This window comes from Cyprinodon tularosa, unplaced genomic scaffold (assembly GCF_016077235.1).
Source record: "Cyprinodon tularosa strain WSP-4 unplaced genomic scaffold, ASM1607723v1 ctg185, whole genome shotgun sequence".
Classification (NCBI taxonomy): Eukaryota; Metazoa; Chordata; class Actinopteri; order Cyprinodontiformes; family Cyprinodontidae; genus Cyprinodon; species Cyprinodon tularosa.
The window spans coordinates 837,655-1,864,545 of NW_024038643.1; the positions used below are offsets into that span (position 1 = coordinate 837,655).

At 37.4% G+C, this 1,026,891-nt stretch overlaps 17 protein-coding genes and 2 long non-coding RNA genes across 27 annotated transcripts; 12 read left to right on the forward strand and 7 right to left on the reverse strand.

Annotated features, from left to right (window-relative positions):
- The first annotated feature begins 40,182 nt into the window (after positions 1-40,182).
- On the forward strand, positions 40,183-43,054 carry chac2 (ChaC, cation transport regulator homolog 2 (E. coli)). Its single transcript, XM_038282508.1, has 3 exons — positions 40,183-40,485; positions 42,292-42,327; positions 42,405-43,054. Exons 1-3 carry the CDS (start codon positions 40,351-40,353, stop codon positions 42,780-42,782), a joined length of 549 nt encoding a protein of 182 aa, XP_038138436.1. The 5' UTR covers positions 40,183-40,350; the 3' UTR covers positions 42,783-43,054.
- A 5,197-nt stretch (positions 43,055-48,251) lies between these two features.
- Positions 48,252-106,713, reverse strand: psme4b (proteasome activator subunit 4b). The gene is made up of 47 exons (XM_038282574.1): positions 106,520-106,713; positions 104,487-104,627; positions 101,249-101,365; positions 99,000-99,044; positions 98,627-98,776; positions 97,976-98,039; positions 96,100-96,174; positions 95,865-95,987; positions 95,686-95,778; positions 95,389-95,567; positions 92,888-92,974; positions 92,566-92,752; positions 92,125-92,214; positions 89,605-89,669; positions 89,222-89,372; positions 86,462-86,560; positions 86,227-86,296; positions 83,909-83,976; positions 83,279-83,482; positions 80,592-80,749; positions 80,219-80,314; positions 80,082-80,137; positions 79,911-79,967; positions 79,778-79,833; positions 79,226-79,324; positions 79,061-79,123; positions 78,853-78,948; positions 78,634-78,765; positions 76,443-76,652; positions 76,219-76,355; positions 75,249-75,302; positions 73,074-73,203; positions 68,811-68,892; positions 67,284-67,437; positions 66,757-66,823; positions 66,535-66,660; positions 66,184-66,336; positions 65,964-66,068; positions 63,630-63,721; positions 63,320-63,451; positions 62,959-63,161; positions 59,537-59,622; positions 59,226-59,354; positions 57,122-57,277; positions 55,685-55,823; positions 55,401-55,534; positions 48,252-48,386 (listed from the first exon to the last, which is right to left on the reverse strand). Exons 1-47 carry the CDS (start codon positions 106,711-106,713, stop codon positions 48,252-48,254), a joined length of 5,439 nt encoding a protein of 1,812 aa, XP_038138502.1.
- A 5,011-nt stretch (positions 106,714-111,724) lies between these two features.
- LOC119781930 (thrombospondin-2-like) lies at positions 111,725-137,279 on the forward strand. Its single transcript, XM_038282575.1, has 22 exons — positions 111,725-111,848; positions 111,976-112,201; positions 112,343-112,408; positions 112,511-112,641; positions 113,087-113,278; positions 113,873-113,966; positions 114,050-114,211; positions 118,897-119,073; positions 119,149-119,322; positions 119,620-119,750; positions 120,079-120,213; positions 120,318-120,536; positions 120,619-120,726; positions 123,412-123,571; positions 123,947-124,065; positions 124,172-124,406; positions 128,332-128,559; positions 128,631-128,761; positions 128,960-129,100; positions 131,879-131,976; positions 135,437-135,576; positions 136,888-137,279. The coding sequence occupies exons 3-22, from the start codon at positions 112,345-112,347 to the stop codon at positions 136,893-136,895; spliced, it is 2,847 nt and encodes a 948-aa protein (XP_038138503.1). The 5' UTR covers positions 111,725-111,848; positions 111,976-112,201; positions 112,343-112,344; the 3' UTR covers positions 136,896-137,279.
- Positions 137,280-139,945: 2,666 nt separating this feature from the next.
- LOC119781887 (potassium channel subfamily K member 1-like) lies at positions 139,946-148,363 on the forward strand. Its single transcript, XM_038282503.1, has 3 exons — positions 139,946-140,469; positions 144,253-144,657; positions 146,361-148,363. The coding sequence occupies exons 1-3, from the start codon at positions 140,118-140,120 to the stop codon at positions 146,663-146,665; spliced, it is 1,062 nt and encodes a 353-aa protein (XP_038138431.1). The 5' UTR covers positions 139,946-140,117; the 3' UTR covers positions 146,666-148,363.
- Positions 148,364-153,938: 5,575 nt separating this feature from the next.
- Positions 153,939-188,375, reverse strand: entpd1 (ectonucleoside triphosphate diphosphohydrolase 1). Of its 2 annotated transcripts, none has more exons than XM_038282569.1 (10): positions 188,217-188,375; positions 176,072-176,199; positions 175,496-175,613; positions 170,232-170,382; positions 168,782-168,941; positions 168,455-168,658; positions 168,074-168,331; positions 166,366-166,479; positions 166,114-166,254; positions 153,939-154,496 (listed from the first exon to the last, which is right to left on the reverse strand). In XM_038282569.1, exons 1-10 carry the CDS (start codon positions 188,230-188,232, stop codon positions 154,290-154,292), a joined length of 1,497 nt encoding a protein of 498 aa, XP_038138497.1. In that variant the 5' UTR covers positions 188,233-188,375; the 3' UTR covers positions 153,939-154,289. The 2 variants fall into 2 exon arrangements, with proteins under 2 accessions (XP_038138497.1, XP_038138498.1); XM_038282570.1 differs by lacking the exon at positions 188,217-188,375 and adding an exon at positions 178,261-178,582.
- A 12,464-nt stretch (positions 188,376-200,839) lies between these two features.
- On the reverse strand, positions 200,840-202,105 carry LOC119781888. Its single transcript, XR_005280615.1, has 3 exons — positions 201,973-202,105; positions 201,642-201,888; positions 200,840-201,549 (listed from the first exon to the last, which is right to left on the reverse strand). It is a non-coding gene; the product is annotated as an uncharacterized LOC119781888 (long non-coding RNA).
- Positions 202,106-204,971: 2,866 nt separating this feature from the next.
- Positions 204,972-291,206, reverse strand: ptprea (protein tyrosine phosphatase receptor type Ea). Of its 4 annotated transcripts, XM_038282548.1 has the most exons (22): positions 291,059-291,206; positions 251,595-251,821; positions 229,935-230,018; positions 228,300-228,396; positions 227,768-227,841; positions 226,832-226,876; positions 223,485-223,621; positions 222,911-223,001; positions 222,003-222,079; positions 221,766-221,802; positions 221,583-221,680; positions 221,128-221,247; positions 218,774-218,937; positions 218,330-218,465; positions 218,026-218,175; positions 215,350-215,443; positions 212,810-212,886; positions 212,575-212,709; positions 212,283-212,408; positions 209,791-209,942; positions 209,575-209,710; positions 204,972-206,422 (listed from the first exon to the last, which is right to left on the reverse strand). In XM_038282548.1, exons 3-22 carry the CDS (start codon positions 230,011-230,013, stop codon positions 206,348-206,350), a joined length of 2,100 nt encoding a protein of 699 aa, XP_038138476.1. In that variant the 5' UTR covers positions 230,014-230,018; positions 251,595-251,821; positions 291,059-291,206; the 3' UTR covers positions 204,972-206,347. The 4 variants fall into 4 exon arrangements, with proteins under 4 accessions (XP_038138476.1, XP_038138478.1, XP_038138479.1 ...); XM_038282550.1 differs by lacking the exon at positions 226,832-226,876; XM_038282551.1 differs by lacking the exons at positions 228,300-228,396; positions 229,935-230,018; positions 251,595-251,821; positions 291,059-291,206 and adding an exon at positions 227,968-228,130.
- Positions 291,207-293,622: 2,416 nt separating this feature from the next.
- Positions 293,623-296,733, forward strand: LOC119781909 (clarin-3). Its single transcript, XM_038282553.1, has 3 exons — positions 293,623-294,009; positions 294,187-294,372; positions 295,245-296,733. The coding sequence occupies exons 1-3, from the start codon at positions 293,784-293,786 to the stop codon at positions 295,526-295,528; spliced, it is 696 nt and encodes a 231-aa protein (XP_038138481.1). The 5' UTR covers positions 293,623-293,783; the 3' UTR covers positions 295,529-296,733.
- A 37,345-nt stretch (positions 296,734-334,078) lies between these two features.
- Positions 334,079-335,586, reverse strand: foxi1 (forkhead box i1). Its single transcript, XM_038282554.1, has 2 exons — positions 334,934-335,586; positions 334,079-334,658 (listed from the first exon to the last, which is right to left on the reverse strand). The coding sequence occupies exons 1-2, from the start codon at positions 335,529-335,531 to the stop codon at positions 334,174-334,176; spliced, it is 1,083 nt and encodes a 360-aa protein (XP_038138482.1). The 5' UTR covers positions 335,532-335,586; the 3' UTR covers positions 334,079-334,173.
- A 20,284-nt stretch (positions 335,587-355,870) lies between these two features.
- Positions 355,871-661,860, reverse strand: dock1 (dedicator of cytokinesis 1). 2 transcript variants are annotated; one of them, XM_038282563.1, is made up of 52 exons: positions 661,642-661,860; positions 622,665-622,748; positions 621,431-621,471; positions 621,266-621,321; positions 619,798-619,894; positions 618,810-618,958; positions 617,189-617,324; positions 610,705-610,856; positions 609,211-609,292; positions 608,567-608,702; positions 601,493-601,565; positions 598,140-598,219; positions 595,660-595,785; positions 595,346-595,470; positions 588,404-588,502; positions 586,740-586,812; positions 581,276-581,379; positions 579,329-579,512; positions 567,651-567,748; positions 565,803-565,892; positions 563,140-563,240; positions 562,581-562,709; positions 556,909-557,017; positions 552,141-552,211; positions 546,549-546,655; positions 541,537-541,664; positions 537,325-537,420; positions 461,415-461,516; positions 452,866-452,960; positions 429,581-429,659; positions 428,242-428,342; positions 414,909-414,967; positions 414,292-414,440; positions 413,073-413,158; positions 412,615-412,771; positions 410,803-410,843; positions 410,530-410,620; positions 405,621-405,740; positions 404,581-404,670; positions 403,643-403,747; positions 395,396-395,537; positions 394,839-394,920; positions 392,478-392,562; positions 391,542-391,628; positions 389,043-389,219; positions 387,543-387,626; positions 372,160-372,297; positions 365,921-366,063; positions 364,752-364,950; positions 363,851-364,022; positions 361,261-361,409; positions 355,871-356,875 (listed from the first exon to the last, which is right to left on the reverse strand). In XM_038282563.1, the coding sequence occupies exons 1-52, from the start codon at positions 661,682-661,684 to the stop codon at positions 356,780-356,782; spliced, it is 5,598 nt and encodes a 1,865-aa protein (XP_038138491.1). In that variant the 5' UTR covers positions 661,685-661,860; the 3' UTR covers positions 355,871-356,779. The 2 variants fall into 2 exon arrangements, with proteins under 2 accessions (XP_038138491.1, XP_038138490.1); XM_038282562.1 differs by having other exon boundaries at positions 598,140-598,279.
- LOC119781921 (inhibitory synaptic factor 2A) lies at positions 485,747-526,803 on the forward strand. Its single transcript, XM_038282564.1, has 4 exons — positions 485,747-486,218; positions 502,686-503,916; positions 511,010-511,081; positions 525,441-526,803. The coding sequence occupies exons 2-4, from the start codon at positions 502,691-502,693 to the stop codon at positions 525,622-525,624; spliced, it is 1,482 nt and encodes a 493-aa protein (XP_038138492.1). The 5' UTR covers positions 485,747-486,218; positions 502,686-502,690; the 3' UTR covers positions 525,625-526,803.
- A 6,785-nt stretch (positions 661,861-668,645) lies between the features above and the next one.
- On the forward strand, positions 668,646-694,071 carry cunh10orf90 (chromosome unknown C10orf90 homolog). 3 transcript variants are annotated; one of them, XM_038282579.1, is made up of 9 exons: positions 668,646-668,939; positions 669,021-669,702; positions 673,118-673,181; positions 679,070-679,155; positions 686,868-688,131; positions 689,051-689,203; positions 689,483-689,607; positions 692,142-692,319; positions 693,837-694,071. In XM_038282579.1, exons 2-9 carry the CDS (start codon positions 669,151-669,153, stop codon positions 693,926-693,928), a joined length of 2,514 nt encoding a protein of 837 aa, XP_038138507.1. In that variant the 5' UTR covers positions 668,646-668,939; positions 669,021-669,150; the 3' UTR covers positions 693,929-694,071. The 3 variants fall into 3 exon arrangements, with proteins under 3 accessions (XP_038138507.1, XP_038138509.1, XP_038138510.1); XM_038282581.1 differs by having other exon boundaries at positions 669,091-669,702; XM_038282582.1 differs by lacking the exon at positions 689,483-689,607 and having other exon boundaries at positions 668,647-668,939.
- Positions 694,072-704,110: 10,039 nt separating this feature from the next.
- On the forward strand, positions 704,111-831,216 carry LOC119781928 (disintegrin and metalloproteinase domain-containing protein 12). 2 transcript variants are annotated; one of them, XM_038282572.1, is made up of 23 exons: positions 704,111-704,609; positions 723,796-723,914; positions 731,442-731,515; positions 763,043-763,121; positions 772,454-772,530; positions 777,380-777,566; positions 782,267-782,332; positions 782,840-782,911; positions 783,201-783,370; positions 786,786-786,870; positions 788,695-788,843; positions 803,559-803,736; positions 812,444-812,533; positions 812,645-812,840; positions 812,947-813,055; positions 815,376-815,574; positions 817,009-817,086; positions 821,210-821,318; positions 822,059-822,194; positions 822,864-822,966; positions 825,239-825,499; positions 829,193-829,374; positions 830,800-831,216. In XM_038282572.1, exons 1-23 carry the CDS (start codon positions 704,510-704,512, stop codon positions 830,867-830,869), a joined length of 2,889 nt encoding a protein of 962 aa, XP_038138500.1. In that variant the 5' UTR covers positions 704,111-704,509; the 3' UTR covers positions 830,870-831,216. The 2 variants fall into 2 exon arrangements, with proteins under 2 accessions (XP_038138500.1, XP_038138501.1); XM_038282573.1 differs by lacking the exons at positions 704,111-704,609; positions 723,796-723,914; positions 731,442-731,515 and adding an exon at positions 761,243-761,294.
- Positions 831,217-835,139: 3,923 nt separating this feature from the next.
- LOC119781918 (putative pre-mRNA-splicing factor ATP-dependent RNA helicase DHX32) lies at positions 835,140-847,399 on the forward strand. The gene is made up of 11 exons (XM_038282561.1): positions 835,140-835,506; positions 837,126-837,319; positions 839,887-840,259; positions 840,352-840,591; positions 841,649-841,742; positions 841,844-841,993; positions 843,104-843,295; positions 843,374-843,493; positions 845,813-846,003; positions 846,082-846,272; positions 847,181-847,399. Exons 1-11 carry the CDS (start codon positions 835,252-835,254, stop codon positions 847,368-847,370), a joined length of 2,190 nt encoding a protein of 729 aa, XP_038138489.1. The 5' UTR covers positions 835,140-835,251; the 3' UTR covers positions 847,371-847,399.
- Positions 847,400-848,466: 1,067 nt separating this feature from the next.
- Positions 848,467-852,634, reverse strand: LOC119781917 (BRCA2 and CDKN1A interacting protein). The gene is made up of 7 exons (XM_038282560.1): positions 852,413-852,634; positions 852,172-852,246; positions 852,005-852,085; positions 851,838-851,924; positions 850,430-850,617; positions 850,146-850,314; positions 848,467-848,911 (listed from the first exon to the last, which is right to left on the reverse strand). Exons 1-7 carry the CDS (start codon positions 852,542-852,544, stop codon positions 848,741-848,743), a joined length of 903 nt encoding a protein of 300 aa, XP_038138488.1. The 5' UTR covers positions 852,545-852,634; the 3' UTR covers positions 848,467-848,740.
- Positions 852,635-854,068: 1,434 nt separating this feature from the next.
- uros (uroporphyrinogen III synthase) lies at positions 854,069-866,475 on the forward strand. Its single transcript, XM_038282501.1, has 10 exons — positions 854,069-854,237; positions 854,696-854,759; positions 854,844-854,927; positions 860,395-860,491; positions 860,603-860,677; positions 863,005-863,079; positions 863,169-863,252; positions 863,385-863,470; positions 863,551-863,649; positions 866,134-866,475. Exons 2-10 carry the CDS (start codon positions 854,697-854,699, stop codon positions 866,254-866,256), a joined length of 786 nt encoding a protein of 261 aa, XP_038138429.1. The 5' UTR covers positions 854,069-854,237; position 854,696; the 3' UTR covers positions 866,257-866,475.
- Positions 866,476-866,784: 309 nt separating this feature from the next.
- mmp21 (matrix metallopeptidase 21) lies at positions 866,785-873,001 on the forward strand. The gene is made up of 7 exons (XM_038282566.1): positions 866,785-866,931; positions 867,964-868,801; positions 869,428-869,567; positions 869,650-869,791; positions 869,897-870,154; positions 870,229-870,401; positions 872,380-873,001. Exons 1-7 carry the CDS (start codon positions 866,785-866,787, stop codon positions 872,683-872,685), a joined length of 2,004 nt encoding a protein of 667 aa, XP_038138494.1. The 3' UTR covers positions 872,686-873,001.
- A 57,056-nt stretch (positions 873,002-930,057) lies between these two features.
- LOC119781896 lies at positions 930,058-998,150 on the forward strand. The gene is made up of 2 exons (XR_005280616.1): positions 930,058-930,439; positions 997,980-998,150. It is a non-coding gene; the product is annotated as an uncharacterized LOC119781896 (long non-coding RNA).
- Positions 998,151-1,016,813: 18,663 nt separating this feature from the next.
- On the forward strand, positions 1,016,814-1,018,798 carry ctbp2l (C-terminal binding protein 2, like). The gene has a single exon (XM_038282555.1). The coding sequence runs from the start codon at positions 1,016,972-1,016,974 to the stop codon at positions 1,018,796-1,018,798; it is 1,827 nt and encodes a 608-aa protein (XP_038138483.1). The 5' UTR covers positions 1,016,814-1,016,971.
- Positions 1,018,799-1,026,891: the final 8,093 nt, after the last annotated feature.

Sequence of the window (1,026,891 nt, forward strand, 5' to 3'; positions counted from 1 at the left end):
CAACGTTTTCCAGTTTACAACCATGACCCCAGACTTGGAGGAGCCGATATTCTTCCTGACCGCTTCATGCTTGGCTGTGAACCATACACTGTACGTCTTGACAAGAGGGAGTTAGCAGTACCACATCATTTGCAAAAAGAAGGGATAAAATCTGGTCCCCAAACCAGAACCCCTTGGCCCTTTGATGTGCCAAGAAATTATGAACAGGACCATTGACAGAGTGTTTCCCTGCTGGAATCAAACATGCACTGAGGACAGGTCTGATTTAATGCCAGTATTGAGGACCAGACTCCTGCTCTGCTTGTACAGTGACCAGAGTCCACAGTCAGATGGCTTCTCCATATCCATAAAACACATGTGGACAAGTTGAGTAAATTGCCATGAACTCTTGAGAACCCTGCAGAGGGTGTAGAGCGTGTCCGCTATTACCTATCTGGGACGAATGCCACACTGCTCCTCCTGAAGGCAAGGTTTGCACCTCTTCAACATTGGGCGGACGTCCCTGACATCTGTTACTATGTTGAAGAAGCACATCAGCAATGACAATCTAACTACATCCAAATATCTAAGGTATTCAGCAAGGATCATTCACTCTTCAGACCTCACCAAGATGGAGTTTTTTGATAACCTTGTTGACTTCAGCCTGGATGATGAACAAGTTTGGCTCAGTGCATCCAATCTCTCCTTCTACATGACAAGGCTTGTCACCTGGGTAAAGAACTGCTTGCCAGTCTAAAGGGAATCACAGAGCATAGTTACCCTCCTCTGTTTCCCCATCGAACATGAATCAAACACGTGTGGAAATTCCGAATGTCAATACAGGTATAATTTTCTTTTTTCTTTTACTCAAAACTGTTGTGAAATAGAAGGATGTCTGGTTTGAGCAGCCCTGACAAACATGCCCCCAGCATCTTAAGGCAGGGCAAACTGTGTTTTAAAATTACTATTGATACCTCATTTTACATGCTTTGTTGTGTTTTTCATCATTAAAATGCAGATGGGTAATTAATGGATAGTTTCTCATTTATCATTTCAATATTTTGATTAATCAACACATACATCTTTTTGAAATGAATGCTGTGAAATGTAAAATTCTAAGTTTTATTTTACAAGTCATTTTTGCCTGTGCAAATTCTAACATATGGTAATTTTCATACTTTCAGATTAAAGTTTTTTTTTTTTTTTAAGGTATAGGGAAGAATTAAAATATGGGCTTCTTTCAAGAAAATAAAACATAGATTTTCAATAAAATACAAAATTCTGTAATGTATTTAATCAGATTTTAAATATCTGGCCTGCGTAGAGTTTCAAGAGGAAAACCTAGTTTAAGGAAAGTTTACAAAACTGCAAACTTTTCTGTTTGCAGTTTTGTACATAGTAATGAGGAACACAGAAAGTTCTGTTTAGATGGAACCCCAACAGTGTTAAATGGAAGGGACATCCTTATACCATGGAAAGGCTTCTTCTTAGCAGAGATAAATAACCACTCATGAATACAGTTTATAAGAGGACTGATAAAGCTAAAATCAGGCAAAGAAACCATGAGAACAATAATGACTTAAGAAATTAATCTTTATGCAGTTCAACAACTGTAATAAAAAATACAGCCAGAACTAGACATAAATGTTTTGGTTAAAAGCTTTTTGTTGTATAAAAATGCTTTCTGAAATATGGTCACAAACGTGATAAAAAAAACAAAAAACAAATCTAATCCTGGTTGGGTCAAAACATTTTGCAGCCACTGTTTTATTTTGCAAAACAAAACAGAAGCAGAGGGCAGAATTATCTTCTTTAATTCCAAAGGTTTGAGGAGAAAAAGGAAACGTTTGTTTTACTAAGAGAGGTTTACTAGGACTGATAAAAAAGAGGAAAATGGTCAAACCAAAGGCCTGCTCATGGGGTATGCTGCAGACCATGTTATCTGTTTCAACAGCAGCCATCAAGGTATGACGTGATGCATCATTAATCTGAAAGAAACATGGGAGGAAATGCATTAAAGCTCAGGCATTTAAAACCGCTGTGACTCTATCAGTTAACATTAGGCTAGACAGATATAGGCTGCAGCTTTTAGCATTAGTCCTTATTGAATGATGAGCCAGAGCATCATTCTGAGCTTCCCTCTCTAACAACATTTTGCCTTTCTTGGCCTCTTCTTTCTTCCCCTCTCTGACAGGCTGACAGTGAGCACTGACCCCTGACTCTTTGCCTACTCAGCAATGAGAAGGTCACTGTAAATGTATGTGTGAACGTATGTGTGTGTTTCTCCTTATTTTCTTGATATACAGCGTGTGTGTTAGCAGTAATATATGTCTAAACTGCCAGCAGAGAGAAAATATACAACCAAAAATAAAAACGTATCTGTCAGCATCCAGTTGGTTTGTGTGTCTGTGAGCCGTTCGTGCACCACGATTTTGATCTTGAATCCATATGGAAATGACAGAATAAGTATTAGGCATACCAATGTTTTGCTCTCTCTATATATAGTGATATTTCTGTTGAGGCTGTTTGCATGTAAATCAAGTATTTCACACACAAGGAAATTAACACCAATTAAAATACCATAGCTTTTTAAGCTGCCACAGAGTTTAAACGTTTATGCACACCTTGACAAAGGCCCAACTAACTGTCTACAAGTCTAACAATGGTATGCCCAAATTAGTCAAATTTAGTTTGATCAAATTTTATATGTATCCAAATACTGAAGGACCTGACTGGCTGCATTTGCAAATTAATGTCTAAGTTTTTATGCTTTTGGTGTAATGGCTTCTTGCTCCTTGAGTGTAGACCCCTGATGATCTACAATGATCTTCCTTCTCAGTACTTTAAGGCGTTGCCAAACTGGGAGACGCTTACCTGTGACCAGTGTCCAACATCATGTGCTTTCACCCCAGCCCATCAGTGCAACTAAATACCTTCATATCAATCAACCATCATTCAGTACTCTACTTTTAAGGCTCTAGATTCAAGGACATCCTCGTTTTACAGCTGAAACCAAATGCTCCTTTGCCCCATTCAATACTTCCAACCTGCTTGCTTCCGTACAGCTCTCCTCATTCTTTACTCCAGGACAAAATATGTATCTAACCCAGATTAATCTGCTAATCCCAATCCACTGCATTCAGTTCTAATGTCTTCGGCTAAGAGCTAAAGAAATTATAATTTCTTCATGTCAATAAATCCTTTTATTTGCTATGCTTTCTCAGTGCGAATCTGTCCTGGATAAAATGCGAAAACATTTTAGTGCATACTTTAACTAAAACAAGTAAAGACCCCATTTTAATGCCCGTGCAAATTCTTAGTCATCTTGGTTATAGAAACCACAAAAAAGACTTAAATCATAGGAAAGCGTACTTCGGCTCAGTTTTTCTGAAAACCTTTCCACACATAACCAAGAGCCTTTTTTTTTTTTTTTTTTTTTTTTTTAGCTCTGGTGGCTCAAACTAGAACATCCAGTAGTTGGAGCATGATGTTTTTACATTACCGGTGGCCCATCCTCCTAGGCACATTCCAAGTAAGATGGAAATCAGTGACTCAACCTTGGTTACCCTGGATCTTTGAAGTCTGTCATTTTTGGGGGGGTTTGTGATTGATCATTTGAGTGATGGCAATACTTGAGTATTCTCCTAGGAAGGAATTCCAAGACAGAGTTTGAAACTGAGCTGAAACCAAAATCTTATCTTTTAACAAAAATTGCTTGTTTTACCCCTCTTTCAAGCCATCTATCCTTCCTATTCAATATCAGAAATTATCTCTCTCAAAATGTGTATCCTTGTGCAAGTGTACAGCACAGTGTCTCTCAGAGCTGCTGGCTCTAACTTGTGTTTATGTAGTTGAAGCTTCTCCAATGAATGAGTCCAAGCCTTCATTAAAAATGCAGGTATAATCACTGCTCTTTTTGTTTTTTTCCGTTTTTGGATTAACCCATTTTTGTCTGAGTGTGTTTCTAGGTTTGAAATTCAACGGTATTTTATCTTTAAAGAACACTGCTTAAAATATAGAATAGCCTTTTTTGTGTCTCAATGTTTTATTCTCTGTGTTAGTGTTATTCTTTCTGCTATTTTATTTAATTTTTATTTAAGCCAACTTAACGAAAACCCAATTTGGTTAACCACATACTTGGAGTGATTTCCTGACACATTTGTGTTATTTTCGTTTCTCATCTGTGGCTGAGTGGATGTTGTCAGCCTTGTTAATCAGAGTTGTAATAATAGAAGTTTTTGTTCCAGTGGGTGATCTGAATCAAAATGCAGATAATGGTCAGTGTGTAGGTTTCCAATGAACCTCAGTATTAAGACCCCGATTGTTCTGAATGTGCACAGCATTCAGGGTCATGCAGGAAGACCCTAAATGAGGACATGTTATTCTTGGCGTCCTCTCTGGTGAATTAAATGTTTCTGTCCACGAAGCTGATGCATTCGGTAAATACCTTAACTTCCAAGATTTGGATTTTGACTGAAGTGTCATCGTCAAAAGGCAGATGTAAACAGGTAAAAAAATCTGGTTAGGTGTTAAAGTGATTGTGTCTTTCAGAGATTCATCATGCTCGAGTTGTGTTCTGTTTGTTTTCACTGCCTATAATGTTGGGATGCAGGTTATAATATATACTATATACCCTATATATAATATGCTATATATAATAGAGCCAAAATTGATACAAGATGTTTTTCAATATTGTGTTTGACCGAGTTATTGCTGCTTACAATGTAAAGGCTCAGAACAGTGGGACCCAGTATTCTAATTTAATTGATTTAATTGAACTTTATTAATCTCACACTGGAGAAATTCACCTCTGCATTTGACCCATCCCCTTGGGGATCAGGGGGCCGGCATTATGCGGTGCACAGGTAGCAGTATGAGTATTCGAGGCAGACAAACAGATTTCTCAAAAGATTTATTGGAAACGGAATCAAAGTTAGTAGAGTCAGTCTCTAAGGCAGGAACCTCTGCAGGAGGAGACAACAGGTTATTGACCATGTCAATTGGAAGCGGATGATAACAAACGTGTGAGTCACTAACCTGGTCTTATAGTTCAGTCTAGGCAGTGGGAGGGCAAACTGATCAGACAGGAACAGGCAGGCTCAAAGTCGAGAGGCAGAACGGGTCAGGATCAGGAAGTCAGATCACAGGAACGCTAGAATAATTCTCACCAATGTCTCAAAAATAACCAGGCACTGATGACTAGACTCAAGGTTGGTTAGATAGAGACTAGTACAGATGGATCAGATAACCAGGTAATGAAAACTGGGCGGACCTAAGCAGTTAAGTGAGTGTGTATGAGTAATCAAACCATACATCAGTGCCAAGATCATGACAGATAATCAATCCCCTTTCGGTGCAGATGGTGAATGGAATGGCCTCCCCTGGATACAGTTTATAGTAGAGAGAGCGATTGATGGCTTTCTCTCTTTTCCATTGTTGGATGTAGTCTGTTATCTTAATTTTTACTTGTTTGTCGGGTCCTTTCACAGGGCCTTGTAGGTGTTATAGTCCACCTAACAGGTATTGGCTGAGGTAAGGTACAATCTGGAGAGGTTTCCAGTTTATCATAGGGTCACATAGAAAGACACAGGACAAAGAACTATAGACAGACAGACAGACAGACAGACAGACAGACAGACAGACAGACAGACAGACAGACAGACAGACAGACAGACAGACAGACAGACAGACAATAAAGGTCTTTAATTTCTCTGTATGACCATTATTTTGATGCCCTAAAATATTGTGTAAATTCAACATCAATATCAACAATAAATATTATTTTTGTGAAAATCTGACGTATGCAATACTTTACTGAATCTCGAGTTGCACCAATCCTTAAAATAGTGAGGTTCATGAGGTTTGAGTAGTAACTGGTAGCATCACAAAGAATTATGGCTCTTAACACTAATATTATAGCAGAAGTGGGATTATGTTTAAGTGAAAGACTCTTGGTGTCATTTGAAACACTTATTTCCAGAGTGGTGGGAGAACATAATTCTAAGAGCATCATTTTATGAGTCAGTTGGACTCATAAAACGATGATACAGAAAAGGGTCATCTCTGCCTCAGTATGACTGTGTACCAGTACATTTGTAAGTGAGTCTTTTTGTGTTGGTGTGAGTGCGTTTGACAAGCACCCACCCTTTTCTAAATGTGATTAAATGGGAGGTTTGTGTCTAATCGTGTTGTAATGAGTTTCTGTGTAGCTCATACATTTACTAATTCCACTTGCCAATAGTGAAAACAGCCACGTGTGTGCATGTGTGCGAGCGTGGGAGAGGTCACCTCCTGGCAATCTCGCTCTCATTTATAACAATACCACCGACCTGTCCTCATCGAAGGATTTGCAATTTCTAAACACAAATAACATTAGCTCATGTGTGCAAAAGCATGCACAACCGGACGCCCCCACACATCGCGGCCAGACCGGAGCAAACGTGCAGTCCATCTGTGTATGGATTTGTGTGTCATTAGGACTCTCAGCGGGCATTAGCATTGATCATCTGACCAGCAGATGGAGAGTGACCGACAAGGATCAAACAAAGCCTGGGTGTGTGTGTGTGTCAAACTCAAGGTTTCTGTGTTGTCTGGAAAAGTCTGGAATTGGACTAAGAGTTTTTTTTTTTCTTTTATATTTTGCGGCACCAGTGGTCTTTATTTATTGGCAGTTTGATGAAAAGGGAGGACAGAAAGAGAGGATTAGCCTACTCTACCATTGAGGCGTGTTACATTAAGGATATTACAGAGCGTGATGAGTTTAGAAGGAAAATACAGAATGGGAAAATATTGGTATATTTTGAAATTATTCCATTTCTTCATCTAAATGTTCAGGCCATCTCTCTGTCAGGCAGTCCGGCATCCATCTGCATTTATAGGCTCTCTATTAAAATCCTGACCTGAGTCCATACTGTACTCAACATACAATGACTTTTGATGTAAAAAAAATCCATAGGAATGCTGACAAGAAAAATAACAAAAAAGGCAGGGCATGGATGGGGTTTCGAAGTGCTTACATGTATTACCAAATTGAAAGAAAAAAGGAAGTTAGTTGTCTGGCTCTTACCACTTGAAGCTGAGTGTGTCAGTAGACTGCAAAATGACAGAAAGTCCTGAGCAAAGGGTTGTTTCTGCTGGTTGTCCTGGTGATGAAACTGCTCTCGGCCTGCGGCACACCATTCCCTACAGCTGGGGGGGTCAAGGGTTCAAGCAGTTTGTGTCTGAGGGCCACATTCACAGAGTGGATAATGAACAGGGAACCTAGTAACAAGGAATACAGTGTCACCTTTTACCTTGACTCCTACCTTGTGGCCTCCAGAATGTTAAATAAGCTTCAGGACACACAAGGATAACACTTTAGTAGCTTAATGGCAGAACTGCATGTATCTCCCAAGAGGGGAACAACTTTCAAGTTAGACTGATAGACAATTTTCACAAAAATATTCAGATAAACCTAAATTAGAGGGACTATTTTTTTTAATCAATCATTCAATAAAATAAAGAACAATCATCACTTTTCTCTAGATGGATGTGGAGATAAACAAAGTAAAGGAGAATGTTGATGTCTTTAATTTGTTGGACTAAGAAATGCTGGTGGAAAGTTCAGCTATGAGAGAAATAATGTTTTCATGACTGATAATAAAGCTTTTAGAAAAAGTAAGCCCATCTTTTCTTGCCCCATAAGTTTTAAAAGTTGTTGCAGAAATTGATTTATTTTTGTGGTGGTATAGATTGGCAAATCTATGACCAAAAAGTTAAACATGGGATTGTTTATGCTTATGTGTTCTGCCAAAAATCATACTAAACTAAGATCTTAAATGTTAAACTTGGTTAGTCCAACTTCCCTCTTGTCTTCTTTGCTTGTTTCTGTGAGCTGACACATTGACAATTTTCAAAAACATGTAGCTGTAAAGCATCTGAGGATTGCAGAAGGAACAAGGATTTCCTGCAGTGAATCAGACAGACAGCATGAGAGACAAGTACCAGCACTCAGTTTCCTCCAGTCACAGCATAGAAAATATAAGTAATAAAACAGCTGAAATAAACTACAAGTCCTTCTTAAAACAGTTCCTCTTGGCTACCCAAGGAAAGGCTATCTCCTCAGGATCTGAGGTTCGTTCTGATTAAGAATGTCATCCTCCGGACTGACTAACCTAAAACCTAAGACTCACAAAAAAAGAAAAAAAAAAAAAAAAAAAAAACACAAAGACGTACCAGCCTAATGAAATATCAAAAATATAAATAAAAAAAACTTACATATCCACTTACCATTAGCATAATTTCTTTGCATTAATATATCATTAATTTAACTTACCGATATTATTGTAATTTTGGGGGATCTATTTTGATGGTGGGTGCTAAGATAGGAATAACTATAGAGTATCTATTGTTTTCTAATTATTTATTGTGTGCATTTCAAACAACTGTCTCTGTTTTGAAACTCTAAATGAAAAACATTTTGACTAAATGCTTCTCTTCTCAGTAAGACTGCACAGCTTTTTCTGGCAGCTTTTGTAGTACTTTGGTTTGTAGTTCAAGTTTAAGCTGGATCACAAAACTCAACAACCAGCTGGCGCTTTAGAGCTGTATACAGAAAGTGTTGGGGCAGATGCCAATGGCACAAACAATAACAATGACATGCTCATAGCTCTCTGATTTCAAATGCAGCCTGTGAGGCTGGTGTTAAGCTCAACCAAAAGCTTCATTACAATTGCATTTTAAAGTTCTAAAGTTATTTTACTTAATTTGTTAAAGATGATAAGTGAAATTCAGATTATATAGAGGGATTACTTTGGGAATGTTTGTTGTAATTAAAATTATTATGATTTAAACATGAAAAAAGTATATCAGTAAGATGGGGTACACTCTGGAGAAATCTACACTAAATTAAAGGAAAACTTCAAGACACAAAGTACAAATAACCAAGTGAGAGAAAATTCCAACATTCACAATTTTTGAATTATGGAAAAACAAAAGAGTACACAGAGAGAACCCAAATGCAAAACATCATACAGGAAGACCGTAAAGACTATTGATACTAAAACAGTTTCTTATTAAAGTTGAATGTAACATACCGATAAAGTTAGATTTCTGCTTTGGAATGTATGTGGTTAATGGTTTAAAAATGTTATACTCTGTGTGGACTTCTTTTGAAATACTGCAACAATGCAGTGTGGCATGGAGGTGATTACCATGTGGCACTGCTGAGGTGTTTAGGAATTCTAGGTTGCTGTAAAAGTGACCTTTACATGATCGTTGGGTCGTGTTTCTCTCTCTGCTTATTTTCATCAGCCAGTCTGCTGACCAATTACAGACCAGCTCATTAAATCAAGTTGTTGGGACTTTTGGCAGTGATGGCAGATACAAAGTCCTGGATCTCGGTTAAGCTTGTCAGCAGGAAGCATGAAGTTCTCTAGAATTTCTAGGTGGGCAGCAGGTCTGTTTTTGGACTTCAGAAACAATTCTGTTCGTTCATCTGTCTGTGAATGATGATGCCCATAATGATGCCCCCCTAAAATCTTTATACAAATAAATAATTGCAATAAAATGATATGTTTAATAAAAAGACAATACAATGCATTTCCATATATCATAAATGATGACCTGCCCCATTCCAAAAAGAGGTTCGGTCTGCATGCCGTTTGCAGCAGGTGGGACAGCGCATCTCTTGTCCCCAGCGCACTGTTTTAGTGAGCAACAGGGTCACCTGATGATGAAACGGAGGCATTTATCACACCAGCTGTTCAATGAGTACAAGGTTATAAAAATGACATTTTAACAGCTTTGTCCAAAATTAGCCTCTCTTTTATCTGCTTGCTGGTTTAGCAAATAGCCCAGCTTATAATAGTTAACAAGCTGAAATAAGTATGCAGCAAAGCAGCAGTGTCAGGGGACAGAGGAAAGTGAAGAAAGAGAGGGAGACAGGAAAGAAGAGAGAGATCTCTTAGGAGTTTGTAGGATCCAGCCATACCAGAAGAACATTTGGTGCTTTCGTTAAGAGAAGTGACATTATCTTCTGTGATGTGGAACTAAGATCATGGCCCAATTGCCAATGCCTTACCATGGCCACATACTGTAATGTCAGAAAAAACAACAAATAATCTAATACAAAATTATAAGTCATATAATATCTATCTATATTATTATACATGCATACATAGAGTCACATTTATCTCTTCATTCCTCTTTCAGCCTTAAACACAGTTAAATACAGATGCAGGAATGAAAAAAGTCCCCTTTCTGACGATTGTCAGTTGGCTGGCTGAGGAAGACCAGTCAGTTATCAGACAGTTATCTGCTAATTCCACAGCAGGAAGACATGCCCCAAGGGGGTGTGTTTAACACAAAAGTATATATGTGCAAGGAGCATTAAGACAGATAGAAGGTATATGCTAATGAGCAAGCAGGACAATTTGTGTGATGATTTATTTGCATGGAAAAAGGTTTCAGCAAGTTGTAGTTCATGTCTGTATCTGTATATAAACATGATATATTTGATTGCAAAGATTCAATTTTTAAGCTTCGCTGTGTACGCAAGTATAATAACAATGGTGGCCAACATGAGCAAACGAGCAGTAAATGATAAAATGAACTGTAAAAACATGTGTGATGAAAACACCAGAAAATGCAAGCACAAAAGAAAAATGCTGCAAAAACAAAAAATGCTGCATTTAATAAAAATACAAGCAAGAACTTGCAATCAATAAAAAAAATGCAACAACCACAACAACGTGGTGCAAGCAAAAACAAAAAGCTGCGATCACAGGGAGAAAATGATGCAAATGGTAAAAACTTTTGTATACTCGCTCAATCACTATATTAACTCTACCACTACAGGGAGATGAACAAAGAACTAACATAACTGACCAAAATCTCCCTACAAACAGAAAGTTAAGCTTTAACACAGGATTAAAAATAAAAAAAAGTCTAGAAGAAAAGAGAGCTTTATTATCTTCATTGTCAAACACACAGTCTTACAGTATTACAGAATAACAGTAGTTATTTTCAGTAATATAAGCACATGGTGCAATATGGTTAGTTCTTTGTACAACTCCCTCTAGTGGTCTGGAGCACTACCGTTTAGTGGAGTGAGTTTGCTGCTTTTTTTACTATTTGCATCATATTCTCAGTGTTATTGCAGCGTTTAGTTTTTGCTTGAAGCATGTTTGTGGTTGTTGCATTTCTTTTTTTGGTGCATTTGTTTTGTTGATTGCAGGTTTTTACTTTTATTTTTAGTAACTGCAGCATTTTTTTATTCGCAGCGTTTTTCTTTTCATTTGTTTTTTGTGTTTGTGAGTGTTACACTTTGCGTCATACATGTGTTGGCAGCTTGTTTCATCATTTACTGTACGTTCGCCCCTGCCACCGTGAATAATAATATCGGTATACTTTTTCCTCTCACCAAAACTTTCAGTATGTATACAGAATTTTCCAAATAGCCAGCTTCTTTGGATCGCTGGTATTGTTGTGTCATTGACAACTGGACAATTAGTACTTTATTTGTCTTCCCCATTATTAGACAGAGAGCTATAATTTGAGCTTTATTAGTAATACTCAATTTAATTAATAGATATTAACTAAAATATAACAATGTTTATGTAAACAAGCAATATAAAAACAAGCTTGAGTTATGTACATGCATCAATTAAAAAAATAAACTATTCCATTGTATTTATTTAGTTGACAAAGATGCACCTAAATGGAGTTAAGTTTCTTTGTCTTAAATTCTCTTTCTGCTCAATGATTTCTAATAATTTACCCTTAAAGGAGCCTTCTGGAAAGCCTCATCTCCTCTTCTCATTCAGGTCGACTTTACGTGGGAGCATTAAGATTTCCCTGAATGAAATACCTACCCAGACTTGACGCACACAACATTTAGTTTGCATTGATTTTACTTGCGAAGTGCCCCATTTGGCTGTCTGCATGCACAGGAGTATGTAGGTGCAGCTATGAACTCTAAGGTCAATTGGAAGAAGGAGGTGGTTGGGGGTAAAATGAGTTAGGAAGTATGAGTAGTTAGAGGGGAGGGGAAGAGGAGTATGATGACAACAGAGGGAGAATCGTTGAGATACTAATTGTCCATTCTCAATCCTCCATAAAGTTTAACAGCCACTCTGCCTCCACATGTTATTCTAACTCAGTCATAGAGGATATTTCTGGGACATGCAGCTATTTCTCTCTCTCTTTTCTTTTTTTATTCATAATGACATCCCTATCGTCCTTTGTCTCCTCCTCCTCTTCATTTCTTCTGCCATCGTGGGCATAGAGAGAGAGAAAGGAGAATATGCAAATACCACAGACAATTTGGAACATATGTGTGCGTTTCTCACGAGGCCAACCAACACCTGATCATCCACTTTCTTCCATATATTTCTGTCCCCCCCCCCCCCCCCTTTCTGTTTCTACCCCCCACCCCCGCCCCCCTGTCTTACATCTCTACATTTTCTTCCATTTTCCCCAAATGCATCTCTCCTTCAGGTTTTCTGTTCCTCTCTTGCTGCTGTTTATCTCCCTGCCAACGTTCTGTATTTGACTACTTTGTTCACCCTTTAAGATAAAGATAATTAAATCAGGAGCTAAATGAGAGAATCTGTGCTGCTGGCGTCACCACTTTGATGTTCGCTTTCTGTTCGTGATAGCATCAACGAGTCGTCGTTCCCAAACTGCTGCTGCTGCACACCTCATGTTGTACTTGCAGCCTCCCGCCTCCTCCTCCCACAACTTACAGTACACACAAAGACAGATTTGACACGCTAAGCTCTACTGTCTTAGGTCCCCTTTCTTGTCATCCAACCACAGCATTCTTTACTGCTGATCTCACTCTCTTTTCTTTCCCTCTCTCATTTCTAATGTGACGCCTCTCCCTCTCTTCCTCCCCTCTCTCCTCCTTCCTCCCGATCAGCAGGTTGCTAGGAAACTGTGCTCCATTGATCTGGGGATGGGGGGGGCATGATGACAAGCTCCCATAACTGTCACAAAACACACACGCACAAGAACACACACACACTGGGGTATTGAAGATGTCTAGTGGTTGCTTTAAAATGAAGGCGTCTGCTTATCTGATAAGGAAAAGGAACAGGAAGGAGAAGAGAAGGAGGCGGAGAGAGTGGAGCTCTGGGTTGCTTTACCTACTTGTACCCTCCCTTCCCTATTTCCATTATCACTCCCTATTTCTTCCCTTAGCACCCCCCATCCCACACTCAATGTAACCCTTGCCATCCCTGGAAAACAATTACCTTCCCTGGTGGCTCGGCTAAATTTCCAATCTGACCCATGTGCAGTCATGGCCACCTCATCATCCAAAGCCACCAACTAGCTCCATTTCATTTGTGACTCTGCTTCAGTTCTTAATACTGGTGCTGTCACAGTAAAATGAAACAAAAAACAAAAGGAAAGATAGTGCTGTAAAAATCTCCTGCAAGTAGTTAAAAATGTCCAACAATGTGATATCTAACACAAGCACCAATAAAACCTAATAAAAAGTCAATACACGTCTAAATACTTTAGGTAGTGATACGTTAGAGACATCTGCCTGACTACTATCCTTCATTTAGTTGCATTTCTCTGGAACTCACATACATTGTTAGAATTCAATAACACTAATGTTATATCTAGAAGAGGAAGTCAATCAGTTTTAGGTTATGCTGAGCTGAGGCTCAAACGAGACCCATGATGAGTGGAGTAAACTAAAGTATGCTGCTATAACGCTAAACATTAATGACTGCAACAATAAAAGTGAAAAACGTAGTTAAATACTGATTTTTTTTTCTTTAAGTTTTGGCAACAATCAGATTAACTGTGTTTAATCAATTATTGTAACAATCAAACACTAATATTATAATCAAACCCAATTGTTCACTGAAGTATACAGACCCTACAACACACCATTTCCTAGGTTGTTATACTAAATGAGTCACTGGGGTCAGGATGCAAATTCCCAATCTAACAAATGAAAACTATGATCCTATCTTAGTATTGCTGAAGCTTAACGGCACTTGTCAGGCTCAGAACTGAGTCTTCAAATATTCAAGGTGAACAAACAAATTCTCAGAGCATTTATTGACAACAGAATCAGAGTAAGCGGTGTTGGCGTCTAAGGAAGGAACCTCTGCAGCTGGAGACAGCAGGTTAGTGACCATATCTTTCTGCAAGTGAATGATCACAATTGTGCGAGTCACTAACCTGGTCTTATAGTTCATCCTAAATCCAGAGATAGATAATGGTTCCAGCCGGCTGGCTGCCAACATGGAGCGGAGGTCCCGCACAGAGAGACCCAGATTCTTATGTATCGGTGGTCAGAGGACAGGCAGGAGATCAGAATCGAGCAGACGAATGTAAGCAGAATGATCCAGAGGGCGAAGCCAAAGCCAATTTTGTTGAAGTGGATGGTTTTCAGAGCCAGGAGTTCCCGGTGGGGTGCTGAGGGAGAATCCAAGACGGAGTCGGGTCACAGTTCTAGGTACAGTATACCAGCAGGCAGAGATCAGGCAGGAGTCAGAAGACAGGTCAGCACTGTTGTAGGTTGTAGCACTGTTCTCCCGTGCATGTGTGGGTTCTCTCCAGGTACTCCGGCTTCCCCCCACAACCTAAAAACATGACTGTTAGGTTAGCTGGCATCTCTAAAGTGTCCTTCTGTGTGAGTGGGCGTGCACATTGTTGTACATCTTTGTTTTGCCCTGCAACATGCTGGCGACCTATCCAGGGTGTACCCCACGTCTCACCCAGAGACCGCAAGCCTGACAGAATTAGCAGGAGAAAATGGATGGATGGATGGAAAAATTGATCTACAAGAGTTCAAATTCCATAATAGTATATTTACCCTTAATTTGAGCAGGTAAATAAGTGAATAGAAAAACTTTTGTTCTTAAATTAAAATAGATTATATGCATGTTGAATAAGAAATTTGAGTTTTTTTTGTTAATTTGAATATAAAACATCTTTTTCCATCTGCAAATTGTCTTACCTCCTTTAATCAAGGGAAATACACTAGGTTCAGTGTATTTACCTGATCTTAAAATATTTGCAGTGTATGTTTTCAATACAGGGTCCATAAAAGGTACCAGGACTAGCTCTACAGAGGCACTGGCCCCTGGCTCCCTGTCTACAACCAACTATGACAACAGTCAAATGCATTTTTGGCAAAAGCTTTTAATCATGCCTCATTCTTTTCTGCAAACACTTTAACATTTTTTTAGCTGATGTCCTAGATAAAACAAAACTTTGAAAGTGTTTCATGTAAATTTCAAATACATCTCTAAAGTTTCTTGGGAAATCAGATCACAATCTTGTTTTTCTCTACTCACTGTATAAGACCCTTCATAAGAGCCAACCTCCATTAAAGAGAACTATAAGAAGACAGATACAGGTTACTTGAAAAGCCCTGTAAGGCTTTTTTGATACTACAGACTGGGATGCACTGTGTGAGCCATATGGAGAGGACATCAATGCAATGACAGGGTGTTAGTGACTACATGCATACACATTGTGTTAGATAACCCTGTGCTCACCAGAACAGTGAGATCACTTTCCAATAATAACCCCTGGATCATCAGTGATGTGAAGGAATGGTTAAAAGAAAAAAAAAGAGCATTTAGGAAGGTAGATAAGGAGTTATTGAGGAGTATACTTGAGGTCAAGATAAGAGAAAGCAATAAGGCATACATGAAGGAGCTGGAAAGAAAGCTCCTGCAGAGCAAATCACAGTTGTATGGTCATGAATGAGGGAAATCACAGGCTTTAAGAAGAAGGATCAACAAATCGCAGTCTAGACAGAGCCAATCAACTAAACACATATTTAATAGGTTCAGTTCAGAAAGAAGATCAGCATCATTCTCTCCTGCCCGTAGTGAAACAGACATCCTGCCCTCCTTTGTCCCAAGGCTTCCCTCTCCCATCGGATATGTTTTAAATTCTATGCCCTCCTCCTTTTATGGTCTTGTTTTCATTACAGTATACCTGTTTTGCCAGATCCACTGCTATTTAGACAAGGCAGACAGTAATATGAGAATCATCTTATTTGATTTCTCCAGTGCATTTAACACAGTCCAGCTTGACTTACTTTGTTAGAAACTCAAGAAGACTCAGGTGGAGGCATCAGTAAATGCCTGGATCAAAATCTACCTAACAAACTGACCACCATTTGTGTGACTGAAGGATTGAGTGTCTAATCAGATGGACAAAAAAACTGAGTACCAGGAGCCAATGGACAACCTTGTGGTGTAGTCTGACAACATCATCTGATCCTGAATGTGAGCAAAAGAAGAGACATGATTGTAGATTTAAGAAAAAAACAGGAACAGGTTAAATCCTATTAACCTGATGGGAGAAAAAGGGATGGGGTGGAGGAGTATAAATATTTTGGTGTTCCCCTGGAAAAACAAATTGATTGGAGACACAACTGGGATGCCATTTACCAGAAGGAAAACAAAGCAGACTGTATTTTTTAACCAAGCTTTGGAACCCTCAGTATTTGTAGCAAGCTGCATGCTTGCTGTGAAGCCTTAAGTAAGTGTGGGTTTTTTTCCTCTAGTTTTGCTGTTTTGTCTGCTGTCCACCTAAGTGTCAGAGTTAAAATATTAAATTGTCTACTGTAAGCTACTAATGTTTTGGAAAGAGGAATAGATTAACTTCTTTAGTAAATTAATTCAACTTCTTCACTGATTCAGCCGAATCTTTTTTGACCTCTCCATAGGTTTATAAATGGTTGTAGAAGCCAGTGTGGAGCATGAGGATGTGCTTGTGGAAAGAGCGGGAGAAATATGACAGTGTGGGGTCCAGTCCCTATTCCTCCAACTGATGATACTCATTGGCTACTTGGCTAGGGGATAGCCCTTTGGCTCACTGGTAAAAGATCATGACTTTCAACCAGGGGTCTGTGGGATAGAAACGTACCTTTTATTTCTTCCATCCAAATATCCTCATGGCAGCATCTCGTTTAAGTTTGCCATGATCTGGTCTTTGGACAGGAATTAGTAATATTTATGCTTTGGTATCATGTGTGTTCAGGATCATTGTCTCCCCCTAGTGATCTGGAGTATTTCCATTATGAAGAGCAAGTTTGTGTTTCCAAACGTTTTTCTTGCTACTTGCAGCAATTTTTGTGTCTGCTACAGTACATTTAGTCTCATTTTAGTGTTTGCAAGTCTCATTTTTAAGTTTGCCTGTCATATTTTATTTTGTGTTTGCAGAACTTCTTGCTGTTGAATCTTTAGAAACCCAGATAAGAACCCAGATAAGAACATGAATAAAATCCTTTTTGGTCTGTATTCGTTGACCACTTAGTCGTAAAACTGGGTCACAGATATGGAAAGAAGTTATTTTTCTGTGCTACTTCTATTTCTTGGAGATAGAAGATAAAACACAGCATAAGCTCTTCAAATATTAACATATTTGGGCTTTTTTAGAATCATCCAGTTTTTCTTTCACTCTACAGTTCTCCTCAAGAGAAAAGCCAAAACAGGTCTTCTACAATTTTGTAAATGTTTCAGAATTATAAAACTAAAAACAACACCCATGAATTTCTACTTTGTTAAGCTCTTCTAAACAGACATCACAAATAGACATAACTATCTGATAAGATGATACCATTTGACAATTCAATGGTACCTACTCTCATTCTTCTTGGCAGTAACTTTTAAGCCCATGCAGATTGGGGAATCACTGCACAGCTATTTTCAGGTCTCTCTGGAGATGCTCTAGTGGGTTCTGGTCCAAAATCTCTCTAGGTCACAAATTTTCCTGAAGCCACTCGTGTTTTCTTGGCACTCAGATACAGGCTGCTATAATCGCTCTATATTCGTCTGCAGCATTCTTTACCTTTTTTCCATGCAGTCTAGGGATTGTGCTAATGAGATAATGAACAAAGCCCAGAGTCTTTCTAGTTGCAGCCAAACAGGACATTGTTTAATTTCAATCGTTGTTATATCAGATCAGATGATCTTGCTTCTCTTTTGAAGATACATCTAGGTAGTATTTTAGCACCCTTTTTAACCAGCATCGGAGAGCTTTTTTTTTAAACTTGGATGAGCTTTTTCACTACTCCACTATGAAGGCCTGGCTACCACAGTAGTCTCCTGAAAATAGTCTTAATACTGTAAGGTACTAATTACATGGTAGATTTATGCAAATTAAAGTGGGTTGGTAGGATTGCAGCAAAGAAAAAAAAAAAAAAACTAAGTATGCAACAGTATCTGAACTATTTTTTTTCTGTTTTTCAGTCAGTTTGAGGTCAGAACTTTGACTGGAAATTAACTACAGTGATTTTTTTATTATTATTAAGGTATCTGCTGCATATTTACTGATGTGTTTGGAATAACATTCCTCTTCATAATCACAGGTCTGTTTCACAAAGCTGGTTTACTAAAAACTCTTAAGTTTTCTAAACCTGATATAAGGGAAACTGAGTTGTCCGTTTCACACAGAGAGTTTACTTGACCTTCGTTTCAGTCTCCATTGTAACATTCTCCCCAGAGCTAACCTGGTTGGGAGCAGGATTTTGCTCAGTAAACCCAGTGTCCAATGTGTCCACTCTCCTTACAGCAAATCACATTTTTCTATTTGCTGGTTTAGTCAGAAGATTTTTCTCATAGTTTTGTGCATTAGGAAAAATCATTCACTAGTTTCGACATTGCATGTCCTTTTGACGAGGATTTTAGAATCAAAATGAAGAGGAACCCCATGAGAAGATGAACAGGCCCTATCTATTAGAATGTTTTTATTCTTCATTTTAACCTGCTGCCAGGTGATTTTACCAAAATAGAATACATTGATCCACTAATATTTAAGAAATAAACCCATAATTTGGCAAGCCATTTTGATATATATTTGTTTTGTTAAATATTTATTCCTGATATCTGAAAAAAATATCCTCATCAAAACAACCATTTAAAACATTACATTCTTCAGATCTATAAAATGTAACAAAATCTCCTGCCATAGCCTACTTCATAAAAACCTATACATTAACTTCAGCAGCAATCTTCTTCTTCGCCATCTTCCTTTCCTTTGCCTCTGTAGCGCAGTTTCTCATTCCTTTAAACATATAATTTTTTTCCCATTTCTGCATTAAAATCTCTAGTTTCAGTGGGTGAAAATGGGCACTTCCTGTTGCCTATCTTCATCGAACCGGATCTCCATTGATAATGGCTTTTCTGTTCCGCACATGTTCAAGAGTTGATTGAACTAATTCATAGCAGCTGTTATGAAACTGAAAACCTCAACCTTAGGCTAGATCAATTTTGAGTCGGGGATTTGAATCTGAGTTTGTTAAACTTGCTTTGTGAAATGGACCCCACATGTCAAACTTAGTGTCTCACATTTGACTCTACGGTAGAGGTCTTCAGTCTTCTTCAGTCCACAACCCTATGATCGATAAAGAGACGGAACAGAGATAATATATAAACTGAATCTCACTTGCAACACTGAGAGCCAACTGGTTGTTATTAAAAGGGAAGGATATATGCAATAGTACATTTGCACTTTAAGTAAGGGTGTATGCAATATATCTCGCACTATAGGGCTAGTGAAATGTTTAAGGCAATGCAACTACCCTTTTGAGAATATCAATGTATAATTGCCTTTGTCTGTCTCCATCCTGAGTCTATCCTGTGTGTAGGCAGCTGTCCTATGATTCGCAAAGTACTATTTTTGTCAGGCATTTATTTAAAATGTAATGCTATCATCAACCTATCCGGGGATTACAGATGGAAATTAGCTACAATCTGGCATATTTACATATTATATACATGTTAACATGCACTGTCCCTTTTTAAATAAATGGAAAAAAAAACAAACAAAGAAAATTCTAGAATTGCCTACTCAACACCAATTAAGATGTTGGAGTAAATATAGCTGTGAAGAACACACCAGGTAGGTGGGATAGGTGTTAATATTTACAAAACTACCAGAAAAAAAACTAAGTTTTGCTTTGTTATTGAGATGTACTTTTAAATATGATGTGTAACTGAATCAGTGACCAGATATTCTAAATACATCTAAAGGTTTGCACAAAGCAAACCATATAAGTGGAGCTATTATATCTAAACCATTGTACAGTAAGGACCTGAGTACAGCATACTCATCAATCAACCCAAAAGAAGGCTTTCTGAATAGGGCTATGTGGAAGGCTAATGCTGAAAAAAAATGCTGCAATGAGATCAAGACCTTGAGATACCGCAGGGGGAAAAAAAGAAAAACAATAAAAAAACCCTGAAACATTAGAAGTTCAATGACATACTCTGATAACTGAAATAAAGTGTGAAGCAAAAAAAAACTTAAACCATCAGTGAAAGAATTCAACTCTTTCTATTCAGCTGTGCAAGTGGTAGAGAAAGCAAAAAACTGTTGCATGGGAACGGAAGACATTCTGGAGTGCAGAGATATGTAGGACTTAACATCAGTGCAAATCTTTTATGACACCATACACATCAGTCTAAAATATAACAATACGGCATCACTTTATGACCACTTATCTAGTAATAACAGGAATTTTTCGCTCACTGTGTTCTCCCTCTGTGTATTCCTTCTTTCCAGTCCATAATTTGTCTTGTGGGTGGGCCCTAGCTCTATGTCAACATTACTTGCAAATTGTTAGCAGTCAGACTTGGGTATTAAAGCTAAATGCTCATCTCCATCAGTTGATTGACTGTTTATAGTGGTCACAAAAAAAGTTCATTTAGAAAAAAAACAAATTCTTGTTGAAATTATTTCTGACCTTTATTCTCTATTATGAAATAGGAAACCTATTTGTTTTGCTGAGTTTTCTCTCATAATAAAAGACAGTTTTCTGCTCATCTTCAGGGTTCACTCCAAGCAAATAAAGCATACACTCCAGGATTTCTCACCTTAAAGTGAGGAAATATAAAACCTATTTAGGTGAAGAATATTACTCCATCCGCTGCCTCGCATATACAGCAAGAAAAGCCAATGGTTCTAAGATAAAATAGAACAGAAACATGTACATGCTCACCCAGAGTTAATTAATCACAACTCAAGAGGAAAACATGCAAAAATATAAAATAGAAGCAAAACAATTGTTGCTCAACTTTGGGATTGCAGGCCCTATGAACCAAAAAGGTAAATAGTTGAAACCAGTTGTTTTCAAATTCAATCCAGGACTGACTGGCATGTTTTAGATGTGTCTCTGCTTTGGCACTACAAAGTATTAACTCAAGGGTGCTAAATACCCAATTTTTCAGTTTTCTATTTGTTAAAAGGAGTTTAAAATCCAAAACACTTCGTGTGACTTTGTGATTGGGTCCCACTATTTAATTCATCACAAAAAGTTACAATTTTATATCTTTATGTTTGATGCCTGAAATATGGCAAATTTCAGGGTGGATGAATACCTATGCAAATGCATTGTAAATTAAAAGTCCCATGTCATGTTGACTCCACCAACCTAATCGCATAGATGTCCTAGAACATTCAGGTGACCAATACGATTGGCATGTCCAGGTCTGGTGATTCCCATTGTTGGCCCTGCAATTTCTGGAGATGCTCTGAAAGTGAGCAAGCCATCACAATAGCTCTTGTTTAATTTGGACGCTTGTGTACATAACAGCAAAGAGTGTGAAGACTCCTCTGAAAAACTTTTAGTGCTGAGAATTCAGATTTCAGATTTCAGAACTCCTCCATTTTCCACCGGACATGCTCAGTGATTGAATGCTCAAAATATGCCACCCTGGAATCTCGAAACACGTCGCAGGACCTCTAAACACCCCTGGACTTGCATCTACCACATGCTTTATATTTTAACCCGATGCTGCTGATGCTCAAAATTTGTTTGGTTAACACATTATAGCGGGTGCCAGGATGAACAGACATTAAGGGCTATTTATTTAACTTTTCAGCGATCATAGATGTGACATGTTCTTATTAGTGTTTGCATTATTTTAATTTTTGCTTTTTCCTTATAGCACAAGGAAATTAAATAAAATGTTGCCAGGGATAGGAAATAATTTCAGAAAAATATGACAAGGAATAATAGAAACACCATAAAATCAACTCATCTGTCCATTATCAAATGGCTTTGTGAATAATCCTGATTTTTCAATAACTTTTACCATGGAGCAAAGATAATAACAAATTAGATGACTGATGAGTTTGGTTCTATTTCCTGTGGTTACTGACTTGAGTGTCTCCTACTCAAAAAATCCTCTGACTAAAGAGAAACAACCAATCTCCTTTTTGTCAAATCAAATCAGTCGACTTCACCTGCCAAGAGGAACATAACAACTGGCAGTGTAATTTTACTTTGTCAGCTTCCCGTCGCTAAAAACATCAACTGCCAACACACAGACTGGGAGAGGGGATAAAACAAAAAGAGAACAAAAATCACAAATTCTCCCTGACTATCACCTCTTCATCTTGCTGCTCCTCCTCCACACTTCATTTTTTTCCTCTAACTTCAGTTCAGACTCCTGCAGCTCTGTGTTGGCTTCTTTCCAGCAATTATGTGCTTGGTTCCACTCTGACGCAGCTCAGACTGCGCTCATCGTCCTCTTCGTCATCTGCTTCAGCTTTCTTAGTCAAAAACGAGACTCCATCTCTGACATCAACTCCTACTCGTTTCCAGAAAGAGCTTTGTTTTTTCTTTTTCATTTTACTTTTTCATCTCTCTAAATATCCTCTCCATCTCCTCTGTTGCTGTTCAGCTTAATTGACACCAACATGGGTTCTTGCTCATATAAAAAACTTAATTTTGGTTTGGACTTCTTGCCAGCTGTCTGGCAGCCCAGACTAATTTCTTCCTAAAAAGACAATTTTCAAGTTAAAAAGTGATGCTGTTGGGATTGGGACTGCAAACCTGCTTTAATGCAAAATCAGGCTAAGACTAGAAATTATTCACAAAGTAAACAAGAGAGCAATGCTGTACCATAAAGAGCAACAGGTGTAAGAATTGTTTACATTTTGTGTCAGATCTCATCTGTCCTTATTTCATAATCTACATACTGACCTGGTCCTCAGCGAGACAAATCAAGTTTATTTATAAAGCATATTTCAGTAGCAAGACAATTTAAGTGCTGTACATGACATAAAAGACAATAGCTGTGACATATAGGTAATACAAATAATTAGTGATACTTAAAATAAATAATTAAAATTAGATGATTATGTCAAAAAAGATAAAATGATTCATACAAAATATGGAACATTGGACTGAAAACTTAACTAATAATGTTTAGATAGCATAGTCAATGGCCACTCTAAACAAATATGCCTTTAATCTGGATTTAAAAGCAAAAACAGTTTTAGGATTTTATAGTTTTCAGGGAGTCTAATTCAGATAAGTGGAGCATAAGAAATAAATGTGGCTTCTCCATGTTTGGTTCTTGTTCTAGGTATACAGAGTAGACTTAAAAGTGTGGGGGGAAAAACAAAAACAAACTCAGACATATTTATGTTACAGTATGTTCATGATATAAAATCCTAAAACAATAATTAAAAAAAGAAACTGAACGGGCTAAAATGATACTGTAAGCCACCACCCATTTGGTAACAGCTTATGCTTTGCTGTGTTCAGTCCATCAAATATGCTCTTAAGCTGCAAGTGGAGCCTGAGTAGTGGTTTAACCAGATTTACTCCACTACCTCCACTTTGTCCTTTAACTCTGTAGATGAGTTGATAGATAACTTTCATTCTAAAAAATCTGACATCATTGATTCAATTGCTCCAGTTAGATAGAATGTTATTTTTGGGAAAGAAATGTTTCTGGGAAGAAGTGAAAAAAGGAAGAATCTAATAGTGAAACACAGTTGATAAAAAATCTGGACTCCAGCTTTACCATCACATCTTTAAACAGAGACTGTACAGATATAAAAAAAAAAAAAAATGGAAGAGAATATTTCCTCTCTGAGATTATTAGTAAAAACAGTAACAGTGCCAGTGTAATATTTGTCATGGTTAACAGGCTAACTAAGCCTTCAGTAACTGTAGCATCTGAACTCAACTCCAGGACCTTTAATGACTTAATGTCTTCACAAAACCCCCCCACAAAAGATTAGAACAGCAGTCTCTACATCCATGTCAAGTCCAGTGCTAAAGTTGTCCCCAACTTTCACCAAATAAGCTAGAAAAACAAGAAGAACTTGTACACCAATGAAGCGCTTCATCCTGCTGTCTATTGTTTTACTAACAACCTTTCTTATGAAAGCTCTGTCTGTCATATCACCTGTTTAACTTAATTATTAAACATGTCCCATTTCTCATGCCTTTCCCCCAGGTCTTAACCCTATAATGCCAAATGTATCATATTTGATACATATGGTTTCTAAAATGTTTTGCGTCTAACACCTTTTGCATAATTTAATGGTAAAAACTTTGCTCAAAATCCTATTGTACACAATCAGATTTACCTGATAACAGAGGGCAGAAGACTACACAAAAAATAATCTTGACTTATCGCATAGTAATAAATAATTAATATCAAAAATGTACTTCTGTTTTTTTCTTTTTACATATTTAGTTAAAAAGCCAAACAAGGACTTCAAACCAAAAAAAAGTAATTTTCTGTTTTGTTTTATTCTTGGATCGGGCTTTAATAGGTTAAAGACAGTACATTTTTAAATGCTGCTATTTCAGAACTACAGACCCATCCCAAAGGTTGGCCAGTGTCTGTTTTGGAGGTAGGATGAAGAAACAGTCCTAGGGCTAAATTAAAATGGCTTGTTTAAAAGTCACCTTAAAACTTCTTAAGAGCATTCACACTTCATCATTTGTCAACATTATTTTCTATCTTGTAATTTAATACTAATAAAAAAAAATGTCTCTGCTGCCTTCCCTACTGTAGCTCACAGCCACATCTAGTCCCTGTTTGGATTTTGAGACGTAAAATAAAAGTTCAGATTTTTCAAGTCTTACTAATTTCTCTTCGCTTAACCCGCACCGCAGTCAAGGGGAAAATCAAACTTTGCCAAAATCGCACCAAACCAAGCTAAATTTGCTATTTTTGCCTCAATCAGTATTACTTCGCTTCATTTTGTTCCAGATCTGCCTTCTACATAGAGATAACATGGAAATCCTTCACTCCAGCAGCAAAATTTGCATTTGGTCTAAATGACCTTTATGCTCCATCATTCTGAAATAATCTCCCAAAAATCTGTAAAAGTGTTGAAAAATTAATTTACTTTAAAAGAGATTAAAAACATATTTGTTTAAAGTGGCCTTTGACTGTGATACCAAGATATGTTTATTTTCTGATCCAACTTTTCATTTTTAGAATAATTTGATCTTTTAAAACCTTTTTAATTAATCATGTTGTTATATATATTTTTAACATGTAATTATTTTAATGATTCACTTTTATTCTCTATAAATGATTGTGTGGCCTCTGTGCTACTGCAATGTATTTTCTTTTTATTCTAATGTACAGCAGTTATAATTGTATTGCCACTGAAATACAATAAATAAATACACTTGCCTTGTCTTGCCTTGGTTTTACTAAAAGCTTAGCCTTAAGGAGAAACAATCATAAAACCTTGTTCAGGGTTACCTCTTATCGGCACAAACTCTCACATATGGATTACTTGTTTACAGCATGAATATTACCTTGATTTAAATGTCTTTCACTGTAGTTGTGCAATGCCTACTGAGATTTATTTTTAATCAAACATGAATACACGTTTTAAATGTTAAAACATATTTTTTGAAAGTTATTATTTATGTTATGAATTATACATATATTAAACTTTCAGTTTTGCCATATATAGTTTAAAGCATTTATAACTGCAACTTTTATTTATCCTTCCAATTTTGTTTTTTTATTTGAAGCAAATCAAATGTATATACCCTACACACCCTACCTTGCAATCATTATGTGTTTCCCTTGGCAATTTGCTACATCTTTGCCCCCTTTATTAATGTGAAACTTATTTAATTATAAACTAAACAATCTGGCAGTCTGAAAAAAAGCCCAAAGGAGAAGAGTCTCACCTGATCAGGCTCTTATTACACTTCACAGTTGAAACATACTGATAAAAGAGGGGCTCATTAAAGATCTAGAGAATTAATTTCTGTTGGAGTGACTGGGCTTAAGTCTTATCTATGCAGGCTTTTCAGAAACATTATCTTAAATCTCATCTGGTGAGGCCAAAGTGTTTGGAACATGCATGTTTGTAATATTCATGGAGATACAGTTCAGGTCAGATTTTAGGATCAACTCAATACCAAATAATTAGCCTTTTTTTCTAAAGGGAGGAATGATCTAATGGTGCACAGACTTTTCTAAGACAAGATCTGGATGCACAGGTTTTAATTTTTTGGCAATTTTATTTTACCTTCACAGAGCTAAAACGATATAAAGGGACAATCATGTGAAAAACTACACACTAAAAAACCCTGGTTTTTTCCAACATATTTCGAAACTCGAAAGTTTAATTTCAATTTGAATAAAAAAAAAAAAGTAACAAAAAGTGAATACAATTGTTAAATAGAAATTTACAATTTTTGGGGGAAAGTATGAACAGAAAACAAAAATTTCTCATATAAAATAAAGTTAGACTCTACCACATTTTGTTATAATTACAAATTGTGTTCACACACATATATATATATATATTTAAAAAAAAAAAACATTTATGAATACCTGTATCTCTGAGGATTTTTGAATAATTTTAGCCTAAAGTTTAGAAAGATTGACCAGAAATACAAAAAATGACATACAAACATTTTGTTTTATTTACAGAAGTTTCTTAGTGTTAAATCACTGACCTTTTAGAGAAAACTCTCATAAGATCCACTTTTGACTGTCTGCTTGTCAGCAGTTAATGTTCATTTATCTGGCCTATCAAACCTGTTAAAAGGAAAGAAGAGATTCTTTATTGTTAAATCAAGCAACTGCTATCATTCAAACTCTATTGTTCTGAGATAGATTTGCACATTGTTAAAGATTCTATAGTATGCTTTTTTAAACTTTTTAAAATCACCAATAGGCAAATATATGATGAAATAATGCTTTTAGTGGAAGGTAGGTGTTAATTATTATTTTTTTTTTTTTAAGGTTGGAAGAGAAACTATATTTCATTTAAAATGCCTTCATACCAGAGCCAGCTCTTCCATCTGGGTATCACTCATTTCAAGACATCAGCGCCTCTCAAGGCTGAACAGAGTCTGAGACCTCTTACGGCCAAAGGAAAAAAAAAGGTTTTCATGACTCCGTCATTAGCTAAGGAAAGCTTGCATCTTATGCAAACGATTAGCTAAAATAACTGCTTCGTTTTTTTAGAGTGAATAATCGTACTCTGCCTTGAATAATCCCTCCTTTATCATAAAGAGTGAGAGTTTGTCTACGGTACTGGCCCAGCCCAGGTACAGTAGTTTCTTCCTGAAGGGAGTCTTCTTAGGTACGTAGATATTCTCCAAAAAAAACAGGGAGTAGCTGTTGACACCAAAACCACTCAGAGTTGCATGAATCAAGCGAAATAGCAATTGCATGATTTTGATATAATAGTAGCCCTATTTATAACATAGTTGAAAGATAAAAAAGTAGATTTTGCATGATATACAGGTGTTAGTCATGTTATGAAATTTATAATGAAAAGAGATGAACACCTGAAATATATCAGTCTGTGTGAAACTAATTAATATATTATAGAAGTTTCACTTTTTGAATGGAAATACTACTGAAATCAGCTTTTTCATGATCTTCTAATTATACAACCTGCACCTGTCCTGTCCTGCCCTTTTTTAAGCAGTCCTCCTTTAACGATAGGAGGCAGTGATCTCTCTGCCACCATATTTAAAAACTTTAATGAAAGCTGGTGGATTTTAGAAGAAATTAAGGTGGTTTTCAAACTATTTCAAGATAATGAGTTTTTGAAAAATCAAATGAAGGAAATCTAAAAAAATATGGACAATTTCTTCTTTCTGGCTTTGCAATTAAATTCAGCTCAACAGCTGTTTGCCTGATGCGACAAGTGACCTCTGAGAACCCAACGTTTCATACGAACACAGCCAGAAAATTGTTTGCTGCTTATAAACTAAAAATAACCAGTAAACATCTACTGTGCAAACCTGGCCAGTTGGACAGAAGCCCCCCGGACAGACGTGTTCGAAGCTATAACTGTTTGCTCTCAATAACTGCAGATGTCTCTAAGATCAAAGGTATCTGAGATGAGCGACATCAGCAGCTGTGAGGAACGGTTGTAGAAATGTCATGATTAGATGCTTTTCTGACTTAAGAAACTGGACAGTTTGCTCGTCAAGCTATTTTCACAAAGATAAATTTGAGAAAGAAATGTTTTAAACATAGGAACACCTTTTTTAATTTATGGTTTTATAACAGGGATATTTACATGACAAGTAAGATATGTAGGGACAGATGAACTAGAACTACACAGGAAGCAAATGTTAAACAATGAAATATGGAAAAGCTCTTTCAGTTTGGTAATGATGCGGCAATCTTCAAAACATACAATAATGGTTTGCAGACCGCTTTCATGCACTCCTATCTCTGTTACCTTATCCTTTCCTATCAACAACATCCAAATAGATTTTTTATACTGTATATTTATACTCCTTATAATCTAATTCATTAGCTAGTCTCTCCTCCGTTTTTTTACCATGATGTTAGGCAGTTTTCTTTGAAGCAGCCCCAAAGAGTGCCATGATGGTCTCATCTGACCCCCTGACTTGCCCCAATCATTTGCTTCAGGCATTCACAAACAGTGTCTTCAACAAAGCAGTCTTGTGTGGTAAATCTGCAGTTCATTGCATTGATTGTAATTCTAATAGATAAATTGAACAGATTAAATAATCCCCTAGCTCCTTGATCAAAGCAGATTATTAGTAAAAGGATTGTTATATTCCCCTCTTATTCTACTTTACAATCCTAATGCATTCTGCTGGAACATTCAGAAGTTTGGAAATATGTCTGCAACCAAGACATTACCTAGACATGTTTTAACAATCAGGATGCAATAGAATTTGTTATCATAATGCTAATGGATTTCAGGTTTTTCCTGCGCCTACTGTATGTGTTTCCCTTTTTTTGATCAGATCAACAAATGCTTTCTCCTCCCACGTTATTGCACCTGATTTCCTTTGGTTTCTCTATTTTTGTGGATTACTTTTAGTTCTGACAACACGAGAAACGCATGTGCTGAGCAAAATGTTCAGCAGTTAATTATAGTTATTTCCAAGCCATATCTCACTACCTTGCCAAAAATAGTTGCTCTTCCTCCCCTCTACACATTTCAGTGACTTAACAGATGGAGCGTTATCCCATCTTGCACTTTCACATCATAGCAAGCTTGCATTAGAGCATCAGCTCTATCACAACAACAAAGCTGTGTTTAATCTTCAGCTCCAATACGTTGATTGTGATCAGTGACTAACACGAAGGCAGACTATTTGCTTATCAACATTCAAACTTTTTCGTTGGATGTTGCTTACATAAATAATCCATTTACAGCAGATAGTTGGCTTTTAATACCAGCAAAAAATACAAGAACTTGACCAGGAACTGAAAAAAAGGTCAAAGTTTCTAGCAGTTTAAGATTGATTTTTAGACCTTGGTTATGAAGGATAAACAGTGTGTGAGGTAATGGCTTTTGCAAAAAAAAAAAAAAAAAAAAAAAAAAATCACAATTTTTAAAATCTGGTTTAAAACATGAAAAATCCTAAAAAAAAACACACAAAAAAAAAAACAATTAAATCATTGTGCAAAACTTCCCAGAAATGCTTTGCAAAATAAAAGTTCTGCTTCTAAGGTAAATGTTCTGCAAACTTTATAATTATTATTATAAAAATCATATAAATTAGAATTTCTCAAAAATTTACTAAATCAAAACCGCCTTAATCTCTAATTTAAGTACGTTTATTCAAAAAGCAGAACCACCCTTTAAATCAAATTGCTTATGCCAAACACTTTGATACCTCTATCAATCACTTTTAAATAAATGAGTCTGGATCACTTTTTGAAATTCACTTTTTTAAGTAGATCAGTGATATTGGGTGTATTTCTCTGTACAGCACTTCATAGTAGGAAAGACAAAACAGATGCAATTTGTCTTCTGCTTTCTTATATGTCTGGAAGTGGCTACAATAAATGTATTAGGTCTGCATCTTTCTGGCTGTGTGTGTGTGTGTTGGTTTGTGTGCTGCTCTTACCTGAACAGGTAATTGGATACACCTGGAGCTCATCAGTCAGCAGGCTTAAAACAGAGCAGGTGCCAGTACGTAGATCATCACTCTGCGAGTGGTAAACAGAGCTGCACATCTCTAGAAAACTTCATAGTTTTTGTCTGTAACTCACCTTCTTCTCCTCTTCCTCCATGGTTTTGAACCGGACTCCTTGTTCTTTTCGAACTCTAGATCAATCTAGATTCCTCCATTCAATCCTCCTCACTGTTCTTCTCAAGTCGCCAGTACCAGAGCTGTCAATATCCTTTTGTCCTCCCCCCAAAGCTCTGCCAGCAGCACGACACTCAGTAGACCAAACATTCTCCCTACAATAAAAAGCAAGACAAACCATAGAACAGTTTTCCCTCCACCAACTTTCATCAATCTCCTGCTGAAGATCCAAAAGAGCCTCCTCATTCCCAGTTGCAGTTTCCATTTAAGAAATATTTGTTTTCCCTACAATTTTATAAGAATCTTTTAAACCTAGCTCACTGTTGTGCTGACCAAAGAGTTAACTTAGATTCCCTAGATCATGACAAAAAATTTACCTTGTAGCTTAAAAGGGCCTATGTTCTGAGCAATGACCATATATTGAGACAAGTGGACCTATATCAATTTTTTTAAGCAGATGGTAAGGGACTTTTTAAAAGCATATTCAAAATTTCCTGTTGGAGAACTGCAGCAAAGAGACGTGATTCACTTATCAAGTAAAAAAAGTTATTTGATGTCAACTGGTTGTTTTAAATTGATTCCATAAGGGGGTGTAATGCGTTGAATATACACATACATTAATATACACATTAATGTGGAAAGTTGGCTAGATTAAGTGCAACTGAGTGTTTTAGTCAGGTAAGATTAAATCCTTTGGCAACAAGAACGTGAGGTGGGTCTGGGGTTGAAGAAAGATTAATGTCAGAACCCCACATGGTGAGGCTGATCATTTGTCCAACACACCCAAGTCTAAAAACACTGAATTCTCAAAGCATTTCATCCAGTTTTTCAGAGGCCTTGCAATGGAACATTTGTGTGATTCAGATACTTTAGAGAAAGGATGCAGCTCAAAGTTGCAGCATGTTAGGCATTGAGGACTGGGTTTAAGCACTTCTGATTTGAAAAGAAATCTAGTGGATTCTGCCAGAAAAATAAAAAAAGTGTATCATAACATAACACAGATCTGAAGCATATGACCAAATGTAGCAATGGTTCACCAGACACAACATCGACCGAATTCAGTGGTCATCTCAGCTTCCAGACCTATGAAAAATACTGTGGTGTGAGCAGAAGAGAGGAGTATAAAATGATCAAAGCTTGTGAAGTGTTGTAACACAAGAAGTGCTATTGTGTTGGCAGCAGGGGATTGTATGAAATACTCTCAACTGCAGTGTATGTGAGAGAGTTTTATGGAAGACAGTTTTCTAATTAATACTCAATTTAAAGATTAGATTTTCAGATTTTTGTTATTGTAAAATTACAACTCTGCATATTATTCAGAGCTTTATAAAATGGAGCAGTAATGCAACAAAGTTTTCCTTTTTATTTTAGTATTTGCTTTAAATGTTAGGCATGCAGATCATAGAGCATATTTATGCAAAAAGTGAGGCTGTTTATGCAAGTATTAATGCAAAATCTCATTATGTAATACAGTATGTAGACTTGTTATGAATCTGTTCCTTATCTTAGAGTCCTAACTACTTATAATAGATTCAGTCTATGGGGAATACAGCACCACTGATAGATGTGGCTGCATTCACTAAGCCTGTATATGAGCCTGTGAGACCAATCTCAGGAGTCATATGAGCAGTTCATGATCAAACAGACTGAGGCCCCAGAGCCCGAAATGGCCCTCTCAACTCTGCTCTTTACTTATAGGGGACTTTTATGGCTCACTTGGCCAATTCCTCACTATAGCTGCTTGGAGATGGAGTCAGAGGTTCAAGAGCTTTATTTTTCTATGTGTATGCGTGTCTGAAACCGCCACTGCTTGAGTGAGTCAATATGCAGGAGACCTTTGGATGAATTTTGAAGACCTCAATCGCTGCAAAAGAACAACTAAATATTAGAGGTTAGTCCAAAGATCCTGAAGTGCATGCTGTGAAGAAAAGATTGCAATGCTAAAGAAATCTCCCCCCAAAGCACGTCAAAAAAAAGGGAAAAAAAGGGGGGGCTTAAGGTAGACTACAAATAGAAACAAGAAAATATTGATTGCAAACTTGCTAAGTGGGCGGAGATGAAATGAAATCCAGCTTTCAGTTTTGGCAGAAATACAAAACAACCCTGAACACTCAAGAGATGCTTTGGATGTTGAAAGCTCAACTTTAAAAAACACTTTGTAATGGGTCAAGAGAAGGAGGCCTTGGCACAGAAATCAAGGGGAAAAAAAATATATAGAAAATGTCATTTAGCTTTTTCTATTTCTAATCAGGAAACCTAATCAGTATTAAAAACAACAATTAAAATGATTAGTTTATCCTCCTTCTGTCCATCTAATCTAACAGAGTTTTTTTAGACAAAACATTAACATTAACATTAATTGAACGTTGGTTCTTATATCTGTTTTTTTTCTTCTTTTTTCCCATGTACAGTAGATACAGTTAAAACTCATGTTTATTTGGACTACACTGAGAATGTAAAATAAAATAAAAACTGTTAGGCAGAGCAGCTTAAGGCACTGATAAGTATGGTGGAGGGTCTAAGTGTTATACTGTAGGTTGTCTCCACCAAAGGCCCTGAAACATTTTTAGAGAGCATAGCATAATGTCCATAATGTCCTACTCCTCCAGTAGTGAATGTTGATTGGGGCGGTATTAGAAAGCAGGGGGCAAAATGGCCAAAAACCTCTGTGCACATTTTGACTTCATGTGAAAATCACTTTCTCAGAGTGGAATAATTATAACTAGCAAAACAGAATAACAAATTCTCCCTCAATGTTTTTAAAAACCAACACTGTCTTTTTACTGATGACTTCGGTTTTCTCCTGCTTTCTGCCAACAAATCGTTGATATTTACTTTGCAAATATCCAATGCATCTATAGGCTTCAATGCACTGCAGGTCTTTCACATGCTCTGGGGATAATACTTCATTGTTGCACATCTATGTAATAGTTTTGAGCACTAATCAATATCAATGAAATTGTGGGTGACAGATGCAGGTTTTTAAGTTCTTAGAATGAATAAATCAAAGTCCTTGTTTGACTAGAAGGTGTTTTTATCAAGACTCCTGACAACGGAAAGAATAAAGATTTGATTTTGGTAAAAATTTTCAGTTAAAAGACGTTGCAACTGTGGTCTAGACTGGTATGCAAAACGAAAACTGAGACCAATGTTATTTCTGTCTCTGACAAAGGCAAGACATGTCTCAAGTACTACAACAGCAAAGACCAAGACTGAGCATTTTTAACTCTTTAGGTGGTTCTTGTGGTAAAGCACAAAAACAAGCAAAAGCATCCAATAGCTACAGTGACAAAGAGCAGAAATTCAGTGATGCTGTGGGCCTTTTTCTTGTCAGAAGGCTCTGCAATCATTGTTAGGGCACGTTGCCTTGAGAGGTCTTTCTAATAGATATTTTAGATTAAAATCAGATTAAAGTATCTCTGCGTTTTATTAATGGCTAAAATATTTAGTTATATTTTATATATACAAAGTTTAGCCAAGATATAAATATACCAAACTAAAAGATCAATTTTTCTCCTTTCTCACATGTTTTTCTTTTCTTTTTATCTCCTCATTAGCTTAATAATCAGCAGCCTTTGTTACACATTTTTACTCTCTCTGGGTGTACAAACTTTTCAAATAACACACTTCTACATCCCATCACTGGCGTTCTATTCAATAAGTCATCTTGTTCAAATTGAAAGTGATGTGCGCCGTCAGTTCATGCCCTATAGAACAAAAGCACATTTTCAGATCTGATGCCGCCATTATAAACGATGACAACAGTAAATTACAATTACTTCTTTGCTGAGGTTGGAGGGCACTCATTGTCATGGATACACTAATAACCATGTGGTCTGGGAAGAACTGTGATCACAGTTGAAGACAAATCTATTTTAACTGTCATCGGTCTGCTGCTTTGTTGATCCTCTCACCCCAATCTGGTGGCTGCAGACTTTAAGGCACCAGGCTACCACCTCCTTCTACCTCATCCTTCTCCTCTGGGTGCTGTTGTGTGAGGTCTGCACTGATGAGCTATCTTTACTAGGTGTGATAAGTCAAATGCATGCTTTGTGCATGGAAGTGGGCAAAAAGCAAAAAAAGAGACTGTTTCAGACAATGTTCATCATGGCCCACACCCTGATAAATAAGCAGCCTTATGGAAAAGTCATATGTGAAACCAGGAAGCAGAAGATAATAGCATTATTCTGAAATTATTGCAAAAAGGAGGAAAAATAGTCCCAACAATGTCTCTGCAGTGTTTATTTGTTTTGGAACAATGACTTATTTTATTAGATTCTCGCATTGATATAGTGACTCATGAGATAACGTTTGGAGCAGAGAGTGGATTAGAACAGATTTAAATCAGATTTGTATGATCTATAGACCTCAAAACTAAACTGAACAAAAAAATCGGAAGATACACTATATTGCCAAAAGTATTTGCTCACCTGCCTTGACTCACATATGAGCTTAAGTGACATCCCGTTCCTAATCCATAGGGTTCAATATGACGTCGGTCCACCCTTTGCAGCTAGAACAGCTTCAACTCTTCTGGGAAGGCTGTCCACAAGGTTTAGGAGTGTGTTTATGGGAATTTTTGACCATTCTTCCAGAAGCGCATTTGTGAGGTCGCACACTGATGTTGGACGAGAAGGCCTGGCTCTCAGTCTCCGCTCTAATTCATCCCAAAGGTGTTCTATCGGGTTGAGGTCAGGACTCTGTGCAGGCCAGTCAAGTTCATCCACACCAGACTCTGTCATCCATGTCTTTATGGACCTTGCTTTGTGCACTGGTGCACAGTCATGTTGGAAGAGGAAGGGGCCAGCTCCAAACTGTTCCCACAAAGTTGGGAGCATGGAATTGTCCAAAATGTCTTGGTATGCTGAAGCATTCAGAGTTCCTTTCACTGGAACTAAGGGGCCAAGCCCAGCTCCTGAAAAACAACCCCACACCATAATCCCCCCTCCACCAAACTTTACACTTGGCACAATGCAGTCAGACAAGTACCGTTCTCCTGGCAACCGCCAAACCCAGACCCGTCCATCAGATTGCCAGATGGAGAAGCGCGATTCGTCACTCCAGAGAACGCGTCTCCACTGCTCTAGAGTCCAGTGGCGGCGTGCTTTACACCACCGCATCCGACGCTTTGCATTGCACTTGGTGATGTATGGCTTGGATGCAGCTGCTCGACCATGGAAACCCATTCCATGAAGCTCTCTGCGCACTGTTCTTGAGCTAATCTGAAGGCCACATGAAGTTTGGAGGTCTGTAGTGATTGACTCTGCAGAAAGTTGGCGACCTCTTCGCACTATGCGCGTCAGCATCCGCTGACCCCGCTCCGTCAGTTTACGTGGCCTACCACTTCGTGGCTGAGTTGCTGTCGTTCCCAAACACTTCCATTTTCTTATAATACAGCTGACAGTTGACTGTGGAATATTTAGGAGCGAGGAAATTTCACGACTGGATTTGTTGCACAGGTGGCATCCTATCACAGTTCCACGCTGGAATTCACTGAGCTCCTGAGAGCGACCCATTCTTTCACAAATGTTTGTAAAAACAGTCTGCATGCCTAGGTGCTTGAATTTATACACCTGTGGCCATGGAAGTGATTGGAACACCTGATTCCAATAATTTGGATGGGTGAGCAAATACTTTTGGCAATATAGTGTATGTTACACTCTTTTTCCTCTGTTTTCTCACTCCTAGATTTCACTTACAATTTATTGTACCATCTTTGGCATCTTCTAAACATAAGATACAATATTTACCGTGTAAATCCAAAGTAGGATGAAGAGAAAACAAACTACATTTTTCTTCATCATAAAAAACAGACACAAAAAAGTGATGTGGAACAAGAATGTTTGCTTTTCTCTGACTATCTGGGTTGTTTGCAGTTACTGCTGAGAATCTGATAAAACAACAGGAAATAATAATTCTTTTTATTTTGTTTTTCTAGTAGGTAACAGGGCCAAAAAAACAAAACAAAATAAAGCTTTTGTAAGTCATCATAGATTGTTTTGAATAATTACAAATAGCACAGACAAGTATATCAAAAGCCACATCTGGAAAACTTTTTTTTTTTTTTTAAACATAAAAGATAATAATAATCTAAATGAAATACATCTGGACTCATTTCAATAAATAAAACTTAAATTCAAATATTTTGCCTTTTGAATGAAATTACTAGACAAATAACTTTCTTTAAATAATCTTTCAAAAGCATTGACAACCTTGTTAAAATTGTTGGCTTTCTGAACAAATATCTTTATAAGGAAAATATAAATGGCAGAATATTTTTTTTAATTTCATTTCCACCCTACATCTTTGGCCTTGTTCATCCCTCTGTTGCATTAATATAGTATTATGATCCTTTTTACAGCAATGGACAGACAATGTTAAAAATAGAAGTGCTGCATCTCCTTAACTCTATAAATCTATTTATATATGGACACTTTGCTGACCATTGCAGATGGAAGCTGCAAATACAAACACACAGAATCCCAGCAACTAGAAATTAAATCATGGTGTTTATTCTTTAAATAAATGTATTGCCCGTACATTTTAGGATTAATTTGAGGTTCTTTTATTTCATGGTGTTGGCCATGCTCTTCCTCAGACACCAAATGGAAGCTTCGGGGGGATTGTGTCTTCTTTGCTGCTGCTCCTAAAATGTGGAACATTATAACAATATTGGTCTTTGGGCATCAGACGAGCAGCTTCCCTGTTGGCTTTTAAATAACTTCTCAAAACCCATCTCTTCTCCTCGGCTTTTGCCACCATCTGAGATGTTGGTTTTTTTTGTTTTATATATCATTATGTATTTTGACTTTTGTTTTATTGCCTGTAATCTGTACAGCATATTGGTACTATTCTACTACTATGCTACTTTCCTACTATAGTCTTTGAAAAAAAATGCAAACTGAAACAGAGCATGTAATGATATTTGTATTTGACTATTCTTTCTCCTTTCATCTGCGCTTCCTGTATATTTCCTTAAAGGCTTACTTTTCTCCCTCTATTTTTGTCACTTTCTGTTTATTGTGTTCCCTGTTCTTTCCTTGCGTGTCCATCCTTCTTTGTTTACCTCTTATTCCTTCATTGTCTTACTGTCCTTTCTTCTGCCATTCTTTCCTATGATGGTCCCTCTACTGAACGAGTGTATATGGGTGTCGTATTGTTTTCTATCCCTCTCCTCTATGGTGTCCTACCTTCTTTTCTTTCTCTGCTTCTATTTTAACTATTTAATTGTGTCCTACATCCCCTCTTGTTTTTCGTAATTCCTCCGTTTTTTATGTTTTTCCTCTGTTTTTACTGGATTTGTTGCCATCCAACCATCCATCCATAAAGCCTGTCGACCATGGAACTATATTAGCCATTCATTTTTGGAGAACTTAGAGGTATTTTTTTAAAAACAGTGTTTTGAGAACATTTTAAACAAAGGATAAGAAGTGGAAGGATTAAGAGAGTGGAGGAAAAACCAAAGAGCCCATGTGCAAACTGCAAAAATTATTTAGAAATAAGACACCACTCCTTAGATTAAGTTAATTTAGCCTTAATTTGAGTAGGTAAATAAGATGATTTGCCAAAGAAATTAGTCCTTTTACTCTTAAAATAGGATAATTGGATAATATGCACTTGAAATAAGAAAATGCAACCATTTTTTCTTATTTTAAATGTAAATCCTCTTGTTCCATTGGCAAAAGGACTCACTTACCTCCTCAATTCGAGACAAAATGTACTAATTTTAAGAAAAAAAATTACTTATTTAGATTTACATTTTTTTCCCAGTCATTTACTGCTCTCATTTCAGTAAGAACGTCACGCTTATAGCCAGTCTCTGTAAAACTGACACTTTGTGTTCTACGGCTCTGCATTCAAAGGCTTGAACAAGTGTTTCTGTAAGGCAGAAATCTCCCTTTGCAGCATCCTCCAGTCTGGCTGGGGATTTGAGCCACAACCCAACACTGGCAGGTTACATGAAAGAAAAAAAACAACAACAAAAAAAACAGGTTTGCAGACTGTCCTGTGTCAGAAGCAGTAGAATGAGCAGAGCCGCTATTCATGAAGCCTTTCTTACAAGCCAGACTGGTGCTGTTCACTTGATTTGGTTCTGAATCGGTGCACACATGCAGGCATGAACAGAATTTTATTTGGCAGACCACATGACATGTCGGAAACAGAAACTTAGCACCCCCTGCTGTCAGGTAAAAAAAAAGCTCTCTCTGTGTGTCATCCTTCAAGCAGTACTGCAGATGTTTACTGCTGGTAAAGAAAAGGTTCATCCAAATGAAGGTCCAAAATATTTCTGATCTCTGCATCAGTTTGTAAGTTTATCACTCAGTTAAAAGCAGAAGAGTCAAGGAGACTCTAATGGGACGTCTGCCAAAGCAACATTAACACTACTGCTGTTATTTTCACATTGATACATTATATTTTATGTGTGAATATGTATCCATAAAAAAAAAAATAAAATAAATATGGAAAAGACTATAGACAATGAAATCCAATTTAGTATGCTGGACCAATAAATTTGCATTTCTTTCTTTCTTTTTTTTTAATTACCCTACAGTTTACAAATTTTAAGACTACTCATGCTGGCAGACAGTTATAACTTAAATGTAAAAATTATACAATCTGAAGCTATTCTCAGTCATTTTGAGTTGCTTAAAAAGCATTTTGTCCCCATAATCAAAAAGTAAGAGGCTTTTACAATATTTGTTATCAGTTTATTTTATTCATTAACTTTAGTGTTAAAGGGGTGTGAAAACTTTGCAGAGACTGTTTTTAAATAGCAAATTATTTGGTATTTAACTGAAAATGACTCAAGATATTATATGATTGTCGTGTAAAAGCATTTAGTAATATTCAGTTTAGTTTGCTCATTAATTTCTGGCTAAAGATGTTATTTTAAATGGAGAATGCAAAGACAAACATGAATGATATATATAAAAAAAGTATAAACGGACTCAGTGGTGTTTGCCTAAGGCCACTTATGCAAAGAAATCAGATGTGTTGCTCTTAAAAAACTGGTTGGACCATCTCATATCTACACACAGAGCAATAGGAAATTCAAAATAACCTACAAAGTGACCAATACACCTGGACACAATCATCCTGCTCATATGCATGGAGGAAGATGAAAACTCAAATATCCCTGAGAACAATTATTAAGAGTTATGTACATCGCTTCTCCATGGGTGCCAATAAACATTTTATAATTTATTTTTCTTATTGAATACATAGCCAAAGGACCAAATCTGACTTTTTTCAAACCAGATAATCTACAGTTTTTTTTTTCAGTTTTTTCTCTATTTTTTTATGTTAATGTTCATTTTAACTATGCGATTCTCAAACATCCATCACATGGCCTTTTACACTTAAAATCTGAGATGCTACATTTCATTAAAACAAAATCTCAAATGACCTACTGCAGAAATGTACGGAAAAGGATTAGGGCCACTTAAAAAATAAAAAAAGTAAACTGACTTTTACATTTTATTCACTTTAATATGGGAAAAAAGTCAGAATTCTGAATTTAATCTCATAATTCTGACTTTTTTCCCAATATTAAACTGAAATAAAATTTAAAAATTTGTTAACTTTTTTGGTTTTGTTTTTCAGTGGCCCTAATCCTCTTCCCTAAGAAGATGTTCTTTAGTTGTTGTTTTTTTTTTCTTTAAGAGTTTCAAACTAAAAGGGTTAAAGACATCCGGGATAAAGTTTTCCCCTTCAAAATAAAAGCTAAGCGCTCGAAAAAAAAATCACCAATAAATAATGAGCGAGCGTGACACGTTTAATCCCTGAGAAAGAAAACAACGCTTTTAATAACATCCCAATGTTAGGTTAAATTTATATAGAGCAATTCGCGACATCTTTTTATAAGCTGCATTTATAGCGAAAGGTACAAACCGGAAGTAGATATAGGTGCTTTATCTGGTTAGTTTGACTGTTGGTTCCTGGGTTACACTGTAGTTAAGCGGAAGGTAAACATGCCGGCTTTTATAAAGGTTGGACCGTCGTTGTAAGCCGTAGATGTTTAAATTAAACCGGTACCAGTCCGTCCAGTTGACATTGACGCACAGTTACCTGATTGTGTCACCATGTGGGTCTTCGGTTATGGGTCCCTGATCTGGAAAGTGGACTTCCCATATGAGGAGAAGAGAGTCGGTTACATAAAGGGCTTCAGCCGCCGGTTCTGGCAGGGCAGCACCGACCACCGCGGAGTCCCGGGAAAGGTGGGTGATTTCGGCTACTTCAGTCATAGTTCATGAGAAAAGGGAAAAGGCCACGATGAAGTTAGAGATTATCCCGCCAACCATCTTCAGTTCTAACTAAATATCCAAAATACTTCATAAATAATTCGAAACTAAACCTTAATGAAGCGTTTATTCATTCAACACATTAACAACTGAGATTCGTATGAAATTCTGATAATAATTTTCTAGTTCTTAGTTTTTATCGTGGTTTCATCATTTTCTGAAGCACATTTCCATGAAAGACCCCATATGGTTTTGGTTTTATACCTTATTCTGTGAACTTTCATGTTTTGTGACCCATGCATCACAAAACCTATAATTAAACCCAAAGTTTAGTAATCTATGATGAAATACATGTAAGATCCATAGGGTTGCAATATATGACAGGTCACAGATTATGATGCAACAGCTGTTGGTGAACTCATTATGGAGACACCCGTCATCGATGGAAACAAAAAGATTAAAGCAGTGTGCATGTTGGTAAAAGTTTAAAGCATTTTAGGCACTTAAACAGGACCAAAAATGATACATGCAACAGGATTCTTACAAGCTAATAATTTTTTTTGTGTGTTTTCTTATATGCTTAGTTATGTGCTCTATGACGATCAGGTCATTTTCTTCTGCTGAAGAGAAAAAAAGAAGCCCTGCCAAACTCAGCTGGAAGGCAGATAAAAGACCTTCTCCACCCTTCAGGTCTAATGAGATGGGTCTCTGGATATTAGACTGTTTATGGGCATCAATAGGGTCAGAAAAATGACAGCTCATATCACAGGAATGTTGTCTGCATTTTACATAACCTGCTGACTTGTCCTTACCTAACCCAGTCTAATACCGGCTCACCATGACTTGCGTCTTTTGACACACCTGCAGGGTGACTGTGGATGTCTAGGGGACCCTTCATAGCTGTTTTTTTTAAGCTTATGGATTCATTCTCTTTTTTCAAATTTGCACTACAAGCAGATGCAGCATAAAATGTGAACAAAATATGTTATTTAATCATATAAACAGTACTCTTATTTTTTTGGGGGGGTGGTTGTGTGCATTCCCCTACAACATTTTTTCCTTCCACTCATCTCCCCATTAAAGTAGTTTGATGCAATACTGTTGATCCTCTGAGGCTTTCCTCATAGTGTAGGTCATCACATATTTGTATCTCAATTAAGGCTGATATAATCAGATTAATAGATTATTGAAATAATCCTCAACTAATTTAGTAATCGATTAATTGTTAACTAGAGTATAGAGACTCTAAGACATGTATTTAGCTGACAGAGCAACCCACTTAGAGCGGTAATTATACCAAGATTGTATTAAATAAATAACAAATTTGCAGTTAACATAAAAAAAAAAAAAAATGTTTTTCATCTACCAGTATGCTCTATCCTGCACTCCTGAAGTGGCTTAATTTTGCAAAAAGTATTCTTTAAGGAACCTTTGGCTATTCGATTAATCAGAAAAATAAACAGATGAATTGATTTGCAAAAAAATCATTAGTTACAGCCCTAATCTTAATACACAAGCTTTTTAAGAAAAAAAGTTTTTTTTTTAAATAACCTGTCAGCCAAAATCATCAAAACAAACTGAAACCTGAGTTGAAATTGCTATACTATTTGTAATAATAAATCTATAATATATTAGGTTTCGCCTTTTAAATGATATTACTTAAAATGATAAAAATATTATTATTATTATTATATATTATTATAATATTTATTTTATACATTGAGTTGTATCTGTAGTTAATGGTTGGATAAAAACTGATGATTCTTTTTGTTTTCTTTGCAGCCTGGTCGTGTTGTTACTTTGGTTAAAGATCCTGAGGTGAGTGAAAAGCAGCTCTTAAAAGTGTTAAACAGCTTCTCAATATGTCAGGTTTTTATGAGAAACCTCTTCTGCAGGGGTGCGTTTGGGGCGTCGCCTACAAGCTTCCGACAGGCCAAGAGCAGGAGGTAAAAAGCTACCTCGACTACCGCGAAAAAGGCGGCTACCAGGTCATCACGGTGACCTTCTACCCCCGTCCTCAGTCCAACCACTCGCCGAGCCCGACGTTGCTGTACATCGGCAACGAGGACAACCCAAACTACCTCGGCCCTGCTCCCTTGGAGGAAATAGCCAGTCAGATCCTGAAATCCACTGGTCCGAGTGGTAAAAACACAGAGTACCTGTTCCAGCTGGCTGAAGCAGTGAGGTCTACCATGCCTGAGGATCCAGACAGGCATCTGTTTTCTCTTGAAGCAATAGTGAGAGAACGGCTACAAAAGAACAACAAACAATGAAAATAGTTTGTCAAGATTAGATAAAGCATTTTATTTATTAAGAAAACCAGATTCGTCAATGTTAAAAATACTCATAGAAATTGAAATGATTCTGGTCTTTAAAAGAAATGTTAAACTCATGATTGCACCTTAGGTAGAAGAACCGATGCTTAATTTTAATCTATTTCTAAAAACACATTGCTCAGGTAAACAATGTGTTCAAATGGATGTTTAAAATGCTTTACCCACACATGACCTTCAATATGTTTTTTAATAAAAGCAAAGAAAACAAAGAATGTTTTTTACTTTGTTTCGCAGATTATAATGATTTAATCACTTTTTATTTCAAATATCAACAATTTAGGGCAAAAAAACAATTCGTGGCAAACCCAATCCCTACAGAAGGGTATTCCTAGGAGGTCCTGTGTGCGTCACTGAAAGCTCTAATCAACACTGCAGCACATAATGATAGTGAAAAGGGTTCATATTTACAAAGTAAACTTCAACTTGTGAAGATCGCTATGTTAACATGCTAATGTTAGTGCTCAGCTCTCAGCGCTGCTGTGACAAATAACAGGCTTTCAGAAGATGATGGCTAGGGTGGTCTTTCATACCCAGACGGACCACTGTTAGCCCTGTTTTTTCATTCTCTCAATCACACTCTTAACGCATATTTTTCCATTAAAAATGGTGCATTCCACTTGGTATTTTATCCATAATCGATTCTGTTTTTCCTTTAGTTACAAATATATTTTCCTACATTCAAACTAAGTCTGTGGCAGATTTGCTGTGACGAAACATCACCGTGTGCTGTATCAAAGCAAGAAGAAAAGGAAGGAAAAGATCAAATGGAAAATGGAAAAATGTTTTGCCTGACTTTTCCTTAAAAATAAAAAAAGAATATTCTTTATAAAACATAAAAAAAAATAAAAAATACTCCAGATAGCAAAGGATGCAATTCGGATCCTGATTAGAACTGCACAGTGTATCAAATCTCAATCATTGCAGTGTCAGTATTTGCAAAAGGGGAAATGTGTTTGGATATTTGTGCATTCTTACCCTGTATGCCGTCCATTTAGTGGACCAGCTGGACTTACAGCATTGTATGTGCAGCTTTAGGGTCTGAGATGCTAAAGCTCACAGACCACAATGGTAAAATTATGATGGAAAAGACTAAATTCATGCTGCAGTGAGGAAAATAAGTATTTTAACGTCCTGCTATGTTTGCAAGTTCACCTAGAAATAATGGAGGGGTATGAAATTGTCATAGGTGCATGTCTGCTGTGATTGCATGAGGTAGACAGGTGTTTTTATACAGCTAACGAACTCAAACAGGTGCATCTAATTTAGGATAATAAATGGAGGTGGACATTTTGAAGGCAGACTAACAGGTCTTTGAGGGTCAAAATTTTAGCTGATAGACAGGTTTTCAAATACTTATTTGAAGCTGTATCATACAAATAAACAGTTAAAAATAATCACATTGTAATTTCTGGATTTTTTATTTATTTATATGTCTCTCACAGCGCAAATGCACCTACTACAACAATTTCAGACCCTCCATGATTGAAGTGGGATAACCTGCAGAATAGCAGGGTGTTTAAATAATTATTTTCTTCACCGTATCTATGATTAACATTGTTGCAATATTCTATAGATATATTGCAATAGTTTTCATGATGATGTGCTGCTCCAATTTTTATTTACACATAGTTGAAATGTAGGTATATGTAGTTCAAAAAATAAAGTCCTCCAATAATTTTTGGTTTGATTTCCTGTGGTAAGTTGCAGCTAAACCAAACACTTTTCCCATTAGATTAAATGGTAGAGCTAATCTGTATTAATACTTTTCAATATATTTTTGTCAGGATAGAAATCTTGGCTTAATAAAAGATTAATATAGTTCTGCTTTACTTTAAACCTGTTTTATTGTGTGTTTTGGATCACTGACATGCAGGAACTCTGCTGTTTCCAGGTTTCAATAATCATCTAGCTATTTGAGGTAAAGATTGATGTAGTCCTCATATTAATTAATGCAATCCAGCTGTAGTACCGGAGGAAAAATCTCATTCCAGTGATGCCACCACCACTACAATTCAGTTTATTTATATAGTGCCAATTCACAACAAGTGTCATCTCAAGGCAATTTACTGTTCACTAGATCATACAGTCAAATTGATTCAAAGTTTTCTATCTAAGGAAAATCAGTTGATTGCATCGACTCACTGACTTGAAGGTAATCCCTCATACTAAGCATTTGTATAGCGACAGTGGAGAGGAAAAATTCCCCTTTAACAGGAAGAAAACTCCAGCAGAACCATCCTCAGTGTGAGCGGCCATCTGCCGAGGCCGACTGGGGTTCAAGGTGACAGAAGCAAAGATACCACCGGTCCTACCACACTTCTAATTGTGGTAGGACAGCCCAATTTTTGACTTGTCTAGCAATAAAATATTTATCCAGACCCTTTTGGCTCATCTGTGTGGGTGGCTATAATTTTCTATCCAGCATTAAGATTTCAATTCTGATGGGGAGAAAAGTGGAATTTGTTGTCTGAAGCATTCATTGATCCACTTTAATGAATTTACCAGCACCGCTGGCATTGTATTAGCCCTTCATGCAGATGCTTTCATCCTCATACTGGTCAGGTGTTACCTTATTAGCTTTCAAACATTGTCTCCTGCAAATATTCCTCTCTGTCTAATTTCATGTAGGCAAGGCAGGTCTATTTATATAGCACAATTCAGTAAAAAGACCATTTAAAGTGAGGTACATGATTTAAACTATAAAATAGAAGAAAAATAAAAGCAAGTACAGATAAAAGCATGATGAAAGCATCTGGTAAAACAAATAAAACAGTCGGACCCGAACCTTTAACTAATTGTACCTACCTGTAGTTAACAGTTTAACTCAAAGGCAGCTCTAAACAAAAGGGATTTTAACTTTGAGAAAAGAATGCAGGCTTTCAGCACTTTTAGAGTCTTCTGGATGTTGGTTCCAGATCAGTGGAGCATAGCAACTGAATGCTGCTTCTCCATGTTTGGTTCTAGTTCTGGGTGTGCAGAGAAGACTGGATCTAGAATCCCTGAGTGGTCTGGAAGGTTAATACACTGACAACAAATCTGTAAGGTAAACATAGGTGCCATTCAGTGAGTTATAGACAAACAGATTGGGATTTGGATTTTAAAGTATAGTCTCTGAGCAACAGGGAGCCTTTGGAATGACTTCATAACCATGCTGATGTGTTCTCCTTTCTTAGTTCTAGTGAGAACATGAGCAGCAGCGCTTTGGATCAGCTGCAGCTTTCTGATGGACTTTTTAGGTAAACGTATGAAGATACTGTTGCAATAATTAAGTCTAATAAAGATGCATAAATGAGTTTTTCTGCTTAAACATTTGTCTTTAATTCTGGAAATGTTCTTCCGGTCGTAAAAGGCTGACTCAATAGCTGCCTTTATGAGCCTCTGAAGGTTCAGGTCTAAGTACATCGTGATTTTGGCCATAATTAGTGGTTTCTAGCTGTAGTAGCTGAAGCTGTGAGCTAAATCTGGATCTCCTTTCCTTTAGTCCAAAGATTATTACCTAATAGAGATTATTACAACTACCTTCACAAAGACCAGTAACACTGGGTAAACTTCACTTCCTTATGAATCATTTACCTATTTTTCCTTAAACTTGAGAGATAGTTTAGTTTCAATGGATAAACGAAGCAGAAATCTATCTCTACCTCCTTATTTCTGACTCTGAGTTTGAGTATCACTTTGTACACCCTATTTGTTTTCAAATAGTAGTTTCTTTATGTATGCTGTATCATCATTCCAAGCTCATAATAAAATGGTTCAAGTAAAAATTCAAAGCGTAAAAAATCTGTGGTCATGATGAGAATAAAACTTCAAATGAGAACGGATTTATAGTGCATTTATCATGTATTCACACTCACCTCTCCTCTCTATCTTCACCTACCAGCGCTCCAGCATCAGCCATCAGCCTCTTCTCCTCCTGCCACCGTATCTCAGACACATCAAACTTGAACAGCAATGCGTCAGAAAGAAATCAATACTCGGAACAAGCGACTGACAGCTCTATTTGCGATCCCCTTTTCCTCTTTAGACAAGCACAGAGATGTTTAAGCACTTATCTAGGTTTATTGGCTGCAGTGGCTTCTGAACAAAGTTACAATTTTCATCTTTTGGCACAAAACTAAAAGCTATTCATGCAGAAGGAAGATGAGCATTTGTGTTAGAGCACTTTCCAAACTGTGATGTAAAGCTTGTGATTCTTATTATACAACTGTGTGTTTAGTATTAAAACAGCCACTATCACAATATAATGTGTTATTTACAATACAGAGATCACTTTCTGCTTTTTATTTTATGATTTTTACTGATGTAAAGTAGGTCTATTAGTTGCATTATATCAGCATCCACACATATAGCTATATATATATATATATATATATATATATATATATATATATATATATATATATATATATATATATATATCTATATATATATATATATATATATCTTCAATGTGCGGCACATGAGGAAAACCTTATTACACAGCAATATGAAGGAGCCCTGCCCTGTTTGACCCTTAAACAGTTATTAAGGTGCTCAAGTTAAATTGAGAGGACACCATGTTTAGTTTAAGAAAAAAATATAAAGGTTTTTTTTTTCCAAGAGAGGACAGATGAGACAAGAGATTGATTAATTTTACACTAGATTATTACAGAGAGATTTTTTTAGCTTAACAAAATGCTTTTACGGAGCCTGCTTTGCTGCATCTGAACTTGGCCAGATTTACCAACATTTGATCTATCATTAAAACTGCCTCGTATCGGCAGATGCTGAGGAAAATGTGAGACCATCTGTAAGGTAATTAAAGCCACAGCAGAGTGGATTTTCATTGACATGACAACGATCCAAAACAAAATGGTAAATGCATCCGAGGCATGATCTCATGAAAAGCCTTAGTGAATTTTTTTCTGTTAACTTGTATATTTTTTTATCCAGTTTTATTTTCTTTTTTAAGTGCTGTTAAACAAATAATTTAAAGTTAAGGCTTCACTTCATATGGTGTACCGGTTTTTTCTCATTACTGTAAAATTCAGAGACCTTTTACAAGATGACTGACAGTAAAGTGACATGGTGGAATAAAGACGAGTACGATCTGGAGACTTGGTGTAGATCAGACCAGCGAGAGACTGAATACACATCTTTATCTTTACTGTGGCCTCCTTAGGGGCTGCTGTGGCGCTCAGCAAGCAAAACAACCCCCACTGAGCAACATGGTAACGGAAAATCATTCTGTACCCAGCTGCTTTCCGGCTAAGAGCCAGCAGCAGCATATGAGGGTCCAGACAGAGACCTGCCCCTTTAACGATGAGTCTTTATCATCACTGACTGCACAGCCGGAAGCTCCCAGCAGTGCTCAAAGGTGGCATTATTTGTGGTAGCTGACAGTCAGTAAGGAAGGCAGATGAATGTCTAGGCGTAATAACAGGGCGACACCAACAGGTTGGTGAGCACCAGAAGCTGGTCGTCTGTGAAGCACTGCCGATGCTCCTGCCAGTTGTCGTGGTGAGTGCGCCTGAACTCTGAAAGGGTCTTCTTCACAGTCATCTATAAAGCAAAAGGGTTAAACATGAACACATGTAATCTGTGGGAACTGAAATAAGTTTACCTGAACCTAATGAGATCTGTGATTGCGCATCCATTTTTTGGGAACTTCACACATGCTTTTTTTTTTTTTTCTTTCTACAGATTCCCCTCAATAATTTAGAAAAGCATCCGAAAATATGTGAGTTTATGAGCCTCAAATTAACATTTACAAAATAATTATACACAGAAAAAAGGGATCTTCCATTGGGAATAAAGGACAAGTATTTTTTAAATGCTGTAATCCCACGTCCAAAATTAAAAAGAGAAAAGCTGTGTAAAATGTAATTTAAAAGAGGAAAGACTTAATTTATAAATTGTAAAAACAAAAACTAAAATTGCAAATGTAAAAAGTACTGACAGATTTGAAAAGTTTTTCAAAACATATTTGACAGAAATAAAGTTAATAATAATATTAAAATATACTTAAACTTCTGCTCTTCAAAAGTGTATAAATACACTGTTTTTATTTTACTGGCATAGTTGATCAATCTAACATCATTAAGCATAATTTGAATGCAGTTTTAGAGCTATCAGCATTTCTGTAGGCTATTGGTGATCAATCTCTAAGTAATATCAGCCATACAAACACTATCAGTTAAAAAATAAGAGAAGATTTCTATTCTTTCGGCGTTCTTATGGTACTGTTGTAACTGTTGTTTTCCTTTCAACGATTTCTTGTCTTGAATCAGCAGTGAAGCAGCTTTGTGGCACAAAATCCCTAAGATGAACCTAAAATTTTTACCTCACTAAGCCACTAATCCTGCTTTTTATACTACAGGCCCTCTGTTCAACAGCTGAGCAAATTTTATCTCCAAGAACCTTTTAGTGCAGACCTGCTGCTCCTGCAGTGAATGCAGGAGGAAGCCTGAAATAAACCTGAAATAAACAAGACCTTTCTTGAAAAATGTCAGCATATGTTGCTTCAGAGCCAGTATAAATCATGCACTATTAATGATGTTTGTACAGAGCTGCAAGCTGGATGGTTTCTTTTCCCTCTCTAGCTTGGAAGACAAAACGCTAGTGGCTTCTATTTGTAATTTCAACTTGTTTCAATCCCCAGTACCCTGAAAATGAAATCCACATCTCTTGAACATTTGTTGTTTGTTTCACAACCACAACCGTAACAAAAAAAGGATGACCTAATTTTTAATTCAGATCTCTTTTAATCTTATATTGCATTTAAAATCACCTAATCAGTTAAACTCATCTGTGTTCACATTAATCTCAGCTGTTCTATAAAGGCCTTAGAGGTATGTTGAATAACATTACTGAGCAACCTGCTACCAAGGACAAAGAAAACACCAAACATGTCAGGACGGACATTGTACAGAACTTTGAAGTTAAATTAGGCCAAAAGAGAAAGACAAGCTGGCCAAAATTGATGGGAGCTAAATTCAGGGTCAGTACTGGAGGATAACCAGTTAAAAGCTGGAAAAGAATAGAAACTAAGGTGTAAATATCACATGTCCCTTTGACAAGGATATTATTAAAGAATGATCGGCAATAATTCACAGAGAGTGAAATATTTATAGGGAGAGGATTCTACAAGTCAGTTTACAGGATATCAGAGTTGTTTGTTTTTGGTTTGCTTAATATGAATGACGTAGATTTTCTTTTACACTACATGAAGAACTACTGAAATTGTTTTCAGGTCACAGAATTAGATTGACTAATTCTGCAGAACAACAAAGGAATTACTTTAGGGTTAGAATGAGGATTTATTCTATGATAACAACCTACTGAGCAGAAGGAGGCAGAATCTGAAGCCATTTTATGGGACTGATAACCGCCAGTATAATAACAGCCATTTATTGGGATGAGTTTTCCCCGTAATGTTCTTGTGGCCACAACAGACTATGGCAGGCCATTTAGATAGTTATTAGTTTGACTAATTATGTATTTAACATATCTGTAACAAACTTTTGTTTCCTTGTCCAACTGAACATTTCAAACAATATTACATTCTTCACATCTCGAATAAACATTCTGGAAGTTTAGGAATTAATTTTAGATCTCCATCTTCCTATTGTTACTGGTCAGCATTTGTATTATTTTGATTGTGAAGAAATGTATTTTAGATATCATGAAAACATATTCAGTCAAGCTGATGAATGTCAAAATGGCCCCTTACAATGTGTTAACGTTTCTACATATATAGATCTTAATTCTTACTGATAAAAGTTTGTTTTTTGCATTCTGAAATTCATTTTCAGATGCACAAATGTAATTTAGAAAATCCGCTATTACATTTTCGTCTAGGAATGTGATTTTTACCTGGAAGACTCCTATTTTAGTGATCTACAAATGGAGGAGAGTGCTTTCTAAAGGAAACACTTATTTGCTTACAATCAATATTATATGTCAACACAAGGTTTGGGCAGAGTGGGTAGGTCTGTGGATGCTTGGATAGGAGTTTTATTTAGTTAGGCTGAGGGCAAAAACTCTTTAGATTATAGCGATCACAGATATCTGATCTACTGCAGAAAATTGAGTGTCGTCATGCTAAAATTAAACATGACTACAAGTAAGTGCTCTACAGTACATACTTTTGTGAAGCACCATGGGCGCACAAAATGTTTTGGGTATATACAAATATAAAGTCTTAGATATGAACTGAAGACACAAATCCAGTTTAATTAACCTAAATGGATATGCTTGACAATCAGTATGGGACATTTCAGTTCCTTTCCATAATTGTGATAAAACCCTGAATAAAATGGAATGTTGACAGCATCTTTTTTTTCATGCTTTCTTCCTTGTTATGAGGTTTGAAAAACATGGGCTGCACGGTTGTAAAGTGGGTTGCCTTGCAGCAAGAAGGTTCCAGGTTGGATTCTCGACCCGTGGTCTTTGTGCATGGAGTTTGCATGTTCTCCACATGCATGCATGGGTTCTCTCAGGCTACACTAGCTTCTTCCCACAGTCAACAGTACATGACTGTCAGGTTAATTGGCTTTTCTGCAATCTCTTTTTATGTGTTTGTGTTGCCCTGCAACAGATTGGTGACCTGTCCAGGGTGTACCCCGCCTCTGTCCCATAGACTGCCACAGATAAGCACTTGCCCCACTGCAACCCTGATAGAAGAAGTGGGAGAAGATGGATGAATGGAGGGTTTGAAAAACAAGCATATTTCCACACTTTTAAAAGCCTCTAGTTATTATTGTTAAGAAAATCTTATTTATCAAAATCACAAACTCTCCTACTAGTGGAGTTAACGAAACAGAAAAAAAAAATTAACAATAAGAACAAATTTAATGTTTTAATTGGAAAGAAAAAGCAGATTTGGAGCAATCTAAAAAAATTCAAAACGGAATCCAGCAGCAGTGGTCGTTTTTTGGCAGCAATCATCCAACTTGTTTACACTGATTAAAAACGAATGAGGCAGCAATCACTTATTTATGTTAGAGTGCCAGATATAACTTCAAAAAACTGCAGGGTAGCAATTATTTAGAGTAAAACAAGTTCTGAGTGAAAAGTCATCTAATTCAACAAAATCATAAAACATGAAATTAAGTAGTGGATCAGTGAAACTCAAACAGGTCCTCATCATTTAAACATAGCACATGTTTGTTTTACACTATTGCCCTCAGAGCAGTTAAGAAAAACCCAAACTCGCATATTTGTAAATCAATTCTAGTAAACTAGTGTATGTATTTTAATGAATCATTTTCTAGTTTGTTGCATTACAAGATGCATTTGAAATCAATAGGTTTGTAGGGTTTGTTTTTTTTGCAAATAAATGAAACCCTCTGTTTTTATCCAACCCATCCCCTTTATAATTGAAGTAATTATGAGGTATGATGATGTTGAGGGAAAAACAAAAAAACCTTAAACAGTAGTAGAGTGTGAATGGGGCAGTCAGAGTCTCTGACAGTAGTCTTTAGTCCTGCTATAAACAAAGACGAGTTATTTCTTAGCAAAAGCTCCTGAGAGAAAGAATTAACTCTAAACCTGAAAAAGTGGAGTGTAACATTATGTGAAACTAAATGTGCTGATTTTTTCAGTTCAGTTTCTCTATGGGTACCCCAGACAAGTATTTCCAACTCTACACTTCAATAAAGAGTGACTGTTTTTATTCATGATGCACATAGCTTATGCATTAAGTCCAATAAGGAGTGCTAACAGCTTCTGTTAAGCCTACAGAGAAAGCTCTATAATTCAAGTCATCCATGATTATTTTGTAGCTGTAATCACACTTTTAAATCCAAATGTTATTCTTGCAATATAGTGAATTTAAAGCTTTGAACAAATTAAAATATGTATTTTACGCTGTCTTATTTCATATAAATATAAAAAAAATACAATCTGAAAAGTGTGGGGCGCATACGAATACATCCATCCATCATCTACTGTATATCCACTTATTCATTGAGGACAACAGCAGTAGTGTTGAATGTCTTCAATCTTCAAGCAGTCAGGAGACCATCAGAAGGAGACATTCTGGTAGAGCAGGAGTCTTCAATCCAGTCCTAACAGTCTGGTGTTCTACACCTTTAGGATATGCTTCCACACACCTGAATCAAATGGCTGAAGTTCCTTCTCAATATGTATTCAAGGTCTCCATAGTCTTACAAAAGACCTGATTGTTTGACTCAAGTGAATATATGTCTAAAAAATAAATTTCTGTTTCATCTGATATGGATAGGTGTTTGAGGCCTTCACAGAAAAGGTTCATTGTTCATCATTGTTTTCAAATTCCTATTTATCATTTATTTCTAATTGTGGAAATAGTATGGAGGTACCTATTACTATTTCATGGACGAAAATATCTCTTTATTTATAGCTTTTTTTTCCCCCTCAAGAATAACGCAGCCCCAACTCTTGCATGCAAACAGGGGTGGAGCTAGATGGGGGGCCAGGGGTGGCCATGGCCTCCTTTAGCCAATCATTTGCCACCCCTGTGGCCACCCCTACCATTTATTTCACTCTAATACAGATGGTGGCAACAGTAACACTCTCAATTGGAATATTCAAAACATTTAGATTTTTATACATTAACAATTCATTGACAACAAAAACACTGTGGTTAATTATGCACATCAATATACCAACATTAGAGATGGTAAGTACAGAATTCATGCTCTTTTCATAAATAGATTTTGTGTTTTATGTGGTAAAGAGAAAATGATGTGTCTCTGCAAGTCATCTAGGAGTCTTCAGTGAAATCATAGATAAATAACTATTTTAATAAAAATTCATTAAATAATCAATTTATTTAGATATTAGTACTTGTAAATATCAATCTTATGCAGAATTACGGATAAAAGTAGGTAAGTAATGACAATGGAAAAGATGTTCACTCAAAACTCAAACCTGAAAGAATTTTAAAAAGGACGGATGTTTGAAAGTATAGTTTGTCTTTATTTAGAAAATATGGATTTTCTATAGATTCTGGTGCCTATCTACTTTCGGCCACCCCTAAGTGTACATTGGTTATTGCCTGGCCACCAAAATTTGTGCCTACGCCTCTGGCTCGATCACAACATATGTGCTATTACTCTATCAGGCGGTTGGAGACCATGGTGACGTGATAAAAAAAAAAAAACACACCTAAAAACCCCACAGGAAATAATGGTGTGAAGAAAGAAAGGAGATCTAAAAATCCCATATTTTTGAGTGATTATACTTTCGCCTACACACACAGTTAAAGCTCTTTTTATAGAGAAATCATTAATGGTCCCAAAACTGAATACAGTATATTCATAACTGCTACCAGTTCTTTAAAATCATCCTTCAAGCACCACAAAGTTTGAGGAAAAAAACTAGAGTTAGAGTGGTGACGTCACACAGCAGAGTGAAAAGGGAAAGATTTCTAAAATCAAGAAAATATTTTTACATCACTCTCATGCCCCAAAACTTTGCTCTACAGTCATTATTGTACAGTCAGTTTGTAGACTGAAGAATTTGTTTTCACACATCTCTGTATTTACTGGAGGATTTATGGTTTTTCTTCAAATCAGAGTCCCCAAGAGTCACTGAATGTTTTATCAATTTTACATGTATTCTCACTGTGACTCCAGCAGAAATGCAGGAGTGACCAAATATTTTTACATCGTCCTAAATATTTCTGTTACTGAACTACAGATATGACCCAAACTCTACCACACTTGGTAATTAAACTCCGAAATTCTTTTTCACAACATACCCAATTTCAAAATAAAAGCCTCCCATTTCCAAAGCATCTATTGACCTAATAACAGGTAAAAAGACATTAAACAACTGAACTTGGATTTCACATCACTGGTGAGTCTGACCCTATCCATAACAGACAACCACTTTCAGAATAAGATTCCCACTACTCTACAAAATAAAACCCTCTCATTTCCACTGTAATAAATCCTCTATTAACCTCATAACTGGAGAAAAAGTATTGATTAAATATTGCAGATGGTTTCCACAACTCACCACAAACTATAGCAAACCAAGTAGCCTAAACCTTGCAAGGCGACATAAGTCGGCTATGCAGCCAAACCTACATGGCTGACGGCAGACCCCTTTAAAATTTCCTTTGGGAATTTTCTAGTCTGTATTATACTTATGGATCCTCTCAAGTCCAATATTCCTTGCTATGTTATTTTCAATTCAAAAATCCCATAAAATACATTTGAATTTCATGTTACATGTTAAGAAATAGGAATAACCTGTAGACATGACTCCTCTTTCTAATCACTCTCTTTTTTGGGGCTTTTGTGCAGGTATCCTCTGTAATAGAATGCCTAGTTGTTCTACATATAAATATACTCCCAGATGCTTTTATTTATTACTCGTTACATCCCCTACTTTTCAACAAGCACTAAATTATCCTCAGCAGCACACTGTCTGCTCTGCGGATTACATTGTGCGTCTGGTTCACGCTTGAAGAAAGGCCAAAGACATAATTTTCTCCTCAATTGGAGAATGAAATTGTATTTTTTTTTTTCTTACACTCATTCAAGCTTGTCGTTTGTGTATGGGTAAGTGTGTGTGTGTGCATACTTCTATAGGCTGCGGGTCATTGAGATGATCGCTTAGGTCCATCAGGATCTGCGGCATCCATTGTGGAACGTCATAGGGGCTTGACAGGATGCACGCACTGAGTCCAAGCACTCCGGCGTGGCGCCTCACCAAGTCTGCCTCACACACACGCACACACATACAGAGCGTTAAAAGAGGCTTTATATTTTTTAAGTCTCACTACTTCCCTGTAATAAGAGAAGGGTAGGTGTTACTGTAATTTCCGTGCTGTATAATGCATTTGTGTGCTCATTTTATCTGTGTACCTGTGGAAGCCAGCTCTCCTCTGGCCTTGGGGAGGGACGTCTTACTCAGCGTCTGAAGCTGGGTCTGCAGACTGGAGTCCAGGGGGAAGAATTGGCACTGCAGTAAACCACTAAGGGTGGTGCAGGCCATGTCCCTCACCTTTAGATAGATAGATAGCATTTATTGTCACTGAACAGAATTCAACGAAATTTCCATTGCAGCTCCCGTGCAAAAGGTCAAATATATACAGTACAGACAAGCAAACACACAACAATAATGGGACAAAAGAGAAAATTTGGAAGAGGAGCACAATGTATATGGCCAGACTATCTTTAGTCTGGCCATATACAAAAATGGCCAGAGTAAAGATCCCAACCAGTAGATTAAATGGGAAAATACAGCGATAGGGAAGGAAAAACTCAATAATTTCTCTGCATCCCTATGCATAAAATTGAAAATAACACTAAGCAAAAGTGGATAAAAATACCCCAGACACTGCTTCAAAGCATTCATCAGCTTTACTAAATACTACAAACTGCAATTTTAATTCAGATGCAGCTTGTGACTTAAAATACTTCATGCATTTATTTTTCTTAATGCTTATGTCGCAACTGGGGGATTTTATTTCTAGTATTTTTTTTTAAGTGGTATGACAGGAAATTTAGAGAGAGGGGGGGAAAGACCAGGAGTAAAGGTCTATGGGCCAGGACTACATAATCCCATGACAGAAGTACCCTTTACTCCTGCCACACCAATCCAAGCATATTTATGGGAAGTTATACAGAAGAAAAAAAAAAGCTTCAAATGCAATAGGTTTAAATCTTAAGATCTTAAGTTGATCAGATCCAGTGGGAATTTTCCCATGGTGTATAATTAACCATATCATCTGCTGAGGTAGTGGTGGTCCATTGTTTTTTAAGTCAACATTCTACATTGCTAAATATCAGGTAACACGAAGAGCTCGTCATGCTTCATTCTGCTGATACAAATAATAGAGATGCTAATTTAATTTTTCACCTGTTCACACCACCCAAGTGCAAAATACCTTCTTTGATAATAAGTTGCTACTGTGCCTGATTGGCTGAGAAACCAATCTGAGTGAGAAGAGAGAAGCTAAAGGTCTCCCTGCCTCTGATGGAGTAATTTGTTCTAATGTATGTTTCAAACAAATATTGAGTATATAGAGTTATACATGCGTATAATTTTCAGAAGGCTTTCATTTCTAATTTTCAAAATACTTTAGGCATAAGCTACATTATTAATTGCTTTCAAATACAGATTTGCTCCATCAAGTTCTCTCTAGAAGCAGTGAGGAAAACTTAATTTTGAAGCAACAATCAAGAACAGAGAAGAAAGAGACAAAGCAAAGGGATGAGTGGTCCCATAATCCTCTGTCAGTTAGGCTTTATGAGAAATAGCAGCATCATATCTGAGCTTGGTGTCCAGTTATATGTTACCTCAAGCTGTTCGTCCAGGAGAAGCTGCATCACAAGCTTTCTAATACGCAGAACCTCGACAGGCAAACTAAGCAGAGTGAACAGATTGTAGAAGACCGTGATCTGAAGGTAGGTCAGAACTGAGAAGCGAGTATGCCACGATCTGCTGCCCGCCATCTGAAAATGGAAGGTCAGAGAAAAAGAATGACTTCAAGTAAAAGTGTGTAATGTACAAGGCAAGGAAACGTCTTGTTCATGTTCCATAAACATGTTAAGTATATTGGTTCAGCTTTCTTTTAATGTTCAAGTTAAATCATTTGATCAACTTTTTTTAATAACGACACCTTAGAGATATTACCAGGTAAACACTTTTATATCTAGTAATTTCCAATAGGTCTAAATTGCTCATAATGCTCATACAAATCCTTTCACTATGTTCTTTGCATTTATATGTGATCTAGTTGCTATTTAACCATCTTTAGGATGTCTGTTTTGACAGTTTCCAACAGACAAGAGCCATTTTTTAGGATGGATTTATATATATTTATATATCTATAATAGAAGCTGTAGATTACTTTAAATAGGTACTACTAAATGATGAAAATGAAACAATGCAAAACAACATGGTTATCAGTTTAGATGAGACACTGCAAAATGTTCCCACAACTTCAAACCCAGAATAAATGTTGCTAACTTCAAAAGAAGAAAAAAATGTTCATGGCTGAATTGATAGTATGGGTTTGAGAGCAGAATTGCAGATACTTTTTTTTCAATTAATATTTAGACGGGTATAGACAGGTTTCCCAGCCAGAACTATGAGTGGTGTGCAGACGGTGGTGTGCAGAAGTGAGAGTTGCAGATATAAATGAATGTAGTCCATGTTTTTCAAGACAGCAACTATTGGGATAAATAAGGGGTGAGTAACTCCACTCCTCCAGTGTTGGTATGCTGCAACATTTAGATTAATCCTTGGTTCAACACACCTGAATCAAAGGGCTGATTCAGTATGAAGTCAATTTCTCCAGGGCCCTCTCACTCATTTAATTACTTTACTCTGGTCGTTGGACCTGGGACACATCTAAAAGGATCCAATTTTTGATGCACAATGGGTTAGATATTAAACAAAATCTGGATTCGCCTGATATGATATAGCTTTCAAAAATTTAAGAATAGATTTACACTCAGAGCAGCTTTATTACTCTGAAAACATGATTCATTGATAGAATTAAATCATATTGTTATAAAGCTCCAGCCAAAGTACTTGATTTGAATTAAATACTGAAGCAGGATAATAAGAGAGTTGGACTTAAACATATGCCTGCAGCCACAGAAATGAGTACCTTCAATATTATTGTTTGAGGATTGCTCAAATATGTATCACGACAAATACAATAAAAGATTCATAGATAATGGGACCATTCTGTTATCATTGATTGGCTTCCTATAAATGAAGCTAATTATTAATATCCGATATTGTAGAATAGCTTAAAGAGTCATACTTTAAGGTGAAAGTAAAAAAAATAACGGTAGGCTCATTGACCATAGAAGGAAAGTCTAACAAACAAGATGAACATAGTTGAATAGAGTTGAAATGCTGAACCCTGAATGTGCCAATTTATAACATATTTGTTTTTTTTTTTAAGTGCAGATAAAAAAATCAGAACCTCATATTTTTCTAAATCTAGGCACAGACTTTCAAATTGGTTGGTATTTAATATGAATGGCAAACGTGGAGTAGCAGAGATTCTTAACTAAAATGTGTGCAAAGACACTTCCTTCATTTTTATTCTCAATCAGATTTGATGCAGTGTATCAGTTTTCAAGTAATACCATAGATCTGGATTACTTCAATGGGACTGAATACTTTTGCCAAGAATACTTTTGTCAAGACCTGACTCATGTCAACATCTTGCCAAAAATACAACTTATTTTCAAATAAATGCCCATAGAAAACCTAAAAAGTAAAAATAGGGTTTAGGTTTCTCTTTTTACGATGACTCGGGGGTTATTATTTCTCCAGCCGACATCTTGGCCAGCATTAGGATTGAAATACTGACAGCAGTTCCATAGGGCAGTGCGCCTTATGAGTATCCTGTTGTGTATGTGGGTGTGTGTGTGTGGATACCTCCTCCAGTGCTGCCAAAACCAGAGGGATGTGCTCCGGATACAGTAAGCCCTGGGACATGAGAGAGAGACACGTTCGTGCATCCTGCTTCATCTCATCATAGCTCTCATCAATCTCCACTGGGGCAATCTGCAGGGGGAGACAAACAGAAGAGTCAGACAGAGAGGCAGGAAGACACACAGCAACGCACCATTTTCAGTAAATGAAGAGAGAAATTGTGTTTAATGGGCAAGTAAGATTGAGTGGGTAATAACGCTGTGCTGGGACCGGTGGGTTACTGCGCGTGCACATTTGTCTGTGTGTGTTGTTACCTTGAAGAGCAGAGGCAGGAGCTGTAGCTGCTGCTGAACAGGGGTGGTAAATGTTCGCCCTGCACTCGCCATCAACCACTTCAACACTGCAAACACAAATATCGCTTTATATACGTAGATATGAGTACCAACATGCCATGCACACAAACATACATACACACGCACAGAAATTTACTGGGAAACGACTTGAAATGCAAATTTTGGGCTGTGGTCTTGCTGCATTAATCTGTTGGTCACACACAATTCCACTCATTTAGAAAGTAATGACTTGTATGAGCAGATATTTCGTCTGTGCAGTGTAGAGCGAAGAACTGGAAGGAGGAGCATTTCCCCGAAAGTAATCGAAGAAATCAAATAAGTTCGTTTTAGGAGTTATTTATATATATGATAGGCCGTGGCAAATCCATCAAGAGGTCTGCCCGGGACCATTTTGAGTTATTTTCAGATCCAGAAAGATGGAGTTTAAGGTTTCCAATGAGGTCAAATTTGAGGAATCTACGAAGAACATAAGGGAAAAAACTAGCCTTGGAGATCCTCCAGAATCACCCTAGAGGACAGCTGGCGGTAACAAAAGCTGTTAATCTATAACAGTACCCCCAAAACTGCATCGTTTTTCTATTTTAAGGTAATTTACAGCACTGCAGTACAATATTTGTGTTACATCTGTGCATTGCATAGACAAACTTCAAGATTAAAAAAGACAAGTTAATATTTCCATGCATATTAGGACCTTACAATAACTTACATTTATTTTAGATACTGCATTTATGTATAACCCTGACTTTTAACCCAGCCCTAATAACTCTTAACATTAAAATTATTACAAAAAATGGTCCTAAATAGGTGACATATACAAGTACACACACACATTTTGTGTTATTCTACCCATGTGGGTCCTTTCCATTCATATTGCATTAATTTAAATAGCTTAATCCTGACCATCGTCATCATATATCTAACCCTAAACCTATTCTAAACTCAATAGACACCTTAGTCCTAAACATTGCCAACACTCTAGGAAGAGAACTTCTTCTTAGGGACTAGTTGTTGGTCCCCACAAGTACCAATAAGTCCCCAAAATGTAGCATATTCCTGGAAAACTGATCCCACCGGGTAAAAAAATACATGACCACAAAAAAAAAAGAAAAGAAAAGAAAATAAGAGCTTTACATAAACAAAAGTGTACATTTCAACTGTTTAGTCTTTTTTTTTTTTTTTTTGGTGTCTGCAAGTAGCATTGTGACTGCAACTTGGTCTTAAATTAGCATGTTGGTTGAATTTTCAAGGTTTTTAGCAATTGTTCATTCCATAGGTAGGACATTGTGGTAAAAGACAGCAGTTTTGAAATAAGTTAATCTACAAGACACTTGTAATGCCATAACTTGATCTATACCCATCATTTAGGTATAGAGGGGTTTACTATTATAACTGCTTAATTCTAACAACACCTAAAGGATGGGTTCTAGTTCTATATTATACACCAGAATGCTGCTTTTTATTAACTGTACTTGTTTCCCAATTTTAATCCCTCTGCAAACTTATCGTCTTTGTTAATTAGCCTCCATGAAAGAAAAGAAAAAGTTATGTTTCAATGCTTTAATTTCCTCTCTTATATTTTGGAGCTATTTTAAAAACATAAATATAGAGAAGTAATTTTGGAAAAAAAAAGAGTAATTTCTGAATGAAATTAATCATTCAGAAAATTGTGTCCGAACATTTTTAAAGTCAGAGGAAGCACAAAAGATGATAGAAGATTTAAAGGTATAGTCGAGGATTTTGCAAATTTTTTAAAAGATCCGCCCTCTCGAACACTTACTAAATGCGTGCAAGAGCATGCACGAGCCTATTTATCCTTGTGCACACCTCCAAGCAATCACTCGCTCCAGGGCAGTAGTACGAGAGCAAAATAGACTTAAATAACTAAATCAAAGTTTGATTCTGAACATCACAACTTTAAAGTTGAAACTCAATTTATTATTAAAATAAATGTATTTAATATTTATCTTCCTTTTAACTAAATATTAAATAATTTACATATTTGGTATGTGTGTTATAATAGGAACCCTAAATAAATGGTTTATTTATTATTTAATAGAAATGTATTTACATTTTACAGATTAATTAAAACATATTTTATAATCTCAATTTGGAATAATAATAATCTAAAAAATTTGATCAATTTCTCACCAACCCAGCAATACACGTAAACCTTTCACATGACCTGATATGGCCCGTCAGATGTATATTATAACACTCTGGTTGCAGGCAGATCCTGTATCTCTTCTATACATATATTTGTGTTTTCCATGAACTTTTACGCTGCTAAACTCATCTAGCCCAGTCAAAACTGTCTTAGCAAGAAAATGTTTTCCCCTTCAGAAGTATTTTTTCAACATGTGTAGTAGGTGTTTCTACAACTAAATTACTAACCAAAATTTGCACATTAAAAGCTTCAATTTTAGATTAAAACCAATGATGTACCAATTCTAGATTTAGTGGCCAATTTATTTTTTTTTAAGTTTAGAACTACTGATGCTGATTAAGGTACATTCTGATTTTGTTTCAGAAATATAAAGCAAAGTAGAAATTTCTTTTACCTTCGGTATGACTTGAACATTTACAATGTGCAATAAAAGGTTTATTGTAAAACAAAACAATGATTCAATGAAAGTTCTGTAACATAGAAAAATCCCCCAGGTATTAATAAATAAAATGATGACTGGAAATCTCTGCTATTACAATACCAGACAAACTAGTTCCTAAACTACTTTATTTTGCAGCCTTCGAAATGTAGACCTAAGGCATATGGCTTTCTTTAGTAATTTAAAAAAATAATTGCTTCATTCAATGTTTTATTTGTTGTTACTTAGTTACATGAAACATGACGTCACAGTTTTTGCTCCCCAACCTGCAAGGCTGCTTTACAACTGAAGTTAAATTGCTTAAATGTTGCTTATTGTATAAACTATCCTCCTGTCCTGGGACATTGTTACTGCAATATGAGCTCAGACACAAGTAAAATAAAATGCTGGTGAATGCTAATATAAAGCAGCAGGAGGTCCTCCAGAATCAAATTACAATCCTTCTCAGCTAAAATCAATAAAAAACCAAAATTCTGCTGTGATTATTGGACTGTATAACCTGTAAGAACACATCTTAAAGGTAACCTCCAAACAAATGAATTGGTGTCCTTCCCCTAAATCATTTTTTAAACGTTTATAAACGCACCCTAAGAATATGCCTTCGATCGATACTTCACAAGCTTTTAAAAAAATGAATTTACAAAAGGTGGAATCAATGAGAAGCTTTTAACTTGTGTCATTCAGCGTGTTCTCTGTTTCGACAATCAGAACAAGCTGTCATCCCACATTTAGACCCCCACCAACACCACTACTATCTCATTCCTGCATCCAAATTCTAACCCGTTTTCAGTAGCTTGACAGCCTGGGTTCGTTCGTCCATCTCCTGGGTGTTCTCCTCGTGGATGTGGTTGTGAATCTCAGGCTCTGACGTGAGGGGCTTGAGCCGCTCCAGGACCCGGGTGACGAATTCTGCCACATGGGGGGAAGAGGTGGGCCTGGTGTGGGGCAAGGCCACGTCTATCATGAAGATATAGGTCAGCACACTGGAGAGACGATGGCGAATGAAGGAAAGAGGAGAGGAAGGGCTTGTTTAAAAGGAAAAGAATCGTTGGTGCGGAAAGTGGGTAGCTGAGGTAAATGTGAGCTTAAAAAAAGGACAAATAAGATGATAATTTCAGGATGTAATCAAATGATCATCTACCTTCCTATTCGCTCCCTGACATTTTTATACACCTGGGTGAGTTTGGGCTCCAGGTAAGCCAGCAACCGGTGCAGCAGTTCAGAAACTCTCCATTGCTGCTGGGCGAGACCTCCCTGAAGCACATATAGCAAACTGACAGAGACAGAGCAGGAGAGGAAAGCAGGAGAAGGGATGAGCAGGAGGAGGAGGAGGGTGTTTTATATACTGCTGCAGCATGTGTCAGTTCAGGTTACTGCTGCAGCCTGAAATCTGAATCCTGGAAAATATTGTAGGTGACATAAACACGCTACGTGTGCATAGTTGCTAATACCTGGCATCCCTGAAGGAGCCACCCTCTCCGCTCAAGGGGCTCTCCATCAGCAGCTCAAACAGCCAGTGGAGTTTCCTGGGGTCTCTGCCCTCCTGTTGGAAACACACAGCCAGAGTAGTGTTGTTTTTTTCTTTCTTTGTAGCCCAGCTATTTTATATAAGTACCGTAAATAGCTGTCATCTATTTTGGGCGTTTATATATTCATTAAAGGGCATGCATAAAACTTTTTATCAAAATCATGAATTAAAAAAATAATAATACATCCTATATAAAAAGTCTAAAGTGATGCATAATAACTGTTCTTATTTCAATGAGGAAAATATGTAGTAGATAAACAATGTGTTATACATTTTTCCAGGTCCAAAATATTGACATGAAATGGTTCCGCACTAAAAGGAATGATAGCTTCAAGTCATAAAAGATAGAGGAAAGGTGTTGCCAGACCCTAGCTTATAGCTAATAAATTGTTTCTTGTAACACTTTCATTTCTAAGACTTAAGCCAAAAAAACCCCAAAAGAAATAAAACAAGGGTGAACGCTGCGAGCTGGTGAGCTCTGGTGTGTTCTTAAGAAAACAAAGGGCCCAGAAGCTATGCAGTTACCGCTTATTTTCTAGACAGGTAAGTTAAATATCTGCTAATGCTAACCAAAGGTTGCTAACTAAAGGTGAGCATCATTATCATTAACGCACCTGGCAACCAACTGGCAAACATTACTGAACTACCCCTCGAAAGAATTACTGAGAATTTGTTTCAACATTGATGATTTTGTGCAATGCATATAGAAAAAACATTATTTCTATGAATGCAACAAAACAAAAATATTATACTGTATAACTTAAAAAGATGGATAAAAACAAAAATGTAGTCTTTCTGAATCGATTTCAAGAGATGTGATAACATTTGGAGTCTTGTTGAAATATAGGTCACTTAAAAAAATCACAATTGAAAATAAATATATTACAATCCCTTTCTTTGAAAAATAAGCTTCTATAATGAAGATTTTTTTATATGCTTTCTGAAACAGTTGAAGAATTTGTTTCTGTACATTTCAATAATAATGGCTTAAAGTTTATTAAACCTTGCATTAGGTTTGCTAAAAATGATAAAAATTACGAAGTTTCAATTAAAAGCAAACATTTATTTCAATGTATTTCCCAATATATTGAGGACGTTGCTTTAAACGAACCTGCCAGAGATATATCATTCTGATAACCCCCCACTTTAAACTTATCTTACCATTTTGATTAAAAATTAAATGAAAGGAAAAAGTGTAAAGTCAATTTAGTACAAAGTATATACACTGAAGTGGTGAGCACTGTTTTGCTTAAATTACAGCATCATTGCAGGGTGACATAGAAGGCTGTGGCTCTGCTAAATGTGTTAAGGAAATCTAGGCTACTGCAGTAAACCGACGACAGCCAACAAACCATCACTGAATAGATTTACACCAACTTGCTTTGCCTGCCTCTTAACTCTTCCTCCAGACTCCAGAGATTTTATTTCCAAAAAAAAAAAAAAAAAAAAAAAAGAAAAACACAAGATTTACTTTAACATGAAAAGAGGCCTTTGGATAACTAATCAAAGTCAAGTAGAATTGGGTGCAAGATTTGCTCAACACAAGGTATATGGCAGATCTAGTCTATATCCCTTATAAATCGTTCCTGTTCTTAAATTTCATAAATATTTAACTTGGAAATAAGTTATGCAGCCCTTTGTGGGCATCTACCACAGTGCCTGTAGTAGATGCCCACATTTGACACATGCTGGATTCCAAGATGCTAAAGGTCACAGAGAGCTGCAAGCTCATGAGAGGAAGAAGTTATGAGGAAAGTGTGCAACTGATATCATTACAGCAATACTTTGCATAAGTATTGCAACAGTATAATTTTCTTGCTGCTGTGTCAACGATTGTCTGCTTAACATATGTCAATGCAGCAGTTTTTTTCTATGTCTATATGTGCTGTAAAATAAGGTTCCTCTTTTAGCAAAAATAATCTTAAAAATAAATATTGGGACTATATCACTCATAATAAATTGAATGTTTGTTTGCTTAGTGAAATAATTTAATAATAATTTGCAATGATATTGTAATTTTTTTGGGTTGCATATGTGCAATTTATCAAGATAATAAACATTTTTTTAAAGAGGTGTTGAGACATTTCCCTGAATAGGATGCAACTGTTAAAGGACAGAAGCCATAATCCCTTCAAGGCTGCTAGAACAACTGAATCTTTTAAAGTGTATGACAATACTGTATAAAAATCCCTTTTTCTCTTTAAAGTGTTCTTCATTGGATAGTCTGGCATTTTCTGCATGCAGCTGAGTGACTCACACAAGCTGTGGCGATGCATGTGCCCCAGTCTGTGTAGGTTTCCACAGTGATGTTGTTCAGCGCTGTCCTAATCAAAGGGCAAAGAAGCTGCCATAACCTGTCCACCTAACACACACAAACACAGAGTAATGAGAGTTTCTACAGATATTGACTTTTCCTACGGAGAAGCTGTATTGTGGGTATTTTTGTCTTGCTTCTGTAGCTTGTGTTTCTCTGGCACCTTGCTGAAGCTCCAATGTTTGCTGCCTCTGATTAGTCCGGCGGTAATCTCACACAGGCAGCGCTGCGAACTCTCATGGGGGTCAGTTGCGAGCTGCTCCAGATGAGGCCATAGCACTGGTAAGAATATGTCGCCATAGTTACGAAACAGCCCCTGTCAATCAAACGTAAGTATTCTGGTTTAACTGCCAAAAAGCATTTCTTTTTTAATTATGCAGAACAAAAATTACAGAGGACACAGACAGTAATTGCAGCCCTGGTGAAGCTCAACTTCGGCCTGAGGCGGCATGCCGAGTCGTTGCTTTGTTAAAGAGTTGTCATTTTGTCACTGGTTAAGAGTTAAAATCTGCACCTTGAACAGGCAGAAACGGCGCGGGTTGAAGCTGTCCTTCCCTTTTCGCTCCTCCAGAGACAGAAACTCTATCAACTGGTCAATAAAGTCAGCTTCCGAGAAGTACTCAAAGATGATCTTCTCACCCTGATTGACGTACAAATGCATGCAAAAATGAATAATCACATAGAGATCTTTGGATTTTTTTTGTATTTGTCTATTTGGTGCACGATGAGGACGCACCTCACTCATCTCCTCGTATGGCAGGTCATCTTGTGGCTTTTCAGAAGATGCATAGATCATCATTTCTCTGAGAGAAGCGGCAGACAAAAGAAGAGGCTGCTGTGATTTATAGATAACAACACAAAGGAAGAAAAAAATTCTCAATAGACACACAGTGTCTTCAAATAAGCAGCAAGGATAAATGGATGATTATAAAGACAGTTACTCAGCAGGCAGAGCGCATACCAAGACAGCAAACCCTCTGCCTATACATCAATTCCTCTATTTGGGAGAGGCAGTAAGTCGTTCATTCTGCCTTATCTAGGCTAGGCCATGACAGGAAGTCAGTTCCACCCCCCGCAAGTTATCCAGCAACCCAAATCAGTCATCCAGCAGTCAGTCAGACATAAACGTGGCTGCAGAGCCACAAAGACCAGCTCCAAATCAAACAGGCACTTGAGTCAATCAGCTATTTCGCTTCTTCACACTAAGCAGTTAATCAGCCTTCCAATTTGTAAATCCACCACAATTAGTCATTTTGTATTTACCTCGGCCATGAGTAGTAGCCCAAGTGTGTTTTCTCAACGTACTGCAGACAGTCCCACTGCTCCTGGCTCAGAGGTAGGTTGTTGCTGTCATACTGCAGCCAGCGGTTCCCCTCTCCATCCCCGACACAAATCCCCTCTGGATCCTGGATCCCACCTAAACAGAATATGCAGCTGTTATTACACAACCCACAAAAAAAATCCCCCAACCAACAAAATGGGATTGTCCTCTTATTGTACAGTTAAGAAAAGCCACAACACACTGCTAATTCAAGCACCAAACTGGGGTGGCAATGACAAGTATAGAGAGTGGACAGAGGAAAGGTAAAGAGATGACAACAGTGACAAACAAAAAGAAGAATATTTATAATAGTAATGTGGGTGATGTTTGTGTGTATGTAAAAGGGGGAGATTGTAATTAAGGTCACAGACCCAAGCAAAGCAATAGCAGCAAGTGCCAAACATGGGATAGATACAGAACAACAACCCCCAGACACCAGCCTACACCAACACCTAGGACTTTTGCACCCCACACAGTGGCCACCCAGAACACAACTGCTTTATGAAACCGACCACGCTGTGAAGCCAAGGCAAAGCAAAACTGCTCCACTAATCCATTGAAAGAGCTCAATCAGGAAGCACCTGTGCACACCCCTAGGAATTCATAAATTACACTTAAGTCAGGATCTGGCCCCAGTACTCCAGAAGATTCCAAAACCCATGATTTAAAATGTAGGCCATGACCCCTTACCATTAGCCAAGCAGTAAGACACCCAAGAGGCAACACATTACACCCCCATTAGAGAATACCTAAAATAAAATGTGTTCTTTCTTAGAAAGACAGAGGATCAGATGTTTCCTGTATTTTTACATAAATACCATCAGAAAAACCACCACACCCACTATCCCAATCTCCAACATTGCAAAAGACCTCGTGCCATGTCAAGTCAGCACTCTGACTATGACCTGCCATACCAAACGTGACGGCCAATTGAAAACCAGCAGCGTACCTAGATCACTGGGTTGGGTTCACAATGGGCCTTTTTTTGGGCACCCTGAAGGGTTAATAAATATAATTCATATCAGTGAAACAAGTAGGACACACTATGTGGGAAAAGGTGATCATGTGATTATAAATAATATATATTTAAATGGGCAAGACATATGGGAAATATGCCAAATACATAAAGGGTCTAGTTTTTACCCAGAGTTGTGGAGGAGAAAAAACAAAACCAATTTTTTTTTTTACAATTTATTACCCAATGTAGAACCACTGTAGTAATCTGTTTTTAGTGTATTTTTTATTTTATTGGCCCCATATGTAAATATGGACAGTACAGAGTAGCAGAAGATTAGAAGAAGCCCCTAATATATACTGAAAATGACAGTTAAAACTTTTTTTTTTCATTATACACATGTATCAATTTACGATATGTGACTTACAAATATCAAGAAAACCGTTTTCTTATGGGAATCTGGTATCCCAGAACTAATTGGATCATGGATTTATTTTGGAGTGTATCAACTCACTTATATCCGAAGGCTTAATGGCCACTTTCTTTCTTGGCCTCTTCAACTGTTTCAGAATACCAGCCATTGCGGAGATTGCAACCTAATGGAGAGAAAGGTTAAACTGATGACTGAAATGCTTTAGAGATTTGCCATCCTAATAACCAAGAGAAGCATATATCCATATTCAATCAGTTTTTAAAACCCAATAAAAAAGAGATAAATTGCATATTCTAGCAAAAGCTTGAAAAATCGATAAATAAGCTGTTGAAATGTCATTAATGTTTCAACAGTATTTTATCATTTTACCAATCTGGCTTTATAAAAAATAAAAGAAGGGTTTCCAACCCTATGAAGGTTCTCACTGATGTAATTGAAGCACTAAGCAAGCAATTACTGTGCTGTACTATCTTTGGACCTGTTGAAAGCTTTTGACATGGAATTCATCATAGAATATTATGTCAAAGGCTTTGGACATTAGATTCACAGATCACACCAAAGCTTTGTTTTTAAATAATTCGACAGAGTGCAAACAATATGTCTGACTTTGTGCTCTGACATCCAGTTATTTTGACATTATAAAAGGAGTCCCTCAAGGCTCATTGTTAGGGCCCTCTCCTTTAACCATTTAGATAAATGCAGTGGGACAAGGTCTAAAAGATACAGCCGGCGATCTTTATTCTGATGATTCTGTGATCTACTGTCATTCCATATCCATTGATTCTGATTTTTTGTACACCTGCAGTCTTCCTTTGACACCATTCAGTCTTAACTTTCAGAACTTGGGGTGTGGTGGCCTTGTGGTTAGGGCATAGAGCTTGGAATCCTGAGGTTCTGAGTTCAAGCCCCACTGCCACAGACTGCCACTCTGGCTCTCTGAGCAAGACCCTTAACCTCACACTGCTCCCCGGGCGCCCCACAATGGCAGCCCACTGCTCCCCAGGGGATGGGTTAAATGCAGAGCTAAATTTTCCCAATGTGAGATCAATAAAGTTCAATTAACTTATACAGGCACTAAATGCAGGGGGGGAAAAAATTGGTATTTTGCGTATACACCACTGCTTGTTGTCTCAACGAGAACAGCAATTTTGTCTCATTCTATAATCAACATGGCATACTTTTTTTAAGGTCATGATGAAAGTTTGTTAAAAAAAAGCTTAAGCTCAATCTATAATTCTTTTATTGAAATAAGTCACATTTCTCGTATCAGGAACCAAAACAGTGTTTGCCACCAACATGGCTGTTTTAGACTTTGGAGATAATGTGAATATGAAACCCTATTTTAGCCTTTATGCATGCTAGAAGCTGTGTATCATGGAGCATGTAAATTTATCAAAGATGGCAAAAACACTACTCACCATCTCACCTTGTACTCGTTGGTAAGCTGGCCCTCACTACATGTGCTCAGACTCTTCCACTGCTAATTGTTTAGTTATAAACCTGTTCTCCATCTGGTGCCATTATACTTGTCTTGTTACTTTAGACACAAAACAAACAATTGCTCTCTTCTCCAGTGTTCAAGCAATGCATACAGCACTGGGAAATGGTCCTTCCTTCTCAGGCCTTCTCCAGCAGGAAGAGAGTTTTATTAAAAGGGTTGGAGATAAGGTCTATAGCATGTGCTTGTAATATTCAAACATTTGTTCTTATCTTACTTTTTGTTATTTAAACTGTATGTTGGGACAATATTAAATCAATAATTGCTGTTGTAAATTGCTATGATCTTTTGGTTTGACAAGGGTCTCTCTTGTAAAATGAGACACTGAGTCTAAAGGGACAAACCTGTATGAATATAAACAAATACAAAAGAATTGATATAATTATATAGATCCGATATAACAGATCAGGACAAGGAACTGTAATATTACAGACTGAAATAAATTTTTGCAACAGGTTAAGGAGTTAAAGAATGTAAAAATGAATATCCCATATTGGTCTAATGAGTTATCTATTAAATGGTTACTTCCAGGAATAGTTTGGACATATTCCTACACAAACAGACTCGAGTATCACAAATATAATAGAATTTAGATATCTTATTTTAATTGGAGTGAGAGATACGTCACAGCTAAACTTGAAGTCACCTTTCTGAATCACAAACTCTCCTTTTTAGACCAGACTTCAGCTCTGCTGTACATTTGTTTTAAGCCAGAAAGCACGCTTCTCTTTTTTGTTGTCCTTCACATTCTTTAATGTTTTTTGTTCTCTCTGAGCCACATTTTTAACTTAAAAGTTTGAGCATTGAACACTTCACTTTAGATGGATGACTGTTATATGACCTTTAAGTTTCAAACTCTTGTTTTTTACTTCCTAAAGATAAAGAATACCAGAGTATAATATCGTGAAAGATTACCTGTAGTTATCTCATGTTTAAGGATGGTTCTCAGCGGTGATAAAAGATAAAAATAGTGGTAAAAAAACTGAAGACAGTCAACATTTACAGACATAATTTTTTAGGTCTAGTTTTTAGGTGTCACCTATGTAGTAACTTCATTAATTTTTTGGATTATGCTGCTTTAAATGATAGACTAACAGCCCTTAATTATGGAAGGAAGATGATTTGATTTTCCAATGTTTTACTAACATCAGATTGTGCACATCAGTATCAAGGTCCTTAACTAGGCATCCAATAGGGAGTATCCAACACAATTACTTGTTTCCAGAAGTCAACTAATTAGCTAAATTTAAGATTTGAGAAGATTAAATTAGCCAAAAACCCTGGGAGGTGATTTAAATTGAAAATCTAGAGCAAGACCTAAAAAACTGTTCTTCCTAAAAGTCGACCTCTAACCTTATCTATTTTACAAAGATTAATGGATCAAATATGGATCCAGACATACAAAGCTGGTAGGAACCTTCCCCAAAGATATACAGCTGTAACTTATATTGAAATAAATCACTGAAAAGTAAGGCTTATATTCATATTCAAATTGCTTTTAGCCTTTTTTTTTTAAACAATGTGACATTTTCTTTGTACTTCACAGCCATGCCCTACAATATTGTGCCATCTCACATAAAAACACAAAAATGCAAGTTTATTGCTGCAAAATCAAAAAATGAAAGAGTTCAAGGATCATAAATGCTCTGGCAAAGTATTATAAACTAACTTCATGGCCCATTGTTAGTAAAGACTGTAAAGAGTAAGTGCTTCACTTAAACTAACTCTACTGACATTTTTAAGTCACAGTTTATCTGCTTATAAAGATCAGTTATTTTTGCTTCTGTTTGAGGACCAAGTTGTTTTTGAATTTTGGTTAAATTTAAACAAGCTACAGCCAACAGAAGTAGCAGAAGACAAAAACTTTAACTTGCATGAGAGAAATCTGCAAGCAACAAAGCAAGAATAAGTAGCTGTGCAGCAGCTGTGATCTGGCTGAGTTTGACCATCTGCTGTGCCTCTGATAAAATGCTGATGTTACAGCTTTATGCAAGATTTAACCGGCATTACTGAATTATGATCAACAGCTGTTAGGGATTGCTATTATGAAGCAAAAGCTATAAGGATATACATCGCTAGTTGTTTCTTTGGCCTGTATCCTAAAACACAGGATAAATCCAAGTTGAATTTTTAGGAGAATTATTATCGATGAGTAAACAAAGACATGGTCCAGGATTTATAGAGTTGCCCTGCATTTTGATTAACTTTGAGACATGATAGTAATGGTTTCGGTGTAAACTGAACCCTTCCATTCATTTTTTAAAAAGGAATCTACACAGTTATGGTCAAATTTACATAAAAGCTTGACATAAATAGCTACTACTGCAAAAGCAATCCAACCTAAAATAAAATTAAAACTCAATATTTTTTGTAAACGTTGTCAATCATTGCGCTTTATAGCTTTCTCTTCACACACAATATCCTGTTACATAAGCTAAGATATAATCTAACATAATAAAACTTTGGTTAATGCTTTGCTTGGTGTTATTAAATCATTTTAAAGGATAAATACAATATTTGTACATTTAATGATGTTAGGATGAAAGCCAAATATCTGTGTTGAACCTGTCATAATATCTGATTTTGCATGCAAGAGCTGACCTTCAATATCTATGCTGATAAGGAACTCATGCATGAGAAAGAAAAGAACATTTATGCTTTTAGGTATCGTGTTACATCTGGAAAACTAGCACGCACTCTCACACACACGCATAAATAAAAACTCTTTAGCCAACCTTATTTCCATTTTTATAACCTAAGGCAAGAGTGGATACCTGCAAACTGTTTAGATTTCATACACCATGAAGAAAAACACAATAATGAGACACACACACACAGATGCAGACCTTTCGTATGCTAATGGAGTCATGAACGAGAGTCTGTGTGAAGTAGAGGACAGCGTCAGGAGGAAGAGGATGATCATCTCGCAGGAGGAGAGCCAACAGATCTGTGGCCATGTGCTCAAACTTCCAGGGCCTGAAAAAAAAACAGACATACAGTGCACCCAAGCAAAACATTTTGGATGCCAAAAAAGTAATTACCTGTTAAACTACACCATATATATTTAGCTAAAAAAGTGGCACTGGGGCAAAAATAAACTCATAATAGCTAATAAGGAGTTTTCCTTAACGCTAATTTGACAGCATATCACTCATCGCTGGATCTATTTATGTCATATTGAGTTTTATTCTATAGTAATTATGCTGCATATTCAAGTAGTAGCATTACTGAAAGCCACTGAACAACAATAACGAGACTAAATTGACCCAAAAAAATCAGATATGCTTATAAACAGGCCAAGCATTTGTGAGAGTTTTAATCTGCTACTTTTTTTTTTTCCTGTGGTACATAATTTAGCTGCATTTCTAATCCTACCTTTATCAAAGCTGTCGTATTTCTAGTCCTTGAATAATAATTAAATAGTTAGCTGCCTACATGGTAGCCTCATGGTAACAATCTATAAAAGAACTATCAAAAATCTTTTGAATTATTACCTTACAAAAGCCTTAAACTACTAATTTTCTAATTGAAACTTGCTGTACTGCAGTACTAATGCAACAAAAAAATTTATTTTCATTTCTCATATGTCTACTTCACTTAATTTTTGGTGATGAAATTAAAGAAACAAATTTTAAGCAATCCACAGCTTCTAAAGCAAGCATTCATTAAAAACAAAAATGCCTTTAATTTTTCTTGCTGCTGCTTTCTACGTAGCTTACTTTTTCTTTCAAAAAATAACCTGCCTGAATATTTTTCCAGGCAGTGAAAGTCAATAAAAGGCTAAGAAATAATCCAAAACGTTTGAGGCATTGACATAGACTTTGACTTTTCTTAATTCCTCCCATAGCTACTGTGGCCTTTCTGCAGTAATAATGGCCAAAACATGTCAAAAGGTTCGAAAACTCACTAATCAATTTTTAAGAAATCGCTAACAGAGGCTGTAAACTGATTATTTTCTTACTTACATCTGCATTTAGCTGTGCTTCATCGCTAACACAAAATTTAATTTTGCACTTTTACGATAATGAAGGGCTTCAGTAGTTGCCTCACTGCAAAAAATTAATTATATAAAACACATTGCTTGCTTGTTACCTAAAATTTAAGTTGATTTACACCAATATTAAAGCAGCTTTTAATTTTATGCACCTATAATCTGAAGCAATGTCCCAGTAAACCTCAAAACAGCAAAAACACTAAATAGCTTTAACATGGCTGAAGGCCCACTTGTTTAGAGCTTCCTTTTATTAGTAGTCCGCAAACAAATCCAGGTGAAAAGCTGCTCTAAATAAAATATCTTATTACACACTGACCATCTCCCTTCTTATCATGTATGCCTGGTTAATGATTTTTGATTTTGTGTTTTGATTATGACATTTTGATGATTTTCTGTGTATTTGATTGAAGAATTTACAGCACATTTGTTCTGATGGTTTAAAGATTTGAATTGCCTTGCTGCTAAAATGTACTATATAAATCCATTTTTATCCACTTACTTAATAAAATCACTGTTATTTCTTCATTAACACTAGAGGGGCTAGCATGATAAAGGTATAGTAGAGGATGCTCTTTTTCCAGGTGGATCATCAAAATAAGTGGTTCTCATAATTGTCAATCATTCTGGTGATATGTTTACGTAAGGCCGTCATATGTGCTCATCACCATTTTCAATTACCGGTGGTAAGTCTGACATAGTGGAAAAATTGCAAATCTTCTTTAGGAAAGTAAGCTTGTATGAGTGATGCAAAAAGCAACTTTTAAACAGAGCGTGCACAAGGAGAAATGGGCTTGTGTAGGCTCTCACACATGTTTAATAGGCGTTCCTTCTCGGCAGCAGGTACATGGTGCATGCGTATTTTTTTTTAAGTGGAGAGGGTGGGTCTTTTCAAAAATTCTAAAAAATACTCTACTATACCTTTAAGCAATAAATAATATTGCTTCAGTATTCTCTTTCTTATAAATGGGTCTCTTTCTCGACATCAAATGTCTAAATAGGCCCAAAAAAAAGAAAAAAGAAAACTCACAAGTCTCTGTCTTCAAGGCAGTCCAAAAGGTCATTGACTAGCTTCTCATACTTCCTGTAATGAAAACAGACAATATTACCTGGGTGGGCCCCATATGAAGTACAACACCTGATAAAGGTTCAGGATACTGCAACAGTTCCATAAATTGGCTGACAACCGGCAACGGACCCGAAATGTGCCCCATACATACTAAGACCCGTTCTCTCCTGTTGTGCATGCGCAATCACAGTAGTTCAAATGCGCACATGATGCATGAATTATTGTACTGTCTGCATGCTCTCACTCGCATTAAAAAACATTAAAATACATTGTTCTTTTAAGATCTTTAATGCGGTTTAAAACATATTACCGGTATAATAATGTATTTCTTACCAACCGTCTAATGAACACTATACACAGTTATTAATATAGTAATTCAAAGTACCACTGTCTGCTTTGCTATTGGTGTCGTGTTTAATTGGCTCACCATCATGTTAAAATCTGGCATGTGTTACGGTATAAATAAGGTTCAGTCAGTCATTTTAGTATCAGATGTGTTTAAGAGGAATTTTTTGCACCATTACATCTGCAAAGAGGTTTCCTAGTCTACAATTGCGTTGGGGGCCTACTATATGTCAGTGATGGAGCCCCTAAGAGGTTGTGGGCCCGTAAGAAAATGCTGTCTCTGCTTACTGATATTTACGCCATTGAAACACAGGATGTAATCAGAAGTATTAAACCATCTACCAATAATAGCCACATTGACAGAAAATCACTAGATTTTCTGCAGTCTTTTAGATAAGTTGACTAAGGTAGGATTGAAAAACAGCCTCTTTCCGTAAAATTTTCTTCATTTACCTTTTTGTAGTTCTACTACATATAGTGTAAAAATGTTATTTTATATTTAAACATTTTCATAAATGTAGTGTAAATTAGACTAACTAAATTAAAGGAGGAAAATATCCAGTAGAACTTTTTTGTATATCCCTACCTTGCAGCCACAACATTTCTGATTCGCTGACGCTGAATTCCCTCTTTTATTTCCTCTTTGGATGGGAGTTCCAAACAAGGTGCAGGATTTTTAGAATGTGCAATTTGATCGGCTATCTCAATACATTTCTCTGACACCTAAAGAAGAAAGTAACGAAAGAGACACATTTAATAAACCATAGGCAAAGTATGCCTGTTTTCATTTTTGTTGAATTTGTGGCTCACAGTAAAGTAGATCCCGATGGTGTCTTGTAGGCGGTTAATCCTGTCAATAATGTCGTCAAACAATCGACCGATGGATGGCTTCTCTAGGGTCTCTGAGTGTGATAATCCGCATCGAACCAGAGTGGGCCACACCTCTCCAATACAATCCCAGTCCCGAGTGGTGGATGGACAGAAACCAGCTGGAGATCCCAAGAGACAGTACAGAGCACCCTGGAGGAAGAACAAGAAGAGTAACCTGCAGACAAATTCACACAAAACCATACAAAATATTTTAAAGCTGCAATAAGGTGTTATGTAAACAATGTAAAAAAACAGACCCCTTATCACCACAGAAATTGGCCTTTTTATCTACAGAAATAAACGCTAGCATCTCAATGTCGGGAAATGTCATATCAGTTTCTGTATTCCTTTTTAGAACTAAGCAGTGTCTCCAGTCTAATGGGATTTTTCATGCAATATCCACACTTGCAGAACCCTTAAAGCTAAATTCTATCCTACATCTAATTGACAGATTTAGTTGCAATTTCTGTAATACAACAATGATAGCGCTTTTCAACATTTTTATTGAAAGAAAAAGCTTGTGCACATTGATTTTATTTTTTGATACTTATTGTAATGTAGGGGGTTTATCCAAAAATGTTTGTATAAAACAATCATAGCACACAAAAAAAAACCCAACAAGACAGATTATACTTCCTTCACAGACAATAACCAACCTAATTTGGAAGAAGACAAGGAAATGTGTTTTCCCTGTTTCTTTCTAAATACTTAGAGAGAACGCTAGTCAATTAGTTGCTTATCTAAAACACTACACACCAAACTAATGCAGGAATGGCACATTACTATTTCATCCTAGTAGAACGGCCTACAGTATTATGGTACTCTACAGAGTGAGTGGTGGGACAGCAACAGTTGAAAAACAACATAACAATAAAAGAAAACCCCAGTGGTCATCTAGAATATGGTTATGGAAAGTTATAAGTCTAATTATTTTTATGTCCGTAACAGAAACTAAAGTTTTAAAAACATACACAACTAGGCACCACTGGGGCTTTAAAACGCATCAACAGGTTCTCCAGAGGTGCCACCTAGTGCTCAAAGAGTGGCAAACCAGGTGAGTAGGTGTCAATGACTTTACAGTATAGTTAATTTATTTTTCATCAAGACCAGATTAGTTATATTATGTTATTTTACTTGCAAAACTGTATTTTAGTCAAAATTGTTGTTTAAAAGATTATATCATTTGTTTGCATCCATTTTAATGGATATTTACCAGTACATGAACATTGCTGGTGAATATCCATAAACTGCTAAGAGTTCCCTCTCAAGTAATGTCTGTTATTATTGCGTCCCTGTTTTTTCAGCTTCACCTAAGGTGAGGTATATGTAATGGATGGTAACCTAAGACCTACCATTAAACTCTTTTTTCATTGTATCTGCACTGTGTACTTTTAGTGCCTAATAGAGTACAGACACCATTCTGGAGTCTTGGCGTTTAATTCATGGTTTGAAATTTTTATTTCCTAAATGTCATAATCTTTTCCAGAATGTCTGGCTACTACATTCACTTTTTATTTAAAGCCTAGATAGACTTAGTAAAATGTGCTGCCATGATAAAAAAATAAAAAATAAAAATAAAAAAACAGAAAATCTTTGTGCCAAACAAACAGAACAATTATATTAGGATGAAAAGAAAAATGACTTGGTTTGTGGAATCTCTATGAGGATATATTCTAGTAGGATAAACCACACTTCAGAAACTACAGGGACAAAGAAAGAAGATAAATTCCTAATAAGAAATCCCTCTGAACTTCCTCTTTTTCTATTAAACAAGCTAGCAGTGAATAATTACCACCTGCAGAGCTGCTGTGTAAACACCTGACAAAAACACAGTGAGGTAGTAGACACCAAAAGTGCAGTAGTGTGAATTTTAGTGCATGTGTGTCTTAGCCCTCTGTTTTACTCTAGCATGGGGATGTCCAGCAAAAACAGGTGAGCAGAAAAAGACAGCTTTGCCATTAGTTATTAACATGCAAATTCATGGCAGACCTAAAGAATTACCAACGCAGTGACACTAATAAAGGCATTATTAAAGTCAGGGCACAGCTTTAAATGTTTTTAGAATTCAGCACCACGGAGAGAGACGACTCCGATGGGTCACATGCCCAACGTCTGTGTGTGTTCATGGTACCTTGAACTGCTGCTCTGTGCCTGCGGTATTCTGTGGAGACAGCAGTTGTAACATACGGGGAATCATGTCTCTATAGGAGAAGCTATAGGTTCCAATCGCTGCCATCAGCACACACTGCGCCCTGCTACGTACCTGCAGGAATATTTGCATTTCCACAGTTAGCTCCCATTTCATCCCAGCTTCCTTCTAAAAACTGAAACCAGACAACTTTTTTTTTACCTGGCTGTACGTGCTGGTAGAAAGCAGCAGCAGATCACAGAGCAGCTCCTGATGAACCACTTTGTATTCACTACCCTCAACCACCAGTTTTCTCATCTGCTCATAAAGAAAAAAAAAGGATAAAAGAATTGAATTGTTACTACAAATAAATTCAGAAGATATATTTTTGGTCACGTGTGGGTTTCTTGGTAGGTGCTTTTAAGTGAACCTCATGCTGGAGTAAAACCCGGTCGATAAGTAGTGCTCTGATGTGCTGCTTTTTCCCAAGAAGCTGCAGAACAAAAATTATAATGGCTTTAAATCATCCTGTAAGTTACTTATTTTAAACTGACCACTAAAAAATAGAATTAGAGCCATCATTGTTCCAGCTCACCCTGTTTTCCATTGACTTCTTGACAAGAGTGAAGCTTTTCCAGCGTGAGTCAAAGTCTTTCTTGTGTGTGCCACAGAAAAACATAAGGTCACTGATTATCTGCAAACGAAATGGGGAACAGTGAGGCCTATGCATGTCGTAATTGCAATGTTAAGTTCAACTTATGCATCTGAATCAAAACTGAGTTATATGATGCTAAAGATCACCTGAAAAGTATATGTTCTTATAAGTTAAAAGTCTTGGAATTTTTATGCAAATTTAGGAGAGCAAATGATGTGTTAAGCTGAAAGGCTCCCATAAGAGAATGCCTGATGTTAAAACTGATTCAAAGAGTGCCTTAAATAAAAAATAGCTAAATATTAGTTTAAGGCTGTGTAAACGTACAGAACAGTTTTACTGCAGATTCTAAATGCTTAATCTTTTTTCCTTAAACTTCCAAGATGTGTCGCATTAAACAGTCTCAGGTTTTATATTGGAAAAACCTCTAATTTTAACAGCCGTTTGACATCCCTCTAAAGTGATTGTGACAGCAACAAGGACAGGATCAGGCACCTTAATGATGACAAAGAGGGATTTTGTATCATCCTCTGAGTACTCCAGGATGTGATCTGGATTAAAGAAAGTAGATAAGAGTTCGCACTGCAGTAAGAAACAGGAGGGTTTTTAAGTGAAAATCTACACTCACGAAGCAGCAATCTCATGGTCTGGCAAATGGACACTCTGTAGTTTTCCCATGAATCATCTGAAGGGGGGAGAAGACACAGATGTATAGATGCAGAATGCAGAATGAGCTGCCCTTATCGCCCACTGACACTGATGGTGCTTTTGATCGTGCTCTATGTGGCTGTTTTCTTACCGTACTCGACTCCTACGTGCAGCTTGATCTCCCCCAGGTTCACCATGGAGGGCACCCTGAGAAAAGGCCAATCGTGAGACAAGCCAGCAGATAAATATGTGTTTCCGTATTATTAGTGTGCACAGCTGCAGCCTCACAGGTCAGGGACGTGCACTCCATCCAATGGGGGCAGCATGCTCCCAGCCCCGAGAAGGCAGTGCTGCACGATGGCGAGGCTCTGCCACAACTCCTCCCTGTAATAGAAACACTAGATCTCAATCTTTCCACTGCAGTATGTGATTGGCAAAACTACAATATCTTTTCAACATTTTGGGCTGCTTAATTCATCATTACTTGCTGAGTTTTCTTGATGAAGGAGTCAGGATGGATGGTTAAAACATACATATAGTATCTTTTGGTGTGGGAAAAATCTCATCCATCAAAGGGCCACAGTTCTGTTTGTTTTGCTTGTATGTGAGTAGGTGCTGGATTTTGCCTATGGAGCTGAAAGTTAAACTAAAGACTGCACACCTGGTCATTGGCTGATCTCCAGACACGTGGCCTTTGATTCGATGCAGCTGGGGAAGCAAGAGCGACGACAACAGCTGGCAAACAAAGTTTTTCTCCTCCTGGCACGGAACATGCCAACACACACCCAAAGCTGCCACATCTCCAGCTCGGCCCCAATCCTGCAGGAAGAGACCCAGTGAACTATACAGATTCGGTGCCACTTTTTCTTTCCACTGGAACAACTGGCAGGCAAACCAGCACAACCAGTTAACCTCAAAACCACAGACATGGTACATCTACTGAGGATTTAAATGTTTTAAACAGATGAAATGGAAAAGAAAACCTCTAATAGACGAAGAAAACAACACCAAAAATCGAATTGGCAACGCTTTTAGGAATTAAAAAACTAAATTAAGAATAGGATTAAATCGAATTGAAAAAGGTATTAGATGCATTAGATGAATCATAGATACGTAACGGGCAGTTAGAGAAACAGTTACTATTTCTGCACAAATACAACAAAAATATTTGCACGTTTATTAAGAACCAGGGATAAAAATCATTGGAAGAGAAGAAAATTGAGATCAACTTAACTTCTGCCACAAACCGATCAACTATTTTCACTGTTCCTTTATGTTCATATTGGTTCATTAATATGTTCCTGCATACCATTACTTTAATTTAAGTCTAATGCTCCTCTTTCTTTTTTTAATAAAATAAATAACTAATGTTGAGTTCAGTCGGGGGAAACATTTCAGCTTTCGCTCTTGTAAAAAAACAAATGATGTCCTACTAAACGCTATTTTCCAAAAAAGAAAAAAAAAGCAGAAAGAATAAAACTGCATCTCGAACAGAGGAGAAAATAGATGCAAAAACACCATAATTCCTTATGTGTAAAGAGTTTCTGAGAAACTGAGGGGGATTTTCGTAAAACACAAAATTTCGTGTTGAAACTTTAAAAACAAACAAAAAAAAAAAAAACATTGGAGTTTGTTTTCCAAGTTTGAAGATGTTTCGTTTCCCGTCCAGGAAACTTTTTCAATTCAAAATGTCTGGATTACCATTGAGTTCAAAGCTTAAAGAAATAACTTTAGGAGAAGAAAAAAAAAGGGATATAGTAAAATATTGATCCTCTTTGATCCTTACAAGAAAAATAAAATAACGAGGGGCAAACAGAGCAGGTAAAAGCAGGTGTCTCTCTCACTTCTGTATGAAAAAAGGAAACACTTTTTTTTTTTTTTATGTCTTTCTATAATTTGTCCAAGTCAAATGTGTGAAATAGTTTTATGTATAGCACAGAGACAGAAGTGAAAAAAATCTGTGCAGATCTCCCCACCCTGCCTATAGTCAGAGCCTCCCTATACGAAGTCAGTTTGACGTGGAAAAAATCGCATCGGAGATTAAAAAAGTTTTACTCAACAGGTATGTTCTGGCTTTCACTCTAGTGTGGGCTGACAAAGACTCCTGCCGGTGTGGAAATGTTTTCAGAAAAGCTGAGCTAAAGTCTGACTGCCTCTTACCTATGCTTGTTTTGAGGTTGCCATGACTTGACTGAGAATTTGCAATGATATGTCGTGTTTCTTATATTGAAGTTGTTAAAGAGAAATCGGAATAAACATAACCTCTTTAGCACAAAGCTGTACAAAACAAAAAACAAAGATCAAAAACCGGGCAAAAACATATAATTGCATCATCTCTCACAATAATAAAAAATGCTCTGTAGTTATAAATGAGTTATCTTAAAGTCTCTTTAGGTTTGCCATCTTTTTTCTTTTGATGCCTTCAGCTTTCTGTAACTCCTTTATGTTTTTCAACCCTCGTAACAATGGTTCAATGGTTCTTCAGGGATTCTGAAAGTCTTTCAAATTATTTACTGTGGAATTCGGCTGTTTTTTTACCTACTTACTACCCATTGTGTCAGACAATAACAGCATATTGTGCTGAGTAGGTTATCAAAAGAAACAAATCAATATAAGATATAAACAGATGTCTCAAGCTTTAAAACGGTGAGAATTTATTGTCCTTCTGTAGCAACAACAAAAAACACATAAAAGATCTAATAAATGTCAAGTAACTCAAAGCTTTTTTGAAAATCACTTTGCTCTTACTGAAGTGCTACAGTATTTCATGTGAGTCATTTTGTATGATCTATGTTTTTCTTTTATATATGTGACAGGCTGCTAGAAAACTGCCTAAAGATTCTATTTAAATTTTTTTCTATGTGGGAGCAGATTCGTCACCTTAATCTACAAGCCTTTCTGAGCCTTAATAGCTCACGAGTCAGAGTTTAAGTGGTGAAAATAAAACATTCCTCTCAAAGAAGTCAACCTGAAACAAGGGGAAAAATCATAGAGCTTGATAAGACACTTATCAAAATAATTTCAAATAGAACAAGAAGGTTGTGTTATTTAAAAGCTAAGTCTAAAGTTCATGTTAACATATCATTATGTTTTCCCATTGTTTTGATGTTTGATTTACTAATCTTTAAATTTCCAAAGTACTTAAATCAATCAACAATCCATCTATGATTCCAGCTTCAGTATTTTAATGACCCAATTTCAGCCAAGAATATTTGGAACAAAATTCTATTTAATAGCCATTTAGTCTCTAAAGGATGTATTTGTCTTTAGTTTTTACTATTAGATAATGATGGTTGTCATAGTGTTGTTCTTTTTCTGTGATTTGCAAAAGTTTGAGTGTGTTTTTACCCGAATGGGGAGGTCGGTATTAAAGCCCCTAGAGGTACTGCAGTACTCGGTGGGATAGATGAGAGACAGTGACCGGAGTGTGTGCTCCAACAGGCTGCAAGCAAGTGTGTAGGCCTGCTTACAGCGAAGCCTCAAACACACATGCAGGATGCGCTCCAGCTCCCCCTGGTATTTAAGCAGCTGTTCACCATCCACACGGATTACCTAAACACAGCACAGACGCACGCACACATAGGAGAGAACATTCAATTCATTGGAGAGAAGCGCCTTAAATTTTGAATATCTCCGGTAAATCACTGCGTCTGGCTTGCTCAGCCTCGCGTTTTGCTCCAAGGAGTAATAAAAAATACTTGAAAGAGTGTCAATATGTTCTGGTTAACGACAAAGCGCTCTGATATTTATGACCTTGAACAGTGCACACAGTAAGAAATGTCTTTTGGCAAGTCATTTTCCTTTTATAATATCCTTTCTATAATCCTAAAATGACTGTTCAACTCTTTTTCTCAGAAAAAAAATGTTAAAATGGTGCCAAGCATCTGTTTTCTTGTTATTTTGAGAATGAATACAAATTCCTAGGATAGAGAGACAATAGGTAAATGTGCTTAAACTGCTTTAATAGAGTCCTCTCACCTCAGAGAGCAGCTGGAGTTTCCACAGAAGCTCCTTGTCCAGCTCATCTTCGTTCCGCAACTCCACATCTACACTCACACAGATTAAAGCACAAAGTGTTTTTTTTCATTTCCCTCAAATATTTAATTCTTCATGCAAATATTGGCATAATCCTGGGTGTCATTTCTTTTGGATCAGTTAAGTATTTTATCCTTTCATTAAACATTGGTTTTACATTTACTAATCAAATTACAATTAATTATTGGTTGTAGCAGACTTTAAAACCCTTGAACTGCCTGGTCAACCAAATGAATGATCATTTGCATAGGAAAATGCAGGCTGGAGTTGGCCAAGGCAGATAAAAGGTTAAAAGGACACTAAAACTATTATGTCAAATTTGTTTTTTCATTGGTAGATATGTAAATGTATCTGTTACTAAATTTGCTAAATTATTATTATATACTATTATAAACTATTATTATTGTTTTTTGGATTAATCAAGGTTGGCATGCATGCATACCAATTTAAGCTCCTTTGCTAATCTTCATTCAAAATTATGGGCTTAAATTTTTTTTAATTAAGAATGAACCCTCACTGTCCTATCATCATTTTTATAGGTTTCATTTTCTAGATCAGGGGTCTTCAATGTTTTCCAGGCCAAGGAACCCCAAACAACGGTGAGATGTAGCAGTGACCCCCTAATTATATATAGATTGTATAAAATTGTGTTATATCAAACTGGTTCTATATCAATCTATTGCACATGAAGTCATGTAACGAAAGTAATTTCTCCCTGGGATTATTAAAGTATTTCTGATTCTGATTCCTCATTATTGGAACAGGTGTTGTGAATGAAAAGGTGCCCAGCTTGAAAGAGGTCCTGTACGTCACTGAATGTGTGCATTGATGACTAAAAGACATCTTCTGCCTCCATTGATCTGTTTACTACAGTGTCTTGCATTCATGTTAATGTGTATTTAATAACGTTTCAACTAGTGGAAAAAATTGCAGGGGGGAATATAAAAATAAAAACAATCTCATTAACCAAAACTTTCACAACCCCCATGCAGTACCTCTGTGGACCCCATAGGGGGCGCGGACCCCCTGTTGAAGACATCCTTTCTAAATTTTTAATTTTGTCAAACTTCTCTTAGATTTTCACAGCTTTAAATCTAATGTAGTTGATTGGCTCATGGTTTGAAGCATATAGACAAGGAGCCCTCTGTGTTTAAAGAGTCTGAATTATTGAGGCTAGCACGGGAAGATCTTTGCTTTTTTTATTAAACAAATCTGGAGAAAAAAAAGGTTATGAATTGTGTCGCTGAAAACACTATTTAAAAATGACACCAGCTAAAATCTCCTTTGAAAAAAAAAATACTATACTATAAAAAATATTGATTTATATAAAGCTTCTACATAAACACTATAAAATAACTTTTTTTCTTTTTCAAATTTCCACTTCTGAAATAATTTATTTTTTGATTTCTATAATGCTGCAATAATATTCTCTCTACAGAACCAGTTAGGTTAATTTGCATGCTTTAGGTTACAGAAAACTATAAAAACACAGGAAGAAGTATATGCTAATGTTTGGGTACTTTTTTGGTTAGTTGGATTTCAAGGTTATTTTAGATCTTAATTAAAACTAAAATATTGCACCTAAAAAAAAAGGCAACCAAACCATTTTAGATAACCAATTAATCATTTTAAGGTATGGGGAAAGAAAAAAGAGAAACTTGAAAACATAGACTTGGATTTTTAATCAACTACAGGCTTTGATTGCTTCCTTTAGTCTGAAAAGCTACATTGAAAATGTTTTTGTGAAAACTGTCAGTTAGACTGGCCCATGATTAAAACAGCTTTGACATAAAAAGTGATGAAGAATTTTCCTAATGGATGCCAATACCTATAAACTACGGTAAGACGTTCAGATTTGCAAAATGAGAATGGCTTTAATTAGAAATTCTTTAATAAAAAGCACAGCTGATTACTTACTGTATGTGCATGGAAATAACTTATGCTGTTTTGGTTTATAGATGGTGTACTTTGCCGGCCAAGTCAACCAAGAGTTTATAGGTCTTAAAATGTGTTTACTTTGCAGACCAATTTATAGTATTAGCTGCTAAAAACTCAAATGATGGCTTATTTGATCTTATATGGGCCATAAATTTTAATGTGGAGCAGCCTTAATGCATTTTTTCAGCTTTGATGTATAATTGAAGAAACTCTACTATAAACCCATTCATACTGTAGCTCAACGAAGCCCTTAGATAGTGTTCATGTATGCAGCATCACATCCTCTTTACGCACAGATCTATTCTACACACTGTGGTACTGACTGTCAGTAATGAGGGAAATGATGGTGCAGCAGTGAGGGACAAACAGACGGAGAGACTCAGCAGGGTGACACTGCAAACAGAAAAACATGCAAAAAGCATCCAGATATACAAAATGATACATATTTAGAGACATTCATGCAGAGACAATGAATGTGAACTGGGCAACATTAGGAAATTAGGACTAAAGCAATGTGCATTAGATTTATGAATAAAAAAAGGATGAGGGATATATTACCTTTGCTGCAGCCCGGCACATGTCAGCCACCATCCTGCCAGACACACACGTCTCAAAGATGTTGGAGGTGGCAAAGTTATACAGCTTCTGCAAAGCAACCTGATCAAACGACATTTTAATGAAATATCAGATAACTTGTAAACACTGTGAGCACACACTCATTTTTTCTCCCAATTTTTTTTCGTGCAGGCAATTAGTTTTCACTGCATTATTAATACAAAAAGGTTAAACTTTCCATAATTTTATTCTCTCTCATTCAATTTTTTTGTGGACTCTGAAGTTCTTATTTTCAATAATTTCTATTTTAGATTTAATTTATCTTACAAATTTGTAAGATTTAATCCAACAGGCTACACTTTATAATTCTCTCCAGACTGTTTGTCAAAAAAAAGAAAATATTACCATCACGCTAAGACTACTTATGCCTCGTTCAGCATAGCTAATTAGATTTAGTCATACTGAACAGTAACTTTAAGTACATATGACATATATTACGATTAGCCTCTTACTGTATACAGTCTTCTATTGCAGGCCTCCCACACTTCTTTAGACTGTTACCCCAAAAATAAAAATGCAACACAGTGACAACCCCCTTAAGAGACATATAATTGCTTCCCACTATGGTCATTTCTGTATATAAAATGAAGTATATGTTCTTATTTCAAATAAAATATATATTTAAAAGTCCTAAATTTATCATTTAAAGGCATTTTTTAATTATTAGATGGGCATTTATTTATTTAGTTGTATACTTTTCAATTTACTGGTATATTTAATTTTGAATAAATGGAATGGAATAAATACATTAGTGTAACATCTGCATATTTTATGGTATCTTTGTTTTTTTAATGCGCCCTTCTGGGATTGCCTTCTAATGATAGTTAAAACCATCTCTACTTTGGGAGCCCTTGTTCTAATGTTTGAAGGAGATGTAAGTCCAGAATACCAGGAGTCATACTTCCGAATGCAGTGGTGTCAAAAGTACACAATTTTTTTTTTACTTAAGTAGGAGTATAGATACTGCAGTTTAAGAACACTCTGGTAAAAGTTAAAGTATCAACTTGACCTCTTTACTCAAGTAAAAGGGAAAAAGTATGCGCTCCAAAAGCTATTTAGAGTATAAAAGTATAAAGTAACCTTTAAAAAAAACAGCCAGATGTCACTATATGAATTAAATGTTCAGTTTAAGGCCAAGGATGAGGGAGGTCTTGTTGGCCTGCGTCTCCATCTCCCAATACGGTCTCGTCTTTGTCCGACCTTTCAGACATTTTAACATCTTTTTCTGAATCCAATATTGTAGTATGGCATAGACAAGAACATAGACAAGAACACCTGCTTGCCTCTGATGATTTCCTTTAGCTAACCAATTAGTGTTTGTGTTATATGACTCATCAAATTACACTAGTTTTCATTGGATGTGGATGGTGCCAATGATCTACATTGGATGGCGCACATGACGTGAAATTAATATTTTTAAACGTTAAACGGAAGTGAGGAGTAATGAATAATGTTTGTTTTAAAAATGTAACTAATAGAAAATACGGATACTTGTGTGAAAATGTAATGAGTAGAAGTCAGAAGTAGGAAGAAAAATAAGTAATGGAGTAAAGTATAGATACCTAGAAAGTGTACTTAAGTACAGTAATTAAGTATTTGTACTTAGTTACTTGACACCTCTGTCCCAATGTTACCAATATGTCTGCACCTAGTCCTATCAAATCTGTCTGCACTCAGTTGAATTAATATAACCAAAACAAAACTCAAGAAAGGATTACTTTTTTTTTTTTTATATTAGTCTAATTAAAAGATGTCAGCGCAAACATGATTATATTGCAAATATAGTCATATAATATGCATAAATAAACATATTATGTCAAAAATACAACTGAGTGCACTCATTTTTATGGCTGTTGAGAAAAAAAATGCTAAGTATTATGATAATGTTGTATGCCATGGTCCAACACATTAAATTTAACCATTTTTAAAACATTTTCTTTAGTTTTTTCTCTGTTCTTTTTTTTTCTTAACTTTTGAATTGAAATAATTACTTTGCTTTTGCTGACATTGCCTTTACACTTGACAGATTTTAGTTTCTTCAGTTGGCTCTCAAATCAATAGTAGCCCATCTGGACTTACTTAGATTGGCTCTATTTTTCAGAATCTTTAATCTACATGAATATTCCCACTAGCAGATTTTGGTTTTGCTTTTTTATTTTTAATGTGAAGAGCACAATATTTTTTACTTTCTATATTTTCTTCTATAATAATAGGATTAAGTTTTGAAACCAAAAAGTTTGTTGTTTTTTTTCTTTTTTTTCCTCACAAATCCTGACTTAGACCTAAACCTTTTATATGAGAAGTTTATTCCAGACAACATTCTTAGCCTGCAACCCTCCAAAAATGTTTTGCAACTTAATGTAAAATATTTATATATATATATATAAAAACCTGAGAGAAAGCGGCCTTTATGGTACCTCTCACAATAGGGCATTTTCCGGAATATTTACAAATATTTACCATCAACATCACATGCTAGCTATTTAATATGTTAATAGGTAATGAATTTCAACTTTTCACAAATCAAGCAAAAACCTTTCAGAGAATATAACGGAGAACAAGTGTTAATAAAATATCCCACAACTCACTGCAAGAAGTTTGCTTTCAAGAATCTGAAACTAAAAAAAGACCTTTTAAAGGTCACAGCACACTGAAGGGTTGTTATCATTGAGAAATGTGTGTATCAGTGTAATTCTGCACTACCTTATAGATTTCTATGGAGCACTGTGTTAGGATCGTACTAACGGTGGAGGACAGTCCCAGCTCCACCAGGCTCTCCAGATGAGTCTGGGTATCCGTCTCTGTCTCATCTCTCGTCTGCTCAAGAGTGCTGCTGTCTATCAAAGCAAAACATCTGCACGAGCACACACACACACGCACAAAAACACACACCTAAAACACTTGTCTGTGATGAAAATGTCAACAACGATATGATTAAAAAGCACACACACGTACAAAAAAAAAAAGTCTTTTTCACTTCAGAAGCTGGAAGTCTAGTGCATTTCAAACAGAGAGACACATTCGTATTCAGAGTATGACAACAAAGCTCCACAGAGTGACAGGCCGACTTGCTAATTTATCTTTACCTGTCCAGGAACTGCAGCACGAAGTCTTCAAAGCCAGCTGAGGCAAAGCAAAGATCTTTTTCAATCTGCAGGGGAAAAATGTAGGTAATGTGTTTCTATAATATGTCTATGATTTGTTTTTATGACTTAATCCCCCAACAAAAAAAGAGTGACTATGGAAATACATTTTATGAATGTGAAACTCAAGGTATTTTTTTTCTATTTGCCTGGTATCTTTAGAGTATCTTTATGAGTACAAGAACATACTGTATCTGGGATAAGAAGAGATTGAAATTGAGTTTTTACTGCTGGGTTGCCAGGATTTCTAGTTAAGATTGGGCGAAGGCTTCAGAAAGGCTCAAAGAGGCCCACTGCCCATCTATGTGAGTCCTGTCAATCCTACCCCTCCCCTGGATGCCATCTCAGAGGAGACACAATACGAGACCAGGCACAGTCTGGAGGGATTAAACATCCCCGTCAAACGCAGCAGCTATCCTCTCTTAAATATGAAGATAAGTAGATTAACACAGACGGTGGAAGGAGGCGCAAAATGCCACTCTGTGTCCCCCATATTAGAAAAACATGATGAAAGTAGTGTTTTTAAGATTTGGCTTTCGTGCCAACTGAAAAAAACAACAATAAATAAGCAGGTGATTGTCGCTGTTTTAAGTTGAATTCTTATCATTATTTATTTTCTGATGCATTTATACAGATAAGCTATTTTGGGGCTTTATGCTAAGCTGTGCTGACATCTGATCATTTATGGTGGGAACATTAAAGTAATTGGAGTTTTTCTTTTAACTGTCAGAAAGACAAGAAACAAGATGAAATGGTGGGAGCTTCTGAAGCATCTCTTTGTAAAACTGACTTGAACCTATTCTGACCAAACGCTTAGAAATGTGCATGAATAATAAACAAAGCAAATATTATGATCTGAAGGGATTATTTGTACAAGTTCTGAAAAACAAGATCATTCAAATTATTAACGGGAGGCTTTTAGATGGTAAATAAATGCCAGTCAGGGTTATTAGTGTGTGGTCTTCAGGTAGAATTGTTAAATTACCCTGAAAAGGAAGCATGTCAGTCCTATTTTCAATACTCACAGTCCTACAAGTCCAGATTATACATAATTAAAATAATAAAACAATTGTCAGATTATATTCAAATGATAGATTAATTTGATTAGGCTGCATGGTGGGGTAGTGGGGGTGCTGTTGCCTTGTAACAAGAAGGTTATAGGTTTTGGTTCCCTGAATGGAGTTTGGATGTTCTCTCTGTGCATGCATGGGCTATCTCTGGGTACCCCAGCTTCCTCCCACAATCCAAAATCATGATTTTAGGATAATTGGCTTCTCTAAATTGTACTTAGCTGTGTTACCCTCATTTACTGAATAACGATAAAATATCTCTTATTACTGCTGGCTAGCTCTTTGCATGTTTGTAATGGCAGCCTTGTCACTTTGCTCTCTTGTGCTTTGTTTTACAGCCATCTAAGGGACTTACTGGAAGGGAAAAAATGTGAAGCTTTGGCAGCAGGAACTGCATGCACCACTGCCCTCTACCCACCTGGCTAATGCCCATCTGTGACTAACAAAATGGATAACTTCTGCTTTGATACTCCTAAAAACTCTGACTTTCTTAAATCCACTGGTGTCTGTTTCAGTCGGATATTGCCTCGGCGAGCAAGTGAAATGGCATGGAACAGATTGAGTGAGGGGATCTGTGCAGTTAAGGAAAGGACTCTGCATCAGACTGTATAGATCTGAAAACCAAAATTAACTGCAGGAGCCAATCCCAAAACCTTAGGAGAATCCTCACGTGGCAGACAACCTTGAAAGTACTTACCAAAAGTAGTAAACTTCCCTAAAACTCACTCTGACAGAAAAGGTCCCCATGCACCAGCCAGGTTCCCCTCCTAAGACCCTCTCCCTGGACTTAAGATATTAGAGTAAGATATAAGCAAAGTTTTCCAGCATCAAAAGACTAAGCTCCAGGACCTGGCAATGTTTTCCCATATGCCGACACTATGCTGCTATTCTCATATCTACAACAAGTCACTGGAGCTGCCATTACCAAACCACCATTAACCTGGTCTTATTATCATAGGGAAAAAAAATAAAAAAAATACCTGTTGCCCTGACATTTGTGGTCATAAAATCTTTTCACCTTTTGATGTTAAAGAATACAAATTATATTAAAGGCCTCCTTATGGACCCGTTGTATTTTTCTTACCAGACAAACAAGACACCAGAACATGACGTCAACTTAGGTCTATGTGGGGTAATAAAAGAAATATTGCTGGGAGAATTAGATCCAATAAAAAAAAAGACATTAATGTCCATGATGTATGTGTACTTTTTCAATGGATGCTGGAAAGCATTTACAGGGTTAGCCATAGATTAATTCTTTACCATTTTAATACACAGTGTATTGAATATCCAAAGCCAGTATGGTTGCTCTCTTGTTTTGTTTTTTTTGTTTGTTTTTTTCTGTCTCCAGTACTCCAGAAAAAGAAATATTTAAAATACGTCCCGGTTTTACCTCTGTTAGATCTGTTTGTCGAGCTGGAGTAGAAGAGCAGTCCACTAAAGGCACCAGGGTGGTGAAGGTGGTGATGAACTGGAATGTTATCTGGAAGAAGATCACAGAAAATCAATTAACAACTTCTGAAATGATCAGAGAATGCGTTAAATAATGTGCCAGATACGATTTTTCAAATCTTTTTATTCGTTCTGCTGCTGTGATTAATACAGCGTGGAGAAATAAGCGCACCAGACGAGGGAAGCAATCCATTTTACTATTTGAGCAGACAACCAAGACACATTAATTACAACTTCTTCCAACTGAGGTATTCTTTCACTTTCGGGACTAATTAATAAGACAGACCTGAGTGTATAAGAAGGAAACTCAATCAGCAAGTGGTCTATTGTCATCCTGTCTCATAATTTTTCTTCATTACTTATTGGCACATTAATTACTCACCATACACTTGCTGAAGTCGTTGGGGTCCACCCCCGGGAGAGAGCCCATGAGCAGAGGAAGCACATGACTGTGGCCCTCTGGATAGCGGTTGTCAGGGGAAACAAGGCTACGTGCCATCCCGATCATACAGCTGAGGGTGGCAGTAAGCGTATATGGCTCCGTCAAGGTCTCCATCGCTGCATAGGTCCTGTTAAACTCACATCATTTAGTGTCTGGCTTGGATTTAGAAATCAGAAAAAATTGTCTTTCTTCTGTCAAATCTCAAACAAACCTCCATGAATATATTCTAAAAAAAATAAATAAAAGCACATACAAGACTCACTTTTCAAGTACTGGTGGAATGACGAGTTCTGGTGTGAGGAGAGCCAAGTTCTGGAGAGCATAGGCTGCATCTGTGCTGCCAGTTTTACTGCGTATCACCAGGAGAGGGCAGAGGAAAATAAAGTAGAGTTAAAGCCTGAACCACACGCACAAAGGGAGACAGATTATCACTGATGAGCTGTCCTTGTCCAGATTAGCCGTGTTGTGGCTGAGGCCAAGTGCATGCAATGACTCACTAATGAGACACAGTTCTCAGATGACTAGGTGCATGTTAACTGGTTATTTAGATTTTAGAAAATAACAAGCTCCATGACCAAGAATCATTTTATTCTTTCATTTTCACCTACTAATCAGCAAATAACAGAGAGAAGCATTTATAAAAAAAAAAAAAAAAAAAAAGGGGGGCACTATACTGTTTAGTGGAAAATAGCTGCAATCGAATCTCTAGAGAAAGTAGGTTGAAATATTTTAAACAAAATCTGATCCCCAAACAAAAGGGAGCCACTGACTCAAACATCTCAACCCACAGATACACCTATCTGTCTACTTGCATTTTCACATCAACTGTTCCTCCTAAATTTTGCTTATGTTGTTTAATTTTAGTTTAATGTTCAGAAGTTTACATATACTCACCATTACCATGAATGACAACATTTAAATAAATGTGGAATTTTTCCTATAATCGTGTTAAACCTTAAAAATAAGATAACTGTATATCTACACTGCCAGTAACATTTGGAGCGTGCAGGTAGCAAGTAGGAAAAAAAACACACTGATTTTAGCTATCAACAAGGTTCTGGCATACAGTAGCTATGGTTGGATATTTCACTACTATGGATATTTAATTTTTTCTCCTTTTTTTCTGTTTTTCCTCTTCTGTTCTACTTGCATTACAGTGTCTATATAATCTGTAAAACTCCCTGCATAATTATAATAAAGCAATTTATACGCATGAAAGAAGCAGAACACTATGGCAATAGCCATACTGCTCCACTTGTGTGCAAATTTTTTGGCATTAAGACAATTATTCTTATCGCCACATCGCAAGAGAGGACACTGTAAAAAAAAAAAAAAAAGAAGAGATGGTAGATAAGATTTGTTTTGTTTTAAGCCTAGTCCTCTCCTTAATCATTCATTTTAAAACCAATTGTAATGCATTTTAGTTTCAACTGTCAAATTTTTCATTTTAAGATGAAGATTCAAGGGGTACTTTTTCAGTAGACCACTGAAACTGTGCATATGTACAAACATTGACAAAGGTTTGCAGGTCAGACTTTCTCAGTGTGACCAGCAAACCTTTCAAGAAGAAATTCACTAGGCACCTAATTGTGGATGAGATTAATGGGGTTGATTCTGAAACAGGGGGCTTTTTTCTTGGCCAGCTCCTATTCTTATGTGATGGTGATGTAAACTTTGATTAACTGTGGGCAAAGACAAATTTGATCCAACAGTTTCCAGTCTGGTGGGCCAAGACTCTCTCCTAATTATTCTTTCCTTTCATGCAAGTGTGATCATTTTGCACCGGAGTTTAAACTAAAACTAAGACTCGTGTTACTACATGACATTGATCATAACAACTCAGACTGATTCTGGAAAGAATAGATTAGGCAAAAACTTGGCTTCAGGATAAGTTCCAACATTAAACATGTTGAAAATATATGGATAATCCTTATAAGAGGAGAATGTGGGAGGAATTGACACAAATTTAAACAGAAAGATGATCATTCAGCCCTGTGATACACTGGTGATCTGTCCATTGGTGCATCCATCTTCTTACTTAATCACTGTCAATGAAATTGCACACGCAGTTCTTCTGTGTAACCACACTGTACTAATAGTAAACTTTGGGGCATTTAAACATGTAGGGCAGGGATGGGTAACTCCAGCCTCAGGGGGCTGCTATCCTGCAACATTCGATTTGTCCTTGGTCCAACACACCTGAATCAAATGACTAAATTTTCTCCTTAGTATGCATTCAATTTATCCACCGGTCTGTTAATCATCTAATTACCTGATTCAGGTGTGTTCAACCAAGGACACATCTAAAAGTTGCAGGTTAGCGGCCCCCGAGGACTACCTTTGCCCACCCATACCTTAGGGCCGCAAAGGCAGGAATCTAATTTTCTTAAAAAGTGTTTACAGTAATACCCAGGTGAATTGAAAAAATGCTTCAAATAATTTTTACAGATATATTTCATACAACAAACACATTTTAATCTCCATCCAAAAAATGTAACTTAACCATAAAGCTATTACAGTGATTTCAGTATTTCCATATTTAATAGAGAAAGATTGGCAAACTTAAACTTGAATGGATTTTGCTTCACAAAACTCACAAAGCTGTTTTTAAGATCCCATTATACAATCAACATGAAAAAACGTCTTTGTGTAATTAATTGGTTGTATAGTGGAATTTTACATTTTGAATTGGAATAACTGATATCCATAAACCTTCTAAAAATAGTGAGATTCAATAGCATGTGCAAAAAACACAATGAGTACCTAAACATGGCCAAGAGAGCTGCGCCCATGAGGCTGCGGGTAAACTCTTGCAGGTCGGTATCCTTCAGTCTTTGACACTCCGGGACCACAGTGATCCAGCTGGGTGCAGCGTAACGTTCTCGATGCACCCGCCGCACAACACTAGCTGGGAGTCTTTGCAGTAGCCTCATCAGCCGAGACTATAAAAAACAAACAAACAAAAACCCCTCAGTCCTGCATTAAACATTTCAAGTTTTACACTTTTTCATGCAAAAAATGGAAGGAAAAGTGTATGAGTAAGAGGAAAGAGTAGCTGACCTGCCAGCGACCGTGGTTGGAGGGGTGATAGAAGGAGGCAATGCTGCTAAAGAGGCAGGTCAGTTCTTTCTGTGCAGGATTTCCTGGTCCGCCCTGCAGAAATTTACATTTTATAGCAATACTGCAGTTTAAGTTTAATACTTTGAGACCATTTAAAAAAAATGTTGATTGGTGTTTACCAGTAGGGCTGTGATCCATAAAACCAAGAATCCAATGTCATAGGAGTTGATAAGATACCTCGGTGCCACCATCTGACTAACCCCGACTGGAAGGTTTAAACTTCGCAGGATTCTGGTAAAGATCTACACACAAAACAACAGGGTTTAACATTCCACTCACAGAGGGCCCCTAATAAAACACATTAACAGGAGCACATGTATATGCGCTATACACATAATTCTGCTAATGACTCACTGTGGGAATATAAGGAGTCCAGTCCACGTAGCCGATGTTATCATTGGCAAGCCGAGCAAACAGGTTCACTAGGTGCTACGAGGCAACATCAGAAAAACAATCACTGCCGGGTCTATAGCAAAATTCTCAGAAGTGAGGTTTGCAATTTCGAGAATTAAATATAGCCCCTAAAAAATTGGAAAGATGTTCAAGAGGGGGGAGGACGTGCGCTGCTCAGCCAGGCCGCTGAGGGCCTGGAGGCTGGATAAAGGCAGAGTGGAGGCACAAATGGAAAATCTTATCTGCATGCTGAGTGGAAACCAGCAACAACACTTCAATCATCGCAATCAGGGGACGTTGAAACTGTGTCATTCCAAATTACTTCATCCATCTTTGGTAAAATGGAGAATGGCGTGATTCCATATGAAATATACTTTAAATGTTCTCAAAAACCATCACAGATCTTTTTTTTTTGTTGCATTCCTGATAAGCTTGCTCTGAAATCAAGAACTATATTATAAATCTAAGCTTTTTCATACTCCTTGAACGTTTTGTAAGATTACAAAAAACTCCTTTTTTTTTTTACTCACATTGAAGAAATTTACCTCTGCATTAAACCCATCCCCTTGGGAAGCAGTGGGCTGCCATTGTGGGGCGCCCAGGCAGCAATCAGGGGTTAAGGGTCTTGCTAGGACACCCAGAGTGGGAGTCGGTGGGTGTGGGTTTCGAACTCACAACCTCAAGATTCCAAGTTTAATGTCCTAACCACTAGGCCGCCACTCCCCCTACTCCCACTCCCCTCCCCTCAATGGAGCCCAGGTGGAAGTTCAACTGAAGAAACTAACTGCTCTCCTACATCCACCTGTGACACAGCCAATCAGCTTGAACCACACCTCCACACCTCCATGAAAGCCAATCAGCATCCAGAGTTCATCTTAAAAGGCCTCTGATCCTCAACTCGTCTGGTCCCAGTGCGCAGGCGGTGGATGTGCTGTGTGACTTCATTCAGATAATCCCGTTTCAACCCCTCTCCAGCGGTGGATGTGCTGTGTGACTTCATTCAGATAATCCCGTTTCAACCCCTCTCCAGCCCCTCCTCCACCATCGCAGCTAAAGCTTCATCAGGGTTTCATTATTCCTGGACTCTTGCTGCATTCCACGTCTCATTTCAACCGGTCAGGCAGAAGACTGCCATGTTGCGCCTGGTTCTGGCAGAGGTTTCTTCCAAGCTGGGAGTTTTTCCTCTCCACTTTCGCTTCATGCTTGCTCATCATGGACAGGTTTTCTCAACCTGTGTTATCCAAACTAGACTTTCATCTTCCAGGTCCCTGAGTGAAGCTCTAGCATCAGCTCATTCAATCCACTGGATCTCCCAATAAAACTCAGCAGACTGTCTCACTAACCAGCAGTCTACAGACTGACCAACTTCATATATCTCCACTCCACCACCAGTTTCAGGCCAGCAATATTCTTTACTCCTGTTCATGCATATCTATCAAAGCGCTATGTGCCCTGCCGAGGTCTGAGTGCCAAAGACAAAGTAATTGTATTAATAATTTCTAATTGTCTTTTCTCTTCGTGTAAGTTTTTCAGATTGAACTGTATTTGCTTGAGATTTTTGAGGGCATAAGGAAAGTTTTATTATTTACTTTGCAATATGGTACAGCTGAAATTTACTCTGATACCTTTAGATAAGACTCTGATATTCACAGATGCTCTCTGTTCATTAGTCCTGTCGCTTTACAATTTGGCATTTGTTTCTCTTAGTTCGTCTCTGAATAGATTTTGTTTTCCACAAAATAAGAGAAAAGTTTAAAGGGTATTATTAAATTTGGAAAGCCCTGTTTGTGTTTAATTCATCCGAATCCACTTAAAAGTTCTTTGAGAATGTACTCACCCCTTCCCAGCTCGGCTGATTTTGCACAGACATCCAAAGATTCATTAATTCATCAAACCACAACCTAAAAAAAAAAAAAAAAAATCAGATAAAACTTAATTAGCTACACCTGTGGCCGAATTTCCCCTAAACATGAACTCATTCTCTGCTCTATGTCTTCTGGAGAAGGACGAGAAACAATATGAAAATGGAAAAATAAGGAGTATTAAAGATGATGTATTGTGGAAACTGTGCAGAAACTGCTTATGGATCCAAGAGTAAATCCAGACAAATCGCTTACAAAAGACCATGGAATGCAGTGAGAAGCTGTGAAGAGGCTTGACAGCTGGAATACAACCACGACGAGAGCAGAATGAAGGATGTGAGCAGAGATTGGTTTCCATAAAAAGCAACATAGTAGCAAAAACAAAATGGCTTCAATTTAAAGGGCAAAGGTTTAAATCCTCCCAAATGCTGTTGCTAATGTGATTCATTTTATAATGATAATGCAAGCTTCATCTTTGATTCCAACTGTATTTTTCTTTTTACTTTCTGCAGCCAGATCTCGTTGTAGCCTTTCTCAGCCCTGCATGCTAACTCTGGCTCGGGACACACAGTCCTCAGCATGTGATGCTGTTTCCAAAGAGAACCATTCAGTCTGGAACAACTCACTGGAAGCCCTGGCTGTGTTCCTCTGGGGGCATGATGGTGGGTAGGAACAGCTCCATGTTACTGATTGCCTTCTGCATCACTACGTCAAACACACACAGCAGGGGGCGCCACTCATCCAGCATCTCTTTCGTTGAAGATGCTGGGAAATACCTTGAAGCAAAAAAATATATAAATAGTAATATCGAATATGTGGTTATTAATTAATAACAAGGAGACTCAGGTAAACACACAGATCAAACAAGTGGGCCATAAATAGATGTGAACGACAAAGCCACAAGTAAACACATTGATCTAGAGTACACAGCTCAAGTAAAGATCAAAGGAAAACAATCTTTGCTTCACAGATTATATGATCAGAGTGGATGAGACTTACAGTCTGCAGCTTTTGATCAAAGCCTTCAAAATGTGATCCACTGAGCTGCAAGCAAGCAAAAAGATGGATGAGCATGTTCTTTCTCTTATGTTAGACGTCAGAAATCCTTGTGCAAAAACTAAGGAATATACATCATTTAATCCTTGATTCAAGATCTGAATTTTTTCCTCGAACCATGTGTGTGTTTTTTGTTTTTTTATTTTTTTCACATTTTGTAAATGGATTTAAAACAGTTATATCGGGATTGGGATACCAATCAAAAGAGTAGGTTATAACTGGGAAATTGAAGGAAAATATTAGATAGCCTCTAAATTCTTAACAAATAAACAGCTCCAGTCTTCTGGGATACTGTATGTCTCCACCAGCTTTTGCGCATCTAAATTGGTGACTCTAAAAAGGAACTAAGCTTTATCTATTTTTATTCTAAATGAGGCAGAGAAATGGTTGCAGTGATGGAGCTGAGGCTCAAGCCAGACAACAACAGCTAAATAAACAGAGAGGCCTTGAATCATGAACACACATAACACCAGTAGAGATACGTGTTACCACATGGACTTTATCTTATGTAATACCAGGTGCCTAAAATTTAATCTATGTGTGTTGATGCAGCATTCTAATCAACCTGGTTACAGTCTGTTTGATTATTAAACCCAATTTTAGTAAAAATAACTGCCTCATTGTGTCTCTATGAGATGCACAGTATCTTTCACTCTAGCTGGTTTTCAACACACCTTAGCTCATTTAACCCTGCAACTTACATAAAAGACGATGATCTTTCTTATCTATATCCTAACAAAGGTAATGCAAAAGTATTCTGTTTCAGCTTTGTTGTGAAATTTGAGAAGAATAGAAAAATTCGAACACAAGCCTATGTCAAAACATGATGGTATGATTGGGCAAAGCTATAAAAATAAAGATTACTCATATCTTTAATAAGGCTCTTATTTTCTTTTCTTTTGCCTTACAAATGAAGCCTGTAATAACAAAAGCATTTGGACATACAGTATGTTAGAGAGGAAAAAAACACATCAGTCATTTTGCCTTTTAAGATATTTTATATATAAAAATTTTAATGTCCTATATGATATGTTCTGATAAATTTAGGTATCACAGTCAAATCTCCATGATGACATAAGAAGTACTATTGCATGTCAATGTCTTGAGAAAGCTCAAGAACTAGAAACTGAAACCGCTACAAAATCATATCAAATCTGCTAACATAAGTGATGAGACTTGATGCTGTGATGGCCAGATGACTAACTGACTAAATTCTATATTTCATCCATTACTCATTTTAACAAATCAAAATGAATTTATCTGTGGCCGTCTTGCCCTTTTCCTTGTTTCAGGGTGTGACATTAAAACAACAGTCTACATTTTAAATGACATAGAATAACATAGTATTTGAATTTATCCACCCAGGTCAAATTTACTAATTTTAAGAGAAAGAAACTCAGAATAAACTTAGAATAACAGATTTTAGAAAGAGAATATTTTATCATGTAAAAAACCCTGACAGCGATTGGCTGTTTCTCACACTAATGCAGAGGCTTTAGAACACATTTTCATAAATTCATTAAAATAAACAGCTAAATAGCAGTTTCTCTTTTTTTAAGATTTAGTCTGTGGTTAATTATAAGTTAACTTTAAAAAAAGTCATATTACCATGCATATTCTAATATTGGATACAGTGAATCAGAGTGAATAAAAATCTATTTTTTGTATTTCTGTATTTACCTGGAATAGTATTAAAAGAGAAAATGGCCCCTTGAAGACTGGTTAACCTTCACAAGAGTCACCGACCACCCAAAACGACTAGAATGAAAACTCATCCAGGAGGAATAACATCTTTAATTTAGAATTTATAATGTTTTATTTGAGCTCTGTAGCCTGTAGTAATAATTCTAGCCTTATAATCTCTTTTATTGTATTTTTTTTTATCTTAACTTCAATTTTATTTGTCCAAGCTTCTATATTTATCTTATCTTTATACAGTAATTTCTGTCCAGTACCACTAAAATTATTATTTTTTTACATCATGTTGCTTTTCTTTTATCTATATTCTGTCATATGGTCTGTCTGTCTTTCTTTAACCTCTGTAAAGCATCTATGTTACTTTAGTCAATGAATTGATCAAAATATTTCCTTTTTTGTTTTTAAATAATTAGATTTAAGACAAATTATATATTTTTTTAGATGAGCAGTGACTAACTGATGTGGTGCTTCTATTAACAGGTGAAGTTACATACTTTGGGAACCAGATGAGACCCAGGTGCTCAGTCTTGGAGTAGATGATTCTCTCATAAAGCTCGTAGAGGGGTCTCCATGGCAGCTGAAGGTCATCTCTTGACAGCAGCTCCTTCTTCCTGTTTGGAAAAACCAAGTCAGACCTCAGAAGTTCTGTCTGTGTGCAAATGCTGGAAGGTTGTCAAACTTTTAAAGCTGTGAAAAGCCTCTTGTTTTTGAAAATGTTGTTTTGAGGTGAGACAGTACTGGGTATCCATCAGGGAAAATGAGTCATCCTTTCACAACACCATAACTGCCAACTTAGGAACATGTCCACAGACATGATTGATTGGTGATACTTTATAGTTATTAAAGCAGAACTGGACAAACAGCTGCAAGCTTTAGCAGCCTGCCTGTTAGTGGTTTCAGAGAAAAATGAAACATGTTTAAAACCTGAAGGCACAGTAGCAGCCATTCAAAATGGCCCTTCCCAGTCAAACACCAGCCGAATGGCAGCCCACTTCCCTACGACTCCCAGCCACAGGCCTTCTCCTCTGCGTGCATATTTTTTTACTCTGCCTCCACCCATTCACTGAATTGCTGGGTCTGACAAAGAGATTATGCTTTTCTTTAGATCTTAATGTCCACAAATCATGACTGAAATAATATTTTAGTACGGTACAAAGATTGATTTTTAAAAAGGAATTGGGACATACCAAAGACAAGCCAAGGACCCATCAAGGAAAGTGGTGATTTTGAATGGCTATTACTGTAAACTACCTAACATTATTATTGTTCCTCAAACACCCTCTGAAGGTTTAACATTTCCTACAAATGTATTTTCTACTGCAGAGTACCTCTACTGTATATTAAGTATGTTTTTTCAAATCCCCCAAGAATTTCTCTGCTTGCTCAGCCTTAAATTACTCAGTGCTTCATAAAATCACAAGGTATATAGTATTACACCTAACATAAACATGGCGGTTCCCAACATTCGAGAATGTGCGCAATCATTTAATGCATAAAGGCCTTTTGTTCTCACTTAGATATTAGTAAATAAACTGAGTCTAATGGATATTTGGAAAATAAAGGAAAGAGGATAACCTGCAAAGTTTGTTGTGAAGAGCAAAGGTACGATACGAAAACTACAAAGACCTCATGCTCACTGTTAGATATCAAATTCAGCACTTGGGTCTAAGACTCGCTGTTTGATATATTGTTAGCCCAGCACTTTCTCCTCTCATATAAAGCAAAACACATAGCAATTTGACATCAACATTAAGATAGAATTTTGTGATGGATCTGAAAATCACAGAAACACTCTTGAAGACTAATGGAAAGTGATGAATATGACATCTTGGAAACTATTCGCCTGTCGCAAGGGGAATGACAGATCGGATCCAGGAGACAAAAACAAGGAGAAACCAAAATGGGCCAGAGCCTAAAGAATGATGCATGTACAGTAGAGCCATGATTTATTGCTTCTTTTGGACATCTAATAAATGCTACTAAGCATGAGGATATGTATTTAGCTTACTTTCATATAGCATACTCATTGCACAAAAGAAAAGGCTGCTCAGATTGGTCACCATTTCCTTTCTAAAAGTGACTTCATCCAAAAATCTATTTGAGACCCAGAGAAATAATTTTCCGATGTTTTAACCTCAAAAACCAAAAGCCTCCTCATTAATCACCATGCGAGCCACAGGATTTATTTTTAGGATCCTCTAGAGGAGCTGGTTGGGAAATTGACTTATCTTAGTACCATAAACTGGCCAAAAACTATAACGTATTTGACCAGTACCAATGAGTTGCAAAACTATTAATGCGCCTTGAGCGTTTTTCAGATTTTTCCACATTATAGTCAAACCATCTTTGTATTTTATTATGATTTTATGTCATAGATTACCACAAAGTACTGTAATGCCTAATTTTAAAATAGAGGGGGGTAATAAATAAGTGGTTTATAAACATGTTTTGCAAAGAATATCTTAAAGGGGTATATTTGTACTCTGGTACCCTTAGATGAAATGAACTTCTACTAATTGTCTTTAGAAAACTCAGCATATTTATGTTTTTGAATGTCAAGTCAAAGCCTTTGCCTGAACTCATTTTGCGAAGGAGACTGAATGAGGCTCTCCAAGGAGTTCTAATAATCCTGGTTTAATTTCAAAGTATTGGAGGAAATACATCCCAGAGGAGCTATCCTTTTAGTTGCTTCAAAAAAAAATGTATCTACTAAGTACTGACAACAGGGGGTAGAATACAACATTTATATAACCTTAAATGATGTAGTCACAAATATTCCCAATAAAATACACAGATGTTTGGATTGCAATTTGATAACAAGTAGAAAAGTTTGAGGGTCATAAATAGTTTTACAATGCTAAAACCCATTATTTAATTCTTCATCCATAGGTTGCTGAACTGGAGCCACTTTTCTGGGTGAAATACAAAGGTAAGGCTACAGGTCATTTATCTGTAGATGCTAGTTATCCAGTTGGATGAAATGTTTTCAAACTGTGCATTTTACAAAGCTGAAACATGTAGATTTCATTGGTACTCACACTGAAAAACCACAACAGAAAGATTACCAGCCATCCCAAGATTGAAATAAAGTGAAAACATATTCATGTGTGATATTTACCATAGAAAAAGTGGTTGCTCTGTAATGTGTTTATAACAAGCGATAGATTTTTTTTTAGTTTGAAGCCAAACATCTTTAACACCATTTATCAACCAATGTGTAGATTTCAACAGAGAGGCGTTGTTCGTTTTTATTTATTGCTTTTTTGAAGCTACTGAATAACAATTTATCAAAAAGGGATTTAATCAGGGTTTAATATATCTCTTGTGCAGATTTCTTTGCTGTAAACACTCTCTATGGAGCTCACAGTTTGCTTAAAGCAAGAACTGGATGGCCTCCAAATGTCACAGAAGCAAGAAAGAAATCCACTTTAACGCGTCATGTGATGGCTGGCAGTGCGCAGCTTTTAGCGGAGAGATATTTACCAACAGGGCTGTTTTCTGATCTCATTAAAGCAACATGGAGGATAAGACAAAGACTAATCCTAGAGAGTCTGCTTTCTAGGGTAAAACGTGTCCTGTGTTTTAGTTGGTTTGTAGTTGCAGTGTTGTTGCACACTTCATGCAATTAATCTACTATTATTTCCTCAGGCAACCCCAAGAAATGACCTCTAAGCCTAGAAAACAACAGGAAAGCTTTGTATTAAGTTGTGCACATTTTGCTTTCAAACCCACTTGAGAAGTTGAATGAGCAGCCTGGCGTAGCTGCACATCATGTGGGGCTCCAGGTTCGGTAGAGTGACCAACTCATAGAGGAGATTGATGAAAAGAACATGGTCTTCTTTGCTGAACCTCCGGCCATAGAGCTTGAGAAAACTAGAGGAGAAAGAAAAAGCAAACAACAAGCAATTCATCACTTCCTCTTTAATCAACTGAACCATAACGTGTAAAGAGATACCTGCTTTGTTCCTCACATCCAAAAATCTTCAATTACTTTTTTCATTTGTTTGCTGCTGGACAGTTATTGGGCTGCCCCATTGGCATGTCTGATAATAATTGATGAGTCAACAATCACAGGAAGTCCAGCTGAGGCCAATCACCTCATCATAGCACTGCTGGCTCCACACACACAATTTGATGGGTATACTTAATACAATTATTTAAGATTTTATTTTAGACACACTATAACATGGGTAAATACAGCTTGATCATGTTGATATTTTTACAGCTATACATCGGTTACAGTATTTAAAGAGTATTTAGCAGCATTAAAATAGTACACCTTCACTACTTCCTGAACTTTGGCCAGCTTCTTTGTTTCCTTTCATTATGGGACAGACTGATCAATGCAGGTGTGTCTGACCTCAGTAACTATGACGGCATTGGCAAGGCACACCTGGATTAATCAGTCTGCACAGTGATAAAAGACAGAAAACAAAGAACCTGGCAGAAGTTCAGGAAGTAGTGAATTAGAAAATATAGCCTATTTGTGTTTCCAGCTCGTTTTGATGTTCTGAAGGGCTAATGCTGTCCGGATATTATCACAGCAGTTCCTTTTCTACCCAAAAAAGTGTTCTTGCTGTATCCTCCGCAAAAGGTGAAGGAATAGGTGCTGCAAGCTCTTTTTACCAATTTATATTGATTGACACATTTAGTCATTTGATCATTTATGCTTGTTGAATCGTGGAACCAATGGATTTTAATGAGAAATACATGCATTTTCATCAGCGATTTTCTTTTTTTTTTATTGTCATTACAGTGTCACAAGTACAGCGCCATGAAATTCACTCTCTGCATTTAACCCATGCCCTTTGTACGCAGTGGGCTGCCCTTGTGCGGCGCCCGGGGAGCAGTGTGGGGGTTAAACGTCTTGCTCAGAGACCCAGAGTGGCTGTCTGTGAGAGTGGGGCTTGAAATCAGAACCTCTGGATTCCAAGCTCAGTGCCCTAACCACCAGGCCGCCACTCCCCCTAATGTGCATTTTAAAGTTTTGTTTTAGAAAAGCTGGATGGAAATGACAAAATAAAATAGACCCTTTTAATTCACAAACCAATCTTTTTATGCTCACTTGAGGTGGTTTTTGGTTCAAAATGGTTAATGCGCAAAACAGGAGATGGAAATATTTTTCTGAATCAGCTCCGATGTAGGGAACTGTTTCTACTCTCTGCTTCCCACCGATGCCATATTATACCCATAAACATGACTGGAAGCAACTTAAGCATTGCCAGCTGACACATTAACCTAAGAACAACTTGCCAAATAGCAACACACTACTAATCTGTGGTCCTTGCTAGATTGCAGCCTCTTCTTCCTGCTTATCACAGTCATGCATGACAACAGATTGTTGATGACGATGTGCAAAGACCTTATGCTTTCCTTTGTTAATTTGCTTCAAACCAAATGGAAGGGCTGTATATTTATTTTGTTTTCCCTTCTTTATTTTTGAATGTTTCAGTTGGATGGAAACAGCGTATGACAGACCCCCCACACCCCACCCCTACACCCCATTAAGAACATCATAAAAAAATATGTGTTAATATATATATATATATATATATATATATATATATATATATATATATATATATATATATATATATATTTGGTATGTAAATGTAATAAATAGGCCAATTGTGTCACACAATAAAGCCATATATTCAACTATGGTGCTTTTGGACTTCCATATAGACAGGTTACACCACACCATTTAAGAGTTGTAAGTTAACAGATTTGGTTTAAGTTTTCTAATAGAAGCCAGAAACACTTACGAGAAGAGCTTCCTGGACCAGAAAGAGACACCGGGCCACAGCTCCCTGAGGAGAACTGCCCTGCTCAGGTTGGCTTTGATCTCCGCCAGCAGCTCTGTGGCCTCCTGGTCCAAACGGTCACAATAAGGTAAAAGGCCATTATACACGATCTCCTTTTGGGGGATAAACCCCTTCCCCCCCCCATCCACGGTCATGTCTCACTCTGGCTCGAGCTCTGGTGCTGGGTGTTGAAGAGACTCTTAAGGAAAATCGCGTGCCTGGTAAATGTGGCACCTTCTAGAAAGAGTGCAACAGAAGTTAGAGGAAATAATCCGCTGTGTCCAGGAGCCCGGAGGAAAGTATGTCACGCTAATTGAGCTGGTCAAAGCCCTGAGCTGGGCTTGTTCTGCAGTGTCAGGCTGCGGTGTCACCTCTCTCATCCCACATCACACACATGCACACTGGAGCAGCCAAACGGCAACAGGGTCAAAGAGGTTGCTTCTAACCACAGGGGGTCCATGGGAAATACATTGCCACTAGCTTTTCTTTATGTAAGGTCTGCCATACTTTCAAAGACAAGCTTTGATGTCTGTGCTGCTGAGTCCAATTATAAGGTGGGGTGTTTGATATAAGGAGCGTTTAATGTTTAGCCATGGGTGTAAATGTTTAATTTTAGCGTAGAGGCCACTGAAGAAGGGAAAGGCAAGGTTCTGTCCATCATTCTTTGTTGGAAGACATTTCCAAAAATATATATTTATAGTTATTTAAAGAAAAAAATCAAACAAGTTTCACATGGGGAATCTGAAGCAATTCATCACAACACGCAAACAAGGAAACAGATTAAAAGAAATAACATGAAAATCTGATCATCTGAAAGATATTTGAGATGGAGAGTTAATTACAGAATAAGGAGCTAGTGGTTGATTAAAGCTAAGTACAGCTGGAACAGAGGGAAAGTGAGTGAAGTTGATCTACGGGAAGAGGGAGGAAAAAAGCAAAACAAGAACCGAACATTCCAAAGATCAGGACAATGGTATTTTCCAGGGCAGGACAATTAATTGTATTTGTAGTAATATTCAAGTTTTTAAAAACTCAATTTTCAAATTTCAAACAATGGATGTTTGCTTCAACAAAAAAATAAAAAAAAACTATGGATTTCTCCCCCGAGGTGGGAATTCTGTTCCTTAGAGAAGCTGCTGCAAGTATAAAACTAGGTAAGCTGCTGCAAGTATAAAACTAGGTACAGGTTTTGCTAAAAAAAAAAAAAAATGTGTATTTGCTTTCCAAAAAAAGTAGTACAAAAAACATCTACAGTGCTTGCAAATGTATCCATACCTCTTCAACATTTCATTTGTTATAAAAGCTACAACCAGAAATGTCAATGAACTTTAATGTAATAAACCATCACAGGGTAGTACTTCATTTTACAGAAAAAAGGAATATTTTAATATATATATATATATATTTTAACAAATACAATCTAAAAAATGTGTGGCAGGCTATTGTTCAGTTTTTCACTTTGAAAGGCTAGTCTCACCAAAATGATTTATCTTTACTTTCAAAAACACTAACAACATATCAATGCTCTTCCTGCCACATTCCAAATATGTGCTGCAACCTTAACATTCCAATAAGATAGATCAAAGTTAATCTTTTCTTAGTTGACAATAAAAAAAAAAATTTTTTCAATATATCCAGACAGTCCAGGTCACAAGACACTGCAGTAGTAACTACAAGAGGTCCCAGAAGGCTCTACTCAGGAGTGAGCTGCAGATCCAAGAAGCAATATAGTGTAGAAAGCTAATCCTCAATATATTGGGATGATCTGATAACTGGATTAATGCTCTCTCCTGTGCTACTGACCCAGTAACCCACTGTAACTGAGATAAACTGCGATGACCACTTCCCGTCTATCTGTATAAATGACTTAAGGGGAGCACTTTCTTATGGCAGTATTGCTGCCAACCTTATCCCTTCATCCTCCATTGTGCACTGTTCTATGTGAATAGCAATTTAATTTAAGCTCTTGCAATTCTCAGACCACTTAAAGCTTATAGCTATGGTGCAATTGAAGGATAAGTGTTTCTGCTCACAGAGGCAGCTTAGAGTGCGGTGGAAAAGACATTTTAGTTGTTTTTGGAGAATTGAGGCAATTGCTTTAGTTCTACTTTTTCTTAAGTGCCTGGATTATAGTTGAGTCTTTTGAGCGGTGCTCTTATTGCTTTTGCAGGATGACAGTGGAATGAAAACTGTAAGTCTGTGTGCTCGTCTTAGTTCATATTCCTGCTGCTGTTTAAAGCATAGAAGCAGAATATGAATTAAAATTCCCCCAAAAAACAAAAAAGTAAAAGAAAATGTGCATTTTTTCTGAAGATTTTAGTCTTATATAGTATGTTTTCCATGCCCCAATCTCAAATTAAGCTAATTTGTAAGTATCTTTTGTATGGCTTCACATAATTTTATTTTGGAATAAGTTTTAGCAATTAGTACTCTAACATTAATGATTATAAAGCAGAAGAAAACTAAGAGGAAAAAAAAACACAAATCAAGTATAGAACGTGTCAGATGAGTCACATACAATGACTTGGTTTTCAGTTCATTTGACCCCTGGGGTGTGCCACAAGGCTGCATTCTCTGTCCTCTTTGTTTTTTGTTGTATCTGCTTTCAGCTTTTCATTTTATTTCTTAACAGGCAACTAGGTTTATTTTCCACCAAGGCACATTGTAAACTACTGACTGACTGCCACTCCTAAAATGCCTGGTTTACATCAGGAACTTATTGGCACTGCATCTTTTGATTTTAATGAGAACAAGACTGAGGTCAAGCTGTCTTATATAAAGAGGATCTCTTGAATCAACATGTTTTTCCCTGAGGAGGTTTGCGCTTAGGACCAAGCTACTTCTTAGAATTATAAAGTCTTTGATTTCTGCTTTCAATTTGGAAAAAAAAAAATAACTGGCCTTCAGAAATGAGAATATTTTTTCTAATTCTGGATTCCATTTACTGACCTCCTGTTGCTACTCCATATGATTTCACTTGCTTCAAAAATGCTGCAGCGAATATCTAGTCACCGGTTATCAAAATTAGTCAAGCCACCAGAAAAAACTGATTAATTAAAATGTCTACTTATTCAAATTAACTAAAACAATGAGATCACTTTATTGATGATTAGTTTATTTAAACATTAAACAGGAAAAAGGGTCTGGTCGCGTTGTTGTGTAAGATCAAATGTTTTAAAGGGTGGATGTAAGATATTTCTCTTGCTGCAAAGCTGTTTTCATGGCTCCCAAACTGCATCCAGTAAAAGCGACAATGTGGACAAGCCAGAAAAAAATTTAAGGAGACAAAGATGCTAAGAGAAGCAGGTAAAATAACTGCAAATTTGACAAAGAAACAAATAAAAAGCTCTGGATTAATTTCCATATTTCCACTTTAATGCTTCCTCCTTCAATTTTGCATCCATATATTTTGAACATCGTTCTGTTTTGAAATTTAGCAAGTTTTATTGCCATAACCTTATCCTAATTAAATGCCATGAAAAGTGACAGATTAGGATCCTTGACAAAACTGTAATAACTTTAAATGACTTCCTGTTGCTTTATGCTATTTGATGAAATCCTACTACAGCCTTTCCTTAACCAGTCTATGAACAGGTACAGGACATTGATGCAAGGTTCACATAGAGTATTACACAGCTGCAATTTTGAATAAAAAAAAGTCAGATCAGCTAAAATAACCTAGACCATAAGTAATTGCTTGATCAGTAGGGAACCATCATTTGAGAAGTTCACAATTTTAATTCAAGACACAGCATGGACTGCTGGGGCCAAGACTTAGGGAGTCTCCACATTTTCAGTTTATTGGGTAATAAATATGCCACATTCAAAGGAAAATGATGGGAACTTTAATAAGAGACTATTGCTTGTGTCCCTTTCTATTAAGCAAGCCCATCTGTACAAATATGAATTATGAGAGAAAAAAAATCAATATGTAGAGTAAAAAGCATTATCTGAATACGATTGGTACAATATAAAGACGTCTTTAGAAAAGAGAAAAAATATACACATACGTGGGTGTAATCTTATCGAAATACAAATTCCAAGAAAATACAGCAGGTTTAAGAGAAAAAAAAAAATCCTCTCACCAGCTGTTCAGTTTGGGTATTAATCAGTCTCGCTATTGGCAGCGTTTACAGCTCGGAAATTAGGAAGAATTTGTTCTGTTCCGTCTGCACCAAAAGGAAGAAAAAGTTTCCGGCTACAGCAAGATAACAATCAAAGAAAAAACTCTGAACTAAAGAGCTGCAGGTTGGAATTTTTGTTGCAAGCCTTAAAGTCCCCAATATGAGATTTACACCTAAACAGGAGTTTGTAGGAGGACTTTGAAGATTCTGGAAGGGGAGAAAGGTTCACAGACTTTACTTTGCCATCTATTTAGTATAAAAGAAATAAAACACTTGTCTCAATCAATAAAACATTTGTTGTACACTGTTGCTGGTTGTATTTTTCATGTAATGTGCTACAAACAAGAAGACCAGAACAAACTGTTCCTCTCATGACATATATCAATCTAAAAATGTCAAGCTACACTTTGCCAAACAATCTTGGCCAAGCCTTCACCTTTAATGTCCCCTCAGATCTTATTACTCTGGGAGCTTTTTTTTTTTTTTTAAGAGCACAGAGAGCACCTGCTTTCTGAGCCTTTTCTGCTGAGAAGTCTCCAAAAAGAAACATGTTAACTGTTCCTGGATGTCCTCTGCTAAGATGTTTCTATACCTGTAAGGACAGGATTTGTTGAAAATTGCCATATGTGTGTGTCTGTGTTTGTATGGGCACAGGCGTGTGCACACATCTGTGAGACTCATTATTCCACATGTGGAGTCTACAAATGGAAAATCTGATTCGGGATGATGATGCCTTTTTGACTCAGCGGGGAGAGGACCAAACGCAGAGTGAGAGAGATCCCAGAGAAAAAAAAATGTTTTTTGGATTCCATCAGCTTGGTCGTCTTTTCCCCTCAATCCAGGGCACCCTGCAAAAACAAACAATAATAAAACACAAACGTCACACTTTTTCATCTTCGCAAATGATCTATGATGATGCCATCTTTCTGGCTTTAAAACAAAAGCAGACTTTTTGAACCAATCAACTTGTGTGTTTGTGTGTGAGAGAGAGAGAGCATAGCTTAGAATGGCTTCCAGTAGCAGTTTTGGGAGTAAGGGGTGTAAATGATGTGCCTGAGAAACCTGCGCTGAGAACTTAACACACAGAGCCGCAGCTCCCTCCATCCAGCTGGGTTTCTCTGAGACTTCTGTGAGATATGCAGCTCAGTTCATTGCCAGACAGACAAGTAATATACGACCCGTGCTTGTGCCTCACACACACACACACACAAACGCACACACAAAAACAAATACATCATCACAGTATTTTATGCAGAAAGTTTCTAGAGAGCTATCCAAATGTTCTGCACTCAGGTTTCCACCGTCTGGATGCTACAACGACAAATTACTGAACTGATTTTTGCTGATGTTCTTCATGGTTTGGATCCCAAGGTGAGAAGAACATAAGGAGACAAGGATTTAAGAAATAAGAAAAAGGAGAATACATTCCATCATAGCCCCTGTGGAGCTCCAGCAGGGACGAGACTAACAGCTGTGTTACCAAATCGTGGAAAAAGGCAGAGCTGCAAGGGATACGCAGGTATGCAAGAAACATTTCCTCTTTTATACAAATAGGTGTGTTTTTATTTTATCTTGTGGGCAGCAGATCTTCTCACTGTCTGAAGCGATGCATGCAAGTTGTATTCCGGGGCAACTCCATGTGCGATTCATTTGTGAACAGGAATGTGGCCTCTGAGAAACTTACCCTGGCTCTTTATTCCCCTGTGTGCAGTGGCTGTGTGTGCAGGTAGACCACACACTCCCAGCGGCATACAAATTACTTTTACCAGTGCACCTTTTACACCTGTTCCTATGTATTACCAAAATCTGTTGTTTTTTTTATGTGTAGATGGTAAAAAGATGTACAACCGAACCACAGAAATGTGTCATCATCCTTGCGATGAGCTGCTGGATATGATCACTGAAATTCACGGTCTACGTATCGTGACAAACAACTTGCTGGAAGATCTGGAAAGAGTAGTAAGACGCACACAAATGCACCATCAGATAAGTCAAATAGGCGTAAAAAATATTTACGTAGCAATGCTTTCTCACTTAAAATCATACCTAAAGAATTTAAATTTTCATGTCCAGTTAGGTTAATGTGTTTCTTCTACAGGCTCCTTTATTTATGTTTCCTCAGGGATTAATTTTTGATGTTTTTGGTGCTCTCCTTATAGGTCTATACAAACTATTCATAAAGCCCTGTTTGAATACTTTTAATGCAGAGTTTATAATATTCACAAATTTGAAAAGTGTGCCAATATTACTTGTAACACTTCAAAAATCTTATTTTAAATGTAATATTTCTTATTCTGCATTTTATTAATCATTCAAAAAGTCTGCTTTTAATACAGTACATGTCATATGCTATTGTAATGCTATAAGAAGAATTTGGGAGCACCTTAATATTTTGTTTTTTCAGTCAAAAGAAAATGAAGAGATGCGTATATCCTTGGCTGAGTTGAGTAATGACAGCAGCAGAGGTGAGACGGACGAGGAAGACAACTATCTGGACAGGGACAGGGACGGAGAAGTGTGGTGCATGCAGGATGGACGGGTGTACGAGCAGGGGGACGTCTGGGAGGTTGACAGCTGCACCTCCTGCTCCTGCCAGGTCAGCTCTGAGCACACGTGAAGTCATGACAACCTAAGATGTTAATGCAAGCCTCAGGGTGGATGAATGATGTGTCAGTGACAGAATAGAGAGCATAAATCTCTGACTGTAGACCTGCAAAAAAAAAAAGAAATCAGCTTTGTTTAAAATTTTTATATATATTTTTTAAACTTGACCATATGTATTTAAATGTACATCATGTATCATACATCAAGCTTACTGTACCTGCTTCCTGAAGTCTACCTTTGTTCAGACACAAGTGATACTGATCTACCTCTAAGCATGAAAGAAATTGGTACTTTATCTTAAAAGTCAAAGCATAACCATCAACTTTGCTCACTCTGAGAGTTTTGTATGTGTCCATTAGGGTTTCATGTGTCTCTTGGAGCCCCAGTCGTTGTTTTCTTATTGCTTCACCCTCATCCCTCTAAGTCTGTTTCTCTTTAGAAAAATATCATTAGTTTTAGTCAAGAATGTGTTCAGGGAGTAGACAGCCTTACTCCTGACAGCATTTCATTCCTGTGGCGTGAATCGAAACATCTGCATCGAATAACATAACCTGTTTTTGCAAAATCTAAATTTATAACATTCCAGGATGGAAAGGTAGTATGTCAGCAGGTACTCTGTCCCCCAGTATCCTGCATCAACCCGTCCATTGTTGATGGAAAATGCTGCCTTGCTTGTCTAGGTGAGTGCAGTTCGGTGTCAGGCATGGTTGTCAAAGATCCATCAGTTTCCTAAATGTCTGACGGAGGATTTCTTTTTGTAAAGAAAAGGAAGATGGCTGGTCGCCATGGTCTGAGTGGACCCACTGCTCTGTCACTTGTGGACGTGGGGGACAGCAACGTGGTCGATCCTGTAATGGCATTAGCGGGTGCGCGGGGCCCTCGCTTCAAACCCGCAGCTGCTCACTGATAAAGTGCGACCGCAAGGGTAGGACATCAGTCTCAAAATCTACATGTTAATATGATTAGTACCACAATTTTGTTTAGGTCTTAAAGAATAATTGTTGAGGTTCTAGAGAGGGTTAATTCTGCTAGTCTTTAAAAGGTTATAAACACTGCTAATGTTTTCTAATACTGGTTACTTTTAATAAAGCATTTTTCTGATGGAGTCTGGATATTGGTACTTTTACAGTTGTGTGAAGCTTTAATTCTCCTGACAGTATGTGGATAAAAAAATGCACTGCTTAAGATGAGCTAATATTGGTTTGGGTAAGTTATTATTTTTTTCCTTTTGTGCACTCTAAAAAGGAAATGCTACTCCAACTAAAGTTAAATTATTAAATAACTGAAGTCAGTAGTTCCAACTAAGTTTTCTAAATTTAGTTCATAGATTTAGTTTATAAATTGAAAACTTCAACACATTTCATTGGCAAAACTTAATTAAATTGCTTGTAACCAATTAACCAATTTAGAGTCTGGGCCCCTTCCAAATGTGGGATTCCTAAAGATTCTGAAAATGAACATACAGCACCGTGCAAAACCTATTAACATTTTCTCACATTAGACCAGTAACATTAATGTAATGGAACCATTTTTGGCATTTACTTAATCCTATTAGGTACTTTAACACAATTTAATCATGTTAGCAGGGTAGGACATAAAACTATTGTGTTAAAGTAACTAAATATTATTAAGTAGATACCAAAAACAGTTGTATTATATTTTTTCATTGTATGCAATAAGTCATCATAAAATAGCCAATAACTTTGCTGTGAAAAGAAATAAATTTACAATATAGTTTTGCAAGTTTTCACAAATATAGTTTCTAAATTTGTGTTTGTATTTAATCCTCAGAGTCACTACATTGTGTTGATTGATTGATTGATTTAATTGATCTAACAGTAGAGAAATTTACTGTGAACAAAACATTTTTTTCCCTTTATTTAACCAGGAAAAATCTCATTGAGATTAAAAATATCTTTCACTACAGTGTCCCGGCCAAGACAGGAAGTAGTTTAATAAAATGTTTAATCTGCAACACATATAAACAAATATGTACAATTCAAAAAATCCCACAGAGCACACACGATTTCTAAAAGCCACCATTTATTTCTAAACTACTTCATTATAGCTCTGGCTTTGTCTGGATTACTCTTCAGCTAAACATGAAACACTTCAGGGTCAATTCTTTTTGCTGCCTCCTAGTTTTCATCTCCTGGTTTTACTGGTTCTTGCAGCATTAGGTTTCTCCACACGGGTTGGCCGTAATTGACCAAAGACACTTCCTACGCATCTTTACCTTGTTACCTACATGACCTGTAGTAAACCTTACAGTAAATGGGATTTCTGACAGCTTTTCCTTAAAAGATTAGTTATATTTGAGATTATGCCAAATTATCAAGCAAGCAACTGATAGTAATGATGTTATGGATCCTTTCAGCTTCTCCAGAGTTAACAGGTGCTTTCTGCTTTTCTGATCAATGCCTTCTTTGCCTAGCCTCAGTTCAGTTGGATGCTTTGGTAGGTTTGCAATTATACCTTACTTAGTCCACATTTTTTATATGAATGTTTTAGGTTTCAAACTAAAACAACTTTCTTTTTTACCTTTCTGATGCTTTACTTGGTGTACATGATGCTGGCTGTCTTTAAGGGTCTATAGTATTCTTTGTGGCCTTTACAGATCAGTTGTTTTTAATATAAATAATAAAGGTCATCTGGTTAACTGATTAGCTGACTTTTGCTGGCCATTTAATTTGTTTAACTTTATCTGAGGGTGTCATTAAAAAACAGGTGAATAAACTGCATGCAGCACCTTTTCCACATATATGTATTTTTAATAAAATCCTAACCATTTTTGCCTTTCCTGCAGAAATATTCTATACTTCATGAAAGCTTGTTTATACCATAAAATCCCAATAATGATAAAAAGACAAAATGAAAACAGAACATTTTTGGTGTATGGATATTTTTGCAAAGTAGTCTCTGTGGTTAAACTTTCGCTCATGCAGGTAATAAAGGACTCATACAGGTCGTAATATATTATGGAAGCTTTATCTCTATGCAATGGAGGAAATGGTTGATCTGCATTTATCCAAAACTTCCTTCCATGCAGAGAAGTTCTGAAGTAGGACTGTCAGCTGGACCCAGCATCTTCCACCCCTTTGCAGTAGTACTTGCGATAGCCAGACACTGGCTTACAAGGAGTTTGTCCTTACTACTTTTTACAGTTAACCCTATTTGAATTGTATTACCCATTTACTGCCCTCTATAATAAGGACCTCACCTTCACAGCTGTCAGTATTTATCTCCCCTGGGAAGCTTCATCCCAGTCAAAGGAACTGTTCTCAGCAGCTGGTCTGCGTAAAGGATGTGGAAGAGCTTGATTCAGCCAGCTTGCCTTAGTAGCCAAATCCCAGTATCTTCACCAGTTGAGCTCGTTCACAGCAGCTACACTGATCTCCAGAGGGAGAGTGAGCTCAGTTCTTCTGATCTTCCTGTTTGCTGTGGACGAAAAACAACAACTGTCATAAATGTTAGTATTTTTTTATGGTAGAGAGATCAGATATTGGTCCAAATACATATTTCTCATGATTTACTGGGAGTCACATGAAATTTTAGTTTGACGTTACACTCTAGCTGGCCTCCCAGCTGGAGGATAACAGCTGAAATGATTATTTGTTGTAGGTCTAGATAGAGACAAATGACACAATGAATGATTAAATCTAAAAGCTTTAAGCCCCCACTCAAAAACCTTCTTATGAAAAAAAATTTTGAAAATATAAGTCTCAACAAGCCAGGGCTAAATCTCGCTTTAAAGGAATAGTACACCCAAAACATGATTAGCCTTCATTTTCTACTCACCCCCATGCTGAACAACACTCTGGAGTACTTTTTTGATATCTCAAATGCATCTGGAGATCTGGGAGGCTTCTTGCTGTCTGCTGACATTCAAATAATGGAGGTCTATTGTGCCCGAGACAGAAAGGTCCATAAAAGTCCACAAAAAACGTGTCAATATTCCTCCATACTGCTCGTCCAATGTATTCCAAGTGTCCTGAGTGGGTAGCATCCAGAATTTACTCGAAACGAAGTCATTTAGAATGTTTTTAGAGCATAAACAGTAGTGTATGGGATTTCCTGAAAGCGAGCGCCTGCGAGCTCACGACGCTACGGAAACCGCGGCAGACCAAACCAGATGAAAGTGCGCATTCAGCTCGGCAAAGAACTCATGCTCTTCCTCAACACTGAAGTCCTCAGACATTTTTCTTTCGTTGTTTCTTTCTTTGCACAGGTAAACAGCAAATTTTTTCTTCTACGCTTGCATTATTGGCAGAGCAGACGCTGAATGCGCACTTTCATCTGGTTTGGTCTGCCGGCTTCCGTAGCGTCGTGAACGCGCAGGCGCGCGCTTTCAGGAAATCCTATACACTACTGTTTATGCTCTAAAAACATTCTAATCATGTTTTGGGTGTACTATTCCTTTAAGGGAGGATTGCTTCAAAAAATATGCTGCTATATCTACCTATTAGTTGTTAAGCTACAATCCAGTGCAGAAACTTTTAAATAATCTACCCAACATAATAATATGGATGAAGGTAAATGTATAAACATTACTGAGAAAAGTTCCCAAATCAGGGATAAATTGTCCATATCAACCTCACAAATAGAGCTTTTGTCTAGTGGACTCTGCCAGGCCTGTCTCTTGTATTAAGTCTCATGACCTTCAGTGCAAACTTGAGCAGTTTGCAGCAGAGGGAGAGGAAGATCAAGATGAGAAGATGCTTGTCTACGTAAGACTCAATGGCTGCCAACCCTAAAAACTGAACTGATAACTTCAGGTTGGAAGCTAGATGTGGAGGATCATTGTATTTATGAATGACTGTAGGTTGTTCCCAAAGATGGATTGACTGAATGCCCGACAGGAAGCCAGTCATGTGGTCATTATCCAGGTCTGTCGCAAAAGCAGAGTTGAGCAAAAAGTAAAGAACTGATTTACGTCCGACCAACCCATTATGATTATGACTGATAGCATGAGATGGTGGTTAATGAGTGTCCTCTGTAAGGTGGATGGGCTAAGCCTTAAAGACAGAGGGAGGAGATCTATTTGCATTCACTTACTCTCTCAGTAAGAGGAGTCTGTTGAGTTGCATATGATTTGAATACATTCTGAGGACATGATCTACTTTGAAGACAATATTTGGTTGTCCAATCAAAGCAGGCATCTCTGCATCATCAATATACAGTACTACAATTCAGAACCCTGGAGCCACTTTACATACTGGTACCAGCAAAGTATTGACATTTTGGATGAAGTTTAAGGATTTTGCTATTTACTCTCGCAGTGTTAAAGGATCTGTTGCTATCTTTTTTGAAGGATCTTCCACATAAAGAGAAAAGTAGAAGCAAAGACTTTCTTGGATGTTGCACATTCCCAATAAAAACATTAAGATGACTTGGCCTTTGTGCTTGTTTTCCTTAACAGTCCTCCAAATGTGTTCAAATCTCAGACACATTTTTTCTTTATCTTTGAATCAAATGGTGCAGAAAACACTTCATGGAATTTTTATTAAAGCAAAGGCGTTTTTCTGAAGCTTAGTCCAATTGGCAAATTTTTTGAAGTTGACGTTGAAGTTGAAGTCCAAGGAAGTTAATTTTAGTTTGTTTTATCTCTAGCACGAGCAGATGGGAACTGGGGCCTTTGGTCTCCTTGGTCTGCATGCACAACCACATGCGGGGAAGGTAACATCACACGGATCCGTCTGTGCAACAATCCTCCACCATCGAAGGGAGGCAAGGGATGCACAGGAAACACCAGAGAGACAAAACCATGCTACAACACACTCTGCCCCGGTGAGTAATGATACATGATTTTAGCTCAGAGTTTGACTTCAACTAATTATGCATTTTCTGTTTGTTTGTTTGTAGTCACAGGAGGCTGGACAGCCTGGAATGAGTGGTCGCAATGCTCAACTTCCTGTGGTGGAGGCCTTATGAGCCGCCAGCGGGAGTGTCTGAACCCAGCTCCTCAGAATGGTGGGAAACCTTGTGCTGGGGAAGCCACAGACTACAAAGCCTGTAACAAACAGCCATGTCCTGTTGGTAAATTAAAGCTCTGGTATATATTCATCTAAGCTCTGAATGCAAATATTATTCACTAAGTAGGCTAAGCTTTAAAATCTATGGGGGAAAAAATCATTTTTTTATTTGGGGAAACATATTTTAAACGATAATGGATTATTTTAAATCCTTGATTGTTTATTCTGCCTTATTCTATTAATGAGGCTTAGCAAATTACAAAATAATGATAAAAAAGAACAGCATATTAGTCTCAACTGTCTTTTTTTTGTGTTTTACCTAAACGTTTCATAATTGTATTCACGTTTACATCTATTTCAGACCTGTGTGTTCTTTCAAATCCATGTTTTCCTGGGGTAAAATGTACTTCAAAGATAGATGGATCTTGGGAATGTGGACATTGTCCTGTTGGTCTGAAGGGGAATGGCACACACTGTGAGGATGAGAATGAGGTAAAGGGGGAAGAAGAAAGACTAGATTACTTAAAATGGGATTTAATTGATTCTATTTAGCTCCTCTATAGCTACCCAGAGCCTCTGCTTCTTGCATTCAGATTGTTTCCAGTCAGGTTAGGTGGACCCCCCAGTCATATTCACTGTGATACTTCTTGTTTACTTCCTAGGAAACTTTTGAGGTTCATTTATTGCAATTAAACACATTTTTTTTAAAGAGGCATGTGTTATTTACCTTAGCGATGTACCACTTCCTGTTACACTATCAAACAATGTGTGAATAAATTTTAACATCTGTGCTTAAACCTCTTTACCACTGTCTCCTCAGTGTGAAGTGGATGGGTTGTGTTTTATAAAATGTGTGAACACAGATCCTGGTTTCTACTGCCTTCCCTGTCCTCCTCGATACAAAGGAAACCAGCTGTATGGCATAGGGCTGCAGGAAGCCATGAAAACCAAACAGGTAACAGTTTTGTTTTTTTTCCTTCTTTTAACATAAATAAGTCTCTTAAAGAAACTAATCACTACAGACACTTATAAATTCTTAAAGAGATTTCCTGATTGTAGGTGTGTGAACCATATAATCCCTGTAAAGACAACACACACACTTGCCACCCGTTTGCTGACTGCATTTACCTGGGTTTGGCATCAGAAGACTTGTTTAAGTGCTCATGTGCTGTTGGCTTTGCCGGAGATGGCTCAGTGTGTGGAGAGGACTCTGATCTGGATGGTTGGCCAAATGAGAGACTACCCTGCAAGCACAATGCCACCTATCACTGCGAACCGGTGAGAGAACAAAACAAAACCTTAGATGAATACTCATCTAAAATACCTTTGTTATGGCTACATCTGATCTGATTGACTGCAGGATAACTGCCCCATGCTGCCAAACTCTGGACAGGAAGACTTTGACAAGGACGGACAGGGGGACGCTTGTGATCCTGATGATGACAATGACAACATCATGGACGATAGGGTGAGGCTGTCAGGCATATTCCTAAAGCAAAAAGTTCCAACTAATAGTTTTATGTTAAAGTACAAGCAAAGGAAATTGTGTGCCTAAAATTTAATTTCAAACAAAATTCCACCACCCTGTGCTGGTACAGTTTACTTTAATTTAAATAAGGCAATGTGCATATATTTAGAGGAGAATTTGCCCATATGCAGGTTTATCAAAAAAAAAAATATATATCCACAGCAAAAAGTACCTTATTTACCAGTACTGTTTGTAACATGTTTGTAACATATAATCACACATTTTCCTTAAGCGTCCTCTAATGCAGGTTAGAATTTATGGTTGGCTCCATAATGGTAAGCTGGAATTATCATTTTAGAGCAAAGTCTCTCCAAAACATAGAACCTCAATTTCCATGCTTCAAAACTGTATCCTAAAGTGCTCTCGTTGGTTTATGCCAAAGAGGCTAGATATATATTGTAAATACAGTGTAAATTAACTAAATTAAACTAACCTGTTTGCAGAAAGGTATTTCAAAAGTTCTATTATTTTCTAGGTTATATCTGGTAAATTAGTCTGCCAATTAGCTTTCTCTGTGAAGAAACCTTACACATCAAACTGTGTGTTCGAATCCAGCCGCCTGCATCCTTCAAGGCCAGATTTGTCAGTCGATTACGTCATAGTAATGCACCATGGCCTGTTCAAATGAACAATAAGACTGCTCCTTATGCGACCGTCAAATGCAGCCTTCTTTTCCCCCAGTTTAAATGACAGGTCTGGTGTATCTTCCATCGCTAACAGTATCCAATGATTCATGGTGAGTCCAAGCAAGCCCCCTACTCTGTGCTCAGAAAAAAAGGTGAAGAACAGTGGTGAAAATACTAAATATAGTTTAACTTAATTCAAGTATATGAACAGATTCCAAAAGTTTAGCACTGCCTTTACTTGTCACTGTCTTTACTAGTTGCGAATTTTATTAGTGAACTAGCATATATTTTCAACAGTACAGAGAGCATGTTGTACTGTAGCCCCTGAAATCATATTTAATACATTTTGAAGTCTTCTAGAATGTAGACACTGCTTTCAGGATGAACTTTCCCAACATGAACAAATTGGCAATTGCTCCAAATTTCCTCAATTTGAGTGGATAATGTCAAATTCTTTAAAAATAATTTTTTTGAAATTGATTTAATGGTTTAGACAGGCAAAGCTTCTACAATGTTCTGTAGTATGACGTCACAATCAAGTGCACATGATGTATTATTTTCATGTAATATTTGCAGATTTAAAGGAATAGTACACCCAAAACATGATTAGCCTTCATTTTCTACTCACCCCCATGCTGAACAAAACTCTGGCGTACTTTTTTGATATCTCAAATGCATCTGGAGATCTGGGAGGCTTCTTGCTGTCTGCTGACATTCAAATAATGGAGGTTTATGGCGCCCGAGACAGAAAGGTCCACAAAAGTCCACAAAAACGTGTCAATATTCCCCCATACTGGTCGTCCAATGTAATCCAAGTGTCCTGAGTGGGTAGCATCCAGAATTTACTCGAAACGAAGTCATTTAGAACGTTTTAGAGTCTAAACAGTAGTGTATAGGATTTCCTAATAGCGCCCCCATGCGCGCTCACGATTCTACGGAAGCCGGCAGAACAAACCGGAAGGAAGTGCGCATTCAGCGTCTGCTCTGCCGATAATGCAAGCGTAGAAGAAGAAATGTGCTGTTTACCTGTGCAAAGAAAGAAACAACGAAAGAAAAATGTCTGAGGACTTCAGTGTTGAGGAAGAGCATGAGTTCTTTGCCGAGCTGAATGCGCTGGTTTGGTCTGCCGGCTTCCGTAGCGTCGTGAGCGCGCATGGGGGCGCTATTAGGAAATCCTATACACTACTGTTTATGCTCTAAAAACATTCTAAATGACTTCGTTTCGAGTAAATTATGGACGCTACCCACTCAGGACACTTGGAATACATTGGACGAGCAGTATGGAGGAATATTGACACGTTTTTATGGACTTTTATGGACCTTTCTGTCTCGGGCGCCATAGACCTCCATTATTTGAATGTCAGCAGACAGCAAGAAGCCTCCCAGATCTCCAGATGCATTTGAGATATCAAAAAAGTACTCCAGAGTTTTGTTCAGCATGGGGGTGAGTAGAAAATGAAGGCTAATCATGTTTTGGGTGTACTATTCCTTTAAGCAGGCATAAATGGGAGGTGTTCTGATTAATTTATTTCCCCAAGTGAGTCACATGTTTTAGAGAAGATTTAAATGTATTTTTAGTTGTTATTTTTTTTTTATTGATATTACTTAAAAATTTCGGCATTTTTATCAATATAATAAATATCTATTTGTCCACTAAGAAATTACATTGCTTTACACATGAATGTAGAGCAAGAAATTTCAATTACTACAGCAGCAGTATAAAAATATGCTATTAGCATCTGGAAAGACTGCACAACAAAAGATAACTAATATATCTCAGTTAGTTTTGGCATGAGTTGTTTTTTTTTTCTTGTATTTTCTTAGTTTTCTTGCATTTCATGGCTTTTTTTCATTTCCTGTCTACCTTTAGTCTGCAGTGTTTTTATGTTGTATTATTTTTTACAAATGATTTTAATGTTATTGTAATCAAAATTTGAAATGTCAATTAAACATTGTTCAAGTATATACATATGCATTTCAATGCTTTTTTGCTGGATAGGACAACTGCCCAGTGATGTTCAACCCTCGACAGTTTGACTCTGATGTGGATGGGGTCGGGGATTCCTGTGATAACTGTCCTTTTGACAGCAACCCTAAGCAGACGGACACCGATGGCAATGGAGAAGGAGATGCCTGCAGCATTGACATAGATGGAGATGGTAAAAGCTAAAAGCTATTAAGTAGTCTTTAAACATATAACTTTTTTTCACCCAAACATTAACTTTCTGGCTTAATGATCTACATCTTGAGAAGAAGCAGTTGTTAAAGCTGGAAAACTGTCTGAGTGGTTGACTATTGGAAAAGCCATACCCCCGGATGAATTATATAATTTTATCAGATTGTAGAACTTTTTTTTTTTCTCTTTACTGCACCAAAAATGTGAATATAAACTCAATGGTAAAAAAAATATATAAAAAAATAAGTGTTGATAGTGTTTTAGCATCTGACTCTATGACATACTGAATGGAAGAGAAAAAAGGACAGTAAATAATATAAATCTGACAAATTTTTATTTTTTAACTATCTTTGTATAGAGAAACTGAATGAGCATGACAACTGCCCTTATGTGTACAACTCTGACCAGAGGGACACAGACCTGGATGGTGTCGGAGATCAGTGCGACAACTGTCCTCTTCTTCACAACCCCCTGCAGGTTCCTACAATTGCAAACAGAAACACACACATCTCAGCATAATACAAAGATCTAAGAGTTTTAACAATATAAACCCATTGTGTATATACTCTGGGTGTTCTCGTAGCTCGACTCTGACAGTGACCTGGTGGGGGACATGTGCGACAACAACAATGACATCGATGAGGATGGACATCAAAACTCTCTGGACAACTGTCCCTACATTGCCAATAGCAACCAGGCAGACCATGATAAGGATGGAGAGGGAGACGTCTGTGACCCCGATGATGACAACGATGGAATCCCAGATGACCGGGACAATTGTAGACTGGTTCCCAACAGGGACCAGCTTGACTCAGATGGTCAGTAATACCAGCTTTTAAAGGAATAGTACACCCAAAACATGATTAGCCTTCATTTTCTACTCACCCCCATGCTGAACAAAACTCTGGCGTACTTTTTTGATATCTCAAATGCATCTGGAGATCTGGGAGGCTTCTTGCTGTCTGCTGACATTCAAATAATGGAGGTCTATGGCGCCCGAGACAGAAAGGTCCACAAAAGTCCACAAAAACGTGTCAATATTCCTCCATACTGCTCGTCCAATGTAATCCAAGTGTCCTGAGTGGGTAGCATCCAGAATTTACTCGAAACGAAGTCATTTAGAACGTTTTAGAGCCTAAACAGTAGTGTATAGGATTTCCTAATAGCGCCCCCATGCGCGCTCACGATTCTACGGAAGCCGGTGTTATGCCCAAAAGTGCATGCCTGCCGAAATATGCATCCCCAGTCGCGGGAGCGCGCCTCGCTCTTTTGAACTGCATATCGACGAGGAAAACGGATTAAAATATGTTCAATGGAGCTTAGGTTCTTATATTAATGATATAAAAACGTTTAAAAATACCTCTCGTGGGAAAAAAGTTGTGGTTATTTGGCAGATTAATTTACAAAAGTATGGATTTTTTGAACAACATTAAATCCAAAGATTTTGACCATGGTACGGCTGATTTATTTGTTGTGGTCTCTTGCTATTTACACACAACACTAAACCGTGATAGCCGAAGTGAGTTTTGAGTTTGCAAAGCTTTTTCTTAAGTGGAAAATCAAACGCGCACCTACAAAGCACAGCGTTCACAGACCAGTGAGATGCGTTCGCTGCGCGTCAGAAAGCTATGGTGCATTCAGGAGCATTAGAACATTTTAAACTTACAAGAATGAGGCATAAAACAGAACTGTATTTTTACTGAACTGTATTGTATTTTTTTTTTGTTTGTTTATGCACATCTGCTAGCTTTTTATTCTAAAAAATCTATAATATTACAGCAGCAATTTATCAATGTTTTTCAAAATCCTGTTTAAAAGCTCCAAATGGGGCTTCAGATCATATGAAGCAACAATTGCACTGTCATTGTTTTACAGGGCAGTATTTGCATTTGCTGATCCTTGTACTTAATTACTGATGAATATACAGGAATACAGATGTACAAGTGTCAACTCCTCTGAGATAGCAGGGGATGGAATTTTTGGCAAGGACCTGCCAAAAAATGCATCCCCCTTGTTTTTAACTTAAAGATTGTCCCACACACATGAAATTCACACTGGTAGCTCAGCACACATGTGGAAGCAGGTAGAAATTGAAACATCAGCTACAAATCTATATTTCTGGAAAAAAGCAGGGGATGCAATTTTTGGTAAAGACCTGCCAAAAAATGCATCCCCCTTGTTTTTAACTTAAAAATTGTCCCACACACATGAAATTCACACTGGTAGCTCAGCACACATGTGGAAGCAGGTAGAAATTGAAACATCAGCTACAAATCTATATTTCTGGAAAAAAGCAGGGGATGCAATTTTTGGCAAGGACCTGCCAAAAAATGCATCCCCCTTGTTTTTAACCTAAGGACCTGCCAAAAAATGCATCCCCCTTGTTTTTAACTTAAAAATTGTCCCACACACATGAAATTCACACTGGTAGCTCAGCACACATGTGGAAGCAGGTAGAAATTGAAACATCAGCTACAAATCTATATTTCTGGATAAAAGCAGGGGATGCAATTTTTGGCAGGTCCTTAGGTTAAAAACAAGGGGGATGCATTTTTTGGCAGGTCCTTGCCAAACATTGCATCCCCTGCTTTTATCCAGAAATATACACTTGTAGCTGACGTGACAAATTCTACCTGCTTCCACATGTGTGCTGAGCTACCAGTGTGAATTTCATGTGTGTGGGACAATTTTTAAGTTAAAAACAAGGGGGATGCATTTTTTGGCAGGTCCTTAGGTTAAAAACAAGGGGGATGCATTTTTTGGCAGGTCCTTGCCAAACATTGCATCCCCTGCTTTTATCCAGAAATATACACTTGTAGCTGACGTGACAAATTCTACCTGCTTCCACATGTGTGCTGAGCTACCAGTGTGAATTTCATGACTGTGAGACAATTTTTAAGTTAAAAACAAGGGGGATGCATTTTTTGGCAGGTCCTTGCCAAAAATTCCATCCCCTGCTATCTCAGAGGAGTTAACACTTGTACATCTGTATTCCTGTATATTCATCAGTAATTAAGTACAAGGATCAGCAAATGCAAATACTGCCCTGTAAAACAATGACAGTGCAATTGTTGCTTCATATGATCTGAAGCCCCATTTGGAGCTTTTAAACAGGATTTTGAAAAACTTTGATAAATTGCTGCTGTAATATTATAGATTTTTTAGAATAAAAAGCTAGCAGATGTGCATAAACAAAAAAAAAAAAAATACAATACAGTTAAGTAAAAATACAGTTCTGTTTTATGCCTCATTCTTGTAAGTTTAAAATGTTCCAATGCTCCTGAATGCACCATAGCTGAATGACGCGCAGCGAACGCATCTCACTGGTCTGTGAACGCTGTGCTTTGTAGGTGCGCGTTTGATTTTCCACTTAAGAGAAAGCTTTGCAAACTCAAAACTCACTTCGGCTATCACGGTTTAGTGTTGTGTGTAAATAGCAAGAGACCACAACAAATAAATCAGCCGTACCATGGTCAAAATCTGTGGATTTAATGTTGTTCAAAAAAATCCGTACTTTTGTAAATTAATCTGCGAAATAACCACAAGTTTTTTTTCCCACGAGAGGTATTTTTAAACGTTTTTATATCGTTAATATAAGAACCTAAGCTCCATTGAACATATTTTAATCCGTTTTCCTCGTCGATATGCAGTTCAACAGAGCGAGGCGCGCTCCCGCGACTGGGGATGCATATTTCGGCAGGCATGCACTTTTGGGCATAACACCGGCTTCCGTAGCGTCGTGAGCGCGCATGGGGGGCGCTATTAGGAAATCCTATACACTACTGTTTATGCTCTAAAAACATTCTAAATGACTTCGTTTCGAGTAAATTATGGACGCTACCCACTCAGGACACTTGGAATACATTGGACGAGCAGTATGGAGGAATATTGACACGTTTTTATGGACTTTTATGGACCTTTCTGTCTCGGGCGCCATAGACCTCCATTATTTGAATGTCAGCAGACAGCAAGAAGCCTCCCAGATCTCCAGATGCATTTGAGATATCAAAAAAGTACTCCAGAGTGTTGTTCAGCATGGGGGTGAGTAGAAAATGAAGGCTAATCATGTTTTGGGTGTACTATTCCTTTAAGATACGTCTAATTCATCATGACATAAGAAAATTCTTCTACTGCTTGCTGTGTTTTAGTGACAATATTAGCTTGCTTTCCAATAAAACAGTGATTGAGCCAACAGCACTTAACTTCTCTGCTTAAAAAAAACACTGTTACTTTCGTCTGTTTGTATAAATTTACTGTTAAACTGCTCAAGAAAAATCAAGGTGAGACTGCAGGTCAATTGCTCATCAATTCACAGATTCTAGTTTAAAACAGGTATTAAAATAGGTTAAAAGTATTGTTTGAATGTTTTTATTTCTATGTCTTTCTAAATCTCTAGGAATATCTGTCAGGTCTCTGCTAATGCCAAAAAGAAATAACCATAAATACTCAGTTTGTCATGTAACTAATTCAACAAAGTCTTTATAAATCCCAAACTAAGTTTTCGTAAATCCATATGCAGTCCAAATCACTGTAAAAAAAAAAAAAAAAAAATGAGGCTCATTAGCTTGGATTCATGTGGAAATAGCTTTACTAATAACTTTTTTGAATTGATTATACTCCCCCCAAAAGAGAGTCCCCTGGGTGGTAGGACACATTGCCCATTAAAGAAAACCACTATTTTATTCTTCAAATGCACAAAGCCATGTATCTGTTCTTTCTTTTTCCCTGTCCATTTACTCATAGGTGATGGCAGTGGGGACGCATGCTTCGATGACTTTGACAATGACAGCATTCCAGATGCACTGGATGCTTGTCCTCTGAACCATGATATTGGGGTGACAGACTTCAGGAAGTTTCAGGTTGTTTTGTTGGACCCTAAAGGAACAACACAGTCTGACCCCTTATGGATAATCCGAAGTCAGGGAACAGAGCTGCTGCAGAAAGCCAACTCTGACCCTGGGATTGCATTAGGTAAGATATAAATATAAGTAATAATATTTCTGTGGTTTAGCAGGAAATCGAATATGTCTACTCTTCAACAGGCTATGACAAGTTTAGTGCAGTAGACTTCAGTGTGACATTTTACGTTAACACCAACCGTGATGACGACTATGCAGGGACTGTGTTTGCTTATCAGTCCAGTCGGCGGTTCTACGTTGTCATGTGGAAACAGGTGAGCCAGCCTCTTAATTCAGAATCATTCTTCTATAATGTTTTATATTACAGGTTTCATTGGCAAAAAAGGAAGAGTTAATAACAACAAAAGCTTAGCTCTTTTTTAAATTTGTTTGTAGTGATCCATCCTCTCTCACATACAGATCGTAAATGAACATTCACTTTCCTTTTATCGTAATTCTTTCTTTGCATGCAGGTGTCTCAAGGTTACTGGGAGCAGAGGCCCTCAAAAGCTTTTGCCACAGCTGGACTGTCAATAAAACTCGTCCATTCTAGCACAGGGCCGGGGGAGTACCTACGCAATGCTCTGTGGCACACTGGAAACACAAGACACCAGGTAAAAAAAAAGAAAATATGCACTTTTTCACTCTAAGTTTTGGACTTACAAACTTTGAAACTTTAAAAATAAAATTTCAAACTGTTAAAAACTAAAATTAAAATATAAGAATAAACACAAATTTTTGTCTCACAATAAATTAAAATCATAATATTTAATAAATTAAATAAATGAATGAAATATGTAAAGAAAATACAAATTAAATCATAAAGATCTCATATTGCAGAATTAGAGAGCACAAATTGAGCTTGTATTTATTTATTAATGCTCTTTTTTGATGGACTTTTAGTGTATCTTACAACTAGAGTACCCTTACTTATGACTTTGGTCGAAGTTGCTAAATCAGTCCTATTACCAATGGTATTGCTGTTTACTAATTGGAAAAGAAATTGGAAAATCTACATGAACATTCTTTATTCCCATACAGTAGAGGTTAAAGTGAACAGCTAGCTTTGTGTTCTATGATCATGACAAAACATGAGAAATAAGCTTAAAATCATAGAGATGATTTTATTGAAGGGTAAATGTGTCAAAACAAAGCATGTTCAAAGAGTCAGAACATAAACTCTAAAAGAACCTCTTCCTGCTTCCCGTTTCCTGCTTGTGAACACGGGTATACTGCGTCACTCATAAAGGACCACTACAGTCACTATTACAACCATAACAATGAAAAAAAGCCTATTCTATGTGAAAATTTGCACATTTTAAGAGAGTTAAGCAATCCTGTCTTGTAAACACTAAAAAGTAGAACATCCAAGTCTGACTGGAATACAGTAGTAGCCATTCAAAATTTCTCCACTTTCTTTGATGTGCCCTTGACTGATCCTTGGCTGGTCCATGGCTAGTTCCTTACAATTCCTTCTTAAAAAAATCTAAAATATTCTTTCAGCCATGATTTGTGGACATTAAGATCTAAAGAGAAAGGTTATCTCCTGGTCAGACCCAGTAATTCAATGAAAGGGTGGAGTTAGAGTAAAAAAATATGCACGCCCCTTAGAAGGCCAGTGGTTGGAAGTTGGAGGGGATTTTGCTGCCATTCAGCTGGCTTTTGACTGGGAAGGGCCATTTTAATGGCTGCTACTGTATATCTGGTTTAAGAACCTACAATATAGCTTTGCTTGTATATACTGTAGCTCTGCTGGTATCTTAAAAATCATAAGATTTATGGTACATTGGAATAATTTGCAGCATATTGTTAAACAGCCAGGATGAGAGTCAAATCTCAACTAGAAGAAATTGGAAAGCCCCATCCAGCTTAGGGCCCAATTCCTGTATCAACCAAAGTGGATCATATCTTGGTTCTTTGGTGTTGTTCATCATTAGGGTGGAGAACTTGTATGTTTTTTGTGGTTGTGTCATTCTGCTATTGCAAAAAAGGGGCTGAACATAGAGGCAAAGCGATCAATTTAGTGGTCCGTCATCCAAGCGATCATGAAATGGGCATGACTGAGAGATCAAGATGCTTGATAAAAGTAGCTTAAATGGGCTCAGGGTGGCTGGGTTCACTTTTAAAAGTTAAAAGACCAGTGGCTAGCATAACTATAAAAGAGCATTACAGGTATTGGAAGTATTGAAAAAGATTATGTTAAATAGTTTCAGGAACACCATTCAGGAATATTCCAAAAAGGGAAGCCAGATGTTTTCCATAAACATCCTGCAGAAAGGAGAAGTCAGAGCAAAGCAAACTATTTTGGGGATAAAAATACCTGAGGTACTCAGAATAAGCTGGGAAATGTCACTGAAAAGAGGGAGGTCTGGTTTTCTCTTCAAGGCCTGTTTACCTCAACTTCTACTCAATGGGTAGATGAATGAAGCATGAACTGCATATATTGTATTAAGGATAATAGTAAAACTGTTCCTGTTAACACCTTATTTATGGTAATATTTAGTGGAATGTGGTAAATTTATATAAAAAAAAAACTTTTTCTTTATTAGTAATAAGCAATAACTACTGGTATTGCCAGAGGTGTTAGATAACGAAGTACAATTACTTTATTACCTTAAGTAGAAAGTTTTTCCATCTATGCTTTACTGGAGTAATTATTTTTTAGACAACTTTTTGCCTTTATTGCTTGATTTTTTTTTTTTTTATCTCTATTTTCTACCCCTTACATTTTAAAAATAGACTTGTTTGTTTTATTTAATTTAAGCTCATTTTCCTTATGGCCTGTTAACATAAAAAAAAAAGAAAAAAAACATCACAATTATTTTTTACATCCAGATAATTAAGTTCTTTGTGGTTGAACTTGCTACTGCAACAACTTGTGGTTCGCCACATACTAAAATAAATAGTTTTCCAAGATGATGCAAAGTTAAATTGTACCATGTTACCATTAGTTATAAAAGTAAGAACATTAAGTATAAGCAAGTTATCATCCAGAATTGTAGAAAAATGTCCTTTGATAGGGTAGTGCAATAACCAGTATAAGGTTTAAAACTGTGGTCCTTAAATTATTTCCTGCATTACTTTTAATTTGATAATTTAAGTAGTTATAAAAATGGTGCTTTTACACTTTTACTTGAGTACAAAGTTTAATTCCAAACTCTAACTTCCACAAAAGTTTTTTTAAACTGTAAACATTAATACTTTTAACACCTCCGGCTAATCCTTTTTCCTGTAAACAGTCATAAAGGCTGTTAATGGGAAAATGAAGGGTTTATGTTCTACGTACTCCTAGATACACAAATTGTCCTTTTAATGCTCTACGTACTTTTTATACAAAATACTGTATAAATTTTTTAGATCATCCTTGCAATCAACCTGCATATCTGTTTTAGGTCAGAACATTGTGGCATGACCCCAATAAAATTGGCTGGAAGGACTACACAGCATACCGCATGCACCTTACACATCGACCCAAGACTGGGTTTATCAGGTACGGTAGCAGTTATGATGGATTACTGATAGTTCCTGAAGTTTTTTCATGTTGATGTGAACCCTTTTTGTTTACTTAGCTTTCTATTTCTATAATGTTGTCATAAACCAAGCTAAATTATAGAATGTGCGTTACCTGCTTGTTTAATTATTTCCAGTCGAAAAAATGTTTTTTTCTATAATAATAAAGATTTTTTTTTTTTTTTTACTGTTTGTGTTCAGTGAAGGTTAACTTCAGAGTACTCAGAATTAGTACATTAAATGTGGCACATCCTGTTCAAGAATTTTAATTTTTTCAGCCTAAGAAACATCATCCACCTCCAGGAGTTATTTTTATGATAACAGTGGAATCCATTTCTTCTGGCACACTGGGTTCTGCCCAATCTGCAACATCTGCTTCATTTTAGTTCTTCCCCTCACTAATGGGCTTGGAATAGCATGAAGGGAAGAATAAAAACAACCTAATGAATTGAGTTACCTTTGCTATGTGTTTTTGCTTTGTGGATGTTGAGATTTTCAAAACCACAGTGAGATTTTTAGCCAAAGAAGGAGAAAAATCACTCTCCCCTTCAGGCCTACTTATCCCCATTTAAAACATTAAATAAACACTCATCATATATTATAGGCACTGAATGAATGCACTTATAGAAAGTGGTCCTTTTATAAAAGGTGAGTCTGAAAAGACAGCAGAGCTCTGGGACTTTAAACCAAATACATTTATTGATATTTTTGAAAAGGTACTAGGTTGTTGTTATCATGATCCTGGTTGATGGAATGTACATATTTTATAATTGTGGTATACAGAAAAAAATATATTTTTTTGCAGGTTAATAGGAAAACAGCATACTTACCATTTAAAACTAATAGTCTATCCATCCATCTATCCATCTATCTATCCATCTATCCATCTATCTATAGTTTAATCACAATATTGTATTTATATTATTCCTGATGGAAATACTACTGCTGACAACACTTTTAGCTATGTACTAAGAAAAATAAGCAATATTACTTTTGCTTTAGTGCCGTGGAGTTGGGAGTTGAAGATTCCATCATAGATCTGCTTCAACAAGTCTTCTGTCATTAAGACAAGGCAGACAGCACTGTAAACATCACATTCTCTGATTTTTCCGTTGCATTTTAACAATTTAGTCTAGTTTATCTTGTCAGCAACTTCAGAAGACTCATCTGGAGGCACCAACAATCACTTGGATTAAACATTTACTTTCAAACAGAATATGGTTTGGGAGACCTAAGGGTCAACTGTCTAACAAGGTAGTAATCACTATAGCACAACAGAGGATGGTACTCTCAATTACATTATTTATATAGTGTGATTCATAACATGTCATCTCTTGCGCCTAACATTCAATCAGAATATTAAGTACGGTCAGATTGGACACAAGTTCTCATGAAAGGAAACCCTGCTTATTGCACCGAGTCACTGACCTTGTAGGATTTGGACCTCCTGGATGAGCATGCAGAAACAGTAGATATTTGCTTGCACTGTGTCATTCACTCTATAGCAATCACTCACACCATGTGTGTATGCAGTGAAAGTGGAGAAGAAAAACTCCCTTTTAACAGGAAAAAACCTCCAACAGAAAGGGGGTCAGTGTGAGCGGCCCTCAGCAGAGGCTGATGGGGGAATCAAGGAGAAAAAAGCAGACATACCAAACTAGTCCAAACACAGCTCAGGTTCCATAGTTACCTCCAATGCTACTTCACCTTCCACAGATGAGCCAATCATATTTGGAGGGGTGCCAATGATTTTAATTGTAACAAGATCAATCTTATTTATAAATATTTTCATAAAGCCATTACTGCTGGGGGAATCGACAGTTTAACAGTTTCGACTATCGGTAAGTTTGGCAAATGTAGTACAAGGAAATGGTGAATAATTCTTATTTTGCTCTATTAATTAGGATAATGCTTTTTTTGTTAAATGAAGGGTCATTTTATACAGCATTAGACTGTTTTTCCAGATTCTGTTGGATTCTTATAGATGTGTAGAGTGGCATGTTCTCTCCAGTTTCCTAACATCATGCTTTAAAGTATGTAGCTCTGAATTATACCAAGAAGCCAGTTTCCTATTAAGGGAGTCCTTTTTTTTTTCAAAGGGCTATGTTGTCTAAAGGAGTGCGCAGAGAATAAGTAACCCTGTATATATAATCACTAATCTTTGAAGGGAGATAAATGAAATGGTTGTCCTTTACAGTATTGTTCTATGATACAGAGGAGATATAAAAAAATGGCTAGGATTCTTTAAAATTTATTACAGTATGATATTATAATTATCTAAAGAGAAACCTTCTTTCTAGAGAGGAGAATTCCAGTAAATAAAGTTTGAGTGTTAATTAAAGTAGTCAGATAGGACACGGTTGTGAGAAACACTGATATTTCCATAGAATCAATATGTCAGCAAACAGTCTGAAGAGTTAATATGAGAATGTGTGGAACTATACATAGATATACCTTTTTACTGTAAACACCTTCAACTTCCAGTACAAGACCGAAAAAAAAAAAAAAAAAAAAAAGAAAAAAAAAATATATATATATATATATATATATATATATATATATTTATTTATTTATTTATTTTTTTATTTTTTTATTTTTTTTTCTAAAGATCTTTAATGCTTTGAAGTACAGTAGCATCTATTCAAAATGACCCTTCCCAGTCAAACGCCAGCCAAATGGCAGGCTACTCCCCTGCAACTCCCAGCAAAATCCCCTTTAACTTCCAGCCACTGGCCTTCTGCTGGGCCTGCATTATTTTTTTTTTTATCTGACTCCACTGAATTTATCTGACTTTCACTGAATTACAAGGGCTCACCAGGAAATAACACTTCTTTTTAGATCCTAATGTCCACAAATCATGGCATAGAGAACATTTTAGTACAAAGATTGATGTTTAAAAAGGAATTGTAGGGGACCAGAAGAGGGGCCATCAAGGAAAGTTGGGAAATTTTAAATGGCTACTTCTGTATATCTGCTTAGAAAATACTCCAACAAGCACCAGAGGCAAATATATAAAGTATATAAAATAACATTTAGCTATATTTGTATACAAACTATATTCAACATGCAACACTGACTGTGATTAGTTTTATCAAAATATAGAATAAGGAACTGTTATGTGTTTGTTAGTGAAGTAAATCCTCTTGTAATATCTTCTTGATATGTTAAATCACATTGGAGGGAGGCATCTCTGTCACTTCTCTTGGTATTTAACCTCAGGACACTCCATGATTTCTCAGGTTGCGATTTTAGATTGAATCCAGCGCATTTTTTTGATAATTTGGTGCATCTGCTACATTTTAAAAGGTAGTTGTTAAACAAATAATGTTTATAGAAATAACATTTTAAATGGAAATAACTTTAGGTCTTCTGGTTGCTCCCTGCATGTACAATTAGTTTACATTTGTATTGTTTTTACCTGTATTCTGCTCCTGCTTCAGGGTGGTTGTGTATGAGGGTAGAGGGATTCTGGCTGATTCGGGAGCAGTTTATGACCACACCCTGGCTGGAGGCAGACTGGGGCTGTTTGTCTTCTCTCAGGAACAAGTTATCTTCTCAGACCTACGATACGAGTGCAGAGGTAAGATGTCCATCCAAATGTATTCTTAATTTCTTTCTTTTTTTAAAATATTATTTACCTTTTTATGAATCTGAATATTTCCAATTGCTGCCGGTAAATTGGAAGTTTGCCACTTTGTCAGAATATAGGATGTCTCATTTCTATTCTGTGTTTTCCTCCACTCGTGAATAATGCACAATGATGCATAGCAGACAGTTACAAAGCATAAAAAAAAATAACCTTGCAAAAAATATATGAACATCTTTCCTTTTTTCACATTTATTCCCCTACAAAGTACATTGTATTTTTATAGGATTTTATTACTTAAATCTGCAAAGACATATATATGGAAAAAAGATGGTAGAAAAAAGAAACAATATTACAAAAAAAATAAATAAATACAAATCAAAATCCGCATAGAGTGGCATGCATTTGAATATAAGCCTCTGGAACATGCATTTGAAAATTGACATGAGCATGCTTCCTGTGTGTTAGTAATTCCGTTACGTCTATGGGTGTTTATTTATGGCAATTCTTTTTGGAAGGTGAACCCCTGCCCCAGCTTTGAGTCTTTTGGAAACCTCTAACAGGATTTTTTTTAAAGCATTATCCTGTATTAAATTTTTTATAAACTCTGACCAGCTTTCCTGTTTGTGCTAAAAAAGAGCGCCTCGGTTGCATAGGTATGCCACCAACATATTATCTTACCCTAACGGTGGATAGTTTTGACATATTTAATTTTTTTTAAAAGATTACAGTGTCTTGTTTTTTTTTTTCTTTTTTTTTTTCTTTTTAATGATCATTAGAGACCTTTATGGAAAAACTGGATTTTACAGAGATTTGATTAACAATAAATTAACAATAAATTAACAAACAAATTGTTAATTTATTGATTCTGGGACTTTTGCAGGTAGATGGTTGCCCTTTATTTTTTATTGGGGCATTGGAGCAAAGTGGGAAATACATTGCATGTCACAGTATTTAGATTTTAATTTGTGAATGTGTTTGCTTTCACTTCACAGTTATACGCTACTTTGTGTTAACTATCTTAACTAAACTAATAAATAAGAGAGAAAATGAGAAAAAGGTAAACAGATGTTAACACCACATAGAAGAACAAAAAAATTAAGGTCTTTAGAGCTGATATTTCTGCGTTGAGGTATCTTATACAGCCCAGCAGGGTTTGTAAAGCTGGTGTAAAATAGAGTTAGGTGGGAAATGGAAATCTTTTACCCATGTAGAAAGAGTAATGTATGAGGGCTCTGATTCATGCCTCAGATCATAATGTCTTTGAAGTCATGACATTGATCTTGCTTTCTTTCTGATTCTCAGACAACTGAAGCACTTTTTGGGATGCTGCAGCACAGCAAACAGCCAGAGAACCACAACAATAAAAACAAGGACTTTTATAAGAGGGCAAGGGAGATAACAGAGGATGCACCAGGCCTTTATCCTACCATCACTATCAGTTAGTGACCATATTCTATCTATCTGTCAGCTTTTTATGCAACAGTATCGATTAAAGACTCTCATTCATTGTATATTACTCCTCTGGCTGCATGTCTAATGACACCTTTTGTTGCTTTTATTTGCACCTTCCTAGTGGCTGTAAATAATTATTTATTATGAAAGGCCAGACATACAACAGGCGAAAATACTGACAGAGCAAACTGAGGACATGTTTGGTGGTAACTTATCAATAAAAACCGTGTTTTTTTGATCAACTGCTTTGTTGTATGTTTTCTCTTTTGTCTAATGACGCCATAGTGGGTGAAGCCAGAATATAAGATGGTGGAGTGGTCTCTGGCGCCCCCTGGTGGGTTATAAAGTTAATTCACATCAGGAGAACTTTGAAAAACATTATGGTAAAATATGCTGTTTTTGAAAAAAGAAAAAAGTTGATGAAAATGTAAAATGAAAAAAAAAGTAATATAAAAAATTTAAAAAAGTCAAATAAAAACACTTTGTTGCCTAGACCAATACTCAATTTTTTAGGTTTTTAAAATTGAAGAAAAAGTCACTGGAAGGCAACAGTTACAGAACAACAGCTTATAATCAAGAAACCTATTACAGCCACGACCAAAACAGCTCCAGTCATTGAAACGTTACATACAAATACATACATTTTTACATCCACATAGACATTATATATCTATAGAATATTTATGTACAAGCAGGTATGTTTAAGCCATTTTTTTCAGCACCTCCAGGTTCTTCCAGCAAGCCAGACTACTTCAATTTCCTCAGATTAAGACCTTTGCAAATGTGTTCAAGTTGAGTAGCAATCATGTACTCCAGACAGAAAAATGTGCCAAAATCCAAGATGATTGTGGCTCATGCTCATAAATATTAAAACCACTTTTAATTTTAGGTATGTCAGCCTGACATACCTATGCCTACAGTATTTTTGCTTCACAAAGAAAGGCTTTTTGACATGCCACATTTTAACATGTTTTTTAAAACAAGAATTAAAACTCTAAATACTTTAGCTTCAATTTTACAGTTATGAGCCACTTTCTATTGGTATTTTTTCATAAAAATCCCAATAAGATTTGTTAATCTTTGTGACTGTAATATAAAAAAGGAAAAGGGCCTAACATCCCTGAAGAAACATTTGAGAGAGATTGCAGGAACTGAACTAGGAAGTGAGCAGAGGCGTAGCAAGAAAATTTCTATAAGGGTGGCCAGGCAATGAGCAATGTATACTGAGGGGTGGCAAAAGTGGATAGGCACCAGAATCTCAGGATCAATCTATACTGTTCCAACAGGAACAAGCACAACATCCATATTCCTATATAAAGACAAACTATTGTTTCCTACAGCCTACAATAGATTCTAACAAATAGATGCATATATTTAAACATCTTTCTAGATAAAATCTATATTGGATAAAATTCTTTGAGGTTTGGGTTCTGGAGCAAACATCTCTTCCATCGTCATTACTTACCTACTTTTATCAATATCATTCTACATTAAATTGATATTTACAAGTACTAATATCTACATAAATTGATAATTTAATAGCTTTTTATTAAAATTGATTTTCATAGTATCTATGATTTCACTGAAGACTCTTAGATGACTTCCAGAGACACATCAGTTTATCTTTACAGCATATAACACAAAATCTAGTTCTGAAACAGCATGAATTCTCTACTGATCATCTCTAATGTTGGTATATTGATGTGCATAATTAACCACAGTGTTTTTGTTGTCAAGTAGTTGTTAATATATATAAAATTAAAATGTTGTGAATATTTTACTTGAGAGAAAAAAATGCTAGGGGTGGCCAATGATTGGCTAAAGCCGGGCCTACACTGTACGATTTTCGGGGCGATTTTCCAGTCGTGCGAGAAACTTTCGATCGGGCCGACTTTCAGCCTGATTGTGCGCCGTGTGTCGAGAAGTGTACAGGGGTTTAGGAGGGGTGATCAGCCTCTCACAACCACCTCTCAATCAGGAATCGTGAGGGTGGGAGAAAATCAAACATGTTTGATCAATCAAACAAGGTCAAATCGTTCAATGTACATGCGCAAACAAGGATTCTTCTTTTTCTTCTTCCTCTCAGGAGTAAACACAGAAACATGGCGGGGGTGCAATGAGTGAAATGCACTTCTGTCTGTAAAATTGACAGACTTTAACATTCACGTTTCCTCAGCCATGCCTTTTTTCCAAAAACGTCGTCGAGCGGTTCACTATAGTTAGCTTTATATTCCTCTTCTACACATTTGGTTTCCGGATAGACGAGTCAGAGCAGCTCCATCTCTCTGAGGGAGCTGAGTCCGACGTAGTTTTTAGTCGTGCAGTGTTAGCAGGTAGATCGCATGAGAGCGTCGGGCCGACATAAACCGTGAGCTGTGAACTCACACTGTTTTCAACTAACACAGCAGGGTTTAGTCGAAAACAGTGTGAGCATTAGCTGCGTGCAACGACTGAAAAAATCGCAGTGTACGCCCGGCTTAAGGGTGGCCATGGCCACCCCTGGCCCCCCATCTAGCTCCGCCCCTGGAAGTGAGATCATTTGCAAACTAAGTCAAAGCATTTCACCAAGCAACTTGCTGACAGTGAGCAGCATAAAGGGATCCAGGCAAGTCTGAAAACACCTCAATTAACAGTCAAATATTCAATAAAATCCTGACTATTCTTTTTCTCCATTTTGTCATGTGAAAAACTTTAAGTAGTATGTATATTTGATATTGTTCCTGTTTTTCCCAACCTACAACCTGCAGGGCCTGTAAATCTGAGTCTCTGCAGAAAACCGACCAAGGAAACTGATCCTTTATTGCGTCTGACTTGAAACACAAAACCCGTTTCACCGGTTTGAGGAAATGGTGCGCTCCAATCCACACACACCCTCACACTCAGCCGCAGTCCACCTGGTTAGGTGACTGAGTGACGTCACGTCCAATAGGATAAAAGAATGAGGAAGAGTCAGTCTTTTGGGCTTGAGCAGTTATTATCGAAACGCAGACAGGGAAATAAACAAGCTCTATGAGGTTTTAGTCCGATTAAATAAGGCGGATTGAGTGTGAATTGTTGAGGAATTGAAGCTCCACTGAGTGATGGTAACCGGACGCATCGGAGACTGGTGCGCTCTCTTCGCGGAGCGGCACCAGTCCGGGATCAACTTTGCGCTGCTGATCATTTCCTACATCCTCTACCTCTTCATCGGTGCCGGGATCTTCTCCGTCATCGAGCTGCCCTACGAACACGAGCTTCGACAGGAGCTGAAAGAGGCAAGGCAGGACTTCCTGAGCAACAACACCTGCGTGTCCGACGCGCACCTGGAGGAACTGCTGGCTCGCGCGCTCCAGGCCAGTAACTATGGAGTGTCCGTCCTTGGTAATGCCACCAACCGGAACTGGGACTTTGTGTCCTCCTTGTTCTTCACCAGTACAGTGTTGACCACTACAGGTGAGACTGTTCACTTCTGAAGTTTTTCTTTTTGAAACCATAGTTATGCTGACCTACTAAAACATAATACAGGCCAGAGAAACCTCCGTCTCCCTGTCTCCTAACCTAAGCCAGGTAAAACATTCATGACAGATGATATGGTTCATGGATGGCTGAAGACAAGGAGTCAGTGGCGGTTCTAGACCAAATGTACCAGGGGGCCAGCATGGGGGCACAGAAAAGCAGGAGAAAAAAAAAAAAACAGGGCAAGGGATTCAAATACATAAAGAGTGCTGCATGAAGTGAAATTTCTATTCAATTAGGTTAAATTAAAATTCTATGTCTTATTAGGTCAATATACTTTCAGAATTTAGGAATTTTACATATTTTGACTTAAGTTAAAATAACCGTTTTGTGTAAAATCTAAATTAGAACTCAAGAAAATCATAAATTCAGCTAATTTCTAAAATTTGTTTAAAAAAAAAACATTTAGCAGATGAAAACTTGGATCCTGTCTCAATACCACTGAAGCTGTTGCTTTATTTTTTTTTAAATAATTAAAACAGAATTTGTAAAGAAAAAAATGAAATAGATCCAAAGGACCTCTATCATTAACCATGTCTGTTCCAACGCATATCATCATTAGAATTTCTTTGAGTATTATGCTCTACAGGGGCACTGGCCCCCCTTGCCCCCTGTCTAGAACCGTTCATGCAAGGAGTTTAACCATGTCCTTGATGCATCTGTGTGAGGCTCTAATCTACCTGATTTCTTTGGGTATGAGGATCTTAAAACACTCTTAAATTGGCTTTACCTCTCAATAATCATATGGTTCCTTTTCTGTCTTTCTTTTTCATCTGCTCAATGCTATAAAAACCCAGCACACTTTTACAGTTTAGCCGATTCACATTTTACATTTTTCTATTCTTTCAAGTTTCTGGTTGGAAAATAGATTTGAATTTTCCAAATGATAAAACACTTGTAAATAATTAACATTTTTCCCAATTACCTTTTCCGACTTATCCTCCTTGTGATGGTAATCATGGAAAAGTCATAACTATAGAAATTACCAGCATTAAATGCAAGAAATTGATCGTATAGACGTTTCACCATTTTGCATTCAACAATTGAAATAAATTCAATTTGTGAGTTTAGAGATGTACTCTACCTGAAAATAAACCTACAAGACTTGAACTAACTTGGTTGAAAGTGTAACATATTTTAAGATCCGTTTCCTGTTTAACCCTCAATGCAGTCAGAAATATGATCCGGTTTTATCCGTTAGCAGAGAGCAGACCTACTTTCCTTTGAGTACACTGCAAAAACGATCCAGAGATAAGTAAATATTTCTTAAATTAAGTGTATTCACCCTTAATTTGAGTAGGTAAATAACATGATTTGCCAATGGAATTATATTTTTACTCTTAAAATAAGATAATTAGATAATATAAACTTGAAATAAGACAAAGTTGTCATTTTCTTATTTTAAATTCAATAGAAAATGCACTTATTTTTAGGGAAAATTACTTATTTAGATTTAATTTTTTTGCAGTGTAGGAACACAATCCTCATGTGTTCAACTTAATGGGTTTTCTATTGTTGCTATTGTACAACAACACACTGCATTTGTTTGAGCGGGGAGGATGCTGGGCGAGTCTGTGAAAGCAGAGCTGAGATAAGTTTAGGATTTTCCTGTTCATCGAGGTTCCAGTCTTTAGCTTTGAGCATGATCTTTAAAAGCTGCATACTGATGGAGAGAATGATTTGTGACGTGGTACAAGGAGTCCTACTAGCAGGAATGTGAATAAACCCTTAGAGGTGCTGAAGGTTTTTAAAATGACAATCTATAGAACATCATTTTAAAAGACATGTTACAGTAACTGTAACATGTCTTTTAAACCACGTTTTGCTCTCATAGAATCTCTGATGCAGGGATTTGATGTCTTCTTTCTGTCTTTTGGTTTCTATCAAACTTTTTGGCTTTTACCTTACTTCTCTGAATATAAACAATCACAAGTTTAGCAAGACTTAATAGCTACTGTACTATCAGGAATCTAAAGAAATGTTTATACATAACCTTGTCGTCAACCTCATGGTGCCTCAAGTAGAAAAGTTACAGTGGGATGATATCTCATTCAAAAGATATGGTAGGACAGCGTAGTAGATGGAGGAGACTAATTGGGACTTTGTCTGCAGTGAAGTTGACTCTTCTGATGTCGGATATGGTGAACCAAAAAGGGAAGCTCTTGTTGAACAGATCTATCTTTAAATGATTCGTTATCTATCATTCACCACGAAAGGATGAACAAGACTGGTGTTGCTGGGTGCTTTAGGAGCGTATGGTGATATAGTGTTTTCTAGGTTCATAGGGTTAGGATAAAGGATGGGTAATTGTTAGTTTTGAAGTTTGCAGTTCAAGGAAAACCTTTGTGAGTTCCTGACACAACCTCTGATATCAATAAATGAGGAAAGGGGTACCCAGTTGCATTGTCGTCTGCTCCACAGGGGGCTTCACAAACCGTTCATTTTTGATGAGTTGGGATTGAGACTGCCTTGGCCAAGGTGTGCTGGAGGATCCTTGGAAAAATGGGCGAAATATTAAGAAAAAATTATTTTTCCATATCATGACATATATCTCTTTAACATTATTATCTAATTTAAATGATGTATCCAATGAAGGTTAAAAACTGGGGGGATTTAAAACTGAACTTTGAGGGTAACTTTATCAGAAAAGACTATACTACCTTGACTGACAGTGTACTGAAATTCCTTTTCACTTTTGCAATAACAAACCAGTGTGAGACTGACTTTTTCCCTTTAAAAATACTCAAAAAAGGTAGTGACACAAATGAAGACCAGCCCTCCGAGTACACACACTTTCAGGGGTCTGAATTTCTTTGTTCTTATCATAACCGTTAGTTTAATCATTTGTTATTCAGTGGGAATATAGCACAGTGTTAAAGAAAACAGTTAATATTTTTATGATAGTTCAACAGGCATAAAATTAATAAAAACATTTAGAATTTTTTTTTCGCCATATTTTGTTGCCTTGTCTGTTAGTCTGCGAAGAGGGTGCCCCCAGCATAATGTCAATGCCATGAACCCCTGATCTAGAAGAGCAAATATATTTAGTAATAGACCTGCAAAGTGAAAAGTTAATGAGTTATGTTGTAAATATTAACCTATTTTTTTTATTTGTGCAGTATAGTTTGGAAAGAGTTCTCAGCTATATCAGATCATTAACATTTATTGTCACATGAAGCCTGAGTTTACCTCCTACTAATATATCTGGCAGCTTCAAAATGAAACAGTTAAATATGTATAATATATATTATACATCATCGTATTTTGTCATTTCAATAATCTGCTCACATTGTCACATTCACCCTTTGCTAAACAGCCTTAAAAAAGAATGTTAGCTTTTATGTCATAGAGAGGCAAAAGTCTAATTTTTATCTTCCTCAAAAGAAAAGATTATGCTCTTTGCACACGCTGACTAATGTAAATACTGTCCTGTCATTTTTATGTGCAACATGGTGGATTTATTGCATGTATAGACTCTAGTTATGAATAGGAATAATTTTTAACAGGGACACTACAAAACATTTATAAAGATGTGACTTAAAATACTAATTTAACATTAATGTTGCCAAGCTTCTACTCAAGTATTAAAACTAAAAAAAATCTAGTTTAAACATTTTGAAGAACTAAGAACATCCTTTTTCTTCTATACTGTATTGTTTGTGTAAACCATCTACTGCAATTATATGCTATTGTGGATGACACCATTTTCTCTACTTTCAGGTTATGGTCACACTGTTCCTCTGTCAGATGAAGGGAAGGCATTCTGTATCTTCTACTCCATCGTTGGCATCCCTGTTACACTCTTCTTCCTGTCCACCATAGTGGAGAGACTCATGGACCTGCTTTCGCGACGCCCAGTCTCTTATTTTCACCGGCTGTGGGCAATGTCAAGATCGCAGCTAGCCTTGATCCACGCCGCTTCTCTCAGCATCATCATCGCTCTGTTCTTCCTCTTTATTCCTGCCTGGATTTTTCTCAGCCTTGAAAAAGACTGGAACTTTCTGGAGTCTCTTTATTTTTGCTTCATCTCTCTCACAACAATAGGCCTTGGGGATTATGTCCCAGGGGAAACTCATAGTAAGGAGGACAATCCCCACCCACAGCTGTACAGGCTGGCCATTACAGGTGAGATAACGTTCAACACCCTAACATGATAAAAAAAAAAAAACTATCTAAACTAGCGGTTCAAATTTTTGAAAATGTCTTGCCGAGAAGAATGCTCCCATCGCCTGCATAGAAAGGTAAAACTTAAATTCTGAACTACTTTTAATTGATTTAAATAATACTTTTATCAAGATTAGCTGATTTTATTTATGCTTTCGGTTGTTAATACTAATACTGTAAAACACTGATATTCAGCACAACAGAAGGGGTTTGAATGTTGTTTCTGAATAAAACTACCTTTAAAGAGACATTATGTAAGTTTTAATTAAAAACAATCTTTAAAATAGCCTTTTTATTCTAACTTGCATGACTAAAACATAGTTTGAAGAGCCAACTGACACCTCAGTAATTCAGCACAGATGCATCTTTAAGCCTGTAGCCTATTTTCCTAAATTGACTAGGGTCAGAAGTTTGTGCGCTAGTTGGTGGATGTGACGTCAAGCTCGTCCATTTTGAATGGATCTGACCTTGCCAACAATCAATGTGTTAGATTCAAAGTAGCTTTTGTTGGTGCGATTGGCATCCAGCTGAACTTAGACCCCGATGGTTAGTCTACGAAAGGTGAAAAAGTTTTTAAAAAAACAACCTTGTCAAGTACGAGCATGCGTTACTAGAACGAGCTGAGGAGTGCTGCAGTTCTGTGTTTTGGCCACAGATGGCAGTATCATTCTGTAAGGCCTCTTTAACGGCTTTTTTTTCAACAAAAAATATGTACTGTAGAAGAGATAGCATAAAGAAAATGCAGAAAATATTTAATCCATAAAAGATGGTATTTTTATACCGCCTCTGAGTGGAAATGTTAGTGGGAAAACAACAACCTCAAAAAACTGGTTTGGGGCCAGCATTTCAACCTCCTTTTTGCTGGTGGTTCTGCTTCCTTTCTCCTGTAAATATCTACTGTATGCACTGGAGCAGTTCCCAGCAAGGATTTCATGACCATCATCTATAGTCATGAAATCTAGATCATAACCAAAAGAATGAGACAGCTTTCTCCAAATTGTGGCTGGGAACTCCTTAGAGGTAGGGTGAGGAACTTGGCCATCAGGGAGAGGCAACCTCATTCACATCTAGAGAAGTAAGCTAAGGTTGCTCAGGTACCTTTTTCAGATGCCCTCTGGATGCCTCCCTAAGAAAGTGTCCAGGCAAAATTCACAGAGAGGAGGCCAAGGGGACAACCCAGGACACACGGGAGGCACTATGTCTCTTAGCTGGCTTTTTCCCAAAGTGTTTTTTTGGGAAACGGAAGTCTGGTAGTTTCCATTTACACTGCTGCCCCATGACCTGATGCCAGATAAGCAGAAGGGGACTAGTATTATTAAGATGAAATTAAATCACATATCTAAAATAGAATATAACGTTGGACTTTCTCATTTCCAGTACCTGGCTTACTGCATTTTTTGTATTTTATTTAATGTATGTTTTTGTTGTAGTTTAAATATATTTAAAAGAATAAAAACACAAAACTTGGCCCTAAAAGAATAAGCAGTTTCTCACAATTTCTGTTGTTTTCTTGCCTTGAAAACAAAGAAAGGATTGTCAGGCAATTTTTTTAGGAACTCAAAAGTAAGAGCTATTAGGTGACCTGCTAACCAGATCTGGTTTGTCTAGTCATGATGTTTTTAACTTTATCACACCCCATTGTATGTATCTGCTTGCTTTTTCAGTCTATTTGCTGCTGGGCCTGGTGTTCATCCTGGTGGTGTTGGAGACCTGTTACGAACTTCCTCAGCTCAAACTCCTCAGACGGAGATTTTACAAGGAAAATGTTCGAGAGCTAGACTCCGAAACCACCAACATTATCAGTCGCGATCAGCTGAGCGACCAGATAACCGAGTCTGCAGATCACACACACGATCAGCTGCCAGTCATCTCTTCTGTGTTAGAACAGGCCGATACGCTGCGCCAGAACGGCACGTCAACGCCTTACACCCCGGCTTCAGGAACTGCTGCTAATGGGAAGCTGAGATAACAGCTCCAAATATCAGGAAGTGGGTGTGGTGGAAGTTAATGAACCTGATTATGAACTGTATTTGCGCACAATAGAATCGTACTGGTGTTGCACCCTGCCAACACAAACACATATACGTGCTGCAAAGGCAGGAACTCTCGGTGACTTCCTAGAAGTTTTAGAATCCTCACAAAGTCATAAAGCTTCAGTTGCAAAGTTGCACAGCCAGTCTAGATGATTTTACATTCATGTCTAGGCCATAAAATATCTGAGATAGTATTTGCATTGGGAATGAGCCCTCTCAGAAGCAGCAAAGCCAAGACTCATATGAATCCATTACCATCAGATAACTCAATTCATGCATGTATTCCATAAAGAAGAGAAGATGAAATGTTGGCTCTGAATAAATACTTTCTTTCCTGGTTTCTTTTAGGGAAGGATTCACTTCTAATTCTTTAAACATAGCAAAATTAACACTGTGGTATACAAGTCATGCCACTAGAGGGAAGCACTTTCATGTTGTAGGAAGGAGTCATTAAAGTGAATTTAAAAATGAAGATATTTTCATAAAAGAAGTTCAACATGCTGCTCTGAACTGATCAAACAGATAAAAGGGGTTGTTTCTTTGTGGTTGGTGCCTGTTTTAATGCATATTTTGTAAAAGACCTGGTACACCCAGGTTTTCACACGATCATTTGTTGTTATTATTATTTTACTGCTGTAAGGATGTTTATATTAACAAGATACCTTTTAAATTGTTTTTATGAAATCCACTGTTTGTTCTGGGTTTAATATAAATGTTTAAACAAACCCATTGCATGAATTGTATTTTTATACAGTGCTTTGCAAAAGTATTAATACCCTTTTTACATTTTAAATAGTTTTGCAGTAACTCATTTTAAATGATTTTGATGGGATTTCAGTGATGGAATAACAAAGTAGTGCATACAAAAAGTTATGATACATGGTTTGAAAAATAATTTTTAAAATAAAGATCTAAACATTGTATTCATTTGTATAAAGCCCCTTAGTGTGACACGTGTTTTGCTGCAACAGTCTTTGGCTTCCAATATTTGGAGATATGTCTATACTGGCATTGTACCTCCAGAGATTTAATGTTTTTATTATTGTTTTTAAAACAGCTCGGGCTTAACCATGTTGCATGGAGAGTTTCAATTGCATTCGAACCCTCTATTCAAACTGTGTATACAGTATAATTTATGTTTTTCTCTACATAACAAATAGAAACCATTATCTTCCACATGGTAAGTCTCACTGGACCTGCAGTAACTCACAACGACTGAGCCCTCTTGCATCATGAGTATCATGTTTGTTTCTGAGGGATAGCATAGTGAAGACATGGTACAGGCACATACATTTTTAAAGATTACATGAGGCAGACAGGATGTCAAACATGGAAAGTGTAAAAAAAAATGGATCCATTATATTTCAGGGAGGTGGGGAAGGGGATGCTGCTGGGATGCATAAATGGATTCTACTGTACACACTTCCAGTATGGTTGGGCATGCAGTACATGTCATGATAGATAGATATATGCTCCCTTAATTTCTGGGAAAAAGGTTAGGATCTTTTTTTATTTATTTATGTTGAATTATATCCTTGCTGTTCTCTGAATTTATAACTTGGTTGCATGAATTGAGTAAAGTTTGTATTGGGGCTGTCCATTACTGGTATATTAAAATGTCATCTGCAAATAGACCTATGTGTTCCTGAAACATTGATCTTAATATTATTTCATTAAGTTCCTCCCATAGACTTATATACCGTACTAGTGCACTTTGAAATCTATCTATCTTTCACTGCAGGTCTAGAGAGCTGAACTTAACGAAATTTCTTTTTGTATACACTTGTGTGTACAAAATAAAATCTAAGTAAAATCTAAGTCTAGTGTCATATCGATACATACATTACACTGGTGCAGTAAGTTAGTCTGTGGAAGGAATTTAATTCATTCAGTGTACACTATCACAATATTTGTGTCAAAACTCAACAAGGTCGGCTATAATTTTTTGTTGTTTTTGTTGTTTTTATTCGAAGTATACTGCAGATCTTAGAGTTTGGTCAAGGATTGATATTGGTGTACATTTGTGGGCATTGGTTCTTTTCTTGGGAATTATTAAAAATATTCCTTCTTTTCAGAACAGGAAAGTGGCCTTCTTTGACAGTGCAGTTAAACAAAGCAGTTAAGGGAAGGTATTAAGCCCTGTTATAATAATTGTTTTGCTGGAAGGTGAACCTTCACTCTAGGCACAGGTTTTATGAGGCCTCTAACAGGTTTTCTTCCAGACTGCCTTGCATTTACCTAATCCATCTCCCCATTGAGTCCAACCATCCTCCTTGTTGCTGAAGAAACAGATTCCCTACAGCATTTTGTCTGTTAAGTGCAAACTTACATTAAACATCATACATAATTTGCCTAAACATTTCAATTTATGTTTTATCTTACCCAAGTAACCTTCTTCCATGTGTTTACATCCTCCATTGTTTGCCGCAAAAAACTAGAAAATATATGGGTTTATTACAATTTTTATCTGCCACCTTGAAAGGTTTCTCAAAACGTATTGTTTTATCTTGACATTGTTGTGTCAATAGTTTTTTTTAACATGTTGTAAATGCTTTGGTACATCAATTCTCAGCCGTTTTTCAAATCACCAATTACTTAGCTTATGTCAATCAAAATGTATCTACTGTGCTGTCTTTAGGTGTTTAGTTCATTGCATAGGTCTATACATGCTTAATAGTTTAAAAACGTTGTAGGAATATTCAGAATTATTCTAGATATTTCCATTAAATGTTTTTTTTTTTCCTAAATCTGTGCTGAACTGGTAAACTGAACATTCTAATTTCTGGAATTGTGCTGGTAAATGCAGCTGCATATTGAATAACTGTACTGGCTTGATTCTGATATTCTTTTTAAAGGTGTCAAGGTTGGTTGTGGTTTGGAGGACCCAAATGCATAGGCAGAGGTGAATACTTATAGTTTTAATGAAAATGGTTAACAAAGGCAGTCCAAAAATCCAACTAAAAATGTAACAGACCAGAACCATGGAGACTTCAAGGGAAAACACGTAGAAGGAACCAGGGAGAGACGAGGGGAGACGACTACAGCGAAGACAGGACCAGCAACAACAAGGAACCAACAAAGAGTGAGAGCAGAGGGAGAGCATAAATAGCTGACAGAGACAAAGGGAGGGCTAACGAGCTGACAAGGAGCAGGTGTGAGAGGAGACAACGAGGGAGCCAAGGGGAAAGGAACACACACACACACGAGGGCAACAGAGGACAACATGAGAACTAACAAATCTAGAAATTACAACAAGATAGGAATTAAACCAATAAAAACTAGAAAACAAGGAGCAAAGTAAAGCATAACATAACCAAAACCATGACAAAAGGATTTTTTTGGGGGGGATGTTTATTTTCTCTGGTGTTGGATGTTTTGTTGCTGAAGGAATTTCTGCTTTTCTTTTTATTCTGTGACATTTGCTATGATTCATAACAACATTTTGCTCTTTTTTCTACAGCCAGTTGAGTAATATCTAAAGCTAAAATAATATTTCATCTACTTTGGCAAGAATCAGATGAGTTGAAAGGAGGCACCAAGAATGCAAATAATGAGCAAGGACAAGAGAGACAGAGAGGAAATTTAAGACACCTCTTCAATCTATCATTATGGCCAATGTTAGATCTTCAGCAAACAAGTTAGATGAGCTAAAAGTTTTAGAAATAACTCAGCCAGAATACTGGGAATGCAGTAACATGTGGTTCATTGAAACAGTGACCCTTGAACCTTAATCTTACCCAGGCAAATGGATCCAGTGTTGTCGAAGTCTGATGAACTAGTCCGGTTGGAGGTCATGCACAGTAACACAGTCCACAGGGCAGAAAGGTTTCCAGAAGGACAATATGAGAGTGGAATCCAGGATCCAACAGAGAGAATCAGTATGAGGAGGCACACTAACCAAGCTGAGTTTTCCTGAGGGAAAGAAGCAGAAGGCAGATCCAAGGCTCAAGCTTGGGTCATACATGATAGAGAGAAAAATCCAAACAGAGGCAAACAAACTTGGTCCAGAGGAAGGGCAAGAAAAGACAATGGGAGTATCTGACATGGGGAAGGCAGGCAGGAGAAAACGGGAATGGAAAAGGTTGTGAGGAGGTGAAACTAGGAATGTTGGATGGTCTTCTTACGTGAATGGCTTTCATGAATCTGGCAGTTACCCACTACATATTTCTGGAGAGCCAGAAATATGTTGCGCTCCTCTCAGCAACTTCCAGTAATTGGAGTTGCCACAGGTGTAACTGCTCCAATGACCAAAGGAACTACAGCTGTCTTCACCTTCCATGCTCCATCTAATTCTTACATGGGCCCTTAGTATTTTTCCAGTTTGGAATGGCCACATCTTTAACTCGGCCATCCTTTGTTACTCATCAGTGATCACAATGTTGGGTTTTGTCTGTTGTATCTAGAATTCGCACAGTAGCTTACCTTAGCAATTCTCTACTACCTTGGGAGGCGACTCCCATTTTGACCTTCAGTTTGTATTTTTTGCACAGATGTTTCTTTATATTAAGTTAGCTGTTAGCTATTAAGTACCTGGCAGCCCATACCACTATGAAAAACATAAGAAAAAGTCAAATTATACAAAACAGAGAAAACAAAAATGCTGCCTTATTGCAATTATTGAACTAGTTCTATTGCAATGTATCAGAAACTAAAGAGGTTATAGGTTTATGGAAGACTTTAGATTGAAAAGTATCTTTCTTACTGTTTCCATTTAGGACATTTTAAAGTTTAGAAAGTGGGTGGTTAAAGTCTTAGTGATGTAGTAATAGTCTTATTGGAATTGTTAGGGTTTTTCAGGTTAAGTTCCAAGTTACAACCACTGAGACACAAGGAGACATTACACACACAACCTGATTATAGATTTTATAACCTATAAAAACAGCAAGTCTAAGAGTTCATTGCTCCCATGTCTCTTTCATAGAGTCCTGTCATTCATTCTTCTCCTCGCCTTTCAGCCAAATTTAATTAGATAATTTAAAAAATATAGTTGGGGTTTTCATCTGTTGGTCCAGCACCTTTTCAGTGGTATTATTGGTAATACTTAAAGATTTATTTTTCTCACATCTATATGTTCAATTTTACATCTGAGGTTTTCCAAACTCCCAATGTCATATGTGAGGTTGACAGAGGCTTTTAGATCAAAAAAGTATATGCTTTAGGTCTTCTGCAAATTCTAATGTTACAAGTAAGTACAGTTCATCAGTACCAGACTCAAATGATTTTATGGCAAAGGATTTCCACACTACAAAAACAACCTAAAAATCAGTAACATTTCCTTAAAATAAGTGTATTTACCCTTATTTTTAGTCCCTAGATAAGATGATCTGCCAATGGAATTAATAATTTTAGCTTCAAATAATATAAATAGATATTATACATCAGAAATAAAAGACTATAGTTATTTTTTCTTAACCTAAAGGTAAATTGTCTATTTCCATTGACAAAGTGTCTCACTTACCTCAATCAAGAACAAAATGCACTTATTTTAAGAAAAAATATTTAATTGGATTTCAATTTTTCAAGTGCAATAAAAAGCTTGTGCAGAATGGTATTTATTTGCAGGTGATACTTTCAAAATTGTATAGTTCTTTACTCAGTATTTGGAAAAAGTGGGTTTTTCATTTAATCTGATAGTCGAGGTAGGAATGAGTGGCCCAATCTTTCTGATGAACCTTAATGGAAAAGATTCCCAATGAAAAGCTAGTGCAAAGTGATGTTTATTGGCAGGTAATACAGTCAAGTTTTTAATTTTTTTGACACAGTATTTGAAAAATGTGTGTTTTTCTTCAAATCCAGTCCAGATACAATATAAGTTAGTGGTCCATCTTTGCGATGCACCTTGGGTACTGCACCATTATGTTTTGGAGCAGGTTTTCTGATGGGTGCAACACTTTTGAATAGTCGACAATGTTCAACAATAAGATGTTTTACAAAAAGGTAATTCCCTCAGTTGCCAATGCACATAATAATTTTGGACAGTGTCAGTTTCTATCACCACAACATCATTAGGCAATGGTTTGAGACCAAAAAAAGGACATTGGATTTCCAACAAACCTACTCTCCATTTACAAACCTGATTAAGGAATTTTTCTCAGCATGGAGATGGAAAGTATATAATCACCAACCTGAAACACAGATGGCCCTTCAGGCTGCCATGCATGCAGTGTGTGATGACATCACAGCAGATGTGTGCAGAGCTTGGATTCGACACTGTAAAACATTCTTTCCATGCCGCCTTTCAATAAGAGATATTTATTTTGAAATGGATGTGAACATTAGGCATTTCATACGGCACTGCATGTACAGTTTCATCTAAGGCGATTTTCCATTCCTCACATTTCTACTTTAGTTTTTTTTTTATATTTTCCTCTCTGTATCCTTATTGACTATTTAAAAAAAAAACAGTAAAAGCGGTGAAAATATGAATATGAATCTTCTTTTGCCTCTTGCAATTTGACAATATTTGTCATAAAAATGTATCCATAGTTTACATAGGAACACATCTAAAGAGAATGCTCAGTACAACATGATTAGGCAACATCACTGTCTTAAGCAATGACACATGGACTTGTTTCTCTGATGGCTTTGAAATATATATTCAGACAGATATTTTTTTCTTGCAGATTAACTAAGGAGTTTGAAAAAGAGGCTGGCTTTTGCATGTAATTTGTGATGTTTCAGTTTTTACAATTCAGTTTGAGAAATACATTTAATGTGTTGCAAAGCTTTTCAGAGATGTATAAAAGCAACAAAGAAAAGCTAAATAAAAGCCATCTTCTCACAGCTTTTTCTCAAAGGCCTGGTATAAAACTAATGCTATTTTTGCTGCTTTTGTAATTAAAGCACTCCTTTTCCAGCATGTCAGCCCAGGTGGACTGCCATCTCTTTGTATGGATAAATTCCCAGATTACAATCTTAGACAGACAGGCAAACAGACCATTCCCTGAAAAACCTCAGACATCAGTGCACCGGCATGGTTTGTGCTGAGGTAAATTAGACGTGTAGGCTCCATTTAGAATTTTGATGACTTCTGTTGTCTTTGGTGGCCTTGGGTTTTATTTACAGGGACAAAGGGACTGAATACATACCTAACTTTGTTTGCTACCAAATAGATATAATTTCTTTCCATTACCCAATCATGACACATTTAAGGGATATTTATACTTTTGCAAGGCAATATAAGTACATTTCAAGGAGTCAAACAGAACATTTTACATAAACTCAGTATGCTTTATTTATACAGTTACATATTCACAACATAATTCAAAACACAAACATGCATACTAATGTGGATTCACGCACACTTCCAAACATGCATTCAGTTTCACTCATTCAAGCCCAAACATACATTTGTGCACATATTTTAATGGAGAAAATGTCCTTCAGTCAGAGTTTCACTGCTGGATGAGTGAAAACGTATGCCCTTCTAAAAAAAATGCTTAAAACAGTATGAGTCACGGGTCTTTGATTGACAGCTTTAGATGACCTTTCACCCACACAAAAACACACAAACAACCCTTCATAGGCTTTCCTCACTCAAACACAGATTCATCATTATGTTTATACGATCTGTGGTTGCTTTGAGCATCTGGGCCAGACGGGGCGCAGGCTGAGGATGAGGAGGATAAAGAGCAATACAGCAATGACAGTGACTATGGAGACATAGCCGGCATGAGGGAGAGGGGGTGAGTCTGGAGCCTCTGCTGGAATCATGTTGGTCAAGTTCAACATATAGCCCAGCGTCCAGCCTGCGTCACTGCCTTTTATCTGAAAATATCACATGAAGGAAACCATTATATACTTAAAAAGGTATCTAACTAATTGAAAATATTATCAAAAAATGCTGTTTACATACAGAGTCATCTATTTAAGTTTATTGATAGTTTATTAGTAATGAAAACCAAAATTCAGTTTGCAACAACATAAAAATATATCACATAGGGAAAAAAATTAATATATTATAGATAGATATATAGATATATTCTATTACAGAAATGTATGTCATGGCCTACACAATTATGGGTAAGACTGCTACATTAAGGGGCAGGAAGTGCTGACACCCTCTAAAAGGAAGTTAAACCACAAAAGGTCATTGATAGAGGAGGCTGACTGTTAATGTGCTGCATACAAGCATGTCAATGGTAAGCTTAGTTGAAAGAGAGAGGGTAGAAGCAGAATGTAACAAGAGTGCAACACTGAAGGGATTGTACTGCAAAGTTCATTCACATTCAACAATCAATCAAATCAATTGATCAATCAATCTTTCAGGGCAATGATTGACTGAGGGTATGCGTGCCAAAGAACGCTGCCGTTACCCAAAACATGAGCTACAACTGTCACAATCCTCGTATAAGAGCCTGTTATGGATCAGATTTAACTTTAGAGATTTTTTTGCTGGCAGAGTAAAAAAGGGACTGAGCTATAGATCAGTGGTTTTCATTAACTGCAATAAAATATATATAAAAAAAAACACATAAATGTATCTTCATATAAGCTTAATGTTTTGAATGTCAGTGTTAAAATAATTGGACGTTTATGATATTCTAAACAAATAGTATAGGATATAGATTTCAGTAAATAATTGATAAATCTAGACAAACATATATGCATGTTTTCTTTGGTCTTAGTTTGTCGTTATCAATTTTATTTTTTGTTTTTCGACAGTTGTTTCACTTTTTTTGTTATTCAGTCAGTTTTAAACAGATGCAGTATCTTTGACCTGCTGCAGTGATAATCCTAAATAATAACATCAAATTTCCCCAGACTTTTAAAGGTCCTTACTTTATTAACTAAACAGCCCCAGCAATAACAAGCATTTTCTGTTTGCATGCTGATTTGGCTTTCATCTGGTACTGTTCAAGCTATAATTTTGAAATCCTATGTAGCAAAGAAAAGTTTTAGTTGTTTTGTGGCACTAAAAGCATACTTTTCAAACCTGGTTTTAATTAAAACAATCCTCTGGTTTTGCGGTTGAATATGGTCTTAATTGGATTTACGATGCATTTTTCAGCTTTTTTTGACCACAGTGTGAAATACTGGTTGTTGAACATGTGTTTCAGTGGGATATCCGCTTATAAAACAAAGCATGTTGGGTTTTTATGAAGCATAGGATGAAATTTAAGCAGTTCAGGGTTTAATCACAATCATGTCCAAAAGTTTATAGAACCTTTTACTAGATTAAGAATGACATTTCTTAGTTTTGTAATTGAGCAATTAAATAAAAGAATCTGGCTTGTATTAGAAAGGTTTCAAATCAATTTAAATTCTCTGTATCTAGACACCGGGCTTAAATAAATGGGTAATTAGCAGGCCCTGCAGCCAGTGGTGGCTGCTAAGGAGGGAGTGCAATCATTGATGCAGGTGTGCTGGAACATAGACACATCTAAAAAATTGCAGGGCTGCGGGTCCTGAGGACTTTGAAAACCACTACCCTAGCAGATAATGGCAAAAGAGATCACACTCCTCACAACAGTATTATTGCAGACATGCTGCATTTTGCGGCAAACACTAAAGGATCTTTCTCAGTACAGACTGCTCTGTCCCTTATCATAGATGATTTCACAATTGTGTCTCCAGTCTGTTTTCCAGGTAAAAACCAAGGTATTTATACTCCTCAACCACTTCCATTTCCATTCCTATGATGTTAATAGGTTCAAATTGTTCCTGTTTTTTTTCTGAAATAAACAATCATCTCCTGTGTTTTGCTCACATTCAGGATCAAATAATTGTTTCCATACCATGACACAAAGCGGTTCACCAGCTCTCTGCACCCAATGACTACAGAGTTATCTGAGTATATCTGCAGATGACAAGACTGCCTTGTACTGGAATTTAGAGTTTTACATAGTAAATACAAAGGTAAGAGTATTGTCCCCTGTGTTGCTCTAGTGCTGCCACTTGATTAGACAATGGACCCTTAAAGGGCAGATTAGACTTCTGCATCCGCACACATCAAATGTCGCTTGAGTCTGATCGCAAACCAGTTTCGCTGGTATGCTTCTGCACCGTTGGTCTGGAATTTCTAGGGATCTACAGCAGTTTCCCACCAAGGCACAAGAGGGAGCCTATTCGAGAACTCGTGAGAACTTTGCTATGGTCACAAGAACTTCATTTTGGCAGAGGCCTTGGCATCTTTATATAATTTGTCTCAGGCATCGTATAAGTGGTTGTACTTTTGAACCTCCTCGTTTAACCTTTCGTTGCAGTTGTCCATTGTAGTTGCTGCGCAGTTTTTAAAAATGGCGCGCCCCGGCACCGTATTGAGAAGGACGACCACACAGACAGCCGGAAAGGCATACCAAGGACCAATCACAGCTGCTTTTTGTCTGCTCATGTCCGCTTGAGGTCTGCGAGGGTTTGCGACCGTCCGACGCATAGTCAGGATTTTTTTGAGGTGCGCAACGACGGTTGCAGAGGCTATGCGTCAGAAGCATTAATTGGCCTTAACTCCGACAATCTCTGGTCTTGTCAGGTTGGGTTCGATTCAGGCGATTGTTGATGCCTCCACCTGAGTCTTCTTAAGTTTCCCACATAGTAATTGAGCCCAACTGGGTTAAATGCACTGAAGATATCAAGGAACATGATCCTCATAGTTCTGTCTGCCTTGTCTAAATGACAGTGGGTTTACTGGAGCAGGTGTATGATGGCATCATCAACTACGACTCCATGGTGATATGCAAACTGTGGAGGGAATAACAGGAGTCTCTCTAGGACCTTCATGATGCTGAATGTCAGAGTCCGGTCTATAGTCTAATAGGTCGGAACAAGGCAGGAGTTCTTCCACTTCACTGGAAATGTCTCTTGGGTCAGACTAAGGTTGAAGAAGTGCTGTAGAATCCCACAGAGCTAGTCTGTGCAGATCTTCAGGACTAAGGGACTAAAACCACCTGGGCCTGGTGCCTTATTTTTATTCAACCAAACTACAGTAAAAGTTTGAGCCAATGTATGAGTTATTCTTTTTCAGTATTTGTAACAACTATTTAGTTATAGAAATTGTCTGCTGGACAATAGCTGCCTCATTAGGTCTGCTTTTTATTTTTATTTGACTGTCTTATCCATAAACAATGACACATAGACTTGTCATTGTGGTGGCAGTTCCATGTTTTTTGACAAAGATATCTACTTTTTAGAGATGAACTACTTTTCTTGCATCATGGATGGAATTATTGGACAATTTGGTGAAGTGCTCACTTGCTGAACTTGTAGAAGAAAAAGCCCTGGATTGTGTGCCATTTTTGCCTCCTGGGACTCCACACACATTGACTGGCAATATTCCTCTCCAATGTGCACTCACTGTGCAACATACTAAGCTAGGTAAATCTCAGCTATCACCAGTGGGGAAAATGTGAGACTTTTATTGGTTTTACAAACCAATACAACCTTCTAATTGTTCCAAGCAGACAGTGACACAGAACTCTCTGTTATTCTTATACTTCTGTGGAAGTATCTGTTTGTACATCATCAGCAGCTGGTGTACTGAAGTGACAGTGAAGCAGCAGCACTACTTCATCACTTCATAAATGTAAACTGTTTTACTACCCCAGTGAATTTGTTCATTTACCATGGTCTATGTTTGCTTTCTTTGGCAGGCCAATGAGCACAGTACACAGTTTCTGGCTGACCAGACGCAGTTTGTGAAGCAGAGCAACTTGGACTCCACTGTCCTTGTTCTTGGTGACTTTAAGGAAACCTCAGCCGAGAACTCCCAACATTCAAGCTGTTAATCAATTTTGGAAAAGCACAGTAAGCAGTACTTATTGTGCTCTCCCACACACTGCTCTGGGTCACTGGTCACGTGACAGTCCACCTCATTCCTGCATACAGGCCGAAATTAAAGCTATAAGCCTGTGGTAAAAACATCACATGAGTGGACTACTGAAGCTGTCCTCCAGCATGTTTGGGCTGCATGTTTTCGAGTCTATTCCCAACAATCTGGAGGAGTTTACAAATTCTGTGACATCCTAAATCAGTTTCTGTGAGGACAGCTGTATACCAACAGAGACCAGGGTGAATTACAACAATGATAAACAAAATGGTTTACAGCCAAACTTTGACATCTATGGATGGAAAAGGAGGAGACCCTCAGAAATGGAGACTCAGACTTGTTCAGGTCAGTTAAAGGTTTAGCAAAGAGGTGCAAGACTCTAAATGTTAGTACTAAAAGAGGCCAATGCCTCTTTTCTATTGCAAACTTATCTGTTCACTTTCGGTCAGATTGATTGATTGATTGATTGATTGATTGATTTACTTTATTGATCTCACAGTGGAGAAATTTACATCAGCTGAAACTGTCAAAAAGAAGAAGGTTCCAAAAGGAAGACAAAGGTGCACGGGGTATATACAGTATATATATATATATATATATATATATATATATATATATATATATATATATATATATATATATATATATATATATATATATATATATATATATATATATATATATATATATATATATATAGAAGCAGTATTATAATAAAGGGTTATTGCACAGGGTACTTACATGCGTATTTATATGTAACTTAGTTCAGTTTATTTATATACTGCCAATTCACAACATGTCATCTCAAGGTATTTTATAGTTCACCAGATCATACACTCAAATTTATTCAAAGTTTTCTATCTAAGGAAAACCAGTTTACTGCATCGACTCATTGACTCGAAGGCAATCCCTCACACTAAGAAACTCCTTTTTAACAGGCAGGCTAAGTTTCAAGGAGATATATAGATGAGTATTTATATATATAACTATTGCACAGGGTATCAAATATAAAGAAACAGGTTATTGCACAGGGTATTAAATAGTAATTGCACATAGTTATTGCCATTGTAGTGTCACATTGTATAGCTTAGTGGCAGCAGGGATGAATGACCTGCTGTGGCGCTCCTTCTTATAAACAGTGTGTAAGTCTTTCACTAAAGGAGCTGCTCAGCTCCCCTACACTCTGGTTCAGGGGGTGAGATGTGCTGCCCATGAGGGATATAAGCTTGGACAGCACCCTCCACTACTTCCATTACAGTGAGGTAGTATCTTGTTGGGGCGGGAAGTTTGATCTTAAAAAGAAAGGCGACCTTATAGTCTGACATGTTTTTGTTTTTTTTGCTGATATCCCACAAAAACAAGCTGGTCTGTTTATCACTGTTTTCAAACTCAGAGTATAGGAAGAGTGCCAAGGCAAGCTGCTGACGGCCAGATGAAACAAAACAAATATGTAAAGGAAAGAAAAAGAAGCAATGTGGAATGAAATGGGGGGATATAAGCAAGAGTACATGGTAAATAAATGGTAAATGGCCTGTACTTATATAGCACTTTTTCAAGTCAGGAGACTTGACCAAAGCGCTTTACACTACATTCAGTTATTCACCTATTCAAGCACACACTCACACACTGATGGTGGCAAGCTACATTGTGGCTACAGCTTCCCTGGGGCTCACTGACAGAAGCGAGGCTGCCGTACACTGGCGCCACCGGGCCCTCTGACCACCATCAGTAGACAATGCAGGTGAAGCTAAATTCTATCTACTAGCGACAGTGGCATCAGACACAGGAGTTTAACCTACAACTGAAGGGTTGTTAGTTCAAGCCATGGCTCTGGCTTCCAATGCCATTGTGTCCTTGGGCAAGAAACTTTACCCACATTGCCAACTAAATGTGATCAGTGGTCCCGGTGGCGCCTGTGTACAGCGTTGCTTCTATTTGCATTATACCTCCAAGGCAGCTGTGATTACAATGTAGCTCACAACCATTAGTACATGTATGTGAATGAGTCTCTTCAATTCTCCTGACTTGAAAAAGCACTATATAAGTAGAGGCCAACTTATTACCTAGCAGTTGTTAGCTAATGCTAACTACTGCTATTTTATACTTATGATCACATACATGTTCAGCCCAGTATAAAACTATTTAGCGATTAAAGATATTAGGCCGACCTTTCTGCACTAAAAATGGAACCACTAGTGTCTGTTTGCTTACTGGAATCACAAGCAAACATTAACTGATTCACTTCCTGACGGATATATCAAAAAAGGGAACCAATCTGTAGTGAACCGCTCTAAGTACTAGTGGAAAACGGGCATAAAAGACCAGTTCTCTGGGGTTCAGACAGATCTTTCATTAAAAGTTACATTTTGTGTTTCATTCAAAATGGCCCACTCTATCTCAAAAATGAGAAAAAATAAATAAATAAATAAGCCAAAATAAAAATTGGCACGATCAACCCAAAGTAGGCAGAACCACTGTATAAACCAGGAAAAGACCAGTGGCTGCATCTTTTAAAATGAACTCAAAACTTACTATCAATTTCTTTTTCTAATGACAAAAGGGAACATGGAATGCATTGTTTTCGAGGCACATCCTAAACTTCAAAAGAATCAGAATCCTTTGAGCCTTATTTACAAAGCAAACTTTATGTTTGGGAAGAAATATGCAGCACTAAGGAACAGGCCAGTCATGCAAGGCTGTGTCACATGCATGGAAATATTTTTGTCTGCTGATTTAGTAATGTCAACAAAAAAGGTTCCTGCTACTGCTACGTCAAATGTTGCCATAACACATGGCATTCCAGCCAATAGCTTTGACAATTTAATCTGAGTCCAAGCACTACCTTACTAAAGGAGGGTGGAAAAGAGCTACTTTGACCTGTTCAGGCCTCTAAGAATAAGGAAAAATGTGTATTTAACTAAAAAATTGTTTTAAATCATGATAAAATTAAACAATGGGTTAAATTATTCTGGAGTTCTTCCTTTTAAATGATTCAGTCTGATCATTTTCTGTAATTTTCATATGCTCTTAATATGATATATATTTTTTGCCGCAAGTAATAAGTGTGTAGTTGCTAAAGAATTTTTTCATTTAAAGGTACAGTGTGTAATTTTCAGCGACATCCAATGTTCACACTGCAGAGACATGATCTGCTTCCCCCACTGCTTCTCCCCCTCCAACAATATGGAGGCCTTCATGGTACAAAGTTCCTTCTGCGATTGCTATTTTGGTTCATTAGCTCCAGAGGGGGCACAGCTGGTTGCATCATGCGGGTATGGCGTGAGGGAGCGATGTCTGCACTGCAGGACTGTTTTGAGTGCACTGAATGGAGCATCTTCAAGGAGGCTGCAACTGACAACCAGCGCACCACCGTGGAGGTAGCCTGGGTGCCATTCCGAACTTAGTCCCGCAAACAAGGTTTGAGTTCGGGGAAGTTCGGTCTGGCTCTGCTCCATAGTAGCGCGAGTATTAAAGCCCACTGTCAGGCGATCCAATCAAATTGTCAGGGCGGGCTTTATACGATGATGGACAGATGACAAACAGTAACGTAATCAACCACGTGACCAATGCGCGCTTGGGTGACAACAATAATGGCTGCCGCTGGAGAGTTGAGGTGAGTAGATTCTGCTATTAGGTCTGTTCTAGAAGATATCGACAGCAATTTAATTTTAAAAGAGGAACAGAGAAACGCGATCAAGTCTCATATTCTTATTATAGGCGTGAAACTGCTCGCTTTGATTTTTGTGGACAACAACTATGCCTCGCTTAACATACGTCACGCACTCCGTTGCTCTTATTGGTTGTAGGTCTATCCAATTGAGTGCAGAGGCATTTTTTTTTCCTGGTTCGTTCGAAACACGCCCCATAATCACAGCTCTATGGAGCAGTATCAGACTCATATTCTGACTAGAATTGAGTCGGACTACGTCAGGCTACCGTGGAGGAGTACGCTGCATCGGTGTCCGACTATATCAGTTGGTGCATGAAAAAACGAGACGGGAACAAAAACAATTGTTACTCGGGCAAACCAGAAACCTTGGATGACCAAGGAGGTGCGAACTAAGCTGAGAGAACGAAATGCTGCGTTCAAATCTGGTGATGCTGCGGCTCTCAGGTCTGCAAGGGCTAACCTGAAGCTGGCCATCAGAGACGCCAAGCGGGCCTACAGCCAGAAAATTCAAGGTCTCTTCCAAGACCAACGACACCAGGAAACTGTGGCATGGCATCCAGTCTGTCACAGACTACAAACCAACACCCTATTCTTGCCAGAACGACACCGGCTTCCTCAATGAGATCAACAACTTCTTCGAAAGAATTGAGGAGCTGAACTCCAACCCTGCGAGGAAAGCGACACCAAACCCCGACGAACAGGCGTTCAGACTGGAAACATCAGCAGTGCGGAAAGTTCTGAGGAAGGTCAATGCACGGAAAGCTGCAGGTCCTGACAACATTCCAGGTCGGCTGAATGCTCGGACCAGCTGACCCACATGCTCACAGACATCTTCAACACGTCCCTGGACCAGGCCATTGTCCCACGGTGCCTCAAGTCTGCCACTGTTGTTCCGGTCCCAAAGACAACCACCATCACGTGCCTTAACGACTTCCGCCCCGTCGCACTCACATCCTCCATCATGAAGTGCTTCGAAAGACTTGTTAAGGACCACATTATCTCCACTGTCCCCCCATCACACGACCCGTTCCAGTTTGCATACCAGTCGAAGCGCAGTGCAGAGGATGCAGTCTCCACTGCTCTCCACCTGACCCTGGAGAACCTGGAGGAGAAGAACACCCATGTGCGGATGCTGTTCCTGGACTTCAGCTCAGTATTCAACACAATCATCCCCCAGGACCTGGTAGGCAAACTGGGCCCCTTAGGAATAAACACCCCCCTCTGCAACTGGCTGCTTGACTTCCTCACTGATAGAACCCAGGCTGTCAGAGTGGGGAACAACACCTCCGACGTCATCACCCTGAACACCGGCACCCCCCAGGGCTGTGTCCTGAGCCCCTGCTGTTCACCCTGATGACCCACGACTGCCGTCCACGCCTCAGGTCCAAACACATCCTGAAGTAGTGGGCCTCATCCGGGACAACAATGAGGCGGCCTAAAGGGAGGAGGTGCGGCATCTGGTGGACTGGTGCAGAGGGAACAACCTGATCCTGAACGTCAAAAAGACCAAGGAGATTATCGTCGACTTCAGGAAATCCAGACAAACACCCCTCCTCCTCATTGACTCAGCTGTGGAGGTCGTCAGCAGCACCAAGTTCCTGGGGGTGCACATCACTGACAACCTCAGGTGGTCACTCCACATCTCAAGGGCCAGCAGCACCTGCACTTGACAATAAAGGAAGTCTAAGTCTAGGTCTATCATCCTGGCTCTGCTGCTCTGATTTTTTGCTGCTCCTCTCTGAGCTCCAGAACGCTGTCTCATCTTACCTCTGTTGTTTGGGTTATTTGTCCCCCTCTTTTGGGAACTTTGACCAAAACAAACATATACCAAGCACAGTAGAAAGATGTGTGGCCGATCATGCGAAAAGCGGCCAATTTTTGTGCGGTGTCAACTGACCCATGCAAGTCAAGTTTACATAGATATTTCTATAAATAATCAAATTTATTTGATAATTCTGTGTTAGATATATACAGTATCTTATATGGACCTAACTTGCTGTTGTCTTATTGGAGCATAACGGCAATCTATGCAGTCACTAGTTTGTCAGCTCTGTGCTGCCGTAGCACAAAGATGTCTGCCTCCATACAAGCATGATCCACTCCTATGTAATTATACATAGCAATTTCTAAGGCTACAAAAACATAATTATTGACTTTCAGTTCTTAGATAATAATAATAATTAACATACTTATGGATAATATATTGCATTTCTCACTGTAAAACCCATTAATTATTACAGTAATTTATAGTTTAATTGAAGTAACGAAATGTTTGTCCGAACAAGCAAAGCATTTAGTACATAGCTGTTTGAAATGATTTAGTCATAGCTCATGCTGGGGGATTTGGTATGAAGTTAGCTCTGCCTTAATCAGTCACATCCCACTAAGGTGTTTCCCTTTAGAGGTCTAATAACAGGAAAGGGCTGACAATGATAAAATAATGAGCTAAGTTCCAAATTCTGTAGAAAAAAAGGGTCAGAACATCTCTGAAATAACAGAAGCTGATTAGAGCACAAAGTTTCCAATGATTAGAAAAAGAAAATATATTAGCTTGCAGTGTTGGGCACGTTACTTTGAAAAAGTAATTAGTTATAGTTACTAGTTACTTCTCCCAAAAAGTAACTGAGTTACTAACTGAGTTACTCCACAATAAAAGTAACTAGTTACTAGTAAAAGTAACTATTGCGTTACTTTTGCGTTTCTCGCCCCCGTAACCCTCACCACCCAGCCCCCACCTTCTCGCCGTTTGTTTCCAAAGCCAGCTTAATAGAGCGGACGACAAAGACAAGAACCTGCAGAGAGTTTAGCATTTCTTGTAACTCAATGTAAAATACATCAGGGGGGAACGCCATGTGAAGTTTTTTAACAGGGCATTCAGATCTGGTGAGTATATGAAACTAATAACTGGGGATGTCTCATTCTTAAATCCTGTGTTGTTATAGATACTGCAACATCTATCTATCATCTATCTATCTAGATGTATACTCTGTGTGTGACATAAAATATGGATCTCCATCCCTGCCACAAAGGCCATCAAATAATGTTTAAAATAAAAAATACAGTAGGTTGAACAGTCAGAGTATCCATCCATCCATCCATCCATCCATCCATCCATCCATCCATCCATCCATCCATCCATCCATCCATCCATCCATCCAGATTTCTCCCTTTCATTTGATCCTTCACGCTCTCCATAGTTCTCCTGTGGCGCGAGCACAGGGCGACTGTGGCGCGCCTTTAGCGAGCATGCGCGTTTCCTGTCGCTTGCGCGGGGATTCTTGCCGCCTGCGCTGTGAGGAGATGCAGGGGAAACCGTTATGTGATGGGGAAACGCAGCTCGACGTAACACCGGTATTTCCATGTGGAAAACGCTGTTTCGCTGCTGGAGTCATCCTCACTCTCCATCTCTCTGTGTGTGCTGTACGTTAACACCCACCAGCAGAAACACCCACCTACCCAACTGACAGACGGAATCTCACTATACATCAGCCATTCTCATCCTCCCCTCTCTCATGACAAGGCGCGCACCTCTGGATGACCTAAAAAATAATCTTTAATATCTCTTAAACAAAAGTAGCACAAACAATATTTTTTTCTGCACAAATCTGCACCAACGTTGCACTAACCATTCAGTCTATTTGCAGAGTTTTTTGACGTGGGTGGGGTGTCAGCTTCACGCAGCTGCGCACGAGTCCTATCATGAAAAAAGGTTCAGTGTGCGACCTGAGTAACGCGCAGTAACGGGGTGTATGCAATGGTAACTGCGTTATAGTTACAGTCAAAGTAATTAGTTAGATTACTCGTTACTAAAACAACGCCGTTACTTTCAACGCCGTTAGTCCCATCACTGTTAGCTTGACAGTTTTTCAACGTACATAATATGTCTTTATTAGCTGACATGTGCTGCTCTTAAGTGTAGAACAGGAAAGGGTGGATTGTGATCTACTAACCTTTTTGATGAATTTTATGTTTGAGTACGTCTCCTTGGTGAAGTTGTATCCTTCTGTCAACAGTGTAAGGATGTTTGTGCCAGAGAAGCAATACTCAGCCAGATACTTCTCTTTAACATTACTCAGATGCATTTGTTTTATCTGTTAAAACAATTAAAGCGTTGAGATATAACCAATGTATATTAGGGGTAAGCTGGAAATATTAAGAAATTAAAATTACAGTATTGGACTTTTAAATAAAAACACCCCAACCTGATTCCATGGGGTAGCACAGTAGCTTGCCAGATTGTTCTTCACAGTTTCTAAATTGATGGATGTATCAGTCAGATTGAGGAAGTTCATCACATAGTAGTAAGCGGAGAAGGCCTAACATGAAAGAGGAAATGGAAAAAGGAAATAAGCATTATCTTTAGGAGAAAACAGCAATCCCTCTATTGCAAAGGACAAACAAGTGTGTAACCTCCCTTTAGGGGAACCAGGTGGTAAAAATAAATTGCAGAATCTCTGGTTAGGTTTTTAAAAGTACTTAAAATAATAAAGTAACCGAAAATTTGATATATGATGATAATACTAATAAATTCAGTTCAATATCTCACATTTCAACTTCATAAGGACAGTTTTATGTTTGATTTAACCCTTTTATGCTCAGGTACACCACTGCATACCATCTAATTGTTTATTGTGATGAATTCTTAAGACAATAAATGTTAAATCTTGCAGACAAATTTTTTTTGCATAAATTAAAATACTGATTGTACAACACAGGCATAACTTCCCGATGGACTGGTGTGGACATGTCCCCATCTACTTTGGCCTCGTGGAGACAGTCCCTACCAATAATTTAGTTAAACCTGTTTTTAAACAGAGCAGAGAGACACAATTAGGACCAGCTGGAGATTTAGAGGTGAACTAGATTTAGTGGGATTTGCAAAATGCAATAAAATACAGCATATCTCCAAGTTTACCAGAAAGTTTACAAGAAAATAATATGCTATACTATAATTAAATTGAACATATCTTTTTGTCTTTTGTAATTCAGCAAGACTCAGAAATGGCTGTGCCAGCCAATCCAGAGACAGCCAGACTCACAGGACACACACTTAAAATTGAAATATAAGAAACCTAAAACAATTAATGCACAAAAAATAGAGTAACAATCAGTGTATAAATTATTTTATAAATATAGCTTTCAATATACGTAGCTTCAATACATAGACTTTGACTGTCCATTGTCCACAATATATGGGACACATTTCTAAATTTGATTCTGCTGCTTGTGAAGGAGGATAATCACTGATGTAGATGAAAGGGAACACATCTATCCATCCATCCATCCATCCATCCATCCATCCATCCATCCATCCATCCATCCATCCATCCATCCATCCAGATTTCTCCCTTTCATTTGATCCTTCACGCTCTCCATAGTTCTCCTGTGGCGCGAGCACAGGGCGACTGTGGCGCGCCTTTAGCGAGCATGCGCGTTTCCTGTCGCTTGCGCGGGGATTCTTGCCGCCTGCGCTGTGCAAACAAAAATTACTTCCTGTCTTGAGGTTATTAATTACACGAAGGAGATAAAAATGCGCTTATGGTAGATCATAGATGCATTGCATGAAATGATTCATACCATTAGTCAATGGTAAAAGTAGGTGGGTACCAAATGGCACATGGCCAGTTAAAGATTATTTCTGCAAGATATATTTTCAACGACTGATTTGACTTAGTAAGCTTAAGTCACTTTTAAATATGTTTTTCACAGATTTCAGAATAAAGTAATCTCTTTGCTAGATAAGGAAATACTAAATGAGTTTATTTTGAGAGTGTGGTGAGTTTGGATTAAAAAAATGAAGAAGTGTGATTTTTATCTTTTTAAAATTTAGAAAGGTTTCAGACATGTAGTTAGAAAACACTTCACATGAGGTATGCTGCTGCAAAAACACAAACAGCTGAATCATTTTACCCCAAACGGTCCTTGCAGAGGTGGCTGGAAGACTCCATTAAAAGAGCATTTGCTGTATTTGCAGGCCGTGGTGTTAAACAGACTTTTGACAACTTCCTGGCATTTTGTGAAGTTTCCTTCCCCTTTGTGAGAGAAGTTAGTCGGAGCCTCTCTTGGTCTCCTGCCTGAAACACAGGGGCTGTCATATAGACTTGAGTAATTCCTTGTTGTCGTGTAGCCTGGGTGGAAGCACGGATCAAGTATAGTACTTGGACCTAACTAGGAAAGAGATTCATAATGAGAAAAAGAGATTCCTTTTAGGTATTTTGTCAAACCAATCTCAGTGAATGTACTGATAATCTCAGAATAGATTTTGAGCTTTTAAAAACTGTGAAAGTTTACTTGAGTCTGTTTGGCCAGTGCCATTCTTAGTACTTGGTCCTTCCCGTAACACAGGAAGCTGTGTGTGTACAGGTTGTAGTCGTTTCCGTACAGGCGGAAGGTCATAGAGTTGCTAGGTGATTCCGAAATATCATAATCATGAGAAACAAAGCTAATTTGAGTTGAGGCCCCACCAAGGTCAAGAGCCCCTGTTGTTTCAAGACCCTAAAGCAAAAATAAAAAAGAAATGATGTCATTGCCTAGTGGTAACACCCTTGCACATGTAAAAAAAATCTTTTAAAGTTAAAAGATTTTCTTTTAAATATCTGTAACGCCAGTCTGTTAGACCTGTTTGAGACGATCATCCAGGTAGTTGACTGTGACCCAGCCAAAGGCCCCCTCCTCCTGCCCGCTCAGGATTCTGGCCCCCTGATAGGAAAAGGGGAAGCTTTGCAGGGCCTTCTCAACTGCCTGAAACACCTGGTCTGATGCAGATCTGTTCTCAATACTGCACAAATAAACACACACAGCAGCAGTTTGATAGTTACATGAATAATTCACAACAGTACAGCTACCTATAAATAATGAATGAACTGTATTATTTAAAACTGCATTGACAGTAAGATATTTATTTCCATTTAAATAAGATTAATCACAATGTTTGTAGCTAAAAAAGGTGGATAGCTGGATTTTCCTTTAGTGCAAAATACTTCTAAAGAGTTTAATCTTATGAGAAACAATGAGTCTCCCTCTCTGCACAAGATGTAGACAAACCTTGCATATTCTATGAAGAAGTTCATCCTGGCTAATTTCACTGGGTGCAGAAACTAAAGATTTGGTTAAAAGATTTATTTCTTTGTATGAAGTTCTTATCTGTCCTTGAGACACACTTTTTATTACAAAACACTTGTAGGTATCTATCAGGTATATCTTTTAGAGCCTTAAATGTGCCATATTATGCAAAATTCTCATTATGAACATTTTATAATCATATTTTTCTTGAAGCCTGTGAAAAATAAACATTCCCCTCTTTCACTGTCTTTCTCGTCCTCTTAGCTAATGTTTGCTCAGACTGGTCTGTTTGAAAATCCTGCCCTGTATGATATAAGTTGTCCAGAGCAGTTTATGGCAGCCCATCGGTCAAGCTCAGGGCTTCCTCTAATGTATTATTCCACACTCCTAGGCTATCTTTACAAAGTCTTCCTGGTTGCATTGGTTATGGGTGGTGGGGCAGCAGCCTTCAAAATGATAGGGCCTGGAAAACCAAGACAGCTCGTTTTGAAGATGACAAAAGAGGAGGAGATTTCTGGTACAGTACATGGTGTCTGCTTAATATGAGAGATATTTTCCTCCGCAAAAGCAAAAGTATTAATATTGAATTACCTTAATTCCAATAGTCAATAGCCGTTAAGGACCTCTGAGATTACTTAAAAATCTGATTTGGACCTTCAAACATGATTTGTGTGGCTGCATGAAAGTAGACTGGTACATGACACATTTCTCTCTTGGTTACATCCCCTCTCTGCTATAGCTGGAAAAAGCTCACAGAGATTACAATGATGTTCCTCCTTGACATCACTGCTGTGACCAATTAGAGCTATATACTTGTCATCATCTAAGGTGATTGTTAGCTTGGATTTTCAGCCCCATTTGCAGACATTGGTTGATTGATAGTTAACAATGACTACAGAATGAGCTTTGGGCCTAGGGAGGGCTGTGACTTGGATTGATTTATTTGAGTTGTTTTAAAGAATGTTTTATTTTGCATTAAAGATGTGTGGTTACATGTTGAGCATACTTAAGTAGTCTCATTCCAGCTGTTGCCCCCAGATAGAGAGGGGTCTCGCTGTGTCTCTTTGCTGGAACCACCATCTCAGCCTCTTGCATGCACTCTGTCAGGGACATTCCTGCCTTCTCTGGTTGAGCTGCATAGCTTGAGATACCTTTACCTGCAAGAAGAAAAGAACATTTAAGGAGGGTGAAATCAGTAGACTAAGAAGGGGTCTTTAGTGTTTAGATGTAGAGTTAAGGCAGTGCCAGAATTGTCCTCAGAAGGCAATTGATAGGACAGGCCTTTGAGGGCAGGTTGATTTTTGTGCTGCATACTGATGTTTGTGCTCATTTTTGTGATACATAGGGAGCAGTAGAGCAAAGAGTGGGTATGCACTATATGCTGTGAATAGGGGCATTGGAGGAAAGCTAAAGCAAAAGAGGGATACTTATTTCTAGTCTTTATTTTATGAGATTATCAATAAAAAATGCACATCACTGAGGGTTTACTTCACCTGCTGAGACACACACACCCATAATACATCTCTATTTTTGCTTGGCCTTTCCATTCTACACCTTAACCGTGACCCTTACCCTAAACTTAACCATTACAAGTTCGTATGCAACTCATTTCACACCTTAGTCCTAAATGTGAACCCTGACCCTAAAACAGCAATTCCCCTTTTGGGGTCCAGGAACCAAGAAACAAAGCAATGCAACCCCCTCTCAAAAACAGCCTGGAGCATTATGGCTTTGAATTGAATCATTATGTCATTTGATCTAAGGACAAGGAACAAAAAAATGAGGAAGCCAAAAAGGATGAACTCACAGACAAAAAACAAGGATAAAGAGGTAGGGATTAAAAATGATTCAAAGTGGCGTTAAGTTTGACATTGTATCAAAGGCAGGCATGTAAAAAACATAGCTAGCTTAATCTAATGCGAGTAAAATGTATTCAAAATGAAGAACATTTTACTCCGAAAAATTACATTTGAATTTACTCTTTTGACTATGTTTTTTTTTTCTTTCTTTCTTTTACAGTAAATATGTCTCAATTTTGTTATCCCACTGCTTCCCAAGGGGATGGGTTAAATACAGAGGTAATTTTTTTCCAATGTGAGATCAATAAAGTTCAATAATAATAATTGTTATTATTATTAAGCTAGGGTTAGGATTAGTTCAATATGGTTTAGCATCACAAGCAGTCCATCTCTCTCAAAATCTTATCAGCACATCAAAAATGACCAGAGAATATGCCGGACAAAGAAACTTTAACTTTTAAACAAACTCCACCCTGTATATTAATTGTTCTGAAAATTGGCTTTTGCCAAATATTTAAAATATTGCTTTTTAAACCAAAGTTGAGCAAAAACACCTCTGCTTTAAACTCAAGAAAAGTCCCTTGGCTGTTTTTTTTTTTTTTTCTAGGTATAGTAATTCTGCTCTGATCAGTATTTATTATAGATCAAGACAAAAAAAAAAAGTCAACTTGTTTGCTGATTTTCTACTTTAGATGGAAATAATTCATGTATCTAGATGGGCAGTTCAAAAACAGATCTATTACTGAACCTGAGAGTAAAAACTTAATTTAAATGCCTTCACTCAGATATAACACTGCTGTGCTTTATCCGATCAGTGTGACTGGGTGCATCACCCAGACAGAAGTTCATGTTTAACAAGGATATAGCTTAAAATTAAAATTTCATATCCTTTATTGAGGGCAGCACTTTTGAAACATTCTTAAAGTCCTTGTTATTCATTGTGATGGTGGAGAGAAATAATCAGGAAAGACAGGCTAAGGTGAATGTAATTTATTCTGAAGCTGTTAAACACACTAGTGAGGCCAGTGAGGTTTGTACTTCTACTACCCATCTATCCACTGTGTCCTTTTATGAAAATTAGAACAGGTGTACTTTACATAGCAAGTTCATCACCACAAAGGAGCTTCTGAAAAAGAGGTGCAAATGAGTGAGACAACAGAGAAGGACCAGACAGTTAATGTGGTAGTTAGTCTGTTATTAAAGTTTTTATTACAGAGTTACTGTCATGTAGGTGTATAAATAGTTAAATTAAGAGTGTGTTTGTGTGCTCTTTTTTTAACATGGTGAAAGGCTGCTCCTTGTGGGGCCAAATGCCTGGACCCCACATGGTGAATTACTTATTTTGGGTCAGGGATCATATTTAGGACTAAGGTGTGAATTGAGTTTCGGCTGGGATTAGGGTTAGGTATGAACATGTGATGATTAGGCTTAGGGTCACGGTTAGGCTGAAAAAATAATTTGAAGTCAATCGAAAGGCCCTTCAATGATAAACAAGTTTGTATTTTGGGGTGTGTGTGTGTGTGTGTGTGTGTGTGTGTGTGTGTGTGTGTGTATGTGGCGGTGCTTGTAATTTGTGAACATGTTGCTTTATCCACATGTTGCCTTCATGCTGGCTTCATGCGTCTGTTCTGAATTAGACTCTCCCCCAGTGTTGACTTAATTTGACCTTGTTCTGTGGATGTTAAACAAAACCAGATGCTGAAGACATCTTCCTCTTTCCGTGATGGTCCAGTTTACATGCTCTTTAAAAGTGTTGGGCAGGATGTTGTACGGGCAGTCTGACCCGTACGCAGCTGCTACAGCAGTTCTAGTTTGGATTAGATTAGTTTAGCTCCCAAATTGGGTTTCTTGGCAGTGAGATTTAAAGTCTTTAATTGTACTATTACTTCATAAAATTAATAGTAAGACTTATTGGGACTTTTTGACAATGCATTTAAACAATTATTTGTCATTTTCGGCATATTTATTGGATATGATTTTTATATTTTATGATGCATTTAAGAAGAAAATTATAATTTAAAACTTAAATCAGCTAAATGCTTCAGAAATATTTTCACTTTTTATTGTATCCATTCTCAAGGTCTCTGTTTGCTAATGATTACCTGTTGTTTAACCACTCTTCTTTTCAAAATCAGGTGAGTTGATTTAAATAAATTGTCTACTGTCTGAGTCCTAACTAAGCCTAGTCTGGAGGTTTATGAACAAGATTTACATCAAATCTCAACTTCGGGATACCCATCTTTTGCAGGTTTTTAACTGAATGCAGAATAGTCAAGTGGAGCCTTTAAAACCCAGGAACCCTGCACCAAATGAGAAGCATGGAAGTGGTACTGTCATGCTGTAGGCTTCTTATCTTGCCAGGGTACGGGCAGGGTCAGACTGGGAAAGATTTTCGGCCCTGGCATGTTTCCATCTACACCAGCCTACTACCACCCCCGAAAAATATAGAAGCACAGTCAAACGCATGCATCTCAAAAACACAATTCGTATTCGTATTCACACAATACGAATACACATTGTGGATTAACCAATCTATCTTCAAGCATCACACAACAACCATCACCAAGACTACTATAATGCGGTTTTACTGGCTTTGGTTATTAGCACGGACGCAACAGTAACTGCTGCTGCGTAATGTCCACATTAGCACGAAGCCAGCCAGACACCCACTCACACATACTAGGTCTACAACGTAAGCTTGAGTGTTGTAAAAACACCAACATAAAACAATACAATATAGAGGCAGACAGGCAGTTCTTCAAGAATCAGTACATGAAAGCTCAGCGGTGTTTAAGCATTCACTGCCAGTCTAGGAGGCATGTGGGCAATGGAATAATGAATAATGTAAACAGATGAATAACCCCATCATGCACCGCAACATATTTTTGCAAAATATTCAAACATAAATTCGTCAAACATAAGAGGAACATCGTAGTTTGGTTTAAAGGAAGCATTTCAGTTTTATTATAATTTAGTTTGTTCCAAGGATTTTACAGTTTGAAGAAATAGAAAATTACACCATTTGCCAAATGTCACAAGGATGTGCATGACAAGGAAGGGCTATATGTACTGCATGCATCAATTTAATAGTTATCCTGCCATTATGATTTAAGGAGAGCCGGTCCCCTGAATGCTGAAATTAAGACCGGTATCACAGATTACCAGTCCGAGCCTGTGTACGGGTGAATTACAGAAAGTGGATGGAAAAAAAAACTGAGAATGACAAGTAGTTCAAGTGCTTAAACTTGGCAACAAATCTACTGGTGGACGGCTTAAAACTTAGACATAGTTGGGTTTTCCAACCACACCAGGGTCCCAGATTTGCAACAAACCATATTAACATTAATAAAGCAGATTAACTCTAATCAGTTTAAGTTAATCAGTTAGAGGGGAAAACTATAATCACTATTGCTTTGTTGAGAAATGAAATAATGTCTGTTTGTAAACATTTACATAGTCAGTAAAAAAAAAAAAACAATCATTCTGAAGAACTCTGAACTTACAAAAAGAAAAAATTAATAATCAGGGCTACTACTAATTATCTCTAAAAGGCAAAATACTACATGGAAATTAATAACAACATGCAGACAATAAAAAAGCATAGGTGAGCAAATTAATATGTTGTAATGACTTATAATGATAAGATCATGCTAATTATAAAAAACAATTTTTCTGAAAATTAGTGCAGCTGTTTGGTCAAATCAATGCAATTCAGTCCTCTTTGTATTAATTACTTATTGATTATTAATATTTAGGTTTCAATTGGTAATATAGATTAATATTGCTGCCCAATGGCTCACAAATCAGCCTATGCCTTAGAATATGAGTGGGGCTCCAACTGAGAACCTCAAGATTTCAAGCTCTATGCCCTAACCACTAGGCCCCCACAAGCAGTGCTAAGTTTCCTTCCAAAGAGGTATGTTTAAAGATATGACCATAAGTGTATCAGAGAAAATCCTAAAAAATAAAAACCTGCATTACTTGTTTGTAAGAATTACTAGATCTGTATGCAGGATATCTAACAACTATATTTTCAGGCTCTCTATGCTGGATATCTGATATCTTTGACGATATCTGGTGACACTTATTGCCAATGCAGCATAAAAGGTTATAGAGGGGAGAGGGTGCGTTTTATGGGAAAGTCGTTAAGAAACAACAGCTGCATTGTTACAGTGCTGAGACAGAAGGCTTTTTATAAGGCATTTTATTTTTTTAATAGAACCTTGCAGATGAGATAATGCATAATGCATTTTTCTTTTTTCACCAGTTGTTGGGTAGAATCATTATCATTATGGGTAAATTTCTGCTTTGGATTCAATGTATGAACACATTAACACTTTTTAACTATTTCTTTATTTATTGTAATTCGCATCATTATCCAGTTATTCACAGATGTTATCGCTGAGCTGCCACTACTTGGATGTTAGATGATGCAACTGCCCAAGCCCACCTTTTGCAGTCTATGCTTTACCTGTCACTTTGCAGGAATGCTTCTGTTCGACCCTTCCGGTGTTGTTATCCTTCTCTGCTGGCCACTGGTAGATATAGAGAGCTGTGTGGGAAGAGCCAGCATCGAGCACAATGCCATACTGAGTGGAAAGAAAAGGAGGAGTTCCTGTTACATTGTGTGACATTTGTTCTAAAACAGTTCCTTCCAGATGTGCCATTTTGAGCCTCAGATGTAATGGTTGCATAACCACTGTATAAACATACTAGAGTTACATTCCCAGCACATTCAAGTCTGACAAAAAGAAAAAGAGCCATTAACTCACACCAAGGTCATTGTTATCAGGTAGCCTAGAAACTCAAACTCTTCCTTTATTTCTGACCAAATAAAACCCAAAACAAGGAATTTATTATCTTATCAAAGTCTGCTGGTTCTATTTGCATGTGGATTTCTAAAATCAATAGTACAGATTGACAAGTTGGGGTCAAATTGACTGCAAACCATATAAGGCAGGCTGATTTTAGGCTGTATAGTTTCTCCAAATACAGCAAGTTCCCAAATATTGCTTTAGCAATTTAGAGTTTATCTTTTTTAACATACCTTGTACTTTTGGAGGAGAGGTCTGTTCTGCAAAACTGCCACCGTCACCAAAGCAACAATCGCTATGACGCCAATCACAGTGATGATGATGGTCAGGGGTGTGTACCAGGGGTTCTTCTCTTTCATCTCTGAGAGCGGGGGCGGAAATACAGAGAGAGGGACGGGGCAGACAGGTAGAAGCCAGAGGGTGAAAAGAGGGAAGATAGAAATAAATTGGAAATAAATGAGGTCTGGGAGAAGCGTTAGCCAGTCTTGCATCCAGATGTTGGTTAAATCACAGTTTGTGGGAGTCTGTAGGAGGTTGCGTATTGTTTTTAGTTGTTTTGTAACCAAGGGCTGCAGATGGATTTCTGACGCCGTGAGTCTGAACTCCTGCCAAGCTCTTAATTTATTCTTTGGGAGGGGATGTTATCTCAAACATCAAACATTTCCAACCTTATTCCTCTGAAGTATTTAGATCATATAAAATGAACAGGATATCCTCCGTGAAAAAGATCAGAGATCTAGTTTTGGTAATAACGCAACTGTTTATATAGCAGAGGGAAACAGTTGGCTTTGATACAAATAACTTTTTGTAGGCTGTTTTGACTCACATGGACATTAGGCTAAGATATGTGTCAGCATCAACAGGCAGTAATTCCTCTTATCTTGTTCCAGATAAGAATTTCTAACAGGGTATGATCGGTTGCATTTTGCTAGTTCTCTCTGCCTTCCCTTTCCCTTTAAAGCCCTTTCCACTGTCTGTCTCTAATCCTGATAGAAAAGAGGAAATAAGAGGCTAAATTGGTATGGTCTGATCTGAGATGCTCATGGTGCAAAAAGCTCCACCAAGAAAAAAGTGTCACTGTATTTGAATCCTTTAACTATTTTGACTATTATCCTCCATCCATCTGAACAAGTATCCCGGGTGTGGCAGGTCTCTGAAAGCAGCTCAGAAATCCCTCCACCCTTGTGACCCTCATGTTAATTCTCATAATACATTAATTTAAACTACTGAAAAATAATCGGAAAAATAAATGTTATTTATAGTATTTACAACATCTTACAAATGTTATTTATAACATTTCTTTGTTTGGCTACACATTTTTAGGCACAATATAAAATAAGATCTGAAAAGAATGGTTCCATTTCTGTCACGCTTTATCCCAGCTGGGTTCGCGAGGGAAGCTGGTGCCTATCGCAAGCTGTCTACAGGCGAGAGGCAGGGTAAATCCTGGACAGTATGCCAGTCCATCGCAGGGCAACACAGAGACAAACAGGAAGAACAACAATTCAAACACACGCTCACACCTAAGGAAAATTTAGAGAAGCCAATTAACCTAACAGTCATGTTTTTGGTCTATGGGAGGAAGCTGGAGTACCCGGAGAGAACCCATGCATGCTCAGGGAGAACATGCAAACTCCATGCAGAAAGACCCCGGGCCGGGAATCAAACATGAAACCTTCTTGTTGCAAGGCAGCAGTGCTACAAACTGCGTCACTGAACAATGGATACGTCACAGTTTCTCACAGAAAAGAATGTTAATTTACATAAACTACGACTTTCACAAAACATATCATTTCATTGACCATCCGTCTCATTTCAGATAGTTATTACATCTCAGCTGTGGATTTAGACTAATAAGAGTGATAGGGGAAACATGTTGAGTTTGCACAAGATGACTGCTACTTGAAACAGGAAAATTCATCTTTCTTGTAACCTGTGAATATTTTAGTATACTTTTTTAGCCATTTGATTGGTAGAGGTTAGGGAAATTTGAGCTGTTTTATCTATTTCTGTATACAAACCATTGTTATCCCATTTCTATTATGTTCCTGTTCAGAGCAATAATGTGGCTATGCTTGCTTACTGATTTGACATAGAACAGGTTGAGTCGTCCAATTATTAAAACTCACAGATTTATGGGCAACATAGAACTTTGAATAACGCACACAGAGAAAAACCGGCTTACATATCAAAAACTGGCAGACACCATTCACTTGCAAATGACAGCTGTTAAAGTACACTATCATACCGCCCTAATGTATAATACAGAACTATTATTAAAGAGGAGCTTATCTGCTTTGCTGCATCAGCAAGACTTAAACTGCTTTCATAAACCGGACCCGTATCCACACAGAAACTTCAGAACCTGAAAGTATATTGCAAAGCAACAAACCAGCTAGAAACACAGAAAGAGGGCACTTACCTCTGTTGTCAGTGAACTTGGAACTGATAGTGAGCAGAGTGGAGTGAATGAGAAGAGGGAGGGATGAGAGAGATAGAGAGATAGAGTGTGAGTGAGAGAGAGGGAGCGAGAGAGAGATAGAGAGAGAGAGAGCGGGAGAATACAGAAGAGAAAGGCAGAGGAGGGAAAGGACAATGGCAGAGAAGACGAGGTTTCCCTCAGTGGACAACAGAGTTTAAGAATACAGCTCTGTTAGTGTGCTGCTGTCGGAGCAGCCTTGCAGCTCTTAGTTTGGCATTTCCTCTCCCAGCTGGGGTAGTAAAACTGGTCACTGTGGAGACACAGCTAAAGCGTGTTTGTTGATGAGAGAGTGCGCGTTCATGTGAGCGTGAACCCCTTAAAAGTTCTCTAAGCTAATGAGGTCCACATGCTTCAGCAGCAAGTTGTTTAGGTGGGAGGGGAAGCGGGGACTCCCTTGTTTGGCTGGGCTTTTATCACTAGCAGGCTGTGATGTCATTACAGTGACGGATTGGAATCCCCTGCTTTTCTCCCTGTTTGTATGTGTGTCTGCATGTTTGTGCAGACTCAAAACATGACTTGCCTGCAGATATGTTGTTCTATTCACAGATGTTCTCTGTTTATTTCCCCCCTCATGCCTCAAAGCTCATGCTGAGACATGCACTGGAGAATGTACAGTCAGCTTGTCACTTCTAATTTATCTTTCCATAAAGGATTAAGAGACCCACATTTTTCTGCACATTCACACTGTCGGGAAATCACATTAAAAAGTGAATAGTTCCTTATTCTTATTTTAAATCCACTCACTCATTTAGCATGTTGGAAAATGCTGTAATTCTTTTATTCTGGGATGAGAAGTATCTTTTAACTTAATGTATCATCAAGTTATATTTATAACCAAAGAAAGCCCTTGGCTTTAGAGTTTCTTACAGAAAACACTAAAACCTAAGATTCTTTGTCTATATACAGTATGTGCTGATCCCCTTGAGATGCTCTGGTATTTTTGTCAGATGGTGTATTTTTTCCCCCTCTCATCCACCCCACACACCAACTTCCTGTTTCATTCCAGACTGCTTGCATAAAATTGTGCTCTTGGCCTCTATCTTAACTTTTAGAAACTTTGAAAATAATAACTCAGCAATGATTTTATTTTTCAAGCAGGTTTGCAGAGCTACAGTTTTAGATTTTAAAAGATGAGATACAGCATGTTTCTGAAAGGTAACCATGATTCTGCAAAATTTGCAAAAGTAATGAGCTGAACTTGGAACTGGAGTGACTCACTGTGGTATGATAAACGGAAAAGATGGTAAAGAAATGTAACATTTATTTGGCAGATAAAAATGTGATAATATGATATATCTGATAATGTATTCCATAATTAAACTGATTTAGATTTTCTAACTTTAGACTTGGAAAGAAACACAAAGCTTAACCTTGTAATGAGACAGTGTTTGTTAGTTAAAAAACCCGCTGAGCAATGTAGTCTATTTTTTGAAACAATATGTCTCATTTAGGGAAATCCAACCACAGTGCATAGTCCACCCTTCGCTGGGCTTTGTCACAGATTGTGAAAAAAAAAATAAATAAATGATACTTTAGTTCCAGCTTCGGCATAGACCTTGCTCTACTCAGTACAAGCCTTTCATGGAGGAGAATAATTTGCTGCAAATGATAGGATTGACATTATATCAACAATGTTTCATTGTGCTTAAACAAGTTTTTTAATGAGGTTGAGTTAAAAAAAATATCATAAGATAAAATCACCAACCATGGTTCTCCTGGTTATAGCCTGTTTAGACCATTTTATATATAACGGCTTACAATTGTCAGGGTGTGGATTCAACTATCCAAGTATTTGGCATAAATTATACAATTGTATTTTAAATAGAATTTCCCAGTAGGAAAATTTTAAATACTGCGCAATATTTGTAAATATTCTAATGAATATAGTAGTTGTGCTTTTCTCTCTTGCTCACCTGTGCTTCCTAAACTCTGTGACCTTTGGTACTCTTAGCAAAATTAATTTGTGTTTGTCATCATCTGCTGTTAAGAGATTCTGTTCAAACTGGCTAAATAATATATCTGCATATAAAATGCATCTTGGAATATCTTAGCAAACATAAAACAGTCCTTTCTAATATCAATATAGCACATGTTAACATTGCAATAATCGTATAGTTTATGATTTAATGTACATGCTTGTTTTTTTCTGTGAGGGTGCAGTAGGGCTGTACAATATTGTTGAAAGGAAGGGGTAAAGAAAGTAAGTTGAGAGTGGACCAATGGGCTCTGTGAATACTTACAAGATGAATGTGGATATATTATCCTTGTATGTTAAATTAATACTTGTCTAAAACCGCATATTTTAATTCAAGCTGTGAAAACAAGATCTTGCAAGAATCAAATATTTATAGTTCACTGTAATCCAGAACTACTAGGATGTCAATTCGGTGTTAAAAATTCAGTCCACCTATTTTACTCTAAATAGATTATTTACAATTACAGTATATTGAATATAAATCTGCTCAAGTGTTGGAGTTAATATTCAGTGTAAAATCTGACAATGCAGTGTCACTTTTACTCTTTATGGTGTCGATTACCTACCAGTCTCTGAGAGGTCTAAACTAACTAAAATAAGTTAAATTAACTCTGAAAAGATGAAACTTGCTATAGAGTAATTTTTACACTAATTTGGAGTGGGACCAAATGTTTTCTGAAACATAAGTTCATTCAACTCTGTAAGTGTTAAAGTAACACTTTGTTTTTTACTCTGTACTTCAGCGCATTCACTTTATATCCATCAACTCCCACACAGGGAAAAAAGGGTTCTGCACAGAAATGTTCACATTGGTTCACAGTACACTGAGTTAAAATAGCCAATTTAAAAGTGTTAAATAGTTAAAACTGTGATATAATTGGAACAACAGCCTTGATTTAAACAGTCGTAATTCAACACTTAGCAGGTTGAATTTGAGCGGTGTACATGTGAGAGGTTAACACTTTATAATGTGTTGATTTGATCTAACACTAGTTTGTAATGCAAATGTTTGACACTACACATTAGTGTTAATCTTTTACCAACACATTACCATACTGGAAACTGTGACAGAAGTGGAGCTGCAGCACACAGGCACCACTGGGGCCTCTACAACCACTAGTAGCAAACCTGGGTGAAGTATCTTGCCCAAAAACATGACAACTGAAACAGACAGAGACGTAAGTCGAACTAGAGACTTTCCAGTTGTAGGATTAACATCTGCATCCTTTGCCACCCTCACCCCATACAGCCAAACATTTAGGGGCCTGACCTGTAGAAGATTTGCACGTCTTGAAACGTAAAAATGTGTTTGTACGAGGTGAGATCTTCAAAGAACGTACTGTACAAAGTGAACTGCGATTGAAATTTAGCTAGTGTGTGGGAACTTTTTATAGCATACTTGTCATCATCAGTATGCAGATCACATTCTGATAACCAAACTGTGAAAATTCATGGGTGGAGGACATGCAAGTGTTAACATACATCATGCTCAAAGCAATTTTCCTAATCTTAAACTCAGCTGCAGCAGAAGTTTTACGTCTAACCCTACCTGCATGCTTTTTGACCTCCATCTTGCAAGATCACTCTTGTCAGTTCAATTGTGAAATGTAACAACAGTTCCTCAAACAGCAACTACAGTTTCATGCTTGTAAAAGAAGCATGAAACCATCTGTGTTTTCCATTTGTTGGCCTATTTTATGTAGCAGCTCCTTTTTGTTGCACATAAAAATTGTATAAGAATACATTTATATTTATTTACCAGTGATGTAAACATGTCTTTGTATGAATAACAGTTTTCTACCATTCCAAGCTTTATTGGAATACAAATAAAATGTATTCTGAAAGTAGTAAAAACATGAAAATCCCCCTTCCACTCCTCCTAAAATATTCAAACTGCATAGTTTTGTTTTTAAGTCCATACAAACTAGCATAATCTGCCTTTCTGGTAATAATGCTTGATGATACACAGACACGCTCTCTGAAGCTTGTTGAGACAGAGAAAATGTCTTAGTTAAGCAGGAGTTTTAGAGCATGAGATCATTAAGTGACTCTCTTGGAATATCCACAGCCTTCGGAATACACCCACATATTTAAGTTAGTCTTTTTTATCCCATAATACATTTATCTCTCTATTAATTCCAAGTTACCAGAACAGTCCCAATCCTGGCCTACTTCAAGTTTTTGTAATGAGTCTCAAATGGAGAAATTTCCAACGACATAAATTACCTTTTTTTTTTTTTTTTTATTAGTTTCAGAACACATTCTTCATCAAACACACACTTGGAACAGCATGCCACTATGCTTTCAATTTCTTACCTCTTTGTTAACAAAAACTATAGTCAACTTAAGGTTAGCATGTCTCTAATGTTTACATCAGCAAAGAAGAGAAGAGCAGGAGAAAAAGAAGAGAAAACATGAATCAGAAACCTGGAGTAAATATTTTGACAGTTTTGAGCCAGACAAATGGTTAAAACTGAGTATTAAGGATGTGTGTTCAGCTTTAAATGACCTTTTTACTGCAGTGACCATAAGGATAATGTAAATGACAACATATCTTTAGTCAAATCCTTACACAAAATGATAACAGTGTGCCACATGTCTGCGGTAATCCCTAAATGACGTGTTGTAGCTGTAGTACCGTAATTCTAACATTTGAAATGTCGGTAACATATCACATGCAGACTACAATTAAAATTTGTCATCACAGTTAATTGCATCACATTTAATTACTCAAACCAACTGAGACTTGCACACACATGCAACCAAACATCCAAATAAGGTTCTGCTGACTTTGCTGCTACATCTTCTGGCTCTATTTGCCTGTAGGGAAGATATGATGTCTGGGAGAAGGACGATGTTCTAAATACTATTCCTTTAGATTCTGCCGTGAGTCAAGGGATGACAGAGCTGCTTATCATCAGTCTGGTTTCATTATGGGAGGAAGTCTCGTGTAAGTAATCAAATAAAGTATGCACTTTGACTAAGCCACTTTAACAGCTTCAGAAGCTTTTTTTTTTTCAAAGGGCAGAATTTGTAATTAGTAATCAGTTAGAAAAAGTCATTTTTTGGGGGTGTTGCAGCCTAGTGGTTAGGGCATAGAGCATGGAATCCTGAGGTTCTGAGTTCGAGCCCCACTCCCACAGACTGCCACTCTGGGTCTCTGACCAAGACCCCACATTGCTCCCCAGGCGCCCAACAATGGCAGCCCACTGCTCCCCAAAAGGATGAGTTAAATCCAGAGGTACATTTCTCCATTATTATTATTATTTATTTATTATAAGATTTTGAAACAGCAGTGCATCCTTAGGCGTCCACGCTTTTTTTGCCTAATTGTGAGAAATTGCTTTCAAGCTTGGTTTATATTTACCTTTTCTCTAAAAAAAATAAACAAATTAAAACACAGTAAAATTTTAAAATAAATTAATAAATTGAAATAATAATACATAAGAATAATCCCTTTATCTATATGTGTGTAAAACTGAATTACCTTTGATCTAAAATCGGTATGAAAAAAAATCACTGAATCTGTAATGAGGAAATCTGTTTCACACTGTTGTAGTGCTATAGTGATATGTTAAGATTTTTACTGTATTGTGGGTTGATAGCTAATTACTGTAGATAAATGGAGCACTGATAAAACATTAAAAGTATAGTAGTATATGGTATCAGTTATATAGATTCAGTTGTAATTATGCTTCCTCTCTATGGCTGTGTACCATCTTTAATGAGTTAACTTTACTTTGGAGAAACTTAAAGACTTGATCCCCACTGTTGCCAATATGCAACAAATCATTGGTATTACACAAAAATCCAATATAGAGCATTCCCGTAATACCAGTTATTAAATATTCAGTGCGGACCTACACTGAGAGCCACTGGCCTGTACTTTATATTACAAATACTTACCTGTTATTACAACTGTTATTACAACTGAAAATTACAACTGTTGGTTGTCACAGTACCAAAAAAAAAAGTGTAATCATCAAAATAACAGCGGGGACTCCCTAATTTTATATGCCGGTATATATTGTATGAAATTGTGTAATATCAAACTAGTCCTATAGTCACTCTATTACAGATGGAGTAATGTGACGAAAGTAATTTCTCCCTGGGATTAGTAAGTATTTCTGATTTTGATTCCTCGTTGATGGGACAGGTGTTGTAAATAAAATGGTGTTCAGCTTGAAAGAGCTCCTGTGTGTCCCTGAATGTGTTAATTGATGACTAAAAGACATCTTCTGCCTCCATTTATCTGTTACTACAGTGTGTTGAATTCATGATAATGTGTAAGACATTTCAATTAGTTGAAAAATTGCAGAGGGAAAATAATGAAAAAAGTCTAATCAACCAAAACTTTCGCGACCCCCATGCAGTACCTCCATGGATCCCCTAGGGGTCTCGGACCCCCTGTTGAAGACCCCCATGTTAGAGAATTTAATACAGTAAAAAGTCTACAATGTTAGAATATTACAGGATTGAATGAAAGCTTGTGATGCATTGTGATTGCAAAATTGGTGATTTTGTTCATCAAAAAACATAAAACTTTGTTTTCTTAATGACAAACTATTGCCTAATGTAAAGGAATACAGAAGGTGGCACTAATGTACAGTTTAAGGTTATTATCTGTCTTTTTCACTTATCATGTTTTATTACTTGCTTTTGTTCAGCTTTTTTGTTGTCCAATTGATGTATGTGCTTTACCAATGTTTTTGCTTTTATTCTACTTTTATTTTTATTCTATTTTATTATCTAATTCATGTAAAGCACTTTGAATTGTCCATGGACTGAATTGTGCTACAGAAATAAAATGGCCTTATCTTTCCTTGCCTTATACCCCTTTCCCACTGGCTGAAAAATTATTTTAAACCTGTGAACAATCGGATCTTAGTGGCAGTGGGAATGGCCTACTGAACCGTGTCAACCCGGGTGGAATGACGTGGCCTGGGTTAAAATCATCTTCAAAACAGCTCAGCTCCGATCGGCATAGTGTGGAAAAATCAGACGCAGGTCCAACGGCTTACTGATTTAAGATCAAGATCTAATAAAGGAGGGGTTAAACTTAAAGCAAATGTTGTCAGACATGGTAAATATTTTCAAATATGGTAAGTATGAGGAACTTCATTAGAGGGGGAAGTAAAACAGCTGATCCATGGCTCTAAACCAGAGACCCATTTCGCTAGCGAGGGAAATCTTACCCACACACTGAGTCAAAGAACATTATTGTAAAATGTATTTACACAAGACCACCCTGACTTGTTTAAACAGCTTTTTGTAGAGGATGGGTCTATACATCTGAATTCCTACCTGAAAGATTTTCCACCAAACATGCGATTCATAAGAAGTAAAAAACAACAAAAAAGTTACCGAATCCCATATGTGCTGTAATAGACACAAGATGTAATCACATCTTTTTATGTATTGTTTTCTCATGGCTGTTGCCAATGTGTTGTGTACATGCACAAGACAGCAGTAAATGAGAATCACATGGGTCTAAGTAAAAAAAATAGCTGTGTTAGAAGGTAGCAGGACAGCAAGTAGAGAAAAAGATTTAGCTGTTGTTACAGATGGAGGGAGAAATCTATATTCTTAGTTGTGATGGAAAGAGAGTTCATTCATTTCAAAGCTGGTGGCACCAAATTTTAGGATACCCCGTTCTGAAAATGTTGGCACCTTTTGATGTTAACTTTGCTTTTAAATTGAAAAAACGATCTTTAACGATATTATATAGAATATATATTTTTCACCTGTACTATGAGTAAAAAATGACTACATTGCTGACATTGCTTTCTGCTTTAAATGTCTCACAATCCTCTACCACCTGCATGAACATGCTGATGTCCTTACTGCTATATCATTTTGATGAGTCATTATTTTATGTTGTAATTCACACTCTTTACTTCTTTCCTGCAATATGCCCTAGCATGACCTATTAGTGAGCCACCCCTGCATATGACATTCTTAAGTGATAGATAATTATATTGTAATTTTATGAATCATAATCTAATCATTTAAGGTTCCCAGCCTTGCTTCAAACTAGATGATAAGTCACAGACTTTTGTTTAATCAAGTTTAATCAAGGAAAATATCCTGAAACATTTAGGTCATTAGAAAACACTAAAGGATTTAAAACCTTTGGATTACCCTAAATGTCTGTTTGAGGTTTCAATGCAAACTTTTGTCAAAAATAAACTTTTTAAGTGCCCCCCAACAAAGGCAGCATTGGAGCTAATTCGTCGACTCCACGTCTGAATCATGTTTCTGGTCAGGAATAGGAATTTCTTCAAAATATCCTTCTTTAAACTAACATTTTAGCTAATCTTTGTGCTTTGTAGATATATATTATGCAATTTTTTAGATCATTCAGGCTGAGATTGGATTTTCTTTTTTTCTTTGCATAGTAGTTAAAAAATGTTTTATTGGAAATAAACATTGTATTTTTTTTTCTCTTTTACTTGCTTTTTCCATATTTATTTAAAAGAAAGTCTGTTTCTTAGAATTAGCTAACCTTTATTTTAAGCAGCAGTGAAAAAAAGAACATTATCAGCATCATATGATGAGAGAAGACATTTCCTAAGAGGAAGCATGTATACTTCCCACAGGGAAGTGATCTTTCTTGATCAGTCTGGACAGGATGGCACCAGTTAAAGCAGCCATCATCAAATCATGTTTCAGTTGAAGATGATGGTGATTACAAAAATACATCTTATCACAACACATGTTGTTATATATATATATTCATTAAGCAAAAACAAATGATTTAAACAAGTCTAATATGTAAATATTATTATATATATTACTTTATTATTATTATATGACTTTAACCAACTCCTTTTGGATCTAATAATATTATATTTTAAACTTGGTTAAATTCTTTTTAAAGTTGTAAGAAATTCAAGTTTTAAGATGTTACCATAGCACTTGGTTTTCAATTTAAAGATCTAAAATTTCCTATGATACCATATCAATAGTAGTTCAAAGAAATATAAATAACAAGTTATAATCTATTTAAAAAATGTGTCATGACCCTGTTTATTTATTTATTTTGATGTTATATATGCAAATATGTCATTACAACTTAGAAATTTGTAACACAGAGAGAAAAACTTCATAATCTGGTCCTCTTTGGAGAAGTTCGTTTTCTGTACTTTACTATAAGTAGTTGACCTTTTCGAATTAATAAAAATCTTTTTTTTTCTTAGATTTAATTATGTTTTGTATCTCTCTCACTAATAAGAATTAGGATTACTTTCTTAAACTTTATCATTTATGAGAAAGCTTAAACAATTCAGTCAAAATCCATAAGAGTAGATCAGACTTTAACTAAAATCAGTAGTTCGTTTTGGCCCAAAAGACCAAAAAAGTAATTTATATGTAATTATTCTCTAAATCCGCTTTAAATTTGACAATTATTTTAGTAAAGTTATGTTAAAATGAAATACAATGGCTCTGTATCGAATTTCGTAATAACAGATTCCAAAATATCTTTTATTTGACTGATATTTGCAAACATTAAGAAAAAGGTAGGAATTTGCATTGTTTACGGCTTAATTCCTGACACATTTTAGGCAACCCCCAGCAGATAATGGCATAAAACCTCATGGTTTACCACTGTGTATCTTCTAAAAGCAAAAAAAGCACCCTCATCACATTCATTTACACATGGTAAAAAGAGACAGCCATAAAAAAAGCAGTCCATATGGTTCCAATAACACACGCTGTGGAAAAGTCACACACCTGCTTCAGACCGTTACATATCCTCTACACGCTGTAAAGCAAACCTTTCAGTTAAATACAGCACAGGCTCATCAGATACTTTCTGTACATGCTGCTGGTACATCCTACTACTGGTTACACTGGGGGAAAAGGATTTCCTACTTTAGTTAGAGCATATATGTGTGCCCAGTCACAGCAGTACACCTACCTCTTTGTGCAGACATGGGCTCTTTCTCAGCAGTAACACAATGCTCTTCCTATCCCTGCCCCTTGGTGTTCTCTCTCTCTCTTTACAACCCTTTCTCTTCCTCGTTATGTGTGGTAACACAGCACCTCCTTTCAAATACACTTGCTTTATTAGGAGAAGCAGGGCTTCTCTCCTCCCTTTGCTCAGCCCACCCCCTTCTTCCAGGCTCCTTCTGTTTACTCCTTCCTCGTCGCCTCCCTCTCCATACCTTTGTCACCCGCTGTCACTCATTTTCAAACGCTCTCCGAGCGTTCAAAAATCTCTACGTTCATTGCCCTTCCCATATTACTTCCCCCTGACCCAGCTGTCTTTCCCCACACCTCAGGCTTTTTCATCACTGGCATCTTTATTACTACATCTTTGTCATCGTCTGTGTCCTTTAAAATTGGGTCAACATGAAAGGGCGGCTGGATCTGGAAGGAAGCTGGAAATGAACATGAAGGCATGGTGAACCATTCTCCAGCTTCAAAATGTCTGATAGCTCCGTTTTGTAGGCGATGCATTGCTTGAACTTGCTGAATGAAACTTCTAAACTCTGGTGCTGTTGACGTCTGCAGCATTAACATCCAGCCATTGTTAGTTTTTCCCACAGAGGATGACCACGAGCATTTCTGAGTCACGATAGCTGTGTGCTGTATTTACTTACTTTTGACAAGGCCAAACAGCAAAGCTTTGATTGTTTTAAGTCATGGTCACATTCACATCCTGACTCTCATATTTACAGTTTGACTAATGCGATAAACTCCATCCCGCCCACTTTGTTTTAAATGTGGGAAGAAAAAGCTACCATAGCAAAAAAACAGCTGATTGGTGTGATTAAAAAAGTGACAGGAAATTAAATTGAAGTACTTTATATGATTGCTGTCATGCTTATTCAGGGATGCTCTGGATGACAGACTGGATTTTTCCTACAGTAGGGTTTCACTGTTCATCAGTCTGCCACTTAATTTAAAAATCATCATTACTTGTGTGGGGGTAAATGTCTGATTGCATGTGATACTTTCATAAGATTTAAACATTTCACATAGTGTTTCTCTTAACAGCAGTTAATTTTAAAGCACTTTATTTGGATTTTATGAGAGTAATCAAATCCAACCGGCACAAAAAAGTAAACAGGAAGAGAGATGATTGTAGATTGCTTTTCGAAAAATTTGGTGAGAGGAAAATCTCAGAGTGTTTAGAGTTCTTCACATCAATAGAAGGTAACCAGTTACCCGTAGAAGTCATCCCATTGGTATCCAGCTTCCACCTGTGGGTAATTTTATTTCAATAAAAATCAGCTGCTCTGTGGAGACCTTAGATGTTTAATAGGAAGTATAAATTAACAAACAGCCTCATAAACTCAACGGGGCACAGCATGATTAGGTTAAAACTATCCTACCAAGCTTTAATAATCACTCATATGCCTATTTTATCAAGTTTAACTAAAGATTTATTAAGACATTGCTTTCCATGTGAACAAGAAGGTAGACCATAGAGGATTTTTACCCTTTGGAGACATTTTATTTCCCATTGGGATTAATAAAACTTTTTCTAATTGGATTAAATTTAACATACCATCTACATTAAAACAAAACAGTAAAGTCTTATGCTAGGAGGAATCTGTTATTTAGGAAAGAGAGAAGCTGTTAAAAGTAGGGCTATATATACAGAACTCAATATGGGCAACAATGGATATTACTCACAGTTTTAATTGTATAATCAATAAAATCTGAAACTCCACAGCAGGCTGATGTTGGTTTGACCTCATCCAAAAGATGACAAGTGCTTTATGTTGGATTTGATTAATTTATTAAACTAGAAGGCAACCCAGCAGTCCATTCACAGCTCAACCACAATTGGCTTCAGTTGTTCAGGGATAAATCTCACATTGTAAAGATATTGGGATGGTAGATGGTAAAGGAAACCATCTTAAACATATAAATAAAAATAAATAAAAATCACATTATAGAATAACCATGGAAATATGATTTTTCAACAGGAGAGACAGGCAGCTTAGTAGAGAAGGGAAAAAAGGGTATTGTTTTGTGCATGATCTATTTTGTGATTTAAAAAAAAGAACACTAAACAGCGGGGGCCTCAGGCTTCCATCTTTCTAACAGCTATGATGAAGCCTCAGCTCATTTTTTTCAAGGTAGTTTTAAAGCAATTCACACCTGATTCACACCTGAGATGTGCCCAAAACAGCTTACAGAGCATCTTTATTGACAAGTTGGATCTTAGAGTGACAAAAACACAGACAGTAAACTGGACAAAGGGTTGGGCAAGTAACCAGTAACCTTAATGACTTAGTGGGATTGTTCTGATTATGTTTGTTTAGAACTGACAAAGTTGGATGAAACATTAAAGAAGCTCAGTTGCCTTCAAGCTAATCACGTTCCATTTTCTGTAATTGTTTGCAGCACTATAATATACACTATAATATAATAATATATAATATAATGCAGATTGCACCAAATGTGCAGGATAACATAAACCAAGGAGCTTTCAGAAAAAGGTCTGGCACACAAATTTGTGAGGTAACACTTGCTCCAGAATATCCTCAAAAGAAATGATCCGCTGTTACCAAACATTTTTGGGTTAGTCTTAAAAGCAGAAAAAGAAATATCTAAAGAGAAGGGGAATTGTTATTTTGGAATGTTAAAAAAAAAAACTATTATATTATCTCTATTATCTATTTTGGTTTTCTTTTTTTTATACAAATTACATTTTCCCCTCTTCCACCACTTTGTAAACAACTCTGAAAGCTCATTATTACACACATAATAACTATTCACGGGTTTCTGTAAAAAGGCAAAAAAAATAAAAAATAAATAAATAAGCAAGCTGCAAACTAGACCGATGAGGTAAAATTGAATAAAGAATTCATTTTATGATTCTTCGTCGTACAGAAAGTGTAATTTCCCAAATATTACTGTACTTGGAACACAAAAGATGTCAAAGCTACCAACTTGTATTGGAAGGGGCTCCACCCAAAACAGTAACATTGCACAGCAGGGGACTGTAACTACTCAGAACTCCCTCTCTTTCTATATCAATATATGTGTTTTTGCAGAGAAAAAAGTATGTAAAAACAAAAACCCAACCTTTCCAACCACTTTATTTTGCTTGTATTACATTTTGCATGCTCTTTCGGCAGCTCTTTCGGCAGTCCTTCAGCTTTCTATTAAAAAAAAAATATTTTAAAAAAAGGCTTCCGAAAATGGATTATATTGTAGTAGTTATTAGTAATTTTTAAAGGTATCTATTGGACTGTTTTGGACACATATTTCTGTAACAGATACTACCCTGGCTTGTAGCCCTTATTGTTAGTATGCTGGTCTCTGACATCAATACTTAGCAAGTCTTACTGGTTGTCGTAATTGTGATGGCGATGCTGTCATGGTTTAGGTACGGAACTGACCCATGTGCAGAGACTCTCAGGGGACAGATTAATCTTAAGAGGTTTATTTAAAAAAACATAAATTAAATGTAATAAGCCATGTAATTCATGAGAAACAGAAAAAGACCAGACAACCAAAATGGAAGCTGTGAAGCTATAAATTAGAGTTTTGATGGAGGGAAAGTTTAGTGGAGGGATAATTTACAGGAGGTCGTGTTGTGGGTAGTGAAGAGGCTCAGAACAATTTGCAAAGAGAGCTCTACTCGCCAAGCAAAATGTGATTTGTTGTCACAGCCGCTACTCAACAGTGGCGACAGATAACAGAAATGGTGCAGGAACAGCGTAGGGAGGCGGAGTCACGTGACCAACAGGGAGCGAAAAGCAGTGATCATCTGTCCGAACGGTAAGTTATCTGAATTCAATATAAAGTCCACTATATAGTCCCTGCTCTATATATTCATTGAGAGATTTAGAGGTCAGGGTGGACGTTTGGACTCAGCCTATGTTTACAGTACGTTCATTAACCATGGCGCAACACTGATAAGATAGGGTGACCAAAAGTCTGTATTTCCCGGGACAAATTCGTATTTCAAGTCCTGTCCCGGGCGTCCCGGTTTTTTTTTAGAAAGTGAGGAAATGTCCTGATTTTTAAAATTACCTTAATTGGACCATTACATTTACAGGCGCTAGGGCACTGCACACGACGCTGCGTGTGACGTAATCCCTGAGCCGCACCAGTGCGAGCAGCCCTGTTCTTAATCAGAATATAGATAGCGTAGCTGTCAGTACGCCAACAACATGCAAAAGCGCAAATGTATGTTTACCGACGATTTACAAAAGAGTTTCCCTGCTTTCAGACCGGGTCAAGACACATTGGATGCCTTGTGCACAGTGTGCAAAGCAGGCACATATGTCTCGGTGTCCAATGGAGGTGCAAGGGATCTGAACAGCCACCTGGACACTGAAAGTAAAGATAGTGTATTGATGTGTTTGTTCGTTTTTGGTACATTTTGAGTTATTTTTGCTACACAAGAGGTATTTTTTGTTAATTAGCTCATTTATTAATTATTTTTTTTCCAATAGCCTACAGAACAGACATTATTTCGTTCATTGCTGAGGCTGAGTATCATCTGTTATTTGGAGTTGCGAGTTATTGTTAACTTTTATTGTTAAGTGAGGAATGTTTAGATGAGACATTATTTCTTTCATTGTGCTATTCATTCATTACAGGAATTGTTAAGCATTTTTAATAAATACATTTTGAATAAAATTATCGTTTGTTACTGGAGTTATTACTGTTGACTTTTACTGAAAAGCATTTTCAATAAATCAACTGTAGATATAGACATTCTTAAAAATTTCCAACATTTTTAAGAATGGCTCCAAGGTGTCCTGGTTTTCCGAAAGGAAAATATGGTCACCCTAGATAAGAGAGATTCAGAAAGATAATAGAGCGAAACAATGAAGAACGCCCTGGCTTCCTTACATACACAGAGGGCCGGATTTATCAAGATCCAATTTTGCGTGCAGTAATTTGCGCTCGCAAACTGGAATTTTGCGCGAGGGGCTGGACCATGGTTTGCGGGTGATTTAACAAGAGCGATTGCGTAACTGGTGGCAGGTGCAAAACTGTTGGAGACGCCCTATTTAAATGAAGGTTTTGCGCGTTTTGTGGTTTGCGGCAAAGTAGTTTGTAGTTTCTACAAACTAGTGCATTAAGAAATTTAAATCTTACAGTGATATAAAGAAAAAACTTTGGCAACCTTTATTCCCTAAGGTGGTATGTGGCTGAATTTCTACTTCACTGCAGTAAAAAAAAAAAAAAAAAAACAGGTGTTTTGTATTGGCCTGTAGAAAAATGCACATACCAAATGGCTCACAAGAAGTGACTGTGGATGAGATTATGCATCCCCGCAGCATTGGCATGTTGCTCCACAGGCGCAGGTGGAGAACCCCGACCCCGTCGGACAGCACTTCGGACAGCACTTCTGAAAAACGAGATTGGGAGATCCCAGCTCTCGCTGCAACCGTACGCTGGAATGACCCAGATGCAAAAAAGTGCAACGCTGCAAGGAGTTTTGTGATATCTGGTATTGCGTGGGTCCTCCTTGTGGCTGGCTCCAAATCCATTCGGAGTTCCCCCAACAGCTCCAAAATGGCAATGCTGGATAAACGACATGTTTTGATGATCGTTTCCTCGTTCATTCCAAAAATATTCACACGGAGTGAAAAAATGCATTCTCTGCGTCTCCTTGCTTCATTTCGATGTCTCCTTCTTGCGACAATAACCGCTGCCATGTGTGCGCAATTACGCATACAGACCATTTGCACCTTCTTTTGAAACGTGTTAAATATAGAGTCAGATACCGTTAGCAAAATTGCTTTCAGGTTTGATAAATCACTTTGTGAGTGCTAAATTAATATATTTACATGTTGACCTCCCACAAGACGCACTTTTGCGTGTAAACGCCCCATATTGCATATTCATTGCAGAAAAAGTACTAAATGGATAAGAGGCGCTATTTAGCACGTTTTAAAGACCTAATCCTTTTAGCACGCTGTTGATAGATCAGTTTGTACATTTTTTAGCGTGCGCAGTGAAATAGCTCACGTTTTTATACAGGCAAACATTTGATAGATCCGGCCCACAGTGTGATGGTGTCACCACACACATACTGTAGCCGTGGGGGACAGAGGACACGCTGCTTGCCAGCTAGGGGTTAGACCCAGCTTTTTTTTGCCAGTGCGAAGGCCTCCAAATGCAGATTTTTAGAGAGTGGGCCCATGTTTGAAAAACCCGGCTAAACCCGCTAATTTCCGTGGCAAAGAGATGGGTGATGTGTGGTAGAGGTCTTCCATCTTAAGCTGTTGCTCAAAGTGGTTTTGGAGCATTTAGGGATTGCTCAGAATCTGAGTCGATGAGTGTGGTGAGCTGGAAGGAGTTGTTGGGAAAACAGAGAGTATCTGAAAGGAGAAGAGGGAATGATTAGAGGAAGTGGTGTATTCCATCAGTGTCCCTCTTGGGAGCCGTTTCCTTTAGTCTGAAGGGCAGAACACGATGAAGTGGTATGAACCTCCACAGTACAATACTGGTGTCACTGCAACCTCCTTTGCTTTTATTATCTACACAATATTTTTGAAAATTTGTAAGAATGTCATCAGCTAGATGTTTTGGTTTTTGTTTTTTTTCTTTTTTTTTCTAGCGGAAACTATATGTAAGGAGTCATTTTGTGTTTGCTGGTCAATGTTTTCTGCTTTGCCATATGTAACAGATCATAACAGTGCAGGGAAGCTGACAAAGGACTTGAGGGAGTTGTGCTTGTTGGAACACATATATATTCCCTAATCATATAAAAAATGACAATAAATCAGGGTTATATCTTTAGCCTCCCTCGCTGACTGGTGCCCAAAAGACTTATAGCCGGAGGGTGGCTGCTTAATGGAAAGCAACCATACAGACAATAAATCGTGTTTAGTAGTTTCTGTTAAGAGCGCTCACATAAAAACAATGTATACAAACTCATACACATTTTCCCAATAGAACAGATGTCCACAATGCACAGTGTAAATCAGTTCTGTCTGATTGCTGAGGGTTTGTTGTAATAAACTAAAGAGTTTCAATGCTAAGTACATTTTTTTTTTTTTTTTTTTGTTGAAATGTTTTAATCTTAATGGCTTTAGCTTTAATTATGTGGTGCTTTATTTTGTAAAGCCAACTTTGGTTCCTAAAAGAAACAGGCGGTAAGAAAGATGTATAGCTGTTTCATGAGCTGATGAAGGACCCCTGCTGTTTTATGAGATTCCAGTTTGTGGAGGATGTGTTCTTGGGAGGCAGGAGGTGAAGCTAGTTTGCACTTATTTGGAATTGCATCAAAGGGTGATGTCTGTGGTTGTTTAAATGGTTCAGTATCCATCCTTTTAGACTAGAAACAGCTGAAGAGACCTCCAAGCTCACACCACCCGCCTGTTTGTCATCTAAAATTTGGATAAAAAACTTACCGGCCTTTTCTGTGTAATTAGTTTTGTTTGGCACTTTAGGCCAGATGTTCAGTGATCTAAGGTTCCTCCTGTATGAGGTTTGAAAGTGGGTCTATGAGGAAATCCTTTTTGTGTGGTTTTCTTTTGCAAGTCTGGGCTGTGATGATGAATAGAAATGCCTGTGGCTGTCTGTTTTCCAGAGAAGCTGCAAAGAAATACAATACTTCATATGCTATAATAGGCCAGCAGTGATTTTCACTCACATGATAAATTTTTTGTTACATATTTTGAGTTTAGATGTTAATTACATGGGCGACAATGACTTTAGTGCTACCTTTTGGCCTCTGAGTGTGTATACTCATCATCCTGAAATCTACTGTGTTATGGAGACGTCTTGGATTACTCTGGAGTGTGTTTTGGATCAGTTAACCATGCTGAGCTTGGTTCCTTACGACCGTTTAAACGCTAGCACAGTTCCTCGCCTCCTAGTGATGATTTGCGGTACTACTGCTCTTTGGTAGGAAAACTTCGTGATTATCTTTTGTTTAATCCAACATTGCCTGGACAACATCCTCTGCCCAAATTGCTATAAGAGTCTCAGGCCGTTTTTCAATATGTGTACTCATGTGTTCTCATGTGCTCGTGTACTCGTGAAATGTCATCAACCTCAGCCCTAGAACTGTTTCAATTCACTAGGACAGCAGACCAAGAAAAGACAAAGTCCCCTGATGTTGTTCTGGTCCCTTCCTAGTTACTGAGCATGCATCAGAGCAGATCTGTTTGTTCTCCAGATTGACAGCTGTCCCAGCATGCACCGCGGCAGCATCAGCTTTCAATGGATTGCTCCATTGAAAGTTAAACGTTCTCTTTTCTGTTGGTGTTGTTCAATAAAAGTATGTTTTGAGATCATTTTAGGTGAGAATATTATACTTTAAAGCATCACTATATGGTCCATTTACCGATTTAATGCATAATTTAAAAGAAATATCCAAAGTTGAGAGAGCCGCGGCAACCTCCGTGGGTAATGGCAGCCAGGTCTAATCCTAGCCCGTCTGCAGCAGCCCTCTCTCGGCATAGTCGTGTTTGAAGTACCGCTGGCTCTGATGGCGATTTTTTTTTTTATTTATTTGGCAAAATGTTAATTTGATTTGTGTTTATCTGACTGTGTTAATTAATATTCCCCCACTAAATGAAAAAAGTAATAATTTATCATTATCTAGAAACTATTAATAACAGGAGGTAAAATGCAGCCTTAGAAGAGCTGGGAATGTGGTAACGTGACAAGTATGCTTCTGTTCCAATTGACCCCAATTATACTGGGTGCTCCTGTTCTCACCAAATCCAGACTTTCCTGTGTACCTCTCAAGAACATACTTGGCAAGGACACAAGTCCGTACTTGCGTTCTAGTGAATTGAGAAACGGCTTCAGTCTCGGCGTCCTCCCTGGCGCACAATGCTCTTTTGAAGCCATTTTTAAAAATGTAGTGTTGAGAAGATTTTGATTGTCGATTATAGTTCTTGTTTCTTTCTGTTGTGCATTACCACCAACTACTGGAAGCTGACTGTAAATAGGAGATGACAAGGTCTGCTCATGCGCTCTTTGTTATTAGAGAACCGAGCCACAACTGAACCACGCCGAGCCCTACTGATGAACTAGATTTAGTGTGGTTTAGTTGTGTTTGGCACGGTCTGGTTCAGTTTGAATGCCATTTACAGTCAACAGCATGGTTTCAAAAGGCTACTGTAAATAGGGCTATTGTCTCGTTTAAATAAAAAACAGTGGTGCCAAAGTTGTATTGGTTGTTATTATTATAAGCATAACAATGTAAAATCAGCAATGTACTGCTGTATCTAGGAGCTGTTCCCTTTTATTGGAATGAAAATTTTCATATTGAACTTCTTGTCTAGAAATTGTCTTTAATTCCATGTAATTGGTGGGTAGCTTCAAACAACAAAGTATTTTATGGTTTGCTTTGGGTAATCTTCCTCTAAGTTTTCCTAATTTAAGGTGTAAAGAAAGTTACATTTTGTGTTGATCTGTCAAGGGTTCTTTTTTAGAAACTAATACCTGTTTGTGTTTTTGTTGCTTGCACTCATCTTCTTTCCATATAGTCTGGCATATCTTGCTTGGATTTAAGTCCCTGTTTTTTATTCTTTCCTTCATGAATGTCCCCCTGGTTTCTGAGGCCCTCTGTGCTCTGTAAGTTTTATTTTATTAAGCCTTCTCTATGCTGCATCCATGTCTGAGTCTGTGGTCTGTCTCCTACTTAACTTCCACTGTGGTTCTCTGGTTTCTAAGCTCCTCAGGGGTTCCCAGCCTTCTCAGCCTGTTGAGCAATCTTCATCAGGTAGGGCTCTCCTTGGTTTGCTGTATACTCCAGTTTATTCTCCATGAAACTTTGCTGCTGGCCTCCACAACTCCTGCACTGCAGTTGCAGACCTTTAAGGCTCCTTCTTCACTGATGCTGGCCTCCTGAACTCTGTTTCTCTTCGGGACAGCAAAAAGTGTAGGTTGTTTTTTTTCTTGTCCTTTCCACTCTCCACTGTCTGTTTTGTGTCGTTTTCTTTTTCTATGGACTTGTTGACATATTTGGTGTAGTGTACCCCCTCGAGGGAGGGGTACTGTAATGAATTAGAACTTGTTTTTGTTTCTGTTGATTCACCTGTTTTCCATTTAGCTGGTTACTTCTCACGGGTATTTAAGTTGCTCTTGCTTGTGTTCTGTATAGGCGGAGTTAGAAGGGGGTGCAAGGAGTGGCCATGTCTACTCCTAGCCAATCAGTGGCCACCTCTGTGGCACCCCCAACTTGCTCATTTGTTGTTCCCATTAGAACACTGATTAAAACCTTCAGAACCACCAATTCATCTTTAAAACATATCGTGCAAGGTGTGATACTCTCAGTTGGAATGTTCTAACAAACAAATATTTTAACTACTAACTACTAGTATATTAACAATAAATTGACAATAAAATTACGATAGTTATTTAAATATACGCCCTGTGACTGACTGGTGACCTATCCAGGCTGTACCCCGTCCCTTGCCCATAGACTGCCAGAGATAGGCACCGACCCCACCACGACCCTGATGGAATAAGCAGAAGATGGATGGATGGATGGATGGAGGGATGGATGGATGGATGGATGGACGTAAAAAATAAAAAAATTCAATAGGACATAAAGAGAATTAACACTCTTTTCAGAAGTAGGTTTTGTGCTTAATTGGGAAGAAGGGAGGTTCTGGTCGTTTTCTTTCCTCTTCTTGCAGTGGTTCAGTTTTTGGCAACCCCTCCGTGTAGACTGGTCCCTGCCTGGCCACCTCATTTTCTGGAAACTGGTGCTTATTAATCAATCCACCTTCCAGTCTGTGCCTTGGCCCATCTTAGCGGTATAGGGTACAACAGGCACCCCAAATTTCTTTAACAATCACTAAGAACTTATGGAAAAATATTTTTGTAAGAATTAATTAATCGTTCAGAAAGAGTTTAAACCAACACGAAATTTTTTTAAATTACAAAAAAATGCATAATTTGCATAGCAATTTTTAATTTTCTTTTTTTGATCAAAAAGTTTGCCTTAAGGTTGATTAATTTATGATAACAATTATCACAGATCTCAAAGCCAAAACATGCCCTACTGCTGCTTTTCTAAAAGGGATACTGTGTAAGAATAACTATCATCTAGCGGTAAAATGGGGGTATTTCACTCAAATGAACACTATACCCTAGCACACCATTGCCGCAATATGGCAACGGTAGCAGCCGTGTGTCAAAAAGCCTTGACAACTCAGGTATAAGAATGTCATTGTGGTTGCCATGACCCGTATGAATGAGAATTTACACAGATGTCATCTGAAGTGAATTCTCTACAAGCTGACATTTACTGTACTTTGACAAAAAGCCTTGGTTCACTGTGGCTTTGAAAGCTACTTAGGCCAGTAGCTAAGATATGTTATTAGTTTATGTATGTGGGACCTACTTTTATGCTTTTTATGGGAATGAGCGTTACTGTCTAATTCAACCCGAATGGTAATTAAAGTTAACTTTACACTAATTTAGGCAGTAACTTCACTTGCTTGTCAAAGAGAAACATGGCAACTTCAGAGTCCCTTTTAAAATCATTCTCCTTCATTAGCTTCTTCCACCTGGAGGCTTGTCAGATGTTTATTTATCTATTTTTTAATCTCTCCAGTTTTATTTTTTAAGTTCTTTTTTTTGCTTTCTTGTGGATGTTGAGACCGTTTCTTGTGCAGATGCTTCAGTAGTGCAGACTTACAGTTCTTGGGTTAGGGTCTGCAAATGATCTTCACCACCTCTTCTCCATAACACTGAACTGCCAACAAGGGGAAATGTGTTATTTCATGCATTACTACTATTTCATATTTCAATACAGCAGATTGTAATGGTATTTTGCAAATGAATGATCTGCCTTATATATAAACTAATATAAAATTCTTTGCATATTAAAATGTATCTAATTATTGGTAAAAATATACCAATTATAACACATTTGTAAATTTAGTCATCGATTTCAGGCAATAAAAAAGAGAAATTGTTACACAATATCCCCTTACCTTACAAGCCAATTTCTTATATCAAATCTTAACTATGTTGATCAGTTCATGCGATAGCATTCTTTAAAAAAAATAAGATTGGAAAGCATATTTGCCTGATAATTCAATGGGGGTGTATAATAACACTTGTAATGCAGTTACATTGCTATTGTGTCACATTAGGATTTCAGTAAGAGCTGTAAGATTAAATTATTGCAGGCATAAGCTGTCCATTCGATGGTTTGAGAGCACCAATATGCTCTACTGTGAAAGAGAGAATGAGAGTGAGAGAGTGAATTTAACAAGTCATAATGGAGGCACTGAAGCTTCAAAGAGAAGAACAGAAGATCCCATCTGTGGAGACTGACACACAAGATCTCTGAGTTCATTCTTAGAATAGTTATTTGCCCTGTGTCTGTGCTCTTCTGTCTTCTATAAGTTGTAGCCACACAAAGGCAATAGAAGAGTCTGATAACAAAAGTTAAATTGAACCAAAATGAATTCAAACATAAAGACTTTTAACCTTTTTAATGCAAAAAGACTGCTCGTTTGGCTTAAATTCAAAAGATAAGGTGGTGATTAAATCCAATAAGACAATCAAGGGATTTGACTAGAAGCTTTGTACTAACAGCATACATACAAAAAGTGAAAAATACAGTTCTTACATGAAAAAAGTTTATTTTTCTTTACATTCAAAACACCAGTGGTGTCTCCAATGGTCTACTGTAGGTGCTGGCTCAGCCAAATAAGATTTTGGGAAAAAATGTCAAGGATTATAATTCACATCACGACACATTAAAATCTGTTAGAAATGTCCTGTGATCCAAACCTCTTCGATGTTTTTCATTATGATCAAGATTTTTGTTCATGGTTACAGTAATCATCAATTTACTTTGACAAATCACAGCCTTGTTTGCATATTTGGAAAAAGGACACACTGTCAGGAGTGTTGTTTTTTTTGGCCAAGAAAAAAAAACATCTTTCCACTCCCATTGCAAATAACTTAATCAAAACACAACGCCTTTCTTCTTCTTCCCAGCTTGAATTAAGGCCAGAAACTCATCTCTTTCAACATCCTCTTTCTAATAGCTTCTTGTATTTCTCTGATTCTTCAGATCTCACTTTTAAGTTCATTTACACTTGAAATAACTTATTTTATTATTCTTTTCATGCAAAAAACTGACCCAATTATGTTTTAATTCAATTATTGGAAAACAATTGGTAACACTTTACAATTACTATCGTAACTGTCACAGTGTTTTAAAGAGATCTGACCCACATGCAGTAAAACCACTCAGAGAAACCAGAGTAAAAGTTTAACAGGTTTATTAGGAATCCAAATGGGTTGGATTCAGATGAACTCAGAGGGCTGGTGAACTGGAACTGGAAGTAAGAGGGGAAATTTACAGAGGTTAGTTCAGGGTCCGTGGGAACTTTAAACGACGTCTTGCAAAAACAGAGGTAACTGGACTCACGTTTGCGGAGAAAGGTTTCTTCCCAGTATCCAGTCGGTGTGGGTTTTTCCAGAGATAGAGTGGCTTGTTGGAGGGCGAACAGGTTTTGGTTTGGTTGGTTCCTGAGGAGCAATGAAGCGGACTGCCACTTAGATTTCCAGGAGTACTTGAATGGGACGTGTGGAGATAAATCCTCTGCTCAATGTGGAGCTCAAACAAATCCTTCCAGGGGGGAGAAGGCCAATAATCCAGTATGCAGGATGACTTCCTGCCGAAAGGCAAAAGACAAAAACAGTACTCAGAGAAACAAAGACTCAGTTAGACTCAGCTAAACTCAGCTCGGCTAGAGTACCCAAAACTGGCAAACACTCTGGCGTCGAGGTAGTGACAGTCCACTGCTCAAATACTCCCCAGTGATGAGCCAACCAGCCCAAGGTGGAGGACCAACGAGGACAGAGCACCACCTGGTGGTATAGGGAGAGAAAAACACCAAAACACAACCCACACAGACTGGATTCCTAACAGTAACCATTTATAAATGGTAATGAGATAATTTATTAATGATTAACAGATAGTTTATTAATATTTAATAATCATTTATAGACTGCATCTAATTATCATTATAATTGGGAAGTAGATATAACCCTGTCATGTTAGTTTAGCCCTAACCCTAACAACATTAGTGGGCTTAATATCTTAAAAAATTATCTATTTACCTTTTATAAATGGTTTAGATGAATTTTTAAAAGTGAACCAAATGTCAATAAAAATCATATTTTAATCATTAATAATGGTTTTGATGGTTATTGTAAAGTGGAATCAAACAAAAAAAATGTTATGTTCCCATTGTATCCTCACTTCCAATAAACAGCATTAGCCTTATTACCAAGGACAAATATTTCATTAGGATTATCTTCACATATTTGCTAAAACAACATTTAGATACATTATGGGGCACATTTTAACAAGTCATATAAAAACAGCTTAAACAGTCTTCACTACAGGGCCTCAGCTCAACATGAAGCCATTAACATGCTAAAGATGCCTGTAAATGCTATACTGCAGATGAATATACAAAAATAAAAATGAAAAAGCTATTTATACTTTAGTATACCATCAGAAAACTCATAAACTAATTTTACTATAAAGAAATAGGTTTTGTTTTTGATAATTAGGATGTTGCAGGACATCTTTATGGCCCTCTTTGACAAAAAGTTTTTTATATGCTTTTAAAATAACGGCATATACACATTTTCTGGGCCTTCTGTCAAAGTACTCAAATATTATACAGATACAAAAAATACTTTATAAATTTGCATTATCAAATAATTTGTATAACCATATTTCTTATACCTTATTTGTAAAGAAAATTTCATATAAGATATCCTGGTGATCTTTAAAAGTGTCCCTCTCATAGATCATCGTGGTTCCGAACGGCTATATTTAAAGAATACTCAGAATGTTTTGGGCTAAATTGGATACTAACCATAGTTTCTCATACATATGGCCTGTATAATTAGTAAATCTTTTCCAGAAGCTAGATGTTAAAGGATTGCAGCTAAGGGGTCACAGCCCAGGCTATTCTGTTTCATTTTCCATATTTTGTTCGACAGAAAATGGACGCCATTGTGACCAGAGGTCAATCAAAAAATAGCTTGTTACGGTTCATAAATAATTCATGTGACCTCTTTGCCCATCCTGAGCATTTTCTTTACCAACAGGGGGTATCTGTTGCTATGGATCCAGGGCTCTGAGGAAGTGAAAATTGAAGAAAGAAGCTTTCTGTTAAATAGGGCTTTTTCACTTCAAAAAAAGAACTACTAATGTGTTTGAAAATAAGCTCAGATTTGGCTGTTTTATTTGTGGCTGATGTTGAGGAAAGTCTGCTCACGCTTGTTGTGTTTCATAAACGGTGTCACAGATTGAGGCTCAAAACGCCTCCCTAATGTTGTGCACACTTTGGTTTTGGTTTCTGCAGTTAGTTTTTTTAATTAGTTCATAAATGGCAATAAAAAAGCCATGTTCTGACTTTATTTAGTCAAAGACTTACGCAGATAAGGCCTGATGAACTGAAAAGGGACAAAACAACATTGAAATCAGAATAAAGCATTGATTTTGCACTTTCCAAGAGTGGTTGTAGAGTAAAAAATGAGGGATTAACAGCAGACAGGGCTGAGATTCTGATATCTTGGGTTAAAGAACCATTTCTCACCATCCTAAGGTGACAGCAGCTCATGAGAAAGGGGTTCTTCCTTTAACCATTGGATTGTATCGCAGCCTTACTTCTCTCAGTCTGCCCCAATGCAGCCATGGCTACAGTTTAGCTCACCACCATCAGCATGAGAATTTGCCAAATAAGTAAACTAAAAGTTTACAACCCGTTATGGAAATTCTGGAGACTTGTCCATACCTATTTTTTTTTTCTTCACGTTCAGGCAATATTACAATAATTTTGTGACCACAGAGCTCAAGACTTCTGCTGTAAAGTGTATTCAAAATATCTCCACATTAAATTCAAATATAAACCTATAAGGTTAGTTTGACATGAGAGGGAATGTGGCCTTTGATGAAATCTAGCCCAAAGCTAAGAAGGGTTTCCATCTTAAAAAGACATTTTGCAAAATCTCCATTTAATATCCTATAATAGAAAAACTCTGTTTTACCAGAACACGTATTTAGACTAGAATGCTTATTTTATCTTGTACTATCCCCTCTTTAAGATAAGATTAAATGCATGAATGTGTCAAAAATTACTGACCATAAACTGCTGATCAGCTCATTTTGGAGCATTTCATGTCTCACTGTCTGTTTTATGATTATTATAAGTTATGTTTAAATGAACCCCTGCAGCTTTAGGATTCTATGGAAGAAATATATTGATCTAACTTTTGTTTGAGGTACAGCGCCCCCTGCTGGCTTGTATGTTTTACCTTGGTTAGTAAATTACTTTAGGTGAATGATGCAGCTTTGATTATAACTTTAATTTCAGTAATGATTGCAAGAAGTGGGGAGTTGTTATCCCATTTATTGGAATTCAGAGGTCTAGCAAGTTTGGCTTTTTTCAGTTTCCTTGTCCTTCAGCCAGAAATAAGGAAGGAAACTAATTTGTTAGTAGTGCAGCCCCACCTATCTTAATGCACTCCTCTCGTCTGCCCTTCATCAAGGCAAAGACTGCTACCCAGCACATATATCATCTATTGTTTCAATGTCACACTGAATATGCCCTGACCCACAAAGTTAAAGCTGCATTTCTTCCATCGGTAAATCCAACCTTTGAAGCCTTGAAAGAGTGACGTGGATGGCTCTTCTTTAAACAAGTTTACATTGTCAAGAAAATTCCACTAAACCCAGAGCATTTTAGATGAATTTAATATTGCAACTTGGATATTAAAGGACAATGAAAACATGGTAGACAAGAGAGAGACAGAGAGCAAAGGCAAAAAGCTGGATTTGAAACAAGCCCTCTTCAGCCTTCTCTAAAGGACAACTTGAACAGAAATCAAGCCCTGGCAACATAGACTTGTTGTTTTGTTCAGTCTTTTTTATCTTGTGCTATATTTCACATGTAACTCACAAAACGGGACCAGTCACTTGACAGATCCCTTCTCGGCCGCCATTGTTTCTCTGTTAGTATTTTGTCATGTGGTATTCAAATATACGGTAGTAACAACAAAACAAAAAAACACAGTATGTTGGATTACCAGACGGGCCAGAACCTTCTCTAAAAATCTATTTCAATTTCACATCCTGTTCATACTGTTTCTCCTTTAGAAACATACACATTTTTCATTTTGTTAAACAGTTTGGCAAAAAAAAAAAAGATATAGAATTGTTTTTTAAGCTCTTGTCTCTAGGATAATATTTATGCTCTTTTTGAAGTTTTGACTCTGAAACATAAAATTGTATTTTACTGCAATTGGCTCCTATACATAACTTAGAAATATTTCATAAACCTTTAAATATGGCACCAAATAGCAATAATTTAATGATAAATATACAAAAACACATTTTGGTTTAGAGGTTCTTGGCAATTTTCTTAGTTATGTGCTTTTTTTAATGTGCAGTTAATCTTAGCAAAGTCATTTTTGCTCAATACAGATAAAAGGCAGGCTGTAAAAACATTTCATCTATCATTAAACACCCGTCTGTCTGATTCGGCAAGCTGAATTCATTTTTCAGCATCACCACCTCAGACCTTTGTTCTCTGCAATATGGCTGTCAATATTACAAACATTTCTGACAATCTTGTATCTTATAAACGAGAGAGAAAAACATTCTTCTAATCTCAGATGTCAGCAGTAAATGAAAAATTTATAATTTACAGAAATAATAAACATAAACACATGGAAGGAATGTCAATACATAAATACATTTACAATAACTACATTTTTAAAACCATCGTAAGTTCAAAACAAAACTCACATAGACTTTTAACAATGTTATAAAACAACATTATACAAAAAAACTGAAATTAGACCAAATTTGCAGCGACGCTTAATGACAACATAACTATCATACATGTTGCAAAAATTTACATTATTAATCTTACTTTTTTTCCCCATTTACAATTTTCACCCCCTGATACCATACATCACAGCAGAACAACAGCTCGGGTTAATGGTAGGACAAGTGCATAGCAAAATAGAAGATTATTTCACAAGGTTAAGGAAACTGAAAACTGCAAAATTGGCTTTAAAAACATTTTAAAACCGTGTTTAAGGCAAATTTTATTTAAAATTGGCATAGTCGGAGAAAATGTCGACAAAGTCTTGTACCACCCTGTAGCAGAAGTCATACTGTTCCTGTATGGAATGAAGGAAAGGTGGATTAGTTGTAGTAAAACAAGCAACTCTACAGCTTTTTTAGAGAAGGAAAGGTACCTAAAAAGGGTTAAGAAGATTAAGATTGTTAGGTTTTTGCTAACAATCCAATTACTCTATCTTTAAAATGCTCTTTGCAGTCTAAGAGAAACAACTAGCTGCTTTCCCTTGGAAATGCTTTTCATCTGGAGCAAAGAGCTGACACACTAATCATTCAGCTTAATCATATTTCAAGTAAAATACTAAGCTTAGGTAGCAGGACAACAATATTTCCTGGATGCTGACTTTGCATCGGCATCTAATAGGTTAAGTCTACTGCTTAAGAATCTCTTGCATTTATTTAGTACTGTGGTGCATGATTGGAGTCAGATCCACACACAAAGAAACAATGAAGATAACCTATTATGCTGTATAGGATTAAAATATTTGGGTTTGACAAGAGACCAGATTTACAGCTTCCATTTCAATGCATTCTAACTTGGTTTGACTTGGTATCTGAGAGCAACTTAAAACCGACTAGAGTGAATAATACTTCAGATCGTGGCCAGTCAAAATCCTTCCCCTTTGTGCTCTTGATTAGTTCCTTTGTTGCAGTGGGTCAGTGCATCGCTGCATGATGAAATATCTTAGTTCGGTTAACAAACTGTGTCTGTAAAAAGTTCATTTTGCAGCCTTATAATAAAAAGAAGTCATAATTTCAACTCTGCTGTGTTTCCTAGAGAGACTGATTTGATTGTGATCATGAGCAGATCCCAATTATATCTAAACATGAAGAATCAGTGTCAGACTCATCATTTTATAAAACTTTTTCTCAGAATTGTTCAGGCTTAGGAGACCACTGAACTGGTTTTAAATCAGTTCGTTTTAGGGATTGGGTTTTCTGTTTTACATTTACTCCTGTCCTCTGGAAGGTATTGCTGTTGGCACCAACAGTTGCTTTGGGTTTAAATATGATGTCGTACCAACTGTTGCATCAAAATAATCCATTTATACAATTTGCAGTAGAGCTCTAAGTTCCTTGTCATTTTAATCTTTGGAAATAATAAAAAAAAATGTTTTCAGTCTATAGCCAGCGTAAAGCCTTGAGCTTACTGTCCCCTTACATTATGATAAGACTATCTAAAGAAACACTTGTATGGACTAAAGATCTAACATGTCATGAATAAAAATATGGGTTTAGAGCATCTTGCAGTCGCACAAATATGAATTAATACCTTTAATACCAGAGTATTTGGACATATTGATGTGGTTTCTCTGACTGGGAGTTTGAATCAGTGCAACCCTTGAATAGTTAATAAAGCACAGTGTGCTTCCATCCTGGAGGGGCCACAAGATCACCGATTTGAAACTTTGGATACCTGAACCAGACCTTTAGCCCCACAATGCTACCTGGTTGCAGCAAGCTGCTATCTGAAGCAGAGATTCCCATAATTTTTAGCTTCTGAATCACAAAATGGTACCTGAGTAGATTGATTACCCAAATGATTGGTTTGGTAAACAAACATTTCTACAATATCTATCAACAGCTAATGTACTATCATTAAAAAAAATAACAAAACCCAAACTAGTTAGTTTTGCCTATTTGTTAGTGATCCTTTAACACTTGAATTCAAATATTTCTAGTTTAGTTAAATTTCTGCAGTGGATTTTAAGTCCCCAGTGATCAAGTACTCCAAGTGGGTCCAAATGAATGCCCCAAAGCCGGGCATACACTGTGCGATTTTTTCAATCGTTGCACATAACTACAGTACAAACTGTACGAAAAAAAAACGCAGGGTTTAAAAGTTCACAGCTCACGATCAGAGATGGCAAAAGTACTCACTTTCCGTACTTGAGTAAAAGTACAGATACTTGTGTTAAAAAATACTCTGGTAAAAGTGGAAGTACTGATTAAACTTCTTTACTCAAGTAAAAGTAACAAAGTACAGGCTTGTAAATTTACTTAAAGGATAAAAGTAAAAGTAGAAACCACTTTTTTCATGCCGTTGCCTACATTTTAAATTGATGTCTGCCAATAGGGCTAGATCTCCGTTGTGTTCATTTTCAATCATCTCGTCGTCCATGCTACTATGCTAACGCCACCGCCACCAAGCTGCAATGATTTGCAGCGAATGAATACCGCCGAATCTGTCGATTCATCTTGTAGTGGTGCGTCAAATGCAACGTAGATTCCCATCCAATTAGATTGAATTTGGTATTGATGACGTGAAAAATAATAACGGTAACTCCATTGAAATGATTCAAAACTAAAGTAACAAGCCAATTTTTTAAAATGTAAGGAGTAGAAAGTACAGATATTTGTGTAAAAATGTAAGGAGTAGAAGTAAAAAGTCGCCATAAAAATAAGTAGTAAAGTAAAGTAAAAATATCAGAAAAATCTACTTGAGTACAGTAACGAAGTGTTTGTACTTCGTTACTTCCCATCTCTGCTCACGATGCATGTTCTCACACTGTGTGGCCCGACGCTCTGATGCTATCTTAAGACGGCCGACTGAATGTCAAACATGTTGGATTTTATCCGGACCTTACGATTTCTGATCGGGAGGTTATTGGAGAGGCTGTTGGCCCATATTACCCCCTGTACAACGCACGATCAGGGTGAAAGTCAGCCTGGTCGAAAAATTCTCACACCACTGGGGAATCGGCCTGAAAAGTGCAAAAAAATCGCACAGTGTGTGCCGGGCTTAAGGGACTGGTTAAATCGCAGGCTTATAAAGGGTATCGAAATGAATTAGATGTATAGTAGGCACATCTAGAACAGAAACTAAAGACCATTTATAGGGTATTAAGCAGTCACTGATGTGAGTCAGAGGATTTCTACTTACTACAGTGTTATCAGCACTTGATACAGTTTAATCAGAGGATGCATTGTGAGTGTATGTGGCCAGATGAGGGTTTTAATTACCATGTATGTAGAGACATTAAAGGAGACTGGATGAGTGAGAGCACCCACACTCTAACCTTTAGATCTAACGTTGCATTTGGCCTTTACTCCACTACTACAATACACTGCTTATATCTGCAAACTTCCTATGACTCATAGCATACATTAACATACATACATACTTTGGCCTTTACCCTTTTTCAGAAAGTACATTTTTAGATTACTGCCATTATTAGACTTTTATACTTACGACTGTTTGGACCATATGAGGCCTCTGCATGCGTAAACTCTTCACAGTTTGGAACACGTCCAGCAAGCCTTCTGCTTTGACTCGTTCCAAAATATTGCTCAGTGCGATGAACGTACCTGTTCGCCCTGCACCAGCACTGTAGTTTAAACACCAAACACAAGGTTCTTAATACAAATTTATTTAAGAAATGAAACCTTTTTGCAAACTGAAACCTGCCTGCAGTGTACGACTATGGGGTGGTTCCCAGACTGCTGCTGCTGTCTCTGCACTGAGGCGATGATGTCGATCATCCCTTTGCCCTCTGCCGGGATGCCGATCTCTGGCCAGCCGTGGAAGTGGAAGTGCCTGACCGTCCTTGTCTGCTTCTCCTTCGAGAGGAAATGCACAGACAGTTGAGAGATAATAATACCTTTGAAATGTGATTTATTAGCAGTTTATGAATGGTAACGGGACGTGATGTGCAGAATATGAGAGGTGAGTCGACGGGGGATATTCTGAGAGGCGAATGAGCAATCGCACCTCAGAAAAGTGGAGTGGGTCGAAATTAATGAAATATATGAAACAGAAGCCTCCGAGCTGAGGAGCCTAAACACATCCTGCTGTCTGCTTTTCACTTTCACAGCAAAGAGTTTTATATACTCAGTTTTGCTACATTTTTTAGTGGGTGTGTCATCTTTTTTATCCTGATAAAGAGATGAAAGTAAAGTTAACCTTCGCAAAACATTTTTTCTAATAAGTAACTTCCACAATTTCTTGTGTTTTTTTCCCCTTTTAATGTATATCCTTTAAGGTCAGTAAGGTGGATGGAAGCTTGCACCAATGTTTTTCATAAATATATGCCTGTGCAAATTCTTAGTCATCTGAGTGGCAACCACAAAATAGGCTTAAACCTTTATGGGGCAAATTACTGTTTTTGATCTCTTACAAACGAAGCCCCCCTTTCCCTCATATTCAGCCATACAGCAAAGATACTGCTACATGGCTGTACAGTAGTAGCCATTCAAAAAATATGCACACCAGGTAGAAGGAGGGGTCACTCCAGTGGCAGAAAGTTGGAGGTGATTCTGCTGAGTTGCAGGGAAGTGGGCTGCCATTCGGCTGGTGTTTGACTGGGAAGGGCCTTTTTGAATGGCTGCTACTATACATGTTATTTTGGTATTTGACCAATTAGATGAGCCCTTGAATGATATATTATCTACTGTAAATTAAGGTGAAAAAAAAAAGTTGAGAAGTCAAGAAAAAAAAAGGTAAAAATCTAAGCAAAAAAGTTCAAAAGCTAATTAAAAAGTTAATATGCAAAGTCAAAAAGTAAACTATGTAAGTGCCTGTATCAGCATTAATACTCAAGGTTATCATGTAACGAAAAAAGGGTTTCTTTCACTTTTTGAGTGTTTTTCACGAACTTCTACAACATATCAAAAATTGAAAAATAACAAAAAAGTCCTTGTTATTACATTGACCTTAAGTTTAGCCATCAAAAAATGCATTTTGGGGCAGTGGTGGCCTCGTGGTTTTAGAGCCTTGCGCTTGTTATCCCCTTTATAGAGCACTCAGTGAAATACTTTGAAAGTCAAAATTTCAAGCCAATAGTGTTATTGGAATCAAGGACAAGAACTTATTTCCTCTGAAACATAAAAAAAAGGATATTTTGATGGTAAAAATGTATGTCAATGTAATAACAACAAACACCAACTTGCCCGAATATATTAAGAAAAACAAAAACAAAAGAGCTTTTATAAGAAATTCATGAAAAACATTGAGAGTGAAACAAACATTTTTTTTTTTTTCAACTTAATTTACAGTATGTAATATATAATTAATGGGCTCACCTAATTGTTTAAATGCCCAAATAAGATGTATATCCATGTAGCAGTATCTTTGCTGAATGGCTGGATATAGATCTTGTGCTTCTAGACCTCACTGAGGGATTGGGTGGAGTCCATTTGTAAGGCAATTGATCAAAAACAGTAACTTGCCCTATAAAGGATTAAGCCCTACTCACGCAGACTGCCACTCAGGGTCCCTGAGCAAGACCCCTCACCGCTCCTTGGGCACCACACAAAGGCAGCCCACTTTTCCCCAAGGGGATGGGTCAAATGCAGAGTTGAATTTCTCCAGTGTGAGATTAATACAGTTCAATTATCATTATTATAACTACATATTTTTTTGAATGTTACAAAAGTAATAAGGTCTTGTCCGATAACACTCTTGGCTTGAAATTTTGATTTTCAATTATCAAAATTTTATCGAAAAATTGTGAAGAATTTCAATGTGTACCCAATAAAGGCTTAAATCAGAGGCAAGCTTTCACTCAGGTTTTCTGAAAAAGTTTCCAAACCCTTCCAGGAGTGTTTGTCAGTTCCATCGGCTTGCACGGGGGCCGACAGAATATTAAAAAGCTTCTGGATGGGTTATGAAACATTTTATCGAACATTGAGTTTTGTCGCAAATATACTTCAACTACCTAGAGATTGTGGAATATCTTTAGAAAATAAATAAACACCTAAATGGCAATTTTTTCCTTAACTGTGAGGCATTAAACAGTTTCACATAAGAGAACACATAAGAGATGTTCATTTTACTTTTTTGTAATATCTCGTGTAGTAACACATGTATTCTACTTGAATACATTGTGAAGGAGGTGTGAAAGAAACTGGAACTCCACATAAAATTTACATCTCTGATAGTGAAAGAGTTCATTTGCTTACCGGGACAAAGGTGAGTACCAAGTCTCGTAGACTGAAGGTTTCACACAGAGTATCTCCCTTCAGCTCTACTGTGTAGTCTCCGTAGGTAGCAGAGTCCTCTGTGGGCCAGTACTGGCAACACTTGTCCTGTAAAGCAGAAGCTTTACATCAACATGTGGAGTATAAAATATGGTAAAGTAACTAATGGTCAGAAAATACTGAATGTTGCTGAGATAAAAAAAAGCTAATGAAAGTATAGATTTTGCTGCATTTCAATGTGTAATGGCTCCAATGTGGTGTTGTTGTGGATCACCTGCTCCCTCTCCTGGAGCTCAGTAAGCATTACAATGGAGTGACATTTCCATTCCCACACCATTCTCCAGAAATCCTGTACTGTATGAGTGAGAGGTCCCTGGGTGGCAATGAAGTAGTCCTTCTGTCTGTATCCCTGAATAAAATCAGAACATGTATTTATTACTTTGATACAGCAGGGTGAACTATAAGTACTGTTGGTGACCTGCTACTGAAAGAAGAGGCTGCATGCTTACATGTATAAAAGATGCATTGATGTAATCTGTGAACTCCTGGCCTCTTCTCATGGAGAGAATGACTCTGTTGAAATCATCTGAAAAGGAAAACGTAGATCACAAACGTACGCTGGAGTGACAGTAAAAAAAAAAAAAAAAATCATAATATGTGACACTTGATTGATTGACCTTATTGATCTCACAGTGGAGATATTAACTTTAATTTACACATTAATTGATTTTAGAGCCCTGATTGATGGGAAGAGCAGGACTTTAGGAGTGAAGTTCCATGAAACCATCTGCAATAGTTCTCTCACCATTTGGAGAAAAAAATGATATAACTGAGCATGGTGGCAAAAGTTAAACCCTTAGTGTGGTGAAAGATAATCAAATATTCAAATAAATGCTATTTTAGCTGCTAGCAATTGAAATAATCTCACAAAAAATACATAAATACAGTGGTGTGAAAAAGTGTTTGCCCCCTTGCTCATTTCCTGTTTTTTTGCATGTTTGTCACACTTAAGTGTTTCGGAACATCAAACCAATTTAAACAATAGTCAAGGACAACACAAATAAACACAAAATGCAATTTGTAAAGGGTGTTTATTAATAAAGAATAAAAAAATCCAAACCATCATGGCCCTGTGTGAAAAAGTGGTGGCCCCCCTCGTTAAAATATACTATAACTGTGGTTTTTAACACCCGAGTTCAATTTCTCTTGCCACACCCACTCCTAATTATTGCCACACCTGTTTTCAATCAAGACATTACTTAAATAGGAGCAGCCTTACACAGTAAAGTCCACCAAAAGATCCTTAAAAGCTACCCATCATGCCGAGATCCAAAGAAATTCAGGAACAATTGAGAAAGAAAGTAATTAAGATCTATCAGTCTGGAAAGGGTTATAAAGCCATTTCCAAAGCTTTGGGAATCCAGCGAACCACAGTGAGAGCCATTATCCACAAATGGCGAAGACATGGAACAGTGGTGCACCTTCCCAGGAGTGGCCAGCCACCCAAAATTACCCCAAGTGCGCAGCGACGACTCATCCAAGAGGTCACAAAAGACCCCACACAAGAACTGCAGGCCTCACTTGCCTCAGTTAAGGTCAGCGCTCATGCCTCCACAATCAGAAAAAGACTGGGCAAAAATGGCCTGCATGGCAGAGTTCCAGGAAGAAAACCACTGCTGAGGAAAAAGAACATTAAAGCTCGTCTCAATTTTTCCAAAACACATCTTGATGATCCCCAAGACATTCTGTGGACCGATGAGACAAAAGTGGAACTCTTTGGAAGGTGTGTGTCGCATTACATCTGGCATAAAAGGAACATTGCATTTCAGAAAAAGAACATTATACAACAGTAAAATATGGAGGGGGTAGTGTGATGGTCTGGGGCTGTTTTGATGCGTCAGGACCTGGAAGACCTGCTGTGTTAAATGGAACTATGAATTCTGCTGTCTACCAAAAGATCCTGAAGGAGAATGTCTGACCATCTGTTTGTGAACTCAAGCTAAAACAAACTTGGGTTCTGCAGCAGGACAATAATCCTAAACACACCAGCAAGTCCACCACTGAATGGCTGAAAAACAAAATGAAGACTTTGGAGTGGCCTAGCCAAAGTCCTGACCTGAATCCTATTGAGATGTTGTGGTATGACCTTAAAAAGGCCGTTCATGCTCGAAAACCCTCTAATGTAACTGAATTAGAACAATTCTGCAAAGATGAGTGGGCCAAAATCCCTCCAGAACGCTGTAAAAGACTCATTGCAAGTTATCGCAAATGCTTGGTTGCAGTTGTTGCTGCTAAGGGTGGCCCAACCAGTTATTAGGTTTAGGGGGCAATCACTTTTTCACACAGGGCCATGATGGTTTGGATTTTTTTTCTATTTTAATAATAAACACCTTCGTTTACAAATTGCATTTTGTGTTTACTTGTGTTGTCCTTGACTATTGTTTAAATTGGTTTGATGTTCCGAAATACTTAAGTGTGACAAACATGCAAAAAAACAGGAAATGAGGAAGGGGGCAAACACTTTTTCACACCACTGTATATATATAAAACAGTATATAGCAGACATTAATGATCCTTTGTGTTATACGGATCCACTTTTATCAAACCTTACAATAAAATTTAGCCCAACCCTTTACAATAAAATGGATCATTCTACATGAAGTCACCATGAATCTGCTTATTTTCTGCCTAAACTGGTAACTAGCTAGCTGGAAGCTCTGAAATCCAATCCTCGTCTGGTCATTGAACACACCAAACCTCTTTACTAATAGGTTGCACTAACAGCACTCCTCCTGCATATACATTAATAGTAGAGGATCTATGTTGAAGAAATGTGAAAATCAGTGATATTTTTAAAAATGAAGAAGGGGGGAGTTTATAGGATAACAGGAAGGCTGAATGTTTTACAGCAAAGTTGCTCTGCTTCCTTCATTTTAGTTTTCCAACACCATCTTTAAAGAAGATATTTGGATTTGGAAATATTGAGTTACGGATCATCAGGTCTATATTTAAAATCTGCCCACAATTAAAATGGATTCCTGTTTCTTACATGGAATTATTTGTAGAACTCTGTTTTTCTTCATGTTTGCAGGAAGGTTCCCCGTTCTCATGTTCTCCTTCATTATTCGCATGTTGGTCAGTTTCTAAGAAGTCAAAAAGAAAGCAAAGTTGAAGTATCAAAAGGAACTTACATTGGTGCCAACTTGTTAAGATTCAATTTCTGCTGAAAATTATTTTACCTCTTTAATAGCCTGTTCATGTATATTGTTTTTATTAGAAATACATTATTAAGATTGCTGAAGTAGGTTTTGTCACAGCAGGGTTGTTTGTTGCATAACATAATTTAAATGTAAGGGGGATTTCTTTTAAAACTGGACCCAAAATAATACCAATATGCATGGTCTTCATAGAAAATAATATTTATAAGACAATGACACATTTCCTGAGCTCCCATCTTCACATATTGAACTATTTAAGCATTTCAATAGACAAAGCACAAACATTCAGCAGTGCACACGATGCTAAAGAGAAATCAAAGGCTACCTTTCTCTATAAGCTATAACCTTAAAATCCCACCATGATCTTGCTGCTTCTTTACCAGCAGGTTTAGAAATATATTTATTTTTGTCCTATTAGAATTGTTAATAGAGCTGCCTAATAAAACAAGGACTAGTAATCCCATCCAGTAAGTATAGTCATGAAAAAACTAATTAGACCACCATTGCCATCAAGAAAAATGGTTCTTCAGTCAAGTACCAACTTCTGTGTGTATCACAAGGCTACAGACAATGTTTTTGTTGGTGCAATGCTATAGCTATTGATGCACAACCGAAGAAAATTGGCTAGATAGCAGCATTCAAATTAAACTCCTTAAAGCTGTATTTGTTAAATAACTTGAAGAAAACCATGAGCATTAAATATTATTTTCCATGACTCTACCATAATATTGCAAAATACTTATTAAACATGTTGGCTAATTGAAGTATAAAAGGATAAAATAAAGAGGGATGTTTTTTCTATATTGGTTTATTTTTTATCCACAGCAATCTTTTAAATAAAACCTTGATGCTGCTATGAAACCATAGCAGACGCTAATTTACGCTTTAATTCTAGGTCTGTATTACTGTTATGGAGCCTAGGCAGACGTTCAACTGAAGAAACTCCACGTAAAGCCTCCACGAAAGCCAATGGGCATCCAAAGTTCATTTTAAAAGGCTTCCGATCCGCAGCTCTTCTGCTCCCTGGTGCGCAGGCGGTGGTTGCGCTGTGACTTCATTTAGATGACCCCGTTTAGACCCACCTCCAGCCCCTCCTCCACTGTCATAGCTGAAACTTCATCAGAGCGTCATTCCTCCCGGACTCTTACTGCATTCCGCGTCTCATTTCAACCGGTCCGGCAGAAGGCCGCCATGTTGAGCCTGGTTCTGCCAGAGGTTTCTTCCCAATGGGGAGTTTTTCCTCTCCACTGTCACTTCATGCTTGCTCATCATGGACAGGTTCTCTCAACTTGTGTTATCCAACTGGACTTTCATCTTCCAGGTCCCTGAGTGAAGCTCTAGTATCAGCTCACGCAGTCCACTGGATCTCCCCATAAAGCTCAGCATACCGTCTCACTAACCAGCAGTCTACAGACTGACCAACTTCATCTATCTCCACTCCACCACCAGTTTCAGGCCTGGGGGGGAAACAGCCCTGTTCTTTACTCCTGTTCATGCATATCTATCGAAATTCAGCACTAAAGACCAAGTAATTTTAACAATAAATTTCTTCTAATTGTCTTTTCTCTTCGTGTGAGTTTTTCAGATTGAACTGTCAATACTTTTAAATGTGTGGTTTACTGCATAAGAGAAATTACTTCTACCAGGTTTTTAGAGATACAGCATAAAATCAGCTACTAATAGATGAATTGCAAGAGGCAACTGGTAAACTGTGTGCTCAAAAATCCAATCTTTTTTTAATCAGAAAATGTACCACACCTAACGACACTATTTCTCATAGACCTAAAGTTAGCATGTCTTGATATTCGCAAGGTGTTAAAAAAAGAAAGCGAAAGAAACAAAAATGAAAAAGCTTTTGAAAAATATATTTTCTTGATGTAGAAATGTCTTTGATTCAGTCTGGTAGACAAAGAGAGCAAGACTTTGAGCAGAGTCCAACAAAGTTAATCTGCTTTAGTTTGAGCTTCGCGTAAACGTGGAAGGGCTTCCATTAAATTTGCCAAGGTAAGGACCTACATACTCCTGAACATCAACTAACTGATCGCTATCATTCTAGTTCTACCCACAGTAATCATAAGCTAAAGATGCCAGACACTTCTTAATATGTAAATCATATTAACTTTAGTTTAAAAATAATAGGGAAGCTTTCTTTTGCAGGAACTGTTCTCTCACACAGCGGCGCCATGTCTCCTATTATTATTAATTTTTAATTAATTATTAATAAAAGCTCACGGCAGAACGTGCAAAAAAACACTATGAATATTGTTCCCACATATATAAAAGCCCTTAACACAAATAAAGTGAATTCTACAAAGCTAAATATCAGAGTTTAGAAATTGTTTACAAACTTCTGATCAGTTCATCTCCATTTTCTTTTAATGTTTGATTAGGTTTTTTATACTACTTCTTAAGGTTAACACAGCGTAATTTAAGTTAACCTTACTAGTTCCTTTTTATGATAATCTAGGCGTCTTATAGAGACGAAGTGCTAAATAAAATAAAATAACCTTAAACTCTTCCTCCAAGCCCACCCGGTCACCATCTGTGAAGGTGTTGTGCAGTTTTTGCAGATGTCCTTCCAGCGATGACACATCCAGCTCTGTGTCTCCATAGAGGTAGTATTCAAGCAAGGCCTGGTAGACAAACGAGTACTGGATCTAGAGTGGGGATAGACACATATTTTTCATGCACTATGTGTGAGTACAAGTATAGATTGTAGACAGAGGAGGTAAACATTCCCTGTAAGCTTTTCCCCGTTTTTGTACAGTAACAAAACCTATGCGGCGAAAGAAAAATCCGTCTTTAACTCACATCTGTCTGGATGAGCTGGGAGCGCTGCTCTCGTATCTTAGAGACGAAGCCAAACACATCAACTATTTGCTCTGTGTGCATCATGTCGATCATGGCGTCAATTACAATGAAGGTTCCAGTCCTCCCAACACCAGCGCTGGGGACAAAAAAAAACAAACAAAACCCTTTATGAACCACAATGCTCAGCTGACACTTGTATGTTAATGGGAAGCAGGAGAAAACAAAGGGAACTCTGTGCCTGTAAACACATCTATTGCTATAATCAAATTTGTTTTTTTATTTTTTTGTTTACCCATATACTCTCAATGAGTAAATATAGGCCCAATTTTTTTCTCCCCATAGAAACCAAGTGGATAAATTAAATAAACAGGGGCTAAATCAGAGATGACATCTGTTTAGTTCAGGTAAACATTTTAAATGCATGAGCTGCTGAGTCTCCAGTACCTGCAATGGACCACAATAGGCCCAGCAAAGGGGGGATTCACTGCCTTGACTTTTTTCAGGAACTTGAGCATGCCGATGGGGGAGAAAGGAACCCCAAAGTCAGGCCAGCTGGTGAAGTGAAGCTGTGTGACCAAACGGGGTGTCTTAGCAGCATCACTGGCCTGCTATGAAAAGACAAACAAAAACCTAATTATTTACATTTTATTATTTGATTTCGATGTTACAAAAGAAGCCGCAGTTGAGATGCAATGCAATGTTTTGTAACTGATTCTCATCAGCTTAAAAGGTTTTATATGTATAACTAACCTAAGCTTTCAAGTTACTATAGCACCTAGCTATATATTTTTCAATAATAAACTATCAAATATGCTTATTGCATTATATTGTTCAGCCCTAGTCGAGATGGAAAGAAATTGGATAACCAAAGACAAGAGCAGAGCGCCTTGTAAACAATGTAGGAAAATATGGCTGAACACTGTGGCTGTCCAATAACAATAAAGTTTTTCTCTGATTTATATATTTCCATTTTCTGTTCAGTCACAGATGCGATATATTGTGTGAGATTGCTTGCAGATTAATTAAAACACATTTTATGATTTGTAGTATGATTTGTTAGTATGTGATTCAAAGATTAGGTGAAAGGATTTCCATTTTTTTAAAGGGTAATTGGTTTTAGAAGAGCACCATATATCATTATCACTTTATCATATGTCTAATAAAGTGGAGGAGTCTCTTGAGTGCAGTAGATGTTCCTGTTCCTCTTTCTGTCTTTATTTATTTCCTTTCAACCATTAGTCATTCTGGTTTTTGACTTTTTCAGTTTTTTTTTTATTGTATTTTGCCCAATCTAGAAATATGCCTCTTTCTCTAGATCATCCGGCACAGATTAGATATTCCCTTATTCCTTTTCCAAATCTGATAAAGATTAAGATATTCTGGACTCCAGGAATGAAACATAACACTGTGAGATTGTTTTCCCTGGGCGTTAACTTAGGCATACATCTTTGGTATCATGCTCGTTGATCTTAAAGTGAAGCAAATGTGAGCAAAAAAAACTTTATAATAGATGATATCTGAGATGCTGGCAGTTGGAAAGTCCAAATTTATCTTGTGGTTTTTGGAACGACATCATCTGAATTATGCATCCTGCTGTGGGTTGACTGTCGTGTGCCTGTCGAAAAAGCCCAGCTAAGACGTTTGGCTGCTAGACTTTATTCTTAGAAACGTAAATAACACTAAGTAAGTGCCTAATATGATTACGTGAACTTTTACCTGGTACCAAACCGGTCTGATCAGGATGTACAACTATATTCAGTGCATTACTAAGTTGTTTCGATTGTAAAAGATTTTTTAGTCTAAATTTAATAGAGAATTAGGTCTGTAAGAGGCCACTTCCTCTACATCTTTTTATCTATTTCAGGGATTAAAATAATAACTGTTTCATTAAATGATGTTGGTAGAAACTCCTCATTATATGCATGGGTATACAGTTTAATTATTATTAATAAGTGTTGGGAAAGTTTAATATTTAATTGCATTGAAAAACTTTTACGGATCCCATCTGGACCTGTTTTTATATGCCACTATACATTTTTTTATTGTGATCATGGTATGAAGGATTTTAAAATCTGTTTGGTCAAAAACGGGTTGTTAACATCTCTCTAGGAATGCACCATGTTCTATTTTCTGCTCAAACCTCTAAGAGTGCTTTTTAAAACCTTCTCTATCGCTACAAAAAATATGTGCTGATGGTATGATTTTTACACCTGCTAGGCTTTTTAAAACGGGGTTATTTGAGAATAAGTTACGTTGGAAATGTAAAAGCAATAAAGGTACCTTTGTACATGTATTAAATGACTAAATGACTGAACAATTAGTCACACCTCCATCTGAATCGGTTCCACTCTGTGTTTTAGGAGAAAGGTTTAGCCTACCAAATAGTTCAAAACAGAATTTTGCTTTAGTTTTAACTGGTTTTAATTTTTGCCACAAGGATTATACTTCCAAAATTGAAATTTTAGGAAAGCTCAGTGGATCAAGAAGTGATAAAATAAATGATTGAGATTGCATATTTTGAATTATGATGGCTTAACTACATAAACATGAAATTAGATTTGCTAGAAAGGGATACGATTTTGTCACAAGATTTTGTGTTTGTTGGTTATCTACTGATACCAATATATTGTGAAATATTTTTGTTTAGTTTCTTTGTTTTCTTTCTGTTTGTGTTTTTGCTTTCAATATTAACCTGAAAAAAGTCCATAAAAGTTAAATGACAAAAATAAATGTATGCCATTAGAGCAAAATAAAAAAAACTTTCCAAATAAACTATAGAGAAAGTGGTTTAAACTTACATGCTGCACACAAAACTTGCGTATCGTATAGTCTACTAGCACTGTGAAGTCCTCCACTGCTACCCTCACGTTCCCATAAGTCCAGCAGCCCTGGTCTGGCCAGTACTGGTAACACTTATCCTGCAGGAGTAAGCAATGAGAAACTGAATGTTATGTACTTTCATATTAAACCAGTGCAAAGTATTTGCTTTATAAAAGACATCATCCCATATTGTTATATCAGAGCAAATCACTTCAGATCTCATAAGGGGAGAATGCTTGAAATAGTCAATAACCAACAAAAGTGGACGATTACAGCACTAACTTTTAAAAGCTTATCAAACATTAAATAGTAATTGATTTAAACAATATTGATTTTTGATCATTTTTTTTTACCATTCTTCTTTTCATTGCATTAAATCTGTAGTAAGCTCTAAAAATACAGGATATATTAACAAAACAGAAGAATTGCATACCTCTTTTCTCTCTTTTAAATTTGTCAGCATGACAACCGTTGCTACTTTCTGCTCCCATATCATCCTCCAAAAATCTGCTGCTGTCTCTTCTTTTGGACCTGAGAGATAAAACATTCAAGTTTTATGTAAAAAAAATTTTTTAAATTAAGACTTGAGAATAGTTCTATTTATAAATCCCCTTACCTTGTGCAGCAATGAATTTGTTCTTTTCTGTGTAACCCTGATAATAAAAAAATATATATATATATATATGTTTTAAATGATAAAATAAGCTATTATTTTAAGTACACATCCCCAAAAAAGTACTGCATAAATTACATTGTTTTATAAAACTTGAAAAAGAAATGATCTTAATATTTTTGACCAATGTTTTCATTTTATAAATACATGTTTCAAATCTTGTAAAAGAGACCAGCTTACATCAACATAAGAGGCATTAATGTAGTCTGAACAAGGATTCCCATCCAACTGAGTCAGCACCACTCTGGCATGGTCATCTTTAAATGAGAAAAACAATTGGAAAATTGTTCTATCAGGACACATAGTTCATGGAAAACAAATGATTAATTATACAGTATTAGCAAACATTAAGGTAGTAATTAAGGCTTTAGGGAGATATCTGCATATTTTTACTGTTAAAAGGGAGTTTTTCCTCTCCACTGTCACTGCAAGCATGCTTGGTGTGAGGGATTGCCTTTGAGTCATTGAGTCGATGCAATCAACTGGTTTTAGATAGAACACTTTGAGTCATTTTGACTGTATGATCTGGTTGAATTGTCTTTGTAGTGCCTTGAGATTACATTTGTTGTGATTTGGCACTTTTAAACAAATTGTATTTAATTTTTTATTTCCAGCTAATGATAGATGACACAAAGCTGTGATCAGGGGCTTGCCTAACAATTTATTAGATTATGGTTGAGGGGTTTTCTGAAACAGCTGCTTGTAGTATGTAAAAAATGGCTTTAGAGATGTACAAAGATTATTTTCCAAAGAATTGGTTTTCTATAAAATATCTATTGGTATTAACCTCGTTTAAACTGCATGTGATTTTCAGCACCATACACTTAGAACACCCAATTTTAGCAACAATTGTTAAGGCCTTGATAAATCATTTAAAAACACAGGCTCCAGGTATAAAAAGGAAGGCCAGAGAGGAAACTATTAGAATATTGATTTGTCATTGCAAGTTGATGTGCAACAAGTATGAAAGCTCTACTCTATCTGTGAGAATTAAAAAAAAAAAAAGTGTCAAAGAAACAGCGGTGTTTGCTTGTGTATGTGAAAACAGGAAGCAGAGTTCGCAGCTGCAGAACAGAAAGTAAGCTCACATGGAAGGATGTTGGGGTATCGGTTCTTCTCCTTGTTCTCATCCTTGTTGGCTTCTTCATACGTCCCCTGTGCATTGCCGCCTATCAGGGACTGTAAAGCAGAATTACAGATTATATAAAGCCACACCTCATCAGCAATAGTCTGCCAGTAGCTATGCTGCCGAGTGCACTTCCTCTGCTACACTACCGAAGAACTTCAACTTCCTCTGTCTGATATAACTGTCTAAAAGAAAAAAAAATACAATGCATTGGCTTTGTATGAGCTTAGTGTAATGCTTTACTTTGACTCAGATCCTCAAAAATAGCCAGAAATAGCCAAAGGGGTACTTTTTGGCTGGTGTGGGTGAGTATGAGATACGTATGTGTCATGGAGAACCTGACACATAGTGCTCCTTTTAATTTCCTACATCAAAATACAAATCTTTTAAACTGTGAAACACTTTTAACCCAGCTTTTATAGCCAAGGAAGCTAGGGATATACGTTGATTTTCTTAAAAGTAAAAGTTCAATCTACCTGCTTTGAATGAAAGATAAAATACTGTTTGGTTATTTATTTAACTTGTGAAAAGCTTACATTATACTCCTCTCTGAAAAGCTTGCCATCATCAGCTGAACGCAGCCGGTACTCCTCCTCCAGGTGGTCCACTGGGATGGGTAGATAAGTCTTCGATGCTGAGGGGGATTGGGGCAGGAGGACCACCGTTTGTTGCTCTGTGGGGAGGAAAACCACAGTCAGTCCCATCTTTCCTGATTGGTTTCTTCTTTTAAATGATTTCATACTGTAATATGTTAATGGCATAATAAATCTAATCATCTCAAGTGAACAGAAATAACAATCAACGATATGTTTAGATGTGTTAAATAACCAATATAGTCTTAATGATTGGGTTGAAATAGATCAGTGGTTCCCAACCTGTGTGTAAAACATCATTTAATACCTTCCAAAATTTGTACAAATTTGGTTCTTTTAGCTTTTGTTTCAAGAAACCTGAGTTCAAAAATATAAAAGTAATTATGAAAGTATTATTTTGCAGTTATTTTTTTACTTTTGAACTGAGGTCTTGAGTCATTTACATTAAAGCTGGCCACAGTTTGACCGCACTGTTAGCATAGTTCTTTAGCCTTTTATTTTAAAGATCTAGACCTAAACATTTCCAGCTTTAGCTGCCCATAAGATCAGATTGGTAACTCTGCATTGTCTCAAAATTAAACAATCTGTCTGTGTTTTGGAGTCTGAAAGCTTTCCAGTTTGGACCAGCGTGTTGAGAAGTCATGGTATTTCTTTTAAAGAGAAAAACCTTCACCTCTCTAAATAAATCCTATGTCAGAGAATCAAAAATAGATCATATCTGATTTTTTGCCTTATAACTTTTTAGGGTTGGTAGCTCAGACTGCCATAAATCGCTGCTCGATCTCAAACAACAGATCCGATACACTCAAGTTACATCGGCAAGTATTTTTTTAAAGAATAGCAACACAGAGAATACTCGCCAAATGCTATATAAATGCCTAAAATATCATTTAAAATACCGCAAATTATTCTATACTTTGATCAAAAGTTACACAGTGTTGTATTATAACAAAAACTATTGATTAGGGCTCTGGACTGTCATATTGCTTCTGGTTTTCTTTTAACAGTTTAATCCTATTTAAGACTTTATCCAAAACTTGAAACTTCAAAACTGTTGAAAGAACATTTCTGGACAGATTCTAACATGGTGTTATTGATTTTCTCATCTTGTGTGAAATCAAATTAATATCTCATAAATACAAAGGTATACACATTATTTCCTACAACATGGGTGACATTGAAACAGTAATGGACAGAATGTCATATAAAGGCAATAGTACAATCCCTATGCTTCATTAGATCATCAGCACATTTTTTTTCTCCTCCACCCCAAACACTAATTTCTTCCTTATTCCTAAATCATTTCAATCATCATTTTATATAAAAAGAGCTAAAAAAACTGTGATACCTAACAGAAGTAAAGGTATGTTTCAGAAATATTCCGTAAAAGTAAAAAAAAATCCACTGGACTTGGTTTCCAAGATTTGAAGACGTTTCGCTACCTCTCCAGAAAGCTTTCTCAATTCAAAGCACCTACCTGCTTCAGCCAGTGAACAATACCTCCTTTACGACCGAACCTTAACAATCATAGACAGGTTTCAGGTATTACAGGAGACAATCCCCCCCTTTAACGACAATCCCCCCCTTTACCGACCGACCTTCAGAATCATAGACAGGTTTCAGATATTACAGGCTAACAATGGAACCAAACGACCCATTCATCGGTTTCCATTTGCATGTTCCCAAGCAATACAAGGCCTTGTCTATATATAGACTCAAACTCACTGCGGATCCAGACATTTGAATTGAGAAAGCTTCCTGGAGAGGTGGCGAAACGTCTTCAAATCTTGGAAACCAAGTCCAGTGGATTTTTTTTTACTTTTACTGAATGACTATGACCTGGATGACTGAGAATCTTCATCAGCATGTTTCAGAAATATGTCATGACATCACATGCCATCTCTCTATGTTGTTCTCCAATCTCTTAATTACAAGCTGGATGGGCCACAGCCAATGTGAACAGCTGCGTGTCATACTATTCTGAAATAATATGCCCAGTTTTTTCTATCCTTATTTGACAGTTTAATCTAAAGCTTCTGCTTTATTATATAGTTCTTGCAAAGAATTAATCTTTTTATAGTGAGCTAACAGCTATCTTTCAACATTTTCATGTATATGTGTATGCTTTAAATGCTAGAAGTAATTTCCACATCTTTCAGACAACTCAATGTGAACAATGTGGTCCAAGCATGTATTATATGTAGTGCCAAACAGAATATATTTAGGTTAAATGGAGGGCACTCATGAAGGGCTGACAAGGCTAGAAGAATGTGGTGCTCAAAGGCACTGATCTTTGTTTCATCAAAAACTTCTCAAATGAAAGTTAATAAATGACAGTAATTCAATTAAAACGGTAACCCCATGTGAATCTTACATAAATTTGCCTCTCAGTTTCCTAAAAGTTACTGTATAATGGAGGATTTTTGCACATTTTTTAAAAGACCCGCCCTCTCCACTTAAAAAAAAATGCTCATGCACAACCCTGCACCCACTCCCAAGAGGGAACGACTATTATATGCGTGCAGACTATGCACAAGCCTATTTCTCCTCATGCAAATGCACCAAACTTTCCATCACCATGTCTGGATAGAACACCCTGATCAGCTCGCTTAGCAGTGGGATTTTTTGGCTCATCCTTCTTGTGGAAGGTGCTAGTGACTTACCACTTAAAAATCTGATTTAACTGAGCTGTAGTAAAGTATTTATACATTGAAATTAATTTAATCTATTAATCTTTTAAATCATTCACATTGCCTTGTAAAATATAATGTAAGTTTTAATAAGCTGGAAGCCAAAATTTTCAATATTAAATGAAATATACATTTTAAAAATGCTGTGTATTGTGATTCTGTATTTCATCTTCTATTTTGAATCGAATTACCAACATAAATAAAGTTTTGATCACAATCACCTTTAATAACATTTGAAGTGGTGTTTTTTGTTTTAGAATATCTAAGGCCACTGAATTAGCCGTTTTCATTAGCATATTTCCAACAGTGTTTGGATGTTTTCCTGAGCTTACATAATCACATGTGGTGGGGAATCACTGAATGATAAAATCAGCTTTCTGAACCAATTTACTCAACAGCTATAAAAGTCATTCACATTTTATACAATGTCTACATCTCTGTCAATTTCCCAGATCAACAGGTGTTGAAACAAAATGATCCCTCTCCTAGCATTTGGTTATAGCTTTGAGAAAACAAAGGCTGAAAAAAGCACCCAGAGAGCATTAGTGTTAGTACTGTAGCATGCAGCTGCTTGTTTCACTGCCACCCTTTATACCTGACCTGGAGGTACAACGGTGTACAGCGACTCAGAACTGTATCCAATCTCTAAAACACAACAAAACCAAATCATATCACACAAACATGGACAGATACGCAGTGTTTTGATTAATTGTGTATTCCTAACACCATGCTTCCACCCTCAGCTTTAGGAATCAAATACATGGTAAACTATTAAAATGATCAAACTGTTTAGATGTGTTCTAACTCCAACCAGCACCCAATCGGAGGCTTTCCTGAGGTCCTTCAGCTTCTAACCTGAGCACAACCCGCTCTGCTCTTTCCATAGTTAGATAAGAAAATACTTCCTGAAGAACATTCGCAAATCCTGATCATGAACCATTTCCTGCTAGATCCGATGGCTTTTTTCACAATCCACATAAAACAACCCTGTTTTAGAATAATAGAGCTGAAAGGATGCTGCAAAAGCAGTTCTCATATTTGCATCTAGTGAGTTGTGCATGCACGCTCACACATTCTGCTTTCATCCTTGCTTTTTATTGTGTCTTTTTAATCTCTTTAAGCATTCTCTCAACAGTCAGTGATTGGCCTTTAAAACAGTTAATAAAAAAAAAAACAAGGAATGAATGACTGAAGTCAAATTCCTTGTTTTTACACATACAAACTTAGCTAATAAAGTTAATTCTGATCTTACTTCACAAGCAGCCTCAAAGAAGCTGTAAATGTTGATGAAGGTAGCTTTCTTTCACTCTCAATGTAAACCACAGGAAGTTTGAAGCAACCACAACTACTTGTGGGTCTCCATGCATGCACTTAGAGATTTAGAACCTGAATAGGTTCTACTGTCTGAGTGTCTTTTTCCAAAGTCAAAATATCTAATAGTATAAATATCTTTATATTTGCTTCTTATAGCCATCTTGTCAAGTTGCCTAAATTCTGCCTTGCCACCTCTAACTGTGTGTAGTTTCAGCTCAGTACCTTGTTCTTCCAAGATGCCATTCGGTATCTTCTTGTCAACGGCGGTGACGACTGCTTTTTTCTGGTTTTTTAACCTAAAGGAAAACAAATACAAAGCAAATTGACACACTGACAAAAACAACATTAAATACTGAATGACTCAATTAAATTTTTCTTTAACCAAAAAGCAATATTCCACACATTTAAACAATTTTTCCTACCATCTGAAGCTTGAGAAGCTATTTTTTCTCATTAGCTGGCGTCTTGAAGAGGCAGTGTTGATGTTAAAATGTGGTAAAGAATTTGTTCTTCAGTCTAAAGCTGCCTGTAGAGCTCCTCTGTCACAGCCTGATCTGCTCTGCTCTGCTCTGACTAAACATGCGAGGGAGTCTACTTCCTGACCGGGCTCCGCCTCAGTGACTAAAAAGAAGGAAGTGTTCGTCACCCCAAGCTCCGCTCCTGTGCCGGGCTCTACGCCAGGGGAAGGAGGAAAGGCGAGCCATGCTAAGGGTTGGAAAGGTTTTCTTTTTCTTCATTTTTTTTTTTTTTTTACCTGCGAATGTACCAGGCCAACAGCGTAAAGATGAGCACCAGCAAGAACACAATCAGCACAATGGAAAGGATCTGGTGGCTGGGCGATTCATCTCCTCCTAAGATGGGGGGAGGAGAAGAGGTTAACAAGCAATACCAACAAAAACACGGAGAAGGCACAAACAATAAAGGTGCATCTCAAATCAAATATTAAAGTTTAACTTATTAATTAGATAGATTAATCAAACACAGAATTCTCCATCCATCCTCTCCTGCTTAGTCCATCAGGGTTGGGATGGGGCCGGTAATTATACATTTTGAACTTTATATTTGTTCAAAAGATGCAAAATACAATGCTGAAAACTACAGGTAGTATTTACAAAGAGCATGTCAGCAGAGGGAAAGCTGAAGATGCTGCTCTGAATGAATTTGTTGTAACACAAAGGACCAACACCAGCGGATGAAACGGGTATCCAAAAGACCATTTGGGAAATTTCCCTCTTGAACTTGAGCGACATTGACTCTATTCTTTCTCCAGACTCTGTAACTTGTTTTTTTTTTTAATAAAGGGCAACATTTCTTTTTAAGGTTCAATCCTTTTATATCTTAGCACAGATGAGATTTTTTTTCTTCACATCTGGGGTTCAGGAGTGGCCTGAAAAAAGTACAGTAATGCAGTTCCAGCCGTTGTTCTGAATAATCTTTGTGTCGGTTCTTAACCCAACGATTCAAGATGCGTTCAACGCTGTAATTCTCCCCCAACATTTTTTAAGTGGACGTTGTTACACATACTTCTCAAGGCTGAGATTATTCCTGTTGCTGGCACGTTGTATTTAGGGAGCACATAGCAATCTTAAACTTTTGACACTTACATGATTGTGGAGGGTTTCTGCGATTGTCTTCTCCACATTTGTGAAGGTAAAAATATGAATAATATGAAATATCTGTTATATATATATATATATATATATATATATATATATAACTTTTTTATTCTTTTATAAGTTTCATGCATTACTGACATCTAAGAAGCTAAATCTTGGGTTTTCTTTTGTTGTACGCCAATCATAAAAATTGACAAACATTTGCAAAATTCCCCTCTAGCTAATGAAGTTAAATGCAAAATTCCAACTTTTTCCAACATAATATACATTTTTGATCTCAGTTTCATCTCATTTACTGAGATAAAAAATGATCTTTTTTTCCATCTCATTTAGTGAGACTCACCTGTCCAAATATGCATTGCATGACTTCATATAATAAATACTTGGAACAGCAAAGTAGCCTCTGTGTAGTTTTGAGGCCACAGAGCCAGTTTAATAACAGTTCTGGTCAGTATTTTGTCAACAATAATATTCATCAGCTTGGTCAGAAAATTAGAGGCTCTCAGAGCAAAGACAGTATCACCTGTCAGCTATCCTTTCTCTTATAGAAATTCACAATAATCTTTAAATTACTGTGTGGTGCTGCATGCTTAATTGTGATCTGGTAAATACAAAGCTGAAGACTGTTATCAAGAAGATGCATTCACAGCGGAAAATAGGTAATAATACTATCGCAGACAAAAGTGATGACTGCAGCGAGCACTGATGGGATTTTATATCTTCATGCACATTCTTGCATGTTAAAGCGGAGGGGCCCTTGCAATCATTCTTACCTTTAGAGTTGGTGTCATTGGCAGTGTTATTGGTATTGGGTATTGTTGTGGTTGCCACCAAAAACAGAAGGGGGACCATTGTGCCTACAATGAAACACAATGAAGACGGATATTAAATTTAGTGCCAGACATGTCTGCGATCAAGATTCATGAGAACATGACTGTCGTATAGTGTTCTATTCATGGGAAACAAAAGCTTTAGACCAATCTGAGGCATATTTCTTTATTTGTGACTGCTTTCAGGAATGTGCTCATCGGTGCAAAGTTCACGAGGACCACAATGGAACAACACACTCATATCCTGGTCATTCATTAGCTCTGTCAGGGAAGATGAAAAAAAAAAAAAAAAAACAGCTGTAACACCGCACGTGTCCACAAGATGGCAGAATACTTTAACAATTTATGACAACAATGTGCTGTCTCTTCTAGCCCATTGAGAAAAATATTATGACATCTGGGAGGGGCAGAAAAAAAACAAAAAACTTTTAAATATTAAATCTGAAAAGCATCTCAAAGAAAATCACCAGCAGTTTAGTGTCGAGTTTACAGTTTAAAGAATTTATTATAAAACTCACGTCTACCGAAAAAGCATTTGCTTGAATCTTTTATCAAACTCAGGAAAGAGAACTTCCACTTCCACTAAATTCCACTGATGTAGCTGATACCAGCTGTTTTCCTCCAGCTATTTCTGTAACAAGGCCAAGACGCGGAACAAGGGGTTTCCAGGACACTGCCTGTGTAGGTGTAGGAACACTGTACACCAGAAATAAACAACTAAAGCGGGCAAATTGCAAAAAGTAAAGCAGTATAGCAGGGGGTGTTGAAAGTGTATGAACAGAAGGTTACAGCAGTTGTGTTTTTCTGACCAGTCATGTCCACCTTGTCTAAAGAATGGCAGACCTATCCAGGTACTTGAAAGCGTATTTTGCTTGAACATTACACTTCACAGCCTTCCAGAGAAAGCATTCTGCAGAGATTGAAAGGAGGCTCCATCTGATTGCCAAACACAGTTAAAGTTATTACAACATTAAATAAAATCATCACCCAGATTAAGCTGTTGGAAATTTGGTTATTTATGGTTCTGGATAATGCATAAGATAATTTCCCTCAGTGTATTTTAGTGGGGGTGATCCTGTCCTTTTGTAACCAAAGGTAAAGCTGCTTCTACAGTGTTGCAAAAAAGTTAAACTGATTAACTTCAGATAATATTGTTTTAGATTGAGATCATTTTACTCCCAGATCATGATCCTCAACCAGAAAATGATGTCTGACTTCAAAATGGGCTGGAAGCCAGTCATTGTCACTATTAGTACAATAGAGCAAGAGATGGAGACAAACCTTTCCCTCACTACATAAGATGCTTGGATAAATATGCAGAATCCACAAACATATATTGCTTTTTACAGCATCCTCACTGTGTTTTTATGCCTGTGAGGGAAATAAAATAAGGTACCGTGTCAGTTGTAATCTGAAGGATGCTCTTATATATCTTGGTTTAATAAAAATGTCTGAGCTCAAGACTAAAACTGTCAAATTAGTGGGCTAACTTCATTCTAACTATTAAGTCCTGTTAAGCATTTTTACTCTGCAAGTAAGAAAGAAGATTGCCACACAGATTTGCAATCAGACCTAATGAAATGGCAGATTGACTACTCTGCAGGTGTGTGAGAGGTTCGCTGCAGCTGCAGTTGAAAAGAAGAGCCTAAGCCAAGTGAAGTGTCAATGAAGACACTGTTGAAGGCTCCACTCTTTTCCGCAGTGTCCTGTATTACATCCAGACGGGACATCTGAGGAATGTGGGGGGAGCAGACGTTCCTGGTCAATAATATTTCCTAGAGCACATAATAAACACCGACATGTCAAGCCTACGCTCCATGAAAAAGACTGATATGGGAATTCTAATAAGGAATAAGCCCTCCGGACTTCTCCTTGTGCTTTAACAGCCCCCCTAGTTAGGGCATTCTCTATAAATGTCACAAGCTTGGATGAGGACACAGATATTGAGCTGAGTTTGTGGATTCTCAGAGCAGGACTTGGTGTCTGATGCGGACTTATCACAACACGAACTACTGTACACTGAGTTTTATATATTCTCATTGAATTGTTGTTTATTATTATGATACTGAGAATAACTAAATCAGATGAGTGCCTCCAGGGAGCCCTTAGGCTAAAGTTGTGGTTAAGTGGCTCTATCTCCTTCCTTTTATATCACTCTATCCTATGGCTAAATGTTACATTTTTAGTATGGTACTATAATGCTGCCGGGCCTCCAAGTTTTCCTGATAATGACATAACATCCATTTATAATCCTTTCAATCAAACACTGCCTTTTCTCTCCAAGTAGCCAAACTCTGTCTCGCCTTGGCCAACCGGTATAGGCTAGAAGTCTCAGGTTTGACCATTATTCACGCTTTAGCTCAACTCTAGCAGTATCATTGCAATGTGTGTGTGCTCATCTATGCATTGTCCTCTCTCCATTCAGCACTCAGCAGCCAGTCACCAACCATTAGACCAGCCATAATGAAAATGGGTCATGTGAGATGCCAGCTCGGAGGGGAATTTCTGGGGCGTCCTTATTTTCCTGCAGAAGACATTGGCAACAAGCACTGGGGGAGAGTATTGTCTTGGCCCACTAGATATTCCCTCCTCCTCATCGGGGTGGTATGTTTGACAGAAGGTAGTGAAGCAGAGAGTTATTTCTGTGAAACGCTGATAAATCTTCTAGAATTGTAGGCCATGGCTGTAAGAATTATAGCCATGGCCTACAATTTTCCAACCACTGCATCATTGGTGAAAGAACAGCACCATTTTATGTGTTAGGTATATCATCCAAAAGCTTGGTGTATGTGCAATTCAAATGATATAATTAAAGAGTAAAATTTTACAATTTAGCTCATAGTAAAGCATGTAACAGTAGATAGTTGCTATGCAATGCGCATAGCCTTCACACCCACTGATCAATGAGACTAAACTGTGAGTACATTTACCTGCTGAAAGAATGTGATGCTGGGCTATTCTTTTAAATGGGCTAACAGACTTGTTGCATTCAAGCTGCAGAAGCTAGTAGCTTCCATTCATCTCCTAGCAACCAGGAACAGGCCCAGTCACAATCTGAAGGTGAGTGTCATTGTCCCTGGATACAAGCCCTACTCCTGCTGCAATCCACCCAACAACCCACCATACAGATCTATATGTGCAAGAACTCTTTACTTTTTCTGACACAATATTTCACCACTGTAAAACTGCATTCCTCAACATCAAGACCTGCTTATGTCATAACATATGGCCTTTACTTATATACCGCCCTTTCAAGTCAGAGGAATCCAAAGCACTTTATACAACACACAAGCTACGTTAAAGCCAGAGCTGCCGTGGCGCTGACACAAGTGAGGCACCTTAAAGGAGAAGTTCGGTTTTTAACACTTTTAGCCCATTTTCTGTAGTGTCCAGGATGAAATCGAATGATTGACACCAAAATTTTGACAATTGGTCCTGTCTCTGCTTTTTGGCTCATTTAGAATCCACCCCTGGCTGCTTTAGAATGGCTTCCATAGAGCATGTCCGATAATGTCCTTAAAACAACCTTAAACGTTCTTTTTTTAAAATATGCAACTCACCGGGTCGTCAGCGCTGTTCAATGACGTTCCAAAAAAATTTCGTAAAGAAAAAACGTTCCTGTAGTGTTTTATTTAGCATTTTGTAAATCCCATTGAGTTCTGTTGGAATAGTCAATATTCCCCTGCCACCAGAAACGGAAATGGGGCCTGTTTACACAGTTGTAGTCTTTTCGCTTCACTCTGTGTACTCCGACGTCGAGAATCAAGAATCCACCTTTCGTATTCCATTTTCAGAGTTTTTTAAAGTGTTTAACAGAGACGTTAGCACCTCGACATCGGAGTACACAGAGTGAAGCGAAAAGACTACAACTGTGTAAACAGGCCCCATTTCCGTTTCCGGTGGCAGGGGAATATTGACTATTCCAACAGAACTCAATGGGATTTACAAAATGCTAAATAAAACACTACAGGAACGTTTTTTCTTCACGAAACTTTTTTTGGAACGTCACTGAACAGCGCTGACGACCCGGTGAGTAGCATATTTAAAAAAAAGAAAGTTTAAGGTTGTTTTAAGGACATTATCGGACATGCTCTATGGAAGCCATTCTAAAGCAGCCAGGGGTGGATTCTAAATGAGCCAAAAAGCAGAGACAGGACCAATTGTCAAAATTTTGGTGTCGATCATTCGATTTCATCCTGGACACTACAGAAAATGGGCTAAAAGTGTTAAAAACCGAACTTCTCCTTTAACTACCATCAGTAGGCAACGCAGGTGAAGTATCTTGCCCAAGAACACTGACAGAGAAAGCTAGAGCTGGGGTTCAAACCGCCAACCCTCTAGTTGCAGGGCAAACCGCTGCAGTGCATGACTCAGAGCTCTGTTGCCATTAATTATACCCTAACATTCCTGAATACCTGCACATCTAACAGTAAACAAAATATGTTGGACATGTAAAGATATGAGCATATAACATTCCACACGAAAACAGCAGAGAAAGTCAAGCAATTGCCTGCCGCATTTCTATTTGCTGTTCAAAGCTTTAAAAAGAATACAGAAAATAAAAACTATCTCACTCAGCGTGACTTCAGTTGTAAATCAAAATGTTTTTGCTCGGCAGGCATTTGTTTAGGAGGATGAGGCATTCTTCTCATTGTGCTTGCTGCATGCTTCCCTATTCTTTTAGTCTGGCATAGAAAAAACAACATAATGATACACTGGCAGTTTTCTAACTTTGTTTGACTAATAAGCTAAGGAGCCAAGGCATCAGATGGAAGCTTGTTACATGTAGAAGATAATACAGGGAAATTGTCTGTGTTTGCATCTGACAGGAAGCACAGCCTTCCCTGCTTCGTCAGGTCCACTGAGAAAAGTTTCTGCGGACACAGTCACTCTCTGTCAGCTATGGAATCTGAAAAATGGCCTGTGAGCGCAAGGGGTGGGTACGACCAAGGGAGGCAGACGGGAGATATACAGAGCCCCCAGAGCAATAAGACAGTTTAACCTCTTAGCAACATGTGTAAGATGATTTTAGCAATAGTTTGCCTTCTGTGTAGTTTATAATAAACTACACAGAAGGCCAACTATTGCTAAAATCATCTTACACATGTTGCTCAGAGGTTAAACTGTGTTATTAGAGGATCTCTCGAAAAATATTGATGAATTCATTAAGTTCACCCAAAAATGCTTGACTATAATGGTAAAATTAGAAAAGACTATTATTTATCTCACTTTATGAACCAAAAACATGTCTGTATTCTCATCAACAATGATTGTTTAGTCAATACAACTGGTTTAGAGGCTAACAGGTACTTTTCCTCTGAGTGGCTATTTTTCTTTTTAAAAACCACACCGAAATAATCTCCCCAAAACAGCTATTACATAAATTCAGCAGTATATGTGCCTCCTTCACTACAATATTGGTCAATTCATGATATTTTCTCATCTTCTATAATTTTGATACATAATAATTCAATGTCAATGTACATTAGACAGCAGATGAAGAATTTGATGGTGTGATCGGCAGATACTGATTTTATTGATCGGCTCCCAGCATCCTTATCGTTACATGTCTAGTATGTGTATTTTCACAATGAGTCTTTTACTTTGTACTGTTCCAGTTCAATGGAGCTAAAGGGTTGCTTTTATCAAATCTAACAGAAAAGCAATTAATAAAAAAAAAAGAAAAAAAAAGAAGAAGCTATATCGGGTTTTGTTTGTAGATTCTGACCTTCTCGCTTGGAATTAATTTTTTCTTATCCTGGAGTTTATTTTATGACAAAATTCAAGACACTGAATAAGTTTCATAAGAGAGCTTTGTGAGATGTTCAATGCCTGGGATATTGCTTTAAATGCAAACTCTTCTATACATTTCTCCCTTAAATTTTTGCTGTGTTCCTATATCTTCATGATCCTGTCTATTTAGTCATTTTCTCTAAACAAACATCTAAGCCTTTCACAGAACACCTAGATTCATACTGTGAAGAAAAAAAATCCCCTCTGATCGACTCTGCTTAATTAAGTGAATACTGAATGTAAATTATTTCACTGGATTTATTTGCAGGTATTAGAGTCAGCTAGGATCATATAAAGTCTCACCACATTTGTCAGAGTTGAATTTTAAAATCGTTTGGAAAATAATATATTACTTTTCTTCCACTCCACAATTAGGCACTTGATTCTGTTGGAATTTAAAATAGAATCTAAATAAAACATATTCAGGGGTGTGTTTTATTGTGGTTTAAGGGACCTTCAATTTTACAAAAATAATTAAAACAGACTTTTCTTAGTATTTTTTTGTGCTGTTTTTGTATTTTCCATTTAGGATTTCCTTAAACTCTTCATAACACTCTCTAAAACAGCACACAGTCAAGTTGTTTTTAGTTAAACATCAAGTTTCCTCTGCATATTTACCCAGTCTGCCTTGATGCCATGTTTCTCAATACTCTCAGTCTTTGCTGGGTTAACTATTTCAAGGGCAGCTCTTTACATTCACTGTCTTGAGAGAGGATCTGAAGCCGGGGCAGCGTCCATCTGTCCACACAGATGTGCAACTGCTTTTAATGCAATCTAGCCTAGTGGGACAAGGTGTTCAGCACTGGCCATACTAAAGTAATCCGTTTGTTCCTGCTGATCCTGCTTTAAGGACAGCATCCATAATCTGAAATCTAGATGTAGGACAGTATGAGCCATGTAAACAGATTTTGTTAAATATGCCCACATAAGCTAGATTTCCCTATCTCCCACTGCCTGTTCATTATATTAGTCTAAACTCTGTTTTAATTTACACCTCACAGTTGTTTAAATCTGCACACCATTGTTCTTCTCAACATGTTCCCATGGTAACTCGGCCTGCAGGGCTGCTACTGACAAGGCATCTTAGAGAAAAAAGGTCGATGGAAGGTACACTGTGTAAACTTAAAAAGCTTTTATGCTTAACAATAAATTAACTATGGTAAAAGTAATCTGTCAAAAGCAATTCACTTAAAAAAAAAAAAGGGACAACCCAGCTCATTCAAATTAAAGTAAAGAAAAAAAGGCAGTGAGGATGAAGAGGAAAGTGATGCATAGTTTGTGGATTCTGCAGATTCATCCAATTATCTAAAGTGAGAAAAAGCAAAGCACAAAGGAGCAGAATCCACTGTTCTGTGGATCTACAATCAACAAATTAGGGTTTATCTACACAAATAGCATTGTTGTTTTGCAAAGCTTAGTTATGTTTCACTGTAAGCAACTGTAGAATTAGCACAAATAAAGGACTCTAAATTATTACTTCTAAGCAGTGTGGAAAAGCCTTTTTTAATCTCTGAAAAAACATGAAGAAATGTTTTTGTCAGAATTTAATTGCCATCTTCTTGTTTAGAAGTTGTATCCATCCTCTCCCCAATCTGTATTTAAAACCAGATTATCTCCCCCTCACATTTCTCTGGCCTTTTGTGAGCAACTTTAAATAAAAAACAAAGTAGACAAACACAATTAAAGCTCAAAGTCTATGTTTTAAAATAACTCCAATAAATTATCGACATTAACTCTTGCTAATAAAAATTTTAAAAAACAGTGGTCGCAAGTAAATTCTAAAACATAACATTTTGGATGAACCCAAAATGATGTTAACAGTAGTAGGGCTGCCACTAGGATTATTTAGAAAATCGATTAATCTGTTGATTGTTTTTTCCATTAATTGATTAATAATTGGATAGCAAAAGGTTCCTTAAATAAGACTTTTTACGCAAATAAACCAGATGAAACTAAAATTGCTCTTTAAGTAACCGTTTTCTATCCAATTATTAATCAATTAATTGAAAAAATCATTATAGTCTATTTGATTAGCAAAATAATTATTAGTTGCAGCCCTAAAATATCATGGCTATTGAATAAAAGTATACATATTGATATAGAATTGTTGCTAAGCCCTAAATTTAATATATATTTTGCTCAAGAATAAGTAACAGTGTGCTGGTACCAATCTTCAAAAACAACAGAGGTGTGCAAAGTTGTGAAAACTGCAATGGAATAAAGCTGATGATCAATACAATGAAGGTATCGGGAAAAAGTAGAGAAAGCTAGACTAGACTGAGCTCAGAAGTGAGCATCTGTGAGCAGCAGTATGGTTTCAGGCTGATTAAGATATGGTATTAGCTGTGAGCGTGTTGATAGAAAAGTACAGAGAGGGAGACTACGAGCTGTACTGTATGAGGGAGTCTCGGGTAGAAGAATACAAGACATTTATGACAGCTATGCGCTGTAGGTGTGACAGAGGAGTTTAGAGTGGAAAGGATTATGCATGGGGCTCAGCTCTGAGCCCATTCTTGTTTGCTGTGGTGATGAACAGGTTGACAGAATAGGTCAGACAGGAATCTCCAACGGTTATGATGTTTGCAGATGACGTGATCTGCAGTGAGAGCAGGGAACAGTTGGAGGAAAATCTAAAGTGATGGAAATTTGCCTTGGAACAAAGAGGAATTAAGTTTAGCAGTAGCAAGAGGGAATAGATGTGTATGAATAAGAGGGACTGAAGTGGAGCCATGAGTTTGCAAAGAGTAAAAATAAATAAGGTGAAGGATTTTAAGTACTTAGGGTCAACAGGTAAGCACAAGTTACTGCAAATCCTTCAATGTTATCAGAAAACAAAACCATCAACTGCTTTCTGTCAGAATTTGACTGAAATATGGCAGATTCTAAAGCATTTCTTGAGAACTGCAGAAGCACCCCCCCAAGCTCCTAGCATCGTCATTAATCAATTCGTGCTCCTTCCCAAGGCGCTGAGATGCTGTGGCAGTGGTAATGACCTCAGAGACTAGCTAGCACCGCACCACAGTTTCAGCCCTCTACCTCAGTGTGAACAAATAAAGCATCTCCCCTGGAGATCAAAGACGGAAATAAATTTGCACTCATACTGTGTAGGCTGCTGTTTCATATAAAAGAGTATTTACAGACTGAAATATCAAAGAAAAAATGTTCAGATCGCTGCAACGTAACTGCGACGTCACTGACATAAATTTTGCAGCTTCTGTCTGACCCTCAAAACCCGTTAAAGCAGTGCCTACAGGAAAAACACCATTTATCTACTGAGTATTAGATAAAGTAGAGTACAAAATCACACTAGATTACTCTTAATCCTCTTAAAGCATTCCAGTCATTACATTTTAAGCAGCTCTTATTAACATGTTGCTTAAAAATCTTTAGTTTTTATAACATAAAGAATGCACAGCTACAATCCATACCCCCAATGCATGAAACCTGTGGCAACAGTCTGATGCTTGAAAAAGCAAGAACAACTATTGGGGTCTAATTTTGTGTTTTTGCATAAACTTGAATTAACCATAAAGGCATGCAAGGTGAGACATTATGCTGTAAGGTATGCATGCAAATACAGCATATTGGTGCGAGGGGGTCTCAGAGTCTCAGAGAAGCTCAGAGCCCTCTGAGGGGCCTCATCATGTCCTCCCATCCATCTTCCTCTCCTCCCTACACCTCTGGGATTTACCTCGCCCCCTTTTTCAATTATTCTGAAGCAAAGCAATTATGAGCTGGATACAGAGCCATCGATAGCTGAGCTAATGCGTTGCAGCTTGGTTTAAAATGACGAAGCCAATGCTGTGACACTTCTCATTACCGTCCACCATATTACACTGAGGTTTCCTCCTCTTTGCTGTGAGCAGATACTGATAAAGATGTAAAGAGTGATGGGACAAAAATAGAGGGTGAACATTCATAGGAATCCCTAAAGTCTGTCACCAAGGCGACACTTACGGCTCAATTAGGAGGCTATTGGAAGAAATACACGTTTTGTGAGTGAGCAAAGCAGTTGTGTCAGTCCTAAGCATACGTTAGAGCTGGGCTGGCATTTATAAATAGGATTCTGATTTTTTTTTTTTGCAAAGTAACAGCGTAAATGAAAATCATTTGTAGGCAAACATAATCTACCTTCAGCTGCAGAATGCTGACAACAATATAATTTACTGCACATGCAGCACACCTCAGTTCTTGAAATAATGTCATGCATCACTTGATCTGAACGGTGGGTTACAAAGAGATTAATGGCCTGCGTAGGTAATATTAACACAAAGCCTGCTGTCAGTGACACAGAGATGACTTCTATTTCACCTGGCATGCCTTTGCAGAGGAGGTGATGTTCAGAATTTTAAACTGTAGTCAACTATAGTTGGTGCATCTTGATGTTTACATAAATATCTAATATGTAATTGGATATAAATGGCAAGATAAGCATTCAGTTCTTAAAAAATTGGAATAAAAATAAAGAAACAGCAAACAGCGCATTTTGGTTTGCTATTCTCAAATAATTATGGAAGTTCAGTCTCAATGAGTCTGCTAGTTTTATACAAAATCAAATCAAATCCAGTCATATCTAAATAAAAGTTGTGGAAGAATCCTTTTTTACTTTACTTTTATAGGGTTTTTATAAATTTTTGTTTCTCAACCAAGCTCTAAAATGCACCAGCAGCTTGTGCTCATCATTTTGGTTATCATTTCATACCCTTTCATCTCCAAAGCTTCTCAGCCCCAAAATGGTCTGTCTATGATGGGATGTCTCATATGGACCATTTCATTGTAATCCCACCAGAGCTGCTGCTGCTGTTAATGTCCTTTCTCAGTCATCTTGCTTTTCCCATCATAACCACCCTGAGAACACAGCGATCAGCCTTTGAAAGGGGTGCATGCACCTAACAGGTGGGAGATACTAATAAATAGGAACATAATTCAGAGCAGAATAGAACAAAATAGTAATAGTTTAGTAAAATAGACATTTATATTTATTATCTAAATATATTTTTCCTAATACTACTTTAATAAATTGTAATAATAACTGTGATCGTTTTTACCCAACCACATGTAAGCAGTGTGTTACCAAATGTATTTAAACACAGCCTGGCAAGGCAAAGTATTTCTCATTTCAAAAAAAATAGTCTGAAACATGGATCTAAAAGGTTGTCAAGACTTGAACACACACCTTCTTATCCACAGCCTCACTAAATACTTGCATCTCATAAAGTCAAATTCAGACAACTAGATAGAGAGCACAGCAAATTTTAAGAGGCATCTCTGTCTTGCACCTTTTTAAATGAATTTCTCAAAAGCTACAATGTAATAGAGCTTAAAAAAAGTTAACTCCTTGACAGAACAATTTACCTTTTTTTCTATGCAGACACAGCTACAAAACACAGAGAAACTGCAAAAAAAACAAACCTTGTAACTGGATAAGCTTTAAAAAAAAAAAATGTATATATATCCTCGGCCAAAGCTCTTAAGAGCCACTATGCAGAACCAGCTGCAGGTGTGCAGACCCCTAATAGTGCGTTCAGACTGGAAGCTGTGTCCACGGCAAGTGTATTCACATATAATTTCTTTGCATACCACGCGGTAATGTCGGAGAAGCAGCCAGGGGTGAACTCCTTGCTGTGAGTGTTCACTTCTCCGCTCTCACCTCTTGCTACTAGATAGAACTAAGGTGTTGTCATACAGCAGCACCGCATGGAGATAGAAGCGGTGATGACAGTTGAAATGAGCTGAATAGATAAATAGTGTCAAGAAAGGTATAAATAAGGAATGCTCTCAAGAGGTTTTTAGGTGGCTTAGATTATTACTTTAGTCCTAGAAGGACTGTTCATCATCCTCCCTTACCTCCAGCAGACCCTGGTCTTTCTTTGCCCACTGCCCAGCATCTGTGCTTTCTGCAGGGGTAGCTTTACAAGGAAGTACCACCAATCCCACCGTCATCCAGACCCAGCTCTGGATGAACCAAAGCGGACTCTTTTTTTTAGAACTTTAGGGGCTTTTCCAAAAAATGATGGTCTCCCAAAGGTGATTCAAAAGTTGTTGATAGAGAACAATCAGCAGCAATCTATGAAATGCCGACAGCGAGAGCTTGACAGGGAATGCTAAGGAGTAATGGCAGTTCCATAGTGAGGCTGGTGATTTACTAAATATTAAACAATCATTCCAGCCACTAAATACGTTAAACATGCCCACTGTTATATGCAACGCCAGCACAGGAATGGCATGTGATGTTATGCAATAACTTTATATCAGGAACGAGCGCAGCACTAACGTCTGCTGGAATGGTAATGTGATCGGCCGCAATTAAAAATAATCATATCTTGAAAACCAAATCAGCACAAATGATAGGGTTAGGGTTAGTTTTACCTGCACAAATGAAGAACCAGTGAAAAAGTAGGCTAGATAATTTCAGATTAAATTCTGAGCTTAATGGGATGACCTGAGCTTACTCTCTGGGTGACCTAAAAAAATCATCTTTAATATCTTTGAAACATTTTTTTTTCACAAATGGCAAATTGAAGGGCACAAACATGCACTAAAAAAGCAATAACCATTCAGTTTATTTGTTGAGTTTTTTTCTCGTCGGTAGGGTGTCAGCTCCTCCTATCTGATGATGTGGTCCACTGTGTAAACACTCTTCATCTAAAATGCAGAGCGGTGAACTCCCCATGGGACTAGCGTAATTGCCAGGGGCACCGCGCTCAGTCTACATGCACCATTAAGACAGCCCTGACTTCACTATAAAGACAAATCAGGGTGTTTTATTGAATTTGGCATTTAGATAATTTTCTCTGAGGTAACACAGAGGAAGCTTTTCAACTGCAGAGTTCAACGCTTGGTTCGCCTTTGAACTAAGGCTTCAGGGGATCTCAAACAGAAATAAACTTGACGTTGACATGTTATTCTCTCACTGTTGTGTTAAGGTCATGAAAAACTTTGCTTTTCAAATTAAAAGCATTTAATATCACATTCATTAATTAACTTATCTTTTTCAGTTCCTCGTACTGTACACCTTACTGTTTGACAAACTTTAAAGCCAGGACTGAGTGACAAAACTGAAACTTTGCTAACTTAAATATGCTCTCAACATGCAACATAACCTACTATCTCCCTGGAGTATACAGCTCTTCCTTATGTTTACCAAGCACAGAAATAACAGGCAATTTAGAAACCCTGTGGGACAAGCAAACCCACTTCAGTCAAGTGAATTTAAATTAACTGCAGTGTCAGTGCCTGTAATCATGACAATCAACACTTATTTTTCTCTCCTATTGGCATGAAATCGATTTTGCATCAGTACTAAGCGAGGGTTAAACAAAGCGGGCTCTGCGGGGAAAACAAAGCATTGTGGGATCTGCGGGAGGAAGACAAGATCTATCACCCAAAATATCCTTTCATTCCCTAAGAAAAGGCGTGGGGAGGGCAGTGGTGGAGAAATGAGCGATAAGCACCGCTGTGGGAGAACAAAAAGCCACTTGATTCTGGGGGAGGAAAAAGAGAGCAAAATGGAAAAGAGCCCATGCTGTGAGGATGAGAAGCCTGGCTCTGCAGACAGGTCTGCTTCATGTAGACAGAGACTATAAAACCCTTCTTCCTGAAGACTGAGTCTTCTGGTTCACAACGCCCCCCCAGACTGTAGGAGATGCAGGACTTATCTGCTGAATGGCTACAGTTGCCATAGCAAAACGGGCCCTTCACAGTAGCATTTATTTTTTCCTAAGAATAACTGCTCTTCTACACTTCCTTATCACCCTCAAGGCAACAGTAGATTAGAGAAAGAACAGCAAAAAAAAATAAATACAGCTATTTCTGCACAATGGTTCAAATTCGAGGGGGAGGTTCAGCAACAGTCACAAGCATTCCTTGTAGGAGAGAATGGAAGTGAAAGCACACTAATTATGTCACACAGACTCAGGCCACAAACCTTAACCTAGCATATTTTCACAGTCGTCTTCTTGAAGACATTATGAGCTGAAGTTAGTTGATTAACATTGTGTAACCCTGTTGCTCGGGCTTTGTCTGACTTTAATAGGAACATGAGTCATTCAGTGGGACCATGGGCACCACAGCAAGTCTCATTGTCCTCTCTGCTAAGGAAACTTGTTTCATGAAAGAAAAAAAGAAAAACCCTCTAAATCCACAGCGTTAGACAAGCAAAGGAATGGTCCGAGTCAAAGGAATCTAGGAAAAAAACAAGGGGAAGTGCAACATCCAAAGAAAGCTCTGCGAAATAGATAGGGAAAGACCTTTGCTTGGCTAAAATCACAGCCATAAACACAAAACCAAGACAGGGAGAGGAGGTGATGATAAAATCTGACCAGGATAGGTTTTTCTGACCTGGAGGCCAGAAGGGCAGCGTATAATGCCGCTCCCAGACAATCAAATCCCAAAATAAAATGGACAAACCGAAACTGTAGCATGTAACCAGCCTGAAAGAAGGCACTTGCTGTGATAACAGATGAAGGAATAGTGTGATAGACCTTCCTTTGATAACTTACAAAAGCAGCAATAAAAAAAGACAATTTTTCCTATATTCCTTAAATTGCTTGGTATCTACTCAGCATAATAGCTAATATCAGACTTAACACATAGCCGTCATTTAGAACCATTGTAGATCTAGGTCTAAAGTGTTCCCAGGGACAGTGTACAGTTGAAATATAAATGTCACATTTGATGCATAGTACCAAATTATAGCACATTGCTAAGTTGCATCTGTAGATGTTTTATCTAGAAATAGTTAAAATGTCCTCTATAATTAATTAAAATCAACTTTATATAAAATATTAAATTGGAAATCTTGGTCAGACTAAGAATGTTATTGAAAAAGCTCCTCTTGTAGTGAACATTGTGAGCCGGCCAATGTACCAGTTTTTCAGGCTTTTTGAATTACTTGAAAAACTTATACTTGAATACTTGAAAAACTTAATACTAAAAACTAATACTTGAAAAACCTAATTATGAAAATGAATTTAATTTAAAAGTAAATTTATAGATTACTATAAGTTTAGTGCTGAAACCTGCTCTTCGATTGAAATTCAGATTGGATGTTTATCTATTATCTGAGCAATACGGGTACGGTTGTCATGGGAACCACTCAGGGTGACTATCAAATACCCAACAAAAGCTCCCGTTGCACAGAGAGGTAGTTAGATCTTGAACTGCCATGGAGAGGCACGGTTCCTTAGTACCGCTCTGTGATGCTGGACAATATAAACCAGCATATAATCCATCCATCATCCTGTAAGAGCATGACCTTCTCCCTCATGCACAATTACACACGGTATTTATGGACATGCATGGACGTCTACACCCTGTGCAAATAAATAATCATCACATGCAGGTTGTAATTAAAATGCTAATCTACCACCTTTTTTGTTAGAATGAAAGCGACCCGATGTCAATAAGATTTTATGCTCCTCGGCGCAGAGACAGATTGATCTTCTTGAACTAAAGAAGGGAATCTTTAGTTTACATCCGAACCAGACTCTTTTCAATAACTTTTAGATCTGTGAATGGATTTTAAAAAGTTAGCGTGGCTGATGCCAAATTTCCCAGCAGGTCAAAGGTTTGCATGGAGGCACACTTTCATGCAAGGTTCGTTTTTCTATATTCCAGGTGTTGCTTTAAACATTGCTCCGAACTCTTTTTGTACATGGGGCCTTAGATCATGGGCTACAATTATTGTTGATAGTTTAAAAAAAGGCTGCCTTTAGTATAACACTTGTGACTATGACTCGGAGGGGACAGCAGAAAACAGGAGGGAAATGGATTTTTCAAACACATAAGTGTCATAAAGAATAAAATTTATGCAAATCTCGGTAAAAATTCTTAGAGATTGGAAAATGTTTTACTCATCAGGTCAGTGGACTTAAAATCAATCTTAGGAACCAATATATCAAAGTCAGAATATATATTTAAAAAAAACAGCAACCTAAAACAAGTAAATGTGTTCCTCCTCTTTTAGAAAAAAGAGTACCAAAAAATTCTCATTCTTTCTTGATTAAAGTTCAAGATTCCGAACCGCTGATACTTGCAAGGAAAGATCAGGGTCACACTCCCCAAAAAATTTGAATAATCGAGCACCCTTTCGCTCTTTTTTTATTCATGTGCCTGTTTCTGCTGTGTAAGCACATGTTGTCCTCCATCTGCTGTTTGATGAGGACCATTTCCTCTCTCTTGCAGCCGGCCTTCCTGTGCTGCTCCAATTCAGAAAGGAAATGGGAGCAAAAGGCAGCCGCAAAGCCCAGATGAACAAACTGGATATTCAGACACAGTCAGACACCCATGGCCTATGTTTCTTTTGTTTTCTATGCTTCTATCAATGTGTTCCTTCTGTCCTTGTTCCATGGTTGCACATTTTCCCTAAGCGTTTTACTGGAGACAAAACATTTAAACTGCACTCCAAGAAAGGGGATTTAAAAGACAGGAGCATTGTAAACATGCAGCATTACGTGCTTGAATCTCTCATCGGAATTTTAAAGAGTTTTTCATTAATCGGAGAACAAATTCCCACATTAAAAATTCAAAGAGTTCATATTGTTGAATTAACCAATTTAAATTATTAGCTCTGCGATATAAAGTTTTAATACCTTTTAAAGTTGTAGTTCAAACAAAAGCTGTAAACACTTCTCTCTGTGGTTTAGGTCAGGCAGGCATACTGGCCAAAAATGCACAGTGATTGGATGTTAATTTTTAAGTTTGTCTGCGTGTGCAGATGGCAATTCATGCTGAAAACTGAAATCAGCAACATCACCTGCACTGGTAGGTTGTCAGCACAGAAAAGCATGAGGTGTTCTAAAATGTGGTTGATTTCCGAATGAAATGTAAAAATCACTTTCATCTGAAAATTGTGCATATTATTGTGGTTCTTTCAACCCCGCATTTTCCATCCACTAAACTTTCCTTTAATATGCAAACATTTTAGAATTTAAAAAAAAAAAATTCTACTTGTCTCATTGCTTTCAATTCTCTCACTTTCTGAATATCTTATTTTTTATGTCCCACTTTCAGGGCAAGACTGAGTCTGTAGAAATACTCGGAAAACTCTACAGACTTTGGGAGCTTTAGAGATGGACAAAAAGCTAATCACAGGAGGCTGTTAAAACTGCCTGGTGTGGAACCAATCATCTGATCCTCAACAGGAATAAAATGGGAGATGATTGTAGATTTCAGGAGAAACAACAACAAGACAAATGCTATTAACCTCATGGGAAAAGAATTGGAGGCAGTGGAGAAGTACACATACCTCAGTGTTCACCTGAAAAAACAGACAGTGGTGGTTTTGCACTCTACTTCCTGATGAAGCTTATGTGATTGATTGTTTACAGCAAGATGTTGCATATATTTCATAAGCCTATTATGGAGAAAGTGATTTCTTCCTCTGTAATCTGTTGGCAGGGATGTGCTTGGATGGACCAAAGGTGGTGCCTGTTCCTTCTTTACAAAAAATTGCCCTCCTGAAATTGTTTTTTTCTTTCTTTTTTTCAGATATGTACTGGTCAAAGAGGAATGGTTAGAGTACCGACCCCTGTGGTTCTGCTATGCTCCTGACTACATGGTTATACACTTGATCCTTTAGTCTCAAACTGTGGTCTTTGATCTAGGCGTTTGCTCAGGCTTCAACCTGAGTCTTCTGGAGTTTTTGACAAAGCACATAAGGCTGAATCATGTTAAAAACACTGGAGAAATCAAAGAACATGATCTCTCTGCCATTTCTAAATAACAGCGGGTTTGTTGAAGCAGGTGCATGACAGCATCTTCAACTCCAAGGCGAAAAAGGCAAACTGCAGGGGGTCCTGATAGGTACTTGCCTGCTTGCTCAACAGGAGTCTCTGTAGGGACTTTGTGATTTTGGATGTCAGGGTGACAGGTCTTATAGCTGGGTTTTCTCTGGTAGTCTAAACCAGGCAGGAAATCTTATATAGTACTGTATGACCATCCCCAGGGCGTTTCAAGAGATGCCTGTTTTTATGAAACACATATTACTGCATTACGGTACTTATAATCTGACTGGGTCTCTGTATTCAATACAAATAGGCCTGAAACAATTAATCGGATTAATCGAGATTAACCGATTATTGAAATAATTGCCAACTAATTTAGTAACCGATTAATCGTTAACTGGAGAATAGAGACTCTAAAACATGCCTTTATCTAACAGAGCAACACACTTAGAGAAGTAATTATATCAAAATAAAAATATATAAGTAAACATTTTGCATTTAAGATGTAAAAAAGTTTTCGCTGTCAATATTATCTTTCCAAAACTCAATAATTGGAAAAGTTTTAGTTTCACCTGGTTTAATTTCTTTAAAAAATCTTCTTTAAGGAATCTTTAGCTATCCAATTATTAATGGATTTATAGAAAAGATTATTGAAAGATAAATCGTTTTGCCTTAGTTGCAGCCTAAAATAAATGCCTACAATACTAAATTAAATGGGATGGATTTTATAAAGGACTGTTTAAATATTTAAAGCAGCTTTCTTTTTTTTTTTTGCTACTCTGGTCGTTTATGTTTCTGTAAATAGTTTCAAAAGGATATGGATTCAATTTTAAAACTAGACTGTGAATCACAACTTCCTGAAAACACTTACAGTATTCGCTACCATAATCTGACATCTTTTGGGTGGAGTTCAGTTGCACAGGCAAACAAATAAAACCTTAAAAAGCAGCCTTTTGGTTGTTCACACTGCAGGTTTATCATAGCAATTAATATTTCAATAGTGAAAAAACACCCCAGGTATCCTTAATTAATACCAGGGATTCCTGACAGTGATGCATATATGCAATGCAGGCCCTTAAAAGTCATACTCAACCTTTAAGAGCAAAACTAAGAAATGTAAATCATCACCATTCCCTCCAACTCTCAGTTTAAAGGACATATACGAATTCCCCCTTTTTCAGCTCTCTTTAATAACTTGTTTTGTGTATTACATTCTCTAAAAGTCCAAAAAAAGATATTGTTGAGTTTCCCCAGGTCCTGTGTTGATACAGTTAGATGCTGTATTGGTTATATTTTTAGCACATAGTTTCTCCATTCTGTTACATTTTGCTTATTTTTTGTTGCAGTATTTTAGTACATCAGGTTGAAGAAAACTGAAGGATCAAGCTGATAAATCTTAATATCCGGTTGCTGGTTATTATTAATTCACATGAGTCATCACCCCATCCTCCAACATCAGAAACTTTTTAAAGGGCCTAGCTTAACTTTTTTTTTTTCATTAAAAACCAACCGCCATTAGCAACGAGCATCCTCTTTCTCTAAAGTACTTCAGAGAATAAGTTCTTCTGCAGCTTCTGCCAATATGAAGGATTACCGTAGCTGAAATACTTTATATACCAATATTAGATTACAAAAATATTGTGGTAGCGTTTAAAAGGGATCTTAGGTGTAGTTTGTGTTAAAATATTGCTGTTACAGCCAATGTTGCAACTGTTTTTTCTGCTATTGTTTGAGAACAATAAAGATTTAATGAGGCTCACAACAGTAAACTTACATTCGTCATTGTTTCCGTTTACGTTTATTTTCTTACTCTCCTCTCGCTCTTGGCTCAAATATGGCTTGGACATTTTCAAAATAAGAACTTTCCACACCGTTAGATAATCATACCTCTGCTATAGAACTACAAACATGGACAAACAGGGTGGAGTGGAATGCTCCGCAACCAATGCGTTTTTTTTTTGCACCATGTTTTTTTCTCCCACACTGTTTACATTTGATCACTGCTGCACTTTGAGAAATGGAAACGTCATGATAGCTTTAGAAAACAAAATTTCATTTTGTCTACACTCTGTGTAGACAAAATAAAAATAAAAGGTGTCTCAGTCTCTAAGTCTAAGTCTAATCTGATTGTAGGTGAGGTTTGTAATGCCTCATCTGCATTCAAAGAGCCCTCAGCAACACTAAAAACATATAAAACTTATAAAATTAGTAAAACGATGCCTGAGGAGCTGCAATAGCAGCACACTCAGACCAAGGTTTTACAGTTTAAATTTATGTGGACCACAACTAAAAGATTTAAATAAGAAAAGGAAAATTTAAAAGCATATGTCTCTTTTAGAAGACACAATTAAGATTACAAAACAGAGGCTGTTTCTCAATGTGTGTACTTGTGCTTTCTCATGTGCTTGTGTACTCATGAAATGTCATCACCATCAGCCCTTGTACTGTTCCAATTCACAAGAACAGCAGACCGAGAACGTACAAAGTCCCCTGATGTTGTTCTCGCCCTTCCCTCTTTACCGCGTATGCTTCAGAGCAGAGTTGTTTGTTTTTTGAGATTGACAGCTGTCCCAGCATGCATTGTGGCAGCACTTCCTTCCAGCTTAGCGCTCACATAGCTCAGAGTATTAAGTTAAAAGTTCACTTTTCTGTCTTTGTTGTTCTATAAAAGTACATTTTAATATCATTTAAGGAGAGAATAATATGCTTTTAAGCGTCACTTCTATGGCCCATTTATGGATTTAGTGCGTGATAAAAAAAAAAATCTGAAGTTCAGAGGAAGTTGAGAGGACCGCGGCAACCAGTGGACTCGTCTGCAGAGCAGTGTGGGAAGTTCCGCTGGCTCTGATGGCGAGTTTTTTTTGTTTTATTTGGCAAAATGTTCATTTGATTTGTGTTTATCTGACTGTGTCCAATATCATTTCCTCACTAAATGAAAAAAAGTAAGATTGTATTGTACTCTAGAGACTATAAATAACAGGAGGTGATACACAGCTACAGACGAGCCAAGTGTGTGGTGACGTCACGAGTACGCTTCTGTTCCAATTGACCCATTGACCAGCAATTGTCCATACTGACATTCTTGTGAATTGACAAACGGACAGAATTAGCAATCTTTTAACAGTAAATAGAATTGGAAGAAGTTTCTTACATTTCTTTGACCTTAATGCTATTCCCTGTATTTAAAAGAAAACTACAATGTTGTGACAACATCATGGAGTCACAGGTGATGGGAAGATAAGCATTAATGTAGTGAGTATTAGAGACCACAAAGCCATAAAGGATGGGTTGGGTGTTCACCTTCCAACAGCAACATAAGCCTGAAAAAAAGAAATCAACAAAACTAGAATGCACAATTTAGGCCATATGTAGAAATAGTTAATTCCAGGCGTCTAAAAAATATATACCCTCCTCCTGTCCTGATCACACTAGGGGTTGTTACCCCCACATTAAGAAGCAGGAGGCAATGGTTATGAATCCAAGAGCGGGTCAGACTAGGGAGAATGTGAATGATATCCAGACAGCTGAAGGTTGAAAGAGATAATCCCAGTATCTGGAATTGGGTCTCATTGGTTTATTATTGTGGTCTTTGCAAATATGAGTTCACCAGAAACTGGAGGCACTAGAATGTAAAATGTTTAATTTATGATGCTTAAATTTCAAACAGATAAATGCCAAATCATCTTGCAAAGTTTAACAAATGTAATCCTTTTTCTCTAACTCCCCTTCATATCCTCACATAAACCCTGTAAATTGCTGCACTTTGAATCTATGTTCAGGACATTTTCTCAAGGGAAGCATTAGGTTTGAGTCTGATTGTAATTAGTGATTCATCGTCATTCCTCACTTCCTGTTTTACGGTATGCTCTGCTACTGGTCATTTCTACAAATATCCAAAATGGGGAACTCTATTTAAAGGAAACCATGTAATGAACCTGTAATTCAAACTGTCAGAGAAAAGCCTTTAAACACTCACTAAAACAGGCAAAATTACCAAGAAGTTCCAGGAAGGCTTATTTCAAACATGTTTATATTCAAAAGTTTTGTTAAATAATTATTATATACATAAAAAATTCTGAATTACCTGACTGAGAGTTGGATTAGAGTGCAGCGACTCTCAGATCTGAAGTGGCAGTTGCCATGGTTCTTCTCCAGTCCAGGGGTCACGCTGTTTTCTTTTTCTTTAACGCAATGATATCCAGAAAGCTGAAGGTTTAAAGAGATAATCCAGTATCTGGTAGTGGGTCTCAGTGGGTCATCAGTGTGGTCTGAGCCAGCATGAGTTCACCAGGAACTGGAGGCACTGGATGCCTTTAAGAGAATAAGAAGGAAGGAGCATGTTAGTCAATTAACAGGATGAGACAATAAACAGATAAGATGATGGAGGATGCAGCGAGGTAAGATGTAGTTTCTGTCTGGTGAGAAGGAGGAGCAGCAGTACATAAAAGCAGAAGAGAGGACAGTGAAAAGTCAACTTCCCTAAAGGCCGGAACCAAGAAAAAGGAGAAACTGTACAATTTACAAAACAGTTAAAAGCTCCAAGGAACAGACGATTGACACAACCTTGATTAAAAAAAAGTTGCGACATTCAAGACCACAACAAATTATTTACCACTTTTCCCAAATTTGATATAATATTTATCCATAAGGTACTTCTACGTTTTCTTGAATCAGCACATAGGTCAAATTAGCAATATTTGTAAAAGCTCTCCAAATCTTAGACTTAGACTCCAAAATCTTAGACTTTGTCATTTTGTTCCTTTTTTAAAGTGCAGTAGTGATAAAATGTAAACATATGACTGGTATATACTGTATGGTTTACAGTTTCCAACATTCAGGGCTTTTTTTTAAACCCCATTTTAAAAAACATTCAGCAGTCTAATGGCAGCCAATCTGAAGGAGTCTTTATAAAAGCAGAAAAAGAACCGAACATTTGAACTGTTTGAACTCCCCTCAATTGGAGGGCTTTTACCTGTCGAGTGCATTTCAATGGAGTAATCAAGTACAGCTTGTAAACTTCACTGTCTGTATGTTCAAAGTAAAAGAAAAATAATAATGAAATATCAGCATAGCCCTATTCAAAAACAGATAATAATCATTATTTTTGACATAGTTTTACTGCAGGACATTCCATCTATAACCTCAACTGTTTTTACCCTCCTGTCCATCCACCCGTTACTTATTCTTAAAAGGTACAGTGGAGGATTTTCACACATTTTTGAAAAAAAAAATGCACATGGACAACCCAGTACCTGCAGTACCTTAATACGCCTATTAAACGTGTGCGAGAGCGTGCACGCACCCATTTCTCCTTGTGCACACTCTGTTTACTAGTTGCTATATGCATCGCTCATACAGGCTTACTTTCCAAAAGAAGATTTGCAATTTTTCCACTATGTCAGACAGTTTCAAGGACCAGTTAATTTGATGATCCAACCAGAAAAAAACATGCTCCACTTTACCTTTAAGGTCACAGGGGGCTGGGGCTTATTTCCAGCAATCTATGGATGAAAGCCGGGTTACGCTCTGGACAGGTCACCAGTCCATCTCAAACACTGATCATTTTGGAGTTGTTTTACTGCTGTATACTTCATGGTGCCTTCAGCAATAAATGGATCTATAGACATATAACCATGTATACACACACACACCCACACATTCACATCTAGAGCCTATTTAGAGATGCCAATTAACTGAACAGTCATGTTGTTGAACTGTGGGAAGAAGTGGAGTACGCTGGAGAACCCACTCATGCACACTTACAAGATAATAACTTCAAAAAAAGACCAAAGGCCAGGAATCAAACCCAGAACCTTCTGATCTGAACTTCCATATCAATGCTTTTTTGCACCATGTTTTTTCCCCCACACTGTTTACATTTGATCACTACTGCACTTTATGGAATGAAAACGTTCATTTTCCTGCTAAGCTGCTGCTCATTCACTGTCTGAAAGCTGTACAAAACAAAATTTAGGGGTACGATGGACTGGTGACAATATAAGTTGTCAAAGTCTAAGTCTTTATCTTTATTGATAAAAACAAAACAAAAAAACAAGTGAAATCCTGGAAAAATTCAACCAGAAACTTTTCACTTCCTATTCAGTTTATGAAATTCAAATAAAGCCCTTCATGTACGCCAATATTTACAATCACAAAGGTCTGATACTGTGCGTGTGCACAGGGGGTTAAGGAAGTACTAGAACTAAGCAAGCAAGTGCTTCCTAGTGAAGTTGTAAAAATAAAATAAAAAAATAAAAGTTCTAGGTCAAGGTAAGAAGAGTTAAGAAAAATATATGACTCCTGGAGGGATAAGACTCGAATAGCACCATGAATACAGTATAAATGTTTGTGTTCACTGAAGCGTGAGCTAAAGCTGTGGAGGCCTTCAGATTTTGCTGTAGAGCTGGGAAATGCAAGAGTAAATGGCCCTACTAATACTGATACTAGAGAGAGCAATTTCATTCTAGCTCTAGTACAAATTACATTATAAACAGATACAGCAGAAGACTGAAAATAAAGAAGACTACTCAAGATCAGATATAATTCAGGGCTCATTAAAATCACTTTGTGGGGAAACTGCACTTAATCTGTGTTTATTTGAATGAAAAGGTTTTATCCTATGATTTACACAATCTATTTAATTCAAATATTTCTCATCTTGAAGCACTGTTAGGGTTTAGCAGGAGCAGGGATATTCTTTTTCTTTGTAATTCTGACAGGAGGCTCTGGGGAGAATTCACTAGAACTTAAAGTTGCTGTAGATTGGTTTATTTTATTAATATTAGTCAATCTTTGAACAAAGCAGGTTGACGGTACCATGTGGCACTGCAGGACAGTGAGACTCTCTAAAGCAGCTGCATCAATTGTTGCCATATCTGATGGTACACATCTGTTTATGTTTAGTTATCGCTCCTAGTTCTGAAAATCTATTTAGGAACAAAATACTATTAGGACAGAAACTTGATCTATATATCTTTAGTTTATCATTTGTTTATTTTATTTATTTTTTTGTAGAGGCATTACATTTGTCTATGCCTCTTTAATCCATTTTTATTATCTCCTTAATATTTCAGGCTATTCAAACATTAAAATAGTGGTACAAATATAAATAAAGGGCATTAGCTGCTGCAGAGATTGCACATTGGTGCAATCTAATAAATAAACACTTTGCTGAATCACAAGGGAGCATAAAATCAGGGTAAGAAGAGGAGGAGGAGGGAGGAGAAATAAATGGGGACAAACAGCACAGTTCTTCACCTGGGAAGGCCATGCAGCCCATATATCTGGGAAACTCAATTTCATTTGAATGAAAATGCTGCAACCCAGAAGAAACTCAGAGCTATATTCTTGTGCATCTTGTACATTTTTTATACGTTTCAAAGTTTTCGTTACAGCAATGAGACACATGCCTCGCAGTCTAATGGGGAACAGTTGGTCAGGCTAAACTAAAGAAATACCTGTGTGCATTTATATCACTTTCCTGTTCTTCTTTTCTTAGCTGCTCCTATTTACTAATGCACACATCTACCCCGGCCCTCCCCACCTCTCCATCTCGAACCGTTCACCCACAGAAACTAAGGGGGGAAACATGCAAGGAGCAATTGCTTCACGACATCCTGTTAAATGAGATGTCATGCTTGAGTATTAACATGATAGCCTCACAGGAGAAAAAGTTAACTCTGACAGGATCAAGTGAAAAAGGAACAAAATCAGAAATTAATATCACACGTTAATCCTCTGTGATTTTCTACATTTTTGAATTTATTCCTTATTTCCTGGAAAGCAAATGGGCGGGATCACTTGAAATCAGATACGATCTCAGAATTCATAAATAAATAATATGAAGCCTTACAGAGGGGAGTGTGATCTAGGAAACCATTGAATAATAGAAGAAGCTTTCTTTAATATGGGCAGATGCACAGAGTCAAGCTCAGCTGCATTAAAAAGAGCTGCTACGAAGAGAAGGCAGAGAGCACACTACAATTTGCATGTGTAAAATTAAGTTTTGCTCAGTTTCCATCCAATAAGTCAAATATTTGATATAAAAATAAAAAAAAATCACACAGAACACATGAAAAGGGCACAAGGCATAGTAAAAGGATTGCTTTCAATATCACAACTAAAAAGATCCAAGGTGATTTAAAAAAAGAAAAATGAAAGGTAATTTGAAAAAGAGACCAAGGTCAACAAGGGTTTATATACTTTATTAATAAGTGCATTAAATAATGTAATTTAAAGATGTCCTTGTAATAAAAAATGACCGGCACCTGAAATTAAAACACATTTCTTAAAAAAATGGACACAAAAACATTTCTTTTTCTAACACAATCATAGAAAATATTGTGAGAAACAATTTCTTTACAAGTCATGGTTGGTTTAAGATTCTGATGGGATGAGAAAATTGTGTGCATTTGCATAAAAATTAATAACTATCAATTATATTTAACAAAAACAGAAAAACAACAATTGTGATGCAGCTATTTTGTTTCTGGACATTTCCTGATTACTTAGAGCAAAATCTTGTCCAGAGGTGTTTTTGGTGAAGCTAATCTAGCCTTAGATTTACACCCTTTGCATCTCCGTTCTTCTCCATTGTTCACTTCGGTCCTGATTTACATTGGAAACTCTCTAATCCGTTCTGCTCTGCTGGGAGGCCCAGAGGTTCTCCGAGGAAGTCAGACCAAAACAACGTATATATTTTTCTATGCGTGTGTTGCGTGCAAACAGACAGAGGTGTCTATGACATTCCCATCACCACAGAGTTGTGGATCAGATTAGAGCATCATACAGAGATCCCTGTTTGTACCAAAGCAAATCCATTTATAGAGATAAGCTTTGAGGGCAGTTCCTGCCACACACCACTTCACCCATTGAGTCTGAATCAGCCTCCAGCATCAGTTCAGAGGAACGATGTTTACAGACATGCTTTGACCTGCCCATGTGAGTTCCTTCCAAAAAAAAATTTTTCTACCAGTTCCAAGACTACCAAAAGGGTCACAAGATAAACACTGAGATAGTTAACAGAATAAGTACACAGAAAAGAAAATGTTTCTCATCTTTTTTTCTTAAAAGGGTTTATCATTAAATATAACATTTGTTTTAATTTCAACTAATAAAAAATTCTTAATTTTAGGAAATACAAAAAAATATATAGACTCCTAACTACTTTTATGAATATTTTTTTGATTCTGTAATTTAAAACAAAACTTTTAGCCTGAACATTGGTAGTTATTTTTGGGTTTAGACCTCTCTGACTCTCCTTAACACTGACTTTCAGGATCCTTCAAGGTAGAATGCCCAGTCTATAGCTTTACACATCATTAACGTATGACGATGCATCTATAAAATAAAAAGTTAATCAATCAAATTTCAGATAAATAGCAGTCTGGGGTTAAGGGTCTTGCTCAGGGACCCAGAGTGTGAGTCTGTGGGACTTTAACTCAGAACCTCTGAGACCCAACCACAATGCTCTAACCACTAGGCCACCACTCTCAAACTCTATTACAAATTACATTACAATATGAGTTATAATTTATCATGTTTACTGTGCACAGCTGTTACATAACTGGCAAGTGTGACTTGGGCTGTGTTCGAACGTCCACCATAACCCCTATATAGAGCACTATGTAGTGGTTATGCCATTATGTATGAGAGTCTAAATGTCAAGTGAATGAAAAGTAGTGGACTTAAATTTCCGACTATGCACCGTCAAAAGTAAGGTCACTCGGCGAGCAGATATCCCAGAATCATGGGATTTATTTGGGGGCAAAAGAGAAGAAAGATGATCAGGCACCTTGCAGGGAGCTGGACTAACATGACCAATGGGGAGCGAACAGTAGTGGTCGGTTAACTGAGTTCACTATAAAGCCCACTATATAGTCCCCACTTTATACAGTGATTGTGGAGTTAGTGGTTAGCGCAGACGTTTGGACACTGCCTCAAATAAAGCATTTCCACCATAACATCATTTCTCATTATGAAGCTTCTCAGTTCTGCCTCAAGGCATTCTGCCACCGCAACTAATAGCATCCCTTACAGTCAGATTAGGTTTTGGTGGAACTAACTACATTAAAATATCATCCCAAGGCAGTCAATTGATCAAATCATAATAATAATAAAATATTAAAAAAAGAAAAGTAACCTCCCACACACTGACATAGCGGAATGCTGAGTTTTCCTCAAGCTTAAATATCCACAAAATCTGCTTCCTTTTCTTACTTGAAAACCAGATTTGATATGTTTTTTATTTATTTTTTTATTTATCAATTTATCAGCATACATGTAAAGATTTTAAGCAGTGCGGTGGCAGCTTTAAGATACAGTGTTTAACATTATGCACTTTATATTACAGCACAATAAATATTTTATTCATTTTGTTCTTTTTTTGCAGCCTACTGGATTTATCATTTAATTGAAATTCTTACAATAATCGTTTGGAGATTCCAGAGTACAGTTTTATTAAAAGCAAAGAAATGAGGATAAATCACAGAAGTGAAGACATGCTCCAAATTAGGTTTCAAATAGAACCGAGAAGCAATCTGGTATCTGTTTCATCAAGTAAAGATATTTGAACGTGTGAGAACAACCATGGAAAAGTGTGATTGATGTGTTTACAACCAAAGTTGAAAAAGGAGAGAAGATCCCATTTCCTCAATGAAAATTGGAGCTGCAGGATTTCTGATAAATAGCACATGTATAGGAATGTAGAGCTGTGGCTGTGGTGAGGCATCCACAAATACTAGTGCCTCTTTTTTTTAATACACATTTATCTCCTCATTTTCACTATATTTAGTGATTTTTTCAGACTTTTTTTTTATTTTAAGAAGTGACTAGTGACCGGAGGACTCTCCTCTGTTTCCCTATTGATCACGAGCCACACATTTGCAAAGCTGATCCTGAATTAAGAAGTGAGATGTAAATATAAACATACATATTCTTTTCTTTGACCCTAAAATAGATTCTCCCTCGATTTAATTCATATGCAACCTCATCCTGTGCCCCTGGTAAATGTCTTTAAGTTGAATTGGATATTTAGTTTCATTTCAGGTTAATATTACCTTCTGGAAGAACACAAAATGTTTTATAAAGTTTATCTTTAGTTTTAAATCTATTTGGAGAAATTTTAAACACTTTCTGTCTTGCTGATGTTGATGCACCTATAATATACTAATTATGTGATTGCACCATCAACACCCCCCACTAAGCTCATAGAAAAATCCTGTTGAGAACTCTGCCATGTAGGCGGCGGAGTTTGAAGACCTCAAAAACAATTAAGGCTGGAAGTAATCAGCTGTTAATTCGGGCATTACCCTAACAGCAATAGGCATGGACCTATGAAGCCTAAACATTATCTTTTTTTTAACATAATTGATTCGGATATGCAGATTATTTATCATAGGACAACAAAAATCTTAGAAAATAAAAATTAATACGGCATCATTGTTATGACTGGTCGTAGAAAAAGTTACAAGCAATAAATGCCAAATAAGAAAAAGTTAAACAAAAAAAAAGGTAAACTGCATAAATTATTTAGATGAAGATAAGGAGTATTTGTCAGCAAACGGGACATGCATTCAGCATTTTGTGTTTCCATGATTTTTAGTCACATTGTTAGCAAGGTTTTTAGGTTTTAATCATACTGGGAGCACTGGTATAAAACTGAGTAAACAGGCCTGATGGGGCAATATATGAAATAGCTTAAAGCTCAATCTATCGCTACCAATCAGCAATCCTCTCAACTCCTGCCTCCCATCCCTATACTGGGATCATCCCACTAAGATAATGTAGCATCACTCAACCAGGAAGAACCAAACTTTACATCCTATCCTGCATATGAACATTGGTAAGCAGGCAAGTTTGGGAGTATAAAGTTAACTGGACAGTGGAAATTTAGGAAGACACTGAGACAGTCTGACAGCAGAACACAAAAGGATACAAACCAGGGAAAAGACCCATAAATGGAACAGCTTAGAGTCCCTTCCTGTCATGTGGAGGGACTCTAGTTACAATCACACTCATATTAGGTCTTCCCTAGCTCTGATGTGCAACATATAAATCCAGATTAGAGGTAGAAATTCCATATTTAAGATGTTTAATGATGAGTTAAGAATAACAGGCAAAGTATTAGCCCACTAATAGGACCCTGTTTATAAAGAGCAACACCAGAGGGAAGAAAAACCCGACAATGAGCCTGTTTCTATGCTCCATTACATACAAACACCATCTTATATACATACGCTACTAATTCACTTTTCACTAATGGAGTGGAAAAAATATGCCTTTAGGACTAATAAAATGCTAATTCAAATTTATGAAGACTTGGAAATTATAATACAATTTTTTTCTTGCACATTTTTTTAAAAAGACATTTGAACGAAGAAACAATTCTTATGACATAAATATGTTTTTTCTGTAGATGATGACAATATTTTCCACCAAATGCAAAAGGTAACATTTATGTAAACAGGAATTTCAAAAACGGCCATTAACACAACAGATGCAAGGGGTTACTTTCCCTCTAGGCAAACTTGTTGGAGCAAGCTTAACAAGCTATACCTGCAGATTTTGAGTTCTGTAAGATAATAAAGTAAAGCCATAAATAAATACATATTCTTGGTCTAAAAATGCAATATTTAAAATCTGTATATCAGTAAGCAGGGACTTCAAACCCCTGCTCATGGCTCTGCAGACCAAGTGTAAATAAGGGATTTTAAAATATCTCTTCAGGAATAGACATGTCTTTTTGCTTGTGCTGGTGTTGAGATAAAGCTGCTTCCAGAAAATATTACAAATATCACAAACTGCAAGCAGATTGAGCAGCACCATTTAATCAAAAAGCTGCTTCACTTGCGTTTATTAGCTCTTAAATGCTGCTCTTGAAAAAGACACAAAAAGTTATCGCACTCAACCTAAAGAGAGGTTTTGATGATGGAACACTGTTGGAATTAAGGATGTATGCAAAATTATGATTTACAATTAACTTTCAGTTAATGCTTTGTTGAAATGAAATTTGCAATATCTGATTAACTGATAACGTCCTCTTAGGCATGCCCTCTTTCAGTGCTGTAGTGATGCCACCTTTATCAAGAGGATGCCACTGTCTTCATCAGATGAGATGTATTGAAAGATGCAAAATAAAAAATTATGCTGAGGGTTTGCCAGAAGAGAAACATAAATAATCTGGTGCAGGATTCTTTTACACTGTTTGTGAAAAGGATGCAGAAAACCCATCATTTAATTCTGTCAGAAAATATAAACAGTTGATAAGCTCCTTAAATCACCACTTAAACGGTGCACATTCAGATGTGCTACATGGCAAAGCGGCATCAACTTCTCAACCAAAAATTACAGATGCCCGAGGAGGATGAGGATGTTATCAGATAAAAAGCGTCAGGCACTGCGTAAAACATTTGTGACATGATAGAAAAAGACTTGATACCACATATAGATAGGGAAGGCTTTTGTGAGTTTTGCACCTCATGTCTATAAGTTTTAATGTTCCTCTGCAAGCAACCGGAACCAACCACTTAGAAGCATAGCTAACAGAACAAAGTGTCAACTACACCACTGATCACTGGATTACTATAAAAACAGAGACCCTACTATAGTTACTGTCCGCTTTATTGAAATTAAGTTACAAGTATGTCAGAGAGACATACCCAGTCCTTAAACGACAGTTTCACATCTCTTTTCACTAGGGATTGTAGCTGTTTTATATATATTCTTATTCTATTCATTTTATTTTATTCAGTAACCAAAATGTTCCTATTTAGTTATATATTATAGATATGTGCAATTTAAAAAACAGAGAACACAATATTGATTATTCATTCAGTGTATATTGTTGTTGATTAGATGTATTGATTTTTTTCTTTTTTTAAATTCTCTTTATGGTAAAAATAAATGCCTTATATTGAGTTAATGGTTAGTCGATCAATAAGATTATTTAACTTTAGATTAATTGAATTTAATAATCAATAATTTGTATCCCATGATGGAACTGCTTTTTGGGCTAAGTGACTGATCTTTTAGACTTAGATAACTTTTATAATCATTTTGTATACAAAAACTGCTTTAAGACAGTAAATGAACAATCCCATTCCATAAATTGCAGCAGTGATCAGATGCAAAACAAAAATCTTTTTACGTTTAGTCATAGAGAATTTTGTCAAGAAACACTGTTCAAGATTTATATCATAAACAAATGACTCAAAAAATTATAATGTATTTTCCATTATCCCACCGTAAACATTATCATATCTAATTTACCCCACATTTTTTGTAACACATGGATACCAGAAATTATCCCATATCCACCAACCCCCCAAACCCCATAGCAATCTTTCACACAAAAAAAAAAAATTTAAAAAATTAGCGAAGTTAGTGATTATTGAAATGTAGTTCAATGGTCACCATATTATAGGAAAGAATTAATAAAGTTGGGGGGGAAAAAGAAGTACGGTTTCTCTTGAAAAAACCTCCTGAAATGGACACAATAAACCTGTAGGTTGTGAAGATAGGACCCTGTGGATTAAATCATATAACACTGGTATGTGGGTAATGGTTGGTTATAAGTTATTAGTTTCCATTAATAGAATATGGCAGAATATTCTATTTTAGATGAACAGGAGGTCTCTTTTTAATAATGTTATGCCAGTGTATCAGATCAAACTGTTGTGGTACCACCTGCTTATATCATAATGTCTGTCTTCTGTCTGTTATTATCGGAGGGCTTACAAAAAATCAAAACTTAAGAGCTTTAATGTGAAACAAACTCAACCAATATTTCTCTTCCACAAACCAGCTGGCCAGCCCCTTGTTTTTCTGAACCTTGACTGGGACAGGAAGCAAAAGCTCATAGGAAGAACATGCTGTAAACCTAAATCAACAGGATGCGGGTGATTCACAGGGCAACATCCACTGCACTTAGGAGGAGCGACTAAACTGGCTTATAAAAACAGGCTCCAGTCCTCTTTGTGCGACTTTCTTCAAAGCCATCCCTCCAGCTGATCTAAAGGCAGTGCAATATGCATGAGTAAATACTGCAATCTAGTCATCAGACACAGGGGAATCTGCACCCCCCCACCCACCTCCTTACTCTATACTCCTTCCAGGAAACAGTAATGTAAACACTGAAGCGTTGTTGAGGTGCAATATGGAGTGCATATAAATCTTATATTTGCCTTTTTTTTTGCACCACAAACAGGCCTCTGAGAATTTCAACCCTCTAGAGTGAAGCAAAATTCATCAAAAACTACAATTCCCCTCAGATCTCATTATCCAGGATTTGAGATTAGAGTTGCAAAGCTGTGTTGTTTAATTTTAATCCCTTTCGTCTCGATGCAACAAAAAACCCATGGGGAAATCAGGACTGAAAACGGAGCAGATACTATAGAGGAAATGTGCAACTTTATAACAGGTAACAGGAAATTACCACTCAGCAGATCATCTACAGTAGCTGCTCCAGTCAGCACACCGACTGATGGATAGCAAGTCACACTCGAGCAGCGACACCATCGATTTCCTTGTCATGCATCCAGAGACTGCTGATTCAAGATAATGTTACATTTTAAAAGGTCTTTCTGGTGGTGTTGTGTGAGTAAATTTAGGCGATGAAGCTGATAAACGAAGCTAAGGTTATATCTGCAGATTAGATTTATTTTCCTGGTCTAAAATGGCCTTTACAGTAAATCACTGAGAGTGTTTTCCAGATCTAATCAAATATTGACAAGAGTGCAAAATTACACCCTTCCATACGTAGCACTGATGCATTTGTCATTAGGAACATTCAAAAAGGTCAATGCTGTTTAGTCCTAAATTTTAAATGAACCAGATTCACAGCAATAGATTCTGTCTTTTTTGTTTCCCTGCCATGACCTAATCATCTACGGACCAAAGCCAAATTTCAGCATAATCAGTGACCAGTCAAACTGTAGAAAAACAAATCTTTTTTCTATTAGTGAAAATAATACATTAATCACCAGCTTAATTGTGTGGTAACAACAGCAGCACCTTTTACAAGTGAAAGGTGTCAATGGAGTGAAAGAGAGCAACAGTTTGAGCAGATAACAGTAAGGCTGACCTGAGTATAGCTTTATTATTTTGTGCCCGAAACCAAGGTCCATCTTTGTTGCATGTTTCGATGTTGGTAGCCTAAATCTACATTGTCAAGATTAATCACATATTAATAAGCCACACTAACCAGACTTATAACCACTATAACAGTCTTTAGACTGACTCATAGGGCTGGTCAAATACATAAAACAATGAAGATCGTATCTGCTCCCAACTAAAATGACAAATAAGCACTAGGGCAATATGGCCTTTAAATCTGATCACAATATTTTATGGTACTGAAAGACTCTTGATTCATTCTTTGAAGTTTACTGTATAGTTCTATATGCATGCCACAGCAATCATGGAGCCACAATCACAAACACTACTCTTGAACAAATATACAAATTTAATACAAGATTTTCTTCAAGATACCAGTTTCATAAAAATATTGTTATATCACTGAACATCCTGTAGTGACTGCATTTAATCCTATACTTTGAATTTGCAAATGCCCCAAGGGTCAAACAGTGAAATATAAAATAAAAAAACAACAATTCATCAGTTTTTTTAATGGGGGTTTTTATCATCGCTAATTTTAAATTCTTGTTTAGACAATAATTCAAACTGTTTTATGTTAAACTAATAAATGCCCACTTCTGATGAGAACTTACAACGGAGGTTATAAAAGACGTTGAAGCCGAAATATTATCTTAAAGGGTAGTCTGATAAAAAACAAGTAGAACTGAGCACTGCAGTATATCAACTCTCTGTCATCATAGCAAAGATGTCAAATGTCAAATAAAGCAATTTACAATTGAGTTCTTGAATATAATTTATATAATCTTGAATATAATTATATAATATAATTTTTAGCATGTTTAAGGTTTCTTGCATTCATACAATTTGACCAATTTTGTTTATGTCTATTTTATTTGCCTTTACAGCACATTACATACTCACTACATATCACAATATATCATGATATTACAATATTGTGATAATATCCTTCTGTGACCCAAGTATCGTGATTAGGGCTGCAACTAATGATTATTTTGCAAATCGATTAATCTGCATGATAATTTTTTTAGATGAATCTATTAATAATTAGATAGCATTTTTTTTCTTAAAGAAGACTTTTTACTAAATCAAACCAGGTGAAACTAAAACTTAATTAATGCTCTAAGTGAGTTGCCGTGTTATCTAAAGGCATGTTTTAGAATCTCTATAGTCCAGTTAACAATTAATCGATTAATAATTAGTTGACCGTTATTTCAATAATTGATTAATCCCGATTAATTGTTTCAGCCCTAATCATGATGCATATCGTATGGCAACACATTGCCAATACTCACCCCTAACAAAGTTTGTAACATTCTTTATGTTCAGTGCATTAGTAGCTCATTTGGTCACGGATATAGAATGGCAAACGTTCACTTTAGCCACCACTGTAATGAAACCAGATACACATGTTACACATTTAGAAACAAGAGGAGCACTGCGCCATTTGCTATTATAATTTCAAATTGAAAGACCAGGTGTCTCTTTATGAATTCTCACAAAACGCTGTCAGTGTAGTAGGTATCAGGCTCAGCATTATTTAAAATATGTTCCTTTATCTCAGTATAATGAGGACTGCTGGTGTGAATCTTTGTAAAAGGCTGTAAACAAAGGCTGCACGTGCTCATCTGAGGAGCACAGATAAGGATGGGGGTGGTGATGGTGGGTGTGTGTTGGGGGGGTGTTGTTGGTGTTGACTGCCAGACTTGCAGCTGTGTGATAGATTTCACGTGGATCTATCGCTGCATCACTCTGCCATGAACAAAGAGCTACTTCCCAGGACAAGTCAGGAGGGATCATCTTTTCTCCATTCATATCAGTTGCCCTCACAGCAGGTTGTGCTTGACTGCTCACACCTCACGGCTCTTCAGCATGCAATTATTCTGCATGTCAGACCCGCTGGGGCTCATAGGTGGGCATATTTGAAGAGGAAAAAAATGTAAGCTTACAACCTTTGTTTTGGAGCTGTGGGAATTGTAGCAGCAATTGCAACATTTCCTCTGAAGGAAGGAAGGAAGGAAGGAAGGAAGGAAGGAAGGAAGGAAGGAAGGAAGGAAGGAAGGAAGGAAGGAAGGAAGGAAGGAAGGAAGGAAGGAAGGAAGGAAGGAAGGAAGGAAGGAAGGAAGGAAGGAAGGAAGGAAGGAAGGAAGGAAGGAAGGAAGGAAGGATGGATCCTCTTCTAAGCCATTCTCTACTGGACCCGGTCAATCAGAATAATTAAACTTAGCGTATCAGCTAGAGTGAGCAGAAGAAAGATGGAAAGCGAATTCTGAAAGGTTAATTCATGCTACACTTCACATCCAGAAATTTCTAGCAGAAATGCATTCATGACATAAAAAGGCAGCAGACCTTGTGATTACACAAAGAATTAGCAATGGATACGACGTCAGCTTCTGCAAAGGGTCAAAAACGCATTACTTAAATCATCATTAATACTGAATCTGGATTACTGTGTTCCTACAGCGGCTCTACGCCTACAGATAACTTGGATCCCAGCCACAGCAATCAAAGACAAAGGCACTATTTGTTCCTGCTGAACCGACGGTACTGCACAGTAACAAAGGCATACTCATTTCTAAACGGGTCAGGAGTGATTAGGCAGGCCGCACAGAGAGACTTTAGATCTCAAAGAAACAAACAGAATTTGGTTGATTATGACTAAACCAACGGCTTCTCGCAGTAGCAGCTCTAACTGGCGATAAATTATGTTACAGTTTGGAGATAATTGATTATACCATTTGGCTTGTTATAAAACAGCTTTTAATGTATACAGAGTTTACCAGAAACATACATCTGTGATATAAAAATGGCACCCAACTGTCTAGACTTCTTTGCATAGCTTGTCATGACAACCTAACCATCTTGGCTGCTGCAAAAGCTTTTGATGCATTATTTATTAGCCTCCCGTGGAAAAAGTCACAGATTTTACACAGACACATCAGAAACTGAGCTGAAATGTAAGAACTGAAGCAGATGACAGTGTTTCATTGGCAGCAGTTCTGTTTATTGCAGAACTTCACACCGATGCTCATTTGAATGATGAGCTAGTTTATCGCCAAAACAAAGCAAATATTGGATTTTTTTAATATACGGATCATGTAAGACAGGGAAATCTGATGTTGGTATTACTTCCCTTAATTACATGAACAACAAAGTAATCAAAAACAAAGAAAAAGATTAAAGGAAATCTCATGGTTAAAGAGGTAGAGAGAAACTCTGAGACAGATGGAAACAGACCGAAAGGGGAAAAAAAGGATTTACTTAGTGTGACCTGCCCTTGCCCCACAAGAACAAATGACATCAGAGTAGCTGCCAATCAGCTGACTTGACACAAACAACGGCTGTCAGATCTCAACCAGCTTATTATATTTTCACTGACACTTTCAATGTAAGCCTGTAAAATACTGCAGAATGCCTCACCCTAACACAAATCAGTGAAGGTCAACATCCAACATGTATGTTTTTTTTTCTTTTTTGAGTTTTTACAACACTAGTGGTTCATTTTCTGATGTTAGGCTGACAGGAAAGGGGGTATGAGAGAGGGGGAGAGACATGCGGGATTCGAACCGGGGTCAGAAGACTAAGGCCTCCGTACATGGGTCGTGCTCACTAACCATTGCGCCATCTGCACGCACACATGTATGGTTTTAATAAATTATTTTCTTGCTTTTAATCAGCTAAAAACAACCAGGAATGCTTTCGCTGCTCACTGTAGTATAAAGACCTCCAAGAAAGAGGAAGATGTCCATCTCCTTACTGATACATGTTGAGGGTTGAAGCACATTCTCATAAAGTCCTCCCTCAAAAGCTGTTAAAGGTTTTATCAATTTTAAGAATCTTAAAGCCAACAAATATTAATATCAATGATGAGCATTAATAAGAAAAAGGCATAAACCAATTTTTTTGTAACTTTTAAGGATTTCATTGCTACAAACATAATACAATGAAATACAAATTTTTTGCTGCAGAAAGATGCCAAAACACTAAGTTTATGTCTGAGTGTATATTAAAAGATTATTTATGTTCCCATTTCGAAAAAAAAAAGAAAATAAAGAAGCTTGTATGCAATGCTTTAAATACACAGGTAGGAAATGGTTTGGTTTGTGTTATAAAATGGAGACAGGAAGGGATGAAAGGGAGGAAACAGAGGTATGTATATATTTATAGATGCTCCACTTAAACAGCACAGTGATTGGAATCAGCCAGGGGTCCCCTAATTGGGAGGCAAAAACAGTAAAAAAAAAAAAATTTCTTTGCCCAGTTAGGAATTTCTTCAGAACTAATTACTCAACCAGCCCATACATCACCTCACATCATGCACTGATGAAGATCAGAATCTTGTTCGATCATATCCTTTAATGTATGAATGGAGATCCTGTTGTAATCACTCCATTGTAAGACTGCATTAAAAATTGCTAGATAATGTTCAGTAGATCATTATTGTGAGAGTCCTTATAAAAAACACAAATGGGAAACAAAGATACACAAAATGGATAAGAGGTGTGAAAAGGCTGAATTCTACATGCTTAGTAAAAGCAAATAAATAGATGCTTGGGGTATATTATATGAGAGGCTTTTCCTTACAATTTTAAGTCTAACCTATTGATTTTAAGTTTTTACTTGTAAAAATGTAAGAATGTAATGAAAGCAGCACCCTTAAATAGCACATTGTTTTAAATCCAACAGAAAATTACCAAAAGACGACAGCAACTCATATGTTCCCTGTAAAGATGCACCAAGCAACAGCCAGGGATTACAGATGGACCATTAACACTAATAAATCCCACAATTTCCAGCACATAAACACATCAAACTACAACATATATTTTAGCTCACTTTAAAGAAAATTAAAATAAAAAATGTAAAGGGCTTGCACCCTAACAATATTTTATAATTCCCCGACTTTCTCCTCCAAGCTGCTGTTTCTCTAAAATAAACCTGTAGCATATATATTTTTTCTCTTACATGTAAAAATCCTTAGATTTAAAAAAAAAAGTAAAAAAAAAAAAACTGGGTAAACTAGGGTAAAATTTAAATGGCATCTCAGATTTTAAAGACATCTGAAAAAAGTTTATAGGCCAAACAAAAAGCCTATTTAGTCCATGACTCTTTTTGTTTTAATACCAAGAGGCTTTTCTTGAAAAACCCGTCGATACATTCCATTTTATTTGAGACCTATGTAGATCTATTTATTTAGTCTTTTCATCTTTAGGATTTATTCTTGTCAAAAATAAACCCAAAACAAGCGGTTGAGCAAAAAAAAAAAAAAAGAAAAAAAAAAAAGAAAAACCAAATGGGACCTGACAGGCAAAACCCTGCAGATTTTGGCAAACTGAAAGCTTTAAGAAATTAGATCCAAGAAGCAGGTGGCCCCCCTGCCGACAGGAGCCTGGCAGGATTTCAGGGAAACCTAATTGGGCACATGCAAATGAAAGATGTGTTAAAAATTCCCCTTCAAGAGGCGAGGGGACCCATTTTTTGACGCATGCAACCACAGCTCAGTTCTTCATCTCCACAGTTATACTTGTGGTTTGAAGTGGGAAAAATATTCAATCCACACCCCAACCCATTTTTTTTTTTATCTAAGTCTTCAACCACTCCCCCATTTAGATATGAACACAAAAAAAAAGAAAACATTTATAGGCAAAGGAATACAGGCTGAAATGCTTTGCCTGAAGAATGTTGGATTTCCTATCTGACTCCACCCAGCAATGATATGGGTGTAAAGCTAGAAGAACATGTCTTTTGCATCATATTCTTCCAAATTTTATTAGCTTAATAGTGACAGCCATGGTGGCAGATTGTACGATCAAACGCCTGCTGGGATGTAATGAAAACAATCCAGCAGAGACATGGGAGCTCTAGCTGTTTTTCAGAAACACCTACCTTCACAAAATAAATAATGTGAATGTGTCAAATGTGTTAAAACTTGAAAAAATAAATAAAACAATCATACTTATTTACCCGTGATATTAAGTGTATTTTACTGATAAACTCTTATTAAAATATAAAAACAGTGCTTAACTTCATCAATGTTATAGGACTTCGCTAACACGGTTCTTGTTTGAAGTGGACCTGCTTTTCATGTAAACCAATCAGTTACTGAGAGTATGTTCAAGGCAACACAATGATGAATTTATCTCATGAATGAGAATTTGGACCAACAATCTTACGTGATAACCTTCTAGTGTCCTACTAAAGGTTATTTGACTAAAAGTCTAATGGAATCTGGTTTTCTTCACTGTTTGTATGCAGCCACTTTTACATTTATTATTGCAGGTATAATGGAGGATTTTTGCAAATTTTTTAAAAGACCTGCCCTCTCCACTAAAAAATGTTCATGCAAAACCCTGTACCAGCTCCAGAGAGGGAACGCCTATTACATGTATACGTGTGTGTGAGCATGCACAAGCCCAATACTCCTCGTGACCGATGCTGTTTGCATCGCTACTACAAGCTTACTTTCCAAAAGAGATTTGCAATTTTCCACTACTTTATGTCAGACTTACCACTGGTAAGTCAAAATGGGGACGAGCACCCAGCGGCAAAAGGGGTCTTGGGAGGAGGGAACCAGAAGGAACCAGAAGAACCACATCATTTCCCAAAATCAGGGACCGCTGGTTTGTGGGACCATATCGTGTTTGTATGTTTTTTCAGATTTTTCTCCCATTTTACCTAATCCGATAAACGATAAAAGGAGCCAAATGCCAATTGTTAGGATGGCAACACATGTTTGAAAACCCATGTTAATCTGCGAACTTCAGTGGAAAACCAGCCTGAGAGTCTGCATAATGAAGGGCTTAAGGGCTTGTTATACTCCCCGCAGCAGCGTGTCGCAGTGAGCTTGACGCAGACATTTTTGATTTATGCTCAGTTTTGAGCGCGGTCTGTGCTATACGCTGTGGGTCTTAATACAGCTGAGGCGGTGAGGAAGTGAGGGCAAGTTTGTGCGACAATAGAGGGACATGACGGCGAAAAAGAGCGGGGATTCAGGTGGAAAAAGGCTCCCAGTGTTCTCGCGCAACTTGCTCTTCTAGCTGGTTCAACTTCACGAGTTGTTTTCCGCAATTGCAGTCATACAAACAAAACAAGCCAGCAAGCGGATGTAGATTTGACCAATCAGAAGCCTCCTGTCTGCGGCACTGTCTGCAGTCACCTACAATTTGGGAGAGGTGCAGCAGAATCTCTGCATAGGGGGCGGGGACGTCTTTGCGTTCACAGCGACACCTACGCAGACGACCTAGTTTGGAAGTATAAATCAGCCTTTAGTAGGATTGTTTTGCCTTATAGTAAGTGGGAGTTCCTACAGTATTCCAATGTATGCAAGGGTTCTCTCTGGGGGTGCTGGATCCGACTGTCCAAAAACATGACTGTAGGAGTAAATCTTTTTAAATTTTGTCTTTGTTCTTGCTTATAATACATTGTGGGGCCCGTTTTCCTGAAAATTATCATGCGTGGGCACTTACTTCTCTTTGTGGGGCCCAATGCATGCAATACTGCTTTTGAGTCCAGGGTCATGTTTAGAACTAAGGTGTGAATTGAGTTTAAGTTGGGGATAGGGTTAGGTATGAACCTGTAATGGTTAGGGTAAGGGTCATGGTTAGCCTTTAGAAATAATTGTAAATCAATGGAAAAGCCCCACAAAGATAGACAAGTTTGTGAGTGGGTGGTCTTGTTTTACCTACAATGTGGGGTATTTTGTAAAACACCCTACATGCAGGGACTTAAAGGTTCATGTGGGGACATTCAACTGGTCCTCAGTTATGTTCTCTGAGATTGGGGCTGTGTTTGAACTCAATTCAAATTGTGAATTTTGTTCAAGTTAGGTTTGTTATGAACCCCAAACAGTTAATAGAAATGGCTGTAGAAATGCTGTGCTGGGGTGCATAGGTTTGGTTGTTTGTCTGATGTGTCTTGGTGTGTCTTTATGATGGGCTGGGAACCACTGAGCAGCCCCTAAAAAAATAATAATGAAATCAAATTGAATAAATGACTATGACATGTAAGCTTTTGTGTTTTATCACTTATTGCTAAATTTAAATTCATATACAGCCTATATAAAAACACTTTTTAAATATTTTTATTTGATCTAAATTAGCATTTAAGATGTTTAACAAATTATTCATTAATTGGATTATGATACCTTAGGACCTGAACAGTTTCTGTACAAAAAGAAGAAGAGCAGCTTAAAATTACTATAAATTACTATTATAAGAAAATTACTGTAAAATCCAGCTAGTCTGCAGTAATGAGTTTAAAGGAATCTCTGTGGCTAACTAAGCAGCTAACTAGTCTCCCTGCTGAGGCCCAGCTGCTGGATGCGATAGTACAGTAATGCCCTGGAAGCAGCACAAAGCCTTTTATTTATTTCCTGTTGAAAATCAGCCAAGTTGGAAGAGCATCGCTGCCGGCTCGGACTGCTGCATCCAAGGTCAGATTAGCTCCAAAATGCTGCTGGACACAACAAACTGAACCACTGCTCTAATTTAATAGAAGCATAAAAAATAGATCTGTGTTTTGGGGTAAATTCAAACAAAGAAAGGCTTCCTCAAGTCGACTGCAATCTTCTTGATCTTTCTCCGGTTTTCATCTCAGGCAAGAACAGAAGGCTGAAAATGAGGGAGTGTCAGAGAAGGCTGAGAAGGGAAGGCGGGTTCCCTCTCGAGACAACAGATCTGATGTTTGAACCCTTTTTCTGTCTGCTTGTTGATCTTCCCTCTCAGCAGCAAACAAATTATGCGATATAAAAACAGCAGCAATGTGTCACTCTTTGCTGCCTGGGGACGTTGACTAGTCAATAACCAATAGGGAATGTAAAAATGAAACCAGTATTTTCACTGCATAAAACACTGCAATCTGCTACTACAAAGATTCACTCTGTTCCAGTTGAAGGACAAAAAAAAAACTGTTTCATTGTGTTTATGGGAAGATGTGCAGCCGGATGAACAGGAAGTGATCTAACAATAAATATCAGCACCAGAGCAATAAGCAAGTCCAGCAAATCTTTATATTAACAGGATATCAAATGTATTATTTAAAGGGCCACATGATTAAAATACATATCTGCTTATACATATTCAGTTCTCTTTAACCTCCTGAAAGGGAATGTTGAAATACATTTTTTTTTAACAATTTGCTGTTACTTCCAATAAGAGAGAATGATAGGACCTCCTTATGGAGCAACACGTTTTCTAACTTTATAAGTTTTTATCTATCAGTATTTAACATCACTGTGAAGGAAGTTTCCCCTTTTTTTTATCAATGTTGTTTTAGTTGATCAAGGTGTGTTTAATTGTTTCTGTGCAGTTATCCTCAAGTCCAATCCCAATCAGGTTAGGGTAAGTCTTGATCAAGTCAATGCTTTTATTTTGAAGCCATTTTATTGGAAATGTGCTGCTAAGTTTGTGGTTGTTGCCCATTTTTGCAAGTCAAGTTTTCCACAGAGATTTGTTATCATTATCTTGTATTCCTCTTCAATAAAAAGATAACAAAGCTGTAATCTAAGTACTTTTGTGCTGTTGAGATTATTTTTGGAAATAATTTTAGATCCAAGGGGCGACTGGATTAATTACAACCTATTATATAAAATGTGAGAATTAAAGGTATAAGTTCTAAACTGCAGACAGCTGGGAATGTTAAGCCCTAAAAACACAATTATTATCATAATCCCACTGATTTCCAACCTCCATTTTACCTCCTAATAGCCTTTCTTGTCTGAAAGCTGCAGAGAAAACACTTGACTTTCTTAAACAAATGACTGTGACCTGCTCTCCATCATCGAACACATAATGACTGCATGAGGTGCCGTGGAACTTTAAAGCAGATACAGTAAGTGGGTGTGCGCGGCAGAAACACGGCTGTTAGCTCGTGCTCAATTATCACCACCATATGTTGCTTATACTGCATCTCCAGGATTTGTTTTTACAGTTTTCACAGAGAGCTTCCTATATTTCTAAGTCAGAGGCTTTGCAATAAAGTGTGCTTTTTAAAACAGCAGGATGTTTATTTTAATTTGAAATCCTGGCATTATTTTCTGTTAAAGTGTTCAAAGCTAAACAAAACAGCACCTTTTACAAACATCAGGCTTTTTTAGGGTCTGTTGATTTATAGCTCTATTCTTTAAAATCTGGACCTCCTTTTAAAAAACATATTTTATTGATTTAAAACAATGAATAGAACTAATTAGAATAACTATGCACCTCAAAAGGAAAAGATTCGATAAATGTGGATTTTTCTGACTGCAATTTGTCCAGTAACAGTAACAATTGACCTTGTTAGATATTAGAGATGCAACGATCCGGCTTTCCTGGCAGGTGCTGAATTCCATTATTATTTTAGACCAGGTTACAATGATATTTATCTCAGGTTCAATCACAGATAACAGTAAAAAAAAAAAATAATAATAATGATGCAGGTTGTTAAACTGAAGTAGTACTTTTGAATCCACAGCAGAAAGAAAGATTAGATTGGGCCCATTCATACATCAAATCATCTCAATAACATGAACTGTTTTTTTTTTTTTAAATAAGTCTAAAAAAGTAAACAATATCATTGTTGCTACTGTAGGAGTCATAGGATGAGAAAATGTCATTTTTAAAGTGTGCTTATAGAATAGGTAAAATAACATCAACATTTTCGCCTGAACAAAGAACAAAGAGAAAAACTGGTCCATTATAAGTGTTTCTTAATTATTGATCTGGGAATTGCTAATTATGACTATATTCATATTACAATATCCAAAAAAGAAAACGGTTTTCTTGTTCAACAAACATTGTAATAAAAATAGACAAAAACAACCATATATTTTTAAAAATTAAATGGATCTTGTGATATATTATGAAAATCCTTATCAATAATTAGTCAACGTGTCAAAAACAAGCTGAAAATACTGTACTCTATTATTTTCTATTATTCGTTTTCACTCTTTGCATATCTGCTGGTGTCAAAGCAGCAGATGATAAAGCAATACCCGGTCACTGTGAGCAAATGGTGCGGCTCTAGCAGATTTTCTGGCTGAGCACAAAAAGGGATTTGGCAGTGTTTTGAGGACTGTTACTGTCAACAGTGTGTTTTCCCAGTGGGGAAACATATTGTATAACCAAATGCTGGGATGTTAAGCAGAAATACAGTACAGTGCAGCTTTGCTCATTTGCATGAGGTTGCATAACGCGATCATGCACATGGAGATGATTGTAGTCATAACACCTTGATACAAAGTCAAGATGTTGGCGACACATTTAGATTAGATCCTCGCTGGTGAAGGTCGGCGTGACAGTCACAGGCCAGGCAGTATATTCTTACATGCCTGAATCAATGCAGTCTTCCAAGAGCACTTTTCATCTCATGTTTATTATCGATCACTTCTTACAGGGAATGATTTTCTAAGGGAAAATTTATGTGATGGTGCTATAAACTGCAGGGATACAAAAACAAGACTTGGGACCTGACTGAAGAGCATAACACTGTGAATCATGTGAATGGGACAACTAATTAATGAGGTAAGAGGAAATCAGTGACATTTTTTCTAGAATAAATAGCACCATAAAACAAACTGTAACTTAACTTTGCATTGGTAAAATTTTCGCTCCACAAATGAGGCCAGAAAACAGATCAGTATGTGACTCAAAGCAGCAACAAGTCATCTGCGAGTACAAATATACTGAACACAGAGTTTTATTGATAATAAGAAAATACTACAAATATATTCATATTCTCAATGGTTTTATACTCATTTGAGGTTTATCTTATTTTCTAAGGGATGATTAACAAGAGGACAAACATACAACATTTGTTGCAAATCATATCTGGCTTAGTGAACAGTCACTTTCCAGCCTTGCTCCTCATGTACTCCTATCTTGACACACCTGACCTACCTGACCTATGAGTAATTAACATGCTTCTAAAGCCCTTAGTGGCTGCTGAGGAGGTTGAGCAATCATTTCAATCAGGTGTGTTAGAACAGAGACACACAACATCTGCAGTGTAAGCGTTCCTGAGCACCAGGATTTGGAGGCTACCAACTCAAAGGACTGATCAACAAAACATTTTTCTCAAAACATGAGTAAAAATCCATTAAAAGACAGAGCAGTAACAGCAGAAACAATAAAACAGAAAAAAAAATCTTGAAAGAAAAGGGAAAAATGTAGTTTACGCATTTTTTTACAAATAAAAATCGAGGGCGACCCATTGAAGAGCAGAACATTTAAGATTGCCTTAAACATCTCATATTAGAAATTAGTGCAGCTACCATTAAAAAACAACTTAAAAATAACTAACCATTTTCCGATACCAATGTTAAAGCAAATATACGTATCATGTACCCTTTATTCTATATCTATGGTAAAAGCTGTACTAGCCTCTCCTCTCAGTCTGCAGAAGGAAAAAATGACATTCCTAAAGGAGATTCAGCAAGATAAACTATGCTTCAGTTTGTACCTTTATTTTTCCAACAGAGTTGCAACCCTTAGAATGCCTCTAACTTGCTGATCTGTACAGTACCTGACACTCCTTTACATTAGTGCTTTATGGTGCATGCTTGCACCATAAACATCCATTAGCATGCAAAGGGTGTACGCTAACCCCCAGTGTGGTCTCACTGACTGGTGCATCCAGTGGCACTCATTTACAGACATTCACAAGGCTCATCCAAACCTCAACATCAAAACGGCTCAAAAAAGAGGCAGAAGTTAAAAGGTGCCTCTAATGAAAAAGATCTGACCTCAACCCACAAACCACATGTTCTAAAGCTAGAGATAAACCAGCCGGAAACACTCTTCTCTGTCATGCAACTACATTTGTAATGATTGGAAGATTTATCTTACATCTTGTTTTCTGCTCACTCTTGATCGATCAGTTACTGCTTTTCCCGTTTTCTTGTGTAAAAATATTTGCCCATGCTTTCTCTCTGCCTTCAAAATCCATCACATCGCTGAAAGCAAAATAAAAATATTACAGCACTGACATGAAGATCATACACATCTCCCTTTGCATCAGCAATGAAAGAATAAATAGGAAATGGGCTGCTTTAGCAAGCATCCATTATTCATCAGATACAGCACTCCTCCTCTACATCAACAACCCTGTCGCGCTGTTTAATTCACTATTTTTTCACACTGGGTACATGTCTACACAACCAGCAGTGAAATGCTTTACAGCGTGCAAACCATAAAACAGATTTGATGTCAGGGTCCTAAAAGAATACAGCCCCACATTAATGCCTCGTTGGCATGGGATTTTATGAGACATGACGGAGAAGTTATTGCACATGGTGACATAGCTCTTGGATTAAAACTACCTGCAGTTGATATGGAAAGATGGCAAGACTTTTATGCATTCCCAAGATTGTGCCGGAGTTTATGATGCAGAAGGAAAAAGGTGGGAAGAATCTCTTCTCTGGACTTGGTGCAATCTTTACAATCCATTTCAAAGTCTTCTACCTAAACAAAAGGACCTCGTAAGGCTCAGTTTCCCATCATTTGGATCATCTTGAGCCTTGAGATGTGTTTAAAAATGATCCCCTCCCCCATAGACTTTTCTGTTTTCTTTTTTTTTAATGGTGTATATATACACTCACCGGCCACTTTATTAGGTACCCCATGCTAGTAACGGGTTGGACCCCCTTTTGCCTTCAGAACTGCCTCAGTTCTTCGTGGCATAGATTCAACAAGGTGCTGAAAGCATTCCTCAGGGAGTTTGGTCCATATTGACATGAGGGCATCACACAGTTGCCGCAGATTTGTCGGCTGCACATCCATGATGCAAATCTCCCGTTCCACCACATCCCAAAGATGCTCTATTGGATTGAGATCTGGTGACTGTGGAGGCCATTTGAGTACAGTGAACTCATTGTCATGTTCAAGAAACCAGTCTGAGATGATTCCAGCGTTATGACATGGCGCATTATCCTGCTGAAAGTAGCCATCAGAAATTGGGTATATTGTGGTCATAAAGGGATGGACATGGTCAGCAACAATACTCAGGTAGGCTGTGGCATTGCAACAATGCTCAATTGGTACCAAGGGGCCCAAAGAGTGGCAGGAAAATATTCCTCACACCATGACACCACCACCACCAGCCTGAACCGTTGATACAAGGCAGGATGGATCCATGCTTTCATGTTGTAGACGCCAAAATCTGACCCTAACATCCGAATGTCGCAGCAGAAATCGAGACTCATCAGACCAGGCAACGTTTTTCCAATCTTCTATTGTCCAATTTCGATGAGCTTGTGCAAATTGTAGCCTCAGTTTCCTGTTCTTAGCTGAAAGGAGTGGCCCCCGGTGTGGTCTTCTGCTGCTGTAGCCCATCTGCCTCAAAGTTCGACGTACTGTGCGTTCAGAGTTGCTCTTCTGCCCACCTTGGTTGTAACGGGTGGTTATTTGAGTCACTGTTGCCCTTCTATCAGCTCGAACCAGTCTGGCCATTCTCCTCTGACCTCTGGCATCAACAAGGCATTTCCGCCTACAGAACTGCCGCTCACTGGATGTTTTTTCTTTTTCGGAGATGGTTGTGCGTGAAAATCCCAGTAGATCAGCAGTTTCTGAAATACTCAGAACAGCCCTTCTGGCACCAACAATCATGCCACGTTCAAAGTCACTCAAATCATCTTTCTTCCCCATACTGATGCTCGGTTTGAACTGCAGGAGATTGTCTTGACCATGTCTACATGCCTAAATGCGTTGAAATTAAGTAGGCCATAAAAGAACCCAGAAAAAGCTCTGAAGGCTTTACTGCAAAGTAAAAAGGCCTTAATACCATTTACCCGTTACAACCAAGGTGGGCAGAAGAGCATCTCTGAACGCACAGTACGTCAAATTTTGAGGTAGATGGGCTACAGCAGCAGAAGACCACACCGGGTGCCACTCCTTTCAGCTAAGAACAGGAAACTGAGGCTACAATTTGCACAAGCTCATCGAAATTGGACAATAGAAGATTGGAAAAACGTTGCCTGGTCTGATGAGTCTCAATTTCTGCTGCGACATTCGGATGGTAGGGTCAGAATTTGGCGTCTACAACATGAAAGCATGGATCCATCCTGCCTTGTATCAACGGTTCAGGCTGGTGGTGGCGGTATCATGGTGTGGGGAATATTTTCTTGGGACTCTTTGGGCCCCTTGGTACCAATTGAGCATCGTTGCAACACCACAGCCTACCTGAGTATTGTTGCTGACCATGTCCATCCCATTATGACCACAATGTACTTAACTTCTGATGGCTACTTTCAGCAGGATAATGCGCCATGTCATAAAGCTGGAATCATCTCAGACTGGTTTCTTGAACATGACAATGAGTTCACTGTACTCAAATGGCCTCCACAGTCACCAGATCTCAATCCAATAGAGCATCTTTGGGATGTGGTGGAATGGGAGATTCGCATCATGGATGTGCAGCCGGCAAATCTGCGGCAACTGTGTGATGCCATCATGTCAATTTGGACCAAACTCCCTGAGGAATGCTTCCAGCACCTTGTTGAATCTATGCCATGAAGAATTGAGGCAGTTCTGAAGGCAAAAGGGGGTCCAACCCGTTACTAGCATGGGGTACCTAATAAAGTGGCCGGTGAGTGTATATATAAATATATATATATATATATATATATATATATATATATATATATATATATATATATATATATATATATATATATATATATATATATATATATATATATATATATACCATGAATTTGCACATTCCATTAAATAGAACCTGTCTAACATGATAAAATAGGTGAAGAGATCTCAAAAAGTAACAAATGATAAATGCAGCACAGAGGAGAGGGCTGGTGACATCCATCAGTTGGAAAGGGTCAGAAAGCGATTTCTAAAGATCCGGGGACTCCAGAAAACCAGTGAGTGCCGTCATCCATGAGTACATTAACGATTCATCCTGGAGGCCATAAAAGAACCCAGAAAAAGCTCTAAAGGCTTTACTGCAAAGTAAAAAGGCCTTAATACCATTTACCACAGATCTATCTTGATCATCGTCAAGACCTTAGGAAAAATGGCAGATGTTACATTTGAGGCTAAAATAAAAGCTATTTAAAAAATAAATTCCAAGTAAAGGGTCAAACTTTGAGGGTCTGAGTGATGGTCTCTGTCACCAGTGGTGAGCCCAATCAATCAATCAATCAGCAACACTAGGTTATAATCATACCCTAAACTTTAATTTTCTTCTATCCAGCTGTATTATTGATTGTACCGTTTCTCTTGGCTGTGCTACTTCCATCACATTTATGTGGTTTCAGCCTTAGTGCATAGCTATGTCAATCAAATCTGCCCAGGGCCTTTAGAATCAGCAGTGCTGGCTGATTTTACCTTAACAATACACATAAGGAAAGTTTTCCAAAACTTTTCAGATTACGGATTTGTCCCAACTGGCCAGTTAGCAGGCCCACCCAAATGTCAGCATTTTCTGTCGTCTGATTGGTCAGTTAGAGCAAAATGTCTAAAGGCAAGTTAGGCTAACGACGATCTGCAGTTTAGATTTGCTTTTGTTAAAAGTTTTTCTGGCCTCTATGGCTGATACTTAAAGGAGATACAAAGACTTCCTGCGCATAGACAGAGGGGTGAATTTTGTTTATAAATAATAAGCATCTCTGGTAAGTGTGATACATTTGATTTTCATGCTTCATGCTCTGCTTTAGCTGGTAATTATATGCATATTGAATCTGAACAGGCACTGAGAATGTAAATTTAGCGGAGCTGTGGGTATAGAGTAGAAGATTGCGGTTGTCTTAACTGGGCTTCTTCCTAATCTATCTCACCCTTACACTTTGTCCCAGTTATAGCTGCGCTTGATACATTTCATACACATTTCATTTTTATTAAAATGTGAAAGTGGAGATATTAACCCCTTGACACCTATCGTTGGTCCTAACAGTATGTGTTCTCATATATATATATATATATATATATATATATATATATATATATATATATATATATATATATATATATATATATATATATATGATAACACATACTGTTATATATATATATATGTACATACATACATATATACACTACAGACCAGAAGTTTGGACACACCTTCTCATTAAGAGTTTTCTTTATTTTCAGGGTTATGAAAATTGAAGATTCACCTTGAAGGCATCAAAACTATGAATTAACACGTGGAATTTACCTAACAAAAAGGGTGGAACAACTGAAAATATTTCTTATATTGCAGGTTATTCAAAAGAGCCACCTTTTGCTTTGATTACTGCTTCGCAGACTCTTGGCAATTTCGTACCCTTAAACTTAAGCATACTTTGAGTTGTTTATGTTTATAAATACTTAAAGATGTAAATTAAGCTTTTACAACAAATGCCTGGTGACAGCTATCATTGGCGAGTGTGGGTTAAATTGTGGATAATTTTTTTGTTTTTAACACTTTTTGTGTTTAACCAGATTATCTTTAAAATTTAAAATATGTTTGATAATCTGAAACTTTAAAAATGAAATAAAGAAGAGCAAAGAGAGAAAAAAAATCTATATAAGGGAAAAAACTTTCTCACAGTACTGCTAAAGATTTGACATTAACTAATCATTCAGCATGAGAATCTGTGTTTGATCCCGCAAAATACTGAAAAAGTTTGAAAATTGTTAAACTCATTAACTGCATCAAAACGAAAAACTCCCACCAGTTCTCAGTTCATAAATACATCAACCAACAGCACTTACTTGGGTGCAAACTTTCAAAGCAGTTTTTTTCCTCTTTTCTGTGGTTAAAAGAGGAAATACCTCTTAGAAAAAGAAGTCATTCTAATTTAGTGTTGGCAAATCAGAAATTAAACAAAGTCAGAAATTATGCATCTTTAAGAAACTGTCTTAACGCACCAGAATAAAATAATCGGGTCATTAGCAGGAGTCGCTGTAATTATGTAATTCAGGTGTCTTGGAGGACTATAGTTTGACACCCCTGCCCGACTTGTACAAACTCAAACAAGCTGCATTCATAAAACAAATAACAAATTAATCTTTTTCTCTCCACTGTCAAGGTCATATTAAAGAGCCTTGCAGCCGCTGGGTTTCCTTTTGTTTTCCACAGAGAACCCATGTTTGTTTTTCCTCATCATTGATCCCAGTTATGCTAATACTTGTCATGTTTGCGGATACTTCACTGAAATTAAGGCACAAAGTACAAGGAGTTTAATTTTCTCAACTACGCCCTGTTTTCCGCAAACCAGGTTTAACTTTTGTTTAAAGGGAGCTTTATTGTTAACTATAATAATTCTAAGTCTTTGACTTTCTTTGCTGGCCTGAAATATTTTGGCTGCTTCTAACATGTTCCTAAACGCATGCTCTAATTCTTATGTGGTGTGTTTTGTAATGCAATCCTACGAGAACTGACAGATATACAATGGAGAAACTAAGTGTTGCCTGAGGGTCCACCCATATTACATCTTGTGAGGTGACATCATTTGTTACAACCCTGGGCCACATTTTTTTACTCTCAGACTTAGCGAGTGGTTTTCATTTGAAGTAGATCCTGAGGCGAGGAGCCAGACAACAACAGAACAGAAACACATTTTTGTGGCCTTAAGTTTCGTTTAATTTGAGGGAAATCACTGACCAACTACTACTCAATGCTGGTAATATACGTAATGTAAACAGTTGTTTAGAAATACTGGGGGTTTCTCTCTTACACACATAAGAACTGCTTTTAAAATTTGGCCTTGTTGGGTTTTAAACATCTCAAGAGGGAGTTTAACTCACTTCTCTTTAAATAAACTCTCAGTACTCAGTTAGAATTTCTTTTTTGTTGCCTGGTAATGCAATGGTGGAAATGATTTGGATGACGACATTTTTCATTTAGCCATTTGAAATTGTTTGTTGACATGTTTACTGGTACCTAATAAACAATCAAGGCCATAAAAGAGTCTGCAAAGACTATATAATGAAGTCCAGTGGACTTTTAAACCCATTAAACATTTATGTATAATAAAGAACAGTAACTTTTGTTACAGAGCAGATTAGTGATGCACCAATCAGAATTTCTCGCCATTTTAGGCTAAACCTGATTCCCAATCCTGATCAGTTTATTTGTGATGAACATTTGTATTTACAGGGTCATCAGAGATGGGTGACTCAAATTGTCTGACCTGAGGCCAAAAAAAAAATCAGCAGCTACATGAAGAAAAAGGGGCCGTGCAACAGATGGCAAGGGATCTGCTTTCAACTTGACCAGAACCCATCCAACAAATATCAAAAGACTCAAACCAAAGGGGAGTAAATGTGCTGATCTTCCATTTAAAGGACTTTGTATGAGGTTAGCTGACAATTAAAACCACTGAGTGTCTCACCTTCCTCAAATGTCAGCCCTGTGTGGAATAGATCACACAGCGAGGACGGATGTATTGGATAAAAAGAGACGGGCAGGTACTGTAGCAGTTTGCACAGCTGTACACCGTCCATGTGTTTAATGACACACCCTTACTGTGTCACCAAGCTCTCAGTGGGTGGCCTCAGGGGCTTTCTGATTCCCGAGAAATTCCTCCAAGCAGAAAGTAAACACACCACTGCAGTGCCTGATTCTGCCTTCCAAGGTTTCGCTTTGTTTTATTTTCAACCTCTTCCTTTTTTAAACCATCAAAAACAACTCATAAAAGATGTGATATGACTTCTTCCAGTTAGTTGGAATTGAAAAAGCTAAGACTGCCCTTTACAGTTAAAAGCGGAGGGTTGGGTCCTTATCTTTTTTTCTCTATATGGCATAAAACAAATGTTATACCATCATCAAATCATGTCTGCATGAAGCCAAAACATGGACTGCAGGGTTTGCCTTCTGTAGCCTCTGCCACAAGCACAAACAAGCCTCGGGTTGCAACACACTGCCGCTTAATGTGCTCCAGCAGGCTTGCACCAATAAAACACTAAGACAATTGCTATTTGTTTGAAAGAAAAAAATCTCAGTATAACTTGGGTTGCCACAGCCCGAATGTCGAACTTTGTACTCTACTTTATATAAGCTACTGGCACCATCATTTCCCTGAAGGAGTAATCCCAAGGGATGAATAAAGTTGAGTCTAAGTCTATGAGTCAAAATTCAGGAAATTAATCAAAAAAATATTATTTGGAACTTGTTTATTGCAGTTTACTTGCTGTGGTCAGGCTTTAAATATGTAGCCTAAACAAATCAGTGTATTTTTGCCATGGATCATTTAATGGATAGGATGGTTTTCTGAATGTATAAATAGTTTCTGGATGATGATAGATGACAAATGAATGGTTGGATGATAGACAGACAGGTCTATTGGATGGATGGATGGATGGATGGATGGATGGATGGATGGATGGATGGATGGATGGATGGATGGATGGATGGATGGATGGATGGATGGATGGATGGATGGATGGATGGATGGATGGATGGATCCTCGAGCTGGGCTTAACACTATGACATTTTCTTTTACCCTCTATGAGAAACATTTCCTCTAGGAGACAGCAGCAGGCTTCAAAACCATTGCCCCGAGACAGTTCAGAATTGAAATCTAAGTATTTCAAGGACTTGCAACAGAGTAGGAAAGATGTGGGATAAAGGACGGAGCTGTTGCATTAAGCTTAATATCCAGCAGGCTGTCAGAGAATCCAGGTTTGCACAACCAGTTCCTCCCAAAGCTCACTGTGGATTTTATCTGTCGGCACAAGCAGCATTTTTGTCTCACCCAGCATGCCCACATTCAAACAGGATCTGCATCACAGATTTTTCAAAACACCATTTCACCGTTTACAACAGGGATAAACAACAAAATGAGTGAAGAACATCTTGGAAGAGTTGAAGCATAATTAAAAGTTAGCTAGCAGCACTGCTTTATTAGGATGTTAAACAGCATCTGGTGAAAACAAACCTCAACTCACTCCTTAATATCTAAAAAATTGGCCCACCCACAGAAAAGAGATATGTGCCACAATGTCAACAAATATTCTCCTCAACTAGACTACGTACATAAAAAAAGGAGGGAACAAGTCAATTTCAGGTGCCACATCTATGAGTTAGGCATATCAAACATGCATAGGTTTTATTGTATTTAGATTCAAAAGGAGCCCTGTGAAACATCTATTTAGAGAACCGCATTTTGCTTAAAGTACTGAGGTTATAACTTCATCAGCTTTTTACATGCAGGGACTGAGATGTTTGTCTTTTTTTAATGAATAAAAACTGCTTGAGATCAATCAGATTGGGCAGAGTGCATATATGAAAAAAAATTGTAATTGTAAAAATTTTTACCATAGATTCTCAGTTAGAATTTAGTTCTGAATTTTCACTACACCGTCCCAACACATGAATATGCTTAGATCTAAATCACCAGACTGTAGCTCTGGTTGTGTCTTTAAGATTATTGTCCTGTTTATTGGTGAGCCTCCCACTCTGTACAAAGTCTTTCGCAGCCTGTTTCTTGTTTGTATTTAGCTCCAAAAATCTCCTTATTTAATCTGACCTTCATTCCTGGCCCTACTTCACACACGTGAAACAAGTTTCTCTTTGAGGATGATGTGTTCAGGGTACATAAAAAATGTTCAGGTACACATAAATCACTTGTGGTGAACTTGGTATTGACGGTACAAAAAGAGTCTCTTTCAACATCAGTCACCATCTACCCACTAGCCTAACACCCCGGGTTTCCATTGAATGTGGAAGTGGTGCTGAAGAGGAGTGGTGAGGATCTGAAGAATGCTTTCTGCCCTATTCCTATGTTTCAGGGCAGAGTGTCCCTGTTATTGGGTGATGACAATCAGCTCAACTAAGACCAAGGCCATGGTTCTCGATCTGAAGAAACACAGCTCGGCACCTTCTGGTCAGAGAAGAGTTGATGCCTCAAATGAAGGAGTTCAAGCTTGGATACTGTTCGTGAGTGAGAGAAGAATGGAGATTAACTGTGTGGCTGCTGCACCAGTCTGCTTTGGTGAAGGGAAAGAGCTTACTGCTCAGTCTATATTCCTACCCTCATCTATGGTCATGAAACCTGGATAACGATTGAAAATACATTTTGCAGATACAAGTGGCTGAAATGAGCTTTGTGTGCTGGCTGGTCAGGCACTCCCTTATACAACTTTCACACTGGCCGAGAAACCTGTTTAAAATCTATTTGAACTTTATTGATCTTACATTGGGAAATGTACCTCTGGTTTTAACCCATCCCCTTGGGAAGCATATGGCTGCCATTGTGCAGCAAGTGACCAGCATTAAAATCACCTCGCCTCTGATCCACTAAATTACGTGACATACGTGACACCATTGAACACAACGTACGGACGTCAACACACGCCAGACGCTACTGAGCTAACAAGCCGACACAACCCTGTTAACTTTTAACAAACATGGAGCAGTGCTGTTAAGAGGGATTCAAACAGAAAAAAGGTACGCACTGGCTCCCATCCATGTTGCTCTTCAATATGGACACATTTCCAGTGCACTGTTGACATCAGTAAAGCCGTCATCAGACACGCAGTGGTGGGGGGCAGAGGCCACATAGCTTGCCATTCCATTCAAATGGGAAAAGAGCCTAAAGCATATGGTTAGCGGGTCAACCTGGTTTCGAAAAACCCAGGTTTTCAGTGGGAAAGAGGCTTTGGAGATACATTGAGGATCTCAATCATCCAGGAGAGGCTCAGAGAGAGAGAGAGAGGCTCCATAGTCATAGATTTCTACTGTTCCTCTGAAGTCAATATAGGCCTCCTCGCTAATTTTAGTGTTGCTTATGTGGATGGAGGGTTCTTCAGTTTGCAGTAATGGCATAGTTGGTTTCAGGATAGAAAAGTATTTTGTAAGATTTTTAAATTTTTGAACAACATCTTAAATGCGTACCCTGTTTAAACTTCCTCACAACTTTCTCATTGATCTGTCTGTCGTACTAATAGTGCTTCATGATCCTGTTTCTTTACTGATGTTCTGTAATGAACTTCTAAGGGCCTTTACACAAGGAAAATCTGTGTCTTTAAAAAAAAAAAACACTATTCTGAGGAATAGATGTCCCAGAGCTATATGATAGTCCAACAGATTTGCTTTCACAAGCAGACCATGATGACTGTTGCCATAAGGTGCTCGTTGGTACTTGCATATGACACTTTATGGAAAAACTCTTAGGGAGTAAAACAAATACAATGGTTACAGATACTGAAGGGGAGGTGAGAATGAAAGAGGGTATAAGAAGGGGACAGAGAAAGAAATAGAGACAGGTGGACCTGAAGGAAAGCCCAGGTGTCTAAGGCCCGGGGACGCATCCTAGTGGGAGACCCCGGAGGGCCAGAAGGCCTAGGCCCAGCCAGTCAGCCACCAAGAATGAGACAGTACCCACTGAAGTCCCCAATATCGGACCCATAAAACAATCTGTGTGCCAGCAAACACAAACACCTCTCAATGGTGGGAAGCATAAGAAGGGGTAGGAGCCCTGCTCATAATTGGTGCCTTCAATGTTCCAGTAGGTGGGGGAAGGCAAACACTCAACCTGAAAAGTAGACAAAGAGAACTTCACATTCAGTGAGTAACATTCACACAATCCCACCCTTACACCTACACCGACATATATAAGCAGTCCACAGACACACATAAGAGGCAGACACTAAACACACACCCTCCCCTTCCTGGAGTAGCTGGGTTCATGGGACACAGACTCTGGTAATAATCATACACTGTCAACACTGAGTTGAATGTAAAGACATCAAATCAAGGTGTAACTCATAATGAGGTCACTAATTAAAACTCAAGTTAGCTCCAATGTCAGTCCATTGAGTGAGAAGTCAGGTCTGTCTGACTACGAATGTGATTCTCATAGATAATTTCTTATTTTTTGAGTTGAAGAAACTTAAGTCAATTATAACCATGAATTCTTCCCTCATTTGCTCATTCAGAACGCAGCCCCTCTTTAATCTGTTCTAATTGGCCATGTCAGGTTGACTAACAGATTTATACAAAGTAATTTAGCAGTTGCTCAGTATGACAATAAAGAGTCCAATCTCTTTCAAGGTATTTAATTTTCAAGTAAAACAGCAGGCAAAGGTTTAATGCATAATTTGTTACCAACAAAATTGACTATGGATTGAAAAAAAGAAAAAAACTGGTTTTCAACCAGGAGAGACTCACAGAGAGAAAAGCTGCTATTACAATAGTATTCAATTTATTTATACAGGTAACACAATCATATTCTTCAAAATATTTCTATCTAAGGCAAACCAGCTGATTATGAGGACTCATAATCAGTCCCTCACACTGAGCATGCAGGTAGCGACAGTGGAGAGGAAAACTCTTCTTTAACAGGAGGAAACCTCTAGCAGAACCAGGCTCACTGTGAGCGGCCATCTACTAAGGCCGACTGGGGTTCAAGGAGACAGAAGCAGACAATGACATAAATGAAATAAGTTTTTTGGCGCTTGGGCCCCGGCAGAAGACTTTGATGCTTTGAATCAACATACGCTGGGATGATTAACCTAGAAAAGAATTAGAGCAGTCTTCCCTGGGGCCTGGGCACTGTTAGTGGAATAAGTCAGAGGGTGAGTGGGACTGAGAATGATGGAGGAGATGGGGTGGAGGTGGGTGAAAGTTCGCTTGCATGCAGAAGAGAGAAGCTAGGCCAGGAGAAACTTGAAATGATCAATACTGAACAAACTACCAAACATTATGAATGTATCGTCGCCTGGCCAAATTCTCTCTCATGACTGCAGCCAAAGGGGGTTAAAGAGCAATTTTGGAGGTTATTTAACTTATCTTTTATATTAACAGGACTGTATTAGAAGGAAAGCAGAAGCACTCCCCTATGTCACCAGATTCCTCTCAGATGCTTATTAAATACTAGTGTTGCACCGATACCGATACCAGTATCGGACGGGGCCCCGATACTGCCCTAAAATTGTGGTATCGGTATCGGCGAGTACCAACAAATAGGGTACCGATACCATTTTGAGAGCCATAAGTTTATTCAACTATTGTCACCCATTTCAGGTAGGCAATAAAAAGTTCTACTGGATTCACTTTGTATTAGATTTTTTCCTGCTTCACAAAGGTAGGCAGCAGCTTTACAAAGCCATGATGGCAATTATTTTACATTATTATGGTATCGGTATCGGCCGATACTGCACAGCCAGGTATCGGGTATCGGTATCGGGGCCAAAAAATGGCATCGGCGCAACACTATTAAATACATGTTTTTCTTTAATGCAGTAAAATTTTGAGATAAAAAAACAGAATTGGTCCAAATCAAATTCTTCATACACGACTATAAAAAGAAGAAGAAACAGAAAACTGTTTGCCCAATGGGTGAAACAATAAAATTGTAAAATTACTTCTTTGTATCAAATTTTATATAAATTATGCCATAAAATTAAAAACAGCGTTGTGTTGAAAGGAAAATACAAATCAGGAATACACAAAAATACACAAAATCAGTGTCTCTAAAAAAAAAAAAAAAAACTTACTGTGCCAAAATCTTATCATTTAGTTTTACTAGACTTGCTTTGGGAGCAATGAAGGTTAAAATACTGAATGTGAGACAATATGCAGAATTATTAAATTTCATGTTTGGTTTTATGCCAGGTGCCAGCAGTGAAGAGACAAGGTTTTGTTTTGAAAATAATATCCCTATAAGCATTTATGAGTTAAGATTTTCAAAACTTGCTGCATTTGGAGATAAAATGAGCTAAGGATAATAACAGAAAAGTAAACTCAAGGCCACCAAAAAAGACCAACCCCAGCTGATAAAAGCCCCCCAAAAATTTTCCCCTGGTTCATTGATAGCTGCAGAATAATTCAATGCAACAGAAAGTGAGGTTACAACACTATTGACCTTTTGTCACACAAATTTAACTTAAATGTCCTTATTCCAAAATGAACATGTTGCTGATTGATGTCCTTACATGTTAATAACACTGATTTTTCGTAATTTGACCTGTAGGTTAAAATTACAGTAAATTCCAAATGGCCTGTACTTATACGGTAATGCTTTTTCAAGTCAGAAGACTTGACAAAGCACTTTACATTACAAATTAGTCATTCACATACACACTGATGGTGGCAAGCAACATTGCAGCCAGAGCTGCCCTGGGGCTCACTGACAGAGGTGAGGCTGCTGCACATAGGCACTACTGGGCCTCATGACCGCAACGCAGGTTAAGGACACATTGATATTGAAAATTAGAGCTGAGACTTGAACCTACAACCCTGAAATCAACACAACTGTCCCCGCAGGAGATCAAGGTGAAAGCAAAAGCAGGGTTTTTAAAAAAACTGGGAAAGTCTGGAATTTCTTAAATTAGTTTAGTCTATGTTAATAACAGGAAAAGAAGTGTGGAAAATAATATTTTATTCCCTATCCCATAGTGTGAATGATTCCTTATTTCATCCGGTCATTTGTCTGAGCAGTCAACCAACTATCTTTCAATCTTTTTATGTCATTTTTTTTTTTATTCAATGCTTGCTTATAGTCTGTGGTTTTTTGTAGTTTCCAAACAGACATTATAGAATCATCTGCTACAAATTCATACTAAACATGATAATTCAAGGTGGATTAAAATCAGGGGTGTAAGTGATTGTTCAGTGATTGTTTCCTTTAAAAATTCTTGCTTTTTTTAGTAGTATGTGATCTGATAAATACAATTAATTTCAAAGAATTTCAGTTTTTAAAAGGCTGAACCTTTCTTACTTTCAAAACTGTAATCATAATCTTGGTGCTATTTGACAGCTTTTTAAATTCTTGTTTATTTTGACATAAAACTAAAAAAAAAAAAAAAAGATGTTTATATACATTATATAAAGAGATATATCCACCATAGGACATAATTCCCAAGCTTTTTTATCCAGCTGTGTGCTGAAGGCAATCTGCAACAAGGATGCTGATCTGTTGCTGCCCCTGACCTCTGACCTCTTCTGCTACAGAGCCTGCCTAAAGGGATTAATACATGTCACATAGCCATGCATGATGAGGGAAAAAAAATACATAAATCCTCAGCTAACATGTGCAGCAAAGAGAGGAAAACACTGATGGTAGATCCATCAATCCAGGCGCGCCTCACCGACATGTTGGAAGTGCCTCAAATGAAGCTCATAGAAACAAATTAAAGATCAGAATATTAGGAAAACAAATGCATTTTAATAGAAATATGGCAAAAGACATGGAGAATAAAGAAAAAAAAGGAAACTCCTAAAGCTTGATCCATTAACCCACTTTGACGGACCGGAGTCTTATTAAAGAAGCTGCAGACTGACAGCTTCACAAACATAACCAAGCCGATAGATGTGCTCAGTCAATGATTAAAGCAATAAACACACCTGAAATGGACGCTTCATAGGGGAGGAAAATAAAAAACCAGCATGCGCCGCTGCCTGCCGTGGTACGTAAAGGACAGGTAACACCAAACGACTGAAATCATGACGTTTCCTGCTAGAATAACGGACACAGCTGGGATTTTTAGAGAAGGAACGACGAATTAAAGACATATTACTCACCTTTATGGCTTTGGATGTTAAGTCCTGAGCGCAGATTTTCTTGGAGGAGGCGAGGCAGAGGTTCAGTGTTGCCGCCTGTCAATGGAGAAGGTGGAGTTAGAGGTTTACTCCAACACAACAGAGGCTGCCTGTCAGCTGCGACAGCAAGGTTACCGGGGAAAGGGCGACATCTGCTGACCAAAAGCTGGATTACAGCATAAACAAATTGTTCATTGACTAATTCTATTGATGGTTCATTCTAAAGCAGGGGTCTTCAGGGCAAGGACCCCCAACCTGATGGTGAGATGACGCGGGGACCCCCTAATTATATATATTGTATGAAATTGTGTCATATCAAACTGCAGATGGAGTAATGTAACAAGAGTAATGTCTCCCTGGAATTATTAAAGTATTTCTGATTCTGACTGCTCGTTGATGGGACAGGTATTGGGAATGAAACGGTGCCCAGCTTGAAAAAGCTCCTGTTTGTCGCTGAAGGTGTGCATTGATCATGGGTGGTTCTAGAAGGGGGCTAACGGGGGCCAGTGTCACTGTAGATCATGTCCAGGCCCCTGTTATGGCCTCTGTCCTGAAGACATATTACTCAAAGAAATTCTAGTGATGCTATGCACTGGAACAGATATGGTTACTGATAGGTCCTTTGGATCTATTTCATTTTTTTTCTTTACAAATACTAATTATTTAAAAACAATAAGGTGATAGCTATTGAGATAGGATCTAATTCTACGGCTGAATTTATCAGTTTTTCTTGAGTTCTAATTCAGATTTTAGAGAAAACTGTAATTTTAACTGAAATTAAGTAAAAAATATGTAATATTCCTAAATTATGAATGTATATTGAGCTAATAAGACATATAATTTTATTGTGTATTTAAAGACATTTCAATTAGTAGAAAAAAATTGCAGGGGGGTGCCATTTATAAATCACACCAAAGCATGGTTACTATCAGATCTGTATAATAAAGAAATCACTTGGATAAAACCTGTTTGACGACAAGAAGCAGGCTAAAAAATCCCAAGAGATCAAAGAAATCTTTGACTTGTTCTCAAGTCCTGGGATGCCTCTGCATAACTTTAAAGATGTTGTTAAGTATTCAAACACACATCCAATGCTGGTGATTTAAAACATTCTAAAAAGAAGATTGTTCTGAAATTGTTTAGCAGGAATTTAAAAACTCATTATTTGTGGTTTAAAACAAAGTGATGATTAGTTGCACAGAGTAGATACATGTGTGTCTTTGTAACTGTGTTTCATATTTATCTGAATCTGATGTTAGAATTCTTTTTATGATCTTAAATATTAAATACAACTAAAGAAAAAACAGAAGAACTCTGTACTGTAAGAATTCACAACATGTTTTCCTATAATGTTTGCCTATAATTCAGTATGTAGAACAGGGATATCAACTTAAACTAACAGCCTGAGGCTAAACATGCAAGAATGATTTTTTCTAATTACTTAAGATAAATCATAAATATTTTGAAAGCATAGTCTTGGTTGTCAGTATGGCATGTTGCGTCATATTTGGATATCAGCTGCAATAGCTGCTGTTACCAGCAGCTCATAAAAAGTCTATCTAAAGTTTATCATCAAACCTATTTCAGACCGTGATCCAGCCCCACCTCTGGGACATCTAAGTCATATAGGAAACTAAACAACAAGAACTTTTTACATTTACTCAGATTATTAATTGAAATACCTCAAATAAAACTATTTTTAAAACCTTATTGTTAGCTGAAAAGTTGATTTTCTTATGCTTTAAAGTGTTTTCTTTTCTCTTTTAGCTGTTAAATATGTACCATTTTTATTTGCAAATATTTCAAAATTGAAGGCAACCTAACTATCATACAGTTTTTAAACGTAAATTCTAACTGTTTGTGTTATTGACTCAAAGCAGATTCTTTTAACTTTTTAACAGCCAATGATAGTGGAAAAAATATGACTCTCCTCCTGCCTGGTCTCATGGTGCTGTTGTATTTCCTGCTGGTGTTCCTGTTGGCCTGTTCCCAAATGGGTAAAGTACAAAATAAGACATGGAAATCAGCTTTATCTGTCAATGGCCTTGTTTTAGATTGTTTCTGTGTCTTCATAGTTCCATTGCTAACTTTGTTCCCTTACAGCTGCTGTGATCATGTAATCATGGCCAACACTTGTCATGGTTTTACTGCCATCACCGGTGACGCATTCATATAACTCAATGATCAGTTCTTTCTCTTTTTTTAAATAGAGTAAATTATTAATCTGTTTTTATGAGAATATAAACAACAGGACTTTGAATCCAAGACTAAAAAAACAGATTAATAAAAGTAGCTTTGAAGGAAATTTTAGTTTACAGTGCCCTATTTCTTGATGTCAAAGTAACTTTTTATGTTTTCGCTTGTTCCTAAATTATGAATCCCTGCTTTACATAGAGAGCACCGATACGGTTTTTACTTCACATGCTCTCCAATGACGTGACAAAGTTATCATGTTTGGGTAAAGCGGTCTCTACTATGACAACCAACTCTGTCTTTCCTCTTGTCACTCCAAAGGTCGCAGTCATAAACAAGGGATTTTATGACCTACAGGTCCACATTTCACTCCACCCAGGGGATGTAACTCATACACTGTGGTCAACGAAGACACAAAAAGGTGTCCTCTTTTCTTTTCTTTTCTTTGATCCTGTTTGATTGGAAAGACGTTTTGATTTTGACTCCAAGGGAACATCTGGAAGAGGAAAAAAAAATGCCGTCTGTGACAAAGATTATCCATTTTTTTCTCAGTGCGCTGTTGACTGCAATATCTGTCGGTCTGCTTGGTTTTGCCATGTCAGATGATTGGTCTAGAACAACTATGGACTGCAGAGGATTTATAACCAACAACGGGAGTGCAGAAATCACACTGGGCCTTTTCAATGGCTTCTTAGAAAGACAAACGTGTCCTAGCTTTGGCAATTATAAGGATTTTTCAGGTAATTATTCAAGTAACTTCCTCACAACACGTCTCCCATAAGTTAAAACTTCACTTTAACCATAGCCTAGTATGATACGGTTAGCTACATGTGTGTTCTTCACATACCAATTCGTTATGATGTACGATGCGTTTCATTTTATAGATTTATAGTCTGATATTTTATGTGTGTCTACAGTGTTTACAGAATTATCAGTCATAAAAGGAGCTTCTCTGGCTCTCCATGCTCTGTGTGTGGCCCTGCTGGTCCTGTGCCTGCTGTTCTCAGCCCTCAGCATCCTTATCTCGCTCTACAACAGCGTCAGCAACCCTTACCAGACCTACATGGGGCCTATCGGGGTTTACACCTGCTCCTCCATCAGTGGTGAGTTTAACTAGAATGTCTTTGTTTAGTATGCAAAAACCTTAAGACTGTATACCTTTGAGTTTTACATCCCTAGTATGTAATAAAGGCAGAAAGAACATAACAGTAAAAGTGTAACATATATTTGATTTGAAATATTTTAATCTTTCACTACTAAACTAAATTGGGATTTCAGCAAAGGCTTTGATTATCTTGAATAGAACAGTTCAGTCAGTGGTATGAAAACCAGAAGGGTATGGTGGAGTTGAAAAAAACATAAGGTGTGGGCATAATGGGAGGAAGTGAAACTTAGCCATGTAAACCCAAGGCGAGAGGGGGAGGGATTCTCCTGGAACTAAAAGCAGGTGAGTGATTATTACAGCAGTTGCAGTGTAGTGCTTAATAAAATGAAAACAACATATAAAGACAGCTTCAGTAGAACTCTTTAAATTTTGCATTAACGGTCTTTTTTTATATATATTTGATTTATTTTGTGTCCAAAAAACTTACTCTTAGGCTTTTGTGTTTGTGAAAGAAAGAAAGAAAGAAAGAAAGAAAGAAAGAAAGAAAGAAAGGAAGAAAGAAAGAAAGAAAGAAAGAAAGAAAGAAAGAAAGAAAGAAAGAAAGAAAGAAAGAAAGAAAGAAAGAAAGAAAGAAAGAAAGAAAGAAAGAAAGAAAGAAAGAAAGAAAGAAAGAAAGAAAGAAAGAAAGAAAGAAAGAAAGAAAGAAAGAAAGAAAGAAAGAAAGAAAGAAAGAAAGAAAGAAAGAAAGAAAGAAAGAAAGAAAATTCAATGTGTAACTGTACATGATTTTGCTTTGTGGTCTTAATTAATACAGAATATCAAAATATGTGTATGTGCAGCTGAGTTAAATGCAATCTTTTCCTTTTGCAGCTTGCTTGTCTCTTTTGGTCATCATCTTATTCGTCCTGAACATCAATGTGACAGACATGCAAGAGCAGTTGGTTCCTCAAATTGGCAGTATTGACACCGATAATCTAGAACTGTCAAACAAAAAGTCAACGATGCTGGTGGGGTACTTCATGCTTATCCCTTACACCGTGCTCTCTGTGGGAGCTATATTGGCCATCTACCTGTACGACCATGCAGCCTACATGCACAGAAGAGAGCAGGAGAAGCCAACGGAGGATGCTCCCAAGGAGATCATGATGTACTAGTGGTGATCAAAACAGAGACACTTTAACATTCCTTTTGACTTTTTGATAAATTATAAAGGATCATAGTTGGGCACAGGAAAAAAAAAATGAATGCACATGTTGCTTGAAGTATAATGTGCAGCAATTTGTTCATTATTTTTAGTAAAGAAGTTAGTTTAAGTTCACTTATGTTTTACTCATTTTGAGGAAAACCACTCCTTATTCTGCCTTATGCTGAATTTTCTTCAAATAAATTAGCATTAGTTCAAACCTATTTATTTCATACAGTACATGAACAATGTGATGGAACTTAGTGCAATGTGATACATGTTTATGTTTTCCATAGCAAACAGTCAAATTAGCATCAGCAGTTAAAACTGCTCAACAGATTTAACCTAACTGGATTCATTCTATGCAGATCACTTTGAATAAATGTAATTTTTACACTTAGTGTTTTTCCATCATGATATTTTAACCACTTAAAAAAAAAAAAAAAAAAAAAAAAATCTGATTCATTGACTGGAAGTGAAACACCAACTATGATGGGAAGGGTAAATAAGTATTTCCTGATGTTTGCTGCCCTCTCTCTGTGATCTGATGCAATTACAAAGAAAATATCTGCTGCAAACATCTCTGGTTGCCTTAGAAACACACTTTATGGTGACATGTTGATATGTCTTCTGTTTCCCCCGCCCAAAAACCTTTAACCAGAAGAAATTCCACTGGATATTTTAGTTGAGTATTAAGACTATCTTGGAGCATTTGCCTCTTTTTTTATTTGTTTGGTTTATACCTTCTGCATCCATGTTAATCTTAAATCTTAAATTTCCTGCATTTTCCAGTTTATGCTGCAGTTAAATTAGGATGGTTCCTAAGCCTAGTTTAAGACTCATTTTCTTTCATCTGGGTGTGACAGCTTGAATCAGAGTGTTAAACCTTGGGCACAGCTGGGTCAATTAAAAATGCATTTAATCTCCTTAACTGAACTATACAGAGGAGCCACATTTGCACAGAGGAATCAACTATTTTAGATGAACTGTACCAACTTTGGTAGAAAGAATTGTCACAATAGCAGCATTCAAAAGAGTGTGTTGGATTTTAGCTATTTGCACAAGGGCAGATAACCCAATATTAGTTGGTGTGTATGTACGTATTTCAGCCTGTATGAATTTTTCTGAAACTGTGGATTGTATTAAATGAGCATTAAAATTAAACTTGTAAAAATGTTTTTTTTTTTTTTTTTTTTTTTTTTATTGAAATAAATAATTTAACATATCAAATTAATTTAGCATCAACCCCAATAGTAATTGTCACAGGCCGGCTCAATGCCCATGACAAAAAGGAGGGGACACCAAACGATTTAGGCCAATCAATACTTTATTGTAACCAATAAATAACCTTAAATAAAACAAAGATGAGATGCGAGTATGTAAGAATGTTTAGTGTGTGCAGTGTATGAGTGGGTGAACATGAATGTGTCTGAGTGTTACCAAAACCAAAATGAACCAACCAACAAAGGAAATACCTGGAGGAGCAGAGAGAGAGAGTGTTAGTGGAGCCCAACTTATATAAGGAGCCCAAGTGGCTCCAATTTGTACAGGAGGAACCGCCCCTGCAGGTCAGAGGAAAGGGCCGTGACAGTAATGTTGAGGTTTAAATCTTAAGCATGGTGCAAGCTGGCATGTTATTGCCCATGGAGGTCTCTGTTGCAAAAAAGGCCTGGAAAAAGAAGATGAATCATTGATATTATGTTAACAGTATGCTTTTTTATCCAGCCTTTTTTTATTACACTTCAGCAGCTCTTAGAAATAATCATAAAAGTAGTCACACCCTGTCACACCTCTTAACATTAGAATTGCACCAGTGAATCAGCAGTGCGCTTGGTCCATGTTTGTTTTAGGCCCCGTCCACACGAAGTCAAAACGAACACGAAACGCTGATATTTTCCAAAACGTTTGCCGTAAAGACGGAGACGTAAAATAAATGTGAGCGTCCACACGAATGCATGAAAATGCTGCAAAATGTATGCCAGGCCTGTAAGTGGCGCTGTGGTGCCAAAGCAAAAATAAGCGACGAAATGTAGGGCATGCGCACTAATATTTATACATGGTTGCCCTGCGGGTCTATTTTCGTGGTTAAGTCAAATTCAGGTGCTGAACTATGTGGTCGATATTGCTCTGTTCTTCCTGGAGATATTCCAGAAGAAGAAGATTCTGTTGTAAGCCCGACCAGCCCGACAGCAGGGTGAGTAGCATTAGCAGCAACGGCGCCATTGTTGTTGTGATGTGTCGCGCTTGCGTGTTTAGAGGCGACGCTATGACGCATGCGTGTAAAAAAAAAAATGCGGTTAGGGTGTAAAGATGGAAACGCGAATACGGCGTTTCAGAATCTTCCCACTCTGAAGGGTGAATAAAAAAATGATCGTTTACAGACCCCCGAAACGCCGGCTTCGTGTGGATGAGAGGCTGGTTTGGTGAAAATTTGTGCGTTTAGGCCAGGGTTCGTCTTCGTGTGGACGGGGCCTAAGTCAGAGTGCCCAAAACAGGGAAGAGGAGACAGCATTGGGGAAATCAGTGTGAGAACCTGAAGGAGTTATTGTAAAGCTTTTAAATATTAAGATATTGGGCTGACTGCTAAGCATGGAGGTAATGGCATCATGCTATGGGACTGTTTAGCAGCCTGTGGTGTTGGTGATTAAAACATGGAAGAAAACAAGGCAACTACAGTTTTTTTTTTTTTTTATCTCAGAAGAAGGACACACCTCAGTTTTCAAACAGTCAACTGCAGCTTTGTACATTTAGACTTAAGCTTTGGAAATGTTCTTAACAAATCCTGCCGTCAACAACTACAACACTGCCAGATTTTCTTATCAGGTTAGAGCTCTTGAAAAAAAAAGCTCTTTAAATTTCTGTCCTGGTTCTATCTGTCTATCTTTACCGTTTCTCCTTAGCTTCACATTTATTAATCAAATTTTAAGGGTAAAAAACACAAATTCACAACTAAAAGAGTTCAGTATTAGGGAAAAGGCTTGAAGATTCTGCGAAAGCTCAAACCGAACCTGCTTTTGTCTCCTGGATTTTCTGACGCACTCATAGCTGTGATTCATATGACCGTGTTGACATCAGAGCAAGGCTGAGGTGTCCCGTTACCTTTTCCCGTGCCCCATCACTCAGGGACTATGGTCTGTTTGGACATGCCCTTTCCAGCACCTCTCAGCCCTGCAACGCCTTCTACCTGCCTTCAAAAGATCTACTCTTCCTTCAAGTTTCACACTTCAAGGAACCTGCAGAAGGATGAAGCAATTTGCTTTGTCGTTGTCAGAGTGAAAATGTATTAAATTTCTGGGAATGTCTGCTTTCTGCAATGAATCAAAGACGTTTCTGGTCTGTTCGTAGAGGAGAACATCAACCATATCTTCCACAGAGAGGCTGAAGAAGCTTGTTTGTGAAAACAGCATGTTAGATACTTTTTTTTTTTTTTTTAGATGGTCCATATTTTACAGTTTTTAGTCCTATAAATAAAGCAACAATAAAAAAAACAACAATATATGGAATGATTCTGTCTGGTTTTTAAATATTTTACTTTTGGCGTTTTCTTTTTCTATTCTCAAATACTTTCTGTATTTGTTTCTACATGTCCCTTTAGCTGTATCTACCGTTTACTTTAATAACTTCATAAACTAAAATAAAGTTAGATAGCATTAACCTCTCGGATTTAATCTGCTTTGGGGGGTCTTTGCACCCAAGTTAACAGACTTTCCTCTGCTTGAAAGCAACAAACAGCATCAAGCATTTGCAACAATTAGTAATGAGACTTTTAGATCACTGAACCGGGTTTCTGGGCTGATCTCTTCTGTAGAGATGTTTGAATTAAGCAACACTGGATCATTACCAAGCATCAACACCATGTTTAATGCATTAGACTAGGCTGTTAAATTGAATTCAGTTAAATGTATTTATGATTCTACCGCTGCATAACCCAGGGGTACAGTAATTTAATGAATATAATATTATAGGGACGATTCAGTTAGACATGGTTTGATTACATTTGCAGTACCAGGTTAGAGTTGAAACAAAAAGGTATTTTTTTTAACCTCTTGTCCCTCATTCAGTTTATGAAAAATAAATATAAAACATATGATACTATATGATAGAATACAATACGTAGGAAATAGACTTAAACTTAGACTCAGCTTTAATTATCCCTTGGGATTACTCCTTCAGGGAAATTCTGGCTACAGTAGCTTATATAGAGTAGAAAGAGTTAAAGCAAGATTCCATTAAAGATAAAAATACAACGGACAATATAAAAACAGTATATTGTACAAAAAAGCATAAAAAAAGAAAAGAGTTGTTATGTCCTGGAATATGTTTCCCCTAAATATAAAAATATCTGCACGGTAGAGAGCTAAGGAAAGACTACACAGTAATTGACTTGGATTGACATGATAAATTGGATTGAAATGACAAGCCAAAATGATTTCGAGAAACAAACATGCTAAAACATCACACAGAGATAAAAAACAATCAAAACAATTATAAATTAATATCTTCCATCAATGTGACTTGTATTAAGCTATGATACATTAATGGGGGTAGATAAGGTAATTAAATAAATGGAGGGGATTTCCTTTCCTTTCCTTTCAGGATCATCTTGACAAAAATACTTTTGAAGTAATTGTATCATGTCTTCTCCAATAGATATTCCTTTTACTGTGGTTTGCTTGATTCCCTGAACCCTTTCAAACTGACAGATCCTAATAACGTAAAATTTCTTTAGGGTAGAGTTAAAAAAAATAAAACTGTTGTTTGTTCATCATTTCAGGAGTTTTGTGGGTTTTTTTAGCACTCTCTTGAGAATACAGCTCTGGCAGTAACTAGGGCTTGCTGTTTGCAATTGGAAGTGAGCTCAGAAATTAAATTCAAATCAGAGGGCTTTTCTTTTACACAGTGACAATTCATTAAAGATAAGACTTGTAACCTATTGATTAATTAAATAATCATTCATTTTGTTTTAAATACACAAATAACATTTACAGTACTGATGTTGAAAAAAGCAAATCAGAAAAATCCATAATGGGTGAAGTCTTCTTCACAGTACCCATTCCACACAAAGTAAAAGGTTTCAGGTATGGAATAAATGGCCATGCACCGTTCCATGCATGGACGTACTGATTAAGGCTTCTTTTACATCACATATTGATACAGTTAGGGAAGAACTTTTTCTTTGCTTTAGGCAGGAACTTCCCTTTTATAACACTTTTCTTTCCAATTAACTTGCCATTATTATGCTTGAAGTATTCTTGGTTTGTAGGTTGCCCTTGATTTGTCACTGATTGTTCTCTGGACAGCTGCCAAGGTGGTTAGTCTTTCCTATCATTGAGACAGTTGAAACATAGCCACAAAACGGCGCTGTTAGAATATAATAGAAAATCTCTTTATTGTCTCACAATGGAGAAATTGTGGTGTTATACCAGCAAAAGATTACAGCAAAAGTAGTCACACAAATCTAGACCTTAAAAGTGAATATTCTTAACCTTATATTTAACCTTAAGTATATTTGACTAAACATGTTTTTGTTTTTTATTTGAAGAAGGCTGTTGATTTCGGGACAATTTGATTTAGTTTTCATTAGTTGTAAGCAATATTAAGATTTTTGACTTTTTGATATGCAATTTTATTGTACTGAGACACCCCTATACCTCTGCTTTTTTTTTTTTACTCAAGAGGTCTATAATAACATATATTTAACAGCATTGGTAAATTCCATTTATTAGAACATTCAACACCTATATTCTGGAGGAGAAGCTTAAGCATTCTAATCTTCTGGGTTTTCTGCTGTGCAGACCTGCTGTTTGCTGTGCAAACATTGATTCAATAAAATCAGAGATGGGTCAGTAATCTTTTCCTCCTTGCAAACTCTCCACCTCAGAGCTCACCGGGATGGAGAATAAACCTATGGATTAAAGTGGGAGCCCTAAGCCCTGACCACTCACTCTGCATGATAGGATTAAAGTGGAAACTTTTGTACCTGTGAAACCTTATCCTTCCAGCGCCAGCATCACAGAGGCCTGTGAAACAGACACCTCCAGCTGCAGGGCCGATGGAGGACCAGGATCCCATTTACCTCTGATTTCCTGTAAGAGTGAGTATTATCAAGGAAAAAAAGAAAAAAAAAACAATTATTATTTTAAATGATGATAAAGAGACATAACTACTGTTTTCAATAAACATTATATAACAGAACTGACAGTTAATGAAGAAGAAAAAGACATTGAAAAATAACTAAGCCTCCCTTTAAATGCTCCATGTAACCTTTTTATTTTAACATTTTAGTAAAAATGTGAAATACCATCCTAGACACATACACTTTTTAATTTGATTCAATAGGAACTTTATTTATTTTTTCATTTCTTTGTAGCTTGTAGTTTTATAAGTAAAAAAAAAATCAAATATGCCTATTTAAAAACAAGTCCTCTGTTATTTACATAGATAAATAGATAATTATGATATGAACTTAAAACATGATGTTAAGTCACTTCAACATTATAGACATTATATAAATCAATAAACAGACAAATACAAAATCAGTTAGAGAACTAATAATAATAACAATTAACTGTCAAATAAAGCAAAATCCCACTATTATAAAAGTTATTATATTAATTTTAGTGATGGTGATAATGATGAAAATAATAGAAAAAAATAGAAAAATGATCACAGCCATCAATTCAGATAAAGAAAAATGTAAGTGTCAACACTATCATTGTCATCATAAGGATGATATCAGTTTTAATGACCATTTTTATTATTATTAAGGAAACATATCCAAATAAGTGAATTGATATTCAAATATTTCTATAGTATAATGAAATTGCTTAATAAAAATGAGAAATGTTCCTGCCTTTTAGAGACTCTATATTGCTTTGCTCTCACATTGAGTCTAGTGACTGAAACTCAAAGGTAGGCAGGTTCCTTAGTTATCTCCGCCATTAATCTAAATTTGTCAGGCAGGGCTGAGGTGAGGGCAGAGGCAAGGAGAGAAGTAGAAGAAGGAGGAGGAGGAGGATGAGAACTAAAAGGTAATTGCACCCCTGCTGCTCCATTATAGTGTCATGCCTCTGTTAACAGAAGATAAGATCTAGTTAAAACCACCTGCAGCCAATTCTCCACTTTACTTGGTTGGGACAGAGAGACCCAGAGAAAAAGACAAAGACGTGTCCGGCTCTGATTATCATGTGCAGAATTTTAAAGGCCATTCTGTGAGTGGTTTAAGGAAAATCTGATGCCATGTGACACTTTACAGCCAGCTTGATGGATGTAAAGACGACTGAACACTTTCTCTGCCCCATGCAGCCTGACACCACTCTTGATGAATGCTGTCCTGATTGGCAGGTGGGATGCATGTTACAGGGTGCACTGCACAGGGGAAGGGATACAGTTAACTGCTGAAACAACACACAGTTCAACTAAACTGGTGCCCTTTAACCTGAACACAGAAGAAAAAAAGCTGCCAACATTCATCACTATCAATCAGAGGAACATGTGGAAAAATACAGTGAGAAGATCCAAAAAAAAGTTGAAGCATAGAGAACGAGAGATATAGAAGTATTTACACCCTTACAATTTTTTAATCACATTATAAGTAAGGAATTGACACCACTAGATGGAGCTGCTGAGCACTACCGACAGGACTCCGCCCTGACCGGGTAAAGGCATAAAATATTCAGAATATATGTATATATGTTTTACATATCAAAGTAAGTTCTTCATAAATTGTAAATTTTGCTCAAAAAATTCTTGAACAAGAGATGATGAAAAGCAGCCAAGACTCGATACTATCCATAACATGACCCTTTGATTCAGGAGGCCCTGAAGCAGAGGCTAACCAGCATGTTTTGCACCAGTTGACCAGTGCAGTATATATATGATGCTAACAAATCATTTATTTGCTTATTTTTTTTTTTTTGTTACTCTGTCACAGATATATTCCTATACAATGTATTTTCCAAAATACTTTAGAAAAAAAACACATATTGTTGGTGATGTCTTTATTAGCCAACTGTCAGAAAACATGGTTACTCTAGTACTTTGTTTATACAAAATAAAAGTCTCAAACTTACATACAGGTGGGGCTTGGAGCACTCATCTTAATATGCAACCCTCTTTAGAAAAGTCTTTAGAGCAATAAAATTACACAGAATGCCTATCCATTTTTTAGTTTTTGTTCAGAGCTGCTGTGGCTTAAGGTCTAGAGCTGAAGTCCATTTCTGTGTGAGAGGTGACATACAACCTGGAAAGAGTGAAACATTGCTTCTGATTACCGAGATTTAAACAATAAAAGCTTCCAGGCTGTTAAATTACGTAAATATTTACATATGAGGATGAATGGATGGACAAACCACGGCAAGAGTTCAGCACAAGATGACTATCCTGACTGATTGATCACGTTTCCCTCTCAACTCATGAGGAAAACCTCCTTGCTGTCTGGCCACTAGCAGTCAAAAATCATAGTTATATTTGCCAATCAGCATGGAGCAGCCAGCCTCATGACCCTCCCCTGCTCCTTAGACCTCTTAAGACTAAAGGCCAATTTATGCTTCTGATGCATAGCCTCCGCAAACGTCAAATCGGCCCCCTGCGCAGAGGATCTGCGACCGTCGTCACTCAGTAAAAAAATGGTCGCAAAACCGCGCAGACTTCAAGCAGAAGTGCGTAGACAAATGCAGCTGTGATTTGTCCTTGGCATGCCTTTCCAGCTGTCTGTGTGGTCGTCCTTCTCATTCGGTGCCGGGGCGCGCCATTTTTAAAAACCGAGGAACAACTACAATGGACAACTCGACGAAAGGTTAGAGGAGGTTCGGAAGTACAACCACTTGTACGATGCCACAGACAAATTATATAAAGATGCCAAGGTCTCTGCCAACTCCTGGAGGGAGATCAGCCAGGTCCTTGAGCGGGATCCAAAGGAGCGTTTACAAAGGTGGAAGAGACTGAGAGAAAATACGTGAAGTTCTTGCAAGTTCTCGAATAGGCTCCCCCTTGCGCTTTGGTGGGAAACTGTTGTGCGTCCCTAGAAATTGCGGAACGAGGTGCAGAAGCATTCCAGCAAAACTAGTTTGTGACCAGACCTAAACAACATTTGATGTGTGCGGATGCAGAAGTCTAATCTGCCCTTAAGAGGTTTAGCCTCATTGGAAGTGATGTATTTTAGTTAGTTTAGTAGTCTTATCCAGTCAGGGCTCTACTTTCTTGCTGCTTACTTCAATAGACCGAGGTTCAAACCGCAAAGGGATTTATCATAGGGGCTGACAGGCTGTGACCTGCTGCTCCAGAGAGGAACAGAGAACGCGTCAGAGAGCAGAATAAACAGCTGATTAATGCGCAAAATACTCATGAAATCAAGTCATACTGGTCTGCTTGTGAAAGCAAAGCTGCTGGGCTATCAGCTAGCTCTGGGACATTCATTCCCAGGGCTATATTGGCAAGTCACCTAGTCACCTTACTAGAAAACAAGTAATATACCACTTTAGTCATAATTTTTATAAAGGGTATGACACAGTTAAAAGTTCAGAAAAGCTGAATTTGAATGATTACAGACCCTTTAAGTAAAGGAAAAATACAAATCCAATAGAAATCCTCTCTATTATTATTATTATTTAACAAATTTTGTCAAAAAATGTTGAGGTTTCTATATATAAATATGTAATAATAATAATTTAAAAAACTTAAGACAGAAAGAAAGCACCAGGTTTTTAGGTTATTAAGTTCAGGGTCCTGTGAAGCATTTCAAGCATCATTTGGCTTTGAATGTCTTTTACAGAAGCCAGATGGGAATATTTTGTCCAGTACCTGGCTTCAAGTGCCCCCTACTGAGCATTGCTAACGGATTAAAGGATTTGCAAGCTCTGTCATAAGGCCTCTCCATCACTGTCACACCTGCCTCGAATATAGAGAAGTAAAAAAAAAACACCACTGTGTCTTGAATATCTTGAATAACTTCATCTGTCAAGTTAGTCAGCTCCACATCAACACCTTGGATAATAAGAGTGAGAGAAGAGATTCAAATCCATGATACCAGATACTGCAGATATCCACAGCAGCTCAGTTCTGATGTTCAAGTTCAGGAATTTTGCTGCAATTCAATACAGCCTCAATCTGACTCCATTCATCAGGAAGTTTTCCACCTCTGATTTATCGCCATGGTTTACTGTATTTTTTAAATGGAAGGATTTCTGTCTCTGCAAATAAAAGAAGGACTCTTTGAATGGAGAAGAACCTGATATTAGCTCCTGCATGAGAGACAATGAAGCCTCACTGCAGGATGCAGCGCTCTGTCTGGTTTGGCACAGATGTGGAGACAGGCTGTCTGAATTTCAGACAAATCAACACTGCTTCAGGCCTGTTTACATGTATATGAAACAGTTTGTCAGTCTGTGTAACTGGCTAACTGTCATGACCTGTTCCCCATAAAGCAGGATTATTACAGTTCAGTTTTTGCATATTTGAGTATCTATACAGAATAGTCTGGGGAAGCAATCAGAAAACAAAAGAAAATTGATTAAATGTATTAAATTAAAACTCCTTTACAAAAAACTAACATTTAGTGCATGGATGTTGCAGCTCAATATGCAGCATGCTGACATAATCCCATGCCTTACAGCTGGTGTTGCATGGTATACAAATACTTACATATTTGGCAGGCATGTACAGACTTTTTGTCATGTGGACCAAAATCATAAAGCAACAAATACTCATGGGCCACACACAAAAAAAGAAAAACAGTTTTAGGTTGAATTGTTTCATTTTAAGCAGTTCAATAACAAACTAAATGTGCAATATTATAGGAAAACAAAGACATTATTCAGATCTTTTTTTGAAAAGGGATCTAAGTTGTTGCAGACCTGATATATAAAAAGGGTCTTTCATGTTTCCTTAATTTTAAGAGTATCTATACCTGTCAATTTGATAGTTTTTTTCTTAGCAAAAACAGTGGTACTTAGTTTGCTGTTAGTGTCATGGTAAATGGTAAATAAAACACAAATGTTTACCATTTTTGATTAGAAATGTGGGGGCTAGGTATCATCAACATAGGCCCCAAATAGCTTTTGGGCTGCACAGTGGACGTCTATCATTTATAATTTTACTTTAAATTTGGAGCAAAAATCAGTCAAAGAAATCCATAAAGTAAAAAGATTCTACACTTCATTAAAATTCTAAATATCTGCATAACAATTCATTGAAGGTTTAATTGAATAAACCTGTCAATAAATGTATGTGTTATACAAAAGCAAAATTAATTATTTTAAGGAAATGTAGATAAACATCTGAAATTGAAGCAAGTAAAAACAAAAATCTTGTTTTTCTGTCACCGAACAAATACAAATATTTTGGTAAAGTGGGCTAAAATAGGACTATTAGTCTAAGCCCTGAACACACCAAATCCACCCAGTTTGACAGAAAATTGCGTATTATGAGGTCATTATGAAAGTTAATGGGGAAGAACCCACCTGTCACAATTTTCTGCAAGGGGCTTGCATAGCTCTAACTGAAATAGACCCCAGGTTTATTCTAATCAGACTACGCAGCAATTCAGCGGCAATATCATTGGTCTAACATGAAGAGAGATGCGGTTACAAAGTAAAACTAATCCACTGTAGAAGAAAATACAAAACAAAATCTCAAAATTGCAAAAGAAATCACCAAGGTTAGGAGTTGCAAAACGCATACAAAGCAGGCGGGGCAGATTCTGGCATAAACAATCAATGAAACATTTTAATAAACAGAATACTATAATAGGAGTTTAGGAAGACAGAAAACATATGACGTACAGTAGTGATCTTCTTTAAGCTTTGCAAAAATGAGGGCCAGTAGAAAGTGCTGCTTATCCTCTCTGTGAGGAAAAGGAAAACTTTGACAAATTTGAGGACAGAAAACAGATATAGTAAAATATTAATCTTCTTTGAGCCTCACAAAAACAAAACAACGAGGGACAGACGGTGCAGCTAAGTGCAGCTTATCTCTCTCCCCTCTTCATGAAAAAAAGAAAAAAATAATCTTCAACAAACATCACAGATCTGGATCGGAGAATCATCTCTCACTGCTGCATCATGTAACCATATAAATCATATAAACAGTGCTTAATGCTGAATTTTCCTTTTCTTTAAACATAGTTCCAATCATACTTTTAATATAAGCCTATGAACATCCTCTATCTGCTCTGTTTGAGATGTTGCACAACATGAAGGGGGCTTCGCTTTGTAGCTGTGGCATTTTTTTAAATATAACTATTTAGAATCTTTCCCAGCACAGAGACAAGTGAAAAAAATCTGCACAGTTTGGGATCTACTCACCCTGTGTAGTCGGAGGCTCTCTATGTGCATTCAGTGTAACATGGAAAAAAAATCATATTGGAGATTAAAAAGTTAAATGCAAACAGTATAACCCCTCCTTTGTAGTTGCAAAAGTCTATGTCGGTAGTTGCTACAATATGTTTTACTTTTTGTCTTATTAAAAAGAGATATAAGCAATTCTGCTTTGACTAAACTGGATTGAACTGTGTTCTGAACAATAGGTCTATTAAAATCTGTTTGATCTATGAATGTTTTCAAAATGTAATGCTTATGAACACTAAATCCTATTTCCTCCTTAGGTTGCATGCAAACACTGTCCTCTCTGGTTTGAATCAGATGAGGACAAAGGATTGACATGTCTTAAATGTTTACTTGTGGCCCCATTCTTCTGTTTTAACCTGGCGGGCAGGTCTGCAGTGCAGAATTTCCCAGTCCTCGCCTTCCCAGAGGTTGTGTTACTGCCTCCATAGATCTTCCTGCCACCAGTGCACTCACTGAAACGGCCTGGCTCGACTCTGTCTCAGTACGATGACATATTTGCAATCACATCAGGGTGATGGGCTAAAACCTTGTCTCCACCTTGTCACTGTCATCCTTAGCATTCAGCAGATTTTTTTTTCTTTTAAATTTTATTGTGGAATCAAAGGATATTTGCACATGTATTTCACTTCTGTCATAGAAAACTCGGCAGAAGATCTGATTGGTGGCTGAGACCTGGACAATGATACTCGCTTGACCTTTCTTGGGAGTCCCCTTCAACACTACTTCCCTCGCTCCTCCTGGGGTAATGGAGGGAGGAAGAATGTGGCAGGAGGAAGTAGGATTCCTTCAGGCAGATTGCTGGATGGGGAGGCTGAGAGATGGACAGATGACAATAGCAGGGGAGGCCAGGGCCAGAGTGTCGCCTCAGGGAGCCCTACACCCCGCTACGTGTCGGCTCCGGTGCTAAGTGCACAGAGAGGACGCCTTCACAGCGGATTTGGCAAGGTGATCCCTTTTACCCACACCTCCCCCATCCATCTCCTGCCAGCCTCTTCCTCTCTTCGTTAACACCCAGGCAAGAGGTGATGAGTTGACACAGAGGGTGAAGAAGAGTGTGGGAGTGTCATCTGCACTACTTCACCCTTAATTTGAGTTTTGTTTTTTTATTTCTTTACCAAAAAGTCAGTGAGCTGTTTTATTACATAGTCTGATCAGTTACAATAAAACACAACCTTAAGTTAAATTAGCTTTAAATTATGGTCTCTGAAGAGCAGCCTTGATATGCAGGTTTGGGAAGTGACTGCAGTATTTTAAGAGCATGCTGAAAACCACCTGTAACTTACATTGCTTCATGATGTGTCTCTAAACAAACATGACTGCCCACTTGCAGATTATTTCTGGTTTTCCTTTTCTATTGCATTTAAACTCTCAGATTATCAAACACGTTTTATATCAGATAAAGATATGCTTCTGAATGTAGTTTCAGGGAAATAATTATTTTTTTGTTTTCCAAATACAGGCATCCAAACCAGCTGGCACAATGTGAAACATTAATTGCCCAGTAAATATATTAACTGGTTTTAAAGTCCTTGGGAGAAACTCCCTTTAAGCCTTAGTTATAGTTGGCAATGGATCGTTGATATCAGTATGGTGGAACTATGGTTCACTCATCTTTGAAAGACAATGATTTATTCAGCCAAATTAGGGGGATTTTGAACATGAATGGCCAATTTAAGCTCATGCTAACCAATCTCCATCAGACTTTAACTGAACTACTACAGAGTCATGATTTTGTTTCCGTTCTTTAGGCCATTTAAAGGTGGACTGGTTGGGGTGCTTGTCCTGTATAATGACTTAGACAACTTTTATTGTCATTTTTTACACACAGTGTGCATACAAAAGAAAAAATGTATTTTGTACAGTTTTCAGAACATTTCCATTCAATAAACCAGGTGCCTTTGAATTATTAGCACATCCCCATTTAGGATTATTTTGAAGCACAGAATAAAAGCTTCCATTCTGTGATTTAAGTTGTTGAAATTCTGAAGCAGCAAAGTAGGCCCTGAGCATCATACTACAACAATAGGGTTAACACCTTCCAAATGGTTCCAAGTTGGTGATCAGCTAGATGTTTCAATTCATTTTACATTCATCTTGGTCAGAATTTTTTTTTCTGAACTGGAACTTATAGGCTACCTTCCATTTTTTTCTCTGTCTCTTTCTTATTAGTAAGTCAAAAGACTGAGGTTTATCAATTCAAGTGAGGTTAATAAATCCATTTTAGACAAATAAATGGCAGGACTTTGTCCTTTACCTGTTCAGGAATTTCTTCACATTAAATCAGGATTTGCTGCATTTTTGACTAATTTAGCCTACTTCTTGTTGCTCTGGGAGACTAATTTAGATAATATCTGTGTTCCACATGTCAAGTTATTAGGCAAGGGTGTCTTGTGAAATTGAACTAAAAATTTTGATTTCAGTTAACACAAAACAAGGTGGGTAATTACATTTTCACATAAAATAGCCCATACTAAACATTTTACCTCAGACTTCTGTATTTACAGCCATCTTTATAAGATGTCAAATGACAGTCAGCTTAGCCTTTAAAAGAATACAATCCAAATTATTTTTTTAGGTATAGCTATTTAAAACGTAATTATAGAAATAACTGAAGATGAAGAGTAGGTATAGAATAAATACATTTTGACTGACTGCCTGTTGGCAGAAAGCCTGAAGACAGCTCCAGCTGAATCTTGGTGCAAGGACAAAAAGGGTTTTTGTTGTTATTGACTTTTAATAATAACGTAATTTTTTAAGACCCGTCAGAGATTCCTGTTCATGTAACTATTGTTTAGACTGAAAACTCTGCTTTTATGACTACTGATTGCTTTTAGAGGATAGTCAGACAAAACCATGATCCATAGGTTCTGTGAAGATTGCAAAAAAAGGTTCTCACTGTGAAATTTGTTTGGAAGCTCATTTGTGAGGAAGAGCAAGGAGAAGCATTAAGTCTTGGAAGAATTTCTTCCCCTTGGGGATCCCTGAGTGATGTTCATCTTCTCTCACTCAAAGAGGGCTGAAACTGGAGAACATGACGGACACTTTGAAACGTTTCACTCTGGATCTTTTAGGGGATCTATTCTTTAAAATCCACAGTTGAAAAGTTGTGCACTCAAATCACAAAAGATGAGAAGAAGAAAGAGAATCATTGACAAAGCCATCCTCATTTGTTGGCACCTCTTTTAAAGATGTGTAAAAAGCCTTGATGGAGGATAAAAACCTCTAATACAAACAATCAATTGAAAGAAATTTACCCAAAAAAGGGTAGAAGGGCTCTGTAAAGGTAAAAACATGTGAAAAAAGATGCACCATAAACCAATTTATGACAATTGTTACGCTACTATATCACACGATTTATTTGTCATATCTTTTCCTTTATTATATTTGTTTACAGTATCCCCGTTTGTATTGTTCATTTCGGCACATTTATCACAGATTTGCAGAAGAAACCCATTTCCCAGGACTATAACAAGTGTAAGAAACTCAGGATTAAGAGATTGCTGATTAAGACACACAAATTAAATGAGTTTAAGCAATGAAAAAGAAGTAAGATAAGCTTCAAAGAAATAAAAAATATAGCATAAACCAGACTTATTGAGAAGCGACTACAAAAAAACTGCCACATCAACAATAAACCAAAGATAATATTTAGAATTATCTACAATAGATGTACATCGATGCCTTTATCATCAGGGAGATTCTAGCGTCTTTAAAATCAAAGAATTCCAACTGAATCATGCTTCTTTAATGTTGAAATACATTATAATTTACTCCACATACCAAAGAAGTATAATGCATTGTTTGGTGTTTTCATTAGTACCATCTAAATATCTTTGTAAAAATTGTAACTGAAGTTTTTTTTGAAAATTATCGTTTTATTGAATTCACTTTCTTTAAGTTGATCTGAGCGTCTAAGTACTTCTGTTTATTAGTCCATATTTCTTGTCTTACCAAAGATATAAATATGTTATATTTACTTTTCCACAGCCTTCATTGACCACCATTTGGAAGGTTTTAAAAAACTTTTGAGTGTCTTCTTTGTGATAGTCCACATTAAATGTTGTTTCAAATGAAAAATATAAACGTGGACTAAGTGAACTCCTTTGGGACTTAAATTGGAGCTCTCTTTAGTCGGATTAGGCTAAATTAGAGTGTTCCTATAAAAAGACTTCCCTTTGTTTCTTGAAATGAGTCAAATGGAAGTCTAATACTTTTTTCTATATATGCATTGTTTTTTTGCAAAAAATTGCCAGAAAATGTTTTTCTGGAAATGGTTTAGAAATAAAAACAACCTTAGAAGCTTAGTTCTTAAACTTATATCTTACAGGAAACCTGAACCAGTTTATTTGGTAAATCAAACATTTGTTGCTTATTTATCTTTATAAACAATTTAACCTGTACTGGGCTTTTTTTCCTTTCAACTAAAGGCTTGTTTTGAGTATTGTTTTTCAACTCTTGCTTTATTTTATGAATCGGTTTTTGTACTGCTTGTTCATTGAGCCTGCCCACCAGAGGTCATCATTATCCGTCCTCTTCTTCAAACAATAAAATCTGAGATCTATGGGAACTATGGTTCTAGAAACATAACTGCTGATTTATTCATGCAGCAATCCTCAAACTTAGACATGGTTGCATTTGGAAACCGAGATGAAAAATACTGTGGAAGGGATCTAAACACCCCTTGGCAGAAACTATAAAATATGGCAGCATAAATGTGGATTCATTTAATGGGATATAATATCACATGAGTGAAACATAGAGCACCATACAGCGAGGCCCTAGCAGCTCCCGGATTGGAGCCCAAACACATATGCAAGGATTTCATATTTCAGGTTCCTGAGTAGCAGACTGATTCAGCTGGTGATTCAAAACATTATTCCTCATGTCTTTCAGAAAAACTCTCTCATCCTTTAAATGCGACACAAACACTTAACAAAGGAATGCTTCTTCGCTGTGCTTGAGAGCAACCCGCTAAGAAGAGGGCTCTACTTGCCACCAGCCATCAAAATAATCTCAAAATGTTGAAGTGCTGGCATGGCCCCATAGAGGTCATTGAGACGTTTAAGAAAGCCAGAGTGTCTGAGCATGAAAATAGAGGCCGTAGCAATGAGAGGAGCTGAATGGCAGCAAAACATAACAAAAGCACATAAAGAAAATGTTGCTAATGTACAGAAAAAATGATAGGTAAAAACAAAAAAAAGTTATTCAGGTTTTGTATAAGGCTGTTGAAAAGTAAAGCTGTTAATCAGACATTTCTTCAATTTACGCTTGAACGTTTAAAAACGATCTTTATTTCCACAGTCTATATGTCGAGACTTCTACAGTAGCTACTGTCCAATAGACCTCCTGCGTGTACTATTAAGAAGGTGTGACATCAGCTCAGTTATATTGTTATTATCAGAAGTGTAAATAAGGTGTGATTTTCCTCCTGTACTTAAAATATGATCAAGCAGAAAATCAAGAGCAAATTTTGATATAATATTCACCTGTTTGACATCATCACAATTTGCTATAAATATACTGTATAATATACAGTAGTAGGACATGAGTTATGCAAAAAAGTCAATTTGGCCAAAAAATGACTTAGGCGATTATTTTAAGAAGGTGACGATATATATCTATATATATATCTATATATATAGATATATATATATATATGTGTGTGTATAGATAGATAGATAGATAGATAGATAGATAGATAGATAGATAGATAGATAGATAGATAGATAGATAGATAGATAGATAGATAGATAGATAGATAGATAGATAGATAGATAGATAGATAGATAGATAGATAGATAGATAGATAGATAGATAGATATCCTTCTATCCATCCATCCATCAATTTTCTTCTGTTTCATCCGGGGCTGGGTCGCAGAGGCAGCAGTCTAAGCAGAGATGCCCAGACTTTCCTATCCACACACATCTCCTCCAACTGCTCTGGGGGGGACCCCAAAGCAACACCAGGCCAGCTCAGTGACAGTCTCTCCAGCGTGTCCTGGGCCTTCCACAAGGCCTCCTTCCAATAGGAACACCTCCCCAGGGAGGCCACCAGGAGGCATCCGGAACAGATGCCCAAACCACCTCAACTGGCTTCTTTCGACGTGGAGGAGCAACCTCTCCACTCCGAGCTCCTCCCGGGTAACTGAGCTCCTCCCCCAATCTCGAAGGGTGCGCCCAGCCACCCTGTGAAGAAAACTCATTTCGGCTGCTTGTATTCACAATCTTGTCCTTTCGGTCATTACCCAGATCTCATGACCATAGGTGAGGGTGGGAACTAAAATTGATTTATCACAACAGTCCTATACTGCGACCGCATCGCTGCAAATGCCACATTGATCCATCTATTGATCTCATGCTCCATCCGTCCCTCACTCGTGAACAATTCCCGGAGAGACTTCAACTCCTCCTCTCTCGTCGGTGGAGAGACAAGGACTCTCCACCGACCTGAATAGGGGAGTCCACCTTTCTCCTTAGGAGAACTATAGCCTTGGATTTGGAGGTGCTGATCCTCATCCTGGCCACCCCACACTTGGCTGCAAACTGTCCAGTGCACGCTGAAGGTTCTGGTTTGTTGAGGCCAACAAGATAACATCACCTCCGGTCCCTGACGGCACATAGAAATTCTGTCAATAAATGTAAAAAACAGAACTGGTGACAAAATGCAGCTCTGGTGGAGACCAACATGCACCGGGAACAGGTCTGAATTACTGCCGGCAATGTGAACTCCTGCTATGGTCATACAGAGAATGGCAGCCCTTAACAGAGGCGCCCGGACCCCATACTCCCATCGGTGCTGTCTGTCTGTCTGTCTGTCTATATATAGACAGACAGACAGACAAACAGACAGCACCAATAGGTTCATAAGATGTCCACTCTTGATATATGTCAACGGTGACAGAACTCAGGAAATCTCCACAGCATAATGCTGTCACTGCCACCATATTCCAATGTGATAGCAGAACAAATAAGGGGGTTTTGTGTGAATGTGTGTGTGTGTTGGGGCGAGGGGTATCTGGATGCTTGGGTGTACTTTTTTTTTCCAGCTAAGTGAGAACATTTTTAAAAGGTTAATTTGTAAGTGAAGACATTGATGTAAATCAAATATTTTTTTTTTAATATTAGATTAAGGTCAAAGGTATGTATGCGGTTGGGGGCTGTTTGTTGCCTTCTTTGCATGTTTTTGGCACAACTTGGAGCAATTCTAAGCAGGACTTCTTATTGTTTCCTTTTTAACATTGTATTTCTTCTGGTTCCTCTTCTAAATTCAAACATGGCTAGAAGCTGTTCTGTACATAGAATCTCCCACCAGAGTCCTGGATTTCTGCAGTTCCACCAGGGTTACCATGCACCTCTTGCGGTCTGACAGTTTAGGGTTTACATAATATTTTTCAATTGCCTCACCAGTCTGCTGGGTTCTTTTGTTTTCATAATGCTTTTTGATTACTAGCTTTCCCTAACTTACCTCTTGGGCTTTCACAGAACAGCAGTGGTTATATTAAATTACATACATCAGGACACAGTGGCTGATCTTGAATGAATGGCACTCCGAGTGAATCTCTCCATCTTCCAGCCTCAAGGTGCAGGTTGCGAGTTGCACTTTTATTCTCTGTGTCCAAGTCCCTTCTATTAGCCTCTGATATTGGCAGCACAAAATAAGCCAGAGGAACGCCCCTACCATGCAACAGTCAAAAACATGCATTTATTGCATTAATTTGGACTATGAGAAGCATGGTTCATCTATGGACCTCTTTAAAAGGCTGCTTGTCTCAAAGGTCTGTTCATGCACTTTAGCAGGTGGTTCCTTTCATTAAACCTAAATGCCTAATGACTGAGCTTTTCATTAAAGCCTGTGCGGTAATATGGGTCCAAGATGATTACAGCAGTTAAATATAGTGATCGGATGAGGAATACGCTGCCGGCTAATGAGAAAAGTTGATGAAGCTGGAGCTATTATACTGTCAGCCCTCATACCACACCATTAAAGACAGCACAACTGTCTTCTTCATCCATATATTTATTGCATGGAATGCTTCATCTAATTGTCAGGTAAGTGGAAGGTGATATGTTGTTCTACATTTACTATCACTGTTTTTTGGGGGGGTTTTGGGCAGTAAATGTATTTAATGTATGATAATCAGTGTGAAGAGGGCCTTCCACAGCTATTTCAGTTTAATTTGTCACATTAAAGCCAAAAACTAATCCATGTGTTTTATGTTATTGCCAAAAACAGAGTAGTGGACAAATATGAAGCTAAATTGGTTGCAGCCTGCATTGACTTTGAATGTAAGATTTGGCACTGAAAAAATTAACACAGAAATTTCAACCATTGAAAATTCCAAATTACCCTCTAAAAAAGTATGGAATTAAAAAGTAAAGAAGTTTTAACGAGAGATGATTTTAGTTACGATGTCACTACAAGCAGGCACTAGCTAGGGGGCGGGGCTAAATGTAATGATCCTCCAGTTAAATATGTCAGTATTATATGTTTTTTGCTTTTGTTGAAGGAATTTTAAAATTTTGTTTAAAAGTTTGTTTTTTTTATTTCAACACCAAATCTTACATTCAATGTAAATCTAAGCTGTCATTGATTTAGCTCCATGGTGCTCCAGCACCTTTGCTCATCTAAAGACTGATATATTTTCTAATCATTCTTGTTAGCAAACTAGCTTAAGGAAAGTTTTACTAAATGACAGACATATGGCTAACAATATATAAATATTTTCTTTGCTCTGGACTCAGACTTGGTTATTCGAAAAAAAATTTGTTGTTTTTTATTTATAAAACACCATTTTAGTTCTGGCTGTATATTTAAATTCCTTGTTTGACTGGAAAGAAAAATCTCTCAAGTCCCTTTTTCTTCCATTTATAGACTCTAATTTTTCTTTGAGGATATGCCTTTTTTTCAGATTAATCTATCTAGCAAATAAATCTCATCAGTGTCCATTGTGTGTGGTGCATTAGAAATAATAGATGATTTGAAAATCCGGCCTTCATCTATCTTTAGACTTTTAATGGAAAAATAGCTGATAAGAAGTTCTATTCGCAGTATTTGCTTCAAATTATGTAGGAGACAGAGCCATGCATCTATGAGTTGACAAAGTCTCCACATACAGTATTAAGCCTGATTACAATATCCCCATTGTAAAACATGGTACTTGCAACTTCTTGCTCTGGGGAGGCTTTTCGGCAGGAAAGACTCATCATAGTTCTGGGGAAAATGGAGGTGCTAAACATATAACGAGGTAAGGTTAACTATTATCTATCTGGGTGCCTAAATCTGATCGTGTTTTGTTTTTTAATTATGAGAGCTGTCCAGACCCCGCAAAGTAGCGTATTCCTGAGAAATAGTCTTACACTGTGCTCACAAAGTAGCAAATACATGGCCACAAAGTAAGATTTAATGCTTAAAGTGGACCCAAATGCAAAAAGAAACTGGGAGGAGCATGGTAATGAGAAGCTTAAATTAAAATGATAAATGAGCTGTATTTTCATAGTATTTGATTAAGTCCAACCACTCTAGACACAAGATACAGTCATTTACCCAATACCCGCTCATAGTAGTACACTTCTTTATAGCCACAGCTGCCCTGGGGCACTCTGACAGAAGCAAGACTGCCGTACAGTCAGCATCACTGACACCTCTGACCACCTACACTGCTGCCTAAACAAGAAAGGACTCACTGAAAATTCAACATGAGGAGAAAAAGACATGGAAGCCAGGAGGAGAGCAATGGAAGAAACCATCAATGAACAAATATAGAAGGGAGCTTCAATACAAACATAATCAGGGAATTAAAATGTATTTCAAAAGCTTCTTTATTTTGATAATTTGTTTAAATGAGTGAAACACAATATTAATTAACCTGGTTGTTGTTTTCAAGCAATTACTTTTTTATTTATAAAGATTTTAAGGTTAACATATAAGATTAAAGTACTGCACTTATGAAAACTGTCAATACAGAAAACGTGTGCTGTCTGAATGACATATTTCTAGATATATAGCAGCAGTGATCTGTAACCTGGCCTTTGAGTGACACAAGCTCCCAATGCTCACATGTACTCTAAGGGTAGTCTGGTTGTCCTCTTTTATATTTATTATATTTCCCTCTAGTAAATCGGGTTCACATTTAAATCTACTCGATTTAAATCCTTCAATAACATCAATTCAAACATCAAACCAGGGGAGTCTGAAAAACATCTTCATTCCCCTCATTCATGCAGGTCATTAATGTTTATTCAAATTCAAACATCGCTACGAGGAGGCGTCTGAGCTCTGGCATGCAGATTGAGTTCAAGAAACTTGCCCTCCAGGTCTTGTACAGTGGTGACTCTGCCCTGCTGATCTGAATCTGCTCTAGGCCTGTAGGACATGTCACGGCCCATCACTTTGCAGACACACTGGATCCTGACTGGGATCACCCTCTAGACTGCAAGACTACCTTGATAGCCACTGTTTAGTCCCCATCCTCCCCACTGTCATTGTGATTTAACTGCTGGTCACAAGCTCCCATTAGCATAATTATAAGAGACAGTGACACCTTTCTTTGAGTTCTATCAGGTGGCCCGAAAGCGGACTATAATGAAAGGGATAATTACACAATTTATAAGGGGAGGGGCACTTAGAGTTACACAAAGCTATCTGGCTGTGGCCTGACCCACCTAATTAAGATGGCATGCCATCAATCTTGATGTCCCTGTCAGCTCCCGGTCCCCGGCCATTAAGAGTAAATAAAAAAGTGTGTCTCGCAACACCTATTATAACAGTCCATTAGCTTTATAGAGTTGCAAGGTTAATAAACAGTGTTTATGCAAGGATTGAATTCTCTTCACAAGCATCGCAGAAACCAATTTCTTCGCAGCACAAAAGTAAACTCCCACCAGTCCAAATCTCTAAATTAAGGTCTTTTATTTATTCATGTCCATGACTACAAGTATGTAGAATCCAGGAGGTAGGGATGCCGCAATGAAGCAGTAATATGATATAACCAATGCTTTATTTTCATTTGTAAAATATTTCCTTGTGATGACATACAACAGCTATATAGGTTAGAGAAACAAATGAGATAAAAATAACACCGAACATAACCAGCCGAGGAAATCAACATTTTGCAGAGGCAGCAGATGCAGACTAAGTGGCACAAGCAGAGGTTTGGGTGCAGTGGTGAAGCACAGCACCACTGAACTCTACATTACAAGAGAAGTGTCCTTTAGAGCAACCAGTGAACATATCCCCATTTTTAGGACGGTACTGTTTTAAGCTGTAAAGTTGGGTGCCAATGGGATTCTTGTATGGGGCAGTTTTGTTTTGTGCCAAGATTTAAAATAAGTTGTGCTAAAGAAGGTGGGTATAAAAAAAAAAAAACACAATTTGAAGTAACGACATAAAAATACTCTAAAACAGCATGCGTCAAGCAAACACAATCTTAGTTTTGATGCTGTTCTTTGTGTTCAGACTATTCCAGGCTAGTGAAAACTTACTTTCATACTGGATAAAAAAAAAGGCTCCTTGTCAAGTAGGGGCATGCCAACACACTTCTGCAGAAGATCTTGGCTCTCATCTATGCTGTCAGCTTCAGCACTAAGTGGATGTACACACATACACCTAGACACCCGAAATGGATGCACAAGTACATCCCAAGTTACTGTATGTCACAGTGGAGGAATGCCAGGACACGACTAGAGAAAATGGACTTAGAGTTAATTAAAAAACAAAAAAAACAGAAAAGCCTTGTGTTGTTTTTTTAAGTGAGTTTTGATATGCAGTTCCCTTCCATAATGCATCTTGCTTCTTTAGGGTAGACACAAAGAGATCATCCAAAAACCTTTAACATATTAAATGACAGAAAAAAAAAACTTTAACTCCATTATATTTTTAGAGAGGGTGAGAACTTTATCAAAATGATCCATCTTAAAGATTAAACAGTTTTAAAGTCACCCCCTCTTTCAAATATTTTTTAAGATGATAGTAGCTGCTTCAGAAGTTAGCCAGGGCCTTGAAGTGCAGACAGGGATTAGTGGCAGGAACAATAGAAACATGTGGGGGGGGTCTGACTCTTTTAAAAAGGCTATGATTTAGAGCCTTCAGCCTCAGATCCTCTACAGTTTACTCAGTGAGATCTATGTTAAATGTTGACCAGGCCCATTGTTGGGGGGATGTTTGATGGTTTTGGCAAGGGAGACTCTGTCTGTCTCCTCTCCCTTGTCTCTCAACTGGTATGCATACATCAGAATAGAAGTAGGAGGCAGGAGGCCTCATTAAAAGCCATAGGGGAGAACCAGTGTGAGGCAAGAGTGTCTACCTGCAGCCCATTGGGAAAATCCCCCCTAAAAACATTTGTTCTCCACATCGAAGCCCTATTACCTGAGTAAGTGCTAAGCTATTTGAAGATTTACATCATACAGAGGAATTTCGATTAAAAATAGCATTCTAATTAGTTTATAATGCTTTAATGGGTTAGACAACCATTCTGCCCATTGTTCTCCAACATTAAGGCAATTCTCTTCACACACCTGCTTTAACAAATACATTTTGTTAATGGATCTATGAACATGATAGATGTTTGGTAAGGTGCAAAAATGTATTTTATATCAGTGATTTTTGTGAAATACCATTCATAGCCCATCTGGAACCAAAAAAGTGCCCCTAAGAAAGTCATTTAATTTCCTTTTTTCTGTTTGGGATCCTCCTTTTCAGCTTCAGTGAGTCATCTCCAATATGTCTAATTGTTTGAAAGCATTGAATTGCTATAAGGTGATGGGTTGTATCATAGTTTGTGATGACAAGGAGATAAACAGGTTCACCTGTTAATCGAAAGGAGAAAAATAAAGAAATAAAACACTCCCTAATAATACATTTTTGTTAGGGTATTTTTCGCTGGAAACTATACCTTCCACTGGTGTAGCTGATATGTTTCAGAGGGAGATTTTCCTTACTATCTGTTGACGAATGATTCTCTTTTAATGTACTTATAGGGTTGCACAGATCAATGGAACATCGTGTTGAACTCTTGCAGTGCAGAATACCGTAGCTGTATACATATTAAGTGCTCCAGGTGGGTTTTATCTTTTAACAACAGGAATTTCCTCTGATACAACATCTAAACTGAGAGATACCTTCCCTAAAAACATCCAGCAATGACTGACGCTCAAACCTCAAGATAGCTCAAGGATCCCCTTGAGTACCAAATGATCTGCTAGCTTCCGTCCAGCTGCTGGCTGGTAAAACAAAGTCCCTCTGGGTAGCTACTTCCTCTGTCATCTGTCACCCCTTCCTACTGGCGATGAGCAGGTAATGACAGCATGCAAGTGTTGCAAGAAGGGTGGTATCACAACAATGCATTAGCTGCATAAAATAAGAGCTAATGATAAGAAAACCATCTCTCCAGATTATTTATTTCCTGCAGTTATTAACTATTATGATATTTGGGTAAGATCTTTTACACAGCAGCAGATACTCTGATTTGTTCTGCTGCATTGGGCCAAGGAAGTAATGTTGCATTATTGGGATGTTCTCATAAGACCCCAGTTTAAAAAAAACTAAACATTAAGTCAATTAATTGCTGGAAAATTACAGAAAAGATTAAAAGACTCTTACAGGAATTGAAGAGTGTTTTTTGGGATAACATTTCTTTAAAATTAAAAATAGCCTTCGAGTTAGTCTAAGACACCAGGAAACGTTTTCTTGCTTCTCAGTGGTGTGCAAAACCATTGCCATGGGTTGTTATGACAAAGGTCACGGATAACGGATGATCTTCCCGCAGTTCCCTAATGTGAGAACAAAGACTGTGACCAAATACATCGGAGCTAAAGAGTGAGAGGGGGATAGGTTACACTGTTTGGGGGATAGGTTTTCCAGAAAGAGTGACGTGAAGACAGGCCCCGGCTGTGGATTTACTGGGAATCGTTCTAGTCCGTTAATCCTTGTATCTCTTTGACTCTTTCAGCGGGTTGCTTTGCCTGAAAACCCTGACAGCTATGAACAGGATTTACTTCCTCCCATCCTCCATAATTTTAGGCAAAATCCTTTATCTTAATAAAAAAGACAGAAAAATAAAAGAAACAAGTAGAAAAAAAATAAAATGATGTGTAATGTTGCTTTTGCAATTAAATTAATGGCATTAATGTTTGCAACAAAAAAAAAAAAAAGAAACATGTTAAGCTTAATTGCAGTCCACAAATGCCTCCTAAGTAAATTGCATATGTAATGAGACTTAATATAAAAAACATTTCAAATAGTTTCACTTGTATTTTTTATCACTGCAGCATAATCTCACAGTGAATACCTTATAAACTTCAACATTGCTTTGCATTTACTGACAAATTTAGGAGGAAAAAATCTATGATGACACATAATTCAATAGCTATTCTTATATCGAGTACGATTATTTGTTATTGCTGTTTTACATTACAACTACAATTTTCCTCTCCAATCAACACATGCATTTGGGAGTAGATTAAATTAAAGTATCAGCAGAGCATTGTGGGAAGAGGCGTTTTGCATCGGGACCCAGGGTGATGGTCTGAGGTTTTAAAGAGCATGTTATAAAAAAAAAAAAGCCCTGCTGTCTAACAAATGGATAACATGCTTGGCTATTCTATTGTATATAAAGAATAACCACTATATATATAAATATATAGATATATACACACATACATATTTATATATATATGTATATATATATATATATATATATATATATATGTATATATATATATATATATATATATATATATATATATATATATATATATATATATATATATATATATATATATATATATATATATATATATATATAGATATATATATATATATTTCTATAAATATATATATTTCTATAAATATATACATATCTATATATATATATATATATATATATATATTTACATATATGTACAGTATGTATGTATATGTCTCTTTCTCTCTCTCTATATATATATATATATATATATACATATGTATGTCTCTCTCTCTCTCTCTATATATATATATATATATATATATATATATATATATATATATATATATATATAGAGAGAGAGAGAGAGAGAGAGAGAGAGACATATACATACATACAGTACATATATGTAAATATATATATATATATATATATATATATATATATATATATATATATATATATATATATATATATATATACATATATATATATACATATGTATGTATATATATAGATAGAGACATGTACATACATACTGTACATGTATGTATATATGTATATATATATATATATATATATATATATATATATATATATATATATATATATATGTATATATATATATATACACTCACCAGCCACTTTATTAGGTACACCTGTCCAACTGCTCGTTAACATTTAATTTCTAAGCAGCCAATCACATGGCGGCAACTCAGTGCATTTAGGCATGTAGACATGGTCAAGACAATCTCCTGCAGTTCAAACCGAGCATCAGTATGTGGAAGAAAGATGATTTGAGTGACTTTGAACGTGGCATGATTGTTGGTGCCAGAAGGGCTGGTCTGAGTATTTCAGAAACTGCTGATCTACTGGGATTTTCACGCACAACCATCTCTAGGGTTTACAGAGAATGATCCGAAAAAGAAAAAACATCCAGTGAGCGGCAGTTCTCTGGGCGGAAATGCCTTGTTGATGCCAGAGGCCAGAGGAGAATGGCCAGACTGGTTCGAGCTGATAGAAGGGCAACAGTGATTAAAATAACCACCCGTTACAACCAAGGTGGGCAGAAGAGCATCTCTGAACGCACAGTACGTCGAACTTTGAGGCAGATGGGCTACAGCAGCAGAAGACCACACCGGGTGCCACTCCTTTCAGCTAAGAACAGGAAACTGAGGCTACAATTTGCACAAGCTCATCGAAACTGGACAATAGAAGATTGGAAAAACGTTGCCTGGTCTGATGAGTCTTGATTTCTGCTGCGACATTCGGATGTTAGGGTCAGATTTTGGCGTCTACAACATGAAAGCATGGATCCATCCTGCCTTGTATCAACGGTTCAGGCTGGTGGTGGTGGTGTCATGGTGTGGGGAATATTTTCTTGCCACTCTTTGGGCCCCTTGGTACCAATTGAGCATTGTTGCAATGCCACAGCCTACCTGAGTATTGTTGCTGACCATGTCCATCCCTTTATGACCACAATGTACCCAACTTCTGATGGCTACTTTCAGCAGGATAATGCACCATGTCATAAAGCTGAAATCATCTCAGACTGGTTTCTTGAACATGACAATGAGTTCACTGTACTCAAATGGCCTCCACAGTCACCAGATCTCAATCCAATAGAGCATCTTTGGGATGTGGTGGAACGGGAGATTCGCATCATGGATGTGTAGCCGACAAATCTGCGGCAACTGTGTGATGCCATCATGTCAATATGGACCAAACTCCCTGAGGAATGCTTTCAGCACCTTGTTGATCTATGCCACGAAGATTTGAGGCAGTTCTGAAGGCAAAAGGGGGTCCAACCCGTTACTAGCATGGGGTACCTAATAAAGTGGCCGGTGAGTGTATATATATATATATATATATATATATATATATATATATATATATATATATATATATATATATATATATATATATATATATATATATATATATATATATATATATATATTTACATATATGTACAGTATGTATGTATATGTCTCTATCTATATATATATATATATATATATATATATATATATATATATATATATATATATATATATATATATATATATATATATATACATATGTATGTATATATATAGATAGAGACATATACATACATACTGTACATGTATGTATATGTATATATACATATTAATACATATATAGATAGACACACATTTATACACACACACACACACACCCACATATACACACACATATACATACATATACACATACACACATATATATACATACATACATACATATATATACATATACATATATATATACATATACATATATATACATATATATATACATATACATATATATACATATATATATACATATACATATATATACATATACATATATATATATGCTATTTACTATTATTATACTATTTACCCATGATGCCATGCAATTTTGTAAGGTTTAAATTGCTTTTGTAGGAGAAACAGACCCACAGTTTTCAAGAACCTCTAAAATCCGTAGTACTTATGAGTCGTTTTGTAATATATTTTTGTCTATTTTACTTCAACTAAACGGTACGGAGCCCCTCTGATGACATGGTCAAAAAAATTTTTTAATTGTGGCCACGAAGTAGTATTTCGTGCGCACGAAGTACTATTTCGTGGCCACGCAATAAGTATAACATGCACACGAAATACTATTTCGTGGCCACGCAATAAGTTTAACGTGCGCACGAAATACTTATTAATAATATTAATATCATTCCTGGACAACTGGGTAAGCAAATCGAGCGCGCCTTCTCTAAGGTCTAAGGCGCGCTCGATTTGCTTACCCAGTCGGTCTCCGCCAGTCACGTGACATTTGTTGCTAAGACGCAATTTTAGGTGGAAAAGGCGCAGTGTAAACAACCGCAGCATAGCTAAGCGAAGGACTTAAGGTCCGTTTACATTTAGCAGCCTGTCCAAGATAAGTCATTACAGTTAACATAAGCCTGAAAACAGGGGCGGATTTATTGATATTATTAATAAGTATTTCGTGCGCACGATAAACTTATTGCGTGGCCACGAAGTAGTATTTCGAAATACTACTTTGTGGCCACAATTAAACATTTTTTTTCGTCCATGTCATCAGAGGGGCTCCGTAAAACGGTGGTGCTTATGGAGGAAAGATTTTAAAAGCAACTCTAAAGGTACTCTTTGCTGGAATGCCTCAGTAAAAAATAATAAAAAAATTACATGTTGATTATCTTATGAATTTTACTTAGAATGATACAAGTCTTCTCTGCTATTTTGTCAATTTTGTTTTAATGTTATTTTAAAACTATTGCTTGTTGTCAAGTATATGTATTACCTTTTATATACTATCTAATGTCAAATGAAAATCAGCAAATATCTGCATGAGGTTTTTACTTGTTTTTCCAATTTATAAATGTGACTCAGTGGATTTGAACTTTGTGTGACATATTTACACCCAATTGGAACAGGAAATAACAAATAACCTATTTGAATTTCATAGGCACTTTGTTTAACCAATGAAAATCTTGCTACATTAATTTTTGTATGTTTTTTACTAATAATATTTCAAGAATTTCACTTATCTTTACTAAGGTTTGCCAAATAGAGTGAAGAATACTTTAAAGAAATGGAAGTTTGAATGATAGCGCTTGGCTATCTGTCCCACATTTCTCATATGCTCTCAACAGCTGAGTAGTTTGTTCTGTATAAAATAATCCATATGTCTGCTTGTCTGCAGCATGGATCTAACGCCACCGGCAGCCCATAGTTCTGGCCTTTTATGGCCTCTGAAATGGTGATTGATGAAGCTGAATCAGGTCATGCCATTTGATAGGCATTCTCCTCAGCTATCATTTCACACTCTATCCTTTTTAAGTGCCGCCCCCTGTCCTAAGACACTCAAACCTGTATGGCTGCTTCCTAAGAATCTGTGGTCATTTTTTCTGTTTAATATTTAACTTCCTTGAGATATTGAGCTGTAATGCAAGAAAATATCTCTTTAATGCCCTCTGATGGCTACAAACAGATGAGAAATTTCAGGGTAGATCTAATCAGTAACTTCATGGCAAAGTGATCATGTTCCGCACAAGGGTCGGGTATAGTGTCCGTTTTCATTTCCACCTCTGATTTACCTGTGTGGCAGCGTTTTATGGTCTGTGAAAAATTATATAGCAATGGATCTTATCATCTGAAATACTCAAATGCTTTTTCAGACCCATCAGATCTTGATCTAAATTATTTGAAACTTTTACCGAAGACACTGGCCTACAGCTGCTGTTTCTAATCTATTTACAAGAAACAAAATGTCTAGACTAAAAGAAATCCCCAAACATACATAAAAAACATACAGCTAGTTATGTTTTCAAGATATGAGGAAAGAATCATAGAGCCGGCTCAGAAAATTATGATTATCTCCTACTGCAAGTAAATATTCTTTTCGAAATCAGATTTTTGCTGTTAAAAGACTATTTTATGTCAAACTCACATTGTTTTTAAATACATAAGTGGGTAAAAACAGTTTATTTGTAAAAGGTTGGTGTTAAAAGATGCAACTTAGAAATATTCCCTCCTCTTTACATTTTATACCACCCTTTAGTGTTCTTCATTGGGACTGTGCCAAGATAAAGTACCATATTATTGTAAAGGGGTTATAATTATGTATTTTTTTGCTGTATTTGAAAAATAAAAATTCAGAAAAGTGCCGTCATTATATGCATCTCCATTAACTTTGAAACATATATTCAATTGCCGTATGCGATCATCTACTTGGTGACATAGTCCACCTAATTTAACGGCTGTGTAAATCCAGCTGTTATATGAATCCATCAAAGAATTATTAGAGAATATTAGAGAACAAGCAGCATAATGAAAAAAAGGAATGTAGCAGACAGATTTGAGATGGAGAAGTTTAAATAAAGCAGGGTTTGGTTTTTAAACAATACCATAGTTGTACACAAAGAGTATTGCATAACTACAAACAACACTTTGTCACCTACCTGACCTGTAAAGTAGACTAACAATAAAAGATAAACAAGGAGAGCTATAACAGCTTTGGCAGATGTGCAAAGATCAATAGCTCATTTGGGAGAATCTGCTGACAAGACAATTATTTTTCATGTATTTCACAACAGTGGTATTTATAAGATGATGTCAAAAACCACTGCTTAACCAAAGCCTGAATATGTTCAATTTAGATCTTTCTATAAGCTGTTTAAATGACGCAGCAGACAGGTGGAAGAAGGTGCTTTGCTCAGACGAGATCAGACTTTTAGCACTATGTGCAAAAAGATGAGTGGGGGGGATACACTGTTTATCATCATTAACGATCTCTCAAAAAAAAGTGACCAAAAAATAAATAAATGCAAATTTATTAAATTTATTGCATCTTCTGAATGACTCCAAGGCAATACCTCACACTAAGCATACCTGTAGCAACAGTGGAAAGGAAAACATCTGCCGAGGCCGACTGGGGTTCAGCAGAGATACAAAAGGCAACTGTAAAAGGCGGCCCAGTTCCAGGAGACACACAGCCAAGCAGACGAGCTCCGAGCCAACTCTCATGTCAGAGAATGAAGAGAGCACATCCACCCAGTCACAGTCAGAGAAACAGGACTACACTGAAAAACAGGCCAATCTCCAACATCTATTAACAAAGGTGTTGATGGGAGCAGCACGGCTGATATTTCTCTCCAGGATGGTGTCACAGCCAAACAGGAACAGACAAGATGAAGCTACTCTAAGAAAAAGAAGAGAGATTATAACATTAGAGATTGAACTAACAGATTATGCAGAGTGGGATAATAGAGATAGAATGAAGCAGAGTGCTGAAAAAGGGGTCCCTACAGTATGTCCTCCAGAAGTCTAAGCCTATAGCAGCATAACTATAGGACCTCATGGATTAAAAGTGGCAGTTTATTCCACAGGAGAGGAGCCTGAAAACTAAAAGATCTGCCTCCCATTCTACTATCAGAATTTCTAGGAACCACTAGTAAACCTGCAGATGGAGAGCTGTGCTCTGTCAGGAACATAAGGAACAATCAGATATAAGACGGAGCTTGGCCATTTAAGGCTTTATATGTGAGAAGGAGGATTTTAAATTCTTTTCTGGATTTAACAGGAAGCCAATGAAGAGAAGCCAGGATAGAAGAGATAGGATCTCTCTTACTAATTTTCATTAGAACTCTGGTTGCAGCATTTTGGATCAGCATTTCCTGATGGTAAAGGACAAAAGAACAAGAATCCTACACCTACAGTTAGAGCTACAATCAACTGCCTTACATGAAGATAGATCCTAGAATTATTTAAAGTCCAGATCTTAATCCAACTGAGAATCTGTAGAAAAGGGCTGAAAAGATTGGATGTTCCCAAATACTTTTCCAGGTCTTGCTCAGATTTACAAAGTCGCTTAAAAAATGTAAAAAAAAAAAAAAAAAGTACTGGACTGAAAGAAAAAAAAAAGGCTGAAGCCTAAATAAAAACAAAAGGAAAAAAACAAGGCAAGACCACTTCACAAGCAAATATCAAGTTTGGTTCATTGAAAGGAGAAAACAAAAAAACAGGAAGGGTTCAAATTTAAAACGATGTTGTTTCTTATCCTATGAATAAAAACAGATTAAATGAATCCAGTTTGTAATCAGCTCCTTCAATTATAAGCCAGCATCACCTCTAGAAAGGCAGCCCTTTGAGGATGAAACCCCTCATTATGGGTTCAGCCCACTAGGTATGTGTGTAACAACCTGGGGGCCACCCTGATGATACTGAGGCATTCTACGGGGGTCTGGGCCTTTAGCCCCTGGAGCCAGGGGCCCCCTGAAGCAGGCACTGTGCTGAGACATGGTGGCCTGAGTGATATTCATGCGGGCCAGGTAAATGTGCCCTTCAGGCACAGCTGGGGCACTGGAGCGTTACGTTTCTGAGAAATGAGCGGGATGAATTAAGCTTGGAAATGTGGGGGTGTGGTACAGTTGGAGGGTGTAGTCTGCTGCATGCAGGCCTTTGGCTGGACCTGGGTATAAACTCTGGAGGAAGTCTGGCCCCTCTGAAAGAAGGGATAATGACCTCACACTCATTTTACACGGAAAAATAAAGGATAAAACCTGTTCTATTAAGTCAAGAGCACAGTGTCTTGCAAATGTGTTTAAAACCCACAAACCTATTTGCATTTTGTGAGACATTACAACAACAAACCTCAATGTTTGTATTGAGTTTTTATTCAAAGGATCAACACAAAATACCGCAAGTAATAAAGTAGGCATGGTTACCATTTCTTTTTATAAATATAAATCTGACATTTTGCATGCATCTATTATCACCCATTGTGTCTTGAATAACCCTAAAATAAGTTGGGCATGCAACTGCCTTCTGAAGTCTCCAAATTAATAAGCTTTGCCCCATTGGGTGGAATTTAATGCCAGCATAAACCCAGCTGTTCTCTGAAGGCATCAGAAGCTTCTTGGAGAGCATTAGTGAACAAAACAGCCTCATAAAGACCAAGAAGCACAATACATTGGCCGTAGATACATATGAGGAGAGGCTTAAATACAGGTTAGGTTCCAGAGAACAGCTTGCTTCTTCACATCTGAAAAAACACAATGGTACTTTAATGAAGTACTTTAAAGAACAACGGAGAATTCCTTACTAATCATCAGCGGGGACAATTTAGGGTGGGTGGGTGACTTCTGCTTCCTAGGACTTCAAATCGAGGAGGTTCTTACCTGGAGCATGAACACCGCTGCTGTTGGCAGGTTCCAGGGGGCAAATAACCTCATACACAGACTACTGGCTGTCCTTTTATTTGTGCTCTTTTGAGAGCATAATGATGCACTGCATCTCTGTATGGCACATCAGCGGTAGGCCTAAAGTGTCTCAGGGGGAGCTTTCCAAGGGGTCATTAACACGACCCAAGAGATCAATTGCTGCCCTCTACAAACACTTGAAGAACCTCCAGTTGCAGCCATCTCTAAAAAGCCAATAACACTATAAAAGACACTTTCTCATATTCTGGGTACGCTCTCAACACAGTCAGAATTTAAAGAGAATTTCAATGTTCAGTCTGAATATGGTGCATGTGGTTTTTTAAATCAATTTGTTTGAAAACAAATTAGAATTGTTCTCTTAACAAATCCAATGGAATATATTCCATTGTATCCTGTTAATAAGGTCCAAGACTTACAGATTGGGAGAGATGAGCATATTTCAAGTCAAGAAGACCATGGTGACGCTGGAAAAGCTGCACAGATCGAAAGCTTAGGCAAAAAAACAGATTGCTCCACTAGAACATTTAGACCTGAGCTCAACGAATCTGGTCAGAAAGAAAGAGGGCCAAAAAGTAAGAATTTGTAAAGAAAAAATAAGCCTTCTGGCAGATTGGACACAAAGAGGAAGTGGAAGATGGCATTTTTAACATATGGACAACGAACTTCATGTCTCATGTGCAAAACAATGTGAGATAGAAAACTAATAAAGCACTTCACCTTGAAATAGAACAACCCCTACTGCCAAAAACGGAGGTGGTTGCATAAATCGGAGGGGATGCTATTCAATGGGAGAGACTACAAGCTGTTCAGAGTTGATGGGTAGATTGATCTATCTAGAAAAACAAGTGCAAATCTGTCTGAAAAAAAAATACTTGACAACCATGAATCATATTTCATTTACTACTTTTGGACTAGTTTGCTTATGTAAAATCACAATAAAATTTATCGAAGTTTGTGATTTTAGTGACATAAAATGTTAAAAGTTTGGGCAGCATGAGTACCTTCGTATATGTGGCCTATTTTGGACATTAGAGCACAGATATTAGTAAAGGAGGATACTAAAAATGAAATGCCCTCTGTCTCTAATGTCAGATTTTAATTCACTTTTCCTCACTGTTTCTGATTGACAGAGAATAATTCAACTAAATAACCTGGAATTACTGGCATTCTGACCTAAAAGGCCATTATTCACTGAAAGTGACGTGAGTTAAATCAGAAAATGTGTTTCTGTGAGAACCAACTACTGGATGACAAAAATCTTCTTTGTCTGATCTGTGGCCTTGCTCCATGATAATTGAGCCTTGAGGGGGGTGGGGATAATTTGTTCCCGGATCTTCAGATTGTAATATTTTTATTTGAGCCCAGGAGGGGACCTGTTGAATTGCCAGCTTTCATTGTGTCCTGACCAGGAGCACAAAAGTGTTGTCAATTAATTTGTCCTTTTATTGCAGAGCAAAGATTTCCTGAGGGAATTCAATTATCCACCAATTAGGAGGTGTTTCCCATTGTTTACACTCTTTGATTCCGTGCGTATGGATGTTGTTTGGAAATAAAACAGAGGGAGGGTGTTACTTGGCATGAATATTTCTATGTGTGGCCTGTTTCAGACTTTTTACATCAACCACACCACATTAAACCCATATTTCAAGCACATTGTTGAGAAAAACATTATGACTGACAAAACGTTTGGTTAAGGCACCTCGAGATCACATAATATGCTAAATTTCTGAACTGTTTGCAGGTAGCTTTAAAGGTCTGAACGCATGAAACTAGTGGGGTATTGGATGTGACAAGTGAAATATATCTCAGTTTTACACACTTTCCTGCTTCCAGACACTTTTACATGAATTTCCTGACAAGGTCTAATGTGTGCTGGTTCGTTAAGTTTACTGCATTCCCGACTTAAACCACAAATGTTTGAAGATGTGATCTTTTGTATTACTTCAGAGTCTGATCAAAACTCTTTTTCAAACAGCTCAGCAGGATGCCACCAGAATATTTGAAACGCCCGATTTAACTTAGAAATTCCGCCCCCCACCAAAAAAGGAGGAGGTCAAAGGACCTGTTGTTCTCTGATGATTTTTCTCAGTGATGTCACTCTTCGACAATTAAATCGCCACACGAAGGATTCAAGCTGATGAATCTGCTGCACTGACAGGGGCGCCTTAAGAGGGATTTTTAAACGAATGGATTGAATGGAGGAGTGGGGCCTTTTAGTTTTTGTGAAGGGGGAAGCACAAAAGTAAAAGTTATTATAAAACATTATATATGGGAGTGCAGATTTTCAAAAATAAATATTGCACCCCCTTTTTTTTTTACTTTTTAGCTAAAAATCATCATGAATTAAAAAAACTATTAAAGAAGAATTTAGCTAATAATTTTGGCCTTCAATGAGCAAAAAAGGTTACAAAATGTATATTGGTGACCACAGCTCTCCCTCCGGATGACCATAGCCTGAAGATGTAGGGACAAAATAAATACTTTTTAAAACTGACAATGAAGTCACAGAGGAAGATGTGTGTGTATATATATATATATATATATATATATATATATATATATATATATATATATATATATATATATATATATATATATATATATACACACCTCTTTTTAAGGTTTCTGGATGAAACAGTTAAAGTAACGAAAATAGCAGTGAAAATGACCATCAGACCTTGAATTAAGTAAAATGAGTTTCTTTTATTTAAAACCTATGGGTCTTAATAAAACACCTTCTGTCTTATTTCTTATGTGTAAAAATATTTTTTTGTAAAAAGATGTAGAATTTTTTTGGGAGATAAAGTTTACTCAATCAGGCCTAAAAGTGAAGGTGTCCAAAACTTCGTAACAAAAATAAAAGGTTTAAACTTGCATCTTAAACAATTAGATAGATTTACAATAAAATATTATAGTAAAAATAAAAACATTGAAATTGACTGTAATGGGGTCATGACAACCAAATGTATTTACATAAGAAATGTGAAGGTTACAATGGTACGCAGAGCCAAAAGTGCAATAAAATCAAAACTTTTTGTAGGCTTTGAATGAATTCGAGATATAAATAAGGCATTGTACATCCTTTAGCATCTTCTATTAGCTACTGAAAATATGTTTTTCAACCTGGAGATGTATTAAAATTCATAGCATCATTTCAAAAAAAGAAGTATTTCAATATTCAATGAATCCCTGGTTTCTCTGCAGTTTACCAACTCTGACCTCTCAAATCTTTTCTATTAACATAAACAATTATTTACAAAAACTAATCAAATAAGTTTCATAGGTCAGTCTGGCAGATTAATTTAATGTGTGGCAATTATACAACAGCAAAAACTGTAAAACATTAGTGATGGCAGATTTGCGAAATTATATTATCCATTCCTTCCACGTTTGAAACTAAACTATTTATATATTGCAGGGTGAAAATGTGGCCCACCATGGTGTTAAAAATGTAATAGTCTGCAAAACATACCGTAAAAAAAAAAGAAAGAAAAATGTATTCATGACATCAGATATGATTTTAAAAAAAGTATTTGTCTCTTGTTATAGTTGTTCCATATATCATTAATCTATTAAATGTGACATCTGTTAAATGGAACCAATAATTAAATAGAGAATGAATTGAAAGGCCGGTTTTATGCCGATTTTCATTAAAGTTATACATGTAAAGGCATACTTTTAGAAGTAATATTTCAAATATATGTATTTTTGTTTTTTTAAAGAATTGAAAATGAACTATGAAGCCATTGGGATTTTTTTTTGCTACCATATATAATCCATCAATTTTACTCCTTGACGTATAAATATGGCACTTTTGGAGCTCCATACAAAAGAACCAGCAAACAGTCTAAACCTCAGTTCCCTCTCGGCTGTATATGAGGTTATTGACGCTGAAGTGGTTGGAGAGGCTCTGTGCTGATGTATAATAGTTCATCCTGTTATTCTCAGAGTTAAGAGGGGAGATTAATGAGGGAGAGTAGGAGCCAAGTCCGGACAAGCTCTCCCTGCTCTGGGTCGTCCCCCCCCCAGGGGGCCCGGAGCCATCGCTCCCCCCCAGCAAAGAGTTGACGCCAGACATGAAGCTACTAAAACACGGGCTGTGTTCCACGGAGGGAGGCGGAGACGCAGACTTGGGCTCCGTGGAGGACGGGGATGCTTGTAAACTGGGAGGGGAGGGCGTGAGGAGGCTGGAGGTGTCGGACAGTTTACTGGGAGCGTCCTCTAGTTTGACAGCGCTGTTTATATCCGATCTCCTTTTTCTTTTGCGTCTGAAGTTTCCGTTGTCGAACATCTTCTCACAGTTGGGGTCCAGAGTCCAGTAGTTCCCTTTTCCTGCACGACAAAAAAATAAATACATTTTTAAAAATTACTACTGAGATCAAGCCATTTAATTAAGTTTAACATTTAATTTCTTTGTAAAAAAAACAAAAACAAAAAAACAAAAAAAAAAAAGCAAAAAAAAAAAAATACTACTGAGATCAAACCATTTCATTAAGTTTCACATTTAATTTTTCTTTTTTTTTTAAGTGTCCTGTAATATGGCAATAAAAGAAAAAAAAAAGCCCAACAGATTTCATTTCAAAGCAGGTCAAATGTTGCAGACTCACCTGGATCGTCCTCATCTCTGGCGACTTTCTTAAAGCAGTCATTCAGAGACAGATTGTGTCGGATGGAGTTCTGCCAACCAGCTTTGCTCTTCTTATAAAAAGGAAAGTTGTCAGCTACATACTGATAGATCTGACTCAGAGTCAGCTTCTTGTCCTGTGCGCTCTGGATGGCCATGGCGATGAGAGCAGAGTAAGAGTAAGGCGGCCTGACCATCTTAAAGAGCTCCTGCTGGCTGGAGATGGACAGCCAGCTCAGATCGGCTCCATCGAACCCGCTTGGAGGCGGCAGGAACTGCCTCTGGTTGGAGCCGTATCCAGGTTGCATGTAAGAAGAACCGTTGTTTCCGGGAAGGTATGAGGAGTTGATGGTCGGTCCGTTGAGCCAAAGGTAGGGGTTGGTGGATGGGGAGGTATAGTCACCCAGGCTGTAGGTGGAGGAGTGGGCCGGCGGCCTCTGAGGGTGGTGGTGGTGGAGGTTCTGCTGGTAGACTCCATAGTTCTCGCAGTAGACGGCCATGTCCAGGAGCTCCTGTGCGCTGTGATGCTGGATGTGGCTGGTCTGGTGGTTGGATGCAGGCTGGTGTCCTAACCCGTTCATAATCCACACAAAACAGAATCCCTGAAGAAAAGAAAAAAAAGGTGCAGCCTCTCTGTGTCTCCCTCAGGACTGAAACCTCTACCTAAGGGGGGAGTATTTATGCAGTGAGCCCCTACAGGTAGCCCATTTGGAAAACTTTTTTTTTTTTTTTGGATTGACACACCCCTCGGCTCTGTAGTTGCCCCCCCAAAGTCTTTACTCAGCCAGAATACCTATTAATGAGCTTTGATTCCTCCTTAATGCGGAGCCTCTCAATGTCCGTGCGTAATTACGCACAAATGAAAAAACCCTTAATGGCTACTAGATGCAATCGCAGTTATGCATTTTAATTAAACACGATTTAAAAGAGTACATTTAAAGAAACTAGTATTGAATCATATATTTTAGCGTTGGATAATATATTATCCAAGAAAATCGAGCAGTCAGCCCTGTTACCACATCTGAAAAAGGTACAAATTATCTGTAGAAAGTCTCCCATAAATAAAAAAATCCATGTTGTTTCAGAACCATCAGGATATATTTCATCTAGAGAAAAAAAATGCCTATCTAATAAAAAAAATGCATTTTTAATATTTATGATGCAAGAGTAAAAACATGAAACATTTTCTTTGCATTTTGCAATAAAGAATCGTTTCAGAAAGTTTGGACATGATTTTTTTTATAGCTATCCTCTATAAGTAGGATCCACCAAAAGCTCACTTATTAATGCAACTTCTGTTCTCTTTCAGATGCATTCTTATAAAAAAAAAAAACACCAAAGCTGAACACACACAATTATATATACTGTAGATATTTATTGCAGATATAAAGAGAGCTATAACAAATTAGGCATCAATGGATTCTAATAAACATAATTTTAAAGTATTCATTTTTTTCCACATTTTTATTACTTTTTTGCCAGTTAAATGGGGATATGAATTAACCATTAGACTGGTTATAAGGAATTAAAGACAAAGCTAAACCAACAAAAGAAGCGGAAGGTAAATTTAACCAGATATCTACCCCTGAAACTTTTGAAATGGGTCATAAGTAAACTAGAACAAGAAGGTCTGCATCAGCCTGAAAGTCACAAGTTATAGTCTTAACATTTAAGGTGGAGCCGGTTGAATAAAAGGGATTTTGCATAAAAAAAAAAGTGAAACTTTAGAAAGTAACTTATTCCAACTGTCTGGTGAACCGTAACACCAGCTGGCAATGCGGCTGATATTTATCATAAGATACTGAAGTTTAAATATAATATTTATAATTTAATACAGATTCATACATGTTGATTTCCTCTTTGAAACTTATTTAGGTTTGTATTTACAGCCCCAAATAAGTTGGCAGCCATCCCAGTGAGCAGTGGGCTCCACAGGATGTGGCTGGGCTACCCCACACACTAATCGGGAGAACATTCCTCTGCTCCATGACCTTGATGTAATTGTTTGGCTCTGAGGTGTTGTCCCAACTGCAAGTTGTTCAGGGCAGCACAAGTAACGGGCTTCAGGGATGGGGGGGCACATGGCATTTAACCCCAAGATGAAAACAGCACAACCTGTTAGGTGTCTAACACCCAGCTGAGGTAATAACTCCTGACTGCACATCCAGATCTGAAACGGCTAAAGAAAACCTGTTTCCATTAGAAACGGCTGCTTTTTGACAGATTTGATCTTTCATTCAGTGGGCCAATCCTAAATTTTTATCACTGTTTAAAACAGATTAAATTATGAGGTTGTGAAGCTACTTCATCAAAAACTATCTGTATAAAAGGTCCGTTATGTTGACGATTCCAGGACACTGTTATTTTCCCACAATAAACGTAAAGGTTATGATGGATTTGATGAAGAAATGAATTTGATAAACAAAGGAAAAAGCACTGCATCATTTTTTTAATGGTGAAAAAAGTCCTCTCATTTTTTTCATTAGAAATCAGAAGTTTGGCTGGCATGAATTGTTTTTATTGCCCCTTTCTTCTGAACACCCTAACATTTTTCAACAGAAAAGACTACCTTTAATCTGTGCTTTATTTAAGTGTTATTGCAGTTGTTCTATGAATGAACATTAGTGAGTAAATTGTTTGATGAACCCAGCAGTGATATCTGACCTTGAGACAGACATTATTGAAAGTAAGCTATAACAAGTTTGCCAAAAGCAATATAAAGGGTCATGTATTTGTTGTGGATCGCCTTCTCATCACCTTAAACACACCATCCCCACACTGACATAGTGATGGTAGCATTATGCTGTGGGGAGCTACTTCAGGCCAGTTCTTGAAGCAAACATTTTAGAGGTTGCATGCGATTTCTAGAGTGGGTGGACAGTGTTATGCACGACTGCGTTCAATTAACGGCATTCAATGAATATGTTCATATTTTTAGTTTAGGTGAACTGAACATACCAGCTTTAAAGATAATGAGCGGCACACATAGCTCACTTTTTGTATTCAATTGATAACAACACTCGATTCAGAATAACCTACTGGTATTTCTAATGCCACTTTTGCAGAGCGCCCTGCAGTTAACTAACAATGGAAGACTCGGACAGAAAAAATAAACTCAAGTTTTTTTGCAAACTGTGCCCACCGGAACTTAACAAGTCCGTACGTCATCCACGTCCAATTCAAATTTAAGGCGACACATCGAGTTAAAGCACTCAAGCTATCTTAGCAAATATTTGCTACTCAATGAGGAACAGAAGAAATAATTTTTGTGTTTCCGTATGTTTCTGAACTTATGAGTAATTTGGATGAATAAAGGCTTTACTGCACATACAGTATACCTTGACTGCATCAAGTATTTTCCATTTCTTTCTATAGATTATGGTGAAATATGAGGTTCTATGTTGTAGAATTGTGGCTTAATTCACCAAAATGAACTCAAACTAGTTCATTTATAGGTTTCTGAAATTGGTTAATTAATTAAGTGAACTTTGGTTGTAGCTATTTCATTTTCATATGTGTGAACTGAAGTTTGAGCTTGTTCTTTTTAATGATGCACTGGCACAACGTTGGGGTGGAAGTACTTTGTCCTTAAGTGAATCTTTGAACCTCTCTCTGATCTTAAGCCCAGCTCCTGGGGGTGACATTAGATGTGTAAGAGATCTCATCAAATATGTAGCCATGCAGAGGCATCAAGAACCCCTCCAATCTGAGAGACAGTGTGTGAGATTTCTACTGCAGGCTGATGGGAGAACTGCCACACTGCTCTCTTCAATATGTTTCAGCAGATTTTACAACTGGAGTGGGTTGAACAATGACCGATTAAAACGAAAGGACTCTGGGTTAATAAGGCCGGTTTTCTGCAGGCTACCTCAGCTTTAACTGTGTGACAATATGACTTTGACATCTGCAAACTGTTTACTGCTTTAAAGTAATTACAGGACTTAGATGCACCCAGGGCCATTACAAATCAGCAGAGGGTGAGATAAAGTCATTAATTTTGTCTGTGTAAACAAATTATGCATGAGGCCGGAGGCTTGTTATGCCCACTGTCTCCCTCCAGTGGTAGAAAATAAGAAGACATGCTATGTTTTCAGTGCTTATATATGAAGAAAACAGTCAGGGATAAACATCACAATCACAGGAATATCAACTGCTTGCACTGACTGTTATATTTTTCACCCCTCCTCTGTCTGCCTTGGATCTGATGTTTCTTTGCTTCTAATAATCCTTTTATTTGCAAATTCAATGTTCATCAATTCTAGTTAGCAAACCCAAATCCACATTAACACATTTGGCCTTAGCGACTTAACAGGGATTAAAAGGTGAATAATAGTTTAACAATAAGAAGGGTAATAAGAACGACTGAGAAAGCTACCAGCACCTCAATGTCATCACTGTAGGACTTCAGAGATGTTGTTGGGAAGCACCCTTCCAACAGAAAGAGCTTCACAGCCATCTATTCTTCTTTTAGGGGAAGCAAACAGAAAGGTTGTATAGGCAAGTGCCTAAACCTGGAGAAAAATTTAAATCGGCACCTCCATTTTTTTTCTCCTTTTTCCTTTTTTTAGCAGATTGAAGCAAACCAATTTAACATATCAATCCAAGTTGGGTATGTTAAATTGGTTTAACATGTCCAACTTGGATTGAGAACCAGACTGATATTATCCCTGGTTTAGGACTCCGTAAGTTGTAGCCCAGGTTGTGGATCTCTTTGTGTCAGTTGTGGAAATGCTGACTCTAGTCAAAGGATGTTTTCAAATAATAAAACGCTTGTATTAACTTAGCAACACAATCTTCTGTGGACCTTTGTGTAATACAGTTTTCCTTTGACTCAATTTTCTATGAATATTGCATACATACAGCTCCTTCAGCAAAAATGCTTTTGGCAAATAATGTATCCCTCTGTATTTTTAATATATGGATTTCAGGTTTGAATTGTAATTGAAATAGCTTTTTTTCAAGTTTACAGGAAGAAAAAAAAGCCCCCAGCACAAACACGTTTTCTGTGACTTTTTAGCCTGTTGACCAACATCATCTTTGTCTGATATGAGCATCTACAGCAGAAGGGCATCGTTAAACAGACCAAAATTATTATAATTAATAGCCTTCCAAGCAAAAAAAAAAAAGACTTTTTCAATATTAAAACCAACAGATATTGTGCTCCAAACAGTTCTTTGCATCATTGATACTGGCTGAAAGTGCAGCAACAACAATTTGATTTACTGTGCAGCCCTGTTTTTCATTATGCAAACTATGTCCAAGACAGATTTTCAGAAATTGAAAAGCCTGCCTATCCAAAATTAGGAAAAGAGCAATTTAAAAAATTAAAATCATTTATTTCAGCCTGCTCCATTGTAGCTTTGGCTCTGTGCAAGGTTTTTATCTCTAGCAGGCATTAACAAGTTACCTTTTATTGCTGCCCTGTATTCAGCTCCGTCTTTATATTATCTTTAACCAGCTTCCACACTGGTGCTGATGTTGTCAGCACCAGTGTGTTCAGTGGGATGTTCAGTTCGTTTTCTAAATAACACAATCCGTCAGTTAGAGTCAGCAGTTTCCAAAGTCATTCTTCAAGGGCTGGTGTCCTGCATCTTTTAGATGTTCACCAGGCTCAACATATATAAATGGATCATGAAATGCTCCTAAAGAACTTAATAGTATGTCATAGATCAATCGTGATCTGGTCCTAAAGTTCCACCGCTATGCATGTTTTAGATGATTCTCTCCAGCACCACATCTAATTATAATGATTGCATGAGTTCCTCAGCAGCCATCAGGTGCTGGAGAAGCCTATCTATCATCCCTTACAATAAGTAAGGTGTGTGGTACCAAGGAGACACCTAAAACCTGCAGAATAGTGGTACTTGAGGACCAGGATTAAGAAGCACGATCATAGATATAAATTATCCATTTAAATCAGCTGTTGCAGGCATTTTCCAAACATGTAGGAACCTGAGGCTTGAGGAAATCCCTGGTTAAGATGGATGATCATTTAGCTTCATTCATAATCCTTATTTAGGGCTATGAAATTAAAGGGGTTGTAAAACGAATTCGGGACAAAATCTTCCAGATTTGTATTCATAAACCATTTTAAAAGCAATGTATACTTTTCCTTACTCACCGCAGCTTCATAATGGACATTAAATCCCCATATTATACACCAAGTTTGTGTTTCTAATGTGAAAAAAGTGGAAAAAAAAATTCAAAGACTGTGCATGCTCTTGCAAAGCTTATACATAATAGGCATTCATGCCTTTATTTCTGAGGTGCTACAGTATCAGTCATTAAAAGTCAATTTTCAAACAATTTGTGTCCATGAGAGTTACTGTAAGTAACCTAAATGGTAGCAATGCTTGTAAAAACATTGTACAATCGGTATCTACATTTTTTCAATGTTAGACTGCCAGTCCAGCGGAAAGTGCACAAACTGAGACAGAAATTCAAGCAGTTGGAACTCCTGCCTCACAGCTGCAGGTTACATTAACCCAATTCAACCGCCTGCCTGATAGATTCACACCTTTGCTCCTGATTGCATCCTAGCAGGGCATCTGTATGTTAGTGCTGGTCAGCAATAACTTTTATGTGGCATGATTGGAAAGACAAAGGTGCAGTCCCTCCACCCTCCAGAGGAGAGCAGCATTGTCTCAGGCTTGCCATGCCAATCTTGCACAATAAACTGAACAACATTCATCAAAAACCAAACTGTAGCTTTCTAGGAGGCAAAATATATCAAAACCCAGAATGTGATCAGTGTATTGATTTTAATCCCACATGAGTCAAGAAATAGAAAAGCGTCAGAATTCAACGTAACTGAAAAAAGTGACAAATGTTTCTGTCATGAAGTCCCCAGTCTGAATGTGAAGGTTTTTGTTTTTCTAAACTATTATGTTGTTTGTTCTTGTCAATATTATACTCTGCCATATTTTATAAGCAACATTAGAAATTAAAATGTGCACTTAAAATGCATTGCAGCTCCTGGCTATGGTGTGAGGGGATTCCAAAAAAAGCAGCCTAATGAGCTACATAAAATTGCTGAAAAATATAGACATGACACCTAATTACAAAGATGTAATTAAACAAGTTAGGATCAATATTCTTCCACTGGGCCAAAATGCTTCTCGCTCTTAATGGTTATTTTCATGTAAAGCTCAAACAAGCAGGGAAATCTGTCCTCTCATCAAACCACTTCTCCACCCCCGATCTCTAGGTGAGTTTCCTAGCAACACATCCGTCTGACTGCCTGGGAAAGCCCTGAGCTTTAATAATAGCCTCGGCTAATATAGATCAACACCACTTGGCTTTCCCTCTCCCTCTCTGGCGTTCTTTCTCCATTAAATAAATGAAGATAATAAACAAAAGCCTCAAAAGGACATGAGTTAACCTGGAATCTAAATCTGCACTAAAAGGTTCAGATTTTTAACCTTCCCCTTCAAAGTTTATTGAGCCTTATCGTCAGATGGTGATAACTCTGTGCCCCTTACGGGCTGCCTGTGACAGCCAATCCTGGTTGGAAAGATAGAGTGTCAAGTTCAGAGTTTTAAAAGTTTAAAGCGGCATGAAAAAAACTGCACTGAAGAGCTCAGCTTAAGGTTAGTACAAACCACGCTGTCACAGTTCTGGTTCTGTTGTGTTGTCTTGTGAGTATTCCGTTTTACTTTGTTCCATGTTTTCTAGTTTTAGTGGTTTCATTCTTATTTTGTTGCGTTTTCTGGTTATTTTCAGTTTTCAGGTTTTTATTTGTTGCCCTCTGCTGCCCTCTTGTGTTCTCCTTTTTCCCTAGCTCCTTTTCTGTTCTGCTCTGTTCACACCTGCTTCCAATCTACTCGTTAGCCCTCTCTTTGTTTCAGTCTCCCATTAATACTCTCTCTGTGCAGTTCTTCAGTGCTGGTTCCTAGTCTAACTTCCTCCAACTCCGTCTCACTGAGTCATCCTCCTCGTGATTGTTTTTCCCCAGATGTCTCCATGGTTTCTGGTTTGTTTTTTGACTTTGATTTTTGGATTCCTGCCTCAGTTGTTTGAAAACACTTCATTAAATCTACAAGAAACTCACCTCTGCCACCCTGCCTCTGCATTTGGGTCCACAAAGCATAACCAAATCCTGACACATGCAAAGGCCTGTATTGCAATGGATTCTGAATACAGGATTTTTTTGTATCAAGAAGTTAGCTCACTTCTTTTTTAGGTCCATCTTGGTAGTCATTTAGTGAACAATAGACCTCAATAGCACTGAGAAAACAAAAACTTTAGAAATGATGATTCCGAGTAAAGTGATAGATTCTTTTACCCAGTTTCTCAACTAGTATCTATCATCCCCACAAAAATAAAAAAGCATAGGCTATAGTGTGTCATTAGCTTTTGAAAGCATTGCTAGTGTTTCCAAACATAACATTTGGACCAACTAGTTTTTATATTTCTTGGAGCTTTACTAGGGATGGAGTTGTTGTACTTGATGACGTGTCCAAATGTTGTTATACTTTAAGTTTGTCAAAAACATTGTAGAGATTTTTTTAAGAAAGAAAGTACACCCCAGAACGTCATCTGTGTAGTCAGTTTATTAAGGAATAGCTTACTTTTAAATCTGTGTCAAAGAGCCCGGTGCTGTTAGAGCTGTGTCGATGCTGACTCTGCCTAGATGTGTAGTGGGATGTGTGGCAGGATGTGTGGCGTAACTGCAGACATAACGTCAGTCAGTTATTTGATCATTAAACTTAAAGTATTTTAACACAAAAAGTAGTTTGAAGGTGTTTTAAATTAATTCTTATGCAATAAAATGCTGTTGTAACTTTATGTTATTTAAATAACTTTTGGATTGTCGTGTTTTTTGGTGAACAAACGCCCAACTCTCTGTTTGGACTGCAAAAAAATTGTGATTCAAGGTCAAATCACACATCCAGAAAAACCACTGCCATTCAAAATAAAAGGATTTATCAACAAAAAACATTCAACTACAAATCCAACATACTTCGGTTAAACTCTTAACTAAACTAGGGAAACGTAACTAAACTAATTAGTTATGTACTCATAGAAGGAAAGGCAAATGAACACCATTATCAATAAAATGTTGCAATGATATCACAGTTAGGCTTAGATTTTATGTTTGAGAACCAAAGTTTGGAGTCTAGTCAAATAAGCTTTTAATGCAGAGCAGTCTGAATGTGTTCAAACCAATTAACAATGTAAATCCTAAGGGTAAATAAAACATTATATGGTAAATAATATTTTATAAAATGATTTGCCTAATCATTAATCATAAATGCTTAGATAACTGATTCTTAATCCTCTGTGATTATTACGTTTTTTAAAGGTCTCTTTGGTTATATTTTAGTATTGACATAAATGTAATGAGAATAACAGGAAAAACACATAAATATTAGTGTCTAAATCCTTATTGAAATAATGTTTGTCTTAAATGTATAAACAAGTATCACACTATGTATGCCTCCAATTGCCAGACAGATGACCTTCCTCAGTCTAGAAAGCATGTCTGCACACCTCTAGTCTAGTCGTGGAAGGAAAAATTTTTTGTAATAAAAAATTGATTATCAATTGTGTAGAAAGGTGCTTTTTTAAATTTGGCTACAATATTACTGACCCATGTTTAATGCTATTTATTTATTTTTTTGTCAATCTTTCTTGCTGCACCTGTTATCCATGAGCCAGCATATTTATTCCTAACAAGTGTGCATTAAGACTCTGGTCCAAAGACTATAACTTCTGTTTTGTCTGCATTCAGGAGCAGAAAGTTAAGAGTCATCCAGGTTTTTATAGCTTCAAGACATGCCTGTAATCTATGTAATGGGTTAGCTTCATCTGGATTTATAGACATATATAGCTGGGTATCATCAGCATAACATGTGGAAATTAATCCCATGCTGTCTAATAACTCTATTGATTGGGAACATATATATATATATATATATATATATAGTAAAGAGAATTGGTCCTAGCACTGATCCCTGTGGTACTCCACAGGTAACCCTGGAGCACGAGGAAGATTCATAATTTATGTGAACAAACTGAATTCACTAAGATACATAAGATTTAAACCAGCCTGGTGCAGTTCCCTTATTTTCTACAAAATATTTGTCTAAAAGAATATTATGATCAGCTGTATCAAATGCAGCACCGAGATCTAACTGGACTAGTACAGATACAAATCCATTATCTGAGGCCATGAGAATATCATTAGTGACTTTCACCAGAGCTGTTTCAGTGCTATGATGAGCTTTAAAACCCAATTGAAAGTCTTCAAAACGTTCATTATGGTGTAAGTACTCACCCATTAGTTCAGCAACGATTTTTAATAGAATGTTAGATAAGAAATTAAGATTAGATATAGGTCTATAATTGATCAAGTCCTCTGGGACAAAGATAGTTTCTTAAATAAAGGTTTATTATCAGTCATCTTAAAAGCCTAGGGTACATATCCAAAGATCTAAAGTAAAATGTGGGACAACTAGGATGTTTATGAGGGACAATACAGGACAGTCACAGCTTTTCCAGGTTAGGACTTTTTAAGTGTTGCTTAACATGCTGCTCCCCTCATATCAAATTGAAAAACTGCTTTGGGCAAACTTCACAAAAGGCTCTCTGAGAATCACCTATCAATGGCCTCTCCCAGTTACAAACTGTTCCACAGTCTCTGTGTTGCTGCGTTTCATGTTCTTTAACCATAGTTTCCATCATATTCTTTATTCTGTATTGCAATTCTTTATTTGTTCAGTTTCAAGAGGATGATTGTGCACCTTGTGGGTCACTAATGCATCTCTGTGACATTTCTTTCTTTGCACTAAATGCAAAGAAAGAAATGTCACAGTGCTGGTAAACATATTACAGTCTTTTTTAATCATTTGACCTGTTCAAATATGAGTCACTACATTTGTTTGTGGGAAAGAAATACAAAATATGGGACTGTCCCGTATAAAGCGGGACCTCTGATCACCTTTGGTGGTGCTGTGTCACACAGTAAATGGCTCAGGCATTTAAATGATCCCCACTGTTGTCTCTTTATATTGTCAATATAAAGGTTGGATTACACATTGACAAAACATACTGCCTGTCCTTTCTATTTAATGAATGAGTGTGACATATTTATTATTTCTAATCCTCCATAAATGCACAGTGAAGATGGAGAGGGTAAGGAAACAAATACCATGACTGATAGGGAGCAGCACTGAGCCCCATAAATGGAGACAGCTAACAGGTGAGCATTGCTTAGGCAACATGACCGAACATAATGTGCATTATCAGAGTAGGAACAAAAAACTAATCCTGGCAAGACTTAAGTCATTTAAAAAAGTATCTAAGAAATGAAATGTTTGTTTTGCATTTTTGTTTACATTTCTGTCACCGTTATTATACATATCAAAGAATTACATAGTGAATTACATGGTAAACACAAGGTGCCATGATCTAAATTTCTTTGTTCAGCTTTTTCAAACAAGGACACATTTTAAGATACAGTAGTTAGATAATAATGCAATGGTTTCACAATTAACTCAGATATCCAATTAATGCCAATTTTAAATGATTTTAGGTACAAAAGTGCAAATTCTTACCCTTTTCACAGTTGTAAAGAGATGATACGTACAGTCCGGGTTACTGTAAATACTCTAATTTAGATTGCCAAGTTTCAACCTCAAGTAAAAGTCAACTGGAAGCAAGGCGGGGATGTCTTCACTGCAACAACAACACAGGATTTACTTCTCAAACACTTGTCATGTTCGTTCCATCACTGAACACAACTCATTCACTCAGTTTATTGAGGTGCTCTCTGACAACTCTGCTGGGATAGAAACAGCTTTTGTGGTTCCTGTAAAACACTATCTGTGACAGCTACATAAAAGTCTACTGCAAAGTAAAATGCCTGTGAGTGCAGCATCATAGCAACAATGAGGCAGGTGTAAGCTAAGAAGGCAAATGTTGATCGGCATGCAAACAGACATTTTCAATTATACTGCTATACAGTGGGTAACGAAAGTATTCAGACCCCTTCGCATTTTTCACTCTTTGTTTCATTGCAGCCATTCTTTTTTAATAAATGTGCAAAAATTTCTACATTTTTGTTTTTTATGTCAAAATGGGGTGCTAAGTGTACATTAATGAGAAAGAAAATGAATTTTATTGATTTTAGCAAATGGCTGCAAAAAGGAATACTTTCCATAGTAGTAAAAACAAAATGTTTTATCTGTGAAGGCAAAAGAAGACAGAAGCCAAAGTGTTTAAAATAACTCATTAAGTCTTTTAAAGCCTTGTTGAGATATTTAGGTCCACACTTCATGTAGAGGTGTTATAATCAAGCTGCGAAAGGTTTTGAGCGTGAATAGTCTGTTTCAGGTCAGACTTCACGTTTCAGCCAATAAGAGCATGTCCTCCACGGCCCGAAGAAGGAAGCTACCTACTTTCTCAATGATGAATCATGAATAGGCTACTGAGCTTAATTGGGAAATTAAATGGAAGCTTCAGTGCTTTAGGCCTTATTTAGGGCTTGTTTTGGACCTCCTGGATTAATTGTTGATGTGCAGCTGGAGTAATCATGGCCACTGCTGGGAAGGTTTACCACTGTTTCTCATTTTCTTCATTTGTAGATCATCACTCTAAGTGTGGTTTTCCAGAGCTTTACAATTAACTTAATCTTTTCCAGAATGATAAACTGCACATCACCATGAGCAAACCCAAAGTAATGCACTTGTTGAAGTATTATGATATGGGGATTAACTTCTTTAGCAGGAATTAAGAGTCCATGTACAAAGTTGGTAGACATAACCAAAAGCACTTGTAGTTCTAATTGCAGTGAAGATTCTCTATAACCCTTCAAATTAAGCGTGCAACACATGACACAATCCGATTTTTATTGGTGAAGTACTTTGAAAACACCAAATGAATTTGCTTCAACCTCAGTTTATTTTTCTACTGTGTACTTACATTTTTTTTATATCTGTAGGTCAGTAAATGTATTTGCTTTTATTATCGGCATTTCAGTGCTGGCTAGTTTTAAATTGCCTTTTTATTGTGTTAAGTCTAGCTTTTAATCTGTAGTATGTACCCAATATAAGGACACAACAAGAAGCAGATGTTCTTTTCCTGAAAAGGACTAAAGTCTGAAATGTAAAAGAGAGTGCTTCCTTTTTACCTTCACAGCAATTTCTGCAAGTGTCTGCCAGATCAAAAAGTTTAAAAGCAACTACTTACAAAGTACATTACAAGAACCTGCACCTAGACTCCATTTGGCATTTTGGAAGGAAAAGCCATGAAAACACAGCAGACAGCTGCAATGATTTATGGAAATGTTGTCCTCTTTTATTATGCGATAGAGAGATTTAAAGAGAAGTGGGAACACTTGCTGCCTCTCAGCAAATGAAAGTGTGTCACAAAGGAATGGTGTGTGTGTCTGTGTGTGGCGTTACACACAATATTCTTGGCTGAAATGACAAATGAGATGAGGATGGAGTCTGTTGTAAATACATTTCTCTTGGGGAGAGGGACCACCCCCACCCAAAGCAAAGTCTATGGAAATCCTCTCAATTAACTCTTGCTTTTTTCCCCTTCACCTCCACTTTATTGAGTGAGGGAGGCTGAAGCATAATGGCTGAGCACAAATCACAGAGAGCCTATTGAAAAAGCTGCCAGTTAACTATGTAATATTACCACTGCTGGAATGCTTCACTCTTTATCCCTTTTCAATTGCAAGGCTAGATACTGAGAGTGTGCTGGGTATTCTTGATAAGTGAATTATAACACTGATGAAACTTTTTATTTCCTTTCAAAGAGATAGGAGTGAATGGACATATCGTTGAAATGCAATGAGGAGGCTTAAAAAACAGGGCCTATTGAGCTGACACTTTGATTGTTTTACAATCTTAAAGAACTGTGGGTGTAATGAAGCTTTGAAAATGATCAACCATGACCTTTGTGACCCCACAGAGACTTATCTACCCATTACCTCTCAAAGTTTATAAGTCTACCATTTTTTCCACACATAAGAATATTTAGCCAAAGAGCAAAATTCTTAAGAACTATTATGAAGTTCATATTTGAGAATTTATGTAGTCACCAGTTCATACACCTGGACCCCTGAGCTAGGATGGATCTGCTTGTTTAACCCCAGATTAGCTGTCACGTGTTTGAGCCTCCTCAGATGGATAAGAGGGTAACATCACCTCACTTTTCGGGTCAGAGGGAAGCCCCGATGTTTTATATAAAAACATTTATGAATGATTTATAGGTCCATCTAACTGCCACCTAAACTGATACTATTGGAAAGCCTGGGTTTCAATTAATAGAACAGCGTTGTAGTAGCCCTGGTGTATTTTCACCATCTATTTGTTTATTTTTGTCTTTTTAATTTAGCTGCTTAATTTTAAAATATGGTGGCATGTTTTTTTTTATTAACTTTGTTTGCAGATGTGGTGAATCACTTCTACTGGGTAAAATAAGTATCTCAACACTAGTCCAGACTAAGTAGTCACATCAAAGCTAATGAAGGTTAGCGTATTTTGGCAATTAGTTTTCATGTGTATCTGCTATAGATGTTTAGGGAAAGTAGAGGTCGTCTCACTTACTTCACATATGCTGAATCCTGGAGGTGGACAGAATTATATTTTTTACAACCGTGGGTATGTTGGGTGGTAAAACAGAAGGTGTGTTCTCAGCGAAAGCAAGACTGCAGTTTTTTTAATCATCTAAAGCAGCTATAATCGAACGTAATGCCATGGTGTTATAAACATTCTCACAGTAAAATTTCACAGTCATCATTGGCAGTAATATTGTATTCAGTTTGAGATCATAGTTTATGTTTTTAATTCACATGGAAGCCTGACAAAACGAGAGAAAGACCAAAACCCAGGAAAGAAGGTAGGAGACTGAGCCAGAGACCGTAAAAAAAAAAAGTTTGAGCCTTGTCTAAAGACCTCCATCCCTGCTGTGTAGACACCACCCACCTCACAGACATGAACAAAAATACATTTCGTGACATATAACGTGTGTGATATGATGGAAACATGCTAATGTCCACTCCTTCATATGTTTTGGGTTTTATAACAGAGCCCTTAGTCATTCGCTAAATTTGTTTATCTTTTGTAGTTCTTTTCTGGAAGGCTGTAGTCCAATTTGACCAACATCATTCATGTTTGTGTTGGTCTTCTAATGTTGTCTATAACAATGGAGGCTGGCTGGTTTTAGCACGGCAGTCCAGAGTCCTGGGATTGATCGGAATACTTCAAATTGTAGCTCCTACATCCTGTTTCTAGCTCCTGTGCCTTCACTTTTCACAAGTTCAACAGAAAGCCTTTCGCATTGCATCACTATGCAGTGCATATGCACATAAATTAAGCTTTTTAAATCTGGACTACAGCCTTCCAGAAAAGAATAAAAAACAAAACTTACACAAATGTAAAAAAAAATAAATAAAAAAAAATAGAATCTCTCAATCACAAAACCCCAGACATATGAAGGTGTGTAGATCAGAATGTGTCACACATAACACAGTCAAGTAATTTATTTCTGTTAACGTCCGGTGAAGGAAACAATTGTGGGCAGTTTTGTAGCTCCAGGATGCCAAATTAATTGTTGCCAAGAAACGTATTGGGTAACACTTAAGTAACAATAAGGTATACAAAATTTGATTAACTACTAGACAACACTTAAGGAATTACAGTAATAAGCAACTAATGGGTAGTTAATTGGTATTTAATGGGGCACACCCACCCCAGCCTTATCATGGATCTAACTAATCAACAACTAATGTGTAGTTACCAAGGAAACAGAAGAGGGACTAATAAGAAACTCAGGCTATGTTCGAATGTGCGCCCTAGTCCCTATATAGGGTACTGTATAGACGCTATGCCATTAATCCGGGAGGTGGACATTTTATACGAGTGTCCAAATGCTAGTAGATGAAAAAGTAGTGGACTCAAAATTTCCCATAGGGCACCTTTTAAAGTAGTGTAATTGAATGGTAACTAGATAAGCAGATATTTCCCAGATAGTGTTACGGCATGATGTGTTATTTGCAAAGCATCATAGGAATTGTATAGACGGCAAGAGGGAGCAAATATGTAGCAGGCACCGTGCAAGGAACTGGAGTTACATGACCAACGCTGAGTGAAAGTAGTGGTCATCTGTCGTATGGTCAGTTACCTGAGCCCACTATAAACAGTAGTCCCTACTCCATTTAGTGACTGAGGGATTAGGGCGGACATTCGGACACAGCCTAAACGGGCAATCAACTAGTACTTATTATTGGACTACTGGTTTGTTAATGTAAAATTAGAGTAGAAATTCTGTGTTGGTTCTGAAAGAACCCTAAACCTGTTAACTCACAGCTTATGAAAATCTACTTTACTGAGTACTAAATTATTGCCTTGCACTTATTTAATGGACTTGGTTGAGTTAAGCATCATATCAAGTAATTACTAGAACTAATAATTACCTAATCAGTACCTGACCACTATATATCAAGTACCTACTGAGGGACTTCTTACTTAATCACCACCTGAACATTAATTTTCCTCAACATAAGCAAGCTACCCATTAGTTCCTGATTAGTTAGTGTTTCCCAGGAGGCTAAGCAGTAGTTCCATAACATGGTTGGGCTGGGTGTTCCCCAGTAAACAGTGGTTAGCCACCCATTTGTTCCTTATCAGTTGTCTAGACATTCTCTAGTAGTTAATCTAATTTTGTTTAACTTTTTGTTAAGTGTTACGGCATACTTTCTTCTTCTCTCAGCTCCTTACATACTGCCAGCATTAATCTGATAGCACTTATCATGGCAACCGCTGGGGTTTAAGTGTTCTTACAGAGTTGAGGTATTCTGATTAAAACATGGAGCAAAAGGAAGCATACTGGCTCCTTCCTTAAAGCCAGCACTAATCAAAAACACCACTTATAATGGCGACTTCTAATGCACATCCATCAATAGCAATTAGGTTAGTTGATACAGGTGTTAATACAGGTATACAAAACTTCAAGACGTGAGTTTTAAGAACACTGTTTCGGACATCTTTCTAGAGCAAATATTTTGGTTTACCCGTGAATACAAAATTAAATTGTTCGAGATAGACAACTTCCTGACCAGCCTACATAAAGTCATGAGTGGGGCCCTGAGTTTGCTTTAGCACTGGGATAGTCCAGAGGCCTTGATTTAAATTGGCAAGGAATGGCCTTTTATTTGGTTTAGTGCATTTTCACCTGGTAAAATAGCCGTTTGTTTGGAATGCTGACCCAAGAATTTAGCCGCTATAAGTGGTTCTACTATACATGAAAATAGAATATCTTCCACAATGTAAACTCATTGCTTTAATATTTGTTATTGTTCCCAACAACAACTAATAAAGCAATGAGATTACAGTTTTATTTCCTAAACTACTCAGAAAAGTCATTTTAAGTTATACTTACTTTTTGATTACCGTATTTTCACGACCATAAGGCGCACCGGACTAAAAGGCGCACTCTCAGTTATGTGTCCCATTTCTGTATTTAACACACACATAAGGCGCACCGGACTATAGGGCGCGTTTTTTATATACAGGTACAAGTCCTCTACTACCTTTAAATACCTCTACTGCGTATTTAAAAATACAGCGGGGGCAAAACTGAGTATGACTGTGCTTTATTCATGTATTTATTACAAAGTATTAATCAAACCCATCAAAGTCATCATCCTCTGTTTCTGAATAAAACAGCTGCGCTAAATCAGACATGCCAGTTTCCCCTTCTTCGCTGTCAGTCACTTTCCGTGCAGCGCAGCTTCTCAGAAATAATGCCGGCTTTTGCGAAAGCTTGAACAACAGAGCCAGCAGACACAGTCCATCTACAATCCATCCGCAAACGGTGGCGTAATCTGCCCGGCGCTGCCTTCTTATCCTGAAACTGTGGTCTCCGTCGGTCATCCATCGCTCCCACACCGCTCGCAGCCTTACTTCGAACGGCTGCTTCACACCGATGTAGAGCGGTTGAAGCTCCTTTGTCAGACCCCCGGGATAACGGCGAGCACAGCGTTCATTTGATTCATCTTTTTTTCACATCGGCTGTGAGATGGGCACGCAGCGATGGTGATGCGTGGAAAAAACCACCTAGTCTTCTCACATACACCTGCCTCAGCCACGCATCCATCCAGCCTTTTCCATTTGCGTTAATATCATATGTCATCAGAGCGCTGTGTCTGTCTCGCTGGCTGCTCCCAGATCAGCTTCTCTGATTGGTTGATGCGGCGCGTCCAGCAGCAAAACTTCAATTTTTCCATCTCGAGCAGCAGAAGCGCGTTGGCGGCGCTTCAGATGCTTAAACGCTCCCAACGTGCTGCACCAAAATGCGCTGCGGGACCTTTTGCTGCACCTATATGCGCGTCAACCATTGACTTTGCATGTAAACACGCTGCTTCTGCTGCACCTGCTGGGTCCCGTTCACACCGATGTCGAGTGGTTGAACAGCGAGCACAGCGTTAATTTGTTTCCCCATGTTTTTCACATCAGCTGTGAGATGGGCACGCATGGAGTTACATATTAACAGTGATGGTGAGGGGTGGAAAAAAAACAGCTGGTCTCCTTACATTCAGCCAATCTTTCATCATCTCCTCAATGAGGTGGTCTCAAAAGTCGCAGTTACAACACACATAAGGCGCACCGCACCATAGGGCGCACCGCACATTTTGAGGGAAAAAAAAGACGTTTAAGTGCGCCTTATAGTCGTGAAAATACGGTAGTTGTTTATTCTTTGCTTTAATTGTGTAACTGGTGGGAATAAGTATAAAATTAATTTTAGTTGTAAGAAAAAAAAGGAGATTGTGCCATTTGATCAGAGTAAACTACCAACACATTCATGAGGCTTCTTACTATCAAACAAAATAGATTCAAAAAGACTAGGAGCTACAAATGGTCTCGTATGACAGCTTTTCCTGAGGAAAAAAACCTGCAGGGGGTAAAAATGTCACTCAGTGTTCCTAATTAGGAGAGAGCACTCTAAAAAGCCACGTTTTCTGGAGATAAAAACACCTTCAAACAACAGATGTAACATTTTCAGAATCCCCCCCCCCCCAGACGCCTGCTCAAAATGTGTCATTGGAAAAGGAAAGTCGCAGAGTCAGGGTAACGTGGGGTGAACACTTCAAACAAGTTCCCACCGTTGGTGGCTTGTATATGCATTTACCAAATATGCAATGGTGGAATGAATGGAAAATGATGGAAGAACAGAGCATTTTTATAGGAGCTTCAAGCCACGTGAAGAAAAAATGACAACCCCCCCAAAATACTTAATAAATTAAGAAAAATACACATACTACTGTAGTTAAATATCAATACAGTAACTGTATGTCAGTATACCAATTAGGGCATTCACTACAAAGTTGACTTATCCACTTTATTAGGCTATGTCGACTCACATGTGGACAGGTGTTGACCTGCATGCTGATGTGCATGCCTTGTGCAAAACTAGTCTCTTATTGGCGTAATCAATGAGCTTAGTAGAGCACACACTATAGTTAGTAATAAAACCTGGATTAGGTCTACCTGGTAAAACCAAGATTGTCCCAGCAGCAAGACGTTTTTGAAGTAGTTATCAGCTGCACAACACCCAGCAACACCCGCCCTATCTAAAATATCAGTATAGTGTTCCTGTATGCAACATGTCTTAAAGCAATGTGGCAGTAGTGCAGCTCAACTTCTATTTAGGGCTTAGACCTAGAAGCACATACACCTCCAAATTGCAGCAATACTTGGCTTTGTTGGCTTTGGTTGGACAGTGCAGTTAAAAAGAAAGATAATTCCTGTGATTATCATAGGCATTGGGGAGTGAGGAGGATGAACTGCAGAAAGAGGAGGTAATAACCACTATGTGTATTAAATAAACTTAAATATATATATTGTTTTTCTCTTCTTTCATAAAATGCTGGAACCTTTTTTTCTTTTTCTAAGCATACTTGTTTTAGTTGGAGGCCAAACTTGCCTCTCACAACATTCTTGATGTTCATCAATCCTATAGAGCAACAAAACAGATTCTCTCTATACCAACATTCTCCCATGCTGTTTATAAAATATTTTAATGCAGAGGTAAAAATTATGGTAGAAACAGAACAAGACAGAGCCACAGAGTTCTTGGAGAGTAGAGGTCTTAAGTAACCTCCAACCCTCTTGATGCATGTAAATAGATCTGCTTAATGAAAGATTTGTGACACTGTTGTCATGCTTTTAATGGGTTCCTTAAAAATGCATGAGTGAGGCTTTATATCCAATATAGAGTAGATCTGAGTCAGCTTCAGAATGATGGGTTTAGTGTCAGACAACAGTGAACGTGGCACAAGAGGAGCTAGCTGTGATAAAACACATTCGAACAAAGATAATTAGAAGAAACTCAGAGATGACGATTAAATATATCGCGGCATGTAGATTGAGATATTCTACCATTTTTTTTTTTTCACTGCCACCTTTTTTTTTCCTTTTGCTGGTGAGTAAGAAATTACTGTTGGTATTGGTGCATTTCTTGGGATTAGTAAAGCATCCTCAGGCATCCTGCTGAAAGACTGAAATAGCCAAGAGGTCACCACATAATACAGACTGCAGGTTCCGCATATCTAATGTATAACATAAAAAAATATTAAATCTGATATGGCGAGGACATGACTTCTATCCAGCTTTGAAATGCAAAAAGAAAATGAAAGAAAAGCTTATTAACAAAACAATTTTTGGTCCTGACCTTCAACTGTTGCTTTTGAATGGATTGTACAAAGCAGTAAAAAAAAGATATTATAAAACTTTGATGTAGCGAAGAGATTGACAAGCTATTCCTCAAGGATAAAGCACAATGTTTGAGTTTTTTCAGTTTTGTATAAAGTCTTTACTGATCGAACTTGTTTCTAAGAACATAGTTAAATACATTTTGTTAAATGCAGAAGCTGCTGTGATGGCTGCAAATCAAGGAAGCAGAAAGGTTTACTGATCAGTTTTTATTTTAAGAAGAACACTAAATAAACCCTTTAAGTTTGTTCCTTTTTTGTCCTTTAGAAAGTGCAAAGATGTAATATCAGCTTCTCTCTATGCAGGCAGAGATAATGAGGAAGACAACCCCATTTTTAAAAATACATAACATTTGAACGTTTATTCAGAAGTCATGTCAGTAGTGAAAACAGTGGAAACGGTCAATGTAATTGAAATCCATGGTTACAGCAAATAAGGACATGATCTAAATGATGTGCAGATATATGGATTTAGAGTTAGCAGGATGTGCACCCCGAAAATTTAACCGATAAAACTCATGATAGGTTCTTCAAAGTCCCTGTCAACTCAAACCTACAAGCCCTTCTTGTTTTATATAAATGCAACTAATCTAGAGATGTGTTAATACAAAAAAAAAAAACATCATCAAAACATACAAAGAATCCTGAAATAAAATAAAATATATACATACCTCTGTACATAGTGGGGAATATGAATAACAGACAGGAATAATGCTTTTTGCTCTCATTTACTTGAGAGTGTGTCAGTATTGAGAAGCTGCTGGTCGAAGCTTATCTGTCTGAGCACAATCTTATGTCATGATAAAAAAGCGCAAAGTGGTAAAGTGGCCGTTGTAGACTGCACCTACAGGTTCAGTCACTAGTCATTTGTGAAACGCGCTCCCTGCTGGAGACGGAGCCAGAAAGACATAAGGAGAGAGTTAAGGGTGATAAGAGGGGGTGGGCTGCGGTGAGGTATTCATCTTGTCAAGCTGGGAGCGGGAGTGAGGGATGTGTGGGTGAAAACAACCTGTTTTCTTTCTCTTTTTTTGGTGGGAATGTTCACTGTTGATGTTTTTGTTTTGTTGTCAGTATGCTGCTTAGCTTTTCTGTCAGCGTCTTTGTTCACTGTACAATTCCTGAATCGATGGAGGCCTGTTTCCTGGTGGTCTTGGGAGGCGGTGGAGGGGGCGTCTTGCTAGGAAGAGGAGGTGGAATGTGCTGCAAAAACAGAAAGAAAAGAAAACCTGGAATTATTTTATCTTGTCAAAACAACTTAATTTAGAAAGCATTGAAAGCAGAAAATAATGACAAGATGATGACTGTAAGTCGTCATCATCAATACATCATCATCAGCACATTAAGGACATTTCATCCCAGTGCTGCTTGTCCCGAGTCCGTAACATCATCAGTGACCCTTCACACCCCCACCACGGACTGTTCTCCATGCTGCCCTCTGGGAAGAGGCTTTGCAGCATTCGATGCAGGTCCAGCATCAGATTTTCCCCTGCTGCCATCAGACTGTTGAACTGTTAAACTCTCAACTTGACTCTGAATCCATTTTTCACTACGTGCTGAAAACTTCTATAATCCTTTTAAATAGGACACAGTGTCTACTGCATTTTACACCATATTTATTTTGCACTGAACTGAATCTTTCCATGGTAATTTATGTTATTGCCTTTTGCACCATTATTTTTAAACTGCTACACTTTATATTTGGTAATGTTTACTTCATTGTTGTGAGCTGTAAGCCACGTAATTTCATTTTGTATACACTCTCTGTATCTCTCAATTCTCTCAATTAAGTTTGTCTAAGTTTAGGTCAACCTTGTTTTTTTTTATTATTTGTTCCTTCATTTCCAACTCATGCATTTCCTTTTCACTGCTTCTTAAATCCATTTTCTACATCTTAACAAACCACCTTAAACCCCTGTGTGTCAGTTAACTTCTCTTTAAAGATGCTTATTCTAAAATATAGGGAAATACAATTCATTTAAATATTTTTACTCATAATCTAATAGACTTCAAAATATGTCTCCATTTATTCTGGTCCTATATGGGCCTGATGACTCTCCGATATGTGGTTAGATATAATTTATTGGAGAAGAACAAGTAGAACAAAGAATATAACTTGATTGCCAAAGCTGGTGCAAAACATTGGCTGGTGAAAAACAACTGATTTAGTTTAGTTTACCTCAGTTCCTACATACAGTTGGGAACTGAGGTAAGGTCACTACCAACTTTCTTATTGGTATGGACTGACATACAAAAGGTTCTTATTTGGTTACAAACTTATGTCAGATCTGTTCAAAGGTCAATTTTAAGACCACCAAACTGTGCTAACATATGGATCCTTTCCTGATGAGGAAATTATCTAAAAGCAGAAAAGAAAACTGTCAACTTAATCTGTAAAAGAAAAATGGGGACAAGAAAAAAAACAAAAACAAAAAAAACACACAAAACCAAACAACAACGTTTAGCATCCAAAATACAGAAACGTGCCGCCATTGCTCCCTAAAAAACTCTTAAGAGTGTTGTTGCTCTATTGTGACCCAAAGCACTAAAATACAGGTTAGCAGCTTAGATATGTGTCAGACTGCGAAGAGACCAGAATGCAGCTGGGAGCAGCTGCAGCTTGTGGAGATTCTGGTACAAAACACTTCCACACTCCCAAGACACCAGTGTTGATCTGCAGTAGACTGACAGGTTGTAGAGCATGCTGTGACACACGTCACCAGACCTAAGTTGTTACTGTTGCTATTGATTGATGCCATCACGCAAATACACCATTGCAACAACTTAAAAAACATTTAAAATTTTATTAAAAGGTTAAAACTTCACATTTTACACAGAGGAAACTTCAAACTATTCTTTCTTAGTGGTTTATTTAATAGTCCAGGATAAAGTGGGGGATATTCAGTGAAAAGAACTTACAATGGTTTCCCAGATCTCTACTAAAGATTTTTTACCATTTCTTTCTAAGAATAGTTTATAGCCAGACAGTTTAAAGGGGGACACCTATGAACCTAAATGCTTATAAATGTTTAGATTGAACAAAACCAACTCATTGGATCTCTGGTTGCATCTTTAATGCTGGTTGATAAGTTTCTTCTAATAATAGGAATAATCAAACTTTATTGATCTCACATAGTAGAAATGTAACTCTACTATGTGGGCTGTCATTGTGTGGTGCCTGGGGAGCAGTGTGGGGTTAAGGGTCTTGCTCAGGGACCCAGAGTGGCAGTCTGTGGGGATCGAACCGGATACTTGCAACCTTCTCAGAGCACAAGCGCTCTAATCTAACCACTAGGCCAACACTCCCCTTCTCTCCCAGTCCAACGTGTTTTGGAGCCACTAACTGACCGCTCAAAGGCTGAGTGGTCTCCCTCTCCCTCCTGACTAGGATTCCCTGTCCCTATTGAGGAAAAGCTTCTTGACTAGAAATCTTTGGGGGAAAAAAAGAATAAGTTCTGGCAACTGTATGCTCTTAAATGATAAACATTATGATATAGGATTAATCTGAGTCACACACAGAAAAAAGTGTGATTTCATCACAGTTTCTGTATATAATCTTATTTTTGAACTAGATATCTAGCAATGATTTCACGGACAGCAGGAAAAAAACATGAAAAGTTACAATCCTGACATTATCCTTATCAGTAATCGAAATCTGTTGTAACCTCATAAATCAAAACTTCTTATCACGATAATAAATGTTTCTGAATCCTGATAAGTGACAACAAAACCCATCCCTACTCCCTGCAGATTTAGCAGCGTTTGTTTTTCTACCACTTTGAGTCTTTCATTTTGCTGCTGCTGATCAGAACACCTTGTTGTACATTTCTCATATAATACTAGTGGTAAACTTAAAAATAAAAAACATCCTAAGGATTCCTCTGAACAATTTTCTTTCTTTTTTGCCAGGTTCCATACAGACCAATATATTGGTGCGTGTGACTGGAGATACATTAGACCACTTAGCTACTTCTGATTAAAGCCTCTCTTTATGTTAAGGTTGAAGGCCATTTCCTCTCTGTAAAATCATAATATCCAAGTTCATTCTGACTGAAAGGTGCTATGAGATGCTAAAAAACTTGGGAAATCATTTTATTGTTAATAATCTAACCCTTTAAACAACTTCATCTCTGATCCGTCTGCTTCTGTGGTCTTCATAAGGCTGTTTTCCCCCTTTGTATTTGTAAAAACTAATCTTAAACCGTTGCAGAACAAATAGATTTATATGCGGTGCTGCATCCTACTACTAAAGATTGAGGAGAAGGGTTTTCACATAATTCTGTTTGTGCGCTTCAGGCACAATTTTTATTCAGTCTAAACAGATTGTTTCCACTGGTTAACCTGGTTTCTCTGACATCAGATGAAAGATGCTTCTCATTGACCGCATTTCTTCCTCTATTAAAGCCTGTAAATGAAGAAAGGCAGTCACTAACCCCCCAGAACATGTGCTCCGACCGCGTTAATGTCAGCCTGAGTGCCAGTGTTCAGTTTTACTACCTGTCCGCAGACTGTGACACTGGATAAATAAGGTTAGTTAACAGTAAGGCCCAGGAAAGGCGAGACGAAGAGGACAGGCTTGAGTATAAGTCAGCAAGCGTGGAGAGATGTGTCACTGATTTACGGCTGAAGAGCTTCTGATGAATGTGAGAGGTAAAGTAATCATCCAATCAATCACGCCTGAGCACCAGGCCTTCAGGCAGGGCAGGCATAAATAACGGCAGCGTGGACGGTAGGGGTGGGTATTGGCAAAGAAGTCACGATTCGATTCGAATCACGATTCACATGCCACGATGCGATTCTATCACGATGCATCACGATACTTGAAATATTGCGATGCATTGTGATATTTTCACTGAACACTGTAAGAAAAAGATACAGCCCTTACCAGTGGCTGACTGGCTGGGTGTGATCTGGATAGTGTCTTCAATTGATACATAACTGAAAGCAACTGAATTCATACATAGCTGTATTTATTGAAATTACTTTTGGAGGTGTTGCAATGAAAACAAATACTGGACAGAAATATTACTATTACTGGCATGGACACACCAACAAAAAGATCTTAGGATTCATCAAACTTAAAATAACAAAATGAGGATAATCAGTCCGGACATGCTTATGACACAAAGCAGCAGGCGTCAACACATCCGCAGCGACATCTGCTGGACTGGAAGTTGTATTCCACTTGGTTTGATTGATGTGCGCCAACCATTAATGTATTTTATTTGTTCATTTTTTTTTTTTTTTTATAATCGATTCTTGCCTTCAAGAATCGATTCAGTAGATCACAAAAATTAGAATCACGATTCATCGATTTGACGATTATTTTGCACACCCTTAGTGGACGGGCTGCTAACTGACTGATGCCTACGCTCTTCTGTGACATATGACACAGAAAAGCTGAAAAACACTAAATTCAATGGTAAAAGCTGCACATGCGTAGACAAGAAGAGACACGTTGGGATGGAGTGTGAAGGAATTGCGAAGGAGGTTGAACTAAATGTCAAGTGCGAGTACCGAACGCTTGTTTCATTCCAAGTGCTATGCATCATTAAGGAGTTACACTCAGCCCTAATTAAAACACCTACTCTTTGATGTGGTGGGGGTGGAGGAGGCGTTGAGGGACTCGTCAAGTCTTGATTATCGAACAGGTTGCCGTAATCGGCGTTGCCTTTCAGCGGCAGAGGAGGAGGGATCTCAGCCTTGTCGCTGCAGCCCATCCCGTTCAGCTCCAGACCTGAGAGGAAAAAAGCCAACATCAGCAGACATTCATCACCAGAATTCATGAGGACATCTGGAAGAGCAGGGCTGGAAGCCAGAGGACATAAGACTGAGACCAGCTGCTAGAGGTGGAACAATACATTCAGCTTAGTGGGCGAGAAGAAGAGAATAAAACAGGATTTTATTGTCATTGCTTCACTAAGCATCTCTCATTTGGAAAGCTGATAATTATTATTATTATTATTATTATTATATTATTATTATTATAAACATGCATGATATTAATATACCCCCCAAAAAATAATACAGCCGTAATTACAATATTTACGCCATTGCCTCAACAAATTCTCTTTAAGAATTAGGGGTAAAATACTAAATATTTTTGTTTTTTGTTTTGAGCAGCTGCTCAAAGAGAGCCTGCAGGTCCACCCCCCTGCGCTTTCCCAACGCGTGTTCATACACCTCTGGATTTTTTTACCTCGCTGACCACGCACACTGCTCCCTTTAGAAGGAACAAGATGCAGACCATTCAAACACAAATAATTATAAAAAGAAAGCAGAGAGTAGCATAAGAAAAATGATAAACTTGTTTGTGATCCCTATAGTTAGATTTTATGATAAAATTAGAGCCCATCCAAAGTTTTACAGTTCTGTATCCATTCCAAAGAGTTCAAAACCTGTTTTTTCTACTCATCAATTTTTACTGTGAGTCCAAAACTTTGCAAGAAACATTATTAAGTTAATTAGAAATACTGCTTTGGATCAGAACACAGACTTTTTGGGTGTGTGAGGCTTTTTTTTCTCTCTTACTACCTATTCACTGGTTATGCAGTGTACTACCCCCCCTTACTTTGTACCAGTGTAAGGATTAAGTATAAACGCCTACAGCTCTTGTTTAAGCTCCAGACTTTCTCAGCTCCCCAAAGTGTGACTGTAACTCAGCCTTTAATGTTCGTTAGAGAGGCCAGCTGGGGTCCAATAACAGTCCCTCTAGGACACTCCTGTTCTCCTAGGAGCCGCTGGAGAACCATCGAGGAAATATACTTGGGAGACTTTTTTATCACTGACCTGTAAAGTTTTAAGAGCAGCTGAAGGGTGAAGGTGAACATGCTTTAACTTCCTGTGGAGGTAAAGTCTTTGTTGGGTTTTTCCCACCTGGTGTGAGGTAAATGTATTCTGGGTGAAGTCAGCATAGAAGTAGAAGCACAAGAACTTTAATACTTCTTGCTGTGTATCAAGATTGGAGTCTGTGGTTACTAGATATCCATTACTACTGCTTTCATCTTGGATATGTTGAGGTCTAAGGTTAAATCTTCAGAACCACAGTGCCAACTGGTAATCCTACCCAGGACATTATATACGAGTGGAGTATTACTTGAATGTGGGACCTTTAATAAGTTAATATTAAAATGACATGAGATGAGATTTGATCAAAATTGTATTTGAGAATCTGTATTTTGTTTAAAATAATTAGTTTAAGGCTTCAATACTCAAAGTAATAACCCCTAATAATCTATGCTGGTCTTACATCTACATTACCAGTATAGATGTTCTTTTACCAAGTGGATCATCTAAATTAGTACTCCTATTGTCAATCATTCTAGTGATATGGTTACGTAAGGCCGTCCTACACGCTCGTCCCCATTTTCACTTACCGGTGGTGCGCCTGACATAGTAGGAAATTTGTAAACCTTCTTTTAGAAAGTAATGTTGTATGAGCAATGCAAACAGCAACTTTTAAAAAGTGGGGAGTCTTATCAAAAATTTGCTAAAATGCTACACTTTAGCAAATCGAAATGATCCTTATCTGGGTTTTATAACTTACAAATCAGAATCTGTAAATTACATTCAAGATAGCTGAATAATAAAGTTTTTAAATTATAATTAAATATAGTTAAGGCTTTTCTTCTAAAAGTTGTAGTTGAATATCAACTTAAGGCGAACAGGAAGTTTTTTTTTTGTCTTATTCTGTTTTTATTCTTCGGATCTTTTAAACTCGGGCTGGTACTTATTCAGTTCAGTACTCTGGTCAGTACTTGTTTGTTGAGTTGTTCAAACGCAACGTAAGTTTGCTAAATGATGAGCAGAAATAAAGAAAAAAAAAACATGTATGACATTAGCGGGCTGAAGACTGTCCTTTTTGAACCTGAGGCCCACCTCTACAGTTTTATTATCTTTTGGCTGCTCTGGAGGATTGAAGCTAATAAATAGAAGTAACTTTCATTGATAGTCTCCGTTTGATAAAACAAGAGCCAGCAACAACTCTGAGCAATACTGAACTCAGACAAACTGAAGACAAAAGAAAGAACCCAAATCTCATTTAATCTCTTTGGTGTTGTGCACAGAGTTTTAGCTCTGCTGCTAAAAGTAAAGCTTTTGCTTTATCTTCCTGCCAAGTTGGGAGAGCGTCGTACTGAAGAGAGGATTAAAAGCACTGAGAGTGAAGACTGTTCTTACTTGAAATGGTGTGCAGGTTAAAAGTGGATTTGTTCCTTGGTGTAATGGGTGGGGGGCCAGGTGAGGAGGTGGAGTTGGTGGAAGGAGGTCCTGGTGAGACGGAGAGACGGCGATCTCCAGCCATCTGGTTGAGAACTTGACTCCTTGGTCTCTGAGGCCGCAGAGGGCTGATCTGTCAGGTTACGTTAGGAGAAAATAGAGATATTAGGTCTTTACTAAGCGCTCAGATTGAACAACCAATTCCATTCTATTCAATACCAACACTTTTTCATATATTTTCCTAACTCCTTTGGGTTTGCTGTGTGATTCCAGTCACATATTAAAAACAGCTATTTATATTCCTAAAGGAGAAACTCATTTGGATAAAAGTGATTGTTGGGTTGCAGGCTGTTATTTGTGGTTAGTAATAATCATTTACATGCATGATTGTTTTTTTTATTATGGCTTCAATTGGAATATGCAAAAATAGGTCCTTGGGGCTACTCTGGACTCCTGGAGACATCAACAAATAATTTTGTCATTGGTGAAATTCAAATGAGGGAGGGACCAGGAAAGACATGCAGTGCAAACTACGGAGGCAATTTCTGTCCACAAACAGTAAGAAATATAATGCTTTTACATGGAAATTTTGTTTATAAAAAGAACTAATGAAAGAGTTCAACTCTACAAATGAGTTTTGAAAATGTTTCGGCATGTTAATAGAAAGTTGAGAGGAAGGAAAACCTTTTGTAGGAAAAGAATCTATTCGAGATCTTGTGGGAACTTAACTAGAAGTCGACTGAGACTGGATTTAACGCATAAAGAGCTTTTATCCACAGATTAATTATACACAAAGCCCCATTTCACAGGATAACAACAGACATAAAAAAAGAGAAAACAGAAATGTAAAACCGAACACTACCGTCTCTGAGAGTATGACGGCTTCAGGGGGCTGCAAAGTCATTTCTGCCGTCTTGAGCTCCTTGTCAAAAGTCTCTTGGTGCTTGCTGTTCCTTTTCTCCTTCTTCTTCTCTTTGCGTTCCCTTTCAGGTTCGTCCCGGTCCAGTTTGTCCTGAGACTTTGTATGCAGCTTCTTTGGTAGAAGGGGCTCCAAGGCAAAGCTGATGGGAAGAAAAGACAATATGCCAAATGATCAAAGAGACTGTGAAGAGTTTGAAAATTCTAGCCTGTACAGGTGCAAAAATTAGAATATCACAAAAACACTTATCTGCTTAATAAACTTTGAAAAATGGGAACTCAAGTGGAATAATTTAAGTAGAGGTGAAACAATCAGATTAATCGATTAATGAAATAATAGTCAACTACTTTAGTAATCGTTAATAAGAGTATAGAGTCTCTAAAACATGCCTTTAGCATGTTTAGTAAAAAAAAGAAAATTATGCAAACATTTTGCATCTATGATGATAAAAAACATTTTCATCCGTCAATATGCTCTATCCAGAACCCCTGAAGCAGAAACGCTTTGGTTTCACCTCGTTTAAATAAAAAAAAAAAAAAACTTCTTTAGGGAATTATTTCGTATCGGATTATTAATTGATTAATCCAAAAAATAATTGACAGATTAATAATTTGGCAAATGATCATTAGATGCAGGACTAGAATGAAGTAAAACAGTGTAATCTGATTTTAAGGAAATTATATATCAAATATTCCAACTGTAAAATAGATTTATTAATAAAAATGTTGGCTTACTGCAAAGTCTTGCATGACTTTAAACTCGATATACATTCTGGGCTCCTTTGACAGGGATTACTGCATCAGTGGAGCGTGGCATAAGGCTAAATAGTCTATGGCGTAACATTAGGCTGGTGCATCTATTTCCGTCATATTTTCTTCTTCAATTTAATTCTTGGAAACAGCTGACTGTGACAAGCCAGCCACTTAAGGCGAGACCTCTCGTAACACAAACCTCATAGGTGTACACTCTAACACACTGTGTCTGCATCCTGCCATTTTCCCAGTGTGATGAACAGGGTCTCTTATCCAGGGTGTACCCTGGAACCTGCCTAATGAACGCTAAAGATAGCAGTCCCCCCTGGTGATTCCTGGATAAAAGTAAACCTAGGTTACCCGTCTGATCCAGGCCTGGAGGGGGAGTTATCAGAGGAGATAGAGGTAACTGAAGCGACGGACAGCGGCCTCTGAGAGGAGGGCATGGTGAAGGAGCGCACCATGGAGGGAGGGCGAGGCCCTCGTCGTTCGTCACCTGTCGGCTGGTACAACAGAGGAGAAGCGAAACAATAAGATTTATTAAAACACTATTATCAAATTTCTTATTGCATTTCAGTAAGTTGTCTGAATGATCCATCACACAGGCTCCACAGACCTTTATGTAACATTTGCACTGTTAGAATATTGATTTTAATAGACAGTAACACAAAATACAGAATAAAAACAAAAATATAGAATAAAAACAAGTTTATAGTTTAATAAATATTTGGAAAACCTGCACACACAGCACAAATTCTTATTTTTCAAAAATTGTGATCTTATGTTAATTTAATAAGGCTGCTCTTCAGCGCTAATTCATTTCAAAAATATTTTATCGTTCGTAAAGGGAAATTAGATGACCTGTAGTTTCGCACACATTTAGGTAGACTTTTCCACAATTAAACATAAAGGGTAAATGTTTTTGTATTTAATTTCTCTGTTAAAGCTACTTAATTCAGTTATTCTACAACTAAGCTATAAATATGAAGGGTGTGTTAGTTCTTCATCAACAGCAGCAATACCCTCTCATCAACATCCCAGAACCTGGGAAATAAAAAACCTATCAAAACCCATCAGCTTTAAAGACTGTTTCCATGCAAGGGAAGGGATAACATATCTAACAGAGAGGGCTTATTATCACTTCCTAGGAAGCTCCAAGTTCTTTCCAATTTGAAAGGTTGCCGCCCTCTTCCTTTAACTGAGGGAGCACCTCTCTACCTCTAGCAGGGTAGAGGGAAATGCTTGGTCAAGCAACAATTAAACCTGTAAAAGGAAGAGGAGAAATGAGAAGCAGTCTCCTGGGATCAACTGGCTGCAGACAAGCTGACATCAGCTGAAAGAAAAGGCATGGAGGGGAAATAAAATTCTTTACTGCAAAGAAAGATAAAAATCATGTGGTTGTCAGATTTGTTATAATTTTACCAACTAGGGTTGAACTATCATCCCAGCCCTGACGCTTGCTCTTAACATTATGGGACTGCTTCATGATACCACTGGGAGAAGAGAAAATTATATACTTTACTCTGCTTTGACATTTACATTCTAATGTGGATTTATGTATAACCCTTAGTTATACATTTTCTTTTTAAAAGGGGAAATGCAAGAAAAACTCAAGTATGAATCTATGTCATGATATGAGCTAGAGGAGTCTGTGTCCATTCTTTAAAAAGATGCCTCAATTCCCCTGTTTATGATGTATGATGCACCTTTAGAGGCATTTCCGCAGCCAGTTCCTTAAAGGCAAAAAGCAGGGCACTGCTGGATGAATTAGAATTAAAGGTATAGTGGAGGATTTTCATGAATTTTTTAAAAGACCCTCTTTCTCCACCTAAAAAAAAACCAAATGCACATGCACAACCCTGTACCTGCTCCAGAGAGGGAATACCTATTAATAGCCTGCAAGAGTGTGCAAGAGCCCATTCCTCATTGTACACATTGTCTGTTTAAAAGTTTCAGTTTGCATCGCTCATACAAGCCTTTTTTCCAAAAGAAGATTTGCTATTTTTCCACTATTTCAGACTCGCCAACAGTAAGTGAAAATGGAGACGAGCACATAGGACGGCCTTAAAATATCCCCAGAAAGATTGAAAATTAGGAGGACCACTTATTTTGATGATCCACCTGGAAAAAGAAAACCATCCACTATACTTTCAAGTGTGGCATTTCTCTGGTGAATTATCAGCAAAGCTAAGATTTACTGCTGTTGTCTACTTAACCTCCTAAAAAAGCCAATCTCAGAGGATTCAGATGCCTTTCCCATCTAGGTACGTCAAACTCACATTTTCCAAATAAAAACCAAATGATTTGCACCAGAATTAGCTCTTTGATCACGTGTAAGCCATGCAAATTTCTTCTGTTAAACTTTAAACATTTGAATTTAAACACTTTATTTTAAGTGAAAAACACTCCAGTCTGTTTGAGCATTGATGGGTTAGTTAAACATTTGCTACAAAATCTCAAACAGATTTTATTCAGACTTTGACTAGGCCACCCATGACATAGAATATGTCATGTCTTAACCCATTCTGAGATCGATCTTGATATGGCGTCTCTGAATCGCTGTTTTTCTGCATAGCTTGAGGGGAAATATTTAAGCTAAAAATCACAGACTCAGGGGCAGACAGAGCAGCTTCATGGTTGGCACTGATAGTATCACTGCAAACAACATGCTTAACTGAAGAGGTTCTTTTTCTGAAATGTTGTAGAATCCTGAACATTGACCTTACCAGACACATGTAAGGCTTTATTACGGTTTGTTTTGTGGTTTTGTTATTTTCCGAATCAATCACATATAATCTCAGAGTAATTTAACTCCTGGGGATGTTCACAATTGCTCCATCACAATTTTGCTCTGCGTTTGTGAATAAAACCTCCCACTGTGGTTTAGCTGGAACTCAAAGCCTTAGAAATTGATCAGACTGATAAATGTTAGTGACCTTGTTTCTCATATTTTCTTGAGTTTCTTTAAATCAAAGGATAATATGGTGTTCCCATCAATAAACCACATGTTGACAGACAGGTCCTAATAATTTCTTGATACAATATATTGGGCAATATTCAGATGGAATGTAGTTTTTTTCAATTGAAACTAAAATGAAACATCAACAAAAACAGGGTTAATTGAGGTTATTTAAATCTGATTTAAACATTTCTGAAGGAATCTTTTTTTTTTAAATCGGGTTAAAGAAATGCATTCAGATGTGTACTCTTTTTTTTTATCTAATAGAAAATTCTTACAATCCACATCAATTAGCACACCTTGACACACAGGATAGTAATTCTATCTAACTACAAGAAACAACAACAAGATTATTATATAAGATATAAGGTCAAAATGACATTTCCATTTAAAAACATCAACACTGCTATAAAGGTATATAAAATAAATTAATCTTCCATTGCATTTGCATAACCCTGCACTAAAGATTTCCAGCAATTCTCTAACCATATGTCTGGAGTGTTTTTTTTTTCTTCCATTTATCCCTCTCACTATGCATGGCTCAAGTGTAAAACACATTTCTATGATTGCTCTGATTGTAGATAAGGTCGAGGTCAGTGTTGTGCCTGAACGCGTTCATTGAACGAAAGTTCATGAACTTGTTCATATTTTGGGCGAACGTGAACTGAACGTACTGCATTATTGCCTGATGAACATTATTGTGAACTCGTTCATTCTGGCGTCTGTGAACGGCATGCTCTCTCAGTTCAACTCCGTTCAATAGGTTGCCAGATTTCTATAAAGCCCTCCAGGCGAAACCCCGGCTAAATCACACCGTAAACAGGCCTTAATATGTAGCGGGAAAAACACCCAATCTGGCAACAGCAGCTACCAGCGTCGTAGCCTACAGCCGCGTGCGTCATCAAAACAAAACGCAGCGTGGAAGCCACAGCAGCATGGAGGCGACTTAAAACAGGTTTATGACCAGGTGGTCGGTGAGCTTTCAGTAAAAAAATCCGCACTTCAGTAACCTTAAATTCCTACCTCAGCCTGGTCCCTCAGTTTGTGTTAGTAAAATCTTCTTGAGCGGAGGTCTTCAACAGGGGATCCGCGACCCCTAGGGGGTCTACGGAGGTACTGCATGAGGGTCTGCATGGTTAGTTGATATTTTTATATTCCCCCCCTGCATTTTTTTCCCCCACTAATTGAAATGTCTTTAAATACTCATTAACATGAAATCAACACACTGTAGTAAACAGATAAATGGAGGCAGAAGATGTCTTTCAGTCATCAATGCACACATTCAGCGACACACAGGAGCTCTTTCAAGCTGGGCACCATTTCCTTCACAACACCTGTCCCATCAACCAGGAATCAGAATCAGAAAAACTTTAATAATCCCAGGGAGAAATTAATTTCTTTACATTACTCCATCTGTAATAGAGTGACTATAGGACACAATTTCATACAATATATATAAATAGGGGGTCCCCGCTCCATCTCGCCATCAGTTTGGGGTCCTTGGTCTGGAAAAGAAGACTCCTGTTCTTGAGGGTTTTACTATCCATGTAACTTGTTTGTTAAACCTGCCTGGTATAATTTTCCAGGATTCCAGGATTCCTTTTTAGTATGTATTGAAATGGAATTTCAAATGGAAAAATTTATTAAAATAAAAAAAAACATTTGCACCTTAAAGAATACTTTCCTATTTTTCTTTTAACCCATTTAGGCCGGGAAAGCATTACCGCATTTCTACCATTCAAGCCGGGGGTGCTGTTGCGTCATTCTACCATTGACGCCGGGAGAGCATATAAGTCAAGCAAGAAGAAAGAAGTTTTTTTCAAGCAAACATGGAGGAGTTTGACAGAGAAGAGTTGTCGGAAGGCAGTGATTTTGAGGAGTGTGTCGGCTTTGATGACGGTATAGATGAAATGATGACTTTGAACGCGCTGAACCAATCGAACTACCACCGCAATGCACGGAGTGTTTTCAACCGCACACCTGGAGTGAAAGTTGATTTGCCTGCAGACGCCACACCGCTGCAGGCATTTGAGCATATTTTTAATGAAGAACTTTGGATGCATCTAGTTACCGAGACGAATAGGTACAGTGACCAAACAAACCAAACTCCAACAAGAGCAAAGATGGCAAAGTGGTCACCCGTGACTGTGACGGAGATGAAGACATTTATTGGGCTGTGTATGTAAACCTCTCTTCAGGACGCAGTTCCCCCAAAATATGTCCCGGGACAGATTTGTGGCCATCTGGAGGTAGGTTGTATGCAATTTATAACACAGACATATGCATTATTATGCATAATAATACTGTTAATAAGTAATCATCAGATAGTTATTTATGTAATGTTTGTTCTTTATTTTGAAAACGTTTTATATTGCACATTCTCAATGAAGACATGATCACATATGGAAAAAATAAAAGGTTGAATTTTTTTTTTTTTTTTGATTACTGCTTTTCACATTTTTTTTTTTGGAAGAATTTCAAAGATAAAATATATTTTGAGTTCTATCTGCTACAGAAGCTGAGATATCAATAATTAAGGCGTTGACACAGTTGCTGAATTTACAGAAAAACTTCAGGTTTTAGGGGTATTTTTTAAAATCGGCCATAGGTTTTTAAGGTGTTTTTTCCAGGCGTTTTAGGCCTAAATGGGTTAATAATTCCTCATAAAAAAGACCATTCAAGCAGCACATTTTTCCTGATGTTTTTGAGAATATACTGTAGGGGTGAAAGCTGCAGCTGCTACTAGTGTGAAGTGAATGGACAGCAACAAAGCGTTAAAGAAACAATGGGGAAATGCTGTCCCCTCAATGCTAATGTAAACCCTGGTTGGATAAGGATTCAAAACTGGATATGAAGATGAAATCTGACGCACAGTTTCAGTGTTACAACTGATAAAATAATCGCTGTCTGTGGTTCTACAGTAGGCTATGGTGTAATTGAGCAATATAAAAAAAAAGAAAAAGAATTTTGGAATTGTGAACTATGAACTGAACTAGTTCATTTTAAAATGTGTGAACTGAACTTTGAACTAGTTCACGTAGAAAGCAAACTTTCCCAACACTGGTCGAGGTAATGGTGGCACATATTTACTCTTAGGATTTACTCTCAAAGAACTGGTGTAATGGCTGATTTTCACAGAAGTTGGCCTTCCAACATGTGGTAGGGGAACACTTTTTGGTACTGCCTTTGCTTGGACCACATCTATTATGAGGCCGCTGATCCAGAAATTCTGCGACAGAGTGGTGACCTGTCCAGGGTGTACCCTGCCTCTCGCCCATAGACTGCCTTATACAGCCACCGGCCCCACCGCAACTCTGACAAGGACTAAGTGGGAGAAGATGCATGAATGGATGGATGATCCAGAAATCTTTACAAATATGAAAGAAAGGGTATTCCTAATTACAGAGCTGTTGCATTGATATTGATGACATGTAAGATCTGTTTAGGTGTGAAAACATTGGGTTTGGCCGTCAACTGCGGCAGAACAGCTACTTATCTCAGTTTGACATTAACTCAGTTTGATCTCGACTTTTTTTCTGTTTTGATAGTTACATTTTTTTCAAAGGACCTTTGAACATTTCTATTCATGTGACAAAACAGAAGACAAAACTAGCACAGAATTCAGAAAAAAAGTACTTACCAGAGTCCTTACGCCATATTGTTTCTCCACCTTCTCCCGTAGCTGTTTGAAGCAAGCCTCCATGCGATCGTGAAAAGGCCTCAGTGCCTCAGTGACTTTCTCACCGTGAATGTGAACACCTTCAGCAAGATGTGGGATCTGATGGAGACAAAAAAAAAAACCCCAACAGCATGAGCGTCATCCATCCATTAACTATAGATGAATCATTTATCAGAGGAATTCATTATCATCTTTCTAAAGCGGCGGTCTCAAACTTCAGGCCTTGAGATCAACTACGCAGCAAACTTTAAGTACATCCCTGCTCCAGCAAACCTGAATCAAATGAGTGGCTCATTACCAGGCCTTTGATCCAGCAGTCATGAAGGCAGGAGGGGGAGACCACTGTTTTAACGGATTTCTTTAGGCCTGTTACCTTTTTAGTTGCCTATACTATCCTGGCACAGGATAACAGGAGCTGTTGATCTTTGCCCTTCCTAGGGCAAAGATCACCTCTTTAAAGATCACAAAAATATTTTACAAAAGCACCGACTGCCCTTGAGCTTTTATTTTCCATTTTGTAACCTTACAACCAATGCTTTGATATGTTTACTTAGGATTTGGTGTGATAAAACAATACATAGTAGTGCCGAGCTGATTTGGGAGAGAAATGCTGCATCTTTCATAGTTTAGTAATTAACCTCTGAAAAGTGTGGCGTTAATATTTCTCTGTATTGTATGACACAATAAAATAGCCAAAACATGGCTGTTTACCTAAACTGACATGTTAGGTACAGAGGGAGAGCTTTAATTAGAGAAGCAGCCGAGAGGTCCAAGGGAACTTTCGGGGAGTTAATAACGAGCTGATGATATCATGTAGCTGAAACACACCACCCTACCTATATTACATTAATAAAAATCTACTACGGTTATTCGGATTTTCCTAACTTTCATGGAGAGCCAGTGATCCATGGCTCTGGTGAAAGGATATAATTACAAGAAAACTTCTAATGTATGTTACAAATGTAGCTCAATTGAAAGATTTGCAAGAAGAAAGCCACAGTGGAAAGAAATCCATTAAGACCTTTAAATGGGGAGTGGCAGCCTAGTGGTTGGGGCATAGAGCTTGGAATCCTGAGGTTGTGAGATCGAAATCCACTCACACAAACTGCCACTCTGGGTGTCTAAGCAACCCCGCGATTGCTCCTTGGGCGCCCCACGATGGCAGTCCATGGCTTCCCAAGGGAATGGGTTAAATGCAGAGGTAAATTTCTCCAATGTGAGATCAATAAAGTTCAAAAACAGTATTATTTTCAGTGGAATTTCCAACAGAACTAGGATGTAGTAGAATGGGCTCTGGTTAAAGGAAAAATAGAAATTTAATGGACCGCATGTGAAGCACTGCTTACAGGCAAACCAACAAAGCACATCTTTCTGGACAGACCCCCCCAACATACAATAGTTGGGGGTCATAATGTAGTGATGATTCTCTTCAGCAAGGACTGAAGCTGTAAGAAGTTGATGAGAAGAAGAATGGAGGTAATTACAGAAGAAAACCTGGAAGAAAACCTCCAAAAGACTTAAGAATTACATTTACCTTCTAGCTTACCCTCTGAACATACAGTAATAGGTGCGTTGGAACAGTACAGATAGAACGGTCAAGTCAAAGCAATGACCTACTGTAAATCTTGATGAGAAAATGTTGCAAAGCTTGAGCCTTGATTACTTTTTATATTGCTCATATAATCCATCTGAGCCTGAGCTATTTTCAAAAAAGAACAACATTTTAAAAGCTTCAGATGTGGAGTCATACCCTGAAAGGCTTTGAGTTGTAATAACAGAGGGGGACTGTTATACAAACTGAATAAAGAAAGTCTTTCACACTTTTTAGATAAAAAAAATAATTAAACAACCATTTTCTATTCTCCTACAATAAGTTAATACTTTTCCTGTTGGTCCGCACAAAAAACTCCAACTAGAAAAAATAAAAAATTATGAAAAAGTTCTCAAGGTATGACTGTTTTAGAAAGACTTTGTATGTATTGTTCAGACATCATTGTCTGATCAATGAATAATCCCCAGCTTGAGTTTTTAGACCAAAGGCAATGCTGTTACCATGGCAAACTAACCCCCTTCCTGCCACAGAGATTGCCTCCTTGCAGCACAAGCATAAAAAGAATACTAATGCAAAAGTTTAGACAGACTACATCTACAGGCATGTACAAGAAGTGACGAATTTTTACTTCTCCACTGCTGACGCAAATGATGACGCAGGGCACCCTTTCAACTTCAGTGCTGCTTTTTACAACGTGGGAAGCCGGAGAATAGCAAAACATTAGCAGGGCAACATTGCAGGTAAAAAAAAAAGAAAAGGAGAGACTACCGAAAACTGGTAATTAGGAAACCCCCGGTGGCACAGAAGGTGTCAGCAAGCTCTGCTGACTAAATCTAGAGAGAGAGGAGGATGTAGCTTTCCTCAAATGCTTAGCAGCATAGCAGAGATATTTTGTTGGTGCTGTGCCACCATATGAAAAAAGAAAATTAACCCAGAAACAACAACAACAGAAGAACAAAAACATCTGAATCTCTTCTTTAAATACATAAATTGTAAGTAAAACAGTTCATTACTTGTAATGGCTTTTACAATGAATAAATGCACTCAAACCTGGGGCAAATAGGAGGATTCTGCTCAGAGGAATGTGTTTAGCATCAGGCAGGCAGGACAGTTCAGCATAAGCTCAGGTTTCTTTCTTCTGAGGGTTAACTGCCCCTTTATGGCTATATGACTATAGAGAAAACTGGCTTTACTCAGCTCCTTTATTCCTTTGTGATGAAATTTGTTGTAATAATCTCAAACAGACTTTTTCAATCCCAGGTGTTAACATAAGGATGAGGATTTATAGGATAAGGACAAAACTATACAGTGATGTGGAACACTTTTTGGAGGCCATGGTGACTAGCTTATATTATAATTCAAAAAACAAAAAAGACAATACAATTAAGAAAAATACATACTTTATTTGAAGTACAGTTGTTCAGTGGAGGGAGAATAATCCAATATGAATAAACAACTGCTGTCCACTGGTTTCATATTAATTTCAATCCTTGTAAAACCTACTTTTGCCGACAGGAAATAACTGTCCTCTACTAAAACAATTTAAAATTTAGGAATATATAGGAGAAATATTTTGCAAGAATGGCCTTTGTTCTATTTTTTGAATGCCACATTTCTGCTCATCTTACAGGCTTTCCATCCAATGTACACAAACAGACAAACACCAAAGTACTAAATTTTCAGCTATCCATTAGTTTTAGTTAAAATAACAGCGAATTTCAAAGAAATAACAAAGCTATGCACTGTAAAAGTGTTTGTAGGGTGTTTAAAAAAAACCCCACAGGATCCTCAGCTGGACATGGAGTCCCACGTCACCCTTTGTTTCACGCCCGTTCATCCAGCTGTGTTTTCGTGGGAGGGCACTGCTTTTAATATTCTTCCCATTAAACTGCAGTATATCAGTTAAAGTGCAAACTGCGTATGTTTTTTTCTTCTTCTAACCATGATTGCTTAAGCTTTAACCTGCATAAGCTAGAGCTCGCACTCATTTCAAACAAAAAAACAGGTAATGTACAGCTTAATAGTTAAATTAAAGAGGATAGTTAAATGAATAGCTGTATTAGATAGAAATACTGTACTAAACAAAATTTTCTTTTTTAAACACTCTGTGTATACAACAGGACAATAAAAGTTGTCTAAGAATAGCAGAGAAAAATTTCAGTGTAGCGGCCTGCTGTGATAAAATACGCTGGTGAGAACCCTTAATGTATGTATAGTATCAAGATTAAATGTATTATTTATTACATAGTTATTAATACATCTTAAAGGTATAGTGGAGGATGTTCTTTTTCATCAAAATAACCCCTCCTAACTCTCAATCATCTTGGTGATATGTATACGTAAGGCTGTCCCACGTGCTCATCCCTGACATAGTGAAAAAATTGCGTTTAATAGGCGTTCCCTCTCAGGAGAGGGTACAGGTTTGTGCGTGTGCATTTATTTTCAAAGTGGAGAATGCGGGTCTTTTCATAAATTCACAAAAATCCTCCACTATAACTTTAAAAGAGAAGATTTGATGCGGGAAGTTGGTCAATGAACTCTGGGTCATTTTGTTTCTTTGCAGTTTTCGTCTCTTCCTATTTCCATTTTAATGTATGAGATGTTTTCGCTCACTGCAGGGCATCTCATACGGGCTGATATATAACCACCACAGTTTTTATGAGATTTTAACTTTATAGGTCATAAAAATGTGTAGCTATGATTATTAATAAACTGATTTAGAGTAGCATGCAGCAGAGCAATAGAAAAGAGGCAAATGGTTTTCCAAATTGCTATATGAATTCAAACTAACAGTTTTTGTCCAATTCCTGTCTGAATATAGCAAATAATGGGCAATAGCTATAACAGAAAAACAAACACCTAATTTGCTATGTTTTAATACACTAATAAGATTATACACTAATATTTTTGTTTTTTATAGCTGGGAGGCTGAAGTAGGAAACAACAAAATGAAGATAGAAATTGCCAAAGGTTATGTTTTATTTAATAGAAAACCAAATATTTTCACAAGTTTTAATAAGCTAGACTGGTTGTTGTAGACAGCTGTATTTGTACCTAGATGATTAAGTTCAAGGCGTTTCGGTTGTTGTTATGGAGACTTGGTGACCTAGAGATGCCACTGCACTGCATTTCTATAACAGCAAGCTAAAGTGAATTTTCTTACTTCTTGCCAAATTTGCCTGGTTTCAAGATAAAGTTTGATGCTTCTACAGCTTGGTCGGTAAAAGAAAAGGTACTCTGTTCCACATTGCATTTATACTCTGAGAAAAATAAATAATTAGAAGTAATTAAAATTTCAGAAACTAATAACAAAAGGAACTAATAACTGTAATACCTTCTACTTGGTTTAAAAACTAGGGCATTTTCTCCCTTTCCTGATAGAAGTACTTCAATTAAAGGTTTGATAAATATATTTCAGTATAACATGCTCCAAAAACACATAGAAAATGGACAGTAGGCTGACAGGAAAGGGGGTATGAGAGAGGGGGAGAGACTTTCGGGAAAGGACCACAGGTCGGATTCAAACCAAGGCGAAGACTAAGGCCTCCATACATGGGTCGTGTGCGCTAACCACTGTGCCACCAAAGCAAGCCCCTGCATATTATTTAATGACTTAACCAATCACAGTAAACATCAGAGTCAAAAAACGACCATTCATAGATGACTACGACTTTCAACGCCCTCTATAAGGTTCCATCTTATATTTCCACAGAAAAACACTGATGTCTTATCAAGGACTTTGGGGAAATATTTGTTGAGTGGATTTTAGAAAGGAACATCATACCAGGATGCTCTCGAGTATTCAATTTTAGATAAGAATGTATCTCTATTTTTGACTTTTAGCTAGAGTACAATTTAATTATAAAGTTAATCTGGATAAAAAGCACACGAGCCTTGCAAATGGATTAAAACGAATTCCTTGAATAGACAGCCAAACTCCAAATATAGATCTGACTGAAATATTGTGGACTTATGCTGTTCATGTTGGGGAAAAACCTTCAATATTCCGGAATTATTATGATTCAGCTATAAGGACAAAGTCAATATTCCTTAATAGAGATATAAAATCCAAATTTTTGGTTCTTGCAAACACCGAATGGCAGCTGTTGCAGCCATAGGTTCAGTTTAAGAAAGAGAATTACTTATTTACATCGAGTCAGGTCGGTTTCCTTTTAAATGAACTAATCAATCTATACTATCTGGTGTATCTACTCAGATTATGTTGGTCGGAACTGATACTAAACGATTAATTATTGTGAAAATATTTAAAAGAAACTAAATGCAAAAATAAGAAGCAGTTTGCAAAGTTTTTTTTTTTATGGACTTCTTTTATAAAAACATTTCTTTGGACTTTTCTCCACCCATGTAACACACTAACACCCATGGTGTCGCACTAACACCATCCTATGATAAAAACATACGGACCAGGTATCAGTCACTGAAAGCCAATGAGTGTAGCTGTGTTGCGCTTCACTAAACCAAAGCTAGGTGCAGGAAGATAAATGAGACAGGGCAACACACACTGCACACAGATTTCCCCTGATATTGCGCACCTTCATCATCATCACAGCTGGGGCATTTTGAAAACAATAAAGGACTAGAGCCTGAGAAGGAAAAGGCAAAGGAAAGAAGACAGAGGGACGAGTTAGAGGGGGGAGAAAAGATGAGGAGAAGAGACAGAAGGATGAAGTGTTGAGAGATGAAAAAGCATGTGGCAAAACAAAAAAAACAGTGAGTGAAAACTGAGGCAAGATTCATGTCTCCCAGGATACCCACATCTTTTTATAGACCTTAAAAGGACTGAGTGCAACTGAGAGGTGGCATGGCAACAGAGTTCTGCTTAGCGGTTGCACGCTCATAAATACTTCGTGCACGATACTGAGGTTAAGGGCCAATACATACAGATGTGCACTTTTTGTATCACGTGCTTTTACTGTGGTCCATAAGGTGACATACAGTCCCTTGAAAAGGGAAGCGTTCAAGACTATGAATGCATGCATTGACAAAGTAAACCTTATAATTTACTGTAGTACCCTCTAAGAACAACTTTAGGAAAAACAAGTGGCAAAAGAAGTTATTTCTGTCTCTTGTATCATCATTGAAAATTTCTGGAACACTCCTCTATGCAGCGCTGCTTAAGTTCATCATCATTCTGGTTAATATTGTCTTTGTCCTGTTGATGACAGTGGGGGAAGCTTTCTTGGGGGAGCAGGTCTTCATCTACCAATGATTGCAAAGTACCTTATTTACATTAAATCAAGCCTAATTCCTCAGTCTACAAGGTGCTAGGTTTGATTTCCAGATAACTTCTTAACTGTGCGTCTAAAAGAACAAACCCTGGAATTATGCTGGTGAGGATTTTCAGTCATCCAGGTCATAGTCATTCCAAAAAAGTAAAAAAAAACACAAACCACTGGACTTTGTTTTCTAAGTTTATAGATGTCTGGAGTAGGGTTTGAATTCCAGGCTTATAGAGCCTTAAAAAAAAACCTACAATGAAGCAATAGAGTTGATTTCTTCCTGCTATCATCTCGACCCCCAGTGCTATGCAGGAGACAAAAACATCTTGCCTGGTCAGCCATTTCAAAAATTACGCCAACAACTCCCTTTTCAGAGGCATACGCCAGTATTGGGTCTTGCAGGTCAGCAATGACCTCAACGACTCCCCATTACTAAGGGTTGGACCTGTTATTACGATTCATTTTGCATGTTTTCTAAGCCATAACAAGGCCTTTGTTTGGGCCATTGTATAAGCCTGGAACTCAAACGCTACTCCAGACAGTTTGAATTGAAAAAGCTTCCTGGATGGGAAGCGAAAAATCCTCAAACTTGGAAAACAAAGTCCAATGGATTGTTTTTTTTATTTTTATTTTTTGGAATCCTGGAGTTATTACAGATGTGAGTTGTAAAAGCTAAAGGTATTTCTCACCATCTCTCAGAGAAAGAAAGAAAAAAAAGTGCTCCCCTGGTGGCCCCTGAAAATAAAAGCTACTATTTCAGTCTTCTTCTAGTTGTACTGTAAATGCATTAACATATTAATCCACTGTTTACTTTATTAGGTTTATAATGCTAGTGACAATATTGTGTTGGTCCAACTTTTTTTTTTTTTTTACAGTGTCCTGTCTGGCAAGGTGGCAATAAGAATAATTGTCTTGATGCCAAAAGGAGCCCAACAGATTTTACTTTCTTAAGTGTAGCGGTACGGCAATTGCCATACTGCTCCACTTGTTTCATGTATATAAATTGCTTTATTATAATTATGCAGGGAGTTTTACAGTTCATATGGACACTGCAATGTAAGTAGAGCAGAAAAACAGAAGAAGAAGAAAGAGAAAAAAAAAAAAAAAGGACAAAAGATGAAAGAAAGAGGAGATAGGAAGGAGACAATGACAAAACATTTTCAGTCTGCTTCATCACCTGCAATGAGTGTTGGTCCAACTTTAACCTTCAGGGCTGCTTTATATTTCTTGCTACAGATTCAATGAGGTGTGGTCTTCCAGTTAATTTGCAAAGACGACAACTGAAAAGACTGGTCCAGTGCTGTAAATCTTTTCCATTCCAACCTTCTTGGTGGGAATGACGGCCTTTAATTTAATGTATGCGCAAAGATCTGCATACTCCTGACTCCTGAAAATGACCAAAAGCTGTAATATTATTGGAGTGGTTACATCTGCTTATAATTCATCAGTCAACAGCCCCTCAACAGTAGCAACGGGTTGCTAATCAGATGCTCTGGCTGCTTTTAAATTCTTTGACTCTACAAATGTACAAAATAACTAAGAACTGAAGAAATTATACTGTAAAGATCAAACTATTGCTTACACCATATATACTTTAAGGACCAATAATCTATATAAAGACAAAAACTGCTTATGGGGTAGGACAGGTTAAGAAAGGACAAACATATACAGGTTTTCATGGCAGGTTATAAGGATCCACTGCTAAAAAAGAAGAAAGAACCAGCAGGGAGGCCCCAAGCTTGGGTATTCTTTCTACTAAAGTTAAAAAACATTCCCTAGTAAAAACCATGGGTCGAGAGTCACCGTTTCTCTTACAAAACTCATCATCTGGCTAACAAGGTCGGACAGGCTGAGGCCATAGAATGTTGTCCGCCCAGCACAGGGCAGGGATGGGCAGAATCTAAAGACAGCGGAAAAGAGCTGAACTCAAGATTCAACATTTTTTTTAGAGATCCATTTTTAATACCTTTTTTTATAGCTCCTTTTTTTTTTTGAGCAAACATTAACTCCCACTCACCCAATCTATGACTAGACCAGCTTTTGATTACTACAAATGATAAACAGATTTTTTTTTTATATTATATTTTAACTTTACTTGCCAAATATACAGTATAGTATATACAGTAAAAATACTAAAGTGTATCCAAGTATCAAAACATTTAGACTGCTACACATGAATCCTTAATAAGAGAAAAAATGGAAAGTAATTGAATTGGAAATTCAAGGCTGTCTGCCATACATATTGCCCTTTATCCTAAACAATAAAACATATTCTAGTGTCTGATGTTTAGGTTCAAAGATCCAGTTAATAAGATCGTTTAAGCAACCCTTAACATGTTTCATTCATTATCTTCCTTCATCTCATTCCTAGCATCAGACACTCAACCAGCTGATAATGAAGACTGGTTCTGTTCTGGGAATTGCTCTAAAACCTCTGAAGAGGATGGTACACATAAAACTGTTTTATAAAAAAAGGAACATAGAGCAGCTACAGGTTACTGTGTCATTTTTTCATTTCAATACTTCACTTTCCAGATATAAGTATCTATTATTTAATAAATTCCAGATTAGATAAGACCAATATCAGGTCACCTAGCTGCAAAGCATTGAATTAATTTCAAATATCTTGCATTAGTCCTGCACTGAACAAAATTACAGCACAGATGTCCATATTCCTTACATAATGTGCAGAACAGGGAGTTCAATATTTCTGTATTAATGACACACCTTAGAACGCTAATTTCACTTAGCATCTACTAATTCCTCTGCATTCTTTAAGGCACTGCATTCAACACAGCAACCCTCTCTTTCTTTGGATATTTGTGCAGCCAAACTGCAGGCATGGTATTCTTAAAGAAACATTATTGTAAAGAACCTTGGAGACATCTATGATAGGCTCCATAGAAATTAGGTTTATTACCTTTTATTGCACAAAACTTTCAGATGAGGTTTATGCTTCTTTTGTTTAGCATATTTTGAGCTTCTTTAGAATTACCTCTTTTATGCAACTCTAACCATTAATAGTCTGTATATTTTCAGCTGTAACTTAGTTTAAGTAAATAATATGCACAATTCAATATGACCTATTTAAATAATGATTTATGTATTACGGTATGTATGTTAGATTTGGTTTACTTGGATCGCCAGACGAGGGGGGGTGCCGGGCTCGGTTACAGTTGCTACTAGAGCCTGCTGTTTTTGACATCATAACCGGGAGGCCTTAAAACTAGCTTCTTTTCCAGACACCAACATAAAAACTGAAATATTCACAAAAAACAGCCGGGTGTTCTTTTTCTAGTGTTTGACTTGTATCTGGCAGCAAAGGAGAGCCAAATAAAATATATTTTAAAGAGCTTTGGAAACAGGGCATACAATGACAACCTGAGCATTTTGCCTTCGTCAGAAAAGATGAACACCACATCAGCAACTTATAATTTTTTATCCTTGGAAAGTCCAAAGCAGCAAGGACCACCACAACATTAATTGGTAGAGTTTGGATTAAGTTAAAAACTCTACACAAAGAATAAGCTGATTGGCTGCATAATGGCTAAGATAAATGTAAATTATTGTGAACTATAGCCGTGGGGTTTCTGATTAAGGCAGATATAGCTGGAAATTAGCATAAAGGGATCATTTAAATGTAGCAATAATTAGCTGGGTGTCAAGACAGTGAACTGAAAACAGGGATAAAGTTGCAAAAGTAAAAGTATAATAAAAAATATAAGTTCTGCACAATATTCATGAACATAAAGATGAGGGTTTGTTAATTTGCATACATATTTTAGTGACATATTACTAAAAAAAATTCTGTTTCCTGTAGACATTAGGGAATTCAAATGAAGTCCCTGAAAAATACCAACATTAACAGCTTATATGTAGGAAGGAAATGCCACAGCTGTTTAATAACAGCAGTGTCTGTGCCAAACTGATCCCTGTCACTCCGTCTCTGTTTGCCTCACCATACACAGCCTTCTGATCAGCAGCCTGTTGAGCTAACACAGCCACGCTCGCTTTGAGCTGTGGAAAGATTACATATTAAGACCTTTCATGACGGCCAAAAGGTCCACACAGCTACTGGTGAGTCAGGCAGACTAATAAGCAAACAGGCAAGCTTTTGTGAAATGAAGGAATCACAAGCTGTAAAAAGCTTCTGTCAAAAGAAGGCGGTCACGAAAAACAACAGTTACAGTCCAGAAAAAGGCCTGTTTATGCATTTGTGAAGAAGCAGCTGATGCCTGGATGAAAATGGCCCTGATTTTTCTATTTAATTTTGTGATTACTTTCATTACTGTTTATGACGATCATTCATTTATAAGTCAGCAGTTAGGCCAGTAATTTAGACATCCATCCTGAAAATTTGCTTTCAATGAACATTGAAAAAAACTATTTTCTTTGGCAGTTTTCCCCCAGTACTTAATTTGCTGGTTTCAAGGCCCTAATTTGTTCTCTAATTACAAGATGAGCACAATGGAAATGTCATATTGATGCTTTTCTCCTGCTCGCTCCCTGTTTTTCGTATGTTTACCTTCATTTAGACCTTATCAAGACACAAGACAAACATGTTGCCCGAGAAAACAAGACAGTTCATACTTTTTCTATAAAACGGTTCGTATACATTTCATTTTAAATAGATTTTTAGACTCAGTTTTCATAAAGTCATGTTTCACATTTGAATCATCAGTTCAGCCTATTTCATATATTAAACACTTAATTTGCAAAACATTTAGACCAAGGACAGCTAAAAAATCTTACATCTAACACATGAAAGAAAAGAATATATCAGATTTATGATGAACTGAGTTTGATATTTGAGCTGTCGACATGATGTACGGCTTTAAAAAAAATTCCTCCAAGTAAACTAGCCTGCTTAAATGTTAGAAAATGAAAACATCATGAGTAAAATCTACTCTTAGACTGCGACTATGCCACATTTATTGCATTGTGATGCTTAAAATTTTGCAGGAGATTTTTAAATTTCTAGGTTATTCTAATTTGCTTTGTAAACTTTAACTGGTTCAGGGATTTCCTGTATCACAGAGTTCAAGTTAAAATTGGAAACTCAATAGATATGAGAGACAGATATGAGAGATAATTATAAGGGAAAAATCTTGCAACTACTAAGCACTATAAAGTAAATAAAATAATCAAAAGGCCATGACACAATAAAGGCATCAATGCAGAAAGACTGAAGCAGACATGGGTATTTCTTTATGAATCATACTTTCTTTTTTTCTTAAGAAAAAAAAAAGGGTTCACCAACACAAAGTAGCGCATCTTCTCATGAGTTTCATTACTACCAGAGATGTAAAGCCTAAAGCTGACCTATTTTCCAGCAAGTAAGACTGCACTGATTTAAAGAGATCGAAAATGTAATTATTTCCCCTGCAACTGACGATAGCAAGCAAGAAACAAACTTTATGTATCTGTGTGTAATTCCTAGCTAAACCATGAACCAGTAAGCCAAGATTTCCTGAATAATAAAGTGACCTGTTGTTCGGAGCTAAGCAATAAAGAAAGAGCCATAAAAGATGCAAAAAGAAGCTCACGATGCAGCGGTTTCAAATCCCAAATGGAGGAAGGTGTTGCAAATAAATAGATAACAGGAAGTATATTAAACAAGGATTTAGCCAAGGTCAGGTGCATTAGTTTTGATGTCAAATATTTTAGAGCATTTTGGTCTTTTCAAAGACTCAGTTTGGGTCAAAAGTTTATCAAAAGTTCATTGTGGGCAGGAATCTTACATAAATGCAGCATTTTTACATGAACTGTTGGACAATATAATTAAACCAAGACGCCTTATAACATTTTTAAAAAGAAGAACTTCATACTCCTACAGGACTAACTACAAACTACACTTGTATTTAGTTAAGCTTTGGATAGAACAAGAAGCTTTCATTTAAAGTGGTTTAGCTGGTACCCAGCCTTGAACAATGTTGGCCTAGATGGACCCAAGATCAAACAGATTTAAGAAAACTGCTATTCCTGCTGATCAAGCTCAAACAAGATAAGCATTTCACTTCCGCCATCTGAAATTGCGTCTTGTTTAAATTGCAATCTGATCTTTTGTTTTTTTTCCCCTCAAAGTGGATAAATTGTACTTTGTTCCAGTGTCTTACTCCCTGTCTAAATGATAGCAATCTTATCGAATTGCTGCGTAGATCCAAGCAAAATGGACCTCTAAAACACCGTGGCTAAACTATCGGGGGGTAGGGGTGCATTTGTGGAGAATTATAAGTGGTCTATGCAGCCCCATTCACTTTTAACCATTCTAATTGCTACAGACTTTACATAATTTGTTGGATTATGTGTCAAAATAGATCTAGTAGGATTTGTGGGTCACTCGCCACCAGTGCTGGGGGTAAGGGTTGATTACAGCTTTACTACCTACGTTAGTTTTTCATTGAAAAGTAATTTAACACTGTTAGATTACTTGCAATCTAACATGGTGCATCACTACAACTCAGTCAATCAAATCAACTTTTTATAAGGATGCTCTCTCTGCTGCAGGGAGAGATTTTTACTGCAGACAGAGCAGGGACAAGCAGGGAGCCAAGAGGGGCATATGTGACACCAATTGGCTGATGAGCTGTAATGTGAGCTGGTGTCTGAAAGGACCTGTTCATCCGTTTCAATATTAATGTTTTCTAAGCCAAAACAGGGCTTTTTTTGGCTACTGTATAAAGCCTCGAACTCAACACTATTTCTGACATTTTTAACTGAAAAAGCTTCCTGGATGGGAAGCAAAACTTCTTCAAACTTGGAAACAAAGTCCAGTCAATTTTTTACTTTTCTGGAGTCTATATTTTTTTTTTTTCATGTGAATCCCAGACTAAAAAGTGCTTCAAATCAGTCCTACCTGTCTTTATCCATGCTGGGTCAGATCCTGACATTTGAAAAAAAGGCAGGCAATCAAAGTAGCAGAATAAAGCACTGGCCTTACTACATGCAGTTAGCCAAGCTAATTTTGATGTTCTTAGACTTAGACTTAGACTTCTTTATTTGTCATTTTGTATGCACAGGGTGCATACAGAACGAAATTGCGTTACATACAGCTTATGAACGTTGCATTGATATTTCACAATGGCACGAGTTATAGAAAAATACAAAAAGTGCAGCAGTGGTCAAAGTGTGAACAGTGCAGAGGATAAGAGACAGTGTGCAAGTTGCAGTGGTTCAGTGCAAAATGGCATTTGTGCAAAAAATGCGTTATTGAAAAATACAATGAGATGAACAATTTAAAGGGCTAAAAGTTAAAAGTTCAGCAGCATTTGATGCCCGATAATGTGCAATAGGTGCAGAGTTCGGATTGTGGATCAAAGGTTCAACAGTCTGATGGCAGTGGGGAAGAAGCTGTTGCACAACCTGGTGGATCTGCAGCGGATGCTGCGGAACCTCTTTCCAGAGGGCAGCAGGAGAACAGTCCATCGGCTGATCATGTCCAGATTCTCTTGGTAAATCTGCTTACATCCCACGAATCACCTGCACTACAACTGTGATGACAGTTCCTGTCACCTCAGGGCATAGCTTTGGTACCGCCAGAGCTCTCCTATACCTTTGTATTGCAGAGGAGCTACTGTGCATGTACAACTTTTAACGAGAGTCAACGAGCAAACATTTTTGAGCCCTATGGTGGAAATACGTCACCAATCAGACGAAAAAATGAAACAGCTTTACTAATCATTAGAGTATTTATCTTGCATATCTGAAAAATATATATTAATGGATTTCAAAATATTTTAATTTCATAATTCAATATTATTACTTTTTCTCATGTCTTAATCAATGTCATTGGGTGAATGGGGCGGCGCCTCCAATGTGTAACAAAAACGTAACCTATAGTCATGTCATAAAGACTGAATGTAAACATCTGACCAGAAATGTATTTCCTTGTTATTGTCTTATAAAAACCACTCAACATGCATTGTCTTGTTATTTCAGCTTCAGCCATTCGACATGAGAAACAAAGCATGTACCAGGTCTTTAAAAAACATCATTTCGACTGTAACCTTTAAATCTGCCTCAATTTGTAGTAAAAGCACTTTACTGATGCTTTGGAAATAAAAGCATCCATGCTTCCCAGTTTAACAAGGGCTCTCGGATAGGGATACACACAATGGGATGCTTGCAAAAGCTGTAGTTGCTAGAGCATGGCTATCAAATCTCTGAAGTGATTTTCATGAACAAACTCACAATATTTTCAAACACAGGGACCTACAACGTTGAAGCCCCTGGGCGAGAACCTGGATACCTCAAAGCAAATTAATGCAAATTAAGCCTTAATTATCCATTAAAAGGCCAATTGTGCATCTTGGCTCTCCTGCTCCTCTGTTCCGCATCACCCATGCTCAGCATTTTGGCTACATGTAGGCCAGGTATTCCCCTGCTCAGGTCAGGTGACTCAGTAGTAATACACAGACAATAAGTGAATGTTTAAAAGTAAACAGCTTGTGACAAGATGGTCATGGCTTTTTTCCTTGAAATAAAGCACTGTAGTGAAACCACAGAAGCAAACAAAATAAGAAAGAGAGGACCTTGAATAGCTTTAGGCTCACCTGCCAGGCAATGAGGTCTTTCAGTTTGTCTATCTTCTCATTGTCCTCTGGGTGCTCCTGCATGTACTTGTCATTGAAAAAGGCCTGGGGAAAGGCGCAGAGAAACAGTGTTTATATGAAATGAGAAAACATTTAGAGGGAGACTGAGATGTGTTAAAGTCTATTATATACTTAGGAATTGAGGGGAATAAAATCTGACAAGACAAGGTAAGCATTGCTGGAGAAAAAAAAATAAAAAAGTCAATTGATTGTGGATTTCAGCCTGTCACCCACAGAGGGGAAATAATTCCCATTGTTCCTCTTCTGACTTAAATGATACCCCTCATTATGACCAAGCTGTGAATTAAAGTACCCATAATTTTACAAAAATTGTTCAAAGAGAAATCAAAATCCGTGTCATATTAAAAGTCAGGTTAATTTCAAGCATACAGCGTGAAAAAAACTGATGACTTAAGATTGCTGTTCTGAAGGTGAGTGGTCAGAAACTTCAGCAAGATGTTGCCATAATACATTTTCCTGGATGTATACACAAGAGTCTAGTTTTGTTTTAAGAAAAACAAAAGCAGACCTTTAAAAAAAACATTGCCTAGAATGAATTTTACCTAATATTTCAGGATCACTTCTCTGGTTTGGGGAAAGAATTTTATCCGCTGTAACTTCATAGTTTTCCAACTTTATCCATCTTTACCTTATTGGGCTTAAACTTAAGGGTGATAGCTCAAAGGTTTTATTTTTTTAATGGGTAAAGACATATTAAATTAAAGATGGGACCTACCTTATCAATTGGAAAGACAAGGGTTCAAGAAGTTTTTTCAAACATTGACCATCTAAAAGACATTTAACCACAGCAATAGCTTTGGCGGGTAACAATTTTTATATCCAAATTTTAATTTTTACATCCAAATAGAAATCCATTACTGTATCTAAGCTTAAACGGAAGGTATTTTTTTCCTTGTGTAGGTGTGCACTAGGCATTATAACTTTTGCGGGAGTTGAAAAAAATGGCAAATAATAAGGTGTTAGCTTTTCCGCTGGATGCATGGAAATGCTGCCATTTTGCTGTAGTATTTGTGCTGTAGTATTTCTGCTCCAGTCCATTCTTTGAGACCTGAATCTTACATTTAAAAATTCATAAATACATTAACTTTTAGTTTGCTTAATTTAACACAAGACCAGAAAACCCCATAAAGCTTCAATCATAATGACAAGTTATGTTTTTTTTTTTTTTTTACTGAATTTATCATGGCTGTTTGTATCTCAATTTATAGACTCTGTTGGCTATTTTAATTCACTATACGTTGTTTACTAATCTTAATGCTAAATCCCATTTGCTGTGCTGTTTATAAATAGTGATCCAGAATTATAAAGGACTTAAAGACTAATCAGTTTTTTATTTTTTGTTTATTTGCCAAGTAATTGAAGAACTACAGTAAGAAGGGGGGAAAGGAAAGCCCCCCAAGACAATAAGGGAATAGAAAACAGAAAACATTTTATTGTTACCTTCTCATAGTTAGCAAAGCCTCCCATAACAGCAGGGTCGACAATCCCATTCAACAGCATGGAAAGGGGATTGATTGGAAGGTTAGGGTCAGTGAGATGCCTCTGCACCATGCTGCTGATCTTCTCATTGGCCAGCTGCATCGTTTCCAAAGCATGCTCCAGTGGACTGATCTCCTCCTACACACCAGAGGAAGTAAAGAGGGGAATAAGAGATTCTAAGCATATATATTTACCCGTTTTTACGTTTATATTAACATCCAAAAAAATTTACTGCAATCCAAAACATCTACTGCAAACTCTGAGGTTTGGAAGATATACATGTGATCAGCATAAATCAAGTTATTTATTCAGAATTGGGCAGATAATTAGTTTTCTTTGTCCTTAAACTATTTCTTAAAACACAAAACTGATATTGTGGTTGTGCTGAGACAAAAATCTATATACATGAGTTAGCAAATCCAAGACAAGAATATTAGAGAGTAAAAGTAGAACTTTATTTTTATAGCATATGTCAGCAGCAAAGGAATCCAAAGTGCTTTTCATCATAAAACCACTGGATCAAATAAGCAGTAAAATCATTTAAAACATTAATCAAATACACAGCAAATCATCAAAACTTCAGATTCATCACACAAAATCATAAAAACCATCAACCAGTTACACATGGTAATCATAGGGAGATGGTCAGTGTGTAATAAAATATTTTATTTAGAGCCTCTTTTCATCTGGATTTGTGTTTGGACTATTAACCAAAGGCAAATTATGGGTTTTCTGGGTGTGTCTTCCGGATTAAAGGTGCATAAAACTGGAAGCTGCTTTCCATATCTGGATCTGGGGATACAAAGTAGAACCAGAGGACCTGAGGGGATATTTGTGGATATTTAAAAGTGCTGCTTTTAATTCCATGACAGTGTGAAAGCAAATTCTAACTAAAATAGGTTTTCAGAAAAGAAAATCTCCTCCAAGTAAGGGTTTGGAGGACAAATGAGGGAATTGCTGAACAAATGTCAGATTTAGATCCCAGCCAGGAAAAGAAAAGACAAATCTCCAATCTGTGCTGTTATGTGTTAAGTCAGGATGATAAAAAAAGAAAAAAGTCAGATGGAGGGATTAGGCCTGGTGAATCTCAGCCTCGTCATTAAGCTTTAAATAGAAGAGCCGACCTTGGGGACCTGTCCTGTCCCTGGCTCATCTGCAGGGCAAGCTGCTACTTAAAGCACGTTCCAAACCAGCCTGAAGTAGGAGATGTCTGGACGGATGAAGAATGACACCTCAACCCATGCTTCCTACACATTTCTCATTTGACAAGCTCAAATTTCTACATGTTGGAGTTACCGTTCTGGGCCTTTAAAGTTAATTTCGATTTCAGTCATGGCTAGATTTTAAATATAGAAAGCACAGGATGGCTGGATGGATGCAGCATCAGTTATGAGATTTAAATGTAGTTCAGAATCGGATGTAAAGTTTAGACACAATTTAATCAAACGCTTGGCAAATTTTGATTTATTGTAATGTTTATAGTTAAAGAAAAATTTTGGAGAGCTAACCAGAATCTGCTGAATGGGCTAAAGATTAGGGTGAAGCCAACGAGGCCCTCACGCCTCAAAGATTCTTTAACACAAAAGTGCTCTTTCAAAATACCAAAGGAAAACGGCAAAAACTATTTCTGCAATTATAGCTTTGAAAAAGATTTAAAAAACATTTAGAAATCTGGCTTAGTTTTTTTTTTTTGTAGGGCCACCAGAATAACAATATATGCATGATTTGGTTCAGTAATGTACAGCATACTTAACTTTGAAAACAGAAAGATACAAAGAAAGCAGCTTAGAGGTAGAAAATATGCGGCTCCATTTATTGCAATGGCAAGCACTAATAACATAGACAAGTAAAAGGGTAATTGATCGTGAACACTTCTGGCAGGCTAATCAAACTAAGTAGTAGTTCTGTATTGGGACAAGCTAAGGAGAAAAAAAAAAGATACAGTGGGTGTCTTTGCTTCAAATGACACAACGACCTCCTCTCCAAACTATGCTGATGAACTCATTTCTTTGCTCTCCAGAAAACATCTCAGGCTAAAATCTTGGACAAGCGAGCAGCATTTTAAACAGGAAAAGGGGAGTGAAATGAGCTCAATTTGAAAGCTGTGGCTTACCCTCCCTGGGTGGTTCAGTCACCGATTGCAGCCTGACCTTATTACCAAAGGATTTCCAACACAGCAATCCAGGTATTTCTACAGAAAATCAACAGTGACGGAAAGTCTGAACCGTCCTCTAGCTGTATTTGTGCTGCGTGGCAGTTTCCAGTGGAGACAGGAGTGCTTGGTAAATCAATGAGGGAAGAGAGCATGCCTTTTTGTAAGTTCAGGGAATAGCATGGCTGCTTCCAGGCAGTTGTCTATACTGCTTTTGCAGATTAATCATATCAGCTGCCTTTAAACATGCCTGCAGAAGCGCATCTGATAAAGATACCTTTTCAACACAAAGGCCCCTTCAAACCTACCGTGGAGACGGATTTGACCTCAAACCATCGCAGGATGCCAGGAAGCTTGTACGCTGTTGTGTATGTGGTCCTCTCAAGCCACATATTCTGTTAAAAATAGGAACGGACACAAACTTTAAACTGAAACGTAAATCAGGAGCAATTACAGATGAAAACAAGATTTTCACTATTTTTGCACCAGAAATATCTCCAATGCAACATTATTAAAAGGCAATACTTTTCAAATTGTATAGAGAAAATGATTTAGAAATAATTACGTCTTTGGAAACATTTAACAGAAATAACAGATATTCTATGTCTGGTAGCAACTATGCAACATGACAAAAACTAGGGGAAAAGCGCTAACCCATTAAATTAATGGATAAAACATTTATGCTTCAAATATTTAAAATTACATTTAATTGCAAAATGAACAGTTAAATGATAAATATTACAAAGTCTCATAAAATAGTAAAAAAGACATTTTAAATTTGAAATTAATATAATTTAAAAAAATATGAATATGATTAATTTAATTCTATGTACTTTTACGGGGGCTACCCGTCTGTTTAATTGTTATTCCAGCTCTAAGGAATACAAAACAAGAGCAACACAACAGAAAAACAGCTAATCACAACTTAATGATGATAAAGTGTACACAATTGGTTGAAATGAAGGCTAGGAAAACATTTTATATGTCAATCTAAAAAAACATGATTTATCAAAAATGCTTTTAAAGAAAAATTGAAAACCAATAATTAAATTCTGACTGCTTAACACCCCTATTCAAATAATAAATTCTTTAACAGAAATATCTTTAACCCTGGCAAACAAAGCTTTATTAAAATCATAAGAATCTAATTTCCAGAGCATCAAACAATAAATTAAATAAAAAAAAAATAAATATCTAGATAGAAAATAGATAAAAAGATATATATATATATAAGAAGATAGTACCGCAAACTCATTATCGGGGTCATTTTCTCCCTTCCTCACTGGCCTGGAATACTGGAATTTATGGACTTCATTTACCGTGTAGAAGCTGCAAAGAGAAAAAAATCCAAGTCTGAGTAAATTAGAACCGTTACTGGCAATCTATAGCTTGATTGGTATAGGTTGATTGCTTTGCTTCAGGTCAAACACAGGACAATCCCTTCCAGGCTGCCTGCCAGCAACTATGGCGTTTTTAGTAAACCTGATTTGCATCCATCAGAAGGAGCCCCCTTACTAAAGTAGGAAATAAATGAATTCTTTTGCCTTTATAAACATCACCGGCAGGCTGTAAAGGTAGCCTGGTTTGTCAGACAGGATGATGAGCTCCAGCATATGTAAGGGAGGCTTGTAAAAAGCAGGGATGAACTTTGCCTAATCAGGTTAATAGACTTTTCAGTGTCTGAAAAAGAAGAAAAGGGGCTCCACAGCAGAGTTTGGAACAGCTGTCTGAACAACGGGATCTTTTTCCCTCTTTGGAATGAACACAGAGCTTGTCTTTTCTATGCATATACCCCATACACCTATATGTACGACGAATAATGGTCAAAAGGTAAATGTATTTCAGTAAGTCAATTAAAAGAAGTCAAACTTGTATTAAAAAATGATTTATGAGTTATATATACTTCAAATGTTAGTTTCTCTTAATTTATGTAAATCCTTGCAGCTAAAATCTAAATACTAACTTTTAAACACAAGGCATCTATCTTTAATCCATATTAAGAGTAAAGTAATCTCCAATTTTCCATATGCTGATGATAAAAAAAGTTAGATTTTAACACTCTATGCAGAGATATAAATAGAAAGTTTAGTGGAAGGAAAAAAATAATCATAAGAAGCTGTTGAACACACTTTTAAAGGTAAGCTGGGTTTACTTATAACCTTTGCAGTGCCAAAAGGGGGTCACTCTAAACACTCGGTATACAGCAAAGTACTTAAGTAAAATTTTTAATAGCCCAACATTTCAATTCAAGAATCACTTTTGTTTCTAGCAATATAATTTAATTTAAAAAATGTATTTCGGCTTATTAATAGCTATAAAGCATAATCATGTATTGTAAATATCTTACAATATCACACTCAAATTAGATTGATTACAGTATTTTATTTTGAAATACTAAAATAACGTTGGATAATACTTTAATAAAGATTATAGTGAAATTGAAGGTAGATTTGCAGCTTATAAGCGGCCAATCCAAGTGAAGAAAACCAGGAAAGAGAAAATGAGTAAAAAGCAACTCCTTATAAAGGGCACCCATTTAAACACCACCATTCCTGAGACTGGACAAGAAAATGCAGCGTTACCTAAAAACCGCTCTAAACTTTGGATCAACAGATTAACGTGGGAGATTTAAAGCAGTTTGTGACCCAAATTGCGACATTTGCAGGTCATTAGCTGGCAGGCTGGCTAAGGATGATGGAGTGGCGCGGTCCGGCACGGCAAGGTCAGAACGGGCTGTGTTCTCTGCCTGCGGCTTTTAGCCCTCGGCTCAAAGGAATACGTCTCATTGTTATGCACTGCTGATCTCTTTGCTGAATGTGAAAACAAATGAGAGAAAACAGAGAGAATGGACAGAGAGACTAGATGGGAAAAAAAAAGAATGGTGAGAGCCAGAGATGGAGAGACCCAATTGGCATGAAAAAAGCCACTGGGCAGTTGGTGTGGAACATTTCTCTGTCTGCGTCTAAACATGACTCTCTAATCTAGGCCATTAACACAACCACATGTTCCAATCAGACAGAGAGAGCGAACAGGTTGCTGAGGGCCCAATGCTGCAGGACGGTGATAAGATCAGTCCAGGTAAATTTGCCTAAAGGTTTTTTTTCCCAAGTAAACGGCTTCTTTTAATCATGTCCACTGAAGCGTTGGGTAGCATATCAAAGGGAATTTACACAGCTGAGCGCAGCAGTGCCCGGTTGCCGAAAGGATGAGGGAGAGCACGGGGGCCCTTTGTTTGCTGTGGCCCCGGTGCTTGACACAAAGCTATTAAGGATGGCAGAGAAACAATGTTGTACTTGGCACAGTGACTAATGGCAGATGGCTGGTGAAAGTTAATAGCCTCTAGAACAACAAGAAGGTCAACCAGTGTTTGTTCAACACAGACGCACATTTAAATCAAGATTTAATCACCTTCACTGACGATCCTCAGCACACATCCCTAAACCAAACCTATCCCGATGTTAGCATGTCATCACAGGCTCTATGAGCTGTTTGAGCAGGCAGGTTGAGTAAATCTGGCAACAGTTGATTGAAGAACATAATGATTGACTTTGACTTGCTCGCTCCTTACTGTAACTGTTAACATTTGTTTGCAGCATCCTGCTTACCTGACAATTTGTTCAGACACTGGCTTGTTTTGAAACTTGGCCGGTAGGTTGAGGATGGGCTTCACTGTGAAACACTGAACGTCTGAGCAGAATAATCAAGGAAACAAGTGGAACCCAGAGAACAAAGATAAGGGGATATTCAAATCAAGTTCTCAAGGCAAAAAAATCAAAATTTCCTCAGTGTTTCAGTTATGTTAATCTTATAAAATAATTCTATATATAAGATAATAAGCTATATTTTAATAATTTTTTTTAGACAAATGGGTAAAAATATTAAAGGATGGAAAAAATGATAGACAATGAATAATAAAAGGATTAATCTTTGTATTTAATTAACTGTGAGCCAGATGGATGGATGGTGGACAGACAGATGGACAAACAGGTAAATGGTGGATATTTAAACAGAAAGTAATCTCAACTAATACAGAATTAAGCGATTTTTTTTTGCCTTTTTTCTTAGATCTACTATTCTGTTACGAATAAAAAAATAAATAAAACCAAACTATAAACCACATGCTGCCCATCTGTGTTTAAACATGACACCATGCAGAGGATACATTGTCCATTGGAGCTCTTCATCTCCTCGCTGGGCGGCGTGGTGGTCTTCATCTTCTCTGCGTTTGGAAACTGTGTGAGTAGTCGTGCTTCGAAATCCTCTCTGCGTTCGTACTCCTTCCCACGGTACATGAACATTTTGTTCTAAAGGACAAGAAGGTAAACATTGAGACTTTGAAGGACAAGAAAACAGGCTAATATGCACATACGTGTGTGCACTGCACCCACTTTATGAATATAAACTAGAAAGAAATGATACAGTGGTGACAGCAAAGAGAATTTATAAGATCTGGTGGTTAAAAATTCATGTGAGGATGGGGCAACAGCAAAAAAAATAAAAAATAAATAAATAAAATCACAACATGCTTTGGCTCTGTAAGTGTTTTTGTCCTGATATCGTAGTTTAGTTAGATACATTAACATAAACTCTAAATTATTAACACTAAAAAGACAAACAGGTGTTCACACTGATTTAGGTTTATGTTTCAAAGCAGGTAGAGAAGGAAGCTTAAAAGTAAACAATGGCTCAGTCACTGACAGAAACATCAGGACAGTGGTTGAAAGGACTTCATCATCCTTTTCCCTGTTGTGCACATGAAAACAGATATCATTACTTATTTCATCCTTTAACTTCATTAAGTTCTAGAATTTAAACACAGCTTGTTTTTATGAAGCCTCCACAGCAGGCTTCATAAAAACCCATATGCTTTTGTGACATTTAAATCTGCAACATTCATTAGTTGAAGGATAGTGCTCAAAGATATTTTGGAATACATGATTCACCAAAAAAGAGGCTAAGAGTGTTGCATTTCTTGCACTGCTAAAATACCATGTGAAATGGTTGACATCTCTTTAGCTTTCTAATTATTTGGATTAACCCCACAGATTTTATTGCCTTTATAGTTTTTTATTTTTTGTTTTTACAACAGACCAACACAAAGTTATGATCTGCAGTGTATTGAAAGGAAAGCAAATATAAAAAATGCAGAATTCAATTATTTAAATTTCTACTGCAAGTAGAGGGATTACGTATGTTTTTCAAACATGGGTCGACCCGCTAACAATCAGCATTTGGCTCCCTTCGCATCGGTAAAAAAAGCTGGGTCTCAACCCCTCGGTGGTGCTGCTGCATGTCTTGGAGATGCTATCCTGCTAGGTTAGCGTTGAAGATGTCATCACTGTGACAGAAATCAGGAAAGTAAACAACAGAGAGCAACACATAAGGAAGCCAGGTCATAGTAATTGTGCTTTATTGTTTCGCTCTACTATCTGTCCAAATGTAAAAAGAGTTATTTCGACTTAAATTATAGGGTCGACCTGGTGTTCCCAAAGCATGCGATCAGAGCCAATGCGATTTTAACGCTGGTCGCTTGCTGAGTTGTTTGACCTGGGTATACACGCATCAGTGAGTTGTTCCCACTGTCAATAGCCCATGTTAAAAGGTTTAAAGGTTTTTTTTTCCAGTCAGTAAGAAGCTGTTTAATACTGAACAAACTGTATCATTGAGACAAAGGAACAAAACAAAAAAAGTCAGGAAGAAAGTTGTAGAGAATTCTAAACCAGGGTTAGGTTAAAAGATACACAATATCCTTAGGAAAAAATATATATAATTAAAGAGGACTGTGCAATTCAAAAGACTGTAAATAATAAACAGGTACCAATGGATGAAGACATGGACATCCATCTAAACTGAAAGGGGGCTCAGGATAAAATGACTGAAACAAGCTACCACAAAGTCGACGGTAACTCTGGAGGAGGTGCGGAGATCCACAGCTCAAGTGGAAGAATCATCAGTCAACACAACAAGTTAGTCATGCACTCCACAAATGTTGCATCTATGAAAGGATGAAAATTGGCTCTTTTTAAAGTGCTTTTGGTTCAGATTTGTAGTTCAACAGCTAAAAGCAGATTTTTTATTGTTATTTTTCTCTATTTCAGTTAGATTTCAGGGTAACCTAAATTTAAAGAAGTATTTGTGTGAATGAACTAATTAATTCTACCTTGAGATATCTTTCTGACATATTTAACATTTAATTCTGTCCTTATTAGCTTAAACCTGCACATAAGTTCATTCAAAAAGCTCCTATGTTTCATCACAAGTCCCTGAATAATTAGATTCCATGTGGCTGTGATATTTGCTCAGGAGCATTTACAGTGCACTTTGACTGACAAGACAACAAAAGATAATTGGGTTTAACGGTCATCCATCCCATCCATCGAACTGAATACTGCTGTAGTTTATAAAACCTAAACACACATTTTTACTCATTTATTATAAGATGTTCTGAACCTTTTCTTTAAAGGACTCCCCTTATGATTAGATCCAGGATTTTGATGTCAATCTTAACATTTACTGGGTACGTCTGAAAATGCCACAAACAGATTTAGCCTTTAACCATCACTTGGTTAAAAGAAAATGTTATACTTCTAAATGACAAAGAAGCATTTAAGAAACATCCATTGAAGTTTTATGGCTTATAGAGCACATGCCACTGTGATCAGAGCCTTTTGAACAAGTTTGCAGAAAGACAAAGCAATTTGTTAATATATATTTACAAAAACTAGAGAAATGTTGCTTCTTCAGTCTAAGAGACTGATGTTGTCTTGATTTACTCAGAGACTGACAAATAGGTTAGCTTAGCCTATTTGGAAAATAAATATAACATGGAGAACAGTCCTCCATCTGCTGACTCAGCTTGAGTATTAGAATAGAATAAAATAGAATAGAATATACTTTATTTTCCACTAAGGGAATTTTTTTATGGACCCAAGATTGCATGTTTGATGTTTGATTGATGTACTATGATGAACGGTTTGTATTGAAACTGAAATGTCGATTGCAATTTGAATTGTAGTTGACAATAAAGATTGATTGATTGATTGATTGATTGATTGATTGATTGAAGATGTACAGGTAGAACACCCCCGTGGTCTTTAAATGAGCTTATTTCTTTCACTTTTAAACAACCGTGTGGGAAAGATCTGACAAAAAACAAAAAACCTCCATTAATATAAGTTAGAAAAGGAAAGAATGAATATGCCAGTAGAATGTAAGAAAAGAAGGCATCATTAAAACACAGAGGATACCTTTACTGTAGGTGTCCTACCCTGCTTTCATGTCCAAACTTCATGCTTTTTTAGACAGCACCCTGACCTATTGTCTTTATTCTCTGTAAACTTTAGATGGATCATTAGAACATTTGTGTTGCACTTAACATTGTAAATGTAAATGCCTTATATACAATAAAATGTTAAGGTTTACAAGTTTACTTTAAATTTTCTATTTTGTTTTTTAATTAATGGGCAGAAAGATAGATGCAGCGATCAAGAATGAGATAGATAGAACTAGAATGTAGGGATCTTCCTTCCTAAAGCCAACTATCAGTTGTTCCTTACAGGTATGTAACACTTAGAATGTTAAAAAAGTTGTTTACTAAATCTGTTTAGCTGAACAGCTCATGATATCACAGAATGAACTATCTCTTCATAAGACACCAAAGATCAGTGGTAATCATAGGTAATGTCTCAGTGCAAATGAATAGATCTATAACATTTTGTCAGTGGTAAATAGCCACATGCCTAAATAAATCATTTTCCATAGATTAAAATCAGCTATATTATGAACTCAAATCAATGTCTTGGGGGGAGTTGGTTACAAAATGGCTTTAAAGGAAAATTGATTTTTTTTTTTTTTTACTCCATGGAGCCAACTTTCCCCTGAGGGGAGAGTGATGCTACAACACAGAGTGCCATACTGAAGGGGGTTGTCTAAATTGTCTAAAAGTAATCCTGCATGGCGCGCTGGGAGGGAGATCTCTTTAGACAATTTCTAAATATTGCACGAAAAGGTGCAACATCTAAAGCAGTTTGAAAATACAAGTAAAGTAGATTTTTTTTTTTTTTTTACCCCATAAAAAGGATACCGGTAGTTAAAACAAGCAATTATTAAAACTCAAGAAAGAATTCATATACTTGGGCCTTTTAGATGTAAAAACTTCAAAAGCATAAATGTAATGTATTTTCAACCTTAGTTAGAGACTAATGTAAAGTGGATGAAACATTATTTCTGTGAAGGCCTCAGGTATTGATACATTTGTAACCTAACCCTGCTTATAACCTAAGCAGGGTTAGGTTATAAAACAAAGTTCTAAGATTTAAATGTTTCACTGAGCTCTGTTATATCTATCATCTGAAAACGGACCAAGAATAACACAACATCAAAGATACCAAAACATGACCACCCCTTAAATTTGGACAGGATATGATAGGATAGTGTTACAGCAGGAAATAAGACCATACCAACTCTGGACAGGCTGTAGAGATTTAACGCCCAGGTGGAAGAATCTGTTGAATTTAAAATTAGTCAACTAGTCATATAATAGGGACTTTATTACCGTGATTATCCACAGTAAATGGATGCAATTAATTGGTTTTCCTTGACAGAAACTTTTAACCATCTGATTGTATTGTCTCTGTAAAATGCCTTGAGATGACATGTGTTGTGAATTGGTGCCACGTAAATAAACTAAATTAAACTGAATTGCGGTAGGATGCAGTAGATCGCCGTAAAATCAGAGGGTCATCCGTTCGAACCCTTGCTCTATCTGTCAGTGATTGTGACCCTTCAACCACATTGTGCGTATCTAGTGGGTTTATGCCAAATGTACATATATATTTGAGCCATTCCAGTTGCATACTTTTAATTTTTTGAGCATGACATGTTTAATAAATTTAGAGTATCTATGTTTTGAATTTGTATTTACAGACTCATATTCCTATTTTCATTTTTTTTAAGGTTTCCTAAATTTAGTGTAAATCTGCATGATTCCATGTGTATTTCCCTTTGCACTTGCTGCTGAGAAGTGTGAACTCCCCCAAAGTGTGACAAAAAAGATATTTCTATTCTATTAACAGTTTAAAAAGAGATGGAGTGCCCACTTCTTCCACAAGTCATGTGGGAAAGATTGGAAACATGTGGAAGATGAAGGAAAGAGCTCTAGTCAGATGAGACCAAAACTGAACTTTTCGACAATAAATGCTATGATAACAAAATATTTCTCTTCGACAGGGACAGGGGGTCCAGTCAGCTGAACCTTTGAACTGAGCTAAACTCTGGGAAATGCTAGAGGAAAAAGGCCTTCTAAAGAAAAAGAGAAAAAGAGTAGGGATTCAGATTTCGGTAAGACACCTCTAAATACAGCTAAGGTTACAAGTGGCTTACTGTAAATCAACGCATTTCCTGTTTCAATGATAATCATTTGTCAAAGCACTTCTCAATTCAAACAAATTGTATCGTCTGCATTTCATCCATCAGGGAGGCCATTGGGCTTGCAGAGCCCAAGAGCGTTGTGGGGTTAAGGGTCTTCAACAGTGAGCCAGAATGACAGTCTTAGGTTTGAACCGACAATCTGGCAGCCTCTCAACCGCGCATATGTCCTGCTCTCTAACCACTAGGCCAGTACTGCCCTGTTTTGCAATAATCCAGACATAAGTCCAACTGAGAATCTGTGCTAAGAATTAAAACCTGATTTTTAAATTGTTGGAGAGAGAACATTTTTAATATCTAGAGGCTCAATGTTTGTGAAAACAGAACTGAAAAGAACTATGATGTTATATTGCAGTGAAAATTCGTTCGAGAAAGTATGACCATTTTCCTTAGGTCACAGAAAACACTTGTTGTCTGATAACGCAGGAATGGCAGGATAATGACAGGATGAACAGTTTAGACATAGTCCCAGTGGGAGAAAGAAAGTCTGGTATTCATGTGCCCTTGTTATTTGGGTAAGGTCAGTCCAATAAGAAAAGAATAAAGAAGTCCCGTCCAACCCGAAAGGCTGTTTAAAGAGCCAGTTAGATTAGGCCAACATGGTTTGCCCTGCCTGTAATGGAGTTTGTGCCCCGACAGATAAAAAGGGTTAGCGGGGCCACATGGAGATCAGCAGCAAAGCTAAAGTCCCATCTGAGAGGTCTGTCGTTCATAATAGAATGAAAAGGGCATGATCAGGATCATCACTCTGAGAGCCATTTAGTGTGCTGCTTGAGTGAAAAGCGAATGAAATCCTAAACAAGAACAGCACCTTGGGTGATGCGCCAAACGACAGACTAAAAAAAAAACAGCAGCTCTTCCAAGAATACATTAAAGGCAAACAAATGTGCCTTTGTCAGCAGTGCAGCTGCTTCTCCTTCTGACAAACAAAAAGCTCTGGCTTAAGATTAAATCCTCTCTCACACAGCAATGAAAAAAAAAACTAACTAAAAGATGCAATTAATTTTATTTTAAACAAAGAGCTTTGGGGAGAGGAGGACTACATCTTTCATGAAATAATAATGAGGTCTGACATGCATACAGCGGCACCACAGATGATGAATATCAAACGGCAATTTGTGAGAAGCTGTGATCTGATTGGCAAACCTCCAGTCAGGATATTTAGTATTGAAATACATCAGCTCAGGTTAAGAGGGCAGCTATTCTATGTAAATGAATGAAGGAGGTGGGATTTATGCATTTGGCCAACCCTCTGATATTCATTATCAGTTACATGAAACAAGAAACTGGCACAGCTCTGTTTACTGCCAGCCTTTTAAAGACCATCTGTTGTTCAGGTTGGTTTCAAACATGTGAATGATTTAGGGTGCATGAGCCACTCAGATTACTAGCCTTTGTACCTTTCATATTGAAAAGGCATATGGTACCTTCACATTGCAGCAAAATTGTGACAACATAAAACGTTGGGGAAACTAAAGTTCTCTATATTCCCTTCCTACTGATTGCGCTGGTGGCAATATTTAATCAAAAATAAAATGCTAAGATCAAATTAATGTACAAATCTTGCAATTTAACAGTTTGCTGCCTCCATATATAAAACGCCTATCACCTGGATCCTGTCAGGCTTTAAGAAGGCTTAAGCTGATAGTGTGTAGGACCCTAAAGCACACACTATACTCCTCAGTGGAAGCACGTTAGTAAGATGGACAAGACAAAACCTGTTGCAAGAACTGCTAATATAGGTGGTAATAGCTCCAGACTATGGTGAAGAGTGGGGCTCTAGCAGCTAGCGCCCAACAGCACCCCTCTAAGGACAGTTTAGCTAGTCTGCTCTGAGATAAGCATCTAAAGCCGGGCATACACTGTGCGATTTTTTCAATCGTTGCACACAGCTACAGCTCACACTGTATGACGAAACCCTGTGCTTTTGTATTACATTGTGAGTTTACAACGCTCCTTAATGTGATCTGCCTGCTCACACTGCAGGTCTACAAACCACGTGGGACTCAGCTCTGTAATGAGATGGAGCCGCTTTCACTCATCTATCCGGAAGCCAAACAAAGTGAATCGGAATATCAAGCTCACTAGAGTGACATGCTCTGCCTTGGCAATTTGTGCAATTTTGTGCTGAAAGCCCTAAAAAGAAAAGGCGACAACATAATTGGACAAAGACATGGCTGAGAAATTGCGGTTGCTACGGTCTGTCAATTTTACAGAAAGAACTCGATTTTGCTCGCACCCCATGCCATGCCACAGTGTACCCCCTGTACACTACACGACGCACGATTAGGCTGAAAGTCGGCCCGATTGGAAAATTCTCGCACGACTGGAAAATTGCCCCAGGGTGAAAAAATTGCACAGTGTAAGCCCGGCTTAAGAGAGAAGAGGTTTTCAATAGATGCTGCATCGTTGCTCAAGCTACTTATAGGACAGCTGATGCAGTCGTCGCGATTGCCTGCCGATCATCATTGGCGTAATGAGATAAATGCTTCCGAGGAATACAGCATAGTTAGACATCAAAATTCAATGCTATAAATGAGAACTGAAAACTAGTGAGTTAAAAAAGGTTAAAAAGAAAAAATGGAGGCTCACTGGCTTCCTAGTACATTATAGATCCAGTCTGTAGGACTGGATCTATAATGTACGGAATGAGTAATTTCTTTAAGTCTTTAGAAAACAACTGAAGTGGTTAAATACAAACAATAACTTTTTCTGGTACATAATACAGAGAGCTTCAATGTAAACTCATGGTGTCATACAATGAATATTTGGTCCAATTTTACTCTCCTAAAGAAAAGAGAGAGATCTATTCTGAATTTCACCTGAAATCCCTTCCATAAAAAAAAGCTGCTCAGACCTCATTTAAAACCAGACTGATGGATGAAGATCTACTAAAACCCAGAGGGCTGGATGAATGAAAAGAGAAGGAAAACTTGCAAATGGCTAAAGAAGGGAAGGAGACTTTATCGCTACAAATACTCACACGTAGAAAAGACGGGAAGCCCATTCCATAGTAGCCAACAGCAAAGTAGTCCGGTTTGGGCCGGATGACCTTCACTATGTTCTCATAGAACTGGGCCTGCTTCCTCTGTTGGAAGGATTTACAATCACAAAAAATAGATGGGTTGTTAGCCATATTTACAAATAAATACATGGATAAAGTAACTCCAGCAAAACAAATTTATAAATCTTATTGTGTTAATGCATCATTATTATGGTACTGCTAAATCCTAAGACAGATGTGCTGTACATGGAAACCAAACATAATAGGAAAAGTACATTACAAAAGCATAAATGAGCAAAGACAATTAAAGAGAATAACATCAATATGTTTTATGACAAGAATTTAAAGAAATTGATGATAAAATGATAGATATGAAAAAGAACTGAACTGAAAAGTGAAATATTTATTATATAGCAGGGTAAAAGTTCACTCTAAACAAAGTAGTTTTTAACATTGATTAAAGGAACTTTAGGAATCAACACATCTGATAACCATTCATAAGAGTTTTCTGAGAGTTTGTTCCAGATTAGTGCTGCATAATAAATCAAAGCGGCTCTTCCATGTTTAATTGTTGTTGTACACAGAGTGGACTTAGAGCCAGAAGCCTTGATAGGTCTGGGTGGTGAATAAACTGAGGAAAAATTTCTAATGCATTTTGGTGATTACCACTAAGTGCATAAACCTACGTGTCAAAATCTCTTTATTTTGGATTTTTTTTTTTTATTGAAGCAATCCTTCTTCCCTCCACTTGTTCCAGATGCAGAGGCTGCAGATCCCCCTCAAAAATAATTGCTTTAAAATACCTTATAAAACAAAAGCCTTTATAAAGGTACTACTTTCAATCTTTCTATTAGTGCAGTGAAGTAGTGAAAGTGTACAAAGGAAATGCAGTTAGGCAACACGGTAATCCTACTTACCAAGGATTCACTAAGCTGCTCAAAGTCAAACATTTCATTCTCATACTGTTCAGCTAGTTCCTTGCTCAGTGTGATCGCCTCCTCCCACATCTAGAAAGGACACAGTCAAAAAATGAATTAATCTTAAAGATTAAAGTCAGGATAGAGTGGTAACCTCCTGCCAGCTGAACACCTCAAATTGGCTGCTAACACTTGCTTATCAGGACCATATTACATTTATCAACTCATAGTCATCTTTCATATTTCAAGTTTTTTTTTTTTTCGTGCAGTTACAGAGGAGAAAGAAAAGTAAACTGATCCAATATCTGATGTCAGACTATATATTTTCCAACAGGCATTAGTTACATAGCTTGGAATGCACCTAAATAATTGCCTTAATATCAATGGAAACATCACAGGTACTGAGGAATCATCAACCAATATCCATATTGGTATTGTCGTATGAGCCAAGATCCATTTATTGTATAGGATGCAAAGGAAATCGGAGGTTACATAAATATCAAGCACGATATTCTTAAAACATTTCTGAACATCAGTGCTCATGCTGAGGTTAGTTGCATAATTTGTCTGCTCAGGCAATGGCTGAGGTGGTTTATAATACTTAAATTATAAAAAATAATCAAACCAAATCTCCAATCATTTCAATGGATTCTCTCTTTTTTTAAAATATGATAACAACGATTTAACTATTAGATAGGCCCTCAATGCTGAGGATATCTGTCTACATTTCCTCAGGTCCATCGTACATTTAGCTTACAAGGAAAATAATAACTTTTTTTTCCCCCTTTTTTTTACAAAACCAGACATTTTCCAACTCTCAAGTGGCAGCTATGGCATTCAGGCACAGCCCTGGTGTGGCATTAAGGTAAAAGAGAAAAAGGACACGAAGCGAGGGAAGGGCTTTTAGAAAAGGTTATGCTATAAAAGGGCCAAAAAATATCTACTTGGGTAGTCTGATGTGTTTTTTTCATCCAAGAAAGGGCTTATTGTCAATCCAGGGTCCAGAGAAACATTTCCATGTTTTGTAGAATGCATCTTACCTTGCCCTTATCGAAGTATTTAATAATATCCTGGTAGAGCTGGTCCTTAAGCTGTCCTTGAGTTGTGGCATGGTAACCTTCTCTCTGGGTCAGGTGGGCTGCACAGGGCTCGTCTGACCACTGCAAAGAAGAAATTTGCCACAGGGTCAATGCTGTGCAAAGCAATGCAGGGTAAAAGCTGAACAGGGGAATGTAAATCAATCGCTGACTTATAGCCAATGCAAATAAGAGATATTGATGCTTAATTCCTTAGAACACAGTCCTGGACAGAGAAAAATGCAGAGTTAAGATGGGGGAGTGATGCATGCCTCAACATCTATTGAACTGCTCAGAAGGAGAATCTGTACAATATGTTCCTGCAGCTATTATGTGAAACTTTTATTTGCAAAGAGAGTTCTAAATGTTTTCTTTTGTTGGATTTATAAAAAGGGGATCCGTTTCACAAAGCGGGTTTACTGCAAACTAAGTTTTCTAAACCTGAAATCAGGGAAACTGTGTTTTCCTTTCCACAAAGAGAGTTTACTCAACTTCTGTGTCTGTTGCCGTAGTAATATTCTCCCCAGAGCTAACCTGTTCGGGAGCAGGTTTTGTTCAGTAAACCTGGAGTATCCTCTCTCCACTCTCCTTAGAGCCAACAACGTTTTATTTCCTGATATAACCAGCAGAGTTGTGTCATAGTTTTGTGCGAACAATAAAAAGAAAAACTATCCACTCAGGCTGTTAGACTGATTAGGTGTTAAAAACACAAATATAGCATTTCCTCTTGATGAGGATCCAATTATCCAATAAAGAATGAGCGGCGTTAAGTTGCACTGAATTAAACATTTACAGGGAGAGGGTTTTCGGACCATGTTCCATATTATTAAATGATCTTTATGAGCACTACAGTTTCACCTCACAATCCATCACATACTTCTTATTCATCACATTTGTAGCGTTACACAGACTTGTTTAATAAGTATTTAACAGAACTTGATAACAGTAATAGATGTCTGTCATAGGAGCATTATAGAAAACAACTGCAATGTCAAAAGAGCAACTTCGTATTTACTGTGTAACCGAAGACAGCATTAAAATATGGAAGAACCCCATGAGATGATGCAGAGGTCCTACCTGTTAGAACGTTTTTATACTTCAGCTGAGGTCGGACACAATTCTCCCCCTTGAGATTGCACCAAATTATAATACATCTATCCACTATCATTCAACCAGTAAAATATCTGATACGTTTTTTCATCGTCACGATAAACATTTCAAACGAAATTACATTCTTCATCTAAAACAAAAATGCAGGATGTCTACAAAAAGGTTTCATATTTACATATTCCTTACTGGTAATAATCTTTAATATTATTTTGACAGTGAGAAATGTATTTCAGTTATTAATAAATATTCAGTCTAGCTGATACTGTGTAAATATTTCTAGGTATATAAAACTTAATTCAATTTGATTTTGACACTCTGAAGTGCAGTTTTCTGCTGTAAAAATGTAAATTTAGAAAATTTATTATCACAGTTCTGACAAGAAATGTGGTTTTGACTAGGATGGATCTTATTTTTAGTGATCTATAAATGGAACAACAGAGCAGAGAGCACTTTTATTAAATGTAAAAACAGCCTGCCATAGACACTTACCGGTAATATAAACGTATGCATTATCTCAGCAGCGATCTTCTCCTACGCCATCTCCCTCTCCATTAAACACATTTTCCCATTTCTTTTTTCATTTCTTTATTCAATTCTCTTATTCCAGTGGTTTGAAATAGGCACCGCCATGGTGACTCGTCAAATCTTTGCTCTACTGATGGCTTTTCATACTTGTTAAACACATGTTCAACTCTATAAATTGAAATCTGAAATTGAAAACTCAGTTTCCAATTTTAGGTTAGATCAGTTCAGAGTTAAGGATTTGAGGATTTATGAGATTGTTAAACCTACTTTGTTATACGGGTAACAGATGTTGGTTTCTAGAGACTTTGATACAGTACTTAAATGGCATTATAAAGTGTAAATAAGATTAGGTTAAGAATTTATTTTGTATGGGGTTTTTTTTGCCTTTTTTTTAAAGCAGCAGAAAGATTATTGTGTTTTCTGAAAGAGTGGAGCTGCTTAGAGCTGTGAAGCCTTTTAAAATCCCATATATGTCTCAGGATGGGTTTAACACCTACCAGTTTTAGGCAGGATTTTATTCTGAGAAAAGTATGAATAGTGTGATGATATCGTTCAAGGAAAAAATCAGCCTCTGTATGTTGTTGCTATGGCATAGAAAGAAGGACACTTGGGATCAGTCTATTGATTTTCTTCACAACATTCCTGCAGCATTTACAGTACACTGTAAAACAAAAACACCTTCATATCTATGCATTTATGGAAGCTGACCCTGAGTCGATGCAGTTAAAAACAGCAAAGTAATTTATTAGAACCGATGTGGTGTTTGATGAATCTGTTTTACTCCACAGAAGGGTTCAATGTCATATTAGCAGAGAAGTTGCAAGGAGGGTTTTTATATCATTTTTAGTCAATTAGGTAATATCCCAGTGAATTAAAACCCTGTTTTAATTTCGAGAAATGATTTGTTACCGTACCAAATACATTTATTAATCAACATAAAATTTATGTAGTAATTAATGCGGATTTCATAAAAGTCCTTCCATTTTGATAGCCTAAATAAATATGCTTTAAGCAATGCCTGCAGGAATTAAAAAGGGGTATTATTTTGTAAATATAATTGTGGACTTAAATTTTCTATCCTATTATTTAGGGAACAGAAAGTAATAATGTTAGATCTAACTTACATTAGAGAAACTGTGGAGTACCCCAGGGCTCAGTCATTGGACCAGAACTTTTAATTTTATACCATCAAAATCTAGTTCACATACCTATTATCAACAAAATATTTTCTTTGCAGATGACACCATATTACCATTTCTGGTAAAAAAAATAAAATAAAAAAGACACATGTGTCAGATGTAGTAAAAAGGATTTAAGTAGCAAAAAAAAACTTGGATTAGTGTAAATAAGTTAGCATATGTAAAAACAAAACAAAGCAATATAATTATAACAAAAGATGTCTTGGTTTTATGAAGAAAAAAATTGTTTTAATATAAAGTGAAAGGCTCCCTGAATGAAGAAGCAATGTGGATATTATACAATTCAATGATCGTTCCTTATTTATACTATTTGTGGAAGTTTGGACGAATGCCTGCGTATAAAACTTTATCTTTATTTTGCCATAAACAAATAGTTCCAACAGACCAAGCTTTTCTTCAGCTTGAAATTAATGAAATTTCTAGACTTGATGGACAATTATATTCTGCAAGTTATGTTCAAAATACACAATCTATTAGAGAAATGACATTTATAATTTTAGAGGATCAGACAGTAGATTTATAAAGATTTGTCAATTTTATCTTTGTATATATATACTGCTTTCTTTTTGTTTAAAGATGTATCTTTATGGATGGTTGATTGATGCTGTTGCTTATTGCTTTTCCCCCCCCTCAAAGTACCTCTTTTCAGTCCAAGAAAACAAGTGAATATGTTGCAGGTTTCTTTTAAAATGTAAACAAGGAAACCAATTAGACCCGACAAAAAGGGCTGAACGATATCACCATATTCCAAATGTTTCCTGTGTTTTCTCTGTGCTTTATGGCAAACCCCAAAACAGGATTTCACATTGCTTAATTTTAACACCAACTTTATTTTATCTTTCTTTCATAACACTTAACCAGAATTGTAGAGTGTATGACTAATAGCTGTCCTGTTGACAGATCCTCCCACCTGAGCTGTGGAAATCCTCCAGAGTTTAAAAAAGCCCAATAGGTGCTTGTCTGGAAAATACTCTCCATGTTCAGCCAAAGATGATGTATTGTTTTACTACCACTTCACAACTACTTTTTGCTCATTTATTAGGAAAAAATTTAAATAAAATAACCTACATTTAAGTAAACTTTCAAGCTTTTTTCTGTAACATTCCAACCTTTAAACACTGAGATAATCATCCAGAGACATTTAGAGTTTCTACAGCTGTAGAATCTTCTCTTTGGCCATAACAAAAAAAACAGTCACTCAAAAATCTGTTGATTTTAAGTAACAAATTAACTCCGGTGTAGGTGTGACAGCAATGAAAAAAATGATAACCTGCATTCCTATGACAGAATCTCTGAAAAGGCTCAAGCACCATTATAAAATAAACCTACTAGCTCCTAATCCCTAACTGGGAGCAGACTCCACAGTTTAATAAAAATAAAGCTTGCTTTGATGATGTAGTGGCTTTGTTTCCAGCTGGAAGAGAACAACTTTAGCAAAAAGGTGATGTTTGTAACAAAAAATGCACAATAACTCTTAAGGGATGCATCAATATGAGTCTGAAAATGATTTAAGCATAAATGCAATTTTCTCTAGCTTTTATCTCATTCTCAACAAACAAAATAAAAACGAGCCTCCAAGAAAATTGTGTTTGTTAATGTGCTTACAGGCGGTTTTTAATGATGATGTATTGGACAAACAGAAAACAATCAAATTTCTCAGTTTCTCACCTGCTGATCGAGGGAAAGTTTCTCAATTTCAAATAATATTTGTTCAACTGCTGCATTTGTAATCATCCTCTTGGGAGAGCAGGTAGAAATTTGCAACAAAGTGCTTTTTTCCCCCCACTCTGTCTGGGTTACAAGAGGTTTAAGCCATGACTTAAACAGTGAGAAGCTGAACTCTACCTCCTAAAAGCTTTCTCATCCTATTGTGCAATTATAACAACGTAAACGGCTATAAATCTGTGCATAATTTATTAAATGAATTATATCAGTTCACTGCCTGAGATTAAAAGCAACTTGCTTGGCAACAGCAGAGCTGTGTAAGTATTTTGTTTCCATGATGCAGGTTTTAGTGGTGGTGTTGTTGTTTTTTTTACCTTGAGCAGCTTTGCATGTAGCAGCAGAGTGTAGGCAGCCTCTGTGTAGTTGTCACACTCTTTGTGTAGGTCGCACAGCTTATACAGGTATCTGACAAGACACAGAAAGGATTTAGTGGTTGCAACACAGAAGAATAAATCATGCCACTTCTAGGATCTGACAAAGTCTTTCACAGGAAATACTCTTTAGTAAAAGGAGTCAAGTTATAAAAATGAGTTTTGACTCTAAACTGAAACAGGCACAATGGAACATAACACTGAATTGAATCTTACCTGATGTACATCTCCTCTCTGTCTATCTCTTTGTAAAAGTTCTGCAAAAATAAACAAAATACAGACATTAGATCAGGGTTTACAGGAGCTTCAAAAGAGGAGTATTATAACTCATAAAATATAAATTGGAAAAAAATTCTGGTGGCCAAACAACAAACGTGTGAAGCTCATTAAGAAATATGCTACTTTGGAATACTGACCTAGAGGAGGGATATCTTAATTAGTCGATATATTGTGCTAAGATTTTAAAATCCACATCTTCCTTTAGCTTGTAAAACCTTTTACCAGCCTTTGTTTTTATTAGAATGATTTGGTGGGGTTTCAGGAGAGACTGTTGCTAAAGAAAAACACTCAAAGTTGTTCTTAATATTAAACTTATACTTTGTTTTTACATATTTGCTGATTCTGAGCACTTATTTTTACATTGTCTAAATTCAGAGAAGACATCCCCTTATTAGGTAAAACATTCCACTCACATTGTACTGAGCAACCTGTGGCCGTGTGACGGCTATGCACCAGTATCGCTGCATTTAATAGAGTAGGATAAATAAATACCGAACCATCAGCCAGTTCAGCTTTGCAGAAAGATGTTAAGGAATCTTTCTGAGCCTCCCTAACTCCACCCTAACTTCAAACTATGTATTTTAATTCAGGTTTAATCCAGTTTGGCATTCCATAACAGAGAGCTTAAGGTGGAGTCACCACATATAGCTGACAATGTAATCTAGCAATACTAGGGGCACTATCCTTCAAGGTTTAGTACCCCTGTAGGCCACTGGAAGCATTGCACTGTTGAAAATAGCAGATAGCAGCAGACCTCTTTGGACCAGCAGATTGAAAAGTCATAAAGTTGGTAGAGAGTTGGTAAAGACAAGACTACATTCACACCTCTAGATTAAATCCTACATCAGAGAACCTGAAATGTGTCTCATAAGGTAAGTGTCTCATCTGTTTTGATGCCTGACAACAGGTTTTGGCATAGTCAGCTCTCGTGGGAATTCAGACTGCAGTAAAGCGGCACTCTGGGTCACAAGACCCATTCAGAGATGGATTTGACCCTTTCAACTAAAATAGCAGAATTCAGAGGGGCAGCCTGAGCAGAACATCAATACACACAAAGTACACCAAGTAATAACCCGAAAAAGTATTTTGTATATCTTAAATTAAACTAATACTTGGGTCAAGACTTACAAAGTATTGCTTTAAGGGGTTTAATAAATGTAATGCCAGTGAAGGTGGAGCAGAAACAGGAATCAATCCAGAGTCCAGTCCAGGATTTATTTCAACTGCTCAATGGTGACAAATAAATGAACAACTATCCTTCATGTCAGTGTCCTCACTATATGACAGAAAATAAATGTGTTTTCTAAGAATCAAACCTAAAGTGCTACAAATGAAAAGACTAAATTGGACAGAAAATAGATGCCTGAGGAATCTCCAGTGGTCAGAGGATCTAAAGAAGATAAAATCTCAATGATTTACCTAGACGTGATGTCATAATGATCTAAAAGCAGAAGAACAGCCGAGCATCCTAACAGAACAGCAGTAAAGACGTAAAGAAACTAACTGCACAAATGTCACCCGTCTAGGTAAAGGAAATCTTGAAATGGGCTTGTATTCTTCTAAAGGACAGGTGTACAACAGGATGTTTAAACAGATTCACACTGAAACTCAACTGAGACCACTTTAAATATCCTTAATATGTGAAACCAGAACATCTTACAAACTTGAATGTGTAAAAATGTTTTATCATGCTGGTAATTGAATGGAGCGCCACCAAAGTTTTTTTCCCAGAGTGTTCCTGAATCTTACCAGTACGTTAACAGTGCAGCTCATGCGATTTTCCTTGTTCTCATCATGCATGATGGTCCTGTAGTCCAGCAGCCTTTCTAGAAGTCGCACCACCAGAGTGACAAAGTTCTCCCCCGTCCTTGCCAGGTATTTGTGCTTCCTGCAGTGCTCCAACAAACTGGTGTTTATGTTTTATGGGTTGCAGGTAAGCCAAAAAAACAAAGAAAAAGAAAATCAAATATGGAGGAAGCTTTTTCAACAGGTAATTGTAGATTCTTTTAGCCTTTTATTATTTAGGTATCTACTTTTTAGACCAAACAGGCAGAGCAAGTTTTTGTATGCCCAAATTAGGAGTCTTGAGAGGAAAGCTGAGCAGAGAAGCCGTGTGATTATCAGCAAACTGTGGTTATTTTGAGGAGTGTGATGTTGCAATTAGAGCGATCCAACTTGTGAGAGGCTGCCCAACAATCAGCACTTACATTTTCTGAAAGAGAACTTTGTACTGCTCGTCTCCTCTGCCTCCTTCCACCTCGTGATCCAACTTGGTGATGATCTCGTTCTCAAACTGCAATTAGGCAGAGCAGGCACAGAAAATCATGGTGGTTAATTTTTCTCCAATTCATTTACATTAACAGCCCACCCCCACCCTTTGTGTTTCAGCTAAGGGGCTAAGCAGGGTGTGAGATGTTTAATATTAAAGCATTTCTTTATCGTTATAGGATGGAGTAAGACGACATTGTGAGACACCCTGTTGTCCTTTATTGTTATTCTAGCTGCTAACATAATAAGATTTTATCAAGTATTCATATCAAAACAAGATCTTATTTGCTTATTTAGAGCAAATTTTACTGCTTTCTTGATGTCTAGACTTAAGGCATATTGGCCAGGCACAAGAAGTAGGACAGCACAGCAGAGCAAGTCATGACATAAAAGCCGCTGTCTTGTTGAGTCCAATATTTTCAGAAGGGAAAAAAAATAAAGAGCCAGTGGAAGGGAAATGATACTGGCTCTGAGCCTAAAGGAGGCCTAGCCAAAGGAGGACAGAATGAGAAATTAGGGTTCAACTTCAATAAGCTGCAATCCAAGTGGCACTCTCAGATTGGAGCAAACCTTGGCACGACCTCAGCAATGCAAGGAAATGGATAAAAGGACCTAAGAGAGGAGTTTTAATTAAACTTTTGGTGTTAAAGAATGAAAAAAGTAACCTTTTCACATTATATATATATATATATAACTCACTGAGGTTGTTTGTGGAATAATCAGTCCAAACTGAAAATAAAGAGTGTCTTATCATGTCTTTAAAAACTCCAAATAAATAAATAATAAATTGGATATTCACACCCTAGATGATATAAACTCCCAAGCACTGCACATATTTTTGGCCTTTCTCAGAGGGCTGAAAACCTGCTTGAGACATATTTATGACAACAGCTGGAACCAAGTGGATTTACTCATGCAGAAAAGCTTAATTTCCACTGCAGAAAGGCATAATATTAAGTTCCACTTACCGTGGCTGCTCATAATTGTGACACGACAAAATGAGATTTGCAGAATTACAAACAGGCTTTGGGCAAAGAAATTGACTATCATGTGGACCTCTTTGTATTACTCCTTTTCCTCCAGCAAATTATAACCATACAATACCCTTTTATGTAGAATATCTTACTGCATTTTTTTTTTGTAGTTTAGAATACATACCCGCTGAAAGCTGCATGTAAAATGAAACTCGCACTGCATCATGTCAAAAAAGATAGGGATGGTAGCCTTTCGGAGCTCGATCTCAGGAACAAGAGTCATCTCCAGGACTGGACCCACCATTTCCGGGATGAACTTTATCTTGTGTGGGCCTTATAAAGAAAAGACATAAAAATAGAAGAATTAATCTCATCTCAGCTTATGATTTGTAGACTTTAATGTTTCCTGTATTGTGCTTTCAGATTAGCTACAAAGATTGAGAAATTTATCTAGGCTTGTAAAATCCCAAAATACAATTTGAGCTGTAAATAACCATTACTGTCATCAAAATACTGCAAGAGGATGATCCTGTCTAATCTTTTGGATTTAAAGGATCAGATGGTTTTAGGTATAATAAAGAAGGAGTTATAGTTGCCTCTATTCAACACCTCCTCCCTGTGCTACAGGAAAATTTAGACCCGGCATCAACAGTATGCCTTTCATAGCATTATACAGCTAATTAACACTTGTCTGTATATATTTAGCTAAAGATCTTTGTTGAGAAATCACTAATTGTGTTGATATCCACTGTAAACCGCTGAGGTGCGACTTTAGCAGCAAAGTGAAAGCAGTAGATTTACCTAAGTTGTACCACATATCCCTGATTTCAAAGCCAATCTGTCTTCTCATGTCCTGGTACCTGGAACAAAAAGAAAATTTGTTAAATGTCTTAAAAATGCATGTAGTTAAAACATCTTTTTTATTTCTACAATACTTTGCAAAAGCTGATAAGAGTTTCAAGGATTCTGATTGGGCTTTTCTGCATCCAATACTCCAAATGGGTTCAGCAGGAAACTCAAGATGATTATGTGAGAAGTGCCTAAAAGCAGAATGCTGTAAACCTGTGCTTCTCTTCCAACAGCCCTGGTAGCTCAAGGTTAGTAATTATTATACTGCCCATCAATATTTGAAATATTCTTTTTATAGGGACAGGTACTGTGTTTTATCCTGTTGTGATGAACTCAAATTGATCATGTTTGCGAACCCCACAGTCATGGATTTACTTTGCTATTTTGGAGGATGCATAAATAAAACAACATTTTTTAATATATGAAACTTGTCTAGTTCTGGTTGCATTGGCATAGATTTGGAACCAAAAAAAAAATTGTTTAAGTAAATTTTTCCTTCATTGCCATTACCATTATGGAAAAACAAATCAAATTTAAAATTCTTCTCTCCCATTTTATTGAGATTGTTAGGGTGCATGGCATTATGAAATTTGAGGAAAACCTAAATGAAACTGTGGCTAAAAGCAATGAGTTCTACTTTCAGCAAGATCATTAAATTTTTTTTTTTTTCGGTTTGGTCAATATGGTGCACTGCCCAGAGCACCACAGCTTTGGACTTATCATTTCTTGCAGCATTTTAATGGTGTCAAAATTTTTTTGCAACTACAAACATTTTGAGGCTTATGTTCCACTCTGTTTTGCAGCTTCCTATTTGGCAAATTTTTCATGGAGTTCAAAATCTGAAATGGACTTGAACAGTCACAACACAGTTTGAGATTAGTTAGATCCTTCTGATAAGAGTGAAACTTGAGAATAAATAGCATTTTCAACCCTATTTGGAAATCTTCACCACCACTGATGGTTGTTGGGACACAAATTAAGGGGTTGTTGTAGGTCATAGGATCTTACTCTGAGCCAATATATCGTATGAGGAAAAGAACAGAGTCCAAAGGTAGTAAAAAGGAAAAAAAAAGCAGATTCAAAAGTTTATACTATTCAGATGAAAAAAGGCAAGTCAAATATCCTTATTCCAATCAAACCTAGAATTCATAGCATGTCTAAGCTAAATGCAGCACTTATACAGCAATACTCTTTGCATAAATGTGCTTCTGGTTGTTTCCATTGTAAAACTGAACAAACACCGGAGAACAAAAGCATAGTGGAATGAGATTTTTGATGAAATTGATTCAATGTGCCTGAATGATGTTAGGACAGTGACTTTTGTTACACCTTATCTGGTGTACAAACACAAAATTATGGGATATTTCTACTTGAGAAAACTAATAACACAGAAAAAAATGATTTAGGTCAGCTGACTGTTACAACATTCCCTCTACTCTCGTTATGTAATTTAGGACCTACACAAAAAAAGAGATGAGGCAAAGTGTTTAGTTATCCAGTCTAACACAGTTTTTTGTATGCTGTCTGTGAGGGGAGCCCTGATAAAAAGCGATTTTTTTTAGAGTAATGTAGAAGGATCCCTTCCATTTGCCTTTTCTGTCCGGGTTTATTCAATTCAGGGCTTATAAGCTGATCAGCTCTGTCATGTTTAGGTCATGAACCAATCTCAATGAACAGCTTGGTGCTCATCTCCCAGCTTGGAACACTGTCCCAGGTCATTGAGAGGACACACTGTGAGCTGGGGAGCTAACAACAGAAGCATGAAAAGAAGGGAAAGGTACAAAGCAAGGCCAGCTTGGTGAAATAATGGATTACTGTACACACCAGAGCTCCCAAGTACCTTCTGCAATTGTTGCTGTGATATACTCAGTCATTATTCTGCAAATAAATATGTAACAACATGAAAATATTGTTTTATTACTGTGTACACACGTATAAATGTTAAACATATATAGGAGTTTTGTGAAATAGCTTGATAATTCAAATGAATGCCATTTACATATTATATGACTATGGCCTTTCTGAATATCTCCTGGAGAAAAAAAAAGTTATACTAAAGTGATTTGGTATAACTGAATCTTCTTATTATTTACAAATAAAATTTGTAAATAATAAGAAGCTGCAGTACCATGTAAACATGGAGCGCTACAAAAACAACAGAAAAGAAGAAAAAAAAAACTCCCTTTAATAGGCTTCGTGACATCATAAGACTTTACGAATTTCTATACCAGTAGCTCTGGTTGCATACAAACTCTTTATATTTATTGATTTTCTGTGTATTACACTTTTTATTTTTTTGCTCTATTTGTTGGCAAAATTACATTTTTCGTCTGTTTACCATAAAAAGAATATGTAACGGCAGGTAGAATACAAGCATGCTCGAAACAAGAAAGTAATCTGAAAAGAATGAGGATATGTGTGAGTGATCAAGTGAGAAAAACCTCAAAAAACCAACAGGGATAAGACAAGAATACTGCTCAGAAACCAATACGATCGGTGTTGTTTACTGACAAAATGACCAACTATATGGATGCTGGCATGTTGATGGATCTGTGAGTTTGCCCTGCCAGCAGATCGCGACAGCGTATACCAATATGTTTTTCAAAACTGGGTTGACCAGCCAACAAACGCCTTTTGGGTCTTTTCGCATTTCACCGAAAACCCCTGCTAGCAAGCTGTAGGGCCACTGTCCACCACTACTGCGTGTCTGATGATGGCATCACTCTTGGTTAATCTTTTCCACAGTGTGACCGAAATCAGGGAAGTAAATAATGGAGAGCAACATGGGCGGGAGCCAGAGCGTAATCTATATTCTTTATTATTTTGCTCTGTTATCTGTCCGAAACCCTCTCACCAGTGCTGCACCAGGTTTATCAAATGTAAACAGAGTTGTTTCGGCTTGTTAGATCAGAAGCGTCTGGCGCGGTTTGTTGACGTCCATACGTTGCATTCAATGGTGTCATGTAAATTAGCGAGTCAATCCAGTTCTGGTGTTCTAGGAGCATATCGATCAGAATGATGAGAAAATGTCAATAAAAGAATTACCAATGTCAAAATGTGGTCCAATGGTGATTGGAATCAAACAGGGCAGCTGTTAATGTCTTTGTGAGTAAATAAGAGTCAAGCTTTAACCCTTTAAATGATTATGGTTAAAAGCACAAGCAAAATAAAAAGGGAAATATGGTAAATTGATAATATGCCTTTATGAATTATGTTAGAAATTGCCTGGATGCATTTGTTGATGCATTCCAAAATGTATTCATTGAGATAAGATGTATTTTAAAAAAAGTCGTCAATCAAGTCCTGCAGCCTTTACAGCCGAAAAAGGAACCATGAGGATTAGAAACACAAAACACAAGTCTGAAGGTTTGGGATATTTTGGAACAGATAACATGCAAAAACAGGGATTGCTTTTGTTTTTCAGCACCCAACATATTCTTAGTGGCATAAATTATAAAATCATTAAACTTGGTACCCTCTGACTTAGACTTAGACTTCTTTATTTGTCATTTTGTATGCACAGGGTGCATACAGAACGAAATTGCGTTACATACAGCTTATGAACGTTGCATTGATATTTCACAATGGCACGAGTTATAGAAAAATACAAAAAGTGCAGCAGTGGTCAAAGTGTGAACAGTGCAGAGGATAAGAGACAGTGTGCAAGTTGCAGTGGTTCAGTGCAAAATGGCATTTGTGCAAAAAATGCGTTATTGAAAAATACAATGAGATGAACAATTTAAAGGGCTAAAAGTTAAAAGTTCAGCAGCATTTGATGCCCGATAATGTGCAATAGGTGCAGAGTTCGGATTGTGGATCAAAGGTTCAACAGTCTGATGGCAGTGGGGAAGAAGCTGTTGCACAACCTGGTGGATCTGCAGCGGATGCTGCGGAACCTCTTTCCAGAGGGCAGCAGGGAGAACAGTCCATGGTGGGGGTGTGAGGGGTCTTTGATGATATTACGGGCTCGGGACACACAGCGCTGTGATGAAATGTCCTTAATGGAGGGAAGAGGAGCCCCAATGATTCCTTCCGCTGTCCTCACCACCCTCCTCACATTCTTCCAGTCAGAAGCTCTGCAGCCTCCACACCACAGAGAGAGACAGCTGGTCAGAACGCTCTCTATGGTGCTTCTGTAGAAGGCTGTGAGGATGGGCGGGGGCAGGCGGGCTCTCCTCATCCTCCGCAGAAAGTACAAGCGCTTCTGTGCCCTCTTCACTAGAGATGAAGTGTTTACAGTCCAGGTGAGGTTGTCCGTGATGTGCACCCCCAGGAACTTTGTGCTGCTGACCACCTCCACAGCTGAGCTGTTGATGAGCAGTGGAGCATGGTGGGGGCGGTTTTTCCTGAAGTCGACGATGATCTCCTTCGTCTTCTCCACGTTCAGGATCAGACTGTTTTCACTGCACCAGTCCACCAGCTGCTCCACCTCCTCTCTGTAGTCCCGGTCGTTGTCGTCCCTGATGAGGCCCACCACCGTGGTGTCGTCCGCAAACTTCACGATGTGATTGGTGGTGAACCTGGGGACGCAGTCATATGTCATCAGGGTGAACAGCAGGGGGCTCAGGACGCAGCCCTGAGGGGAGCCCGTGCTGAGGGTGATGACATCAGAGGTGTTCTGACCGACCCGGACTGACTGAGGTCTGTTGGTGAGGAAGTCCAGCAGCCAGTTTCGAAGGGGTGTGTTGAAGCCCAGATGTTCCAGCTTTCCCACCAGGTGCTGTGGGATGATGGTGTTAAACGCTGAACTGAAGTCCAGGAACAGCATCCGCACGTGGGTGTTCTTCTCCTCCAGGTGGGCCAGGCTCAGGTGAAGAGCAGAGGAGATGGCGTCCTCAGTGGAGCGGTTTCGCCGGTAGGCAAACTGGAACGGGTCGAGTGTTGGGGGGAGACTGGAGACGATGTGTTCCTTTACCAGCCTTTCAAAGCACTTCATCATGATGGGAGTCAGTGCGACGGGCCGGTAGTCGTTGTAGCAGGTGACTTGAGGTTTCTTTGGCACTGGGATGATGGAGGCAGACTTGAAGCATGCTGGCACTGTGGCTTGCTCCAGCGAGGTGTTAAAAATGTCCGTGAGGACACCAGCTAGCTGACCTGCACACTCCTTGAGCACCCGCCCAGGTATGTTGTCGGGACCTGGGGCCTTCCGCGGGTTGACCCTCCTCAGAGTCTTCCACACGTCGGCTGTGTCAAGGCAGAGAACCTCCTCTTCCTGATGTGGGACAGCCTTCACTGCTGGAGTGCGATTTAGTGCCTCAAACCTCCCAAAGAAGTTATTTAGTCCGTTTAGGAAGTCAGCATCAACTTCATCCACCGGGGCAGGGGGCGTGTTGTAGTCTGTGATCGCCCGTATGCCTTGCCACATGCTCCTGGTGTTGTTGGCGTCGTGGAACAGATGCTGGATTTTCTGGTTATGGTTCCGCTTTGCTAACCTGATGGCACGGTTCAGGGTGGCTCTAGCTGTCCTCAGTGCCTCCTTGTCACCAGACTTGAAGGCTGAGTTCCGTGCTTTTAGCGCGTGGCGGACCTCTGTTGTGTCCTTCTGTATCTATTAGGATTAAAGCCTGTGCACGATGACCGAATCACACTGGTTGACTTTAGGACACACTGACCTCTTCATCTCATCCTACACAATGCACACTGATGCTGTAATACCTTGTTTCAATTCTGCAGAGATAAGAAGAGGTGTCTCTGCTGACCCACAGCTAATATCAATCCCAAGCCTTTCTTACACACATATTTTGCTGCTTCTGTGCATCCAGACATAATGACATTATAAAGCTAAGCTGACTGTTTTGCCAATGCTATAGGAAGGTATACTAATGCACTTTGACATGATGATCAGAGCAATGAAAGACTTTATAAAAGGAGCTGCGTCACATCTTTGCAGCCTCATCAGGTCAAAGCGCTTTACAGCGTTCTGCAGTCAGAGAAAGCAGTGCTGCAAGCCCAGGGATTGATTGTGGGGAGAGTATTGGCAGAATTCTAAAATACAGTATTAATGAATGCTGGCCTGTAAACTGTTGTTTGGCCACATGCATTATATATAACCCGTCGTCAGTCTTTTTGCATCTCATTATGCGTGTGTTCAAAAACTCTTGCAGCCTCCTTATGAATGGCTAAAAGTAGGCTTGTTTTCCACATTAAGACATGCTGGAGGAGCAGTTCTCTGATCTGAGCTTTACTTTTCTGCCACACTCCTGTACACCCAGAGACAGACAGCTGTGACTGTCGGCTGTCAGGACCTACAACGCGTACCTGTCAGACACGTGTAGAGAACTCTTGCAGAGGTTAAATAAGAGTATCACGTCTGCAGAGGATCATTGAGGAACGGGTCCCAGCAGGCTCTGTAGAGCAATGCAATTGGGTCATGAAGTAAAGATCATGAGTAGGAGGGCAACAAAGGGGATTGAATGTGAAGGTATGAGTTGATGGAAAGAGAGGAGAACAAAATACAGAGTGACAGGCACAGCAAGAAAAACAGAGGAAAAACTATGTGACTGACAAGTAGGAGCTTGTAAAGACAGCTTGGATGAGATCAAAGCCTCAAGCAAAGATGAGTGAGATATTCACGAAACCTGACAATGCGATGCTCCCTCTCCTCATCACTCATTCAAGTAAATCATAACGCTAACATGGCTGCATGCTTATTTACTGAGCTGTATCCATGTATGAATAACAAAACCACAAAAAAAGGCATACCTATATGTATGGTGCATCTCAATTGTCTTAAGTTCCTATTAAAAAAATCAGCCTGATGTTAACTGTTACTCAGCTTTAGTGCAAAATGTAGGTTAAACTTAAATTCAAATGTTTTAGTCATACATCTCAAGATGTAATCAATTTAAATCATTATGGCTAACGGCCAATAAACCCCAAAATTCAACCTCTCAGAAAATGTGAGGCAATAAATACTGAATAATAAACTTATAAATGAATTTAAATGGACTAACCAAATGAAAAAAAAAAAATGTTTTTCCCTTTATTGTCCCATAATGGGTCAATTCTGGTGTTTACAGCAGGAGAAAGATTACAGAAAAAAATGGTCACACAAATTTGGACCTTAGAAAAATGTATAAGAAAAACATAAAAGTGAAGAAATAAAAGATAAACAAATAAAATACTGCACTGTAAAGTCTTTTAACAATATAAAAACTGTGCATCTGGAGAATAAATAACCAATATACAGCTATGGACATTTTTACAGCAATTGATATTTGAAAATAGCAGCAACATCAGAGATGTGCAAAATTAAAGAAGCATGTTATTTAACTGACTAAGGTAGAAACTGTGCAAAATCATCATGAATATAACAACTCATTGAGGTTTTTGGGAACAGTGGTGGTTATAGAGTCTTACAGCTGCTTAAATATCAAGTAAGTTTAATCCCTTTTATTATTTCCCTGGTATAATTTCCTTTTCACTCTTTAAAATCTATTTTAAGGCACACTTGAAGTCCAGACTTTAGATGCCTTTTTCCCATCTCAGGGTGTTTTTGAGGGGACAGAGATGGGATGTGGGGATCCATACTGATCTGTAGGCTCTCAAAGACAGGAGTATTTTCTTCCAATGAAAACATGCAGGCATGGCTAAACTCTGCTAAATCCTTGTGGAATAACATTTTATGGTCTGATGAAACATTTGAACCTCAAATAAAAGCTATATTTAGGAAAACAATGCTTCAAATATCATAGAGAACAGACTGCTGGAGATACACAGTGGTGGCAAAATCATGATCAAAAGTTACTTTACTTTAAATGTGAAATTTGAAGCAAATTGTGATTACAGTAAATGTTTCCAGAGAGTCCAATGTTATCTGGCAGGAGAGCTTAAGATAAAGAGGGATGGTTGAGCTGACAATTGCATCAAACAAGCAGTTACAGGTAGAGGAATGGCTTTGGGATGACTTAGCCAGAGTTCAGTTAAATCAAACTATACTGTTACCTTCAGGATGTAAATCCAGGTTAGTGCAACTTCCATCAGTAAAAAATAAATAAATTTGTTTCTCTGTAAAAAAATTACAAGACAAGGATATAGGCTATGGTCAGGCTTTAAGCTTTGAATATTTCATAGGGTGTACAAATTGGCGCATCACATCTTTAAGGTAAATAAATAAAATTGTTTTTTTCCCCCTTCCTCTGTTTCATTGTCAGGTTTTCATTTTGTATGCTCTCCAGGTTTTCTGACACCTTAAATGTGCTGTGACATTACCTTTTGCACCGCTTCACAACTGTTCTCCATAGGGACCGCCTGTCTAAAGTGAAGTTGGTCACTAAAGGGACCAATGAGCACACACTGTGCAAGGGAATGCTCATGAGATTTGTGGTGTTGAAGTGCCGCATTTTAATTAATTTGTTATTCATTTCAGAGGCCATTAAAACATGTTCATGGAATTTATCAAAGAGACTAGTTAGACGGGCTGTGCTGGCCACACCACTGTTGAAATGTACCCATGTTTGGCTATTTGGCGGGTGTTAAAGGGATAGTTCGGTATTTTTGACATGAATCTGTATGGCATCCCGATCACCAGCGGCATGCAATCACACTGACTTACCCCTGGCAGCGTCCTGTGAGCAGAGTTATCGTCCAGTTTTGGTCAAGCCGAAAGTAGTCCTGCAGGTTTTTAGGAACAGCGAAATAAAACTTTTCTCTTCCCAAAACATTATGTGTCCAAAAGAGTGATATTTTCGCATCCCAAAAACATTGTAGTGGAAAAAGTCACACGTCGTTATCAATTGGTCCTATTTTCTCTCTGTTCGTATCAGTGCGCGCCGTCATTCAGACAGCGAGCCCAACAACAGCCATGTCTCCCTCCGCCGCAGAAGGATTGGGAAGAGAAACGTTTTATTTCGCTGTACCTAAAAACCTGCAGGACTACTTTCGGCTTGACCAAAACTGGACGATAACTCTGCTCACAGGACGCTGCCAGGGGTAAGTCAGTGTGATTGCATGCCGCTGGTGATCGAGATGCCATACAGATTCATGTCAAAAATACCGAACTATCCCTTTAATGGCAAGCCCTGTTCACCACAGAAGTATCCAAACCCTTTAAGCTTTTACAAAAAATAAAAAACATTGCTTAGTTTCATTGTGTGTTTAGGTGAAAGATCAACACAAAAATTACTGGTTTAAATTTTTGATTATAAATTTAAAAAGAGCTGTTCCTTTTTTATCTGGCTGCACAATGCCGATATCTTTAAAATAAATAGATTGGAGATAAATATTTAACTAGCACCTACTAAAACCTACTTTCTTTTAAATCAAGTAGCCTTTGATTGTGCCTTTTAAACATTAGGGTTTTGTTTAGTTTAGCTTTCTTCACCTGTATAATCATTTTATTATCAACTGGGGCAAAAAAAAAAAAGGTAATTAGCAATTTTTTCACCAGGAAATCAAAAGACCCCCCACGAGGAACGAGTCAAAGGCCACCCCTAAGATGAGGTTAGGAGATGGTGAGCCTGGAAAGAACAGGGCTTAATTTCCAGATGTTGAGGCTTAAAATAGGGATGTGGCCTGGTTATCCAAAGTTTAAAACAGTGAAGATGTAAGGGTTACACTCTGTGTAAATATTGGCCACTAAGTATTTACTTGCAGATAATGCAATTGAAACAGAGTTCCAGTTAAGTGCTTCCTACCCAGGAAGAAACAGTTATCAAGTCTTAAAAGCAGTGTTCTTATTAACAATTAAATGATAATATAAAAAACTTTTACCATTACCTGCATAATAATTTTATTTAGCAATTAATCCTTTTATTATTTTTCTTTTCTACAATACATTCATCACTTTAGTCATTCACCTTTAATACTTTTCTCCTACTATACCAGTAGAATATACTTTTCTGTTTGCGAACAGCACTTTCAATTGTCTTGCTACTAAACTTTGCTATATAAGTAAAGTTCTCATGTTGTAGCTTGTAAATAGGGTTCATACTGTATGTGTGGCATGGACAACACTTAGGTGAAGGCCTTAGAATATCACAACATTTTATTAAAGATAAAATGCTTTTTTTGTCCATTAAAAAAACACCACCGACAATTTAGTGTTTATCTAGCTGTTGGAAGGAAAATTATTATGTCCATCTGCTACTGTGTTCTGTCAGTCAATTGAACATCAGGGCAGAAAATATAGCAGCTCCAAATTAATTCTCTGGTCAAAAAACATTTAATTTAAGTGTTTGTAATGTTTCTGCAAAACAGACATTAAGTGTTTTATCCCTGAGGTTACAGAAATCTTTCAGAGGCCCGAGATTGGAGGCTTTTATCTGAGAGGAAAGGACAATACCTTTGCTGCTGTAGACCAGACATGCTAAGCTTTCCTGGCCTTTGGAAATCAGAAAAGCTTAGCATCTCTGATCTTTACAAAATTGTGATCAAAAGAGGTTTTAGGTTTGCCAAAGTTAGGGAATGCATTAAAAGCTAAACATTTAGACTTTTGATAATTTCATGTGTTTACTGTGGTGTAAGGCAAGCTAACAGGGAGCTAATGGGGACTGCATGGTACTCCATGCTGACATGGCTATTAAGTTGTTTTTTTATAAATCTAAAAAAAAAAAAACTTTATTACCAATTATATTACATTTGATTGCCAAAATATAACCAACCGTCCTTTTAAACAAGCCTGTTAGCTACTAACTCCATTTTTTGTAAAGCCCAGCCTAAAGAAGCTATTTGGGCCTCATCTTTGAACTATTCCTTAAGGAAGAAACGCATAACTTTAATAAACAATTAACTAAAAGTTTATTGATTTGTAATTGCTTTTTCAATTCCTCTGCAATACCTTGATCTTGCAAGAAATCACTTAGACCGAGACAAACTTAGCCATTTTGTACACGCAAAGTCTATACAATAATATGTATACACAAACATAAGACTGAGATATGATTTACAGTTTCTACAACATTCAGCGCTGTTTTTTTGTTTTTTTCCCATTTTATTCAACATCCAGCAGTCTAATGGCAGCGGGGAAGAAGCTGTTTTGGAATCTGCTGGACCTTAAAAGCATCCGATGCAGGTCCAGCACACCTGCTGGACACTCTTGCTGACACACTCCAGCCACTTGAGGTCCAGCATCATCCTGCATTAGGAGGAACACAGTGCCAACCGCAATACCATATGGTCTCACAAGGGGTCTGAGGATCTCATCTAGGTACCTAATGGCAGTCATGCTACCTGTGGCAAGCACAGGTAGGATTGTGCGGCCCTCCAAACAAATGCCACCCCACAGCATTACTGACCTACTACCAAAAGTGTTCATGCTGAGGGATGTTACAGGCAGCAGATGGTGTCTCAAGACTCTGTCACGAGTGTCACACATGCTCAGTGCGAACTGTATTTATAAGTGAAGAGCACAGGGTGCGTGTTGTGAAGTTACCAATCCTGGTGTTCTAAGGCAGATGCCAGGCGTCCTGCACAGTGGGCTGTAAGCACCATCCCCATCTGTGGACTACAAGCCCTCATACCATTCTCATTGAGACTGTTTCTAGCTGTTTGTGGAGACAAATGCATTTGTGGTCTGCTTGAGGTCATTTTGCAGGGGTCTGGCAGTGCTCCTCGTGTTCCTCCTTGCACAAAGACGGAGGCCGTGGTCCTGATGCTGGGTTATTCCTCTCTTACGGCCTCCTCCTGTTGTACTACCCTGTCTCCTGCTAATGCCTCTTGCCTCTGGACACTACACAGGACAGAAACGGCAAACCTTCTTGCCACAGCTCACATTGATGTGCCATTCTGCATGAGCTGCACTACCTGGGAAACATCTGTGAGTTGTAGAGTCTGTCTCATGCTATGAGTGTGAAGCACCAACATTCAAATACAACCAAAACATTTACCAGAAAGCATAGGTACAGAGAAGTTGTCTATGGTCCTCACAGAACCACTCTTTTATCAAGTGTGTCTTGCTAATTGCCAATAATTTCCACATGTTGTCTATTGTATTAGCACAGCAGCCCGTGAAACTGATTGTCAATCAGTGTTGCTTCCTAAGTGGACAGTTTGATTTCACAAAAGCTGATTTTATTAAAGTTATATTGTGTTGTTTATGTGTTACCTTTATTTTTTTGACGTCATTGTTGTGAATGTATCCCATATGTAATGTAAATCCCTTTATAGTCCCATAATGGGGATCAAACCGGGTACCTGCAACCTTGTCAGAGCACAAGCGCACTGTTCTAACCCACTAGGGCCAACACTCCCCTATCAATATGTGTGCGGAATTGACTGTTTCACCATGATTTTAGCTCTATACACCAGTTTATTTGCTGTCCTTTTGGAAATCTGTTTGCGGAACAATATATGACAGTCCAAAAGTTATTTGATGAAATAACTCGAAACTGGGGCGGGCATTGACTATAAAATTATTGCATAGGATAATAGGGCATTCGTATGCTACAGTAGCACTGAATATAACAGTATTGACGCAGGTAAAATATGCCTTGATATCTAGGCAACATTGAATTTAAAGCAGGACAGCAGAAAAGATAATATAGAAAAAAAAACACAATAACTTTACCACTCATTTGTTAATATCTTAGTGTAGATCCGTTAATAAAAAATAAAACCCCTAATAATATTCCTTTCACTCTGTAAATATGCGTTTTATTTGTCTACTACATACAACCCTAGTGAATGCACTGAGTTTTAGGGTATAAAAGGTGAAAAAAAGCAGATAAATACTGTGGCCGTGAAACTGAGGGATTATGTCTGGTTTCTGGCGGAAGCTTTTTAGGGCCAGTAATGAAACACTGACCAACATGGAACATCACTGTCAAGCACCATCTTGTGTGATGTATGATTTGCTGACAAAACCCCTCCAAATGAAGATGAGCAACAATATGCTTGTTTTCCCAGAGAGCATTTCTCTGTCTGAATGCATTATTATACTTTGCAAAATACTAATGCAGATAAATAAGTCCTCTGCAAAAACATAGAGTGGTTGAATGGGTAGAAATGTTGTTTTATGGATCGAAGAATGAAACAATAGAAAAATATGCATTCACAGCAGTAATAACCGTTTAAGGTGTTTTTTTTTTTTTTTTTTACTGGACTGGGCACAGAACATTTCCTGTCCAAATACATTTAGGTAAGAAATGTACTCACAATAATCCCTACAGCAGCAATGAATCTGTTGTGCTGTGATCAGATAAAAAAATCACCAGAAAAGCTTTTACAGAAGCCGTAGGGGGTTCGGTATCCCTGTAAACTTTGAAGTGGTTGCCCTGGAGAAGGAATCTAAGATGTAGTACAGTAAAGCCAAGATGTCCTGCGGATTAAAGGCTGAGGCTGTACTCACTTGTGGAAGATCTTGGCTCTTTTGTCGCTTGAAAAGTTCTCCAGCTGCAGCGACTCCTGGGTGAGGAAGGCCACAGCCAAGTGGAAGTAGTTATTCCACAGCTAACCCAGATAAAGAAGGAAAGAGGTGGAGAGGGAATAAGAGACCGTTTCAATCACAGCTCAAAGCCAGTTTTACAGTAATGTCATTCTGTGCTAGACAGTGTGGGCAGCAGAGCTTTATGCTTTCATTAAATCAAAAGCTGCAGATGAGATGGTTACAGTTTGTTGCTGGGAAGCGGTCCCAGTGGGTGTAGAGGTAGTTGATTTAGGTCAGAGTACCCCACTGGGTATTTTCCATCCACAAAATCTACTGTTTTATTCTTTGCTATATAATTTTTTTTTATTACTTCTTAAAACAAATGTTCTTTATAATGAATTATGTTAAATAACAAATAATAAATAAGTATCATGAGTACAAAACCAAAACATACTTGGAGGAACTGATGGTTTAATGATGGATTTATGGATGGATAGATGTCAGATGGATGGATGGATGGATGGAAGGATGGATGGATGGATGGATGGATGGATGGATGGATGGATGGATGGATGGATGGATGGATGGATGGATGGATGGTGGAAGTTGGATGGATGAATGTAGATGATGGATGGATGGATGACGGATGTCAGTTGTATGGATGATGGATAGATGCAGATGGATGGATGGATATCTGGATGGATGGATATGGATGGATGTTGGATGGATGAATGGAGATGATTGGATGGATGGAGGGATATGTATGGATGGATGAATTGACTAATTTGGACATAGAGTAAAGTTTGAAAATATAAGATCTTCCCCCCCTACTTTTTCAGAACTTGAAAGTACCTTAAAATATGCATTTTTCCAGACTGTGTGGGAACCCAAGACAAAACCGCTTGATTCTTTTCTGACACCCTGAGATTTATTGTAACTTTTTTTAAAGTCACAAAGACAGCTTTGAGTGCTGTGAGTCACCCTAAAATAAAGCTACATTAATCAGTCCACAGAGGCCTTGAAATCTCTGTAGAGGTTTGCTGTTGACAACATTCTGTCACGTCTAAGATATTATTATGAAAAAAAAGAAGCAATTGCTCAATTAAAAGAAAAGCAGGTTAAATATTCAATAACGGTCATAAAAATCACAACCATTATAATGTAATTGATGTTCTCTTGCTCTCTACAATTTTTGTAGAGCTTCAAATTGTCAAATCCAGGGTTGACTTGACAAAATAAAAGGGAAAATCATTTAGAGGATCATCTGGAGCTGATGTCAGGTAACCTTACTGAAGAAAAGGTTGAAAAAAGCAGTGTTTACCTGAAGCTCAAAGTTGGCTTGATCCAAAAATTTCTTGTTTAAGACTGAAGCGTATTGGCTGATGGCTCGAAGGAAAACCCTAGAAATACAAGAGGCACATATGTTCATTTAACATTTTATACAATTCATTGAGTTTATAAAAGAAACACAAAATGTCTTAATTTCATCAGCATTTATACACCCCGTTCGTAAAAAGGAGTGCTACCGCAGGGCATTCATCTCTGCTGCCATTAGACTTTACAATGCAGCACTATAACTGCAATAACATGTGCAATAACATGTACAATTACTACTTCATACCCTGTGCAATAACCTGTTTATATTTAATACCCATTGTAATAACTATATATATATATATATATATATATATATATACCGGTATACCTTTTTATATAAATACCATTTAATACCCTGTGCAATAACCCCGTTGTAATAATCCTGTTAAATAAGAGACTTATTTAAGAGATATATATATATATGTGTGTGTGTGTATATATATATATATATATATATATTATATATATATATATATATATATATATATATATATATATACACTGTATATACTGTATATGCCTCATGTGCATTTTCGTCCTTTTGGCACCATCTTTTTGAGTATTGAGCCAATGTAACAAGTAAATTTCTCCAATGGGAGATCAATAAAGTCTATCAATCAATCAAGCAGTTAACCCAGACTATGTTAAGATATAGAGATGCATTATTCAATTTTTCTGACTCAAACCGATACCAATACCTGGACTCATGGTATCAGGCCGATATCCGATACCAACCCGATTCAACTGTCGAATGAATGAACCATACATCTTGCCATGTGAGGGAAGGCGTTAGCCTTGACAAAAACAGTGTTACAAAAAGTCTACAATTTAACATAATTATATATGTGCATTTTATTAACAAAATAACCAGCAAAAAGAAAGAAATAACACTTCTTTGAAAAGTTTACTGGCTTGGATTTCTAATATCTGGTATCACATCAGCGATATCTAATCCAGGTATTGGATCGGTGCATCTTTTGTAATAGATTAAGCAACTCTGCTGTATACTCTATAAAGGGGAAAGTGACCGAAAAATTCTAATAAGGTAAAAAAAAAATAACTATACATTTTTGTATGAAAAGCTGAATTAAAAAAATCAAAACAGTTATTGTTCAAGAATAAATGATAGCTGTTAAGTTCTACAGGTAAAATTATTTCCACAGCAGCAGAATCGTTTTTCTATTTCTATTATAAATGCACAACAGGCTTTCTTTTATTTTCTAGAAAGACTCTAGAAAAAGACTGATTGAAAAGTCTTGCATTTTTACCTAAGGCTGTCAGACAAGGGAGATTTTCAGCTTACAAGAAAAACAGTAAAACAACAGCTAAAACAAACAGAGATTAATCTAACACCATCTGGGTTATTCATCATACAATAAACATGACCCTCCAGATGGATGTAATTATACAGCCACAGTTCAGTAATATAAGCCCGTCATTCCTCTTAGTTTAATGCCATGCAAGGTATAATATTGAATTAATAAATATTGCCACACATACAACACAGAGTGACATTCAGTACTGCACCTTACAGCTGTTTTAAAACACCATCAACAACTGCTTTAATAAAGGGATGCATTTTAATATCAACACTTTGCATGTATTGATCCCATGTAAAGCACTTTTATAAATGATTTTGTTTTTCTTTCATCTTATAAATGATTGTATGTAGGACATTGATGCACAGAAAAAAAAAAATTGTGATGTTAATAACAGACCAAAGTTTGAACCCAGTTAGACATTTGCATAGTTGGCCAAGTCAATTAATGGATTTGTTTCATTTGTCTGACTTAAAAAACACAAACTAAATTTCATTATTTAATAGAGATATCCTAATTTTTATAACTTGCAAAGATATGTTGATATTTTTCATCCCTAAATATTTTTGATTTTTTTTTTTATGTACTTGAGATTTATTTTGATTTAAAAAAAAAGACTCAATCAACAGAATTGAATTTGTTGATAACACCTTATGTATGGCATGTAAAAAAAATTTTATTTCTGAGTTGGTTTTCTTCTTTATGTGGTTTGAGGCTTGGTTTACAGTTAAAGACTTATTCAATAACAAAGCTAAATGCTTGAGTATCAAATTTTGGAAATTTGAATAAAAATGTTTTGGCAACAATTTTTTCCACTTTGTTTTAGCTGACCATTTATTTACACACTGATATAGAAAGAGCTCTGAGATACATGCTGGAAACCAGATTTGACTATATGTGCAGTAATGATGATCTTTATAGTTAAGTGTCACTATTTAACTATAAATAGTGTACACATTGGTGTCATGCGAATAATAGCTTGAGTGGAGAGTTAGAGCCTGATAACTGAAGAGATGATAAGTGCAGTTTGGAAGAATACGTTTATGATTGAAGAAAATTGAACTTCTGTTTTTATCCGTTGTTCTTTGTAGTCCATGTCAGCCAGTATTAAATAAATTGTGTTAAAACAATATCTCCTCTATAAAATCACACCATAATTACAGTCAACTGCAGCTGTTGTTGCAGTTTGCAGAGTTTAACTACGTGGACAAGTGGAAGGGAACTGGATTGTTCCCTGGATAAGGGGCGAATGGCCAAGTCCAGTTGCGTTCTGTGTGAGAATACCACATTTACACAAACATAAAGCCTATTATATAATCTATAGCAGGCATCCCCAAACTCGGTCCTCAAGGCCCCCTGTCCTGCAGTTTTTAGAGGTTTCCTTGCTCCAGCACAGCTGATTTTAATTGAAAGCTGATTAACAGGCTTTTGGTCTACTGCAATCATTATAACCAGCTGTGCTGAAGCAGAGAAACCTCTAAAACCTGCAGGACAGGGGGCCTTGAGGACCGAGTTTGGGGATGCCTGATCTATAGCATCAAACTGAAGGGACTTTATAGAGGTATTAAACATATTGTGAGACCATATTCATTGACTGATAAAGCTTTCAGTGGTCCTTCATCGCTGTGATCATGTACAGGCAGATTGGACTAAAACAGAGAGCTTTTAAGAAGAGATAGACCACAATATCTAATGGACGATGTTTGTGTTTTTTTCTTGTATCCCATGAGTGGGGCGTGACAATGGGCATACAAATGCATGGGTTCGCAGATTTATCAGTGCATTCAGGAGCCACACATTATTTAATATGAATGCTTCGATTTGTTAAGAATTGTTCCTTTTGTTTAAACTGAGACGTGTGTTACATTTGCCATCATTGTGTCAGTTTTATCATATAAATGGAGGATGTGATAACACCAGCCTAAATAATGGGAAACAAAATATGGGCTGCACATATCTGGGATTGGTTAAACTGATCGGTATTGGCCTTCCATCAAACGATTTGTGCTTGAAGCCACAGGTTGGTTTGCTGTAGGGCTGAAACAATTAATGAGATCATTATTTAACTATTATAGAAAAATAATAATTTAATATGGGGAGTGGCGGCCTAGTGGTTAGGGTGTAGAGATTGGAATCCTGAGGTTGTGAGTTCAAAAACCCACTCCTGCAGTCTGCCACTATGGGTCTCTGAGCCAGACCCTTAACCCCACACTATAATTATAAAATGTGATTAAAAAATATGAATAATATAATAATAAAATAAAATATTTAAATAATTGTAGAATAATTTAGTAATCAATTAATCTTTAACTGGAGTATAGAGACTTTAAAACATGCCTTTAGCTGACAGAACAACCCGCTTACAGCAGTAATTACACCAATAAATATTGTGTATTTAAGAAAAATAAATAAATAAAAATTTTTTTTTATCTGTCAATACCTCAAGTAGAAAAGTTTTAGGTTCGCCTGATTTAATTCTGTAAAAAATCTTCCTTTTGATCTAATTATTAATCGATCAATCAAAAAATATCTGTGGATTTATAAAAGTGAATTTACAGTATGAAGTGAAATTATAAAGAGTCCTAAATAGACAGCAAAAGAAAAGATAATTCTCTTTTTTTTTGGAGATAAGTATAAAATACATTAAATCTCCCAAAGCAGATCACAATTTCTCTGAACTGACATACTGTAGGAGGTATAAAGCACCACTGGAAAACTGGAAATGAGATGTACTTAATACATCTTCTGCCACACACTGGCTGATAGGTTAATCCACTCTGATGCTGCTAAATTAAATGTTAATAACTTAAGTGGGATGAAGCTTTTAGAGGCAAATTATTAATGCTATTCACAGAGATCCTGTGCCTCTGATTAATTCAGTGTCATTTCCTGGAAGAACCTGTTCTATTATAATGTGTGCTCCAATCATGAAGAATCACATTTGAAAATGTAGTTTGATTTTCAAGAAAAAGATTATTATTCAGTAAATAATTATCTAATTTAAAGATCAATTGTCCAAGGTATTGTCAATTAGTTCTACAAAATATCTACTGAAGCTTCTATATTATATATATATATATATATATATATATATATATATATATATATATATATATATATATATATATATATATATATATATATATATATATGTGTGTGAATATCATATTCTTTACACTTTTATTTGTAGAAAAATAAAAAGCATAACCCTATGTACTTTTCTTTTCACCTCATGATTTTTTGTTGGTCAAATGAAATTCCAATAAACGCAACACAGTTTGGCATTGAAATGTAAAATGTAAAAAAGTTTGGTGGCATTTTTGTATGCTTATGTTTTAAAAATCACTGTGCCGTGAAAGGAGGACAGTTGTGATGCCCCTTAAATAGATTGCATCAGAGTTTCATGAGCAGGCATTAAAGCAGCATTAGGATGCAACACTTGTGTAAGTAACAGTGACAAGTGAGCAGACAGCTGCTGCAGGGATAGCTTCAAGAGAGCCTCATCCTCACTTACTCTAGATATTGATTAAAAGCAGAATCACATAATGATGCAAATTGGCTGTTTTAAATGTATTATCTCAAAATCTGTAACATTCTGCTTTAGATGTGTGGGATTGGGATCTTTAAGCTTAATGGAGGGTTAAATTAATAATGCAGCGGATACAGGGCAGGGTTTCCCACTGCCCCCCCAAAAATGACCTTAAACAGGACTAACAGCACTGGTTTAGCAGCAGAGCTGTGGAACCTCCGGTATTTTCAAGTCATACAATATTCATCACCCATATATCTCTCCATTGCTGACTAAACGCCATCTGAGGCTGTGATACACATTCCATGTGACCCCAATCATTAGCCGGAAAGGTTAACTGTCATTGAACACCTTTGGATATTCCATTAGAACTCCATTCCTCTAGCTCTCTGCATCTTCCAAGCACTCAGACAGCCTATTACCACTATCCTGTCTGCACTGGCACATGCTGCCCCTCAGCAGACCGTACTCAATTTTCTGCAGCTGTGAACATGCCAATATAGTTTATAGGTCCAATGCCGGACTAATGCTTAAATGTATTTCCTTCCTTTGCATCAACACTATGAGCTTATAGAGAAATGGTGCTCAATATGTGCAGCTAAACGCTGACCTATTTTCGCAAAAGCCTGAAAGACAAGGAGCAATATTTTTTTATTGCCAGAAATCACATAGAATTATCTACATTTGTTTCAAGGCTCAGTATTGCTTCGCATTAAAACCCCTTTTTTTAAGTTGTGAAAAGCTAAAGTTCCCTTTCGACGATCATTCAACATTTTAGACTACAATTAGACTATGCCGATAAACAGCCATGATCATAGAAGCATTTTCTATAGACTTGCATAAATCAGAGACTGTGCAACGTTTTCTTAAACTCTACAAAAATATAAATGCAACACTTTTAGTTTTGCTCCCATTTTTTAAAAGATGAACTCAAAGATCAAAAAGTTGTGTTCTTCATCCATCAAAAACACCTGCCCATACCATAACCCCACCACCACCATCGGCCACTCGATCTGCAACATTGACATCATAAAACCGCTCACCCACACACTGTCAGTTATGTGCCCTGAACAATGTAAATCAGGATTCATCTGTAAAGAGAACACCTCTCCAACGTGTCAGACACCAGCATATGTGAGCATTTGCCCACTCAAGTCGGTTACGCCGAGGAACTTGAGTCAGGTGGAGACCCCGATAAGGGCGACGAGCATTCAGAGGAGCTTCCCTGAGACGGTTTCTGACTGTTTGTGCAGAAATTCCGTGGTTATTTAAACCGATTGTTTAAGCAGCTGTCCAAGTGGCTGGTCTCAGGCGATCTTGAAGGTAAACATGCTGGTAGTGGAGGTTCTGGGCTGGTGTGGTTACACGTGGTATGCGGTTATGAGGATGGTTGGATGTACTGCCAAATTCTCTAAAACGCCTTTAGAGACAGGTTATGGTAGAGAAATGAACATTCAATACATGAGCAACAGCTCTGGTTGATATTCCTACTGTCGGCCTGCCGATTGCACGCTACCTCAAATCTTGCAACATCTGTGGTGTTGTGCTGTGTGATAAAACTGCTCCGTTCTGAGGTGTCTTTTATTGTGGGCAGTCTAAGGCACACTTGTGCACTGATCCTGGTGTCTAACAAGCATCTTGATATGGCACCCCTGTGAAGTGGGATGGATTATTTCAGCAAAGGAGAAATGCTCACTATCTCAGATTTAGACTGGTTTGTGAACGATATATGAGCGAAATGGCTATATTTAATATGTGAAAAAAGTTTTAGATCTTTGAGTTAATATCATAATATATGTGAAAAAACAAAAAGTGTTGCGTTTATATTATTCCTTTAAGAGCTAACCATGCATCAGAAAGTATTTCTTCTACTACTTGCATAGATTGATAAAAAATGCAAATATTAATAAATCTTCCAGTTTATTGGACAGAGGTACATATAAATACCTAAATTCAGATCCTAGGATACAATCTGACTGTATGGGATTTAATCATCTCTGATGGTTATAAGAAAGATGGGTGGAACATGTTCAGAATCACCTCAATTTTAAGCTTAATTTTGAATTTAAAAGCTCTTCCATCTGGTTTCCGTTCTTTAAACCAATGCATTAAACTAATGCATTTCTAAAAGATGGCAGAGTTAAAAAAGAATGAATAACAACTGGATATTTAATTGAAAAAAAAAAAAGAAATCTCAAATTACAAAATAATCTTTCAAAGGACCACCAACAACGAGAAGAAACTTAGTAAATACAAGTAAATAAATAAAGAAAAAAATAATCAAATACATCAAAAACTTTTGGAAAGTATGCACTGCCTCTGCAATTCATGCCAGAAGTTCATATTTTTAAATGGGTCGACCACGGACATTAAAGATGCACTGAAAGTCTGCACATATAGCAGTAATATTGCACCTTCAGGCACTGCTGTATTGGCTTCAATTGCCTCCCTCCATCATTTACATACTGTGACTAATGCAATGAAATCTGAAAGAGCACTCTTTTTTTCTGTCTATAGATTATTACACTAGAGATACTGTGACAGTTTTATTAAGGCTCTTTTTTTGTTTTTGTATACAATTCAAAACAAACACTTGTCGATTACTCAAGGTCATACAGATGTAGTTTAGATGTTGAGATAGTGGTATTTCTATAAAATATACCAACTCAATGAAAACCTTTTATGATGTATTATTTGAGTGTTTTCTGTGTCCTTGAAGCATTGAAAGGGTTTCATTGGAAATATCCTCATAGCTTTAAAAATTGGGTAAGAACAATTTGAAGTTTTGAAATTGCTTCTCCATGTTCTGACAGCTTTGGAAAACATTTGTGGGGTTCGGTTGCCTCTGTAACATCAGGGTCAGATTTGTTCTACAAAAGTGGAAAAGTAAAATGATCCTCCTGCTGCAAAATTGACTTTATCGAAGTAAAGGAACAGGCCATATCAGGTCCTTGGAAAACATTGGGCAGGAAAACTAGGACAAGAAAAAGAAGATAGGAAAATAAAGAAAAAGGATAGGAGAGCCAGGGAATTTATAGCAAGCCCAGTAGCAGCACCTCCAAGGTTGTATGGAAAGAAACTGTTGTAGCACTGGATGTGCCTAGACTAAAGAGACAGAAGACAAAGGAAAGGACTTGCATGACTCCAGTAGAATAAAAATTCAAAGCATATTAACCACAAAACCTCTAAGAAACCAATTGAACACAACTCAAACTATAATAACTGGTACATCTTATCTTTATCTGCTGATAAAATCACTGCAGGCTAATTCCTCCCGCAAATGTACAGGAGCTACTTGATTTAGTCAATCTAGTGCTGAAAACCAAGCTGGGTTTAACCTATATGCTGTTTGTAGCCATGTACTCAATCAGGTTAGCATCCCACACCTTGATACCATAGAACCAAACTAGATAAAAAAAAAAACATTCAAGAATTAACTAAAAACACGACAACCAGACTGGCTAACTCCACCAAATGATGAGAGGACATCTATTACTGTAAATGGCACCTACAAGGATGCCACCTTAGCAAGCGACTACACCCACTTTAGAGTCTCCTCTCAGTCTGTTATTTAAATGCTGGAACAAACTGAAAAAAAAAAGATTAATGTGGACTAACCTGACTGTCCCCGATGGAGGCCTGACCTCAGCCTAATAGAACTTCCTTGGGAGGATTTAGAACAACGACTGAGAGCACCAAGCTTTCTTTTACATCAGTCCAAATGCTCCATGCATTAAGAACGGCACGTAACTTTAACTAATGTCATGTCAAGGCAAGTGAACATAGTATTGACAATATATTGAATCAAATGAGCTCTTTCTAATTATCACTTATTCAAGGCAATACGTACAGCTTCAACTTTTAGGTCACACAGTGAGCTATTTTAGCTACTGTGGATCAATTTTCTTTGTAGCTTCCAGCGAAATATTCAGATTTTCCCCATTGTGGGACAATAAAGAGATATTCTATTTTATTCTGACATAACATGCAAAATTTACTGTAATCAACCTTGTCTTCAACTGAACTTTCCTTTTAGGAAGAAGCCAGCCTCCGTAGTTTAACTCTAAACGTCTTGGTTATGAGGCCTGAGGAAATTTCCCATCTCTGCAAAACTGATTTCTCCTCCATCAGTTTCCAAACCAGGGATATTGCTAGAGATGCACTGATGCAACAATGGGATGAGATATTGGCACAGATATTGACTTATTACCTGAATTGGATATCGGATGAATGATGCCGATCCAGCATACTGATCAACTCATGTATATTTTTTCAATGTAATACACAGCAATACAGTTACAGTGATCTAGTCACTTTAGATCACAGTGCTGATTAGGTCATCATACAGAAAAAACACAGTAGCCAGTGATGATTTCTATCTGTTTTTGTTTACCTACAGTGTTTGTGTCAAGCATGATGCATTTACTCACTTGGTAAGGCAAATGGTTGATTCATTCAACAGTAGTATCAGGTCGGTATTGGATATCAGCTGATAAGCTCAGCCCATGTATTGTATCGTATTGGAATAAAAAAAAAAGAATCTGTCCATCTCTAGATTTTTCCAATAAAATTGTTTCACACAATTTGTTGCCATCCAGATTCTAATATAACCTATCCCCTGTTAAAGTCATGGACAGTCAAATCGTGCATGTGCAGTCAAATATCGGGCTTTAACAGGCAGAGCATATACACTGTGGAGACATTCAACCATTAATTACATGGAAAATTTGATGAGGTGGATGAAAATGGAATATACTATCCCTTGTGGTGAACATTTCACAGATACTCCTGTAGGGGCATTTCATACACGATTAAAGGAATTCAGGTTCCGCTTCTTAAGTCTTACAATACATAATGTGGTTCTTAAAGTGTGGAAATTTTAAAACTGCAGTCCCCTAGGGAAATGTGATTCTAATAAAAGCTTGGAATATGTTTAAGTAAAGAGGGAAAGTGGGAACCTACAGTCAGGTAACATCAAGAAGAAGCCCATGTATAAAGGCACCAATATGAGTGTGACGATACACTGTCAGCACCATTAACATTAATGGTATATTGTGTTAGGTACTGCAGAACAATAAACTGACATTTTTTACAAATTCAACAACAAGGTGATGTGAGGCCTTAAAATGAAGCTCTAGCCTGGCCAGCCAGACTCAGTGACTGGGAGTGTTATTGTCAATATTGACTTAACCAAATCTGGCTAGACCAATCATAGCATGGGGGGCAGTACTTAACGATGCATCACTCTTAGAACTTTTCTGCTCACTTATGATGCCTTTCTGACATCATAAGTGAGATTGAGGTAACCCTTAATATCTAAGCTAAGGACAGAATTGCAATTTATTTTTTTTTAAGGATGCATTTGCTATTTTCGGTTTAATGGACTACAAAATTACAAAAACAGATCTAGTTGAATGTAGTTTTTTGCGTCACATAGTTATCTGATTGGTTCTAACCTGATTATGCCGACCCTATTACTCCCGCCTTTGATATCCAAATCTACTAGCTGTTTACCAGACTGATTCTTTGGCTGTGGTCGAACATCCCTCCCCTAATCACTAAATAGGACCCTATATAGGACACTATATAGGGCCCTATATAGTGGTTACACCATTTTAGATGACTGTCCAATCGTCTGGTGGATGAAAAAGTAGTGAAATCGAGTTTCCCACAATGCACCTTGAAAAGTAGTGATCATCCATGGTCCCTAGATGAACAAATATATCCCAGATTGCTTTGCAAGAGCTTGTTGTGGGGGCAATAAACAACAAAGATGGTACAGGCACCATGCAGATAGGTGCAGTTACAGGACTAACTGTGAGTGAAAAGTAGTGATCATCATTTTGAATGGTCAGTTAACTGAGTTTGCCATAAAGTCCACTATATAGTCCCTGCTCTATATGTTGATGGAGAGATTTAGGGGTTAGGGCGGACATTTGGACACAGCAACTGTGTATACACTGTATCAGTCTGGCTGGCCAGGCTATTGACGCACACCACCTGAATCTGATGAGTGGCTCGCTGTCAAGCCTCTGCTGAGCTGAATGACAGTGAAAAATTCCTAAATTACTCTATGGTATGTTGGAGAAGGGAAACCTGGATACTGATAAACTCTAGATACAAAATTATAATTTATTGTCCTAAAAAAGGTTCTGGAGGAAAGATCTAAAGGTGTCACCTTACTCAAGTTTGTAGAAATAAAATTATGTCTAATCATCAATAAAAACATCAAACTTCAATATCTTCTGTTCAGAGATACAACAACATTACTTTAAATTTCCTAATTAAATTGAGTAAAAGAAAAAATATCACTGCCTACACAACTGGAGTCAATTGTAATCAAAATAAATAGGCCACCATTATGACAAATCTGCTCTATCAAGCCAAGTGACAGGAAATCCTTCCATTACTGTTTTCTGATGGGTGTGTATGTTTAGATTCAGGACAAACTATTTGACTGCAGACCCGTGTTTCAGATGATTTAAATAGACGGCTTTCTGCGGTCATGGTACAAAGCCTCCAGCTGTCAGATGATCCGCACCTAAGCTTTATGCTAATAAGGGTTATCAGCCAATCATACTTGCTAATTGAGTTCAGCAAGCATATCTGGGGTGGTAAGAGATAATGCAAGGTCAAAAACCTTCATTATCACACCAATTTATTAAATTAGATTAACTTAAATCTAATATTTAGACCGGCTTACCTGAGAACATTTTTCATATAATATTTCGTGCCATTATGAGAGCTTAAATACCACAAAAAATGTGTTGGGGATTTTTTTTTTTCCTGAAGGTATGTTAAGAGAATTTACTCGGAGCGACATTCCTCTGCAGATACTATATAGAGAACTTGAATTACTCAGAAATATCACCCAGATGAGTCAATGTAATGCAATCACATGCTAGACTTTGTAAATTTAGACAGAGGAAGAGCTTGTAATTTTCTTGCTATATTTTATCATTTAGAAAAAAAAACAAAAACAGACTTAATGTTACACTTTTTTACCCAAGATAGGAAGAGTCACATCCACAAATGAATAAATCCTAATACTTTATAATATATGTTATTCCACAATGTAGAAATTATACAGAGGATGCGGTCTTAAAGCCGGGCATACACTGTGTGAGTTTTTCAATCGTTGCACGCAGCTACTACTTACACTGTACAACTAAACCGCAGGGTTTAGTCGTACGGTGTGAGTTCACACGATGTATGTGCAGCACGACGCTCTCATGCGATCTACCTGCTCGGACTGTACGATAAAAAAGCAGGTCAGACTCAGCTCCGCAGTGGGATGGAGCTGCTCTGACTCGTCTATCCTGAAGCCAAACAAATAGAACTAAAATATTAAGCTCACTAGTGAAACGCACTGCCTTGGCAATTTGTGCAATTTTGAGCTGAAAGCCCTGAAAAGAAAAGGCGACGACATATTTGGAAAAAAGACATGGCTGAGCAAATATCTTAATCCTTCTTCTTTTGAATATCATTTAAAGTAACATATACATTACTAAAGGGCTTATATCATGCAAATTAACTTTTCTGAGCTTTTAACTATGCTAAAATGCACAAAATCATGTACAAAGTGTCATGCACCCAAGTCATCTGCATAATTTCTGATGTCTGAGCAGCAGCAGTTCTCTGCCCATTAAAGATGAACAGTGGAAGAATATCTATACAAGAATGCCCTCTCCAGGAAGCACCCACCTTAACCGCGCTGTGCCCTCATTATAAACAAGCACTCGGTTTCTCCAATCAGGGGGAGATGATGTAAGGCAGAGTGTAATAATTCCAGCTCTAAGATGAGAAGAAATGGCTCTTTTAGCAGCCAACTTGTACAAGGCAGCGACTTTTCTTACTAGTTAATATAAAAATATTTTTTTGGCCTCAAAGGGTCTTGGAGATCCAAACTGGGAGAGGCGAGTAAGCTTTAACAGCAATTGTTTCTATCTTGGGTTAAAAAAAAACTCAGCTAAATCTAGCAAGAAATCATCATAAAAGGCATAATCTCATCATATATTAACACATTGGTGACTGAAAGGTTTCAAATATCAAGGAATAGGACCTTGTATTATTAATATTTTTTTTGTCATTTTTGTTTTCTTTTTTATGTAATTTGGACTTTGAGTCTGTAATAAAATCGATCTCATCTTATAAATTATATTAACTACCACATCGACTGAACTTTAAAGCTATTTCTCTACAGCTCTTGGAAAAACTTAAATTCAGACCCGATGATGTAAGTAGATAAATAAAAGGCTGACAACATAACAGTTTGGACCGGCAGGCCAGTTGGTCTGTCGGTTCTGCTAAAATCGGGAGAAAAGGTGGCAGTTCTTCACTTGGCAGCTTGTAGTGTGATGCAAAAGTCAGAGTGTCTCCAGAGTTAAACTCTAGCTGCCTAAAAACACAGACATATCAGCTGTTGTAGTGAGAAAAGACTGCTTTTAATTCTAGGAAAATATGTGAGGAACTTAATGTCTTATTAATGAAGAAGAGTCTGGTTTAGATAAAACTCCACGCATTACGGAAAGAGGGAGCTCACCTTCTGCACTAGAGTTTGACAAGTGGGGCAAAGTTCATGTCAGACATTTAATCAAATATTTTCAAGTTTTTTAATATAAGCAATTAAAACTAAACCCATTCTTATAAACCTTTAACATTTAGTTTTTTCATTATTCAAACTAATTATCGAGAAATAAAAACCTAAGAAAGAATGTGGGTTTTTTTAGTTTAACACAAAAATGATTAAAAAAATATGACTAAGCTTTACAGAGGGAAACTGCTTGGATCCTTGACACAATGATTTGCCTGCTATATAGAGGTTCAGATTATTAGAAGGCTAATCTTCATGGCACAGTGGCCCTTTTAATCACAGCTGATTGCAATGTGCATCAATGCTTATTTGAATTCCAAATTAAAAGCATATCAGATATGCAGTCATGAAACCGGGCCTTTCCCTTTGATGTACTGTTGATCTAAATGAGTTAACAACATAAAGGGAAAAGTCACAGAGTGTATGAAGAGAATTTAAGTTGCGCTTAAAAGTACAAACATAATCAGGCAGAACTTTTTGCTCCATGTTTGCAATGACATATGTAAAACGAAATGCTTTGTGCACAAACTGAGACAATGACATTGACCAAAATAAAAGCTAGTTAAAATCAAGGGGTAATATAGTTCCTAACCATTTTGTATGTGCCTCTTATTGATGCTTAGTATGATCCTTTTATATTATATTTTAGTCTAAACTTACATCATAGAATGTAGATCTGTTGTCAGCACAAGGGTGCAAGGAGGAAAATGCAAGGATTCTTTTTAAACTAAGATCACAGCTGAGGTATTTAGACCAAAATTGACACACTATTGTAGTAAAGAAAGATGTTGGAGAGAATTTTGGCTTTGAGACAATAAATAATATCCTGCGAGAAGTCCTATGTTGTGAAGGAAACAGAATTCTATGTCAGGGAGTTTATATTAGACATCTGTCATGAACCTCTAGTGTTATAAATCACACACATTACTTACCATAACATATCGTCTATAATGTATTCCAAATAGAATATTTTGTTTTACAACAGGCAATTTCACTCCAACCTACAGGCTCAGGCAGCGCTTCCTAAATGTTTTAGATCTCTCTGTTCCAGCACACCTGATTCAACTAAGGGATCCTGCTCTGCAATCAGGTGCTTCTAAAGTCTAAAGGAGCGAAACTGAAAAAAAAAAGATTATATATATATATATATATAAATCCAAACTAGGTAGAAAAAATACATATTTCACATTTCTACATGGACACTTTAATTTTCTATTTTCAAGCTATGTGCAAGTGCAGAGTGTGTGCAAATCAGAGCTTATGAAACTGTTTAATTATAACTAGCAATATTTAAGCAATGAAACCTCCCAAACATCCTCTAACTGCACCTGCTGCACATTTTACTCTGCAGAGAGCTGGAGAGGGTTGTCACAGAAGGGGTAGCTGAACCAGAGGTGAGGTTTCGAATAGCACTATGAATAGTTCAACTGAATATCTTCCCTAAACTAGGTAAAATCAAATCCAATATCTTTTTTATTCAAGAAAGAAAGAATAAGATTCAGCTAAAGGATTGTTTACTAATTTAACTGCAAAGAGGATCTTGTGGAGGGTTAGATTAATGTATAAAAGTGAGGAATTATACCATACCACTCCATTTATTTACATTGCATACTTTAAACAATGTAATGGTTGATCAAGTTGCTGTACATTAAAACAGAACAACAAGAACTGTTAATTACCATGGTAACAGAAAACCTGAAAGTACTGGGATTGGGTGAGAGAAAAGTATAGTCAGTGAGCAGCAAACTTTTCTTTTTTGTTTGTTTCTTTTCAATTATGTAGAGAAATAATAAAATCAAGGCCATGAAAGCACTTTTGCTTTTTGCTTCCAACAACTTGAAAGAAAATGTACAATTCGTAACCGACAAGGTTGCATATTAAATATACAATAGCACTGCAATAAGATGTTAATTTCAGTTAAATTAATGATTAATTTGATAGTTTCTTAAAATCTGCAGCAATTTATACAAACCTCATTCAAACATGGCTATTTAAGAACGGATACTTTAACTAGATTAAAGCTACAGTGTGTAATTTTTAGCGACATCTAACGTCCAGACTGCAGACCGCAGCAACATGAACATCTCCCCCCCACCGCTTCTCCCCCCCAACAGTGCGGCGAGCGTTACGGGACAAAATGTCTTCCACGACATCCGCATCACCTACCTTCTCAAGTGATGAGGTTTGTTTACATAGATAATTTTAATACTGCCATCTATTGTTCAGTACCGTCTCAGTTAATCTCTCTCAACTTGCCGTAGTTACTTTCGAGCGTAATGGGCGATCTCGCAATCGGTAGTTTGTTGGCTCTGCGCTGCCGTAGCGCAAAGATGTCTGCCTCCATGGCTGCGAGACCCGCTCCTATGTAATTATAAATAACAAATTCTAAGGCAAGGCAAATATTAAGGTTAAGAGGCTGAGCTCATAGATGATGATAAATAACATAGTTATGTATAATATACTACATTTCTGACTGTATATCCCTGTAATTGTTACACACTATAGCTTTAAAATGTGACACATAAAAAAGAATCCATGAACAAGAGTACCTTGGGCCGTTTTGAGTTATTTACAGATCTTGAAAGAGTGTAGTCTATGTGTTCTAATGATGTCAAACTTGGAAAAAAAAAAAGATATTATAAGATATGAATATTTGAATGTTGACACTTTCACAGTGCTTTAAGAAGAAATCTGCCTTGGAGAATTTGTTGGAATTAATTAGGTAACCAGCTGGGTGACAATGAAGGCTGATAATTTGAATACCTTAGTATAGCTTGTTGCTTACCTCCTTCAACACCTCCCCAAATAATGCTACTAAATAATCAATAGTAATAATTACTAGCTTTAACAGTAAAACAAACAAAAAAGATGTAATTAAAAACTTGATGTATAAAAGCAGTTAATGTCAGCTGCTAAAGAGTTGATTTAATGTCTCTGTGTTATTTGGTATCTGCAGGTTGCATCATGACTGGTCTGAATTTAATATGCTGATTAATTTGTTAAATGTTTTTCAGCAATAAATCATTCAATAGGAAGGATAATATGCTGAAATACAGCTGATTGGGAGTTTGGGATCCATATGTGTTTCTGGCCAGAATGCAGGTATGAATAACGATATTGGGCAATCATGTTTATGCCTTTAAATATATGAATGCCTTTAAAAAATGTCATTTAGAGCACTGAGTGGTTATTTTCCATTTTTAACTGGCTAATTTTTTAATAAATAAAAAAAAAATATCTTTTGCTAGGATTTGATGTTTTTTCCACTTTTCTCTATTTGCAGTCGGTCAAGTTGTTCCTTAATTACTCATGGAATATCACAAGCATTGTTCAAAGTTTCTGCAAAATCTGATAAGGGTTTTGATTTTTTATACAATGTGCATGCAAAGCGCATAAAACCTTTAAGAGAACAGTGATTTGAAAGGGTCTTAAGTATTATTCTTATCAATACAGATATGAGCCGTCCTAAAGAACCACTGACTAAATGTAAGGTAGGCAAAACATACAGGTTTACAACCTCAGCAGCTTTACTCAAACATTCCTTGTTCCTTCTCAACTAGCAAATCTACCCTGCTGCTTCTCCATGGGTCTTTATTAATTTAATAAAGTTTGAATGGCAGCCACCTAGTTTTAGAAAACATCTGCTAATGAGTCACAGGAAGAGGGTGATGGAACAAATACAAGTAAAGAGGCTGATTCTTTTGAGTTTCTTACTTTACAAATTGTTGTTAACCAAACAGCTTTTTTAAGTCTATAGACGTGAAAATAACCTTGAAATGTGTTTCGTTGTGTCATGTTATGAAACACTAATTTACCTGAGTTATTAAGTAGCTTTTAGATGTTAATGACAGGCTAATGGCAATACAGTCAGAAAGGGAAAACACATTTATTAAATGTCACTTATCGTACTCTGATAAATTTTCAGGCCATAGACGAACGAAGGTGACACAACTTTGTGTGAAACAATGTGTCAAAGTGTTGTATTTTCCATTGTCATATCTGTCAAACAGGAGCGAAAGTAAAAAAAATAAATCTTACTGATTTTAGAGTAATTTATCAGAGGTATCTCTATTAGAGGGGGTTAATAAAATGACAAAAGCAACCAGGCAGGTTTCATGTCGCTTCATGGAACACGTGAGTTATCGTCAATTAGACACCACTCTCAAGTCATGGCCAGTTAGCGCTGGAGTTAAATGACAGTCTGTGGCTCACTCTGCTGATGTTACTGTCAACGGTGTCAATTAGAGCCCATAAATCCAGTTGCAAACAGGAGCAAAATAGGAACTGATGGCTAAAGAAGAAGGGGACGGTTAAGCCCATCTCATCAGTTGTACCATCACAATGAGGGAACATAATAGGAGCATTCTACTGATGGTAACGTTGCAAATCATTGACATGGAGGAATTATATGTCAGAGCCCAGGTCAAGTCACCCATAATAAAGAGTTTTTTTCAAAGTGCATAATAAAGGTCTGTGTACAACATTAGATTTGGTTATACAATTTTGAAAAACGTGTTAGGATTTAAAACTATATTTTCTAACATTGCATGCTGTCACAGGTATCTTCTTTAAGTGAAACCAGCAGGTGGATACAACTATATTCTGTGGACTGAATGCTACATGTTTAGGTCGTAGCACTAACGCAGCACTGTGGATGTCAAAACACCACCAGCTACATTTCAGTATCATTTTGTCAAAGATGATTTTTTTTAAACCAAAACATGAATAAAAAAGGCTAATATATATTTCAAAGAGTACTCTTTAATCGTGGGCAAAACATTTGCAAAGTGATCTATGAAATCTATGAAGTTGTTTTAAATGATAACTGATTTTTGTAAATTGCAGGAAGGGTAAAAGCGGCTGTAAAAAAAATTTAGAGCATCCATCCATCCATTTCCATCCATCCATCCATATCATCCATCCATCCATCCATCCATCCATCCATCCATCCATCCATCCATCCATCCATCCATCCATCCATCCATCCATCCATCCATCCATCTTTTTGGAATTGGTAGATTTTTTATTTTTTTTTTAAAGCAGTGTTGCAAAAAATTAAAAGGAGAGAAAAGGCATGTGGCAAAGGCCCAAAAGTCATCAATCTAATCTGGAACAGCTGTGAAGAGGACTAACATCTTCGGTGTATGAGTTGAACTCTTGCAGCTGTACCCAACATGCAGCCAACATTAAGATATCGGGTCCTTATTAATAGAAAATGGCAGAAAATGTGTAGCCTTGCCAACCAGACTGATCTCCACTGGGTGTAAATCAGTCCGGTAAGGCTCAGAATCTCATGTCTAAATCCCTTTGGACCAATTACAGTACACGGGGTATGCACATAATGTAACAGCGCTTTTCTGTAAGAATGACAGACAAGATTGGAGCTTCAACAGAGCAACTTTTTAATACTGCCATTTATTATATACAGAATGAGCTGCATATATCTTAAGTATTTGAACACCTGGATGTTGTAGGAGCTTTCTTTGCATCCTTTTTCTTAGTTATGTGATTGGTTCCAAGCTGTTTCCAGTGACACTGTTAGTCTAATATTTGAAATCGTCTCTTATCTGCTCTTTTCTAGTCTTATATGACGTGTATGCTGTGTAAGACAGTCTTAGTCTTAGTCCCCAGATGGATTGTTAAGCAGTTTGACATTGTCATCATGTAACTGCTTATTCAGATTCAAGGCCCTAGAAGTATCATGAAAGTTGAGATTTTTAAAACTTTTACAGGCTGAATTTATTTACTTGCAATTAAAAAAATACTGTATTTTTTTACTGCCAAGACAAGATTCTATGTATAGACATCTTCACTATATTTTTAGCATAGAGAGTATGCTAAATTTCATTTCCAATATAATCCCATATTAAGAAAACACAATTTTCAATTTGCAGAAGCGATTTATCTTGGTTCCATTACAGCAGGACACTAACTTTCTCACTCCTGGCCTTTAGGTGGCAGTAATACGTCTAAACTGGGTTTGCAGCCACAATAGAGAAGTCAGAGGTACTCACATTCAAGCATGCAAGTTGGAATAGGCAGTTTTTCACACAACAGTAAGAGTAAAGTCCTGCGACAGAGTCTGGACAAGCAAAGTTAAGAAAACAATAAAACCCTGGAATGAAACATACAGAATAAAATTACACTATTGGTTGAAAAAAAGAAAAGATCAAATTTGATCATCACCCAGTTGTTATATAAAGGAGCGCTTAACAATTCTGCCAAAAACCTAAATTGCGATTATTTTTAACTAAAATTGTGAATTTCTTTCATTTTTACTTTGCACTGATGTTTTTTTTTTAAAGCTTGATTGCCCAGAGTCCATTGTTATACGACTTTATTGTAATCATTGTATGAAGAACTGTTTCCTTTAACTTGCATGCATGGATCTGTGTGCTAGTAGTTGCTCTCTTTACCTTTCTGTGTGGTGACAAACCCCCAATCGTTTAAATACCACTTAAAGAGAAACTGTGTGTCCTTCTCTTGTTAAATATAGTATAAGTAAAAATCTGTGCCTCGGCGATTTAAAAAATAGCATTTTGTTAAATTGCGATTCAATTGCAAATGCCATTAATCGCCCAGCCCTAATATAGACCAAATATAAATTGTGGTATTTGGTGTTGAAATTAGCTAAATTAATCATTGACAGTATTTCTGGCTGCTTTATGGAAGTAATGTGGAAGTAACGTCTGTTTCAATCTGAATGGGACTTTGAAACGGAAATTACATCAGACTCCTTTGTATGTAAAATAACAATAGCTGAAAATTAGAAAGCAAATGTGAACACAGGTCTCACTTTATACCCTTCAACCTGAGTGAAGTCTATATTACGTACACCTAATGGCCAATTTTTATTTTGCCGGAGTGCTAACCAGCAGTCCTACCTAAATAACATAGAATTACACTACATACTCTTCAGCAACCTTTGACAAACTTCAAATTTTGCTAAAGACAATGCCGTGGCAAATTTTTTTTTGCAACATATGAATTGCTACTTCACTGACTGTGGCATCGTTTCACCTTGCTTTAAGAGGAAGCAAGAACCCATTAAATCAAACTCTCTCAGGTGGACTGCCAGGAATGGAGGAGATTTGCTAATTTTTCATAAAGCCAGTGCTTAGTATTTAACTTTGCTCAAGTATAAAGAAGGTGAGATGAGTCAGGATTTGACAGATTTGTTTTTCATTGAAAAAAAACAACCAAACAATTTACCTCGAGCAAGTGACAGAATGCACCAGCCAGCATGCTAAATAGATACTTTGGTTGCCTTTCACAAACACAAAAGTGTATAAAAGGTTTAGCTGACAGTCTGCTGATGCAAAAGGGATGAACACTGGTCTCAAGTCTGAGTCAAAAAATAAAAATGTTTTCCGACTACAGCACAAAGTGGCAGCCTAAAAATCCTGCAGGCAGCTCAGAGGTACTGATAAATCTGCCAGAATGACATTGGTTCAGGAGTTGTTAGATAAAGCGGTTGGACTGGCAAACCTTTTGTGAGGTTAACAAAAGGTCAATGAGGACTCCCTTTATTCCTCCATATCTATACAGATTTAAATGGACTCATCCTGCCTGAAACACATCAATGTCTTTTACTTTGTGGCACATCAAGCAAATACTTTCTTCCATTGAAAGGAATACAGCTCGCAGCAATCAACAGGACAAATAAAAGCAACAAAATCTATACAGAGAGGCAATGCAATCTCTAGTCAAACGCTGTAGCTGGCGATAATGTCTTTGCTATGAATAGGCACCGGCTGAAAACTGCTTGGAGTAAAATAGGGGCCACTGTAATAAGCATAGTTCCTTCTCGAAATAATCGGTTTCTGCTGCCACCACAAACAAAAACACTTATTTGGATTCAGTTTTCTAACTGATGTGTGAGACAATAAACTGTTTAAAACATATAAATGTTTGACCCCAATTTAACAAGAGAAAGTCAGATAGTTGAGCAGCCATAAGATGCATATGATCAGGGTTTATAAGGAGTTTCAGGCAATGTGTTACTTTGACTCCTTTTTTCATAAAGGGGAAAAAAAAAGAGGCAATTTTCAGAGTCTAATACGTTTAGTTTTATCTGCTTCCACCGAAAATAAAAAAAGAAAAAATAAACAAAAAAATAATTTGGAATCTCCAAAAGCTGCAGAGTAAACTCCAAACTCTGATTCACTGCCTCAGGGAATGTGTGCTTCTTTCTGTGTCCTCAAAACAAAACAAAAGAAAAAAATATTTTACACAGACGACGCTGGAAACTAGAAGCTGGAGGAAAAAGTTTTTTAAAATAATCTGGTGTAGTAATACTCGCACCTATACCAATACGATTCAAACTATTGATGAAAAAAACAAAAAATATACTCCAATAATAATCCAGTCCAATGAATCCATCTAATCCAATATAGAATGAATCAATCTTATCCAATATAGAATGCAATCTTCCTCCCTCCACTCAAATCCAATAGAGCATGGGTCTTCAACGTGTTCCAGGCCAAGGAGCCCCAAACTGTTGGTGAGATGGAATGTGAACCCCCTAATTACATATATTGTATGAAATTGTGTTATATCAAACTGGTCCTATAGTCACTCTATTACAGATGGAGTCATGTAACGAAAGTAATTTCGCCCTGGGATTATTAAAGTATTTCTTATTCTGATTCATGATTGATGGGATAGGTGTTGTGAATGAAAAAGGTGCCCAGCTTAAAAGAGCTCCTGTGTGTTGCTGAATGATTGCTGAAAGACATCTTCTACCTCCATTTATCTGTTTACTGCAGGGTGTCGAATTCACGATAATGTGTATTTAAAGACATTTCAATTAGCGGAAAGAATTGGTGGGGGGAATATAAAAACAAAAGTCTAATCAACTTAAACTTTCGCGACCCCCATGCTGTAACTCTGTGGACCCCCTAGAGGTCGCGGACCCCCTGTTAAAGACCTCTGCAATAGAGAATGAATGAATCAATCAATCAATCAATCAATCAGTCAATTCATCCATCCATCCATCCATCCATCCATAACATGTCTTTACGCTTTAAAATTATGTTTGTTTTTTTGTTGTTTTTTGTGTGACAAACAATGATAAAGGTTTAATAAAAAAACCTGTAAAAAGCAGATGGGTATTCATATTAAAATGAATACCCATCTGCTTTTTATGAGTTCCTTCAACATTTAATTTAATTTCCCTTTGGGAATTAATAGGGCTTTTTTTATTTTAAATTTGAATTGAAAATCTTGCATTTTCACAAAGAATCACGGAAATCGACTGAAACCTTTAGAGAGGAAACAAAACGGGTTTCACAGAATATTTCAGCAGCATCACCAATTAAGACTGCATCCCAAGCGGTTCTTTTACAGCACAAGTCAATTATGAGAAGGAATCCCTAAAAAAAAATAATAATTCTGCTCTAACTTCCAATCAAAAGAACACAAAGTTCCTGGGTTGAATTTCAACTTAAAAACTGAATAAATAAACACAGAAAAGCAAACAAAACAGAAAGCAGCAGACCACAACAAGCAGGGAAGTTAAGAAACGCTGAGACTAAATTTGGAGATCAGCACAGAGCACACTCCTAAGCATTTATAATTCATGCATTTGTGTGAGGCTGCGTTGGCTGCTCATCTGATTGCTACACTGCTGAGGCCTTGTGCTGTTATTTGCATGGAGAGAAAAAACATTTTGGAAAAAAAAAAAAAAATTCTCACCCTATCCCGACTGCCGTTCCTTAGCAACAACAGAGACAGATGTTTTCAAGCAGTATGACTTGTGTGTGTTCATCTAAAAATATTTCACCTACTTGTTTTGCATCATGTTCATTATGATCCAGTCTGAGGGGTAGACGTTCTTCCCAATGAGGTTTTTGAACATGATAAATGTCTCCATCAGGAAATCCTGAGAAACAAAGTCATCAAAGTGGTTAATCTAAGAGAAGTGTTAAATAAAGTAGCAGACAGTACTCAATACTTATTTTTCTGACAACATTTTAATAGTTGATATATCTTTTTGTATAATCCAGGAAAGTTTCAAAAAGTCTTTCCAAGTTTGCTGTTGATTCAGAAAACTGTTGATTGTTGATATATATATAAATATATATTAGGGATGCACGATATTGGGATTTTGCCCGATATCCGATATGCCGATATTTTAAAACTCATGTAGCCGATAACCGATATCGATACTGATGTTAAAGCTGGACAAAAATAAGTAGTCATTGAAAATAGCAGTTTTGTTATCCATTTCTGACACTTTGAAAAATAATATACTCAAATATATTTTCATATGCTGATATCAAATTGATTTTTAAAAATGCGGTATCGATCTATTTTACTTTCAAAATCTTGTGAAATTTCATCATTCTGTTACAAACTCTCGTAATATTTTGCAAGTTCTTGTGAGATTTTGTTAGTAAAATAGATCGATACCGCGTCAATATATCAACATATAAAAATATGGCAAAATTTCGTGAATTTTGGGGGGATTTCGTAGCATAACGATGACATATACACATTGGTAGAATTATTAGACAGCATGGGATTAATTTCCACTGTTATGCTGATGATACCCAGCTATATCTGTCTATAAATCCAGATGAAGCTAACCCATTACATAGATTACAGGCATGTCTTGAAGACATAAAAACCTGGATGACTCTTAATTTTCTGCTTCTGAATGCAGACAAAACAGAAGTTATAGTCTTTGGACCAGAGTCTCTGAAAAAGAAACTGATTAGCCAGTCACTTCATTTGGATGGGATTAAACTGAATTCAGATAATAAAGTAAAAAATCTTGGTGTTATTTTTGATCAGGACCTGTCATTTAAATCCCATATCAAAGAGGTTTCTAGAATTTCCTTCTTTCATCTGAGGAACATTGCAAAAATTAGAAATATCCTGTCCAGGGGTGATGCTGAGAAACTAGTCCATGCATTTGTTACTTCAAGGCTGGACTATTGTAATTCTTTACTATCAGGAAGTCCACAAACTGTAGTTAAAAGCCTTCAGCTGATCCAAAATGCTGCAGCCAGAGTTCTAATGAAAATGAAAAAGAGAGATCATATCTCTCCTATCCTGGCTTCTCTTCATTGGCTTCCTGTTAAATCAAGAATAGAATTTAAAATCCTCCTTCTCACATATAAAGCCTTAAATGGCCAAGCTCCATCTTATATCAGAGATCTGATTGTTCCTTATGTTCCTAACAGAGCACTTCGCTCTCAATCTGCAGGTTTACTAGTGGTTCCTAGAATTTCTAAAAGTAGAATGGGAGGCAGATCTTTTAGTTATCAGGCTCCTCTCCTGTGGAACCAACTACCAGTTTTAGTCCGTGAGGCAGACACCCTGTCTACTTTTAAGGCTAGGCTTAAAACTTTCATTTTTGATAAAGCTTATAGTTAGGGTGGCTCAGGTTATCCTGAGCTATCTCTATAGTTATGCTGCTATAGGCTTAGACTTTTGGAGGACATAGGGACCCCCATTTCATCATTCTGCTTCATTCTCTCTCTGTTCTCCTATTCTGCAGAATCTGTTAGTTCAATCTCTAACCTTCTGCTCTCTCTGCTTTTCCTCAGAGTAGCTTTGCCTCGTCTGTTCCTGTTTGGCTGTGACGTCATCCTGGAAAAAAACATCAGCTGTGCTGCTTCTATCAACACCCTTGTTAATAGATGTTGGAGATCGGCCTGTTTTCCAGTGTGGTCCTGTTTCTCTGACCGTGACTGAGTGGATGTGCTCTCTTCGTCCTCTGGCATGGGAGCTGCCTTGGAGCTCGTCTGCCTGGCTGTGTGTTTCCTGGACGGGGCCGCCTTTTACAGCTGCTTTTTGTATCTCTGCTTCTGTCTCCTTGAACCCCAGTCGGCCTCGGCAGATGGCCGCTCACACTGAGCCTGGTTCTGCTGGAGGTTTCTTCCTGTTAAAAGGGAGTTTTTCCTCTCCACTGTCGCTACAAGCATGCTTAGTGTGGGGGATTGTATTTGAGTCAATGAGTCAATGCAATCAACTGGTTTTCCTTAGATAGAAAACTTTGTATCAATTTGACTGTATGATCTGGTTGAACTGTAAAGTGCCTTGAGATGACATGTGTTGTGAATTTGGCGCTATATAAATAAACTGAATTGAATATAGCAATATTTCATTAGTAAAAGAGATTGATATGGTGTTTTTAAATGGCAATATATCAGCATATGAAGATATTGTGATATTTTAATGTATCAATATTTTTTCCCTCGTCTTTAGAAGTTTTTAAGTCTGTAAAAAAGAAGTTTTTGAGGAAGAAGAAGAAGTAGTATTTTTTCTTTTTTTTTAGACTTTAGAAACTCAGAAGCTGATCAAATATCGGGTTAAATATCGGTGGGGTGGCCGATGTCCGATATTCAGTTTTAAGGCCGATACAGGCCGATACCGATAGGGGGCCGATTATATCGTGCATCCCTAATACATATACATATATATACATATATATATGTGTGTGTGTATTGGTTAATTTTGAAACTAACTGTGTCCTCATGGTTTGACACCTTTGTTCCCTCACAATAGGAAAATTACAACAAGACAATTTGGCATTTGTGGAGGGGACAACTGCATAGTTAAGATTTCTAAATTTGCAGCTTAGCAAACCACAACACTTCTGGACAATGTCCTGATGAGACTAAGTACAGATCTTGGAGAAAGAAAACTAAGCCTGAAGCCTTTTACTTAGACACAGATCCAAAAGCAAGAATAACGTAAATAAATGGTAATCTTTAAAATTTGTCTAGACTGAAAAGGTCCAAATGGCAGGCCAGTGACTTTCGCTAATGCTATTAGGAATCTTTATTAGATCATTGGGCCAAGCAATAAGGCAAGCTAAGGAAGTAAAGAAACTAAATCTAGGGTCAGAGAACACAATATCAGGCTACTGATAGACACTAACATAATATATTTAGAAAGGCTCATCTTTACCTTAGCTCCAATTTACACTGTGTCTTTTCCTCCGTAGTGCAAAGCACAGAGAGGTCTCAACGAGCATGAACAGATCCCTCAATGAAGCCTTTTTGACTTACTCACCCCATTAATTTGATGTATTATGGAGGTTGTGGTTCTGCTGAAATACAATGGAAGCCAAAGTTTCTTTCATAGGGATTTTCTTCAATCTAGGAGCTGGTTTAACTAATCCTTCTCTCAAAAACACGAGTTTCAGGTGACACCATTCTGCTGGTCCTCAAGCACAGCAACACCATGGCCACCTTACCCAGAATTTGGTACTTTGGTAGTGCAGGTTGGTAACAGGTCCTGCCTTAAAATGAAGTCAGCATTTTGATAAAGCTGTCAGATAAAGGAGGCATGACCTGCTCTAAAACCTTACTAGTAGCTATAGTAGCTGCTTTGACTTTTAACTTCAGATAAACATAGGCCGAAAGACACCAACAGATGATATTTCACCTGGAACCTTCAACGATGATGCTTTTCTTTTTCAACTTTTTTTTTAATTGTCATTACACTGTAACAAGTACAGAGCAACAAAATGAACTCTCTGCATTTAACCCATCCCCTTGTGGAGCAGTGGGCTGCCATTGTGCGGCGCCCGGGGAGCAGTGTGGGGTTCAGGGTCTTGCTCAGGGACCCAGAGTGTCAGTCCGTGGGAGTGATTGGGGCTTGAACTCAGAACCTCCAAGACCCAAGCACAATGTTCTAACCACTAATCCACCACTTCCTGCTTTCACATAACACACAAGCAAGACATAAGTCAGATTTGTCTGTTCAGAGCAGCTCTTGGTGCAGTAGCTCTAGCTTCATTCCTTGTAAAGCTTAGAAAAATCTTAAATGAATTTCTCCTGATGTGTCTTTAAAGCCTGGGCTTCTCCTTGTTACCAGTCTATCTTTTTCTACAGCATTTCCTTCATCCATTCAACTTCCCATCATTACAGCATCAATACAGCATTTGGTGAACAAGCAGCTTAAATTGCTAAAACCTTTTGAGACAGACAATCCTGGTGGAGGGTATCAATGACTGCCCTCTGGACATATGTCAAGTCAGTCATCTTCCACATGACTAAATGGATCGGAAAACGACCATTAAATAACACTGATACAGTAAAAATGCCTTTTGAAATGAAGGTCATTTGAAATTTGTCTGAAACATTGAATTTGGTGTTTCCATTAACTGCCAAAAAGCCTCTAAATTAGAAAAACTAAATGATGGGAATGTCTAAGTGTAACGACTTTATATTAAAAAAAGATATAATGCAGGCTAATCAAGTATTTGTAATGCAGTACATAACATACTAGAAACTTATATATTAATCTAATATTCTGTGGTGTACTATAACACATAGCTGGATATCAGCAAACATGAGATTAATAAACAATCAAATATTGCGCCTGAAAATAAAATCCTGATACCAGTTTGTTGCTCTCCTTCCCAATTCACGAACTGCCAGATTTAGAGTTGTTGTCGAGTCACAAGAGAATGCTAACCTGCAGCAAATAGTGGAGAACTGCCGCTCTGAGGGCAAGATTATTCAGAGCTGAAATCCAAAATCATTGGGATTTATCTCCACCCTCTCACTGCTGCAACTACTGATCCATTTTGTTGCTTTTCACAAACCCTAAAGGCAAGGTCTTTTAGAAATTCAATTTCATACTTTGACATGGATTTTTTTTTTTTTATTAAAGGCATATCATAGGCAAAAAAAAGTCAAAATGCAGTTAATTTCTGTAACTAAATCAAAGTCTAACATATTGTACACACTGCTAATTTCTATGTAGAGGTTTACAGTTAAATAAAATAAAAAAATTAGTTTGTCAAAATCTGATTTTATAAGCTTACAAAAGATAATCTGGTTAAATAAATGTCTTATGGCAATACTGTGGCCTACAAAATAAAAGGGAAGACTGCTAACTTTACAGTTGCCTTATAGACAGAAACTGAGACATGAAGTCATGAAGAGCTGGACAATATGCCCAAAATGTATATCAAATTATATTTTTTAAATTTCCTTTAATATAACGATATAAAAAACATAGAAGTCTCAGAATGACTGCCAGGAATGCCCACAAAAGATGCCGGTACAAACAGGACAATATTTTTGGCTGCTTTGATAGAACTCCAATATAATAGGAAATATTGCCTATAAAAAACAAAAACAAATTTGTGGGACATTCAGAAGAGATGACCTGTTGCTCAGAGAAAAGAGTGACAATGGTCATAACCATGAGTGGAAATTAATTCATTTAGTGGTCGGATTTGTTAAGTGACATATTTTAATTTAAATATCTAATAGGAAAAATATTGAATAACTGAATACCAAATGGAAAAAAAAACGTAAATAAATATGATTTACACACATAAAAATAAATGATTGAGAAGAATTGGGAAAAATTTCAGAAAAACGAAGATTAATATGTAATATTATTAATTTGTATAATATACATTCCATATGCACAGAGGGAGCTGTAATAGAGGTGAAAAGCATTTTTGTATTTTGAACTGCAGGGGGCACATGGTAGAAGTAAACTGGATAAATTACCATTTTTGAGAAGTAATACAAATGTATAAATTGTTGGCAATGTTGAACTGTTGTACTGTAAAATAAACAGTTAATAATAATAATAAAAAAACACTTTAAACTTGAACTTTCTTAAAGGGAATTATAGTTTATTTTACTCTTTACTCCAGTTGACTTTGTCAAAAAGATTACTCATAGGGTGACACAAAAGCTTTCTCTTAAATCAAAGGAGTCCAACCAAGGAAAGTTTAGGAACCAAAGGGCCAATTTCAGTCCAGAAATTCCCTTCTTCTCTTGGATATTTGACTGCAGCACATAGCCCTTCTCACATTCTGGGCTGCAGCGCAAAGAAAAAGACAGCGATGCACTTTAAAGGTCTCCTTTTTTCACGATGATCCTGGGACCGATTCACACCTCGCTGCTCCTCCATTCTCCTCCCAGAGCTCTTTGGACAGAGATGCTGCTATTTCCTAAACCTCTAATCTCCATTTTATCGTCTCTTTGCCAAATCAAACCATCTTATACAGGAAAGCAATCGCAGTATAATGCGAACAGGTGAAACTCCATTATTGACAAACTGATTGAGCATGAAACTTAACAGAATAATAGGTACATTTGATAAGAAAATAAAATGATTTTGTTTAACATTGTTTCTTGTATCAACTAATCAGAGCTCCTAGAAGACCTCATCAATAAGATAGGAAGTCCTCTGTCATGTCTTCACTTAGGATTCCTCTAAGCAAATACCTGAATAACTGTTAACCAAAACTCTTTGGCAGGACATTTTAGACTGAGATGGGAGCTCTTTAAGATAATTCTGAAAACCTTTGGGAATACAGGCCCAGGAATCTTGGAATAATGATAACTGCTCAGATTTATGTAGATTGAATAGAGTACAGTAGAAGTGGTTTCAAAGCGCCCCTTAGGGATGGGAATCGAAAACCGGTTCCTGTTAAGAACCGGTTCCGTATTTTCTGATTCCATGGCATCGTTTGGCAGCTCGCTGAATGATTCTTTTTTCGATTCCCGCAGCACCAGAGCCAAGAGCCCCGGCTCTGGGGAGCACGACTTACGTCACGTTTTTTTACGTAAGTTACGCAACTTACGCAAGTTGGAAGAACTATTCGAGGAGGAAGACAACAAGCTGCGGTCACTTTGTGAATCAAAGCCCCGTCTTTCCTTAGCCCAGAGGGTAGATCAGGAAATCCATAAAAGCTTGCCCTCCATCCCCTGCAGGGATAGCGCCACACTGTGGTGGTGGAACAAGCAAGATACGCTGCCCTTGCTATCTGGACTGGCTGAAAACTACCTCTGTGTGCAGGCTTCCTCCACCCCACCTGAGAGGGTGTTCTCCACGGCTGGAGACACCATAAGCCCTGAAAGATCCTGTATCCTTCCAGAAAAAGCAGATATGCTCATCTTTCTGCAAAAGAACTGTTAATTTTCCCTACTACTGTTTTATAATTAGTATTTTTTGTTATTTAAAATAGGTTATTATCCCATCATTTGTTATTATACATTGTTGGTTATTAAGTTTGTTCTTGTATTCATTTTTCATTTAAACACAGATGTTACTCCAGTTTCACATTTCCTGTGGACATCTTGATCTTGTTGAGTTTGTAAGATTGTGCAATAGTTAAGTAAACAAAGTTGATTCTGATAATCAAACTATTTGTTCTCCTTTTCCCCCCAAATTGGAATCGAAAAAAGAATCGATAAAGAATCGAATCGTTTCATAGAATCGAAAAGGGAATCGGAATCGTGAAAGTCTTTTCAATTCCCAACCCTAGCGCCCCTTCAGGACAAAAGCCAGCCGAAAGGCCCTAGGTCTCTAACCAAGTTCAGCCAAGAATGAAAGACAGCCAGTCAAGGACCCATCATGTAGACAGGGGACATTTTAAACATCTACTACTGTATATGCTGGTGGGAAAATAAACAGCATCGAGTGAAAAGAACATTATACCAACTGTGGCATAAAGCTGGAGATTTCATGGTTTGCTGCAGAAAAGTTTAAGTTTTAGTTTTGCAAGATATTGGAAAGTATTTTTCAGGAATATGTTTCTGAAGAAACATTTAAACTCTGAAAGAACTAGACTCCGCATTATAATGAACCAAAACCTACATCATTAGTTCAACTTTTTTATTTTCTTTAGTCCAACTGTTTTTAAAGTTCTTTTTTGTTTCTGCATTTTTTTATTTTATTTATTAATTATTTTTTCCTACTTGCTTTGATTCTGTTTTATTTTCCTATGTTTAATCATGAAAAGCACTTTGCATTGTCTTTGTACTGAATAGTGCTATACAAATAAATTTGCCTTGCCTTGCCATTAAATCAAACAAGAAGTAGCTAAAAAAGGAAGTCGTGTACAGTCCCAGGCTGAGCTAAAGTCCACATGCTTATCTCATTCAGATGCTGTGGCATGGTGTCAAAGAGGCTGTACATGCAAGGAACCCTTTAGGGAGCAGGAGAAACTTTCCTCAGGCTGATGTTAGAGAAAAGCAGAGGACTCCAAGAAGTGTTTTACTAAATTAGCAAAAGGTTTGAGGCTAACTATTATGGCGTACAGTCACCTAATTTTAGGTCATACCTTTACTGACTAAAAAAACGGTTTATTGGGTATGTTTTTATGGCTTAACTTTAATGGAATGACCCTTCCACTAAATTAAAAAATATATATTTGTGTTCAAATATCACTTTATATTGGATTTTAACTTGCTGAGATGCACCTTTATGAAATAAAAGACCTTCCAATTTTTTAGCAATGTGAAAAGATAGAATATGATTTTTTTTATTATGTTTATGTTATGTTATACTTTATGTTTTTATAATGCAGAATGAAGAGGAAGACTCATTAACAACATGTACTCACCACCACGTCACTTCTTATCTTGCCAAATGTGCTGATCAGATGAGTGTAATGATAGTCATCCATCTGTCTCAGGATGGCAGTCATGCAGGCCACAAAGCTTCCCTGGAAATGAGGAGGAAGTGCATTCAGTAAACAATCAGGTTTAAATCAAAGGAGCGGGGTGGAATGACTCTGTGGCTGTGATTTTGATGGTTTCCGACAAGCTCAGTTGATTGGATTCGACTCTTAACGCGGACCTGGACTCTCCTAGTTTTAGGAGGTGGGCGACCTCACCTAGTGGGTGATCTCATTAACCTGCTGCCCTCCACTCCCCCGCTCTTTGTCTTCACTGATTGTAATGCCTGTAAAATACCAAGAGCTCTGTTTTTAGTGCTGCAGTTCACGGTCTTGGCTGTAGAATATGCAGCTGATGGCCATAAAAGAGAAAAGCTGATGTGCCGCTGACCGGTGAAACAGGTTGTTGCTGTCTGCCTGTCACTGCTTTACAGCGGAGGAGTCTTTCCTGACCAGTAAAGTAAAACAAGATGGAGTGGCTGCTGTCTTAGGATGAGGCACTGTGCAGAAAATTACGTTCTTGGGTAATTACACATGAGATTTATGCTGAAAATCAAGATAATCAGTCACCAAGAGAAAAACAAGGGGAAAAAGGCTGAAAATACAAAACTAGGAAAGAGGTGTTATTGCTAATAAGAAAAAAAAAGATGTGGGAGTATTTTTAAACGTATAAACAAATGGTTAAATATGTGTTTCTGATGCTTGTTAACATTAACATGTGGGAGTTCTTAAAAAACTTTTTCTCTACATAGTTACAAGATTACACATAGTTAGAAATATTGTTACAAAACTGAATTTAGTTAAGAAGCTAAGATGTAAAAAATAAAAAAAAATCAAACACTATGGTCAGTTAGGATTTTGTTCATTAGGATAATAAACCATTAAAAACTTTACTGTTTGTCTTAAAGTCTCCCTTTTTGTGCTGTTGGTTTGACTTTAACAGACAAAATATGCATAAGTTATTATTTAGCCCTGGTTCTGAACTTAACTGAATAACGATTGAATTATAATAAAGTGAAATTTCGATATATGGTTGAGGCTTTTATTTTGAAGCAAACAAGAGTTCTTTCAGCTGCAGTGTTTTTGATGTGTTCGATCAGAGAGAATCCAAGGAGCTGGTGGTTCCATAAACATTGCGGTTCAATATTTGTTTTGGGATTTTGGTTAAATCTATTTATTCCATATGTACTGTAGTTGTGGCTGAGGAGTTTAGGATTCTTTATGTTTTAACAAAATAAAAGCGACAGCTAAGTTTTTTGGTAAACAGCCATGTCATGAAGGATTTCATGTCTGCACACAAAAGCCTTAAAACATTCTACTAGTTTCTTTAGGGAAATAAAAAACAAAAACAAACAAAAAAAAAAATTTTTGTTATTAGAACCTAAAACTAGTCATGAAAAAGGTGTATATTGCCTAGCGTGTATTTAAATCGGGATTTAGTAGTTGACAAACATATGTAATGGCCCTTTTGAATCTGGCTGTATTCTTTACAGTTATTCATGCCAGATGACCTATACAACTGAAATCACATGCCAAAAGAAAACAATAATTACATAAAAGTAAAGGACACAGAATTTAAAGGTAGTTACATGTAAGGTGAGAATGCAGGTAGTAAAGATGTTATGTCACTGAAATTGTTAGTGTAACTCCCATTTCTTAAAAATAAAAATTGCGAAAGCACCTTAAAACACTAAAAATGTGGACTTTAGAATGTAATAAAATACAACCAAAGTTACATAATGAAACAATTGCATCAAAATTGAATAAAACTCATGCCGATAAAGATGTAAAATAAAAGACCTTTTAAAATTAGACACTTATTACAAAATTTAGTATGTCATGTTTCATTACATTTTGAAGTCTAAAATGTATCACATAATACACCAATATGTGTATTAATTACATTATTACATCTGGTTTACATCCTTTTTCGTTTTTATATAACATATGCAGTTTAGTGAGATATGTAGGTTTAAAAGGAAATTTAGATTTATTTAGTAGCTAAATCAGGACCAAGCACTTAAGACTAATTAACCCTTATTTTTAAAGTTCACTCTTGCTTTATTTTAAGAAACATTTAGATAAAGATAAAATGTTAACTTTTTCAGTTTTTAACCATACACAGAAGATTCTGCAGTGAAACTCAAGGTCTACGGAACTGCATTATTTCAGAGGTGTTACAGCAGAGAAATTACTGATATATTATAAAAGTAGTCTAGCCTGAATCAACCAAAGCTATAGAATTTTCTGCATCCCCTACCCACCTGAGCAGAGTGCACCAGACTTTTGTGGTTTGAAAGGACCCTTTATCATCATTAGGAGATTTAGAAAAAATAAATCAACAGGTAATCATTGACTGAGACTCAGCTCCTCTTCCTCTAACTAGTGGTGACTCTTTATTTGTAGCCTACTACGGATTAATGTGAATAAAACACAAAACCCATCAGTACATCTCCCAAACATCACAGAGCATTAATTCATTATGCATGTTTTCTTCACTTCTCCTAAATAAAGCAAAGAACCACTTCACTCCCCTTTCTGTAATGCATCACATAAATATGTGCAAGACATATGAAATTAATACAGAAAATCACTGAAAGTGTAGAGGCTCCTCCATCAATGAGGACATGTAGTCCTCAGCTATCCTCAGCTCTTTAGTGCTAAAAGCTCAGAAAGAATTAAAAGTAGAACAAAGGTAACCATGTAAGCAAGCATAGAAAAGAGGAAAATAAGGTTTTACTGCCAACACTGAATAAAAGATTCATTTTGTTTATTCCCATAAACATGGATAACCCCAAGTTAGCAATAGTGACTGGATTTTTCAGGAAGACCAGCATATTCACATGCTTGGCAGTAACTTCATTAATAAAATAAGCAGAGGGCTTCACACAAACAACAGTCTTCAGAAGCCATTGACTTGGTGCAGCATAAAAGAACATTCCTTGAATCCCTTTAGTTGTAAAAGAATCCTCAAGATAAAACACCCTCAGCAAACAATAAATGTTGTGAGTCTTGGTGTGGGACTTGCAAAAAGGCTCTGAGGCAGCATACACGACTGTAAGCCCCTTAAGCTGACTCGCAGTTTTCAATCAAGAGTGCCAAAAGAGAAATGATATACCTGCAGCTGAGAAAAAGGGAATTTATCTATGAAATCTGGGGCTGTCTCTTATTCCGCTTTATCAATTATCTCATCAACTATGAAAAAAAAAAAAAAAAAATCCCCAAAGCACAACTTTACTATCACCATCTTTCACAGTGGATCATCTTACAACTTCAACATACTGTATCAATAAATGGTCAGATATTATATTTGAGGTCACATTTCCTTATTTCAATTTAATCCAGGAACACTTTGTTGAAAGGAAAAACAAAAGTTGCTCCAACTAATATCAAAGTTTCCTAAAGATAGTTTATGGCGGAAAATACATTGTCATTTTTTCCCCCAATTGATCTTATTTAGATTATCAGATCAAATCAAGCACTTTTAAGATTTGGACTTGCAAATAATTTTGAAAGTTCATACTGTTTAGCTTTTATCATATAAAATATTCAAGAAATAACACTAAAATGTGTGTTCCAAAATGCAAAACACAATGATGGAAAACATTTCTTCCCAAAACCTGAGTTTAGACTTTTTTAACTGCACAATTCAGACCTAAATGTAAAACAGAAACCTGATATAACAGAAACTGTGAAGGACATGCTGCAGGATACACAGATGCTCATGTCTGCAAATGTAAACATTTAGCTCCACAGCCCAGTTCACGCTTTACCAGTTTAGCAATGTAACAGTCTTTGCACTTGTTTCACCTTAAGTGATTTTTTATTAAACGGACAAGCTGTGTTTAGAGTAAACCATAAGCTCTCTGAGGCCAGCCAGAGCTCTCATGGCTCATCCCTCCACTTTCCTCACTGGAATGACACCAGTTGTGTTACCATGACAACTCTTTCATTTTATACGGGGGAGTTAAAGGATGGAAGGTAGGTCAAATTAAGCCGTCTTGAGGAGAGGAAAAAAAGATTTTGAGATAGGAAAAAACTTTACTCCACAGTATTTACAGGCTATCCATCAATTACCTCTTTTATGAATTTGTGATGAAATATGAGAGGATGGCGCTAAAAAAAGCCTTTGCAGATTCTGTCTGACCCAATGACTCACCAGCTGTTTTTGATTGGAGCCGGAACACAGTTTACGAACCACCATCTTTCTCGCAGTGATATAATTTGCCATTAATGCCACAAAATGAAATTATTTATTTGACACAAGGTTGTTACCATGAGCTGTTTTTTTTTTTATTTTTTTTTTTTGATGAAGGACACCTGTCAAAATGCAAACATGAGCAACATATCCTACACCATCATCTTCAGGAAGCATCACTGTTACTTTTGCAGCTGATTTTAAAGAACAAGAGAGACTCCGGAGTATCATTCAAATTTAAACACGGTGCAGTCTGCTCTCCAAATAACCTATATGTGTTCAGAACTTTGATGTGTCCTCGAACAAAGTCTGAGCCTCTTTACTCAATCTAAGTTTTGGTTTCTCAGTGCCAAAACAAACACACAGTTAAGACTTTTAATCTCTTAATAGACAGTTCAGTCCCAAGTTTTTAGTTGACTGGATTGGCACCTGGTAAGTATTTAGATGACATAGCCTATATACTTATGCTGGTGCAGCGTACCATTTATTAACTAAGCTCTTTTTCCTGCTGTCACAATGTTTTACTCAAAGCTATCGTTAAGAAAGCTTTGCCTGTCAAAACGTGATTTAATTCAAATTAAACAATGTCCCTTTTGTGTGATGTTTTCCCCGAGGCCCAAAAACAGCAGTAGTCAAACCTCTGTTCAAATGAGCAACTTGGACAAGCTGTTGCTGCAGAGCTAAAGGCCAAAACAAATCTATGCTTCATTGGCATCACTTTCTGCTAATCCAAGACCAGATCACAGGGGCAGCAGTCTCAGCAGAGAGACTTCCCTATCTCCAGTCACCTCATCTGCTGGGGGAGGCCAGAGTTGGAGAAAGCTCATTTTGGTCGCTCATATCAAGGATCTTCATCTTCTGGTAAAACTCCAGATTTCAAGAGCAAAGGTGAGGGTAGGACCGGTAAATGGAGGGCTTTGCCTTTTCGCCACAATTCACCACACAACAGGTTCACAATTCACAACAGCCTAATGTAGCATCTGCATTATAACGGCTGCCACACTAATCCATATATAAACCTCACACTCCAATCCCGTCAACAGGACAATAAAATATGTACACTCCTCTGCTTAAGGTAAGAAAGCTTCTACGGCCTGAAGGGGACAAGCCAGCCTTTATGTTCAAGAACCAAGGCCTTGGACTTGGGTGGTGGTTCTCTTCCTGGACGCTCACACTTGCCCAGCACATGTTGTAGATCTTAGCAGGAGGGAGCTTGCGGAACCACACAATCTAGTGAAAGCAGGCCTGAAGGTACCTAAGATACTCTGGGCAGGTCTTATTCACCTCCAAAGCCTTGCAAAAGTGTTTTTTTTGTTTGTTTTTTTTACCACGTCAGTGACTTCAGCCTTTGTGATAAACAAGTCTGATCCAAAGAAAGAGTGTTTCAAAGTTAACACACAGCTTAAGTACAACTACAAACCACCAATCAGGTGCAAAATCTAATGACTGACTAAGACCTTAACTTTCAGAGATACATAGAGACAGTAGCAAAGTTGGCCTTATCTCACCTAAGTAACATTAACAGATGAAAAATGAATGTCTCAGCTGAACTTTCATAAACGAACTCATGCATTATATTCAAAAGAACTGATTATTGCAAGACTGTCTTCACGATCTGCCTAAAAACTCAGACAACTCTAGTTGATCTAGAATGCTGCTGCCTGCATCCTCACTACAATGTAAAAAATGGAACACATCACATTCCAGTTCTAAAGTTCTAACACTGGTTTCCCATGTTTTAGACAAATTTAGAAAAATATTAATTCTACTATTAATTCTGTTAGTCTATAAATAACTGAATGGTTTAACACAGTTCGTGGGTGAGCGGTTAGGGTGTCAGACTTGGATCCCAAAGGTTACCGGTTCGACTCCCGACCCGCCAGGTTGGTGGGGGGAGTAATTAACCAGCGCTCTCCCCCATCCTCCTCCATGACTGAGGTACCCTGAGCATGGTACTGTCCCGCCACACTGCTCCCTTGGGGCGCCATTTGAGGGCTGCCCCCTTGCACGGGTGAGGCATAAATGCAATTTCATTGTGTGCAGTGTTCACTTGTGTGTGCTGTGTCACAATGACAATGGGAGTTGGAGTGTTATCAGCTAATCAGCCACCAACATCTTCTGGCTCAGGTCTAGTCTGCATACCCAGAACCAAAGATTGAGAAGCAACTTTTAGTTTGTATGCTCCACTAATCTTTGACCAACCAATATGTTTAGAGTTACTCTGTTATCTTAACATTAATAAAGTTTGTAGTTTCTCTAATTTGATTATACATTTATTTGTATTATTTATTTTCTATTCTCTTTAATTGTTCCCATTATTTTTAGTTACCTTTATGCCACTGCAATACATTTATCTAGGTTTTCCTATTTTGTTTCTTTTTTGCATGTACAGAACTGAATTGTCCTGCTAGTGAGATGCGCTATAAACTTTTCTTGCCTAAAGCTAAGATGTGCCGTACATTCAAATATGCTTTTCTACAACTGATCATTGGAGCCACCGCTGCCCTTCTATTATCATAACCCTTTCTGCAAAGGCTTGACAGAGACACAGACTGTCAACAAGGCAGTACGCTTGCTGGGTAATTTGTCTTTTTTTGTCAGTCCTAAATAAATCCCAAATATGATTGTGTGTGGACATAACTAGACCGTACTTAAAACAGTACTTTGGTGTTTCATGCTCAAAGTCACTTTAGTCCAATGACTTCTTAATCTCGATGCAGGGTTATGCTGGTGAAGATTCTCAGTCATCCAGGTCATAGTCATTCCAAAAAAGTAAAAAAAAAAAAAATTCACTGGACTGTTTTCTTGTGTATGCGCAGAAAAAGACAGCTAACGGGGCACGTAGGAAACCCTTTTGTAAACATATCGCCAAAATGATTGACAATTAGGAGCATTGAAATGATCCACCCGGAAAAAGAACATCCTCCCTAGGATTTGTGGCATCTAAACCATTTTTAGTTCTGTATCATGAGTAGAACCTGACTGAAAAGCTGAGTTTTGTTTTCTTTTTTTCTCTTTAGAGATGTTATAATATGCCTGAGCAGTTTACTAAACTAATCTAAATTGTAAAGGAGAAAAAAAAAACAGTTACCGGGTATAACTAAGTGATTTACAAGATAAGGAGTAGAAAAATTGGTGCTGTTTATCTTATCTTCAAAGGTCACAAAATCCATTAACATATCTCTATGATAAAGCTGCAAAAGAGCTACAGTTTTTTTCAGTAGATAAACAACAAAGGAGGCTTTGCTTCTGATATCAATCATGCGGTCTAGGAGCTGTAGATTTCCCAAACCTAGACTTGATATCCATCTTATGCTCCAGGGCAAGTGAAACAGAATTTCAGTAGAAATGAAAAATCTTTGATTAGGGGGCAAAGACTGATAATTCATCTCACTTCAGTACCTGACAGTGGAGGAGGGGGGGAAATGACATTTACTCAAGCTGGGGAGGGTTTTTACATTAGCAGCTCATTGTTTTAGGCCTTTAATTAAGCCAGTGAGGAAATGGCAGGCCAGTCCTATAGTGAGCCATAACCTGAGCCTCCACACATTTCTAGACGAGAATATACCAGCAAGAAAGCGAGAAAATATGGAATAAAATGAGGATTGATGACCATCACCAGTCAAAATGACTTACTTAATTCCTTTGCCACTCTAAGGTAGACCTAGCTAGCAGCTAAATACAAACAAAATTAGATACAGACAGAATCCTTTAGCTTCACTTGTTTGCTATGTTATATATGGTGAAGGAGGAGACTTTTCTTATAAAGGAGCATCAAATGTCCACAGGAAATCATAAAAAAGGATTCCCAGGGAAAAGCATCAGGCTATTTTACTGAAATATTTGAATGACAAAACAATGCTTTCATGATGACATTGTTAACAGCACCATAAATAAGACCCATTTACACTATCTTCTGGAAACTGTGCAGAGATGGATCTGATCATGGAGACCGAGATGACTGTTGAGTGCAACTGGTACGCAAAACTGAACCAGACAGCATCAGACACAACCAAACCTCGCTAAACTAGAATAGTTCAACAGTAGGGCTTAGTGCGGTTCAGTTCTGGCACGGTTCTCGGATGACAAAGAACACATGAGCAGACCACATCATCTCCTTACAGTCAGCCACTGTAATCAAGAAACTTCAGACATTCATAAAAATACAAGCTTCCTTACCATGCCACACGATTTTCAATGATGATTCTGCTTAGCAGTGTGATGAACCTCAAAACCGGTAATTTTTTTCCTGCGTCTGTAAGCTCTGATTAGACTATCATTTGTCGTATCAACTTCTCAAAAGCCAACTGTCAAGAAAATTCACCGAAGGCTGCCTTCTTCACCTGACTCTCCACAAACAACAAAATATCACAAATATAATAACCAAACTTCCAGGATGCTACATTTCCTTGTTTCCCTCTAGAGAGCAGTAGTACCTTAGATCATCACTAGAAGGCGAGGAACCGTGCCAGCTAGCATTGTCTGAACTCGGCACGGATTGGTTTTTCAGAGGGGTAGTGTAAATTGGGCTACAAACCTCAAAAGTGGCAAATATATAAATTCAAAGAGTCAAAAAGGGACAGTAGGTGTCAAGCTCTGCCATCTATATTTAACAAATAGAAACCCAGTCCAAATATCCACTAATTAACTCATGCTTAATGGTTAAGGGGGTAAAACTTTTAATTTGGACTTTTGTCTTTACCTTTAAATACCTTTATTTAATTAGCAGAAATCTAATTTTATCACAATATTCTAACAGTGCTGTCCCCTCAAATGTTCTAGTAGATCCACTAAATTTGCTACCCTGATTGGACATCAGTCAGTAACTTTCCTCCTCTAGTCAAAGCTCCTCACTTGATGCTAAATATATATATATTTTTTCTGTCAATAAGTGTTTTTCATCTTGACTTTTCTTGAAAGCAATGTTTTTGCTAAAATATAAATAATACATGTATTCATGAAGGTGTAAAAATGCCTTCTCAAGCTTCCCTATGTCACAAGATGTCAGGAATAGATCCATATCAAAAAGTATAGTTGGACATGAGAATGAATGAATAAGACTACTGCTAGAAAAGCAAACAGCATGTGGATGATTTTACCTGGTCTCTGACTAGTTTCCCTCTCAATGCAAAGTAAAGAGGACTCCCCCTGCCTTCCTGCTGGCTGCATGTTAGAGCCAAGTGGGTTTGCTGAATCATGCACAAGTGGCCAAGTGCAGTGTATTGTACATGTCAGCTCTACCTCTATTTCACAAGGCAGTGTGAGAAGTGCTCCACACTGTTTTTGCTTTCTTTTCTATTCTTTGACTGGGCTATTTGTGTGCAAGTGGTATACTACTTATACTTAGACAAAACAAATTATTAGTATTTTCTTTTAGTCTGACACCCAAAAAGGACACAATATTAAATAAAATTACACTGCATAGGTACTTACCTAAATAAAACAACAAAAAATAGAAAAAGAACCCAACAACATTGTTTTAATCTCTTTTAATCAATATCTTATTACTCTTGTAACCAGGAGTAACTCTGTTTCTAAAAATATTCTGAGGGGATTTTATCCCCAAAGATGCACAAAGTATCATGAAGAATAATGCAAACAACAATCAAGTGTAATTGACGTATTTTTTTGCTAAAACATGTTTGTGGTGTTCAATCTTATACTTTATAAATGAAAACCTTTAGAGTTCATTATGTATAGGTGTTTCAACTGGGAACAATATCAAAGCTTTGAGTATTGCCTGATACCAATATTGACCTAATACGATATCGGCACAAATCTACAAACCTTTCTTGCAATTTTTTTTAGTTCAGAATGTTAGAAAATGCTTCATCAAGTGATATTAATCAAACAGAGAACAAGAACAAATTAAAGTACATTTAAAAACTATAATAAAAATATAACACTAATTATTGATATCAACAATGTCATGTTATTGGCCAATGTTGGTTATCTTTTTAACATGTATGTATATATATATATATATATATATATATATATATATATATATATATATATATATATATATACATATATACATATATATACATATATATATATATATATCAAATAAATAAATCTAGTATTAATAGCTGATCTTTACTGGCATCCCTCTGCCATTAGTGGATGCGTTTTAGGAGCGGGAGAAAGTGGAGGGTAACAAAATGGTGTTTGCTTGGGCATATGCTTGTGACACTGATGCAGTGTAGGATTATGGGGTCTTTAAAGCAGAAAAGCCATGTATGCACTATGGTCTTTTTTTCTGGCTGTCAAAAGGGTAGGTAATACGAGTGATAAGAGACACAGTCTGCAAATGTCACATCAACCTTTATAAATGGAAGGTATTTTCATTAGAAAGGTGTTTGTAATGCCCAAAGGTGTTCCACAAATGTAGAGAATCACACATTTTGGTTGGATTGACTCAGTCCTGTATAACAACTATAATAATAACAATAATTGTAAATAATGGTTGCATTTGAAAGGCATGGCCTTTCTTTCTTTCTTACATAACCATTTCACTGCATGAAAAGTGGGATTTTCGTCAATATACGGCACTGTAGATTGTCGTGGAACTTCAGGTTAGCGGCAGTTTATGGCAATTTGCAGGCTTCGCCGAAAACTCCCGTAAATTGTCAGAAATTGACGTGGAATTTCTTAGGCAGTGTTCCCCCCATGCCTCCCCCCCATGGAATTCTAGGGGAGGCTTTAACATGTAAATGAACATGCTGTGAGCTATACAAATGCAACCCCCCCTGCAACCCTGGGTAAGAAAATCTCTGATACAAAGAGATCAGGTATAGCCTCTTACATTTTAGCTTGAATTGATTTATTTAATTAAAGTATAGAGACCAAAACAGATCTTTAGCTGACAGAGCAATACATTTAGAGCAGTAATTATTTTTTTTTAAATTTGCATTTAAGATAAAAAATAAAATGTTGTCTGTCAATATGCTCAATTCACAATTACTTAAGTGGAAAAGTTTCAAGAAATGATTCTGAGATGATTCACTTTATAACATGGCGCATTATCCTGTTGGAAGTAGCCATCAGAAGATTGGTACACTGTGGTCATAAGGACATAGGTCAGCATGCTAAATTGGTTTTAAGTGGCCCAAAGTGTGGCAATAAATATCCCCCAAATAGATGGTAGAAATAGATCAGGCTCAGTATAGCCTAATTATAGACTCTTACATTTTAGCTTTGAATTGATTTATTTAATTAAAGTACGCTAGATTACTGTGTATGCAAATGTTATGTAAAAAAAATACACAAAATAATTTACTTCAAAAATTAGTTTTAATCAGAATCAGTTGGCTGTAATGGTTAAATAATTTTTTTTTTTTTTGTTATTGAATATATAAGAAAACAATAACAATCTCAAATAACAAGTCAATAACAAATATTTCAATACAAGAAGAAATATCACAACTCCTGCTTTTGAAAAATAAAATTAAATGCACAGGCTGGAACAAAGTATAAAATAAAATAAATAAAAATAAATAAAATAATAATAGTAGTTAAAGTAAATTAATCAGTGGGGACTACCAACTGAAATTCTTCAATTAACTCAAACAATTTAATTGCATTTAAATTCTGCATCTTTCTCAGACATCTTTTGAAAAGGGAAAGTTCATTTTTGAGAGCAGAGATTGAGAGGGAGCATTTTGCATAGCGACATTTATGGATATAATACTTTGTTACAATTATTAGAATATTGATTAAAAATTCCAAATTTTTTTTCTTTAATGGATAAACCGAATTGAATGTTTTGCCAGGAAATAAAATCTAAATTTATTGTTTTAGAAGACAGAAAGGTTCGAAGTTGATCCCATAAGTTTAATACTTCTTTACATTCATAAAAAAGATGTTTAGTTGTTTCCAATTGAGTTGTACAAAAGCCACAATTCTCAACATTAAACTTAAATCTCTCTCTTAAAAACTCATTTGAAGGATATATGTTATTTATTATTTTAAATTGTAATTCTTTATATTTAGGAGGAATTGGGAATTTCAAATAATTTGTCCTAATTTTGACTATCATAGATTTCTTAAAATTTTGTAAGAGAGCTGTGCTTTTTGTTCTTCCTGGGTACATATTATTTATAGAATATTGATTCAAAAACTTGTTGTTGCATTTATTATCTCTAATGTCCACCTGCTCAAATTCAATCTTATGGATACAAACAATTGCAATTGCAAACAATTTATAGGTGCATTACCGCCACCTTCCAGAATGGAGCGACGCGAGCTCTTCTCGCGAGTCCTTCCGTATAACAATGACGTCGTATGTGATTGGAGGAGCCTGATGAGCCTTCGGCCCCATCGTCCAATCACGTGTGAGCTTTTGTGCACTACGTCTTCTCGCGAGACCAGCATATTAGCAGACATGTTTGTGTTACTATACTCAGAAGAGCTTCATCTCCAGTTACCGTGTTTGTAAAATGGATGGAGAAAATAATGGTTAATAGATTAGGATACTATCTTGAGAAGAATAATCTAATTAATGGATATCAATGTGGATTCAGAACTGGAAGATCAACAATAGATGCTCTAACTAGAGTCAGTAATGACATAGAGAAAGCTTTAAAAATGAAGGAAATAATGATTATAGTATTTTTTGACATAGAAAAAGCATATGACTCACTATGGAAAGAAGGATTACTTATAAAAATGAAACAGATGGGAATAGGTGGGAGAATGTATAATTGGATAGCAAATTTTCTACTAAATAGAAAAATAAGAGTAAAAATTGGGAATGACTATTCAAATGAATATAATGTTGAAAATGGAATACCACAAGGTAGTGTAATTAGTCCAATTTTATTTAATATTATGATCAATGATATATTCTATGAAACTGATAAATGTATAAAATCCGCACTATATGCAGATGATGGGGCCATATGGATGAAAGGGAAAAATATTAAACATGTTGTAGAAAATATTAAAAAAGCAATTAGTAAAGTTGAAAAATGGTCTTATGAATGGGGTTTCAAATTATCAGCAACCAAATCTTGCTATATGGTTGTCACAAAGAAGAGAAATATTAATATAGAAACAATAACATTATATGGACAGACTTTAGAAAGAGTAACAGAATATAAATATCTAGGTTTATGGTTGGACAGTTCTTACTCATGGAAAACACATATAGATAACTTAGAAACCAAATGTAAAAAAGTTATTAATATATTAAAGGCTGTGGCTGGAAACAATTGGGGGGCAGATACTGTAGACAGTCATTATTAAGCATATACAGGGCTCTAATGAGAGCAATAATAGATTATGGCAGCATTATATATGGAGCAGCAGCTAAAACATCATTACAAAAAATAGAAAGATTACAGTGTAGGGCTTTACAAATATGTACAGGAGCAATAAAAACAACACCTATTAATGCTCTATTAATTGAAAGTGGGGAAACTCCACTTGAAATGAGGAGAATTAAATTAGCTTTAGCATATTGGATGAAAATTAAAAGTAATATAGATGATCATGTGAATTCAACTATTCTGCAAAATTGTTGGGAATATGTGAAGTTCCAAAGTAATGGGTTTGGATGGATGGTTAGGAAATTGATTAAAAAGTATAGACTAGAAGACAAGGAAATAGCTCAATTTAACCCAATTAGCGTTATTCCTCCATGGCTAATACCTGAGGTTAATGTAGATTTGCAAATCAATACAATGAAAAATGATTGGAATATAAATGAAATAGGGATAAAAACTGATATTTATTTAAGAACTACATATAATAATTGCCTTAAAAATTATACAGATGGTTCTAAAAATCTAAAAGGTTATGTGGGTATAGGAATATATATCCCAGAGTTTAAAAAATGTATTCATAAAAGAATATCAGATCAATTGTCGGTATTTACAGCAGAAATGGTGGCAGTTATATTAGGCTTGCAATGGGTGGAGGAGATTTGACCAATCAGGGTGGTGGTGTGCACAGACTCTAAAGCAGTAGTGGAAAGTATTAAGGGAGAAGGAAATAATAGAAAAGATTTGGTATTAGAAATTCATCATATTTTATTTAGACTATATAGGGGTGGCATTGATGTTTGGTTTTGTTGGGTGCCGGCACATGAAGGAGTAAAAGGCAATGAAAAGGCAGATAAATTAGCTAAAAGGGCTTTAGAGGGGGAAATAACGATTTCAATTCCTTTTGGAAAAGGGGAAGGGAAATCACTTATTAAAAGTAAAGAAATGGAGGAATGGCAAAAAATATGGAACGAAGATAGGAAAAGAAGAAGATTATATGAAGTGCAAAAGTCAGTTCGAATTCGAAACATTAATAAAAGAAACAGAAGAGAAGAAATAATAGTTAGTAGATTAAGAATAGGTCATACCTACTTAAATGACATGCTTTATTTAATAGGGAGGAAAAATAGTGATAAATGTGAGAAATGTGGTGAAAAAGAAAATGTAGAACACATACTGATGAACTGTAAGTTATATGAACACGAAAGGGAAAAATTAAAGAGAATAGTTAGAAGTATAGGGCATGAATGGAATCTTAAAGGAATATTAGGAAATTAAGGAAACATAACAGATATTCATAAACTAAGGAAAGCATTGTTTATGTATCTTAAGAATACAAAATTAAAAAATAGAATCTAATAGATGTGAAGTAACGTTGCTACACACTCATGTACAGTAGGTGGCGGTATGCACCTTAAAGTTGCTTGTGATCCGCCATAATAGAAAAGAAGAAGAAGAACCGTGTTTGTATTTTGTTGTTACGTGAACAATGGCTGCACGACGTCTCGCGTTCAACTCGCCTCCAACTGCTCTTAGTCCACAACTTTCGGCCAGCCCGCAGACTGACGAGAAGAAACTGCTGATTGCTATCAGCGGACTGTCTCGTCAGCTTGCCCAACATACTGCCGACTAGGGGTGTAAATAATAATCGTTTTGTATCGATGCATCGATCCAAAAGCCGACGATCCGATGCATCGACACGTCCGCAAGATAATCGATTAATGTTTTTTTTCCTCCGGTCTATTTTTATCCATTTGCTCCTGGGCGTAATTCTCCCTCCCGTGCTGCGGTGGCGCTAAACCTATTTTGCCCTCCTACCGCGCTTCCTGGTTATACTCTTACAGCAGTTTGTTGCAGCAAGCTTCACACAGACATTTTTAAATTATGCTCAGTATTGAAGCGTGGTCTGGGCTACACGCTGTGGGTCTAGATACGGCCGAGGCGATGAGGAAGTGGCGGCGAGTTTAGTCCGACGACGGAGGGACAATGGGGCAAAAAGAGCGGAGATTCAGCTGGAAAAAGGCTCCCAGCGTTCTCGCGCACCTCGCTCTTCTAGCGGGTCAAACTTCACGAGTTGTTTTCCGCAATTTCGGTCATAAAAACAAAACAAGCCGGCCTCCTGTCTGGTGCACTGTTTGCGGTCAGCTACAATCTGGGAGAGGAGCAGCGGAGCGTCTCTCAAGGGGGCGGTGACATCGACACTCTGGAGCCTTCTTCTTCTTCTTTTTTTTAATGGCGGTTGGCAAACAACTTATAGTTGCATTACCGCCACCTTCCAGAATGGAGTATGGACCAGACAAACTATTATATTCTCCCTAAAATACCCGTTCTTCTTAGAAAATTTAAAATACTACCAAAAACTACATCCCCAGATGACCTTTGAAACAATTCCCTTATATCTAGTTTATTTTTATTCCTGTCTAACTCTCTAAGCAACATCTCTCTTTCCTGAGTATATTTATTACATTCTAAAAGAATATGTTGGACAGTTTCTCTGGAGCCGAGGTATTGCATTGAACTCATTACACTGATATTGTGCAGTATTTTTGCAGTATTTTTTGATGCAACTTTTCTACTTCTGTTATTTGCTGTTGTTTCTAAAGAAAATGCATAATGATTTTACAGCTTTCATTGATTTATTTCAAACTTGAAACTTTGTTTAGCCTGTAAGGTGTAAAAAAAAAAAAATATAATAATAATAATTAAAAAAAATTAACCGATTAATCGATTAATCGAATCGAATCGTGGTGTATTCTTAAGTATCGAAAATAATCGAATCGTTGGGTCAGGAAATCGATACTGAATCGAATCGCCATGATGGATGTGATTTACACCCCTACTGCCGACATGAATGACGGGTGCACAACGCCACGCTAGCGGTAAATATATGTTCGATTACTGGTAGCTATGCTAAAAGCAGCCTAGCTTAGCTAGGCAAGCTAAAGACAACCTAGCCTAGCTAGGTAAGCTAAAAGCAGCCTAGCCTAAAGCTTTATTAAAGTGTATTTTTTGTGATTCACAGGAAGCATTATGCCGTCTTAACAACTCGGAGACTAATTGCAGGCGCTATGAACCGGAGCAGGGGTAAGGTTTAAAGAATATGCTTTCATTCTGCGGTAAAAGGACATGGATACGGATGGATACTGACCATAGCTGTACTTTTTTTTTTTCACAGACTACAGTCGTCTCACAATGAGGCGGTGACCTCCTATTTGCTCGGATTTGCACGATGTTGATAAAGACGACATTGTGTGTAAGTGACTTGTTTTAATGTTTTCTCCTTCCTTGTTACTGTGACTTGCGTTTGATTTATTTTTTTTTTATTCATACCACTCTCATTTAATTGTTTTCCAGCTGCCTGTAAGACGTATTATGAGACGGTATGCAGGAGCTTCAGATACACGCTGCTAGCCAGCACGCTGCGTGCTGAGGCTGCCAGGCTATCTGCTCGGAGTCGGGCCAGAAGAAAGAGGGTAAGACTTTATTTGGTGACTATTTTTCAGGTGCATTGATAGATGTGTTGTGTCCATATGCAGTGCGCTGATTCATTGTTTTTTTTCAGCTGCTGAAGGCGAGGCAGAGTGTGCTGGCAGATGAGGAAGTGGAACTCTGGAAGTCCGCCACCGTCGACCTCATGTCCGACAAAGAAGATGGCGTCGTCGGCGGTGTCTCTGGATGGATTGTACGGTCGCCGCCATTTCGTAGGCCGGATCTCACTGAACTCTGTGTTAAGCTGCAGTCCCGGTTAGAAGCGATGCCGAAGTACAGGGCCACGCACAGTAGGCGTCTGCACATCGGACCTGCCTCGGAGGGAATGCTGCCTGTTACCTCCAACCCCGAGGAAGCAAACGGACCGTTCACGGAGTTGTAATTTTTAGATACGCATGTGTTTGGATACGCGTTGTATATAGTTGTGTGTGTTTTAATAAAGCTCTTTCTTTGCATAAACAGCTTCCTGGCAAATCTTCATTTCCTGTATAAATTCATGTCCTTGATGGTAGCATAATAATTGTGTAGTAGTGTAGGATAACATAAATACACAGCATATGAATGAATAAAAATATGAAGGAATAAATATATGAATGAATAAATATATGAATGAATAAATATATGAATATATATATATATATAAATGAATAAATATATATATATATATATATATATATATATATATGAATAAATATATATATGTAAATATATATATATATGCCAACCAATCACGAGCGACTTTACTTGTTTAAAAAGAAGTGGTTCCGTCCAATACTCAGTAAGAAAATTAAAGCCTGGCGTGGCCACGTGTGGTTTTGCTGCCAATCACGAGCGATTTCACTTGTTTGAGAATAGTGGTTTCAGCCAATACTGAGAAGGTTATTCAAGCCAGACCTGGCCAGCCGCGCGGGTTTGCTGCATTCATATGCTAATTAGGGCCATTAGTACAGCTGATCGCTCTCCACATACGTCACGGTCCGTTTCCGACAATTTGTGGCACGACAAACGCGGACAAGCACGGGTTGCAAATTGTCGGAAACTGACGAAAATCAGGCAGATCTGCGGGAGTTTACGGGGGTTTACGGGGACGAAAATCTCACTTTTCATGCAGTGTTTAGTGTACTTCTCATGCTTGTGTGGTGATGGAATTTCTAATAGAAAAATGGGGTTCATCTTCATTTCTTAATGATTTTTTAAAGATTACGGTGATGAAGAACAGTCAACAATGAAGCTAAACCCAGAGCCATTATTTGAAATTGAAAACATTAAAAATAAAAAACAGGTACAAGCTGACAGACTTATATTTAAGTAAGTTTGTTTATCGATTTCATTCAATAAGTTGTTGGTCGGCTTTAACCAATCTCCCTGAAGTGTGTTGACCAAGTACATCTGCCTGCATCTTTGCCATTGGGAGATGCTTCCAGGTATATATATTGATTTACATATATATTTACGAGTGAGGAAGGAATGGGTGAATATATACACTATATTGCCAAAAGTATTTGCTCACCTGCCTTGACTCACATATGAGCTTAAGTGACATCCCGTTCCTAATCCATAGGGTTCAATATGACGTCGGTCCACCCTTTGCAGCTAGAACAGCTTCAACTCTTCTGGGAAGGCTGTCCACAAGGTTTAGGAGTGTGTTTATGGGAATTTTTGACCATTCTTCCAGAAGCGCATTTGTGAGGTCGCACACTGATGTTGGACGAGAAGGCCTGGCTCTCAGTCTCCGCTCTAATTCATCCCAAAGGTGTTCTATCGGGTTGAGGTCAGGACTCTGTGCAGGCCAGTCAAGTTCATCCACACCAGACTCTGTCATCCATGTCTTTATGGACCTTGCTTTGTGCACTGGTGCACAGTCATGTTGGAAGAGGAAGGGGCCAGCTCCAAACTGTTCCCACAAAGTTGGGAGCATGGAATTGTCCAAAATGTCTTGGTATGCTGAAGCATTCAGAGTTCCTTTCACTGGAACTAAGGGGCCAAGCCCAGCTCCTGAAAAACAACCCCACACCATAATCCCCCCTCCACCAAACTTTACACTTGGCACAATGCAGTCAGACAAGTACCGTTCTCCTGGCAACCGCCAAACCCAGACCCGTCCATCAGATTGCCAGATGGAGAAGCGCGATTCGTCACTCCAGAGAACGCGTCTCCACTGCTCTAGAGTCCAGTGGCGGCGTGCTTTACACCACCGCATCCGACGCTTTGCATTGCACTTGGTGATGTATGGCTTGGATGCAGCTGCTCGACCATGGAAACCCATTCCATGAAGCTCTCTGCGCACTGTTCTTGAGCTAATCTGAAGGCCACATGAAGTTTGGAGGTCTGTAGTGATTGACTCTGCAGAAAGTTGGCGACCTCTTCGCACTATGCGCGTCAGCATCCGCTGACCCCGCTCCGTCAGTTTACGTGGCCTACCACTTCGTGGCTGAGTTGCTGTCGTTCCCAAACACTTCCATTTTCTTATAATACAGCTTACAGTTGACTGTGGAATATTTAGGAGCGAGGAAATTTCACGACTGGATTTGTTGCACAGGTGGCATCCTATCACAGTTCCACGCTGGAATTCACTGAGCTCCTGAGAGCGACCCATTCTTTCACAAATGTTTGTAAAAACAGTCTGCATGCCTAGGTGCTTGAATTTATACACCTGTGGCCATGGAAGTGATTGGAACACCTGATTCCAATAATTTGGATGGGTGAGCAAATACTTTTGGCAATATAGTGTATGTCTGCAATACCAGGTGTATGGATTGTTGTATGCATCCAACTTCTTTTGTCCCTCTGAAGTTTTGAAATTTCTTGGTGCTGCTGACATCTAGTATGTAACCAGAGGACTCCTTTATGTATGAGGCCCCAGAACTGGCTTGGCGAGAAATATGTTAATCAGAAGAGCAGCCAAGAGGCTTATTCTACGTCTGGAGTATCTGCAGAGATTGACAGCTTAGGTGAAGCCCCAGTAATGACACATAGTGGAGGCTCATCATAATATGGGAAAGCTATTCAAGTAGGAGCTGATGGGAGGATTATTGGAACTACTGGCACGGGAATCCTGAAAGAAAACTGGAGTAGTAGTTTAGGCCCCGTCCACACGAAGTCAAAACGAACACGAAACGCTGATATTTTCCAAAACGTTTGCCGTAAAGACGGAGACGTAAAATAAATGTGAGCGTCCACACGAATGCATGAAAACGCTGCAAAATGTATGCAAGGCCTGTAAGTGGCGCTGTGGTGCCAAAGCAAAAATAAGCGACGAAATGTTGGGCATGGCACTAATATTTATACATGGTTGCCCTGCGGGTCCATTTTCGTGGTTAAGTCAAATTCAGGTGCTGAACTATGTCGTCGATATTGCTCTGTTCTTCCTGAAGATATTCCAGAAGAAGAAGATTCTGTTGTAAGCCCGACAGCAGGGTGAGTAGCATTAGCAGCAACTGCGCCATTGTTGTTGTGATGTGTCGCGCATGCGTGTTTAGAGGCGACGCTATGACGCATGCGTGTAAAAAAAAATATGCGGTTAGAGCGTAAAGATGGAAACGCGAAAACGGCGTTTCGAAATCTTCCCACTCTGAAGGCTGAATAAAAAAAAAGATCGTTTACAGACCCCCGAAACGCCGGCTTTGTGTGGATGAGAGGCTGGTTTGGTGAAAAATTTGTGTGTTTAGGCCAGAGTTCGTCTTCGTGTGGACGGGGCCTTAGATTCTCCTTTTTGTAATAGAACGGCCTAGTCCAAGTCCAGACCTTAATCCAAATGTCCTGTGACAGTACTTAAAGGTTTTGTTTTTCAAAGATACTTGACATCCAGTTGGATTGAATTTCACTGTCTTGGTTTGCTAAGTAGATGGAGATATAATCCATCAGATTTATAGAATCCAGCAAAATTTGGTTTCAGATTATTGTTGTCCTTTTTGGCAAAAAAAGAGAAGCCAAAACAAATAGTCTGTTTGCTTATTTCAATTCATATTTTAAACAATTTATGCATTAATTTGTTTAAGCTATTGCATAGATTCACATTTAAATAAGCAGAATGTTCTATACAATATTTTTCAAGCTTTCAAATACTCCTCTTTGATGCATTTTAAATGAAAATACCTTTAAGACTGGAGCAGAAAGGGACACTTTACCTTTGACATTTCTGGTGGACACATTATAGATTTCCTTCAGTAGCAGAGACTTGCTAGGGCAGTGCTGCTGCACACGAGACACATCATACAGCCTCTAAGTTTACTCACTCTATCTCAAACCCATACACACACAAAAGAGCTCTTCCCCTTTCTCTGTTAGTGGCGCTGCGACACAAAGCTAGAATCAACTGACAGCTTCATTCATCCAGGACACTAAATATTTGCATGAAGCAAATTGCTAGATTGGAATCTAGCTTTTCTGTTTGGATACCATTATAAATGTTGTGACAATAAATAGTTAAATATAAAAGTAGAATGTCCTAAAAGAGATAGTTGACTACCTTAAAAAGTGTTTAATTATCTATGTTAATTAACTCAACTTTATTGATCTCACATTGGAGAAATTTACCTCCGCATTTATCCCATCCCCTTGGGGAGCAGTGGGCTGCCATTGTGTGGCGACCAGGGAGCAGTGTGGGATTAAGGGTCTTGCTTAGGGACTCAGAGTGGCAGTCTGTGGGAATGGGTCTCGAACTCAGAACCTCAGGAGTCCAAGCTCTATGCCCTAACTACTAGGCCGCCACTCCCCCCAACATTTATGGAAATGTCTATAGAACTAAAAAGACAATTAATTACTGGTCGACTATAAAGACCATTATTTTCCAGGCAGGCAGCTGAAATAAAACACAGGAAATCTACTAATGTAAGCAACTTACAGTCATTACAAGTGACATCAAGCTACCGTTAAATCTAGTACAAGACCTAAACGTTGACATTGTTCACTGTGACATTATTGCTGAAATTATTCGGCTTTCTCCTGTGCTGAAATTACAGCCTCTAGCAGCTTGGCAGTGCAATAACAAAGCTTTGAGCTAGACATGTTATTGTCAGTCTGAAAAAGAGCAAGCAGTCTATAACAAGTGTGCCGTGCTGTTTGGCACCTGGTACACAATAATGCAGGAATATATATATATATATTTTTTTTTTTATCTTGAAAGCTTTTACGAGTGCTGCAGTTGGTTAAAGATAAGTTGAAGAGATTCACGATGAATTTAAAACATAAAGGAGTGAAATGCGAAAAAACTTCCAAAATGTTATGTTCTCTTTATATTTCGCTGCAGTTCATTTACAACAATCAAGATATATAGTCCCTGTTATTTTTCAGTTATATTTAGGACTTTTGATACCCATTTAAGATACAATTAGAAAGAGCTTTACTTAAATTCTATTAAAAATTATAGTTTTTTCCCCCTGTAACTAAGAAAACAGACAATGAGACAAAGCTCCCCCCTGTGCTGTTAAATAAAAACTTTATGAAGTTGTTCACACATACCGACGCATACACTGTGCAGCAGCTGCTGTCTGTAGAGCTGCGGCTCATTACCATGAGACCTGAGGCTTCCAGCAGAGCCTGGGTTTTCCCCAACACAGAAGTACAGCTCTGTCTCTAAAGGAGTCGGCTGCTTTTGCACAGATCCACTCCTACAGGATCAGGATTTTGCAAAGGGAATTCTCTCTACTTCTGCTTTAGGGTTCATATTCTGGTCTTTTATTGTAAAATTCAAACAATAACTAACTTTAATTTTTCAACGTTCTTATCTTCTTTCTAAAAGATAAAAAAAAAACATAGCAATTCATTGAAGATATTTCCAAAGAGCTCTAGTTTTGTATAGGACCAAGACTTTTTCCCCCTGCCTCTTCACCTTGGCTCGGCAGGGGACAACCTTGGACTCTGTCGTGGGATTGGAGGACGGGATAAACAGGCTCATCACGCTGGGGTGGGGGTGTTTAAGTGAGGGCTTGAATCACAATGTGGTGCTTCTTAAATGTTGGCCTAAGTTCTGTGTGATTGTTCTGGGCTGGTTGTGGGTTATCGGGATTTGGATGGGGGTCAGGCGGATAAATTCAATTCAGTTCATTTATATAGCGCCAATTCACAACACATGTCATCTCAAGGCACTTTACAATTCAACCAGATCATACAATAAAAATGATAAAAAGTTTTCCATCTAAGGAAAACCAGCTGACTGCATCTACTCATTGACTCGAAGGCAATGCCTTACACCAAACATGCTTGTAACGACAGTGGAGAGGAAATACTCCCTTTTAACAGGAATAAACCTCCAGCAGAACCAGGCTCAGTGTCAGTGGCCATCTGCCGAGGCCGACTGGGGTTCAAGGAGGCAGAAGCAGAGATACAAAAGGCAACTGTCAACCAGCTCCACAGGCAGCCCCATCCAGGGAAACACACAGCCAGGCAGACAAACTCCAAGCCAGCTCCCATGTCAGAGGATAAAGAGAGCACATCCAGCCAGTCACAGTCAGAGAAACAGGACTACACTAAAAAAAAGCCAATCTCCAATGGATGGACTATTGGATAAATGGAAGGTTGGTGAGAAGAACAAGGAAGGGTTGGACAGATGGATAGATCATCAGATCAAAGATGAATGAATGGCGTGATAGATGAAAATGTCCAAAGTTTAGAATCACATAATAGGAAATTTAATCTAGAGATAACAATATTCTCAACATTCTCCACCACTTTTAAAACATCTGGAATTTTTTAGAAATTTCCTCTAAAGGAACCCAGTTGCTTATCTCTTCCATTCCTCGTATTCCGCACATCTAATTAGTTTTGCAAAGAAAAACAGATTTCCTGGTGCACAAACAGGCGTTAACTATTGCTTCGCCTAAGGCAGATGGATAAATAGCTGAGAGGAGATCAGGCAAACAAGCTCCAGAGAGCGAGGGACAAGCAGATGGAATCATCTTCCCACACGGAAGGAGAAGAGCTCTGATGAAGAGGAAAAACTGCGATGGCAGAAGGTGAACCGTGTTGTCATGACACTCTTAAGACTGATCACACCTGACAAGCACAGCTCTATGGAGATGTAAGGCAACAGCAGAATTAAGGAAACAGGTGTGCAAACAAACCGGCATGTCAGGAAGACATCTGCTGTCGCTTTTGTTGGGAAGACGCAGAGACAAAGAGCAAGTTTGGAAATCAAATAAAAACTATGATGAACTGAAGTATTTGTGAGCGCTGAGAAGTTTAGGAAACTGCCAGATGTAGCCAAACCTTGAATCTCTACATTACCACCCTAACTCCTCCCTTCAACTCTGCTTTCCATTCTCCCTCCCCCTTTCACTTAATCTCTCCCTCTCTCTCTCTCACCCACCTTCATCCACACTCAGACACACACAACAGAAACAGAGGAGAAAGCAAGAGAGTGGAACTGCGGCGGCATGATGGGGATATTCTGTCTGCGTGGGATCCGTCACTGAGGTGTCCGGAGTTCTGCTACAGCGTGCGCAGCTCTATGTGTGAGTGTGTGCGTGTGTGTGTGTGAGAGGGGGTGAGTGTGAGTGTGCATGCATACAGGCGTGATTGAGTGAAAGCAATTGACACCGTGAGAGGGGGGGTGGGGGGTGGGGGGGGGGAGTGTTGACTCAGTCCGGACGCCACAGGATCAGAGGACGCGGATGTGGGACAACTACTCCCAACAGCTGTAGCCGCTGCTCTGCATGCCTTCACGCCCTCTCAACTTCTGCCATGGAAAAGCCTCTGCTTCCAGCTCGTCTCTAATCCTCTGAAGGGAAACGGGCATGCATCAGCGCAAGTGGGGATCTAGGCTATCGCATCTTTTACGTCAGCATCTCACAGTCTGAGGTGAGTTGCTGCTCTTTGGTCTCGTCCGCTCTCATGTTTCATCACTCATTCCTACAAACGCAAGAAAGGAAAGTCTGCTCAAGCAACATCTGGATGGTGGAGAAATCCAAGAAAATCGAAAAGCTGGGAGGGAGGAAGTCTAGAATAGGTACTAAGGAATATATTTACAGAAGATTTCCTCTGAAAGTCATCTGATAAAAGAAAAAACAATCAATGTGTGCAGAAGAGAGAAGTACATCTAAGATTTCAAGCTAGGGTTAATTTTGAAAAGACGCTTAGGGAAATGTATTTAAGTCGTAGAATTTTCAAAAAAAATACTTGAGGTCAGCCTACTTGTATCGAAGTAGATTTTTAATCATATTGTGAACTTGACTGAATCAGCTGAACAGATAAAAACAGGAATTCCTAAATAAACTGCCAAACCAGCAAAACATATACCTTATACTGTAAATGAAGGCCACAGTTTTGTGCAGCGAACAAAAAAGGTTATGAGAGCTGCATTTAAAATAGAATACAGGCACCTTCCTATGGATCAGAAATAGGTGGGGTTTGCAGATGTGTGGCGAGGGATGATGAAGAGAAAAGCTTCACGTGTCCATTGTCCTTCAATTGCCACACAACAAAACCAGCAAGAGCCACAATCATCCTCTCAACTGTCCTCCTATCTGTCGCCTTGTCTCTCTTTCAAACATGGCTCTCATCATTACTCTGATAGCGTCAATAACCCTCTGCTCTATTTCACATTCAAAAAACGTAAGACTTTTTTTTTTTAAAGGTGGAAGGCAAATGAGATGTGCACCAATATTTTGTGCCTGAGAAACTGAGCAGGAAAGGCTACAGATCCTTGTGCTACTGGTTCAGCTTCACACTCAGCACAGATTACTGACAGACCTTTATAATGACAGTTAAACCTGTCCTCAAATATAAGTAGGTAAAAAATGAAATAAAAATGAAAATAGGAAACATGGTTGAAATAAATTGAAGATTAGGTGTTAAAGTCACAACATCTATGAGCCTGAAAAGGTTTGCATAACCAATGTCTGAACAGTGAACAGTGGTGAACTTTCCTCGGAGCAACTCCCATAATTACTTCTAGAGTGCATCAATTATTCCTTCAGGAGGAAACATAGAACATCTTGACACAGCAGACTTCCCTCGCCTTAGTTACAGTCAGTGTTCATGGTTCAGCAATAAAAATGAAACTGGCCAAAAATTTACCAAAAATCATCAGGATAATTTCTGAATTTATTCATTTGTTTTAATATGACAAAAGTGGAACTTTTTGGAAAGTGTGCCTCCATATATTGGATGTTAAATAAAAGAATACCAGAAACAATATACAGACAGTGAAGCATGGTGGTGGTAGTGCCATGCTATGGGGCTGTGTCTGATCTGGAGTTCAAGGACAGTTGGGTTACATTGCAGTATTGTTACAATGCATTCACCAGTGAATGCCTGACCTTTAACAACCCATTCTTGCACGGAAGCCAAACAAATATTATGGGTTAAAGTTCCAGTTTCGCTATGTAAAAGACTTGCTGTAAGCTAATTCAACCAATGCAACAAATTCCTTTAGAGTTTTATAATTTATTTCCCCACAAAACCTGATTTGAAAAGAGAAATCAACGTTTTATAACAAGTTTGCTTTCTTTTGCTCTTTTTTTTTATATATATATATATAACGTGGATAAATTTGGCTGAGGCTTTAAAATCCAGAATAAAATAATAAAAAAAAAAAGCTAAATCAGAAGAAATCTGCAAATAGGCAAAGACTTTTTCACACATCTGTAAAAAGAGCTTTTAAAATCCGCCTGGGAAAACTGTCCAAATGAAGGTTGAAGTGAAGCTTCACCTCCCATGGCCTCATCCTCGCCGGGACGGATACTCATTCATCCAGAAAACAAATTACTGCCCTATGAAAGAATGACTGCTTCTGGAACAAGCCAGATGTTGCCTTTCATGTGCTAATAGGATTATTAATTAAGAGTCAGTTTTTTTTTTATCCAAGGGAGGACCACGCAGCTCAGGTGAAACGTTCATATGGGCTGCCGAGGGGGGAGTGTGTGTTTGTGTGGATTTTTGTGACTGATGTCGTACATATTCACGCCTGATCTCACCAGTGTGTTAGTGTGAGCTGAGAGTGTAAAGCATGTGTTTCGCTCTGCTTCGTGGTAGGGGCCCAACCAGCTGGGTCTACAAATTGCCCCGAGGCAGATGAGGAGTATCCGTGGAATTTACATCTTTAAATTAGACGACATTTATTCAAGTTTGGATAAGTCAAAAAATATATTTTTAAAGACAAAGTAAGACCAACACACCTGACCAAAAATAATTAACCTTAACTGCTTTCTAAGATGAGAAGTTAAGTAATATCCATAAATGTGAATAGGTATTTTGCCTCTAGCCTGCAAATCCAGTGTTTCAGAGCAACTGAAAGTATTTTCAAAGTCGCTTAATCTCTGTTTTACTCTCACATTGTGTTAAATAAGTATATTTACCCAAAGTTTGATGTGGCCAACATATTTGTTAAATGTCTGCTAGGTTTAGACGGGATGACTGTGCTAAACATAAAATGAGGTTTAGGAAAAAAGATAAGGTTTTAAAAACGCATCATTTTTTTTCCTTATGTTTACAATACAATGAAAGAGATGTCAGAGTGATGGCAATTTTCTCTAACTGTGTTAGGCAAGAATACCTAAAGAGGTACCATATGTCCCATTTGCACTACCCTTCTAAAACCCTGCTGACAGTGGGCACAGTAACCGAGATAACTGTTGAGTGTATACGGAACACAACTGAACCGGACCATGCCAGACACATCTGAACAATGCTAAATCTACAACTAGTTCAACAGCAGGGCAGCTGTGGCTCGGTTCTTCTGATAACAAAGAACATATTTGATTAGATTCAACTTTATTGTCATTACACAGGTAGAGGTACAAGGCCATGAAATGCAGCTTAGGTCTAACCAGAAGTGCAATAGCAGCAAGTGCAGGATAAATAATGGTTGCATTAATACAGGACATGGGTTTCGACTGAATAAATATAGAGATGAATACCATTATAAACAGAATTTTACTAATAGATTTGTCCTATGAATAGAATATATAGAGCAGACCATATCCTCTCTTTACAGTCAGGTCCCAGTATTTGCGGTAATACACATAAGTTGCTTGCCAACTGCCATAAAAAAAGAGAAGAACTGTAAACAACAATCGAAATCTTCTCAACACTACACTTTATAAAATGGTTTCAAAAGAGCATGCTGCGACGCCGAGAATGCCTTATTCGCCTGAATCCCGAAAACAACGAAATATCACAATCATAATCAAACATAACTTCTTGAATGTTATGGACACCACCTTTTTGATTTGCTTGATTCTCTCCTTCAATCCTAGAGAGCTGTAGTACCGTAGATCATCACTATGAGGCGAGGAACCATGCTAGCTTGATGTTTAAACGATCGTAAGAACCAAGCTCGGCACGTTGACTGATCCAAGCTCAGTCCAAACCGGGTACGGATCGGTTTCAGAGGGTAGTGTAAAAGGGGCAATAATCTGTGCAACAAGCTTAATTGAGTGGATGTCTGTACTTTTGCATTATTTAGTTTGTGCATTGAACTCAACGTAACAGTTAATTAGTTTAGAAACCCTTATTATAACAGCAATCATTAATAAAATTATTTAGCAGCAGTGAAGGTATGATAGACTTCAAGACAGGTTATAGTTTACATTATTTTGTAAAGAGGTCAAAGACTCCTTTCACCACAAATGCCAAGATTGCTTAGCACAACATAATGCACATCTGTATTGCAATGGAGGCATATTTGGTGTGTTAAAAGAGAAGAATGAGATATTTTGGCTAAAATTGGAAAAGCCACTACAATCATAAGGAAAGAAAAATGACAAGATGAAATGGAGGAAGGAAAGGATATGGTGTTGGGGAGCAGGGAACTGGTAGCAACTTTTAAATAAATTTATAAATCAATGACCTGAATTTTAAACTACAGTATATTTGATAAAAGAAGCACGTTTGTCAAATTTTGCTGTGCTGCTGCATGTTTTGGGAATGAAGTGGACGGTTTTATTAACAGCTCAGAGGCTATTCTTTGACACAAGCTATTGATCCCAGCAGGTGAAGAAAAGAGTGCAGGTTCAATATCTTTGGAGCCAACATGTTAATCATTGACCAAAGACGTGTGTTTGATCTATAGGCAAAACTACAAAAATCTCATACATCTAAGATTACATAACCATGTCACACAGATGCAATGAAAATGACTTCAGTGTTGCCCTTTTGATCATCTAAACTAGGGCTGGAACACTTCATCGGAAAAATCAATTAATTAAATAATAGTCAACTAATGCAGTAATTAAGATTAATAGTTAAATGGAGTATAGAGACTCTTAAAGATGCCTTTAGCTGAAAGAGAAACCCACTTAGAGCAGTAAATATATAAAAAATTGTAAAAAAAAAAAAAAAAAAAAAAAAAAAATATATATATATATATATATATATATATATATATATATATATATATATATATATATATATATATATATATATATATATATATATATATATATATATAAATATTTTGCATTTAACAAAAAGAAAACTTTTTCATCCATCAATTTGCTCCAGAACTCCTCAAGTAGAAAAGTTTTATTTTCACCTGTTTTAATTTCACCTATTTGGCTATCCGATTATTAATAGATTAGTCGAAAAAAATAATAGACTGATTAATCCATTTTGCTAAATAATCGTTAATTCCCTAAAAATCTACAAGTAACTAATAGACTGAATAAAGCAATATGAAATGCAGAATCATACAAGAAGAAGATGCTTTATGGATTTTTAAACTGAACTCATCTGCTGTCAAATTGCATCATAACTTTCACCAGAATTACCTGAACTATATTGATCATGCTTTAATACATGAAATCGCCATATTTTCAGAAAATAAACAGACTTTTAGCTTTGACCTGCAAAAAAGCTACATGAACTAAAATAATATTCCATACAGCAACAGAAAGGACAATATAAATTGCATCTGAATGCTTTGGTTGCATAATCATGGCTCCTCTTTATGGTTTTTTATTAGATTTTTTTTCTGTCTTAACAGCTTACCTGTTTATCTATCTCCTTGTTTTTATCAAAACATAATTGTTTAATTATCATTTACATGATTACTTCTTTACTTGCACAATAAAAAATAAGCATAAGATTCAGTTATGGTGACCCAAAATATATCTTTTTCTGTTTCTCTTTCCAACCATATTTTACTATTGTGCTTAGATCTTGAGTCGTTGCGTCATCTCCCTTTTTCAAATCAGTCTCTTTCCATTTTAGTCACATCCACCTCTGCACCATCCAAGCATAGTGACAACTCTTTCTTCCTGTACCTGTTCGTTCCAGTCGTCTCCTTTTTTTCTGCTGTGTTTCTTCTCCATGTCTGTTTTATTTTTATTTTTTGCAAGAGATGACTATGTGAAAGCAACAGGGGAGTTCTTTAGTTACGCATCAGCTTTGAGGCATGGGTGAAACTTAAAAGCAAAGTATAGAGGTAGACAGGCGAGAAGGGAGAAGGCAACAGAGAGGAAGATGAGAACATGAAAAGCATAAAGATACGAAGGATAGATTGTTGTGTCACAAGATGAAGAGCTGCAAAAAGGTAGAACCATCAGATGCATTCTGATTAGAGGAGGCGCCCACTGCAGAATACAGCCTCTCCTCAGGTCTGCTCTTCCATCTACAGCAGACTGTATGTTCGCTGATCTATGGACAGGCTTCCTGAGAATTAATCAAAGTCTTAAGAACCCACCTGGGCACCAGTGTGACATATACGCTGAGTAGCAGCCAGGAATAGGGAGGAACCAAGAAAAACAAGCTGCATTCAGCAGAGACCAGGTGAGTAAAAAAATAATCAAGCTACAATGTTCGTCGGCTAGAGTCCAAGGATGACAAGAGTCCATAAATACAGAAAAACATTCTCTTTTGATGACTGGAACTTCAAGTGGAAGTAAGGGAGGAGAACAATTTTGCAGTTTAGTGTTTAATATTAAACTACAGCAGCAAAATAACAAATAAAATGGTGGAAATATGCAAATAAAACTAAATAAAAGTTTAAACATAGATGGTGGTCATCCAATGAATGAAAGCAGAAACTGAACATGAATAGATAGGTATAAGTTTCCCCCAGATTTGGGTAAAACCTTTAGCTTCCGTTTCCTATCTGAATGCTGACAATCCAAAATCTGTTTTATGTGAATACAAAGATGACGTCAGCCATGTTAACCCTAAGTGCCTAAGCAGAAAGAGATTGGATCTCTTCTCTTGTTTCTTAAGGAGCTTTCTCCTGTCATCTAAAGGGCTCCTTCAGTTCTAAAAATGGTTAGAAGTAACAGGCTTATCGTCGTTTTACTACTTAACTCAGGTCACTAAAGGAGAAAAGAAGCAGAATATCGTCATACCATATTTAGCTGGAGGATCTAAGAAGCCAAGGATTTTCTGAGCATAATATTCTGATGCATTTTTAACTCAACAACGCTCTTAGACACAGACCAATTCGTTAAAAAGATGAATCAGTCTCTGTTGCAGAAAGAGATAGATATGTTCAGACTTCTATACCAAAATAATTTAAACGGTAGCTAAAAATACTGATCACTCGACATAAATTGATGAGGTAAAGAGTCAAATGTTTATTTACATCTCAAAGGGATGCAAGTTATCAATAAAATAGTTGACTGACAATCAAACAGTTAATTGGAAAGCGACCAATCAGGTTTTCTCTCTTATGAAGAGCGTCTTTTCATAACATGGGGGGCTAGATATTTTTTAACAAGTGAAACTTAAAAATGGTCTCCTGTACACTGTCCAATTTGCATTACAAGACAAATATATGCACCTTTCTGGAACAAGGTGTGGTACCAAAAGATTGCAAATAAACGTCCTCTAATGCAAGTTTGACAGTGTGCAGGAATTGTTTTTTAAATTATGACAATTAGTGACTTCAAGGGCTACAGTCGTGTGATCGGTTGGACTATGATTCATAAGCCCAACATCCAACCTGTCTTCATAACTAAAGATGCTTAATGATGGACAAGACATCATTAAGAAACATTTCTTTTCCTACAGTATTTTGGAAGTGAGGACTTCTTAAAGCACAGGTTCAAAATACTAAATGCTATACTATATGATGGATGTCACACTAACAAAGTACTGCTGTGCACGTATCAGAACAAAGACCTCTGCTGCCATCCTTTTTCATTCTTTTTTTCTCTCAGTAGTCCAGCTAGACTATATGCATAAGACTAGAATTAAACTGCTAGAGTGTCTGATGAATAGAAAAGGCAGTAATCAAATACCTAAGAATGGAGCTATCCATTTTTTGGACGGTAGAACAGGAAATAGCTGTGCTTTCAGTCCTTTACATGAGCAAATAGCTTTTTGTTGACGAGCTTTTGAGCTGGACATTTATTTTTCTCTACCAGTTAAAACATATTATTTGCATAATCATAAAAAAGAGTGGGAAAGGGGTTAAAAAATGTACAATATGTAAACACATGAATAACCAGAGAACTTCGTTCTAAGACTTGACGCATGCAGATGTTACATTGAGATTTTAAAATTTAGACATGTCTTTCTATAAATAATTTTGTTTCAATAGAAAACAATCTTGAGGGCGTGCAGATGACGTAGTGGATAGTGGATAGTGTCCAAGACCCGGGTTTAAATCCGGCCTGTGGCACATTGCCGCATGTCTCTCCCCCTCTCTCATACCCCCTTTCCTATCAGCCTACTGTCAGAAAAACGTGCCACTAGTGAAGTAAAACAAAAAAAAAACAACAATCTAGTACTTATATCCACTCTACTTTACAGCGACCTATGCATAATGACAAAATTCAAGACTTTAGCCTGAGTAAAATCCCACTTTTGATAAAAATTACTTCAACTGGAAAAGTTGAAGTTGGTTGCAGATTTGCTTTCTTTTCCCAAATAACTTTGTCCAACGTCATCTTTTCTTTCAACAGATCCTTACTTATTCTGTTTCACATAACCCTACAAGAAGAATATTTTCATTAGTGTATATTATTTTCCTTTCATTAAAAAACAAAAAAATCTTAATCTATTTCCTAGGTACAAATCACTAAAGTCAGATGTTTCAAATGGAAATCTTGATGTTTTCAACATTTCCAGTAATTACTCTTATATGAAATAATAATAATAAAATGTCTTTAAGCAAAGCAGAAAAACAGAATGCTTGGACAGACATTGCTGAAAAGACAATCCTCTAAAAGTTTGCAACAGTACAATATTCAGGCAATTGCAGCACTGAATTAGCCTGACGTAGTCCTACTCAATTCTAGTCAGAATATGAGTCTGATACTGCTCCATAGAGCTGTGATTATGGGGCGTGTTTTGAACCAACCAGGAAAAAAAATGCCTCTGCACTCAATTGGATAGACCTACAACCAATAAGAGCAACGGAGTGCGTGACGTATGTTAAGCGAGGCATAGTTGTTGTCCACAAAAATCAAAGCGTGCAGTTGCACGCCTAGAATAAGAAGATGAGCCTTGATCGCGTTTCTCTGCTCCTCTTCTAAAATTAATTTGCTGTCGATATCTTCTAGAACAGACCTAATAGCAGAATCTACACACCTCAACTCTCCAGCAGCAGCCATTGTTGTTGTCACCCAAGCGCGCTTTGGTCACGTGGTTGATTACGTTACTGTTGATCATCTGTCCATCATCGTATAAAGCCCGCCCTGAAAATTTGATTGGCCCGCCAGATATTGTGCAAGCATACTCGCTCCACTACTGAGCAATGCCAGACCGAACTTCCCGACCTCAAACATTGTGGGTGGGACTAAGTTCGGAATGGCACCCAGGCTAGCACTGGATGCCCATCTATATTAAATCACTGTATTCATGTTTCCCCTCATAAGTGATCTACAGTCATTTTGTTCTATGTTGTACGATAATAGCCATAAACCAAGGCTAACCATGTTGACTGGCACAGTATATTTCAAGAAAGCAAAAATCCAGATGATTATTTAACACTGTAAAAGACCCCAGCAACAGATTTTTTTTTTTTTACTGCCTAATTACTGGATTCTTTAGGAGACAAAACAAAGATGTTTCAAAACACGACAAAGCCCCATGTAATTATTAGCAGAAGCTGACAAAAGAGAATAAAAGAGGAAAACAAAACAAGAAAAGATAACAGTGGATTACTAAGGAGATGGGAACCTCCATAATGTGATGATGCTGTAACTTCTTCATGGAGTATCTCAGCTCTTACAATAAGACAAGGGGGAATTCTTATCATGTATCACAGAGTCAGATTAAAGCTCATTTTGTTCTTGACCTACATAACTTTACCTAATTATGGACTTTAAAAACCTCCATACTCATTAAGTACGAGATTAACATGCTTCTCATTTAAAGATCAGGGGTATTTACATATTAATATGTACTTTGACAACAGGCGTTCCACATAATGCAGTGATTCTGGCAAATGGAACAAGTCACTGCTTTTCTTTCAGTTCAAAAGACAAACTGCATCTGGAAAATGCATTTTCCTAAAGCTACTGGCTTTAGATAATCGTCACGCTGAGTGCTAGATATAAATACAAAGGTGCTGTTCATTGGAGCACAGAGTGTGTGGTGCCGCCATCTTGATGGGGAGGACTCTCCTCTCTAAATGCATGACAGCTTTTTATAACAAAGAGTTATCAGCAAAACATAATCAAGTTTTCAGTTGATACTTAAGAGGAGAAAGTTTAATTTTCTCAACACGTATGACATTCTGACTTCATGAAGTGGTTTCATTTATATTCATGGAGTAGTTTCATTTTTTTAAATTTATATTCTATATTCTATATATATTAAGACAATTGCTGAAATTATTTTAGATTACCCGGTGCATGGTCTACATTATACATTCACAGGTATCTTATTTAGCAGTATTTGAAGAAAGTGTTTCATAGAAAAGAAAATTAAATATGAAAACAAAACATCAAGAGAAAAAAAGTTGTGCGTTGAGCATTATTTTTATAGATGTGTCATTAATCAATCTAAATAAAGAATAATATAAGGCTTTTGAATTTATTTAAAATCACATCATCTCTGCTTACAGAAAAAGTGAAAGTCAGACATTTTTGCTTCTTTTTTGTATTTAAATCCCATCAGATCACAGTGAGGATCTGTTTCCCAAAACAAAACCAAGTAATACAACTGAAAAACACAACTAGAAAACAAAAAGTATTTCAAAAGTATTTATTTTCTTGCAATTAAATGCTTCAGCAACTCAACTAGTAACAGACCTGCACTGTAGGCTAGTAATTCAGTGATATGAAATCCATCAGCAATGTTATGCATCAATGTAATGCAAAAGTTAGGGAAGGATGTTTGCATGTTTTATGCGGTAGTCATGTTTATATTGGAGTTTGAGATCATGTCTGTTTTGAAAGAATTAATTTGATAGATCAAGAACATTATCTAAGGACACATTTCATTTTATATCCATGATACAATAACATTAGCATGGTCCACAACGGCAGTTCTAAACCAATTTTACAAGAGGGGGCAGGTTAGGACCATTGTTTTTATGTTTTGTTGTATTATTGGCGCACAGAGGAAAAGAATAAACTACAAAAAATAGGGTTATAATTCATCTTGGCTTGAAACAATGAATTAGATTTATCGATTATTGAAATAATTGTATAATAATTATAACTATAGAAAAATTGTAAAAAAAAAATAAAAAAAAAAAAAAATATATATATATATATATATATATATATATATATATATATATATATATATATATATATATATTTATATATAAACTTTTTGCATTTAAGATTAAAAAAAAAAAAAAAAAACTTTTTCATCTGCCTTTCCAGAACTCCTCAAGTGGGAAGGTTTCAGTTTCAACTGGTTTAATTCTATAAAAAAAAACTTCTTAGAGGAACATTTTGCTATCAGATTATTAATCAAGAAAATAATCCACAGATAAATTGATTATCAAAATAATATTTAGTTGCAGCCCTAAAACTAAATCAGTCACGCTTTAGAGAAACTGACCTAGTAAATAAAGTTGTGATCCTACTTAAACAAATCTGACGCTAAAGGTGCAACAAACCTTCATGTTTAAATCATTGTTAAAGTAAACCTGTAAAAAAAATGCATCTATTTGTCGTAGGGACCAATCAGTTCCAGTTTCTATGACAAAACCTATTGTCATATAAACTAGATTTGGAAACATGTCTTCAACACATAACAGAGACCAGGACTATTCTACAGCGGGCCCTGTTGGCCTCTCTGGAACCGCCCATAATAGTCCAGGCACTGGAGCTAATTTTCCAGATTGGAAAAGGCATTTTTAGCTCCAGATGAGTAAAAAGTCCTAGGACTTGATCTAAAGCAGAAAAGCCAACCAACAGTCATTTTGTATAAAATATTTGCTGTAGAACTTAGTTATAGCTTACCACTCATTATTAAGAACGAGGTCCTGATTAAAAGCAAAGAACAAAACCCCCAGTGCTCATATGTGAAATTATGTAATCAGGTAGTGTAAGTAAACAGCTTAAGGTTGTTTCACTTGCTCTAAACTGCCAATGCAATATTTCCACAGTGTTTTCTTCACAGTCTTTAGTTGTTAATAAAAAAATAATGAAGATAATGGGGAAAAAAAGCTTGCCAGAAACACACAGTTATAAGCTTAAACAAGGAGACTGCTGTTGCATTGCTGCCTCTAATTGACATGTATAGCCATGGTTCCTGCGTTTAATAAATTCGACTTTGTGATGCATGTTATATTAATGGATTTTTTTCCTTTGGTGGAGCTGGAATGATAAAACAAAATTAGTCAGCCTAGAAGTTATGGTAGACGCTCCATCCCCTCAGGTTGAATGAGGACACAAAATTTTGCACATTTGAAAGTTTCCCCACAGGCAATTCAGGGGAGTGATGTCCACAGCACTTTTGACTCATGTGGAGTTTGAAAAATGCAAGTAATGAGAGGTCATTCTTAATTCAAGGTGTGAGGTCTACAGTGATGATAAGCACTGAGGGAAAAGGGATTTTTTTTTTTTTAAAGTAATGTCCTAGATTGAACTTGCAGTATTTCATAGATATATATTGAGGACAAATGAGCTGTAAAAATCTTAGCATCTTCAAAGAAATGCCTTAGGAGCTGACAGGGACACGAGCTGTGCCTCTAGAACAAGGTCAGATGTGAGCCTGTTGATGTGTTAAGTCATGTGGATGTGACTCCATGAGGTCTGTTTTTGGTGGTCTCTCGATAGAAAACAGTAGGTCAGTTTACTTGACAAATATGCCCTTAGATGTTTAAAAAAAAAAAGAGCAGACGCATCATAAAAAAGGGGTCAGCTGTCTGAACCCACGTGCTGAATTGGGTTGTTTATGGAAGAGGCCATGGGTGGTGTTCCAGCCAGAGCTGAGATACGAGCACTGCTGCGGATGTCTGAGTCTGGATGCCGATGGGGAGTAAATCAGATATGTGAAGCCTGGGACACTTCATTTAGCCTACGGTGTTAATGTGTCAAAAAGGATTACGTTCCAAGGCAAATATGATACAACTGCACATGCAGGGGATTTGCTTAGAACAAGAAAAGATCCTTAATGTTTTAGTCCAAATCTGCCATTTTGGAAACAAAATTAAGTATTTTCTAAAATATTAATCGGAACATTAAGTGTAGGGTTTAATCTTTAACCAGCCCATAACCGTGTATTTTACAGGGTGCATTTGGAGAGTGCATGTCAGATGCATTTATACTCCTATTGAAAATGTCACCATCTGCACAAACATGCAGAGGGAGCGGGCAGCGAGAGATCAGGAGAGCACACAGTCTTGCAGATGAACAGATAAAAGCTGCAGATATTCAAACAGACAGACGAACAGAGAGAAATCTGCCTTTCTTCGAACAGAAAGGCTTTGCATGCTGGGAAGTCAAAGTAATAATTAGAAAATGAATGGGGTTCAGACGGCCAGCCTGAATTCTCCTACTTTACATTCTAGTAACTCTCTACTTTCACAGCTCAATCAACGTAATGGCCAAACAGGCCAGGAGTCAGTCAGTAATTATATTCATACTTTACAATGGACCACCTGCTATTTTTTTTTTTTTTTTTTTTTTTTACAGTTCACAGGTTTCCCAAAATCAGCCTATAAAAAACCCATAACAGAAACAAATAGCTTGGTATAAAAAATTTTTTTACAACAAAAAAAGTTCTTCGACTTTTCACACTGGTATATCAGCAAGACAATATCTATTTAAGCCATTCGCCATTCAGTTAAAAATGAAAATAAATATGCACGGTTGATTAAGCGTCAGGTAATGAAAGCATTATCAAGAAAAAGTCCAGTATTTAATAAACAAAACAAAAAAAACTGTGGTAGTAAAACAAAGTACGCAAGCAACCTTTAGCTAAATCAGTTTAAGCATTAAAAACAATATATTGAAAATGGGTTGCATCTGCAGTTGGGGCTAAAACAATCACCCCAAAAGACTTATTAAGGGCCTTAACGAAAGATGTCCAATTCCTTCAGTTAAGGCATCCCTGAACGAGAAATATGATAAGACCACTTAATCTAAGCAAAGCTGAGGTAGGATCGGACTGCAGCACTGACGTCCATAGCCCTCTTCACAGATGAAAGTAATCTGAAAATGCAGAGTCTGGACAAGAGTGAAGACTCAAAATTAAGCCGTTATCAATCCAGTGTGAAGATTTCACTATTAGTGATGATTAGGAGAGCTTTGTAATCCGCTGGCATGTGTCCACTGTTTGTAATCAAGTCAGAAATAAGCTCAACTGTCTGAATATTGTAGACCACAATGCACGCTTCCCCTCAATGACTAGCTTTATGGAGCTGCTGATTTTATTTTCACACAGGAATTGGCAGCTCCTGCCAAAAGTACTAATTCCTGCTTTATTTGCATTGGTCTTTCTGTGGTTGGCTGATCCAACAATCTGTGAAAAACACTACAGCCAACAATGCAGATAAACTTGAGTACATTAAAACCTCAGCAAAGGCCTTGGATGATCACCCTCATGCTTTGTCGCATTGATGTGGTAAATAATGCAGAAGGGTACCAGAGCGCATGAGTGCATAACCTAAATAGTGTATAAACACACTTTGAGTTTCGTAAATATGTTTCCCAAATAAATTGGCAGAGATAATCCCTTAAAACAGTTCGATCTTTATGTTATCAATAATCACAAGCTTAATTCAGTGAACTAAATGTTGTGATGACTTAAACACTCCTGTATGTGAAAGAATTCGGTGCTGTGTTATTACGTCCTGCATTCTCAGTGTTACCAGACTGAGAACAATCATTCTCACAGCTTCCAATACGTTTGGTGCTTTTCAACATCATGCAGGCATCCTGCAAAATGCATCCTCACTGAACTCTGTGGTCATTTTAGTAATCATCTGCCTGTCGAAAATAAAACAAGCATCTGCTTACACAGCAGGGGCCTGCCATCCCCAGCTTGTATACAGGGAGCATTGTTTGCTGCTCTCGGTTCCCACTGACATTAGGCGATATGTGAGTGGTTTCACAAAGGGTGGCTGTCATGGTTTTCCAAAGAAAGGGCAAACTACAGATGATGTCATCTGGTAACAGTAAATCGGAAAGTTGGTCGTCATTCACACTCACACTGCACAGTGAAATTGACTCGTGAAGAAGAAATGGAAGAGATTCCTTTCTTAGAGGAGAAAGATTATGAAACGCCTTGTGTGGAAAAAGGTTAGAAGAAATGTGACGTTTACAATTTTGTGTAAAATATTCAAATACAGGCGATTGTCTTATCTCTAAATGAACCAAATATGGAAAATGCCACAAAAAATAACTGTGAGGGAGATGAGGGGTGTCACGTCAAATTGGAGATTATTTACTATAACCAGAGAAAATTTGCAGCTGAAAATCTAAAACTATATAATTGTGCTATATTATCATGAATTTAAAAGCTTCTAAAAAAATCTTCCTGGCATTTAAGTATTTCCTGGTCTATTAGAAAACAGATGTGGAACAGGTAATTTTTACATCTATACAGGACGCGCAGGCATCAATTTCACAGTAATGTGTTCCGTTTATTGTCAGGTGATAAAAAACTGGAAGGTTTGAACACTTCCACTCCTGCTAAACAATCTGAACAAGACAAGAAGTCATAAATCTCAAACCTTGTTGCACAAGGACAAGATTAGTCTCGAACAATCTCTTTCAAATAGAGAAAAATATGTTACATCTAGTGTGTCTCAATTTTTCCTTCATCACACAGATAATACAGACCATGCAGGAACCGATTTAAAACCAGGGATGTTAAACTTAAAGGTTTTAACAAAACTTGTTTACCTTGATAACCTTGCCCTATTCTATATTCTTTGCAAACAGCCATGATTTAAGACAAGGAAGTCTATCCTTTAACTTTGTGGATAGATATTCTGCTCCCTACGTCTCCAGGAGGCCTCAATTTCTCACCTGCCATTTTTGGAAGACTTGATGCCTGATGTAACTGGCAGCCGTGGGAGGTTGCTAGTAAATGTCAAAAGAGGAGAAGAGTTGTGGGTCCTGATTGTCACACCAATGCACCAGCAGAGTATTCTGAGATTTTTTTGTTTTAATAAAATGTCTATGCACTTTCTACAAATGGGCCTGCATGAACTCCAGTATTCCCACTGGAATACTGCAGTTACTCCAGCGCACTTGGAGTAACTGCACTGCCTCTGGGAATGGGACTGGAGTCAACTGCCTTCAATTAAAGAGCACAGCAATTTTAAAAATCCTGATTTAACATCATAATTTTGGTTTGGAGAGAGTTTGATTATGTGAGAGTGTGACATTAGTTTTTATGTTGTTTATTTTAAGCACAGCAGGAGAGCACCACTGTGAAAACTTGTATCCAAACAACCAAAAGACACTAATCAACTTAGTGGCATGAAGAGATAAACAGAACATGTAATAAACTGATGATTTAAAAGCTGAAAATAACAGAGAAAATGGGGATAAAAGAGTGGCTTTAAGTTTAAAGAGCAGATTAAATCTGTTTTTGAAATCTGCCTGCAATGAACATAAGGTTATGTTGGCATTATAAATCTGCAAGGTTTTAGTGTATAGATACTAAAAAAATATGCAGGAAAAAGTAATCAAATCTTTGTAAATACAAAAGAAAACAGTTAAAAGGCACTAGATACTTCCAAATCTAAATTGTTGTGAGAGAATTTTAAGTAAAGAAATTAATTTTGTCACTTTGTTTGATTGCTCATGGATCTGCACGAGGTGCCAAAAATGCTGCTGCACCAACAGCTGCAATACCTCACATTTTCTTCCTAAGGTTTGTTCTTTAGAGATTTTCTACTCAAGGGAAATTATTTTTGTTGTTGTCATGATTGACTTATGAGAGTTTTCTGACAAAGATTCTCTCCTTGTCTCTTAGGAAACATGGTGAGCAAGGAGGGAGGCAAATGCATGCTCATCAACTCAGAGTCCGACTCAGAGGCACCGCCTTTGCCCTCCACCTCGCTAGCACTGGAGTATTCCCTGGAAGCAAGTCGACAGGTGAGAAAGAGAAACAAAGCCTTGCAAGTGCGCTTCAAGGATATCTGCGAGGCACAGAACGAGCAGAGGGAGGCTGAGCTGCAGGCGGCAGGGAAAGGTGGCAAGCCCATGTCATACAAAGTGGCATACCGCAAGTACATGACCGTCCCCGCCCGCAGATCCATTCCGAATGTCACCAGGAGTACGGGCGTCCAAACGTCCCCAGACTTGAAGAAACGTTACCAGACGTTTCCCTTTGAGCGCAAAAAAGGCCACACATTTAAACATGTGGCAGCTGTGGAAACATATAAAGGTCAGAATAATGGCTTTGTCATGGAGGCAAAGCAATCTAAAGCGGCTGAGCAGGGTTTAGACGACGAGGAGGAGGAGGGAGTAACAAGGGGGAGAGGAGTCCTGAGGACCAGGGCTCTGCTCCATACTAATGAGTGCATTGCAACAGTGGAGCAGCACAGTGCCCCTGATGGCCTGTGCTCTGACGGTCTGATGCTTAGTTGCACTGCAGACACAGATTGTCTTGCAGGTACGCCAAGAGGAAGTGGAGCAGGAACACAAGGCGAGTACCAGCTCTGCAGCGTCCAGTCCAAAGCCGGAACTGGATTACAACACTCAGAGTCTGACATAGACCGCCTAGGCAAAAGGCAACTGCTCAATTTGGAGGAAGGCTCTTCTCGAACTCTCCCAGACCGAGCGTCCAAGGTTACAGGGCCCATCGCCTGGAACTCTCTCACACAGGTGGAGTGTCTGGATAGTCCCTCTGCTCAGAGCAAGCGGAAGAAAGGCCTACAACTAAACGGGCTGTCGAGTGAGACGCTACCACGAGCCAGCAGGGGCTGTACGTCGCAGGCGCAGTGCAGTACAGGACAGCTTTCAATCCGGCCTATACGGGGCATGGAGGAGCCTCTGTCAGGCTGCACAAGTGGTCACGCTGACGGGGCCTCGTCTCACCAAATACAAGAAACCTGCAAGCAAATAGTGCCTGTAAACCAGGATGGGGATGTAAAAGCACAGCTTCAAGCCATGGAAAACCTCATCAGCTCCAGCCAAGAGACCATCAAGGTGCTGCTGGGGGTCATCCAGGAACTGGAGAAGGGAGAGGCGCACAGAGAAGGGTAAGAGAACTTTGCTCACCCCTACACCTTTGCACGAGAAATTTCTAAATCCATTTTTACTCTGCCATGTTACAGGATATAGCTTTCACATTTTATTTAATTGTATTAAACTACATAAAAGCTATTTTCATGCACATTACATTGAGGCCTAGATGTTAATATAGCTGTGAAAATTAAACAGCAGCCAGTCTTTACAGCAGTTCCTTTCTTTTTCAGACACAGAATATGTTTAATAAAGGCAGTTTTTGTCTCACACTTAAAAACATGGTCTTAAGCACAGTAAAGTCAACATTTTTGTTATTTTTGCTCAATGAAGAAAGTACTAAACCCCTCCCCAGCATTGTTTTGAGGGAGTTTTGGGTTTTATAGACACCCCTTTGCAGTGCTCTGACCGTGCAAAATAATTTCCATGGAAAATCTCCCTCCAGATATTCTCAGCCGCTTCACAGAAAACATTGATACAGTTCTTTAAAAAAGTACCTTCCCTTCCCTGAAGGCATGGTAGGTTTATTTATACAGCACATTTCAGTAGCAAGACGATTCAAAGTGCTGTATATATAAAAAAAAAAAAAAAACAACATAATAGAGAAACACAAAGAGAAAGGTGTATTGCAATGGCACAGGGGAGGAGAATATAAAATGACTTTCCACGTTATATACTATATACGTTTACTTCAAAATCAGGGAACCTGTATAAGAATTACATGTATACACTGTACATTCATCTGTCTATCTAGAGACTGTAATTTTTTCCTATGGGTCTTTGCGAACATTTCCAGCTCAGCCAGTTTAGACTAAGTGTCCTTGCCCAGTAATTTGTAAGTCTGGCCAGAGGTTGATGTGGTTAAATCGAGGACTGGATTTTAACTGTGTCTTTCTATCCAATACTGGAACTGTACTTTAATGCAAGTCATTCCTTTGTTTCCACGGTTATATATTTAGGATTGTTGTCCTGTTTGAAGGGTGATCTCTGCTCGGTCCTCATTAATCACTGGCAGGTTTTCTTCCAGGATTCCTCTATATGTAGCTCCAAACATCTTCATTTGAACCCTGGCCAGTTTCTGCTGAAGAACTGCTGTATCTCCACAGAATATTGTAAAGAGAAGTGTTCGTGTTCTGACAGACAGAAAGATGGTATGCAGGCTAAAAGATGTAAAAAAGCAACTGTCTCTTCCAATTTTATTTTTTTTTTGTGCGTCCCCTAAATGGCTTGTGGGATTCTGCAAGCTGGACGTCTAATGGCTTTTTAACCACCAACCATTTTCTATTGATTCCAAAGATTAAATAAAGCTAGGATAAGTGGGGTTCCTCAAACAATTCCTCCACCTGAGCTGTAGACGTCTGCAGGTCTTCCAGCATCAATATGGACCTCCTGGTTGCTTCTCAGATAAATGATCTTGTCGGTTGTTTAGGTGGTCTATCATGACTTTGTCAGTTGGAAGCTGGAACGCAACCTATCCATTTTCTGATGATTGAAAAGTGCTCTATGAAATGTTAAATATCTGAGTTCATTAAGAATTCTCAGGTTGATCCCTGATATGTATGTTTTATCCCTTCACAGAACAGAAGCACTGATGTGGAGATTGAATTACACTTAGGTGGCCACGCTTACTAGTTAGGTGTCTATTTGCACTCGATTTAATCTAAAAATCTAGAGAAGATCAGTTGTTTTGAAATAGGGCTGGCCGATAAACTGGATTTTTACCAATACAGTCATTCGCTACAATAACCAGCAACAATTTTCTCATGTGGGTAAAAGAAATAAACTTAATTCTGCCATTTTGCCTGTGTGCGCTGGTGGCTGGTATTTCTTTCCTCTTTAAGACAGCGCAGCACGTGTGTAATCATGTGACTCCACCGATCCAGTGAGAAGCATAAAGAGAATAGGGGATGAGCCCTGTGAAGAAGCATCTAACACAGCTGTAAACCAAATTACAGCAGTTAATCTTGTGGAGCCGTGTGAGTTCAGAGTGCACAGAAGAAGAAGTCGAGAGTGCGTTAGAGTCGAGCAGCGGCAGACTGGTTTTAAGTGAGGGTGTGCGAGTTTAAACGATGCATATTCACTGCACGCTTAGTTCAGTGGCACCAAAATTATGCCATAGATGTTGAGCAAAAGAACGCGAAATGTTGAGTTCAAAGATGTGCAAAAGGCTCCATTACCTTTGTGCAAAAATGTTTGTAAAAGAGGAAATTAGACATTTTTGAATGTTAAAATCTGAATGGGTACAAGACTTTAATATTTATTTGATATCTGTAATATGCAGTAATATGTAATGTGATTTGTTCAATAAATAAATTATAAATAGATCAGTTACATTTCCTGCACAAGCCTTTATTTCTGATAGAGGAGCCAGAGCATTTATCGTGTACATATCACTATCGAGGTAAAACTGCCGTGATATTTATTTGAGGTCATATCGTCGAGCCCTAGTTTGAATATTTCTAGATCACACTGTATCACCTTCCTTTACTAAACAAAATATCTGGGCAACAGGAAACGATTAAAACAAAGCCACAGTTTTCTTTAGAGCAAATAAGAATATCGTCTTTCAAATTTAGATCTAGAAAAATACACCTCATACTGAAAACATTCCTTTCCTCTTAACCAGTTTCTTTAGAAAAAAGACCCTAAAAACACCCGTCTTGACAGCAAATTACGTCCAACCTTATCCGACCATACACTCTCCAATATTTATGTAGTACATGTGAGTACTCAGCAAAATCCTCAAACTGTGAAAAGGCCATTTACTGTCAAATGGATTTGGAGTTTACACAAAAGGGCAGAAGATAGCATCTGGTCTGCTGAAACAGAAGACAGTCTGTCCAAAGTGACCCAGTAAACAAAAAGGACCATTTGTTGAGCCAAATGCAAAAGCTCAGAACCTCAGATATAGATCTGCTTTTATAAGCACAGTGTCAAAGTCTGTGGGAAGAAAACTGAACTTTAAAGCCAACATAGCAAACGTATCCCACATTTGACATACTTATAACTTAGGGTAAGGTAGTGAAAATATGACTGGTGAGATGAGGGATACATTATAAAACAGGGCTTGGGCGAGACGTCTTTCCCCATCTTAAAAGGTTACTTATCCTCTTTCAATCTCAAGTAAGGTAACGGTAATCCCTTTATCATCAAACTTATAAAGAAAGTGCTGATTGAAAAGTAAACAGTAGAACGGCAGAATGGCGGCACATCTTCAAGCGTTGCAGAGCACATCTGCCTTATCAGATGTGCCTGAAGTGGCAGGTGTGCAGGAGAAGGTTCTATAAGCGTAAATGTATTACCGCCGTTTATTAGCACCATATGTTCAGAGGACAGAAAGAAGAAAAAAAAAATTACATTTCTGATTATTAATCACTAAAACTCTGTCTTCAGTTGGAGTCAGTGGGCAGCATAATCCCCCTTGTAATCCATTCAGGCTAAATTAAAATATTTTTTGCCTATAAAATACCAGTTTTATTCTAGTACATGTTGGAGATTAAGTGAGTTGCAAAAAAAAAAAAAAAAATGGATTCTGCTTCTATTAACACTACACCAGCTTTTTTTATTGTTCTTATTGTAACCAGTACAGCAGGTGGAGCCACCTATAAGCTGTGGCTGAATAGCTGCAGTTATGTCTTATTTTGTAAATAAGAGGCGTCCTGATGTAATCCAAAGTATCCGGCCATAACGTCACATTTTCAAATGACTTTAAACCCGTTTTCAAACTCAACAAAACACCTGATACTGGTGCCCAGATTGTGATTTAAAGCCAATTTATATCAATTCCAGCCAGATTCTCTAAGCACAGCTTTTAAAACTACTGTATATTAAAGGCTAATAATGTGAATCTAATTAATTTGTTTTTCCCTAATAATGTATAGTACTTATTGAATGAAGGGCTTACAGAGCTGTTTTACCCTGTGGCATATTTTTGTTCTTTCAGCTCTAGCTTTGGAGTCCTTGGAGCTTGTTCTCCAGGCATATGCCTTGTAAAGCATGAAATGTTCTGTTTAAAAATATATTTTTACATTTTTAATCATCTTCCAAATCTGTGAGAAAAAGATAGAAAGGACTACAATGGATTTAGGATATGTTGGGCACAGCTAAAAACTGACAGCCTTTAAGGCAAACAGAGATAAAATTAACCTTTTAACTTTATTTCTTATGACACAGCTATTAGCTATTTCTCTTCTTAAATAAATGTGAAAGCTGAGGGAGCAGAGAAAGAACTCAGCATTAAAAGTCTCATTTAAATAAGGTCACTTCATCTATATTTATGCTTCAAAGCATACTTCACAAACTATTTCGTGCAGACTGTTGGCTGATTTACAGACCAGAAATTGTGCATTTTTAGTTTTAATGTATTTTGAGAGAGAAAAAAAAATCAAATTTTTTGTCTTAGACTTGCTGATTACCTTTTAAAGAGAAATTAACCACTTTGCTAACTGCTGTATTTCTACATAGAAGAACACTAAACTGCATCATTGCTGTCAAGTCATCTCCCATAAATGAACATTTGGATCTGCACCACACGGCTTGGGCACATTGCGTGTTGGCAGACTGGAGCCAATTAATTGCCCTCTCAGGGACTTGTTGCTAACCTGTCTATTAGCACTCTGTATGTGTGCTTGTTTTCTCACTGCTGGACAGCCTCCCACGCAGTGACCTTTAAGGAAGCTCTCCTGGTCGCACCAAGGGTGGAGGGTGTATAAAAATGCCGTTAATGGCACTTTTGGCTTCACTTTCCCCGGGGAAGGTCTGCCAAAATGAGCCTCGGTCTCCCATTTTCTTTTATGAACAGACAGAGAGCAAAAAGTAGGAAGAGAGATTGAGAAGGTGACGGACAGAGAGAATCCTGGGAGGCTGTGGAGATCATCTGATCCAGTTGGCCATGCTGTTGGCAGCTTAATGATTGGCTGCCTTAATGGGAGGGTTTAAAGGCTTTTATGCTGCACTGAAATGTAAACCTGCAAAGGCAAATTATTTAGGTTTAACACATAAATAATCCCTGACAAAAATGTCAAACAATTTTGCCACAGAAGAACACTATACTGCACATATTCTTGGGAGGGTTTTTGCCACTTCTTGAATCTCTAACTCTATTTTAATCAGCATCTATCTCACCTGTCTGAACGAGAGGCAGTGCACTAGATAAAAAGGAGGAATTTATGAGAGGATTTTAATTTTTATTGGTGCCGCAACAGATGGGCAGCATGACAAGAGTTGTAGTGACAGAGCTAAATGATGTGTCTGGTGTGCTGCAAAGATGAGAGAAAACAGCAACAGAAGGGAAAACACAATATGAAAGAAGGAATAACGAAGCTGCTTCTATGTTAGAGAATCTGACTCATTAAAAAAAATGTGGCGTGAACCTTAAAAAAAAAAACGTAATGACATTTTTTTATCGCCATATTTTCAGCTAAATTTTTTTCCCACAGCCACATTTAATTGTGGATTGTTCACTGTTGTTATTGCTTCAGAACAGTTTCTTTTCCCACCACGTTGCAACAGAGATGGGTTCCAACACACAGACATGGCAACAGTTTCCTAAATTTAAGACCTAAAATTCAACTGCATGGAAATTACTCCATGTGAAGAAAAAGTTCTCAGCAATCTCAATTTAGGTGAACCAGTAGCCAATAACTTTGAGGAATTTCACCCACTGTAGTTAATCCTAAAAGACTAACCAATCAGCTGATATCATGATTTTAGAGACGTCTCTAAAAGTATTGCTAAGGACACTCTTCCAGTACTTGCAGTCAATGCACAATTACACCTTATTGATTTTTTCTCTTACGTACAGATCAAAATCTTCTTTAAACTGAGAGTTTGTTTTCATTTTAATGAAACATAAGCTTTTATTGACTTTTAACCAAAACTAGACTCAGCGTATTTATTTATTAAACCTGGCTAATTGTAGAATGTTTTGGAGCGGTAACCCAATTAGTGGTTCTAACACAGTGCATCGCAGTTCTGATCCTTGAGGTAAAAAAAAAAAAAAAACTATAGTTGCCATATTTGTTAGATGCTGTCTGTAATACATATAGTTCAGTTAATATGATAAATAATATTAATCAAAGGCAGCAGCAGCCCATCAGAATTATATTAGGAGTTATTTAAAAAGTATATATTTAGAAAAATTTAGTCATTTTTACTTATGTTTACTAACCGGGTTATAATAATTGATTTACATCAGTCAATGCTGTTGTAAATCACAGAAGTTGCTGATATGAATCAGGATATTTCACTTCTTTTACGCCTGTCACATAAGCTAAACTGAATCCATGCGACAATAAAAAAAAAGGTGCCATATATGCTTTGTTGTTTCCAAAGACTGAATACATTTGTGAAGGATTCACAAGACTGCTGTAAATATATCTAAGCACAGTTTGACTCATTGTGTTGATGGGATTTTTATGTCTCAATAAAAGCTACAGACAAATGTTCTTGTAATCTCAGCCTCGCATCAGAAATGAGCCTGGACAACTTCCAGCATTAAATAGCTGTTAAATAACAAAGCAACACTCACAGCATAAAGGCAAACAGGCTGGAGTCCAGAAATGTACACCTTTAATCTAACTAGAGACTTAAATCAATCTCAATTTACAAATGATAACTTGCAAATGATCTTTTAGACAATGTTGCGCAGCAGATAGATTCATCAATAGAGAAATGATTCCGCAGCAAATAAAGAAAAAGGGCAACAACAAAGGAAAACGTAATGCACATTAAAGCGGGAACAAATTATTTCTAGTTTGTTCAAAGCTCCTTTTCTTGACATTTCATCTAATGAAAGATTTTGCATATTACAAACTCAAAGTCTAGAAGCCCTGACTTAAAATGTAAAACTTTTGATGAAAACACAAACCTAACTTTAGTTAACATTTGACTCTATTAAGCCACCAAACTATGACCCAAAGTTAATGGATGACAATGTGAACTTTCTATGGGGCGGAGGGCACTTAGAAGGGCGGAGTGACTCCTCGTCACCCTCATTTACTGCTGGCTCGCTAACGAAAGATGACAAATAAGATGAGAAAGGAAAGGTGGGAGGGGGGCAGCTTAACAAGTCCTGTAATTACTCATTCACGACTTTCATCTTCTTTGCAGACTCTCCTATCGAACCGGGCAGGACACCGCCAACTGTGACACATGCCGGAACAGCGCATGCATTATTTACAGGTAAATGATCGTTCATCTTTAAAGACAGAGAGATTCCACATGTAACCTGTCCTTTCTCCTTGAGAGGAAGCTATAAGGTGAAACAGGCCAGGGCGAGCAGAGGGGGAGGGACAATTGATGTGAGGCTAGTGTGAAATGCTGCTCATTAGCGCTGAGAGGGCATGGGACATTCACACAGCAGCATTTCTCTCTAAACCTATACCTCTTTGCCCGACTTTCCAATTATCTCCTCACACCATTTTATGCACCAAATGGTGCCAAGCAGGTGTGCAGTTAGCAGGACAAAAGGGTGAACGGCGGAAATGTGGAGAGGTTGCATCCAAGGAAATTGAGTGAACCCAGGACAGTGAAAGGTTAAATTAATTAATGTCAAACGTCATAAAATATTCTTAGGTGCAGTTGCTGTGCAGACTCAAACTCAAAGCTTAGCCTCCAACGCCTTTACTTTATAAGCTGTGAAGATATGAGTACAAAGCCATCAGTTAACCCGAATACAAAGGCTGCATCTTTTTATGAACTTATTATCACAGGAGTTGCAGTTTGAGAGATGGCTCTTAAATGGGGGCTTTGAACAGCAAAAGAATTTTTTTTTTTTTTTTATAAAAAAAAAAAGGCTAAACTGGCTTTAGACATAATTTAGTAGCAGCTCAGTTTTGTTTTGTTAAAATGGGGGCCAGTCGAACTTCTGACACATGGATGAATGTTTTAAAAGCTTATAACATTTAGATAGTGACCTGGTCAAATTTATAACCCCCCCACCTTTGTATGTGGTAAATATATGCACACCTTTGCAGAGCAAATGCTTTCCATTTATTAAGCAAATGAGACATTTACAGAGGTGCCTTAAAGCAGCATAAGTGCAATCAGAGGTCTGATTCCAACTGGAAATTTGCTTCTCCATTCAAGTGGGATTTGATGTGCAACTATTCAAATACATTTATAGGTATTTTCATATATTTGAACAACATATGGACATACCTGTCATGGGGACCTCTGAGGGTGACTGTTTAATAGACAGCATGTCACTCAACACATCTAAAAAAAAACACATTGTTGCACTGAGGGGGTAGTTGGATATTGAACTGGTTTGGAGAGTCACGGTCTGAACTTCTATGCAGTGATAAATTTGAACCAGCTAATAAGCCATTAATCATTATCTGTCAGCAGGATCTCTGAACATCCCAACCTCTGTGTTCTTCTACTTGCGATACTTTGTGCAGCAGTTCCAACACTGCCATCCTTGCACAATTACGCATGCCTTGACTCAACTATTAATGGATATGTGTGATTGCCTTCACATTGTCCACCTGATTAATCATCATGTTAGACTTGTTTGGAATTAGTGAGCTGATTTGCCACCTGTTTGTGCCTCTTGATATAAACATGGTTTAAACAGCATTATCCTTGGCGCCCAGACTCAAAAACATTCCTCTGATTTTCATTCAAAGCAACTACAGTCACATGAATGTACAGAAAACATTTTATATCAAAGCAACTGGTTCCTTTTAATTGGAAATTGGTACTATCTAAATATGGGCTGGAACACAATGTGTTAAATGTGAAGAGGTTGGGCAGAAGGGTCAAGGATGTAGATCGAAAAACTTGTGAGGTGAAAGCAAGACAAAAGTCCCTGCATGCCAATGGTTACATTTAGAAGTGATTTTACATTGCGCCTTTCATCTGACTATCCGGGTAGGTAAGTAGCCATGTGCTTACTTTAAGGCACAGAGCCTATTTGCTGACACACATTAAAAAGCCAACTCTGACCAAAACAAAGCTGCTATTTAAATGAGCTTTGGGTTTGCCCCTTTCTTAAATGCGGATGCTAGAGGGAAGATTTTGCTCAAAAACGGGCTGCACTTAAACATAAAATTTACCATGTTAAAACTTCTAAAACTCTTATTAAGAACACCAAGTGGTTAGCTTGAATCAAATTTATTCAATTTGCACATTTTGCATTAAAATGAAAGTCACCCGTTAGAATTTGATTATGCTTTTATTCTAAGTTGGTGTTCTTCCAATTTGTTACTTCTTTCCCCATGGCACAGGAAAAATAAAACTGATTTTTTATATGCTCTTTCATCTTTTCTCCTTTTTTTGTCTTTACAGTTCTACTTACATTGCAGTGTCTATAAAATCTGTAATACTCCCTGCAAGAATAATAAAGCTATTTATATGTATAAATCAAGCGGAACACTATGGCGATGGCCGTACTGCTCCACTTGTGAAAGTAAAATCTGTTCAGGATCAAGACACTTATTCTTATTGCCACATCCCCAGACAGGACACTGTTAAAAAAGTTTAAAAAATGAAAGAAAAACAAAGCTGATGCATAAAATTACAATTACTTGTTTAAGAAATGAACTCAAATTTATAGTAATTGCCGCTTTTAAAACTACAATAGGGACCGGCAAAAATCCATGTTGAAGGTTATTGGAACAAACATTTGACAGTCATCCAATTAAAAACATTGATATTATTGTTCCCAACCAAGGGCCTGGTTCCAGATGAAACATTCTCAAGATTGGCAAAGATATTCTGATGCAAGCTGAGGAAGAATATGTCACAGTAGTCTGTAGGCAGAAAAGTAGTCAAAAAGTCAGGGAGAAAGAGGTGTGAAATAGACAAAGTAAGATTTATAAGGTATGAAGAGGGTAAAAGCTGCATATAATGGTCGTTGAGGCTCAACGCTGTCTGAATCTCTCCTCCTGAGAACCATTTAAATCAAATTCTATCTCAAACTCTCTCAATAACTGATAAGCCTCTGGCTAAACTTCAATCGTGATGTACTGTACAGCTCTGTGCCCTCTGATGTCTGAGTTGAAGGAGGTCCATACCACCTTGAAGTACTTTTAAAATCCCACCACGCGGATGACAGCACAGGAAAGGTGCTTTAAAAAAAGTTCAGCATCAGTGGGTTGAGCCAAGTCTAGGTGAATAAGGGCATTTGATATGATGTACACAGATGGGACACTAATTAAAGGAGATGCTCAGGGCACAGCGTTGATCTGATGGCCGCTAAAGCAATCCTTTATAATAAATGTATAAATCTTTTCCCCATTACTAAACTGTACCCTGAAATGAAGGTTTGATTGATGAATATAATTTAATAACATGAGAATAAAAGGTGCTTTTATTTGATCATCCTCCAATGAAAAGTATCCATCAGCTTTAAAGACATTAAACTCGTCATAGTTTTTCTTCCACATCATACAAAGCTTTCAGAGAGAATATTCTACTTAAAAATAACCTACAGTAAAAAGAAAAATATCCACATTTGCAAAAACTGCACCAATCCATTGAAAAGCTACATTCTTTGGAGGCAGAGAAGAAGAAAGCAACTCCCCTCATAATGAGGCAAACCTCATAAGCACTTGGCCATGCTCCAGCTTGATAAAGGGCAGAAATTTAGCAAAGAGCCATTTGAAATTTGCAAAATTGACCGGAGTTCATCTTTAAGACACTCGCTGACATGGTTAATGGTGTTGATTGGACACAGAATCAAATATAGCAGTTGTATTCACAGAGGCAGGGGGGATTAGGCAGCAATCTAATTACTCAGATCTCCATGAAAACAACCTCTCTGGAGGTGGAAGAACATAGGATAGGAAGCAGAGGCAGAGGAAGAAAAAGCAGCGTTCTGCTATGTGGGAAGAATAGCTGTCAGTGGTGTCTAGCAGGTTTTTCTTCCTTTTTTGGCGCCTTCTACCATTGAAGTCCAGTTTTAATATACAATTTTGTAAACACAGTATGTGGTGAAACTCTTTATGTTTAGGACAGTGATTGCAAAAAATATGTACGGTTATTTCTAGTATGTTATAATTTTTATTCGACGAGGAATCCTTAGTGGATAAAAGGTATGAATTAAAGGTTGAGTGGAGGATGTTTTTCCATCAAAATAAGTGGTCATCCTAATTGTCAATCATTCTGGTGATGTGTTTACGTAAGGCCGTCCGACCTGCTCATCCCCAGTTATCTATTTTTCCCCCGCATGTGCACTTTCAGGTGTATATCTATTGTGAGTTACAGTTTCAGCCAGTCATTGAAGCTAGCCTTTCTCACCGATGTTCTTTGAAAATGGCCGGGGGTCGTAAGAGAAAAACTGTCTACAAAGTGTGTGAGAAGAAAAGAAAAGCCTCAGAAAAGAGAAACAAGACTAGAGTGTTTTTGGGAGATTCTTTCACGCGATCGCAAACACTGAAAGCACAGGTCGGGCTTCCCATGGATGCCTCAGCTGCAAAGTTTCTACTCGACGGGTAAAGGTTGGCAAAAATCCAATTAACATCACTGCTTTTTTTACACAACGGTAGGAGCACCTGGAATAGCACCAGGAGATCTACTGAAATCAGTCATCCTTTCATGATAAACACTTTTAAGATGAGTGAACATCTCCAACTTCAATTATTTTGGTGTTGAGACAAAATTTTTGATCTGTGCTTTAAAAAATGCAGCTTAAAAAAAGTTAAAAAGCAAAATCTGAATAGAACAGGGGAGCTTTTACCAAATTCCCCAAGAAAAATAAGCCAGGATGCTAGTGCTTACTTTAAAAATCTGAATCTCTTTTTAGTCCAGAGTTTCATTAGACAACTGGAAACTTGCAAACCTAGTTGAAGGAAAATTTTTGCGAATTTTTTAAAAGACCCGTCCTCTCCAAAAAAAAAAATTTACATGCACAACCCTGTACCCACTCCCGAGAGGGAACGCCTATTAAACACGTGCGAGAGCATGCACAAGCCCATTTCTCCTCGTGCACGCTCTGTTTAAAATTTGCTGTTCTTGTAGTTCATATGGCTTATTGTGTCCGAACGTCCACCCAGACCCCTAAATCCCTCAATCACTATATAGAGCGATGACCATATAGTGGACTTTGTAGTGAACTCAGTTAATTTACAGTTCTGAGAGATGATTACCGTACTGCTTTTTGCTCCCCATTGGTCACGTAACTCCTCCGCTGCTGTTGGGTAGAGACAGCGGGCAGTTGTGACAGCAAATCCCATAATGCTTTGTGAGGAGAGCTTCGTGCAAAGCTTTCTGGGACATATCTGCCTCTTCTGTTGCCTTTCTTTTGTTCTCATAAACTTCGTAGACACTTTATTTACTTTTTTACACTTTTACAACCCCCTGCCATTTTTAAAGAACCACAGTGAGAATCGTGAAATTCAATCAGTGTCTGAAACCTTGGCTCCCCACAGATATATGCCTGAACGTGTGCATATGCAGAAAAAGACAGCTAACTGGGGATGTAAACATATCACCAGAATGATTGACAATTAGGAGGACCAGTTATTTTGATGATCCACCCGAGAAAATAAAAGATTGTCCTCTATACCTTTAAGTAGATGGTTGAACAACAAAGATTAAAATCCTTTGTCATCGTAACAAAACAATATTTTCAATGTAAAATAAAATGTCTTAAATCTTAGCTAATCTTAATTAAACATTGGTGCGATTCCTAATTAGCATTTGACCCATAGGGAATAAGTATAAAGTAGGGATTTAAATTGGCAAATGGGTAAAGTAGCTTAAATCATAAGTTAAAAAACTCAGCAACTACACTATGTATACATTACTGAAATAAAACTGCTGGGCTAAATAGTCCTAAAGACTAATTCTTCAACACAATCAGGTCAGTGTGACATGGCCTACTGTGGAAGTGTTATCACTATAACCCCTTAGTGCTTCTTCAGGCTCTAATTGTATGCACGGCCGTGTAATTGTGCTGCTTTGAGATTTGTAACCAAGTTGGTCTGAGTGCTACAGGAGACATGAGGGTCCATAAATCATTTTACCACAGCTCACTTTAGAGTCAGCTGTGCAGCCTTTTAATATAATCGATTTGCCCAAGAGTGTATGGCATCATCCAGCACACACTTAGCGTAACAACAGGGGCGGATCAATGATAAGGTTAGCATATAGGCTCACACGTCAAAACAGACTAAACAGACATGAGCTGCTATGGTTTCTTACACTTAAGACGGATTTTTTCTTATATTTAGCCATCTCAGGTTTTTTCATGCAACAGTATATTCATCTCATTTTGAGTGCAGATGTCCTGCTAACCAAAAGTGTGATCTTAAATTAAAGTGTGGGATTAATTAAAAATTGCCCATATTAAAACAGGATAAAATAAAATAAAATATATACATATTTAGGTTGATATAACACAGGAGTGGGTTGAAAAAGTTAGATAGCTGGAAGTTTCTGTTATACTTGTCAAAGGGTAACTGAAAATATGCAATGATTCCAACATGAAATAGTGCATTGTTTAGGAGCAGAAATAAAATGGATAGATATTGTTAGCTCAAAATCTATATTTATAATATAATCACTCCATATAACAGTAAATAGAATCCTCTATCAAAAATGTTTGCCTTTAACTAGATGCTGACTTCAGGTGACTTCAGTTTTATGACCTGTAATTACACCTTTATTTTTGTTTTGGATTCAACAAAAAACAGATGATGATCAGGCTAAATACCCAATGCCAAACAATGTTTGAAAAACTGAACACAACAGACTAAAAGTGTAGAAGGTCTTCATAGGAAATCAGTTTTAAGAGGTTTTAAAATTCAATATTGTGCAGAGCTTAAATTAATTTGCTGAAGGCTGAAGATCTCAACCAAGATATAAATTATGCATATAACTGAATCAAGGCTGTTCTTTTGCAAAACTTATCAAGAGAAATGCATTTCCTTTTGTAAAATGTTTTCCAACATGGTGGGGAAAGCCGGTTGCCAAGGCTACAATAGTGATTCTCGACAGGGCAAAGCGTGGAGGGTCAGTATGGACAATCGAGCGGAGCCCATTCGCACCTCAAGAGATAAGAATACACAGAGGATGCACAAGGGGAGAATGTGCAACACCACAGGGATGAAAAGGATCTCAAGAGAAAGATTTTGTGGCTGTAAAAGGCAGGAGGGAATTGAGTATCGTAGGGAATATTTTTTAAATACACATATATATTACAAACAGGGGACATGATGGCAACAGCGAGGGAAAAAGGGTGCGCGGGTTTAAAGCTTCAGAGTGGAAAGTTCATTCTATTTGTTCTTATCTAAAAAAATAAAAGTAAAAAATCACTCCAGGAATGGGCAGAAGAGAGATGGATAAATGCCAACATGCTTTCAATTTTTGGATTCAGCGAAAAGAAGAGATAAAAAACGCAAGGCCTGTAATACTTCCATAGATGCTAAAGACTAAGCTTTAAAGGAACTAATTATATCTAACGACCTGAATATACATTTGGCCTAACTTCATTTTTTCAGAAGGATTCAAGTTTCTTCTCTTTTTTAATAGATTTTTTTTATATTCAGAAATCGTAAATATTTGAATGTACGGTGATATTAAACATAATGCACATGCTTTTACATAAAAACCTTTAAAATATGTAACAATGTGCGTGCACAAATGCTCAGGGCTGTTTAGCTCAAAGAAAACAAAGGATCCAGGTAATGCAGCAGATAAAACCATAATCTTCAGAATATAAAGTTGTATATAAAGTTAAATATAAAGTCTACGGCTACAATTTCAGACTACAAACTTCTATTTCTGATTAGGAACATGAAAAATTAAAAAGCTGCAAGAGGTCACAGAGAGTCATCTCAAAACTTTATCTTTAAATGTGACAAAGATCCAGTGCAGTAAAAAAAAAAAGACATAGATGAAAGAAAAGAAGAAAAAAGTTGAAAAATGTAAAAAAGAAAAAGCAGATTACAGTTATCTGAATAAACACCAACACCTGTGCTGTGCCACCTTTTGAAGGAAGGAAGGAAGGAAGGAAGGAAGGAAGGAAGGAAGGAAGGAAGGAAGGAAGGAAGGAAGGAAGGAAGGAAGGAAGGAAGGAAGGAAGGAAGGAAGGAAGGAAGGAAGGAAGGAAGGAAGGAAGGAAGGAAAAAAAACTCTCATTCTCACCATTTTTGAGTGAACATTTTCCAGCATGTGCCAAATTCTACGAGATGCAAACAGACCTCAGCATAATTATTTCTGTCACCTTCTATAATAACAGGTTCTGTCAGACCCTTCTCAGATGCACACAAATCTTTGTGTCACAGCATCATTTTATGCAAGAAGATTTGGTCGGTTAAAAGGCTTTAAGAAAAAAAACTGGATCTCACATTTATATGTGTAAATCATGTTTACTGTCTTAGTCCACTTTTGGAATTTATTTTCTAATGCTGTGTAGCTGGGCTAGGAAATCAGTTTCCAGGTATCCAGTTTTGGTCACATTACATATAAAAAGATAATCACACAAATTTCATTACTCCAGGGCTTTACATTGCGCTAATTCACTTAAAGTGGGTTTGCAGCTACCAACTACAGAAGGGGGATATATAGCTAGGGTGCAGATCCATGCATGGGAGAAGTAAGCACTTCCACACCACAGCTCATGAAAATAATGAAACTCATAGTAAAATATTGAAATGCTTGTTATTAATAGTAATAATACATTCTATTTCAAAGGTGCCTTTCTGGACACTCAAGGCCACCGTACAATAGATAAATATACAACGGCTGAAACAAAGTCAAAACACAGAATAAAAACCATTTAAAAATACAAAGGCTGGGACAGGGAAATTGATATTAAGGAGAATAGGCCATTTTAAACAGATAAGTTGAGTTGTAATGGAGAAGTGAGTCCGTGTTTGTAAGCAGCTCTTTATTAGTGCAAAGGTAAATAAAAATAGGGTCTCATTCACTCATATTTTTTGGCCAAATGATTCAGCCACATTTTTTCAATTTATAACATAAATTGAAAATCATTTTTACTGAGTTTAGTCCAGCTTTTATGTTTAAAACCTGCTTGTAAAGGTTTCTGTAATCTGGACAATATCTACTCCAAATCTTGTTAGCCAGAACGATGGGAGCGGCCATCTTCAGGGAGCATTGGTGTTGGGTTAAATAAAGTCATAAATGAGCTGCCCTCATAAGGCACACCTATGTTATTTGTGGGCTCTTCTCTGTGTCTTTTTGTTCATGTGTCAACAAAGAAGAAGAGGGAGAACGAGCGCTACATTGAAAAGGATTTTCCTTTTTTCAAAATCAGAAAGGGGATGTGGCAATAGAATAGCAGCTGGCTCGCTGCATGACCAACCAGGTCCAATTGTACATGTCTACTCCCCACCTCTTCATCCTCCTCATATTTGGTTTATCCTTGATGCGCCCGTGATGTGGTAGAACTACGTCAACTTTGGCTTCCACGCTTCCGGCTTGGAACATTTCTGCCCTTTTGGAAAAGCCTATTATTAGTGCATACTATCCCTAAGAATAGTGCATTGTTAGACCCCTATTTGGCCATCATTCTAGTCACATGTTTAAGTCACATGCCAGTAGTTGTAAATTTGGTTTGAAACCATAAGGGCATCAAAATTAATCCTAAATGGTTTTCTTTGAAAAGCTGAAATTGCAAATGTCCCCTCTCATTAGGGTTGGTCTTGAAGCTAATTATTTCCTTTACTCCTCTTCCAAACCAATTATCTTCCCTGACCAAAATAGCTTTAAAACTGCACTCATGTCTGATCGAGCTGTTAGAGTGAGAGTGAATTTATCTTACTTAGGAATAGACTTTTACACAACATCCACTTCCTATTTGTAACAAAAGAAATCATCATCATAATAAAAAAGACAGTTGAAAAGACAATCGGAAACTTTACACCTCATAAAATCCAAACAATAGCAGTCTGTTACATTGACCATCAAATTGTGCAAACCATAAAAATAAAAAAATAAATTTTGCTTAATGGAAAAAATGCCAACTGCAAACAAAAACTACTATATTTCAATAAAATGTTTTTGCGCTACAATGAGGTTGTTTTCTGCTGTGTCAAAGCTGAATGGAAACACTTTTTCAACCACTACTATTACTCCACCACTACTACTGGTAAAAAGGAAAATGTAAGAAAATGACAGGAAGTAGTAGATTTAGCAGGCTGATGATGGTGTGGCATGTTTAAATGAGATATTGCATAAGCAACTTGTTCATGCTTGGTTTTAATTTTAATTCCTATTTAATGGAAACGCCTCAATTGCTAAACTATGTTTTGTCAAACTTTTTTCAACCCAAAGTTTAGCACAGGTTTGTAATAGAAACATAGTGTTCTTTGGTATTTCGTCAGAAATCTACCGAAACAAGAACATTTTTTTCTTTAAATGGCCACTTGAAACAATGACACAAATAAAACCCTTAACTTTAAAAGTGTTGTTTTATTAAAACTACAGAATGAAATGTGTTTTTCATTTTGACACTATAATATTTTTTTTGTGTGCAAATTAATGCTCTTATTCGGTAAAACATTTTTCTTTGAATATATCTTTAAAACTAAACAAAAAAACTTAGCCGCAGCCTTTTCCAAAAGATTTGATGAACGGCTGGGACAAAACTACTCCTAAATTGATATCTTTATGCCTGTTCTTGTGTTTTTACAGTATGTACGCAGTATATCCCACATAAAATAGAACTCTATTAAAGCAGTTCACAACCAGAAGATGGAAACGAGATCAGGTTTTTTTGTGCCTTTACACAGCATTAACTAAGGTTTTTATTTTAGGTGATTTAACTGCTAAATGAAATTGCTGCTATGTTGCCTCATCAACACATTGGATAAAGAGACATTCAGTGCTAAAAAAAAAAATCTAGCTGTTATTCTGTGTTCTTTGCATTTATTTAGTATTTTGGGGAAAACACTCTCAGACCTCATAATTACAAAATAAATATGACAGACTAAAAAGTCTATATCTGACTCAGAACTCTTATTTTATTTGATATAAATCCAATATTTTAATGTTTTATTTCCATAAGCAAAGTTTCTTTATAAGGAATCCAAAATGAGCCCAAGTAATGCAAAACTAATGGACTGTCAGAGTATAGATAACTACTGTTGTGAACGGTATCGTGATAGAAAGGGAAGGTGTATAGGAACACATTTGTAAAATGAAATGCACTAATATATATTTCATGAATTGTGAATGAAAATGTGTTATTTTAGTGGTTGTATCAGGAGCAAAAGATAGGGAGGCAGACAGGAGGCAGAGTTACTGCAGCAAGGTGAAAGATTTATAAAATAAACAAAACACATCCTACAGTACAGAAAATGACCTCCACATCCATCCTTCAAGCAAGAGGACGGTTTATATTTCCATTTGGGCCACATCATGTAACATTTAAACAAGTAAAAACAATGATATTATTCCTCAGTTGGATAATAAAATATAAATATTAGTTTTATAACCTCCGATGCATATACATTTTTACATGACAAGTTTCAAATTAAGAAAATAGATTTCCTTTCGAGGGATTTAGCGGAAAAAAAACCCCAAAAAAACTGTGTTGCTACAGTGCTCCTATTCTTTTTTGTAAACAAGGATACCAAGGGGAAATATTTGCACACACTTTGCATTTGCCATTGTTCCATTTGTAACCTTTACCAGCTAATAGTCCCAGCAGTGATAAAGCCAATGCTGTCCTGATTCAATATTGATGTCAGAAGTCAATCTATATATGAACCAAAACATGCATGTTAGAATATAACTGCCTGCTTCCAAAATCTGAGATTTTATAAGCTCATACCAACATGTGGTTAAGCATTGTTCTCAGTTTGAAAAATAGCACTTGATCAAGCCTGTTCTATCATTCCAAATAAAATAGGGAATTAATTTTTTAAAAGACCCGCCCTCTCTACTTAAAAAAAAAAAAAGTGCACATGCACAACCCTGTACCCGCTCCTTAGAGGGAACACCTATTAATAGTGTGTGAGAGCATGCACAAGCCCATTTCCCCTTGTGCACGCTCTGTTTAAAAGTTGCTGTGTGCTCATACAAGCTTACTTTCTAACAGAAGATTTGCAATTTTTGCACTTGCATGTCAGACTCGCCACCTGTAAGTGAAAATGGGGAGGAGCACGTAGCATGGTTGATTGATAATTAGGAGGACCACTAATTTTGATGATCCACCCAGAAAAAGAAAATTCTCCAATATAACTTTAAGTATGAGTGATGCTGATATCGTATTGGGTATATATCGCTATCGGTCATTTCAATGCTGCAGAGGCTGGCTGTGTGTTTCCTGTACCGGGTTGCCTTTCACAGCTGCTTTTTTGTATCTCTGCTTTGTGTCTCCTTGAACCCCAGTCGGCCTCAGCAGATGGCCGCTCACACTGAGCCTGGTTCTGCTGGAGGTTTCTTCCTGTTAAAAGGGAGTTTTTCCTCTCCACTGTCACTACAAGCATGCTTAGTGTGAGGGATTGCATCCGAGTCGATTAGTCGATGCAATCAACTGGTTTTCCTTAGATAGAGAACATGAGAACTTGAAAACTGAGATGACATGTGTTGTGAATTGGCGCTATATAAATAAACTAAATTGAATTGAATTGCAATATCTGTATTAAAGGTAAATAATTCAACTTATGGGTGAAAATGGGCCTATTTTTCACAGCAACACAAACATTTTTTATCCTGAGTGTCTTTTGGTCATATTAAAATACCTATTAAAATGATGATATTTAGACCTAGATTCATTGGGTTTTTTTTTAAGGTAGCATCTTATCTTAAAACTCTCGGAGCCATTGTTGTACACCATGGATGCATAAATTGTTGATTTATGTGTAATTATTCAATTATTTACTTTATCCTGCACAAAGACAGTTAAAAATACATAATTGATAGACTCTGTTAGTGAGAGAAATTTTTAGTTTTCTTTAATGTATCAAACTAACATACAATTGGAATTTATATTTTCAAATGTGCAGCATCAAATACACACAGACAGGAAATTTGGATTTACACCAGTGCAATTACCAGCCAGTGATTTATTGATTAAAGCTGGCTTGAGTTAAACAACAATAAAGTGCTGAGTGCAAGCTGGAGAAATTAACATCCAATCCGCTCATTGTTGTACACCCACGTTTGTGTCTACCTAAATCAATAGCAAATGCATCAATGTTGATTATAAAAACTTTATTTGAAAAAGATAATGGATGTGTTGCATTTAAAACCAGAGCAAGCACCCTGTGGCGGTTATGTAAGTCATTCTGTCCCCCCCACCAGCAGCCCTGACTCAGGTAGTGACTGGAGATAGCTTTAGCCGATTAAAACCTCCACACTTGCCACAGCTGCTGCTGTAATCTGAGTTTTACTTAGCAGAACCTAGTGGTCAGATGTGTGTGGGCGTAGGATTACAATGATGGCTCCGGGTAAATTCCCCAGGGCTTTGGGCAAAATGTGACGAACCGCTAAGAAGGACAAAGCCCTGTGTTTTGTGTCCTGTAAATCCCAACGAATGAAATCTCTCTTGCATTTCCATCATCTTTTGAAATATATTTTGAGGGACCGCGACTATATCCATGAAATTCAGTAAAAGCAAAAAACTTCATTCCAGCATCCTGTTTTATCATCATCTGCTCCACATGAGGCAAAACATGAAAGAAATATTTCTGTTTCATGAATATAAGACAACAGGATAAATAGCTTGAGTGAAGCAAATGAAAACATGGTTATTTTACTTTTTAGTTCTTTTTTTATCAAAGATGAAGCAAATGAAAATAAAGGTTATTTTTTAAGGCAGACCAATGGTGTAATAGATGACATGGAGAGGTCAAGTGGGAAAAGAGTACACTGGAAATGCTTCATTTGGCTATAATATAAGAAACTAATGCAATAATAAAATAATGAATCCTATTTAGAGGATTAAAGATATATACATATAAAATTAGATTTTTATCATCTACCTTCAGTGAATTCAATTTGACTTGCAGTCATGTATACATGCTGTCATTTATAGGTGGATTATAACACATCAACAAAATAAAACAATCAAAGCAGTTCTTATATTCCATCCAAACATTGAAGCTGATAGATTGTTTAGATGCATATAAAGATATTTTAAGTGTGTATTATTTTTTTATGTTTACAATTATGCCCAACAGTAAATCAAAGCAGAGGAATGCAGTCAATGACTTATTAAACTCTATGGGCTGTTTGACTGTTGCTTCACAATGCTCTTAAGGTTAAAATTATAAATGAAGGTTAAAATTAAAAATGTTGCACGGCTCTTTTTTTTGGGTCGCAATATTGCCTTCATTTGAAATGTAGGGTTTTTAATAAAATAAAATAAAAAATTACATTGAAAATGTTGGCAAGGTACTTTTTTGGCTTTCCTCCCTTGTGAACGTATTGGTGAATATTTGTTGTTAAGTCAACAGCCCTCATAACTGTTAAGGCCATAACACAGGCAAAAAATAAAATAAAATACTAACTTTCTTAATACATCAAAGACATAATCACACATTAAAAGAAATAACTCCTGAAAGTTTTTTTTTTTTTTTGTCTCAACTTTCCTTGATATTTTGTCTTTGTTTCTTTTCTTTAGTGTTGAATTGGACTTCAAGCTGCAGGAGGACAAGCTCCAGCCACTGATGAAAAGACTTTGTCCACCGACAGACTCCCACTTCCCTCCCCTGCCTTATCCCCAGGAGGCCTTTACCTTCACCCCAAAACGAAAGTCTAAAGCTGAATCCAAGAAGCATGCCCGCTGGAAACTTTGGTTCCTGTGAGAGATACGAGTCCCTCTCCAACTGACACAGGATTTAAATGAATCACTATTTGGGTTTTACCACTTGCAGGATTTTATAAACCTGGTGGGCACCTTCAGTGGAGATCCCTGGAAACACCAAGGTGGCAGGAAGAGAGATAGAAGCGTTGACGGCATGGATGATTCTTTTTCAACGAAAATGGAATAAGTCATACCTTTGCCTAATTTCCTGAAACAACAGCAGGGAAACATTTTCAGAGATCAGCAAAGAAAGGAGACGGATTTACTTGCTACTATCCCTTGGCTTCTATTTTTTCTTACTGATAGAGACCTGCTTCTGTCTCATGTTGATGGAGAAACTTTCGCCATATTTCTGTTTAGCTGTTTGGGCTGTTCTCTTTCTTCTCAGCCTCCAGGAGACGCTGGCCGCTCAAGGCTGACGTTCCAAGGCCTCCATAAACAGCATATCATTGTACTTCGAAGCACAATTTATACTTTTCAGGATTCCATACCTCTAAAAATAAGCAGACTAATTTCATCAGCTCTCACCAACTATCCAGGATGGCATACGGATTCTGATTTTCAAAAGACTAAGAAAATACATCAGAGAGGGTTTTTTCCCCCAGAGTATAAACCTTTTCCATGACAAAATGTGTCATAACATCATCGGACATCTGAGAAAATAATGAATAAATGACACTTATTTTCTTAATAACAATGGTAAATTAAATGTCACTACTTTTTTTCTATATAAATATATATATCTATGTATACACTCACATTAAGGTTAAGAGAATTCTATTTATTTGAACTAAAGAGAAAGGTAGGCTGTGTAGTACAACTACATTTAAAAGCGTCATCTATTTTCTTTCTTTTTACTGCACCCAATATAGTTTTAGTATGCTCATGGCGCACTGAGTCACTGAACCACAAGAAATTATGGAAAACAGTTCAGGTCTTTGGTATATATACAGCCCTGATTGGCTTGAACATCATTCATTTGGAGCTTTTTGGTGCATTTGAACTTTTTCTTTTCCCAGGGTGAAAAGGTCTATGAGCAATAGGGATGGAACGGATTATGAAAACCGTCCGAACCGTTGGGTTCGACTGTCTCGGTTCGATTCTCGTGTGTTGCGTTCGGTTCATGTGCTGCTCCTTTTTCTCATAGGTGAAGCCTGTACACTCCAGAGCAGAAGGTGGCGGTACTGCGACCAAAGCCAACCACCAGTAGTAAACAAGAAGAAGGAGCGAAGCAGCGTAGCCGGGTGTAGCAGAAAAAAATCAGTTGTCAGTGTTGAGAATTGTGTGGGTATGGCGAGTGGGAAAGAACAGGAGTTGGAAGACAGCCAGCAGCACTTTATAGGTCTGCTGTATGGGACCACTTTGCATTTAGAGTGACCTACAATGACGGCGGAAAGACAGTTGTGGATAAAAGTGCAACAGTGTGCAAGCATTGTGCAACACGTTTTGTTTATGCTAACAACAACATGACCAAAATGTCATGCTAACCCCGAAATACCACATACTCCGTCAGCATTCCGCTTCACCCCGCTGCGCTCCAGACCGGCTGCAAAAAGCAAACCATACAGCCTTCGCAGTGTCTCCCGTCCGTTCCGCTCTGAGTTCCTTGGAGATCGTAGAGGGCATGCGCGAGATGATTAAATTCAAAGCAGCAAAACATGTGGAAATGAACCAGGCTTTCCCGCAGATCATTAAAAATAATTACAATTCATACATTTTTGGGGATTGTTTCATCAATTTCATTCATTTTTATGGGATTTCGGTGTAACAATCAACATATACCAAACCAAACCGAAAACCGTGACCACGAAACCGTGAACCGAACCGAACCGTGGATTTTGTGAACCGTTCCACTCCTAATGAGCAATATCACTGGTAACTGAACAGATGAATTTGTTGGACAGCATTGTCCAACAAAGGTTTTGGTAAAGTTATCTGGCCAAGAAATATAATTAGTTCCATCTTAAACTTTTTTATAAATTTAACAACTCTCTGGCCCAAACATGACCACCGTTCCTATAGGAAATGGTAAAGAGATGCAAGGTTACGTCAGCCATTCTTGGCCCTGTTTATCAGGACATTGACCGCCTTGTTGCAGTGGGATGGCATTAACGGTGCATATAAGTTTAAGAAGAAGCAGAGGAAGAGCTAAGCAAGAGAGCAAATCCGAGTACAAAAAGAGATTAAAATGTCTTGTAGGTCTAAGTGGAGTAAGGTAAAGGTGCAGATGAATCAAATGAGGAACAGAAACTAAATGTAACAGACTTTTTGTGTTTTTCCCTTCTCAATTGGTGCAGTACCAGAGATATTGCGTCAGCATTCTGTCAAAAGTCCACACACACAATAAACAGCAAACAAGCTTTCATTTACAGACGCTCCTAAACTACTACTCATTCTCATGTTTAGCATGTTACACGCGCAAAAAGAGAACGACAGGACCCCAATATCTCACACACAAGTGCTTGTCCTTGTTTGCACACGTTTGGTTTGTTTTCCACGCGCAAGAAATTTTTCTCCAGCGCAAGGGTGGACCCGTTTCTGCTTGCTCTGGTCAACTTTTATTAGTTTGAAGGCATTACATGTAGCTACAAGACAAAGGAACCCACCTGTGATTGGCTTCTCTTCAGCAAATCCCGCCTCTTGAGCCTGCACACTTCTTCCTACAACAAAGCAACTTTAGGCTATCCGAGTTGGAAGGTGGTAAGCAAATTTAATAATAGATATAACATGGTCTGTATGAATACTGGATTCTGATCGACTTTAGGGTATCCTTTAAAAATGGTTATAGGACGTCTATAAACAATGTTCAGGTCAGACGGCTTGATAGTCTCCGCAAGCTCAAACGTTTGCTGGAAACGGGAACAAAGTTTACACTGGTTCAATGTGCCACAACTCTAGAGGTGGGATTTTCTGAAAAAAGTGGAATAAGCAGAAACAGATCCACACACAACAAGGAGGGAGGCTACACGTGCGTGGAAATCAAACCACAAGCATGCAGAGAAAGAAAAAGCACTCATGTGTCTGATATATTGGGCTCCAGTAGTACTCCACTGAGGAGTATATGAGCGTCTGTATGAAGCAAAGCTGCTTGTAGGAGTATTTATTGTGTATGTGGACTTTTGGCAGAATTGTGAAGCCATACAGTGAGATACTGAAACTTAAACAATCGGTCACCTGAAATCGTTTGGCCTGATCTAAACTCTTGTGAACTTCCCTAAATTGGCATGTGTTGCTGATGGGAGCAAGCCTTTTCTGTTGAATGGGTTTTACAACAGCAATGTTTTAAGACTGACTTTAAAAACCTTAAAACACACTGCCAACTGTCAGAGTGGTGGTGGCAGCATTATCTTCTGGTTAAGGTTCTCTATCACATAAAGCGGGAGTGCGTTTGTTTTAGGGGGAAAAAGGAAGAGGAAAAGTACACGTGTGTGCTAGATAAAGCCAATAAAATGTTGAAAGACTACCGACAGATTCTACAAATTCAACATAATTTCAATGGTTGGTGAAGTAATGAAATCCAGCTAAATATATCAGTGTGGGATATTCCAGACAATAATCCTAAATGTCCATTATTTGGACATCTAAAAGCCAGCTAATGCCAGTAAACATCCTTTTTAGATGAGCTCTACTAGTTTTGACAAAAAGAGGGTCTAATACCCAAAGTACATCAAGAAACAGCTTGATGATGGGTGTAAAAGAATGACATTTTTCTTCAGCTAGTTTGAACACAAATATCAATATACCCTTCCAGAAATAGATAAAACCCACAATTAATTCACACAGTGCTTTTTATAATAGTCCAAATGAATCATTAAAATGTCCAAATATGACAATAATGGCTGTAAGGGGTGAATGTAAACTGTGGATTAGGACTGTTCGTATATGTATGTCACACAGAAACAAAGAAATAAAGATGTTTTTAGCACACAAGGGATAAGAGAAGAATCGCTGTGATTGTATCACTGCAGTGTCTCATATCAGCTCCAACCAGTGAAACCAAGCCTACCAGACTGAATGTGCCACTTCTGATCACAACCAGGGCTTCTACTGTGCAGGGTGGCGGGCACGGAGCCTACTTGCTTTCTCAAGCCTTGTACTTGGCAGACTATTTCTTAAGCTTTTAAAGAAACACTTTTTAAGAGAAACGACAAAAGTCTTTTTTGGTTTTCCCAATTTTAAACTCCTGCTGGTCCCTTGGAATCTATTTGACTGACATAAAAACTAATGTAGATATTATTAATGATATATACACAACCAAAAGATTACCAGCATTTACAATATTACATATGGGCATGGGCCAAATTCTAGTTTACGAAACAGGATTGAAAGGTAAGGTTTCAAAATACTGCAAATATTTAAACAACAAGGTGAATCTGCCTTTACATCTAGTCTTAATTTGGACATAATGTAAACTAATTGAAGACCTATTCTTATCTTTGTGAATGCATCCCATAGTAATGGTCAATCATAATTAAAATCATAAATTTATGCTAAAGGTAGTTGTGTCATACTGTGTTGCAAATGGGATTTATTCTTGGTAGTAAATAAAAGCTCTTTGTCAGTTTTTAGATTTTAAAGTTTTTCTCTTTGTATTGTTACTGGAGAGAATCTAAAACCCATGCCCATTTGTAAAAATACGTATGCTATTCAGTATCAAACAGGGCTAATACTGTTAGATGGTTCTGCAGGCAGTCAGTCTTTGAAGGAGAACAAAATGAATTTACCAGTTCCACCGAAGTCACCTTGAAAGGCACAAGCACTGCCCAAAGAAGAGGAAACGTGCCAAAGTTGTGTCAAGGCAAAACACGAAGACCTCCAAAACAAGAGACGACTGGTTCAATGTTCACAAGCTTAAACATGCTGCATTCTGTTGGTTATTTGTAATTCACTTTTGTAAATTTCAGTAATTATATTGTAGCATTTAGAAATAACTAGATGTTTATCTGTATCTTACAGAAGTGCAATTGATTTATTATGTGCAATACTGTATTTTCTACTGTTTTTAAAGAAAAATTTAAAATAAAGCTATTTAATATCCTAAAATTGAAAAAAAATAAATAAAATAAAAACAAAATATCTACACAGATCTCAGAGACTAGCAGACTGGTTCATTACTAAAGTGTGCAAATATTAATTAAAATGTCTTAATGATAAAATCCTTTTCAGCAGTACCAATCACACATTGCACCAGTTTGTGCAAATTGCAACTGAAATTACCATAACAACAGAGTCGAGAGATTGAAAAAAAAAGATTGTTTTCATCTAATTTTGCATCAAATGTTTAAAAACTGCTGAAAAGCTGAAACCCTGGCCAAAACCCTCTGCAGCCTGTACAGCTGCAAAAAATATAAAAAATAATTAAACAAAATTGGGAAAATTTGCATTGTGCTCTTAGAAAATAAATATACATTTTTATCTGCAAATGCAATACAAAATAAAGAAATAAATTCTATGAGATAACCTGCAGAAGATAAGGATGAAAACACAGCTGTGCCTTTGATGTGGAAAGGGACAAAGACACGAGAGTGGAATACAACAGAGGGTTGAGCAGTGCGGAGCTTTTTTCCTGCCTTGTAGCCTGTTTCAGGGCATCAAAGCCGTAATGCGGTTGGACCAGAAACAAAGTGCAACCAGAACTAGACACGAACAGAGGACCAAACTCTGAACAAATGCTCCAGTGACGCAGTGAGGAAGAGAGATTCTAGTGAAGATGCGTGTGGTAGTCTGACCCGAGGGCAACTATCCTCTGAGTTACAGTAATAGTGAGACAACAGGCTGTTCCTTTAAGTGGTTGCTTAAAGAACATATTACATCTCACTGGCTTTTACACATTTTCCTTTATTGTTTAATATCAGTTAGCTTCAAACTGCTGCCTAAAAAAAAAAAAAGCTACATCTCTCAAACGTGTTGCTGAAAATCATGAAAAAGGGGCCCAGACTGATAACTAGGTGTTTGAGGCATTATGATGCATCACCATATCTCACTATGCTTTTCTGTGAGCTCTGCAGCAGCCTGGCCAGCAGGAGAGAGAGAGAGAAAGGAGGAGGACGGGGGAAGGAGGGGGAGGGGGCAAAGGCAAAAAGATGGAAGGAGGGAACAGATATGTTTGGATAGAAATAGATATAAGCTCTTAAAACAGAAGAGGAAGAAAAAGAGGTTTAAATGGGAGACATATCTGATCTGCAGCTCTGCAGAAGAGATTTAACAGTTAGCATGCAGCAGAAAAGCTGCAGCACCGATAGCCAGTCCACCTTGTACTGTCAGTTAATATTAAAGTTCTTCCCCTGTAGCTGCATGCTCTGTTGGTTCTGCATACTGCAAGGAAACCGCCAGAAGAACTCCAGTCCAGCAATCTATAGGCATGACACCTTTCACTTATAGCTCTGGGGTTGAAAAAAGAGAGAAACGTTTTGTTGAAGCAATGTCTGTACATGTACATATGCACCATGCCTTCTGCATGGAAACTTAACAAACCTATTGGCCTGAAGTTTTATTACACGTCACTCCAGCTCACGTTTGTCCAGTGTCAAGCAAATAGCTTCCATCAATTTTTTTTTTAATTTCATTTTCTTTTCCAGCATTCTATTGTCATTGCACTGTCACTAGTACAGAGCAACAAAATTCATTCTTTGCATTTAACCCATCCCCTTGGGGAGCAGTGGGCTGCCATTGTGCAGCGCCCGGGGAGCAGTGTGGGGTTAAGAGTCTCTTGCACAGGAACCCAGACTGCCAGTCTGTGGGAGTGGGGCTTGAATTCAGAACCTCTGGATTCCAAGCGCAGTGCCCTAACCACTCAGCCACCACTCCCCCATTGATGGTTCATGCTTCCATAACTCTTATTCTGAGACTTAAAAGACTGTGATCTAAAGTGAGAATTGCTAGGCAGAGATGCACCGATCCATTTTTTTTTTCAATCCAATATCTGCGCTGAGCGTATGGGCCAATATTTAATTCCAATCCAATTCAACTGTTGAATCAGTAAACCATATATTTTGCAATGCAAGAGAAGCCTTGATGCAAATATTGTTAAAGAAAGCTAACAAATGAAATGGTAAATGGTAAAGGGCATGTACTTATATAGCGCATTTATTCAAGTCAGGAGACTTGACCAAAGCGCTTTACACTACATTTATTCATCCATTCACACACACGCTCAACACACTGATGGTGGCAAGCTACATTGTAGCCACAGCTGCCCTGTGGCTCACTGACAGAAGCGGGGCTGCTGTACACTGGCGCCAACGGGCCCTCTCAGGACCATCAGTAGACAATGCAGGTGAAGTGTCTTGCCCAAGGACACAACGACACTGAAAGTTGGAGTTGAGGCTTGAACCGTCAACCCTTCAATTTCAGGGAAAACTCCTACATCCAATGCCACTGTCAACCACAGATATAGATATAGAACATAGATATAGATTTACTTGTATTATTTATTAACAATTGAGCATCAAAAAGAAAGAAATAACAGTTCCAAGTAAAATCCACTGGATTGGATCTCCGATAGCCGATCCAGGTATCGGAAGTATTGCTTAAGTTCCCAAAGTAGGACTATTTGGTTATATTCATGTTTTTACTTTAGCAGAGTAAGGCCTAGTCTGTATGGCTACAAATAAAATGCATCCATTTTACATAATAAAAGGAGTGGACAGAATAATACATTTAGATTAAACCTACAACACTACAGTTCATTTTCCCCCATTACTTTTATTTAATTCAATAAAAAATATATTATTCCAAACAAAATTGACTAAACTATAAAACCAAGTACAATAGCATTGCTAATGGTGCATAGATCATAATTTAGTGAACTTTGTCCTAAATCTATGGGTTAAATTTTCAAAGCAGAAACACTAATTTTCTAAATAAATAAGTTTCATTCATATATATATATTTTTTCTTTTTCAGAGAAAAGTCTATGAGACTAGATATAAATATTTCAGGAACCCAATTAGAATCAAAACCAACAAATCAACCTTTTTTATGTAGATGCCAGTTGTTCATTATTTGACTGTGTAATATTGGCTCTTTTCTAACCATTTCTGAAAAAGAACCCTGATGTTCATTTTGCAGAAATATGCAATCATTCATTTTCTAGAACCTTTTGTCTTCGCAGGGTCAGAGTTGGCCAATTCCTGCAGTCATTTGACAAGAGGTGGGCTACACCTTCCACAGGTCAGCACTTCATCAGAGGGAATAAGAGAAAGAAAGGATAGACAATCATGTAGGCTACCATTCAGGCATGAGGGCAATTTAGAATAATTCATTAACTAACTTCAATTACCCTAATGGAAGGTTTTTGAACTGCTGGCAGAGGCAGAAGACACACAGGGCATAAACATTCACAGAGAGAACATGAAAACTCAATGCAGACAAAAAACAGGGCTTGGATCAAACCCAGCAGCTTCTTGCTGTGAGGTAGCTGTGGTAACAGCTGTTCCACAAACCAGGCCTTTACAGAAACGATCAATTCTTATCCTTGTAAGTTGTCATATAAAGGCTTTACTTTTATTATAAATGTACATGATAATGAATCTTTCACAAGCTTATTCTGCTTGATCTGAATTGTATTTCTCAGGGGAAAACAGTAACAATAAAGAAACTAGAACAGTGTTGGATTCTGCCAAAGGTGCTCGCCCAGCGTGGTGTTTATAAAAGCCAACAAAACACTAGGACACTGTTATAAAAATGGGAATCTGTGTGATAAATTAAAAAGACAAATGAACCAAACAGGCAAAGCGTTACATTTCTTTCATGGAAGGTCTGTTCTGAGCGCAGAAACTGTGACATTCCTAACCCACATGAGTTTTTTTTTTTAATGGCACCATTGAAAAACTTTGGATATTTGTTCATTTCTAGTTCCGTTTTTTTTTTCTTCCTTTTTTTGTTACAGTTTTTGTTTCATTTTCACTTAAAAAAATAAAATAAAATCAGGATACGGTATTAAAACTCACCTTTAATAACTTAGCCTGGTAGAAACTGGGAAAACATAAGACATAGGTTATCCAAGGACATGAAGGTAAAAATTGGCGATTTCAGCAGGACCTGCCAACACGTTTCTCTTATTATACTCATGTAAATTTATTCAAAGAGGCCAGTTTAAAAGCTACTTGCGAGGGTGGACGAGAATACAAAAAGCAGGGCCTGCTACGATGTGCGATGAATCAAAGGTATCACTGCGCTGTGTCTAAGTCGCTAACAGGCGTAGCTCTGCAGTGACAGCATGCTGCAAAAACCAACGCATCCCCCAAAGTCATCACTGCCATGGCTCTCATCAACATTCTGTGTCCCGACACAGTGGGGTGGGGGAGTTAATGCATAAATCCAAGTGTAAAAGGCTGCCACTCAGAAGAACAAGGTCAGCGGCAGCAGAACTGCCTGCAGAAAGGGTAGCACTATCCAAAGGCAGAAAACGCTGCTCTGATTGGAAAGCTTTGCCAAAGCTTGTAAAAAAAAAAAAAAAAAAAAAAAAAACTTCCTATTGAACATCAGGTGATGATTTTTGGAATACTTTAAATGCTGCTTTATGATGGAAACTATAAATTGACTTCTGACTCCTGATTGCATGACTAGTGCAAAATCCGAGTACCGGCGAGTCAATAGAGTCAAGTACAATGACCAGTTAGCAAAGGAGGAGTCAAAGGACAAAAAGTATGAGATGCAAGGGACAAAATATGACTTAGAGGGCAGCAGCATTTGTATACAGAACAGATATTTTCAGTCGGGGCTGCATGGAGTCACAGAGGAGTAGTTTCATTAGCCCGAAAAAAAAAACATAAAATAAAATACTGGTTTACGACGGTCATAGATGCACTTAGTGTATAACTGCAGCAAAAGGGCAGAGAGAGAGAAACCTTTCCTTCAATCTCGGCGGCCTTTTAGACTAAATAAAAGGAGAGTTCCATATCTGAAATAAATGATCAAAGCAAAGCAATTGCAGATGAAAATAACCTCAACAGTGCCCACTTGCAGTGTGAGCCAAATCTAACCAGAGGATGCACGATCTTTGACAGAAATAAATAGACTGGAGAGCAGCAAATGAAGAAGAGTGAGGAATTTTAAAGCTTCTCAGAGAAAAACCAAAGTGGACAAAAGGGCAGACTGAGCTGAACTCACAGCTTCATTAGCTTCACATTATTCACTGTGATGCAGGCAAGCTGTTACACAACAGAGGGCTTCCAATCTACCAAGTCAGAACGAAGCTTAGTGGGACTTCCTTCAGACAGTTTAAGTTAAGAGCAGAAGGAATCCCTGCAATCTGCAAATATAAGTGCATTCTGGGAAAAAAAAAATAAAGTAAGACTAGGGAAAGACAGAAGATTAAAGATTGGGCTGGTAATGTGAGATAATCAGATTACAGCAAAAGTTTATTCAAATATTGTCACCCATACCAGGTAGGCAATAAAAAATTCTACTGGATTCACTTTGTATTAGTCTTTTTCCTGCTTCACAAAGGTAGACAGCAGCTTGACAAAGCCATGATGGCAATTATTTTACATCCAAGTAGTATGCAGTTCTTCATATATACACACACACACATAAATTTCAAACATGTTATCAGTATGGTATCGGGTATCGGTATTGGGACCAAAAAATAGCATCGGTGCAAAACTAATGGATTTGATGTTTTATTAATGGATGGGTGGGATTGATAAATTTTCATTTATATATGAATAGATTATATAAACAATGAGATGGATATAAAATCTAGAAAAATAATTATTTCTCCCGTTTTCCTAATCAATGTTTATTCAGAGGAGGGAAGAACTACTACAAACTCTTGTTTTGTTTTGTTTTTTTACTCATTTCAGACAGCACTCTGGCTTAAAATAGTGTAATTAGTGTTGAGTGCAAGAGGTCTATCTTTGTTCCTGTTCTTGAGCTGACAGAAACCTTTGTCTCCTCTATGTGTACAAGGGTGGTATGCTAAAACTAGAACAAGCTGTTGACCTTTAGCTGTTTGTTCAACCTAAGTTGGATTAAACAGTTCTTCAATCAAAGCCTAGTGTCTCTTTCTGTAAATAAGTTAAAAGGTCTTTCCTAATTGCTTAAAAAATGAAAAGAACAAACAAAAAGAAGAATGAAAAAACACAGAAATGGCATAGAAAAATATGTTAACTTCCATGGTTGAAATTAAATAGCGAAGCAGCATTTATATAAAGCAAAAAACACAATCCAACCAACTCAGAGGTGGATTTTCATCTGTGACACACGAGTGGAATCTACAAAGGCAGACAGCATATTTATACAGTGACTGATAAGTGCATTAACCACTATAAAGCTCCAATAGGGAGGGGCTGTAAGAAGGATGCTCATGGAGATAACAGGGGGATGCAGTAATTAGACTGCAGCGCGTAGCATTAGATATGCACTAATAAGAGAGAATCAGACACTTAGAAAAGGAAACCACACTCCATAGATGGTGCTAAACATGCACTATAAACAAACAAGTATGTTAAGAATGATCTGAGCCTATATGGGGTCTTTTTTTTTTTATTAAAAGGAATCCAATCTGATATAAACTGTGTGAAACTAGATCGGTTTCTGGGCTACTTGGAGATTGACCGGTTGTAGTACACAGATATAAAAGCTGATAGGAAGTATTTATGTAAGTGTGTCTTTCCGCATGAATCTGTAAAATAAAATAAACTGGTATGGAGTTGTGGCAAACTGCTAAAGCTTGCAGAGTGTTTGACAAACTTACAGTATGGAGGGATGTCGGATCCATGGAGATGACTGTCCTGTTTATCGTCCTCAGCAGCCTCTCCATGATAACTTGAACATGCCACTGAGTTGGACCCTGTGAACAGCACACATGTTTATCACATTAGAATACCATACTGGTTAATAAAAAACATGTTAGGGTTATAACTAGACTACTACATAGTCTTAGCAAAAATAAAAGCATTAGATTATTTTAGTGTAGTAAACAATTTTTAGCTAAATGTTAAAGCAGCACTAAGTAGCACTTCTAAGTCCCTGTGATGGTGACTGGTTTATAAATAAGCGGTTTGTCATCTCCTACTACTACTTTGGAAGGTTTACAGCTTTTAAATAATTTTCCAAAAATCAGACTTTTCATAAAACCAGTTAAGAAAGAAAAGAAAAACATTCTGAAAACATATGAAACGCTATAATCATGTTATGGCCAGATTTGTAGGGAACAATGCATAGTTGGCATGTTCCACCAGAATAAGCCCCAAAAAGACACTTGTTTGTTTGTTTTTTAAGAGTATTGGATGTAAACACAGCAATGGAAAGTGGAAGGAAAAATGTGTGGCTTAAAAAGTTGGACAAGAATTGATTATGTATAGGGCTGCAACTAACGATTGCACTGCAAAAACGATCTAGAAATAAGTAAAAATTTCTTAAATTAAGTGTATTCACCCTAAATTTGAGTAGGTAAATGAGATAGTTTGCCAATGGAATGGGTAATTTTACTCTTAAAATAAGATAATTTGTTAATATGCACTTGAAATAAGACAATGCAATTGTGTTTTCTTATTTTAAGTGTAAATTGTCTTGTTCCATTGGCAAAATGTCTCTTTTACCTCCTCAATCCAAGAACAAATGCACTTATTTTAAGAAAAGAATTACTTATCTAGATTTAGATTTTTTTGCTGATTAGTTAATCTTTCTATTATTTAATTAATCGATTAATAATGGGATAGCAAAAGGTTCCTTAAAGAAGATTTTTGTTACGAAATAAACCCAAGAGAAATTAAATGTTTTCGACTTGACGAGTTCTGGATATTGCGAACTGACAGAGGAGATTCCAAAGGGATGAACTGTGAATGCAGCCTTTGCTTTAAGAACCAATCATATTAATATAAATGACAAGAGCTAAACATCTTGCACTACTTTTCTTTATCACATTATACCATTAAAGAATATTTATGGGGAAAAACCTTTTAAAAGGGGAGAAGATTTTTATCTCAAAGGAAAAGCTAATGGAAAAAACCTTTATAGTCTTCAGTCCTTTTGATTGAATTGAACTGAATTTGAATTGATTTGATTCTTTCTGCATTTTTTAAGGTTTGTCACGTATTGCATTCAAATGCAGAATCTAATAGTTTATTTCCATTTAGAAATTCAAAGAAAAGTTTTTTTTTCACGGCTTATTAAAAGTGGTGAAGCCGGAGTAAGCCCTGATGCAGGTGTCTGGGGTTCAAGTCCTGACATAATCAGAATGGTGTTTTTTTTTTTTTTTTTTTTTTTTTTTTTTTTTTTTTTATAAAAGCCTTAGGAAACAGAAATCTTAAATAGAAATTAAACGAATGTATGAATTTAGCAGTTGTCAGTTTTTCAGTGTAACAAAGAGAAACTATTTTAGGTTTTTTTACACATCCTAAGCACAAAATAACTCAAAACAAGCATCAACAAATGCCATTAGACAACATTTTCTAGAAAGTAGGATTTATTTGGGGTTTACTAGACCAAAAAATGAGGTCAGGTTACCTGTATGGGATGTATAGTATACAGAAAAGTTCCAACTTTATTTTCCCCAGAGGTTTCAGTATAAGATGTTCTGATAAATGAGAAGCAGAAATATCCTCATGTGCTTTTGCACCTTTCATTTTCGACTCCTCATTGCTGCGGCAACTATAGCCTTCTAGCTGCGGTTAGTTTTCCCTTCTCAGTCAGTCTCAGAGCCACTGATCTCAAAGACAGATCTCCACAGTAGGTGTGGTTGGAGGATCTGCTAGCAGTGTATACTGCAGGCTTTGTGATCCAGTCTAGAGATATCTGCCTGTTTTCCTTTTCCTTTTTTTCAGACTGTGTTTGTAAACTCTTTGGCTTCATTGATGCACCAGAGAGATATGAAAGAGACAGTTAGACTCTAAGAGGAGGAAGATACTTGGGATAAAGCAGGAGAGGTGGTGTAAAAGCTAAAGGAGAGTGGGAGAGGTAGATAATCCAAGCAAGTGGAGTGTGGGAGGGCGGACTGCGGTGATCAATGTAGAGTCTGAGAGGGCCTGGGGGAGGACATCAGGAGTCTGGGCATGGAGAGCAATCCAACACACCACAGAGCAGCTGAATGTGTGTGTGTGTGTTGCTATTCAGGCATGTGAGACAGAGCTGGTGTCTGCTTATGAAGAATGGAAATGTATGAATGGAGATGAGCGCTGAAATCTATTATTAATTTGGTAGTTATTCAATAAGACTGAAGAAATCAGTTTATTATGTATTATATGAAGCCTTTTCTCAGGGTTTAATATTTAAATGAACAAAACTTTCAATTAGAAAAGATCAGCAGGTGATTCAGGAACTTTAAGAGAGAAGTTATTAGGTTATTTAACTTTACAGAATAAATCTTTGAGTTGTTGTTTCTTTTTAAATGACATCCAAGCAGTTATTAAGAGAGCATGAATAAAATAGCAAAAAACGTGTTTGGAAAGCTGCTTGCTTCATCATCACAAGGCGGTGAGGAGTATTTAAGAAAGAAGGATGTTTTGTCTTTCATTATACATAAAAGAAGCATAGAAGAAGCTTTTTTCTTCATAATTTTACAAATAGGGATATGTTTTTTCTTTGACAAATTAAATGCTTGAAGTGTGATTTGTTCTAAATAAAAAAGAAAACAACTTAAAATGTTTTGCTTTTTTTTTTTTAGTTCAAGTTTAGAAGAAAAAAAAATCTATTTACAGATTATATAATGGATCATTTATGTTTTCTCAAGCATGCAGGGTTCTCGCCGGCGCATTCCAGCCTAAGGGGGTTTTACTCTGTCTGCTGTCAAAATCAGGCTGTAATTAGGCAGTTATACCATCTGCCAAGCAGCAGAAAGGCTGTGGAAATGGTCTTTTTCAACACATTGATCTTCTTATTTGCACATATATTTAGGAAAACCTAAAACCTGTGAGTAAAACCTGTGAAAATTTGTTATTTTGACTGTTACAGGCATGTGCGCTTGCATTGGTGTGTTCATTCCTAGGTTCAGAGATTCCCCTACCTTTATCTAAAAGGGTGCCCCCCATCAATCAAAGAAAAGCTGGACTAAAATGCTTCATTCTGTCAGTGACACAGACACAGGCTAAATAACATGTGCTTCTACACTGGTGAACACACTTTAACATACGCTCACCAGTGGAGGTTAGGGGCGATACCCAAAAGGCTGGTCTGTTAATCTGAACAGGCAGTGTTACTGTTTCGTCTACTGCCACCTCAACAGCTGCTCAACACTACATCAGAAAGGGTTAATCTGACATATTTTATACTGAGGGGAAATGTAAACAGCCCTTCCAATATGAAAAAATAATGAAAATATAAAATAGTAAACATGCAACACAGAAAATAGACAGACGAGTGGAGCAGAGAAGATGAATAAGGGGAAATACTACAAGGATAACAATTCTGACCGTATGGAAAAGTAGCAAAAATAACTTATTGATTAAATAGTTAAAAGTCCCTTTTATGTATGAAAGAAGATGAGGTCGTCAGGTCAGATTTTGTGAGGCAAAGGTTGTGGCAGCATTATGCTGTGGTGCAGCTGGTCAGAGATGATAGAAAGATGGAGGGATGGAGCTACAGACAGGGTAATCTGACTGAGTTTAAGCAGCTTGGAGACAAATGGGGAAAGTTAATCCTATGAATGCGCAAACGTGCCCAAAAAAAGTTTTTCCCCGAAATCGTCATTGTTCAAACATTTATTTGTAAAACATGTTAATAAAACGTGAATTTCTATACTTATACATCATTTGTGTTTGGCTACCTTCTTCAACCCAATGAAGAAAAAAACTAAATGAAGGTTTATGTGTGCAACATTTTCGAAATTACGAGAGAGTAATGAAGGGTTTTCCTATAAACCACAGTTACCAAAGTATTTAACCAAATTGAACAGATATTTTAAGAGGTCGTTAGAAAAACTTGATATATTTCTTTATAAAGCATGACATGCTGTAGAGTGGTCTCTTACCACATCCTTCCTGTAAAGCACCTCCATGATGTCACTGAGCAGCTGGCAGCAGGCCCCTAGCTCCTCCTGCTTCTCCAGGTGGGACTCCAGCTGCTCCGTCATCAGCGGCAGGAGGATCTCACGGCAATCTGCAGGGACAGCAATGAATAGGCACGTTAACGTTCCAAGCAGGGAGGCATATGCTTTCGATACAGCCACTGCGAACCATGTGGCTTAGCAACGCCAATAATCTCAGGGGGTTAAATTAAAACAAGACAGGCAATTATTTCATTTAGACACCTAACAATTTAGGAATAAAGCAGCTATACTTTTATAACAGCAGCAGATGTAGTGAAAGACACCTACTTTCACTACACAGCAGGCTACAGCACAGACCAATACCACCAGTCGTCACAATAGAAGCTCATTTGGCTGTCAGTTTGATGCCAACCGTTCACTGTGTGCTGGTAAAAATCAACTGGAGGAGACTCTGACCAGGTGCAACCTTCTGTTACGTGTAAAGAAAAAGTCAGTGGAAGTCAAACTGCTTCTGTCCAGTGCTGAAATGTCAACCCAAGATAATTTAGGAAATCTGCCACTAGTTACCCATTTACAGATTCCTTTTTCAAAAGAGACCGAACACCTGGATAAAAAATGAAAGAGTTAAAAGGTATTTGATATTTTGTTATGCATATCTTTGGGGTTTCTTTAAGGAAGCCTGCATTTCTTTTTCTTAATTTTTTTTATTTATGTGTTCTTTATGTCAACATTTAGATAAGTATCAATAAAATATCATTATAGTCTAATGATGACAAAAACTATTCTTAATTTTATATATATTCAGTCAATTGACCTGACAAATCTTTTGTCTACTGAGTCCAAATAATGTTTTCCTCAAAGTTTTGAGATCGTAAAAATTTTTTAATGGCAAATGTGTTATAGACCTTTATGGTTTTCTTTGATTGGCAATGGCAATCTTTTTCCGACGCTTTGAACCATGTGGTTTATTTAAAGGTGCAGCTTTTCTGTGGATTTTTACGAATCGGCATGGGGCATAAGTCAATGTTGGACATCAAAGAAGAGGGGACGGATTTCCATTTAGCACAAGAACATGCTAGTAGCAGGTATGACAGAGAACAAATGTCTCAATTTCACGCATGTTGCCAATTATTTGTAACATTAAAGCTGTCAATCCAATGAAGAGACTGGGCTCAACTCCTGCAGAGCTAAAATGAAGAGCTGAAAAAGCCTCTTTTTCATTAGAAGCTCTAAGTGCCGCGAGTGAACAAGTTAACTAGTGCTAGCATTCTTATTGCTCTCTACACTGGGGATGATATTTAGAGCTCCCCCTATAATTTTGGTGAGGGACAGTTTATTAGATATCAGTGGCTTATAGCCCAGTGCGACTTAGACTAGACATTACCTCTTTCTTTTTTTTTTCTAAATGAGGTTTTTGTGGCACTGGTGGCTCGTTCTTGCAAAGCAAGCTGACAGGATAGGGGGTACAAGGCAGGGAGAGAGACATGCGGCAAAGGACAACAGGCCGGATTCCAACCCTTGTATGTACATGTGTAACGGTTGGAAAGAGGAAGTCAGATCCACCTCGAAATAGAAAAATAAAATAAATTAATAAAATTAACTCTACTACACATGGATCATGCACACTAACCACTGCATCAGCAAAGCACACCCCATTTTTTATAATTTTTTTAAACAAACTTAATGGGTGCGGCTTATAGACTAGAAAATACGGTACTACTCTACCATTAATAGCATTTCCCTCGACTTTCAATCATCGTCAATCACCTCATAAATGGTTTGAAGTGCTTTTGATTTTTCTCTGGGTTTTTGGTGGCCTTCTGGAGCTTTCGAAAATAATCAATTCAAAGTTGAAAGATGTCAACAATCGCGTTCATTTGTTGTTCTTCTGTTTCTTTAGATTGTAGCAACACGTCCTGCTTTCTGAGAGAAGTCAGGCTCTATGGGTGTAGCAGAGTCCAGCAAATTAAAGTCAGTATTGTAAACATTATTTCATAATTTACAAAGGAAGGGAGAATGGGAGTAATGGAGTGAACTCTGGGGAACTGTGATAAAAGAGGTTTTAAATTTCCTCGGAGTAATTAAAAATTAGCCCCATTTGTTTCAAATGAGTTCCACAGAGCCATTTAGATAAATGATAGAAAACCCTGATGGTAATAATAAATAGAAAATAATAATAGAAATAATAGAAAATAATAAATGATCAAGTCAAACAAGCAGAGAGAATGTATATCTTTTTTTTAACATTTAGAGCGACCATTTTGTTCATACTGATTCTCCATAATAATGAGCTAAGGTTCCACACATAGCTTCATGCTGAAAATATTAAGTGTTATGTAATGAAAGAGAACATAAAACACATAGAAATGGAAAATAAAATAGAATGTGTTCTTCTTTTTAAGCTCAATACAGGAATGATCTCATAATTTCATAACAGCTGTTAGGAGGAGGCTTATAGCGAGACTGTGTATTGATTTCAAAAGCCTCAAAACTCATGAATCTAAATGGTCATAAAAGGTACTTAAAACAGCAGCTTATATACACTTTTTTCAAATATGTTAATAATACATACAGAAATATATGTTTTTAATCAACAACTATTTTTTCTTTCATTAGGGCTTTAAATATCAAAACCCTTGTCTGAAAATTGAAAAGAAACAAGGATTCTACTCAGACATACATCTGTGCAACGCCTTGAGAAAGCATGAGCTTTGGCTCCAAGCCTACATCCATCACTTTGAATAGAATCTAACTGCAGCATCAAGTCGCTCTACATCCCAATTATTCTAATAATCTATGTCATTTTTTCCTCACCGGACAGGAGATGTTCTGGATATTAAGGAGTTTGCCTCGTCATATGCTTAAGAGCCTTGACACAAAGTGACAACCATGTCGGCACCAGGATATTTCAGGTCGTTGCTGAATCCAGTAGCTAGATATCAGCCTGATAAAGCCTAAACATAATGGCTATTTAATCTGCTTGAGTTAAGAAAATAAACGTCTTGCTTGAAGTTGCCTTAAACATTAGTTTGAGGGTTTTTGTGGCTCTTTCTCACTGCAAAACATAAAACAGCTAGAAATCCATACTGAAGCTAAAACAACATCTATGGGAGCATTTCAAATTAAAATATCAACTGTAGCATCCATCTGTTTATCTGATTAGATTCCCTTTCATGAATTCATTACACAGTGTTGACTTCAAGTGCTTACTTCTGTTAATTTTATTGCTTATGTTGATTAATGGATAGTCTAGAGAGAGTGATAGAAAATATATGATTTTTTTACACACACACACAAAAAAAAATAAATAAATAAAAATCGATTACTACAGAAACATTGATGTTAGCAGGTCAATAACAGTGAAACTGAACAAAAATTCAGTCCAAACAGGTTTTTAGCCGCTTTTGGGTTTATCTTTCCTGGAATGCACCCATCTCAAATCATTAAATTTTCATGCGTAAAAAACCTCTTTACATGTTTTCACATTTTCCCTTCAATACATGGAAATTCAATTTGAAGCCTGCGACACTTAGGACACTTTATTTTTTCTCAACATGGTGTAAAATATAAAATGTTTATGCACAAGTTCAGCAGGAGTCATTTTCTCTTACAAAAACATGCAGTGTATCAATTTAAAATGTATTCCTATTTATTTTATGCCTAAAAGCTCTGTGTCTAAACACACAACAACTAGCTCAACTGTTGAGCATTAATTTCCTGAAAAAATTTCCAACACATTCAATTTTGGGCTTGGCTTGAAAAGAGCCTTTTAGAGACCACCTGCAGATCAGGCTGCGAGATTGTTCACAAACCTCGTACAGCTGATTAAACCAGACTATAACTAGTCTGTCTGTTTCATTTACTCTCAACATTTGATTTAAACTTAAATAAAGCACCTCCAAAGTGAAGCTCAGCTTGATACCAATGTAGAAAGGAGAAATTTGCTTGGCAATTAGCCCTCTCTGACATTGCTTCTGTAAACAAGCATTCCCAACAAAGGTGAGCATGGAGCCACAGAGATCTGAAGGAAAGGATAATCCGCATCCGCATTGCAACAAATAATCCTCTCCTGCTGATCAGCACTCCATTCACAAGCATCGGTAGGGGAGGCTCGCCCATCCACAATTATAGCAATAGATCAATAGTAATAACCAGAGGGCCGCGCACCGAGCCCTGCCCTTCAATATCGGCTCGCTAAACTGGTCCAGCCACCAACTGGAACCTTTTATGTTGAAAAAGTATGAAAGCACTGGATCATTACGCTGAAAGCGCTGACATTTACACCGAGCTTTGTTCAATATCAGACATTACTGCACAGGACAAACTCCCAATTACACCTTGTTCATGCTACCATTCTCAACTTGCTGGCAACAGTCATGCTGATCTAACCGACTCCTGCTGACAAACAAGGCAGAGAGGTTAACTGGCCTCCCCACAGGGCCGGGCAGCTAATCGAAGATGAGCTATATTTCAGACTATAGCCACAAATCGAATTAATTATGATTATTTTGACAATGAATTTTGCACCATCTGATTTATGTGTAAAAGACATGAACCTTATGAGAAATACAATCAATATTTAGGTTAAAAAGATATGAATCTGAAAGACTGAGACGATGTGATTTCATGAGGTTAGTTGGAGTTTTAAGTTAGAAGATGTTAGGCTGGCAGAATCGGTAAATCTAAAAAGAAAATATAAGAGCCCTTTAAGTTAATTTTGTTGACATAAAGAAAGCAAAAAGCAACCTGAATATTAGTCCTTATTTTAAGAAACAAACAAGGGCAGACAAAAATTGCAGATGTTATTTCTGACTCCTTTGATAAACATGAAAAATTTCCACCAGTGACCTTTTCTGGGGGCTCATACAGAGCTGCCTGGTGGAGGCAGGTGGTATGTGTGATTGCCTAAATTACTGAGCTGCGAGTGTAGCTGCATGGGCTGAGAAACTGCCACCGCAGTTTATATGAGCGGCTTTGTGCAGCTGCGCTCTCACCATGATGAGTAAACAGGTCGCTGTGGACGATGTCGATCAGACAGTCCAGCTTCTGTTTCACCAGGCGACCCTGAGGGACCTTCAGGATGAACTCTGTGAACAGCTTGCTGTGTAGACAAAGGAAAAAACAGAGAAAAGAAAAGGTAAAACTTATTAGGCATCCTTAATAATCTTGTTTTTGGACAAAAAACAACACAATAGAAATACCCAGATAATCTGACTAGAAAGAAATGATGTACAGACACACAATAAAAATCAGGTCACTCAGTGTCACACTTGCCATGTTTGATCACAGACATTTCGGCAAAAATAAACAGGATGTAAAAAAATTTGCTATTTAACTGATTTAAGTCCGTATTTTCAGGTAATAACTACCACGAATAAAATAAAATAACTTACTTTGTTTATATTGCACTTGGGATGAGAAATTACATCAGTACACCTTCACTATAATGGATATTATATCAAATTAACCATCAAACTGCGTAAATCGCAAAAATAATTCGCTAAATTGAAACAGTAAAATTTTCAAGCAAACGTATTCATTTGCAATTTTAATTGTATTTCTTTAATGAAAATACCACAACTGCAGAACCTTGCATTTTCAAATTTAGCTAAATATTGGCATGGTTTTCACATATTTATAATAATAATGCAGCTTTTAGTTCTTTCCAATATTTTATATTAGGGTTGTCAAAAGTATCGATACTCAAAAAAGTATCGATACTGAAATGTTGTATCCGGATACAATACTCATTTTCAAAAGTATCGAGTACCAGTCGCACCTAAACAGTCATTCATCTAAAGTGCAGAATAGAGGAAAATGCACTTTCTGAACACTGTGATTGAATAATGCTGTGCACTTTTCAGTTTCAGACTTTTTTTTGTAACAGTTGCAGCTGCTGAGAATTATTTTTGTTTCTTAACCGGTTTGGCTAGTGTCATTGTTATGTGTGCAAAGCATATCCAAGGAAAGCTTAATTTTAATTTTGTAAGTTTTTTATCAAGCTTGCTAAATACTGTGCACAGCAAAAAAACTCAAAATGTTGTTCTTATTGTTTATTGTATTTATTTATTTATTGTATTTTAATTATTAATCAAAATATTTCTGTTGAAATTTTATCCTTGTGGTATCGAAAATGGTATCGAGTATCGAATATTTTCCTTAGTATCGGTATCGAGTTGAAAAGTTTAGTATCGTGACAACCCTATTTTATATATATATATATATATATATATATATATATATATATATATATATATATATATATATATATATATATATATATATATATATATTTTATATTTATATATATATATACACAAATATAACAGTAACATACATGTGCACTGCATCAATGTAGAATTTTATTGAACACAGTGATATATTTCAAGTGTTCTTAAATGTGTTGTTTATTAGTTACCACTAATAAAAAACGATAAATCAGTTTCTGTAGATTTCTTAAAACACCATAACCAAAATAAAAACAAGGTTTTTGCCTCAGGAGTGTGAACCTATTGAATAGCACTTCTATGTACCGTTATCCTTTTGTATAAATTACTACATTAATGCAGAGAAAAGAGAGGCTATGTTTTTCTTCTCTACTCACTGTTGACTGTATAAAACATAGTGGACAAACACCAGCCAATGGTGTAGCTTAAGAATATAAGCGACTTGGATTCTCCACTAAAAACAGCTCTTTAATTCTCTCATTAGTCCAGGAAATACATTTCTGGTTTGTTTCTGGTTCAGGAGCAGAAAAACAACATTTAGTTGATAGTTTTAAGGACGGAGGCTCTGGAGAAACTGACTACCTAAACAGTTACCACATCAACTCTAGAATGGGCTTTTTTTTAACGTCATCTTAAGGCTGCAGTTATCCATTCTGTTTACTCATAGTCTGCACCTTTTGCTGCCACTCTGCTTCCTACTAAAGGCTTTTACATACAGTCCTCTCTATAGGCAGCTCTTGTGTAAAATCCTGGATATATTAATTACACTTAAAATATAAACCTCTTTGTTTATATATGAGTGTTACTTTCATGAATGAAATATCACTAATACAATCTCTTCTATTCTGTTTAAATTTGAAAAGTGAACTTGTGGATGCTGGTTATATGATTGATTTCAAAGGATTTTATACCACAAATATTAAACGAAAAATTTAAAAGGATTTTTGGGATGTTTAGAAGAAATCTCTTCTCCTGCATAAACATACATCTTATAGATTTCCATCCTTAGAGGCAGGACATATGCTTGTGAATGAGAGGGGCCTGGACTAAAGCAGGGGGGAAAATGTTCTGGCACTGCATAAAACACTCTCTCCCCAAGGCTTCAGACTGATTGCCTCCAGCTAAGACTCTTGGCAGGCTTCAGCTTACAGGAAATGCTAAACCCACCTTTGCTTGGTCAAGCCTGTGAATTTCAGCCAGGTTAAAGGTTCATATGGCTCAAATGGGACAATTAAACCCAAAACCCAAAGGTTTCTTGAATTATTGACTTTTTGTACTTAAAAATGCATACCTTAAATTAAAAAAAAAAATTTTTCCTAGGAATTGAAGCGGAAAAACACGTTCAGCTTTTCTGCTGCAAAAATCCAGTGTGTTAATATTTGCACCAGAAATACTTTTAGCAGAATATCAGAAAACATTCATTTATATAAAGATAGTATTGAAATATCATGGGTATAAAAAATTTAAAGCAAAATGGCCACTTTAAACAGAGCCTTCATACAGTGAGACTCTTGGTGCCAGACAACTGCAACAACAAAACTCATCTCTATAGCTGGATGGGTTTCATTTATTTGGCAGTAATGACCTCTGGAGTCAAATCAAACATAGTTATATACGCTCTGTCAGCTTTTTCAAAATCCCCAATCATTAATTTAACAATTTATGACAAAGCAGCATCCACTATCATACAGCCTACTATCTGTAATCTCATTTTAAAAGGATTCTGTCTATTTGTGATACAGTACAAACATTTACTGAAAGGGTAATAAATGGAGAGAAATCAAACTTGTGGAGCAAAGCAAAAATTTAATAAATAAAACAACAACAACAAAATGTCTTGGTATTTCCTACTGTAACTATCCTGTCAAAACAAATGCTTCCAAAGTATTTATTTCTCTTTTACACTCTCTGGTTTTCTCCTGTGTAGCTCATAACCGTTTCTCTGTGGTGATATTTCATATTTACCATTTCTTTTAGCCACTGGCCATTAAACTGGACAAGGACCCAAGTTTATCTTACCAATAACACAGCTAGCACACAACGGAGGTAAATAAATCTCCAATGCTTACTGATGGAGAACTGCAGCAAGAAATAGCTACCTGGGGGTCAGCAGGTCTCCATAGCAACCATTAGAGTTTAAACACTTTCAGTTGAGCCAAAAAAGGGAAAAGGGGTGAATTTACTAACTGGGAGTGAAAGATCAACTGAAACAACATCCTTTGGGTAGGTGAGGTTAAGATTGAGCTTTCCAGTAACAAAAACTCCAGGTAGGTCTAATGATCTGGTGGCAGATTAGTGATGCTGTGGGCCAAGGGCTCATGATTCAATAAAATATGAAATTTGAATTCGTAGCAAAAAAATAGCTTACATTTCTAAGGCGAAAGCATCACATTAAATGTAATAACATTTAACAAGTCAATGAGTTATGTTTAAATTAGCTCATTTTGAAGGAGGCCCCTGGGGGCTTTGGGGGTCCTAAGCAGCAGAAGTTTTCTTTTGCCTTGGGCTGGCTGTCTCTCTTCAAATTAAGTAAAAAAGAATAATTTTAGGTATAGTATTAACTCTTTGAAATCAAGCATAAGTTGGAATTAAAATTTGGCAGACTGCTGGATATAAAAAAAAAAAAACAAGATTAACTCTTGGCCTCACGAAATCCTTAAGAAAACCTGTCAGGTGAGCTGAGGAGAAGAGAGATGAAGAACTATTTATACCCAATTATATTTGGTTTTTAAAATCTAGACTGGTGATTTGATGGATTAAGCAGCACTTAAAGCCGGAGTCAAAAACTGGTTTGTTTACTTAAACATGTTTAACATATTAAAATCACAAAGCAGAAAGCTTAACACTTTGAAAAGACATCAAGTGATCCCTTTACTGCATTAACTCCTAAAGCAGCTTCAATATATATGTAGGTAAAATGGTTGAGAAACGGGCCGTTAATTGGACAGCCAAACACTGTCGGGTGTAAAAGCCTCCAAATCCTTTGAACTGATCCATTCACCAAGAAATCTGGATGAACAGATTGTCAGGTTACAGCTTCTACTTCGTCAGACATAATGTCATAAATGAACAGATCAGAGCGTGAGAGTGTGACACTTCATAAAGAATCCATTATGCTGTAGCCGATGACATTCACAGTGGGCAGCATTAACTCAAATGAACACTTCAGTGGAGCAGGCGGTGAGTTTCTAAGGGAACCTGAGTGCGGTTAGGCCAAGGCCATCATGTTACAGCTGCTGAATGTCGCAATGCTGAATAACAGCACTCTAAGACAGGACAAAAAAAAACAACAACCCTGAGCTCAGAGGCCATAGAGGTCTCATCTCAATGAATCAGGAGCTCAATGGATTTCTTTTTTTTTTTTTAAGATTATGTTTTATAGACAAGTTATGCAAAGAAACATATATATGAATCCTTAATTCTGTTTATTTTACACAGTAGTCTAATGTTAGGGGCTAAATACTGATGATTTCTGACAAACAATTGTCTAGAAGTTACCAACACCCTGCAGAAGGACCATAAGCCACAAAATACATGGAAAGTTTAGTGGAAGGAAAATGTAGGGTGTATTAAAAGAATATATGATACAAATAAAGTAATCAAATGACTTCTAGCGGGGCATCCAGGCACATTTACATAATCTCTGATGAAAGGAAAGTGTTTGGTACAAGGAGAGAGAATAGAAATTAAGGCATTTATAAATCAGAGTAATGGTATCAGAAGAAGGTATCTAGGCATGCAAGTGGAAAGTGTAGTAGAGGGAAAAATTATTATGGGGAAAAAAGAAGAGACAATAGAAAAGCATTGAATCATTATAAAAGTTCATCTTTAAGGTACTGTTCTTATTTATGCATCATTAACCCTTTAAAGCCTCAACCCTGAAATAATTGAAAGAGATATCTAATTTTTCAAAATTAGAATCGTCATTGAACTTTCTGACAAATGATTAAAAAAACATACATTTTGTTTAAGGTATATTAGATCATTTATTTGAATAAATTTTGATACAGACATTTCTGTATAATATTTTACACATTTTCTGTTCTCTGCATGTGTCTGATTGTGTAGTTTAGGGTTTCAAGAACAAAAACGCCGCAATTATGTTGCAGTGGCCTCAAAAACTCAATGTCAAATAAGATACACTTGGCTTTAAAGGCTTAACTTTAGTAATAATGGAATCTCAATCTATTAAGAGAGAAAAAGGTCAGCAAAAGCCTGGAAGAGATCTATATGATGTCTTATAAAGCAGAAGAGGTTAAGGGTTATAAGAGTATATTCTAAGGGTATGACTACTGAATTAGTAAAAGTGACAATACCACTAAAAGAAGAAAAAAAAAGTACAAAAGTGAGAGATTTTACCTGAGTTCTTTGGGATCAAAGACCAGCTTCACATCATTGACGATGGTAGGAATGTATTTCAGAGCAGCCCCCTTCAGTAGACATAGCAAATGGACATTTAGATTACCGGTATCTTATATTCTTATTGAGCTGTGCACATTTTTCTTCGTAAAGCAACAGTCATGTATGAATAACTCTTTTTCACAATGTGAGATGAACATTAATAACCAAAACACCTGGTGAAGATTTAACATGAATATATTTTTTGACTATATCAGACAAATGTTTAAACACGTTTACTCTGTTCTATTGAGAGTCATTAATCACTGGTAACGTCTTTCAGATGAGAAAATTACAAAAAGAAAAAGTAGTTTTTTCATTTGATTTGAATTTTGTTCTAGGTAAGAGATTGCCGAATCTTTTTTCAGGGCATGCAACATGAAGTTAAATAGCACCAGTTTTAGGGGTCAAATTTTGATCTCTCAGGTTTGTAATTTATTAAATTTTCCTTTTGAGATTAATACAGAGAAATAGTTTGAATTGAATAAGGTTTGCATCTGTTATTACCAATTTAGTGAGATTCTGATTTTTATTTTTATTTTTAAAGTAAGAACATTTAAGACCAGCATTAGAAAGACCATTTATTTCAGTGACTCATTTCAAAAAGCATGAAATTAGATTAGATGAGCTTTATTGATCTCACAGCGGAGAAAATCACTGGTCACATATTGGCATTTTATTTAAAAAAGGTGCAAACAAGGAGGAAAAGGTGCATTGAGAATAAACAAGCAAGCACTGTATATACTGTATATACAGTATATCAAGATATAGATATACTATATAATAGATTGATGTTTTCAAGCTGTATTTCTGTAATTCCTAATGATTTTATGCATACAGCTAATAAAAACATTACATTTTAGAGTATAATATTAAATCAGACCTGTAGGATTTGGGGAATACAAATGTTTACTTCTACCTGCTACCCATCTAATATTTGAATTATGTGTTGCAAACATTAAACTAAACTGCAGGCAACTAAAGCACACAGCACTTCTTTTTGTACACTCTAAAAATAGGAGAGAAATATTAGCCAATTTTTGAAGATGCATTTTACTTATAGAACTGTCAAATAAAGTATTGACTTTCAGTGCAGATTGTAGTGTTAAATCTCTGCAAACATCAAGCAGATTAATTTCAGAAGGCATCACACCGTTTTCCAAAGACGGCAATGACACCCAACTGATACTCCATTTAACCTGCTGTAATCTTATCACATCTTCAATCACTTTAATATGCACAAACGTTCCACCTGCATCCCTCCCTGCAGACAAACAGGCTTAGGAAGACTCCAATCTGTGATGTTGTTTTCCTCCGCAACAAATACAAATAACGCCTTAAAAACACTTTTCTTACTTTGCTGCCATCAGTTGCTGATGGCCCACCTGCTCTAAAGTGTTGATAATCCCACTGAAAACCCACTGTTTCTGTTTGTTTTCAGCAGTCAGCAGAAGCATCTGTTTGTATGGGTTCATCAAAGTTTCAGTGTGTGTGTGTGTGTGCAGGTCCATCCAGATGTTCAGCAGGATTCTGCCCATTTTTTTTAGGGAGGTATAATGGGACTGCTCATTAGCTTCCACCTGCTACGATGATTTTTACAGAGAGGCAGGTTTGGGTAGAGACCAGGATTCCTCGCCTCCGTGGCCGTTCCTCTAGATCGGTTTTTAATTTAGCAACAGTAAAGCTAATATCTCACCCAATTACACAGCAACAGACTCCTAATTGACTCCTGAACTTTTTCGTACGGTTGACTGTGCGCATGGATCTACTGTAGGTGTTCCAGGGTGCATGCCCCCTGTGATTAAGTTATCTCTAAAAGCAGAGGTGGATGTGAGGTAAGCATCTGTCAGCATTTCAGAGACTGCACAGAATATTGGAAAAAAATAAAATAAAAAACATGAGCTTTTTTCATTAGTTTCTACTTTGGTGTCACTGAGTTCAGGGTATAAAAAGAATGGAATGATTAAAAGCGGGAAGATAGAATAGAAGAAAGATAAATACCTTCAGGAGCAGCTAAAAAGCAGAGTGCCAGAGGAGACCCAGACATCAGGACAGGCAAGGTCAGAGTGAAAGGAAAGGAGGAACATCACAGACCGACAGAAGGACAAACAACAGACATCAACACATGCATAAGACTTAAAATGCAAGAAAGGCTGCACAAAACTTAATAAACCCATATAATTCTATGGTAAGAATGGAATTGAAAATAATGCAACATGGCTCAAATATACAAAAGAAACATTTTTGAAGCTACTTTACAGGTTTGTTGTTTTTATTGATTTAGAAGGAGGTTGTCCCGCTGCTGCAGCTAAAAACAACCAGCTGAGTTCCCAGCAATAGAAAAACAGAGAATTTAGTATTTCAACTTGGAGAAGAAATGCTTTTGCTTAGCATTTTTACAAAAGTCTCTTCAGCGGTAAATATTTAGGATAATGCCCAGTGTTTGCGGACTGAACAGGGGGACAACCCATCCAATTCCAAACAGTCAGACCATCATGGAGAACCTGAGAAATCTCTCCAAGTGTCAGTAAGTTCAAATAAAAGTAAGAAAGTCTGGTTCGACTTAGGGAATAATCAGGGTAAAAACCTTTTCTCTTTAACGACAGCATGGCAGCACTAAAGTAAATGACCTCTGATTCAATATCCTGTAGACAGATGAACCATCCCATTGTAGCTCTGCCTGTATGTTTAGTCAGAAAGGAATTTAATCAATTCAATCTACACATTTCCAGGCTTAGTCCCAGTAATCTATATTCCTCCTGTAAAGAAATATACATAACAAACTCTCATCCCAATGTATTCAATGCCATTCTACATATTTATAGGTCATCTTTTAATACTCTTAGTGCCACATAAATTGATCCTATATGCTTTTTAAACCCTGATTGGCTGAAGGTGGTTTTCTGATTTATGTTCTCTCCCTGTCAGATAAGGGGAGTGGTGAACAGTACATTTACTTGATTACTGTACAGTTTACTCACAAAGTTTAAAGTTCATCCTTAAGAACAGGCATCCTGGATGTTTTACATTTATCTCTCTTTTTTAGCGCTCCTGGGTCAAACGGTAGCTCTTTAGCAGGCATATGCAGAATATTGACATGGTGAGGAGGTAGTAACTAAAAATATGCAAGCTAGCATCCCTTAGGAGTGAATTTGGACACCACTGCGCGTGATGTTCCACAAATGTGAGAAACTCAGGGCAAATATTATTTGTAGTTTATACATTTTATTAAGGTGTTAGTTTCTTCCTATGTGGCCAAGTTCATTAGTTTTGTTCATTAGGATGAATTTTGAAAGCAGTGGAAATAGATTTATTGATTTAACTGTACACCTCTATTCTCTTTTATTTTAGGTTTGTTTTTCTATAAAAATTATAAAGAAAATAGAAGTCCTTTTTAGTGGGATTTTTTTGCTGATAGTGTAGAATCTGTAGCAGATGTTCTCCACATCAATATATCAGGTGGTTTTACTCTGAATACTATACAAAAATGTACTGATATTGGAAAAATGTATTTTTACTTTTTATATTCAAGTATTTTCGAAGGTGAGCACTTCAGTACTTTAAGTTGCTTAGAATTAAACAAGCAACTTTTACCTGCAGTAAAAGTAAGATTTGACTATGAGTATGTGTACTTTTACTCAAGTTGTGTAGTCGAGTACTTTGTCTACCACTGGTTAAGGTAAGACTGGGGTATCTTAGCAGGTCTGCAATGGATCCACACTCTCTCTTCTTAATATGATTAACAAAGCAGAGCTCCAACCCTGCTTAAAACTTCTACACAGCATGATCCCTGAACAGCTTATGTTCACTAATGTTCTCCAAGGACTTACTCACACCGTTATTATATTTACTAAATAAATAACATGCAGAAAATTTTAAGTGAAACCAAAATCTGTCACTTAAAACTAATTTAGGACATTTACTGTTTATGGGTAAGATGCAGAGGGGCAGGAGCACCAACATGTAAATACAGAAGCTCCGTTTATTTGTCATTTCAATAAAGGGAAACTGGAGAAAAAAACAACCGTCAATAAAATAAATAATAATTTGAAAACTTATCTTTTCTTTGCAGATTAAATAGAATGGATTTGAAGTTGTAGTTGCAAAGCAACTAGATTTAAAACATTCTTTGAAGCCGGTGAGATTCTTATTTTAGGAGGAAAGTCTGAATGCGACATTTGGCTCAATGGTTGACAGACTGAAGATTTTAAAGCATATTACTAAATGTGGTACTTATGTCTTTCCATGCATAATATATATTATTAATCTGAAACAAAATTTAACCAGCTTCAGATTTCTTAACTAGGGGATTATCCATAACCTCAAGACTTTTAAGGATAAAAACGAAATGACTAAAAATTATTAATAAATAAAAAAAATTGAGAAATCCACTTAGATTTTTGTGCAGTCTTAAATACAAATAAAAATGGAAAAAAAGGAGTAAATACCCAGAAAATCTGCAGAGTGAAACATAGAAAGGGTGAAAAGAAGAGAAAGAGATCATCTGTAGGAAGAAACCCTGATATCAGTGCCTAATAAGCTGCTGGGGGGGGGCGGAGCAAGACTCATGCATCTCCCTTCACAGGATATGTCATCCAAAGCTAATCACACCAGATTTATTTACTATTTACACAGCAGTAGTTATTTACTATTCATGCCACATTAGACACTTCCTGGCAGAGAGTTTGAGCAATGGCACACAGTTGGACTCGTGCGTTAACAAGCCTACCTTCACCATGCCAGTGTTCTCTGAATTACTGTTCATCATGTCATTAAAGGATGTGAAGAGGTTCCTCAAGGACTCCATGAAGTCGGCCTCTCCTTTGTTCTCGTAGAGCCTGCAGGCAGATGAAGCGACGGGTTACTTTGGCAGGCGATGGTGGTGCTGGAGGGAGGCTTTTTGTTTCAGCCCCCACATAAACAGCACAGACTACGCTGGGAATGAAGAGAGTCTGAGGCTTTACTGTTAAATCATTAAACATTTTCAGCACAGAGGCCAGCGCGAGTGGGGTATTAATGCAAAAAATATTGGATCACAACTGCATACATTACTCTTTCTGATAGGTGGGTTAGCATTTAAGAGATGACAACACCCAGAAGGACCTGTCAGCTAATTGATTTCACCAATTCAGTAAAAAAAAACAAAAAAAAAACTCAACAATGATTAAGATCAACAACACACAGATTAAAAATTCTCTCTATATGTTTCTTAATTTGGATGAATATGGCTTATAACTAATGAAACCCCATATTTAAAAACAGAAATGTTTAAGGCTGAAAGGCCTGGAGACTGTCCAGCCATCAGTAAATCCTTGGATAATAGGCACAAAAAAATAAAAGAAAAATCATTAACCTGCTGCAAAACAAGTAGAAATGTCTTAAAGGTATTGTGGAGGATTTTTGTGATTTTTTAAAAAGACTCTGCACTTAAAAAAATGCACATGAACAGCTATGTACCAACTCCCGAGAGGGCACGCCTATTAAATGCGTGCGAGAATGTGCGAGAATATGCAGTGAGCCCATTTCCCCTCGTTCACGCTCTGTTTAAAAGTTACTGTTTGCATCGCTCATACAAGCTCACTTTCTAAAAGAAGATTTGCAATTTTTCCACCATGTCAGACTCACCGCTGGTAAGTGAAAATGGGGACGTGCTCAGGAACAGCCTTAGCATGGGAAGGGAGAAATGGTAACGGCCTTACGTAAACATATCACCAGAATGATTGAAAATTTTTTGATTATCCACCCGGAAAACAACACCATCCACTATACCTTAAAAATAAGTATATTTATCCTTCAATTGAGTAAATAAACAATATGATCTGAATATGGAAAGACGGTGTTTTTACCCATAAAAAAAGATAATTGGATTTTATGCATTTGAAATAAGACACTGCCACTGCTTTTTTATTTTAAATGTAAATTTACTTATTCCATTGGCAAAGTTTCTCTTCCCCGCTCAATCTAAAAAAAAACACTTATTAGAAAGAAATACCTTATTTAGATTTCCTTTTTGGTTTTTGCAACACAATCATTACTATTCACACACTGCTTTATCTGATCAGGTCAGTGTGAAGTTTAGCGGAAGGAAAACATTAAGTAAAAAAAAGTTGTACAGTCATCAGGGTATTAAGAATATGGTGAACAATAGTCCATAAAAGAAGACAGTAATATAGAAGCCACTGCACATTTATAAAAATAAAATTTGACAAATTTTGACCTCAGAGCAAAAGTATATACAGATATATGCATATATGTTTCCCTAACAGATCTAGTAAACTTCACATATGGTTGTGGTACACTCTACATCATGTAACGTAACTTAATCAGAGCTTGTAAGGAAAACTAAACCCAATTTGGGGGAAGTAACACTTAAAAGGGTAGAAGGTCAAAGAAACATGAACCAGTGTAACTGCTCCAAGTCCATCATATTTCACTAGCCTTCTTCCATGCTGATGGGTCTTGTGATGCTATAATATCTCAAAGGGCTGCAGGCATTACATGGGGTAGGAGAGCCACTGTTGAGGGCTTACAGAAATCATGGGATTAGAGGCGACCGTCTCAGCGCTCCTTCTACAACAATTACTTAAAGCTGCTGCTCGCCTACAGCACGGAGGAGCTCAGAGAGCCCTGGGCAGTCTCATGTCACTCTATGATTAAGGTGCTCCTCTCCAATTTTACAGATATGTTCCGCTAGAGAGCATTAAAGAATAAAATAAATAAAACCCGGCCAATCCAGACTTGGCACCTGTACATCAGGGCTGCAGTAAGAGCTTCAACTAACCCAATTTTCCACATTAGGAGGTATTTCTACTCTGTTTCTGCTCCAGCACACACTTTAAACATTTGAGTTGGAGGGCACCGTGTCCTCCAGACGTTGGGCAGGAAACCAATCAAACACTGCACACTCAATTAGTCCAGGATCATACATCATTCCACCAACAGCTTCTTTCTGTCACACTACAAGCCCATCTTCCATTCAACATCCCCAAAGCCAATTAGAAATAGATCAACAGAATATACTGAAAGACCTTTTTAGTTTTGCCTGATTGAGCATTTTTCCAACTGCAGCAACGACGGAACCAAAGGAGCACCATGGTTTTCCCATAGAAATATTTTTCTTTATTTCTAAAATTATCCATGATAGCAATGACTCTATTTACATCGCAGATTTTAACTACATGAAATATGTACAGTCTCCCATAAGCAATTAATACTATTTAATACATTTTCATGATCATCATCTTTTAAGGAAAATTATTTTCTAGTAGTGTATTTGAGAGCTTTCTAGTAGTGTGTATGAAAGCGTTCTAGTAGTGTATATGAGAGCTTTTTAATAGTGTATATGAAAGCTTCCTAGTAGTGTATATGAGAGCTTTCTAGTAGTGTACCGTATTTTCACGACTATAAGGCGCACTTAAACGTCTTTTTTTCCCCTCAAAATGTGCGGTGCGCCCTATGGTGCGGTGCGCCCTATGTGTGTTGTAACTGCGACTTTTGAGACCACCTCATTGAGGAGATGATGAAAGAGTGGCTGAATGTAAGGAGACCAGCTGTTTTTTTTCCACTCATCACCATTAATATGTAACTCCATGCGTGCCCATCTCACAGCTGATGTGAAAAACATGGGGAAACAAATTAACCCTGTGCTCGCTGTTCAACCGCTCAACATCGGTGAACCGGACCCAGCAGGTGCAGCAGAAGCAGCGAGTTTACATGCAAAGTCAATGGTTGACGCGCGTATAGGTGCAGCAAAAGGTCCTGCAGCGCGTTTTGAGCCGCAGGTGCAGCACGTCGGGATCATTTAAGCATCTGACGCACCGCCAACGCGCTGCTGCTGCTCGAGATGGAAAAATTTAAGTTTTGCTGCTGGAAGCGCCGCATCAACGAATCAGAGAAGCTGATCTGGGAGCTGACAGCGAGACAGACGCAGCGCTCTGATGAAAGAGGAGATGATGAAAGCGTGGCTGAGGGAGGTGTAGCCTATGTGAGGAGACCAGGTGTTTTTTTCCACGCATCATCATCGCTGCGTGCCCATCTCACAGCCGATGTGAAAAAAAAGGTGAATCAATGAACGCTGTGCTCGCCGTTATCCCGGGGGTCTGACAAAGGAACTTCAACCGCCCAACATCGGTGTGAAGCGCCCGTTCAAAGTAAGGCTGCGAGCGGCGTGGGAGCGATGGATGACAGACGGAGACCACAGTTTCAGGATAAGTGGAAGGCAGCGCCGGGCAAGTTACGCCACAGTTTGCGGATGGATTGTAGATGCTTGGAATAACGTGTCTGCTGGCTCTGTTGTTCAAGCTTTTGCAAAAGCCGGCATTATTTCTGAGGAGCTGCGCTGCACGGAAAGTGACTGACAGCGAAGAAGGGGAAATTGGCATGTCTGATTTAGCGCAGCTGTTTAATTCAGAAACAGAGGATGATGACTTTGATGGGTTTGATTAATACTTTGTAATAAATACATGAATAAAGCACAATCATACTCAGTTTTGCTCCCGCTCTATTTTTCTACCTGAAAACTTAATTCAACAGCAGCCTCTGGGCGCGTCTCCTCCTCTTCACCGCGGTGGCTGGCAGGTGTTTTTTCATCTAAATAATCTTAATCTTGCAGCTATATTTGCTGTGATCAGTGGGAATAAAGTAGTTTTAATATGTTTTTAAGTGAGAAAGGCCACCTGAAAACTTCATAATTGCAGTCAGTTCATCCAGATTATCTATTTCTGTCGGAGGCGCTCAGACCCCCACATACCAGCTGTGCACCGACAGCAGAAATCCTTTCGTTCACCGCGGCTGCTGGCAGGTGTTTTTCATCTAAATAATTTAAACTACAGGCACCAGGATACCGGCAATAAAAGCGAACATATTCTGTCGGCAGGTTTCAGGATTTTAAGTTAATTTAGGAGTGACCACAGCGCTGTGTCATCTGCGATGTGTCTGTCTCACGGCCAGCTGCCAGGTTTGATTAATACTTTGTAATAAATACATGAATAAAGCACAGTCATACTCAGTTTTGCCCCCGCTGTATTTTTAAATACGCAGTAGAGGTATTTAAAGGTAGTAGAGGACATGTACCTGTATATAAAAAACGCGCCCTATAGTCCGGTGCGCCTTATATGTGTGTTAAATACAGAAATGGGACACATAACTGAGAGTGCGCCTTTTAGTACGGTGCGCCTTATGGTCGTGAAAATACGGTATATGAAAGCTTCCTAGTAGTGTATATGAGAGCTTTCTAGTAGTGTGTATGAGAGCTTTCTAGTAGTGTGTATGAGAGCTTTCTAATAGTGTGTATGAAAGCGTTCTAGTAGTGTAGATGAGAGCTTTTTAATAGTGTATATGAAAGCTTCCTAGTAGTGTATATGAGAGCTTTCTAGTAGTGTATATGAAAGCTTCCTAGTAGTGTATATGAGAGCTGTCTAGTAGCGTGTATGAGAGCTGTCTAGTAGTGTGTATGAGAGCTTTCTAGTAGTGTGTATGAAAGCGTTCTAGTAGTGTATATGAGAGCTTTCTAGTAGTGTGTATGAAAGCGTTCTAGTAGTGTATATGAGAGCTTTTTAATAGTGTATATGAAAGCTTCCTAGTAGTGTATATGAGAGCTGTCTAGTAGCGTGTATGAGAGCTGTCTAGTAGTGTGTATGAGAGCTTTCTAGTAGTGTGTATGAGAGCTTTCTAGTAGTGTGTATGAGAGCTTTCTAGTAGTGTATATGAGAGCTTTCTAGTAGTGTGTATGAGAGCTTTCTAGTAGTGTGTATGAGAGCCTTCTAGTAGTATGTATGAGAGCCTTCTAGTAGTATGTATGAAAGTTTCTAGTAGTGTGTATGAGAGCTTTCTAGTAGTGTATATGAGAGCTTTCTAGTAGTGTGTATGAGAGCTTTCTAGTAGTGTGTATGAGAGCTTTCTAGTAGTGTGTATGAGAGCTTTCTAGTAGTGTATATGAGAGCGTTCTAGTAGTGTATATGAGAGCGTTCTAATAGTGTATTTGAGAGCTTTCTAGTAGTGTATATGAGAGCGTTCTAATAGTGTATATGAGAGCTTTCTAGTAGTGTATATGAGAGCGTTCTAGTAGTGTATATGAGAGCGTTCTAGTAGTGTATATGAAAGCTTTCTAGTAGTGTATATGAGAGCGTTCTAGTAGTGTATATGAAAGCTTTCTAGTAGTGTATATGAGAGCGTTCTAGTAGTGTATATGAGAGCGTTCTAGTAGTGTATATGAGAGCGTTCTAGTAGTGTATATGAGAGCGTTCTTAAGCGAGCTGCGAAAGGGTGCCTTGGAATTAGAACACACGGAACTGGTTCTGAAAAGGAACCGGTTTTCGATTTCCATCCCTAATAATGCATTAATGTAGGTTCTTTAAGTTGGAAAACATTGATATATATCAATATAAATGCACCAATACTTACTGGTTGAAGAGGACGCGGGAACGCACAATGAACTTAAAGATGTATTCGAGAGCCTTCATGGCCATCAGCAGCTGCTCTGTTAGCTTCTCAGCATTCTCCACATAGTTCTTCAGAACTTTGGTCAACTTCCTGCAAACATGAAATGTGGAAACTTAAACACTATATCCATTTGTTTATGTCTTTCACAGACAGATGAACTCTGTATTTCCAAAAATAGCTTTTTTTGTTAACAATAAAGGCGCTAATCAGCTCACTTTTGTAAAACATTATGGGGGGTAACAGATGAGGAATTTGATTTGTGCGAATGAAAAGGAGCGAACAAGGGAAATACACACAGTAATCATTACCCTTGAGTCTTATGTGATGTTATCTGGAGGAATGTAGAAGCTTTTGTTGGGTTCATTTTATTTTGATTATGTAATATTTTACAACCAAGAAAGCTAAGGAAAATAAAATGCTAGGTGACAAACTGAATCTAAGTGAGAGGATTCTATAGCAGTCTGGCCAATACAGTAGATTGAGTCTAAAATAGGAAATGCTTGTAGAAAGACAAACTTACGTGTATGCCAGTGTAGCACTAAAATGCTTACGGATGTATGTTTCAAGAACAGGGTTAAAGTGCTGGAACTTTCGGTCGGCTATAAGTCCAATTATGAACACCTGTCAGGGAACAAAGACACTCATTAAAATGTAAAACCATGAATTCTGTAATGAAGAGCACCAAACATTACCCGTCTTACTCAATATGCTGAAAGAGACGGGGAAATTACACAAGATTGCCTTTGAGCAGAAAGCTATTTTCTCTCAATTCCCCTGGCTGACAATAATTTCGGACCCCCAAATAACACAATTTATTCCCCACACACTCAGAAAAAGAAAAACTCTCTTTTGAGATGCACCTCCTGCTGCTGGCTGATCCTGAGCAAGATGGGATTCAGCACGGTGCTCTGTGATGTATTAAAAGCAAAATTTAGAGCATTTTGCAGCAAACAAGCTGGCAGTGTTACATGAGCACTCATACTGACTTGACTTGGAGAAAAGCTAAGTCCTTACTAATAAAAAGTTCTGCATGATCAAGAATCATAACCATTTTATATACTATTAAATAAATATCTGAAATAACCAAAGAGCTAGAGTAACTAGAGGTGAATCTCAATAAAATAGTCACTCAGATTCATTCAGAGTTTTCAAAAAGAGAAACTTCTGGGAACTGGGGCTCAATGGAAGAGTGGTCTAACACTGCAAACAGTTGTTGGTACAATTCCCGTGTTCCCCTTGATATGTTTCAATTTGCCCACTGGCAAGGCACTTAACACCAAATTACTGAATCTGTATACATTAGTCTATACAGTATTGCCGTTTGTGAGTACAAGTGAGTGAATGTGGCAATATAATTAGCCAAATGGTACATTTCATTATAGAAACGAAAAGGCTTGCACAAACATGGAAAGGACAACTCCTTTCACTGTTCTCTAGGTTTTATATTGAAGTATACCAATAGAATGTTAAGCAGAAGAAAAAGCTGTAGTAGAAATAAGGAGCAGGATGGGTTCAGTCTGAATTTTTTTTCTTTTTCCCCAGGAAAAAACTTTTTGACATCCTCTCGAAATCAAAAGTGCTTTGAGACGAACATAATGACAATTTTCGCCCATGTTTTGGATGCATTTATGTGTGGTACGCTGGTGATTCTCAGCCATCCAGGTCATAGTCATTCTAAAAAAAAAGAAATTTAAAAACAATCCACTGGACTTTATTCCAAGTTTAAACATCTTTCACTTCCCATCCAAGAAGCTTTTTCTATTCAAAACGGATTGGTTTTATACAGTAGCCCAACAAAGCCTTTTTGTTTTTGAAAACATGCAAATTAAAATGGACAAAAGGGTCCACGCATTTGGAATGCAGGTCATTTGGCTTTTTTGTTTTGCCTGCAATGCCCCATACCCATCTGAGTGTCCGAAAGGTTTGTCTTTAAAGGGAAATGTTGGCCTGGCTAAATAGGCAAGGTCCTCCGCTCTCCTGTACAGATGAGAGCGGGAAGGGATTAACTCAAACGCTGCATTGTAGGTTTTTGAAAGCTGAAATCTGAGTCCACTCCCTCTGTTTAAGTTTTTTTTTTCTTTTTTAACAGATGGCTTCCTTCACGCCCCTATCAACCCACCTAATTTCTTTTTCCAAAATGTGAATATTCTGGTCCAGAATGTTCTCTTTGTTCTTGTGTGCGTTTACACTGATGCTGGCATGCATTGTAAGATTCCTCAAAGCGTTTAGCAGCCATGCTTTAAGGTCAAGTGAAGGACATTCAGTGTTGCTAACTCCATTAGCTTCCAATTTGAAAGTTTGGTTTGATTTGCTAATAAAGGCTTCCTTTTGGTTTCAACTGAGACTTTTGTAACTTTTATCATGTAATTGGAGGAAAAAAGGGGACACTGGCTGGAAAAATCAGCCCAAATATACCGGCAGGACGTATCAGGGATCAGTTAGAGTGAAATTAAATAATCAGTAACAGCATCGGTTTTAAAAAGGTAGAATCGGTCGATCTCACTAGAGATTACAACTGTTTACAATTTTTTATTCTACAAAAGGCTTTGTGTTAAAGCTATCATGTACTCAGTTATCCCTGGAAGTTTTCGGACTTTTCCTGGCACATTTTTTTCTTCAACTAAACTTTTCATTAAAATCTTCCCATGTGAACTTTCGGAAATTTTTATTATTGAAAAGGGTTTTGTAACCAAATACATATTTACAATAAAAAATACTTCTTGGAGAAATTGTTTGGTGGGAGGGTTTGGATACCTTCGCCATAATCATCAAAATTAGGCTTGAAATATTCTAATCTTCGCAAAATAAATCTATATTCATTTCATACTTAACATATTGCTTTTTATTAAGCTGAATGTTTAGAGTCCTTCATAATTTATTACCAAAGACATTAATAATACATTGTTAATATTCAATGTGTGATTGTATAAATCTCTTGTCTAATTTCAGATTCAGTTTATGGTTTAAAACTGGTTACTTAATATACTCTTCTAGATTTCCCTTTGATCAAAATGCATTACAAGCAGCACAGAGATGTCCTTCAGAGAGTAATTCAGCACATGAAATGTTTCACATCATGTATTATTTGCCTGTGGGCTGCAAATGTATTCAAGTGTTTATTTCCACTGACAGGATCTCTATCAGAAATAATGCTGTGCTCTACTTTCTGTGGTTTTTGCTTACCAAGGCATCAAACACCAATGTATCAAAAGTGTCACTGTCAGAGTTTTCCATCATGATGTTGAAGAGTGCATCCAGAGTGTCTTGCAGAAACTAGAGGGGAAAAAAGTAAAGGATGCAGTATTTAAGACTTCAGCCAGAACAAAACTGTTTAATCATTATATTCACATGATTCATTTTTTTTTTTAAAGCTGAGGAACTAATGTTTATGTGAAACCAAAAGATTCATAACATATATAAAAAAAACCTCAAGTATTTACAGAAAAGATTCCCTAAGAATAATGCAGTCATCACCATGCTTTACTATCTTAAAAAGCAAAAGGGTATTTTTGTAATAGTTTTTTTATCAGACATATAAATCTCTCCTGTATATTCTGCAATTGTTTATCTCTTCCCAGTGCCAAGGTTTATGCATGCTGAAGTGGATTATTTTTTTCAGATGCATTTACTGAGCGCTACCTTTGAAGTAATGCTATCGAAAGCCTTGTCTAAGGCTATGGATAGCAGAATTGCATTCAGTGAGAGAAGAAAATCTAGCACCTTAAGAGGTTTGTGTAAAAATTCAGAAACAACTTATGTTCTTCATTTATTTCGCTCTAAACTTATTAATGTGTGAAAATTCTGCTGGGCTTTTTAAAAAGGTTTGCCGTTAACACTATCCAATACAACTATGAACAGACGCCAGTGTGTTTCCTCTAAGAACAGGATAATCTGCCTGTCAGCAGAACCTCCAGAAACAGACTATACATATCCTTTCTCAATGCTCTCTCCATTAACTGGGCCATTCTGCAAACAGGTGTAAGAAGTGACAGAAACTGAACAATCATTGTATAGTGCTGGGTCTGTCACCTCTGGATAAAAAAAGGCTAATCATGCTGTCAGTGAGAATAAAACATAACTCGCAGAGCAGGGAGTTTTTAGCAGGGCGTCGACACATTTTTCACCTAATTCCATCTTTTTTTAAACCAGACTAGGAATTATTACTTCACTGTCAGGCTTACAAATAAATAAAGATTCATAAATGCATGATTCATGTATTTAAAACATGTATCAAAAAAAAAAAAAAAATCAGGAGTATAATTTAAGCTGAAATATATCCTAAAAAAGTAAAAATTTTAAAGAAAACAACATTGCTTATTGCCATCAAAAAAACTTAAGTATTACCTTCATAATTTCATTTAATCCCTTGGGATTAATAAAGTATTTTTTTAATTGACTTGAATTATATATTTTAAAAAACGACTCTATAGAATGACTGTTTTGATCATGAAGGGCAGGACTATCACATGCGCTGGGATCTGAAGGGACCTGAGCGGCTCATGTCAAAACCTTCCATAAGAAGTTATTTGAATAACTCCTTTAAAAATAAGTTTACAATGAATCTGACAGTGAGTCATCATCCTCCTTATAAGCAGGGTTTAGTGCCACATACTGTCTCCTGACTGAGAGATAAGTTAATGGAGAATGGGATCTTCCTAAAATAAGAAAATTAAATGCTAGAAAGCTGCCCAGACAAGGATGTGTGACTAAAAAAGACAAATACATCGTATATCTGTCAATATTTTTGGTTTATATTAGCAGCTTTTGTGCTAGCCACATTTATGACTTGAGTTTAAATGAAGTGCATGCATTGCTGCTCCTTCCACGTACTAATTTACTGTAAATGTTTTGTTTGATCTGTAAATAAATGTTTCTCATATTTAAAACGAGACCTGACTTTTGTTATCAATGTGTTTTGTTTTTTTCATCATGTAATTGAAAGAAAAATAAAACAAAAACAGCTTCTAAAACAATACCTCAAAAAGAAAAGGTTAAAATCAGCAGCAGAAATAAGTGGTCGGTTAGACTAACCTTCACAACTTCACCGCCGTCCACCTTCATCAGCTGACAGAGGTTCTGCTGCAGAAGGCTGGTGTTGGAGCGCCACTTCAGTAGGCCGAGCAGATCGACTGTAACAAGCAAGTAGACAACATTCCTTATCACATGGCCTAGCATCTATGCAGTGAGCAGTCACCTCAACTTAAATCAGTGAGTCCAAAGTCCAAAGGCAAATTTCCCTAAGAGCAATTTTTTTAAACATTTTGCCTATTTTAAAGGGTAAAAATGGGCATAGAAAATAAGAATAACATTACATTCATTTGGTAAAAGATTAAATAAGAGGTATAATAAAAATACAATGTGTAAGTTTATGATGAAGGTACTTATAACAGAATCAAGAGGCACATTCTTCATCCTTAAGCTTAGGGAACCGTGCAGACTCTAACCTTGTCACATATTAGTAACAGAGGACAAATACAGCCACCAGTTCTAAATGGAAAAAGCCTTTAAGACCAGCAGCTACAAATACCCACATGTTACTGTTGAGGTCACTGAGGTCAGTATCTCAACTGACTACTTGTAGGATACCATATTTCAATGAATATGAGGTCAAAAGGCTAAATATCTGTCTCTAGACATTTTTTTCTTTTTTTCATAATAACTTCCCTTCTATGCTTTACAAACCATGAGTAAAAGGCTTGCTGGATATAAAGAAAAAAAGACCAGCATATTGAAGAAAAGGCGGTGTGCATTCATCTCCATAAGTAAGGATACTTTGACGGGAAAACAGCTCTTCAACTAAACCTGCTGACGTTTAAAGTAGAAGCAATAATCAAACAGCTTTTAACAAACAGGAACTGCGACACAACCGGCTTATCTTACAGCCACACACTGTAGGGTAAGAGATGTAAAATTGTTGCATACAGGGTTTGACAGAAAAAAAAGCATTTTCTCTTCTACCATTACAAACACAAAGCTGACTTTCATGATGTGCTTTAGCACAGAAAACAAAATTTATCATGCACAAATTATAAAAATGTCATAGGTGGGGACCATGTCAAGTGCATTAGAGGCCAATTATTTTTGTCTTTAATTCAAACCATGTGACTTCATCAGAGACAGTCCAAGAAATCTACAGTATAATAATTACAGAGATTTACTGACAGAAATGTAATATCTTACACATAATTATGATTTTTATAATCACCTAGAAACTGAAAGTCTATCTTTATGTTTGCGTTGCCTTAGAAATAGCTACTTATATTTACATAATAGTAGGTCTCGCATTTATGTAGGCAGACATCTTTGCACTAAAGCAGCACAGAGCTGACAAAGTAACGACTGCAGAGATCACCATAATGCTCGAATGAGACTAAAGCCCAGCGTACACTGTGCGATTTTCGGGGCAATTTCCCAGTTGTGCGTGTATTTTTCGATCGGGCCGACTTTCAGCCTGATCGTGTGCCGTGACTCGTGTAGTGTACAGGGGCTTATGAGAGGTGATCAGCCTCTCACGACCAGGTCAGGAATCGTGAGAGTCGTGGTCAAATCGCTCAGGGCGCATGCACAAACAAGGGTTCTTTTTATTCCTCCTCTCAGATGTAAACACAGCAGCATGGTTGGGATGCAATGAGTGAAATGCAGCTCCGTCTGCAACATTGACGGACAGTAGTAGCCATGTTTGCTCAGCCACGTCCTTTTTCCAAATACGTTGTCGCCTTTTCTTTTTAGGACTTTCAGCACAAAATTGCACAAATTGCCAAGGCAACGCAGTTCACTATAGTGAGCTTAATATCCCCCTTCTATTTGATTTGATTCAGGATAGAGAGCTACAGAGCAGCTCCACCTCTCTGCGGAGCTGAGTCCGACATGGTTTTTAGTCGCACAGTGTGAGCAGGTAGATTGCATCAGAGCATCGGGCCGAACATAAATCATGAGCTGCTGCTCACACTGTTAACCCTGCGTTTAGTCGTACAGTGTGAGCAGCAGATGCGTGTAACGATTGAAAAAAATCACGCGGTGTACTGTATGCCGGGCTTAAGGCAATTTAGGCCTATATAAAATCTATATTCTACACAAACTAATTAAATATTTTTTTATAAAATGATCCAAGTACACAAACCTCACTTTCCTCTACAAGAAAATTCTAATTTGTTTTTGACAGATTATAAAAAACGATGGTTCCAGCCAGATAATTTTTGTAACAGATCAATCTCCTTCTCTGACACTCTGTCAGTTCCCTGATCTAAATTTCCTCAAAACAAGTAGAGCGATTTAAAGAGAACAGAAAAAAAGCTGGGAAATCTGTAGACTGTGGTAATAGGTTATGGTTAAAGATCCCTCTCTGTTTTCTCGTAAAATGCTGCCGCTGCATTACAAGACTGATTAATTTGAATGCTCCTTTAAACATCTTTAACAGTGGTGCCAATGATCACATTGCTACCTACTAGCGTCTCTGTCACCATCACCGCTCTTGGTTTCTATTCACCCAGTTGGCTACTGGTAGAGTTATTCAAGCATGTTGGCATGAAATGGATATCTACCATCTGTGAGGGTTCAGTCACAACAGGCTGTCCAGGTATTACCCTCTCCAAGCTAACATGGATTTGGAAATTGATAGAATTGCACCATATAGACGAGCACTGAACAGAATGAGGACAAATCATTGGCAGGTTGGTCTCACTGGGGAAGTGCTAGCCAATGTGCCCTAAAGCAAAAAGCTAAATGTTTGGCAAATGGGTTTTGTTTTCCAAAAAAGGAAGAAAAAAAAAAGCATCTTTAGAAGAACCCATCTGTTTGAGAAAAGATGCTTCTGCAGGAATGCCTATTTAAAATATTCAAGCAAACTGGCAGATGGAGGCTGGTGGGGTAATTAATTTCAGCAAAATCTGTTACACTGTCACTGAACAACTTAAATGTAAATGACTTCACATCAGCAGCACATTAAAAATTTGAATGACACTTCTTGCTTTACTGAACAACTTTGTCCCCTGATGCAAAAATACAAAAACATAAAGCAACAATTATTGATTAAAGGACAGCAGAAAGATAGCTCCCAAACTGGAAAAATGTATTTCATGCTTTCAAGGACCTTATCTGCGAACATTGCTCTTCAATGAAGTAAGGGATGGTATTAAGTTTCATTGAGCCAGATTCTCTCTAAGCTCTGCCACTATCCGTCCTCCTCCACGAAGTCAACCATGTCAAAAACACCCAGGGACCAACCAGCAGCCACTTCACCTCAGCTTCCTGCAAGGCGAGACCATCTGCATCAATCCAGCTTAATTAAAACTCTGCTGTGGGCAATGGTGATGAGGTGTCATGTGTATCAAGTAAGCAGTTTGTTGATAGGGGCTCTTAAGTGCTGGTTTCTATCTTCCTTTAATTGAGTCAAGAAAAACCCTTTTGAAACCAACTAGTTAAAATGAGCTGGGTATTAATTAGGTTTAAAAAATTTTTGAATTGCAGAAAAAAAAAAGAAGATAATCTTAGAAGTCAAGTAGAAATTGGTGCTTTTTGCACCTATATAATAAACAAAAAAATCATTTCTAAGGTGCAGACACAAAGCATTGGCACCTTGGATGTGAACTTCAGCCTACTTTTACCATCTATGTTCCAGCATCACTTCCAACAGTGTTATACAACTCTCTTTGTAGTAAATAAAAGCAGTTTTTTTTCCACACAGGTTCGGCAGTGCGATTAAACACACGTATCCTTTAATTTATATGTTTACAGTAATATTTATTTTACTTTATCTTCCCAGAATTGTGTTTTGCATGAATTCAATCGCTTAGAATCCCATTTGCTTTTGCAATCACCTTTTAAAAAGTCAGCACTATTGAAGCTGGCAGAAAGAACGGCAGAATGGCAACATGTCCTCCTGTTAAGGCAGAACTAAATACATGGTTCACATGGAAAACCATTTAGTGGAAAACACACCATTGTAGAAAAAAAAATATGCACAGGATCTTTCAGAACATTCACTGATAAATTCTAGCCAAGAGAATTTGCTTGATGGATATATGATTTCTATTTAATATTAGTTGCAACACTACATTTCTTTATTTTATTAGAACATGGATGTTTTAATTTGTGTCGTTTGATATTTTTGACTTCCTGGATGGGTTATACTTCTTAATGTAAATTTTGTTTTTTTCAAATTATACCAAGTGATTAATTTAGATCATGAGTTAAAAAAGAAAAAAAAATATGCTGTGTGCTTCTTTTGTTATAGTAATTTATAATAGTTTTAGTGAATAGCAATTTTAGAATTTTTAATGAATAAAGAACTCTGACCCTATTAGCCTTCCATAGGGGTTGCAATGACTAATCTTTTCATCAGAGATGTTAAGTAGGAGAGTCCTGACATCTCAATTGGCTACAATGGACAACATTTCAAAGAGCAACAGTGAAGCTCAGAGCTTCAGTAGTTTTAGGGAAGCTAACCACTGAATTTAGCAAAGCATGGTAGCAGAAAATGATATTTAGATAGCTCTACTTGTCTTTGATCATGAAAACAAAACGTTATAAATGTTACATGTGAGTTAAGTTCTTATTAATGAAAATGGCTGTAAATAAAAAAAAAAAACACCAAAAAATAAAAACATTTCTCACGACTAACAATAGAAATATAACATGGAGTAAAACATCTTAATCCCTAAGCTTTTTCGTAATGGTTGTGCATGTTGTGAATTACAACATACACAATGATCTCTGGCAACATTTTCCAACTCAACAGCTCTGGTTTTTATTGCTGGGCTTCTGCTTCTGTAATAGGTTTATATTTGATTTTAAAATGTTATGGGGGAACATTATTTTAGGTTCAGGTTCTGCAGCATTACCATTATTTTATTCAAGTCTTATAAGTTTTAATGAAGGAAATATTTTTCAAAACTTAATCAGCTTCATTTCTATTAGAAGTTTTTTGCCTGAGCTTTTCAAATCCCTCTGTTGTGCCAAGGCTTTATGACCAGCAACCCCCCCCCCACTGCAAATTAAAACCAAAGAAAAAAAGCAACATGATGTATTCAGAACAAAGGAGGTGTCTGCTGTGAGTTCACATTGCATTACTGATGCTGTGTTCACACCTCGGACCAAAGCTGACACCCCACCTATGTTTAAAAAAAGACTAAGCAAATAGACTGAATGGTTAGTGATACATTCGTGAAGATTTTCCCAGTTAGAGTTCCCAGTTTTTTTAGAATAAAAAAAAAGTTAATAACGATCATGCATGCTGCTTTTGTTTTAGGGATATGAAATATTGCCATATTCCCCCATTAACCTCCGAATTTAATCAAAATTGTATACTTTTTCAGTGCTATTTGATTTTCACAGGTTTCACAGGCTTTTGTTTGTGCTGATTTGGTTTTTAAGATAGAATAATTTTTAATCTTGGCCAATGGCCGCTCACACTCAGCCTGGTTCTGCTGGAGGTTTCTTTCTGTTGAAATTGAGTTTTCCTCTCCACCATCACTGTATGCATGATCTGTTTGTTAGACAAGTGAAAACTTGTCTTACAAGTTAAATACTCAATGCAATCAACTGGTTTTCTTACTCAAATTGGCTGTATTGTCTGTGTACATTGCCTTGAGATTACATGTGTTGTGAATTGGTGCCATATGAATAAACTGAACTGAACAGGGAAGCAACATGGTTACAGGGCTGGAATTGAACTAATGAACCTTTACACATCTAGATTAGAGGTAACAGATCAAATATTCATTTTGCCTATCTGCTTTATGCAATCACTGTGAGTTAGTCACTCCTGCAGCTGAGACTGCTCATTCCCTGACATCACCACCCCCAGAGCAGAGTAGGGGGGGACTCAGTCAACTGTATTTAAATGACAGCTTATACCACAGACTAAATTTAACAAGTCTCAATGGGAGCATCTCTGCAGAAGCATGGAACACCCCCTATTCGTCATGATATTAAGAAGCATTTTAACAACAAAATTTTTCCCTTGTGACATCAATCTAACCAAAGCACATTCTCATGTCCGCTGTGGCCTCATTACCACAACTTCATGAACCTTATTTGGGCTTTCATTGCAAAGATGGAGCAGAGCAACAATGACAAATGCATTCTTTCTTCCTTTCCTTTCATTTCATATCTCAAGGTCAGGGTAGGACCTTACATTAATCTGGATACTATGAGAGATTAGATTTCTCTCTAACGACCAGATTAAAAGAGAAAATAATTTTATAGTATTGCAAAGGATGATATTGAGAGATGCAGTCAATTACAGTAGCATCCTGGTTAAACACATTTTTAATTTGATTATAAGCTTCTGCCTTTCCCTGAGGCCTCTGTACATGTTACATACCGTATTTTTCCAAAGATCAGGGCTCAAAAACAACCTGACAATTCAGATGAAAAGAAGAATAAGCAAATTAATGGGGGTAATGGAATCATGATGGCATGGAAACAATATAATGATGTTTCTGTACCTTTCCAGAGCTAAAAATACTTTCATCAGGGTGTTGCTGTTTTCCAGATAATGCAAAGAAAATCTTACAATTTCTTACTGTTTAACATCATCTTACACTAACTGTTAATTTAAATTTCTAGTTGTCCCATAACAGCATCAACAAAATAGATCTGTTGATTCTTTATGTGCCTTAGGATATTTTTTTTTTTGCCTTACACCATCATTTTCAATGATACAGGCTTTCCAAGTATAGTATTCATACTAAACTCTTAAGTATTTAAGAGGATTTTTCTCAGAAATCAAGTGTCCAGATTCATCTAAAATGACTTAATTGATGGCTGGCATTCTTGAACTTATTTTTTTAGCTATTTGATCACACTTTTGTGTAAACTGGAGCATCATAGGTTGAAAAGAATCCTGACCAACCTAACTGGAAAATAAAGCATTTTTTTTATATAGTTGAAAAGAGGAAAGTGATGCTAAGTTCACACTGCAAGCAGCAGAGGCAGCAGAAGGAACCAGTTTACATGCAAAGTGAATGGTTGACGTGCATCAAGGCGCAACAAAAGGTCCAGCAGCATGTTTTGAGCAGCAGGAGCAGAACTTGGAAAAATTTTACTTTTCTGCTCAACGCGCCACATCAACCAATCAGAGAAGTTGATCTGGGAGCTGGCAGGGAGACAGACACAGCACTGCTGATACAGGGCGCTATGATCACTCCTCTGAAACAGTTTATTAACGCCTAAACTAACTTAAAAGGTCGAAACCTGGCGGGCAAAATATGTTTGATTTTATTATCCTGGTGGCTGCAGTTTGGATTATATACATGAAAAATGCTAACATCTACTTCAACCTACATAGAGGTTGCTGTTGAACAGGATTACTACCCACAGAGCACTGTCGATGAATGGGGGTCTGATCGGCTCCTACAGTGAAATAATATCTAAAGGCAGGTTCGTAATCTTGATGAACTGACTGCACAGATTAAGTTTTAAGGGGGACTTTCTCACTTAAAAACATATAAAAACTACTTTTCACCCACCTTTTACAGCATATATAGCTGCCATTGTTAGAGACAAAGAATAAAAAGGCTTGCTCCTCCCAATGCACATTAGACCCACTTTTTGACCGCGCAGCTAGGGCAGCAAAGATGGTTCAGCCGAGCGTCAAAACTAGACTTGTACAAGCACCAAAAATTAAGCAGCACGCTTGTTTTTGCTGCCCCTGCTGCTTGCTGTATGAACGTAGCATAAGTGGGAGAGAAATGAGCCAGCTAAGTGTGTGTTTAGGGGATTCTTTCAGAGATGCTGTGCCCTGAAGGAGCAAAAGGGTCTGAAAACATGATTTGGTCACAAAACTTCTGCTGGATGGGATAAATTACTTGTTATTCTGTAGTATATTTTCCTGGCACTTTGCTGCCTCTCTAGATGAAATACAAAATAACCAGCGGAGGCGTTTCCAGCGTAGAGATCTTTTGCAAAGGAGGGTTCACTGATGCATGCGCAATCCTCTTTCCTGCCTTTAAATTAGCATCTGATTCAAACTTTTTTTTGTTTCTTTGTTTTTCTTTTACCATTTTGCATGACGACTTCAGTCATTGTAACAGAAGCAGAGCAGCACTTGATTTTATCCTACCCAATGTATAGCTGCCCTGTAATATGTGTGCGTAGATCTATTTGTATTTGTTGTCCTGGGTTGATCCATGGTAAACATGGCACCAATTTGAGTTTGATTTAATTTGATTGTGGACCTTTAGTTTATATTTTTAGAGCTATGATGAGTGTTTTTTTACAGTTGTTGGTACTGGCGCGCTTCCCTCTCCTCCGACATTTTGCAGCGTGAGCAATGAAGAACACACCTTGACCAGAATGTCCAAAATTTGAAGTGTAGGGAGAAGAAAAGTGGGGAATAAATCCTCCGGGGATGTTGCCCTGATGTTCATGAGCTCTTCTGTGGTGAAAGAGGTCCGGGCAAAACAAGAGAGCGGTCTGCGGTGCCATCTTAGATGCTTACCTACTAGCTAAGTTTCTTAGTACCTAAATGACCTGATGCTGTCTTCAACTAGACGGATAGTTCTGGGTTAATTTTAACCATTAACATTTCCATCATTGAACGCATTCTTAGTCTACAGCGTTCTTTCACACCTGCCACAAACTTCTGCACAGCACAGTAGGCTACGTCAGCATTACCACTATCAAGTATTAGCTTCCCATTAGTTTCATGGGGGTGCAAAGCTACTTTTCTGCGAACCTGCTGCTTCATGGCAGCTTCCAATATCCTGTCCTTCAGATGGTTAAAGCAAAACAGCGGAACATGCAAGATGAAAAACTAAAGATGACTCTGATTAAATAAACTTAGAGGCATCTGACCGCTCAGTCAGAGCAACAGCTTTTTACACAGTCTGAATTAACAGACGTGTTGTGAACACACCGTGCAAAAGCCAGCGCATTCAATGGGGTTTAGATTGATGCAAGCACGGATTTATAAACATGTCTGCAAGCTGGTAGGAAGAAAACATGCCAGAATCCATAAGCCATGAACCAAAGGGTAGAGATGGGGATTTCCTTGATCCTTGCTTAGAAAGTGTAGAATTTTTCAGAACCAAGGGACATTTAGGGGGAGAAAGCAGAAACACTGCCACAGAGACAGCAGTAAATACAGTAAAGCCATGATTCTGGATTTAAATTGACTGACAAAGGGACCAACACTGGTTGAGGGAACTAAAGCAGGTCAAATTGAGAGCAGGATTAAGGAGAATCCCTTTTCAACTGTCAAAATATATTTAAAGGCATACTCTTTGCGCAAGTTATAAGAGCTTTGTGAAAACCAAAGTCATCCGTCACGCTTGTAGCTAAAGCACAAACAGACATTTGAACCTGGTTAACACAGGAATTTGTCAAAATTGTCTGATTATTTTCTAAAGTTACGAGACGCCACACATGATGAAAAAAAATAAAATTGGGGATAGAACAGTTTTTGGTCTAACAGTGTGTTGCCTCACAACAAGCACAGCACAAGCCGATTCTGAAGCTCTAAACATTCATCAGGCAGAGTGTACGGACGGTCTCTATGTACAGTAACATGGCAGATGCAATTAAGAGAGTGGCTTTATTTTTATTCGATGGGACAAATTGGAAAAAAGTGATACGATGTTTTAAAGAAGAAAAGCACAATTTAAAATATTATCCGCGCAGACAGTTCACCAGGAATTATGATCCTGCCTTTAAATATAATGTAGAAAGTCTGAGCAACAGAACCCCACATCCAGACCGCCATATAACAGGGAACACTGTTGCCGCCTCATCAATTAGGAAAGAAGGTAATGGCCAACCTAAAAAGTCTCTAGTGTACTTCACCTAATTTGCATATTTCGTCATGTTTTCTCTAGTCGTAGGAGCGGGGAAAATTAACAGCAGAAAAACAGCAAGTGACTAAAGACATCAAATTCAACAATCTTTGAACGTGTGTGATTAATTTTCAATGAGAAAAAGGAAAGTCGCTCTTGTTCTCGAACTCTAGGCACTTTGTTGCCGACTCTGACTGCCGGACAGTACTTTGGAGAAGCTCGCAGCAGCACTCACTGCTCACTGAAGGGAGTAAATCCAGGGAGATTACTGCTTCCACATGTCACTGAATATTATGAATAAGAAATAAAGTAAAATAAAATAAAAATATATCATTGATCATTTTTCATGCTTTTTTGTGGACAGTTCTGCAGGAGGAGATACACAGTTTGGATGCAGTCACTGTCTCCCTTGCAGCTCCCGAATCATCTTCTCTGATTGGTTGACGTACATGTTGAAATACAAAAGTTCAAACTTCAGCAGCTGACATCAAATTTCCCTGAACTGTGATTGGATCGGTGATGATGTTCTACCAAGTCGGCCCATTTACTCTCAAAACATAGCAGAATTATATATTATATATGCATATTTTCAAATAAAAGAAATAATAAATTGAACTGAAATCTATGTACCACAAGATATCTATCGGACTTAAATTAAAAAAGTGGACAGATCAGAATTAACTTAAAATTTATCTGCATAAAGAAAGACTATTCAGCTTATGTTTTCTATCACATCACAATCTACAGCTCAAACAACTACAATATGTAGAATATGCTTCAAAGGAACCAAAATATATAAATTGAGGAAAAAATCAGTATGTATACATGATGCATGTAGCCCATTTCTTTCTGTACCCATTCAGAGTGAAAACGATGTAGAGTCAAAATGTGTGATGCTGATAGAGTCCTTCTACAGAAGAATAAAACCTGAAACTGAAAAGCAACATATTCAAATGATGACTAATTCATTTTATGGCTTTCCATTTCCCCTTAAAGGCATGTGTTTTAATCAGGTTTTAAAAGCATGAACGATACATTTAAATGCAAATATACTTAACATAAACTGATATATTAGCATCATAACATGTAAAATGGAACAAACAGCCAACACAGGCAAAAAGGAAGAACTTCATGGAAACTGCTACTATGTAGCAGCGATCACAACAGTGATGTACAGATCCACCCTTTGGTCAGTGTAGATGCTGGATGCTGATGACCAGCATGTAAAGCAGCATCAATCAGGGAACGACATCTAGATTAGCTTTTGATTTTTCACTTTGGAATTGAAAAACGGATAAAGGATAAATTTTTAGGTTTCTCAATTTGGGGATTCGACAAAAAATAAATAAATAAATAAATAAATAAATAAAAATAATAAAGGGGGGGCTTTTTGGGGGGAAAAAGGGACTAGTTCATTTTCTGATTTTAGATTTCACCAATACTTTTCCAATGCCAAAGCTCTGTTTGCTTTAATGCTATCATAATACCTTTATAATTTTAAGAGGCTGTCATCAACTTCTCTTTATGTGATGTGTGTGTATGACTGTAGGTATAACTACTAATAATAAACTTGAGAATATTACAAGGTCAGTCATAAAGACAGTAAATCAAGACAACAAGAAAAAAAGTCAAAAATTGCAATGTTCAAACTGACTATATCTATTAAATCAAATACTGATGTCCATCAAGGGGTTCACTTTTCTGCTGCTCAAGACTCTCTAACCTAACTTCATTTTTTTATAGAAGTAGACTAAATACATCTGCCTCTGTAGATCAGACCCATTTTCACAGATGCTGATCTAAAAATTACGTGAAACATAACAGCTGTCTTGTTTGATTATATTTCTTTATCCTGGTGGATCCTGTATTCTGAAAGTCGTTTTTTGTGTTATGCATAAGAAAAAAATATTTATTTTTGACATTTGAGCCTCTTACCATTCTGTGTTAGTTTGGTGGAGCAGACCAGGGTGGATATCTGGAAAGAGTCCTTGCTGATGGTGCAGCTTCCGAGGTTCTGGGAGTTTTTGCCCGTGGTAGAGTAGCCCTTCTCCTCCAATTCCAGCTTGGTGGAGGGAAGACTTAGGTAGAGAGAGGAATCCTCCAACTTCTTAGCTTCTGCCTAGTATTTAACGATAGGATAAAGAAAGCTTGCAGTAGTTGAAACCCAATATGTAAATTTGCCATGATGCTTTGTTCATTTTTCTGTATTTTTTATTTTTTTATTTTTATCAAAAAGTGTTTTCAAAAGAACAGATTATCTCTAGATTGCCAGAAAAAAATAAATTATATTACTTGTAAAGCTTTATTATAAAACTTTTATTGTTTTGCTTACTGCTGGTGCTGTATCCATGGGTATTTAAAAAGCTAAAAAGTAGGTTTCAAAGAATGGGAAGGAACAGGATGAAAGGGAATTGAGTGGAATTGGAACGCTTAAAAAATGGAATGAAAAGGGAAGGCTTGGATGTAACAAAACAGGATGTGTCAAAATGATATTGAATGAATGACTGAATGAAGAATCAGCTTTGTTGTTATTGTACAGGGTACCACAAAATGACTTAACAGCATCAGTGTCACGAATAAATAAATAAATAAATGTTTGGGAGGTAAATTCTAAATGGACTGGCAGCAGTGACGTGCGGTGAGGTTCATAGCTGGTGAGGCACTGACGTCATCAGAATCAGATTTGCAAATAGATGCATAGATTGACAGCAGTTTACAGGTTATGTTTCACTTCTGCATCCTTACACATACAAACTGTAGCTCACAAAACACACATTTCCTTAAAAAACAAAACAAAATAAATGTTATTACTGTCTTACCTTTACTTATAAATGAATAGAAGTCCTCCTTATCTTCCTTCAGTTTTAAAAGTCTCTCTGTCTCAATGGAGATCACTGCCAGGGAAGAAAGCCTTCCTTGATCCGTCCTGTTCCTGCCTTATGTTTTCAGTCTCTTGAGCACCCCCTGCCATGAGGCAAGAGAACTGCCTGCCTCACCTCGAACTTGTTCTCTGCCGTTTATAATCGCTCATTACACGAAACACGTTACACAAACACAGTTGGTGACAAAAAGCTCTGTACATTATATACATAAGCCAAATTATTAGAAATAAGTTCACATATTACATTTGTTTAAACCATTTTATTGACGCCGTACAGCAACATGCTCTCTCCGCTTTGCAGCCAGCGCAGAGCCAGGGGTTGCGCAATCCAAGGTGAGGCAGAGCTCGCTGCTGCCTCACCGGCATCGCTTCCAAGCATTTGAATGGGAAAATAAGAAAATTCAGCGATTTTGAACAAATAAAAATCGAAATTGGTGAAGCTACATGAAAAATGAATATTTTTTAGTACAAACCACCGGATGAATATAACAATTTAAATTACTTTATGATTATATATTTTCTTTCTTTCCATGATGGCTGGTGAGGCACTGCCTCACCTGCCTCCCCTGACCGCACGTCACTGACTGGCAGGTTGATTGATGGATGAATGGATGGACTAATAATGGGTGGGCTAATAATAGACTTGCCATCCAAAAGCTTTAATTCCAGCGTCTTTATCACCTAACATGGTGAGAAAGTTTGTATGGTCGCCATTTTGTTCATTAACCATTTAAAAAATTACACATTTCCACAAAGAAGTACAGTGTCATGCAGATGGTTGCCCTTTAAATATGGTTTTAATTTTTTTAAATTCCAGCAGTGTCAGTGAAAGCAGGAAAATGCTTTAACAAGTACTAATGAGGCAGGTTGGGTTCCCACTTTCAGCCCTGAAGCTACGATTATAAACATCCATGTCAGATGCATTGCAGACTGGCCCTACAGAAAGGCTGCCAGTAAAACAACCAGCAGACACAAAGCAGCATAGATACCCCCCCATTTACCTTGTACACAATGAGATCATGCTCTCCGTCCCTCAGAGTGGTCCCATCATACCGCATGAGTTTAACAAAAGACAGGGCAAAGATCTTCTCTGATTTATCCTTGGCTGTGGAAGGATAGAAAGAAGAAAAACAAGAGAAAAAAAAAAAGATTTCTGAGTGAACACAAATCTGTCAGCCTGCAGGAGATACTGATTATGTTGCACCTATGTTTTGTTTTCCTTCTGCAAATTTGCTAACCAACCGAGCAAATCTCATACATGTGCATAACATCTGTTTATGTGAACTGCAAGCTTAGTTGAGAAAGCTTATGCAAAGCAGACTGCACTACAGAAAACTGTTATGGGCTGCTGATTTTACAAGCAGTAAACAAAAGCAGACCAATAAAATAGATCATCTCAGCACTATAGTACCTGACTCAACTTGAGTAGGCAGAAGGGGTTGCTGTCTGCACTCTACGCCTTCATTAATGTGACGCCCGTATTTGTGTACAACTTGTTCCTTTTTGTCCAGAAAAAAGGCAGCAAGGCACATCATGGATCAATTTGTGTCGCAATGTGGTCAGAAAGCAAAGAATCTGCAGAAGATACTGGCAGATGCAAATCAAAGTTCAAATATTTAGTCTCTGGAAAACATTAAGCTGCCAACATGATATAACGCTGGAGAAAGAGAGTTTAGGTCTAAGCACATATTGTTTCGTTGTCGTTAGAAGAGATAAAGACCACTGAAAGATACACCTGTAAGGAGGCTGCACCAACAAGGATGAGAATTATGATTTTGTCCTCTAACCAAGCGTTTGGATCAACCGCATTTCATCTTTGTGGATCCACCAGCTCAAATTTACTCACAGAGAGGGGCAATTCATCAAAATCTATCTCACATTCTATCTGCATAAATCTCCTCATTGGTTTTCTGCCTGCATCCTCGTCTGTGAATAATTGCAAGGCAAAGAGAAACCAGTGGAGGGAAAAAATGCTGCATGCATGCTGCCCATAGAATCTTATGTAGAGATCACAGCCAAAGTATTGGCACCCTGAAGACATGCTCAGTCCTTTTTTGGAACAATTCAACTACCAGGGTTAGTTTAGTTTTGCTTTCTTTTTTCCCCCCTTTGGTCTTAATGTGACAGATAAGAAAAAAATCAGTGCATATCTGGGAAAATTAAATGATTTTGAGTTTGCATACAATGAAAACTGTTTTCTATTTTCATATTCAGCCAATCTAATCCAATACTTGGTAAATGTAAAGCTTCAGGTCTTTCAATATATATCTGCTATCAGGATAGCAAAACCAATAAGTGAAATTTTACCTTATTTTTATTTTTTTAATTGCTTTAGGTCTATTTAGAAGGAATAATTTACCCACAGTTCTGTTGGATTTAGGTCTAGGTTTGATTGGGCCATTCTAGTATTATTCAAGGCGTCACAACTCCTTAATTACTTTGAGCTTTTTAGCAGCAAATAGAAAACAATCATAAACATATTAGCAAATGTAATGAATTTATTAGGCAAGGCTAAACATCTAATTCATCTTATTTTTGTAGCCTATATCCTCTTTATACCACTATTACTTATTAAATTAAAGCATAATGACAAATCTAAAATTGTCACTATGAATTACCCATGCATACAAATTTGCTGGTTCTAATTTCCTGCAAGACCAAGAGCTTAATTAAGTAACTCTATTTTGGCATCCTGTTGGAAGGTGAACCTATGACCCGTTCGCTAGTCTTCTGAAACCTTTGGTTTTACAGCTTCCTTTCCTCTCTCAAAAAAGTATCCCCTCAGCATAATGCTGCCACCACTATGATTCATGGTGACTATTGCCCCATTTACACTACCCCTCTAAACCGCTCCGTGCGGAGTTCAGACCGAATTTGGATCAGTTAACAGTGCCGAGCTTTTTACGACTGTTTACACATCACGCTAGCATGTTTCCTTACCTCCTATCGGCGGTCCACGATACTACAGCTGTCAAGGCGGGAATTACGCAAACAAAAATAGCAGTGCCCATAGCATTAGAACTTATTTGCCTGGATAGCGTCCTCTGCCTAAATTTCAATGAGAGCCTTGGTCTCTGCATCATTCCAGGCCGCAACACACTCCTTTAATGACATTAACTGTATTGTTAATAGGCTGAGACAAAGTTTGTGTTGTGAACTGGTCAAGAAATCTGTGAATTACAAATCCGGGCATGCCGGAAAACCCGGAAAAAGAGTCGGCTGACTTTAGGAGATGATGCGGTCTGCTCATACGCTCTTTGTTATCAGAGAACCGAGCCCTAACAGAACCGTGCCGAGCCCTACTGTTGAACTAGTACTAGATTCAGTGCGGTTCGGTCGTGTCTAGCACGGTCCAGTTCAGCTGCTTTCCATTTACACTCAGCAGTTATCTCAGTCACCGTGCTCAGTCCATTCCTTGCATGGTTTCAAAAGGGTAGTGTAAATGGGGCTTATGGTTCCTTCAGAGTGATGCAGAGAATTTTCCTACAAAGAATTTCTGCACATACGACTAAAAGTTTAATTTCGGTCTCATCCGTCAAAAGCATTCTTGTAAAGATGCTGCAGCATTCCTCCAGGAAAACTGCAAAGACATCTTCCTAAAAAAAAATGAAATGATCTAAACATTTGTTTTTTTGCTTTTTGTTCTTGTCATTTGTCTTATAAAGATCTTATTTATAAGAGCTGTCCTGTCAACCATTTATTCTTCAGGAGCAGTGGATCAGATTTAATGTCCTAAAGAAGCAAAGGTTTTAAGGGACAGCTGTGATTATTATACACACAGCTGGGGCCTACTCACAGTTCTGGTAATATTTTATCATTTTTCCTTCCAATTCAACATCCATCCATTTCTTGGTTTTTTTAACAATAATATAAAAGCATTAAAAGTTTTTTGTTTTAATTAGACAAAGCGGAAAAATACTCATAGAGAAATGCTGGAGATTTATCTTTTGCTTGCAATCAGTTATTTTTTTTTTTTTTTTTTTATAGGACCAGGCAGTGGCATAATACAGATGGAAAACAACTGAAAAAATGGTGGTTATGTTCAGCAGCCAAGGCGTGGTTTTTGATGGCCTCCTTCTGTCTGACGAGGCCTGATAGTGTTACAGCCACTGTGCAGGAGCTGGTTTTCTTCTCAAAAGAGCGGGGCCTCAGATACAGAGCACATGAACTCCAACAGTGGTTTTGATGAACAGCTCTGTCACTCTGCCTTCAAATGAAAAGTTCAACGCTCGCTAGGAGCAAAGCGAAGGAAGCAGGAGGGGCACGGGTTGATGACAGCAGAGGCACCATTTTAAGGGCTGCCAGAGCATTTTGTGCAGCTTATCTTCCCTAGGAAAAGGAAGTGTTGAACATAAACACCACATAAAGAAAAATTGAATGAAGAATCTGCAATATGTTTTTAAGGTTGTATTTTACACCAGAGTTAGAAGAATTAAAATCTACCCGTTTATAAAATAAGTTTAAAACTTTTTCATAGAGGCATCAAATATTTTATCTTCAAAGTTGAGGTCTCATTTAAAATTGCAAAGACTTTAAAGCTTTTATGAATAAAACATGATCTAAAAATACCTAATATAAACTGAACGAAATAGAGTTAATATTTTAGTATATTTGTCTGGCAAAAACCTAATCTACATAAGTTGGGAGAAAGGAAAATATAAAAGCAGAGGCCACAGTTTATACATAAATATTCATACATCTTTTACATAAATCAAAACTAAAGTGTATTTTGTAGGGATCTTATGCAATGAACCACCAAAACGTTTGCATATATGTAAAATACCCTCATTAAATTTCACTTCTTAAAATCTTAAAGGTGCAGTTTGTGTTTGTGTGAATCAATACTTGCTAAGAAACACCTTCCTGCTGCTATCACAGGAGAAAATATTTCAGGATCCAATCAACATTCATCTTTCTGAAACAATGCATCTTTTTGGGAGTTATTTGTTTGTCCTGTCACACATTTTCCAATTTGGTTTAGACTTTATTTTGACTGGGCCAATGTAACAGATCAACTTACTTGGATCTAAACATTTCACCATAAATCTGGTTGCATTTTTAGGGTTTTTTTCTTGGTGGAAGGGGAACCTCTGCCCCAGTTGTATGTGTTTGGCAGACAGACGGTTTCCTTCCAGTATTTAGCTCTTCCCATTACCCCCAACTGGTTGATCCTGCGGAGGAAACATCCCATCCAAATAATACTGGTGGAGTATGTGTTAAGGGTGATATGCATTATCAGACTTCTGTCACCCTTTTTTTATGCAGGCTGAATATTTAATCTTTGATCTCATCTGAGCACTTTCCACATGAAAGAACATCAAATATTTGATCAAATATCAGATCATAAATTCAATACTAACATTTTCAAAGCTCAGATATCTTTATAATCTGACTGTTTTTCCACCATTTTAAACCTAACCTGTTTCATAGTCGTGTGTTATACAAAAAACTTTAGAGATTTTATTTGGGGCCATTGGAGTTGAGAGTAATTGATCAAATGCACGTCACACAGCCTTACTCACTCTAAAACCTGTTTGCATTTACCCTGGTTGGTACAGCAATAAATACAAAACTTCACGCGGATCAGTGTCTGCATGCTGTAAGTGCACAAAGCCACCAGCATAATTAAATAGATCATACCAAAACCCCTAAAGAATCCAGCCATTGCACCTTGACCTCAAATGCATGTTTTGTGAGCTGTCAGTTTGCTGAAAGTTTAGCAGCATTAGTATGCTCCGGTGGTCCCCCGAGTCTCTTGAGGAGTTTCTAAAGCAACCGTAACAGCAAGATAACAGCAAATCACAGACTTTCAAAAGCAAGCCTCTAACAGCATTAGTCCCCACAGAAGCAAGGTGTGCATGACAAGAAGGCTCTCCATGTGGATTAGAGGCCAGCGCAGAGCTCTGAGACCTGGCAATTTCCTCCAAAGCACCTGCATGCAGGTGAGAAGTGAATACAGCTGGGGATTTTAAAAGTGGATGACGACACCAGCTGCAGATTAGGGAAAGGGTACCCTTTTTGTTAATCTTTTCATACTCTACAAAATCCCCTTTTTCTCCAGCATCGGTGCTGCTTAGGTCAGAGGGAAGGTCTTCCCCTCGGATAAATGGAATAGCATGTCTATTCCCTGTTTTATCCATGATATAAAGAAGAACTGAAAAAAATGAAATACGACCAGGGTTGAATTCAATTGTACACCCGCCTCAATAAATAAAGCTCCCCAAGGCATTTTTACATCCCAGCTGTAGCCTATGACAAGCCATTCTATGGGGCTGCTTCATGCAGAGGCAAACTACTTCTTTTGATTAATGTGACAGAGGGTAAGCAGCTAGGTATTTATTATTGTGCAAAGCGTCTGTTTAAGCTGGATATTTTCTATTAGCTTTGTTGTAAGCAAATTAGCAACCAATTGCACACCTGGTCACTGGAAAAACGGATTATTCCATAGATGACATTTATACTCACAATCCTGGGATGAGCGATGGCGGAAGGTGAACCGTAGATGGCTTCGGTTCACATCTTCGATGGGGATGGCGACCTGAGATAAGCAAGAGGACAGGTGTGGCTTTCAAAGGCATGAAAGTAAAGACTTTTTGATGTTTCACAGGATGTTTAATACTTATCCATGCCAATGGTTTTCAAACCATTTCAGTGTTTGAAGTGGTTAGGAGGGAGGAGCTATGGTTTCATTTTTTGCTCTAGTTTTGTTTGGTTGTTCAGTTTCTTAACATAACTTTGTTTGATTTTGCACATCTCATAAAAAATGTAAAAAAAAAAAAATAAATCAGATCCCAGCCATATTTGTTTATTTTTTTACCTGGTCACAGTGAACATAAAAAACACGAATAACGTCTCCTATTGTGGACCAAAACTTTATTCACGACAGAAATCTGCTCAGTTAGAGCAACACGCTCAGCTCTTCTACAGACTGTAGCTCTAAGATGAGCAACCAGCATCATGCTTTCTACATGTCATTCATCAGACACTAAAATAGGAATCCGCATCAAGGATTATTGCTCACTATAATTGCTACTCATTTGGCTGCTAAATGTGGTGCACCATAAACTGTAACATACATGGGAATACCACACATTTGTATTAAAAGTAATATCACTATTGAATCCAATTTTATAAAAATATATATTGATACACGAATCCAACATCACTTCCACATACTCGTCAATTATAGCTGTACATAATCTGAAAATCTTTTAACTGTTATCATCTATCATTATTTATCCTATATTTTAACCCTTCTAAAACATATATATATACATACATACATACCGTAAATTCTCTAATATTGGCCTGTATTCCAATAGCGGCCGGGTCTCTAATAATGGCCGGTCTCGCTGTCAGAGGAGGTAAATCATGGCCGGTCTCTAATACAGGCCGGGGCTATAAACGTTTTTTCTGGGCATACCTCAACATTATACTTGTGGTAGTAAGTAACATACAAGTACCACAGCCCTGCGCAGCTGAACGACAAGCCCTGCTGCTGCCCGTCTGCGCGAGGAAGAGAACAGACACGCAGCAGAACAGGAGGAGCAGCGCGAGTGATGAGGAGAATAAAGGGAGAGATGAAGAGGAGGAGGAAACTGAGGAGGAGAATTAAACAGAATTGGAGGATTTTTTTTTTTTTTTTTATTCAAACCAAGCGAGACATGGTAACTGTACTTTTTCAATAAATGAACCTAGTGTTTTATAGGTTCAAATAGACACAAAATCTCATTTTTATTCATTCCACTGGTAGTCTGTTTTGCTCAAATAGCAATAGAGGCCTGTCTCTAATACTGGCCTCTATCCAATAAAGGCCTGGACCGCGATGCACTTGAGTGAAATAAAGGCCCGGGCCTATATTAGAGAATTTACGGTACATACATAATCTCTGTACACATGTAAATAAAAAATCTTCTGTATTGCACTTTTGGATTGATGCAAACTACATTTCATTGTTTTGTACTTGTGAAAGTCTAATGACAATAAATGACAATGAATTCTATTTTATTCTACATTTAATTATTGTCAAGTCCTATTCTGAACCTTAAATTTAAAGACTCTACCACAACATGGGGGTCAAAGCTGAAGATAATTTGTTAAAATTGCGCCAATATCACAGAGCTACTCACCTTTATTGTTTCAAACCATCTTGGCTGCTTCACTTGGTAGTAGATGACAGACTTGTACTCATTGATCCCATCATCTCCAGCCCCAGGAAAGATGACATTCTAGGAGGAAAATATGAATCGTATTTAAATAGAAATTATCCTATATGCACAAAAAAGTTGAAGTTTACTCACACACTAATGGTTTCTGACAGTGACAATTATGAGAAATGATGGACCCCGTGTTCCCCAACTGCACTGAGCAAATATAGGCTGGGCGGGTTGAATGGGGGGGATCTGCCCCCGTCACTAAGTGGCCAAGGTTCCTGACAGAATCATATCTTTAAAAAGTGCTGCTGAGGCTGGAGGTGTGCTCATAAGTCAAGATGTCACAGGGCAGCCTCTCATGTCGCAAATCCTTTCTGAGGGAGAGCAACGATGTCCAGCAGGAGCATGAAGAGACGAACATAAAAAACAGAAGGATACAAAGCAGGAGTCGTATGCAAAGAGCCCTTAGAAAAAAGCAACCAAAAGTAAAGATTTTAAAGTGAACCTAAAGAAAAATATTTTCATAATATTTAAAGGTAAAAATGAACTGCTTTAATCAGAATCAGAATCAAGTTTATTGCCAAGTAGGTTTGCACTTACAAGGAATTTGACTTGGTGTTGTTGGTGCAGATAAAAAAAAAAACAAAACAAAACAAAATAACAAAATAAGATAGAATATATATATATATATATATATATATATATATATATATATATATATATATATATATATATATATATATATATATATATATATATATATATATATAGACTGTGTGTTAATGTAACGCAAAAATCCTGAATGGGGGAAAGAAACATTGTCCAGTGTCACGGGCGGGTCTTGGCCTTGTTGATAAGGCCGATATCAGATGGGAAAAAACTGTTTTTGTGACGGGAGGTTCTGGTCCTGATGGACCGCAGCCTCCTGCCAGAGGGTAGTGACTGAAATAGTTTGTGACTGGGGTGGGAGGGATCAGCCACAATCTTCCCTGCACGCCTCAGAGTCCTGGAGGCGTGCAGCTCCTGGAGAGATGGGAGGTAGCAGCCAATCACCTTCTCTGCAGACCGGATGACACGCTGCAGTCTGCTCTTGTCCTTAGCGGTGGCACCAGCGTACCAGATGGGGATGGAGGAAGTGAGGATGGACTCAATGATGGAGGAGTAGAACTGCACCATCATTGTCCTGGGCAGGTTGAATTTCTTCAGCTGCCGCAGGAAGTACATCCTCTGCTGGGCTTTCTTGGTGAGGGAGTCGATGTTCAGCTCCCACTTTACGTCCTGGGAGATGATAGTTCCCAGGAAGCGGAAAGACTCCACAGTGTCAATGGTGGAGTCACAGAGGGTGATGGGGGTAGCAGGGGCTGCGCTCTTTCTGAAGTCCACAACCATCTCCACTGTTTTTAGAGCGTTGAGCTCCAGGTTGTTATCCCTGCACCAGGTCACCAGATGGTCAGCCTCCCACCTGTAGGCGGACTCGTCACCATCGGAGATCAGTCCGATGAGAGTGGTGTCGTCTGCGAACTTCAGGAGCTTGACAGACTGATGACTGGGGGTGCAGCTGTTGGTGTACAGGGAGAAGAGCAGAGGAGAAAGAACACAGCCCTGGGGGGAACCAGTGCTGATGAGCTGTGAGTCAGAGAACTGTGTTCCCAGCTTTACGTGCTGCTTTCTGTCCGACAGGAAGTCTGTGATCCACCTGCAGGTGGAGTCAGGCACATTCAGCTGGGAGAGCTTCTCCTGGAGCAGAGCTGGGATGATTGTGTCGAAGGCCGAGCTGAAGTCCACAAACAGGATCCTGGCATAGGTTCCTGCGGAGTCCAGGTGCTGGAGAATGTGGTGAAGGGCCAGGTTGACAGCGTCATCTACAGACCTGTTGGTTCTGTAGGCAAACTGGAAGGGGTCCAGGAGGGGGTCCGTGATTTCTTTCAGGTGTGACAGCACAAGACGCTCAAAGGACTTCATGACCACAGAGGTCAGGGCGACGGGTCTAAAGTCATTAAGTCCTGTGGTCCTTGGCTTCTTGGGGACAGGGATGATGTTGGAGGATTTAAAGCAGGCTGGCACGTGACATGTCGCCAGTGAGGTGTTAAAAATTTCTGTGAACACTGGAGACAGCTGGTCAGCAGAGCTTCAAAGTGGATGGAGTGACAGAATCTGGTCCAGCAGCTTTCCGGGGGTTCTGTTTTTTGAAGATTTTGTTTACATCTCTCTCTTTTATGGAAAGAGTTGTCACTGAGGAGGAGGAGGTGGAGGTGATCTGTTGGGTGGTGTTGTGGGGGGTGGATGCATGACTGTCCCTTTGTCTGTCGAAACGACAGTAGAAGTTGTTCAGGTCGTTGGCTAACTGTCGGTCGTTCATGGAGTGGGGGGCTTTAGGCTTGTTATCTGCCTAAGCCCTTTCCAGACAGAGGCAGAGTCGTTGGCAGAAAGATGGTTTTGCAGCTTCTCGGAGTACAGTCGTTTACCCTCTTTCACCGCCTTGCTAAACTTGTATTTTGCATCTTTGAATCTGCATTTATCTCCGCTCCTGAAGGCCTCTTCCTTGTCCAACCTAAGTCTTCTGAGTTTGCCAGTGAACCAGGGTTTGTCATTATTGTAATTCACCCTGGTTCGTGTTGGAATACAGCAGTCCTCACAGAAGCTGATGTATGATGTCACAGCCTCTGTGAACTCATCCAGACTGTTGGTAGCAGCCCTGAAGACGTCCCAGTCAGTAGAACCCAAACACGCCTGAAGATCCTCCACAGCCTCACTGGTCCAATTCTTTGATTTCCTCACCACAGGTTTGCAGAGCTTTAGTTTCTGTCTGTAAGCAGGAATCAGGTGGACCATGACATGGTCAGATTGGCCCAGTGCAGCACGGGGGACAGCGTGATAAGCATCCCTGATGGTGGTGTAACAGTGATCCAGAATGTTATCCTCTCTGGTCGGGCATTTAATAAACTGTCTGTATTTAGAAAGATCATGACTGAGGTTACCTTTATTAAAGTCACCAAGGACAATAACTAAGGAGTCCGGGTTGCTCCGCTCCATACTCAGTATCTGATCAGCGAGCGTGCGCTGTGCGTCCTGCACGTTTGCATGCGCCGCGATGTAGACACCGACCAGAATGAATGAAGCGAACTCGCGGGGTGAATAAAAAGGCTTACAGTTTATGATGAAATATTCCAGGTCTGTTGAACAGTGCTGCTGGATCACTGTCACATCGTTGCACCAGCCGCTGTTGATGTAAAAACAGATCCCTCCACCTTTCGCTTTGCCGGAGAGCTGTGTGTCTCTGTCCGCTCTGTGGAGTTGGAAGCCTGCCAGCTGCAGCGCAGAGTCTGGGATCAATCCACACAGCCATGTTTCCGTAAAGCATAAAACTGCAGATGAGGAGAAGTCCCTGTTATATCCCAGCATCAGTTGAAGTTCGTGCAGTTTGTTGGGCAGGGAACGCACGTTGGACAGGATCATGCCCGGTAGCGCTGAGCGGAGACCGCGCTTGCGGTGCCGCACGAGCGCCCCAGCGCGTTTTCCTCTCCTCCGGCGTTTCGCTGCATGAGCATGAGCGCACCTTTGACCAGAATGTCCAAAATTTCCAGCGTAGGGAGAAGAAAAGTGGGGAATAAATCCTCTGGTGATGTTGCCCTGATGTTCATGAGCTCTTCTCTGGTGAAAGAGCTCCGGGTAGCATCGCAAAAACCAGAGTTAAGTAGTAAAAAGAAACTAAAAAGTGCGCACCAACACACCGTGGCTGCCATCTGCGGCGCCATCAGAGGGTGAGTGAAAAAGTCCTTTTAAATAGTCCTTTGTACCCTCAAAATTGTAAATCAAATTTTTAAATAGATCTGTAAGGGGAGAAATGAGAAGTGTGCAATAACTTGGTTTTTGATTGTTGTTTTAGCTCACTTTTGTTTTTATTTGTATTTATTGTTTCTAATGGCAGCTAAGAGCTATGCACTGTGAACTTGGGTCCATGACAAATTTCCTGACTATAAAGTATGTTCTAATTTATTCTAAGCTAGGTTATCTTAGTCTTGCACACCTATTCAATATAAAAAGGCTAATTGATAAACCAAAACGATCCTTTTCAGAATGTCAACAACTACAGATGGACACTTCCTACATGGAGCAACAGATCTGGAACAACAGCATCTACAAATCTATCAGCAGCTGTTATTTTTATTTAAAAGTATGCATGAATGTGGCAACATACTGTGAAAAAAGGTAAAGAAATTACAGAAACACTTACTCTATAAATCTATTAATCTATTTAAGAAAAAATCTTATTATACAATGCAACTATAAAACTATATAATGTTGTATAGAAGCCTCCAAGCTGTCAGATAATAACAAGCTAAAATGTTCATAATGTAGGCTAAGTTCCCTTAATTTCAGCATCCGACATGCCGAGGTGAGTTCACATGCCAGACCGTTGAACTATTCTTCCATTTCTCAGGCGGGGACACTGAAGTGTGTGCATGTAAGCGTGTGCAAGCACGGTTTGTCCACATCACTCAAAGACACTAGCTTCTTTTATTGTCACATGACAGTGCATCAGACTCCTAACCAATTCTCCACTGAAACTGAAGCTAAATGGATACATAAATGCTAGCTTTTTAGTACCTTGTGCAGTAAGAGGAAAGGAAATAGTATGCACAATGGCATTAGTTGAGCATATTATAATGCTTAGCATGTGGCATTCTAGTTTAAAGTATGAATAAAGTACTGCTTTTGGTAGATCCTTATTTATATGTTAATGTATGCTAATAAAATGCACTTAACATTTGAGATCTTAAACCCCCAGTGGGGTGAAGAGTCAGCATGTCACCAGCACAGAACTAACCAAACAACTGTGAACCCAACAAAAACCTTACATCTGTTTTTTCACTAATGGGATTTGTTACACATCAACTCACTGATCAAATAACACACTACAATTGTCACTAATTTACACTATATTAAGACTCATTTCAAGTAGCATCACTAGCTTTCTTTAATAATTTTTTTTTACCAGCTTACTGCGACCAATAAATGGAAAAGCTTCTCAATTTAAGACTAATGAGTATAATAGATGCAGCCATGGGAAACAAAGCTCTCCCTTGATTCAGTGTTTGTAGGAAGAGTCATTAAAACCAGAAATCTGTCATCTCAAATTACTTTTGAATCTCCCTATTCCAATTACACCAGTGCTTACACCATAGTAATGGGTATGTTAATTAAGTTTAAACAAGATTATAATAAACTGTAGCTCCAGATATTACAAAAATCTCAACAATTTAGAACGTATTCTTAACAACAAGGTAAGATCATTTGAACTACCCTCCTCTTATTGGCTTCCTTGGTTCAGTAGTAAATACATTTGTGTTGCAGTAGTGGTGAAAAAAAATCCTATATTAAGAGAGACTTATTTTCTAACAATATTAATTCTTAAAAATAAAAAAAAATCGGTGTTCGTGCTGCACTAGAAAAACAATCGAAAAATAATTAAAGATTTCTTAAAATAAGTGCATTTTCCCTTTATTTGAATAGGTAAATGAGATAATTTGCCAATGGAATGAGTATTTTTACTCATTTTTATAAGATAATTAGATAATATGCACTTGAAATAAGACAATGCAGCTCTGTTGTCTTATTTTAAATCTAAATTGTGTTGTTCCATTGGCAAAATGTCTCTTATCACCTCAATTCCAGAACAAATGCACTTATTTTAAGAAATGACCTTATCTAGATTTTGATTTTTTCCACTGTGTGAATGTTCTTTGTATGGTTTGTATATCTCTAACTAAAGATCTCGAATTAATTCAAAGCTAAACGTGAGCAAAGATCCAGATATGGCCACCTCTGTCTCACTTCCTCCCACGGCTTTTCATATCCAGCTGCTCTCAAAATATCCTCCATTAATTTGTGGATCATGTAGAGCAAGAAGTGGAGTCAACAGGGAATGTCAGTAATTACACATAAAAGAAAAGAGGTCACCGCGACTCCAGATGAAACAAGACCTTAATAAAGACATTGGATACTGCTGTGTTGGCACATTATTTAAAACGGTAAAAAGAAATAGAATTTTATTTTACATCCTGCCATAAAGGAAACTGACATCAAAAGTTTTTGTCTTGTTGTTTTTTTTTAATGCATACATAAATATTTTTCAGTGCGTTACTTATGATTTAGTTTAACATGTGCAATCTCCAAACAGCACCACCTATTGGTGACTGAGTGGTACTTTTTTTTTTTATGTACAACAGAGTATTAGGGCCAGGCTAGAGATTTTTCCCCTGTATTTCGAGAATGAAGTCATAAAATTACCGGAATGAAGTCGTAAAATTACGAGAATAAAGTCGTAAAATTGTGAGAATAAAGTTGTAAAATTATAAGCATAAAGTTGCAATGAGAATAGTCACAAAATTACGAGAATAAGGACGTAAAATTGTGACTTCATTCTTGTAATATTACAACTTTATTCTCGCAATGTTTTGATTTATTCACGAAATAGAAGAAAAGATTATCTCTAGCCTGCCCTCGTAGGGGCAAGTATTTTAGTTTTAAGAAAGTTGACATTTTTTTCCCCAGGTTAGGCAGAATTTTTAATGCAGGACTCCAAATAGTAAATGTTTGAGTACATGACATTTATTTTTTTTTTTTTTTTTTTTTTTTTTTTTTTGGGGGGGGGTGCATATTCAAAGATTAAATACCAGAACTTTATTTTAACCAATAAGAAAGTGTGAATAAATAAATAAACTCCATCTTGTTGCATTGCTTATCTCTATAGTCAGTAGGAAACTGAGGTGTTGGCTGTGAATCATATTGCCTTATAGCAGGATTCATAATTCATAGTGTGCTAAGTTAGATTTGTAAAGGTAGGTTAAGTCAGAGGATGTCTGAAAGAGTTACAAGACCTGTCTGAGTTCAACCCAAAGGAAACCTCATAAATACCTCCAGCTTCTTGCCGTCCTCATCATAAACAGACATGGTCACCTCAACGTTTTTGGGTGTCGTCTTGCTCCCCTTGTCAAAGTCCCCTTGAACAAGAGTTACATAGATGTCGTTTCGGACGTCTCCTTTAGGACACAAAGCAGAAGGGAAAATCTGTTACTAATGGGTAAAATGGTGCAAAAGTTGTTTTTTATTTGTGTTAAAATTAAGCTCTAAAATGTATTTTTATTATACCCTTTATATAATATATATTCTTAAAGTAAAAAGTAGAAAAATCTAAATAATAAAAAGAAAATGTCTTTAAAACACTCCACCTGGCATAATTATCTCAGGAAAACCCATCTTCCGTGCCACAGCTGTCGATCGATCCACCAGGTGAGGAAAGTCCTTCCTTATCTGATGGATGTCTCCAGGAAGTAGCTTCAGAGTCACCCACAGACCTGATGACACAACCAAAATGAGCAAAGAGGGAGCTGAGATAAGGTAATGAGGACAGCACAATGGAGGGGCGCCCCAGGAAATCACTAAAAACAGATTTCTTCCTCTGATTTCCACTGACAATTGTCATAGTGATAAGGCCCCAGGGCAAAAAAAAAAAAAACAATCTATCAAAAGACATTGTGCTGGAGAATTAAAATGAATATAATAACTCAAGATATGAGTGTGTGTTCTCCAAGTTCTACTCAGAGTGCCATGTAATGGTCACAGAAACAAGCCCTTTATTCACTTTGCAGATACTCTGCTGTTATGAGTGACACGTCCCCTACTGGCCATGCTGGAAGCCCTTTGATACGCCAGCATGACTGAAACAGCTGCTATCAATGCTCTCTGCTGTTCTCCCCCCAGTGCGGGTTAGAGCAGAGCTGACATTTATCAGAGTACGACTTCATTGGGCATGACAATACAGCTGAGACTTTAACAGGGAAGCCCCCCCACCTTTCTGCGGCTGGGAATCCCTCAGAAAGGTAAGGCTGCTTCACCAAACACAGACCTAAAATTACTAAAATCTCTGTTGACTAGATGCAGAAAAGATTACATGACAGTTTGAAAATGTATATAATATATTCATGGACATATAAGCTAATATTTTAAGTAACTTAATTTAGGGAAGTAAACTTGTTACAATTTTAACTGCAATGTAAAAAACGTCACCAGCATTTTTTAAGCCAAAATCCAAAAAATGTAAAACTACATGGGACATTTTTTTGATCTGCAAGAGAAAATGTCAATGCCAGATTTGCTTCCATGTATCCGTTTTATTCTTGTTTTTTGTTGAAGGTCACCAATCATCAAAAAACAAGAATCTCCTGCAAACTATTGTCAAGGTTTGAGGAGAAATTGCTGGCATATCTCTTCATGATTTGAATGAGCTTTAGAATTCCAGGGCCTTAAAGAAAACTAGGGACAAAAAAAAATAAAAAATCGTTTTAGAAAAAGTTGCAGTTGCTAAAAAGGTTTTAAATTCCTAAAATATTTCAACAAACTGACATGACTGCTGGCGTTGCTTTTTTTTTTATAATTTTTTTTTTTTAGAATAAAGTCAAATTAACATTTCATGACACTTAAATTGATTTAAAATTAATCTGTATGCAAAGTATGCTACATCATATGCTTCACATTATTTTAACCTTTTTTTTTGTTCATTCTTAGTGTGGTGGACTTTATTGTGCTGTGGTGGTGCGCCATCTCAATTACATGTTACGGAAAACCACCTACAAGTTTTCCCAAGCCTACAAATGAGGTAAATGTGTTCAAACAGAGGTCTTCAACAGGGGGTCCGTGATTGATTAGACTTTTTTTTATAATTCCCCATGCAATTCTTTCCACTAATTGAAATGTCATTCAATACATATTAACATGAATTCAACACACTGTAGTAAACAGATAAATGGAAGCAGAAGATGTCTTTCAATCATCAATAAACACATTCAGTGACACACAGGAGCTCTTTCAAGCTGGGGAACCGTTTCATTCACAACACCTGTCCCATCAACTGGGAATCAGAATCAGAAATACTTTAATAATCCCAGGGAGAAATGACTTCTGTTACATTACTCCATTTTTAATAGAGTGACTATAGGACCAGTTTGACATAACACAATCCATTTTGCCATCAGTTTGGGGGTCCTTGGCCTGGAAAAACTCATCAAAATTCAGCTTAATGGCCTAATCGACATTTCTTAATAATTGGTACAACATAAAAAATTTTTATCCAAATCAAACTTTGAACTGGATGACAAAGCCAGCGATGTGATTGCTGCCAGCACTTCTGAGGAGTTTGTACGGGATAGAAGTAATGACAAAATCTAAGGGTGTTGTGCTCATTTAAATGATACATTTAGAATGCCCCTTGATAAAAAAAACGAAAAAAATCCTGGTAATGATTAGTTTGGGGTTTAAAATAAGACTAAGATAAAAAAGGGGAAAAAAAGTCCCTTTTACTAAGGGTTCCAGCTGAGCATCACAGAGAAAGTGTATGATTTTTCTTGTCTTTAATTTGTAGTCATATTTAAACATACAGTATATGTCTTTTAAAGGTACACTGGATAAAATTACTGTTGTGATTATATTTTTACTGTGCTGTGCATGTTTTGGTGATGGTTTAGATTGAGAGTGAAAAGAAACTCGATTTCTATTGAAATCGATTTCTATTTTTCCCTGAAGGGAAAATTTGTTTCTACATACAAATTTCTTGTTGTAGCAAATGCCCTTATAATCAGAGGCCATATTGTATATCCTATACACACAATGGCATGTAGCTGTGGGCAGCGTTGGTGTCGACTTTCCACATTACCTTGGCCTTTGTGATTGACTTCTTTAGCGGTGATAACTTTGTTGATGACAGTCTGCAGGAAGTCGTTCTCTCCTGCCACCCTGGGTGAAAAACGGGAGATGTTCAGCTGCTTGTGGCGAATGGCATCGTCCAACGCCAGCCTGCAATACGTACACGACAGGCAAACACCACGGGAGGGGAGCAGAAAGATGGCAGAAAGTAGAGAGATACAGCAGGAACGGGTTTGGAAGAGGCCAACAAATTGGTGGGTCAAAGAAAGGAAGCGAGATGAATGAGAGGGAGAAAAAGAGACATCGCAGAGTGATGTGGATACTACGATAGAGATAAAGTCACTTGTTAGCAGTAAACAGTCGGCAGAATGAGTAAGAAGAGAAAAAATACAATTAAGAGAACATGCTTCCTTAAAATCTACATTACATCTCAAATAACTGAATCCTTATGATAAAGAAAAAAAAAAAAAAAAAAAAACTAAGCCAAAGTGGCTTAAACTCCTAAATATGAAAGAAGTTGTTAATTCACCAAAACACATGATGCGCCAAATAGAAATGATTACATGTAATTGAGAAATCTGCAGTGTGGCAGCCGTCACACCATAAAGAGAAAATGTCTGCAGTACATAAAACCATTATGGGACCAGAAAACAGAATGGAAGAAAAGAAGAAGCGTTGATGTTAGGATGAAAAGCACAACAAACCGACTTTAAAGGAGTCTTTAAAATTACAAAGAATTTCAATCCTAAATTAAATAAGTGTCGCCTTGCTCTTCCAAACAAACATATTTCAAGTGTTTATTTCTGTTGGTCAAACTGGTTCAAACTGTCACGCGGCCCTTTCTGGAACCACTTTGACACCCCTGATCTAATGCATCAAGACAGAGATGTAACCCCACTTAAGTATGTCTATGCTTTATTTGCATAAATAAATGCATCAATGCTGCTCAACATGGCGGCCATCATGGCACTGCTCTGCTAAAAACGCACTGGAACAGAATCTCAGCCCCTTCACTTTGTACGGCTTTGTGCCTCCTCTTTCTCCTTACAATACTCTACTAATTATCTCGGAGGTGTAGCGCAGGTTGGTGATTATTGAACAGACTTTGCTTTACAACCCTCTGAAGGCTGCGTTCATTCCTGTTGGAGCACATTTTCCTTTCACTTTTCACATTATTAAGCATAGATATGGTACCTTTTGTTACTTTCCCTGTATTGGGCTGGAAATTTTACCTGTGAACCACATGCCCACTAGAAAACATCTATCTATTAAAACTACCCCTAATTGATTTAATGTGATTTTCTAAATCACAACTAAATGTTGGGTTTTCTTTAGCTGTGAGCCATAATTAACATAACGGTTACATAATATATCATTATGCGTGCAATACATTATGGGGAGTTTTACAATTTAAAATGAATTACTGAAATAGATTAACTTTAGTGTTTCTAGCAGTCTAATATCTAGACTCTACAATAAGCACTTTTACTTTTAGAACACTTGGAAGACAACCTATTGCTTGCTCCCACAGTTTTGTTTCTGTTTTTATCTTCAGCCACTATAAAGAACAGTGGTAGTTTAGAAATATATTTTTTTCTTGCAACCATCTCTTTCAATCTGCAAAATATGCAGATTAAGACCTAGCCAGATTTCTTTTCAATTAAAATGACAAGGTCATTTCAATGACCATGGCTGGTATTTGGTATTTCACACCGCGGTTTGAGCAGCAAAAAAGCGTCTGCTGCTTCATTTTTGAGGTTTGTACACATTATGGTTAGATGCTCCTCAATAGCATCTTTGATGCTCCTGAAGCGCGTCCCGTTAAGTATGTCCGGATACATCTAACGCTTCTGCTGCTCCCGAGTGGCTTTGCTATATTTGCTGTGATCAGGGGTTAAAAAGCAGTTTTAAAATATTTTTATTTGAGTATTTGTCTGTGCATTCATTATTTCGCTGTGCGGTGCGCTGTCACTGGGAATCCTCAGCAACAGCTGCCTCAGGCTTGGTCGCCTCTTGGGGGTTTTTCGCTACTGTTCGTGGCGGCTGGAAGGAGATGTGAGCCTATGTGGCATAAACTGCAAGCACCAGAATAATAAAACTGAACAAATGTTGCCAGCAGGTTTCAACATTTTAACTTAGTTTCTCTCATTGGTCGATGTTGCATATCAAGCAGCAAAAATAAAACAAAATTCTAATTCCAACATATTATGCTTGTGAAATTTTGAACATATGAGCCAAATTTTACTAAAGGAAATTAGGGTGTAACAATGGCGAAGATCCAAAATAACAGGCCGTATAATTTCTAATATGTTTAGAAAAGGACGTACAATGTAAGCCCTTACACATTGCTAGCTAAAAGCCTGCCTCCCAACTATTACCAGTTTTACTAGTAATTGCCAATTTGACTCAGATGAAGTTCAAGTCAATTTAGTTTTTGTTAGTTCTGAACTTTTACTACACATTTACAATCAATGCATGGATGGTGGTGTATAACTGACCAATATACAAATCTAACTGTGAGGGAGTCCTTTATTTGTTCCATTTCTTTTTTGTTTTTATTAGATTAGCTTCATCAAGTAATATTTGTTTATTCAGGTGTTCAGATGGTTTTCTTTATAGTGTATTCAATTGTAAAGGCAGCTGTGTTTAATGTATAATGTCCAAGACATTTCCTGTGGGTACAAATTATCCATCCAACCATCCATCCATCCCTGTCCACACTGAGATTTTTGCTTTTAATTGCCTGTATCAAATAGATTTTTTCTGAAAAAATTGAAATGGATTTTGGTTGTTTGGTTTCATAAAAAAAAAAAAAAGGCTTAGAAATGAATTTTAAATGAATTTCAGCAAAGCGGTAACATAACTAATAATAAATGTTCATACATTTAGTATATCTAACATTTAATGTTAACCTGTGGAGGATTTTGCCCAGTCTTTTTTCCAAATAATGGCTTAAGATCACTGAGTTCATGTCAAAACATCCATTATTTTTCCTGAATGGATGAGTGGAGCCCAGATTACATCACTCTAAATGGCTCCTTTATTTATTGAACATAGGCAATAATGAGTTTGGGCAGCAGCAGTTTTATTCAGGGCTCATTTTCACATTTGGACATAAATAACTCCTGCATTAAGAAAAAAGGTTCCTCTGGGCTAAATCCAACAAAACGGTGGCAATTAATGACATTAGCTTAATTGATACATAAGAGAGTCTTGGAGGTCTTGCAACGCCTGCTAATGTGGTGTCAAAGATTGTAAACCTCAGAGAAAACATCTATTCAAACACTAAAGGTCTGATATTTTACATAAAGAAAAAAAACAATTTGATTAAATTAAAGGACGTTTGCAGCAAAATGTTCTTACGGCTGGAATGGAATGAAGTGCTGCTTGTCCTCATCGTCCAATTTCCCCGTTATGATGTCGGTAACATCCATTACTGCAAAACAAAAAAAGAAAGAAAAAAAAAAATCAACAAAATGATTCTAAAAAGCTTAGTAAAACATTCAAGGCCTGCATGGGATAGTATGGCAATGTAAGAGACAGAGATGGTTGGACTTTGGAAGAAATAGCAGCTATAGCCATTTTCCTCTCTTCTTTGCTAAACACTGATTACAAGGACTGTGCTGTGAAAAGCAAAAAGAACCGACAGAGCTCATACTCTCATTATCTATATGTACTCTCTGTACATTTTCCCATTAAAACGAGCACCCTGTTTTTAGCTGTTTGTCTCTCCCAAACAAAGTCATGAATGGAAGTAATTCTGACATTATGAGTTTTCTACAGGGACACAGTCTTTCTGTTTAGCTGTGTGCTTCATGGACAAATCCATTAATGAAAATATTGCTGCAATAAACTATGTGCTGTATGTTTGCTTTCTTGTCCAGTTTGAAGTACTCCTACCCTACTGTCCCTATAGATGTGTTCCTTTCAAGAATAGAGCAATAGCACGATTACCACCACTATTAGGACCATTAGGTATTGGTTTCTCCATTTAATTTGTGTTTTTCATGGAAATTACTTCTAAAACAATTGTCCATTACAGAATTATGCAGACAAGCTTTTCTATGGCAATATAAACATACAGGCCTTGCAACTTTTGTTCACTGTTCACAACCCCCTCCGTCTGCATAAAAGCAGTAATGGAACACATTGTGGTAGCATACCCTATGAGCATCAGGTATGAGCCATTATAGTGCAGAAAAAAAAAAGTTTGTGTCGCTAAAAATATGGTAAGAGAAAGGCAATTAGAAATGGAAGAGAGACAGAACATCAAAACGTAGGTCTTTGTGGAGAAATTGAAAATGGAGTCAAGGTGTCAGTAAGTATGAGTTTTTTTTTTTTTGTTTATCTATTTATCATTTATCTACCTATGTATCAATCTATGTATTTATACAGACCACAGGCACTCTGAAGCTAGAAGACAAACTGACAGGAAGTGGTCTGTTTGACCTAAAACCACATCTGAATCAGAGTGCACGTTTCTAAAAGTTAACAGCTTGTGTGATAGAAAGCTCACAGAACAGCAGCAGCTTCAAGCACAGCTTAACAGTATTCATAGTAAATAAGACTCAGTTTCAGCTGTTAAAAGATGACTGGGAGCTGCAGGTTTTCAATTGGATGAGTCAAAGCCAGAAAGCAATTGCAAATATGTTATGGAATACGCCATGAATTATTGTTTTTATCAAATAAAAAGCAGTCTTAGGTTCATCATACAGAATCTTTGTACACCAAGAAGGCAAAGGGTTGGTTTATGAGTGCGCAAAATCAACTCACAAACATGGAGGAAGCAGTATGATGGTCTGGAAATGTTTTGCCGATCCAAGGTTGTTAAATTCAAACTGAGAGGAATCCTGAACCAAAATGGCTACCAAGCATTCTGCGGCACCATGCAATGCCCTCTGGCATCTGCCTAGCTGGTCTGGTATCTTGAAAACATTAAGTGGCCACTAACGTCTTTAGATGTGAGCGCTATTCATCTGGTCTGGGATGAACTGGAAAAATTATTCAAAGCAAAGTAACCTACGAGATTTATGGGCACTTCTGCAACAGATTTAGGACCATCTTTCTGAAGAATAATTGATGTATTTTATTGAAAGAATGCCTCAAGAGTGTTCAGCTGTTATATTTACCAAAGGCAACTTCAAACATCTAGAATAGATTTGTCAATAAATTAATTCAGTTCTATTTTTAAACTCCAACTACGTATTTGTACTATGCTATCTCTGCTATTAAACATATGTTGCTTGTGTTGTCTATTGGGGCCATGTTTTGTAAAGAAAGTACACCAAACATTGTGCCTCTTTGTTCTCTAGTGACGTTGCATGAACACAACCAATGACAAAGTTGTTGTCCCTACTAACAATGCATAGACTATAATGGTTTTTATTCTCTATAAGATTTTTTAAAAAGTTTTCTGTATTTTTCATTCCACTCTTTGTTGGACAAGACATTGACAAATCCATGTCTGCTATTAAGAGTCTAGTTGTCTTGGAGGTCTTCAACCTTCTAACCCTTAACGGATGCTTGGTCTTTTTCAAAACCGTTAAATCGATGCAATCAGCTTAAAGTCTTCCAGATTATCAATTAGCATTAAATGATCAGACTGGATTGCATTGGACTTAATGCCATATTTTATTTAAATGAAGTTCTTTTGACCCATTGGACCAGTTTGTCCTGTAAAACGTTATCTGAGGGACTTTATGCAGAGACATTAAAGGAATAGTACACCCAAAACATGATTAGCCTTCATTTTCTACTCACCTCCATGCTGAACAACACTCTGGAGTACTTTTTTGATATCTCAAATGCATCTGGAGATCTGGGAGGCTTCTTGCTGTCTGCTGACATTCAAATAATGGAGGTCCATGGCGCCCGAGACAGAAAGGTCCATAAAAGTCCACAAAAACGTGTCAATATTCCTCCATACTGCTCGTCCAATGTAATCCAAGTGTCCTGAGTGGGTAGCATCCAGAATTTACTCGAAACGAAGTCATTTAGAATGTTTTTAGAGCATAAACAGTAGTGTATAGGATTTCCTAATAGCGCCCCCATGCGCGCTCGCGATTCTACGGAAGCCGGCAGACCAAACCAGCGCATTCAGCTCGGCAAAGAACTCATGCTCTTCCTCAACACTGAAGTCCTCAGACATTTTTCTTTCGTTGTTTCTTTCTTTGCACAGGTAAACAGCACATTTCTTCTTCTACGCTTGCATTATCGGCAGACCAGACGCTGAATGCGCACTTTCTTCCGGTTTGGTCTGCCGGCTTCCGTAGCGTCGTGAGCGCGCATGGGGGCGCTATTAGGAAATCCTATACACTACTGTTTATGCTCTAAAAACATTCTAAATGACTTCGTTTCGAGTAAATTCTGGATGCTACCCACTCAGGACACTTGGATTACATTGGACGAGCAGTATGGAGGAATATTGACACGTTTTTGTGGACTTTTATGGATCTTTCTGTCTCGGGCGCCATAGACCTCCATTATTTGAATGTCAGCAGACAGCAAGAAGCCTCCCAGATCTCCAGATGCATTTGAGATATCAAAAAAGTACTCCAGAGTGTTGTTCAGCATGGGGGTGAGTAGAAAATGAAGGCTAATCATGTTTTGGGTGTACTATTCCTTTAAGACAAAGAAATAAAACAAAAACTAAGCTGCACTTTGTACAAAGTCATACAAAAAAAAATGGGACCGTTGCATAGCTGCAGAGATGTCTCCTCTGATCCAGCAACAAGGGACACATTAAGAAAAGCATTGCTTTTATCCAAGAGTCTGAAAAAGCCCTCAGTATTTCACACAGAACAGGGGGCACATTCTAGACATCTATACAGCGTGATGTGAAAGAGAAGTGATGCTACTATGACCTTGCATCTACTCCGTTACCCAGGAGGTTAGAGGATAAGCACATACAGTAAAGCTTTTATAACTAATGGCGAAGCTAGGCAAATCTATTAAAAAAAAAGAAAATAAATTTCCTCATGCTGTGCACAGTTGAAACAATGATGTCTAAAGATAGGCCACTGATAAATCAACCTGTCATTTACCTTCCCCTTAAGTGGAACAGAAGGAAAAAAAAACACTAAAAGAAAGACATAATTTTCTCAGTCTGACAACTGTGGGCAGAACGCCAAACTTATTAGTTTACTATACAACTGGACGTTTGCCAACAGAACATAATTCGTTTCTCTTTAATTCGGCAGAGTCTCTGAATTTTAGCTTAAAATATTTATGTATCTAAACAAGGACTGGAAATGATCACATAAATATTTTACAATTAGCTTAAAAAGACATGCTCTGCACACTACACCCACAGAAAACCTGCTAAAACCTGTTTGTTCCATATCATTATTTGTCTCTCTACATATGAAAGAACGTTAAAATTAGCACATAAAAAAAAAACACCACCCATCTTCCATATTGGCCATAGTATATGGTTCCACAGTCCATTTCTGATTGGCTGATAAACCTGTGTGAATGCTCTTCTCCTGGAGGAACATTCAAACATTATGAATCATCAAAACATCCAAGCAAACTGAAGCAGAACCATGGGCTTTGCGATCTCAGAGCGAACTTACAGCCCTAACAACTGACAATGTTTTTTGATTGTTTATTCAGGTAAACATTTAGGCAGCAGCGTGAGAATGAGACACTATAGCCCCATTTACACTACCCTTTTGAAACCGGGCGAGATCGGTCAGAGCACGATAACCAAGATAACTGTTTAGTGTAAATGGCACACATAACTGAACTGGACCGTGCCAGATACAACTGAACCACGCTAAACTGGAAGCAGTTCATCAGTAGGGCTCGGCGCAGTTCAGTTCTGGCACTGTTCTCAGATAACAAAGAACGCATGAGCAGACAGCGTCATCTCCATACAGTCAGCCACCGTAATCATGAAATTTCCTGCATTCATAAAAAAATTAGCTTCCCTACCGTGCCACACGATTTCCAGTGATAATTTTGCTTAGCAGTGTAATGAACCTCAACATCTGTCGTTGTTTCCTGCGTCCGTAAGCCCTAATTAGACTACCATTTTTCTTATCCAATTGGGGGAGTGGCGGCCTAGTGGTTAAGGCATAGGGCTTTGAATCCTGAGGTTGTGAGTTCAATCTCCCACAGACTGCCACTCTGGGTCCCTGAGCAAGACCCTGAACCCCACACTGCTCCCTGGGCGCCGCACAATGGCAGCCCAACGCTCCCCAAGGGAATGGGTTAAATGCAGAGAATTAATTTCGTTGCTCTGTACTTGTGACAGTGGAATGACAAAGTTGAATTCTATTCTATCTAATTCCCAAAACCTGACTGTCAATTCACCAAAGGCAGCCGTTTTTGCCCGACTCTCCGCAAACAGCAAAATTTCACAATTATAAAACATAACTCCCTGAATGGTACGAGCGCCGCCCTGTTGGTTTGCTCTTTTCCCTCAAGAGAGTAGTAGTGCCGTAGATCGCCAATAGGAGGTGAGGAACCGTGCTAGCGTGGGGTGGAAATTGTTGTAAGGAACCAAGCTTGGTTAACTGATCCAAGCTCAGTCCTAAATCAGCATGATTCGGTTTTCAGAGGGTAGTGTAAATGGGGTAATTGAATGATTCAGTTGTACAGCCAAGACTACTAATCTGGAAACTAGGTAATAATCTGTTATCACATTTTAAAACAGCAGCTCTGGAATAAGAAGCTACCATATCTCCTTTCATTATTACCCAATAAAGCAGCATTGGCTTTTAGAGCCATAGGTCTGAGACGTAAAGTCCCCTTACTTTAAACTTCTGATAGAAAAAAGATTTCTTAACAAGCTTAAATTACAATCGTAATGTGCAATTTTGTATCAAATAAATATTGCCCTTTTCAGTCCCCTGTCAGATTGTTGTTCAACAATAGGCTAAGGATATGATTATGGATAAGGATAATAAGCTTTGCAAATATACATTACAATGAAATTTGACCACTGTATTAGCTCATCCCTTAGAGAGCATTGGGAAGCTTGGAGCATCTGGGGAGCAAGCTGGGGCTTTTTCAACAAGGCACTTGCAGACTTCTCAGAAGGCTCTCAAGCATGTTGTGGCAGCAGACTGAAGGTGAAGGACACCAACAGACTTGACAAACACATCTGCAATGCCAGTCACGTTGTTGGAGAGGAGCTGGACTCTCTGACAGCAGTGTCCAAGAGGAAAATGTTGGCTAGGATAAAATCCATGCTGGACAATTCTGCACATCCTCTTCATGATGTGCTGGTCGCCCACAGAAGCACCTTCAGTCAGAGACTAATTTCATCAAGCTTCACCACTGTGTGCCACTGGAAGTCCCTCCTGCCTGTGGCCATCAAACTGTATAATTCATCTCTCTGACAGTCATTTAATTTCATTACTTATTATCATTTCTGTATTACATTACTTCACCATGCACATTAACAAAGTCATGTGTAATGAGAGTAATTTAGGTACTGGGTAGGGCTGAAAAAATTAAGTAGATCAATCGATTATTGAAATAATCGTCAACTAATTTAGTAATCGATTAATCGTTAACTGGTGTAAAGAGACGGTAAAATATACAGTATAAATATATACAATATTTGGCTGACAAAGCAACCCACCTTGAGTAGCAATTAACCCCACAATTGTAAAAAAAAAAAAAAAACATGTAAACATTTTTGCATATAAGATAAAAAAAAAAAGAACTTTTTCGTCCAGCAATATGCTCTATCAAGAACTCTTCAAGTGGAAAAATGTTAGTTTAACCTTGTTTATTTTCGTAAGAAAGTTTTCTTTAAGGAATCATTTGCTATCCGATTATTAATTGAGAAAATAATCGACAGATTAATCGATTTGCAAATTAATTCTTGGTTGCAGCCCTGGTACTGAGCAGCATTGTAAATTGTAAAAATTGTTGAGTGTATATACTGAGATCCTTATTTTATTCTTATCCTTAACTTATTTTACACCGTTTATGTGGGAAGGGTGTCATTTTACAGTGTGGATTGTAATTTTACTTATTTTACTTACTTATTTTATTTTTGCCTTATTGCACTTGTGTAAACGGTTTCACTGCAAGAAGATAATTTCCTGCAAGGGATTAATAAAGTTATTCTGATTCTGAACTCGCTGCAATATGTGATTGGATTAGAAGAATGGCTTAAGATATGTCAACAGAAAAAAATCTATATTCTTAAACCTAAACTAGGTGTATATTAAGAAATATGAAACTTTTCGTAGTTATTATGAAAAGCTCCGATATTGGTCATTAAAGCACGTCCTTATATATGTGTATAATCTAAGGTACCTTCTTGTATAAGGTATTTTCATTTTTTGGGTCACATAAAAGCTGATTTGGAAAAAAGGAAAAGCAATGTGGGCATTACATATATATATATATATATATATATATATATACATATAAATTTAAATATTGTGCACTCCTAACTTCTATAATCAGATTTACCTGCTACTCCGAAGGGTCTTCTCAGGCCTGAAGTCAGCTTCTTGGTGTTGTTGTCTCGCAGCTCCATACGCCCCACTCTGACAATCTGACACACAAAGCTGATTTTCTCTCTTTTTAAATCTTCACTTCCCAAGTCCTACAAAGAAACAAACCAAACAGTAAGTTGTTGATAGCAGATGCTGCCTTGAGCCCAGCAAAATTACTCAGCAGAAATCAGAGCAACGCATTAAGAAAAAATTGGCATGGAAATCTCATTCAATGTTCATCTGAGCTCAACAAGTCATTTCATTTAACTTTCAAAAAGTCTGAACTTTTTACAACAGCCAAACATTTTACCAAGCAAATGCTTTGGGCTCCATCTGAGAATGTTCATTTTCTGAGAGAGATGTTGACTAAAACCTGCAGTGTCTTCAGCTTGTGCATACCAGCATTGCTGCAGTTGGACTTCCATTAGACAGAGGCAAACGCCTCAGTAAATACTTAAAGCAATTCTGGATCTTTCTGAGAGAGCTTAACAAATACAGGCTCTCTACAAAGAGGCTCCCAAATGCCTCATAACATGGCTGAATAAACAGTTCTACAGTCGGACGAGCAAATGGACACAAACGTAATCACCAACGTTCTCAAAGCAAAAACACACTCACTGTGAAAACCGCCCGCAGGTTATGAAGCTCGTCGATGTCTTTCACCATACCAGAGCTCGACCATTTTACCAGGTAGTTCTCGCTGTGAGTGAAAAGCAATAATCCACATTTATCGTCTTTCCAAAGAGAAATATCCTACATATGCACACACACACACACACACACACACACACACACACACACACACACACACACACACACACACACACACACACACACACACACACACACACACACACACACACACACACACACACACACACACACAGAGCTATAAACATATGCATAGCCACTGAACTTTCTCACAATAACATAACAAAACATTCCTCTGATACTAATATATGGTTAATGGTCATTAATGACCAGTCACAAGACAAAAGCTTACAACAAACAACTGTTTTAACAATGTATTTTTTATTTCACCATTTTAAAGTGTACCACAGAGCTGATCAGATTTACATTTGACATTGTTAAAAGTGAAAAAAACCAAAAACAAAAAAACATTAGTTATCATTGTAATTTGTAGTCCTTCAAGAAGGGGAAAGGATAAATCAGCTTTACAAAATCAGTGAGGAGAAATATTTTAAATGTTCACTCTAAATTCTAATAATCTGCAAATGCCTATATCAAATAAAGGCACACTGTGGACATTGTGACCAAAAGAATTGACACATATGAGTTATTTTAAATGATTCCTTAGGCCAATATACAGGTTTGACACTATCAATGCTACAAGCGGGCTCCATTCTTGAAATATCAAAAACGTAAGTTGGGAGAAGAGGCATCGCCGTTAGTCTGGTCATGTGACCTGGAAGAACGTAGTGCTTTACAGCCACAGGCTCTTATATCATCATCGCTAGGACTTTTGCTCTACTATTTCTCCACCAGCTCGACTACTGGTCATGGCTGAGGCAAGTAAAAAAGTATAAACCTTCTAAGGAGGCTAAAAAGAGAAAAAGTGAAAGGGATAGAGCACGAGAAAGAATAAGAGTCGATCTTTGAACGGAGTTTGTTCGTTGGCGCAGGGTTAATAATTATTAATATACGACCTTTATCCTAAAAACAATAAATAGAAAAAACTAGTGCTGTTAATATTAAAGATGAAGTACAGTCAGAAGATAAATAATAATAATAATAAATTTTATTTGTAATGTACTTTACATTTAAGAAAAAATCTCTCAAAGTCCTACAGGTAAAATCATCTTAGAAGGGTAAAATCAAAACTTAAAACTTTAAAACACTAAAATCAATAGCATAATTGTAGAATGTTAAAAGTCACACTTCCTGCAAAAAAGAAATGTTTTTAATCCTTTTTAAAAGTCTGAATAGTCTGTGGTTCCCAGAGATGATCACGGAGGGCATTCCTGCAGCAGAGCAGTAGGCACGATCGAAATATATGAAATTGATGTATTCTTAATACTTTGCTGCAGGTAAAATAGGAAAAACAGTCGAAGAAATGGGGAGATCTGTAATTCTGCAGAATGATGGAGTTACCTGATAAACTTTGACTCTACTGGATCGTAGAGGGACATCAGCACCTCTGCATCCTCACCAATCTTACACACCACATTCTTCAGAGTCACAAAGAGAGCAAATGCCGGCGTCGAGGCGAATTTCGCTTGCCTCGTCAGATCAATGTTCTGCTCCTTGAAAAGCCAGAGAAACAGAGACATGTCTGTGAATGTTGTTGGGTTTTTTTAAGACCCTTTTCTGACAATTTCTGACCTTTTCCTGACAACAGCTCTTCCTTGGTTAAACAATGAAAAAAACATGACTTAAAAATTCTACATCCTATTCAGTTTTTTCCTGCAATTTCAGTCAATATAACAAGTTTGAAATATTGTGACTTTTATGGTATATACCCAAAAAGAATCTACTGAATTTCTTTTAGACACTTGTTTAAAAGTGTTCAAAATCCCCATCATTAATTATTTGTGAGGTCAACCAAAAGTAAAGGCCGCTGATTGAAAAGGTCATGTAAGCTGTGACCACATGAAAGCAAGGCACTTAGAGTTGAGCGACCTGCAGAGACTGACAAACGACATTCAGGAAAAGTAGATTAGGAATCTGGCTGAGATCGTGCCTCTCTGAAGGGGCAGGGAAATGTATTTCTGTGGCAGCAGGGACCTGCCACATTGCTTACTTTTACACTAAAGAAATCAAGAGCCAGAACTTTGATCCAATTCAAACAGCAGGAGGACTTTACAAAATAAAATCTGAAGGTTTGTGAAGTTGAATGGATTTAACAAACTTTTATCCATGCCATTTTAGAGTAGAAGAAACCTTAATCTGAATGGAATGAAATTATATAAAAAAAAAAAAAAAAAAAGTCAGGACAATATATCAGATATAAATACATGTATTCATTTTTCAAGGTGTTACCCATGTGATTCATTTAAATTTAGCATTTTAGGATTTAAACTCCTTACAAAGTGTCAGAGAAGAGAACTCCTGTTCTGTTGGCAGTGTATGGATGTCGAACAGTACAGCTGGAGTTTTTCCTCTCCACTGTCGCTACATGCATGCTTGATGTGAGGAATTGCTGTAGTCAATGAGGCTACGTTCACACTGCAGGCCTTGATGCTCGATTCCAATTTTCTAGTGAAATCTGATTTTTTTGCATTGCCGTTCACATTTCCAAATATATGCGACTTGTATGTGATCTCCTGCATGAACTGCAGTTATACAAAGCAAGTGTCCCGCATGCGCAGTAGAGGACGCAATGACATCACAGGCCAGCATGCTCTGTGTTTACGGAAGTAAACATGGATGGTAGTGCCGGAACGCATCTTACGATCTTTCCCAACCATAACTAAACAATCTTTTCAAGATGGCTAAATATAAATACTGCTCTCCGCATCATTGTCCACCACGGTTGTTGTTGTTCTTGCCGCTTCTTCATAGCAAGACCCAGAATAGTGACCTTTGTTGAGTATTAATGGCGTTCAGGTCGGATGAATGCGACCTGGCCGTTCAGACACAGGTCACATTTGAAAAGATCAGATTCGTATCGGATTCAGGACCACATAGCCACGTGGCCTGGGTCCCACTGGAAAAAAAATAATCGGGTCTGTGTTGTTCAGACAGTCATGAAAAGATCAGGATATGGCCCAAAAAATCGGATTTGGATAACTTTAGGCTTTTAAAGCAAATTAGTTTTTTTTTTTTTTTTTTTTTGAGAAATTGGAAAAATTTGAAAACTGATTCAAAATCATTTCTTTTATTTATTTTACTCAATTTTATGGGTTGGCTTATGCAACCACAGGAAGACAATCTTCCAGGGATTTAGGCTATTACTTATGACAGACTACTGAAAGGAATAAATGAGGCCATTTTCATTGATTGGTGCTAGAATACTTTTAAAAGAAGATTTAGACCGATCTTCAGCAGACATTTTATTTTTACCTGTATCTGTAATTCGTTTGATGATCCATTAGGGCATCCAGCAGTCGTGCCTTAAGGTGCCTTCAGGTAACACTCATGCAATGCCACCTATTGCTTCCTATTGGTGATATTTTCTTTAATGTGTTAATAAATGTTTCTTTCAGGTTTAAATTGAGACGTATGTAACATTTGTTCATATTACATTTTATTTTATCACGTAAATTGAGGAAGGATGATCAACAATGGCCTCAAGTACTCCCTCAAAATTAGAAAAGAAAAAAAAGCAGCAACACACTGAGGATCGGTTAGACTATTGTCAAAATATTGATATCGGCATCAGCATAAAAAGAATATATATATATATATATATATATATATATATATATATATATATATATATATATATATATATATATATATATCAGTCAGTCAGATTGTTTAAAAACTAATGTAAGCATTAAAATATGGCAAAATGTTTTGTGTTATTTAAGTAAAGCTAGTTAAGAATCAACTATTTACATGTTCCTCACTTTATCAACTTAATCATTGTTGGATTTGAATTTTCTTTCTTCAGATTCCTATTCTTAAAAGAAAAACAATGCTAAACACCATAAATGGGTCTTCAATTTTTTTTTTATGTAATGCCAGACAGAAACAAGACAAAGCTCATAACTGTGTTATTGTGAGTAAAAGGTTAAATTGGTTTAATTGTTACATTTCAACACTGATTGCATCTTTAGGGACTAATTTCTAGGTCGTTTGTTGGATGTCAACACAGATTTCTTAACAACATTTTATTTACAAAAGTCAAACAATATAATCAATTGTTTATGTAAAACAAGTGCCAGCTAAAAATCACTTAATTGAGATGCTTACGATATTGCAGTACTCCATCATCTGAAACAGTACATAACATTTGTGAAAATCCTACAACTGCATAAAAGAGAGAGGATGTGATAAAGCAGAAGGCAAAATCAGGAAAATGAAGAACTAAATGAAAATACAACAAGATAGCTGTTGTGATCATATTTTACAGTACTTTACTGAAATCATGCATCTATGCTGTATGAGCTGATGGAGGACACATACTGAATAGAATCCTTCGTTGAAGGAAAGAGTAAATAAGGAGGAGATGAGGGTAAAAAGTCTAGAGGTGTCAGAGCAAAGCATTTGGAAAGAGGGGACAGGTGATGTAGACCAAAGAGAGGAAAACAGCTTCCAAGATAGCTCTGAACATATTATATTATCATCTTATCTTCATCTGGTTACAAATTTATTTAAGTAATGCAAAACCATTATTTAAATGAATAACAAGAACTTTACAGTTTATTTTCATTTTTTTCTTAAGAGAGAAAAGAGACAAAGTGCTCAGACAGTTTGGAGGTTGATGTTTATGCAAAAGCTTAACCTGTCAATATAGTATCTCAAAAGCACAAACTGGCACTTACAACATGGAAGTAAATAAACAGAGTATCAAGAGTTTTTTTCCTATTTATTTAGCATAAAGGTTTTCAGTATTACTTTCTAAACAAACCCTTGTTGCACAGTTTGAGCTGCTTTTTTATTCTTACTTTTATCGATTTAAGTTATCTCTGTGGTTATTGTGGCTTTTTCTTTTATTAAATGAAGATTACCAACAATTTTATCCATGTGTGTCATCACACCATTTGATTGAATCTATAAATAGTTTAAAGGTTTTTAGACACACTGGAGGATCTTAACCCTCAGTGTTTAAGGCTTACTCCCACGTCATGATGCACAAAATGAATTACAAATAACTGAGAAGAGTCCATTGGCGCCTTGACATCATCGCTATACGGAGGCTGCAGAGTGTCATACATGTGACAAAGTCTGCATCCTGCATGAGTTCAATGATGAGGTACAGAATGATTGACCTAACAGTATGTCTTCTGTGTATTTAGTACCAACCTGCTGCTACTGATAACTCGTATTGGAGCTCATCCAGTATAAGTCTAGCAAACTAGCTGTCTCTGCCAGGAGGACAGATTTTTTATTTTCTGATTATAGGCTAAATTAGTTACCCTTGTTCCCTTTAACAGGATATTTATCATGACAATTCCGATTTTAATCTAGATTAGTAAAAAAAAAAAAAATCTTGCCGTTTCTAATTAGGTTATTAAAGAGTTATTAAGAGGAAAAAATTTTGTCGTTTGACAGCAACCAGCATTCTCGTTCTCATAATTAATTAAACACATGTACAGGTTCTTGGTTACGTTTCTCTACAGTGCATTTTTGTTAAAATGAGTTAGAAACTGCCCTCCTTTTGTTTAACAATTTACACTTTGCTCCTTATTTCCCAGTTCAACCTTTACTTTGCAGAACATTTGCTGCTTATCAGCAAAGCTTTGACACTCCTTAAGTAAATCATATTTCTAATGGGTTACCAATTTAATTTATAAAATTTTGAAGAAATCTAAAACCATTTTCAACATCCATCTTGGATGTAACATGTGGATGTTCTGAAGACAATCAATACAAATATTTTACCTGTTAACATTGTTAAATAATTGCAGGTCCTTCTCAAAATATTAGCATATTGTGATAAAGTTCATTATTTTCCATAATGTAATGATAAAACTTCAACATTCATATATTTTAGATTCATTGCACACTAGCTGAAATATTTCAGGTCTTTTATTGTCTTAATACAGATGATTTTGGCATACAGCTCATGAAAACCCCAAATTCCTATCTCACAAAATTAGCATATTCCATTCGACCAATAAAAGAAAAGCGTTCTTAATAAAAAAAAAAGTTAACCTTTAAATAATTATGTACAGTTATGCACTCAATACTTGGTCAGGAATTGCTGAAATGACTGCTTCAATGCGGTGTGGCATGAAGGCAATCAGCCTGTGGCACTGCTGAGGTGTTATGGCGGCGCAGGATGCTTCAATAGTAGCCTTCAGCTCAGCCAGACTGTTGGGTCTTGTGTCTCTCAACTTTCTCTCCACAATTTACCACAGGTTCTCTATGGGGTTCAGGTTAGGAGAGTTGGGAGGGCAATTTAGCACAGTGATACCATGGTCAGTAAAGCATTTACTAGTGGTTTTGGCACTGTGAGCAGGTGCCAGGTCGTGCTGAAAAATGAAATCTTCATCTCCATAAAGCTTTTCAGCAGATGAAAGCATGAAGTGCTCCAAAATCTCCTGATAGATAGCTTTATTGACCCTGCCCTTGATAAAACACAGTGGACCAGCACCAGCAGCTGACATGGCACCCCAGACCATCAATGACTGTGGGTACACGACACTGGACTTCTGGCATTTTTGCATTTCCTTCTCCCCAGTTTTCTGCCCGACTCTGGCACCTTGATTTCCAAATGACATGCAAAACTGAGCAACAGTCCAGTGCTGCTTCTCTGTATCCCAGGTCAGGCGCCTCTGCCGCTGTTGCTGGTTCAAAAGTGGCTTGACCTGGGGAATGCTGCACCTGTAGCCCATTTCCTGCACACGCCTGTGCACGGTGGCCCTGGATGTTTCTACTCCAGACTCAGTCTACTGCTTCTGCAGGTCCACCATGGTCTGGAATCGGCCCTTCTCCACAATCTTCCTCAGGGTGCGGTCACCTCTTCTCCTTGCGCAGCGTTTTCTGCCGCAGTCAGGTCGACAGTCTTACCCATGATTGGGGTTTTGAGTGATGAACCAGGCTGGGAGTTTTAAAGGCCTCAGGAATCATTTGCAGGTGTTTAGAGTTAATTTGTTGATTCAGATGATTAGGTGCATAGCTCGTTTAAAGATCTTTTTTCATGATATACTAATTTTGTAAGATATGAAATTTAGTGTGCAATGAATCTAAAATATATGGATGTTAAAGCTTTATGGTTACATTATGGAAAATAATGAACTTTATTACAATATGCTAATATTTTGAGAAGGATCTGTAGTCTTTAATACATGGAATTCATCCCCTGAAGGATTTACCCCAGGCTCACACCGACTCTGGTCTTACCGTTGCCGTGCGGTGGATGCGGCGCCGCAGTGATTCCAAGTCATTAAAAAGACGTAAACCTCTCTCACCGGCTGCTGAGCTGTCCGGCTGCGGTTACCGAGACACTCCGGCGCTGCAGAAAATTCCACAAGAAAGCTATCCTTGCGGCGTGCCGGAGCCCTCCGCAACAAGCTCTCGCAAATATCCTTATTTGGGCCGTGTTATCGTGTGAAGTTACGTGAACTCAAGTGAACTTCTGTTAAATCTCCGGACCTGTTGCCGGAGCCGCAGAGCCGCACCGCACCGTAGTCAAAAGGGCGGTGTGAGAGGGGGTGTGTGGGAGTTGCGGTCTCCGTCGGCTCAGTAACCGCACTGGAGCCAGTGTGAGCAAGGGGTTAGGATATTCAGGCAGACTAGATGCTTTGCATTTGACGTCAGAATGTCAATTACACTCAGCAGAAACTAAACAACTGAGTTGGAGTTAGAGAAAAATGTGTTTTAAAGCTGTACAAAGTATTATAATTCAGCCTACCCGATTATGTGACAATAGGAGAACACTTTGTGTCATGCTGTTTTCCCATTTAAATCATAATTTATTGTCCACATATTGTCTGGATGAAGAACAGTTTAACTGTTTGCTTACCTTCTCCTCTCTGATCCGGTCATCAATCTGCTTGGAGGCTGCTTCATGTGCTCTGAATAGGCTCACAGTGCTGGTGAGGTCTGGGTCCAGAATGTTTCCATCTTTGTCTCTGACCACCAGATCAAGATTCAAGTATCTTGAATTAAATAAGAAAAAAGGGGTGAACAAGTACATAAAAATGTCATGATGAGTGATACCAAGAAAAACACGTGGTTTGCATTTTTTTCAAAAACTGAACAGCGTAACCGTGTGCTTCCAGGCAGTTGTCTCATATAATATTCCCTCTGCTGCACTCTTCTCCTTTAAAGCACACCATGCCATTTTTTTTTTTGTCCTCCAGTGTTTCTGCTCAACAGCAGGCTGCCAACATGCAGCTAATGGTTTTCTTTTCAACACATCAGTATCTGGTTCTGCAATGGTAAAGCAATATCTCTACAGGGCCGGAGTTTAACGCTTCATCATAGAACCAGAATCATGCCTAAAAAAAATGTACTGGCAAAATATTAGCTCGTCTTTTCACAGATACAATAACAGCTAACTCATTGTTTCAGGAATTGATTCCATTTTCCAAATAAAATATTAAACTTCCCTTTGCTCTTAAAAGACGCTTGGATAAGGCAACAGGCAGTTGTTTTTTCCTTATCCCAGTTATGATTTTTATTTGGTTCAAGACTGGCCTTAACTGAAAGAATATGACCACTGTAGTCCAAGTTGTTGACGTGTGTTAAAGCACCAACTCTAGCCTCAAAGTATGCCATGGGTCTCCAACATGATGCACCAAGCAGCCCCCGATAACCACATGAGGCTCCCTAAGGTCCTGGTCTGAAAAAACCACAACCCATGAACTGCAGCTTTTTTTTTTTTTTTTGCTACTAATGCTTTTTTAGGGCAAGGCAAAGCAAATTTATTTGTATAGCACAATTCAGCACAAAGACAATGCAAAGTGCTTTACATGATTAAAATATAGCAAAATAGAACAGAATCAAAGCAAGTAGGAGAAAAAAAAAGATAAAATAAAAAATGCAGAAATAAAACAGTTGGATTAAAGAAAAAAAGAAAAAAGAACACACACTTAATTGAGCTAAAAAAATAGATTTTTACTAGTTTTTGGTTTCTTTATATCATCTCAGTTTTTTTTTTTTTTTTTTGATAGTAACATGAGTTAATTGCACATGAAGTTCTAGTGAAATTTGACTTCAGTTCAAAGGTCAGTACTGGTGGTCCTTCATAAGTCTGTGCCCATGGTTAGTTCTCAGTGTCAAAAAAGTCAGTGACCCCTGCTCTAAGCCTTGTGGATCTCCCACAAGTTCTTGATTTGGCTCCACTCTTTTTATTCTTTCACCTGTTTTCCCATAACTGAACTTGGTTTTAAAGCATTTATCCAAAACTTTACGTAGCTCACTTAAAAAGACTTCAAATACTACTAAGTGATAGGTTCCGGACTTCTATTTTGATAAATAGAAGAAGCAAACTCTGTGGGTGATGAATCTTTGGAGTATAGCTTTTACGTTTCAGAGTGATTTATGATTTCACATTTCAATCATATTTAAATTTAACTGCACAACAATAAAGTATCAAAAAAAGTAGTTTTCCCAGAGAAGAATGAGACTAAAATGCTCACTTGTTGCCATAGTCGATCTTGGAGGTGACTTTCTGTTTGAGCTCAGTGAGCTCATCCTGCGGGAGGGTGCCAGACAGGATCTGCGACCGCCATTCGATGAGGTCGTAGATCATGTCACGGACACAGTTGAACATCTCGCGCTTGTCCCCCTTTCAGACAGAACATAGTACAGCTGTCACAAAAAAACGCCAAGAGGCACTAAATTTTAACAACAGGGTAGCCACTATGTGTCTCAACCCTGCACAAAAGTATTGGAAAAAACCTTTATGTAAAAAGTTGAAACAGGCAGACGATTATGTGAATCATTTTTTTGCAGTCTCTATGTCGTTGGAGAATGCAATCATTTATTTTGTGTAAAATTAAGTGAAAATGAGAGCACTCCATGATGTAATTTTTAAACGTTTGCATAGATTCAACGCTACTTTTTGCAAATTGATCAATAATGATCTAATCCAACCTTGGGGTACAGATGCATTAAAAAAAAGATTCCACATTTCCATCATTTTTAAAACAAAAATAAATATAGCCAAAATGGAAATCTAAATATACAAGTGCTGCTTTGAGTTGCTGTAAGCCTCTGAGCACCCAGTTGAATCTTTACACAATGGCAAAAAGACATCAACAAAGACCTCATAGAAACCATGATTGCTTGTTGTTAATCTAAGTAAGGCAACAAGACCTAGAAATGAACAGAGGAGGCCTCTAGGGAACAGAATTTCCTTCATGGGCCCTAATAAGTGACTGGCTAGATAAAAAAAAGAAACAAAATATATATATATTTTTGGAAATGCTAAGAGCTACAAGGCGTCATAACAATCAAAGAAGAGGAATCTAAATTAGCTACTGTTACAATCTTAAAATGAAGTCAGAGGCAGATATGTAAGCAGCTATTTAAAACGTTTCTCATTTTTTTTCTTTTTCCACAACCTCTAAATCGGGCGTACACGTGACATAAATGTGAGCATGAGATTGAGAAAAGATGACTCACCACATATAAGTCTCTCCATATGGTAGCCCATTCTCGCAGTGTTGTGGTAACCTCCTGAACCAGAGGGAGCTCAGTGGGGATGACCGTCTCCTTTTGCCTGCAGTAACAAATAATGCCCACAACACACTACTCTTTAGAGAAATAGTAGTTACAAATACTCAAAATTAGCTAACATGAGCAGTAGTAAGGTGTTTAAAAAAAGTTCCGAGGACACAGAGAACAAGTCCTTGTTTCTAATAAATACATATATTTTTAATTAATTTTCAATTCAATTCAATTCAGTTTATTTATATAGCGCCAATTCACAACACATGTCATCTCAAGGCACTTTACAGTTCATAAGATCATACTGTCAAATTGATTCAAAGTTTTCTACCTAAGGAAAACCAGTTGATTGCATCGACTCACTGACTCGAATGCAAACCCTCACACCAAGCATGCTTGTAGCGACAGTGGAGAGGAAAAACTCCCTTTTAACAGAAAGAAACCTCCAGCAGAACCAGGCTCAGCGTGAGTGGCCATCGGCAGAGGCCAACTGGGGTTACAAATTACATGTTTAAAATACTCATTTGTCATGATACTACTATTATAACATCAATGTTGTTGTTATTATTTTTTTTATTGTATTATGAAATGAATACTTCAATTTTGGTAATGTAACTCAATTGTAGTGTGGTATGAGAGATGTTTGCCTACATCCACATTGTACTGTATTTGTGAGCATGTATATTAGTTTGTATGTATATAGGGATCTATATGCTGTGTTGTACTGTAATGTTGCCTCAGCCTGGTATGTTTTCTATATATTCTGTCTCTTGGACTCCTTCAAAAATAAGATGTTTCATCTCAAGGGACTATCAAATAATAATTAAATATGTAAGAAGCTAACTTTATTATCAGATCATTCAGAATGTGAAGAAGCAAGAGGGAATGGAACTGCAACAGAAAAAAGGAAGGCTAAATCGAGGAAAAAAAAAAAAAAGCCGGGTCCTTTTTTATTAATTTGAGCTTTTGGCTTCAGTTTTCAATAGAACAAGTTAGATTTCGATATTTGGAGACTTTTGGAAACATCACAGTCAAGCAACGAATCAACATTGAAACCTACGGCACCATATGAGGACACTTGTAAATCTCAACACCCTTATTGTTTTGCCTTTCCCTTTCTTTTAGTAAAACAGTAGAAGGACTAAAATAAGAACTATAAAAAAAAAAAAAAAATTGAAAGCTGTTTTTTGTTGTTACATGTGACAAATCTTATGGTAGAATATGAATTGACCAAAACAGCCAATAAAAGGTTAGCACTTTAAAGTTGATAAGACTGGAAATTGTTCTTCCACTTTTTAATGTGGAATTCTTGATGCATTTAAACTTTAAATAAAATAAATTGGAATTTTTTAAAGATATTTTATATATCAACCACAGAACAAATGTACAAGCATGTGTTGATAGAGTTTATGTATATACTGACCCGCTGCCCTCAACTGTGGCCTCCTTTAGGTGTATATAGCAAGCAGGAAATATGCCCTAGAAGAGGATAAAGTTAAAACATTACATTGTAGAATATCTTAAGAAGAAATAAGTATCAGTATTATAAATACAAATGTGCATGAGAGTGTGTTCATCAGCATGTTACCTTTTTTGATTTTCTCCTTAGCCTGTATCCTCTATACCAGTCTAGTGAAAAACAAAAAACACATTACTCTATCAAGTGTTGGTTTTTTTCACCTTTTGCAATTAAAAATTTAAAATAGATAAGAAAAACTATCATGAGACACCTTAAACATCCATTTAAGAGTTAGAAGAAAAATCAGGGAGGCTGAATAATACCATGCTGAGTCATGGTTTAGAACCACCTACAATCTCACAGTTAGCATTAACACTTTATAATCGAGAACATAAGTGAGGTTGTGATGATGTGGGCTTTATTTTGACAAAAACAAAACCCACTGGACCTTGCATTAAATCAGAAGACTTTAAACTGTTCTGTGTTGTGAAGTATTTTGACCTTTAATTTTTTATTCATCTTACTTTTCAACCAAAAACAGATAGAAAAAAAAGAAAATGAAAAAAGCACCTCCAGCAAAATGTTCACGACAAAAACTTTTTTTCTAATAACTGTAAAAGCTTGGAGTCAGCATCTTCCAACTGCTGTGATGGAAGCTGAAAACAGCTGTAAATATACAAAAGCACTAAACAACAAACCAAAGCGGCATACATCATAGGGGGCATATATAGGGTGCCCCTTGTTTTTTTTCATGAATAATTTTCTAGCAGTGTTGTGCAAAATATACTTCCCCACCTAAGCTCAGCAACTTTAAAAACCTTCAAAACTTTGTCCCAACTCTGCAGTCAAAAGTAAAAATTCTCTAAAATAAAAAAATGAGGTCTTCCAACACAGTTAAGGCATAAAAACTGCCTCCTCTGCAGAGCATCAACCTCATTTTCCTTATTTTTTAAATTAAAGATTTTTACAAAAGTCTCAAATTGGAATAAAAAGAAAGTGAAGTTGATTTCCAGCACTGGAAAAAAAATCTAAATCTTGATAAGTCTTTTTTTTTCTGAAAATAAGTGCATTTCTTCTTAGATTGAAGAGGTAAAAGAGACATTTTGCCAATGGAATAAGACAATTTACATTTAAAATAAGAAAACACAATTGCATTGTCTTATTTCAAGTGAATATTATGTAATTATCTTATTTAAAGAGTAAAAATACTAATTTCATTGGAAGACTGCCTAATTTACCTACTCAAATTAAGGGTAAATACACTTAATTTAAGATTTTTTTTTTTTTTTACTTATTTCTAGATTATTTTTCCAGTGAGCTTGTCAGTTTTGATCATGCATGGCATCTCCAAGCAAGTTCTCACCTTCATATGTCTCAAGTATGTGCACCGTGTCTCCGATTTGCAGTGACAGCTCCTCTTCTCCCCGCCCATCATAGTTATAGATTGCTAAAGAAAAAACACAAGAGGGGACAATATATGAGAGAAGGATATTACAGGTAAGAATTTGGCTCCCTTGAGGATCTAAATGTGTGCCACTGCAATGTGTATGAAAAATTATCACACATTTACAGGATATCAACCCACTCTCTCTGACAAACTGTGACGGTCGGGTCTGGCACCAGTTTAAGCTGTGATATCAACACATCTTAACACCTACTGAGGGGAAATCAATACAGCGGCAGGATGCTAAACTACAGCAATAACAGAGAAATTTACAACATGATTGAACATAAACATATAATGGTAGACAAGAATTATCTTAACTATTCAAAACACTAAAGTGCTAGATGAGCTTTTAATCCTACTCATAAACACTAAAAAAACGTGTTAATTACAAGCAATTTCATAACTTCTAATAACCTAATGTCTCACTAAGCGGCATGTTTTCATAGACTCTGTATAAATCAATATGTAGTCATAATAAAAAAAGACCTTAAGGCTAAATATCTTTTACTACATGAAAAGGCAAAGAAACACTGCAACATAATACATTTAAACAATTACTAAGCATATTTTTGTATTTATTACCGGTAAGGTATATTTCTCTAATATTTTTATGCAAACTGCAGACCAATCAATCAATCAGAAATCTGGATTGGCCAATATTCTCTTGATTGGTGATCAGAAGGTAAAACATTGAAAAATTGTTTAGGTCCATAAATCCATCAGCATCAACATTTACTTAGATCCTTTTTTTTTAAGCTTTATCAAAATCTTTAAGAGTTAAGAGTCATGAGCTTTGATGCATGATTAACAATATTACTGGAATGCTTTTATTTAATGTTTGATTCCAAACTACCACTTCAATCAAATAAACTGCACATTCTATTTCCACATTATGTGCTGCAATCCTTAGAAAAAAGAAGAAAAATCTAAATCAGTATGTCAAAAAAAAAAAGCATAAATGAAACAGGAAAGAACACTGCTAGAAAACTATCACAGCTGGAAGATTTAGGGCACATTAAAACTGCTTATCTGGTCCAGGAATCCATCCAGGCATGGGTTCAAGTGTGAAAAATTCACACATTCAGTTGTGTTTTATTTTAAGAAATATTAGACCAGGTCAAAGATGCATGTAGGTGCTTGCTTTGAGGGTATTAGTGCTCCAGTATTAAGCTGATCAGAAAGAAAAGATAATCACAGACCGGTGGATCCACTCTAGAAGCCGAATTCTCGCATGGTCAAAAGCGTTTGGCTAAACATCTAAGATCAACATTGAAACAAGGGCTCCCCCACTGGATTATAAGCCTGGCGGGCCACAAAGTTTTTGCTTTACTTCTTCTGCTAAATGAACTACTGTAATATGTTGGTGAATTACAACAATAAACATTAAATCTGATATTAGAAAGTGCATTAACACTAAGAGAGACAAAGCAAAATGAGCAATATGCAAGAGAAAAAGTAGGAAAATAAGCACCAAAATCCATGCCATCAGCATCCTGCTGTGGGAATGCACACTGAGCCACTTGAACAGAGGTTTCCAGAGGTGAATGACTGCTTAATTAAAAAAAGACCATAGCTTCAGGCACTGCAGCCTTCCCAGCAGGTTTATTCTGCAAGTGTGTTATCCATTTTCCCCCTTGAACCACCTGCCACTTGAAGCGCTCATTAAAGTTCATTACAAGTCACAAGAACACTGCATTGTTTTTTTGTTTTGTTTGATACAATTACCTCTAGGGGGCTTATATTTGACAGCTATGCAGAACAAAGGGTTTGTGCTTTTGTTGCTTTTGGTGTTGTACTTGAATCATGTTATATGTTCTGTTCTCTCGAAGCAAATGAACGAGCATGTCTTTCCTCCTGCACATTTTTTTTCAATACATGATGCCAGTCCGCTCTAAGAACTTAAAACGGGCAACAAAACGCCCTATTTTTTTATTGAATGTTCACCAGGGCGACTGAAAGTCTAATTTTTACAGAAACTATTCTACCATAAATGTGCTATTTTTTTCTAGATTTGAGGTAACAACTAGAAAAATAAACATTAAACGGTTTAAAAATCACATTTTTAAAAAGGGATCATATCCAGCTAATCATTGTATCAAAGGTTAAAACATTTTTGATCAACCAACACTGATTTTGCCCAGTTTGTCTTTAAAAGGTATGAGAAAATATTTATTTTATAACCAAGATGAACACAAAATTTCCTCTTACCATTTTAAATTCCCTTTTGGCATGTAGAGTATCATATTAAATGCAATTTCAGAAACAGAAAACATCTATGTAGATTAAGAATGAAGGCTCCAAATGACAGACACCTTTGCTATAATATGCCTGCCCTTCCTGTTATCTGCTGAAAAGTGTGTTCTCTTCCTGCCTGAATTAACTGCAGAGCTTTCTCAAAAAGGTTTTATATTTGTTGTGTGCTTCCTTTGAATTTACTTAACAGCTGAACCATTATGACAATAGTTTGAGTTAAATTCCCTATTTAAAAGCATCCACTTGGGGAAAACATAAAGAGTTACCCTCAAAGTGAAATATTCTATTCGTCTGTTCTATATATTCTAAAGCACCTATCATCCTGAAAAATGAACCGATTCAAAATAACAGCTGCTTTCTTTAGTAAAAATTGTTGATTTACATAATATTGAGATGGTGCTCAATGCAGAACTTTTGACCATTGAGATGTGCAGGACTAAAGGAGATACAAACCCACATAACTGTAATGTTTTGCATGTTGGGATGAATACGAGGAGCTGGGAGTGGTGGATTGTGGTGATGGGTAATGACTGGGATTCCATGACTGGGTTTACATTTTGTCCGTGGTTTAATAACCCTCAGCGTGGTTGATATTTGGGTACAAAGGAACAAATGAATCCTGCCTTCTGGTTAACATTTTGTGTTCAAATGAATCCACATTAAGCCGGCGTTCGTAAGTTTTTAGTCTAACAAGTAGAGCAGCTAGAACAGCGATAACAACCTGGTGCTGATGGACCAAACACATTTTTTCAAATATAACTATTTTTCATTCATTTTTTATTTTGTAATTAATTATGCAATTAAAATTGCTTTGATTTGATATTTGGGACATTTGATTTTGTGGCATAAATAAAGCCTAAAACTGTGTATGTCACTTGTTTAATTCAGCACAGTTCTTTTTGTAGTCCATTTTCCAGGGCATGTCCACAGTGCATTTTGTCATCACCAGCGACAGTGCAAAGAGCCCACAGAAGCCTCTAGAATGTGAGCCATTGGCTGACAGCGGAACAAAAGGAAGAACATTCATTTCAGCCCCACTAAAACACAAAAGGTGCCTAGAAAGATAGAAAACAACACAGTAACCTAAAGGGAGGGGGGATTCATCTGCTTTGAAAAGCAAAAGCAGCATAGCTCTATGTAGCAGCAGTATTTATAAGATATTTTATATCTTATTTTATGACGGTACAAACATTTATGGTGAAGAAGAATTCTACATGTTTTCTTTCTTTACTTATTTATTAAGAGATAAAAATAATCTTTCCTACAGAATGCTGAAATAAAACCCTGTACAGCCCACTACATTTAAGGCCATTTCATCGGCAAGTGCTTCTTAAATATAAAAACTGCTGTTCTAGGAAATCTCAAACATTGTTAGGAACATTAGTAGAAGAAATACCATGATGGGGACCAACACACAGCAGACAGGTCAAGGAGACAGTACAGAAATAGTGCAACCTGTCCAAATGTCCATCCGAAACATGACTGTCCAACCAAAATGAAACACCCAGTGACAAGAGCAATAAACAAGAGAACGAACCTAACAGGTACCTCCGAGGGAGTGACAAAGATTATTCATAACTTTATGTGCACCCTCTGGCCTTAAAAGACTAACACATCGCCAATATTTGCGTTGTGGGTTTTTTTTGCTTCTGTATCAGTTGATACAGGGATGTGCTCATCGATTCATTGGTGCAGCCAGTAGCCAAGGCTTGAGATCACAAAAGGCACATGCATTGGCATTCCCTACATCTGGTTTCCATTGTTTATTTTTCTTTGGGTTTTCTCATAAAAATGTGTTCAAATTGAGAGTTTATACATTTATTATCACCGTCTCATTTCATCATGTAAACAGAGGAAGGAAAAGAGCTATTGGCCTAAAAGAATCGCCACCATGGCGTCAAACTACCGTATTGCCCGGAATATAAGACAACCCTGATTATAAGATAACCCCCTGTTTTCAGGATATTTTCAGGAACAAAACAAAAAGACAGATAAACTAAATTTATGGTTGGTTTAAAGAAACTATTTTATATTGAAGTGCTAATAATTTCATTGAAATAATATTGGAGTCAAAGATTTGTGCAATCAAACAATAAAAAAAACAAAGTAAGGACACATTTAATCGAAATCTTGCAACATTCAACTTGAACGCATTCCGAACTTTGCTCATGGAAAGTCTCAGAAACCTTCATGAGGCTTTTACTCACAGAGGTCCTCTACCTTGCTGCTTCGCTATCACTCCTTCTCTCACCTTGAGCTCTGCTATTTTTGATAAGCTTTTCTTTTGCCATTTACAATGTTCTGTTTTTTTTTTTTAACGTTCCACCTTCTGACATTGCACTCTGTAACTCCGTACTTCTTGGCTGCCTGAGAGTTGTTAGATGCATGTCTGAAGACCACCAATATTTTAAAACTGCTATCAAATGTCTACAAACTTGTCCAACTTTTGATCGTCCCCATTCTGGGCAGCAACTTTCCTTTTGTAGTGTCCTTGTGACGTCTTCTCTGTGGCGATAGTAAGATGACTCCAGCCACAGTGAGCTCACCGGCGTTACAAAAACAAAACTGGCGCCCTCTGCTGTTGTGTTTGTGTAGCGACCCTAGACAACTGTCAGCCTCTATAATTATAAGACGACTAGGGGTGTAAATAATAATAGTTTTGTATCGATGCATCGATCCAACAGCCAACGATCCGATGTATCGACACGTCTGCAAGAGTATCGATTCATGTTTGTTTTTTTTCCTCCGGTCTATTTTTATCCATTTGCTCCAAGACTTAATTCTGGATCTGATGTTGCGGTGGTGCTAAACCTATTTTGCCCTCCTACCTCGCTTCCTTCAGCCACTACCCTCTTTCCGCTTGCACACACACATTCACATAAAAAAAAACTTTTCTTATATTCAGGCCAATAAGGTAATTGATACCACCCCTAAAAAAAAAATAACAAAAATTGGTCGATCAAAAACGGTTACCAAATCTCCACAGATACCCTTGACATAGTATCTCTAGGATTGAAACACGATGGAGTAAGCATCATGCAAATGGATTTATTTCTTCAGCGGAACATGGAAGACAGGAGGTGGTTTATAGAAAGATGCCTTAAATACTGTGCTATCATGGTTTTACATATGTTTAGGGTTACAGAAGACCTGTTAATGGGGCAAATGTACCATAACCAGAACATTGAACCCCTAGAACACAGCTGAAACTACAAAGTAATGGTTTACATCCAAGCATATTCAATAATCAAAACCTAAAACTGATAGAAAATATTTGTTAACACTTAAGAACAGAAGCTAAAACCACCCTTATCAAGCTTTAAGATTTTGCTAAGAAGAAAACATTTAAATGACTAGGTGTGCAAATTTGATGAAAGCCTATCTTCAAAGACAAGGAGCTTTGATTGCAGTGAAATCTTATTCTTGAAAAAAAAGGACTATGTTGGCTGAATATGGATGCACTCCACACCTTTCAGAATCTTTCTCCCATTTTGCAATAAGTGCTTCCTTGTGTTGCTTTATTACATAGAATCCAAATTAAGTTTGGGTTTGCCTCCTCATAACATGTGATAAAAGATCAAAGTCCTAAATGCAGCTTGAAAATCTCAGTGTTGGTTTGGAAACGGGACAGGTTAGTCTGAATTTGCATGTTTTCCAAACAGCAGACGAATGACCCACATCATTTGGAAACATAATCCTTCCCATTTCAATAGAGCATCATAAAACATTTCTTTCAATAAGATTCTCCAATATCAAACAAATGGGAGCTCAGGGAACTGGGGATATCCTCTCCGGATAAGTCTTCTTCAAATGAATACAAACAAACAACCCTGGGAAGAGACTGCCTAAATGGCGGCCATTAAACACGGCCCGACATCAGAGGCAATGATTGCACGGTTTGCTGGAATCACCCAAGACATTCCAGTCACGTGGGGATTAAATGACAGCTCTGATTACTCATAAACCTATATTTGCATATCCAAGTAAACTGATGTCAATTAGGGAGCAGTGAGGGAGAGAAAATCTATCAGCGGAAGAAGACGAAAAGCAAAAAGTGGACCATGTTTTCTCTCGAGTGTGGCATGCAAATTATTTTCTGGAAACAGGATAAACAGCAGCATTATTTGGGGGGATAGGGGTGGGGGGGCTCATTACCATACATAACCTCACGCATATGGGCATGTAAACTCAGAACATTATCATCAAAGGAAACGAGTGAGGAATCAAATTAGGGAACTATCTCCTTAGCCAGCATACGTCTACACCCTCCCTACAATTATAAGCAGCCTCATCTAAATAGTGGACTGATTGTAATTCTACACTTTGCATGCAGTAATGGCCTGCACTAATCCATGCAGAGTATAACATATCATTACACTGTGACGATAATATTGTAGGCTGATGAAGAATGGGAGGAAAAGCCCAGAGAAAGCTCACTGGAAAGAGTCTGAGTCAACCAATGTTTTTGTTTGAAATCCCTGTGGGCAGAGCTCCTAAGCCATCCAGGAAATCTCAGACAAAATGGATTCTACAAGAGAAGAACCCATGAGTGGAGCCTGAGACAACTCTGAATCTGGAGGGGCTGAGCTGCTACAGTGACAGAAACAATGTGAAACTTTGAATTAAAACTCAAAAGAGACCTCTCACTTCCAACTACATGCAAATACATCCTGCTGTTCAAGCATGGATGAGCGATAGGTTGATCAGTGTCAATGTCAAGCCTGGGCTGCATCTTTTTAGGCATCAGAGGACTCAAAGATGATGCAAATAAGGGCCAATTCATCAAGACCACTTTAATTAAGTTTGCAAAAGCTTAATCGCCTTTTACTTCCATCTAATTCTCATTCAAGTATGAAGGGAACATTTGAAATTTTTCAACAAAAGATATTTACATTAATACTCAATTTTCATCAACATGCATGCCCTTCGTATTTGTACTATCTGGGTCTGTTAACACCTAAGTTTTCTTTTGGCTCAAATTAAAGTCATAATTGTTCAGCTTCTAATTGAGGAGTGGCGAGTTATTTGCAATTGTGTAAAATATTTAAAGAGCTACAGATCGATCATTCGACCAGCCTTAAAAAACAATGCCCACTATTCTGATCGCAGTATTACCAATCCCAGATACAGTACGTGTTGCCAATATTTTTGAGCAAAATCTTCGAGAAGAAATTTTGTTTCTCATTTCATTTACATGATAAAAAAGACAATATATTTAGTATTTGATTGCTTGTTAATAAAGGTTTCCTTTGATACCTGTGTACTACTGCTACTATTTAGTAAATGGAAGGGAGTGGCAATGCATGAACTTCAAACCATTTCAAGACCTGGCTGATGAATGCAATTATGAATCGGCCCAGGCATGCATGTATTGGCTGATATCATCTCTTTATTAGCTTAGAATTTGCATATGCCCTTAACCCCCACATTGCTCCCTGGGCCCCGCACGATGGCAGCCCACTGCTCCCCAAGGGGATGGGTTAATGCAGAGAGTTCAATTTGTTGCTCTGTACTTGTGACGATGTAATGACAATAAAAATGCTGGAAAAGAAAAAAAAAGTATTTCATGACATTTGGATTACATTTGACAAGCAAGATGTACTGTCGAAGTTTTGTGGATTCAAAAACTCTCCAAAATACATCTTGCCAGAAGCCAAGGAATTAGCCTCGATACGGAAGTGTTTCGGAGCAATGAAATGCAGTGACGAGTATGATGTCACACCCTTAACCAGCGGCGGAAGGTTAAATCACAACAAAGATAGCTGGCGATTCATGGACTGGACCAAAAGTGTGAATGTACCTCTATGTACCTCTAGCCTGGAGGCTATGTACCTCTAGGCTATGTACCTCTTCCCCTTGCCCTTTGGCGCAAGGGGGAGCATATTCGAGAACTCGCGAGAACTTCGGCGGCGCTGGCTGGAGTGTTTATCTTCCAAAACAACAATGGCATGTCTGCAAGATATCACGGTCACGGAGATGGATCTAGAGATGCTAGACATCAAAGAGGGACAGGTTCTGTTAATGGAGTTGGCAAAAAGACCGATTCAACTTTCATCGTAGTTGTCCACTGTAGTTCTTCCTTGGTATTTAAAAATTGCGTGCCCTGGCACCGAATGGTGAAGGACTACAACACAGACAGCCGGAGGGGCATACCAAGGACCAATCATAGCTGCTTTTTGTCTGCACACTTCCACTTGAGGTCTCCGTGGGTTTGCAACCCTCCCATGTGTAGTCAGGATTTTTTTTTAGGTGCGCGACGATGGTTGCAGAACCTCTGTGCAGGGGGCGTAGTCGCTCACAGAGACAAGATTTGATGGCTGCAAAGGCTATGCGTAAGAAGCATAAATTGGCCTTAAAAGGCATGAGTTACAGTAACTTCACTTGCATTTCTCAAAATCTTTGAGAAATACAAGGATTATCCTTCGACTGTTTAGAAGACAAGAAAAAGACCTTGAAACTTGAATGTATAATGAAACTTAAAAAGTATGATTATAGTTATGCATATTATAAAGAAGTAGTTAAAAAAAACTAATTTAAGGCCTAACCAGTGGTGTTTCAAATCTATATTACACAGAAGTGAAAAGATTGAATCTCTACATTTTGCATGATAACGATATGTAGATAAGTCTATTTTTGCAAAAAGGCAAAACTCCTTTAGGACAGAAACAGCTACTCTCAGAATCTTGTCATGTTTGAGGAAAGAAAAGGAGAAAAAGGATGAACCCAAAATGAAACTGAGAAGGGAATATAAATTTAATACAGTGTTTAACTTGAAAGAGGAGGTCTTTAACAAGCGCAGAGTGGACTGAGAACACCCTTCTCTGTGCAGCAAGAATGAATAGAGGATGATTATTCCACTCCAGCTGCATTTCAGCTCTCAGAGGACAGAAGGACGAGTTAGCAGAGAGGAGCTTCACAGAAACGTATTACACAGAGAATAACGAATTATCTGAAGTTAAGTTTTACTGTCAGCGACAAACCGGAGCCCAATTAATATACATTAGCATGAGCCGCAATTTAGAACAGACTCTTAATAATTCTGTGGATGACGAGCAACAAAGCTGTGATTAAAGTTGCAGAAAATGTAAAACTCCCTTAAGTATCTCAACAGGACTGATTATTAGGGCCATTGCTGATTAAAAAAAAAAAGATTGGCCACAGATTAGTACATTTTGAGAATAATTTCCCAGATGTCATAAAAATTGTATATTTGCAAAAAGATAATGCAATCTTCCCGAAATGATGCGGTAGCCTATATATTTGCAATATTTATAATGGGATATTCTCTGAAATTGTGAGGAGAAATTTGCAAGAAAATATACTTCAAGTGATAAAATGTGTTTACAGTTAAATATTTCAAGCTATCTGGGGCACTAAATCAACGTTTATGTTTTTAGTATTAATTAAATTCAATATATGATCCGTTTATCAGGATATTCCTTAATTACAAAAGCGCTCCAACATTTTCACAGACGTTCGTTCCTGCTGTACTTATGATGCATTTGCATAGAACCAGTTAGGAGTTTCAAAGATGGCATCCAATGCTTCACCTTGGAAGTTTGTATATATATTATGTTGTGTTATTTCAAATGATTTCACTTCAATTTTTAGAGTTATTTTTAAAAGCCCATCTAGGGACAAGTGCTACGAATTAGCTGTTGCTATTGCACCATGATGCAAACATGGGACTGCTGTTTAATTCAGTTTGTCTATGTAAATGTGTGTCTGTCCCTATCAAATAAACTTTAATAATAATAATAAAGAAGTTTGTGCAATTTAAAGTCAGATCCACATCTGTAGCATTGTTGACACTGGATGCTCAATGCTCCTAAGGGGCGTCAAGAGCACTGAGCTGCTGTGTTCTTTTTCTCCATCTGTCTCTTGTACAATGGCGATGCAATGGACAGAGTGGCTTGACTATTTGTTTTGATGAATGGGGAAAAAAGTAGTTTGAACATTTTTTTTAAGCGAGAAAGTTAACTTCCACTGGATTATGGTCCTACTTTTAAAAATACGGCTCTTTGGACCAGCAGACCCATGCATACTGGCCGGGACGGCACCGGGTGTCCCCAATGAAAGCTTTCTGAAGCAGGCCAGGTTGTTGAGGATTTCCTGCAGCAGTTCATAGCTGCTGCAGGTGAATATTATTTCCAAGTTTGTGGTAAAACCTGTAATTACCAAATATATTAAAATGTGAAATCAAATATTTTTCAGACAGTTCTTAACATTTTTTAGTTAATGTAGGCATTATAACCGTTTCACCACAATTCGGAAAGAAAATATTTTAGAGCAGTAATACTTGTCAGAACCTTTTCCAGGACTAAAAGAAAAATACACTTTTAACTTTTCATGTAAAACCAGTGAAGTTTAACCCATTTATACATATTAATATTCCATAGTTGTATGCTGAAAGCTCAGCAGAAGCAGAGATCACAGCTTGGCTTGGTTGCTTGACTGGCTTAGCTTCTGTTTAGTTAAGGCTCCACATCCGACAGCAGAAATGTAGATTTCCCAAGTTCACCTTCTGCCATTTTGGTCTCTTGACACTTAAATCTGAAATGTGCTGAAATAGTGGCCGCTTCTGGCGCTCAAGTCACTCTGCAGGATGTTTTGATGCCACTCTAGACTTTCCTTGTAAACCAGATGCCCTGATGCTCAAACCATGTTGGGTGAACAAACTGTTACAGTCAGTTAATCTCACCAGCTGTCAGTATGCAAGGTTCGCTAAACCCAGGGAGAATGTCTGATTCCCATGCACCATATTTTCAAACTTGAATAAAGACTGACTTTGCATAAAAACCATGCTTTTTTTCCCCCAATATGTAAAATCAAATTGAATTTGATCAATTTAATCACCCCAAGCCAATTCTCAATACATAGAATGGCTCTTATAATTCATTTTTCACAAACTCCACAAATTCCACAGTCCAAAAGTTCTTGATACCGCTACCCTAACCCTATCTTTTTATGCCAAAGTTTTTAACTTTGACATCTTTAAGTTTACAACCCTTGACCTGGAGAAATCATTTGAAGAACCATATTCATAAGTGTTGTGGTGACTGATTGGCAACATATCATAACTGGCCGATATTTTTGTAAAAGTATGTGATCATTGATAACTGATCACTGTCTTAGTTTGCAATAGTAAGACAGACTGCTGCAATCTGGTGAGTTAATAAGTGCAGAAAATAAAAAAAAGGTTCAGACAGCAGGTAAAGCAGCACACAAGTGCCTACAATCTCCTTGAGGAGCATGAAGGGGAGAGATAAGAAAACTCAAAAACAATTTCATTCTTTAGGTAGATGACCAGCTATGGAAGACTTTGGTTTTGACTGACTGCTCTCACAGTTGAACCATGCTACCGGGGATGAGGATATAAGTCCAACCAGATGGTCGACTCTTATGGTGAACATTTTATTCGTGTTAAAAAAAAAAAACGTTTCAATATGTGCAATAAAAGTCAATAGCTTGAGGTTTTTCATTTTTTTTAATGATCGTATCTGCTTCTTTCCTGTGTTCTGCAGTATTACTTTGCTTGGACAGAAACAACCAATCCTTGAGCCTGGAAGGACTTGGCACTCCGCCACTCTGACAATGCAAAACAGAGTTACTGTAACACCAGCACAAAACAATCAGCCATACTCTCAGTTAGTTATGATTTAGTAACTAATTATACATCCATCCATCCATACATACATTTTTTTGTTTTGTTTCCACCCTCTTTTCTATCTCCGTTTCTTTCTCTGCACCCTAAATTTTTATCCCCTTTCAAACCTTCCTTTCCATCTCTGTGTCTGCTGCATTTAATCATACGGCATTAAAGCCCAATTAAGTTCAATTCAAATATGTTTATCTGAAACATCTGTATCCCTGAGAGAAAGGTTCTAAATCTCAAATAGTCAAGAAGACTATTTTTTCAACAATTAATCACAGACACTTTTAGCAAAAAGCCAGAGTAAACACTGAAAATATGTAAAGATTTAAAGATATAATGCAATTTACTTGAATCTAGCTATAACACACTTAAAATAAAGATATACATTCAGTAGAGTAGAGCCATGCAAAGAAGAGAAGAGACAATCTGCTTTTCAGTAACTATATGGCACTAAGAGAGGGAAGCTAACAAAGCCGGACAGCTTAATTATTTCAAGTTCAGTCCAATAAAGTTAATAAAATAAAGAGGTTTAGAATAGAAAATCCCTTTATTGTCCCAAAATGGGGAAATTCTGGTGTTTATAGCAGCAAAAAGACAGAAAAATGTATAAGAATAACATACTAGTGAAGAGTTTAAAGATAAATAAAATACTGTGCTGTAAATTGTTTTAACAAAATAAAATTGTGCACCTGGAGCATAAATAAGCAATATACAGCTTTGGACATTTTTACAGTAATGGATATTTGGAAATAGCAGCAACATGACAGCAGCATGTTATTTAACTAAGCCTGAATGTAATAACGTATTCAGATTGTTAGGAATAGTGGTGGTTGTAGTGTCTTACTCCTGCTGGGAGGAAGGATCTGTGATAACGCTGCCTGGTGCATTTAGGGTGCAGCAGTCTGTCATTGAAGGAGCTCTCCGGTTATGCAACAGCTATATGATTTAGTTTTGGCATTCAGACTTAGATACTTCTAATTTAGAGGCAAACTTAGGACAGCAATGTCTAAGAAGAGAACAAAAAAAGCAAACCTATTTTCAACAGCCTTATAGCCATGTCTTCAGTTAGAAAATGGAGATAATGCCACTGTACCCAAACGGAAATTAATACAAGTGTAGCTGAGTTCCAGAAAGAGACAACCAGTTTTTTCCCCCCCTCACTGGGTTAGAAACACATATTTTTGTCCACCGGGAAAAAAATAGAAAGCAGGAAATGCTGCTGAAGATATGGCTGTATTACAATAGATGGGCTTCTTCCAGCAAGCCAGAAGGAAATGCTGACACTTTTTATGTCTAGAGGAAGTTCAACAATACATTCAGCAGATAAAAAAATATGAGAAAAATGAGACTGTAAAATTTATTGTTTACTGGAAGGAAAGGTGGAGTTTTACAGTCCATGAAGAGATAAGCAAGACAAAGATCGGAGCAGGTGGTTAAAAATAAAAAAATCTAGCCAGAACTAGATGCCAAAAGGCATTGGTAATGCCTTTTGGCACAACTTCCTGCTTTTCACCAAGCCCCTGCAGAGGCCTGTGGGTACGATACAGCAGGGCAATAACTTTGCTTCCATTGCTTCTGTGGAGCTTTAATTGAAAATCATCTTTGCAGTACATCAGGGAGAGAGAGAAAGAGCAGATCTAAGCTCTTTACAGAGCACTGAGCAAAGCCTTTCACTGAGAATCTCCAACACAGTAGTCTAGTGTTATTTGTAGTAGTGCATGTGTATTTGTGCTGGCTCTGAGAAGCAACCCTGCTTGCACTTTGCACACAGATCGAAAGCTGCAGAATGAGTAATGGTTGTAGAGAGGCTTTTGCTTTTACATGTTAAGACAATCGTTAAATAAGTTATAATATATTAAAATAAAAAGTGTTGTAAAATCTTCAGATTACCTAAACTTTTTAACAATGTGCATAACTGTAGTATGAGGAACATGATAAAGGTATCAAAATTAAAAATGTTGTTTACTTAAAACAAACTATAAAATCCCATGTGTTTTCTTCTAATTTGCAGCCCTAAAGCATTCCATTGCAGCACTGACTGACTGTTCAGGAATGGCTGGAATGCGAATCTCAGGTACAATGCAGTTTCTAACAGTTCTTTTTTTTTTACAGGATTTCCCTGTATGCAGCCCTCTGCATCTTCCCCTCAACTCTGAATATCTTCCAGCACCATGTGAAAAGAGGAACTGTGTTTTTACAAGCAAATTTGCACACATGTGGCATTAGTTTGCACTGGATTTTATCAAGAGAAACCAAATCAAATAAGGCACACTACTATTGCAAACAATGGTTCTAATTGCCGTTAAAAGATAAACAAACGCAAACCATACATAAATGTCCTTCCACAACTATGCAAAGCTTTGAATTACTCAAGGACATTTTATCATATATATAAATTAAACATACACGTTTGTAATTGCAATGTAAAAAAAGGGGTGGGAAATGTTCAACGGTGTCTATAGTTCTGCAAGGCAAACATTTTTAATAATAACAATAATATCTTCACTTATTGATGTTACATTGGAGAAATTTACCTCTGCATTTAACCCATCCCCTTGGGGAGCAGTGGGCTGCCATCGTGGGGCACCCAGGGAGCAATCGGGAGTTAGGGGTTCCCTTTTGCTCCCCTCAGACCCTCAGGTTTCCAAGCTCTATGCCCCAACAACTAGTCGTGCATTCCCCACTCAAAGGACTTGCAGGACCTGTTAAAAAACTAATATATTAATGTGCTGTATGAGAAATCATAGTTTGCAGAGGAGCCTTCTCCTGCTCTGCAATGCAACTCTTGTGCAACAGGGCTAATGAGCACGCAATTACATTCAAACCTTAAGAGAAACTCGAGACTTGACTCAGCAGTTTTACTTTAAAACATCTTCGCTGACATTTAGCCAACAGCAGTGACTTCATCAAAGTGACACTGAACTTCTATCACTTCACATCTGCTGCAATTAGAGGTGCAGACTGACAACAGGAAATGCCTGCAACCTGTTTTCTTCACACAGCTATTTATAATCATAAAGCGGTGGCTGTCTTACCGTAGCAGATGTCACAGAAATTCCTGAAATACCTGGTTGTTGTAAGGAAGCAGTGTTCCAAAAACAACTGTGACATAAGTTAATACCCAACACTAAAACACTAGTTCAACATTCCTGCTTTATTCATTTCAGCAGTTTTTTATTTTTCTGAAACATTCAGTCATACAGGTACTACTTCTTAAATGTTGATCAAACAAGATGGAGATCACATCACCAAAGCTTGTTTCCCCTGCCACTCCAAAGCCTTGAAAGCCAAGGTATAATTTCTATACACATTTACCCGAGTAAAGTCTATTTACTTTTCTGGAGCATTGGTCATTTTAAAGATACGGTACATTCTGGGCTTTTGAGGAGGGGTTTGTTTACAGTTGCAGCCCTTTATTCCATTAATAGTGGCAGTATGTGATGTGGGTGTACAAATGTCGCTTTTCATACCTTACACTTTTGATTCAATTGTGTTTTGAGATGCTTTTAAGTATGCATGGACTAATAAATCCAATTTTGACAAAAAAAACTTTTTCTGTTTGTTTGCTGCTGCTTATTATTTTAAAGAATCTCACAGTTAAAAAGCAACTCTGGCCAGATGCATGTTGATAAAACGTAGGGCTTCAATCATAATTAATCAACTATTGGAAAAATCATCAACTAATTTAGTAATTGAATGATTATTCACTGTAGTATACCGATATGTCACTAGCTGAAAAAAGTTATATAATTTGAATAGACCACATTTTCTGAATTTAAAATTTGTTTTTATTTTAAGAGGGTTTTCAACAACTTTAAGCCAACATTTTTAACATTAAAGTTAACAAAAATAACCAGAAAAGCATTATTGTTATCAATGTATAAATGGGGTTCCCTTTCTTCTTCTGACAACCTCTAAAAAATTAAACAGGATGCATCTGATGAGAAACAAGCTGCTATCTTTGCAGAGGCAATGTGTTTACGTACGAAACCTTGGTGGTTATATGGCAGCACAGAAGTTAAGCTTGTGGTTCCTGTGGGATCCTTAGAAGACTTTAGGGTTTCGGTTTAATGTACCAATGTTAAACCTTAAAAACCTACCAAAAGTTGAAGTATTTAATAAAATTAACGGTAATTGCAAACTTGAATTTGCATATATACATAGCAGAGTAGATAAAGCAAAATCCTTTTTACTTTAGCCCCTGCTTGCAAAGAGAACACAGCTTTATGCAAAAAAGGTTGATGCACTCATGAACATCCAATTCACCTGCTTTTCTTTCAGTGAAATGAAGCTAGGAGTCAGGGATATTTTTGAGACAACTTCATCCAAATCCCTAAAGGTTGCTCACAAAGTCGAACTGCCAGTCAGTGGAATCTAAAACTGCCTCTAGAGCCTTCAAGCTGCAAGGTTTTGACTTTATCAAGTATTTAGCTAGGCACACACGTACACACAGATACAGAAAACACACAAAAGGCCATCTCATCAAATGCCAGGCTTGGTGAAGGGCTGTCTCCTACTGCATGCAGGCGTCCTGAGCCCGTCTGCAGCCACAATCAATGACTGACACCTCAATTACAAGACTCCACAACAACCGACGGGACATTTTAAAGGTGACAAATGTAACATTAATATGGACTGCTGCTAATATTAGGCTTGACATTTGTATAATCTCCACAGTCTAGGTACTGTTGAGCTCTAAGATTGTTATGCAGGAATCTCAACATCAGATTCGACAACTGAAAAACAATATAAGATAATAGAAAATCCACATTTATATAAGAAAAAAGACAGGCTGAGTGGAGAGTTTATACTGACTTACTTGTTGATGCCATTTATGATTAGTTTAAGGGCCTGCATTCTCCCTTATCCCTTACTGCTGAAGTGAATTCCCTTACAAAGCAGGTCATTTTAACCGCTGCTCAAAATACAGCAGGTAGGTGAGCTCATACAGTTCTAGTCGGTCACATCATCCGTTCAGGTGAAAGCTGAAACCTCAAACTGAAAAAAGGTTCAGTTATGGTGGTCTGCTAAATACTGGCGAGTAGGGGCGACAGTGGCGTTGGATGTAGGAGTTTGCCCTGAAATCGAAGGGTTGACAGTTCAAGCCCCGACTCCGACTTTCAGTGTTGTGTCCTTGGGCAAGACACTTCACCTGCATTGTCTACTGATGGTGGTCAGAGGGCCCGGTGGCGCCAGTGTACTGCAGCCCCGCTTCTGTGAGCCCCAGGGCAGCTGTGGCTACAATGTAGCTTGCCACCATCAGTGTGTGTGTGAATGGGTGAATGAATGTAGTGTAAAGCGCTTTGGTCAAGTCTCCTAACTTGAATAAAGGCGCTATATAAGTACATGCCATTTACCATTTGCCAAAGGTGTTGCAATAAAATGCGTGTCACAATATTTTGGTCACAATACGAGATTATCGCAATATCACTATATATATTGCAATATTTTACAGAGCTCTCAAAACAAAATGTATAGATTAAAAGCAAGTCATTTATAGGTTCATCAGAATCCATGTTTCTAGTTTGAGTCAGTCCATGTTTTCTATTGGGGCTGGCTCCACTACAGAAATGGTGCTGCAGCGCAGAGGAAAAAGGCTCCACAGCGCCATCTATCAGACTGACATTGCAGAGGTCGCGCATTTCTCCCTCAATGTTTGCCCTGAAATCGAAGGGTTGACAGTTCAAGCCCCGACTCCGACTTTCAGTGTTGTGTCCTTGGGCAAGACACTTCACCTGCATTGTCTACTGATGGTGGTCAGAGGGCCCGGTGGCGCCAGTGTACTGCAGCCCCGCTTCAGTGAGCCCCAGGGCAGCTGTGGCTACAATGTAGCTTGCCACCATCAGTGTGTGTGTGAATGGGTGAATGAATGTAGTGTAAAGCGCTTTGGTCAAGTCTCCTAACTTGAATAAAGGCGCTATATAAGTACATGCCATTTACCATTTGCCAAAGGTGTTGCAATAAAATGCGTGTCACAATATTTTGGTCACAATACGAGATTATCGCAATATCACTATATATATTGCAATATTTTACAGAGCTCTCAAAACAAAATGTATAGATTAAAAGCAAGTCATTTATAGGTTCATCAGAATCCATGTTTCTAGTTTGAGTCAGTCCATGTTTTCTATTGGGGCTGGCTCCACTACAGAAATGGTGCTGCAGCGCAGAGGAAAAAGGCTCCACAGCGCCATCTATCAGACTGACATTGCAGAGGTCGCGCATTTCTCCCTCAATGTTTTACGTAAAAAAAAAAAATAAAAAAAAAAGGTTCTGAAAATTGTTATTAGGAACTGAAAGATCAATACCATATTGGGCAGCCGAAATTTTACGAAATATCTCAAAATTTATTTTTTCACACACGCCTACTGCTAAAAGTATTTACTGACAACAACCTGAACAGAACAATGGATGGATGGATGGATGGATGGATGGATGGATGGATGGATGGATGGATGGATGGATGGATGGATGGATGGATGGATGGATGGATGGATGGATGGATGGATGGATGGGTGGGTGGGTGGGTGGGTGGGTGGGTGGGTGGATGGATGGATGGATGGATGGATGGATGGATGGATGGATGGATGGATGGATGGATGGATGGATGGATGGATGGATGGATGGATGGGTGGATGGGTGGATGGATGGATGGATGGATGGATGGGTGGATGGGTGGGTGGGTGGATGGGTGGATGGATGGATGGATGGATGGATGGATGGATGGATGGATGGAAAACTGAGGTAATCTTTAGACCAAAGGAGGAGAGATCCAGAGTTAGCTCACAGCTTCAGCTACTGCAGCTAGAAACCACTGATTATGGCCAAAATCTTGGTGTCATGATGAACTCAGACCTGAACCTTCAGAGGGTCATAAAGGCAGTTACTGAGTCAGCCTTTTATCACCTGAAGAATATCTCCAGAATTAAAGAACTAATGTCCGAGCAGGATCTAGAAAAACTAATTCATGCATTTATCTTTATTAGAATTGATTATTACAACAGTGGCTTCACAGGATTGCCTAAAAACATCACAAAGCTCCAGCTGATCCAAAACGCTGCTGCCTGTGTTAATACCCAAACCAAGAAAGTAGAACACATCAGCATGGTTCTGAAGTCCTTCCACTGGCTACCTCTAGCACAGAGAAAAGACGTTAAAATCCTGTAGATAACTAAATAGATCAGAATAGAAAACAGATTTAATGTCACTGTATCAACCTCCAAGACCACTCAAGTCTTCTAGTTCCGGTCGACCCTCTTCACCCAGAGCTAGAAACAAACATGGAGAAGCAACATATAGTTCCTATGCTGCACTTATCTGGAACAAACTCCCAGAAGACTGTAAAAGTGCTGAAAGCCAAAGTCCTTTAAGTCAAACATAAAAAAAACCTATTTGCTCAGAGCTGCCTTTGACTGTTAAACTGTTAAATAAGGTATAACTAGTTTAAGATCCAACTGTTTTGCTTTACTACCTGCTTTTATCATGTTTTTATCTTTACTTACTTATACCTTCCTTCTATTTTACTCTTTAATTCACATTAAGTATTTTGAATTGTCTTTGTACTAAATCGTGCTATATAAGTAAATTTGCCTTGTCTGTGAGTCTTGTAACGACCAGCAGCTAACTTTTAGATCTTTTGTCCCTTCCTATAAAACAATGTTAGTCTTCAATAAAGAAGAAACATTGCATCCACATCTGGAGAGAAGACAATGCAAAACCTGGATTTACAGAGATTACATGAAAGCAAGATTTCAGCAAATTCTTTGTAAAATAATATTCCATTCAATATATTGCACTTTGAGCAAAACTCTAAAGTTTTAAAGAATCCACAGACAGTAATTATTCAGAGTGTAGCCAGTTGGTGAAGGGAGATTTTGTATCGTGAACTTATTTAAGCTTACTAAAAAAATTCAGCCTTTATAACACACACTGCCTGAGTAGATTTCTAATTAATGACTAACCTTAAATTTGGAAATTAGTTAAGATTTGGATTAGTTCAAGTTGTATTTGTTAAAATCAGATACAAGTACAAATGCAAAAACAAGGAAAAGAAAATAGATGTTATAGGATAAAAAAAGACTTGTGGATCCAACACACCCTTTATTTTTATTGAATAATTGCATGACTAGTTTCTTCCTCGTACTAAACAATGTGTCTAAAATTAGCAAGTGCTGTAACTGGAGGTGTCGCCTGCCGGAAAGCTCTCGCATGCTAATCTGAGCTTGCTGAATCTAAATTATGTAACAGCACATATCTGCACCAGTGACCTTTGTTTCACTTTGGCGTGTTATACACCATTAGCCATCTGTCAAGCAAGCCAAAGCAACACAGCATGACTCCCTTCAGACAAAAAGCAGAGTTGCGTAGAATGTCCGCAATCAATGCAGAGGATACCAGGGAGACCACCCGTCTGCAAACGCTAACAGGACGCACAGCCCAAATGTCCCGTTGTCTTCGTGTCTTCCTTTGAGGCTGACAAAAAGGAACATGGGCTCCTTGGGTGTTTTCATAAAATTTAACAAGCATAAGTCTACTTAAACCTCCTCTAATATGAAGTTACACTGCTTCTGCCACCAGTACCTGGAAGATTTAGAGATATTGTGAGGCTTTGCCGGTGTGTCTTATACTGTCAGCTCACTTCTATGATGTTTCTTTTCCCTTTTAGGGTATGTTTCCTAAAATCATAAAACCATCACATATACTTGGCTATGACATAAAGGTATACAAATATACACACTTTATTTTAATACAAAAGTTTCCCCAGGTTTGTCCATTTGTTAAAGGTATAGTGGAAAGATGTTATTTTTCTGGGTGGGTCATCAAAATAAGTGTTCCTCCCAACTTTCAATTATGAGTCTGAAATAGTGAAAAAAATACAAATCTTCTTTTGGAAAGTAAGCTTGTATGGGCGATGCAAATAAAAACTTTTAAACACAGCGTGTACGAAGAGACATGAGCATGTGCATACTCTCGCATGCGTTTAATAGGCGTTCCCTCTCGGGAGCGGATATAGGGTTATGCATGTGCATTATTTTTTTAAAGCGGAGAGAGCGGGTCTTTTCAATTATTTGGGAAAATCCTCCACTATACCTTTAAGCAGCAACATTTGAATGATTTCAGAGCTATATCTGCGGGTTCAGAAAAAGCAAGCAAAATATCGTATTGCGCTTTTTTCCAATTCATTTCCTCTTTTTTTTTTTCACTATGCCACATCAGTTCACCAACTGTCTGCAGTTGTTGGCTGGATCAGAGATGCACAAAAAAATGAGTACAGAGTCATCAGAGTAGTAGAAGTTGAAGATGTACAGAGTAAAAATTTATAGATAATCCTCTCCAGTGCTGCTGACTACGTGATTAGACAGTTGACCCTTCAGTCTAAAAGCCTTATACTTTCACCTTTCAGAGATTCTGACAAAGCAAATTAACTGAATTTGTCATGCAACCTGCCGATAATTTATTTTTATTTTTTTTGGGGGGGGGACTCTGTTAATTAGAATGAGCAGATGCATCTGCCTCTTTACTAATCACTCTCATTCCTCCAAGCTGCAATCATGCCTATAATTTCATGCCCGTCTCTCTCAGTCTTCCCCAGATTGTTCCCACTTTTCCTTTATAAACTTTACTCCACTGATTGTGAGCACCACCTCCCTACATCCTTGACCACCTCTGCCTTTCACCTGTCTGTTCTACCTGCCTCCAGTCTGTCTGTCAGTCAGTCACCAGTCTATGCAGGCATTGTCTCTCAATTTAAAGCCTGCCACCAATCAGTCCAGTTTCTCAAGCCTGTCCATACTGTCACAAGCTGGTTAACCGATCCTCAACCTTCTCCAAACTGCTACCAGTCTGCCTGCCTACAATCCCAATTCATCATCACAAACTATTAGTGAACTATTTAAGCACAACACATCTGGATCATATTCGGATTTTCAGAACTGTCTCATAAGAGAATTGTGTTGCACAATGGATACACTGGATAAACACAAGGACATGTATCCCTTATGTCGATGAAAGTGGGTTTGTTGAAGCATGTTTATAACGGCCAGCGTTGGGAGTAACAAAATAACGGCATACGTTATAGGGTTATTTTTTCAGTAACATAAAAATCTACTTAAGTAAAGTAGTCATATTGGACTGGTTATATGAAGAATAAGGTAGGGTTAAGGAGGTGCTATAGAACTACATAAAAACTAAAAGCTTTATCAAGTTGAAACTGGAAATAATTTGATTCAGTGGGAGACAGAAATTCTCACCTTATAAAAATAATTTACTTCAATAAAAATCTATTCTTAATCTCTATAAAACGATTAATGAATAATGAAGCTCTCTTCCCTGGGGTATACATACATACATTTAGATATATATACACATAGAACATATACACATATAACACAAAGATAATTATTTTAGCAACCTTTCAAATAGGACAGTACCGACTGCAAATAAAAGACTGCCCTTAAGCAACAACAAGGCAAGCAGCAATTGTTCTAATTCTTACACCCCTGAGAACAGTAATGGTGAAGGACATCTGTCAAAAACAGAGGCTTGTATCTGTTCTAAACTGGAAAAAAAACAACATATCTGCTCTCATAACACAACTGTTGATTCAGAAGGAGCTACCTAGAACTGGCCATCAGATTAACAAGATTAAATAGAAAATCCTCTGTTTATCAGGATTCAGTCATGAGGAACGACATCTGCTGCACAATGCAGAGCAAATGCTTATATCAGATTACTTCACATCATAAACAACGCTGGATGTAATTGTTGTGAAACCATTGAATGGTCATAGATAAGACATAATCTAATATAAAGCATAAGTTCAAGACAGTCATATGGTTTCTGGAGGCAATGTTCAGACTGAAGGACAAAATATGCAAAAATATGCTGTTTTTGTCAATCAAATTTTATCAGTGGATGAAAGAAAATAGTTATAAATAAAACCAGAATGTCTTTGTCTACATTTTAACTTTACATTGTTTTGTAAGAACCGTAACACTATGTTCACACAGGTTGCCATGAGAATCGAATATATTGTTCCAAGTAAGCAACGTTTATAGTCATTTATGTCGGGGTGACTCACAAAAAGAGGATTATTTTATTTTTTACAAATCTGCTCATTGCCTCCAGCAACAAAAATAACCCTGAACAAGCTGAGGTCACAGGTGGAGGATGGATCGGGCTTTCAGCATGGATACATAAAACAAACGGTTTAACCCTTTGATGCACAAATGCATAAAATTATTATTAATGGTGTTCTGGTTCACTGCTAAGGTAGGAAACACTTGCACACTTCTCCCTTATCAAGTAACACAGCTGTAGGATACTAGAGCAAAAGGAACACACAGTCTTTGCACTTTAGAAATATCACCCAAACTCCATGATCCCTTTAGAAAGAAAAGAGAGAAGGCCTCCTGTTGTTGTTCGCTGCATGTCTTACCTTGTAGTCAGTTCTTTTAGATAACTCAGAAAAAGCTGAGTACCACCATGATCTGCCATCTGAGTTAACTTAGAGAAGAAATGGGTTCCTTAAACATCCCTCCGTTGAAGCTGGATGTGATTTGAATACACTGCAGCAAGAATTGCTTTCATCCCCATTTATTTTTATGGTATAATTACCCAATGTTAAAGTACTGGATTTTAGTATATAACATTTATTGCAATAAAGTATAAATCTTGATATCTAAAAAATGGAAAAGTATGACACTATGTACTTGGCTTAATTTCTAATACAGAGGGAGGAGAGCCAATGAGTTTTAACTCTGCGTAAGTTTTAGCTCTTTAATTTTAGAAGGAAAATAATATTATTATAATGTATCTCATTACATTTCACACTGATATGCAGGCTATACTGGGGCTCATAAATTCAGAAGCTTTCATTAAACTCATTTTTAAAAGGTTCCAATTTATGTATTTAGTTGTAATCCTTTTTGAACGTAGGGCTGCAAATATTATGTTGCAAACTGATTAATCTGTTAATAATTTTTTTTATTATCAATCAAAAAACCAAAGGTTCCTTAAAGAAGATATTTTTACTAAATTAAACCAGGTGAAACCAAAATGTTTCCAGCTGAGGAGCTTACTCTCTGCTGTCAGGGCTGTGGTGCGTTCATCTGCCCTGGTGAGGCATTGGCAGTCTTAACGTTTTCACAGTACTTCCCTCATGTCTACAATTAACAGTTTCCACAGCCGTGACGCTCATTAAAACTCAGGATATTGTTCCATTGTGATTCTAAAAATTCAGTATAACCAACATCTGTGCTGAAATGAGCTGGGTTCAGTTAAAGGGACAATATGCTCATAAAAATGAGTGTATTGTCCTGATTTTCTTTCTTTTTTGGGGGGGGCAATAGCACATTACACTGAAATACACCGACAGGAAGCCTAACAAGTAAAGTCAGCAACAGGTGGGGAAGGGGCTTGTTTGATTTATTGGCAATTTCAAGCTGAGACAAGTAAATTGCAGAAAGCATTCAAATAAAAAGAGGAAAAACCTTTTTAATGGTAAACACCTCAGGTTTGTGAAGAAGAATAGCTGCATAATTAATAAAAAAAAACATATGGAAGGAATTTAAGTAAGTAGCTGAGACTGTGTTTCAACTGCAGTCAAATTAGCTCATTTTCTGTACTCGGACGGTGGGAGATGATTTTTTCTGTTTGTTTAGAGCAGCGTAAAGCCTTTAATTACCGTATTTTCACGACCATAAGGCGCACCGGACTAAAAGGCGCACTCTCAGTTATGTGTCCCATTTCTGTATTTAACACACACATAAGGCGCACCGGACTATAGGGCGCGTTTTTTATATACAGGTACAAGTCCTCTACTACCTTTAAATACCTCTACTGCGTATTTAAAAATACAGCGGGGGCAAAACTGAGTATGACTGTGCTTTATTCATGTATTTATTACAAAGTATTAATCAAACCTGGCAGCTGGCCGTGAGACAGAGACATCGCAGATGACACAGCGCTGTGGTCACTCCTAAATTAACTTAAAATCCTGAAACCTGCTGACGGAATATGTTCGCTTTTATTGCCGGTATCCTGGTGCCTGCAGCTAAAATTATTTAGATGAAAAACACCTGCCAGCAGCCGCGGTGAACCCCAGGCTGCCCAGCCTACAGGCTGCTGATGAAGAGATTTCTGCTGTCAGCGCACCGCTGGTATGTGGGGGTCTGAGCGCCTCCGACAGAAATAGATAATCTGGATGAACTGACTGCAATTATTAAGTTTTCAGGTGGACTTTCTCACTTAAAAACATATTAAAACTACTTTATTCCCACTGATCACAGCAAATATAGCTGCAAGATTTAGATTATTTAGATGAAAAAACACCTGCCAGCCACCGCGATGAAGAGGAGGAGACGCGCCGGGGATGCTGTTGAATTAAGTTTTCAGGGAGAAAAATACAGCGGGAGCAAAACTGAGTATGATTGTGCTTTATTCATGTATTTATTACAAAGTATTAATCAAACCCATCAAAGTCATCATCCTCTGTTTCTGAATAAAACAGCTGCGCTAAATCAGACATGCCAGTTTCCCCTTCTTTGCTGTCAGTCACTTTCCGTGCAGCTCGTCTCCTCAGAAATAATGCCGGCTTTTGCGAAAGCTTGAACAACAGAGCCAGCAGACACTTTAGTCCAAGCATCTACAATCCATCCGCAAACTGTGGCGTAATCTGCCTGGCGCTGCCTTCTTATCCTGAAACTGTGGTCTCCGTCGGTCATCCATCGCTCCCACGCCGCTCGCAGCCTTACTTCGAACGGCTGCTTCACACCGATGTCGAGCGGTTGAAGCTCCTTTGTCAGACCCCCGGGATAACGGCGAGCACAGCGTTCATTTGATTCACCTTTTTTTCACATCGGCTGTGAGATGGGCACGCAGCGATGGTGATGCGTGGAAAAAACCACCTAGTCTTCTCACATACACCTGCCTCAGCCACGCAACCATCCAGCCTTTTCCATTTGCGTTAATATCATATGTCCTCAGAGCGCTGTCTGTCTCGCTGGCAGCTCCCAGATCAGCTTCTCTGATTGGTTGATGCGGCGCGTCCAGCAGCAAAACTTCAATTTTTCCATCTCGAGCAGCAGAAGCGCGGCGCTTCAGATGCTTAAACGCTCCCAACGTGCTGCACCAAAATGCGCTGCGGGACCTTTTGCTGCACCTATATGCGCGTCAACCATTGACTTTGCATGTAAACTCGCTGCTTCTGCTGCACCTGCTGGGTCCGGTTCACACCGATGTCGAGCAGCGTTAATTTGTTTCCCCATGTTTTTCACATCAGCTGTGAGATGGGCACGCATGGATTTACATATTAACAGCGATGGTGAGGGGTGGAAAAAAAACACCTGGTCTCCTTACATTCAGCCACTCTTTCATCATCTCCTCAATGAGGTGGTCTCAAAAGTCGCAGTTACAACACACATAAGGCGCACCGCACCATAGGGCGCACCGCACATTTTGAGGGAAAAAAAAGACGTTTAAGTGCGCCTTATAGTCGTGAAAATACGGTATTGCTTTTAACTGAAGTTAAAAGACTGACCGACTGCATCTACATTTTCTATTTCATGCTCCCAACATGTAACCCAGCATCAACTTGTTCTAATAAATTATCCATCAGCTGGTCAGCTTCCTGGCCATCAGTCTTCAATTCCGTTTGAAAATGGGAATCATAGAAACAATGGTGCTGGAATTTAGAGTGTTTTCTTGTGTGACAAACTGTCCTTGAGATAAGCTGCCATCTGATCCTCAGGAAGCATTTCCTCCTCTAGGATAAACCGTCGTAAACACAAACTGCATTTCCACATGCCCTCTTTTGAGCTCCAGTTCTACTTGATTTCAGAGAGAAGAAAGTGAGAGGAAGACATTTCTCACAGGCAATCTGTGCTACAGTCTCAACCTTGATGTGTTGATTCAGTGAAATCCTCTTTGAGCGTTCCCTGGGTTCCCTTCTAGACTACAACTCTTTGAAGTCTCTCTTAAGGAAGAGCAACATCCTGATGAAACAGAATTTATGACTCAACATTAGAAATTAGCATCAAAAAGTATTTCTGGTAAATTCGTCACCGAGGCCCGTCAAGGCTAAACAAATCTGCCCGGGGGACGTTGTTGAGTCATTTTAAGATTTTAGGGATGCCACGGGAATAACTACACTTCAAAAACCCTAATCTTCCTAATTTATGCTTAGCTGTTTACATTTGTCTAGATATAAAATCTGTGGCACGAAATTAGCTCAAGGTCAAAAGAGAAATGTCACTTTGACAGCCGTCTTTTCCTTTTTTGGACGAATTAAAACATATAGTAAACTAGTAGTTGAAGCCGAAACCAAAAGCAGCCTACAAATAAGGCTAAACTCAAACCTCCTCAATGCTAAACTATGAGACTTTGAAAAAAAAAACAGTTTTAAGACTGTAAAAAAAAAAAAAAAAATTCACTGTTTCAAACTACGGATATAAAATATACTGTAATTGTTTCTCCCCAATACAGAAAATATTTGTAACTAAATTATTGTTGGTAAATTATAACAACATGCTCAATACTAAAGTACAACTTTAATAATGAGGATCAGCTGTATTGGTTTGAGCAGCTGGCTCAGAGATTCTGTGTTGCTGATCCCTCCAACCTCATACTATGGACAGTGTCGTGCATGACTGCATTCAATGAATGACTTTCACTAAATATGTTCACATTTTTAGTGAACGGTGAATTGTACAGACCAGCTTTGAAGTTCTGAACGTGAACGAGAGCGACGTTTACTCTGGGAGCAATGAGCATCACACACAGCTCACTTTTGCGTCAATTAATAACACTTTTCATTGGTTAACGTCAGGTTTTACAGCACTTATTACAGCGATCAGCATGGCAGACCAGCATGTCTACTGCTAGTACTACTCTGCTCAATTCACTCATCTACTGGTATTTCTGATGTCAGTTTTGCAGAGCTCTTGGTAGAGTTTAATGAACTAACAAAGGAAGACTTAAAAAAGAACTCAAGTTTTTGTGCAAACTGTCCTCACCAGTAATTAAACAAGCCCATATGTCAGCCAAGTCCACTTCAAATTTAAAGCGACACATAATAATATTGAAGTGTGATTTAAGGACAAATATCATAACAATGCATAAAAAATTAAACTGGTTGTTGGTTAAAGACAGACTTTCATACTCATTGACTGTTATGATTAGAAACATATCTGTATTAAAAACACCTTATATGTTATTTACAAACCTTACTTTTAGTTCAGAGAATCACGAATACAGGACTAGGCATGCGACTGAAGGAAACTTTAGTTTGCCTAAAGTAAAGTCAAATGCCTTAAAAAGAACTGTTATGTATAGAGGTATGAAAGCATGGAATTTACTGCCGAATTACATTAAACTGATAACTGATTTAAGGAAATTTAAAAAATCATTGAAAGAACATTTATTAAATATAGAGGTAAAACATGATTAGGACTGTCTTCTTCACTTGCTGTGCTTTGTAGTTTGTTTTGATTAGTTTGGATTGTTTCTGTTTATGTATATGGGTATATATGTATATGTATATATGTATCTGTATATGTGTGTATGTATACATGTATATGTATAGATTATGGGAGATGTTGTTTTAATGTCCACATAATTTTATTTCATTTGTATTTTTTTTATTTCATGTTTTGTTGTTGGACCCCAGGAAGAATAGCTGTAGCTTGCTACAGCTAATGGGGATCCTAAATAAACTAAACTAAACATCGAGTTAAAGCATCCAAGCTATCTTGGGAATTATCTGCCATTCAATGAGGAGCGGAAGAAATAATTTTTGTTCCAGATCTTTTCAGCAGAACCTGAATGTTCCTGTATGTTTCTGAACTTCTGTGTAATTTGGCTATATAAAGGCTTTACAGCATACAGTATTTTTCAGTGTTTTCTGTATATTATGATCACACATTTAAAGGGTAAAATGTGAGATTCTAATGCGTTCTACTAGTTATTTATAGGTTTGGAAACTTAGCTCATTTTTTGAAAAAGTGAACTATGAACGCGAGTTAGTTCATTTTCATATATGTGAACTGAACTTCGAGCTCGTTCTTTTTTAACTATAAACTGGCACAACATTAACAATGGATTTCCTTGAGACCATCAATAAATATCCAAACCAAACAAATGTACAACCCATGGCTGCCCTTCTGCTAAGCCAGGCTAGGAGCATGGCGGCTATCATACTGTATAATGACTGTGATGACAGATAGATACACTATATTGCCAAAAGTATTTGCTCACCTGCCTTGACTCACATATGAGCTTAAGTGACATCCCGTTCCTAATCCATAGGGTTCAATATGACGTCGGTCCACCCTTTGCAGCTAGAACAGCTTCAACTCTTCTGGGAAGGCTGTCCAGGTTTAGGAGTGTGTTTATGGGAATTTTTGACCATTCTTCCAGAAGCGCATTTGTGAGGTCGCACACTGATGTTGGACGAGAAGGCCTGGCTCTCAGTCTCCGCTCTAATTCATCCCAAAGGTGTTCTATCGGGTTGAGGTCAGGACTCTGTGCAGGCCAGTCAAGTTCATCCACACCAGACTCTGTCATCCATGTCTTTATGGACCTTGCTTTGTGCACTGGTGCACAGTCATGTTGGAAGAGGAAGGGGCCAGCTCCAAACTGTTCCCACAAAGTTGGGAGCATGGAATTGTCCAAAATGTCTTGGTATGCTGAAGCATTCAGAGTTCCTTTCACTGGAACTAAGGGGCCAAGCCCAGCTCCTGAAAAACAACCCCACACCATAATCCCCCCTCCACCAAACTTTACACTTGGCACAATGCAGTCAGACAAGTACCGTTCTCCTGGCAACCGCCAAACCCAGACCCGTCCATCAGATTGCCAGATGGAGAAGCGCGATTCGTCACTCCAGAGAACGCGTCTCCACTGCTCTAGAGTCCAGTGGCGGCGTGCTTTACACCACCGCATCCGACGCTTTGCATTGCACTTGGTGATGTATGGCTTGGATGCAGCTGCTCGCCCATGGAAACCCATTCCATGAAGCTCTCTGCGCACTGTTCTTGAGCTACATGAAGTTTGGAGGTCTGTAGTGATTGACTCTGCAGAAAGTTGGCGACCTCTTCGCACTATGCGCGTCAGCATCCGCTGACCCCGCTCCGTCAGTTTACGTGGCCTACCACTTCGTGGCTGAGTTGCTGTCGTTCCCAAACACTTCCATTTTCTTATAATACAGCTGACAGTTGACTGTGGAATATTTAGGAGCGAGGAAATTTCACGACTGGATTTGTTGCACAGGTGGCATCCTATCACAGTTTCACGCTGGAATTCACTGAGCTCCTGAGAGCGACCCATTCTTTCACAAATGTTTGTAAAAACAGTCTGCATGCCTAGGTGCTTGAATTTATACACCTGTGGCCATGGAAGTGATTGGAACACCTGATTCCAATAATTTGGATGGGTGAGCAAATACTTTTGGCAATATAGTGTATGTAGGACAGGCGCTACCTGTCGATTGTCGTCTTGGCCATAATATCCTATACTCCTATGGTATATTTTTTCTCTCCATCAGGGATCGGTAGTTATATGCATAAAAATAAGCTCTCCTAACTTAGTACATCACATTACTGGCTAAGCCATTAGCAAAAATCAGATGCAGTAACCCCTTTTAAACCTGAGCAGGGCATCAAAAATACAGGTTTAGACACAAAAGCGGGATTTCAATAGCCTGGGTGCCATTCCGAACTTAGTCCCGCCCACAATGTTTGAGGTCTGAAAGTTCGGTCTGGCATTGCTCAACAGTAGCGCGAGTATGCTAGCACAATATCTGGCGGGCCAATCAAATTGTCAGGGCGGGCTTTATACGATGATGGACAGATGATCAACAGTAACGTAATCAACCACGTCACCAAAGCGCGCTTGGGTGACAACAACAATGGCTGCCGCTGGAGAGTTGGGGTGTGTAGATTCTGCTATTAGGTCTGTTCTAGAAGATGTCGACAGCAAATTAATTTTAAAAGAGGAACAGAGAAATGCGATCAAGGCTCATCTTCTTATCATAGGCGTGCAACTGTACGCTTTGATTTTTGTTAACAACTATGCGTCGCTTAACATACGTCACGCACTCCGTTGCTCTTATTGATTGCAGGTCTATCCAATTGAGTGCGGAGGCATTTTTTTTCCCTGGTTCGTTCAAAACACGCCCCATAATCACAGCTCTATGGAGCAGTATCAGACTCATATTCTGACTAGAATTGAGTAGGACTACGTCAGGCTAGGATTTCAACATATATGGAGTAAATTAATAAAAACAAAATACTTGGGACATGTAGCTACCAGTATAAGGCATTTTAATGCATGATTTATAAGAAAATTTTTCATGTTTTAAATGTACGCAAATGGAAAATATTTTTTGCTATTTTCCTTTTGATAAAGAAAGACTAAAACAAAACAAACCTAATAAACACCATGAAAACATCTTTGATATAAACATTAAAACAGATTACAGGAACAGGTGCCTTTTTAAAGACATATCTGCACACCATATCAAATCACTCCAATATCAATATGCAATAGTTGTAAGTTGACTGCTTGGGTAGTCTATAATATTTCATGTTCCAGGTATTTATGTTGTTAGCAGGAAAATAAACTCACTTGTTGCATTTGTCGCCTATCTAAGCTCTGTCTGTAGTGTTTTGATTCTTTTTCTTCTTTTTTTTTTTTTTCATTCATCATCATTTGTCAGATATTTCTACTCCCCCAGCCCCAGGCATGTCCAGCCATCTCAACCTTTCCAGCCTAACTTTCTCTTAGAACTGCTAAACCTTAGCTCTCCGTGTAACATACTCATTTCTCACCCTGTCCATTCTAGTCACATCCTATGAAATTCTTAACATATTCTTTCAACTCCACCTCCTTTCATCATAAAGACCATAAATCATAAAAAATCTCCCCCCGCAGCCATCCCTCAGTCACAAATCACCCCTGACACTCGTCTTCCGTCCTGCATTCTTGTCTGCTGCTCTCCTATATACTGCCCATTGCTTTGGATGGTTGCCCCGGGAACTTAAACTCGCCAACTTTCAATAAGTCTCGTTCATAAAGCTCCATTGTTCCACCTGTCTCTCTCTCTTAATCTTCACACTTGTATTTTGTCTCAATTTCATCTCCAGGTTCCCTTTCTTCTCCCTCTTACTTTCACTGCAGATCTAACAGATCTAAAAACATGCAGCTGAAGATGTTAATCACCAAAACAACAAGCTCAAGCCTAATTCTGAACTCTAACAAAAAATAAATAATTAAAAATCAGTCTATTAATAATTATAAGGAAGCAATACGTTTTTTTTTTCAAATCTCTCTGAGATGTGAAAACCAATTTTGTTTTTCTGTTGTGAAAACCTTGAATAAAAACATATTTTATTTCTACTTTAAGGATAAATAAAAACCAAAAATTTCTTAATCTCTTTTTTAACATACACAAAAAGAGCCATTTCCCTGCAGCACATTAAATCCTCAAATAAGGTAAAATCCTCCAAATTATGCAAAAAAGATATCTGTACACCAATTAGGGCTGAAAGAATTAATCAGACTAATTGGTTATTGAAACAATCGTCAACTTATTCAGTAATCGACTAATCATTAACTGGAGTATAGAGACTGTAAAATGTGCCTTTAACATAGTGACCCACTTAGAGCAGCAATTATACCAAAACTGTAAAAAAAAAAAAATATATATATATATATATATATATAAACATTTTGCATTTAAGTTTTTAGTTTTTAGTCTTTTAGTTTCACATGCTTTAATTTTGTAAAAAAAAAAAAAAACTTTTACTATATCGATAATTGAATAATCGATAAAATAAACAGCAGCTCTAACCCCGACTCAAATAAAAAGAGATTATTTTTATATCCTTCACCATTTTTTAAGAAAGATCTCACTAGAATTGTTCTTTTCATTTTGCACTTCTAATAATGTAGAAGTGAACCAAAACAGAAACATATTAGACTATAAAAAAAAACAGCAAATCAAGCAAATCAATTTTATAGTTTCCCCTGGCTCTTCTACAACCATACCCATTGGTAATCACTGCTATACATTTTGTAGACAGCAGCAATTATTTCCAGGGCCTCTGCAAAATGGCTAAAAGAGAACATTTTTTTCCACCTCCACCAACAAAGCTATTTGGCCTATTATGAGAGCAGTTTAAATGGCAAGACAAAAAGTTTTGCTGAGACAGAAATAGATGCAGAGTGAGCCCTGACAGCCACAGAGGCCTCAGAGAGTGCTCATTAGCGAATCCTCGGTCAACACATAAAGTATTAAAAGTGCATCAGCCGTGCACCCCACCGATCCTCTCCAGCCATGATGTGGCAGCAGCTTCTCTTTTATCTAATGAGTCATCCCACCACTGCATTCCTGGAAACCCTGAGAGAATCGTCTACCACAATTTTTGAGAGAAACTTTTCAATCTATATGAGAACAGAGAAATCATTAGCATGAGGTCTTCATCTTTTAAAGACCCACACAGGTGCAAAGCAGCACAAACCTGATGGAGCTTGTTTAAAAGGTGCAGTCAAAGGTTTAGTTTCACCTCCTGAAATCATCCATCAATCAGCATCAGCAGGTGTCTTTCAGCTGCGAACCCTCACTAATGGAGACTACAAGAGCTCAGTGTGCAGTGGCATGTTTAGTAGAAGCATTACAAAACACCCATTGACTGCTGGGAAACCAAATCTTATCCTCAAATGCGTGAAAATGGATAAAGATTTGAAGGAATTGGATCTTGGTGTTCAGTGGGATTTCCAGAAGAATCTAATTTTATTCCCTTCGCTTTATCGTTTAAAAGTCTAATACCATGTAGGGAATTTTTGACAGATTATCTCAGTCTCGTATGTCGCACCCACTTTCACAAGGCCGTAGAAATTCATTACAGATAATAGATGTAAACATTTCTGCCCATCTTTCCTTTTATCAAAATGGTTTATGAGGCTTTTCCATCATAAACACTCCTGCATCAGTGCTGGGCTGTAAAGGAATACAAATTCAGACACCTCAAGCTTACGTTAACATAATAAGCTATTGAGCTAAAAACAATCTTTGTTGACATAGATTCATAAAATACGGGGGGGGGGGGGGCATTATTTTGAATAATTTTGTTTATTTGAGTCATATATGCTTTTTCCGTCCTAGAAATAGAGTGGTTGGAGTCAAAATTCCATTATCAATGACAACATTGTTTACAACTAACTAAACAAAAAGTTGCATTGAGACGTTTTGCTGTAACTATCACCAACAAAGCTGATAAATGGAATAAAACACTTTCTAAAGGAAATAATAGCAATGACAAAAGAACAATGTGGCCCTAAGTGGAGCCCTGTGGAACTCCACATTTAGATGGTGCTACACTTTGCAAATATTCACTATGCATGCTGTAAAAGTTCTACCAAAAAAAATAAATAAATAAAGCCTCAGACAGCGACACAGGTTGCACATGTATATAGTCTTTTTTTTTTTTGTCTCTTTGGTAATTAAGCCTACTCTTTTTTTCTTTTGATCTTTTCCTTATGTTGGAGGCAATGTCCATATCCTCCTTTAGCCAAGTTAAGGTTGGAACACACTGGTGCAGTAATGCTGCATTTTACTGGGTAGGTAAAACAATCGGTCAGTTCGGCTTCATTTATATTCTTTTTATTTTGTATTTAACCCTTATTTAACAAGTTCAAAAATCAATTGAGATTTGGAATCAGCTTTACAAGATTGCCAAGAAGTAAAAAAAGCACAAGGTGCAAAGGATACATGAACATTAACATTATTCATGAAAGTAACACTAACGACAAAGTGTAAAGAAATAAAACATAATAACAATCTAAATAAATCTTTTCGCAAAATTTTACAGTGTAAGATGTGTTTAAAATACATTACACACATATATATGTGCAAATAGGGAGGTAAAATAGTAACAAAGCTTCTGTAATGGTTGCGCTCATTAAAAGTCAACATATTGGCCTAAATTCTGTGTTATTTTGACAAATTTCATTGTGGCCTGCATTGGTGTTGGAATGCACTGGACAGAGTCCTGAGAAAGGGAGCCCAGATTTAGGTCAAAGGGTCGATACACTAATAAACATTTAGCAAAGACACCTGCATTTTAGCAAATGGGGGACAATTTCTAAACATTTGTGTTACAGTGCTATTCTTTTATCTAATTCATACCCAGAGCAGTGCTTCATTAGATCCATGCATGTATGAGAAATTCGCGTAAATTCTGCTCGCTAAGCAGCAGCCTATCATGTCCTGGAAAAATGAGTGACCATCACCTTTCTACATAGAGCAATGATCACCAGCACCATGCAGATGCACAATAAAGGGCGCATGTTCTTTCTCTGATTAACAAGGCTAGGAAAAAAAGGAGGCTAAATGCAGTCAGTGGTGAAAATGCAACTCAGAAAAACAAACTTTAGAGGGTGGAACACAGTTTATTTTACTCTTTAAACCAACAAGAGTCTTTAAAAATTGTAAAGCAGTGGACAAAAAGTTGCTGAACATAATGATCAGCAGGAACTAGTTGTTGGTAATCTGCAGAAGTTAACGCACAGATTTCTTTTTTTTTGACATAATTAGATAAATCCAAAAATCTGAGGCATGATGTTTATTTATCTGGGTTGTTTACATCTGCTGTGTACTGTAATGACTTAATAAACTAAGAATGTTTTGACAGTTTTTTCCTGATTCCCAGAGAAAATAACTTCCGTGCTGCTGTAGACCTCTGATACCAGGAAACCAGACTGATAAAGAATCAACCCTGTAATGCTCAAATAGGATAACAACTTGCAAAAGTATTGATAGGGCTAAAAACTTCTTACTTTCTATATTATTTAACATTAAAACAACACGTTCTAATGTAGACTGTTGCCATTTTATGTGACAGACCAACACAGCGCAAGGCATAACTTTGAAGTGAAAAAGGGTTAAATGGCTCTCATATTTTAGTACACCTCTGAAAAGTATGGCCTACATTTAAAATCAGCCCCCCTTACTTGGTTTGACAAGCTTTCAACATCTCAGAAAATGGAAAGTGTACAGGACAACTAAAAATGGAAAGCATTTAACATAGAAGCACCTAAGAGGTCCAGTCCATGGTGACACTGGAGGAGCTGCAGGGAGGCCCAGCTTAAGAAGAGAAGAGTTAGTGGGCAACCTTTAGTCATTCACATCACAGTCATGGCCGCAAGAGAAAAAGCACGGCACCATCCTTACAGAGTAACATCAGGGTAGAAGAATGAAGCTGCAAGTTGCTTTTCTTTAGCTAGGGAAAAGGAAAAGGAATGCAGCGCTAACGGGAAAATAGAGCTAAAAACAACGCCATCATGGATAGAAGTAGGGGTGTAAATCACACCCACCATGGCGAATCGATTCAGTATGAATTCCCTGAACCAACGATTTGATTATTTTCGATAATACACCACCATAGGATTCAATTTAATTAATTGGTACATTTTTTTTTACCTTACAGGCTAGACTGTAGCTGTAATATCATTATGTATTTTATTTGACAAACAACAGCAAATAACAGAAGTAGCAAAGTTGTACTCCACCTAGGCCTAAGAAAACCTCATTCACTGAAAAATAAGAATGCCTCTGTGTTTACGTGAGTGTGTGTGTGCAAGCGGAGAGAGGGTAGTGGCTAAAGGAAGCAAGGCAGGAGGGCAAAATAGGTTTAGCGCCATCACAGCACGGGAGTCAGAATTACGTCCAGGAGCAAATGGATAAAAATAAACATGAATCGATACTCTTGCAGACGTGTCGATGCATAGGATCGTCAGCTGTTGGATCGATGCATCCATACAAAACAATTATTATTTACACCCCTAGATAGAAGCATTTAAGAAGCTGAAAGAGACTCGAGAAAAAACATCCAGGCAAAGCAAATATGGAGCGTTTTACATAAAAACATATTCATGTTTTGGAAACTTAAACTGAAAACTGGGAAGCAAGAAATGGATTATTTAAATTTCCGAAGCAGTGAAAGTTCTGAAAGAGACTTAGACAAACAATCGTTCAAGTTTCATTCATACACATGAGCACCACCACACATGCATGAGAATGGCTCTGAAAGCTAAAGAAAAAAAACTGATTGTTCAAAATCTTCAGTTATTAAATGTGTTACATTGAAATGGTTCAATAGTTTGAGAGAGTTCAGATGGGAACAATGGAAATCCAGCTTGCCTCCAAATGTTTTTTTTCTCTTTTTTTTTTTTAAGTCAGACACTTGAGAGCATGCACAATTTTAATGTTATGCTTAGTTTTCCTTCGAATATGACATCTTACTTTTACTCAGTAAATAAGACATGGACGTTCAGCTCCTTGATTCATGACAATAAATATTGTCAAAAAGTACTTGAAAAAGACTGATTTCATTTCATTTGAATCAAGGCATGCAGATATTGATACAACTACATGTGTACATATATACAGACACAAATATGTGTATATATATAGATATATATATATCTATATATATATCTATATATATATATATATATATATTAGGGGTGGAACGGTTCACACCCACGTGAAATTAATGAAAAACAACCAAAAAATAATGGATTGTAATTATTTTAAATGATCCGCGGAAACCCTGGATCATTTCCGTACGTTTTGCTGCTTTGAATTTAATCATCTCGCGCATGCTCTCTACCATCTCCAAGGGACTCATACTCTAAATGCAAAGCGGTCCCATACAGCAGACCTATAAAGTGCTGTTGGCACGTCTTCCAACTCCTGTTCTTTCCCACTCGCCATACCCACATGATTCTCCATAACAACTGATTTTTTTCCCTGCTATGCCCGGCTAAGCTGCTTTGCTTCTTCTTCTTCTTATTTACTACTGGTGGTTGGCTTTGGTCGCAGTACCGCCACCTTCTGCTCGGGAGTGTAAACGCTTCGCCTATGAGAAAAAGGAGCAGCGCATGAACCGAACGAAACTCACGCGAATCGAACCGAGACAGTCGAACTGAACGGTTCGGACAGTTTTCATAAATCGTCCCATCCCTTATATATATATATATATATATATAAAAAACTTAAATAGGTGGACTTGTGGACACAGGTCATAAATGGCATATCCTTTTTTCCACAAGTCCACCTATTTAAGTTTTTTATATATATATATATATATATATATATATATATATATATATATATATATATATATATATATATATATATATATTAAAAAAAAACTTAAATAGGTGGACTTGTGGACCTTTGTATTGGGAAATATTGTCGGAGTGGACCTCTTTAAGTTTTAATTGAATACCCCAGGTGTAGATTGACCCGGAGGTTTTGGTGCCTATCTACTCTGGGCCACCCCTCAGTGTACATTGGTTATTGCCTTGCCCCCCTTATAAAAATGTTCTGGCAACGCCTCTGCCTTGCACTGAGAAACAGCATAAAATGACGACCTTTTCCCATTAAAATAAACACAGGTCATAAATGGCATATCCTTTTTGAGCGCGCAGCTCCCTGGCAGCAGAAACTGTGATTATGACTCCAGACATCCTACAGGAGAGAGAGCCATGTTTCCTGGGGCCAAGTTTCAAAGCATTTAAACAGGGGAATCAGAGAAACAAAGTGTTTATAATCAGAATCGTAAACAGTAACAAAAAAACAAACGAGCAACCGGGAACTAAACGGTTAGTTTGTAACAATCTGAGGCCCCAAACACACAGGAAACAGCGCTGGAACTAGGCGCGCCTCTAAACAATCCCCAAACCACATTATTCCTCACAAAAGAAACGCACACAATCCTAGTTCTTCTTTCCAGGCGATCAACCTGAACGCTTATGATATGCATTTTTGCAGTTTAGGCAAACTTCTACCTGAAACACTCCCACCCAGCCTTCCGCTTTGTAATCCAGTTTTTTTTCCCTCTATAACTTGTTCAGTGAATCTGAGAGAACAACAGAAAGCTACGACCTACTACGCAAAGCATGCAAGTTTTTCTTACGTACCAACTCCATACTTTTCCTTCTTTGTTGGCACCCAGCGAGACATCCTCAGAGTTTTCTCCTTTGTAGACTGTTTTTTAAAAAAGCGCCCAAAGCAGCTTTTTTTTTATTATTATTCTGGAGCTCAAAACAGACTTTCTCCCCTCAGTTTTCGGTGAGCTTTGGGCAGCTGCTCCGAGCAGCCATTTTCCACCAGTGACAGGACGCTCCGCAAGGGGGAGGAAGGGAACGCAACTTTTCTTCTCACCCCGTAGGCGTTCATGCTGAAGGCATCCTGCTCAACTGGCCTGCCATCAAACTATGGAATTAAATCAGTGCTGATCTAAAAACAGCCTCAAACACATAGATAGATAGATAGATAGATAGATAGATAGATAGATAGATAGATAGATAGATAGATAGATAGATAGATAGATAGATAGATAGATAGATAGATAGATAGATAGATAGATAGATAGATAGATAGATAGATAGATAGATAGATAGATAGATAGATAGATAGATAGATAGATAGAAGCTCAGTTAAGTTAATTTATTATCTATTTTAATAAGAAAGTTAGAATTAATTTCTAAAACTAAAGAGTGCTGATCTAAAAATCGCCTCACACACATATCAATAATGTGATGTATGATATATATATATATATATATATATATATATATATATATATATATATATATATATATATATATATATATATATATATATATATATAATAAAAATAAAAAATACTACTTCTTCTTCCTCAAAAACATATTTTTTACAGACTTAAAAACTTCTAAAGACGAGGGAAAAAATATTGATACATTAAAATATCACAATATCTTCATATGCTGATATATTGCCATTTAAAAACACCATATCAATCTCTTTTACTAATGAAATATTGCTATATGTCATCGTTATGCTACGAAATCCCCCGAAAATTCACAAAATTTTGCCATATTTTTATATGTTGATATATTGACCCGGTATCGATCTATTTTACTAACAAAATCTCACAAGAATTAGCAAAATATCACGAGAGTTTGTAACAGGACGATGAAATTTCACGAGATAGATCGATAGATATAGATCGATACCGCGTTTTTAAAAATCAATTTGATATCAGCATATGAAAATTTATTTGAGTATATTATTTTTTCAAAGTGTCAGAAATGGATAACAAAACTGCTATTTTACTGAAACAAAGAGTCAGAATGTGTGATTTTCATTGCACAGTAAATGTTACTGAGTAACAATAAGTGGTCTGTAGTTATGTGAAATATTTTTCTTACAATATACATTATTTTCTATATTCTGGTGATTTTTAGAGAATTGAAGTAAAGATGGATAGGCCCTACTGAAATACTTGCATCTTAAATATACTGTAAACTAACAATTTCACAACTTTGTTTATTCATTATTCTCTGCAGTTTAACTAAAATAAACAATGGTGGACTAATAAGTTATCACTGGATTACTGGCACTGATACAGGAACCAGTGCAATCGAATCCCATGCAAACAACACTTTGTAGAAATATTTGGTAATAGGCTAAAGATTAAAAAGCTTCATTCGTTATGTTATTAGTTTTTTTTACAATTGACAAAACAGCTAAACAATTCAGACCTTCTAGGAGGCTGTAGATTTTATTAAAAAAATCACTATGACAAGAGACAACATTTATTTGGATTTTTCATTAGGAAAATCTGATGGAAATTAAGTTAACATATTCAATGGACCAAAATAAGGATAAATTAATAAGATAAGTAATAATAAAATGAGAACATTCCCGTGGTTCTCCCTTTATGAATCCTGGATAACTGAGCTGTTCTGCACGTCCTCTCTGGATGTGGTTGGTCTTTTCTTTGTTAGCTGATCTTTTGAAAAATAAAATTCAATGGTTCTTTTAACTTTTTGTGGACCTAGATGGCTTAAAATCTTCAATAATTTACAAAGAGAAATATCTTAGTGCAGATGAGATAAGATAAAAATTAAAATGACATACCTCGTAAGAACTGTCTTTGTTCAATATCTGGCACAGTAAATAGGTGGGAATACGAACTGCATATGAAACTGGCATGTCCTCGTGTGTTAGCACTAAGGTTCTATTAAAAACGCAGAGTGGAATTTGATCACCATGGTATTTTTATACATAAATAAGTGAAATGGAGTTGAGTCTTAAGGTCTGTCATGTTTTAGTGTGAGAAATTGGGAATATGGAGTGAGAGTGTGTGAAGACACTGAGATGGGTGAGTCTCACTCCCAATGGGTGAGAGTTGACAACACTGCAAACACATATGATGTTTTATATATATATATATATATATATATATATATATATATATATATATATATATATATATATATATATATATATATATATATATATATATATATATATATATTAAAGCTAAATTAAGTTCATTTATCATCTATTTTAATAAAAAAAATATTTTATGTTTAGAATTCAATTCAAAAGCTAAAGATTCCATAGCAATTAAAAATGTTATATCTTATCAATAGTGAACGAAAAATCTGAAATTCTATTTCAATGAAAGGTAAACATGCATGGTTTACTCAATTACTTTTTTAATTGAAATTTATTGACTTCACATGGGAGAAATTTACCTCTGCATTTAACTCATCCCCTTGGGCAGCAGTGGGCTGACAGTGTCCCAAAATTGAAGAAGATACATTGATTGTAAAAAAAGAAAGATTTTGTTCTTTTCATGGTAGAAGTGATCAATTGTAGTGCTCAGACGACAAGGAAAACCGAAAAAAAAAATCAAAATAATAGTGAAAGCAACAGAAAAGTATCTTGAAGTTAGAGATTTAAACTGGGAAATAGTTGAAAGCATGATGGGAAAACCAATAGGACCATCAGAAACTGGCAAAGTGATCATAACTTAAAGATAAATTAGAAATTATGAAGGTGAATGTGATTAAGTATTTATTATGTTGGATTAGGAAAAAATATATATATATATTATTTTTTTCTGGGGGTGAGTCTGTTTCCTTGCTTAACTCCTTATCAGTTAGTGGCAGTTGGTACACTTTTAACTAGTTTGCCAACCGCCATAAAACCTCACAAGAAGAAGAAGCAGTGGGCTTCCATCATGCACTTAAGAGTCTTGCTCAGAAAGCCAGAATGGCAGTGGGGCTCGACCTCAGAGCCATAGGATTCCAAGCTCTATGCCCTAACCACTAGGCTGCCACTCCCCTAAAGCTAAGTGCCCCCATACCGAGATTTCCAAGGATGTAGAAGGTTTAGTGGAAGGAAGAAATGTGGTAGAATAAAATGCCCAAACACCATGCAGCCTTGAGAGGATTGTAATACATAGCCCATTTAAGAGTTTTAGATAGATTTTTAAGGTGCAAATTGCAATTGGAGTCAAATCTTCAAGAGCTTACACACACAAAAAAAATGCAGGGCATAGGTTAGAATTCTTGGATTTGTCTTAAGCCACCCTTGAAATAAAATATAAAGATATAAACAGCATCTGAGTTGGACTATAAAAAAGAAAAATGATTTAAGAGTTTTTCTGTGGTTTTGCATAAATACAAAATTATGTTTTTTAGAAGAAGGTGAAATAATACTTTTAGTATTTTTAATAATAATTTTAACAATTACCAACTGACTGGAGAAGGAAGTCCTGAAGATGGAGGGCAGGAGCAAGGAGAAGAGAGAGGAGCAGGAAATTAAAGCTGTTTCTTCTAGCATCCTCCCCAGAAAAGTGTTAAATACCGACAGTATCATTTAACATTTATTCCCTTTGGGATTTATACAGTGTTTTTTTAATTTTTTTTATTTGAACACATCCAGTAGATAGATTCACCAGGAGAGTAAGCCCTTCAAGGGAAATTATAAAATAAAGTAATTGTTGAAGAAACAAAATACCTAAGTAATTTAACTGTGCAAGATAAATGTTTGTCTCAAGTCCAAGCTTATTTTTAACATTCTTTGCATTATTGAGGAATTTTATTTATTTATGAGCAGTTTGCTCGATCTTAGAAACTTAAGTGTGAAGGTTTTGATTTTCCTAAAATGTGTAAAATTTTACGTTCTTCAAAAATCTGGAAATTGCTAGTGGTTTGGGGTTTTTTTATTCTTTAAGTGTAGTTTTTGCTTATTTACAATCACTTCTTTCTACTGTTACTTTTGTTTCATCGATTCTTTAGAGAGGATTTTTTTCCAAGTATTTTGAAGTTTTCTAATTTTCCCAGGAAATGCAATTTTTTTTCATCTAATTATAATTAATGTTGACCTTGATAAATAATGGCAGATTTTATGGGGGACCGATTGATCATCCATCCATCCATCCATCCATCCATCCATCCATCCATCCATCCATCCATCCATCCATCCATCCATCCATCCATCCATCCATCCATCCATCCATCCATCCATCCATCGCATTAGGCCACAACCATACAAATAGAATAGAATAATCCTTAACTGTTTCAGTGTGGAAATTCCTAAGGGTTGCCAGATTGAGCCCTCTCTCCGTCTGTCTTAGATAATTATGTCCTTTGGCCAGACACCCACCTTGTCTGCTGTTGGTGTTCAGTAGCCATGGCAGCCTTGCTTCTGCCCCAGGACAGTCATGGCTACATTTACTCACATGTTTACCTTTTTCGTTTTGTAGAAGTGTGTTTAAATGACTAGGTGTTGCGTAAAGGGCTTTGGGGGTTCTAGCACTTGCTAAAGATCACTTACCATTTATTAGCCTAAGGTAATCGAAAAGAGCACCACAAAAAAATAGAAATATTGTACAGATAAAAACAAGTAGAAATGAAATGTGCATGATAAAATAAGAAATTAAATGTGCAACCATGTTGGATGGTTCACAAAATGTTATAAAACGAAAAACAATTTACAAAAATGGGAATAAACTGTGATTTTACCAGCTGGGATGTGAACTCATTATATGTTTGTTAGAGGAGAATGATGTTTATAAAGTTTGATAGTGGCTAGGATGAAAGATTATTGATAATGTCCTTAGTGCACTGATTGTATTTCACTAAAAATGCTCTCTTGCTCTGCAGTTTTATGCATCGATTGAGAAACATTGCACAACAGTGATACCATTTTTGCTCATTTTTTTACTGTCTTCCAAAACCTGCATGGGTCCATGGCTCATCCTAAAGCCTCTCAGCTGTAAATACTCCGGTGCTTCAACAAAATACACTACAGAAGAACTATGATGCCACCCTAAAGTTAGTGAAGGTCTTCAACCCCCTGAAATCCAATAAGTTACTCTAAAGACTATCAGCATTGTTATTCCAATCGAAGTAATTCCTAAAGAGTTATGAGTTGTTAACATTACATACGGCAGATGACCAACTGACTAATGGGATTATTTTGTAATGTAAAGTCTATTTGTGATTTTTTAGGAGGTTTTTTTCCATATCCCCCTTCAACTTTTTTTTAAAACCATATCTGCAATTGCTTGGTGTGCTCTAGATAATGTATTAAGTTTTAAACTTGCCAAATTAAGTCCATACTGCAAAAAATGCAGCAGCTCAAACAGTAAAAAGCAGCCAAAGTCCAATTAAAACAGAAGATATAGAAAATATGACTCGAAACACTGTGAAAGGTCATTGGAAAGTCTTTCTGTCTCCCTACTTGAATTTCAAATTACTGTGATAATTTAAAAAGGATAAAACCTTTTACACAAATATGTCTATTGAACTTAAACTTACCTTTTTCCAAAAGATGCATCTGTTTCCAACAATAGTTTATATATTTAACTCAAACACTGAATCAGGGGGCATTCTGTCCATGTCCATACTCACCTCCTGGTGTGGTGAAATGAAGCTAGGAGAGAAGAAAAAAAAACAAAAAAACAAATGGAATCTGTTATATACTGAACCAAAAATGGATTTTTCTCCTGTAGTTAATGTATGTGCTTTAAAGAACATGCACCTGATCCACACTTTTTAATCTTAATTCACTCTGGATTACAGAATAGATCATTCCTCACTTGTTGTGTAGGGTTTTTCCACCAGAGGGTGTTACTTCTTTTAAAATTACACAAGTTTTAAGAAGTTTCTGAAGTTTTGAAGTATTACTAATCTTCTAGATCATGTTTTTAATTGAAAAAGCTTCCTGGATGGGAAGCGAAATGTCTTCAAACTTGGAAACAAAGTCCAGTGGATTGTTTTATAACTTTTTTGGAATCTTCTAGAGCACCACCTTGAATCTGACAGAGAATCTATAAAGGGGAGGTTAAAATTAAGGTAATGGTAAGGATGCCTACCAGCATTAACTACTGCATGCTAATCACCCAAAACTAAAACATCAATCAAATACCAGTGGAAACATATAAAAACAGACAAATAAGGTTTTATTGCTGTGTCATGGATTATTTAAAATGGTATAAATTGATCTTAACATACCTTATTTTATTAAAGGTAGACAAATAAATAATTGTATTCAACTTCTTGGGTTGGATAAAAGTAGTTTCCAATCTACCTTGTCGCACTCCAGGGAATTTATCATATTTGCATTTAAAAGATATAAATATGTATATTATGATTTGTCCGTCTTGTCATTTTAACTCATGCTGCTTTATTAACCCAATAGAGCGTTGATTTCTTCTAAAAGCTCTCAAACAAATTTCTCTGAATTCATTCTCAGAGGCCCCTATGCAGATCTTTGATTTAATGGAATTAGATAAACAAAAACATTGGTTGGATCAAACTCTTCTGTCTCCACACACTTACAGGACATCATGTGGGTCACAGTTGCTTATCCAAGAAAACACTGGCCTATTTAAAGATGGTCTCGCTGGAGTCACACGGCTCACATTGAGGCTTGAGGGTAAACGCTCATCATCAGACACCGACCACGAGACCAGATTCACTAAAGAGGATCTGTGACGCAGAAGGCAAGTCATGGAAGAATACTGATAATTTACTTATTAGGAATGCGCAGTGGTTTGTGAGCACCTCTTATAAGCATTATCTGTTCATCATGTTTTTTTTTGTAAAGTAGTATTTAAAGCTGAACTTTACAGATTTCCCTCATTTAGGTAAATATCTTCCATAATTCATTGCATCAACAATTGTATCTGTTTATCCTCCAGCAAGCCCATCCCTCAGTCTGTCTCTTTTCACCACTTATTGGCTCTTCGGCTGTTGTGCTCAGTAACTCCTTTGTTTGCCAAAGCATCTCTCACTTTGCTACATGCCTGACTGGAGACAGTACCCACCAGCACCTAGTTTACACCAAGACATACAGTGTTTATCTCGTAAGACCTTTGCACTGGGAAGAATTGGAGTAGAGTAGAAAAGGAACATTTTGTCAGCATTTGGTGAGTATTAGCGACATCATGTTTTGGAAGCTGGTTATTGTATTGCATATTCACTTATTCTTTGCCTGAACCTTCTGATAGCATCACAACAGATCAATAAGAAAGATGACCTGTATCATTCTTGATGAGGAATTCTTCCATGCTTCTTAAGGTGGTGTGAGTGTAAAAAGGCCTTCAATTGCCGGTGAGGTGTCACTTGAAATACAGAGAGATGACTCTCCGCCGTCCAGCTGCCCACCGAAGGAGGGCTGCAGGCTGGAGGAGATCAGGGGACGAGTCCTACTGGGACAGCTTCATATCAGAAGAAGAGCCTCCTCGCTTCTCCCGTGCACCTCGGCCACAGAGCGCCATTGAGGGAGGTCAACTGGACGTCTGGCTGGAGCACCTGAGGACAATGCAGAGCAAAGTTATATCCCCAATTCAAGAACCATCATTTGATCGGACTGCTTCCATGCCTGTTCTTGAGGGACAGCCGACAGGACGAGCCTGGAGACAGACAGGCGGTTCCTCCTTCAGCACAGCCTCATCTTCACGTGGGAGCTCACCCAGCAGCCAGGAGTCCCTCCAAACAGGGTGTTTTCCCTCTCAGGAGCGCAGGGGAGTTTGGGATAAAGTTCATATCTTGCAGTCACCATCAAAGGAGCAAGCTCAGCTTAGCTGTCTGGCTTCAGTTAAAACTGGTTGGTTGCCAATCCAGAGAAGAGTGATGGTGGTAGGGAACAACGGGAGCCAAAACCAGTACATGGACACATCTTCTGGCCAAGTAAGAAACACAAAACATGTCTATAACATTTAATGAAATCCCTCTTACTACACTTTATACGTTTTCTTACCATTCAATGAATTGATTGATTTTTGAGCATCTCTATCGAGGTTAGAGATGTCTGATTCCTGCAGATTCTAAAGTTTTAATTCATTAGTTAGTTTAATCCTAGTGGTAAAATGAAAATATAAACAAAAAAGCACTTATTATCAGTGCAACTTTATTTAATTGAATATTTGTTTTTGTAGGATTAGAATCAAATACAATTCGATCTATTACATGTTGTAATGTTAGATACTCCTGATCTCAGCACATTACTTCTTGTGTATGTTGTATATTGGTTTCTTTTATACCAATCTTTTTATTTTTTTTAGGAAAGACTGAAACACTGTAAAAGCACAGAGTAAAAAACATAATATCTCCACAAACCTATGATATATGAAAGAGTATGATTAGAAGAAGAAAAATGCTTCATTCCCTCAGTAAGGATTGGAAGTGGATGCATAATACTTAGGCTCTATTCTTTGATAAATGTACACAATATCTTTATAGCTTTAAAGGACAATAAATGAGGACAGGTACTTCTAAATAAGAGATTAGAACCATCTTCTCTTAATAAAAATACAAAAGATAAGAAAAAAGGAAAAGTTTCCCAGCGCAACAGGGCTCCTATCTCACCAAATAAGAAGAAAAGAAGCTGCCGAAATAAAAATAATCCTTAGCACTTATCTGCACAATTTCTCTCGATCATTCAGAGTTTGGGCTTCTGTTATGTTCTCTTCTCTTCAACTTTACTAATTTTCACCCCAGTTTCTTTTCTTTTTTTTTTTATAGGATTTAAAGAAAGACAAAGCTTTAAGTTGCTTTGCAGCAACCATGAAAGCTAAAAGATTTAGAATGCCAAAATCCCTGCTGAAATGTGTGCAAACATCCTGAGCAATTACAAGAAATGCCCTGTGTGACCTGTGAATCTAAGCTCTTAGTCAGGTTTCAATAAGACTTAAATTCTTATTTTGGTCGTTGCAATAAAATGTATTTTTTCTTTCTCTTCTACATAAAGATTGACATACTTTAGAAATTAAAGACATTTTATTTTGTAAGTAATTAAACTAATAAAATCAACAGAGGGGTAAGGACTGATGGTGACATAAAAATTAAACACGTTCATACATTCATAGTTGAATACTTCTAACTCATTAAGCACTTTGTTACTTTGGACCAGTCAGCTGTCTGTAATAAACTCCTGAACGAAGCCTTTGAAATATAAATAACCCAAATTAAATCATATGAGTCATAAAGATACAAAAAGATAAGCGGCAATGTAAAACTTGTAAAACATCTTAATATTCCCAATCTACTGACAAACCTTATCTTAGATGAGCTTATATGAATTAACTCTTTAGCCTCTGTTCTGTCTCCCTTCTTTAAACACACACATGTGTAGAATTATGAGGTTACCTAATTGTATTTCTTTAAAAAAAAAGATTAGATTAACTTTGATAAGATGACAACGTTTTTTCCTAAAATTTGACATTTAAACCAGGTGACCTCTGGTTGCATTCTTTGTGAAGATTAATGAGGTTTCTACCTGAAAACTCATTAATTGAACTTTAACTAAAACCGTTATATTGGAAATAGTCATTTATGGAACTGTCTCATGTTATCCCACTAAGTGGTATGGCTAAATTGGTAAACAAACAAAGCAACATATATGACAATTTCTTTCTACTGTCAGAGATATCGCAAAAAGATCTGAAGAGATCAAGCATTAATACATATTCTATTAAACTTTCTCTCTTTTTCCCTAAGATTTTAACCCAAGGTTTCATGTGTGAAGTCGTAAAAAAGATTTGAAAAAGAGGAAAACCTCTAACTATGCCATCTTCTATCCATCAGCTCAGGCTGCCTCTAAACTACAAGATTACAATTGATGAGAGGATTTCTCGTTTTCACGCAAATCAGACGACTGACCTCTCTCTGAGAACTTTATTTCCTATTCCCTCATCATGTTTGGCGCATCCTGACACTCATTTGGACTTTGAGATTTAATTTTTACTGGTTTGATCGTCCTGTCGGTTCAAGTCTTTTGGATCCTGGTACCTGCAGAAAAGTAAATAATGCTGAATACGTTTTTGTGCTTAGAGCAAAAAAACAAAACAAAACAAACACAGACAAAAAAAAAGAAAAATGAATTTTGGAACTTTAAAAGAATATTTCACTGCCCAAATCTGCGGTGAGGCAAAGATTATATTTGTGGCAGAAGGAACTTGCCAGATGAATAATCCACTCATTGTACTACTCCTCACAGAAAGCCCCCGATGTGATGTCTTCAGGCGCTGATTATAAAAACATGTTCTAGAGGCAGATCAGACATAATATTAAATTTTTTTTTTATGTACTCGTGGAGACACAGTTCCAAAACACTAGGTAATATATACAAGTAGAGGAAGCAGTTTGTGCTCAGGATTACTGAGTTCTTGTGAAACATTATTTAAAGAGCAATCTCAGACATGTATTGACATTTATTTAATGAACAAACTATCATAACTTTGGGTGTCATAGAGCTTGCATTTAACATAGTTTAATAGCTTCAAGATAATCTTTTTTGGAATATGTTGGTGTTCAGACTTAGTGTAAGTTCATGAAAAAGGTCATGTGCAAATCATTGTCACAGAGTGACATATTTGCAAAAAGGTAATTTTTTTGTGTCCATATGACCACAACCTTTTCAGTTACAGCCTTTTTTTTCTGTCCTTAAGTACTTTGGATGTCTTTTTTTCAGAAGCTTAGATCTGCATCATCAGTAACTATGTTGTGCCTTTTACAATTCCCATAAATGTAATAGAACAGCCTTTTGTAAAGACTTGAAGCTTGTATACCCTAGTATTTCCTCAGGTTGTGTTGTTGCAATTCTCTGATGTTTGTCAGTCGATGTAAGCTCTGCTACTCTGAAGGTAAGCGTCCTGTAGGGAAGGGCGATGGTGCTCTGGGCCAGGCAGAGTACAGTACTCCCAGACAGGGCCATTTGTAGTGCAGAGTGTCTCAGTTACCCAGGGAGATAGCAGAACACAGGCCTCTTTTAAAATGCACCAACTCTGCAGAATCATAAAGCTTTGCTTTATAACCAGATTGAAGCTGAAAAGGCAGAGACTGAGCTTAGTTCCTGAGCAAATGCACAATTCTGAGTCAATGGTAACACAGCATTACACTGTTTAAGATATGTCTTCATAATCTATAATTTGCAGTGCTATATAGGAGGTTTGATTGAGCAAACCCCTTGTCTTCCAACTACCCAGTCGACCAAAAAATGTTATCTAATCCATAGTTGTAGAAGACTTATTTTGAAATCTTTAAATCTGTCAAACTGTCTTGATATTAACAGAACACAAACATTTTTTTCATTTTTTGCCCTTAGGTTAAACTGAAACAACCCATCACTCCAGCAATCCAAAAGAACAAAGAAATGCATTTTTACAACGGTATGTATACATTCAGATGTATATTGCAGGATTGTGGGTTTTTCCCTAAAGAGGCAGAATAAATCAGCCAAGGACAAAAAGCCATAATGTAGAAAAAAGAATTAGAGAAGGATTGCTTATCTAGGAATCAATAATACATATGCAAGATCATTAGATGCATCAAACGGCAATCTTGGAGCATTATCTTCTGATGGTATTATAAAATTGATTACTCTGAAAACCGGATAAATGAACAGTTAGTGGATATATCAGTGCTGTTAAAGGCATCATGGCTCATTGAGATAGAACTAGACAGACTAAAGCAAGTTATTTTACACAAACTATTCCAGTAACATGAAACCTCAAGAATAAAAAACTTCCAATCAATACTTTTGTTTTGTTCTATGACAAAAAACAAATGGAGTCTAACAACAAAAACTGAGAGAGGATGGCATTATTTGTGGTTTAGTTTTAGTAGTTTCATTTTCCTTACCTTGCCTTGAATGCTCTGACATACCATTTCATTCCATTAGTTTTCTGATGTTTCCTGCTCCCCTTTCAATGTCTTCCCATCAGGCAACTGCCTGACTTGTTTCACACTCAGCAATCACCTTCACACTGAACTGTATATTAGTTCTTCATGCTCCATGTGTCTCTTATGTAGGCCCTGTTTAATGGGTTTCAGTGTCCAGATTATTGATCGTCTCATTTTTGTGCTTTTTTTCCTTTTTAATTAAGAAAACTATTTTGCATCCATCTGGCAGAAATTAGGTCCTTTTTCTACCTTATCTTATGAAAATTACATGACTTGCTTGGCAGGGAAGCAACTTACTCACTTCTTATTAGCCTTCCTAAGTGGAGCTGTCCATATCATCAAGCATCCCTCTAAAATAACAAAAGTAATGTGCAACTAGTCCTGTATTATCAACCACAGTACTCAGAGAGCATTTTAGGCAAAGTAAATGGGACTTGAATAGGCCTAAAGAGCTAACAAGAAGAGGTAGTTTGGGGATTAAGGCAGGAGTCAGGAAGATAAGAGGAGATGCAGACTGATTGGAAAAGGGGCCTCATTCATCCTTGAACACAGCAGTGCAGCACTCACCAGGTTTGATCTGAAGCTTGATCTTTCAACCTCAAACTTGTTTATACATAGATTATCCTGGCAGGGCTCATGCTGCCTGCAGAAATCAAAGCAATCTATCTGTTTGGCACCAAGGAGCTGCATCAGACACTGCAGCAGTCTTACCACTGTCATCATGTGGTTATAAAGGACCGAAGTGAAGTGACTCGCTGAGGTAAAACGAAATTGTTTAAAAGGTCAAATAATGAGAATATACAAGATGCGATCACAGACAGAACAATCCATGAAGCATCGTAACAGAAGGATCCAACTATGATGATGGAAAATCAAGAGCTTAAATGCTGAAATAAGAGTGAAAAATGACAATGAAACTAAATAAATTTGAACAGCTGTGCCTGGAGTAAAGCGGGGAAGCTGAGGGAGGAAGAATTATCAATTCAAATGGAGCTGGACCACAACACAGACACCGTTTACCAACATAGATCTATCAGTCTAAAAATACAAGAACATGGGTCCGTTTCACAAAGCAGGTTTAACAAATTCAGATTCAAATCCGAAATTCCAAATTGATCTAGCCTAAAGTTGGGAAATCTGAGTGTTCGGTTTCACTACAGCTGATATCAGTTAGTTCAATCAATTTTCACTAGGTTCCCTCAGAGTTAAGTGCGTGTGCAACAAGTATGAACAGCCATTATCAGTGGAGCACAGATTCAAGGAGTCACCATGACAAAAGGCAACAGGAAGTGCCTATTTCACCCCACTGGAACCAGAGATTTTAATGCAGAAATGAAAAAATTAATAAATAAATAAAAAAGACAGACAGAGAAAAAGCACTACAGCTTCAAAGGAGAGGAAGGTGGAGAAGGAAGAGATTGTTGCTCGAGTTAAAGCATAAGATTATATGAAGTGGACTATGGCATGCCGTTTTACATTTATTAAATGCACTCTCCTTTCTGTTATTCTATTTGTAGATCACTAAAATAAGATTCTTCCTGATAAAAATCACACTCCTAGATCTAACTGTAATGATATATTTTTTAAATTACATTTTTGTAGCAGAAACTGAATTTTAGAAAGTAAAAAAAAAAATTGAAATTACACTAATAAGAATTAAGTTTTATATATCTAGAAATGTTTACACAATTTAATGGGCTGTTCTGACCTTTATCTGCTTGACTGAAAATGTATGATATCTGAAAAAAAAATTTTCACAGTTAAAATAATGCAAATGCTGATGCGTAATATTAGGAATATAGAGATCTGAAATTAATTTAAAGACATCCAGAATGTTTATTCTAGATGTGGAGGATGTCATTTTGTCTAAAATGGTCATTTATACAAAGAAAAATTTGTGTTTTTTCAGACATCAGGAATACATATTGAGAACTAGTAAATATCAAAACGGCTTGCCATAGTACTGTTATCGTATCGTATCGAAAATATTATACGGGATTATTTCTTGAACTGTATTAAATTAATGTATCCACTTTGGAGAAATCTTCTGGCAGCAGGAGAGGATGAAGCCTAAAAACATTCTAATATATACAACCTGAGGATCATCTCATGTGACCCTCCTCATGTTGATTCAGTCTTCTTTTACACAGTAAATAAAGGGCTGTTTGCAGCCAAGCTTTGGATGTTATCATCCCAATCAATGGCAGTTATAAGCGGTTATCAGTCCCATAGAATGGCTTCAGATTGTGCCAGTAGGCTCATTAGGTTGTTACCATCCAGTGAATCCTAACCCTAAAGTAATTCCTTTTCCCCAGCGGAATTAATTAATCTATTTATGTGTAATCTGAAAATAATTTCAGTAGTTCTTCATGTGTTGTACAGTAAATATAACTAAATAAAAAGTAATAACAAGTAATCTTATGCCCTGTCAACTGAGTTGTAGAATCCTCTCCCTACAAATATTTAATTCTCTGTGAAAAAGTGGAGATAAGATCCTTGTCAAACGGAAATGTTTTTAAAACTTAATGTGTGTAACAGATCTAGTGAATGATTTTTTTTTTTTATGCGAAAAAAAGAAAGAACATTAGAACAGCTTATCAACCAAACATTACAGACTAAACTAGCATGGAATCATTGTAGATACAACAATGAACTAAGAGAAATTAACAAAACTTTGAAAGACCTTTGTAACTGCCAGTATTAGTGGATACTTGTTGAGGACCCAAATGCAAAGATGAAGAGCCAGAGATGATTTCTTGCAAAATTTAATGAAGAAAAAACACAGAAGCCATTATCCAGAACCGATCAACAAGAAACCCAGGAAACAACAACTAGGAGATACTAGAGAGGAATAAACCGAACAAAGGAAAGATTAGAATCCAGCAAACAGTGGTTGCACAGGAGGAGTATATATGCCAAAAAAAAAAGAATGAATGGAGTAATCAACTAATTGGGAGCAGGTGTGGACAGAATTATTTAGAAGGGAGCTACGTGAAAGGACACTGGGACAAGGTGGCAACAGAGAGAAACCAAGAAATACAACAGTGCTTAAATATAACTAGAAAATAACTTGAATGACTCTAAATGGAAAAGTCCAGAAAGGGCAGAATGACGACAATAAAAAAACCCAAAAACAAACAAAAGAAGACCAAATCCCAAACACCAATGAATGTTGGAAAACGCTGTACTGCTGCATGTGCATTTCTTATTTAAAGCCACATTTACAGACTGCAGTGAATATGCAAGTGGTTCAGAAACATATTAATATGTAAAAAAAAAAAAAAAATCACGATGCAATAATGCAAAAAAAAAAACCTTAAAGTATGCCTCCCCCTGTGTAAATTATCTGCTGCCCAGTTGTAAGCCAGCTCTTACATTAACTAATGTTGGTGAGGAGCTGGAGGTCTTTGACCATCCTACTCGTCTGTTGAGGGATCATCAACTCCACTCAACAATAACAATACGTCTAAAAGTTGCAGGAAAGTTCCCTTTCATAACACACCCACCTGAATGGCTCATTACCAGGCTGGTGCAGAATATAATGAATCAGTTCATATGTTGTTTTTGTTTATAGGATTTTTATTGTGGTGAAAATTAGGATGGCCATGAAAAATCTTTAACAATTCGACTTATGTTTTCCTATTCAAAAGTTTTTTTTGTTTGTTTGTTTTTTTACTAGAAGTACTTCAGTTCTAGTAAGGGAAGATTTTGAAACCTTTTTGGGAAGTGCCCTTCTATTGATCCCAATTGAAATGCAGAACAACAGGGCACAGTAAATGCTGTTGTTCCACTGACAGATGTTTTGGTCACAAACAGGAATTTGTGAATTAGTTTAAAGCTAATTAGGTATCAGGCTTAGTATTGAGTTGAAGCTACACACACACAAAGCCAAATAAGATATCTGTAAAGAGAAGTTTGAGTTTAGAGATGAAACCAGATTAAGCAGGAGGTCCTAAACAACAAACAAGGGAAAGGAGAAAAAAAGGCGGGGAACGAAATGTGGTGCTGAAACATTACACAATAGATTTAAACGTTTTGGAAACACAATCAGTCTGAAACATGGAACTACTTTTCCACCCTACATGAAGGTTTCACACATTTCTGGTTCTGCTGCTCTTTGAACAAACCCTCCATCTTATATGACATTCTGTATTTTTTATTAGCTATACATTAAATTCTGCTTTTCTGGGGCATAAATGTGACATTAAGTTTGCAGAGGATCGGTGATGTTGTGGGCCTTGTGGGTCCTGGAAACCTTGTGAGACAAGGACAATTCTTAAATAATCTCAGCCCAGTAAGTTAAAACTGATCATCTGTGTGTCTTTTAGGGGATGATTAGCAACTCAATACAAAAAAGGTTAATACAAAAACACAAACAATCATCATGGTGTGTGCAGTTCAGGGGGGTGAGGACTTTACAGATTTATTTTATGCCATCAGACAGAGAGGCCAGCAATTGTAGCTCTAGCAGCCAGCAGCATTGGACAAATTTGAAAGTTGGCCAGTGGAACATTTAAAGCTGAAAATAAAGAATTTAAAAAGTAAGACAACTGCCATCTTTTATGCCTTTTACAAATATCTCCTTTCATGTTTTGTTTCATAGAAACAGTCTCAGACTGTGCGCTCTGTCACTCGGTAAGAGTCACATTTCCCAAACAGGAAAGAATTTAATTCTAAGGAGTTAAGTTTGGAGGTATTTGTGTGTACTTTCATGTAGTATTTATGTGAATATATTTGAGATATCATGGCCAAAAAGGGTGTTGATAGGGATTTAGAGGGTATATGCTTGAGTCTTTATGGTCTATTAGACCTTTGTACTAGATGATGAGCTAGCAGAAGGTTTAAAACTGTTTGATTTCAGTGAGTAAATGGGAGGAATATTGAATAAATTACTGAAGGAATGTTTTTTTTTAACTAATAGAAATGTGGTTAAATAGAAAAGCCTGGGTCATTTATTCTCCAGCTGCAGTTTCACAGTGAAGTGCTGCAAATTTCAGCTTGTCTCTCGTTTTCTCTCTTTAAATGGAAAACACAGCCGATTAAACGTGCAATAACTAAGGGTTATCCCACAGTGAGGGCCTGTCACTATGGTAACAGCAGCAAGTGGAAATACAGCCATGCAAGCTGAAAGGGATGGCAATCAGGTATCAGTCACACAAATCCTGTCATCTCTTTGAGGAAGCAGGACAGTGACTCCAAAGCGGTGCCAGACTCACCTTTCTGTGCCTATGTGAATTATTGACAGTGTCAACATTTCCTTAGAGTCATCAGAGGATTGCTGAAAAATGCATGGGTTTGTGTGTGTGTTTTTATGTGCCGAGGAGAAAAAGACATCCTGTCTTACCAGTAATCTGTTTGTTTTGCCTTGATACAGCAGAGGCAGAGAGAAGTCACACCAGCCCCAGTGTCCCGTGTGTGAAGACGAGGATTACTCTGGATCGAGGCTCTGCTTTTAACAAGGTAATCTGGCTGATTTATAAAACTATCAGCTAAGCTTTATCAAGAAGATTGAAATTAAATACAGCAGTAATTACCAGGTAAATTCAAGTGTTAGGAAGTCTGAGCGAATTATTTGATCTTAAATTTAAGGCTGTATTGTACTTTCAGTGCTTGGATGAAATTTCCAAATGGATAGATTCAGTGCTAATTATTGAGACATTCAAACACTAAGTATAGTTTTCTTTTAAACAATAGTTGTTACTATTTTTTAAGTATGACCTGTCTTTGACCTTTCTTGAAATTGTAGACATTAGCCCATCAAAAAATGCCCAAATAATAATTTAATGCCCAATTATTTTTTCATAGTTATTATTATTTTTTTATAGCACTAGTAGGGAACATGCAGTATTTTTAAGAAATTGGCAAAATGAGATTCAGATTTTTGTCATAAGAGTATCTATTAACAATAAGATTCAAACTATAGAAATGTTATGGCAGATTAACTTTAATAAAAAGAAAACTTCCCAGATATTATATTTTATAATTTTGTTAGTGTACAACAAAATTGCCTATTTAGGACTATGCTTTTGAATACAAACAGCCTGGATCATTATGGTCCAGTTTACTATGAAAAGAGAAATTTCTAAGAAAAATAGTTGCTTTTTCATTTAGGAAAGATTTGACCTAATAAATGTAGAAACCTGAGGATTTCTTTCATCTCTGTGCTTCATGCTGCATAGTGCAGCAGTAGCCATTCCATTTATAGAGGCTATTGCTCCTCAATGCACACACCTCTATAAAGAGTTCCTGCCCAGTTGCAGCAGCTGTACGTGGTGGTGGGTCCAATTGATGCCATTATTAAAATGCAGTTCTAGACCTGCATACATTTATTCCAGGTCCTGCAAACAGGCTGCATTTTTAATTTGCCAAGGAAGGAAATTGCTCATGTCACACAGAAATGCACAGAACAGCACAGAATACAAGATGGTTATTTAGATGCATCACTAGGTTTTGAGGATAAGCCCTCAGAGATGCACACGATGACGAATGTCAAGGCTGGAAAAAACTATTTTTCAAACCACTAACAAAAACTAAGAAGGTACTTTCCCACTACTTGAGCAGATTTAAAAGAAATACCTATTTTGTAAATGTTTTAAGAAACCATTTGTCATGATTGGAACTCGGAGGTAACCCAATTATGCAGAACACCTCTGACGGACACAGGGATGGAAAGTTTGACAGTTTATTTAGCACAGACACACAGAATGAATAGATTCTGGTTTGGGCCTGGATTCTGGTTTCACCGGAGTCTCAAGGGTCGTTGAGGTTTTCTTTGGGAGAGTCACTGTTGGTTCTGGAGAAGAGTTTGTCAGCAGAGTCCGTTTGCTGCTTCAGCGTCTCACGTCTAGCTTGAACAGACCTTGGCTTTGGTTTCCCAGCTCTAGTCCAGAGCTGCTTGGAGGTTCTCAGAGAATCTTCAGGGTTTGGCTCAGAGGGTCGGCTTGGCAGGTTAGCTCTACCTGAGCTTTCACAGAGGAGACACGGGTTTCCTGGAAACACAGAGAGAGTGGTTAGAATCCAACCTGGATTCAAAGTCATAGAGATAACACAAAGATCTAGGCTTTAGAGCTGACCAACTGGAACAACACTGCGGCATTGAGGCAAGGTCTGAAGACAGCTTATATAGTGGATCCTCTGATGATGGTAATGAGCAGCAGCTGTGCAGGAGGCTCTGCTCAGGAGGATCCACGGCGGACTCTGCTGGAGAAAGATGGTACTACTCCAGCTCCCAACAGTACCCCCCCCTCAAGGGCGGATTCCAGACGCTTAAGACAAGACCTAGGGAAACAAGGTAACAACAAAAAACATCCCACCAAGGGTGGGCGCAGGGGGCACCAAACTAGGTAGGCAAGAAGCCAAGTCCAAAACAAGAAACAACCCACCCAGGGTGGACGGAGGAAAATAAAAAGGAAAAAACAAACTGAGTCCCAGAACAAAAAACAATCCACAAAAAGGTGGACGTCAACAAAGAATGTCTCTGATATCTTACTGGGAGACACCCGGTAGCAGCTCAGAAATAGGTGCAGGGCGGGGCCGCCCACTGCGGCACCGGAGCTGATTCAGAGAGGACCGCCGACTGCAGATCTGGCTGCAACATGGAGAGAGCCGCCCACGATGACTCCGGTGCGGCCTCCGAGGTGTCCTGAGGCGCCCACCGAGGGCCCCTGGATGCTCGGATCGGCCGAGGAGGGACTCCAGAAGGTTCGGCGGAACGGGGACTGGTTGACTGACTGGAGGCATGGCAGGAGGGAGACCACGATTCTACGTGTCTATGAGTCCAATTAATATGAGGGTTGTGTCGCTCCAACCACTCATATCCCAGAACCAAGGGAGAACAGGCTGATGGGAAAACAAGAAAGGTTAAGGTCTCTCGATGACTACCTGAAACTTGAAGCTGAAGAGGCTGAGTTTCGTGGGTAACTTGGTGTAGACTCCTTCCATCAATAGCTGAGACTTTAAGTGGTTTCCTCAGAGGGGTGGTCTTAATGTTTAGCTGTTGAACTAGACTTGAGTCAATAAGGTTTCTCTCACAACCAGAGTCTATGAAGGCTGACAGAGTGAGAGTCTGATCAGAAAAGAACAGGGTAGCAGGTAAAAGTAGATGAGAGGATTTTCTATTTAGTTGATGCTTCACCAGACCCCCCATAATCGCAGACGAGCTCCAAATCCTATTCTTTGCTGGACAGGAAAAAACAAAATGCCCAGGTATTCCACAATAAAAGCAAAGCTTTTCCTTAAACCTTCTCCTCCTCTCATCGGGTGTGAGCCTAGTGTGACCAATCTGCATTGGCTCCCCCTCAGTTGGTTCAAAAGCTGGTGGAACAAAATGAGTTTTAGACACGGGTTCAAATTCAGGCTGGACACGGCTCTCAGTTCTGAACGCCTCTTCGGGAGAAACAAAAGAAGAGGTGTCCCTTCTCTTAGCCGTAGAAACAGAAACTGGAAAAACATGACTCTTAATCTTAGACTTTGATCTGGTTCGAAGACGGTTATCCAAACTAATTGTCAGCCTGATAAGTTCCTCTAGGGTCTCAGGTGACTCGAGTGTGGCGAGTTCATCTTTTAAGTTTTCGTTTAAAGGGTTGAAAAATGCACTCTTAAGTGCACATTCATTCCAGCCTGAGGCTGCAGCTTTAACCCGGAAGTCTATGGAAAAATCCGCTGCGGAGGAGTTCCCCTGTTTAAGATTTAACAGAGCTCGAGAGTCAATTGTTTGGTCAGAATCTTGGTTGAAAACCTGAGTAAATTCGGAGATGAAGTCTGAATAATAGCCATCAAGGCTGTCGTCGGTGGGAAATCTAGCCTGAGCCCACTCCAAGGCTCTACCTGTTAGCTGAGAAAGGATGAAGTTTATCTTCCTGTAATCTGTGGAAAAGCTGCCTGGAGAGTTCTGGAAAATAAGTCGGCATTGAAACAAAAACCCCTTACACTTGCTAGGGATACCTGAAAATTTCTCTTGGAGAGACGGACGAAATTCCGGAAGTGACGTGACTGGTTCTGGTTCCGGAAACGGAAGCTGGACGGGCTCCGCTCTGGGAGCTGATTGTCTGGAAAACTCCTGCGGAGACTTATTAAGTCGAGTGTTGAGCTCACCCATGATTATGTCCAAAAGCCGGTCCTGAATATCTGGAATGGCACACTCAATTCTTCTAGCCAATTCATCGTGGCTCCCACGGAGGAAGGCCTCAAGGTTCTGAATCTGAGTCGGTAGATCCTTCAGAAGCCTCCAGAGGGGTTCCGCTGGGAAATTTTGTTGGCCGCAGTGTTCTGTCATGATTGGAACTCGGAGGTAACCCAATTATGCAGAACACCTCTGACGGACACAGGGATGGAAAGTTTGACAGTTTATTTAGCACAGACACACAGAATGAATAGATTCTGGTTTGGGCCTGGATTCTGGTTTCACCGGAGTCTCAAGGGTCGTTGAGGTTTTCTTTGGGAGAGTCACGGTTGGTTCTGGAGAAGAGTTTGTCAGCAGAGTCCGTTTGCTGCTTCAGCGTCTCACGTCTAGCTTGAACAGACCTTGGCTTTGGTTTCCCAGCTCTAGTCCAGAGCTGCTTGGAGGTTCTCAGAGAATCTTCAGGGTTTGGCTCAGAGGGTCGGCTTGGCAGGTTAGCTCTACCTGAGCTTTCACAGAGGAGACACGGGTTTCCTGGAAACACAGAGAGAGTGGTTAGAATCCAACCTGGATTCAAAGTCATAGAGATAACACAAAGATCTAGGCTTTAGAGCTGACCAACTGGAACAACACTGCGGCATTGAGGCAAGGTCTGAAGACAGCTTATATAGTGGATCCTCTGATGATGGTAATGAGCAGCAGCTGTGCAGGAGGCTCTGCTCAGGAGGATCCACGGCGGACTCTGCTGGAGAAAGATGGTACTACTCCAGCTCCCAACACCATTCGATAATGCAGACACTAATGAAGGGAGTATGTATGTTGATTTGTTTGTCCCTCAGCCTCTCCTTCTGTCCCTTCACAATATCTTAAAACTAAATGATCAACATAAAGACTAACTGCATGGATTATCACACAACACAGTGTTAAACGTTGCACAGATTACATTTTGCAACCCAAATGTGAGCCATATAAATGTAATTTCAAATCCTGAAAAAACTTTTTTTATTACTTTAATTAAAGTAACATTAAGGTAGCCTAATTTTTATTATACACATACGATTGTTGAAAAAATAAGTGTGAGAAGAATATATATTTTTCCCCACCTTAAATGAAAAACTGTATTTAATGTTTACTGGTGTTGTTTTTGAGAAATACTAAATTGGTTGGATTTTCTGAAACACTTAAGTTTGACAAACATGCAAAAGAAAAAAATAAATCAGCAATACTGCAAATACTTCCTCAGACATGATTAGAAACTGGACCGAAGATATGAAGATGTTTGAGTAAATATTGATAGTTTATATAACTATTCAGATCACATTATATTGGAAGAGGTATTTTTAATAACAAATTTAAAAAAAAATATACAGATTAAATTAAAAACCACATATTTGTCTGAAGCTTGAGAATCATTTTGGGGAGGCTCGTCTTCCTAAAATAGGCCATGTAACACCACTGTTCTTAATGTTGAGATATTTTGAGTCTGAAATAATAATTATTCTTTTATTTGTTTTAATAAACTTTATGGACACAAAGATTGTTCTTTATTAGGATTAATGTGTCGATTAATCGATTAGCAATTGTAATTAGATGTAATTGGATGGCAAAAGGATCCTTAAGAAAGATTTTTTTTTACAAAATTAAACCACATGAAACTAAAACTTTTCCACTTCAGGAGTTCTGGGTAGAGCATATTTACAATAAAAATATATCTTAAATAAACAATATTTATGTCTTTTTTTGTGTGCAATTTTTGTATAATTACTGCTCTAAGTGCGTTGCTCTGTGAGCTAAAAGTATGATTCAGAGTCTCTACACACCACTCAGTGATTTATCAATCAATAAATTAGTTGATCATTCCAATAATCGATTAATAATGTACAAGTTTTTTAAAGAGCAAGTAACACACCACAGAATCTGAACTCAAACCTAACCTAGTAACGCCTGTTCTGTTGAGATGACAGAATGAGCCAAAATAAACTGTACTAAAAATGTTGTTGAATAATAGAGAATACTGGCACATAACAAATATTACAGCTCAAAAGGTAATTCAATTCTAACAAGTACCAAAAAAAAGATATACCAAATTCTGACTTTTAAGGAAGTAAAAAAAAACAAAAAAAAACCTTGATATCTATTTTGCACTTAGCAGTGGGAATAATTTCAGTTAGTCTTAAACGAGAATATCTTGTCTGTCTGAAGAGGCAGTAAGAAAGCCGTAAAAAATATGAAGTCTTTAATTAGAGTATGTCAATATCTGCTTTAACTTAGTGAACACATTGTCTGATTAGAGCTGTACATCTGACAGCAGTGTACTCTTCTTCTGAGGGCTTCTAGCCACTCTATGTCTATAGAGAAGCCTGTACAAAAAAGGATGTCACTCTATCTGAAGGTAAATGAGGTAAAACAGTGTTTGACTAATCTATGTGCATGGTGAAGCTCCCTGCCTATAGCTGCTAAATTGTTCTGCAGAGGAACGGCTACGGCTGCTTTAGGTATAAAGTCAACATTCACAGAAGCTGTGGGTCAGAAATTTCATTTTCGCACGACAAAATAAGAGGCTTCTGCATTTTCTCCCAGAAATTCAACCTGCTTGAAGTAATGTAATAAAGAGTTTTTTTCTCCTCCAGCCAGACCTCACACCTCCTATGCTTCTTCACTGACTGTAATCTTGAATATTTCCATAAGTCCTCCACCTGGAACTTGCAGTAAAATGCTGCAGGCACAGACTCTAATTTAACCAGCTCTTCCAACAATGCTCCACTTTCCAAAGTTTCTTAAAAATCAGCACAGGAAATGCACCCTTTCAATTGAGGAACAGCTTAATGCTATATATTAAGATGCTATATATTAATCCTTATTGCTGGTTATGTTTGAGACATATTTATGTGTTTCTTTAAAGCTCTCAAAATACCATTAGAATACTGATGCCCAGAGACAGGATGTGTTGCTTTTTGCTTCTCAGTTCCTGTCGGGGAAAAAGTCCCATTGTTATTCAGTGAGGGATAAGTCACGCTGTGTGCTGCTTTGGCTGTTGCTCCTTCCATTGCTGCTGGGGCAGTCCCTGTGTCAAGCATGTGGTGGGTCACCTGACACCAGAAAGAACAAAACAGACACAATCGAATTCCACAGCTGAAAACATGACAGGTTTTTAATATTTGATATTGTACTTCTTTTGTATTTGCTTCTTTAGGTCAGAGTGCCAAACCAAATCTATCTTACCCTATAATAACATGTTTTTTTTTTGCAAAATGATCCGTAATTTTTTTAAGTTTCCATGTTTTGTCATGTTTTATCACAAACCTTTTAATTTAAGACCGATCAACAGAAGGTATTGCATATTTATAAAGTTCAAGAGAAATAATACATAAGTTTTAAAAAAGAACATTTAAACATTAGTGAGCAAAACTCATCATAAAGACCATAAAGGCAAGTGAGGGAGACAGTTGTGGAATTTTAAACTGTGATCGACTATAAAACCAAATCCAAAGCTTTCAACGTTTATCAGATCATTGCTCAATCTATCATCTGAAAATGGAGAGAATATGGCACAACAGAAAACCTGCCAAGATACGGTCGTCCTCCAAAACTGACAGACCAGACGAAGAGAGCATTAATCAACAATAGAGTCCTGCAATCCACACATTTGACCTCTATCCAAGAGTGTTGAAGGCATTGTTCAGCAAATGCCATAAGAAGTGCCATTAGCAGTTTGTCATAAGTTGTGAGGAAAACAGAATGGAGTAGAGGCCAAAATAATGATGAGAAAATTGATTTAGATACTTTTTGATATGAAGACTGGGTAGATTTCAGCTGTTTAAAACAATAGTAATATACCTGGAAGATAATGTATTATTTGCATTAAAAATTGCAATGAAAGATATTTCAACCAAATATATATCACCACTATGGGTTAGAATATAACTGTACTGCACACTTTCAAATTTATACTGTTACAATATACAGGTTCAGTAAATACATTTTAGTTTGTGATTATAGATTGTAGTATGTGAATGCTTTTTCAAGGTACTGTATTCTTATTTTTTTTTCATAGGGGCCTGAGAACTCTCCTGCTAAGGAGGGTAACCAAGCTGTCGGCTGGCCTTCTATGACAACAGGCTGGAAGCCTAACAGGGTGTCAGGTCATTTTGGAGGCAATGATTCCAATGAGATCTGCAGAGGGCTCAGAGAGGAGCCACGTTTGATGACAACTACAAGCACACAGTCTGTGAACCATTCACCTCTGCATCGGAGGGCTTCTGCTGATCCAGCTGGTCATTATAGTTTGCTGCAAGGAGCAAATGCTGTAAAGACACAGAAGCCCCATACACCTTTGCAAAGAACGAGCAGTGTTCAGCCTTTAAAGGCCACCGTATTTTATGGGACTAATAGCAGCTCTGAATCTTCACACATACAGACAAGTTCCCCTGTAACGACTCTCATCCCACAAAACAAAGCTGGCTTCTCTTCTATCACCATCTCTTCTAAAAGAGTGAGCAGATCAGCGAGTTTGCCTGGATCCCGATCCATGAAGTCACTGTCTCCTTCCCCACCAGATCAACAGTCCATGGACCCAGACTCAAGGCAAGTACGGGTGCAAAGGAAAGCTACTATAGTCAAAGTGACAGAGCAGAGAGTGGTATCAAACGGTTCTCCAAGCACCTGTCGACCTGGAACGCCTCCGTCTGGCAATGCTTTGGACACAGTGGTTCGCAGAAGAAAGGCCACCATCATTAAAGTGACTGAGCATAAGGAGACTTACAGCACAGACAAGATAAGGAATCCAGAGCACAGGCACAGTTACACTGAAGGACTGTATAAGAATAACAGCACACTGAACAGTAAAGTACCTCCTTATCTATTAAACTCCTCACCAAGTGCAGTTACAACCCCAAACACTCCAAACGCAAAGAAAAATGAGACCCTGCACAGATCTACTCTAAATTTTTTTCTTAGCAACCCTCCGGCCATTGCATCTCCTCCCTTAGAGCCGGCTCCAGGGGCTGCCGGACAAAGATCTCGGAGGTTGCAAAGACCCATGAGCAGCTATGGTAGTTTGATTGTACACTCGGATCAAAGCAAAGAAAGTGATGAACAATCATCCTACTGGAGACAAAGCTCCAGGCCTTCACAGGAAACCTCTCCCAACCACATGCACTTTAACCACCTTCCCATCAGCTCTGGAAAATCAGTGAAGGAGGCGGGTCAGCCCATGGCGGCTGACACTCTGACACCAAACAGAGACGAGATAGACTCGACGCCATCAGCGGATGGAAGGCGCAGAGCTTCGCCGAGTCTTACTCTCATCAAGGCCCCGGGTAGGTTTCTCTGTCCCACTTTGACAGTGTTCCTGTCAACATACAAGCTCCATCTGTCTTTGATCTATATTTTCAAAGCACTGAAGTGTCTAAATATACTTTTCCTTTTTTTTTTTTTACTGTTTCTGCCTTTTAGCTTCAACTTATTACGCTCCATCTGTATAGTCCCAAAGCTTTGATGTCTTGCTGATTATCAGATTGTTATAAAAATATCCTTCTATTTGTTGCATTGAGAGCATCTAACGCTCTTACCAGGTAAACATCAGAATATCAAGTGGTATATGTGCAAATAAGCCTTCTCATATAGACATTATTTGCCTCACACACTTTTTTTGCCATGAAAAAACGGAAAATTTTTCTGTCTAAAATGTGGTTAAAGGAAAAAAAACATTATTAGTAAAATCACAGTCTCTATTCAAGCTATGTCCTATATATTTTATTTCTTTGCTACATATAAGCACATTGTTTATCAAGCAAGTCTTGTATCTCTCCATCTTGTGATTTAACCGTGGCTCAACATCTGAAATTAGAGGAGTTTTTATATGGTTCAGAAACAATTAAAACTTGTTTGAAGTTGCTAAAATAAACAGCCGCATCAAACTGTACATACCCAGAAGAAATAATGCAAGGAGGCAGTTTTCTGCTTTGCAAGCATGCCTCTTCATTTATCTTAGCCCTGCATGAAATTATTAAACACCCTCTAATCACATTCATTAAGAGTGTGGACAATTAATTATAAGGCCAGAGGCGGGGTAATTTAAATTCAGTATTTGATTCAGTCGGTCACTCAATGAAGCGGAATAAAAAAAAAAAAAAAAGAAACAATCCCATCAAAGTCACCATGTTGCGTTCAATAACAGCAGGCCTCACTGTTTTCACCCACTTTTTGCTAACATCAGAGTCCTCTTGCTTTCTTTAGATCCTGACTCCCATCAGTCTCAAGAGGAGGTGCTCGCCCTCAACGCTGCTGCGATTATAGCAAACATCAAACTCCAGAGGCAGCTTAGTCAGAAGAAGAAAACACTGAGAGGTTCAGAGAGGGGCTCCCCGGCCTCTCCCCAGGGAAATGCTGGTAATATTTCACACCTCTGTCACTAAATGTGTCGGGGAAATGTTTTAACTCATAGCATTTCTCACCTCATGAAAAAAGTTGCAGGTTCAACACTGTTTGATTGAATCAGTTGGGTTACAAGGAGATTTTGCTCCCTCTCACCCAGAGTGCTGAGGAGTAATATGTTCCAGCAGGCCTGGGGAGCACAGCACTCAGGCATGCGAAGCCAAGCAAGGTGTAAATGAAACACAAAACTGTTTGACTTTTTTTCTTTTTCTTTTCCTCTTTCTCTCTTGGAAGTAATGGATGAGGGAAAATATATAAATGGTAATAAAGGTGAAGCCCGGTATCACAGGCAGCCGCATGCTGAGTTTATTCCACTGGGACCAAACCGGGAAAGGTCAGCTGAGTGTGCCTCCCTTCAGGTGAGTTCACTTTATGAATGGATAAATAAATGGAACAGAAGCATGTGGGATGGTTTTCTTTGTTAGTAAAAACACATTAATCTTGTTCTGTAGTTTATATTGAGTGGAAACTTTCTAATTTGTACCTTTTGTTCCTGATGTTTATCCAAACAACATTTTAAGCTTTTCGGTAATGTCCTTTAAATAAAGATGAATAAATGATTTATTGCACCTGAAATAAAGTCTGTGACACTGTAATGTTATATCCAGATTTTCTTTACCCTACCTATCTCTTCCTTTATTGTGCCCATCTACATTAAGATCCAAAATTCTAAGATTAAAATCAGAATTCCGGGAAAAAAAGTCAGAGTTCTGAGATTAAAATGAGAATTCTGACAAAAAAAAAAAGTCTGAATTCTGAGATTAAGGTCAGTAGTCTGAAAAAAAAGGCAAAATTCTCAGAAAAAAGTCAGAATTCTGAGATTAAAGTCAGAATTCTGCAAGAAAAAGTCAGAATTCTGAGATTAAAGTGAGAATTCTGAGAAAAAAAAAGTCAGAATAAAATTTAATAATCAGTTAACTTATTTTAATTTTTTCAGTGGCCCTAATCCTCTTCCGTATCATCCTTCTCCTCTTGGTGTGTGATATTTAAAAACATTAAAACCATTAATTTTCTAGTCTTGTTTGTCATACTTGCCGTTGCTCATGTTGTAATATCTGTGTTTACTAACCACAATGTTTACTTAGCTTTATTTATAAATACATTTATTTAAATCTCTTTATGTAAAAACACCTGAAAGATGTGGCATCCATTTATATTCAGTGGTCCTGACTCAATACTCTGAAGAACCATCTTTTGTCAGTCTGTTATCAGTCATGTCTGAACCTTTTGTCTATCCTAAAATGACAGTTGAAGCTAAATTTGACTTTGACTAGGCCATTCCAACACATCAGAAAGCTTTTAATAAGCATGTAAGGTTTGTTGTCCTACTAGAAAGTAAACCTCCAGCCGTAGTTGCAAGTCCTCTGAAGCCTCAGATTTTTTTTAAGGCCTAAGGTTTAGTATAGATACTTTCAGCTTTTTATAAACTATGACCAAAAAAAAATTCACACAGATTTCTACTACCATCACTGTAGTGCTTTTAATTCTCCACTTCTAGTTGTATCTTCAATGTAGCAGCAAAAAATAAAAATAACAACAAAATAATAAAATATATAAATTCTGGTCACATCTTACCAGAGCTCTCCATACTATATATTTTAACTTTAAGTTTAGTTAATTTTACAACACATGTCATCTCAGGGCCTTTAGGGGGACAATACAATCTGATTGGTTAAGGAAAACCAGTTAATTGCATCCCGTCATTGATCTGAAATACAGCCTTCTGCTGGATGAGCCTGCGGCGATGATTTTCGTTGTTGACTTTTCAGCAATCCCTCACACTGAGCATGCATGTAGCGACAGTGGAGAAGAAAAGGTCCCTCTTAACAGGAAGTAGCCTCCAGCAGATCCAAGCTCAGTGTTAACTGTGTCCCTTATATCATTTTTTAATTTTCTTTCATCTGTGTTATTTATCTTACCTGAAGAGCTGATTTCATAGATGTTCTATCATCAGACCATCCCCCCTGAGCTGAGTATCACTGCAGCTCCTCATGTGCAGCTGTGGGGTTCTTCTCTTTGTCAATGAGCTGTTTTTTTGCCCTTTGCCAGGCCTGCCACTGTAGATAAACAACTATGTCTTTGTAGCTCTATTGTTGTGCCACACTTTTCCATTTGGCCAACAATAGATTGGACTAAACAGTGATCCAAAAGATATTCAAAGATTGGGACCTGTTGTTTAATAACAAATCTTGCTTTGAACTTCTCTGTTAATTAATCTGTGTGCTGCATTAATTTATCTTCATAATGTTGTTAAGGGTATCGAAATAAAGGGGGCTGTACATAAATGCATTGCAAACATTTTGGAAAAGTCTGAACGATTTTAAAATGGTACATTTTATTTTCTTTCACTTTATGATTATGTGTATTTCTATTTTAATCCATAGGAATAAATAAACAAAACACTTTGTGGTTTGTGACAAAATGTGTGAAAATGTTCCCTCTGAAGAACAGGGAGTCCTCACTTACTAATAGAAGCTTCTGTGATGCATCATTTCTGAAAACGGGATCTATTGCAACCATTTTAGTAACGATTTTAGGGATTATATTGATGCTGACGATTTTGACCATTATTTTCTAGCGAGGGATAGTTTCACTCAGTTAATGCATCTCCTTAAATCGAAGGAAAGATTTGCAGCCATTGGTACAAAAATATCCACCTATTAATAAAGCTGAACCTATTTTGAATGTTGTTTTTTAAACCGATATGCTCTATTCAGATGCACAGAAAGAAAGAAAAAACCCAACTACTTTATAACTAGGATGAAAGTTAATCTGGAACAAAACCACTCTGATGTCAGGAAACACCTGAATCCTATTTTCAGTTACCTTTGGGATGCTTGGGAGCTGTGTAACTGGTTTGTCAAAGAGAGGAATGTGTTTGTGTCTTTGGCAGCGAGCACTGAAAAGGTTCAGACCAGAATTCATCAGCCGCTCCCAGGAAAGAGTACAAGCACTGGGACGCAAGGTGCAGGAGAGGAGAGAGCGGTCAGGAGCGGGGAGGCTGGAGTTAAGAGGAGATCAGCTCAGACAGCTAAGGGCCAACAGCAGCACAGGGCCTACCTCTTTGAATGGTAAGGCCCCTCTCTAAACCATTCTGCTGACCATTGTCCCTTTGCAGCTGCAATGGCCATATGCCACATCACTAATCACCCTCATGCAGATTTAGAACAAAGAGCTGAGAGAATAGCTGTCGACCAATCTTGTTCTCTCGGTCTCACAGAGACACTGTTACTCTTTACTGAATGCTGGGAGGGAATAATCTAACTGAATAGAAGAAAAATGGATTGAAATAGAGATATCCTTTATGGTCCCACAGTTAGGAAATGCTGGACGGCCAACAGCATAGCAAATATGGAAATAAAAGCATACAGGTAAACATAGAGATATGTATGTGTTCCCTAATCATTGTTGAAATTTGAATCTTTTTTTTCTCTTCTTCCCCCTTTAGCTAGTTGGATAGATTGGATCACTTCTTAACATTAACTTTTCAGTATGGAAAAAACAATGCATCCTTAAAAAATGAATAAAATAAATAAATAATAACATATTTGCTTTTTAAAACTAGGGCATAATTTTGTGGCTTTTTAGTCTGTTGATTTATTTTTCTGCTTAGATGAAAGCTTTCTGCAGCAAAATCAGGCAAAACATAATGGTTACCTACTTCATTTTTCAAACGATTAAAGAAAAAGGCTGAAGCAGAAGGTATTGTAAAGTTCAAAACCAAATGTTTGTCATTAAAACTTTTATTCAGTGGAATGCTTTTATCCTGGAAAAATCTTTACATTTCAAATCTGAGTCCCAGATTTTTATCCCACATATCAAATTGTCCAAACCTTAGGCTCCTTCACGGTCTTCAGATTTTTCAAACCAATAACCTTAAGAGCAGACCTTCCATCCATGAAAGAAACTGGATTAACCTAAGGGACACCAGGACATCTGGGAGATAAATTGACATAAATGTTTATTTTATCCCTCATGCTGTGCTACATCGGTCTAGTTTTCCTGTGAAGTGCCTCACTAAGAGTTTAGTTTTATCCCCACATGCTTCCACCATATTCTACATCATTCTGTGACATTTTCTAAAAAGAGTCAGGACTCTAAATCCAAGGTTTTACAGTATGATTCAGCAATTACACCCTGTGACCAAATCAAGTAAAACTAAACTAAAATGAGATAGAAAAGCCATCAATTCAAACAACTTTGCACAACCAGAGACACAGTAGGACTAAGTTTAAGGTCACCTCTGAATGAGCTCTCAAAGTTTCCGGCTTCAAAGAAATCATGCTTTCTTTATATCTGTCTCTGCCCTCTTCTGCCCAAAACAGGAAACTACAGCTAGGAAGGAGTGAGGATAGTTGTGTCTGCAGGTTTTTACATGGTGGTCTGATGTATGCAAAAGGCAAGATGTTTTATGATTTTATTCTTGGGAAACCAACAGAACATTTTTTTTTAATTCTTTGTTAGATTTTTATTTTTTTTTCTGTGAAAATCCTGACATTTCCCTGAAGTTTCGGCACTAGGACAATCTTTATTGATTGACTACCGGTACTTTTATTCACCGCTGGTAATAGAGTCAATATTTTTCCAGGTAACCTTTTCAGACCCACAGACAGAGGTATTTCCCAGAGAGACGTCCAGTCCAGATCCAAGCGGCGAGTTGCAGCTCCTGCTGTTCCCTGACAGGCTAACTGATGCGCTCATCCATATTACCTTTTCTGCTGCTGTCTATGCATTTGAAGGCCTGCTGCTCCTTGCACAGTATCCTGCTTGGGTTCATCTGTCAGAAACCTGTGCTGCCAATAAACAGTTTTGTTCTCTCTTGATTCTTTGAGTCAGTGTTTGAAATATCCTGCACAAGTACTTCCCATAGTAATTCATAGAAGATTAAACACATTTGTCCAACCATTTGGAAATAAAACAACTAATTTTTTGTTTGCCCACAGAATTAAAAAAAATGTTCAGTATGTAGGATATTGAGGAGGACAGGAGGAAAATATGGGCACCTTTTATAATTCACAACTACATTATCTAAAATGCAATTTCTTCATAATGTTCTAATATGTTTTGGAATGCATTGATTTATTAAATAAAACAAGCCACAAAGGGAGATTTATCAGAAAAGAAACTGAGTTCATTGGTAACTTTGGAAGAGCTGCGGGGTTTTTGAGATGACTACTTCACATGTACCACATAAATCTGGACTTTATGGGAGATGAACAGAAGAAAACCATTTAAAAAAAAAAATCCTCTTCAAATATTTCCATTACTGTGATGGGTTGGCGATCAGTCCAGGTTTTACCCTACCACTTAACCAATAACCACTATAAATAGGCCTCACAATGAAAGAGGGAGCATGACAGGATCTCCATTCGGGGCAGCCCTGGTGAAAAAAAAATGATAGAAAGAGACTTAAGACCAAGTTAAGAGTTCACCTTCCAGCAGGAGAACATGAAGCCAAATAAATATCAAGAAGCACAGAATTATTGAAGCAGCATAGAGAGCGTTCTGACCAGCTGTCTCACTATGTGGTGTGGAGGCTGCAGCGCCTCAGACTGGAAGAACATGAGAAGAGTGGTGAGAACAGCAGAGAGAATCATCGGGGCTCCTCTTCCCTCCATTAAAGACATTTCATCCCAGCACTGCGTGTCCCGAGAATCATCAATGACCCCTCACACCCCCACCATTGACTGTTCTCCCTGCTGCCCTCTAAGAAGAGGCTTTGCAGTATTCGATGCAGGTTCAGCAGATTCCGCAACATCTTTTTCCCCACTGCCATCAGACTGCTAACCTGTTGAAAGAAACTCGAAATCATGTCACAGACTCTGCATCACACTGATAATACCAAACCAAAAAATGCTGCATATTTGCACCATATATATTTGCCTTGCAATGCTCTGAAGTTCCATATCAATTTTGCACCATGTTTTTTTTCTCCCCCACTGTTTACATTTGATCACTGTTGCTCTTTATGAAATGGAAATGTTCATTTTAATGCTAAGCTGCTGCTCATTCACTGTCTAAAACCTGTAATGAAATGTTTTGTATACAGTTTGTGTGTACAAAATGGTAATAAAAGTTCTCTAGATCAAAATGTTTACATTTATAGATTTTTTTTACATTTAAATATGCATTTCAATTTTTTTATAATTAACTACAGATTGATCTGATTTATTTTAACCAGTATAAAATTATTTGGAAGGGAAAATAAAAAAAATCTCACCACATATATTTGCAATGTTTTTAAAAGTCTTGATCAGATGTGATGCTACATTAACAGTGTTAACTGACACCATACGAAAGAAAAATTAGATCAGATAGTCAGGTTACCCAATTATAGTACCTTACAGTAGGTACCAATAATGGAATGATATTTTACTACTACAGGTAGATCAGACTGCAATAGAGTTTCATTAATAGGTTTAGGGCCCCTTTTTGGTAACTCGTTAAAGTGGGAAAGAGAATAGAGGTAGTAACTCGAGTCATTCTGCCTTTTCTTGACTTTTTGGTTCTGTTTAAGTTTGCTTTTTAAGTTTTCAGTAAAACTTTGATTTATGTCACTCTTGTATTTCTTTACTCTCAGTTGCTCCTTTAAGCTAGTCTCCTTTCCCAAGCTCCCTTCCAGGTCCCTCTGTCCACACCTGCTTCCAATCAGTTTATTAGTCCCTTTACTGTTCTCTTCATCATATATACTCCTCCTCTGCAGTTATTGTTTGCTGGACTCTCCTCATTCCTGAGGTTTATTCCTCTCATTTCCTCCCTGTCATGAAATGTCATGAAACCTTTACAAAACAAAAGTTTGTTTTGTATACATTCTGTCTATTGAAAATTATAATAAAAGTTGTCTAAGTCATGTCCAAGTCTAAAGTGTCTCCTAGTTTTTGGTTCCTGAGTTTCTTGTCTATCGATTCCGGATAATGGCTTCTGTTTCTTTCACAAAACTTCATTAAGTATTGCAAGAAATCATCTCTGCCTCTTCAGCTCTGCATCTGGGTCCTTTCCAAAACTCCATAGATCCTGACATTAACAAAGTAAGGAAGATGTTCATCATATGTTATAACTCTGCATTTCTGAAGCAGAATTATATAATTGTATAAAAAATACAAGTTGATTTTAATAAGCAGAGTGTATGAAACCTGACAACAATTAGTGACTTAAACACACCCATCCCATGTGAGCTGGCACAGTGACTCATCTCTTTTTGCAGCACCATTTATGACAAATGTGAAGAAATTACTTAGAAAATCACTTTGATTAATGCCCAAAGCTTTACATGACAGCAATTCACTTTCTCACTGAGACACATGTAAGACTCTGGCAGAACATTAACTGTGTAAATGGCCCACAGGCAGTTGAGCAGGTTAACAACCCACCTTCCTTTTGTGGGGTCCATTAAACTCACAGAGACCTCCTAGCTGTAGTAATGGTTGGTGTTAAAGGCATTATGTGCTAATAACACAGCTTTTTTCTCCTTTTTTAACAATGCCGCCTCAGTAAATAACAGCTTTAAATGCCATGGAAGCTTTTATTCTGGTTAAACAGAAATACCGGTTTTACACATTGAGATGTAATAATAACAATAATAATAAAAATGCTGCTGGAAACAGGAACCCCTGTGTCCCTGATGGATGGGCAATGGGAAATGGATGGATAACACTAATATTTTTACTTTCAGATTTTGCAGATTTTCCTTGAAATGTCAGATTATTTTTTCCAAGTTTTCTGAAACAACCATAAAGGATACAACACAAAATTGAAAAAAAAAAATAACAATAAAGGGTTAAATGGCTTAAATTGCAAAAGTTTTTACAAATATACATCTTAGTTTGCATTTTTTTAGTCTGTATTTACCAAAGATATAGAACTCAACAGCTCTCTCATTTCTTTATGTGTGGTATTTACCACCATCCATCTTATCCAATATGTTTTGACCAGTTTTCATGTTCCTGCTGAAGAAAATCTGAGCATGATGCTGTCACTACTATGCTCTACTGTTCAGGGTGGAACATGGTGATACATCTGTTCAGAAAGATGTGTAGTAATAATTTTCCATATGGATCGAAAAATTCAATCTTACTTTCATCTGACCAGAGTATCTTCCTCCACCTATTTGCTGCAAATGCAAATTTCTTAGGCTTCTTCAATAGTTTCTTTTAGTAATTTTTTTTTGCATGAAGGGCAGATTTCTGTCCACTAATTATCCCTTCTAAGCTCTTGCCCTCTTTAGCTTGTCCAAAGATTTTGTGGACTTCTGGACTGTTTCTTGACTTTAAATCTCTCCTCCGTGGCCCCTAAGTTTGGTTGGACTCACTGGTCATTCTTGGTAAGCAGGCAATAAATCTCACTATATATCCAGACAATGGATATAACAGCACTCAGAGACATCGAACAGCTATCAAAGAACCCAAATGACTGCCCATTCCAAAGGGGTGGACCCATTAGTCCAATTAAATGTCCATGTTTTCTAAGCCAAAAAAAGGCTTTGTTTTTTGTCCACTCTATATAGCTTCAAACCCAATGCTATTTCTGACATTATGAATTGAAAGAGCTTCCTGAGTGGGAAGTGAAACGTCTTCCAACTTGGAAACAAAGTCCAGTGGATTGTTTTTTTTTTTCTTTTTTGGAATGACTATGACCTGGATGATTGAGAATATTCACCAGCAAGAACCATCTGTCACACTTTCCAAGCTGGGAAAGTTGTCTGGGAACCAAACTCTGATTTAAACTTCTGCAACTTTATTTCTGACTGCCTTGTCCATTGGTGTTCACGATGCTTTTAAATATTATTTAAAAAATGTCAGAGCTCTTATTCATGTGCAAGTAAATGCATGTGGTGCATTCACCTACTGGACTGGTGTTTACCACAAGATACTATACATTTTTTTGCTATGATTTTTTTTTTTATATTATTATCTTTTATCTTTTGGATATAGCTCTTGCTCCATTTCGAAAGAAACATTAAAAAAGTGAAAATTTGCCTTTATTTTTTCTTTTCATGGTAATAATTCTGTTATACCACAAGAGGTCACTGTTGTCAAAGGGTTTCCCTGTGCCACAAAATGCATTGAAAGCTAAAAACCACTTACACAAAGATTATTTTAAAGCACTTAAATTGACATTATTTTGTGCTCTATTTATAAATAAAAAATTTGGACTTGATTTTAATAACGCTTATTTTTTTATTTCTGTTTTTCACACATCAGACACACTCTGTCTCTCATTATGAACCAGAATCCTGAACTGTGCCATTGTGCTGAGGTTATGAGAGTGAAACAAAAGGCAATTCACTAGCAGTGGTAGTGACACCAATCACACAAACATACACAAACTGCTGTGGGCGAGAACACAGACAAAGCTGCAGGATACAGAGGATCCTACAAGAGGAGCCAGATACCCAAACTCCAGTTCTGTGTGCAAAATCTCAGCCTTGTGGAACATGTTTGTGAGTTTTTCTTGCTGCAGAACACCAAGAAGAATGACTAATTAAGACAACTTCTTTGTAAAGCGTTTTAGTCATTCATGTAATTGTTTTATTGTTTCAGAAATGTTTCTTTAAAGAAGCAATCACTAATTTACTTTCTGCAATTTGGATAAAATAAGAGTAGGGTGACCTATGATGGCTGTGAATACAGATGGAAACATCAAAACGCATCTTAAGATTGCTTAATTTGTCGTACACTTTGTTGTTTTGTTTCCTCGAATATCAACTAATTTGATAAAACGTGACATCTGCTTTTCCAAGAGGGAAATCCACACAAATCCTTTAAAACCGCCAGAGCCACTTAACATAAGCTGCTGCTTTTCATTTATATTTGTCCCTTGCCCTGCCTCTTGTGATGAAAACATGCAATAGCACAAAATAAAAACAAAATCTTGTTTTCTGAAAACTAATACTAAACAATTCACATACACGACAATGCAAAGTTCCATACAGGAATTCAAAATAGTTAAACATATTTCCATTGAAAAAAGACATACATCAATAGATAGGAAACATTAAGCATCACAAAAAGTGAAAGAAACAGCAAAAATACCATTTAACCAGATTAATAGACACGATCAGATAAAGGTGAATTGATAAAGTCATCACCGAACTTTACAGACAGGTTGGAATAACTTGTTTGGTTTCTTTTATGATTTGAAAATTGGCTCAAGAGCTATGGAGAAAAGAGAACAGATCTATGATGACCTACAGATTTTACAAGAGCTATAAGATCGATCAGGGCCCATGACCATTTAGCCACTAAGAGATTATTGGTAAATTTCTTTAAGTCTGTAATTTGAAAAAATGAAAAAACCCAGAATCAAATTGCAAGAGAAACCTGATTCCTTGTTGATGTCCTGACCATGGGCTCTTGGTTGTGGCTTTCTCATTCCCAGCGTCTCTCTGGACACTACTTCCTGACATTCTTTCTGCTTCTCTGGCAACCATCCTGGAAACTGATATCTGGATAACCTATGACCTTCCGCTGCTTACTCACCTGACTGTCCACCCTTTAACTCTCTAAAAATCTACAACTGCAACCAGGCTTTTAGCTAAGAATACTGCATAGGGTGTACATCTTGGTGTATCACATCTTTAGGCTCTGCATGGCATAGGGAGGGGGTCCTGGAGTATGCTCCACTAGGAAATTTACTCTCTAAAAGGCTATTTTCTGCATTTTGAATTGGATTGCAGCTTACTTTCATAATATTTTGCTAGCAGGTTTCGATATACTAAGTTAATTTAGGTGTTAATAAACAGTTTTCAGTGGAGTGACAATAGCTGTCTGCTTCAGCACCACTGTCTGTCTCCCTGACAGCTCCCCGAGCAGCTTCCCAGATTGGTCGATGTGGCACGTTGAGCAGCAAAAATTTAAATGTTCCAATATCTGCTGCTTGTGAAAGTTTGAAAATTTGAGCAAAGTTTCCAGGGGGAAAATATATGTACAATTTGATATAGTTTTAGTAAAAGGCATACAATGTACGGCCGTATGCATTGCTTTCTAAAAGCCTGGTTGCAACCCTTAGGTCTCCATTCTTGTCTATCTCAAAGCAATCTCAGAACATTTCGGTATCAACAACTAACCACCCACTTTTCTACTCCATTAGAATCTTGATCCAAATCCTAAAGAAACGTCTCCTTGTGTTCAATAAGCCTTTAAAACTCTTGTCCAAAGTTGTTGCATTCTTTACAGTCCACAAAAAACAACCTTACAACCTGTAAAGGTTTTATCAAGCCATATTAAACCCAACTAAACTCCCATTTGCTACAAGATTGTCGATCCAGGTTTCCGTATTCCAGCCCTTCTTGCTAAGTGGTTTTAAAGAAATCCAAACAATCTGTGCTTCTTTATGTTTCTTGGTTTCCTGACTAGCTCCTTGACCTTAATGAGAACTCACCGCTGGCCCTTTGAACAATTTTAATACAACAACTTGCACCTGCTTGTTCGCTTCTCGAGAGCTAGGCTGCTAGACCTAAAAAAGGACTAACCAAACAGTCCTAACGACTTCTCCACCACCAACCATAACTGTCCCTGGAATTACCAGTACCTCTCTTGAGACTGTTGCATCTCTTCAGAGGTAGGAAATAATCCCATCAAAGCTCACCTGGTACTCTCAGAAATCCCTTAAGCTTCTCTCCCTCAGACTAAATCCCAGGAGTCTGGCTGTCAACTCAGACTCTGCTTTCATTCCTCTTACATAAAATAAACATCTTAACTGCACCTGTTTGCATATGGTTAATTCATGCAGGAGAGTTGCATCTACAAATGTCACAGTTTTACAATTCTATCTGCTGCTCTGGGTACTTAAGTGCAATTTGCCTTTTCTATCCAGATTACCTCATAACATCTCCCACTGTCACTTCACATGACTTCATGTGATGCTAAACAGGGCTGCAAGACAGAACATTCATAATCCTTCACAGTCGGATGTGGGGAAAATCCATGACTGTCTTCCCCATTTCTCAATAAATAGGCAAATAGAATGCCTGAGGAGTAACGTCCAGTGTCAGCGATCAGCCTCTGGATGAAGGAATGTAACCTCTTCTCAGTGTCAGGGGACATTACAGCTGAATCGAGTCTTTGTTTCGTAATAGGTTTCTGTCCTCAACTCTGCATATTTAAATGGGAGTGTTTTGATCTGCAGGCAATATGCTCAGAGAAATGGGGAATTCAATAAGATCCTGGACCTGGATTATAAAAGAATAAGAGCTAAACTTGTTTTAAAGTTTAATAACACATTATGAAACTAACATACATTCATATAGATTGCTGGATTAATGATTAAGTTTTCAATTTAGTGCAGTTTATTAAAATATAACTGTAATCTAAAAAGTGGAATTCGAATAAAGCTTATTTAAAAAATGGTTCCATTGTTGGGATATAAGTAGACAAAAATATTAGGACTATGTAATAAAACACAGAAGAATAATGTCTAAATATAGGCATTATTGGAAAGAAAGAAAAGAACAAACCTACTACACCAGTTTTGCCCATCAAGGAGTCACAGTTAACAACATAATTGTTTGCCAGAATTGATTTTGATTAAGAAAGATAAAAACAAAGGACAATTTTTTATTTTATTCTATCACGATTTCCTTGTATATCACATTGTGTCCGGGAAAACAGTATAAATAAATGTTTCTGTCTTAATTAAATTGACTGGTTCAGGGTGTAACCTCTTATTTATTTGCCATTTTTGTTTAAAAAATGCTTAAATGTGTGAGTATAGCACGAATGAATAAATATATGATATAGCCAAGATATAAGATAATTAACAGATGCTTTTCTGAAATGTTTAATGCTAAATATTCATGTTATAGATCTGCATTGAGCATGAGGTGGAGCTGTATTAGTAAAGCTAACATAGTAATATCAAGAAAAATTATGGAACTTAAGTGCACTGTTCTCTTCAAAATAAAGGTTGAAACGTAGGACATGCCAAGTGCTAAAAAGAAACAACCCAACTTTGTTTCTTTTGCAAAACATAAAAAAGCAACAACAACCACGTTTTTTTCAATAGCATTTACACTCACTGTTGTTTACCCTTGGTTTTAGTCTGTAAACACCTCAAACACTGAGATTTAAGCTTACATTATTTCTTCATGCTAGATTTATCCAAACTATTGAAGAGGATAAGGGCCACTGATAAAATGTAGAGAAGCTAACTGATTCTTAAATAAATTAAATTCAGTATGATATGAGAAAATAGTCAGGATTCTGACTTTAATCTGAGAATTCTGACTTTTTCCCCATATTAATCTGAAATAACATTTAAAAATCAGTAAACCTTTTTTTCTTTTCAGTGGCCCTAATCCTCTTCCGTACTACGATATATTCCTTCATGGACAGAATTCTGAGATTAAAGTCAGTATTTCTAGAAAAAAGTCAAAAATCTGAGATTAAAGTCAGAATTCTGACATTTTTCCCATATTATACTGAAATAAAATTTAAAAATCAGTTAACTTTTTTAATATTTTCAGTGGCCCTAATCCTCTTCCATACAAATCTATAAGAAATCTAAGGATTTTTTTTTCTCAAGGCCCCTTTTCCTATAACATCACAAAGAATTGAAAGACTTTAAAGCTTTAATTTTTACCTCCAATGAAGTCATTGCTTTGCTGTTTGTGGCATTTACCCATGGTATTACTGCAAATAATAATGGTTATGCGTTGTCTGCTTATTATCAGTGACATTTTATGACATTAGAGGTTCCCAGGATTTTACCAAGCTTGAAATCATTTTTTATTTTTATCTGAAGAAACGTAACCCTTGACAACAAAGCTGCCATCACCATATTTCATGATAAGTAAAGTTTTTGTTGTTGTTGTTTCTTTTTCTATGATGTGATAACATATTAGACATACACTCAAAAAAAAAAAACGATTTGTTGGATGAACATAAAAAAATGATGGAAAGTATTTCCATCTAATCAATATATGGTAATTTAGCAAGATTTTTTGTTTTGATTGACATTAATGCAAATATGCTGGTTCAACATAAGGTATTGGTGTTACTTTTACTCAATTACAATGGGTAAGTCCAACATAATAATTATTTGTTGGGTGAACAAACAACATTTATGTTAAGTATTTCAACTCAATTATTACATGCTTATTATGGGAAAGGACAGTTTTGTTGAGAGAAATTAATGCAAACAAGCTGAATATACAAAATTTGGCATTATTTTTAAGGTTAGTTCTACATATTTATCCATGTTTGATTGCAGTTTACCCTCTGGAATAACATAGAAAGGCTAAAGATTGATTTTGTCTAACCATAACATCTTTTTAAGATTCTAGGAAATTACAAATAGACCTGAAAGATGAACATGTAAAGATGTTTGGAAAAAAAGAAAAAAAAAACTGAACCTGGAAACAATCCTTGAAAGGGTTGGCAGAAAACCAGGTTTAAGCTGTCGTATTTTTTCTTCTTACTTTTATAGATTTCTTTATATATTGAACACAGTTTAAATAAAATACTTGTTATGAACTCAGATTATTACATTAAAAATAGTGGTTTTCCAGAGGGAGTGCTTTTAATCTAATGTGGACAAATCAATTCCAACAAAAAATATCAAAATATGTAGGAGCAAATTTAAAAATAAGCTCATATAAATTGTTTCTTTTATACAAGTAATCTGTATATATATATATATATATATATATATATATATATATATATATATATATATATATATATATATATATATATATATATATATATATATATATATATATATATATATATATATATATATAAATGTCTAGTTTTAATCGAAAAAGAAATAATACCAACAATTCAAGATTTTACTTTGAAAATTCAAACCGGATATTGCGCTTGCCTTATAAATGACTTGACGCAGATGTGTCACTTATAACCAAGCAGAGGCTGCTCTCAGAAGCACATGGTCTCTGTTCAAAAGGCAACACTTCTCAGCAGTTTCTGCTTGGAAATTAAATCTCATACCAGTGGGCGACTAAGACAGAAGAAGCTTGTGTATCTCCTAATGTTTTCCTCTCTTTACAACATCTCCTTCCCCATTTCTATTAATCCCCGTCAGGAGGCTCCTCTCCCTGTGGATCCCTCGCTGAATGGCCACAGACGCGCTGAGTTAAAGCAGCTGTTATTATCAGGATTCCCTGACGCGCTTCTCGCAGACGCACTTGATCAAATTTCAGGAAGTCCCTTTCTACTTATTTAGGGGGGGCTGTTGAATATCAGCTGTTGTCGGATTTGGGGTTGTATGATGGTTGGGCTGCTGTAGAGACGCTTCAGCATCATGAGAAACCAGACCAAGAAGAGTGTAAAGTTTATTCTGACAGCACTTCAGATTTTGACTGTCAGCTGGTTGATCTGTGAAAAGTTTCCCTCTGCAGAAGGTAAGAGAAACGAAAAATCATCTGCTTCGTGTGCATCATCTTAGACTACATTTTCTGCTTTAAAGTGTATCAGCAGCTATGCATATTCTCTGATGTACGTAAATGGAGTAAGTTGATGCATGCTGTTTATTTACTGTCAGTGGCGGTTCTAGACCAGATGTACCAGGGGGCCAGCGTGTGTTTTCATGGAGGCATAGAAAAGCATGAAGCAAAAAAAAAAAAAAAAAAAAGGAAAAAAAAATAGGCATATATTAAAAGAGTAAGTTTAAATTATAGTTTTCTATAAAATCAGAAATAGAACTCAAGACAGACTGATAAATTCAGCTGTAAAAGTTAAGTATTTTTTCTTATTTGTTTAAAAAATAAACAACAGATAAAAACTGGGATCCTATCTATCACTGAAGCTATCACCTTATTGTTTTTAAATGATTAGTAAAACTACATTTTTCAAAGAAAAATTTTTTATAGATCCAAAGGATCTATCAGAAACCATGTCTGCTCCAGCGCATATAATAATTAGAATTTCTCTTAGTATTATGTCTTTAGTACAGAGGTCAGGACATGATCTACAGGGGCACTGGCCCCCGTTGGCCCCTGTCTAGAACCGCCCATGTTTATGTTAAAACAAAAACCATGGCATCTTTTAAGGGACCTGCAGCAAATGATTTATTTTAAGGTTAGTAACCATTATGTTTCATGGCAACATGAAATCATCTAACTTTGCGTTCTTCTGCAGCACATTTTCCATCCACTAAACTTTCCATTACCGCCTCTCCATACAGCCAGGCTCGTCTTGTGTCTCCTTGGAGAGGGGCACCTTTCCAATGATCATGCAGATTATAAGTTAGTATTTCTTTTAGAAATACATGTTTATAAAACATATAAATGAGGGTTTCATTCATTCTAAGCCTCAGTGATCATATTTATAGGAAATTAATATATATATAACAGGAATTAGGGAACTGTCTTATCTGGCAGAGGGGTGTGGGTTCTGTGATGATTGAAAATGAAAAAAGTAATGAGGAAAATTTGGGCGTGTTCCAAAACACATTGAAATGTTCAATAGTAATACATCAATTGATTGTATTATTTAATTCCCCAGAATGAATAAAAATGAATAAGACACGCCTGGATCATGAAGCCAGACTTTTTGGAAAAATAAAAACCTGCTGGTTAAAATGTGATTGGTGCATCTATATAATTGTGTGTGGATAAGAGAACCAGGCTCCTTCGTTGACATTCCTAATGTCATGATAATCTGGGCTTGTTTAGTTTTGGGTTTGTTTTCTAGTGGTTACTTGTGATTGATTGTGAGCTTTCTCAGTATTAGTAGTTATTCCTCTGCTTATAATCCTCTAAAATGACTCCACTCAGTGAATCAAACTCCCCTGTTCTTTTTTTCTAGTTTTCCCCATCTATTTATCCGCCTCGATTTCCTTAATTGTGGGAGATCGGTGATCGGCTGACACTGAAACTGGTGTTTTCCACATATCTTTTCTATGTCTGCAAAGGTCTACAAAAATCAACAGGCTAAACTTTGATTTATATTTGAGAGCTGTAATTTCTCACTTTTTTATTCTTTCACGGGTACTGCTTAATGCCTTTTAGTAAGATAAGATTGAAATATTGAATGTGTCTTGTGATGTTGAAACAACTGATGTCAGTTATTACAATAAACCTGTATCAGTCAGAATCAGGCTTTTTAAAGATGGGGACTCAGTGAAACTGTGCACCCCTCATTTTTAGTTGATTCTACCTCTATTTTTTTGGGGGGGGGTGGGCTGTATACATATATTGTGAAGTTTTTTTTTGGTCAGAATTGATAATTCTTTTGTAAGTTTTGTTTCCTTTAGATCTGTTCAATGTATTGATTTGTGGATGTTGTTTGAGTATCAATAAGAGCAATATATCACATGTTCGGACTGAATGTCATACTTTCCAAATATTGTACAACACAACTTACTCTGGTATTTAATTGAAAAAAAAAAACCCAACCAAAACCTTAAATTATAGCTACTGTATCGCAAAAATGATTAGCAGTTCTGGAAGTTTTACTTTTTAAATCCTCCAGCCCATCCTTACCTCAGACAGGATGACTCCCTGGATTGCACTGGATTGATTTGAGCACAATAGGAAATCTGCTTAGAATTATGTCTGTGAAATTGACATCGCTGAAGCAAATTGAGAAATAATACAGCTTGAGAGGTTTGAAGAAACATTTAAGTGAAGCTCCTTGTGGGTTTCTTTTGTGTAATGATGCCAACTGTTTGTGCTGAGGCTCATGACACCAGTGCTCTGTTCCCTGAGGATGAAATTCAGTAGAAACAGCACAATATTTAGGGAAAACAGTGAGTCTCAAATGAGGAGGAGCTACATTTAACTTTTTGTTGCCTGCTTAAACCCCCCCCAAACCCAAAAAAAAAAAAAAGAGCAGTCACGACGCTCACTGTGGAATCATGGGAATTAATTATCAACAGGGCCAAAAGTGCTACACTAGAGCTGAAGCCCGTGGAAGATGTTCATTTATTCATCATCAGTTCATCCTTGTCAGACGTTTGCCTTGATGTGTGTCCCCCACGGGGCTTCTGACTTGCCGAAAATTCATTATTACCACCGCGTTTGTGGAAAGGATGACTTTCTTTTTTTTTTTTTCTTTTTGCAGCATGCATACCTACGTGTCACGGTCATCAGGGCTGATTGAGATAAATGAAGGAGGGAAGTGCTGGGAAGAGACGCTTCATGATGTGCAAAAAATGATCACCTTCAGCTGTGTAACCCTTATATCTTTCACCAAAAAAACATGAAGAAAACAGCCCAGATTTCCTCAAGTTAACTTAACTCTCGTCTTAAAATGAATGATTATCTGTTATTAACTTCTCAGCGTAGATTTGATAGTTCTGTTAAATAGAATGAAAGCAGCAATAGCATTTCAAAAAAGTTAAGCCCTCCTTTATTTTCTTTTGTAATTTGCTTTTATTTGCACACGAATCTTTTAATTTGTATCAGCTAATGGAGGATGTTAAATGCTTCTATAGGCAGACTACCTCCTAAGTGAAGTTTTCCTTTTTGTAGTAGACATTTACACAGAAAATCTGCAAGTATGTAAATGAAAAGTCAAGAAAACAATGTTCCTGATAACATTTGTACTACTCAACATAGATCTGTACAGCAGCTTTTCTATGGTTGTGTACATGTGCTGTCAGACTCAGAAGGGGTGCATACGCTCTGTAATATGAACAGACTTAGCATTAGCTGCAGGCAGGTGGAGGATTTAACTCACTTACCGTTCTCTTTCTGCATGTTTTACAGATGGGAAACCATTTATATATATATGTGCACTGGAAAACATTTCTCATGCATCTTGTTTTATTCATTCTTTAAGGTAAAAAATTAGAAAACATGTGAAGTAAGAAAAACTTAATTGGTGTCATAGATACAAACTGGAGTTTGACATTAATGTGAAGTAAAAACAAAATATCTTGCAGGTTTGGTCTTGACTGGTTTTGAGAAATTATTCAGTGAACAGCTCATCTGAAATGGATGTGCATCCTGGTAATGATGCAGGCAGAAATGAGACAAGACTTACTAAGAGTACTCAGTGCCAGCTTTGTTCTTTGGTCTTTAAAAGGCTCTTTGTTGACTTGTGTTTGCTAAAAATCCCTTTGAGGCCTTCATGCAAAAGCGGTTTTACACTGCGATTAGAGGACATACATATGGACTCTGTGAATTAATTGGGTTAATTTTAATCGCATTTGGTTTTCTTCAAGGGCATGGGATATAAGGTGTTAAGAAACATGCTGCGTCCTTGCTACAGATTGCAACATGACAAAAGTTCAGGGAGTATGAATGATTTTACAAAGCAATGCATGTAAACCAGGAAAGCAGAGAGGAGCATCACCCCAATAACGTCCTGCAGAACAATCTGTGTGTAGGAAAAGATGAAAGTTGACCTTCAAGACTGTAGATCCCCAGCAATGCTTGTAATCCACAAGGGTTTTGCAACAAGAATAAATGAATTTTCCAAAGGGATTTTTCTCAAAGATTCTATGTTTTAAGATTAATACAGAGAGGATTTGCAGTTCAAGTGACAGAGTGGTCGTGGGATTAAAAAAATGTTTTTGGTGGTTGATGTTATTAAACCCACAAAGCTTTAATAAATATTTGCATTGGTTAGATATTGTTTATACTTTCTAATTAGACGTGTTTCACAATCCTTTAACAGGAAACTAGGAGCGGAAATGTAAAGAACTTGAGTCATATTTTTCTGAACAGTGTAAAGGATTAACTAAAAGGTTTTAGATTTATAAGCACAATTATTTTGGTCTCACTTCATTAAATGATATAGATATCAACCGTTAGGGACTATTTCCTTGTGCACAAACACTTTGTCCTTACACTCTGTCCTTCATCCAGTGAAGCTGCAGAGAAAAGATGAAGCCGTTTATCTCCATGAAATGTCATGTTTGCATACATATTTCATGGGAGCACTTCTTAAGCTTCCCTGTTGTTGTTTTTTTTCTTTGCTGCCTGTCATTCATGTTTGTTTCCTAGCCTGAGATCATTTGTGATTGATTTCCTCCTATGGTTGACAAACTCCCTGTCATTCGGGCCTGTTGTACAGTTTAAGCCAACACGTCTGCTGCAGCCCTGAGCGCTGTGTGCTGCTTGCTGGCTGCACTTACAGACAAATGAAAGCTGAGCTGCAGATATATTTTTGGAGGGCTGTAAAACATTCCTGTAGTCAAGACTGTCTTTCCCCATTGAGACATTATCACTGTGATGAGACTCATCTTAAGTCAAAGCCTTTTACGGTCTTTTTAGTATGAATAGATTTATATGTTGCAGGATATTAAACTATTGGAGATGGTAAAGAACAGTTGGTTAAGAAGAGGTTTTGCATCCAAAAAAATTGATCAAGTTGCTCTGTTTCCTTCTGTAGGAAAGTGTGTATGTATAAGGAAATGAAATGGCAAGACTGTTCTTATGTGGCTTAAATATATTTTCATAATTTCTCCTTCTGTTAAAGTTAAGCTCATCATCTAGAACCTGATGCTGATGTTTAATTTTCTCATCAGGAAGAAGTGGGTGCATCAAATGCATCGACTGACTGGTAGCAAGCAACTGATAAAATCAAACAATAACAATCATTTCACTAACTACTAAATGAGGATATATTTTAGAAAATATATGTCACAGCATTGTGAATGCTACAAACTTAACGATAGAGGACATTTAACAATGCAGTATTCACTATGCAGAATTGTTTCTGTTTCTCTGCTCTATGTTGAAAGGTCAAAGTTTGCCTCATCTCGGCAACTATGGTATTATAGAATTTTCCCAGTTTTCCAGAGGAAATTACGACATGAGTGGGTGTTAATTTACAATTTTCCTGTCAGCCTTTGGTATTTACCATAGTTACGATACCGCATGAAGGCACCATTACTCCAAAGTCCGGTCTGGATTATTTACTCTGTTTAATGACAAGGATGCAGAAATTATATTATGCAGTTCTGTTCATATAAACACTTGATAAACGCCTGAATCACCTGAGTGTAAAGTAAAAATCTTGATACTGTACAAAAGAAAACTGTGTTTCTTGTTTTAATGGTTGCTTATAAATTAATCGTTACTTAATTGATAAGATCAATCAGCATTAGGTTAATTGATAACTTGCAATATCTCATTACATCCTTACTGAGAACCTTGACTTATTTTATGGTGATTAACTATATTGACAGGTGATTAACTATATTAGGCGTAAAAAAAAAGGAAATAGTTGTTAATCCAACTCCTTTTGTTTAGTCAAAAATATGTAAGTGAAGCAATGAAGCCTGAAATGTTCCTGAAACGTCTCCAACAACATTACTCTAGAATCCCTAAATGCCCATTTTTTTTGCTGTTCATGCATTTCCCAGTTTTCTCAGTCAGTATTTTTCCAGGAGAGATTTGTTTTATATGACACAGTGATTGTGTAATATAACATTTTGTTTTTGTATAATAAAACTGTGAGACAGCTCTCTCACACTGGGATTTCTAAAAAAAATGAACAATACACCCATTTAACTGTCCACAGTGGACATTTTCACATGTTACAACAGATATTAGATTTTCTGTTCCAGCTTTAATTTTATTATACCTGCCTATGTTGAAGCATAACTGTAGATAAACAATGTTTTGAACAATATTGCACAAGCTCGGAGGAGTTTGTTATGGAGAGATATAGAAACATAAAATTGTCTTTATAAAAGAAGTTTCATTGGAGCTGCTCTGAGTGACATAAAATCAACAAATTACATCATATTTCACACATCAAGACTTCAACACATGGTTTTGATTACTCCACCTTCATTTCATATTGCATTCTCCTTGGTAAAGTCCTGACAGTTCTAAGGGAACACCTCAGCAAGTTTTGTGTTTACATTTTCACTTATTTATTATTCATCAGCACATTTATGCAATAATTCAACCTGGAGAGGCTCACATTCAGAAAAAAGCATCAATTACAAAGCTTTATTAACATGAAGAAATTAATAAGTCTTTGGTGCTCAGACACCTGCAAAAGACTTTGATGCTGAATACAGTTATGCATAACCAGGTAGTTCTAGGTTAGGCTGGGCATACACTGGACAATATTTCCAATCGTTGCACTCACAGCTCAAACTGTGCGATGAAATCCAAGAGTTTAAAAGTTTATGTATTAAAAGTGTTCAGCCATTCTATGGGATCCAGCATGGCTTGCATATCTCAGCTTTGAGGGAGTGCCCGGCCACCCTGCAGGAGAAAGCTAATTTCTGCCACTTGTGTCCAATATCTTGTCCTTTCTGTCATTATCCAGATTTCATGACCATAGGTTAAGGTAGAAGGGTTGGCCCTCTTCACCACAAACAGGCCGGTGAAGCATCTGCTTTACAGTAGAAGTTGCTACAATATATCTATTGATCTGCCGCTGCATCCTCTCCCCACTTGTGAAAAGGAAGTTACTTGAACACCTACACGTGAGGCAAGAACTTATCTCCAAACTGAAGGGGACAATACACCTTTTTCCCATTGCGAACTATAGTCTCAGACTTGAAGAGGCTGATCTTCATCTCTAGGTCTTGGGAGAAGGAGTCAGTGGAACCACATCAGCTACAATAAGAAGAAGAAATCTGCTGGTCCCCAAACCAGACCTTTTGGACTTCACAATTACTTTATCTTTTTTTTTCTTCTACATTTGTCACCACGCATAACACCAGTAATTACACAAAAAGTGAATAGGGTTTTGGCTTGTAACGTCTAGTATAGTGTTACTACTTTATTTAAACAAATCTCAGGATTTCTGAGCAAATCATCTACAAAGGAGCCAAAGGATTTAAATTCCCTAATATTATTGGTGTCTTATTTATCGGCTCTAATGTTAACTCGGACATAAATGGCTGATGCAAGATTTGATTTTGATCAAACTTCAGATAATTCGGTTGATGTTATTGCATGTCATTTCCAGATGCAACAAATTTATAGGCCTGGAACGGGATCACATCAGTTTTCTTTGATCAGACTGTGGAACAAAGCAGTCTATGGCCACAAAAAAACAATGTTATCAAATATCTGTGTGTACAGTTTTCTAATCTGAAATATATTATTTAATGTATTTTTATTTAACAAAACATTAAATAACTGTGTGTGAATTAGAAAACCCAAAACCAGGTCCAGGTTAGCTTCACAGAACATGATCCTGTTGTTCTGTCTGTTTTCTTTGCAAAGATGTTAAATTTCTCAATTTTCCAAGACGGGGAACAAGCCCAGGCTTTAGCATAATAGGATGCAGGATGCAACAAATTGGGCTCAATGAAGGTTTGCTGCTGTCAGTCGTTTTTTCTGTCTGCCAAAGATTTTATTCAAGGCCAAACTTGTGATGTATTTTTAAATGAAACAGAGCTAGCAGAACATCAATAGCTCAGAAAGTTTTAACCTTAACCTCACCATTTCAGTCTTGTTATAAAAGTTTGGATTGGCTGAAAAAAGGCTTTTTATATTAAATTTTCAAAAGGGAAAACTGCTTGTGAGATGCTTTCCAATCAGCCAAACATATTTCTTTTCTTACTCTATGGAAGTATTGCATGCACAATTTACATCAGGGGTGAAGAAGTGTTTAAGTCTGGACCCAAAATATTTGCTTTCCTATTTTAGTGCGAGTTCCATTTTTTTGTTACCAGCAATCTTTTTCTTACTAAATAAGGGTATGCATTTAGTTTTCTTTCAGTTGAACTGTATTAGCAGTGAAAGGTCATTGAAAATGAGACATCAAATGAGCATTTAACCTGCAAACAGACAAGCTGATATACATTTTTGGGTGGAATGTAAACGTATGCCAGCACTGTATTTAGGAAAGGATTTCTTCTCATTGATTAACCTTTAAGAAATATTGTCACTGTTCCCTGCTTTCAGGGAAATGATCCTATTGACTGATGTTCATCCTAGCTAAAAAAAAAAAAAAAAAAAAAAAAAAAAAAAAGTCTAAGTCCATTTCGGGTTATATGTTTTATATATAATGCTGTATTCAAACTGCTTTTTTTAATTATTTCTTTTATTTTTTATATATTTTGTTAATTTATTACCAATAAATTCAATGTTATTAATGTGATAGACCAAGCAAACTAGGTACATATGGTTTTTAAATCACTTTTACCAGAAAAATAAAAAGATGTATGTATTCCGATTATTCATAAAAGAAGTTTAAGCAATAAGAGAACAAACTGCAGAATGTGACTTTTTTTTTTTTTTTTATCATGACAGCAATCAATAGAATAATGAATTAATAAAATAATGCTTTTTGTCTTGGTTAAAATGATTTGCAAGACAAGGTAGAGGAAAACCATATTGCAAAGAGCAAATCGCAGGACTTTGATTTTCAAGGTTTCACATCTCTACATCTATATGTAGAATTTAAATGACCAATAGTGATATATATATATATATATATATATATATATATATATATATATATATATATATATATATGCGCAGTTGTAAGATTTCATACTGAATTAGCAGAAGTTGTATGCGTGCCATGTCAGAGTTTAAGGGAGCCGTAGAGGAAATTCATCGGGGAACCATATAATAAGCTTCACATTCTGACTCTGACCTTCCTCAGTACAGTAAGGAACAAAAGGGTTCATGGCAGGCAGTAAGCAGCAGCCGTAAGGGGCCGGATGTCGTAATGATGTCAGCTGGGAGCATAATGGTACCAGTTTGTCAGACGGCGTTAATCTACTGTTGAGCCAAGGGGAACTTTCCTATAGAATAATTAATGTGCTCTTTAGTTACAGAAAAAAGATATTTCTAAGCAGAGGGAGCGCAGAGTTAAATGGTTTAATTGTACGCCTAAAAACGCTCCTCAAATATTGCCCTCCGATAAATACTTCTATTAACATCTCTTATTACTCTGGGCATGCAGCTCCCTATTAGATTTAACTTAATAATCACATAGTCACGGCATGAATGGATTTCTTACACCATGATGTCACCACTACGTTTTTGTGCTTTGTAATGTAACTCTTGGGAAGTTTGCAAAGGGATACTAAAGTAGGTTGTTTTTTGTTTGGTTAAACGAGACTAACCGGTAAATTTTCACCCTTACTCCACCATAAGTCATTAAGATTTTCAATATGTGATTAAATTTGACCTTTAGGTAATTATTAAATGTTTTCTGTGTTCTCTTGAAGTTTTTATTCTTTATTTGCATTTGTATTAACTTAAAATTAAATGAGTAATCAAAGAATTCAACATTGACTTTGATTAAATAGTTTACAGGTCACTAGGGAATTAGAAAAGAAATATAAATATTTAGTAGAGTCTTTTGTCTTTTTTCCCCTAAGATTGTGTCTACTTTATATTTCTTTCTCGTGGCTTAATTAATCGTTCCGCTTCCAACCACATTTCTGTTTGAATTATCATCAGTCGCCTGCTCTGAATAGAAATAAATTGAATATGTGATATTGATATGAACAATAGTTATAAACATTGGCTGAGTATTCCCCTCATGGGTTGATGTAAGAAGCAAATCTCTGTGTAGAAGCTTTGTTGGATCCCATCCCAAAACCGGTCAACACTCTGATTAAAGACTGCAAACACATTCTTTTGATGCAGAAAATGTGATCATTTTATCAGATCTGCTCTATGAAGAACATTTTCCATATGGAACCAAGTAGACTTATTCATATGCTTTTTGACATACTTTGTTATACTTTATATTACATCTGGCCAAAGCCAATTTGCCTGTTGTCCCTGATTTATTCCACATGTATGTCTGTATCCATGTTACTTCTATAGTTGCTCCAAGTTGTACTGTATGATGCAATCTTTGCTCCATTACATATTTTCTATTCAAGCCTAACTTTTTGTCATTGTACAGTGAGTAAAATAAGTATTTGGACACCCTGCTATTTTGCAAGTTCTCTCACTCAAATGTCCACCTCCTCTCCATTTATTATCCTAAATAAGATGCACCTGTTTGAGGTCGTTAGCTGCATAAAGACACCTGTCTACCCAATACAGTCAGTAAGAATCCAACTATTAACATGGCCAAGACCAAAGAGCTGTTCAAAGACAGTAGAGACAAAATTGTACACCTCCACAAGGCTGGAAAGGGCTACAGGTATATCGCCAAGCAGCTGGATGAAAAAAGGTCCACTGTTGGAGCAATCATTAGAAAATGGAAGAATCTAAACATGACTGTCAATCTCCCTCGGAACTGGGGCTCCATGCAAGATCTAACCTTGTGGGGTCGAAATGATCCTAAGAAATGTGAGAGATCAGCCCAGAAGTACATGGGAGGAGCTGGTCAATGACCTGAAAAGAGCTTGGGGCCTACGTTTCCAAGGTTATTGTTGGTAATACACCAAGACGTCATGGTTTGAAATTATGCATGATATGGGTGGTTACCCTGCCTAAACCAGCACATGTCAAAGCCTCTCTTAAGTTTGCCAATGACCATTTGGATGATCCAGGGGAGTCATGGGAGAAAGTCATGCGGTCAGATTAGACCGAAATAGAACTTTTTGGTCATAATTCCACTAACCGTGTTTGAGAAAGAAGAATAATAAGTAGCACTCTAAGAACCTCATCCCTACTGTGAAGTATAGGGGGGGTAGCATCATGCTTTGGGGATGTTTTTCTGACCATAGGACAGGGCGACTGCACTGTATTAAGGAGAGAATGACTGGGGCCATGTATTGCAAGAGTTTGGTTCTGGCGTGCTCCATCCAGTCTCTGGACCTCAACCCAATAGAGAATCTTAATCTGGGTTGTTGCTGAGAAACGGGGAGTTTGAGCTGGGAAAGCATCAACGACATCACTGTAAGGATTAGACTTTTTTTTTTTCAATTATACTTGCTGCCAACCAACTTGATCATTATTTTAACAAGATTTAAATGTTTTTATTTATTCTTCTCTTATACATTAATATTGAGAAGTTATTTTGGAAATCAATAGAAATTAAATGGCAAATACTATATTATTGTCAGACTTTGATAATCCAAGTCCAAAAAGTAAAAACCCCTGCCTGGTTTTCCTTCATCCTGTTCACTCAACTGGTTCATTTACCTCCAGTCCGTATAGGGACATAGTGTCCCAAAGTATTCACATTGTTATTAGATGAAATATCCAAATATAGGTCACTTTTCGGCCCTAAATATTAGCCTCAAGATGATTGAAGTTTTTACCAGTGCAGACTGAGTGTCTGCATAGTGTAACATGAGGTTAGGCCAAAGTATAATCAAATAAGTCCACAAAGCGTGTGGGCAGCAAATGGTGTCAAGAGTTGTACCATCCATGTTGGAAAATGTTATATTTAAAAAAATATCTAAGGCAACCTTTCTTAGCTGACAGTTAAACTGTAAAGCTAAGCTAAAGTATCAAATGCATAAAAGCAGTATACTGAGAAGTATAAATCCGAGACAAAATATCTTACAAGAATACCAGCAAACTTTGCGGAAGCACTGTGGTATCATAAGTTTATTAGTAACAGAGGAGTACTGACAGTGTTTTCATTTTGTTTTCTGCCTTCAAGGTGATTTTTCTTGTCAAATTGTTTCCCTCAGCTTGAAAAAGGTATAAATTCTCATTTTAAACCTAGTATTGAGTTTCTGTCAGAATATCCTTGTGTGCTTACACTGTGGCAGTCATCAGGCCAAGAGTAAATATTGTTTTGGGTGCTCCTTATTGATGTGCACATCCATCTCAGTGAGGTGCTGCATGTCAGTGGGGGGCAAGGCCTCATCAAGTTCTGAGATGAGAAGAACAGCAGGTCATTTGTGTTGCAAAAGAAAAGATTTCTATGAATACATTACTTGGTTGCCTGTCTAGAAGAGAGTCCTGGTTTGCTGCAAGGAAGATGCCTCTGGGGTTCAATAATGCTGGGCAGCCGTTGATTTGTTTTGGTAGATGAGGCTGAGTAATAAAGTGAAGAGGTGAATTTGTAGAAGGGTTGTAACCCAGGATGTCAAGCGATTTCTAAAGAAATTAGGGAGGACATTTGGCAGTGTATAACACTAACAACTCATTGGTTCTTTAGAAGCACTCATTTTAAGATTTTGATAAAAAGATAACACACAACAGCCAATGGTAATTTCTTTATGTACTCCTTCTTAGATGTCACTTGTTCCTCAAATTTTAAAGAGGTTTTGACTTCTTTTTCTCTCTTTTTCTTTTGATTTTTTTTACAGGAATGTTTCCATGCATGGTAAGGCATTTCAATCTAATCTCTAAATATTTCAGGTGATCAAAACCCCCCAAATTCATGTATAAACCATCGTTATTTCTACACATAACAAACAACTCAAATATATTATGACAAAGTGGAAACAACTGCGTGCTTCAAAGATACAAATATTTTTTATTTCTTCATTTGTGAGCAACAAAAAATTACCAGAAGACTATTGCTGGACACTTCTCATACAGCTGTATATCAGACAGAAGGTTCATATAAGGTTTCAGAACAGAGGACCCAGAATTCAGGCAAGACAGACAGTGGAATAATTTAAACATTTATTTAACAAACGGGCTGTGGATGCACGGTTTCTGTGGCTATAACAGGAAAGTCTAATAGAGAAACACAGGTTAGTGACCACCATAATCTGATGGAGGATGATTATGAACGCGTGAGTCACTAACCTGGTTTGACAGTTCAGTCCGTACCCAGAGAAGAAGGATGATTCCAGCCAATCAGCTGACAAGACTCAGTGGACGCTGCCAGAGAGTTACTCAGCATAATCAGTAGTGCCACAAAAAAAACCGAAGGCGTTTAATTTGTTACATCATCTACCCAAGTGGCAGCAAATTTCTAGGTTTCTGCTGGAGCTAGTTGTGTTAAGTATTTACATAGACTGATTGGGGGGGGGGGGGGGGGGGGGGGGGGGGGGGGGGCAGAAATACCTATATAAGCCCATTTTCCACTGTCCTTCAAGGCCTTGGGCTTGGAAGAGAAGCCTGGGGCTCTTCAAAGCCCAGATAGCATTTCCATGCACTTTTAATCTAGCGTGCAATCCTAATTATACTGTCTTTTTTTCTTTACTGTACTCTATTATTTTTATTATGATCAGGTCAGAAAAGATTATGCACATTAAAATAATACTGTTTTGTTTGAAGGTAAAGAAAATCAAATGGCAAAGAATAGAATACAGTATACTTTCACTTTCACACATGAAACATGGCATTAATACCACACACACACAGCAGAGGTAAGGTGAGGAGGTGCCATTGAGCTCAGACAGGAGCAGCGGGGGATTAGAGCAATAGCCCTGGCATAAAGAGCGTCAGAGTAGGACATAGGTGACTTTGAGCCAGGACCAACTCTGGACAGTCCTAACATGTGAATAAAACAGCATTTCTAAAGACCACCCACAAACTTAATGGTAACTTTTTTTTTTCTATCAATTTTGATTTAAAAAATCTTTGTCAATTACACTCCTCCACGGTACAAGAAAAAAAAAAATAAGTTCAGATTTCGGAACTCTGGTGAAATTCTTTACTCAATTTTATTGTGCTGTTGCATCACTAGAAGATGTGTTCATACATTTCTTCGTTCTTAAATGCACCTCTACGTAACAAGAATCACTTTTGCATTTTGTGGGATTACACCATTAAACTGAAGGAGGTTCTTGCAAACTTCAGTTCTTGGTAGCCAAACGAAAACTGTTTTAAGGGGACCAGCTGCAAATGGAGCAAAAATGACCTGAACTATATAATTACTGTCTAAAAATATAATGCAATGCACAATTTATTAACATAGCCATCACTTTTGAAGTTGGGTGTATCTTTACTGAAAAAGTCTTTACGTTGCTTTAATGTTTTCTTAAATCAAACGTTGCCGGTCAGCTCACCTGTTGCCCCTGTATGCATTTCATACCAAAGTAAGGCTCAAACAAGAGCAAATTTTTAATAACTCTGTTATTGATATTCTATATAATATTCACAAAAATACGTAAAACCCTTATTTAAACCTAAAATCTGCTCATCTATTCCTTGAACGTGCATTCATATTTTTCAAAAACATACAGGAAAAGAGGCATGTTTTTTTCAGCCCTCATTAAAACCCCATATATTTCATTATAGTCAAAGCTGTATCACATTTCTCCTCTTTGAAAGAAAATACTAACATTCGGTCTCACATACAGATGTGCAGTCATTATACCTAACATAGCTTCATTAAAGCAATATAAAGAACACAAGCCCTCCTTGTACATTGGAACATAAAGGGGGGTGATTATACCATAAACTTGCTTTATTAAGACCTCTGTTTATACTCTTCTTTATTGAACATATAAATAAAGCTAGGGGTCCTTGTGCCACATTTACCACTCCCCAAGCACCCATGCTTGCTCTTATAACAGTCATGCTAAGAAAGCCCAGTTAAATACTGCCACTACATTTTGTCTCCACCAGAAAGTGGAAAAGAAATCAATTTCAAGACCAATTCTACACAAATAAGAGAAGAAATTAAACTTAACTTAGCACTACAATAACAAAATTTATATTCACTGCAGACTTCAAATTGAAGATTAAAAACAGTATGTTATCCTATGCAATAGACTATCTGCCTCTAATGCAATATTGTCTTCCCAATTGTTTTTTATTCATTCAAGATCTGATCAGGCAGGTTGCAAAAGGAGGGGAAAAAAAACTGCAAAGTTGTCTAGTTCAGTCCTGGGGTTCCCAAGGTGTTTCAAGGCCAAAAAACAAATATAATCCCTTTAGCAAGTCTAGGTCTGCTCTTGGGTTGAACTCTAGTGAGAAATGCCCATCCTGGTCAGATCCCACAACAATAATGCTTCCTTTGTACTGTATCGAGCTCCTCATCCCATAACCAAGGTTGAGTGTAGACCACCTCCACAGAACCACAACTTTAACATGGCAGATGATTTAAACCCCCCATAGTCCTCAGGGCTGTTTTGTCTGGGGATTCAGTTCTTTGTTGGGTCTCCCATGGTGAGTTCTTCTAAAGAGGGAAGAATAACTAAATTTGGTGCTTTAAACTAGGTGATAGTTGATGCTACAATCATCTTCCCTCAGCTCAGCCACAGCGTAGACCTGAACTTCCTCTGTCAAAACTATCCGTGTTTTTTCTCCTCTCATTTGTTTATCCATTCGTATTTTTCTCATAGCTCGCTGCACATTGTCTTACTCAGCGTGGACGCCACTCTCACATGGTTTGCGTTTTTCAGGGCCTAATGAGCCTGGTATGCATCTCTGGTTGTTGTGTGTGTGTGTGATGCCGTCAATGTTCTCACTGTAGTCTGCTTCTCATCATCAGGCTAAAGCTGGGTGAGGACTGCTGAGCAAGTCACCCCTTGCTCCCCGCTATCAGCCGGATAGCTCCATGATGAACTCCAGAGTGGTTGTTTCCTCTTGAGGAAGAGCAGACCATAGCTCAGCTGGGGAGCCTTATGCCTGACTTTAGTTAATAATGCTGAATTATAAGCAGACTAAGCAATTTAGTCATATAAATCATGTGTAGAAGACTCAAGCAACGTGAACCTCAAGGGTGTCTGAATCTGCTGGCAATAATAATCTGTGATGAGATCTATTCCCTTGACTGAATCCTATGTTTAGATTGATTGATTTGAAATTAGGATGGTGGAAAGTTTCAAGTTGAAAACATGACATGATTTATACCTAGAGTCAAACTTTTGGCTTTTTCCTCAATCTAAATCTGTTTCTATGCTTCTTGGCAACGCTTGATGGAACAGCCCCCCAAGAAAGAATAAAAAGAAGCAAACATTTGGTTTAGGATGTTTGCAGTGAAACAAATTCTGCTAACAACCCCTGCTGTTTTATTGAGACACCCTTGGAACAAAATAACTTCCCGCTGCAGGAAGCTGATTACTCCAGGAACCCTGCCTTCAGCGTCCTCCCTCCAGTTCTGATACTCTGTGTGCTCATAATTTCTACAATTTAAAAAAAATTGCAGCTTCTTCCCTAGGTAAAACTTTGCCCCTTCCAGAGGACACATATAGATTTATCTCGTAGTTGGCTTGATGTCAGGTTGTCAGCACAGGATGAAGAGGGGAACATACCTATAAATGGTGAAACAGCAGAGCTCCAAGTATTAAAGACATCAAAATTCTCATTCTAATGTTTTTAGAATAGTAAGAGAGAGGAGAGTCATGAATGTTGGACAAAAAAATACCCCATTTGCACTTTTCTAAAATAATTTCAACCCCCTTAAATGTTACCAAATTTCTTCACACTACAGTCACTAACCTTGCTCCCTCACTATCCACCGATAAAATGTATTTTATCTATATTTATGTAATGAACCAACACAAAATATAGCATATTTTAGCTTTATTCTGCCTCAACTGCCTTGAGACGTCACTTCCTTTGTGAGCACAGCCCATCTATGTTTAAATTAATTCCAGTATAAATTCCCCTCTTCTAAGAAGAGGTTTTTATTAGAGAAAATTAGTGGATAAACAACATCGGGAAGACCCAAGGTAAAGGAGATGTCATTATTCCAAGATGAAAAGACTATTGCATAGTTTGATAGAGAGAGAGAGACATGTTTTTTTTTTAGTTTAAACTGAAAGACTGGGCAAGGTGAACATTTTATATTTTCATAGAATTATAACTTTGGAGGAGCTGCTGAGAGCCATAACTCAGGTTTTCAAAGATGTTGGAAGGGCAACTTTTTATTGTGGACTCTACTAACCATTCCTTAATGGTGCATTATGTCCATTTCAAAAATGTTGAAATGGACATAAACTTTCCTTTTGGCAGTTTGCTATCAGACATGAATCAGAATCAGAATTACTATATTAATCTGTTGAGGGGAAATCTGTACTTGCAGTGCAACAGAAGTATAATAGAGCACCATAAAGTATAATATGATAGGACAGAATAAAATAAGTAAAATATGTAGATTTACATTCCACACTGTAAAATTACACCCTTCTTATATTAACAGTGCAAAATAAGATATAGGAATAAAATAAGATAAGGATCACTGTATATCCATAAAACAGTATTTACAATTTACAGTGCTGGTCAGTACCTAAATTATTATTATTGCACATGACTGTGTGGTGCTCTGTGGTGCAGTGTGATGAAATGAGTCTCTGACTGAAGGTGCTTCTGTGGCTGACCAGCACATCATGAAGACAATGCAGGATTGTCCAGCAGGGATTTTATCCTGGCCAACATTCTAAACTCTGACATTGCTGTCAGAGAGTCCAGCTCCTCTCCAATAGCGTGTCTGGCTGTGCTGATGAGTTTAACTGTAGCATGCAACAGCATAAAGGATGGCATTGGCCACCACAGACTCATAAAACATCCGCAGCATTGTCGGGCACATGTTGAACGACCTCAGCTGCCTTAGAAAATAGAGATGGTTCTGGCATTTGTGTTTTTAGTCCAGTCCAATGTATTGTCCAAGTGCACCCTTAAGTATTTATTATCCTCCACAGTGCCCACGTTGACCCTACAGGTAGAAAAAGAAGTCACTGGGGCCTTAGATTCTTCTCAGATCATTCACCAATTCCTTGGTCTTTGCCACGCTGAGCTGCAAATGGTTCTACTCGAGACCAGATGACAAAGTTGTCCAACACATCCCTGTACTCCTCCTGCTTACCATTGTTGATACATCCAGCTACGGCAGAGTCATCAGAAAGCTTCTGAAGGTGGCAGGTGTCTGTGCAGTAGCTGAAGTCTCTGGTGTACAGGGTGAAGAAGAGGGGAGAGAGGACAGTCCCCTGCGGGGCCCCGGTGCTGCCGATGCCCTTTTTATGACTTCCAATGTTGCAGGAGCACATACTAAAATCCACAATCCAGGACACAATGAGGACCCAGTAGAGCTAGCCTGATGGCCTTGAATGCACAGGAAAGTCAAAGGACATAACTCTCATAGTGCCCGCTGGCTTGTCCAGGTCGGCATAGACCCAATTGAGGAGGTAGATGATGGCATCCTGCCGGATAATTTTAAATATTCATCCTGTTTTTCACGTCTCTTTGATCATGGCTGTCTTGTCTAGGGGGGCAGCTGAATAAAACCCCTACAGATCCATTCGACCTCCCCTTTATTTCTTAAGTACGGAAATCCATCAGTAGTCATCAACTAACTCCTTTCTGATCAGTCTGGTTTCTCCCCCATACCAACCAGAAAGTTAAGCTGACTTCCTGCACTTCTGCACTTCCAGATTCTTGTTGCTTTTGTAAATTCTGCATGTGGGTCAAAAAAACTACAAACCAACAGGACAGCCACAAGCCGTCATTATCCTATGTGGCAGGTTGCTATTAATTGGGATATTGGTATAATCTGCATGACAGAGAAGAGAGGAACAATCATACTGATAGCCTCTAAAAAGGAGGTGGACATGTGCCAAACATGTCAGTTCAGATAACTGTTGCATTGGCAAGCACATACATTAAAAAAGGCTTTTTGTGGGCAGTGAAACAAAAGCTGTGACTCACAAAAGGTCATGATTCAGGTGAAAAGACACAGCGGCTTTACTGTCAGCCTTAGGCCTGATGTTGTTTGTTAATACAAGCGTATGGATAAATAGCACAACGACATTGCCGGGGAAAATGTGCTGCTTGACTTGATTAGGTCCACAAACTGCTGATTGGTTCACAAATGTTGTGAAATTTTAAAACTAACAAACATTTTTCTCTGAATACTTTTCTTCTCTGTCTGTTTTTTTTTTTTTTACAGGAAGTCCGGATGTAGCTGTTAAACAAGGACAAACAGCAAGGTCAAAACATTACGAGACAACAGTGCCTCTTCAGCTGGTTGGAAAAGAATGGAAACCAGTCAGCAAACTCAAACCCCAGGTAGATTTTACAACTTGAAAATAAAATTAGTATGCTTTGGTTTATGACTTGACAGGTTGTCTCACTTTTTTTACATTTATCTCTTTTATTATTGTGCCAGGGGTGTTGAGATCTATTTCAAAAAGCCAGCAGATGCCTGTAAAATATGTTTTTACAACTCATCTTTCCGTGAAATGCTGAAATGCTACATAAATAAAACATTGTACACACTACACCTTTAAGTTAAATCTTTCCAAATTCACACAGTTTTGTCTCATTTATATATACCAGGGGTCCCAAACATTTCAGGTGACCCCAAATAAAAATCCGACAGACTGGTGACCCCCTGAAAATTAATGCAATACAATTACTCCATATTTTTACATACATGTAAAGTGAAGTAATTATTTTTATCTTTTTCTAAATGAAATTTTATCAATTTTAAGTATCTTGTAATCATATAATTAAACATTTAATTGCACATTTGTGTAACTAATGGTATATTTAATATTTGATTCATGTATTACATAAATACATTAATAAATAAATGTTATATATATGGATTTCCTCTATGCAGCCTTTCATATACCTCAGGAATCACATCACAATGATTATGAAAACCATCTTATAACCCTCCAGTTATTCTTGTGTCCCCTCAGTAGGTCCCAACCCCTACTTTGGGAATGCCTGATCTAGACAATATACGTAAGATTGTGTAAGACTGCATTAATCCTGTGCCATACTATCCACAACCTTCATGTCCTATTTAAACATGGCTAGATAACTTTGAACATTTTGTAAAGCTTCCTACATCCTAAAGGCAAAGAGATGCAGCCAAGCTCTTGCTTTTTGCCAAGCAGTTATTTAGAATACTGTAGTTATCTGTGTGCCTGAGATGTTATGAATCCTGTATCTGTTATGCACACTTTCACCCCTTCACTCTGAAATGTTCTGAAGTGTCGGATCATAGCAAACAATCAATGTTTTCCTTGTTGCTTTCCTTGCCATCACATCATAAAGCTACCACCAAACGGACCTTTTCTTCTTTTAAAGATTCTTCCCAAAAGTAAAAAACTCCCCTCTTTAAAAGGAGACTTTCTCCACATCACTCAGAAATAACAGAAAGAGAATTGTGTGTTTTTAATCATTTAAAACAACTGTAAATTAAGCTGCTCCTTATTTACTGTAGCATCATGTGAACAGTTTCTTTCTCCTTGGACAAGAGCATATGTTAAGCAGCAAAAGAAAATGTAAAATGCATAAACTGATCACAGCGCTGGGTAGAAATCCAGATGTTGTGATGTATTTTATACATTATGTATGCAATTTAATTATCAATCCCTCAACCAGATTAATCCAAATATAAAATTAAATAGGATATCTGCATGCATGTAGGCGGTTTGACTCAACAAGCATCTTGTTGCATGGGGTAGATGTTGTCAAAGACTGATTTTTGCCAGTTCTGCTTCCCACTACCTTGACTGGGTTGATAGGGCAGAGTTAGGCTTTCTGATTAGCTTATTCAGCCACACTACACAATTTATGTGACAGTAGTTTTACTTTATTCATTTCCTATCAATTATGCACTACTCTACTGTATGTGGCTGAATAAAAAAATAGAATTCCAAAAAAACTACCGGTACATTCATATTTTGGTTCATTGGGTGAAAAGTTTGCGTAAATTTAATGGATGATTATTTTTACATAGAGATTGTATAGCATGGCAACAACATTTATTATTTCTTTAGGAGTTGATATTTTGTGGGGAAACTTCTCTGCAGTAAACAAGTAAAGCAGGAAGTAATTACAGTATGATTCATGAGATCATCAATGAGATGTTTAAATTATAACCGCATGGGCTATTTGTTTTTTTAAATCCCAGACCATACTGAAATATATGAAAAACAATCTGATATTTATGTTATTGCATAATTAATTCATTTGTGAATTAATTAGTCTTGGCCTAACCAAACAGACAGCCTCTCTGGGATTATATTACCTCCAAAACCAGAACAAAATCTCTGATCAAAAGAAATATACGAAACAAAGTTGAAACAGAGTTCTCATTTAAATTCTTAAATTCCTAAAAATAAGTTCAGCCACACAGTAGAGATGTGTGATGATTCTGCATGTATATATCTGACTGAGTGATATGGAAACCTGTTGGAAGGGAAAATAGGCTAAAAATCATACTGCCTTTACCGTTAAGTGTTCCACTTCCATATCCTCTCATGATCCACTCGGCATTCTTCTTTGTGAGGGGTGTTGGATGACTTAACCCAGATCGGTACTTTCTGCTAGAGCTGACCCAGTTTGAACCACATGTTTAGACTGTGTGTGTGAGTGTGTTGGGAAAAGCGAGCGACAGATGATTTTCTTTTTCCCAGTCTGAGACTTTGTGTGGCTTTTTTTGCATCTGTAGCAAATTGTGATAAACAGAAGTGATATAAATGACACAGAACCGCTTCATCTGAGTCTAACAGTGATGATTAGTGTATCAGCTTGACTTGGGGCTTGTGAATACTTGCCACGTTCTGCAGGATTAATGTCAAATGGAATAGAACCACAAAGCTAATCCTCTCAGCCCTTGTTCCAAGAAACAAAGTGTCTTCATAGAGAATTTTCATCTATTGAAATTACTGCTCATGCAGGGTGCAGGGTGGCTCAGTCAAAAGTTTTATCTTAATTGAAGGAGTTGATCCCACAGGCAAGGGTTTAAACATTGACTTTACTGCCTCACACAGATTCAGTTTGATTTATCCTGGTAATTTTAAACATTGGCAGCATACAGTCTCATAACTGAGAAAGCCGTTCCTCATTTATTGGCATAGCACTGTGACTACCTCCTCCAAGGTTTTAAAAAACTTATAATGGGCTTGCATGCTTAAAACCACTGTACTTAACCATTGACTTGAAAATATTTGACACTCTTGACCTCTTACACCAGAGACTTTCAAATTATGCCCTCTGAGATTGATCAATTGACTGGTTGTTACTGCTTCTACTCAGTGTTATCTGAATATTAAGAATACTGTCGGCTCTGTACTAGGAGCAGATTAATAACATGGCTTAGAAATTCAATAATATATCCTACAGTTTTGTAAATAAATTAATTTTATTAATGTCTTGCAAGCAGTTTTGCTGTGACCTCTGAGAACCAGACAGAAATTTAGCCATACAAACAAAACATTAAAAAGTTTATTGAAAGTTGATATACACTCACCGGCCACTTTATTAGGTACCCCATGCTAGTAACGGGTTGGACCCCCTTTTGCCTTCAGAACTGCCTCAGTTCTTCGTGGCATAGATTCAACAAGGTGCTGGAAGCATTCCTCAGGGAGTTTGGTCCATATTGACATGATGGCATCACACAGTTGCCGCAGATTTGTCGGCTGCACATCCATGATGCAAATCTCCCGTTCCACCACATCCAAAAGATGTTCTATTGGATTGAGATCTGGTGACTGTGGAGGCCATTTGAGTACAGTGAACTCATTGTCATGTTCAAGAAACCAGTCTGAGATGATTCCAGCTTTATGACATGGCGCATTATCCTGCTGAAAGTAGCCATCAGAAGTTGGGTACATTGTGGTCATAAAGGGATGGACATGGTCAGCAACAATACTCAGGTAGGCTGTGGCGTTGCAACGATGCTCAATTGGTACCAAGGGGCCCAAAGAGTGCCAAGAAAATATTCCCCACACCATGCCACCACCACCACCAGCCTGAACCGTTGATACAAGGCAGGATGGATCCATGCTTTCATGTTGTAGACGCCAAATTCTGACCCTACCATCCGAATGTCGCAGCAGAAATCGAGACTCATCAGACCAGGCAACGTTTTTCCCAGTGTTGTGCCTGAACGCGTTCATTGAACGAAAGTTCATGAACTCGTTCATACTTTGGGCGAACGTGAACTGAACGTACTGCATTATTGCCTGATGAACGTCATTGTGAACTCGTTCATTCTGGTGTCTGTGAACGGCACGCTCTCTCAGTTCAGCTCCGTTCAATAGGTTGCCAGATTTCTATAAAGCCCTCCAGGCGAAACCCCGGCTAAATCACACCGTAAACAAGCCTTAATATGTAGCGGGAAAAACACCCAATCTGGCAACACCAGCTACCAGCGTCGTAGCCTACAGCCGCGTGCGTCATCAAAACAAAATGCAGCGTGGAAGCCACAGCAGCATGGAGGCGACTTAAAACAGGTTTATGACCAGGTGGTCGGTGAGGATGATGGCAACAAGTTTGCCCGCCGGCTTTCAGTAAAAAAATCCGCCTTCAGTAACCTTAAATTCCTACCTCAGCCTGGTCCCTCAGCTTGTGTTAGTACAATCTTCTTGAGCGGAGGTCTTCAACAGGGGATCCGCGACCCCTAGGGGGTCTACGGAGGTACTGCATGAGGGTCTGCATGGTTAGTTGATATTTTTATATTCCCCCCCTGCATTTTTTCCCCCCACTAATTGAAATGTCTTTAAATACTCATTAACATGAAATCAACACACTGTAGTAAACAGATAAATGGAGGCAGAAGATGTCTTTCAGTCATCAATGCTCACATTCAGCGACACACAGGAGCTCTTTCAAGCTGGGCACCGTTTCCTTCACAACAACCAGGAATCAGAATCAGAAAAACTTTAATAATCCCAGGGAGAAATTAATTTCTTTACATTACTCCATCTGTAATAAAGTGACTATAGGACACAATTTCATACAATATATATAAATAGGGGGTCCCCGCTCCATCTCGCCATCAGTTTGGGGGTCCTTGGTCTGGAAAACATAGAAGACCCCTGTGTTTGAGGGTTTTACTATCCATGTAACTTGTTTGTTAAACCTGCCTGGTATAATGTTTCCAGGATTCCAGTATTCCTTTTTAGTATGTATTGAAATGGAATTTCAAATGGAAAAAATTATTAAAAAAAAAAAAAAAAAACACTTGCACCTTAAAGACTACTTTCCTATTTTTCTTTTAATAATTACTCATAAAAAAGACCATTCAAGCAGCACATTTTTCCTGATGTTTTTGAGAATATACTGTAGGGGTGAAAGCTGCAGCTGCTACTAGTGTGAAGTGAATGGACAGCAACAAAGCATTAAAGCAACAATGGGGAAATGCTGTCCCCTCAATGCTAATGTAAACCCTGGTTGGATAAGGATTCAAAACTGGATATGAAGATGAAATCTGACGCACAGTTTCAGAGTTACAACTGATAAAATAATTGCTGTCTGTGGTTCTACAGTAGGCTATGGTGTAATTGAGCAATATATGAAAAAAAAAAAGAACTATGAACTAGTTCATTTTTTGGAATTGTGAACTATGAACTGAACTAGTTCATTTTAAAATGTGTGAACTGAACTTTGAACTAGTTCACGTAGAAAGAGAACTTTCCCAACACTGGTTTTTCCAATCTTCTATTGTCCAATTTCGATGAGCTTGTGCAAATTGTAGCCTCAGTTTCCTGTTCTTAGCTGAAAGGAGTGGCACCCAGTGTGGTCTTCTGCTGCTGTAGCCTATCTGCCTCAAAGTTCGACGTACTGTGCGTTCAGAGATGCTCCTCTGCCCACCTTGGTTGTAACGGGTGGTTATTTGAGTCACTGTTGCCCTTCTATCAGCTCGAACCAGTCTGGCCATTCTCCTCTGACCTCTGGCATCAACAAGGCATTTCCGCCCACAGAACTGCCGCTCACTGGATGTTTTATCTTTTTCGGACCATTCTCTGTAAACCCTAGAGATGGTTGTGCGTTAAAATCCCAGTAGATCAGCAGTTTCTGAAATACTCAGACCAGCCCTTCTGGCACCAACAATCATGCCACGTTCAAAGTCACTCAAATCACCTTTCTTCCCCATACTGTTGCTCGGTTTGAATTGCAGGAGATGTCTTGACCATGTCTACATGCCTAAATGCACTGAGTTGCCGCCATGTGACAACTCAGTGCTGTTCAGAAAGTGACCAGATTCTGAAGCCAATTAGAATCCAGTGTGGGCAGACCGAGCATAGGAAAAGAAAAACTTGATTCCATTAAAAATATTTGCAAACTATGTCGATGATCTTTTAATTTTGAAAATGCAAATGTTTGCTATAATTTCCGTTAAATAAGAATTATAATTAAAATTGCACATGAATAAGTTTGTTCACGTATGTTGTGAAACATTTTTAGCATGACTTTATATTCTCTTACTTAGTATTTTGTGCATGACTGTATATATTTTTACTTAGAAGAATTTAGAATAGGCTTTAGTAACTGACCCTCATGTAAAGGGACCCCCTTATCTTGGCTGCTCTGGAGTAGATTTTATGACCCTGGTCTCCTGCAAAAACCTTATCTTGTTCCTTTAAAGATACAGGAGTTTTTTTCTAAGCACTCAGTGGTGCAATGTGTAGCACTGCTGCCTTGCAGCGAAAAGGTTCCGGGTGTGATTCCCAGCCTGGGGTTTTTCTGCATGGAGTTTGCATGTTCTCCCTGAGCATGTATCGGTTCTCTCCGGGTACACCGGCTTCCTTCCATAGTCCAAAAGCATGACTGTTAGATTAAATGGCTTATCTAAAGGCCCCTTAAGTGTGAGTGTGTGTGTGTGAGTGGTTGTTTGTCCTGTTTCTCTCTGTGGTGCCTTGCAATAGACTGGCGATCTGTCCAGGATGTATCCTGCCTCTTGCCCGTAGACAGCTGGAGATAGGCACCAGCACCCTTTGCGACCCCAGAAGGGATAAAACCTGACAGAAATGGAATGGTACCAAATGCTGATGAAAAATAGAGGTGTCAGCATCTTACTGAGGAGATGTTTTGTTAAGCAGGTACAGAAAAGCCGGTCGTCGATTATGGGAGGATAGATGGAGCTACGTACATGGCAGTATGGGAAGAGAAACAGAAATCTTATACAGTAGGCTGTGGAGGTGTTGGGAGGACCTCTTAAGGAATCTTCAGCACTTGGTTAGAGTACAATAAATCTAAAATATACGACCAGAGCTACAGTCTGTGTGTGGGGTGGTGGGGCTTAAAGCATAGTCATGTTTTGCATTATCCTTCACCTAAATCAAAGAACAGCGAAAACAATAGTAATATTTGGTAATACTTGACAGCATATTTGACTCCGCTTTACCTCATGAAAAAATGTTTTTTAAATGCTCTCTGTAGATATGTTAAGCTGCTGCAGACAGTTGCAGCTGCAATCATAAAATATTACGGTTCTACAAAGTATTCATTTAGAGGGGTTCAATTTAAATGCCTGTCACAGATTTAAGATTATTTGCACCATATTTCTTCCATTTTAAAGTTATGAGGTGCTTGGTTTTAGTTTAGCCCTCTAAATAACCGTGATTGCATTACTAACATGACAAAATATGAAAAAGCTAGAAATGGGTTTAATACTTCTGCAAAGTACTGCATAGTCTTTTTTTCTTATTGAAATTATGAATGATGTTTAGACATAATACATAAGTAAAGTTATAACTTTGTTTATATAATGTTTACTGAGGAAATGATTTGATTTTCACCCCAGGATCTTTGGGTGAAATACATCACTTCTCATATTTCTTGTCTCTTCAGAGTCACCCTGTATCACTGAGGCTCTTGGTGGAGGTGGAAGGTGAGCAGCTGGTCCTTGCTCTGGAGAAAAATGAGTAAGTGTCCCACTGTTCATGCTCATGCCCGACTTCTAACTGAATGCTTTCTGGAGTACAAATAGGTGACATATGGGCCGCCCGGGGGCTAAAGCTGTACCCCAGAAAAAAAAAAGAGGGAGTCTTTCTCTCAGTTTGTGCTGGTGTGAGCATGGTAGTGCTGTGTGTGCTTTACTTTTTACTGTGCTGAAACAAAGACTTGAAAGACAGCAATTCCTGAATACATCAGCCAGACATTGATAAAAACCGACATCTTCCTCCTTCTTCTTGCTCCGTATTTCCATTTGATCCTCCAGCATTACACTGGGGAAAAGGAGGTTTTCTTTGAACACAGAAGACATTCAAACACACTCTACATTAAGATTCTGTCAACCCAGGGACTCTCACGAGGAGGGAGTGCAATCATTTGAAAGAGATCAGGTCATCGGCGTACAGGCAGTTTAATAGAGTCGTAGCTGCTGTGCATTTGCATGAATGTTCATCATTTTTGCATGTCTGCACAGTTCTGTGTGGCCTCGCAGCCTCAGACGGTCTCGCAGCTGAGTTTGCAGCTGAGAAAGAATGGGAGTTGATTGATGGAGCAGTATGTTTTCCATCCAGCTTTGCTGCCACACATGAGCAACCACGAACAAGCGGAGCTGTCTGCGTGATGGAGAGAGGAAAAGAAGGGAGGAGAGACAAAGCAGGGGAAAGTGAACGGGTTTAATGCCACCGTCGGCTGCGGTTCTCACTTGTTTTCTGTACCTAATGTATGTAAATTCCACCTGCAAACTGTGGAACAAAGATTTCAACACCGGAAAGTGCAATTTTATGGCTTACCTGCTCTGGAAATATTTTCATTGGAAATCACAGTCATTCCCCTGGTGAATTGTCTTTCTTTGCTTAGGTGAGGATTTTGTAGAGCTGCCTTGCAGATTGTCAAATTGTTCTAAGCCGCAGAGAAAAACACTTTAGGTTCACCCGTATGAATCTTCTTTGCATTAATCTAAAAGTCTACTGATCCAATCCAAAGAAGAACAGAGATGATGGAGGGCTAGTATGGCTTTTCTTACTAGCCCTCCAAGTACTGATGCATTATAAATACAATCCTGACAGAATTTACTGTCAAAGCTTGCTGGAAGTCAAGGTTTAATTACTGCAGAAGAGCTTTCTGCACGAAGATGAACTAATGCCTCATAAATATATTTATTTTATGTCTGTTTAGGAAAACAAAACATTTTAAAAGACAATAATTGAAAGAGGTTGTGTATGGATAAGCGTATATTTCTAGATCAGTGTTGCACAGCCAGAGCAAAGCCTGCTGTGCTTGCATTAGTGAAGCTTTTAGTCTCAGAATGCCGACATACTGACCGCATGCTTCGATGAAAACCAGTTGTTAAAACACTTTCAGCATCTGTAGACGAAGGGAAAAGAAGCTCTATGGAGAAATGATGTAAGTTGAAAAACATTTTTTTGGGGGGGGGGTTCTTTTTCAGGTTGCAGTTAAATGTAGGTGACATTAAATTGCACGGCAGGCACGAAGCAAAGCTGGGCATACTTGTTTGGTTTTCACTGAGGAGGGGGACATGAAGTGTATAGTTTTGAATTACCTTTCAAAAGTATTGAAATTCAAATTTTGTCTCATTACAACCACAAACTTTATTTCGTGTGGTTAACGACAAGTAAAACTTAATAGAGGAGAGGGGGGGGGGGGAAATCGTTTTTACTTTGTTACAAACATTCTAAAACAGTGTAAATACTAATCAGTTTTATTTAGCATCTCCCTAAGTTATTTAATTCTTTGCAATTACCTGCCCTCAGAAAAGTCTATACATGTATAATTTAAGCTCAGTATAAGTCAAAAACTGCATAATCTGAAGAATAAGATTGCAGTTTAAGTGCAAACATCCAAAGACATGGTCACCCACCTAAACCAATGAGAAGCCAAGAGATATCTGGTAACTCTCTGCAGCCTAGGTGGGAGAATCGATTGATTGGAGAACAATTAGTAGAACAAACAGATCTGGAATGGCAGAAAGAAAACTGCTGTTGAAAGAAAAAGACTGAACAAAATACAATTGTAGCTGTAATTCCAATAAATGGATCAACTCGGGGAGCGGCACAGTTTGTAGGACTGTTGCCTAGCAGCAAAAAGTGCCTGTGCCCATGGTCTTTCTCAATAAATAACTTGGTAATGGGAATGTTGAATTTTTTAATACATCTGACAAAGTTAACAATGCTAATAGAAAATGATTCTACTTCTTTTTATTGGCATTATATTCTTTTGTATTTTTTTTTTTAAGCGTGATTACCGTAGATTAACACATAACCCGCTGTACATTATGGACATAATCTGCACCTAGCTTGAACCTTATCTTGTTTTCGGCTTCAGCTGTTTGTGCCATTTCTTAAATAGTTAGAGGACATTTTTTTTTCTTTTTTACTGTTGTAGATAAAAAAAAAAAAAAAAAAACCCCGGCAAAAAACAAAAAACAGCAAAGCATGGTTTAATGTGCAGTTATCCACTACTGAAAAACACAAAACATCTTTGAACAAATAAAACATGACAAAGGATAAATGCAAAAACAACAAAGAGATGAAGGCCTTCATAATGAATAGGCTGAAGATAAGGAGCAGTATTAGATGGAACCGGTGCATCACATCATGCAATGAACTGTTCGGTTCGAGTTAATAGACACAGCACATTCATGTCATCTCCCGAAGATGTCTGTAAATTTCAGCAAAATCTCAAACTTCTGTGATCCTGTGGAAATGCACCACTAAAAAACAGATATAGGGGGATGATTTATTTATTATATTGTTTTCCAAGGTATTGCTTATGCTGCGTTAAACCTTGGTTATTCTAAAAGCATTTTATGGGATGAGTCCTAGTCTGTATCTATCTGTATCCTTCTTTCAATCCCTGTTAACATCTATTTTCCTTGTTATTTTTCTCTATAGTAAGTTAAACAAAGTTAAGAAAAATATATACACTATTTATGGTGAAAAACGCAAAAAAAAAACAAAAAATATGAAACTACAAATACAAGTTTTCTACAGCGAGGTATACTTGCTCTACAGAATACCTGATATCTGTATGGACTACTAAGCTACTGTGGATTTATTTGTGTGAGTTACTGGCTTAATGATAAACAGTAGCCTCAGTGGCCTAAATGTCTTAATTGTACTAAATGCTGCACATCGAATGGTAATTAAGCTCCTAAAGGCAAATCTTTATGTTTTCATAGTTCTGTCAGTATTAGAAATTAAATATTATCTTATGTTTACACGCAATATCGTATGTCTTGATGATATACAGGTGCTGGTCATAAAATTAGAATATCATGAAAAAGTAGATTGATTTCAGTAATTCCATTTAAAAAGTGAAACTTGTATATTATATTCATACATTACATACAAACTCATATATTTCAGATGTTTATTTTGTTTAATTTTGATGATTACAAATGACAACAAATGAAAATCTCAAATTCATCATATCAGAAAATTAGAATATTGTGAAAAGGTTCAAAATTGATGGCCCCTGGTGCCACACTCTAATCAGCTAATTAACTCAAACCACCTGCAAAAGCCTTTAAATGGTCTTTCAGTCTAGTTCTATAGGCTACACAATCATGGGGAAGACTGCTGACTTGACAGTTGTCCAAAAGACGACCATCGACACCTTGCACAAGGAGGGCAAGACACAAAAGGTCATCACTAAAGAGGCTGGCTGTTCACAGAGCTCAGTGTCCAAGCACATTAATAGAGAGGCGAAGGGAAGGAAAAGATGTGGTCGAAAAAAGTGTACAAGCAAGAGAGATAACCGCACCCTGGAGAGGATTGTGAAACAAAACCCCTTCAAAAATGTGGGGGAGATTCACAAAGAGTGGACTGCAGCTGGAGTGAGTGCTTCAAGAACCACCACACACAGACGTATGAAAGACATGGGTTTCTGCTGTCGCATTCCTTGTGTCAAGCCACTCTTGAACCACAGACAGCGTCAGAAGCGTCTAAAGAGAAACAGGACTGGACTGCTGGTGAGTGGTCCAAAGTCATGTTCTCTGATGAAAGTAAATTTTGCATTTCCTTTGGAAATCAAGGTCCCAGAGTCTGGAGGAAAAGAAGAGAGGCACTTCATCCACGTTGCTTGAAGTCCAGTGTAAAGTTTCCACAGTCAGTGATGGTTTGGGGTGCCATGTCATCTGCTGGTGTTGGTCCATTGTGTTTTCTGAGGTCCAGGGTCAACGCAGCCACATACCAGGAAGTTTTAGAGCACTTCATGCTTCCTGCAGCTGACCAACTTTTTGGAGATGCAGATTTCATTTTCCAACAGGACTTGGCACCTGCACACAGTGCCAAAGCTACCAGTACCTGGTTGAAGGACCATGGTATCCCTGTTCTTAATTGGCCAGCAAACTCTCCTGACCTTAACCCCATAGAAAATCTATGGGGTATTGTGAAGAAGAAGATGCAATACACCAGACCCAACAATTCAGAAGAGCTAAAAGCCACTATTAGAGCAACCTGGGCTATCATAACACCTGAGCAGTGCCACAGACTGATCGACTCCATGCCACGCCGCATTGCTGCAGTAATACAGGCCAAAGGAGGCCCAACTAAATACTGAGTGCTGTACATGCTCATACTTTTCATGTTCATACTTTTCAGTTGGCCAACATTTCTATAAATCCTTTGTTTTTATTGGTCTTCAGTAATATTCTAATTTTCTGATATGATGAATTTGAGATTTTCATTTGTTGTCATTTGTAATCATCAAAATTAAACAAAATAAACATCTGAAATATATGAGTTTGTATGTAATGTATGAATATAATATACAAGTTTCACTTTTTAAATGGAATTACTGAAATCAATCTACTTTTTCATGATATTCTAATTTTATGACAAGCACCTGTATATGTTTTTGTACCATAGTTGGTGGAAGGAATTGTGCTACAGTATAACGAATGTATATTTAGTGTTCACACTTCTATAGAAGTAGTTCCTCACAGAAATTGTGTTAGTTATTATGGGTGTAATATATAAACTTTTAACAAATCTAAAGCTTTAATAACTTAATAGATGGATTAAACAGAAAATATATGTTCTTATATTATTTATTCAATATTAAGGAGGAAAAAGGTTTTTTAAAAAAGATTATAAGAATTATAAGGTTTTCGATTAAATGTGATTAATCTCAATTGATTAATTACAGAACCTGTGATCAACTCGACAAATATCAATCAAGTCCCACCACTACTATAGACTAAACCCCTCCCCCCCACACACATGAATGAGAGAGAAATCGAAAGAGATTTTATTTGTATTCAGAATAATCTTAATCATAGTTGTGATCTCCCCAGTCTATAAACCATGAAAGTATACCTAATAACATTTCAGTCACCTCAGCTTTTGGTCAAAGTCATTGAAAATCAGGGTTGATTGTCACTTTTCTTTGTTCAAGGGATTTTACCTGACCTATAATGAAAGACTATCTGTTGACCTAAAACGCAGAACAATAATGTACATCAGCATCTTAAAAGGTCATTCAGTGCCATATTCTCAGTTTTTCTTTGCCATTTGGAACTTGGATCATTTGATAGATGGGATCACGTTATGCCTAAGAAGTTAATAAGAAGCATATTAAAAGGTTAAGAAACAAACTGACAAGGACCAAACAGAGAGACAGAATCATTACCTGACTTGTGCCTATAATGTAGGCAGTGTATTGTCTCTGTTGCTGTGTCTCATTTATTTCAGCCTTTAAACTTTACATTTTTCATAAAAATCATATATTAAAGTCCTCTTATTGAAGGAAATGTTCTTGCATTTATTCAAAATTAAACGTGAAATTGGCTGAGCTCATTCCAGAAAATGCAATGATTCTCTTCTGACAGGAAATCAATTTAGAGATTTAAAAGCTAAGGATATTGAATTAAATGAACCTTGTGTATATTTAGAAACTACTGGTCAGGTTTGGAAACAGCCTGCAAGTAAATGCCTTGCAACTTGATGTGGAAAACCAAAATGCAGCAACAGCAGGATGTAAAAACTATGCTGATTAACAGCAGCTTGTCTTGCCTGCAGTGTTTTAATAGTGAGAGTGAGCTAATGAGTGTCCAGCTAAAACAGAAGTACCAATAACAACTTAAACATTCAACCAAGTAATATAAAACACCCACATTAGTCCCTTTTTATAGGAGGGGATTTATTTATTTATTTACAAATAATGTTTTTCACTAATAGTGAGTTTAGGTGATGCTTTTAAAATTTTGAGCAGGCTTAAGCATTGTATAGCTCATTTTTGGAAGCTCTTATGCCTTTAAATAAGCAAAGTCACCCACTATGCTATTCATGTATTAAGACTTGCATCATTTAGGAAAAACCTTAAAATCACGTTGTCTGAAAGGGATGCAAGTTTTCATTCAATTAATTAATCTAAAGTTGACTGCTCTAATCGATAGACAAAAGATAAATTGATAAACAGCCATTTACTTAAAAGCCTGAGTTTTCTTCCTCTTTGATTAAGAGGATCTTTCCATAACATGAAGAGGTAAACATTTTAGTTCTTCATTTTTTTTTTAATAATTTATTGTGCCAGCTATTTTAGATATTGACTGAAGAAAGACAATTTTCTTCTTACACATTATTAAAGTAATTTATAAGATATAACTAAACCAGAACCTATAAGGGTACTAAATAAAAAAAAATGAATTCAATATGTGAGACACTTATAATTTTCCAAGTGCAGAGATGTAAATTAGTCAAAAAAAGAAAAAGGGTATGTCGTTCTGACGTGCTCTCAGACTTTTTGCCGGTTTGTATCCGCCATTCAGTGCTGGGAAAGACGTTATTCTTAGATGCTAAATGCTAAAACCTGTCTCCATCAGGTCCATTCTCAAAAGCCTTCTACATCTACTGTTCTTAATGTCTTTTTTTATCATCAAGATAATGTTGGTTAAAGCTATTGTTAAAATTCAATAAGTTCATGTTAGAGTCTATGAATAATCACATTAAATAATGAGTCACAATAATCCAATCTTATTCCAAGCATCACTTCTCTATACCTGATCACCTGAGACGTAACACGAGGGGCGTTCAATAAGTAATGCCCCTGACCCACTTTCCGTTGTTTGATCGAGCTGAAATTTTGCATTTGGAATTATATATATTTATATATATTAAGGGCCAAATTATAGCTCTAAACTAATTGTGGTTTCTCATTTACAGGTATAGAATATTATGAATATTTTGTTTATATTGATTATGTAGAGCTTCTCATCATTTATTTGTATTCCCTAGTATTATTCAACATAAATTGTAATATAAAGAGTAAATAATGGTAACAGAGTTACATACTAACTGTAAATGATACATATACAAATATTGATAAAATAAGACATTGTTTTGAACATCTGATTTTATGTTTTTGCCATCTCTGTATTTTATTTTTTTTATTTTCAGGAATCAGTATTCAGGGATAACTTAATAAAGAATGAGGAGTTATCAATTAAGTTTTATCACAATGAACACAGATATATGGGCTGCTTGTTCTGCAGCTCTGATAAAGGAGTTGCTTCAGAGCATTCACCGCAAATAATTTTAAATATATATTTAAAAAGTTTCTTATTATACATCAAGCACAAATAGACCACCTCTGGTTGATCACCATATGAAAAGTGTTTATTTGCAAGTACTACGCAAAGCAAACCTGAAGAAATTATGTATCTTTGTTAATCTCTGTGAGGCCTATATGTTCTGTCACACAAAGCATTGTGTATGATCTTATAACTCCTATGTGGCGGATGAGAGCATCTAGGCTTCATAATCAAAAGATAGGAAACATACTGCTTCTTCCTTCTACCCCTCTCCTTACTGGCAGCAATATTTGGATAGCACTTTGTCAGATGCAACTCAGCTTTTGCTTAAGTGTCCTTTGAAATTTGAAGTTATAAGAATCTGATTCATAATAGTGCTGCAATGTCAGAAAATATCTAAGTTTAAATGTTGCACATTTTTGTTTTTATCATGAAAATATTTTACGTTTAGGTTTGCAAATTAATAACCCTATGACGAGATTTTCCCTTTTTTTTTTTTTTTTTTTCAAAAACATTGTTTCTTTTTTTTTTCTTTTATCTGAAAAGTACTTCTTCTTACCCTGTATAAGGGCCATTGGAGATGGCCCTAATACAGGGTCATCTAAGTGCGCACTTTAAAGTTATATAATAAAAATATGAAGCAGCTTTTTCAAAACATTGGTACCCAACCTTGAGGTTATATTATAATTTTTCTTTAATAAGAATCTCTTTCACTGTCTTTTTGTGTGCTTTTTATGTCACTGCATTTCAAAATACAACTTTATATATACAGTATATATATAAATATATATATATATATATATATATATATATATATATATATATATATATATATATATATATATATATATATATATATATATATATATATATTTTATATATATATATATATATATTTTATATATATAAAATATAACTTTTTTTTTTTCCTGCTGGAACTTCCAATCCAGTATTTTATTTAATGTAAGAATTTTGTAGCTGCTTAGTTAGTGCTGTCATCAGTTTCCTTTCAACTATTTAATTTGGAGTCAAAATTTGCCACAGTATTCAGTGTTTTTGGTGCCTCACTTAGATTTTTCAGTGATTATTGCTGTTGTGGTTCGTTTTATGGTGGCAGTGGAGCTCCTGAGATTTGCTTTAAAAATGATTAAAGCTGCTTGCGGTTCTTGAAATATGGTGCATTCTCTGGTTTGTCTTCTTTCTTGGCATGAATGGTTGGGGAAGCATGAGACTTAAGGTTCAGATATTCCTACAGCATCCCTGGACAATCTTACAAAGGGCACCTACTGCCTGGAGCTAAATGTCAGCATGTGTCCCCGTCTGAACTTGCTTTTCTAACTTGTATTCAAAAAAATTATTGTTTGGAAAAGATTTTTTGAGCATACAAGCACTGGTGTATTTCTAAAATGACAACATTTTCAGACAATTGCTGTTTAGTTTTACAACCAATTGTTTGATTAATGTAAAACAGTTAGTTTGATTCATTTCAGACAGCTTTGTCCATAAATGTTTCTCAGATTTTTTTCAGAAATTTGAGTTCTAAAGAGAATAAGCCCCAATATGTCCTTATTGCAACACAGTTCATTTTTTGTATCCAATCCAGCTGTTCTGAGGAGAAGTTTGGCTTGTGACACATATTATTTTAACACTTAAAGTTCAAACACATGAAAGTTATTATCAGTCTCTTTCCCAAAAATTGTCAAAAGCAGTGGCGACTGAAGTTCAAAATCCATGTATACAAAAAATAAATCAGACATATTGTGTTACAAACCCAAAAAAAACAATGTACAAGTTCAATAATGGAGACGCCTTTCCAAAAAAGGCATACTCATACTTCAATAGGGCTTTCTCAACTTGCATACTGCCTAAACTGTTAGTATTTTTGTCTACCAACATAAAGGTCATGTGGATGTGAAAATTTGAAACTAAAATATTCTGTGACTGAGGAAATTAGATTAAAATGGCCAAAACATAAATGTTACCTAAAAGAAAACAAATGATGTTCGCAAACAAAATTCCTCACTTTTTCTGTAACGAAGGAAATGTAGATAATAAAGTACAACTACAAATCTTAGTTACATAGGTAGCAGGTTTACCCAAACAGCAAGCAACTGAGACGTTGTAGAGGTTTAGATTGGAAAAAAATCCTGGCGAACCTTTACTGTGCCCTTTTGGAACAGTTTGGCACATTTGCTAAAATTTTGAATTTATTTTTGAAATGAAAAAAAAATGGAATACCATTATATATTTGGTAATAGCAATATTTAATTATGTACACCCTGTAATTAGACACTACATATATAAAGCTAAGTTGAAAAAAAAACACTCAAAACTAGTGTCATCAGAGGCAGTCGGTTTCTGCCGAGGCTGCGGATAAGGGTTCAAGGAGATAGAAGCAGTTGTACAGAGAGAAGCAGAGATACAAAAGGTAACTGTAAACTAGCACCAGGAAAGACACAGCCTGGCAGATGAGCTCCAAGCCGGCTCTCATGTCTGAGGATGAAAGAGAGCACATACAGTTAGTCACAGTAAGAGAAACCGGATTACACTGAAAAACAGGCAAAAACTCCAGCATCAAAGGTGTTGATGCGGCAGCACAGTTGATATTTCAATCCAGGATGGAGTCACAGTCACACAAAAACAACAAAAAGACCAGATGAAGCTACTACGACAGAAAAAACAGAAAGAACACAAAGTTGTTTGAACTAACAAATACTGGAGAATGGGAGAAAAGTGATATACTAAATAAGAATGAGGAAAAGTGGTACCTATGTCCTCCAGCAGCTTAAATGTATAGCAGCAAAAATTTAGAAAATACCTCAGGTTAGCCTAACTATTTCCGATGAGGTATGAGAAAGGCATAGCCAATTTAATAATCCTATTTTCATACTGAATTCTCCTCTGCTGCATAACTCTGTTTACCGGTACTCTGCTACTTCTGCACTCGCCCAAGTGTTTAAGCAATCACTATCTTTTTACCTTTAAGTTTTATCCACAAGAAACATTTTAAGCCTAGCCTTAAAAGTAGACAGCGTGTCTGCTTTACGGGTTAAAACTGGTAGTTGGTTCCACAGGAGAGGAGATAGATAACTAAAAGATCTTCCTCTTATTTTACTTTCAGAAATTCTAGGAACCATTAGTAAAACTGCAGATTGAGAAGGAATTGCTCTGTTAGGAACATAAGAAATTATCAGATCCCTTAAATGAGATGGAGCTTTGTTATTTAGAGCTTTGTATGTGAGGGGGGATTTTAACTTCTATTCATGATTTAACAGGAAACCAATGAATGGAAGCTAAGATAGGAGAATATATTATCTCTTTTTAATTTTCATCAAAACTCTGGCTGCAGAATTTTGGATCAGCTGAAGGCTTTTAACTATAGTTTGCGGACTTTCTGATATTAAAGAGTTACAGTAGTCCAGCCTTGAGGTGACAAATGAATTGACTGGTTTCTCAGCATCACCCCAGGACAGGATATTTACATTTTTTTTGCAATAGTCTGGAGATGAGAGAACAAACCTCTAGAAACCTTTTCGATCTCGGATTTGAATAACAAGCCCATCATTTAGACCCTTAATGCAAAGGTGAACAGTGTAAATATTTATGCAATACCTGAGTATCTAACTGGTAACTTATTTTTCAGGAGTGACTACTATATCATCTGTTTTCTATAGATCGAAGATTGCGTGCTGATAGAAACTCAACAGAACACCAGTAAGAAAAAACTAACCCTAAGGGTTCCTAATAGATCTGATACATTTCAAAAAGTAGGCCTATATGCATTATTTTAGCAGTTTTTTGGGCAGTTTTTACAAAGCCTTTAAAAGGTAATACATACTCTAGAGTGCATGGGTCTTTTGACCATTTAACCCACTTTAAAACCATTATCTTTCTGCATTCAGGACATAATCACAAACCCACCAAATCTTAGAAACCAGTATTCCAATAAGGACTCTTTGTTTATTATTACTGTGGGGTGCAGATCCACTTCAGGCAGGGCAAGTTGAGCTCCTTTGTAGTTTTGAATGTGTTATCTTCCCTCCAGGCATGCAAGGTGGGTCCCAAGCTAAGCATCCAGCATATGCTCCATCTGTAACTTACTTTTTAATGGAATACAGGTTCACTGAAAAAGACACCCATGGCTCATCAGCTGGATGGAGGATGTGTCTAGTTTACTTATGAGGTTTTCCTGCTAATCATGTTTAGCCTCAAGGCACTTAGAATAACACTTTCCAACTTGCGCAGGCCTTTTTGCTGTGAAACATACAGAAAAACACTTGTGCACCCCCAGAAGTGCCTACGCTAACATTTAAATGAGCTGTTTCCTATAGAGATTTAACATGAAAAGATAACTTTTTATAAGCATTAGGTCTCCCTCCAAACCTGTTTTTTCCCCTCCATATTTTGACACAATCAAACATTCTTTTTTCAGGTGCTATTGATCAAATAACATTCAGAAAGCCCAGGGTATGCATCAAGCATGTTAGACTTTGGTTGTAAAACAATATGCCAAGATTTTTACATCTAACTGTTAAATTTATTATAAAAGGAAAAGAATTCTGTGCAACTCCAAACACGCCTAAACAATGTTTTCCTCCTAAACTGACAGGATGGACAAATAGGGTATTATTTAGAGAAGCAGCCAAGACATCCATAAAACTAAACACTAAAATCACACACTGCACCACCCTTGTAGTAAAAATAAGCTGCATCATGCTGTGAAGATGATTTCATAGAATAAAAGAAAACATGTTTTATAAATTTCCCCTTATGTTTTGTACAATTAAAATGTTTTTTTAAGAGCGCCTGGGACCGAAGCCACATTTCATCATTTAACCTAAAATACTTGTAGCTGTTCTTTCAGTAAAATGTATTCTAAGAGCTACTGAGTCAGTGGTTATATGCATGTGTACACCACACCTTTCAGATTATTGTTAAAGTTTGGAAAGCCATGTGTTGTTTTCATCAATCTGATATAAATTCTCTGAATTTTGTTGTAATGAGATTGAATATGTTTTTATCATATCTCAGACCGGTGGCGGCTGGTGCAGTTTTCTCCAGTATAAATTCAAAATAGATGTATACCAAAAACCAATCAAATGTATGCCAAGTTATCACACCAGTATATTTATATGAATGCCAACAACAAAAAACATTTTATAAAAACAAAACATCATTTCATGTACATGTTTACCTTTTGTACATAAATCTGAGGCTTTTTGAAGGTAAAGCTGTGCATGGTCCAATATTGTGTCACAAACCTTAAAAGATTATGTACCAGTTTAATAATGGAGAAACTATTAGTCAGCTTTATATATTTTTATATATAACAACTATTTATTTTCTGAGAATGTGTTTATTTAAGAGCAACTATGAAAATTAACAAAGAAAAAGTACACTATCTTGTATTTTCCATATGAATCCGAGATTGTTCATTCTTCTTTGCCTTTTTGAAAAAGAGCTTTAAATCAGTCCTACCTGTCTTTATCCATGCTGGGTCAGATCAAGACGTTTGAAAAAGAATGCCGACAGTCAAGGCAGCAGAATAAAGCTTTAGCCTCGCTAGATGAAGTTAGCCAAGCCTTGTAGCTTAACCAGGTCGTGGAGAAAGACGGAGTGAAGGATCTCCATCTGTCTTTGTACAACAATTCCTGCCGCCAGGTGTGCAACGAGCTCTCTGTATTGCAGAGGAGCTACTGCGCATGTACAACTTTTAACGACTTAATGTGCAAAGAATTTGCACCCTAGGGCAGAAATACGTCACCAATCCAACGAAAAATTAAAACAGCTTTACTCCTAATTATAGATTATCTTGCACATCTAAAAAATATATATCAATATATTTCAAAATATTTTAATGTTTATGTCTTAATTAAGGTCATTCGCTGGTTGGGACTGTGCTCTTGCGCCCTCTATTGGCCAGCCGCCACTGTCTCAGACTGAAGAAAATGAAGAAACGTGATTTGCTTTAAGGTCTACAGGGACTTTACTACTTTAGCCTTGTCCCTAAATTTTACATTCAGGGAATTTCACAATTACACACTGAACACCTTGAATGACAACTTTTTTTTGAAAATAAGCAGAAAAATAATAATATTCATTAGAGAAAACTCTTATTTGCTCCAATCTTGTGAGGAGAAAAAAAGAAACTTTTTTTGCCTTCTGCAATATCTAAACATGAGAAGATACAGCATTATAAGATAAAATCAGAATCACGATACCTGAAGTAAGAGTTAACAGGAACTACACTCTACTTTTTAAAATCCCCTCTCCTGCTTGCTGCTGCAAGGCCATGATATACTGTGATTCATTATTTTCAAAGATGGGCTTATTCAACCATAGCCAGCTCATTTAAAGGCTTCCTTCAAAAGGAGACTTTTGGATGGAGCTTCCCTCTTTTGAATTACCTTCTCAGAGGCACCAATTATTTTCAAGCTTAGGGCTGTAATTAATAAGTTGCACCACATCTTACTAATTAATTAGGCAGTCACGCTGGACAGGTCTTACAATAGATTGCTTCTCCCTTTTAAGATGGAGGGCATTAAGAGACGTATGGAATCATTTCGGGGTTATGTTTGTGTTGTTATTCTCCCACACATCTTCGAAAGGCACTTTAAAGGATGACTACTCCTAAAATCAACTTTAGTTGCTGATCTATCATCTGCATGTCTTTGGCATTGTCTTGGCAATTTACTGCACATTTGCACAGTGTCTGTTTGGCACTTTTCTGGAGTTTAACCTGGGTTAGAGCACCACATTTCTAGTGTTCAAGTGGATCCTTTAAAAAGGAATGAAAATTGGAGAAACAAAGTGGCTCTGTGTCTATATGCCTCCATAGTGAGTTGGAGCGAGTCTAGATAAAGGCCATAGGTTTAAAAATATTCGTACTTAAAACAACAGTATGGCTAAGGTCTGCTGGCCTCTTCCATCACTAAAACTTTTTATCCACAGACCAGCGCACACCTATGTTTATCTCCATGTTTGTGTGGCTGGCAGTTTATCGATCAATCACAGCCCAGACCATGCACCTTCTGCAAGTTCCCTGATTTGCTGTGAACCACCCCGAAAATATATTTTTTTGGAAATATTATATATCGTAAGATGTAAACTCTGCTACATATCAAGTTGTCATTTAAACCACCAAAACAACAACTGTTAGTGCTAAGCATAACTATCTGTTGTGTTTCCAGGCCAGGTGATGGCCTTGGCTCCTGTCACAATTGATCCCATTTCTTGACTTCTGCTTTTGTCACATGTTTAGATTTGAGCCCAAATGTTGGTCAAAATCTATCTTATTTGAGGCTGTACTGCAGAATTCTCTATCTATTTACATCTACTGCAGCAGTAGCTCCCTGATGCAGCCGTGAATGTGCCTGTAGTCATTTCAGTCGGATTCAAAACATTGCATCCTCTTACCAATACCCGTTGGTCCATTCTTAATTAGGGCTGTGACTTTATCTAGCAAAAATAGACAACAAAACCTTGAAGTCTGCACAATCAGACGTACAAGCTGTGACCTCATGCAAATAAAAGCGCACTTTCTGCTGGTGAGAGCGATCCAAAGCGAAGCTGTTGCTGCTGCTTGAGGTGCTTTCCTCAGGTGAGTGATTATAGAGCTGCTACCTTACCGAGAACAGAGGGAGAAATTCAGGTTCAGTATTTTCCTCTCTCTACCTGCTGCAAGCCTCTTGTATAGCAGCTTGATAAACTTTGTCACCGTGTCAGTGGCATGGCTATTAATTAATGAAAAAAACTTTGTTCAAAAAAAGTTCTTGGCCATGGCTGTAGGGGTAAAAAGCCTAAACAAAACTGTTACCACTTTTAAGGAACCTTAAGCATATTTCTTTCTTTAATTTCAGTGTTTTATGTGTTCAATTTCATTTAATCAAAGTTTACAAAAACATTTTCTTATGCGCTGTAGCTGTTAGATTGAGTAGTGCAGCAGACTTAGATCTGAAATGGTAGGCAAGATGTTAAAATAACCCATAAAGTTATATAAAGCAATAAAAGTCTGATTGGTGTATCTCTACTCAGTGAAGTGAATCTGTATTTAATACATCAGAATAACAATTTTCCATAATAACATCTGAATCTATTCACTGCAAACATGTAGACTTCTGACTTGGAAATGAGCAGCAGCATAAAATAACTGGCTCCTGGGAGTCATCTGATGGAGCCATAAAAGTAGAGCATGAACACACACTCTGATTGTAGTTATTTGATTTGTATGCCCTGAAGGAATATTTCTTTGTTTTCACACCTTGGAAAAATAGTAGAGGTGTGCGTTTTAATCCATCATGTAAATATGAACTGTCAGGAATACCTATTAAAGTCTCTAATGGTATGATGTGAAAGATACAAGCGTGTCCTTTGCTATACAGTATTACATATCATTCCATGTTTTTCCCTTTCCTGTTTTCTTTTTCTCAGTTGTTCTCTTTCCCTTCTTTAAATGGGTGCTCTTCATAAATTAAAAGTAATCTCTCCAAATATCTGTTTTTTCAAGGATTTAGGTTGCCAAAGTGGATATACAAAAAGCAGTGGAGGTTTAAAGCAGTGGAGGTTTTTGACCTCGTTTTCTTGCTGACCATATTGATAATGGATCCAGACTCTCTGTCCTGGCTTCCATCCTCCCCCTGACAGTCAGACTAATAGATTTACTGGAGTTACAGTGTGAGTAAGTGTCGGTTGGGAGCAAATGCTTATTTAGCTCATCCCTCATCCTTTTCTTCTTTATCTCACAGTCCCCTGACCCTCCTATGACCTCTAATGTCTGCATCTGGGATCACAGACTAGGTCAAAAAGTAATGGTTAGTTAGATTTGGTCTGACTGAATTTTGTCTCTTCTTGCTGATGGATAAGGAGTCTAATCCTGCTAGACTGCAGTTTCTTGCAGAATAGCAGTCAAATGGTCAGAATTTGCATCACTTTTCAAAATTTTTCACGTTCAAATCACACATTTCAACTTATTTTATTGGAATTTATGGGCTGGATCAACACAATTGAAAAGAATCTCATTTATTTTACAGCAAAAAAAAATGTATTAATTTATAACCATCCTTCTAATGCTGGGTATGGAGTGTGCAACTATTTGCTGTCACAGATGAAAGACGAGGGCTGTAGGAAAATCGTAAAGAAATCTTTGGTCATGACTCTACATCTGTTGTTGTACATCATAGTTAGACAGGTTCAAGGATGGCCATTTTTGTTGTCCAAAGAAAATCTACAATATTTATCTGACAGCGTCTAAAATTAAGAATAATGATCTTAGAGGGAGACAGCTACTACTATCAGTCTACTGATTAGTCAATAGAAATGCAACAGCTGCTTCAGATGAACCACATAAAGAATCTGTTTTCAGGATTTTGTATCATCCATTGAAAATAAACAGATCAGCAGCCATTACAACATAATATGATTTAAGAAATCACAGCAGTGACTTTTGTAGAAGCAAACTGCTGATAAATAAGTAGCCTAATAAATGTTAAGTCGTTGCATTAGCTGTTTTGAAGATTTCAAAAATTGGGGGCATAGTTCAATGCTTGGTCTGAGCGCCTTAGCATACAGTAGAATAAAAACTGTAAGACTTATGGGGCAAATATATGTAGAGGAAAACATTGTTCTAGGCAAAGCAGCTCAAAGTTCTCCAGATGGGATGGAGATGGTCAGTGAGTTTGCATTCTCCTCTGAATTCAGCTCTCAGCTTTGACAAGGCTATGCTAATACAGGTTATGCTTTGAGAAAACCCCCCGCTGTTGCAGCTCCAGCTGTATTTCTAGGTTAATTATTTTGCTGGAAGTTTTAACACCTGACCTGGTATATGCCCTCTAACAAGTCTTCTAACAAGTCCCCCAATTTTACCCTGTATTTACTCAATCGCCATTCCTAGTATCTATAGCCCCGTTTACACTACCCTTTTGAAACAAAGCCGAGATCTGTCCCAGCACAGTAACTGAGATAACTGTTGAGTCTAAATGGCAGGCAGACCTGAGCAGACCTTAGCAACATCATGAACCTCAACATCTGTTGTTGTTTTCCTGTCTCACATCATTAGACACATCGTTAGTCTAATCAGGGCTTACAGAGAAGAACGTTTGTCGTATCCACTTCCGGAAGCCGACTCTGTCAAGTAAATTCAGCAAAGGATGCCTTTTCCACCTGACTCTCCGCAAGCAACGAAATATGAGTTATAAACAAACTTCCTGAATGTTATGGGCACCGCCATGTTTGTTTGCTTGTTTGCTTGTAGAGAGCAGTAGTACCGTACATTGTCACTAGGAATTAAGGAACCGTGCTAGCATGGTGTGTAAACGGTCATAGGGAACCGAGCTCTGATACAAGTTGGTCTTCAGAAGGTTGTGTTAATGGGGCTTATGTCCCTTCTGAAGAAAGCCATTCTCATTCCATAATGAAGCTACCTTCATCTTGTACTGCAGACATTTTTTCTTCGAGGTGAACTTATTTTAGGGGAATATTTCCGTTTTTTTGTGTCCCTAATGTGGCCTAATAAAAAATTACAAAGACATTACATCTGCCAATGCTCCACACAGGTCAGATTTGTGGAATTAAAATACTAATAGTTGTCCTGTGAACAAATCCTCCCATCTGAGCTATGGATCGCTGTCTTGCCCTCTTGGCTGCTGCTCTGCCATTTGTTCCCCTTGCCTATTTGAAAACAACATTTGTTGTAATTCTTAGTTCTGTGGTACTTTCTGTTGATCTCTCACTGAACTCTAAAATCCATGTAGATACACTGAAGTAGATACACCCTGCCTTTTATTTTGGTTAACAATGTCCTTGTCCATAATAAGTAAATGGAGGGAAATCATTTCCATTTGCTTTAAACTTAAGGTTATTTTTCTTGTTGCTTTTCTCCTTGAACCAATGACTGATTTAAAGCTTTAAATTGTAATGGTGGGAAAACTTTGTCAGAGTTGAAGTTTATACATTTCTTTCAACACTCTATAGCTTAGTGATAAAAGGAAAAAGAATGCACACCTCTTCCTTTACCAACATTGCATTCACAAAACAGATGCTTTTGGTTTCCTGTCTTCTTTCCCCACAAGGACATTACTCTGAGGGCGCCACATTGATGTGACTGAAGAACAGAAAAAGCAAGGAAAGGAAATCAAACCTAACAAACAGCTTCCTATTTTTCTGTACACAAGACTTCACATTCCTCGCTCATATATCTTCTTGTCATCAGTAACTTCTAATAACTCCCAGTGGGGTTGTGGGATGTGGTAGGGTCTCCCTCAGCCTCCCTCAGTAGTAAACCTCTTCACTCACTATCCCATAATCCCTTCTGCTCTGAGGATAGGAGTGAGCTGCCAACAACAACAGGGGCTGCAGGGGTGTGATAAAGAGGCTGAGGACTGCTTTGGGGTGCATGGACCCAGAGGAATCAAAGCCTGACTCCATGACACAGTTTTATGTTTTGAAATCATAAACAGTGAAAGGGTCACAAGAACATTGTAAATTCAGATACATTTAGAAGGTTTAAGTTCTTTTGCTGACAGATGGAGGAAAATAGCTACCACTGAAATAAGTTATTGAACATCATGTTTTTTTTTTTTTTCTGCCGGGTGGAGTAACTAGGATTTGGCACCAAATAAGCCCCACTTGTCTTATAACTACTTTGCACGCTAACAGCCCCTACCATTCTAGTAATAGGTTAACCCTAATAATCCTGGGGCAGATTCATAAAGTGTTTGCATTACCATAATGTTTGTTCAATACTGACACCATTAGACCATCAGATCAATATCTATAGACTAGCTACAATGCAAATCTCCCATTTCACCACATGCCAGAGGAACTCTAAATCTGGTCACTATGGAGGGAAGTGGTGTCCTAATGGTTAGGGCATAAAGCTTGGAATCCTGAGGATCTGAGTTCAAAACCCACTCCCACAGACTGCCACTCTCTCTGAGCAAGACCCTTAACCCCCGATTGCTCCCACGATGGCAGCCCACTGCTCCCCAAGGAGATGGGTTAAATGCAGTGGTAAATTTATCCAAAGTGAGATCAATAAAGTTCAGTTATTATTATTAACTAATGTTTATGTTCAACAGAGCGCTTTTAGATGATTTCAGCTTTGTACCATGGGGCATTTACCCCTAACCATCAGAAGATGGGTGTTCTGTGATCATGAAGGGTTCAAAATCTGTTCAGTTGGTACTTAGGGGCCCAAAATATGGAAGGAAATGATCTGTTTTCCCTATTATTTTCTATTTTTTTTAAGCAAAACACGGTGGATGCCAGAGGCCAAAATGAAAAAAAAAAAACCTAAACAAAGCATAATACACACAAAAGCAAATGTGCCCCTATTTTCAAGCTGCACACGAACCTTTTGATTTCCTGCTAGTCTGTGTCAAGTTGAAAATATGATTAATCAGTGTCTTGTAGGCATATCACTAGCATTACTATTATGTTCCCTTTCACTCTAAATCATTTACAGTAAATAAAATCAGTTTCGTCCAACTTTATTTAGAAGTAGTTTAATGAATAGGCAATCTCATTAAAATCTAAGAAGACTAAGAAGACAATGGGAAACAGCGGTCAGGTCAGGGAAGTTCAAGGCTGGTTAGGTTAGAAAATCATATATAAAGTTCTGAATGGCTCATAAAATTACACAATCTATCTTCTAAGATGTAAATATGTTTTAAAACATACAACAACAAGCTCCATATTTTAACAGATCAGATATTGTGATGGACTGAGCCAGCCAAGCATGGGGACAGGGTGATTATCAAGAAAAATGGGTTTTATTTCCCCAAAGTAATAATAATCCAAACAATATTTACAGGGCCTTTAAAAGAGGTCAAATGAGGAGACTAAATTAGGGCAAAAAAATATCAAGATTGCACATAACAAAACCTCAAACTAACTGACACACAGCAAACAAAGGGGGCTTAAATACTGGCTGATCAAACCAGACTGACACACCGAGAAAGAGGTAGGGAGAACATCTAGAAAAATGTAACAAGAAATAACTAAACAGTTAGCTTAATGGTTAAACTTAAATTACTATTACTAAACAAAATTAACAAAATGAGCAAATCACAAAAGCATAAGAAGAGATTATGCAGCATATTAAAAATGTGAAGTCCGTGTCTTCCCCCATAGTAGAACTGCAGATGGTATCACCCAATTATTCAATAAATATGTCAGCCAGAGTCCTTTGCATTCTCCCTTTAAAGGTACTCCCCCAACAACAGAATAGAAAACACAAACAATATTAAGCATTTGACAAAATGAAATATACAAAAGTTAACCAAATGCGTGCACTACAATTGGAACTAATGTCTTCTAACATTGTCGATATAAAAATAAATAAATCAATCCATTTATGCTACTGTTGTGTGCTGGTTTACTGACCATATGACTGTCACATATATCCCTATCAGGGTTCGGTCCAATATCAGCCAAAATATGAATATCAGAATATATCAGCCTGCTTTCAAAAATCTTAGAGACATTTTGCTTCTATCTGTTTTTCTTTAAAGTTTCTAAGAGTGAAAAAGAAATACCCCAGTCGTCTCATTACCTGTTAAGTGTTGTTTTCTGTTTGGAAATATCAAGCCATTTTTGATCAAGTTTTTCCGATCATTCCACACTATAAAACGACTAATAAAAATCTGTATGATATCGTATTGGGTCAATATTGGTATTGATCAATAGGCAAAGCTGCAATATCAATATATGAATATCGGAGATTAAAAAGGTGTATCGGGACACCCCTAGTGGGGAATTTCTGTATAGAAAGAAGAGAGCAGTAGGTTAGAAATGATGGAATAATGCATAGTGTTCAGCTTCAGTAAGCCCTGAAGAAAAGCTGGTTTGGGGCTGCAAAATCCTTAAGATAAGATTTAAGTTTTATCTTTTAACTTCTAAAACCTCTTAAACATCCTGCCAGGGCTGCAGCAGAATGGTTTCAATCAAAGAATACATTTACATTAGAACTGCTTTGACCTAAACCTAATTGAAAATCTGTCACAGAACATGAAAGTTGTTGTTTACAGAAAGTCCCTTTTCAATCTAAGCAATTTTACAGAAAATAATGAAGCCAAACTTGGAGTGTAAAGATAAACTATTTCCAATAGAATAAATGGTGGCTGTAATGTGAAAAAATAAGAAAAAGTTGAAGGGTTTTAAATTTGTTTGCGAGGCACTTCATTAAGAATAAAACAATTCAATTTCACACCTTTAAGGAATAGTTTTTGAACCTGATTTGTGTAAAAATTTCTAAAACCTGACAGTTTTTTTTAGTTTTGATCATGTTGGCAAAATGTTGGACATGTATTGTACCTGTGCTTTTAAGAATAACTGTAATCCTGCTCATAAAAGACATACACTCAAAGTTAAACTGCAGTTTCTCTGTCTGTATAACCTTCAGACAACAATTTTCTAAGGTAGTCCTGAACATGTCCTAGTATAAACTGTATATTTAGGTCAATACATGATGTCTGTGCTTCTAAGAAACATTTAAGGAGGACTTCAAAGACTTATAACTGTTTGCTGATTTTTTACAGCACGATAAACTGATGTCTTAGATTCAAGGGGGTGTTTTGGTTAGCTGATAATGCTGAAAGTACAGAATGTATTGCATGATCTATGAGCCTCGAACTATCTCTGTGTGAAACCCAAACAAAGTCCACAACTATGGCTGCATGTGTACACTCCCACTCCCACACAGATGCTCATAAATCATATGAAGCAGCCAAACACATGCAGGCGCAGATCCATGCAACAAGAGAAGCACTTTCCCTCTATATCTCTCCCTCACCCCTGCACCCAACCAGGGTAGCTCCTGATGAATAAGAGGGGCCAGAACAGAAAGATTCACTCTGCTCTAGGGGAACAGCAGCCCTGGAGGCAGAGAGTACAAGAAAGGAGGAAGAAGGTCTCTTCCTCTAGGGATTCACATTAGTAAAGGTGTTTGGTTAGTTTCACATAACAGTCTGGCAGTTCCTGAAATAAACCTTAATGTGCTTATTTTTATTTATTTTTTTAAATTTGTTGACTTTGAGGTGTATCAGTTGATTGTAATCATGAATACTAAAAGAGCATCACATAGTTTAACCTAAAATGCCGTATTGGAGTTCAGTCAGAAAAAAATCAGCTGCCTTTAATTACTCACGAGATTAGTTTCCTCCTAGACCCCGGTGATCTGTGATATCATGAGCAATAAAATGAATATTTATGTCTTTCAAGCTGAAATAAAACAGGATTGCCTGGTTGTGACTAATTAGAGGGCACGTGAATGCAATATTGAGTTTGACTGCTGTCATGGATACGGTTTAGTGTGTACATTTTTATGCTTTTAAGTGACACAAACTGGCAGAGTTAGGGAAACAAAATGAGAGCCAGATGTGACTTGATACTGCTTTTCAAGTTAAAAAGAAGAAGAAAAAACCATTGCACCATTACGTGTAAAATCAGAACCCTACAAATTTAGTTTGGAAATAAAGACTGAAAGAAAGGATTATAACATTGGTAGGACATTTGTGTTTTAAAATGTTTAATTCTGCTAAAAAGTGAAATTGGGTAAACTGGAGTATAGTGTAATGAAGAAAGGGAAAAGCAGGTTCTGATGTCTCATGAAATGACCTACATGTTCAATCTTTTCAGCGAAAATTGTTTTTGTTTTTGCAGTGGAAACAATAAAAGAACAGTTAAGAATTTAAATGTAATTTAAAAATTGAAAAGCGCAAGCATATGATTACAATAAAAAAAAAAAAATAAGCATTGACATGACAGGAAAGCAGTAATATTTCCAGCACCAGTATTAAAGGTTTCCATGTATGAATTTCCATAAGTGTCAAAAATGTGTTAATGTGTCCACTTAAGGCTTATATGTGGTGTGCTTAGGTCATGTAACATATGTTCGCATGTAATTCGCGTTGTACTTGCTTTTCTACATATGTCTGACTATAAGTTACTTTGGTGATTGTTCTGCTTTACCAGGGAGCTTAAAAAGTAACTGTATTATAAATAATTTTGTCGTAGTTTGTTGCAGTGTGCCCTTTCCAAAGAGAGGTCTCATTCATGGTAAACCTTAACAATCAAATCCAAAACTTAAAATATTATACTCTGTGTGCAATAAAATAACATTTATCAGACCAACCCAAAGATAATCCTGTCTTATACAGAATGCTGGAAAAAGAAAAGACATCTAGATAAAACTAAAGATTATTCTACACCTGAATTTATTAGAGTTATGAATAATTTTAGGGCTCACAGTATATTCCAACCTTAAAGAAAGTTGCTCTGTCGTACTTTCTTGCTCTAACTTTATTACTGAAAACAGTCATTTCTTACTATATAAGGACTCAGTTCACAGAAAGCATAAATGTTAACCTTTCAAACTGCTTGTACCAACCAATCCACAGTCGATGACTATGTTTGAAAGCTGTTAACAGAACATGTTCTGCAGCTCCTCTTGGGACTTCCTCTATTTCCTGCTCTAATGGTCGCATTTGATGAATTTATTATACCAACACTTTCAAGCTAAATAAAACGCAAGTATAAGCCTTTGATTTATAAATACCTACAAGCTGTCTTTTTTTCTATTTGCTCTTAAAAAAAACAAAAAAACAAACACATTCTTGCTTTCAATTTTTTTAGCTGAGTAACCTGTGCTTCTCAAGGCATTATTTTATCAAAGATCAGTGCTGCATTTCCTTCCTTATTCCAATTATCTTAGCCATTGTCAGGGTCGTATTCATCATCCCGTTTCTGTAATTGAGAACCTGTGGGGTAATCCATCACACAGACGCTGCTCAGAGATGACATTTTATTGATTTCACAGGGCATGCTTGGGCTTAACCACATCAATCTCCAGGTGACAGTCGCTGCGGTAATTGCGTGCCTCCGCTGATAATGACCATTCTGCTTGACCATCTCACTAGCCAATTATCCACCACAAGATGCCACACAGGTGTTAAGAATCATAATGAGGCTGTTATGATGAGTTGAAACAGGGACAAAAGCCCAGCAATCCTGCTTGGCATAAAGGAAACATGAGGATTGTTTGTTTTTGTGCCACTGACTTTTTGACACATGACAAAAAAACACATTTTGAGTTGTCCTGTTCCCTGCTTTTTATTGGTTGCTCTTTAACCCCATTTTCCACCCCTCCATTGCAAAAGTTATTTCCTGGCATGCTTTAGGGGTTGTATTCATGACATACTTCATGTAGGCTGGAAGTTGCATTGACTTTAGGACAAGCAGGGGAATTCTTCTTCTCTGCTCTACTTGGCACAGGCCTACAGCGCTGCCTGATGTCAGACAGATCACAGCCAGAACAACTGGTCCTTTTCCCTTGCTGGAAAAAAAGGCAAAGTTTCTAACACTGAGGCAAGCTCTTTTTGGCTCCAGGCTGGGTTCTCATGCAAGAAATCCTGTTTATTTTCCCCCCATGCTTTTTCCAAGAGACGCTGGTTTCTCGCAATTCGCCAAATAACATCTGAGTAAAGTTATTAGTTCCATATTTCCTCACAAGTCTTTTAGTTTCAATAAAGTACACAAACTAAAGGCAACATAAAGTTTTGTTTTTTATGTCAGATGCACCTCTTTGATTATAATGTAATTTTCTCCAAATATTTATCTGGGCGCCATTACTGTCCACCATTGTATTTGGAGTGCATCTTGTTATTCTGGACCCCTGCCTCTCATTTATCACACTTATCTCCAGTTTCTTCAAAAGTCCTCATTAAGAAGTCTAAGTTTAATGAGACAAAACACAGTGTGTGACTTTCAGATTGTTTCCCATTGATTCAACTCTTCTCTAGTAGTAGAAATAGCCCCAGGAAGCACAAGCAATCATAGAAAAGTAGTTATTTAAGTGCAATATGTGAAAATGCGTATACTTTTGGGTATGTGCAAGCTTGGAATTGGAGATTTTGAAGTCCTCTAAGCCTTTAACTTTTAGAGATTTTTCTTTTGATTACGCCAGACACAGTATGCAGTGAGTAAGATAGTGAAATCAGGCATTATGGACAAATCTGACCACAAGTTGGTAAAATAGAATTTGCAATGCGTATTTCAATCTCATCTTACTAAAAAAAAAAAAAAAAAAAAATCAATTCCTGTAAATAATAATAACTGAAATAAATGCTCTCAAATCAAAATCTAAGTATAGCATATTGATTTTCAGAGCTTTGCAGAAGTATATGATCATGGGAAAAGATTGGTTTTGCATCTAGGAATCGGCCGATCAGGTCACCCAAAATTATCGATTAATCGGTTGGCCAGCCGATCAATCAAGGCACCCCTACAACGATAACATGAAGGGTGTCAGTAAAGATGATGTAGTTGGAGGATTGCTGCAAGGCTCACCACTTGTGTTCTAAAGAAGGGCAAGCAAACCTAGGAACAAGAAGCAGAATGTGGAAGAGATTAAATCTAGTTTTACTCCTGCCAAAATATGATCTACAAATAGGTAATAGATAAAATGTAAATAAGGTCATAAAAGGATTATGGGAATCTCTAGAAGGAAAGGAGAGAAAACGAAAGGTTGAATTAGTTTTAATTCAAATTAAAAAATACTTTATTAATCCCAAAGGGAAATTTATTGTTGCAGTAACTCAAAAGTGAGTTTGTAAACAGTTATTGTAGGTGTAGCTGAAGGCAGGAAGGATCAGCTGTAGCTTTCTGTCTTTGTTTGTAAAAAAACAAAACAAAAAACAAATAAACGTTACTTATTATATAGTATATTAGTATCAGGTACCGACATGGCTACCAGATGTGTAAATCTGTGGCTAAACCACATCAATGACAAATAAAGGGAGGAGTAAAGAGAAAAACTTTCCAATGAAATAAAAGCCCAAAACTTTCACATTTGCAGTGTCACAAATATAAACAGCTGTCCTTGGTATTATCGGATCTGTTAGCAGTCAGCTTTGAAAAGTAATGTATTTATTTGTGAAAATAAGGCTACATTCATCCCTCTAAATTAAATCCTATGTAAGAGAACTAAATATGCCTGATCAGGTAAGTGTCATACCTGATTTATTGCATAACAACAACTTTGAGGTTAGTTTCAGTAGCTTTAATGTTTAAGGTGAGTTTAGACTGCCATAAAGCAACGATCTGGGTCATATTCAGTGAATGATCCAACTCTTTCAAGCTGCATAGGCAAATTTTTAAGAATAGCAGCCTACACAGAGCATCAGTATTTGGGTAGTATATGGACCTGAAAAATTATTTAATTTATATCAAATTGGACCAAACATTTGTCAGTGTTACTCTAAGTATGTTTCATATCATAACTCTACTGTCCTGAAAAATAAACATCTAAATTTAATTATAAAAGGGGGGTGGAGACAGGTGCAGGTCCATCTATCCATTGAAATAAAAAAACAGTTTTCCTGAAAGGTACCCAGGGAAACCAATTCATTAGATTTAGCCTGCAGTCAGGATTGTTATTATGCAAAATCTTTGACTTAATTACTAATATTTCAAATGTTTTCATTTACTAGAAAACCTTTTATCCCCAAGAAGCAATACACTACATGGTAACTGTTTGTCTAAGTGAGAGATTGTGTACAAATATTTATCTGTTTTCCACAGTTTGAAGACAAGTTGAAGTAGTGCAAACATATTTACCCCCAGTGGTGTCACATTTTCTGTATTTGTGCTTGTTCTAATGTCAAGCTGCACGCCATTTGAGACCGTTTCTGTTGTATTAATTGGCAAAAATCTCGTATCTTTGCCAGCTCCCAGTCAGTTACATGGAGCCCTGCTGTGTGCACCTCCTGTGGGTAATGCATTTTAAATGGAGGGGCGTAATCCCACCCTTTCCGTTCGCATCATTAACTTCCCACTGATTGATAAACAGTGAGCTTCCAAGGCCATGTGGGTGTGCCTGACTTGTGACATTCGCCACATAATGTAGGTGGCTGCTGGATCATTGCTTGGCATGGATGAGAAGCTTTCCTAAGTGTTGTCAGCTGGCTGGGAAAGTCTCGATAGTTGTTGCTTTTAGTTGTCGTTTTTAGTGCAATTTTATGACTACTGCAAATGTCATTGGCTAGTTTTTTTATTTACAGGCAGTACTTGTCCACAACAAAGCTATTGGTCAGCAAATGTCACATTGGAGTTTACTCCTAGGCTGAGTTTAGCACACTTTTTCTCTTCACGTTGGTGCTCGTTTTCCAGGAGGTGGTAATAACTGCTTCCAGTCCACTAGGATTAATCAGTTCAAGTAATGAAAGATGGGAAACAGCCTTAAATTATGGAAGTGGAGTTGTGCATAGAGCCCATTGTACAAACCTGGCAGGTGTTAAAAGGCTGGGTTCCAGCCTGTTACTACCTGCTTGGTTTACTCTCCTAATTAGGTCTGGTTCGAAATGCATCGTTGGTCAGGAGGTCGTTTAATCCACAGATAATTGAGACCAAGATAAAGCTGAAAACAGGTCAGAGAGTTACAGTGTCGTCCGGCCAGTAGGATATTAATATGGGAAAAGAAGACGTTTATATCCTTCTCTGTGAAACACAAGGAACCCAAGGAAAATATGAAATTGGTGGAACAATCTGAGTAACTGGATTTGGGAAAAATCAGCTGAGTAAACGCCAAGACAAAGCATCTGACAGGGGTCCAGTGGAGTTAAGATGACTGCAGGCTGGTCTTGGCAAAATCTTCTTTAGCCATCTGCTTCACGTCAAGGAAGTCTCCAAAAAGCAGCACTGACTTTCTTCTTAAAATCACAATGATTGATCAGAAACACTAAAAGATGTACTGTTGGAAAAAAAAAAAAACATTGTCTGTTTTCTATTCTGTGAACTTTAAAAAGTCTAAAAACACTCAGGCTTTAATAAAAGTTTCCCATGAGTGGTTGGAAGGTTTAGCTAATAATTTTCTTTAAAGGGACATAAAAATCATCATCTGCATAGCATGGAAAGGATATGCCATGTTTCCTTAAGATACTCCCCCAAAAAGGAATATAGATGGATAAAAATGAAAGGTCATTTTTATTTACCTCTTATTGAACTCAGCAGCTCTCCATAATTGAAAAGCATCAGACATAAAACCACCTTTGTTGACATATTTTCCTTTTATTGATCAAAACCAGTCTAAAGCTACACCACACCATAATCCAGGATTCATACCTTAGGATGAAGAGTTATGTCTTTTAGGAGAAAGTGTTTGAACACCTTTAGGATGGATATTTTAGTACTGAGGCCCTAAATGGATAGTATCAAGAAAGCACCTGTTGCATACAAAAAAAGCCTTTTTTTTTTTCTTTAATGTCCCTTTAGGTGCTCCATATTATCAGTGGTGGGATTTTAATTGCATGATGAAATCATTAAAAGACCTCTACATTTTGTTTAAAATGCTGCTATATCTCTAAAAGCTCATCCACTGTAAGAATTTTCCAAAGGCCTATAAAAGAGAAACCGGCCCACAGTATCCCAGAACCCCAACGCTATTAACCGTGTGAACTAGATTCTTTTCGCTATATTCACCATTTGTCTCCATCTTCAAACACCTTAAGTTCAGGTTGCCAAAAAAGTTATTTTTAGACTAATTTTAAAAAATGTGGTTCCATTTACATTTCCAGTGGCTATTAGCAAACTCAACAGGTGAATATTTGAAGTCAAAGAAGGCCTTTGTAAAAGGATTTGGTTGTACCTAGACTTTTTGTAATTGTATGATTTATGAAATCAACACACCTGCATTGGAGGCTTCGTGTGCAGAGAAACGGAAAGACAAATTATTTAAATAACCCTTTTTTATTTTCTTTAGCAGTGCCAAAGTGGCATTACGGTTTTCCTGGCTTAATGATGATTTCTTAACTGTTTGCACAACATGCATGTAATATTCATCTATTACATGCATGTTGTAATGTTGAGCACAGATGATGATATTATGCAACTGGTTTAGAATATGGATTCATTTTACAGCTTTTTCTCAGAAATTGACTCGTTCACCGCATTGGTCTGTTTTTATAGGCAGAGGCTGAGTTTGTATGTCCAAAACCTAATCAAGTCTGAAGAAACACATCATCTTATTTGGCTTTTCCTTCTCTAAAGTCCTGCTTTGATCCTGTGATTATTATCAGGTCTTTGGCTCACTAAAGAACTTGAGGGTGGGGAAGCATTGTGTCCTATACTGACCGCTCCCAAAGAAAATCGCCCCCCTCCCTGGGTTGTAACAGCTGAAGCTCCCAGCTGGGTTGTGAGTAACTGCTGAGGTCAGTAAGAGAATCCAGCTGCCTGTAGAGGTTTGTTTTTCTGCTGAACACTCACCAAACATCTCGTGATATTCTGCAATGTTGTGCTGAACATGTGGTTTCTGTATGAACAGAGATACACTGGACTGAGGACTCGGTTGATTATATAAATAGTGAATCCACATGTTGATCTAGAAGTGCAAGGTCACTCTTTCAGTGACAATATACTGTGCTCTTTCTGCTGTTCATTCACTGTTTCCCCTCCAGCTGTGGGAGGAAAAAAAACACAAAGCTCATTTACCTTTGATGATGGAACTTTTTGTGTTCAAAATAACATTATTTTTTTTGTTTTCATTGATAGTACTGGATTTCCAAGAGTTAATTTGGTATTCTATGACTGTAGCTATCCCGCCTTATTAAATATTGATCCAAATCATGGCTAAAGCTGTTTGTTTATGTGAATTCTCAAATGATTACCTTGAGAAAAGCTTCTTCTGTCTACAGAACTTCAGTCCGAGCTCAAACCTTCCCTTCATCAGTAAAATTATTGAAAAAGTTGTGCCTCGGCAGCTAAAAAACCCCCCTAACAATGACCGGTCACTTCAATGTCTTCCAGTTATGCTTCCATGTTCACCACAGTTCAGAGATTGCCCATGACACAGTGTTTAATGGCATTCATATAAATACAGACTGTGGAAGAACCACAATGCTGCTTTTATTGGACCTTAGTGCAGCATACGACCCTACAACGACCCATCACTCCACTTTATGAGACAACCTTCAAACCTTGGTCACCTTTTTTGTTTAAGTTGATAAATATAGGATGGAGACCACAAAAAAATTATACATTGTTCCTCAGGGGTCCATCATAGGCCCCCTTCTATTTAATATCTACCTGCTTCCCCAACTCAGATCTTACAACAACATAAGTTCACATAACAATTGGTGCGGCCAAATCCGGGTTTTCAGTGGGTGAGTGGCTTTACATTTGAGCCAATTTAAGTATTTTTCAAGAACTATGTTAGAAATCCATTTGTTGTTGGTAGCGTTACAAAACAGGAGACTCCACACGTAACCTTATAGTTGTATATCATCCTAACTTTGAAATTAGCAGAAGGTTGGCAACTTTACCAAATTTAACATGTTACTAACAGATATCGAAAGCTGAAATAGATTTTTACTTCTACCAGCCTTCTTGTTTAATGTTGATTAGCTTCTTACATCGTTTTAATTTCCTCTTTTTTAACACCCCACTAATGCATAAAAATTTCATTTTGATTTTTTTTCCAGCAACAAAAAATTTTGCGCTGAGCCGTGTTTCTGTCTGAGAATCCCTTTAATTCCATAAATTTATTTTACCACACATTCATTTGTATCTGCAAATAGAATGTTTATCTCACTTTTATACTAATTTATTCGTTATTTTGTCTGCTCAACAGCGTCTAAGCTAATCTCCATCCTGTTGTATCCTAGAATGAGTTATTGATTGGTATTGAATGCTTCGTCATGGTGGGTGCACATGTTGTAAAAGGTTATTTAATAGAAAATAATACAGCAGGCTTTAAGCTGTTTTCTGCCTTCAAAGCTGCTTAGCTTCATTTATGCGATCCTGAAACTGAGTAAGGTTTAAAATATCAGTAGATGGTTTATCTTCCGTGCAGGGGAAACAGTAGTGAGATGGTTTAACCCAAGATGATCCCTTTATGTTTGATCACGCTCCCTGAGGTCAATCTTAAGTGTTTGTTTTCTTATCTTTTTCTACTTTCCAGGGGGCTGTTTGCTGGTAACTATATGGAAACCCATTACCTGGAAGACGGCAGAGAAGTCACAGGCCCTCACAACTTCACGGTACATTTCCTTTTATTTTTCTGTAACAAAACTTGTAATGTTTTCTGAATTGCTACCACGCATCTCAAATAGGTGTTGGGATTCTGTTAAAGTCTTTCTCTAGAAATGTTCTGCTTCATTGTGCTAATATTACAGAGACTTCAGAAAGTAAAGTTATAGTGATATTACTGCTAGCCTCTGCATAAGGCCACCTGGATTTGTTCACAGAGTGTAGGTGAGTGGGCCCATTTCCAGCAGGTGGATTTATATTTGATGGAATAAAGGCTGACAGGGGTCAAAAAATAGACTTCGTTTTAGGAAACAGCTCCAGTCGTTTATAATGGATAACGTTAAAGGCATTCCTAAAAATGGTTTGTTATGCAGGTCTGCACGAATATCTTGAATTAGTGAACATTTAAGTGCACTTCAGAAGTCACGCTGAGTAAAATATTCATATCATTTATGAGCTTTGTAGCGAGTAATTTGAGAAAGCGTTTTTATATAAAATACTTCTGTAAAGTCTGACAAATGAATTATGCTTTCCTATAATCTTTGACTCCAGTTCAGTTCTAACATATAGCTTTACTGTAAGTGTAGGTTTTGGTCTGTTGCTGCAAAAGTACTTATTTCTTTTACACGCTTTGCTAATTTGTGTCAATGCTGTGATAAATACTCCTCATTTTCATCAAACTCAATTAGGCATCTTAAAGCAAAACATATTCAGCATTTAAATACTCTGGGACTTTGAAATTATATTCCATGGATGCACAAATATGATGCATTGAAAGGCATTTTATGTTTCGGTTTGGTAAAGATAAAAAGGTAATTATATCTGCATTGAGCAGTTTCTACGCTTTGCAGCTCCACCAGCTGGCTTTATTTCAAGGGATTTGTTTTTCTGCAGTTTGGAAAGCAATTAAATGCTACATTTTCCTTCAAAATACCAATAAATCATCAAAAAAAAAAAAACACACCAGCAGTGTGTGTTGAAGCTTAATGGTCAGTTTGTCTTAAGAAAAAAGACGTAAAGAGGATTAATTGAATTGCAATTTTTTGAATGCACATGACAAAACGGAGAACCTTTTCTGCTTTTTAACTGTTGTCAGACGCAAACTGCTACTTCACTGATGGGGTTTGCCCAGCTCATTAAAATCACTGTCATTCCAGAGCATAAATACAAAGAAAGGGTTGTACCAGGCCAGTGTGGTGGTTTGTGAGAGGTCATTGCTTAGATGTCCAACTATGAAGAGATGAATTTTTAATCCAAAACTGAAAGAACTGGATGTGGTGTTTATGTTGAGGTGACAAAGAGACATGCTTAGACTTTCTTCTGGTTGGTCTTCTTCGATGTCTAACACACAAATACCAGTTTCTATAGATTCCGTATTTAGGGTTAGGACATTCTGTAGTTTGTCTGAAAATCTTTGCATTTCTATTAACCAAAAATGCAAAAATCCTTTGCGTAAATTTTACATGTAGTTTATATATATTATATAGTGTATAATAAAGTGCAGTGCATTTATGATGCATTTATGAACAAAATTTAATGAGTAACTTTTTGATCCCCCCCCCCCCCCCCTTTTTTTTTTGTAGTGTTTGACCAAGGATGGGGCTATCAAGGAAAAAGGTTTTTCTAATATCTGGCTGGCTTATTAGGGATAATCTTCTGATGATAAGAAACAGGGCCGTTTTGATTTATTTTTCTGTTTTGTTCCTGTAGCTGTTTCAAGTTCTTTTAGATCAGGTATTAACAGACACTAAGGCCGTTTCCCAATTTACAAGTATGTGAGTACAGTATGGACTCGGGTTATGACCAAGTACATTCTTGTCAAGAACACTGGAAGTATGGCCTCGGGGAGAACGGGGGCAAGCAGGACAAATCTATCCGGGAATTGCGTCAGTTCTCTGTCTTCTTGTTCTTGTGAATTAAAATTGGAATGGTACTTTTTTTTTATATTATGCACCAAATCAGTAAATGGGCCATATATGAGGCTTAAAGGTATAATGTTCTCGCCTCAAACATTCTTAAAACATACTTTTGTAGAACTACAGCAACAGAAAAGCGAACCCCTGAAAGGTGCTGCTGCCACGGTGCATGCTGGAAGAGCTATCTGGTCCGCTGACAAGTCTGCCTGATGCATGCTCGGTAAAGAGGGAGGGGCAAGAACAACATCCGGAGACTTTGTCCTTTCTCAGTCTTGTGTTCTTGTCAATTGGAATAGTGCTGGAGCTGAGGCTGATGAAGTTACACTAACACATAAGAATGTACAAGTACTATTGAGAAACTGCCTTTTTTCTATGTCCAAATACACTTTACAATATAGGCCACTTATATAGGCCTTCTTAAAAACCCTATACATACCCTATTCAATCTGTATTACATGTTGATAACATGACATGCTAAAGAGAAAAGTTTTAAATTGCATTTCATAACTCTTTTCTGTCCAAAGAATGAGCAGTAATTCCCTTAACAACCAGTGACTGTTACATTAAACTGACTACAGGAACATCTTCTGACCTCTGACCCTCCACTCATTCCTGTCTCACGGTCACAGCTGGTTCTTTGAGGGGAGGATCCTTTTCCTGAAAGCAACCAGACCTTTTGAGAGTGAGGTGTGGGTAATTTATCTGTCCGGCTGGCCAGGAGGAGGCTGATATAGTGATTTGGGATCTTTCGGATTTCACTCTGCTGGGAGTGGTTCCAGCATGAGTCAGCTCTTTCCCTGATCATGTTTATCACCCTCTCCCTTTCTCATTAAATCTAAATCCACATGGAGCCCAATAAACAAGTGTGCTGCAACAAAAGCCATGCGCTGGAACAATCAATCACACCAGGGGATAGGCGGCTTGGATAATTCATGTTTAAGAAAAATATTTGGATTTAAAAAAACTGTTACCTTCCATTATAATTTAGTTTTTAGATATTAATCTTTGTTAATAATTTCTGATGTATGTACATATAAGTGCTTTCCTCTCTGCTTTATTCAGGAACCAGAGAAACAAAAAGTCTATTCATATCCCTTATTGCAATGAATCATAGTCATGATCTCATCAAAGAAACATGAGACGATCGCATTAGCTCTAGGCACTAAATTCAGCCTTGTTCCTCCCCACTAAAATATAATTTTTAATATAATGTCCTGTCTCTGCACCTTTTACCTCATTACTGTGGATTATTCTTGTTCAGCACTCTACTAGGAAATTTCCATATATTTTGAAGAGCTCAGACCCTAGCAAAGTCTTTCTGAGAAAAGGAAAAAAAATTGTCAAAACAATTTGCAAACCAAAAACTCTGACATGTCTTAAAGATAACATATAAAGAACTCTTGATAATGTTTCATATTCTGCCACAAACTTCAAAAGTACATTGTCCTCAAGCTTTTTGTTTAAACAAAGCTTTGTAAATCAATTTAGGATTTCAAAACAACTTAACAAACGAACATCCTGTTAGGCCGGGCATAGAATGTACGACTTTTCGCCCTTTTCGGCCGATTCTCCAATCGTGCCAAATTTCAACCTCGTCCTGTGTCATGTCGTATACAGAGGGTAACGAGCGACAATCAGCGGCTTACGACCACCTCCGATCAGGAGTCATAAGGTCGGGAGAAAATCAAACATGTTTGAAATATAGTCGGCCCTTGTGAGGTGTCGGTGAGCAAATCCTGCTGTTGAAGCAGATTTACAAGCCAATTTACCAGAACCTCACGCACTGCGCATGTGCAAACAAGGGAGTTCTTCACCTTCCAGATTGACGAGTCCACCAGCGGTCACAGGCTTGTGTGGTTTTTGAACGTGTAGTGTGAACAGGTAGATTGTATCAAAGCGTCGGGCTGTAGAGTGAACTTTTAAACCCTGCGATTTCATCGTACAGTTTGAGCTGTAGCCGAGATGAAAGAATGGAAATATCGTAGAGTGTATGCCCACCTTTAAGGCCATTTTCTATATTTTCATCTTTTTTTACTTCTTTTACTATCAATTCACATGTTTAGCCTTTAAAAAAGTCATTCTAGACCTTGAACTCTCCTGTTAAAGTAAAATACTTTAAAGAAATGCATTGTGAAATAATGTTATAGACAAACACAAAGTGGCCCAAAAACTTGTAATCAGTACTTTAACACCCTCTGAATATTATTCTGTCCGATTATTGCCTTCAGAACTTTCCTGGTTAGTAACCAGACTCCTCCTGGTAGTTCACTCCTTAAGTTAACCCTACTTAATAGTTTTACAAAGAGAGTTTTAAATTGGGTCAAACAGCTTCTTTGTTTGTAAGGGAATCCATCACAACAAATCAAAACCAACCACAGCTTAATCTAGTATCTATATTTTAGAAGCTGTTGAATTTATTGTTGTTTTTATGCCACTGGCCTGGAATAAGTATAACAATGCCTAATACAATTTTAGTAAGAATTCACTCATTAGCTAAATCTAATTGAGATTCTGTGGCAAGACACGCTAAATAATTTTCCTGCTCTCAATCTGACTGATTCTGAGAGGTTTTACAGAGAAAAATTTTCAGATTTTACAACTCAAGATGAGCAAAAGTAGAAAGACCCCCAAAGTTTTAGTAATAAGTACTTTTAAAAAAAGTTTAGCTCCCTGATTCAACAGCATCTGGCACTTTTATTTTATTAAAAAAAAAAGCAAAATTTGAGAGCAAAATTTAAGGGATTTATTTGTTTCATGTAAAATCTCAACCAAATTGATTTAAGTTTTTATTTTTTAATGTGACAAAATGTTAAAAAGTTTAAGGAGGGTCAACATGTTCCAAGTTTACAACAAGTCAAAGTAATGACCGAGATACCTAAATAGAAGACATGTGTTTGACTGTATTCAATTAGCATACGCCTACTAAACTCTATTGTATTTCACCTCGAGGGAGCCACACCAGGATGAAGAGATCACTTCTTATCACTGGCTACATAAATTCATGGAATTCTCAGTTAATATGATACAGGCTTAACCTAAAGTATATCCACAAAACAACTGTATCGAACAAAAGTCTCATATCCTTTTAAAGCAAATTTGCATCACTTATATTTAAAGAATATAATTTCACAGTCACTAAATAATATATAGTTCTTTCTAAAGTGCTTTATAGTATGTTGCATTTGTATTCAAACTGTAAAACTAAGAACATCGAGATAGAGAAATGTCTAGAGTAACTAAAAACATCCCATAAAAATCTCTGGATTTAAACCAAAGTGAAATGAAAAACTGTAGATACTGCACCCCAAGACCAAATTAAAGAAAGCACTGCAGAGGCCTAATGGCTCTAAGGTGCAGAAACACTTCATGCCAAAAAGTCATCAGTGAGCTTAAGTCCCTCAGTCACCTTCCAGATATTCTCTACACACCCATCTCTTAGAACTACATCACCGTTTAGGTGTGGAGTAACTTGTTGACTTCATACTTAAAGATATACCCCGTGAGATGTTTCGCAAAAGTATGCGTCTGTGTTTTGACTTTCTATGTCAAAATACTCATCAAATCCCTGAAAAACAGAATTTTTTTTCCTAGCAGAATTGTTTCATTTATGTTGAAGACTTAATGATTATGAGAGGGTGTGGTGAAAACATAACGTCTCTGCAGAATGAAACATTTCAGAGATTTAGTCTCCTGGTTCCTTAAATTGCCAACAAAGAATCACCCTTTTATAAGTGCTCTCTGAGCTTAACACATGCCAACATTTCAGTTTTTCTCTATCTGCTTTGAGACGGATAGGTAAGTGTATTGAAAGCTGCACGACCAAAATGCTACATCCAACTGCTCCAAGGTTTAGGATCCTTTTCAGGAGATGCTGGAGAAAGGGTCAAAGAAACTGTTTTCTCAAGCTACAGTAAATGGAAGATAAAGCAAGAACAAGGCTCATCTGTTTTTTTAATCTAATAACCATGGTTCAGCTGGGTGTTCAAAAGTCTTAAGTCTTAAATTTACACATTTAAATTTAATACCTTTAAAGACGTCTTACAACTTATGAAATGTGATGTCATAGGTCTTACATGCAGGGTTTCCCCCAGTGTATTTTAAGCCCAGCAAGCCACCAGGCTAAGTGTTGGGTTGTTTATCTCAAATGTGGGAAATTAAAATGAAGTCTGATATAAATAAATACATTTTCTTACATTCTAGGAATGCTCTTTTTTCCCCCTATGCCCATGGGATGAGTATTCAGTTTTAAGTGGTTTTCAAAAGTCTTAAATTAAACTTTTAGAAACTTGTAGGAAGCCTGTATAACAAAGACCAGAGCAATCGATTAGAGACATTTCATGAGGGACTCTTCTGCAGGGACTACAGAGGTCCCATATTTCCAATCTTGACTGAACAAACAGAAATAAACCTGCAACTAACAATTATTTTGCAAATCAATTCATCTGCTGATTATTATTCAATCGGATAGCCAAATCAAACCAGGTGAAGCTAAGATTTTTCCACTTAAGGAGTTCTGAATAGAGCATAGTGACAGACGAATTATTTTTTTTTTTATCAAATGCATAATGTTTATATATTTTTTTTACTATTTTGATATAATTGCTGCTCTAAGTGGGCTGCTCTATCGGCTAAAGGCATGTTTTATAGTCTCTTTACTCCAGATAACGATTAAGCGATTACTAAATTAGTTGATTATTTCAATAATCGATTAATCTGATTTATTGTTTCAGACCTAATCAGAAGTTTCTTCTCTGTTTGATTTTTTGTTTATTTGAAACCAATACAGATAAACACATAATGTATAGATTGAGTGGAAAGAAAGTCTCAAAGATGTATACAATTTTATAAACCTATTCAACTGAATAAATTCTATTATGTGTTGGGAAATATTTTTAGTACTAATCCTAACCTCACAGTAATCATACCTATACTTAAAGAAGCCTGTGGAAACATTATGGTGAAATGCATGTAGTGCACCATTGAGTCTAAACTTACAGCGGACACGGAAATGGATCTGATTTCAATTTGGAGGCAAGGTGTTGACCTCATTTAGCAAGTCCATGCTGCCGTTGAATTAGATGTCATTATCTTGTCTGAGTTTAACTAAGCAAAGCTGCTAGGTCTAAAAGTAGTCAAAGGATTATTAAATATTGTCTTTTAGTCGTAAATGAAAAATGAAACCCCATGACAATTTCACAGCTTTAGGAGGGTAAACTAAGTTTATCATATTTGGGGATGAAAAGTCTTATTTTATTTATTTGTTAATTTAGGAGAAACAGCATGCATTCTAAGTGTGTGAGAGGCCCTGAAGTGGCATAATCATATAGCCTGACGTAGTCCGACTCAATTCTAGTCAGAATATGAGTCTGATACTGCTCCATAGAGCTGTGATTATGGGGCATGTTTTGAACGAACCAGGAAAAAAATGCCTCTGTACTCAATTGGATAGACCTACAACCAATAAGAGCAACGGAGTGTGTGACGTATGTTAAGCGAGGCATAGTTGTTGTCCACAAAAATCAAAGCGTGCAGTTTCACGCCTAGAATAAGAAGATGAGACTTGATTGTGTTTCTCTGTTCCTCTTTTAAAATTAATTTGCTGTCAATATCTTCTAGAACAGACCTAATAGCAGAATCTACTCACCCAAACTCTCCAGCGGCAGCCATTATTGTTGTCACCCAAGCGCGCTTTGGTCACGTGGTTGATAACGTTACTCTTGATCATCTGTCCATCATCGTATAAAGCCCGCCCTGACAATTTGATTGGATCGCCTGACAGTGGGCTTTAATACTCGCGCTACTATGGAGCAGAGCCAGACCGAACTTCCCCGAACTCAAACCTTGTGGGCGGGACTAAGTTCGGACTGGCACCCAGGCTAATAATCATACCTCCTGGATATAGAGATCATAGAAAAAAAGAAATTTTTGGAAAATGTCTTAATCTCCAAGCGAAACAACTACAGGACATACTTATGCAGTGGCCAGCATCCCTGTAAGTAAGTTACTCTTAGTTATAATTAGGAGCTGACACCTTTTTTTTTTATGAGAACTAGAATACAGTTCCATATTTATTAGTTCAACTCCATTTCCCCCCAAAGTGGATGTGTTTTACTTTGTAACCGCATCTCTCTTCCTGTTAGACTCATAAAATTACCACTGAATTGCTGCATAGTTCGACTAAAACAGACCTAGGGTCTATCTCAGTCGGACTTACGCAAGCCCCTTGTGTACAATTGTGTCAGGTGTGATCATCCCCATTGACTTTCAATGAGCGCTAAATGCCACGACCTCGCCAAACACAATTTTCTGTCCAATCGGACGTAAAATCTGATTTAGTGTGTTCTGGCCTTTACAATGTGTTTTCAGTTAAAAAAAGCTCACTTAGTTTACAAAGTTCTAAATGACAAAAAAATTTTATATAGTGAGCTCCTCTGAATCTTGGTACAAAGGTTCATTAGTTGTTTTTTATTCTTACTTAGTATTTGCAAGTCAAATTAAGGTGGAACGTTGAAGAACGTCATTCAAATATACGCTGTAGTTCATCTAAAGCTATGTTATTATTTGGAAATTTCAACTTGTGTGTTTATAATGAAACACCATGAGGCTATGATACTTTGACTTAAAGTTATCACTGTGAAAATCTCAGAATGAATGTGACTTAAATACAGTAATCAAAGCTGCTCACCAAGAAAAAATTACATTTAAGCAAATCATGGGTTTTTAAAGATGTCTGTAATGAGGGAAAAACAGCATTTAGTAAGACTGTTTTAAATAGCTCATGTCAGAAGTGTGAAAACACTCTTTGCAAAAATGACTTTGAAGGGATATAATGATGAAAAAATTAAGCAGAGGTTTCGTTTAACACCAGAAACCTCTGGATGATGACCATGTCAAACAAGCTGCCTCCAGAGATGAAGCCACCTAAAAGGAGGACAGATGTTAAGATTTACTGCCTGCCCACTATATGTAGAGATGCTTTTAGTCGGCTGGAAATCCCACATTTTTCTTTTTTTAGAACTGGGTGGTAGGAGTGCTGTCGGTCAGACCTCACCTGAGCAAGGTCTGCCCTGTGTGATGGAGAAAGCCAGGGGCCTGTTTTTTCTCTCAACCAGACGCTTCCGTCCCACCCATTTTCTGAACGGCCTCAGTCAATAAACATGGACCTAATTCAGTTTCTTTACTTTCTGCTCCAGCTTGACAGGTGGTCTGTGAAACTGGGCACCTTGGAATGCAGCAGACTTTAAAACTTAAGAGAAACATGGGTCTCAGGCGGCTCACATTGGCTGACTATTAGTGGTATCTGTTTATAGAAAAAAAAGACATTTAGATGTGGTGGGGACTTCACTTAAACCTGTTTTGCTACATTCCTGTTGCTATTCTATAATTAGACAATTTATCTTTACATTTTTTTGTTACTGCTTCCATAGACAAACTGCTACTACCATGGAGAGGTGGAGAGCCACATGGAGTCAGATGTCAGCCTCAGTACTTGTGCTGGGATTAGGTAAGTGTTGGTTTACCCATACAGTGCCATGCAAAGAAACTTTCCCCCTTCATCTTCAGGATATGTCGTTTCTGGTATTTAGATGCTGATTTCCTAATATTTTCCTTTGCTTTTGTTAAAGTCAGATCATCGTATCGATTTTTAAAGCCGGCTTCCTAATATTGTTTTTCACATTTAGTACGTACATTTTATTGTCAGACTTATAAGCATGAAAATGGTCAGTCTGTCAAGTAATTTAAATGTGGGTTCCTCTGGAGATTCTGCCTAGACCAAATAAAAAAAAAATGGTTTTGGTTTTAATTTGACTATAAATAGATAATAATAATAAAAAAAAAAACTGTACATAAATTGCTGAAAAAGCATCAATTCTGTTAACATTAGGATAAAAGTTATGTTCTTTTTTAGGTTAAGTTTGAATTAAAAAATGTCCTTGTCTTTGAAGGAAAATCAGAATCCTGAAAGTGTAATGTTTGCAATAGGCATACTCTGTCTTCTGCGTCCCTTCTTGTTGATTCTAGTATTTGATCACATTATTATATATTAATAACTATTATATAGTTATTTACATTTCACATTTGGCTTCTGAAGTTAATAAAGCTCTGTCCCCAGTTAACCCAGGCCTCTGCAGAAGGATCACATAAACAGCAACAACAGAGGTCACAAATAAACATTTTGGAGAGAAAAAAAACACAATGCAGGTTTATTTTGTTTGTTTAGTGAATGTACTTTATTGTGTGGATTGTGGGACTCTTTGAACTGGCTTTGGAGTGCTTCGGAAATCATATATTTGTTCAAGCTTAGTGTTGTGGTAGAGAGCAACACATAATCAGCACTTGAAATACCTAAGGGTGTTCCTCTAGGGTATGTTTTCACCCCTTTTTAATTTTGGATTTTATAGTATAGCTAAACCTACAAGCTGTCAAGGACAGTTACTGAAACAAGTTGCCTTGTTTCAATACTTAGTAAAAAAGTTTCTGCTGTGATGCCGCTTGTGCATGAGATTCAATTCAGTTTATTTATAAAGCGGCAATTCACAAAACATGTCATCTCAAGGCACTTTACAGAGACAACACATTCCAATTTTTTCCAAGTTTCTGTCAAGGAAAACCAGTTAAATGCAACCAGTCATTCACTTGTGTACAAGAAAAAGCAATTAAAAAGGTTTGTTCCTGGGTCTTAAGTATGAATATTAGAAACTGCATTTATTTGCTTTAATTTTTTTTAGCGTTGTAACATTTTAAAAATGCTTCTAAGTAATTAATGAAGATTAATGAATTAAAGTCGTTTTTTTTATATATATATGGTGTTCAAGTCCTATTTTTCCTGCTTATTAATTATGTGTAGGCTTTTTTATGTTGGGGAGACTGGATCACACATAACTAGATGGATTAAGCTTTGTTGTTATGCAGGCTCTCATTCAATCCTTTGAAAGGATTGCTTTAAATGTTATGGAGAAGATGCTGGTGTTATGTTTAAAAATAATAAATTCTTAAAAAGAAAGCCAATTTTTTTTTAATTGTGTTAAAGTGTTTCATTTGGGAAGGTTTTTCAATTTTGTATTATTAACTGCTTGGTCTTTTTCCCCTTTTTGATTTTCTAATGTAATACAATCTGACTGTATGATCTGGTTGAAAGTGCCTTCAGATGACATGTATGTGAATTTGAGCTTTATAAATAAACTGATTTTAATTTAATATAGTTATATTTCAATTTTGTTTTTGCTTAAAAAAACAAACTAAAGAAATGTTTTAACTTAATATGACTTTCCTAGCTCAATATAGGTTACTTACAAACAACTCATAATTTCATACATTCAAGTTCTTCTATTTGCTTTTCTGTTACTTTAGTTTTCTACTGTAATGTTCTACAACTCTTTGTTGCAGAAGCAGTGTTTAGTGACAGCTGCATTTCAACTGCATAAACTACTTCAGTTACATTCTGAGCGCATTAGATCATGTTTATATGTAGCAAGATAGAAATGACAATTTTCAGGAACAGTTGTTTCTTCAAGCAAATAACTAATAAATGAGACATTTTACAATAAAGATATTGAAAGATTAAACTCTGTTTGAAAAAATGACATGCTGTGAGGCTCTAAGGATGGGAAGAGTTTCACGCTTGGAAACATTTTCTTTTTAGATGTCAAACAATGGAAATGATTGCTGCAATGTTGTTGGAAAGCATCAGGAATGTTGACATAAATCAACCAAAAAAATCCATACCCTTTGCAGAGTGATTTATCCGAGTACAGATGAATTGCTTCTGACCTTGGTCATATTTATTTATTTTAGTTTCTATGTCAACCATCTAACAAGAGACAGAACAACAGCACTTTTTGACGTAGAACTAATCATAGTTTGACCCACTTGTAGACACAAATGGCTCCTAGTTTGAGGTTGGCATCACTTAGACTCGGGGGAGTTTCTCACTGAGGTTTATTCAGCATTAAATACTGTGAAAGTTTCAAGTCTGGTTGGGAGAGTTAGTGTTTCTACTGCAAAGGCTTACATTATGAGATGTAGAAAATAAAATAAAAATAATTTAAAATGCCACATATAAAAGGCCGTGCAATCAAGTGCCATATAAAATTATTGTTGTTTCACCGCAATGTAATGACTTCTCTTTTTTGCCTTTTGCAGTAAGCATAGGCACAGCCACATCAAACATGATTTGCAATTGTTCTGGGTTATTGCATTAGGAATACTTTTGCATGGTATGACAAATGAGATGATTGTTAATGGCTAAAGGAGAACTGATTAATAAAAAAACACACAAACTTATGCAACAGAAACAGTGGGGTTTGACCTATGACTGGCATGAACATATTTTATGAAATTAACACTAAAAATAGCTCTTTAGTGTGACAGAAACTCCCAAGTCAGCATCTTTTCTAACACTTCCAAGACATACATTTGGCATCAGGATGGATGTATTTTTGGCCCTAGAGGTGAGTCAGCCTCTCTGGCTTTGCTGCCAATCCACATACCTACCTGTTGTTGGCATGAGCATTGGAGCATTCAGAGACTTAGGGTTTAGGGTGGGATAGGTGTGGGTTTTTAATACACAGTAGTCCAACAGGAAACAACAGTACATCCAAGGAGGAGGGGGGGCTGGCATGGGATCTTTCACGCCTCTTTCTCTGCTCCACCTGGGGATGGGGCTGGGCCCTGGGGTTAGCCAATGGCTTGTTGGGGGTTTCTGGCTATCCTTCGGCTCTCTCCGGGCTTTGGTTCTTATCCTATGGCTTTGATCTGTTGTCTGTCCACTGGGATGGGGGATGGCAGTTCCTCGCATTTGGCGAAGTGTCTAGGAGGGAGCCAGCTGGCTGGCATGACTGTATGGCAGGTGGGATGCCACCACCGTGCCTGGATGCATCTCAGCTTGTGTTGTGGGCCTGTCTGACCTGACCCTGCATGTGGCCTGTTCCTCCAGTTAGGTTGAGGGGACGCTTTGGGGTGTCTGGCGCCAGGGCTCTGGTGGCTGGCGTGCTTTACTTTGCATTGGGGGCTGGACTGCTTGGGTTGCATTTACCTGACAGCCATGGGTATAAAAGGACCATACAGATGTGGGTGCCTGGGACGGCTGTGACCGACTGGGGGTGGGGCGGGCTATTCGACAGGTTAGATACCTGCTCTGGTGTCTGTGGAGGCGGGTGCGAGGTTTATAGGGAGATGCGGTGGAAGGGCTTTAACCACCTGGAGGTGGTGCTTGGGGTAGACCTGTTCTAATTCTGCTCTTACTAAAGATAAATCAAATATTATTTGGCATGGTCATTTTTCATGAAATGATTTGCTTGATCAGAATCCAATACCCTTTAGTATTGATTTTCTTTTAAAAGAGTGATCATAATGTTGGTAATGAACTGTGATGAGCACATAAACATTAAATTGGTATTTAAAACCTTAATTAATTAAAGCTTGTTTTAGCTCTAAAAAAAGAGCTCGACATCTCAACGGGGCGTACCATACAGCCCATCTTGTTAGCTTGTTTTGCACAAAAGTAAGCTCATGAAATTATCAGAAATCATCACACAATCAAATTGTCTACCTCAAAACTATCCGCTAACAAGCCAGACTTTTATCCTCTGCTAATCTCCATTGTGGAAAAGGTTGCGTTGTCTCCAGTACTTAGCAGTTTAGCATGACAGGCCCACAACTGGGAGGTTCTCCTTTGTTCTCAGATGCTCCACCTCACCTGGTCCTTTCAGGCATCATAAAGTTCCTGAAAATCAGGAACTTTCAGAAATCAGAAATGTTGTAAAATGCTGTTTTTAAGTTAGCCACTAGGTCAACTTAGCCTTTGATCAATCTGTAGATTCTGGTCCTTGGCTTGTGGTCTTCCATGATGGTGCCTCTTCTATGTGGCTGGCCCAAGATCAGCTCTGAAAGAAGATAAGAAAAGCATGAAATATTTGCTCTGTCCTTAAAACACCATGGGGGGGCAGTGCCTTATGTGTTTGTAGGAGTCTCTTGTCAGAGGGGGGTTTGCAAAGAGAGTCCAACTGCAGCGCAAACCTGGATCCTCCTGGGCCAATGATCACAATTACTGTAATATCAGCATGGAAACTGGTCCAACATGACCAAAATAAATATCAGGGTTAATGGCCCAAATGTAATGTTTAGGATACATAAGAGCAAAAACAGATTCAAGAAAAGTGTTTTATACAACAAAACAGACTTCAGCAGGTAACAGGAAGGCTAAAAAAACTAAGATTATCGTTGTTTTGGTCTTACCTTTTATACTTTTAGTGTATGCTTTGCCAGTTATGTAACACATTACATTTAGAAGAATGTTCTCATTAAATGTTCTCTATTAACTGCGATCATTATTTTTCTTCATTTCTTTGCAGGGGTTTTATATATCTTGGAAGCAGATCTTACATGCTGGAACCATGTGCCAACTGTTCTGATGGGATTCACTGGATCTACCCAGCAGAACACCTACATTTTGTTCCTGGCACCTGTGGTCATGGTTTTAATATTTCCCACCCCACTCAAAACACAGACACCAGTCCATTTAAAGCATTCGGCACACGAGTAAGAATTTTTATTTTTTTTCTTACCTTGATGTTTCACCTTACACAATACAGTGTTAAAGGCTGTCAGAAAATACAGATCAGTTGACCTAAACATTCAGATTCCTGGTTGGCAGTGGAAAGAAGTACTCCTATGAAAGATATTTAGGATTTCTTAAGTAAAGTTTCATTGTGGAGATTTTATTAGCAATCAATATCTTGTCTGTAGCAGAGAGAGTTTAGAGATGATTGAGATTAGAGAAGCAGAAAGATTTGACAGGAGGCTCAAGCTCATGTTTTGTCAGACTTGAACCAGTTAGAAAGCCACTAGTTATCATCGTAAACTACTTGGATTATGGCATACTGTCAAAAGAAAATCTCATAATTTCTTAGATCACATCACAATATTTTAAAGTATAATCTAGTGACTGTCACTTATTGTTTCATGACCCCCAAGTGGGTTATGACCTCCACTTTGGGAACCTCTGCTCTAAGCCGTTTGAATAATACGTTTTTTAATATGCATTTAGGCAAATGGGCTGCTGTATGTTTTAAAGGCTGCGAGCCTAATTATTACATTTCTCCATCTTAATTTTCTACTATATATTGAGCCTGGTTGTTGGTAAACATGAATGATGAAATGCACACATTGTCTGGTAAGAAGCAGTTTGTTCTTAAAATTAGATCAGGCTGAAGGCGCCAACTGGGCTGGTCACTTAAAAAAAGAAGGAAGAAATATCTCACCTAATTTGCACTTCTGTGCTCAATGCATGTGACCCCTCCTATCATAGTTATAAATCATAGTGGCTATAGCCTTATCAAATCTTTACCCTCAGAGGGAATGCAGCTTTGTAAATGATAAACCCTGATAGGGGAAAAATACAGACTCCAGTGATTCTCTGTGTTGGTTTTAAAGAAAAGCAGGCCCTGTAGAACACAGCTGATTTACCAGATCAGTGCAAACAGTGATTGGAGGTGTCAGAGATGCAAAGGATATTTAAGGACTTCTGAAGAGGTCAGGCAAGCATAGGGTCTTTAATAAAGTATTAATGCTCCTTAACTCTTTTACATTTTGTCTTATTACAAGAGCAAAACTCAGTTTACTGAATAGGATTTTATGCTATTTTATTTATACAGGGTAGTGCATGATTGTAAAATGAAGAAAAATATTTGTTTTTTTTTAATACTTAAGGATAGAATCTGAAAAATGTGGCTAATTTTTGTTAATACTTTGAACAACAGTTATAGCTCGAAATGTATGGTTAACATTTTTATTCACCTTTGTAAAATAGCTTAGGCTACATCAAGCTGGATGGCCTGTTAACGTCTCTCATCAAATCTTGTTACAAATTTTCAGTTGTTCTAGTGCAGAGGTTTTTAACGTTGAGGTTGTAGCCTCTTAGTGGCTCTCAGTGGTACTGCAGGGTTGTTGCGAATTCTGTGCCAACCCGCTCCCTGCAGCAGTCCCCTTACACAGCCTAGCCTAAAATATATGCTTATATATGTTTTGAAACAAATGAATCAAGCTTGGTAACTTTTACAATTTGCCTAAAACTAAAAAAACTCAACCAACTTTTATCTCCATCAGGTTTTCTCTTTTAGGATTGTCCCGTTTAGCTCCATATATCTTTGAATCAACTCTTAGTTGCTTGAAATAGCTGAGTTAAGGGGAGTTTACTATTCGTTTTAATAGGTGCTCATTAACATCAGCGTGAAAAATGGTCTAAGTTTCTAAGTATTGGCTAATAGATTAACTTTCTGTTCCTAAATTACATCGACATTGGGGATTTTTCTAAGCTTTGTATTGCAGCTTGAATTCTGCTGGTGATTATAGTGCTGGCTCTTGCTGCATGTATTGTCTTTGGTCGTATGAGGGCTGCATAATGGAACCATGAGAAAACAGATCTTGACAAAAGCACAAAGGATGCCTGACAGAAACAGAGTGGGAATACGAACAAAAGGAGAAAAATGGCTCTCACAGATGATTTACGAGCTTGTTAAAATTCTGGTTTGATTCTGCACCGTGAGAGGGTTTATTGGGGGGTGGTTTTAAATTTACTTTTGGCCTTTTGAATAATTGAAGAATACAGCAATTTAGATAGTGGTGGGACATTTGAAAGGGAAACATATTATGTTCAAAATTAAAGACAGAAGTGATTCAAATAAACCTAAAATAAAACAGGGGAGGATATTAAAAGTTGCAGAAAAGAGATACACTAAAAGCTAACAGAGTAGTTTTTTGCTCAAGTGGCACAAGTGTGTGAGCTGCTGTGTTAATAAGATGCAGTGTGTTATGCTTAAGGTGTTAAGATAAGAAGTGGTTTGTAGAGGGTTCCTGTGGAGTTACAGTAGATAGGCTCAGAGAGGGTATAGAGGTATGACGGGTTGCTGACAGGCCCTGCACTTCAGTAATACAACTTCATGGAGATTTCAAATATAACAAGCTGAAAGTGTCACCTGCCTACGATGTCACAGCTTGATAGTTTTAGAATAGATGAAGAATAATGGAGGATTAATTGTAAGACCAAAAAAAAAAAAGAAATAATAAAATCAACATCCTCTTGGAGCTGAAATTGCGTTGAAAGTTAGAGTGATCTTAAGGATTCTGAGTCCTTTTCAAATTCGGGATATTATGGATAAATAAAAAATCCATAAATAAAGTCATGGTCAGTTTAGAGGTCCAAAGGAAAACTGACATCCAAATTTTGGATGTTTTAGGGGAAGCTTGAAGCAACTATAAAACATGCAAAATACACAGAGAACCGAACCTGCAAACTTTTTGCTTTGAGGCATCATGGCATGTCTGTCAGCTGTGTTTGGGATATTAAACTGTTGCATATTAAATGTAATAGTGTTCTTATGCCTTACAAATACAGTAAATCCATTAACTAACTGGGAACATAGTAAATCCGATTTTGTTAAAGGGATTAATATATGTTTTTTAAGCTGTTGGCTCAGGAAGATTTATCAGGAATGTATATGACATGTTTCACACTCTTGTTTATAAGGCATTTGGAAATCATTTATCTTTTTGTTCCTCTAATTATGTTACTTGAAGTTGATTTGCCACTTAACTAAAAGAATTTTGACTTTGGAGATTCTAATATTACCAAGATATAAAACCTCAAAGAGTAAAAAATACTTTAGCTACAAACTTATAAAAGTGTTATCAAACATATGCTTGAAATTCTTACTTATACACTGTTCTAACTGACTGCCCTTTTATTTCTTTCACCTCACTGTTCATACGGCCGTTCTCCAATGTGTCCCTAGACACTTGATTATCACCATAGCGTGCTTTCAGAGCATACTTGCCCATGCTGGCTTATCTATGGAGGAGGCAGATAAGAGCAAAAAGCTGCCAGGCCAGAAAGGACAGAGAAGCTCAGGTTGACAGAGTGCCACAGCAGGAAGGCAGAACCCTGAGCTAGCAGGATAGCATTGGATGTAGTAGTGTGCGGGTAGAAAGGACAAGCTCATGTCTGTCTGAGATAGAGGAAAAACACTGTGCCAATAGTAAGCTGGTGAACAAGAGAACAAAACAAAAGTAGCTATTCTACTTGTGGGGGAGAAAAGAAAATATGGAAAATCTACACTTTTATGTTTAAAACACTTCATTTCAAACTCTTTACATTAATGTTTTATAATATTATCATATTGATGCTTTGCTGCAGAAGCTTATATAGTCTTGCAATAAATAAAAAAGGAATGCAAGATTTACAATTTTTATCAACAGTGCAGGCAGATTAGTCAAGACAATGATTTATTAGTTAATAAGCTAGTTAATTTAGTTGTTATCAGAGGATTCTGTGACCCTCATGGTTGGCACTGGGTTATACAGTAAAGGGTAACTGATTGCTATGTGCTTATTCTCATTTCTTTTGCATTTTGAATTCAGTTCAACAGATCAGATGTGAAGAGGTCACCTGATGAGTTTACGCTGCCCGTCCTTCTTAATGCTCCTTTCCCTTCCAACAATCCTTTTTTCTTTATTTTGTTTAAATTGCTCAAATTGTGAACTATGGAGGGAGTTGGTGAGATATTTTAGAGCTGTTCACAAACTCTAAAATAGATAAAGCTATTTAGTCTACAATAGCTGTAGTGTTACCCGAGGTGTGCCTCAAAATTATACGACAGGGAAATCTTTAAGCTTTGTATATTTAAAGAAAAAATGTATTTGTTCTTTAAAACTAACTATGATAAGGTTGTCTTTAACGGTCAAGTTAGATTTGCTTTGAGTCAACAACACCAACAGTTGTAATAGTACCATAAATGAAAGATGAAAAGATAAGAGCAACAAATGGCTATTAGTTGACTGCATTTTTCATTTATATGTATATTATTATATTATATTATAATATTATATCATAATATTTTATATTATATTTAGAGACGATCATAATGTCCAAACTTGTTAAATTAATTTGCTAGATGTTTTTTTTTTTATGTTCAGATATATTTCACATTTTTTTTATTGAATTATAATGTCACCATCTGTTAGTTATGGGTTAAAAAAATGAATCAATCTCATGGAAGCAAATATTCAAACTTTCTGAGCTGCTGTAGCTGTTTATGTGCTTCTCTTTGTGTTATTTGTGCTTGGATCCAAACTATTTCTTTGTATTTATTTTTGCATCTAAATTTTCTATTTAGTTTTGCATCTAAAGGGGAACAAACGTAGAAATGAGAATCCAGTCCCTTATTTTCCATTTCTTTTTTCAGCATAAACGCCACATTCAGACAACCACCAAATATGTGGAGCTCATCATTGTTGCTGACAACAGAGAGGTAAGAAGAGGTCATAAACTTCTCCCCTTCAGCTAGGTTCCACAGGAAACGGTCTCAGAGGTCATATGCTAAACTGTTGTTTTCCCACGAGGTACTGGATGAGATGGCCCTGCCATGGCCCCGTTGTCACCTCTGATGTGTCACTTACTCATCCGTTTCCTTGCTCTGGCTCCCTCTACATCCTACTGCATTCATCATAGAATCGCTTGACTCACAAATGAGGCCTGATATGCTCTCAGAATAAGCCTTAAATCCTTGACTTAGTATCTCAAAGAGAGGAGAGCGTTTCTCACTTGCACAAGATTTATAGGTCAACATCACATGATTTAGAGCAGCAGAATAAATGCTGTACATAATAGGAGGTCTATAAGGTTATCTTTAGTTTGTGAGCGTAGCTAACAAGAGTTCTTTGAGGGCTTAAAAGTGCTGTAGAAGATGTAACTGCATTTCAAATACCTGAGTGGGGGCTAAACGTTCTGTGCTTTGTGTTTTACTCTTGCTAACCAGTTTCAGAAGCAAGGCAAAGACATTGACAGGGTGAAACAGCGACTGGCTGAGATCGCCAATTATGTGGACAAGGTAACAATCGAAGAAAACAAATGGATGCAGTGTTGAGATGTGATTTATTTGAAACAACAGCAAACTGTGCAGATTATCTGATCTGTGTGCACAGACTGAAGGGATTTTTAGCCACAGATGAATTTGAAAACTTGACTTTCAAATGTAAAAGGTGCTTAACAACAGAATTTTTCTAAATCTGAACCAAAATAAAAAACAAATGTCTGCACTTTTGAAAAGCTGAAAGAAATGAGACAGACTGAAAGAGAACAGTTTGTGTCCGTAACCTGTTTTCTTTCTTAACTCTCAGTTTTACAGACCTTTGAACATCAGAGTTGCATTGGTTGGGCTGGAGGTATGGAGTGATGTAGACAAGTGTCCCATTACACAGGATCCCTTCACTACCTTGCATGAGTTTCTAGACTGGAGAAAAGTCAAATTACTGCCTCAGAAGCCTCATGACAACGCCCAGCTGATCAGGTAGTTTTTTTTTTTTGGTACATCGGAATGTTTCTATTGTTTCACATGTATGTTTTCAATCTTTTGCACCAAAGAAAACTGTTATGGAAAGATTGAAATTAGATAACCATCCGTATGCCCTTTTGCAACAATTCATTAAAGTGATGTTGGAAGTTGGGTAGTAATAGGCAATCTGCATACTTTTTGATGTAGCAACATATCAATCACAATGTAACCCACATCTAAAAAAAAAAAAAAAAAAAAAAGAATCCTGTGTAAAATATAGTTAAAGTGAATAATTAAAACATACGATAATTGTTATGAAAAAAGGATTGATAAAAAAAAATCAAAGGAAAGTTGGACTGAAAACTGAAAAAAGATTTTTTTAGACAGCACAAGCAAAATCAAAATATTGATTTATAGTTATTTATGGTTTCTGAGCTTCTGCAATATTTTGGAACAGATTACAGACTAGCGGAACATAGAAACTTAAAGCTGCTTCTCTGTAATTTATTTATTTAGTTCTGGTTCTATGTGTGCAGACTAGATTTGATCCCAAAGACCTGAGAAGTCTGAGCAGTTGATACACAGAAAAGTCTGTAATGTTTTTTGGTTCTAAGCCATTTTGTGATTTACTGACTGACAACTGCAGTTGTCTGATCAGCTATTTAGGCAGACCTGCCAAGACACCATTGCAGTAATTAATTCTACTAAAGATGAACACATTAATTAGTTATTCCAGCTCCTGCTGAGAAATTAGTCCTTTAAACCTAGAGATGTTCTTTCTGTGATAGAAAGACTGTTACTGTCTTCATGTTGCCTCTGAAGGTTCAGGTAAAAGGGAAAAGTATAGAACACACTTTCTGAAATGTATTTACAGTAATACTTTATACAGAAGCCTTTGTTGGTAATGACATCTTCAAGATGCCCACTTTGTGGAGAAATTAGTCACATGCTTTGCTCAGGTGTGAATTTTGCCCATTCTTCCACACAGACAGTCTTCAAATCTTGAAGGTTTCGTGGGTCTTTACTATGAACTCTGATCTTTAGTTCCAATAGAAAATTACATTTTGTTTCGTACAGCTCTCACAAAATTTCCATTTGTTAAAGAGTTGCTGTGATCAAATGTAAACAGTGTGGGAGAAAAAAAAAAACATTGCAAAAACAAAAATACATTGATATGAAAAGTCAGAGCATTAAAATATATGTGGTGCAGTTATGTTGTGTTTTGGTTTGGTGTCAGTTTTTTAACTGCCCAATCACAACTTTATCAGTAACCTTACAGCTGAAAGGGAAGGTTTGAGATGGTGCCTGTTATTCCTTTTTAACATTGTTTTGATAATTGCTGCTTTTGGACCTGTAGTTCAATCATTTGTTATGATAGGCAAAGTTTTCTCTCAGCAACAATAGTGTCAAACACTGGAATAGCAGTAGCCAGAAGTTAGTAGGTTAATTGTTTTTTTGTGAGGTTTTGTAGTATATTTCATTTATCTTTAACCCCATGGAGACTTTTTATGACCGTCGCCTTAAAGGGAGCATTTAATGAAAGATTAATGAAAAATTAAAATGTAACTTATCTACAACACATCCTCATCAGTGCTGACTGAATTTCAAGCTGACTAAAGTGTTTTATTTTTGTCCAACCATACAATTACTGATCAGTGGGTACTTTAAAGAGGCTTATAGCCCCTCCTTACCTTCTTTGTTCTACCGGACACAAGATGCACAATGTTGCTGAAAGTTGGCCTGATCCAAAATTCTTGGCTGACTGAAATATAATTTGGAAAAAGGCAGTAAATCGTACTGTGTGTCGCCGTCCTTAGCTTAATTAGTCTAGCAACCAGACTGACCACTCAGCAGGACCCCTCAACTCTATACATGTAAATAAGTTAAAGGTAGGATTATGATCTCAATGAACTGACAACACAGGTGAAGTTTTGAGGTGTGCGGTTCTTTATTTCTTATAAACTTTAAAAAAAAATGTTTTATGTTACAGCATTTAACAAGTATTGACTGACTGACTGACGGACGAACATTACAGCTCAAGCTAGTCTGAGATTAAACTCTACAATCTGGCTAAGTAAGCAGCCCCCCATGGGCCCTCCCTTAAGACCTAGGGCACTACCAATTCCACACAGAATAAAAAGTATATCCTTTCTTGACAAACTATGTCAATTAAGTTTTGAGGTGTACTTCCTTGCTTAAAGGAGGGTGAGGGGTGGCTGAGTGGTTAGGGCATAGAGCTCGGAATCCTTAGGTTCTGAGTTCCAGCCCCGCTCCCACAGACTGCCACTCTGTGTCCATGAGAAAGACCCTTATCCCCCACACTGCTCCCCGGGGGTCGCACAATGGCAGCCCACTGCTCCCCAAGGGGATGGGTTAAATGCAGAGAGTTTTATTTAATTCAAACACGAAAACCTGCTTTGAAGAGAGATTCCATTATTTCTAGCTGTCTGGCTCCTATTAGCTTATGACATTTTTTGGCAAGTTTTCCCTTTATGAGGGAAAATGGGGATTTTTTTCTAATCATGGCCATTCTGATTTCATTAATTGGTGAGATTTCTTTGTAAGTTGTCTTTCTTGTTTTGCCTTGCTCTTAAAACATTCCAGCACAGGCTGCTATGTGAAAAAACAGGCAGAGCGGAAATATCGCTTTGCCCCAAATTGAATTCCATATCCAATTGTCTGTATTTGAGATCACAAGCAGAGTTAACTGTATCCAGTATCAAATATTTACCTCAAAAATCAGGTTTAGTCAATGGATTTTCATAATCAAATCCATCAATTTCCATTGAAAGTCCTCCGATATATATGGCAAAATCTATTAGAAAAACTAATTATGATAATGATAATATGGTGTTCCTGGTATGAATTAGTTTCAATCCAACTTTTCATCAATTTTGGCTAAATAAAGAGTAAGATATTTAAGAACGCAAACGAAAAGGAAAGGAAAGCCTCTTGGCAGGCAGGAGACATCACATTGTGTGTTTTCTACTGAGCTATTTATAAATATGCTGTAATCTGGACAATCCCATTATAGCTCTGGTTATATGTTTAGGGTTGCTTTATGACTTGGAAGGGAGCCTCGTTCCCATTCTTATGTTTTAGATACCAGGTTTTTCTCCCTACTTTCCCACAAATGACAGATGTTTTATTCTTCCATCTGTCAATCTCTGCAGCTCCTTCAGAGTTACCAAGGGCCGCCTGCGTGGTTCTTAAAATAAAGCCTTCCTCTTCGTGGTCCTGAATACAAATGAGATAAACTCTTGTGGGATTTTCATTTGTTTAGAAAAGTGTATAATTTTTCTTCCACCTCATTAATCAGCACCACTTTCTGTTGGTTTGTCCCATGAAAAAAAAAAAAAACAAGATCCATGAAGGTTAATGGTTATGAAATGAAAAGTGTGAAAAAGTGAAGCTATTTTCTGTCTTTCAGTGGGGTGTATTTCCAGGGGACTACTATTGGGATGGCCCCCATTATGAGCATGTGTACAGCGGAGCAATCCGGTGGAATTGTTATGGTATGTATATTTAGTACTAAAACTTTACCCGACTCTTCCTTTTAATATCCACCTCCAATTTTTGGTCTACTGCCTATCTTACAAAAACAGTTCTGCAGATTATTACTCTGTGTTCTAAAATTTGGGAGAGGTTGTCCTCATTGTGTATTTTCTCCTGACTTCCAAAGGGAGATGATGTATTGTCATGGTGATAAAGCTGTTCGAAAAGATGATTTGGAAAATGTTTGACTTTTTAATGAGGTGCAATAATGGAGGGAATTTGACGCTGCAGTGTGTGCAGCCTGAATGAAAACACAGGGGATATATATGGGATGTAAATAATGACCCATTACAGATCTGCAATTCTATATGGTGGGATTGAGTCATGAAGCATTAGCACAAATCATGCTGGTATTTTACCCGGAGTGTCTCTGGCCGGTTAATGGCCTGTCCCCCGGAAGAGTCTTCACCCCTATCCTCCCAGATGGTGAAGTTGGGTCCAGGTCATTAAAAAAAAACACACATTCAGGCTAAAGGGATTAACTGCTGACATATATATGGGCTCACAAATCACAGCCAAGTTCTCTGAGCTGTGTCCCTTTGTTTACAGAATACTTTTAAACTCATTAGCTTGACATTCCCTGGAAGTCTCATTACTATACTATATATATGGATTCTCCATGTAACGACTGCAATTGTTCAAATGATTTAATTTAAGCTCTGGAACTTCATTTGTTGTGCATATGTTTTATTTTCTTTAAAGGAAACCGAGTCAGGGGTTATTGTTCTTTCATTTCATTAGTCTAGGTTGCCCTGTTGGATTGTAGAGCTGACAGCTGATTGGTGTTTTTTCATTATTTTTTTTTTTTAAATAAGCTCCCAGCAGAGCGGCTCGTCAGTCTGAGTTCAACTCGTGCTGCACTGCTAAATAATGCACAGTGTCAGAAGCTTCCAGAGGCAAGGTGCTCTGACACACAGCTCTGCGTTCACGAAGAGCTGATAGCTCCCATAGCTGCATTATTCATTCAGCCTTTTCATGTGTTCATGTTTTACACACCTTGCAGGAAACCTTCAGCAAGCTGCATACTTTTGCTCGTCTTTGTTTATCCAATGCTTTGAAATGTGGTTCAGTTTCAGCTAATTTTTTGCAAAAGATTTTAGGTTAAAATCACAAAAACATTTTTTTTTGTAATTTTTATTCTTCTCAGTTGAATGTAGGCATGAACTTTGACCTAGACATACCAAGACATGAGCATGCTTCCATCTAGCTCATTCTGTTGTAGCTTTGTTGCAGTTTTAAGGTTTTTTTTTATTTATTTTTTTTTTTGCTCGACCTATGAAACAGGAGGCCCTAAATCTCACCCTTTTCTTTTAAAATGCATCTTATCTTTGGTTTCCAGTGTTTCCTGTCAGTGTTTTTTCCTGTCTTCAATTAGAAATATTTTTTCGAGGAAATCTTTGTTTGTTACATCCAGAAGCACAGCTGTCTCTGTCAGAATATGTTGAGCAAGCATAAAGAGAAAGCACAAAATCTGACTACAGCTGCTTTTTCTTTCTGGCAGCACAATATGATAAAAACACTCGGCTGAACACAGATCTGTCTGAACTGTTTGCTTAATCTGAACAATATCCAATTAAACCATCCAAGCCTTAGGTTATTTCTTCATCAGATCTTTTAGAGAGCTTGGATTTGATTTGTTTTGTTTTTTTTGTCCAAAAAAGAACTGAAATCTAAAGGGATTGAATCATTGAAATAGTCCTAGGCTGTTAGAAGAAGTGAAATAATTGCTAAGAAGAAGTTAAAAAAAAAATGAAGCAAAAATGGTTGACTGGTCTATTTTTCAGGATCATTCGGACAATCCTCTGGGAGCTGCGGTCACTCTGGCTCATGAACTTGGACACAACTTCGGCATGAACCATGACACACCTGAGAGGGGATGTGGATGCAGAGTGACAGTGGATCGCGGGGGCTGCATTATGACTCCCTCCACTGGGTAAGACATATTTCTTTCTTTACAACTTTAAATCTCAATATTTCTACCAGATGTATGGCTCCATATTTCCTGCAGCATGCTCCAAAAACATGGCAAATACATCATCGCTGCCTGAAGTTTAAATAATTCAGCAATGTAGTCCTCCCTTGAAAAAAAAACTAAATTGTGATCTTGGGTCAACATCGTTCCACATGCACTCCTTTTGTAATTTATTGTCTGTTGAGCAACAAGCAAATGAAGCCATTTAATTATTTGGTCATTAAGTTTAGTGCAGATTCAACAGCTGCACTAATGCCTTGGCATTATGATGCCGTCTGAATGGATGAGTAAATGGTTGACTAGCAATGTATGACAAAGACAGCACAGTTTTGCATATTCTAAGCATAAGTAGGTGAAGTTTTAGCTGATATATGCAGAACAAAAACGTTGTGCAACTAATGTAAAAAAAAAAAAGTCCATGATGTTGCAACGTACATAAGAAATATCTTGTAGCTACAAAAAAGGCTTAGTTGAAATACTATGTTTTTGTTTTTATATTGTTTTAAGCAATAGATAGATAGATAGATAGATAGATAGATAGAGTTTACGCTCACAAGTGGAGCATTATCACTTTCACCATAATGCTCTGCTTGATTTATATATGTTATTAGTTTTATTTTGATTTATGTAGGGAATTTACTTTTGTTATGTGGACAGAACAGAAAAGGGAGAAAAGGTTAAATGGAAGACAAAAGAGAGATATTGACAAACCTCAAATAGTCGCTTCATCTTCTGCAAAGAGATGTAAAAAGAACAGCTCAGCCAATTTATATATAAGTACAGATAGAGTACAGCCACATTCAGTATTAAGCAATATGGAATACATAAAGTAGTAGCTGAAGATAAACATTGGCGACTATGTAACCGAATCCAAGCACCTGTAGATGTTTCTGAGAGTGCGTTTATGTGTGTAAGGTTTATCCATGGGGAAAATGCTCAATAGTGGTTGTGAAGAGCCAAAGACCCGGCCCCCGGGAGGTGCCATAAGGGTTTCCCAAGAGGGGCCAACACAGGATAAAATATATATATATTTTTTTCCCTTTTGAAGAAGCTCTGTTAAAGTAACCATTATCTAGTATAAGTTTGATCAATTTTTGTATTTTAGACTTAATGATAGGAATTATCAAACACAGTCAAAACATTAAAACACCTTTAGCTTAAGGTCAATTGGAAGCTTTAAAGTAGATCCTCTAGCATCTTTAGTGGCTACCTATGATCCAGTAGTCATAATGTCTGTACCTTTTACAGTAATGTTTTGTTTTACAAGTGACCGATAGTTTTTACATGTTAATACTTAATTGTTGGGGGCTTCTTTTGTGCTGTTGTAACGGACTCTTCGGAATCCTTATGAGCTGCATGTGTTCACAATTCAGAAACAAACTACTTCCTTTCTCACTTCAAAAAAGCAGTAAGTTTCAAAAGAATTGGCCATCATGCCTAAAACAGTAATCATGACATCTACGCTGCTTTTTTAAAGGCAAGACTGCGTTAGACTACTGTATTGAGTCCTAAGTATAGAATAACCTGACCAGACAAAGTCTAAGGAGGCACACCTCCTTCTGTTGTAGGACTCTAACATAGAAACCTCGGCTATAATATGAGTTTAAAAGGTTTACCCTCCTGTCCTCGGCTTTGTGGAAGCTTAGGGATGATCTGGGTGGAAATATTGGAGTATCCTGCCTGAGCACCAGTCTAATGATGTGTGGGAGCCACAGACTGGAAATGTCTCTCTGTATTTTTTTTTGGACAACACCCATGAAAAGCACACTTACAATATTCTAAATTATAGACTTAAAAAATAGAACAATAATATGAGGTTCACAGATTTACTTTCACCCTGACTCAGGGTATTTATGGGTGAGGATGTTGCCAAAAATGGCAGCACATTGAACTTAGAAAAACAGAGAGAAAAAGATGTTTGCTGAAGTGTAAATAAAAGGGTTTTGTCTTTCAGTTGTTCCACCACTATTTCTGTTTCAGTTGCTCTTACATTTTCACAGACACTTGGAGTGAAGCCATTCTTTGATATTCATGCAACATTAATGTCTGAAAAATCTCCCAGCAGCTTCAGATAAGTAGTTAACTATGTCTGAAAACTTGTCACTTTACTGCCATAAAAATGAAATCAGAAAACCTCTCTGAAACTATCTAGATCTAAGGTCACATTAACATTACTTAGTTTTATTTAAAAAAAATCATAGGTTCATTATAAAATTTTTATTACCATGAAAATAAAGAATTTTTTTAATGTTTTCTGTACAAAGAAAAAAACAAACAACTTAGGTTCAGTTGACATAAGGATCCCATATAATTTCTTTAGTAGGCACATTTTGCAGTGCAGATTAGCATGACCTAATGATAGAAAAAAAGGGTTAAGAATCTGTGCCCTTTATTTTTTTATTTCAATAAAGTGCTGCATTGTATATAGGAAGACCTAAACAAATTTATATCATTTTATTTCAAAAGTGCTTTCTATTTACGGTACTCACTGATATTTCCAAGTTTAATTCAAAATTCTGAAGGAGATCCCTCATCAACTCACTGTAGGTCCCCGTCTAGCAGCAAGTATAGCATCCAATACGACAGCTGTGCAAATAAAATCCAACTTGAGGAATAAAGTGTAAAGCTAAATTTATTTGCATCATAATAAATCTATAGCCTCACAGGGTCTTTTATAATCAATATTCATGTTATTTACATTTTAATAAAGCACATAAATGGGCTTGTATTGATTATAGCAGTTAACAACCATGCCAAGAATTGTTCCTAGACTGCTACGGTTGAGTGTGAATTTATTTAAAGTCAGTGGTTCTGACATATGACACAAATCAAAAACAACATAAATGGAGTTGTTACCTCAAATACAATATTTTCTCGCAAACAAAGTAAGGTGATTACTTCATTTCCATCAGAGGATGTATAGATCTTTATTAAATATCAGTCTGATGTACTACTTGATGTTATGGTTTGGATCAAATGGCTTACAGATTATTTGTTTACTATTGATTATTCTGTAATCTAATTTCAAAAGCATGTGCATAGTTTTGCAAGTGAATTGTTGTGCATTGGGCCAAGTTTAAACCAGTTTATTTTACATGATCAGTCATACTTCCTTATTTTAAAGTGAAGGGAAGATGGGTACTCTGAAACTTGCAATGCATAGACCCATCTTTTGGGGCAATTATAGCTCCACGTTGTCGGAGGTTTTGCATTAAGTTTTGCAAAGCTAGGGACAAAGTAATTTACTCATTTTTGTTTGCAAAATTTCCTCAAATAGTAATTAAAGTAGAGGAAATGTGTATTTAAGGTACAAATTCAGGTCTTGAAAAGTCTTAATCCTGTACTTGATTTACAGTACATATTAGCTTGAACCAAAGAAAAGCTGGTGGTTTGCATCCTATGAAATCATATCTCCTAAAAGCACAAAACATAATTATACAAGAACCAACAAACACCTTATGGTTCTCTTTATGGGCACATATACAAATAGGCACACAAATATATACATAAAAATGTGTCTCTTAGCTGGAACTGAAACAGAAGATTTGTATTGCTTTATGCCTGGATTGCTTTTCTTTATTTCCACTACAATGTCTCATTTCTCCTCCAGGCATTTGGTCATGTTTAGACTTACTTTGACTCCTTCTGTCCTATTTAAGAACGCACTCGGAATAAAAGAGAGAACCTAATATGAACAGATTATTCCACATAATGTCAGGATCTGCAAGTTCAAAATATCTGACACCAAGGAACAGTGATATTAGGTATGAAATGTTTTTATTTATTATTACTATTAAATCCTAAATTAAAATTTGTCTCATTCACCAGTTATCTTAAGTGATTCTTTTTTTTTCTATCCCGTTTACTCATCATAGAAATGTTCTCAGAGGAAAAAGGGAACAAAAAACAGTCCAGGATAGATGAGGAATTTCAAACAGAAAGTCCTGCCTATAGATTAAGGTTAAATTGCTGGAGTATTTCACAATTATACTTAGCCTCATCGGGAGTTCATTCTTTGAAAAGTTGTTACAATATACTAAAAACACCAGATATATATTTTGTTTTTCAATTTTTAAGATAAAATGTAATAACATTTCTGCTTTTTGAGTTGGTCTTTTTATATTCCTATCACTTCAAATGTACATGCATAAATCCTAGCTGCAATTCTAAAAAGAAAAACATGTTTAATTTTAAACAAATTTTTAACAATTGCATTGTGAGCATACAGTTCTAGTGAATATCATTTTAAAACATACAGCTGATTATTTATGCCTAATTCTCATAGGGATCATATCACACATGAATACCTTAATAAATATAGAATACAATTCAATTATTGTCATTCCACTGTCACAAGTACAGAGCAACGAAATTAATTCACTGGATTTAACCCATCCCCCTGGGGAGCAGTGGGCTGCCATTGTGCGGCGCCCGGGGCGCAGTGTGGGGTTAAGGGTCATGCTCAGGGAGCCAGAGTGACAGCCAGTGGGAGTGTGGGATCGAACTCACAACCTCAGGATTCAAAGCCCCATGCCCTAACCACTAGGATATTCAAAATAAACTGCACATTTCATTTAGCCATTAACAAGATACTTATGGGATTCCTAATGAACATTATTCATGAAAGATAGTCAGAAACCATCTTGCTTTATAAACTAACTTCAATAATGTAAATCTGCAATGTATGCAATAAGGTTTTTGCAACTTTTGTCCTTTTAACTTATTTCAAATTAAGATAATTTGAAATAAAATTATGAAAAGGATAAAAGTTTCAAAAACCGTATTGCACACATTGCAATGAGGTCTTGCAACTTTTATCTTTTTATCAAGTTATATTAAAATTGTTTTATGGCAACAGGTAAATGGTATGAGGTGCCCCCAGGGACATAAATCAGAATTAACTTGCATATACACATATTAAATTACACTCTTCCATATAATATACTGAAAACCTCACACAAACACTAGTAAAAAGCTCTCACATAAACTAGTGAAAACATTGACCTCTTATATAATCTACTCAAAAGCTCTCATACAAAGTAGTGAGAACTGTTCATATAAACTGGTGAAAAGCTTTACCTTTCATACACACTACTAGAAAGCTTTCATATACACTATTAGAACGCTCTCATATACACTATTAGAACACTCTCATATACACTATTAGAAAGCTCTCATATACACTATTAGAACGCTCTCATATACACTATTAGAACACTCTCATATACACTATTAGAAAGCTCTCATATACACTATTAGAACGCTCTCATATACACTATTAGAACGCTCTCATAAAAACTATTAGAACGCTCTCATATACACTATTAGAACGCTCTCATATACACTATTAGAATGCTCTCATAAACACTATTAGAATGCTCTCATATACACTATTAGAACGCTCTCATATACACTATTAGAACGCTCTCATATACACTATTAGAACGCTCTCATACACACTATTAGAAAGCTAAAATATATGGTCCCCCACCTTTAATTTAGGCAAACATTGCTCAAATATCACCGAATCCAGATGGTTTGTTGTTGATGAAGAGAGGAATAAACACAGTTTAAGATTTGCAGCTAAATTAATTTGTTTCTATATTATGGAACTGCTATCAGGCACTTCCCATCATCTTATATCAGTAATAAAAAATTATAAATACAAATTTGGTATTTGGTGACTTGACTTTTATTTCTGTCAGGCTGAAGTGAAAAAACTTGGAAAGAGACTGATTCTCTTGGCGTTTAAAATAACAACACAAAACAGCATAAGAAAACCGCATTTATTTTTTTTATTTTACAATTTTATAAACAGCGGCTGATTAAACTAAATGTCTCAACCTTGTATAATTTTACGACTTTTTATTTAACCAAGAAATGATCCGAAAGGCCTGGGAAATGATCAGATCCGCTTATGTGGCTGCAATGCGCGGCGCGCTTCCGACACAGGTGGAACAGATTTTCACATGGGAACAGAATTTCGCACAACACCGGAAAAGGATCTCTGTTGAAGCAAAAACATAAAAAATAAAGTCGAGTAATGCCCATGCTTCTGTGAGTTGTTTAGCGGATAGCTGAGCATGAATCAATAATTTTATTTGATACAATTTCGGCCGGAGATAGCACAAAATGTACGGAGCTAGCCAGAATATCTATGGCCAGAATGACCTCCGTTTAAAACAACTTCCGGTGTAATGACGGTCCTTCCTGTTTCACTGAAACACCTTCCGTTTCAACTGAAACACCTTCCGTTTCAACTGAAATCCGCTAGTAGCTTTTCAGTAGTGTGTATGAGAGCTTTCTAGTAGCGTGTATGAGAGCATTCTAATAGTGTATATGAGAGCGTTCTAATAGTGTTTATGAGAGCGTTCTAATAGTGTTTATGAGAGCATTCTAATAGTGTATATGAGAGCGTTCTAATAGTGTTTATGATAGCGTTCTAATAGTGTATATGAGAGCATTCTAATAGTGTATATGAGAGCGTTCTAATAGTGTTTATGAGAGCTTTCTAATAGTGTATATGAGAGCGTTCTAATAGTGTATATGAGAGCTTTCTAATAGTGTATATGAGAGCGTTCTAATAGTGTTTATGAGAGCTTTCTAATAGTGTATATGAGAGCTTTCTAATAGTGTATATGAGAGCGTTCTAATAGTGTTTATGAGAGCGTTCTAATAGTGTATATGAGAGCGTTCTAATAGTGTTTATGAGAGCGTTCTAATAGTGTATATGAGAGCTTTCTAATAGTGTATATGAGAGCTTTCTAATAGTGTATATGAGAGCGTTCTAGTAGTGTATATGAAAGCTTTCTAGTAGTGTGTATGAAAGGTAAAGCTTTTCACCAGTTTATATGAACAGTTCTCACTACTTTGTATGAGAGCTTTTGAGTAGATTATATAAGAGGTCAATGTTTTCACTAGTTTATGTGAGAGCTTTTTACTAGTGTTTGTGTGAGGTTTTCAGTATATTATATGGAAGAGTGTAATTTAATATGTGTATATGCAAGTTAATTCTGATTTATGTCCCTGGGGGCACCTCATAAAATGGCCTGTACTTACTAAGCACCTGTTCAAGTGAGGGGACTTAAAAGCGCTTTAACACCACTTTCCATCATGCATTCATTCTACAGGTGCTGGTCATAAAATTAGAATATCATGAAAAAGTAGATTGATTTCAGTAATTCCATTTAAAAAGTGAAACTTGTATATTATATTCATACATTACATACAAACTCATATATTTCAGATGTTTATTTTGTTTAATTTTGATGATTACAAATGACAACAAATGAAAATCTCAAATTCATCATATCAGAAAATTAGAATATTACTGAAGACCAATAAAAACAAAGGATTTATAGAAATGTTGGCCAACTGAAAAGTATGAACATGAAAAGTATGAGCATGTACAGCACTCAGTATTTAGTTGGGCCTCCTTTGGCCTGTATTACTGCAGCAATGCGGCGTGGCATGGAGTCGATCAGTCTGTGGCACTGCTCAGGTGTTATGATAGCCCAGGTTGCTCTAATAGTGGCTTTTAGCTCTTCTGAATTGTTGGGTCTGGTGTATTGCATCTTCTTCTTCACAATACCCCATAGATTTTCTATGGGGTTAAGGTCAGGAGAGTTTGCTGGCCAATTAAGAACAGGGATACCATGGTCCTTCAACCAGGTACTGGTAGCTTTGGCACTGTGTGCAGGTGCCAAGTCCTGTTGGAAAATGAAATCTGCATCTCCAAAAAGTTGGTCAGCTGCAGGAAGCATGAAGTGCTCTAAAACTTCCTGGTATGTGGCTGCGTTGACCCTGGACCTCAGAAAACACAATGGACCAACACCAGCAGATGACATGGCACCCCAAACCATCACTGACTGTGGAAACTTTACACTGGACTTCAAGCAACGTGGATGAAGTGCCTCTCTTCTTTTCCTCCAGACTCTGGGACCTTGATTTCCAAAAGAAATGCAAAATTTACTTTCATCAGAGAACATGACTTTGGACCACTCACCAGCAGTCCAGTCCTGTTTCTCTTTAGCCCAGGCAAGACGCTTCTGACGCTGTCTGTGGTTCAAGAGTGGCTTGACTCAAGGAATGCGACAGCAGAAACCCATGTCTTTCATACGTCTGTGTGTGGTGGTTCTTGAAGCACTCACTCCAGCTGCAGTCCACTCTTTGTGAATCTCCCCCACATTTTTGAATGGGTTTTGTTTCACAATCCTCTCCAGGGTGCGGTTATCTCTCTTGCTTGTACACTTTTTTCGACCACATCTTTTCCTTCCCTTCGCCTCTCTAATTATGTGCTTGGACACTGAGCTCTGTGAACAGCCAGCCTCTTTAGCGATGACCTTTTGTGTCTTGCCCTCCTTGTGCAAGGTGTCGATGGTCGTCTTTTGGACAACTGTCAAGTCAGCAGTCTTCCCCATGATTGTGTAGCCTATAGAACTAGACTGAAAGACCATTTAAAGGCTTTTGCAGGTGGTTTGAGTTAATTAGCTGATTAGAGTGTGGCACCAGGGGCCATCAATTTTGAACCTTTTCACAATATTCTAATTTTCTGATATGATGAATTTGAGATTTTCATTTGTTGTCATTTGTAATCATCAAAATGCCATGGTGCACACTGCTGTATACGAACGCCACTGGGCCCTCTGACCACCTCTGACCAATGCGGGTCAAGTGTTTTTCCCTAAGGAGAGGACTGAAACGGACTGAGCTGAAATTCAAACCAGTGACTCTCTCATTGAAGAATACGAATTCTCAGATTTAATAGCGCTTTTATACTTTTCATAACCACTGTAGGTCAGTGTTCCTATTGTATAGTATATGCACTGGGGTTCTTTTTCCTAATAAGGAGGCTAAATCTGTTTCCTACTAAAACATCTGAATTTTAGAGTTTTTCCCTTGAATTTATTTAATAATTTTGTTTCTATAATATTACAATTTTCAGGAGAACCCTGTACGCAGGTATTTGACCACATGTACATTGGAAAAAATAAACAATAAATTAAATAGTTTAGTTAGTCCTAGTAGTAGTCGGTTGAGTAATCATTTCACCCTGGAATAATCAAATATGTAAGTAGATGCCAACATCTTTTATATAAAAACCTCAGATCTAAACTTTATATTCCATTTAATCATTACTATCAGAAAAAAGATTACTGTAGTATTTTTGCCAAATTATAGTAGATTAAATACAATATTTTGTTCATGTATTTCAAATTAGCTGTGCGGCTGTGAGGTCTTTAGAACTATTGGTCTCCTGTATAAATGCAGAATGGGACAGATCAAAGGCAGGTAATATTATTTGGCAATGATCCCTTATCATAGAGCTCATACAGATCCATTAATGCCCTAGCTCTCTGATGCTGCTGCTGCTTAGTCGAAGAGATTTCCCTGTGCTCTAGTTCCTGTGAAGCTGAAAGGCCAGCTGTCAAACACTGGCTGTAAGTTAAAGGTGGAAAACTGGGTCCAGGGTAGAGGGAAAACTCATCCTATAATAAATCTGGAGCAGGACCAGGTGGAAAATAAGTAACAGTGAGACGGAGCAACGAGGCAACCTATAACTCCACACAATGATAAGGACAACTCGTCTAAAATTGAGAACAGGCTGTAAGGGAGCTGACATCATTTTGCATCCATTCTGTGGGTGGTAGACTAGTGTCGTCAGCTAAAGCTCCAGATGTGTCTGTCTTGGCTGGCACTAGTTGCGTGTTAGTGGCCCTTCGGTCCACAGCTGCTATATGCCATCCGGTGTTATTAATCGTTTCCGAGTCCTTATTACATTGGCTTTCCAAACATCAGAGCATTTTTCTGCTCACAAAGAACAGCTGGATGCCCCTAACTTATGATGTAGTAAAGTGTAGTCATGTAGAGTTCCTGAAATAATTTAAAAGAATAAAAGATTTAGGTGTCATTGCATGTGCTTTTAATTAAATTCAGCAAAAAACAGAGGTTTGGGTGCAAACTGACCATATTCTGGCTCTGGCTTTCAGAGCAAAGAGGAAATCAATAAAATGATTTTCTAAGGAAGTGGCCTTGCATTGGGTTAGTTGTTGTCCTGAAAGGAGACAAGATGGGGAACAAAATAACAAATAATTGTAATTACTGTAATATACATTTCCACACTGCCTTTTCAATTTGAACAATTACAAATCCTCTGTGATCTTTTGCTTTAATCCAGACCTTTTGAAGATGTGCTTTGAGGATCGCTGACTTTCAGCCGGCACTAGCTTGAGTTGGCGAGGGACGGGAGAAGGCAGTGTTGTGGCGGCCAGTACTTTATGTAATCCAGAAACGTACATCAAACCATTTAGTGAGTGAGGTTGTGTCTGAACATTAACAGCAAAGTCATGACATGTTTAAAATGGTCCTTAATGTTAAAAACCCATCAGTGAAAAGCTCAGTTTGAAAAAAGTTGCAATAAATGAGCTGAGTAACTCTCAGGTGCCTTCCTGTTGTTATAATTCTACAATTCTTAGAATGGAGTTTTTAAAACATTTGCATCTGTAAATTCAGTATATTTCAGTATAAACTTGATGGGAACATGAGGGACGAAATTTAACAAAAAGCAAAACCAAATTTTAATTTGGAGATCACTCACTTTACATTTCACAGAACTAAATCTGTTAGAAAACACATTGAAACCATTTTTGATTTATATCTGCTTGCCCTGTGCCTTGCAGAAATATGAATCCTTCTTTGACATTTTTTATATATTACATTCTAATTTATACTCCAATGATCGCGACTAGGATTTTAATGTGACATATAACCATAAGCAAAAGCATATTATGTTAAATGAACAGGAAGGTAGACATGGCTTTAAAATAATTTTATTATTATGGCATTTAAAATATTGTGTTCATATATATCTACATCTTCAACTAGTTTTAAATCAATATATAATAACTAAATTTATGAAAATATCTTATGAAGGTTGAAAGGTTGCTTACTGTTGGTTTAAAATATGTATCATATCTGTGACGCCACTGTCACTCTGGCTTTCTGACCAGACAAGCTGACAGAAATTTGAACAAGGCTGGAAAACTCAAGGTGGATGGGCTGGCAGTGTTTGTGAATGACAAATATTAAAATACTGAATCTGTTTCTGTGAAATTTCGCCTCTGCGGCCCTGATATTGAACTGATGACTGTTGGTTTTCATGTATTTCATTTACCCAGGGAGTACACAGATGTTGTTTCAGCAACTGTTTACATTCCAGCCTTTGCTGCTGCTGACACTGTGAGTGAGGCATTATCACTTGTTGTTTCTAGGCTACACACAACAACAAAAAAAGCATTTGTGGAAATAAAAGACTTCAATCACACCCTACTCTCTGCTACCTTTCCAATGTTCCAACAGTTTGTCAGCTGCTGTACCAGAGAAAACAAAACTTTGGACTTATTCTAGGCTAAAGTAAATGCACTATACATCTATACAATAGCACTTGCATTTTACAAAACTGCAATGGAAACACTTTTTTTCACATCACATCACAAGTGATCCGAAGGAGGAGGAGATTGGAAGTAGTTGGATGATAATGGTGCCCTCTAGATCCATGGCTGAAATTGTATATTTCATGTGTTTATAGCCACTCTTGTTGTTTTCAGTTATTGCATAAACAACTGTATTCATGTGCAATTCTAATTGTATTCTATTATGCTGCACACATTTGTAATGGAAAAAACTGCTAGTAAGGCCCTATCTTTGGAAATCTAAGAATGAAAGTGTGGTTACAGGAAGCTGAAGAAACCCTGCAAGGTTGTTTTGAGGCTACACACTGGGATGCAAAGCATTAACCTCAATAAGAGAACATTAAAGCATGAATTGAGTGTGTTACTCATCACATAAGCTTATTTCTACATAACATTAGAACAGAGACATGCTTCCCAAATAATAAACCCAGTATCCTTCAAATCACCAGCGATCTAAAGAAACTGCTCAACAAAAGAAAAAAAGAGCCTTCTGGAAGGTAGACATGGAATGATTGAGTATACAGAAACAACCTAAGGTCAAGATAAAAGAAAGTAAGAGGGCAAACAGGAAGAAGCTGGAAAGGAAGTTGCGGTGGTAAAAAATGTGTGTTCAGGGCTGAAGGAGGTCACAGGCTTCAAGCAGAAGGAGAATCAGACATATTGAAGTCTGGGCAGGGCCAATGAACTACTACCATTATTCAATAGGATTAGTTTGGGAACAACCTCAACATCCATCTCTCCTACCAACCACAGTCAAACTGATATCCCGCCATCCTTTGACTCCAGGCTTCCCTCTCAAACCTCAAATATGACATTTTACACCTCTGTCATTGACCCTCCAGATGGTGTCGGCACCGGAGTCCTGAAGACCTGTGTAGAGAAGCTCCGTAGGATTCTACAAAACTTATTCAACCTTAGGAAAGTTTTAGCAACGTCAAAGACAGCCCTAATATCTATATAACAGTGGCAAGAGGTGTAAACAAGCTGCAACACATAAATGTGCTGCAAACACAAACAATACCCAAAAACAAGTTAGGAAAAATACTCATATTGGACCGGAACCTCAGTAAAACATAAACAGGATGATAATATTAAGACAGATAAAGTGCTTAAAAAGGCTTAAGGGAAATTTACCTTTTTTTTCTTTCCTCCAAATGTACCGTACACAGACATTACCATTGTCGTACAGAGAGAAAGTTACAGCATTTTTTCAATTAACAGACACACGGTCGCAAAGCTCTTATAGTCCTTAGTAGTTCCAAACATCCGAGGACTATTGGTCAGTTTAAGTGGCTTCTGGCGGGACAAATCATAAAAAATAATATATATTTATATCTATGGTCTCATTACATATATGTTTATAGTCAACTCCCACTAGGTACTTAGACGCATTGTTAATTGTTAATATTGTTGATTGTATATACCGAGATCCTTATCTTATTTTATTCTATCCTAATTATATTTCTATGTCATATTTTACACTGTATATATGGGAAGGGTGTAATTTTACTGTGTGGTTTGTAATTTTATTTATAATAATCTTTGTTATTACATTTCATTTTCCTCTATTGTACTTTCAATCTTATTTTTCTCTCTTCTGTAAACTGTTGCACTGCAAGAGAAGAATTTACTGCAAAGGATTAATTAAGTAATTTTAATTTTTTTTTCTAGTGGTTTCTAGAGTGCTTCTGGTATACAAACCTAGTGTACAGCCTTTCTTAACTTGCAGTTGTTGTTGCTAGTTGAAGCATTTTTAGTTGTATTTATTTTGTATGTTAGCTTCGTGTTTGTGCTGTTTTTACCGGTGAAGATTAACTTTTGCTTCTCTATATTTTCTGTCATTGCAGAATTTCTCTTTTACATATTTTTTGCCCTTTGTATGTGTTTTGTGATTTTTGTATGATGACCTTAAATATGTGTTTGCTAGCCTTATTTTGACATTTCCAGTCCTTTTTGTATTTGCTTAACATTTGCACTTCTTGGCAACTAATCTATATATGTACAGTTAAGATGTACAGAAATTAAAATAGATGCATGCATGTATAAATGCACTAACATTTCAAATTCTATAAAATTCAATGATCTTTTACCCAAAATTAAACTCAAATCACCCAAAGCACAACAGAAACATGCCTAAACAGGACCATCTACTGAAAGGCTGGGCAAGCATTCATTAGACAAGATATTTACAGTTACCATGGTAACCATTCTAACTGTGGAGGAGCTGCTGAAATCTACAAAAATCTAAATAGTTATTGTGAAGATTACCATCGTTAACATGAGATAAAATATTTAAAGAAACTTTTATTTATTAGAAGTTCATTTAAATCTAAATCTACCAGGTGTATTTAAATAATTTTGGGCTTATCATTATGAAAGATTTAAAATTGTGAATATTGTTCTGCAGAAATTATTATAAAGCTCACTGATTTATGTAAAGGATACTGGAAAGAAAATCTGACTTTTTTATGCTTTCAAGTCCCAATAGTTAAGTGGTCGGCAAAAGTAGAAGTAGTGCAGTGGTATGATTGATGGCATACTTCACATTGTACTTTTCACAATTTCAAGGGCCTTTTATATAACTCGATAAAAGAGTTGACCTAAATCGCCCACTTTCTGTCAACTATCTTTGTGATCAGCTCTAAATGGGAAGATTATGTACAGATTCACCTATAATATTCAGCCTTTTGCTCAGTTTTTCAGCATTGGTGGAGCAGTTTAAAATCTTATCAGATGCCATATGGAGAATGAGATAAAATCCATCCTTTTTCATGCGCATTTTTAACTCAGGCTTTCATCTAAGGTGCTTTGTTATCATAGAATAGCTCAATAAAGCCTCAAGCAGTCTTTAGCCAAGCTTTTACCAGACACAGCCTTGGGTTGTGTTCTTTTCTGTCCCTCTCTCTGGACTGAAGCCTCCCAATTGTCCAAAATTTCTGCCTGCCAAAAGGTAGGCAAAAATAAGGTTGAGTTTTTATGATTCCCTATCTTGTAAAATGTGTACAACGTGTATCCCTCTCTCCATGGGAAGAGCAAAACTGTACTGTGTGCATACTGATGGAGCTTCATAGAAGTTTCTGAGCCCTGGTGGTTAATTGAAATTTTGGTTAGCTGTAATTGTCACTGATTACATCAGACTGAAGAGGGGGACTTGAGTCATATTCCACTCCACGCAGTCCTTCACAAACAATTCTTTCATTTGCAGGTATCCCTTCCCAACTGTATTCAGCAGCTGCAGCAAGAAGGATCTGATGGCGAGTTTTGAAAAGGGAGTTGGCATGTGCCTGTTTAACATGCCAGAACTCAAAGTGCTCTACGGTGGGCAGAAATGCGGCAACGGCTATGTTGAGGAGGGAGAGGAGTGCGACTGTGGAGAAGTAGAGGTGAGGGTCACAATAAAGATATCTTGCATTCATAATTCGCATAATGGCTTAACAAACTTTAATGAAACACTAGAAGGTGGTTGGAACCATGTCAGGAACAAGCAAAGCCCTAAGTCAAAACTGTTTAAGATCACTTTTAATAAAAACACATTCTATAAAAATATGAGTGGGAATTTATTCAGTCTGTGTGCTGAGCTGCCTGTGATGGATATCATAACAGAAACTACACCCGACAGCTTCACCCTGTAATAATTGCAGTAGATCTACATTAGCATGCACTTATGCTGGTAAAGATTCTCAGTCATCCAGGTCATAGTCATTCCAAAAAAGTAAAAAAGCAATCCAAAAGACACGCAGCAGAACATAACATGTTCGCAAAAATATTGTCATCCCATATGTTGCTGGAGTCTCTGAAAAACTCAAGAGGATTTTCTCCAAACACAAAATCCCAGTACATTTCAAACAAAACTAGTGCATCCTAAGGACAAAACCCCCAGACCTAATATGAGCGGAGTGGTGCATGCAGTTCAGTGCAGTGAGGAATGCTCTGATCTTTACAGGTGCTGGTCATAAAATTAGAATATCATGAAAAAGTAGATTGATTTCAGTAATTCCATTTAAAAAGTGAAACTTGTATATTATATTCATACATTACATACAAACTCATATATTTCAGATGTTTATTTTGTTTAATTTTGATGATTACAAATGACAACAAATGAAAATCTCAAATTCATCATATCAGAAAATTAGAATATTGTGAAAAGGTTCAAAATTGATGGCCCCTGGTGCCACACTCTAATCAGCTAATTAACTCAAACCACCTGCAAAAGCCTTTAAATGGTCTTTCAGTCTAGTTCTATAGGCTACACAATCATGGGGAAGACTGCTGACTTGACAGTTGTCCAAAAGACGACCATCGACACCTTGCACAAGGAGAGCAAGACACAAAAGGTCATCGCTAAAGAGGCTGGCTGTTCACAGAGCTCAGTGTCCAAGTACATTAATAGAGAGGCGAAGGGAAGGAAAAGATGTGGTCGAAAAAAGTGTACAAGCAAGAGAGATAACCGCACCCTGGAGAGAATTGTGAAACAAAACCCATTCAAAAATGTGGGGGAGATTCACAAAGAGTGGACTGCAGCTGGAGTGAGTGCTTCAAGAACCACCACACACAGACGTATGAAAGACATGGGTTTCTGCTGTCGCATTCCTTGTGTCAAGCCACTCTTGAACCACAGACAGCGTCAGAAGCGTCTTGCCTGGGCTAAAGAGAAACAGGACTGGACTGCTGGTGAGTGGTCCAAAGTCATGTTCTCTGATGAAAGTAAATTTTGCATTTCCTTTGGAAATCAAGGTCCCAGAGTCTGGAGGAAAAGAAGAGAGGCACTTCATCCACGTTGCTTGAAGTCCAGTGTAAAGTTTCCACAGTCAGTGATGGTTTGGGGTGCCATGTCATCTGCTGGTGTTGGTCCATTGTGTTTTCTGAGGTCCAGGGTCAACGCAGCCACATACCAGGAAGTTTTAGAGCACTTCATGCTTCCTGCAGCTGACCAACTTTTTGGAGATGCAGATTTCATTTTCCAACAGGACTTGGCACCTGCACACAGTGCCAAAGCTACCAGTACCTGGTTGAAGGACCATGGTATCCCTGTTCTTAATTGGCCAGCAAACTCTCCTGACCTTAACCCCATAGAAAATCTATGGGGTATTGTGAAGAAGAAGATGCAATACACCAGACCCAACAATTCAGAAGAGCTAAAAGCCACTATTAGAGCAACCTGGGCTATCATAACACCTGAGCAGTGCCACAGACTGATCGACTCCATGCCACGCCGCATTGCTGCAGTAATACAGGCCAAAGGAGGCCCAACTAAATACTGAGTGCTGTACATGCTCATACTTTTCATGTTCATACTTTTCAGTTGGCCAACATTTCTATAAATCCTTTGTTTTTATTGGTCTTCAGTAATATTCTAATTTTCTGATATGATGAATTTGAGATTTTCATTTGTTGTCATTTGTAATCATCAAAATTAAACAAAATAAACATCTGAAATATATGAGTTTGTATGTAATGTATGAATATAATATACAAGTTTCACTTTTTAAATGGAATTACTGAAATCAATCTACTTTTTCATGATATTCTAATTTTATGACCAGCACCTGTATATTGGAGAAACCAAACAACTTCTCCACAGATGCATGACCCAACACAAAAGAGCAAGCTCCTTGGGACAAGACTCTGCCCTCCATCTACACCTTATGGACAAAGGACATTCTTTTGAGGACCCGAATGTTCACATTTTGTTCAAAGAAGACAGGTGGTTTGAGAGTGGCGTGGAGGAAGCCATCTGTGTTACGAAAGAAAAACCAACCTTAAACAGAGGGGGTGGACTCAGATTTCAGCTTTTAAAAGTTTACAATGCTGCAATTGAGTTGATCCCTTCCCACTGTCATCTTCATCCCAACCTCTTTGCAGGGGAGTAGAAGACCTCGCCAATTCCGCCAGGCCAACAATTCCCTTCAACGACACCCCTTTCAGAGACATAGACAGGCATCGGGCATTGCAGGCTAACAAAAGAATCCAAAAAAATACCTTTTCAAAGGGGTGGACCTGTTCGTTTATTTCAATTTGCATGTTTTCTAAAGGCTTTGTTGGGCTACTGTATAAGAGCCTCAAACTCAACGCTATTTCTAACATTTTGAATTGAAAAAGCTTCCTGGATGGGAAGCTAAAAGTCGTGGATTGTTTTTTATCTTTTTTGGAAGCGGGCACATATGTCTTTTGCTAAATGTTGCAGCTGCATGAAACAAAAAAAGTTTGCTTTAATAGTTGGTAATTATATCTTCAGCCCAGTGCTCTCTCTACATCGAGTTAAGTTATGTTTTTCGTCATGCATAAGTGGAACTTTACCCAGTATAAAATCCTAACTCTGTTTAATAAAAAGTTTTAAAAATGCCTCTGAAATGAGCAGTATGCAAGACACACGGGTCAAGTGTGGGGATGAGCGGAGAGGGTTAAACAGGGGTGTGGTCAGAATGAGGGAAAGCGGCGCTGTGCTTTAAATAAATAAATCTAAGTATCTCAATTCTGAACAATAGGTGATCACTTGAAAAGGTGATCAGTGCTCACAGGGCTCAAAATGCCAGTTCTGGAAAACTATCACCTTGGAGATTTATAACTATGGTCGAGGTAAATCAAATGCACCATTATGTTCAAACATGAAGCACTGACTTCCTCTTAACATAACAGCAGACAGATGGCATTCATATTCATTAATGAGTGCCACGGATGGGGATCCGCATCCAGTTATTTTGTCCCGAGCCCAGCCAAGGCTGTCCGGATATATGCAATCAATAAAACATTTCAATAGACAATCAGATATATTTACCTATGGTAGGAGGTCAGAATTACAAGAAAAATGTAAAGTGAACATCTACTTTGAGCAGTCAGACATGTAGGAGGCATTGTGATGGTCCAGTGATGGTACATTTTCCCTTAAGTACCGGATCAACTTGAACCCTTTAGTTTGCTCTCTACCAGCAAATCATAGAGGAAAATGTCAGGTCACCAGTTTGCAATCTTAAGAATGGTTGAGCTGTTGAGCAGAATGGTAATCCCAAATACACAAACATTTCCATCTCCTATTGGCTCAGTGTCTGGCATTGAACGTGGTTGAATGAAGCTAGGTTATCTTCATAGGTGTGTAAAATCGTAATTGGCAGCTTTGTTTGTGTCAAGGTGGAACTTTTTCGAGAAGGATTGTGTTAATTTGGATTTGCCTATTTACCATAATGAAATACATTTTCAACTACCTTTATAAATTTATTCTGGGTTTTTTTTTTTTTGGTCTCATTGAATTTTTGTGATGGTAGTTTGAAACCTTTAAGTGTGAAAAGGTTTTTAAAAAAATGAAGTGGGAATAAAGAGTGTGAGGTTTTTGCTGTCTATAATTGATCCCGCATCACTTAGAGGGCAGATTATGAAAGCGTGACTAAACTCGGCTCTCCTGAACTAGTAGCTGTTTTAAACTGCAAACACGTTTTTCAGAAGGCTAGGTTAAAGATAGGAATGGAAATGTATTTTGAAATGGATCTTCCTTTGCACCCATTTAATAATGGTTGCAAATAATGCTAACTATTGCAGCTGCTGGAAGGAAACAAATAATACAATTAGCATAAGCAGAAATATAAAGAAAACATCAATTATGTTTTGGAAGGATGTTATGAATTATGTAACCGCCCGAATGAAAGAAGGCCTCAGTGTTTGAGGTTTATTTCTATCTATATTTTTCTAGGCCGTTTGGACTTCAGCCAAGGTTGAGCTGAAAGTGTCCTTGTCTTTCAAAACAAAGAACCAAAACCTCAGTGTCTTTAGACAAATGCAACATCCAAACTCTGTCAAGAGCGTTGCGCCAAAATAAGGCCAGAGCTGATGGATCAGGCAGCACCTCGCTAACTATTAAAAACCCTCATTATAAAACCTTGGTTATTTTTCTCACAATCAGACTCCTCTGCCTCTTTTGGCCTCGGGGACCCTGGGAGAGGCCCCCTTTTATGGTTTGTTCAGCCTGAATGGAGATCTGGAAGCTCCATCATGTTCATATTGTCCCCTGCCAGCTTCATCTATCCAGTTCTTTCTGACTCTTATGGCACTCACATGAACACTTCACTTAGACTATAATAGCAAAAGGGAAATAGCTGGTCCTCTGGGGTCTAGTCAACTGGCCTCTGGGTGAGATCATCCAATTTAGCTCAGAATTATTCCTACTCCTGCCAAATTTTGATTTAAAGTGAATTTTACTGACCAATAACCTTCCTTTGACTGGAAATTACATAAACATATGACATTGAAGGCTAAGATGTAGCATTGCAATATTTGGAATGATTACAGATTTCTATTCTCTCTCAGGAATTAATAGCAGATTAGATTTGGTATCATGACATTCTCTAACAATCTGTGTTTTTTTTCTCCTCGAGGTTCCTTCCGTTTTACTCTTTGATTACAATCTGTATGTTTCTTAAATTTTAGAATAATATTTTTTTTATATTAAATTCAGAACTTAAAATTAAATTAGATTTGGTTTTGTACTTTATGGACCACTCCAAGTTATGGATATTGCTCTCTGTTGACTCACGATTTTATCTGAGTTTAACATTTGGTCAAATTTAAAGACTAGGTCAACTGAGATATATATATATATATATATATATATATATATATATATATATATATATATATATATATATATATATATATATATATATATATATATATATATATATATATATATGTTGTCAAATTTCAGAGACCTCTATTCCTTTACAAAAGATGGTCATCTCTTCACTCCTGTATGTTTGTTTGGTATGATTGAAATGCATAACAAGGATGCAAAAATGCTGATTTCAAATGTTAATTCTATCAACTATTAGTGGCACGTTCTTTTGTCAAAAGAATGGGGTTCGAATCCGGCCTGTGGTCCTTTCCTGCATGTCTCTCCCCCTCTCTCATACCCCCAGCCTAATGTCCATAAAGACGAGTGTGATTAAAAATAAAAGAAAAACTAAAAATAAAAAACATTGCTGATTATCTCTGCATTTTTGCCAATTTGATACATCTTGATATTTCTGAAATATTAAAAATACATAAGCATTAGACTTAAATTATACTATTCTGTCAATTATTCAAGTGATTCAGTGTTTAGAGTTGACAATGCGATTTAAAGCAGAGGGAGTGAGAAGCATAGAAAACAAGTTTTATTTGAAAGAAATGAATCTAGCTGATGAAAATAGTTCAAATATGTGCATTTAGATGCATGTCTGAAAATAAACCCACTCTCTCCAGGGCAATATGTGTACATAAAAATATATCTTCTTAAAATGGAAAAGTTTAGATATAATAGAATATGTATTTTATTGCCATTTATCGCTTTGATTATAATGTTATGCCATTAAATGCTGTATTTTTACGTCATTTAATCAAATAACTATCAGACTTTCATGTGGGTCAAACTATCTTTTGAACTTAAAACAATTGTAATCTGTTCAAACCAGTTTGCAATGCTAATCATTTATAAGATTGTAAGATGCTAATCTCTCAATCCTTGTATAGAGCAAGGACTATATAGTGGACTTTATTGTGAACTCAGTTAACTGACCATTAGGAGAGATAATCACTACTTTTCGCTCCCCATTGTTCACGTGACTCCGCCTCTCGGCATGGTGCCTGCACCATCTTTGTTATTTTTTTCAGCTGTGGGGTAGTGACAGCCCTTGGCGACAGCGGGCCGTTGTGGCAGCAAATCCATGATGTTTTGCAAGGAGAGCTCTCCTCCCAAAGCATTATCTGTTTGTCTAGTGACCATAGATGATCACTACTTTTCAAGGTGCATTGTGGGAAATTTTAGGGCCATTACTTTTTCATCCACTGTGACTACCCGTTCCGTCCCGGAAGCAAGATCTGTACCAGCAGGTCCTTTGCGCATAAACAACCAGATATACTTCTGCGCCCTTGATTTTAATTAGTAAAAAATACCTAAATTACATTTTTCCCTCCTTAAAAATGGTGAGCGTACAAAACTATAATGTGTGATATGTTAATAATATATACCCTGATAATAATATATACCCTAAAACTCTGTTTTATCATTTATCTGTACAGGAAATGGGATCCTACAGTACGCTACTTCCGGGAGCTAACTTTTTCGGCTTTGGATTTAAACATAAATCTAGTCTTTTTGAGTTTTATTTTTTCCTTTCGTGTTAACATTATGGTATATGGTGCGTAATCTAAAGAAAGAAATAACAAAAAAAATGCAGATAAACATGGTTTAATCATAATTTGCTGGACTACTCTGAGCATGATGATGACATCAGACAACCTGTTTAATGGAGAAAATGTAAAAAGCATCAAAATTGTCTCCGAAAAGTTATCAAAAATGTTTTAAAGATGTGTATTAGCTTTCTTTATTGATTTAGGGATAGAAATATTTACTTTTAGTACCATGATTTTTATGATGACTTGGATAAATATCTGCTTGTACATGCGCAAATGAGGCGATGGTACAGATTGTGCTTCCGGCACGTTTCAGGTTGTGACATCCACTAGATGTGCAGACTTAGACTTAGACTTAGAAAGATTTTATTTGTAATTTTGTTTACACAAGTGTAAAAAGACCCTCATCTAAATTGGCATAACCACTATATGCCTTTTATAGTGATTAGGGCTGACATTCAGACACAACTGAAATTACTCTTTTTAAAAGACTCTTCGGTCATATGTAAATTGAATGTAATAAGCATATCAGGTAACACATGCTATATTACTGTTTCAACCCTTATTTAAATTACCGTTTTCTTACTTTATTAAAATACCTTTTAAGTGTTGGGTTAGCGATCGTGTAGTAACTGTTAGCTTCTGTTGACACAATAGTAAAACATGTTTGTTTTCCATCTCACATATCTTCTAAGTATGCCATAAATTAAAATGCTGCTCTTAACTGACCAGAGCAACTTTTACCACATATTTTCTTTTCCTCCAATATGGCTGAACCTCAAACAATAATCTGTTACACCTGTTTTTTACACTTGGCTTTTCTCTTTTTTTAAAGCCCTTTTAAAGCTGTCAATTCTTCAAGATACTAGAGTGTTAAGATGGGTGCTCTTTGTTTTACCTGTCAGTTTTGGTGGCGTTTTACGCTGAGATGAAATTACACACAGCTGGCTTCTGTTTTCTAATTAGGTGACCTCTAAAGGAAGATCGTTTAGGCTGCTGGATTTAAGCTAGACAGTTTGGAGTGGATAGGGCTGAATATTAAGAGAAGTAAGAACAATTGAAAGCAATTTAGGATTTTCCCTCTTTAGTTACTTTGCCTATCATAAAACAATTAAATAAGTACATTGAGGTTTGTGACTACTCTGACAAAATGTGAAAATGTTCAAGGAGCATGAATAGTTTCGCATTAATTAAGTGAATTCTGTCATCCATCTGCATTAACATGCAGTTAGGTACTGATTGGTGCTGTGTATGGGTCACAATAACCCCAACTTGGAACAGATGTTCCTCCTCAGTGCAATAAAAAATGTAACATGAAGTATAGGAGATTTGATAGAGATCTACTTCCCTTTACCCTGCAGAAACAAATGTATGTATGTTTTGTCTTGATTACATTTTCTGTAAAAAAAAAAAAAAAAAAAAGTAACTTTTCCGTGACTTTTTTGTGATTTTTTTTTTTTTTTTCAGTCTATGCAGTTAATACGCATTAATGTTTAATGGGAAATATACTTTTTCACTCAAATAAATCATTTACTCTTTTTTGTGATACCATTACAGCTGTCTGCACGTATTACTAATTGGTTTAAGGCAGACTGTCTCTTTCTCTTCTCCTGTGAAGTCCATCTCTAAGTTCGCAATTTCTTAGTTATTTCACGTAATTTTAAAACAAGCTTTCATTTTTACATGCATAATAAAATATTGGTTGTTTTAGTGAAAAAAATTGGTTTTTTAAATGTATTTTTGTACACTTTTTTATGATTGTTTTCTTGCAGTATATGGTTAATACTATAAGAGATGAAATTTAAATTAATGAACCAGAAAAGGTGGTTTTCTATCTCTGCCTATTTTATTTTATTGCCTTTGCACTACCTACTTATATTACGGTAACCTTTTTTAATTTTTTTTTTGCTTTTTTAATTTTATTTACAGGAATGCATGAATCCTTGCTGCAATGCCACTACCTGCACTTTAAAAGGTGATGCTGTCTGTGCACATGGACACTGCTGCCAGGACTGCCAGGTAATTGTGTTCGGATTGAAGATATGTTCCAAAACATAATGCCAAGCATTACTTTATTCTTATTTATTTAAGCTGTATATCATTGTGCTTGTTTTCTGCCTTTGTGTGCAGCTGAAACCAGCAGGAACACCATGCCGTGAACCCAGCAACTCCTGTGACCTGCCCGAGTTCTGCACAGGCTCCAGCCCTCACTGCCCTGCCAATGTCTACCTGCACGACGGCCACTCCTGCCACAATGTTGATGGCTATTGTTATAATGGCATTTGCCAGACCCATGAGCAGCAATGTATCACGCTATGGGGCCAAGGTTTGTTTCTAAGGGTTTGTAGAAGGCCTCCGCACTGGCCCAGTTTGATTGTTAAAGGTTCAAACATGGATGCAAGCCTTCAATGGTTTCTCATTGTATCTGTCAGGAGCCAAGCCAGCTCCAGGGATCTGCTTTGAAAGAGTCAACTCAGCAGGGGACCCTTATGGCAACTGTGGCAAGGATTCAAAAGGCTCCTTTGCAAAATGTGAAGCCAGGTGTGAAGCTGACGTTCCTGTAGAAATAAAATCATACCTTCAATTTTTATACACTGCTCAAAAAAATTAAAGGAACACTTTGAAAACACATCAGATCTCAATAAAGAAAAAAATCATGCTGTTTATTTATACTGATATGGACTGGGTGATATGTTAGGAATAAAAGGATGCCACATCATTTGATGGAAATAAAAATTATCAACCTATAGAAGGCTGAATTCAAAGACACCCCAAAAATTAGAGTGAAAAAATGATGCGGCAGACAAGTCCATTTTGCTGAAATTTAATTGCAGCAACTCAAAATTGTACTCAGTAATTTGTATGGACCCCACGTGCGTGTATGCATGCCTGACAACGTCGGGGCATGCTCCTAATGAGACTACGGATGGCGTCCAGGGGTATCTCCTTCCAGATCTGGACCAGGTCATCATTGAGCTCCTGGACAGTCCGAGGTGCAACCTGGCGGCGTCGGATGGATCAAAACATAATGTCCCAGAGGTGTTCTATTGGATTTAGGTCAGGCCAGCATGGGGCCCAATCAATGGTATCAATGGCTTCATCCTCCATTAACTGCCTGCATACTCTTGCAACATGAGGCAGGGCATTGTCGTGCACCAGGAGGAACCCAGGACCCACTGCACCAGCATAGGGTCTGACAGTGGGTGCAAGGATTTCATCCCGATACCTAATGGCATTCAGGTCTGTGCGTCCCTCCATAGATATGCCTCCCCAGCTTCTCCAGACCCTTTCACATCTGTCACATGTACTCAGGGTGAACCTGCTCTCATCTGTGAAAAGCACAGGGTGCCAATGGTGGACTTGCCAATTCCGGTGTTCTGTGGCAAATGCCAATCAGGCTCCACGGTGCTGGGCAGTGAGCACAGGGCCCACTAGCGGACGTTGGGCCCTCAGGCCACCCTCGTGAAGTATGTTTCTGATTGTTTGGTCAGAGACTTTCACACCAGTGACCTGCTGGAGTTAATTTGTAGGGCTCTGGCAGTGCTCCTCCTGCTTCTCCTTGCACAAAGGAGCAGATACCGGTCCTGCTGATGGGTTGTAGACCTTCTACGGCCCTGTCCAGCTCTCCTAGAGTAACTGCCTGTCTCCTGGAATCTCCTCCATGCTCTTGAGAATGTGCAGGGAGACACAGCAAACGTTCAGGCAATGGCATGTATTGATGTGCCATCCTGGAGGAGTTTGACTGCCTGTGCAACCTCTGTAGGGTCCAGGTAGCGCCTAATGCTAACAGTAGTGACAGTGACCCTAGCCAAATGCAAAACTAGTGAAAAAGAGTCAGAAAAGATGAGGAGGGAAAAAAACCTCAGTGGCCTCCACCTGTAAAACCATTCCTGTTTTGATGGTCGTCTCATTGTTGCCCCTCTACTGCACCTGTTGTTAATTTCATTAACACCAAAGCAGCTGAAACTGATTAACAACCCCCTCTGCTACTTACCTCACCAAATCAATATCCCAGAAGTTTAATTAACTTGATGCTATACTCTGATTACAAAGTGTTCCTTTAATATTTTTTGAGTGGTGTATTTATAAGGATTTAGCACTGTGCTGCTTAAAGTGGATAGAGCAAGAAATACCCTGAAACCTTTTGCAAGATTTAGTAGACTAATAGGAAAATAGTTTTGTTGCATTTATATAAGAGTTTCTTTTTTATTAAGTAAAGTAGCCTATGGTTTACCAAGTATTACATGTGGTGTTCCACAAGATTCTGTGTTATTTCCCAAACTTTTTTTTTTATCATACATATAATAATAGTCTAATACTTAATATTATTTATCTTTGATAAAAAATTAACTTCTAAATGTCATTAAAAACATAATGACCGTTTTATAGAAATTATTTACACAATTAAATCCGCCATCAAGTATAGCAAAGCAAACCTTTTAAAGTGTTTAATAAAATTAGGTCAGTCGTCATTTTTTTTTCTTTTTACTAAAGCTGAATGAAACTCATTTTTTTAGAGTGTTGATTAAATTATTCAATGACCCAAAAGTCCTTAAATATGTCATATCAAACAAGACGAAATTTATGCAAATGTTCGAGGCTAATCCTAATCCCACCTCTTAGATTATATTTTAAATAAAGGTTTTAGTGACATTTTGTTTTTACTACTTATTATGCATGACATTGTGTTGGTCTGTAATGTAAAATTACTCACATTTTAGGGGCATTTTTTTCTTTACATCTTTTGCAGATACTTTTTTTTAAAGACATTCACAGATAACTCTTTAGAAGTGAAATTATCTGAAGGTATTTCTCTCTGTTGTCTGTTTTCCCCCCCTCTTCTTGATTGCCATTGATGTAGAGATGCTAAATGCGGCAAAATCCAGTGTCAAGGAGGAGCTAACCGCCCAGTTATTGGCACAAATGCCGTTTCCATTGAAACAAATATACCCCTTCAGGAAGGTGGAAGGATATTATGCAGAGGTACTCATGTCTACTTGGGCGATGACATGCCGGATCCGGGCCTGGTCCTGACAGGGACAAAGTGCGGAGATGGAATGGTGAGCACTGTGTATGTTAAAGAGGACATTAAACTCACCCTGTTCAGATACACATGACTCTGCATTAAATTATATTAGAATTTTTAAGTTGGTTTAAAGGTGGGGATTTTATCCTCTTCACATCAGTTTTTTTTTGTGGCAAGAAAAAGTATATAAGGAACCCACAGGATTGCTGAAAAGTTTGAGGACCAAATGTTTTTATTAAAGACATTATTTTTAATTAAAACATCATTAAATCTCTTGTTAATTTGAAAAACGATTGGCAAACACTTTAGCGTAATGGAAATAAGAAACAAGTGGGAGCATTTTGACTGAAAGAACTGTGAAACAAGTTGAAAGAAAAACATGAGACCACAAAGTTTCCACCACAATAATTCAGATGGTGGAGTAACACTAATATCTGATATCTATTTTACATGTTGGTAAAATAAGGCTTATATTATCCCAAAGCAATTTGTATGTCAATTTCTAAGTTCACTGGAGTTTTTTTACATTTTCTATTATTTTATTATTTTGGCAGTCGTTATTTACATTCTGTTAAAAGTTTGTCCCACCTCAGTTTGGTTGGCTTTAAAAACATTAGTAAATTAATCCCACTTGTCTTTTTTACACAATAGCCATAGTCTCATATTTGCTTTTATGTATCATCTGCTAATACTAAAAGCGGACATAAACATAGGCTGTGTAGAAAAACACACATTTTTCCTCACTGTTTAACAATAAATTAAACTAACCCTTCCGTTTTTTTTTTTAAGTCAATCAGGTTTACCAAATGTGTATTGCTCTGAAATAAAATGATAATTCTTTTTTTTCTCTACTTTTTACCTAAGACTCTTCACTTCACATTCTAGCTGTAACCTAAAATGATTTGTAGCTTTACGTGAAAACAAATTCCTTACCTATTTGCTGGGAAAAGACCTGGAAAAATAAACGATGATGAAAAGACAGATATTTTTCACTGTGTGCCTTATTGTCATTATGGACTTGCTTAAGTTCACAGACTTAATTGACTACTCATTAGTCACTTCATTTGGCTTCTCCCTGCCTTCATCAGTTCAGTCAGTGGTCACTCCACTGATTCAGCTTCTCCATTTAGTCTAATTTACTTCACTATAAACCTCCTCCCATTTTGAGAAAAGACCCAGACTCGGCTTTTTTTGGTGCCATTTGTCTGTGTGCCAACTGCTGCTCATCCTCACATTTAGCCCGCTTGGAAATGGGCATGATACATTTAAAATTTGGGTACGATGTACTTCCAGTGGCAACGTAATTATATTTAATGCTGTACTGATTTAGAGCTGAGGAGGAAAATAAAAAGAAATGGGAGTTGGATGTGCCTCCTCCCTTTAAAAGATTAAAAGATTTGGACTCTTCTTTTACTGCGTTGCTGTTTGAAACCACGCTGTCAATATTTAATGTCTTTGTCTGCCTCAGATGTGTCTGAATCGTCGGTGCCAGAACGTCAGTGTGTTCAGCGTGCACGAGTGTGCAGCTAAGTGCAGCGGTCGAGGGGTAAGTGAGGCAAATTCTCCGTCCTTTTTTAGCTGCTGTGAAAATGTAAAAGCCATTTTAAATGGATCTAAACCCAGTTTTATTTCCCATTTATTCCTCAAATAAATTTAATAACTGCCCATTGTGCATTTATTAAGGAACAAACAGAGCCCCTGGTAATAAATCACTTGAAATGTTGAAAGGTTCAATCAGTTAGTCCTAATGATCTCATTTATGTTCAGCTCTAAGTACCATTCATCATACGCCCAGGCTGTCATTCTTCTCCTAAACTGAGTTTAGAAATGCTTTGACTAAATTTATTTGGAGCAATGCCATGACACAAAGTTTAACTTTAAGGCAGGTGGGAATAGATTTTTGCTACCTTTTTAAATTCCTTGTTTGACAGTGCTCACAATTGTTTCATACACCTTGAATGTTTCACTTTTCAAAGTTGTGGGTTTTTTGTGATAAACCACCAGAAAAGGAACAGGGACACATTCAGAAGTCATAAGTCCTTAAGTAGAAAGAGACTGGACATCTTCTATTTGTCTTCTATTCAAAATGTGTATTCAGCTCTGGACATGGTTGAAACTAACAGGAATACAAGCTTTTATTGCAATTATCACACTAACCTATAAGTCCACCTCCCTAGTTAAGGTTGTTTTTTAAATATTTTTCCTGTGTATGCCTTCTTTCCCTCCTTTCTTGATTCATCTGTCTCTGTTTAAAATGTCCTCTCTTCTATTCAATTCAAGGGTGTCTCTTTCCCTTGAGCTGTTTGTTTATTTTACATTCCTTCTTTGTCCTGTCCTGCTGTCCAAGTTTCAAGGAGATGCCCAATTCTATTTAATTCAATTCAAAAGATTGTTGTTTTTTTTATCCCAAAGACAAATTAATAAGTAGATTACTACATATATATATATATATATATATATATATATATATATATATATATATATATATATATATATATATACAGCAAAAGGGTTGCGCATACGATTCCCCGCCCGGGATCTTTCCATGGAGTTTGCATGTTATCCCTGTGCATGTGTAGGTTCTCTCCAGGTACTCCGGCTTCCTCCCACAGTCCAAAAACATGACTGTTAGGTTAATTGGCTTCTCTAAATTCTCCTTAGGTGTGAGTGAATTGTTGTTTGACCTGTTTGTCTCCGTGTTACCCTGCGATGGACTGGCGACCTCTCCAGGGTGTACCCCGCCTCTTGCATGTAGACAGCTGGAGATAGGCACCAGCACCCCTCGCGAACCCGCTCGGGATAAAGCGTGTCAGAAAAAGGATATATGGATGGATGGATGAAGATATATATATATATATATATATATATATATATATATATATATATATATATATATATATATATATATATATATATATATATATATATATATATATATATATATATATATATACATACACAGTGGGGCAAAAAAGTATTTAGTCAGCCAACAATAATTTTCCACCATATTTTGAAAATAAATTCTTTAAAAATCAGACAATGTGATTTTCTGGATTTTTTTTTCTCATTTTGTCTCTCAAAGTTGAGGTATATCTATGATGAAAACTACCGGCCTCTCTCATCTTTTTGAGTGGGAGAACTTGCACTATTGGTGGCTGACTAAATACTTTTTTGCACCACTGTATATGAAGAGGAAGGGAAGAACAATAAAAGGAAGAAGGAAAAAGAAAACAAGATAGCACTAAAAGTCTGCTTCTGAGCCTGCAGAAAGAACCAAAAAATAGCACAGTGACAATCAATAATGTAACTAGATGGTCACAGTACTAATTGATAAATGTTTAGTGGCTACAGCAGCTCATTATACAGTAGATTCATGTATCTATCTAACTGTAAGAGCTTGAATCTAAACCCTATGGGGGTATGTGTTATCATCGATCCGAAAGCGCAGTGAGTTAACACCTGCGCTCAAAACCAGTCTGGCATGTGCTCAACTCTGGAAAAACTCTTCTCAACCCACTTTCCTCACACTCAGTTTCCTCTCTGCGCGCACTCTACCTGCTCTTTCCGCACTTCATAGCTGTGCGCTTGGCAGTTTCTGCACTCGCGACTTCATAAATGTATGTAAATGAACCTTACCACCAGCCAATCACGCTCAGCTTTTTTTCATCCAATCAAAGTATTCATTCCAAATACTACATCCGGTTGGATGAAAAACTGACTGGCTAGCTAAAGTGGTAAGTCACCCGTCCTGTGCACAGAAAGCCCGGGTTTGTTTCCCTGCAGGGGGGGAGTGAGCTGCCAGTGTGGGTCCTTAGGCAAGACCCTTTACGCTAATGTCGACGTTGTAAGTCGCTTTGAATAAAAGCGTCTGTTAAGTAGTTAAACACTAAACAGTAAAAAAAAACAAAACACAGTCATGAAATCAAACAACTCTTGCAGTTATGCATTCAGCACTCCTAACCAGTTGATGGACATTAGATAGTACTATGAATATCTTAATTTATCTCAAATAAATGTTAGTAAAACTGTTATTAGATCAGTAACTCATCCTTCCTTGCTTCCTGCTATTGATATGGATTCAACTTTGCTGTTTAAACGGAAAAACAAGGAGGATATTTCAGATTCAGAAAGTATGGTTCAACGATATTTAGATAAAAAATATTATGGATATGTTAACATTTTTACTGATGCTTCACAATATTCAAATATTAGGAATGTTGTTTTGTTTGTATTTCCAGAATTAAATTTTAAACCAGTTAAAAAACTCAGTGATGGAGTTTCTCTTTACACAGGAGAAAAGTTTGGGATCATATTGGCCTTAGAATGGAATGAAGATATCTGTCCATTAAGAAGTTTACTTTGCTCTGATTCTAGTTCAGCCCTGGACCCAACCTGACAGACAAACAGAAATACACATTCACAATAACATGTTCCTATCCTTATGTTCCACCTTCCCTTTATTCACTTTGATCCAACTTGAGCTGTTTCACAAAGATTGGACAAACATTTTAGTTTCTGTGTGTGGAAAACTGATAAAGAGATTGTCCAATAGTCTTAAGGCTGTAATTCATCTGGCTCTGCACATTATTGAATCAGATGACTAGAATCCAATTTCAAGCCACAGTTGCAAACTTTTTCGCTGTGAAAAAAACAAAACAAAAATAAACAGTATGATTTTCCTACTCACTTCTATGTATAATGTTGTGTTTTCCTAAAAAATCCCTGTAACATTTTTTAAAGGTACGGTACAGGCTTCAGTTGTGACAAATTCGTTCCCTTCATTAAACACCCTGAGGGACAAGTTTTGACTCTCCCCTATAATGAAACACCAGTTATTACAGGAGTCACATTTGTTTTCGCAACTCCAGTAAAGAGACATACAGGTTAAGGAATGTTTTACATGCTGGAACAAAAGGATGTGGGTTTCTCTAGGAGAGGGGGCACCCCTGCATGCAAGAGATTAACTCAAGATGTTGATAGAGAGAATACACCTTGCCTGTTTCTTATTAGCCAAGCGGGGAATCCTTCTGGAGTTTCTCGGTGCTGCACTGAGCAGGACAGGAAGATAAGGGGGTGAGACTGTAAAAATATGGTGTGAAGAAATAAAGAGTACTATTTGTCTTGATATCATTGGAACTACATCTGTGTTTCATTTGTTGAACAAATAGAAAGTGTTTGAATACTTTTTTTTTTATTGTTGAATTAAGCTGATGTCAAACGAGCTGACATTTTAGGGCAACTTGAGAGATTGCAAAAGCATTTTTACCATGCTTGAAAAAAAAAATGAAAATCATTATTATTGGTAACTTCAAATACGTTACTGATGTTTGCATCCCATTTATAAATGTCTTGGGTTGGTAGATTTGCACCAATATATCATCAAGGGATCAGATAAGTTCTAATTAGCTGCTCAATCCTTAAAATATATGTTGCATTATATTATTGCATTCATGATTCAGTTTAGAAATAATGTTAATGGTGTTGTTTTTCATTAATGTTCTTTTAAATTCAAAACTACTGCCTATATTCAAAGTATCACCAGCAAAACTCGAATCAGCTCATCCCTACTCTGTGTTATTTATTAGGTAAAGTTTTCTAAGAAGAGTTAGATTGTCAAAACTTACACTTAAAGCCTTCTCTCCAATTGATTTTGTGTTTATTATCTGCAGGTGTGCAACAGCAACAAACACTGTCATTGTGAGGCTCATTGGGCGCCTCCCTTCTGTGACAAGGCAGGTTTTGGAGGAAGTGTGGACAGTGGCCCCATCAGGCTAGCAGGTAATGTAAAGTTCTTGTGTACTTGTGGAGCCAAAACGTTTCCTTCAATAATCCATGATCTATGACACATAGACAGACAGTAAAATACTTCGCATAAGACATCTCTCATTTTAGAGATTTCTAAACAGAGTGTTGTGTACAATTTCCAACTTCCAGATGTGTACATCTAACATCAACCTAAGCATACACAATGTAACAAGTTTACCTTTAAAAGCTTTTATTACCAGTGTTAATAATTATTAAATTATAAGCCCCCATAAATATTTATATTTCTAATATATTCCATTATCTTTAGTTCATGATATTCCCTGATGTGACGTCCCACTGTGCGGAAAATGTAGTTGCTTTGAAGCAAGGTTTTGCTTTTATTTTTAAAATTAAGGCAAAATTATTTCATGGTGTACATGTTAACTGGCCTTTAGCATTACATACCTATTGGGCTATAGAGAATTACTCAGATTTTTTGTATTGTTTTTTTTTTAGAAATAATCAGCACAAACAATTTAATATTTAATCGTTTACAAATAATCTGAGGAAATGCATCCTAACGCCCAAAAACAGTCGGTACCAGTGTTGAAGTGTTTAGGAGAAAATTACTTCCATTCAGGTTTTAATACATTCTATTTTCAACACTGTCTGCAGAAAATACTGTCTCAGCAAAACAGCGAGAATCTAATCTGGTGAAATAATGGCTCGAAATGTTTGACTTGCTGATATTTTCATGTGTGTTTTATGAGCAGACAGCAGGAGTCTTACTGTGGGTCTACTGGTGGCTCTTCTAATGATGCTGGTTGCTGCTCTGATCATCTGCATGAAGAGGAAAACTCTGACTGGCCTTTTGTTCACCAGCAAGAAAAGCCCAATGGAGAAGCTCAGGTTGGGATTAAGACCTTTCATTCCAATGATGGTTGTTATTCTAAAATGTTTAGTAGAAATGGAATATTTTTTAATAATAATATCCAGTGTGCCCTGGATCATCCATCCATCCATCCATCCATCCATCCATCCATCCATCCATCCATCCATCCATCCATCCATCCATCCTCCCTGTCTCGATTTATCCTCTGTTCTTCTTTCTCCTTTTTTCCATCCTTTTTATTTTATATTTCCCCTTTTTGGCTTTTTTGTCTTTCTTCCCTTTCTTCCTTTAAGCTTTTCTTTTCACTCTCTGTAACTTTCTTCTTTTTTTAGCTCCTTCCTCTTTATTTCCTTCCTTCCTTCCTTCCTTCCTTCCTTCCTTCCTTCCTTCCTTCCTTCCTTCCTTCCTTCCTTCCTTCCTTCCTTCCTTCCTTCCTTCCTTCCTTCCTTCCTTCCTTCCTTCCTTCCTTCCTTCCTTCCCCCTGCCTTGTTTGCTTTCTTTTCATACCTCTTTCTTTTCCCTTTCTTCACATATTCTCTCGCTTCCCTCCCTCCCTCTAGCCCTCCTACCTATTTCCCATCAGTTCATCCCTCTAATGCGCATAGGAACCCTGTTTGTTTTAACTGGTAGGACTAATAAAAGAAAGGGCTAAACTGAATCTCTGTGTTTCCTTATTGGCGTGGCAGATCAGAAAGTGCTGCAATCAGTGGACCGTCAGCTCCTAAGCAGCCCCCTTCTTCTCCAACCCGACCAGTCCCACCCTTGCCTCAGAGTGCAACTATCTTTAAGGTGACATCTTCAACTACAAACACACTACAAATAATGTAGAACCAAAGGAAGAATTAGTGCCTCAGTTTTCTACTGGTGTTTCAACTGCTGCAACAAATCATCCTTAGCTGAACTGATGTGTTGTTTGCACACAAACGGCACCTCATTCAAATCCAATTAAATCATCCCACTGAACGCTGACGTACGGAGGAGGCAGTGATAATGGAGTGTGTGGTGAGCGAACGTTGGCTTAGGACACTCAAATGCATTTCTTGTCGTTAGCAGCTGCCTGCTCAGAGAGAAATTAGTTTATCTGCATGTGAAGAATGTTGAGTTGCTTAGCTGACACCTTAATTTTGTTTCAAATAATTGTGAGAGGGAGACCAGGCTTTCTGCTGTAATGACTTATGTGACCACAACTCTGCTTGCCTTGACTGCTCCATTATTGCCCCAATGCTAATAGGAAGTGATTTGATGGATGTAATGGTTGATCAAGAATAAAGCACACAAGTCATTTTTCAATATGAACTTTTATACATAGGGTCAATTTCCTTGCAAAGCTTGGCTGTGCATCTTTTTTAGTTCACTAGAACTGTAAACTAGGATATATTATGAGATTTTTTTGTTAGAGACCAAAACAAAATCTTATTATAAATCTTTTTAACCTTACTAATCTTAAAAGTGTGGCTGCCCTTTTTGTTCAGCCCCTGTTCGTCAATAATCTACAAGATTTGCAAGACTAAAGAAATTTATCCCCATAAATCTTTGCAAAAATATCTTTAACTCAGATTACAGGACAGTTATCTAATCATGTTAAAGATTTAGGTCTTAACTTTTACCTGGCTTTTAACACATTGGTATTTTTGCTAAAGTAGAGAGATATTATAGTGTTTTATAGATATAGAGAGTAGAGAGGTATTCTAGTTTTCTTAAACACATAGTATTTTAGGTCAGTTCCCTTTAGAGCATTTTTCTTCCATGTGTTTGCTCTGCTCCCTGCATTTTTAACCTGGCATAAGCCTGATCGATTCATGTAGTACAACTTCATTTATACATAATATCCATCCAGAAAGGCTCCCGTTTAAAAAAGGGAGGGACATTCAATATCTCTTCAAGCTGATTGGCTAAATCGCCAAGTTGTACCTGCCTCCCGTGTCCTGCTTTTAGAAAGAAATAGTGTGTTCAAGCTAAGACAAACTGAATAGTGGAGTCTATGGGTACTGTAGGTCCATGGAGCAGCCATGTTGTTTTGCTTAAGCCTGCCATGTTCAGTTAACGTCATACAGGTCACTGCATTGATTCAAAACATTTCTGTATCGAGGTTAATGCATCTATTGACTTCTGGCAAGATGTATTTACAGGGTTTGTGGATTCACAAATTGGGTACAAATTGAATCTAAATCCTGATGGAGGTACTGTATGTGTTATCATATTTTTTGAATGATAACACATATATATATGATACACTTGTAACCTTTAAACTGGGCTTCATGTCTGTCTCTGCCACTCTTCCAGAAAGGTCAGATTGCAGAGTGCACATCTAACACTTGATTTGTCAGCAGCTTCTTCCACCGAACTTACAGATCTCTGCAGCTCCTGCAGAGGTTCCACACGCCTCATCGCTGCCTCTCAGATTAATGCTTTCATCGCCCGACCTTTGAATTAAGATTAAGGGTTTTTCTATTTCCAAAGTTGTACTATTAACAGAAAACACAGAGGTTTAAACACAAATTCCACAGTTTCTAGGTAGCTTTTTGTTCTTTTAAGGTTGAAATTTTCATACGTTTCCTTTTCTTTTATAGCTATTTGCTCATTTTTGTTGGTCCCTCAAAATACATTAAAGCTTGTTGCTATGTGAAAAAGCTCATGGGGTACTAATACTCTGGCAGGGCAGTTGGCAGCATGTGTTTTTTATTGAGTAAGAGGAAAGATGTAAGTCTGTTTGAAGTTAGCACAGTGCAGGTGAGGTCATTTTTCCACTTGCAAGATGAGGGCTTGGGTGTGTTTTAGCTGCTCACATCTGGCTGGCTGTAAATATGAAACAGACTCATATTATGGTTATACTTAATCTTCAATCTGTCTGTCACAGTGTGTACTGTTTAGCTGTGTCAGTTTTAAATTAAGTCTAGTCTGCTAATGGGTGGGTTTTACTCTTTAACTAGTTACCAGTAAAGGATTTACACGGTTGATTTGTTCATGCTTGACAGCGTCCGGAAGAAGGCGAAGAAAACAACATGATTAGTTCTGAAGGGAATGAGATGACTTAACTTTCCCACTTTGATCTTTTCCGCAGTCTCCTCAGCGGGTGCCAGATCCAGGACCCCCATCGGGTCCTTACCCTCCTCACAGCCTGCACAGACTCCCCCAGTGCCCTCCAGTTCACCTCAGCCACCCTGTCCCTCTATCTCTCACGCTGTCCCTCACCCCTGGGCCCAGACAGCAGAGACCCCGAGCACCCCCGCCCCACCGGACCCCTCTGCCTCATTCCCACGTGGCACCCAGGGGGGCGTCGTTTCACAGCACATCACACCATAACTCTTGCAGGATGGTCATGGTGAGTGAATTTCCTGCTTGCTCAGTTGGAAATCTTTTTTAACTGTGATGTTAGTGCAATTTACTTGTTGCATCTGGAGTGCTTTTACCCCTGTAACACCAGCCCAGGAAAAGATGTTGTTGATCACATTTCAGGTGTTGGTGAAGGTGTTTTGATGCCAGTTGTTTTCATGATGCTTTTCTATCCTATAAAAGTAGCAGCTTGTTGACAGCTATGTGAAGCCTAACAGAAATAACAAAGTTAGGCCAGAAGCTCGCACCATCTGAGCACAACACCGATCCCGCAACAGGGGGTAGTAGACCTGCTGCCACAGCCATTCCAATGAGTTTACTTATAGCTTTACCGGCTGGAACAAGAAGGTGGAGATCCTCTCTTAGTCGACGATTAGAAAAAAACTCAAACTACCTACTTAGAAGTAATTTGTAAAAGTATTCATGTCCATTAAATGTCAAAGCATGTTGTTCTGATCTTTTTTGATAAATCATTATAAGGACAATAATTGGCAAAAATATGTTTTTCTCAAAAGTAATCTAAGATTAATGGTATGCACATTTTATCTTTGGTTCAAGCCTCTATCAGCTTTGTTTTTACCAATTTTCCTTTGCAAAGTAGCTGAAGTTCAGCTTGGATGGCTGATCTTAATGTGATTTAGATCTGGAACCTTCTAATAATTGGGATGTTATGATGTCAACCATTCCCTTCTAACTCTGGCTGTTGCTTTCGCATAGCACGATGCCACAGACATTTATAACAATGGTACGGAGTTTGTTCATTCTCATTAGAAAAAAATGATATGTTCATGTCTTGGGGGTTTCTCTCAACCATGGCTTTCTCCTTCCCTCTCTTTTGATTCAGTTTTTAAATTCATTTCACCTTATTTACACTAATTCATAATCCCTGTTGTATCAAGGAATTTTTTTCTGAAAAAAGGCCAGATTGGAAGAGTATGTGCCTTCTCTCCATTAGATAAATGTAAATGGTTTCACAAGGTTTTATTTAGGGGTACCAGGACAAAGGGGACTGAAGTCAAATTTTTTTCTGTTTTAAAAACAAAACATGAAAAGCATTCAGTTTTATTATAGTCTGTCACACACAGACTCATGAAATAGGTGATATTGTGACAAAACCTGATGATGACCGAGTCATGTGAGCGCTTTCAAAAGGCACTGAACTCTGCAACTTCTTCATTATGTTTGAAGGTGCTACTCCTTGTTTTTAGGATCTAATGTGAAAAATAAATGTAGGTCTTTGTTCACTTGATTTAAACCGCAGTAAGTGTCTGAGCTAAAGTCAATTGTTTTATTTTGTCAGTTTACTGGAAGAAAAAGAAAATCAGCATTAACATAGTCATTATTGTCCCAGAAGATAATTAGCTCTGCTCTTCTTAAATTAGAGAAACATATGTTTTTTGATCATTTGCATTTACAGGCTTAAGGCTCAGCTCCAAGGAGTGAGCCAAGGGAAAAAAAAGGCATATTTTTTTCTTCTGCTATTTTGCTCACATACTTCAGGTCTCAGGAGAATTGGAGAGAAGTGACAGGTTTGTTTTGTGAATGTTTTTGTGCTTTTATAGGCATTTTCTTCATTTCTCATTATTGCATTTACAAATAGAAGCTCCACATACCGGTTTTGAAATGTTTATTTTTTTTTTTTCACAAACTCACAAATTTTCTATTTATTAAGACTCTGCCACTTGAAAGTGAATAACCTGATGTAAGTTACGATTTGTTCAAACATTCAGCTCTCTCCTCTATTGGTAACATTGGAAATGATTTGTAAAAAGACTTAAAGTAAATATATCTTTTATTTTGGCAGAATAATTTGAGATTTAAAGCCTGCAATTGTCCAAATGTTTTCTTTTTTTTCTTTTTCTATTTACTCCTACCGGAATATACAGACAAGTTTAGGTGGGTATTTAAAAATCTACTCAGAAGTTTTAATTATTTTCTGCCATTTCCCAGACAATATGAGGAATGAGACACGTCTCTCCATTATGTTTAATAAAAAGGATGAAACCATTAATTATCAAACATAGTTTTTTGTTGTTTTTTAAACCTTAATAGGAAACAGAAGTTTCCACAACCTGAATATTTTCCCCAATGCTGCACACACAAGGTCAGTGAAATAAATGCATCATTAGGAAATGCTGGGGAAACTTTTCACCCACCACCTTGAATGTGACATTCTTCAGTCCAACTCGATTATTAAAAATACAAGGCCTAGTTGGTCTGCCTCTTTTTACAGCTCAGCATATAAAAGCAAAGAAATCTGAAGTGTCTTCGTACCCCTCCTTACTTTAGCATCATTGAATCACTTTAGGTTGATCTTAGATGGATATTTCATAAAATACTGACTAAGAATTCACAGGAATGGTTGACATTACTCCCACTAAACTTTTGAAACTGTTGATAAAGGCTAAATCCCCAGTTATTGTCTTACTTTAAGGGATTTTTTGTGTTTCATATTTTAAACAATGAATAATAGATTAGGGCATTGAAGAAGTGACTAGCACTGTTGCAGCAATAAGGTTCTGGGTTCGATCCCTGGCCCAGGGTCTTTCTGCATGGAATTTGCAGGTTCTCTCAATCCATGTGCGTGTTCTCTCCGGGTACTCCGTCTTCTTCCCACAGCTCATAAACACAACTGTTAGGTTAATTGGTGCCATGCCCACTGTGACTCTGACAGGACTAAGCAGGAGAAGATGGATATTTTTACCCTATTTTCAATAAATTTAAAAGGAGTAAAGTAAAATAGGTGTTTCATTTATTTGTATTACAGTAATTAGTTTTTTTTAGGGATGGCTCAGGCCAAAACTAAATGAATAAATGAAGGCTAACTAAATTGAAGGATGGTTTTTAACATTATCAGTGGAAAATGTACCTACTGTAGTAAAATACATTTTACTTTTTTGCACATCTGTTTCTCAAACCAGGAGATCCAATAAACAAAGTTAGCATTCAGTTTTCAATGTCAGCATTTAGTTTTACACCGCATCTTGATTTCCTCACACCTGTTCAGCAGGTGCCAAGCAGCCGTTCTTTGCCGGGGTTTCTCTTTCGGAAGTAGACCCCCCTCTGTCGCTCCATGTTGTTGTCAAAACCTGAAAGCGATTCCTTTTGGCAGCAGACGGTATCCCTGACAGTATCCTATGCAGCTGTTTGGCAGCTCCAACATGTTGACAGACGACATAAAACACAAGTGAAAGCTATCTGCTAAAGGCTCTAAGCTTTGCTTCCACACAGATTTGTGTTGTAGTTTGGGTTTGGTTGTGTTTTTGCTGAAGCTGCAGAAGCATTTAGTCAGTTGATAAAATGATCATTTTTTTTCACCTATAGGTATTTTGCTTGGTTGCTGTTTGATAAGGGTATTTGGAATATTTTTGTATGGAGCATAAGCTAGCTTTGTTTACAGAATGGCAGGATTTGCTGTGTTGAGTGTGAGGTGTCAGATTTTGTCTGAGGTGCCAAGAAGAAGACAAGTGGAAGCCTGCTGAGATTTAGAAAACAGCCCTTTGTCCTGACTTGAGTTTCTCCAAAGATAAACCAACATGATGCCTCTTCTCATCATATGTTGCCTGATAAATGTGCCAATGTGTCTGAATGAAAATGAGAAATGTAACATGTGCTGATCTGTTTATCATCAGTGCCCTCTGGTGGGTATTTTCAGCTATTACTTTTATCTGTCCTTAAACAGGAGCTGGAGAAGCCTAGTCCTCCACAAAAACCTCTTCCTGCCGACCCAAGGATCTCCCGGCTGGTGCGTAGTCCATCTGGTGTTCAGAGCAGCACGTTAGTCCGAGGCTCCTCTGCAGTTTGTGGCCCTGCGGCTGAAACTGGTGCCCCCAGAGCAGCACGCCCAGTTCCCCACCCCAAAAAGTGAGGATCATTCACACGTAATGGGAGTGAATGTCATGTTAACTTGGGACCTTTAATAACACATTTTAAGCCTCATTTTGCCAGGGTTGTGGGATTATACAGCAAAGAGCCTGGATTTGTAAATACAAGAAGATGACAGCTTTTGTTCTTTAAAAAAATAATCCTTCTCAAAGCACTTAATGGATTAATTAAGCAGAATTAAAAAAAACAGATGTGGAAATGTATTATTTTCAAAGTTAAGTCTGATGTAATTTGCCGCAAAGTCAATTTAACTTTCAACTCTCTAAAGGAAAAGATGCGCACAGTTCAGATAAGATGCACAATCCCTGCAGATTTAACCATTTAATCCTTATTAAACACATTAACATATTTTTAAAATCTTCAGGATGTTAAATAGCAAAAAACTACAGGTATATTTGTATCAATAAAGTATAAATTCTGCTAATATCACTTTACATCACATTTTAAAAGATTATTTGCAAGACTATTGGAAAACAAGTTACGCCTTTGCATTTTATGAAAATTGTTATTAAGTTAAAGAAGCTAAACACTGTCATCCTTATCTTAAAGTACTGGTCAGGATGTTTAGAAATAATCTAAGAACAAAGATAGCTGAAGGATGTCAGAAAATGCTACTAGTACTTTTTCAGTATGGTATTGATTCAAGTTTTACATCATTGTGAAATTAGAAAAATAAATTAGCCCACTACTTAAAAGTTGAAAGCTTCAAGATATCCTTAAGCCACTTTTCTTAGGGGGAGTGGCATGACCAGCTAGTCTGCTGCTAGTTTTACTCACATACCTGGAAGATGTCTAGTGCTACGACCACAGATGATCTCGCTCTCGAAATGGAATTGAATGATTCAGATTAGCTAGCCGAATGAATAGAAAGGGTAGACTCAAGTCCTGTGTGCGGATGACGTCATACACACTTCGCTTTGTTTTAAAAAAATATAAATATAAAAAATATAACCACGGATGTCTGGGGGACAGTGATTCGCCTACATGTTATGAATGCTGGCGTACCATAAAGAATAAATTATGAACAGTTTAGTTTGTGCCTTCAACTCGTTGCCCATAGGAAGACTTTACTTGGATTACAAAACCGAATATCTTCAGAACGGCTCCAAATGACACAAAACTAATATGGGTGAGTAGAACATGATGTAATAACGTAAAATCAAGGGCCCAATGTAAAAAAAAAAATCGGTGTTCCCCTTTAATGACACAGGCTCAAGATAAATATATATTACATATACATAAGTCCAAACATTTCTTTTTTTTTAAACTGGCAAAGAACAAAGAAGTGTCCCTTTTTTCATTCAAGGTGCAGTTTGCTAGTGGCCATTTAAACAAATATTAGGAGCACTGTATGTATGCAAAGCTCAAATCTCACACATCTCTTTTTCTTTTCTCCATCCCTAGGTTGAGTCCCAAGCATCCTCCGACGCTACCAAAGCCTTGCGTTATTGCCAACGTCAGATACAACAGCTGAGACTTTGACCAGAGGGGGCAGTGGTTTTTTGTAACGGAAACAAATTTTTAAAAATTGCACTATTAAAAACTCTGAGAAACACACATAAACAAATGGTGTAGGCACCTCTGAGTTTTCAACCTTGAGATTCGCCGGGTCCCTTTTGGTGCTCTGCCTCTGAATGGTGCTATGAGTCTGCGCTCAGGTAGATGTAAAGTATTTATAATTGTGTATTTATTGCCACCCAGTGCACTGTGCCAGACACTTTTACTACACCGGCACAAGTTTGACTCTTCTTTTTTTATTTCACTTTTTTATATATACACTGTTTTATTTTATTATTTTTTTTGTTTAAGTAGGAGAACATAAAAAAAAAATCTGAACCATCTACGTTTGCAGTGGCTTTTAAAAAGTAAGTTTTCATAACCTTTTAACTTTTTCATACTTTCTTACATTAATACCTGCAGTTTAATGGTATATTATGTAGTTGACCAAAACAAATCTGGGATCATTGTAATGGACACAGAAATTATGGTAAAGTTCATCACAGCATGTAGGGGACGATAAAACATTTCAAGGATAGGACAAAAATGTTTGTTTTTTTTATTCTGAGGTAGGACGGATTCTCTAACCAGTTTCACTGAGCTTGAGCTGCTTTGCAAAAGATCTGTAGATGTGCAAACCTGTTGGACATTGCCCAAAAGACCAGCAGCTATGTATTATTATATCAGTTTTCCTTCTACTTAACAGTTATGTTATACTTTGTGCTGATCTATCATTAAAAAAAACAATTAGGCATCCTAAACTTTTTAAGCAAATTAGCATTGAATGGACTTATGGATGTGAAAAAGTTAAAGGGTTATTGTTTTGAAAGACACTGTGGATGTGTTTCTGTAAAAGCGATACGAAAGGGAACTCACAACATTACGGTTTTATTCTCTAGACTACATGTAGAGCTTAAAATGAGTATTTTTGCAAAGACTGTTGATGCCTCTGAGGTTTTTTGAAGCAGAATGCTCCGTATTGCATCTTTGAGCCAATCTGGAAAGGCTTGAAACAACCATAGAATCCCAGAAAGTGGCGTTACGACCTCAGCTGTAAGAATAAGGAGGTTTTGTGTTGGCCTCTTTCTTCATCTTAATCACAAAAAGCTCTGACATGAGTTGAAATTAAAAACATGAATCTGTGAAACACGATGTCTGTGGGTGTTTTAAGAGTTTGACTCTATGCCTTCCTGCACAAATGACTGATCCAGCCATGGAATGGCTAAAGACTTTGCTCACTTGTAAACCGCAGCTGTTCTGCTGCAGCTTTCATTAAAATGCTGTTTTTACTCTGACAATGAAAAGATGGTTTCACTTTAAAGCAATGCTGTGCAACTTTTGGCCAAAGTATACCAGATGATTTTTTATGTAAGTATTCGGCACTTGGCGCGTATTGATGCTTTGCACGAGCTGCCCTTCTCTACGACTTGTCTATGTAACTGGAAAGGGTTAAAAGCATCACTGAATTAGTCATGTGACCCAGAGTGCCACTTATGATTGGTTCTCTTATGTAGGATTTGATCTAAAGGACTGAATTGTAATAAAAGTGGTCTTTTATGAGATTTAAAGCACGGATCGAGACTGGCTAGTTTTATGACATTGCAGTGCCACCAGTGCCCTTCAGGGGGAGCTATCCTCGATGTTACAGGCTAAGTGGCCCCTGTTAGCTAAAAGTTACAGTGTTGCTTTGAAAGGTCAATGTTTGTCGTGTGAATCCATCTGTTTTTTTTTTTGTTTTTTTTTTTTGTTTTTTTTAAGGTTTGCTTTTTATTTCAGATAAATTTTTGTAAAAAAAAAACAACATTCGCAATGTTTTATCATTCTGACTAAACAAATTGTTCACTTAGCAGTTCAGTTTGTTCTGGTAGAAGATAATTCACATGCATATTGGTTTTATTTTCAGTGCAATTTTATTTTTACTCTGCATTCATTCGCCTTTACGTTTCTCTGTGCTCATGTTCTAAATACTGTTGTAACATCTCTGTATGTTATCGATGTATATTTGTCGTGTTACTAGTGAAAACATTTTCACAATGTTTTTTTTACTAATAACCGTTTGATACCTTAAATGTAAAGAAATGCTAAAGTGTCATTCACCAATTTCAAACACGGGCAGCATCAGTAAAGCTGATTTAATAAAGAGGAAATTGTGTTCTTTTGTTATTTTTTCACATTTAGTCACATTTATTGGTCATATGTAAATGTTAAGAGCCTAAAGCATGGTTCCCACAGTCTGGAACTTTCTGAAGTATATTCTGGACCTGAAGAAGCATCGAAAAATGTTTGTATTTCCAGACTTTATTGCCTATTTTTGTTTAAGTAAAATAGGAATCAGGAATATTGCTGTTGTTAGACTATAGGAGGGTATGAAGTTTCACCTCTTCATATCCCTTTCAGGCATAACACATTATATGTGACATTAATTATATTTTTTTTATTTTTTCTGGTTTGTCTTAAAGTTAATTCATTCATTCATGTCCCATAATCTAAAAGTTGACCTTCCTGTCATTCTTCATTGGGTTCTTTTCTCTTTCTTCCTCTGTTTTTCCTTTCTTAAATAGTTTTTCTTCCCCTTTTCCACCCTTTTTTCAGCTTTTTTATTTTCTTTATACAGTCACTAGTACAGAGCAACAAAATTAACTGCATTTAACCCATCCCCTGGGGGAGCAGTGGGCTGCCATTGTGCAGCGCCCGGGGAGCAGTGTGGGGTTAAGGATCTTGCTCAGGGACCCAGAGTGACAGTCTGTGGGAGTGGGGCTGGAACTCAGAACCTCTTGATTCAGAGCTCTATGTCCTAACCACCATGCTGCCACTCCCCCCTTACTTCCTTTTACCCTTCCTTATATTCCTTCCTTTCTTTCCCTCATTCCATATCTTCCTTTGTGTCCCTCTTTTCTTTCATCTTTGTCCTTGTTTACCATCTGCTTTTTCTTTCTTGATCTATTCTTGAGAAAAGTTGAGTCTTAAATGCTATGTGGAATGGTGAGAACATCAGCTCTTGGGGGACCTTGTAAATAACTCTGAATGCATGAACATTACACTGGTAAAATGCTTACCAATATATAGTTAGACATATATCTAATATAGTTAGACATCGTTGGCAAGCTTAGATTCTCCACAATACAAAAAACAAGTTAATTCTATGGACATAGCGAACACCAAAGCACAATTAGCACGGATATAGCAACATGTCGAAAATGTACCATAACAAAGTAGACAAAACGAACAAGCATGTCTCCATTACTGATGTTCAAAAAAGACCTATTATATTCCAGAAGAAAAAAACAACGTTGAATTATGTTTGAACTTATGCAGCTTTGGCTTGATGCAGCTTGAGTGTTTTACTCACCCAGTTTTCATGTATATATTCAGAATTTAGAAGGTGACAGCTTTCAAATAATGTATCACATGTGTAATTTGGGCTTACAGCTCCTAAGTTATTTGCTTTTCCATTTGGGTATGCAAAATAGGCGAGAATTTCCCAAAATGAGGTGGATGTTCAGCCTCTCCAAACCCCCCAAGTATAAACTCTTAAGATAGATACCTGCACTGATTTTTGTTTTCATAAAACAAACTAGAGACCAAGCTTCACACTGAACCTGCATTAACTTTGATTCTGTGGCTCTTTGTCATTCCTCCAGTCCCTTGAACTTGATTTTTTAAATAAGATGCAAAGTTCATTTTTTTTTTAGATTTTTTTTGGACATTTAATAAACTTCTATGTTTCTTTTATTCTTTCACTTCTGACATCGTGTCTGGTTCAGGAATGGCCTACAACTCATATAATTTAACAGTTATATCACAATGATATCATCTGCGCTGTTATTTCTGAAGCATTCGAACAATTATATGACACTATTTCCTTCTATCAATTTTACATTCTGAAGTTGGGTACAGCTCAGCTTATTTATGTACAACCTGTTTGAGATTAACTTTTTGTCGGAGGGTGTCAATGGATGCCTGCTGGACAACTATCAAGTCAGCAGTCCTTCTTATAATTGTGCACCCCATGGCATGGGTATGATATAACAAGTTAGATTAAAATTCATGCTGTTTTACAGGTCTGAAAATTGCAACCGAGACAGAACTGGTGGGGGGGATCTTCATTGTGCATTCTCTCATTTTCTTCCACGTGTGTATTGGAATGAAGTGGTGGAGATTATGACACAGGCCCAAGCTGGGATAACTGAGTTGTCACTATGGAGGAGGTCACACGTGGGAGGTCACGTTGGGGCCAGTTTGTGCACCGGTGTGCAGACGGCTCAGAAAGTTACCAAGCGAGCAACTTCACAGGCACAACTTTAAGGCCACTGATGCCACCATTCAACCCCTACTTCGTCCTAATAACATAAAAGTGTGATGTCAATTGAAAGTTACTCGCCAGAGGCAGAAATATTCACTGACAGTGGAGGAGAAGATCCAGCTTCTGATTTTGGAGATGATTTGGAGTTGAATCATTTTGATGGGCTACCCTTTTCCTCTCGTTACTACAAGTTACTGGAAGAGAGGAAGACTCTTTCAGTGTGGAGGATCAGGAGTCAGTTTGAAGATGCTCTGCAAAACAACCAGTTGGTGATTGTATCTGGAGTTGCACAAACTGGCAGGAGTACGCAGGTGAGAAATTGAATGGGAACAGGCCTCTGCAGATATTACAGATTGATACCAAATATATATTTTTCTTCAAAAAGCAAAACAATCTGTGTTTTATTGTTCATTTATTGTTGGTTTTTTGCTCTTCTTTGACAATATGAAGTTGATTGTATGCTAACCATTTGAATAGAGAAGAATATGGAAAAAATTTGTGCATTCTTTTACTTCTGCTTTACCTCTTCTCCCACCTTTAAATGTTTCATATCATTACTAATTTTATCATCACAAAAAGACAGATGAGACTGGATAACACAAAATGCATTTATTGAATAACATCTATTAAGAGATGAAAGTAGCCAACTTGGTGTTATGTAGAAAACGTACACACTGGTTTAACCACCAGAACCGAACACATGTGGTAAAGGTCATATTGCGATATTGAAGAGTTTTTAGAGTGGAACAGTTATAAGGCAACAGCAAAGCATCCCCTTCACAATGAATCCAGACTTTGATTAGGCCACTTCAAAACATTTTTAAGCCCTCAGTGTTGCACTTGCTAGTTGCTTTAGATCATTATCCATCTATGTAGCCTTAATCTGAGATACTTTATAGTATTTTCTCTAACTATAGACTTTATAGTGGTCCAACAGGACTTTAGGAAATTTTCTATTTTTGTTATCTGTCCTCCAAATGTTTTTAAAAGTTCTGGGGATTATCCGGATCTCTCTGGTTATTTTATTTTACTAATATGTCTTCAGATTTCAAAAAGGGGAACATCTAAAAGGGCCCTACAGCAAAGCTCGGCTTTGAGAAAAATCTCTGAGATTTCATCCCTTTAAGTTGTAAATAGTACTGGTATTGCTATCCTCTAACTTCACTTGAAGGTGCACTCTTTTCTCACTAGTGAGTTTAGATATTAGTATCAATGTGCTGAGCAGCAAATTCACACCCTCATACTGCTGCACCATGACGTCTTTACATCATGTCATATCTACACTGTTGTTTCATGAAAATATATGAATTTATACCCTAATAAAAATTTTAGGGGTTTACTAACTTTTGTGAGATGCATGAATCGGTAAATGAAGGTTATTTGTTAAATGTCTTTCATAGACACTAAAACAAACAATCCCAAGTCCTCAATAAATATTTTGCCTAATAGAAAAAAATGCAAAAAAAAAAAAAAGTGTAACTCTGCTTACATGCTTTCCACATTCTCAATCCAAATTGTTCAATAAAGAGAAATATGTTTGTTTCCCTCTTGATTTGATATCATCAGCTTTAAACTGCTGAGCTTTTTTCAGCTAAATTTGCCCAGCTCAGCAGATGTCGTTGTCACAGGGAGGCTGCCTGCCTGCTGGCTTGTCACTCGGCACAAAGACCTTCAGCAGCCTTGTTAGGGGACCTCCTGCTGCTAAGCCCCAATCCTCTGGAGCCGCCGCATGCTGCCGAAGCAATTTTGCATTATGAACAATAATAGCGTCGTATCTGTTCTGCCACTATTTGTTTTGCTCATGCTCAAGCTCTTAATATAATCCTCCAAGCATGCACTCAAACTTTGAGAATGAAGCTGTTATGGTTGAAAACACACTACAGTCCGTGATGCTGTGCAAACATTTTCTTTGATTGACTCTCCTTTTTAGATTCCTCAGTGGTGTGCAGAGTTCTGCTTGTCTGCCCAGTTTCAGCACGGCATGGTTGTTTGCACACAGACCAACAAACAGCAGGCTATGGATCTTGTCCTGCGTGTGGCCGATGAAATGGACGTGAATATTGGCCATGAAGTTGGCTACACTATTCCTCTAGTGACCTGCTGCTCCTCTGACACGGTCTTAAGGTTGGTTGGTTGATGTCTCTGTCTGCAAACTAACAGCAAACCTTGTACAGTACTTTTACAAGCATATCCATATTGAGATATTACGCCTTTAAATAAAATAAAATAAAAAAAAAAAATATATATATATATATATATATATATATATACCACAGCAAACTTCAATATATATATTCAATATATTTCAACCTGAAGAGACTCACACATAGAAAAATATTACATTTTATATACAGGTAACAATATTATTCTTCAAATTATTTCTAAGGAATACCGGCTGATTGTGAGCACTCTGCAATCACCCCCACTGAGCATGCATGTAGCGACAGTGGAGGGGAAAACTCCCTTTTAACAGGAAGAAACCTCCAGCAGAACCAGACTCCCTCTGCCGAGGCTGACTGGGGTTCAAGGAGATGAAAGCAGATAATGACATGAATGAAATAAGTTATTTGGCAGAAGACTTTGATGCAGTGAATCAACATTCACTTGGAAGTAGAAAAATACACTGGTGGTGGAACGAGCCAGAGGGTGAGTGGGACTCGTCTGAATGAGAGAATGAGGGAGGAGATGGGGTGGAGGTGGGTGAAAGTTTGCTTGCATGCAGACTTAGACTTAGACAAACTTTATTGGTATTTTGTATACACAGTGTATACAGAAGGAAATTTTGTTTTGTACACCTCGCATGAAATTTTCATTTCTAAAAGTGCAGCAGTGATCAAATGTAAACACTATGGGAGGAAAAAGACACGGTGTGAAAAAAAAACACAATGATATGGTCAGTTTGATGAAGAGTCTGTGACATGATTTCGAGTTTTTTAACATTCAGCTTTCTGATGGTGTTTGGGAAGAAGCTTTCTTGGAGGGCAGGAGGGAGAACAGTCCATGGTGGGGCTGTAAGGGGTCGCTGTTGATGTTACAGGATCAGGACGCACAGCATAGGGATGAAATGTCTTTTATGGAGGGAAGAGGAGTCCTGATGATCTTCTCTGCAGTTCTCACTACTCTCCTCACCTTCTTCCAGTCTCCAGCGCTGCAGCCCCCACACTATACAGTGAAACAGCTGGTCAGAATGCTCTGTGCAGGAGAGAGAAGCTAGGCCAGTAGCTAAATGAAGGGGATCTTGCAGGATGATTGGCTTCTGAGAAGGTGCATCCCCGAGTTGATTGGCTGGAGCTGAACGAGGGGCATTGCAAGTGGTTCAAATGAAGCTGATAAGAGTCTTCCAGACTGAATTTTCGCTTAAGCTTCACTTCAGTAATATTCCATGTGACTGCTCCACACAGGATGGAAGGCAAAGCAATGGATTGATTTTAAAGTCTTTTGTAAAACTTGAAATCAAGAAATGGGTGTATGAATTTGTATTTATCCCCCTTTACTCTGACAAATTAAACACTTTCTTAAGCTGTGAATATCTCACAGAGTACTCTCCATCATTAGAAAATAAAAACCTATTGCAGAACTGAAGAACTATAAAGACACAATCTTTCACCTAGACTGACTGGCAAGGCAATGAGATCACTGATTGAACAATCAAGCAGGCCCAAGAACAATAATCTGTGAACAGGAAAATAGCTCTAATATGGAGAAAATTTTGTTTCAAAATAGATGCATAGCTTCATGTACTGCATTTGTTTTGGAACACACATTTACAAGTACCTGAAGTTATGCACAAAATGCGATTTACAAATTACAACAACAAAAAAATCACAAATCAAAGCATTACAGACAACAAAATGATCTCCTATCTAAACAGGCTCTAAAAATGATGGTGGCAGAATTACACCAAGTGGAATTTTTTTTCTTGAGTAATGAAATAAAGATTTGAGGTAGAGTGAAGGCAGATAGAACTTAAAGACATGGAAATCAGAGCAGACAACCTGATAGAGACGGAGGTTCTCCTTTAATAAGAATGCCAAAATCTATTAATTTAAATTGTACATCAAAGCATGTTCATTGTCTAGATAGGCGAAGTTCAATTCCTGAGCTCTAGCCATCTATCATGATCTCATTCTACAAAAGTAAAAATAAGCAAGAGTTCAGTTAAATATGCGAGGATGGTGGAGACATTGTGTACAAGGCACTGACATACTGTAGCAGGTTTTCAGATTGATCAACGAGGAAAGCTGAACACAAATGTTTGCAACAACTTTCAAATTTTAACATGTAAAAACCTTCAAAGACCATCAATTTCCTTTCACCCCAGATATGTGCTACTCTGTGTTTATCTGTCACACATAAAACACACAAGGTTGTGGATGTAACATGATACAATTAACTTTTTAAGGGGTTCTACGATGGAGTAAAAATATACAGAAAAAAAGTATTTTTAAAGGAGTTGATGAAAATAAGGCTCAATATTTACTTAACTTGTAAACATTTAAAGCACTTTACATGGTTGTGTGTATTAAACTTTGTACTTTGAGATTCCATTCATCCATGTTTTTTTTTATATAGAAGGTTTAACCTTGATAGACTAAATTCCTGTCATCCATAATACATAATAAAATACAGAATTTAATTATGAACAATATTTAAAAATGTAAAGGGAAAAAAGGCTATATTTCATCTGCTAGGTACTGCACTGATGACATGTTGCTGAGAGAGATGATGTCAGACCCTCTTCTGGAGCAATATGGAGTCATTATTATAGACCAGGCCCATGAGAGGACAGCAAGCACAGACATCCTCCTGGGTTTCCTAAAGAACATCCTGCTGCAGAGACCAGAGCTCAGGGTTGTTGTCCTCACCATGTCCCATGTGGTGGAGAAGCTCCTGGGACACTATGGAAGCGTCCCTCTTCTCAACCTTGAGGCGTGTGGTTCTCCAGAGGTGGTCTACTACAACATCAGCAGCAAAGATTACTTTTCCTCTGCAATAGCATTGATTCAGGAGATCCACCGTACAAAGGAGAGCGTAGACGTTGCTGTGTTTTTTACATCAGAGGAGGTAAGAATTGTTTTTTATTTTGTTATTTTAACAGGTGTTTTTTTAACCAAAAGCTGGTGGACACTGTCTGTTTAAACAAATATTTCCTATAGGAAGTCCACCACGCTTGGAGCATCATACAGAGTGAGGGCCCCAGGTCGGTAGAGGGACTGGACCAAATCACGCCAGTCATCCTGTGCCAAAGCCAGCAAGGGCTGCGCCCTTTACTGACCCAGCAAGTGGGCGGCATGAACTCCAGGAGGGTTTTTCTTTTGACCCAACAACAGGAGGATTTGTGCTGGACAGAGCAATCGGTCAACTTTGTTATCGACACAGGCATTCAGACAAAAATGGTACAGCAATACAGTGCGTGCAAAAAGTATTCACTGTGCCAAATTTTTCCATTTTTAATGTTACATTATTTTCCAAATGGTTTTAAATTAACTTCCATTCTTCAAAATGCTACTCAAAATCTATTACAGCAATGAGAAAATTATCATTTGAGATGCAGATTTATTAGAAATAGAAAATGAAGAATTCGGACATAACTAAGTATTTACAGTCTTTGCTAATAAAGTCCAAATTGAGTTGAAAAGTTTCCACCGATTATCTTTGAGATGTTTCTACAGCTTAAATTGACACAACTTGTGGTAAATTCAGTTGATTGGGAGATAGGGACATGTCTGTCTATATAAGGTCCCACAGCAGTCAGAGAACGAACAACAAACATTAAGTCAAAGACCTCTGAGACAGGATTGTCTTGATGCTCAAATCTGGGAAAGCATACTGTAACATTTCTGCAGCATATTTAATACGGAAGCCTCCATCATTCGACCATCCCTGCAGCAATCCACCAATCAGGAATGTATGATAAATTGGCCAGACAAAAGCCAGTCCTTAAAAAAAGGCCCATGGCAGCCCATATGAACTCCTGAAGTACTGTCAGGCCGTAACGTACAAGATTCTCTGTTCTGATGAGACAATGATTGAACTTTTTAATGTGAACAACTGGAAAACAGGTCAATACGATCCCTGCAGTGAAGCATGGTGGATGCAGCATCATGCTCTGGGTATTTTTTCAGCAGCGATAACTGACAGAAGGGTCGGGATAGAGGAAAAGACAAATGCAGCAATGTACAGATTTACCAAAGGAAAAAAAAAACTTCTCTGGAGCATTCTTGACCCAGAGCACACAGCCAACACCTTTCTCATTGTCATAATAATATAAAGTATGAAGAATATTGAGGATAGAGGTAGTTTTTCTTGACCAGTTCACATGACTAAATGTTGTAAAAGTCCAGCATTGTGAATATACTTTCTAGAGGCATTGTCCTTCCTAAGAGAGAAGTTGGTGATGACGTACCACTGTATAATTTTGGTCTATTATTTTTCTGAAAAATTTTTTTGAAGGTTTACAATCCAAGAGTACGAGCTTACTCTGCGGTGCATGAGCCCATCAGTCGGTGTCAAGCAGACATACGCAGACACCTCTGTGGACCAACAGGTAGATTTCCAGTTACCGTAAGCTTTTTTGCTTTTAATCAATCAAAATACTTAATTTATGAATGCCACATCTTTAAGTGTCTTTTTTTTTTGTTTTTTTAGGTAAATGTTTCCGTCTGTATCCTGAGGCGGGCCTACCCCAGGCTGAGACCTACCCGCAGATTTTGGACAGCAACATTACACCTCTGGTTCTCTTCCTAAAGAGGATGGAGATAGCAGGTCTTGGACCGTGTCACTTCATCGATAGACCAGGTATGGTATACTATCGATTCAAAGGAATTTTGGATAACTTTAAAGGGTTCATAGAATGCAAAACCAAGTTGACATTGCCATAGATGAATAACGACAGTTCAGTGGGTGAAATGGACGTACAGAGAAGTTCAAACCCCATCGACACCTCCTTTCTATGCAAATCTCACAATTCCAAACTTCTACCATTAAACAGGTGAATTCAAATGAAGCCCAGAGTTGACGTGAACTCAGAGATGTTGCCTTATTTGGTTTTGACTTGTACTTTTATCACACCCCAGGAAAGACATAATAAATGTTTATACCACTTCAAATTTGATTCAATTTAATGGACATACTTACTTGTAAGTTAACACCACACCCATGCAAGGTAATTACTGGACATATCACCAATTGGACAATTTTGGCAGAAAAGACAGAATAGATTTGAACTCTATAGCATTTTCTTTAAGAATAAACATTATTTGAAATAAAAGTAATATCAGTCAGATGACAAAGCGGTATAAAATCGAAATGAATGGATGAGAGGGATGAGAATAGGTAAAGAGTGATTGATTGAAGGGGGTTGTAAAAAGGGATGAACAGGATGAGATGAATGGATATAAGGATGGGTGAAATTAAAATGAATAGGGAGGATAAATGGATAAAGATAGAATAAAACAGATGTGTGGAGCGAGAGGGCATTTAGGGATTAGAGAAAGATTTAATGATAAAGGGAAACTTGATTTAAAACATCAACTTTTTTGTGTGTGTTGATTAAAACCAATGTGCTAAAATTAGATGCCGATTGTTACTGTGATGGGGGGCATGCAAAGATATGTTTATAAAAAAAAAAAAAAAAAAAAAATATATATATATATATATATATATATATATATATATATATATATATATATATATATATATATATATATATATATACATATATTCTTTCTAGTCAGTTAACTGTACTTAGGAGGTAGAATTTTTGTTTTGTTTTTTTAAAAACAATTTCCAACCAGAACATTTGACTAAATGTATAAAGAATCTCAATATCTCTGTAAAACAGCCCCAAATGCTTCCTTTTTTCATATAAATAATAATGATCTTTGAGGTTTCTTTCCTCTGTGACAGATCCAGAAGGACTCATGCAGGCCTTTGAGGAGCTGGACTACCTGGCAGCTTTAGATGATGATGGGAACTTGTCTGAAATTGGCATTATCCTGTCTGAAATCCCCCTGGATCCTCAGATGGCCAAAGCCCTGTTAGCGTCCTGCGAGTTTGACTGTGTGAGTGAGATGCTAACCATCATAGCCATGCTGTCAGGTATGAATGTTCCACATATTCACCTTGAGTCACTCAGTTTTGGTTAATTTAAGGAGTAATGGTCTCATTGTCTTGTAGCACCGAGCTGCTTCCTGCAGCCAGCCAGTCAGAGTCACAGAAAGTTCCAACATCCTGAGGGCGATCACTTCACACTTATTAATATCTATAACGCCTTTAAAGAAAAACAAAGGAACCAGTGTAAGATACAACTTTACTCTTGCTTTACTCACCAGTTGACAGGGGCGTGCATACATAGACACTAGGTGGTGCTAAAGCACTAGGAAGTTTGCCCTTTTTCAAAGAAAATGCCCTTTTGAAACTCGTTTTTTTTTATTATTATTATTATTAATATATTAAGATTTTACTGAGGTTGGTTTTGAAATTATCTTTTGAAAACCTGAGCCATTAAAAACGACTGAAACAATGCCCCGAAATGAGCCACCAGCCGACCAGCCTACTGTATCTCTCTTCCTTTGTCACGTGACCTCGCGCGGTCGCCTGCGGGGCATGCTAGATGCGCAGCATCATAGCGGTTCAGTAAGCGTCTTCAGATAGCAGGAACGGTCGCTGACAGACTGCTTCTCCCGTGTCCCATTAGCCAGGTAATATACAGATCCAGCAAAATCATTTTGTTGTGCATTAAAATGTCTCATTCAGCAGCAGCAAACAAGCATTTTGCCGATTGGTCACCTGATAAACTAGTTGTCTCCTTGTAAGATGCTATTTTACTTTTTATATTTTATAACCATATTTTTATCCTAAGTGTATATATTAGTCTATTTTATTGCATGACGTATACCCACAGTTTTTAGATATTTTTATAATTTTATTTACCTATTCCATATTATATCTTTCATGTTGCACGATTGTACCATAAAAAATTCCTAGTTTGTGAACTCCTTCACTAACAACGGCAATAAACCTGATTCTGAAAGTTTTACACTGTAGCCCAAGTCAATGACAGATAACGTGAGGACGACCACATAGGCTGCAAATAATTTCGGTAGAGTTTGCAATTGCAAATCTACGGAAGAGGATTAGGGCTACTGAAAAAATAAATAAGTTAACTGATTTTTAAATTTTATTTCAGTTTAGTATGGGAAAAAAGTCAGAATTCTGACTTTAATCTCAGAATTCTGACTTTTTTCTCATAATTCTGACCTTAATCTCAGAATTCTGACTTTTTTTCTCAGAATTCTGACTTTTTTCTCAGTATTCTGACTTTAATCTCAGAATTCTGACTGAATTCTGAGAAAAAAGTCAGAATTCTGACTTTAATCTCAGAATTCTGAGTTTTTTCTCATAATTCTGACTTTAATCTCAGAATTCTGACTTTTTTCTCATAATTCTGACTTTAATCTCAGAATTCTGACCTTAATCTCAGAATTCTGACTTTTTTTCTCAGAATTCTGACTTTTTTCTCAGAATTCTGACTTTTTGCTCAGTATTCTGACTTTAATCTCAGAATTCTGACTGAATTCTGAGAAAAAAGTCAGAATTCTGACTTTTTAACCCTAACCCTTTAAATAAAATTTAAAAATCAGTCAACTTTTTTTTTTTTTTGCAGTGGCCCTAATCCTTCCATACAAATCTATGTGTTAAGACAAACGTTTTCTGTTGTATAGGTTTTGTTAGGCAACATAAATTAACACAATTTGGTCTCTTTATTGTCTTAATTGTATATTGATTTAGTAATTGCAGCACAATGCCAAGAAAGGAGGGTTAATGGTATTGAAAAATCTTAAAAGCTGTTCACATTTTATTTTTAAGTGGTTTGTACAAAATCAGCAGGTATTAAAATAGCTATTATTTTGTAGGCTACCATAAGTCATATCCACGTGACAAGACTTCCAGTCATGTTGCCCTAATAGCGCATTATTTAAACTAATGTGGCATATTTGTTAAAGCTATTATTATTATTATTATTATTATCATTATTATTATTATTATTATCATTATTATTGTCATGATGGTTATTATTATTATATTGTAGCCAGTCACAGCAGGGAAGCTCTACCATCAACATCTACCAGGACAGGAGATGAGGAAGAGTTCAGGGAAGACACAGAGACAGAAAAAGACCAGGATGAGGGAGAACTGATGGATGAGGGAGAACAGATGGATGAGGGAGAGCAGATGGGTGAGGGAGAGCAGATGGGTGAGGGAAAACAAGCAGATGAAAGAAGTAAGCTTTTGTCTGTTCTGTTGGTGGTGTGACTTTTTTCCATTGCAAACTCACGTTTAGAGAATGTTACAAATTAAAGTCAAATTTCATTCAACATGTGTGTATTCTTTTTTTATAATTAAGTGTTCCACGTGCGCTAAAAAGTGCCCTCCCCCCTCCTGAGCACCTGCCCCCCAAAATGTCTGTGCACGCCTCTGCCAGTTGAGTTCAGATATTTTTTGTTTAGTTTTATGTGAGAAAATAGAGTTTGTTGAGTTTTTAATCACCACACTACATGTTACATTATTTTAAATGACAATCAAACTGCACTGTACTTTTTCTTTTTTTGTTAGACTTAAATGTTAAAACCTGGTGCCAGGATTGCTTTCTGGATTATTCTGCTCTGATGATCGCTGACACCATTAGGTTAGAGCTGACCGGCACCCTGAACAGAATCGAGCTTCCCATATCTGAACCATCCTTTGGAACCAAAACAAACACTGACAACATAAAAAGAGCTCTGCTGGCTGGATTCTTCATGCAGGTAGGATAGAAAAGCATTTGAGTGTTTTCCCTTTGCATTCCACAGCCTAAGTCTTTCGATTTTGTTGTTTGTTTTGAGGTTGCTCGAGACATGGACGGATCAGGGAATTATCTCATTCTGACACACAAGCATGTGGCCCAGCTGCACCCGTTTTCCAGCTACGGAGCCCAGTCACAGAAACTGGGAGTGCCTGAGTGGGTTCTCTTTTATGAATATGCCCCATCTGAACACAACAGCATCAAAACAGTCTCTGAAATCTCCCCTCAAAAGTAAGTTTGGTTCTGCACAGTATATGCACTATGTGGATCCTAATACCTCCAAAGCAATTCAAAATGTCAAACTATTTTTTGCCTGCAGTTTTATAACATTCCCTGCATTTTAGAAGAAGCAATTTACCTTGAACTTTTTAGAAAAATACTGCAACACAATGCTAAACATGATTGCTTATATTTGGAGTGCAGAATAGGTTGTGGCAAACAAATGACACTATTTAGCCATCTATAAATCTTAATCTTTTTAAATAAGCAATGAGTATCCTACATTTTCCTGACTCTTTATTCCTGGGCCTCAGTGCTCACTTTTTCATTTGTCACCTTCTACTTGCTGAATTTGCTCTTCAGTATTTTATGTGGCATCAAAGATTTATCTAGAATCTGTAAGTGAATGATCTCTGAGGAGAAAGTTTGAGGGCAGCCGGCCTGGAATTACAGCAGCTTCTGTAAAGTTGAAGTTTTATTGTCCTAAAAAAAAACAAAAAAATTCACAAAATAGGATTTTTTTTTTTGTTGCATTTCACACCAAAGGTCCAGTTCAACCATTTTTGAAGTTACATCAAGACCGCACAAAGTTAAATAGCAGTTTTTCTGTTTATTGGGTTTTCATTTAGTCAAAACAGTGATAAACTGTTTAAATCAAGGCATCAGTTTGTTGTTTCAAAGGAGTATATCAAATTGACATAAATCAATATATAAAAAAAAGGTAGTTAACTGTTTGTTTTTTTTTTAAATGACAAAACTCTTTTTAGGGCATAGTTTTATTTTTATTTATCTGCAAAAGAAAACTACTTGGATGTGTAGGAAACATAAGTTATCCTATCTGTAAGCATCATACAGCTGCTGTCGGTCTTATTTGATCTAAATTCTGTTGGATATATTTTTGACCTATGCTTTTGTTTTAGGTTCCTTGAAATGGCACCACTATACTTCTTCTACAATCTGCCCCCTAGTGAAAGCAAAGACGTACTGCAGGAAATGCTGAACGCTGATGATTCCAGACATTGCTCAAAGAAACAAACCACGAATGGAAGCATTGATGCTGACAGAAGCTGTGCATCTGAGACACAGACTGATAAATGTGTGATTCAGTGAGCAAAAGTTAAAAACATAACAAAACAAAAAAAACAGGTTAGACTTTTAAAATATTTGTATCACAGTATATGGAATGGGGCTGTGTTGTTTGTAGCCTAAACATTTGTGGAGATGTCTTGTAAACCCTCCACAGAATCAGGACTTACTACAATTATGAAACAGTACCAGTATTCTATTTTCAGGGTTTATACAGGAAGGACGAACTCTAATTTAATGCTTTTTAATGCTCTTAGAAATAATTTTAATGCCATCAATAGGTATCTATTACTCTCATATATATATATATAGATATATAGATATATCTATATATATATATAAACACACGCCCAAATCCTTCGTAATCTTAACCATTGACGGGCTGCATTAGGATCAACCAGGAGCAGGAGCAAACAGGTGGAACCAGTTAAATCTGATATATTTGACAAATTTTTTTTTCATTTTTTATGAAGCATTTAACTGCCATGACAATCACATTTAATGAATTTTAATGCCAATTAAGGCCTTAATTAAAAAAATAATAATTTAATGACTTTTAATGTCCTGCAGGAACCCTGATTTTAATCCGTAGAATAAATGTAGGAAGCATTAGCTGCAGTATCTATTGCAATACTTTGCTAAATGTAGAAAATAAATTCAAGAAAACCTTTAGTTCACCATCTTCTGGCTCTTTAAGGCACGTACAAATCACAGGATGTCTGAAACCTATCCTAGCCATCAGAATTTGGGGTTATGATAAATGTTATACTCAAATGTGCTGCCAGAGGAACAGTATTCCGAAATAGTGAAGGTACTGAAAGGCAGAAATGTATCTGCTCTCATTTTTCCAGCTTTTTATGTTGACATTACACTACCACGGAGCAACGAAATTCACCCTCTGCATTTAACCCATCCCCTAGTGCCCTATCTAGGCTGTCACTCCTGCCATTTTTTTTCTCTTTTTTTTTTCGCTCAAGCAGCCTGAGTGGCAACCTGTGGGGCTCTAACTCAGAACCTCAGGATTCAAAGCTCTATGCAATAAGCAGTAGGTCACCATCTCCCCATTTAGATCAGCAGATATAGCCATAAGATTGGGTTTTCAGGAATTAGGTTCTCCAAATGTGTTTGTAAAGTATATTAAAGGATCTTTATTTGAAAACGGTTCAGGTAGACTAAACCATTTAAACAACTGATGTGTTTCTGAATCTGGATTCAGTCATTTGTAACTTCTGGCATTGTTTCTGCCCGTCACTGAAAATGACTGTTTATTTTTTTATGTTTTAATTATTAAACCACAAAATTAAATGTGAGATAAAGCAGTTGATGTTTGAACCAAAACCCAAAGGACTCTTGCATCATTTCCATGACTGCAGGTCTTCATTTAGAGTCTCTGTTCAAACAGTTAGATATTCCTTTAGCTTTTCCATTACAGCTGGCATTCTGTCCATAGGCATGACCATCACGGTCCTGAAAGGCTTCATGGGAACGTCATCAAACGACCACCTGCCACTCAGACAGGAATCAGTATCCTCTTGGACTGAATAGTGGAACTTTACGATAGCTTGCTGTAAAACACACAAAAAAATAAGGAAACAACATCAGGAGTTAGAAATGAATTGGAAATGTATTTAAAGTAATTCACTTAAAAAAATAAAACTTGAGGATTTATTATCAACTGAAGTATTTTAAGGTTTTATTTATTTTTATTTTAATGACTTGGATAGCATGAAAGCTTGAAAAACAGATTCTGAAAAAAAAAAATGTAACTACACATCAGTCTGCAATATCTGTTTACTTGCCATGGTTTCTGAAGCAACAACTCCAGCTGCTCCGGCTGAATCCCAAACCGGCTCCTAAACACTAACCCAAAGCACTAACCCCCTGCTTGTGCGTTCCCGGAGGGTCTGCCACATTATGGGCTGTCCCAAACCACATAGCTGGTAGGGTGAGTGGAATGGTCAGCCCTTAAATAGCGAGTCTGCATGGTAGCAGGTTCGCTGGAATTTGTCATCGGTTGTAATGGCGAATGTGCATTCAAATGTAAGATCTGCTGCCTCTTCATCGCACTGACAAAAAAAAAAAAAAAAAAAACAATTTAGGAAAAATAAAAAAAGACATAATTAATCCCCAACAGGAAGGTCCTCTTTGAAATGGTTTTATTTGACGGGATAGATTTATTTGTGAGAAAATGTTAAAAGTTATGTTAACCTGCACCACAGAGCTACAGCCACACACGGGGCATCACCGTGTTGCCATAGGAACGACTGCTTTCCCTTTCCGTTGGAGGGAAGAGGTCATCCCATCACTTTTATATCACTTACAATCCAGGCACCTTAGACAGCTGCGAATGGAGGCTTTACTATGTGTGACACTTGATAGTTAGGGGGATGTTTTGGATTCAGCCTCAAAAACTTGAATGGCTGTGGTTAATGCTGGTTGTTTCCTCAAACAGCCTTTTTTCCTTTCACTAAACTTTCCATTAGCATCCTTAGTTACAGCACTGTGCAGCAAACTTTTAACAATGAGCTCTTATAAATTTGCCTTAGTGGAGAGTGTCATGATAATGTAAACAATACCATGGCCAAAATACTTCCTTTCACTTTTTATGCAATATTATTTTATTAGTGTGTTTCTTTTTCATTAGCTAAAAGTCCAAATCAAACTAATAATTGTAACTGTGCAATCAATCTAAGCTAGTTTTTAATCCTCTGTTTATAACTACTAAAATAAACTCATGAAAAACACCTGTAGGTCTGACTTAGCTTAAATCTTCCACAGCCTGAATTGTTTTGACTGTACCTCATGAAAGAATTCCTCCTCTGCATTAATGAAGATGTACTCCTCTTTGGGAGCCCCCCCTCTGGCTGGGATACTTTTGGTTGCCTCTTTGCAGGTCTTGCTGATCATCAGGCAGTAGTGACACCTCCCACTGGGTTTATTTGTCCTCTGGGCTTCAGCCATTTCTACCCTGAAAGACAGTACCGGTTTCCTTTTATCCTTCTGGAATACCCGCTAGAAGAATATTTGAGGTAGGAAGTAATAAGCAGTGAATAAAAAAAAAAGCTCAGAGATGAAGAACTCACTGAAGTTGTTTATGCAGAGGAAGGGCAATCTGTGGAGGTACGTTGATGAAGCGCTCACACAGCAGCAGACCTACAGGCTTGCTTGTGTCGCTGAAGATCTTCTCAAGCTGTTCAGTTATGTTGTGAGGAGCGTTTTTCTCACACTGGTCCAGAATCAGATCTTTGACCTCCTCCACTGACTGCACACCCTACATAAAAAAACAAACATACACTTGTTTTGACATGGTGTTCCTGGTGGTGTCTTTTCCCGGACTTTTCCATGCAATTAACCCGTTTCTGATCATATAAAACATAAAAAAAAATTTTCTTATCAGAAATGACTGGATGAACAGACATGATCTGAGAGATAAGCAACAGGATTGATGGACAGATGGCTAAATGGATAATTATGAAGGGTTGACAAATAAACAATGAATGAATTAAGTAAGAATTATGGTGCGTTCACACCAAACACGTTTTGGGCAACAGATTTACATCTTATCCCTATGTAAGTAACAGAGACAAAGCTTTTTAACAATAAAAAATGTAATATAGAAGAAATAACGTTGACATAGGACAAAATTAGCAATGCTTTGAAGAGGTTTGTAGGTGGCTCAACTTGTTCCAGTTTCTTCTGAAATCTAATATCATCTCCCTTGTTTTGTTGGCATTCAGGATCAGATGATTGTTTCCACACCATGCCACAAAGTGGTTCACCAGCTCTCTGTACTCAGCTTCTTGTCAATCTTTGATGCATCTAATGACTGCAGGGTCATCAGAGCATTTCTGTAGAGGACAGAACTCAGTCTGGTACTAGACATCAGAAGTGTACAAAGTAAAAAGGAATGGTGAGAGTACTGCTGTGTCCTTGATTAGACAACTGACCCTTTATTCTAACAAACTGTAGTCTGTTTATCAGGGAATCTTTGAGGCAGATGATTATTCATGCCTCCACCTGAGTCTTCTGAAGTTTCTCATAAAGTAAGTCAGGCTGAATGATGTTAAATGCACTGGAGAAATCAAACAACATGATCCTCATAGTGCTGTCTGTCTTGCCTAAATGACAGTGGGTTTATTGAAGCAGGTGTATGATGGCATTGTCAACTCAAATTCCACGGTGATAAGCAAACTATTGGGGATCTTCAGAGCTGCTTGTTTGCTTGCTGAGATGAACCAAGAAAAAACCTCAGCTGATCAGAAAATTTCTATTTACATAGATTCTATATAAAATGATCCAATCGGGACATGCATATACAGGCACAGATCATTCGATCAGATTAAATAATTTAAGCATGCTCGGAACCAATAATCTGTGGTCCGCTTGTCCTCATCTTCAGCTCTTTGTGTGGCTAATGATTAAATTCAAGGTAAAAACGTTCTTGCCATACTTCCAGGAGTAAATACAATTAAACCATATTAGTAATATTACCTTTCTCTCAGTAAGATTGAGCATGGTGATGAAGCCAAACACTTCATCTGGATCATCATCGTCGCTGTCCTCGGGTACTTCAGCTTGCTGCAGCAAAACAAACAGACAATATGATTAATAGAAAACATCAACAAGTCTAAAGGCATGTACTGTAATGATAAACCTACCTTGATGACGCTTCCAATGTGGTTCTGCTGGATAATGATGTCAGTCATCTCTGATATATCTACATGGCTCTTCAGGAAGAGCTACGAACAAACAAAACAGAAGTGACATCAATGATGGCCTTTAACGATTATTATTTTTTTTTTATCGTTGTAGTCATGTTTTATACCCTTTGCAACAGTTTCTTGATGCCGTTGTGGTCGTTGTGGGAAATGGCGTGAGCTTCGAAGTCCACCAAAACCTCCTGAATTTATATAAGCACAACATATAAAATATATATCCCCATACTGTAAACGACCAGGATAACACCACAGCAGAAAAGCGAAAATGTAAAAGTGGGCTTTTTTGTTGTGTAGTCGACGTCATTGAAAGGTTAATGTAAGCTAACTGACAGTTGTTTTATTTTTTACCTCATTGATCTCTTCATCGCTGTCCTCATCGGCAGATTCGTCATCATCCTCTGGGTTCTCTTCAGAGCTATTCTCGCTCTCTTCAGGATTTTTATCTAAACCCACCGCTCTCCTCTTAGCCGAAGAAGCCATGCTTGCCTGTAAAAGTGAAACGCTCGTGTATTTTAGGTGGGCAGGGAAAACGACACGAGGAGACGACGTACGACTTCGTTACCAAGGTTACGTCAGCACGTACAGCAACTGACGTATTTTCTACAGTACACTTCTTTTTTTTTATGGCGTTTGGCAAGCAACTTCTTGATGCGCATTACCACCATCAACTTGAACCACTTCACAAACATTGCCTTTTTTAACAAATAGTAATCATGAGTAGAATAGTTTGCAAATGGTAATACTTGTGCGCATGTAATTTTCTACAGACGCAAAACACGACAGTCACACCGATTATCCTAAAACAAAGCTTTATAGCACATATTTTTAGTGTCAAAAAATTTTCGCCACTCACAATATGGCGGCCATGCAGGCTTTTGAACCATACCCACTTGTATGTCCTTAAGCTTCTGCTTCCTAACTTGTCAACGAGTTTAAAATGTAGGTTATTAGTAATCGGTTGGAAAAAACAAAACACGGGAAACTCATTTAGCAACAATTAGGAATTAGAATAATGAAATTATCATTAGTTTACTGGATGGAAAAATAAAGATAGTAAGGAAGACAGTTTGAGATCAACAATTTTACAAAACTGTTGGGAATATGCAACTTTTCAGAGTACTGGATTTGGATGGAATATGGACAAATGCTTTAAAATGTTTTGGTTAGAGGACAAATAAATTACTTTGCAATGTTCCTCTATAATAAATGTAGACATGGGGCTTATTATAATGAAATGGGAATCTAAAACAGATGTATACCTAAAAAACAGATTTTCAATTGCCGCAAAACATATGTAGATAATTCTATATAGCAAAGGATGTGTGGGAAAAGGAATATATATATATATATGTATATATATATATATATATATATATATATATATATATATATATATATATATATATATATATATATATATATATATATATATATATATATATATATATATATATATATATAGCTAATAAATCAGCCTTAAATGGTGGCCTTCATAAGCTGGCAGTGGGTAAATAAACTTTGATCACACAAGGTGGGTATGCATTTCTTTTGAAAAAAGTGAAGGGAAATCAGTTATAAAGACTAAAGAAACAGAAATGGGGGGGGGGGGGGGGGGGGGGGATAATGATGAGAAAGGAAGGTGTTTGTATAGCATTACAAACTAAACAAATATTAATGGTTGGTCATAAATAATATTCTATATTTAACTGGTAGGAAAATACTGATAAATGGGAGTGATGAGGAGGGAAAAGGTAAAACATGTACTGATTAGCACATGTTTTAAAGACAATAATAGAAAGAATATGAGATGAATGGAGTCTTGAAGGATTTTTGGAAACGGAAGGAAACAAAAATGACATTTATTCAGTAAGGAAAGCGTCATTCATTTATCTTCATAACACAAAATAGAACTTAGGGGAATGTGAGTCCATGTCGCTACACACTAATGTCCAGTAGGTGGCGGTATGCACCTTAACGTTGCTTTCGATCCGCCATATTAGAAAAGAAGAAGTAAATAATATTGCTAAACACTGGGGGAAAAATTAGCAGTTTGACATCAACAAAACCAGATGTACTGAGGAATATATATCAGTATCTTACGCTTTCTAACTATGTGTTCGTTTAAAAAATAAACTTGCTCAACTGTTGATTGAAGTGGTCGACAGAGCTGAAGGTACACGATCATTTTATGAAATTAATATTTTTTTGCTATTTCTAACTTAGATACGAACATTATGTTAATGATTTACATGTAAAACACACATATTCGGTGATAACTGACACAATACCTTATTTTAGCTGTAGCTAATCTGTCACTCATAGATGTAAACAAAAACAAACAGAAGGTAGAACTTGTTTCATGTCTGAAATGTTAGCTTTACAGTTTTATTTTGTGTGAATTTAGCACTAGCTATTATTAGCCAGCACAGTTGGGCTGAGTCAAAGGTTGTTATCAGGATGTGACAGTTTTAGGGAGTAACTGAGCAATGAGAGCCTCCACACCCACTGCCACTAATCATTTAAAACATTGACTTTCTGGATTCTTTTGCCCTTTTAGCTTTGACACTAAAACACCTCCTTTATTGTTATTTCTTTGTTTCTATTTAATATTAATTAGTGTTTCTTTGCCAGTATGCGTGTATTAGTTCTTAAAGAGCCAAGAGATGAGAAGTCTGGACCTGATCCTTACATTAAGGTAATTAAATAATACCCCAAATTCAAAAGAAAAGAGAATTATCTGTATGATGTTTGTTTAATATGTGATTTTCTGAATTGACAGGAACTTGAATCGCATGGACACAAAGCAACACTCATCCCTGTGCTGTCATTTAAGTTTATCTCGTTAAACACTCTTTCGGATAAAGTAAGTTTCATCACAAATTTATACATTTCTTTGTTGTGTTATCTCGTGGTATACATTTGTATGGGCAATGCGTTTAAAAGACTGGATGAAATAGAATCTCTTAAAGCTTTATGAAAATGATCCCTCAATAAAAAACTGAAGGAAAAGTCACCTTTTCAGTTAAAATAAACAACAGTAATTGATGCCTTTGGTGTTTGACTTGATACTTGTACAAACCCCCTTCTCAAGCCTGGTAGCTTTTAGTTTTTTTGCAATAACAGTTTGCAAGGTTTGATCATGCATGAGAAGGATATTTTCACATCTTTAGATTATTTAAAGGTGTTAGATTATTCAAATTCTGGGTGCTGCTTTCTTTTTTATGTCTCTTAACATATTTTCTACCAAAATTTAGGTGATCATGAAGTTAATTTTAAGCTGTTCTATGTTGATCTACTAAACTGATGTTTCAGTTCAGTTTTTGGTTGATTCTTCTAGAATTTTATTTTAAACGTTCTTGCATTTTAAGTTTAAGAACACTTTAGGGGTCAAAGCATGTTCTAATAATTCATCCAAATTAATATTCTGTGTTTAAACAACAGTTTCATAATAGGTGTACTGCATTTGAAGATTTTTTAAATTTATTTTTCAAAGTTATTTTTTATTGAACTTTTCACAAAATAGACAATGTGAAAATGAGTGAAATTATAGTACAATGTAAAGTTCTTTCTCCACCGCTTCCGCCGAACATAGAATATATATGGAATACGGAAAAAAAAGGATGTAACCACCAAGACTAGCATAAAAAAAAATAAAAACAAAACAAAACCATGTCTGCAATCTTATGAATTCTATACATGCAGGTACAAAAATACTGCAATGAAAAAAAAAGTAATAGATGAAACAATATCAACGGTAAGTAAATAGATAAATACTTAACAAATTTTAGCAAGCGTAGGAAGGAATGTTACGAAAGGGCAAAGTCCAAATATAATCAAAAAAAGGGATGCTATACCTTTAAAAACTTGCTCGTAGACCCCCGTAAGGTACTGTATTTGAAGATTGGATCAGTATTGATGTTTGCTCAAAAGATATTATGAGTTCAGAGAGAAAACCTGCAGCTTTGCCGCTATAGAGGCCTGTACACAGTAAAGGCCTCCATAGTGATTTGATGCTGGAATAGCGTGTTGGACGATCTTACTGTTGATGTCTTTAAGGAGTTATTAGCTTAGCATGTAGTTAGTTCATTAAATATTTATTTATCTAATCGGACCACGACCCGTCGTCAGCTGCTCTCATTTCCTGGCACATATTGCACATACACTGGGGGAAAAAATCTAGAAATAGGTAAAAATTTCTCAAATTAAGTGCATTTACGCTTAATTTGAGTTAATTGGAGTTAGTATTTTTACAATTAAAATAAGATATTTGTTTAAAATGCATTTGAAATAAGACAATGCAATTGGGTTTTCCTATTTTAAATGTAAATTGTCTTGTTCCATTGGCAAAATTTGTCTTTTTACCTTCTCAATTCAAGAACAAATGCACTTATTTTAAGAAATAATGACTAATCTAGATTTAGATTTTTTTCCAGTGTAGAGATGTAGGTGGAAGAAAGACTCTGGGACATCCAGTAATCTAAAGAAGACAGTTATAGGATGTAGTCCTAGGTGACAGGTACTTTAACACTGTTTCCAGCCGTTTGAGAAGAGTGGAAGGCCCAAAGCATCACAGATCCTTCACCATAACGTCAGTACCGTATTTTCACGACCATAAGGCGCACCGGACTAAAAGGCGCACTCTCAGTTATGTGTCCCATTTCTGTATTTAACACACACATAAGGCGCACCGGACTATAGGGCGCGTTTTTTATATACAGGTACAAGTCCTCTACTACCTTTAAATACCTCTACTGCGTATTTAAAAATACAGCGGGGGCAAAACTGAGTATGACTGTGCTTTATTCATGTATTTATTACAAAGTATTAATCAAACCTGGCAGCTGGCCGTGAGACAGACACATCGCAGATGACACAGCGCTGTGATCACTCCTAAATTAACTTAAAATCCTGAAACCTGCTGCCGGTATCCTGGTGCCTGCAGCTAAAATTATTTAGATGAAAAACACCTGCCAGCAGCCGCGGTGAACCCCAGGCTGCCCAGCCTACAGGCTGCTGATGAAGAGATTTCTGCTGTCAGCGCACCGCTGGTATGTGAGGGTCTGAGCGCCTCCGACAGAAATAGATAATCTGGATGAACTGACTGCAATTATTAAGTTTTCAGGTGGACTTTCTCACTTAAAAACATATTAAAACTACTTTATTCCCACTGATCACAGCAAATATACACTATATTGCCAAAAGTATTTGCTCACCTGCCTTGACTCACATATGAGCTTAAGTGACATCCCGTTCCTAATCCATAGGGTTCAATATGACGTCGGTCCACCCTTTGCAGCTAGAACAGCTTCAACTCTTCTGGGAAGGCTGTCCACAAGGTTTAGGAGTGTGTTTATGGGAATTTTTGACCATTCTTCCAGAAGCGCATTTGTGAGGTCGCACACTGATGTTGGACGAGAAGGCCTGGCTCTCAGTCTCCGCTCTAATTCATCCCAAAGGTGTTCTATCGGGTTGAGGTCAGGACTCTGTGCAGGCCAGTCAAGTTCATCCACACCAGACTCTGTCATCCATGTCTTTATGGACCTTGCTTTGTGCACTGGTGCACAGTCATGTTGGAAGAGGAAGGGGCCAGCTCCAAACTGTTCCCACAAAGTTGGGAGCATGGAATTGTCCAAAATGTCTTGGTATGCTGAAGCATTCAGAGTTCCTTTCACTGGAACTAAGGGGCCAAGCCCAGCTCCTGAAAAACAACCCCACACCATAATCCCCCCTCCACCAAACTTTACACTTGGCACAATGCAGTCAGACAAGTACCGTTCTCCTGGCAACCGCCAAACCCAGACCCGTCCATCAGATTGCCAGATGGAGAAGCGCGATTCGTCACTCCAGAGAACGCGTCTCCACTGCTCTAGAGTCCAGTGGCGGCGTGCTTTACACCACCGCATCCGACGCTTTGCATTGCACTTGGTGATGTATGGCTTGGATGCAGCTGCTCGACCATGGAAACCCATTCCATGAAGCTCTCTGTTCTTGAGCTAATCTGAAGGCCACATGAAGTTTGGAGGTCTGTAGTGATTGACTCTGCAGAAAGTTGGCGACCTCTTCGCACTATGCGCGTCAGCATCCGCTGACCCCGCTCCGTCAGTTTACGTGGCCTACCACTTCGTGGCTGAGTTGCTGTCGTTCCCAAACACTTCCATTTTCTTTTAATACAGCTGACAGTTGACTGTGGAATATTTAGGAGCGAGGAAATTTCACGACTGGATTTGTTGCACAGGTGGCATCCTATCACAGTTCCACGCTGGAATTCACTGAGCTCCTGAGAGCGACCCATTCTTTCACAAATGTTTGTAAAAACAGTCTGCATGCCTAGGTGCTTGAATTTATACACCTGTGGCCATGGAAGTGATTGGAACACCTGATTCCAATAATTTGGATGGGTGAGCAAATACTTTTGGCAATATAGTGTAGCTGCAAGATTTAGATTATTTAGATGAAAAAACACCTGCCAGCCACCACGCTGAAGAGGAGGAGACGCGCCGGGGATGCTGTTGAATTAAGTTTTCAGGGAGAAAAATACAGCGGGAGCAAAACTGAGTATGATTGTGCTTTATTCATGTATTTATTACAAAGTATTAATCAAACCCATCAAAGTCATCATCCTCTGTTTCTGAATAAAACAGCTGCGCTAAATCAGATATGCCAGTTTCCCCTTCTTCGCTGTCAGAGTCACTTTCCGTGCAGCGCAGCTCCTCAGAAATAATGCCGGCTTTTGCGAAAGCTTGAACAACAGAGCCAGCAGACACGTTAGTCCAAGCATCTACAATCCATCCGCAAACTGTGGCGTAATCTGCCTGGCGCTGCCTTCTTATCCTGAAACTGTGGTCTCCGTCGGTCATCCATCGCTCCCACGCCGCTCGCAGCCTTACTTCGAACGGCTGCTTCACACCGATGTCGAGCGGTTGAAGCTCTTTTGTCAGACCCCCGGGATAACGGCGAGCACAGCGTTCATTTCATTCACCTTTTTTTCACATCGGCTGTGAGATGGGCACGCAGCGATGGTGATGCGTGGAAAAAACCACCTAGTCTTCTCACATACACCTGCCTCAGCCACGCATCCATCCAGCCTTTTCCATTTGCGTTAATATCATATGTCATCAGAGCGCTGTCTGTCTCGCTGGCAGCTCCCAGATCAGCTTCTCTGATTGGTTGATGCGGCGCGTCCAGCAGCAAAACTTCAATTTTTCCATCTCGAACAGCAGAAGCGCGGCGCTTCAGATGCTTAAACGCTCCCGACGTGCTGCACCAAAATGCGCTGCGGGACCTTTTGCTGCACCTATATGCGCGTCAACCATTGACTTTGCATGTAAACTCGCTGCTTCTGCTGCACCTGCTGGGTCCGGTTCACACCGATGTCGAGCAGCATTAATTTGTTTCCCCATGTATTTCACATCAGCTGTGAGATGGGCACGCATGGAGTTACATATTAACAGCGATGGTGAGGGGTGGAAAAAAAACACCTGGTCTCCTTACATTCAGCCACTCTTTCATCATCTCCTCAATGAGGTGGTCTCAAAAGTCGCAGTTACAACACACATAAGGCGCACCGCACCATAGGGCGCACCGCACATTTTGAGGAAAAAAAAAGACGTTTAAGTGCGCCTTATAGTCGTGAAAATACGGTAATAGCATTCGAGTTTGTGGACGCCCATATATGTCATTGTTTGATCACTGTTTCAAACATAACAATAACAAAAATGTTACTTACTGATATTTTGTGCATTTAAACAAGGTGGAAAAAAGGAGTCTTACAAACAGGGAAAAGTAATACATGTTCAACAGGCTAACTATGAATAAAATAAAAAAGAACTACTGGATTTTTTAATTTTATTTATTTTTTTGTTTTTATGTTGTTGTTTTTTTTACTTTTACCCAATATACTACAACATCCAACTGCCATGCACATAGGCATTGCCAGTTTATCAATAGCTCTTATGAATTTTAAAGGTGAAGTCCTCTGGAAATCTTAAATAATTGTTGTTGACTGCATATGTGTCTAGTTGTTCTCATTGATTTTGCTTGTAAAGCAAGGAAAATTATGTAGGAGTGAGGTGTTACTATATTTTGGCAAAAATGGCCGTTTCCAGGCTCAGTGATCACAGCAAAAATTATTGTTTTTATTTTTTTTACTGATTAATGCTAAATTCATTTAAATCACAGCCAACGTATTAGTTTTAGGGATAGATAATGATCCATTGATTATTTCTTGCTGACCGGACTTGTCCTTTAAAATCTTCCACCAAGAAATTTGTCCGATTTTAACATTCAGATAAAGTCATAAAGGAAGCCTTAAGATCTATTGCTTTTCTTAGCTTTTCCAGCCTGATAGATATCGTGGCCTGATCTTTACCAGTCCCAGAGCAGTGGAGGCTGCAAAGAAGTGCTTAGAGGCTGAAGACAAAATAGAAGGTAAGCGTTTCCCCTAAAATAAGCAAACATTAACAGATATTTGTTTTGCATTTCACTTTTGAAAAGCGAAACTTTACATTATGATTGTTAAAATCTGTGTTCTTCATCCAGAATGGAACAAATCCATGAAAGCCAAATGGAACATGAAATCCATTTATGTGGTTGGGAAGGCAACTGCAGCTTTGGGTGAGTTGTTTCCTGAAGGGGCTTACTGTATAGTGCACCTTATAAACTAATTGTAATTGTGTCTGTGTTATGTGCACCTGGTGCCTGCAGACATTTGTGAAGTGGTTTAATCACAACCAGCAAGGTGCTAGGCACAAGTGACAGTTTGCTGTGACAGAAGCTCAGCTTGGTCTTCAGATAGCAAGCAGGTGCAAAAAGCTTCCCCTTGTTTGCTTGCCCTTATTTTTTGAATTGAAAAGAAACTTCTCCATTGTCTATTTTTAAAGGCTCAATTTACTTTTTTGACGAGTGTTTTTTCAATTTGTAAAGTAAATAATTTTATGCCTGTTTGTTTGTAATTTGATCTTTCCTCCTCTATACTGTGTGGCTGTTTATCTAAGGCTCTAGATGTTTGCTCAGCTAAACATGTAGCTTAACTATAAATATTCATTATATTCTTACAGTGATGCACAGTAACAATGTTTTACTTTTCCACATTGTGACATATTACAGCATAAAACTGTATTTTGTTGGGATTACTGGTAAAATGATAATCATAATCCACTTGGTGATTAGGAGTTATATAAGGTATAAAATACTCCAAAAATTCATTTAATGTTTTTGTTTTATTGGGAAAATATCTTTCAAAGATGTTCTCTTAAATTATGAATAAACTCTCCATTTATTTAATATTTCTTTATAATTTTCTTAACAAGACTGTTTTAGTTTTTTTTTTTTTAGAATTCTATGCCTATAAAATACCCCTTTCCTTTTTTCTTTTTTTTACCAGAATCTAAGAATGTTCAAATCTTTTTTGTCGTATTTATTTTTCAACAAGCCTTGTAAATTTATTCAAATTTTATATTTAAAAAGAACAAAATAAAATCTGTTTTGTTGCATCTTTATTATTTTAGTTTGAAGCAGATTGTCTCAAACATAGAAAGTGTTAAAAGCTGGTATAAGAACTTAAAAAAACAAAACAAACAGAACAGTCTGTGGCTGACAGTCAAACAATGTTATCGCTCTATTATCATTTCCCTTCGAAGGTTATTAAATAAAAACTTAATATAGAGTAGATGATTTACTGGAGGAATATTTGTCTCAGGTCTTTGTTTGATTTTCTGTTTTCTTAATCTTTCTTTCACAAGCTCTTCATCGGTTCTAGATTTTGAAAAAGATTTTGCTTGTAAAATATAGGAAGCATTTTCTCCATTTTATCCTAGAAAAACGAATGACTGTTTTTTCTGTCAGTATAACAAAAATCTGTATTTAGGTCTGCAAAAAAAAAAAACAACAGCTGTAAATAATTTTAGTTACTGAGCAAATGCTGTTGGTTTCGGTGAACAGGTTTAAATTTCCTTTTAATTTCTTCTCTGAATTTCTCAGTAGTATTAGAGTAACTGTCACTCTTTTTATACTGTGCTTTTTTTTCCTTATTATCTACCTCTGAAAGAGCCGATTACCATTTACAACTGTATAGATCAGTTGTTAAAGGTGTCGTGGAGGATTTTCTCAAATTTTTTAAGATTCTTCTCTCCATTAAAAAAAATAAATAAAAAATGAGCGTGCGAGAGCATGCACAAGCCCATTAATCCTAGTGCACGCTATGTTTAAAAGTTGCTGTTCTCATAACTCATACGTCCACTCTAACCCCTAAATCCCTCAATCACTATATAGCGTGAGGACTATATAGTGGATTTCATAGCGAACTCAGTTAACTTAGTGTTTGGACAGATGATCACTGCTTTTTGCTCCGTTGGTCACGTAACTCCTCCTCCGCTGCGCGGTGCCTGCTCCATCTTTGTTGTTAGTTGCCGCTGTCAGGCAGCAACGGCCTATGGTGACAGCGGGCCAGACAGAAAATCCCATAATGCTTTGCGAAGAGGGCTCTCTGGGCAAAGCATTCTGGGATATATCTGCCACTTCTGAGGCCTTTCTTTTGTTGTCATACACTCCGTTAACACTTTTTCTCTTTCGAGCCTCGGCCATTTTCAAAGAACCGCTGTGAGAAAGGTGAGCTTCAATGACTGTCTGAATCCGTAGCTCACCACAGATTATACGCCTGAAAGTGCGCATGCGCAGAAACAATAGCTAAAGGGACATGCATATAGGATAGCCTTATGTAAACATATCACCAGAATGATTGACAGTTAGGAGGACCAATTATTTAGATGATCCACCCGAAAATAAAAGATCGTCCTCTATACCTTTAAAATCAGGTTAAAAGTAAGCAGACAGTTTCTCAATTTATTATTTTCTCCTTAGTGCTAATTTAAATTTAATTCAATTTAAAATCTTTTTTTAATGAAAGGTAGTGTGATAATCTTTTTCTGCATTTCTCTGTGCAGTTCAGAGTCTGGGTCTGGAGCCCCTGGGGGAGGACACAGGGACAGCCGACGTCTTATCACGTCTCATCATTGAACGTATGATGGATCTACGCTGTTTCTCTTACTCTTAATAGAAATTTTGTCCTCTTCTAATAAGTATCTTGATGTGATTCATCTTTCTGTAGGAGAGGACACTAGTATCCAACCACTTTTTTTCCCCTGTGGCTCAATTAAAAGAGAAGTGTTGCCCACGGCTTTAAGGGAAAACGGTAATCATCTTCTTTTATTGTTACTAATGATTAAAACTCAAATCCATAAAATACCCGCTGGGGTTGGGCTAATTAATGAGATAATAACTGCACTACCTTTGTCACTGTGGGGATTTATTTCTTTGTTTCCAGGAATTCCCTTAGAGACGCTGACTGTCTATCAAACAGCTGAACATCCAGATCTTGAGAAGAATCTGAGAATCTACTTCACAGAGCAGGTAAAGCCCAAACTGGTCTATTTTTAAGTTGTAACCATGGTTTTATATATAATAATAATAATGTATTTGTCTGCTAACAGGGGCCTCCTGCCAGCATAGCTTTCTTCAGTCCATCTGGGGTAAAGTTTTGTCTAGAAGCAGTTCGGAGGCTGTCTGGTGAACAGCTCTCTAAAATAAAGGTATTATTTCCTCGCTGCTCAAAAAACAATTTAGTTTTTGCTTTTTTTCTCTCTCTTTGTAAAGAGGGCCACACCAGCAAACGTTATCCCCATTCTTATATTTTTCATTCTTTCTTTTTTTTTTAAAGCTATTCAAACTAGTGTTGCGCCGATGCCATTTTTTGGCACCGATACCGATACCCGATACCTGGCTGTGCAGTATCGGCCGATACCGATACCATAATAATGTAAAATAATTGCCATCATGGCTTTGTCAAGCTGCTGCCTACCTTTGTGAAGCAGGAAAAAATCTAATACAAAGTGAATCCAGTAGAACTTTTTATTGCCTACCAGGAATGGGTGACAATAGTTGAATAAACTTTGGAATTTCAAAATGGTATCGGTGCCCTATTTGTTGGTACTTGCCGATACCGATACCACCATTTTTGGGCAGTATCGGGGCCCCGTCCGATACTGGTATCGGTATCGGTGCAACACTAATTCAAACCTATAAAATCCTTTTACATGCTGACACATTACAGCCACAATGTATTTTTTTTATGTAATATGATATAATATGATGATAAAGCAACACAAAGTAGTGCAGGACTGGGAAGTAAATGTTTTGTCCTAATTAGAATCTAAAATGTTTTGTATTCAATTCTATTTAAAGCTGTAATAGAGGATTATTGCAAATTTTTGAAAAGGCCCGCCCTTTCCACTTAAAAAAAAATGCACATGCAGAACCCTATACCCACCACTAAAAGGGGACGCCCATTAAACGAGTGCGATGGCATACACAAGCCAGTTTCTCCTCATGCACGCTCTATTTTAAAGTTGCTCTTTCCATCGCTCATACAATCTTACTTTCCAAAAGAAGATTTGTTATTTTTCCACTATGTCAGACTCACCAACGGTAAGTCAAAATGGGGACGAGCACGTAGGACGGCCTTTACGCAAACATATCACCAGAATGATTGACAATTAAGAGAACTACTTATTGTGATGATCCACCCGGAATTAGAACATCCTCCTTTATCCCTTTAATTTAGTAGAATACAAGGCATCAGAGTGGTTTAGAATTGATCTGATGATCTAACAGACTCTGCCTGAATGTAATGTAACTCCACTGAAGTTTTTGTTTACTGGTTGACAAGTGCAATAAAATGGTGCAATATTACAGTATGTACAGTGAAATGCCAGATTGTTCATTTCCACCTCTACATCTTAATCCATGCTGCTTCTACACTTGTCTTTGTTATTAGCTGTTTTATTGTCAGATCCCAACTCCATATTACTTACTTCAGTAAAATCACTTTTTTTATTAGCTCTATTATATTTATAATCATCCACACTATTTATTACCTAACCTACATACAAAACTCACTGTACCTGGTAGCCAAACAATGACATTTGTTTTCAAATTCACTATATGGCTTTGTACAGTGACAATAAAACTAATTCTAATGTGAACAAGTATAGTTTTTCTTGAATTTTAAAACCTTAAAAGTATAGTTTTTTTTTTGCTCTGAAAGAAATATTGTCTTTTTTTTTATTCCCAGCATTCATTCTCAGAAGCTCTCCATAGAGTATCAAATCATTTACTTAAAAACAAATCTTTTCTTCTCTAGATGTAAAGCAAAATTTTCATTTTTTTTTTTTTTTTTTTTTTTTTTTTTGTAAAACTTAAATATTTTTCATCTTCTTGTGCTACATTTTCTTCCTTGTCTCATAAATTAAGATTTTCCCGCTGTTTTAATTGTTTCATCAATAGCACCGCTGAGGTGGCAACCAGTAAACCTTCCTCAGATGCTGTGTTCAGGAAGCTGAAGTTTTTGCACAGATCTTTCTTTTCTGGAGCCGCTCCTTTTTAGCTTTAAACCACAGCTCTGTTTGCTACCATCCATGAATAAATTTTTTTTCTTTTGAATATTTAATGCATGAGTTCTTTCTCAATCTAAACTCAAACTTAGCTCAATCTGAGACCCATTGAATAATACATGGGTTTAGGGCTGCAACTAATGATTATTTTGCAAACCGATTAACGTTGATTATTTTTTTCGATTAATAGGTTAATAATAATTAACCTATTCTAGGTTTGGATAGCCAAAGGTTCCTTAAAGATTTTGTAAAAAATCTTTAAGGAACCGATAAAAGGTTTAAAATGAAGCAGAGGTACCTTTTTCCCCCCATTTAATTTCAGGTTAAAAGGTTTCAGCTTTAGGAGTTCTGGATAGAGCATAATGACAGATAAAAATGTATTTTTGGTCTTAAATGCAAAATGTTTTTATACTGTTTTACAATTTTTATATAATTCCTGCTCTAAGTGGGTAAGCCAAAGGGATATATTACAGTCTTATACTCCAGTTAACGATTAATTGATTACTAAATTAGTTGACGATTATTTCAGTAATTGATCAATCACGATTAATACGCTTAATTTTTTTAGACCAACATGGATTATAAATGTATTATTTGAGACTGACTCTGTTACTTTGTGTTCAGTTCGCAGCCATCGGGCCGACAACACGAGATGCTCTGTCAGCAGAGGGTCTGTGTGTGAGCTGCACAGCTGAGAAGCCGACGGCCGAGCATTTGGCAGCAGCCATAGCCGGGGTTCTACAGTGACATCAACAACGCATCGAGATTTAAATCTTCCTAATCTCTTTGATTCTGCAATATGTGTGTTATATGGAATATTTTGCTGCTCATGTCACGAATCCCAAGTCCAAACAGACCAAGATCTATGTGATTAAGCTCAAGGAACTGTATTTAATGTCAAACCTTTCAGGGAGTAGAAAATCATTTTTGACAATAAAGCTCGGTCTGTGTGATTAAAGATCCTAAGGTGCGCTGTTTCTGTTTAAAAACAGGTGACTGCAAAGGTTTTTTACTTCCTTTATTGCTCACATGTAGGCGACGTTTTCCCCTAGACCACATGTTAGTGACTGTTTATCTTAACAATTGGAGCATGAATAACATCCATGGACAACAATCAAATTTATTAGCTGTGTTATCTTAGGTAAAGTTTACTATTCACACACCTCTGATGAAAGTGGGTGTGGAGAAACTCAGGATTTTCTTATAAAGCAATGCTTCTCTGTCTTTGAAATACTCAGTTTCTCTGCACAGCTCACCGAGGTAACCAACAACACGATGCTGACCGTAATCCAGCTGATATTTTTAGTTTTTCTGACAAACTCAATCCGTGCTGAGAAGCTTTTCCATAACCGGGATCATTCTGATGTGCAGATTCCTACATCTCACCAGGCTCCTGTCATAAAAGACGAATATGAAGCAGAGGTACCTTTTCCCCCCTTTTAATTTCCAGGTTTTACTGCCAATTTAAGTAGAAAAAATTATATTTAGTAAATTCTGTGAAAGTTGTAAAAGGAAAATGTTGGTCTAGCAGCAAAGAAAATATATGTATTATATTCATATGTAATATGAACAAATGTTTGAGGGGGAAATATGTTGCAACATGCAAAAGAAAAAAAAGTTTGATGCAATGTAAAAAATGAAATAAACTCCTAAATCTTTCTGGATTTAATTCAACATTTGCTGGTACGCTAATGTTAGTTAATTAGTTAAAGCTGAGCATGTTGACTGGTGCATTTCTTTGTACCTGGAACCGAACTTTCAATTTCCATTTGGAAAAATAGCAAAATATATCTTCAAAGGTCAGAATCCGGACAGAAAAACTAGAAAGCCCCAGATCTGTTTTACAACATGGCTACTGTATATAAAGTGTAAATAAATAAGGATTTAATTAATTTTTAGTTCCACGTCAGACATCTTTTAATTAGGGCTGGATGATTCATTGATAAAAACGTATTTTCTTTTTATGAAGAGTTAATCTTTGGAAACTTTGGATTTCTTTTTTTTCCAGCAATATGCTCCGTAGCTCAGAGTGACATTAGCGCATCCCTTTTTGTTCATAGATGTCTTCTCATAACTGATCAACTAGGTCACTATGTGATGCCAATAACATTTAGCATGTTATAGTATTGGTTGCTGTTAGAAATTGTTAATATGATGTGTGAATTTCGGGCAGTGAAACATAATGTTTCACAGGTAATTTTTTATTAAACTTATGGGAGACAAAAAATGCATTCATGATTGATTTTCCTTTGTGCTCATATGTTACCCTTTTGGAAAGGCGTCCTGTTCAGACATCTCTCCCCATGACTGCTGGAGATATGCACCATTATGTCTACATGAAAGATTATGAATAATTTTAGAAAATCTATTTTTAAAACTAATTATTTTCTGTTGGAGAATCCTAATCCCCCTCATGGTATTTATGCCATTATTTCCTTGTGGCTATCCTTTTAGTTATTTCTCTCTAGATATGGATTTATACAACCAGCTCACCAGGAGGAGATCCAGGTGCATGAGTCTATCCAAGAGGATTTCTTGGACGACCTTCAAGCCACAATCCTTGAGGGAGCCTCTGTGCTTCATTCACGGGACGGGCCTAAAACCAGTCATGGAGAAGTGCATAAAAGCGGAACTGAGAATCAAGTGTTCATTTCAGCACTAAAAGAGTTTCAGATGATATCTGGGCTTCCTGTTACAGGAGTGTTTGATGATGCTACCAAGGACGCAATGAACAAACCAAGGTGTGGGGTCCCTGATAAGGAGATGGACCTAAACCCCAATGATGCACCTGAGAGCATTGAGGACTTAGAATTAGAAATCAATGAAAGTTTTAATGAGACTGAAAGTAACAGCACTGACAGCAGCAGCATCAGCAGCTCCTCAAACTCCACTGAAGATGACATATTACAGTTTAATGATACTGAGAGCCTCCTGCTGACTACTTTAAATGATACACACATTAATAACAGTGGGAATGGTCCAACTGGAAACAGCACTTGGAACTTAAACCAAAGCCAACAAATGAAGGACAAAAAGCGCCAACTTGCATTTCTTATGTCAAAAAGAAGACAAAAAAGGGATGTGACGGCAGCTGGGTACATGGCGTTTTCTAAGGATGTTCTGAGGTGGCGGTTAATTGGAGAAGGCTACAGCAGCCAGCTGACCATCGAGGAGCAGAGGTACATCCTCAGGCTGGCCTTCAGAATGTGGAGTGAAGTGTCTCCACTGGAATTTGTTGAAGACACTTGGTCCCCATTGGAGGAAGTTGATATAAAGCTGGGCTTTGGCACAGGTGAGCATTAGTCAGTATGCCATAAACCAACTCTGCAATAATATTAACTTGGTTTTAGTAGTGTCTCTGTAATATTCAGGCGGTTAACTAACATTTTGTTATCTATTTATTTTGTGGATCACAAATGGTGGTCTAAAAATGGCCTTTATGAAACAGGTAAAAGAACAGCATGTGCATAGTTTGCCAGCAAGCTACGCAGGAGAAGGCCATCTGAAATCACAGAGCAAAATATCAAAAGATTAAGGGCAGGAATACTTCTGCAGGGCAACATATAATGCCCTGGGATTATACTGAAAATCTGTAGAACAATATGATATTACAATGTGCATGTTTAGTGGAAATTGAGAAATTAAATCTTGTTTCAGACAAGTAGGAGTAAGCATTCCACCTAACAAGGCATTTTCTTTTTTTTCTAGTCGAGAATGTTGCATAAACAGAGAAATCTTAATTCAGAGAAATATCTCATTATTCAAATTAAACATATTTTTGATCCCAGTTTACTCCTAGAAATATGTATAACTTAAATCTTTTTATGCATTCAAAGTTCTGCATTGCTCTAAAATATTTAATTATTCTTTTATTATTATTATTTATTTTCTCATTTCTCATCTTTTTCATTCATGCAGGAAGACATTTGGGATGCAATCAAAGGTTTGATGGCACTGGTCAGGAGTTTGCCCATGCCTGGTTCCTAGGAGATATCCATTTCGATGATGATGAACATTTCACTGGTCCCAGTTCTCACTCTGGGATCAGCCTCCTTAAAGTAAGAAACTATGCTCCATATAATAAATCATAGGAAATTCTTTATGAGAAGTTGATTTACCGTTAATATGTTGTTTTTTTAGGTAGCGGTTCATGAAATTGGTCATGTTTTGGGGCTTCCCCATATTTACAGGCCTGGATCCATAATGCAGCCCAGTTATCTGCCTCATGAGTCCAGCTTTGAGATGGACTGGATGGACAGGAAAGCTATTCAGCATCTATATGGTGCACTATTCGATTCACTCTCACTATCCCAAGATATTCAGCTTGAGAAAGAAATGAAACTATGAGAAATAATTCCTTCTTATTTCTCCTCATTGTTGACCCCAGGTGGCTGTAAAGGTCGGTTCAGCACTGTCTTTGACTGGATCAGAAAAGACAAGAGGCCTAACGGAGCAGTAATTATCTGCTTCAACACATACTTCATGAGAGATGGCTGGTACTGGCTGTATGAGAACAGAAACAACAGAACACGTTACGGGGACCCAGTCCCAATGCAGACTGGCTGGCATGGGATTCCTAGTGATGGAGTAGATGCATATGTCCACGTGTGGTCCAGAACAAGAGATTCTGTTTATTTCTTCAAAGGTAGTGATATATTTTTCTTTTCAACTGTTTCCTTAAAGGTAACATTTCTGAACAGTTTTTTTTCTTTTTTTAAGGTTTTCAGTTTTGGAGATATGATGATGAGAACGACCGGGTATTTAGACAGGACCCTGAGGGTCACCAGTATCCGAGGTTAATCTCTGAGGGATTCCCAGGAATTCCCAGTCCCATTGACACAGCCTTTTATGACAGGAGAGACTCTCGCATCTACTTCTTCAGAAGAACTCAAGTAAGTAATAAATACTTAGATTCTTTCTGTGTAGGTCTGAATAAAAATGCATGTTGCAAAAAAAAACAACAAAAAAAAAAAACATTAAAGTAAAGAAAGGCAGGCATAGAAAGTTGGACTTCAAACTAAAGTCAGTATTTTAAAATCAAGGAACATGCAAAAACTGAGGTCTGGCAGTAGCTCTGTTAAGGAAGCCCACGTTTCATTAGCTGCATCAACACATCAGCTCTTATCCTTTCTCTCAAACTAACCCATTGTTTCATTATGGGCTTCAGGTAGGACAAGTTAAGTGGCCCATCGGGAAGAGTCAATGTCATTAGTTATGAGCAGGAACCAAGTTCTATTGCAGAATGAATTCAGAAAAGGCCTGTCAGTATAGCTGTGCCTTTAAAACGTTTAAGCTGCACTGACTTTTCATAAAAAAGCAACCCACAATTGAAGGAAACCAGTAAATGGCATCACCTCCAAAATCATGGAGAATTGGAAAGTTCCTACTAAATCTCAAGCTGCTTGTGTTTTCTGCTGTTGTGCCTTAGAGCCATAAGACTAATATGAACATAAAATGAAATATGAACACAGATAAAGCCCAGTATTTCAGACTGTAGCTAATGTCCTTTTTAGGAAATTCCTGAGGGAGAGAAATCCCAGGACAACCTAGGACCGCCAGGGATCATCCTCTATATTTGCAGGCAAAAGATGAGGTCTCCTCGTCCCTTAGCCAAAGCCGGACTGCACAGGGCAGACACTGCTTAATATCCGACTTGCTGAAAAGGGATGACAATCTCAAATTAAGAAGGAATTGCTTCTCCATTCAACCCACAACAACAGGCAACTAAGAGCAAGCTCTCTGCATATCTATTTCTCTGATTCTAGCTTAATGGTGTGTATACAGGAGAAATGTGAAAAACTGAATGATATTTAATTTAATATAAAATAACATGAATTAATTGAAGTGCACAACGCTGCCTCTCCATGTTACCTTTTGACCTTGGACCATTGAGGATCAGTCTGTGAGATTTCAGGCTGTGTCTTGGTTCAGGAAGGAATCAACACAAAGAATGGGACAGTTTCATTCAAACTCTTGAAGTCAAGGCTGTAGACATCCCTGTTGTTGCTTGTTATTCTTTCCACTAAGTTTTCAGGATATAGCTCTGTGAAAACAGACAGCTTATTTTGCCATGACCTAATATAGCTTATCCATCTTGTTTTTAAAGATCCCACATTATTCTAAATAAAAAATATGAACAAAGAGCCCCTCAGATCATATTTTTGCAATAAGTGCCGGAAACTTCCTCTCAGATTGGCAGATGGCCTTTACCAAAAATCTCCTTATTCATTCCTCCTCTGGGTGAGCTGGGTCAGCTTTACACGCCCCATCCTCCCAAAGGCTGTACCTCGACAACCCGCAACCATGACAACCAATCGGAGTTTGTAAAGATAGCCTACGAGTGTGGAATAATATATTAAAAGAAGGCTGGAGCGTGATCAACGGGCTGCTATGGACCCCTCTGGACTGATTATTTCCCCTTCTGACATCATCAGGGGAATTCTTTTTCAAACAGAGTATTTTGCGCACACAGCTAAGAGGAGGCGAAAAGAGATGATAGAGGTGAAATCATTGTTTTCATTTGTGAAGCTAATACACAGGCTTCAGGGCACATATGAATGTTATAAAATGTTTATAATGTGAATTTTGCATAATACGGGACCTTTAAATCAACATTTTCTTAACCAAATTTAATCAACATAACTTACGCTGCAAATGTCAAAGTAAGGGAAGGAAACACAATTATAACTTCCCATGATCTAATCTCTTAAAGCTTTAAAAAAGCAAAACCAGTTACACAGTAAATTACATCTTGTGAAGAGCTCAGTGTTCTGTGAGAATATATCTATGCTGACAGTCTTACATTTACTCTGCGACTCTTAATTAGTTAGATCTCGGTTTAAAAGATTCATTAACTCTCCGTTTGAACAGGTCTATGCATTCAGCGTGGAAACAAACAGCCTGGCAAGAGGCTTCCCCAAACACATCCGAGATGTTTTCCCTCCAGTGGAGAGCAGGGACCATCCAGATGGCAGCATCGATGCTGCCTACTTCTCCTACTCCCACAATGCCCTCTTTCTACTCAAGGGCACGCGCTTCTGGCGAGTGGTGGGCAGTCGCGATCGCTGGCGACGGCCTTTTCTGCCACGGAACGGCTTGATGCCACACAAGGAGGTGGATCAGCAGTGGTTTGACATCTGCGACGTTCATCCCACCGCTCTGAAACTAAGCCGCTGATGCTGATGGGGGCGGCAGCAGAGATGAAACACTTCTACTCATGTTTACAGATGGATTCTGGAGATCTACCTTCTAGGGATGTTATATTCTGTGTGTCTTTGTGTGTGTGTGTGTGATGGTGGCATTTTAATCTTTCTAAAAGACAAAAACAACTCTGTTGGCTTGTTTTTACACAAGTGCTAGAAGTTTATTGAAAAAGCGACTATTTATTTCTCTTTTATTCTTATACAGAGGAGTGAGAGCCTGGAGGGTTTTCATGTTTGCACAAATGAGTTCACAAAAGATGCTTTTAATTCTGGATTAATGTTAATAAATGTGGGAAATATTGGATTTCACTTGAAGTGATTTGTACTCTGATCCAATCAAAGCTGCTGTTCCCATTATGAGCCTCATTTTCAAAAGAAATTAAAGTTAAAACATTTATTCATTACATAAGAAAAATATATTTTTTTAGTAGGAAAACCGAAGAAGCAAGAAAGCATGAAGTAAACATTTGGTTGTTAATTAGTAATTTCCCTTAGGCAAGTAAACATCTTGTTTAATATTCCCAGTTTTTGTCGGGAGGATTTTTTACTATTTCTTTCTATATAGAAGGATTTCTGCAAAATCCTTTTTTTGGTTGTTGTTGATTAAGGATATTTAAATCAAACCAGTCTTTTGAATTTGTCATCTTCCTGCCTTGAAATGACTTGAACCATTGTGAGGAAGAGGAGGACATTTTAGTGCTTTTCACATCTTTTCTGATCTTACTGTACCAGGGTTTGTTAAAGTATATTTATATCATTACTCCTATTTCCCATAAGGCTGCAGGTTGGAACAGTTTGTATCACTGTTGCCTTGCAGCTAGAAGGTCCTGGGTTTAACTTTCCAATCGAGGGTCTTTCTCGATGGTCTCTCTCTGCATGTGTGGGTTTTTTCAAGGAGCACCAGCTTGACTCTAAATTGTCCTTAGGTTTAGGCATTACATCACCCCCTCTTGAGATGTATGAATAAATGTCCCATAAGCAATAAAGGTTATGAATCTTGCCTTTACAGGCAGCAATCACAGTTACACCAAGTACCAGTATATTTCTTTACATTTCTCAGCATTCGAATTTATCAGCAGTCAAAACTTAAATGGTCACTTAGATAGAATGAATCAGTGTAAAGAATCAAACATAAAGATGGAGGAAATGTGTCTACTGTAGGAAGTAAAAGAATAGTATTGCTTTTTTAAGGTTCTAACACTTAAATCCGATGAAGCTGTAGAGGAAAACAAGATTTGGAAATGGTCCTCATCTGTCAGCTTTCAGATGCAGCACTATGATGCATAAGAATAGAATCTTATGTTTTCATGCCCCTCAGTCCCTAACAGTGTCTCTTTGGATTACTTCTTTCGAGGTTTGTCATCTTTCTCCTTAGAATCTGGCCTGCAGATCTTTGGAGTTTCCTCATTCTGAATCACAAATATATATATATATATATATATATATATATATATATATATATATATATATATATATATATATATATATATATATATATATATATATATATATATATATATATATATATATATATATATATATATATATATATATATATATTTTTTTTTTTTTTTTTTTTTTACATTCAGTAAGAAATCCCATTCGCATACATTTAATGGATAAAGAGAAAAAAGCAACCATTGTAAGGGTTTCAGGGCCATGTTTACATGCATCCCAGGTCAACTGCAGGTCTATTAACTTCAGTTACTAAGATAGCTGTATTGTAGAATAGATGATACATTAACTCTGACAGGACAGTCACAGAACAATAGAAGAATCACAGCTAATATTTCCATTTCCAAACAAACCAGCAGCAGCGTCAAAAATTAAAGCTATCCGCATCCTGCTTTAGATATTTAGACTTCTATATACAGCTATACAGAATTTAGAAAAAAGGGCATCTAAATAAGTGCACCACTAAGACATAGCAATATTTTTCAATATCTAACTCTTTATAGCAGTCCAAGATGGCAGCCATGGAGGATTCATCCAAAGGTGACAATGAAACAAATGACTGCTTAACAATAAGCAAAGTTTTCTTTTTTAATGATATGTAATCGTGAAATGGGAAATGTTTAGAAATCTTTTTACAGCACTGCTTCAAGACAAAACAGGAAAAAAGCTGAGGTAGAAACTTTGTGCTTCACTTTCTCGGCATGTTCCTAAGTTCTACAGGGTTCTATCTATGCCCTATGCAATATTTGTATGTGTATTTAAGCAGAAATGCATCAAATCATTTTTTCAAATCGATTTTTATCAGTTGTTTTAAAAGGAAAAATTGACCCCCCTCCAAAAAAAAAAAAAAAATCATGAGAGGTGATCTCTTCAAGTCAGCATTCATCAACAACAGTAAATTACTTTGTTTTTATTTGCTTATTCAATAAAGATTAAATAGTATTCCTTCAGATTTCTTCAGTTTATTCTGAAACAAACATTTTTGAACTTTCAGACTCCTTAGTTCTATCGTTTTTGCTGCAAGTTGCAAAAAACAAAAAACAAAACTGCAGTCTAAATCTCCTCATGATAAAAGTCTGGACACAGTGGGCATGGCTGGGTTCTTTATTCTCACATTTTTACCACTTGTCTGAAGTCATCTTATGCATCTAAATGCAAAGCTGCCTAGAAATCATCTGCTACTATCAAACATGGCCTAGACTTCTTATAAAATCTGCAATAAGCTTTATCAATATAAAACAGAAGATGATGGACAGCGGCCACCTTGGGATAACTTCCTTTAATAACCCCCCAGATTAAGGTTTCTTATTCACAAGCTGAAGGATATTGCATTGAGATATCTATTGATGAAAAATATTGAAAAACAAGCTCTTCTGTGTCCTCAGTGTTGTTAAATATTATACTATTCATGAAAAGAAACAAGAGTCCTGATTCTTTAATCAATGCATTACTTGAACACTCATTAATTCACCTCTTTTTAAGGGATTAAACCCCTGCTGGGTTGCTGCTAACTAGCTTTGTGCTGCAGGTGCTCTGCAGGCAATTTTAATGAACTGAAGGAGAAATCAATTACAAGCTAAAGGAATAAAATGTCACGGTAAGCGCAGTTGCAGGAGAGGGAGATGTCAAGAGATGATTAGCCTGCTCACAGTTTAAAGAGGGAGCATTAGCAGCATAAAAATGAACATTCAGACTCAGACTGAAAAGCTGAAATTGTTTCTTTCCAAGCTAAAGTGCTGTCATCTAATAGGGCTCATGGTATTTCCAGAGGTTTAGTAAATAGAATAACAGTTCCTATCTTATTTGGCTTAAAATTAATGATCAGAATGTTTTTAAGTACATTGGGATATCAGTATAAGCAAGGAAGAGAGATTTACATGTTTCTGATGAATGCAGGAAATAGTTGCAGATAGATGAGGGACATGGATGTTTCGTATTTAGCAGATTATAAACTGCATACAGGTTTTTACTATATATTTGTTGCCTTTTTTTAAATATTAAATTTGTTAAATATTGAAACCCTAAACTTTAACTTGTTCTATGAGAATATAATGTGTTTATCAAACTCAGCTTCTCAGGGGTTGGTTTCCTTTGACTTTTAGAAGAACGTGGATCTAAAAGCTAAGCTTTTTTTTTGAAGTAATTAGCAAGAGGTTTTACACTGTATGACACTGGAACCCAAACATAGCTTAACTTTGAAGGACAAGGACACAGGGTTGTTATGTGCAATAAAATCCAGAGCAACCAATAGCAGAATTCAGCAATCATGTAAATATAAATACATCTGTTTTTCCAAGGCATTCAGATGCTTATTAAAAACATAAAAAAAATAAAAAAAACAGAAACAAGGACATCAAGAAAACCGGCATACATTTCAGATTTAAAAGGTCTAAGGTATCACAAACTTTGAGCAGAGAGTCCGAGCACTGTTAAATCCACCATCTGAAAATGAAGGAGAGTGCCCTGGATTCTACCTGTTCGTTCTACTAAACCATACCGGCTGGGAAAAAAGAGGTGGAGCTGCAGAGATCCACTTAATTTGCTTTGGGTTTAGCTACCAGCAGAAAGAATAACCCTAACATACAGCAAGAGCTTAGATGAAATGCTCAGGACAAGAGATACATGTGTTAGAACGGTAATGTAAATGAGAATCAGTAGTCGGACTTTAAAAAATATCATCAGAATCTCTCCAACCATTAAAATTTGTTTTCTAAAGAATTAGCGAAATGTATCTACATCTCCAATGTCACAAAAATATATATACTTTTGAATATGCATTGTGATTATAACACAAAAATTAATCGTCACTGTATGTTTAATTATCTGCTGTTGATAATGATTGATAATGTATTTATTTGTAAATTATTATTTACATGCACATTGCATTATTTACATTACATTATTTACTTATTTAATCATTAATAATTATAATTAATGAATTATTGATTTGCTGTTACTTATTACTGTATGTTTAATGGCATACCCACTTTAACAGCCTAGAAGGATCTGTGTGTTCTAATAATCAGAAAGCCTACCTCCTTCTATAAAGTTTATGTATTCATATACTGTCCGATTTCTATGGTGCATTTTCTGTCAGAGACGGAGAGATAAAATAGCTATTAGTGAAAAGAAATCCATAAACTTAAATATATATTATAGAATTACTATTATAAGGTGCAAAAGATAAAACAGGATTTTACTTCCAGATGAAGAAGATATTTTTGCATATGCCCCTTGGTTTTTTGATTGGAATCTGAACTCTTACAAAGTTTTCAATAATTTAGGGAAAATCTACTTTGCATCATCACTGTTGGTGCAGCAGTCATGCCAGTAGAGAGCAGCATCAACCCACTGTTTATTTTAGTCCTCCAGGCTGCTCTGTGTATTTTTTCTGTTGTTTTCAGTATTATTTTCTTTATTTGATATTTTTTTTAAAACTAGGACAAAAAAAGGCATCCTGTTCTGCACCAGAGATATGGAAGCATCTGCCACTTCTTAACGTTGAAAAGCTGATGTGTGCAAGAAGTGAAGGGGGCTCTTTTATACATTTACCTGAGCTTGCACACTGTGTATGCTTATGTTTCAGTCTATTTGAAAGGAATTTTTGTGGTTTCTGCCAAAGGCTCCTGAGGCAGAGCACGGATCAGCATTTATTCCACACAGTAACAAGCGTGGAATTCCAACTTTCCTGAAAAGCTGATTTAAAGCTGAAAGTTGTTTGGAGGATTAGCTGTAAGAGGCGTGATTACTCAGGCTGTGGCTTGTTTACGGTGGTTCAAAACAAATAAACAAATAGAGCTTCCCCACACCTGACTTGGCAAATTATGTAATTTAACACTAAATTAATACTGCGCTAACAGGCCTTCCTTCCTTCCTTCCTTCCTTCCTTCCTTCCTTCCTTCCTTCCTTCCTTCCTTCCTTCCTTCCTTCCTTCCTTCCTTCCTTCCTTCCTTCCTTCCTTTTCCCAAAGGTATATATTATTCCTTGTGCTTCTAAATCAAAAAGTTAGGATTTAAAGGGGGGAAATAAAGGGCTTCAAGACTTGCCTCTCACTTTCAGGTTTAAATCATTATTTTCAAAAGCTTAATCATCAAGTGGTTTCCAGAAAAGTAGTCAATTTCTCAGGATCTATAATGCAGCAGAAAAGTAAGTGGGATATGAAATTGATGATCCAGACTTTATGCTTTCATCACACTAAGAGGAAGAAAAAGAAACCGGTGAAGTCTGCACTACAGGAAGATTTGTAAACGAATGACAGGAAATATGTTTGACATTAAATCCAATCATTAGTTATACAAGCAAGAAGAGGCTTCCATTCCAAATGGAACTAGTGCAGTAATTACATGTTTTCTCCCAGGAATTGTCCACATATCAGACAACCCAATTTAAATGAGGAATGCAAATCATGCAAGTGTAATTAAGCATTGTGTAGCCTTATGCATAATGTAGCTCTTATTGACTACAATACCTGATAAACAAATGGTGTGGGTGTGTAGGAGGAAATGCTTGTCTGAGTAGTAAAAGCCAGCTAATTTGCCTCCACATGGGATGGAGGAATGGCTCCCACCCGCTGCAAACTGAACCTTGACCTTCAGCTCAGGGGGAGTTTTAGAAACAAAACAAGGGCCTTTCTGACACTGTCAGCCTGAGTGGCAACTACAGGTCAGAGGGGATAGGAGGGATGAGGCTGTCCCACGCATGGCCACACACTTGTTTTTCAGCACATGGGAACAAAATGACAGGAGATGAATGTGACATTTCAAAAAAGAAAAGAAGAAAAATAAAGAAGGAAAGGCTAATCAAATGAGAGCATCAGATGCTTATAAGCTGTCTTGAAGCTTTACATAAAACAACTTCAGATGAACCATTTCACTGTTAGATCATAGTTTTGATGACAGAGTTGCAGACTACATTTTTTCCAACCATCTCCCACAGATGGGTGGAAACTTAAAGTCACTGAACTGCAGAAGAGGAAGAAATCCAAACCGTATCCAGCCAAATCTGTTTGCTCAGTGTGATTCCAGATAAGAGAGATGTTTTTGTAGTTTTTCTTTTTTAGCATGAATAATTCCTTTAATTCGTCTGAGAGTACTGTGGGACTCAGGCAAGTATGTCATCAGTAGGCAGGACATAACATGACTGTTTTTGCACATAGTGTACAGAAAAAGTAGAGCATAACTGAAGGGTTCCTGTACATTATGGGAGCGGAGAGAAAATCCTAGAATATTGAACAATAATCACTGGATAATCCTGAGCATCCTGAAAACCAAATAGAGACTTTAAGGGGATTGGGCCTTCTCTGCTGCTGCTCTTAAATGTTGAATGGCCTGCCTTTGGCCATCAGACAGGCATCTTTCCTGTTGGTTTTTAAATAACTTGGTAAAACCCATCTGTTCTCTTTGGCTTTTGGCACCATGTGAGGTGTTGGTATTTAGTCTAATATTTTCTGTATTGCTTTGAAGTGTTGTATGTTTTTTATCATTTCAAGCTTTTGTTCAGGCTTTAATCATGTACTGTGACTGCTGTTGTGATTGTTTGTCTCTAATCTTTACAGCAATTTGGTGCTATGTAGATAAGGATATCACATATTACCCATCCATCCATCCATCCATCCATCCATCCATCCATCCATCCATCCATCCATCCATCCATCCATCCATCCATCCATCCATTCCAGGTTCCATAGCTGAGATATCTGCCATAAATCTGTTATCGTTAATGACTTTTAAATTTGGCCCTAAAGGTCTTGTGAAATGTGACTCTAAAAAGGATTTAAACAAACGTATAAAAAACACGGAGAACCATAATGGCCAAATGATAAATCGTCCCCATACTTCATCCATGACACAGTCAACTTGTTCTCTTTTCAGCTGCTGTCTATGCACATGCTACGCCGTCTTCTTAATCTTTCTACTGTTTGACAATAAGAACAGATAGAGTTGAATCTCAAGGTTGGTGGTGTGATGACAAGGTAAAGCTTGAGGTGGAAGGAATCCAATTTAAACAAATGTGGCTTAATTTTATTTTTCTGCATGATTTGATTTCTCTTTAGTCTTCATACGGATACAAAACCCTTTAACTTTATCTGAGTGCAAAATATAAAGAACAAATGTATTTAAATAATTAAATAATTTTTTGCTCAATAAACATATCTGTCAACAACTCCTGTGCATCTGTGATAATAACTTGCAACCAGTGTGGCCCCTATATGATCAAAACCTTATCAATCTCACAGTGGCCATCATTTTATAGGCATGAATCAAGGTCCTACATATGTGTGGGTCCTTATGTAAGATATGATTCCAATATGTAACTGCATTACATTCTAAGCAATCCAAAGGCTTCCAATACTAGAAAAGGCACTTAAAGGTAGTCCTGGTTAATATGCAAAGATGCAGACAGGGATATCTTCTGCACTCAGAGAGGAGCTGTTTTTAGTCCAAATAAAGACCTATGTAGCTTGAAACAGAGTTGAGACTCCAAGTTTACCTGGAGAACCTCCAAAGGTTGGTGTTCTAATTCAATGCCTGAACCACCTTAACCTTCTTTTTTCAATGTAAAATAGCAAAGACTCCCAACTGAGGAGGAGCAGTTTAGGTGCTGGTACCTATGTGAGATCAACAGGAAGCACTACTTCTTGGTCTACTGGACAGAAAATTAGATGGTCATCACATTTTTACCTCAAATGAAAAATTGAAATGTGTTGAGTCATTGTTCTGAAACCACCTCGTCTGATGCATCTAAATCAAATCCAGCTAAAGAAAATGCCTTAAGAATAAATAACATTATAAAACGCAAACTACCTGTATGTGCTCCTTAGATCTGCAAAAACAACATGTAGGCTTCGGTCCCTCCAAATGATGGCGTCACAGCTTATGCCCTGAAGGCTTTAGTCTGTTTTAATGAGACAAACATTTTTTCTTTGGCTTACATTGCGCAATGCAAAAGGTCCCTTTCTTCCCATTTACTTTAAAAGATTAGAGTAACAGCATCAAAAATAATGTTTTTTGGTGCATTACAAGCAGGTGTGTTACCGTACTTGATTGATTGATTGCCTTTATTGATCTCAAAGTGGAGAAATTTACTCATTACATCGGCTCAATAGTGAAAAAGAAGAAGGTGCCAAAAGAAGAAAAAGGTACGTGGGGGGGTAGAATATACAAAATATACAGTGCGACCACATATAAATATATACAACAGCTGAAGTCTCTTATTTAACAGGATTATATTATTATACAGTGTTATTGCACAGGGTATTAAATGGATATTTATATAAATGTATATATATATATATATATATATATATATATATATATATATATATATATATATATATATATATATATATATATATATATATATATATATTGATTGCACTGGGTACTAAATGTGAAAACTGGTTACTTGATTACCATCTCAGTGTTGCCGTAGTCCTTCTGGAGCTCTCCTTTTATTTGGCATAACTTGGCCCCTAATGAGGCTCTTGTCCACTCAGGGTAAATCCCCCTTTCAAATATTCACACAGGATACTGTCTGTAAATGACCCACTAAATCCTATATACCTTAATGTACGGGGTAATTCTCTGTAAAAAGAAAATCACAAATGTCCTGACTCCTTTCTACTCTTTGATGCATGATGAAATCCTGTGGCAACAAGATGTATTCGTCTCTGTTTTGTCATAAGTTGTGCTTAGAAAATCATTTGTTAAAGTCTCCCTTTCTTCCTTCCTTCCTTCCTTGCTTCCTGTCGGTATTGTATGTTTATTGAAAGTTTCCCATGCTCATGAAAGATGCCTTTCCAAAACACTTTCTCACAAAACACACAAATAGCAAGATGGTTGTTTTCCAGGAGAAACCTATTTGAAAATAGACCTTAGAGTAGTTTTCCCCCAAACAGCTGCCATAATTCATGAGTGTCAGCTAAGGAATGTTTTTCATATGTCAATGTCAGAAAGATTAAATTAATGTACAACCGCTGGCTTGGTTTGGGTTTTTTGGTAACAATGTTTTTAATGTACCAAACAGTACATCAGTAAAGTAAATACTGCATGCCTTTCGCCTTGAAGGAAGCGGTATGTATTCTAAGCCATGCTCCAAGGAAGTGCGGTGTGTCAACTAGGAGAGAATTATGTCTGCAGAGAAGAAGCTCTCTTGCTCTTAATGTGCATTTTGGAATGCACAATACGCAAGAATATCGCTTGGAGCCGGAGTTTGGGCTTTGGCTCCCTCCCATGTAGGTCACACCTTATAATGGCAGCTTCAAAACTTTTCAGCATGGCTCTCTCTTTAGAAAATAAGAAGTGGTCTCCAGTGTGTGCCATGCATTTAAATGGTACAGTTGTGCCTCCTCTTTCTGGAGTGTTTTGTTTGATCTAAATGGGAATTTGGAAAAAGTGGAGCAGCTTGTGAAGGAGCGGTGAGAAATGAGGACTGACGTTGCCACCTCATCGCCCTGAAATTGTGCAGAGTAGTTGTTGCCAGTTTCTTTGTTTGGAGATTAATGTTGCGTCAGTCACATTCTTTGTAAAGAAGAGGACAGCAGCCAAGCTGCACACTGAAATCTAGTTACATCAAAAAAACACCCATCCTGATGAAGAGGAAAAATAGCAGAGCTGAATTTGGAGGAAATCATAAATGTATCTGACATGCGTGGTCTCCCGCTGTTGTGAGGTATTGATATTGTGCCAGTCAAAGCTTGCCATTTGTGGCATCATCAACCTCTGTGTTTTAGCTTCGTACGTAGGTGGAACACAACAGAGCTTTTTCTGAGTGTGTGAGAGATGATGTGCACACATCAAATTAGTAAGCCCCTTTTTCTCTTCTTTCTCTTTTTTATTTTTTTTTTCCTTTCTGCAGGCTTTGCTCAGGGGCATGACACATTTCTGAGGGCCTTTGGATCCACTTTCCTGATAACCTCCTTCAATTATTAAATGGTTGGCTGGCAGATGAAGTGAGCCCATGAATAAGGCAAATTGTGAGCACACAAACTTTGACAACACAAACACGATTATTACTTATAATCTATGATGAGTGATATGATATGTGGCAGTCTGTGGGGATAATACGAACATAAAATTACAAACGTGCATAGCAATATCTGCATAAAGTTGGATTCATTGTAGGGTTGTAATCCAGAAAGACAAATTTGAAAAAGGGACCAAATATTATTTTCAGCCGACGAGGAGTTCTTTATTCTCCCCTTGTTAATCAACCAAGATAGGACCCAGTTTCCATCCAGGCCAGACAGCCAGTGTCCGGTTTGTCTCATCTGTGCTGTGAGCGGTTCTGACCCAGACCGTTAAGTCACTGCATGTCTCCACAGCCTATGAGCAGCTGCAGAACCCCGCTGAGGTGAGAGCATCTGTGTGCATCACTTCAAATCTCCATAAGTGCCCAAGAGTCAAGATCTACAATACTACCTGTGCTGTAATGGACTGACTCAGAATTTCCTAAGTGTCTGGGGCGATAGGATAGGACTTTTGGCTATTTTATCCGTTATGAGTTACTTTGGTGAATAACAAACAACCTTGTCTAAAACACAAGTCCAAACCAATACTTATGTGAAAATGAGGGTTATTTTGTTGTACATAACCTTACTTGATCTTACCATGACCTTTGGAGGTCAAGCTAGTATACAATAAGAGGTAAATATTGTCTCTGGAGTAACTTGGTTTCATACATTTTATTTTATATAGAAAATTGGTTTGGAGAAGGGTCACTTCTGCCTGGAATTGTCAAGCTCAGAACAAAAGGACCCAGTATTCAAGGCAGAGAGACAGTTAGATTTAACTGAACATTTATTTAAGACAGAACTGCAGAGAACAGCGACGTCATCTCAGATCATTTTGGAGAATAGGACCAAAGAGAATTCCAGAACGGTGTCAGGGAAATAGTTCAATGCTCGGTACAAAGACAGGCAGAAATCCAGCAGGAGTCCGAAGACAGGTCAGGCAAACAGATCAGAATGGGGACAAGCAGGCTCAGAGGGCCAGAGGCAGAACAGGTCAGGATCATGCAATCACAAAACACTCCGGAACGCTAGAGAACTAGAGTTACTCAGTGCTTGAGTAGGCTTTTTATCAAATTTTTTTTTGCTCTTAATTGAGTGACCTCTTGGATGGGTGCTTTTTACTTTTACCTGAGTAAAAGCATAAAATAGTGTTCCTCTTACTTTAGTAAGATTTTAGGGTTCTCTACCCTCCTCTGATGGTAGAGAGGTACAATATATGACAATAAGAACATAGTTCTCCTGTTTTGAAGATGCTCTAACACAGGCTTCTAGCCATCATAATTTGGACCTTGTCAAACTTGCTAAAATATTTACCCCAATTTTGCTCATTAAAAAATCTACATATGTTAGCCCCAAATAAATTCACTGCTAGATCTCAACAACAAAAAGTAAAAAAGACTCAGGGAACCAGTTAATCCTCTTTAGGAATAAGCTTTTCCCTTATCTAGGTCAGTTCTCTTTCTTTCAAAGTCTGTAGGCATGATTGTAATATCAGTTAGAAGTTTTCTGAAGTATGTATCAGATTACAGATAGTTTGTTCTTGGTTTACTCCAAAACGGAGAACACTTTCATCTACACCTTTCTCCAACACCTCTAACCTACTGCAGTCAAGTGAGGAGCAAAAGCCCATGAAATGGAGCCGTGCGACTACACTAATGAAGTTGTAGGTCTTGTTCCTTGCTGCGCACCGTTGAAGAAACAAAGCTAATCACGCTGTGCAAAGCCCCAGACTGCTACAACAGAAGGACCAGGTGCTTGTTCGTTTTTCCATCCTTCCTTTTTTCTTCTCTCTTTGTTTTACAGAGCACCTGTCTGTAACCATCTGCACCTGCTGTCTGTATTAAGACGAGTGCAGCACTCCCTGCATGAGCAGTGGGATAACAGAGGTTTCTGCGATTATGCCCTGAAGATTTAAGACAAATGCATGTCTTTTAAAATTTGTCAGAGAGAAAAGGTACACATTTATAGTCTGAGACAAGTTAGTTGCCTTGATGGAAAACTGCACATAAACATAAAGATATGCATGAAAACCATCAAACAGCCTTAGATGAGCTACATTTAGGAAGCTCTGATTTTTTTGTGCTGTCGTTCCTGTTGTGTTTGGTCCTCACAGGGTGATTTTAATCTTCTAGGCGAGATAGTCACAATGCATTAGGTTCACAAAGAGGTCAAGGACAAGTCAAACACCATACCCTCCTCATGAAACAAAGCTTTTGGGGAGAAGGGGGAGAAAGGTCTCATAACGCACTGCTGACAATCTGTTCCTGAGCAAGGAAAGTCTCTTTATGTTCTTTAAGTTACTGAAGACTTCAATGTTTTACACTGATTCAGGGAAATATTTCTAAAACTTTTCTTTTTTCTGTCGATATACAGGAAGGTCTCTAGTTATCTCAGAATTTTGTTCACAGTGGCTGAGTGATTTAAAAGATAAAATTTAGACCATCACACCATGTATTTAGATGGGAGTTGTGTTGTGCACTGAAATTTCAATTCAGTTTATATATATACTCATTGACTTGAAAGCAATCCCTCACACCAAGCATGCTTGTAGCGACAGTGGAGAGAAAAAAACTCCCTTTTAAGAGGAAGAAATCTTCAGCAGAACCAGGCTCAGTGTGAGTGGCCATCTGCGGAGATCGACTGGGGTTCAAGGTGACCAAAGCAGACATAGAAAAAGAACAAGAGATACAAAAGGCAACTGTCAACCAGCCCCATCCAGGAAACACACAACCAGGCAGATGAGCTCCGAGCCAGGTCCCATGAAAGAGAGCATATACAGTTAATTTCCTGGAGTCCATATTTACTTTTATCTTATTTGAGATATTATTGTCCAGGTTAATATTCCAGCATTATTTTGTCTTGGGCTGGGTCTCCTTTCTATAGGCTTTGTTATCAGATATCAGATCTAAGGCATTGGTGCCTAACAATGGTGCTGTTGCAGTCAATGGCACAACAGGCCTCAGTAAAATGTGACTAGAGAATGTGGCTAAGGACACATCCCTAGGGTGTTCCTGTGTTCAGGATGAACGTTGGTGTTGTGTGCCTGCCCATCAGGATGTCCCGTGATTCGTAATAAATGGTCAAAGATGTAACTGTTCTGCAGTTCTTCTGAAATTGCAGCACAGTGAAGAAAGGTAGGATGCAGAAAAGGGGTTAATAACTACCGCACGGCCTCAGGTTTATCCACCTGTGCCACTGTCGACATTGCAGAGGCAGATTCTGCTCAACTACATAAACAAATGCAAGACAGATATTTCTTTGTGAAACCTGTGTTGACCCCTGCATAATAATGAAGGGCAGTGCAAACAGAGATTATAAGTAGCCCATCATGATCTTCTATGCTGAGTGGACAGTAAGGCAAAAATGTATTCACACAGTTTGATCCTTCTGCTGCTTTGTTGATTCTTCCTGAACCCGTACTGTCTCTGCTTTGGCTTTAAAATGCTGGAGCCCACTCAGTGTGCATAATTATCCTTGAATGTATTCAGATCTAAGTTGCAGCCCGGGGCATCATTCTTATCATTCTTTTCATTTTGGTAATGACTGAGTCAGTTTGAATTGGAGCCTGTTTACTCGTTCCAAAAGATAGAGTTAGAATTAAACTGCAGCAGGGGATGAATAAATCATAGCAGGGCTTACATCTTTAACACCTTAAGAACTGCATCAGTTAAAGTTCTGTTGAGCTTTTACACCGAGAGTGACCTCTTTTCTTTAAAAGACAATAATAAATTAAACAGCACCTCTTTAATATTCTTATCTTTAAAAAATAAAATATCCCATATTCTCCAAGGAATCTGCCTAATTATACATGGAAAATTTCTGACGGCTGTGGGGGGAGGAGGAAAGGAAGAGGCTGGCTACCGGCACACTTTGTGTGACATGAGTGCACCACCAACAGCAGCCAAGGGCTTTGATACCTGGCAGCTGGATCTCCCTGGTTGTGATTAAAAATTACTTTCAGAGTATCACGCATCATTACGAATGAAAAATTGTCCAGCTCACAAGGTTATTGTGATAATGAGGTGAGGAAAAAAAAGTAAAACTGCTGTAGCGGATTCTAATGTGACGCATATTTACCTGTTCGGTTGAACTGAAGAGAATGACAGCATCTCATTTTCTGAAGGTTAACTCTTTGCAAAGGTCATCTAACAAGCATGATGAAGTTCATCTCTTATATATAACCAAAAGGTGTCAAATTTGAAGACTAACACAGAGTTGCAGTTGGTCATTTAAAATGCTCTAGGCTAGGTTGTCATATATCATAAGACTTCACTCTTCATGGTGTGATAAATAGACTATATATGTATATATATTTTGGATTACGGCTAGTCACCCCCCCCCCCCACACACACACACACACACACACACACACACACCTCCGAAATGTTATTTCTTATACATTTAAAATTAGAAAAACAGATACATAGTCAACTAAAATTTTTCAATATATGGACTTCATACAGGAATCAGTTCCAGGTTCGGTAAACAGGCAGAATCTAGCTGGAGTCCAAAGACAGGTCAGTCAAAAGGATCAGAACGGGAACAGGCAGACTCAGAGGTCCTAAGGATGAACGGGTCAGGATCAGGCAACCCAAACGCTCTTGGATTTGCTGGACGACTGTCACCAAGGGCTCCAATAAACTGGCACTGTTGACTGGAAGGAGGCAGGTTAAATGGAGGCAGGAGCTGGTGGATTAGACGAACAGCAACAAGAACAAGGCAGAGCTAGGCATGTGAATGAAACAAGCAATTAGGCCAGTCATCAGATCCAAGATGATGACATTGGCATTTCTGACCCTCCTCCTGACGTTGCTCTACTTAACATGAGGGCTCTCCTACTCAGGTCTTCAAAAGCTACTGTCTTATAGGTTTTAGACGCATCCCTGCTCCTACATACCTAATTCAAATGAACTTTACCAAGCCTTTGCCAATCTTGATGGCATACAAAAGATCTAATATACTCATTTGATTCAGCCTTCTTTAAGTGGGGATGCATTTAAAGGCTGAAGGGTAGTAGCTGTTGGTGAATTGAGTTGGAGGAAGTGTCTCCGCAGGGTTTTGGTCAGGCTAGTTTGCTGGCCATCAAACACGGAGACACCATGGTTGTTAATGTATGAAGACTACAGGTGTAACTGTATATGTATCTAATTAGATTGAAGTGATGATAAATTATAGAATATAAATTGCATCTGTTTATTGCTTTTAAGTTCTGGGGATTCTATCTTCATTGAACTGATGCTTTATAAACAAACTGAAATTTTTGATCTTTCTAGTTTTTAAAGAAACTGAATAGTTTTTCTTTTCAAATGTAAGCCATAATGATCAAATTTAAAAGAAACAAACGATTGAAACTGACCAATCAATGCGTAATAAATCTTCATATGGAATTATGAATTTATCAAAAAGTCAACATTTCAACCTTCAAATATTAGGATCCACCTGTAAGTCAGTGGTCCATTACATTTGAAATGTGAACGGAATATTACAGAAATTACCTTTGTTAAATCACTTCAGTTTTAAGATTTGTTATAATTGGCTTAAAGATAGTGGCTGAATTTGTCAATTTTCCTTTTGTTCTACATGTTTTCTCATGCGATAATGGTCAATCTTATTTTTATCCGTCCACATCTTTCTATTTACTGCTTTCTATATCCTGTGTTCTTCTCTAAGGTACTTCCCTGTTTAGTTTAGAGTTTCTTATCAAGAGTGTTTTTAATGTTTTTTGCTTCCTCCAATTGTGTGTTTTTGGCATCTAGATTGTCTGCTTTATCCAACAATTTCACCTTCCGAGACCTAGAGTTCAATCTGGAAATATTGAACCTATTTCATAAGTGGCATGAATCATACATTTCAGTTCATATATATATATATATATATATATATATATATATATATATATATATATATATATATGTCTGTGTGTGTGTGTGTGTGTATGTTTGTTTTTTGACAAACTTTTGTTTAAGGTTCAAATTTTGTTTATGAACAAACTCTGTGGCCCCAATTGAGCCCATTGTTTGAAGACATGATAAAGTATTTATTCATTGGGGTGTTGGTAAAAATTGTCTTTTTAATTAAGAAACTGACAGACTGAACAAGCTACAGTGTGTTTAATGCCCAGACACCTAATTAGCATGTTGAATTTCCATTTCTTTGAGAGAAGTAAACAAGAGATGATTTACTCTGTAATGAGATGAGTGTTGTCTGATCAGACACTGACCAGGCATATGTTCCAACATTCTCAGTGACCAGAGTCTGATTTCATAGCTGCATAATACAGCTGCCTCCTATGCTGCTTCTCTTTCAAATGACTGACACTCCGATTTACTCTTTATTACTGAATCTTACTCTGGTAATGAAGTTGGGACTGTTATGTTTCTCTCATTACCTTTTCATTAAAGATATGACTGGAAATGAAGTTGCCATGGCGATGGGTCCATGAAGTCTCCAAGCTAAATGCAGAGCAGCATTGTTTACTCCTTTTGCCAAGACGACTGTGTTCAATAGAAGGCAGACTTTTTTTTCCTTTTTTTTTTTGCTCTAACCACTCTTCCATCTCTTTCCTCCTTTCTTTTATGGATCAAACAATGGCCTGATGCAAATAGAACATCCTTCAGTGGTGGTGTTTGTTAATGCTAAGAGGTTCCATTAGTTTGTTCATTTCTACAAAAGTGATAGATGATGCCACTCCATGGAGTCTGGCGAGGGGAAAAAAGTGATTCACAGGCTCTAAGCAGTAATTTAGACAGAGGACATTTTGAGAAAATGGTATTGAGTCATTGTGGCTAAATGACAGTTTGGCTTAATATCCACAGAAACAGCTGCTGCTAGTGTTGAGTATTACCTGGTAAAGCACAGGCATGTTTCTCCCCAGTTTCCACAGAACATCAGTGAAATGTACTTCACATTTCAGGCAGGCAACAACTCAAGAACAGTTGTATATCTTTTTTGTATCAGAAGAGTAAGCAATTGTTATTAGCCAAGACAATGTCAAAGAGAAGGATAGAAAAAAAAAAAAAAAAGAAATCTTAACTCAGAGTGTTTAAAACAGTAAGTCATTCAACTTCCTCTTAGTTACTACAAACAGAACTGAGCCAAAAACAGATAGAATTGCTGGAGCCAAGCCACAAATTCCTTTTGTCAAAATTACATTTTTATAGAGAGGTTTATCTCAGTTGGAGCTACAGAAGCCCCCTTGTAGAAAATTTTGTTGAACATGTCCATCTCTATTGACTTTCAATTATTACTAAATGATATGACCTCATCCGGTACAATTTTCTATCGAATCGGACGCAAAATCGGATTCGGTGTGTTTAGGGTTTTAGCAATAGTGTTAGGGCCTGAACTCACTAGTTGGGTACTAATTTGTTATCTCGGATACCATTTTATCCATGTCACATTTACTCCATTGGGTTTGAAAGTGTTAATAATTGTTTTTCACACAGCAGAGGGATTTCATCTGGACTTTGTGTTTGTTGAAATGTCATCATTGCTTTTAGCAAATCTTATTGCATTTCTCAGACTTTTACAGATGGCCATGATAAAAAAAAGTTTGTCTTTAAAATAACCCAGAGCCCACCTTTATTATTTTTTATTTTTGGGGTTAATATAATGCCTTATGGTTTCAAGTATTCCAGTTATTATGTAATTCCAAATGTAAATGTTCGAGAGTTAATGATAGAGCTACAGCCTTTTCTCCTCATTTATTCACAGCCTTTTTCCAAGCCATTAGTCTTCTACTTTGTCTGCTTGCTGGTTTTCCAGCCTCTGTTCAGTGATTTGTCCATGCAGAATCCTGCACATCGATTTTGCTCCAGCGGGTGTTAGTTAACTCTCTGCTAGCATTTAATTGCTCCTCTTAACTGTCAAAGCAGTCCTTGGCTCTTGAGGGAAAATAACAACATTTTCTCTTTGAATGTTATTTAATAAAGTCCTTGGCTGATTTTAAGGCATGCTTGGTGGTGTCATATGATATTTAGCTGCTGCTACAAACTAGTCACACCATCTTATTTGTGTGTAAGCATCATTCAAATGTGCCAGACTTGGAAAATTGATCAGTCAGTGTCTCGACTGGAAGCACAAAAGATGTTTCAGAATATTCTAGATTGTTATATTTCATTATTCATAAAACTTCAAAGGAAATACATGTACAGTATTTTCTTTCCCTAGAACACCATGCCAAAACATTTTGTTTGATGAATATAAGAAAATCTAATGTTTAGTTCACAAAAACAATGTCCATGAATATGGGATGTTGTAAAATCGGTTCTTGAAGACAGAATTTGAAAATAACTAAAATAAGGCTTTTATTGTCAGGTTCTACAAATAATTTCTAGAACTTACAGCTCGTCAACAATATAAAAAGGATTTCTGGAAGGTATTAAAGCACCAGCTTTACAAGTACACCTTGCAAGTACCTTATACCATTTTTTTTTTTTACCTTCAGAACATTCTTTTGCATGTGGGGCAGAAAATTAACTTTAACTTCAAAACCGTTAACATAAAAGCACAATGAAGTCTTGTTGATTTATCTGAGAGAGTAACTATAGTTGGGTACAAAATTATTTTGAAAATAGTTTGAATTGAAAAAAAAAATTGTAATGTTTGTTTAATTTCACTTATTCTATTGGATGTCTTTTAGCATGCAAAATCTTTCCAAGGTATTACACTAATTTTATGGGTTACACTCTAAGAGTGTATCTGTGCAGACTCTACTGTGGCTAAAAATGTTTTTTCTCATCATTCCTGATCAATAGACTCTCAAACAGAGACAAAATTTGAATGAAATAACAGAGACAGGAATTTGTCATTAAAGTAACATAAATATGCAACGACAGACATGACAACAGAAATTAGCAATGACTCAAATGTGTGTTTGGCAGTGTTGTTGTTTTTTATTAAACAAATAACTGCTTTTATATAGGACAGAAGTTTTCTGTTATATTATTGTCCATGCAATGAAGGCATTTTCTATTCAAAATATCAAATAGAAAATATATTTTGTATTTCAATCGTGGAAGGCCCTGTTTAAAAGTAGAATAATGAAAGTAATCTGTATTTCTTAACTAAGCCTGGATTCTCATCGATCCATTTTCCGTCACGCTTATCCCAAGTCGCGAGGGGTGCTGGGACCTATCTCTAGCTGTCTAGAGAGACGAGAGGCAGGGTACACCCTGGAAAGGTAGCCAGTCCATCGCAGGGCAACACAGAGACAAACAACCATTCAGGAACAGACTCACACCTAAAGAGAATTTTTACAGAAGCAAATTAACATAACAGTCAGGCTTTGGACTGGGGGAGGAAGTGGGAGGACCCAGAGAGACCCCGGACCGGGAATCGAGCCCAGAACCTTTTTGCTGCAAGGCAGCAGTGATACCCACTGCGCAGCCGAGCTGTTATCATGCATGTATTATCTAATCTTAGGTGACAGACGTGATTACATATAGTAATGTTCCCTCTTATTTCAGTGACTTAGGATAATTTTCTGCTCATAGCTAATAAAAAGACAGCATTTAAATGTTTTTAACGCTACACAAGCCTTTAAAGCTAAGCCTTTGGTATCGAGAGTTTTCCAGCATTACTTATAGTGTCCTGTTATAGTGTCCTAGCTTTAACAACTAGATTGGTTGGGGAAAAAAACCAATCTATTCTTAGAATATATCCAAGCTCTATCCAACTGACAGCAACCCTCATTCAAACTCTGAAATCTTGACTGAGTATTGAGGCTGTCAAAGTTCTTGCGCAGTCTGAACTACTTCCTGAATCGTTGAGGTGTTATCACGGTAGAGAGTCTTTGGACGTCATCAATATTGTCCCCTCTCCTAAATGAAACATGCCTCGACACGCACTTAGAAATCTCGGCTTATCTCATGACATCACTAGTGACCTCAAAAATCTGGCGGAGGAAGATTATGAACGTGAGCCACTAACCTGGTATAATAGTTCCGTCTTAGCCCAGAGAACATACTACATTCCAGCCAGTCAGCTGACAACAAGACGCGGCAGGAGCCGCTCATAGAGTCTCAGACGCTGAAGCCCCAGAGGATGGAAAACAAGCAGGAGCTCAGATCTGGGCAGATGAAGGAAGGCAGGATAATCCAGAGGGCGAAGCCAAAGCTGGTGCTGAGGACATGCTGAGGAACCAGGAGATTAGAAGTCCCAAGAGGTTCCAGACGTAAATCCAGGTTGGTTACAGGAAACAGCTACAACTTCATTAAACAGGCAGAATCCAGCAGGAGTCCAAAGACAGGTCAGACACACAGATCAGGCAGGCTCAGTGGTTGAGAGGCAGAACAGGTCAGGATCCGGTAATCAGAAACTCTAAGGTAATACTGAATCACTGTCCCCACTAGCTCGAGAATAATCTCACCAGATGAATGGAAGCAGACAGGTTAAAACAGATCAGAGGAGAACAGGAGGGCTAAGTGGTTGAGAAGCAGAAAAGGTAATCAGAAACACTAAGGTAATGCTGAAACGTTCCCACCACCAGCTCGTGAATAGTTAGCCCTGATGACTGGAAACAGGCAGGTTAAATAGAAGCAGGAGCAGGTGGATCAGATGAACAGTAGCGGAAACTGGGCAATGTAAGGCAGGTGAATGAAATGAGTAATCAAGCCAGTCATTAGCACCAAGATCATGACAGATATACAGGTGCTGGTCATAAAATTAGAATATCATGAAAAAGTAGATTGATTTCAGTAATTCCATTTAAAAAGTGAAACTTGTATATTATATTCATACATTACATACAAACTCATATATTTCAGATGTTTATTTTGTTTAATTTTGATGATTACAAATGACAACAAATGAAAATCTCAAATTCATCATATCAGAAAATTAGAATATTGTGAAAAGGTTCAAAATTGATGGCCCCTGGTGCCACACTCTAATCAGCTAATTAACTCAAACCACCTGCAAAAGCCTTTAAATGGTCTTTCAGTCTAGTTCTATAGGCTACACAATCATGGGGAAGACTGCTGACTTGACAGTTGTCCAAAAGACGACCATCGACACCTTGCACAAGGAGGGCAAGACACAAAAGGTCATCGCTAAAGAGGCTGGCTGTTCACAGAGCTCAGTGTCCAAGCACATTAATAGAGAGGCGAAGGGAAGGAAAAGATGTGGTCGAAAAAAGTGTACAAGCAAGAGAGATAACCGCACCCTGGAGAGGATTGTGAAACAAAACCCATTCAAAAATGTGGGGGAGATTCACAAAGAGTGGACTGCAGCTGGAGTGAGTGCTTCAAGAACCACCACACACAGACGTATGGAAGACATGGGTTTCTGCTGTCGCATTCCTTGTGTCAAGCCACTCTTGAACCACAGACAGCGTCAGAAGCGTCTTGCCTGGGCTAAAGAGAAACAGGACTGGACTGCTGGTGAGTGGTCCAAAGTCATGTTCTCTGATGAAAGTAAATTTTGCATTTCCTTTGGAAATCAAAGTCCCAGAGTCTGGAGGAAAAGAAGAGAGGCACTTCATCCACGTTGCTTGAAGTCCAGTGTAAAGTTTCCACAGTCAGTGATGGTTTGGGGTGCCATGTCATCTGCTGGTGTTGGTCCATTGTGTTTTCTGAGGTCCAGGGTCAACGCAGCCACATACCAGGAAGTTTTAGAGCACTTCATGCTTCCTGCAGCTGACCAACTTTTTGGAGATGCAGATTTCATTTTCCAACAGGACTTGGCACCTGCACACAGTGCCAAAGCTACCAGTACCTGGTTGAAGGACCATGGTATCCCTGTTCTTAATTGGCCAGCAAACTCTCCTGACCTTAACCCCATAGAAAATCTATGGGGTATTGTGAAGAAGAAGATGCAATACACCAGACCCAACAATTCAGAAGAGCTAAAAGCCACTATTAGAGCAACCTGGGCTATCATAACACCTGAGCAGTGCCACAGACTGATCGACTCCATGCCACGCCGCATCGCTGCAGTAATACAGGCCAAAGGAGGCCCAACTAAATACTGAGTGCTGTACATGCTCATACTTTTCATGTTCATACTTTTCAGTTGGCCAACATTTCTATAAATCCTTTGTTTTTATTGGTCTTCAGTAATATTCTAATTTTCTGATATGATGAATTTGAGATTTTCATTTGTTGTCATTTGTAATCATCAAAATTAAACAAAATAAACATCTGAAATATATGAGTTTGTATGTAATGTATGAATATAATATACAAGTTTCACTTTTTAAATGGAATTACTGAAATCAATCTACTTTTTCATGATATTCTAATTTTATGACCAGCACCTGTAGAAGTCTATAAGGAGGATAGGACTAAAATTCAATAAAACTATCAAGAGACATGTAAAAAAAGACCCAGAAAAGAAAAGGTATGAATCCATGTCAGACAGTGTGAAGAACATGTTTACTTGTCCATTTTATGCAGTGTAATAATGTATATCATAATCATGGGGTAGCTAAATCACAATTGTGATTTGTAATCATAATTCAAATAGTATCAGAATAGGCTCATTTTTTAAATTGATCCTATTTGTGATTTATGCAGTTATTATCTAAAGCACACCAACAATACATTTCTAATAATTACTATTATATATACTATTACTTTCAGTGTTTGCAAGACTGCTGTTTTGAAGCTATCTACTCATATGTTTACCCACATGGCACTTCAAAAAAATTTCCTTTTTTTCTCCCACTAACACCCTAACGGTTCAGGAAATATATACATCTTTGTCACCGTTTGGTAGATATTCATCTCAACAACTATATGGGAAACGATTTGTTACAGCCAGAAAGGGAAGGATACAGAAAAGACCATAGACGGATCTTATTAAAAAATTTAAGACAAAAAAAGACCATGGTACACCTTATTGAAAATTTTAAGACATTCTTCCCAAATACAATATCACTGCAAACAAACTTAAAGGAATGCTACTAATGTTGGTCAAAATGGCAGAATTTATTTCAAGCAGTTCAGAATAGTCTATATTTATAAAAAAAAAAAAAAAAACATTTGTAAAGATGATTATTACATTTCCTCAGGTTTTGAAAGAGGCATACAAATATAGTACAAATATAGCTCTGAGGGCTTCATAAAAGCAGCCAGGCAAAACTTCAATACTTCTGCTAAGTGCCTTTTGGTTTTTCCGCTTCCTATCATGATTTGAATGCCTTCTGAGGGTCTTTGATTTGCATCCGAAGGTTCTTCAATTTAATTTAAATCGCAGATGCAGAAATGATAAGTTTATCAATAAGAAAGTGAGGATGGGAAAACATTCCAGTGAGAGGCACCATTTTATTTTTATTTCTCTCGAGTGAAATCTAGCTGATAACATGCATATAAAACAAGACTCCCCTCACAGCAGCAAGTATATTATTAAAGAATACACATGGAGGCATGAAATAATATCTTCTAATGAAGCCCAGAGGTTATACATCGACAGTGCGGCGAAATGTGTTCATCTGCTTTAGGCTGTGTATCTACATGTTTATTTAGCAGTAATTTATATGCTCGCAGTCAATAATAGAACATGAGGACAGAGTGAAAGGCTGTTCTCAGACTTGGCTCAGAATGATTATGAAAATGGTGTTGCTTGAAACAGATTGGATTGGAGTTCTGGACACTGAGCCGTGCATTTCCTGAGGAGGGTGTAAAAAGTAGGTTGCAGTGCTGGAGGTGACTCTGCTCAGCCCTTAAGGCGATGACAAAAAAATGTGGGCCACTCTCACCCGCACACACACACACACACACATAAAATTGCACAAACATGTACACACTTACTTTTTTTTTCATTTAGCTCTTTCTCTGTCATTATGTTTTCCAATTATCAAGACAGGGGAGCTGTTCAGTGTTCTACATTAGAAACACAAGAGGGCGGCGGACAAAGCCCATTTGTTGAGATTTCAGTCTCTTTTTTACTTTAAGCTTATTATGAGAATAATCAATTTACAATTACACAGACAAAAATACAGCTCATGAATTCTCACTATCAGGCTTCAAGCATTATCTACCCAAAATTATATTTTTAGGACAGTTAGGTTAATGTATTATTAAAGAGTAGAGAGTAATTACTAGTGGATAATTTCCCTACTCAATGCTGCATTTTAATTGTCAAACTAATCCATGACCAGGCTGAGCAGCATGTGACCCACCCACTGCAGGGACCGTATCTGATTTCATTATTAACAGTGGTTTGACTGGCTTAGCCCCCAGATGTACCATGAACACCTTTACCCCTTGGGTGGCTCAAGTTAATTACTTCAGCCCTTAATGCTAAAGATACCACCTAATAAGCATAGCACAAATTATGATGCTCGGATTAAGGGCTGCATTCTCTCATTATGAAAGTCTGGTTTAGTATGAATTTCTCAAACTAGCTGATGGTAAGATCCACAGGTAAAGGATCTAACACTACAATGCAACAGTTTATGTGTGCCTGATAAATTCAGATCTCTTTGACTTTTTAATATTTTTGTATATTCAAATTCAGATTACCTTTCTTAAAATACAGTACCATTTGAAAAGTATTTACCGTACATGTCTTTTTAACAGAGATGGGAAGTAACGAAGTACAAATACTTCGTTACTGTACTCAAGTAGATTTTTCTGATATTTTTACTTTACTTTACTACTTATTTTTATGGCGACTTTTTACTTCTACTCCTTACATTTTTACACAAATATCTGTACTTTCTACTCCTTACATTTAAAAAAATTGGCTCGTTACTTTAGTTTTGAATCATTTCAAATTATTATTATTATCAAATTATCATTATTATTTTTCACGTCATCAATACCAAATCCAATCTAATTGGATGGGAATCTACGTTGCATTTGACGCACCACTACAAGATGAATCGACAGATTCGGCGGTATTCATTGGCGGCAAATCATTGCAGCTTGGTGGCGGTGGCGTTAGCATAGTAGCATAGACGACGAGATGATTGAAAATGAACACAACGGAGATCTAGTCCTATTGGCAGACGTCCATTTAAAATGTAGGCAACGGCATGAAAAAAGTGGTTTCTACTTTTACTTTTATACTTTAAGTAAATTTACAAGCCTGTACTTTGTTACTTTTACTTGAGTAAAGAAGTTTAATCAGTACTTCCACTTTTACCAGAGTATTTTTTAACACAAGTATCTGTACTTTTACTCAAGTACGGAAAGTGAGTACTTTTGCCATCTCTGCTTTTTAAATCATAATGTATTTCATTAGGATTTCATAAAACACACCAAAACAAAACATGAGTTGGTTAGAAAACATCAAAGAACAGAGAGTATCCGAGGACTAAGGAGTACAGCATGCAGATCAGTGAGACAATTATGGAGTTGATTTAAAGTAGGTTGATTTTTAAACCAATATCCTGTAACACCTCAGAATAGAAGGACCGAGTATTCAAGGCAAGACAGAGAGTAGGATAACTCAAAAAACATTTTGTTAAAATGACGGGCTGCGGATCTGGGGTACCATCGGCTAGGACATCTATGACGGAACCTCATGTTTGAATTCAGTCTGCCCAGAGAACAAGGATAATTACAGCTGGTCAGCTGACAAGATGCAGAGGACGCTGGCAGAGAGTTCCAGACACAGAAGCCTAGAAGGCTGCAGAACAGGCTGGAGATCAGATCCAGGTAGACAAAGTAAGACAGGTTAATCCACAGGGAGAAGTTAAGAGGCAGATCCAGGTTCAGTCCACAGTAGAATACAACAGGAATCCAAAGACAGGTCAGGCAAACAGATCAGAAAAAAAGACAGGCAGGCTCAAAGGTTAGAAGACAGAAACAGGTCAGAATAAGCCAAACAGGACACAAAAGTAATGCTGGAAAAGTCTCTATACCAAAGGCTCAAGAATTACCTGGCGCTGATGGCTGGGAGCAAGCTTAAACAGAGGCAGGAGCAGGTGGATCAGATGAGCGGTAATGAGAAACTGGGCAGAGTTAGACGGGTGAAAGACAGGTGAATGAAATTAAGCTGGCCATCATGGCCAAGATCGTGACATATCCCAAGTTTTAAGCATTGCAATGATCCTTTAATTTTATCATGTGAAAAATGAAGAGAGCATGGCACAAAAGAAAACTTACCAAAATTTGGTGAATGTTTGTCTTATTGTCTGTTCTATTTAGTCATAGTTTTGTCTTCCTTGTATTTCCCTTTCATTTGGTGTGTTGTCTTAATATTTGAGTTTATTGAATGCTTTTGCCCATATCTTTCCTTGTGTCTACAGGTTTCAGCCGTTTCCTTCCATTTCCTCGCAGCTGAACTCACTCTGTAATCACTTACCTGTTTCACATTCAGTAAACCCTCCTTCTAGCATTTAGCTCGTTTTTAATTATTATCAGAGCCTGTTTCTCTCCATGACTCTTGCCAAATCTATACTTGCCATTTCCTTCTCCTCCTTCCTTTGGTCCATATCAACTTCCATTTGTGAAAACCCTGTTTTTTGTAATTAAATCTTTGGAAATGGATTCCACAAATGTCTTGCAAATGCTTGGGTCCGGCTTTTCACCACACATTTCAATTTTTATTTCTAAAAGATTTGCATTGGGATTAATCAGTTTCTTCTCTTTATACAATCTAAATTTAAAATTATGATGTGTTTTACTTTTAAAATCTTCAAGCTGCTGAAACATTATTCCAAAGTAGTGGATTGTCAACCACCAGGGCTAACACAGCTCTTGTAGAATGTTTTAGGTGCTTAAGTATCGGCCCCATTTCACTAAACAATCTGACACTGTCTCATTGTTAAATGTACAAAATTACACAGTTCACCAGCATGCATAGGAGCCAGGCCATTTTATAGTAATTAGATGCGTCTGGGGTGGTAGGTTTGTGACTACACGTGTGGTTTGGCAGTTAGAGGGAAAAACTTGAGACAATGCTTCCCTTCATGAGTGCACACTGTATGGAGACCCTCCCACTCAGCCTTTTGTTAAGCCTTCTCTCTGAGGCTGGCACTTCAGTCTCCATGAACTGCTGACTCCCACTGGAAGCTCTTCACTATATTTTCTGGGTGAAGCATAAGTGAGCTTATTTAATGCTGCCTAACATCTATATCCATTTCTCTTATAGCCCCTTCTCTCTGTAAACTGCAGCCAATACAATGTAATCCCATTTGGTTGGCAACATTAAGTCATCCAGTTTCACAGAATATAGGAGTTGAACAATTTATCTTGGCTTGACTTTTTTAAGCTCTTTAGTATTTTCTCTGACATACACTATATTGCCAAAAGTATTTGCTCACCTGCCTTGACTCACATATGAGCTTAAGTGACATCCCGTTCCTAATCCATAGGGTTCAATATGACGTCGGTCCACCCTTTGCAGCTAGAACAGCTTCAACTCTTCTGGGAAGGCTGTCCACAAGGTTTAGGAGTGTGTTTATGGGAATTTTTGACCATTCTTCCAGAAGCGCATTTGTGAGGTCGCACACTGATGTTGGACGAGAAGGCCTGGCTCTCAGTCTCCGCTCTAATTCATCCCAAAGGTGTTCTATCGGGTTGAGGTCAGGACTCTGTGCAGGCCAGTCAAGTTCATCCACACCAGACTCTGTCATCCATGTCTTTATGGACCTTGCTTTGTGCACTGGTGCACAGTCATGTTGGAAGAGGAAGGGGCCAGCTCCAAACTGTTCCCACAAAGTTGGGAGCATGGAATTGTCCAAAATGTCTTGGTATGCTGAAGCATTCAGAGTTCCTTTCACTGGAACTAAGGGGCCAAGCCCAGCTCCTGAAAAACAACCCCACACCATAATCCCCCCTCCACCAAACTTTACACTTGGCACAATGCAGTCAGACAAGTACCGTTCTCCTGGCAACCGCCAAACCCAGACCCGTCCATCAGATTGCCAGATGGAGAAGCGCGATTCGTCACTCCAGAGAACGCGTCTCCACTGCTCTAGAGTCCAGTGGCGGCGTGCTTTACACCACCGCATCCGACGCTTTGCATTGCACTTGGTGATGTATGGCTTGGATGCAGCTGCTCGACCATGGAAACCCATTCCATGAAGCTCTCTGCGCACTGTTCTTGAGCTAATCTGAAGGCCACATGAAGTTTGGAGGTCTGTAGTGATTGACTCTGCAGAAAGTTGGCGACCTCTTCGCACTATGCGCTTCAGCATCCGCTGACCCCGCTCCGTCAGTTTACGTGGCCTACCACTTCGTGGCTGAGTTGCTGTCGTTCCCAAACACTTCCATTTTCTTATAATACAGCTGACAGTTGACTGTGGAATATTTAGGAGCGAGGAAATTTCACGACTGGATTTGTTGCACAGGTGGCATCCTATCACAGTTCCACGCTGGAATTCACTGAGCTCCTGAGAGCGACCCATTCTTTCACAAATGTTTGTAAAAACAGTCTGCATGCCTAGGTGCTTGAATTTATACACCTGTGGCCATGGAAGTGATTGGAACACCTGATTCCAATAATTTGGATGGGTGAGCAAATACTTTTGGCAATATAGTGTATAAGCATCCAACATGACATCTAATACTCTTTATGTGGATAAAGATGTATTTATCTGTTCTTTTTTTAATTATTGTTAGGATCTAGTTGCCTTTCTTTAGTTATTTTTGAAAGTATGTAGACAGGAAAGGAGGTTAGAAGAGAGTGGAAGGTCAGCAGGGGCGGGACTCGAACCTGCAACATGCAGTATACAGTATGAGTCATGCGCTCTAACTCCATATCATGGCAGCACTCCAAGGTGTATTTTTCGAAGTATTATGTTGAAACTCTGCACTTATCTTTGGGAGAATCATATCATTTTTGGTAAATAGATTAGATTATTACTGTTTTCAGTAGTTCACATTTACTCTCCTTTTTTACTTGCGTAGAATATTGTACTGTATAAATACTGAAAACAATAAATCCTGTAGGTTTTAGCACAAGGGAGCCGAGTCATGTCAACTGCAAAATGCAGGTACCATTTTTGATGCTCCCCAAACCCCTTTCTGTTGTTGGAATTCATATAAATATACTGGTGCGATAACTTGGTATATGTTTAATTGGTTTTTAGTATACGTACATCTATTTTGAATTTATTGCCACCCCTGGAGTAAACTCCACAAGTTGCACTGGCTTATGAAGAGAAAAAAGCAAAGCAATAAAAAAAAAACATACATGAGAGTCTTGGCAAATTGAAAATATAAAATATTTGACAAATAATCCACAAGGAAATAAAAACACAGGAAAGAAAAAAGAACAAAAGTATATAAAAATGAAAGTTTCTTTAATTATTCTCTGAAAGTTGAGACCATAATAAGCTGTTGCGTTAACTAAAAATCATCTTGGTTATAAACCAATACCACAAGATTTCAACATCTCATAGAATAATATACAAACCATAATTTAAAATGGTGACAATATTGCACAAGTAGAAAACTATTTATCTTTCAGCAGCCAAGAGCTCCTGGTAACTCGGAAACAGCTGCCAAGATCTCAAGTGAAATCTTTTGACAGAATAGCTATTAGTCTATAAGAGATGAAACGTTAATGAAAAGCTGAGAAGCAAGCTATTTTAGGTCCAAGTTGCAATTTGCTGCATGTAGGAACATGAGGCAGAGGTGGTTTATTTTTCTCACATGCAAAATATGTGATGCAACAAATTAGCTCATGCCCAACAACTACTACTTATTACTACCACAGTTAAATTGTGGTGGCAGTGCTACTACTAATGCAGGAATGCACTTTTTAGCAAGTAGCTTGTCGAAGTTGGACTAGTGCCAGAGGATAGCGTTACACAGAGAGAGAAACAAGGAAGTACTCAAAAAACTAAACTTGGGGAATACACTGGAATACAAAAAAAACATGAGGATTTAGTAAGAAATAAAACCAAATGTATTTACGTAGTACGGCATGATCTTACAGACACAAATAATCAACAACGACATTTAGAAAAAAAAGGAACCATGAAAAATATATAAAACTAAAACTTACTTTTTGACTATTCCTATCCTCTGAAAGTTGTGAACAACATCAGTTGTTGCTTAAAACATGTAACAGACACAGAAAATAAAACATCACAAATACATTTTAACAGCTCATCTATCTCTTTAAGATTCCTGTGATTGTGCAAAAACGTTCTTATCATCATCGTTATTAATTTAGGTTTTCATCATTCCCAAACCCTCAATATAATGTTTGCGACATGCACTTAGGGTTCTAAATAAACTTCATGAACCAGTGGTGTACTGAGAAGAGTAAAAGTAAACATTTACATATAACAGAGTCTTCACCAAACATGTACAATATTAGGACTTTTTATTGCCTAAAAGAGTTTCTTACAGCTTTTTGACTCTATTCCTGTGCATATTTTGTTAAAGGGAACAAAATAAAAACAAGCCTTGGTAAAATGGATCTGTTTGTCTGTTGCAAATTGGTGGGTGTTTTAATTTATTGACTGCATCAGCCAGTTTGAGCTCCACTCAAACCAAGCTTGCTATTGTCTCTTTGGCAGCAGGAAAAGTTATTAATGGAAAAATAAGAAGAGGCAACCCTGGGCACACAATAATCTATCTTTTCTACTCTCTTGTTTATTGACTTTACCTTAAATTAAAGATTACTTCTAATTTTTCAGTATGTAAACATGTTATCTTGGTTAAATAGCATTTTATATTAGTGTGAAAAGCTGCTTAATCTGGCAGTATGTGTGCTATTATGAAGCTTGGACATGATATAAAATACCATCAGGGTTTAGAATTTTAAAATATGCTCACAAGGTTGTATAAATAATGAAAAAACAAAATCATTATGCACTTTTACATATTTATCTTTCAGCCTTAAGATATTTATGACCTGCGAAGGATTTTGACCCTTTTATCTTCATTCATTTGTTAAGAAAATTTAGAAATGTTAAAAGGATCATTCCTAAATTCAAACGTGAGAGATCTGCACAAGATTGCACTGATGACCTTTTGCCTGCAAGTTGTTGTTTTTCCAGCAGCATTTAAAGAGGCCAGCATTGCAGGAAGTCCTATAAATCGCTATTACCACAAGTATGGCTATATGAAGATTAATGTGTTTTAAAAAGCAGTCAGGTAGTTGGTTTAGGAAGATCAAGCTGCAGGGCAATGAGTAGATAGTGGTATTAAAAAATTCTTGTTACTTTTATCCCCATCCTTATTTCCTTAGCAATGCATCAACTCAGTCAAAAATGAAATCAAAGATCTGCACTTCTAAAATACCCTCAAAAATTTACCCTGAGCTGTCCTCTTTTTTCCCTCACATTGATTACATGCATGAGCCTGCATCAATAAAACAAAACAAATTGCACAGGCTTAAATTTGTCAATCCTTTTCATGAGGAGCACTTCAATAGTTTTAGGAGGGAGGCTTTGTTTGCCTCGTTTTCAGGGAAGAGAAGGCTGGTTTACTCACAGCTTATAGTGATTGCCTTGCATTATCACATTGAGTCTGTAGCTTATATGCAGCACAGCAAAAAAAAAAAAAACTCTTTCTCATATATATATAAAGTAAGCATGTTTTTTTAGTTATGCTGAATATCTTATTTTTACGGCAGCTTTTCCAGAAGTATCAAGCATGACAGCAAAAGCCAGTCTGCAGCATGAGACTCCAAACTGCAGTGACAAAACAATATTTTTTTTTTACATTGTTTTGTGTCAAAACAAATTACAAGCGGCATCACTTTAGAGGACGCAATGCATTCTAAAGAGGGTGCCCCGCAAATATATCAAATGTATCAATAAATATATATATATATATATATATATATATATATATATATATATATATATATATATATATATATATATATATATATATATATGCATATGTTTGTCTCTTAAAACACATTTAAACTGTTTTGCAGGTGCAAAGTAGATCTTCAAAGAAGGCGTAGAGTGATTTAAGCATATAATTCAGCAGGCAGCATCTAACAACCTGTTTTATTGATGGTGGCTTCATCAATGTAAAGGATATCATATTCTAATGACCAAACCCCATGTATGGGTGGAGGATATTGGTAATTAAATATTTACCAAGCACAAAGAGGTTTTTTGAATCTGAAACTTACTCAAGGTCTGAGTTTTTGTATTTGTTTTTTATTGATTGATTGATTAACGTATTTGATCTCACAGTAGAGAAATTTATCAAATTAAAAAGTCTGGTGCAAAGTCATTTGCAAAAATGTCTGCTGCCATTGTGGCAACAAAGTCTTCGGTATAATAACAAAAAAGGAGAGAAAGTCTGTGTTAACATATTTGGACATAACAGAATCTTTTATATTTGGACATAACAGAATCTTTTAAAATCAGGCCTAAACTGATTGATTTCACAATAATGGTAATTTGACTAAATCTAAAATATTTCTTTTTACTTTATTACAAACATAATGATAGATTAGAGGTTGGTGATTGATAAAATTCATATACAGAGAGCCATTAACTGGTTTAGTTTTAATATACAATATGGCATCCATAACTACTTTACTGGTTACTTCTACTATTAATAGAACTCAGCTAACAATGCCAAAGTATGTTCTGTATAAACAAATTGCTTTCTAAAGCTACTATTCTAATTTTGACAGATATGTACTTTGCAGAAATGCCAGGTACTATTGAAATTCATTCAAAAATATGCACCAAAGACACAGAGGATAGACTATTTCCAAGTGTCATTGCATCTGGGAGTCCAGACGATGCAATTCACCTCTAGGGTTAAATTATCCAGAGCTCTAAGGTGCTGTACAGTAGTTAACTTCATCACATTTATCAGTTTGCCACAGAATGGCCACTGCTTTAGCAAAAAGGGCTTTGAGTCTCTTCACCTTTGTTTTCTTTAAAAGGTTGTGAGGAGCTCTGTGAGCTAGGATAAAAAGAGCTGGTTGCTCTGCCTCACTTTACTCTATTTGGAATAAAGCAACATACTGTGTGGGCGTGTTGTCACGCACTACAGAAAAGGAAAAAGCAGGAAGACAAACAGGGCGAGATTTATCAAACAGCAGAAGTTTCACAGTGTTAATTAGGGTTTGATTAATGCACATGTTAATGAAGGGTTGAACAGCTCACCTTAAGCACAGCACATCAGTTGCAGTTCTTACTTGGATGATCAGTTTTCAATCGGATGAGAACATAGTCATTAGCCCGCTACTATACAGATTTTTTAGACTTAGACTAGACATATCTCTGTTTTTACAAGGCCTTTTTAAATGAGCTCAGGTTGAACATCAACAGCAACATTTAAAAAATGTGAAACTAGTGGATACCGATAAACTAGAATATCATTTATATTTTAAACTTCATTCTCTATGTGGTTCTGTCCTGCAAACTTTGCTAATCTATCAAACAAACCGTGAGCATGATCAATAGGGCAGGTTTTGGTGTGAAGAGGTCTCCAGCTTGTCAGAAAGGCATGAACCACTGTTAGTATACAGCTGCTCTGACGTTGGATTTGATATAACAGAGGGAACCAACAGTAGCAGATAATATAACTCCTAAAATACTTACTGGCAGGGGAGACCTCAAAAAACCTCTACACTTTCTTCACACTCTAGAACCTTGATTTTCTTAGACCTTGAAAGAGGGAATGTAAAACTTACAGCCAGTGTCCTTGATAAGTATGTGTTGTGGCTCCAGAAATGGCTGTCAACATCTCCTTAATCTCCAACATTTTGGTTATTTTTTACAGGGTTCTCAAGGACAGTTGGCTGTGTACCATATCCTTAAACAGAGCTTTTTTCTTTTAGTTAACTTTCCACTAATATGGCTAAATGTAACCCTCTGCAAAGAGGTTACAGGTTCTCTAGAATGATTCTGAATGTCAGTGAATGTCAGCTGTCTTTTCTGTCACCCTGAAGTGCCATAATATGATAACCTTTCACTGGAAGCTGGATTGTCGTAACATCTAAGTTTTCAGACTCACAACAAATCCATCTTGAAAGACTTTAGCTAATACGGCCATCTCCAAACAACCAGTGAGTTGGACCAATGACATGCCAGCAGTGTTTTATCGGGGGGACATGTAGGAATGACGACAGTCAGAAGGGCCTTGCTGGGGCATTACAAACATGGCTAAGCTGGAGGACCAACCTGTCAATACAGCAATTGACTCGGTTTTAGCTAGAATAGCGACAATTTATTGTTTAAAAAATGAGCAAAGAGAAGCACTTTGTGCATTTGTAGATGGGAAAGATGTCTGGGTCTGGGGATTTGGAAAAAGTTAGATTTATCAGCTTATGAAACGCCACAATTCGCTGCTAAGATTGGCTGAAAGCGTATTACGGATGCCCGGGACTAGCTGGTACATCACACAATCAGCTTAAAGTATTGTATTAAACGTCCATCCTTTTCATGGACTGAACGGCAGTCCTCTCATAGAACTCAACTGAGTTCTACACATATAAATCGGGCTACTGCCAGGTTAATAACATGACATTTCGTGGAAAAGGTTCTTATTTTTGCTCTTATGTTGTATTCTAATCTACACTATGTTTCAAATTGTGACATAAAAGTTTTTTATTTCATAAAGTTGAAATAATTCTGCTTTGGATTATAATATTCACTGATGAACAAAACAGCATTTGGTCATAAAGTTAACTTTATTCCCTTTTTTATTGGGATTCATTTCTCAGTGAGATATTAAGCGGAAATTGATCAGTGCAATATCAACAAAATATATGGCGTATTTCATTTGATAGGAATACACTACATCTTCAATATCCTTTTAGGGGAAAAAACTATTTTTTTTTTCCGACCTTATGGGTGGGATTTTATCATTTGAATCAGTGAGATTTATAAAAATTTGGATAGTATTCTAATTTGCCGTATTTTAAATATATTTCAGATTTATTACCTTTTATGTTTGCAGTTGTGTTTGCAGTGCCCTGTAGTTTCCCCAACATGTTTGTTTTTAACTCCTGCAGTCTTTGATGTGGTCTGTAATCTTGTCCAGTCTATTAGGACACTCAGATAGTAGGGGAGGGGGAATGAATACAGAAGCTCTTATCCAACTTCTCTTTGTGTGTATGCTGTTAAAATATGCCACAGCTCTTAATTGGAATAATAGATTTATTTTGTTTTTCTGACTCATTCATGATGAAGACTGTTTAATCTATGCTGACCCACTCCCCAATATGCACCTAGTCACCTACTCAGGACTGATTGTACCACATGACGGACAATGGCGTCATTGAATTCAAGAGTTTCTTTTTTTTTCACCTCTCTGGGGCAGACAAGAAAGAGAATCATTTGCATGCAGGTGACATGTTCATTCAGGGAGAGGGAAGATAAATCAAAATGCAACTCAACATTTTCTTATGCTTTGACCTAATTATTCACCCATTTTACTTTTTGCCTTCTCTCTCCTTACTTTAGCTTGTGATATCAAATCCAGAATATTCAGGATTGGTTTTGATTAAAAAGTCTCTGCTGATTCACTGCTTTCTCTTTTGCTGACGTAAACTGAATATACAGTAAGTTTTAATATTTATAACAATCTGCTGCACCACTGGTCCAAGAGATTAAACTTTTCTTCTTTGAATTTTCTGTTAGAATGTACTTCCTGTTTTAAATTGGTTTAAGGTTGAATTTCCTATTATAAATCTTTGTTCACACAAATGGTAACTGTAGTACTTTGTTATTTAATAGCTGCAAGTGAATTAGCAAATATGGCCATGCATAGGAATTTTAGAAGGGTGCACCTTAGAAAAGGTTTGTTCCTCTCAAACACGTCGATCTTCATATTTACCAACAGCCTTGCAATTTTCTACATATGAAGTTGAAATAGTGATTCGGCATGTTTAGGAAACCTACGAATCATAAAGCCAAAAACGTCCCTGGGGGTGTAGGACTATGAAAAGAAATAATAAACAATGGTTTATTGGGGCTGTTTATATGGTCTTACAATAAATGACCTCCGCTAAAGTATGTAGAGAATTTCACTTTATATATGGGCCTTGTTGGTAGTGTTGCAAGAAAGTCTGTAGAAGACAATACTGCAAAGCTATAGGTCTCTGAACTGCCTATACTTAAAGGTATAGTGGAGGATTTTCACGAATTTTTGAAAAGACCCACTCTCTCCACTTAAAAAAACACATGCACAGCCCTGTACCCGCTCCTGAGAGGGAACACCTATTAAAGGCGTGCGAGAGCATGCACGAGCCCTGCAGCCCTCGTGCACAGTGTTTAAAAGTTGCTGTTTGCATCGCTCATACAAGCTTTCTCTCTAAAAGAAACCCAGTGAGCAACTTGTATAATGACTCAGAACAGAGGGACCCAGTATACTGTCATGGTCTTGGTTCTGCTGTTCTTTACTTTGCTCCTTGTTTTCTAGATTTATTGGTTTAATTCCAGTTTTGTTGTATTTCTAGATTTATATTAGTTCTCATGTTTTTCTGTTGTCCTCTTTTGCCCTCTTGTGTGTGTATGTTCCTTTCCCCTTGGCTCCCTCATTGTCTCCTCTCACACCTGCTCCTTGTCTGCTCGTTAGCCCTCCCTTTGTCTCTCTCTGCTATATATGCTCTCCCTCTGCTCTCACACTTTGTTGGTTCCTTGTCTTTGCTGTCCTCCCGTGCTGTTGTCCACGTTCCTCGTCTCTCCCTGGCTCCTCGTGTTTGGTTTCCCCCAGATGTATCCATAGTTCTGCCTCTCTGCCTCTGCATTTGGGTCCTCTACCACAACCAAACCCTGACATATTCAGGGAAGAAAGACAGTGGATCCAGCAGATTCAACAACAGTTTCTTCCCCACTGCCATCAGACTGCTGAACTGTTGAAAAACTCTTAATCATGTCACAGACTCCACATAACAGTGATAACACCAAACCAAAAATACTGCATATTTGCACCATATATTAATGCTCCGAACTTCCATATGAATTAGTTTTTTGCACAATGTCTGAGGAAACACAGGTTAGTGACCACAAAAACCTGATCGAGGATGATCTGAATGCGTGGGTCACTAACTTGGTTTAGAGTTCAGTCCATGCCCAGAGAATGAGTTTGATACCTGCTGGTCATCTGACAAGAAGAAGTGCTTGACGCACAGAGAGATCCAGACGCGGAAGCCTTGAAGGACACAGAACTGACTGTAGATCAGATATAAACAGACAAAGGAAGGCAGGTTAATCCAGAGGGTGAAGTCTAGAGGCAGATCCAGGTTCAGTCCACAATGGAATCCAAAAGAATCTGAAGACAGGTCAGGCAAACAGATCAGAACAGGGGCAGGCAGGCTCAAAGGTCCGAAGACAGAAACAGATGAGGATCAGAGCACTATCAGTAAAGCTAGAAAAGCTCTCACTAAGGGTTCGAGAATATTCTGCCGCTGATGACTGAAAGCAAGCACCTTAAATAGTAACAGGAGCAGTTGGATCAGAGGAGCAGTGATGAGAAAATTGGGCATAATTGTACAGGTAAATGAAATGAGCAATTAAGCCAGTCATTAGCAGCCCGATCATGACACATTAGCGTGAGCGAAAATACATTTTATTTCAAATCAGAGGTCAAAAAAGAATGGTGTTTTATGTCTCTTAAGGAAACCTCTTGAGATTCACCCTTTTTAGGTAGCTTATTAGTTCTCCTTTGATGAATTTTGGACAAAATCATAATTATTCTTCTCTTTTTTGTAACTTCTGAGTTTTGATGATTGTGTAAAACGTTTGTTGGGCATGAATAATTTCATCACACAAAGGAACTATTTTAGTTTTGCATAAATGCTTACATGAAAGAGGGTTAGTGTTATTTTTCATATGTAGCTGACCTGCTGTCTTAATGGTTATAGTTTGAAACATCATTTTTGAGTTAATTGCTTGATAAAATAGTAACATCTATTGTGATTTTGATTTATATTTTTTTATTTCAATTTCAGTTATAATTTGTGATTAATAACATTTACTGGTGGCAAAAAACTAAATTCCACAACAGGTTTTGAATATCCAATATCCATGTTTGGTCATTTTGGTTAACCAGAAAAAATAGTTATAAGACTAGTTATTAGTTATAACTGTCTCCAACTGTCAATTATAATAATCAATAAGTCCAAGTAGCCCAATAACCACAAATCACAAGTTCAGCTTATGATTTGAATGATTATAGATAATATAATTCTAATAATTGCACAATAGGCAGGCTGGTTTAAGATGATAAGAGACAACATGAGTCTAATTAACCATTTATGCAGCTAGAAAACAACGTACAGCTTATAACAAGACAAACCTTATAGCAGATGGACTACAGCAGCCAAAGACCACACCAGCTGCTACTTTTGTCTGCCAAACACAGAAAATCGAGGCTTCAATTCATGCAGGCTCACCAAAATTGGACAGATTGGAAAATAATGTTGCCCAGTCAGAATATTCAGATGGCAGTGTCAAAATTTGGTGTAAACAAAAGGAAAGCATAGATCCATCATTCATTGTACAGTTAGTTCAGGTTGTTGGTTGTGGTCTTAAGGATTTGGGGGGCATTTTCTTGGCCTTTTTATTTGCCCTTAATACTGAGCATTTACTATGTACAGAAGCCTACTGGAATATTACTACTGACGATGTCCATCTTTGTTTTTTCTGTTTAGAGTGCCTATTTTGCGATGGCATCAATAGAATAATCATGTTCGCACAAATCATTTCAAACTAGTTTTTTACTTAAAAATGTTCACTATTTCCATGTGGATTTTATTGTCAGCAGATCTAAATCCATCGGTACACATTAGGTATGTATGCTTCCAATAACTTCTCTAATATGTATCACTAAGAAATTACCAAGTCTGAAGGCAAACTGGGCTCCAATGAAAAGTTAGCTAGGTGTATCCAATAAAGGGACACATGAGGGTTTATTTTCAATGTGAAATGGGTAATTAGGCTAACTAAATTAAAAAGTAAACTGCAACATGTGGCTGAAGTTAAAAAGGTCAGAAGCCAATTTTAAACAATTCCCAAAAACTACTTAAAAACACTGAAGGGAAAACCCAGTGATAATTGCTTTATTACTGGGTTTGTTGCTATGTAGGTGAAATATTGACGATTTACAAGCTGATAAAAACTGACTAATAATGGTAAAGGATTCAAGATTCAGACTTTCTATAGTCTGCTTTTAGGGAAGTTTGATTGTTGTTATCAGGCTGTGGTTGTTTGTACGGTTTGGCTGGTATGTGTCTCTTTTGTTCTTCCCCCTCTCTTCCATTGTTGTCACCTCTCTCTGAGGGCAGTGCTGTCCTGACTGTGATGCTCCCCCACCAACAAACCATCTGCCAATCAAGCCAAGGTATAAGAAGGCTAGTGGGGGCCCGTTCATTTTGTGCCAAGTTGTCTACTTTGGTTAGAAATAATCCTTGCTGCTTCAAGTGATTTCAAGAGTCTCTCCTGCTGTTTCCTTCTGTCCTTAAATTGGTGACCAACCTTGCATGTACACCAGAGAACCTCTGGCTACTTTCTAAGAAATATTTTTTGAGGAAATACACTAGCCTCTGTGGAGGACAAAGAGATTTAGGAGATTATAACTTCAATATACTTCAGGATCTTTGAGTTTGTTTTTAAGGGTCTTTGCCAAAAATCATGAAATACTTCCATAAAACCTGACTTTTGTGCAACCTGTTCTGGAATGTGAATTTTACAGCAAAGGTTAAGTCTATTAGAGTTGCTGTCCTTTAATTTTCCTTTGGGATTAATAAAGTATTTTGAAGGACTGAATTGAATCCTTTACAGCAGAAATAATAGCACCAGTGTTTTTAGTTTATGTGCACATTTCCAGGGTATAAGAGGGAATACTTGTGTTTATCAGTTTTTCAAGGGTGCAGGATGCCTCTTCAAATATGTACGGAGGTCAGGAAAGTGCAAATTTGGGACTCCTCTTACAATCTCTTACAACAAATAAAGGTGTGGAGGACAAATTAATGGTATGAGCAATGGCGTAACGACACAACAATAGGCCCGTAAGCAACATAATCTGGGTGGGCCCCGGACGAAGTACAACATCCCAACCCCCCCCCCCCCCCCCCCCCCCCCATCACTGTAGCAGACTGTATATCCCTGTAATTATTACACACTGTAGCTTTAACATAGCAATTAAAAGTACCGCTGTCTGATTTGCTATTGGGGTCTTGTTTAAACGACTCACCATCATGTTGAAATCTGGCATGTGTTGGGGTATAAATACGGTCCGGTCAGACATATCAGCATCAGATGGGTATAGTAGAAATTTTTCGCACCATTACATCTGCAAAGAGACTAGGATAAGCAACTGCAATCTCTGCTTACCGATATTTATGCCATTGGGGATGAGTGTTGCCATTAAATCTGATATAACTCACTGTAAACTTATAAAGGGAAGCCTTGAGCCCCTTGGAGATCCATTGCCAATCAGTTTTTGTGCAATATGTTGATAAATTATTTGTTTATTCTATAAACAGGACAGTGATGCAAAAACAAAACATGTAACTAATAAAGAACAAAAGCTGCTGTATCAGATGACCTGACATTCACAGTCACCAGGCATGTATGACCTTGCAAACATTCTCATGTTACTTGAATTTTGCGACATTTTGTCACTCTGATGCACTGAAGTAAAATCCAGTGTAGGCATTTGTTTTCTTTGTTAACCTACATTGTAAATACAGGTGCTGGTCATGGAGAGTAGAGACATTAATATCTAGTTGGGGCTCCCTTTGTCTGGATGATTGAAGTAATGTGACGTGGCATGAAGTTGATCAGTTCCTGGCACTTCTCAGGTGTTATGAGAGCCTAGGTTGCTCTGCACTGTTAGGTCTGACATATTGCAACTTTTAAATAGTGTCACATAGATTTTCTCTGGGGTTAAAGCTAGGACAGTTTGCTGGCCAATTAAAAACAAGGATACCATGGTCCTTTAACCAGATACTGGTAGATCTGGTACTTTGTGCATTGACCTTGGATCTGGGAAAACAAAGTGGAACTAAACCAGCAGATGACATGGCATGTCATGGAGTGAGAGTGGCATAGGAAGGAGGAGTTTGCCCTGCAACTAAAGGGTCTTTGGTTGAAACCCCACTCCTTGTGTCCTTGGGCAAAACACTTCTGTTTTGCCTACTAATGGTGGCCAGAGGACCCGGTGGAGCCTGTACGGCAGCCTCGCTTCTGTCAGGGAGCCCTATATCCAGGTGTTAATGGTTGTCGTTTGGACAACAGTCAAGAGCCTTCATCAGAATTTAGAGCCTATTAAGTTTATAAGTTGATTCACAATATTTAAATGTTCTGAGATACTGAATCAAGGGTTTTCATCAGTTGTCAAATATATTCATCAAAATTAAAGAAATTTCAAAATATATATATTTTCGTGATATTGTACTTTTATAACCAGCGCCTAAAATAAATACAGCATCTTCTGGTATCTCTAAGGTAAAACATTGTAAAAGCAACATCAAGCTGTGAGATTAAAGACTTAATTAAATTGAATAATGAATTCATGCTTCAAACTCTACAGATGCGTAGGAGATATGATTGGCAATTTCAGTGCAAAGAAACACCAAACCTAAGATCCAAAACATGTAGGGAAAACAAAACAAGTGTCTATATTTTGTAAATTGGCTGCTACTTTAAATTTCTTTTCACATCGGATCAATATAAGTGAAAGGAAACTTATTTCAGGCTCCTGCCACAGGATGTAATTTGCTTCATTTTGTGTTTGGCTTAGATCTTTATGTTTGACATGGAGAACAAAAGAAAAACCCCATCAATAAGCTTTCTCCTATCTCCTTACATAAATCACCAGCATGGAAATGCAACTGTTCTGACTAAAGAGAGATAAATACAAGAATACAAATGAATCCCTGCAGTCTTTGCACCATATATAGGCACTATTGGAAAATGAGGGACTTCTGAATAGATGTTTAGAAATTTAACAAAGTTGGGATGAAAATATGGAGAAAGAATCCAACTGAGTGCTCTTGTGAGTTAATTACCTCATAACTAGACTCATTCCATTCTAAAGCAGCTCCCATTTATCTGTGAGGACCTTTTTTACAATTCTTTATTAATTTGCCACATGGCAACTGTTTTCATTTTCTTTTAGGTGTGAAAAATGCAACCCCCAATATCTTTATTTTAAAAGTGACAAGACATATTTATTCAGTGACATATAGATCAGTAATAGAATGTTAAAAAACAACCAAATGAAACAATCTACTCAATGGGAAAAGAAAAGACTACCTTATGGGAAGATAACGTTGAACTCCATTTTTTTTCTTTACCACCTGAATAATTAAACATATTTCCAAAAATGTTTTATTTTCTGAGACTTGGCAGGTTTTGAGGAGTGCATTGATATATGGTTGTGGTTTAACTTTATATATTTTGAAAGCTTATGCGTAATAAATAGTTAAGTGAAGTCACAACAGATAGTGAAAGTTAGGTTTCAAACTTGCTTTAAAAAGCTGTTCTATAATCATTACAAACTTTATCACAATAAAGGTTTAAACCTTTATATGATACTAACAATTTTATCTTTTATAATGTCTTACTAAATTTAATCACTAAAATAGGACTGGAGAGATCCATTAACATGGTATCATGGGTATCAACCATTTCAATTTGACTTTCTCATCTATACTTACATAGTAGTTATTAGTTTAGTTTAGTCTCGCTGCCTTAGTTACTAGTCTTAACTGAAATATTTTAACTTGGAGTGGAATGCTATTGTTAATTTCTTCTACTTTGAGTAGATGATGTAATAAATTGAATCCATATTTGTGTAGAATTAACTGTATAACCATGTTAACCAAAAGTTAAACATGTTTTGAGCTTAAATTTTTGTTGCGGGGCACAGCCAGTTGGGACTGTGTACACAGAATAACATATGAAACTTATTTGATTAAATATCAAGCAACATAAATGCATACTATTGCACAACACAACCTAGAAGTCACAGAGCCGTTTTTTCCTACTTTTTTCCATGTCACACTAACTGCATATAGAGAAGCTCTGACTACGCATGGTGAGCAGATCATGATATGTTCAGGTTTTTTCTCTTCTGTTTCTGTTCCCCATAAATTTTAATAATGTCTCACATTTGACTTGGTCAGATTAATAGAGTAAATAAAAAGTAAAAAAAGTAAAACAAACAAAAAACTCTGAAAAAAAGCAGCTAGCATGGCTACAAAGTAAAGCTAAACTTCATGACCCGCCTGTGCAGCGGAACAGATAGAGGATATGATACATATAAAATATGGTGTGAATTACATTTAAAGTAAAGAAAAACTCAGCAAGAATGGCTATGGTATGGTCTGTATAGGTACTGTGTGAGGCAGTTAGAGGTGACTAAGATATATTTTACTTTATCTGCTTTCTGTCCTTCTGAACTATCTTTGGGAAAGTATTCAGTTTTTTAAATGTTTCATTGATTTTCTATGAACGAGTCTGCCCCGCCTGCTATACGTACTGTGCTGTTTCCCTTTTATTTTTAATTTTTCCTCCAACGCAGATGTGTTTTACTTTGAAACCACGTCTTTTTTCCTTTCAGACCCAAAATGCAGCTGAATTGCTCCATAGTCTGATTAAAATAGATCTGGTATCTATCTCAGTCAGAGCTACTCAAGCCCCTTGTAGAAAATTAGAGCTAAATGCCAAAACTTCATATGGTATGCTTTTCTGTTAGATCAAACACAACATTTGGACAGTATGTTCAGGGCTTTAGGCATTAAGAGTTGCTGATGTCCTCCCCTTACCTATTTCATTACATTCAGAACTCTGCAAAGGTGATTATATCTCTTGAATCCTTTAACATTTCATCCCATTAATACCACAACAGGAACATTAGAATATCAGGGTCAGTATTAAATAAGCTTTCACAGCATCTATGGTTGATGATTGTTGATGGGAAAACAAATAAGGAGGACTACAGCACAATACTTGAAGAAAACCTATTAGAAGCTGCAAGACATCCAGCATGTGTAGTTCCTTTACATACAGCCAGAGCCATAAGTGCTAGAGTGTCTTAGTCAAAGGGCCGGATTTATCAAAGGTTTGCGTGTATTAAAACGTGAGCTATTTCACTGCGCACGCAAAAAAATGTACAAACTGATCTATCAACAGCGTGCTAAAAGGATTTGGTCTTTAAAACGTGCTAAATAGCGTCTCTTATCCATTTAGTACTTTTTCTGCAATGAATATTCAATATAGGGCGTTTACACGCAAAAGTGCGTCTTGTGGGAGGATAACATGTAAATATATTAATTTAGCACTCGCAAAGTGATTTATCAAACCTGAAAGCAATTTTGCTAACGGTATCTGACTCTATATTTAACACGTTTCAAAAGAAGGTGCAAATGGTCTGTATGCGTGATTGCGCACACATGGCAGCGGTTATTGTCGCAAGAAGGAGAAATCGAAATGAAGCAAGGAGACGCAGAGAACGCATTTTTTCACTCCGTGTGAATATTTTTGGAATGAACGAGGAAACGATCATCAAAACATATCGTTTATCCAGCATTGCCATTTTGGAGCTGTTGGGGGAACTCCGAATGGATTTGGAGCCAGCCACAAGGAGGACCCACGCAATACCAGATATCACGAAACTCCTTGCAACATTGCACTTTTTTGCATCTGGGATCTCCCAATCTCGTTTTTCAGAAGTGCTGTCCGACGTTCTAAATGCCATGTCGCCCTGACGCCCTACCGGAGAACCCCGACACCCTGCGCCTGTGGAGCAACATGCCAATGCAGTCATCTTATCCACAGTCACTTCTTGTGAGCCATTTGGTATGTGCATTTTTCTACAGGCCGATAAAAAACACCTGTTTTATTTTTGTTTGTGTGTTTTTTTCTTACTGCGGTGAAGTAGAAATTCAGCCACATACCACCTTAGGGAATAAAGGTTGCCAAAGTTTATATATATATATATATATATATATATATATATATATATATTTCTTTTTTTGGAGGGGGTGGTGTCACTGTAAGATTAAAATTTCTTAATGCACTAGTTTGCACAAACTACAAACTACTTTGCCGCAAACCACAAAACGCGCAAAACCATAATTTAAATAGGGCGTCTCCAACAGTTTTGCGCCTGCCACCAGTTACGCAATCGCTCTTGTTAAATCACCCGCAAACCATGGTTCAGCCCCTCGCGCAAAATTCCACTTTGCGAGCGCAAATTACTGCACGCAAAATTGGATCTTGATAAATCCGGCCCAAAGTCTTCAGATGAAGAAAAGAGCTAAATTAATGCTCAAATAAAATCCCAGGTAGAGAAGAGGAGATATAACTTTCAATTCTAAATGCAGATTTAGTAACTGCCTTTGAAAAATGAACTGCAACAAAAGGCTGGATAGAGGGAAGAGACAGAATAACAAGAGGCTTGTTTGTTTATTCAGGGGGTTCAGCCATGTATTAAAAATCATATCGTTAAGCTTTCTGACAGATGCTAATAAAGTGTTTACATTTTTGATTCGTTGCCTAAACAATGATAAGACACGCTCTCTGAAAACAGCAAGCTCCACAATCCAAACACATCCATTGAGTCCGTCAGCGGCGACATGACAGCTTTCTTCCTGTTTTCTAACTGCAATAAGTGACTCATTTCCATATTAATGAGAGAAAAGAAAGGCAAGTGAATGTATGGGTGGAGAGGTGGGTGGGTGGTGAGGGTGTACTGTGTCTTGTCGTCTCTGCACTGACTGACAAAGTCTTCAAATGGGTTGTTAATGACCAGGCTTGACAAAAAAAGGAAGTACACAGAGAGCAGCCTGTGGAGTAATCATATCAACACGTTGTGTACTCATACCAAGCTGTGTATTGTTACCATGCCTGCTATGGGGCTGCTCTTGCATAAATGTTTGGTATTATTGCCACACATGAGACAGATATACACCCATCCATGCAGGGACACGTGCGCTCATATATGCTCACTCATCCAGCACAACACTAAACATTTTAACCAAAAGGAGACATCCTCATTCTACAGGATGTAGGCTTCAGTACACCCAAAGGATGCCTCTTACATTACCAGCTGTATGCTGTGGCTTAGGCCAAATTGAGGGGTATAAAACAGATGTTAGATCTCATTAATGCTAACCCTTAGAACAAGCAAACAAAGAAAAAATAAATTAATAACAAGCCTCCAGCTAAGTTTGATTTTATGCAGAAATATATTCTCTTTTATGCTGATTTAAACCTAAGAATAATAAACCTAAGTTAATGACCGACCGTCAGAATCATAGACAGGTTTCAGATATTACAGGCTAACGATGGAACCAAACGACTCATTCATTGGTTACCATTTGCATGTTTCCAAGCGATACAAGGCTTTGTCTATATAAGACTCAAACTCACTGCGGATCGAGACATTTGAATTGAGAAAGCTTCCTGGAGAGGTGGCGAAACATCTTCAAATCTTGGAAACCAAGTCCAGTGGATATTTTTTTAATTTTTACGGAAAGCTTAAAGAACAGAACAGTTTAAATTTGCTTGGTCATTGGTGAACATTATGTGTTTTTTTTAACCTTAAATGAATAAATATTACCTTTGATCAAGCTCATAACAAAATGACCTGGTATCTGAGGCGGAAAGACAGTGGAATTTAACAAAACATTTATTTAAGACGGAACTGCAGAGAACAGCGTTTGCGTCTAATGCAGGAATCTCTGCAGGAGAACACATGTTAGTGACTACTTCTATCTGGCGGAGCATGATAATGAATGTGTGAGTCACTAACCTGGTCTTAAAGTTCAGCCCGTGCCCAGAGGATGAGGTTGGTTCCAGCCAGTCGGCTGCCATGCAGTATGTGGCGGGTGCGGCCCAAAGAGTCCCAGATGCTGAAGTCCCGGAGGTTGGAGGACAGGCAGGACATCAGAACCCAGCAGAAGAAGGATGGCCGAATAATCCGTAGGGCAAAGCCAAAGCTGGTGTCGAAGAAGTGCTTGGGAGTCAGAGCCAGGAGATCAGAGATACAAAAAGGTACTGAAGGGAGATCCAGGACGGTGTTGAAAAATAATTCCATGTGCAGTACACAGACAGGCAGAAATCCGGCAGGAGTCCGAAGACAGGTCAGACAAACACATCAGAACGAGGTCAGGGAGACTCAGGGGTCCACAGGCAAAACGGGTCAGGATCAGGCAAGCAGAAACACTCAGGTACGCTAGAGAACCCTCAACAAAGGCTCGAATAATGTGGCACTGATGACTGGTAGAAGGCTGATATAGGTTAAAGCAAGTGGATCAGATGAGCAGTAATGAGAAGTGGGCAGAGTAATCAGGCCAGTCATCAGCGCCAAGATCAGGACACCTTTTTCTTTCTATTTTTATTTATTTATGTTATGTACTCCCATTAATAAAAAACTGGCCCCAATTCTTTCCACCTGGTAAATCTTATCTAGAACAACCACGGGAGCTCAAACTGTTATAAAGCAGCACTGTAGATCACATGATTTACTCAGTATTGAATCCACCCCTTTTAAGTTACATAGGTGAATTTTCTAAGTTGAAAGCCCACATGGAGCATTAACATGTGCCAAATGCACATTGTAGACCTGAAAAATATATATCTTACATTAACCTAATACTTAACGTAACAAAACTTACAAGTTGATGCTTTGAAGAGACCCTAAACTATAAGTTGACATTCAAAAAAGTGAGGTACCATTGAGTAATACCAGTACAGTAATTTACCAGCAGAAGAGAGATTGGATTAGCACAGCGGCTCACTTTTGCTCAAACTCATTCAGACACCTTCTTATGATTATATTTGGAAGAAAATGAGGATATAAAGAAAGCTTGTTGGACTCTAAATACCAACCACATTGCAGTATTATGCTGTAGGATGAAGGCACAATTAGGGAGAATAAAACACTATGTCAAAATATTGAAATAACAACATCATATATTTGTAAGGGAATTAAAGCTTGAGCATGAATGGGTCGTCCAAATGTCTGGTGTAGAGTTCCAAACTAGTTATTAAACTAGAAAAAGAACAACAAAGTCGATGCACCTAAATAGAGGTATCTGAAAACTACTGATCCCGGTCTTATAGTAAATTGGTGGGCAGAGCTAAAATTATTCATAAGAGCTTTCAAATTGGATTTAATCATATGGGTTCTTACTAGACGAATGGGGCAAAATTACAGCAAACCACTGAGGGCAGCTAAATGGACCAACTTATGCAATGAAATGGAAACCTTCTAGCTTTGATGAAGCCAAAAGAAAACTGATATAAATATTTTGCTCATTATTATGAGAAGATAGACAAAAATAATAACTTTCCCATTGTGTCAACAAAAGTAACATGGAAATTGAAACATACTGAATGTTGACATGTTGTGCTTTCGCTGTTGCTTCTGTAGATTGATAGATATGTATCTCCAGAAGCTAAGATACGGATGGGATGTTCTTGAGTGCTCCAATGGATGTCAAATAATGAGGTCTGAGAATCTGAGATCAGAGTTAAAGATTTGTTTATCAAGACTCTGAGATGGCTCTCTTCCACGCAACAGTGCATAAAAATCTCGTTTGCATGTGTTTGCAGTTGTTGTTGAAGCAGGGAAACAAGTAAAGGGATAAAAAGAAATCACAGAATCAGATGAATCCATGCAGTGAAGTGGTTTTTCTTTTTTCTTATCTGGCTTTGAATTAGCTGAAGATCTAAAAGGAACAAAACAGAATATTCTTAAAGGGCTTATGAGGACAAGTCAAAAGTCAAAGTCAAAAGTCAAAAAGCCTTTATTGTCATTATATTCTGTGACAAATACAATGAGATTTGGGACTTCCATAACAGCTACCGTGAAATAAAAATAAAATAAAAATATATAAAAAATATATAGATATATTAAAAGGAAAGGAAATGTAAACAGTTACAAAAAATATATATAAATATATTAAAAGGAAATGTAAACAGTGAAAAGGAAATGTAAACAGTGAAAAGGAAATGTAAAACAGTACTGGCACAGATTGTGGGGGGGGGGGGGTAGTGCAAAACAGGTGTAAAGTGATCGACAGTGCAGGTCGGAGTTGAGGGGGGGCAATGGCTTGGGGAATAATGCAAACCAGGTGAAAAGTGTCCGTCAGTGCAGGTCGGAGTTGAGGGCGGCAATGGCTCGGGGGAAGAAACTGTTCTTGAGTCTGTTTGTCCTGATCCTCATTTGCCTGTAGCGCCTTCCAGAGGGCAACAGGTCAAACAGGGTGGAGCCAGGGTGGGAGCTGTCCTTGGAGATGGCCCTGGCTCTGCTGAGGCACCGGGTGGAGTAAATGTCTGCCAGGGAGGGGAGAGGGCGACCGATAATCCTCTGCGCCGCCTTTATCACCCTCTGCAGCCTCTCCCTGTCGGCAGCGGTGGAGCTGCCGAACCATACTATGATGCAGTAGGTCAGCAAGCTCTCGATGGAGGAGCGGTAGAAGGCCAGCAACAGATCAGAGTTGAGGTTATACCTTCTGAGGATTCTCAGGAAGTGTAACCTTTGCCGGGCCTTCTTGATGATGGTGGTGATGTTCTCTGACCAGGTGATGCGGTCAGAGATGTGGACGCCGAGGTATTTGACGCTGTGAACCCTCTCCACCTGCTCGCCGTTGATGAAGAGGGGAGCTGGCTCAGGGCTGTGCCTCCTGAAGTCTATGATGAGCTCGTTGGTTTTCTTGGTGTTCAGAGTCAGAGTTCAGAGGAGAGGGGGTGGGAGAAATTGCTGTGTTTTTTCTTCACAAAGACCGCATTAGTCCGCTGTATTTTTTTTTACTTGCAGGGCAATTTTAAGCTGTTACAGGGGAAAGTATTAATGTATATCAGTGTCATATCATAGGAAAGGGTTTTTATTGTCGAGCGTTTGTTTTTCACCTTACAAGAATTTTTTTTAAGCACACTATAAAAAACAAAATGCAATTTTTAACCAGATTTACTGTGTAATTGTTCCTCGGAGGCTAACTTTTTTATGGAGAGAAAAATGAACAGATTATAGAAATAAATATAGAAATTAAGCATATGATGCATGGCGGATATAAGTGAGACTCAATGCTAAAAAGAAAAAATCTCAGATACAGTGTTTTACAGAAGTATTCACCATTTGTTTTATTTTTTTAAGACTAAAATAACTAAATAATGTCATGATCTTGGCGCTCATGACTGACCTGATTATTTAACCAGCCTTCCAACAAGTCATCACTGCCAGATTATTCAAGCCTTTGCTGAGATTTCTGTAGCTTACCTTTTTTTCCTGTTTGCCTGATCCTAACCTGTTTTGCCTGTGGACCTCTGAGCCTGCCTGTCCTGTTCTGTTTGCCTGACCTGTCTTCGGACTCCTGCCAGATTTCTGCCTGTCTGTTAACCGAACCTGGAACTGTTTCCTGACTCTGTTCTGGATTTCCCTTTGGCACCTGTTCAGACCTCTGATTTCGTGGCTCTGGCACTGGCTTTGGCTTCGCCCTCTAGATTATCCTGCCATCCTTTGTCTGCTTGGTTCTGATCTCATGCCTGTCCTTACTGTCTGGGACTCTCTGGGTGGCCCCGCCATGTCGCATTGGCAGCCTACTGGCTAGAACTAATCTCATCGTCTTGACACAAACTAAACTACAAGACCAGGTTAGTACCTCACATGTTCATTGTCATCCTCCGCCAGATGGACGTGGTCACTAACCACTGTTCTTCCCCTGCAGAGGTTTCTCCTTTAGACGTTGATGCTGTTCTCTACAGTTTCGTCTTTAATAAACATTTTGTTTAATCTAACTGTCTTTCCACCTTGAATACTGGGTCCTTTTGATCTCAGGCTGAAAAGTAATTTATCTTTTCAGAAATTGAACCGGCGGATCATCTAGAAGTAGTACCTTTGGATATGTAGTGCGAAGAAAATATTGCATAGTTAAAAGATTTTTTACAGACAATAATATTGATAGTTTGGCAGCCATCTATAGCCCAAATTAGATAGCACAGAACCTCCGTTCACTCCTACTCCTACATATTGGAAGTAGAACACCTCATAGTTATGGACTGTGACTACCTAATGAATATATTTTCATCTATGCTATTCTGTGTCTTTGGTCGTTGTTCTGCTAGAAGGTGAACCTTTGCTCTAGACTTGTGTTTTTCAACTGTTAACAGGCTTCTTTCCAGGATTATCCTGTATTTATCTAAATCCATACTAAAACACAATGATGCCAACAATATATTTTGCAGTCAGGATGGTGGTTAAAAAGTGTTTATACCTAAAGGTTTTACTCTCATTTGACAATAGCTTATTTTTTCACATTTGCTTTGTATTATACAAATCTTGCTTTTCTTTTTGCCACATTTTTGCCACACTTGCACTACATTGTACATTTTACTTTTTATATTTATCCATATTTTTATCTTAAGTGTATATATTAGTATATTTTTTGCATGCCTTATACCCTAGTGTTTTTAGAGATTTTTATAATTTTATTTACTATTTCATATATATTTCATGTTGCACGACTGTACCACAAAAAATTCCTAGTTGTGAACTTCTTCACTAACAATGGCAATAAACCCGATTCTGATTCTGATTCTATAATGTTCTGACTTGTTGTTCTTTGCAGCTCCTCCCCATTTACCTGTCTGCTTCTTTGAATATTACTCTGTTTGCCAATCCCTGCCTTTTTATGTGAACAACTACAACAAGGTAGGTTTGAAATTTCAAACATTTCATTTTCAGATAATAAAATAAACACTGTTTCCTGGTATTTTTCAAAAAAAAAAAAAAAAAATTGTGACCTAAAACAGGTTTAAACTTCTTTACAACTTCATCTCTGACTTGTATGGGGTATCCCTTGGTCTTTGATAGTTGATATAATATGAAAAAATATATATATATAATTCATCCGATTCATACATAACGGTTCTCAACTTATTGCTAATGTATCACATAATTTTTGAATTAAATACACTGAATTGTTTGGCCGTTTCATGAAAAAATTAAAAAAGGTCACGGGGAGTGAACGTTCACAAGTAGCCTTAAAACAGAATTCATATTATCCAGTTCTAAAGTAATTGGTGTCCTCTGTGAAAGGGTGAGCCATATTCCTGGAAGAAAATCCCTGCATGCTTTAATTGAGTCATGTGGCTCAAAATTGCCCCTTTGTGCAACAATTTACCGAACAAGGATGCAAAAATTCATCATGTGACATCATCCGTGACCCCATGCATCTGCAGAGTGCTCGGCTTGTGGGTTTCACTACGCACACTTGTCAAATCAATTGTGCAACGTTCTGGTATTTACACAGTCACACAATATTCGCTAAATTAGATTTACTTCCCTTACTAACTCCACATTTCAGCTTGAATAGGATTCACAACGTAAAAATGTAAGAGAATCTGACTATTTTCAATATGAGGTCTTTTCTTGCCTATATTTCCAGTGTTCTGTGAAAAAAAGTACTCCTTACACATGAATTATTCCTTCAATATTTTATTATGTGAGCTTTCTTACATGCAGCATAGATGACAAGCCTACTTCAAAGACTTATTTGTAGTACGTCAAACCACATCTTTATTACAGACTTGAAACTCAAGTATCACAGGCGCACGTGTCTTTGTTCCTTGAGTGGATAAAATATTTCCTCAGATTTTTAGACCTTTAATTTTTTTTTTTAAACCTTTCCCCTTTATTAAGTTTAATACTTCATTCTTCATGCTCTGAATTTGTAGAAAGGATTTCATTATCTATCTGAATTGGTTGTGGTAAAGGCCAGTTTATCTAGATATTAGATCTAGCCAGATTCTGAAGGGCTTTTAGCCTAAAGTGGCACATAATAGCAAGAATCCAAGCAAAACTGACCTCCATGAGATAAAATTTACTTTTTACAAGTCTCCTGATGTGCTGTATAAAATTTTAGAGCTCTCAGATGCCATCTCCCATAGAACTAAATGGAAAACTAACACGAGTTGTTTCCCATTTTAAATGTTTGATTAATCATAAGCTTGAGAAAGCTTTCTCTACCTTGGCTTTGAAGTTGCACCTTTCTGCTAAAGCTAAGGCAGAAATAACTGAATGTTCAATGATTTATCTTTTCATATTTGCAACTTTCTTGCCATCAAAAACAGCTTCACTATTTAATCTGAGAACCAGGTACCTTAGTTGCTTTAAGGGGTTCATTCATTCCTCCAGTTTTACTGGAGGTATCACAGTAGAGTTTAAATAATTCAAGCTTTAAAATTGAAAACTATTCCACTCACGGTTTCTACATGTTTAATTCCCTTTTATGAGATGACAGAGAAAGTACCAGAATGATTGGATTTTTTTAGCAGCTGTGTGAAATATAGAATAGCAAAAAAGGGCACCTCCCCCACTTATTGCTGTGCACCCAACGTCACAAGACTGTGAAACAGCCACTAAAACTTACCTTACATCAGTATTTTGACACTATACACAATTGTTAAAAATAAAATATAATAAAAAATATGGTTTAAGCAAAACAACTTGAAATAATAGAAATAGCTACAATTCTAAGCAATACATTCAATATAGAGATGTTTCAAATACAACTTCAAATTTTTTTTAAACTTATTTTGGAATGAGTAATGCCTTGATGACTGAAAATCTTCGCCAGCAAATCTCAGTTTAAAATCTCAACTTCAGGATTTTTTAGAAGTAAATTAAGAGGTAGCTTTTGTTTACTTTGATCCATTCTTTTCGATTTCTAATTGGATGCAAAGCAGATGATTAACCGCATCATTTAATCACTTTTGTCTGTGTGTTTTGAACTCTTTAAGTGTTTAGAAATAATCAGTTTTTTTGTACTAAGATTATCAAGTGTATCAGTATCAGTCATATGAAGTCTGCCAATAGCATATGACTAAAGACACTCCACACTACATTGTTCCCACCTGCAGACTCTTTTTTTTATTGTGTTTTTTTATTTGTGCGAATGACACCTAAAGAGTTTAACTTTGGTCTTATCTGACCAGAACAAATTATCACAGCATTTCTAAAGTTGTCAAGGACCTCTTTTGCAAACTATCATAAAACAAGCTTTAAGATCCTTTTTTTTCTCTGTGGAGACTTGTACTATGTTTATGCATTGAAGCCATTACGATTGAATGAATCACTATTGTTTGTGGTCTGATCGAGACTTCAGATGTTATTTTGCAGGTGGTTTTGGATCTTTATTAGCTCTGATTGCTCTTGAAAAAAATCTTTTAATCGTCTCTTTGACTCTTCTGTCTAAAATCCTTGAAGATGCTCCCGGCTGTTACTAATTTATGGTCAAACTAAAAAAGCACTCAGAGAGCTCAGACCTCAGCCAAGCAACAAATGTTGACTCATATGTTGACTTACTCCTTTAGCTAAAATTTTAACATGATCTGGATCATTATCAAATTTTAATGAATTGTTCCTTGACATGAGGCACAAAAAATGTTTCCAATAGATCCTGCTAACACACCAGTAACATTCCCTTTTCTTGTGTTTTTCTCTTCTGTAAAATACTGCCGGACTTTTTGAGTCCGATGTTGAAGCTGTAAAAAGTCACTGCTGCCACCCTCTGGTTCAGTAGGGAACTGCTTGATATCCCTATCTCACAACATTAGATAATCTTTTTTTTAAAGTCCTGTATCCAGATTATGATCTAGATCATCACTAAAATTTTATGGATTGTTTCTTGGCATGAGGGACACCGATAAAACATTCAATTAAAATCTGTGCATAACTTATAAGTTATCCTGTATACAGATAGAAAAATACACAAACTCTCCTAAAAACATATCCTTCTTTGCAGAGGTAATTATGTTTTTTTTACTCCCAGGTTAGGTCTCCATCTGCACTCCAACGTTCAGTAAGTAGTTTATAATGCAGCTGTAACTATGAGATATTACCATATTTTAGAAGAGTGAGAATTTCACACAAAACTCACATTTTGGGGATTTATGAGCCTTTTTGCTGATAGTTTTCTTTCTTTTCATGTGTTCATATTCCCTATGCTACTCCACGTCTTTCCACATAACTTAGTTTATGGAGTAATTAGATAGAAATTGCTTTATAAATCTGCTTTGATTAGAAGAGGCATTATGGAGTTTCCAATTATTCTGCCACCCGTGGCCAAAACACAGAAATGCAGCACTCTTCTGCTCAGTCTCATAGCTTCCTCTGTGACTTGTCAAGGTTTTTGTTTCAGTTTTTTACTTTTTTCACCAAACATGGAGTTGCCATTGGTGTCTGAGTTTAGATTTATGCTGGTCACTTCTGAGTATCCGCAAAATCCATACTGAATATAAAACTTCAATTGTTTGCTATGTTGGGTCCATTTAACATGGACGTGTTTGAGGTCACACCTGTATAAAAAGCTACGAAACATCCAACCTGTTTTCAGAGATGCATGGCTCTGAACTACTGAGGTGTCAGTCTACTCAAAAAATTATGTTTTAGTTGTAAATTGTCAAATAAAAAGGCTATTTTAAAAATATTTTTCAACAAAAACTTACATAATGTATTTTTAAGAAAAGTCAAGAAAACTCAAAAAGAGGGTTTCTTGAAGTCACACAAGGTCACACTCTTCTTGGTTGAGCTTCGCCATCATCGCCGGTACCCATCATGACACAGATCTCAGACTCAGTCATTTAAAAAAGCTAAACCCCCTTGAAATGCAATTGCTTCTAAAATGCTTCAGAGTATTTTCCAATATCTGTCTCTTGTTTACTATAGTGCATACAAATGATGATGAGGCACAATGATGTAATCAAAACTAACATGAGCAGCATTTTATTTTTATTTCCAATTATTGCATTCAAAAATGTGTTACTTTTTAAATCTGTATTTCATTACATAGAAGATGGGCACTAAGATGTGCTCTGGCCCCTAGAAAAGATGTCTTTCTAGATAAGAATTATCTTTTTTTTTTTTAGTTTTAAAACAGGAAACATATTCTTTCCTTTCATTGTTATGCTGATGACGTCCAGATCTACTTTCCTTTAGCATCAAAATCCAACAACCCCATACAGTAATTTTCTAACTGCTTAAACAATGTTAAATCGTGGATGACCTCAAACTTTCTGAATCTAAATGAAGGTAATCCTCTAATCAGTTGCCACTGGCCATGCCTAAAACCAGACTTAAAACCAAAGGTGATCATGCCTTTATGGCAGTGGCACAGAGACTCTGGAATAACTTGCCTTTGCATACAGTATTTGATCAGCAGGCTACTTTGAGATTATTAAATCCTCTCTAAAGGCACACTTCTTCTCCCTTTTAATCAAGTCTAAGTGGACATTTGAAAAAAATTATATTTTAAATTGAATCATTTATCCTATTATTTTTTATCTCCGTAATTTTAAGTTTATGTATTTTAGCTCTCAGTTTGTATCTTATGCTCTGCATCTGTGATTCCTGTACAGAACTTTTGTTTTAAATGTGCTTCATTGGCGGTTTCAGACAGGGGCCAATGGGGGCTAGTGCCCCTGTAGATCCTGTCCTGGCCCCTATACTGACGAAATAATACTCAAAGAAATTCTAATGATGCTTAATTTATTTATTTTTTTTCTTTACAAATTCTGTTTTACTAATTATTTAAAAACAATAAGGTGATAGCTTCAGTAGTATTGAGATAGGATCCCAGTTTTCATCTGCTAAATATATTTTTCAAAACAAATAAAAAAAAATGTTTTATTGAGTTTTAATTCAGATTTTATAAAAACAGTAATTTTAACTCAAAGTAAGTCAAAAATAGGAACATTTCCTAAGTTATGAATGTATTTACCTAATAAGAAATATGCTTTTCTGGGCCCCCATGAAAACACCCCATTCTGGCCCCCTGGTCAATTTAATCTAGAACCGCCACTGATGTGCTTTATAAATAAAGTTTGAGTTGAGTTAAAAAGAAAAAGTGTAATTTTTCCCTTTTGACCTCTTTAGTTAGGTTAAGCATATGAGGAGGGGGTGTGTGTGCGTGTGTGTGTGTGTGAGTGATTTTATGGAAGCGAAAGGGGGGGGCGTTCTTCTTCTCCTTGGTTTATGTCATTGGTTTAAACGACCCAAGACCCCGCCTTGGAAAAAAAAAACAAAACGAGAGTTAGACAGACTACTGCCAAAGAGAGGCAGGCAGGGAGAGAGGGAAGAAAAAAAAAACCTGAAACATTTACTCGGCGTTTATGCTTATAATAAACAAGATTTTAACACATTCTTTTCCCTTTACCCTTTATTACTCTTTCAATCTGCTCTATTTCTTAAAAAAAAAAAGAAAAAAAAACACGCTGCACGGAGGATTATTTAAAAGGTGGAAGCAGAATTACCCTGAAATCCTGATAATATATATATATATATATATTTATATATATAAAACAATCTTCGCATGAAATATTAATCCTGAAGCAGAAGATGCGGCTGCAGCGGAGGACGTGCGCCTGAAAAGAGAAAGTCGTCTCCGCAACTTAACGATTCATTCATTTATTCAGGTAAGACCGCTGTGTGCAAACAGAATAGAAGCAGAATAGAAGAGAAGCGTGTTGTTTTGTTTTATAATTTAGGTTGGGGATTGATGTGGATGGGCTGGGGGTGTTCAGGTCCGCATTCAGCTCCGGCCATGTGTGTCCACCTTACTGCGCCATGAAGATGGCTCAGAGACGCTCTTTCTGACCACGTCCAGGCTGCTCTGTTACATTTTAGACGCTCATTTACCTCCACTGCTCACATTTTCACCTTCATCTTCATGTTCAGCTGCCAACAGGACCTCTGCACGGGGTTTGGTTAAGGTTAGAAGAAAATAGGAAGTGTATCAGTGTCTTGAATGCTTAAGAAAACATCATTTTTCAATGACTTTTAATTTTAAACAAATGATTTTTTTTAAATATATTTGAAATGATTCAAAGATCATATCTATGAATGTCGTTTTAAAATCTCCAGTTCTAAAATCCTAAATTTACATTAAAAAATAATTTTTTTTTTGACTCAAAATACAAAATTAATGAGAAATAGAATGCATCATCTCTAAATAAATATTGGCATCAAAGGTACAGCAGTTATTTAGGCAATGCATTTCTGTTTTGTTGCTGTAGTAAGTTAGGTAGGGGCCACTATCATTCAGTATTATTTAAAAAAAAAGTTTTAAAGTTGATTAAAATGCCAGTGTTTGACGCATAGGAGCATCTCTCTCAGCTGTTGCTGTGCACTGCTAGTCAGCAGGCTGAAACAGCATCTACATTTTTTGCCTAGCTTGCAAGAAGGGCAAATATAAGTGTTTTGTAAATATTTTAGTGTTGCAGTAAACATCCTGTCGCTGTGCTGAAAGCATGCTAATACTGCAGGTTACTGCTCTTAGAAAAGGGTTGACTTTTCCTGTGCTCCTGTATACTAACCACTCATGCCATTAGCATTTATCTTAACCAGTGTACAGTTTTTACAACTGTTTCTTCTGGGGTAAAAATGGTTTAAATGAGAGAAAGAAAAGAAGCAGAAGAAAAGGATCTCAACAGAACAACATTTTTTTGTGTCCTCTCAGAGTTGAGTGGACGGCTGATCAGTAATAGGGACTGAAGAAGAACATGTTGCTGCTCAGTGTAGATGAGCTGGCGGCAAGAAAGCTTCTCCACTTTTTTTTTACCTTGCCTAAAATCAAGACTTATTTGAGTGTTTGCAAATATTTCCCATTGCACAAAACCTCTACAGCTTTAGTGTCTGGCAGTATCATTGTGTGGGGATACTCCTGTTTAAGTGACTCAGAATGGTCTAAAGGAAGTTGATAGCGTTCCATGTATTTTTGTTTACTGTCAGAATCAAAGCTGTTATCAGTATTCTTATTTAGTTTATGTCAAATAGAATGATTACTTCTTCATACCCCTTTTCAGACAATTTCCATTAATCATTGTCTTTTCTCTGGCTGTATATACCAACAGGTTTTTTTGGTGGCTCTATTTATGACCAGGTGAATTTAGTTAGTTTGAATATTTGTATTTGGTTTGGTTGATGTTAATTAATCTCTTTTGTGTGTATGTTGTTGATTCATATATTGTTGTTTATTGTTGTTTGTCAAATTGTCTGAAATAAATTCCCATTCATTCAGTGGTTGAACTAAATTATTGCTTTGACTAAAGTGCTAATTGTAACCGCAAGACAGTAGATAACATTTGGAGCTGACCGACCTGCAGGATATGTGGCCAGTGGTGGTTACCTTGGTAATGCATCTCAACTACAGATATTAAAGGGGCATTATGGAGTTTTCTAATGATACTGCCACTTGTGGCCAGAACACAGAACTGCAACACTTTTTGGCTTGTTTTCATAGCGTGCGTTTATATATATATTTTTTTGTTGTTGTTGTTTTTTTTACTTTTTTCAATTTATGTGGAGTTGTCTTTGGTGCTTGAATTAAACTGGCTGCCCGTCACTTGTTAGTCTGCCGCCCAGGAACTTCTGATCCAACAGACACTCAGGGAAAATAGGCTACAAAGTTATAGATGGAGTGGTGCTGAACTACTGAGGTGTCAGTCTGCTCATCAAACAATGAAAACTAGATTTAATATTAAATTTCCCTGAGTCGTTTATGGTTTAAGTAAAAGTCTGCAGTAAAGTATTAAAAACTAGCCAGTGCCAGATGTGTTCAGCATTGTTTTTTGTTTAGGATCAAAACATAGCAAGCATATTAGTGTCATCAATACAGTTCATTTAGCTCTTAAAGCTTGTGCTAATGTGTCAGTTCAGATTTTTTTTGAGAAACATTGCAAAACTGATATGTTCATTTAATGACTTAGACAACTTTTATTGTCATTTTCTATATTCAGAGTGTAAACAAAATTAATGTCCTTTTGTTCAGCTCTCATGAAATTTCATTTTCTTAAAGTGCAGCAGGGATCAAATGTAAACAGTGTGGGAGAAAAAACATGGTGCAAAAAATGCCCACTGATCTACAGATGTCTCTAACAGGAAGTAAATAAATACGTTGGTTTACTGGGTGCATTTTACTTCCTGTTATCTGCTGGGATTACTTCAGACCACAACCTGCGATAGCAGATAAAAAGTGACTAGCACTAAAAAAAAAACGACATGCAGTCAAAGACAGTAGCATACTTTAACAACTTTACACTCTCCACTTGAATCCCAGATGACTAGGCTTTGCAGAAAACATTTTTGTTGAGGATGGCAGCTTGCATGTCTTATCCAAAAGTAAACTCACACTTCACAATATCTTCCGTCCTGGGCACACTGACCTTTTACACGTTGACAATTTTTCAATCCTTCATCCCCTCTGGGTACCTTTGAAGAACACGCCATGAAAATCATCACAGAGCATCACAGGCTGCCCCAAACATTAGAGTTTTTTATAATAATAAAAAAAAAAACTAAAGAAAAAAAACACTGCAACTCTAAAAAAAATAATAATAAATAAAACCTTTAGAATAATCAAAATATCAATTTTTAACAAAGTGGAGCTAACATTTCTGTTTGGGTAACTCAGATGTCATTTTTTAACAAAACTTCAACACAACAACTAGATGAGAAAATCGTTATTTAAAAGAAACGCTAGCCTGCGTATAAATAAGATGCTAATTTATTTGCGGTAACTTAATAATTACACTCCTTGGTCTTCCATACTCGTACATATTAGCTGACTAATTAAATCAGTGCATTTTTTTCATTATAAAAACAAAACATATCTTTGATTAATTCTTTTTAAGAGATGCAACAATCCATCTGCAAGAAATAATATACATTTATATTCCTACTCATAAAAGGCAAACAAACTAAGATCTCCCACAGTATTTGATCTATAAAGCATCATTTAATAATTTATTTTGGCTATTATTATTATTATATATCAAAGGTTAGAGTCAGGTTCTTTCATCGATACAATAAGTCATCTCCAAAGGCTAGAAATCACGTTTTATTCTTTGTTCATTTTTTTGTATTTAGAAGTACTTTTCTATCAAAGAACTAGCTGTGCATTTTTGTTTTTACATGTTACTGTTAAGTGGATCATGTATTAACCACAGTTTGCAGTAGTCGTTTATGAAAGTTCTGCTAATTGTCCATTGTAAATTTGTTAAATTAAAAACTCTGGTAACTTTTATCATATGTTACAAGACTAATTAAATGATTGGTTTTTTAAATATATCAACAAAACCTGCATTGCATTAATAAAGAACAAGGTCATCCAGATTAAATAATTTTTTTTTTTTATTGTTGCTTTGAAAACCTTAGCACTAAAAGATTGTGATGCAATGCTGAAACCCTTTGCTTAACCTTTTTACAGATAAAGGTTAAAGATGAGTTTTAATGCATGCATTTTTTTTTTGTTATACCTGTAGCCATAGCCTATTTTTATTTCTCTCTATATGTTATAGTCTTATAAAAAGACATGAATAGGTGTAATTCAGAAAGGGAGGGTTTGACTTTAACCAGTTTTTGACTTCTATAGTTTTGATGCATGTAATAAATCCCTAATTTATATATTTTTTTGATTTTCACCTGCTTTTATTAGCATGGTAATTCGCAACATAATCTATTTATAGTATGTTTTCAACAATTTTAGAGATTTTTTCATAAAGATGCTTCAGAGAATGAAATCAGATGATGAGTGTCCATGTGAACGCATTGATTGATGATAGGAAGATGAGGACGCCTATGCCTGAAGGACTTGAAAGCCGCTACAGGTACTGTTTTCACAGCCTGGACAGCTGCTCTGCTGTAGAGCTATTGTCAAGGAAACAGTTAAGATGGTGGACAGATTAGTTCAAAAGTGATGCCTTGTTAGAAAACTTCTGTTACAATAACAGCAAGGATGGGGTCATAACAGGTGTAAAACAATCATAGCTCAGTCAGATCTGGGTTGTTCTCTTTCCATCTGTAATCAGCAGACTTGCCATACATACTCAGAGTTGCTCGCATGTTGTTCTCCCTTCCTCTCGCTGGAAATTGAGCAGACCCCATCGGTCTCAACCCTACAAAGAGCCTGCCTCCCCTTCTCACTACCACCCTCTCCTGCGTTGCCGAGCAGCACCCCATTGCCAGAGGCAATCGAACGTCTCAGAAGGGACCTCTGTTAGCCCTGTGCAGTATGTATTACCATCCATCATCTTGAGACCCTCGCTCTGCGCATGTGAGTAAGTGTTGCCGCTAAGTTCTTGTGTTAAAAACTTCCCTCGCTGACAACCATTAGAGGGGATTTATGAGAGCAGCTTCCCCCTGTGGAGGAGCCGTGGAAACGGAGCATGTTTCAGAGCTACTGTGGGGTAAAATATGCTATGGATACAGTTCAACCTTTAAACACTTGTTTAAAGGTTGCCCTAACTTCTCTTCATCTTTTGGTGATCTATACATTTATCTTCAACCTAAATCTGTTCAGAGTAGTAATTTAAAACGGACAATTCATAAAGATTCGCTGCCCAACTGAGTTTGATTCTATTGTTTCTTATAGTCTTTCACGTAATGAAAAAAGTAATAATAGTTAGTATAAGTATTAAGTATAACAAAATCATATCCAAATTTAGATATCTTATTACTTACTAGGGCTGAATCCAATGATTGTTTAGAAAATTGATTAGTCTGTTGATTATTTTTTTAGATTAATTGATTAATCATCGGATAGACAAAGGACTCTTAGAGATCTTTTTACGAAATTAAAGCAAGTGAAACTAAAACTTTTCCGCTTGAGGAGTTCTGAATAGAGCATGTTGACAGGAGAACACGTTTTTTTTATAACCTTTTTTTTAAATTAAAAGAATAATTCCTCAGACATCTTTAAAATATTCTCAAATTGTTATTGCATTTGGCTTTTAATTAATCTTTTGATTACACAGAATCTGTGTTTGTGGTGAGAAAGTTCCATGTTGAGAAGAAAAAAAGGATAATCTTCCATGGTCACACATATTTTTTATTGCTGTAGTTAATTAGCAGCTTTTATTTCAACAATACCAGATTGAGTATCTATCTATCTATCTATCTATCTATCTATCTATCTATCTATCTATCTATCTATCTATCTATCTATCTATCTATCTATCTATCTATCTATCTGTCTGTCTGTCTGTCTGTCTGTCTGTCTGTCTGTCTGTCTGTCTGTCTGTCTGTCTGTCTGTCTGTCTGTCTGTCTGTCTGTCTGTCTGTCTGTCTGTCTGTCTGTCTGGTTCAAGTTCATATTATATATAAATAAATTGAAAATGCTTGATGCAGTCAAAGTATTCTGTATGTGCAATAAAGCCTTTATTTATCCAAATTGCACAGAACTTCAGAAACATACAGGACCATTCAGGTTCTGCTCAAAAGATCTGGATCTAAAATGATTTCTTACGCTAAGATAGCTTGGATGCTTTAACTGGATGTTTCGCTGGGCACAATTTGCATTAACACTGTTTTTTTCTGTCTGAGTCTTCCATTGGTAGTTCATTCAACTCTGCCAAGCGCTCTGAAAAACTGGCATTAGAATAACCAGTAGATGAGTATGAATGGAGCAGCGTACTACTAGCAGTAGACATGCTGGTCTGTAATAAGTGCTGTAAAACCTGGCGTTGTCCAATGAAAAGTGTCGTTATCAATTGAATGCGAACATGAGCTGTGCGTGTCGCTCATTATTCTGCGTGGACGTCGCATGTACACTTCATTACTCGTCCGTACAGTTCGTCGTTCACTAAAAATAGCAACGTATTCATGTATATATACACTGTATATATATACTGTATATATGAAGATAAGAGTTTTTTTCACTCACCAGATGTAGTTTCAACTCCATATGGATATAGAAGGTAAATCAAATCTTACCTATTTGTGAAAGCGCTTTTCTTTGTACCAAGTCTTTCTTATGTCACTGATGGCCGTGATCTAATATTCACTCGGATGTTTAAAGAGGATCATGTAATTTATGCGTGCTAGACTGTTCAGCTTGTAAATGCCTCCCTCATGCTCCTTATGTGCTCTCATTCACCTCTCAATGGTCTCCTCAAGCCCTCCATAGAGGGAGTGTTTCTCCATATTTTCTGTTGAGGTACTTTGTTTATAGCAAGACTAGAAACAGCATCAATGGAGGAGTGTGTAAATATTGTAACCTGAGCACATCTTTTAGGCCGGTTTTAAAATCTGATTCCGGTTGTTCTCCAAAGGCTAAGATGTCTTCCTTTCCCTTTTGTACCTTTCTTTCCTGAAAACCGTGTTATGTGACTGCGCTGAGCTGAGGAGCCCAGGAGCAGCACTGTTCATTTAAAGTCCGCTGAATGTGCTCATTATATCCTACTAAAGGCAAGAACAAGATTGGCTTAGCTGAGGTTTTTCTGTCTTTAGAAAAGGCACAAAATTCAAGGTAAAATTTTGAAGTGAGCTCAGTTTTTTTTGTACCATAACATTTTTCTGTAACTGAAGGTAAAGTTATTTTCCTGCTCTCGTGGTTTTAATACTCCTCTAACCTTTAGAGGTGATGTATTGGAATGATATCTCAAAGAAGCAGCTTACACATTATTCCCTTATCTTCTCTTTTCTCTTCAGGTTCCATGCATCTTCATTTTTGTATGACGTTTCCTGTGCTTGAAATTCACTGACAGTAGCAGTAAATGGCTGTTGCTACATGAAAAGAAAGATGAGTCCCATCCGTGAATAGAGCAGTGCAGTCCCCTGTACTGTAGGGGACAATTAGGTGTAGTGATATACTAGGAATAAACTATTTCTGTTGTTGTTTTTTGATTAGGGATTTAGACAAAAAAAACAACGACTAATGATTCTTGATTACACTTAGATTTTGAAAACTTTTAATGAAATTTTTTTTAGTACAGCTTTTCAGACAGTAAATGAACTTTTACATTGATCAAATGTCAACAGTGGTGGAGAAAAACATGGTGGAAAAAAACGCATTTCTATGGAATTAACGGTTTACAAGAGTAAAACATGTTTGCCACCTACTTAAAGTAAAATTTTTTCAGTGTTGTAACTTGGTTAACTGACCGTTCGGACAGATTATTTTCGCTGCGCCATCTTTGTTATTTGTCACCGCTGTCGGGAAGCGAAGCCTATGGCGACAGTGGTCAATTGTGACAACAAATCCCATAATTTCAATTAACTCCAAGATATAACTGCTCGTCTAGTGACCATGGATGAGCAATACTTTCCGAAGGTGCATTGTGGGAAATTTCGAGTCCACTTCTTTTTCATTTACTAGACGTTCGGGCACTCATCTAAAATGGCGTAACCACTACATAGGGCCCTATATAGGGATTAGGGCGGACATTCGGACACAGCCACTGTCGCTACCCAATCCGTACCGGTTGCACAATCTGTACCATCAGCTCATTTGCGCATACTCAACCAGATACATCTGGGACACCCTTGATTTAATTAGCAAAAAAGCTCTAAATTACTTTATTCCCTCCTAAAAATAGTAAGCGTTCTAAACTACAATGTGTTAAAGGATAATGATTTATTTTCTGAGAAAATAAATGCATTTAAACATAAATCTAGTCTTATTTTTTGTCCTTTCGTGTTAACCTTTTGGTATAAAGTGAGTAATCTAAAGAAAGAAACAACTAAAATGCAGACAAATATGGTTTAATTCTATTTTGCCAGACTACTCAGAGCATGTCCCATGATGACGTCAGATAAGCAGTTTAACATAGAAAATGTAAAGCGCATCAAATTGCCTCAGAAAAGTCATAAACATTTTTTTAAGATGTAGTTTAGCATTTCTTAGTAATTTAATGATAGTAATAAGTACTTTTGATAATACCATAATTCTATTATTTATGATGACCTGGATGAAAATTTGCTTGCACATGCGCAAATGAGCCGATGGTACAGATCGTGCTTCTGGTAAGGATCGGGTAGTGACACTAGAGGCAGGAATGGAAAAATTGACACCATTTAATGGATCACGGATTTAGAATGAGCTTTATGTTCTGCTCTGTTTGTAAAAATAAAGACTGGATAAATTCTAAGTTATTAACTCAATAGCAACCATTAAGCTGTGTCCCCATTTAAAAGTGCTGCTAACATCACAGGCTCTGACAGAATGCTCACTAAAATAAAAGAACTACATCATAGTTGGTGTCCACTGTATTTTAGAAATAAGTGGCAAATAGTCTAACACCATGATAGAGCGACATACAGCATCTTTAAATGATAGGATAGGTTTACACTCTACTTTGGAAATCTCAAGTGTTTAACATATTTTTCATATTTTTATGCAATAACTTACTATGTTCAATTCGTATTGTAACTTCGAAATAAGTTTTAATAATGTTTTACAAAAACATTTTTCATTCAATCAGACAGTATCTAATACAGGTTGCACAAAATATAGTGAAATATATATATATATATATATATATATATATATATATATATATATATATATATATATATATATATATATAAATATATATATATATATATTTTTTTTTTTTTTTTTTTTTTTATTTTTTTTTTTTTTTTTATTCAGCAATATGCAATAATGAAAGCATGATGAAGTGGGTACAGCAATCATGGAAAGCAACAGTACCAAAATGCTGTGATTAAAATGTATAGTGCACTTTCTGTTTTAGAGGAGAATGTAGCTTTGTTAGCCTAAACTGTCTTGTTTTGATAAGATTTTGCACAATTTTAAAATGAACATAAGGTTTTTTCACAGCTTGTATTATGCAGCCAGCTCGCCCTAACTTATTTTTTTATTTTTTTTTATTGTAAAGGGAAAAAATGTTTGGATGGATCCCGCAACTGGGGTTTATATACAGCTTGCAGACATTTTGCAGCAACAGGCAGCATTTCAGGTAGTTAGTGTGGTTAAAATAGCTCTACTTAGCTCTGTTTATAAAACTATAGTCATATTCTACTTGAACAACAAGAAAAAAGCCTGCAGTTTCTTTGACATCTTGAGAAATTAAGTCTTAAAAGGCAGGAACAGTATGAGTCAAATGTTATAAAAGTAGTTTTAAATGTGTGATATAACCATAAGGCGATCAAAACCCAAGCTAAAACTTTTAATAGCTAAATGGCTGTCTAAATGGCTGTCTTATGGCTGTCTAGCAAGCTGCTAAGATTTTCTTGCTGTTATTGGACTGGATGTAACAGTCACCACTCTTCATTAGTGTCAGGGGACACTGAGGTGGTTGTGGTTGAACGGCAGCTGTATTGTTTGCGAAAGGTCAAGCAGATCTTGCAGTTTGGCCCCCATTGGCCATGCCAAAGACAGCCTTGTTAGTGCTGAGATGAGATGTTGTCGGGTGAAGCAATGGCAAGGCCATTAGTTATTAATTTTTTTTTCAACAACTTAATGCACTTTAATTTAATGCATATTAATTGATGGGCTTCTGAGTCCGCATTCACATAATCCACCAAGGATTTCTCAAAGGCAAGCACAAAAGGCTTTTATTATCTTAAGGAGGAAGTGGTCTTTTGGGATGTAAAGGGCCCCCGCTCAATTGTGTGTTACATTATGAGACAGACATAAGTGAAATGAAATTACAACGTATCATCAGCCCGGTGCAGGATCCTATTGAGTAATTGCCTCGGCAGAACCATTGTTATAATGTCAGACTTGCTCTTTTGGATGTGACAGAGGGCCTTTCATGAAGTCCTCATGTGAGCGAGTAAAAAGCCGTTTTCAAGGTTAAACTGCGGGAAGGCCAAATGTTTGGGGAGGCTGGATTAATTTCATGTCCCATTATGGGATTTCTAAGATCTCCTCCTTTGCTGCCCTTGTTTTGTTTGGTTTTGGAGATGTTGAAGTTTGATCAAACCTAATAGCAAGGATCTAAAGGTGGCGTCGCAGTCACCCACATGTTCATAGACAAAGGGCGGGTCTAGATCCTGTTTATTAACCTTAAGCATATCAAATATTTAGCTAAAGAATATAATCTTAAAAAGATACCCCATGAGAAAATACTTCCTATAATATTTTGAAACACCATAAAGGGTTTAAAAAAGATGCATTTTCAACACATATTTGACATATTTTTTATTGTTTTTTTTCTAATATTTGGAATTTTCTATGAATTTTCTACCCTTTTCTATGGATGTATGGAACAAAGGGCAGCCGTCGTCCTCCAACCGTTGCTTTTCTATTGCTTAGGAGAAAAATAAACTAGACCGTTTGAAATAAAAACGCAGCCATGATGTTGAGATGGAACAAAGCAAGAGAGGCCGCAACATGCGGTGTTATTGTTAATCAGGTCATAATTGTTGAAATGTTTTCATGTTTTTTTTAATTTTTTTATTTAACAATTGGCAGGGTATCAGTTGCAGGACTGCTGAGCAGTAAAGCGCAGCCTAGCCTCCTTTAGAGATAGCCCAGGTAATTAACCATTCTGCATAGGCTTATATACCTTTAGAGTTCTTACTGATATATTATTGTTAAACTTAGCGTTTATTTTAAGTGTTTGCCAAAGTATGTAAATAAAAAGGAAAATCACCTTAAAAAATTGTACATAACGTTTTTATCGATAATGTGCTGAACTGGTGAAAGAAAAGAGAAATGGTGCTCAAAGAGGACCCTGCACATTTAGAGTATTTTTTGCTCAAGCTACTGCTGTGAAGCAGGATTCTTCACCATGACCATAGTCAAAAATAAAAATCGCTCAAAAAGGGCACCTTGATATGTGTATTGTTCAACCAAATTTTTAGTTCAGGACCCTCATCAGACTTGTTTACCTTGTTTATTTATTATTATTGCGTTTATCAATTTAATTTAATTTAACTGGCAGCTGATTTTGTTCTGTCTTTAAAAGAAGGGCTTTTATATTCTTTAAGCACAACTCTAAATACATAGTTCTTAAGGAAGGACAAAACAAAAGATTTAGACACTTACCCAAGAAAATGTTAATTCAGATTTTTATGGTACATTTCAGGATAAAGTTCTGGATATTACTAGCCTGATAAACCAGACTAAATGGGAGATGAAAGGTGTTATTTAGTCTGGACCCGATAAAAGAGACATCGGAAGATTGTTGATGAGAACAACCCGTTGTTTTTCAAACCGCTGTCTGTGCCTATTGGCCAACGCTCTGACCAGTGAGCGCAACTGACTGTGACGTAGGAAGCACAATAGAAAGCTGCTGGGGGAGTGTAAACCAATAGCCTGTCGGTAAAACGGCGAATACGTCCTTCTTAAAAATGACTGAGCGTAGAGCCTCTTCCCGCGTACGTTTCAACGAAAACCCAGAGTCTAATCCTTCCAAAACTGATTCAAAAGCTGAGTCAAAAATCTCCATCAGAGCCAGCAGGCCTTAACACACGCGGAGAGAGGGCTGCTGCAGATGGGCTGGGGTTAGCCCTGGCTCTCAACTTCGGAAATAGTTTTTTTAATTACGCATTAAATCGTTAAATGGACCATATAGTGACTCTTTAAAGTATAATATTCTCGCCTCATATTATATTTAAACGTACTTTTGCTGAACACCAGCAACAGAAAGAGAACTTTTAAATTTCAATGGAGCGCTCCATCGAAAGCTGCTGCTGACGCAGTGCATGCTACTGTTGTGCTTCCCCCAGCGTCGCGCAGCTTTGTCGTGACGCCCTCAAAACCGCGGCTGCTTTGCATCCACACATTCCAAAAACATCTCTGCGTTGTGATTGGCCCACCAGATTTAGCACCTGGGGTATTGATCGAGGCTAGACCAACTCGCAGGCAAAAATGATTTTGGCCGCTGTCGGGTGGGTCTAGTTTACTAGGCTAGGATCTTACTGTTTGTAATGGAGAAGAAAGCAGCAATGCTCCTCCCTTCTCATAGCTCCTATGCCTCCTGCTCACTCAAGAGAAAGATTTGCATATTTGAAAATCTTCGAGACCTTAGAAGAACATGTAAGGTATGGTGGTAGGAGCATCATGCTGTGGGGATAACAACCATCACTCATATTGAACTAACTTGTAATGAAACTGCAGTTTGGGAAGTATGAGAAATACATGTGTTAAGCAGCCTTTTTTTTCTATACTCTCACAGACTCTTCAAATCAGGAATTGAATAAATAAGTAAATGGATGAGAAAACATAATATAAAAACTGTGATTGCTTTTTTTGTTCAAAGTTATCACACGAAAAAAGCTTGTTCTGGTCCATGCTTGTTCTTTGCTCGGTTTGGCGAATCCCAGCGGCCCTCCCCTGTCCATGCCCTGTCCCCTCCCCCACCCAGCGCTGACACCCTCCCACTCACTTTCCAGGAGCTCAACGTCAGGAAGGTGCTCCTTGCAGTGAACCCCAGGAAGGCCGCAGGCCCAGACGGAGTCCCTGGCAGGGTGCTAAAAGCATGCGCGGGTGAGCTCGCCCCCACCTTCACCAGGCTCTTCAACCTGTCCTTGGCCCAAGCCACCGTTCCGTCCCGCCTGAAAACCTCCACCATCATCCCGGTGCCGAAGAAGTCTGCCATCACCAGCCTGAATGATTACCGCCCAGTGGCCCTCACTCCGGTAATCATGAAGTGCTTTGAGAAGCTGGTTCTTCAGCACATCAAGGACTGTCTCCCCCCACACCTGGATCCCCAACAGTTTGCATACCGGGCCAACCGTTCCACAGAGGACGCCGTTGCCGTGGCTCTCCACTCTGCTGTGAACCACCTGGAGCAGCAGCAGAGCTACGTCCGGAAGCTCTTTGTGGATTACAGCTCGGCCTTTAACACCATCCTCCCGGACAGACTCATCATCAAACTGGGCTCCCTTGGACTCCCCCCTCTCACATGTGCCTGGATTAATAACTTCCTGACCGACCGACCCCAGGCTGTGAGAGTTGGCCCCCACCTCTCCTCCACCTGCACGCTGAGCATCGGCTCCCCACAGGGCTGTATGCTGAGCCCCCTCCTCTTCTGCCTCTACACCCACGATTGCAGACCGATCCACAACCACAACCGGATCATCAAGTACGCCGACGATACCGCTGTGGTCGGTCTCATCTCCAGGGGCGACGAGGTCGCCTACAGAGAGGAGGTCCTGAAGCTGGCTGATTGGTGCTCAGAGAACAATCTGACTCTGAACACCAAGAAAACCAACGAGCTCATCATAGACTTCAGGAGGCACAGCCCTGAGCCAGCTCCCCTCTTCATCAACGGCGAGCAGGTGGAGAGGGTTCACAGCGTCAAATACCTCGGCGTCCACATCTCTGACCGCATCACCTGGTCAGAGAACATCACCACCAGCATCAAGAAGGCCCGGCAAAGGTTACACTTCCTGAGAATCCTCAGAAGGTATAACCTCAACTCCGATCTGCTGCTGGCCTTCTACCGCTCCTCCATCGAGAGCTTGCTGACCTACTGCATCATAGTATGGTTCGGCAGCTCCACCGCTGCCGACAGGGAGAGGCTGCAGAGGGTGATAAAGGCAGCGCAGAGGATTATCGGTCGCCCTCTCCCCTTCCTGGCAGACATTTACTCCACCCGGTGCCTCAGCAGAGCCAGGGCCATTTCCAAGGACAGCTCCCATCCTGGCTCCACCCTGTTTGACCTGTTGCCCTCTGGAAGGCGCTACAGGCAAATGAGGATCAGGACAAACAGACTCAAGAACAGTTTCTTCCCCCAAGCCATTGCCGCCTTCAACTCCGACCTGCACTGACGGACACTTTTCACCTGGTTTGCATTACTCCCCAAGCCATTGCCCCCCCTCAACTCCGACCTGCACTGTCGGTCACCTTACACCTGTTTTGCACTATCCCCCCCCCCACAATCTGTGCCAGTACTGTTTACATTTCCTTTTCACTGTTTACATTTCCTTTTCACTGTTTACATTTCCTTTTAATATATTTATATATATTTTTTGTAACTGTTTACATCTCCTTTTCCGTTTAATATATTTATATATTTTTTATATATTTTTTATTTTTATTTCACGGTAGCTGTTATGGAAGTCCCAAATCTCATTGTATCTTTCGCAGAATATAATGACAATAAAGGCTTTTTGACTTTGACTTTTGACTTTTTTTGACTTTTTGACTTTTTTGACTTGACATTTTTAAAGTTATTATTTTACCATCATAGCAGGTCTTTATCATGCAATAGCTTACAAAACTCAGCTGCTATTTCTTCAAAGTGTTTTTGTCATACACCCAAGCTTTAATTGTATCTTAGTCATTTAAATGTAAGAATCAACGCAAGTGCAGGGATGTGAGGTTGTTGCAGGAAAATCACAGTGCATCATTAATTGCAGGGCAGGCTCTAAGGGTGTGAGACGGACCATCGCGCTAAAAGATGCCTTGTGGCTTTGTTGGCTTAAAGAAGCCCAATGAGCTTCTACTCCTCTGCATCTGCAGCCTTTCATTATATCAGTGCAGCTAATGAAAGCAGTTGCCTCATCTCGCCGGCAATACAGATGTCCTCATAGATATGCGTGTCGTTCATATGGCAGCGGTGTAGATACATTTGTTCAGCCCTGCAATATGCCTGCAATTTGAGGAAGAGATAAAATTGGCCATTAAAGTCACTGTAAATAGCAAGTGGGTTGGATATAGACATTTTTATGACCTTTGAGGCCCTGGTTAGCATTTTCACTCTAAATTTTAGTCATTAAATGGTAAAGGCTAGGTCATGAAAATTTTAAACAGCTTTTTTTACTTCACAAACCACAAAATAAAAACATATGGAAGTGGCACATTTTCTAAGCTAAGTAAAATGTTACACAATTTTTTAAGGTAAAAGTTCAATCTTCTCTGATTGGCTGCTGCATGCAAATAAATTAAATATTTGATCAAAGTGCACAAAGCGAATGTTTTATTTTCTACTTTTTTTATAGAAATTTGAGCTAGGCTACAAGGTGCGCTGTGAATATCATTTAGTATTATGATTATAATTATTTCAATAATATTTACGTCCATTTCTATGGCTTAGAAGCTCATCTTTCTTCATCAACCACTCTCTAGCTGCCAACATGCAATCTGCTTATTTTAATGTCCCTCTTACTATTTGCACAGCGATCAACCCCGACAGGCCCACTTATTACATGCACCCAAAAAAAAAAAAATTTATGATGCACCTCTTATTTGTAATCTTTTAAAATCAGGCCCTTAGGGTGTTATATTTTAGCATTTTTCACTGAATGGATTTTGTTGCGCGTTAAATAAAGAAAACCTCCTAGAGGGGATGATTGAAATAAAAGCTAGTTTCTGAGAGCAACATGTTTCGTTTTTATTATAAAACTTAAATACGAACAAAAAACATTTATTGGATTTGGTAGGAAGAAATCAGAGATTAGATTAGCCCTACACCCTAACCTAAAGCACCCTCCGTAGATTTAAGTTTCGTTCTGTTTTGTCCTGTTAAAGATAGGCTCTGTGTCTGCACCTTGATGCTCTATCTCTCCAGTTCTTTTCCCTCAAAAGAGATCACTCTTTAAATAACATTTTATAACTTATATGTATTAAATAACTAAGAGACACGACAAGAGATTCTGATAGAAATTGTAATCTTACTCAGATCGGAGAAATGGTTTAGAGTTTACAGAAGGCAGCTGCTCACCTCCAGGCTTACCTCTCAGGAAGTAGCCCCCATTAACAGTCTCCAGTCTGCCATATCATCATATTATACATCATACACATTAGCAGATGATTAGACATCCATGGGTCCAGCCTTATCAAAATAGGACACTGCTCTCATTTCCATTTCCAAATCTTTGCTACATAAAAAATGAAGATTATAACCATATTTCCAGACAGAGGAACCGTCTTAATTAGATTAAAACATCAGTTCTGACATGCAACAGGCAGCCAACACCAAGGTGTGATAAACTCACACATCTTCAATGATGATTATCCTAACAGGCCACTTCTAAAAAGCTCTACATCCTAGGCTAAAAATCATTTATGGCAAAATTGTTAGCAAGCTGCAATGTTTCCCAATCTTTTATTCGTCATGTGTGAGTCTGCTATAGATTTTTTCTTCCTCTTTAGAGTTGCACAATATAAAGCAAACCACAACAGTGTGGCTACAAAATCGTTGCCTGTAGGTTAAATTGTAGCTTGTAAAACTCAAGATCTACTTGCAAGCCCAGCATGCCTTTCACACTACAGATTATTATTGTTGCTGTAAAGCCTTTAGAAATAAATTTTTACAAAGAAAGAAAGTCATATATAGGGGATATAATTCACTACTGCTTGACTGGGAAACTAGAAGCAGCAATAAAGATAAGACACAACAGAGGCTGTTTGTTGAAATGATAACCAGTTGATAAGGGTGAAGTGTAGAGCTGTGCTAGATTACAAATTTATTCTTATTTTTTATTTAGGGTTCCTGTGTTGTTCAGCAGCTGCTCTGCTTTAATGCCTTTATTGGCTTCATATTTATGCATTTTAACTAATCTAATATAGATCTTTTTGCAGTTAGCCCTGCTGCTGCCGCCACAACACCAGAGCTTTACTGTATGTTTGATGTCAAAATAGTTCGCATTTTAAAGTCAAGTGCCTTGTTCTGATTTTAAGCTGGGATTCTTTAATTAATCAGTCGGCATATTGATCAAGCATTTTGTATTATCTGATACATGCATTTTTTTTGGAGGACTGCATGAATTTGTTTTATACCAAGCATCATTTTCTCTCTATAGATAAACACAGGTTGATCTCTCTCAACTTAAATGCTGTGTAAGTAGGACACTATGTGTAGAAAGTCTCCTAGAGATCCCACCTGGTGCTGTTTTACAGGTGATGATGTTTTCAAACTGTCAGATGTTTTTAGTAGAGTTTTCCCTTAATATGCATTTTTATTTAAAAGCCTGTTTATAAAAGCCCCAGGCTTTTAAATGTTGGCAGTCGGCCTGAAAAAGATTTCTACAGTTGCCTGCTATTCCCTGCAAATCAATAAACTGGTGAAAATACGTTTTATTAAACATATGCATGTTTGCAAAGATTTTATTTGCATATTTTATTTGGGGATCCAGGTTTTTGCCTTTTAATTGAAAAAAAAAAAAAAGTACCCGGTATTTACAGAAAAATGTAAGAATGAAGGACATATAGTAAAAGTTTAAAAGGTAACTAGAAACAACAACATTTTTCTTTTACACCCCCCCATGTGCTGTCTAGCTAAAGAGATAAAAACTTAGATTGGAATCAGTCTTAACAGACACCCACTTTAACCACAGTTATTGCTGTTTGCAGAAAGCTTTTTCATGCACTTGTCATCTTGGAAGTGCTTCAACACCCCCCTCATTTCTAACTCTAAAACCACAAAACGCTCTCCAAAAGTTCAGTCCTAAAAGACTTTATTCACTGAGCAGTATTGGCCAATGCTTTATCTAGCTGTTATTTCAATATGTCTGATAAATTCACTTTAGCTATGTGGAAACTTTGTAGGTTGCAACACTCCTCCTTCAACAGTGTAAAAACAACCCCATGTGGAGTCTTGGCATTTGAATTTCCTTCGGACTTCTTCTCTCTATAAGTACCCTACAGCAACACCAACGCAGCCCTGTGGTGCAGTTGTCTGCCTGAAAAGGCAGGCAGCTTTCTAAAGCCCCTTTTAACTCTCCTTTTCCTTGCACTTTATTTTTCTTTCTTCCACAGGTAGTCTTTACTGTCCCTCCTCCACATCAAGTATAACAGGCTCATAGCTTATGTAACATATCTAAACATTTGTGAAGCATTAGGAGAAGTCAGGCATGTCCGAGCTTTGCAAAACGTCCCTCTGTGCACCCCGTAGAGGCGGGACAGATGGCAGTCCTCGTTTCAAGTCTTGTAAACTGCCTGTGACAGGAGATGGCATATACTCAGCTGAAGCAGAGTGCTTCTAACCACAGTTTGAAAGACAGTGGTGGGCAGAGCCACATGCCCCCTCATCAGAGAGAAACCTAATATAGAAAAAACAAATGATTAAATGTTTTGGCTTTTAAGTTTAATTATTTTAACTTTATTAATATTTTGTGAAATTACAACTAAAGACTTCGATGCAATGGGGATTCCATGTGCCGTTTGCAACCAAGAAATGAAATTGACACAAATCTCAAAAGCTGAAGTTAAGCATCACTGCATTCACCGCTGCCTTAACCACACAAAATATGCGTCAATAGTGACAAAAAGACGGTAAAATTGTCAGATTTTCTCCCCATTAAAGCCTCCCCACAGCATGATGCTGCCTCATGTTTAAAAGGAACTCTTTGTTTCCTGTACTCTGTAAGATATTTAACTCTACTGTTGTAATAACTTAACCCCTAGAACCCTACGGACCCACCGGTGGGTCCAGCTGCTACGTGACCTCGTAATTTTAACAAACCCCCAGTATTGATATAAAAAACACATTTGGCACAGTTTGGTGACATTTTTGGATAAATGTGCCAAAATGGCCTCTCCGCCTAAGAAATTTCTCACTAATACCATTCTAAAATAAATAATGATTAATCTGATTGAGTCCAAATTTGGTATATTTTTACACAACATTTAGATTTAAAAGTCTTTTTTGTGCTATAAATAATATTTTGGTAGTGTTTTGCAATGTTTATTTCAAAGAAAATTTTGGCGAGGTTCAAAAAATGCAAAATATTTTGTATTTTGTCCCTAATATTTCAGGCAGGGTCAAAGCTACAATGGTGCTGACACCAGAAAACCATTCTATGACATCTTACCTTTACAGACGTACCAAAAGTTTCTTCTTAAATCTAATAGCTGTGAGGCTATTAGTGATTTATTTTTGTGTTTTTGTCAGGCAGAAATTTATTTATACCCCCTGAGGGTGTAAGAGGTTAAACTTTACCATATTTGTTATTATGTTATTCTTATACATTTTTCAAAGGTCCATATTTGTGTGAACATTTTTTCTATAATCTTTTTGCTGCTGCTGTTTACCCCAGAATTTCCCCATTGTTGGACAATAAAGGGATTTTCTATTCTATTCTAACTTTATTCCCCATCTGTCTTATTTTTTTTCTTTGACTTTAGCTGTGGGTTTTCTCTATATATAATTAGGTGACTCCTAAAGGAAAACAATTTGTTGCGCCTGGTTTTAATTAAGTTTTATTGAGGTAAGCTGGGATAAACAAATAAGCGTAAAGCATTTTAGATTTTTACTTATAGAGGTTTTTTAAGTCGGGTTTCCTTTTCTTTACCCACCACAAATACACCCTACTGTACTTTCTGTTTATCTATTATTAAATCCAGAAAAATACATTTTGAGGTTAATACATGGAAAAAGTTCAAGGGAGTAAAGGGTTTTATGCATCTGGCATTGCAGATACTTTAGAAATGTTTTCTAAAAAACTAAAAACAGCAACACTAGGCCATCAGATTCTTCTGTCAGCATTTTTGTCCTGATGTTAAAGAAGGTGACCCAAAGTTGTTTTCTAATTCGCTCGTTAATCACCGGCCCAGCAGACATGCTGGAACACTTTCACTTTGACAACTCTCCTGGAAGAGTCCATTATTGGGTAAACATAGAAGAAATGAATGAAGATGCCCAGCGCTGAACACCCAGAGGTGAGATCAAATGGCAGGCTTGCTGATGAAGAGCTATGTTTATGGCTTACTCTATTAAGAGGAGACTCTTCCCTGCTGGCTCATAATGAACATCTACTTCGTGAAACTGTTTGAGTTCAACCTTTTTTTTTCTCCCTTGTGCTGAATTAGGGGTCATTTCCATCAAAATCTGTCCTAATTGCAGAGAGAATCGAGTTGAGGGAGGAGCGGGCTGATTTGCTGTAAGGGAGAATGAGTTTTTGGCTGATTTGGCAAGGTGACTATCATATGGCAACATTAACTGTTGATACGCATAAATCGTCGCCATTAGTTTCCCCTTTGTATGGTAATGAAAGGCCGTTTTGTCCTTGGAGGATTATATTTCTGGCCTCTACTCTCCTTTTCTTCTCTGTGTACATGGTAACGCCTCCTCCAGATGTCCCCCGCTGCGGGAGGCTGAGAGGCACATGCAAGGATCTTACTGCTAACAAAACATGCGCACAAATGCACACACACAGATAACACACAGACACATCATCTCTGGGGGGAAAGCCACCTCAGCTGACCTGTTATGAAATGAGGCTGCACGGGCTGCAGAGCAAAAACTGAGCTGTTTTTGTTGAGATGAGAGTTAAATAGACCTGACAAAAAAAGGCCTTAGTTGGGGTCTGTGTGTTTAGTGGGGACAGGGAGAGGATCTCAGGAAAGGAAAGTGTTTTGGTAAATCACAGACAACGCACCATCTGCACACAGCGGGGTGTATGAGCGACACTGGACCACTACTGTGAGGAACTATTGCATTGTTATTAAATGCTTGTTGCCTCCCTGGCAGCCATATTAAGGCTTCAGATCTTGAGTCTAAAGCAAGGCATTGGACTGGTAAAAAATATACACACGGAACCAGACTGACCTTTCATGCTGGGTGTTTAGCTGTAATGACAAAGATTTAAAATTTAAGTTAGAAACAAAATGCTTAATTTTAGAGGCGCACTGATCTGAACACTGTAGGCAATTTAAACATTTGATTAATGGGTATTTTAGGAATTTTACCAGATTATCTTTTTATATGCTAGAGTGAAAAAAAGAAAATTTTAATCATTTCAAAATATTTTACTATACTTATTTTAGTATTTGTTTGTAAAAAGGGAAAATATGACATCACACTCCTGATGCCTTTATTCATTTGTTTTTTTTTTAAACTCAATACACACTTACATCTCTTGAATAGTGATGTGCAGTTAGTGAAGAGAAGTGAGGCAGTGCTTCACCTGTCATCATGGTTGAATAATAAGAGGATATATATAAATTTGTCAACTAGAATGTTGTGTAAATGCATTTTCTATATGATTTTAAGTGTTTTTAATGGTTGAAATCTCTGAATTCACATATCGCCAATTCAAATACATAGGAGAAAGTTATGCGAGAAAGTGAATAGCTCATACACTGACCAGCTCAGGCATTTGGCGCATATCCATTGTCGTTGCTTTGTATCACTGATACAGTATGTATATTGGGTCACATGTGCAAAAAAAACAGAAGTCTTTTTATCTATCCTTTCTATTCAATTAGTGATTTCCTGATCTAATCCAGCATAAATGCACAGTTAAAAATGGACAGGGTGAGGCAAAAAGTACTGTGATTCCCTGATAGGGAATGCTTCCCAACATTTTTTGACTTGTGTATCATTTTGTGAATTCTGTCTTACCATGCCTGCCCTTCTTAGTCAAAGTTATTGATGATTGTCCAAAAGTGGAACATACAATAGCTGTTTATAGGATAAAAACTACTTGATTTACTACTTTACCGAACTTACTGCTTTACTTTTAATTTGAGCATTTAATTCTCTGGCATTGAATGCTTTCTATCTCAAAAAAATTATATATTGCCTGAAATTTAGTAAAGAATCGAAATAAATACAATATAAAATCATATTATAAAACTTTATTTATAAAAATTGGAGCTCCTCTGAGTAACTCTGTTATAATCACATTTAAACTTGTTAAATTGGGAACAAAATACAGAACAAAAGTTAAAGTCAGACTGACTTAATTAGTTTTATGTTTTCATCAAGACACCTGAGTTGCTTTGATGAGCTGCAATAGCTCAGTGTGAAAAACAGCTGATCCCAGACTGTTCTCTACATCAGCGGTCCCCAACCTTTTTTGCACCACGGACCTCTATATGTCAGACAATATTTTCACGGACCGACCCAGGTGGGGGGGTGATTTGGGGTAAAATGATACGACTGGCATAAAATCAAATACAAACAGCATAAAAAGAAAACAACAAGCCGGTCCCATCTAGGCGTAATCTAAGAAAATGACAGATGAAGTATGCTTCTGATGTCCAGTCTCCTCCGTAGCTTTGTTTCGTCTCTGTAACCGCAGAAAATCCCACTTCACAAAGATAGGATGTTATAGAAAGGATGAGTCTTGAACTGAATTAACCTGTGTCAAGAGGCACAGATGCACCGACTGATGTAATTGGCAGAGAATACCGCAATTTTTTATATTTTTCAAAATAAAACATCACTCAGACTCGTTGATAAATTATATATATATATATATATATATATATATATATATATATATATATATATATATATATATATATATATATATATATATATACACTATATTGCCAAAAGTATTTGCTCACCCATCCAAATTATTGGAATCAGGTGTTCCAATCACTTCCATGGCCACAGGTGTATAAATTCAAGCACCTAGGCATGCAGACTGTTTTTACAAACATTTGTGAAAGAATGGGTCGCTCTCAGGAGCTCAGTGAATTCCAGCGTGGAACTGTGATTGGATGCCACCTGTGCAACAAATCCAGTCGTGAAATTTCCTCGCTCCTAAATATTCCACAGTCAACTGTCAGCTGTATTATAAGAAAATGGAAGTGTTTGGGAACGACAGCAACTCAGCCACGAAGTGGTAGGCCACGTAAACTGACGGAGCGGGGTCAGCGGATGCTGACGCGCATAGTGCGAAGAGGTCGCCAACTTTCTGCAGAGTCAATCACTACAGACCTCCAAACTTCATGTGGCCTTCAGATTAGCTCAAGAACAGTGCGCAGAGAGCTTCATGGAATGGGTTTCCATGGTCGAGCAGCTGCATCCAAGCCATACATCACCAAGTGCAATGCAAAGCGTCGGATGCGGTGGTGTAAAGCACGCCGCCACTGGACTCTAGAGCAGTGGAGACGCGTTCTCTGGAGTGACGAATCGCGCTTCTCCATCTGGCAATCTGATGGACGGGTCTGGGTTTGGCGGTTGCCAGGAGAACGGTACTTGTCTGACTGCATTGTGCCAAGTGTAAAGTTTGGTGGAGGGGGGATTATGGTGTGGGGTTGTTTTTCAGGAGCTGGGCTTGGCCCCTTAGTTCCAGTGAAAGGAACTCTGAATGCTTCAGCATACCAAGACATTTTGGACAATTCCATGCTCCCAACTTTGTGGGAACAGTTTGGAGCTGGCCCCTTCCTCTTCCAACATGACTGTGCACCAGTGCACAAAGCAAGGTCCATAAAGACATGGATGACAGAGTCTGGTGTGGATGAACTTGACTGGCCTGCACAGAGTCCTGACCTCAACCCGATAGAACACCTTTGGGATGAATTAGAGCGGAGACTGAGAGCCAGGCCTTCTCGTCCAACATCAGTGTGCGACCTCACAAATGCGCTTCTGGAAGAATGGTCAAAAATTCCCATAAACACACTCCTAAACCTTGTGGACAGCCTTCCCAGAAGAGTTGAAGCTTTTCTAGCTGCAAAGGGTGGACCGACGTCATATTGAACCCTATGGATTAGGAACGGGATGTCACTTAAGCTCATATGTGAGTCAAGGCAGGTGAGCAAATACTTTTGGCAATATAGTGTATATACTTTTTTCTGTGCAGCCCGGTACCAAATGACTCCCGGACCGGTACCGGTCCTCGGCCCGGTGGTTGGGGACCCCTGCTCTACATCCAGTCTGTTCTTCTGCTTGGTTTGGATGTGTGTTACATCTGAAGGTGAACTCAAACATATAAGAAAAACATACTTTTTGGTTGATAAAAGCTTGTTTAATTTTTCAATTTGGTCCTCACAAAGCAAAACAGATCCCAGCCCTATTTCTTTTATTACATAAGAAATAAAATATTTGTATTTACCCTTTGCTATGCACTCACGGAACAACAGGGGTACACGCTGGTTGGGAATCACTGCTCTAGCTGCACAGAGGTCAGGTTGTTTTTGACAGTGAAAATAAAATTTGATCGTGACAAGATTGAAGATTATTTTTCCAAATTAGAGGATTTTCTGGAACTGAATGCTTATGTTTAACTGCACATTTTAAAGACAGAAAACCAAATTTGCAGCTTCCAGATATGTATGTGCTTTTTTCCACCTGTGTAAAAGCTTCAGCTTTCCTTGACTGTTAGATTGATTCAAGCATTATAAAAATCATTTTAAAAAAATAGCTATTTATTTGGGGTTTATATGTCATACTAGTGCTCGAAGGATTTAATTCCTTACCATTCATGAACCTTACTGCACTTAAACATATGATGGGTATTTAGAATGCACATCTAATGTTTTGAAAAATAATGGATTTCTTTTAATATCTTACTAAATTAAGGGTTGATCTAGCTTAATTTTTTTGATCAAAATCAGATCACCTTGAGCAGCACTAACAATAAAAGAACGTTCTAAAGTGGTTATCCACTATTAAATTAAGCTAATGTGGTTATGCTGCTAAACCAGTCCAGCTGATTTCAACTACCAGCAGATGCTGCATTGCACGTTTCCCTTTTTCATCTCATCACCTGTACTTGATCAACCTGTTCTGCTCTCTGATGTCAAAGGACATTTCTTTTTGTCTTTACATGTTCAAATGTTCGTCACGGTCAGCGTGTTAACACTCCCCCTCCAGCAGTTCTGCGGCTGAATTAATTTATTTTCCCACTTGCAATTAGATCTCTCTCTCTTTCATGGCTGAAGAGTCTGGATCCACTCGGGCTGTAGCAGCATGTTGACTTATCGACGCTACTTGCCCTTTGTGCATTCTTAAACAGTAGCAGAGAGTTCATAAAATCCCGCAGAAGAGCGTGAGTTGATTAGCTTCTCTTCCTTTCCCCTGATTTTATTCCCTCACACTTAGGGAAAGAAAACGACTCTTGAGATTGTGCAGTGCTAACACTTTCTAGTTAAGTTTTCATGTCACAGAGGTCGTTCGCATTGTAAAGACATGGAAAGTTATGTTGTTTGTGTGTGTGTGTATGTATGTGTGTGTGTGTGTATATATATATATATATATATATATTATATGCAGAAGTCATAAATGCCTTAATGTAGCAGTGATTTTAAGCCAATCTGTCTTTATAGTAAACTATTTTGAAAATCCAGATGTGATCCTCCAGTTTCCTGTTGGAGCAATGTGATTCTGTGGTCCTGCTGCAAAAAAAAAATAAAAAATAGAATCAAATTTTGCCGTCTGTCGCTCACTGTAAAAGGTCTTATTGGTTATGATTTCTGCATATTTTCTAGACAGATTACAGCGGGGCTATTGTGTAAATAAACGATAAGGCGCTTTTTTATTTTTTGTCTATTATAACCCAGAAGAAGCATTTTTTTTAAATCACTGTTCAATGTTAAAATGTTTTCCATAACAACATAACATGTATGACCTACATGTATACTCCCGCAGCAGTGTGTCGCAGTGAGCTGGTCGCAGGAATACAGTACGCAGATATACGCAGATATTTTTGATTAATGCCAAATTTTGAAGCGTGGTCTGCGCTATGTTATTCCACGCCACAACGCAAGAGGGACAGTCACGGACTAGCTCTGGGTCTAGATTCGGCCGAGGTGTTGAGGAAGTGGGGGAAAGTTTGTGCAACAACAGAGGGACAATGAGGGTGTAAAAAAAAGCGGGGCTCCAGGTGGAAAAAGGGTGCCAGCCTTCTCCCGCACCTCGCTCTTCTAGCTGGTCTCAAGTTGTTTTCCGCAATGTCGGTCACAAATAAAACAAGCTGGTAAGGTACCAAACAGGAAATACGCATTGTGTAGAGCGGATGTAGATTTGACCAATCAGACGCCTCCTGTCTGTGGAACTGTCTGCAGTCACCTATAATTTTGTATGTGTGTATATATATAGATATATATATATATATATCTATCTATATATATATATATATATAGATAGATATATATATTTAAATATGCCTGAAACAACTCATCATTATTAATCATTGAAATTATCATCAACTAATCACGTATAGTGACTCTAAAACGTGCTTTTATATGATGTTAAAACCCACTCAGTAGTTATACCAAAATTGTGAGAAGAAATAGATTTAGATTTTGCATCTGATTTAAAACAGATTAATCTAGGAATATGCTCAGTTTAAAACGTCCATTTGAAAAGTTTTAGTGTCACCAGGTTTAAATTCAGTAAAATCATCTTCTTTAAGAAGCCATTTGCTATCCGATTATTAATCAATTAATCGAAAAACTTATCAACAGATCAATTAGCAAAATAACCGCTAGTTGCAGCTCAAATATATATATATATATATATATATATATATATATATATATATATATATATATATATATATATATATATATATATATATACTTATTACCACACTACATGCCTCATAGCTTTAAAGAGAAGGAAAACTTTTGGATTTTTATCACCTTTAATGCAGATTTATGGGCTTCCTTAGCAAATCTAGACTTTCCCAGTGAGAAATCATTCTTTACACAATGTTCTTGTTATATTTTTGATCATCCAATCCCCAGTTACAAAGAGAATGCATCATTGTTATCCTACATATTCAAGTAATATGAGAATTCAACAACTTTCACTTAACAACGTATATCAACCAACTTTGAGGTACATTTTTTGAGTTGAATAGAAATTAAAAATAAAAGTAAAAGTGGGACATTCATTTAGATTAGGAACTACTTCCTCTATAATTTCCAAAATGATGAAGCAATCTGGAAAAAAACTCCTGGTCGGTGCATCTCTAATTTTCTCCAAACATTCCCAGATGTTGGTGCCAAAAGTTAAGCCAGCAGTGCATTTTCTTAGTATCTGGTTAAGAAGATAAGAGTTGATGCGATGCAGCTGAGGGCTGATTATTAACCTCTCTGTCAAAAAAAAAAAAAAAAAAAGAAGCTCACATTTTTCTAAAGCAGTTCGAGTGAAAAATAAACGTGCACGTTGGGCAGCATTAGTTAAAGGTCGAGTCAAGTAACAGTCAGATCAGTTGCTCAGTCGTTGCTTTATTTGCTGGAGCCGCTGCTCAGGAGTGAATTTGTGAGAGCCCATAAATATGTATGTACTGTACGCTTGAACTCCTGACAAAAGTTTTAAAGCACCTTTTTAAGGGGGTGGGGGGCACCATGCAGCTTGATGGAAGCTGACATTTGGAAGAGGGTTATGAGGAGGATTTTGTTTGTGACAGCTTAAAATTACTGTGCCAAGGAGGTGTGTGGAAAGAGAGAAGGGGAGGACGTAGGGATTGAGGGAGAAAATGGTTCCTGCTTATTTAAATGTCACTCCATTGAGATGAATATGTTTTTATTCCCCAACAAGCACTACAGTACATTGGCTTGTCTGACAATGGAAAAACATTGCCTGCCATAGCCCCCCCTTTTTTTTTGTCTGGCTCAGGCTGTGATATTGGCAGAAGGTTTTAAGCTCTGTGTAGCTTTGCCAACATCTTGACAGTAACCACAAATCATTTACTTGTTTGTTCTATGTTGGTATTGACTGAAGGTCCATTAACTCAGGCTCTATTTGGATTTGAGGCTCATTTCTTGACTCCTGTATATATGGAGGAGTATAAAATACATATTAATTCCCTGCCTCTCCCACTCTGTTATAACAGCCAGAACAAGACAAAAGAGCATAAATTATTTTAAGTACAAACTGGCAGAGGATGCAGATGAGAAAAATAACTAGTTTCTGGACACAAAGAGATTTAGCTTATGTAACAAAGGCTGTTTTTATTTTATCACGCAGTGCAGCTATGATTGTTTACGGGTCTCTGCCTGTCACCGAGCAAAATAACCAAAATACATAATGTTCTCCACAGTGATAACAGTCAAATGTCACTCAGACTAAAGTGCCATGTTCAGACTCTAGTGCGGAGCTTTCAGCATTGATAAAGAGGATGATTTCCAGAGTCCTCCATCTCTTTTTGTTTGACAAATAACTGATGACAGTGTTGGATTTAGAGCTCACAGATCATGCCAGCTGCTGGAATCAGATGACAAGTACCTCCATGTCAACCATTTCTTAATCTGTTTCCGAGCCTTCCAGCATCATCACTGGAATATTCATCACAGATGTACTGGCTGCAAGTTCTAAAGGAAATTAAGCCATGGAAGGGACTTATATCGATACTTTGTTTATACTCTCTTTTGGCCTTAACTAATGGTAGATATGTGAATTTCCATTTCTGAAATTGAGAAATATGTAAAAAATTAAAAACTATTGACACTAATAAAGGAAAGCATGAGATAAATTAGGCCAAAGTGGATGCATATCATGCAAGCGTGTTTATCAGGGCGTAAAACAATGGCTTTACAAGACGAAGGTATTGATGGCAAAGTATCAAATATTAACTCAGAATATAAAGCCTTATTGTGCAGATTGTCAAGTGAGGAGGAGGAAGAATAATAAAACCTCATAAACAGGCACCCTATGCAAATATTTAAAAGCATTCTGTTTTACGTTAACTTAGATTTAGACAAACTTTATTCTCATTTTGTATACACAGTGGGCCGGATCTATCAAAGGTTTGCGTGTATAAAAACGTGAGCTATTTCACTGCGCACGCTAAAAAATGTACAAACTGATCTATCAACAGCGTGCTAAAAGGATTTGGTCTTTAAAACGTGCTAAATAGCGCCTCTTATCCATTTAGTACTTTCTCTGCAATAAATATGCAATATGGGGCGTTTACACGCAAAAGTGCGTCTTTTGGGAGGAGAACATGTAAATATATTAATTTAGCACTCGCAAAGTGATTTATCAAACATGAAAGCAATTTTGCTAACGGTATCTGACTCTATATTTAACACGTTTCAAAAGAAGGTGCAAATGGTCTGTATGCGTAATTGCGCACACATGGCAGCGGTTATAGTCGCAAGAAGGAGACATGGAAATGAAGCAAGGAGACGCAGAGAACGCATTTTTTCACTCCTTGTGAATATTTTTGGAATGAACGAGGAAACGATCATCAAAACATATCGTTTATCCAGCATTGCCATTTTGGAGCTGTTGGGGGAACTCCGAATGGATTTGGAGCCAGCCACAAGGAGGACCCACGCAATACCAGATATCACAAAACTCCTTGCAACGTTGCACTTTTTTGCATCTGGGTGATTCCAGCGTATGGTTGCAGCGAGAGCTGGGATCTCCCAATCTCGTTTTTCAGAAGTGCTGTCCGACGTTCTAAATGCCATGTCGCCCTGACGCCCTAACAGAGAACCCCGACCTGCCCCTTGCGCCTGTGGAGCAACATGCCAATGCTGCAGGTATGCGTACGTGCAGTCATCTTATCCACAGTCACTTCTTGTGAGCCATTTGGGTTGTGCATTTTTCTACAGGCCAATACAAAACATACAAAACACCTGTTTTTTTTTTTTTACTGCAGTGAAGTAGAAATTCAGCCACATACCACCTTAGGGAATAAAGGTTGCCAAAGTTTATATATATATATATATATATATATATATATATATATATATATATATATATATATATATATATATATATATATATATATATATATATATATATATATATATATATATATATATATATATATATATATATTGGAGGGGGTGGGGGTGTCACTGTAAGATAAAAATGTCTTAATGCACTAGTTTGCACAAACTACAAACTACTTTGCCGCAAACCACAAAACACGCAAAACCATCATTTAAATAGGGTGTCTCCAACAGTTTTGCACCTACCACCAGTTACGCAATCGCTCTTGTTAAATCACCCGCAAACCATGGTTCAGCCCCTCGCGCAAAATTCCAGTTTGCGAACGCAAATTACTGCACGCAAAATTGGATCTTGATAAATCCGGCCCAGTGTGTACAAAATGAAATTTAATGCATACAGCTTTTATACAGAGAATGAGCAGCTTACAGCAGTGAAATGGACATTACCATTTATAAAGTGCAGCAGTGATTTGAAAAAACGGTGCAAAATGCAGTAGAACACTGAGTTGAGTTCTATTTAAAGGGATTTGAAAATTTGCCATGTAGTGAAAATATGATGTTTTCAAGTGTGACGTAGAGTCTTGAGTTCTGTCTTGATTAGAGTTTCAACTTTTCAACAGTCTGATGGCAGCGGGGCAAAAGCTGTTGCAGAATCTAATGGCCCTTTATTGAACACTGCGAAGCCTCTTCCCAGAGGGCAGCAGGGTGAACAGTCCATGGTGGGGGTTTGAGGGGTCACTGATGATGTTACAGGCTCGAGACACGCAGCACTGGGATGAGGAACCCCCGATTATCCTCTCTGCTGTTCTCACCTTACGTTCTTCCAGTCTGAGGCGCTGCAGCCTCCACACCACACAGTGAGAAAGCTGATCAGAATGCTCTCTATGGTGCTTTTATAGAAAGTGGGGAGGATGGGTGTGGGCAGGTGGGCTCTCCTCATCCTCTGCAGGAAGTAAAAGCGCTTTCGACCAATTAGGAGATGTTCAGTCCAAGTGAGGTTGTCTGTGATGTGCACCCGCAGAAATTTGGTGCTGCTGACCATCTGTACAGCTGAGCTGTTGATGAGCAGCGGAGCGTGGTTAGGCCGATTCTTCCTGAAGTCGACGATGATCTCCTTCATCTTCTCCATGGTCACGTTAAGCTAATGTTGCACAGGTAGTGGATAGAAGGCAGTTAAAACAATGATGCAATCATGCAGCAGCTGTGGTCAAAATATCCTCCTTGTTTTGCCTCTAGTTCACTGAAGCTGTAAACTAGAAAGTAGATGTTTGTTCACCACAACATAAAAAGTAAACACTGCTAAGAAGGGATTAATTTTCTTACCTGAAAAACAAAACGTTAAGTTTACATGTAAGTCGTGAAGATTGAAATGTTGAAGATGTTCAAAAAAGGTTTTCCTCATATGCTCTTAAATATTTTTTTACCAAAACTTTCATCTCCTATTTTACCGGGCGAGTTGATGTGACTTCACATCAAAATATAAAGTCTAGTTGTCACAAGAAAAATTGTTGAAAATTCCCTGGATAAAGGCTCATTGAATTACACTGCTTCAAAATAATGTTGTAGAGGGATTTAACAGCTTTTCTATCTATCAATGTCTTTGACCTTTAAATGTGGAAAAAATCTTGGACAGCAGCAGCTGCTTTTTTTTACACTTGCATTACATTCTTAACTCTAATGTTTCCCCACCCCCTCCTGCTTGGCTATCTGTAGTTCAGATTAAACATCTCTGTAGCAAACTTTTTTATAAAAGTTAGAATGAAATATGGAGTTGTAAATTTAGTAAAAAAAAAAAAGAAAAATAACTGAATGAACTAGGGCTGCAACTAACGTTTATTTTCCAATCAATTAATTTATTGCTTATTTTTTCTATTAATAATCGGACAGCCAAGGGTTCCTTAAAGAAGATTTTTTTTTATGAAATTAAACCTGGTAAAACTAAAACGTGTCCACTTGAGGAGTTCTGGATAGACCATATTAAAAGACACTTTTTTTTTATCTTAGATGCAAAATGTATACATATACAATGTATATATATTTTCTACAATTTAGATATAATAACTGCTCTAAGTGGGTCACTCTGTCAGCTAAAGGCATATTTTACAGTGTCTATACTCCATTTAACGATTAACGTATTACTAAATTAGTTGTCGATTATTTCAATAATCCATTAATTTTATTAATTTAATTCACAATTGATTATGCAACAACGATAATGTCACTGTGGTTTGTTATACATTATGAAACACCAGGCAAATTTAAAAATATAGATATCTGGATCAGATTGGATCCCCCAAATAACAATAGATTGGAACATGTGTAATAATTTTTACCCTTGAAGCCCTTCATTGAAGTGAGCCTATTCAGATATGCTTCTAAAATCTCCTATGGGCTCTCGCAGTGCAGAATGGATTGTTCCGTATCACACTATTGCAAACAGAGCATCTGTTTTAACAGAGGCATTGCCCATAATTATACCAACACACAGGAAAGTCTGCTAGGGTTGCTCTCTTGATTAATGTAGCAATTAAATAATCCATTACACTGAATTATGAATGTGCTAATGATGAGCCAGCGCTGGGGTAATGATTCCTGGAGTTTGCTTGTGTAAAATATAAAAAAGGGAAGGGGAGAGGACTGCTTGTGTTTGCAGATGTTCTTTTAATCACTGAGAGGTAGGGCTAAGGAGGAGCGACTGTGTGTGACTTCCTGCCAGAGTGGCAGCTCCATCATCTCGGGTCATTGCTTTGTGCTGTAACAAGGAAGCCTCCTGCTGTTTCCAATAAGTCTTAATGCTGCAGATTTATGAGTCTGACCCAATTCTATGCACATTTAAATAAGAGTTTTAAGTAATTTCATGAGGCAATGTCTAATTAAAAGGTCGAAAGATAACGTAAAGGATGACAGCTTATTTTTCTTTAATTTCTAACTAAACTATTATGTTTACATTCAAAAAGTTACCTCACTGCTACGATTTTATACTGTTCTAGTTTGATAACTCATTTCTTTGCTTTTCTGATGCTTAGATCTCTCCTTCGTATCTCATATACACTCACTGAAAATGTAATAAAATGCTGTCTCTCTGTATGAGATGTTTATTTCCCAAACAAAAAAAAATATTGTTTTTAACACAGACCTTGGATGCTTGCAACTTATTAACCAGCATTACCCTGAATGCATGAGCCTTGCATCTTCTTTTGCTGCCAGCCCAATCCATCTCAACCAACTTGCTTCATTCCAAATTTTTTTCTTCATATTTTCACACATCTCAGGTTTTGAATATAGATTTTTGATCCTAAATGCTTTTGCCAAATATAACCTCTTTCCTTTGTCTTTAATTCTCACAGTATCCTAGCCTATTTTACAGATTCATTTGGACATATTGAGACTCCCATGTTTTCAATTAGTTTGGACGTTGGGAGCAATTTTGATTTCCATTTCAGATTCTGCACCTTTAATGCACTGATCCTCTGACTCAGACTCAGTCACAGGATCCACTAACACTGGTTTAAAAAATGTAAACTATGGTTTCCCTCTGAATCAACAGGAGCATACATTGCAGTATTTTACAAATAAAACTCCAATGCTACTTGACTGCCTTTATAGCAGAGTGGACAAAGTTGCTTTGGATTAAATCACATAAAGTGCAAGGTTACACATTTTTTTAAACACTAGATATTTACTGATTTGGTTGATAAAAATGCTACAAAATATATAATGACAATCCAGCAGATCATACATACATTAGAACGGGTAGACAACTTGTGGCTCGCCGTATCCTCTACAATAGCTCTTAATAGCAGCTAGAAATTATATAAAGGATTACCTAATGTACTATAATATTAACTATGACTCCTAGAAGCATTAGGGTGTTTGAAAAAGGATATTTGAATTTAGTTTTTTCAAGAAAATTACATTAAAACCACCATACATATGTTTTTAGAGATATTTTTCTTTCAGTTTGATTGGAAAACTATGTATTTTATTTATTATCATGAATGTTTTACACCAAATAATAACCAATAAAAGACAATCTATGCTTCATATGTAATGTTGCAGACCCCTGTAATAGAATATATGTTGTTCTTGTAAGCAAAAGAAATGTATCCTCGTTCCACCAGCTGACCAGCAGAGCACTTCCCTAAGCAACTGAAAAAAGGATTTTAAAAGGTTAAAAATGTTATTAAATCGAAATTAATAAAGACTCTGTAAAACAGAGAAGTGTCAGCCACTTAATGAAACGCTGCAAGTAGAGGAACGACTTGATCACAGTCAGAAAGACCTTTGGAAATAAAAGAAGAACAATCATGTAGGTTTCACTTAAGTTTCAAGAGAGTGACGACTGTTCTGCAGAAGATCCAAGGGAAGGAAAATATCAGCCGCTGTTGAGACAATGAAGTAGGGAAAAAAAGTGTTTTAATCATGTTTGTAATAATGTTTCTTTTGAAATGGAGGAATTACTCTTTGATGTTTGGGTTCTAATGTTTTTTTGTGGTTCTGATGTAATCACATTAAGAGAGAATGACGTTTCTCAAGCATAATAAAAGTAACTCTATTCACTGGAATATTGGACATCCTGCAACTTTTTTGCAGACCAACAGCTCGATGACCAAGTCTTGTGAAAAAAATGCCCCCATCATGATAATAAATTAAGTGAAATGATAGTCTATCCTGATGATCAGCACTGATTGTGAAATGAAGGCCTTAAAGCAATGTTGACTGCTTTGATGTTGGTATAAAAGAAAGCATTTATTTAGATGCATGCTAATACATAGCTGTCAAATTCTCTCCTTTCTGTGAAGGAATTTATTCAGTGTTTTTTTTTGCATGTTTGAAACCTGAGCTAGACTTCTGTACCAAATTACTATCAAGATTTTTTTATTGAACTTGTTGAATATTTATTGAGTTTACCTTGTAGAGAAAGGGAAAGGTAATACTTTTTTCAACCAACTAATGTTAGTCTGAATGTTCTACCTCAGTTCCCTTTGGAATGTCTGTTGAAGTTATGAATTTTCTTTTAATCTTTCATCTAACTGAAAATGGTAAAATTGCAATTTGTAAAATAAATATAGTTGATATTTATCATTTAGATGGAGGGAAACTGGATTCTCTGGAAAATAGTATTTTAGTGTTGAATTTGAATAAAACAGCTAACTTTAATGAGAGTGACTGGATCAGTTGGTTGCATATTTTATGGAGGATTCCTCTATTATGGCAGAAGTGTCAGTCCTGATTTGTGTTTTTTTTTGTTGCTTTTTTACAATAGATCAGTTGTTTTATATATATATATGTATGTATATATATATACACTCACCGGCCACTTTATTAGGTACCCCATGCTAGTAACGGGTTGGACCCCCTTTTGCCTTCAGAACTGCCTCAATTCTTCGTGGCATAGATTCAACAAGGTGCTGGAAGCATTCCTCAGGGAGTTTGGTCCATATTTACATGATGGCATCACACAGTTGCTGCAGATTTGTCGGCTGCACATCCATGATGCGAATCTCCCGTTCCACCACATCCCAAAGATGCTCTATTGGATTGAGATCTGGTGACTGTGGAGGCCATTTGAGTACAGTGAACTCATTGTCATGTTCAAGAAACCAGTCTGAGATGATTCCAGCTTTATGACATTTCGCATTATCCTGCTGAGAGTAGCCATTGGAAGTTGGGTACTTTGTGGTCATAAAGGGATGGACATGGTCAGCAACAATACTCAGGTAGGCTGTGGCGTTGCAACGATGCTCAATTGGTACCAAGGGGCCCAAAGAGTGGCAAGAAAATATTCCCCACACCATGACACCACCACCACCAGCCTCAACCGTTGATACAAGGCAGGATGGATCCATGCTTTCATGTTGTAGACGCCAAATTCTGACCCTACCATCCGAATGTCGCAGCAGAAATCGAGACTCATCAGACCAGGCAACGTTTTTCCAATCTTCTATTGTCCAGTTTCGATGAGCTTGTGCAAATTGTAGCCTCAGTTTCTTGTTCTTAGGTGAAAGGAGTGGCACCCGGTGTGGTCTTCTGCTGCTGGAGCCCATCTGCCTCAAAGTTCGATGTACTGTGCGTTCAGAGATGCTCTTCTGCCCACCTTGGTTGTAACGGGTGGTTATTTGAGTCACTGTTGCCCTTCTATCAGCTCGAACCAGTCTGGCCATTCTCCTCTGACCTCTGGCATCAACAAGGCATTTCCGCCCACAGAACTGCCGCTCACTGGATGTTTTTTCTTTTTCGGACCATTCTCTGTAAACCCTAGAGATGGTTGTGCGTGAAAATCCCAGTAGATCAGCAGTTTCTGAAATACTCAGACCAGCCCTTCTGGCACCAACAATCATGCCACGTTCAAAGTCACTCAAATCACCTTTCTTCCCCGTACTGATGCTCGGTTTGAACTGCAGGAGATTGTCTTGACCATGTCTACATGCCTAAATGCACTGAGTTGCCGCCATGTGATTGGCTGCTTAGAAATTAAGTGTTAACGAGCACTTGGACAGATGTACCTAATAAAGTGGCCGGTGAGTGTATGTGTATATGTATATATATATGTATATATATATATATATATATATATATATATATATATATATATATATATATATATATATATATATATACATACATACATACATACATACATACATACATATATATATATATATATATATATATATATATATATATATATATATATATATATATATATATGGATATATATGGATATGTGTGTGTGTTTTATTTTTGCTTTGATTTCATTCAAATTGGAAGCAGTTATAAACTAACATAACTCATTCTCCTTTTTATGGCTAATCAGTGGCTCATAAAAGCCCTAATGCATTAGTTCGGTACTTTGTACCCTGAGTCACAAGCTGTACTAAAACACCAAGGAGTTTGCAATTTTTTCATCTAGCTATAATAACAGGGGACTTTTCTGTTTTATGTCTTTAGAGAATCTTTTTTTTTCAATAATTTTAAGAGTTTAATGAATTATACATTAATTTAAATTAGGGTCTTAGTGACTTTTTTTTAGTTGTGTGTACATCTTCATTTTGACATTTGTTAGAGCATTTTGTTGAGAGTGAAGCATAAATATGTAAAAATATTTAAGGTTTGCAACTGTAGGAAATTCTGCCTGATGCTAAACAGCAGGTTAAGTCAAGTTCAGACTGTGTGATTCAAAGTACTTTATCCATAACTTTTGGGACATTATTACAGCCGACAAGATTTTTCTGCAGATTTAATATCTCATACATTTAGCTGATCTATATCAAGCATTCATTCCTTATTAGAGATAAATGTGTCTCTTGTCTGTTATATTAAATTTCAAGCAGCATTAAATTTAATTCTCCTTTGCTCACGTCGTTGTTAAAAAGAGCTCAGTTTTTCTATGTGGATTTTCTCTAACTTACATTAAGATATTCTATGCTCTACCCTGCACGATGTCATTAGAGTTGTCTCTTGCTTACATCATTAGAACATTTCAAAAACCTGGACAAGGAGCATTTTTGGGGTACAGGAGATTCCCTGATTTTATAGTAGCAAACAATCAATTCTATATGACGCTGTTATTTTACATGTCTAATTGACATTTACGAAATGCTTTTGCAGAATTCTTAAAAAAAAAAAAAATATACTTAATTCATAATGCATGATTACAATCAGGAATAGTGTAAAATTAGATTTAAGGTTTATGGAAATATACTGGTATTTCTAAATGTTATATGTCTTAATGATGTGTCATTCTTTTTTCCATCCATGTGTTATGTAAAAATAAGTGGTTTAGCTATCAGCAACTATTAATAATTACAATTTACTTCTATTTATTCATTAAGTTTTATCAGGAACTGTTGACCAAAAACTTCTCAGCCTCCTTAAGGTGTTCTTCTATGATGGTTAGTAATGGGTACCAAACCCCAGTATGAAAAGGGCCCAGGGGCCATTTTGGACAATCCTCCCAGGCCAAGAAGCTTCAGACTTATCTGTCCTCTTAACACTATTATTAAGGTTGCATTCAACTTTTCAGGGAGACTCCGACTCAAACAATGTTATATTGCCATTCACCTGCTCTTTAAGAAGCAGACACTCTAAGCGGACTGATGGGAGGGGCTAAGGTTTGCTCTCACGTTTGCCTCATTTAGTAAAACTTCACCCCTGTATGATTTCTTTGTTGTTCTGAAAAAGCATCTAGTGACACCTCTAGTGTTTTCGTATTATGGCAACTAGTGAAAGCACAGATTACTCTAAGTTTACTTTCTTAAGCAAGCATCAAGTGCTGCTGTGAGCCCCTCAAATACTGACAGGTGGCCAGTCTCAGGAGCCTTGTAGAGAAATGAAAGACTGCAGGAGAAGAGAAAGGAGCAAGAAATTCAAGGCATAACTTACATCAATTATTATGGGCAATGTGTGATCTTATGGACACAAGTTAAAAGCCAACCAGAATATGGGCAATGCAGCATTGCACCTTTTACTGCAATGTGGCTGTAACATCAAATCTCGGACCCCAGTGGCTCTCTTCCAGTTTTTTTTCTTACCAGATGAGCAGACACAGATTTAAAGAAGGCTGGAAAACTAAAGGGCGATTTTTTTTGCAGTGCTTGCGAACATCAAATGATGTAATCCAGGACAGGTTACTGTAAATATTTGTCTCTGCATCCCAGATTTTGAGCTGTTGGCAGTTGTTTTTCATCCATATTGTTTATTGTAATTTATATATCACTGCAAGACCCTGCATATCTTCTATAAGTTGGTTGTGGCGAGTGTTATCTCCTCTGCCATCTTCTTCTGGGCTAACACCTATGGATGTCCCAATCCAATAAAATTATATGATATTGGTCCGATATTAGCCAAAAAACGAATATCGGATTTTATCTGCCTATTTTCATGCTGATAGAAAAAAAACTGCTTCTGTTAAAAGTTTCTGTAACTCAGAAACTTTGACTTTACATGGATCAGTTGTTTTCATACCTTTTGTTGTTGATTTCATAATATGCCTTGATCAAGCCTTTCTACAGTAATAAAAACAAAGAAAATAAATAATAGAAGGTGCTATAATTCATATAAAATAAAAGGTTGTCAGTAAAAAAGATAACCTTAGGATGAAGCTTGTAGGTTCTTGCAACACTAGATAAAATGAAATAAAAGGAGAATAAAGTTAATTTAAATACAGCAAAAAAAAAAAAAAATCAAGATGGAAAACACTGTGCAGCTATTCAAAAAATTGATTATATAAGAAATTGTTAACGATAAAAAGAAAAAAAAGAGCCTGTTGTAACATAAAACGCAAAACTTGTGGAAATATGGCATGAACATAGAAAATACTTATGGAGCAGATAAAATTGCAAGTCAGATGTAAGCAAATAAAGTCATGGTGCAAAAACGTAGTGGCCAGATGAAACTTTCTAGCATGGTTGTAAACAATTATTGGGCCTATTGAGAGTAATAATACCAAGCAGCAGGTGGGAATCTCTAATAATACTCATTTGTGCACCTAGGGATCAGTAGTAATTCATTGACCAGGATACTATTCAGCAATTATTCAAATGCATGGCCAGAAATAATCATCTTGATGTGCATAATATGGGCTTTTGATGGCTCAGCGTTGAAGCTGATGAGCTTTAACTATTAGTTTGGCTGCTTATTTATCTACCACTTTTTTACTTAACATAATAAAATCATATATTATCTTTCCTGTTGACACAGCTTGGTGTTTGTGGCTAATTTCTTCACAACAGTAGCACAAATTTTATGACAAAAACAGGACCAAAGAGGTGTGAGAATGTGAGGAAACTGAGGAAAAGGAGAGACTGCAACTAATGTCTCTACTCAGTTTTATTTCATCTCCTGAGTGCAACACCATCTTGGCCCACTTCTGCCTCACCGACTACACTTGGGGGCTCATCTGGGCCATTTCCTTTTGTCTGTTTTGCTTAATTTGCTTCTTCAAACTCTCCTTTCTCTGCTTCTCATTTATTCTGTCTGTGGGACTATTATCCATGTGTCTTTTAGAAAGCAAGTAGAGAATAACTCGAAATTAGGAAGGACCAAAATGTCCCAGGTGAAAACAAAGAGGGGTTATTGGTAGCACTGTTGGTAAATCAGACAAGACCACCCAGAAGAATTCCCACACAGAGTTCCACACCAGTGTGACATCTAGGTCACAGAGAGAAAGTGGGAGTCTTTAATCTACATTAAATCAGCTCTGTTTTTATAGGCTGAAGAATCTCTGAGATTTGTTACATCCAGTATGGCTTTCCCACTTGTCCACAGTTGGAACATGCTTGCAGGTGATGCAATAAGGTCAAGAGGTTTTCAGACTTTCAACCTGTTTCTCTCATAATGCAATTGTTAGTCAGTATATTGCAACAAGTAAATATCCAAATGCATGTAAATAAAAAAAATGCAGGGAGCTCAAATCTAAAATTATACAGTAGCAACACAATAAATTTGAAGGAGTTAACAAGACAAACTATAAAAAGAAAGGCATTTTTACTTTAAAAACAGAGGTAGATTGCCTATGTGCGAGGGATATGTGAGCTATAGTAACACTGAGACACTTCAGAGGCTGAGACATCTCAAAAGAACTGAAAACATAACAAAAAAGAAACTGGAGGCTTTGTGCTAAGAAGTGTCTTAACTACTACCAAAGACGTTAAGCTGGTACAGATGTAATAGCCAAACATGGAATTACAAACTAGGATATTTAAACTGAAGTATAGGTACTTTGCTCTACATGTTTTTGTGGACTTAAAAATGCTTGCAGCCTTTTGGAAATGTCTGTTTAAGGATAAGACTATTTTATTTTAGAGGTTAGGATTGACCTGACCACACTAAAAGCATCAAAAACAATTAAATATGAATAATATCTATGTTATTTATAGTTGTGGGCAGTGGGTCATACAATGAAGTGCTCCTTTGGACTGGGTGTAGTTGCCTTGTTTATTCTTGTTTTCCTTATGGCTGCTTAAAATCTTGCAAATTTTGTAGAAAAATAAAAAATTTATTTTAAAATAACGACTGGACATGCATATTCCATGTAAAGTGGTTACTACAGGATAGTTGGTATGATCCTTTTATTGTCCTTTTATTGTAACAAAGAAAGAAAATCAGCCACATATACAGCATTTTTGCTGTGGATTTATTATTTTTTTAAGTTATCCTTTATAGCCATAAAAAAGAACTGTTTTCTTGGATACAATACTTTGTTCAATATCTTTGGATGTTGAGTCGGCTTTGGTTAAACATCCTAATCTCAAAGAGAATGCTAATAAGCATGTGCTTGTAAAGAAAAAAATGTATATATCAAGATCAAGGACAATGTGGCTGAAGATGTATGCACTTAAACTTTGCTTGCTTAGTGTACCCTTCTGATAGCGCTAGACCATGTGGCCAAAACATATATCACAAGACATTTTTACATTTTTGTCAATACAATAAAATTTTGATATTCTATTGTGTTCGAGGAAGGGCCACATTAGAAAGCCATATAAATGTATGAATTAATTTGCCATTTTTATAACATTTCTCCAATATGAGATTCAGGACATTTTTGTCTTTAAAAACAAAACATACCATATAAATCCCAGAACACCAGTTATTGTAAATGCTGTATTTATTTAATCTTGCACTGCAAGCTGGATTGTCGCGAGATCTGAGTTATCAGTCTCACAACAAATCCATCTTGAAAGACTCCCACTAATACGTCCGACTCTGAACCACCAGGGGGGTTGGACCAATGACATGCCAGCAGTGTTTTTTGGTGCGGGTCATGTAGGAATGACAACAGGCCTTGCCGGGGCATTACAAACATGGCTATGCTGGAGGACTCAACTGTCGATACCACAATCGACTTGGTTTTAGCTAAAATAGCCACAATTTCTCATTTAAAAAAGGAGCAAAGAGAAGCACTTGAAGATGGGAAAGATGCCTGTGCTTTTCTTCCGACAGGATTTTGAAACATTTTTATTAATCAGCTAACTCCGCTAGTTTTGAAAACACTCAAGAAGCTGCAGACGAATCATGTTGCTATGATTGGCTGAAAGAATCTTATGAAAGTGTGTACTAGCTGGCACGCCACACAATCAGCTCAAAGTATTGTACTAAACGTCCCTCCCGCCATCCCAGATTTATAAAACATATCAATCTGGCTACTGTTAGGTTAGTAGACACTGACTCTATATTGAAATATAAGAAATGTGTTTAAAAGTCATGTCACTATTATTGAATTAATTAATACCGTGTTATATATACATTTTGAATAATTGCCCACCCCTACCTCCATATTGCTGTTTTAGTGATGTTGAAGGCTCCAGTTGATCATTTCCACTCCTGCTTATATCAAAAAATAATCACTTGTTACAGCAGAAAGTTTTTGGATTGTTTCAAGGTTGTTTACCAAGAAGAATCACCAAAGGTGTTCTTGGAGTTTCTATCAGGGAAACTCTAAAAGTTAGAAATGGGTACTGCTAGGATTCTTCAGAGTTTCTATAGTCAGAACTACAACATGTGGGGTCAACAGGCTCCTCACACATTACTGGACAATTTTGAGGCTGTGTCATAGTGATGGATAAATGTGTGTACATGCCTCGCTTTCATCTTTACCTATTATTGCAGCCAACACCCATCACTCCAGGCCGTTGGTTCATTATGGCTTTATCTGCCTCAGGCTCCGGCTCATTGGCTGGGCAGAGACTGTGACTGGGTCCTTTCCCAGGGTTAGCCGGCCTGTAGAAGGCCACTCTGCCAAGATGTTTGTAGCCTGCATGTGTGTCAAGAAAGACAATCTGACAGATAGCAGAGGATATGAATATGAACCCAACTGGGATTCGTGACAAAAGAATTCACTTCGTGTTGTAATATGTTTTTTTATTGAATGATCCAAGAGATCAGTTGAATGTTTGCCCAGCTGCAAGGCAAATGGAGCAATACTTTGTAGGTATAGCTCAGCATACAACCAAAATCAAGACTAATGAAATTTGTGTCTGTTATTTTCAGATACATTCACAGACTTAGCTTGATGATTCTCATATTTCAGTGCAGGAAAAGTTAATCCATCACAAATGAGTGCTTGCATGTAGTTGAACTACATCCCATGGCATACCCGCACAGCCATCGCCTGAGGAGGATAGTTTGCGTATTTTCTTTGCATATTAAAAATTGCCTGCCACCTGGAGAGGCAGGCTGGGTGGATGTAGAAGGAGAAAGATGAGTGGAAAGACGGAGGCTGGAGTGGACATCAGGGGTGGGCTTTTCCTTTCTCTGTCTTTTTAAATAAATGATTAATTAAATACATCCCTCACTACTGTCCAGTTTGAAAGACAGGTTGGCTTTGATGTGTGGGGCTCTTTGAAAGAATCAAAGTTAGAAAGGGAATGGAAAATGCCTTGCTGCTCAGCCTGCAAAGGGAAAACATTCCATGTCTATAGAAAAAAGCTAGAATTTGAAAAGTCTGTGTTCAGGACTCTCAATAGTAATGCATGTCAATGCTAATTATGCGTAACATTAGCTGGTTGAAGGCCTTACTGTAGATATGCCAAGGGATAGATTCATTTGCCCATTTTCCCTGAGGTCAGTTGAAAACACATGTCTTAAACGACTCAAAAGTAAACCAGGCTTTCCTTTTTCTGGTTTTAGTGGAGCAGAATATCGGTGGGTGTAAATCCCATATCTTATTGGTTCTAGTACACTTGGCGAGCCCCTGAAAATACTGTGAAGTCAACTGAGGTGAGCGGGTATGTTTTGACTTTCCAATGTGTGTAATACCAGGGCTTTACCTCTCCTTGAACAGACCATTGTAGACTGCTTGTACTGGCACTGCACTCTTTAACACATCCAAGTCAAGAGATGTGTGGCCTGTTAAAACAATTTAAGTAACTGGTAACTGTTGGTCAGAAACATCGAGTCCTCTTCACTGTTTCTTGGTGAAAGTTGTGTTCAAGATCATTTAAGTAAATTAATAGAACAATAACAATTGTTTGCATTAAAAATGCCTATTTTAAGTTCACATCGCTGCAGAATGCCAAAACAATACATGTCTCTTTTAAAGTTTGAAAAGCATGTGCAGGGAAGTTGAAAATAGAAAAAAAGAATCATCCTGAAATATGTTTCTTTTTTGCATCAATACGTCCAGGATTTGTTATAACTGTTACTTTCTATACATACATATCATGTCTAATGATTCATACACTGATCCATGCATACTTAAAGCTGTACAGTATAGCTATAAGTTACGTACTGTAGGTCATTACTACAGTAAAAAAAAAACACCTTCTTAGATAAGGATTGACTTTTCCTACATCATCTCAAAATATTTAGTATTCAACAAGCACAGTTTTTCAGCAAAACCTGCCCGCCTTGCATCACTGACATTATCTGTCCTTGTTGTTGTCATTAGCCAGGAGACTTGGGTATTTCACCAAAGTCACCCGATACTTTTAATTTTGCAGCCTGACAAGCTTTTATCTGAGAGTGTGTTCTTCTGCAGCTCTGTTCCCACGAGATCCCTGCTTTCATTAAAAAGTTGCTTGGTGAGCCTCTCGGCTTTGGTGCCTCATAAAACAAACAGCCATGATGAAAATAACAATGAAAAAAAAAACAAACCCACAACCCATTGCTGCTCCTCTTATTTTATTACTACATCCATACAGGCTCAAATGCACAACAAAATACTGTTTGTTGAGGTTCTAATGAGTCCCAGTAGCTGCGTTTTTTTCCCCCTCTCTCACTAATTTGACATGCTTCAATTGGGCTGGGTCCCTTACTCTCCGCAGGCCTCAAATCCTTCACGCTGAGGCCTAATGAATCTTCTCAATGTACACAAACAAAAGGACAAACAAAGCAAGCAGGAAACACTCGCTTCACTTGAGCTTGTAATTGTCCTTAACATGTCAATCAATCTTTGCATCCTGCTCCTATCGCATTGTTCGTGTAGACTAGAGTTAATAGTCAGCGGTGTGAGTAAACTGCAGGATTAATCTCATGCATTATTATTTTTTTACAATCTTTGTGTTAGAAGAGCTTGAACATTCCTGGCTGCACTCGGGAAGGTGACACGACGAACAATGAGTCTAGGTCCTGCTGGTCTCTGAGGGCTTTCCTTGGTTAGGTTTTGTCAGTAATTGAATTGGAGCTTTCGCTGCCCACAGTAGACAGCGTGAGCAAATTGTCTCGAATAGTTTATAGCGTAATAAACTGCCTCCATGCCAACACCTGCCAGCTATGCTTAGCTTTGACCAAAACTGTTGTGTTTAGCTCATCCCGCTGTGCACCTACAGCCCACCCATTACGTTTCTTTCTAAGCTCTATTGCACAAGTCAGGATTTTCAATAAAAAGTATCTCTTCTGGTCTACTGGAGGCTGCTGAATGTTATGATCAAGGTAATTAAAATCTTGACTCGATTACGCATGCATGGTTGACCTTGTGGGCAGGTTAGGATGTTGTATCAGAAGGCAGTTTCTTAGCTTAGCTGCCCCCCCAAAAAATCACTTATGTTAATGCTCTAATTAAGAAGACAGGTTTTACTCCTATTCTAAGTCCATTTTTCTGACCATCCATCCAGACTGTTACTCAGATCTTTATCCAATCTGCCTCTGCCTGTCTGTTAAAAGGAAAAGCAAAGTGGGCGAGGAGTAGGAGGACAAATGGATTCAGTACTGATGCTTTCTAAGTTCTGCAGTCTTTCATGCAATAATTTTTTTTTAGTCTGCAAATGTTTAAAAAAATGGGCCTAATGTTACAAATTAAATCTCTGATGAAGCTGCACCTTTAAAATGTGATTATCGGCTTCTCAACTCCTGCACAGGGCTTTTATTAAGCAAACTGAGCATTAACGGATGTCAGCAGCTTTTGGAGTGTCTGTCTCATTACATTTACAGGGAAGGGATGAAGTGCAACAAAAAAATTGAAAAAAAAAATTTAATTGGAAGCATGTGATAGTTAGGACAGAAGCCTGGGCAAGAGCAGAATAAATCAGTGGTCTGCTTGACAGCTTTATTGTGCTGTGGAGAGAGAAGTGGTCGACTTTAATGGGTGGAGATAGAAATGTTGGGTTACTTTAGTTTTCCTCCCCCTCGTCCTGGATGCAACAAACTCCCCCCCCCCCTTCCCTGTACGTCCCATTCCCCTTCCTTCTCATCAGCTTAGCCCCTCACCCCTGAACTGTGAAGCAAGGCTTGATATATAGAGTTAATTCAGTCGGTTCTGGGCAATAATTCATGCATTCAGTGTCTTGTAGGGTGGAATTGTTAATTTGCCCTGCTGAGATTGCGCCATCAACCCCCCCTGCCCTCTTCAACACACAAGTCTGTCACTTAATCTACATACTGATTCCACCCACTTGCCTCTTCTATCCTCTCAGACCTTAGCCAAATATACACCTATTATTTCACTTATCGTCAAGCTGGACCCTCATCTTTTGACCAGTGGCCTGCGGTCACGTCCCAAACTAACCCCACCATCCACAAGTTCAAAAGGTCATTCTCGTACATTGCCACTCCCCCTCCATCCTTCTCCTGTCCATGCTTTTATAATTGGGGGATAAATCCTGGCTTGGAATCGAGCAGTAAAGTGTCTTCGGCAGGGTGATGGGGACCCCGTCTAATTGAAAGAGACTCCTGTCTGGGGGCTTTATAAATTTCTGGGTGCGGGGATGTTCTCAATATTATGAAAGCAGATGGAGATGAGCATACCTTGACCCCAGAGGCAAACATTTACTCTGCAGACTGGAATGTGGGGCGTTAATTAACCAATATTTGCATTATTGATAGATTAGCAGTTTAGTCTCCATTTAATTGAAGTAGGGATTGTGCCCAGCTATAGAGTCAGCATTGGGTGTGAACTTGTCCTGCGCGAGTTGCAAAAGCGTAGAGTTAAATTTGGTGTCTTCCAGATCTGGATAAGCTTTGAAAAACTAAATTTGTTTCCAGACTTTCTTGGCTATCCCATTCCATATCTGCTTAACCACTAAACCTAAATCTGGTAAGAAATTCGGCCAGTTCGTTTCATTTGACAACATCGGTTTAGAACATGACCAAATCTTAATGTGCGAATCCAATTTCATAAAATAAAAAATAAACAACTATCAAACTGTAGTAACGCTAAATCTTGGTAAGCTGAGGGGTACAATTAACTCGTTTTGTTGAGAAACGCCTCTGTTCAGCTTACAAATCAAAGGCATGGCAGCCCTTTGGAAACACTTTGGAAGCTTTTTCTTAAATTCCTGCACGTTTTAACAGTGCCAACATTAGGCTTCTGCACTGTTTCACAAGCCTTGGCTCAGACCAGCACAGCCGAAGATAAACAGCGAGAGGCATTTTCCCCCAGGCTTCAAATGCAACTCAGTATAAAGTTGAAGCCGTCACCTCCACTCCAACATGGAAACTCTCTCAAGCAGGAGTTAACGGAGAACAAAAAGAAACTTTTCTACGTGGTCTGGCAGAACTGCACAGCACATTGTTTTCATCTATTTTATTTCAGTTGGCAGGGCTGAGGTGAGTTCAGTTTTCTTTTTTTGTTTCAGCAGTGGGAGGGAAAGAGAGAAAAAGAGAAAGGAGGTCACATTTTGTTGGCGGTGCTGCATTGATAGGAGCGTGAGGGCTTTGTGTCAGGAGACTGGGAGAAGCCTAGCTCTGTGTGACAGGGGGCCTTTCTTCTCCTAAAAAGGCGTGACGACCCCCATGACCCATAGAGTTGAATTGGAGGGCACAGTTAAAATACTCATTTCTAAATGAGTTGGAGGGGGAATCATCCCAGAAAGAATTCATGTAAAAAAAAAAAGAACAAATAGGATAAAACTATTTTTAGAATTGATGAAAATCTAAAAATCTTCACATGCAGTATTGGGTTTCATGAATGCTAGTTGCTGCTTCACAGCTGACCTAAAGCCTGAGGCGGTCAGTGGGTCTTTAACGTGAATACAATCCCATGATTCATCCTTTTTAATCGCACTTCCTCCCTGTTGTGTGGGACGATGCACCGCCAGAGACGAGATCTCATTGAGCTCTCTGCAGTTTGGCGCATACATGTCCTTACAGCCTATTCACATGTTATCACTGATTTGAAGGGCTTAGATTGCCTATCAAGTGGACCTCCCGATATTATAGAGCATTCAGTGCAGTTCTTTTTTTAGATAAAGCTCTTAACATGGTGCTGGTAATAATGGATCTTTGTGCTCTTTTGATGTTTTGATTCTTGATTAAATGAAGCTATGATTGCTCTTTGAGAGAATACATGAAACAGGAACAGATGGCAGCTTGCAGAAGAGAAGCTGCTTCAGTGTTACCCATTTTAGAGTAAAAGACTAAGTTGTAGCTATTCAGTAAGTATTAAGTAGCTATCCATCACCCAGTTAGGGCTATTTTTCTGCGTTTTGCCCTGCAACTATGAAATTGTAATATTATTTTTCATTTTTTAATAATGGAGCCTTTAATAAAGTGCCTTACTAAAGTGTTTTTTCTCATCCTAATCTGTTTCATGCTTTGTGATGTTTAACCTTGAACCACCATGCAGTTGCAGCTAAAATCCAGCTATCCTGCAACTTTTTGATGCAGACCATTTACAGACCTGAATCAAACGGGTTGCTCGTTACCTGGCCTCTGCTGAGCTAAATGAGGGGATTGAGCCTTTAGATTCAGGTGTATTAGAGATGAGATGGAGGACGGTAGCTCTTAAGGACGCCTGTAATAGTGTAAGTGGAAGCAAAAGGATTAATTCATTAGTGCATTCAGCAGTCATGCCTTAAGATTATGTAATGGGCATGCATTGGCTCTTAATCAATTTATTTATTTTTAAAACATTTGGAATCTTGTTGAAATTGAGACTTGTGTAACTTTTATTTTCTTGCCAGCGCATTTTGGCATAACAGGACGTTATGCTCAAAGATGTCACTGTCATGCTGAAAATCAGGCCGATATGGTAATTTTTATGAGCGTAACGGCCCTTTAACTGACATCTGGGCTTTCCCCCCAGTGCATTTCACTACAGGCGCCGGTTATGCATAAACTTTCCACATAAAACTACAACAGAGTGTCTTCTGGAAGAACCTTCTTCAGATGCGGTGCGAGAAAAATTGATACAGAAGATCGTTCCCGCCCACAGCTATCAACTCCTGTTTAAAAAATAACTTATGAATTAGCAACATTTAATTTGGAATTAAAAAAATATTTTTAAATGGAATTGAATATACATGAGGGAAGCTCTTTCAAAATGTATACCCTTTAAAGACACATTGGTTCACCAGGCAGGTGAACATGCAACAGCCCAAACAGCAGAGATCCAACCTTTTAAAAAAAAAACATTAAATACATTAACTCACCCCCCAGCTCCTCATTACACCCAGAAAAATTCCTGGTGACAACCTTGATTGTAATTTTCATTATGTAAGTGGAGGAGGGAGAAGGCGATCAGCCTAAAAAAAAATCAGCAGCAAAGTCTAGGGATCTGTTAGACTTGTGTCAAAATAATCTGTATCAGCCTTTAATATGAAAAGTTTGAGTTGACATCATCAGTTGGATTTAGGTATAAACTTTGACCAGAATGGGCCTTCACAGTTTCTACCAGTTTCTTTATGTTTAGGCTTGTTAAAGGGCATCCAGGTTTTTCACAGTATTTTTCCAATTGTGACTAACTTTCCTTTCTTTGCTGAAGTAAGGGATCTTCACAATATGCCTTCAATATGCTTTATGTTTGTTCACTCAAACTAAACAACCTCTGTGACCTTTTACAGAATTGGTCAATTTAATTCAGTTCAGTAAAAAAAAACTATACATATATATTTATATGTATATGTATATATATATGTATATGTATATATATATGTATATGTATATATATATATATATATATATATATATATGTGTGTATATGTTGTTGCTCAGATTATAAGTTTTTTCTTAGACAAGTGGATGAAGATTTGTGGGATCTGTACCAAGATAATTTAAAACACTGTTTACAGTCTAAGGGACTTAAAGACAATTTGTTGCATTGGATTTAATATGATGGTAGCAGAGTAATTGGAGGGATTATGTAAAAAATAAACACCATGACACTTACCCTTAGTCTTTACCTTTAGAACTATGCACCCATCTGTTGGTGTGTTGCATAAAAACAAAATGTTTAAGGGGTGAGTACACTTCATCAAAGCACTTTTTGCGGTCTGTTAACAATATACACTAAATGTGAGCTTTTTAGTATGTTATATTTGTATTGGCACCAGTATTAATAATGTATAAATAAGGAAAAAAGGTTTTTTTGGTCCAAGACAACTGCCATGATTTATTGTATTACTATTATTCCCTGTGCTTTAGAAAAGTGCAAGACCAGCAGAAACCCATCGACAGCCCAGAAAGATTTTTTTTCAGAAAATTGTCACACTACTGCTACATGCTCAGTGATTCCCCCCAATGAAAAAAAAAAAAACTTGAAAAGAAAGTCTCTGTCTAGATGTTAAACACCAGATTTCTCCCAAAGAGCTGTGCTCCATCTTTGGAAAGATGGGACGCTTCGCTCTCTAATCAATTCAGTTAGGGCAGCATTATCTGGGGGATGTGCCACCAGAGCTGCAGCGTACAATAACTCAATGCGGGCATCTGAGAGGTGTGTGAGTTTGATCCTGCGCCAGAGTGATGAATCGCTGTTTTTACTCTTTTGTTGCCTATCAGCACTTTTATTCCGCAGTTAATCCACCAGGCCATGTGTACCTCTTCTGCTGTAATTTTTCACCTTCCAGTGTGAGATTCTCTGTGGGTGTGTGTGTGTGTGTGTGTTTGCCCATCTTGTAGCTGATTGTTTGGCTTCTGCTATCTGCATCTTCCTACTGGCATCAGAGACTGATTTAGAGTGTGTTTGTGTGTGGGGGTGGTGGGGGGAGGAATCAAAAGAATTGACATGTTGTGAAAAGTTAGTGAGGAGTGGGAGCCATATATAACCTTTCAGCAGGCCCTGGTGAGAGGAAAGGCTTGTTACCATTGTGTGTCAGGTGTTAAAAGGATTGTCATGTTGTTGCAGACAATGCTGCTTAGTCTCCTGATTTACTACACCAGAGGGGCTGAGGGTCTCTACTTGCCCTGCCTCCAGCTGAAACCATGGCCGGGCTGCAACATGGTGGATGTCATAATTATTTGCATAGTAAAGAGAAGTAAAGACAAAGAAAAATGATTGCATGAAATGTTTTTTCACTTAAACTGTTCACAGAATTTGGAAAATATATTATGTGCATAAAGTAGCATATGATTCCATTTTCAGTGCAGATCGAGCAGAGATGAGTGATAAAACAAAGGATTTTAAGGCATTTATTTTCTCAGAAAATAAATTATTAACCTTTAACACATTATATTTTAGTACGTTTACTATTTTTGGGGAGGGAAAAATGTAATTTAGGTCCTTACAACAAGATTAAAATCGAGGACGACCCAGATGTATGTCTGTATGCGCATGCGCAAATTAGCTGATGGCGCATGCGCAGAACGGATTGTGCTTCCGGGACGGATCGGGGAGTGACAGGGAGCTAGCATTCTTCTTCGTCCCTACTCCAGGAGCTATGTGTAGAGCTCCCCCTGCAGGTTCGGCGGAAGACAGTTCAGTAGAAATCAGCGGCTTATAGCCTGGTGCGGCGTATATATGTACATTTCAAGTTTAAAAAATAAAAAAAATAGTGGGCGTGGCTTATAGTGAGGTGCACTCTATAGTCCGGAAAACATGGTAGCTCAGTCATAGTTTCTCACTTACATGTATGCCCTTCCACTCAAATCACTAGTTTTCAATAAGACTTAGTTCTAATAACTGAGCTACAAGAAAATATTTGTACCATGTGTAATGAAGTGGTTTTTTTCCAGAATCCACCCGTTTTTCAGTTTGAATTTATGCAGTTCATGATGCCACGTAAATCTACCAAAGAGAACCGGGCCCACAGCCTTTAGATCTTCCTCAGTGTTTGAAGGTGTGCTTTAAGAGTTTTTCCAACATCTCATTCTGGGTTGAATCTACACATGCATGGATGATTTTCTGAAAGAAAAAGTCATTCTTTCCCGTTATAGCCCTGGGAGTGTTGGGTAAACTGCAAATGTTTGATATTGGCACATAAAATATTCTTCCTGAAATGAAAGGATTAGAATTCCAGGCTTATAAACTGTAACCTGGAGAGTACGGTAATACCATAGAGCAGTTTCTTTTTTGTTTCTAAGCGATGTGGCACTACATCATCGGCAGTATAGAAGACAGGTAAAGCAGATGGTTAATGTGGTGTAAATGGAATGACATGAATTGTTGCACAGCTTTGAGAACCAGCTGGACCTCTCCACCTGATCCAGGTCATCTTGCTTGTCAGATCAGCTCCGATTAAGCAGTTAAGGGATTCTTATGGCCATATTTTAGCGCAAGCCTGAGCACATCCAGGCCTTCCTCAGCCTCACACTTACCACATGTCTTCTCGCTGTTGGGGCTAGAGGCCCTCCAGAGAGGTGTTCTACATATGGCGGACAAGGAGTACAGCTTCGCACAGAACCCTGCTGAGACCCTGCACCATTTATCTCTCTGTGGCGAGGTTGAGCCAGTACTAATTGGTTGAGTTATTATGCGTGTGTGTGTATGATTTGTATATGTATGTGTGCATCTTTTATTCCTTGTCTCTTGGAGCTGTTAACATCAGCAAAGTATGGGATGATAAGGTACAGTAAAGAGTAGCAGAGGCGCAGAGCTGATGTTGCAAATCTATCAGAAGGGGTTACGATGAAAAGCCCTAACTGGCTAAATCTTTTCAAAAAAATCATCCAGTAAAACTGCTTTGGGAGTTTGCATAACTCACAGCTAATTCCTTTTTTTTCTAAGAAAAAAAATGGTGTGGGGCAGAAATTTAGGAAACCTATGGAATATACATATTTTCCAGGTCTAAAAAAAGAAAAGGGCAGTTGGTAAAAGGTAAATAGTGTTGGAACACAAGTCTCCTTCAAAGAACGAATAGACAGCTTTTTTAACTGCTTAGTTGTACCATAAATACTCAAAACATTTTCTTTTACACATTGGACAAGTTTTCAAATCACATCTCCTTAACCACCTGACATTTTCTAGGAATATTCTCCTGTGAATGATAACACATTTTCTAAATGATCAAATATAAGCTCAGGGCTACAGGTGGAACTGCTTTGCATACTGTAGTGATGCTAGAGTGAAAAGTGCTTGAAAGGGAATTTATTCACTTTCCAGAACTGCACACTTAGTGAGCATTCAGTCTATTCTACATATCTGAAGTCATTTTGGAGTTTTTTAACCTTGAGCTTCGTGTCTCCAAACAGTTTGACAGTGAATAATGTCTTTTTTTACCTTCTGTCAAACAGCACTTCGATGGGTAACAAAATCCTGTGCTCAATTCACATTGAATGTAAATACACTGATTTTCTTGGGTGTCATGCACCCATATAGACATACAATCTTTGATTTAAAAGAGCTGGGTGTGACACAAAGCTTTCAATATTGTTCTGTTGATAGAATCATGGGGAACATGAGCCGTGATTGTGATCTATGGGAATAAAACTTCAAATGAAAAAAAGCAACCAAAAAAATTCTTGGATTAATCTGTCAAACAAAAAAGGGCTTCATCACATGTATACAGACAAGCAACATGTTAGTATTATAGTTTGTAATTAAGAGGGCACAGCTTGGTATACAAATATCTACAGGTAAACAATTTTCTGCATGACACTAGACACAGAAAAAAAAGAAAGTTACACACATATGGAGATGAAGCTCTGACAGCTGATTACACTACTGCAATGCATTATGTGCACTTCCAGATACCAGTTTGCTGTAAGATACATGTGCCAACTAATTTTAAACATTCACCCCTGAAATCTTGATTCTTTAAATGCTTAATACTTAAGTTTCTTATGATAATGATGTAACTCTCCTTGCACTGTTATTTGAGAAGAATTTGTGATTTATATAGATGCAAAAGTAAAAAAAATTAAAAAGATGCTATAGATTTTATCCCACGGAGATCCAGAGATGGACATATCAATAGATATTACTGTAGTGCAAACTTTGTTCCTTTAAAAATCTGGTTGGTGAATTTCATAAATAAAAAGTTTTTCATTAATCTCATGATAGGTTTTAAATAAGACATTTAAAAATCTCTATAAATGAGTTTATAGAGAGCTTGGATAAAAAAGATCTTCGAGATCTGTTTAATTACCATTCATTACAATCTACCTGAACATAACAGCAACTCCACTACCTTTACATGGAATCTGAGGGGTGCTTAAGAAGTAACAGTCCTGAGAATAATGCTAGGTCACCAGGCCGACGCCATATCTCAGTAAACATCATAAAATACACAAAGTAAAAAAGTCATTCTAAATGAAAGTCTTATAAGCCAGAGAGCCCAGAGAGGAAGGGCTGCCCCCATAAGATGTGCTTGATCCATAGTGGCTCCAGGAAGCCAGCATATGGATAAAAAAAAGAGTAGGTCAGAGATCCCCTCCAGACAACCTCCAGAGAGCCTTAATCCAGACCAAAATATCACTTTGTTTCCCCATATCCATGGAAACTTCCCCAGAGCACAATGCAGAAAGGTGTGCGACATAAATAGCTACTAGATCAGCCAGGAAAAGTTGTGAGCTGTAGATATTGTCCCTCAACTTCAACCTCTGAAAATACCTCGATATTTGCATGCAACCAAAGCAAACTCTGTAACACATCTAGCTGCTTGTTCTAGTTGTTTTTCACAGAAAGCTAGAAAAAAAACTTCTAACTTCCTTAAAGAAGTTCCCCACCATATGTAAATTAATTATGATGGTTGAAACAGTTCATAGATTTATACATTTTTGACAAACCAAATCAACACATCAAAATGGCACATTAAGTCAGAAATATTTGCAACTAACCCAATCCTTCTGTTCATGGTAATAGTGATTATCAGTGCACCTTTAAGTTAGAATGTTTATTTAAAACCTGTCTGTAGTTCTACTCCTAATTTCTTCTTTTGGATCTTACTTTCTCATCTAATCATTTTCTCTTATGCCAACAGTTCAAAAATAATTTCCATTAAAACTGATTGCCAAAACTTGTAAAAGTAAAACAAAAAATTCTACCATCAGTAATCCTGGCTCTGTTAATTCCCATCCTGTGTGTTGCAGCATGTCACTCGTGCCCTGTCTCCATGTTCTCTCTCTACACCACCCTGTTCTGGACTTCATCAACACATCATTTGGCTTGGCCTCCCCCCAATGTAAGCACGAGTACAGCACTGAGTTGGCTGTCTCACTGCCCGTTGGGAGAAAGCTTAGTAATGTGTGTGTCTGTGGTCTGCATGCGTTGGTGGGTGCATTCTGGGGGTAGAGGGGATCGTGGAAGCCACTTCTCTCTCCTTGGACCAGGAAGCTCTGAATCATGCCGGCTTTTCCTGGAAGAGACCCAGAGGGAACGGGGCAGTGCCGGCTGTACTCGGCTGGAGCAGGGCGTCTTAGCTGGAGCGTGGCCTCTAGCTGACACCAAGCTGGTGACGAGAGCACTTCTTGTTTCACCCGCCTTCCCTCTACTCACCAGGTTGGCGCTCTGCAGGCGCTTTCCTGTAACTTTGAAACATTTCCAGCTTCAGCTTGTGAAATATACTGATAACCTCAAACTGCTGAACTTCAGAAAGTGGGATTTTAAAGGAATAGTACACCCAAAACATGATTAGCCTTCATTTTCTACTCACCTCCATGCTGAACAACACTCTGGAGTACTTTTTTGATATCTCAAATGCATCTGGAGATCTGGGAGGCTTCTTGCTGTCTGCTGACATTCAAATAATGGAGGTCCATGGCGCCCGAGACAGAAAGGTCCATAAAAGTCCACAAAAACGTGTCAATATTCCTCCATACTGCTCGTCCAATGTAATCCAAGTGTCCTGAGTGGGTAGCATCCAGAATTTACTCGAAACGAAGTCATTTAGAATGTTTTTAGAGCATAAACAGTAGTGTATAGGATTTCCTAATAGCGCCCCCATGCGCGCTCACGATTCTACGGAAGCCGGCAGACCAAACCAGCGCATTCAGCTCGGCAAAGAACTCATGCTCTTCCTCAACACTGAAGTCCTCAGACATTTTTCTTTCGTTGTTTCTTTCTTTGCACAGGTAAACAGCACATTTCTTCTTCTACGCTTGCATTATCGGCAGACCAGACGCTGAATGCGCACTTTCTTCCGGTTTGGTCTGCCGGCTTCCGTAGAATCGTGAGCGCGCATGGGGGCGCTATTAGGAAATCCTATACACTACTGTTTATGCTCTAAAAACATTCTAAATGACTTCGTTTCGAGTAAATTCTGGATGCTACCCACTCAGGACACTTGGATTACATTGGACGAGCAGTATGGAGGAATATTGACTCGTTTTTGTGGACTTTTATGGACCTTTCTGTCTCGGGCGCCATGGACCTCCATTATTTGAATGTCAGCAGACAGCAAGAAGCCTCCCAGATCTCCAGATGCATTTGAGATATCAAAAAAGTACTCCAGAGTGTTGTTCAGCATGGAGGTGAGTAGAAAATGAAGGCTAATCATGTTTTGGGTGTACTATTCCTTTAATAAATGCCATGTTTTGTGTACACATACAACCCTAAATGTTGCATTTCATTTGGATTTTATGTACTCAGCTACAAGAAATGATAAAGTATGAAGTGGAAAGAAGAAAAATGTGTTTTACATTTATTAAAAAGTAGGGCTGAAACAATTAATTGGATTATTCTTGATTAATCAATTATTGAATTGTAATTGATTAATCATTAACTAGAGTGTAGAGACTCTAAAACAGGCCTTTAGCTGACAGAGCAACCCACCTTGAGCAGCAATTATAACACAATTGTAAAAAAAAAATTTTTTTTTTTTCGATTTAATAAAAATAATCAAATTTCATTAATGATCTTTTTCATCTGTCAATATGTTATATCCTGAACTCTTCAAGTGGAAAAGCTTTATTTTCCCCTAGTTTAATTTCGCAAAAAGATTTCTTTAAGGAACCTTTTGCTATCAGATTATTAATTGATTAATCAAAAAATTATCAACAGATTAATCGATTCGTAAAATAATCATCGCTTGTAGCCCTATTAAAAAATAAAAAGCTGAAGTGTTGCCTAGAATTAGGCAACAGAATTTTTGTCTTTAAGGCTTTGCATTGTGTTGTGTAAATTGCATGTTTTTTTTTTACGCTTTTCCTGCTGGAATGTGAACCTAACAGATTTTCTGACATTGATGTCCTGCATTTAGTTACATTCATTTCCCATAGCATGTTTCTGCCGCTTTCATGTTTCACTATGGGGATGCTGCATTAATTTTCATGTGCACAGTAAACTTTCCTCTACTTGTAGAGTTTTGCATGGAAGTTTTTTTTTCTCCCCCTCATCTGATTGGAAAATCTTTCATGTTTGCCTGAATTGTTTGATTAATATTCTCCTGTTGTTAGTTTTGGACATCATTGTCTTGGTAGACTTTATTTTAAATTTTTAAATAAGATGGATCAAACCGTTTTTTTTGTAATCATTGTTGTATGGACATTACTGTACTTTTAAAAACAGTTCTGCAGTAATCAGCTAAATATAATTGTGTGGAACTGTCACCTGCCTACGCATCACGTGCAATGTTCAGTTCAGGGAAATCACTCTCTCCTCTTGCTTAGCAGCTGAGGATAGAGAAAGTCGGTATTAATAGTAGAGCCCGTTTGTTGCTGCAGGGTGTCCGCACTTTCCTGTTTTCTCTTTCTTTGTTTTGGCCGAGTACTGACAGATTTACCTCTGGAGGAACTCTAGGATCTAAAATGGAAAAATAGGCTCTATTGTTCAAATTGGGCTCTAGTGGAAAGAAAACACACTGGGAGTTATCATGCTGTTCAACGTGATCTCTGTAAACGGAGTTGTCATCGAGGCTGGCCTGTTTTTTCTGAAGAAAATTGAAGGAATAGAGGTGTTTTCTCCCATCAGGAAGAGTCTATCTGAGGGAGAAATAGTTAAGCCCCATTAAAAAGTTCAGCTAGCTCCCTGTTGAGGAGAATAGCATGTCTGAATCTAAAGAAGCTTGTTCACCCGCAGCATTTGATTGGAATCAGTGGTAAGAGGACTGGAGATTGCTCAGTATATCCCCCCCCTCCACACTCTCTTGATAGCTTAACAGTGGCATATTAAGTCAGGAGAAATAACTGAAGGGATACAACTCGGTCTATTGGCAAGTTTTAGCAGAAATCTGCCAAGGATTCACTTTGAGATATATTATCTAAGCTCAGATAGGCTGTAGTATCAACTTGGAGAGAATATGAGTGGTTTTCAAACTCTGTAAAGATCTATTCAAAAAGTTTCATATAGCATTTACCAGTCAATCCAGTTTCAAAAGTATATATAATCTTTTTATTCAAAAGAAAAAGAAAAAAAAAATGGCTTGAAGGGAGAGCATGTTATATAAATGGTATACAAACTGTCTATAGACCCTACCACAGCACAGATAGCATTCTTGTGCCAGAAGTACTGTAGGCAAAATGCTTTTGGTTTTCTTTATGGTAGCTGAGGTGGAAGGATTATTTTACCAGGACACTTCTCATTCCTTAATAATAGTAGGGATGGTAGTGGTAGCATATTGCTGAGAGGATTCTTTTTTTTAAACAAGGACAGAGAAGATGGTAAAAGTTTATTGGAAGAACATGACACCAACACATGATCCTAAACCCCTGAAAACCACAGTTATAATACAGTTATTTGGATCCAAAGTCCCATTAGAAAGACCCAGAATATGATTCTACAAAGTATTGGACCAGGTTAGGAGGATGCAGATGCACACCAGTTCAGATTTCTATTTGTAGAAAACTTCTGCTCCATTTTAAATACCAACTAAAATGCATTGAAGTAGTATTTAACTGTAAATTCTCCTATTATTGTAATGTTGGTAACTATTAAACTAAAATTTCTTAGGTCTACTTCTGGTTTTTGTGAGGTTTTCTTGTCTGTCCCTTGAGGGTTGATTGGTTGTAAATGCTGATGCATTGCTGCAGAATAAAATAGAGAACATGTGTGCAGAAAATGTGTTTCTGTACTTTAATATTTTAAAGATTTACACTTTGATTTAATTTATTATGTTTTATTGAAAAAACCCACAACGGCTGTGAATATTTTTTTATCCCGACCACTGAACAAATAGTCAAATGAACGAGGATGTCAAATATTAGAAGCTTTTCTTGTGGTTTAGGTTCTACTGCATATTCTAGCAGGATCTTTAAACGTCTGTCTTGCCTTTAACTTTTTTCTTTATATCCTTCTTGATTTGATATTTGTCTCCCCTGAGAAGGGGAGAACCTCCCAGTGTGTCTATCATCTTTTAATGTAGTTCAGCAACAGGGTGGATTTTCTGGATTTATCCTTTACTCAAATGTTTTGTGAAGGAAAATCCCCAATAAGGATTCCCTGTGGTATTAGGGAAACAACTGATAAGTGTTGAAATGTGTCGCTTTTAGATGTAGAAATATCAGAAACAGCCGCTATGAAGCATCAGAAGAAGAAAAAAATTGCCTTTCAGCTCTGAGCTTCGGGGCTTCACTGGTTACTCTGCACATCCTTGGAAAGTCAAGACATACCGGAGCAAGCCCCAAGGCTTAATGTCACCAAATTAATTATAGATTCACCCAATTAGTTGACAAACTACTCTGTGTTTGAGGGGAAAATTATTACTTTCCAAGATGAAGTCTCCTCTCCGCCCTGGCCCCAGATGTATTGTGTCATTCTTTGAGGGGTACTATGTGTGTGTGTGGGGGTGTGTGTTTGTGTGTGTGAGACGAAACACAGCGGGCATATAGCGTGGCCTTTTTAATTATTCAGCCTCCCAAACCCATCCACAGCATTCATTTTGGCTTTTATCACCGGCTCATTTCTGTTTTTAAACAAAAGCTAATGCTTCTGAATTCTAGCCAGATGAACACAGATCTAATCACATGATAACTGCAGTAGCCTGTCCCATGCAGAATGTCTTCATCCTGTCCTAAATGGTTGGGAATTAGGAAATATTCCTTGCTGCATAATAAAAAAACCTCTCATTTTTTATGCCTATTTTGTTTTTACAAAAAAAAATTATGTTTTTTTTAATGAAAGTAAATTAATTAATGGGTAAATTATTCTGATTATGGATTGCTAAAACAACAGTCTCAATAAATATAATAGCGTCATGATGAGAGAATACTATTCCCAATTACTTTATTTAAAATGTACTATTGTTTTCCCCCTAAATTAGCAAGGCTAGGCCCTTTGGGTGAATGCTTCACAGAGAATGGAAAAAGGGTTGAAAGTGTCTCTTTTAAGTTGCAATTGACATGAAATTCTCCTCAAAAGTCTTTAGCAACCCATCTAGTGCTCACACTGCAGAAATTTAAACCATTCATATCCATAACTAGGTGAAATAAAATGGACTGACTAGGAGAAAAAGTAATAAACTCACTTAATACATTTTTCTTTAAAAAAAAAAGCATGAAAGCCTTTATTCACCATTTATGGAGACCTCTATTATGTTGAGACTCATGGTTCAGACGGGATTTAGGCCAATTCTTTTAGACAAGCTATCTAAGAAACTCTGTCGATGCCACCATGAAACATAGAGCTTTTATTCCTTCATTGTTTTTTCCCCCCAATGTATTCAGGTCAAGACAGGGGCAGAACATTTCTTGCAGCTTTATTTTTTTCTTAGAAACAAAGTTTTTGTCTTGGCTGTGTTTTTGATATCATCCTTCTGTTATCTTCGTACATTTTTCTATTAAACCTCCCTTTGAAAACACACCAATGATCTATTCTATAGCCACTATTTTTTGGGGTCAGATAAGGTGCCCTTTGACCTCTAACAAATTTTCGTTATAGAATTCAGAGGGATTATTTTCGTTCCTTTTTTTTAACAGAATATCTTCTTTGGCTGTTCTGAGGTTTATGTTCAGTCATGGGGCATCAGACAATGGATTTCGAGCTCAAAACCTCAGGATTCCAAGCTCTATGACCTAACCTAAAACTAGGCCGTCACTCTCCATGTGGAGTCTTTGGTGGTCAGTGTGGATACAGGATAAGGTGTTTAAGTGCATTATTGTTGTTTCAAGGGCTGAAACAATTAAGCGGATTAATCGATTATTGACATAATCATGCACTAATTTAGTAATTGATTAATCGTTAACTGGAGTGTAGAGACTCTAAAACGTGCCTTTAGCTGACAGAGAAACCCACTTGAGCAGCAATTATACCAAAATTGGAAAAAAAGGAAACATTTTGCATTTAAGAAGAAAAACATTTTTGTCTGCCAGTATGCTCTATACAGAATTCCGCAAGTAGAATTTTTTTGTTTCACCTGGTTTATTTTGTAAAAAAAATTATTTCTTTAAGGACCCTTTTGCTATTAGATTATTAATTGATTAATTGAAAACCAGTGGAGAGATTCATTGATTTGTAAAATAATCGTTAGTTGCTGCCCTAGCTGTTTCATTTGAAATAGTTGTACCAAACAATTCCCTTTCTTGTTAAAACTGTTGACAGCTGTGCCTTGATTCTTAGACAACTCTTCTTATTCTTTACCCCTTTTTCTGAAATTTTACATCAATCGCCGGATTGTGTTTTGAGTTTGTGATGGTCTTTCGTCTTGGTCAAGGGATTTTTCTAGATTGTTATTTCAGTATTCTCTAATCAGAGGCATCAGAGTGTTAATAATAAGGTCAGAAGGTGGTAGGATCGTCACGATACTCCTCCTACAGTCCAAAAAACATGACTGTCAGGTTAATTGGCTTCTCTAAATTGTCCCTAGGTGTCAGTGTGTGCGCATGGTTGTGTGCCTTTGTTGTCTGGCCTGCAACAGACTGGTGACCTGTCCAGGGTGTACCCCACCTCTCACCCATATAACACTTGGAAGTAGGCACCGGCCCCACCGCAACCCTGACAGAATAACTGGGAGAAGATGAATGGATGTTGACAAAAACATGTATTTTTCTAAAGAAGTGTCAGATTATAATGCTGCCGCCAACTTGTTTTCCTTGGTGGGGTGTTGCCTCTCCAATGGTTTGTTTTTATGACCAGCACTAAACACCACACATTTTACAACACATTTTTTTGACAGCAGAAATAGTCCAGATATTTGGTGAATACAAGAGATGTTTGTCACTCGTAGGGTTGTCAAACGTATCAATACTTTTTTGAGTATCGATACTTTTGACAACCCTACAGTGTATCCGGATACAATACTCATTTTCAAAAGTATCGATACAGTGCCACCACCAGTGGCACCTAAACAGTCATTCATCTAAAGTGCAGAATAGAGGACAATGCCCTTTCAGAACACTGTGTGAATGAATAATTCTGTGCATTTCTCAGTTTCACAGTTTTTTTTTATAACAGGTGCAGCTGCTGAAAATTATTTTTGTTTCTTAACCGGTTTGGCTAGTGTCATGTGTGCAAAGCATAGCCAAGTAAGGAAAACTTAATTTTAATTTTGTACGTTTTTTTATCAAGCTTGCTTAATATTATGCACAGCATACAACCTCAAAACATAATTTTTGTTTATTGTATTTATTTATTGTATTTTTATTATTAATTAAAATTTCTGTTGAATTTTGGAGTCTTTGTTTTTATTCTTGTGGTATCGAAAATGGTATCGAGTATCGAATATTTTCCTTAGTATCGAGGTAAAAAGTTTAGTATCGTGACAACCCTTGTCACTCGTAGACCACAACAAGTACTAACCACAGTTTCTTTTAACGTATGCACTGTTTTTTGGGGCTTTATTTTTTTGGAGAATCATACAATAATTACTAATATTAGATGGCTGTAATCCCTTTATGTCTACTGTAGCTCTTTTATTGTCTTCATTTATCTATTGGGCTGTGTTCGGTACCCTGCTCATACTCAGACAGTGGTCTCTGTCAATCTACTAATATTGGGAAGAGTTTATTTCCCAAAGATTGCTTTGCGGCCAAGCATGGTTTCACCCCACAGACTAACCCATAACAGATATGGATTTCTACATTTATCCTCTTTCCACGCTGTGCACAAAACGTTTCTATTTCAGCGAGTTAGAGGCCACGGGGGCAGGGAGCTTTATCGATCATCTGACTTCTAATGCCTCTTAAATATAAGGATTCATGTGTGAGTGACCTTTGTGTTTGGATTTAACACACAGCCAACAATCCCTCCTTTTCGAATATCCTTTCAAGCATGTCTGGCTTCATTACAAACTGTAGTTTTAATTCTTTTTAGCTTTTTGAACAGATCGTGCCAGGCATCATGTGTTTTCTATAAAGGAATCGGGATTTGTTTGAATCGTAGAACGGAAAGGTGATGAGAGGATGCTTTGAGTTATTCTGCTCATTGGAGAGATAAACACAGCACAAGAAAAGAGAAAGTCTATGACAAGTGGGCCATACTGACTATTAACACTTTTTCCACAGTCCACCCACTGCCACTCATTCTCATGTCTCACACATACACACAACCATGTACCTGGAAGATGGCCCAGTGATTGATGACTGTCTGTGAGAATACAGAGGCTGCAACTCCACAGAAAGATGGACAACTGAAGCACAAGGAGGAGGGGCTCAAAAAGGAAATGGCACATTCAGGGGCGTTGCTAGGCACAAAGCTTTACTGGGGCACTGGCCCCCTACCGCATATGCCCCTCCTTCCATACATAAATACAGACAAGCACACTGCCCAACCCTGATACATTCCTACCAAAATTACCAGTTGAGATATTAATGAGTATAAGAGCATATTTGTTTTAACAAACATGAACATTTTCAACATTGCAGCTATAAAAAATAAGACATCAACAACTTTGACAAATAAAAAGTTTCCTTATACACATTCTGAAGTAATCATTAATTCCTAGGTTACAGAGTTTTAGTTCGGGGGAAATTTTAACTCGTCCTGAGCTAAGTTTTCCTTTTATTTTTTTAACATTAAAGTGTACCTCATATTTATCATTTTTGCAAAGTGGTCAATCACTTGTGACTCAGCTTAGAAAGTTCTTCCTTTTCAACTGATAAAATAGCAGGATGATGGAGCCTGTCTTGTCCCATTGTGCACCTCAGCCAAGTGTGGAGCCTTCTCAACACACTGAAAGACCTTTCACAACTCCAGCTGTAGACTGGGATTGTGAGGGAGATCTGGATGACCTGCGTTAGTGTTGGGAATATGATGTTATCAAGCAAGTTGAAAACACACTGCATATCCTTGATAACAAGGCTTTCTTTTTTAACCAGGAAAAGCTCAAACCATTTTGAATTAAATTAATGTTTTTTTACTCCAAATTTGTGCTGGGGATGGTGGGACAACTTCACTTGTTTAGGACCATCATGCTTTCCCCCTAAGTCACTAATGTCCCCTTCTTGTTTGTGGAAGCTGGTTGTTGCATCCTCATCACCTTCATGGTCCTGTCTCTCCTGTCCTTCACCTGTCTCTTGCCTGTCAGTCTCGCCTCCTCCTCCCTTTCCTACTCCAGCACCTGCATTCTCATTCTCTACAGCAAACATAAAAAAAAACGTAAATTTATAATTATGTAAATATCTATCATATTACTTATAACGTTCCTAATGTAACTGGTTACATTAAATCACTAATTCATTACGGGACCTTACCTCCCTCTCTCATCTTGTTTTACTGATTCCCTGTCTCTGCTTCGTGTGAGGAATTTCCTGATATCCATCTACAAACCAATGCAGTAATTTTCAGTTAGTAGCCTATAAATCATCTGGTTTCACTGGGAAAATAATAAAATTGACAGGTAAGAAACATTACCAGAACTAAAAATGCGTCGTGGCCGCACAGTGTCCCATCCAACTCAGTTGAGAGCAGCGCGTTAATTTACCTGCAGTTCATGCAGTGACATGCGCTGACGTGGGGGCGCTAATACATCCTCAATTTGGAGTTAACAACACACTTGCTCCGCATTTGAGTAGAAATATACGTCTCCTCCCGTTAGAAATATCTAAATTGATGCATTAAAAAAATGTAATACTGTTGCAAATATTCATGAGATTTATACTGGGGCACAGCTCATTTATACTGGGGCACGTGCCCCAGTAAATGGGGTCTGGCGACGCCGATGGGCACATTGAGGTCGTCCTGCAGCTGTTAGTATGCTGGGCCACAGTCCTGCATTGTTAGGGTGAGGTGGAAGTTACCTTATAAAATAATTGAATTTACTTTATTTATATAATATCAATACACTAAATGTCATCTGAAGGCACTTTAAAGAGACAGCCCAATTAAATGAAACAAATTGTTGAAAATGTTTCTTTTGGAAATCCCAGCTGATTGAATAAAGTCAACCAGAATTGATGGAGGATTCATTCCTCCTGAATGAGCAGGTATTGAAAGAAGACTATCAGTTGCATTGTGTTGTTGGTTCTGTTGTAATCCATCACACCAAGCATGCATGCGGAGACAATGGAGAGGAAAAACTTCCTTTTAACAGTGAGAAACCTCCAGCAGAGCCAGGCACATTGTGGGTAGCCTTCAGCCAAGGTAGACTGGGGATTAACAGAGACAGAAGCAGACACATAAAAGGAACATAGAAGCACTGATCCATAAATACTTTCGTTGTTTAATGTAAACTAGTTCCATAGGTGGCTCTGTCAAGGAAAGAAGCAGTCAACAAGAAGAGTTCTGAGCTGGTTTCATGTCAAAAGAATGAAAGAGCACATAAAGTTTGTCATGGTAAAAGCTGAGCTCATAGCTATATCTACTGTTAATTTAAAACTTATCATCTATGCTGGAATTTGTGGATGGGAGCAGCCCAGCTGATGCCTCCTTCTAGAATGTGTCACAACTTAACGGAGTGCCAAGCCAGATGACACTACTATAACGAGAACAAGTATAGAGAACATAAATTTAGAATTTGAACTCATTAATAACGCAGAATTGGAGAAAAAAGCAGAATCTAGAAGAATATGGAAAAGTAGTCCCTATGTCCTCCAGCAGGCTCAGTGTATAGTAGCACAACTATAGAGATAGCTCATGATAACCTGAGCCACTGAGGGATTTTGACAGCTTTCGCTGTAATATTGTTTTTTTATTCCATGTCCCATTTTTTAAAGAAATACAGAAACAAAAAACAATTAAAAAACACTCATACCCTATGTGCACTTTCACCGTTTTTAAAATTTAATGTGATATATCAGGTATATCACACATTAAGGTGTGACAAACTAACCATATGTATTCCAAATTTTTTCAGTCTGATTTTCCCAAATTGTCATGTTGTTTGTACTTTTTTGACCCACATGCATAATCACATGGCAAATCAATGAGTTTTAATGTTTTATTTTCAAAAAGCAGCAAGAATCCGGAATCGGAGAACTGCAGGAAGTCAGTTAAACTTTCTGGTTGGTCTGAGGGAAGAAAGCAGACTGATCAGGAAGAAGTTGGTTGAAAACTGATGGATTTGCTTACTTGAGAGATGAAGGGGGGGTAGCATGGATCTGTGGGGGTTTGATTCAGTGGGCTTTTCAGACTGTACCCCAGAGGTCCAGAAGAATGTGAACAAGTTCCGAGAAAGGACAAGAAGGATATTTCTGGTTTAGGTCTTTGGCTTGAATACCATCAGGGGTAATCATCCGGTAAGGAGAAATGATCCTTCACCTCCTTCACCTCAATCAAGATGCTAGTCATCTTGATTGAGAAATTTTCAAAGGTTTGCAGCAAAACAGGTTGTCCAAGCAACATTTGTCTCTATAACAGACACAACAGAAAAACCCCAGAGACCCTTACATAAATGAATTCTACTGCAGCCAACTACTGTTAAATAAAACGCAAAACAATTAGACAAGGTCGTCAAAATAAAGGGTTGATATAAAATGTAATTTTGGTTTACTTTTTAATTCTTGAAAAATCTAGTAAAATTATACGTACATCTTTAAATGTAAATTCTTCTTAATTTGAATAATGTTTAAGCAGAAAGAAAATTAAGCAAGAATTTTACTTACATTTGCATTTAAAAAGGAATATTTACTGATTTAAAAAGCCTCTGAAATAATAAGAAATAGCAAACTAAAGATCAGACTTATTGTTTATTGAATTTACTCAGTATATGGGAATGTAATTGTAAAGTTAACGAGCCCACTGTTTTATAAGTGTATTTTTTCTTCCACTTACTGTTCCATTTTTACTAATGTAAACCTGATTTAATAAACAGCCACTTTGATAATCAATGGACCTTTGGGGCCTGCACCCCCTTCAGGGGGGTCATAGCTCAATGCTGGACATAAAACATTCTAATTATTTATCAAAAATAATTTGTTGTTGGTTTAAAATACCTTTAATTTGGAATTTTGTATTTTCTGAATGCCAAACTAATCTAAAATAAATAATTCTGATTTCTATAGTGTTTATTGCCTTTCTATAATGTATTTACTGTTTTCCAAAGGTGCAAAGTGCTAAAATGCACAGTTTTTAATTACATTCTCAATTATAGAAACTATAATTATCTGCACTCTAAGTTGATTTAAGTACCCTCTATTGGCCTGGGTTTGCCACTACATTTCATTTTCTGGGACAGACTCATCTTTTTAAATGTTTAGTTTTGCATACCAGTATGTCCTTCACATAAAATTGCAAGATTTGTTGCATAATTTTTATCTTTAATAAAGATTTCAAATGTAACTGAATACTGATATCTTGAGTCAGATGTTTTACATACATTTGCTAAATGGGAAAAACTGGAAGTGCTCTAAAGTGTCAAAGTTTTGTCCTTTTTCTAGAGCAAACTGTGCCCTTTGTCGCCACAGAGTGAGGAATGTGTGTGTGTGTGTGTGTGTGATTAAGGGATTTTTCAGCATCTGCTGCCTGGAGCTCTTTGTGAACAAGAAGCGGAACTTTGTTGTCGAGGACTCTTTAGTGCCTTCCAAGTCAGCGTTTTGCTGTGCTTCTACAATGATAATGTGTACATCTTTTTGAGTGCATGTTTGTGTTTAACCAAGCTGTTTTGTGTTTGTAGGTGTATGTGCCGAGGCGGAATGCCCCGGGGAACAGCGCTGACTGTGCACTAGGAGTCTGAACCTTGTTTTTGGCTGAGGAGGAGAAGAAGGAGGAGGAGGAGACGGAGGAGAGGTCCTCCCCCCCCACAGCGTGCCGTGCCGAGCAGTGCTTGACGCCATGTCCCTGACTGACAAACATAAAGTAAAGAGACAGAGACTGGACCGGATCTGTGAAGGTAAATGGGTGTTTGCTGGAATATTTTCAAGGGCTTATTGCAAACCCAGTTGATTATTGGTGTTTTACTCTTTAGCGGTTTGACGGTTACGTGTATTGAAGTGGACAAAGATTTTAAAAAGTAATGCTTTTAAAATCTGCTGAAATGACCAACCAAACCACAGCTGTGGTTTAATAAACTGCAAGACAAAGTGGAGGAGTGTCAACTGTTTTTCTTGGCTGTGTGTAACAAAGCAGTGACTTCCCACCTGTTGCTGCCCCCTACCAGTCAGCTGGCTGAAAGCGGGCTTCTACATAGATTTGATAGTTTAAAGTACTTGTACCGGGGAGATGATGCTACCAACGACACTTTTAAATAACCAACTAAACGCATGTGAGTCATACAGGTCAGGCTGACAAAAAGACTAATAATCATCCCACTAAGCACAGAAAAACGGACAGATTGCTCTATTTTTGCCTTACAAGCATTTTTCAACAATGTTATATCTGAATTCTTCTACACAATCCCTAACGTACCTATTGAATCTGAGTCTTAGGTTGCCATGTCTACATTCTGTAAGCGCTTCTTCAGTTAAAGATTCCTTAAGTAGATCTGGGAGAGACTTAAAGTTTGCTGGGAAAACAGGAATAAGGGAGGGATAGTTTTTTCATAAATGCTTCCTATCTGATTTCCATTTTTATTTTTACAAATAGCAAATGTTTCTGTATTTATGACCTATCTTTTGCTGTCTTAAAGCCGCTTTATTGTGAAGAACTTTTGCTGCCTTTTCTGTTCTGAAAACTCATGTTTTTGTATCATTGTCATATTGTTAGCTAATAGATTTTGTTCTGCTTGGCTTGGCTTAAAATAGATGTTTATTTTTGAACAAGTAAGTACATGCAAAAAAACCAAAAGAATATTCACCAAACAGCAACATATACAACACTTTTTTTAAGGGCTAATAGGACCGATTATGTTAATTAGGGATGCACATCAAGTATTCTTGTTTGGTCACAGTTGTGATTATTCTGTTTGTATGCAAATTATTTGAAACTCGCAGGTATTTAATTAGATTCCTTTTGTGAAATGTCCACTCTCCTGTTGGCAACAGCAGGAACACAAAACATAGCATTATCATTTTGATAAATTATCCTACTTTTTTTTCTTTTATGGGGGGGCTTCTGATACATACATTTGCTTTTTTCCCTCTTGCTCTAACTTCTCTATATATCTTTGATTAACAAGGTACTTTGCTCAAAAATGAGCCTAAAGTACTCCCATGTAGTCTGCCCGACTGGAAAAAAAAAAAAAAAATTTTTCAAAGCATCCATCCATCCATCCATCCATCCATCCATCCATCCATCCATCCATCCATCCATCCATCCATCCATCCATCCATCCATCTAGTGTCTGAATAGGTGAATAACTGAATGAAGTGTAGACATCTTTTCAGTCCTCTGACTTTTCCTATTATTACTGTTTTTTTTTTACCATTTCGTCCAATTGGCACATTTTGGATTATTAATTACCAAGAAATACTTAATGATTCTAATTATTTTCTCCTGGCACACGGTAAAAGTTGTTGACCTTTGCAGCTTTGCAGAGATGGTAATGCTTCATTTGGTCCTTTTAATTTGACTTGTGGGTTATTAAGGACTTTCTCATTTTTGACTTACTGTTTTAGAGTATCCCCTTTTTGCGTAGGGGAAAAACTGCGTTTAAAGTCTCTTGAATGTACATTCTTTAAAACCACTTGTTTGCCTCAGCCTTGCACATTCGTGTGTGTTTGTCTGTGGCAGCCAGACGGAGTCCTGAGGAAAAAGCATCTCCACTCTACCGTCTAGGTCCCCAAGAGGCTTGTTAAGCCGCTGGGTCCTCCTGGAGCCGGTGCAGGGAGGAGGCAGACATAACCGCGGTGCTGGAAAATGAAGCTAGACGCTCCATTACCCCCAGTGCCAGCATATTTGTTTTGTTACATGATGCAAGCGCCTTAGTGTTGGTGCACTTGAAATGAAGGGCACATGCCACACTTCATCTATAGGCTCATAAACTGGTCCTAGAAACTCCTTATGGGTATCACAGAATAATGTTGAATCTTTACATAGAGTGCTGGTTTGTATTTTATTGGGATTTTATGTGATAGACCAGAACAAAGTTCTGGATAGTGGTAAAGAGGAAGGCATTTAATGCTTGGTTGTCTTTTTTTTTTTTATTCATGTAAGCATACTTCCCTATTTACTAGAGAACATTTATAGACAAAAATCATAAAAATATTCTTTTTTGATGGAAGCATTATGATGGAAGCATTATGGTGTAGAGATGCTTCTTTTCAGTTGCAAAGAGAATTGATAGTATACAATGGCGACAGTGGCGTTGGATGTAGGAGTTTGCCCTGAAATCGAAGGGTTGACGGTTCAAGCCCCGACTCCGACTTTCAGTGTCGTTGTGTCCTTGGGCAAGACACTTCACCTGCATTGTCTACTGATGGTGGTCAGAGGGCCCGGTGGCGCCAGTGTACGGCAGCCCCGCTTCTGTCAGTGAGCCCCAGGGCAGCTGTGGCTACAATGTAGCTTGCCACCATCAGTGTGTGAGTCTGTGCGTGAATGGGTGAATGAATGTAGTGTAAAGCGCTTTGGTCAAGTCTCCTAACTTAAATAAAGGCGCTATATAAGTACATACCATTTACATGGATCTAAATTCAGGGCAATCCTGGGAGAAGAGGTATTGGAGGTGAAAAAAATAACTTTAGACTCTAGGGAGCAACAGGACGGACCTACAGCTAAGACCAGAGTGGAATGGGTTAGAAGTGACATTCACTGAGACATTCTATGCTGTTCATGTTGGAAGTGATGAAGTATGTATACGGTATTTTACTTAATCAGACCTTTATTATAATGATGCATTTGGCATTTTATACTGACAAATTATTGACTTATTATAACTGCATCATACTATTAGATCATGATGAGTTTAGAGTCCAGTAAAAATCAGATAGTAACATTATGAAAGAGGTCTTCAATATTTCATAGCGCAGGTGTTTGCATTTTATAGCGGGAATCCCTCTTGATTAGAAGGGCTGTTAAAGTCCAGCTGTTGGATTTGTATGCATCAGACACCCGAGACAGTTAGTCATTTCTGTGTTTGCTGCGTTTGGGTGTGTGCTAAAGCCTGCTGGGAGACCTTAACAGGTGGTGTGACTGTGCAGCTGCAGGCAAAGGTTTGTGATTTGACAATGAATGTAACGGTTTTCTGGACTGAATACTTCCAAAGGGTTTTTTTCACCTTACTTAATTACATTTTGAAAAAAACAGGAAACATGACTTGATTATGAGGTAAATGTAAAAAAGGGACTTAAATAGCAATGAACAGGTAGGCGTGCTGGCTTGAAGTATGTGAAGCCATTAGAAAAAATTTCTAATAATATATTGTTATTATTATTATTAAAGCTTTGAATTAACAATGAAATATACCATTGAGATTACAAAATCTATACTTAAAAGAGAGCTGCCATACAATTAATAAATAGAAAAATGGTTGCTAAATATAACTTAATATATAAATAGCATGCACAAAAATTGCCTAAAAACAGTTTGTAAAATACCAAACTAGATTTATGGCCATTAGTAATGGTTTGCAGTAAAACCTAGAATTTGGCTATTTTTTTAATCAGAAATGGGTTTAATCAGAGATGACATACATACAATGTATGACAAAATAAAAATGGTGGGAAATTTCCATGTTTGTAGATGGTGCCAATATGTGCCAACTTTTGCCTGTTGACAAAATACCTAAGTATATACCTAGGTATAATAAAACCACTATAAATTAGCTTAAGTTTACCTCAGCTGCCTACATCTTTGTACAGGTAATGTGGATTTAGGGTTTCCAAATATTTATAGCCTTTTACAGATTTCTAAAAGGTCTATTGAGGGACAAAAATTCTTCTTTTTTCTATTTTCTATCCCTATTATCTCTTTGAAAAAAACAAACAAACAAACAAACAAAAACAGGTGTTTTGATACTTACATTTCTGATCAAATCTCCCAAAGTTTTTGTTTAATTTTAATTCCAGATTTATTCAAATACAGCTTTTAATTGGTGAAAAAAAAAAAAAAACGTAATTAGATTGCAGCATGTATTATGAACACAAACTTCATTAGAACACTTGGGACCTTAGAGGTTAAGAAAATATGTTACAGAGGCTTACTTACTGTTCATCAGGACAAGGTCTAAAATGATAAATCTGACTGTAATGCTTGAATAAACAAATACAAACACAAAAAGCTCTCCAGATGGCCGTCATAAAGAATCAAAGAACCTGTCTTGCAGCCACTTTGGTGAGGCTGTAAAAAAAGAAAAAAAGGAAAAAGAAAAAAGAAGAAGCCAGCTTGTGGTTTGTTCATGAGCCAGTGACCAGGAAGAGTTGTCCCTCCTAATGCATGTCTCGGCCTGATAAAGCTGCCATGGTGATTGTCATGGAGCAAAGGGGGAAACACAAATAACGCAATCTTTTTCTTTTAGTTTCATGCAGTGTTAAAATCCTCACACTAAAATAGAGTCACTATTGACTTTTGGTTAGCAAACATAGAGTAGATCTAGTCTTAGTTCTTACAATCTTCCCACAGTTTTTATTTTTCCACATGCAAATCTGGAATTAGCATATTGTCTGCCGTATTTGTTGGATCATATGTTACCTAAATAATAAAATGCTGTTCTCATTACAATGCAAAGAGGACCTTTATGAATTTAAACAATAGCTTCAGCCTAATTATTCGTTGTGGTTGTTTAATATCAGAATTTGTGGCTGTTGGATCATAAATGACGTATCTGAGAAGACCCGGTGGGTAGATGACAAGGCTGATTAAGCCATTAAAGTGCTTCATATCTATTTAGCAGATTCTGGTTGACTGGAAATAGGAAAACTGATTTGGAATATTTTTTATCAAATGTGGCTCAATCAAAGGCGCTGCTGGGAAGCACAAGTGTTATGAAGAACAGAGAGGAGCTGTCTGTCTGTCTGTCTCTCTCTCTCTCTCTCTCAGGGGGAAGGGGATTTATTTCTGTTTTTCTGCAGAAATGAGGAGTGATCTGCCACGGCCCCTGTTCCCCCTCAGCCTCAGGTCCTTTCATGTTCCCATCTTAATTTGAGCTGAACCAATGTTTATCATTCTGCAAAGACTTGGCTGAGCGGCTGGAAGGGGGTGGGGGGGTGTTTGGGGGGGCTACAGTTGTGGCACAGTTGCTCTCCTAAACCAATTTTGTGATTTTATTCTCTTTGCTGCGATTGTTGTTTTGGTTGTAGACTGCAATACTCTGCTCCCTCTGGGTTCGATTGGAGCCGCACTAATCTTGTCAGATAATGTTTTAATCAACGTCTACATTTTATTCATTCTGTGCAACACGATGAGACTTTATGCTGGTATAATTAGGAATATAATTTAGCTATATCAGATTCTGAACCAGAGTGGAGTTATTTCGCAGATCATTTTCTTTTCTGCTGCTCCTACATACAGTAAATATTAAACATCTTAAAACTAAGCAATGCTTTACTAGGACAAATCAACTTATTCTTTATTTATATTGTGTCATTATATCCACATTAATTTGCTAAATGTATAATGTTTTAGTTCTGATCTCAGTTGAATGATATACATCTTTAAAAGAGGATGTAGGGATCTACATTTAAGCATTTTATGCTTTAGTGTTTTGGTATCACTCATCTTTACTTAGACAAAATATAATAATGCAAGAGATATTGATACTATATCTCCTGTATTACATTACTTTTAGGAGTAACAGTAGAACCAGATCTTTGTTTATTTATTTAGTTATATTTGAGTCACAAGATTAATCTCAGTGTTAGACATGTTTATAATGTATTATTAGTAAGAAGAAATAGGAACAATAAGGGGTCGCTTTATAGATTATTAACCAGGCTCAGATAGAGTATAGCTATGTATTTTCATCTGTTTTTTACTGCATTTCCTAATTTTTCACACTGCTATTTATTTTATTTTTTTTATTTTCATGTTCTTAGTTTTCCACGGTTTTTCAGCTGTATTTTTAGTTGTCTATGTGCAGCACCTCCTCACCAAAACAAATTTTTTGCATGTGTGATCTGTGTTTGAGTTATAGTTCAGTCCCTGGGTAAAGTTTGGTATATACAATCATGAGAGCCCCGCCCCTGTGTGCGTACATCTGCGTTAGGGGCGCACACCTCCAAATTTTTGTAAGTTGGCGTTGACCACCCATGTTAGCCTCATTCCAAATTGGGGGGATATAAAGTTGTTCTCCATGAAAAATTCTGCCTATACTGACATCAGATGGTGCAAAACGAAGTGGAACAGTGTGCAGTGTTGTTACTGTTTATTCAGTGACTGAAAAATTGCATACCAGGCTGATTTATTGGCCAAGCTTGTGGCACAAACAAGGATGTTAGTTTCTGTTTCTATCACATAAAATATAAATAAAGTTTGAGGCAACTACCTATAGTATACCATGAATCCAGATTTTATTTAGAGAAATAATGTTTTTTATAGGCTGTTATAAAAAAAACAAAAATTAAAAAAAAGGTCATTGTGGGGGATTGGTTTCCTCATCATCACATCTCTCACACCATTTTATTCCACAGTATATTTCTGTGTAACACACCTATTACACTTCGATAATCATCAATTCTTAAAAAAATGACTGCACTCGGCCATTTTGAAAATTAGACGTCACTACCCGATCGGTACCAGAAGCAGGAGCCATACCATCACCTCATTTGTGCATTTTGAGGCATACAGATCGCCATAAATAATGTAGTTATGGTTCTAAAAGTACTTATTTCTATCCTTAAATAAATAAAAAAATGCTAATACAATTCTTTAAAACATTTTTTATGACTTTTCGGAGACAAGTTCATGCTTTTTACATGTTGTTTGACGTCATCATCGGACATGCTCAGAGTACTGTAGTCCTGCACAATATATTTAAACCATGTTTATCTTTTTTATTATGTTATTTCTTTCATTAGATTAAGCACTATATACCATAGGATTAACATAAAAGCGAAAATAAAAGAATACAGATTGAATAAAGCAGAATGATGAAAACAGGTCCCTATGTCCTCCAGCATTCTAAGCCTATAGCAGCATAACTATAGAGATAGGAAAACCTGAGCCATTCTCACTATAAGCTTTATCAAAAAGGAAAGTTTTAGGCATACCCTTAAAAGTAGACTGTGTATCCGTCTCATAGGCACAGTCTACATGGGATAGACTGTGCCTATCCCATGTATGTCCATGTTCAAATTTTTTACATATTCTTGCCGATAGACATCAGATATTGGCCAATATCTGATATCTGCCAATATACGGGTTATCTGTTTTTTTGTTTTGTTTTTTTTAAAGCCACCAATATCAATCTTGATGTCTGCCTTCAAAATTCCATGTTGTTGGGGCTCTAATTCTAATTATGTTGTGTTATTCTGTTGTGTAATCCTATATGTGAAACAAGGTAAACAAATTAACTTTACTCAGTGGCTTTACGGGGTTGTTGTGTGTAACATTATCATGCAGGTGTGTAAAAGGAAACCAAAACAAATTTTTTTAACAGATCTTTCTCCTGTTAACAGGATTTTAGATCCATCTCTGCTTCAGTATACTACAGTCAAATAACTGCCATTAATAGTGTTGCCTGACTAACTGGATTTCTGTCAGAACCAGTCTCTTCTTATCTAGTTGACTTAAAAAAAAAAAAAGCTTGGAATGGGTTACTAAAATTTGGGCTGATTTTCACAGAATTTAAGATATTTTTTTAGAAAGTATTATTAGAAAAACATTATTGTCATGTGCGAGAAAGTTAATAATAGGAAAGTAAACAGATACGAGTATCCTTTTACATGCCATTGGTTAATTTGTTTTGAAATGTGGAGAAAATGTCAAAGTTAAAATCATCAGGGAGATATATTCACTGGTTAATAAAGTGTCACTGTGAAATGATATTTCTCAGTGTCACAGTGAGCATCCAAAATGGGGTTAAGAGTTCAAATAAACTACAATGAAATGTGTTGGCCTGAAGGCCTTTACTGTGAAATATTTAACTGGATTTTCATGTCGAAGTGAGAAATATACAAAAACATATTACAGAAATGTGATCTGGACCTAAAGGTGTGGATTGCCCTTGTCTAAACATGATAATCCAAAGCTCATTACAATTATTGTAATGCAGAAATACTAGAGCAACTTTATCTTTTGAAACGTGGATCTGCAATGTTTATTATGCATAGATTCACTCTTTTAACAGATTCAGAAAGAGTTAACATTTAGAGTTTATTACAGCTGCCTTAAGTATGTTGAGAGTTTTTGTTGCGTTTGGGCTGGAAATGGATTTAGCAACCCTGGTCACCAGATGGAGACTGTAGACCTTGACTGCATGTTTAGGAGGTTGTACAGCCTGATGTGTTAAACCAGATAAACATCGAAAGATTGTAGGACATCTGCTGTGGAGAACTGGAATTGAAAATCTTATTCTTTTCAGGCTCATCCTAAAAGCCCAAACATTTTCCACAAAACTAGAGAAGCTTATTATGTATTTCTGATATATATATATATATATATATAAACACACAACCTAGTTGGTTAAAATAGAATTTAATAGGCCAATGATTGTGCAAGTTCTCCTACTTTGAAAGATGAGAGAGATCTGTAATTTCTATTACAGGTGCTATTCAGCTATGAGGAGTGAGGAAAAAGAATACAGGAAATCCCTTTGTGGAATTTCAAAATAAAATATTTGTAAATTATGGTGGAATACAACTATTTGGTCAATAAAAAAAGTTCAGCTCAATATTCTGTAGCATAACCTTTGTTGGCATTGAGGGAGGTCAAAGTTCCCTGTAAGTCGTTGGTACGTTTGCAAACATTGTAACTCGTATTTTGGCCCATTCCTCCATGCAGATCTCCTCTAGAGCAGTTAGGCTTCTACTCACTCCAAATATATTTTTCTGAGGTCTTTAGACTGGCTAGGCCACTCCGCTACAGGACCTTGAAATTGTTTTTTGTAGAGTCATTCCTTGCTCGAGGGGTGTGTTTGGGCTCATTACCATGCTGGAAGACCCATGTTCCATTCTAGGAACCAGCATCAAAACATGATCTGTGTTTGAACCTTTAGAAATATAAACAGTGTATTGTCTCTATTAACACGGTCCATTGTCCAGCATGCTTTAGAGGTTTTCTTGCTTGCTTGGCAATTTTTTTTCATCATCTAGATAAAATATGTTCAGGGTCACAGGTAAAACATGGAGGGCACCAGCATGTGAAGACTTCATCTGTACACCAATTATAAGAAACAATAAATCAACGCCTTTCTGACTCGCTCTGAGAAAAACTATTTAGAGTTATTTGCTTTGGTAGTTACTTGTTTTTTCAATCTGATTACTATATTCTAATTTTTCACACTTAGGGCAGCTGTAATTAAACATTTTCAGAAGTAGGCTTTGATCCTGACGTAATTTAAAAAATATTCTAGATAGTAATGACCTTTATGACCATTTGGATCCTTAAATTGTTTTGTCATGTTTTCTGTTGATAGTATAGCATTGTTTTATACTTAGCTCAGATTAAAAACATATTTCATTGTATCGCTGGTTTAATCTTTAATTTTTGTTTAATAGGTAGTGTACTATTAAATCAGAAAACAGATGGAATTTCAGGGATTTTATTATGCTGTTTAAGCATTTTTTTTAAAGAAATGGTGCTGAAGAAACTGTGGACCTTTTATTCACCATTAACACCACAGGAAAAATTCATAAACGTCATTTTCGATTATTCAGTTCTCGACAGCTGAAGCACTGTATATATTATCTGCCTAAAACCCTAGCCGTGCTGAGCGTAGCATTCTTTCCTTTAACTACACAATTAATCCTTTTTCCACCTTTGACATGAAAATCACATTTCTCTCTCCATCCTTTCCCTTTTTCTCTATCTCTCCTTTTCTCATACACTCCTTCTGCCCTTCTCTCACTCAGCCGCACCCTCCTCATCCCTCCAAAAAGCAAGCGGGCTGTCGCCTTTCCCTTCTGTCTGCCCCATCTGCGATGCACTATGGGCCGCTGGCTTGGTAATGATCGGTGGGCAGAGCGCAGGGCTGCACACGAGCCCTCTGAAATACAAGGCGCTTGCTGCACTAAGTCTGCGAGAGGTCTCACCCAACAGCGGCTTACCCTCTCTCTCCTAGTCTTGCAAATGTGCGACGTGCGGCGTCACACTCTGCTGAGATGTGGACGGTCTCGATAACACAGCAGATGCACATAAACCCTCCGAAGGCCATCGAACCAGAATTGGTACCATGTGTTTTGCCATCCCCCGCCGCCCCCTCTTTTTTTCTCCCCGCTGCTTGCGTTCTGGTGAAATGCTCGGAGGCTTGTTAAAACTTTAATATACTGTACAATCACAGTAATTGAGTGAAATGTTGGAGTTCTTTGCAGCCCCAGCTTTAATTTATGAAGTCCCCTATGAAAGTTTAATGGATCAGCAGTTGTAGGGTCGCTGCAATCTAAATCATTCTGCAGCTATCTCCGTTCTGCGCTGGCTGCCAAGTCCTGCCGTTAGCATCTTGTGCCCTAGAAAGCTGACCAGATTGCTCTGAAGCGACGAATGTTCCTGGACGTCTGTTTAACACATTGCGCCTAAAACTCTATGACAGAATTAAATGTCTGTTCCTATCCTAACACATTCAGTTTTGGCCTTAATTTTATGTTCTTACAAAAAATGCTATTTCAATTTTGGTGGTATTGCTTGTTTTATTTTTTTTTTGTTTATTTTTTTTTAACTACACCAGAAAAATACTCATATCCTTGTTGCTTGGTGATTTTTGTACAGCCTACTCTCTTAATTATTAAGCAGCCCTGAGGCATGTCAAAGAATGCAGACGAGATGGATTTGGTAATCCAGCTCCTGCTTAGAAATTACAGGAAACATAGTAAGTTGGATATCCAATATCTCTGTAGGAGTTGCACCAACACAAACCTAACTATACTTATGGTGTTTAGAATTAATAATGTTTTGTCAGGGAGTGGGCATCTGAGTGACACACCCTTCTGGATGGGTCTTATTAAGAGAAGTTATTGCCTCTGGTTGCCGTAGAGAAACAACATAGTGATTAATAGCGTCTCTAATGCTGCATGCACAACCGAGACTCAGACCTGCAAGGAAAGAGCTGAGAAATTACTGCAGGGAAACTATTACATGCCGATTGAAAGTAAAACATTCATCCAGTAACTGTAAGAGGTGGTAGGGAAAGCAGAATCATTCTGTTCTTTTTTGTTTTACATACTTCTCCAATTAAAGTGCTAAATTATATTACTAAAAAGTATCTACTCTTGATATTCTATTCTATTATTATCATTATTACTGGGGCTGCATGTAAGTTGTTATACTATATTTGCCTAACAAATTTCAGTCACCCCAATAATGCTCTTTGTTTCTCTTTTGTCAGTATACTGCAGCCACTGTTGAAAGAAGCCATTTATGTATCTGTATATACACTATATTGCCAAAAGTATTTGCTCACCTGCCTTGACTCACATATGAGCTTAAGTGACATCCCGTTCCTAATCCATAGGGTTCAATATGACGTCGGTCCACCCTTTGCAGCTAGAACAGCTTCAACTCTTCTGGGAAGGCTGTCCACAAGGTTTAGGAGTGTGTTTATGGGAATTTTTGACCATTCTTCCAGAAGCGCATTTGTGAGGTCGCACACTGATGTTGGACGAGAAGGCCTGGCTCTCAGTCTCCGCTCTAATTCATCCCAAAGGTGTTCTATCGGGTTGAGGTCAGGACTCTGTGCAGGCCAGTCAAGTTCATCCACACCAGACTCTGTCATCCATGTCTTTATGGACCTTGCTTTGTGCACTGGTGCACAGTCATGTTGGAAGAGGAAGGGGCCAGCTCCAAACTGTTCCCACAAAGTTGGGAGCATGGAATTGTCCAAAATGTCTTGGTATGCTGAAGCATTCAGAGTTCCTTTCACTGGAACTAAGGGGCCAAGCCCAGCTCCTGAAAAACAACCTCACACCATAATCCCCCCTCCACCAAACTTTACACTTGGCACAATGCAGTCAGACAAGTACCGTTCTCCTGGCAACCGCCAAACCCAGACCCGTCCATCAGATTGCCAGATGGAGAAGCGCGATTCGTCACTCCAGAGAACGCGTCTCCACTGCTCTAGAGTCCAGTGGCGGCGTGCTTTACACCACCGCATCCGACGCTTTGCATTGCACTTGGTGATGTATGGCTTGGATGCAGCTGCTCGACCATGGAAACCCATTCCATGAAGCTCTCTGCGCACTGTTCTTGAGCTAATCTGAAGGCCACATGAAGTTTGGAGGTCTGTAGTGATTGACTCTGCAGAAAGTTGGCGACCTCTTCGCACTATGCGCGTCAGCATCCGCTGACCCCGCTCCGTCAGTTTACGTGGCCTACCTCTTCGTGGCTGAGTTGCTGTCGTTCCCAAACACTTCCATTTTCTTATAATACAGCTGACAGTTGACTGTGGAATATTTAGGAGCGAGGAAATTTCACGACTGGATTTGTTGCACAGGTGGCATCCTATCACAGTTCCACGCTGGAATTCACTGAGCTCCTGAGAGCGACCCATTCTTTCACAAATGTTTGTAAAAACAGTCTGCATGCCTAGGTGCTTGAATTTATACACCTGTGGCCATGGAAGTGATTGGAACACCTGATTCCAATAATTTGGATGGGTGAGCAAATACTTTTGGCAATATAGTGTATATATATATATATATATATATATATATATATATATATATATATATATATATATATATATATATATATATATATATATATATATATATACACAACTTTTTTATTTAAGAGGTAGAATTATTCTTATTTATTTTTTACGTTTCATTAATCTTTCAGCTCTTTTGTTAACCGGGACGCATTTGTTAATTAGCAAACAATAGCTATAGTTGTTCACAGAATGGCCATGCAGAAAAAGAAGGTTTTTGCAGAGAAAAAGTGGACAAAAATTAAATTGCACAGCAACTATAACAATATTAAGAACCACAAAGGAAACACAGATACAATTTTTCTATTTGCAAATTATGAACAATACCCAAAGGAAATAAAAGTCAAGTGACATGTCAGCTTTCTGAATGACATGCAGGCAGGCATGTCTTTAATTAATCTAAATCAAATCCACAGATTTAGCAAGTGTTTCTTCTGTTTTACCCGATGCAGAACATCATTCCACAGGCAACTACTCCGCTCCTTCTCCCTCCTCCTGCACATGGGGACAATGTCTGTAATCTATTAGTACAATCTGGAATTAGTTTTTTATTTTTATTTTTTTACCACTCAGTCACATACCTTAAAAGTAATAGTTTTGGTTTGTCAAGATAGTTGAGTAATGGAAGTGTACTCAGCCCCCCTATTCAAACCACTGTGTGTGTGGGAGGATGGAGCAGAGAGACTGCAGATATCTGCAATCAGACCACCTGCATTGGATCAAATGCGAGAAAGACCCTTCTGAATCTGTACAGTGCAAATGTTTAATTTTGAACCTATAAAACTAATTTAGCAAAAGTCAATGTTTTCTTTCAAGTCCACATCCTTGTTCTTGCCTTGATTGATGGAAAAATATCTTCATAAAACCCAGATTCCAATTAGGTAAGCTCTATTAGCACCTGGCGAAAAAATTCACCTAAATGTCAGTAAATGTATGTAGTGGCTCTAGTGCATCGGCAATAGTGGCGGGTTCCATACACAAAAAAACAAAAATCAATTCTTACAACTAATATGTAGGGGCAACAATACAACTTTAGAAACCTGATGTTAAAGCCTCTCACATGTAAGTGCGTCTTCAACTTCATGGACATCCAAGTGTTCACTGAGTGGCAGGTTCACAGCATTCTGAGCAGGATGCTGGAGCCAGTGTTTCTAGAATTTTATACAGTGATTGGCTTTTCCCTGTTGTACCAAATATTATGGTAAACACCCGGGGCCTGTGTTGAACATAAATCACGAGTCTGTAACACATATCTTTTTTAAGATTAATTAATTTTGTACAGAGGGCTGCCCAGTAACGCAGTGAGTAGCACTACTCCCTTGCAAAAAGAAGGTTCCAGGTTCGATTCCCGGCCTGGGTTCTTTCTGCATGGAGTTTGCATGTCCTCCCTGTGCATGCATGGGTTTTCTCCAGGTACTCTGGCTTCCTCCCACAATCCAAAATCATGACTATTAGGTTTAGTGGCTTCTCTAAATTCTGCTTATGTGTGAGTGTGTGCATGAATGGTTGTTTGTCCTGTTTGTCTCTGTGTTGCCCTGCAATGGACTGGCTACCTGTCCTGGGTGTACCCTGGATGGATAGATTGATGGATGCACGGATGGTATTTTGTAAACTATCTGTTAAATAAACTACTAAGCTAAACAACACCAAACTTCAAGTAGAAATAGGAAATGGTTGTTTCCCACATTTTCAAAGATTTACATTAATACATATCCACTTCTGTGTGTGTGTATAAAAATATTTAATTTCCACCCCTGACTTTGAAACAGATCAGACAGCGCCTTCTGCTTTCTTTCTGCTTCTGCTTACTTCACCCGTATCCAAACCCTGTAAAGGTGCAGAGCCGGTTGAAGAGCAGCTATGCCTTATTTACTACATTCAGCCTGATAATAGATAATTATCCTAGTGGATTGTTTCATATATGAAAAAGAAACATATCCGCTCACAATAAAACAAATTCTATTTGTATTTTTATTATTTAAATTTGATTGTATTTATTCTTGTTTGGTTAGGTTAATGCCACAGCTCCAGTCATCAGTGGGTCCATGGATATGCAACAGCATCCATGTAGAGGAGACAGAGACTGAGTGAATTAGAGCTTTGTGGAACTAAGATTCTCAATAAAAATGGGATATTTTATCCAAACGGTGTCTTTTGGGTTCCTAAGGAGACCAGAAAACTTCTTCCTCCACTCAGGCTCACCCATTCATCTCCTTATAAAACTTTTTCTGGGAGCTGGTGCAGTTATAGAGACAGGAAGGGGCCATTTCCAAACTGTTCCATCAGACAGGTGCATAAATTGTCCAAAATGCTAAAGTAGAGTTCCTTTATGCTATAGGACCATCAAAACCACCACCTACCTCCTAAATCTTAACATTTTACATAATCAGGTCACTCAATTCTTTCTCCAAGTACTAAACCCAGGCATCATTTGTCTCTCCAATGCTCATGTCTTCACTACTCCAGAGTCCAGTGGTGGCATGCCTTATACCACTGCATTCAACACTTTACACCTTACTTTGTTTACTGTGGCTTGGATAAAGCTGCCAGCTATGGAAACTGTCTCTTCATGCTACTATTGAACTAATGTGAGGACCGCATGAGGTTTAGAGGTGTGCATCAACTGACTGCAGAAAGCAGCAGTGATCTCTGCACACTATTGCCCCTCAGCATATGCTGTGTCATTTCTAGTCTCCTAATCTTTTTTTCTGTCTCAGTTGCTGTCATTTCCAATCAGTCATCCACTTCATTGCAATACCACTAGTGGTTTACTGTGGAGTATTTAGTATCATAGAAATGCCATGACTGGACTTGATGCACAGTTCTGAGATTCTTTTTGAATATCTGGATCATGGATGACATTAAGAAAATATATAATCAACTCTTCCTGCAACGAGTCGTCATTAGTCACTTGTAAATAAGACAAAACGATCATGGATTTTACGATTAAGGCTTATTTTAGAACCTTGGCTAAAATTGCTAAAACAACAGTTTTCAATAGTTGAACACCTCCCTCGTATTCTTCACTCGGTGAGATATTCCAGGCAATACCTGCTGGGTAAAAAAAATTGTTAAATGAATAAACAATAAAGCTATTTGGTTGACTCCGTCCAAACTCTTCCTGTCTTTCCTGGTCCTATCTTTAGTCCTTATCACACTGTGTGTCTTTCTCCTTCTAAAGCTGTTCCAATAATGTTTGGCACTGCGGATAAACACAGCCACTTACAGTGCCCCCAATGCTAGATAAGCAATGTTTGCACATCTGGTGCATATGGTATGTGAGAGAAAAGTTCACAAAGTTCATGCTAAGAGTGGATCAAGTCCATGTAAGATCATCATTCATGAAGTATTTAAAACTATGTTATTAATGAACCTGCTAATATTCTATACATAAACGTAATTTATCAAAGTGGTTTTCTGTTTCTGTATGTTAAAGCTTAGACATCATTACACACCTTTTTATTGCCTTCCGGTTTTACCCCTGATTTGCATCAACTTCCTTGTCACCTTTCAGGCTGCTTGACTCACTGAAATGTTGACTCTGACTCTCATCATGGTCTATTTACTCTCCCCTACATTTACACCAAAAACCTACAGAAAAGGACTCATTCTTATAGTTTTATGCCATTGATGGCACCTGATGATAAAACTGGTTTTACATATAGTTATGGATTCTCTAACCTTTAGAGTACTCTAATGGTAAATCCGACAGGGAAAAAGGTGTTATAATTAGAGGCTAATAATTTAAGAGCAAGATATTAGGTAGCTGCTAGAATATGTTAGTCTAGAAATGTTTGTCATTTCTGCATTGTTGTTTATGACCAGAATAAAGGACCGAACTGATCATTAAGATTGATTTCACGCTGAATTAGACATTAATTTTTGAGACTGAGTTTAAATTTCTTCTCCGCTGAAAAAAAAACAACTAAAGCTCTTTCAGAGGACTAATTAAACAGGCTAATATATTTCCGATCATTTTATATTTACATGATTATTTCCATGAAAAGTCTCAGATGACAGGAGTTGCACTTCCTTTTTGCCTCATGTTAACTCCCAGTAGTGATGACTTTGTTTTAGTTTCATTTTATAGGAAAAAGGATTTTTTTTCATCCATCCCAATTTAGACATGAGGTTTCATTACTCAAGTAGAAAACATTTAGGACCTGATCTGTGTTTCATTTATGGCTGCAACTAACTATTAATATAACATAGTACGATTAATCTGTTGATAACTTTTTTGATTAATTGTTTAGTAATCGGATAGCTAGTTATCCAAAGTTAGTTGCTCTGTCAGCTAAAGGCATGTTCTACAGTCTCTTTAATCCAGTTAACGATTAATCGATTACTAAATAATTATCCAATAATCGATTAATCATGATTTATCCGATTAATTATTCAGCCCTAGTTTCATTATCAATAAAGAACATTTATAACTCCTTTATTTTTAGTACTTCAACCAGTTTCAAAGCGGAGTCATATGTAGCCATTTACTGTGTGCTTCTTTTCTTTAGCATTTTACAGTTTTTCTTTTTTTTTTTTTTAAGATCTGATCAGAGAAATATTAAATAGATAACCATATGCAGTTTTCTCACTTAAATAAATGTACTTTTTAAATCTTTGTATCCATCGTTTTTTCCCCCCCTCCTAATTTGGAGTCTGTAGTGTTTTCATATAAATCATATTCCATGTTACTGGAGCTGATCTTGCCTTTGTACAGTTTCCTCCAAGACTTTTCCTTTCACTCAACTTTTATGATATACTTAGGTATATGCAGCTCCCAGTAAAAGGAAAGTGATCATATCATATTTAATATGTTTTATTTTCATGAAGTTAAATCCTTGATCAGAATTAAAGGAAAGGAACACTTAAAATATATTTGCTGTGTGTTTTACATGATATTATATATATATTTTTTTAAATAAACACATCTTACTAATATTTTATATTCAAGACATACCTTTACATCCTTAGAATATAAATATGGAAATTATGCAGACCTTTGGGAGTCTAAACAGTTGTCAACATTAGCCTTTACTGTGTCAGGGCATCTGTTTTTTCTGTATGTGTAATTGCCCAGCAGAGGAGGCTGTGCATTCTTTATGGTTGAAGTGGAGCATGTCCTGATTTTCTTTTAACAGCCTTCAGATTAAGTGTAAACCTTCGAAGTACTTGTGGGAGTGGACTTTGTTGCAGGTCACTGCCTATCTCTCTCGGGATATGCAGCATGTCACCCCCCCTTGTCCTCCTCTGCCTCTTTTTAGATCCAGTCATACCCATAGGGAGATGGGCTGCAGGCAAGCAGAAAGGTTTTATGTAGCAGCAAACACCATAAACAGTTTAACGCTTCGTGAACACATCTCTAGGCCTCTGCAGTTTGCTGGCTACATAGGCTATCTAGACCAAGTGATGTCACAGGAGCAGTGGATTTAAGCAGGTTTTAGTTTGACGCTAATCCCCTTGTGGCGAGCGCAGTAAATGAGAGGACAGTCCCTGCCAATGGCATGCATCGGCCCCCGCTGGATTAGTACATCTCCACCCCTCCTCCAGTCTGTTGTCATGGTCCAGCATGTGTTTTTACCCCAATTTCTTAACCTCAGTCTTAGTGTGGGATGCCCAGCTCAAGCATGATCCTAGCAGAATGGAGTAGAGCTTCGCTCTAAAGGTGTGTTATTTCTCTGCCTGTATGTCAGCGTGTGTGTTCTGTTTCTGTCTTCATCATGTTGTATGTCTCTCCCCGTGGATTTCTAATGTTTCCAGGACTGAATTATTTAGACAGGCTGGCAGCAGGGAGCTACATGATAGCTTAGACTTAAGAGTAAGGGGAGGGAGGGGGTGTACAGCTGCAGATCAGGTAAGAAGGTACCTCCTGCTTCACCTGTTCCTCTCTCCTACGCTCTTCTCCCATATGATTGGGGGTCAGTGTAACTGGAGAGTCGAAACCCAATACTTGGCTCTATTTACTGCTTTTGTAGCTATACTCATTATTGTCTTTACTGATGCCTGACTCGAGCGAGCAGTCGCATTTTGGTGGCTCTCTGGGCCAGCAGGTTGCTGCCTGGAGCGAGGGACAGAACGACAGGGCTGAGAGCCGCTGCTTGTACTGTGGTACTGTCCCAGAGCGGAGAAACTCTCTCCTGCTTGGGGGTAGAGACAGCACAGCTGGTTTTCTTCATCAGCTAGACCTGGCTGGGAAACGGGATCAAGGCCTGCGTGAACAACAGCTCCTGAGGAAGAGTCCTGTCCCTGATCTTTGTAGTAACCTCTACCTTAGACGAGCCATGGCAGGTCGGGCCTCTGTACAAGCTCAGGATTACTACCTGGCTGACACTTCCTTATCTGGTCAACCACCTGAAGAATCTGGGTTTTACAGGGATAACCAGCACTCGCTCACCAGATCAGCCTCGCATTATGGAGGGGGGAGGCCTGCGTGGGATCAAGGACAGGCAAGGGCCACACCTTCTGTACTGGCTTCTACTTCTGGACCTACATCCGTGCCTCCTCCTCCTCTTCCTCCTCCCCCACCACCTCCTCCCCCTCCTCTTCATGAGCTGAGCCGTTTGTATCGGGAAGCTTTGGGATCTAAGGTGATCCCAGACGTCCAGCGTATTGGTGGCAGCTCTTTTACTCCGGCTGGTATCTACGGGGTCCAGCCCCCTCTTCCCATTTATGCTACTGAGCTGCCACCTGTTCCACATCAGGTTTATAATAGCATCACCAGCTTACCTGTGGAATCTCGTCATCCAGCTGCATCAGTTTCAGTAGTGGACCCAGCATCTCAAGCAATGGACGGAGCTCTCCCTCGGCCTTATGGAGCTGTAGCCTCCCAGAGGCTGCCTTATGACCCAAATTATGACCCAACGGCAGCCATGATGGCTGCCACAGCTGGGATGCCTTCCAGCCTGCCGACAGTACATCCAAGCTCTACAGACCCCAAGAAGATGGTAGATCCTACCTTTTTGGCTTTCCTACGAGCTGAAGGCTTGGCTGAAAGCACCATCACTCTGCTGCTGCAGCATGGCTTCGATTCCACTTCCACTCTGACGATGATGGAGGATCATGATATCCGGTCTGTGGCCCCAAACTTGGCCCAGGCCCGTGTTTTGTCCCGTGTGGTAATGGGATGTAAGACAGGCAATGCTGCAACGCGTACCCGGTCAAACAGCTTCAGCCATCGCAATGACCTCTATATGCAGCAGCAGGGGTTGACGATGGATCCCAGTCTGATGCAGCAACCCCCTACCACCATTCAGACTGTATCCCCAAGGATGGGAGAGTTTCTTGGCCGCAGACCAAGCAGTGCTCCCTCTCAGCATCTTCTTGAGACGACCACCTACCCTGGGGCAAGACCAGTGGCAACTGGAGCTTTCCCAGTTAGCCCTGGAGGATACAACAATGTAGGACCTCAGGGAAGACCCCTCTCTATGTACAATGCTCACACTGGCCTCAGCATGTCCGCTCTTGGGCAGCAACCCCAACCAACACCAGGCACTCCTGGAATGGCACCCAAAACCTTCTCCGGCTCTTACTCCCCCATGGAGCTGATGAAGAGAGCCCCAAACCTTCCCCCGGCTTCTCCTGTTGCGGCAGCAAGTCCCCTCCACAGCCCACAGCTTCTCCGAAAAGGGATCAGTGCAGCTCCCGAGAGCACCATTGTTCCTTCTACTTCTAACACTACTCTCCAAGGGCAAAACAGCAGTAACAACAAGCTGGTCGGACGTCGCACCGGTCCCCCTGTTATAGTCTCAACTATGACCACCGCGCAAGACACAAGTAATGTCAATCCTTCCTTTTTCTTTCCATATTTTCTAAACCTTCAGCTCTAATATCCACATCAATATCCTTTTCTTGATAATCATATCCATCCTATGATTCTGCTGTGCATAGATAAGTCTTTGGAATGCAAAACTGAAATTACCCTGCTATTGTTTTTGAAAGGAAGAAAAGCATGTTAAGATGTCTCTGACAAGTTAAGCTGCTTTGCCCTGAGAGGTTTCTTTTTACAAATTATGCAACTATTTATTCATGTATTGCACCAGAGTTGTGTCATTTGCCAGAGGGAGCTGTGTCTCATCCCCAAGTTGAAACATTTCAAAGAAAGCAGTTTTCATTTTTTTATTCGTTTGCTTGTTTTTAATTAGGTTGCTGGTCAAATGGTCCGTGCTTTTGTGGTTGTTTTACCGGATTGTTAGGAGAATTATTCTGCCTATTTGGAGAGTACTCTTAAAATAAATTAATAAATAAAAATACTAGGCTAAAACAGGTGTCCTTCAAATGTTCTTCTGCACTTAAGGCATATGAAGCAGGTGTGAAAAAAATACACAGCTTGTTTTTAGTATGCAAACAGAATTGCTGTCATTCTATTTTACGTCGTACTCTCACCTAATCTGGAGCTTAACAACCACAAATCCAATTACTCTAATTGGATATATGTTTGTGTGGACTATTATAGGTAACTGTTTTTTGTAGCTTCAGCTCTGTTTCTGTAGTACTACACAACCCAAAGATTTCTATCTCTATTTTTTATGAAATGAATTCAAAGCATTACTTTATAAAGAAAATATTTATCCTTATTATGTTTCTTTATAACTTCCTTTATCACTTTATAGGAACAATACATAGTACTGCAACAAGAAAAAAGTCTGATTTTAGATGTTTTTTGTTGTATATCTACAGTTTTTAGCATGTTGCCAAGCAGTAGGAAGGTCTTGCTAACCTATGGTTTAATCCTGCACATGCATCTTTGTTTGTACTGCATGTCTGTGTTGCCCCATTATGCATTGGTAATCTAAGGTGTATCCTACCTGTCACCAATAGAGTGCTGCAGGTAGGGACCAACTAACTGAATTATCACAATTAAATATAGTCAAAGGAAATTAGATAAAACAGACATGGAGGAAGACAAAGTTGGAAATGAACCCCTACTCCAGGGGCTATATGTATTGCTCCCCCTACAGGTTTGGTGGGAGACAGTTTAGTAGATATCAGCGGATATATATGTACATTTCCAGTTTTTTCAATAAAATTTAGTGGCCGTGGATTATGGTGAGGTGCACTCTATAGTCCGAAAAATACAGTAATTAGCAAATATTGATCTAAAAGTTTCCATTTACAGCTATTTAAAGGAAATGTGTCAGACAGGACTATCTGAATGCATAGAGTGCATTCAGAACATTTTAAAAACACTCTTTATTTTCACTCTCCTCATTATTAACCCTATGTTGTTGTTTTATCAGCTCTTGGTCAAACGTGGTGTGGGTTTTGTCAAACCCTTTATCGTCGCCTTACTTGAAGTACCCCAGTACTGTAGTCCACTTCACTCTTTTATCCACTGGTTGTTTAAAAGTTACTTCTTAAAAGGAGCTGATCATGTTGAGAGAAAATTAACTCTTGCACAGTAATTTTGAGAGATTTTTTTCTTTTAATAAACATTTTTATTTCAACAGCTTATTAAAGCGAGTGTCAATGATTCCCTTCATACGAGACTTAATATGGCCTTTAAAAATCATTGACTATAAACAGCAGTTACAGCAGCCATTGAGAAATTCTGTCATGTTTTATGGCTTCATGGCCATGAAAGCATTTACTACTAGAGTTTCATATTACTTTTAAAGGTCACAAAAGTGAGCTTTTATTCAAGCAGTCTTTTCCTTGTGCTCTATTGAATTGATTTTTAATAATCTCACACTAAATGCTTTAGAAGTGTTTTGAGACTGTTTATGTTTTACACAAAGGAACTTTGTATTTTAGAACCATAATTTGGGTGGTTTGTTTCATCCTTAAATATTAAAAATCTATTTCTGACAAAACATTTTTCCCCTGTTACTTGAAGCTGGTTGTTCTGTTTTTAGCCCTTGAGCACCACATCTAACCCCCCTCATGATCAGTGTGTGGTCTAATGAACTTGTTACAGAGCAGCGACTTTTATGTAGTGACCTCTCTTCATGCGTTGTCAAAGAACTAAGAGGCAGGAGGAATGGAGGAGGATCTGTGGGGGTGGCAGGTCCATCACTCTGAGCTTTGTGAAAAACATTCACATATCAAGGGTCGCCACTACCCGCAGCATTCTTATCACAGCTGGCATCATTTGCATGTGGCTGGAAATTTTGTTCCTGTTCCAAATTCATCTGATAACCGGCAGCTCCAGCTGCTGATCAGAAATCCTATTCCTTAATTGCTTGCTGCTAGGCAACTAAGATTTCAATGGTAATCCAGGATGGCTAATATTAATGTTTAGGGAGAGAAAATGTGGAGAGATGCATGCTGTTTTTCACTTTTTTCATGTGCAACCTTTTTTTGCAGTCAAGGATAAAGCGAAAATAATAAGATCCTTCAAAGTGCTTTGTGATACATTCTGTTTAATCGCTTTACCTGCTTCTTGTGTGCCATAAATGTAGAAATTACTCTTGATTTTAAAGTAAAGATCCACAAGCTCTGTGAAGGGACTCTTTTATTGCATAGGATGGTTTGTGGTCTTGAAAGATGCAGGTAGAATGCAATGAATTTAATTATTATTGATAAGTACATTCATTTAAATGAAAATGTTACATAGATATAGATTTATTATCTACAGAGAGATATAGATTTAAAGATATCTCCCTTTTAATTTTGATGACTGTGGCTCACAGCTAATTAACGGCAACATTCAGTTTCTCTTAAAGTTTTTTTTTACAGAATTAGCCTGGTGTGCATTTTATGTGCAATGCATTTAAATGCCTGGTATGCACCCTTAAAAATTAGTTGCAGATTTATTTGTCACTGTATCTTTATGGTTTGGGATAGAAGCAAACACACCATACCTCATATGAGGTGAAAGATGCCTAGATTGCCCTACAGCCCTTAGCTCACCTGCATTGTTTGTGCTATTATCTCTAGTCTTCAGCCAGACACTATCCTCTTTAGATTAGATGAGTTTTTTGATACAAAAAACTAAGCGATAAAGTGATAATTGAAATGGGTATTAGTATGTAAAATGACCCATGGAGTTCTCCTTTATTTACTGATGGACAACTGCTTTTACTGTGGACTTTCCACAAATCATTACTGATGACAGCAAGTTCTTGGATATCTTCTTTCTGCACTATTTCTCTGGAACTTGTTTTTCCAAAATAAATGAAACACAGGATTTGGACCACTTTCCTACTCAGTCTTAAGTAAAAGGTTTCAGTCAATGTCTCTGATTTAGTAGAGGCTTAACAAAAGGAATACATATGCTGTAGCCCACGTCCTGAATGCATCTGTGTATGGTGGTACTTGAAAACTCTTGAGCTGGCTCTCTATCACGATTTCTTTACTTTATAGACTGACCTTCTAGCATTTGTGTCAACCTTTCATTAAAAACACAGATACAAAACTTTGGGAATGAAAAGCTTATTGAGCAATAAGCGTTTATAGTCGTTGTTTCCTTTTTATTGAAAGGATCAGCTTAAAGGTCTCGAAGCAATCAAAGGATATGTTTTTCACGTTTTTATAGCTTAGACTGCCATAATACACCGTACCTTACATATGATGGTAGATTTTTCTATGTATTTAAAGATTTCATAACCGGTATTAAAAGGTTTAGCGGTGTCTCCTTGTATTAAGGTGCTGGCATCTAGTTTTGTCCTTTGAACTAATAGACAAAAAAAACTTATGGCAACAAGTAACAGACATGAAAAATGCTGTATCTCAGTCTGCTGCTGAAAAGTAACAGACTGAGATACAGGATTCCTGTTTGTATTCAATGAATAAACTAAATAAGTTTTTAGTTTTAAAGTGCACATTAAGTGGGAGGGCCTATGTCTGTCCTCCACTGCACACTGTATTGGTTGGCTAAAGCCATAAGCAGAGCTAATTGTGGCTTTAAGCTGGGGAGTCTAGCTTAGATGCAACAGTTCTCTTCCACCTAATACAGGGAGAGTGCATTGCAGCCCCAAGATTGGCCATGGAGTTGTCCGTCAGTGGCATCCCACAGAGCAGCACAGGTGGGTAAACCCTGGCTTCTTCTGCATCACGTGACGCAAGTTAGCTCCCCCCTCCCCCTAGAAGAAGTGATTGGCTTGCAGGCTTTTACGGTGCATGTGTGTGTATGCTTAGTAGATTAGAAAAAGGTAGATGCAGTGCACGTGGTTTTCCCTGTGGGGATAATCTGTGGAACATCCTCAGATGTGCTTTTTTGGGCTTGAGAATTAGAAGGCGTCATAGGGACACTGGAGTTTGTGGGCAGGGCTTTATGGGCGGAACATTTCACTTGGATCACTGCTTTCTGTGTTGTTCTATGTTTTACTACAGGTGCTGGTCATAAAATTAGAATATCATGAAAAAGTAGATTGATTTCAGTAATTCCATTTAAAAAGTGAAACTTGTATATTATATTCATACATTACATACAAACTCATATATTTCAGATGTTTATTTTGTTTAATTTTGATGATTACAAATGACAACAAATGAAAATCTCAAATTCATCATATCAGAAAATTAGAATATTACTGAAGACCAATAAAAACAAAGGATTTATAGAAATGTTGGCCAACTGAAAAGTATGAACATGAAAAGTATGAGCATGTACAGCACTCAGTATTTAGTTGGGCCTCCTTTGGCCTGTATTACTGCAGCAATGCGGCGTGGCATGGAGTCGATCAGTCTGTGGCACTGCTCAGGTGTTATGATAGCCCAGGTTGCTCTAATAGTGGCTTTTAGCTCTTCTGAATTGTTGGGTCTGGTGTATTGCATCTTCTTCTTCACAATACCCCATAGATTTTCTATGGGGTTAAGGTCAGGAGAGTTTGCTGGCCAATTAAGAACAGGGATACCATGGTCCTTCAACCAGGTACTGGTAGCTTTGGCACTGTGTGCAGGTGCCAAGTCCTGTTGGAAAATGAAATCTGCATCTCCAAAAAGTTGGTCAGCTGCAGGAAGCATGAAGTGCTCTAAAACTTCCTGGTATGTGGCTGCGTTGACCCTGGACCTCAGAAAACACAATGGACCAACACCAGCAGATGACATGGCACCCCAAACCATCACTGACTGTGGAAACTTTACACTGGACTTCAAGCAACGTGGATGAAGTGCCTCTCTTCTTTTCCTCCAGACTCTGGGACCTTGATTTCCAAAGGAAATGCAAAATTTACTTTCATCAGAGAACATGACTTTGGACCACTCACCAGCAGTCCAGTCCTGTTTCTCTTTAGCCCAGGCAAGACGCTTCTGACGCTGTCTGTGGTTCAAGAGTGGCTTGACACAAGGAATGCGACAGCAGAAACCCATGTCTTTCATACGTCTGTGTGTGGTGGTTCTTGAAGCACTCACTCCAGCTGCAGTCCACTCTTTGTGAATCTCCCCCACATTTTTGAATGGGTTTTGTTTCACAATCCTCTCCAGGGTGCGGTTATCTCTCTTGCTTGTACACTTTTTTCGACCACATCTTTTCCTTCCCTTCGCCTCTCTATTAATGTGCTTGGACACTGAGCTCTGTGAACAGCCAGCCTCTTTAGCGATGACCTTTTGTGTCTTGCCCTCCTTGTGCAAGGTGTCGATGGTCGTCTTTTGGACAACTGTCAAGTCAGCAGTCTTCCCCATGATTGTGTAGCCTATAGAACTAGACTGAAAGACCATTTAAAGGCTTTTGCAGGTGGTTTGAGTTAATTAGCTGATTAGAGTGTGGCACCAGGGGCCATCAATTTTGAACCGTTTCACAATATTCTAATTTTCTGATATGATGAATTTGAGATTTTCATTTGTTGTCATTTGTAATCATCAAAATTAAACAAAATAAACATCTGAAATATATGAGTTTGTATGTAATGTATGAATATAATATACAAGTTTCACTTTTTAAATGGAATTACTGAAATCAATCTACTTTTTCATGATATTCTAATTTTATGACCAGCACCTGTATCTTGAGACTAAAAGCTTGAAATAAGTTTTTCAGGTTGGAGACCTTTGATATAGCTGACAGTGTTGCTATCTCCAATCACAGGGTGAATTTGGAGCTGCTTCTAGGTGTCTGAATGTATCTTTTTCACAGCCTCATCTCAAAAGAAATGCATTTTTTTATTATATCACAGAGGCTTCACTCTTTCGATCATTAAGTTTTCACCAGTAGCAGTTTTACTTTTTAAGGTTTGAATCCACAGTCAACATTCCTTTGTTTTGTGATGCTACCACCTCTGACCTTCGTGCAAAAGTGCAGAGGGAAGAGAAAATAGATTGCATATATTTCTAGATCACTTGTAAATACAACCCAATTAGTTTTGAAAGCTTTGCTGTGGCTCTGTGTCAATGCAGGCTGCAGATGGCCCCCCTTCCAAAGAAGGAAGTGTCCATTGTCATCACGGGATGTGACAGCAGGACACAGGGATAAATATGTTTTTGAATATGAAGAAATGGGGGCAAGATTAAACAATTAATTATCAGTTTTTATTGTTTTAAACTTAAGGTAATTGTTTTTTTTTTACCTTAAAACCATGCAACTAGGCACAAATTACACCATATTGTCGATATTTTCAGTCTACAGACCTTTTTTCATATGTCCCTCAGACCCTACTAAATGTTACTTGAGCTTTTACGTGCTACCTGTTCCACCATCTCCTCTCAAGTTTTGTGTCCCAGAAGGAATGCAACCTTAAAAAAAAACACCTCTCCCACTCCAGCAGGATCTCTGTGAACTAAGCTATAGAAAAGTGTCGTTGAGTGGCCCGTCCGTTCCTTTCCCTCCCCCATCTGCTTCTTGTCTTGATATTTCCAAACCATCGGTTGCGTTCACAGAGGGGATTAATGGTTTCTGAAGGGAATGGCGCTTTCAAGCGAATGGGGAACAGCTGGTCTTCCCTCTGCCTGGCAGCTCCAGTGTTTTGAGTGTGATTTTGTTTTTGTGTGTGCGATGTGTAACATCTGACCTTTGCACACTGTCAGAGTTGTTACTCCTGTTCTTTAGAACCCTTTTAAGGTCACTGCTTCTCACTGACTTCCTGCTTTTAAATGCAATGCTGATTTCTTCATGTGTACAAACTCTCCCTATTTAGTGTAAATCCATTTACATAACACCAAATCAGATGTCAAACGATAGTACTTGAGTAGAGAGGTTTTAAAAGCAACGGTTTAATCACTTCAGACTTAGATTTCTGTGCTACTTTGGCTTGAAAGAGGCATATATTTCTTGAAGGAGCTGAATTAGGGGCTTTAAATTTCATAAAAGACCAACTCAAAGTCATGCATAACTGTGAAGCAGAGCCAACTTTTACTGGAAAGCTACACCTGCAGGTTTCTACCTGCTTTTTACTTTAAATGGTTCATTCTTTTCCGTTTTTTTTTTTTTTACAAAATACCTTAAAGCTGGGTCAGAGAGGAAGTAGAACTTCTTCTTGGTGTTATTTTCAAGTTTTCAGCTAATCTAGTAGATTAAACTTCCTTTACTGGGCTATTTTAATACACACTTTGATCTAAACAGTATCAGCTTACCTAAAGCTGGATTTTTATTGTCAGGAAAGGTCTGCACCAAATCAGCATGATGCGGCCACCACCATGTTTCACTGTGTGGATGCAATATTAGTTCCCCTACAGAAATAGTTTTGCATGCAGGACATAAAGTAAAAAGCTCCTTCTTCCACACTGAAAAAAAAATAGAGGTTGAGAGAACTTACATTTTCTAGGCAACGTGATGCATTTGGTTTTTTGAGTTTTCCTTACTTAAATTCACTGTGGTTGAGTTTACAAAGATTTTTGAGTTCTGCCAACTTAGGTTTTTGGAGTGTTACATAGAAATTTTGAGTTCTACCAACTTAGGTTTTTGAGTTTCACCTTTAAGTTCTGAGTTCTATCAACTTTGTTTTATGAGTTTGACATATAGATTTTGAGTTCTACAAACTCAGATTTTGTAGTGTTTCTGCAAGTTGAGTTCTATAATCAGTTTTTTTAGTCCTACCCCAAACGTCTT

What these genes read in the sequence shown, in the direction of transcription:
- chac2 (XM_038282508.1), top strand. Translation starts at nt 40,351, where the DNA reads ATGTGGGTCTTCGGTTATGGGTCCCTGATCTGGAAAGTGGACTTCCCA. An exon ending in ACCGCGGAGTCCCGGGAAAG is followed by an intron (nt 40,486 to 42,291) that starts GTGGGTGATTTC and finishes TTTTCTTTGCAG; the next exon opens with CCTGGTCGTGTTGTTACTTT. An exon ending in CTTTGGTTAAAGATCCTGAG is followed by an intron (nt 42,328 to 42,404) that starts GTGAGTGAAAAG and finishes CCTCTTCTGCAG; the next exon opens with GGGTGCGTTTGGGGCGTCGC.
- psme4b (XM_038282574.1), bottom strand. Translation starts at nt 106,713, where the DNA reads ATGACCGTGGATGGGGGGGGGAAGGGGTTTATCCCCCAAAAGGAGATC. An exon ending in GGTCTCATCTGGTTCCCAAA is followed by an intron (nt 99,045 to 101,248) that starts GTATGTAACTTC and finishes GCTTGCTTGCAG; the next exon opens with CTCAGTGGATCACATTTTGA. An exon ending in CCATCGGGATCTACTTTACT is followed by an intron (nt 76,356 to 76,442) that starts GTGAGCCACAAA and finishes TTTCTTCTTTAG; the next exon opens with GTGTCAGAGAAATGTATTGA.
- LOC119781930 (XM_038282575.1), top strand. Translation starts at nt 112,345, where the DNA reads ATGTGGCCTCTGAGAAACTTACCCTGGCTCTTTATTCCCCTGTGTGCA. An exon ending in GCACCTCCTGCTCCTGCCAG is followed by an intron (nt 113,279 to 113,872) that starts GTCAGCTCTGAG and finishes ATAACATTCCAG; the next exon opens with GATGGAAAGGTAGTATGTCA. An exon ending in ACGTTGTCATGTGGAAACAG is followed by an intron (nt 128,762 to 128,959) that starts GTGAGCCAGCCT and finishes CTTTGCATGCAG; the next exon opens with GTGTCTCAAGGTTACTGGGA.
- LOC119781887 (XM_038282503.1), top strand. Translation starts at nt 140,118, where the DNA reads ATGGTAACCGGACGCATCGGAGACTGGTGCGCTCTCTTCGCGGAGCGG. An exon ending in TACAGTGTTGACCACTACAG is followed by an intron (nt 140,470 to 144,252) that starts GTGAGACTGTTC and finishes CTCTACTTTCAG; the next exon opens with GTTATGGTCACACTGTTCCT. An exon ending in GTACAGGCTGGCCATTACAG is followed by an intron (nt 144,658 to 146,360) that starts GTGAGATAACGT and finishes TTGCTTTTTCAG; the next exon opens with TCTATTTGCTGCTGGGCCTG.
- entpd1 (XM_038282569.1), bottom strand. An exon ending in CACTGGCCAAACAGACTCAA is followed by an intron (nt 168,332 to 168,454) that starts GTAAACTTTCAC and finishes TCTCTTTCCTAG; the next exon opens with TTAGGTCCAAGTACTATACT. An exon ending in CTCTGCAAGGACCGTTTGGG is followed by an intron (nt 166,480 to 168,073) that starts GTAAAATGATTC and finishes CTTTCATGTTAG; the next exon opens with GCCTTCTCCGCTTACTACTA.
- ptprea (XM_038282548.1), bottom strand. Translation starts at nt 230,013, where the DNA reads ATGGTCCCCCTTCTGTTTTTGGTGGCAACCACAACAATACCCAATACC. An exon ending in GTACACCGTTGTACCTCCAG is followed by an intron (nt 223,622 to 226,831) that starts GTCAGGTATAAA and finishes TCCTCCCCACAG; the next exon opens with AGCAACAAACGGTGGTCCTC. An exon ending in TCAATGCATCTTTTATACAT is followed by an intron (nt 212,710 to 212,809) that starts GTAAGCATGCAG and finishes GATTTTATTCAG; the next exon opens with GGATACAGACAGAAGGACTA.
- LOC119781909 (XM_038282553.1), top strand. Translation starts at nt 293,784, where the DNA reads ATGCCGTCTGTGACAAAGATTATCCATTTTTTTCTCAGTGCGCTGTTG. An exon ending in CAATTATAAGGATTTTTCAG is followed by an intron (nt 294,010 to 294,186) that starts GTAATTATTCAA and finishes GTGTGTCTACAG; the next exon opens with TGTTTACAGAATTATCAGTC. An exon ending in CACCTGCTCCTCCATCAGTG is followed by an intron (nt 294,373 to 295,244) that starts GTGAGTTTAACT and finishes TTCCTTTTGCAG; the next exon opens with CTTGCTTGTCTCTTTTGGTC.
- foxi1 (XM_038282554.1), bottom strand. Translation starts at nt 335,531, where the DNA reads ATGAACGGGTTAGGACACCAGCCTGCATCCAACCACCAGACCAGCCAC. An exon ending in CAGAGATGAGGACGATCCAG is followed by an intron (nt 334,659 to 334,933) that starts GTGAGTCTGCAA and finishes TTTGTCGTGCAG; the next exon opens with GAAAAGGGAACTACTGGACT.
- LOC119781921 (XM_038282564.1), top strand. Translation starts at nt 502,691, where the DNA reads ATGGTGAGCAAGGAGGGAGGCAAATGCATGCTCATCAACTCAGAGTCC. An exon ending in GGAGAGGCGCACAGAGAAGG is followed by an intron (nt 503,917 to 511,009) that starts GTAAGAGAACTT and finishes TCTTCTTTGCAG; the next exon opens with ACTCTCCTATCGAACCGGGC. An exon ending in AGCGCATGCATTATTTACAG is followed by an intron (nt 511,082 to 525,440) that starts GTAAATGATCGT and finishes TCTTTTCTTTAG; the next exon opens with TGTTGAATTGGACTTCAAGC.
- dock1 (XM_038282562.1), bottom strand. Translation starts at nt 661,684, where the DNA reads ATGTCTCGCTGGGTGCCAACAAAGAAGGAAAAGTATGGAGTTG. An exon ending in GTAGAGTCAAAGTTTATCAG is followed by an intron (nt 609,293 to 610,704) that starts GTAACTCCATCA and finishes TTTCACTCACAG; the next exon opens with CGAGAACTACCTGGTAAAAT. An exon ending in ATGAACATGATGCAAAACAA is followed by an intron (nt 429,660 to 452,865) that starts GTAGGTGAAATA and finishes TTGTATTTCTAG; the next exon opens with GGTTTTCCTTCGAGCCATCA.
- cunh10orf90 (XM_038282579.1), top strand. Translation starts at nt 669,151, where the DNA reads ATGACTCTCCGCCGTCCAGCTGCCCACCGAAGGAGGGCTGCAGGCTGG. An exon ending in TACTCTCATCAAGGCCCCGG is followed by an intron (nt 688,132 to 689,050) that starts GTAGGTTTCTCT and finishes TGCTTTCTTTAG; the next exon opens with ATCCTGACTCCCATCAGTCT. An exon ending in CTCTCCCCAGGGAAATGCTG is followed by an intron (nt 689,204 to 689,482) that starts GTAATATTTCAC and finishes CTCTCTTGGAAG; the next exon opens with TAATGGATGAGGGAAAATAT.
- LOC119781928 (XM_038282572.1), top strand. Translation starts at nt 704,510, where the DNA reads ATGAGAAACCAGACCAAGAAGAGTGTAAAGTTTATTCTGACAGCACTT. An exon ending in ACTCTTGCAGGATGGTCATG is followed by an intron (nt 825,500 to 829,192) that starts GTGAGTGAATTT and finishes GTCCTTAAACAG; the next exon opens with GAGCTGGAGAAGCCTAGTCC. An exon ending in CCAGTTCCCCACCCCAAAAA is followed by an intron (nt 829,375 to 830,799) that starts GTGAGGATCATT and finishes CTCCATCCCTAG; the next exon opens with GTTGAGTCCCAAGCATCCTC.
- LOC119781918 (XM_038282561.1), top strand. Translation starts at nt 835,252, where the DNA reads ATGTCAATTGAAAGTTACTCGCCAGAGGCAGAAATATTCACTGACAGT. An exon ending in CAGGCATTCAGACAAAAATG is followed by an intron (nt 840,592 to 841,648) that starts GTACAGCAATAC and finishes ATTTTTTTGAAG; the next exon opens with GTTTACAATCCAAGAGTACG. An exon ending in AGAAAAACAAAGGAACCAGT is followed by an intron (nt 843,494 to 845,812) that starts GTAAGATACAAC and finishes TTTTTTTGTTAG; the next exon opens with ACTTAAATGTTAAAACCTGG.
- LOC119781917 (XM_038282560.1), bottom strand. Translation starts at nt 852,544, where the DNA reads ATGGCTTCTTCGGCTAAGAGGAGAGCGGTGGGTTTAGATAAAAATCCT. An exon ending in GCGATGAAGAGATCAATGAG is followed by an intron (nt 852,247 to 852,412) that starts GTAAAAAATAAA and finishes ATATAAATTCAG; the next exon opens with GAGGTTTTGGTGGACTTCGA. An exon ending in AGGAGGAATTCTTTCATGAG is followed by an intron (nt 848,912 to 850,145) that starts GTACAGTCAAAA and finishes TGTGTTTTACAG; the next exon opens with CAAGCTATCGTAAAGTTCCA.
- uros (XM_038282501.1), top strand. Translation starts at nt 854,697, where the DNA reads ATGCGTGTATTAGTTCTTAAAGAGCCAAGAGATGAGAAGTCTGGACCT. An exon ending in TAAACACTCTTTCGGATAAA is followed by an intron (nt 854,928 to 860,394) that starts GTAAGTTTCATC and finishes TGCTTTTCTTAG; the next exon opens with CTTTTCCAGCCTGATAGATA. An exon ending in CACGGCTTTAAGGGAAAACG is followed by an intron (nt 863,253 to 863,384) that starts GTAATCATCTTC and finishes CTTTGTTTCCAG; the next exon opens with GAATTCCCTTAGAGACGCTG.
- mmp21 (XM_038282566.1), top strand. Translation starts at nt 866,785, where the DNA reads ATGCTGACCGTAATCCAGCTGATATTTTTAGTTTTTCTGACAAACTCA. An exon ending in AAGACGAATATGAAGCAGAG is followed by an intron (nt 866,932 to 867,963) that starts GTACCTTTTCCC and finishes CTATCCTTTTAG; the next exon opens with TTATTTCTCTCTAGATATGG. An exon ending in AGCTATTCAGCATCTATATG is followed by an intron (nt 869,792 to 869,896) that starts GTGCACTATTCG and finishes TGTTGACCCCAG; the next exon opens with GTGGCTGTAAAGGTCGGTTC.
- ctbp2l (XM_038282555.1), top strand. Translation starts at nt 1,016,972, where the DNA reads ATGCCTGACTCGAGCGAGCAGTCGCATTTTGGTGGCTCTCTGGGCCAG.